Below are 940588 nucleotides of genomic sequence, written 5' to 3'. Positions count from 1 at the left end.
GAAATCGGATTATCGCTGGATACACCTCGGCCTTGGTCGTTCCACGAAGAAATTGGTCATAGAACGACCTCTGACAGCTCTCCAATGGGACCATCTGCTGAACTATCTCGATGGGATTTGGACGGGGATAGGCGTCAATCCATGGCTGGCGGTCACTGATCTCACTATAACCATCAATTGGTTTGTATGGAATGCACCCAAATGGCTAGGGAAACTGGGAAACAATTTGGTGAACATCACTCAATTAACTATCTTCCAGAAGTGGTGCCCCATTCCCGTAAGTTTTGCAATCGGTGTATCGTACAACCACTGAATTGCAACTGCAGGACTTCATCTCCAAAATGGCATCAGATTCAACCATGTTTCCACGTCTAGAACAACTTAATCTAAATCCAGGACAGTTCCAGTATCTCTCTTGCACAAAGGAAACCGCTGAACAAATGAAGAAAGATGTGATCCAGCATTTGCAGAAGATCGGAAACACACGGCCAACCTTACTCACAATACACGTGGGAACCGACATATGGAGAGTACGGAAAGCGAAAGGTGGAGAAATAGAAATATCATCTTCAGCCAATTGGAAGATCTTCAAAAAGCCTTAAATTACAAATGTCCCGATTGAATAGACTTTCTTATTTTGGTAACCGGTCGGTCGCGAGGGGACACATAAAACCTGAACACATGAAGTGTCCAGGCACTGACCTCTGTAGTCTCTAATCGATAACTGTCTTACCACCAGTTTTACTAGCCACTAAGTTAGCCTCACTACACTCTATCTCCTGGTAAGTTCTAGAGTACACACCTGTAGTATATAGTGTTTGCTCGTCACAAAACAGAGTTTGCCGTCCTTCTTCTTGACGAAGAAGACGGGGGACGAGAGGGGCGACTTTGATGGCCGGATGTACCCCTTCTTGAGATTTTCGTCGAGAAATCGGTTGAGTTCCTCTTGTCCGTTTTTGGACATGGGGTAGACCTTGGTTTGCATGGTGGCCGGTGCTCCAGGGGTGAGGTCAATGGCATGATCCCAGGGTTTGTGCTCGGGGAGGCGATGGGATTCGGACTCGGAATTTCCAAGACGGAGGCGTGTTGACGATAGTGAGCAGGGACCATCTCTTCGAATGACTTCTGTGGTTTGGCCTTCTGGGTTTCTTCGGCTATCTGCTGGGAGTAAGTGAAGCCGGCGGCGCACCAAAGTTCATCTCCTGTCTCCTCGATCAATCCTGCACGAAGCCATTTCCGACGAGTGGTCCAATTGGCTCGGATGCGGCAGAGGGCTGGTTTGTCGTCTTCATCTTTGGGGGCGGGGGCTGGGGAAGGGACCGGTTTTGGGAGGGGGTCAGGAGCGGGTGGTTCAGATATAGTGCTGATTTGCTCCAATATGGCATCACCGGAAGGAGCACCGCAGAAAGTGGAAAGTGGCTGGGGATTCTTTGGTATCTGGAGCTTCGGACGGTGGGGGCGTAGCAGGTGATGTACCCGTCAGCGTGCTTGCCGGACCAGACTAGGACAAAGTGCGGTTTAAACTCGCACGGCGGAATCTTGGCTGTAGCGGTGAACCAGGGTTGCTAGAGTGGGACCTGATCGGCAGGTCAACCAGAAGACCAGGAGTGCGGCGGGGTTGCAGGGACAACAATCAGTGTTGCTGGTGCGCAGGGATAGCTTGACCTAATGTCGCGAAGAGCAAACACTAAACCAAAACTAAGACCAGAGACGGGAAGCGGTGAGAGCGATGAGAGAGCTTAGAGCGATGAGCGACTGTTTGGAGTGAAGACTAGAGCGATGGATTGACGAAGAGGTCAAGCTAAGGAAATACAGAGCGAACTACCTAGCTTATATACCTATTCTACCAGTTACATAGCCACGATGAGTCGAGATGACGAGTGAATGGTGAAAGACAGAAGAACAGTAAAAGATAGTCACAAGGCTGCGCGAGGCTGCGCGAAGAACAAGGATGAGACAATAATGAAGTAGAAAGATGTCAGAATGAGTCGAAAGGCGAATACGGGGCAGTGCGTAACAATAAGAACAATAGAGGCAGGGTAAAGGGCAAAACGGGGCAGTGTTCCATGAGAGAAAGAGTCCATAGACGACAATAAAGATAAGAAATAGGGGTAACAGGAAAGGTAAGATGCGGACACAGATAAGATAAGATGAAAATAGAAATAGGGGCTATACCAGCTGTTCACCACAATGGCTGCATCACAGATTGCTCTAGGGCTTACTGCCTTGAAGTTGTTATGATCTGCGCTGTTACTGGCTGCGATCAATGGGACTAAGGAGCACCATTTATGGCAGCACACTTATGTTACCATGGGAACATTATGCTGATGATCGTCTTTTGACAGATCTTATCAACAATGTCCATCTCTGCCAACATCGACAACCACGTCATGCTCTTCAAGGGCATAGACTACAACATCTGGGCCGATCAGATGCAAATGTACCTTGAGTTCACAGGGCTGTGGAGCTACACCAGGGTCACCACCCGATCCCCTGTCAGCCCTCCCGATGACGCCTCCGAAAAGGAGAAACATGCATATTGGAATGAACTCAAAGCATACAACGATGGGAGTGTCCGATGCTTCAGTGCCATCAGACTTTGTCTGCACCCAGACATCCGGAACAGCCCTGTCATGAAGGAAGTGTCCAGTCCCTACACTCTGTGGAAGCAACTTGCTGAAACGTATGGGAAACCTGGGGTATCCATCATCTACTCTGACTTTAAGCAAGTGATCAACTTCTCATGGGATGGGAATCTCGATCCTCGTTCCGAGATCACGTGCTTCCAGGTCATTCTTTCTCACTTGACCGCCAACAAAGTTGAGCTTCCCGAATTTGTCAAGGGAATGCTCCTTTTGTCGTCACTTCCTCAGAAGTACGATAACGTAGTCAGCCTCGCGTTGCAGACTTTGAAGGACATGAAGGACATCAAAGTCGATGCCATCACTCCTCTTATCATCACTGAGCATGAGAGGAAGTCCACCAAACTGTCTGTCAACAAGGCAACTCGCGTCAAGCAGAAGAAGAGTAACCCCAAGTACAAGGACCAAAAGAAGCAGTCCGATGCGCCTCAGACCGAGCAGCAAGGACAGTCCAAATCCAACAAGGATAAGAAGGAGACCAAGCACAGCAAGCCTTCTGGCAAGAACAAGCAACACGAGCATGTTCACACTGCCGTTGCTGACTCTGATTCTGATTCTGATGGACCTTCTTACATTGCTTCCACTGCATTCCTCGGCTCCCACGTCATCGATCTCACCCTGCACATTGCCGTTGATCCAAGAGTTAGTAGACAAACTCAGAAAGGCATGGTACTTCACCAAACTAGATGTCCGCTGGGGCTTCAACAATGTCTGCATCAAAGAGGGAGATGAGTGGAAAGTGGTGTTTCGAACCAACAGGGGACTGTATGAACCTCTGGTGATGTTTTTTTGGACTTACAAATTCTCCCACAACGTTCCAAACCATGATGAACGCCATATTCCGAGAAGAAATCAACTCTGGAAAGGTCATCATCTATATGGATGATGTTCTTATCTTCACGGAAACCCTGGAAGAACATCGGGAGATGGTCCAAAGAGTCTTGAGTAAGTTTGCCAAGCACAAACTTTACCTCAAAACGGAGAAATGTGTTTTCGAAGCCAAAGAAGTGGCATATCTCAGTGTCATTGTCTCCCACAACCAAGTACACATGGATCCAGCTAAGGTCGATGCTGTTAGAGACTGGCCTACTCCACGATCAAAACGCAAAGTTCAACAGTTGCTTGGGTTTGCCAACTTCTATCAACGGTTCATTAAAGGATACAGAGGGATTGCTAGGCCACTCATGGAACTGACTGGAAACAAGGAATGGACTTGGGGACAAGCACAAGAAGTAGCCTTCCAAGCAGTAAAGGATCGAATCTGCTCTGAACCCGTCCTTGCTATCCCCAATGACACTGGGAAGTTCCGTGTTGAGGCCGACACATCTGAATTCGCAACTGGAGCAGTCCTCTCCCAACAACAGCCCGATGGGAAATGGAAACCAGTAGCCTTCATCTCCCACGTCCTGAACCTGACGGAGCGGAATTACAAGATTTACGACAAGGAGATGCTCGCCATCATGCGTGCACTCTCAGATTGGAGACAGTACCTTCTTGGAGCTAAACACATCTTCGAGATCCACACCAATCACAAGAATCTCGGATATTTCCGAAAACCCCAGAAGTTGAATCGCCACCAAGCTCGCTGGCTCACTGAGATGCAACAGTACCATTTCACCCTTCATCACAAGCCTGGGAAACAGATGACCAAGGCTGATCTCCTCTCATGATGGGCGGATCATGATCGAGGAGCCAACGACAAATGAAAATGTGATTCTCTTGAAGGAAGAACTCTTTCAGAAGGGTCGAAGTGGGCATCTCAGGACCAGATGCCAACTTCTTGGAACGGGTCAAGCACTCTTGGAGAAGAAGGGACAAGGCAGTGGCCAAGGCTCTACTGCAGAAGGACCCAGACCGGATCGAATCTGACAAACACCTCGTGACATTCAAGGGAAGGGTGTATGTGCCAAAGGATAAGGGACTCCCAGAGGACATCATTAGATTCCACCACGACTCCCCAGTATTGGGACATCCTAGTCGATACCACACCCAGGAACTGATCACTCGGAACTACTGGTGGCCCCGAATCCAAGCAGACATCCGAACCTATATCGATGGATGTGATATGTGTCAACGGACTAAACCCCATCGAACTGCCGACAGGCCCCTGACAGTACCCCCCTGTTAAGCACTGACCCTCGAGGTGACGTGATGACAACTTCTTACTAGGTTTTCCAGGCCTAGCCACGTCTTGCCCCCAGAACCCACGATTAGATATACATAATAGCCCCCAGAACTCGAACACGTCCTGTCAGCCGAGGCCCCCGGGCCCTAACAAGCACAAACAAACCAGTTTCCCAAGCCGGGAAGTATTGCACCTGCCAGGGTTTGAACCTGCGACCTAATGCAACCGGTGATACTGTTAGAAACCGCGCCAGCAACTCGCGATAAACCAACTGAGCCAAAAAGGCCGCTATCACCGATTAAGGTGATAGGTTGCTGGCACTATATATAGAGCTGATCATCTCAGGTATTGGTCGCCTACTGTCGAACGGAAGACGGATAGACAGATAAACGGATATGGGATGGACGGAATGACAGGGCCCTGACAAGGGCGGAAGGTAGCCTTGGTCTCACGTTATAAGAACATGTACCCTTTGTCACGGCTCCAAAGGCTGGCTAGGCCGAAGGACCAGACGGAGGCGCCTTACGGCGGAGGGGCGAGAGTGTGAGGCGACTGGAGCTAGGGCTCAACGGTCGGAGACGATAAGAGAGTTTACTGGGGAACTTAGACTGGGAGATTTCAAGGTGTATGAATCTAGTTGAGATTCCGGATGAGGTATCTACTACAAATTGAGACAGTACTTATAGAAAGATACCGGCGGGGAAAACTACAGAAGAATCGAAACACAATGATGAAGTACAAGAGTAAAAGAATAAGTCAAAAACCAAAACAAGAGAGACGAGATCATACACAAGAACATCTAGAGTACTCAAGAACAACTACAACGTCCAATTGTAACCCGGCAGATAAAATCCAAGCAAGAATGTTCGCACGAAAAGGTCATCTGAGCAAACTAGAAATCAAGTGTAGAGAAATAGAAGCAAGAAGAATAACGACATGGCGGAATAAGGAATAGAAGAATGACAGAATAACGACACGGCGGAATAAGGAATAGAAGAATGACAGAATAAAGATGTACTTCGAATACACAATAATAAAACCCATTTGACAGCTTGCCAAGTGCGCGTCTAAAGTCCACAGGATTATCCGGCAGATCCGAGGGGTTCCGGCGCAGCGAGGCCGCGCACGCGCGCCAGATCACGTGATCACGAGGTCACGAGAAACCGGATGATTTCTGGCCTCGAATTCTCGTGACTTTTCCCACACTCTGAGGATGTTGCGCGTCAAAGTCAGAGAGGACCCGGCGGGCTGAAATGAAGTGGGTATAACAAATAAAATGTATAAAGGAAAGTATGAATAATAATATCGAGTGGTATTGAGGGTATAGGAAGGGTGTGGTTGTGCGTATCAAGACCCGGCGGTTGCACGAGCCCTGACAGAGGCAACCAATATCAATACGCAACGACCAGCCAAGAAGCTCAATGATCGGAGATATGGACCATTTAAGATCATCAAGAAGCTCGGAGCTTCTGCCTACGAACTCGCCATCCCCAAGACTTGGAAGGCCATACACCCCGGACCCGGTGTTCAATGAGTCACTCCTCACTCTATACCACGAACCCCATTTTCCCTCTCAGAAGAAACCTCCACCCCCTCCTCCCGAGCTGGTAGACGGAGAAGTAGAGTATGAAGTTGAATCCATCGATGACTCTAGGCTCTACAGGGGAAAACTGCAATACCTGGTGAACTGGAAGGGATACCCCAAGGAGGAGAGGACGTGGGAAGATGCCCTATTGATTAGACTGTCCATGGTCCGGTTCGCAAACTGTGAGAACCCGAACTGAACCCTGAACCGAACCTGAGGTTCAGGTCTAGGTTTGGGAATTTTCCGAACCTGAACCTTTTGACCTAAAAAGAACTCACAAAATTATTTTTAGCTACTTGTCAGGAACCAAATTTCGGAGTCTTCGGTAGGTGACATCCTGGTATAGTCAGCTCTATATATAGTGCCAGCAACCTATCACCTTAACCAGTGATAGCGGCCTTTTTGGCTCAGTTGGTTTATCGTGAGTTGCTGGCGGGGTTTCTAACACTACTTCTTTGTGCATATTTCAACATAAAACCACTTCAGATTAGTAAATAAAAGCAAGAAATGGTAGTTTGGGCCAAAAAACAATCAAGAGATGCCCCTTTAGAGCTGCCCAGATGCTAAAAAAGGAAAAGGTTTGGGTTCGGAAGGTTCGAACCTGCACAGAATGGGGGTTCAGGTCCAGGAGGACTCCCGGCTGGTGAACCGGACCTGTGTTTCGGGTTCAGGTTTGGCCCAAAATACCCCGAACCCGAACCGAACCGGACCATTGATGTGCTGGCTAGCACAGTCTCAGAAAGCACAAAGACGAGTAAGAAAACAACAAGCGGTCCCGAATCGAGTGGAACTTGTTGTGAGGCAAGTGACACGAAGATGAAGACTGATGGCCGAATCTATAAGACTTTTTATGTACTAACTGTATGTTGGCATGCAAGTTCAACGGGGTTGTTGTTCTAGTAGACTTTGGTTAACGAGGAGAAGACTCTCAGACTCGTATAGAACGGGTTCTTGGGTTTTTAGAGCTTTGTAAACGCTCTTGACTTTATGAAACTAAACTTTTTATAATGTTGCTGTGCTCTACACACAAGGGAAACCCAGTTGCGTATGGCAAACACACAACTTAGCACTTGAACTCGTTTTAACGCGACTTAGACTCGAAACTCGAATTCACTCGAAAAACATGGCTAACTCGTCCCGGCGGGATCACTCGTTGACTCCTCGACAGCTGCGCAAATAACCTCAAGGAATTTGGGAAAACGCCAGCGACTGAGGTCACCTACTCAGGTCACATCAAGCGAGGTAAAGCATTCATTGCAGCGGTGGTCAAGTGGCGTAAAGAAACTGGTGTTACCAATGATACGCCGATTTTGCGGCTAGACTTCAAACTGGGCTCAAACGGCTCTATTAGACTTGTCACAAGTGTCTACGTCTAGCCTACAACTAAGGAGTCTTCATTGATGAACCCCAGACTAAAGCGCAGCGAACCTTTGTGAGTAGCCTAAGGCACAGGCCCCTACCAAAACGCTAGTAGAGACTCTAGTCGAAGGTGCCGCAGGTAGCCTAGCCCTAAGTCTAAGACTCGTGTGTGACGTCTAAGTCTTACGGTTTGTTACCTCTCGGGTCTGAACCTAGATCTTGAACCAAGGCGAACTCTACCCACCTGTGACCTTAATATGAGGACTTAGCTGTACCGGCCGAGCTCATAAGGTGAAAGCCTAACCAACTATAAACCTAGACGTGACGACTCGACGAACCTAGTCGAGGCACCAAGTCTAACGGACCGCCAAGTCTAAAAAGTCTAACTGGTTCCTCCGATTCGGACGAACTAGCGGAAGCAAATGTCATTGGAGCTGATGGACCAACCGGGAAGGACCCCCAATGCCTGCACACGGCATTGGAGCGGGACGACCAAAGAGAGAGAAAGCCAAGTCTAAGGAGGAGCGCACCGCGTCTACGATGAGACCTTGTCCGGTCGATCACGGACCTCGGGGACTGTCTAGACTCGGACGGCTCCCCGTCATAGGAGTCATTAACTAAGCTCCGGTGGAGCAATGTCGATCAAAGCCTGACCCACCAGATGGCGAAGTGGAGTTCCCCTTATGGGACCGGAACTGGGTCATGGCCGCGTCGATCACGGCAAGGCGCCCGGCCAACAAGCTGTCCTCGGCGGCCCAATAAGGCAAGCCTAAGCAAAAGTAACCGCGCGTCTACGAGCGCCTAATACTCGAACCGTTCTATTTCTATCCTATCTATCGAAGCTCGTGTTTCTTCTGTTCTATTTCTGTCTCTCTTAGTCTGCCTGTCTTACATAGTCTTCCTGGTTTTTCCGTCTCTGTTTGTCTACAGCCTTAGTACGCCAAACACTCTCCTCATGTATAAAAGCTAGCTAGTTCTCGCTCGAATTCTACAGATTATCGCTGGCAACTTTTCTCCAGGATAAGACTCCGTGAAGTCCGGCGCGACTCAGCACGTTAAAGGTTTGTCGACTCGGCGTAGATCGACTTTTGGGTTATTCTTTGGCCACTTCGACTTGGCGTAGATTGATTTGGTAACAGACGTCTCGGCGTAGAGTCTAGCAGCTGTCCGGCGTGTCAGTCTGCCTTGGGTTTTGGCCACTTCGACTCGGTGTAGATCGATTTGGTAACAGTCGTCCCGGTGTGTTCAACTTTGGTTTTCTGTGAGCACCGGCGTGTGTCTCCTTGACTTCTTTGTGTATTTTCTCGACTACTCAGTAGCGAGGAGGTGGTGGTACCCTAGTCTAGCTAGTGCCTAGTGGTCTGCCTTTGCACGACTTATCACTTCGCGCCTTGAGCCTACAAGCTCTTGTTTTACCTTTGACCTTCTTACCTACTGTCCGCCCACTCCCGTGCACCCCCTTCGAACCTTTGCATTGTTAAGGGTTTGTTTGGTTCTAGTGCCTTTCTACATACCGTTGTACCTTCAGGTGAAGTCTAGCTTCATTTGACCTTAGACATAGTCTTTGGTTGGGTGTAGAGGATTAGCCTTTTCATTTCTTTTTACTACTTTACCTTCACCTGCCGGTTCGGTTGGTGTGTGTGTGGTTTTAGAGCCTCCCACCCCTGACCGCGCATCACCGATGACATGGACACGAATCTCCTTGCGGCGGCTTTTGAGAACCCGCCAAACAAGCACTCGTCTCTTGCCGTGAAACTTTTCATTGACCATAAATGCTTTCGAGAGGGATGTTCAGCATCAACAGCTACCGGAATAGATGCCACGTTCAAACGGTTTTGGGATGAAATGTACGTATTGGGTTCCCTCGGTTCCCTCATCAAAGTTTCCGCCACCATAATTACTGACATTGACTAGGGATGGGACACTGTATTGGGGAGACTACCATCTTGATTCTGAAACTGGAAAGGTGACCGGAAACCCAGGGCGCGACCTAATCATCAAGGATGTCGTGAAAGCTGTGAAGACTTGTGTGTCGCGAAGAGCGAACACTAAACCAAACCAAACCAGAAACCAGAACAGAAGTGCCGGAGAGCTGAGAGTGATGAGGGCGGTGAGGAGCGATGAGCGACGAGTTAAGCCAGAAAGCTATGCCGATGTATTGACGAAGAGGTCAAGCTGAGGAAATACAGAGGAGTCTACCTAGCTTATATACCTATTCTACAGTCTACATAGCCGCGATGAGTCAGAATAACGAAGGGATGGTGAAACACAAAAGAACAATAAAGAAGGTCACAAGGCTGCGCAAAGAACAAGGAGAAGACAATAGAAGGGAGTCACGAGGCAGTGCGAGAAGGAAGAACAATAAGGAGTAGGGCAAAGGGTACATCGAGGCAGTGTTCCATGAGAGAAAGAGTCCGTATCGAGAATAAGGGTAGAAACGGGAGTGAAAGAGAAAACAATAAGGAAGATGAAAGTGATTGTGAAAAATCACGTAGTGATCTTTGGAAAGAAAACGACCAGACCCGGGATTGAACCGAGGACCGTCCCAACACTAGGTGGATGCTCTAACCACTGAGCTATCCGGTCTAGTTCAACGTAGTGTGATACAGGTATTGAGCATATGCAAGAGATTGCATGTGAGCTCGGCGTATGCTAGAGATAGCATGTGAGCCGTATACCTGGTAGAGATAGCAATCGGATTACTGATCTCAACAGTGATAAGATAAGATAATGGAAAAATAGGGGTCCGTACCCACTGTTCACGACATCGTGGCCGGAAAAAGGGCGCTGCAGCAACCCGCAACCATGCCGAAGCAATTATGCTGGAAGATATGGAGCAAATCTACGAATGGTCAATTTGCGAAGTCCCTGATGTACAGCTGGGTACGTTTTCAACGCACCCAGCTGCGGAATTAGTGGAAACCATTAAGCATGGCTGGATGCGAACATTTGCTTCAACAGCATTTACAATGTTTGCACGGTACGTTTAGATGGATTACTGCGAAGAACTCCTAGTAAAACTGATCCATGTTCTAGGAATTCAGAGATGTGTAACCTCGGAAGGGGTGATATTGCTTTCGGTTTCCGCACCAATGGGCCCGCGCCTCGCCCCTACTTCACAATTCGGCTCTCAGAGAGGAAAGGATGGCAAAAGAAAGCAGCAGTAGATAAGGACACCAGTACGTTCCCACTGAATCCCACCACTTTGAGCTGACATCGTTCTAATCTTTCTCCTTTGGTGGCAAGGTCAAACCTATCAAATCTACGAGCAAGCGGATACTCCTGCCATCGACATGTACTCCCACATCTTACAGTGGATTCCGTTTTTGGAATCACACCTTGGACGTCCGCTAGAGCCGATGGACTATATTTTTTCCGTATTTCTCATCCAACGGTGTTATACACCCTACCCGGCCAATGACACACGACACAGTTCAAGACCTTCTCAATTCTTTTGTGGCAAGCGTGGGCTTATCCAGGGTATTCACAACGCACTGCCGCCGGGGTGGAGCGCAATATCGTTTCATGCATGCCAATGAGCTGTGGCCCCTCTATCTAGTTCAGTGGTGGGGTGGATGGATTGCAAGTGCCGTCGAGGCGGTGAGTTTGTGAACTGTCATGTGCTTACAGACTCAGAGATGCTCATTTGAAATTGTTCCAGCCAGATACCTTGGTAAAATATCTGGTCAATGCCCTGCATCGTCAAGAGACCACATATCCAGATGCCCTCAACCCCGATGCCATGCGACGACCATCATTACTCAACCGAAATCGTTGCAAGGCATTACCCGCGCCGGAGGACACATCTAGCACATTTCAAGCGATGAAAGAAGAGCTAAAAAGGTCAATTGCACAGCAATTTGACGAATTCAAGGGTGCCTTGAGGGAATGCAACAACACCATGGTCGGGTCATTGCTGTCGTCATTCCTCCTCCAGTTGGTCGATGCCGTACAACTTCCTCATTCATCGTTTTCAACATCAGGTCATACTTCCGGTTTCACTTCTCCCCCCTCCCAGCCACCAACCTTCCGATCCTACGCACCATCCACTGCGCAGGTATTGGCATTATCCTCACCTCCTCAGACACCCGGGCCGAGCCCCTCTCGTAATTCCGATTTATCCTTCACTACTCACCAGCCCGGGAATTCGTCCCAGGAGGTCCCTGTAGCTGGGCTTGTTATCCCAGACCTTCGGAGGGGTGCACTTGCGTGGAAAGACGCTGTTGAGCAGTGGGAGCAGGGTGGGAAGGGCCTTGCAAGGCCGTTAAAGGATTGGCCAAAAGTGTGGTACACGGGTGGTATGAAGAATCTCTTTGGTTCTAAACGTTCCCAACGCCGTCTTATTGCGGAAGCATATGCCAGGTAAGTCATTGGTCATGACTATACGTGCCGCTCAGCTAATTTCTATGCTATTTTAGATGTGGATCTGACGATGACGAATTCATGAGAACATATCCAGCTGCTTCCAAAGGCGTGACACATTTGCTTGAGCAGATACGGGCGAGAAACCCTGATCTTTGCTTGCGTCGAGCAAGCAAGAATGGTCTTCCTGGTCAACGAAATACGTAGTCTCTAGTTTACAATAATCAATAGAAAAGTCGTCATTCATTCAATTGATAGTGTATCGTAAATGGTGTGAAGCTGAGTGGTACTACTGTTTAAGGACTTTAGGCACTGCGAGTTACTATGAGTGCGCAGAATATGTAACATATTCGAGCTTTGAGAATTGAGGTCGGTCAAGCTCCGTATTCTTTCATGTAATTGAAGATGGTAAGGTGTTGTAATTCCGAGTTTGAACTCTCCCTGGCAGCTTTCCCGTCCTCCGATGCTCAACTCAAATTCAGGTCCACCTGGCAGAACGGATTCACACATAACAGCACAACATTCTTAACGACTCATGATCAGGCCAGAGACGTAGTATCCTACAGGTATAGTACGCCTGTCTTTAGCTTATGATGGCGAACGGGTGAAAGAGGAGCTTGTGAGTGGCCTCGGATGGACATACCCTACCTGAGGCTGCCAGCCTCCCACACAGAATCCTTAATTTCCAAAGAACGAATCAGTCAATTCTCAAGCGGTTTTCACGTTCGGGTTTGCACGTATGGTGTTGTTACAAATCCCAATTATAATAGAAGGCGAGGCCGAATTGAGGACAAAAGACAGACTTCACTGTTTACCCCCTGAAAAGACAGAAAGCGTTTTATTAACAATATAGGAGGGTTTACTAGGAGAGAGCCCCCACATATCGGATAAAGACTGCTCAAAGATGCGGAATATGAGGTAAAAATGACGATTTAAAATCATACCATGCAGCTGTATGCAATTCTGCTTTTTCCCCTTCCAAAACAAAACGTGATATTACCAGGGAACACCTGGGTCGTTTGGCAAACGGACTTTTGCGCTCGGTCTAGAGTTGCTATAGCAGTCAACGTAGAAGATTGGACGCTGAACGACTGAGAGCTGACTGAATGGTGCTTACATCTGTTTTTCAACATGTCACGAATTATAGATGTGCGTGCCCTGGCTGAACCGTTCAGTCGTTTTCCAAACGAATTTTTGATATGCACTCTACCCTCACCCTAGATCCGCTGTCCCAAACTTCACGCGAACGAGAGACGATTTGAGGTCAGGACGAAAGGAACAATCAGCCCAGTTATTCAAAATGTCACAAATTATAGATATGTGCGCCCTGGCTGAACCATTCAATCGTTTTCCAAACGGATTTTTGATATGCACTCTACCCTCACCCTAGATCCGCGGTCCCAAACTTCACGCGAGAGGGACGATTTGAGGTCAGGACGAAAGGAACAATCTGGGCTGATTTCTGGCATAGATGAACTGCAGTTGAGGTTGGGCTCCAACATAAAGAAACAAAAGACATTTGAAATGGTGTTTGATACCACAAGAAGGTTTCAATATCCATTCAATGACAGAGGCCCCAGCTGTTGTTTGTTGATAGACCATAGGAACGAGGAGGAGACTACAATCCAGGGGCCAGATTTCGTATGTCAGAATCAGTCTCCAGATATGGCACCCAAGAAAGGAGTTGCGGCAGAGAGACCAGAGCACCAGTTAACCAGTTGCTTCAGAATGCGCCTCCCAAGGTCCAAGGGGGCCTGCGACTCCACATAAGCTGGAGAGAAAGTCGACGAAGCGGCAAAGAGTAGGCGCTCGGTCAACACGATAATTGGGAAAGCAACCATTAGATCACGTGATCGAGTAGATTAGATTAGATTGGTGTTCGGCATCTATGTCTCTCGGCTAACTGGCGGCATCAAGGGCGCGATGTCGGCAATCGGGCAGTGGGGCGACTTGGGGCGATCGGTAAAACGAAAAGGTCTAGGATTGTTCCCACCGCCCTGGGAGGGTAAATTCCTCGTACTAAGTATCTTAGTATTCTAGCTCTCATTTGGTCAACTTCTTTTGTGTATTAGTAAGCAAAAAAAAAAAGGTTTATGAAAGCTTGTAGCTGCAAAACACATTGCCGCGGTTGCGTCGGAGTTTGAAACACCGCAATGACGCAATAAGCGGAACTGGGACTCAATCAGTTCCGCTTATTGCATCAGCCAAGCCAATGCCAAGATAATGCTCGACCGGTACCTGGAGTTGAGGGGGAAAGTGTCAGCAACTAACTACTTGATTCATCGTTCAAGCAATCAATAGCTGCACTAGAAAAGACTTGACAAAAAGCAATGTGATTTGGTGGAGACTAGAGTGTTGTAGCTAGGAATAGACCAGCTAAAGACTGAGGTAACTACGCTTACAAGTCTACTCTATATATACTACTTGAGTTGTATGTACTTGTTTGGTCCATGGTCTGTGCGCGCGTAGTGTTTTGTTCAGCTGGCGGGGTACGTTCTTGTGACTCATCACGTGTCTGAGTCACGTGACATCCTATGTTACTAACTACAAGTCTTGGCGGGAAAAGGAAAAGAAAGGTCTAATTCATGACAGAAAGAAGACCACTGCTGATATCTCCTTCATCTTTGGTGTGTTTTCTTTGATTTTGGGCTCGTTTTGAAGGTAATAGTTGGTGTTATGGGAGACTAAAATTTTATCCCGCACAACACCGCGTTGTGGAGGAGATTGTGGTCAGGTACATGAGCCTCGGGATTCTGGAATGAGGAGGACCATCTATCGACTATATCTCATATATTAATTGTGTGTTTCCCTTGGTCTTGAGCGTGTATTCAAGCTAATAATTGGTGCTATAACACAGCCAAACTTTGCGCCTCAAACTGCTGCTTTTCTGAAGAAGTACACGACCAGGTGCCTGGGCTGGGAGAGGAGAGAGCATAATTTATATCTTGGACATTAATAGTGTATCTATAGATTCTGTGTACTCACTAGCACCCGCCTGTGGCGGGCTTTCACTCATACACGGGCCTGTGGGGACTTTTCCGCGCGTGAGGATTCCGAAAAGGGAGGTTTATTCCTGACATAAATGTTACATAACATTACTTTGTCGGCATTTCCTTTGTGCTTTCATGTATAGGAAGTCTGACATTTTCTAAAAGGCTCAAGATATAGTATTTCTGGCAGTCTGCAGAGCCTGGCGGCCCTGGCCTTATTTAAACTGAGTCACTGCCATGCATATGCATTGGCCCGTATACTAGTCGCGGCTATGTAGGCAGCAGTAGGCTGTAGAATAGGTATATAAGCTAGGTAGACTCCTCTGTATTTCCTCAGCTTGACCTCTTTGTCAATACACCGCTTCAGCTTTCATCTGCATCAGTTGCTCTGAGCTCAATGCTCTTGTCTGAGATCTCGCGCCCCGGCGCCCGCTCTTATCCAGTGATCACCAGGGGTCAACCCCCGGTTTCGGAAGGCCAACCCGGACCCGACCTGTGGCTTAACCCTACCCGTAACTCGACGGGTTTTCCGCACGGGTTGAGCTTTAGATCGTCCAAAACGGATAAGAAATGGTCGAGATACAGTTAAAACACTTATTTGACCGTATCTCTACCATTTCTCATCTGTTTTGGATGATCTATGGCTCGTTTTGAAGTGTCCGGGTCTGGAAATGGCGACCCGTACCCGACCCGTGACGGGGTTGACCCAGAAACCCGCAGGGGTCAGCCGACCCTTGACTTTCACTACTCTTATCTGCTCAGCATCACTAGTCTTTGGTTTGGTTTAGTGTTCACTCTTCGCGACAGTGTGAGTGTATATCAGAGTTTGGCTAATGTGCACGAGCCCTGACAACATCCCTTTGTCTCCAGACATATATAGGTAGTGACTGCAAGTGGGAGTTACCCTCCCCCTTTGCAGGTATGTCCTCATTGTATTTATCTACGTCTGTACTAATGCTATCGAACTCTTCCCCACTTTTCACCAATTGCAGTGGTAGGTGGTAGATTGTCTCACGTGTTTAATATCTACCTACAGGAGGATGCTATTATATAGGGACTACGAGTATCAGATAAGTAGGAACTATATAGTAGATGTACAGTACCATAGGAGCAGCCGGCGGCAGGTAGAGAGAGAATATAAGTAGAAAGAGATAAGAGAATCTTACACCAAGTTCTTTCCTTTTATTTCTTTTTCGATTTCTTTTCTTCCTTCAACACCCAGTAGTACAACGGGAAAACCCACAAAAGAACCCGGAGCCTATAAGGCCCTGGAACAAATGGAATTTGACGAAGTCCATAAATCATTCGAGTTACCGACTAATAATCAAGTACCAATCAAGGTATAGAATGAGCGAATTTAAGCGAGGGACAATGAAGTAGGAAGGCAAACACATAAATGACAGAGAACATACTTGTAAGAATTCGACGGACGAGACAGCAAGGGCCGATCAACGAATTCTCATCTGTCCAATATACACCACACGTCTCTTCGATATTCGAATTCCCTCCCCCTAGATCCCCCCCCCCAAAAGCAAATCTTCCGCGCCACTACCAGTCAGCCACTTGTCTTCCTACCAAGCCCGTCGACAGTGGTTCTATCGAGCGGCGCAACCCACTCAATAAAACTCTCGTACGGTTGCTCGGCAGGCTTCCCATGCCTTGGCAAGCTCTCCAACAGCTCTGGTCTCTCAACCCACCTGGTAAATGTCCCATACTCATCCATATATCCCGGTACCTCCACCTTCCTCTTCCCTGGTTCACCTGACAGCGCCGACCTCGAGCCGTTCCGGTTACCCCTACCGCCTTCGCCATCCGAGTCACGCTCCTCGTTTTCCGACCCCCCTTCAGAGGCAGATGACGGAGGCTCAGAGCTCGCATCCACAGCAGGCGGATAACTCGCCAAATCCGGTGGGTACGTCATCCCAGGCGGAGCATACACGATAAAGCCCATCGGAGTCAAATGATCTCCTCGTCTATTCCAGAACCCTTTCCGAACCTTGTACGGTGGTGGTTGGATGGGATTTTGATGCCGATGCGGGGAGCGGGAGTGGGAGTGGGAGGCGCGCTTTTCTTTAGGCCGGTGTTGTGGAGTCGAAGAATGCGAAGGGGGGTAGGACTGCTGATGCTGATTCTGATAAATCACTTGGGTATGCTGCGATCCATAGCCATGGGATGCCGGTTGTTGCTGCTGCTGGTGCTGTTGTTGGCCATATGCATAATGACCATATTGATACCCGTACTGTTGCTGCTGACCCTGGGAAGAAGTGCCCTCCCTTCCCTGCTTCGATGGTGATGCATTGTTGATGCTATACGGGTACCCCTGTGTGGAAGCGGCGGAAGGCTCTTTGGTCGGCGATGACGAAGGACCAGAAGGCGGAGTAGGATAAGGAACAATTGTTGTATGACTGCTGCCCAGATTCGTCGGGTACTGTTGAGGATAACTGGGTGGCGGTGGTACACCACTTGAAGACGCCTGTTGTGGATAAGTGGATTGTTGGTGCTGTGCAGAGCTCTGACCCTCTCCAGCCATTCCTCCTCCACCACTACCTCCACCAACATTCAATGCTGCAGAGGAGTTCCTCCGCGACGAAGCCCTCGATGGCGTCGAACTGCCCGTTTCCCTATCTCGTTCTCGGTTAAACGAACCAGGCCCGTAAGACGCGCTGTGGGGTGGTGTCTGGTAGTAATTCGACGCGAACGATTGCGTCCACGACTGTGACTGGGACAACCCCGCTCGTGATGACGTACTTGCCGGAGGGGGAGACATACTGATTGGATAGGGACCGCTTGTATTGGGAGGTGGGGGCGGAGACTTGGAAGACGAGTAGGCGGCTGGGGCACTAGAAGGCGGCGGTGGTAGGGACTGAGATGGGTACGGTCCGGAGGTGGACGCAGGTGGTGGCGATCGCGTATTGTATGGTGAAGTAGTAGGGATAGGGTATGTTGGATGATGTGGAGGTGGTGAGCGAGTATAGCCAGGTGGAGGATAAGGCCTTTGGGCGCTCGGAGGTGCATTTGGAGGTGTGTGCGGCTGTGAAGAAGGATCGAGGGTGGGTGAAGGATGCTGTGAGGTCGGGCGCGACGACGGGGTATCATATGAGTGCCTTCCACCCTGTCGAGATGGTGTACCCGAGGATGTGTTGAGGGATGCGGCATAGGCGGACGCGGACGAGACACTCGGGTAGGTGGCAGTCCTCGTCATCGATGAAGTGTTTGACGATGATTCGGGTATTGTGCTCAGAGTGGCGTGGCGATTGAGAGACGAACTCTTTTCCGCAAGGGCTCGGGCACTCGATGAGGGTTTTGGGGTTGTAGGTATCATAAGGGGGCTGAGGATCGAAACGGGTTCGTCAGATAAGGTCGATACGCCTGTGATGGACGCGTTGGACGACGATGAAACCTCTGATGTAGGCGACGACCCCGACGATTGCCTGCTAGTGTTGGATATATGAAGTCGAGTATTCATCTGGTCTTCGATGTTGGCAGATGAAGCCCGCCGATTATAGAAGTCGGGTGTGCGCACGATGCTCATCGAAAAGGTTGGTTTGAGCTCGACCTTTGACGTGAACGATTCTGAAGGAGCGACCTGACCCCTTGCTTGGTGGGAGCTCCTGTCTACAAAGTCAGGCTCCTCATCGGTGGCATCCCCTGCATCATCCTCATCCGACTCCTCTTCAAGCGGCTTCGTCTGCCAGATCCACGGCGTGCTCTCGGGAATGTCCTTGTACAACGACTTGGAAGGGTCCATATTCTCAAGGCCAAGGGGGTTGTCGCTCAGTTTCGTGGCGAGGTATTCGGCACTAGGTGGTTTCGGCACTCGTTTGTATGGGTTCACGGGTTGGCGACGAGCAGCTTGAGCCTGAGCCGCCGCCGCCGCTTGCTGCTGTTGCTGGGCAAGTTGAGGATGATGCCACGCCTGTGCCGCCATCCAAGGCACTAGCTATAGTTAAGTATAATGTGGTTATCAGTAGGTGAGGACTTCACCTTGCATGCGACTGTGAGCGGCAGCTGCTGCCATCATCTGCGCTGCCTGCGCGCTGTGAAGCATGGGATTGTAATGTGGATTGGGTTGCCAGTACCCAGCCTGCCATTTCGCAGCATTGACCTGGTTGAGATGAGAAGGAATTGGCGGGGGCAGGCCATTGTACGGCGGAGGAGGTCGACCACTCGACGAATTCATTGCATGCGGCGTTGTCAGACCCTTCTCCTTCCAATTCAAGATCGAATATATATCGCCCCGCACAGCCACTTTCCTTCCAAATTGCTTCCGCTCGATAATCCTCCAACAGGACAATTGGATTACACTGTAGGTCCCGTTTCTAACCAGCTTCATCTATTCAGTGACCACTAATTGTACAGGATGTTGGCCCGTTTACAAGGTCGGGTGTTAACTTCTGCAGGAGGCCATAATTGACAATCAGAACGCCGGCGTTTCGACGAACCCTTTGTACTACCAGTGATCCGCGTGGAAGGGAGGCTATTTAGAGATGAGTGTTCTATCGGTTTCACTGGTCCTGCTACAAGGTTGATACGAATCTCGGCGGCCAATTGTTCGTAATAAGATGCCGCGGCCAGTGCAAGCGCAGTGGTCCCACCCCTGGAGACTATTGGAAATGGTAACCTCGGGGGCAAAAATGAGACGGGTAACTCGGTGGGAGTAAAACCAGCGCCATCCCCAGGCGAGTCGTTCAAGATCTGTGAGGCGCACTCTCTGGTGAGTTGACGATTCGGGCTGCGGCTGAATCCGTCACCAGAGTCCTGGAATCCATGGTTCCACTCGCACCTGGTCGTGTTCACCCCGGTCCAACATTCATTCTCAAATGACCCTATCCTGGCATCAATATAACAGTTCCAGTAAGAACACAAGGACTCGCCTCCGAAGCAACCCTGTGCCCTCAAACCCCTCGTAATTTCTTCAAATTCCTTGTGTACATTCAACAGATTGGTCAGGTCAATCGGCGTTGGGTGTTCCATGTTGGCGAGATCGTAAATTCAAAGCGATTAAATCAGAACGGAGACAAAATGCTTGAGAGGAGGAAAGAGATTCGCCCGAGTTAATATTGGCAAGCGCGAGCCTCCCAGCTCTTCGATGAATCCACAGCAGAACGATACAGAGAAGGCGTCGAGACATTAGAAGCAGTTGAGTCAAGTCGTAATATCCATTTCAGCTCCTAGATTCTCGAAGAGCTGTGTAGTAACGCCCCCCATGGGAGTTAACTTAAGAGTCAACCACCCTCGGAACGTGCCACTGTGTCCTTTCGGCAAAAAGTTACTCGTATGACCACAGTGTGACGCACTCCGTTTTCGACAAATCCATGCACCACAAGCAACAGAGAGCGCAGTGATGAAGACGAGAACAACAAGATCCGTTTTGGTTAGCGCCCAACCATGCCCAAACATATCATCTATGTATTTGCACACGCTTGGCGCCATTCCGTTTCACAGCTTTCCTCTTTTCTTGACCGTTCCAAAGGCTCAGAACGCTTCGCTCGATTCTCCGGTTAGGTTGATAATGGAAAGAAATCGATTGCATAGCAAGAAATGTAGGCATAACAGGCATGGTGGGCATAAGGCACATATATAACGACAGGCATAGGGTTGAAAAATAGCGGAAGCATAGCAAAGACAAGGCATAGAAACGAGACGCCCATTCACAGCAGGTAGTTTGGAACACCAAACACCTAAAGCACATTCATCACCTTCGACTCTTCTCTCTGTTCTTGCTCCGTCTCTCCTCGGGGTACTCGATAAAGGTCACCTGATCATCCTCCAGACGTTTTCTTCGTCCGCTAGGCTCCCGATCACGACCATTCTCGTCACCCTGTCGGGGAGTGCGCTCCCCACCCCTATCTCTGTCTCTCTCGCGCTCCCTTTCTCGGTCTTTCTCGCGATACTCGCGTTCTCGTCGACGCTCCCCACTCCTCTCCTTCTCGTGGTCTCGCTCTCGGTCGCGTTCTCGTCGACGTTCCCTACTCCTCTCCTTCTCGTGGTTTCGCTCTCGATCGCGATCCCTTTCACGGTCCCGCTCGCGATACTCACGCTCTCGACGACGCTCCCTGCTCCTGCTCCGACTCCTGCTCCTTTCCCTCTCTTTCCCTTTCCTACTCTCCTTCTTTTCCTTTCCCGCCCGAGGCCCGGATGTCTCCTTATATTCCCCCACAGGTTGGACCTGTAGTGGAATAGGAGATACACTCTCGTCGAAATACACTGCATCCCTACGTGTATCTCGAGGCCTGGCCTCTTCCTTACTCTTCTCCTCGCTAGAATCACCGCGCGCATCCCTCTTGACCCGCTTGTATTCACGCTTATGCCCTTTTTCCGCAGAACGAGCGAACTTCTCCGCCCTGCGCACTTCTTCCGGACTAAGCTTCGCTGGCCATTGGAAACGCGTCTGGGCTTCGCTTTGGCCACCGCGGCCATGAGGATAGGTAACGGAGGCATCCGACTCGTCAGTTTCATCCGCATCGCTCTCCTCATCGCTACTGGATCCATGCTGAGACCAAAGCTCCGCCTTATACTTCCCTTTGAACTTTTGTTCCGACTCAGCCGACTGGTGTCCCAGGGGCCCGCCCAAACTCAGACCCTGCATTCGCTGTTCTAACTGGCCCGCTCCCTGCATTGACACTTGACTGGGCCCAAACGCGTGCCCACCGGAGACCTGTGGGCCTACAGGATACACAGTAACGCCGTGCGCCATCTGAGGGCCGACCTGCTGGGAATGTTGGTATTGAGACGGAGCCTGAGGTTGAACGTAGCGCTGAGCATGTGACAGAACTTCAGGCGCAATTGGAGCTTGAGGCTGATGCACCGGTTGCAGAGGAGGGTAAGGCAATGCACGTCCAAACCCGGGCCCGTAGGGCTGAGGCATGGGTACTTGGGGCTGTTGATGCGGTATCACAGGTGCAGGCTGATACCCATACGGCCCCTGCCCATAAGCAGGATTCTGAACCATGTAATGGTTGTAGTTCTTCTGAGGTGCGCCGTACATTTGCAGTTTCAACGACTTGCTGAAGATCTATGGACAGTTGGAGTGGGCTTATATATAGGCGCCATAGGTAGACGCTTGGACAGCTGTATGGACCAAGGGAAGTGTCCCTGCGCATTGATATTGTCATGACATCGCCTGGATGTATCCAAGCAGTATGGCGGGACCGCAGCGGGCCCTGGCGGCAGTCCTCAAAGTGGTCGAAAGGGTGTTAACAGCATCGGTGATAATTCCAGTGTTGATCGTCGCGTCCAGGTAACAGGTTGCTCGTTTTTCTGGCATCGGGAGTGACTCGGTATAACTGTATCCACCAACGCAGAACGGAGCGTTCGGGAAAAGGATCGGACAAAAGAAACCGAGGAACAATGAACAGAGCGTGGGAAGGTGAGACAATTAACGCGTCGCGTTTGTTTTGAAGTGTTTTGTTTAATTTTGGTTCCGTTAACTTGGCGCTGGCAGAGCGGGAGTCGAACCTTGTTTCGTCGGTTGTCTGTTCTTCCTCTTCGTCTTTTCTTTTTCTCTTTCGCGTCACCCTTATCCACCAAGATACCCTAATTTAACTCGCCAATAATGTCCTCTCCAACCCGCACCCTCGAACGCACCGTGTCCGCATTGTCGATCCAATCATCCAGCTCAGAGCAAGACCTCGACTGGGACCGTTCTATGACTTCAGAAACCTCAGACGACTCGCGGATACCCTCTGCCACGACACCCAGAAACTCAGTCATATTCCCTGCAGAAGGAGATACACCGGGTCGGAGCACCAGCCTAGATCCACCTGCGGCACAAGGGGGACCTTCCGGCGGGAGGAGCGAGAGGACGTTGAGCGAGTTGCTCAAACTACACGCGGAGAAGGGAACAAGATGCGAATTTACCCAGGAGGAGGCGAACAGGGTGGGCGATGTTCTCGGGCAATGGGTGCGTCTTCCCTCTTTCCCCAAGGCGACTCATGAAACTGACTTTGGGCTGTTATGTAGATCAACTCGTCTTCAAGTCCTTATGAAGGCGATGATGATTTCTTTGTCCGCGGAAAGGACGACCTTTTCATCCCGTCCAAACGTGCGGAAGCCCTTGTCGAGGGCCGCCAACGCGGGATGAGCGAAAGCGGTGGACTAGTATCATCACGCCCACCCTCCTCGGCCGACTTCTTCAACCCACAGCAATCATGACCGGTCATGATGCATTCATGGCCATCGTCCCTTTAATTTTCGCGCTTTGCACGCCCTTCACGACTTGCACGATGTACATACTTTTGGCTTTTTGTTCTTCTTCGCTTCCCACTTTCGGTTTCGCTTTGGCTCACGCTTTGTTGGTTTAATCCCTGTCACCCTTTATTTATTCACCTCATCATGCGTCTTGTTGAATCCCCTCGCATCCGTTACGACCTTTTACGACCTTTCACGACCCTGTTACGACCGTAGTTACACGCACCCGCACGCATTTCACGCATCCTCACGCACCCCAAAAGTATGTATACTTACGCATAGACAGCATCATATTACTCTAGTTCGACTGTTAACTCGCCTTTCGTACAGGCAAATCCAAGGCAATCTGCCGGTTACTTGCTACCCTTCTTTTTTGTGGAACCAATGTTTCTCCTACGCAGGGACTGTACATTGGGCCATTGCACTACTGTTCAACGTTCAACTCTGGATTATCTGTCATTGAACAATGACCAACAGGGCACGCACAGAGGAAAAGATAAAAGACTTCACATCGTATTCTTTTCCCTTTAGAGCCTTTCTCTACACTGTTCACATGTTTTCCGGCTCATGTGTTAGTTGAAGCACATAGTCGATGGATCGACGTCTAGCCCACAGGCGCTCCTCTTGTATGGAGCGCATTGGAGTGCTGTGCCAGCGCCCAAACAGCAACGCCGAGCCTGTGAGCCCTTCCAAACTTCTAACGCTCCCTATTCACACGAGTTGACGTTGGGCCAAAGGCGACCTCACTTTCTTTCCAAGCTCCAGATTCGGCAGGAGCATTTCCGGATTCGGTAATTTACGCTGTTCCACAGGATCAGAAAAGCTCACCATACCTCAGATATATATCCACTGCTGATTATTAGGTTGAACTGTGCATATAAAGTACACACGGAAGCTATTTATATCCTCCGTCGAACGTCAGACGTCAAGGGAGATTCGCCAATGAGGCCCATACATGGTCGGTCGAAAGCCCCCTCCCCTAGCTCCTCAAAGATTGCGCGTGTCTCGATATGACATCGGTGATGCTCGATCAAGACGCCCATGCCTGATATGTATATCACTTCAAGCACGAGCTGCCAGCTAATGGCCTGTTTGGGCCAATGAACCAGCGTAAGAAATAGCCATCGCACACACTCTCCAGCTCCAGACTCAACCCCGCCAACTGGTCCTCCCCTGACCCTTATGCCTTTTTGACAACGCCCACAGGTAAACAGTTATTCAATCCCCCTTCAGGTCTCTTCAACCACAACGAACGGGATCACCTGCTGGGAGGGGTTGCAGAGTTGCCCGTTTCACTCGTGTTTGATTCGTCCTTCAGTAAGACCTAGGACAACTGTGACCCGGCGCTCAAAATAAGGCGAACACGAAGATCGTAGACGCCACTCCCGTCGTAAATCCGGCCCTCCACTCGCTCTGTCAATGGTTCAAAGACCGGATCAGCGTACTGTATGATCAATATACCTCGAAAGTCTCACTTTCAAGTTCTTAGTAACTTGGACAGAGTCGCACTGTGAGTATATTACATCGTCAGAACACAATCTACCCAGATGCAAGTGTAGCAAGTACCTTGCTCCTGCAAGTCAGGTATTGTGGTCCATGGCTGCTGTGGACAGTATCGCACCCGGTTGGCTGACGGTGGTCCCACACAATTGTACCTGCGCCTTCGTATAAGCGGCTGTTATCCTCTGCCAGTGGTGACCTTGCTGCATCAGGTTTCAGGGCCGTGCGCTGACTAGACGCGGGGCCATGGTAATGGTGGCAATGATAGATGTTCGTGACGTTATAGCTGCCCTTCGTGACCGTAGATCTTGAATTATGGCTGTTGGTCGTCGTGGATGAGTGGTCATAAACGTCCCTTGCGGTTTCGGGAATACTAGTACTCCTCGAACCAACGTTGTAGAGGTGGGGGTCGAGTAAGAGGTGGCCTGCGGGAGGATGCCCCAAGATTGACGTCGACTCTAATGGCGGACTGGCTGTCATCATGCGGTCGAATGGGTTGTTGGATCCAAGGGATTCTGAGGGCATTCCGGTCAGTTCAAGTCTCCTCCTCCGAAGCGAGAAACGCGAGCGTACTACGACGGGGCTTCAACATGGTTATAAACGGATTGTTGTTGGGCTTAAAATTCTCTCCTAGATGGTTGAGATTGGCATCGGTAGAGTAAACGGTATCGAAACGGCTCGAGGCAGGTGCTGCACGAAGGTCACCTACAAAAAGGATCTGAGCTGCAGAATGAAAAAAAAGCACCCAGATCGGGGACTTACTGCTGCCTTGTTCATAGCTAGGCGGGCCAGGGGGCTCATCCAATCTCTTTCTCCGCTTCATTGGGGATAGGGCCTTGCCAAGGTGGGGGCCAGGCAAGTCGACGGGTAGATGATACTCTCCCGGCCAAAGACTCCGGGTCGGCGAGGACAAGATGAGGAAGGTGGGAGGGCGGACGGCACAAGACTTCAAGGTTGCTGGAATGCTGAGAGGGATCGAACCCTGGGGATCAAAGCGAGGATGACAGGATGATATATTTGGTGGCTCGCGGATGGGAAAATCTGGGGCCCACAGGATAAATGGCGGTGCAATCCTTGGGCGCTTAAGCTGGTTATTAAGCTTCGCAGTCTTCCCATCGTGGTTAGATCATGCTCAGATGACCCAAGTGCTCAGAAACGCTTACAGCTGCATCAGAACGATGACACAAGGCAAATAAACAAGAACAGCGGATTTTATAGCGAAGGACCACGCGTCGAGTGTTCAAAACATCGTATATGCAGGGCGTATCGTCAACCCTAGAGAAGGGTCACAATAACGTTAAGTATCATCAAGGGTAGACACGACACGTGTAGTAGGTCAGATAGAATAGGAAACCACAGACTAGAGAACAAAATGAGAAAAAGAAGGAAGCTGCAAATAGAATATATGTAGAACAGTGTCAGCAAACTACACAGTACCAACACCATCGATACCAACCAATTCAGCGTACCGACTCTGTACCAAACCAGGAGACTACAAAACACAAGCAAAACCTGAGGGGGAGAAGAGGATTATTATGACGGAAAGTGAAAGAAACCGGAGACCTGATTAGAACCAGAGACGAAAGAAGGGAAGAGAAAGGGGAAAGGAGGTGTGTGCATGTACAGTTCGATGAATATGGATATGTCCAGGTGCGTGATTTGAAGAGGGACGTCGATGGACCATGGTGGGATAACAAACGAAATAGAAACGAGGAGACCTGTGAAGCGTAGAATAGAGGGAAGGCACGATATTGGAGTAGAATAGACAGCGGAAAGGAGAAAAGGTAGACGCAGAACCTAGGACAAAAACGTGCCCGCCGAGCAGACAGGAGCGAGGAGAAACGAGAAGGGAAAAGGAGATAACCGTTGAACGGTTATGTAAAAGGGAATAAGCGGGACGTGAGGACATGGCGTAGAAGAAATCGTTACATCATGACGGAAGCAAAGATAAAAAGTCGGTTATTTGCTTATTGGAAGCGGGCATTCGTGGTCGTTCTATGAAAGGGCGTGTCTTGTCATTTCGAAATCGGGATGTTTGAGATACACGTTACGGCGTGCGAGTGAATGGAGGGTGTGTGATGAAGTAGAAAAGGGCGGGTCGTAAATGGATAGATGCACGGATGGGGAGGGATATTAATGGGACGAGTCGGGATGCAGCGAAGTCGTTCGCCAAGGAATAGGACACTTCCCCATCACGAATCCTTACCCATTACAAATACAACATCGTCCTCTTCATCGTCTTCCTCTCCTTCCTGGTGCCCGTGTTTCGCAACCCCCGTTGCGCCAGCACCACCAGCAGCCGCTGCTGCATTCTCCCTCTCCTGCCTTTCCTTTTGTTGTGCCAGATGCTGCGAAATAGACCTCTCAATCTGCTCCGTCTCTGCACCAACTATAGGAAGTCCGTCCGAATCCTCAAGGGTACTGGGCGTAGCATCAGGGAGGACGAACCTCTCCCACCTTCCCATTCGTACCCAGTCGCCTCGGACTTGGACCATCTGGGACAAGTGGAGCACTTCACGGACGAGGTTGAGATCCATTGTGAGACTTCGGATGCGGTTGAAGGAGGCGATCAGAGGGATGTGGATCCAACCCCTCGAGTCCATCTGGTAAGGAAAAAAGAGGCTCAGTAAAATTGGTTTCTAAAGGGTAGAATGTAAAACTCACTCGTTGTCGTAAGAAGAAATCTTGAGCCATGTTCTGCGGGCTGAGGTAATACTCCAACTGTCCCAAGAGGTAGTACCGCGTCGGGTCGAGTGGGAAGGAGAGGGTCGTCATAGGGACGGGTACCGGTGCAGTAACCGAGGGGGCACCAGGAGCTGCAGGAGCACCAGGGGGTGGATGAGGAGCTACGCCAAGGGGAGGAGGCACTCCAACTCCAGGAGGCGGCAGCCCGAACCCTTCATACCCGGGAAGGGGAAGATACGGGGGGATGTGCGGCGGTCGCGGCGGCAGGGGATAGTACCCAGCAGGAATAGGGCCTTCACCAGCACCAACGTGCATCATATGTGGCGGCTGGAATGGCGGCGGTGTAATACTGATGAGGGGCTGCCCTTGCCCCTGCTGACGAGGGGGTTGTTGGCCTGACGGGAAGCTGTCCCTTCTATTCGACCGACCTCCTCGTCCAAATCCACCTGACCCACGCCCTCCACCTCCGCCGCGTCGTCCGCCTCGCTCACCGCTGTTAAACGAGCGACGTTTGTTTTGTGACGCTGGAGCCGGATGTGGGAGCTGTTGTTCGGGGTGCATAAGCGCATGTTCGTCTGGGAACCCGCGTAACCGGGATCCTTCGTACATTCGTGCTAACTGTTCCAGTCTCATTGGTTCGGTAGGGGTGGGTCCCGGGGCGACGACAGCGCTAGGTTGTCCAAAACCATACCCAAAGTTCTTCACTTTGAAATCGGCTTCGATATCCGCCGGCCTATCAAGAGATTGTGTCACAACTGGCGCTGTAGGAGGGAGAGCGGGGTCGAGCGGTAGCTGGGCTGGTGAGACAGACCCTGACATGGGTGATAATCGAGCACCAGCGATATTGGCATCTTCGCCATTTGTCGCGGGAGTCAGACTACTTGTCGTGCCAAACTCCCACTTGCTGGATGGTAGTTCACTGCCTGAAACAGTCGTGCCCGCGGAATCCTCCGTGCCGTCCTTCTCGGAACGGCTTCGACCTTTGTTCGAACGCGTCCGCGACCGCCGATCAGCTTCGTCTGGTGAAACGCCAATAGCGATTCTAGTGAATGACGTTTCGAGTGCTTCCACGCGAGGTTCAGCTGTTCCAGGCGTCTCTTCAGAACCCACTTCAATCTCTGTTACCGTCATATCGATTGTCCCGAAGACGACAGGCTTCTCTCCAGTCGCAGTCGAGTCAGTTGACGGCTGTGCAGATGGCTCGACAGGAACTGGAGCATCGGTGTTTGTCGGCATGGACGGTGATTTAGCTTCTGCCGGTCTTTGACCATTGACCCGGGCTGCAGCCGGGTAGAATGGCATGGAATTTGGGTCGGGGAGAGGACTGTGTTGGCCTGAACGCGGAGGAGGAACGCCATTCCAATACAGTGGAGGATTGTCATACGGCCCATACATGGGGTACATGGGGTAAGGCGCATAACCAGGAGGATATGGTTGAGGAATGGCGTGGGGTGGCATCGAGGGAGAACCGTCTTGAGAAGAACCGGGCGGGTATGGAACACCTGGAGGAAGGTGCGTGGGGCCGGGAGGAAGAACGTGAGGGTGGGGTGGGTACATCGGATAAGGGTGTGGCGGTAATGAGGAGTTGGGGGAAATAGGATAGGTATTATAAACGTCCGTCGGTGGTACCGGGCCTGTCGGGTTGGCGGACGGGGAACCTGTGCGAGGCGATCGCGATGGACGTGTTCCGTTAGGCCTGACGCTGAGAGTATCCTCTGGAGGGAGCCGTCTCCCTCTGGGTAAACGAGGACTGGATTGAAGACTGCCTGCTCGACTCTGAACACGGGACTGTGCTGCTGAATGTGAAACCGAGTTTCGACCAGAGTTGTTGCGTGTATGAGGTTGCCCCGAGCGCGCTTGATCCCCGCTGACGCGATTGGGACCACGAGAGCTTTTTCTCGACTGAGGCCGTGAGTTCTTTAGCATTTCGTCCGCTGCTGCTTGTAGTTCTTCAGCGGGGATAGGTATCCACTTGGTCTTCTCCCCTGCAAGATCGAGATAAATGTATGAAGATGTTCGCCCTACAAGGTCACTTACCCCTTCTGCCCGCTGCACTGATCTCCTCCTTGGTCTCCTTCGCGATGGCCTCTTTGGACGAATTCTCCTGCTGATCCGATGGTGTTGATTTTCCAACTTCCGGCCAAGCTTCCGAGTCTATAGAAGGCGGCACGGGAGGCCTGTGGGATGGATCTTCTGCCCCTGATGCAGCTGGTTGTTCTGAGCGCGTTGAGGGCGTGACCTCGACGGATGGAGAACCTCTTGAAGTTTGGGTCGAAACGGGAGCGTCAGGATTGATCACAGGGGACGATTTAGCTGGGCCAGGGGTGTTCGATGATGCGGAAGCGAATGATGACTGAACAGCAGCTGAGCGAGATGCTGCAGCCATCTGTTCCTTGCGTGCATTCCAGAAATTAGTAACGGGTGGTTTAGGTGTGGCCGATTGAGTGGTCTGCGCAGATGGCTGCTTTGACGGAGAGTCTATCGAGGGTCGAGGTACGCCATTGGGCTGGCCACCGGCGGCAGCCGATGAGGGCGTAGTGGATGGAAGGGGTGATGAAGGAGCAGTAGCATGTTTTGCGACTGTTGAGGATGTAGCGACGGTGGACGATGAAGGAGATCGAGCTGCAGAGGCTGGGCTGACTGCGGGAGACGATGAGGTGGATGTTGAAGGCGGGTTTGATGTATTGGCGATGCGACTGGGACTAGGAGCAGAGATCGAAGTCTTTATGTTCTGGGCCTTTTTCGCACGTTCGGCATACGACAGAGGCGGCGTCTTCGAAGACGCAGACGATGTTGCGGACAACATTTGGGAAACTGGGGCAACGGTGGACCAGATTTGGTCTGATTCCGTGCTGATCACAGGGGACGATGCGCTGCGAGAAAAAGCTGTGGGCGTCGTGAACAATGAGCAGACGACCTTTTGTCAACGAAGAACGGCAGGAACTTGGGAGAAAAAGAGGGGCAAACGGGGGAAGATGATGGTTTGGGGAGAAGAGAACCGTTGACGACAGCGAACACTGGCAAATGTCTGTCGCGTCCTAGTTCCCACGCCAATAAAAATCCTCCCTTTAAATCGTCTCTTACCACAGTCTCCAATCTTAAATGTTCTAATAATTCTCAACAGCTACAAGTCGACAGCCACTGACACGTCGACCAAGGTCCGGAACGAGCTTTGGCATTGCCCCATTCTGTAATTACCGAGGTACTTTAGTTTCTATATCGGTTCCGAAATGAACCTTTCCCCACAGTCCTGACATTTGGCGACGACTGCTCACGACCCAGCCTCTTCTTCTCTCAGAATTCTCCTAGTCTCCTCCAACGCTTTTCCCAACAAATTCAACCCCCACCTATCAACTACATTCAGCGCGTTCTTTTCTCCAAACCCAATCCCCCAGATTCTATCCCTCGGACTGGCCTCCACAATCTTCTTCTCCCCCGTCGCCAGCAACAGCGCTTTCAATTCCTCGTTCTGCCTAAACTTGTGCAAATTTCCTTCCAACACAATCCTCTCCCGGTTCTCCACCCACTTCTTCTCATCAAAGTTGGACACTTGTCGTCCGAGCGCCTTTACGTTGGCCAGATCACTCGAGCTGACGCTGGTAACTTCGAGGATTGTATGAGCGATTTCGAAATCAGAAAAGAGTATAGCTTTTTGGACCATCATCCAGTGCTCGGCCGAGGGAAAGGTGACCGTCTCTTGCTCTCCTTCCGGGGAGAGAGGGATTGTTGCGCTGAATGCACTAGGATACCATTGCGATCCCCAACCGCTGTTGTAGATGATTTCAGATGTGAGTAAGATCCAAATGATAGCAGAAGGATAGGGCTTCGCCTGTCCTGCGTGGGCCCGGGAGGAAACGGTGGAAGAAGTGCTTACTGGATCTCATTGGTCTTCCAGAAGAACACAAAGTCGTCGCGATTCAAAGGCATAGTAGGTAGTCACCGTTTACTGGACCAGAGCAAGGAAGAAGATGGGAAGATTCAGAGTGATATCGAATCCGTTAAGACAACACAAGGACACCTTATCAACCCTTTATAGCTTCCTGCGTCTTCCTGAACGGCTACGCAGGGGACTCAAGCTGACTACTAACCGTCGGCTCCTTCCATTGGTGATTCACTCCGTCGACAACTTGACCCTTTCTGTCACAATGCTCACTGATGACTTCTCCTTTCCAACCTCTCCGTTGGAGACGCAATCCACTAGCAGTGCCCATCAGCAGGGACCTAATTTCTGATTGCAGTTCTGAGTTGAACATAGGATTGCCTGGGATCTGAGGCGATGCCTCGGGGTAGGCTGACGACAATCAATGACACGTCCGGTACCGATGTCTACACGACACAATCTCTGGGACACACCATCCTTCACCCTCACTCATTGAGCCATGGGGATGTAGTGGATTGACATATTCCTGAGTGACTCATGGATGGTTGGTTTGATCCCCCGCTCCCCGCGCTGTCATTCAGGAGGGATTTTCCGGAGCACCTAGTCTTGTCATTTCGACTGGATGTGTCGCCCGCCTGGAATCCAGGCACAGAGCACTCAGAGCAACATAACCTGTACCGCCTGGCACGTCACAAACCGTGCCCTTTGGGTGCGTGATGAACTTTAGCCTCGCGCTGTAGCCTACTATGCAAGGACTCAGACCACCGGGAAACTTTCCTCCGGACACAGGCCTAATCAATAAACGATGGAAGCATATTTGGGTGTACTCTAGTCTCTGGCTGTCTCTGGCCAGCTTGAGCTAACCGGAGATGAAGATGCCCAAGCCTCTCCAATGGGCGCATCGGGGGCGGTCCATACGGAGATACAAATGAAGACGGTGTGAGGCACACTGATCAGTGGATCAAAATTGGTTCTATTTTTGGTTAGAATTAGGCGCCCATCAAGCTCTCCCTGTGGCGCATCAAAATCCAAAAAGCTTCGCTACCGGCTATGTGCGCTTGGAAGTTGGAACTGTAGGTTTCGGTAAAACATTACCGAGGCGAAAAGAAGTGGCCGAGAATGTGGCATCTTTGGTCAACGGATCATGTAGGTGAGGTTAACGTTTTAAATCTAACTGTACTTGTAGTGAAAGGTAAGTGAATACTTCCTCGAGTCCCATTTTGCCTGTCCACGGCCCAGGTACGCGGTAAGCGGCCATCCCTGAGCTGGTCAGGTAGACGAATAATCTAAGGAATCCTCCACATCGCAATCCCACTTCGATCCTCGTCGATCTCTTCCTTCACCTCGGCACTATCTTTCGTGCGAACAGCGCCCGCGACAAGAAGGGTGATAGCATCCTTCAACGCCTCCTTCGCTTCCTCCAACGTCGCATCTTTAAGTTGTACTTGCGGCTCTAGCCCACTCTTGCCATCTCCCTTAGTCCCCTTTGCGTCTTCGCCCCCCTCAGCCGACACAACGACCTCAATCTCTCCGTCCGACTCCGTTCCTTCAGTACTCTCAGGCACCCTAACCCTATCCCAATCAACACATAGATCCAAATACTCGCACAGGGTATCAACCACACCCTCAAACTTCCCATCCGCACTCTTTTCCTCCCCCTCAACAGGCAACGAGATATCCCAAAGCTTCTCGAGCGTCATCGTATCCCACGCAAGGAGCGGCGCACCCACTTTGACTGGAACAACAATCGATGGGCAACCATTTACCAAGATATACTTGATCACGCTCTCCTCAGGGCGCTTGGAGGAAGACCACATCGAGCGGAAAGGTTTGAGCCCGACGACTACAATGACCATCCGGCGGGGGACAGGTGGAGGAGGGACGGGTGCGAGAGCAGGTTCGGGGGAAGGCGTGCGGGAGCGATCGAAGAGGTTAGACAAGGCAGGGATCTTGAGCTTGTCCAAAAAGCTTTCATCCTCCTTTTCTTTCTCTTCAACCGCCGGTTTAGGTGGGTCACACAAATGAATGACGGAGGCTGATTCTTTGAGAAGAGTTTCTCCGATCGAATAATCGCCTAAGATAAAGGTAAAATCATTCAGTTTACGTAACTGAAAGCTTGGAAAGCTGGGTTAAAAAAGCACTCACCGGAGAGGAAAGGTCCATGACAGAATATCACATCGGGTTTCATAGATCGAGGAATGACAGGTCTACGTGCACTCGCGAAGAGGTAGGGCGAGAACCACCCTTTTTCGACAGAGATGTAGTCCATGACGGAGGAGAATAAGGACGTGTCCCTAGAGTGCGATAAGATGCCGGTCAGTGTACATTCCACAAAGCTGGTTCCTGGCCCTGGAAATCCAGAGAGGAAATTCGGACCTAGCCGATCTAATGGAACCCTACTCACTCATGCGCAGACCCTCGATAGAACCCCAACGCCGCATCCTCCATCGCCAACTTGAACTTCAGAGTAATGGTCAAGATCTTGACTCCAGTCGTCTCCAAAACATCGGAATGAATGGGAATGAGTTTGTTGATAGGTTTGCTGATAAGAAGGTCATTGGCTCCCTTGGTAGCAAGGCTGAACCCGCCTCTGAGACCCAGTTGAACGAGGATGGTACTTCCAAAGGTGGCCACAGCTACTTCGGAAATCGGAGCCATCCTGTTTAGGCACGGGTGAGCGCATGGTTCAGGGATCCAGTGGCAAGGTTGAGGGCGGATGGGAGGAAACCAACGTCCAGGATCAGTTCGGTAATACGGGTACGAGGGTGACAACTTACACAGGGGCCGCCACTGCTGCCATGCCGCCCTATTCATTCATTTGATACGGAGCCGTTTCAAACAACATCAGATGTGAGGAGTCGCGAACCCATGATGAGATGAGAAAGGAAGGAGACCACGTAAGTAAGTAAATAAATGCATGGAAATGATAGTTTAAAAATGTTTACTCACCGTTGCCACTATAACTGTGTGTACAGCAAGATCGCGGAACCGGATACATGGCAGCAGGAGGGGCGATGAGTCTCCCCACTATGCGTACAGAAAGTCGAAGGCCGTAGGTACATTCCCGAGGGGTTCGGAAGCAGAAGCAGAAGGACACCCATCATTCGAAGCCAAAAAGGTGAGGATTGTCGCATCAAAAAAGGGCGTCCGGGTTGTGCGGTCATGGTGTAGAAGGACACCACCAACAAATTCATCAAACTCGCCGTTGTTGTGGGCAAGGTTCAAAGATCATAAAACCATTAGGTCGTATGAAACGTGAAAGGCAAAGATTGCCCAGAGTTCCAGCAATTGGCGTTTGGGAATTCCAAGTTCGAGTGCAGAGGATGTTGCAAGTCCGATATCCGATGGCATATGGACAGGGGTGTATGTAAGTTGGAGGGAGGGTTGTGATGGATAGATATGTGAGGACATAGAAGAAACATCATGTATTAGGAAATGGTGCACTCACAGGTGACAGACAAACCACACTGGTCCCCATGGCTCGAAGCGATTCATAGGAAGACATGACGATTCTTCCAGTTACGGACTAGAGATACGTGTTTCAGGAATTCAGATCACGTATGTTAATCACGAATTGTTGACAGAAGGATCGTTAGTGAACGAAAGAGTTCCTGTCCATACGGACTACCGTACGGCCTCTGCGAAAAGATAACGTTTCTTTCATACTCTGAGAGCGAAAGACTGGATGGCGATCATTGAAAGGCAACTTCGGTTGTTTAAGAACCGAGGTTTATCTGCTTAGTAGTCGCACCCAGGTTGCACCCAAAGAACGAAGGTACACCGTTGCATGAGGCAGATTCAAAGACTCACCCCAATCAATTTCCGAACTATCCACGGGGCCTCTTTCTCATCTTCAGCCGCGTCGTTCGGTCGCGCGATCGATGCTGGATCTATAGGACCCAGAGCAGAAATTTCTTGTGCCATCGTTGAACGTTGAACCCTCCTTGGTCACTGGTCGGTCAATCATTGGAGTGCGAACAAGGGACAGAGATGAGGTAAATCTTGCCGTTTCTTTCCAGTTCGGCGATCCTTGAGCTCCCGATCTACTGCGGATTAGGGTGCCAGCGAATGTTCTCGCTATATATCAAAGATCCCTAGGGCCTGGGAAGGAGAGGGATGAACTGAGATCAGACCGCACTTGGTGTGATGGTTGAGCGCTGAACGCGACGCGAAAGCCCACGACATGGAAGTGATCTCGTATGTTTTCGGGGAATGTCTAGACTCTGATGGACTTTTGTTTCAACTTTGCCAGGGCAGGGTAGCAGTACCTTGGGAGGTATGTACACACAATTGAAACTGTACACCTTCGGAGGAACAGCCTTCAACCGACGGTTCACTCAAAATACTCAGCGGTACGGCGAATCCGATGATGGTATTGGAGGTATAGCACTAGATCGAACAAATATACACAACTTCCCTACTCCACTAAACCAGGCGTTGAGGCCTTGCGACAGCATGCTGCAAGCCCGTAATCCCGTGCTCAGAGGCACAAGATGACCGGACTCGCACTCGGACATGAATGACCGAGATTTTTGCACGTCCCTGCCGTGAACCAAAGAGTACTCTGTTAAATAATTGACTCTGTTGAATGAATCGCGCAAACATCCACACATAAAGGACGTTGAAGATCCCATTCTTCTGTTAGAGGTCGGCTAGGGCACGTTGAGGCCATCTAAAAGTCGACTATCCTCTATCGACGCTTAGTAGCGGTAGTGGGACTGAAATGGAATGTCAGTAGACGATACAGCTGGGCAAAGGTACAGGGACACATACAGGCTTGTAGGGGCCTTCGACGGGGATATCGAGGTACTCGGATTGAGCTTTCGAGAGCGTAGTCAACTTGACGTTGAGCTGAGCCAAGTGGGCACGAGCGACTTCCTCGTCGAGCTCCTTGGGGAGCATGTGTACACCGAGAGGGAACTTCTCAGGGGTGGTCCAGAGGGCGATTTGAGCCAAGACCTGGTTAGCGAAGGAGCAGGACATGACGAAAGAGGGGTGACCAGTGGCACAGCCGAGGTTGACGAGACGACCCTCAGCCAACAAGATGATGTGTCGGCCGTTGGGCATGGTGAAGCGGTCAACCTGAGGCTTAACGTTAACGACAGCCTTGGCGTTGGCCTTCAACCAGGCGACGTCGATTTCAACATCGAAGTGACCAATGCTGGAGAACGTAGTCAGTAAGGGTAGGCAATCTATGAGAGATGGTCACCTACTTGCAAACGATAGCATCCTCGGGCATGACGGAGAAGTGCTCGCCAGTGATGATATCCCTGTTGCCAGTGGTGGTCACGAAGACGTTGGCACGGGGAGCAGCATCCTCCATGGTGGTGACTTCGTAGCCAGCCATGGCGGCCTGGAGGGCGTTGATGGGGTCGATCTCAGTGATGAGAACACGAGCACCGTATGACCTGAGGGACTCGGCGCACTGGCGAAGCAGTCAGTCCATGTTCCGCGGCGGATAGTACGAGCCTCTACTTACTCCCTTGCCGACATCACCATAGCCAGCAACGACGGCGACCTTGCCAGCAAGCATGACGTCGGTAGCACGCTTGATACCGTCGACGAGAGATTCACGGCAGCCGTAGTAGTTGTCGAACTTGGACTTGGTGACAGAGTCGTTGACGTTGATGGCGGGGACCTTGAGGCGGCCCTCACGGAAGGCCTTGTAGAGGTGGTGGACACCAGTGGTGGTCTCCTCAGAGATACCGCGGATGCCTACATACGCGAGTTAGGAAGTCCGAAAGATAGAATATGCTTTCACGAACCCTGGAGCAAGTGGGGGTACTTCTCGTGGACGAGGTTGGTCAAGTCACCTCCATCATCCAAGATCATGTTCAAAGGCTTGCCATCAGCAAATCCTTCGATGGTCTGCTCAATGCACCAGGTGTATTCCTCCTCAGTCTCGCCCTTCCATGCGAAGACGGGGACGCCGGTAGCAGCGATACTGATGATCCGTTGAGTTAAAAATCTCAACTGAGAGGTTATCGATGATGAACGTACGCGGCAGCAGCGTGATCTTGGGTGGAGAAAATGTTCTACACGCGAAAGGGTCAGGTTTGCGGGAGCTGGGAGAACGCGCGATGATTGCTTACGCAGGAAGACCAGGTAACCTCAGCACCGAGAGCGGTGAGGGTTTCGATGAGGACGGCTGTTTGGATGGTCCTGATGATAAGATCTTTCAGAAATGGGTGTTGGATTCGAAAAGGAAAGGACGGACATGTGGAGACATCCAGCAATGCGAGCACCCTTCAAGGGTTGGGCCTCCTTGTACTGTTATCGAGCACGGATCAGGGCTTCATCGGATGTTTCGATTCTGTTTAAAAACAGACCTTTTGCCTGAGGTACATGAGACCGGGCATCTCATTCTAAAGGACCAAAGCGATGAGATTGCCTGATCAACAACCAATTGAGATAAAAGGTCACCTCAGCGATCTCGATTTCCTTGCGACCGAAGGCGGCCAAGGAGATGTCTGTGTTCGATGGGTCAGACGACGACGACAACGCTCTTGAAACTGTGGCATACCAGCAACTTTGTAGACCATTTTGTGTTGTTTTTGGGGAGATCCTGGTATCGAGAGATGAAGATGTGTAGGCTCACTAATTTCATTTTTCAAGGCCAATAGATCTCCACGTGATGTCGATCAGTCCGGCATGGCGGCATCACCGCTGTATGGTACGATACCGTTTGCGCGCCTCTCATTCTCGTTCCACAACCGGGCGCCAGATGCAAGACCAATGAGGTCCTCGCAGAATGACAAGCAAGACGGGTGCCGTCTTGCGGAGATAATCCAGTATATGTGCAATATGGAGGAAACAAAACGTGGCAAGCCCAGGCTACAGTGCTACCAGATACCCCGTATCTTCCGAATGTAGGTTCCCCTTTCAGACCCATAAGCTTGGTCTAAAGAATTCCTCTTCCAGATGTCCCAACAAGCCCGCCGTCGAGGTAACGAGGTTTACCGACATCCATCCAAGGACTGGCGAGGTAGAACTGGAGCGTCCTCCCGAGTCGATCCGCGGGAAACATTGGAACGACGTTGTAAAGTTCACTGCACCTGGCGACTTTGATGAGTGAACGGGATAGAATTACATATCTGTTTCTGTTCTGCATACGATCAGAAGGGCCGTTCAGACACTCACCGCGGAGCCTTCGCTTGTCCCGTAGCTTGATTCCAGGAATAGGTGGACTAGGTAGATCAGCGATGTGGAGATGTCGATTCCTGATACCACCGAGTGCGTCTAGCATGCAATGTAGTCTTGGTGTCGACAATTGACGGCCTGTTGTGTGCGCCTCTCAACACACGTCGGCTCCCAAGTCCCGGTCATTCAGCGCTCGACGGCACAGTCGGCCTAGCATTTTCTCATACTTCCATACTGGCCAAACCTCGGACATTCGGTTAGCGCCTTGCGAAGTGGATAGCGTGTTCCGTTGCGCAGTACTTATGTTTCGTGATGTATTCCAGGTATGAGAAATCAAGACAAGTTATTCCAGTCCGGATTCGATGGAGGCCTCTTCTTGGCAATATCCTGGCCATCACATCAATTCAGTCCTGGCATCCGGGTTTGATCAAATCTGTTGGCCGTGAGTTCCCTCCATCAATCTCGCTTCACTAAATTGGCCTCTGCTTCCCCTTCCTTTCCGTTCGGGGAACAGATCTATGGGCGCCAGATATGGGTTGTCCCTATCACAGCCTCCGCCTCTTCGAAAATCGACCTTGCTGTCAAGTTTTAGGATTTACGATGGTAACTACCGGCTTCGCTTTATCTTCCCGCAACACAAAAGCCGTGCTCCTAGCAAACCACCCATCTCTGTTGCCCCCTTAGCACTGCATCGTCGCCCTCATCATCCTCATCATGGAGAATCCTCAGCTAAACTGGATGTCGTATGTGATATCCTCGCCCGAGATAAAAGTTGAACCCGAACCCAATCCAATCCTCATCTCCCCACCCTCCTCACCTCACCTCAGCTCCTCCTTGTCGGTGACAAGTTCTTCTTCGCGTCGTCGAGATTCGACTTCTTCCTTGGCCGGCCCCAAACGTACACGACCCTATCCACCAGTTGCACCCAACCAAGTAAATTCCCCTCGCAGAACAAAGAGCGATATCGGAATGTCTACAAACGACTCATTCGGTACATGGTCCACAATGAGAAGTGCAAGTGGTCGCGGACGTCGGTCTTCGGACGAAGGAGAACAGGCACCTTATAACATGCCGCCGTATATGAATGTTAGTTGCCAGCCTACTTTGCCTAGCTTAACGCATCTAATTTGACTTTCAGGATTACCTGACCATGGCAGACAGCTCAGCACCGACCTCAGAGCTTACCCCTCCCTCTTCATCCTCCAGTCTTTCTGGTGCAATGGGAGGTGACGGTTCGCGAAGCTCAAGGTCCCCACCATCCACCTCAGTGTATGGTGGGCACGGGTCTATGCCCCAGGATTTGACTTGGAATAACCAGCAAATGTCATCGGGTGTCGGGATGGTTCCCATGAACGGCACCACCTACCCCGGTGTCACTGGTGGTTTCTCGCCCTCTGTCAGCAACCTTTATGACTATCATACAACACGGAACGGCTCTCCCACAGAATCTATCTCTTCACAAAACCCCCAGGCCTACCCAGGAGCATATGATCAATACGGTCTCTCTCGCAACAGCCACATGGGGATGTCGTCACACCGCTCGAATGGGTACACAAGTAACCCTCTCGCGCCCTTCCCCCAACCTGCAGAATTGTCTATGCCCGTCAACAGCAGTTCAGCTGAATCCGAGATCCGCCGGCTTCGTCGACGCGTCCGAGAGCTCGAGATGGAGAACAGCCGCGCTCGCAACGCTCTCGAATCGCTCCGAAGCAATGCTCCCAACCCCGCAGGCCTCCCCACACCACCGCACTCCAGCTCTTTCCAGGCAGGATGGAAAGCCCGCACAGAGGCCCGGAAGAAGTTGTTCTGCTCGCTCAACCGAGCTGGCAATGCGCTCTGTGCATGGCACGACTCGAGACGTGAGAGGAGGGCATACCCTCCCCGTAATGCACCACCTGGGTATCTCAACTGTGGGTGCACTTACGAGCAGGCTCTCTTTGAAGAGAGCTTGGCCCGTCACGGAGTCGGTAGCTACCATCCTGGAGAGACTGTGCGCATGGACCCCGCCCTTCGCAACCCTTTGCTCAAGCTCCTCGAGCAGAGGTATGGTTACAAGGATGGAGACTTTGAACATGACCCTCTGACCGAGGAGTGGCATGAAGGCGAGTCTCCAGCCGTCTGGGAACAGAAGGTCTTGTCTGGACAGGCTGTTCGCAGGCGACCTGACAACCATAGCCATGATAGGCGATGAAGGGACAGTGTCCTTGTCCACTCATGATGGCAGGGTCCGTCATGTGCTAGAGTTTGTCGGTCGGTCGTTTTCCTCTTGCATTACATCGCATTACACAATTGAACTCTCTGCAATCACAAGTCCCTTTTTGTAATATACTCATTCACCCCTTAATTCCTTCGTCTTCGAGTTTTCTGTTTTCGAAAATTATTTTACACACGACTTATTTACGATGCATCTCTCCTTTGCACCCACAGTCCTTCCTTTCAGCATTCCTTTCGCATCCATACTGTAGCATATCATCACTGTATTTCAGTCTCGGTTTCGTTGTCTCTCACCATCGCTGTAGCATAGTCTTTTCTCCTCTCAATTCTCTCGCTTTGTCCTCGTTTTCGCGTGTGGACCCCGTGGACAGCTTCAAATAGAAGCAGTTCGCTTTATGTATCCGCACTTCATGTAATTAATGCACGTCCATTTCAATTAGATAAAGTATTATGACGTCCATACTCGAGGCCCTGCGCCATGGCATCTTGTGAGAGTTCTTGGGCCTCGGAGGCTCTTTGGCTTTGTACTCTCCCTCAAGTCTGAGCTTCTCCAGACTTCTCTAAACCCTGCATTCGAAGAAGACGGCCAACGTGAGATAAGGGATCGAAAAGAATATGAATTAAATGGCGGCTCACCCGTACATACGCCGGCCTGAGGTTGAAAGGTCAGCTGGTCATCGCATTCGCAGGAAAGCTGACTTGGCAACTTTACCTGGAACGAACCATCCCTACATAAGCCTTGGTCTTGGGACCTGCTGGATATCCGCTAAACCCAATCAAAGTGTCCAGGACATAAAACATCTGGAAATCGGCTGACTAGACACGATCCATGAGCGCGCGTTCGCAAAGAAGCGAACTCTTCAAGGAATGATAGATATGGAGATACAACAAGCGCCACATACAGTTGGTTCTGCCCCTCCAGCGAACCATGACGAATTCGTTTTCTCAAGGTGCTTTTCGACCTGTGTGGAGTAAGTCAGAATATACGTCAAGTGTGAAACGAGGGATTGTGTCGTTTTGGCGTGCGTGACAGAAGTTCGTGATGATCAATACAAATACCATGACCGAGAAACGAGAGAAGAGGTGTTTGTTTGTGACCCACTGACCAAGTCCATGTGTTTCGTCAGTTCCGGTGTGACGAAACGTTTATCGATTTGATTGAAGATTGCATTCAACAACGGGCGCAAGAAGAATGGAGAGCTCTTCGGGATATAATCGAAGACTATCTTTAACATGCCTATCGGCATGAGGGAGCTTTCCGCATAGTGAGTGACTACGATCGATTAATCACAAATGTCGTTAAGAGTGAGTGCGTGTAAAGTTGGAATGAAATTCGAACCAAGCTGACTCACAGTACAGGTTGTCGAGATATCCGGGTTCAGTTGGAGTACATTTCCCATTCCCATACTTCTGAATGATGTATTCTATTCAAATTTTGGAGATTAATTCGATGCGCCCATGGTTGATTACCCCAAGGAACCAGGCCTAAGGCGCGCGCTGAAGCCGTCGCCCCCGAGCTGTACCACAAGGCGGCGGCCTCAGGCACCCAAACACAACTCACCGACAATTGCCCCACTCTCCGCCAATACGACATCATCCCCATCTGTGATGACCGGCGATTTACCCAATGGATGGACCTTGAGCAACTCCAGCGGCGCCCGACTTTCTGCCGTTCGCTGGTATTTCTTGATTTCGTATTCAACCTTGAGTTCCTCCTGCACATTTAAAAGGTGTCCGGTGCCGATAGGTTGAAACACAATCATAAGTGAACATTGCCACTTTGTTAGTTGTACAGTAAACCGCTTCTTGTAACTTACGAGTAACCATAACACTCGTTGGGAGCGTGAGTTGTTCAAGTGGTGGACAGTTAGCATCTGTGGTGGTGGTGGTGGTAGAGGTTGCTAGTTGAGAGCGATGAGAAGGCGATACGTAACCTTCCAAACAACGCTCACTGTTCGCCGTTGCTTTGACGCTTCTGCCTGATGCACCGACCGGATCCTCCGGCGTGACGAAAAAAGCACGTACTAAGATCCACAGAACACTCGGGGTATCAGATTAAACAGGATCTGCTAAGCTTTGCCCCTCATAGCCAGTTCATAACATAACTGTGCCATAGCGGCCATGACTTCTGCGACCCACGTTGATCGCTGTTGGATGGTAGCTGGCAGGGTCACAAGTAGTAAGCGCCCGCGGTGTCCGTATCAACCGAGATAGCCGATATTTGGCACTGAGTTATAGGATTGATGGTGCCATCATCGGAGTCAATGCACGGGTGATGCGGACAAGGTCCTCTCTCTTGAGCGCTTTCCTCGAACAATCGCAACCACCACTCAAGTCCCTTTCAATCTTCATTTTTTGGAAATTTACGCGTTCTAAACTTCGATACGGAGAAAAATGAGGCTGTCGAAGTCTATGGGAATTCTGTTTTACCTCGCACTTAGCGTCGCTGCGTTCGGTTGGTCCGAGTTTAACAGCAATTCGGACGGAGAGCTCTGGGATCCCTTGACTATCCAAGAATTCACGTCCGATGTTCTCGACACTATCAATAAGGATGCAGGTGTGCTGAAAAGTCTCTATATATGCGCTTTAATTCTCACAACTCATACGTTTTCAGCCCAGTTCTCTAAAAGCCCAGACTGCTTCGAGCGAGCCGGAACAGCGATTCGGTTTCAATGCGGAAGACTGGATGAACCGCAACGCGTAGCTGGTGCTTGCCTTTTTGAACCAGATCTCTTCTTTCGTGCGAGGAAATTGAGCATACATGACACGTTGCAGCGGCCATAGCCATGACTCTGTGCGAAATTGGGACGGCCAGACACTATTCAATCCCGATGGAATGCGGTCCTTTTACGCCTGACATGTTGAAAGTCCAGAGACCTGATGCAACCATTCAGGGAGCTTGTGTCGAGTGAGTGCCTTTCTCAAGGGACTGTGTGCATGACCACTGTGTTGACGAAATATTGCTCCGTGTTGTTAGTGCGCTGTCGAGAAGCACACAGCTCTGGTCGAGCTATTCTGGATATATGCGAGAGATCCGTAAGCTGAGGTTGTTATCTGTCCAATTTACCTGAATTTAGTGGATTCCTCGAAGCGCAAGTCTGCGCGGCTTATCACCGTCTACGGGAAATAGGTGAGGCATCATCTCATCTCGGTCTGACGGCCCAGGGCTACCGAGGAGTCGTTAACACTCGTGTAGACATAGCCCGAGAAATTTACAGGAACGTTACACGCGAAAAGGTAGCCCTCTTGAGGCTCCTACTTTCGCATGAGCAGAGGGCCGAAAATGCGAATGTGGAGTGGTCGAAGAAACATCAAGTTGAGTTTACGTTCTGTCAGCTGTATCCAGGAGGCTAAGGCTATGATGATGAATAGGTACTCGAAGATATTGTTCTTTCCTTTCACAGGTCGAGCGAAGCGTTGCAATCCCTGCCGCAAGAGTTAATACAGTTCATGTCAAATCATATGAACACTGTGAGACTGCATTTTGCATCTTGTTGTGCGACGTCTGATGACCATGTGTTTAGTTGGCCGTCGACCACAAGGACGCCCTTTTCGAGGCCATTGAGAAAGTGCAAGAACGCCAATTGGAGCACAATATCGAAGTGCGAAAATTTCCGCCCACGAGCCTATGTTATTCCTGTGTCTGATGTGTCTGAACATTTGCACGCTGCCAGCTACAATCGCATCTTCTTCGATCCATTGTCCAGGTCAGTTCCTCCCTCAGCGACATTCTAGGAAATGGCGTTCTCATCCAAAGAAGCATGAGAAAGGAATCGACCGTATTCTGAATTCCATCGACAATGCAATCGGTCCTCAAGTGGAGATGTCCATGGGGAAGTTCCTCGACACTTGGAACTCCATTGTAACCAAGATGGTGTGTAATCAGATTTCACCTCAAAAAGGACATCAATCCAACACCGTCATGTAGGAAGCATCGCTTTCGCCCTCGAGTTCTCTGGGTGGTTCTATAGAACAGATGACAAGGGTAGTGTGGGTGTACTGAAGCGTTCGAATGACCTGTGCTCACAAGTGCCACTAAGTCGACCGAAGCTCTTTCCAGAAAAACGGCCCTCATCCTCTCTGCGTTAGATAAAACTTCCGACACGATCCACACTCTGGAGCATAGTCACGTCGACCTGTCAAACTCGGTTCAGAGCCTTAACTCTCTCGCTGAACAGCTGGCAGAGACACTTGAAGCGGGTGTGCAAAGGGTTAACGCCTCTTTGTCGGATCTTCATACCACACCCTACTTCTTCTCTCAACACGGGACTTCATCGCTTCCAGTGATTCTGCAGAGAACGACGGCTATACTCTGGAATGGAAAGTCATCTACAGCTATCCACGCGCCTTCGACTTACGGCGATATAGTTCTAGGAGATATCTCTTTCCTCAGGACTGGATTTTGGGTCGGGCTTGCGAAATTCGGGGTTGTCACCTGCCAGACAATTTTCTCAGCCCTCACGGTCAGTCTCATTTTATCTCAACCTTCAACCTTCCTCCAGGCTTTTATCGGTTGGTCAATCAGGCCGTTGTATTTCTTTGCCGTCTTATGGTTCGAGGAGCGCGATGGGTACTTCGTCGGGGCACTGTAGCGAAGGACGGGAATGAGCGGTAAGTGGCATCTCCCTTGGGGAATGGTACAAAGGGGCTAATTTCAGGACTGAAGTGCTCTACCCCCTCCGATGCTGCAACTCACAGGTCCCCCTCGCACTTACACTCTGCGTCCTTTGGCTGGCCGCCAGCACCCATCGGGTTCGGACCGAGGTGGATTAGCCTCGAAAACATCGCGGATTCCCAGAAGATTACTGCATTTAAGCTGTTAGTAGCGGTATGAAAAGACGCTGTGTACATTATCAACCCTCTCTAATTATTTTCATCCTCATTTTCGCCATATTCGAGCGCGTTTTTTCGACCTCAACTGAGATTGGCGGCAAGTCATATATGGACCAAACAAGGGTAAACGTGGTCTCGACGAAGTGAATCTGTGGCTGTGCCTTGACTCCGGACCCTGAGTCAAACGGTGACGGCGTCTCCGAGACTGCGACCGCGAACATATCCAGAATGTCACAACTTCCCCACAAGCCACTTCCTTCTCCCAACGACTGAACGCACCTTCCCCCTGGTTCCCCCGTCTTTGCTTAGGGTCGAAAGTTGTAAAACAAGATGGTTGTAGGCGATCCAAGAACAGCGTTAGGGGTCAAGCAAGCGACAAACGGAAATACAGGCCAGAATCGAATATCGCACGTGAAGAAGCGCTCAAATGGGAGCACGGGCCACTCGATTGTCCCCAAGGTGCAGAGCAAAGAGAATGCGCAGGCTGGACCTCCGATATCTGAGAAGGGCGTCGCGGTAGTTTCTGAAGCACATACACCCCACATAACCAGTGGACCTTCTTCAAGTTTCAAGGATAACAGGGTTTCGGCGTGCGAGACATCTTCTTCACCCGCAGGTGAAAGCAACGAGGAAGAAACGTCATCTATATCAACGACTGTGCGTCCTTAACATACTCTCTCGATAGAAGGCACTGACAGACGACTTTAGAACATGGACAAGCCTCTCCTAGTTGTCCATGAACCCAATGGGCCTGCTCCATACAGGCCATTTACTGCATTTGGGGTAACTGTATGTCGTCTCTACATCCTCCCCAACAATTTGTAAGCTCATCCCGTTTCCAGGCGTTCCGCACCAGGGCACGCTTAAACGAAATATGCATACTCTACCTCGTGAAAGCTTGTCCTCGAGGCCAAAATTGCAACAGGATACATCCGACCAATGTCAGGTATTATAAGGAACTCTTGCAAGACAAGGCGGCGACCCCGATCTTCTACAATGAGACCCCGGGACCAGAGGCAGACGAGGGCGAATCGAGCTCGGACGAGGAATCGCAGACCGACGGAGCCGACGCCACAGAAGATCATGGCACAGAGCCGCCCAGTTCGCCCCCTCCCCCCAGTTCCCCCCCTATCACTCCAGACAACTCACCTCTTGAAGAGAAGCCCTCAACTATCCAACCTCGTGGATCTCGTGAACCAGAGCAATGGGATGTAGCCTTGAGTGCCGATGCTTGGGTTGACAGTGATTCAGGCTCTTCCGCGGTTGAGGAATGCCAGGCAGAAATCGATCCTCCTCGTCCAGTTTCCCCTGGATCATCGCACACGGAGGAAGAGGTAGAGACGACCAGTATCACCACCTCTCGTCGCCTTGGACCAGGTCGAGACGTTTGTTGGGATTACCTGCGCAAACGCTGCTTCCGCCTCAATTGCCGCTTCGCTCATACCAATGTCTCAGACTATGTCAGTGTGTTCCGTGTCCTTCACTTAAGTCCCCAATCTGACGGATATCCTCTAGTTTTCTTCTGACGAAGGCCCAAGGAAACCGAGGGCGCCGTTCAGCGAAAGGTCTATCAATTATGAACCTTCATTGGCCCCATCGTCGACGGCACAGAACCAAGCTTCGTCCCAAGTTGGCCCAGTCCAGCGTCCTGGCCAACACGGTGTCTGCCACAAGTGGCTCGAAGGCAAATGCTGGCGTGGTAGATCTTGCCCTTATTCGCATCCCCAGCTTCCTCTTCCGGTTCGTATTTTCTATCAGGTCACCGAACTGGTGCTAATCTGGCATTTAACAGAGCGGCACTGAGTCCTTCGATGCCGCCCTTCGGCCAGCTCCTACCCGAGGCCCTCCCCCTCCTCCAAATTCCAGTGTCTGCGTCAAGTGGTTACAAAACTTATGTGACCGCGGCGCAGATTGCACTTATGTTCACGAAGACGTGGATTATGACTACACGGTAAGGTCTCGTACGTATCCCGACGAACCTCGCTGACCCGTGTTGTAGCTTCCTCGACGCCCTTTATTACCTGTGCCCATCAAGAAACAACCGGAAACCATGATGCGGCTGATACACAAACACATCCGCGTCAAGATTTCCGACGGTTTCGAAGTCGTCTCAATAACCACAGGTTTCGAAACCTCTTGGGTGTACATTGGAAACGTCCCTAGGAAAGTGACGCCAGAAGCCATGGCGCGGCTTTTACGACGACATGGCGAGTTCACCGATATCCGACTACCAGAGCAGATAACTACGGCCTTGATAACGGTCAGGGTACGATTCTCCTCACCTCTTGAAGCTTCCAAAGCTTGCACCACTCTCAACGGTTTGGAAGTCTTCGGATCGACCATCTCAGCGCGGCTGTCGCTCGACACCGTTGGCCACGACAAGACGCCCACACTATTAAACGACACCTCGGTACGGATCTCTTGGGAGGCGGCGTCGAAAATGGCTTATGGTGGCTTCTCAAGTCGGCAACAGGCGGACCAAGCGATTGACAAGTGTCGAAGGGTACCGTTCGCCGACCGACTGTTGCGAGCCACCATCCACACCGGGCTGCCCGCCGTTGGAAGATTCACCGTGCGCTTCGAGGGCGTGCCCGCCGACACCAAGCCGCAGGAGATGAAGCAATTCCTTTCTGCAGACGACGTCATGTGGGGCCAAGTAAACTACACTTCACCCGACAACGGTATCAGCGGTATCCAAAGGCTCCTCAAGTACAACCACTCCGACATCCTGCAGTTTGACGTTTTGCCCCCTCCGTATAAGGGCGGTATCATCACAGCCTGGGCTCAGCTTCCCACCTCGGCTGAGGCCACGGCTCTTTGCGAACGACTGCACGGACGGAAGCCCACATGTATTGGTCGCACTCGGATTAATGCCCGCCATATGCAAACATTGGAATACTCGCTCAACAATGAGATGTACAGCAGGGTGCAACGGGAACTCGAAGAACTCAAGACCAGCGCTGCACGGAAACATCTCGTGGTCAGCATCCGGCCTCGCCCGACCTGTGTGACTGTTCGTCTATCGGGAGAGGACGTCAAGGAACTCGGTCAACTCAAGGCGGAGCTAGACATCGTCCTTTCAGGGGAGGTCGTCCGAGACAACGGGAAGATAGCTTGGGACCCATTTTTCTTCCATGGCGAGGGTATCCGGTTCGTCCAAGCTTTGCAGCGAGCCCACCCGCTAGCCAGGGTCTCTATCGACAAGATCAGACGCCAAATTCGAATTTCTGGGTGCGCTGCCGACCGCCAATCCCTTCGAACCAAACTGCTGTCAAAGCTCAAAGAACTCCAAAGCCAACTCGTATACACATTGGCCTTAGACGGGCACGTCATTGGCCTATTCCTACACCATGAACTCCCTGGGTTGAGGAGGAGTCTCGGCGAAGAAAACGTTTTCCTCGACCTTTGGAACCGTCAACTTCGCATTCGAGGTAACACCGCCGCCAAAGACGAAGCGTGCGACGCTCGGACGCGCGCCCGCCGCAGGCTCGGCATGGATCGCCGACGCCCCTTGGTGGAATGTCCCGTCTGTTTCGACGCCGTTTCCGTTCCCATAACGCTCTCCTGCGGGCATTCCTGGTGCAAAACGTGCATGGTGCGATACATGCTAACCGCCATAGACCAGAAGTTTTTCCCCATTACATGTCTCGGGAACGACGCCAAGTGCGAAGAGAAGATTCCCCTCAGCTGTGCATCCCAACTCCTCTGCAAGGCAGATTTCGAAACGCTGATCGAAACGGCCTTCTCCGCGTATGTGCAACGGCATCCCAACGAATTCGCCTATTGCCCGACCCCGGATTGCCAGCAGGTCTACCGCCCTACCGATCGTGTCCAGGTTCCGCCGTCGTCCAAGTCCAAAACTCGGGCAGATAGCAATTCAGCGACGCCGTCCGTTTCTGTGGGGACGATCCTGCAGTGTCCCTCCTGCCTCGTACGAATCTGTGCTTCCTGTCAAACTGAAGCCCACGACGGCCTTACTTGTGTACGCCCAGACGAAGGAAAGGAGCAGTTCGACGAGTGGATGAAGAACAACGACGTGAAACAATGTCCTGGGTGTAAAATGCCGATCGAAAAAATGATGGGGTGCCATCATGTTACGTGCACAGTGTGCGAGACCCACCTGTGCTGGATTTGTTTGACACCATTCCCCAATGGTGCTGGAGTCTATAGCCACATGTTGGCAATGCATGGCAGCTTCGTTTAATGCTTTCTATGTCCGCGTACCTTATTGTATCGTTATGCACTATTGGAGCTCAAGGTCAAGCTTCTTGTTTCCTATTTTACGTCGTTCCAGTCTTACCTGGTTTTTGTGTTGGCTATGCCTGTCTCCTTCAAGATGATTGTACAAGTAATATTCACCTGTTGTACTGTAGCGCCAACCTGTATCGATGTTGTACTTCTATTTCTGTAACACCGCGAATAGATTTTGGTGGAAATCCGCTACTGCATGGGTTTGATCATACCCGACGCCCTGGTTGAATGAGACCAATTGCAATCTGTGGGGCTGTTCAGGCGTGCCGGAGGCACGTCCAGGAGTAACTTTCGATTCTGTTGTGACTTGTATGATAATGATGTCAGAGCGCGTATCTCTAGGTACATAACAGAAATGATCCAACCTTCATTGAGCGTTGAGGCCCGAGGGGCGATTGCGGGGTAGAGGACAGTCAGGACATCCATTGTCATTAGCATCACACTTCGACAGGGTGCCAATCTCTATAAAGAGTGTTAGGATTGCAGTATGAATTGGACGAATACATCCCCACTTAGCGTATGGTCGACTGTATCGATGACCTTTTGTATATCCACGTTTCGGTTGGGTGTGCAATGCTCACTTTCTTCGACTGTCAGCCAGAGACAATCGAAAAGCACTTCGACTAGTGTCCGCCACGACTCACGCCTAGGCGTCCGGTCTGGCCAGTTTCCCAAGAATGTGGAAGCTTCATCCGGGGTGAAGGGGATGCGTTCTGGGTACCATTCTCTAGAATACTGGAAGAACATATTCTTCATAGCTCCAAGGCTGAATGGAGCGTTTCGTTGGGTCCATTCGCGAATAAGTTCGGGATAGACAGGAACGCCCCGCATGCGAGGCGGCAAGGCCTTGGGGTAGAAGATTTCGTCGTGTGGAGGTCCGTGGTCAAAGGCAAATAGATAGGCCACATAGAAGACGCTCTGTAACTGCACAAGGTGCATCAGAAACAGGTCTGCAGGATGAGAAAGGCCATACCACTAACGTCGTCTACAGTCATGCGTTGCCTGGCTGCTCCGGCTAGGACACTAATTGCAATGTAGGGTAGGGTTCCCTAAAAGAGAGAAATGGGGTCAGAAACAGAAGGGCGGAGCGACGGAGAAGCTGACAATGGGGTTTTCCCTGTCGAACCCAGTTGTGTCGTTTACTACACCTGACATATCGAAGTCATGCAAAAGACCGCAGACGCCTTCAGGATTCGACGGTGGACGACGACATAGCACAACTTTGGGATGCGGAGAAAAGGGCTCCGAGAAGGACGAGAGGCTTTCCCATGCCAACAACAGGTTTCCGTCGCTTATGTCTCTGTGTAGCCACCCCTTCGACTCTAGCCACTGAATAGCTGGGAAGCGTACAAAGTCAGAAGCAAGGCAGATGTGCGGGCCATGCTGGATACCCACCGCGAAGGGCATCGGCGATAGCTCGTGCAACCTCGCCAAAGCAATGATACTGGGATAATCTGCGCTTGTATAGGGAGATAGTGACCACCTCAACCCTCTGCTGCGACTCGCAAACGGCTGAGGGGATGTCATCTGATGTTTCGAAGCCACGTACAAGCTTGATAACATTGCCGTTGGTATGAATCCTGGACGCGACAAGGTTCGTCAGAACATGCACAATTTCGATGGGAGTGTGTCTAACCTACCTCTCCGGGGGAAGGATATAGGACGCACCCGTCCTGCTTCCACCTTCTCTCTCGACCGCTTCTTTGATCTTCATCACAAGGTTCTCGCGCGAGGCAACCGAGTCGACCGCATCGTTCTGTATCTTGAGCGCATAAGGCCCAACAAAGACCTCTTTTCCCGCTTGCAGCTGTTCAACAGCTGTGGCTCTATCCCGCTCGTCGACCGAATCTGGTATTTCATCTAAGCGCCTGAGCTGCCGATACGCGCACCAAACCCTCGTCATGCGACCAGACAGCTCGTCGCAGGTCCGAACGGGGTAGTCCAGGTAGTATCGATCCCCATTTTCTGTAACAGTGAAAAAGAAGGGAACTCGACAGCGTTTCATATCCTGAGCAGTCCCCTTTGTGTCTCCGTCGCCGAGTTCCTTCTCCTGACCATTACTATCACCCACGTTGTCCGCGTCTTGAACGTTCTCCGGGGCTAACCAAGAGGCCTTCGTCATAACGCCAATGGTCGATGGTACGAATACGGGGCCTCTGTCCTTCATAAACCTCGACTTGGTAGGGGGATCCACATAGCGCAAGCAATGCTGCTCCTCTAGCACAAAGCCAGGATGGTGGCCAAGGGTTTCGTCATCTGCAATCGCAAAACCCAATGCCAGCCTGACCGTCTCCAACACCCCCCATCCCGATTGTGAATCGAACGTGGCATGTTCAACGCCCATGGCATCCGCACGGGTCAATGTGATGTGGCCCGCTGTCTTTGTTAGCCCGAGGGCCATGCGCAAGTGTGGCTGAGCAAGAAATTGTTGACGCATGTAGATCATGGACTGGGAAATGGCGGAATGGAGGTCTTCGGATTCGCATATTTCGGCAGTCGTTGCAAAGCTTTCCCAGCAGATGTAGTCCGTGTCGAGACAATTGAAGTCGAACCCATTTGTGTGGATGACTGGGACTGGGAACTGAAGTTGTGTCTGGAGTTGGCGTTTTAATCCGGAATGGGAAAGATTGGTGGACGCAGCATCCTCTAGACTTGCTCCATAGGTGCCATTTCGGCATTGCTGGGTTTCAAGACAGGTAGAGATTGTGCTAGCGACAGAGGAAGGTAGTGGATGGAAGTGGGGTGGAAGTTCGTCGATACGACGGCGGCCAAAAGCATGGATAGGAACGCTAACGATGCTGGGTCGACATTGCTCACCGTCAGGCCCAACAAAGGGACGATCGGATTGATACATGGGAAGTGACCACCAGTGTCGGATGGGATTCCTCTTCCCTAATTGTGCTCTCTTGGACGCCAGTTGGTGGGCAGTCAGGGCGATGGCGTTGAAGAACATGGCGCCCCCTCCCTCACCGTGCTGCGAAAGCGAGGGGCACCATTTCCAGTCGAATATTCGCGTCTTGGGTATCTCCCGGTGGTGGGCAAGGGTTGCAGCGTCAAGACACGCGTCTATCCACAGGTCCCCAGTAGACTGGCCTTGTGACGACTGTCCCTCGTTTCGGGATACCGACAGCAATTGCAATCGCAACAGGTCAAGAAGGACGGTTGCGACAAGTGGGATAGGAAGCATTCTGCCAAAGACGTGCTCCACCAGGTCAAGGCTCTGCCACGTCCGACCCGATACCTGGTGATTTATCCGAGAGTGAGCCTCCATTCGAAGGGCAGTGGAAACGACTGAGTATGGGCGCTCTACAGGCTCCCTGTCCTCCGTCTTCGATATTTTACTTTGGCTATTGCGAGTGTAAGGGATGTCCAAGGACAGCTGATATCATATCCATTCTATAAGTGTGGGCTCGAACGAATGGAACGGAGGCACATACTGCGTCAAACGTTGTCGAAACATATTGAGAATTCTGGCCCCGCTGTCGTTTCGGTGCAGGTTGGGTTTTCACTGGAGATGATCTTTTCCCCATTCAAGGTCGTCCTGTATTCACCAGCTGGGGTGAGCGTTCCGTCCTTGAAGTTTGGTCGTTTTGTAGTCCAGGCAGCGGTGAAGTCGTATTGCAACAGTGCCACCGCCCAGAGTAGCGTTCGCTTGCCCTTGTAGTTCGTGAGAACAGACAGATTCAGGCCCGGGCTCTTATGTAAAGTATACTTTGAAGGTAAGTATTCATATATTCATACGTTGGATTGAAGGAAAAGCTAGGGTGGACATCAACGATCTTACGCATAGGCAAGGTGGGAGCTAGAATTTGACAAAAACATGAAGCCTGACTTGAGCCTGACATCAAAGCCCCTGAATCATGCAGGAATACTTTAGGGGCAATTTACATAGTTCATTCTCTCCCCAAGTTGTGCGATTCGCCATGTCTCTCACTGGAAAAAAAAAAAGTTGATGGTAGATCGCTCCATACAAGCAACACAGCCTAGATCTACCAAACCCAGCGCCAGCGCCATCCTCCACCACCTCACCGAAGCCTAGAAACTAAAACAACCAAGGACCAACTGTCAGAAACACGCCCCATACAAAACAAGTCCACAAAATAAAAGGGTACCACAAAAAACCGTCAGCTCACCACTGAGCACAACTTAAAACCAAAACCCACCTCTTCCTCTCGGTCCTTCAGGTTTAATCATCAAACACCCTTGGTGGATGATATTAAGCGCTTTAATAGCATCCCTCGCTTCAATGACACACGAGATATTGATCTCACTCGCGCCTTGGGAGATCATCTCAATGTTGACATTGCCATCCGCAAGCGTCGTGAACATCTTGCCGGCAATACCGACCATGTTCCGCATCTGCTTGCCAACGAGGGAGAGAATGGCCATATCCCTGCCCACCGAGACCTGTTCCATAGGTGTAAAGCACTGCAATCAGGATTGCAAAAACAGTAAAAACAACATACCGTCCCGAACCTCTTCAGCTCATTCACAAACTTATCCACCACCCGCTTCCCCATCCCATCCGCAATAGCCATACTAACATGCACCTCCGAAGTACTAATCAAATCAACCACAACCCCAAACCGATCCAACGTCCCAAAAATGCCAGCCAAGAAACCATGACTGACACTCTTCCGGTTGGAATGCACGTTCACCACCATGATATTCTCCTTGATAGTCACGGCGGTGGGGAGACGGCGGTTTTGAGGGTCGTCGAAGCCGTAGCCACCGGTAAGAGACGAGGCGGCAAAGGTGGTAAAGGAGGATAGGGAGGAGACGGAGGAGGCGCGGGAGGAGGAGCGTTGGGAGGAGGTCATGTGCGTGGTGGTGTAGGTGGTGAGTGTGGAGGGAGAGGCGGGTTCAGGGACGGGGCTGCTTCCCCGCTGAAGAGGGTCGGTGGGGTGCACAGAATCAGCGTCTGGATCGGGATGAATGACGGTTCCTCCTCCCGAAGGGTTCTCCACGTTCTTGATACGGATTGGGATCTTTTTACGAATAGCCTAGAAAGTGGAGGCGTCAGCATTGGTCGCAGAAAGCAAACAGAAAACATACCTGTTCCATAACGAAAGGATGGACAACTTCACTGCCATAGTATGTCAACTCGGCAGCTTCGTCCGGGCTGATGATAGGGATGAGGCGCGCAGTTGGCACCTTTCTGGGATCAGCAGTGAAAATACCATCGACCTCCTTCCAGATCTGCAACTCAGAAGCACCAAGCCCAGCAGCGAGAAGCGCAGAGCAAAGATCCGTATACCCTCTTCCAATCTGTGCCAGAAGAGAACCAGGTACAGGGCCAAAGAAGCCTAGAGACCAGGCAACCGTACGTTAAGCCGACAGGGCCCGACATGCAACTGAGACCACATACCAGTGACAACAGGAACACGTCTTCCACACTGCTCAATGCGCTCCGCGATAGCCTTGGCGAGGTCATCGTAAAAGTCCTGTCCAAGAATCTTGCCCTCCGACGAAGAATCCGAATCGTCGGTGACATAAGACTCGGGGACGATATCTTCCAACGACACGTATTCAGCATCGATACCCTGGTCGCGGAGGATAGCAGCCATAAGCTTGCACGCAAGCTTCTCGCCTAGCCCAATGATATTGTCCTTCGAACGGGGCGAAATTTCGTCGATGATCTAACGCAAGACAATAAGCCAACCCACTCCCCAGTTCCTCGTTAACAAACACGCACCTTGGCAGCATACAAAAAACTCCTCAACCACTCACAATCCTTCTCAATCTCCTCCTCCAACTCGGCCAAAATCTCAGGATCCTCAATGGACGTCCTAGCAGCCTTAAAATGCTCCTCCCGAATCAAATCAACCGTCGCATGGAACTCGGGCAAATTCGTCTTCTTCGCCTCATCACCATTAATAGGCGTAAACCCAAACAACCCATTCTTCCTCTGCGGCGAGGACGAGCGAGAGGACTTGCTTCTTGGTTTCGGAGAGGTAGGAGGGGACTGGGAGCCGTCGCCGTCAGAGGTATAGTAATATGTTCGGCCGAATAAACCTCGGTAGCCTGAATGGATCGGAGTATTTGCGCCGGTTCCAGGGCTGGTTGGGCTGGTGGTACCGTTGGATTTTGAGGAGGACGTAGAGGCTTTCCTGGGCTGTCGTTTGAGGGCCTCCGTGGCCGCTTTGAGGAGAAGCGACGTCGTTCCAAGGGCTTTCGTCGATCCAGAACGTGCCGAACACACAATAGCGAGTTTATGGTTATCCAAGTAGCTCCTACAGGGAGAGAAAATAAGTCTCAATCGAAGACCAGCAAGAGAAACACATACGCGACAACGTCCGTTGCAATCTTGACTGGGAACTTGCCAACACTCGTTCCTCCAAACTTTTGGACCAGCCATTTAGTAGACGGGTCAATAGAATTTTGGTGCAAGTTTGGCGGGGTGCGGGGTGGAGAGAACGAGTCAGGTGAGGAGGAGACAGGGGTTGATGGGGTCGAGGATGTCGGAGAGGCCATGATGATCGTCAGTCAGTCAGTATTCCTGTACGAAACCCTCGGTCAGAGCAGGGAAGGAACCACGAAACGACAATCACAGCTCACTGGATAAAAACCTTATATCGGATTTTGGTTGGAGCACGGAGGGCCTCTAAGTCTATGCGGCAAGTGCTGTAACCGTAGTTGAGCTAGCGTTCCGCACGGGAAATATCGCCACTCACAAGGTCTAGTATGATATAGACCGGGTCGCCGTCGTTGCCGCTTTCCACTAGGGTTTCTCGGATGACCAGGGTTCTGGGGTCAACAACGTCTACACCAGATATCCCCTAGTAATGGTATAAGTTCCTCTACCAAAATCATCGGTCACTCAGGGCACCACATATCGAATAAAAAGACGATACCAAACTCACGGCGTTTAAGAGAGAAAGATGACTCGTTGAGATGAAGCTGAAATCTTTATCGGCTTTGGTCCAAAGTGGAGATAATAATTAGCCTCCGATCGCGTGCTCACACATGCCTTGCCATCTAATTGCGGCCGATATGACCGAAATGGGTGATCGAACTCCTCCTACCCTCTCTCCCTCGCAGTTGTGGAAGACCTTTGTCGACAAAGAATGAAGGTAAATAGGACGTCATCATATAACCAGGCACTTGCAAGTGGCAAGTTGAGCAATCCCCTTCCAGCGTGGTAGTTCCCCTCCTTGACAAATAAGCGCCCGTTGGCCATGCAGCATGCCTGGTCCTTTCTTCACTCAGCAACCCATCCGGTCACGTCAATATGAGTAATGGACAAAGATTAGACCTTTTCAAACCATGTTTCGAATTAGTATCATACATCTGACGTTCCTCGCCACAACTATACACTACACATTACTCAGTAATTCAACCGGTCTTGATCTTCATATGCACACTCTTCGCCCTCGTAAGCTGGTCATAACCTGTTTCGACCCCAATCAATACAATATCCAACCAACATAAACGCAAACGACGCACCAAACTTGCTAAGACTAACACCCCTTCCACTATCCTTCACTCCAGTCCACGCAAGCGCTGGATCAAGGTAATCACATCTACAAATCACACAGTTCCGTATAGTCAATTGATCGTCTCATCCCAAAGAGAGGTGAAAACCCACCGGTTCAGGAACACAGTCCCCGTCTCCAGCTCATCCACAAACTTCTCAAACAACCGCTCTGATTCAGGGTTCTCTTCAGCGTTGGTCCACACCGAAGCAGTAAGACCATAGGGCGAGTCGTTCATGAGTTTGATGGCTTCGTCTTCCGAGGAGACCTATACGTAGATCAACCAAGTCAAACTTGAATTACCGAGGTATGGGAAGGGGGATACGAACCTTCTGAATTCCAACGACAGGACCGAACGTTTCTTCCTACACCCAACACATACATTAAAAAGCGTTTCAATGCTGATAAAGGGTGCAGCGTACCTTCATAACGCCCATGCTATGATTCACATGGACCAGAACCTGCGGGGCAACGTAGGTCGTTCCTCTATGCTCACATTCAGCACAAGCCTCCTCTCTCGACGCGCAAACTCACGGTTTGGCAATAGGGAACAGATCCTCCGGAATCAGCGCTTTCGCTCCTTGCTTGACTGTAAGCGAATTAAGCTTGTTAGGACACATCTTTCGAGGGGAGCGATAAAGGACGTACCTGCGTCTTCGACTTGCTTCCTGATCCTCTCTGCACTTGCCAGGCTGACAACTGGGCCAAGGTTGGTTTCAGCCAGAGTTGGGTCACCGAGTTTGTACGTCTGTATCGTGATGTCAATTCACGAAGGATTTGATGGATTCTGCTGGGACACACACTTTCGTCAAAGCTACAAACTTCTCCACAAATTGGTCGTACACCTTCTCATGAACATAGATTCTCTACCAACCCCAGATCAGCAGGCAAACACGGTTCCGAACTGAAACAGACATACCTCAATCGCACAGCAACTCTGTCCCGAGTTGAAGAACGCGCCATCTACCAACTCCGCCACGGTATATTCCAACTTGGCATCGGGAGCAACATACGCAGGATCCTTCCCTCCAAGCTAGACCACCAACGATCAGGTTTCAATCCACACAGCCAAAGCTAATCACACTCACCTCAAGTCCAACCCCCTTGAACCCACTCGCACCGGCAGCAGCCTCGGCGACACTCCTTCCTCCACTCACACTCCCAGTAAACGACACAAAATCAACCCTCTTATCCTTCACCACATAGTTGGTCAACTCGGGTGTCAAATGCACCACCTGGATGACGTCCTGTGGTACACCAGCACGAGTGAGAGCAGTCGCGAATCGTTCAGCCGTGATGGGCGTCTGGGGGGATGGTTTGAAGAGGACTGCGTTGCCTGCAATGATAGCTGGGAGGACCGAGTTGATTGAGACAAGGTAGGGGAAGCTAGCAGCGGGGTCAGGGCGTTCCGTTACAATCGAAGCGAGAATATACGCACTTCCAAGGTGCGATAACAAAGACGACACCGAGGGGAACCCTCTTGATGTACCGCCTAAACCCAGGCTTGTCCGTATCCGTCAAGGGAACATCCGCCAGCGCACTCTCCGCAATGGACAGCATATAATTCGAGCGTTCAAGGAAACCCCGCACTTCGCCTGCTCCCTGCGAAACCGGTCTGCATGTCGATAGGGGTCAACGCAAATTCTACAAGCCCTCGCAGAGAGAGTAGGACATACCGACCCATCTGAAGCGACAACTCCAACGGAATCTCCTCCTTCATCTTCTCAAACTCTGTCTACACAGCGATGAGCCATAGCCATTAGCACTTGATCCTGACCACATACTACAAACTTGTTCCCAATCTCCACTCTCTCCTTCAACGGCACTTTGGCCCACGCCTTCTGCGCAACCGCAGCCTTCTGGATCACCTCATCGATCTCCTGTTGCGAAGGATAAGTCCTAGAGACATAAGGCTGCTGGTTATGCGGTGTAATGGTCGTCTGAACAGACATGGTGGTGGTAGCGTCCAAGGCCTAGTCACGATAACAAGCTCTCGATAATCTCGCGTCCGGACCGCACCCGGCGCTCGCGTGATATCAGTGGCGCCCAATCGCGCATCGCTCTGCCGTAAACAACGCGTCTCTGGCTTTCTGCGCTCAACGTCCACAATGGCCTCCACAGAAAACGTCTACTACTCCCTTCGTCGCCCAGTCCAGCGCAGAATAGACGCAGCGTTCACAAAAACATTCAAATCCCTAACGCCGTCCACGAGCGCCGATTCAGGCGCAGGCTTCATCGTTGAAGATGCTACCCCAAACGTTGACGCCCAATCACAAATCCCACTCGACCTCGTCCCAGAGACACTCGAATATCTCAACTTGCCACCAAACGACCCAGAAGTTCTCTACGTCTTCAAGAACGCCGCTGAAGGATGGAAAGGACCCAACGACATATCCGCCAACACACCCAAGCTCGGTGTGAGCCTCGAAGACTGGCGATCTGTCTGCGCCATCTTGCTCGAGAACGACGAAGACGAGGAAATGATGGATGAAGATGACGAAGGCGACGATTCTGACGTTTACAAAGAACCTTCCTCGCCCTCAGAGGACGGCGGCGACAACGACGACGACGACGAAGACTTTGAACTGGGTCCCCGCGTTCGCCGTACTCGCCGTACAACCCGCCGCTCTTCCCGCTCTTCCTCTCCGTCCTTCTCCTCAACACCAAATAAACTCACGAAAGCCCAAGAACAATCCGCACTCGATACCTACGGCCTGTTCTTCCCCACAGTACCCTTATCATCACTCAAAGACCAAAAACTCCTAATCGCAGACATCCAACGCGTCGCAACCCTGCTCAAGGAGAAACTAAAAGCCGAAGAGGTACTTCAATCCATTTCAATACCTCTCCTTCTCTAACCCACTTACACACTTACAACAGATCATCAACATGCTCGAAATGTTCTCCTCTTCGCCAGACAAAAGCATGTCATTCGACGACTTTACACGGATGCTTGTCACCGCGAAGCTCATCTGACTTGGGGTTTCTCGTAAACCAGCGTACATGCCCAATCCCCGAGACCCCCGTGGAACTCGCTTGGCCTTCATCATCCATCTCCCAGACCAAGTCACCAGATGACTCATTTCTCCTGACTTTTTTTCCCCAAAATTCCACATGGGTGTATACGTATTCCGTCGTCGGAGGGGTCTCGCCTTTTTGACACACAAACACATCACATAGATATCGAGACCACATCTATTCTCTTACCGTACCCTTCAGTGACTTCACTCTACGACAACCTGAAACATCTAGCTCGGAAATCGGAATCATGTCTCTTCAGCCAACACCCAAACACCTCATCAACCCTTCTAAAGAAGAAATCGACAGAGCTGCCGACGTCCTCGCCAAAGCCTTTGCTCGTACGCCCTCTCTCTTCACCATTCACCTACCACCAAAGCTAAAAACAACAACCTCCCCCCACCCCAGCTGATCCGTTCACTCAAATCGTAACAGGCGGCGACACCTCCCTCTCCTACGCCCAACTACGCGCCGGGATCGCCTCTGCCGCAGTCGGAGGCGATCTTCACGTCCTCGCACTCGGTCCAAACCCAGACGATATTATCGGTGTAGCAGCCTGGTTCCCCCCAGGTACCAGTATCAATTCTACGTGCGTACCGCGTCTTAGTTGTTTTCGCTTCACCGGGCTGATAACGATGCAGTCCCGAGCAACGCGCAGCGGGATGGGACGAATTCATCAACAACGCGACGCCGACCTTGCGTGAATGGTGGTTGAACTACGTACGTCTCTGCCATCCACCTTCCACTGTTACACTAACATCGAACATCTATCATACCCAAACCTCTTTTGTATACTCCATTCAATTCGCCCCCACACATGCGCCCTCCTTTCACCTTGGATCCAACCAACCTGTACTCGGACACCAATAAATACCACATCTGCCAATACTCCGAAACTCCACAACCACCCCAATAATAACATCAATCCCCACACAGTTCATCCCCTCAATGACAAAATTCACATCCACAACCCTCGGCGAGAACTACACCAAAAACGCATGGCACCTCCACCTATTCGGGGTTTTGCCCGAGTACCAAGGGAAGGGATTGGGGAAGATGTTGTACCGTTTTGCGGAGGAGCAGGTGCGTCCTTCCACTGGTGTTTCACTCCATTTGTATCCCTTCCTTCCTATCTTGTTCTCATTTCCCTTCCCTTCCCTTCTTCACCTCGGCTCGAACCGAACTAACCACCACAACCAAAAGGCCAAACTCACAAAATCAAACATCGCACTCGAAACATCAACAGACGTAGACGTCATCATCTACCAAAAGCTGGGGTTCAAAGTGCGGGGTGAGATACCCATCGTGAGCGAGGTGGGGAAGAATAGGATGGTGTTGATGACCAAAGGGTGGGAGGATATTCAATGATGATCTGTCTCTGCAATTTGTATCGAGAGTGGGAGGGTAGGGAGCTACCCGGGTGGTATATACGTAGATAGCCTCCTCACAACCCTAAAGCGACGGAGCATTGTTCTTTCGACGTCTCAGTCGGTTTGAGTAGAACTGCTAAATATTTGACACGCAAACGACGAGGGTTACTTACTCTCCAATCTCTCTCGCCATTTCAGCCATGCTGAAATTGCAAAACTTGGAAGTGATTAGCTTTGTGATAAGCAGGACTTCAAAAATGTCCGGCTAACGGATAGACGGACGAAACCCTGAAGACTGAACAGCAAAGGGACTGTCGCCTCCCTATGTAAGGTCTTCACTTATCGAATCATGTACATAAATCCCCAAGTGATGTTCAATTCATCGCAATTGCATTGCCAAAAGTACTCTAAAGCTGTACTATCCTTTCTTCTTATCCATCCAACACCAATCCAACATCATCATCAAAACAAAACTAAGGGGTGGTCATGAAAAAGAGCAATTGCGTGCGTGGTGATTCGTGTGGGTGATATGTAATGTATGATGGGTAAAAAAACGATAACTATACACTTCTCTCGCGAGAAAGAGGTGGGGTTCATAACGATAGCAAACGACGACGACACGTCAGAAAGAGTCCTTGAGCCTATCCTCCGGATAGAGGTTTTTGACTTAGCCGAGGATACCCTCTCCGTCGGACTGTGCGGCGCTGGAGGCGTACGGCGATGTCAGCTCGGTGTATCGAGCGATTCGGAGTCGTTGAGAAGGTGGGATGGCTTTCTCGTCGAAGCCAGTGGGCATACCACCGTGCAGAACACCAACACGCTTCATGGCGAGCAACTAAAGAACTATGTCAATCCCAAGTAATCAATAAGCAACGAAGATGGAACGTACGTTGTGAGCAGCGTTCGAGTGATCATAAACACCTCCAAAGAAAGCAGTGGTAGCATCCTTGCCAATGAACTTGACAATAAGATGGGGTCCACCGGGGTGCTCGTCGATGAAGTTGCTAACGTCATGAATGAAGCCGGAGATCAACATGAGTGGCCGCTTCTTGGCTTGCTCCTGGAAGCTCTCCCAGTTGATGACGGGGAGGTCGTTCGAGTCGCTGGGCCAGGCGAGCTTCTCCTGCGTCTGGCGAAGTTTCTTCAACTCCATCGTCAATTGACCCTTGCGCACTTCGTTGTCAGGGAAGACCTAGCGATGATACGTCAGCGACCGAGTAGTAATAAGGACGTGTTGTTGAAACACACCTTGAGATGCGAGGCGAGACCGAGTTTCTGGCAAGTCCAGATGAACCACTTGGTGGGGTCGTACTGGTACCACTTGATAGCATTTCGGTAGTCCATGGGGAACTGGTGGTGGAAATTGTGGTAGCCTTCACCGATGGTGGCGAAAGCGGTAATGACATGGTCGCGGGGAGTGTGCTTGTCATCGAAGGGAGTGTCTCCGAGCCAGTGAGCGAGCGAGTTGACGCAGAAGGTGGACTAAAAAGGTACCGATCACGCCAGGTCAGCAAAACACGTCCTCGATAACCCCATTACAACGCGACTCACATGGTGAACAAAGCACAATCTCAACACTCCGGCATAGACAAAGCCACCGCGAGCATCGTTCCACAGGTACCACGGAATCAAAGTGGGGAGGACGAAGGCCATCAAGATGATGAGTTCGAGGTACCATCTGTGTTGCCAGCGCACCACGGGGTTCTTGGAGAGGTCGCTGACGTCGGCAACGCCGGGCTTGCGCCTTGGCTTGAGCAACATCCATCCCATATGGGAATACCAGAAACCCTTGTGGGCGTTGTAGGGGTCCAAGTCGGTATCGGTGTAGCGGTGGTGCGCGCGGTGGCCTCTGGCCCACCACCTGATGGAACCTTCGACGGCGCCGGCACCGAGCAGAGCGAGGAAGTATTGGAGGGGCTTTGACGCATTGTAGGAGCGGTGGGCCCATAGTCTGTGGTAGCCCGCGGTGATACCCAAGCCGGTGAGGTAGTAGTAGAAGATGGCGAAGAGCATGGTCTTCATCTGGAGTTGGTGGTGAAGGCGCCGATGATACCAATGACGGGAGTGACGAGCAGAATGACACAGTTAAGGTAGTTGAGCTCGTTGAGGATGTTGCTCCAGCGGAAAGGGGGGAGCTCCTTTGTCGTTTTGAGCGTGTGCTGGACATAGTTGTCGGGAATGTTGAGGTCGGAGGGAACAATGTCCTCGACGTTCTTGGTAGTCGTGGCGGCACCCATGTTGACAACGACGAAAGGCGTCTCGCGGTCGGCGACGACGGCGACGACGAAGACGATGAGAAGGAAGAGAGGGGGTGAGCTGGAAAAAGCTGGTGACCCGCGTCTAGTTTATTTATACACTCGCCAATTCTTTGGGGATTTGATGGCACGTCGGCTCCATCAACTCCCCCACCTTCCCACACAACTAAATATTATTATTCTAGCCGCAAATGCATCTCGTCACTCACGTTCTACTCCTGCCTCGCCCAAGTTCTATGATATTTCGCGAAACATATCTCCTTCACACCGCGTTCAGGTCGCGTCGAATCCCCGCCAAGGATCGACGTCCCACCACCAACTCTCTTTGGGGATTCGGCCACTTTTCACATGGACTTGCCAAGTATTTCTCCGCAACGTCCTCTCAAATCCACGGGATTCCGCAATGACAGCGCGCTTATCTATGTACATATCTATCTACAAACTCCACTAGATGATATTCGTCCTGCATAGCGGGCAGCTCGACGAATGGCTCGTGTTAAACCACTTGTACAAGCACCCTGCGTGGAATCGGTTCTTGCAAGTCTTGCACGGCTTCTTGGGCAGACTGCCATCCATAACGCTAATGATCCTGTAGACGCGCGCATTACCCCAAGTTAGCTTCTTCCGTTCACCCGAAATCTACCCCAAACCACTGGTTACTCACGAATAGCAGATAGCGCATTCCACTTGGCCTTCGAAATGCAGTGTCACGTTTTTCTTGAACAGACTCAACCCATCCACAATACGTCCGTTCTAGAGTGTTCGAGTAAACATCAGCTTAACCAGATCCTGGGGCATGGGGTCGAAACAACGCACATGCATCCAAATCGTCTGCTGCACAGCAAGGACCCAGGCTCTCCACCGGTTCTCATCAACCCCAACCCGTTTCTCATCCTTGACTTCAATCTTGTGCAACGGCCAATCACTCGGAATCTTCAGCCTAAGCTCAAGCTGATGCTCGTCCACCGAGTAGGCTGCCACAACTTCATTCCCGCTTGCACCTCCACTGCCCACTGCACCTCCCGCTCCACCGCTGCCTCCAACGACCTTCACCGTCAGCCCATCCCCAGTCAGTTCGGCAATTCCTTCAGGCGACCGAACATGCGCGAGCTCCGCTTGGATGATTAGGGGCGAGAAGTACTGCGCAGTTATCGTCGTGATCGCATTGCTCAGCTGACGGTCTTTGCAATCCAGCACCCAAGTATGCACCAGGGACGGAACGCAGAGGAGCGACCGGTAATACAAGTGCGCAGCGAGAACCGGAATGCTGATCACGTTCGACGGTTCAAAGTCTATTTCCAATTAGCATCACGACGTCATCGCCATCGACCTCTGGGGTATGGACAACTCACATTGAACGTAAAACTCGTCGACGCCCCACAGTCCAATCTTGAACGCCTTGCTCAGTCCTCCATCAAGCCGCAGTGCCGCAATGATATTGGGCAGCAGCTTCGACCCCACTAAATCAAAGTTTCGCAGCTGTTCAATGTACATCGATTTGACTTTGAATGACTGTAAAGCAATCGTCAATAAACGTCCGCCACCTGTCTTGAGCACACGTACCGCATCCTTGAACGAATCAAATACGAGCATCCAGGCCAACATCCATCCAAATGCGCGCTATAAGGGACTATCGTTAGCGTCGTCCCCCACATCAAATGTACCTACTCACCTGCTCAGCGAGGAAATCGTCTTCCTCAACAAGTAACGCCACATCCTGTTGCAGAATGCGCACAAGCTCACTGGGCAAAAGACCCGGTGCACTATCCTTCTCACTAATCTTCTCCTTCTGCTTCTTCTTGCGTCCTTTACCTCCCTTCCCTCCTTTCGCCTTCTTCTGTTCCCGTTGCGGCTGTGGCTGTGGTACTGGCGCCTGCTCCGCAATACTCTCCTCGACTTCGGCCTTGGTCGTTGCTTCCTCTTCCTCAACCTTGCCTGCTTCACCCTCCTCCAACGAGAGGTTGCCCACTCCGACTTCAATCACAAGATATTCCGTTCTCTTTTCCGCAGCAGTCTTGAGCATTGCATACGCCATCTTCTGTACATCCGTAGACGGGTCGGTAATAAGATGACACATCTGCGCATTTCGTTAGCTAAGATAGCGCAGCGAGACCGCCCAATATAACTCACCTTGGCAAGCGTGTCACGGTCAATCAACGAAGCGGGTAAGGTTTGCACGATCGAGAGCAACAGTTCTCTGCAAATTGAACGAGGAAGAGAGACCGCCGTGTTTTCTAAGATATCAGATGTCAGATACACTTCGTGCCGTCAAAGACACTGCACCCACCAAGTCGAACGCCAGCCAGATCCCTGACGAGGGTCAACACATTCGTTCTCCTAGGCTCCCACTCAGCTCTCAGCCCCTTGTTCGTCATGCACAAATCCTCGATAACGAGGAGCATCTTCAGGGCTCTCGAAAGTCCAACGAGCGTATCATCGTCCTCCACCGACGAATTCTGTACAACATTATCAGTCTTATCCTTTCCATCAGGCATAGGTATATACAAACCTCGAGAACAGTCTCAACCAAATCAAACACAAACTCCCAATGCTTGCCATGATCGTTCTGCAGGATAGGCGCAAGAGCACAAAACACGGGAAGCATCGCATTTTCGACCTCCTCGTCCACGCCGCCCTCGTCATCATCGTCGTCTTCGTCGTCTCCTCCCTCCTCGACCCACTTCTGGCAGGCCTTGACCACATTAACAGCCCTCAGCTGCGGCAAAAACACCACATCCGAGTCGGGGTCAGGGGCAGACGCAGCGAGTTTCCTGAGCGCGAGCAGGCCTTCCGTGTTGACCTTGGCTGGCGGGATACCCAACAGCGAGGCAGCGACTTCGTTCCTGTAACGATCCAACTTCTGCGTTTCGAGTCTTGCTTGAGCGACGGAGTAGATAATGGACAGTGAAGTCTCCGGAGCTGGTCAATGGATCATCAGCAAGGTTGAGGGCGCGTGGATGATCAAGAACACGCACCAGATCTCTCAATCTTCCGAGCATAGACAACCCACTTCCCCGCGTCTGCACTCTCCAACTCTTCGAGGACATGATCAAGGACGACTCTCAAAACCCTCGCCTCAAGAATCCCTTCTCCCACTTTCTCCTTTTCAACCGCTTCATTGACACACCTCACCAAGAACCCACTCAAAGTCACATCATCGATGGCTCCCTCTTCACCCTTGCCACTGGTAAGCCGATCCACGGCTTCACTCCTCCAATCCCTACCCCCATCTGCAACAGCACCTCCAGAAAGCAAAAGGTACGTCGTCATCTGGTCCACCTTCTTCGTAATCTCCGAAACAGCCATAGGCCCCGAAACACCCAAAGCCCTCTCATCAAACGGCCCATGCCCTCCACCTTCACCGAACCGCGCAGGCACGCTCTGCAAATCATGCACACAAAGTCCCAAAACAACAAAGTGCTTCAAGGCCCAGAGGTTCTTCTTCGCCAGAACACGGTTGACTGAGAGGACTTGCAGGACTGCAAAGACGCCCCTGGCGTAGCTCGAGAATCCGTTCTGGTCTTTGGAGATGACTTGAGACGAAGATCGGCGCCCGGCGGTGTGGGGAGGAAGGAGTGGGTCGACGACGGCCATGCTAGGATCTATAGGTGTTGAAGAAAGGCCTTCCAACATCTCTTCGAGCTCCTTCTCAGTGGGTAAAAAGTCCATCAGGCTTCCGTTTGTCGTCAAATCTGGGATTCGCTGGGAGATCATCGAAAGGACAGCCAAAGGCCTAGCACCAATCCACCATCAGCCTGCGGTTCAAGATACAAAACAAGGAGAAATGCACGCACGAAACCCTCGGATTATTGGTGCCCACCACGAATTCCCTGACCTTCTTCTTCACGGCCACTGAAACCTTGTCCTTTTGCTCCCCACCGACCGACCTGCTCCAGACATGCCAAAGATCCAATGCGAGAGTGAAAGTATCCTCGCTGTCCTTCTCGTCCACGCCTTCACATAGCGGCAGGAGCCTCCCGTACAGGATCACTTGCGTGATCAGTTCATCGACACCATCGAAAGCGGAGACCGTCTTCGGCGAGGAAGTGTAACTCGAGAACACGAGATCGAGGAGGGCGTTCATACCCGTGAACGGGATAGAGTCCGTCCCATCGAAGATCTGTGCAATCTGATACTTGAGCGAGGAGGAAATGCTCGAGAACAACTCGAGAAATCCTTTGCTAGTCATGAAGTAGCCTATGGCAATCAATCAGTTCAACCCACTTCCCAAACCCATCGAGCAAACCTACTATGGAACTGCAAAACACCCCTCAAGCAGCCAAGCACACCCTGTTCACCCGGCTTCTCCACCACCCGTGCAAACATCGCACTCACAACTCCGTCGAACACCTCATCGACGGGTTTCAAATGTGCAGGCAGTCGACTCTTGCGAATGACGTCCAACAACATCGTCAGTACGCCCATGCGTTTCTTCTCGTCTTCCGATGCCTTGATTGAAGGATCGGGCGAAGCTAGATGCCTCAAAACCCTCTGCCAGACCGCATTCGCCTTCTGCTCATCCTTCCAATACGACAGAATCGAAACGATCAACGAAGGCGATCTATCGAGGAGCGTTCCCGTCTTATGCTCAAGCAGGGTCTCCAGTCGCTGTTAAAGGTATATAGCAGGCGTCGGACAAAGCAAAAACCGCGCCACGCACCTGGACAAACGGAGCATCCTTGAAAAGGTCTCCTTGGAACCTATTCAACAGGTCAGGAAGAAGCTGCTTGGCCTTCTCCGCGCCTTCGTTGCCCTCGGACGGATCTTCGTACGCAGCTAACGCGTCACCCGCCAACTCAGTCAAGAGCTCTTCCTTGGCGCCGCCCACTAGAGGCGCAGTGGGAGACTGGCCTTGTCCCTGACCATCCTCCGACAAGCCCTTCAAAAAAGTCGCAACCAACCCTGGGTGGGTCTTACTGACGGCTGCTGTCGCGTTCTTAATGGTGTTCCATGCAGTCGAATGCAATTCTACTCGGCCGTATCGTCAGAAACGATGTAACACGAGCGTGAGGGCCCACGCACCAGGCTTGACCTTCCTCAAGTACCCAAGGGTCTTGCTAAACTCCTTCGCAAGGACAGTTTCATCCACTTTCAACCTTCCCTCTTCGAGGTCACTCCACACCTTCTTCACCTGCTCTTCTACGAGTCCGTTCGCCTTGTTATGAGCCTCTCCCTCGCTTAATCCAAGACTTTCTTGAGCCGCGAATAGTCGACGAATGAGGAAGCCCGTCGATTCGAGTACTGAGGAGAGGAATGCCGCGGACGCATTTACGCGATTGAGCGAACTGAGAGCACGGGAATCTAGAGCTTCCCAGAAAGCGGCGAAGAATTTGTCGAGGCCAGCGTATGAATTGGCGAATAACATCTACCGGAAAGGTCAGTTGGTTCATAGATTGAAATGGATTGAGACGCACGGAAGCAGGAATAGTGCTCATAATCAAGACAACCACCGGATATCCCTGGATAGGCGAACCACCGCAACCCTTTCTCAAAAACTCCAAGAATTCTTCGTATGCAGCAAAGCTTGGTCCTGTCGGCGGCGTCTCCTTCGGCCGCGATGGCTGATCTTCGTCTTCATCTTCACTGTCTTCTTCCTCATCCTCAGGCTCTTCATCCTCTCGATCTTCCGCGTCTTGAATCGAAGCAGATTCCCAAGCAGACGGGAAATCTAGAAGAAAATCAGGGAGCATCAAGCCGGAATAAGACAACGACTTACCCTTGAGGAACGTCAACAGCGGATGCCAAAGCACCGATTGGACACTCAAATCCGACTCCACCCACGCGCTCCTCAACATCGCACGCGAAAGTCCAGGAATACACTCCTTCAAATGATCTAATCACCCATTAAGCGCCCAAAGTGACGCATGGCACGGAGAATCAGCAACACACCTTTCTGCTTCTGAAGCAACACATGGACCAAACTCCACATCGCCTTGCGAACAGGAGGTTGGGCGTAGCCAAATGCCTCCATCTCGATCCATGGCGGAGTCGGGGATGGGTGCAAGCACGTCAGGAACGCGTGGTTGGCGAAGAGAACAATCGCGGTTTCGGGAAGTCGCGCCGAGTTTTCTGTGCAAAATGCCATCAGATAGACGCCCATACGAAAGGACACAGGACTTACGAATGAGCCATCCCAGAGCACCAAGCGCACCGATCCTCAACCGCGCCTTCTTATCCTGATCGCTTTCCTCCGCTTCGTCGACCTTGCTCCTCGTGGATTCAGGATCATCCTTCCTCTCTCGTCGTACAGGCGTATTCTTGCCGGAACCCTTCCGGGATTGAGGTTGCGATTGCTGTTGCGGCACTGTGGGCTGGACTGGATGCAGCGAAGTGTAGATTCCTTCAGGATCCAAGACCGTTTGTTGAATGAACTCAAAGAGTGCGTCATCGCATTTGAGTTGGCCGTAAGCGTCCTTCCAGGACTTGGTCGAGGTGGTCGCTACGGTCTTATCGACGTCGTGTGCGGACATGGACCATGTACCGACTATTTGTTCCAGGTGCGATTCCGATGCACTTTCGCGTAAGAAAAAGAAGACTTGGTCGCGAACGGGTGGAATTCGCAGGAACGAGAGGTGGATTGAGGCGGCCAGGAAACGGACCCGTCGCGAAGGGTGAATCAATAGCGCTGGAACATGGTGCATCTACCCTAATGTTAGGGACTTCCAGAGGGATTAGGACTTGGACTCACCCAAACTGGAAGCATGTCCACCAATGTATACGAAATCATCCCTTCTTCTCCCTCCGCCAACGCCTTCTCGACCCATCCCGTGTTCAGTTCCTCCAACGCACGAATCTTGGTGACCTGGGCCTTCTTGTTGAAACTCCGGAGGACAACCAACAGCTCCGGTGGCAAGGTATGGGCCAAACCAGTCGTTTCCAATGGGTCCGGTTGAACAGGCGCAGGCTTCACAGGCGGAATATAGACCTTCTTCCTCGGCTCCTTGTCTTTCTTCTTGCCTCTATCCTTCTTGATCCTCTTCACCTGAGGCTGGTTATTGGGGGCATCGTCAGGTTGAGCATGCTTCTTTGCATGTTTCTTTCGTGTCGCTGCCGTTGCCGATGACTTTCCTTTAGCGCCTTTTCCCATTTACTTTAGAAAAAAGGACTACTAAGAAATGAGAGTGCAAGACTACAAATCGGCATCATTCGAGTCACCGATCTAATCTCGCTGCCGACTATGACGAGAGCATTCCCACGCCAGTGGCTGTGCCCAACACGATCACACGACCCCCGCAAGGGGCCTCGAGTCGAAATGGGGTATGCACAAAGGAACTTTTTACGCATCCGCAACCACCGGAACCGCCAAAACCAACGGAAAACAACTTGGCTGCGGAAAGGCTGGCCACCGCTGAGGATTATCGGTCCCACAACGCAACCGGGCTAATTGGTACCAGAGCTTCGGCACCTGGGCGCTACGTATTGGACAATGATGCGCCGAGCCGTCTCTTGACTTGACACTGCTTCGAACTCTGACAAGCGACTTGACCCGACCTATTCACACAAAGGCTATTCTCAAAAGGGCGTCAATTCATCTCTTCCTCTTGACCGCATAGTACTGGTCGGCTCATGTCGGAGGGGACCCTTCCTCACCTCAGCGACATAAATCTATTGGCTCACATGTGTACGTAAAGCAATCAAGGAATTTCAAAGTTGTATAAATACCCCACACGCTTTATACCCACGCGGTGTACTGGAGAATAACCAAAAGTTCCCCTACATCGATGCTCATCCAACTCACAGGCTCGCTCTTCGCAGCTTGGCTAACCTATCGCGGGCTCAGGTGGTACCTTGTGCCTGACCCAATCGACCTCCTCCCGGGTCCCAGACCCAAGTCTTGGCTCACTGGTCTGCACCATCTAACAGCCAATATGCATCCCACCTACTAATGGGTTTGGATTGCTAGGCGATATAAACGACCTAATCAACCCAAACGGATGGGAGTTCCACGCCCGTCTGGAACGGGAATGTACGTTTGCCTTTTCTAATGAACATTGCTCGCCTGGATAACTGAGTATATTTGCTAGACGGTCCGATATCCAATATCAAGAGCTTCCTTGGAGTGAGGACTCGAGTCCCTCTGGGCCAACTCACGACATTCGCTAACCTTTACGCAGTCTAACTTTGTACACATCTATGACCCCAAGGCACTCTACCACGTCCTCGTCAAGGTCATTCCTGCCCTGGGCCAGACCCCGCTACCCTTTAGCTTTAGTGCTTACCATTATGTCCCACAGGACCAAGATACCTTCGAAGAGAATCCGATCTTCCGGATGTACGCGCGCATCATTCTTCCACACCCATCCATTCTCGAATTAAAATGACTGACCTGCGAGCACCATACCTCTAAAACAGTACCTTCGAACAAGTATTCGGAAAAGGCCTCCTCTCAACTTTCGGCGACCAGCACCGCAAGCAACGCAAAATGCTCAACCCCGCGTTCTCCATTGCGCACCTTAAAGAACTCGGTCCGTCTTCCGCCATTTCACCATCTAAGACAGAAGCCCCCTAACCAATTTAATAGTTCCTGTTTTTCATCATGTTTCTCAGAAGGTAGGCTAGTAGGATTTTATCCCTGTCGCACCATTGACTGATGCCCCCAGCTCCGCGAAGGCATAAAGCAACAGCTAGCCGAAGGGAAAGACGAGGTCCGTACTATTGACCCTGACCGTTGCCATTACCGCTTGACCAGCGATGACCATACTCAGATCGACATCCTCTCTTGGTCAACCCGCACAGCACTCGAATTAATCGGGCAAAGCGGGTTAGGATACTCGTTCGACACTCTAGAGTCAGACACACCCGAACACCCCTTCTCAACCGCGATCCGTGGCTTTGCGTGCGTATTCTCGCTTTCCTCGCCTTAATTCCCGAGTCAACCACCACGCTCTTTCCCAGCCAACTCCTAAACACATTCACCATCTCTCGCTTCGTCGTCCTCCCACTCGTGCACGACCTGTTCACACCGTCGATTAGGCGATTTGTCGTGGACATCCTCCCTTGGCCCCGCCTTCACCGTCTTCGAGATATGATCGACACAATGCATAACACCTGTGTTCAAATTTTTGAGGACAAAAAGCGGGGAATTTTGGAGGGCAGCCAAGACGCGAAAGACGGGAAGGACATCATTAGTATCCTGAGTACATGGCTTGATTGCTACTCTCGTGAAGTGCACTCTACTGACGACTTTGCATTTACCCATAGTGAGAGCCAACATGTCTGCTTCCGAAACAGACCGCCTCCCCGACTCTGAGCTCCTCGCTCAGCTTTCGTACGTTCCCATTCCTTACCCATCGAGTCTCATGCTCCTCTCACCTGAGACAACCCGCAGGACCCTGACATTCGCAGCAATGGACACAACATCCAACACAACCGCGCGCTTAATCCACACGCTCGCATCCAACCCTACGATCCAATCCCAACTTCGCTCCGAGCTCCTCAACGCCAAAGCGAATGTGGACGGTCGGGATCTGACATACGAAGAACTCGATCAACTCCCACTACTTGATGCTGTGTGCCGTGAAACCCTCCGTCTGTACGTGCCTCGTCCTGTCGTCGACGCACCCCCATCTTGACGAACCATCCGATGAAGATACCCAGTCGCACCCTACATGGTCCGCTAGTACGCCTTCGACTTCTCACCTATGTAGACTTACAGACCTAACCTCGTCCACCAGCACCAACAAACCCGCCGTCCTCCCTCTCTCCACGCCCCTAACCCTCCGTGACGGCACCACCACAACCACCATCACAATCCCGGCCAAAACCGACATCCTCGTCGGGATCCTTGCGTGTAACCGTAACCCTGACCTATGGGGCCCCGACGCGAATGAATGGAAGCCCGAGCGATGGCTCAAGGGCCTGCCTCAGGAAGTGATGGACGCGAAAGTCCCTGGGATTTATTCACATTTGTGAGTAGGATCGGATTATTGCCTGCTCGGGCCAAGACGCTGAGCCCGCTGGGTCCTCATAGGATGACGTTTATCGGAGGAGGACGAGCGTGTATCGGATTCAAATTCGCCATTCTCGAATTGAGTGCGTCTAGAATGTTTCTCCAGTCTTACATCACCGATACTCACACACTTTTCTACCTTCTCTTCCCTGTCTTGCGTCCGCCATGTTGAAAATGCAGAGGTCATCCTAACAACCCTCCTTGAAGCCTTCGAATTTTCGCCAACTAGCCAAACAGTCGGATGGCAATTCAACGGGGTGACTCAACCTGTCGTGCACGACCCCACCGCACCCCCAGGGACATCGCCGAAGATTATGCTGCCCGTAAAGGCTTCTCTGGCTCAGCCCCAGTCGTAGTCACTGCAACCTGAAACATAGGCTCGAGCGCGACGGTTCTCAATGGCACATCGTTGTTTCTCCTGCCTGTTGCCAAGATTTAGGAAATCGTCAAGTAATCTCCACTCACAGGATAACACTAAAAACACTGTATAATGTCTATTGGAATACCTTAATACGTTTTGACCAAGGGCATGTTTCGTCCGTTTATCCGCATTGGCCTTCTTGAGCCCGCGGCCGGTGCCCTGGACATGTGGTTCGGCCCTTGCGATATTCAGATCGTGACCCTCGACTTCTTATTTCTACCTGACCATCCTAAGGAGCATCTAGCGCTTCCATAACCTGTGAGATGCGATGAACTAACGTTTACCCCTCCGTCTGGGTCGCCATCTGTCGACTCAGGGGCTCCTGTCCAAAGTTGGGTATGTAGCCCCTGAGGGGTGAGATTGATGATGATCAACTTGGTCCCTGGGATCGAATCACTTTTTAAACTTGGCCAACTGACCCATGCTTCTTTGTTGAACCTGACAGACCTCTCTTCCTTTCAACCACCATCCTGACTTTGCACTCTACAACCAGCTCACTAATACACCACTACAAGCTACACATAGTAAACATCACATCATGCCAGGCCCCGGCTCACGCAAATCCAAATCCAAGAAACCAAAGTCCACAGCCTCACAAAGGGCAGCAGCTGCAGCAGCCCAGTATGCCTACGTGCACGACGTTGACGATGCAGATGGCTGGACACCTATCGTCAACATCCTCTGCGGGGTGTTTCAGCTACCAGGTGCGTATTCGACATTCCTTCCAACCTCGACCCTCAGAATGAACACGTTCTTATCTGAACCCTACAGACCTGACCACTCGCCGAGGACTTAAGAAGGTCCACCAAAACTTTGATGAAATCTACAACAAGCTTGAGAGTGCCTACCAGGCCAACCTGCACCACGAAAAGATCAAAGGCGGAATAGTCGGTATCTACACTAAAATGTGTACAGACTCTATCTTGCGCAACAAACTTTATCAACGAGGTCCGTTTCTTCTTCCCCACCACAGTTCCTTGACCCAACCATCCCTGCAGGCCTCCTCGACAAACTAATTCCTCTTGTCTCACTCGACTCGACCCGTCGCATGGCCCTGCGCGCCCTCGTCACTTTCACCCACCACGGCGGCTCCGAAATTCGCGCCAAAATCGCGACCCATGCCTCCGTCCTCACCTCTATCCTCATCAACTACCCCTCGGACGCCTTGCTCTGCGAAATGGCTGTCTCAGTCCTCGCCCACTCCATCGGAGCAGTGACCGAAGGCCCCGAAAACGCCTGCGCCTCCCCAAAGATCCTCGCCAAAATCGACATGCCCACCATCCTCAAACAAGTCGTCAAAGCCACAAAGACACACCACACCCATCGCGTCCTCTTCGAACACGCAGTAGAACTAATCGCCTGCTCCACCCTGCACGCTTCGAGCGCCTTCTACAAAGCGCCCGAGGCCATCCGCTTCCTGGTCGCTGGTGTACGCTGCCGAGACTGGGTAACCCGCTGCCTCTGCCTCACCGGCCTCATCCGCCTGCACAAAGCCAAATCCGAGGACGACCAGAGGTTCCTAGACCCCAACCGACTCATCGCCGCCATCTCCCGGGGCACACCCGACCATATCAGCGACGTACTCATGGACTACGGACCTACTCGCTCCGAACTCTACCTCTCCCTCTCCTGCACACGGGATTTCCAAAAGGCCTTGATGGACGTGGCCCAAACTCACGATCTGCACGCGCTGGGCATGACACTCGCGCGTCTAATCCTCACAACCGAGTTCAGCATCGCAGACGGGTATTTCGAGAGTATAAACCCCAAAACCGGTGCCCGCGAGGCTATAGACGTCGGTCTACCCTTCTCCCGCTACTCCGAAGCACTACCCCACTGCGCCTCCGCCCTCCGCTCCTCAAAGACGCACAAAGGTCTCCCCCGCACACCAACCCAGCACGAACTAGACTGCGCCGACATCCTCGAAATCAAATACCACATCATGAAAGCCAACATCCCCAAAGCCTGCTCCGTAGCCCAAACCGCACTCAAACGCAACCCCGATAACGCGTACTTTTACTACGCCATCTCGCTGAGCGCAGACCACACCCAAGGCCTCCGCGCCTCCAAGAAGGGCATCAAGTGCAAAACCATCACGCCCTTCATCAAATGGCAGCTAACCCAACGCGCGGTGGAGCATGCGGGGGATTTTGGGCTGCACGTTATCCAGGGTATCCCTACCGCGGGCGGGGATGGTGGGCAGGTCCCGCCTGCGGCTGTTATCGCCGGTGCGAGCGGCGGGAATGTGGGAAGTAGGGAGTGTAAATGGGAAGAAGGCATCGCGTTCTTGATGAGTGCGTATGAGGATGCTAAATCGTTTTTGAATGGCGCGCCGCCGGATAACCGATACATGAAGAACGTGTCGTATTGGTACATCCTCCTCACTATCCTCATTGCTGATAAGATTAGCCCGGACCTGCGTGAACTCAAGGTGCTCTTCCGTCCTTCCTTCGCATTGGTATGTGTTGACTGACGTATCCTTCACCTACACAGGAAGGAATCAACAAACTCGCCTTTGCAGACGAATGCTCCAAGTTCATGGGCATCACACCCCCAAAGACAATGCTCCGTCTCACCCAAGAAACCGCAATCAAACTCCTCCCCAACGCAATGGTCGAATTCAAAGAGGTATTCGACCGACGGCCTTCCTCTCCCCCACCCTCCGACACACTCGCTCTACCATCATCGCAACAAGACCACGCAGACTCTGGCGTGGCAGACGATACCCAAAGTCCCGTAACACAAGAGAAGGACTACCAAGATGACCTATCAGCCTGGCTCGACCGCCTCGACATGGAAGACTCTGAGGATCCTTCGACTTCTGAATACTCGATCCCGCACGAAACGACGAATGCCAAAGTTCGTATGGACCGCGTCTCGCTGTACCGATGCTCGTGGTGCGGTAATCCGAGTGCTGCGTTGCAGAAATGTGAGTTGCGGTACCATCTACCCGTATCATGAAATTCCCGTGTACTAACGAAATCTACCCGCGTTCCCTAGGCTCCGGATGCCAGAAAGCTCGGTACGCCTCTTCTTTCCTCCCTCCTACTTCGATCATCTATACTAACAAACTGCGATACAGGTACTGCGACTCGACATGCCAGAAATCCCACTGGCCAGACCACAAAAAGCCGTGCAAGGCGGCCGTAGCTCAGGCCCGCGCTGCTACTAGCGCTTCCTCGACCTAACCTGCCACATTGATGGTGCGGATTGGTATCTTGTATCTTGCCTGATGTTTTGGCATTGCAGTATTGGCATCTTGATCTTTGAGTGCGCAATGGTCGATTCGTGGTGGGGGTTGGGTGTGTACACTGTACGTCTTGATCTTCTGGGGGTATCTACATGCTGTCTGGATGGCCTGTCACGCCATGTCAGATACTGTATGAAGACTGTAACAGTCGAACAGTGGGTGCATGACTGTGGGTACCAGGTATCGTTGGAGTAAACTGGGCGCCCAACATAGGCACGGGCGGAGATGGACGTCAAACAAGCTCCTGCTTCTGTGTACATACAGTACATACATACATCCGTACGTCTGTCCAACAGCCTCAAGGCCCGCCGATGGCAACGTCGAGCAATGCGCCCAAACCCAAGACTTGCTAGCTCACGTCGAACAAGCTCACATTTCACACTCCCGGTGGGAAGACCTAGTCATCGCTTCTTCTTTGGGACCCGTTTCATCTCGAGACTGCGTACGTGACTCGTACTCGTGGGTTTATGATCAAGTGTATGACTCCTTCGATTCGCTTCGATTTTCCAACCCTGCGTAATACTTACATCTCTCGCACAAGACCCTTGCCCTGTGGATTCTGGACCTTTTGGGTCTGCAACTTCTTGACATGGTCATATCTTCGACGAGCTACTCTGACATCCGGACTTACGTGCATCTCTCACACATTTGTACACCGCAGGTACATCTTTACTCAGACTTCTTGCATCCATCCGTTGTCAGGGTCGAAGGCTTCCAGGGGTGAATTCCATTCGTCGCAGGATTGTTGAGGGCTTCCATTGAGCCAGGAGTCGGTGGGCCGGACACCCGACGACACCCCACATACCTTGGGCGTTCCTGGGCCTAGTGACCCACTTACCTAGCAAATACCTAGCAAAGTTAAGGAAGACACCATTCAAGTGAGCACGAGATGTATGTCTGGTACCTCTGGGATTCCCCGAGCGCTAGACCATAACTGTTCAAAGTGAATTCTGCTTATCTTCGCGTTCTGCCGGGGGTTATGTTTACCACTTCATTTCATCCCTAAGGAACTAACTAAATTCAAAGTAGAAGGGTTCTAGACTAGAATTGGCTCCAACCCCTTTACCTTAACGTAGTCAAGGGATTATTTTGAGATCCACCTCTAATAAGTAACCGCCTGCCAACAGCCTCCCCGGAATTCGGTCCACCTAGTCAACAATGAGTGAGTCATGGACAACGTGCAAGGTCAAGGTACCCACCGGCAACGTTAAATAACGTTGGAAGATACATGGAAGGTGTAATCATTCATCCAACGCGATATTCCATGGATGGAAGGGCAAATGGAGTTTCTAACGTGCAAGGACGCGTGGGTAGCACGTTAGCCACGGCCATGACTCACCTTTCTTCCCTACCCCGCCCCTCCGACTCTGCTGAGACCCAGTCGTCTCAATCCGCAAACCGGGCGTGTCGGTCAAGCGTGACACGTCTTGTTCGCTACACCCCGCCCCGACGGCGCTCTTCATCGGACACCGCCAACAAGCGGGTGCAGAATAAGCACGGCACGTCCCGCGCCTCATTAAGGGTCGCGTCATTGAGTCAGCGGGCGACATACCAAATGGAGCTCTGGCGCCCTTAAAGACGTGGCTAAATGGAGGTTAAGCGCCCATAATGGGGCTTAACGCCGAGATCGATCTATGGTGAATTGTTGGATTGCCGGGTCGCATCAGAAGAAAAGGGGGAGGTCGAGCAGGTAGAGAAGACTTCAAGAAGAGTAGGAAGAGAGATTATAGAACGAGTGAAATGAAGAGGTCAGAAGAGGGTGTGGTTGTCAAGGAGGAACGTGGAGGATTCATCCGCCGGGAATAGAACTGCACGCGTTTTGATGCGGGGACGAGGTCGTAATTCAATAAAGAAATCAATTGTCTGTCACTCAAAAATCCTATTCCCTTACTGACCACCATCACCGCCCCTTCCCTTTCCTCCTTCCCCCTTCTCCCTCCCTCCCTTTGAGGGTTGCGCTATCCTCGGGATGTTCCCGCCATACGGCGTCAAAATCCTCTGGTTCATCCTGTCCTTGACTGGACTATTGGGATGTTGGGCAGTATGCATGGCCGTAGGACGCAGCACAGGCTCGTCATGGGGTTGGACTCTGTACTGCGTCGGGTCCACTCTCCTCCAAGGCATTTTCTGCCTAGGAATTGCCTGGAGGATGGACCCCTTTTCCATGCCTGCCGGCTTTTGCACTCGTGAGTTTATTACCCCCTCTATGGCCTACCGTCACTGACACCCGTCAAGTCCAAGCAGTGTTTATTGCACTAGGAACGTTTATCGCGACGGGCGTCGTAGCGACATTCTCGTACATAACGAGCTCAATCGCAGCTAAACCCAAGTCTTGGGCGTCTCCTAACCACCCGTGCGTCTCTCTCTCTCTATATACCCCTTAAACCCCCATTAAACCCCTTCCAGTGCCTTCAGCTGGAAACACGCCTATCTGCTCCCAACCGCCATCTTCCCCGCAGTCGCAACGTCCATCTACATCGCCTGCGTCCTCAAGTACAACTCGGTCACACCCGTCAGGGACTTTTTCTGCGACTCCTCGACGCCCCAGTGGATCCGCTTCTTGAGCTACGCCGGTACCCCCCTCCTCCTCTCCCTCCCCGCCCTAGCCCTCTCCACACACTCCCTCCTCCGCGTCCGCCAAACCACCAAGCACATCAAGCGCGCTCGTACCGGCGAACTCGATTTTGCCTTTGGCCATGCAGGTTCCGACAGCGATGATTTCGGGCTGGGGATAATCACAAACACCTTCCACCCTCGCAAACGGGAGCAAAGTTCTGATTCACATAGTTCAGAATCTCTAGGACTCGCCCTGCGGAAATCTTCTTCTTCAGGTGCACCCACGCCCACGCCCGCACCCTCCTCCGCCCCTAAACGCATACCAAAAGTCCAATTCCACATCCCGCTCAAACCATCCGCTGCCTCACCCGCGCCTGCGACGAAGCATGAAGATGCTGAAGGAGCAATCTCACAGGAGGAGCATATCCGCCTCGACAAGCTCAACAACCGAGGTCGTAGCGGTAGCAACACCAGTTGCTCGTCGGAAGAAGAGGAAGAGGACGGAGTTAGGAGGTCATCACTCCCACCGCCTCCCCTCTCTATGTCACTCGGCGTAGATGCGGACGTGGACGGCAATACCACCCCTAAACCATCGATGGATCTCACAGACCTAAGGAAACCTTCCCTAGACTCGAAGCCACCGACCAAGCCTTCCCTAGACCTGTGCACCACAAGCCAGCACAAAGCTTCGTTCTCCATCGAAGGCGCACCGTCCTCCGACTCTTCCCACTCACACTTCCCTTCACACGAAACAGGGGACGAAATCACCTCGGTCCAGCGAACGAACCTCGTCCTCGAATCAGGAGGGAAGCGTACCAGCTTGGTGGAATTGGACGGGGCACCCAAGCGGGCAAGTCTAGTCGAGCTGGAAACCGCTTCTAGTACACCAAGGCGTACCAGTCTGCTCGTCGAGACGCTCACAACGCCCACACCAGACACCCTCCTCACACCGTCCACAGCTATCGAGATTGAGGAAATGGAGGTCAAGTGGAAGGTCGGAGCGGAAGGCGTGAAGGGAGGACACGACGCCAAACCTGGAGATATGAAGACAGGTGATAAGAAGGCTGCAGGAGACGACTTGAACGACGACGAAGACAAGAAGGACCTCGAATACGGCGAAGACGACGAGGAAGACGATGGCTCCATATCCGAATACCTAAGTCGACTACCCACGACACGCGTCCCGCCTATACGGACGCACGCCAAGGCGTTTAATTACTTTGACGGTGGTGCGTTCTTTGGTCCTACAAGCAAAGCCACACTAATATAACTCCTCCAGGCGATCCGAGAACGAGAACATCAATCCGCAAATCGCGCCCACCACCCGCTTACCTCTCGCCTCCCATATGGCGGACAATCGTGTTCCAGATGTACGTTCTTCGTTCGGTAGTTCCTGCAATGCGTTTGACCAACGCCTTTACTCTCTCCTCTCCCTTCCTGGCCACCTTCCCTCTTTTTCCATGCTTCACAACCAACAGCGCATTCACAGTAATCCAATCCCTCGGTACCCTCTCCACCCTCATCGACGTCGCCTCCAACCGCGCCCAACCCACCCCACTCGGGACACACCACTTTGCCCTCCTCTTCGTGGTGTGGGGTCCGATCTTTGCTTTCGGTAAGCTGCCGTCCTTCCATTCCTTGCTAACTCTTAACCACCACCATCGCTCTCGTCCTATAGCCTCCCTCCCACAGACGAAACAACACCTCATCCCGCCCCGCCTCCGATTCCTCAAACTCTCCCCCGCTCTTTCCCGCATCCTGCCAACCCGCCGATCGACCCGATCCTCCGACTCCTCACCCCACCGCACTTCACATCGACCACGCAGAACAAGAAGACCGAGCCGGATCCCGCTCACTTTGTTCAAGAAGACGTCGTCGTCTAGTGAACCGTTCACGTTCGAAATTCCCGCCGCTTCTTCTTCGTCTTCTTTGAATTTCGAGGCATAGGGCTCGTAACTGCATAGGTTCGAACTTCGATACACTCCACACTCTTCCTTCTTCCTCGTCGTATCTTTATTTTGTTTTATTTCTTCCATTTCATTTCTTCACGGGCACTTCATTTCCTCCACTTTCTTCACGGGCATCTCCATCTCACTTCTTTCCATCTCCAAACTCTCCAAGGGCAACTCATCTCAATCTCAGTCTCCTCCAATCCAATCTTCAGCTTTCTTGCAACACGGTATATATATATATTTTCAACCACGAGCCTCGGTACTCGGTCTCAAATCTTGCAACATGCGTACATACATACATACATCCATCTCTCCCCATCGCACATTGAATTCCTGCACCGTAAAACAAATCCTCGCATTCCACCCCAGGCTCGTTCACCTCATGCCATCCATCCCCACCGTCACCACCGCACCTTTCATAATGCCCCCGCAACCGAACATCCGCCCACTTGCCCTCTCTCTCTCACTGCACATTCAAACCAATTGCAAACCAATTCAACCCTCCCCCCCCCCCCCACCCCCCCTTTACACTAGTAATATATTCCCATAACACGACGGAGTAGCGCATCAGGTCATGCAAAGTCTCCATCGCTGTTGTTTTTTTTAACTGTTATCTAAAGTAGGTACATACATACATAGTACAATGGACATTACGGACACGAAGAAATGAAGAAGGAAGAATATTTTGGAAATTCTGGATCTCCAACTTGAATTCGTGGGCTGAGTAAATGAGACGGAGGTGGTGGGTAGGTAAGGCGCTCATGGGGAGGTGGAATGAGTTTCCAAGACCATCATGAGGTGAGGCAGGTGAAGCAATTTGAATACCCAAGATCAGGAGGCTCTTTAAATTCCACAACCATAGCGAGCGCATAAAAAAGGACATTCAAATAATCATAAAATGATCCACGATCTTTAAAGTATCAATGGTACATAGTCAAAACCCACTAGAACGCCCCATGCAAGGCCCATGCCCATAGCCACGCCAGCAATCCTATACCCGGTTCAAAACTGGCACGCCGGCACCCAACCCCAACACCAGATTTACCACCCCCGTCGACTAACAAAGTTTTCCAAGTCCTGGGACGTCGCCACAGCAAGCACGAATTTCCTGTTCGCATCCGTAACTGTCAAACAAGAGAAAGCGGGTCAAAAATCCGTGGATGGGAAAGAAGATTACAATAAGAGGTAAGAATCGAGCAGAGTCCGAATTGTAGAAACAACCGGCTCTACCACTCCCAGGCAAAGGAGGAGGAGAGGCTCGGGGCCAACGCAAACCACACCAGCGCACCAACGATAAAGGATGTACTCACCCAACGCAAACAAATTGTCCTTCAAAAACTCTTCCAAATCCGAGAGGGGCGACATGGGCGTGATAAGCGCGTAAGGTTTGCCAGTGGACGTCCGGTTGAATTTGGTCATATAGTTGCTCACTTTGTCGGTCTGTATCAACGGTGGAGTCGGTGGATTGGATGGTTGGATACGGGATATCCGTTTGGAGATGGTGTTGGAAGGTAGTTCCGTTTGAAAGTAGACCCAGGATCGATGAAGACCAAGCGATTTTGAAAGCATCGAACACGACGAGAGCGAGCAACAGCCAGGAAGGGGAATCAATTGGGACACATAGCCGGAGGGACACTGCCGTTAGACTTCCAATCAACCGACACAAGAGAGACGAGACGCACAGGACTAGCCCCACCAGCCTCCCATTTCTTCTTCAACCTCGGCACATCGATGTATCCAAGCGGCCTCCTCGAGCGATCCAGGACTCTGTATGGCAGGAACACACGTTGTATATTTCGGTTGTCCGTCCGCCCATCCGTTCGTCCATTCCATTCGAGATGTCACCGTCCGAGACAGATACCGCCATTCCACAAAGAAGTCATCCGTCACATTCAACGAATGAACAACCGCCAAAGTACCCATTTCACCAATCGCATTCTAGTCAGAACAGCCATCCCTCCAGAAACCAAAGGAACCACAGCAAAGACTCACGGTATATGCGAGAAATCCCTCTCATACGCCTGCTCGATCGCTCTCGAAATGGATTCAGAGGCAGGGAGACAAAAGGCGGGTGGGAGTTGGAGGTCCTATAGTGGACAATGTAACATTCGGTTGAAGGCGCCATATGCACGAGTGCGAGTCCACCGCCAATTCACGATTCAGCGCCAGCCAACCCCGAGTACAACACACCCATAATTCCAATCCACCCAAACGATCACAGCATGCCCATTAGCTTCACCATTCCCTCGAGTGAGCAGGATACGACGCACCTCAACGACCGCACCCCGGTACTTATCAGCATTACAATTCGGGTTTGCACATGTCGAGTCAGAGGAAAGCGCAGAAGGTGGTAGCTGAACAGTCGTCGCCATTTCAATTGTCGATTACAAGGTCTTCTCCGGTAAAGCTCTTCTTCCAAGTCGAGTGAGCTAAATCCAAGTGTCGACTTTGGTTAGCGATTCAGTGGCTCGTAAATCCTGTAAAATATCGTTTCAGAAAGAGGAAGTGGAGAAACAGAACAAGAGAGAAATCGAAAGCTGAGGACCATACAAGTTTGATCAGCTGAGGTAAGTAATCTAATCTGCTCCTCGTGAGGTTAGGGTTAGTCGCGCCACCGCACGCTAAACAGGCGCGTTCCTGGCACTACCCATTAGCGCCGAACTCAATCGCCACTTACCGGAGGCCGAACGTCTCCTTGAAACACTCGGCCCAGCTTCTAACGCTGAGTGATCTGCTGACTAGGCAACATCAATGCTGCTAACCCCTCTGGTGAAGAGAAAAAGAAAATTCGCAAATCTATTCGTCACTACTACAATCTACACTCCCACTCCACCACACTAGCCGCCACCACCCTGACCTCAAATATCCATCCTATCATCCTTATCATACCCAGGATTCTTCTGCAAAATCACAAAGCCCTCCAAAACATGCGCAAACGGAATATACTCCTCAGTAGCCAACTCTGCTCTCTCCGTAATACCCATCCGCACAGGTGTAGTATGCGTCTGGAACCCAGATATCGTGCGAGGCTTGCCAGCTTGGCCGACAACATCCACAGCTTGACCCACTCGGACGGTCGTCGGGAGCGCGTTGAGCTCTTCGTCGAGCGTGATGAGGAAGCGAGGGTACATTGCCGGTGTGAGGAAGTAGAGCATCCAGTGATACTTGTCGAGGACGACTGTAAAGGAATGTCAGAACACTGGAACCAAATCCTAGCCAAAAGAAAAGGTTACACACATCCTTTAGCATCCGTAAACGCAGTTAGCGTAGCCAACAAGCCAGCCACAGCGGGGCGACTCATGATACTCCGGTCGGAGTAGAAAGGATTCAACCCAATCGTGCCCTTGCCCATATGCACCAAACCTTGTGCGATACGGACCATGAAGAGACAATCAGGCTCCTTCTGGTAGTACCCAGCCAGTTGACGGAGCATCTGCGCGAGACGTGCGTTGTTGGTTCCCGAGCCGACGAGGCCCATGGCGAAGATGGCGTTGAGGGCGACACCGAGGTCGTTGTCGTGGCTGTATTTGGAGAGGGTATCGAGGATGGGGAGTTGGGGGTTGGAAGCGCTGACGAGACCAATAGCAAGAGGCACGGATCGTCGGATGACAGGTTCGCCATAGTGCATCTGAAGAGGCAAGGAAACTCAGTCGACACACAAGGTCAGATAGGGTATCGACGTACGAGGTGGTTAAATTGTCGCAGGATCATTTCAGATCCAATTTCCTCGCCCATAGCAATAAGGGAAATACCAATGACAGCGAACGCTTGGAAACTGTCATCCTTCTTCTTCTTGTCCTTCTCCTCTTCATCCTTCTTCTCGCCATCCTTCTTGTCTCCCTCCTTCTCGTCCTTCTTCTCATCCTTCCCTGAGGTATCGATATGCTCATAGCAGTATCCCAACATCGACTGGACTTTCAGAACGTTGGTGCTACCAGCCCACGAACACGCCTCGACGAGAACGCGAGCAGTTTGTGAAGCAGGGTGCTCGATCGCCTTGAGAGTCTCAACCGTCGCATCCGAAGCATCCTGCAATCCAAGGTACAAAAGACCCAAACCCAACGCCAAAAACTTTGTCCACTTCTCATCCAAACTCTTATCCTCTCCCTCGGCTTTCTCCATCAAAGTCTGCAAAATCGAACCCGTGATTTCACCATTCCCACTTCCAACAAAGATGAAGCCAAGGGCAAGAGCGGCGAGGGAGAGGATTTCCATGCTGTTGGAACCTTCGACCAGGGGGAGTAGGAGGGCGAGGAGGTCTTCTCTGTGAGACCCGGCGTAGGCAAGACCAAGACCGATGATGGCGCTGGTTTTGAGAGGGATGGAGTTGTTCTCGACATATTCACCAAGAAGAGCAAGAGCAGCATCGGCTTCGGTTCTAACACCAGTGTTGAGGATACCCGTTGCGAGGAGAGCACCAGCCTAACAAATAACGCTCAGCCTTCGAATCACTTCCAAGTGTGAAAACGACATACCTTGATGTTCTCTTCTGAAGAGTAGGTGTATTTATCGACATGACTCAAACCGATGTCGGTATCCCAGAGCAAGCTGAGACCCAGCGATGCTGCAGCGCTGAGCATACCGTGATCCTTGTTCTTGTAGATCCAACTGCTTCCCTCCTCAGCTTCAACCATGAGCTTGTCATTACCAAAGCCTGCGTTGACGAATGCGTTGACAAAAGTGCCAGCCAAGTTTCCTCGTGCAGAGTCGATGTTGGCAGTGGTACCAGGTCCTAACGGATGGAAGATTAAAGATGGGTTGGGAAGAGCAGACAGCATCGAAAGCTTACTCGTGTTCTCCAGATGCGACTTGTACACGTCCTCCAGGCTCTTTGCTTCAGCGACACCAACTTCCTTTCCGAATTCACGGAAGTGATGGCTGAGTCGGGCGTTGCTGAGGCACTCGAGGAGATCTTCTGGGAGCTCTTCCTGGAAGTCCACATCCTCGCCTTCGCCATCCTCCGATGATGGTGGTTGTAGCCATTCGAGTGGGACTTGTGATCGAGCCATAAGGAAGGCGAGTTGACGTTTCATTAATCTGTACGGGAGGTCAGCGATGTCGCGCTGTGCGTGATCAAAGAGCTTACGGATTTCCAGGAGCATTGAAGTCCTCTCGGATGAGTTCTGGGTCGTTGAGGCGGAGGGAAAGAGCGAGAGCTTCGGGGAATTTGTGGTGTTGAACGTAGATGTCGTGGGCTACCCTCAGGAACAACTTGTCGTCTGGAGGAACGAGGAAGTGCACCATTCTGCGATAGATTTTCATTAGCTGACGAATTTAATTCACCTAGAATACACCCACCGAATCATGTACTGGCACACGCGACTGTAGGTATTCTCATCAACAAGCTCGATGATATCTTTGATAATTTCAAGTTCTTGCATCAAGTCGACGGCGTCTGGTTCCGCGTTGTGGCGGAGGAGGAAAGTAGCACAGGTCTTTCCGAGCTTGCGAAGGTCTTCAATCGTTCCAGGGAGATCCTCCTTCGGCTGGTCCGCGCCCTTCTCGTAGTCTTTCCCGCTGGCCTCTTCACGGTAGTTGTACTCTTCCCCAAGCTCTGCGGAGAGATGTCGAATGTATTCGTGACCCCAGGAGGACGGGTCGACAATGCTCGTATCCGCGGCACGCAGTTCGTCGGACAAGAGACGGTATCGGAGGGTACCTCTTGGTTCGGTATCAGAGTAGGTCATGGCGAGTACTGAAAGGATATCCGCGAATAAAGACTAGGCATCGTTTAGCACATTAGATTCGGTTGTAGACAATGCACAACCGCACCTTGTTCGGGGAAGGCTCCCAAGTCTCGTACAACTCTTGCAGTTTGGGAAAGTGAGGTCGCAAGAATTTGAGAGGTTTGGGAACGGAGGTCATTGAAGAGGTCGATGTTCGAATCAGGGTTCGCAGCGATTCGAGAGCAGATCGGTAGAGGTCTTTGTTGGATTCCTGCAGTTCGTTGAGTTTTGGAGTTTTGGAAAGTAAACGTCATGGCGATATTCTCACTTTCAAACGTTCTACCAGCATTTCGAGCTGGTCCTTGAGTTGCTGATCCTCCTCAGACTACGGCAAAAAAGTCAATACCATTCAACCTAGAATATCGCCAACAACAACGACATACCAGCTCGTTCTCCTCGCCCTCCTTCGAGTCCTGCAGCAACCTCGACGATCCTTCATAGTTGGGCTTGTCGTCGGGCTTCTCCTTCTTTTCAGGGTCCTGGGCTTGGACCTTGATAGTGAATTCCTGGGGCTTTTTCGACATTGTGGTGAAGAAAGATAGGTAAAGTAAAAGGTAATTACAGTGGGTGATCACTGAACGCGACGCGCGTCCTGACTTTCTCACGGTCCTCTTTCCCGTGCACCGCGTCCTCCTCGTACCCAATCTGGTCCCCCCGATTTTCTAGGGCAGATTACCCATCTAAAGCGCTCATTTCCATGATGTGGGACAAGTAAGTTCCCCGTTTCAATAACAATGAAAACCTGTACGCCACCCCTCGGCCCCGACAAGGACAACTAGCTTCTACACACAATTACCAGGATCCATGCAGTTATTAAATAGGGCCTCCATTTTCGTCGATGAGTGCTCATTCTTTGTTTTATGGGCGCGAACGACGTCAGCAGGGTACGACGAGGGCATTCGGCAACTCAAGAAGCGCCGGCCAAAGGCAAAGTTCCCACGCGGCCTTGCATCCGAGTCGGCGGCTCTGGCAAGGTTGGCGATACTCTTCACCAACAAAATCAATGGCCAACGATTGAGAAGTAGTCTAGGAGTAAACCTTACGGCGAAATGCGCTCGCTCTGTGCCCTCCAATGGGCAGTTTCTCAGTACATAACGATTTTCTTAGATAGTGCCTATCTTTTGCTTGCCGCTACTTCCTTCAAACTGAAGCATGGACATCGTCTCTGTGGTTGGCCTACTATCTGATGCTGATACAAGCACACTGGTTTGCTATCGTTTAGTGTGGCCTGAGTACTCGACTACTAGTAGATGCAGAGCGGCCGCGGAAAAGATTGTTACCCTGCCCAGTGTCAAGTCGGATCCTTCACGAGGTCGATGGTTCTTTGAATAACAGATGTCATAGCCCTTCTAGTCATACTTACACGCTGACCGTCACCTTAGCCCGATGACACTTTCCTTGTTTTTATCGGCCTCAATGGCGTCCGAACCAGGAGCTGCCAGGACGGGAACGGCAGTGCAACCGGCAACCTAAGAAAGCGCCGGGAATATTTCCCACGGGGCGAACAAGAAGACGATCAAGTTGTTCAGTGGTGCGGCCTACCCAGAACGTCCTGGTCGTTCTATATCCCCTGCCTCTTTTCCCCCATTCTTTTTGATTAATTTCCTTCATTTATCCCAGACTCTGGGCTCGGTCACTGCTGGACAAGTGCTGGCTTTTCTTTCTCTCGAAATATGTCGGAGGGGATCCAAATCACCATCCCAGGCAAGTAGCCTTGTTTCCACACCCTTTTGCGAGAGTTTGACCACGGAAATTCGATAGATTTTGGCGACGATGACTACCCATCAGCGCCAGTACCATTTGGACGGTCAGGATTTGGATTTGGAGCGTTTGGGTCACCCAGCTCTGCTCTGGACTCGCCCGGAGCGTCAGCTGCAACGCCATTGGCAGGCTTCGGCGAACGAAGCTTCTTCCACCACGCACGAGGGGACTCCATTGCCTCTGTAGACTCTGCAAACTCGGGGACGACCAGGTTTACAAGCAAGCCAAGTACACCATTCGGGCACTCGTCACAGTCCTCTATCACGACCACCAGCAACACCGGCTTCATCAGCAAGAAGCCCTCGTTTGCTTCGATACGAAACGCCTTCAAGGGAAACAAGAACAACGATGCGCCCCCGGTTCCTCAGTTGGAAACGTCGACCCCGTATCCAGTTCTCAAGAACCCGTTCAACCGTTCCACTTCATCCCTCAACTCGCCTCGTACCATTCAGAGACCGAGCACAACAACAGGGTCAACACGGGGAAAGTCCACCTCTAGAGGCCACACATACGCAAAATCCCAACATTCCCTCGCTTCAGACGGCGGTAGCGACTATGGCCATGGGTTCTTCTCCCCTCCTCCCGTTCCCCGCGTCCCTGGAGCTTACAGAAGCGACACTCCACCTACCTCCGACTTTGAAGACGATAAAGTTGACATGAATCCCAAGACGCCGTCGGACTATGCACTCCACGCCGTCTTCATGCGATTCGCATCTCTAGCAGAGGACAAGATCAACGACTATCTCCGCCAGCCTCTGGAACCTGAACTGCCATTCGCGAAAACCATGGGACCAGGCGAAGACCCTAAATTTGACGACGTCCTCCAGTCACTCGCCATCATCGCCCAGAAGAATGCTAAACCTGTAATCGACTCGGTCATGCGATGGCGCCGCTCACAGAACGAAATCGGGTCTGGAATCCTCGATCTCCACGGGCATTCGAAGGGACACATCATCTTGGAGAAGAAGTCGATGGCGTCCATTTACATCATGTGTAGAGCGCTGGTTGCTGTTCTGCAGAACATCTCCAAGGACTCATTGGGCGACGCGTTCGGATACACGATCGAGGAGACGTTCTTTGAACAGTTCCGGAGACCTGAATCAAAACACCAACATTCTGTGAATCATCGGAGTAACACAGAGCTGTACGCTGCGCTTCTGGGTCACTTGGCGAAAGTTCGGTGAGTTTACTCATTTGACACCATAACGTACGTTTAGGCTGACCCCAGTTGCTCCCTAGGTTCGTCCCTGTGACAGATAGATTCATGAAGGAGCTGGAGCCGGTGACGTTGGGTCAGATACCGAAGGATTTCGACAACAAGTACGAAAACCTGGTCAGAGGGATGCGGTACATCCAAATCAAGGTATGTGTTTGCTGCGTAGACGAATCCCTTTCTGAGGTCTATTTTTGCTAGGTTTGGCCACCAGAAGCCTTCGAAGAAGGCGCCGAGTTCATGGAAGTATTGTCGAAGACCTACGTGAACGCTCACGGCGCCCGGCTGAAGACGGCTTTCGCTGAGATCCTGGTATTATTGTTGCATCCGATTGGGAAGGTAATACGCCACACTCTTGCTCTGTCAGATCTGGAAGTTGATCGGTGTTCTCTAGACGGCGCAAGCTGAGACCAACATTCCATCATGGGGGAAGGCCATCGAGATCATCTATCCAAAGAGCAGAGAGATGGTGTCAAAACCGCGGTATTGGGCTACCGCTTTCCCACTGGCGATAACGGCGCTGTGCGTGGGACCTCAAACATTCTTCCTGAAGCACTGGCAAGCCTGCATCGAAGGAAGTCTTTCAAAGCTCAAGGTGCGCCTACCTCTTCGCAGTGCTGCTCGGCTCCTCATCTCTTCCTTAGGACAAGCCGTCTCGAATACCTGTTCTAAACGGCATCATGCGGGTAGCTTGGACGTACCTGTACAGATGTCAAGAGACGCCGTCCACGACGATGTCCAAACTGGAGTCCCTACTCAAACACTTCTTCCCAAGCAATCGTCTCACCGTTACCTCCCCCGAAGACAGCATCGACTTCCTTACCTATATCGTTCATTTCATTCTCTCACGACACTTCGAATACGGCAAGGACCTATGCTTGGAACTTGTCCAAGAGTCCGCTATCAACTCGCTCTCCAAATCTGGCAACATCAGCAACACGATGGCGCCAGAACGAACCCTGATCGCTATAAACGCCATCCTCATGACACTTTACCAGCTGGAAAAGGAAGTCCCAACTCCTAGTTGGCCTTCATCCAGCGACTTCTCCACACCTCCGTCAAGGGACGATTACCCATCCTCGTCGACCTACCTTCCTACCACTTTGGGCTCCAAACCGGGGATCAAAGACCTCCTCGAGAGGGCTGGAGCCTGCCTTTCAACACTTGTCAACTTTGCCTCCAACGCCGTCGCTCACATGTGCGTCTTTGACGAACAGTGGTCATATACGCGAATGAACGCGTCCTACGAGGAAGCCAACAACTTTGTCATCCGGCACCATGCAGATGGTACTATCGTCGCATACCCCAGTGGTACCTCCGCCTACATCAGCATCCTGCAAACTGCGTTCAACTCTTGGCCTCGATGTATGCATTCTTCGATTTTGATGGCAGACGCTGTGGACCTGCTTCTACGTGGAGTCGTCCATGTCGAGCCCGCCCTATCAGATGCAGCGATCGCCGCTCTCAAGCGACTGATGGAAGATCGAACAAACGCCCTGACCGTCGTTGCAAGGTTTACGAGCTTTGTTTTCTCCAATGGCCGACCTAGCTCAGAAGCTTCGAGCATCAAGCTCTACGTCGAGTCTCCCATGCTCGTCGCCTTGTGGGTGGACATCGTGGAGGCATGGTTAGCGAGTGTCAAACAGCTGAAGAAGGAAGAATTCTCGGAGGAAAGCGACATCATCCTCGCCAAGTGTGACGACATTGAGGCTGCAGGGCTGTTCTTGTTGAGCAGGGAGATGCCGTTGACACATTCGGCAGGAGTGAAGGTGATCAGGATGTTGGGACTTGTGTTGAATCACCTCAAGAGCATAGAATGTGCGCCCGGTGAGGAGCACTTGCACTTTGTGGAGCTGCTGCATGAGCCCGGGAGGGAGGACGCGCCGTATTTGACGGGCTTTGACAACCTTTTGGAAAGGCCGCAGTTGACGAGGTTGGAGCAGTGGAGGCAGGTGAAGAAGGAAGGACTGTTGCTGAGGATTGCGGATAGCAATGGAGGGAAGGATCCGGGTCTTTGGAGGTACATCTTCCCATCGTTCCTCAAGACGTATCTCGACCATCCAGGAAGCACGCTTCAGGCCTTCAGGGAAATGGTGGTGGTTGCAGTACAGAGGTATCATCCCATTATTTCTCACCTTGCGGGGTTGAGTAGTCGGGTTCCAGCTGGGTTCAACATTCGACCGGGCGAGAGAAATTCAAGTCGATTGTTGAGGGAGCACAAGCCTTTGGTCGATCAGTGGCATATGTGGGTCAAGATTCTGTGCTCCACTGCAGTACTCCCTGAAAGCTCAAGACCACCATTCACGCCTCTTGGACGAGACCATAGCCGGGCGCCCTCGGATATCAGCTTCGAACGGGAACGACTTTCGACAAGTCGCGGCCTTTTCCGACATTTGACCCCGTTTTTGGATTCAGAGCACACTTCGTTCAGGGATGCAGCCACACAGTGCATCAGTTCTTTCCCGCCCAACACATACCCACAACTCTTGGAAGACCTCAGTCTCCTCGCTGGTCGACAGTTCTACGACGACCCGAGGTCTAAGGCTGGCACTCCGATGATCCCAGAAGATCCCCGGTTCCGATACGCCCGTGATACCATGCAGCAGGAAAGGAATCGTCGGCAAGAACGCCTTCATTCAGCCGTGGCTCGAATCTACTGCTTGACCGCCCATTGCCTTCAACATCAACGATTAGCAGGTCGCCAAGCAGCCCTCGCCAACGTCCTCAAATTTGTGCGCAACACTCAAACCTTCCTCAGCAGTCCCGAGGCACGAGACAACCCTGCCCTCCAACGTCTCAGGCGATACTTCTGTGGGACTGTTGAACGCCTGTTCGACGGTCTGGCTTCTCTCAAGGATTCCGATCGGTTTATTCCCAAGCATATGCACCTGTCATTGTACAGGCTATGTGAAGATTGGTGTCAGGTTGGACCCCAGAGTGAGACAGCGAGGAAGCGGATGGAGATGATGATGAGGACGATTACGGCTGGAGCAGACAATCAAGATGATGCAACGGATGAGTTGGATAGGTTTAAAGAGGAGACGGCCATGCTCTCGTATGCTGCCATTGGAGCCTTGACTTCTTTATGCGTGCGTGCACTTTTCCCTCCGCAAACCCCGTTTCATGCTTATAATTGTCATGGATGATGTAGCAAAAGGCATTCTTCCCATCTGACGGGGCGGCTCCATCGCCTACGGACAGACAGATGCCGGAGTATACCAGGCCCTTGACTGCGTTGCAAGTGTTAGAGAGGCTGGATGCTATTCTGGGTTCATCTCATAAAGCAACCCAGACGAAGGGAAAGTAAGTCGTTGATGTGATTCATATCTCTCCAGCTCTGTGCTAATCGGTTATTTCCAGGAAAGGACTCAAGTCTCTTTTAACCTTCACCCATTCCGATGGCGAGCTTCGAGTCGAGGTTCTCCGACGAGCAGCAATCGTTACCAACAAACGCGAAGCCAGCAGCGAACCCATCTTTGAGGTCATTTCCGAGATTGTCTGCAAGGATACCCACCATTTCAGCTTTGAGCAAGTGGTCTGTCTCGGCTTGACGAATCTTCGACATCCTTCGGTCCGAATTCGCACCATGGCTTTCGACATGCTTGAAGCCATCCACCAACAACATTCTGGTTTACTCGCCATGTCGACCTTCGCACCTGCCGTTTCGAGCTTGGCACCTGGTACATACATCTACGCACATCGTCAAGTCGCCGATTTCCTTGCGGGGGAACATCCACATCAGGCCAACAAAATGCTGGTCCAGCTCTCGTACTGGCTGCCGTCGCTCCATCCTCACGCCTTTGAAACCAACGTCATCCTCCTCCTACTGCAAAGTTTCGAGTTTTGGATTCCGAATATCACGCTGTCCTCAGAACCTGGCGACGAGCTCAAGCTCTCAAAGGATACGATCCAGGCGCTGTTCCATTTGATGAAGCTCAGTCTTCATTACCAAGACAGTTATTCGGAGCAGATCTTGATCCTCTGGTCGAAGCTGGTGGAGGCACCGAACCAGGCCAATGGCGACGCAACGATCCAGTTCTTGGTGGAGCAGTCACAGAAGGTGGGCAACACCATCTACGTGGAGTGTGCAGCGAATATCGTTGCATGTCTCTGCCAGACGCCGATAGGAGGGAGGGTGTTTGAGGAGTTGTGCTCCATTATTGTTCCTGTGCGGATGTTGCCGACAATCGACCATAAACTCTCCTTCCCAGACGCGGAGTCCATGACCCTGTGGGAGGACCTGGACGCATTGTTCGCTGATCATCCAAGGTTGACAATTGGGGCTGCGCAGTCAGCATGGCTATTCCTTTCGGATGTGTCGCTTCAGCGGTATTGGGAACTCACGTCCCAACTGCCGATCCTCCTCCACGCCACCTTCACCCACCTCGACCATCGCGTGCCGTTCGTCCGACTCAGGGCGCGTTCAATGCTCTTCCAGCTTTTGCGCTCATGGGTTCCCGGGTACGACGAACTTGCCGATAGGTCCCATCAGCGGTCGCATTCCATCGTGAAAGAGCGAATGTTGACTTTCCAGCAGGAAATCGAGCGATACTACTGGTCAGACGACGAGAGCAGCGCCGATGTAGAACCAAAGATGTCTTGGGTTTGCCAACAGATTCTCGAATTCCTTGAACCGCTTTCGCCCAACCTTGCAAGCGCGTGGGGTACGGTCGCATTGGAATGGGGCACGGCATGTTCTGTCCGTGCAGTTGCATTCCGCTCTTTGCAGCTCTTCCGAGCGCTCATGCCTCGCGTCAAGAAGACCGACCTCGCACACCTGCTCGGACGACTGTCCAACACCATTTCGTTGAACGACAAGAACATCCAAACTTTCACCTCGGAGATCTTCCTCACGCTCAGAGCAGTCATCGACTCGCAAGGAACGGACAAAACCCTCCTTCCCCAAATCTTCTGGTGCATCTCAGCGTGTCTTTCGACCACTGTCGAGAGCGAGTTTGGGCAGTGTTTGGATCTTCTCGAAGCGGTAGTCTCCAAGGTCGATTTTGACAACCCTGAAGTGACCGAGCTGCTTTTAAGCCAAATGCCGCAGAAATGGCAGGGCTCCGAATACCTCCAGCCGAACTTGCTGAAGGGACTCAGGTCATCGGCAACCTCGACAAAGACGATCGAGGTACTCCAGAGTCTCGCCCAGTTCAGGGAGGCTAGGGTCATCGATCCCACGGACGGAAGGTTGAGAGATCTTTACACGGCCTCTCTTCCTTGGTGTTTACATGCGATGGACAACCAAGATACGTCACTTTCGGTGTTTGCGGAACGCATTGCAGCACTCGCACAAGTAGAAGGCAAAAACAGTATTGCGAGGATCATGACCAGCTTCTCCAAGAGTCATTTCCGGACGAGAGATGATTTCTTAAGGCAGTCTGTGTCAAGCTTGAGGGAGCACTATGGGGCGCGGTATTGGACGGAGGTGGTAACGCTGTTGCTTGGTTTGGTGCTGAATTCGCAGCGATGGTTGAGGATCCATTCGATGCAGGTGTTGAAGGTTCTGTTCCAGCACAGGGAGACGAGGAATCCGGTGGAGTTGTTGGGATCAGAGTTGTTGATGCCTTTACTTCGACTGTTGGAAACCGACTTGGCTCCTCAAGCATTGGAGGTACTAGAGGAACCGATATCGATGTTTGGAGGACCAGCAGCGAAGCACGTGCTGAGGATGAGTATGCATATGGGGAGTATGCAGCTTGGCGGGTCGGGTATGAAGGACGGGAACGAAGAGGTGAAGACGGTTGTGTTTGGCGTTCCTGAGGAGAGTGGATGGAGTATTGCGCAGGAGAAGGAGATGAGGGAAATGTGTCAGACAAACGTGTTGGGCGTATTTGACACGTGTTCAATCCCTACACGGCCGTCGAGGATCGAATTCGAACCAGAGGTGGAGGCCCTGGCTAATATTGCGACTCCGATTGCACATCCAGCAATGACCGACCCGAACCCGCCTGCGACCAACGGAATCAACACATTGTCAAATCGATCTGGAGGGCTGCAGCTGAAGAACTTCCACGAGCTCAACGAATTCTTCCAGAACCCTGAACTGGTCGCTGCGGCCCAGTCCCCGGTCCCAATACCGACCCGAAGACTCGAGGCTCGTGTCGCGGCCATCTTGGCCAAGTCTACCGCACCAGAGAGTAACATCTCAGATCATGGAGTTCCACAAACACCGTTTATCGACGTGTTCAGGATTGGAGGGGGCCCGGACGACAGCATTCAAGAGCAGGACTCTGAGGATGACGACGATGACGACGATGATAGCAGCGACAGTGACAGTGACGCAGATTCGTTTATTTTCGATTCCATTGCATCCCCAAGAGTCGGAGGAGGAAGTAATGGGGTTGCGATGGTGAATGGCCATGGAAGGCACCATTGACTTTGATTTGTACTGCATATTTGTTTGTTTACCCTCTCTTGGTTTCGCTTTTCGTTTCGTTCACTTGCATTTCATCATATTCCCCTCATATCTTCATTTGGAACTTATAATGCCTCGTCCAAATCGCACTTATATAGATACAATACCTCCAGTTTTGTTTTACTCACCACGCAGTATGTACGCAGGACATGTAATACTTGACAGGCGCCCCGGGGCGTCCGCTAGTGCTCTTCCCTTTCTCCCTTTTTACCATGTTTGTTTTTTGTGTACACTACATAGGATTCGCCGATGCGTAGTACAATAGCCTGTATTCTGCATATGCATATAGAATGACCTTGATCCATAGTTCTAGCAATGCGGCGTCAGTCAGACAGTAAAAGCTAGTGTTGCTACTCTCCACCTTCTAACACCTCTCGAACACTTTGTACAAATCAGGCAAACTGGCAACCTGAACGATATCACCGTCCAACAATGACTTGGGCGCAATCATATACTTCCTCATGGCAGGGAACAGCACATGTTCTATCTGCCACCTCTCCGCCTTCTCGCGTTCCTTGTCTTCCTCCTCTGCTCGAGTTCCATCCATCTCTGAGTCACCCTTCGCTCTCCCGAGCCGAATGTCCTCAGGAAAGGTAAGCGGGGTATAGAAATACGCCAACTCCCTCAAAAACGATTCGAAGCATTCCTTCTCCTTATTCCACTCGACCTGAACACGTTACTAACTGCTACTTGAAGTTGAGAAGTTGTAACTCACCTGTGGTCCCAACCTCATCAAGAACCCCGGCAGGCCATCCAAGTTCGGAATATAGTCTCTCAAAAGCAGGGGTATACTCTGTATGTCACCCTCTTCTGTAATATCCATCGCAAAGTATTCCGTTAACATTTCGCGTTTGGACATCAAGAGGTTTGTGATTTTCTGCGAAGTGGATACCCGATTAGCTTTTACTGGCTCAGCCAGTTGGGTGAGCACATACCTCCACGAGCTTGGGCTTCGATAGCCTACTCTCACTCGTATCTTCGACCTCGATCGCGATCTCGATCAACCTCCTCAGCGAAGGTGCGGGATCCAACCTCAGTCTTGGGAAATCACCAAACTGCCGCAGAGCGAGCTGGTAAAACGCTTCTTCCCTACAGCAGTGAAATTCGTCAACCAATACATCATTGAGCAGGAAGAGACACGTACGCCAGTGAAGCATAATTGACGAGATACAAACTTGTCGAGTGTTGGATCAAGGCTAGACATCTTTCGAGGTCGACAATGCCCACGAAGACGCTCTTCTGGACTATCTCTGTGAGACCTGCAGACGAAATTCAGCATCCTGCCACCCGACATCCCGGAAGCAAACTCACGCTCATGCTTTCCCTCCACCACTTCTCTCCTAAGCTCATGTACAGAACTGAGGATGCACACCGATTCAGGGACATCTCTCGTCTTTGTGGACGCTGTCGCTGTCGACTGCACACCCGCATCACTCATCCCTCCCCTTTCCGCTCCCTCGTCTTCACTCTCCAATTCTATTGGCGCCTCTGAAGTCGATCCTGTAAGGGTACCCTTGGATTGCGAAGCTGGCATCACAGAGCTCTGTGATCTCGATTTCGACAGTACCGCGGAGCCTGAACTGGGCACCGAGAAAGCCTGGGTCTTACTTTTCTGATTAGGATTGACAACAGGGAACATGGAGTCCAGTGTCCGGTCTGTGAGCGACGTTCGGACTTTATGGTGTGAATATGTTCGAGTTTTGCCTACTCAAACACTCCAGTCGGCTTAAAAGCTGCAAGATGAAAGGAGAGTACACGCACCAATAACTTCCAGTGGCCTCTTCTTCCCAGCCGAGACTTCTTCCTCGCCATCGTCTTCAAGGACATCCTGCATCTCCTCGTCCTCGTCGTCATCGACAGCTTTCCACTTCCCCTTGGCTTTACTCGAGCTAGTCGTCGAAGTTATGTGCGAGGTCAAGAGTGTCTACATCGAAGGCAGGTCAGGCGTCAGTCTCAAATCAATGCGTGAAGACATCTTGAGGGAGCAGGATAAAAGCTGAGGTGGCTGGGAAGAGAAGAAAATGAACGAGAAACATAACGGACCTGGTATTCAAAGCTCCTTGACGAAGCCTTTGCGGATAGCGTCTTCTGTACCGCCGAGCAAATTCTGTCCGTGATCTCTTCTTCGTAGAGGAAATGAACTTCTCGTTTAGTAGGGTGCACGTTGACATCGACATTCTTCGGGTCTATTTCCAAGCTGCGTCATGAGTTAGATGAGAGACAATGTCATATGCCACAAAGTTACCTGAGATAAACAAACGGCGAAGCACCCTTTGGGAGGATAGAATGGTAGGCAGCTTCAAGTGCCCGTTTCATCCTAGGTGACTCGACCATGCGATCTACTCCGCATGTTAGCTTCTCTGTGGACTCGGGATAGAAACAGAAGCTCCTCACGGTTAATAAACAGCAAGAAATTGAATTTCTTTGCTTGGTAATTCGGATTGGTGAAGTATACTTCGGCACTCCAATCGCCCTCTATCTCATCCTTTGGCTTTCTGACGTCGGCTTCGTCGACATCCATGTCGTCGTCACCTCCAGAAGAACCGACTTCAGTGTGCAGGAGCTCCTTTGCAATACTATGCCCGTACAGAAGCCTAATAGATTGGGGTGTATCTGAGTTTGGTGGCGTTGACAATTCTGGGGAACCAGATCCACTCTACATCCAAGTCCGAGGGTTGGACAACACTTGAGCATTTCTGGATATTCCAGCGAACACACGGGGTCGCTCACCTTTTTGCACATAAAGGACACCTTGGGATTGTGTATTGCATACTTTGTCATGACGTCCAATATTCGGGCGTACTCTTCGGAATTGTTTCGAAGAGCGGATAGTCGGGTAGGGGTGTTGTAGAACAAGTTCTCAACGATGATAGTTGTACCATCATTCCCTGCACAGGGTTCTGGTTCAGCTGGTCGACCAGGTTTGCTGCTCACAAGGGCGCCGTCGAGGTAATGTGCCCTACACCATTAAAGCTGAGATAAAATCAGAACATTGGCAGAGTACGACACCTACTTCCATGCACAGCTCTCCTTCTTCGTCTTGGTCACAACTGACAGTCGTGCAACATGCGAGATAGAGGCTAAAGCCTCTCCACGAAACCCGTAAGTCGCAATCTTCTGCAAGTCGGAGAAGGAAGAGAGCTTCGACGTGGTAAATCGCTCTGCCAATATAGGCAGATCTGATTTCTAAGGTCGATACGACCCAGCAAGTCACAGAGTCCTCAGTTTCAAAGCGAAGAAAACACGGAGGGTAAGTTGGCACTGCGTACCCGAATACCACATCCATTATCCTGAATCTGCAAAAGCTTTAGTCCGCCATCTTTGACGGTGACTTTGATACTCGTGGACCCAGCGTCCAAGCTATTCTCGATGAGTTCCTTGAGCGCTGACGCAGGTCTATGGATAATCTGTTGACAGCGAATTCAATCCTCACTGCTGTGTCCACCGCTGTCGCTAGCTGTACTGACCTCTCCAGCTGCTATTCTGTTTATAAGGGTTTTGTCTAACTTTTTAATTGGGCGTGGTTCAGTGGGTATCGAGTCCATGATGGTTAGAAGCAGAAGAAATACCGCGTCGTGTCGCGTTTGATGGCGAGGCAGAGGTATGCTTGTACCTGTTAGGATCAGAGGTTGTCGCCCTGCCCCGCCAGCACGGTGCTCGTCGCGATCAATTTCTGTTCAGAGTTCTGCACCGGTAAACGCTCGTCGACACAGGATGCTCGGGGCTCGTTTCCGCCAGGGTGAGTTCTTTATTTCTCAAATCAACCATTATACTGACCAAACTATTATAGCCGTCCAGGCAGTAGCCTCAGCCTCAACCTCTTCACGACCACTGCACACCTCGAGCGTGCTGCACGCAAAACGAGCCGCCACCGTCATCCGCAAAGAGAACATCCTCAAACAAGCCAAACGCGCAAAGGAAGAGCTCTCCGACCGACCCAGTGTAGTCCTCGGCACCAGACCCTCCGAAGAGGCTACCAAATGGCCAAACTGCCTCCTCGCAAAAGTCATAGTCGACGAAGAAGCCTTGTTCCGCGGTGATATCCCTCCTCCCCCACCAGTAAACCCTTCGACGCTCAACCTCAACGAGGCACCTGAGATACCAAAAAACCTCGCGTTTGGTGTCGGTGAAGAGGAGAAGGAAATCCTGTTCAATACGCTTCCGTCGTTGAGCGTGGATGCGACGCTGGCACCGGGGACTGGACGGCTCGGGACGGGTACTCACCTTGTGAGCGAACAGAGACGCGAGGAAGCGAGGAAGAGGGAATTGCTGAAGGTCCAGCACCTGTCTAGAGTCGTGGACCTCCGGAATACGAACGCGGCGGGTTTGGCATTCGAGAACCGAAGGCGTATCATCCTCGCGTTCTCTACCCCGGAAAACCCATTTGACCCTGGTCGAGCCGAGGTTCAAGGTATATGTCTTTCCTAAACTTATAGCTTGTTAATTCACTAACATGATTCTCTTGCTATAGCCGCACTCAAAACCTATCAAATCCGCAAACTCTGGAAACACCTCACGACTTTCCGCCGAGACGTAGGCAACCGACTCGGTTTGCGCAAACTCGTCCATGAACGCGCCAAAATCTTGCGTTACCTTCGTAACAAGAACCGGGATCGTTATGAGACTTTGCTGGAACAGTTGGCTTTGGAACCTGAGGCTGTCGAGGGCGAATTGGTCGTGTAAAACCATTTGTTTTCGTCAGTTTCTTCCAGTGCCCTACCACCATGGTTGGATATACTACACTTAGATATTCCCCGAACCTAATTCTAATGCTTTCGATCAATCTTCTTAACATGCACTTCCGCATAATTATGGCCCGACCTGACCCTCGAACCAAGAACGCAACCACAGGTACCCTGCCTTGGAAAACCAGATCCATGACTGAACGCGGTAAAGAACACAAAAATGCAATGTATCTAATTGTACAAATGAACATGACTATGCCAATACCACGACGACGATGGATGCTTTCCTATACAAATGCACTTCTGCTTTGGAATTCAGTATACAGTACGGTAGAGTAGATAAGTAACCAGGCAAAAAAGAACTTTACTACTACTGAACTTCTCCACAAAACACGCACTGGCGGCTTAATTAGTAGTCTGTCCATTGGTCCACCGGGAAGGCGCGTCGCAAAAGACCCTTCAGGGAGTGGGAAACGAAGATGCTGGCAGCTTTGGACATTCCCACCGACGAACAGCGATACCGAGCGCAATAGATAGCTTGAAGGTGGACAACGAAGGAAAGGCCCCGAGTCCGAACGATGCAAGGTGCACAGCTGGACGTCGGAATGACAGGGAATAGCAGATGGATTCGAGACTTGAAAAACTTGAATTGGTTGTAAGTTGTCGATGAGAGAGCTAATATCACAAAGATGGAAAGATGATAATCGAACAGAAAAATGGGAAGGCATGCAGGTCGGAAAGCGCCGAGATAACGGTGAAGCGAATGCTGGAGTCGTATTACTGGACATGAAGGAACCAGTGGCGAGTAGGGTTCATCGTTCAACGAGCGCGGGGCTTGGCGAACGTCTCGCCTTCAAAAAACTCTGCCTCGCTATTCCCAGCACGAGCCAGGGCCAACTCCTCTGCCTCCCGCTGCAGCTTGATCGACGCCTTGATTCTGGGAAGCTCCTTCCCCAAATCGACCTGGCTGTTCTCGGGCCACTGGCTCAACGCCCATTCGCGCATGTAGACGCTGGCCTATAGACAGCATAGCTCGTCAATGCCCATTCCTTCAACGGGGAGAAACAACAGGAACTGACCTTGGAGAAACGCTTTCCAGCGTACTTCTTAAAGAACGCCTCATGCTTGATCGGCTTGAGAATATAATTCAACATCAAGTTGGCGGTGGGGACGAGAGCACTCTCCCTGTAGCTCGAATAGTGAGCAAGGTTGGGGGTCTGAACGAAAGAGCATCAGTCAGCGATCTTCTCCTCGACGAAACATGGATAAAACATACCCATTCTTCATGGCCCATGGCCAACCTTGCCAACCAAATGGCAGCAGCAGCCATCAACGAGGGTGGGGCAGCGATCAACCTCCACTCCAAACACCCGATCTCCAAGAGGTACTTGCCCACCGTGCGGACTGCAACATCGTAGTCGTCCGCTTTGCTGACCCGTCTCAAGAAGTGGACAGGATTGGGGTAGCTGAGATTCCAGTCGAGGGTCTTCAAGACGTATCGCTCGGCTTGGAGGATCTCAGCCTCGGTATATGTCGAGTCGGCGACGCTGAGGAAGTGAGAAACACCAGGAGAGACGATTTCCTCAAACTTAGAGGCGATGAAGAGGCATGTGATGCCCACAAGTTGGAGCTTGGCAAGCGAGACGACGCGCGCGGAGAGGAAGCGGTCAATGATGTTCACGCAGAGGAAAAGGGTTTCGGGGAGGAGGCGGAAACGGACGTGGACTTGAACAAGCCAGTCGGTGAGAATGCCACGCATCTTCCAGGCAAGCTCTTTCTGACTTTCCATGTAATTGGGGTTCGCCATGGTCGTCAACTGAACGGACAATGTTACTATGACGCAATGTAAATGATGGCGAGAAAGCTTACCTCCAACTTCTTCATGTAATTGAAGATCTCCCCGACGTATTCGCTGACCATGAGAGGGTCATCGCCGTCGTCCGCATCCAAGTCATCCCAAGCAGATGTTTCGGGGTCGTGTTCGGGCTCGTTGGCGAACGCCTCCATCTCAGCCTCGAGCCTGGCCATCAACAACGCCTCAGGGTCTTGTTCCTCCACTCGAGGCTCTTCAATCTTGGGCTCTGGTTCGGGTGCGTCTGAGCTGGTCCTCCTCTTCTTGAAAACGCGCTCTTGCTCTTCTTCATCTTCCTCTTCAATCTTTGGTTGGGTTGGTCGAAGGGCGCGCTGGGATCCATGACGTTTGGGACCCATGACCTTCTGGTCTTTGACGACTTCGGAACGTCTGACAGCGATGCTGGGGATTTGGGGGGCATCAACGGCCATCGCGTGGTCGCTCGTTGCCGGTTCCTTGACCTTTTCTTTCACAGGGACCCTCTCCCTTTCCTTCTCTTTTTCCTTCTCTGCTGCCGCCCTAGTGGTCCTCGTCGATGCGACTTGGCGAGTGGCAACCGTCCTCAACGGCTGCCTCACCGCCAAAGGCTTCGTCTTGATCACAACTCCATCAAACTTATCTTTGCCTGCACTCTCGCTCGCCCCAGCTTTGCCCGTGACGCCATTCTCCTTCTCCTTGCCCTTGAGGGTGGTCGATCGTGTTGGTCGGTTCCCAGCCACAGCCACTTCACCAAGCGCCTCGCGCTTGCGCTTGACGGGGGCATTGTCGGTGGGCTTGCCGCTGTTCTCAGCTTGGTTTGCGAGGGCTTTGGCCCTGGAAGCGATGGTGGTCCTCGTCATACCGCCAGCGGGAGCCAAAGCGCCACTGGTGGCCGTCAGCTTTGAGCGGGTAATTCGCGAAGGGCGGGCCAACGCATTTTCGTTTTCCTTCACCGCAGCAGATGTCGAGCGTGTCGTCGTCCGTGTCGCCACACGGCGAGTCTACATGCATAAGAAGTAAGGATTCCAACGGCCTTTACATTCATCGTTAGGTTGACGACGTACCGGTATATTGGTGGCCATATAAATACGAAAAAAAGGAAAGGTGTCTCAGTAGTAGGTGCGGTGAGTGGCGGCCTTGTAGGGAGCTCGTTGTAGCTGGTTGCGGTGGAAGAGATGAGAAAGGCGAGAATCTATGGTGTGGCTCAGGTCGAACACAGGAATGGAAGGCGAGCACCTCAACAGCACGTGAAGCCAAAACACGCACATCCAAACGCGTCGCCAAGTCATGTGACGGCGTGGCTTGGTTCCCACGCAGGGCGGGGAGGCGTGGGCTCGAGGCCCGAAGGGGGGACGTGGACTGCTCTTCGGCGTACCTTTCTCTGTCTACAGGGTAGGAAATGGCCGAATTCCCTTTGAGTGAGCCCAAATAAACCCTGAGCGACAATGTTATGGGGTTGGCGGCAGGCGAACGCGAGGCAAACCAAGGTCCGAAAGGCGGCTAATGACGGTCCGCCGAAGCCATATCGCCGTCAACACCCTGCACCAAGTTCAAGGGATCGCTTACTTTGAATCGCCCATAATGGCTGTAGGGTATGTCATTGCTAACCACACGAGGGCGAGTCCCTTATCCATAACCAAGATCAGGACACAAGATCGTCGTTACCCGGAGCCTGGGGCCTGATGTTATGCCCCTGCTGCAACGAGAAGACATGGAGGTATGCAGGCAACCGACGGCTATCAACTGGGGACTCACGGCTCTATAGCTTGTTTTATGGCCAGAAGACCGCGCCTGCGACCGCGATTGGCTTTTGTCCAATGTGAAGGGTGCAAGTGCACTCGTCGTGATGGTCACCGACAAGGTTCGTCGGTATTGACCTTGACAAGATCTAATCAATCTCTTATCCTTTATCCGGCGCCATTTAGATTGACGCCGCGGTCATTGAAGCAGGTAGAGCACACCGTTTAGTCCGTCAACGATCCGATAACTGAATAAGATCGGCTCCAGCTGGACCCTCGCTCAAAGTTGTTTCCACAATGTCCGTTGGCTATGGTAGACCCTCCTTCCACCCGCCTTCCGAGACCTGACCCTAGACTCAACCCACGATAGAACACGTTGATATTGGGGAACTTGTCAAACGCGATATTGCACTCGGTTATACGCCTGACGTCCTCACTGAAGCAGGTACGGTCTCCTTCTGCTATGGGGTTTCGTGGCTAATCCTGATTTCACTTTCAGTCGCCGATGTCTGTATCATGCTGGCACTCATGGCGGGCCGAAACGCTCGCCATACCATGACACTAGTCAACAACGGAGAGGTACGTCCAACAGGAGTGTTTACCTATCAATGTTCTTACCAAGAGATGATCTCCAGTGGCCAGGATACAGCTGGTCTCCCTTCCTCTTCTGCGGCCGTCAACTCAGCGCTGCCAACCCTTCCATCCAGCGCACAGCAGGTTTTATCGGCTTCGGTCGTATCGCCAAAGCTACCCTGGCGCGTCTAGTGCCCTTCGGATTTACGACCTGTCTTTACACAGGCCGGCCAGGCACTGGTAAATCTACCTCTACCGAGGATGCAGAACTGGCTTCCAAGCTAGGTCTTCGGTCGATTAAACGTGTTGATCTTGAGACTGTCGCCTCAGAAAGTGATATTGTCTTCGTGCTCGCACCAGGCGGAGAATCTACCTACCACATCATCGACGATGCATTCCTTCGACGAATGAAGAAAACCAGCGTCTTGGTCAATGCAAGCCGCGGAACGCTAGTTGACTCTGACGCTTTGGCCAAAGTATTGAAAGAAGGAGGGATCTATGGGGCGGGATTAGACGTCGTAGAAGGCGAACCGAATATCACCCTCGATCATCCTCTGGTCAAGGAACCACGGTGAGATAGTCTACTTTCTTTATCGCATTTGGTTTGTAATCTGACAACCTCTCAAGTTGTGTGATCTTGCCCCATATTGGCAGCGCGACATTCGAGACTCGAAACGACATGGCAAAGTTGGCTGCTGAGAACGCATTGGCAGCCGTTCTTGGGAAGCCTTTGCCGTGTGCTCTTGCATTGAAGTAAATAAACAATGTCAAAACGTAGTCATGGGACAGGACCTGTCTTGGCCTGTACTTCTGCCGAATATTATATACGACTAGGACAGAACTGCCTTCGAACCGCACCCCATCGAACGTCCTTGAGAATTGTAAAGCGGCACGTCACTGGCGTTCGTCGGTAAGATAGCTATGCAATAGTGGGCCCAATAGGCGCCAACTACCTCCACGAACTTGGTGGGCACTCATGCGCCGCCAAGGTGCATCGACAGAAGTGATCTCGCAAATCTCCTCCGTATGGAAGCAAGTGCAGCCTCAGACCCACCTTCCTCCGTGGAGCTACTGAAAAAGATTAAAATTTGACCGTCCTCTAAGGCTTTAGACACTGCCTCGATAACTCTTGCCATTGTGCAGCCTCATATTCCTTCAAATAACACAAACTGAAAGGGCAGAAAATCAGTCAGGACAACCCCGAACTCGCTTGGCATCAAACGTTCAGCGATCAAAATACCACAGACGCCCATCGGCCCAATTAAAGGCAAACATCAAATTCATCACGTGTTGCGGCACAGATTGATCGGTGGTGCACTGACCCTCACTTCCAACGCTTCCTTCATCGTCGTCCCCGTCGAGCACACCCTTTTCCTCGCCGTGATGGACGTCGACCAGCCATCGAACGCCCCTTCAAATCCCAGCAAGCCACCCACGCCCGCCCCAGGAAACCCAACAACCTCGTCACCGACGCCACGGAGTACCGAATCTGCAGTAACAGGACCTGCTGCAGCAGGCGCCGTAGCAGACGCTGGTGACACCAACCCCCCTCCTCCAGTTCGCGAAGAGCGGGTTACCAGAAGCTCGTCTAGGAAGCCCTCACCTACATCCGAGGCTCCCAAGGAAGAGAATGTTCCTCCACGGAACGCCCCTTCACCGTCAGCAATGGCTGTCGATGAGCCACCCCCGCCGCGAAAAGGCTCGCCCGCAGACGCTCATGGATATCCCGGGTCCTCAGATCGCCCTCTGAACGTAACCGACGCCCTAACCTATCTCGACCAAGTCAAAGTCCAATTTGCGGATCAACCTGACGTATACAACCAATTTCTCGATATAATGAAGGAATTTAAAAACGAACAGTGAGGCTTTTACGTTATACTTCTCTCCTTCCATTAACGAATGTCATTAGAATCGACACGCCCGGCGTAATTAAGCGCGTTTCACAACTCTTCCACGGACACCCTTCACTTATTCAAGGATTTAACACGTTCTTGCCGGCTGGCTACCGGATTGAGTGCATGGGGGATGCTTTGGAGACTGGAGTTATTACTGTCACGACACCTACCGGTACCACCATACAAACTACCCAGAACAGCCGAATGGTGTGGACAACACCAGACGGTGTACCTCTCGATGGCCAGGCAATCGAACCCGCCGTACAATACGTTCAAAAGATCAAGCAGAGCTGTGACGCCGAGACATACCGTCAGTTTTTAGACATCCTTTCACGATATCACCATGCTCCCGAAGCCATTGACGAGGTGCATTCCACCCTTTGTTTTCGCCAACATAGGTTGACATCATCATTTTTCAGGCGGAGGTTTCCAGGCAGATTTCCCGACTGTTTAAAGATGCTCCAGAGCTTGCAAACGACTTTAGAGTGTTCATGCCAGATCGGAGTCAGCAAATACTGGACGGGCCAGCCTCACACCAAGTATCACATTTGGACTCCAAGGGACGCCGTAAATTAGACGCCGTGGCTGACTCGCTTAGTGCCAATGGTGCTGGACTTCCTCAGAAACGCAAGAGAAAGGTCGGTGACAAAGAGCGCGAGCGGGAAAAGGAGGCGGTTCCGTTGAGGTCGAGTGCTGTCATACCACCTGCTAGCAAGGTACCTATCGCCCTTGCCCTTGACTCAATAATAGTTCTCACGCAACACTGCAGAAACTCAAGCACTCGCAGGACGCTAACACCGTTTCTTATAACCCTAAACACATCATTGCTCAAACTTCTTCGCCGCACCCAGGTCCTTCCCAGCTACTTCCCCAACCGGCTATGTCACACACCAGAACAGCTATGCCCGACGACAGCAACTTTTTCGACCGAGTCAAACGAGCGCTCGATAACAACCGCGATCTATATAACGAATTTCTCAAGCTCGTCAACCTCTTCACCCAAGACTACATCGATATGGCAAGACTTGTCAAAGAGAGTCGAAATTTCCTTGGCGATACAGAGTTGCATCGCCAATTCAAGGAAATTCTGGGCTGGGATGATCGCAAACAGAGGGAATATGTCATGGCTGAGCATGTATCTGCGTCAGCTGATTGGCATAAGCCTACTGTTATGAGCGTGGAGGAGAAGCCCACTCGTATTCACCAGGCTGAACGACAGTCTAGTTACCGTCGTGTTTCCCCAGCTGTAAGTGTTGCATTATTCGATCATTCGACTCGTCTCACAAATTGCACAGGAGGCCAACGTACCATGCTCTGGTCGGGACGAGATGTGCAGAATGGTCCTCAATGATGAATGGGTGTCCCATCCAGCCTGGTCGAGCGAAGACACCGGATTCATCCCACACAAGAAGAACGTCTACGAAGAGGCTCTTCACAGAAGCGAGGAAGAACGACACGAGTACGACTTCCACATCGAAGCCATTACCCGTACTATTGCCATGCTGGAGCCCATCAACAACAAGATCGCTCAGATGAACCCAGAAGATCGGGGTTCCTTCAAACTCAAACCCAACCTCGGCGGGACGTGGAAAGCTATCCACCAGAGAGTGATCAAGAAGATCTACGGTGGCGATGCGGGGCTCGAAGTCATCCAATCTATGCAAGATTCGCCCGCACTCGCCATCCCCGTCGTCCTTCAACGGCTAAAGCAAAAGGAGGAGGAATGGAAGAGAGCTCAGAGGGAGTGGAACAAGGTCTGGCGAGAGGTCGATGCTCGGAATTACGCCAAGAGTCTCGACCATCAAGCTATCACCTTCAAAGCCGCCGACAAGAAGGCCATTACGACCAAGGCGTTCGTTTCTCAAATCGAAGCTGCGCGCGAGGAGCAGATGGCTTCTCGGGCGTCTTTGATCGACCCTCTGTTTGCTCGAACGAGGCCACGACACCAACTTGACTTTGTGCTGGACGACATTCCAGTTCTCCAAGATGCGCTGAAACTGACGTTCTCCTTCCTCGACCGGACGCAGGCTCAGATCAACTTCAACGAGCGACGACGGATCGAGAGCTTTTTGCGCTCGTTCATTCCTTTGTTCTTCGTCCTCGACCCAGTGGCCTTCAACTCCGCCTTCGTCATTGCAGAGGGTGCCGACAGCGAAGGGAGCGAGGGTGACGCCGCGAGCAACATCGATGATGCTGAGGTATCCAGCAATGGTACCAGCAGTTCGCGGGGTGGTCGAGGCGGAAATCATCGCAAAGGTGGAGGGATGGTGACCGGTGGCAACGATCTTCGCAAGAAGCTCTTGAAGAGCGAGCAAGCGAAGTCCAGCCGGAAGACGAGAGCGCAGGATGCCTCGCCTGCGAATTCGAGACCGGCCTCACCGGCGTTGTTGGATGAAGATTACAGGATACAGGCCAGTACAAGCCAAAGTCGGAGACCGAGTCGACGATATATCTTCTTCACCAACACCACGTTTTATGTCTTGATCCGTCTTATCCAAGTGAGTTCACCCTACATGTATGTTCCCCGATACCGACGCGCTGACATGACATCTCAGCTCCTGGTGGCTCGTTTGACCCTGTTCAAAGAACTGAGCGCCCAGATTGCCGAGGACAAGTCCAAGTCAAAACCCTCCGCACCCGTTGCACCTGGCCTATCAGCCCAAGCGACCAACACGGAGTACAACTCGAAAGAATACCACTACGTGTTCCTTCTGGAAACATGCGAACGGCTGTTCGACAACGAAATCGAGTCGCACGCATTCGAAGATCAAATGCGCGCAGTGTTCGGGATTCAGGTACGAGCGGACCCTTGTCACTTGGTCCCGAAACGCCATTCACGATTGGTGTTATAGAACGGATACAAGATCTTTACCATCGACAAAGTGATCAGCGCCCTAATCAAACAGGTGCAAGTTATCTTCTCCGATCCCAAGAGTCAAGATCTTCTGGAGATCCTCAAGCGAGAGCGATCTCTGGTTGCGCCTACAACGCAGGAGCAAATCAACACTCGCCGAAGTGCGGAGAAGGTTCTCGGACCTGATGAAAATTTGTTCAGACTCGACTGGGTGTGTAGCGGTTTCCCTTGTGTTTCTTCACATCCCCACACTGCTACCCGTCCTTACGTCTCGATCACGCCAAATCTTCAATTCGGGTAAACACTGACATGGACCTTTTTCTCTACCACAGCTCGCAGACTCCAAAACCATCACCATCCAGCTGATCGGCAAGGACGACTCGAGCTTTGATGATTCTGAGGTGTTGACTGGACGGTGGCAATCGTATATTGATTCCTACGTCTCCGTGAGTGCCTCATCCTCGTGAAACCCTGATCAGATCTCTCATTGTCTCTTTCCTTTAGGCCGATGCGACGTCGGGAGTTTCTCAGTCCAAGATGAAATCTCCGTTTTTGCGGAGGTGGGTCCAGTTTCTCGGTCTGAATAGCAGTATACTCATGAACCTCCGAATCAGAAACATCCCTGCAGCCGTCAAGGAGACCCAGCCAAATGTTGCCTCTACGGACAACCTCGAGATCAAGGTCTGCGTACGAACGTATCGTCTCTTTTACGTTTCAAAGTCGGAGGACTTTTTGTGGAAGTACCGGAGCAAGGAGGAGATGGAGAGTTGTTTTGACCAACTGAAGGCGAGGAATGAACAGAGGAGACGGTGGATAGACGAGTCTACGCAGTCGTCAGTTCAGTAGTGTATACCTCCGATTTACGATTTATGTACTACATGCCATTAGTATTACGCTGTAATTTTCACTTCAGTTTGGGACTCCCTTGTAATAATCCATGTGGTTCCATCGGCCATCTTGCCTGGGTGTTATGGAGTACTAGGTGGTTTGGCATGAGGGTCTGCGTGATGAATACATTGAATAGGCGCCCGACCAGAGAACCATTCGTGTTAAGAGTTTAGCAGTAGAGAACCTTGCAAGTTCTGAGTTCTGCGTATTTGGTGTGCACGATCCGAGTATGAAAAAGAGTCATCGTGATCGTTTATGATGTTTAGAGTAATGTAAGTAATACGCATAATACAGTATGCTAGTCTAATTCCATTCGACGTTCTTCCCCTGTTATACGTCCCACTGATGCTATGTTAGCGGCAAGACCGACCCTGGATTCCTTAAGAACTGGGCGGCAATTTTTCTTGAATCGTCGAGTTCCTTCAACTCTTCCGCGAGTTCGTGAAGATCCTGCCGCACCCTCTTGAACATCATCGCACTCTCCGCGTTCACGGCCGGCGCGTCCACATCCACACCTCTCGACTTGCCATACCGTAACACATACGCCATCGACTCGTCCGCCGTCCGGGAGGCATTCCTCGTCTCCCTCAATTCCTCCAGGCACATGCGGCACTGCTCCAAACATTTGCCCAGCAAATACTCCAGGATAACTTCCTGCGACTCTAGACACTGCTTCCCATAGATTGCCCCCTTGTACTCCGCCAAGACCCATTCCTTCTCATCCCTACGCTCCCTTCCCTTCCCGTTCACAAGTCCCGACCGTTCGTTAGATTGCTGTGTACAAAAGCTGAGCGTCAACACACATGGTTGTTTGTGGCGTTGTCGTAAACATTTACCAAAGGCCGTTCAATAGGATCTGGAAATTTCGCCAGTAGATATTCACGCATGTGAGCGACGTCGCCCACGGGTTGGTCCACCCGAGAAAAGGCAAAGGTCTCCAAGAGCTGCCGTGAGATCCCGGCGACAGACCTTGCGAGGTCATTTTCTGTCGTCGAACGAGGCGAGGAAGGGCCCACTGTGCGTGAACATGAGCTGGGCTCGGGGTGTTGACTGAAACTGTCACGGTGGTTCATCTCCTTGAAATTCGGAGAATCGAAAATTTGGGTTTCTTCGATTGCCCGGAGTGCCGATGGGAAGCAGGCGGAAATATAGGGGGAGTATGGGCGAGCTTCGAGTTACCCCGCAGACACACCGAGAATTTTGGTCGTGAGTAAAAGGATTGGTCAAGGAGGGCGTTCGAGGGCGGAAAAACAGAGGGGGACCCCGCTGACAGATACCTGCGTTATGCAGCGGTGGCCCACTAATTATATGCGCATTCCTCCTCGCCCCGAGTTCGCAAACTTGGCGTTCACTCTAGGGTTCCGAGTCGGAATGGGCAAGGGGGGCTGGGCCAGGGATGCTTTATGCGATTTTCAAGGACTTGTGTTTGTCACTTTTTCCTTAGATCGCCGTGAGTCCAAGGTTAGAACCAGGATCCCGTGTCGAAGTGGGTGTTTCAAGGAGTCTTTTAAAGTCCTGACCATCTTTCAATGATGCAAGTTATCATCAAGCAGTCCGATGTGGTTGTCAGCACTACCGTATTTCAAAGATGGTTCCATATGCAACGGTGCAAAGCATTACCGATCACCAGAAGGGTGGTCGTATTTTGAGCGCCTGAGGGACATGAGGCGCCGAATCGGGCCTCGTGAAATATCTGGATACATGTTTGGTCACCGATATTGATATAACCGAAGCAACTTCGAATGTACCGCTGCAAGAATCAGATAACAGCAAGGGCGCCAGGGGGCAGACCGGGATGGTGAGAACCCCAACATCATAGACGGCGACTCCGACTCCGAAACGGGGTTCTAAGACATCTGAGACGCACTCGAAAGGATGAAAATAGGCCTTGGTGCCGCCATAAGGAACGACTGAGATAAATGAACAATGTGGAATTCCCATAACCGGTCACAGGTCCATCGAAATATCAGCCCCTGGATCTTGCGCTTCAACGTTCAGATTGGGTGGACATGACCCGCGATCTAATCTCCTCTTGACCAGCCTGTAGATTTGTCAGGGATGGTCATGGGGAAGTCGACAATCATGATGTACGCACTTTTGGAATAGTTCCAGGGGACTATCAGTTGTAGATGAACTGTCCGTGTCCATGTCTCCCTGAACACTTGATATGGGCACCCAGCTACTCAATGGGCTTGTCCCTGGCTCGTAGCTGGCTTCGGCGACATAGAGAAGCATTCCGTCAGATTGAATTAACGCAGGTGCCGGGGACAGTGTGACGGACGAGGCCGACGATGGGGCAAAGGTGAAACTTGAAGCCGGTGAGCTGTTTGGGGGTCCCTCCACATCCATGCTGAAGTTGAATTCATGATCACGGCCTGCGTGTTCATGCAGGGGCTGGATAGATAACGGAGCATCGACAGTTACAGTTCTTGTGGAGAGGGCAGCCGGGATGACCTGGTTTTGGAGCGACAACAGCGATGTGTCCGTGTGATATGGTATGGGCAAAAAATAGGTGGGATGAGGAAATTGGTAACGATTCGACTGGCTTGAGTCCGTTGCGGTTCCGTGTTTCGGCTTTTTGGAAAGGAACTTCACGGTTGGAGGCAATGTCCGTGAGATTTCAGCCAGCCTTGTGTCTCTCCACCAGAACCTGACATGATCATAAGAACAGTTTAGAGTTATGTTGGACAGGACGAAACAGAAACTAACCTAAACGGCGCTTCGCAATCTCCTACATCTTGTCCTTTCCATCGAATCACGTCCAGAACATGAATGATACCGTTATCTCTCCAGTTAGCGTCTAAGATGCAATCCAGAACGGTAAGGGCAGGGAGAGGAGATGGAAAGCGCGGAATGAGCGACTTCCCAAGAAGCCGGGACCGAAGGGTTGTATTCGGGACTGTCGTTCGATATTAGCCACCAATTACATATACAATAAATTGAACTCACCCACACCTCCAAGTCCTGGTGATTGATGTGTTACGACCAGACATCTCTTGCCAACCGGGACAGGCGCCACTGCTACCCATCCCGTCTCCAGATCTTGGGGAAGACCATCTTGACCCGATGCCCACAAATGCTCGTCGGCCGTCATCTCGAGAAGCTCCGCGTACATGCATTGGTCGGCCCATTTCGAGGGTTTGTTGTAATTGTTGTTCCTCTTCTTGTTCCTCCTGCGGCGCTTCTTCTTTTCTGTGGGTGGCCCAACATCAGGTGCTGCTTCGACAGGCGGGACAGGCGATTCCGAAAAGTTTAAAGGGTTGTCTGCGGGGTCTCCGGCTTTGAGCATCGCGACATAGGGTCCTACTGCTGAGGGTGCAGCAACGGTTTTAGTTTCTCCCTCCCCTAGAATCTCATCATCGGAATCGGAATCGTCGTTGATATTAAGGTTTGCGAAGAGATCCAATTGTCGTGAAGAGTCAAATCTCTGAGCTCTCCTCTACTCAAGGAGTCAACATCCTTGTCCGAGTAGAAGAACGCAAGATCCCTACGCGTTTCTGTTCCTCCAGAGCCTTGGACTGATCAGTACCAGTGAATTTCGGTAAATTCTAGCCGCTTACCTTGGCTCTCCGTGCCTCTTGTGAAAGCTTTGTTGGCGGTAACTTGAAGGCAAGTCGCCTGTCGTTTGGGTTCGTCATTTCGCAAACGTTGTGGTGGTCAATGTCCAAGAGGCGCGATGACCGCGACGCTGATCAAGTAGGGCTGCGACGGGGTGGGAAACGTGGGGCAAACTCTGGAGGGGTGAATATCTGGCGAGATGGCCGAGCGGTCTAAGGCGCCAGACTAAGGACCAGCCTGCATTGGCAGGCAAGGTATCTGGTCCGAAAGGGCGTGGGTTCGAATCCCACTCTCGTCAATACTTTTTTTCTCGCTTGGAAATTACATTGCTTTTTCTTGCAGGCGGATAGATAACTAGTGGTTCCCGTCCTACAGCATTCATTGGTTAATTAGCTTTTTGTACCCCTCACGCTTAGCGATCGGAATGTTCGCACTGAGTGCGATAAGATTACAATTCGTGATCGCGGCCTAGGATGACCACATCTCTTTCCGATACCACCACCATGGACGTCGAAACAAGCTGCAAAATCGTCCCTGTCGCAGTGTTAGAAGGTCTTTCGCGTTTATTTCCGATAACCAGGCATTAACCGACCCTTATCTTCACCAGGACACACCGATCGTGCATGGAACCTTGCATGGAATCCAAAGCATTCGCTGTTAGCATCATGCTCGGCAGATAAGACGGTCAGGATGTACTCCTACAGTGCATCCACCTCTGGAGATGTGTCCTCTACGACGTTCAAACCAGCCACTACAATTCATACTGAACACATGAAGACCGTCCGAGCGGTTGCCTGGTCCCCGTCTGGCCAAACGCTCGCTACTGCCTCGTTCGATTCCAATGTAGGGATCTGGGAACAGGAGAGAGACGATGACGAGGATGATGACGAAGGTGAAGGAAGATTGAACCCGACTGCGGATTGGGAATGTGTTGGGACGCTCGAGGGACACGAGACCGAGTGCAAATCGGTTGCCTACTCGTGCACTGGTACCCTTCTCGCCAGCTGCAGTAGAGATAAATCCGTGTGGGTCTGGGAAGGTGAATACACCTCCTTGGGAATAGATCCGTGATTGACATGCGCTTTCAGTCCAGCCAGATGCAGAATTTGAATGTATGGGCGTGCTCCTGGAACACAGTCAGGACGTGAAATGCGTTGCATGGCACCCCCAGGAAGAGGTGAGTACATCTGTTTCTCGCAAGCTCCCTATCTAATCATGGGTTAGATCCTAGCCTCGGCCTCATATGACGATACGATCAAGCTGTACATAGACGACCCATCCGATGATTGGTACTGCTTTACCACCCTCCAAGGCCACACCTCCACCGTCTGGTCGCTCGCGTGGAGCCCAGACGGCCGATACCTGGCCTCAGCTTCCGATGACCAGACGGTTCGGATCTGGGCGTACGTCGATACCAACTCCACGGGGGACGGCGCAGACGCCAAACGAGTCCTCAAAGTCAAACCGCCCTCCGTTCAAGCCAGCAGCTCAGGCCAGGGACGATGGATTCAAGTCGCAGAAATAGAAGCCGGAGAGAGGAGTGTTTATTCCGTTACCTGGACGTCGAAACCTGGATCTCAGAAGGACGCAGACGGCAATGTCAATCTCGGTCTTCTTGCTGCTGCAGGAAGTGACGGAGTTATACGCGTTTGGGGCATAACGGTTGGTCGTTACTTCGATCTCTGCTTTCTCCCTGACTCACGGATTTCGATGTAGGAACCTGCCAAGGTCGCTGTTGGCGTGGAACACAAACTAGTTGCTTCCTATGCGGATGCACATGGAGTTCATGATATTAACGCCATATCGTGGTGTCCGCGCAAAGGGTATGAGACGCTACTCGCGACAGCTGGAGATGACCAGTGTATTCGCGTCTGGGACGTCGTGCTGGGCTCGTGAGTAGCCGTATTCTAGACCGATAGCAAATCTTGCAATGGAACAAGACATGCCTCGCTTCGCTCCGGCTCCAGGTCGCAAGCATGAAGTTTGTATGCGTGTGAGGATTGGCTCGGGAGTACGGCAATGTACAGATCTTCGCAACAGTATCAGGTGTGGTTAAATCGGGAATACGATTGCAAGAGGCTCGCTCCAACGGACTGCTTTGTGAGGTTTGAAAGGAGATTTGAAAATGTGGATCTGAAAATGGCGTGAGTCGACGAGTTGAGCATGTAGTATGAAAGGCCGAATGGTGCAAGCATCAAGGTCTACATGAGAAAGGTAATTTAATTATCAGACAGGAATAGCAAAAGGAACTGGGTTTTCATTGTCCAGAATAAGTCCTTCGGTAGAAGGAAGTAGGCGGGTATCTGCAGATGCTCCTTCGAGGAGCCAGGTCTACTGTATTTATAGGAAACCAGCCTATTGTTTGAAATGCGGTATCCTGGTGATGTTCGATAGGACCGTCGATTAAAGGCAGTCCATCGTTACGCCTTGATAAGACCAACTCGTCGAAGGAAGACCAGCAAAATCATGGTGAGAAAATGGAGTGTATTGTTCGTGATAACAATAAGAAAAATCTGTATATATAAGAGACAGGAATGGCAAGGGAACCTTGCCAGGGTGGTACCCTCGCCATGAGATAGACGAACAAACACGTACAAACGAAATTGGAGGGTAAGTTTAATAAGTAATAAGTTTAATAAGTAATAAGTTTAATAAGTAATAAGTTTAATAAGTAAAGGGATGAATGGTTCACCAATACTTGAGAGTTGCTAAATAAGATGACTGAACGAATTTCCTCAAAAAAATTAAACTTCGTACTGTAAGTTCCCTTCCGTTAGCTGGGACCCTACAATCTTTGGTCTGGCAAAATGTGAGGTTGCAAAAAGTATTGACGAGAGTGGGATTCGAACCCACGCCCTTTCGGACCAGATACCTTGCCTGCCAATGCAGGCTGATCCTTAGTCTGGCGCCTTAGACCGCTCGGCCATCTCGCCTCTGAGTTGGCTGTTCTTCCTGGCTTGACTGTGGTAACACCCTTGGAATTGGATTGCCCGTCACCCATGGAGAGGAAACCAGAGCGTGAACTTGATCCTAGCCTGCTATTCTATCTCATAGAACATAGATCGCTCATGCTCATTGCCTAGCCCGGTGCTACCCTCAAGGAGCTTCGGCCGTGATGCGCACTGGCACGAGCTGTATGTAGCCTTGTCTAATCTTATCGGCCGCAAACCTGATGCACTCGGCGCCAATCTGATCGTGACTCGTTCCAATTTTGCGGCGTTAAAAGCCATTGCCTCCTGCGTTCCTTCCCCATCCTCTCATCACTTGAGTCTCCCTTCAAAGGAACCTTATCTGACTAGGTATTTTCACTACACTATCTAATTCTTAAAGTCCATTCTGATGAACTGAGTTTAGTCAATTCTCCCCAAACCCGATCGCCAGTCTAAGTCACAATGCCGATCCACGGTCTCCCACCAAACCAACCACGCGCATACCCCAATCACTTCTCCCTAGAATCCGCTATCCGACCCAACATCCTTGCCTTGCACCCCTATAGATGTGCAAGAGACGACTACTCCGAGGGTATCCTCCTTGATGCAAACGAGAACGCTCTCGGCCATGCTATCATCCCTTCAGAAACGAGTTTAGATTCGGGAAAGAACACGAATGGGGAGTTGGCAGAAGCATTGAATAAGACCCTGACCCTACCCTTGCACCGATACCCCTCCCCGACTCACGTCCCTATCAAGCAAAGAATCGCGGAACTGAGATTCTTGCCCTCGACTGATTATGTCTTCTTGGGTGTTGGATCGGACGAGGTCCTGGACCTTTTGATTCGAGTGTTCGTTAAGCCGGGTGTTGAAGGTACGCTGCCCACCCTATTAAGTGGGTGACACGTTGGCTGACGATCTGTAGGCGAGAAATTGGACAAGATCTTGACTACCCCGCCTACCTATGGCATGTACGGCGTATGTGCGCAAGTAAACGACGTTGCTTCTGTCAAGGTACCTCTCCGCGTTACACCGCCAGCTTCTGGAGAGGCATTCGGAGAAGGTGGAAAGACTGGACGATTCAGCCTCGACGTCCCTGCAATTAAAGCCGCTATCCTCCACGAACAAAGCGTCCTCGGAAACACCATCAAACTGCTTTTCCTGTGCTCTCCCGGAAACCCGACAGGAACCTTGCTGGATTTAGACTCGATCAAAGAGTTATTGGAATGGGAAGAGTTCAAGGGTGTCGCCATCATCGACGAAGCTTATATCGATTTCGTCGGCGACGAGAACGAGGATGAGAAGGAACAATGGAAGAAGAGTGGAGCAAGCCTTGTGGAGAAATATTCGAACGTGGTAGTCACTCAGACTTTGAGCAAGAGCTTCGGGTTGGCCGGCATCCGGTGAGTTATTCGCGTATCCAGAGCTCCCTGTGGCTGATTTCAAGTTCCTCGCAGACTCGGAATCGCACTCGCCCAACCTCCCATCGTCCAGGTCCTATCCAACACCAAGGCACCTTACAACGTCTCCCTCCCAACAGCTCACCTCGCCGAACAGGCCCTCTCACCCGCTTCGCTCGATCTCTGGCGCAAGAACGTCCAGATACTCAAACGAAACAGGACAACACTCATCAAAGGTCTCGAAGACCTCGCAAAATCAGCCACGCTCAAGAATGGCGAGGGACCATTGGGCGTTGGCGAGATCATCGGTTCAAACGACGCCAATTTCATCTTGGTCAGGATTTTGGAGAGGCCGACTACGTCTGGGGCACCCTTGAAGCCTTCGAGCGAGAGGGCGAATAAGGTTTACAAGGCGTTGGCGGAGGAGATGGGAGTCGTGGTGAGGTATAGAGGGAACGAGCTGGGTTGTGATGGTGGTCTGAGGATCACTGTCGGAACTGAGGAAGAGAATAGGGAAGTGTTGAGGAGATTGGAAGAGGCTCTGCAAAGGCTGTAGTGGAGGATATATTGGATGCACGCTGTCTTATGAGAATATAGGTATTTATATGATATGTGGCGAAACCTAGAACGATTATCTTCTCCAAGGAATCGAGTCTTGTACACGAGACTAGGCGAAACCAACATAATACGAAAGCAATTAGTCAAACTGACGGCTGGTATTTTAGTACTTACTATTCTTTCTTCATTCCTCCGACTCGGCGAACTAGCAGTTGAAGGTGCCCGCCAGAGCAACCTTCCCTGACTGAGCAGCTTCTCAATCACCATCTCGCTCTGAATTGGACCCATAGGCGTGCGCCACCGTGACCTCCGCACGGAAAGGTACAAACTGCTGCAGGCTTGCATCTCTCTGCCTCCCGGAAATGCAATGAACAGGGTCGACTGTTGAGCAATGAATGAATGAATGAATGAAAGTCATATTATAGTCCTATCGGGCGGTGTGCCCTAGGCGGACTTTACTTGTAGTACTACTCTAATTATCTCGTTTAACGGTGTTGTGTTCTATCGACCACTCGCGTACCCTCCCACCTTCGCCCAGGCGAAGGTGGTTAAGCACTGTTGAGCAATAGTCTGCGACAGATGCCAAAAGACTTGAAATGCAACGACTGATCATGAGGGAGAATTAAATCGAGCAAAAAGTTTGACGAGAGTGGGATTCGAACCCACGCCCTTTCGGACCAGATCCTGATTCTGGCGCCTTAGACCGCTCGGCCATCTCGCCTTGACCTTCGAATTTCCCCAATATTGTCTGGAGCATGTGCAAGGTAAATCTTAGTAAATCCCAATATCCGATGTCCCGCCAATGCGCTTACAGTTGATTTAGGCCGGCCTTGAAATTCCAGTATACCTCAATTCGTTTCCCTTACGGTAACCAGACTCCACCCCGACCCTCACTAGTAGCCCTACAGCACTTACAAGGAGGCTCACCGTCATTCCGTTAAAAGTAAGCTAGCTCGTCTACTCCTTTCACCTTACTCGCGCTGTCGAGCTTCATGTATTATATATAGATAGCGCCTGGTGCCCCTCTCAACGCTAGCAAAGTCAGCCTCCTTGTATATCCCTCACGGCTATTACCCTTTCTGTATCGTATATATGGACTCCTCCGCCCATGTCCTGAGTCTGATTCGTAATCCAGGCTTGAACATGATTGGATGTCTTTTGCATCATAAAATCAGAGCCTCGAACCTAAGTTTCTGACATAGGCGTTACATGTGGATCCACAACGAGTGTTGTGGAGTATAGATATATAACCCCCTCATCTGCGTTCATTACAGTATGCCTCTCCAGCGCGGCTCCGGCCACAGGGGCAAGGAGTCCAAATGCGGAAACGCGTCTCCCGAAGGGGAAAAGCTCCGAGGTCCGCTATCCATTTAAAGCCTCCTTTCATTGTCTTTCGACCACCGCCTTATTCTACTATATCCCTCGCTACCAGGACAACTAGAAGACCCAAGTCGGCCTATATAGACCTTTAACGACGCAGCTTAGAGCGTCTTCTCTTCTTTCTACCACCACCATGCGCTCTCAGTCCCTGCAACTCGCTACACTGAGCGGGCTTGTCGCGCTGTCCGGATGGTTGCCAACGGCGCAAGCCTGGGGGGCTGCAGGTACGTGAACAACTGCTCCGAATCTCATAGACAATGCCTCTAACTACGCACCAGGTCATGAAATCGTCGCCACGATAGCGCAAATTCACTTGCACCCTTCAGTGTTGCCTACGATCTGCGCGTTGCTCGATATCGACGTCGGTACGCCACTCGTAATGTTCGGGTGGCTCTTGGACTCACCGGACTAATCTAGACGCCTCGGACGATACCTCGTCTCTCCGCGCCAAATGTCACCTATCCAGTATCGCAACCTGGGCAGACAAGGAGAAGATGAAGATCCGTTGGAGCGCTGCAATGCACTACGTTGGTGCTGTCGACGACTTTCCGCGAGAGCGCTGCGAGTTTCCAGGTACATTCACCCTGCCACGTCTCAAGTGCATTCCTTTTCTGACAGCCTGACTTAGGACCAAAGGGATGGGCCGGAACTCGCTCAATCAATGTTCTCGACGCGACCAAGAACGTAACGCGTATCCTCGCCGAGTGGGGTGGTGTCGACGAGAACGAGTTCAGTTTAGTCTCACCAGTGACCTCTTATGTCCCTCCTTATGGCTCGCGTAGCCAAGTGCCTGGAAAGCGGGTGAAGCAGCTGCCTGTCCCCGGTCCCTTGCAGGAGGAAGCGTTCAAGTTCCTTGTTCACTTCGTTGGCGACATGCACCAGCCTCTCCATTTGACTGGTCGGGCTCGCGGAGGAAATGGAATCAAGATTCACTTCGGCACCCGAACAACCAGTGAGTCTCGGTCGTATATCCCAACGATATCTCTCTTAACCCTCTACCTTAGACCTCCACTCGGCCTGGGACACAATGATCCCCACGAAGCTCATTCGCACTGTCCCCCGAAACTATACTCGCCCTCTTCCCGACCTTTCGTTACTTTCCGAGCCATCGCTTTCCTCACCCTACTTCTCCCTTCGAGGGCCAGTCGACCTCGCCCAGCTTATCTTGGAGGAGGATGATTACCCGGGGTACATCCCACCATCCTCCGCTCAGATCGAATCGGCTTTGAGGGGCACAATTTACGACGCGCTCATTCGTCGCATCATGTGGGAGGGTGTCCGAGGAAAGTGGGGTGTGCCTTCTACCCACCAAGGAGAAGATGGCGAGGAGCGATATTCCGAAATCGACACTTGGGGACTTTGTCCGCTCAACAATACTGTCCCTGCCTTCCAGAGCTCCATAATTGCCTTGGATGACAGTCAAGCTGCGTTCGGCCTCAAGGAGCCTACCCCTATTGACCCAGATGGTCCTCTCATCTGCCCCTATGCATGGACCGCTCCTATCCACACACTCAACTGTGACTACATCTGGCCTGCAGATATTGAATTGACTGAATCATTCGATTCTGGTACGTTCAATCCTCCACAGCCTCATGGACCACACTCACATCACGTACCTTCCATAGACGATGAGCATGATCACGACCACGACGATCTTCTCCTGTCTGAAGAATTCACCGAGTACTCTCGACCACCCCACCGCGGCAATCCATCTCCTCGACCTTCACTTCCTGACTTGGATGTCCCAAGTTATATGGGCCCCCTCGAACGAGAGATGATCGTAGAGAAGCTGATGGCCCAAGGTGGGTTGCGCCTCGCCGGTATCCTTAACTGGCTTTTCGCGGACTGGGAGGAGTAAACGACCTTCATAAGCGAGATACCATTACCTACGGTTTAAACTGAACTATTGTAACAGTATAATTCGTGGGTTCTTTTATCGGTGATCAGACTGCTGACACCTTGTACTAGTATGTAGATACCTAGAGAACAACCCATTATCCTAATCGTCCTTTGAAATACAGTATCTTGAACATAGTTTTCATGAAGTTGACTTCAATACTATAGCTCCCGTCGTTAGTGCAAACACCCCCAAATCAGGGAGAAAGCGCGTCCGTTTTGTTTTCTGCTTCTTATGCCTTCGCTGTCATCACTGCCCGCAGAACTAATCTCGCTCGTCATATTCTATGTCTCAAAGTTTGGCAAAGGACCTTGGGAAAGGAACCCGCTCCGGGACCTGAAAGCATGCTCGCTGGCCTGGAGGCATTTTCTACCACACACCCGCCCTTACATCTTCCACACAATCGACATTCCCCTCCCCTTTCTTCCCAGCATTCGGTCTCGTCACCGAAAACAAGCATATCACAAGCTTCGTGAAATCTTCGAGCGGACGCCTGCTCTGGCATCCTATACACGTAAACTCGTGGTCAATTGGAGTACGACTCTGGATAGCTACGAAAGCACCATAGTGTACCCCCTCGCTGGCGTCATATTGTTTTTCGATTCTGTGCAGGATGTTAGCCTGGTCGCGAAGGATGTTGGTGTCTGGAAGGAGATTCCTGGGTTCCTTCGACGAACCCTCTGGAGCCAGATCCTCCAGTCGCGACGGGTTCACCTCAGTGTACTCGGCTTCCCTTTTGCATCCCTGGCCCGACTGAAGGACTGGAGGGAACTGTCACTAGATGTGGGAATCACTTACGATCCTGAGACATATAGACAATTCGAGTGAGTTCCAGTCAGTTGGACCCAACCTTGGTACTGACCTCCGGTACCCGACTAACAGCGATTTCATTCGAAGTGATTTCGAAGAGCCACATCATCTACATATCCTCCGCCTTAGAAGATACTATCAACCGGCACTCGATATGTTCTTCGCCTCGCCTTTTGCCATCAGCTTTGCCCATCTCTCCGATCTAGACATCCAAATTCATACTGAAGATCAATACATTATTTGTGCACGCCTTCTCGCCGCTTCTCAAAGGCTAGAAACATTGACGATTGATGGTATCTCCGTCTCCTTACTTGAAACGATGACCAAGCTCTGACTCAACTTGGGCTGGTAGTGGATTGCGTTGCCGAAGACGATAATTTCGAGTTTCTGCCCCTTCCTCTGGCCTACATCAACCAGTCCTCGTACCCTCACATCAAGCATCTCTCTTTAATAACGTACCACTACGTCGACATCTCCGACCCTGCCACATTCGTCCGACAGTATGTTGGGCTATGCGACAGCAAGTCCACACTTCTATATGGTTGGCCAAGGCCTGCTCAGGTCGGCTGGGAGGCTTTGCTACCACAGGGTACCATTCCGGATTCTGGGCCAAGTGGCCCGCAGGACGCTGTCCAAGCGATTTCGGCATCGCAGAATGACTGGGACCATGTTTTAAGCCTAGCACACGATCCGCCACTTCTACTCTTGTTCACTTCCCTTACGACCCTCGACCTCACGATGAACCTGCACGGTTCTCTCCACGAACTGCGACTATCTTCCAATTGGAGCATACTAGACAAGCTCCTGGGTGGCTTCGAATGCAGCTTATCCGAGCCCTCGACCTCCCCCGTTTCCAGTCACAAACATCCCCCTTGTCTCTGTTCGCACACCTACACCTTCCCCCACCTCCTCTCCGTCTCGCTCCACGTCATCCTCCGGCCTCTTCGACTCGAAGATTTCGCAGTGGACTCGACGCTGGAGGCAGACGAGATCATCGACCAAACTAGAGCCTTCAGGACGTTGCTAGAGGACCACTTGAAAGACAAGAGCTCTGATGGCTGTGAGTGCGGGGCCTCCACGGCTCTCGCCGAAAAAAGAAAGAAGAGAAAGAAAATGAAGGTAAAGACATTGGATTCATATTGGGATCGCCATTCTGGGGAAGAGGCCGCCACTCTCGGCCGACAGGATGCTGGTGTCGAAGTCGAGTCCCACTTACCAGCGGTACTCTTTCCCCTTCTTCGTTCTCGTGTCTTCCATGAACGGGAAAGGGGATTCGCGTTCAAGACGGAGGTCGAATTGAAGGAACGCCTATATTTAAGGGAGCAACTTGGGATCTAGCCGTTGTGGGATGGCAAAGTCGACCAAATGGTCAGGTAAGATACATAATGAATTCAGAGGTAGTTTATGTGGCTTACCTCCCAAGATGGATAACAGATCATATATAGGCGGTGAACTTAAAGTAATGTTCTATTGATGGTGCTACTTCTCCTACTAAGTATAATGCTGCGACCTCTCTGTCCTGGGACCACCAATCAATCGTTGACAACGGAAGTTGCTCGGTGCGCAAGCGGTGCCTTCTTGATGGCTTTACAGCCTGACGAACTGATGCCTGTCCCCATCCCACCTTGGGAAGGCCCTCCACACAATGAGGCCAAAGAAGAAGAAACCAGATAAGCCCCCTGACCCGCCTATCCATGAACAGGATAACAGTACGTCCACGGGCCTGCCAATGGTGCGGATCCGTTGATTCTGAAGCGCTGCTGTGGGCTCCTTTTCTGTAGATATCGCTCATGTAGAACCTGCGCTGAGCCTTTTCGACATCGTTTACTCGACCGATACCGAACCGGACCATACACATAATGACATACCCCGCAATCCGTTTATACCCATGTCGAATTCGACTCGTCGTAGTACGTTTTACACTCGCAGCAAAAGCCTAGAACTGACCAGGACACTCTTCTAGAATCCTTCAGGTCCAACAACCCATTCTACCGCACTATACCTCACCCTTCTGCTTCCCTCGAGTTCGGCCCCCGCCCGCACCAAATCAACAGTTCCGGGGGGTCTGAAGCTGGAAGGTCGGACGTTAACTATGATCACTCGTCCACGACGACCAACAGCCACAACTCAAGTACTACAGTCACGACCGGCAGCCACAACGTCACGAATTATATCACGAACCATTATCATTATTATAATTACTTTACCCCTGGGCAAGCGCCTACCAAACTCCCGGACCTCCAACCTCAATCAAAAATGCCACGGGCTGGCTTGAGTAGCAGAGATCTTCGCGTACGTTTTGTGCTCCCTCCATCACCATCCATGAAGTTGACACGAAGTGAACCTAGTTTTTCTTCGCTGGCACTGGCGCTGGCGCCCTTATTGTTATTTCTTGTTTATTTGGAGACCCTGGTAGCGCGCAATTGAGCTTCTGGGCTGGCATGGGCGATGAGATGCCCTTTCTGATCATTCTGCCCCTCAAGGGTGTCAGACCAGATGTTCGAGAACCGAGCCGCCAAACAAAGGGTCGTCCAAGTAAATTCCCCGCTTCGTTGTACCATCTTGATGTGCACAGAGTACCCTTCAACTCTGCGCGGGCCTCGCTGGGTGGTTGCAGTGGTCAACCTGAAAGGGTGCGACCGCTCGCCGTGTCCGGCTCGGCGTTGATCTACTTCTATCACACCGTCAAGTTCAAGCATAACATCGAAAGCAGCCGACCGACCAGAAAGCAGCCGACCAGTGTTCGGCTGTGGTCGGTCGGCTGCTTTCGATGTTATGCTTGAACTCGACGGTTTGATAGACGTGTGTATCTCTAGCACTGTAGAAGTACTTCAAGCCAATACCTTTGAAATTCAATTTCAGCGCATAGGAGACCTGTTAACTGAATTGGGATGATAGATTGTACATCGCGTTCTCAAATCTTGGATGTTGCTTAGGCAAGGACTTGAATATCCAGTACACCACTAATAACTCGTAGAACATGAGTGAAGACACATTTGGGCTACTGTCCCCACTATATCGTGTCATGCCGTCAAGTTGAGGAACGGAAATTCAGTGCAACACGAACGAATCACGTACCTGCAGCTTCCCGGGCCACACTGTGCTGGTTGAGGGTGCCAGAAGGACAAGAACCAGCAATTGGTATTTTGCGAGACATAGCTTCAGGGAGGTCCATATCTTAACTTAACGTTAGTCGAGGTGGTGGTAGGAATCAAACCCTTGGACGGTGCGACACGGCGATTTGGCATCAAAAATAAGTAATGCACAAAGCAGATGAGTATTCCTCGCAGTACAGCGTAGGCCCAATAAGAAACTACCAGGCATGAACAGCAGACCGGTTGGCGACCCTCTCTTCTTCGTATTCGACCTCGACCCGCGGCCCCTCTGTGAACGGCAATGAGAGGCGGATTGAAAAGAAAAACGCATGCAACTTACTCCTTGCTTTCTTGTCTGGCCTCTTTTTGGGAGCAGCAGGCCGGGCCTTCCGCTTTCCGAGCTTCTTTTTGGACACTTCCTCATCATCACTCTCTGAGTCCTCCTCTGATTCCGACTAGACAAACGCCGTCAAGACCGTGCCATCAGAAACTGAAAACGAGACGCAACTCACCTCATCTTCCTCGTCGTCCTCATCGTCGTCATCACCGTCTTCGATGTCCTCTTCGTCGCTCTCACTAAAGTCGCTGACGAACTCCCGGTCTCCCCAATCACCCTCTTCCTCGAGCTCATCCTCGTCCTCTTCGTCCGTCTCATCGGCCTCCAGCTCCAGGTCATCCTCATTCTCTTGCCCGGGCTCTGCATTCTTCTCCCGGTCGAGGATAGCTTGCCATACAGATTCATTGACGTTCAGCGGGGCGTCGCCGTAAGACTTCGATTTCAGCCGTTCAATGAGTTCCTTTTCAATGGAACGCTCTAGTTGTGCGGCGGATAGTGCTTTTCGTTCCCGAGTGGCTTCACGTCGGTCCAGTTTCTTTTTAATGCCAATAAGTTTAGGTCTAGGCAAAAGCAGAAAAATCATCAGAAATTGTGACCACCCAGAAAAGGGTAAAAACCTACTGTTGCCGTAGTTTTAACCGACGCATTTTGATGAGATACTGGGTAATCTTCGTGATACGCTGCTTACACTTGTGTATCGTGAAATTGGGCCAGTGTATGAGTTCGTTATCGACCTAATGGGACTCAGATTAGTCCAATAATCCCATCAGACGGCTAACCACACACCTGTTCCAAGGCTTTTGCATAGTTGTTCGACAACTTTATCTTCTCCCACATGTGTGCCGGCGAGTGTGCTCGTTCAATGGTTTTGACGTAGAGATATAGCACGCCTTCATGTTCCCGTACAGTTGCGTATCTTGAGTTTGCCAAAGGGCACGACTGTCGATTGCACAGGCCCGTAACATTGTATTCGTTCCGGCAGAAATTTTGGGTTGTCGTTCTGACCTCCCAATCAGTATCAGAGTGGATCTAATGCTCCGGAGGGCTTACTTGACTTTATACGAGCAGAATTGGTGGTTAATTACCGACCAAATAACGTCGTCGCTCTGCATTTTGGTCCTCGAAATGTCTGAGTCGTCGTGGTGGGTGGCAGAATTCCTTTCCTTGGCGAACCACCAAATCCGGACAGATCACATGACCGTTCCCACCCCGTTGGGCGCTCAATTCTTATCTACGGCGCTAAGTCCTCGAAGAAGGGTCGCTTCAAATAAGGGGAACGGAAACTCTTGATGGTATTCTGAATACTATACACAGTCACAGCTCATATACATATTCTGGGGCTAGTACCTATATTACTGGTATTGGGATGGAAAACCAGCTCGTGCAGAATTATTCGACTGGACTAACGATCAGGGGGAGCTGAGGGCTCTTGCCGTCGGTAGTGACGTAGGGCTTAGCAATACCAGGCATCCTCCAGGTAATCTCCTTGTCTTTCGGCAAGGAGAACTCAAAGTGCTCGAGCAATTCACAGAGCACAACCTCTGACGAACAAAGAACGTGGTTAACATATCAAGAGGAAATATAAACGGAGACAGGTAGAAACGTACTCATCTCGAGTTGAGAAAACTTGAAGCCTATACAGGCCCGACCGCCGCCGAGGAACGTCATCCTACGATAGCAGGTAAGCAGGTATTCAAACCAGACTCGTTGAAATTTGAAATGCGAAGCTGCTCACAGATGTGAATAAATGCCTGGGATTTTTGCCTGTGTGAGGGACTCGGGCAGAGGCGAGAGCCACCTATCCGGCTTCCACTCGAAAACATCGGGACCCCACAGCTCTGGACTCCTGTTGCACGAAAAGATTGACAGGTAAATGCGAGTGTCTTTCGGAACGAGCACTTCGGTCATCTCAGAACCGTCGAGTCCTCGAACAGGCTTGGAAAGGGGAAGGACGCTATCCGCTCTACACTCCCGCATCAGCGTGGAGACGGGAGGATAGCTGTGAATGTAGCACATTAGTTTCTTGCCATCATCCGGGACGTGGGACGGGTCATCATCGACATACAGGCGGAGTGTCTCCCGACATACGGCATCGAGATAGGGCAGGCTTGCTAGCTCATCATAGTCAAGGTAACGGTTGTTCTTGCGAGCTTCCCGTATCTCCTCTCTCAATTTGCTCTGGACGTCCCTGTGCTTGCAGAGTAGCCAGAGAATCCGCAGAAGGGCCCCAGATGTGGTATCGGCAGCAGCAAACGTAAATGTCCTGATACTCGTCAGCGAACAGTGTAAGACAGACCTTATTTACACACAACTCACGAAATCTGACCAAGAACCTCTTCGTCAGGAAGCCTGTCTTCCTCTGACGCATTCATATTGGCTGCCACTGTGTATCCCTTTCGTAAGTCGGGTGATCGTGCAAGACATGTGGCACTCACTAAGTACGCTGATGATATCTTTCCCTCTCCCAACCTCTTTGGCCATCGCTTCTTCGCCTTGTAACAGTGCCTTCTTCTTAGTTTCGAATATCTCCACGGATGTGTTGTGAAGTACATCGGTCATATTTCGCAAATCATGGAGGTCCTTCCACGGCAACCAATCGACGAGGCGCCTCTGGAACTTCGGGGTACCAATCCAATACACCAATGGATAGATGTAAATCCTCCAAAATAGCAGTCTCTGTATGGTAGCACTAAACCCAGAGGAATTAGGGCTAAGACGACACAGCAGATAATCTCCGGTCACTCACCCGAAGGATTTCAGGGCCACATGGAAGGGGTGTGTCGTGTGCTCATCTTCGGTCAGCGTATCGAACGTCCATCCGAGGCCACTTTGTCCGATCAGCTCGAGCGCCGTTCGGGTAATCCAATGGTGCATTTCAATCTGGCAGCGGTGAACTCGACGTCAATGACTCTCCCTTATTTTCGAACCATGCTGGCCTAACTCACCTCAACTGGCCCATTGGCCACCTTGCGCTGGAATGTCGCTCGAACCTGACGTATCGTTAACATTATCAGACTTCCCCACCGACCCTTGCGCGTACCTTTGAAGCCACTTCCCAGAAGATAGGGACTACCAACAGCCCATCAGTCTGTGCTTTTATTATACGCCAGTGGTAAATGCTCACCCATTCCCCGCATATGAGCAATCGAGAACACAGGGTTAAGCATTTTCCTTTGTCTTCGGTGGTGATCACCTGAGAGAAAATCTCAGTACCGGACGATCATTAACTGAAGTACACCGCCTCGATGCTACTGACCCAAAGTTGACAGGAGACCGGGACCGAAGACGGTGAGATTGCCTCTGCCCGCCGAGAAGAGAAAGAGGTTGTGTTAGCGATCATATAGAGATAATGTCACGCACCCATACTTACTGTATAAAATTTAGGGCCTCTTCATAAACGTGTTGCTCCTAATATAGAATGGGTCGCTCCGCCAAAAAATCTCGATTCGAGGATGGGCGAACCTTCACAACGATGTGATGCAGTGCTTTCGGGTCATAGACATATAGTTGCGACCTCTGAGTCTATAGTTCGTTCAGCATCGAAGAGATTGAGCATGGTAAAGGAGCACACTAACACCCAACGGACCCGTCAGTCGCACAACACCTCCATCTGGAAATGAGCGGGTTTGAGCAAGCCGACTCGGAAAGGTGTGTGGTGATTCAACATACAGGTCTGGGCAATGTCTCTATGGAAGTCCCAGGCGTCTGGTCGAAACAAATCCTTGAAATTACCTGCAATTAATGCACATGAGTTGAGGGCGCTTGACACTCTTATTAGCTCACCTATCCAGAAGGATTTGCTTGGAGGTCCGGGGATATTCTCAATGCTCGTTCCAGGGCATCGGTAGTAGGCCAACTTTCGTTGGAACCATCGAGTGAGGACACGAGCGACAGCGAGAGCCGCGACAGCTTCGATGATGAGAAGAAGAGCCATCGAAGACAGGGAAGTTAGGGGCGAAGCAATGGTACGAGGGTCTCTAATTCGTACTGCTCCACCATGTGCCTTTTAGGCACTTGGAAAGAATAAGAAGACCCAACTCTCCCGCGATGAACTTCGCATTATTGACTGGATGACAAGTGAGCCTGTACGTTGGCGCCGGCTTGATAGCTGATGGTGACAGGCCATATAACGTTCTGGTGGACCCTGAGCGCTGAGTTTGCGCCGTATCGGAAGTTAAGAATAGTGCTGTGGGAAGACCAGCTGCAGCCATATCAAAGTTCAGTGGATAGAGCTACTTCCGTAATTGCCTGAGTTGGCTTCGTGGAGGAAAGTATAATCCCTTCTACTCGAAACACATGATGGACATTTACCGGACAGTGCTGGGCCCATTTCCTATACATGTGTAGTATCGTGTCGTTTTCTGGACTTCGTCGAGAGCAATCTCCTTATCTCGAGCAGGATAGAAATTACAAGTAATTGGCCCAATAATCTTCCAGCTAACACCACATACATATTTCACTATTGAATCCGAGCATGCGAAGACCTGCGCGAAGACGCAGTCTTGACTGGAATCCGCGCAGCACCTCAACCGTGGACAGGCTTGCTTCGGATAACAGCTGTATCTCCACAGACGGATGGGCTGTAGCCGCCTGACTAAAAGATGTGTATACAACTCGGGTCCGAATTGGTTAGGATTAGAAGTCTCCCACTTATAGTCCCATGACAAGAGTGAGATTGGCAAGTCGCGGTAGCTCACGAGATAGTCAGACGGTCACAGTCATTTCCCCAACAACACCGATAAGCCCAAATAACCCAAGAACCCAGAGAACCGCGATGACTAGAACCATTGATACTCTTCGTAATCTGCTTCGCTGATAAACTCCCCACCTAAGATCCGGTCGAACATGTCCCAATGATCTATGTAGTCCTTCAAGCGTCCTTGTTTCTCCAGATATTCCTCTTTCTCGGTCTCCAGCTCCGATCCCTCCAGACCTTCCGGCGCATCAAACGGCCTGTCGAGAGCAGCATCGAACTTCCTCCTCCCCTCCGCGACTAGTTTCAACACGCCTTTGGCTTGAAGGAGCGGAAGGGCTTCGTTAGTGATTTGACGAACAATGGTTGTGCAGAGTGCCGCGCCCTTTGTTATATACTGAAGGAAACCGAGGTCAGCGTCAGGTCCTAATGTGATATTGGAATCCGAAGCAGTCATACCTGGGGATCGTCCGACAGGAGCAGCTGGATTGCGTAGTCGATAGACCCCATCTCCACCACAAGGCTGGCACATTCATCTCCCCTCATCGCCAAGCACCGCAAAGCATGGCTAGTACCCCAGTCACTCTCGCGTTCCAGGGCTGCTCCATCGTCGAATCTCTCTCGGAACCTTTCCACAATTGCTCTCTTTCCCGAGTCCCCTTTCAAAGCCAACTCCGCAACAGTGGCCACGAGCGTGCTCATGTCCTGCACTCCCGCGGGCTCCTCGCTCAGTTTCGTCACTAGAAGGCGATCCCATTCAGCGTCGAGGAGAGGTTGGACGTCGTACTTTCTGATGAGGTCCTGAAGGAGTTCGAGGATTGCATACAATATGGAACCAGAGCTATCCGGATCAGTCCAAAGTTCCACGAGTCGGGATAAAACATCGACCTGCGCCTCTGGGTTGCATACACATCGCAAGACCCCCAGTGCAAGGGTCAAAACCTCCTCGTCCTCTCCGCTCGCCGCAGCCATTGCTAGTTCGACCCCACCAGCCTCGACCACAGCTTCCTGAGCGGTATTGGAAGTTTCGGCAAGGGCCTTCAGTCTCTCCAGCACCGCCTTTTTGCTGAGACGGGGCGTATACCTCCCCTTCTTTTTCTTCTTCTTTCCTCCTTGGTTTTGGGTGTTCGCCGGTGGCTGCAACTGCGCGATCTGCTTCTTCAAAACATCAACCAACGCCGCCCGATCGACATCAGCGAGCCAGCCAAGTAGCCGGGCACAGTCGTCCACGATAATTTCGTCGTCGTCGAACATTGTGAGCAGCGAGGGGAAGATGTCCCTCCCCCTGAGCGCTGGAAGAGCTTCGGTGTAGCCCTGGCTCAATCGAAAGACCTTGCAGGCCATGTCTGAAGCCGAGTACTTCTCGTATTCCCCCAAATTCTTGATCGTGTCGGTGGCGATGGAGAGTAGCTTCTCGGTCGAGAAAAACGCTGCTTGTACATCTCGCTTGCGAGACCTATCGCCTGAGACCTTGGTGGCTATAGCCACGAAGGCGTCAATCACTTCCACGGCAATTGAGCCGTCGTCCTGGATAGACCGGTCGTCATCCTCCTCCTCGGATGGTTGCGGGACGGGAGGGTCTGCCTGCTTCACTAGGAAGGGCACGACACCTCCGAGATAGAGCACTGTGGACATTCCTGAGCCGTATGCGGCCCACGTGCGAATCTGGTCGATGGTGGGAGGGCAAGGGTCCCCAAGGAGGTCCTTGATGGCAACAATGAAGGGCTCGAGTGCGTCGTCGCCATGTCCATCGCAAGACTTGGCTACCTTGTCGAGAAGCTCAAGCACACAGGTCTCGTCGCAGGAATTGGACGTCTTCAGAAGAGCGCCGGCGAAGAGATGCAGGAATGGTGAAAACTGAGATTCCAGGAGACCGTCTATAATTTCACACGTCATAGCCAGCGTCCTACCAATTCCGTCAGTTCGGGCGATACAAAAGCAGCAAGGAACGAGATGCACCTGCTCCAATGTTCTGCATTCTCTTTAACTTTCTTGCGGTGTTCTTCTAATGTCTTTTCATACTCTTCTTCGCCCAACCCTTCCAGCGACGGCTCGGGAATCTCCACGCGTCCTGTCTGCAAGAACTTGACCAAGTGGTTGATCGTCTCTTCCGTTCCCAACGCAGTCCAAGAGGCAAGGGCTCGTGCATTGCCTTCAACAGAGAGCAACCGCACCATCCACATCACACGCCTGAGAGAATCGTACGTGCCATCTGCGAGGAGTTCTGCGAGGAGAACGGGGAGCCTCTTGCTTTGACGGCCAACATCGAGGTCGGCTACATCTGTGCAGAGGAGAGCGCGGAAACCCACAACAAGTGAACGGCGGGCGTCAATCGAGACAACCGGTTCCTCCAACAAATCTTGGATCCGGAGCAGCCCACCAACGTTCACGACTGCCCCTGCCAGATGTCTCCGCTTCCTTGCCCGATACCGCGAATCATTATCGGCGGGGCCGTCCAGGAGTTCGAAGAAAGTCGCGTCGGCCTTGGGTACGTGCGGCTTGAAAGCGTCCCGAACCAGCGCAAAGCCTCGGTTGTATTGCCAAGCAGACTCCACCAAAACCTGTAAAGCAGCTGGTGCAACAGCGGGAACGGACAGCTTCCCGAGTGCTAACTCGATAAGCTGTGGCGTGACAACTTTATCTTTGACAGGCGAAGGAATATCGTCGTCGCCATCGTCGTCGGACCACATGACTTCGTTGGTCATTATTGCAGCCAAGAGTGTGAACGCCGCCGAAGCAATCCCGACGTCGTCGGACTCGAGTGTCGTGAGGATGCGAGGTAGGATTTCGTCTGTGGAAAGGGCAGCAGTAGCGGCACTGCGGTACGAAGACTGCTCGCTTTCGTCGTCGCCTTTGGGTTCGTAGGTATCAGGGAGTTTACTGAGGATGGTTGCCGCTAAACAGCGTTCTTTGAGGTTGGTCCCGTTCTCGAAGATGTCCACGAGTGCTGAGATGGCTCCTGCCTTGACGAGGTAGTACCCGAGGCGTTGGTGGTTCTCCATCGACGCAGAAATGACAGTCTAAACAGTTGTTAGTTGTCGCCGAGTTCTAGGGGTTGGACAGATGGAACGCACCAGTGCAGATGTACGATGCTCTTCTTTTCCAAGTATCCCCACAAAGAATTCACCCAGCCCTCCCTTCAGAGAAGATCGCGTAACGGTATCGAAATTGTTAAGCGACGCCCTCAAAACCTGAACCTTAGTCTCCATGTCAACTTCCTCGTCTTGCCACACCTTCCTGAATCCTTCCACAACCTCGGCGGCACGTTCGTCCTGGGTGAGGCGAGCGAGAAGCCAATCAATAGGAGCTCCCAGCTGCTGCACGTCTTTCTTGGCAAGAAGGAGAACAAGATCATGAGGGGCGTTGTCGTCGGCCAAGATGAACGCTGTTGTATAGTCACTATCTTCTCCCTGCAAGAAGTCTAGCACGGCTGCAACGACAGCCTCGACCTTGTCACGGAGGAGAGCGAGGATTGGGAGAAGCAGGATGCCGTGGAAGTACAGAACTGGGTTTTCGTGTTCGGCCTCGGAAACATATTGGTACAGTTCATCTTTATTTGACAATATGTTGGCGAGGCAATTGATGGCCGCGACCCTGATCTGCGGGTCGGGACTGTCTAAGGCGCCAATCGCAAACTCGACCCCGCCTGCCTTGACGGCCACTTTTCCGCTGGTTTGGGTGTAGAAGGTGAGCGCTGTCTGAAACGTCTCCATCGCCGTGGAACTTGGGCAGTTGTCGACCGGAGTGGCGAATACGTGCTCCTTGAAGATGCCGACATACTGCTCCTCAAAGGCTTCCTCGTGCTCCAGCAACGTTTCGAAAAGCCTCAAAAGGTCATGACGGGCCAAATCATCGCCCTTGATCAGAATTTGGGCCAGGTACTGGAGGTTCGCTCTGGCAAGTTCCCTCCCCTTCTCGTCGGAAGATAACAGAGCCTTGGTCGCCAAATCAACCAAGGCTACCTGGCGCTTCCTCTCGTCGGTGTTGGAGGCGAACTTCAAGAAGCGAGCGACATGTGGTAAGATTGCTTCGGTGAAAACATCCTCTTGAGAGGAGTACAACACGTCAAATTTGTCAATGCTCTTCAAAACGCATCAGCAGTAGTGGGGTTAAAGAGTAAACCGAGAACTCACCTTGCTGAAAACTTCGTTATCCTTCGATTCGAGCCCTTCGAGCAAAGAAGGGAATTCGGAGGGGTCAGGCGGAGGTACAGTCTCCTCCTCATCACCCCCAAACTCGAAGTCCTCGACGTCAGTGGAGCTGGATGGAGCGGTGTTCTCTGAGTCGGAAGGCATTACTGAGAGCAACTGAGGATTAGGATGGTCTCTCGAATTTCCCTGCCTTTTATCGCATTGAGATGCAATCGATCCAGGCACCGGTGGGACCTATGGGCGGTGCTCCTGATGGAATCGTCGAGCCCGATGAATGACTGGACATATTGAAAGCCTGAATGTTGGCGGCGAATGACAGCTTCCGTGAGGGGGATGTCGAGGCTGGAGTCAGATGCGTTGTGCTATCTAATCGGTGGTTTTGAGGCTGTCGTTGGCCGGAACTTAGCCCAGGGGATGAATGCGCGAGTCCGTTTCCAGATGTCTGCGGCCTTCGATCGAGAACCGTTGTAACTATCTGGGGAACGTTTGACATGATCGTTGTTTTGAATTGCATCAGAAAAGGCAAGATGTCAGCGCCCATCGTCCCGTGGTGCAATGTTCGCCAAAAACCGTCAATTTGAAGGGTTTGCATCCAGCTAGGGCTCTGAGCGTGACGCCAATCGTCTGCGGTCAAGGGTACCGTGCCATTGACAGCAGGACGCACGGCCGTTCGCCACGCGGGCTCAAGGGCCAGGGAGTTTTCGACCGGCTTGAACTTTTCAGACGTTGTCATGGAGCGCTCGTCGCGCAGCTCGGTGTTGACTGCGTATAGGAGGAAGTTAAATTAGATAGAAACTGACAGTGACGAGGGTGAAGTGTTCTACCTCACAGCAACACCTAGATCCTCCGAAGACTCGCATTCAGACGACAGACTGTCCTCAAATTTGTGCCGGGCTGGTGATTTAAATCGGGGCGCAAAGCTAGAGAATTGAAGATGGTCATGGTCGAACGGTGACCCACATCAAGCTCGAACTGTCCGCCTGCCCTAAATTGATGGCACATCACGTGCGACGCGGTACGAATACGACGCGTAATGAGGCGAATGAGATCAGCTTTCCGTTCTCTACCCCAATGTCGCAGCCATCTGTATATTCTCCTCCAGGATTTGACTTTTCAAACGAGATCAGGTACGACATGGCATCCCAAAGAAACGATCTGAAGCTTAGACGTTCAATAGAAATGAATTTCTACTAGGAAAAGGTCTCCCATTACCCAAAGCGACGAGCACAGGAACGACAATCGTAGGATGTTTGTTCAAAGATGGAATCGTCCTTGGAGCCGATACACGAGCGACTGAAGGCGACATTGTTGCCGACAAGAATTGCGAGAAGGTTTGTATGTTTCGCTTCCCAGCGGCCCCCAAGGCTGACGAGTCCGTTCGCTTTAGATCCATTATATCACAGAATCCATCCGGTGTTGCGGTGCAGGAACAGCCGCAGACACCGAATTCACGACCAACCTCATCTCTTCGAATATGGAATTGCACGCTTTGCAGACAGGGCGGAAGCCACGCGTGGTTACTGCAATGACAATGTTGAAACAGATGCTCTTCAGGTACCGAGTCTTCTGGGTTCTGATTATACCTCATTGACCTTTGAAACGTAGATACCAAGGTCACATCGGAGCTGCACTCGTTCTCGGTGGCGTCGACGCAACAGGACCCCATCTATTCACCATCCACCCCCACGGTTCTACGGATAAGCTGCCCTATGTTACCATGGGTTCAGGTAGTCTGGCTGCGATGGCTGTATTCGAGAGTGGGTGGAGGGCCAACATGGAGGTGTGTCAATAGTCGCTTTACTTGGGAACATAACTAATCTCCTTTCGGGATTAGCGAGAGGAAGCCTTGAACCTTGTCAAGGCTGCCATCGCCGCTGGTATCTTCAACGATCTTGGATCCGGTTCCAACATCGACGCTTGCATCATCACTTCCACTTCAACGGAGATGCTGAGGAATGTGGAGATGCCTAACGTCCGTGTGCAGAAGGAGCGCGACTACAAGTTCAGGAGGGGAACGACGGCATGGAAGAAGGAAGATATCAGAAAGCTGGTGATCGACGAGCAGGTGACGGCACTTGGCGCTGGCGACGAGATGGATACCTCATGAAGAACGAGTAAACAATTACCCTTTGGCGTTGTATCATACTTAATGTGCTCTCTACCTGCAGATTGTGGTTGATGTTCCTACGTGCCTCCATAAATTCCAGATCTATCACGAGGTGCCTCTCACAATATTCGTTTCCATTTCGCATCATCACGGCATGCTTCACGAGCACTGAACTTCCTCGTACGCACTTCCGCCATGCGGTGTTGGAGAATGGCAGCCATGCCACGAGTCCCGCCACCGGCGTCTGGTCAGTGGTCGTACCAAATGTGCCTTTGCCGTGGTTCGAACCCATGACCAGGTCTCCAGTATTGATGCAATGCTCCTTGGAATTTCCCCAGTCGTGAGAGTGCTCCAGTGAATGACTCGCCCGCTCTCTGCTCCCTTCGTGTTCTGCCCTGCCGCGCACGAAATACCACCGTCTGATATGGACGGCCTTTGAATTGACTGGATATAAATGATTTCGGTGACACGGAGGGAGAGCTCGTCAAAGAGCCCGGTCAAGCTCGCAGCAGTATAAATCCCACAAGCATTGAAGCAACGACTGCGAAGGGCTGTCTTCGACCATCGTCAATTCCCATTAGCTCCCTTTGTGACGAAAGGGGTCCGCCATTGACTGGCCCTGGAAGAATCTGTCCCCCGGGAACTTCTCACAATACTGGACGCTCCCATGGTTTACGCAACTAGACGAGGGACAGCACTCTCAACTCGAAACACAGATTCCGACCTTCCTTTCCGAGCAGCCCGCTGGAAGGATTCGTGGCCACGGCAGCGTAGCTCAATAACAACAGCGACCAGAAATGTTATCAGATAACGTTTCTCGATGCTGCGAAATGGAGTAAATGGGTGCTGCCCTTCTCGGCGACCATATTCGTCATATACACGGCGCAAGGGTACTGTGGAAATGTCGATGTGAATGTGCACCAATGATCGTTTCTTGCGCAGTATTCTCGGACGTCACTCTATAAAAGGTCGGTCACTCCCCTCGAATTCCTCAGCTCAATCACGATGTGGTCTCTAGTCCTGCGAGCGCTTGCCGCAGTCTTCCTCACTCATATCGCCCTCAAATGGGTGCAGACGCGGCTCAAATATCGGTCCATTCGCAACCTACCTGGTCCTCCACCGGAGAATTACTTCATAGGTAAGGGCTTCTTTCGCCTGCGCAACTGGATCCATTCTCTTACTTCTCGATGCCAGGTAACTTCAAGCAGTTGTTCAGTCCCAACGCCTGGAGCTTTCACAGGTCCATCTCCGAGACATGTAAGCTGTTTATTTTATGACTTGCAACCTCGAATGTTAAAGCGATGTGTGTTGTAAGATGGAGGGGTGGTCAAGATAAGCGGACTCTTTGGCGTGAGTGCTTCTTCCACTGTCGTCCGACGTGCCGGCAACTCAAAACTACGAGTAGGCGAAGCAACTGTATGTGTCCGACCCAAAGGCATTACAACACATTATTATCAAAGTGAACCCCTTCGCTTCCTTCGCCTGCGCAGCTCTAACCTTAGCTACGGTGGATTGATAGGACCAACATATATACGAAGAGACTGCGGAATTCACTGCGTGAGTCTTCAGCGTCTGCTTTGGCTATGACTATTCTTACCGTGCACAGCGGAAACCTTGTCCTCTTTGGACCCGGCCTTGGGTCAACACACGGTAAATGTCCAATCGAGGTCGTTCACTTTGTCTTGACACTGACTACAGCCCTGGCGAGCAGGTGAAGTCCATAGAAAGCAACGAAAAATGCTGAACCCTGTTTTCTCCCCTGCTCATCTTCGTGGAATGGGTTAGTCGTGTCCTCTCTCGTATCGAGGACGCGGGCGCTGACACATTTTACACTGCAGTTCCCATCTTCTGGGAGGTTTCTTCAAAGGTACGGCAACGAAGCAGGATACTCGAATTTTGCTGCACTCTTATGCTGTTTTCCAGCTGGCCGCAGCCCTAGAGAGGAAGATCTCCAACAATGGAGAGCAGGAGGTACGTCTGATCCCATAGTTTGCAATGAAAATCTCCTTAAGTCATCCCGTAGATCAATATGTACTCTTGGCTGGGACGAACCGCGACAGAGTTGATCGGCCAGAGTGGCCTCGGATATTCGTTCGACTCTCTCCTCGACGACGAGGACGGTGCACACCCATTCACCAAAGCAATGCACGCCCTGGAGTACGTCTCCCAAGCAACTCGACTGCTTCTCGTGCCATGCCAGTGGGCTGACACGCGTATCTCACCACTTATCCCAGAGCACCAGCCCGGCGCATTCTGTGGTTCCTCCACTTTGTCTTCCCATGGGCTCAGAAAATAGGCACTCCGAAATTCCAACGGTTCCTGGTGAACATTGTGCCGTGGAAAGACCTCCATCTCATACGAGACCTGATCGATACTTTCTATGCGACTTCCTGCGAGATATTTGAGCGGAAGAAGCGAGCCATCGAGCAAGGTGAGGAGGCGATGGCGGGAGAGGTTGGAAGGGGAAAGGACATCATCAGCGTTCTCAGTAAGTGTTCCGTAACGAGCCATCCGCTACCATTGGAAAGGTCGTTCATAACTCTTTCAACCAATAGTGGCGGAGAACATGAAGGCATCAGAAGAGGACAGATTACCGGACGAAGAAGTCCTGGGTCAAATCTCGTGAGGCGTATGTATGTGGAAGAGAGGCTTAAAAGATCTGACTGATTCTCTCCAGGACACTTGCTTTTGCTGCGGGCGATACTACAACCAACGCTCTATCCAGAGTTCTGTGGCTGCTATGCCAGCATCCCGAGGCGCAGGAGAAACTTCGAGCAGAAATCCAAGCTGCTCAATCAGAGTTTGGCAATTTGGACTACGATAGACTGGGAGCATTGCCCTATCTCGAAGCCGTGTGCCGGGAAACTCTTCGTCTGTGAGTCTACACCGTATTCTGATCCAACCAGAATCAAATCCTCATCCCAGACCAATAGGTACTCCCCGGTAACCTTCCTGCTTCGCAAGTAAGTGTTTCTTCCCTTCACAGCGCTCATCACGTCAGACTAACACCCATTCAAAGAGCAAAGCAAGACGCTATTCTTCCATTTTCAAAGCCAACCCGTGGACTTGATGGAGAAAAAATAACAGAAGTTCACGTCCCCAAGGGCACGATGCTCTTCATCTCTATTGTATCTGCGAACCAGAACCCAGATCTTTGGGGACCCGACAGTTACGAATGGAAGCCAGAGAGATGGCTGTCAACCCTTCCAGAGGCGGTAACCGAGGCAAAGATACCCGGAATCTACGCAAACCTGTGAGAATAGTCGCCCGTACAACGCTCCGCGCTGAACTAAACTCCTTCCCATTCTAGAATGACATTTTTGGGTGGGGGACGAGCCTGCATCGGAATCAAGTTTGCGCAGCTGGAACTCAGTGAGTCACATTCAGTCACAACACGTGCGAGTGGCATACTAAAGGCCTACATACGATCATAGAGGTCGTCCTTTGCACGTTGCTGCAGCAATTCCAGTTCTCTCTCCCGAAAGATAGTAGTATCTACTGGAAGATGGCCACCATCGCGAAGCCGTATCTTCCCGGAGAGGATACAGTCCCCCAGCTACCCCTTATTGTCTCCCGATGTAGAGCCATGGCATAGAATCTTTCATCTGGGTCTCGCTCTCTCATGCCTGTTCCCCTTCTAATCCATATTAATCCCTACTCCGCACCTACTTCTGTTTTCCTTCCCGTGTAAACTGATAATATACATGACTATTGAGCAGATCGCTATTCCAATGGCGGAGCCCGGAGTCAAACGGCATTGAACACGTTCATCAATCCGGTGGCGGTGCCATGGTTCCCAGTTTGGCCACTCCGCTTCCTTTTAAGGAGTGATGACATCGTGGATGAATTCAGCGGCTTGGGACAACTTCAAGTCGACCCACGTTTCCGAATTGCAACAAACAAGTCCAGTTATGAGCTTTCTGAAAGAGTTTCGACAGCTTTTCCTGCGCCAGATCGAACACTCCGTACGCGATCACGTGAGCAGAGCCGCACTGTGCCGCGCCATTGGCATATGCATGTCGTTGCCAGTGCACCCTTCCTGTACGTTGCACTTGGCTTCTCCAGCTCCCTCCGATGAAGCACCCAACCATCTACACCCAGACCATAAAAGGTAAAAGAGTAAGGTATGGCACATTCACAACTAACAAGCAGAGAGATATGCTACCGAAGAGAACACGGAATAAATGAGAACGCAATAAGGTAAAGGGTTTAAAGGGGAAAAGAGCGAGGAAAAGTTGGTTCTTAGGGATACGGTCCGCCTAATGTGAAGGGAAACGTTAACAAGGGTTTAAAGTGGAAGGTCACCGGGGGAGTCGGAAGAATGGATGAAGGGGTGAGGTCGCCGCGGGGAGGGGGAGGAGGTTGAACAAAATCATACAAAAAGCACAACTTGCAATGGACAGGCTACAATACCAGTCAGCATTGCAAAGAGATACGAGAGAGAAATGGAGACTGAGGCTACATATATGATTTTACACGAGACCTTGGTTGTATGGGAGAAAGTGTAGACAGTCCGAGGGTAAAAATGGATGAAAAAGAATACGACCCGGTTGAAAGAAAAAGTCGTACCATGATTAGAGAAAGGCGCAAGGGGGGAAGTAGAAGGAAGCTAATGATGGTAAAGTTAGGAAGAGGTGAGGAAGGAAGGCGGAGGAATGGCGGTACTAATGACACAATGAATTGATGTAATCACGAGCAACCTTATGATATATGAAGGTGACTGTCGGCTAAAAAATGCAAGTGGAGGTATCCGAAGAACAGATGAGAGGTCAAGATATAGGGAATAAAAAAGAGGCAAACGCGAGCGAGGAAGATGCATATGCAGGTGAGTGCGTGCATGGAACAATGGCGACTGTGATTGAACGGAAAGAAGATGGAAATTGATGCAAGAAAAATCCAAGCGGTTGGATGAATTAGATGCATATCCGAGGAGAGAAACGCGAGACGGGGCAGGGAGGGTGAGGTAGAGTGGCGCTGAGGGAGGGGCGGTGTAGGTGGTGCGGTTGAAAGGAAGTAGGTAGCCAATAGCCGTAAGGATCGTCGAATAGCAACGTGTAGCATGAACCGTAAGCTTCAAGATGTCGGTCGGCGCTTGGTCTCCGCCGCGGGTTAGTGGGCAGGTCGAACAGCCTCTGCGGCAGCTTCCGCAGCGAGCTCCTCGTTGTGTTGGCGAATCTCGGCCTTGATGCGCTTCAAGTCACGTTTGAGGTGGACGTCAGAGTTTTCAGGCCACCGTTCAAGTGCCCACTGGCGCATGTAGGCGCTACACTGTTAACGAGATGGGATGTCAGCGATACGAAGAGTTGATTCAAGTGACGCGGACCTTGAGATATCTCTTGTGGGCGTATTTCTTGTATAACGATTCATGCTGGATCGGATTGGTGATGATGTACTCCAGCATGATGGTGGCGACCGGTAAGATTTCCTTCTCGGTGAAAGTGGTGTAGTGCTCCAGGGTCGGTGTCCACTCTTCCCTTCCAACAGCAAGTCGACCAAGCCAGAGAGCAGCAGCAGCCATATGGGACGGCACAATGCCCACTAAACGGTGTTCGAGACACCCGATCTCCAACAGATACTTGGCCACGGTTCTAGCCGTGCTTTCGCACTCATCAGCCTTGCTGCCTCGACGAAGCCAGCTCATTGGACCAGGGCAGCTGAGATCCCAATCAAGAACCCGAAGAATGTACATCTCGGCTTTGAGAACCTCCGCCACAGTATATTGGTTATCTGCGAGGAAGACAATCTCGTTGACAGAGGGAGCGCAAGTCTCTTCAAACTTTGATGCGATGAAGAAACATGCAAGACCGACTAGTTGCAGTTTGTTGAGCGAAATTGGACGGGCACTGAGGAAGCGATCCAACAGGTTCACGGTGAGGAAGAGGGATTCAGGAAGAAGGTTGAATCGCGCATGGACCTGTAGGATCCAGTCGATGAGAATACCGCGATGGTCCCAGGTAAGCTCTTGTTGGCCTTCCATATAGTTCGCCTTGGGAAGGGTTGCAAGCTATGGTATCAATGTGAGTTGGCAGCCGATCATATAGGCAAGAAAAGTGGCTCACCTCGGTTTTCTTCCAGTAAGCGCAAACGTCATGAACGTATTCGCTGACCATGAGTGGGTCGTCCCAGTCGTCAGCATCGAGATCTTCCCAGAGCTGAGGCTCAGGCTCGAAGGTTTCCTGCTGATCAACGGCAATCTCTTCCTCTTTTGCAGCGGCAACAAGGTCCCTTGCAACACGTTCAGCATCGCGCTGAGAGGTGTCTTCGGGGACAGCTTCCATATGACGACGCTTGGAAACGCGCTCGACATCAGCTTCATCATCGTCGGCCGGTGCCTGCTCCTCCACAGGGGCGTCATCTCGGTAGACCTTTGGCGCAAGTGTACGCGACGGGGGTTTTGAGCTCTCTTTCTTCTTGATTGCAGCACTCTCTGCAACCTTGGCTGTACGTGCAGCCGTTGAAGAGGCTGGTGCGCGACGGAGGACTCGCTGAGTAGCTCCTGTCGTGGGCTTGGTAGGCGCCGCCTCTTTACCCTTTGCAGCTGTCGTATGCGTACTGTTCTTGTTGACGCCGGTAACCTCCACCAATGCTCCTCGTTTTCGCTTGCCGACATTGCCTTCAGCGTCGGTGGACACTGCCTTTGCCTTGGATGCGACTGTTGGTGCTGTAACACGGGACGTCACTGCGGTTGTGGCACCTGCAACCTTGCCTCGGACTGTTGCACGGGTTGCCCTAGCAGTCGCATTCTCTGTGTCCTTCATGGTTCTCGTTGTCCTGAGGGTGGTCCGTCGAACCTGAGTGGAAGATAAGTGGTGTGGAAAAAAATGGGGAAAACGGGTGAGCGCACGGGGAGGTTCGACGACGACATCTTGAAGCTGTTTTGGTTTTGAGAATATATAAAAGAATAAGAAAAGGATTCAAAGTATCATGAACAAGGAAAAGAGGATGGAGGAGGTGCACCGAATTGGAAGACAAGAACGCCAGTCAAGCGAAGAGGCACACCCGATGCCAAGACTCTCTCTCCTTGCCGCCACGCACAAACAAACAATCCCTCGCGTAAGCTCGCGTGCGTGTCGCGCCTCACCGCGCCTGTGAACTTCACGTTTTTCTCACGTGGCCGTCGTCGCGTACTAATTACCAGAATTTCATCCTCTTTGCGCTCTTCGACAATAGTTACTGGAAAACTCCTTGTCACCTTGCTTCTTGTTCATCTGGAAATCTTGGGGGAAACAGAGCCTCGTTGATTCTGGTTTGATGAGGCCACCTGACGGTCGCTGACGACGAGGTTTGTCCGATCTCTCGGCCCCCTAAGGGCGGGTACAGACGATGAACGACTATCTAACAGTAGAGACACCGCCTTATGACCACAGCGGACGTCTCGCAACGTTCGCGGAAGCGCAAAGAAGTCGGTCTTTTATCCATTCAGAAGCGCTCGAAGCACTGGGACCAATATGGCCACAGTTCACACCCCGTCATCGCACCCGGCGGTGCAACTTGGTTCTCTCTGGCTGCTATGTATAGATTCTTCCAACGCCTCCAGCTTGACTTCTTCAAGCCGACCTTTGGCCAGTGTTGGATGAAATTCGGAATCTGGAGTCCCAACCTAATGGCCGCACATCATGGACCTCCGGACGAGTGCGACTGGCAACTGTAACCACCCGAAGCAGGTCCGGCGAACGATCGTGGAAGCATTTTAACCCAGCCAAGGAGGCTCCGTTGCTTCTTCCCCTCTTGATCCCATGCAACAGAAAAACAACATGATGAGTTCGTATGGTCACCAGTGGTCACCATCTGGTATATAAACAACCCGTTCCCTCACTTTCTCTCATTCTCACTTTCAACTACCGGCCGAGTCATTCTGCTGGTTCACAATGGGCTTCCGCTGGCTTCTTCGCTCCTTACAACTTGCATTAATTGCAAAGACTGCCTATGCAGCATTCAGCTTGACCGAGTCTGGTAACAACTTCATCGTCGACACGAACGCCGGCCTCATCTTCACCGTGCAAAGAAACACCGGCGATATTACATCTTTGCGATTCAACGGTATCGAGGTGCAAGACCAGGGCAGCAAGAAGAGTCACATTAACTCTGGCCTTGGCGCTAGCTGTACTCATTGGCGGGGCGGAAATAGCAACAACTACATTAAGATCACTTGCACCGCTGGCAGCGTAACTCAGTGAGTGCCATACCGTGCTCTCATTGTAATTGTGGCTTAGCTGTCTCAGGTACTACATCGCCCGTTACAATGACCCCGCCATTCACATGGCTACTTAGTCAGTATTATCCTGCCACCCCCTTCTCACTACTAACTGGCTTCTGCCATGTAGTACCACTGCCCAACCCTCCGTCGGCGAGTTACGCTTTATCGCCCGTCTCCGCAGAGCAGCTGTCCCCAATGGCTACCGCGCCGCAGAGATCGTTGGCGGCACGGCTATCGAGGGCAGTGATGTCTTCCGAGTTGGCTCTGAGACCAGGTCAAAATATTATTCCTCCCGCCAATTTATCGACGACAAAATCCATGGTGTGACTGGTCCTGGAATTGGGGTCTGGATGATTATTACCGAGACTGGATATGAAAGCAGCTCTGGGGGACCCTTCATGCGTGATATCAATAACCAAGGAGGTGCGTCATCGCCATCCCAGTCGGAAGAGCGAACATAAATCTGACGCCAGTGCTATCATAGGGGATCAACAGGAACTTTATTACTGTGAGTACTGAAGCATTACTCTTGTTCCCCATTTCTCACATATTCACAGACATGGTGCGTCTTTATACACGGCTCATCCCTTGACTTGTTCCAACATTCAACAATCCGGCTAGAACTCTGGCCACACCCAAACTGAGAGTAAGGAATCATTTGAACACCTTGGGCTAATCCGCTGACATCCTTGCTTAGATTTCCGCACCGGCTTCCATGGACCTTAGTCAGTGCTCCCTTCACTCCTTGTTTCCAAAAGTCCTCACCACCCAACAGCGCACTCTGGTTCACAACCGGCGCCCAACCTTCAGAGAGCATCAGTGCGTCCGAGGCTTCACCCTTCGATATTACGTGTATCTGAACGTCCTTTCTCCTGTTTAGACACCCTCTTCTGGCAACAAGTCGATATCCCACATGTCGTTCCCACTTCTGGTCGCGGTCGTGTAACAGGTCGAGCCTCCGGCGTCCCATCCAACTTCGCCGGCCTCCAGGTCGTCGGCTTCAGCAATGGTGTTGCTCAGTACTGGACCCGTGCCTCGTCAAACGGACAATTCACCTCGCCTTACATGAAGCCTGGAACATATGTCATGACATGTGCGTCTTCTTCTAGCTCCTTGGCACATGCGAACGGACTCTCTAACTGACGGTGTTTAGTGTATAAGGTCGAATTGGCTGTGGCAAGCCAGACTGTCACAATCGGTGCTGGTTCTACCATCACTTCCAACATTGCTTCCACGGAGTCCGTGCGTATTTGGAATCATTCCCTTCCATCGAGTTAACATTAACAATTATGTAACAGAACCCTTCCGTCATCTGGCAACTTGGTGACTTCGACGGCACCCCTCGCGGATTCTTGAACGCCGAGTATGTCCATTTCTCGTCCGTCGCATGACCAAGACAATTGGTCTGACCTTTCTTTTTCCGTAGTAAAATCGAGACTATGCAGTATGTGTCCCTAGCCATGCTTGTATCGCTCGGTCTACTTATATCGACGCACCTTTCAGCCCAAGCGACCCTCGCATGCGTTCTTGGGGCCCTGGTACGTTCACTCTACCGCTCACCGCCTGCAATTGAACCAATCAAACCCATTACAATGCCTCCAGTCACCTTCAACGTCGGGGACTCCATCGGCAACTTCCCCATGGCGCTCTTCAAGGCAATCGGCCCAGTCACTATCCGCTTCAACCTCAACTCGAACCAGCGTACGCATCAAACCCCGCTCCATCAAAATGACAATGCATTTCCCGATTTACTCATTTCGCTTCCTTTTTAGTCGGCGCGCGTACTTTGGAGATCGGGACTACTCTCGCTTTTGCTGGTATGTCTCGGCTATAGTGGGAGCCTAGATGGAGGCCGGACTGATATACTTGTTTTCTAGGCGGCAGACCACAAGTGAGAGTTAACAACTGGAATGGACCGAACCCACCCGCTCCTTCCCAGCCCAACTCCCGAGGTAACTTCTCATTGAATTTTCCACTCAACTATTCCCACTTTACTAACTTGAAACCTTAGGTGTAACCCGTGGTACCTGGAGAGGCAACGTAAGTCCCAAACTCTCTCCTCCTTTTATCTTTATTTGGAGGTCTAACGCTTTGAATCTCTTACAGAACACCCGCTACGTCGTCAACATCCGTATGTCCCTGCATGCTCCCCGGCACGACAAACTACTAACAACACCGATCTGTAGCCGCTGGAACACTCGTCGCTGGTACTAACACGATCGTGATTAACGTCATCTCTGGATCTTCTGGAGACGGATTCTTGTGAGTACCAGTTTCCCTCGTTCTTCAACTTCCATCTTCTTTCCGTCCGAAGATCCTCCTACTAACTTCTCGGAACCGTTTACCCGCACGTAGGTCTCCCAACTTTGTCTTCGACGCGCTGCGCCTATTCTAAGAATTGTCCACCATGGGTACACTGGCATATCGCGTCTGAGCTTCACCCAAAACGAACGTCAACCGCGATGAGCTCAACTTTGCATTCTAGAAATACAGAGAATCTGATGAATCAATAGTACACATTGTTGCTACAACGGTATACGTTCTCGATACCCAAATAAATTACAGAGACAAAAGGTTGGATGGATGGAGCGTCCAAGGCCGGGAAAAGCAAAAGGGGGTAGAGAAAGAGACGAAAGAACGGTCGGTCAAGGGGGACCGAAGAAAGTCCAAGTCGAACCCGAACGAAAGGAAGTGAAAGAAAGGGTAAACTGTGCCGCCACAGAAGGATAAGGAATAATTCAAACGACCTGCCGACTTCTCCTCGACCTTTGCACAGTGCCAGAGCGCTCCAGTGCGTTTTTGAGGCTACGAATGTTATGCACGATCTCCGCTAAAGGGGCGTACGATCCGTTAGCAATGGCACTGGGGCCAGGAGACGACGGAAAAGGGAGCTTACCAGCGACTCTGGAATTCTCGGCTTCAAAGTCGTATCTCTTGTTCCTCGATCCACGGTTCAACACCAACTTGAAAGCAGATGACTTGGCCGACTGCTGACAGTCCGCGATGCTCTTGATGTGATAGGATGAGGTCTTGCCATGATCAAATACATTCTTCGCTTTATTCGTGGAAGGCATGATCTACAAGAAACGAGGACAAGTCAATCATCACATGAGGAGGCGCCGGACAGAATTGGCAAAGCAATGTCGGGCTCATAGGGAAAACACTACGCGCCCCGCCTGCGCCGCGCGACAGACACAAGCGGATCGTACAACCCCAAGCCCGACTGAACAAAACGAAAAACAGGAGGGGGAAAACGTACATGAATGTAAACCCCATCTATAGCAAGCGTTCGTTCCTGCCGAGTAACCAACATCGGCATCTTGCGATAAATGGTATATTTCTTGTAGGCTGCCGTCCAATCGAGTGCGGAGGAATGTTGTTGTTCGGGTGTATCGGTCACACCCTTGAAGATCGAAGCTGCATGGATGCACGGAAACAGTGCAGAGAACATAAGACCGCGAGTCAGGTACCATTCGGAAGCAAAGTGATGTGTACGTTGAAGGGTTTAAAGAGGACGCACCATTAGGATCCGTTGTCTTGATCTCCTTTGAGATGTTGAGCCCAAGGGTATGCAGCATGTTCCTCTTGACAAGACGCAGCTCTCGATTGCCTTGCAAACTTGCCACTGTACGATCAAGCGGGACCATGATTGTGGTTTTGCCATCAGGGAGCTCGAGCAACAGTGCATAGTCTTTAGGGTTCTGCAGCTTTCGTCGTCGACACACCATCTCCAGCGCCTCTTGCATGTACATCCCAGCAGAGCTATAAAGCAAAGTAGTGTCAGAACAGCAGTCAGTGGAACGCAAGAAGACAAAATCATACACAGGAATTGTCGTGGATATATGGACAGTATCCGGTGTATCCGTAACCCGAATGCGCAAGAAGATTTGGGGGCCATGGGTGAAGGAAGGTCCTAACGACGTCGAGAGCGGCACGGAACCAAGGTCTGAGCCCATGAACGGACTTCCTGAGCCAGACGGAACCGCAGAAAGTTGAGGGACGGTTAACTTGTCAGATTTCTTAGTGTTCAGTGTTCTCGATGGCCGACGCTGAATCTTGCTCTCCAAAATCTCATTTTGTTGTACTGTTCATGTCCGGTCAGCCGCGCTCCTTGAATCTACAAGGGACTACGTACTCTGAGCAGGCGTTGCCGCCAAAATAGCATATGCATCCGAGTTAAACTTGACAATCTTGCCCATCCGATCCGGCGCTGGATTGGTGATCAGTTAACAAACCCATAATTCCAGATGAAAATGTCGTACGAGGGAAATCGTCGTCAACTTCTCCATCGTCCTCGGCGATCCTGAGAATCCATCCGACAGCAGAGAGAACCTGCTCTCTCTTGGGATCCTCTGGATCGAGACCTTCGTCAAGTTTAGGTAGCCAGCCTTCTTCCCAATAGTTCCAGAGGGCGTATCCAATGACTTCTTCGACAGTGGCGTCCTTGCGAACATTGAGATCCATCGGCTTCCCTGCCGGATTGGTTGCGTGGGGGAAATAAACTTGCACATTCACAGAAGCGCCTTCAGCCCGTCCAGACATGGCAGCGTAAAGCTCCGCGAAGGGGTTCGAAGAACCGCTCGAATCAGCGAGCATCGCCGAAAGAGCTGATTTGCCAGGTTTGGCAGGGACAACCTTCTTCCTCGTGAACATCAACTCCATTGAAGACGAGATTGACGACGAAGGTCCATGCAGGATAGTCTGAGAGTTATCGCTCTTGCTTCTGGAGATGTTGGAATTAGACTTCTTGTGCATGGATGCGTCGCCTTCAGATTTGGGACCGTTCACCAGCGTCGTTCCTTCCAATGTAAGGTTGGCTGGTCGAGGACGAGAATGGCCACGACGGGTTTCTGTCACAGGACTGAGCCTGGCCGTGCGGGATCGATAGGGGGCGTGTGTGGAGTCGGGTGCTGACGAGTTGGGCATTGAGCTCATACCAGACATGATGGAGATGACCTCTGATGCGCTATCTGAGGTGATGTTGGTGGCCGCAAAGTCGCTGGAGTGGTTCAAGGTCAGAGCCATCGAGGGCAAAACTTGAGGTGTCACTCACGGGTCAAACTCGTCACCATCATCCATACTCTCGTCGTCACTATGGTCCACTCCAAAGCCCTCAGAAGACACATCAGAGTCATCGTTGTTGTCCACCTCCTCTTCAGACGTAGTGTCAAAACTAAGTGGGGGTGGAGGAGCTTGGGGAATCGCGTTCGGTCCTCTGCGCGCGGCAATACGCATTCGGCGCCTAGCCTCTGTTTCTGCTGAGAAACGCGGTACGAACTGTACAACTTTCTGCACTGGCGCTTCTTCTGGTGCTGTTGGTACTTGAATATGAACATTAGGCCCGGGTGATCCTTCGGTCTTGTCGCCGTCGGGAGGCGCATCCACCATGGCCCAGGGTTCGGCAGTCACATTCGCAATTGCAGATTTCGTGCTCGTCGAAGCTGGCGGCGCCGAAGTGCTCAGCGTGTCTTGCGTCTGGACTAGCGCGCCACTTGTAACAAAGTTCTTGACTTCAGGTTGTGCGTCCTTGGGAGCGGGTTGGATTTGGGAAAGCCGTTTCGACGTTGACATTCTCTTTCCATGCACGCGCATCCCCAACCCTCCTGACTTTCCACCCATGATCGTTTGAGTATACTTCAGACGGGCTCCAGGGAATCCAGAAGCGTTCTCGTTCTCCTCCTCGCTGAGATCAGGGCTGTGAGGGGTCGCCAGTTCTCGCCATCGTTCCAAGTCGGCAAGTCCTGAAGCTACGATGTAGGGATTTCCTTGGTACGAGGGGTCGAGACTGATTATTCGTGGTCCATATAGATCCTCTGAGTCGCGCAGATACGACAGACGTATCTGATGGATCAAATAACTGAACTATGTCAATGATTATTTGAAAAACAACGCCAAAACGCACTTACTCCGTATCACTAATTAGTGACATGGTCTGGCAATCCTATCGTCCTTAAGCACTCATTCCGGAGCCAAGCACTGCTCGATACTTGTCAGTGCACTGTACTTTTTCGACTCGTATTTGAACCAACCTTTCAGCAATGCCTGGCGTCGACCCCAATGGTTTGGGTAGAAGAGCCGTAAGCGGTTTCGCCACGGCCGGCATCAGGCCCAATTGTTTGACAAAACCGTCAACAACAAACATCGCGGCCCCTGAACCTTGTGTCGCTCGAACCTAGGCGTTTCCCAACGTCGACAAGAATGACCGACGCTTTTCAATCGAGGTGATTATGTTGTGAATAACGTACCCATAATCCCTTCGCCAACTTGAAGATAACGCAGGGAATGGCGATGGAGAAGAAAGTCGCGTTCATCGTTTCTCAGGATTTAGCCCGGGCAAGTACAGTAACCTCATGTTCAACAATGCACTTTTAACAGAACGGTGCAGATTTCCTCACTGCTTCCATCCAACCAGAAACGGTCTCTCATCGTTCACTCTCTAATTCATGCGCTGGGGCTGTTTAATCCAAGTCCAGGGCGTGCGCGCATTCAAGTGATAACCCCTCGACGAGCGTCCTACAAGGACTTGTCGACATTTCATAGCAAAGAGTATCTCGATTACATCCTGGACAAGGATAATGACGGGGTGACCAACCCTGAATTTGGCCTTCAAGATGTACGTATGACTGAACACCTTCCAACGTGAACCTGGCTCAAGACTTCCAGGACGCAGCATCATTCATAGGCCTTTCCGACTATGTCCCACTAGTAGCAGGTGCTACCCTGACTGCCTGTGAAACTCTTAAACAGAACTACAGCGACGTAGCAATCTGCTGGGATGGCGGTCGACACCATACACACAAGTCCAAGGCATCAGGCTTCTGTTACGTCGCCGACTGTGTTTTAGCTATCCTTTCCCTGAAGAAACTCGTTCCAGGGCCTGAGCCACGCAAGCCGCGCGTCATGTACCTGGACCTAGATCTCCACTTCTCAGACGCAGTGTCCGAGGCATTCCACACCCCCTCCAGACCTGCCGGTTCTTCCTCACAAACCCTGATACTCAGCATTCACCACGCCTCCCGTGGATTCTTTCCGGCGTCAAAGCTGAGCGGACTATCATCCATTTCCGATGCGGAGTACGACCCGTTCACCCTTTCCATTCCCTTGAATGTCGGTGCATCGGATGGCACCTACGGCCGCATTTGGCCAATCGTTGAACGTGTGGCGCGGACATTCTCTCCAGATTACACCATCGTGCAATGCGGAGCGGACGCCCTGGCCGGCGATCCTTACGCCACCTTTAATTGGTCGTTGGGATCGGGAGAAGGTTCTTTGGGCTGGTGCATCAATCGCATCCTCACATCCTGGCCAGGAAAGCATCTGTTGCTCGGTGGCGGTGGTTACAACTCACCCAATGTCGCTCGGGCATGGGCATATCTGACCTCGTTGGCGGTGAGTGTAATCACGGGTCTTTCAAAGCTAGGCCTGACCCAAACCAGCTGGAGTCTCCGTTAGACCTCGATTCCCCAATCCCAGAACATTCTGGGTTCCCTTTATATGGGCCTTCCTTCACAGTATGTATCTCTGGAACTCTTATGACAAGATGTTCACTGTTCTAACATTGACGTTACCAGTTGGACATACCTGCTGGGACCATGCAGGATCAGAACACGGAAGAGTACCTTAGCACGATCGAAACTTCTTTCGAGAGCGTGATAAAGGATTTGGCGGAGCGTGTGTCGAACTGAAATGTGTGGCAGAGCCCGGTTTTGGTCAGGCTCAGAGCCTTGCCCGTCGCTTGCGCTGCATAGCTGCAGTGCAATGTCGAGAAATCGGTGGGATATTTAGCCAAGCCCAGGGGACCAGTGAAATGGTGAATGTACCACCGTGGATCGCGAATCGGTGGGCACAATAACGATAGAGCATTGAGCCAGCCCCGGACGTGCCGCAAACCAGCGAGTTGGTAGCTGTGAAAGCTTGGACTGTGGGTGAACCTTCCAGTAACTTCATTGCACACATGTTGCCCTGGATACTCGCCCATCCGACCCTTCTTTAGCAACAATTGTGTATAAAAGCGAATGGTATATGTATAATCTAAAACAAGCCAAAAATCGCGCACAAAAGTTGTACCACGACTACAAAAATTCTAGCCCCACGCCAACCTGGATACCCTTCCTCGTTCCATCGCTTTTACTCGCAACCAATGGGACACCCAAGTTGACCTCCACCCGCACTGGGTCGAACCGGTAGATGAGGCCCAGACCAGCCGATATCGATGGACGGGCGAGCATGTCTTTGACGTTGTCTGTGAGTGGCCGTGCTGAAAGGCAAAGTCATTCATAGTGTCGGGGCAACGGTTCAGAATCAGCGTACCTCGGTCCACTTGCTCCAGCCTCCCAGCATTCACCCACAGATGTCCCTTTAGCGGCCAATGGGCTTTATTCGGAATGTCCCCAATCAGGCTCGCGCCAACCGAATAGTAGATGTCTCCGCCAATTGAGTCCTCTAGAAGCAGCATGAGCTCACGCATCACTGTCCACTAGCAGAGACACTTACGTCCATCGTGAGGACCTAGCCCGTTAGCTTTGAAAGAGCGCACGGAAGTTGGCCCTCCAAGCTGGAATCGGTCAGAGAAAAGTAGAGGCTTGTTCAAGCCCCAAAGTAGCCCCGTCCGACCAGCCAGAGAGAAAGACTGAAGAACATTGAGCATACGGAAGGTATAACGTGCATGTAAACTTACCAATCCAGGGATAAGTGGTCTTGAGACTTGACCCTCTGCCTCTGTCTTGTAGAAGGATGCGTCCCCGCCCAACCCTGAAAATTCGTGATAGAATTTGACATAACCGCCCCGTGTAGCGGCAATGCGATCGTTGCGGGTGTCCAAAGTATACGAATGGAAGATGGAGGATTTGATTGACTCCCCGGCAGCCTGACGCATGCTAGGACACTTAGTAGGATCATGAACCAATCTCGAACGGGATAAAGACCAACCTAATAGAGGCTGTTGGCAACAGGTCCCGGACATGTCTGTGGACAGCTTCATATCCCATTTCATGCAAGCCCTTCTCCAAAGTACCTCCCTGGAGAAGATAAGATATATGTCAAACTCGATACCGGACGGACCGCTAACCTAGCTCACTTTGACGACAGCTTTGAGACCACGCAAGCCTTCGAAACAACTTGCATACGACGTCTGGTCGCGCTCCAAGCCATAGACGCTGAACTCTCCGAAGGTGTTGAGGTCCGGGGTCAGAGGTGCGCTCAGAGAGGCCGTAAACGAGCGCCGGGTCTTGGTACCGAGCGAAAGGTTGGCAGTGAAGGTTTCTGCACCACCGAATACATTGCGAACGCGAGCTGACGCGCTCTAACTCAAGTTGTCAAACACATGACGGGCTTAAAGCAAGTTCAAGGACGTACCGCGCTGCCCTCGTTGTTCCCGAGTTCAGTGGCGCTACTCAGATACCAGCGACCCCGTTCCTTCGTTTTGAATATGATATCCACGTCGGTATTAGCTGCAGAAGAATTCTTGGCCCGTTCAATCTTGGCTTCAACAGTGGAGAAGAGGTCTGACTTGGTCAGGACTGCGCCAATTTTCCGTGTGGTGTGCAAGACAGATTCCAAGTCGCTTTGGCCTTCTGGAGAGTCCTTGTTGCTTGCAGCGAGGATGGGGTCGATGATAGAACCAAGGAACGATGTCCTCGTCCCGTGTGCGCCTTCAACACGGACAGAGGCAATGTTGACCGGTGTTTTGAGGTTGTTATTGACCTGTGCACTGTAAGAGGTTTGTCCTCCAACCTTTAGCAATATCGTACCGTTTCCTGTAGGTGCATCACCGCCGACTCATATTCCCCCCTCAGCCTCCTCTCTATTCGTTGTTGTTGCCATTTCAGCAACTTTTCAATCTCCTTTGGCTCCTTGTCTCGCGGGGCCGACGAGTTCTGGAGAGGCGGTTTTAGTGGCGGGTGGGACAGTTCTTCAGACATCTACACTTTATTAGTTATATTCACTAAAAATCCGAGCTCGACATACCTGCCAGCGATGAGAGTCGTTCCGACGACGAGTTCGCCGCGTCGGTCAACGTCGGGACATCATCACGTGGCCGGTGATCACACGCGTTAATCTAATCTTATCTGTCAATTCGAGATGATCGCATCATTCGGATCTATCAAGCTGCCGTTCTCGAGAGCGCCGCTCAAGCCGCAAACGCGCTGTCAAATAAATTTAGACCCCTATAAAGGGTACGTTGGACCCTTACGTTCTCCCGTCTGCGTGCCAGCTTTTTCTCTGGTACCCAAATGTCCTCGTCGTTCCCCCATAGCTACCAAGGGCCCGCGTCGCTCCCCTCAGACTACGCTGTGCTCTCGCAATACATGGGACAACGCAGGCAGGATGAAAACGACGGCACAATGTCCGAGTCAGACGGCACCGACGAGACGGTGACCCCCAAGAATCCTGCACAACGACGAGAGAGCTTCCCAGCGAGCGAGTACTATCGACCACCAAAACCAACCATTGGTTCTCGTCCAGATGTGCCCACCGAGTATACCCCGCTGCTCGCAGGACCTCCAGTTCCTCGAATCGAGGAGGAGATAGATTCGGACCCATCGTCGGACAATGAGAGCAAGCTGAACATGTTCTTCGAGGAGTTCCGCATCATCAGCAATTATGCTCTACCTGTATTTGGGTGCGTGTCGGAAATGTCCCTGCTCATGGACATTGGTTTCTCACTGGAAACGCTCCAGGACCCATTTGTTGGAGTATACCTTGATTATTGTCCCAGTCATCTCCATTGGACACATCTCCACTATTGCACTGGCGGCCATAAGCTTGGGCTCCATGACTGCCAGTGTAACTGGTTACAGTATTATCCAGGGATTCTGTAGTGCGCTTGACACTATGCTTCCGTCTGCCTGGACGTCTTCACACCCCGAATTTGTCGGGCTCTGGGCTCAACGAATGGGTATGCTCCATCCGCCATTCATCCATCCCCCAAGCCCCTAACGCAAAACTCTGTTGACAGGCGTGGTTATGGCAGGAACCCTTGTTGTACGTTTTTTAATTCCTGACTCAGGTGGTGATGCCCCTCAATGTTTCTTACTACAGCCAATCATACTCACATGGCTCAATGCCGAATCCATTTTGCTCTTCTTAAAACAAGATCCGGAGGTCGCTCGCTTAGCGAGTTTGTACCTTCGTTGGGCAATTCTGGGATTACCCGGTTCGTCTACTCACTGGAATTCTCTTCTGATTTTCGCTGACTGTTAGCCTTCACCAGCCTATACCTTTAACTGTATCAGTCGGTAGGCGAACCGGATGACATGCTCGATCAGCGATTGACCTATTTTTTGCCATAGGCGGTACTTCCAGTCCCAAGGTAGCTATTTCCTGACTCCGAACCCTACGCCACTCCATTAAAACGATCGTCCAGGTCTTTTCACCGTACCAACGCGCATCATCCTTGGAGTGGCGCCGATTAATGCCATAATTAACTACCTCCTCGGTATGTTCTGAGTCGCGCGCATCCGTGGACCTCGGTTGGTTCGTTGCTGACCTATGTTTAGTCTGGGGTCCTGAACCCATACGATTGGGATTCATTGGTGCCCCTATCGCATCGGCCATCTCATTCAACTTGATTTCCTTCTTCTCGCTCGCCTATGGCATATACTTCGTCCCGAAGACCGCCTGGCATCCACTTTCTCGGCGTATGTTCACGAGCTTGGGTATCTTGGTCCATCTGGGCTTGAGTGGTGTCGGTGCGTCCATCATGTCCCTGCACTCTTGATTTGGGTTTAACAACCAATGCAGGCCAGACCGCTTCTGAGTGGTGGGCATGGGAGCTTATGTCTCTGGCCGCGTCCCTGTAAGTCCCTTATTCATAACCGATCCGCCGTAGCCGCGCTAAACAATTTTTAGAATGGGTCCCGTGGTCCTTGCCACCCAGTCCGTTCTATTGACTTCCTCGTCTATGACCTTCCAGGCACCTTTCGCACTCGGTGTAGCAACTTCTGTTCGGTAAGAGTGGTCACGCTAGTCTCCATTTTCGCGTTGCTCAAACGGACATCCGCAACCAAAGTATCGGTAACTTGCTCGGTGAGCGAAACGCGAAGCGAGCAGGTGTGGCTGCTAGAACTGCGATTGTCATTGCTCTCTTGATCTCCGTCTTCACCAGGTGAGCCTCTATGACGCAGAACATAATGCTTGTGGCTGACGAGAGTAGCACGTTGTTTGTGACGTTCCGTAACTCTTGGGGACGTCTGTTTAACGATGACGACGGTTAGTGACCGTTCCCCCGACTTTCTCGAGAACGAACTCTTCTCATCTATGAACACAGAGGTCGTGAGTCTCACTGCCCACATTCTCCCCTTGGTTGCGCTCTTCCAAGTCGTGGATGGAAACGCCGCCGTGACGTCCGGTATCCTGCGTGCAATTGGAAAACAGTTCCTCGGCGCCTTGCTGAACCTCAGGTATACATCTTCGTCCATTCACCATGTCCACCGAACACCAACTCACACACCACCTTGCCTCTAGTGCATACTACGTCATCGGTATTCCATTCGGTGTATGGCTTGCCTTCCGCCGAGACATGGGCCTAACGGGCCTCTGGATTGGCTTGACTGTCTCACTCGTCTATTGCTCGTTCTTTGGCACTTTCATTTGTCTTCGCACGAATTGGGATCGTCAAGTGGAGAAGGTTGAAAAGCGCCTGGAGGCGGAGGAGAGAATGCGAGAGGCTGAAGCGCGCAAGAATGACGTCTCGAATGAGGGTGGCGAAAGGGGGTTGACGACCGTTGTGGAAGGTGGAGAGACTGAGGCGTTGCTGCACCATAGGGCTGGAAGGGGCAACAGTGACTAAGGCTTCGTATATCGTAGACCAGGGGTCCTAGTCGCGGGGTATGCGGTGTGAAATCTGGATTAGGGGTTCTTGGGCGTCACTAGTATAGGTTAAGTTTGCATTATACGAAACACGTTTACTGCATGTATTTCACGATCTATCATGACATTTCATGACTTGTTGTTTGTTTGTAATGTGACAGTTTTTCCGCAGAGATAACCCATCCTTCTGCGTATGGAGATAGACGCGGCAAATTGGGACGACGACGACCAGTCACTCCTCGCTGGAGTCGTGGGCGAGCGCTTAATTCTTGCTTTTCTAGGCGCTTATCCCTTTCCCCTGGCTAGAATGCAATGCATTCCAATCCGCTGAAACCTCTCATACGCCTAGGCCCAATGCACTACCATGATGAGCCAATGTGGACCTACAGCCTGGCCCAGGGAAAGGAAACAAGTCAACCCATAACTTTATTTGCATTTGGTGGCCAGTCTTTTTGCCTGGCCATCTGCCTCGTTGCCTCTCTGTGTACTACCTGTGGGCTTGATTCAAATGGAAACCCGTTGCTTCTCAGATGTTTAAGTTCTCTTCTTTGAGAGATGGGACAGGCGACCGCTGAAGACGCCCTCAAACAGAACCATTTAACGTACATTCTGTGCTAACTAATCGTCAGAACTGTCCTTCGAGGTTCGGATAATCACACGGCTGACTTAAAAAGGTAGTTTCATTGAGTTCAGTGGAGTAATTTTCTGTGTGCATCTTATCTTCTTCGACTTTGGGCGCTGGAGAACCACGTATGCCTTGCCCTTCTTGACGCACACAAGGGGGTTCTAAACAGGTCTCGCAGTAGAGAGAGGACCCCTCGTTGGTGTAATCACTTATTTACGACGCTGATTTGGAAGTTTCAGCGCTTTCTAGATGCAAGTAGGCATTGGTCAGGTGGGAGAGTCGTTGCCAACTTGGAGGTGCGCCCATAGGTGATCGACGAATGGTATAAAGAGGATGCAGAAGAGACCAGCTCTCGGCAGGATTGCGGTCTTTCCCCTCTTATTCAATCTTCCCTTCACTCCCTGCGCAAACATGGAGCCTGGACGATACAGGGTCATTAATGTCAAGGGTGGCACAGCCCTTGACCTCGATATTAACAACAACTCAACTGGTCAGTACTACTAACTACCGTGGTGCACCACCTTTTGCCTGTTAGTTGATTTGACATGCATGTAGTTCATGGATGGGCCTTTCATGGCGGCGACAACCAGCTTGTAGGTCTTTTAGAAGGTTCTGGTAGGATGTAGCCTACTGACCGCCTTCTCACTGTGAAGTGGGACTTTGAGCACATAGGAGACAACATCTGGACTATATGCAACGCCAACACCGGTGGCTACTTAGCCATCGTCAACGGCATCGCTGGCGACGGTGTCAAGGCTGTTTCATGGGCTGACCCGTTTGAGTGGGCCGTCTGGCCCGACGAGAACGATGGATCCGTCTGGAGGCAAGTAGACCGTCTCTACTAGATGGTATCGTCTATTCTACTTGAGCGCTAGCTGACCTTTCCGACTTCGAAATTACATAGGATCGGTGTCCCCGATACGGCTTTCCACCTCGACTTGAGCGACCACGGCAACTCTGCCGATGGTACCGCCGTCCAAGTGTGGAACGCTTCTGACGGACGAAACCAATGCTGGGTTGTTGAAGAGGGTAAGTCGCGATAGCTACTAGTTTTCTGAACCAGCGAGGTCTCTGTCCAGAAGCTTACACTTTATTCATCCCGCAGCTTGATGTACCGATCTACAATTTTCACCCTGAATATATTAACATGGAATGCGTGACATTGAAAGCGCAATATATCTCGTAGTGCATGTAACTTTGTCCGCGTTCTGAATCCTCCGAAGGCTTGGCATCAGCAGGGCCTTCCGCCCCTCCACTACTAGTGGTCGGGCGGAAGTGCCTGCCCTACAGAGTTTCGTCCGTGGTCGGAGTACAGTCAGTGCTGAACTATCTTTTGATCTCGAATGCTACAAGTTAACTGGGTCCCACTGCATCTTGAGGCCCGCATCGCTTCATGATTGCCAAGGGTCACGAGCATAGCCACTTTCTGCCGTGGCTGGGCGTGGCTGTACCTCTTTAAGCGCTCATGCTTCTTTGTGGCGATCCTCCACTCGCAAGGCCAAGGAGGGCGTGTACCGCCTCTGGGGTACTGCATCTCTTAGCCTGTGGTCCCTCTACCCTTTCATGTGGTCTTTGAGGTCCCGTACACGTGGATGCGTGCCAGCCCAACAGGTCTCTTGCGCCATTTCGAGCCTTTCCCCGAGCTCACGGCCCGACAGCTATCGCAACCTTCACGTCATCCAGCTTTGCCTTACCCCCTCATCATAAGCCCCTCGTTGCTCTGCCAAGTGCACTTGAGCTGCCGAGCTGCCCCACTTCCTTGTACTATCAAGAGTAGAAGAACTTCTGGGCATCTCCATCTCGACATGCTGCCACGCCCGTTCTGACCGTCACGCCGCTCCTGATCACCCTTGTTGCGCCGTAGAATTACGCCTTGCGTTCCTTTCATCAGTTTCTGGAGGTTTCTGGTCGGCTTTATTGCACCAAGTGGCCTTGGCTACCGCTTGGAAGCGGAGGCATAACGGCCTCTACGTCCAATTAGCACTCATCACCGGGGTTCTGACCTCTTCTGGGATGGACAAGCCCATCGATAAAGAATCAGCTCACAGGAGCACTAAGGATAGCTGAAACCTTGTTCTTTGTACGCACGCTGTCAGCAAGCTGTCGGGTTGTCACCTGAGTGCCCGTTGAGGGTATAAAGGCAGTCCCAGGCTACGACCCTTCTTCCCTCATCTACCATCACTAAAGAGCTGGAACCATGGTTGAACCCGGACGATACAAGATTGTGAATGCTCAGGGAGGCACCGTTGTTGACCTCAACACCTCCAACAACTGGAACAGTGGGTCCCATCCTTGTTTGGGCGGGCTCCCCCACGACTGACTCCCATCCCCTCCCCTGACAGTCCACGCATGCGCAGCCCACGGCGGTGATAACCAACACGTAGGTCTCCTCCTTACCTATTCCGGGTACTTTGTAGCATTGAGCGCGCTCCCCGATGCCACAGTGGGATATCGAGCAGACCGATGACGGCCACTTCCACATCAAGAACGCAGAGTCTGGCGGATACTTGGCCATCGTCGACGGTGCCCCTGGTGACGGTGTCGATGCCGTCCACTGGGAAGATCCTTTCGCATGGGCTATCTGGCCCGACGAGAACGATGATAGCGTCTGGAGGTGGGTTTGAGGCAATCCGCTGGCACAGTAACTGACGGACGTTACATTGAACAGGATCGGCGTCCCCGACTCACCATTCCACCTTGATTTGACCAACCATGGTGACTCCGCTGATGGGACTCCCATCCAAGTGTGGGGTGCTTGGGAAGGACGAAATCAGTGCTGGATCTTTGAGGCTGGTATGTAACGCCATCTTCCCAAAGATACCAAGAACTAACCACAATCGTGATATATCTCAGTCTAATCGGAGTACGGGCAGCATATCGGGGTCATGAAAGATTGGAACTGTATATGTTTGAGTTCAAGCAATATTAAAAGTGTCTGATAGCACCGTCTGCACTGAGATCGACTTCCTGAGTTTGGTTGTGAGGAGGTTCCCCAGCTTGATTATGGACATAACTCCTTTGAACTTAGCTGCGACAGGCCATGTTGACTCTTGTGCACCACTAACTCACCAAACACTGGGATTCACAAGGAACCCCAGTATGTGGCTATACATTTTAAGCGCTCATGATCAGTCCCTGGCAGATTGTCTAATAAGGCTTGAAGGATGCTTAATGCAGGTATTCCGTGAGCATCTCAAGGAACCACGGATACCTTTTGGCTCGATTGAACGTCTGCAGCCCCCTTTCTTATTCGCTCAATATGATCCCTGTCCCCAGTGTTTGCGTAGCGGCGTCACGGGCATGGGGCGAAGGCTTGGCCCCACGCGCCGCACTCGAATGCTCGAGAACATGCCCATTTGTTCAAAACCAATCAGGGATTCAAACGACCAGAGAAGTGGCTCAGCTCGATGAAGGATCACTATCGATCACGAATGGTTCGTCACAGATATCGATATGCCCAACTACGATAGGCAACGGCGTTGTTCAGGCCATCGCACAAGCCTCGAGGTAACAATTCATTCAATGTGTGGAGATTCGGGTATCTCCCTATAGCTGATCGATGATGGGGCGTAACCATATAAGAAGGTCCCGGGGGGCCGCAAAGGCTCATCTTCAAACCTCATCCTTCCCCTCAATTCGTACGCAAGACTAACGACAACATGCCACCCCCACTCCAAGTTCAAGGACAAGCCGTCGGAAACGGGAAATACAAGATCGCCAACGTCAAAGGTGGCACTGTCGTTGACCTCGATGTCAATCAGAGCAAAGGTGAGTTGGGTATTCCCCTCGCCTCCATGGGGCCTCGAGCTGACGGTCATACACCTTCCAGTCCATGCATGGCAGTACCACGGTAACAACAACCAACACGTAAGTTCCTCATCCGTCACAAAACCCCGACCTCGATCCCCATCCTCGCCATTGTACTGATCCATCGCTTCCCTCTAGTGGGAAATCAACTACCAAGGCGGCAACACCTATAGCATTCGCAACGTGCAGACCGGAGGCTACCTGGCTGTCGAGAGGGGCACCGCCGGTGAAGGCTCCAACGTCGTTGTCTGGAAAGACGCGTTTATGTGGGCGATCTGGCGCGACGAGAAGGATCGGACAGTTTGGAGGTATGTCCAGGTCTCTTCATCTTCGAAGAAGCGTGGCTAACAAGTTGGGCGAGTAGAATCGGGGCTCCTCGCACCCCCTTCCACCTGGACTTGAGCAATCATGGTAACTCGTCCAACGGAAACCCCATCAAGACGTATGGTGCCTGGGACGGGCGCAACCAATGCTGGTTCATCGAGCAAAGTAAGTGTTGGGTTAGTTGCAGGCCGGCTTGAGCTAATGGCGGTTTTCTTGTTCCAGTCGAGAATCAATGAATATCGGACAATGCACCTAAATCATAATGTCTACAAATGTAATAGTTAGTGAGAATGGTATCGAGTCCAATGGAATACAACCTACTTTTGAGACGGTGCATATTGAGGTGTGGTAGGGGAAATAGCAAATGCCTTGCTGGCGGAGCGTGCGTCGGTCTCGATCCCTTACCGTACTATCCGTGTACACTTTCACTTTCCTCCATTTTGTACCAGGCGCGATAGAGCATTATAGGATTTTGTTGGTGTATAATCCCAGAGCGGAGGTATTATGGGGTGGTCTAAATAAAAAGGTGATAATAGTTTTGCTGAAGCGCACAGGTGAGCCGGGCGGTATACCAAAGTAAAAAGGGAGACGCACCAAACGCTGTAGAGTTCACCGAGCCCTGCAAATAACCTCTCCCGGCAGCTTCAACGCCAGCGCCTCCCTCGCCTCCAACCATTCGTGTTCAGGGTGATTCGTCCTCACAACCGCGACCTCTCCCATTCCCAAAGGTTTGATAGTCTGCGCCCGTCTCCCCGTGCATATCCTCCGGATTTCCGCGACGTCCATGAAGATTCGCTTGCTTGGTTTGCTGACGAGTTCCATGTGGCTGAGAACAGGCATGTCATTGCGGTACTTGAGGTCTGCCCATATCCTCTTTTCGGCCTCTCCCGCCTTGTTAAAGTCATCTGGGGATGGTCTGTTGATTGTTCCCCGCGTCAATGACGAGATGAAGCCTGCTCGGAGGAGAATTGAGAGGATTCCGAGGTTTTGAGTGCTGTGTTCGACGAGGACCTTCTGGTGTCGTGCCCGGAAGGCATTTTGGATGTGCGAGCAGAGGTAGTGAGGAAGCATCGTGTCAGGTGTGGTCCGCTACTCAAGAACGTTGCCAGCGACGACGACGGGGGGAATTGGAGTGCTGGTGCTGGACACGGTGTTGCGAAAGAACCAAGCGCCTCTGACAACATTTTGCCAGCGCGTCAACATGTACAAACAACGCCTCTTGACTTCCGACCACCACCGCGAATCGTCTCCAGTCAATATTTTTGCATCTAGCCCTGGGTCTACATCGTCTTTATTGTCCGGAAAGAGACGAAAGAGATGCTGTGCATGTGTGGAACACCAGGCGGTCGCCGCTAGAGAAGACTGCAGCGGTCAGGTCGACTTCTGCGAACATCTCGTCTCCTTCACTCGGCTCAGCTGCCCGCAACGGACAGCTTTTATCGCCCCAAATCCTTGAAGAATGTCTTCTCTGGCGTAATACCTAGCCAAAATATTTCAAACGGCGAGATGGGGTGTTCTTATAGTCTTCCTTCCTGGCTTCCAACTGCTCCCAGAACCTCGAATGATTCTATTGTTGGGCCGGTTCCCTTCTCTCTACAATCATGGGACAACCGTATGACAAAACTCGCATGCCTTCCTATTCACGAAATCGTGCCGATGCCCGCTCGTTCAACGTCGTCCCGTCCCATGGACGCGATTCGGTGCATCTTAATTCTCCAAATGTACAAATGATGTCGTACGCTCCTCTTCTATGTTCTTCTTGCGTCCGCCGCCATCGACCCCATCTTCTCCACATTGCGCAGTATAAAAACTTGTACTTTCAGCTAATAACAAAGGACAGTAACGACGAACATGATGTATATTTTCCCCCTCTTGACGTTTTTACTTCCATTGTTACCCGCAGCAATGGCGGTTACAGTAACCGTGAATGCGGCTGCCAGTCATGAGATTCCTTCTACATTGTGTATGTGGTTGTTCGTCTTCCTACATAATCCTCACTGTTGAGCACTGAATCTCAGGGGGACTGATGTACGAGGTGAGCCAGCCTTTCACAGATTTGTTTCCACTTCTTACCATCGGCTTTAGGATATCAGCGTAAGTTCCCTGTTCTGACAATCCGATGACAATGTTCTGAAGCTCTGGACAGTATGTGAGTGCCCAGGTGTGATATCTCACAGATCGCATGAACCCGTCATAAACAGAGCGGTGACGGTGGACTATACGGAGAATGTGTGTATGATGAACACTTCGTGCTACCCCATATCTCTGAACATCGCCTCTTTAGTACTGCAAAACCGGGCATTCCAGCTGACAACTCCTGGTAATCGTTGTTACTCATGGATACCTCTGTTTCTCACTTCAAAACAGGTACCGCTGCCTCCCTTACTGGTTGGCAGGCATTGAATGGTGCAACCATACGTGTTATACGGGAGAGCACCCCTGTGTCGTCGCGCCTTCCCAATGCGCTACAAGTCGTTTTCCCTCGCGGGAGGCCTGGCGCCGCCGGCTTCGCGAATACGGGATATGCAGGTATGGATCTCCACTTCTGTATCGCCGACCAAGTGCACGTCTCACCTCGTTGCCCTAGGCATTAAAATTACTTCCGGAACAACCTACAAAGCATCCTTTTACTACCGCTTCCCCAACCGCTCCAACTTCAATGGAAACCTGACGGTCCGGCTTCAAACCGCCAACGGGCAGGTCCTGGCAACAGCCAATGTTCCTGTGTCCGGTTCTCAAACGACATGGAACCAAGTTACCTTCGATCTAGTCGCAACTGCCACACCCTCATCCACATCTAACTTGTTCTCTATAACCGCAGATGGCGCACAGGCTGCAGGCCAAACCATCCATTTCACGATGCTTTCGCTCTTCCCGCCTACTTTCAAAAATCGGGCTAATGGAATGAGAGTAGACCTTGCAGAAGCACTTGTGGAGTTGGCACCTTCGTTCTTCCGTTTCCCGGGTGGAAACAATCTGGAGGGGCAGACAGTTGAGCGACGCTGGCAATGGAATGCTACGGCACGTCTCCCCGCATTGTCTTTCTCAGATATAATCTTACAGCGTTAACGGTGCCTAGGTTGGTCCATTGATCGAGAGGCCAGGTCGAATGGGAGACTGGACCTATGTCAACACCGAGTACGGGAATCCCGATATCCACAACTCTCACAACCACCTCTGACATTGTAGCTCCCCAGCGGCTTGGGTCTCCTCGAATACCTGTACTGGTGCGAAGACATTAATGCAGAGCCAATCATGGGTGTTTGGGCCGGTAGGTTGCTATTTCCTCAATTCAAGAGTGCCTTTAACGTAATTTCATAGGTTATGCACTCGGTGGAACGAGTGTCCCGGAGAACCAGCTGGGACCCTATATCCAGCAAGCCATTGACCAGGTCAGGCCTGTGTGGCTCTGAGGCTCTCCGAGGAGTCAGGACTAATACGAGAGTTTCATTAGATCAACTTCGCCATCGGCGATCCCGACAAGAGTGCGCCAGGTGCATAACTCCTGGATATTTGTAATGCGAGGCCCACATCTGACCTTTCATATGCAGCCGCCCTTCGACGCTCACTGGGTCGTACCGAACCCTTTGCTATGAGGTTCGTCGAGATTGGCAACGAGGTAAGGAATCTCCTTTATGTACTGCATGGCTTCCATTCACCAACCGGATGAATTTAGGACTGGTTCGCTTCCGAGTCGTACATCTATCGATGGAAACATTTCGCCAATGCTCTCCAGGCTGAATTCCCACAACTCAGTATGCAGTTCCAACTCCCCCTTTTAAAACCATGACTGACACGCCGCGACAGGCTTCATTGCAACCACCCGTCCATATGACCCTGTTCTCACTCCCAGGCCGACCCATTATGACGTTCATGTCTACCAGACGCCTAGTATGTTTCTCCAAAGAAACGTCCATCCCCCATGCGACTAACGAGCCTTTCAGCATGGTTTGCGCAGAACTCCTTCTACTATGACAGTTTCCAGGTAAGCGGTTTTTCAAAATCCCATCCATTTTCCAGCCATTTTCCAGCCCCCTTACCGACCTTTTCCTTTTACTCAGAGGAACGGAACGAAGTACTTCGAGGGAGAATACGCGGCGATTTCCACCAACCCGAACGATCTCTTCGGTTCGCCAGCAAACGGACGACTCGTCTATCCGACCATGCAAAGCGCTGCTGGGGAAGCGGCGTTTATGACTGGTTTGGAGAGAAACAGTGATATTGTTTTCGCTGCGGCGTATGCACCTTTGATTGGAGTAGGTTTTGACTTCAGTTCACTTTGTTTCTGCGGTATCTGACGGGATTTCGTAGCACGCTACGAGGAATCAATGGGTACGTGGCGCGTTATATCCATTGATGTTTTTCTAACGGTTTCGGTGGATGTGAAGACCCCCAACCTCATTGCTTTCGAGTAAGTATTTATGTGAAGTATCGCAAGGAATACATCTCACTTGTTATTCTGCAGCGCCGGCTCAGTCTACAGATCTACCAGCTACTACGTCCAAAAGGTACGAACTGAGTACCCCGCGTTGTAATTGACCCCTCACACACCCATCCAGTTCTTCAGCGTCTATCGAGGAGACGAGTATCTCCCTAGCACCCTTCCCAGCCGCACTGGAACGCAATTTTGGAGTGTAGTCAGGAAAAAGTCCACCAGGGAGATCATCATCAAGGTGGGCAGCCACAGTTTTTTTCTTCTTCAACTCCTATCCTGAAAACTTGATTCTAACCTTTATCCCAGACTGTGAATGTCGCACCCTCGGCTGGCCAATTCACTTTTGTTCTCCCGTTCAACAACGTCGCCAGCACGGGGACGGCTTATATTTTGAGTGGAGGGGGAACGTCTAGCAATACTCCTTCCAACCCGAATGCCATTGTCCCGAGGACCGTGACCATCCCCACTGGAAAGAGGTTTGATTTCACGGCTCCTGGTGTTAGCGTTTGTATTTTGATCTTCGAGGCATACTGAGTGAGGTGTTGTGTTAGTCTTCTGTGTACCGCATACCAGTTGTAAATTTGTAGATATCTTGAATTCAGTCAACCAAGAGGCACTAGCACTGTCTCCAGCAATATTTAACAATCTGTACGCCAAGTTCCGGCGTCCCCTTGGCTCTACAACGCGAATTCTTGTCGAGTGAGAAAGGGGTCCCTTTGCCTTGCGGGGAAATCAATCCGCGACGCGGGTTCGGCAGAAGGTCAACGTCAAACGTACGGCATCGCCAAAACTGCGTACCGTGTCTTTCCTTCTGCCCACCACGACCAGCGACTACGACGAACAGGACAACGACCACGTCAAAGCCCATCAACATTGTGACTGACGAAACAAACGCGATCAAATGGCGTCGGTGAAGATTGGGACTCTCATCATTCGGGTGAGTTCGATGCATCGGGATTTCGCCATTGAGCTCGTGCTCTGCTCGTGTCTTTATTGACAGTCGAGCATGGAACTTTCCCCGAAGACCTTGCATAGATTGGATACATGTCCAACAACAAGTTGGCTAACGCTGTATGACAGACACTTTCCAAACCTATCGCAACCAAAATCAAGGAACAGGCGCGACAGTGAGCCTATTCTCCCGTTCTGGGGCACCTCTCGGTGGTAACAACCCAAGCCTCCAGACATCCTAGGTTCCGCCAATGGTGCATCAACCTCGCCCAAGGGATGTACAGAACTGAAGTGAAACTACGCACGAACATCCTCGGAGAACAAATGAAGCACCTCCACATTCGTCCCCTCTCAGAGACAAGGTGCGTTTCGCCGATTGTTTCTGGTTGGTATGATTATCTCATTAGGTTCCTCGTTGACTTTACACAGAGCGATAGACCAAGGCGCCAACTTCTTAGCAGAAGGCTTCATGTTCTCTGTGGCAGCAGCACTGATTATAGGCGAAGCCTTCCGTTCGTCGCGGAACCAATCGAAACGACGTGATTCTGTAGACGACCAGCTCGATGCACTCGGAACCCAGATATCGGAACTACAAGCTAAAGTGGAGAGTCTGTCTGAGAAGTGGGACGACGACTTGAGAGACGAACGGATACGGTACGTCATGGTGCTTTTGCTTCCAGCAGACACAGTGAAGTATGCGTCTATAGGAACGACGAACTTGCACGGATACTCGAGCGAGTGGTGGAAATCGGTCTTCGAGGTGGCTGGGCAGAGTTCCAAGACTCGCCAGTACAGATACCCAGAGTCAACTTGGCACCTCACTCGCACCGGACTCAGCTAGCTGGCGAACCAGAAGAAATGCACTCGATATCTGACTTACCACCGCAAGAGACCCAGATAGACGTCACCGCGCCTACAGAGCCCTCCAAGTCGGACAAAGATTCAAAGTCTGGTTCTCCTTCATAGAATGGACCAGTTACGGCCCCCTGCTATCGCTTTTCACCCCTCATCATTCACCGCCTCACCCTGGCACACAACTAATCCAATACCTCCACTTGCTAGATCTACTTAGACCATGACCTAATAGCCAGGCTATTGAAACTTATCTTCTAGACCGTCAGCGAACATTTTGTACAGACCTTCTCTTCCTCGTACCCTCCACAGAAGAATCCTTGGCAGAAGATCGGCTTTGCTCGGCAGCGGACCTTGAAAAACTTTGATGTCACTTTATCCCCAGGGAATGACATCATAGTCCCTAGCGCCTGGGGTCAAGGCGTTCGTGACAGGGCACAAATGCAGGCGGTGCCTTTGAACGGGCCTCCATTTACCACCACACACCATCATGGCAGACTTTATACGACGCCTCGTCTCTGGCCCGAAAGCTCGTTTTCAAGATACAGAACTAGGACTCGACCTCGACCTCGTCTATGTCACGGACCAAATCATCGTCATGGGGTACCCAGCTGCTGGCCTCGAAGGATTGTACCGGAATAAAAGGGAGGATGCGAAACGCTTCTTGGATCATAGGCATGGAAAGAACTATTGGGTGTTCAACTTTTGCCCTATAAGGGAGAATTCGTATGATCCGAGTGTATTTGATGGAAGAGTCACCAGGTTCCCGTTTCCCGACCATCAGTAAGTATCTAGCTTCACCCTGTGTGCACAAATGTATTGATGCCTGGGACTATAGTGCTCCTCCATTGGCACTGTTGCCCCTCCTGGCTCGTGAGATGCACGCATGGCTGGACGGTTCCCCAGAGCGAGTTGCAGTGCTTCATTGCAAAGGTATGGAATCCTCACGGAGGGTAGTGGCCAGCTCGGTCTGACCCTTGAAACATAGCCGGGAAAGGACGCTCGGGAACAATGGCCTGCACCTATCTCTTGACCCTAGACTCGCCACCAACAGCGCCATCCCTGAACCGGAACCTCTCCGCCACCGAACGGGCCCAACTCCACACCGAAGAAAGAATCAACGAACTCCCTGAGGACGACGACACGGTGGACCTAACGTCCCCTGAAAAACCTGCTTCTCATCACAGGAAACCGACCCCCGACACAACCGATCTCAAGGCAGCCCAACTACCGCCTTCTGACGCAGACGGGATCCTGGACGTCGATAAAGGCACTTCTCCGGCATCGAGTCCACGCCTTGGGTCACCTCCCAACCCAGAAAGGTCATTCATAGACTCTCTTAAGGGAGTCCTGGACTTACACACGGCTCGACGAATGAAACCCGCCAGTGACCCTAAATCACCGGACGTAAAACAAAAGAAACAACGGCAGGGCGTGAGCATACCCTCACAACGACGATGGCTGTATTATTGGGCTTTGCTACTGGCAGGAGATGCTCCAAAGGATGTCCTCAACCACACCAAGACGCCCGATGGGAAGAGCGTAACGAAGTCGGCGAAGCCCGGTGTTCGGGTGACCAGAATTCAAGTTCGTATGCGTGAAGGATCTAATGTGACGAGGAGGATCGTGCATGCGACGAATGTAGTATTGCACAAGGCCAGTTCCGTTCGGAAACCTTCCTCGAAAACCTCCAAAGATCGTGCCGACTCCACGAGTCCCACTCGGGACACTCCATCCCCAACTTCCAAGTCTGAGAGTACCAAGGACGACCCGAACCAACTATGGGCTTCGGTTGCCCGGTACGATGACGATTTGGTTGACTTGCTCGAGAAATGGGAGGCATGGACAAGGCAAGAAGGCAGCGGCGGGTTGGCGAAGCGTCGGGGAAACTCGAAGACCATGCACATCGATGATATCGAGCACGACCTCGAACAATTGTTCGACTCGTCAGGGAAATGGGATTCGGGCAAGATGGTTTGCAGCTTTGCTCGGTTCGGTCTGCGCGGTGCCAAGGTGTGTCGACAACTTTCTTGATTCGGGAGATACTGGGAATGAGAAGCTAATGATCCTCGTACGATGCAGGACGAAACCGTGACAGTGACACAAGAAGAGGGGAGAAAGACCAAGGTGCATACCCATACGCTCCGACTCTTGACCGACGAACGATGGAATGAATTGAAAAATCGCGTTGCATTCGCTCCTCCCGATGCCGCCGAGTCCGTCACAAGATCCACCACTGCTACACCGGCTGAAGCCGCAGGAGTGACGACGGAAAATGTCAAAGAACTCGAGAACGACCTCCAAAAGTTGGACATCCCCAGTTCTGAAGCAAACTCGATGTACGACGAATCCGAAATCCGAAAGGAAGTAGACGAAGGAGAGATGTCCGAAGAGCTGGAAGGACTGGTAGTCGATGCTTCGAGAGAGCTCCGCGTGAAGTTGTATATCGGAAAGGTGATTATTCCATGCTCTCTTCCGCCCAGTTGTGTATGCTGATACAGGTCCATATGACAGGTTTTCATCGGCTGGTTCTGGTTCATTCCCTCTTTCCACATGCCCCAACCTCCGTCCGGAGCAACCGGTGACCCATCCACCACCAGGGCCACGTTCCGTTTGACCAAGAAGGATCTTGATTTCGCCTTGGGACTTGGTTCAGACATCATTGACGTGGATGTCGATATGGAATGGGTTCTTCCGCAGGCAGAGTCAGCCCCCGCAGTGGACGCAGCAACACTTCCTGTCAAAGCCACTAGCGATCCTCGAGCTGATTCGTTGGAGGAGGTGGAGGGCCAGGGTGGGGTCGGTGCCGTTGTACAGGCTATCGCTGGAGGCGACAGTGACGCCCTGGGGGATGCTGTCAAGGTCGGACAAGCCAGTGATGTGTAAATCGTCGAGTGCTCTATGCCGTAATTCTTCAGGACTTTATCTACGCTGTACCATTAGCCCACGCCATTCATCGTTCCTCGATTAACACTGGAATTCGTTACTCACCACGCAACACACAACGTCTCCTCAAATCTTCCTCCTCTTAGCACTCCTAGCCGCCTTCCAATGCTCATCCTTCCTCTCCTCCACCCGCTGTAAGAACTCCACTTTCTCAAGGTACCCTCCTCCCCTCCTGTTCGCCTCCAACTCTTCCTGCACCCCCGTCCCCTTTTGCGACTCCAAATGGGACTTCCAATCTATAGCTGACTTTTCGAGCGTGGTGATCTTCTTCGCTTTGGGGCCTGACGAACCGGGGAGAGGCGCCAGTGTCGTTTTGGGTTTGCGAGGACCTGGTTTGCGCTTGGGCGGTGGTGGCTCGGATTTCACCGTTTGCGTCGCAATAGAAGTGGTGGTGTCGATGGTAGTATCGGGAGGTGGAACATGTGCAGGCGCAGGACTTGCATGGACGGACTCGTCCTTGGTGGATGATGACGGTTGGAGCGCCAGTCGTGGCTCTGACTGAGAATTTGCCGTTTGCAGGTCGGTTGGATGGTACAGCGGCCACCGCTTTGCATCGTCTGATCCTTCCGGGACCTCGATAACCTCCCTAATAGTAACCCAGCACGTAAGCTCACAGCGCAACAATTGCACATCGAAATTGAATCGCACTCGTGTTCCTCACCCGCAAACCTGTACCGTTTCACGACTTTAACCAAATTGGGTTCAGCTGGAGGCTTCTGACTGGCGTCTTCCTGAGCTATTGAGGCCTGGAAACTTTCCCAGACCTTTTTCAAGTCTCTTTTCAATCGTCAACGTTCGATGTCGCCTCAGGCCATAGCAAAAAGACGCACTTCTTTTCCGTGTCGTCTTCCTGTGTATCCTTCTTTGCATCACTGCCTTTGTCTGATTCGTCTTCAGATGAGTTGCTGCCTGATGTAATACGCGTATTTGAGTACATCCATTACTGCACAGGGAGGGTCGACAGTCGACATGTTGCGCACCGTCGTCAGCAGGAGGAACGTAGTCCTCGTCGTCCTCCGAGTCTGATTCGTGCTCCATAAATTTGGCTAGCGGTTTCATAGTGGAATAGGTGCACTGGTCAAGGTAGTAGTCGCGATGGTGGTAAAGGTACAAGTCGCGAGCGAGCACATCACGGAATGGAAGCGTCAACAGACAGGCGCTAATCACATCGGGGTTTGAAATGCGCCCAGCCGGCGGGAGGCCAGGGGGAGGAAAAAGTGTTGAATTAATTAATGAATGGATGTGTGGGATACATTAAGGCTTCAGAAACTCATTTTCCAATGCTCCCTCTCCTCCTCGACAGTTTGACACTGGTATCCTTCTCCTCTCCCCAACCCTCCTCTCCAACTAAAACCGATACCTCCCCCATGCCAACAACCACCCCTCCTTCCATATACCTCTGATAGAAAACGTCCTCCTTATGGTACCTACTCCTATCTTAACCCAAAATCCCACAAGTCAGTCTCCTGGAACTTGGCACCAAGGGCATCCAATAAGGATGAACGTTAAGTAGACGACGAACCTCAAAGAATACATCTCAACATCAAAATACTCCCCTCGAATCCTTCTCCTCAACATCCTCCAAGGTTCAGACATTCTGAATCGACTCTTCCTATACCAAAACCGTGTCCTGAGCTGTAGATTCCCTGCGTACGCGTCCATATTCGATCTGTGGTTGAAGTGGCTTCCCGGGAGGCTGTGGAGGAACACGGCTGCTGCTATGTACGCGAGGACGAGGAGGACGAGGAACGAGAAAAGGAGTACGAATATTCGAACTCCTGTGCGGGAGGGCGAGGTTCGCAGTCGGGATAGCATCACAGTGTGTTTTAGAAAGAGATTGAATATCGCATTTGGGGACCAAGGAACCTTAGCAATATACAAGTCTAGCATACAAAAAAGGAGGTGGTAAGTAAGATAAAACATCGCAGATGCTTGTCTATAGCCTATCAAATTCAGTCGGTATTCTAATCATCTAAAACAGCAGAGCACAGAAAAATTGCAACAAAGCGATCCACACTTCAAAGGCCCGAGTAAAACACCAGCCACTAACCAGTTACTGCCCCATACCCCTCGAGACAGCGTCAAGCAAAATATCATTATAATCACCAATGCCATGCCAGATAGCGAAGCCCTTCAGCCCCTGCTCAGCGATAAAGTTGCCCTTAGCAGCCGTACTCTCAGCATCATCGTAGGTGATCATCGTGCCCGTATCCTTCTGGTACACAAATGGCTAGTAGTCCGAATGTTGTCAGTACCAACCTCGGTTGACGAAATAAAGGAATAAAGAACTCACAGTCTCACTGCACTGGTCGCAGAGATACACCATACCCTCCGCAGCGGTTCCATCAGGGTTCAAATACCCGGCATCGACCAGTCCAGCAAAGTTGAAGAGTCCGCTAGGTCCAGAAGCGACGCCGCACTGGTCCACAGCTACAGGGGAGGGTTCAGCATTCCATCTATGTACTGGGATAGATAGAGATTTGACTTACTCTGTTCGCCAGTTTCACCTTCACCAAGCGGTTGCTTCGACTTGTCAAATTGCGCGTAAGGGGTGAGCTCCCCTGCAGCGGAGAGAGCGTTGGCTGGATCGACGTAATAGCTTCGACCATACGCCGGTACTCCCAGTACGAGCTACAAATAGACGATAAATCAGTCTCCGAAACCCTTAAAATGCGAAGAAGAAAATACCTTGTTGGCAGGGAACCCAGCTCCAGTCCACGCCGCAACAGACGAGGCAACAGACCCAACACCATTCGCAGCACACGAATCCTGCAGAGGCGCATTGGGTCCAACAGTAGGCGACCACGCTCCCCACACATCATACGCCATGATAGCTACAAGAACAAAGTTAGAAATAAAAGAAAACATAATCTATGGCTAGCATATACGCACCAATGAAATCAAACACCTCCGCAAACCCAGAAACATCACTCATAGGCTGCCCATCAGATCCAACAAACGGCAAGAGCCCCACAGCAGCAGTAAGCATGAGCTTCCCTCCCGTAGGATCTTGCCTCAGCTCTTGCAAAAACGCAAGGAAGTTGGCGGAATCGGCGTTGGAGATGTGGTTACACCCAATGCCTTGTTTATTGGGAAATTCCCAGCTGAATAGTAGCAAGTCGCAGTAAGTACTTGGGAGTTGATGAAGGCGGAAAGGAGAGAAAACGCACTCAAAGTCGATACCATCAAGGTTGTACTGCGTAGCCAAATCCACGACGGCCTTGACGAACGCTGTTCGTCGCTCAGGAGTCGAAACGTGGTCGGAGAAGTAGATAGATCCAGTCCATCCACCAAGCGAAAGTAGGGCTTTCACATTCTACAAAGTTGACGACAAACATGTCAGAATCGGAGGGAGAAAAGGCCAAGTCTCTACTCACATGCTGCTTAGCCTGTTCCACAAACTTGGGCAACAAAGCCTGACTCTCAGCGTCAAGAGCCAACGGATTAGCCGGATCCGAAGTCGTCGTCCTACAATTTCCCAAACAGACCGCGTTAGCAAATCCCATCAGACCAACGGAAAAACGAAGAAAAAAACGCACGCAAAAGCAAACGTCATGGCATTATACTTGTCCCAGGACAAACTCTCGGGAGGGTGGGCAGCGGCCTGCCAACTGGGGTACCAAGCAGTGGCAACCTTTCCCCCAGCATCCAACGATGCCAGGACTTGCGTGGCGTTCAAGCGCACCTCCGAGTCAGGTTCCGCTGGTACTGGCACCACCGCGTCGCCAGCCGGGGCAGTTGTAGTTGTCGACCCATCATGTGTGCAATCCGGAGCAGTCAAAGAGTCGTTGTCAGGGACAGAGTCGGCGACAGGGACGTAGGCTGCGAGGGTGGAGCTGGCCAAAAAGCCGGCAAGAAGGGCGAAAAAGGAAGTCTTGAACTGCATCGTCGATTTCGTGTTGGATGCGTCGAAAAAAGCAGATCAACGAGAAGTAAAGTGGTTGTTAAACGCTTAAGGCCTCAAACGAACGCAGAATCTGCAACCGCGAAAACGGGGTTCGAGGTCGAATACCAGCAACGACTCGAAGAAAAAAGAATTCAAACTTGAAGAAAAAGACAGTCGAGTCGAGTGCACAGGGAGTGTGTGGTCGGGGGAAAGAGGAAGAGCGATTCCATGCTTTTCCAGGAATTTATAGCTGGACTGGAGGGAGTCATGATCGTCCTCATTTGTATGGATGAAGGTAAGTGCGTCGCGCAGTTTTCTCCATTGGCGATCGACTGCTGTGCTCTAGTCACGCACCCGATCGTTCAGCGCAAAAAGCGACCTCCTCTTTGGGATAAGGGGTCAATGCACCACCTGCATACCAGAGTTCCATGAGCAAGAAACAGTACAGCGAAAGATTGTGTCTCCATGTTGGAAGAGGGGTAGAAGTTGGAACTTGGTCCGAAGAAAGGAGTTCCATCAGTTTCAATTTGATCCCAAATTCAACTTGAATTACCGCTGCATCAAGCGCCTCTAGGGCTCCTCAATTCTAAAAGTTCAGTTCGAGTTCAGTTCGCAACGAGTTCAATTGATGGCCTTTCCACGCTTGTCAATGGACTAAGGTCATTCCTGCAAACACCAGCGTAACCAGAAAGCAATCGTATCTCATCGAAAGCATTGAGATGCGGCTTTAAAAAGTAGATTAGACTTGTGTACAGTATATTCACTTCCAGGAAGACGAGAAATATTGAGCAAAGACCACCGATTTGTCTGTCCAACGCAAGAACTCAGAACGATCTTCGGGCTCTTGGCTGGAGGTACTACTTGATGAGGATCTCATTGATCCCGACGTCACATCAATTGAACTCGTTGCGAACTGAACTCGAACTGAACTTTTAGAATTGAGGAGCCCTTCTTGCTCCCAGAAAAAATTAAAATAGCCGCTCACTTACGAGCACATGCGTGATGGAAAAGGGTTGAACGAATACTAGATTTACATTCCAGGAGCCGCAGAAAACGGAGAGAGAAGGTGGCCATTTTGAAAACTACCTATTCGAACGAAGCAAATCCAAAGAAGTCCCCAACTCAGACAACCAATTAAAACACCAAATTAACAACCCCAACAAATGGCACTTCGCTCCCATTAAAAGGAACAGTCCCAGTCAAGGGAACACTAACATTCGTCAACGGAACAGGTCCCCCACCAGCACTCGCATTGCCAGATGGCACTCCGCCACCACCGCCTACACTCCCATTCCCCGCACCCGCTACAGGAGGCAGAGGAAACGAAACGTTACCGGGGATGATAAATGGTACAGAGCCATTAGTAGTCGGGATCGAGACGTTCGTTAGAGGGATGGAGATGTTGGTTACTGGGGCTGGAGACGAGATGTTGGTAGTTGGGACTGCAGGTGGGACGCCGGTTGTTCCGGGGACGCTCCCGTTGGTCGTGACTTGACGCGCTGCAATGGGTGGAGGGGGCGGGGGAGGTGGAGCGGGTTCTTCTGGTGGTGGAGGTGGAGGTGGAGGAGGAACTGGGTTCGCAGGAGGCGGTGGAGGAGCCGGAGGTGGGGCAGGTTCTGCAGGCGGAGGTGGAGGTGGAGGCGGCGGCTCTATACAATCGGAAAACCCAAATCAGCCATCGACCAACAGACAAGAAACCACACTAAAGCGTACCCTGCCGCCCAACGTGATGATGTCCTTCTTTGCCATGCCCACCATGCTCTGTGGGGTGGAAACCACGATCGTGGTGGGCGCCATGACCATCGTGAGCAAAGTGGTCAACCGGCTTATGTACGTCTTTATGGATTCCGGCGTGCTCGGGTGGGATGTACCCTCCCAAGGTGAAGGGAGTGGTGATGAGGGCGAGAGCGACGAGTGCTGCGAGTCGAGTCATGGCCGGTGCTGAGAGCGTTTCCGAGGATAATGAAGTAGTTGTGGAGGCAGATGCTAGTGGTGCGCTGGGCGTCCCCATGGAGGCGACATGGCGACTTTATAACCCGTTGGAAACCCAATAATGTTTCGTCTCACTAGCCACCCAGAAGCCAGACCGTTTGACCTAGAAACGTGGCTGTTTGAACGTCGTGATACATATGCAGTCGAAGTAGCATGTCGATCCCAAACACTGTTTGAACGAGATGATATATGTCAGAAACCAAAACAACCGATGTTCCGCATCGAGAGGCCCAGGTGCCATAGGACCATAAGCGGTATGTTCGTCGGCCGGTAGTGATCGCTAGAACAGCCCAGTTGATTACACCCACCGAGTTACAACTTCTTCCACAATCTGACTAACTCCAAGCTTCGAGTTTCGCGGGGAGCCGTCTGGCTCAGTCACCCAACGTCGCGCTCCAAGTCATCCTTAGTCCGAGTCACAGCCACAACCGGGAGCGAAGATCAAACCGAGCGGAGCGGATCGCCATCGCTGACCGCTCAAGCTCTTCAAGTACGCCGTAGCTTTTTGCTTCCACCCTTTTCTAATCAACCTCTCTTACATCAATTTCCTCTATAGAAGGCTACCTCAACTTTCCCCCTACTCACCGACTAACGACGATAGTGCTGGACACAGACCACCTCCACCAGTCCACAGCATCGAAATCTTTATCGGGGATGGAGGCACCTACGACAGCGCCTACCACGACGACACCAGCAGCCCCTGGAGGGTCTAGACGACCCAATAACAGACGAAACCGTGGCGGAAAACCAAGCGGTGGCGTCCAGCGCAACGACGGACAAGCAGCAGGACCGTCGACCGACGCAGCTGAGGGAAGCAACCAAGCGTCCAATCGAAGCAACACCGAGGGCGGCCAGAGTCGCCGAGGACCACCTAGACGACGAAACCCCAACCGGCCTCCTCAACAAAAGCAGCCTGGCGCAACCGATGGGGTTACAGCAGACGGCGCACCCACCACCACGACCTCAGGGTCTAAACCGAACCCTAACCGACGCCGGCGACCACCACGGAAACCTCAATCCACCAACGCCTCTGAAACCGGAAGCCAACACGGCAGCGAACGATCCTCATCGAAACCACCTGCTAATCGACGCGCCAAATTTGGTGGGAAGCTTACTCAAGAAGGAGGGGAGAAGGAGAGTGCGGATGGAAAGGGCAAATCGAGCGCTAAAAAGCCTGCAGAGCGATACAAAACGTCTAATCCGCTTGGGGATGACCTGGCCTCGACGTTGATCCGCTCTCTGAGCACGCCTCCGTACCCCGATTGCCCCATCTGTTTCTCAAGCATCCACCCTTCCCAAGCGATCTGGTCCTGCTCCCCTCTTATCCCCGTCATCCCCGTCCAAGAAGGCGCAGAAGCACAGTACTGCTGGACGCCATTCCACGTCGGATGCATCAAGTCGTGGGCAGCCAAGAGCGTCAAGGATGTCGCTGAAGCGTGGAGAGCCCGAGGCGAGCTCGATAAACATGGGGATTGGAGGTGTCCCGGATGCCAGGCAAAGCGCGAGATCATCCCATCTGGCTACCGGTATGTCTCCGTCTTTTCTACATTTACTTTATACGCTAACTCTACTCCAGATGCTTCTGCGGAACAGTCCCAGAACCCAAACTCGCGCGCCTCTCGACACCCCACTCATGCGGTCAACCCTGCGCCCGTGTACGCGAAAGTGGATGCGGTCATCCCTGCCCCCTCCTCTGCCATCCAGGTCCCTGCCCGCCTTGCCAAGTCACCTCCCACTTTAAATGTTACTGCCCAAGGAAAACAGTCCTCTCCTTCCGTTGCGGCGTCGGCAAGGGTAAACGCGACCTTTCATGCGGCCAAATCTGCGACCGACCACTCAACTGCGGGAAGCACGCCTGTACATCCAAATGTCACGACGGAGACTGTGCGGCGTGTGCAATCGTTGAGACCGTCAAGTGTTATTGTGGCAAGCACGAGAAGGAGATGCTTTGTGGAGAAGGTCGTGCAGTCGACTGTTTTGTAGAAGGGCAGACACCCTGGATTGGACGATACGCATGCGAAGAGACGTGCGAGAGGCCTTTCGACTGCGGTGTCCACACCTGTCAAAAGCCGTGCCATCCACCCTCTGCATCCCCAGCGCCCTGTCCCCGCTCGCCAACCAAAGTCACGCACTGCCCCTGCGGAAGAAAGACCATCGCGCCTCCAGGAGACTCATCCTCCGCGTACGACTTCTCCTCCCGCCCCTCGTGCCAAGCACCCATCCCCACTTGCACTTCCCCCTGCTCCAAACCCCACCCAAGCTGCAACCACCCCTGTGAGAAACCCTGCCACGACGGGCCCTGTCCACCCTGCACAGTCCCCATCACCCGCCCCTGCCGCTGCGGCTCCACCACCCGCAAAATCCCCTGCCACGAAGCATACACCACCTCGCTCACCGCAACCGCTTCCAATGCGGACATCATCGAGGGGAAAACGCAGACCCTCGTCCACGAAGTCGAGTTCCTCTGCGAACGCCCCTGTCCAGTTCTTCGTGCATGTGGGCAGCATCAGTGTAACAGGATATGTTGCCCCTTGGCATCGCTCGCTGCAGTGACGAACAAGAAGGGAAAGAAGAAGGCGGCTGCGATGGATCCTTCGACCGCACCTGGGACTGAACGCGGTGGGTTGCACGAGTGCGATTTGGTTTGTGGTAAACCCTTGTCATGTGGGAATCATAGATGCGAGGAGAGGGACCATAGAGGACCTTGCCCGCGTTGTCTGCGAAGTTCTTTCGAGGAGGTAAGCGAATATTTCTGCTTCGATGACGTTGAAATGCTCACGATGTTTCCTCCATCAGCTCTTCTGCGCCTGCGGCCGTACAGTTCTCGAACCACCCGTCCCCTGTGGTACCAAGATTCAATGCAGCTATCCTTGCACACGCCCTCCACCGCCCTGCGGCCATCCCCGAACCATCCACGCCTGCCACGACGACGACCAGCCTTGCCCGCCCTGCCCGCACCTCACAAACAAACAGTGCGCATGCGGCAAGAAGAGCGTACCCAACGTGAAGTGCTCTCTGGCGAATGAGAAAGTGTCTTGTGGGACTATTTGCGGAAAGTAAGTGCTTGTCTTGGCGTTCCTGGCCTATAGTTTTCTAACGATTGAGCTGTAGATTGATGCCCTGTGGATTCCACCACTGCCAAAGCCTATGCCATAGCGGCAACTGTGGGTCATGCACCGCTCCCTGTGGCAAGAACCGTAAACTATGGTACGTACACCCTCTCTCCCACCTACATTTATTCGCTCACCAACCCATTCTCTTATACAGCCTTCCTGAACACCACCCTTGCACGCACTCCTGCCACGCTCCCTCAGCCTGCCCCGAAACCGACCCCTGCGAGGCCATCCTCTCCATCACCTGCCCCTGCGGCCGCCTCAAACAAGCCACCAAATGCGGCAAATCCCTCTCCAATCCCGCTGGCCACCAGCCGCCTACGGTGAAATGCACCACCGAGTGCAGCAAGGCGGCCAGGAATGCGCGGTTGGCCGAGGCGTTGGGGATTAACCCTGATAAAGATAAGGAGGCCGCGAGGGTTAGTTATTCGGATGAGGTTGTTGCGTTTGCGAGGGCGAATATGAAGTTTGTGCCGGTTGTTGAGAAAGCGTTTGCAGAGTATGTGTTGTTTTTGCTTTTTCGTTTTCTTGTGCTCCAGGCTAACCAGAAATCTGCTGAACAGCTTTGTAAACTCGGAGAAGAGACACCAGGTGCTACCACATATGACACCCGAGAAACGCAAATTCGTAAACGACCTCGCGGCGGTGTACCGAATGGATACGCAGATGATAGACCAGGAACCAAACAGGAGGTTCGTCTCGCTATGTCTTATGTCTCTTTTCTTCCAATGATACTAACATCTATGAACAGTGTCCAACTCATCCGTCGAATCGACACCCGAATCCCAACACCAACACTCTCGGCCTACCTCGCATCCACCGCTCCAAACCTCGGCAAACTCACCGACCTACGTACACTGCGACACGGGACTCCTCCCTCTCCCGGCCCTCTAGGGACTCTGGGCTTCACCCCCGCCTCAGCTTCGTCCTCCTCGTCAAGCACTATGGGCTCGGCATGGCGAACCTCCACGCCCTCGTCGGGGTTCAACGCAGTAGCAGCTGCCGTCCTCAAGAACCCGACTTATCTGAACGTCAATGCCCCGAAACCACAGCCGTCGATGGGGAGGGAGTGGACGTCGGTTGTGCGGCCTACGGCTGGTGGGAGCTCGGTTCCTCTTGCTGCTGTGGCTGGAGGCAGTAGTAGTACCAGTGGAAGTGGATTGTCGAGTTCAGGCTCTCGCTTGGCTTCAGCGGCAGGAAGTGGTAGTGCTTCTGTTACTCCTTCTGCTCCGCCATCGAGATACGTGACGCCTGCGCTGAGGGGCGCCGTCGAGTCGTCTCAAGCAGTGCCTCCTCCTGCAGAGCCTGTAGCGGAGAACTGGGAAGATGACGATCCTTAGATACCGACTTTTGAATATTCAATACTGCTTTTATCTTGCGGAAACAATTGTGGAGTAACCAAGTATCCTAACATGTTCGTGGACTAGATACAAACGCAATAAGTACATTCCACTCGTACTAATCAAAAAAAAAGTACACTTGAGACGAGTATAAAGATTTATAAAAAGCAAAGCAAGCGATAGATTTTGAATCGCCAATCATTTTATCCGTAGGTATCCTACTTCCTTCCAACTTACACTTCCTAGCACATATAGTACCATACCTTTCCTTTTTACTTGAAAAAAATAACAACTACATCAACCCCAACCCAGCCTTCAACTCCCTCGCCAAATCATCCATATCCTCCTTCGGACTCGCCTCGTCCTGAACCACATTCTTCAACTTGAACAACCTCTCCTCGCTCACACACCGCTCACACCTGCACGACCCAAAGCCCCACGCCTGCAGCTGCTCCTGGCGGGTCTTGTACGGCAGCTCGGGGTTGACGTAGGTCACTGTAAGCTCGTCGCCGGGGGAGATGGCGCGCCTGGCGATCACGGATATGCGGGAGAGCGCGGTGCGTTTGTCGTTGTGCCGTACGGAGATGTTGGGGCGGCAGGAGTGGTTGAGGTGCGAGTGGAGGGTGTAGAGGCCGCCGTGGGCTTCGAGGTCTAGCCGAATGGTAAATATTATTAGTTAAGTGGGAGGCAATGGGGTTGGGAGAAGGGGGAATGGATACGCACTGAGAGACATTTTCCCGAGGTTCTTGAGGAACCCGGGATCATAAGTGAAGAACTCGTTGTCGATTTCCTCGGGCAGCGGCTTCTTGAGGATCCGAGCCAACTTGCGCTGGTCCATCGCATTCTTGGGTTCCTTGAACGCCTGCACAACCAGCTGGTGCGCCTTCTTCCAAGTCGCCCTATCCGGTTCTCGCCTGGAAATCCATCGCAAAAACCCAGTCAGCACTTCCCAGAGTTCTCGTGTAGGTTGTTCTTGACGGAACGTACAGATTATAACTATGCTTGGCCCTCTCCTCCATACCAAGCGTCGCAAAGCTCTTCATCACATTCCAATCCGAACGGAGCGTAGCTTCATCATACTGATTCGCCAACAACACCCGGCTTATACAATGCGTCAGCGCACCCAACGCCATCCACTCCTTCTCCCTCGCAAACTTCATCAACGGGATCGAGGCCGGATTCTGCGAAGCACACAGCAGGGGATGCACCTTGGCCGAACGCGCCACGCACAGTCGGTTGCAGAACCGCGCGGAGCAGTAGGAGCTGGACGCCGAGGTCGATGCGGGGCATGGGAGGATGAGCGGCGAGTCGGTGAACGGCGTCGTGCAGAAGGCGCAGGCGTGGCCTTGAGCTACCAGGTCGTATATTTCCCTGTGTTAAAAAGAAAACGTTGTTCAGTAGGTAGGGGTGTCCATGGACCACCAACACCTCTCGTCCGAAGAGCCCGAACCCCGCAAAACAAATTACAGGTCAAGTCAAAAAGGCAACAAACTCACCACTCTGGGGAAACAATAAATGGATCCTCTTTCCAGATCAGTTCTCCCTCTTGGATCTCTGCGTTCGAGACAAGACCCTTCCCTTTGACCTTGTCGAACACCTTCACCTGGACTTTACTCGTCCATTTGGAGAGGTCGAGATTCGGGATAGTGCGAGAGGTCGGGTAGACGGATGGGGCCCCGCTCGACCCGCTTCCGGCACCGTTGGCAGTACTCGGAGGCAGAGTCAATCCCTCCGCCTGCAAAATCTTCTTGGTCCGCTTCTCGCTGACGATCCAGTCCGGTTTCTCTTTCAATAAGAGAGCATGTATCTTGGAGATTCCCAGCGTAGGGTTTTGGGTCTTCAATTCGACCAATGCCGTCGTGAGAACGTCCTCTGGAGGTGAATAGGCCATGTCGTTTTGTCTGTGAGATATTCTGGTCGTTCGGTCTGTGGGATTCGCGCAGTTGTTGTATGGAGAACGAAACAGAAAATAGCTCGTTGACAAGATCAAAAGGTTATCTTCGCGATTTGGCCTTTTGACATCAATAAGCGCAAACTGATCGCACAGCCTCAAGGGCACAGCCACGGGGAACCGCAATCCTCATAATCAAGTAATTAGCGCCCGGCTTTCCAACCTCAGTGTCAGATACCATGGACGTAATGGAAGAAGGGAGAGACAGTATGGTGGTTCACCGTGTGTGTGATTCTCATGCCGAGCCCCTGTGTATACAATTTGTCCACACCGACTATTCCGTAACAATTGGGTACTTGGAGAGTAGATTTCGTTACAGATGTTGGATGACTTAGAAACGTCAGTATCAGCGGATAAGATCGCCTATTCTTAGGCGTCAGAATTGAGCCTCTCTTCTATTCTCCTCCTCCACTCGCCCTTCACGCCTCGCATATTTTCATCTGCCAACACCTTCTCAGCCCATGCTCTATACTCCTCTTTGTCCTCCGGAAGCCCTTTCCCTTCAGTCTGAAGTTCAATCAAGATTTCTACTAAAACGGCTTCGTTTTCTATAAGAGGCACATTGAGCCCCCTGACAATAGCCTCCTGCGCCTTTTTGAGGTTGCCTTTCGCCTGGTACGCTCGAGCCAGGCGAGCGTAACTGTCCAACATATGGATCAGCTTCCACCAGAAAACATTCACGGAGGGAACTCACGCTTTAGAATACGTCTTATCCGCATAAATCGCATTCTCCGCGTCGATAATCCCAGTCTCCACATCCCTCCCAGGCCCCATCCCCTCCTTCACATACGCAAAGCTCCTATTCGCACACACAACCGCAATATGCTTAAACACCGCCGCCTTCTCATGCTCCATCACCTTCTGCGCAATCGCATCCTCGTACCGCCTCAGTGACTCCGTATACGCGTCGATAGCCCTCCGACGGTCGTTGTTCTTGAAGAATTCGTTCCCGCGTTCTTTCGCTTTGAGGCCGGCTGCGAGGTGTCGTTTGTAGTCCCGTGAAGCTATTTGGTAGACCATATCGTTCACGAATGCGCCCTGGTCCTGGGATTCGATGCGCCACGACATGGAGGGGATAGAATCGAGGAAAGGCGCAATAGCATGTTCGTGCAGCGCGAATTTGTGGGACATGATGAGGTTGGCAGGTGTCTGGGGTTGGTAATTGCCAAACGGAATGACAAAAAGATTTTTCAAGAACCTAGTACGCAGACAGGGACGACAGTCAGGGAACACGGCGAGACAGACCAGTACAATTAAAACTTACAGAGTCAGCTCACCAGACTTTGGAAGCTCCTCAAAGTCCTCCACATATCTCATCTTCTGTGACGGCACCCACCCTGTTACCCGGAACGTCTGTCGAGCATCGGGAAAAGCGTCAACCTCGTGCGGCCGGACGATAGACTTCGTTTCTGGATCTACGAGTCCCCCAGGCTCCAATGTGACGCGCCATGTCGACGGCGTGGATGGCAGGGAACCAAAATCGAAAGTATCAAAGTCGATAGACTCTTCGCGTCTCTTTCGTTCAGCATTTCCGTGCTCGAGCATGGCTTGAAGATCGGGGTCGTCCTCAAGTTCTCTGAGGTACCTGCCAGACAATAATTGCAATGCGGCATCAGAAAGTAAATCCAAAGATGAGGAGTAAAGAGGCCATACATAAGAATATCCCCGTCGTCTAATTCACCAGTTGCTGGATTCGGCTTAATCTTTTCTCTGAGGCGCTACACGCTGGGCGTGAGTTCCTGGTTGTTCTTGCGGGCGCTTAATTGGAGACACCCACCCTATCAATTTCGGGATCAAGGCCTGCCCAGAGGTTAGACACTGTATCACTCATTTCCAAGGGTTTTGTGAATAGAAATGAGCGGAGCAGTTATCAGGGCGTGACGGCAAGAAGGCAAGGCACAAATTGGGGCTGCCTGCCCTCAGCCTCGTTGAATTTGGCGGATCAATTTGTACGTAAGCTACAGCGCACGAAAAAGCGGGATGGCGCGCGTACTGAGTGCCTGTTGGCTTCCAGCGATAAGTATTCCAATCCTTTGATATTGAACAACTGAATACACCTAAGACGTACATGGATTAAATTTAAAGTTAAATATGGCGTGAAGGCTCGTGACGCTCATAACTTCTAATGGTACAAAGGAATGGACGGCATGGTGAAGCGCAGTACTCAGTACTCATAAATCGTAAGGAATCACCATCCTCTCTAAAAAGGACTTTCCACTTAAGCAGAAGAGGAAACGGAGGGAAGTGGAGCGTTCTCAGGAACGGGAGGAACCTCAGGGCACTCGCCTTCCTCTTCACCCTCCTCAGCACCCGCGTCATCACCCACCTCCTCAGAGCCGCAGTCATCTTGAACCTCAATGCCCATAGCCTCATAGATAGAGTCGAGAAGGATGTTGTTGCGAGTGTCACCAGAGATGTGCCACACAGCGAACCCAGCGAGACCCTTCTCGTTGATGAAGCGACCCTTGGCGGCTATCACAACCCATCAGCATTTTGAACCACGAAAACAAAGGTGAAGGCGGAGGAACTTACCAAAGCTACGAGCATCGTCAAAGGAGACCATGCGGCTGTCACTCTCGCGGTACAAGAACGGCTAGACACACAAATTGAGAAATCGAGCAAATGACGAGAACAAGGAGAAAGGAACTCACAGTCTCAGTGCAGTTATCGAAACCATAGACAACACCAGGAGCAGCCTCGCCGTCAGTACCAAGCAAGCCACCAGCAATCAGCCCATTAAAAGTAAAGAGACCAGCAGGGAACTCGGGTCGGCCACACTTGTCAGTGAGGACCTGTCCCTCCACCTCACCCTCCCCAAGAGGGTAGGACTCCTTGTCGAAAGCGGGGTTGAAAGTGACGATATTGCCATCAGCGTCGAGGACATCGTCCTTGGCAACAGTGAAGCTGCGAGCGTAGGCAGGGAGACCGAGGAGGAGCTTCTCAGCGGGGAATCCAGCGGCAGTCCAGGCCTCAACAGAGCCCTCGACGGAACCCAGGGGGCTGGCGGGGCAAGAGCCACGAAGGGGAGCGTTGGCGCCGACTTGGTCCAGCCAGTTGCCGTGGATATCGTATGCCATAATAGCTGTTCATAATACCATCTCGTTAGAAGGTCCATACTAGGATAAGAATGTGCTTTGGTCTACTTACCAAGATGGTCCAAGACCTCGGCGAATCCAGACATGTCGGAACCTGGGGTGCCAGTGGCATCCATAAGAGGAGTGATGTGAGCGGCGGCCGTGAGCTTCAAATTGACGCCAACAGGGTGCTCCCTGAGCTCTCGAAGGAAGGTGAGGAAGTTCTCAGTGTCTTCTGGGGTGCGGAGGTTGCAGCCGATGCCTTCAGCATTGGGATATTCCCAGCTACACAAAGGTCATATCAGTACTGGAAGATTCACAAGTGCAACAAAGAAGAGACGCACTCAAAGTCGATACCATCGAGCCCAAACTCAGTAGCCATGTCAGTAATGGTCTTGACAAAGGTGGTTCGATTCTCAGCAGAGGCAACGGCCGGAGAGAAGTATTGGGAACCGGTCCACCCTCCGATGGAGAGGAGAGCCTTGACGTTCTGTTGTGCGAAAGGTCAGGATCGACCGGCGCTTGATAGTAGGTAAGGGTACGTACATTAGCCTTGGCCTCCTGGACAAAGGCCCTCAAAGTCTCTTCTTCGCCTTCCAAGGTCAAAGCCGAGGTATCGGGAGTGGTGAGGCTGCAATGAAAGCATGTCAAGATCAAAGGTTCAAAGGAAAGGCACGGGAAACACGCACGCAAAAGCAAAGGTGAGCTCGGTGTACTTCTCCCAAGGGATCTCCGAGGGAGGCATGACATTCTTGTACCAGCTCGGGTACCAGCCAGATGCGGTGACCGGGATGACGACAGTACCATCGGCATCTTGAGGCGCAACGTCCGTCGACCCGTGGTCGTGTCCTTCATGGCGTCCGAATACCGCAGGGGCAGCCCAGACTGAAGTGGATGCTGCCAGCAGCGACAAGAGGATGGATTGCGCTCGCATTGGATTCGTGCACTTGTTCGTCTAGAAGAAGAGTGTAGTCGAGGATGGAAAAGGGATTACTAGTCAATAGTAATCAGTCGTAGAAACTGTGAAAGGAAGAAAGACGTCTGGAGGGAAGGAGGAAAGGGCGTGGAGGGCGAGTGTAAGAGGCGATCGCCGCGATATAAGTATCGTTTTTTAATTGTCGCCATTGTGTAACAAAACGCCTTTGAAGGGGCGTGCGATTGCTATAGTGATGCATTTCGAGTCAGAGGTCCAAGCCTTTTCCAGCCCCAGTGAAAGGATGGATAATCGTCGATGATGCATGTTGCCAAAGGCAAGGATTTGTAACGGAGACCGCCAAAAGGATTGTTTATGTTCGCCGAGATGCCAGAGACAATGGAGGTCGTGAACGAGTGGCGGGGGGTGGAAAACCCATGGATAGCCACAAATTGGGAGATAACAATGGCGTTTCAGGTGATGGCCCAGGCACTGGAAACGTTGTCCGAGGCACGCCGATCCAAAACAATAGACTGTGTATGTTACGGCCTGGCAGCAGCGAGAGATGATCAGGATGGAGGCCTCGCCGAGTCCTGATAGTCGAGATTAGTGGATACACGTGGTGACGGAGTGTGTTCTTCCTGTATGGTTTTGGGTCTCGAGGAGGGATGGTCTGACTCGGGAAAGCATATTGCTTGATATAACGACTATTGTTTATGGCAGATTCTGCCATAGTACGTGGCTTGGGAGCGCAACCAATGCACAAACGAGATGGATTATTACTTGTTATTTGCTTTCATGAAATGAAGGACATACTACTGTTGGGAGCCTCGTGTGGCCCGCGCCCATATCAACATTCTCCCGAGCCATATGTTTCGGAGAGTCGTGTACTGAAGCGCAGAAAGGCGCCCGCCAGATAACCGGGAGTGACCTCTCAGCTCTCAGAAACCATTCCCAAGCACTCGTCTCAGAGTTCGCTCCGGTGACACGGGTAGAATCTGAATTATGATGCAATAAGACATTAACGACAGCATGAGAGTAATACTGTAGGGAATCAGCTGAGGTCACACGAGACATGAACGATACAAACTTACAGTTAAGATAAATAGAATCACAACCTCGGTCATCTCCTTCCTCTTCCTCCCACCAACCCAATCCTCGCCGCTAACACCCTCGCTTGCCGTGCCTGCACCACCTTCGATCTCCACATTACAAGTCCAATAGCAACAATCGCAAAGATAACGTTGCAAGCCACGAATTCCAAAAAGTCCGCACGTTCTTGAGACGGAATACGCCCACAAGATTCCCAAGCGAGGGTCTCCCCCTTGGGTGCTTCGCCGGGCATATCACCAGACGAGCCGGAGTTCTTGCTACTTCCTCCATTCCCACCAGAGTCTTGGGCGAAGCGAGGTGACTCAGGGTTTGATTCCGTTGCGTTTAGACAGTGCATGAGTCTGCGGTTTCCGAATGGCTGGCAGAAGGGTTGGTGTAACTTGAGGACGGTAGATCCGTTAGCGAAAGACTATGGATACCAAAAGTAGACTAGTACACACAGCGTCTGGTGGGCATGGCTCGCATGCGCCAAAAGGTTTGCAGAGTAAATGAGATCCATTGGGAACGGTGTCATTTCCTTGACCGTCTGACGGTGGTCGTATAGGTGGTGGTGCCCGTGGTCGAACTATTTGACCATCTTCTATGCTGTCATTCAACTCTCTATCGAGTTCGTGATAATCTTGTTGTGTCGCCTTTGCGCTGCACGCGTTCAATGAAATCAGGACGACGAGCGTCAGGCTATTTCGGACGGTCCTTGTTCAGAATCACATCTCCACCAGAAAGAGAGGACAACTCACAAAAGTATCCTCGACGATAACGTCGCCCATGCTGGCGATAATCGCAGCAGCAGCATCTGAGCCGCATTCGTGAGCGTGAAATGAACAATAGCAAGGGTCGCCCGCGCTGGGCTGACGGGTAGAGGACTAGTCGTGGGAAGACGTCGAGTATTGATGCTTACAAGCGTCGTGGACGAACTCTGATCTTGACCACGACGTAGACGGCATTCTCGACGGAATTAGTGGACTTTAGACTTGCACAGCTGGAACCATGTCTCGCAGAGCAGCCATAATCGAAGAAGAATTCGACGACGACACCGATCTTCCTCTTCCTGGACTCCCAAATACAGGCTCGAGAGGTCCTCTCTTGCAGCAATTGGGCAGCGACGATGAAGAGTCGGATTCAGACGATCAGCGTGCAGGTCCAGCATCCCCACATAATCGCCCTCAATTCCCCGGTAGTTCGACCCAGGATCGAACTGGAAAGGTGACAGACATCACTCCGTACAAAACGTTCGTTTCGTTCAGCGCTTCCTTGGACTCTCTTACAGTACCTTTTCTTCTTCTTCGACTGGGGGAAGTCAGAGCAGGATAGTTTGGTCGTGTCTGTGTTGCGGTTCTCAATTCTGCTGGCACATTGTGCAGTAGCTTGCGCCCGGGTTCCGGTGCTGTGTGAAGAGCACCAAGGCTCAACCAGCACTGAGGACGGAACTAGAACGGTTTAATAACTCTGACTTCCCCAACTCGTTCTGTTTGCTATGCGATATACCGGTTTTGACATCGTTGCCTCTTGTGTCTTTTAGATGGACGTGCATCTATCCCATCTACCTTGATGCGAAACGCCCATATGGGACGGGCCAGCGGCGCGTAGCACGGGCCAAGGCTTTGTGGTGGCCTTTGAGTAAAGACATCGCAGAAGCCGCAAACAGACTTGGTTTGGGCACGCTTCACGAGGTGAACAAGGCCCACCCAAGGGATTGGGAGAACCCTGGGCGAGTGCGGGTGCAGTGGAAGAAGAACGGGAAACTGGTGAATCCGGCGGTCAAGACCAGTATGTTTCATTACTTCCTGAACAGTTCGGGCCATTTTAATCTTACGGTTCTTTTCTATAGAAAAGCAACTCTTGGAAATGATCAGCTTCCAGATTCAGCATCTGAAGCCTGAATGCATTCCTCGACCTCCGTATACGCTCGCGTCGTCGTCCGACCCGACGGTGACGGCTCCCGCCAATCCTACAGCAACATCTGCCAGTAGCAAGGGGAAGCAACCGCTGACTACCAAGGCGAACCCGACGACTGCATCTTCCAACGTCAAGCAGGCGCCGCCTGCACCTGCAACGAATACCCGGGGTCAGAAGGGGGAGAAAGCAAAGGAACCGACTGTGAAGAAGGCTCACCGTTCCTTACCTGTCCCACCAGAGCCCTTACCTCCTCTGACCAGCCGATTGTCTCCCTACTCACCTGCGCTGTCGACAGGCGTGTTGTTAGAGACAATCAAGGCCGGAATGAACGCCACGGAGACACCTGGTCTCCCTGGTATGGGTGGTCCTGGTGGCGGAATGGCGAAGGGTAAACGTAAAGTCGTTCGGGTTCGTGGGTGATGATCAAATTTGGGTCTAACTTGCAACATCTGTATCACTACCATTGACAATCACAATTCTTGCTTAACATTCAGCGGCTCGTTCGCCCGACCTCGAGGCCAATGATTTTTAATGGTCCGCCTCGAGGGTGGTCAGGGGTGTGATGGAGTCGGTAAGATGAATAGTGGATATCTTGAGGTATAATTCAAGCTTTGTAAATCCAGGATCCGTAATTCGACTGGGAGGAAGCAATAAGCGCCCAGGCCCTGTTCAATTCGCCTCGAGATAGGACGTCCGAAAAACGGCAAGTACGGAAGGGTGATGACAATCCTCCATACACATTATCAATCTGCGACAACCACTCAGCCTTGGGAACTGGTTCGGAGGATGGTCGAAGTCCTGACCTCGACAATGTCGAGAAGGATTCCAGCCTCGCCCGCGGCACTTGACGGCATGATGGTAACGGCATTTTCCGATGGGTATATCGGGTAGATCTCTCTCACTCCCACGGCTGGATTAGGCAGCTCGGACATCTCCGCCGTCCATCAAGGCAGCTTCATCGATTGGAAGTCTCAAAAAAAGGCAACGGTTCTCCTGTCTTTTCCCTGATTCACGAAGCGCAGGTCCATCTTCGACATATCAGTGTCGGCCTTCTTCTATGTGTCTGGGTATTTGATCTTGTTCTTTGCGATCATACTGTAGGAAGCTCAATGAACAGCGTTTCTCAGGAATTCAGTCTGATTGGGACGTAATAACGTACAAAGGACTTGGAACTGTTCACGTTTCCTGCCTTCAGGCCCTATCTTTTATCTTGATATTGCGCTGTGTCGATATCATTGTGAACAGAGGGTGTCGGCGCGATGTTCGCCACTATTACACTGTTTTTTTCTCCCTGGTCAACGCGAGACGGAGCCCTGAGGCTTGGGCTCTTTCTTCTGTCCTTCGGGAATCTGTTGGTGTGTGCAGAATGAATGAAAGATTTCTGATTCTCTCGATTAGCGCCGCAGCCTAAGGCCGCTCTCTGATTGGCTTTCCTTGCATCCCTTGAGATTGTCACGGTGATGCGGGGAAGCATTTCGACGTCGGTACGTACGTTACGACCTTGTATTCCACTCTCGACACCTCTTTCTGACGTCCGGTGACTCGAGTAGTGGTGTACATTTTTCAGATCCTTGCGCCTCCGACCCATGGATTCCTGTGGTGTTTGATACACCGCGGTCGGGCTGATTTCATTGAAAGTTCTGACATCTTGATTGTCTTGCTTTGCCGGTCGCAGTATGTATGTGCTTCCAGGGTTCTACGGTTCGCGTACACCATGTAAACAAGAGTCTAAGGTCCGTCCGCTTTCTTGACGTCTATCATCTATTACGTCCAACTCCACATTCTAAAGAAATTTTGGATGTGGGGTCGAGGGACGCTGTGGAATGGTCTTTCGGGGTTCTAGTGGCCCTCGTGTGGAAATATGCATCCGCTTGAGGTTTGAAGAGTGTATTCACTTCACTGGGCGGGATAACGATCATGCACATCCCGTTGACCAAGTGGAACACAAGTGAGTCCGTTCTCTCCACTGTAGTTTTCGGTGCGCTAATAGATGACCTAGCCCTCCAAGTTCCTTCGCTAGGGGTTTGTTTATGGTCAGCATCACCCGTCCAGGTGTCTTCCATGTCATAACCTAATGCTCTCAAAAGGCTATACAACGGCCTTTCAATGGCCATGCCGGAGAAGAGGGAATCAATTCGCGCCGCACGTGATGGGCTGGACACCTTCCATTCTGAGCGGAGTAGCAGGGTTTTTGGGCCTGCTCCTCCTAAAGCGCCTGAATCGATCGATCGCACAGTATAAACACCACCATGCGAAAGCAGTACCAGCGAATGAAGACATCAAAACGCTCCTTGGTCTTTCTTAAGCGATAGCCTCCCCCTTACCTCACTACATTTCCCTTTTAACCCTCCCCTCCCCTCCGTTCCACTATAGAGGCGCAACACATACACAATGTCTGACTTACAACATTCATCCCTCGAGCTCCGATCGGTCAAGCGTCGTCATAAGGCCTTGAACACCACTTTCGTCGGCATTGAGCATCCGCTCTCAACGCCTGAAGCTCCCGTACACCAGTTCCTCGGAATCAAATACGCTTCTATCCCTGCACGTTTCCGCCAGTCGATACTTCACACCACGTATCCACCACTCACTGACGCCTCAAAACACGGGTAGGCGAAATTCCCTCATGGATATTCTCGCGAGTTCTAACGCTGCGCACAAGTCCAATATGTCCGCAAGCAGCCAACTGCAAACCAGCAGAGGAATTACTCTTCGGCGTCGCTGACAGCGAGCTCCCTTCGCAGACGCTGAAGCACGACGAATTCGAATGCCTCAATCTCAATATCACATGCCCCGCCGGGCTGACTGCAAACTCGAGAGTACCCGTCATGCTCTGGATTCATGGGTAAGCCACCGCTATTGTTCACTACTTACTATTTTTACTCCAACTGACCGATGCTGTAAAGCGGCGGAAACAGAGGCGCTGGTTCTAGCTGGGTTTACGATGGCATCCACCTCGTTCAGAAAGGCATGGAGGTTGGCAAACTCGTCATTGTGGTCACTTTCAAGTACGTTGATATCATCCATGACGTTTTCTTTACCTGACCTTAGTTGGCTACTCCATTGTACAGTTACCGGATAGGACTTTTGGGTTTCGCTGCAAGTCCCATGCTTCAGGAAGACAACAAGCTCTCCGGTGACGAAGGAACCGGGAACTACGGTACGTTCTTCATCGTGGACTGACCCGCCTTACTCCGATGTTGATTATGGGTGCGGTGTTTCCACTCCAGGCCTGCGCGACCAACAGAGATGCCTCGAGTGGCTTCATCGCCATATTGGCGAGTTCGGCGGCGATCCAACCAATATTACCCTCTTCGGTGCATCCTCGGGCGCTGCTGACATCATCTGCCACCTTCTCTCAAAGGCCAACGAGACCAAGCCGAGTTTTGCCCGTGCTATAGTTCAAAGTGCAGTCTTCGAGCCGACTGTTCCCGACGTGAACTCTGCAGGATGGCAACTATCACGCCTCATGTCATCTCTTCAAGTCACCGATATGGAATCTTTGAGAGCACTGAAGGTAGAGAAGCTGTGCGGACTCGGACAGTGCCTTCGCGCTGTCGATGATGGTGTCTTCTTCCGAGATGGATGGAAGAGCTATTTCTCGCATTCACATTCTCATGATGACGGCGAGAGGAGGAGCCATCGAAGCACGAACAAGAAACAAACCCCACATATACCCAAAGAAAGCTTCCTCCGAGCTGTCTCCCCGACCCGCCTCTCCCCGAACCTCCTCACCGTACCTAGCAGAAGCAGAAGTCGAAGTCGAACCCGAAGTCTCACTCGACGGGATCGGAGTAGGTCGAGGACGCCGGTTCGCGAACTGGTACAGCCGCTCATCATCGGTGACTGCTCCACGGATTCTTTGCTGTGGTCGCTGCCAATATCCCTCTGGACTTCTGCTGCCGTCGTCAGACGTCTCAAGGCCATCTGCCTTTCCCTCGCAAAGGCGAACACCATCGCACGCGCGTACGATATCTCTTCCTATACCCCTGAAGAAGAGATTGCAGAACGAGTACTCGACCTTGTCAACGATGCTCGAGTGGCTTGGCCGACGGAGTGCATCTTCCAGAACGCGAAACGCGAACGCGGTGGGCGCGGTGTTTGGAGATACGTGTTTGACCAGGAAGGTCCTGCGAGAGGCATCCCCCACCATGCAGCGGACATCATGTACCTCTTCGACACCGTTCCACTTCCCGAATCCGTCCTCGCTTCCGCCCAGGAAGATACCTTCTTCGACGGGCCGTTCGACGTCAGCGATGACGAAGACGACCTGCATTCACCCATCGATTTCAACGACGCAGACTGGGAGACCACGCCCGTCGACGAGTTTTCGTACACCCGCGTGAGGGACGCCATGCAGGAGAGGTGGATTGCCTTTGCGCATGGGGAAGCTCCCTGGCGGGAAGACAGGGTCTTTGTTTTTGGACCTGAAGGCGAGACGGGCGAGCGCTCGGCGTCGATCTTTGAGGGACGCAGGAGAAAGCATGTGTGGAAAGAGGCCTTGGAGCCTCTTGGACACGCGCTCGTGCAAAAAATCGGAGTCGAACTCAGCCGAGGACCGTGCGGCTCTCAGTGAACCTGGGATTCTGTCTACCCGCATCACATTCCAATTTTAAAGCTCAAAACACACCCAGTATACCCCCGCTTCCACGACATTGGGGGATCCCCAAAAGGCGCGCTCTCTCAGCATCACCTCCACTTTCTTCGACTACCTCTCCTAAAAGCCCCCCAATCCCATCCTTCGTCTGATATGTATTCTCAGCACTGGCTATCTATTCGACCTTCGCATGCACACTTCATTATCATATTATTCTTTGGGCATTTTGGGATCACTGTTATATTCGCACTTTTGGAGCATTCGGTTTCGCATTCAATGCACACCTTTCAGGCATTCGACTTGTTTTATCATATCCTTTCCATGTTGTAATGTTTTCATGCTAGTACTTACTATCCGGCCCGACACCATATCGCTTTCTCTCGGTTACGGTATATGCAGCACCTTTGGGGGACGGTCTACGATCGTCCCCTTGAACCCGAGCTCGTCCTTGTAGTGTAACATAGTACCTCCTCAAAATACGCGATAATTTGACGAAACCTGTAAAGGACGATTGGAGGCAGAACCAGAACTACGGAAAGCAGAAGCTGGAGTGGCATTATACAGAAAATCGTTACTGTTGGAGTCGTGCCGTTGCAGCTGGGCACTTCATGTGCAGGCGTTTGGATCCGTAGTTGAACGAGCTCGTAGAATGAACTTATGTTTGGCCGAAGCGAAACCGTTCTGTGGGATTGCATGTATATCAAGCAGACACTTGCCCCAGATGGTGAATGTTGCCCTGGGCCGCAGAACGTCCAAGTTCCCCAGGCATAACTAGCATTAGTTGCACAGAATACAAGATCGTTATGCGAATAGTACAATCCGAAGAATATGAATTGCGATCTATTTCTTACGGCGTAGAGGAAATCCAAACCCGCCCAGGGCCAGCTGTTTCGATGGATCACCCGTTGTGATACCTCTACCCTCGGCGCTCAGGTTTCTGATATCGCATCTCCGGCTTCGGTCAAAATCAATGATTCTCCATCGATGGACAACATTGTGTCGAGGGCACTGTGGGGCTCGTCCAAGGGAATCACTGGGAAATGCGAGAACATTAGATGGACTTATGTTTCCGTGTGAAATACCGGCAGCACCGATGTCTTCCAACAGCGCCCTGACCTCCTTCCTGGACCTGCATCAGCAAACGTGCATAAATCGTCAAGAAAAATAACGACTCAGTCGCAGGACCACTTCGATCTGTGCAATCATCGCCAAGTAGTTCCAAAACGAGGACAGAAATTGTCCGAGCGGCGTCACCGCGATCCCATTTGTACCAGGGCGAGTCGAGCATGAAAGAAGGATGGTGCACTTTCTTTTCTTCTACCCAATATGGGATATCGTCCGGCAAATAGTCAAGCGAGGGGTACTTGTCAAGATACATGGGTGCATCAGAATCTGTGTCTTCAAAGGAATGCCACCGGTCGGTCCATGGCATATATTCGAGGTCGGGGAAATGGGGTTGTTCTGCAAGGGTTGAAGAGTAAAAACCAAAGCAATCTGGGATGGATATGTCTTGAAGGGACTCCAACTGCTCGTAGAAAACCATGCATCTCGAGCCAGGCTGCGACTGAATTCAGGCTTGGCGAATTTCAGGCATAGAGTTGGGGGGAGGTTTGGTCGGACGTCAACACCGCCATGGGTCGCTGAGACGACATTTGCGGTAAATGTCGCGCCGGTCCGGCCTTCAGAAATGCGCTTCAGAAGCTCAACTTCGAGGACACCATCCGCCTTCGAGATGTCCTTTGAGTCCCAGGTGGCAGGCACCGGCTGTCCGAATTCTTCTTGATTCCATACTCCGCCGGGGAACGAGGGAGAGATTTTGAGGATTACTGTCGTTGGATTCCCATTGAAGTAGCCGCAATTATTGATGAGAAGAGTCGAAAACGATAAGGGCATGGCCAAAGGACGAATTGAAGGGACCAAGTCAGTGTGGGACGCGAACGTCGTGGTTGAACATGGTCAATGTCATGATCAAGCCGCCTCCAACTTGATTCGATGACTAATGTGCACAGAGAGTCGCCTGAATGGGTCGTTTTGAACCTCTTCCACATACTGTACGCACTCAGATTTTTGCATTCCTACGCGATTTTTGACCTGGTTTATGAATATACATGCCAATGAATATTAGAGATACGTGTGAAAAGGGAATCTGGTGTCTTGCTTCATTGATCGCGTGACTTGCGCGCGCCAGGCGCTTGCGGCGATCCACGAAAATTCAAGAGTCTGAGCGAGCACCCAACCAGTTTTAACGGCCAGTTAAGATGTTGTAATACATGGCATTAACTAGCACGTCTCGATACAGGAAAGCAGGCGATGAACAGGTCAAAAAAGAAGGAACCATAAAATAAACACCGCAATACACAGAATAGATCAATTACGACAGCGACAGAGAAAACGTCATGAACGGGAGCACGAAATGAACATGAGAGCCTAGATATTACAGAGCTGGTAGCGAGGGAGAGGGGAAAAGTGGCGACGGAAATCCATCACTCTTCGTCCGAGTCGGGTGGCGGCGAGCTGACTTTGGCTTTTGTAGATTTACCACCTTTAGTCTGTCCAGCCATAGCAGGTCAGATCCCACCGCATGTAATGACAGACAAGACGGCACGTACCTTGGCAAGGTTCCGCGCACTGACACGGGTACCCTTCGGCCGTGGAGGCTCCTCTGACTTTTCGCGCGCAGGTGGACTGGATGATCGTCCTCCGTCCACGTCCATATCGTCCGTGGCAGCTTCCGCTTCGGAGGTATCCCCTCCCGTCTCGTCATCGTCATCGTCCTCGTCGTCATCGTCATTGACCGATTTAGCACGTTTTCGAGGACGCCTATCAGGGTCTTAGCGTAAGGAATTATTACAAAGCATGGAAAGCAGGAACGTACTTGTGGCCGTTGGCTTTGGAGGATGTTGCCTTCCGCTTTGCAGGCTTTCGTTCTTTCTTTTCCTAGCAAAGTCGACCATATTGAGCCCTAGTCAGCAGATGTTCAGCTTGAGCAGTCATACCTTTGGAAGCGCTGCCGTCTTGGCGAGTTCGCTCAACCATGAACGAGTGTCTTCAGGCAGATACACCGTTCTGACGATCTAACCATGGATCAATGTTAAGGACACAGCATTGCAACGCCTGTCCGGAGAACTCACCTGCTTCACAGCATCTGCCGAAGGCAATGGTCGCAAGATATCGGAGGGAAGTCGGACCTTTCCAGGATATGTCTGGATCGTCCACGAATGAGTCGACGCGCGCATCTTGATCAACTCTTGAGCAAGTTCAGCCATAATATATAGTTGCTAGTAGCGCCGTCAGTTATGATGGTGACCGCGAAGCTGGTGAAGCCTTACCTCCGTGTGTGAATGCGACTCTGCATCCCGGACCGTCTTCAACTTCATTGCTAAATGGTGCAGTAACGATACATTATCCTGCGTGGCGATCAAATCCAGATAGAACTGCACATATCTGTGCACAACGTTAGATTCCCACTACGACCAGCGAAAGAAGAAAGCGCACTTGGCAATGTCAAACAAGTCCTCGTGAGAGGTGCTGAAATCCGGATGATGAGCGAGGAGATGAAGCAAGCGGATGAAAATGAGTTCCAGATTTTCAAGTTTGATGTTGGGGGGCATTTTGCGTTTGGCACCGTTGACATACGATGCAGCCTTGACAACAACATCAGATCGACATTTGAGCTAGACAGACCAAGCAACATACCAGACTCTTCACGTCGTCTTCAGGATCATGGACTGTGAGGAAGGGGATGACATTGTACCGCGGTGGTAGTTTCCGGGGTTGTAGCAGCGTTACGAGTTTGGTAACGAATTCCATTCGGACGTTGTAACATGAATCCTGAGCAGATAAAGTTAACCTCAGTACTCTTTGAATGCGAAAGACGACATGATTAACCTGCACAGTGACGGCCAACCTCAAAAATTTGGGCGTTATCGCATTTGCAAAGACTTCGATAGTTGAAAGATGGAGCAGGGCGAAAGCAGCTTGCAGCCGCATGCGTGAGAGGAACTTTGGGCTGCGAATGGGACGGTCAGCTACCTCATCAAAGCTGAGACGAGAACGCGTACTTCTCCTCGGCCTCGGGATTTAGAGAGCCATTATGTTCCAGGAGCGTAGCAAACATCTTCAGTGCCGGCGTGGCGATCTCAAGTGCGTTCTCTGCTGCCCCATGTGCTAAAGACCTGTTCCTGAACAACTTGAGGGCTTGGAGTTTGGCGCGTAGCACGTCTGGGACTTCATCATTCTCCATCCATTCTTCGCCATCGTCCATTTCCTCCTGGTAGGGACGTCTATCAGGGCGTCAAAAGAAAGTGAAAGGGAGGGACGTACCGGATCGGCAGAGCTGGGAACCATAAGAAGCTTCTTGAGCAAGAAGGCAGTCAGAGCCTCACTTCGGCGTTCAAATGCTGCGGGACAGTATCGCGCGACCTGAGACAAAGCTGCGACCCGGGCTCCGATACCTTCAAAGTCAGCAGAATCTGCGGACGAGAACTGGTCTGTGATTGCCTGTTCCACGGAGCGTCAGTGCAACTATTTCATTTCAAGATAAACCAACATACCTCGATAAGCTTCTTGGCCGCTTCCTCCTTTGTCCTAGAATGACAGAGGTAGCGGGCAGCAAATTTGGCCAGACGCCAACTAGTATGGAGAGAGAATTTTTCTATCCGTTCTACTGTTCGCCTGGGTAACAGTGACTATGAGAACCAGCTGGGAATACGCTAGAAATGATTTGGCTCACCTGTCAGCTGTGGCCAAACTCTCGTCCCATTTCACTAGGCCCGCCAATGCCTGCAAGGCTACCTCCACCAACTGAATGTTCTTCTCGTCAACCAATGCCTTCGCCAATTCTGCAGTATGCGGCTTGAACACCGCTGGGCAGTGCCTTGCCACGAATGACAACAGTGTTCTTGCATGATTCGAGGCCTGAATGAGGTGACCAGCAGTACTGCCATGGCTTCTGGCTACGCGTTTGAGGAGGGAGGGAACGCTTGACTGGTTGATAATCCGGAAGCTTGCGCGTCGAAGAAAAGTGGAGAGAGTAGGAACAAGGCTAGCTGAGGTTTGGTCGAGCCGTTTGAGGAATTCGGACTGAAGATAAAGGTCTAAGCGAGCGTCGCTGAAGGACTGCGATAACGGAACGTACAGTGGCTTTAGCGAGACCTTTTACATCGGTTTGAGGGTCCATACATGTTTTGGCCAGTTTGAACAGTCTATTTTCGTTGAGTTTGGCAAAGGTGTTGAGATCCTCCTTTGCTTTGAGGGGATCGGGAAATGAGGCTAATTCGATGTCAGGCCTTTGAACACGTAAAGTCATCAAGGCGGTGCACCTGCGAGGTGTTGGCTGGTGGCAGCCAGCCGTCGAGTGATCAGGTCTTCATTCTCGTCAATAATCCCACCCTAAAATCATCTTAGCAAACCGACACACGTATGGGTAGAGCAACATACATTGTATTGTACACACGTGTCGATGAAAATTTCGTAGATGTTAGGCCGTCTACCGGGAGTTGAGTACATCGGCCTTTCGAAGAGGGTTGACCTACATACATGGATTTGACACCACTAAGGCCCAGCAGCGCGTTGATAGACTTGTCTGTTAGATATCGCATCATACCCAACAGTCGATCTGTCCAGGCTTCCTCGTCCACCTCCCCTTTCGAGCCAGGGGACGGCAATGGTAATAGATGGTCAGCTACCACCTGTTCAACCACCGACCTGGGGGATCGTCAATTCCATTGCTCAACCGCTAACCCCCAACCGACTTACCGAACTTCTGGCAGCGTGTTGGTGATCTTAAGCACTTCGTCTGGTATCCAGGCAAATTGCTTGATAGCCGTAGGATCATTATTGTCGCTACATGGTCAACTGGTCAATGAGGCCATGGTTCGAGGTTGTTCAAAGGGACTGACATTTGGGGATAGGCGATATTGTAGATTTTACCAACACTGTTGAGAGCTTCGATGCGAACAGAATGCTATCAATAAGATGAGAATGACGTGATACGACCATTGCAAAGCTTGATCATACTCTCTTATCAAGCCCTCTACCAGCAACGTTGCGAAGCTGAGCCTCGGAAACGTGGTGGAGAGCAGCTTCATAATCCAGCTGCGAATAGAGCTTGCACACAGCCGCTCGTACTTTCTCGTCGGGGTCCATAATTTTATCATTCAAAAGGCCTGTTTAACCTTCGTGAGGAGGAATACATGTGTTCAAAGAGACACACGTACCTTCGAGCGCTTCTCTCGACTCCGGTAAATTCTGGATCAAGGCGCGACATGATTCGACCACTTTCAGTCGTATAGGGACTGCTTTGTCGTTCTTTCTGGATAACCAAACGTTCCATGTGTTGGGGTACTTTCGGAAGAGGTCAGAGCCGTTTTTGATGTCTGCAAACATTTCTCCCAAAACTTGTGTTGCCAGCAACCGGATGGTGAGGTCTTCTGCACGGAGTTCTTCTTCCAATTGGGGAATGACACTATCGAGAACGCCAGGACATGAACGGTGTAGAGCCTTGATGAGGTCGTGAGCTTTGCGAATGTCGTCGTAGTCGTCCTCAGCGGACTGGTCGGTAATGATGTCGTTGAAGTATTGGCAGATGTTCCGTTGGAGTTTGTCCGAAGCCCTATTGCATACTTCGGTTGCCAATCGGTATGCCGCGTTATCCAAACCCTAAAGACGCGTCAAGGCACCTCCCATATAAGCAAATTCGAAGGATTACACACCAAATTCTTGTCTTTAAACTGAGCGAGAATCAGGTCCAGAGCGTCCGCGTTTATGGATTGCGACTCGTCGATGAGGGCCTCCAAGGTATCGACTAGAAATATCTCCACTTTCTTTGGCAGGTCTCGCCTCACGAGCGAGAAGCATTCGCGAAAGATTAGTGTCATGAGTTTGTCCGCCTTGGGCAAGTCGCACACCAGGACAACGCTCTTAACCGTCGACAACGACTCCAAAAGGTGAAAGTATTCATTGTAATATGTCGAGTCCGTTCCCTTGAGGCCTGCCGAGAGTTGCTTGAAGAAAAATTCGAAGATATCCGTGAGTTCCGCTGGGGTATATGGGGCGTCCGGCGCGTATAGACGCAGAATGTCGGCGAGACAACATGCGGTGTATGCTTTGACGCCTCGTTCCTTATGCAGAAGCAGACTGGCGCTAATTAACTCCTTCTTCGCTGTGTCCAACGACTTGACTTCAACGTGTTCTTGTTCGAGAGCGGCGAGCTGATCATGCAAGGTCTTGAGCTTCTTGAGCAGAGCGTCGGTCGAGAGGCCCTTCCCAGTGAGCTTTTCGCGGAATTCGAGCTTCTTCCTTGGCGATGGCTGGCCACCGCCGTGTCTGGTCTGTGCCACCATTTGGGAGAGGTGGTGGGGTTGGTGGTTGGTGAAGAAGGTTCCTGCGCGGGTCGCGGCAACTGTCGTCGCGCGTTGTTTGCCTTTGTCTACTCGCCGTGATGGGTGATGATCTCAGCCAAAAGTCACCGTTTCCTCCGATAACCACCAACATCTAAATGTCCAGGGTGCCAGGAATTCCTCCAAAGAGGGCGCTGCCGTCCAAGGAAGGGCGTCTCTTCAAGGAGGTCCTCACCCTCTACGAGACCAGGCAGCTCACCAAGGGCCTCAAGACCGCTGATCAGATCCTCAAGAAATTTCCCGAACATGGAGGTAGCGTGTTGGTCCTCGATGAGCTACGTTCTGTACTGACGGTGTACTAGAAACCATGTGTATGAAGGGTCTGATCCTGACGCACATGGGCCGACGTGAAGAGGGCATCGATCTCGTCAAAAAGGGCGTCCGGCTCGACCTCACCTCCCATATCTGTTGGCACGTCTTTGGGCTCATCCAGAAGGGCGAGAAGAACTATGAGGAGGCTCTCAAGTCGTACACTCAGGCTCTGAGGTTTGACAAGGTGCGTGATCGACGTCGCGTTCAGTGATTTCGAAGCTTAATGAGACGTCCAGGATAACCTCAACATTCTCCGCGACGCAGCCCATCTCCAAACCCAGCTCAGACTATACGAAAACCTCGTAGAGACTCGATGGACCCTGTTGCGATTGCGCCCCAACCTCCGCCAGAATTGGGTCGCTCTCTCCGTTGCCCATTACCTCAACGGAAATCACGCTGAGGCAAGGAAGGTCCTGGAGCATTACGAAAAGACGCTCAAGAACGTTCCCGATAAAGATGTCGAACACTCCGAAACCTTACTTTACTACGTGCGGCTTTTGGAGGAGTCGGGAGATCTAGAGGAGGCTCTTCGTGTGCTCGACACTAACTCGAAGGCACGAGCAATTGTCGACAAGACTGCGGTTTTCGAGGCACGGGGTGAGTGCCCTCGATCGTTCACCACAAATAGACGCTGACGGTTGCACAGCACGATTGCTCACCGAGCTCAAATCCGACGAGGCAAAGGACGCATGGACCCACCTTCTGGAGCGCAATCCCGAGTGCTACGACTACTACCGCGGATACCTGAACTACCTTGGACTCAGCCTCGACGGAAACAGCCAGGAAACCCTCGACAGGCTTGAGCAATTCATCGAGCAATTTCCCCGCGCTACAGCTCCCAAACGACTCGCTCTGTCCGTGTCTACCGGCGATAAGTTTGCTGAACTCGTCGAACCCTACCTCGTGCGCGGCTTGGAACGTGGTATTCCCTCTCTCTTCGCCGACCTCAAGTCGCTCTACAAGGACGCAAGCAAGAAGGATGCGATTGAGAAAATTGTCAATGACCTTAAGGAGAAATACTCAGACGACCCTACCACGTACCTCTGGACGTTGTACTTCCTTGCACAGCACCATTCCTATCTCGGACGACATCAACAGGCAATGGAGTTGATCAACCAGGCAATTGACCATACACCCACCCTACCCGATCTCTACCTCTTCAAGGGTCGCGTTTTGAAACGCGCTGGTGACGATTATGGTGCTGCTTCAGCGGTCAATGAGGCGCGATTGCTCGACGGACAAGATCGTTTCTTGAACACCAAGACCGGAAAGTACCTCCTCCGCGCCGGTATGGTCGAAGAGGCAAGCTCGATCTTCGGCTTGTTTACCAAGGTGTATACATTTCTTTTCTCCTGGGTAACGGCCGGGCAAGCGAGAATTCCTACTTATCATTTCTTGTTTTATAGAAAGATGCTGCAAGCCCGGGTGCCGATCTGGAAGACATGCAGAGTCTGTTATATCTCACCGAAGAAGCATTGGCACACGAACAGAACGGCAAGCCGAACTTGGCATTGAAGAAGTGGACTGCGATTAAGAAGGTTCGTAGTTTGATGTCTCGTGTAGAGCCGACCTGACAGGTTGGCATCAGGTCTTTGACGAGATTGAGGACGACCAATACGACTTCCACGGGTACAATCTTCGCAAGTTCACGATCAACATTTACACCAAGTGCGTTTCGTTGTGTCTGATTGGGGTCGACAAGCTTACGGTCCCTATCCAGGATGTTGGAGTGGGAGGATCAGCTGCGCTCTCATCCTGCGTACATCAAGGCTGCTGTCTCTGCTTCTCGCGTAAGTGTCGCCTTCTGCCCATGCCTGACTTGTGTTGACTCTGCGGTTGCCTCAGATCTACGTTTCCGTGCACGACGACCCTTCCATTGTCCAATCCCTCTCGAAAGTCGCTCCTTTGACCGATGCGGAGAAAAAGGCCAAGAAGAAGGCCAAAAAGGCAGCTGCGGCCACCAAGCCTGCAGACGACAAGAAAGGTTTGTCACCCTTGCCCATGCGCGCAAGACGTCCATTTAACTGTGACTTTAGCTCCGCAATCAAGCAACGAGGATAAGGGTTTGGAACCTCCGGCAGCTAAGGACGACGATCCCGATGGCTTGAAGCTACTGGGGGCGTCGGATCCCTTGGAACAGGCACATAAGCTGCTTCACCCTCTCGTCTCACTTGGTACCGAACGAGTCGATGTGTGGCTGGCAGTTTATGACGTCGAGATTCGCAGAAGTGAGTGCCTCAGGCGGATCAGAGGTTCAGTAACTGATTTGTGGTCGCAGAGAAACTGTTGCAAGCCGTTTCTGCTTTGCTGCGTGCTCAAAAATTGCATCCCGGCCATCCCGAACTGCATTTGAGGATTGTCGATTTGAAGGCGCGAGGTATGTGCCTTGGTGATTCCCTCAAATACCAAACGCAGGTAGTAACGATATGGTCGATTCTGCTAGCCTCTAAATTCCCGCAAGCGCCTCCGCCACCGGTTGGACCCGCATTCACCGAGGCTCTGGGGAAATTAGAGCCAGGCAATATCGATGCCGCCACCTTCAACTCACAGTTCCTCCAAAAGCACTCGTCAGACGGCGAGTGTGTGTTGGCCGCTGCGAAGGCATTGAAGGTACTCGATGCGCCCCTCGACGAGATTGAAAATGCCGTGTTTGGCTTGGTGAAGGAGCCTGTGATTTTGGGTATCCAGGTATGATCTTGTCGTGGACCGTCGCCGGGTGCATTTACTGATGTCTGCCTTAGACTGCTAAGTCTGCGCTCAAACTCCTCGCTGACATCAAATCATCTAAAGAGGGCGAATTCCGTACCGCACTGGATACCAAGTTTGAGCTTTCGACGGTTTTCAAGCCATCGAACGAGAAGCAAGAGTTGAAGAAGAGCGTGCTGGCTAAGCCTGAGGCGGCGGAGAAGGTTGAAGCTACTCCTTAGATCTGGCTCGCGACCTTGAATAGACCAACATGTTATTTTAATAATTTTCTCGTTAACATTTTCTCTCAACCTTTAATTCGGCTTCGGGAACTGCTCGCAGGCCACCTTCACGGTTAAGCGCTCAGATCGTTGGGCGCTAAACGCCAAGGCTCGTGATCGATTGCTTAGTCATCCGGCCAATTTGCAGGATCTCCGTTTTTCCGTTGGGATTATCGGTCGAACGAAAAATGGGGGGAGTCATTAAACTTTGGACCGTACAACCATGGCCGACAACGCACGCCTGGAGCGCGTCGTCAGCCGTCTCCAAAACTTGCCAGCGCTCTCGCTGCCCACCGACTATCCGCGACCATCGGGAACCAGCAAGCTCGTCGAGGCCGCTCATTCAGCTCAACTCTCCGAACAGACTTCGCTCAGTCTCTTGAAGCTTGCTTTGTTCAACGAAAGCGATGAAGACGACCTTGACGATGAAGAGGAGCATGAAGAGCGAAGGCCATCAGCCTTCCACCTGCTTCTGTCGGCGTTCACCGTTCTCCTGCATCGATATACCGGCGACAACGACATCGTCATTGGATCCTCATCTGCAAGCATGGGCAGGGAACCCCTCGTCTTGCGACTGAGCATCGACCCGTCAGACCCGTTCTGGGCCGTTGTTCGACGGGTGCAGCAGGTCGAGAAGGAAGCTGAAGACAACGCCGTTCCGTTCGAGGAAATCAAGCGCGAACTCAACAAGGGCCAGCCCCTCGAGTCACCCATCTTCAGGGTCAGGTTCTTCGACGAAACTTCAAGTGAAGGCAAAGACGACTTCATCCGTTCGACTTCACTCAGTTCGGATCTGACCATCTTCGTTACTCGACCCCCGGCTACGACCCGAGAATCCATCGCCCCCAACATTTCGCTCAAGATCTTGTACAACTCGCTGTTGTTCACTTCTGCCAGAATTGGATTTATTGTGGACCAATTGTCAGTCTTGCTTCGCAAGGTTGCCTCCAACCCGCTTGCCCAGATTGGTTCGGTACCCCTTTTGACGCCCAAGCAAAAGGCTGCTCTTCCTGACCCCACGGCTGATTTGGATTGGTGCGGATGGAAGGGCGCCATCACCGATATCTTTTCTCACAACGCTCGCCAATTCCCTGAACGACCCTGCGTCTTCCAGTCCCTTGACGACGGTTCAAAGGTCGTCTACACCTACGGCGCCATCCTCAAGGCATCCAACGTGCTCGCACATCACCTTTTGCGTCATGGAGTCCAACGCGAAGAAGTCGTCATGGTCTACGCTCATCGCTCTGTCGATTTGGTTGTAGCAGTGATGGCTGTGCTCAAGGCCGGTGCCACCTTCTCCGTCATCGACCCCGCCTACCCTCCATCGCGTCAAATCATCTACCTCCGCGTCGCCCAACCCCGAGGTTTGATTGTCCTCAAGGGAGCTGGAACTATCAACCCCAGCGTACGCCAATTCCTCAACGAGGAGTTGAGCATCCGTGTAGAGGTTCCAGGTCTCGAAGTCTCCCCTGATGGATCCCTGGCGGGAGGACACAACGATGAGTTGGCGTCCCAAGCCAACCTTGGTGACACCGATCCCAATGTCGTTTTGGGTCCTGACAGCGTTGGTACCCTCTCTTTCACCAGTGGAAGCACAGGTATTCCCAAGGGAGTACGAGGTCGTCACTACAGTTTGACTCATTTCTTCCCTTGGATGGGAGAACGCTTCGGGTTGAACTCGTCTTCCAAGTTTACAATGTTGAGCGGAATTGCGCACGACCCTATTCAACGTGACAGTGCGTATTTACTATTTATCTGACTCCCGAGGGTCTAGCTCACAAAACTGTAGTGTTCACGCCCCTCTTCTTCGGAGCTGAGCTGCATGTTCCTACCGCTGAAGATATCGGTACTCCTGGTCGTCTCGCCACCTGGATGGCCAACTCTAGCATTACCGTCACTCATCTCACCCCTGCCATGGGTCAGCTCCTCAGTGCTCAAGCTACGACCCCCATTCCCTCGCTCCTTTCCGCCTTCTTTGTCGGTGACGTCCTCACCAAGCGAGACTGCCTCCGTCTACAATCACTGGCCGCCAATGTCCAGATCATTAACATGTACGGCACTACCGAAACCCAACGTGCCGTCTCCTACTTCGCCATCCCCAGCGTCAACTCGGACTCCACCTTCCTCAAGACCCAAAAGGACATCATGCCCGCGGGTCAGGGTATGATCGACGTCCAACTCCTTGTTGTGAACAGGAACGACAGAAATGTCCCCTGTGCCATTGGTGAAGTTGGTGAAATCTACGTCAGATCCGGTGGTCTGGCCGAGGGTTACCTCGACGAGGAAGCCTCCAAGGAGAAGTTCGTCGAGAACTGGTTCGCAGCCAAGACCCCCATCGAACGCCGCGATACCATCCTCCACCCAACACACTGCAGCCTGCCTGGTCCCGAAGCCCGCCACTGGAAGGGCATCCGCGATCGCATGTACCGCTCCGGTGACCTTGGACGATACCGCCCTGACGGAACCGTCGAGTGCACTGGACGAGCTGACGACCAGATCAAGATTCGTGGATTCCGAATCGAGTTGGGTGAGATTGACACTCACTTGAGCCAACACCCGTATGTTCGGGAGAACGTCACCCTCGTGCGACGTGACAAGGACGAGGAGAAGATTTTGGTCAGCTACTTCGTTCCTCACGATACCGACGACGTCAAGGCCTATTGGAGTGACATTGCCTCGGCACCTAGCGAGGCGGAGGATGGTGATAAGAGCAAGAGGGAAGTTGTCAAGGGTATCAGACGGTACAGGAAGTTGATCAGGCACATTCGGGAGTATCTCAAGGGCAAGCTTCCTAGCTACAGCGTCCCGACATGTGAGTAATTCAGCCCTTCAGACTGTGGTTGTACTAACGGAGCATATAGTGTTTGTCCCGCTCAAGCGCATGCCTCTGAACCCCAACGGCAAGATCGACAAGCCAGCTCTTCCTTTCCCCGATACCGCCCAGCTTTCCATGATCAACAATCCCAACCTCCCCATTTCCGCCGCTGCAAACCCCATGAGCCCAACTACACCTCTCCCGCTCTCTTCTATTCACCCCGGGATCACCCCTACCGAGACCCAGCTCCTCCAGGTCTGGTCTACCCTCCTCCCAGGCTCGCCTGCACCCGCCTCCATCCCTCTCGACGAAAGCTTCTTCGACCTCGGTGGCCACTCCATCCTCGCCACTCGCCTTATCTTCGAGCTCCGCAAGATGTTTGTCGTGAACGTCCCACTCGGATTGATTTTCGACGAGCCCACCATCCGGGGACTCGCCAAGGCCCTCGACAAGCTCCGCAAGGCAGAGGACGACTTGGGCTTGGTCATCGACGGCGACAAGAGCGGATCTGCCACACCCACGAAGACCGAAGGTGCTGACAAGACCTGCCCGGTCACTGGTGCTGCCAAGAAGGAGATCGACTATGCTGAGGACTACGAGGTGCTTCTTAAGCAGCTCGACGAGACTTATCCTTCAGCCAAGCCCGAAGGAAAGCTCACCGTGTTCTTGACTGGCGCTACTGGTTTCCTTGGTGCTTTCGTCTTGCACAAGCTGCTTTCTCTCAAGGATACCTCGCATGCAGACTCCTTCAAGGTCAAGAAGGTAATTTGTCTCGTCAGGGCTTCCAACCTCGAGAAGGGTATTCAGAGGCTGAGGGATGGATTGAGCGATAAAGGTCTGTGGGATGAGAACTGGCTGGCTGAGAAGCGAGTTGAAGTGATCCTTGGTGATTTGGCTGGCGGTGACAGGTTGGGTGCCACCGAAGAAGAGTGGAAGAGAATGGAGCAGGAGGTTGATGTTATTCTGCATAATGGTGCTTTGGTCTGTATCAATCTGTCTTCGTATTCGAGATCCGCCCAACTAATTCCTTCGTGTGCAGGTTCACTGGGTGTATCCATACGAGAAGCTGCGTGCTGCCAACGTTATTTCGACGCTGGCCCTCGTCAAGTTGGCCTCGACTCCCAACAAGCCCAAGCAATATGTCTTTGTTTCGTCGACATCAGCAGTCGATACCGAGCATTATGTCCATCTTTCCGACGAGCTTCTCGCGTCCCGACTGGCTGCTGCTGATGCGGCTCCTGAATCCGGTTCGGGCGCTGACATCTCCAGAGGAGTTCCTGAAGCGGACGACCTCGAGGGTTCGCGACATGACCTCAAGACTGGATACGGCCAATCCAAGTGGGTGTCCGAGAAGCTCTTGTTCGAAGCTGGTCGACGCGGATTGCGCGGACACATCGTTCGACCTGGCTATGTCGTTGGTGACTCCACGACTGCCGTGACCAACACCGACGACTTCCTATGGCGCATGGTTAAGGGATGTGTGCAGTTGGGCTTGGTACCCGATATGAACAACACCGTCAACATGGTCCCCGTCGACCACGTCGCCTTGTGCACCGCCCTAGCCGGTGTCTACCCTCTTGAAAACGCTTCAGGTGTCTCCACCGAAGCATCCTCGACGGTGTCCGCACCAACCTCCAACCTCTCCGTCTTGCACATCACCGCCAAACCCCTCCCCACCTTCAACGCGATGCTCTCCTCGCTGCCCAAGTACGGCTTCAAAGTCGAAACCTGCGACTACGTCACCTGGCGCCGCAAGCTCGAGTTGCATGTTATGGAGGCTCGCACAAGTGGAGATCCAGCACAGGAGGAAGAGACGAACGCTTTGTTCCCCCTTCTTCACTTTGTCTTGGACGACCTCCCTACGAGCACCAAGGCACCCGAGTTGGACGATAGGAATAAGGTTGCGCTTGTGCAGCAGTACCTCGATGCGTCGGGCGTGGCTGGAAGCACGGATTCAACTGTGGATGAGGAGTTGCTTGGCTTGTACCTTGCCTGGCTTGTCAAGGCTGGATTCTTGCCTGGGCCTACCGTTGCGCCCGCGACTGCTATCGAGGGCACGGAGGGTGGGGTTGTCAAGGCTTTGCCCGAGCTTGCTGACAGTGTCGTTGTTAAGGCTTCTGGGAGGAGTGGCGCTTAGGCTGGCTCCGGATGCTTCTTATACCTTTTAGGTAAAAACATAGATGGGATCGGAATGTAGGGCGGGAAGGAAGAAGAAGTACAAACCAAGTGTAGAGAATTTAAGTTTTAGTTTTATATGTGCGATATCTAGGGGTACGATATTACTCTCAATTTCATATTTGCGGATTTCCTTTCAGTTGGAGGCTTCCGAGTTGGAGTCGGACAGCATGGCATTGAGGACAAGGATATCGGGACTACGTAACTTTGCACAATATCGGAAACACATCATTGTATCGTTGAGCTACGAATGTTCCAAGAAAGCATGCATGGGTAAGTAGTGTACAGTGAGGCATCGAACTGGGGCATCTTTTTCTAGCCGCTATCATTAGAGTACAAGAAAGAAGGACATATACTCTCAATTGAAGTGGGCCAAGAACACGGAGGCCAGCAACCTTCGACAACGACGACGATCAACGGATCTCTCTAGCCTCCGACTCGCCCCTGATATTCAGCTGCTGATAGTTGAGGTCGAAATCGTCGCCTTGGATATCGGAGACCATATCCCATTGGGATCCAGACGCAGAGGACCACGACCACTCCGAGCTGAGGTCAGATTCAGCGGTGGAGAGCTCGCTGAGGGTCGGGCTGCCGCCTCTCATCGCCATGTGAGGTTGGACGGTCTGAGCCGTATTCGAATTCTCGCTCGCTGAAGTCGAAGGGTGGGATGGCGTGCGCATGGCACTGGGAGTGATGGAAGAAGGCACTGGATCCGGATCCGATAGGACAGCGCCAAAGTCGACGTTGAATGAAACAGCAGGCTTCTTCCTGGACCAGTCGTCAGAACTATCGAGCACAGAACGGGTTCGTTTGGTCCTCCTCCCGCCAATGCCTTTACCCTTGGCGGTGTATACAACATCACTGGGCTCTGTCGCAGGGGAATGGACGACAAACGGTGATTTCCACTCATCGGAAGAGGAATACGGGGGAGAAGCGGGTGTCTTGCCCTTCGATCCCGAGCCCAAGTCTGGTGTGGCCTCCTCCTGCTTGGCCCTCTCCACCTGCTCCAGCGTACTTGGGCTCGCGAGCTCCCGAATCGTTTCGGTCGAGCACGTCCGCTTCAGTGACGACTTTTCCTCCCATCGCAACAATTCCTCCCGTTCGCGCTGGTGCCTCGCAAACATCTCGTCCCACAAGGTCGGAGGGGCAACGTTGAACCTGGCGTTCTGCACTCCAACGCCTGAGCGTATCACCCAGTCGGTGGCCAAGAGGCCAAGGTACGTGACGTCCTTGAGTTCAGCGTCGTACGGGCTGCGGAACGCGCGACGGCGGGTTCCCTCGTGTCCAAATCCACTACATGATTGATTAGCGTCGGGGGTATGGCTCCAAGTAAGAAGGTAGACGTACGCTTTCATAAACACAGTCATAGCAGCATGCTTGAGCGGGCCATCGATGAGGACAGCTTGGACACGGAGGCACTCCTGCTCTTTGAAGGCAGAGTCTAGCACCTTCCTGACAGCATCGAGGGCGTATCCGTTCCTGCGGTATTTCTTGTCGATGATAACACCAATGTTCAGCTCTCCGGTACGGAGGTAGTCGGTGCTATCCTGGGTGTTGATCAGGTAAATGATGCCGATGATTGGGTTGCCGCTTGGGGAACGGATGTGGACGGGCAACGATGATGCTCTCGAGGGTGTAGTGCTAGTGGATGCCTGCAACAACTGGACGTCAGCGCCCAGTACTCGGAAGAGATTCAGCCAACCTTCACTTACCTGCATGGTGCCTACAGGGGTCCCATTGGCAGTCTTGGGCTTCTTACAGTACTCATCGAAATCAACCATGTCGTCGAGGGAGTCCCCGATAGCATTCTCTGGTGGCCCAGGATCACAGCCACCTTCTCTGTGCGCAGCAGGTCCAAAATAAGCGCCAGTGTCTACGTCGTCGAGCGCATAGGGTTCAGGGTTTATTTCCTCTGTCTTCTGCAACGAAGTCTGCAAAATGTAAGGATGAATCGAGAGATGTGAACTCACCATCGGGGAATCGGCGTCCGCGGACCACTGGGCGCGAGGCACCCATGAGGATTGGAAAGGGTTTCTCGGAGGCGAATCTGGGACACTCTGAGGCTTCGTTTCATCTTCAGTGGGCGGCGGGGGCGGGGGGACTTCTGTGATGACTCCAAAATACTGGGCCATGGTGGCAAAGGTCAAAAGGTCTAGCTCGGGGTTCGCAACATCTGCAGAGCACATCTGTAATTCTTCGAAGAGGCTGGTCAAAGTGTCAAGGTCTTCATCGCGCCCCTCGAGACCCTGCGAAATGGCAATGGTGGGACGGGGAAGCATTGCTCCGATTTTGCTTGCCATGGCGCAGAGCTGCGGGAGAGAACAAAATGAGGGGGTGGGAGAAGAAGGAAGTAAAGCCTCAATGGGCGCTAAATATGCTTTCGAGCTTTATAGCACCTGCGGAGCCTAAACCTATCCCATGACTCTTAGCCATCACATGTAAGGGAACGTGTCGTGAACCAGAATGTGACTTCACAGAGGATTCCTGTACTTGGTATGTTCTTTGATCGAACCGCGCGCACCACCTGTCCGATTACATTGGACGTATGGGCAAACAGCCACAAATGACCTCTGCTCTTTGCACAGAAACACTCTCAGTAACCTTCTATCGAAGCAAAACTCGAGTCATAAATAGATTCTTGGTACGTCTGATCATGCTCACTTTCCAGGGCGTGGAGTGCTCGTGGCCGAAGTGGTGGAAGCCCAGCAGCTGCGCAAAGGCAATCGGATTCAAGGAGGGCAAGGAGGCAAGGAGTTCAGATAAGAAGACGAAGGCATAGTTTGGTGCTCGCATGTAGTCATATTCATGTGTGGTGGCCATATGAAGTACAGAAATGGAAAAACAAAGCTTACTGTACGAAACCAGTGAGTCACCGTAGCTAACGTTCCAAATCCAAGTCAAAACACGTACGAAAGTGAGGGCGGCACCCTTGGTCTTCTTCTCACCACCGAGCTCAAAGCTAAATCCGAGTCAGAAAGCCATCCCGCAGCAGAATCGAATGAACGCACTGTTTGCATCGCTTCAATGAAACCTGCATTTTGTACTTGCACACAGTGCACTCTAGCCGGAGGACGACCTTCTTCGTTGTCTTGGCCTAATGGGATCCGATTTCCATCAACGCCCGCCCTTATTCCTCCAAACCAACGCCCTGAAAACGCACCTTCTTGTGGAAGACGGGCTTGGTCTGACCACCATAACCGGACTGCTTTCGGTCGTAACGTCGCTTTCCCTGCGCGAAGATCGAGTCCTTGCCCTTCTTGTATTGCGTCACCTTGTGAGGCCTAAATAACACATAACCCATCCGTCAGCACAACGCGACCCTTCCCTAACCCATCTCCGTCGACATACGTGTGCTTCTTGCAGGTTTTGCCCTTGCAGTCTAATTTCCAATTTCTTGATTAACTGACTTTGTCGTTAGCCGGCCAGGTAGGGGTGTAACTCACAGGTCCTTCGGGTTCTAATCAACGGGTCAATCGGGAGCTACAGCGTAGGTTCGTCATATGGACTCACTTGGGAATGTTGACCATCTTGACTGGCGGCGACGATGACGACGAGTATTGGGCCCTTACCTTGTGTTGATTCCTGCAGCTTACTCGGCGATCGCCGGACGGAAATTTGCTGTACAGTTTTGAAGTTTGAGTTTGATGGAAGATTGATCCGCAAAGCGGCATCATTCGGGATTCGGGCGTGTTGCTGCCGGGAGCACAGCCCCGCAGATGGTGTGTGGGGCAACAAAGAACAACAAGTCCTTCTTAGCTCAGTTGGTAGAGCGCGTCACTAGTAATGACGAGGTCAGTCGTTCGAGTCGGCTAGAAGGAATATCTTTTTGCTTGCCCCCTATTTCTAATAGGATCCAACCTTTCCTAATCTTTCAAGTTCGTGATTGCCAAACGCATACAGCCTGAGCAGTTTCTCGTAAGTATTTCCATCCAAAGACCCACTTCCATCTACCTCTGACGGTACCGGTGAAGACTTGCTTCCATTGTCACTGGGCGAGCTTCGTCTTCACCGAACAACCCGCGAAACTGGTAAGAATCTCATGACCCCTTCTTCAAGGATTCTACCGCCCCATTCGGCCTCCCTGCAGCTCGGTTTCCCGCACCATTGGAGCCGCACACCGCTCGGCGATGGAAGAAGTCTTTAGGTATATCCGCTGGAGAAGCTGATAGGCGTGAAGTCGGTGGTATTTCTGGCGCAGAGTAGAAGAAGACCGAGATCACCAATCGAGAGGATAATCCTGTTTACGACGATTCAAGGGACAGAGTGAGTTTTGGAGATCGTCATAAGCACTCTCCAATGGAGGGTACGGTGATATTCTTATCGCATGCCCGATACCATGGATGTATGGCACCTGAAGGGGTGAGTTCGAATTCGTCACAAGTTGTGGGTATGCCGCAATACTAAGATTGGGACAAAAGATGGCCGGAAGTGATGGATGGAAATGCAATCCAGTATTTTTGGAACGGAGATTGGAATAGGTTCTCGCTGTGAATAGATTGAATCGAACCATGTCTGAAGGAATAGCGACCCTGGCTGCTAGGATGGTGCGAGACCTTGGAATATTACAGCATCGCATCGGTTAGAGTGTTCTATCTGTGGGCGCTCTCTTGAAACCCGGAATATCGTACCATGACGATGTAACTTGTCTCGAATGGTGTGATAGAAAACCTTTCAAGGGAAACCAAGCAATGAGTCTCACGTATATCTTCTACGCGCCCAAGATTAGATGGGAATCATGCCCACAGCTTCGAGAAGTTGCCTGGATGATATGGAGCAGGGGGCTGGTCAACCTGATAATTGTTTACTATCTTCCTGATGTATTCCAAGAATAGAGTGCAGTCCTGTTCCGTCGGTCAGGCACTGGCGACTCGCAATAATGTAGGCTTGCCTTGGAACGGAATAGTTCGCCATAGTACCGAGCTTGTCGACACCCATGATCCTACTTCTTAGGAACTACGGTGACATGGGGGGCTCCTTTCAATTTAGACGATCCTACTACCTTGGGAACCCATCGCGTTCCCAAAATAAAGTGAAGAGTGTACGACCATGGCGCTAGTACTGATCCAGTTAGGCGCCGGTCTGTGGATTGCGAGTTCTTGACACCAAATGAAGACCAAGACTCCGAGTCGGCCAACGAGGCTCCCAAATCACCCCAGTGAACGAGCACAGTGGGCTTCCAAGGGGCAAACTAGAATGAAAATATGGAACATTGAGTGATCATGAGGCGATGGTGTTTGCATGTGGGCGAAGGTGTGCCATAATTCGGTTGGCCCAGTGCATTTGACCGGAAAACAGCTCTTCCATGGCTCCTCCCGACGACTATGCTGTCGGGAGCGAAACTCCTCAATGACGAATGTCGAAGGAGCTATATATACGATGGATTTCCATTGTATTTGAAAGCTTGAAGGGTCGGTCTCTCACAACTTCCTGAGCCTCCAGCGAAGAGAACCACGGCCCAAGTTGAAATCGGTTCCTTCAAGCGAGGAGGACCGGCAATCTGGACGCTATTGAACAGGCGCCCCATCATTTAATCTTCATTTTGCAAATCGTTGGCGAGAGGCGAGGGGACAAACAAGCGGCTCCATTCATGTCTTGGAAATAGCTGCGTAGACTGTAGTGTCAGTAATCTTCCTGAACAACCGGGTCAAATGTTTGGCACTACGAATCCATTTCACCTCAACTCGGTGCGAGCTTTCCCAAGTCTAAGCGTCGCAGCTGAAACAAGCACAGCGCTAGCCCTGTGGTGTGAGAGGAGCTTCCGCGCTAAAGCGACCGCGGGCTAGCATCATATGGCGGAGTTTGAATGGCGGACCCCCGCCGACATCAAGAAAATGGAAAAATATTTCGACAAGTGGTCTGATGAGGTTTCGTGGTTCCTGGTCTTCATTCCCTTTCTCCCTGTAACCGTCACCAGTCCAACGGCGTCGTCTGCTACTCGTCCTCGACGATTTTCTCAGTTTTGGCTACTGAGACGCGCTAACCAGGACTAGGGTCAGGGATTAGCCACCAACCAAGCAAGACGCGCTCGACGGCACCGAATACCAGCCAATCGTAACGGACCACGCAAGAGCTCAACCTCTTCGCTGCTCTTCTCGCCCGGTCGTCTTCAACCACCCTCGCCTTTCTCTGCCGACCCTCGCCTGAAGTTTCCAATCTTCTGCCCGACGGTTCACATCCGGTCTACAACCTCCGGTGCCAGCGGGACACGATACAAAGCCGGTCGATACTCTGCTCCTGCTTACAAGAATCTCGTTTGGGTTTACGCTGGTCAGATTAGAACCACCGGGGTTCTCCCAATTGGCCGTTCATTGATTCCAATTCAATATACTCAACAACACGACAATAATAACATCCAAGCATCCAACGGATATAACGCCCCACACCTGTAATTGTTAAAGCCTGACGGTCCAACACCTAACTTCTGCCCACTGTTAGACTGTCCTCTGCTGTTTGGTGAGTCTTGTAGCCCTTTGCTTGGTCTCCTTTCATCACCGTCGTCGCCTACCCTTCCTTGTCACCGCGAGGGGAATCATTACTCACCACCGCCCCCATACAGTGCATCTACTTCTTGATCATCTGGAATTGGTATAGCACCAACCGTGTACTCGTATCAACGGTAAACTTGGAACAGTCTCGACTATAGACGACTTCGTCAACGCCCCTTCTTACGTCTTGAACAAAATTCTACTCTAAACCTCGTCGGCCGACTCAGCCCACACGACCGTAAAACCTACCGAACAACTCGACTAATCTTCGAGTCTTCACCATGAGGGCACTACTACGGCCCTTCGCGCTGCACGCAGCGTATACGCCGATCGAGACAATCGTCTTCTTCAGCATCATCGGCACTCTCGCCTACTTCCACATCCTCAACGCAATCAAGCATTCCGCGTTCCTCTCCCCCTCCTACACCGCCCACTCCCAGGGGCATTTGACCCTGAGACCGTCCTATGTACTCCATAGGATGGGCGAGTGGGTGGGCGTCCGCGAAACCCGATGGTCGCGAGAAGTCGAGAAGACCGACCGTGCCCAGACTGTTGCATTCGAAGTGCAGCAGTTGGTTTTCAATATGGATGAGTCTTGGAAACGAAATGTATGTGGTATAACATCGTTTGTCCAGAACGAGTTCTGACAGCGGATCCTGTTTAGGTCGTTCCTGAAGACGTGCTACCGGTTTATGCAGCCTTTTCGGCGTCGGCGTCTAACCTCACTCAGTACCTGACCACCGACTTCCCTATTGAACCGGAGGTGACGTACTCCGAGCTCTGCCACAGGCCGTCCGCCAAGGGTGAGTCCATAAGCCAGTTATTCCGCCCATGGTACTTATGATCCTTTAGGCCAGAAATCTTCGTGCTTCGTCCATACATTCAAGACTGCGAAGCCACCTGCATACTACTACGGAAACTCGCCAACGTTCTCGCAGTCTCAGACACAAGCCCTCGCTTTCGAACCCGGTGCCAGAGAAGAATTCGTTTCAGCTCTTAAAGAGGCTGGACAATTCTTTGATGATGCTGGAATCAAATTCGAGGTCGAACAAAGCACTAGCTCTGTTGTTGATGAAGTTGACATTGGCAACATGGAAAGCAGCAAGTGGGTTGCCTATGCCATCCGAACCCTTGCTCTTCGCTTCTGGCATCTGGCCAAGGTTCGTTGTACTTTTACACTCAGGCCAAAACTCATCGTTAACATGGTTTACAGAAAGCTGATTCATTGGATATCATGCTTATCCTCGCAGGATACATCCTGATGCATATCACTTTCTACCTTCTCTTCACTCGTTCCAGGCGTCTAGGTTCATCATTCTGGCTTCCCCTCGCCATTTTCACCTCGGCGATCCTCGCCCTCCTACTCGCTGTCCCGATCGCCATGGCTCTCAAGATTCCTATCGATCCCGTCGCTCTCACGGAGGCCCTTCCTTTCCTTGTCTGCACGGTCGGCTTTGACAAACCACTCCGACTTGCCCGCGCTGTCTTCACCCACCCTCACCTCGTCTTGCCCCCCGGCGACTCGAACGCTCCTCTGGGCGCCTCATCTCAAGGCCCGCCTTCTCTCTCCCAATTGAAGCCGGCCCCGAAGATTGTCACTGAGAGCTTGACGCTCGTGTACCCCCCGATCATCAGGGACTACTTTTTGGAGATTGCTGTGCTCGTCGTTGGTGCTTATAGCAAGGTCGGAGGACTGCGAGAGGTTTGCGCTCTGGCTGCTCTCATTTTGGGTATTGATTGCCTCTTGCTTTGCACGTACCTCTCTGCGATTTTGGGAGTTATGATTGAGGTGAGTTTCGAGCTCTCGTGGAACTTTGCCTCCTCGAGGCTAGCCCGGTCCGGTGGTGATGACGTTGACCGGTTATCTAACATCGCTTCGTGTTCCTCACCCTTCTTTCCCTGCCCTTTTCTTCACATTCATTTACCTGGCGTCGCTACCTATGACGTCTGTCTTCACCCGAAGCGATGTTTTAAGGAACATTCACGCGGTCTTTTGTCTTCACCGCCTTCAATTGTTAGCATTAATTTGTTCCGGATCCTAAAATGCCTTTTGGGGCACATGGGAGCTGCTGACATTAACGGGCTGTTAACTGCTCGATCTCTTCAATCGCCTTCGCTCTTCGATTTCTTAGGTATCTAACTGACACTATCCTTCTACCAGGTCCGCCGTATCAAGACTTTCCGAGCTCTCACCAAGGCCCGGGCTGATTCGATTTCGTCCTTGACTCCATCCGGCTCGTCCTCCAGTCTTTCTGCTCTTGCCAACAAGCCAAGCGCAATGGTCCGACCAGCAGCTCCGGCCACACCTCCCACCCTGCGAAAGCGCATCTCCAGTGCTCTGCTCGGAGGAGAGAAGGGATCGAGTTTGCCCGACTATGCTCGTGGTGTCGGTATCCGTGTGAAGGGCGGTGTTGACAAGGTGAAAGAGTTGGCTAAAGGCGAGGAGTTGGTCAAGGAAGAGAATCCTGTTGCACGCCTCAAGTTGCTCTTGATCGCCTCCTTTATGACTCTCCACATCCTCAACTTCATCGCTCCCCTGGCCCCTTCACGAACCAGCAACAGCAACGTCGGCCACGCTGCCAACCACAATCTCAGCGTCCGGAAGGTTGATGTCACGACCCCTGCAATCCGCTCCGTCCTGCACGCCATCGAAGAAGCCGAGGGAGTGAAGAAGACGCAGAGTCTCGTTGACCAGGCGACCAACATCAGCGAGGACGAAGAATATTCATTGGGGCTGGACCAGGCGCCTCAGCAAGAGAAGCAACTGTTGGTCAAGATCGCACCGCCCGTTCACATCCGCGTCTCCCCTCCGGCTACTTTCGCCTCGCAAGGTGCACCCAGCGCCGCTGGCCAACCAGGCAAGCGCTCGACTTCGGAAATGGTGGACTCTTTCATGTCGTCGTGGACCCGCCTTGTTGGTGATCCCGTCCTGAGCAAGTGGATCGTTGCTGTTCTCGCGATCAGCATCGCCCTCAACGGGTACCTCCTCCGTGGTATCGCCCTCGGTGCCGGTGTTGGTAGTTTGGGATTGTTGTTGGTCGGTCGTCGCGCTGGCGGTGTTCGATTCGAGGACGGAGAGGATGCCAAGGAGGAGACTTCTGTGTCACAGAACACTTCCTCGACTGCTACTGCTTCTGTTACCCGTGTTGAGAGCCATGCCTCCGTTTCCGAGCACACCGTTCAGCGCAAGCCGTCGTTCTCGGCCGCCAACGTCAGCACCTTCAACTTGGAAGATGTCGACAGGAAGCTCAAGGCCCAACGCCGTCTCACTATCACGAGCAAGAATATGGTTTTGCCCTCTCCCAACTCCAACTCTTCTGCCCCCTCGTCCTCTGACGGTTCCGACGAAGAAGAGCCCGTCTACCCTGAAGGTGTCCGAACTTTGGAAGAGTGCCTCGAGATTTTCGAGAACGGACCTCGCCCTCTTAGCAAGTCCCTCGCCCTCCTCAACGACGAAGAGATCATCATGCTGGCACAGAACGGAAAGATCGCTGCGTACGCTTTGGAGAAGGTTCTCGGTAACGGACCTGTGGAACTCGAGCGTGCTGTCCGCGTCCGTAGGGCTTTGATCTCCCGCGCTTCCTCCACCAAGACTCTCGAGAGCTCCCTCGTGCCACTGAAGAACTACGACTATGGCCGTGTCTTGGGCGCCTGCTGCGAGAACGTTGTTGGCTATATCCCCATTCCCCTTGGTATCGCCGGCCCCTTGAACGTCGACGGTGTGTCTTATCACATCCCCATGGCCACCGCTGAAGGTACCCTCGTCGCCTCCACCTCCCGTGGTTGCAAGGCCCTCAATGCTGGTGGAGGTGTCACCACTGTTCTCTTGCAAGACGGTATGACTCGTGGACCCGCCATCGACTTCCCCACCATCATTATGGCGGCTGAAGCCAAGGCATGGATCGCAAGTGAGGAAGGATACGGCATCATCAAGGAGGCCTTCGAAAGCACCTCCCGCTTCGCCCGTCTTTTGAGCTTGAAGACCAACCTCGCCGGCCGCACCCTCTTCGTCCGTTTCAAGACCGCCACCGGTGACGCTATGGGTATGAACATGATCAGCAAGGGAACCGAGAAGGCTTTGGAAGTCATGCAAACTTTCTTCCCCGAGATGGTCGTCCTCGCCCTGTCCGGCAACTACTGCACCGACAAGAAGCCTGCAGCCATCAACTGGATCGATGGACGAGGAAAGAGTGTCGTCGCCGAGGCTGTCATTCCTGGCAAGGTTGTTAAGACTGTGTTGAAGACCACCGTCGAGGCTTTGGTCAACTTGAACATCAAGAAGAACTTGATTGGTAGCGCGATGGCTGGCAGCGTTGGTGGATTCAATGCCCATGCGGCTAACATCCTTACTGCGATGTTCTTGGCTACTGGTCAGGATCCCGCCCAGAACGTCGAGAGTTCGAACTGCATGACGTTGATGGAAGCGTGAGTTTCATTTCAACTTCAAAGTGGATCCTTTTACTGATATGAACTGCTATAGGATTAATGACGGTGAAGATTTGCTTATGACCGTGACTATGCCTTCGATTGAAGTTGGTACCGTCGGTGGTGGCACTGTCCTTGCTCCTCAACAGGCAATCCTCGAGATGCTCGGTATTCGTGGCGCACACCCCACCAGCCCCGGCGAAAACGCGCAGCGATTGGCAAGAATCATCGCTTCCGCTGTCATGGCCGGTGAACTCAGCTTGCTCAGCGCTCTCGCTGCCGGGCACTTGATTCGGGCACACATGGCACATAACCGAAGCACGGCCAACACCCCCGCTGCCTCTGTCCCTGGCACTCCCGGCGGACCATTGGGTGGGGCGGCCGCGATCGCACCTCCTCTGCCCGCTGAGAAGGATTCTAAATCTGAACCTGCTTCGAAAGGTCCAGCGCCAGGTCCTTTGACACCTTCATCATCCATGGGTTCGCTGCCACCGTACACTCGATGATCGCCGCTCTCGTTGCCCTTCTAGACTTCCGTTCGTGTCCACCACTATACTACCAACCCGTCCTTACACGCTCTCGCTATCAACTATCGCAATCCACGTCTGAATCGTACCAAGCAAGCAATAACTCGCATCTTACAATCATCCAACGACAATACCTTATATAAAACACCATTTATTTCGTTTCGTTTCTGCTCCCCTTTGTTACTCCTTAATGTCTCTCGACCCGCTTCGCATTTAAAATGTAGCATATCCACTTATGTTTCGGAGTACATCAAATTCGCTTTCAAATGGACTGGCTTGTTTCTTTTTCGGTTAGGCTTTTATTCGACGATTCATGTGTCTGTGACCATTAGCTGCTTCATCTACTTTGGGATCTCGAGAAGTAGAACACATGTGATGACACTGACTGGTTTTCCGAAGGATGTGGTTCTTGACGACGCCCTTTGGTAAGGATGAATGGCCTTTTTACCTAAAGTTGCATCGCCTTCCTCGTTTCTGTGACGTCCATATGAATAGGGGCTCTTTTAATTAAAGGCCTGAAGACCACTATACCTCACCAACCTTTCTGCCTTCTTTGATTCGCTCGATCTCAGAATCCGCTGATCGTTAGGCGATGATTGTGACCAAAGAGCCCCATAGAAACGTCGCGGACTCAGAGGGACCCTTAGCTATTCGAATCCGAATTCTCAGGGATTGATCAGGGGGGTAGGGTCGAACAAAGGAAATATCGAAACGTGGCCCACCTTCGCGAATTCCCGGTGGCATACCCCCCAAGGACTTAAAAACATGCGGCTACTTTCTCTCTTGCCAATCAATCTTCGTCGTCCTTTTCCACCAGCCTATTAACCGGGTTCTCTGGAAGAGTTAAACCCGTATCACATTACTACCACTTCGTTTTTTTAACTTATCCTCGTGGATCGATGAACGCCAAAACTGTAGCCCGGCGGTCGACAGCGACCGTGACGTCCTCGCGATCTAGGGTCACGTCTTCGACCTGTGACGAGAATTCGACACCTTCAATTGCTACGCAATCTGCGAATTCGAGGAAGAAACCGACTCTGAATTCGACTGTTCGAAGACCTGCTGCACGGCCTTTGGGTACTCAATCCCCTCGTACCTCTCTGGGTTCTATTACCCTGAACGCCCCACGAGTCCTATCTACACCCCCGGCTTTTGGTCTCAAGGATACCCCAAAAACGACGCGAACCACCATCCAATTTGACGGCGAAGGCAACAAGGAAAATATCCCTCCTTTCCGGCTCGCCTCCCTTTCCAGCCTCAGCCCACCCCGTCCAAAACGAAACGCCAACAGTTTGGCTATGGCCTCGCTCAAGAGAGCCTCGACACTCCCTTCACTTTCCACCTCCCGCCTCAGCCACGTAGCACCCTACTTTCCCAGAACTACCACCGTCAATCACTCCGATACCGACGACGACTCTGATGCCGCCCTCTCGCGGCCCCTGTCTCGCAGGGTTCTGACCAGCCCGTCGCGTCTCACGCGCTCGATCACCGCGTACCAAAAGGATGGCAAGGTTCTCCTTCGGTTTGGCAAGGTCACCCCGTTGGCTTTGGAACCTGGTTCAGAGTCGGATTCCAGTTTTGAAATGGGTATGGAGGACGAGGAAGACTCGGAGAAACTCGAGGCGGCCCTTGTTGGACTGCAGAAGGCGCTGGGCAAGCTGGAGGTCAATGGAGGTTTATAACTTCCCTCCTCTCATCCATAGACATTCGCCGTTGGCCTCAAGGATACCACCTACTTTCACGACCCACTTAGACTTCTGTTCTTTCAGCCTTTACTTCATGACGTTACATCTTTCTACCAATTTCTACCATCCCCATAATCCCCAGTGCTACCTCCTCCCTTACGACTTCACGACCCATCCTTTTGTATTATCTATCGCAACCTTTCACTTGCCGGGCCCTACTTGCGGGGTACTTGCTCGATTTATGTATCCTATCCCATCGCGTCCCCCTTCACTGTATTTCATCATTTATGGCGTCACCACGATCTTACACGCTGTCTTGCTATTCAATTTCTCCAACGCTTGAGGGTACTCTCGGATGGTGAACGAGTCCGTGACCTGTTTCGTTCCAACTTCAGGGTCCTTTCTCATCTGCCTCAGCGAACGGGAAACTCACCAAAGGCTTAACATTGATTTTACCTCTCTCGAGGTAGTCGACAGCTCTGGGGAAGCAGTGGGTCTGCGCGAATGAGCCGATGATCTGGGAACATATTTTCGTCAGATGGCTACCATCGATGGGAAGGTGCCGCCAGAACTGACCCTGATCTCGTCACCGAAAATCTTCGCAGGAGACCAATGGACGCGCGCATCGTTCGAATACACGCCGTAAATCATCAAGGTCCCTCCTCGGCGAACGTAGTCGATGGCATTGTTCGCTACCCTCTCGGATCCAGTGGCCTCGATCTGCAAATCCACGGCCGTTCCTTCAGCCTTTGGATTACGGACGGTAGCGCTTTCAAGTACTCACCACGACATCGAAGCCTCTGGGGTGCCTTCTCTTCAGTTCTTGGAACTGAGCCGACGCATCAACTCTGTCCAGCTCGAAGTATTCGTCGGCTAGGTTCATATCCTTCGCGATCTGGGTCTTGGAGGAGCTGAGCCAGGATGAGACCTGGCGACCCGTTCGTTTAGTCGGTTCCGGAGGATGGGTGTATACATACCAGTAGGTCCGGCACCCAGAATCAGAACCTCGACTCCGACGGGAGGAGAGAGCTTGTCCATTCCATGGATAGCACACGCGGTGGGTTCCACGAGCGTCGCTTCCTGGTCGGTGAGGTTATTGATCTTATAGACCTTCTTGGCTTGTCTGCGTCACCAACGAAGGAGTATTAGAAACACTGCATGCTCGATGGGCAAGGCCAGGGATCGCTGGCAAAGTCAACTCACACAGCGACATATTCAGCGAATCCGCCACCCATCGTGACGCCAAGACTTTCCCAGTTCTCGCAGTAGAGGTATTCGGCGCGTCTGCAGTAGTGGCAGTCATCGCACTAGGAGGGAGCCTTAGCTGACTGCATGGAGTAACACAGGCGCAAGTGATCGCTCTTACGAAGATGGTGTTGTCCACAACGCAACGATCGCCAGTCTCCAAGCCCTTCACGTCTTTCCCGATTTCCAGGACGAAACCTACGATTTCATGGCCTGGGATCAACTGGATGGATAGGGTGCATCTCAGATCCCGAAGGGCACTAGATGATCAACCGGTTACTTACAGGGAACTTGGCCATGAATTCTCCCTGGAATGGGAGGGTACCTCTCGATCAGCAGCACATCCTTCCTGGACGGAGAGCCGGACGAACCTCTGCAAGATGGTAATCCGTTCCACAGATACCACAGCAGGTAACTGGAGAGGTCCTCTGCTCAGCTACGATCATCCAAAAATAACAGTCGACATCGCTTACCCTTGATTAGGACTTGATCATCCTGGATAGTAGGGATCGGAGCGGTAATACGCTCGACTTTGCGAGGCTAATGAGCAGGGGAAAAAATCAGAACAACTCTGCCCGGGGACGAGCGCAAGAGAAAGCTTACAGCTTGATAACAGACGGCCTCCATGGTGGTCAAAAGCAAACCAAGGTATTGCTGTCAACTACCTTGAATCCATCAATCCCTGCCTGATACCCGAATCCTCATGCTCCACAGATGTGCTGAAGGTGCAGGATTAGCCGATTAGGGGCCATTTGATCCGGTATTTCCGCGAAGTAATACAAATTGAGATTCTCTTTGAATTCTGGGAAAAAAGCAAAAATATTCCTTCTAGCCGACTCGAACGACTGACCTCGTCATTACTAGTGACGCGCTCTACCAACTGAGCTAAGAAGGACATGCTATTCAGTGTTGGCATGTTAATCCATTCCGAAGCTCAGCGCCAGCAGTGCAAGCTTTCCAGTCAGCTTGCGTCCTTGGCCCCTTTGCCCATCGCAAGAATTGAGGTCCCATTTGCCATGTCCAGGGAAATGAATATATTGACCCGGTAATCCAAACCGTACCCTATCACCCCACCCAGCCCAATCACTACCGTCCCTACGATTACATCCGCCTAAACGTATTCTTGCTCCCGCTACGGACACCGTGTCTCCTCTTCGTCCTGCCATGTTTCTCCGCCTCAGACATTTCTTGACTAGAGTCTGGCACATATCCCTTCTCCATTCCAAGACCAAACTGCTCAACGCCCGGCGCACTCTTCTTCTCCTTCGCCTTCTTCCTCTGTCCCCCGTCATCGTCGTCCTTGGAGGATGCCGACGGGACCCACGAGATCTCCATCGCATCATCCTCATGGTCTGCTTCGCGGGACTTGGATTTAGACTTGGCACCGGACGACGAAGAACGAGGAGCAAGGCGTTGACCGAATGTAGCGTTCTTGTCTTCCCACTTGTAGCCACTGGATTGTGCCTGCATGGGTACGAGGCTGACTTTGGGAACACGTTGCTGCCGCCTATTTTGGATGTTTTCGGCGAGTCGCGCATTCTTTTGTCCAGGACGTTTACGGGGATCAAAGTTGCTGAGATCTGGATATCATTGTCAGCCAAGGTCGCGAGAAGCAATTGGAAGTCTTGCACCAACCTCCTTCGTCACTGCTATCTCCACTGTCACTCTCGTCCTCACTCTCACTCTCGCTCGAACCAAGACCGTCTGAAGAGGACTTTTCACTCTCTTCTTCCTCATCCTCCACAGCAGTCTTCCCGCGATTCTTCGCTTGAGCCACACTCGAAGGATTGAGTAAAGCATATTCTCTCGAGTTGACGTCGATAGCAAAGTCTGGATCCTCGAAGACCTTGGCGAATCGAGGATCGTTGAGCAAGCTCTCCTGTGCCGGCCCCTCCGCCTCGTCGACAGCCATCGCATCTGCCTCCGCAGCAGCAGCTTTCTTCTTCTTCTTCTCTTCGCGTTTCTTGGCGCGTTCTTCGTCCCTGAGAATCTTCTCCGCGAGCATCTTGTTGACCTTGACTCCAGGATCCTTCTTGCTCCGGATACGAGTCTCGGCCATTTTCTCCATCTTCTCCTTGATCGTGCGTTCACGGTGCTCGGCGTAAGCGAAGGGATTGGCGATGAGGCGGGCGGTTTCGTAGAGTTTGAGGGAGACGAAGTAACCGTGCATGTAGGGTTTGAGAGTAGGCGTACCGATAAGGTTGTCCAAACCGAGTCTTGAGTAAAGTTGTAAGCCAGCACATAAACAATGAGCAGCAACATGACATACGCATTGAGTTCGTCCCTGGTGATGAATTTGTAGTCCTCGTACACCGAGCGAGTCGTTTGGTCCTCCATTTCTTCGGTGATATTTTCGAGGAAACTTGCCCATCGGGGCGCTGGACCGAGCTGAGGTATGAAGTAGGTGCACATCTGAATGCCTTCGTTGGCCGTGAGGAGGAGTCCGCTGTCTCGAATGTGGTGAATGTTGTTGAGATCGTTCGCAGGCGTAATCGAAGCAAAGTTTTGAGCGGGCTGTCTAAGTATTAGCTTTGGTAGCAGGAGAAAAGACGCTGTTACCCACAGAATTTCGATCCCAAATTTTGATAACCTTCTTGTCTGCACTGAGAACCAGGCCGTCCCCTGCCATGCGGCTTCCACCCTCCAGCCAGAACACATCCTTGATGGGCAACCCGTAACCTTGATCTTTCATGGCGAACGGATTGGCAGCACGGATATCGTACAGGAGAGTGTGGCCGGAAGATGTTCCAATGGCGTAGGACAAACCGTCGTGTCTCGAGGAAATGGCGGTGATGCTCAGCGCTTGTCCAGAGTTGATGGCCGATAGAGGGAGGAGGCGACCCGCGGGCAACCGAAGCGTTCCAACACTCGTTCTTGACCGATGGTCCCAGAACTGCACTGTTCCATTTCCATCGACGCCAAAGGCGAGTAATTGGTGTGCTGGGTTGATGTCGACCACATTCACTCCGAGAATCTCCCCGTTGTCGTCGTCGGTCAGAACCAGAGGAGTCATAAAACGTCCTTGATCCAGGTTAAGGCGGTAGACTTCGTTTCCTGTAGCTGCTACGATGGCGTCGCATGATGGATAGTGGTATGCGAGTGAACGCCCCATCTTCGGTATCCGCGTTTTGTAGTGCAAACCGCCTTGCGTATGTAGTTCGACAGTTCTGTCGTTTTGAAGTTGCATGATTTTCGTCCAGTCATCAGATAGGATCTGCAAAGCAAAGGTTAGAGTTGCCAATCCTCGTAGAGCACAAACCAAACGACTCACGTACAACAAAGTCAACGTTCTCAGCGTCTGAATGCCGCTCGAACTTGAGAGATAGCTGGTCGAGGTCCCAGACTCTCATTTGAGGCTTGTAAGTCCCCGTGGCGATAACATTCCGCCCATCTCGTGTAACTTTTATACGGTTGCTGGCTTCAGGGAATTCGAATCCTTGAATCAATTCGATTGAGCCTTCGTAGTGTTCCTTCTGGGCTCGTTTGCCTTTTGCTGCGCGTTTTCGTGTGAGCCAATCTGGGAGTGACGACGACGAGCCAGCCGTCGCGCCGTTGACGGTGTAAACTCGAACGTCTGAGGGGTCCATGGGGTTAGATGAGAAGCCTTCAAGTCCAATCAAAAACCCTGTCCTCAAATTTCGGGTTTCTCTTGGCATTGATGGAGTCATGTGACTGGGCGCTTAGATTTTGGCTCGAGCTTCAGGCTTCAGCCCGCGCCAAATGCTAGTGCTAGTGGCATAAAGGCGCTGGCCTGCAGTCGATTCGATGATAATTTTCGACCCAGATGGAAGTCATCTTCGAATGAAAAGGCGCACGGTTGCGGCTGCCTTCGCCCATAAGGGAGAAACCATTTCAAGGTCCTCGGGTTTCCGCGTGCCAGCTCTGGGAAATAGTGGGGATATATGTGACAAATGGACATGAAAAGATGTGCCCCGCACATGAGTTGAGCTTACTGCCACAGAGGATAACCTCGACCTCCAGAAGCACGAGCAAATCAGAAATACCGACGAAATGACGATATATAACTGCCCGTCAAGTTTCTTGACGAGTGCCATTGCACAGGCATGTCGAACCTTTAATCAACCTGAGAGGCAGACATCGGACAGCAGAAATCCTTTGTGAACCCGAAGCGCAACAGTACACTGCCTCGACGTATATACCATGTGACAACTGGTGGGACTTCCCGACATTCAAGGTTGTTTCCAAAGTGTTAAAGGAACCGAATGGGCTGTGTAAGGGATGAGCGCTAACGCTGTCGAGACCACCCCGATAATCCACTTGGATAGGCTTGGGAGCGAACTCGAGCGTGAAAGGAAAGATTCCAAACGGGTCCAACGAGAAAGGCTGTGAAAGACTGCGAGTTGATTCCTTTTTGGGATGACAATGATCCCATATTGACCGCTCGTTAGCCGGAAAAAAGTGCGACACTATTCTCGGTTGCTATTCCGCAGCTAAAAAGCTGTAGAAAAGACGCTGGACGAGGCAGTCCATTAATAATTCTCAGCCAGGGTATCACTTCGCATATAAGCCCGTACAACTGCGTCTACCACAACGAACCACACTCTCGGCTCCGTTCCTGCTTCCTCGTACCCCTATTGCATCATGGCCGACTCGTCAAACTCCAACCTTCGCTATCTGATCCTCACCCCGGACAACCCTTGCAACACCACGATTACCGACCAAGAGACGGGCGAGAAAGTCTACACCGTCAAGACTGAACACCCCGACCACAGCTACACCAAAGTCACCCGAGTCAGCGATGGTGAACTCATTGCATCTTGGCAATGGCGGGAAATCCGATCGGACCTCCTTACGCTTGGAAAGGCACCCCCTGTTTCGTCCAGCGGATGGCTAAGAAAGAGCAAGATTCCATTCGTACAGTATGTACATTCCTGTCCCTGCATTCCGATGTCACCAACCGATCATTCTCGTAGCTCTGTCTACTTCGACGATGACCAGAAGAGGGAGTACACATGGAAGGGGAATGCTCCTGGCGAGACACTCGAGGTACACTAGACAAAGCATCATTGCAGTCATCGATCGGAATGCTAACTAGATTATCAACCTCCAGCTCTATACCAAGGGAAAGAAAAACCCCATCGCGCAATTCAAGAAGCAATTTCGATACACGGACCGGAAGCAAACGCCTCCTCAGGAGGTGAACATCCCCGCCAAATTGACCCTGGATCCTCGTGCATTCGAGATTCAGGACCTCGTGGTAATCTCTTTCCTCCTCCTTGAGAAGGAAAGGAGAATCAGAGATGCATCTGCGTCGCTTATGGCCGACTCGCTTGCTGTACCCGATTTCAATGGTGATTATGGTAGCGGCCGCCAGCCACGCAAATAGGTCGTAAACATGCATCGACGCCAGTGGCTCTGTTGATACCATGTTATGTAGTCCCTGTTGATACCTCCCTTTCGTCCGCAATGTAACATACCCGTGCATCTGTTGATCCCTTTCTGTAGTTAACTGGACCAAATCAGGCTCTCAGTCGTCGGATGAATGAATAATCTGTGTAGAACGTGCGCCAAGTTCGCAAGACTGTGGTGACCTGCGGGATGGAGTATCCCTCGTTGAGTGTCCTCACTTCAGACCGTGAAATACTGCGCTTACATGAATCGTGCAACTGTATAGGTCTAGGACATTCTAACCAATGCCTCCTGCTTTCTAGTCTCATTTTACTTTGCCTAGACTCGGAATGTCTCCAGTCATTCCTTCCGGAGAGTATGGGCATGATCAAGCTTACGAGAAGCGCTCTGGTACCCTCCACAGAGCACTACAGCCAGATTTCCTTCTCGGACCAGCAGCTCTGAAGTAGTATGGAAGTAAATTTCGCCTTCATAGCTTAAAAGCCTTGAATCTTTGTGTGTTTACACCTCGATCCCATTGGTTTTCTCTTCTGGAGCACCGTTTGCGCAGCCGGTTGAGTTCGGCAGAGCCATCACACATCAAATGCCAAGGTGATCGGGAGACGGATTTCCACAAGCCAATTTGCGAAAATGGCGAGACCGACTTGCTCACCGTTACCCACGACGTCCCCGACCTGCCCTCGACATTGGTTAGTCGCCACAGACACCAAGCTCCACAGCACGAAATCCAGCTGCAAGGGTCATTAAGGCCATGTCGAAACGTATTAAGATCTACGCTTCAGAAGACGTTGCCACGCATGCATCTGCCCAAAGTTGCTGGATAACGCGCGCTGGCAAGGTCTACGACGTTACGGGGTTCTTGCAGGATCATCCTGGCGGTGATGAGCTCATTCTTCAGTACGCGGGAAAGGATGTGGATGAAGTTATGAAAGATGTCAACGAGCACGAACATTCGGACGCGGCATATGATATGTTGGAGGAATATGTCATCGGGAGGCTGGGAACTGGAGAGGCTACGGTTAGCGATGGTGCGTCATTAAGATCGCCAATTCTTCTGAACCTAGCTGAATTGGCGCCCATATAGATTGGGAAGCAACAGACGACTTCCATCCTGATGATACGGACACTGCACGCGATTTCGAGAAGAACCAATTCTTGGACCTGCGGAAACCACTGCTAGCGCAAATGTGGGAGGCTAACTTTAGGTATAGTCCCTGAATATCAGTAGTAGAACTCTGAAAGCGAACTTGGGTACACAGCAAAGCCTACTACCTGCAACAAGTCCACCAGCCTCGGCACCTCGCCACATCCGCTCGTCTCTTCGGGCCTGACATTCTCGAAATGTTCACCAGAACAGTCTGGTATGTCGTGCCGCTGTTCTGGGGTCCAATCGCCACCTACCTTTTCCTCCGCTCCCTCTTCCAATTCACCGGCCCCCTGCCAGACTTTTGGACCGAGCCGCTTCTTCCCCTCGCCTACCTACCACAGATACCATTGTCTTCATACCTCAAGGCTGGAGCATGTTTCCTGACTGGAAACATCATCTGGACGTTGTTGGAATATACCCTTCATAGGTTCCTCTTCCACATCGACGACTGGCTCCCTGACAACCCTGCCTTCCTCACGTTGCATTTCCTTATGCACGGTGTGCACCACTATCTACCCATGGATCGTCTACGACTCGTCATGCCCCCTCTGTTGTTCTATACTCTCCAGACGCCTTTCACGAAGCTGGCACACGTCCTGTTCCCCGCCGCCGTCGCCAATGGAATCATTGCCGGCGCATTCACATTCTATGTTCTCTATGATTGCATGCACTACGCGTAAGGATGCTTGGCTTTCTGTGCCCGATGTCATACTGATTATTCAACCAGGTTGCACCATACAAAGCTCCCCGAATACATGCGGGAGATGAAGAAGTACCACCTTGCTCATCACTATAAGAACTTCGAGCTTGGTTTTGGTGTTACAAGTAAGCACATTTATCCCATTCCCTCTTTCCAACCTTACTCACTTAAACTAGGCAAAATCTGGGATATCGTGTTCAACACATATCTCACTACCTAGATGACTTACGAACTCTAACGCCTCTTTGGGTTTAGGGCGTGTATTACTCCGATTGGGAGAACCTAATGTGACATAGTCGACTTACTTATACCTAAATAACCCTCTATACTATTCCTGGATTTTCCAAACGAATGTAGTTTAACGAGTACCATCCCTCTCGCATTCGTGGTGGTAGAAGACCATGTCAATATGACGCGAGGCGCCGGTTGTTAGCCACCTTGTTTCGCGCCTGTAAACAAATCCCACCGCGGCCACGTCGCACAAGTTCAACTTGAAACGGGCTCTCGAAAACATCCGCAGCACATGCTTGTCTGGAGGCCCCGACTCTCAATGATGCCTACCGACTCAGCTTTGGCTCGTGCCCTTGGGCGCTGTGCAGTGCTGGCTCCCATTGTCCAAGAGACGTGGTATTACTGGGTGAAGCATTGGGATGTAGGCATAGAGACGGTGGAGCGGTGAGCGGTATTTGAACTTCCTATAGTGTGCACAACTGAAAACCATTCTTGACAGTCTAGGATTCGTACCTTCGAGCCTGACTCATGCTTTCCTGGCCCTCGATCTCGCCGTAAGTCGCTTGGCGCCCAACTTGAAGGTACCGATTCAGTGGTTTGTAACTAACAGTGGATGTACATAGCTCACGACAGCCAGTTGCGCGGCCGTCGCTCTCAATGTGTTCACGCCATACGGGGTGCTTGGTATACTTGCGCATAAAGCCCTCGAATGGATCGGGTTTGGGTTCTCCCTGGACCACCGGCTTCTGCATAGGCTCTTTGCCTTGTCAGTACCTCCGATCCTCATGGCCCTTTGCAGTGGCGGCGTGACTTCCGGCATTGCAAAGGGAGAGCCCGCTGAACGTCATAAGCAGTAAGTTGTCTCCGGCTCCGCATCATCCTATGGTTATTGCGCGCATCTGACTGCTTCTGATCAGATATTTGTGGGCCGGGCGTGTCCTGTTCGTTCTCTTCTTCATTGCGTTCGGCTACCAGTACGGTAAATGGGTTCAGATGAGGGTTACACTCTCCGCTGTTTGCCTTGGGACGTATGCCCTGGCTTCTCTGGGCATAATTGACCTCCGCTCGTCCACCCCATTCCTAGTGATCCTCCTCCTTGCCGTCAATGCAAGGAACAACGACTGGTGGGCGCACCCTGTAGGACATGTCAGGCGGTTCTTGAAGGGGTGAGTTTAGGTCTGATACTCGGGGTTCAAGTGACACAAGTTAAAGCCGGTGAACGTAGGACCGAGTTTGGACATATGTTAGTCCCTGTGGGATGTATCCTTCTGCTGTTGGAGATCGAACGGGATATGTGAGCCCTCACGTAAGTAAGGTATTCATATACCTGTTCACATCCGACTAAATCTTTCACACACAGAATAATATTAGATGTTATGATACACCATACTATGGCAATGAAACATTCTGGCCAGAGGACCATGGGCATAAGCGGTAAGTAGATCAGGCACAGCTGGGGCATGGAAGGTGGTTGTACAAGATTCAAGAGAAACAGATCGACACATACGCCACTGCGCGCCAAGTTATTATTGAGGGGGTGCGGGCGTTATCTTGCGATACGCCGTCTCCCCCGGGTGGTATCCTGTAATGGGGCCAGGAGACAATGTGTCGTACTGTTCCGCCACACTCCAATGGGATGCAGCAGCGGGTCTCCGTTCCTTCTCCATCAAGCAGAAGGAGATGAGGACGAGGTCTTGGATTTCCATCCCCCGATTGTCGAGCGTCAGAGAGGCTCGGGGTGTCCCGTCTTCGGAATCGCGCGCGATTTTCTTCCATAGGGCGACGGGGTTGACTTTGTCGTCTTCTCTGTATAGCTGGAAACGAAGGGTGCGTAAGTATTGGAGTGCAATCAGCCCGGGCAGGAAGCTAACGTACATGGAATTCAAGACCTGCACCGTGACCTGCCCATTTGTACTTTCGTTTCAGTTTGTCTTTGAAATATGCTCGACTGTCGAGAAAAGAGGTGAGCTTCTCGCTCATCGCAGCTTAAGATACCTCCATACTCACTCGACAAATGGAATGAGGCCTCTATGCATGAACGAGTTGTAGGACATTGGGCCACTGTCTCCGATCGTGATTTTATCGGATTTGACAAGCTCCCATTGACAAGTTCCAACAACCCGGCCACTAGCATCGATGTATCTGGTGAAAGGCTCGTCTTGGGGTCGTTCGCGTTTCGTGCGGATGGAATAGACCAGTTGCCCATCCTTGGCGTCAACGATGTTGGTGTTGTTGACATCGTCAGGGTCGAAGATGAGAGTGCGTGCTTCGTATTCTGGTACGTTCTTCATGGTTGTAAGGCTTCTGAGGACAACTTTCTGGTCGCGATCTCTGGACTCCTAATGTATCTATTCGTGCCCGCTAAGCCCGGTGTTTTACAGCCGGCGATGCGAAACGCGAGGGACGCTGACTCCCATGCTTTACAGCTTTCCGAGCTGCGGATGACCCCCGTGTCGTTTGAAAGTCCCGCGGAAGATTAAACCTATGCACAGTCGGACTCTTTGGCGTGGATGGGCGCTCAAGTGACCTCCTTCCCGAGTCGGATGTGTATCGGAGGGGTGCTTGACTGTACAGCCTCGAGGTAGTTCGATGAGAATTCATCCCAAATTGGTAGGACCAGGTCCAGGTCCCACCTGGTTCTTCCAGAAGACCATTGCTCCTGGAAGATCACCTGGAGAATCATGTACCGTCCTGGTTCTGCCTCAACATGTGCAAATTCACCGGTTTCGCTCGCCTCATCATGACGGTCTGGACATTCTGAATCGCTGACATGCTATCGTCTGGTTACTGAACCTGACATTATGTACTTATACGACGTGTTCATAGCCAAAGCGACGAGAATTGTTTACGCGACTCGCGACCACTACCGTCTCCGATAAAGTACAGCCAAGGCGTCAGCCCCGAGGATGGTGTCATTCTCTGCAATCCTTCGCTCCTTCTCAAGAAAAAGGAAGGAGACGAGAACGAGATCCTGGATTTCAACTGCGCGTGGATCCAGCGTGAGTGTGGCGGGGGGTCTTGACTTCCCTGGGAGGGCTTTCATTTCGGTCCAAGTAACGGTATCGTTTCGTAAATCGGGCGATAGCGTTCTGCTTCTCTTTGGTGTAGAGCTGGTGTTGACATTGGTTAGCGTTCCAGATTACCTCGAGTTGCATTCCGGGTCAAGTTCCCTTCCATTTGTATTCTCGATTCTGTTCGCCATCAAAGCGGCGCTATCACAGAACGACCAAGGTGAGGGAGGAGCTCGTGATAGCGGAATCTTGTCCTTCTTCAGCCACTCACTTGAAGGCTGCTGGGAGGCCTTTCCAAGAGTAAGGACGTCCAAGCGGGTGTCCCGCCATCGCCAAGATGCAATGACTTCATTGTCGCTGACTCGAGTAATTTTGGTGAAGGTCTTGGTCTGGGTGCTCCGTCTGGACAATGTAGATAGATTACTTCGCCAGTCGTTTCGTCGGTGATGCAAGGTTGTCGGGTGTAAACATAAGAACGCGAAGTTTGTTAGAGCTGGATCAAGACACCTTTAGTGCTGGCTGGGAGTTGTATTGGCTAAGCTACAGGGTAGAGGTGCCCCGGACTGATGTCTGCGCAGTTGTCGGGTCTATATCTGTCTCCCGTTTAGCACTCGGTGCTTAGTACCGACGGCATCGAAACTATAGCTGCGGAGAATCAACGAGAATCAAGCTCTTTTGGTCATAGAAGGGCTCAGAGGATCCTTGTCACTCAAAAGAGTTCTAGTATCTTGAGATGACTCCGGCAATAACCTTCCCTCTACCATGCGGTACCATTGTGTATTTAGGGATTAGGCCTTCCATTCACTTTTCAGTGGAATCAAAGCTTTCAATCAAGGTTAACATGTCATTCTGAAGAGCTCTTAATCCGGTTCTTTACGCAAAGGGTAGTTCGTAGTCACGGTCGGGCGCTTAACGAGCAGTATTTGCGAAGGTTTGATCCAAAAGCTGATGGGCTCCGAAATGACCGCGACCGCCCAGCCAGTCGAGGTTCGACTACAACGGTCATCCTCGTCGATCCTTGCTCACTTCGTTTTCTTCTCGAAGCGCGAATAGGACTTCAAGAGGATATTGAACAACAAGAAATCTGTGAATAAAGGCCCTCTCAGGGCTTGAGGGGCCCAGCACAATCGGAACACTCGCACCAACATTCAAGGAATCATGCCAAAGCTAAACTTCGATATTGACGAAGCAACCTTGCTAAAGGCGTACAAGATCAGCAGCTTGAACCCGCCGTGAGTTGAACTGCGAATAAAGGGCGCAGCAGGGCTCAATACAAAGCGCTTGCAGGCGATGGGAAGAAGTCGACCATGAACTCGAAGATTCTGTTGCAGGGGCGCTTCTCAGCCCCACTGCGGGGAACGAAGGCGAAGGGGACCCTCTCAATCTTGGGAGTAATGTCAGGTACTCAGCCATATTGGTTACCGGCTTGGATACAGTTCACACCTAACGAAGCGTGCTCGGGGTTGCCGATTTCTCAGCCTGCGAGACCTAGACATGGATACCAGTACGTATCTGTTCCCAAGCTCCAGCTTTAGACAACCCTGATCAACATTTGCGTTTCGATTGTGGTTATATAGAGGCAGCTGTTCTTATTACATCGAAGTCTTTCGATCCGAAGGCCTTCCTTTCCGCAGTACACCCCAATGCGACATACCAAGATCTTGCCAGAGGGATCGCTCATCTCCAAAACTCCATTGAAGCCCGTTCTGAAGCCCTCAGGGTTCTGGTGGAAGACAATTTCGATCGTTTCGTTGCTGTGAAAGCATCCACTGATGGTACGACACTTCCAGGCGAGATGTCTTGTTGCCTGCAATTTAACTAACTTGCGTAGCCTTACATGCCGAGATGAAGGATGGCATCCTTGCGCCCTCTACAGAATACGCGTCGAAACCTCTGAAGGACCAGCTCAAGCGTACACATGCTCCCCCATGTTTGACGATGACGATGCTAATGAACTCATGCAGAGGCCGCGCAAAAGGCGAATCAAGTGTTCCTGCCGGTTCTAGAGAACGCATCAAAGGCGCAGAAATTGCGCACCACTCTCGGGGTATTCGAAAGATCTAAGTTTTTCTTCAATCTACCCAGTTTCATTATCGAATCCATCGAAGCGGTACTTATTCTCCCTCTCTATATTCGCTCTTCGTTGACATTTGTTCTCAAGGGACGTTATGAAGTGGCAATGCGTGACTACAAGAAGGGCAAGTATCTGCTTGAAAACAGGCCGGGTCAACTGCTGCCTATTGGGACATTGAAAGATGGCGCGGCGACCAAGGATGCCGAGCAGCAGCAGAAGAGAGTGCTCGATAAAATCTGGAACAGTGTGGAGAAGGCCATGGGCGAGATGCGTCGGGTCCTTGTCTCTCAGCTCCAAGATTCGCGTAGAACCGTTGATGAACAGGAGAAGACCTTGGAGTAAATTCGCAATCCATGCCTTCCTTGACTGGATACTGACGGCCTCGACAGAATTCTTTTAGAACTACAATCGACTGATGAGCCTGTCTGGACGTATTTCGATAGCCATCATAAACATATAATCGATGAAATGAACAAGGCTTATCGTTCTTCCGTCAACGCTATTGAAGGTGGGTTAGAATCCACATCACAGTTTTCTCTTAATGCGTGTGCACTGACAGCTGAATTCAGGGGCGCTAAAGAAGGCCAATACCGAGTATACGGACCCTACTTCCCTAAATGCCTCGCTCGCAGAACAACTGCAGACTGCCATCCTGCAGCTAGAAGCCAAGCAGTCCGAGGTTATCGTCGGTATGTCGGACTATTCCACCCCGATCATCCATTGCAAGGTCTGACTTTATGGCATCTTCGCAAGCTAAATCCCCAGGAGAACCCGTGTGGCAAGCCGTATTGGAGCTAGTCAAGAACATATCCGAGGTTTTGCTTGCTTCTCTCCCGAGCTTCTGGAAAATCTCTCGAAGCTTTATTGACGGTCGCTTCAAAAAGGTGTGTGCTGCCGGATCGCTCCTTAGGGGATTGTCACAGTACGCAAATGAACTCACGATCATCACATTTTAGTCCGCATCTTCATCTCAATCTCGGCGGAGCCCAGCTCAATGCCGTACTATGGCATTGGATATCGTGAAACTCTACATTTCATTGATTTCGCAATTCTTCAACTTATCTGATATGGCGGTCATGTCCTCGTCGAGTGGTTCCAGCAATTCGGCACCATCACTGTTGCCCAGCAATTCACATTCGCTGTCCACAGCTCATTATCTCCTCAAGGTGTTGGCTGAGATACAAGACACGGTCAATGAAATCAACGGCATGGAAATTTCAAATGAGGTGACCTCGCTGTTGAAGAGCCTTCTCGAATCCGCCAGATGGCGGGCTGAGGATATTCTCATCAATGCGTGGCTGCGAGGTAACCAACCTTTCACTAAGCCCTGGTCCCAGTCGCGCTAAGACCATGATTACAGATGCCGCTATCTTTTACCACGTCGAGTCATGGGCGGCGAGCAGCTCCATACCTCATTCCACCCACTACCTAAGCCAGATAGAGCTTTTCCAACGGCAGTTGACGACAGCTGCCTTCAAACTTGCCGGCGGTGTGGAGCCGACGTCCGGTTCAGCAGGCCGCAGCGCGGTAAAGCAGAATCAAATCCACCAAACTTTCACAACGAAGATCACGAAGGCCTTCATTGACAGTCTTTATGCTCTCCTGGACGGCCTCGTTCTCCTCGCTTCAGACGAGTCACCTGTCGTGACTGGCAAACTGCCTCCACTGGACAAGAGTACCATCCAGCGCCCCACGTCTCTGGACGTACTTGACGTCACGGATAGTGTGGGTCCCCCGTCCTTTCTATTCCCCCTTTCTCCTCGCTCATTAGAGGGTCTGTTAATAGAACACGCGTATGCTGATTGTGGTCTCAAACTTTGGTCACATGGCGAACAGCTTCATTCCCAGTATGCTCAACCAACTGGAAGGCGCGTTCAATGTATCCCTTTTGGAAGATCGACAAGTAAGGAGTTGAGACCATGGGATATCTCCTTGATTGGCATCTAATCATTCCCTGTTCCTTCGATTGTAGACCCTGAACACCGTCATCAAGGAGCTGGATAAGACCTTGTTCGAGAGTTATGTCAACCCCAAGGCGAAGGCCGTCAAGAACGCCTTGCGAAGTGGGATTCTAGATCCTCAAATGGATTGGTATGACACGCCGCAGCCGAAAGGTAGGGAGTCAACTTGCTGGTTGTTTACGTATCGCCCCGCTGACCTGAACGGCACATATCTTGCAGAAATTCGGCCATATGTGTTTGAAACATTGATGTACCTGGTGGATGTGCATGCGCAAGTCTGCGAGGCGGCAGAACCGCTACTGCCTCGTACCTTGAACCTCCTCGTGGAGGAGCTAGCATCGGAAGCGCTCCATTGTTTCCGTCAGGTTAAACGTTTTGGCATGGGCGGAATGTTGCGAGTGAGTTTCTAAGTTCTTTCACCCCGTAATCTCCAGGAACCCTTTTGGGTGAACTCAATTTGCAATGTTTTAAAATTAGGCGACGCTCGAAATTGAGTTCATGCACCAGACGTTGGGGAGATATGTCACACCACATGCCGCCGAGACCCTTTCCGAGCTTTACAACAAGATCTCCCAGGCATATGCCCGCCGTCCTGGAGATGAAAATCTGCAGGCAAGCTTGGACGGGGTGAAGAAGATATTGGCGGAGACAAGGCGAGCGACTGGAGTCGAGTTCCTGTGCTTCCGCCAAACTAAGACCGGTAGCTCGAAGAGTCGAAGTGGAGCTAAAACCAAGTAGTTAATCCCCGTTCTCGGGAGGCTCCTGAATTCGATTCCTCACGGGGTTGTGGTGGCGAATAGGATGCTTTGACTGTCGTGTTTCTCCCAGCTGAACGTATTCGCCCAAAGGACATCACTCTGCCCACTGGCATGGCCTTCCGGCATGTTGTCGTAACGCACTTGCGAAAGCTATCATCATGCTTTTCAATCGGGTTGCCGATGCCATCTGACTGGAGCCTTCAATCACGTTGAATCTCCGTGGTCCATTCATGTTATATAGTATTCCCCACTCCCTTCAACTATTCAAGAATCTTGGTATTCTGAAATCCGGGATTCTAACTCGAATAACATGTGTACACGTACGACAATATAAGATACATAGATACCACACTGATACAGAAGAAGGATATTAAGAGGGTTCAAAGTCCGTGTCGTCCGTCAATGATAGGGATAGACTTTCGATCTATGCCATTAGATCGACAAGAATTGTAATCATTCCAAGTACTGTAAACGTGGTGTTGAGCATATTTAGCCTTCAGGAAAGTATTCAATTCAACATACCGATCTCAATCGCAATCAACACGATGATAATCGTTTCTAACCACTCGGCATGTCTACTAGATACTGATTCCTTCAGCAGTTGCAGCATGTCTTGCAAAACCTGGCGCGTAACGAGAGGGGGAAGGGTCATTACATGATAGCTTAGCTGACATGAGAAAATCTTACCTCCACGCGAGTGTTGAGCAGATTGATTCGCTGGGGGATTTCGAGGTAACTTCGGGCTGCATCATACAAGGGTTGGAGATCGGGGAAACTCTGGAAGAAGTGGCAAGACAGTGGATGAGGCGCGCAGGTTCGTCAAAGCGAGGAGTTGCGTACCCAGAACACTTCCTGGAGCCATAGAACGTGAGATTCCCGAGAGCATACAACGATTTGATAGGAAAACTCACAGGAGAATCAAGAACAGAACCCACGGAGTTGATGTTGGTTCGAAGAAGGAACAACTGTCCAATTTGTTGCATGATCTCTAGCGGAGGTGTCACCCAGATCGTACCCCAAGTCCATTTACTAGTAGCCGAAGACCCACCTTTGTGAGGCATCCCTATCTTCCCTGTCTCGCTAATGATTTCTGGAATGTCTTTAGTTTCTTCTATAGTCGAAGAAATGAGTTCTTCGAACTATCAACATGTGAGAAACCCGTGGAATTGGCGATGCGCCTCAAGACATACCAGCGAAATCTTCACTGATTGTGACAAGGCATGGGACAATGACAGCTTAGTCCTTCAAAGATGTTAGTGACTTCAGTAATGGTTTGAAGGGTTAGACTCTTACATGTAACTTGATCCTTTCCGTAGGGTAATGACGTCGTTGTAGATTCTTGGGAACAGTGAGCGCTACAATGGCGACACCTGTAGGCGTTGATCCACACACCGGCTGTAGTTTGCATAGTAGTAGTTGAGATCTTCCATCTCGATCTCGTCCGGAGCTACGGTACGACATTAGCGCATGGCAGAGAGTCTCGGCGAGGTGGTATTTACCCAATTTCCCGATTTCAAACCGGCGACTAAGAATGGAACAGATTAGGAAACACGACGGGCACGCATCGATACACTCACATAGACGATAAGAAACGCTTTTCTTGCGTCTCCGTCATCCCCCAAATAACGACAGTTCCATAGGGGAACAAGAATATTTCAGCCTCTGTAGCCGTTGTGTCGAACTTACTCTTAGACTTTTTCCTAGGCGGGTCTTCGGTATCATACTCTTCTCGTAGTTCTGGAATTCCGAGAAGGTCCCCGGTTGGAGCATGAGAATTTATTCCAGGTTTCGAGTGATCTTGGGCGGAGAGAGGAGGGTCGTAGACGTATGGGGTATAAATGACCTCGTCAATCAACTTGGGGTTTGTATGGTACGCATTCTTCCTAGCAACGAAGAACTTCATAAGGTCGTTCATGCGGTAAGAGCTTTGGACCATTAGACAACAATATCTGTGGGATTGCAGACTACAGCTCATACCTGGCAGTCGCGTATGCTGTCACTCGAGGTAGAGATTTGGCTTTCTTCTTGGTCAGTTTTAGCGCATCTCTCCTGGCTGTCCCTGCAGGAATCAGGGATATCTGGTTGTACACCTGAGGTACCAGCAGCGGTCAACGACTAGGAATTCCAGTTGAACGCAACGACGACGTACCTCGACCTCGTCCTCTTGGGATTCCTCATTCTCCTCTGCTTCTCCTTCATCGCTATCTCCGCTCGTTCCCGTGCTTTCTGCGTAGGCTTTCTTCGCTGTGACCGCATGCGGTTCGTCGTCGTCGAGAACTGGTAGAGGGTCAGGTTGCTCTGGCAAGACTTTGAGCTTTCCAGCAAGCTTTGTAGACCTGTTCGCGCCTCGCGGCTTGTCATCCATCGACTTCGCTGTTCCTTCCCTCATGAACGACACTGTAGGCATCCTAGAAGTCACTAACAGAGGTTTATCGTCCACCAGAGTTGTCAACCGAGTCCAAGGTCGTCGTCGCCGAGAACTGTCCGGACATGACCTCATATTGAGCTATTAGGTAATCATCTCTACCAAATGCAGTAATTTCACGCATTCCAGAGGAAGACAAGAATTCCAATGAAAACTCGAGAGAACCATCGTACGAACTACATTTAAAGGGCACAAGATGAAAGATAGAGGATAGTACTCCAAGTTTACTTAGCAGACCAAGAGTCCAATCCCAACATCTGAGTGAGTTTTTCCCGATCTACTACCAAGCTCCGGCCCGGGGAGTCTGCCCGGATTCTACTCTCCGCAATTCTTTTCTTTCCGAAGATCATTTGGCGCCCAAAAAGGGGCGCTAAATTCCTACGTGTTCACCGCGAGAGGGTCGCTCCACGCATGCGTCGACTAACCAAGGACACTCCAGATTCCGTGGTCATCTTGTCACTCACTCGTCTGGAATAGAATAATTGTGTGATTGTAGATGGCAAAAATGCTTCCATTTTCAAGTTCTTTGGGACGCGGCAACAGTGCGCTCTGATAGATATTTCGCCGGTGAGGTTCGCATTGGCAGGATATGTCTGTAATTTATAGAACCCAGAGTTCTTCCGCGAAGGCTCGTGGTTTACCGTTACGAAGCGAACGGCTTCGTGTTCTACATACCATACCAATGGGTCGCTTGAACAGCATGGCATCCGAGCTTCCCAAGGAGAATTGAATAGCCAAGGCGTGCATCACCGTCGTGTCTCGTGGACTGTCTCCCATGCTCACTTCGTGTGCACCTTCGATGTTCCCCGTAGTGACACCTTAGAACTTGTGCTAATCCCGATCATTCTCAACTCAGACCAGGCTCTCTCATTCTGGCGTCTATCGGGGTTCTATGAAAACGCTTGGCCTAATGGTAGCGAATTGTCTCAGAGATACTCTAATTGGCTGACGGCTGTTGTGATAATACTCCCTCAACAATCAGTTAACCATCGTGGTGCAGCGCTATAGCCACATCTGTTCAATTTCGCACTCGGCTCCGCGCTGGATGCAGTTAAACTTCTGGAAAAGAAATTCCGCCCCGGCGATACTTGGTCGCTCGGCCCCAATCACTGCTAGGATTTCGAATCCCAAGCGCTTAAACTACGTTGTAAACACGCAGATTCTAAGTCTAAGCATCCAGTACGGCGGCATTCGTCATGGAACAGTCCTTGTGGGCCCGGAGAAAACGCCGATACATACGAGCTTTCCATGGACATGAGATTCTGAAAGGCAAAAACTCCACTGTTATCAGCGCACCTTTCAATGTGGAGAAATCATCCTTCTGAAAGGCATGATACTTCACGACAAGAGTGATGGTTGTTCTAGCACCCAGAAGGCAACGGGCACATAACGTGGTGATTGCAGCTCTGACCGCAAACCGACGCCTAGAACCTCGTCAACGACGTCCGTGAGACCACGAAGTGGGATGTAAGACTCTACCGAACTCCGATAGAATTCGTATATAGCTTAATATTCAAGACCTCCTATACACGGGCGCTTCCTACAATACATTGACAAGCATCTTGCCGTTTACCAGAGCTTCTGCATCAAATCGAGAGTGACAGTGATGGGGTATGTATGTCCCAACGATCTCCAAAGCGCCCATGAAGGCAGTACGTATTATTGGCTTCCCTTGCAGAGGTGCATCGCGCCAATAAGCTAACCGCCGCAGTTGCAATATCATTGCGATATGAAGTCATCGCTTCACTTTATCTCGTAGATAGGGGCTCCTGAATACAGGGTGATACTCGAGTATACCACCGCGGAGTGGACGCGTCGCAAACAAAGGGACTCTTCATTGGACGTACCGCTTGTGATCATGGGGCCGAGTCTATGTCTATACCTAGAAAGTCCTAGGTGATGGCAAAGCATTAGGATTTAAGTGTTTAGCAGAGAGCCGGATCGAAGCGCAGCTTGTGTCCCTTTCATTCGGAGCAGCGCAAGCAGCGAAAGTTCGAAGTTTCCTCAACCCTTTCATTTGCGTTAATCAATATACCGAGATGCCTTGTAAAGTTTCGCCACCGATTGGCACTTCGTCACTGCTGTCTGCGGGCCAGAGCCAGCCATCTTACTCTGGAACACGACATCCACATCCCTCGAATCCTCGGCCTTCTCCTCAAGGTCGGTCCAGTTCAAGGGGCAAGAGAGCCACCGCTAAAGTTCTTGCTTCCTAGGTACCCTGCTTCTCCTCCACACGTTGCTTCTGAGTTTGTTCTGGCTTGAAGCTTGAAGCATGGATGCTAAATTATAAATCGGGAGCTGGACCTCCTTCCCCCTTCACGTCGATCCCTAAGCCAGAGTTACTTAGGCTTCATTAATGTATTACGGCCTAGCGTCTTCCAACCTCAAGCTTCCGAGGTTCAAACGTTATCTCTGACGAAGTGGATCACCCAATTCCTTGGAAGGGAATTCAAAGCCGCATGTCGAATAATACATTGCAGTCCGACGACGTTGCGCTCAAACTCAAGGATACACGAGAATAATGATATTCGATGACCGAAAGCATGAAAGGTACAGTCCGGGTTCAGCAGACACATAGGTAGATACAATACAGCATGGGTACTTGACTTGAGCATGGATTGCGGTAGCACGAGAGCGATGAGTAATAAAGATAAAGCGGGGTCCATGTATGGTATGCGAGCTGGACGAGACGTTGTTGCGAGATATCCGGATCCATGGCTTGTTAACGAGATTTTGTCTATGTTTGAGAGCATCCTTCCTTTCTACTCGGAATCCTGATTCCAGAGAAAGTTAAAGGGAGAGTCCGTGAGAGTCCATGGAACGCCATCCAGGCTATCCCATAATGGTCAAGCTACGAGGTGTTAAAGTTTGAAAAGAAATGGAAGAAAATGGAGGAAATGGGGAACTTAGGAATGGCCGTGACCTGATGCAAAGCGGCGCAAAGTTTGAACATCCGTAGGATCTCTGGGCACTGAATGGGAATTTTGAAGAACGTCTAGGGGTACGAGACTGGGGCTTCGAGGGTTGTAAGCGCTGCTTAGACTTGAGATCGAGGAGGTCTTGCTCGAGTGTCCTGAAGAGGACGCAGGGCTATGGGCGTAGCCCGACGAGGGATGATGGCGACTCGAAGATACGAGAGGAGAGTGAGGGTCGCTGTAGCTTGTCGGGGAAGGCTGTTTCGGGGTGTCCGACTCTGATGACTGGGTGTGGGTGTTTCGGCGAGTCTTGGCTGTACGTGCACTCCTGAACCAGCCTTCTGGTACTGGGACGTCCCCAATACCGCGGATGTTGTCGACCGTTGCGAGTTGGTCGAGCCTAGCTTGACTGAAGTATGCAGCTGGAATGCGGCATGAGCGTAAAGGACTGGGATCCAGCGGAAAGCGACCTACTCAAGTGCCATTTTCGCACAATACCTCTCTGCCGATCCGCAGGAAGTGAGACGTGCACGCTATACGTTTGCTTGATCAAGCGTTCTGACTCAGGTATCTGCCTAGCTTCAGAAGCATATGGGCTGGACAGGATCCGTTAACACCTTCACATTCGAGAACGGAGAAAATGAAAGTATGGCCGCCGAAGGTTGCGGGAAAGAACAGGGAGCTATAGCTGACACTTGAAGCTTCCAAGAGTCGCATACAGGTTGCACTTACCGCATCATGTGCGCCCATGGAGTTACAGGGTTGAGAAAATCGTCTGCCATGTCGGATTCTTTCTGATGGTAGAACAAGAATTCCTTGAAATCCAATGGATGGGTGTCAGTATCCAACCAAGTCGTCTTGTGAGCGCTGAGCGCGCATGAAGATGTATCACTCACATCTCTGACACCTTGATATGCAACCGGGTTCGTCAACTTCGTGGACAGCCTGAGGGTGTGTGGATAGCAACGTACGACTGGGACCCCAACCCATTCCATCCGTCCTGATCATTACAACAAATATCAGTCAGTATGTGGACACATGGCCGCAAGTGGTGCATACCATCGCTCCATGCCCAGTCCAGTCGGCTCGGTGTTGGCACCTCGCTCCTCCCTAAATGAAATTGGCCCTTGGGTCAGCACTGCGGGAGCGTTCACGGCGTTACCGTTCACGGCCTACCAGACGTAGACGTTCCCGGGCATGATAACCCTCCGCTCCTCAGCATCCAGTCGCCGCGTGATCAATGGAAGTCGGTTGCAAGCGACAGCATTGAAAACTTGCAATGCATCCCGCGTTGAACGAATACGAACGCCTTGAAGGGTGGGACGCTGCATTTAGTGGGACTTGAAGATATGAAAAGAAAGGAGGGTTCCGACACCCAAAGTGAACGAGGAGGGATGGGTAGTCATGGTCCGGAGGGAAGGCTCGATGGATTATATATCTGCAAGCAAACCAAGTATGGCAGAGCCAACTCTAATTGAAGGTCAATTTGCAAATCCCGGCAGTGAGGGAAAAATATTTTTGACTTTGCATTCGCGATTGCGAGGGAGAGCCTGTATGGGTATAACTCCATTTCGAAAACCTAGGATTTTTTGACGTAAACATGGAATCCTGTTGTTCACACGGATCGCCAGAATTATGGCGGTTCAATCAGGAAACCTGGGCCTTCAGGATATCGTCGCTTGCAGAACGGAGCGGCCAGGTTCGATTGGGAAAGAGCCTGTACCCGTACCTGAGGTGCATCAGGGAGTACTGTCTCTAATTCTATTCAATCACAGCGATCTCAGATCGCGCGCTGTTTTGCAACGGACAGATCCAAGAACAGAAGTCGGGCTACTCGTGGAATCAAGAGAAGTCTGCAGTTAATATGCTATTTCGCAGGGTCACCGCTCACCTGGTAACAAACAACTGACGTCGAGCACCTAGACCTCGAGCGAAGGGTCGATAGACAATGCGACATCCAAGTGCCCTGAAAGTCGACGTGAAGTGGTGCATGGTAGCCTGGAGGTTTTCATTCTGAAGGTAAACACGGGTGGCGCGTTCGTCAAGCAAGTCGGTTACAATAGCTATTGTGCGTAACCAGCCGACGGTATGTCTGCCAGTGCCATGGTTCGCACGTAAGTAGCCAGCACGTAAATCTCCCTGAATAGGAATTGGCATGTCAGTACGACTTGGAAGTGTGATACTTCGGCTCAACCTAGGCTTTCGTTCCGAAATCCATGTCTCATGGGAGTGCGGATTGGCAGCGATCCATCCATGGCAAATCTGTTCCCAACTCGGACTTCAAGGCCTATTAAGTTTCGTGTGGTTTCCTCACGTGTAGAACTTGTCCATTGAATAAGACAGGACGAAAGGTGGCGAAAGAACTTGGGCAGACGCTCCGAACGAGATGGATCTGTTGACATCGGCGGAGATGAAGGGTTAAAGCTCGGGTTTGCGACAGGGAAAGTCCATTAAATTTAAACTCATGGCCTTTGGCTTGAATTAATTAATAGCCAACACTAAGTGATTTAGGTAAAGTTACTTACTTTTGTCAAGGAGGAACCAGGGCAAACTTCCAAGTTGATCCCGCCAACATCGCACTGCATATGTTAGTAAACGGAAACGTGTTTTTGACGTAAGAAGTCGCGAGGCATAGTTCGATGATCGACAGGACAACATACTATGTGTTCATGTTGCCGACCACGCCAAACCTGGCTTTTACAGCGTCGCTATCAATACGCTTCCTTAGCTTGAGTTAAATAGCCAACCTCGCCACAGTCCGCATTCCGACCTCATGCTTGCTTCCTGAGTAAGAGTCCGTTGATTAAGATGAAGATAGCAATGATGTTCTAAAGCAAGGGAAAACCGTTAGATATGTACAAAGCGAATTGAGTTATGTCGGAGATGCTGCCACGAAATGTATCCGCGGCCGGCTCGAGCGTATCAATGTTAATAACCGCGAGTCACTGGGCCGAATGTGATCGCTCACTGGAAAAACATATCTCCCAATTCACCGATTAGCCCAAACCCATGTCGTCAAAGGCTGAAAGGTTAGGCGATTGAAAGGCTAGGATGCTCCAGTAGTATGTTCTGTGAGCGTCAAATTGGTCAGAGGGAGATACAAGTGGAGTTAATAGACTTGGTGCCATACCGGATAAGGGGAGCACTACGGGAAGATAATCAGGAATCTCCGCGAAATGGGGCCGACCATTGAACAGGTAATGGATGCGCAATGACTTCGGTGTGAAAGGTGCTGGGTCAGAGAAGCCCTGGAGATTTGACTTTTGTCAAGTTGATAGACAACAGGTCAGCTGATGTTTAAAAATTCGGAGCTTCGGACGTCCCACCTTGGAACCTTCTCCAGCAATATAAAGCTGAGAGTTGCGAACTAACGCCTGAAGTGGTACCGTGACATCAATGGCCAATTCATGAGCTCCGTCTTCAGTATCAATGACACCATAAACGGCATTCTGGATGACCAGCCCTGGATACCATCGTTTCAGAAGGCGACAACCACATAGAGATGAACTTCGATGCGCGCCCTACCTCCTCTCGCTGTCTCTGAGGACATAACCTTGCGGGCAGAGTCTTTGAGCAATTCAACAACGGCGTTACGCTTCTTTCTTGCATCAGAATCTTCTTCAAGAGCCAGCCGAGCCGCACGGATTTGCCTGGGAAGATGGGTGATAATTTAAGCTTTTGTTTTCGCCATTGTTTAAGATAGAGACTCACGCAATGCGTTGTGCGCGCCGACGCGGGCGGATAATGAAATGATACCCCAATGCTGCTGCTGTCGATGGTATCACGGCCGTCCAGAGGGCAACTACAGGATCATAGTCTCCTGCAATGACGACAGGCACGGAGAACTGTTGTCTCCATAGTGTGAAGCTACGGAGCGGTTAGACAATGCATGGGTCAAGACGACAGGAGACGCACTCGACCTGCAACATGATCCCTCTCCCACTAATCACCGTGAATACGTGGGCTTCCCGACCATCCTTGGGCATCCATAGTGCCCCAAGCTGGCTCTGAAGACCGTCGAAGCCCAGTTCAAACGTCGCATGGAGTCGGGTCGCAAGTTCCGCGATTGTTGCACCGAAATCGACCGAAATTTTGGGGATGATATCGTTGAATGTCAGACCAACAGCCCTGTCGAAATGGATAAACCTCAGGCCAGAAGTTGAAGGTAGTCCGTTTCTGCTCGCTTCGATGAGTTCTTGGCTTACGGTAGGCGGTGAGACGTAGTTGAAGGACAAGGAGGGGCGTTGGCGAAGCTTCAGGGATATCTCCGCAACTTGAGGAGACCCACTGTAGAGTCGTCGTGCATAGGTTAGGTCGGACGTTGGGATAAGTCTTTGAGACAACGGAGAGACAGCACAGTTGAAATTGACTGTGTTGTATTCGTCGCGATACAGCCCGTTAAGGTTTGTGAGAAGGTTTTGTCCGTAGACAGCGACTGCCTAGCATTCTCTTTGTGAGCTCTTTCATGCAACAGGGACAGCGTAATTCCATACCTTTCCTGTAAACCTTGGGGAGAACTGGTGGCGGACGGTTCCGATGTATTGAACCACGCCCAGCCTCCTCCCTTGAAGCATTCCTTGCGTCTTGAAGGAGACAGCCGTCTTCTGGTTGATCCGTTTCTGGAGACATCGTTCAGGTCGAAGAAACAAAGTAACTGACGAAAGTCGCCTACTGAGAATGAATGACTAAGCTCTTCAGCTACAATTCGAACACCTCTGACTCTATCCCATACAGACGCAGTTGTGAACCTTTCATTGTTCACAGACGCCCCCGTGCCATCGAGAGTGACAGACAACGTGTTCTTGGGAGGTGTCTCATGGTCGAAGAAGTCTTCATCCAGAGGTGCTTCACTTCGTATTCGTTTGAGTTCCTCACGAAGCTGTTGAAGGCTGTCAGAAATCCACTGATATTTTACATGTGGCTCTACTGACTTGTTCTTTCGTCCTTGAGTGCATGTGCGGTGGCCATTGTATCCGAAGGCCTTGCTCGCCTGTGGAATGGGATTGTCAGTACATAGTCCCGTTTCAAGAAAGCCAAGAACTCACCGAGAACATCATAAACCTCTCTTTAAATAAATAAATCCACCTGAGTACATTGTGGCAAAGGAGCGCAATCAACGGCTCACCCACCTCAAGAAAGGATCAGAAAGCACTGGCAATCACGAATCAGCCCGTCTTCATTCCAAACAGAAAGGACCAGAAGAAGCACGAAGTTCAGGCCCATAGACATACCTTGATATGCCTTTTGAACTTTCAAGAACTCTTCCGTCGCGACATCAGCCTTTTCGGGGTCTCTCTGTTTATCAGGGTGAAAGAGAAGCGACAACGCTCGATGGCGCTCGTTAATTTCGGTTTGACTTGCGCCTCTGTTCAAATTCAAGACAGCACTGGAGAGAAAGGAATTTGTGCTCAGTGACCGGGTGTATAAGGAATGACATATTTGCCTCACTAAAGGTCAGCCCCAGGCCCCATTGGACGACCGGCATCCTGTCGAGACGTGTCGTCCTGGGAAGACATGGCTTCCGAGGATGTACCAGCGTTACAAAACGTTCAAAGTGACTGAGACAATCGTCGTGCCCTCGTCGTCGTCGTGTCAAGAAGGGTCGCGAGCGTCACCGAAACTCAACGGTCTGCATTACGAAATAGCCACGTGGAGCCGAATTTGGAGGGCCTGGATTGGCTCCGAGCTCTTTGATTGCCGGACGGGAGTTTGGGCGCTAAAAATCTCGAAACGGGTTTTCGAGAGGATTTTGGTAACTGCCCAACTTCACAGCATGACAAGAAGATCTCACGAACAAAGCCACAAAGGTCGTAAGATTAGGGTAAGTCCATTATCAAAATCGTAAATTAAATCCTGTTATGAATAGCAAAGATGGCAAATCAAGATAGCAAAGCAAGCAACTCGTAAACGCAGACCAGCCTTTATCGATTAGGCCAGCTAGATTTGTTACGATTTACTCCAATGAGATTGAGCCAATTTCCAGATCTTGACCACTCCTGTACTCGTACTATTGAAAACGTGCATCTGTCAGCAAGGATATCGATGTCCCGCAGGAAGACCCAAAAGCCAACAGAAATTGAAGCACTCACTTTTCATTTCCGACGTCATCCTCCAATACCCACTTCGCCTCCGTCAACGGGGCAAGCTCGGACTTTCCTTGCTGGCCGTCTCCTAGATCTTGTACTTTCCTCCGCTTCTTCTGCTTCGAAGAGATCTTCTCCTTCCCGGAAGACGACGTGGACGACACCGGGGATTCACACTCCTCCTTCACTTTACTTTTAGACTCCTTTACCTTTGACTCGCAAACCTTCAAGGCAGGTAGCTGTTCGCCTCCCTCCAAGATAACCCACTGCGTCCGATACGTCTTCCTAACGTGCGAAAAGATATGCACCACATCTCCCAGAGGGACAATCTCGACGATCCTCGCCAAGCCGTCCGTTTGGCTAGAGGAATCAGAACCCAGGATCTCTTCTTCCGACTTGATCTTCTTAACAGACGTGTGAGCCTTCCTGAGCCTAACGGGCGGTCGAACGAGGAGCTGAGAAAGTATCGCGGGTACAATCTCGTCCATTTCCTTACGAGAAGGCGACCCTGCATTACTCAGAGTAGGGAACTCATGAAGGCCTGCTAACAACCCTGTTTCCAAAAGAAAGTACATGCGGTCAATGATACAGAATACAATGGTCATTTCTTCAGGTAGCAACACACCTTTCTCAGGTCGTTTAACGAGGAGAAACCATCGCTCGGCCGACATCGATTTAGATCTCCACTCAACAACATTCACAATGTCAACTTCTTCCCTCGCCTTCTTCTTCTCGATCTTCATCGGAAAGTCCACAACCGATACAGGTCTGGGAATCGACTCGCACAGCGTGCACAAGTCTTCAATGTCGACCACGTCCGGTTCACCCTGTGTGGCCAAGATGCGCACGATGTGCATAGCAACGTCAGTTGTCGTCGACCCGGAGTCAGTTGTCCGATTTCTACGTGCCTTTTCTGTTGCACCACTCTGCTGATGAGCGTTACACCAGGGTTTCAGTGGACAGGCACTGCAATCGGGATCCCGCACTCGACAGACAGTACTGCCGAGCTCGATGAGAGCTTGGTTAATGTCCCCGGGATTCTGGTACGTGGGATCCTTTGGAGTACCTGGAAACAGCTATGTGAGGCCGCACACCCTTCTCGACTCAGCGAAATGTCATACCTGGCACCTGGACCATAGCATCAGCCGCGGCCCACAGGACGTCCAGTGTACCCTTCGCCTTCGGGTTCGCGTAAAGCATGAGGAATCGACTCAGCAGCCGAGTGACGTTCCCATCCAACTAGAATGGATAAACTCAATCTCTCTGGTCCACGAACCCAATCTCGCTATACGTACCACAGGAGCCTTCTCTCCGTACGCAATGGAGCAGATAGCACCTGCGCTATAGCGACCTATTCCGGGTATCTTCGCTTCCATGTCTTTGGCATTGTCAGGAAGCAGACCGCCCAGTTCGTTGACGACCTTCTGTGCACCTGCCAGTAGACGACTTGCTCGACTGTAGTACCCCAGGCCTTTCCACAGAGCATTCACTTCGTCGATGGCGCCTTTCGCCTACTTTCCCATGTCAGAATCGCATCCCAAAGCTGGAGACAGAGGAAGATGCGCACAAGGTCTTTGATAGTCGGAAACCTAACAGACCACGTCAACTCGGTGGACCCCTGGACAAAAACAAACTCCTACTTGGCCATCCAACGTTCATAGTACGGAATCACGGTAATGACTTGGGTTTGCTGAAGCATAATTTCGGATATCCAGACCTGCAAGACAGCATTCAGACACATCCTCTCCGTGGTCAGAGATACACGCACCCACCTCGTAAGCACGTTGCGCCAGCTGCTCCCGTGTAAACGTCCTATCAAACGGTTTTCTCCAAGGCATCCCTCGCTTATCCCGAACGGTATCAAACCACTCCAGTAAGGCCTTCCTCAGCTCTTCTGGCTTGGAAATGCGATGCATGGCCCGTGAATGCTTCCAGGCGGTTAATTCTCCCAATTCACCCCCTGCTGCCTCGATCGCAGAGTCGGCCACTTTCCGTCGTTTCGGAGCGCTCTTACGCGATGCAACGCGTTTATTTCGCGCCTTCCTGCTAGAGGACGCGTCTGAAGGGTCGTAGCAGTCCTCCGAGGACTCGTGGCCGCCAGATTGGTAGTCGTCGTCATCCAAATCCGCCTGGGCCTTTAGTCGACGTTTAGGTGGCATATTTCCGCTGAATATCGTGCAGAGCTCTGTTGATCAATGCACTTTTAGTTGTTGATCTCGATAAGTTCCAAATGTTCCGTAGTGGATGGCCTTAATATCGTGGTCGTCGTCGGGGATACTGTAAAAGTCACTCGTCGCGGAATAGCTGGCGCGCAAACCGTGTTTGCGGATGTTTTACACGGTGGATAGGGGCTTATTCTTAGCGCTCGAGACCTCGGTGTTTGAGTGGAATCGCCTGTTCCTAGGAACCATTCGACGAGAGATTACGAGGGAGAAATATGGGGACTAATTGAAAGCACCGCTTTATAATATACCGATAACCAATACAATGATAAATAAGACGAGTCCATCGCGAAGGTGCATCAAGAGCGACAGGAGTGTCCTTAGAAGTTCTTCTTGTTCTCGTCGACAGAGATTCCACCTGAAAGGAGTGGTAAATTTACAGGGAAAATCACTACCTATTAGAATTACACTCACCTGGTCCGATATTAACAAGCAAAATCAACCCTCCCACAATCGACAAAGTCTGGAAGAAATCATATCTACACAACAACCAATTAATCCAGAAGGCCCTTAAAAGCAAAACAAAAATGGCTCACTTTAAGAAATCCCTCTGCACATCCTCCTCATCGACAGCCCACCAATTATTCGCAAAGACATTAAAAGAGCTCAAAACGAGAACCAAAAACGCCGCAGACCACTTGGCTTTGAAACCCACCGCAACCATCGCGCAAGCCGCTAAACCGATGATCGACAGAAGGATGCGGCCAAAGGTCCACTGTCCTCGGATGATAAATCCCAAGAAGAGGAAAATGAGGAGGACACGGCCAGCCAGGAGGAAACTACACCACACCACACCCGATCAGCATTTCCTTGAGACAACGCACGGAAAGCGAACTTGGAGAGGGGAAACTCACTACTTCCGCCTATCCGTCTCAGTAATGCTCGGTAACCCCGCAAACCCTCCCCTCCCACTCGGGTTAACCATCGAGTCGCTAAAGACCATAAACAAGCCTCCAATCACACTGAGACTCCGCAAGAAAAAATCGAAATCGAAGATCAGGCCATAGCCCAGGCCTTGGATGACCACAACGGCGAGGAGACCAAAGACGGAGTACTCGGTGAGGCCAGGGCGCTTGGTGATGATGATGGCTGAGCCGGCGGTCATAGTCTAGGTGGGCTATTAAGCCTAGCAGTAGAATGGATAAGAGGGGGAGCTCACAAGGATGTTAACCAGCAAAAACAGATGCGATACCCCCCATGGAAAGTGTCGATGACTAGATCAGTCCCCAAATTCCATCAGCACCACCACTCCCAAAGCCTCCAGTGATGGAGAGAAAAAAAAAAAAAACGCACGTTTGCAAGTACAAATTCTGACCAGCCCGCTGCACCATCATCCTCAGCGCATCCTCCAAGAACGTCGAAACAATCAAGAAGCGCCCAATGACGGGCAAATAAGGTCGAAGCGGCGTCGAATAGCGGTCAACGCTATCCTCCACCGATTTGCTGAAGGCTTGCAGCTTTTCAAGCGGGCGCTGTGCACCACTGCTGCTGTAGTCATTTACAGCGCGGTACCCAGGTCCAGAAGCGTTCGGGTTGAAGCCACCATAGGCATTGTTTTGTTGATAACCACTGTAACGCGAAGACATGCCGGGAAGAGGAGGAAATAAGCACCAGACGCACAAAGGACGGGGACTAGAAAGTGGCGGTACAAGTCTAACGTGTCAAGTAGACCGCTCGTCACGACGTGGTGATGGCTATTACCTGTGGGGGTTAGATGGTATACGAATTTAGAACTTTGTGACTTGTGACCGCCTTGCACTGCCGCCATCATGATTGTGTTTCACTGGCGCTCGCAGCTCGGGCGTCACAATCCCGCAGACAGGAAATAAGTGGCGTGATATAGTACCGGCGATTGGAACGGTTTGGAAACGCTAGATCCGGGGATGCAGTGCTGGGAGGGTGGAGGTAATCAGCAATACCATCCTGCATGCATCGTGCTGAGTTGGATGAAGCTGGCAAAGTTTCCAAGACGCGTCTCACGCATCGTCACTCAACGACGGATCAATCGCACGCGCACCCTTGCATTCCAATGAAGAGTCGACCGTAATTGCCCAAATCGATAAATAAAAATGCAAGTGGAGGGCCCTACAACAAAAACATCGCTCGCATAGGAGGTGAATAAAAACAATTTTAGAAGGTCTTCTTCTTCTCGTCGACAGAGAGACCACCTTCGAAGAGCCAAAAACAAACCACGCATTAGCACACACACGCGCGCCACACAGAAACGGTGAGAGAAAAAGAACAGACCTGGACCCATGTTCACAAGGAGGATAAGTCCACCCACGATGGACAGCGTTTGGAAGAAATCGTACTTCAAGAAATCGCGCTGGGGGTGTGCAGAGTGGACACTCCACCAGTTGTTGGCGAAGACGTTGAAGATACTGAGGACCAGAACGAGGAAGACCGCCGACCACCTGGCCTTGAAACCAACAGCAACCATCACGCACGCCGCCAAGCCGATAACGGAGACGATGACACGCATGACACTCCATTGACCTTGGAGGATGAATCCAAGGAAGAGGAAGATGAGGAGGACGCGTCCGGCGAGAAGGAAACTGAAACACACATTAGTCCAACCAGCCAGGAAGACGCAAAATAAGCGCGCGCTCACTATTTCTTGCGGTCGGTTTCAGTGATAGAGGGCAAGCCAGCAAAGGTGGATTTGCGGGACACCATGGAGTCACTGAAGACCATGAAGAGACCGCCAATAACGCTGAGGTTGCGGAGGAAGAAGTTGAGGTCAAAGATGAGGCCGTAGCCGAATCCTTGAATGATGACGACACCGAGGAGACCGCCCACTGCGTATTCCGTGTATCGTTTGGTGATGACAGCGCCAGAGCCAACCAACATGGTCTATTGCTTATTGTTCAGCCCGAGACAACGCAAAAATGCAAGGCTGGCCAACTCACAATAACGTTAATCAATAAGAACATATGGGAGATGCCCCAAGGGAAATGTCGGTGTCTAGAAACATATCAGAAACATATCCTTCGAGTATAACCTTGGTCGTTACTCACTGCTGCAGATACCAGATCTGGTCTCCCCACTGGGTCAGAATTCGCAATGCATCCTCCAAAAAGGTGACCACAATCAAGAAGCGGCCGATAGTGGGAAGATGGGGCTTCAAAGGCTGAGAGTAAATCTCGACATTGTCCTCGACCGCTCTGCTGAATGCCTGCAGCTTCTCGAGCGGGTCGTCAGGGTTGGCGGCTCTGTAGCCTGAGGAGGGCCTGGAGTTTGAGAGGCCGTGGGGGTCCGGGTTGTAGTGGTTGGCTTGCGGACGTGCGATGCTGATCCTTGAGGCCATTTGCTCAGTCGGTCAGTCGGAGGGGAATGTGGACGAGGGGGCTGGGTTAAAGCACGAACAGTAACGGCTCCCAGCTAACGTGTCAACAAGTCACGACGTGGCTCATATCATTCATGACATAAGCCGTATCGCCACACATCATTGATGGTACCCGTCAATTGAGCCCTCAAGCGCTCGTGCACGCGTGTTCCGCAGGGTTCGTTTGATATCTCGTTTTAAGTTAGAGCTTTTAGAGCGGCTTCGTTACAGACCCGGGGCCGTCGGGCTCTATGGCCTGTGAGATGAGCTAGACAGCAGGGGCTGCTCATCGGTCTTTTTGATTTGCGAAAGTCAAGATTCATGGCAGCGCTCAGACGATGCATCTACCTTTGGATACTTTTCTCGTCGGACAACGTATGCAACGCCTGATGTATCAGCAGGGTACTGTCAATTACTGTCAATGAACTATCCCCGCTCATTTATAGCATAGACTCCAACGTCCCGCGACATCGTTTTCTTCTTCCCCCACCAGCTATTATATCGGCGCACCCACTCCCAACTACCGGGAACCCCTCCAAGCGCCTACCAGGTCAAACTGGGCCACATTCTCATAGTCCTACCCTTCCTCGACAACAGCAAGTTTATCATTCAATGGCAAGGTCAGACAAGGGGTCTCGGACAGTTCGTCTTCTTTCGCAGCAAGTCTTCTGATCTACCGAATCCACGTCGTCCCTTGTCTGCCACTGTACGACTGCACCAGTTCCAATGCTATTCCTACTACGGCTTGCGGTATATGTCAATTGGCCGATCGAAACCTACACAAGTAAGAGAGCTGGGTGTTAGCAAGTGGTCCTGAGAACCAAAAGGTAAAGTCGACGTACCCCCTCTCCCCCCTCCAGCTCCAGATCCAATCAACGAATCAGAGCCAGACCCCGATACACGAATAGGCCCTTCAAACCCAACCTCCCTCAACACCCTCCCAAAATCCTCCGGTCTTAGTTTGAGGCTCTGATAATTCTCCTTCAGTTTCTGCTCATAATAAATTCAAGTGAGCGGGTCAGTATCGTATCTTAAAGATGAAGGTTGTTCTGGCGCAGGACAAAACAGCCCAAACCCAGGACAAGTAAGAGTACCAAAAGGCACCCGTTACCCACCTCACTCATCCGCCTCCCCTTGGCATAACTCTCCCATCCCTGTGGTTCAACCACAAACACTCCTTTCCCGTCCCCTCTCAACACTCTAAACACCTTGCGGAAGAAAGAGAGGAGCCCCTCGTCGCCGCCGTTGAGGTGGATCCATTTTGTTAGCGATAATCTATTGGGGAGGTAGGGTGAGGGACAGAGGTGTCGTTGTCGTTACGGTTGGAAAGTGAAGTTAGCATTAGGCAAGATTAGCAGTTGTAAGAGGAGTCGGTGAAACGGGAGGAAGGGAAAGTTACGCACGCAAGAACAACGTCATACCCCTCTTTATCCTCCCCAATCTCCTCCTCCACCCAATTCGCCGTTCGAAAGGTTATGTTATAAGGGAACGGGAGGCTATGCTTCTCGTTCGAATCGTCGCTCTCCCCATCTGCACCTGCACGTTCTGAACTCCCTCCCTTTGAGTCTGGCGCGAGCCCGCGCTGCAGGTAAACCTCCCTAGGAGGAACAGGCAAACTCCCAAACTCGTGTTCGCACGAGAGAGGGAAGTAGTTCGGTAGGGGACGTCTAGACTCGCCCCTTGCCTCATCTTCGGGGTCGTCGTCGTCGTCGGTTCGCTTCCTCTTCTTCACCTTTCCTCCGTTCTGCCCCTCCACACCGCCGTTCGCCTCGGTTTCCCCTTCACCTCTCTCCCCACCCAATTCTACCCTCCCACTACCAGCCTCTACACCAAACCCAGACGGCTCCTGCAAAGACCACAGCGTCCTCCGTCTCCTCCACGCACCCTGCACCAAGCTGTCATCAATATCCACGCCTACAACTTTACGCGGTCCGTACGACTGAGCTGTACTAGCGCATAAGCAAAGGAGGTTGTCAGTTCCTAGTCTCCTAGCCTCGTAGAACCGTCAGCCTGAGGGACCCAGAGAGGTACTACAAGGTATAAAACAGCACAATGGAACGCGTTCCGGTCGCCCCACTCCAGGTTCCCTTCATACAGCCCAATAAACATTTCAAGGAAGAAAGAAACCCACCAATCTCACAAGTCACCCATCCCTCGTTACACCCAACATCCAAAACTACCGCATCTTTGAACAAACCCGGTGGAAGTCGTTTGAGACGCGGTTCAGCGAGGGGGGTTGGACGTTTGGTATAATAACTAGATCGTTCATTTTACGTGGCGTCAATCATGGTGGGGGACGGCGGTCATAGAGTTCGGGAAAATGGCAATGCGCATGTCAGAGGAGAAACAACGGGCGAAAGACCCAGTGCATGTTCCGAATGAATGAGGGAAAGGTGTGGTATAAGGGAGAGAAAATGAGTGCGCACCTGTGATAGTTCCCATGTACAGGAACGTGGATCTGAGGATGTGAAGTGGAAGTCATGTACAAGTCTTCAAGTCTTCAAGTCACGAACGACAGGCGCAAAAGCAGGAAGATATCGATAAAAAGCAAAAGACTCTACGATGTCCGAATTATCTCTCCGTCTGGGAGTCGAACCCAGCTTTCGCGCGTATTGATAAGCAATCAATGACAGGCGCGTGTACTAACCGATATACTAACGGAGAGCTGATAGACATCCAGCATAATTGCAATCCGTTCCATCTCCAGTAAAGCATCTTTTCGAAGATTCTGTACAGTCTCTTTCATCGCAAGGGAGGGAACATCGCCAGCGACCAAAAGACCTCATCGCAGCCCATAGAATGATTATCGAGGCCATAGTGGACAGGATCATATCTAATCTCATCGGCGGCGGGAATCGCGATGACAAGCGAGCGCGCTGCCAGCGCACCAATGTGCTCAAACTTTCCTTCGACTCACTTCATTATTTAACCCTCGCTCGCACGATTAGGGCGCATGCGGTGTAGATGATGGTCGGGCGTTTCCAGTGGACGCGTCGGTTGCACGTTATCAACAAGGGCCGTGTTTGGGTCGAGCAGCAGTGGCAGCACCATCCGATATCGATAAGACGACGACCAAATTGGAATTTACGCGCCGTCGAGTCACAAGGCCTAATTTTCCGGCAATTGACATCCAAGTCCTTGTTATCTTCTTCTCCCATCTCCCATCATCATCGTCCTTTATCCTCCATACACCTACCAAGGAACATGACCACCGACGCGAGGCTCGCTGCGGCCTTTGCTGCTCTTTCCCTTGCCAATCCCCTCACAGTCACCCACGAACCGGCTACATCCCCTGCTCAATGGAAGGAACTCTTGCAGGCACATAAAGATGCCCCCAAGCCTTTCGAGTTGATCAAGACCCTGGTGTACAAGCCCAAGACTGCCAAAACCGCCACCCCCGTCCCTGTGGTCGTCGTTGCTCGAGAAGAGACCGAGACCAACTCTGGAGCCATCGGCAAGCAGCTCGGATTGAAGGAACTGCGATTGGCGAACGAGGAACTGCTTAAGGAATTCTTTGCATTGGATAAGGACTCCCGTGAGTCTCCTCATTAATTTTCATCTTATCAAAAGTTAACAAAAATTGCAGTGTCCCCACTTGCAATCGACTCTTCCGTATTTTCCAAGATCCAACTCGTGATCGACCCAGCTCTCGCTGACGCTTCCTCAACCCAATTCGCTGTCCATGCCTCGTCCTCGTCCACCACAACTTTCTTGTCCGGTGCCGACATCGTCAAGCACCTCAAGTCGCTCGAGACAGACACACAGAAGCTCGTGGAATTGGCGGCTCCCGGAGAAGCTGCCCCAGTCGCAGTTGCTCCGAAGAAAGCCCCGCCCAAGGAGAAGGAGGATGCAAAGATTGAGGGTGCAGTCCAGGTCGCTATTGGTGTCAAGAAGGAGGTCGACTTTGCTTCATGGTACACTAATGTCAGACCAATCTCTTCTTTTCGAAAGCGCACGCTAAACTGTTCTTCTCCAGGTCCTGATCAAGGCCGACATGCTTGACTACTATAGCGTCTCCGGTTGCTACATCCTCAAGCCCTGGTCCTACTCTATCTGGGAAGAGATCCAAACCTGGTTCAACGCCGAAATCAAGAAGCTCGGCGTTCAAAACTCGTACTTCCCCATGTTCGTCTCGCAGAGCGTTTTGGAGAGGGAGAAGGACCACATTGAGGGCTTCTCTCCTGAGGTCGCTTGGGTCACCAGGGCGTGCGTTTTCTCACCCTGTCTCTTACCGTTCGACGCTAAAATGAACCCACAGCGGCCAATCCGATTTGGAAGAGCCCATTGCTATCCGTCCAACCTCCGAGACCGCCATGTATCCTTGTATGTGCGACCCTCATCTTCAAAGTGTCGCCCTCTAACCCGCCCCCAGACTACGCCAAATGGATCCGCAGCCACCGCGACCTCCCTCTCAAGCTCAACCAATGGAACAGCGTCGTCCGTTGGGAATTCAAAAACCCCCAGCCCTTCCTCCGCACCCGCGAGTTCCTCTGGCAAGAGGGCCACACCGCCTTCCTCACCAAAGAAGAAGCCGACACCGAAGTCCGCCAGATCCTCGACCTCTACCGCCAGGTCTACGAGGACCTCCTCGCCGTCCCCGTCATCCCCGGTATCAAATCCGAGAAGGAAAAGTTTGCAGGTGGATTGTACACTACGACGCTGGAGGGTTTCATCCCCACCTCTGGACGCGGTATCCAAGCCGCCACCTCCCACTGCCTGGGCCAAAACTTTTCGCGCCCGGAGATGTTCAACATCTTCGTCGAGGACCCTGAGAACCCCGGCAAGAAGTACGTCTGGCAGAACTCGTGGGGTTTGAGTACCCGTGCGATTGGTGTGTGTGTTATGGTTCATGGTGATAACCAGGGACTCGTCCTCCCCCCGAGGGTGGCGAGTGTGCAGGTGGTGGTTGTGCCGTGTGGTATTACGGCCAAGACGAGCGATGAGGAGAGGAAGAGGATTAATGATGCGTGTGAGGCGTTGGCGTCCAAGTTGAGGGAGGGGGATATCAGGGCGAAGGCTGATTTGAGGGATGGGTATACCCCTGGTTGGAAGTTTAATGAGTGGGAGCAGAAGGTGAGGTTTCTCTGTCATTTTTTCCCTTCGAGGTGGTAATTAATGTAAATGCGTATAGGGTGTCCCCGTCCGTCTTGAAATTGGTCCTCAGGACATCAAGAAGAACCAGACCCTCTCCGTTCGCCGCGACACCGGTGTCAAGGCTCCCCTCCCCCTCGACGGCATCACCGCCACCGTCCAAGACCTCCTCAAGAACATCCAATCCGACCTCTTCGAGAAGGCGAAGAAGGTGTACTGGGAGCACGTCAAGCAGGTACGCAGCGTAGTCGCCATTCGTCAGCCTAATGTTTTGCTAAATTACTATCGATGGTTGTGTAGGTCACGAACTGGGACGACGTCGTCCCCGCTCTCGATAGCAAGAACATCGTCGTCATCCCCTGGTGCGAGGAGGAAGCTTGCGAAGACGAGATCAAGGAGAAGAGTGGGCGAGCGTGAGTATCCCATTCTTTCTTATTCCCCTCGATGCTAAAAACAGTACGCTGTTTCAGTGCTGAACCGCAAGACGAGCGCGCGCCATCCGCAGGTGCCAAGTCGCTCTGCATTCCTTTCGACCAGAGCCACTGGCCCGCCATCGAGCCCGGCAAGACCAAGTGCGTTGGATGCGGCAAGGACGCGAAGAGGTGGACGTTGTTTGGAAGGAGTTACTAGACAGGTGGAAGCTGGATGGGCGCCCCGCTTGCTTGCGTTTCACCTTTCTTGCCTCCCGTCGTATGGCATGTCATGCATCTATAGGGTTGAGAGAAGGTATGAATTGGAAGCTCGCGTGCGCTGGTCGGGTGGGTGGGAACACCCCTCTACTATCCTACCCTTGGTAAACCATGAACGTTTTCGTCTCGTCTTGTCTCCTCTTTTGGGTCTCCTGGTTCGGTAGAAAAAAACATCGATACTAGATACTATTTGGGTTTTACGTACGTACGTAGTCGGAAGTGAAATGAAAAGCCTCTCCTCTGCAACTCGGGTTCGTTCTACTTACCGTGATATCAACTGATTGTGGGACTACCTGCTTATCTACCATCTTATGAAACGGGTGAGAGACGTCTGGATTGCATTGGATTGGGGATTGGACTGTATACTCGCTAGATCCATTGAGCCATAATTTTGAACGCTTTGGTACTGGACTCAAGTTGGAGCCTGGAACGAACGATGGGTATCCTGCAAGAGCGTATTTCCGAGTCGTCCATACCAGAAGTCTAAAATTAAGCGCCCGTTGTCAGTGGTGTGCGTGGATCTGGTGGTTTTGGCAACCACTGGCGTGAAAGTGGGCAGCACTTAATCTCCACAGCGATAGCGACGACGTGCGCTGATCCCTACTCGTACATGTATGTATACGTCCAATTAGCTCAGTGAAGTGACAGTTCAGATTCTTCCGGCGGCCCATACAGAAAACTCTTTGTGGGATGGCAGTACGTCCGACCGGGAGAATCACGAGTCTTCCTAGAGGCTAAGGACATGGCAAGGAGACTTAGGAATCGAGACTACATAAAGTGGAAGAACCGGTTTGTATACAAGTTCTGCCGAAGTTTGAGAGAAGTTTACATAAAACGCTGTATGAATGTATTATGTAGGCTCACCTTGTCAAGTTAAGTTGTGTGTACAGTCCAGTGGCATTCAACCGTCCGTGCAATTACTTTGACTCAGAAGCTCTAGGAAATTGGACGTGCAAACTGTTCATTACCTAGGATATTTGTGACTCGGCCCCATACCTGAACCAAGCCAGACTACCCTCAAAGCATCCAAAAATTCCATACTTCCTGACATGACACCCGTCTAGAACCATAGTAACTGGCACCACTACATTCCACTTCATCCCGTCCTTCAACCGTATCCTGGACCCGAGTGCATAGTAATGAAACTAGCCGCAATAATGAAGGAAGCAAGCATACGAAGGGTGACCACTGACAACGATCTAGTATTACTTTACCCTGACTTTACCTAGTACTAAGGAGAAAACCTTAATGACCGTGTCCACCAAATCTATTTTTAGAACCCAATTCAAAGGAAGCGGAAGCACGAGGCTAAACTTTGTTCAATGTACTCAGTTACGAATAAGCCTTTTGGAACGACATACGGTTTCCATGTCGACATGGACCTGTATTAAGTTCTACCCGGTGTAGTACTGCTACTAAGATACTCTACGACCGGCTGTAAAATTAACGCTAATGCAACGTTAATGAGACGGTACGCATGGTGAATTGTAAAGCGTCTCCCGCGAAGAATGCCTCGATCAGGTGGCGTATATTCTCCCCCGTGATTAGAATAAGGGAATGGAGGGTGGAAGCAAGGTAGTTGAAGGGACGCAAAAACAGATTGTTCCGCTTGAATATAGAAAAGAAAAGCATAAAAAAGAAACTCGAAATATACGAAGCGTACATCTCTCTGTCTGGGAGTCGAACCCAGCTTTCGCGCGTCACAGATAGGATGACAGGCGCGTGTACTAACCGATATACTAACAGAGATTGGTTTGTGGTGATAAGGTCTGCACCAGGTGGCACCTTGGGCCAATTAAACTCCTCTAAGCTTTAGGCATTATCTCGAGCTCGAGCGCTAGAGTTTTGCCATAGCTCGCCTAGGTGGGCTACAAGAGAGGGTACGGCGGGAGGCTCGAAGCGACAGTTTTACATCAAATTGAAGAGGGTTGGTAATAGAGCGCCTGTGCTAACGCCAAGGCCCACATAGCGCGTTAAACTGGCAAAGTGCACGTTTGCTTGCAGCATTCACAGTTTCAAGGGTCCCAGGCTCCTGTTGGCTGAGAGTAGAGGAGACCTATAGAAACCAGGCAATGTAGCTGTCCTGGATGAAACTGACATGGCTTTGAGACGGTACAGTCGCGCCACGAGAGCAACAAGGAAAAAGAAAACAGAAATTTTGGAACATTATCTCTCTGTCTGGGAGTCGAACCCAGCTTTCGCGCGTCACAGCAAGTACTAATGACAGGCGCGTGTACTAACCTATATACTAACAGAGACCTATGGGAGATGACAGCCTTGTTTTACAGGGGACTCCAAATCCCTTTTAACCTCGAGCATTGACTCGCTACTTGGACACTCCTCAACTCACGAGTTCCATACCCGGTAGTGTCTGAGTCTATGTCCGACTGTCGCCAATTAGGAATCATTTGCGGCCTCAGTTGGCTCGCTGAGCAACCCTCCAACCGCACCTCAGTCAAACCCCTTTTGCCCCTGTCCCTCGATCATCATGCTCCCAAAAAAGCCCCAAAAGGCATCGAAACGCTCTGATCGAACGCGTTGCATCAGGCTGGTAAGGTGCATCATCCAACCTAGCCACTTACATCGATTTTTCCCCCACGTTTTCCCGCAGTCAGGACTCAGAAATGCCTAAATGACATCGGCTCCCGGGACGCGTGGCCATTTAGACGCGCGTGGGTCTGCGTGGGTACTCACTTGGAGAAGAGCTTCTGGTTGGATGGCCACATCAACAAGGGTTACAATGCCTTCTACAGCTGCAGGTGACCTTCCATTGGGTGGACCGAAGATCGAAGGGAACATGCGGGTGGGCTTTAGGAATGCTGGGCGCTTGCTCACATGCCGAGTCCAGGCTCTCCGCTCCGCATTTCCGACTTTGACTGTACAATGTACATTGAATGCATGGGCTTCTCGAGGAAACAAATATACATACGGTCTCCATACCTACCGCTGCGGCCCCGCATCCTCCTCGGAGACCCAATCGTGCACCGCGACCTTCTACTCTCCTAGCTTCCGAACAAACTCTAGTATCCCAGCGCACGGCGCAGAAGGACCTAGTTGCAAAGAAGACGAGAAGCACTGCGAAGACCTTTGGTTCTTGAAAACACCGGCAGGTCGTCCGTATGGCTAAATCAGGGTATATCACCGCTCTTCTGCACTCACACGATGCGCCCCTTTCAGATTCCTCTTCCGGGTGTGGATGTCCACTGTTAGGAACACCAAAAGCGCCCACAGACAGTCTGCGAAGAAGTCGACATTTTACCCACAGCGACCCTGCATAGCTCCTCTCCAAACCTCTCCACCCTCTCCAACACTGCCCAAAGAAGTTAGCGAGTCCTTGTCAAGCTGCCAATCCCAAGTTCTAATTTCAAGGATACGCGCGGTCGAGTCGCCAGAACCACCTTCCTTGAAAAGGGAAATCCTCCAAATCAACAACTTCATCCATCAGAAAGGACGATGCGAAGCCCGCAATCGCAAGAGGTGTCAAACAAAAAGGGAGAAAAAGGTAATAGACGCCGTAACGTGTATGGATCTCAAGTACGTGATGTTCGATGTTAGGTCAAATGGCCGTTGGCGGTAGCCCTTTACCTCCGGTTGTATTTGGCGTTGAATCTTCTGACCAATATAATATACAGGTCCGTCGTTGGTGGGAAGAAAACGAGCTCCCTCTTTCTCCCTCTTGTACCCGCTATTTCTCGTCACCGACGGAAGAAACGAGCGACTCCATCTCGTTGAAGGGTATAGACATGTCGATCCCGACCATGGCGCAGTTACAGCACGTTCAGTCAAGCGCCCAAACCAACAGCGCTAGTGGCGTTGGGAGCCGAGATATCGTCCCTCCGACTCAAACGCAAACTCAAGCTCGACCAGGACCTCTTCCACGACGTCTCCCGCGAAAGAGTATCCTCAAATCGCAACGACCAAGTCTCCAGCTTAATAACAGCCTTCGCCCTCTCCCTGAAAGCATAACCGACCGCTTCCCTCTCGAGCTCGTCAAGCTCGTCCTTCATTGGGTTGTCGCGCTTGGTTCCAACGTTCCCTCGTCTCCAATCGACTATCCTATGAGGCCCCCAAATCCGACTCTCATTGCGTGCAGTCTCGTCTGTCGGGCATGGGTGCCATTGTGCCGTACCCACTACACACCTCGGCTGACAGTAACGCCGTCCAATGCTTCCCAATTCCTTGACTTGGTCAACGGAGAGACATCCGGACATCTGACAATCGGGCAGAGCATCAAGCACCTCGTGGTACAGAAGCAGGAGAACGTGGTGGATCATTTCTTCTTGGTGGGGACGAATGGGACGGGGATGAGCAACAACCGAGGACCAACTTCGCCAGGCGGATGCTCGAGGTCTTCCTCGATCTCCTCAGCGTCGTCTTCCGCTTCTTCGGATTCCTCAGCATCAGGTCTTCGTTCACCCTACCGCGACACATCCTCACCTGCGTCGTCCTCATCATCTCTCACCTCCCAATCATCCTCCACTTCCCTCCGCAAACCAGGTTACGATCTCACAGACATCCTCTCCGTCGCCACCACCCGCCTACCTTCGATAATCAAGCTAACGCTCCAAAAGGCCTACAACCAAACCTCCCAAATCGCGTCCTACATCGCGTCCTTCGCCGACCTCGAAGAACTGGAACTGCGGAGTTTCGAGTTTGGAACTTTCAGCGATTTAGCGGCTGTAATAAGCGCGCAGCAGGGGTTGAAGAGGTTAGCGCTGACGGATATAGCCTGGGGACCTCCCAGTTCCGAGGATAGTGACCATGGGCATCGTCCACCACCAAACCTACAAACCCTCGAGCTCTTTATGGCACACCAGTCGCATTTGTTCGAGTGGATGTTCAAGGCTCCATCCACCGAGCCCTACACGCCCAAAATCTCCAGCGTCGATATCGGAGGCATCATGCAACTCGAAGACGCGATCGCCGTCAGCCGGTTCCTTCGCAAACTGGGCCCACACCTCAAACACCTTAGCCTGTACAGCCCGAGCCGCATCAGCCAAGGTATGTTCGCGTTCCACAGACTCTCTTTTTCGACTCTTCGAACCCATCATATCTTGCGTGGTTTCACGTTGACTGTTATGTGATCTGTGGGTAGCCATGACCGGCGGTTGATTGAGTTTTTTTCTTCCAAACCGACTTACGTTCATTTTTGATCGTAGCTGGCTCGTCGTTGGAGCATCTTTGAAAATTTTTGAGTTTTGCAGTTGACGGTCCCCTTATTCGTCCACGAATCCGGCGTGCCGTCCAGAATGGCCTTCTTTTCTGTGCTCCTTGCGACGGCATCGCCTTTTTCCTTTCCGTCACTTTGTAACGGAGACCCTCTATCTCTCCAATCCGATCCCGCCTTGAAACCCGTAACTGACTAACCCGCCTTCTTTCCAGTCAACCTCGTGCACAACACAAACCTCGAATCGCTCACAATCAGCCACCTCCAAATCGCACCTCCCTCTCCTCTCCCCGACTCACGACCGCGCTCAGACGCAGTATGCACGATCCTCTCCCAACTCTGCGCACCAAACCTCACTCGTATCTCCCTCCAACTCATCATCACCGACCCGGACTCGTTCAGTTGCATCGACTGGAAAAAGGTGTCGGAAATGCTGAGGCAACCGAGGTTCAGGAAGTTGGAGGTGATGGAGTTTAAGATGAGTCCGCGGTGGGGCAAGTGGATGATGGCTATGGTGGGCAGGGAGGTACCAGAGCTGGTCGAGAGCGGGATTTTGACGTTCGGTGGATAGGCCAGGCAGCGGCTATATGTAGTTCACAGTTCAGCCTTTGTGAACGCTGAATGTTCAATTCTAGTAAAGGATGCTGAGCTAGTATGCAATTGTTTTAGATTAGAGATAATTTATCAGTAACATATAAGAGAGTAGGGGAGTGTAGTTAGCGACACTTCAAATTTCATTGCACGTTCAGTTGGCTTGGAGAACTTCCGGTACGGCTTCTGTACACCGAGGACAGAGCGTGTGATCCTCTTCACGAGTGTATGTCCAGCATCGGGGGCATTTCTCCAACCCGGCAGGGCGAACCCGGATCGCAATGTCGACGGGAGAACCTGAAGTGATTTTGCTTAGCATCTGACCGTAGAAAACAGAGACGACCGGTGCGCACCTGAAACATCGACCGTGTCCATGTACGCCCATTCTGGCGACGAGGTGCCCAATCCACCTGGCGAGGTGATAGTAGCATCCGAAACGATGAAGAGTGTCTTGAGAATATCGACTGGAAGGAAAACCGCTGGTCAGAAGGCAAGTTGACTTTTGATCAGGAGAAAGAACCAACCTCCTTCGCTTTGGAGCATCGCGACAAATTCATCCCCCATAGGCGCCTCATCGGGGATGATAATGTCCACGCCAGCTTCTAGCGAACTGCGAATTTGCCTGTTCACAGCGTCAGAATAAGTGCCACGAAGCGCAGTGTAAGGTTGAACGCACTTCTTCCCTCGCGCCTGTTCCAAGAGGGATAACGCAGCCGTCCTGAGTTGAAGATACTGCCCCATACGCTGGGCCGCTTCGGGGTCTTGCCATTCAGGACCCTAAGAAAGCGAACAGTGAGAAGTCTCCCTGGGTCTTGAATTCAAGGGGGACATACCAAAGGTGTCCAAGGAGTCATAAACACAGACTTTCCGTCGTTCTTCCAGGTGGCGTGAATCTCCTCAGCAAGGTGAGGTAGAACAGGGGCCATGATTTTGGATAGGGAGTGGAGGATCTACGAGCATGGCAATCTCGTTAGAACATCAGGGGGATGTGCGACAACGGGAAACCTACATGGTTCAAGAGAGTGACAACAGCCCTTCTCTCGACGCTGTCAACCTTGTTCGCGTACAAGCAATCCTTGGTGATATCAAAGTAGAGTGACGAGAGGGTGATGTTTGAGAAATTAGTGAGAGCATTAACCACTGCGCACAAAGTTCGTCAGCCGCTCAATAGCTTTTCTGTAACAAGGAGACGCACCTTTGGGGAAATTATATGTAGCGTAACCGTCTAATGCAGTCTGTTCTAGGAGGTATAGTTCGTGCATTATGTATCTTTCAATCTAGATTGTAATCCCTCTCGTCAGCCACCTTTCCTTTGACAGAGCATAACCCACTTACCAAGCCCAACTTTTCCTTCGGAACCTTCTCAATCACAGGTCTTCCCTCTACACCATCAATATTGCCCAAAGCAAACCGCGCGGAATTTCGAATCTTGCGATACGATTCCGCAGTTTGAGAGAGGATTGTAGGGCCAATTGACATATCGCGCCAGTATTCAACGCTGGCTGCCCACAGGCGAAGAATATCCGCGCCATAGGCAGGTTGCTTCTTTTTATCCTGTAGGAAGGATGCCCTGTCAATGTCCTGCCAAGTGGTATCATCAGAGGGCACACCCACCTTGCCACCGTTGATCACAGTCAAAGGGCTGATGATATTACCCAACGACTTGCTCATCTTCCTGCCCTTCTCATCAAGGACCATACCGTGTGTAATGAGGGTTCCATACGGGGCCGCCGGCTTGCTTCCATCTGCTCCAGAATGCGACCCAATGCTGGTCAACAGCTGGCTCTGGAACCACCCGCGATGCTGGTCAGAACCTTCCAAGCAGATATCCGCATGGAACGGCCTCTTCATTCCATCCCATTCCGTGCTTTTTCCAACTCCCATTTCGGGCAACATGGACCACGACGTCCCGCTGTCGAACCAGACATCCATGGTATCCGTACCCTTGCGGAATAGCTCTCCGAGGTCACGGCCGGGATGCTCTTCTTTCGCCTTAGCCAGGACAGAGGGAGGGAGGAACTCTTCGACGGGGCCGGACCACCAGTAACTGACACCCTTCTCAGAAAGGATACCGAGGATGTGGTCGAGGGAGGCAGCGTCGAGGATGGCCTTGTCGGTGGAGACTTCGTACAAGGCGGGAATAGGAACACCCCAGACGCGCTGACGAGAGATACACCATTCAGACCGGGAGCGGGTGAAGGATTCGAGGCGGTTGCGGGCTGCCATGAAGAAGGTTGAGCGGTGGTGCAGCTGCAAAACGGAAGGAAACTTACAAAGTGCGGGGAAGAAGTTGACCTCAGCCAGTGCGTTGAGCGCATCTGCTTTGATACTGTCCAGGTTGGCGAACCATTGTGAAGTAGCCCTACACGCGAAATCTCAGTCAGTACCGCGCTGAACTTCACGCGAGTGAAGGCACCTACGTCACAATGACGGGTTCGTCCGTCTTCCAGTCATAAGGATATCGATGCTTGATCCTCTTCACCTTGACCAGCTGCCCTACCTCTCTAAGGAGATCCACAGCGGCCTTTCCTCCGTCCTTCAAAACAGGCTTTCCGACCAAGGTCCCAGCTGCTTGCTCGCCTACGACTTCAGCAACCGTGGAGATATACTCTCCAGCGCGTCCAACATGGCACAAAATGCTGTTGGGGTCCGAGATCAAGCTGAGCGCTTTGAAGGCATGGTAGTCCTCGGGACCGTGAGCCGGTGCACAATGAACGAGGCAAGTACCCGAGTCTGAAGTGACATGTGAGGAATGGATGACCTTGAGCGGGCGCGTAGCGGCAGATGGCAGAGACGAGAAGATAGGCGTGTAAGATGCATTGATGAGGTCAGCTCCGGAGATCGTAGAAATAACTTCGACGGGGCCAATCATTTCCGAAACATAGTCGAGTCGGTCCTGGGCGATGATGTAAGTCGCGTCGTCCGAAGCCTTAACAAGCGCATAAGTAAGGTCGGAATGAATGGCAATTCCCTGGAGACGTGTGGGTGAGTGAAGAGTACCGAGAGATTGTTGTAGTACGCACCATGTTCGCAGTCAACGTCCAAGGCGTCGTCGTCCATACCAGCAGCTTGACTTTCGGATGGCTCGAACCAATCAAGCGCAAGTTGTCGCTAATACCAGGAGCCTGCATATCAAGGTCGAATGTCACAAAGACCGAGTGAGAGACGTGGTCGTCCTTGTACACCAATTCCGCTTCAGCCAAGGCCGACATTGAGGACGGGGAATAGTGGACTGGTCGGTAATGGCGGTAGATCAACCCTTTGGCCACCATTTGCTGGAATATGCGGAGTTGCCGGATTTCATAGTCATGGTCTGTATAAGGGTCAGAACATTGGACGAACCGCCCCGAGGATGGAGGACTTACCAAGTGTCCGATACGTATTCTGTGCCGAGTTCCAGTCTGCCATAACTCCAAGAGGCCTGAACTGATCCTTTTGAGAATCCACTTCTCGCAGTGCCGTTGCTCTCGCAGCTTCTCTGATCTTTTCCGGGGGTAGCTGAGATGCGCTGGTCTAGCAAGAATTGTCAGGATCAGGACCCAATGATGTAGCTCCGGGAGCTTACATTCAGTTCCTTCAAAGTTTTATTCTCGATAGGCAAGCCATGACAATCCCAGCCTGGAACATAGCTAGAGAGCTTTCAGCTTCATCTTCCAAAATTCAGGGATATACACGCACTGAACCCGTCGACCCATGAGAAGCTGGAACCGGTTGATTATATCCTTCAGAACCTTGTTCAGAGCATGTCCTGGTGGAGTAGGTCGCGTTAGACGCGTCGGAAGCATCATATACGTATTCCTTACCCATATGTAAGTCGCCATTGGCATATGGGGGACCATCATGGAACACAAACAGAGGTCCCTTGGAATTCTCTTTCTGCAAACCATTCAGTAACCCTGGGTTCTCTCGCCAGCACCAGAGTTGTACGCACCTGCCAATTGTACAGCTGGTCACAAGTCAAGTCCCTGTACCTCCCTTCGACCTCCTTCGCATCAGCCCACAACGGGAATGTTGTCTTCGGTAGCAGCAGCGACTTTGCAAAAGCTTTGCTGTCGTTCTTCTTGGAGTCTGAGCTAGAATACCGTTGCGGTTGCTGATGAGCTCGAGAGAGCAGGTGCGTCCTGGACAGGAGACCCAGTTGCCATGGCCTAGGACAAACGGTCCTCAGGACCATCCCAAACGTCGAGCACCGTCGCAAAGCCAGTGCCAAGTGGTGAAGAGCAGAGCTGGAAACTGACGCCGTCGCCCCCGACGTTCCGGGAAGTCCTGAATTTATCCGATCAGCTCGGATCACAGCGTATGTGGGAAAACAGCCCCTGTCGACCGTGGTTGAATGCCCGGCAGCAGCAACGTAGCCGGTGCTTATTACTTAACTGGAAAGGACCATGAGCCCTGTCTCCTTTCTCGCTTTCTCGTCGATACACGATGCCCCTCAGGCTATCCAGAGCTTGCTATGCCCGCATTGCGCCTAGGGCCCTAAGAGGGTCGAAGCCAGCACCGAAACGTTCATTGTCCAGCGCTGAGGGACCATTGGAACCACCCTTGTCGAACAAAACTCTACCACAATTCTGGAGGACAGAAATCCTGGAGAAACATAGTACCAGACCTGCCCTTATTGCGTGTAAAGAACGTCCTCGAGCCCACGGAGGGCCACCGTCACCCAACCTTGGGGTTTCAGATCGATTGGCATGGGACTACGAAGAGTTCAACCGACATATCGACGCGTTGGCTAGGGGCCTCCTATGCATGGGTGTCCAGAAGGGTGACAGGGTTGCTGTTATCATGGGTAACACTAGGTGTGTTATCTCTTTTGATGCTTCAGGTGCACGGAGACTGAAAGGAATTTGCTCCAGTGCCTATGCGATGCTGCAGTGGGCTTGTGCAAGCATCGGCGCAATTCTGGTCACGATCAACCCCGCTTACCGACTCCACGAGCTCGTAGGCGCTCTCCAACTCGTCGGTGCAAAGCACCTATTCGCCGTACCCAGTATCCGATCCTCCCACTATGTCCGCATGCTCTACGAGCTCTTCCCACAGGCTCGAAGCATGCACCCAGGCGAACTCCAACTCGAGGAGCTACCGGAGCTTAAGAACATTGTCATGATTGACAACGCAAACGAGGGCCAGGCCATGCTTAATGAGTTGGTGATTCGCAGCGTAGTTGATTGGAGGGAAGTACTACTGTGGTCAACGACGAGCCGTGAGGCACGGCTGCAGCAGGAGATTGAAGCTTCGTTGGATAAAGACGAGGTCATCAACCTGCAGTTTACCAGGTAAGTAGAAACCTGCTCACAGTCAACTTTTTCTGACTAGTCTTGGCTGCTGACAGTGGCACCACTGGCCTCCCTAAAGCTGTCTCGGTAGGCGCTTCCTGTCAGGCAATCATCCGCACGTTCGCTGATCCTTCTCTAGCTAACACATTCCAACCTACTGAACAACGGCATCTCCATCGGACGTCGAATGAACTTTACCGAGAACGATGTGCTATGCAAGTCTAGCGCGTTTCTTGCCGAGCAACCGAGTTCTGACCAGCATCCCCACAGGCAACGTCCCACCCCTCTTCCACTGCTTCGGCCTCGTACTCGGAAACTTGGCATGCTGGACACACTCAGCTTGCATCGTCTACCCATCCGAGATCTACGATCCAGCCGCTATCGTGGACGCAGTCTCAAAGGAGCGCTGTACCGCTCTGCACGGCGTCCCCACACACTTCCTCGGCGTTCTAGCCGAAGTGGAGAAACGCAAGAAGGAAGGCGAAAAACTCGACTTTACGAATCTAAGGTTTGTCGTAGACCCGAGCTACTCTCCTTTGTCGAGGCTAATCTCATTTGCAGAACGGGCATTGCAGCAGGCTCTCCTATACCCATCGACCTCATGCGCCGCCTGATCTCCCAAATCAACCTCACAGAGCTGACCGTGGCATACGGAATGAGTGCGTTCCTTCTCTCCCTTCCCTCGCCCGCGTACTCAACTTGTCCCCAGCCGAAACGAGCCCCGTCTCTTTCCAAACCACGTCCACTGACCCCCTTCTCAAACGTGTTGAGACCGTCGGACGCATCATGCCTCACGTTAAAGCACGTATCGTCTCTCCCGATGGAGAGACTGTACCTATCGGAGTTCCGGGCGAGCTCTTGGTCTCTGGGTACCTCTTGCAGAAGGGGTACTGGGGTGACGCGGAGCAGACGGAAAAGGTGATGAAGAAAGACAAAGATGGTGTTCTGTGGATGCATACCGGGGACGAGGCTGTCATGGACGAGGAAGGGTACGTCAGGATTGTAGGGAGGATCAAGGATATCATCATTCGCGGAGGAGAGGTGCGCATGTCTACCGACTGATGACAATTCACTCTGCTGACCCGGCACGCAGAATCTCTTCCCTGTGCAAATCGAGAACACACTAACAGCTCATCCGTCCATCAAAGAAGCAGCAGCCGTGTCTGTACCGGACAGCAAGTATGGAGAGGTCGTTGGGGCATGGATTGTCCGTGAGCCAGGTGAGAGACCGGTGACCATGCAGGAAGTGAGGGATGTCGTTTGGAAAGGGATGAATCCTCAGGTGCGTTGTCATTCCCTCGACCGGGGTGCTTTACTAACGCGCTCCTTAGAACGCCCCGGCATGGGTCTGGTTCATTGGCGAGGACGGCAACCCTGCCGAATTGCCCAAGACTGCCAGCGGGAAGGTCATGAAGCACGTCTTGCGGGAGTGGAGCAAGGAATTGGCACAGAAGGATGTTGGGCGAGTGCAGTAAATTCTATTACTTAGCTGGATATTACAAATTGAATTAAATTGTACATTTTCCTGGAAGAAGCTGAGTTCAGCGGGGGTCTGTCAAGCACGAGTTGGATAGGACAGCTACCTTGAATTCCGTCCGTTTACTCTAGTTTAATTGGCGCGAAAGTAGCAGGCCAAGCGTTCACCCCGACCCGGAAGCCAGATGGGTAGTAGTTGTCATCATAGTGGTACGCCTTCCGTAGTGGAGGGACTACGAAAGCCCAGTTAGCCGACAACAAAAGTTGGGCAGAAGAAAGCACTTACGCCTGGCTCCAAGTATCTGAAACCTCTTGGTTCTAATCAACCCATCCAACCTCTTATGCAACGCCTTCACATCCGACAGCGGGAGATTCCCGTTGGGACACCCAGGCCGCGTTTCCCTGTGGTCCTCCATATAGTTATTATACGAAATCCCACAGGAAATCAGAGGCATGGTCTCTAGCTTCGACCAATAGCCAGTCAAGTCCTCCAACGCCTCCATGATCGGCAGTCGTTCGATGACTTCGCCCTCGCGTGGCCGGCCAACGAGGTCAAAGTGGATCCGCATGCGTTTTAGAGCTGCCGTGGCGGATATGCGTTTTATCCAGCGAACCAGGGAATGGAATACTGTTTCAAGCTCCAGTTCGTGGACAGAACGCCTTCTGCGTGTAGGGAGTACAAGCCGGAAATCTTCTAAACGCTGAAAGTCGATGGGTTTCTCGTCTAGGAGTCTTGTAAACTCCGCTAGTCGGATTAAGCTGTCAGTGAACATTGTCTTTGAATTCAAACACCAACACGCACCTATTTGGAGATTTAAAGCAATCTGTAGTACCTCCAGGTTCGGAGCACATTCCGCCAGCAAGCGATGGAAAAGCTCGAACGTTTGGAGGTTTTCTTCGGGTTGCGCATAATCCTGGTAGCCTTCCTGTAGGATGTCTACGACCAAAACGGTGATCTTGCTAATGTCGAGGCCGTACGAGGGGTCCTTGAACAGAACCAGTTCCATAAAGTGATTGAAGTAAGGTGGGGAACCCAGGTTGGGTTTAAGGCTGACAACCACAGGAGCGGGACGCGGCCTCTCGACTCCATCGACGAGCGTTTCTGGACTCGAAAGCGGGCCGCAAAACGATACGTGGTCCAAGTCCAGAAACTCCAGATTCGGGAATTGGTGGAGGAAAGTCACGGAGAGGTTATGGAATGCCGTCAAATATAACCTTCGCACTCGCGGCAGCGTCGTTCGATAAACGCCGGGATACGTCTGGATTTTCGTCATACTGCAGCCGCGCAAATCCAAGGTCTCCACCCTGCTCAGGAATGGCATGACCTTGCAGAAGAACAGGTACGCGATCGCCTCGCAGCTAATCGCTAGCTCGACGTGTCTAACGTAGCCGCACAGTCGATGCGAGTATGAGAGGGCGTGCAGGGCGAGATGGGTGGCAATCTTTTCGTCGCAGTAGTCGTCGATGAGACCCAGTCGATCACCGAAGTAGAGTCGGGAGAAGAGTTGTCTCTGCGATGGTTCTCGGAATCGACGCGACACGGTCGAACACGCGTAGAGCGATTTGAAGTCGGTCCCTAGACATTTAAGGATCTCTTCCAGGATCTCTTGGGGAAGATGAGGGATGTGCATGAGGAGTACGTCGCGTCGAAAGCGAAGCAGGCGATTCGGAGTAGACGCGACCAGCTTTTGGCTCAGTGCCCAACTGAGATTCTGCCCGCGCCACAGACGACGGGCTCTAGATTGTCGTTAACAACAGAGTAACAACAAGAATTCTCGACATACCTCGTTTCAGAGCCTTCAGTGAAGCTGGTGGAGGTCGATGTCGACGTCGGGGAGCAAGAGGGCGCGATTCCGAAACGCGTAAAACGACGCGTTCGTGATCGCCATCACGGTCGTCGCCGACATCTACCTCGGCAGGGCCGCATAGAAATACCTGCCGAGCCCCTGACATGACTTGTGGAAGCACCAGGGACGCGCGTTCGAGCACGTCTCCGGGTGTTTGAAGGAGGGATGTAGACATTTGGGTTGAACTTCACGTGTGAGTTCGCGGTTCGCTGAGTTTGTTCGGGCGCTTAATGTCCTGTTCTTCATTATCTCCGGTTCTCCCAGTTCTATATTACTATGTACAACATTACAACAAATGACGGTTCCCAGCTACAGATTTAAGCAAAAAAGGGGCGAAAACTAGCAAAGCAAAAAAAAAAAAAAAGGGTCTTTGGAGACGTAGATGCAAGATTGATAGCCATTACAAGTGAAGCAAATCGGAGCGAAAGACAAGAAAGCCAGGGCGACCCAGTACGCACGCAAAGTAGCACAACGCGTCCAGCAGTCCCCGAAGAACCTCGAAAAGCGTCTAGTCATCAACACCTCTCATACATACAGATATACGCCTTGGCGTTCAAAACCTCCTCTAACGTAGTCAACCGCACAATCGTATCACTGATATAGGCCCACTGTCGTTCCTTGGGTTGCGAAGCATCCTTTGCCTTCCCCGTCTCATGCTGTTTCGAATGCGATCCAGTCGTGGAACTCGAGGACTTCCCTGACTGAGAAGACGCTTGGGAGTGAGACTGCGAGATTGTCGCTGGAATGGCTGGAGGTTTTGTCGTCGAGGTCGAGGTTGATGGCAATGAAGAGGTGGAGTTGGATTGCTGAGGCTGAGACTGAGACTGAGGCGGGGTCTGAGGTTGAGGTGGTGGTTGTGGGGCGGGTATCGATGCAATGGAGGACAAGGAAAGCGGGGCAGTGGGAATGGGCGTCGGTGGCTCGACGGAAATCGAAGGACTACTGTTTGTTGGCTGGAGATCAACGGGCTTGGATCCATTAGTCGACGACTTTGAACCCGAGCCCTCAGCAGGACCTGTCGACGGGTTTGCCGTTGTGGGTGGCGTGGTAGCAGCGGAAGCAACTGCCGCCAGTTTCTCCTCGTACTCCTTAGTAGCGAGCCCCTCTCCCTCAATGGGCGACACTGAAGGCAAAGCGGTATAGGCAATGTAATGCCCACCAAGCTACAACGATAGTCCTGAGTCAGCCCGTACCTATGAAAGCAAGCACAAAGACTTACCATGTTCCCAATATGCACCACAACAGCATACAGCCGATACATGCAACGCTCCTCCTCTGCCTTTTGGCCCATACCCACCTTAAGTTTATTCTTCAACCTATTCTTCTTACTACCCAAACCATAATCCTCCTTCTTGGGCGCGAGGAACGGCGCCAAATCAAGATACTCCGGGAACGTCACATAGTCATCCAACTTCTTAAACCCGTATGAGAAGCTCGTGAACGGATTGTTCTTATTCAGTTGTTGAAAGCGTTTGAGATGGATGACGAGGACCGGTGGAGGGGTAGCTATGAGATAGCGTTTGTAGGCCGGACGCATGATAACAGGTTTAGGCTTTGGCGGTTTCTTGGGTTGGGGTTTAGGTTGCGTTTGAGGCGTAGACGTCGTTCCGGATGCTGATGGTGTATGAGCCCCAGCAACAGAATCCGCCGAAACAGACGTCCCGACGGACGTGTCTGTCTCATCCCCGGAACTCTCCTCTTCATCTGTAGTGGTCACATCTCCTTTCCTCTTCACATGACGCGGCGGAGGCAGCAATGAGTCCGAGTCGTTGAAGTTGGAAGGCCGTACGGGCCTCGGTGCAACTATTCCGTTCGGTAACGACTGTGGAGGCTCTGGTTCGGGGGAGCTTTCACGGATTGAAGGTGCAGCGGACTCTGACGACTCGTCCGCTAACGAATCGGGAGGGGCAGTCGTCGATATCACAGGGATGGGCAGACCTCCAGGGCCTGTTCCATCCGGGCTATCGCGTCCCGACGTACTGGCAGACGCCGAAGACGACGCAGTGTGGTATTGGTTGCTCATTGCCCTCGTGGGCAGCGAGGATATGGATCGCGTATCACTCTTGTCCTTCAGCGGCTCTTCCTCGTCCTCAGGTCGACTCCCGTAGAAGGAAACAGTCGGTGTCGATATCGATGTCGGAATGTGCACGCCAGGTGGTTGGATGTGAGCTAAAGGGCCTGGACGCTGAGGGTGGCCACTGCTGCTCGCTTCGGGCTGAACTGGTGGCGGCGGTTCGCTGATAATCACCTCATCCCCACCCGCGCTATCCGAATCTTCATCATCGTCCACCACACCCCCCTTTGACTTGCTTTTAACTGACATACCATTCGCGATCTTCCAACACCGCCGGCATCCGACCATGTTCTCACCATCTAGGACCTCGACAGCCGTAAACATCCTCAAGCACTCCTCGATTCCTGAGAGCGTCTTCCCTCCTAACCACATTGCATGAGGGGAGAATGGATGGGGAAGCGGGTGGTGGTTGGCGCCTTTGGAGGTTGATGTCGAAGTGTCTATATCTGCCAAAATCCTTCGAAGGTACTCTGTCTCGGCCGCGGTTGGTTTAGGTGGTTTAGGTGATTTGGAACGGGGAACCTTGGAGGGGATGGAGCTTATCGAAGCGGACGAATCCATGGATGGCCTGGGTGAATCCGTGAGTTGAGAGTTGATCGTGGCTGCGGGCGATTCAAGCGCTCCCGGTGGCACGCTCGCGCGATGTGGGTGTAACAGCGTCGGCTTCGGAGCTGCTGACTCGTCCAGAAGGTCAAGCGGTACGCCTTCGATTATTGGCGCGGACACTCGATGGTGCGCCCGACTCTTTTTCTCCTTGTCCTTTGGTTTTCCGAGTCCGAGACTAAGCCTCCTTCCGAGCTTCGCCCAGTTGCTCTCTGAATCAGAGTCTTTGTCCTTCTTCTCCTTCTCTTTATCGCTAGCATCCCCCTTGCTGCTCGAAACCTCCACGAATTCGATGTGCTTCCCTTCTGGTCCAGTGACATTGACAAGTAGATGCGGGTCCTCTTCAGTGGCATTCGTCCTGTTCGCCCCATCCGTCCCATTCGTCTCCACCGCGGGTGTTGCCTCGGGCGTCGGATGAAACTCCATACTCTTCCTCCTCACTGCGGTTGATGGCGGCGGTGAATCGTCGTGTCTGATCAACTGCCCTTCTGGCCGCTCCTTCGGACTCGGCGGCACACTCGATGACCTCTGTACAAGCTCTGGCACCGCAAAGGCCGGAAGGTTTCCCGTCAGTCGTTTCGCCAAATTCTTCAGTCGATTGCGTTTCCGGTTGAACGAGTAGTCTTCTGGCTTGATGCTGAGGCTGATGTCGTTGAAGTCTTCATAAGTCTGGGATATATGTTTGCATTTCTGGCAGACGAGGATGCTGGTGAGGCGCCCGCCAAAGATCATATCCACGAATGAGATCAGAGTTTCTTCCTCAGGGATAGGTGGAGGAGGTGGTGGTGGTGGTGGCGGCCCCGGTACAAGGGTCGATCTCCGTCGTTTCTTTGGGGGAGGCGGAGGCTGTCGTTGCTTGATGATCTGGCTACACGGTTAATCAGCAGCTGAAACGATAAAGTGGAAACGTACATCATGTTCCTCCATACGCATCGCATCCAGCAATATCCGCAGGAATTCATGAGCGTCCTGCTGCGCAAAGTCGAGGTATTGGTCATACTTGCGACCAAGGGCGCTCAGAACCGACCGCGGACTCATAATCTCCTTCTGCCGTTTCGCTTGAAGTTCCCAGGCTCTGTAGATGGTGCTGAGAAACATATCGCCAATTGGCATACAGTTGACCCATTTCTGCTCATACGGTCCTGCCAGGTTGTGCCCGTTCGTCAACTGGGGCGATCTCTGTCCTGCGATTACGGTGGCTGCTCGTTGCTGGACGCTAGGTGGAATCGGTGCAAAGTGGACAAGATCGGAGAGTAACCGGGTGGCAATCAGCTATAGTTTAGTACCCTTTTTCAGTTCTAGAGATTTCCTAGAATTATGTAGGATAACGTACACCTTGAAGAACAGAGTTCATGAAGCAGGTATTTCCATGGTTAATCAGGCCTGGCGGTAGGTATGCCGTCCTTTCCTGCTCTTCCCTCTGTCTGCGCTGCCTGTACAGCTCCTGAGCTGTCAGTTGCTTCTGTTTCGCCATCTTGGACGGTGATAAGTAGTGACAGAGGCCTTAGATTCAACAGAAAGCACTGCGGACGTTGGGCGTCATGGGAGTTATGAATAAGGGGGTGGCCGGTTGCCTTCTAAATTTAGACCCGAGCCGGTGATGATTTGATGCAGAATCTGATGGGAAATCACGGCACGGAAGCCATTTCGTTCCCACAGCCCCTATCTTCCAAATCCAGTTGTCAGGGTGCTCCAGCTCCACTCGTCAGGAATTGCTTTCTTCAACACCTTGATCGCACTGGGAGAACGATAATGCGTGGCACGGACATTGTCCTCATCTTGGTGTGTAGAAGACTCTACTCTCTTTTACCTTTCGAAAACCATTCAAACTCTATGATTTAGATTTCATTGCTGTTCCCCCCAGCGGCCGTCTTGATAATGACGGGGCTGAGCCCAGATTTCGTCATTAACATCGCATTAACAATGTAGGTTCTCTCAATAAACGATCTTCCTTGAACCAATTCACACATTTGAACAGTCTTGGGTATACTCCCGGCCTCATCCATTCGCTTTGGTTACTGTACAAGAAGGTCGAGGCAGAGGAGAAATGGATCGGTGGAGGGTCATTCCGTCCGTGTAAGCGCTCAAAGTCATCATCCATTAGCCTTATGGACTCATTGACTGGTTGTCCAAGACGGTTCCAAGGGCCCAAGCTATAGTACTCGTGACCACCTTGTGCGAGGCAAAGAGGAGACCGAAAAGATCTGGGACGGCAAATGGAAAGGCTCAAGATGATGGAAAGCAAGGTTCTGACTCACGACGACACGACGCACTAACGATTCTTACGATTCACGACTGCTACGAACCTGGGTTTATACTTGGAACTCCTCACAACCTGTATCAGCATCACAAACTCCATCAATACTACATTTGTGTTTGTTCTCTTCTTGTCCAGAATCGGATTTACTACGGGTGCGACCTGCCGCCCTTTGGCAAGTTACGGGTGCTAGACTTCGCGGGTCTATAACGTGCTTCTTAGTCGCCGGCCTCGGTTTTATTCAATCAAGCTTCGGCGGTACAGGGAGGGCATGACTAGGCGACCTCCTCTCGAGTATACGGAATCCCAATGCTTAACCCCCTTTGAAGAGGACGATAAAAGTACGGTTTCCTACATTCATGGTTTCCATATGCCCATGCTTCATCTACGTCGTGGGCTACAGAAAAGCGCCATCAGAAACAATGACAACATTCGGAAAACCTGATAGGACGACGTACGCTCCCCCCAAGCACAAACTTGGAACTTCCCCGTGTCCATCATTCTGGATAACCTGTCTTCGACATAGGTTCGGTCCCGGTCTTGAATCGGGTCTCCTCGAAGTGAGAGTGCGAGGTGAATAAAGGGAAGAGAAGGCAAAGTGAGCCAGTGGGACTGTAAATCGAGGAGCGTGTCGATAATAGGAAGGCGGGCGAATTCAACATTTCCAATGACAGATCCGAGGAGGTTCATTTGAAGGTAGAATGTTTTCAGAGATGTGAGGGAAGCCAACTGCTTCAACCACGGCGCAATCACAATGTCGTTCGAAGGGCCTTCCGAGTCATCGTCCCGCACAGGAAAGGTCTCCCAAGCAACTGGGATATTGAAATAGATTTCTTCAAGCCTCTTGAAAGGAACCGGCGCATCTTTCGTCAACCGCGTAAGTGCACCTGTAAACCTGGCATTAAAACATGTATGGGCCCGGGATGGATACAAGTCAGAACCCACCGAGGTGATGCCAATTGAAGGCAACGTGAAGCCTCTCCAACGTCCCAGAACATGCGACAAGGAAGTCATAAAAAGCCTGGTGGGGTTGTACCCATTCGTGCTCCTCATGACCACGACAGTGCTCCCAGCAGTCCAGCGTGAGCGCTGTCAGATTACTCGAGACAACTTGTTGAGAAAACCGCACGTCTTTCAACGCCGCCATGAAGAAATTCTGGATATCCACCGGTTTCCCTGGTTTAACCCTCCAAACCCTGGGCTTTGGCCGCTCGAGGTTGTCTGAACCGGCGTTGGACTTCCCAACAATTTCGTCCTGTTCATCGATTTCCCCAAATCCAACCTGGACCAGATCCAGGAACTGTAAATTCGGGAACTGGGCGAGGAAACGAGCAGGGAAGACACTGAAATCCCTGAGATAAATCTGTCGCATCTTGGGGAGGACCGCATCATAGTTCAACTCGACCAGAGCGCTCAAATCCAATGGCGGACCAAACACTTCCACGTCAAACTGCTCCAAATTGACGAGGAGCGGGAAGCAGCGGTGGAAGAGACGAGTGGGCAGAGCGTCATTCTCTTGGCAACGGTGAAATCGAACGTCAAGAAGCCTGACACAGTCGGCTAATCGATGGGAACTCTCGAGCACGTCCAGCAGTGATTGCAATTTGGCCGTTTCCAATGCTTCCGCCGTGTGGTAGTTGTTAAAGTCGAACTCCGCGAAAGAGATTTTTGAAAAGAGTCGCTTCTGACAGGCATTGCGGAAGTGGTTGGAAATGAGGGAGCATGCCTTCCAGGAGTCTGGCCCCAGCGAATCCAGGATTACCCCCAAAATCTCTTGTGGGATGTCGGAGATGCCTGCAGCTCGGGACATTGAATGGGACCGTGCTGGAAATTGGGTCAGTTTGGAACAGTTTCAGTCCAATGCACATACGCTGTGAGAGGCGAATTCTCTGTGCTAGACGCCCCTTGGTGGTTACGGTGCTCAAGAAAGGTGGGCTTTGGGTGGATCACCGTCGATAGGACCCGATTCCCAGACGCCATCAGACAGTGATCGTTTGCATCAACGTCACAACGTACGCTTCCAAGCCTTTACGAGTGCAGGCCTTCAAGGAGGAGGAATGGGAAAGACATCGACCAGGAGTCCTGGATATCAAGCCATGTTGGCTCCACTACAAGTGTGAATGTAAAAGGCCATGGAATTCTTCACTTTAGGTTCCCGAGAAAGATGTTCTGGCAGACCTCCGACTCGGGGGTCCCACTCTCAACTCCATCCCCCATCCCCTTCGAGGCTGAACGGCTTCAACAGGTCCACATACACAGCACAGTGGGGAATCAGAACAGTATGCACATCCGGAAAGGCACAAATAGAAAGTGCTATCTAGAGCGGGTGTGTACAGACGTGAAATGTTTGACTAGGGTTACAACAAACAATGGTGGGGAGGGCGTCAGAGGGAGAAAACCGATCCAGGACCGACTCTGGTTACCGAGAAAGCACAGCAATGACTTCCAGAGAAGCACATCACGTTTCATCTCGACGGCCAGACATGTACGACAGAGATGTAAAGGCAAGGAGGACTGGAGTGGGGGTACGGGTAGGTAGATACAGTGAACCAGGAGGAAAAAAAGGTAAGACACAGCGGGAAACACTACAAATACATGTTTTTGTCAATCAACAAAAAAGCCACGCTGACAAGACTGTGAACTCGATACTGTACTACGAAGAAAGGATGGGGAATGTACATGTACTATAAGAATTTGAGTGAGTTTCGAGGCGTATGGGATGTTGCTACCAACCGACTAACTAGATACGTAGTAAAAAGTGGCGACGTTGCAGAAAAACAGTCGCGTGTGCCTGATATAATCGCACAACAGACAACAGAAGGATAGGGGAAAACGACAGTGAGAACAAGACCAAGAAGACGATAACAAGGTCGGAGTACTGTACCGGAAGGAAGTGACGAGAGAACAAACGGGCAAAGAAGGGATTAAAACAGGAAACAAGAAAAGAAGTGAAATGAGAATCCTTGGACCATAAAACCACAACAGGATAGAATAGAAAACTCGCAAGTCTTCGTAAACGCCGAGAAGAGGAAGAGCGGAGAACGAGAAGAGGCTGAAAGAAGAGAACAGAATAGGAAAAGAAACGAGAACGTCGCGTCATGAACAACATGAGAGTATCCGCAAGCAAAGAAAAGGAAACGATAATATAAAAAGGGGGTTGTCGGGCAAATTACAAAGTTCATCATGCTTGACGATAGTTGGTGAGTTGTGTGTGGATGATGCATTTGGATGGTAATACAGATTGCAGGTTTGCGTGGTTGCTGAGGTAGGCACAGCCAAAGCCATCCTTGTTGTAAATTTGAGGGATGGAAGATGAGTATGTGGGTCCCGGGGAAGAAATCCAGGGAGCAGAACAGTTTCCTTTGGCTGGTTGCACCGATCTTGCTCACGCCGACCTGGTCATATACCGATGATACAAATCATCGACAAATGCCCTATCGGACTACAAGGGCAAATTGTCAGCCTCCAAGGTCATGAAATGAAAACAAAGGACAACATACATGAAGCAAAGCCATAACCTGATGGACAAACTGTTCCTTCTCCATCTTCCCCACAGTTCTAGAGTTGTCGACGCCGTCCAAGGCGGTAATAATACAGTTCTTCGTAACTTCTTTGTCTAATGGATACTGATTCTTCGTCGCACTGGCACCGTTAGTGCCAGCCTGTTGCTTCTTTCCGGATTGATTTCCATTCATCCCAATCATTGGGTTGGGCTTCGCAGACATAGTCGGCGTAGCGGCTTCGACCACAACCTGCCCCTGTCCTTTGCTGCTGCGACCCGATGATGACGTGGGAGGGTGGACTTGGGAAGGTGAGACAGGAGGCGACGGCGAAGCAGGCGGTGACGCAAGTTGTTGACGTCGTGCAGCAGCTTGGGCAGTATAGTTCACAACATACTCCGGCATCTCCCACGTCTTCTCGATCTCTGCCCTCTCCTTAGCATCTCGTTCCCGACGAGAAGCCTTTCTCCTTCCTTTGGAGCCCTTCTCTCGGCCATTGACATTCCTCTGCTGGTGGTTTCCATCGTCATAGTAAGTGTTCGGGTGGCCGTTGAGCTGTCCGTTGTTCTTCGAAAACACTTTCGACAGTGCATCTGGATTGCTCAAGATGCTCGTATCTTCAAAGTCGAGTTCGACGATGTCGTCATTGCTCCCCTGGCTCTGGCTGTCGGCGGCATGCGAAGCTGAATATGGCCACAGCTCCGAATCCGACTCGAAAGGCACCAACTCCCTATTTGCCCTTGGTTTGACGTAGCTAGTCACAGGAGTTGTGGATAACGTCGAATCTGCAGGCTGTGGTTGTCCTCGGACAGTGGCGATGGATGATACACTCTCGATGGCGGAAGGGGCAAAAGCACGAGGGGTGACGTCGCCCTTGATACGGCCGAGCTTATTCCTTGCCACGTCCGGTACCCCTAATAAGCCTGAATACCCCATTGTAGATGCAGGTCGCGATTCTCCCGAGCCGTGACCAAATTGACCAGGTGAGAGATTACCGTCACTTTCCTCCTCATTATCCCCGTCTCTGGATGTCGTGGTCGAACGAGCACTGGTGGATGCAACCGAAGCTGAGCGAGAAGGGGGAAGACCGAGCAGAGTGGAGATAACATCTTGGTTAAGAATCTTTGTCCCATTTGACACTGTGGGTGTGGGCGAGTATATCTTGGGCTGCTGGGGCGGCGGCGACTGGATTGTGGATTGTGTTTGGGCCGAGGCAAAGATGGTGTCGAGCAGATTGAGACCGGTGGGTGCAGGGCAGGATGGCGCAGGAGCAGGGGGCGGTACAATAAGCTTTGCGAATAGCGATTCAACAGTGTTGGGGGTCACTTGAGATTCAGGTGGAGGGGCATGTTGTTGTGGAGCAGCGACAAGTTTAGCAAATAGCCGCTCGACGTCAGACTCCGCCGGTTTGGACGACTCGCTCTCGGAGCACGACTCCTGCGACGCTTCGGCACTGGTGGTATTCTGCGACGATGCTGAACGAGGTACAGCTCTAAGGCGGTTTGGAGGCGGAGGATGACCGGGACCGTAGCGGAATTCTTCAGGGTAAGGCTCATTCCGTTTGATGTAAGAGTGAAGTCTGGACCCCATAAGCCTTGATAACGTTCGGGAAAGAACTCACTCACCGCTGCATGACCTGGCTAAGGGGTTCCCTATTGCCATCCGAATGATACCACAAACCCATCAAAGAATGCTCTCCCTTCATGTCGTGTGTTAGCGATTCTACATCCGGAACGATGTATCGCTCGTCGAACGGGCCCGGCATGGGCTCACCCCCTAAGGAAGCTTTGAGGTTGGCCAATCGGTCGTTGGTGAACTGGGCGAAGTGACGGATCGCCAGGATTTGGCCCTGTGCACTGAGATAGTCTTCAGGGTACAGCCTGGAGATATAGTCTTGACTTCCTGCACGATTCAAGATATAGAACCCATATGGTGGGTATGTACTCCTGCAAGACAATCAGTCAGTACTCTGTCCACCCGAAATCGCTCGTGGCAGGACCGTTGGGGAGCTCCAACCGCACCTGCCAGCGTCGGCCACAAAGGTTGAACTCGTTGGTCGGCCTTCCCAGGATCGCCTTGAACATCGTTGGAACAGCGTCGACCCCGTGGCACTTGCGCACCGAGCATCAGACAGAACACGAAACTCACGATTCGAACAGGAACATGCTTCCTTCGCACCCAATCTTCTCCCACTTTGTGTTTAGACATTGATAGACGCAGATATGGCTGAACTGGTCAAAGATAGAAATAATTGTTGGGTCCCGGCGTCGTAACACCTTGAGGTTGTGCTGGTATCTCGCCTCTGGTGCCATCCCGAGACTAGGTGGGGCCTGGACGCTTTCTGAACTCGGTGGTGGTTCTGGGACCAGTCTTTCCGCAGACTTTTGGTGCTTGATGGTTCCATTCGTTGGTGGTTTGGATTTCGGCGATTTGTGGGCGTTCCTGCGTTGAGGAGGCCCCATGGTCGTGTGTGTGTGTGTATGTAGCGTGCAGGTAATTGGGAAGAAATAAACCTTGTAAACCTGGTCTTCGCGAGCACAACTCCAGTTCAGAGACCGCCGGCTATTGCCGGATTGGGGCTCGTGCTGTAGTGCTTGGTTCTGAGAACTGCACAGGTTAAACACAGCCAGAAATCATTGTTCCCCTCTTCCAAATGTCTTTATCTACAAAAAATCTCCTGTTTTGGCTGCCGATAACGAGGACGACGCCTACAGGGTCGAGCGTGTTTCACGCCACCAGAACAAGGACGTCACAGCCACAATGCTTAAGTAACCCATCACCAGAATTTCCCTGAATTTGGTCCGTCATCAGTAGAGCTCGCTGTTGTCCAGCTCGACGCGCGAAGAACGACCAACACAACGACACTCGGAGAACCTAGCGCGCAGTCGACAACGAGGAATGCGTCTCACACAAACCCTTTTCCGTGCGGTCCAGAGGCCTGTGCTGGACAGAGCCATCACGGACGGTCCCGCGCTGAGCAGCGGTATTGCAATCGTCCGCAAGGTCCTCAAGGAAAACCCAAAGCCTGAGGGATGGAGGACGAACGAGATCTACGAATTGGCGCTGAAGGAACCTGCTCCTGAAGGCTTCCATACCGCACTGCCCGTCGAGAACATCCCCGTACCGCCTCCGAACCCAAGCCACCCCATTCGATCCAAACAGTGAGTTGGCCGACAGAATATCGCCGGCTCAAGGCTGAATATACGTGTCTAGATTCTTGAAGGAGGTCCTTGCGCATATGCAAGGTCTCAAGGATATCCAAATGACCCGTGAAGTCCGCACGCGAGAAGGCTCCTCCACGCAAACGCCAGTTTTCGTCTGGAAGACCATGGAGAAGCGGACGAGGACCCCACGACCCGTCGTCGAGAGGCCGCCGACTGTATCTCAAGCTGTCGGAGGACACGAGGATTGGAGTCATTTGAGCCGGCGACGACTGCGCGCTAGGAGAGCGAAGATTCTCAAAATGGTCCACGACCTCAAGGGAACAGAGATCCAACTCGTTTCATAGACACCCTTTCTTTTTTTTTCCTTTGCTATGGTGGGTTGCCTCTCTTCGTGGTCTAGCGTTTACTGACTTCCCATGATAGTTCATATAATACACTATAATGCACAGCTCTTGTTACCTCGAGGGTCAGCTATGAACTGGGAAAGGACCGAGTGCCGAAGGCTATTTTCTCTGCACAGTATAGCTTTTACGAACGGTAACCAACACCTTCTACTTCAAATCTAGCAGGCCAATAAAGATATCCAAAAGCCACCCAAGAGTCCCTTGCAACGTTTAACATCACCGCGTAGCATTACCCGCACTCACACTACACTCCGCCTCCCAATCCTTCGGTACAAACTGTTCCACCCGTTCCTTGAACGCCTCCAAAGTACAAAACTCTGGCCGTCCCGGCAGATGCTTGCCCTCCTTCGCGCAAATAGGCAACGACATATCCTTGTTCTGGTGGCGCATTCGGACGTCTGCTCACAGAGACGATCGTTAGAATACGGCATGAACAAATTGAGGAGAGGAGTTCGACGCACAATACTTGGGCTTGGCGGAACCCTTCATGCGAGAAAGCAATGGCGTCTGTGCGCCGTTGTTGCCTTCCGCCACTTCTCCAGAGGAAGCGCTCGAAGCTGTGCCTGGGTCTTTGAACAATTCAAACGTCACTGAAGCAGTGAACGCAGGCCACCTAGACACAGACGCTGATCAGCTCTCCGTTCAAACTCGCAAGACGGCACAGCAACATACTTGTCGTCGAACACATCAAGCGTCGAGCAGATGGCTGCAATAGCCGTATCGTGAGTACTGTGTACAAGGAACTTCAAGCCCTCTGGGTTAGTATTGGGAGTGGTATCTTTGTTCGAAATCCGGTTTTGCATTTTGGTGAGCATGTCGTCGAAAAGCCTGCCCATTCCTAGTCGGCGGACTTCTTCGGTTTTGTCTGAGGGGGTTGTTAGGTTGGGAAAGGGGAGTAAAATGAGATACGGTGGGAGCTTACATCCTAAAAAAAACAGGTCAGTGATTAAGGGAATGCAGAGAACATGAAGGGGATCATACCAGAGAACCATTCGCTAACAACGGCTCTTTCCTATACCTTTCAATCAGTGACCATGTATAAAGGCCCAAGACGCGACACGCACGATATCATCCACAATACTCTTATCCTCAAACTCGGGCGGGACCTTGATCCCATGAGCAATAGCAGCCCTCACCTAACCGCCAAAGCCGCAATGTCAGCACACGATAAGCCTACTGCGATGTGAAATACCTACGGTATCCAAAATACCAGATGCCCTGGGCCGGCCATCGATTCGAATAGGATTACCGTTGATGTACTTTGAGAGCTTAGAGTCCAATCGCTCCAACGTCGGGTTGAACGCGTCCGCTGCGGCTGTTTACCCGCTCCTCGTCAATCCAGCTAGTCTAGTACATTAAAGACCTCACATACCCTTCGCGAACCCAATCTGCAGTGCCTCCAATCTCTTGCACGAATACGTGTTACCAATCAAGTTCTCGTCCCGCCCGTTCCTGCGTGTGGTAAACAAACGACGAGGTCAGCTCCAGAGGCCAAAACATGTAACATGTGCATGACCACATACCGAACGCGAATCACAGGAACAGCATTCGGCAAACACTTGTCATTGGGATATAGCCCTCTAATGATCTCCTGCAAACTCTCCGTCGTGCGGGGCACATTGGTCGTGCGGAAATACACCGTTGAAGGGTTGGCGAGTGTTGAAGGGATGAAGCCTAGTCTGCAAACGGGATAGTCGATGTAGTGACAGGCCAAAATATCATTTTGGAGCGAAAAGATGTGTTTCGCGCAGAGGGTTTTAGAAGGTTCCAGGAAATCAAATGGTTGAGCAAAGAACGGTATGAAGACATGGAAAGGATGCTGAAAGCGAACCTGTCGATGTAGAGTCGTCGGAGGTTGGCGCCGAAATTGTATGTCGTCTATTCAAGCACAGAAATGACCATGAGCTCTATCTTTGCCCTTTACTATTTATAAATGGCGAAACTCACATGCCGTCCCAAATCCGTCAATTCTCCCAACAGACTGAGAATAAGGGTGTCAGCATTTCCAGTCTTGAAGCCCAGCAAAATACAACTCACCATTCTCCTTCAAACGCCTTCCCATCCTTCCTCTCCACAATCTTCCTCGGCTGTAGCAAGCTCTCAATCTGTCTAAGCCTCAGCAGCTTGTACTCCCCAGCACTCGACAGCGCCTCTCCACCAAGCCCAGAATCCTTCGAGCCCATACTGAGCATGTCGCAAACAGCACTACCGAATCTTTGCGCGGTATGGCACATATTCCAGTGTTCCGGGACGTTCGCAGGTGGGCCTGCAAGTCGAACACCGACCGGTGTCCGTTCGCCTGGTGTATCGCATTCCGTTGAGACCCACAATCCCGGGAAGAATATTGAGGAAGAAACACACCATGGCGCACATAGACATGTACCTGCTCCAAGGTCAATGGAGCTGGCGCTACAGGGTATTCCTCCACCTCCAGAGGCACTTGCGGGTATCGGTACGCCAACGAAGATGCCCAATCACTCGGATCGATCGAGGCACCTGGTCCATCGCTTCCTTTAGGGAATCCAAAAGGCATGGTATCAAACGGCTCTCCTTCCTCTTCTGAACCTTCCTTAAAACCTAGTGGCTCTCGAAACTGTCCTTGAAGCTCGTATGGGGCCGCCTCGCGTCCGTTAGCGTTAGCGTTGACGTCGTTGTCGTTGACGTTGGTTTTGGCGTCGTTCGTGGAGCAGTTGACTGATGTGACCGCCACACAGAGGTAAAGAACCGTAATTAGGAGAACCCGAAATTTAGAAGTGAGGGGTAGCGGGGTCATATAACTTGAACCCGGTGTGGTAAAAGGTTCTGCAGAGTCCTGGTGCCGGCGTGTAATCATGATGAGCTTCCGTGACTGAAATACCGCAGGTAGAAGATAGAAGACGAAGAGTAAAAGAGACTGGGAATAACACAACAAACTCCTGACATATAAATCACTTTCGAAGTTCCACCATGTACTCACCCGGCACAACGGGATCAACGTCAAAACACCGCGGTATCGTCGGCAATGCTGATTCGGACTTTACTCTCGTCGAAACAGCCTTTTCTGCGCGTCGAAAGCGATTTTGGTCGTTGTTGGGTTTGCGGTTGTGAAAAGAAAAGGCTGGAAACGGAATCAAGCCTGCAAACGCGACGAGTGTGATTGACAACGGGGGCTTCGGGCCTGTGGCAGTGATGAGTCGATGGTGGGTTGCCCATTTGACGAGTTTGCGGACAGGAAAGAGGGAGTTAAAGTCCACTCTGAGGGAGCATAGAGCGCCATAGCTAGCGGCCTGAGCCAAGTGAAGGATCCTCAACAATGACCGAGAGGTTGAGGCTGATAATTGCGTCACGACGAAAGTTGAACAGCGTTTCAGAAGGACTTCTATTTTAGAGAAGCTTTTTTTAAACTCGGTCAGGGGCAGGCCTGCGAGAAACTATGGGAAGGGATCTCTCCCAGCCAAAGAAACTTTAGATTTGGCGCCAACCGTGTGTGGTGGTTGCAGGCAAGCCTCATAGGCGCCTATAGTTAAAATGCCATCCCGAATCTCATCCTGACCGCGGATGGCATATCGCGAAGGTACTCGACCATGCAGCTTTCCTAGGGACCATTGGAAGAACGCGCAAGACTCCCGTGTACAGCATTCGAGAGGAGAAAGAAAAGTACATAGCTCTATATTATAGAAAGTTCGAAAACAGGTAGGCTAGGAAAGAACGACGGGCTATTCATACATTCAGATCACAAAACACAAAACGATTAATTCACTACTCTCCAAACCAAGCACAAAGGCCATCATATACGACAAAGATAATACCACTGCTTGGGATAGCTCTCGCAACAGTCATCCCACACCCAGCATACAACCCCCGAACCCCATGTATCTTATACATCTTCATCGCCGTCCGCCAAAACCCATGCTTCGTCGTCGCCCTCCCCAGCCTCTTCCCCTTACCCCCTAGCCCACGCATCTCCTCCTCAGTCTGGATCGCACTCTTCACGGTGTCGGCAGGATATAGAACGACTGCACCAGCAGCACCCGCCATCGCACCCGACACCGCGCTCTCCCAAGCCAGCGGCATCATCTCCTTCTTCGTCCTCTCCGTCCCGGAAGATCCCAGCCGTCTCTCGACCAGCGCGCGGGCAACATACTCTTTGACGATGAACCACGCCATGCTGCCGCCTGTTTCGCGGAAGAGAGTGCCAGTGTGGCCGAGCCAGAGACCTCGAACGCCGTGGGTAGCGATGATGGATCGGACGAGGGAGATGGCGCCTGGTGGAGCTGTCGAAATCGGTCGCAGAGGGATGGACGCAGTCTTGACTTTGCAAGCCGCCTGGTGGTAGGATCTCTTCCCGTCCACCATCTTCCCCTTGCCCTTGACGGCGGTGGAAGAGGGTAGAGGGGACCGGTGGGGTATCCGACCCGGTACTGCAATTGAGGAGCTGGACCCAGGCCTAGCTAGATTCATCATCTGCACCTGCATTTTGCACTTGACCAGTTCGATGGGTGTCAAAACGAAGCTCGCTACGGAGCCTGCGCCGGCTCCTGCGAGGGCAAGCTGGGGCATCGACAAAGCTTGCTTGGGGTCGAGCTGGGTCTTGCGGATAATGTTCTGGAAGGAGGCATAAGAAAGGAAGAGGGCGGCCGTGACGGCCATTGAACCTGCCAGGGGTGCCGACATGCCCTGCGCAGAGGATCAGGACAGGGAAAACAAAGTGGAGCTCAAAAACATACCCGATAAAGTCCCCTGGCGCCTTCGTCTTTCCAGGTCTGCATCAAGCAGTCCATGGGGCCTTTGAAACGCAGCGCATCCGAAGCGTTCTGGGCAGGCGAAAGCAATTGGGCCTGTAGCCTCACTTTGGCCAAATCGAAAGGGTATTCGAACACCTCGGCCACCATTCCTGCAATCTGAGCGTGAAAACGCATAAGTTATGGATACACACCCAGAGATATACGAATCAACTCACACTTCCAAAGACAATCTCCTTTGTCGCTCCCCTGAAAATATCCTCATCCTCTCCAAAAGAATCCGAGTGTGTGGTATTATTGTTGGATGACTCTTGAAGCGGGCCTACACCGCAGATGCTATCCTTGTCGAGTTGAGGGCCATTGTGGCTCATTTGAAGCCCCTAGCGCCGTCTTGAAAGATCGTGGTATTGAGTTGGTTATGTGGATTGGGTATCCGAATACCGGGTCTTGACTCGACGCTTTGAATGAGTGTCGTGTGGTCGTCGTCGTCGTTCTATCCGTCCTTGTGTCAAACTGAAAAACTTGGTCCAAGTCGGGGATGCGCTAGTCGTCGAGTTCGCTTTGTTTACTGGGCCTCTTGAACTCAACGTTTGCGCATCCTGCGGCTGCGAGGGAGAAATCTTGGAACAACCTTGAGTCGGAAAGCTCCAGCCTCCGGACGGGACGCAACTACGCAAACCTCCGGCAACAAATCGGCATCTTTTTTTTTCGCACTCCGCCAAGACCCGGCCCGGCAAAACACGGTCAGGTGATAGACGCGCTTCCACCTGCCAGCGCTCAGGTCACGGTCCCAAACATAGTTCATTCATTCATCTTTATACTCAACAGCAACCACAAAGACCACAACAATGGTAGCGACAAGATCCAAACGAAACCGTGAAGAGGAAGAAGAAGTCGACGAGGCAGCATTGGACGTGTCGGACGACGACGACGACGCGCCTTTACCCAATTCCTCGCCCGTCAAGAAACGCGCACGACATGCCTCGTTTCCTTCAACACCGCACCCTTCAAAGACCCGGAACCTCTTTATGACCCCCACACACAACAGAGTCCTCCAACAGCTAACGCCTTATCCGATAAATGGTGCACAAGACACGCCTTCGAATCCGTTTGGCAGGAAACGCATCCAAAGCCTCATTCGGTCGCTCCCCCCTGTCACGTCTTTCCGCCACCACTTACCACTACGATTCCAATTTATACGAAAGGACATCCCATATGGTCAAGGCAAAGAGGGGGTATACCGGATCGTCCAGGTGCCTTTGAGCTACACCTTTGTGCACCTGCGCTGCCTCATTGCGTTCTTATTCGGGGTGGAAGTAGGAGAAAGGAGGAGGGTGGACATCAAGGGAAAGGGCAAAGCCTTGGAAGAGGAGGATGATCACTTATTCGAGGTGAAGAAGGATATTGTTCAATCCGACGCGGAGGATAAACCAGGCCACATCAAATCGGGCAGAACGTGGGCGAAGCTGTCGAGTACGCGGGACCCGTGTAGGTGGAAAGCAGAGGAAATGGATGTGGACGAGGAGGAGGACGTCGATGACGCAGATGAAGGATCTAGGGCGAGTGTTGCACCAGACGAAGAGGAGGACTGGCAGTGGAAGGATGAGGAAGACTTTACCCTGCACAACGCGTGGCATGATGGACTGAACCTCAAACGAGGCATTGTATATGTGCGTCTTCCTCTATAATTCTTTGTACCATAAGCTCAAGAACATTTCATTCAGACACATAACCGGACCACACAAGTCCACATCACAATCAACGAATCCCCGGTGGAAAGGCGTGCAGGTAAAGGAAACACACCATACGTCTTCCGAGCCAAGGGACGTGTCTTCCTATGCCCGTCCTGTAAACCCTCTCCTGGCGAGCCAACACCTTCTAACAACGGAGTTGACTCACAACCCAGTCCACCGCTGTCAACGAAACGGAAACCAGGGTCGTCTTTCCAGGAGAAGCTTGCAGCCTCCCCGGCCAAGAAGCTACGTCGCTCCAAATCGGTAAACTTTGGCGGCACCGTGACGATCAAAGCAAGCCCTCCAACAATCGAGCTTTCAGATAGCGAGGACGAGGTCAAGGCTTCTCGGCGGGAAGGCGATTCGTCTCCCAAGAAAGGGGCCCGACCAAGCACCAGCGGGAGCGGTCCAGGAGGCGGTGACAAGGAGAACCCTATTTCTCTCGTCGAGTTGTCAGATAGCGGGAGTGAAGGAGAGAATGAGGGAGGTGAAGGAGACCTTCACGACTTGGATGGAGGCCACCCCTTCCGACGTCTCAACGAAGACGAGGGCGATGATCATGGTGACGAAGAACAGGACGAAGTTGACGAGCTCGACCCGGAGGAGTACGAAGACAGCAGCCCCATTCGAGAGTCGGACTATGACGAGGCTAACGATGCCGACGCTGATGGAGAGGGCGAGGAGGAAGAGAATGTCGAGGCAGACGAAAACCAGGAGGAGGAGGAAGTAGATGAGAATGAGGAACCCCAGGTCTACGACCTTGATGAGGAAGAAGACGATGCCGAGGAACAGCCCAAGGAGGAGGAAATAATCGAGATTGGAGCAGACGACGAAGAAAACTTTGACACACTTCTCTTCTCATCGCGTTGGAACACCCCGGATGATGTCTTCCTCAAGTACCTCCACCAATATATGGGTCCTCCGCCAATCAAGAAGCCGGCGTTTAGACCTCATCCCACCCCCTCGAAGGCACGGAAGGCGTTTAGGTTATTCTCAGATGACGAGGATGACTATGGAGATGGCGACGGGGATATATTGGACGAGGAGGAGGATCCAGGAAACGTTTCAAGTGACTTCCTCGCAACTCCAGGTCTAACATTCGCCGCATCATCGTCTCCACCCAGCAGAGCTCCGCCTGTATCTTCCTCTCCCGTCCGGGACCACCTCTCCTCTTCACCGTTCAAACGGATCACCGCGCCCTCCTCCCCGCCGAACGGCCACTCACGACACAGCTCAACCGCCCCTTCCTCGCCCTCTCAATACCACCACTCCTCCGACTACTCCTACCTAGACTACGATGACGACGACGACGACCACGCTTACTCAACCTCCCGTCCCACCTCAGCCCTCTCCTTCACCTCCTCTCAATCACTCACTGATACCTCCAACCTCCACTTTGCCAAACTCAAGTTTAAGCATACACCGGCGCCACCGAGGAGGAAGGTGCAGAGGATGAGGATTAAGAGGGTGGAGAGGAGGATTGAAAGGTCCAAGAGGCGGAGTATGGGTGCTAGCAATAAAGAAGATGTGGGGAGTGATGACGAGGAGGAGCAGGTGGACCAGCTGGTGGATGATGGTGTTGCGAAGAGCTATGATATCAGTGTCTTGGATGGGTTGGAGGATGAATTGGAAATTTAATGGGGAGAGAAGAATTGTGACGGACTCAACTTAATGTAACCTTTTCTTATGTTATGTTATCTTATACCTGGGATTTTGGGAATTGTGTATACAGCATGATCTTAATATGCCGCTGGGTGGATGCAAATGCGCGAGTTGGCTGCCCACGGTGCCCTTTGCGTAACCTGCTCCGAGTCGGATAACAGATCGCGAGTCCAGTCAGCCCAGACCGTCTTGGCCACCTGTATCGATATCCCCTCTAGAGGACCCTCAATGAACCAGTTCCCAATGCTCCCTTGGGCCCTGTGCATGGTAGTGTAAACAGAGTCAGCGCTGAGTATTTGTTGTTGGCACCTGTGTTCAACGGCCGACTAGCTCAGTTGGTTAGAGCGTCGTGCTAATAACGCGAAGGTCTTGGGTTCGATCCCCACGTTGGCCAATGGTTCCTTTTTTGTTGGGCTCTTCGGATGAGATGGATGCTGCGACACTGCAACTGCGTATCCCAACTCACTGCCTTCTTTTTTTTTTTTTTGTGCCAATTTTGTGCTGATAACATTTATTCAAGCTAGTATAACGTACATGATTTGTTTCTCCCAATTAAGTACCTGTTAGGCTTTGTGCTCCTCGTACCACTACAATCAGACCATCAGTTTGACTCCCTTCGCAGTACTAAAACGACAGACCTTCCCGAGGAAACGAGCCGAATCTTTGGGGTATCGTTTGAACGTCTTGTAATCGACATAGGTCACTCCGAAACGAGTTCGGTAGCCATCAGCCCATTCAAAGTTATCCAGCAAACCTGTAAATGTCATCAGGCAGTCGTACCGATTTGCAAATCGGGAAACACTTACTCCAGGCGAAGTACGATTTCACTGGTACTTTGTCGATATTGATGGCTTCCAGGAGTGCTTGTGTGTATCCGCGGAAGTACTCAACGCGGTCTTTGTCGTGGATGGCTTCTTCAACCGGGAGGTCGTTTTCGCCTTTGGCTGGGAAACCGTTCTCCGTGACGCTAGGTGTTGGTTTAGCAGGGGGTCCCTGTGCTTAGTTCCGGTGAAAACGTACTACACCGGTACTTGGTAGGTCTGCCCAGAGATAATGCGGTTAATTCGCTTTCAAGCTAGCTTTTCGACCAACTCGCCTTCCATAGATATCCCAGGAGCTGTAGCAAACGCGTCAGTGATAGCGTGACATCAAGGCGCCTGGAGACTTGCCTTTCGGAATCCAGTAGGGTCTATTTGTGACAAATTAGCCGGGACAAAGCACCAACGAACGCCAGCGGGACTTACAGTCCTGCAGCCAAGCCACATGCGCTACAAGCGTGCTGTTTAGCCTTCGAATCTCCATGACTCCACACGAAACTTACAATGTCTCCCCAATTCTGTTCCATCCTTCCTCTTGAAAGTCGACGTCGTCTTACCCTTGAACGAGTCAGATCCAGCATCCTCTATAATCGATTTTAGAGCCCGTGGTCCTCAACAGCGGCAAGTGGAAAGCTCACGGATTAAATTCGATGAATAGGTGTTGAGTCCCAGGAAGTCCGCGGATCCCTTGACAACGGCGATGTCTTCCTCTGAGAACTGAGGAATGGCACCGTTCGAGATGTCTTTCATGGATGGTGGATAGTGCCCTTTGAAGATGGGGTCTGCGAACCAGCCCAAGCGGGCGTCGAATGCTCGCTGAGTAGCAGCGGCATCTGCGAGGAGCATCGAAGTTGAGAGAACCGCGGAAGAAGGGACAGCTCTAAAGGCAGGACGACTCTAGCTCACCTTTCTCTTCGTCGTATGGCTCGTACCAGAAGGTATCCAGTGTGATGCCGATGGACCCTTTCTGAGAAGAGAATTCTTCTCTGTAAGCCTTGACCGCGTAAGCATGAGCTAGGATGAGATTGTGCGCAACACTGGAAAAGAGAAAAAGATGTCAGTAGAATTCTTACCGGTCGAAGAAGTGTACCAAAACCTACATGTAGGGTTCCGTCGCAGAGTCACCCTCTGCTGATTTGGCGCGGTTGCTCGATCGTCCGGGAGCGAATACGCCATAGCCATAGCCAAGAACCGAACAGCACCAGGGCTCGTTCAGAGTAATCCAGTGCTTTACTAAATCACCGAATGCCTCGAAACAGACCTGGAAAGGTGAAAGTTGTGAGCTGGACGAGCGTTTGACTCACAGAGCTGAGTATGACTCTACCTTGGCGAAGTGAACGAAGTCGTTGACGACTTCTCGGTTACGCCAGCCACCGTAGCGATCTTCCAATGCTTGAGGGATGTCCCAATGGTATAAGGTCTTCAATTAAAAGTTAGTTTTGGTGACATCCCCGGGAGAGAGGGCCTTACGATGGCTGGAGTTATGTTGTTCTTGACCAGTTCTTCGAGGATGTCCCTATAGAATTTGATCCCTTCTGGGTTGGCGGGGTCTCGTCGACCAGTCACCCCACGTTCATCCTTCCCAGCAGAGAAGTCAATGATTCGAGACCAGGAAACAGAGAACCGATACGAATTGGCGCCATAGGACTTGAGCAACCCAATGTCTTCCTTCCATCGGCGATAATGGTCACAGGCAAACTCCCCGCTGCTCTCATCTGCGATATGGGGTACACCCTCAGGACTTTTGGCGCGAGTGAAGGTGTCCCAGATGGATGGTGTGCGTCCACCTTCGTTTATTGCGCCTTCTATCTGGTAAGCGGCTACAAGGTGGAAAGTTAGGACTTGTCGAATTGAAGGGGGTCGGCGTTGGTTGTATGCTTACCAGTCGCAAAGCCAAACAGAAAGCCCTCTGGTAACTTCAAGTCGGTCATTGTTGTGCGCCAGAAGAGACCTCGCCCCGCCTCACACGAGGAGATGATTAAATAGCAACCAATTCGCCATTGCACAAGCAACCTGTGCGCTCAGGTGTTCACGATATTCCCCCGAGTTTCTTCCGCACTATATAACAGCCTGGATGTGTTCAATACCCTGGTGACTGGTATAAACGGCCCACTGACAGACTTTGTCATCTGTCGTGAGCGTACCAAGAAGACTTGTCACTCCAGGCCAGTCAAAAGAGCGACAATGAAGCGAGCCATCGGAGTGCAAGTACTGGTAGGCTGACTCCTGGAATGTTGCATATCTGTTTAGCCCTGCAAACGTTCCTCGAGATTATGGGACGCAGATTCACACCCATGATTCTGTTGACTTTTGTTGCCCAGCTGCTGACATTCCTGGTCGTGCTGACGGTGGAGGCGGGAAAGGAAAGGCAGGATGGTATCCGCATGCCCAACTTGAATGCCGCGTCGGAGCGCCAAACGTGTGATGAGACCCAACTTCGTTAGCTCCATCCTTCACTGCATCTCCACTCTTCTCAAGTCCCGAATGGTAAATTCATAAAGTACCCAATGCTGTGGTAAGTCAGCTTATTCTGAAAGGCCTTGAAGTGCTACTTGAAAATAGGGGTACCTCAGTTCATTCAGTCGAGGAAGACTGCATGGCAGTCACGCGTCGCGTCGGTATTTTCAAGGGGATCGACGACGAAGACGCCGCAATGGAAGGACGGCGTGTATTGCCCAAATCACTCAAATCACCCTTCTCTTCCCTCGCCGCATCTTTGAAGTGGGAACAAAAAAAAAAGTGCCCCAAAAACGTAGGTTAGCGGGCCTCGCTTCTGGACCCTGAACGTCGCGACTCGAAAGCCCCTGTGTACAAAGGCGCACATGCGTCACAGCAGGCTTCTTGCACCAATTAACTTATATTGTGCCCCAAAATGATTCACTCCAGAGTATGTTCCTGATCCCTTCGAGCATCGAAAGAAGGCCACCGAAGGTCGAGGGTCCCATCACTAGGCTCTAGCTTCAGGCTTCTCGACACAAATTACCCAATAGCCACCTTAAAAACCACTTCTGCCCGCGCACGGGAATCGAAGGCCCTGGGCCTAAGTGCCGTCCAGAATTCGGAGCTCTTCAGTGAGAATGACCATGTGTTAGTGAGGTCATCGCCAGGCGACTGGTATGTAATAAAAGACGAGTTAAAAGCGCACCCTCTTCTCATTCCCCTAACCAACTCCCCCCACTATGTTTCCCTCCTCCAAAAGACTCAGCGCAGTGCTTTCCAGCTTGCTCATCCTTTCCTCCGATGTCGCGTATGGCGTTAAGCGCTACGAGATTGTCAACAACTGCCCGCTCTCCGCGAACCTTTACATCAATCACGATGCTCAAGGGACTCTGGCAGCAAATGGTGGAACCGTGACTCGCGAGTACAGCGACGAATGGGACGGCTACATCTTCACAGACCTCAACCGAGGGAATGCCAGGGACCGAGCAGGCACAATCCGTGCGGGCTTCCTTAACCGAGTGCGTACTTGCGACGACCGTTTCCTGACAATACAACTTTGTCTCATCTCAATTTGCCGTACTATCTTTAGTTCGACTTTTATTGGATCTCATATGATCAGAAATGGCGGAACGTCGGAGTCAGCATTCAGCCTGTCGACGCGGTTCAGGTGAGAAGTCTATTCATTTGACCGTCGCGGTGTACTAGACCACACACTCTCCCTAGGCCGACGGCTTTTGTCGTCCTTTGGAGTGTCTCGTAGACGCCTGTCCCCAAGGCGCACCATACGAGCCCCAGAGGTTCCCTCTTCCTTATGACCCCACCAACGGACCGCCACCAACCCCAATTTATGGGTGCCCAGCAACGACCTACAGAGTCACGTATGTACCAACCTTCCTTCTGAAACGATGGGTCAGAGTGGCTAAAGTCTGTGAAGATTCTGTCCCGACGGAGAGATACCACACCTCCAGCAGGGACCCAACAACATCCATCCAGAGTCGTCGATGGAAAAATGCCTAGACGTCAGAGCCGACCTCTTCGAGAACGGTACACCCGTTCAAATGTCGGTACCAAGCCATATCCTCCTCGTTTCATTCATTTGACATCTTCGAACAGTAACAACTGCGATGATAGTCCAGGCCAGAAATGGGATATCAAACGAGGAGGCCAGCAGATCAGGCTCTATGGAACGAACTTCTGCCTCGACGCCGGGTCCTCAAGTAGGTCCCGTCCAGAATCAGATTTACCGACCCTTGGCTCACCGTGTTTCCCTTCTAGGTCCAGAAGAAGGAGCTCAGGTAACAATCCAGCAATGCTCCGAAGGATCTCCTTCCCAGCAGTGGGACTACGGCACCGACGACAGGATCTCTTTGCCTTCCTCAGGTAAGCGCATCTCCACGTTATTGGGCAAATAATACTAAAGCAACTGCCAGGGCAATGTATTGACTTACTAAATAACGACCTGACCAATGGAAATAGGGTCCAGGTTTTGGAGTGCCTATCCGAGATCCCGAAGCAGAATTGGATCATCGACTGAACCTAGGCCGTTGCACCTTTGTCGAGTAATTGCTAGGACGGACTGAACGAGCGGACATCTTTACGCCTGTAGTATGATACCATGGACAGACTAGATCGGACGATTGTATGGACTTTGGACTCTTCCGAATCTGTAGTTTGAGGATGTTGATGAGCAAACTGGTGGCTGAACAGGTTTCAGCGTCGTCGCGTTGGGACAATCGAAATCTTTGAAGCGACCTGGCGGTCGATCGAAGTTCCTTCGCGGGCCGTAGGGATGGGTTACTAGGTTGTAGGACGGTTCTCTGAATTGGCACGAGTGAGCAGATGCACGAGGAGAAAGTCCAAGACTCACCATCCAGAGCGGAGTCTTAAGTTGCCTGGAGTGAGTTCAACACCGCGTGTAGTCGCTCTTTGCGCAAAGGTATCCATAACACCTCTCCTGAAGCCGTTGGAGCAGACAGAACAAGGCTATGATCCCTAAACTCTCCCAAGAGAGCTCTGAGTGCCGTGTCGTTGACAGCAATGAAGTCGTCTCGAGCAGCATTGAACAGGGCATCGTAAGACATCCCATGCTGTTGCAAGTCGTTTGTGGCTTTATCGCCCGCATCTTCGATACTCTCTAGCTGCTTTTTACCCAGGAGGATGAAGAGTTTCTTCGCCTTCTGGGTCACAGAGGCCAAAATATGCGAGGCTGCTGTCTCGCTCATGGCTGCTGGGTTCTGCGCCATCGCGAGATCTGCCTTGCGACGTGCCCCAATGTTGGCCCCTGATATCGAAGACCGATCGGCGTAGGCGAGCTCCGCGTCGTACGGTGCAAGAGTGGTCAAGTCGTGCCAAAGCCAGGAGAAACCGCGGACTGCGGTGGTAGAGGATGCTTCCGCTGGTTTCCTAGCGAAGACCTCCGAGGAAGACCAAAGGAGAGTGGCGTTGAGATGGTCGATAGACGCGACGATGTGGATCTTGGGATTCATGGCCAGTAGACCAAGGACAGCCTTTGACCTGGTGGTCCGCAACGGGGCGGCGTCAATGTTGTGGATAATTAGGTAGAGGTGGTGCTTCTGAGCGGGGTTGGCGAAGAATTCGTGTATTCGTGTGGCTTGCTTGTCTACCGTGCCTGCGGATCCTTCGAAATCCTCCAACCCAGGAACCTCTTCGATACGAGCCAGGAGATCTTTGATCGTGAATGCAGGTTGGAAAGCATTAGCAATCACAACATGGCCCCGTTTGGAGCAGACATTGGATGCGAATTCATTGAGAAAAGTTCTCTTGGACCCAATCCCGTAGCAAACAATGTTGAATCCTTCCTGCAACTCGAACATGAATCTTGAATGGAGTTCTCGCTTTCGTTTCGGGTCGAAGATCGATGTCTGTAGAGTTTTCGCCCTCCTCTCAGCTGCTTTGATTCCAGCTGCGTACTCTTCTGGAGTCATTGGTAACACCAATTCTGAATAGACGTTCGTCGAGGTTTGCGGACGTGAGGCGGCATAGGTGAAATAGGCGTCGAAATTGGTTTGGACGATGATGTTGTGTTCGTTATCGTCATCTGTTGTGGCTTTTCCTTTTCCTTTGCGGCGAGAGGGGGTTTGCGTGATTTCCATCTCTTCATCCGAGGAACCGTCGTCTGAGGATTCAGACGATTCCTCGTCTTCCTCGACATCGTCATGGTCGATGCCAGGAATGCTCTCGATGCGTCTGAGTCCTCGTGTCATCTTCTAAAGCATGTTTCATCAGTAATTGGAACTATAAGTCCTTCAGTTTCTCGAACCTACAGTCGTTGACTTCCTGGAACAGTGAATTGCGAACTTGAACCCTCGGCCTCGCCCTCGGCGTCAACGCGCTCCTGGCGCGTCGCGGTCGTGAGAACATTATGTCATCATTTCCCGTTGCTTTCCCGTTCCCTCTGCTCTTCTTCTGAACTCTTTTGCTTCGAAGTGAATGGGCCAAGCCTGGACTGGGAATATTTCTACAACTTCGACCAGAATACAACTTCGAGAAGTCTCAAAATGCCGAAAATCTATAAAAAGACGACCCCCTACAGTGGACAGGCTATTCCGAGCCCCTGAACTATGATTACAGCACTCTTGCTGGTCGTGACGGCGTTTCTCGCTTGGTGGTTCTTCAGCCCAGAGAAGGATCGATTTCCAGGACCCAAGGGACTGCCTATCATTGGGAGTGCACTGAGTCTTCCTAAAGAGAGACAGTGGCTCACATTCGAGCAATGGAGGAAAGAATACGGTACGCCTCGTACGGACAGAATGTTCATTCAGATTGTTCACGGATTGGATGGCAGGAAACATCTTCTCATTTTCCCTGTTGGGATCCGAAAATCTGGTCATATCATCGCTGGATATTGCAAAAGAGTTATTTGAAACGCGAGGTACAACCTCTTGAGTAACCCGAGAGCTAGTTTCTGACCATCAACAGGTTTAATCTACTCGGATAGGCCCAAGGCAGTCATGGTCGGGGAACTGTAAGTGCGCCGATGGTGATTCAGGGCATGGTGACTGATAGCGCCACAGAGTTGGTTGGAACAGAGGTCTCGGATATACCAATGGCCCTCCAAACCCTCGCTTCAGGGAACTCCGAAGGCTATTCAATGCCTTCATCGGACCCAGGGCATGCGAATCCGTCGACATACAAGCTGTCCAGGAAGAAGAAACCCTGAAGTGAGGTGGAACGACATATGCAAAAGAAACCCATTAAACATGTCCTCCTCACTAGATTACTGGTCAGACTACTAGAAACGCCCGATGATTTCCTAGCACACATTCGAGGGTAGGCACCGATTATTGCTCGAACGTGGACACGCTGCTGATACTAATATCTTGGTATAGCATCAATGCGGCTGTCCTACTTCGACTTGCTTATGGGTACCACCCCTCTGCCGAAGAAAGTGACGCTCTCGGACTGGTCAAGATCGTTGGAGACGCCATGGACGGATTCTCACTAGCTTCCGAACCTGGATGGTGGGTAGACAGTGTCCCACTTCGTACGTATCATGACTTCGTATCCCCCCGTCGTCCTCTCTCATCAGTCTATACGTATCTCAGTCCGCTACATCCCATTCCTGCCTTTTCAATACGCTGCAAAGCGAATGCGGGCGGACTTGGAGAGGTTGTACCAAGTACCTTTCAACTTCGTGAAACGGGAACGCATGAACGGCACAGCCAAGATCTCGTTCATATCAAGCTTCCTAGATGAAAAGAACGAAGCCGAAACGAAAGAAGACGAAGATATCATCAACGCCGCTGCAGCTTCACTTTATTCGGGGGGTGCTGAAACAGTGAGTAACATCATCATCATCTGGGGCTTAGCTTGATCTGATATCGGCTTTCAGACGGTCTCTTCCCTCGAATCGTTCTTCTTGGTCATGGCGCTTTACCCCGAAGTCCAACGTAAAGCCCAAGCGGAGGTAGATAGATACCTCGGGGGTCGATCCGAGCTCATATGGCCTCGCATTTCCGATCGTCCACACCTTCCTTATGTCGAGGCGATTATGCTGGAAATATTAAGATGGAATCCGAGTGTCCCGTTGAGCCTCCCTCATGTGGCCAGAGAGGATGACATCTACCGTGGCCGCCGAATCAAGAAAGGCACAGTCGTCTGGGCGAACATGTGGTAAGTACTGAACACTCAAATCCCTGCCTTAGACATGACGATCCTAGGTCAATCCTCCAAGACCCGGAGCTCTTTCCTGAGCCTCGCGTTTTCAAACCCGAGAGGTACATCACAGAGGAAGGGAAGCTCGCTACCAACTCCAAGGCGACACTCACCGCAAGGGCTGCCTTTGGATTTGGGAGAAGGTTGATCATCATCCTTTCTTCGTAAATATCTAACTTACCCGGGCTGCTACAGAATCTGCCCTGGATTATACTTAGCTGAGAACACCATGTTTTTGACGTTCTCTACATTGCTGGCGACGTTCAACATCGCAGAGGATCCCGACGAAGACCCATTGATCTACTATGAAGGCTTTATCAGGTAAGCCCCCAGGTGTCTCCTCCCCGGTTCGCTGCTCAGCGTGCCTTTCAGCCACCCCCACCCTTTCAAATGCAAGGTTTCAGTCCGATCCCCTCAAATCGAAGCCGCAATCAGAAGTACTCTACCCCAATATTGACCTTGCTGCTGTATCGAAGACAATCAGATCTCCAATACAATCATCGATTCAATTAAAATCTGAGATGGGGTTGGAGAACGTGGCTACACGGTACACCGATATAGACTATTTACTGACTAAAGCTTCGCCGCAAGGAACCCATTCAAGGAAAGTCAAATGCACTGCTCTTCCATCCGGAAGAGCGTTCCTTTCGAAGGTCATCCTGATATCTCGCTTCAACTTGTCCTTTGATCCCGATCGCCTCCCGCGCAGTGCTTTTTGTCGCCTCAGCCACCTCGCTCAACAACCCTTGCCCTTCCTCACCCTGACCGGCCGCGTCGTTCTGATGCCCATACGGAACTTGTTTATCAGCAAACAACTGCGCTCCCCCGCCAATAGCAACAGTGATGTCACTCTGGTCAGTTTCCCTGTCCACCACATCCGGTTTTCCTCTCAACTCCTCTTTCGCAGGCTCCATCTGTCCCGTCTGCTTGTTGAATACCATAGGCGGGATCACGACTGGGTGCTGTGTGTCCACGCGAGTGGTGGAAGCGTGGTAGACGAGGCCTCGTGAAGTCGCATTCACGGAGGTTCGAGTGCGGATGGTCTCTTCCTCTTCACCACTTCTCCCGGCTACCCTAGACCCACTCTCCGAAATCGCATTGGCCCAGTCCTGAATCCACTCTACCAACCCATCCTCAGCTTCCAGCTCGTCCAGCAACTCCTCATTCGCACGGTAGTCGAAGTATCCTTGTCGCACCAATCGTTCGATTCGGTCCCGTCGCTCTTGAAGCTTTCGACGCCTGGTCTTCTCCCGCCTAATCTCGCCATGGACAGCAGCATCCCTCGACAACCGTGCCAATTCCATCGCCAGCTCCTCCAACGACTCCTTAACCTTGGCTTCAAGCAACTGCTTCACCATCAAGTGCACAGTGGGACCCGCAAGTGGTTGCACCAGGACCTTGTTCAGGATCCAGTGGCGCGACTTCTGGAGCAACACCTTCACACCCTGCATCTCAATGTTCACATCCACAACCTTGAACATCGGTTCCAGTTCTCGGTTGTAATGCCCAAATGCGGAGTACGGAAAGCCAGTTGAAGCGGATCCGACTTGTTCACGCTCCCGACCAATCGCCCCCGAATCGATAATCCGTTGAACATCGAGGTTTGCCACACCCTCCTCCGAGTCTTCCGCATTGCTGGGCCTTGCCTCTCCTTCAACGATGACCGCGGTGCCCGGAGGCGACTTTGCGTCAGACCCGGGTGGCTGGATCACATATTCCGGAACCGAGAGCATATCGAAATCGCCTTCGCCTTCAATACCCTCTCCTACAAGCTCTCCGACTGGAAGGCCGCCCCTCCCAGTCCGCCGATGGTGGTGGTAAGGCGTGTGTTCGCTGGTCAATTCGATCTCGATATCGCATCTCAAGCCTGCGTGAGGCTTCCTCATCCCAATGTCGACGTTCATCACCCCCTCGTCCTCGTATCCAAACCACGCGCCGTCCAGCCCGTACTTGAAGTAATACCCCAATCCATCAACTTTTGCTCGTATACCGTCGAAATGCATATGAATCCTCGAGGTCGTGTCGACGCGGGCATTGTGGAGATGATCATGTTCGTGCGTGTGAGGTGCCGTCACAGACCTTTCGGAAACGAGATGGTGATCCCTTCCCATCGAGTGTCTGGTGTAGCTGTGGCTCCTGGACATAGTCGGTCTATTCAACGGCGTTTCATTCGCCATATCGATTCTCACTTCAGTCCACTCCTTGAAGACGATTTCGTCCGGGATCAACGTCGACTCGATGCCTCCCGTAACGGGGTCAAGGCCGCCCCTTCCCCGCCTTCGGCCCTTGCTCGCGCTGGACACACCTGCTTCCAACGCATCGCCTTTGATAAACAACGCATACAGGCCAGCTTCCCAACCGCCGCTTTCACTGCGAGCCTCGAGACTGGGAATCGGAATGGCACTAGGCGGGATCAGCTGCAAGAGTCGAGGGATTGACCAGGCCACCCATTCAGTCCATCGAACGCTGGACCGAAGTCGACTGGCCAGGGAAGCGGAGTGCTTCTGTGCTTGGTTTTTGGCCGTCGACGCCATCTGTTTCCCGGATGCAAGAAGATCAGACACCGCGTGGGCGAGTTCATCCAATGAACGTAGCAGCTTCATGGCCGTCCTGTCGTTCTCAACGGCAGAGATGTAGGCCTCGAGTTCTTTCAAGAGACTGTCCGTATGCTCCCTGAATTGGCGCCTAATTTTCAGAGCCGCTTCATCAGTGTTCTCTGACGTTGCATGCTGGCCATTCTCTTCCGCGCCTTAAACTACGGTTAGTTTTAACTATGATTGAGGCGTGGGCAATGACTCACCACTTTCAACTATAGCCTCGCCAACATCAACCGCTGCTTCTCCGACGACGTTCAGAAGCATCCTCCCATCATTGAATAGTTTTTCCAATTCCTTCGATCCCTTCCTCGACGTGATCCAGCCCGGTTCGTCCATCGCTCGGTCCAGATACCGCCCAATTCGGGAGAAATACACTCGCAAGACGTTCGGACGAGGGCCTGGCGTTTTCGGTGGTTCGGAAGGTGCCACCGGAGTATGGGGCGCCGTAGTGAAAGGAGTGGCCGTTTGGGAACTGTCCTGTTCGTCCGGGGTTTGAATGCTCTTCGAACCTCCTTTCTTTCCCTTCTTTTTCCTCCGTCGTCCTTTCCCTCGCTGTCCCTCTAGATTTGATTGAACTTCTTCCTTGCCCTTTCCTTTCACATCCCGCACGAAAAAGTCAGCTTCGTTAACGACCATCTCTTCCACGTCAAACGGGAGTTCTTTCAGATCCTTGCCGATGTCGATTAGCGCCCGTATCAATTTGTCGATGGGGTGCCCTCGTGCAACGCGCTCCAATATGATCTTTAAGTCTCCCAAAGCCGCCTTTAGAGGCTTCCCTTGCTCCCCTGTTTTGGAATGTACGCCAGGTATTTCATCTGGGACGGGCGGGTAGAGGTCATTGGGCGGTGGATATGTTGCTGGTGGCTTCCAAGCAGTGCTCGATGGCATTGGCGAGATCCCCCGTGCTGCTGTGGATAGATCTGAGGCCGCTTTTGCAGCGGTGTCGGCGGCTACATCACCCAAATCCGCGACCTTGTCAGCATACTTTCTGGCCAAAATCACGATGGCACGAATGGCATCTCGTGAAGCCGGATCTTCTTGGGCGCGAATCAATACCTGTGTTTGAATTACGACCCTGTCAACGTCGTTCTCCACGCAAAGACCCGAAGCTTGCCGCTCACCTGCTGGATTCGGGCCAAGAAATCCTCTTTCGCCTCATCCATTGCCGCAGCTCCCAAGCTTCCCCATTCTCCCGCCTTCTCCGAAGCACTCTGCATCAACCCTTTGACAGTATCAACGGCACTCCCTGCTACTTCCATTCCTTTTTCCTGAACGTCATGGCCACTATCCGTTTTCTGAATTCCTTCCATGGCCTGATTAACCTTTTCACCCACATCTGTATCGGCCAGATTCTTCTCCATGTCCCTGGCCGCAGCGTGGACGTGGGAAGCAGCTTTCCCAACATCGGATGCCCCACGCGCAGCGAGGTCTCGCAGAATGCTAAACACATCCACCAGCAGTAGCCGGAAGATGGTCGACGTCAGCGCGGATTGGACCAGGGTTCGCAACGCGTGCAAAAGGATCGCCGTGTCGTTTGCTACTTCCGACGAGCCCGGGACTGCGATCGAAGTCAGCAAATAGAAAGGGATGGCAAGGATGGGCGCCCCACCTTTGTCCTTCAATTCAGATGCAGACTTCTTCCCGACATGAGCCATGGATTCCGAAGCGTCCTTCGCCTTGGAGAAATTCTCCTTCGACAAGTGGATGTTGAACCCGCTGCTCATATCTCCAGTGTCGATTTCGCGTAACTGGTAGAAGAAATCCTGGATGGTGTTGTCATCTGGCAACCTTGATCTTCAATATCCTATCTCATACCCGGTGAGTAAATACGTACCGTTCTTCTCCAAGCCAAACTCGAGCAGTGCTTGTAAAACATTTTGCACGCTCGCAAGGACCTGCTGACCTCGTTTCGTTGTCGGACCAGAACCACACAGGAATTTGGAATCGCGGATTTCGTCCCCAATTACGTGGTCCAACACTCGCGAGTTGAGAACCGTTCGCAGAAAATGAGAAATCTGGTCCTGTGTTGGTAATTTACCGGCTTGGAATGCGGCCACGATGTCAATGAGCTTCCCGACCAATGTCGGAGGTGCATCCTTGGTGTTCGATGCACGCCGCCGTGACCCATCGAGAAAATCGCCTTGTGAGTTGTCGCCGTTAACTGCCTCCGCTTCGTGGAAGTCAATAAGTCGTCCACCTTTTCCTTTCTTGACCTTTTTGTTCTGCTCGAGGACCTCTCCTTGGCGGTTGGGCTCCGTATGAGTGGGTAGAAGCGGGTCCTCGTCCGAGTTTTCGTCCTCTGGAGGGAGTCTTCGCCTTCTCCCAAAGAGTGACATGCAGGCATCCATAATGGCTTTGACTGTGTGTCTCCTTACAGAAGGAGGATTGTGGAAGTAAAGAACGAAAAGTTGGCTCCTTGGAGGTTGACTGCGGCCCCTCGCGAGTCTAACTTCGTGACGTCATACCGTGGACGCGGGGAACCTGCCCCTATCTTTCGCGCATACCATGTGTGTTTGAATGGATGGCGGGGAAGGCCCCGCTAACAACGCGTTGTCATCGGGAACGCTCATGGTTCAAGCTTGCATCCAAAAGCCATGGTAGGCGCCGAGCATGGCCTCCCCTGGCTCCTGTCCTTGGTCAGATGCCCGTCCTCATTTCGGCCCCTTTTGACGTCAGAGTTTCTCATTCCCAGTTGTTCGGGTTCGCCATCCCTGCCTTCGCAACTTGAACTCATCCTTCCCGCCCACCATCCATGCCATCCGCTCTCATTATTGGTGCATCCAGAGGTCTGGGTCTCGAACTGGCGAAGCAGTTGGGCAGTGACCCAGCGTACGCATCGCTCAATGGAAGGGTCTTTGCAACCGTACGGTCGGCGTCTTTCGACGCTTCTACTTTTCCGTCTTCTGTGACTACCATTCCCGAGGTCGACCTTAATGACCCCAACAAGGCAGGGACGCGAATCGTAGAAGCTTTGAAGAAGGAAGGAATCGCGAGTTTAGACCTGGTAATCATCAACGCTGGGGTTTTCATCGCAGAGGTAAACCTTTGACCTTGCCCGATACAATTAGCTGATAACGCATATCTAGACGCTCGATGAGCCCGATTACGAGGCAGAGCTGGAGATGTACAAGGTAGTAGCGATTGCCCCAGTCTTCCTTGCACACCACCTGTGAGTTGGAATGTTTCCCCACGCCGTCCCACATCTCTCGATGGCTAACTACACTGCCTTCAAATAGCCACAAGGCGAACCTTTTCTCAAACCCATCAAAGCTGGTATTAATCACGACAGAGGGTGGTTCTATCACCTTGAGGACAAAGGAAGAAGGTGGTCAAAACTATGGGCACCATGGTTCGAAGGCCGCTGCTAATATGGTTGGAAAACTGCTTTCCTTCGACCTTGAAGGTGACGGAGTTACAGTGGTGATGATACACGTGAGTAGGGTCCGAGTTTCGGGTGCCAGAAAGAGTTGATGAACTGGATTCTCCTTCATCAGCCGGGCTTTATGCGCACGGACATGACAAAAGGCGTGGGTTATGACAAGCACTGGGATTCTGGAGGAGGTAGGTGCTCTCCGCGCGAGGATAATAGAACAGTCTTCATTAAATCTCCGTTCCCAGCGGTCTACCCATCGGAAGCAGCTAAATCTCTCATCGACTTTGTAGCAACCGTTGATGCAAGCAAATCAGGAACATTTTGGGCGCCGCGAGGTCCAAGGTTAGTAAAGCGAGTATGCTGACTCTCCCTTTCCTGTCGTTGACTTGACTGTGACAATCCAGGGACATCGGAGAAGCAGAACGGGTACTTGGCAAGAACTTGCCAACTCCGCTTCAATTGCCGTGGTAGATATCTAGGTACCGAAGAGAATGGCACGAGTAGCCTCGGATGTCATTCCAAGTTTAAGTTTGAGTCGATCACACTGTCCTTCGTGGAGTCCTGGAATAACCAATACAACGATTTCAACATGTACGTACAGCTTACCTTCGTATAGATGGATCCCGGGAAACTTAGGGGGAATCTGGATCCCAAACCGGACATTCTTTTGTGACCTGATGCAAACCAGACAGTTTTGGGTTCGAGAAGACCTTAACCGAGGAGCTAATCGTCTAGGAACTGGCTGGGACAAGGCTGGGACCTGAATCCAGGGAACCGGACAAAATGGCGGCTCGGGCGGGAACCTGGGTGCAAACTGACACTTTCGCTCACTCTGGCCAACAACGAAAGCGGACACTTTATTCTGCTTGAGCTCATAGAGTAGAGTGACGACATGCCAAAGGAATTCTGGAAACAGGCTAGTGTCAGGATCTCGTGTCCTGTACAGATCGCAAACCGCAGAAGCGCACTGTCAAACCCTCAGGCTCAGGCCCCAGACCCCTAATGTGGAAAGCAGGACCCGATCTAACCTCATTGCTGAATTTTGAAATGCCACGCGACTATCCCCATATAATATTAGCATTAAAGCGCGATCGCAGTCCGCCGCGCACCTTCGTTTTTGGCTCGATCTAAGATTGGGATTGCTAGATCCCCATTGGGGTGATCAAGCTCAGTTCCATCGGTTTTGATTCCGTAGAGGCTAAAAACCTATAAAGCCTGTGGATTCAATCCGGAGCCCTAACTGACTCCCAGCCGCGACTGAACCACAACGCACTCTTTACTTCACTGTTGTAACGCCCTCAATACCCTATCTTCCCCTCGCCCTCGCCTCTCTTCTGTGACTGCGGGCGTGACTCGATTTACCAGGTTGGCGCCGAACAGACTACCTCTATTGGTCCTTGGTGCATATCACCATCTCTTTGTATGGCGTTGACTCTAACCTGCATTAACCGCACATAGTACTTCACCGTCGATAACATGGACTTCTACCCACCACCTCAGCAGCGTTTTTTAGCGCCCGTCGCCCTCCCCCCAGTGAGCGTAGACATTGACCCTCTCCTCCACCCCTACGGCATACCTGGTCTACTGTGGGACATCAGAACGCACCCTTCATCTATTCTCAGCGACCCCCGTGTTCTAGTGATGAGTTTCGGTGTTGAGCACTGGTCTCATCGGCCTGCGACCCAACCCCCAACAGGGTCCCTCTGTATTCGGTGGCCCCTTCTGGAACGGCCAATTGTTGTATTCCCCACTCACCCACATCGAGCCGGTAGACCCGTCTCGATTTACGATGTCTTTACGGCAGTCTATCACGCGACGTCCAGCTTAAATCGACGAACGCCCAATGCAGTGCCGGGGACGAGTAGCTCGCCCAATACAGTCACGCCGAACCTCCCTCTGCCATATCCTCCAACAAGCCTTCTTCTCCAGCCCGAGATTTCGACATATCGCCCGAACGGACGACAGCGACATGCTTATCACCATGGGGGTGGTGTCGTAAGTGGTGGTGCCGTGCCAGACCTGGCTTCTTCGACCAATCCAAATGCAGTTAGCCCGGAGAGCTGGAACTGGGTGGGCCTCACACCCAGCACTACCGAGCGCGATGTTTGGATTCTTAACATTATTCGATGACGATGCGACGATACTAATCACGAAACACACTCAATGTAAACGTAGCATAATTCTTGATTGCCTCCGGGACACGGGAAGGAAGTAGCGTACATGTAATATTAATAGCCGGACATACTAATGGCCTCATGAACTCAAGTACATACTATAAATGGACGCTTAACGGACACTTTATCTCTTGTATTGTAAGTACAGCACAATTACAATCTGCTTTAACTAGATCTACGACGATACTCGCCATGTATTGAATTCTGTAAACATCTCACTCCTCTAACATGGTTATCGGAGCTATGTGCGCATGAAGTCCGATGAGTCAATGGATTAGAAGCAACGGGACTCGTTCAACTATAGAAGCCGGAGGGAACTTTTCGATACACCACTGCACTTACCACAGCTTGTTTCCCCTCCAATTCAAGCCACATACATACCTCACGTGCGCTTCACATAGATACCCCTGTCTTGAACTCACTCGAAAAAACAGCGAGATAGGAAAATTTCATAGAACTCGATGGTTCGAAGTGGCTAAATACAGTATGATGCCGCTGCCAGGTAAGGTTCTACATAGGTTGGACGGAGATAGTTCCGCCTGCGCTTCCCAGTCCGGGCGCGCCATCTGCTGCCGTGCAAAACCCCACACAAGGCAAGCTTTCGAGCAGAGTCGTCCTAAACGGTGCATAATCTACCCATATGGGGACATACAAGCTTAAACGGAATCCCGGCCTACACAGCTCAGAGAGAATCTAATACAATGGAGATACATGGACATGGGCACCAACGTAGTGTAAACCGATTCTATCAGTACGTCAGACTTGTCAGATTCCTTCCCCCTTCATGGTTATCGTCCGCTGGGTACGGGATGATCTGACCTTCAGACCATTGTGGCATCGTTGGGAGCCGAGTCAGCTCTATATTGTGACGGACCCTTTCTACCCTAGAAACGTCAGGCTTTGCATGACAGCGGCCGTAGTTCTGGTCCTAATAAGATGGAAAAACCGAAGCATGGCCAGTTGAATTGCCTCAATTCTCAAGTGGCGAAATTCCGGACATCCGGATCATCAGGCTTCCGACCTTCCTCTTTGGGATTTGCCTCCGTGTGTCTGCACGTGCTCACTTGGCGCCAAGCCAAGGTCGTAGTGTCAATTCCAACAGAGAGCGCCCAAGGTGCTGTAAACGCCGGGCGGGGTTCATTGGGCAACCACCGCCACGAGAAAATTTCAATCAAACTCATCGTCCACGCATCGTAAAACAATGAGGGCAAGTGTAAACGAGGATAAATGAAAGTTCGGCGATCTTAATGGAACCTCCTATCCAACGCCAGGTTCCTCGCGGAAATTCGATTTTTCTTATCTGACAGTTCTACTCGAGTGCTTACGGGCGAAAAGGCAATACGGGAAAAGACACATAACTCGAGAATCCTCTATTGAGCATTTCACACTTGTCTGCGGACAGAATCAATATTCTTCTTGAAGCCGCGCCCCGATCTTAATTAAAACGATAAGCGCCCACCCCAACCCGTTGGAGTAGATTTCATGAGCCGCGATCCCCGTAAACGGGGATGGAAGTTATGAACCTTTTGCGCCCTAACGACGCCACTACCCTCTTGCCGTTGAAAATTTGCGACGACACTAGCGCCCGGGCGTAAGTGGAACCCCACCCAGAGCCGGGACTCGGAGACCCTTGGTTTGTGCCGTTAGCACCTTGGAATGCAAGAACAACTATCCCTCTTGGTTTCAGCATGACAATGGGAACTGCGATGACTTACGGAGGACTTCTCCGTGACACGTACTCTTATTCTGTGGCCTTCTACCTCTGCTTCAATCGCAAGCAGGCGCGACCGGTTTGGACATGCTGAAAGGACGTTGCTCCCCGAGTCATCGTGAAGGAGTTGACGTGCACTGACATATCCCAAACATCGGTGCGATAGTTTCGAACAAGATCTCGGTAGTATCGCTTCGAGAAACGTTGTGAACCGCCGCATGACCATGACGCCCTGGATTCGAGTATAATCGGATTCGAGCATAGTCCCCGTGGACCATAGTGGGCTATCGCGACGACAGGTGTGTGCATGGCAACGAACCCGAAATAAATCATTATTCCACGTCTTTCTGAAAATAAAAGGACCCCTTGAGGTGCTCTGTGCCATGCTCAGTGACGACTGAGAAATCAGGTGAGGGTTGGGGGTGACCATTGCCCCGAAAGGCGAGCACTTGGACTTGGTCGGTTTCGTTCGAAAACAGCATACTTCGGATTGAGCGGCCCCCCAATGTTCGTTCAGCGAAAGGCTATGCAAGACCAAAGCACGGCGATCAGTCTTTTCTCGCGATAGAGTGGCACATGGCACAATCGAAGGAGGTGATTGGCACAAGCTTTGGGACCTAACAGACGTCAACAAATCCAAGGTCACGGTACCGGTCGCGCCAATGATATTGACACTTTCTTTGGTGTCCCCCACCGCCTTTCCTTCCCTATCCCCACCATCATCCTCCTGGACCGTCGCTTCCTGGTCCCGGACAACCATAGGCCTTATAGCCATTGAATCCCAGTCCTATATCAAGCTAGAGAGCCCAGGGTAAGCGTAAAGATTCTGTGAAATGCGAAAGTAGGACGCTCACCTCGTCCGCCAGGCCATTTGCGACGACAGCCAGAATGAGAACCAAGCCAACGACGAATGAGAGGGGGCTCCAGAAACTTCCTTGGTTTTCCGAGTCCCAATTCTCGCCGCAACCCCCGCAACAACAACCGGTAATGCATTGGACCTCGTCCACCACCGCAGCCCCAGGTCCTCAGTACCGCCTAGATAACTGGCCATATCCCCTGGCATCCTCCTTCTGCACCATGGATCACTTCTCCGACCCAGTTGCCCCTTCGACGTCGCATCCACCAGCCCTCCAAGGGTCGCGCAATATTTCCTTGCCGCCACAGACCGACGAAAGGTTGAAAATCAACCGCTTGTTGGAGGGTGGCCCTGTCCCTCCCATCCAATGGAACATCAACGAGCCGGCCATGTTTGCGGAATGTCCCAACTACCATCCGGAAGGCCCGTACGACGATTGGCGGTCGAGCCCAGCCATGATGCCCTCGGACGTCCCCTCGGTCGATATACGGTGTTCGGCGTTCGACAAAGATCTCGTGGTCTTCCCATCCGAATCGAATGCGGCCTACGTGACCATAATGGACGTCTTACATGCCGTTCATTGCGCCCAACGCAAGAGAACCAATCTCGACGGCGAGCGAATGTCTTCCCAATGGGGCAACTCGCGTTCAGCGCGCCAAGACCAGTCACGTGAGTTATATCGTCCCAGAGCTGTGCGCGAAGTCGGTGGGCGGGGAGGCAGACATTCGACAAGTGCTGTAAATCGGTGTATGTGGGCGGGCTTGACACCGAGTGAGACAGAGAACGACCTGTGGATTTTGTCTCTGCAATGAAGAGTCATATTGTGCCATCTTGCTGTTGTATTGTTGAACAGCGAAGGCCACCCAAGACAACAGAAGACATACCTGACGATCTCCACGATGTAGACGATTCTTTCCTTCATCCTATGATGTATAGCCATTTCTATGTTTCCCGTTTCGTTTTCATTCACTTGTAATCCTTGAGGTTAATCCTTGAGGCTCCCCATCTCCCCTATCGCATGACACCCTTTCGATGTAACATTGGTTTCTTGTGGATTTGACATTTTCATGTATCTTGTGACAATATTCGAGGATTCGACGGAATATAACAGTGTTACGGTTTTGTTGTTCTGTGTGATGAGGTTTTGCAAAGCTGGTGAGGTTGTGGAACCAAGAGGAGACGGACTCCGTGCCAACGAGCTCCATCAATGTTGAATGGATCAATTTTTCGGAATTCGCCGAAATCCGCAGGCACTGACCAGCTCTGACCAGCCCATGTGTACTTAGATACTACTAGTATGTATCTTCGTCCCTTACATACTTATAATATCAGAAAAATGAGCCGTCTGCACGCAATCATATACATAATCTATCAGACTGGTTGGTACAGTAGTATACGAAGAAGCATCTACACCGCCTGCTCGACGTCGGGAGCTGTAACACAGGCACGTTTCCGTCCAAGACGGTCGGCTATCGAATCCACGAGTTTTGAACCTCGTCTCTTGTATTTTTCCAAACGGGCTTTCCGTCTTGCTCTGGAAATGTTTGTACGACCCGACGTAGTACTTTGGGAACAAGAGTCATGACCTTGTGATCCCAAGGTTTCCGACCCTGACGCGGTCCCACTGGCAGAACTCGCTGCTGAACTGCGTCCTCCGAACCGGGACCCCAGACATTGCCTGAGTTTCTCGGAGCATTCAAGGAGCGAACTCCGGCTGCCTGGTAGGATTTCGTCCAGGAGGATTAACCACCGATTCGTACTCCCGTCCCACGACATATAGATATACCAGACGACCAGTATCGCCATCAAGAACCACGCGAAGGATGTGAGAACGCGAGCACCACGGCTGGAATTGTGGAAACACATTGAAGTGAAGGCTATGAGGAATGTGATCATCCTGTGCTCAAGTTTGTTAGATACAGATAACAGGAGATTCTGCACGCCCTGACTTACCCCCACATGAGTAAGGCATAAGGCAGGCTGTAGAGTACAGCAAGTGGTTGGAATCCATACGTCTCGAGATGCAAAGACAGCATCCGCTTGTGCTATGAGGTGCAAGTGAAGGGTAAATGGGTTGCCGCGTGCGCTGAGGAGGTGACTAGAGTAACTCACCAGACCCCTCGCGTCTACCTTGTCTCGATTTTGATGATTTTGGTAATGTCTACTTAGGAGGAGACCGAGGACGATACTTGAGATACTGGCTATGGTCGAGACGTAACTAGCGATCTGGACGAAAGTGCCATGTGAGGGGGCACCCTCCGGGGAAACCATCGGCATCGTCAAAAAACCGATATTGCTCGTCAAAAGCAATGAAGCCTAGAGAAAGGACAGCGATCAAAATCCACGCTTGAAGTACCGGCCACCTTGAATACTCACAAAAACGAGCTGTGCCTTCCATTCCTCGCAGAGGCGGGCGAAGAACTCATTCCAAAGGTCGAGTAGTGTCAACTTGTCTACCCAGATTTCTTCCAACGTGTTGAGATGCACATCGGGTGCACAGAAGAGGAGGGGCGATAACACCCGGAATAGAATGGTCGGATCCTTGAGAGAACAGAAGGATGGGTTACCGAAGACGGATTGGCGACGGTCCAGGCGAGCGTGTTTCTGGCCATAGTAGTTCAAGAAGCGATCTCTGCCTGGGAAGACATCCGTCAGTGCGTCTGAGAAAGAGCCGGTGAAGACACCTACTTAGCATAAGCATGAATCGACCTAGCAAACTCTATCAAGCATTCTTGATCCAAGGATCTAGGAAGGAGACCTACCAATCATCCAGGCAGATGGCGCTGGAAGGTCGTCCTTCGGGGTTGATGAACCATTCTCGTTTTCGACCAGACGCGCGCCTGGAGCACATGAAGGCCGAGCAATACATACGGATGTGTAATTCAGCTTACCTTTGGCTCTTCCAAGTAATGAAAGCATGCTACCGACGGTGTCAAAGTTCATGTTGACATTGGAGTTGAAGGAAGTAATTATATCTAGAATAAAAAAGTCAAAACTCATTAAAGTGACACCGCCGAAGAATAGCGAGGCCTGAATTACCTGTGCCAGCATCCGTCAAAGCAGTCTCTACAATCCTGATAACTTTCAGAGTGGCTTCGCAGGCGTGTGGGTAGAGTGCCCAGTGGTTCCTGTGAATGGGATATAAGCGACCGAGGTGTCATGTGCCGACGGGCATTCGATTCACCAGTATTCCCTCTCCAGGAAGAGTTCTATTCGACGAATTAGTAACTTGCATCAGTACCGGAGCCAGTCGTACCGCGGAGATGCTACGCACTGGCGAAGGAATTCGTTATGTCCCCTTTCACCTCTCCCAGTTTATTATCGATTTTGAAGTCCTCGTGCCAGTACAGAGAAAGATCGGCGTGGTTGGCGAAGTAGTACCCACACCACCAGTCTTCATCATCCTCAATCACCAGCTGCAGCACTAGACTGACATTTTCGGTTTGTATGACGTTGGCAGCTCGTTCATAATCACGAATACGGCAGATGAATTCGTTGAGATGGTTCATGACTTCGGTATCACATATCCAGGATTCTGTCAGGATTCGCTAGATCGTAGTAAGTCAGATTTGGAATAGAAAATGTGATAGATCTAAATTGAACGAACTTCTTCGGGATGCCAGAAATAAGGTAGACCCTCTGGATGAATCAACTTCACCCAACCATTGGGCAGAACTTCGCTGCGATGGAGGTAAATAAGGGCGAGTGTCTCAAATTCAAGGTATGAACGCACTCCAGAAAGTCATCGCCCATTTGCCTGGCTCTAACCGTATATGATGCATGTCGGGATGGATCGCTAGTCACGTCCGCGCGACAAAATCAGTGAAACCGACATGATAGATAGAACCGCGACACTCACATATATCGTTGTCGGTCATAGCGAGTTATATCGGACGGGAGAATGGGATAAATAAACGGATCGATATCATCACCACCTTCGTCCCTCTCTGGCTCCCTTTCCGCGACATTGCGACCGGCAGGGTCTCCAAGAATGTCAACGTCTGGTTGGTCGAACATCTGTACAGCAACATGTCCGGGTCGATCCTCGCCCCCACTCCCGCCTTCCTGACCTTCCTCATCTTCCTCAACGCAGGTCTCATCTGTGTGACCTGAGCGGTGCGAGTTCGCCGTCGGCGGTGGTGGCGGGTACAAACTCGGGATTGGCACGACCACTTCCTGGGAGATGTCCAGCCGATGGTCGACGATATCTGCTTCTCGCAGATCCTGGTCCTGCAAATTTGCTTCCGCCGGCGGCGGCAAGTCATACTCGTGTCGCTCGGGTGTCGTCGAAGATGGTAGCAGTCGTGATGGTAACGAATGCGAATGATCCATGGAAGGCAGGATAAGCGGATGCTGCAGGCTTTGGCCAGCCGTGCTGACTCGAATCGTTGGCGTTCCCTCTTCCAGCTTCCTGGTGTCGTCGTCGGTATGACTGGGTCTTCGCGGGCGGGAATGTCGACTGCTGTGCAGCCGGAGGAGTCGGAATAGAGCGATCACGACCTGTAACGGGTACTTTGCGCATTTGCAGACGATGCGGATGATAGCTTTGAGTAAGTTGAGAAGAGAGGAAGTGAGGGAAACGACGCCTCGCTTCATGGCGACGGCGTTGTGAGAGGTAGGGCAAGGGGGATGACGCATAATTTCCGGAAGACATGTCGGCCGTATATTGGGACGAGTTAGCGCCCACCTTACATTATGCAGTGCAGTCCAGCCTCGTGGCTGGCTTCTTCTCTGCGTTGTGGGTGGTACTGGGCCTTATCTGGATGGTCACCTGTACAAGTATCCCAAAACGAGGGCGAACCTGCAGACAGTAAACATAGCCTTCGAAGTCACATATCACTTCATATGCAGCTAGGGTGATAGGCCGTTCTCACGTGAGGCCATAGCAAAGCAGAAGGAATGGATCAAATCGAGTGCAATGTGAACTTCATGTCCTGCATAGAGCATGTCTGGAGCGAGACATGGGACACATTAACATAAGCGACAACTAGATGTCTGCGTACAAGGGAAACTGAGGTAAGGAGCATCCGAGTTTAAGGCATTAGCTTCTGCTTACATGTACGTATAGAAACTCAGAACAGCTCTTCTTCCTCCGGCTTCCAGTTCTTCGCCAGATCCCAGTATCCCCTCAACTTCTCCCCAAGCAATTCCTTCGCATCCCGATCAGTAGGGCAACTCCTGGCTTTGAACCCAGAGAATGCCCGATCTCTCAACACGCCCTCCCACACGAGCCAGCACTTGTTATCCTCCAGCAACTTGGCGGCATCATCTGCGCCCGCAGACATAGCGCGGGCCTTGCCTTTAGATGAGGACCCTGCACCCTCCTCGTCGTTTTCCACGTCAGAGTTGGGGTCCTCAAGTTCCACCTCCTCTCCTCCGCGAGGCCGGGCAGGCTCCGTCCATGCGATACGGTGCAACATGAGACGCTTGTAGTTTTTCATAAACTTGGCTGCGCCTTCCACATAAACGAGATTGAATTGAGGATTGAAGATGCAGATACCCGTAAGGTTGAGCTGTTCGGCGTTCTTACGGACTTTGAATTGGTGCGCTGGGTCCCCGAGGTATTTGACCCTAGCTTGGGCGTTAGTATCCGGTTCTTGAAATGTCGAAAAAACAGCGTACTTGTAGACTGCGCCATAAATACCGCGTTTCTCCTCCTCCAACTTCTTATTTTCCTTCTTCTCTCTGCGTTGCTCGTCCGTGAGTTTGCGCTCGGCGTTCATCCTCTCGTGATTGTGCTTCCTCATTGCGACCTCACGTCGTACGCGTGCTTCGACACGGGTTGGGTCTTGGACGGCGTCCGAGGTCAAGACCTTCATAAGGTTGGATAAACGGACTATATGGAAGATCGAAATGAGCGTCAAAGAGGACCAAATGAAGACATATGGCGTACCCTTAGGAGGGTCAGGAGGCAGCAAGCCCATTTTTTGACGATCGCGCTTGTCTTGCAACGCCTCTTTGCGGCGCAGTTTCCTCATCTTCTTCTGCTCCTGTGGAAGGTGTTAGGAAACGATCCCAGTGAATCTGATGCCGATCGTACCTTGGTGGTGAGCATCAGTGGTTTGAGGGCAACAGTGTTCTTATCACCAGGGGCAGGAATTGGAATAGGATGTTGGATGTACAGGGTGATCGGAGAGTCTTGCGTGCGGATGTTGAGCTTCTCCATCCCAAGCGTCTCAATGTCGTCATACTTCTTGTTGGGAAGTAAACTGGTATCCCACCACTCGCTCTCGGGAGGCGGCGCCCTCTGAAGACGGACGTGAGTTCAAACAACCGTGCGAAACACAGAAGACGAACCTTGATGTTTTTCTCAATCCCTAGTTCACTGTCCAAGCCAGCCTTCCTGGCACTCTCCGCGATACGCTGCTTCAACTCTTCCAACTGTTGCTCGTGCCTCATTTGGTTGGCCATAGCAACATATTTTCCCTTGGGGTTGAACCGGAAGCTTCGTCCAGCGCGTTCTCGAGGGGCGCCTTCAAAACCAGTGGAGGTTGCTTCCTTCCCAGCAGCAGCGCTGTATGGATTGGCAACCGGGGTGGGAGTTGACACAGGAACTGGAGCAGGCGAGGGTGAAGGTGCATTTCGAACATTGGCCTGGACTGCAGTTAAAGCAGGTTCTTTTCCTGGAAGCCAGGGCATCTCACCTTGATCGAAGCGAACTTGGGCTGCATTGGCTTGTACCTGTCCTTCTTCGACTGGGAAAGAACTGGTGTCTGGTCGAGGAGCAATGGATGGGCAGCCATTTTCAGTCCAGCGCCTTGTTGAGGTTGCTCAATTGGGGTGACAGAGGCTCCTCCTTTCTTCTTGGCGACACTAGCAATGGACTGTTGAGGATTGTTAGCGAAAGTCTCGACGCAAAACCAGCTAACGTACCATGTACGGGTTATCCTTAATAGCCAATTTGCTCTGAGCCTCCGCGACACGTCGTTTAGCCTCTGCTACCCTGCGAGCCAGGTCATCTGAAATTCCAGGGGTCCCTGACGCAGACCCGGATGCTGGTGTCGAGATTGCTGGTGATGGGGTACCGGGAAGAACGACCTTAGACGGCGCAGTCGGCGCTGCAATAGGAACTTTGGGCGCTGGGGCGACTAGATTGGGCGCCTTTGCAGCAATTCCTTGAGACTTTTGGATGGCAGCGAGTTTGGCGGCGATTTCAGCACGCTTCTGGGCGATCAAGTCATTTGCTGACAGCTGTATTTCAACAAACTTAGTCGAATTGTCCTGTTTATAGAGCAAGTAAAACCCACCCCTCCTGAAGGACCTGGTGTCCCATTAGTTGAACCAATCTATGAGGAAGACGGGTAGTAGCAACACGTCAGCTGTTTGCTCATAAGCAGGAATATTCACCTTTGAGAATAGGTGTTGTAACAAAAGAATTCACTCACATCACTATAGAAAACCAATTAGTTTCCATGCCTCAAAGTCATAAAGGAAACTCACGATTTGAACTTCTTGGTGCTGGACCCGTCGCTGCCACTTGTTTCCGCGGCACGCTTTCTGTCGCTCATTTTGACCTTTATAACAGCCTAGAGTCGCAATAAGCAACGTCCAAGGTCCAAGTTAAAGGCCTTGAAAGAAATTCTGAAGAAGATGCGGGGAAGCTGGTTGTCGTCGGAGTCGAAGCCTGTGAAGTCGTCGAACTTGAAAGTGAACGCGACTTGCTTACCTAATCACCAATGTTTTCTCTCTCTTCCCTGTCGCGGCAAGTGCTGTCGGGCGTCGCTGGCGTTGGCAGAAGCCTCTCGAGGCTGCCTCAACCAGCGACAGGGCACCGTGTAACGACGGCCTTGCCTTCTCTGAGCCTCTTTACCCGTGGACGACACCAGCTTGCCCCCAAGAAGGTCAAACACTTGAAGCGTCACAAGGGCAAGGTTCCGATTCCGATTGGCGGCTCGACCAAGGGAACGACATTGGCCTATGGGGACTGGGGCATTAGAATTAAGGACAATGGAACGAGGCTGAGCGCGAAACAGCTCACGACAGCACGAGAGGTCATCCAGAAAAAGCTCAAGGTCCTCAAGGGCGCCAAAGTCTACCTGAGGGTCTTCCCGGACATCCCGGTTTGCATCAAGGTATGGCGCCAACGAACTAGAGACTGTGTCGGGCCCACTGACTGTAGCCTAGGGTAGCGAAACCCGTATGGGTAAGGGTAAAGGAACCTTCGAATACTGGGCATGCCGGTATGTTTATTCACCGAGTAACACGTCGTATTTTCTAACGCCAGCCTCGCAGGGCCCCAACCGGACGTGTTATTTTCGAGATTGGCGGCGTACCCATCCGTGAAGAGCTTGCACGAGACAGTAAGTTACCTCTCTAGCCCACCCGTTCGATGTCTGACTTTTGCCTCAGTTCTCCGACAAGCCGCTGCCAAACTCCCCGTCAAGATGGAATTCATTAGTCGCTCAAGTCCACCAAGACTAGGAAACCTCCTCGTTCACCCTCCCGAACCCCCGAAGGTTGACGTGGCTTCTATCCCGGAAGCATCATCATCTGCCGCGGCCGAAGTCTCTGCGTAGAGTCCCAGACAGTATTCGACTAGACCCAGAAAACCTGATAACGTACACTAATAATCAGATATTTGCCTCAGACCTCTACAGTGCGCCATTTTTGCTTTTGTTCTCGCGGAGACATCGCAGCTATAGTGTTGGCTCTCATGGTCTGTTGACATAGTAGGTGCTGCGCGTTTCGACCGGTTCTCAGTGTTTCGTGATGAAGTGTCTCGTCCCCGAATTCTCTTCCGTTCTCGCCCTTCATTCACTTGTTATCTTTCTCTCCCTCTCCTCTGTCACCTTATCTTGCACTGGTTCAACTACCACAATCCGGGTCTGGACCAGTCTACTAACCTTGTCCCTCACTCTAGCTTCCGAGACTCGAACCGCTCAGAAACCTGCACCAATACTGCAAAAGAATTCGTGCAACCTCGTCCTTTGGTTTCCAATGCACCTCCTCTTTGGCCTACGCACAGTGCCAAGCCTCGAAACGTCGCTCCGATCAAAACACGGAACAGACGCGCCCAAACAACATCCGTCTCCCGAGTCAGCCATCCTTGTCCCCGCCTCACCTCGCGAAGTCTCAAACCTCCTCTTGTATTCAAAACCCTGTGTCCAATCTAGGCACGCAAGGTATCTTTATCCCATCTACCTCCTCGGCCTCTTGTGGAGTGGAGGCGCCATTGCATCATCGGTTGCTTCTAGAACCGAGCCACGCTGACCGCGGTTCAGCGCACCTGACCATTCTCACTGTATTGTCACTTCTTCACACCCAGTGTCCTTGTTGCAGGAACCATATATATAAGCTGGACGTTTGAAACCGTACGCCTTGTCGTCTTTTGACTTTCTTCCTTTCTTCTCTCCCTTACACGACCGTTACCGTACAGTACAGTCAATCGTGACCGAGGATGTTGTCCAGACACAGTGCGTTATATTTCTCTGATTTTTAAAGCATGAAGAGGCGCTGACCTTGTGTTTTTGCTTCTAGTTGACCCAGAGGAGATCATCCAGAAATGCAGGGAACATCCCCACAAGAAGCATGGTAGTGAAGGAGGACGCCGAGGATACCACCAGTCCTGGAGACGCGACGAGGATGCTTCCACCATCCCCAAATATGTCATGCCTCGGGTCGGTATCCCAGCCAAGTCTGCGTACCAAGTGCTGCACGATGAAACCGCTCTGGACGGGAACCCTCTGCTCAACCTCGCTTCGTAAGCTCAATCTTCCCCGCAGTCATGGTAGAGACTAATAATAATCTGGCTTTAGATTCGTCCATACTTGGATGCCAGAGGAAGCCGACAAGTTGATCATGGAGAACATCAACAAGAATATCGTTGACCTGGACGAGTATCCCGCGGCTTCTATCATCCACAACCGCTGCGTCTCCATGCGTACGTTTTAACACCACTTCTCTTGTTGCCTTCCCCAACTTACATGACGACTGTGCCTTGTAGTTGCTGATCTATGGAAAGCGCCCAAGGAAGGCAAGGTCATCGGTACCGCGACAGCGGGTTCTTCCGAAGCCATCATGCTCGGTGGTCTCGCCATGAAGAAGCGCTGGCAAGAGGCGCGTAAAGCCGAGGGAAAGGACTACTACCACCCCAACATCGTGTTCGGAGCCAACGCCCAAGTCGCCTTGGAGAAGTTCGCCAGGTCAGTTCCATTTAGACTGACGCTTCATGTCTCAGCCTCTAACGTTGAAACAATACAAACAGGTATTTTGACGTCGAAGCGCGTTTGGTTCCAGTTAAAGAGGAGAATGGCTTCATCATGGATCCCCACGACGCGCTGAAGTATATTGACGAGAATACGATTGGCGTAATCGTCATCCTTGGGAGCACCTACACTGGCCATTTCGAGAATGTGGAGCTGATGAGCAAACTTCGTACGCCCCTCGATTTACTTCGCGGAATCACCGACTGATACCTATCCCTTCTTCCTCCAGTCGATGACTTGCAAGAGCGAACCGGCTTGGACATCCCCATCCATGTTGACGGTGCCTCTGGTGCTTTCATTGCCCCCTTCGCCTTCCCCAAGCTTAAATGGAGCTTCGACGTCCCCCGAGTCGTTTCCATCAACACCTCCGGACACAAGTTCGGTCTCGTTTACGCTGGCATTGGTTGGGTCCTGTGGAGAGATGAGAAGTACCTCCATAAGGACCTCGTTTTTGAACTTCGTGAGTTTGCTTCAAGATTTTTTATTGAACTGACTACTGACTCCCTATTCTCTGAATTCTAGACTATCTCGGAAGTACCGAATATACCTTCACCCTGTGTGTATCATCCCTTCTTATTCTGGGCGCTTAACTGAGTATCTTGTCTTCTGTAGCAACTTCTCCAAACCTGCTGCTCCAGTCATCGCGCAGATGTTCAACTTCCTCAACCTTGGATTTGAAGGCTACAGGAAGATTGCATACAAGGACTTGCGTAACGCCAGGATGCTTTCGAAGGCCTTGGAAAGCACATACTTCACTGTAAGTGTATTCCTTCTCGACATCCCATAGAACCCAAGCTTGACCGCCATTACAGGTCATGAGCAACATCCATCGTCGGATTGAAGCCGATCCTCATGAAAATCGCAACAACCATGAAGATTCCCCAGAGGGATACGAACCCGGATTGCCTGTCGTTGCTTTCAGGTCCGCTTGGCTACCTTGTATCCCGAGTTTATGATCTCGTAGACTCATTGCCATCGACGTTTGATAGGTTGTCAGATGAGTTTAAACAAGAATACCCCCACGTCCAACAAGTCTGGATCCAGCAACTTCTCAGGGCAAAGGGATGGATTGTGCCCAACTACAACGTGCGTTCAACTTGCTTAAGGCTTTGCGAGTGTTGTGCCTAATAAACCATATCGCAGGCTCCCAAGGGCGCCGAGGAAGTCGAAATCCTCCGTGTCGTCGTCCGTGAAACCCTGAGCGAAGACCTCATCGAGCGACTCATCATTGACATCCTCGAGGTTACTGAGAGTACCATGAGTGAGTTGAATCTCAAGTCGTCATGCACCCTGATTGACGCTGTCTTTGCAGATTCCAAGGAATCGTTTATCGCCGTCAGCGCCGCCTCGCAAGTACGAGCCCATCCCGACCACGATCAGGCTCGTCCCGAACTCGAGAACTTTGCGGATGGAACTACCATCGGTGGGCCTGAGCAGATGGGTTTCTCCAGTCAGTGTTGAAGCTACAATGGGCTTTGTTGATACCAATGAACTGTTTTGTGGATTGGAGATTTGAAGGTAACGGAAGGAATTCCTGTAAGTTTCGATAATCGTATGATGGACATGGTCATGGACGTGTGTAATGTGCTTGTTACGTTTATGATAATATGTCTCTTGGACGTACAACGCTGCGGTATCCCTTTCTCTCCTGGGTGCCTGCATTCGACCGTGTGTGTTGATCGGCAGGTTTTCGCGAACCTAAGCCTAAGAGAGGGCCAATGTGTTCGTTTTGCGCTGGTTTCGAAGGATCAGCTCCTGGAGGACGATTGAAATTCTTAGCAGTTACGCGCGTCTCCCAGATGCGATCGGCCTTAGCGAAAGGTATCCATTCAAACTTCGTCGTCCTCCGAGTCCCCTGATCCCTTTACGTCCTCTGAGTCTTTCGAGTCATCTTCCGAGTCCTCCCCATAGTCTCCCCGAGTGTAAGGAATCCCAATGCTTGATCCCCTTTGGAGAGGGCGATAAAAGTAAGGCTTCCTAAATTCATGGTTTCCGTATGCCCATGCTTGGTCGACGTCGTGGGCTACGGGAAGGCTCGTGAGTAACAATGGCGAGATTCGCAAACCGTGGTAAAACATACGCTCTTCCCAGGAATGTACTTTGAGCTTCCCTGTGTTTATAAACTCGGATAACTCGGCTTGGACGAAGGCTCGATCTCGATCTGAAATCAGTTCTGTTCGAAGTGAGAATGCGAGGTGAATAAAGGGAAGGTCGGGAAGGGTGAGCCAGTGGGACTTTAGATCGCGGAGGGTGCCCACAATAGGTTGAAGTCGGGCAAGGTCTACGCTGCCAATGTCAAAAGAGCCGACGAGGTTTATGTGAAGGTAGAGAGTTTGCAAAGACGGGAGGGAAGACAACTGTTTCAACCACGGCGTGGCTACAGAAATGTTGGAAGGGGCTCCATCGTCGACGTCTCGCACGGCAAGGGTCTCCCAGTCTACTGGGATATTGAAATAAACTTCTTCAAGGTTCTTGAAAGGGATTGGGGAATTATTTGTCAACCGCGTAAGGGTACCTGTAATCCTAGCATTAAAGCATGTATGGGATGGATACAAGTCAGGACCCACCGAGATGGTACCAATTGAAGGCGATGTGGAGCCTCTCTAGCGTCCCAGAACATGACACCAGAAAGTCGTAAAAGGCTTGGTGAGATTGCACCCATTCTTGCTCTTCACAATCACGACAGTACTCCCAGCAGTCCAGCGTGAGAGCTGTCAGGTTACTGGAGACAACCTGGTGAGAAAATCGCGCATCTTTGAACGCTGCTGTGAAGAATCTCTGGAAATCTACTGGTTTCCATGGTTTAACCCTCCAAACCCTGGGCTTTGGCCGCTCGAGTGCGTCTGAACTGGTTTTGGATTGCCCGACAATTTCGTCCTGTTCATCGATTTGCCCGAATCCAACCTGGACCAAATCCAGAAACTGTAAATTCGGGAACTGGGCCAGGAACCGAGGAGGGAAGGTAGTGAACCCCCTGAGAAAAATTTGTCGCATTTTCGGGAGGGTCGCGTCGTAGTTCAACTTCGAAAGGGCGCTCAAATCGATGGATGGACCAAACGCTTCCCCGTCAAACTGCTCCAAATTAACGAGGAGCGGAAAGCTGCGATGGAAGAGATGAGCGAGTAAAGTCTCGCTCTTGCCAGAGTGAAGTCGAACGTTGAGGAACCTGACGTAGCGGGCTAGTCGACGGGAATTGTCGAGGACATTGAGTAGTGACTGCAGTTTGGCCGTTTCCCGTGCTTCGGCTTGGTTGGCGCCGAAGTCGAAGTGGCCGAAAGAAATTTTGGAAAATATTCTTCTCTGACAGGCATCGCGAAACGCATTGGAAATGAGGGAGCCTGCTTTCCAGAACTCTGGCCCCAGTAAATCCAAGATTTCCTCCAAGATCTCTTGAGGGATGTTGGAGATTCCTGCAGTTCGGGACATCGGATGAAATAACCGTTCTAGGTGTTGGGTCAGATTAGAACAGATTGAATACAACGCACTTACGTTGTGAGGGGTTGTTCCTCTCTGCTAGACCTCTCGTGGTGGTCGAGTATCAAGAAATGTGGACTTTGGGTGGTCCACCGTTGCCTGAAGGCCCAGGTACAGATCATTGACGCCATCAGACATAATAATTGATCGACTGACATCAATTCCCCGTGTCACAACTCGTCGATGGTCGATGGTTTCCAGTGGTTTCCGGGTGCCTGAGAAGGTTATGCATAAGTACTTGTGACCCCAACGTATTTCTACGCCGAGGATTCATTTGGGCTCATCTTTTCTGGTACAGTTATAACAAAAACCTCGAAGCCGCGAACTCATCGTTCCTTGCCCCAAGCAAGGATTGATACGCTTTGAGGACAACATCAGCGGAGATCCAACTTGGGAGATCAGCCAATTTAAAGCCGCTGGCAAATTCCGGACCGTCATCGTCCTTTGCACTGTGCACATTCCACCTCCGAAGGTTAGGTTGTCTATGAGAGCATGAGTCGTAGTCCTCCCTTCTGTGGAAATATAATGCGAACCAGCTTGTGTCAAAGGTGCGCCCTTTAGATGAGGCTGTCTCGCAAATCACATAGAAAGGTCCTCAATTTGGGAAATGTTACAGTGTACAATGAAGGTGGCACCATCGCTCATAGCAGCGTGCCACAAAGAGAACGAGCGTTGACACATATGCCCATGGCTACGGGGACGGAAATGGCCCTGCGTCTTTGACTCCACTGTCGGTGGCCCGAAATCTAGGTCTGTTTCAATTATCGCCTCAACGGGTTGTGGCTTTGACGTATCTTTCTTGGCATGGATGAAAGCCAGTATCTTCAGTATGGCTACGGTTACCATTGTATGGAGCTGGGGCCACTGGACTCATATGACACGAGGCTGGAAGACAAAGCTGAACCGTCATTCATTCACCAGTGAACCCTGGGAGGTGGTTTCCACAGGAAGGTACTCCATTCTAATCATTCTCAAGGTGACTACGACTTAAGTTTGCTGGGTATCGCTGTGGCTTAGTCGCTCTCAGCGACGTACAATGCGCGACTGGGGACTGATGCCAGCAGTGGCCATATATAAATTCAACAGCGGTCTTGTTTCCGAGAATTCCTGCCCGTCGCGAACGTGAAAGCCTACATCTGCTCTGTATTGGCGACTGGTCGCCCACGTCACATATAGCGATTTCAATTCCTTGTAGGTGTTTCCTCATCCCATTGCGCTTAGCTTGTCCCCTTGAGCTTTTCTCCAGTCCCCCTGGTGCCGAACGGCAGCATTGGCGACTTGTCAAGGGCAATTTGATGTTTTCCTCCTCACGCAAAGTGATTTCCAAGTATCGCCCTCACCCCGTCCTAGCATCTCCCTTGAGATGGCTAGGACTTTCCGCGGATCCTTCCATCTCAGAAGACTCCGCCACCCATGCCCAAGCAACCCATCCCTCCAAACGGCCTAGGCCACCTCCTCGACCTCGTCGTCCACCCATGTCACAAGGTCCTCATCGACGCGTCTCAACCTTTAAGGCCGCTTCCCGAACACGTCCTAAAGGCAAAGTCTTCCCCGGCGCACTGCCCATGGGGGAGGATTCGATCTTGGAAGAAGCGTCTCCCGGACAAGAGCCCGCGGCAGGAGGCGAGGAGCGCGTCGCTTCTTCTAGCCAGCCCCTCCAACGCGATTCCACTATGATCATCGCGACTGAGTCCACACGTAAGGTATTCCCTGGTGCACTGTCTTTTGGAGAGTCTTCCTTCCTCGACGACTCGTCCGTGACGATGGCATCCCCACCTGCTACGACTCCCCTCCTTCGCCGCGAGTCCACCATGAAGATCGATACCGACGATCAAGCATCTACCGCATCCTTGACACGGAAGGGGTCCGCAATGCAGGAGGACCAACTCGCCGAAGATGAAGACTGCGAGCTACCGCAAGCTCTCGAGCAGCAGGGTCCGTCCCAGCCGCAGACGGGGTACAGACCTGTCGACCTCTCCATCGCCGTCATCAACTCTGAAGCCGCCTTGAATTCGTCCCCCGTCAAGAAACCGGAAGACGACATCTTCCTTAGGGAGATCAAGCGACTCGCTGAGCAACAAGCGTGGCAGCAAGCCCTCACGGAGGCCCGAAAGGTCGCAGATAGGGCTATCAACCTCGAAGAGTTCAGCCAGGCTCGTCAACGAGAGGCACTCAAGCTGAAGACTCCAGAGGAACGAGCAGCCTTGGGGCTTCCAGAGGTCGATCAGGACGAGGACATGGAGAAGCCTGCTCGAAAGCGCCGTCTATATACCATCGACGAGCGTTCCGAGGGGCATCAGATCGGAATGGGGCATGGAGAGGTCCTCCAGCGACGAGGAAGGGATGGAGGCAAGAAGAAAACTCGAAGATCCAAGAAGGGGACCAAGGAGAGGAAGAGGAGAGAGAAGGAGAGGACAGTGGAGAGGGAGGACAGAGTGGAGGATGGACCGTCCTCGAACCAGCAACTCGGCGATGCCAGGGATCCATTCTTGAATCCCCTTGCGCACCCACTCCCGCCTAAACCTAACACACGGCTTCCCGCTAGCGTTGGTGGAACCCGTCGGGAGCGACAGAAGCGCTACGACTCCCGCTACAATCCCATCGCCATCGTCCAGCACCCCGATCCTGCAGAGGAATTCATCAAAGCTGTGGAGGAGACACGGCGTCGGGAAGTGGAACGCAAGAAGGAGGAAGCTGCCTGGAAGGCCGAACAAGAGCGCCGCCAGCGCCAAGAAGCGGTGGAGGCTCGGGCAAGGGCGGAGAGGGAGGCAGCCGCTGCACGCTTGAAGGCTCAACTGGAGGAGGAGAACAAGCGCCTGGCAGAAGAAGCCTACATCCGACAGAGGGCTGATGAAGTCGTCAAGACTGCACGGCAATTGGAGCGTGAGGCTGCATTGTTGCGCGAACGAGAGAACCGCATTCGGGAGGCTTTGGCGAGGGAGGCCAGCTTCCTCGAGAAACAAGCTCACCGTATCGAGCAGGAGCGAATCAGTGCTTTGCATCGCCAGAAACATGAAGCTTTCGAACACCAGCAACACCATGGGGCTCGAGAGCACCATCACCAGCACCCTCAGCAACAGCAACAGCCGTTCCCGCCTCAGCGTCCTCAAACAGCTCAGCCGCCGACACGCGAACCGTCCCCCGATGCTATGATCCTCGATGGCGCCTCTTTCTACGGCCCGATCGCTCACTTCCGCGCTCCTCCCCTTACCCACCAACCATCCTTCAGAACTCTCCATTCCACTTACGATCTCAAATGGGATGCCCTGCGCGAGGTCCCCGACAACACAGTCCGATTCGCCTCCTTCCCTTGGCCCGTCCTTGAGCGTGTCACCGGCCTCGAGAATCTCACCAATGAGAACTTTACCAAGTTTTTCAAGAACGAGGAGAGGTTCGAGTTTGAGCACAGGAACTTGAAGGCAAGGCTTAAGCCTGAAATTCTTCGCTGGCATCCCGACAAGTTCATCCAGCTTTATGGTTCCAAGATTCATCAAGATGATATCGAAGCTGTTATCGAAGGTGCTGGAATTGTTTCTCGATATCTTATCGAGCTTCATTCGAGCCTTTGAGCTTCTCCCCTTTAGCTTTTCTTTTCTTTTTAAACCTCTTTCTCCAAACACCTATGCCTTTTGACGATACTCACGACCAGTTCTTTTTATTCCCATCCCTTTTCCTCACTCACGCCAACAGCCACGCTCCTTTGACTCTTTGATTCCAGACTCTTATTTCATATCTCCCCCTTTCACGCCTGTGCTTCTCCAGGTGCCCACGTTCCTTGTTCTGTTTCTTCTGTCCACGTTTGGCTTTCAACATCAACCCAAAGTCTAACCATCCCCCAGCCGCATACACATCCGTCTATTATGACACTCACGACTGTGATGTTCTGGTACACTGGCTCCATCCTACCCCACCTACCCGTTGATGACACTTAGTTCGCTGGTCGAACTTGCTGTAATAGCTAGCTCTTGGTAGCAATAATAAATTCATGTTCAGAGAAATGGCGTCGGGATTTCGTCGAACTGTGAGGACATGATTGAGATTATTCCGAGTCAAGACGCGAATCCGAGAAACGTATTGCGGTGTACAATGTATTATGACAAACCGGCAGCCCATGGTGCATACAGAAGCAGTACGAAAAAGTCGACTTTGTCATTGAGACATGCAATTAGTAGAAGGGAAATTAGAGTAGTACAGACCGAGTCGAATCTGACGAGTGAGAGTGCCGATTCAGAGCAGTCGAGATGTTCAAAGTCCACGGATACTTCACGATTCCTCAAAGCGAACAAACGAAACAAAGCTTTTGTGCATCTCCATCAGCCTGCCACGTCCAAAGTGGATGAGAAAAGGCTACGTATGACTCGAAGAGCAGACATCACCAACTCACCTTCCGGGTCTATCCCATTGCACCGACCACATCCTCCCATCGAACCGACAATGATTTCTTTTTCGGCGGCCTCTCTGCCTGTTTCTCACCAGTGACATCCCCATCGTCGTCCCTCGCACGAGCAACTCGAGCATCACCATGGTCCTCCGAGTCATCGAGATGGCTCAAAAAGTCGATAGGATCAGTCGAAGGCGAGCGCGAGCGATCATACGAATCCGAGTTGTCTCGTTTAGCCAAGAGTCCCAGAGCTTTCTTCAGACCTTTGGGTGCAGACTTCGGTTTGGCGCCAGACTGCTTTTGTTGTTGTTGCTTTCCCTTGCCTTTACGCGTTGTCATACTGCCCGGAGCCCAGCGTAGGTTGCGACGTTTTGAAGTCGGTTTTGAGGTTCCGACGGCCTCGTCGTCTGGAGAATCGTCTTGGGCGATGTCGAGAGGAGGTTGAGGCTCGTATCCAAGGTTCAGAGGGTCCACATCAGATGATCGAGACGCTTGCTGGACAGCAGAGAGAGTCGGTTCGTCGTCGATGTCGTCTTCGACATCTGGGTTGGGCGCGGAAGCAAAGACGAGGACCTCGACAGGCTCGGGGTCGAATTCTGCGTCGACGTGAACGGAACAGCCTAAAGCCTCGTCGGCACCGTGAGAGTTCTCTTCAGGATCAGGAGCGAAAGTCGGGAAGACAGCGAGATCGTCAAGGGTAGGCGAAGTGGCTTTTTGGAGACCGATAAGTGTGCCAGTTGCGGTGGTCGTAGTCGCGGCTGGTCTAATCGTGTTGCTTCTAGCTCGAGTGATTCGAGCTCCTCCAGATTCAGGGTCAAGAATTTCAGATGGAACAGGGTGGGCATCTTGAGTGATGGTGCCACTTCGAGGCCGGCGAATGCTGGGAGGAGCAGAGGGAACCTGGGTCACAGTGCCTCTTCTGGTGCGAGCGATACTTCCAGGAGCACGGGTGGGAGGATTGTCGGCCAATGGTTTGCTACCCTCGGCTTCTGGCGTTGCAGGCAACACTTCTTCCCTGTCCTCCCGAGTCGAGGAGAGTTCTAGGATTTTGTTAGGAGGCTGTCCAACAGAGGCGAAGGGACCGGACTCACCCTTGCTGCTGGTCTGATTAACAGAATCGGTTCCATTTGTCCCACTCCTCGAGTCAGAAAATATGCTACCGCAGCTGAATGAAGGCCTAGCACGAGGTCCCTTGAGGTAGATCGTTGGGGGCGAGATGAGACTGTCGGTAATCCAAGAGGACCGCTCGGTCAGATCGTGGTGACACTGTTCGCCGTCCTCGACCGACGTCAGGGACATAGACTCTGTGAGATCCTCGAGGTTCTCGGGCTCTTTAGCTGCCGTTTCTTCGACCGGTTCCTCAGGGTGAGAATGACTACCAGGAGACGAGACCGTTAGAGTTTTCAATTTATCGGCGCCCTGTTGGATAGAATACGTTTCGACGATGCTAGCTCCAGCGCCCGGACTAGACTGTTCGAGTTCAAAAAGACCTTGAGTTTTGAATGGTGTCGACGCCATAGCCAGTCCACTCGCAAAGAGGTCATGAGTAGGCAGAGAATCGAGACCTTTAACAGGGACAAGAAAGTCTTCGTCGAGCTTGGTGTCGTAGATCGAGAGCTGAGAAGGCGGTCTGTTGAAATTGATAAATCCCAGAGAGGAAGTCGGGGTGAATTTGGGGATTTGAGGAGACAGACGCTGGACTCCAGTATCGAAGACAGGATGAGAAGGCATCCGAAGTAGGTTCTTCTTGGCTTTAAGCGAGAGGGAGCGGGTAGAGCTGGGAGAGAGCTGGCCTTTCCTCCGCATCGAGGGCGGAGTGTCGGATGGCGAGTCGAGTCCGCTCGGAGGTAGGGCGCTGGGGAGCAGCCGAGGAATTCCAGGCAGAGAAAGGGAACTAGCACCAGGACCAGAGTTTCGACGTTTGGGCGCAGGGAGGTTCGAATCGCCGAGTGCCCTCTTTGGGTGATCATTTGAAGCTGTTGACTCGAGAGACAGTGCAGGCGAAGGAGGCTGAGAGTTGAATGGGCTTGCGAGGGATGCTTGTGAGTTCGATTTTGGGAGTAAGCTATGCGCCGAGTCCCGTTTTTTGCCTTGCTTCCATGACCGACTAAGTTGCGTGCTGGATGGCCTACCTGTAGCCGCATACAATCAGTTTATGAGGGCTTCCAGAATAGCCAGGCGCAAGAGGGGTATAAACCTATCAAAGCTTCCTTGGTATGACCCACAGACGATCTTCGAGAGTGCACTGAATTCTCCTTCAAACTTCTAGACGTGGTACCGCGGCGACTCCCGTAGCTCTTGCGACGCGTATATTTACGCGTCACGGCACTTTTCTTGAAGGAAGAATCTGGCACTGGGGACAAGGGTTGGCCATCTGCTTGAGGCGTCGGACGAGACGACTTGAGCTTGAAAACTTGACTATGGTTCAGCGCCGTTGGCGCAGGCGTCCTGATGTCGTTCCCTGGAGACATCCTGTAGCCAAAATGACATAAATGGAGAATGGGCATCGAAAAGCAGACTAACCTTCCTTGTCGCTATAGAATGCAGATTTCTGCAGTTCAGAGAAAAGAGTCAGTACACCGCGCTACAGCACATTTATGCGCTGTGAACCTGGATTTCAGACCCTTCCAGCGTCCCTCAACACACTATCAGACAGAAAACGCGCGGTTTAAGAGAAAAATGGATTCCATGGTGGTGGTCAAGAAGAAAAGGGTTTAGGGCAAACGGGGTTCGGGGAGGTACGACGAGGCCATGATCGCCATCAAATTGAGCCAAACATGGCAGGAGGTTCCCATAACCAATCAGATCCATCCGGTCCGTGGATCGTTTCGTCACACCGTCTCCATCGTCCACAGCATCGTCTTCGTCGTCGGGAGTAGTGTCAAAGACGACACCTGGACACTGTTTACAATGGGCGATCTTCCTTCAGAGCTATGGACCGTTATCGCACAGTTTCTGTCACCCGACGACATTGCCGACTTGATGTTCCTCAACCGCACGTTCTTGGACCTTGCTCTCGACGAGAAGTACAAGGAGCTGAAGATGGAGAAGCTAAATGTTCTCTTTTGCAACAAACTGTGGGCGCTTAAGTGAGTTGAATGAGTCGCGATAGACTGTTACTTGTCGATCTAATCGAGGACTCGCCCCAGGAGCCCCGACTATGCTCGTCGTGTCCGAACTGTGCATCTCCAGCCACTACTATTGCATGAGCGGGAGAACGTTGAACAAATCCGCCTTGCTCAGGGACCGCCATCTTCAGAGTCACCTTCACCTTCGAGGATCAAAACGTACGCGACGCGGTTATACCACAGGTTCTTCGACAAGACGGGTAACCTATTGGACCACTGGCAGGACGACGTTCCGGCCGCGGTCGAGATCTCCCAGATGCTTATGGAGGTTATACCTTTCATGACCAACGTCAGGTCGTTCACGCTAATGGAAGAGGGGGTCGTCAAGTTGTCTGCGCCTTATATTGACATTGCTTGGCGAACGATTGCCCCCCGACTCGAGGAACTCAGTCTATGGATTCACCCACGGCGAGTGGAGGACCTGCTGCCACTTGGTATCTCTTTCCCCGTCCTTAAGAAACTGAGCATCCAGTTTCCATTTCAAGCACCAACGACCACAGCGGCGGCCACCAGCCTCCAAGCCCGAGCCGTCACCTCTTTCATCAACCAATTCCAGGACACCCTCCAGCACTTACACCTCGGGAGCTGCAACACATGGGACGCTGCTCACCTTTACTCGCTCCTCGGCCGCTTCCCCCACCTGGCCAGCTTCGAAATGATCCCATACAACTTCAACAACACAGAACCTGTTTTTGAATTCATGAAACGGCATGCGGACGTTCTGCAGCATCTCACATACGTCTCTTGCCCTTCCATTCAAGCGAACGGCCTCTCCGAGCTCACGCTTCAGAAGTTGACCAAATTGACGCTGAAGCTGAACTATATACCCTACCCGGACGCATGGTGGACGCAGCCTTCTCCCTTCCTCGATTCTATCGTCCCTACTTTGCGGTGTTTGCACATCAAAGGGCCGCTGGTACCCGATGAGTTGACGGGTCTTCTGACGTCGTTGACCCAGGGGGGCCAGACTTCCCCTCCCTTACAAGAGCTTTCGTTCTCGATTAATAGTTTATCAGTCGAGACTCTGGCTATGATATCCATGAAACTGCCGAACCTCTTGATTCTGGACCTTCGAATTCATGATTTGATCGCTCCAGGAGCGTATCCCACTTCCCCAGGAGAGTTCTTTCCTTTCTCAGAGGTATGTCTGTGTTTTTGGGTTGTGAACCCACGCTGATGGTTGTATGAATTGATAACGAACGTTTTATTTTTTGAATCCGCGCAGAAACCTACGACGCATCTTTTCGAAGTCGAAGTAGGGCAATCAAGTCCACTCGAACAACCCCACCCCTTCTCCGACCAACTGCGCGAAGCCTTTTCAACGATCACTTGGACTCTCGAGGATATCACACTCAAGCGACATTCGTGTTGTGGGGAACTCCTTCTGTGGGGTCTTATGGTTCTTTGTGCGGAGTGCATCCCGAGTATACAGAGTTTTGCGAGGAGGGGGACGAGGAGGATACCGAGCCCGGCGAATCAGAAGCCGAGGGGAAGGGATCTGATGTGTTCGAGTGCGATGTGTTGCTTTGGGAGGGATGGGACAAATGTTAGCATGAGGAAGCATTATCCGCCGTAGCTACCCCCTAGTGGTGGATTGTTCGAGGGGCTGGTTCCTCCTCGAGTCTGGGATTTTGGGCTTTTGAATGGGGCTCAGGTTTTCACGTTTTGCTCGGGTACTAGTAGGAATGAATGTACGGAGTTTGGATACGATTTTCACCAAAACGTTGACTCAAAAGGTTGAAACTCACTGTTAGCCCAGTTTCCTGGCGGTGGATATTCGCCTCCTCTGAACATCCTCCTGTCGACCAGTGGAGCCTGCACCTCAGAGAAACTGACGAGCAGAGGACGTCAATCACATAGAGGGCACTCTCGTCCTATTGCTCTAACATCATACAAAGATAACGAAAACAAGGACACTCAGAGATGGTGCGATAATGGACACGTTTGGATGGGACAGCACTGCCTAGACGGGCCATGCGTTCAGATTACATGCAGCGTGCGTACACACGAGAGAGTTGGGGACAGATTAACCCGGATGAGTTATGTGCGAGGATCGAATTAGAAGGGGCAAGAAAGATGCAAGGTGTGAGTGGCAGAAGGTTTTTTTAACAAGAAGAAAGGGGTGTTTAGGTCCTTGAAAATGGTAGCGGTTGGGTGAGCAGAGGCTGAGCCGATCCTTACTGTTGGCGCCAGTAGCTTAAACGCGTGACCTGGTGGTGTGTTACAGTGACATGGACGCTGATCGGGTTGGTTCCCGTCGTGATATCCAGCCGTAAGTGATACACAAAACACAGCTGTCATAGGCCTGGATAGTCAAACAAGGATCGTCGGAAGAGGAGTAAATGTGAATGGCCACCACTTTCGCGGATAGGGGACCCATAATTAAGTTAGGAGTGTGCTCGTGGCTTTATACGAAGCGGGCAATGGAAGGTGTTGGTAGAGTAGAGGCGATGGATGGCGAGCAAAGACAAGAGCATAGAAACAAGCTTTTCGGGTTTTATGGCCTATAGCCATTAGTATTGAATTGAAGTTCGGACATGAGGGAGCGGCGCACGCCCTTCATATAAATGAATGGATAGTGTGGGAGGTCGGACCCAGCTAAGTTTCGCCTCGCAAGAGTAAAGAAGGAGGTGGTCCAAGGACGTCACAAGATTGTTCCAGTACAAGGGATCTGATAGATAGCCAAACGACGATCGAGTTGCGAAACGAGACTGCTGCGGACGCACAGGACGATCGCTCTGAGTCTGAGTTCGGATGAGAGGGAAAGACAAAGTGGCGCGAGGCATTCATTACGGCGACAATAGACGGGAAGGTAGTCGTGATCGAACAGAGGGCGGTGCAAGATACCAGGGTTGAGATATCAGGGTATCAGAGAGTAAGCACTTGTATAGGGTTGGGTTTTTGAGTGCGCGGCCAATCAAGAGCAAAGGTTTTTCCTTTTTCGTGTGTACTCGTGGTTCAGAGGAGTGTCGCGGAAGAGAACAAGGAATCTGAAGGCGATGATGTCTCTGGATAGCTTGTAATTCTCCCCAGTGACTCCGGGAGACGGGTGTTGGCTAGTAGTCTGGGGCACGCGCTGAGACATCCTCCGACGCGCAAGCATCGTGCACTCCGTTCACACAGGCCCCAAGGAAAGAGATATCTCGACAGGTCTGGGGATTGATTTTTGCAGCATGCCCGCCGTTGTTTTCCCATCTGCAAGCATATCGTTCGACAGTTCGTCCATGGCCAGAGATGTGGGCGCTGAGGGCTACTGCGTGCTGTGCACGATGCGTTCTCCGAGTAACGCGTGTTCCCCAAAAGATTTTAGACCACCCCGCGAGGCCAATTCATTAACGCGTATAGACATTAATGAATAGGCGCTGAATTGCTGTTGAATGAGGATGGAAGAAAGGGACAGTCGGCCATGACTGCGCCGAAAGTTGATGGTGCTTCCATTTCGGGAGATACCGACGGCCGGAAGCGCGGAGGCTGGCGATGCCGAATTCTGGCCCGACCGTACAGCCGGGCTGACTCACGACGCCCTTCGCTGGTGAGTTTCTTCCTCTTCCAGCCCTCTTCCTCGAGACTTCGAATTTGAAAAAAGACGGAGCATGGATGCATATGACGCGTCGACGTCGAAGCAGCAGGGCCCGCACGGCTACAAAAGGAAAAGGGTTTGGGGCACTGGGCAAAGGGCAGATTTCACGGCGTCCCAAGTTGGACCCGACTCATTTCCTTGTCTGGTTGGTTCGAGGGTTCTCTGACGGGCTGAGGCTTGGATTGAGACTCTAAATGAAAGGCTAGGGTTGCTTCGTTTTGGTGTTAAATCGCCGAGGGAGCAGGAGAGAGACCAGGATTTGGCGGATTGATTACGGCAAAGGCCCGGGAGCATTGGCCAGAAGAAGAGGATAATCTCCGAGTTTTCAGATTTCGGACAGCCGACAGGAAACACGAGGCAGCCCTTTTATTCCCATCTCAATCCACCGAACCAAATCCAATTTTTGTCTATTGACTACTCTTGACATCAAGCCCACAACCCAGTCAGGTCCCTGTCCCGCTCACTCTCTCCCTCAATGGCTTCATCGTCACACAACCGCGTTCGCCAGACATGGCGCGCATTCGAGAACTGGCTTGCAACACAACGAACAACGATACTGCAACCGCAGCTCTCCCAATCCGACGCTTCGTCCGCCAAGGACTACAAAAAACTATCGTCTTCGGAGCGTTCCAAGACGACCCTGAAGCAATACAAGACACAACGGAGAGAAGAAATCGAGAAACAGTTCTACGCAGCTGCGAGGGAGGAGTGGCAGAAGAGGCTGAGACAGGCTGGGTTGAAGGACGAGGATTGGGGTGAAATGACGGATGCCGAAACCAAGGCTGTGGAGAATGCTCTGGGTGCTCATTTAGATCACGATTCTGCCTCAAATACGCTCACCTCAACAGCAACCCCACCAAAAGACGACGACAGAGAACCTGAACTTTTGGCTCTAGTTCCAGCCGCTGTGGCGCCACCCAGGATGTATGCCCCATCACTCTCCACCTCGTCGCTGGCCTCGAGTATCAGCAGCTACGAATTGGTGAACCCAAGTGAACTGGGCTCCGACGACGACGCAGAGGAGGACGGATCTCGGTTTTTCAACAGCCTCGTACGTCCCATCCCTTTACGTGCCATTGTCGTCTCCTAACAACGAGCAGGTGGCCTCCCATGATTTGACGTCTGAGGAAGAGGATATGTCCATTCTCAACCCCAGCTGGAAGACGTTCGACACTCCAGGCGGCGGCAGCAGCACCAGCGCAAGCGCCGTAGCCCGCCAATCCTATGGTCACTCCCACTCCTATTCTTCAAGCAATCCCAACTGGAGCACCGACTCCTCTCGTCACAACTCGGCCAATGGCTCCCCTATCCAGCTAGGGACATACAAATCGTTCCCGTTCGATCATGTTCCACCCGCGCAGAGTACGACAAGGAGCTCCTACTCTGCATCCCAGGTTTCCTTGCAGAAACCCAAGATCTCTTCAGCGTCGGCATCCTTGTGGACGCCACCGAGCGTCAGTGCCACCATCCCTGCGGGCGTTTCGGCATCCTCTGCCGCAGCAGCAGCTTCCTCAGCTTCAGCCCTCGTAAAGACCAAGTCGACCTCCCCACCTACCGCCACCAGCCACTCTGCATCCGCATCAACCTCCTCATCCAGCTCCTCTTCCACCTCGACTTCCATTTCGGCGTCCACCTCCGCTTCATCCTACATCGGACCTATCCTTCTCGATGACCCGTCCAAACCCGAAGATAAGGAAGAACTCTTCTTTTCGGGTTTCCCTTCCGCTTCTTCTGAAATGAAGGAGGACTCGTTCTTCCCCTCCTCCTTCAAGGATGATGTATTGAACCCCACGGACGAGGAAGTGGAGGCCGAGATCGCGTTTGAAAAGTTCAAACTCGAGACTCGCATCACGAAGATCATCGAGTTCCATAAGACCGCTGCTGAGATGGAGGTTAAGCTTGGTCTCAAAATTTGTCGGATGAGATGGGAGAGCGGTGATCGTGCTGCTGCTAAAAGTGGTCGTGGTGGGAAGGATCATGGGAAGGACGAGGAAAGGAAGTTGGTTCAGGAGCATGAGAAGGCGATGAAGGAGCTTCAGATTAAGAAAGAGGAGGAGAGGAAGATGATTGTGAAGGAGGAGAGGAAGAGGAGGAGACTTTTGTTGCAACAGAGACAGGCCAACGGTGCCTCTGCGAAGTCGTTGACGAATGGAAAGGCCAAGGCCAATGGCAAGGCTAAGAAGATGGACTCCAAGTGGCTGGATGACTATGAAGGTGTTGAGGCGACGTTTGATGTGGAGACGCCGTCGTTGGATGGTGTGTTTGGGAAGGGCACAACACCAGGACCTGGACAGAAATCCAGGGCGCCACCGTCCCCTCAGATCGCCAGGCCCAAACCCACCCATGCCTGGAACCAGATCCCCTTCATCCAAGAGCAGGAAGAAGAGGACGGCGAGGACGATGACCACGGCGAATACGAGCACGAGTATGGAAGAGGTGGTTATAACGAGTATGAGTATGAATGTAAGTTATCGTCTGTTTTCGACCTCTCGACTCCGCTAACGAATGCTTGTTATGTAGCTGATCACCGCCAGCACGACTATGCCCAACAGCACCAAGGCAACTACCATCCCCACCAAACCTTCCAACCCTCTCGCCACGACTACCAGCGCGAGCATGATTCGCACCAAACCTTCCCTCCTGGTTTTGGGGATGACATGCCAGAGGAGATTAGACGCGCGATGAGCGGGTACTCGTTGGACGGCTACGGGTCCGACACGATGGGAGGGTACGGTTCATCCTCTGAGAACCGGGGCTACAGCTCCGATGCTATGGGGTACGGCTCGGATACGATGGGCGGATACGGATCGTCTGCTGAACACGCAGGGCGAGGGTACGGATCGTCCACCGAGACCGCATCGATGAGGTACACCACCTCCGACGGCTACACCTCCGACGCGATGGGATTCACAGGCGGTATGGCCCAGCCCAGTCTGTCCTCGATGTCGATGAATACGGGTATGCCTGGGGGAATGGGAGGAATCGGCTCGTCGCCGGTTGAGATGTCTACTCCGAGGGTTGGCTCTCACGGTCATTCATGGGGTGCAGGGCATCCATCGATGGCGATGATGAGCAAGACGCCGACCAAGAGCTCGCCTTTGGTGGGCCGGAATCCGTTTGGTGGCCAGCAGCAACAGCAACAACAACAGCAGCCTCCGTCCATCTCGGCCTGGGGACGCAAGAACTCCCAGCCTACAGTGACATCGTCGCCTCCTGCCTCTGCTGCACTTCCCAGCGGCTCTGCTACGGCCAATACCAATACGAACGGAGCCGGTCTGACCGCGTCAACGCCTCTCGCTGCCGTCACCGCAGGCGTAGGATCATGGGCCAAGAAATTCTCGCTCTTCGGGGGTGGTTCTGCTTCCACTCCTTCTGCCTCGGAGAATTCCTCGGAACAACGTAGGGGGTTCTTTGACGAGGACGACGACGAGGATGGCACACCGCAGAAGCCTGCTCGACGCACTGGTGGTGGTGGAGGCGGGTTCTTTGACGAGGAGGATAAGTGGGGTGAGGAGGAGGAGGATCCGTTGGCTGAGGAACCGGAGGAAGACGAAGACGAAGAGGAGGAAGAAGAGGAGGTGGTGGCCCCGCCTCCTCCGCCTCCGCCTGTTACCAAGGCTGGGAGGAAGGGCAAGAATGCTGTGCCGGCGCCCCCTCCACCCGCACCTGCGCCTGTGCAGACGACGGCCAAGGGCAAGAAGGGTGCTAAAGGCGCTGCTGCAGCAGCTAAGGCGGCCCCTCCCCCACCTCCACCTGCCAAGGTCGTCGAGAAGCCAGCGCCTGCTCCCGCTCCCGCTCCTGCACCCCCTGCTAAAGAGATTGGCAAGAAGGGCAAGAAAGGGAAGCAGGCTGCGAAGAAAGCGGGCGGGAAGGCCGCTGCGGCTCCTGAGCCTGAACCCGAAGTCAAGTCTGCGCCATCGCCTGTCCCACCACAACCCACCGGCAAAGGCAAGAAGGGTGCGAATAGCCGTGTCGTGGAGGAACCCAAGGAGGAGGTTAGGTACGACGAAGAAGAGGACGAGGAAGAGGATAACAGCTTGTTCAGATCTGCGACGTCCACCAAGACCGCTAGCAACTCCCTCTGGGGTTCGACGAGCGACGTGTCCTCTACTCCCAAACCTCCCGCTGCCAAAGTCAGCTCGATCCCTGGGGCTTGGGGCGCAAAGGCACCTGCTTCTGCTGTCCCTTCCAAGGTCAGTGGGAAGGGTCTTACGGCGGGGTCGGTTATGGATGATTCGCCCTTGCCATCCTCTGTGACTGAGTCGCTGTGGGCCAAGGCGAGGTCGACGCCCGTTGCGAATGGTGGTGGGTCGAAGACTCCTCTTCCGCCCGCTGGACAGCCCAAGGCTGGTTGGAAGACGAACGGGCCTAGTCGACTTGGAGCCTCTGTCTTTGACAGTTTCGATGGACAGGAGGAGGAGGAGAAGGCGGTGAGGAAGGTGTCCCCGCCCGCTAGCGCGTTGAAGAAGACGAGTCCGCCGTCTGCGAATGGTGGCGGTGCGTCCAAGTTTGGATCAGGCTCGAGTGTGACGAGGAAGGGCCCGGCGAAGAAAGTGACGATTGAAGAGGTGTCGGATGAGGAGGATGGGGTGTTGGATAACAGTCTACCTCTAAACCATCGCTCGATTATGGAACCGAGATCTCCAGACCCTAACGCGCGCTCGCCGTTAGTCCCGAGTCGCACCCCCAATTTCAGTGCGCAAGCGTCGATTAGGCAGCCGAAGCCTAGTCAGCCGCCGACGGTCTTCTCGAATCTCTTTGACTATAAGAATGGTGGTGAGGGAGGACATGGACATGGACATGGTGGTGGTGCGGATGGCTTCTTTGGGGGTTCAGGAGCGACGAGTCCGGATGGGATGCCGGGGTATATGACGGATGAGTGGTTGAATGAGGCGAAGAAGCAGTTGAATGGGGGTGGGATGGGAATGGGTGGTGGTGCGAGGGGGTCGGCGTTTGCGCGTTCTGGAGTCGGTGGTGGTGGAGGGGGAGGAGGGGGAGTCCTAGACCAAGGTTTCGCTACGGATTGGGAAGGCACTGTCAAGGCTAAGCGTGGTTCGAGATGGGGCGCGGCGTCTGCTGTGCCTACTAGTGCTGCTTCGGGATCTGGTGCGGCTGCTGGCGGATTTGGGGCTATGGCAGGTGGGGGAGCGGGGAGAGGGTATAAGATGCCTGGTGCGATGACGGATGATGAGGGTGTTATGGGTGGTATGGGTGGTGGGATTCCTGGGTCTTTCAATCCCCGACCGGGTCCCAATGGAGGTGGAGCGATGTCGATGTGGGAAGCGAAACAACAACAGCAGCAGCAAGGACTGGGTCGGGGTGGTCTAGGAGGAGGAGCTCCTGCAACTGGCGCCAAGTCGGGCTGGGGAGCAAGTGCCACTTCCCTGAGTCAAGCATCCTCGTCGGGGATGATGGGTGCTGGGAATGGTGGTAGTGGTGGTGGTGGACCTGAGCCGCCTGATGATATCCTTGCGCGATTCGCGAAGAGCCAGCAGTTAGAGGCTATGAAGCGGAGCAAGGTGTCGAATGTGAATGGGGGTGGTAAATTATTTTGATTCGTTGTGAAACCCTTGCTTTCTGCTTTCTTTTTATTCTTGAACGTTTTTGTTTCGAGTTTTTGGTTCTGCTTTTTTTGCGATTGCCGAGGTCTCCAACCTGTTGTATGTCTATCGATGTATCCTCTATCCTCTCTTTCTTTTCTCCGTCTACCTTCATCTCTCTCTCGCTCTTGTGTATTACCATCCCCTCCGCTGTGCGTTGTTGTCAGCTCTTTTGTTATACCTGATCGTATACCGCCTACGCTGTTGTTTGATTAGTTTACCTTACTTTGTAGCTTAGTACTACTACTCTTTCTTGTTGATTTTCTTGCTGTTTTTTTCTTATTTTCTTATTCTTCGTTTCGCTTTCTTATTTCCTTCGTTCTTCCCTTGGTTCCATCCACCCTATCTTGTTTATTCCCCTTCCTTCTGGAATGTGGTACTTATGTCGACTCTTTCTTACTTTATGTTGTAACATTGCTGTAGATTTCGTTCTTCCCTCTCTTCCCTCTTTTTCCCTTGTTTATTTCTTTCCTTCTTGCTTGCGTCCTTCATACCCCCCTCTATAGACCTTTTGGGATGTTGTTGGAACTCACTCACCTTTCTCCTCGACTCGTCTATGTAGCTTTACTTCTTGTATGTATCGCTCTCTGTGCTATGCCACCCTCTTGTTGTACTATGTCTGTACCTTTATGCGTTTTTTTATGCGAATACATTTACTTCTTTTCTCGGAATTCGAAGTGGCGTTCAAGTTAGTGATTCTGGAAGGAACTTCGAGGGGAATAGGGTGGAGGGGATGTAGGAAAGAGCGAGTGGAGAGGAGGACGGGGAGAGGGGTGAGCGAGAGTTGCAAAGGGCTGACCGCTTTAACGAGGCACTGAGTAGGCTTTTCGAGTGGGGTTAAAGTGCCTTGCACGCCAAAACATGCACTCGACGTGTGGTTCATAAGGTAGGCCTCGAGTTTTAGCTTCTTTCTTCGAATAAGTATGTGACGATCCGGCTGGTATACGAGGTGACAGAGTCTAAACAGACATTCAAATTGAGAAGGGAACGTGGTGAACGCGTTGCGAATTGAATACTTACTTATCTAGACTTTGCCTTTTGTGCCGCCACATTGACATGAAGTCTATAAAGACGACAACACCTAAAGCAATGGGACGCTGAGAACGTTAGCAGCAACCTTATTTTTGTTGTAATGGTCCCGGTGACTTGACTGGAAGTGAATTGAACAGGACGAGGACGAGAGATATAGAGTTCACGAGGATGGGCCCGGGGTTCTCACAAGATGTCATGTCATCGATTCGTGATCACTAACAGGTTACAGTGGGAGCCTAATTTTAAAGGGTTGGGCGCTTATTTTTGGAGGTCGGTTTTAGGTGATAGAGATCGTTTGGGAAGGTAGGTGGGTTGGGTGGGTTGAGAGTTTGGTGGGTTGGGAGATTAGAGGGGTGTGTTGGACATTTGTTGTGTTGGGGGATGTGTGTGTGTATGAATGGATCCTTTAATTGGAGGTGGAAGTTCACGAACGATAGCGAAAAGGTGTTTGAGCACTTGCATTCTCGTTCGCCGAGGGATAGACGTCAAGTGTCCTATTTGTTGGCGAGCAAATGCTTGCGTTGATGCACTCCTCTCTCTCCGATAGCAGCAGGAGAGAACACAGGTGTTTAAGTTTATGATCATTACGACGCGGAGGAAGGAAGTTTCGAAGTCGCGTCTTCGTGGGGTAGCCCCTATATTTTTAGCCTGATATACTGGACGCGTTTCGGTTTTGAAATACAACCCCAGGCTTAACTCTTTCTGAACGATAACCCGCGAAGTTTCCTCCAGCCTCGCCATCCAAGACCAGATCAATTGTGCATTTCAAATGAGCGCCTGGTGGGTGAGCTGATTTTACCTTTAGGCAGAGTCTCAGCTCGACGCGATGCTAATCTTCTTTCGAGCTCAATACGACCCAGGGATAGTTTTGGAGGAAATTGGGACGGACCTTCGCCATAGATCCTCGCAACCTATCCGTATTCGGGTATTTATGGATATGCTTCACTGGAGAGGGATTGAAACGACCGTTTTACTGGTACTGAACTCGAACAAGCAGAGCACCGATCATCAATGGGTTTCTCCCTTGTCTCTCTACCACCACCATGTCCCGCAGGGTCCGTTCTGGGCTAGCCGCCGCCGCTGGACCCCTGTTCAAGGATAGTTCTTAGTATATCTCGATTGTTTCTCTGCTCGGGCCAAGGTCAGTAGAGCCCTGGTGAATATTCTCGGTAATTCCTGACGAGTTGGGGACGGTCAGGATGCTGTTCAGGGCTGTTCAGGCGATTCAGCTGGGGACTAGTGATAGGGTGAAGAGGCAATAGGAGCCGAGGATTGTGCGGACCGATGTTACGTTGAGAGGAGAAGTGGTGGAGATTAGATAACCTGATAGAAGATCCGAAAAAGGGTTGGCCGGGCGCATCCCCCTCGTTCGACGACGGAGGCGCTGGTAAGGCGACGTCGCCTTGTTCACATCTTCATCACCAATACAGTCCAAACAATTTGACTACAATTCAAGAACGACGAGGGAGGGCAGCATTCTCTGGTGAGAAGTTTGGGACAACAGTTCCTTCCTTTGGAAACGCGTGGACTAACATGAGGCACAACATTTTCAGGGCTTTCCCGTGAAACGATTTCGTGATTACATAGAGATCCTACGCCCACGCATTCCCAACTCAGTGTCGTTTCTCAAACTTACCTGGAGGTCGCCAGTCATCCAAACCAAACAGCGACCACCACCACATCGGCCTTTATCGACACCGTATCCTTCAACGATCAGCTGCAATCCGCAAAGGGTCTCCACACGATACCACATTTCGTCTTGTTAGATGCCAGCAGCGTCAACCGCGGCCCAGAATGCTCCAGCTACGCCTGTCAACGTGAAGGATGTCGAGCCAGATGAGGAATGGAAGGCCGACCTCAGGCGCACCATTGAGGCGAACATCCAGTCCATGATCGACGAGGCCGAGCAGACAATGAAGGCTGAGATCGCAAAGGCCCCCTGGAAAGAAGCCCAGCTCGTCGCCGAAAATCGCGACTTTGTGGAGGCGCTGAAGCAGGGCGCAGTGGAGAACTTTAGGCAGGCTCTTGCACGAGAGCGCCAGGAGAGGCGCTGGGCTGCTGGCATGATCATCGGGGACACTTGGATGGGCACCTTGAGGTCGGAACAGGAGGTCATTTATGCTCAGATTAAGCAGGGTCAGAGGTCCGGAGTCGATGACAGCCCCGTCGATGACCGCAGTCAGCAGCCCCCGCCGCCTGCCCAGCCGCCACCTCAACCGCAGTCGACCGAACCACCAGCCTCCAGTCCACCCCCAGCGCCCCCAAGGCAGTTCTTCTACCCACCACCGCCACCACCGCCACGCACAACAACGTACCCAACACCTCCTGACACACATCCTCCCCCGGGTACGCCAAATCGACGAGGGTCCGATGCACACCATGATCGAACCGATTTTGGGGGAAGTATTCGACGGCCCAAGACGACAGTCAACGCTCCACCACCTTCCACCCCGGACTGGTTAGGACGTTCCCATGATAGCAAACCTGAAGAGCGGGACGAGAGACAAATGTTATCATCATCCCGATCGTCATGGACCGCATCCGAGAGGGCGGCATCCGCAGCCTCAGTAACCCGCCCTGTCGAATTGCGACCACCTCCGGGCACCAGTCCCATGTCCGATCGCCATCTCGCGCATTCCCCTCCTACCAGCACTTCTCCGTTATTCTGGAAGCCTTCAATGACCCCTGAAGAAGACGCGATGGAAACAACAAAGCATTTCACAATTGGTAGGAGGGGGAGTACCGCTAGCATGCGCTCCACTGGGTCTGGGAACAGTATGCGGGTCCCCGTCGTTGCTGATACCATTCCCGAGACAATAGACGCTGGTGACTCTCCCGAGGTCGTCGCGATGCGCATCTTGCAGGATCAGAAACAGATTGAGGAGGAAAGAGCGAGGCAGAAGGCACTTCAGAAGGAATGGTCAGACCAGGATCGGCAACGGCGAGATTCGAGGGGCAGTGGAATGACCGAGGACGCCCCCAACTACGACAATCTGCGCTCACCGTCGCATTCCCTTGGGCCCCTACCCTCTGGTGATTCGTCGAAACGCAGGCGGGACTCGCGTAACAAGACCATCCCAGAGGAAGGAGGGAGCATGATGTACCCACCGCGAACGCCCTTGCCAGAATCCAAGCAACGGTTAGGTTCAAAGAAGTCGTTCATCAGCGATTATCCTCAACAGCTGCCGCCGCCGCTGGAATCTCCAGACCATCTCAGGCAGTCGCAGACCATGCGAAACGCGCTTAACATGGACCAGTCTGCTTCCCACCACTACCCCGAGGAGAACGAATACCCATCCTCTCGATATGCTTCCAAGTCTGTTTCTCGCAAGACGTCGTTTGTCGATCCACACGAAGCTCAATCTTCACCCATGCCATCCTCCGTCCGCAGCAAGCGTCGAACGATTGAGAAAGCCTCTGCTGTGTTCCATGATGAGCCTGAAGACATGTACGGTCCCTCCAACCATAGTTCCCGACGGCATCATTCTTCTACTCTTCCTACCCCACCAACGTCGGCTGGACGTATGGCCCTTCGCCAGGAAATGGAGTTTGACCAGCATCTCGACTACGAGCTGGACTATGGCACCCAACCCTATCGTCGCGAGCCCGACCATGGACCCCGACCTCGATCTGATTCCTCCGAGTTTGAGCATCCCAAGAGGACGCGATCGAAGTATAAGAAGAATGGCGTTAAACCTACCTTGCCTACATTGATTGATCCCCAATACCCCAGTGGTTATCGTGAGTCTTCAAAGTTACTTTCTTATTCAAAAAGCAAAAAGTCTAACTATTGGTTTGTCGTGACAGGAAATGCGTATGTCCCTCACTCGTCCCAGACACAGCCCGTCCTTGTTCCTCGACTGAACAACAACAAGACGCCCCACCCAGAAACGAAACGATGGTCGCAGGAGGACCCCTATGCGCGCGATTACGGCCACTACCCGGACGAACCCAGACCCCCACCGCCCCGCTCTGCTGGTAGCATCCACCGCTCCAATTCGATGCAAAGTCAAGGCCCGCCACCGTCCAGAAGTCAGTGGAAGGAACCACCACCCACCGCACCCGCGTTTGTCCCGCCCTCGCACTTCCGTCCCACCAAACCCCACCACCACCGGCGCCGTCCAGGCCAAAACGGGGGTGCCGACTCGAGCGAGGAGCCGTCTGAAGAGAGCACGGATGTGAGTAATGGAGACGCGGACGATGACGAGGACGACGATAGTGTCGAGCGTACCAGCGAGGAGAACGAGCGGGATTTCGGGGATGATATGGACGACGATGATGAGAGCGATGGGAATGGGAATGGCAAGGTCAAGGGGAGCACGAAAGAAAATGGTGGGTGTTCTGTCAGGGAACGACGGCATTTGCGTTCGCGGGCGGGTCGCGGGGTTGGGGGTACCAGTAGTTGGCGGGAGCATTTCCCGTATGGGAGTTATGGCCGTTCGTCGCGTGCGCCGTCGACGACGGGTGTGCGGCCTGGGGAGGAGATGACGATGCCTATGCCCATGCCTGGTATGCAGCGGCCTCCTCCGATGGTTCAAGCCGAGTGGGGGTGGGATCGGAGCAAGAATAACTCGAAAGGCAAGGAGAGGGATCGAGAGAGGGAGCGGCATTGGGATGAGGGCATTCCAGAGGTGGATGAGTTGGAGAGGGGCGAGATGCGGAGGGTTGGTAGTAGCAGGAAGCAGGCTGCGAAGGAGCAGAGGGAGAGGGAGGAGCTTGAGCAGCGCGAGCGCGAGTTGAGGGAGAGGGAGCAGAGGGAGAAGGAGAGGCATGAACAGGAGAAGGCGGCGCTTGAGCGACGTGAACGGGAGGAACGTGAGCGGCTGGAGAGGCTGCAGAGGGAGAAAGAGGAGCGGGAGGAGCGGGAGAGGCTGGAGCGGATCGAGAGGGAGACGGAGAGGATTGAGCAGTTGGAGAGGGAGCATAAGAGGATTGAGTTGGAGAAGGAGAGGGAGAGGGACAGGTTGAGGACGGAGCAGATGTTGAATAGTCTCGAGACGAAGAGGAGGGAGTTGGAGAGGCAGGCAGCGGAAAGGCTTGAACGGGATAGGATAGAGAGGGAGAGAGCGGAGAAGGAGAAAGCTGAGAGGGAGAGGTTGGAGTTGGAGAGGAAGGAGAAGGAACTCGAGATGCAGAGGGAGAAGGAAGCTATCGAAATGGAGAAGCAGTTGTTGCAGCGGTTGGCGGAGGAGGAGAGGAAGAAGCAGCAGGAGAGGGCGATGGAGCTCGCACGGGAGAGGGAGGAGGCTGAGAGGGAGGAGGCGCGTCGCAGGGAAGAGCAGGAGAGGAAGAATCGGGAGACGGAGGAGATGTTGAACGATCTTCGTGACAAGGCTGAGAGGGCTTTGAAACTCGCTCAGGAGGCGTCGGCGAACCGGGCTAAGACGCAGGAGGAGAATGACGAGCTGAGGGCCAAGACCGAGGAGGCGCAGCGGTTGGCCAAGGAGGCGAGTGACAAGCACCGTGCAGCAGAACGTCAACACATCCAAGCGTTGGAACTCCAACGACAAGCCCGCGAAAAGGAGGCCGCGACGCGAAAGAAGGAGATCGAGATCATGAGGCGAGAGAGGCAAGTGCAGGAGAAAGAGATGGAGTTGCTGAAGATGGAAGAGCGATTGAAGCAGCAGGAGGAGTTGAGAAAGTTGGAAGAGCAGTTGAAGGCGAAGGAGGAGGAGACCAAGAGGCTTGCGGAGATCCTTGAACAGAGGAAGAAGGACTTGGAGGATCGGGATCGCCAGTTGAAGATTCTTCAGAGCGCGGTGCAGGATGTTGCGTTGGGTGCGGAGGAGACAGAGGTGGGGACGGAAACTGAGGTGGAAGGGGAGGTGGAGGATGGTGCTACTGAAGTGACGGACGACCTTGATAGCGAGGCCGTGGATCAGGAGGTCGAACCTGAACTTGAGCCTGAGCCAGAACCAGAACCCGAGCCCGAGCCTGAACCAGAACCAGAACCAGAACCGGAGCCCGAACCAGAGCCCGAACCAGAGCCTGAACCGGCGAAGAAGGTGAAGGGGAAGAAAGGCAAGAAGGGTAGGGGGAAGAAGCAGCAGCAACAGGAAGAGGAACGAGACAGGGCTGAGAAGAAGCGTTTAGAGAGGGAGAGGCTGGAGAGGGAGGAGCAAGAGCGGGAGGAGAGAGAACGAGAGGAGAGGGAAAGAGAGGAAAGGAAAAGAGAGGAGAGGGAACGAGAGGAGAGAGATGCAAGGGAGCGGGAGGAACGAGAGCGAGAGGAAAGAGAAAAGGAGGCGAGACTTCTTGCTGCCGAGGAGAGGGCAAAGGACAGGGAGAGGAAGCGTGAGGAACACAGGAGGAGACTAGAGCAAGAACGACTCGAAAAAGAGAGGTTGGAGGAAGAAGAGAGGAGGAAGGAGGAAGAAGAGCGACAGAAGGCTGAAGAGCAGGAGAAAAAGGAACGTGAAGAAATGGAGAGGGCTGACAGGGAGATCGCGGAGAAGCTGCAGAGAGAAGAAGAAGAGAGAGAAAGGGCCAAGTTCGAGCGGTTGCGCATGGATCAGGAGAGGCTTCACAAACTTACTGAAGAAGTGGAAAAAGTGCGTATCAAGCGTCGGGAAGATGAAGCGCGCCGCAAGCAAGAAGAGCAGGAACGTGCCCGTCGGGATCAGGAAGCTCATATTCGCAGCATGCAACAACAGGAAGAGTTTCGTCAACGGGAGGAGGAGATCAGACGGCGCAGTGAAAGAAAGAGGCAAGACAGCGTTGGTACCGACGGTGCTTGGCCAAACGCCAGCTTCAGCTCCCCTTACGGTACTCCTCCCACGAGCTCGACGCCCAAGCCACCACCCCCGCGATCTTCCTCCGCGTCATTTGCGTCTACCAACGGGTCTGGCGTTCCTCCGGCCTGGACAACCTGGGGCTCCACTGCCTCCTCTGGGGCCTCTGCTTGGTCCTCGACCACCGGTACCTCTGCTTCATCTGCGTCACGAGCATCCCCAAGCAAGCCTAGAGCAGGTTCCGTGGGCTCTGGCAATTTCAACCCCAATTCTTCGCAGTCGTCAACATCTGGTCAAGTTCCTTTCTCTGAAGCAGACTGGGCACGAAAGCAGGCCGAATATGCCCGTCAACAGCACGAGAAGTTCCGCCAGGAGCAGGAACGGTTGGAGGCTATACGGCAGGCTCGTGAAGCTGGACCGATACCATCGAAAGACTACCTGACGTCGACCTTCGAGAGGAACGAGAGGATGTGGGCTGCGTTGTCGACGAAGACTGCTCTGCGGTGGGCTGACTTCCCCTGGCCTGTGGTGCGGAAGCCTTCCACGCCGGAGGACATCACGACCTTTGGGATCGAATCATATATCTGTTCACCGCACTATCCGGACAAATCTCGGTCAGAGAAGGATCGTATCAAGGAATATATCAAGCGATGGCACCCTGATCGGTTCGAAACTAAGTTATTGGTTAAAGTTTCGGAAGATGAGAAGGAGCTGGTTAGGGAAGGAGCGGGATGCGTAGTCAGAAGTTTGAATGACCTTTTGGCCAAACGGAACGACGCGAATGAGTGGATTAGTTAAGTAGCTTAAAGCTTTTTTTTTGTGTTTTCGTTTTCTTCCATTTCGTTTTCCCCCATTTTTTCTACCCCCCATTGTATGCAGCATTATGAGGTTGTTTGTTCTTCTTCGTCGTATGTCCATTGCAGCTTTCATGAACATGTACCATTACCTACTACTACTTACTACTTACCTACACTTCAACACCAACGTCAACTCATCATACCAATGTATTTATGTAAATGTAACGGAATCATGTATATTGGATTTTGTGGTTTTATTTCACTTTTTTGCGAATGACGACTCGTAGAAACCTCAGCAATAGGAGGTTGATTTTGGCGTGCACGCAGCCCTTCTCCCGAGTCGGCCAATGGGAATTGGAGTTGGTGCTCTTCAGTTGGGCTAAGTACTTACTCATATACCATCTTGCAGTATCTGAGAGGAGTGGGATCGGGCGACGAAGTATCGATCATGCATAGCAGGTGAATTCATACCATAGTAAGGATGTGGCTCAGGAACTACATGAAGACCGTCTAGTAATCCGAAAATAGTAACAAGCAAGAAAGAGAAGATATATGCAGACATGTGAACGCGAAGGAAGACATATAGAATGTAGCATTAGGGTGGGATAAAAGGATATAGGAGATAGGAAAAGAGAAACGATTATAGGGTTGTGAGTTTGACTCGAAATATCGGGGAAAGACAGTACGAAAGCATCAGAAAACAAGGCAAAGCAACGACGAAAACAATGCGACGAGAGTTGAATGTTGAACATGATCAGGATATTCAGGAAGGAGCACTTCGCACTCGGCTTGTTGGGTCTTCTTGCTTCAATTCCTGGTGGTTCTCTTGGCCTTGCGAGGGCTACGGCGGAAGCCGACCACAACGTTGCGATGAAGATCGCTGAGGCGAGCACGCATCAACGGTTTAGGGTCAACGTATGGTATGCGTGGACGTCTGGGAGGACTAGGCTGTGGTTCAGGTTGTCCAAACGCCGTGCGGGGACGCGAAGGTCCAGCACCAGCGCTAGTGCCGGCACCTCCGGCACCTCCGGCGGCCTCCTGGGCTCGATGGGCGCGCACCGATGGCAACACATACGCTCCGCCTTGCAAGATATCAAGAGGACGCTGGGGAGGAAGCTTCCTCGCCATCATCTTCTGCCTCTTCAGCTCCCTCTCCGCAGCCGCCCTCGCAGCCGCAGCCGCCTTGTCTCGCGCCCTCCTCTGGCGCTCCTGGCCGCGCTCCTCGAGGTTGATACCGGTGGCAGCAAAGGCACGTGCGGCGTTGAGGGTACGGTTCCATTGCTGTTGTTGACCGAGCCGCTTGAGCTCTCGGACGAAAATCTCTTGCTGCGGGTTCTTGACGGGGGATCTCATCAGTTCGCGTTCGAACTTTCTGGCGTGGGCGGAGACGTCGAATCGGAGAGGTGGAAGGGGCGGTTCGGGGGTGTCTTCGTAAGGTCGTTCGAACCATGGAGTAGGACGGGGGATCGTGGGTTGCCGTGGAGGTGGTGGGGAGTAGGAAGGTGAGCGGCTACCCTCAGAACTGGTGTACTCCGTGCTGCCATCGTCCGACTGAGCATCCTCGTCCATATCACGGTCCTCGTTATGCGCTGCCTGGGCCGATGGGCCAGGTTCCGGAGGGTTTGGAGGCTGGAGCGCTTTGGATGACTCTTCGGTGAGCCCGATCCATTTCAACGGCGCTGTGACGAGCGGAAAACGACGATGCTTGAGGGCAAGCTTGCGAGAGCTGAAAAACAACATGGCGATCTAGACCTGTTCGTAGACGACAGTAAAACGTGAATTCCTGTTTTTCACAAAAAGTCGTAAAACACACGTACAATCGTGCAATTGCCGTGCAGAATGCTCTTGCCGGTCGCTTGAGGCCAAAATTGAGGCTGGGGGAGTGAGGTTGGGAGTAGATGGTGCAGACGAGTCCTGGATGGTGGTGGTTGAAGGTTAAGACGCGTTGGTTGGAAATGGTTGAATTTATCAAGAGTTTTGCGTGTGAATTTTTTTGACCGTAGCCGAATGCTCGTGACCAAGGACTTTATGTTCAACGAAGGGGATTCCACTGTCTTCGCGATGTCTACCTGTAGAGGACAATGTACAGTCATGTCGCACTGTCGTCAGAAATAGGGGGTCGTTCCACTCCGATGTAGGCGCTTTGACAAGTCAATCTCCGCTGAAGGTTCGTTGTGTTGTTGGAAACTGATAATTAACCAGGTTGATTTCTTAACAGATGGGCTACATAGTCTACGTTGGATATTAGCCAGGGTCCTTGCATGACGACGTTATTGTCATACCTATTCCGCTTATTGAGTCAAGGATGGCGTGTCATCGTCGCTTGTGCTGCCTCGCGGACAAAGCGCGGTGGCGGTCAAGGCGGGTGTCGCCCGCCGATTTCTAAATTGGGACAATGCGCCCCGACAAAAGGGCGGGCGGACCCAGGTCCCACGCGCCTCCCTCGTTTTTCCATTTTTACCTGTGGCAACCAAGCACAAAGGGCTTTACTGAGTGGCTCGAGACTAGAGTGATCAAGCACGCACCATTGAGGGTATTTAAGACCATAGAAACGCGTGTCCATCGCCACTCAAACACTCATCGCCGCCTAGCATCCCCAGCAACATCTGGTCACTTCCACCAGAAACGACAATGATTACCCGCAGTGGACGAAAGGTCCCATATATCCCCCAAATACCGAAGAGAGCTCCTGCAAAGAGACGTCTTCAAGCAGAGGGAACCATCGAAGACGTCACGGTTTCTGCGACTGGCAAGGGAACTCATACCCGTTGGCTACGACTCAACCCAGAAACCCCTCCCCCCAGGCGTCGAAAGGCTGTCAAGACGCCAGCAGTTGCAGACAGTCGCTTCGTGACCCCAGAGCCCTTCATCCCAACCGAAGTGCCACCTCCGCCCAAACGACAGCGTCTCATGGCTTCCCCATTGCACAGGACTGAAAGGATTGGGCCCCCTGGAATCTTCAATCTCGCTAGGACTCGAACTCCACGTTTCTTCGAGGGCGTTGAAGGCGAAAATGGCGACGTTTTCATTGCTTCCAGCCCTGATGGGCACCAACAACGCCGTGCTCGTGTCGAACTGGGGCTGGGGCCTCGGGTTCAAGGCCAACCTATGGTAGGCCCTGACGGGACGCTCATCCTCGACGAGCAGAGCCAGCCAATGCTGCCCTCACCCAGTCGTTTGCCTGGCCCCACAGTGTCAGGCGATACGCTTATCGTGTCGGTGTCTGAGCGTTCTGCTCGGTGAACTGTATAGTGTTTCGTGGATCTAGCCTGGACAGCGTCCTTGCACCGTAGCCTCTGGCAGGTGGAACGTCTGGATTTATGTTTATTCAGCCAATATCATATTTATGACCATGTCACTCACTTCATTGTACGACCATCATGCACTGCAAATTTCTTGTTTTTTCATGACCCCATGGGACTTCTCCTATGTGTAGGCTTTGAGCATTTAATAATGGACGGCTTGTGTATGCTTTCTTGTATGCTTTTAGACGATGTGGCTTTCAAATGGAATGGAATGAACTGTAACTGAAGGTGAATGTTTCGATTGTGAGGATGAGGATGACTGGAGGTGACTGCGAAATTCAAGGGGCATATTCCGCGCTCGAGCGCGGCAAGATGTCGATGAACATCAATTGAAATTGTCACGTCAAGCCAACGTCAAGCACATACTTAGACCATCGATCCAGTTCTAGTTACACACTTTGTCTCCTTATCCAAACGCCCTTCCTTTTCCTTTGTATTTTTCTTTCTTCCTTCCCAATTCCTTCCAACTCGCAGCTTTGCCCAGGCCAAACGGGACCTCCTTCGGAGTCAAGCCCCAGGCGCGTGGGAACCTCTGCCAAAGAATTACCCAAATTGGCTAGAGAATTGATGGCTGGCATCAGCTGGCATCCCCTCCAGACTCCCGACTGTGTTAAGCGCCCACCTTCCGCCTTGTTTCCGAGGGAAATGTACGTGACATTTCCGAGACATAAGATTCTCTACCAATCGGGATATTGGTTCCTGGGACTCGGAATAACTACCTTCGTGGCTGCAGAAAAGCGTGCATCGTGTCTCATATTATATAGTCCATTTCCACAAGTATGCATCTCTAGACCGTTCCCCTTCTCCCCGTGCTAGTGAGCAATTACCCTAGTTTGGCTGAACTATACCATGTGTTCTCCCTACGCCTCGTTGCCAGGGTAAGTTCTTCAAGGTTACGTCGATTCACTATCAGCACCTGACTACTAGAACCCTCCTTCCAGCGCTACATCTCCTCGGTTCATTACTGGCCCTCCAGAGCCAAAGTCCCCGCCGCCCACTTCGGAGCCAGCAGTATCATCGTCATCGATGGGCCTCTCCTTCGACCCAGTCCACCTTCTCGGATTCAAGAAGCCCTTTACCGTGACCAGCCGTTGCAACTTGGCCATCACTAATCCCAACGCCCAACCATTCGTCTTTAAAGTGAAAACGACCCACCCAGACACGTACTTTGTCATACCGTGCACAGGGCGGGTAGATCCCGGAAAGACGATCAGCCTGACGTTCTCCCAAGCGTCGTTGAAACAGGAACCGCCCGAGGATGCAAGGTGCAAGGCGAAGTTTCTGATACTTCACACTGTTCTTACTCCAGAAATGGAGAAGCTATGGGCCACTGGCAGGTTTTGGAAGAGTGCTCCTGAAGGAATTTGCATATCAGAGCACATGTTGCGAGCGATGTGGCCCGTTCCTACTCCTGGGGCTTGGTAACGTCTGGACATAGCGTACTACACAACTAACACTTTCTCCAAAGGCGGACCTCATGTAACATTAAATTACGGATTCTATGATACACACTGTCTCAAACGTTCTGAAAAAAGGTAGCCAGTGGTTGGAATCAATTGGGCGTCCCCTTCGGAATAGACTTGTTGAGCGTCCACCTTCAACGCACCTCCAGTACACCTTCGCTCCGAAGGAAGCGTATCGACCGTACCGTCGTGTGCATCTACGCTCAGCGATATAAGTATGGGTATGTATGTGCGTACACGCTTTTTGTATTACCGTCAACGGGTCATGTCATTTAGTTATTACTGACGTGAATCTTCCGAGAGACCAATATGGCCACTTTGGACTCTTATGGACATTTTGTCCCTGAGCCTCGGAGCAGTGCCCATTTCTGTGAAAGCCATGATCCATCGCTACAGAGAAGCGCCCATGGTCACGAAGTGCATATATAACTTGGCCAAGTCGTTGCAGAAAGGTCACCAACAACTTGAATCGCTCAGGTAACATGTCCGCTAACGACTCCTACCCATTGCCAGGGTGAGCCCATGGTTATGCGAGTGTACTTGCACCACCCGACTAATTTTCCTTCCAGCGCTGCTACTCCGAGGCCCATCACTGGACCACCAGAGAAGGATGCTCTCCCCCCGGCGTCTGAAGAGGGTGCATCTCATCCCCGCGTGAGCGTAGACGTACATAGTACTCCTACCACCATCACCTCCTTCTTCGACATGAGGACTATCCTCCGCGCACTGAACCTAATCGAGCGCTCACCTCCACTTCCACCTCGTGAATCAACGATACAGCCGTCTCCATCACAGGGCATATCTTTCGACCCATCCCAGACCCTCGAGTTCAAGAGGCCCTTTACAACAATCAGCAGATGTCACCTAACCATCACCAACCACACCGCCCAACCACACATCTTCAAAGTGAGAACGACGCACCCGCAGATGTGCGTTATCCGACCACGCAGGGCCTGGCGATTGGACGCAGGGAATACGGTCAACGTCACAATTTCCCAAGCGCCCATGGAGGAGGAACCACCCAGGAATGCGGTGTGTAGAGTAAAGTTTCTGATACTTCACACCGCTCTTGCTCCGGGGAGGGAAGAGTTGTCTGTTGAGGAAGCCTGGGCGAGTGTGCCCGAAGGGAGTAGTGTGTCGCAACATAAATTGCAAGGAGCATGGGTTCTTGCGAGGGCAGCTTAGCAGCGTCCTATAACGTCTGAATCATTACCACTAAGCAGTCACTTGTACTCGAGTACAGCGTCATCCTTCTTGCCCTCCTCTATGTCAGATTCTACTAGTAATATCCTAAAGAGCTATTTAAGCGCCCGCATCCACCAACAGCACACCCATAATCACATTACCTTCCACTCCTTATTCCAATCGCTGGGACTCAACATTCTCATAGACACAGAAGCGCACATACGTTCTCTGCCTGGCAGATGACTCTTTCGAGCGTCAAGGTATATCACAAACTCGTGTTCCGCACTCTTGTCAGGGACGAGTCAGGGTCACGGTGATGCACAGCCACGTCAGTCGCGGTCACGACTTCTCATCCGAGCTGCTCAGGCTGCCACTGCCACTGGATTCCTGGCCAAGTTCCCTTTGTTCTGCATCCTAATATCTTCAAAAGTACCTATTGTACCTTGTTCCTCCTGCGATAGACTCAGGGTAGGCTCGATCTTCTACCTGGCTGGAACTTGATGATCTTACTTTTGGTCCTGATATTCAGTAAAGGAAACAGTCCAGCAGTCATAACCGAGCTTGAAATCACCGGTGGTCCCCCAAGAGAATCAGCAGATATGCCCTCGACACTTCACGACGAGGAATCCTTTGGTCTATCAAGCGAACCATCCATCCTTCCACCTGCACCATCCGAGTCGATACGATCACTTCTTTCACCATCCTTAGGCCTCTCCTTCAGCCCCGGCGAGACACTCGACTTCAAAAGACCTCTATCACACACACAAACCCTCGAATTATCAATAACAAACTACAACACACAGCCCTTCGCTTTCAAAGTACTATCGAATCAAAGGAAGACACGCGGGCCGGGATACTACTACGTGAGACCAAACATGGCCCGGCTGGACCCAGCAGAGACGGTTGTCCTCACCGTTACTCGCTCAGCTTCGGAAAACGAGCCACCATTAGACGCGAAATGTGATTTGGTGCTCCTGGTCGTGAGCTTCGCTATCCCTCCTGGCATGGATGTAGTGTGTCTCGAAAGCTTCTGGGCAAACACGTCTCATAATGATAGTCGCGTACATCGACATAAATTGCACGGGAAGTTCCCTTTAATCTCAAGCCTTATGAGTAATACGTAGTATACTAGTCTTTCGGTACCTAGTGTGCATCCTGCTACTCAGAGTCTTCTCGGTGTCGACGTGCGGACAAGAGTCTGAAAGCTACTAGAGTATAAGCGCCCATGTCACAGCCACTTGACCACCGCGATGATTTCCCCCTCTCTCGAGTTTCTCGAAAATATATTTTTAAAGAAGTGAAAAGTGACAGCATATAGCATCCGCTAAGCCTTCTTTGAACCTGACTCCTGCGCTTTCGTCAAAAAGTCATCTACCAACCCAGCAAGTCCAGCCTTCGTCAAGTCCCACTCCTCCACCACTGAATACTCCGTTCCCTGTCGCAGTAAAGGCACCCACTTCTGCTCAACGCCCTCCCTAAATGAATCTGAAGCTTCGTATGGCTTCGAATCCACAACGGCGAGCATGCCCTTCAATAGTTGAGCAACTCGCTCCGCGATCTGTTCTTCGAATTCTGTTTTCCTGATTCGACGAGACATCAAGAGTGTCGATTCAACCAAGGAGACGACCATGTCTACGCCTGCATCCGACCTAGACAACTGACATAAAGTCGCGGAGATCAGCGAGTCTAGCTCCTGAACAGCGGGGATGTCTGCGCGTAGAATGTTCAGCTAGCCTGTCAATGACTATAAAACCAGCCCACCATTGTTTGTCGACGGATTCTGGTTTCCTCCTCCAGAGATTGGGGGTCTAAACATCACATTCGCAGCCATATCCACCCAGCCCCAGTTCTTCCTCGACAACGTTCGTATGTCGTCACATATCAACCCTCGCAGCTTCAACGTCTCCGAACCAGCGGCTACACGCGCACCCGCGACAGTCCCTTCATCCAAAAGCGAGTACAGGGCCTTATTCCCGCGCCACACTCGCTCCAAGTCGGCAGGTAAACCATTCCCTTTGCCTCGTGCTGGAAGAAAGTGGAGGTGCAAAACTCTGAAGGCGGTTATGTATTCTGCGATATCACTGTCGCTGGTCGATGCGCCCCACAGAGTGTCGGGTGCAGAATTATGATGGAAAGAGAGACCTTCGATGTAGGCGGCATAAATCTTGTAAAACAATTCCTCCTTACCAAGCTTGTTATCTTCGCCAACCTTTCTGAAGAACATTTGTAGAGACCTCTCAAAATCCTGTAGAGGAGATTGCGCATCCACCTTGGCGCCTCCCTTCTCCGGATCGTTGGAAGAAGCGACATCGGCGTCCGTACTCTGGCCATTCACTTGGGGGACACCCGAATGGAGATTGGCAAGTCGACAAATGAGAGGGTGAATACCCTGGACGGGCAAGTCCAAAGCGCAGTTCCAGACCTTGGAAACCAACTCCGGATCCCAAGAGGTCAAGGAAGAATAAACCCACGATAGCAGATTGACGTCGCAGGACATACGACGACGCTGATCTTCGAGGTACCGCAGGGCCGCATCCGTCCAGCCGCGCGGAGAACTGGTCTTCGACGCAAGGCCCGCTGGGTCCGAGCGATCGGTTTGACCCCGTCTGCCAAGTCGCCATATGCTCCCGAAAGCTCGCGCAATACGGTGTACAAGCCAAGCTTGGGCCGATTTGTATCCACATGCGGGGTAGACCGTAGGGACAACGGACGTGACGAGGAGGTAGGCCGTCGAAAGGCCGACCATGATCGTAGTCGGTATCGCCACTGCTACGTGTAGCTCCCACAAAAGACATAGAAGACCTACAAGGAAAAGAAATACGGCGAGAATGAGTTGCGTAGGGAGGTAGGTGATGATCTGCGGAATTCGCCACTCTGTTAGACCTTCGAACCGGAGTTGGCGAAGGGTGGCTGTTTGGTGAGGTGTAGAGACCTTGGACCCAATCGTCCAGGTGTATTCGGTGAGCCATTGCTTGACGAGGATAGCCATCAGGACAGCGTGGAGTGTAATGACGAGACTCAGGAACCATAATGCATTAATGGTGATGTGAAACGACGATGGCGAAAAATCGGATTCCGTGGAGGAAGGTGTAGCGCCGTTGTGTAAGGTATCCGCGATCTTGGCCAGCAAAACAGCGGATTGATCTTGAGGATCTTCGCTAAGCCATTGATAGGATTCCAGTACGCAAGCAGTCACTATGGCCGAGAAAAGACCAGCCTGAGAGGTCGAGTGTTGGATAGGTTGGCTACGGCCCAGACAAGAGTGTAACGTACGAAAACCAAGGTGGTGTCCATTTCTGATCTCCATGCTGTGACAAGTTTCTCGTCGTACTCCCGCACCGCATTGCTGCACGCAAGCCACGACTCGGACGCTTCTTCTGGTCCACCTCCGCCCATATGCCCAACGCCAGGGCTGCGTCGGAAGGCGTAGGGTGGGTCTTCGAGGGGATGTTTCCGTGGCTCATGCACGTCGCGCGGACGGTGGAATGAAGGCCCTCCTGGGCCCTGAGACGGAAGGAATACGGGATCTTCAAATTGTACGCTTTGCGGTCCTCCTTGTACGATTGTGGGGAGGGGCCCCATCGGAGGTGGAGAAAACGCCTCGCCATGACGATCTTCCCCGTGCGGTTGTACTCCTTGCACGATCTCGGTTGGAGCTTGAAAATCCGGTGGGTATCGCCTGGGTATTGCAACTGGGGGATCCCAGAAGGTGGGCTGTTGCAAGCTCATGCTAAGGGGAGGGTGGTGTCGGGAATACGAATGGCCAAGTCGCCAACCCACTGGCAGGTCGGTACTTATGGCACTGCACGTTTGGCACGTGTAGAACTCGCAACTCGGGACAGAAAATGTGTTCTGCTGCCATCCAGCTGTCACCAGTCAGCGTGATCACTGACTGCAAACTCTCGTAAGACATTGCAACTATCCAATTTTCAGCGACGTACAGCCTTCCGCGTGCCCTCCTCTCGATCATCTTAATGGCACGGAAAAAACCGCACATCTCCCCCGCGATCGAAGCATGTCAAGGCCGTAACAGCTGCAGTTCCTGACGATAGGATGCTAGTTCTGTGTCCGTGAGCCGACATCGTAGATGCGAGGATTGTTCCTTCAGTAAGAAGCCGATCGCGACTTTCCTATATTGAAGCTTTCGCCGTTGAGCTGCAAGGAAGAGACACTCACCAGATGCAGATGCACGACTGTATTGTGAACTTCTCGCTGAGCTAAAAGGTTTCTTGTCAGGAGAGAATAGATGGGCAACTTGAGGCAATGCCAACTCACCACTCTAGCAAAGTCCGGCGGGTGGAGGGCGAGTTGGAGGCTGTTTGGAGGCTGCAAATGTCGATGCATTCGAGCACGCCGGGCCACGTTCGTGCTTTGCTTTAAGGGGCTATTGCATTGGGGAGCTTGAGAGAAGGGGATGTAGGTCCTGGGAGGCGCCAAACATGGTGGAGATCCAGAAGACGCCTAGACACGACGGGGACGACCTCCTCTCCCCTTCTCTGCGTGCTCTGTACGCTGAATCACAACTACCTGGATATCGCCTAAGACAGTTTTCATCTCCCGCGATTTCGATGTAGACGACGGCGGGGTGGTGTATGTGTGGTGGTGGTAGTCGAGAGGAAAGTAAGTCACAGTCACCGCGCGCCGCGTTGGGCGGTGTCTGCGCACTCGTGACTAAGTCCGAAGTCCTTCAGCTTGTGGTTCAGAAAACGAGGAACGACATTGGACAATTTCTAAGTCAATTTGAATGGGTCGAAATTATCATCTGTGAGCGGAATCCAGCGAACACGATGGCAGCGAGGAAAGAAAGGATGCGTGGAAAAGCTGGAAAAGTCGGGCGTATCATTTCACAGCATCTGTGAGCGGCTTACACACGCGTTTTCGCGGATTTATCATATCTCGGACGATCTCAGCGGCGGGCATTCTCGCTGGGATTGAAGCCTTGACGAGGATATCATAGACTCTACAAAAACACGTCAGTTGATGACCATTAAGATCGTCGAGAGCAGGTGCAAGAACCTACAGTCAAAGCCAACAATTCGACGTAGGAATCAAGACCCTCCTTTCCAGAGGCATAACGGAGATGGTACTTCGCAACTCCGGTAAAGGTGATAAGTAGTGAAATCAGTGGAAGTGTTAAGCCAGGTTGAAGCTGGATGGAAGCAAACAGGAAACAAAGCGGCTCACAACGAACTTAGCGCGCGTTTGACTTTTGACCGGATCAACCCCAGCACCTCCCAGCACAGGGCAACGAATAGTGCACCCGGAAGGAACCCTCCGAGAACACCTTCAGCTCTCATCTTCTGCTCCGGCAAGGCACTCGGGCCATGGCGGGCATCGGCGAAATGGACAGTGGGGGCTGGGAGCACGAAACTTTATGCTTACCTCCCAACCCCGAGGCCGGCGGCGTTCGTACTGGGATCAGGTTGGTAAATGGGAGGCATTGCTAGATAGATGCCAAAGTACTTACTATCACTTTATCACTTGTTACTTCGTTATCGTCATCGGTCAGACAAGTCTGGATCTATGCAAAATCTAATTGATCATCCAATGCAAAGCCAATCTCTATAAACAAAACTTGGGGGTGGCGCGTGTAAAAACGGACGGAAGAAGATAGATATCAAATCGTCTAGCGGGAATCATGGCGGGTGTGCGTAGGTATCGTGATGCTGCTGCTGGCAGTGCGAGCGTGTATCTAGTCTAATCTGTAAAGGGGTCAAAAATATAGGCAAGATGGAACGGCGAACCATATAACAAAGGAAGCGCGTCAAGAAAATCGAAGCGGATAATTAAGAGATAACTGTACCCAAGAAATAAACCCTCGAGATCTTATCGTACCGCAAAACGAACGGAGGGTGGAGCTCTAATGGAATCAAACCACGCGGGGGGAAGGAAGGACGGTTCGGCTCCTTCACGCTCCCGAGACGGCAGGAGGCGGAGTCGCGTTCTTGGGTTTCGAGCGCACAAACGCCCACGCGATGGAAATCAGGACCCTCAATCCAACCGCGACTCCCAGTGTCCCAGCATATCCAATCTGGGCGAGAATAGCCCTCCCAATGAAGGCTCCGAGGAACAACGACGACGCTGCAATCAGCCGCAAGTCTCGAGAGATGACCTTTTGGCGCAGGTTGAACAAACTCGGGTCGGTCATCAGCTCCACCCAGACCGTTGTCAAAACGACTGTAATGAGTCAGGTTGTCAGCACTGTCTTCTTTTTCGCATGAAGAAGAGGATTGGAAGATGGAAGACGCACTGGTAGTTCCGAATGCAGTGTTCAGCCTCTTGCCAAGGACACCCTGCAAACCCAAACTGGCACTAATAAACGCCAGACCAACAAAGGAGAGCACGTTCGACCAAGCTGGGATGGCCCGTGTGTCCGCCAGGTCGTTCTGGCCGCTCTTCCAGAAGGCGATGGCGCCTGCCATGGTGAGAAGCGCCTGGATGAAGGTTCCGAGGACAAGCCATAGGCGTTTCTGGGGCCCGATTTTGTCGCCTATTCGACCGAGGAAAGAGCCGGCGTTGAAGGCGATGAGGGAACAGAGGGCTTGCTGATCGGCGCGGTGGAAGTGGGTGCTCCCCGGTGTTCCTTCCCAGAGTCGAGCAATCGCTATGCCCAACTAATAGTCGTGCGGGGTCGATAATAGAGGTAATCGCGGCGGCGGGGAAGACGAAGATCAAGTTGGAAGGTTAAGAGTCAATCGAAGAAGGTTCACGCGAGATAAGGGTAGGCAAATCGCACCTGAGCAAAATTGCCGGTCTGGAAACCGCACCAAACGAAGATGGCAGAGAAAGAAATAATGTCGCTGTCGGGCGTTGGCGATGTCGGTAAGCTGTTGGGAGAAGATGTACCTAAATAACGACCACTCAACATGTATCCAGTCATAAAACAAAACGCCGCCAAAGGTCCTGTCGACTCCTTAGGGTCCACATCGGTCATTAAATACTGCATCCAGGTAGACTCTTCTTGTTGTAGGATGTCTTTGCCTTGCTGCTCGGGGTCATGGCCTTGCACGCTGTTCGCAGCGGTTGCCGAAGCCAGCGAGTCTTGCTTTTCGCTCTCGACGGTCCCACCAGCGGCCATTGTTTCTACGTCACTGAAATGTCTAGGCAAAGATTGAAACCAACTGAGAGATCCAGGTGGAAAGGAGTGGAAAAACAACTGGCACGCCGAGGCGATGCGGATGGAAAGGAGAGAGAAAGGAAAGGAAGGGGAGCCGCTGGGGATTTTGACTTTGCCGTCGGCGCCTTAAATGGACCTGTGAAATCGGGAGGAAACAAATCACCATACGCCTTGGCAGATGGTTGATGACCTTGGCTTGCTATTGCCCCGGAGGCAATTTCGACTCATTGCCGGTTGACAACGATAATTGCTTCTAACCGGAAGCTGCCAATTGCGCGAACTGGACTAGAGATTTCCTAATCGTTGACAAGGAAGAAGTCACAAGCAACTCAGGAGAAAGGTAGAGAGGTAAAAGGGGCGCAACGTTCTATTCCATAAAAAAGTCTACCTGTAAGTATGGTCTATGCGAATAGAAAAGAAATAATGTACGTCGCTGGTGTGTAAATGTGGTCCCACATAATAGCGGGTGAACAGGGTTCAGGTGCGAGAAAAGAGCGACACGCACTTGACATCTAAGAGCCGAGAACGCGCTGTAAAGCGAATAAAACCGAACTAAACGTTCACGGCAGGTGGATGTGTCTTGCGGGGATAAATAGCCAAGAAAAGGCGATGGCGACCCTGAAGAGGACAGCAACTGCTAGCGTCGAAGCAACGCCAACCTGACCCAGAATCAACCGAGCAACCGAGGCGCCAATGAAGAGGAAGATGGCAGCCAACCACTGCTGGTCTCGCGCTGGTGACGATCGGCTGAATTGGAAGAGGGCGGGATTAGCAGTCAGTTCGACGAAGATGGCGGTAAGGACAACTGTTGAGAGTAGAGCGTAAGTAACTGGATGTGGATTGGAAGGGAATCCAAAGCTTACTTGTCGTGCTGAATGCGGTTGCCAATCTCCTCGCCATGATACCCTGAACCCCCAGACTCATACTGAGACATGCGATCCCAAAGAAATACTTTAGGCTGACAGTCGTGAGGGGATTCAGAGAGGCGATGGTCGGCGGAATTGAGGGCTCCTGTTCCAAAAGTCTGAATGTGATCGCGCTTGCCAATGTGAGTAGCGCCTGGAACAGCGTCCCAAACACCAGCCATCCGCGTTTGTGGGTGCCAATTCGATCTCCTATCCGTCCAAACAGGAATGTGCCCAGAACAAAGGAAAATATTGAGCAGGCGGCCAGTTGTTCTGCTGGAGGCATCAGGCGTGTGGCGACTGGAGGATGCTGGACGAAGAAGACTGCGGATTCTGGGGGGCCCCATAGGTAGGCTTCGATGGTGCGGGCAAAAGAGAGTGCGAGCTTATCGGAAAGAAAGGGGTCGTCAGACAAATTCCCGGTGGATCTACAAGCAAGTACTCACCTGAGTGAAGTTCCCTGTCTGGAAGCCCACCCAAACGAAGATTGTAGAGAACGAAATGGCATCGCTAGAGAGAAAGGTACTGTAAGCGCCCGAAATGTAGGAGGCAAAAAAGAAGCACAGGTACTTACATGTAACCGGTCATGAAGGCGTAGGCGGATAGGGGTGGGTTAACCTGCGAACCGTCGACTTCCGCGGCCAAATAGCGACGAACTGAGGCCACTCGGCCAAGTTCTCTGCGAGGTCGGGCTGCTAAGGCATGAATATAGCAGATTCGAGGTGGGAGAGCGACTGGCGACTCACTTTGGGAAGACGACATGGAATCCAGAGAGCTGGAGGAACCGTAGTTCGGGACTACGAACTCTCCCTCCGCACGTTTTTTGAGGCTTGACGTAGGTGTTGGCTCCATGATGATGGCGCTTTGAGAAGACTGTCAGATGTCGAGTGGTGTTCAGCGGTCAGGCCTTTTGGGTTCGTCCAAAAATAAAGTAGTGGTGGACGGAAGTGGCAGGATGGAAGAAGCAGGGTTGGAATGAAAATTGACTGCAGAGGCCATGCCAATTTGTAGTTGGGTCTGATCAACCCTTGAGGTAGCACGGCTCTGGTAAACCCTCGAAACCCCGAGGTAACTGCCTAATTGGACAGATTGGGCAAACAAGGAAACCAGCAAGATGATTTCACGGGATTGCTTGATCCTTCGGAGTCAAACAAATGACGTAATCCGTCTATTTTGGGAGTCTGGAACACCAAGGACCAACCAATACGATGACTCGAAAGGGGTCTATGAGTCCAATTAGTAAGTTTCTTCCCATTCTTTCCGCGAAACAAAGGACACCTCTTCCTTTATGCCATGCCCCCGTCCTTTCCGCGTCGAAACGTACCACGAACTGGAAGAACTCGAAATTTTCTTCAAAAGTGCATGAGGCGCGGAAGTTCATGTTTGATGGCCACCCTGATGCCGTCCGAAGTTCTTCCCACCGTTAATGACCGGTGGGATTATTGATGTCATCTGGCGCTTAACGACAGATCTCTAGTTAGCCGCCTACAGGGTCTTACCCTGAACCCTACCTCGAAACAATGCACAATCCGTCGAAAAGTACCTGAACATGAAAAGAACAATGAGCGTAATAATTTCAAAATGAAGTTCATGTTATCAGATCGAGATTCATTCCACCAGGACCGGCTTCTTGATGGCTCAGTTGACAACAATGCACAGGCATGCTGCGTATCGGGAAGGAGTTGTGCCGAGGAGGAAGGAAGGGAACATGGAGGCCCACTAGCCCGCTTAGGGGCGTGATATCGATGTTTTTGGTGATCTATAGCTTCCTGGTAGGTGGCTAGACTTTGGTTAGTGAGGTCCGTATGATTGGACAACGGCAAATTACCCTCACAACCGTTGGCGAATCGGAGATAGCGAGGGGAGGAAGGGGGGAGGGGTCGGGTGCGGCAGGAAGGGTTGTTAAAGGGTTCAAAGGGTGAAAAGGGATTGGACGCCGGCTTGGAGGTTGTGTGCATCGTGGAAAATCGAAGCATGAGAACTGTATAGTTGGTTTGGCCGGGTTTTACCCTGTGTTCGGCGTGTTTGTGCATAGCAATTGGTGCAAACCAACATTGGAAGCAGTTGAAATTCTTCGATGGTTACATGGGAGTAATAAACAGTCGAATTGCTTAATCACAAGTCACTGTCCGTACTGAACATGCAGAACCCACCCATCTCATGCACATCAACCTGCTGCACTGAAACGAGTCTGTCAGTGACGCATGGAGAAACCCTGGATAGTAAGACATACCCAGCGAGGGGCCCGAGTATAGGTAGTGAGCTTCATAGTTGATACGATGTGATTGGTTCGTGAATTAACCGCAGGATAGGAGAACAAGAGTTAGTAGACTCGTTGAACTTCCGGAAACTACGAGGGGTACTAGAGCTTCACTGCCTTCAACAAGCTTGCTTAGCTCACAATCCGAGGCTTTCAACTCTGTTCGATGAACCTTCCCCTATGGTTGCAGGAAATTGCGGAAAATGCGATTCGGACGCTACAAGATTAGAGAGTCCTAATATTCCTCAATAACATCAATCGAGTCCTTATTCCATTCTGTAAGGCCTTCAGGTTGTTATTCTCCATCGGTAGTGTATCTTCCAGGTGTTTACGACTCAGACTTGCATGACCCGGATGCCATGAGTGACAAGATCCCCCAGCATCCAGTCCTTCTCCATCTTGACTTACAATTGCTCACTATCACCTACGAGATCCGGCTCCGAGGGGTGCACTTCAAGGATCTTCTACGCAACCCTCCGCTAACCGGGGGTAACAAAACGGAGTTAACTTCGCCAGAAGCAGCGAGGTCTGCTCGGACTCGTGATGATCGTCGCTCGTCATTGCTGAATCACTCACGGGATCACTGGGAAGCTTAACGAGGGTTTAATAGTGAGAGTTTGTGGGCAGAAACCACTCGAATCATAGTAGCCATGTGGCAAAGCTTGAGAATAACCCCATGCCTAAGCGCTCGATGCCAGAGCGTAGTAGAAATGGTAAATATGAATGGGTACGCACAGATTGGACATCTCGGGGGAGAACTCTGATCACTTGTTCAGGAGAGTTCAGGAGACAGAGCTAAGAGTGAAATCATGCCATCTGGCGCGGACCTCTAAGCGCCGAAATGGGTAGAGCTGGGATCCGTGCCTCATGATCCACTGCAAGCGCCCAGGACGAACGAAGCCCACTGCCATCAGCCCATCAACCCGCACGGACCGTCCCCGTGTGGTGACGTGACGCGACGCGTTTAAGCTTCTTTCGCCCTCACCCTCGTCGCCAGCACCAACGCCAAGGCCGACCAACCACGACGACGACGCCGACAACCATGGCCACCATGTACGGCAAAGAAAAAGACGACCACAACGACAAAGACAACACCGACCCGCGGTTCATCACCTACTTCCACAACCTACCCAAGAAATCTCCCGACACTGGGACACTGCGGCTGTTCTCCAGGGAGGATTGGTATGCGGCGTACGGCCCTGATGCGCTGTATGTCGCGCAGAACGTCTTTCATACCAATTCGGTTATCAAGTACCTTGGGGCGGGGGGCAAGTTGGGACTGCCAAGTGTGACGCTGAAGACGAGTCAGGCGCATGCGCTGTTGAGGGATGCGTTGACGTCGAAACAGCTGAGGGTGGAGATATATGCGCCTGAAACTGGCTCTGGGAAGAAAGGGACGACGTTTAAATTGGACAAGGAGGTGTGTATCTCGTTTTTTACTTCTAAGCGAGGTTCTCAATATGCACATAGGCCTCGCCGGGAAACCTGCAAGCCGTCGAAGACCTCTTGTTCTCGAATTCAGATGTTATTTCTGCCCCGATTGTCATGGCTGTCAAGTTAGCGACCGCACCAATGGACAGGGCGCGACTGAGGGCTGTAGGTGTCGCGTTTGCAGACACGAGTGGTCGGGAATTGGGCGTGGCAGACTTTACGGACAATGATCTATTCTCAAACTTGGAGGTACGAGCCCCCATTCCATTCAGACTGGAGTCAGGTCATTGATTCTCTCGTTTCTGCAGTCGCTGGTGATTCAACTGTCTGTGAAGGAGGCTATTATCCCAACTGGAACGGCAAGCGGGACGACCGACCGCGACATCGACCTCAACAAATTAAAAGCGGTGTTGGATCGCTGCAATGTCATTATCACCGAACGCAAACCAAGTACGTGGCTTCGTAGTCCATGGAAGGAAGCCCACTGACTGCAAAGTCCAGGCGAGTTCAATGTCAAAAATCTCAGCAGCGATCTCCCACTTCTCCTCAAACCATCGGCCATGCAATCAAGCTCTTCAGCTGACATCGCTGCTGTTATTCGTGCGTTTTCCGTTACTACCTGTATACTGCAATTGTCTAATCTAGATCTTTGGGTAGCGCAACTTAGCCTGCCTAATGCCCCTGGCGCGCTTTCTGCGCTAATCAACTATTTGGCACTGCTGGGAGATCAAAGCAACCACGGAGCGTACTCTATCCGCACGCACGACCTTTCCCAGTTTATGCGTCTCGATGCTAGTGCTCTTCGCGCTCTTAACCTTGTCGAAGGTCCTGGAAAGCTTGTACGTCTATGTCTTGTTTCGCAATTGGAGGATAACTAAAGGAGGCAACAAAGGGTTCGAGCAAAACCACGACGATATTCGGCATCTTGAATAGGTGCAAGACTGCACAGGGTGGCAGGTTGCTTGGTACATGGCTCAAGCAACCTCTAGTTAACCTTCATGAAATCCGTACGTACCCTGTCCCTGCGCCGTGCTCGCTGGTACTGACGGCTGTACAGATAAGCGTCAAAATTTGGTTGAGATTTTCGTAGACGACACCAACAGTCGGAGGACGTTGCGAGATGAATACCTCAAATTCATGCCTGACCTGAACAGAATCTACAAGCGGTTCCAGAAAGGAGTGGCGACGCTTGAGGATGTCGTCCGCGTGTATCAGGTCGTTCTCAAGGTAAGCGGCAAAAGTCTATGTTGAAAGCGTCTCGCACCTGACATGTCTCTTCCAGCTTCCTGGGATGGTTGAGACCCTGGAGTCTGTTCAGGCTGAAGATGAAGCCAAGCTCGAGCTGGTAAAAGAAGTCTTTGCTACGACATACAAGGTACCGTCATTACGCTCCAAATGTGAGGCATTTTCTGACCCCTCTGGTTTTCCAGGAAGCGGCTGGAAGTCTGGCCAAATACGGCGAGATGGTCGAGGAGACCATCGACCTGGACGAGCTTGACAACCACAACTATGTCATCAAACCAGACTACGATGCGAAACTTCAAGAATTGGCCGAACAGTTGAAAGATGTCCGTGATGGTTTGGACGCTGAACATCGAAAGGTTGGAAATGCCACGGACATGGAGTTGGACAAAAAGTTGCATTTGGAGAACAATGCGACTTATGGGTATTGCTTCAGGTTGACCAAGGCTGTTAGTGGTTGACACCCTTTCCGCTGATCGTTCCTTTTCGCTGACACAGTAGTCTTTCGACAGGACGCCAAGAAGGTCGATATGGACAAGTACATTGAATATGCAACGACGAAGAGTGGTGTCCATTTCGCGACCAGAAAACTCAAGGAGCTGGCTGTGCAATTCAAGGAGCTCTCGGCTTTGTATTCGAAGACTCAGACTGGCGTTGTTAAGCAGGTGGTTCAGATTGCTGGTGAGTAATGGGCTGAGTGGATTCCGTTGGACAGGAAACTTATGACGGGTGTTAGCAACTTATGGGCCTGTGTTTGAGAATCTAAACGATATCTTGGCGCATTTGGATGTGATTTTGAGGTGAGCAGCTGTCTGCTCGCTGTGGTTGTAGAATCTCGCTGACGACTGTACTCGTCGCTAGTTTCGCTGAGGTCGCTGTGAACGCCCCGACACCTTATGTCAAACCAAAGGTCGTGCAAAAAGGTCTGATCTTCCTCCTGCGGATCGCCCGACTCGATTCTATTGACCTCGTTCGTAGATTCGGGCAGTTTGATTCTAGAGGAGGCGAGGCATCCTTGTCTCGAGGTTCAAGAGGGGATCAACTTCATTCCCAATAACGTCGAGATGATCAAGAGTATGTCCATCTTGTCTCTTGAGTTGACCGCTCCTAACGTCCCTTTCAGATAAAAGCGAATTCCAGATTATCAGTACGCTGCATGCTTCATACCGTCTAGGTGTTCCACTGACGGTTTTATAGCTGGGCCGAACATGGGTGGAAAATCTACCTATATTCGCCAGGTGAGCCTAATGGCTTTCCTTCACTGTGTCCATTATTTTGACCCTGTTGAATTATAGGTCGGCGTCATTGCGCTCATGGCACAGGTCGGGTCCTTCGTGCCTTGCTCTGAAGCCGAACTTCCTGTCTTCGACTCGATCCTGTGTCGTGTGGGTGCTGGAGACAGCCAGCTGAAGGGCGTGTCGACTTTTATGGCCGAGATGTTGGAGACTGCGACTATTTTGAGGGTATGTTCGTGACTCAAACCTAATTTGATCGTGATTGACTGATTGTCCTATACCTAGTCTGCGACCAAGAATTCCCTGATCATTATCGACGAGCTCGGCCGTGGAACGTCAACTTATGATGGCTTCGGACTCGCGTGGGCGATTTCAGAGTATGCAATCCTGTTCCTGACTCGAACCCTTGACTTCTGATCTGACAATCCCTTGCATAGACATATCGCCTCCGAAATCCATGCTTTCTGCTTATTCGCGACTCACTTCCACGAACTAACCAATCTGGACCAGCAAATACCTCACGTGAAGAACTTCCATGTCGTTGCGCATGTCAACAAGGACGCTGGTGGGGAAAGCGCTAGCAAGGACAATATCGTCCTGTTGTACCGCGTCGAGCCCGGAGTTTCGGATCAGAGCTTTGGTATTCACGTCGCAGAGCTGGCCAACTTCCCGGAAGACGTTGTGAAGGTCCGTTAGTTTGCTTTCCACATATCCATATGGAGCTGATATACGAGTTTGTTACGCGTGCTGTACATAGCTTGCGAGGAAGAATGCGGAGGAATTGGAAGAGTTCAAAGCGACAGAAGGTGAGATTTTCTGTGTGCCTCGCCCCTTGGAGCTTTCGCTTCCTCACAAGCTCCGACCCGATAGATAAGGGCCAGCAAGAGTTCCCACCTGAAGTCATTGATTCGGGTATCGAGACAATGAAGTCTTTCTTTGAAGCTTGGACTGGACAGACGGCTTCGGCCGATGGTGACGTCGATATGGATGTAGATGAAGATGATACTGAAGCTCAATTGAAAGCGCTCAGAGAGAACCTTGCTAAGTTCCAGCCCCAAATTGAGGGGAATCCTTGGTTGCAGAGTCTTGTTGCTTCGTTCTAGATGGAGAGTATTAGGATCAGGAGTGGTGCTGTACATTTGTTTCCTTTTAATTGTATCATAGAGTCATGTTGCTTGTCCTGCTTTCGTGTACATACCTGTTATTTGCTATACAGTCTGAGTTATACAGTTAGATCGTCGTCTGCCAGATCAGTTCCAAGGTTCACCCAAGAACCCGCGACCGGAAAGAACCTCCAAGAAGCCCTGGATGTCGGAGTCGAAGAGAGGCGTTCTTGACAAGAGCTGGGAAAGACCAGCTCCATGGGCTGAGTACCTTTATGGTACTCACTTTCAAGTTACGTCTTCAGGACGTCCCAAGCATAGCTTTTAAACTGTCGCCCTCCAGTCAAACCCTTCGAAACTCATTCGAGATTGGCTTGGCAATGAATTTAGGCAGTTATTGATTGATCGTCGGTGGTTTTAGACTGTTCCGGTCAAGTTCCGGGTTGTACCTCGACCGAGGGCAACGATTTTTTGAATTTCGTCCAATTGAATTGTGCACCGTTGTCCGAAACCCTTTTCTTTTTTGAACCCTAGTCCCATTACCTCTTTTTGACATGACTCGAGCGAGCCCACAGCATCACGCCATGTATTTGGGGAAAGAAGTTGTTCTCATACCTTTCACAAACGCTTTAAAGTCCCGTTGTGGTGTACGGGCTTTTTGACTCAAAGTTCGAAAGAGGGTTCTCCCAGTTTTTCGTCCCTTGGAGCGCAACTTCCATCTTCGAAATCGTTCGTCAACGGTCGTCGATTGGGTTGTATTCTTTGTCGTCGTCATGTCGCAACTCGAGAAGGGTTTGGAGGGTCAGGAGGAGAAAGTGGTGAGGGAGAAGAGTCCCTCGCCGACGGTAGAGTCTGTGCCCTCTGCCGTTTACTCGGATAAGTGGACGAAGAGGCTATTGAAGTTTGGAGTTGAAGATCGAGGTGCGTCTCTTCCCTCCCTGGATATTTCTTAATGTTAACTGATTGTGTTGGGTTCGATAGGAATTCAGCCTGTACCAGAAGAAAGACGCACCGATACCCAGTTCTTCAAAGTGTTCTTTATCTGGTTTTCTTGGAACATCAACATCTTGACGTGCGTTTTCAGTGGTAGATTGGAGTGCTGATCTCTGAATCCCCCTTGCATATCAGTTTCTCGGCTGGAACACTCGGACCTGTCGTCTTCGGCCTGAGTCTGAGAGACACATGCCTAATCATCCTGTTTTTCAGTATGTTTTTCTGCATTTTCCCCGCCTATGTGTGCGTAATACCTGTAAACCATCGCTATCCTCCTTACGATCTAACAACGTGTTTTTACAGTTGCACATGGGGGCCGAAACTGGGAATGCGAACCATGGTCATTTCCCGATACTCCTTCGGCTATTATGGCGTTATCCCCCTATCCGTCTTCAACCTCATCACTATGCTCGGTTTCTCGGTTCTGAACGCGATTTTGGGAGGACAGGCGCTTGCTAGCATCACAAACGGCTTGAGTTGGACGTGAGTTTCCTGTTTTGACGATGGTGTTATCAGTGTGGCTGACGCTTATCACAGTGTGGGGATTGTCGTGATTTCGTTGATTTCGCTACTAGTCTCGTTTGGTGGATACAACGTTCTCAACTGGTACGAGCGTATCGCATGGATACCCGTCGTTATCACTTTCATTATTGCGCTGGGTATTGGAGGGAAGCATTTGTCGAGTCCGCCGGCTGCGGAGCCTGCGACTGTGTCCTCTGTCCTGAGCTTTGCTTCGACGCTCGCTGGCTTCGCCATCACCTTTACCGGAGTTGCTACCGACTTTGCGGTTTACTATCGCCATGATGTGTCTGGATGGAGGATCTTCATCTACTCCTACATTGGACTGCTGGTTCCGATTGTAAGTTCTTTACTTCTTCTGTTCTTAACCAGTACTTGTGAAGCTGACTCGTTCTGTAGGTTACCCTCCAATCTCTCGGTGCTGCCGTCGCAGTCGCAGCTTCCACATCCGTACCAGAATGGCAACAAGCTTATGAAGGAGGAGATGTGGGCGGGCTGCTTCACGCGATGCTTAGTCCCGTAGGAGGATTCGGCAAGTTCTTGACTGTCCTACTTGCCCTCTCCGTAGCAGGCAACATCTGCGCGACCGCCTACTCTGCCTCCATCACCCTCCAGGCATTCGCCCCTTGGCTCGTTGTCGTACCAAGATACGTCTTCGCGATTATCACAACTGGGATGTGAGTGTTTATTCTTAGCTTGGTTATCCAACCGAGGCTGACTTTGCGTCACTAGTGTCGTCGCCCTGGCTATTCCAGGAGCACACCGATTCTACGACACCCTCGTCAACTTCCTCGGTCTAATCGGGTACTGGGCATCCGCCTTCATCGCCGTCCTCCTCGTCGAGCACCACTACTTCCGAAAGAACGATCCGCGCAACTACGACGCCGAGTCCTGGGACACACCCAGCAAGCTACCATCGGGCATTGCGGCTATTGCTGCGTGCCTCATGTCGGTCGCCTTGATTGTACCGTGCATGCACCAGGTGTGGTTTACGGGACCCATTGCGGAGAAGACGGGTGATATTGGGTTTGAGGTTGCGTTTGTTATTACGGTGATCTTTTATGTGCCGTTTAGAATGATTGAGAGGAGGATACAGGGGAGGTTGTAGCGTACCTAGCGATATCGGGTTTTTGGCGTGGGCGAGCAAGCCATCGCTGGGAATTAAAAATATAGCTTTCGGATGACTGTCGAATTCCTGTGTTCATGAATCGCGCTGACTGGTGGGCCTGGATGGCACCAGGACGCATTTGCCGCCGACCTGTGAGGCGGTCGCCCTCGGTGACCCAGACCCAGAGACCGTCCAGACGAAACCCGAAGCGCAATCCGAGCATTGATCTCAGCAGTGATCCGATCACTCCCCCATTGGCATACGATAGGGGCGAGCTTGAGTAACAGCCGTACAAGTTCGTCCTAGAGGTCGCCAGTCGGTATTCAAGCAAAAGGCTAAGGATGAGCTCCTTGGTCTCAAGTACGTACATAAAATTTCTGCAAGATGGTCCCGATTTTCAATTTCAGGAACTTGTGAAGGGGTTTGTTCGACTTGATCATCCCCTTCGATAATGTATCTCGACTTGGGCACATCCCGAGTCATGAATATGCATTAAAAGTCCTCGTCTCGAATTCAACAAGCGAAGAAAATACAGGGCACTAAAACCCATGGTATGAGTGTAAAGTACTAAGGTATCTATCAACCAACAAGACCGAGTCGAACACAACAAGGAAGGTCTATAAATATGCGAAGTGTCCCAGATCCACCAAAGGGTGGTAGTAAACGAGCGCCAACCCTTTAAATTTACCAGAACCTTCCCCATGCATTTCGTGCGGCATGCCAAGCATCCCTGACAGTCTTGAACGAGCGGCTGTCGTCCCAGTTGTGGCCGCGAACGATGACAGTGTTGCGACCGAGCTCGTGTCCAGTGAAGCCCCAGTCGTCATCGTTGAGCGAACCGTCCTTGTTGAAGAACTTGGGGAAGTGGCTGACGATCTTCTCGTCGTAGCCGACTTGGTGCGCGCCGGGGAGGCGGAGCAGGTCGCGCTCGAAGCTGCGCAAGCCGCCGTGGAACTGCTCGAAGAGGATGGTTTGGGCCTCGACTTCGCAGACCCTTTCGGTGATAATCCTTGAGGTTGGAAGAAGGTGGTTTAGCTAAAGTTGGTCATGAAGAGATAGGAATTGGGATGTACCTTTTGGCGAGCTCTTGGAGAACGAGCAAGCGCTGTTGGACGACGTGAACGTTTTGGACACGGCAGACCAACTCGTGCTTGGGCTTGACGATGACTTGAGAAAACCTGTGGCCATCGAAGTTGTCGAGACCATAGAAGTTATCGAAGCCCTTCAGAGAGTCAAAGCCGCCCCATCGATCGAAAGTGAGGTGCTTTGGGACCACTGAGTGCACGCCAAAGTGTCAGTAAGATGGTTCGATCCCTTGGGTGAGATGCTTACCGATCTCGGGCGCCTCGTGAACAGGGAGGTGAACAGGGGCCTTGTGGACTGGTTCATGAACAGGTTCATGAACGGGCTCATGAGCGGGAGCGGGGACGTGAGCGGGTTCTGAGAGACGCAGGATACCTGAGCTTTGTGGTTGTGCAAAGATATTGAGTTGAACGTACCGGGTTGCTCGTGGGTGGTAGGAGCAGCCTGGGTCGCGGAGAGGACGACGGAAAGGGCGGTAAAGAGAGTGAAGATCTTGGACATCATTGTGAAGTTATTTCAAAAGGTCTGGTGAGAGGGAGCCAAGGACATCTCTGAGTCCATCCACTGCAGGAGAACTAACAATGAGAGAACTTACAGCGCAAATTTAAAGAGGGTGTGTCCACAGGAACTCGGTGAAGATTGGTAAAGATAGGTAAGCGACCAGGCTCAAAAGACGTTGAAAGAAAGAACGAAGGGAACGAAAGCGAACGAAAGATTGAAGCCAAAGAAGGAAACGAAGGACGATGCTGTTTCCGGTTCACCATCCCAACTTTTTATACAGTCCACAGAAACCTGTGGCTGTCTCGATAGCAGCGCCCGAGTAAGAAGACGCAGAGAGAACTGTCATTCGTATAGGCTGAAGCACGAGGTGGGTGACACTCGATGCGAGGATAAGAATCGCATCCGCAGAGGATACAGGCCATGAAGCAGCCTGTACAGAGCAACTGTCTACACTTTGTTGACATTGCTGGCATGAGAGATCTAGTTGCGTAGGTGACGATGATCAAGTTCCTTGACCTTTAGAGTCATTGAGCGTCGTATGAGGCGTCGAAGAAGTCATTGGCCGCAATGGATACATCCAAGTGGCAGATCGCGAGTCTGGCGATGGGCCAATGGCGGTTTGTGCAAGAGAGCCAAGCATCACAGTGACCAAAGTTCGTAGTCCCCGCCCATGATCCTTTTTAGATAAGATAAGATGTCGGGATGTCGGACTGATGCGAAGACCTCAGTTTGCGAAGCTCGCTCCATCACCGCGACCGTGGCTTAACTGTAAACTCCGTGCAAAGTATTCAAGCTCTACGTCTTCGACAGTGATACGCTGCAGTGAGAAGATCTGTGGGCGATGACTTGATTTCCCTGGTGCTTCTCGAGACTGTTTGAGTTCAATCTCAGGTGCGCTAATGCGAACCTAATCCTGCCTCTTGAGGCAAGGAAGCGACGATAACAAGGTCCCTAATCACAGCTCTCACCTTACAGTGCCTACCCTCTGGGCGGTGCGGGATATCAACCGATATACAGCTAGCGCGAGAACCAGGCTTCCAAAGACACTTCAAACGTCGAGGAAATGTGGTTCGGAGTGTCACATGGTGCTGTGGTACCACAGGCATCCGTCCTGTGCTTCTTCCAGCTCGCAGCCACATACCTTTCCGGACCTGCAGTTTCCGGGTGGAACAGCACGGAATGTTTCCGTCATTGGAGATGCAGGGCAACGGAAGCCAGCATCGCCGACCTTCGACTGCGAAAGAGGCCCGACATTCCGGCGTTCGATTCAAAAAAAAAATAATCCTTCCCATACTCGCATTGACGCCCAACCTCACAACAGCGGATATGCTTGAAGAATGGAATGTACAATTGGACCGCCGACTGTGCCCCACAAAATGGTGAGTACGAAACACACTTTTTCGCGCTGAAGCTGAAGCCAATGTCCATTCTCAGCTCCTAAAATTCATCGCGCCCCTTTCTTTTCCGACCGCTTCGTGACACCACAGCACGAGGTGGGACTAGTTCAGATACCTCCCACTCGCGGGTAAGGTCCTCCGAGTCTAAGGGCCACACTAGGCGTCATTTTTGTGACGCCATTTAAGGCGACACCGATTCGTGTTAAGAATGCACGTCTGAAAACCATGTCAGTGCCTCTCGTTTCAAAGCCGGACTCTGGGTGTCATGTCTACGACAAGCAGGGAGACAAGGAGCGGGGAGATACGCCAACGATCGTCACTGTCCGCGAGGTCGACGAAAGTACCATCTCCACTCGAAGCAACCGCCAGAACCGATGGACCCGCAGGTTGCTCAAGGCTGGCGTCGAAGGCCGAGGTAGGCTTTATCAACCCAGATCCCGCGGTGCGCGTTGCTCACAGGCTCCCAGGCATCGTACCTGTTCCACCAGAAGAGCAAACGGACACCCAATTCTACAAGCTCTTCTTCCTCTTTTTTACATGGAACATCAATATCTTGACGTGCGTTAGCTTTACTGCTAGCAGACCTCACGGCTTATCCCATTGTGCAGGTTCTCTGCTGGAACGCTAGGCCCCGTCATCTTTGGCCTTGGACTCGGGGATTCCTGCCTCGCCATCATATTTTTCAACGCGCTCTTCTGCATCCCAGGGTCTTACGAGTGAGTTTCTGCCTCCCCGGTCGCTGTGGGACATCCTGACAGGCTTTTTACTCATAATTGCAGGGTCACCTGGGGACCCAAGCTCGGAATGCGAACCATGGTCCTGGCAAGGTATTCTTTCGGGTACTACGGTACTATGCCCCTGGCTTTCTTGAACCTCGTCACAATGATCGGGTTCTCCATTATGGCCGCGATCGTTGGGGGGCAGGCACTGGCTAGCATCACGGATGGACTGAGTTGGGCGTGAGTGGAGCATCGACTGGCATTACAAGATACACTTGGGACTAACTCGTTGGCCGTCTTTTAGCATTGGTATCGTCGTTGTCTGCATTGTCTCGCTACTAGTCTCGTTCTGTGGAGTTAAGGTCCTGAATTGGTGAGGCTTGCTTTCGTACACTATCACTATGATGTGAGCTAAAGCTAAACGGACAGGCTATCCCTAATCGGATGGATACCATTCCTCACTACCTTTATTATCGCTGCCGGGTTTGGAGGGAAACATTTCCCAAACCCTCCTCCCGCTACTACACCGTTGACTGCTTCAGCTATCATCGGATACGCATCAAGTTTAGCAGGATTCACCATCACATACTGTCCTCTCGCAACTGATGCATCCGTTTACTATCGACCTAACGTCTCAGCATGGAGGGTCTTCCTGTACGTTTACAGTGGACTCGTACTATCCCTCGTGAGTCCCTAAACACCTGTTTGAACGACAACCCGATGCTGATGTTTCCAAAGATCCCAATTCAATGCCTAGGCGCAGCGACAGCCATTGCAGCAACAACCATTCCCGAATGGCAACAACGATACGGCGGAGCAGACGTCGGTGCTCTACTGGGCGCCGTTCTCCAACCCCTCGGTGGATTCGGCAAATTCCTCTCCGTCCTTCTCGCCTTGTCAATCACTCCAAACATCGCGGCAACGTCGTATTCGATCACCGTTATCTGGCAAGCGTGTATCCCTCGATTCGCAGCTATACCAAGATACGTTTATGCCGTTGTTTCGACCGCCATGTGAGTTTTCTCAGCCTCTCTTGTCTGGATGCATGGACTGATTTGTTACTGGTGGATGGGCTAGTATGATAGCAATCGCCATCCCCGGTGCATCCAAGTTCTACGATACTCTCACCAACCTCCTCGGTCTCACGGGCTACTGGGCCGCAGCGTTCATCGCTGTTATATTCCTCGAGCACATTTATTTCAGAAGGCAGGACTCCAGGAACTACGAGGTTGCTGCCTGGAACGACCCGCGAAAGCTACCCTTGGGGATTGCCGCTGCGGCTGCCTCGATAGGGTCATTCGCAGTGGTTGTCCCGTGCATGGATCAAACGTGGTTCACGGGTCCCATTGCAAAGATAACTGGCGATATTGGGTTTGAGGTTGCGATGGCCGCTACTGGATTGCTGTACGTCCCACTTAGACTGATCGAAAAGAGGGTGACGGGGCGGTGAGGGGGAGGTAGTTTGCATTAGATGAATTAGCGAGAATGAACTTGAAATGGCGATTTACAACATAGATGGATGAGTAGTTATCGCATTTAAACAGATTTCTAACTCTGCACACGGTATTCATTTCAATTAGGGCACCTTCAGTAACGTTGAGCCCTGGAGGGGCTTCGCTTCACAAACCAGCGCCAATCTTGATCGGATCAATTCGTGGGCGCCTAAAGTGCAATTCGTCCACTTCCAGGTTCCAGTCACCACACCAGTGAATTCCATGATAAAACGATACGCACGTGATATTCTCGCTCCAAATAACACTAGATAGGCCCGAAAATCTATAGTATATCTATAAATTAATCGACGGCACTAAGGTAGAGCGTAGCACCTACGAGTCTAAAGAGTCCACCAAGGGTATGAACGCATATTGCCTACCGGTTCCCAAAAACCACCCAGCGCAAGCCCTCCACTACATTCCGAAGATTAAATTCCTCCGTAGGGTCCGTGAGCCGCACCATAGACTCTGGCGGCCGCGAACGTCGACGGACACGCGGAGTCGGACTAGCAGTGTCCAATAGAACAGTGTCTGTACCTGCTTCCGAAATGCATTTGTTAACATATAAGTAATGGATAATGAATGCCATCATAGGCGATAGCATAGGACGTTGCATTGAACAGTCGGATGACGAGGTGCACTAACTTGTTGCAGATGTCACTTTTGGTTGCGTTGATGCTGGCTGAGGCTGCGGCGGCAGTGGCGATGGTGACGACGGATAATCGGATTTCGCTTCAGCACTAGCAGCACTCTCCGCCGCCGCTGCCTGCTTCGCCTTCAAATTCCGCTCCAGCTCTTCAAACGCGCTATAAACCGCTCCTCGTGCAGCCTGAGGCGAATCCGATGCTTGCGAAGACGACGACGACGCTCCCGGGCGTATGGACGCAGGCCATTCCTCCATAGCGACCCCCATATCCGTGAGCCTCGCCCGGATTTTGTCGATGGATTCTTCGTAGGCTTCGAGACTCTCGTCGTAGAGGTCGTACACGCAAATAGCGCAGCCTGACATGCAGCATTCTATACAAACCAAATCAGTATATCACTTCCATACAACACTGGTTCGACGCACCATCATCCGCCGGAGGCTCGGGTTTACGGGGAATCACCAACCCCTTGAAAGTCTCCACGCCCGGTTTCGAGGTAGCACTACCAGTCGAAGTCGAAGTCGCAGTCACAGTGGAAGTCGAAGCCGCACTCGAAGTAGACCCCACCACACCCGGTGCACCAGCCGTCCCTGGACTCTCGGAAGGAGTCGTAGTCGTAGCCGTAGTCGCCGTCAAAGGCGCAGCCTGAACACCCAACGCCGAACTCTCTAACTCGACCACCTCCCTCGTCCTCGCCTTCTTCCCCCTCCGCGATCTTTCAAGCCTCTTGTAGCGTTCACTAAGATTCTGACCACCTCTACCGATACTTCGTCTTCTTTGAAGTGTTGGGTTTTGACTTTTACTCATGATGGAATCGTCGATGACTGGGTCGGCCGTCGTCGTCTTCCGGGTTGTCGTCCTCGTCGAGTGAGGCGTCGAAGAAGAAGAATTGCCCAACGAACTGGTCGAATGAATCCATCGTCGATAGAGGTGCTCGTGGCCTTTTCGGGTAGCACGAAGCAGTGGTAGCATGTCCAAGTTTCTTCTTCTATACTATCCTGTTTCACCTCCGAGTCGTGAGTGCTGAGGACGACGGGTGCTCATCGAGGGGACCGGTCTACTCGTCACTAGCGTCGTCGGTGGTGTCGTCGACAGAAGGGAACTCGGCGCGGGAAACTCCGATCAATTTTGCTGCCAATCTTTTTGCCTGGTTTGCAAGTTCAATTCAAGCTTCAAGCAGGTTTCAAAGTTCAAGTTTTCGAAAGACTCAAGAGTAGCACGAGGATTATACCGTACGAGAAAACCGTACGTGTTACCGCGGGGTTTATATTTGTACATACAAAGGGGTCATACTACTTGTCCCCAAAAAATACACGGCTCTGCGACCTTGAAAAGATGTAAAGAAAAATGGGTCAAGGCAACTATGTAGCCCACGGCGTGACGAAAAAAGAAAATGTACAACGTAAAAAATGAGAGAGAAGAAAGGAAACATGTAGAAAAAAAAAGTCCATACTAAAACTAATCTACGCTAACATATAACGCTGTACGATGTCATGTGTGTGATAGGAGCTGGGATTGTAACGTGTAACATGTATCGAAAGCAAAGATTCAAGTCCAAATGACTCGAAATCCGGATGGTATCATCAATCACCTCACCTAGCAAATAGCAAGCGACCGAGGATCATACGTCGGTGGCTTCCCAATCCGATGCCAAATCGCCGTCTGACCACCGCCAGCACCACCAGCACCAGCCTCCCCATTGGTATTAGCACTCACTCCCCCTGGACCTCCTCCCTGAGCATTCCCACCAGCCGCCACTACACCATTAACACCAACAGCAGCCCTCTGCGCTCCAACACCCAACGCAGCCCACTGCATCTGCCTAGCCTTGATCTCAGCTGCCGAAAGCTGTTGAACAGCCGCTCCATTACTGGGATTCGTAGCAGGATTGCCGTTGGGAATACCATTGGAATTGGCTTGGTTGTTGGAAGCCTGCGCCTGTGCTTGTACTTGTGCTTGAAGCTGCGCCTGCGCTTGTGCTTGAGCCTGAGCCTGCAACGCAGCAATATCCTGCGGCGACAAATTCAAGGTCCCATTCGCCAGCGCAGCCTTGATCTCTTGCGGCGTCTTCTGGAGGAGAGGAGCTGATCTCTGAAGGGCATGAGCGTACGGTGTGGCGTTGTTGAGTGGGTTCAACGGGGTGAGGTGGAACCCATTAGCGGGCACACTGAGCGCAACGGGCGTTTGGTTCTGTGACTTGGGCCGTGGAGGGACAGCAACACCGTTGCCATTAGCAGCCCCGTCTTGCTGAGGAGTCGCCTCCCTCGATTGCGAACCAGAAGCAGTAGCAGCAGCAGCTTGACCGTTCACAATCTGTTCAGGTGGCTTGGCCAAGTTGACATGGGGCATCGCAATCCCCGGTCGTGTAGCGCCATTAACACCGTTCGCCGCCGGGTTCTGCGGGAATGGCGTCGTCGTCGGTGGTTGAGCCGGCATAGACTGAGCACCAGACGGCGGCACACTAGGCGGGCGCATGCCTCCATTCGACGAGATGCGCATCTGCGGGAGCACGTTGGGCGGCGGCATTTTTCGGATCTGGTGGTGCATCGCGTTGGGTGCGCGGAGGCCCGGGTGTTGTGGCACAATGCCAGGAAGGAACGCCCCAGTCATAGGATGGACAGGCCGCAAGTTGCCTTGAGCATCTCGGCGTACCATGGGTGGCATACCTAATCTGTACGGGATGACCGAGGATTGCTGGCCGTTGGCGTTGGGAAGATGGATTGTCGGGTCGACTGATAGGTGGGCGTGATCGGCTTCAGTGAACAGTGTCATGGCATGTCGCAAGTACCTGCAAAGAAATCGTTAAGACTGTACAACACACTTTCCCACAGCGAAAATACTTACGTAGGATCATAATCATCCACAAGAATACGATCCTGCTCTTCCGGTCCTTCAGGTCCACAAGCAGGACCATCATCAGCATCATACCTCCACTGAGCTTCAAGCCTCTTCAAGCGCTCAACCTCCTCAGGATCCTGCTCGTCCACCTCCATATCGTCATCATCACCACCACCAAACAGTGACGAACGGGCAGCCTTCGGGATAGGACGCCGAGGCGCAGCGTCCCGGCGATCCATAAGCAGACGACCACCACGGCCGTAGCGAAGCCGAACCGCGCGAGCAACGCGTGGCGCCTTCGCAGGACGTTCGTCGTCGCTGTCGGAGGTCTTGTCGGAACTGCTGGAGGGGTGGGAAGGCGCGCCGGAGGGCGGGAGGTATTGGAAGAGGCGGGATGCGTAAGGGACAGCAGGGGCTTGGTAGGGGTTGTCGATGACATCTTCCCAACTTCTGTCTGCTTCCTTCTGCTTTGCGAGGATGGATTCGGTTTGTTGTCTGACCTGCGCGATTCGTTCGCGTGGCTTGATGACGACTTGGGGGATTGGAGTGAAAATCTCGCTTGGTCGAGGCGGCCGCGGTGGCAGACGGCTGTGAAGAGAATAAGTCCATGATCAAGTATATCAGAGAGCGAACGTACACAACGTCGGGCTTCCTTGGTCGCTCCTTGTCCACGAGAAGCTCCTCGTCTGCTTCCGAAAACGAAGGAAACTTGCGTTTCAGATCCACCAACGCCAACCTCTTCTGCCACACCTCCTGCCCCTGCATCGCACTCTCCTTCTTCTTCAGCTCTCGCTGTAGGACAAGTTTGGCAAGCTCCAACGGGAAAGCAAACTCTGCCTGCAGTCGGGAGAGTTTATCAGAGTACGACGCCTGTGCTTGACGCGTCTTGCGGACTGCCTTGATCTCGCGACGTCTGAAACAGATGTAGGACTCGTTGAGAGTATCTGTTTCGTCAAAGTTGAGAGTGGGTATGATGCGGTGGCCTTCGCGCTCGAGTCGTCGTTCTTTCCAGTATGGGTAGATGATTCTTGCTAGGCGGAGAAGATGGGAGGGTTGGGGTATCCAGGAGGGGATCGTGTACGAGGCAAACATATCAGGCGTGAGTGGCGAGGCGAATATAGGCTGGTATTCCGCGAATGATGGGAAAGCCATGTGGTTATTGGCCAGACCCTGCAGAGAAACATTGAGCACAGAGCAATAGAATATGGAATATATACCTACGACGTGAAGAAACTCGGTCTTGTCATGTGTAATCTTTTCGAACAGACCCATTACGAGTTCAAACTCGTCTTCAGAGATTGTTGTTGGTTGGTTGAGGTCTGGCTCTTTGCCCTTTGCTTTGGCGCTTCGAGCAGATGTGCGTGTGCTAGTCGGTGAGGAGACAGCGCCTTGGGCACTGGTACCTTCACCTCTAGCCTCTTCGTTGTTCCTGTCTAGCCATTCCTTGTCGCGTTCGTCCATATAATATGTGAATCCTCCTGCAATCCCATCCCTGACAGCCTCATCAACGGTGGTCGAAGTGGCCACATAAGTGGCCGGGTCTCTCCATCGGTTAGGGGGATAAAACTCGTCTGCATTTGGAACGACACCAGTCGAGTCCGGGGTCGGGATGAAAGCGGCCTTCTCCTCGGCCTTCTTCTCGACCTGAGTCCGATGCGAGGCGGACAAGACTTGCTGCAAGTGATGCTCCTGCAAGTGTATTATATTAGTAAGCGATTCCGCGGAACGCACTGCCACCATCGATGGCTGACGTGGCATGAAAATTGAGGCTCACATTGGCGTCCTCGACGTCGACTCCAGCGACGAGGTTGGTGAGACGGGCTTTCTCTTCGTCTTCGTCGGGGATGAAAAGGTCCTCAGCGTCAACGTTGCCCTTGATGATCCTCAAGCGAGTTTTGTTGGTGATCCGGTTGCGATTTCTGAGGGTCGATGACCCCGAGAGGTGCGTCCGGGCCATGTCGAGTTACAGAGGGCCAGCGATTGTAAGGTTGCAGAAAAAAACAATAACGAGTGGCCCCAAAAATCGAGTTCGTCGTCGTTCGAATTGTCGTCCGCAGTGGGTCAAAGCGTTCGGATTTTGGCCGAAATGTGATCGGACCGCCGGGCAAAGGTCGAATCAGGAGTCGAAGTCTACGTAAGCGACGCGTGACACGGCCGAGGCTCTCATGGACCGCCACTGTTGCCAAGCCTGTGGATCGCTCATAGGCGCTCAGGCTCTGGATAGGAACGGATAGTAACTGTAGCGCTGGGGAAGCTATGCTACATCGTGTTCAGTCTTGAACCCGGAAGAGATTCAAGACGGGATGATTGAAAAGTGACGTAGGGTCCCCGGCACCTACTCCGAATCGTCACTTACCAGATCTGGATGTGAACCCGATATTTCTGGACGACCAGGGGCCAATGACCGGTGCAGTACATGAGCTGTGTTCTGGAAGGATAAACCTGAGCAAGCCTATCAGGAATAGCCAAAGTAAGACACGTACTGTCTGTTGGATGGACCTGGCGAATTCAAATGAGTGGATCAAAACCCTCAACCCTGCCCACGTCGTCAATTTTGAGAAGCAGTAGGATCGTCTTGAAAACGAGGAGTGCGGTGGCCCTAGACAGGTGGATGGGGCGCTGTGGATGCCGATCAAAACCATGGGGGGACCGAAGGACCGATGGATGGACTCGGGGTCGTCCAGCAACCTTCGACAACTGAGGCCCTCTAACGAGAACAGTCAAGGACGACCAGAATTTAAAGGTGGCATGGCGTATGGATTTCAGGGGAGGTCGATGTATTCTGATTCAACAATAATTGGAATACAACTGGATAAGAAAAAAGTCAGCAAGTTGAAACGAGGCAACTGGAAAAACACACACCTTGTAAATACTCGACACTCCGGATGTGCGAGACAATAGACGAAGAGGAATGTATTTAACGAATCCAGAGAATCTCAAGGATAATCCAGAGGAGAAAGTGGCGGTGTGGTCGTGTACTCCATCCAACCGAAAGCTCAGAAACGGTTCCACCAGCAGTGCTCTCGTTGGGAGAACTGAACAGAGAGGGATATCTGGTGATTGTCGACAGCATATCTGCTAAAAGGCATCATCCCCTACACAGTGTTCCCTCCCCATCGCCATGAAGCTACAGCTCCTCTGTAGACCTCGGGATTGACCCCAATAAACCTGCTCCTCTAGAAAACATTGACGAGATCTAGACGAGCTCCATAGCGCTTCTGGAGAATCTTCATCTGGTGAGTGGGGGAAGAGGAAATAGAGGATGAGCACAACGAGACACTGGGGGGTAGCAGGTGGAGGAAGGGCAGTCCTTGTCCGGCTCGATGAGCGGAATTCTCAGCCACCAGCAGTTCGGACATTGCCGACCTCATGGTTCCTCGGCAAAGTGTTTGCCGAGGTTCTCTTCAAGTCTCGTTCCCTCGCCCGCGAAGCTTATTCGACACGTCCACCGCAGCGTCGCCTAAAATAAAAGCATTTGCATGCTTTCTGGTCTCTGTTTCCTGACGAAAACTCGTTTATTGGGTATCCAGACTTCCGTTATCCCGCAGCCCATTCAACGCATACGACATCGGAAAACCCAGGCTGTGCTCCTCAACCGCTGGAGTCCTCTGGGCACAGGCTCAATGGATCCATGACGCAGCAATATGACTATCAATTCGGCCAAGATCCTTGCGAATACATACCTTCTCCCTGCGCCTGACTACAGAGTCGAAGGACAACGGCGTCGTTAACCCACAGTCTCGCTGTGGAATGAAACAAAAAGCCTCGATCCAGTCACCCGCAAGTTAATTATACTTCAAGCTTCAGGTGACTGGGACCCACGTTCAAATGGAACAGAAGTCTCGGCGATCTTTCCACCCTGTTGCATCGTGCCTGCTCCGCAGTCGCCCAGTTTGTTTTAAAGCGCAGGCTGTTGCTGCGGGATCTCCTCAGAGGCTTTCTCTTTTACTCTACCAACCCCTCATACCAGGGAATCCCAGCTGAGTTTCCTGTAGAACTCTAGCAATACGCGCGAAGATGATCATTAACCCCGACCACGACTCGAAGGACGGGTTGGAAGAGTTTCGCAAAGGCTCTTCTGATTCTCAGCAGGCATCGAGTGATAGCGAGTCGACTGTATCTTCGACAAGTCCAACAAACGCAAGTGATATCCTCGATCCTCCGCCCATCGTACGTACAAAGCCCACCCTCCTTCCTATGCATTGCTCAAGCTTGAACTGACGTCTACCGCAGGATGAACCACCTCCATCGTATACCCCCTACCCTGCGCCGCCACAGGCCACAAGACCCGGTCCCAATGCAACAACTACGACTCCACCTGGGCCCGCGACACACTCATACCCCAAGGCTACCAACTACCTCCACATTTCACGGAAAAACACGTCGCTGAGCGGAGAATGGACTATCGACCCCTTGCTCAAGATTCCTCTACCAATGCTGCCCAATCTCAAGTCAGGTAAGGCGTTATCAATAATTATTGCTCCTCACCATGGGTCATCGTTCTCGTGACGCTAACCGTCCAAACTGATAGGCGAAACTGAACGACGACATTTCAATCTGGAGAGTTGGAATGGCAAGATACAAGCTGATGTGTACTTGGCGGGTGCGAACCCTGCCGTCGCTCGACGACCTGGTAATCCCAAGTTTGCGATCTTGAACGTGAGCACATGCAACGCGAGCGTCGCTTTCAACTTGGTGCGTCCAAATCAGCCTTTGACGAGTCCTAACCTAACTTCACGACTCCCCACGACAGCACGACCACCCCTCCTCCACCGCCTCCACACCCCGCCTCCCAGTCAAACTGAACATCAAATCCATAAACGGGCGCATCGAGCTCAAAATCCCTCGTTCCTTCCGCGGTACCGTAACCGCCACAACCTGTAACGCCTCCACCCGATTCTCCTACGCCATCCAGAACAATTCCGGAGCTGGAGACCGCAGTCTGTTCCACCTGCGCGAAGACAGGAAGACCACGACGGCTTTTATCGGGGAGTACGGCGAGCCCGCGGGATCGAGGATCCAAGAAGTGGTGGGAGATGATGATGACACCGGTACCAGCACCAGTGCCGCCGGCATGGACGTCGACGACGACGCGTCCACCACCATATCGGACGTCTCAACCCTCAAATATTCCTCCGATGAAGGGGGAGAACAGAACGACGAGTGGACAGGCGACCAAGTAACACTCTCCACCACCAACGCCAACATCCTAATCAGCTTCGACGACGAAGCCAAGTGGGACGGGCCTGGTTTCATGGACACCTTAAAGACGGCTACCAACACTTTTACGATGAACGGGTTTGGAGTGTCGTATGGCTATACCATGGAGCCGCGGTATTATGGCCATGGGCACGCGTCGTGGGGTGGAAGTCACTGCCGTAGTGGTAGTAGTAAAGGCAAGAAGAAAGTCTCGAAGAAGGGAAGTAATGATGGGAATCGGTGTGGTGGTAGTTCGGGTTCGAGCTCGGGAGGGCTTTTTTCTAGGTGGTTCGGGTTATGATTCTTGTGACTGGTTATCGATTATCCCTGTCGTTCAGGGCTGCACATTATGTTTTTCTTGCATCCATCTTCAGACCCTTGCAGTTGACACCATCGTCGCGACTCCCTGTATGCATTGTAGCAAATACCATGTACATTACCTTGCAACGTCTCATGTCTATTCATCTCTCTCGACTTGCAGTAATCCGCTCTTCCCGTCGGAGTCACGAACTTTTGGACCTTCACTGGGGCGGCGGCCTCTTGTGCACCGGTAATCAAAGGAAGATAACGCCGACCTTAGCTCAGTTGGAAGAGCATCAGACTGTAATGGGTTACCTAAGCAAGTCATCTGGGGGTCGCCTGTTCGAACCAGGCAGGTCGGATATACTTTTTGCCGTTTTTCCTTTAGATGTGAGCTCGGGGAAATAGAGTCTATACTTTATCGTTTTTAGTTATTATTAAACTTAATGAAGGGATAGTCGGACATCATGTACAGAGTGATCGAATCGTTTTTACAGCAACCAAAGATCTCGGAGTGATATTGCATTCGAAAGGTTTTGGATGTCTGAAGGCATCGGGAGTTAGCAAGAATCCCTCTGACAGGATCACAAGAAATAGGTACATACACGATAACACCGCCATCATATTCCACAGTCGTCTCAGCTACTGCTCCGTCTGGGCCAACAGGCTTCGATATATCGAATAGACTGAGAACGGAAGCAGCCGTTAACCAGAGTGTGGATTGGCCTATATGCGCTCCTGGGCATTGTCTATCCGAGTACCAGGGCGGGTTTAATTACGATTCAAAGGTGGGGATAGTAGGTGTTGAGGAATATAAGACGCACCTTCGTCCGAATCCGAATGCGATGGATGATGGGTCTCGAGCTGGGTTAGAACCTAGGAACCGTTCTGGGATGAACTCTTCGGGGTTGGGGTATTCGTGCTCGTTGTGGAGCATTGCCCTAAGGGGGTGGATTGGTACTTTGTCCATTGTTAGAAGTAACAGAGCGTAACATACCATGTATTTGCGATGATGATGGTACCCTGTGGGATGAAATAGTCGTTGAAAATGTCGTCTTCTGAGGACAAGTGAGGGACACCTGCGCCATTCGATTCGGGTACTTCAGCCTCATGATACTCAAAAATCAAGCTATTGAGCTGTACTTTAAGCTTAAGCATTAGCTGAGGTTTCATTGAGAAGGCTAAGGACGGACGCACCGAAGGACTTCTTTCACGATCGCGTTGATGTACGGAAGTCTGTTCTCGTCTTCGGATTGGGGTAAAGTCCCTATCCCGAGAACGCGATCCAGCTCTTCTTGGGCACGTTTCTGGACTTTGGGGTAGCACATCATTGCGAGGAAGAAGGTGCAGAGAGCTGAGGTGGTCGTATCCGCAGCCGCTGGAAGAGTGGTGTGAACATCAGCATACAAGTTGGTAAAGGTCGTTTGAAGGGAATGTAGAACAAACCGGCGAAAACCATCCCAGCTGTGTCTTGAATGACCTCTCGCTGGTGGGCGACGTTTCCCGATGTATCCAAGTCCTCTAGAGCCTTTCGAATGAAAGAGGGTCGAGCGATTCCCTCGTTCTAGTCGGTGAAAATAACGTGTTCAGCGCCCAGGGGAACCGTGTAGTACATAACCTAATCCGACTCGACTTACGATCTGAGCTTCGGCCTCTTCAAAAGGCTTGTTCCTCATCTTGTTATTCAACCTCTTCCATTCACGCGCTTTCTTCTTGAAGCCGGCCCCAGGCACCCATTCAGGGACGTATCGCAGCGCTGGTACGAAATCGACGAGGAAAGCACCTGGAACGGCTGCTTCAACCGCGCTTTTGATTGCTGCTTCTGCGAGCTGGATGTATGGGTCGTTATTGGGTTGGACTGACAACCCGTAGGCGATCGAGTATGCGATCCCCCCGACCATGCTAAAATGAAAAATCCATAGAATGAGAAACGAGAAATGGATGGAGTGGTCGTTGCGGGGGATACGCACTGTCGGGTATGGCCCATAAATCCATCGGGCGAGTCGAGGAGTTTGACCAACAGTTTTGAAATGTGCTCTTGCTCGCAGAATTGGTGGGAGGCTTTGTTGGCGGGAGAGAAATGCCGCTGGAACAGCTTGCGTCGTTCTTTCCATTTCTCCCCGTATGGAAGGTTGGAGATGACCCATCCCCAGCCCATCCTGCAGCGGAGGTGGCGTAGTGTGAGCGTTAAGCCATGGCGGTAGGCATCCTGATGACTGGTGCAGCACGTACAGGTCGTTCATCATTATGGAGCCTGGTCTGAGTGAATATCTTGAGAAACGATAGCGGAGGATGGGCGGTATTGTACTGACCTGCTTGAGTAAATCCGAGATCGCTTTTCTAGCATCTCGGTTGCTAGCTCGATGGTGTTCACCACCACTATGGGCGTTCCAGCAGCGTCGAGGTAGAAGATGTCCCTTCCTTCCCGCCAGAGGCCGCGTTTAGCTGCATAAATAATCCAGTCCACATCGTGGACCTACGTACCGAGTTCCTTCGACCACTCCCTGAAAACGACATGTTCATTGCTTCTTGGGACATCCAAAGCATGACCCAGGAGAGGGTATCCCCGCCGAGGACTAGGTGGTAGCTTGTACCCTTTTGAACGCCTGTGCCAGAGGAGCTTCCGCCAGAGGATGTGGGCTACGAGAAGGGTGCAGCTGGCCCAGAGGTAGGGAGTGCTACTAGCCATCAGACCGGACTCGGGGGAGCAAAGCCTGCTTGCGGCGTGAGCAAGCAACAGGTGCCAACAGCCCAATCTTTAACGCAAGACGTCTTCTCGTCACTATCACCCCATCTGAGTATGGATCGTACTAGTACCCGCATCAGGTGGTGGTGGTGCGGTCTCAAAGCGGTGGCATCTTCAGCGGGTGCCTGTATATCGTTTCGTAAGAAGAGCCACCACTTGGGCTCTTGTGACTCTCCTATCGCGGACTCTCCGTTCAGTTTCTCTGTATTCAAAAGATTCCTAACGCTGTCAACGGTATGTATTCCAGAAATAGGAGATAACGCACCATTGGTTGACTTTTGGTGGTGAAATAAGGTCTTTTTACCATTCTATTTGTCTTGTATAGCAGATTCAGGACAAATTCGACTTCGTTGGACTGAGGACTTGACCATGGCGGTCGTTTCAGTACGGTGGTATGCCCTTCATGACGAACGGCGTCTAGTTCGGCAGGGTTCGGCACGACTTGATGGTCGTTCGGCGTTTTCCGAGCTCTACCCGACGGCTCCAAATTTGTGTGGTCTGTTACCAATCTGTTACGGTCTCTCTGCTCTCCTGCAGTCTCTTCGTTCTCCCACTTCGACCAAAGCGCAACCATATCACCAAGGGCTGTGGCTGCATACTTATTGATGATCGGAGGCTGGTCGTACAAAGGTAAATGTCGCTGCTCAACAAGGGAACCACCAGTGATCCTGGTGAACCACTTGTTCGACGTCTTTCTGGGCTAGCGACAAACAGAATCTGAAACAGCATCGTCGATTCTTCCCGAAGAGAAAGGGATATACCAGATACATGGAGGGCGAAGTTTCTGTCGGAGCCGTCTTCAATGTTGAACGTTCAACGTTCAACTTGTTGAACCCATCCACCAGTTTCAGGCAGTCTTGTCCCCCTCGGCCAGAACTCGTGGAGCTGTCTCTCTTTTGTTTGTTTGCCGTTCTACGCTGCAGCGAATCTACTCGAGGACACCAAAACGAAACAGACCTTTATTGCCATGCCCAGTGCTCGGTTCCGTTCTTATACCGCGGTTTGTTGAACCAGAAATCTCAACGCGTCTCTCGAAACCCCACCTACGATGCCACCTCTTTTGACTACTGTGCTCTCGCTGTCCGTGCTCCTGCACGCGTCTCGCACTTCCATCGCCTGCTCAACGGAAAAAGCGATCCCATTTTCGCCTGGCTTCGACATCGAGAAGGTCGTCTCTCTCGCTCAGAAACTCCCCGGCCACTCATGGGAACATGGCGTCACTGCTCAAGCTCTACTTGAGTTGTTCGATCCCGAGTTCTCGATTTTCGGCAACGCCTCGATGCCCACACCAAAGCTCTCAAAGTCGACCGTCAAGTCGCTCTCGTACGCTGCGAGGAACATCAAGTTTGGCAAGGATTCCGACGCATTGGCGCCAGGTGGCGGCGCATCAGCAGATCCTTCGAGCTTGGGCGTGTCGGCTGTCCTTCTGGGTATGACGGAACCTGTCTACCTTGATAAGGCAGCGGAAACGATTAACTACCTCGTGAACAAAGCCCCTCGCCAATGGAACGGAGCGATATCCCATCGCAGGGACATCGTTGAAATTTGGTATGTAGATCAGCTGTCGTATTTCCCTTCCCATTACTCACATTCCCCTAGGGGCGACTTCGTCTACATGGTCCCTCCATTCCTCGCCTACTATGGTGCTCATACCAATAACGAGACACTCCTCTTGGAAGCAGTTAACCAGTGCCGGTACTATCGACAAACCCTTCGGGCCAACACCACTGCACCCTACCAGGGCACCTGGCATCACATCATTGGTCCCCAAAGTGCCGACTGGGGCCTCTGGTCCACCAGCAACGCCTGGGCAGCAGCTGGTATGACCCGAGTCCTCGCCACTGTCCTCAAAACCCCCATGCGACCCGCCTGGCGCGACTCCGTCGCAACCGAACTCAACTGGTGGATCCGGGAGATGGTTGAAGGCGCAATGAACTCACCGATGGACGGTGGTCTCTTGCGGAACTACCTCAATGATGTTTCGAGTCCCCGCGGGTTCGGAGAGATTTCTGGGAGCTCGTTGCTGGCGGCTGTGGTGTACAGGATGGCCATTTTGCGCCCCAAGACGTTTGGAGACAAGTACGTCCAGTGGGCCGATGGCATCCGCAAGGTGTTGGGGAGGAATGATGCGAGAGGGAAGCCTCACGTCAAGGCAGACGGTGTCGTCACTCCTGCTGTTAACCCTCTGAACTGGCGTGACCCTGTCCCGATGACCACCGGGAGTCCTGAAGGGCAAGCTTTCGTTGTTTTGATGTACGCAGCTTGGAGGGATTGCGTTTTCGCAGGCAAATGCCATCGTTGATGCGGAAGATTTTGAAACAATTCAATCGTGGTTTTATACAGATATGTTATGAGAGCTTGCGACAGGGTTCCTAGACCACTTTGAATGAATCGGAATTTGTGACAATTTGCGATGAGCGTTGACGGTTGGAGAGAGTCGGGTGTCGCGGGCACTGGCAGTGAAACTAGCCCTTAGTTTTAGGTAATCATCAGCTTCATTGCCAGAAAGGACTTCCCCGACTCAACTCTCTTCGCGACCTGCACTCAAACCCCAAGTTTGAACGCTTTGTTCTCCAACATCTCTTCGACGGAGAGGATGGCCTTTCATACCGTTATCTTCGGCGATGGCACCCTCATACTAGGGTGCCAAGCCCTTCGGTGGAAGTAGTCGCGATCTGAATCTGCGGCACCAGCGGTCTCGAGTTTGCTTTCTTCTTATCGACCACGCATCTTCAGCTTCGCCTTTCACTTTAGAACATGACATTCTAATTCTCTATTGAACTCGACGCTATATCCATCTCATTTACTGTCAGAAGAGGGGCCGTAACCTCATCGTCGACCACATAAATCCAAATCTAGGTGATCTGGAGACGCTGATATGACACACCGTGTCATATCATCAGGCTTGGCTCTCATTTGAAACACCTCCTTGTTGGTGTCGCCCGAACTCAAGTGGCTGGCCAACGTGCCTCTACGTGCCTTGTGTCGTCTCCACTCCAACGATTGTTTGGCGGTTGGAATTCATAAAGAGCGGTTTGTTGAACCGTGCCCGAATATCCTTCCTCCATCGCTGTCGTTACTCACCCCCTCACCGTAAACGCTCACGATCTTTCACCGTCCATCCTTTTGACTTCACAATGACCGCGCCCGTCGCCAATCTGCGGACAGCGCTCCTCCCCGTGCTCAACCTTCTAGGCGCATCCATCACTGGATTCAACCCATTCCCATTCAACCCAGGTTTCAACATCGAGAACGTTACTTCCCTGGCCGTTTCCCTACCTTCTCACTCATGGGAATACGGCGTGACCACCCAGGCGCTCCTTGAACTTTACGAACCCCAACACTCCGTATTTGGCGATCGCCCATTCCCTGTCCCTGTCCTCCCTCGTAACGCTTCGCGATCCCTAACATATGTCGCGGACAAGATCCGATGGGGAGACCAGCGCTTCGACGCCTTGGATGCTGGAAACGGAGCAGCAGGAGATCCTGCAAGCATGGGCGTGGCTGCCGTCATGCTAGGAAAGACAGAGGAGAGGTTTGCTGAGGCTGCCCACCGCACAGCGGCGGGTCTCCTTGAGGATGTCCCACGTTTTGCCAATGGTGCAATCTCCCATCGGGCAGCACTGCCCGTTCTATGGTACGCCAAGTTCCCTTCACTCCATCCCGTCATGGCATGTTGAATGATAATGTCCTCTCCTTTAGGGCTGATTTCATGTATATGGTCCCCCCATTCCTGGCATACTACGCTGCGGACAACAACAATGAAGACCTCCTCCGCGAAACCGTCAGGCAATGTCGCCTTTATCGCGAGGTACTGCAGGCCAACAGTTCCGAGCCATGGAGCGGTCTCTGGAGGCACATTATCGGCCCTGAGGCTGAGGACCCCCGCTTATGGGCGACGGGGAATGCTTGGACAGCTGCAGGCATGGCCCGTGTGCTCGCCACAGTTATGAAAGCGCCCGTCTCTCAAGGTAAAGCTTGGAGGCAGGGATCCATTGACCAGTTGACCACCTATATCAAGGAGATCCTTGACGGTGCAATCAACGCTCCCCACGACGATGGCCTCATCCGCAACTATATGGACGACCAGTCGTCCCCCAATGGCTTCGGCGAGATTTCGGGAAGCTCGCTCCTCGCTGGCACTGCCTACCGCATGGCTGTCATTGACCCACAAACATTTGGCCGGCGCTATATTGAGTGGGCGGATGGAATTCGAGCGACCCTTTCTGGTCGGGACAGGAATGGAAACCCTCATGTTACAGAAACCGGCGTCGTCACCCCCGCAGTTAACCCACTTGGCTGGCGAGACCCCAACCCCTTGACCACTGGAAGCCCGGAAGGCCAGGCGTTTGTCGTTCTCATGTATACTGCATGGAGGGACTGCGTCAAGGCGGGTATCTGCTCTCGTCATCCCGAAGGGTCTGGCGCTAGCGTTTCGTCCAACCAAGGGCGAACCGGCCCTGTCGGTTCGCGAAGAATGGTCAAACGGAGCCACCATGCCCTTCAGCGACGCGCCGTTGACCATCATCATTCGAACTAAACCCGACCCTGCCTCCTCATGCCTCCTCCCATTATGTCGGATCTATTTTCTGTACACATCCCGTTCAATTCGCAGGTCGAATTGCCACTGCTATGAGCATTATCCGCGTAGTAGTCCGTATGCGTTTCAATTGCCACTCGGTTGGAGTCGAAAACAGCCGCTAGGAGGATGCGTAGACCGCCTTCATCTCTATCTTATTACTAACTTAGTTCGGCAGGCGCCTGACATGTTTCGATCTGTATTGTCTATGTATTGCTCTTGGAAGCTCGAGAACTAATAGATTGCGTTATGGTAGACCAACCCGGAACAGAGCAAGAATCGTCGTTTGAAGACGATGCACTTTCACTTCTGAAGGAAAGGTGAACCCCAGGAGCATTCGCTCATGAAAGACCCTCGTTGCCATCGACAACCATCATGAGGCGTTTTCGGTTTCGACTCGGTTACTTGCAGTGATGAGGACCCAGGAACTCGCTCGCACCAACTTGGTGCGAGCGACCGGCTGCAAGGCGGTTCGGCCCCGTTTGTGGCCCAGCGCGCCGTGTTCCCATCTGCCGAAGTTGCCAAGCGCCCGTTGTCGGAATGTTCATCGAAGGACAACTCGCAGGGGGAAGCTATGACTGTTAAGTATGTATCGGGAACTTCAGTACTTCAGTAAGTCTCTTTAGATATTGGCATTGTTCTCGACCGCTACAGTACTTTCAGCCTTTACGCAGACTTGAGGCCTAGGCCGTTCACCTTCAGGTATACTCAGGTTTAACTGACTTTGTATCAGCCCGAGTCGGGGAGACGAATCCAGGTACTCCCTTGTTCTAGCGTTGAGCACCTGGTGCCTGCGCTCGATCGAGGGTAGCCGACCACTTCCATCCTGGTACTAACCACCGGTAGCAAGTGCCGCTGGCAAATGAATAGGAGGAAATACTATGTGTACACTGTACACACATACGCATGTTGACTCGACGGGCGCTAATTCAGTCGTTACACTGGTCCTGGACCGGTCGGCGTTCTAGGATCACAATTCATTATGTATCCTGCTCCACTAATTACGGCTGTCACCAAAGGAATACCGAAGTGCGCTGTGCTCTAACTTCGAATGGTCCAGGTAGGTCAATGTACCCGGACTGTGCGATCATCATCGCACTCCAGAAGCTCGTCCAGAAGTAGCCAGAAACGTGGCCGCCTAATTCCATCGCACATAGCAGAGGCGCACATCCAATTCCCTTTTCGAAACTACCAGTAGAGTTCCAGTTAATCTGGGTGAAGTCATCCGGGTTATGTGCTCCCATGTTTTCTTTGCCTTCGGAAAAACGATACTAGATAGGCACCATGGAATTCAGTTCTTACATCGAGGCCGGCAAAGTGACCTTTGTGGATCAACTGCAATCCAAAGCGGCTCTTCCCTATGTTGATATCGGATTCTCATGTCAATGAATTAAAAGGTGCCAAGAGAGTTTCCTTCTATTTCAAGGGACAGGCACCTTTTCTCCTAAACCCTTTCGGATTAGTTTGCTCTCGCGAAGATGCGAGTTCCGCTTCGCGCCCTCCTTGAACCAATTGTTCACCACACCGTGGCTTCGTTAGCTTCACGGGAATCAATACCCAGCACATTCACCGATACCTGGAGCATGGGTGCGTGGAGTATTGTGGGCTGGAAAGCGGGTTCTTTACCCCTCCAGGCAAACGATTATGTACATTCATGGACGCCATAAGGTACAGACTGGCGGATAGGGCATTCAGTTAGATTTGCTGAACTTTAATAGGATTGCTCATCTGACATCTCATCGTCGTTGCAACTCGTCATCTCAGGGTTTGTGGGTACCCTCCGTTGTACATCCCAAGACCTTGCTGAGCCACTTGGGTTTAGTCAACCCTCCAGGCCTCAATCTCCCCACACACAGTGAGGCCTTTATAATGTCGGAAGCTCTCGACGACTGCGGGGTTTCGGTTCCCAACTTCAGCCCACGCCTTAGCTCCTGGTATCAAGATGGATTTGGGTCTCCCTGTTCCAGACTTTGGTGTTCTGGTAGCTACGGTCGCATTGGTTGTCGTTCTAAAGCAATGGAGCTGGAGACGGAGGACTAAAGGATATCCTACTCCCCCTGGCCCTCGAGGATGGCCCATCCTTGGGAACATAGGTGGAATGCCTTCAACCAATGTCTGGCTAAAGTTCATGGAGTGGGGAAGAGAATACGGTATGTCGTGTGCTATCTCCTCGTTGACCGCTATCTCATACACAATCTGGCAGACTCTGGCATTGTCTATACTGAGGTCGCTGGAGGCAGCTTCCTTATCATCAACTCCCTTGAGAAGGCCGTGGAGATTCTCGACAAGCGTTCTGGTATTTACTCAGATCGGTAACGTAGTTTCTCGTACCTTGCACCCACGAATCCCCGCATCTGACGTTACGCCCAGCCCAGACGCCCACCTGTTTGATATGTTGGTATTTCGCGCAATCCGTAGGCTTACATGCAGTGTTCTGACGTACGGGAATCCGTTGTGGTCATTTTTACTTCTAGGATGGGATATGGATACATGCTTTCGCGTTTGTCCTATGGTGAACAGTGGCGGGAACGACGGCGCTTATTTCAGCAGCATTTACGGCCCTCGAGGACAAATGTGTATCAGCCCAAGATTCTGGACCAGGTTAGGCGCTCGATGATCCAATTTGAGAAGAGGCCTACAGACGGCCTCAATGTTCTGCGACAGTGAGTCTAACTTTCTTTGGGACGTTGGCAAGAGCTCATCATGACATTCAGTACCGTCGGAGGCATCGCTCTATCATTGGCGTATGGATTAAAGATCCATCCCAATAACGACCCCTATGTCAAGTCTGCAGAAGAGAACCTTCGACCATTGTTTACCGCTGGATTGGCTGGCGTTCACCTCGTGAACATCTTCCCCTTCCTGCGACACCTCCCTGCATGGCTTCCTGGGTTTGGGTTCAAGCGGGAAGCCCTCAAACACCAGGTGAAGGCTCGCGCCTTCCGCGAGAAGCCTTTCTCTGAATGCCAAGCAAGAATTGTGAGTCCAGTTGGTTGCTGGCACCCGTCATCAAACCTTGACACAGAATGTAGGCGGATTCCACTGCAACCACATCCTTCACGTCGCTCGCTTTGGAAGAGATGGCGAGAGTAGGCAAGGTCGACGACTCCACACTGAGAGATGCAATCATGGATACTGCAGCCATCGTGTTTGCAGGTAAGAATAACTCGCAATTTCGAAAGGATTGATATTCACCGGGAGTGTAGCTGGCTCGGACACGACTGTTTCAACACTGAGCTTCTGGCTTCGCAACATGGTAGCATATCCTGAGATTCAACGCCGAGTCCAGCAAGAGTTGGATGAAGTCCTCCAAGGTCGCCTTCCTGATTTTACAGACGAAGACTGTCTTCCCTGGGTAAAGGCGACAATCATGGAGACAATGAGGTGAGTCGATCGACTGCAGCTGGACCGATCTTTTCGCATTACTCTCGCCCCGATGCCCACCAACTCACGACTCTATTAGAATGGACCCCACAAATCCCACCGGTAAGCCTTTGACATTAGCTGTCAGTCAAAGGTCATAGCCGTTAAAACCTCCTGTCCATTCCATAGCGCTCTTCCACAGGTCCATCGCTGACGATATTTTCGACGGTTACTTTATCCCAAAGGGTACCACCGTCATTCCAAACTCATGGTCAGTAGATTCGTCCTTTGCGCTGGATTATTCTGTCTTACTGTGTGCTCAGGGCCATGCTTCATGACGAGAACTACTATCCCAATGCCATGAATTATAACCCCGAGAGGTTCATTAAGAACGGAAGGCTGGATCCCGACGTTCTCAATCCCAATCGGATGGCATTTGGGTATGGCAGAAGGTGAGCATCCAGGCCCAATGGAAGTGAAATGCAGGCTTACAAATGAGCTCTCAGGGAGTGCCCTGGATCTCACATAGCTGAGGCCGTCCTCTTTATTGCTGCTGGCACCATTCTTTCCTTGTTCGACATCCAGAAGCCTCTGGACGACAATGGAGAGCCAGTCAGCCCACAGATGGAAGTCCTACCCGGAGTCGTCTCGTGAGTTACTATCATCTACGTCTCTTTTCTGGCTTAGCTAAATGAGCTCTATGCAGACATCCTGTGCCATTTGGTTGCGTCTTTAAACCACGGAACGGATCCGCACAAACGACTCTGTTGGATTTGGAATCAACTTACGAATTGTGATATGAATGTCCCTTGCACGATATGTAACGACTGCGACGAGACCGACGATGTAATTAGTATTTAGGAAACTGTTGTTGTACACCGCTACGGTCCCAAAAGCTGCAAGGCTGTTTACCCTATTTCCTCGCCAATACCGGTGCAGGGACGAGGAGTCGGAAGTCGCGTTAAGTTAGGGGTGAGAATTCCGGCACGTGCTGGGCCTCGTGAATTTCAGTGAGTAGGAATTTTCATTGAAACGCCTTCTCTCTCATCTGTTCGACTCGTACCTCGGCCAAACTGGACATCGACCGGAAAAACTCGAATGAATACAGTAATCAAAACAGAGAACAATGTGATTTATACGTTAGGAATTCGTGAATATCGTTCTGGCAACATCAAAGCAAGTTTTGAAAGCAAGATTCAAAGCATGAAAGCATGTACGAGAGCGGGAGCAGGACAAAGCGAGGGGGAAATGGAAAATCGGGGCTGGTCGTGAAGAAGAGGCAAGTCAACATATGTGCAAGGAATGGAAAGGGAGAATGCGTGTTAATAATAATTATCAGGGAACTGCGTTTGTCGCCCGTCAGGGACTTCCTGAGGTTTCACTGATCAAATCGGTTGGTCGGCGTCGAAGTGGATTGCTCTGCTCTACAAGCCATTCGCTGGGATACTGGGTCAGTGGACTAAGTTCCCGGATAGTCGGCTGGCTTTCAATGATCTCTGTATCTCCTCGAACGAGACCACCTGCTCCTCCTCTCCGCGAACTTGGCTTACTGCTGCCCGAGATCGACTCAGTAACAGCAGAACTCTCCTCTGAACCATCCGTTGTGTATCCCTCTCCGCTCTCCGCCTCCTCTGCTGACTGTTCTGCCCACTTCAACGCGTTGTCAACCCGCTTCTTGTGCTGCATCAAACGCTGAAGCTCTCGTTCGAAGATCTCTTGCTGGGCTTGCTTATCTTCGGCCAACCGTCTAACGATAGCTTCTTCTGACAGGTACTCGTCGTCTGGGATGAACACGAGCCGTCGGGATGTCCCTTCGATTGTCCACCTCTGAAGGGGACTCCGCACAAGAGGTTTGGTTTTGGAACGAGGTGGGGTCGATGGTGGGGTGTACAAAGCGACGGGTGGGAAGGGCTTCTTCTCTGGGCTCGTCTCGGGAGTGATTGGGACATCCTCGACCGGGGATTCGGAGCGTCGGTACTCGACAGAGGAGAATGAAGAGGAGGATAGCGGCGTGAGGGGCCCCTCAAAGAGGGAATCGTCGAGCGAGCCTGTTGACGAACGCGACGAGAGCTTGACAGGACGCTGCTTGCGTGGGGGAGTGACCTCGGATGGAACAGGCGACGGCGTGCGGCCACTCGCAGTATATTTCCATCGGACATGGGTGCCTTTCCCAGTGGCAGAAGGGGAGACGACAGCGTTGTGTCCGACCTGAAGTTGCTGCTGCTTGCGTGTTTGGCTCCTAGTCTGGACAGTTGGTGGAGGTGGAGGTGGCTTGGTGGAAGTTCGAGGCATATTAAACTGAGGGACGCGTCCCTGGCCTTGTCTTCGACCTTTATACGTTCACAGGCCCGTTTGTGAAAATGCGGGCAATTACAGGGTTTCAGCGGTTTCCACATCCTGGCGCCCTTTGTTATCGTTGCTCCGTAGCCACCTTTAATCGACTAAGCGATGGCTTCGACCTTTATTTCCACTCACCCTTTTGGCAGATTTCGCCAACAAGACAACACCCGTGCCGATTCGAGCCACTCGCCGCCGTAAGTGACCCACTGAAAGGCTTTACCGTTCCTTTGTCTGTGGCACCACATATCGGCATTCCAACAGGGTTCTAAAGGTTTCTTTTTGTGCACAGCGACGTACACGACCGATATTGATTAAAACGAGTGTAATAGCCGTGCTTTCACAACGAGCAATAAGAGGATGTAACGAACTTTTCGGCAATGATAGCTATAGTTGGTGAAAATGATGGGAAGGATGAAGTCAAGGAACTCATTACGAATAAGTTCAACACGTTTACGAGTCTAGAAGGAGGAATAAAAGAAGGGGGGAAAGCAACACGACAACCCTCAGCCCGCACGTTAGCGACTCAACACTAACCCCGACGAAACAAACCCAAAACCTGAACCCTAGAATTGAGAATGGTACCAATCAAAAACTGAAGTGCGTTTAACCCAAGAAAACCGGTGCCAAGAAAGTGAACTTGAAATAGAAATAGACAACAGAGGAAGTACAAAGACCCGGGGATCTAGTACGATTTGCGAGTGAGGATGTCGACGTTCTTCCAGCTTCGGACCAAGGTTCGACGGACGCTCTCCATGCCGGGTCGAGCGTCGCCCTCTGGCGCGATATAGTTCGGCCCAAGTGCCACCAGATCTGGCGCGCTGCGCTTATCAGCAGGAGCGAAGGGCTGGTTGCTGTTGTACCAGAGCATCAGTATATTGCCAGTGGAGGTCTCGTTTAGTACTCACAGAGGAGAGTAGATAAAGTCGGTGGGAAGAGGGTTAGTGTGGGCGGTGATCTCATGGAGCTGACGTTGGATGTCGAGGCAGAAGTAGTCGAGATCTGAGACCGAGGTCAGAACATATACATCGAGCACCAGAAGGCAAGGGGACATACCAAGATCGTTCAAGTCGTAGTTGAACGGGTTTTCGCTGGGTGGTAGAATTTGAAGGTCAGAAAACGTCTCGGATGTCCAGTAGCAAGAGACTTACATCTCCTGTCCGATTTCCAAGAAACCAAGGAGCAAGAACGACGCGAAAGCAGTTCCAGGGATGGTGATCCACTGCATGTTGTCCACGATTTGGAACTGAATTGAGGGAGTCAGCTTCACGATCATAGGAGCGTCTGATATCAGAATACGCACCGGAAGGAAGAGGAGATAGAGCCAGAGCGACATTCGGAGATGGGCCTGGTAAGCGAAGGGCAACGGCGTATTGCAGATACGCTCCAAGTGGGACAATGTATCCTGAAGGACACCGAGGTTATTCGTGATTGCAGTCGCAATGGCAGGCTGGACAAGTCCACTCCGCATCAAGACTGAAAGCGAAATGTCAATAATGGATACAGCATTCCGACGACACCTTTGAGACTACTCACAGGCGCTATAACTGAAACGAAGGTTAAATTAGCACACCATCTTTCGCGTCGTATGAAGAAAGGACGTACTTGGACAGGAACAGGGAGATTTCGAGCGGGACATTGCTCTCAACGTTGACGTGCTGCTTCTTCCTCCTGCGTTGTTCACCTGGCTGAGCCTTGCGGAGAATGCGGCGAATACCCCAGCGCAGAAGTCGCAAAAGAGGAATGAAGTCGAAGATAGTGGTTTTGGGCGGATTACGCGCTGGCTTCAATGGGATATCACTTTCAACGTCGGGAAGGGCAGCCTCAGGGTCGAAGTTATCCTTTCGCTTCTTTTGTTTTCCACTCCGAGAAGACGAACGGCTTCCGTTGTTCTCTTTCTCGCCAACAACCGTGGCATCACGATCATGTCGGCCTGCACGTTGCTCAGCTGCATGTTCTCTGGGTGATTCTTCGTGGTGCCACAAAGGAAGTCGGTCATCGTGGTGTGGTTGGCCGTTGGCGTAACGGGGTAAGAAGGAAATGAGGGGATACAAGTCCTCGTAGTACACTCCTTGTTCTCCGCGCAAGAAGTGCTGATTGAATAGGGTCAGCTTCTCGTTGGTCTGAATAAACTTTAGGGTCTCTCACCTTTACTGCCACGGGGAAGGCTTGAACCTATTTTTATAACATGAGCACGCAGTCCATCAGATATGGTTACCCGAACACACCAAGTTGATCATAGACTTCTTCTCAATCATAATTTCAAGCTCTGTGGAGCCGGGCTGACCATCCTTTCCAGGGCGGGTAGAAGGAACGTGGATCCAGATCTGCAAGACGTTGAGCACAGGTCGGACAGTCGCTTTTCTGAAGGACGCACCATCTGTCCCAAATTCCTGCAGGCGGTGTTGATATTGGTCCACATCCTTCGTCCATCTTGATATCTGGAAAGATGTTCGACGTGAGTACTGCTCGTCCGACCTCTCCGCGACATTGAGCGCTCACCTCTCATATGCTGAAGACGTTCTGAAAGAGATAACCAAACCGAGGACTGTACCGAGAACAGTCAAGAGACTGGGTGCGATACCCAGTTTGATGTTCGGGTCTTTGGTCAAATAGGTTACGGTCGTGACCACTAAACAAGCATCATGTCAATACGAGATAACATGAGGCTGATACATGACTTACTGGTCGCGACCGCTGTGAAGAAAAGGACCTCTGGCCAAATGTCATTAATGACTGTGGCTTGAAACCGTTTGATGGTCCATCGTCCAGTGAATAAAGGGTTGCTCGCAACCATTCTGCCAACTTGATTCTTGAACGTCCTAGGCGCCAAAGACTGGGAATCCGATTGACCAGCACGGGTGTGACAAGGGAAAAGGAGACAAAGGAACGGGAAGCGCGATGAGGGGAGAAATGGGGCACGCGTTTGCTGGCAGGCGTCCCTTTTATGTAGATTGCTGAAGGTAAAACAATACCCTGCCGGCACTGTGCTATAAATAAGCCTTGTTTACGGCCTTCTGAACATCTTCTTTCCAGAACTCCGAAAAGGTTGTTTTGGAAACGACCATCAGGGTCAATTATCGCCGCTCGGACGGGTGTTTGCCCGACTCTGCAGAGAGAGAAATGCGTGTGATCCCCAAATGGCTTGGAACGCGGGGCGCAATCGAAAGCGACATTGGTGAGAATGCATAGGAAAAAGGGTTCAAAACCCGAGGAAAAGGACGTACATCTTCGATGGCTTGAGCCTGAAGATTGTGGGCATAACGGCTTGGTCAGTCTCCACGGGCGGTGCTGATTGTCAGTGTGCAGGCTCGGAATCTATGAAGTTTGATGGGCCATCTGAGTTTCATATCGACTTGCAGTGATATTAGCTCCCCCTCGTACCAATCTGCAAGTCAACAGATAGCGCCTTTCAATAGCAATGGACTGTGCTGGAAATCCTGCAGGCGCCCAGAGTGTTTCCCAAAGCAGCCAAGAGGCAATCGGATTGTGGCGTCACACGACTCATTTGTGGGCCCAACGCCAGTGACAAGTGCTGTTTCCGCCTCGTGTCTGTCACTTTTCAGGACCGATACGAGCGCCCAGGAGAGGGATAAGTGGTAGATGAGTCATAGACGCCTCGAGGTCGTTATCTGATCGTTTCATCTTGCAATACTTGAGTAGGCGAAAGCAGGGGTCGACCTCGGACCGCCGGGGCAATCAACGAGCGCCTATTAATAGCCGTCAAGCGATGCACCAATCATCGATCATCCCTGGAGACGAATTGCACTCGAATTGCACTGGAGCTCGAAAAACGAGATGGAAGCACTGCACCGTACCAAACGACTCGGATTTGGCACTGTGGCGAGGCTAACTCCCGCCGATCGCGTTGTATTTTTGGACTCGCATGCAGGGTATGATGCCTTACGCAATCGTCCTAGTTGACCGGCGGGCGCTAATGGACAGGCTGCGAACGGCAGTTGCCATTCCTTTCTATAAGCCTGATTGCTTTAGTAGCTCAGTCGCACCGCTCGCCCCGGATGCCATTTTAATTGAATTCAAACAGAGCGCAGGGTCAAGTGTGCTTCGCCCTCCGGGAGGGATGGGCGGTAATTAACCCCGCCTCTCACGGAGGGCCCTCAGAATCCTCATGGCTGCTCGCAGAAAACATGTTTTCGGAGCACGAAATGAATTGTCAATGGTATATGCGATATGGTACACGAAACAAACAAAATGATATCGACCATGAGAATGTCTTGGTAAGAAACGAATGCGTTGAAGTTCGTACACTGATGCAAGTGGGTGGTGGTTGGGGGTATCACAAAAAGAAAGGTAAACAAAAAGAGAGGACCAAAGACAGTTTGTATGGTCGTATGTACAAATGCAACGAAGGAAGGGTCGTAGCGTATGCATCAAGCACACGACAGCAGCGTATTAGCTAGGTATTTTCTACATTGGGGGGTCATATGCATCATGGTTGGAGTGAGTGGAATGCTTGCTTTGCGTTATGATATAATGATAGATGCAGGGATTGTTCGTTCGTCCAGAGTCGTAAGCAGGGGATGGATAAGTGGTTTATGACCACGAAGAGGGACCGATGATCTCTCCCTCTCCGATAACCTTCAAGGAGGCACCAAAGGCATCAGCAGTATTCTGCCACACACTGTAGAGAAGAAGAACTATGGTTAGGTCGAGTTCCATCAATAATAAACGGGAGAAACTACTCACTCATGCCCCACCAATTCAACTCAATACCGCCCTTGGGCATAGAGAGCGTGAAGAAGATCACGATCATCGCAAACGCCACACCAGCATCGAGCGCAGCCGAGAGGATGTAGTTATAGCGCATCCACCAACGGAAGTGGTACTTGCGAATGACATAGTTGAAGATGAACCCAACCAGAGCCCATGAGATGTAGTTGATGCCAGAGGCAGGGGGCATCGCACCCAAGCCGGCAAAGGCGACGGGGATGTTGATGTACCTCCAGAACGACAGCGGGTAGCGGCGGGCGAGGAAGTAGCACGGGATGGGGAGCACGAAGCCGATGAGGAAGAACCACAACAGGCCCGAGTACATCGCGCCGGGGCTGAAGAGCTTGCGGGTCCAACACCTCCCCAGATACCGAAAGCGGTGAAGAAAGTAACCGAACCGGGACACCTGAACCCGTCCTTCTGCTGGGGCGTGCACACATCAGGGATGTGCGTCAACATCCAGGTCTGCATGCCGGTGACGAGGAAGCAGCTGATGGTAGCAGCGACCATTTGGAGGGTGAACATGAGGCGAGGAGGGATCTTCATGTAGTGGCCGAGCTTGAGGTCGCCAGCGAACTGGACGGCTTGCTGGCCGGTGCTGAACATGATACCCTTGAACACCATGTTGGCCATGGGGCGGCCGGGGAGGATGTAGCCGATGATGAGCTCAGCCATGACCTGAGTAGGAATCGACTGGTTGGTGATGGCTTGGAGCATGGCGAGCGGGAGGGCGAGGATCATGCCGATACCGCAGGCGAGGAAGAGACCCCAGATGGGCAGCTGGCTGGCCGGGTTGACCTCGAGGGCGATGACCATGAAGACGAAGGAGATGACTCCGACAACAGCGTACCACCAACCGGGAACTTCGGGGTAGTATTGCATGAGGCGTGAGTGCACATCTCGTTCGTCCTTGAGGCTGCTGCGGAAGCGGCGGAGGATGTCCTTGCGGAACCACACTAAAAGGGAGTCAGATACGCCCGGGGATGGGTGGATTTTGAATACTCACAGAAGGTGTGGACGAAGATGGCCGGGAAAGCGGCGAATGCGACGCCATAAGCCAAAGCGAGGGAGGAAGACATGAAGACCGGGGAGTAGGCTGAGTACTTGGCTTGGTCGAAAACACCGTCGGTGAGGATAGCCGTGGCATCGTAGAGGCCACCAGTGTTGTCGAACGAGTAGTAGTCGGAGATGGGGAAGAAACTGGTTTCCCAGGTGTTCGTGACTGGAATGTTGATGTCAGGAGACATGAACCAAAGGATGAAAAGGCTGCACTCACAGTAGATGATAGGGCAGATGATCCAGAACACGACGATGAAAGCGACGGCGGTATTCATCTCAGACCACCACTATACAAGGCATCAACAACAAAACTTGAAAAGCCCAAAGCGAGAAGACATACAGGAGTGACCAACGGACTGCCCACAAAGGCGATCATGGACCAATCAAAAGTGAGAACACTCATGCCCAACCCAGTGTTGACACCAAACAAGGCATTAACAGTGACATTCTCCGGCACAATCCAGCAAATCCAGCTGAACATCGAGAGACCAGTGAACAGGTACCCGGGGACCCAATACCACACAAAACTGGCAGCAGTCGCGATGAGGAAGAACCTCTCGCGCGACATATGGCCCTTATCCCGCACACCGTAGTTCTTGTGGAGGGTGTTGAAGAGAGCCGAGTTGACGAGGGCGCCGGGCCAGATCATGCTGGATGGGTAGACGACGAAGCGGCGGAGGAAGCCAGCGAGGGAGAACCCAAAGATATGCGAGCCGAGCGCGATGAGGATCTGGAACGAGTAGGGGACCTCGACGCCGTAGAAGACGCGCTGGGAGAGGGAGACTTCGGTGATGTAGATGCCCCAGGAGACGGCGTTGGCCATGACGGTGATGCAGACGTGCTCTTTGATTGAGAAGGGGCCCGGGTTGAGACTCCATTTGTAGCCGAAGAAGTTGAAGACGGTCTTGGGGAGGATTCGCTCGAGGCCTTTTCCGCAGGGGAGCGCGATGAGCTGTACGACGATGCCGGTGACGTAGACGGATGGGTCTGGAGGAGAAGGTTGGTGTGAAGCTATCTCCAGGAAGGTGGATACGTACATCGCATGGCGAAAATCTGGTTGAAGAACGTGATAACAAACACGAAGAACAACCCAAGGAACCACCTGCAAAGATATTAACCTTGAGACAACGGAAAACATGGATAACACAGGTTCACTTACATTCGGAATGTGTTCACAGGCATCAAAGGATCATCGACACTCGAGACTGAAGCACGAACTTCAGGATAAGGCGACTCCCTACACCATCTCGTCAGCACACACCAAAAGCCACAAAAACCAAGTAGCACTCACTCATCAAACTCAATAACAGCCGAATGCCTCGACTCCGCCCTCGTACTCGAGTACCTATCAAACTGGGACTCAGTATCCGACTGATCCCATCCCGGATACTTCTTCTTCGTCTCCATCGAATAACTAGTACTCGAAATAGACCCAGGCCTATTAGCCTTCAAATCGAAATTGGGGTCATTCAAGTGCTCCATGTAATAGTCCACATCCTCGGGGACGTCAGGGATGCTCCGCTTGTAGAGCTCAGCTTCGGTGAGCCCGAGGTGCGGTGTGTGCGGCTGGGTAGTCGTGCCATCGCCGCTGTAGAGGCTGCCGGTCGTGTAACCCCTTGGTGATTCCTCCATCGTATCAAACGAGTAAAGGTCAAAGATGAGTTGACAAATAAGACGCAGTTGGTGGGGGGCTTCGTTTGAAAGAGAATGGACCGAGTCGTAAAGGAAAAGAGGAGGGGTAGGGGGTGGAACCTAGGGAACCCGGGAAGCCCTGAGGGAAGGAAGGCTTTGAGAGGGGGAGGGGTAGTGGGGGATGGAAGTTCGAGGATTCAGAACACAGGTCTGAGCTCTTATTATCAGGACTCTGGAATCGACTCCCAGGCATCCCCTCCGTTTCCCGTGTCGACTGGGGAATTGATGACCTAGTCCCCGCTCAACAATTAAGACAATAAACATTGCCCGGACGGCCCTAACGGGATCAGAACTTGGCCAAGATTTCCTCCTCTCCTGTGCCCTGTGATGTTCTTCCTCTTCTCAAAAGCTGAAGTATCTCTGTTACCTGTGCACTAGTGAGCTTTCCGAATAGCTTTGAGGCTATAAAATCAAGCAAGACTCACCAAAACTCATCCTGAACATGGCGGTGGACGCGGAAGAACAGGGTACGAGAGTTTCCGGATGCGGCCATTCTTCGTTTCCCACGCCCCTATTACGGAGTTGGGCAGGTACCGCCTTATTGTCTTCGCTCACTTTTGTGTTCTGCGCCCTGGCGTTAGACCGGGTCATCCCTTTTGTCTCGCCAGTCATTCCATGTCGTATCCCACAATTAGATTCCTCAGAAGCCATCAATATACCGTACGCCGTTGACGTCGTGGAACGTTATTTCTCGTCCAAGGAAGCTTTCCAAGCCTATCCAATTTGCAAATACTTCCCCATTGTTCGCCCGAAGTGCGTCCTGTATTCTCAGGTTACTCGAGGGCGCATGAGCCAGTTACATTCTTTTTGAATGATTCCACTATCGAAGATCCTATGTATAATAACAATAGGCTAGAAAGAGTCCTTGGAAAGAAGCAAAAACTAAAGCACCCTAATTTCTCACTGGTACATCCTACACCATTATTGAAAGCACTTCTGGCAGACATCCTTCCTGTCTTTCCACGGAGAACGACTATGACGACTCCTGGGCGATGCTCATCAAACTTCCGATAAACGTCAGGATCTACAAAGAAAGAACATTTGGTTAGCCGTTTGGTTCAAGCAGTGTCACAGCAAGTCAAAAAACCACATACAAGTCGGGGACGAATGTCAACGATGTCTTCCGGCACAATGAAGATCAGGGCGCCCATCTTCCTAGCAATGGAGATCGCAAGTTTGGCTATACAAAAGTTTTTAAGAATACGTGATCAGCAACTTCCATATTGCTGTGACAACACAGCACAAGCGGGGAGGGGCTTACCGTTCTGCCTACGGTCTTCGTAAGGTCCGTTCTCGTCCACAGGGATGACCAAGCTGGGATCGACAATGCCTGGTCGGATGGCGTCCAAAAGATCCAGGATGAACAAGGCAGTGGTGAGTGCCGGGTCTTTGAATGAACGGATGGGGCGGACGCCAGGGTTGCCGCGCTGGGCAGTGGTGTTGGCCCACTTGACCATCTCGGTATCGCTGATCGGTCGTCCGCCGCTAGTCTTGGAGAGGGATGAAAGGGTCTTGACGATGTTCAATCTGAATCCAACAATCAGGTCAGCAAGGCGATTGCAACAGAGAACGCAAAAGACATACCGCATCAACTGCCACACGAGACCCAACACAAGCGTCTTACGGCCATCGACGATATCCGCTCCCTGAATGCCAACGAGGTGCATACCGCTCTGCTTGCCGAGGTCGACAGCATAGTTGGTGTTCTCCACGCACTTGAATCTCGAGAGCTGGCTCGAGTTGGGCGTGATGTTGTAATCGGGCTCTTCCTCGTCGCCTTCACCTGACGTCGCAACAACTGGAGAAGTAACACTGGCACCACCCTTGGGCTTCGAAACGCGTCTCCAGACAACGCTGCCAGGGAGGACCTTGTCGAAGGCTTGGAGAATGATGAGGCCATCCTTGAGATTCTCGAACAGGTTGTACACGGCGGGTTCGACGCCGAGAGAGTTCAGCCAGAGGGTGAACACACGAGCTTCACGCTCGCCTTCAGCATCAAAGTCCTCAACCGCACCGTAATCCTTCTTCTCTTCTTCGTTGAGGGGCTCGAGACCGGGGTGAGTGTTGAAGAGGTTGGCAACGAAGGCAAGGTTGAGACGAGGATTGCCGGAAACGAGGGACGATGGGGTAAGGTACTTGCGGCATCCAATCTTCTCCGCGTTCTGCAGAACTTGCTCAGCACGAGTGCGGACATCCTGGGTCTGGAGAGGCGCGAGAGAGCACTGGTCGGGCTTGAGCTGGTTAAGCAAGACGGTGTAGTTCTCGCCATCGGAAACATCTCGACTAAAGTTGTTCACCCTGCGCGCTTTAATTAGTACCTTGTCCTAGTGAAGCGCCGATATTCTCCAATGACGTACCTTCGCTTATGGCCGGCGGCTTTCAGGTGGTAATTGAACCACCTGAGCAAGATCTGGTCAGGGGTCAACTTCAACAGATCCTCAACCGTCTCGTCCTCCTCGCACAGGCGGTACAGCTCAGGGTGATGCTTGAGGTCGACATGGGCGAGCAAACCTCTTCGAATGATTTGCCAGATCAGACCGAGAATGAGATGCTCGCGACCTTCCGCGATATCCGCCGCTCCGATATTGACCACGGAACAACCGATACCCTTTGCAGAGGTGATAACGATGTTGTTGTTCTCGGTGATTTGGAAGGCGTTGAGGGGTTTCTTAGCGGTGGGTCTGTTGAGTACACGGGTATCGATGGTGTCGGGAACAGAGTCGTTGATGAGTTTACAGAGGATCAGACCGTCTTTGACTTCCTCGAAGATCTGCATGGTGTCTGTGGGGATTGGGTATCGCGAGGACACATCGGGGTCGTGCTCGATAATCTACTTGCGCTGTTAGATAGCTATAAACTGTAGTTTACGCGCTACTTACTGTGTTGATGTGGTTTGTGAATTCGGCTTTCTCGTCCTCGTTGATGGTATGGCTGACATTGGCGGTGGAGCCCTGGACCATGACCTTTCCGGCTTTCTTGATGATACCAACATTCTTCCTTTCAGTCTTTAGCTTAACGTTGAGCTACAAGTCGACAGTTAGTCACCGAAACCTTCAGAGACTGCGGAGAACGACGTACCTCGACCCATTCCTCCAATTCGACCTTTCCACTAGAGTCAAGATGGACACGCTTCAAGGTCTCTCGCGCAACATCATAGGATTCTCCACTCGACTGTAAAGACTTGAGAATTGTCGCTTGGTCTACTCTTCCTGGAGTGTCCGTATCCAATGCGCTGCAAACCGGTTAGATTCACTGTCCAATACCGATATCCAAAAAGAAGTACGCACTTGAACCTGTTGATGAGGTCAAACATCTCATCGCGGGTTACTTCTGGATACTTTCTTTGTAGTTTGAGGGCTTCCATGGTCGCTGGGGTTGTATTAGTTGCTGAAAGAAAGGCAATGATGTCTTATATCCCTCTGACGGCACCGATCATGAGATAGTGGCTGTGCCCGCAGTTACGCAGCGTCCCCTTGGCCCGCCGTATGTCGTCCTTGGCGCGTGCGCAGCGGGACATGGTTTCGAGCGTAGAAAGCCATAATCTAGGTGAGAGTCTGCGTATTCTCGACGAGGGTATCATTCTTACATATGTCAGTCACAGTGCCAGTAGTAGAGCTCCCAGTGGGAGGGCCAACCTTGTCTGTTCCTGAGGGCCATGCTGTCTTTCGAGAAGGCGCTCGAGGCCTATGGACGGTCGACGATTCGTGCCGAGTCAAACTCGACGTCTTCGTCATCGTACAGCTTCGACTCGCCGTCGCACTTCCTGATTGTCATACGAATGATAAATGCTCACGGAAAGTAAGCGCCGCGTGCTTATTCCGCCCGACCTAGAATGCGAGGTCTGAAGGTACGCAATTTCATCCGATGAACCGACGAAACGCGACTCAGGCCTCAGGGGCATGTCACCCAAGGGAAAGACAGGGACACAAGGAATTGTTCCCACAGGGCTGCACTGTCTCGATTCTAGGGCCCCAATCGTCGGATAGGTCTCAGAAAAGAGCTGATAAGGCTAACTTCACGGCTACAGAGCGGTAGAAACGTCCCATATGCACCAGATAGAAGTTAAACATTCAATACATTATATGTACGAATCTCGTGCGGAGTTCTGAGAACCACAGGATCTAGCGTCAGCTTAGAGGCAGAAGAATGGAAGACTATCATAAAGTAAGCATAGTCCTATAACGGGGCTCAAAGAAGAAGCACTCTGACTGAACACGGCCGAATTCTTCGACCGTTGTTCACACATGGCCAAACCACTCCAAAGTTATACTTAAACTCCATCCCAGGCGGCGCTGAATTGTGAATGCACATACTACACCCACTCCCCATAATGAACCTGAAAGGCATACTTCAAGTTATCACCGCTTTGGCTGCAATCACCACCGTCTGCGCCCTCCCTGGACCTGTTCTTGACAGGCCAGCTGGTGAGCTTTACGCGACCCCCCTTCATGCTCGTTCCGAATTCTGACTGGAAGGCTCCAAAGGAACTGGCACAGCAGCAAAGCTGACTCGCGCAGAGTGCGCGAGTAACAAAGGCATTGGGATATGTATTTGAAGGTACAATTCCTACAGTGACTACGATGGCCCGTTGCAGTCACGAGCAGGACGCTTACTTGGCATGGCAGTGAAACAGTACAGGGATAGGAAGTACAGCACACAACGTCGTCGTCGACTCGGATTCAAGAAAGCACGAGCGTCACAGTCTGAGGGTAGCCAGAGGGGTCAAGCAACGACAAAACAGCATTCCAACAGGGTATCCGACGTCCCGAAACTGTAACAGCCTGTAACACTCTAGAAACAACCAAATCTACACCCGCCTCTAGCCACGTTATGGGCAGCTTCAGCCCCAGCGCTCTAATGCAAAAAATAAGCGTGTCAGGGCTTTAGTTAATGCCTCGAGAGATAAGAAATATACGCACGGACGACTCGAACTCTCGAGCCTGTAAAGATCCGTTAGGCGTAAGTACAGGTGTTGTAGAGACAGGTGGCAACTACACGTCGAAATTCCCGATATCGATGTAAGCTTCAAGTCGGGCTCTGGTACAGAGAGAGAGAAACGACGTACGTAGCGCAAAGACGAAGGCAGTAAGCGTGGCAGACTTCATTGTCACTGTATAGTGTGATAGCAATGAAGGACGTCTGGACTACTCTCTCAGTCAAGAGGGTTGATGGAAAGGAGTGGAGTGGTCTGGTACAGGAGATAGGGTAACTAAGAGCGTACATTTTATACCACTCACCGACCACCGCCCTCCCAGCCACCGAGACCAAGTCAAGTCCAAAAGTTAGTGGCACAACAGTGATCAAAACAGTGCCCATCTCCTCCGAGACAGTGGGAGGTGCATTATCTCCGGGAAAGTACAAGAAAGAGTTCACTGCTGGCTGATAGACATGGGCGGGCGCGTGTGATGCTGATTGACTCGTCGTTCAAGAAATCTTTCATCTGGTCAAACTTGGAGATTGAATAATTTTGGCTGTCTGTGCATAGGCAATGGTGTTGGAAAAAGAAAATGGTCGTTGTCCTTCGTTAGGTTTAGGCAAGATGGCGAAGATTAACCTGCACCGGGATTGCAACTTTCGGCGGAGCGAATATCAAGAAAGGAGACCGGCGTTTCATTCGCCCTTCAACAGTCGGCGGGATCGACATAAAATGATTAGAGAACAGATTCTAGGGATCACTAGCAACATACAGAAGCACCATATGATTTTTACGTCCAGTCACTACTTCTAAGGCGAAGGAGACCTAAGGACAGATCCTGCGGACGCATTGAGGGTCGGGGTTGGCTGCAGGCTGAAAGGAATTGGGCCACGGTGAGTTACTACTATTATAAAAGAGACAGAGACCTACAGCAGGCTCGCGAGCTTCAAGGGGAACAGGGGTGGCAGACGCGAGGGCAGCAACTAAAATATTTGTCAACACTAGTGTGAAAACTCTGGGATTCGAGATGGACATACCAAGGGCGGCAACGACGAAAGAGATCGTGAATTTCATGGTAGTTTGGGGTGAAAGTCTGAACGAAGCGTGGAGCTGGGGTAGATAGAACTGGTCGTTCTGCTCTGGAGAATATCTTCCTCCAAGTCTCCATCGTTTAAATATCGCTCGACGCACAGTAAGCGACACTCCCTCTTTCAGTACTGAACAAAGGGACATCCAATTGAAGACTTCTATACGAGAGGATCTCTCAGCACCGATAAACACTGACGGCACAAGTGCACCTGGCGTAAGAGTCAGCCTGAGCAACGAGCGTCGAAGCTTGCTTTCTAACGGAAGCTCGATAAACACCTGTACAAACGGAGATGCATAAGCAGTGATATGTGTGTAGTCTTGAGATGGCTGTTTCGTAGGACTCGAGGAATCTGTGTGCATTTTCCACACGATCTTTTGGGAATTTCGAAACGTGGTGATCGTTTTACTGGATTTGTGTCATGGGCGCCTATTGGGGCGAGAGTCCGAGTCGTCCGAGCTGCGCCCAGATTAAAATGTGCCCACCAAAGTAAATGGTCGAAAACGACATTTACGTGTTCCTACCTGGTGTAGAAGGGGTCCGATTGTCAAGGTGACCACTCCACCACCTGGACATATTTTTTCCCTACAACATGAATCGAAATTAAGCAGCGGCGCTTAATTTCGCACATCAGCGGAGGTTCAACTTGAATGTGCCAAGCCAAGTCCTCGCTTGGGTCACGATCTTCCTTCTCTCCCTCCTTCACTTCCTTGTGTCAAGAATGTCAAGCACCTCAGCGCAGCCTCCAATCTTCTTCTTCTATGTCCACCAAACCTAGGCTGTGCATTGATTGTGTGTACACCCCAAAAATGCTGCCTACATTCGACACATTCGAAATCTTTTTGATGAACGTTGGAAGCCCTCTCATTTCGGGCAATGTAGGCATGCGTGCGGCGGTTTGAACGGCAGCCGCTTTACAGCATCTTACTATGAACATTACTCCACCTTTTACTCTCGACAGTCCTCATGCCATTGAAGCAGCCCCAGCAACGACCAGCAGCGCAAGCCCCTCCTTCCTTACCACTCGAGCTTATCGCTCGAATCCTAACACCAATCTATTACCGCAAGTCAACAACAGACTTAAAGACTTGCTCCCTCCTCTCGCGAAACTGGTATCTCGCAACGAGACCATTCATCTTCGCCGATGCATCAATCACATTCGAGCCAGACCGCCCAGGTTCCAACAATACCACTGCATCGAAAACCCGGGCCCATCATGGCGACAATCCCAACCACATCCGCCGGCGGATCCAAAATCTCCTCAAAATGGTGGAAAGCAGCCCAAAGATTACCAAACTCGTTTCCAATCTCAACTTGACGATCCATCCTGATCCCACAGCGTCCGCAGCATTGAATGAAAGCGCGGCTGATCTCCTCCTCTTTGTTCGGAAGTTGCGTTATATCACCAGGTTTACGCTCAGACGGCTGGACGAGGATGGAGGGTACCCGTGGACTGGAGGTGAAGCCGGCGCTTGGTGGAGAGCCACCCTCGCCCAGCCTATATTCCGCTACATCTGCTCCCGCTCGACCCTCCGTCACGTCGATATCGACGCAGGCGAGATACCCTTCTCGCTCTACATTCGAAACACCAACCTTCGCTCACTTTCCCTACGCGGGAGGTGTTTCCTCGACGTCCCGCCGGAGAATAGCACAGGAACAGGCAGTGCCATAACCTACCCCACCATCCACACCCTCAAGGTTGGTGTGACGGCACTCGACCCGCCGACATGGGTGGGCATGACCATGACAGAACCCCCGCCCAACACCCTAACCTACCTCTTCGAGCACCACCTCTCCATCTTCCGGAGTCTAACCACGCTCGACATAACGTCCCTCACCCGCGACTTTTTCGAAGTCCGGATACTCCTACAGCTCGTCCGTAAAACCCTCCTCCACCTCCGCTGCACCATCGTCCTCAGCGCCGTCCTCAACTTCAGTTCCATCGCCGAACCTGACCGAGACAGTCTCGATTTTAGCTTCTTGTCCAGACTTCGTTCGTTGAGTCTGACATACGATTCTTCAGACGCAGGAGTGGCGTATTACTACCCCATTGTGTCAGCCACCGTGGCCACTCTGCCTTGGAGGCAGCTGGAGAATATGGAACTCGTATTCGACTGCCCGTGTTTGAGTCCCCCGGAGGATTCAGAGGACGAAGAGGGTGACCACGAGGAAGGACGGCCTTGGGATCCTAGACCCTACTTTAACGACTTGGATTCCAAAATCGCTCCTTACACCATCCAGTGGAGTAATTGGGAACCAGCATCGTTCCAGATGGGCATTCTACGAGATATTAGGCTGAGATTCCAGCACACCTGCGATTCCTGTGCAAGGGACATGGCACCTTATGACGTCAAAGAACTTACCCCTCGACTCTACAGATGGTTCAGAAAGGGCGGTCCGGGGATCAGTTTAGACTGTGGTATGACAAGGGTCGACGAGAACGACGAAGGTATCGTCGACTTCTGACATGGACAATGGTTGATAATCAAGAGAACGAAGTCTAGGGCGTCTAAATTCAATGTAACTAAAAATACAACGTGTGAAAAACTTCAACTGGAATTCGAGTCTAAGTTCGCGTATGTGCGCAACCTACTAATTGAAACCGCTACTTTTCCTTTCGAAAACTGGGTCCAACTTCCTTTCAAACTTCCCATTTCGCCCGTGAGGGGCCCGACCGTGGAAGCGCAGGTCTGATGGTGGCGGGGGGATACGGAGACCGACATTTTTAGGGGTTTTAAGGGAGGGGCTGTCAAGAGCCGGGATAAGGGACGACGAGGACAGGGATGGGGAGGATATAGTGACAACAGGGAGTGCGACTGGCGCTTGAGTCGGCTAGGATCAATGCAGTGCAAGTAAAAGAGTGTGGGTGTGGTGAACGAGGAAAGAGATTTAATGAGCGTGGTGGCGTTGTGTTCCGTGTTTGGTATCGATACAGCGAATTTGAAATGGAGAGATTTAATGCGAAGGAGCGTGATGGTCGTGAAATGCCGTTGGAAGGAGGATGAGAAAACAATGAGTGACTCCGGTTGGTGAATAATGATACAGATGAGATCATGATGATGCCGAGTGAAAGAGAGAGAAATGAGTGTGTGGTTGCTGCCGGAGCATGTTGAGTGGAGTGTACAGATGAAATGCTTGTTGTCGAGTGGTAAACGGTCATGAGAAGCGAGATGAAGATGCTTTAGGCGATGTCAGCGCATATGCGACCGCGTAATGTCGTGCTACACACCTCGCATCCCAGGCGTATATTAGCTTTTTGGATCAATAGTGCGAACCCCTGTCGTGGTCCTCGAAAATCCTGATTAGATGTGGACGTCCCCGTGCCATCGGCGCCTATCCCCTATGGAGAGAAGTAGTAAAAGGAAGTAGCGTACAAGTACTACGAAGGCGAATAAACAGAATAAAAGAAGGATAACAATTAGCGAATATGCAGTTGTTGCGATGCGGTGAAAATGTTGAATGTACGTGGTTTGATGTGATGTGGGAACGGGAAAGCGATAGCAAACGACGAGTGCAAATGAAGACAGACAGACGAATATATGCGAATGGAAGAAGAGAGAAAGGGAGCAAGGAAAAGATCTAATGATAATATGCAGCACGACGAAATGCAAGAGGAAAGGGGAGAATAGATACGAAGGGAAAGCAAAAGACCAGCGAAAAATAGACAGCAAGGTTGAGCGACGATAAAAGAAAAATAACTATATGCACGAAGAAATCAGCCACAATGCCAAAAGAAATGAGTAGGTTCCAAATTCCCAAAAGTCGGTATTTCATTCTTGAGGACAGCTGAGGAATAGATGAGTTAGGATTCCGCCGTAGATGGCTTCATAGAAGACTTACGCCTGTCGCTCACTTTCCAACCGCGATCATGCCGCCGGCCCCTCCGACCAATAGCGAAGGGTCAACGTTCTTCAACTCCTCATCCAAATCATCACTGACAGGTTCTTTTCGAGCTCTACCCTTGATGGTCCCACCGGAAGCAATCATACCGCCGACACCTCCAACAAATGCAAGTGACGAATCGAGGTTGTAGCCATCGTCGCCCTGGCCGTACTTGCCCCGCGTCCTGACCGTCTTCGAGGAGCCCGGGCCAACACCAATCATGCCACCCGCCCCAAACGCCATCGAAGCGTCCAAATGCTTCAACTCCTCGTCCAAATCCAGATCCGACTCTTCTTCCTCCTTATACCCCTTCTTGTCCTTGTCACGTCCTCGACCAATCATGCGAGAGAAGGTACTGCCAAAGTTCTTGGTGCTGGACTTGTGTTTGATGGTGAAATCGCCGGGGAGGAAAGAGGAACCCAGTGGTGGGCTTCCAACCCTACTCATCGGAGGCGGAGGAACCGGGGGCGAGTCAAGGGGGGCATAACTGTGCATCTGATGGAGACTCGGTCGCGAGTCGGCGACAGGCCTCAGAGAGCCCAAGCTGGGACTCGACTTCAACCGCAACCTCGTCATCAGGCCTCCCATACCCTTGCTCGAAGGAGTTGACCTTCCGGAGCCGGAATGCGAACTTCCCGACACAGTGCTGACAGCGCCACTTTGTTGCTGGAGGGCAGGAAAACGGACATGAGGGGAGCTGTGCGAATGCTGTTGGCTTGGACGGGGAGGAGGAGAAGCGGGGGAGGCCGAGCCGCTGAAAGAGCCATCACGACTCGAATGGCTAGAGTGAGTCAATCCCATCTTCTGCCTTTGGGTAGCGATACCGGTTAGCGCGTCGTAGAGGCCATCCTTGGGAGGAACAGGAGGGGGAGGATCGTCGCTCGAGTTGGATTTCCTTGAAACATCCGGGGTCGAGCGCGATGGGGATCGGGCACCCGACAATGTTTGCTGCAGCTGCCGGCCGCTTCCAATGCTCTGGCGACTAGATCCCTTGCTCAAAACGGAAGATGACCTAGAGTGGGACCGGAGCTGCAGCTGCTGGGACTGTTGCGACTGCGAGCGGGCATGCGACGAAACAGATCCGGGCCCTCGACCGTAGGCATCCAACACATCGAACGAATCGTCGTCGTACTCCGACTGACGGCTCATTCTCGCGCTGCTGGCAGAGTCGTAGCCATACGAATGAACGTCTAAGATGTCCTTTGCCTCCTCAAGCAAGCTCTCATCGTCGCCCTCTCCCTCAACAACGCGATTCGCATCAAGGGAAACCTTGGCGTCCAACTTGTCCTGGGGCAACGGGGCACCAACTTGCGGGAACTCGACGATCGATCCGGGAGTGGCAGGATAACCGTGACTCGATACCGAAGTGGAGTATTCCAAGGTGGCTGGACCGCTGCTCAGGTGCGTGTTTTGACTCTTGGGGCTCCCGTAGCTCTCGAGTGGAGGAGCGACAGCGCTGTCGTTCGATGATGGACGGAGAGTAGGCGTTGTCGACGGCGCGAGCTGCGATTGCTGAGCTTCGAGTTGAGCCTGAGCGTGCAGAGGCAGATTGTGGACATGGACGCTGGGATAGACGAAGCTGCCTCGTGGACTAGAGGTTACACTTCTTGGGAAACCAGCACCAGCAGCCCAAAAGCCAGGTGTGGGTGGCGGCGATAGCTGATCGTTGGAGAGTGACAACGCAGAAGCGGCCCCGAAGCTCGACTGGAAGTACGAGGGACTTGGTGGAGGGGAAGCATGTTGACCGTGACCGTGGACGCCAGGTCCGAATGTGCCCGCACTTGCGCCGCTCAAGACGCTGAGATGCGAGTGAGAGCGGGCACGGTTCAGGATGGGAGACGAAGAGGAATGTGCACCGATGGATCCATAAACCCTAGAGCTCCGGGCTGAAGACGTCGGGGCGGGCGTCGGGGGCGGAACATCCCAATCGGAAATCATGGAACCGGGTGTCGGAGGAATCGCGCCTGGGTAGTGGTCATCACCCCGCAAGGAGGCCAGGGACAGCTTCGACTTGAGATGAGGCGGCAGAGGAGGTGGGTTAAGCGGGGCCGGGGGAACAGGAGGAACAGGTTCCCAAGTTCCCTGAACCTGGTTGACTTCTCCATCAACATTGAGTTGTTCCCGTTCCTTGTCCTTGTCCTTTCCACCAGCAAAACGTGCAATGAAGCTCGCCAACCGACTCCGTTTCCCGACCTGAGGTTGATCCGGCGACCCTGCATCACCACTGCCGAACAAACTCTTCCTCTTGTCCTTGGTCTGGCCAGGTGATGAAGGGGCACTTTTGGCCTTCTTCTCCCTATCCCTCAACTCCCGCTCCTTCTCCTTCTTCGCCAGCTCCAGACTCTCCTGGGACGACGATGCGAGACTCCACCGGCTACTCATCACCTGCACTTTACCCTTCAAGGTTGCCTCCCCTTCACCACCCTTCTCCTGGTCGCTCAAGTATCCGAACTCCGCGCACCCTTCAAGCTCCACGCCCTCGACAGCGGCACCACGATCCACACCAGTTGCTTCGATCAGCAGTGGCGGAGCAGGGGCAGGACGCTTTGGTGGGGGCCCAATCGCTACACTATCCCTCACACTCGCGCTCACAGCTTCGATGACAAGCGAGGCCACAGGCTCCACGCCCAGCTCCATCGCAGGACCAAGATCCAACGGCGCAGGTCGAGGCACGCTACCAGAAGCCGAAACGGACCCGGTCCTGGAGCGACTTCCAGCAGACGAGAGACTAGGTTGACTCTTGTGACCTTGCATCAACCGTGCCTGGATGGAGCTCGCTCTGGAGTGGGTGGCTGAACCAGCGGGGAGGTATGCGTATGAACGGCTCGAGCGAGAACTGTTGGTGCCTGTACCATTGGACGAAACAGATGCGTTGGATCGATGCTTGGAGGCTGGTGACCCAGGACCCAGGTAGACTCTGCTGCCACTACCGTCCTCAGTTTGGTAGAACGCCTTGGACTTGGCTGCTGCTGATGGAGAAGAGCCGGGGCTCGTCGAAGCAGTAGCGGGGCCATTGGAAGCGAGCATGGCGACGGAGACACTTTGGCTATGCGAATGGCCACCGACAGACGGTTGCTGAGCTTGACTCATGTGAGGAACCGAAAGCGAGTGGCTGAGCGGCGGACGTTGAGGCTGCTGTTGCTCCTGCTCAACAAATTGAGTACGAGATTGAGACTTCCGGGGCGAAGGCTTGTAGAACAGGTCGCGATATTCGTCGAGGTCATCGGCGTCCCACCGTCCTTCACCGCTCTTCCCCTTCTCATCCACACCAGTGAACGTCCTATCACCTTCATTCTCCCCTTCAGCATCCTCGTAAAACCTTCCAGATAGGTAGTCCCTGTAGTCCGCCTGCTCTCCTTCAGGCCTAGCACCAGCCTCGTTCAACCCCACACCGCTACCACTCCTCGACGCGGCCGCAGAGGCAACAGGATCAATCTTATCCAGACCCATGGCATGAGCAGCATACTCAAGCCCAGCAGCGTAAAGCGTCGTCCGCTTGTCCTCGTCGTCTTCATCGTCCCCTCTGCTATTCCCACTATACATAGATCCCCTCAACATGGCCTCTCCAATGTCATTTCGACTCCTCCACTCTCCTTCGTACTCGTCCACACTCTCCGCTACCGACACCAAGCTTTGACTTCTCGATCGTCCATAGCGGACGGGCGGAGGAGCGCTCAACCCTTGGTTCAAAGCGTCCATGGACTGTCCAACGCTGGGTTGTATACCAGGGTTGAGGACCTCCCGTGACTCCTTTCGGATCAACGCATCCAGCCGTTCCCTCACTTCTTCAGAGTCGATGTACACGGCATGTCTCAACGACGCCATCGAGGGGTGCGAACTGAGTGTCGGGGGTGTACGAGGCGTTTGAGAGTTTCCGGGAGGCGTGCGCGGGGTGCGTGATGTAGGGAATACACTCGAACTTGACGAAGGTGGAGGAGCGATGAGGGTATGAGAATTGTTGCGCGAGATTGAAGGTGTCATTGGACTGCCTAGGGCCGTTGGGCTGAAGGATTGAGAGGAGTTAGATGTACGGGCTAGAACCATATGTTAGTACCTAAAGATCGTATCAAGTAGAACGTAAAGCCTACCGTTTGTGACGTTCGAGGATTGAAGCTCAAAAGGGGGAGCTAGACCATTTTCCGGCTCCGGAGCTGCCAACGCGCTCTGGTACCGCAGCTGTAAATCTTGATACCCTCTCCCATTGACAAAAGACACGCTCTGACTATGTCCATGACCGGGTTTCTGTGGAGAATAGAACTGCTGTTGGTGTTGAGACGCTGCTGTAGCCCCGACAATGCTAGCGCTTTGGGATCGACCTCTGCCCAGAGGCACAGGGGCTGCATGTCCCAGAACGGTGCTATCCCCGCTCCCGCTTCCCGAGCTTCCACTGAACATGGAGATGGTAGTGGTGGGTGATGTCACTTGGGAAGCAGGTAGTGAACCTGTGGTCGATCCCGAAGTAGATCCATGCACAGTGGGAGAAATGGCGGCGGCCACTTGACTTGCCAGACTCGTCATCTTCGCTTTCAGGCAACTGACCGAGTGACGGTTGACGAATGGCCAGCGAGGGTCTCCGTGAAGGATATGGGGATGTATATGGGGATCGGTTAGGTGAAGAAGGAAGAGTGGCAGCCGAGATGCTTTGAGATGGAGATCTTGACAAGGAAGGTTTTCGGGATAATGGTTGCGAAGGAGACATAGGTTGCTCTGGATTCGACGATTGTACCCGGGGTGGTGCCTACCAATGAGATTATCAATAACACGTTTCCAACTAGGAGGCCATTATAAGTACGAACCTGTGGGTGTGACAACGCATCAAAGCTGTTTCTTAATCCACTTCCCCTCTGACTCTTCCTCTTCTCGTCCTTGGTACTCTTGTTGTGCTCAAACTCGAAGCCTAGCACCGGTGAGTCCGCACGAACCCCTCCATCACCCCATCGATCTTCTTGCTCCTGTCCATAACTGTCCCTGGAGTTCGAATTGAAGGAAGAGTGCCAGTACCACTTGTTCTTGGGCCTTGGTCGGCTCATTGTCGAGGGAGGAGTGTTGGGGGCAGTCTTCACCAGGCCGTTGGGATTCACGACGTCTTCCACCCCCAACACGGGCGAGTCGGGTTCGGAATCTTCGTCGCCGTCAACCTGAACAAAATGACACTGCTCTGACACCCATCGCTGAAGTCTCGACTTGTATGAGCATGTACAAGACTTCTTGATCTTGTTTCCTCCGGCGTCGACGCAGCATGAACACGGCGACGATGACGGTGGTAAAGAAACCAAGGAATCCGAAGAAGCGGAAGAAGAGGAGGTTATCGTTGTGGCGGAGATGGGACGAGGATTGCTTTCGTGTGTGCCTGTGCTACCGAGGGAGTTCAGGCTGGAGCGATTTGTTGCCGCGCTTGGTGCCAACGCTGCTGCTGATGGTGGGGGAGGATGAGGTCCGGAAAGGGTTGACCCGGGGACGTCTAGAGGGTCTGAGCTCTGCTCTTTCTCTCGTCGTCCTGCACCGTCAGGCACATCAGCCCTGGTCTCACGACCGAGACGACACCGCTCTCCCTCATCTTCAGGTGACTCTGAGGAATGAGAAGTTGACGGCAGCTCTGCTTCCTCCGCTGATGGTGCAAGTGATACGGTATTGTGATCAAGGTCCAAGCTGAGGCTGAGGCTGGGAATGACAGTATCAAGAAGAGGCGCCGAACTGGGTGATGACGAGGGGGATTGAGCGGGGATCTGAATCCGTGGAGTCGACGACGCGTTTTGGTCTGCGCATATCGTTGCTGGCGCCAGTTTTGACGCTGGCGACGATGCGGGCGCTGCGTTCGACTGTGGCGAAACCCCTGGTGGTAATGGGGGCGTCGACGTCGGTGGTGGTGGAATTTCGATGATGGACGAGTCGCATGACCGAGGACGCTCCTCGGCGCCAACTCTGTGCGAGCTCATGGGGGACGGCTTAAACGCCTTTACGGGTCGTCTTTGTCGAGTTCAGTGTTGCCTGTTGCTGCTGGACAAAGTCAGCCGATGGGCCCACAAGACCTGGGATACGTGTACGTACGTTTCGTGTCGTTTCGCGTCAGAGCTGTCGACTAGTCGTGTCCTAGCGGTAGTGTGTATGCGGGGCGCGTCTGTCTTGTCGTTGTCTGTCGTCGCTCGTCGTCGTATGAATGCCTGTCTAAGGCTGTAGCTTGAATGCCCTGGAGCTTGAGTCCGAGGACTGGAACGGGGAGAAGGGGGCGCCGCGTCTGCAACGGTTTTGATCCCGTCGGACTGTGCGGTTTTGTTGGAGCTCGTCGTTGCGAACGGCGACGACGAGAAATTTGGCGGTGGTGGTGGTCGAAGCTCAGAGTCGAAATTCCCAGCTTCGCTCTGGTTTTTCCCATTCGCTCTTGGGAGTCGTAGCGGTCGGTGGCAATTTTCTTTGCCCCTTTCTGGCGATCCCGATTGCCCAAAGCGGGGCAGTCCGATCTACGATCGCTTACTAAGCAGTGCTGCCCTTGTTTTGGTTTCCCACATCTAGATTCGACCGTCACACCGTTGTCACACCTTGGACATTTTTGGCGCTCTTCTCCCTTTTTTCGACCAGAATTTCGACCTTCTCCTCGTGAAATAACGTGGTCCTTTCGATTCGAGCGGAGAGCCTTCCTTCGCCATGCCGTTTGCTGCCGTCAGAACTTGCCGCCACCCCACATCCTCTGATCGGGGGCACCGAACGTCGGCCCGACCCTCACCCGACGTACCCGTCTGCGCAGCTCACTTCGCGACGCCGCCTGTGCGTTCCAACGCCCTCCATGACGGTTCTCGCTTATCATGCTCGTGCTCTGCGTTGGGTCTGAGCGCCTGTTACCAGACTCGCGGATGAAGCCCGCAGACAGCGCTTCATCTCAACCCTTCTTCTTTCTCTCCATCGAGCGTTGAGCGGGGTTTCGTAAGTAATGACATTCAGGTAACAGACACAAGATCGACTTTGCTCCACGGCCACCGACATCTTCTGGTTCTCTTCGCTACCTGCCACTTACACTCACTAGCGCTCACTTTCAAACCTGGTCTTTCCCCTGAAATTTCCTCGGTCTTGGATTGTCCAGAACGTGTCTTTTCTTCCTGGTTCCGAATGTTTTAGCTCTGGCTCGACTAGTCCACCCGCTTTCCGCTGGAACTCGCCGAGCTGTTATCCTTTTCTCCTTGCCTTCTTGTATTCTCATTTGGAAGTCTGGATACGATCCCGCTTTCACTCGGATGTCGACCTTTCCCTGCTGTCTGCCCACCCCAGACTGATACCATGTCTTCGTTCCCTTCCCTACCTCTTTCATGACCTTATGACTTCCTTCCCGACACAGATCGTCACTCTCCGGTAGACCTCCGCGAATCACCATTTCACCCTTCATTCACCCCTTCCACTACATGGGCGCTTATCAGTAACGCACATCTAATGACAGCATGTTACGCACCAGTAACGCTCAGTCCAAGCGCTTTACTAACTTGAAAACATCACACTCTATCAGAAACGACTCCTTATCAATGCCAATGCCAATGTCAAACGATCCAGGCGAGACGAGCTTATTCGTCGTCATTCCCCTAGGTAACACTGGAGCTCCGTCTGCTAACGAAGGTGTCATTCTGGATAGGACGAATGTCCTGGCACGCCGATCCTCAACATCATACCGTGCAGCACTCCGAGTCCTCTCCGCTTTCTTTGGCCTCCTTATCATTGATGAATCAGGCAAGCGAGCCTACAGAACGCCCTTTGAACCAGCCTATCATGACGCTTTCTTGCTAATCCATCTGCAAATCGAGCAACACAAACTGCGAACGTCCACCATTCTCCCTATACAGCACCTATCAGTGCGCAACCCCAACCCTTACTCGCTCCAAGCTGCCATATTCCAACAACTAAACTCAAAAATCTCCGCCGGATTCTTTCTTATTGTCTGCGATTTAAACCTCAGCAAGTAAGTACTAGTACACACTCCATGGAAGGCATAGTCTTAAATGAAGGCACCATTGTACCGGTCCCTGATTTTCACTCTAGGCAGTCTTCAATCTTCAAGACCCTACTTTCGCACAATACGTGGAAGCACGTTTCCCAAGTGCACCTCCTTCGCTCGAGCATCAACTCCAAGTTGGAGATCTCCCACTCCCATTGGCTTCGATGTGTCAATGTAGAACAATGTATATAAACCCCTGGCTGTGGTTCACCACTAATTAGATTGAAAAAAGGCAAGTCGGTGGTGTAGGGTACGATCGTCCATGGTTAGTAACCCACTCGGTGGGATTTGTAGTCTGTCTGTGGAGCACGAACTTACTGCAGTCGAAGTTTGTGCGACTGTTGTGCGAGCGTTTCGCTTTTTCCCTTGGTCCAGATAGACCCTTCAATCGGACGTCGAATGTGGACCTAAAAATAGCAGGGTCCTCACAGCCCCCCTTCTTGAACAGCAATCCGCGATTCTCACCGCCGATTCGAAAGCTTAATGCTTCCCTTCCACCCGTCTTGTCTCGGTTGAACTGATACTGTACCACACTAGTAGGAAGCAACCCTAATACCACACGGATCCCGATAAGACATTCAAGTCGTTCCAATCCATCCGTCGACCCATTCATGAAGTCATGTCTATCTATCTGTCTGTCTATCCATCCATCTAACAAGATTCTCGACCAAACCAAGTTCTAATCATACTTACGCGATGCGAGTACTTATGTAGGAAGAATGAGTGATACTTCCTGTCGATTAGTGCCAATACTTGCATGGAACGACTCCACATCCATAGGTTACATGACGCCTAGTACTGTAGGTGCCCCACCGAGCTTGTGTGACGGCTCGTAAAGCCCCAATTACAAGGCTCACTCGCAATCTTATCGTCTATGTTTTCCCGTTCCGCGTAAAACAGGGGTTCCGGGGACAGACACCCGCTCCACGGCCAATTTATGCGACCCAACCCAAGGCAACAGCTGCAGATAACCACCATAGATAGACTGACTGATCACACACCAAACTCTCGATGCAAGGCTCTAAGAATCGACTTATGTTCTTCTCGTCTTCTCGCTTTCTTCGATCTTTCCAGGGAGCCAGGACTCTTCCATGTTCCTACCAGAAAGCCGTATCTCAGTTTCCTCTGAGAGTGCGCTATAGAGAGATGACGACATAAATACATTATTTATCCCACTCTACCACTGATGCACCCATCCTCTCATCTCCCAGACGTTCTATGTAGAACCTGCATCTTCTGCGCCTCGAGCTTACAGTATCACAGCAATTTGCAGTTAACACCCCTATGATGCAAGCGCTCGAGTCTTCGAGAAACGAAGACAGCCAACGGTCGAGCGGGAGATATATAGCAATGACGTCATCACCCTGTTTTCGAGATAGCACTCTCTGGCTGCGGCCGTTACGACTTTGGGAGAACCGAAAAATGGGAATGGGGACTCCGAGTGAGGTGTGGCAAAAAGGAATACCGATGAAAAATTGTTCCCCAGATTACACATGGAAGAAAGCCGATCGCGTCCAAAACGATGTGGCAAAATTTGCGAGAGCCACTTCCACACAAAACCAAAAATTTGAGCGTGACAACGAAAAGAATGTTCATATAGACTTTGCAACATATGGTGGGGTATGTAGCTCAAGCTCAAGCTTCCACCGCCACAAACAGATTAGACAAGGGAAAGTCGTCAGCATCGTCTTCCTGTCAGTGACGCTTCGTGGGCAGAATATGGCATGCTCAAGAAAGTTCATCTCTATAGGTGTAACAAGAGAGGACAGTCAAACATTGATACGTACCTTCAAGTCTTAAAATACTTATCCATGGACGTTCCTGAATGCGCGTCCATTCCATTGCTGTGATTAACTCTAACAGTTACATTTATCGAAGGTGGCGAGCAACCCGCCGACCCGTCTCAACTTCAATGGCTCCGCTTGAATCCTGAAAAGCGGCACAAAGCTCTCAAAATGGCGAAGATCGGGGCAATTTCTGAGCAGACGGCGAAAGCCACTAATTAGTGAAACGCCGTGAAATAAATCTATATATTACCTTTAGGTCCATGCGGCGTAAATTTCGTGTAAGATGAATGGTCCTTCCAGATGAAGTTCCGAGCAGTCCTATGAAATTGAAACCGGCTTTCGGGTGCAAGTGCCAAGTACCTCAGTAGTTCATGAGTTTCACAGTTCCCCAGTTATCGATAATGATATCGCATCGATGAAGAATTGGGAAGAAAGCTGCCTCGAGGCAAGCAAAGGTTTGTGGGCGTCTATGTGGGCGTTTCCCACCGGCACGGATATCCGTGTGAACGTTCGCTCAGGCTGCGCGCTCTCGCGCTGCGCCAGCCGCTGGCGCACTATGGGGTGTCATGGCATCGGTCCCACCCCGATGAGCCATTTACATCCCGCCCTATTCTTTTCAGACGTTCCTCGTCTCACCACTTGCCACAAATTATCACCGTCTACGGCTCTACTCAACCCCCCAAAATTCATATTTCCCAAGGATTTTTCGCTTCTCTCAAGAAACGGCGCTAGTAATTTCCCCTTCAGTTCAAAGTGGGCCTAGCGGGCCAGCCTCCAAAACTCCCGATTCTCCAATGAGCAAGTCCTCGAAGCCTCGTGTTCAGGGTCGATGTCGAGTAATATACAGCAGGGACAGTTTGGGTGATACAATCACAACATCACGAGTCTAGTGCAGTGGCGATGACGAGATTTCATAGAACTTGGGTGACGAAAAGGCGAGAACAAGGCATCCAACTTCCGGAATTTGGAGGATCATGACCTTGTTGCGACCCCAGTTTCATGGGCGCTCGCTTGTGCTCGGGTGGCTGGAGCAATCGGGAAGGTACATGGGCGTATTCGGGTGTCCTACGCTCGAAGCGGCAATGTCAAAGACGGCGACAAAGGGACAAAGGGACAAAGGGGAGAATCACATTCAGATGATTCAGTAGATCTATTAGACGGCTTCGTGAATGTGAAGAGGTGAGCCTTAATCACTAAGTTATTAAAAGTAAAGTTGCCACTTAATGAAGCAGTTGATCGAGTTGAAGCACACTGCAAAGTCAGGTAGAAAGCGCCGGTACAGGGCTGGTACTCGTCGTATGTGGAAGAAAACGAGATTCCATGACGGATTTCCGACTACCCGCAAGGGGCATCCGGCGAGTCTGAACGCCTGCGAGTGCTCTCGCACCGCCAGATCATTTGCGAGTTCCCCGGAAATTAAGTCGTTTATCATTCACATTGGCGGGATGATCAGAGGTTGCGAGGCTAGTCTGGAGGTCAGTTTCTCCTACAGTAGATGTAAACTAATACAGCATTTGTACTCGCAAGTGCAGCTCACTCCCGTGAAGGACTCACCCATACCCTCATTTAAATTTGGAAAATTATTTTTATTTTTAGCACCATTACGACCACCACCCCGACCTCGAGTAAGTATGTAAGTACGTCAAGGCCTGATCAGAAGTTCTCGTAACTCCTCTTCCCAGCCGCCGAGCGCGATTGCACCCAATCTGTGTCTGTACGTACCACCATCGAGCCTCGAGGCAGCGTCCCTCAGTTTCGGAAACGTTATTATTACCATACCAAGCCATTCGAAAGCCTGGACTCGTAGTATCTGGTGTGCAAGCCCTCGGATCCGATAGCTTCGACGTCGATGCGAGCCTCGAGGCCAGTCCGCTTGCAATCGAAGGGAACGATGAAGAGATGGTCAGTACTTGCATTCCCGAAACTGTCGGTGAAGGGGCTCCATTCGCAAGGGCCACGCCCGAATCTATTTTCTAGTGCATTGACAGTATGCCTTCTTTGAAACAGCTGCGTTCAATCTGGGTGCCACATCGCTCAGCCCATTCACGGTGCCACGTCTTTGCAGAACATCTTTGGATAGGTACAATTAGGCACAACCAGGCGGCTGCGACTTGACCGAGTGAAACGAGCGGGTTCTCTCACGATGCGTCACAACTCATCGACAGTTTCTCGTTGGACGCAGTGGACACTATTCGAGATTGCCTCGAGACAGTGGCGTATACTATCATACGTGAAGAGAGTGAATGGCCCGTACCGAGTCTGTATTCCTGTCCGGCCCTTGGTTTGGATCCTGTCAACTAATGTCTTCTCAAAGCTATATATAAATTTTGAAAGTGGACAGAAGTACATCACAGTTTTGTTCAGACGAGCCACGGTGTATTCATTTACTAGCAACTGCAGACTGCAGTCTCGCAAGAGCACCGGCTCGAGCCTCAGTGTGGATATAATGTCACTCTTGACAATTTAAAGTCAACTCTGAGAACCGAAACATGTAAACCGGCCTTCTTAGACCAGAAGTTCTTCTTTGACCCCGACATGGACACAGAGAGATCCGGTCCGAGCTCAAACATCCCCCCATTATGGGCAGCGTTCTGGATATCTCACGGGACTAGAGAAGCTGGATGCAGCTGGAATCCAGCACGCCGTAATACCAAGTAGAGAGGCTAGTGACGCCCTCTCTCCGTTCAGGAATGCATAATTGACCCTTTCCTCTGCAGCGGGATGTACTCAAATTTCTGAAACTTCCTACATCCTAGAGTGGCGGAGTGATTTAATGCAGAAAATGAAAGCAGTTTTAAACGCTCATCACACTCGCAGCGGCTGACAACCCATTCGACAAGGCTCATACTAAGCGCTCGACAGCCGCGACGTCCATCCACTGCGGTAGAAAATAGCCTATCACTGAGCCTCTTGCTCTATACATCGCCTCAATTCGATCCTTCATTCTTCGAACGGGGAGTCAGGCATACTGTTCTCCCTTCCCTAGGCTTACATTCTAAGTACCCGAGCGTCTGAAGTCGAACTGGGTGCCCGAGGTTCACATGGTTACTTATAGAGCCACTTTACACACGGCGGTCACAAAAATACATTTAACTGTAGAGCCCCAGTTAGCATATCGTTAGAGCTTTCATCCAAGCCATTCCCTCGTGTCAAACTCCGCACAACTTCTCTCGAGTCCGACGCGAAATACTTATTCCTACTAAGTAGTCCGAGTCAAGAATGGCAAAGGAATCTGTGGCGGGCTGCGGAATGGTTCCATTGGGAGTGTTAAAGAGAAACATACATACTCCGCAACATAGGTAACCGAGAAGTAATATGTCTATGCAAGGAAAGTGTCCTTCCGAGAAACAAGAAGACGGTGTCGGATGCTCAAATAGCTCATCGTGCGGCGACACGAGCATGTCAATCCATCTAGGCCTTCTGGCCCAGAAATAGGCCTCGTATCTCTCCAGCTAGCTCGTCGTTCACCTAGAGAAAGGCTACCTGCAGAAATGCAATGACTCCGTCCAAGTATCCGAGAAAAACCTATGGTTAGTACGCATCGATGCAAGGTGCTCGTTACGTACTGGCAACTTTTGGGTCCTCAAGCAGCCACCTCAGATCCCTTGTCCAGACCAAGTCCCTCACGGGAGAGAAAGGGATTGAAACAATGCTCTGGACCAAGGCACCACAGGCAGTAGGAACCAAACTCGCACCGTCCAACTGCGATACCTAACCCTAACCCATATGAATCCAAATTTGGAACACGTCCTTCCTTAATGGACGCGACTCGCGACGCGTCGAGCCACCAAAAACATGAACTGACTTTCCAGCTCCCCTCGTCAGAGTAATAATACCAAAACATAGCCCGACGCATTGGAGAGCTTTCAAAGAGGTCAAATATCACGTTCAAAGCACGCCAGTGGCATTCCTGCAGAGCACGAGTGGCAAACAAGAGTGTGGGAAACTCACCTCCTATGACATCAATGCCACTCGAGAACACAGACAAAGGGATTCAACAACGTGACTCGGCACCAATTCAACTCTTTATGTTCAACCACCGCTCGTCCACAGCTTGACCTTCAACCACTACCATCTCCTACCAGTGAACTCTTGCTCCAGTCAAACTACCAACACCAACACACTTTCCATCCATCCACTACACCATCTATCCACCTTCCATCGACTATCAGTCATCTAAAACCAAAAACCCTTAAACTCACCGTCCATCGACTCAACCACGACGATGTCCTCGAGCCCTATCCGCAACGAAACTCACGAGCCCGACTCCTCGCCTATCAGACCCACCATGATCAGACGCCAATTCCTGCGACGAAGGAAGAGCGACGACTCGACCAACTCGTCGAAATCGGACACCAAGGACACCATCCCACAGACGCCCATCCAACCACGATCGAAGGACACCGACTCAGTCCCAACCTCGATGAAAAGCCTTCTCGACGATGCCGACCAACTCCTCCGAGATGTGTCTCGCGAGTTGAGCGCGAAGGCCAAAGAACCAGAGACGCCGGCTGCGCAGCAACGCAGGGCCAGCTTGGACCGTTTCTTGAAAGGATTGAACTTGAAGCCCAAGCCGGCCATGCCACAACCGCCGGCGCAGATCATCCTGCCACAGCCCACTCGACAGAGGAAGCAGCGCCCAACAAATGGTTCGGAAGTCGCGATGAAGGAGAACGAGGACGATGAAGACACTGAAACTGAAAGCGAGGATGAAGGGCTGGCATCGTACGAGGAGACGATGCAGGACGTTACAGTGAAGAAGGCGGAGGTGCCAGTGCCATCAGGGATCGAGATTGCCGGATCCAAGTAAGTAATCCAGTTTCTCTTCCTCGCTCGACATGTTGCTGACTTTGTTGAAGGGGAAAAGGCAAACAGGTGGTAGTGGACGTTGATTCGGATGGCGAAGAAGACACGGCGGCCAGTCGTGCGCTGAAAGCCGCTCTCGAGGCCCAGAAGGCCAAACGCGACGCGTTCACGACACCACCTCGAAAGTTCACCAGGACGAAAACGGTCACGATGCTTCCGCCTATCCATGAATCGTTCGTCCATCAACCCACCACGACGCAAGAACTCGGCATGGATATTGGTGCAACCTCGCCTCCCCCATTCATTCCCCATTCCATCCCTTTGGCCACACCCCCCAGGATGCTGTCGCGAACCAAGTCCATCACGATGCTTTCGCCCGTGCGCGAGGATTCCGTCACAGTACACCCATCCGTCGAGGTTAATATGCTCTCGCCTCCGCGAGGGGCCATGGCGTTGACTGCCCCTCCAACCACTCCTCCCAGGATTTTTGCGCGAGCCAAATCGGTTACGATGCTTTCACCAGAGCCCCAAGTCCCCAGCATCGTCCAACCATGTATCGAGGTCGAGATGGGTGTGGCATCGCCCGAACCCGTGTCACCTCAAACCTTTGTCACAACCAATACAGCCAGGAATGGCATCCGCAGGACCAACACGGTCGAGATGGCTGATCCACTGGTCGGATTGGCCGTGAAGGTCCCAGGCGAGCAAAGGCGGGGATACCAACCATCCACCATCCCATTCCCCAAGCTTGCCTCCAAGTCGTCCTCTGCCGACTTCTCGGTTGCATCAGCGTTCCCGAACGCTGTCGTCAAACAGGATGACGATATTTCGACGCAAGCCCCCATCGCCGCCAGCATTGCCGGAAACTACAACTCCCCGCTGTCCGGAAACCAGGCACCGCCGCCTTTCGCGCCATCCGTCCCTCAAGCCCACCCAGTGAACGCTCCCCCCGCGCTCATGCCTACTGTTCAACCCTCGGCGGCTGTAGATTTCAATTTCAGCTTCCCGATCTCGGCTCCCAGTCTCCAGCCAACATACCAACCCTTCCAGCTACCAACCCCCACCTTCACAGCTACTGTTCCCCGGGCACCACCAATCTGGGAGCTACTCGAGGAAGCCGAACAATCCCGGCTCAGGTTCCAGGAAGCGGAGAGCAGGGCGTCGGAGGCCAGCACCATCGGGACGCGCGAGAGGGTTGGGAGGCAAGTAGTACCCTCCCGGTCTGCTTCTCGCACTTGGGGGTCGTTCAGATCCCCTCGAATCCCTCCTCTGCCCACAGCGAGGGAGTGCAAGTGGGTGCGGGAGACTCTACAAAGGGAGACCACCGACTGGCATTCCCGCAACGAGAAGCTTCCTGCGGCCGCCAGGAAAATCACATGGGACCCAGACAGAGGGCTTCACGCAAGGGCAAGTAGTTTGTTGTTTTCTGTGCGTAAACATAAGGCTTACCACAAGTCCCAACAGCTCGAGGGCTACCGCGCTGAACGTGAAGCGAAGTCGGGCAAGGCGAATCCGACCACCGTCAAAACCAAGGCTCGCAACCCATTGAAGAGGGCCATCGAAACGACCCCGTCCGACGATGCCGAGAAAGAGGCGCGAATGAGGACGATCCGCCAGCGATGCGACCCCGTCCCGATCCCGCCCAAGGCGACAACGACCCCCACGGCCGAGGCCAACGAAGAGCAGCCCACGGAAGAGGAAGCCGTCGAGGAACAGCGATGGGTCCCTAGGCTGCGAAACATCGACCTCGAGTTGCGCCCTCAGACCAAGGCCGTTATCAAGCTTGGTCTGCTGTTTGCGGGGTTGTCTGCCCTGATGTGGTGATGCGAATTTGGATAGGAATCGATGGTGGTCAGAAGGAAAGCCACCTAGAAGAAGATCAGTCGAGTAACTTTTTCAAGATGACAAAAACTTTACGTTTCTTTCTTGTTTTCTCGAATATGCCCCTCTATCGTGTACATTAGTTTCTTGTTAATTCATCTAACTTATCACTGGAAAACGACGCGTTGAATCGGTGAGAGAACGAGACAGAATTTGATAGGAGAAAATGCGTGAAAGGCATCCCCCAGCAGAGGGTCGATATGGTGGGAAGAAATTGAAAGGGCTCTCGGATCGATGGAGGTCATCTCGATTCGGATCACCATGTGCTGTACAGTTCATGATGGGGTGCGCGTCCCCGCTTCCCTCTGGTGTTCCAAACAACGATACTTTGTTTCGAGCGCTGAAATCGCAGTCTGTGTTCACCGTTCATCCACTGTGGTAAAGCCAATCGTATTGAGCGGACTTACTACCACACATTTCCCCTACGCTACCCCGATTCAATCGTCCACGGGCTTCGCAATGCCAACTCTCTTCCCTCATACCCTCTACCCTAGCGCCTACAAATCGAACTGGGTCTCGGAGAATCATATCGTTAATTATAGAGCCTCTCTACACACGACGCTGGGAGAATCACATTTCATTGAAGTTCTCAAACTTAAAAGTCCGCACAACTTCCTGTGGGTCCGAGTTGAATTAATCCTAGTGGAGAAGGAAGGGTTCTTAACTTGGAACTTGTAACGACAGTCCATTATCGAGAGTTCTAAGAGACTATACATATTCGCAACTCCGCGATGTAAGTAACCGACGAGAAAAAATATCGATGTGAAGAAATTATTGTCCGTCCGTGCAGTCCAAAGTCCCAAACTCCTAAACACTACGGCTTCTCACCTGTGTACTCCAACCTAATCCTCTCCATAGGCATCATCGCTGACCGAAGACCCTCAAGTCTCGGCGCCAACGTCGCAACCGGGAACAACGTATACCCATCCACACAATCCGTACAACTCCGCACATAGCACATCTTCACACTCAAGGTCCTAAGCCTGCTCCCATCCTCTCCCAGCATACGCGGGGCTAAGAAGTCGTCGAGGTCCTTCCAATAGGGGTATGGGTCCCAGGGATCGTGGCTCTCCGTCAGAGGGCACGAACATCGGAAGAGGAGGTGGAGGTCTTCCACCGTCCCTGCTGGGATGGTTTGAAGTGTCGACCAGATAAGCGGGTAGGCAGACGCGTAGCTCTCCTGTGGCGCGTTAAACTGAAAAGCCATGGTCCTGCATTTCGTCGAATAGCGGAGATCGAGAACCTGTCCTTGCGTCATTCTATCATTGAAACCCACGCAACAGAAGAACTCGGTTAGGTTCTTGCAATTGAGCCGTAGGACTTGGTTTAAACTGGGAATATCGGCGTTGGAGCATTGGATGTGTAGGGCATGGAGGGAATTGAGAAAGTGGGGTGCCGTGCGGAGGGTGAGGTCGAGGAGGTTGGCGATACTTTGGCATTGTTTGCGTCCGATGGTAAGCGCCCGTAGACGCGGCCATGACGGGCGCTCGAGGTTCGACTCCGATGGGTCGAGGCAGAAGGAATCCCAGACTCTAAGAGTCTCGAGCTTGGGATGACGGGAGTACCAAGTGGATGGGATCTCTATCCCCTCGATATCGAGATGCCGCAATGAAGGAAGTGATAACAAGTGCACGAACACCTCCCGACCCTTCCCGGTCATCGTCTCCCTCCACCACGAGGCCCCAAGACCTGCAGTCTCAGGAATCTCCGGAAGTTCAAAAGTAAACCTCGACACCCGCGTCATTTTCTGAACAAGAACCAAGAGACGCGCCGCGTTCTCGTTGAAAACCGACGTCGACAACTCGTGAGCTCGTAACATAATCTTGAGATGACGGACCTTCTTGGGCGCATCGGGGTTCACCTCTGCTATATCCAAGAGTCTCTCAATCTCTCGACGAGTTGGTTCCGGCTCTGTGGAATACCTTGAAGGTGGTTGGACGGGTATGACTGCCTCCTCGTGCATGGTAGGCTTGTCCCCTCGAATCCAGGACCTCCAAATCCGGTGGAGGGCGTTCGGGTCAAGGAGCTGGAATCGACCGCTGAGAGAACGCCGGACTTGGGGAGCTGTTTCTTGCTCTATTTCGTTGTGCCCAACGTCGACCATAGTGGACTAGGGATGAAAGGCATGCGGCCTCCTCGAGCGACTTGATAAGACCGTCCCTGTCACTGACGGCGATCTCGGCTCTGTAGGGCGGCTTGACAGGGCACAGCTTAAAGGGCACGCCAGGCCGCGCCGCATACCATGTACTATCTCCTGACGGAGAGATCGAGTGTCGGCAGCGAAAAGGCTGTGGAAGACCATGGTGAGGGCTCCAGATAGGAAGAAACAGAAAACAAGGGCTCGGAAACTCGAACTGAAAGCGTCAGGGATTAGTACAAATTCACAAGTATGTTTACCTTTTTGTTTTTCGCTCCTCACCGCACTTTAGAAAAGGTTTTCGACTTAGTGCAAAAAGACGAGGGGGGGGGGGGGAGAACATGTCACAGCACTGTAGAAAAGGTTTTCGACTTAGTGCAAAAAGACGAGGAGGGGTGAACATATCACAAAGAAGAAAAAGAGAACCAACGATGGGGATCGAACCCACAACCTTTGCCTCACGTGACCTATTTCCTTTTTAGGTAGGAAAGCAACGCACTACCATTGTGCTACGTTGGCGATGCCGAGCATCCAGTAGAAGCAAGTATCAGGGGATGCAAGAGTCTTGTGAGGAGACTGTGAAAACATAGTTCAAAATCATCACGGAATTCAATTGGGCACTTACGCCGGTGTAACGAAGACTTTTGAAATCGATGTTGTGAACACAAGGGACGATGCTATTGATTACACAGAGTACTGGAATTGGCAGCGTCTACCCTGTTTCGGCTCATTCGAAGACGCTGCAATCGTGAGGTCGCCCTGTCCCAGATGGTCAGTCATCGTGAATTTGAACGGCAGGTGAACAGAGAAAACCTTCAGATGCCCTAGGCTGCATATTGATTAGATATTTTACTCGAACAGTTGCTTCTTGGCAGAGTCTACCCTGTCTAGACTCATCTGAAGAGACACCACCGGCATGAGATCATGAATATGGCCTGTCCCAGAAAGTCAGCAATCATGAATACGGAGAACTCCATGAATTAAACTCACCTTCAGATACTCCAGGCTGTGCTGACCATGCATCCAGTTGTTTCCGTAGAGGGTTGAGGAGGTTGTGCTCGATACTACGCGTGACATCTTTATCCCGAATTCCAGTCTGAATAAGACATGCATTAGATCTCCTCGATTCAAAAGCGACAGTATCGACCCACCAAGTTCTGTTCATCCCTCACAAGAAGAATATAATACAACGACAAACACTCAACCAACCGTTTGGGTTCCTGGGTCTCGTCGAATTCCTTGACCGAAAGCGAAGAATCGAATACATCGGCTGGACGGGGCTGGAACAGTATGGGTCCAAACGTGCGTAAGAAGGCCGAGGAAGCAAAGATGTTGTTTCGAGGATGTTCCGATGACAGAGCTTCGAGGACAGCTTCCTTCACCAAACCCACTGCTGCAACCCGCATCTGGGGAAACTCCGAGTTGGAGGTGAGGTCCTGCAGAATCTGGAGACGCAAGGGTGGGGGAGATCGTGAAAGGAGGAGCCCCAGAATTCGGAAAACTTGGTGTCGTGTCTGTGCATCCGGGTGTCCACTGGCAAGTGTCGGAAGAACTGTGGTCAATGGAATAAGGATTTCCGGGGAAAGTTCGCCTTTTCGTTGGTGTAGGATCTTGAGCAGTAGGGCCAGTGTGTGGTCGATGATTAAGTTTGACTGGATCGAGGCGATGAAAACTGGGCGTATCGAGGAGAGGTCTATCTGAACCAATTCAGCGAGATTCAGATGCGCCAATAGCACGATCGATGGCTGGGATGGATCTTTCGCCACATCCGATTGGGCTTGGCCAAGAAGTCTCAAGGCACTCTGGAATCTATGGTAAGCGCGACTCGGACATTTGGAAAGTGCACTCACCCAAGCTGCAGCTATACTTTCATCAGCCTTCTCGACTGGCGCCTGAGGCGCTCGCACAACAAGACGCGGGTAGAGCTCTTCGAATGTCCGCTGTGCAAGTGCTGCGTCCAATCTTGGAGCTGAGGCCGACAGGGAGCAAAAGAGTAGCTTCTTCAAGGCTACCTGGAGTGCCAGTCAGGTCGGTATATCTCGGGGACAGAAGCACAATACCTTTGCGTCAGATGTAGACGTGTCCCTGCTCTCGATCCAGCCATACACACGTTCGACAAACAGTGATGTGGATAGTAAAAGTTCTCTAGACTGTTCGGTGGAAAGTAGATGAGATGCAAGCTGGATGACTTCCTGTATCTCTCCAATGTAAGGTTTCACCGTATCGAGGGCCGACTTCTTTCGTAGTTTTATCCGTGGAATCACTGAAAAACTCTCGGTTAGGGTGTGCAGGACAGGAAAACCGGTTTGCTCACCGTTCGTGTACAGGCCAATGAGCTCAAGCAGTGTCTGTACTGGAGGGTCTTCGTCATCTCCGTCCAGTCGAGGCCGTAGACGTTCCAAAGCCTCCTGGGCCGCGATTGCTACCTCTTTGGCTGGTCCGCATTCCCCAAGGATGCTGATAATGTCGCGGGCAGTTGGATCACTGCTTTGTAGTAGTCCAGGAAGAACATGCAAGGCATCCTTTCCGCCACATTGTCAGGACAAGCAGTAAACAGAGTACTCGATTCCTTACAAGATACGCAGCACCGTTGTTCTGGGCGACCTGGTGGTAGATTTCAGAAAGCGGGATGGCAGGGTTGGGGTCGTGAACAGCTGCGGTGATGATCGCGGTTAAGGCGGTGGTCGCTGTCTGCAATTCAGGTTTATGTCGGTCATAGAGAATTCGGGAAGTTCATACTTCATCGTCAGCGCTGTCGTCGATGTGGAGGAAAGAAAACAAAGTCATGTTCGCGGTCCAAAGCCCAACAGCGCACCGTGATGACCGCGTCGGCGGAGTTTGAAATGTGTGACGATCATTAAGACCCCCTTTCGTGCACGATGAGCTCATACCACTTCCAGCCAGCTCAACGTCGCGGTCAACGATGAGCAACCCTTCTTCACCGACTCGCACAACCGTGGCACTGGTATCGACGACTTCAGAGTCTGAATGGCAACCAATTCTTCATGCTTCGAACCAGGTCGTTCTGTACAACCCCCACTCACATGCCCTCACGATCAGCCGCCCTGCGAACCTTGCGGCCTCGTCGTCGTCACTGATAGCGACAAGGAGACCACGACCATGTCCTTACTGCAAGCAGGATCTTCCACCGGGGTTCCACGCCCAACCGAACGACGTCGATGATGAGGCTGAGGTCTTGGATTCATTGCACGACGATGACCCTGCATACCACTCTAGGGTGCCAAACTACTTTCAGCTGCTGGCCGTATCGAATGAGACGACCTCTAGGCCCTCGAGCCCACCTATTGGACTTACCTCGGAAGATCCAGCCAGCCGCTCGACCACGTTCCAGGCTGAACAAATGGCAGAAGGCTACTTTAAGCGTTTCTTCCAGGAGGAATATAAGCTTGGGATGGGTGCTAATGGATCTGTATACCTGTGCCAGGTAAACCACACTTGAGGGGTGTCTAAACCATTGCTAACGAGCCCCGTAGCATATGCTCGACGGGAACCCGCTTGGGCATTTCGCTGTAAAGAAGATTGCAGTAGGGGAATCGCATTCCTACCTACTCAAGATCCTCCGTGAAGTTTGTCCCAATTGCCTGGACTAAGCTAGTGTTTAACCCTTTCCTTTAACAGGTGAGGTTACTTGAACGGTTACACCATCCAAATATCGTCACATACCAGTCAGTATTGTTATTTCTTGTCACCGAAGCTTCGACTTAACTATCTCTCAGCCACTCGTGGCTAGAGACATGCCAGTTCTCTTCGTTTGGACCACGGATACCAACGCTCCAGTATGTAGCAAAGTCAATGTGCTTTCTCCTTCGTCTCATTGGTAATTTCCAGCGTCCTCATGCAATGGGCCGAAGGGGGAAGGTAAGACTTGTTCCATCTCAACTGCCCCATCCACTAACCCAGGATAGTCTCGACGACTTCATTGACATCCGACAGGGAAAGAAGCCCTCCCATCCACATATCCACCCGGTCCCAAACCACAACGCTTCGAGCCGCTTCGATTTCGACCACAACCCTTCGCCGCTCAACCTTGACGAGAGTACTCCTCAAATTTCGCCATCGACGTCCACAGAACCAGAGGTCATTCACAGTCGGTCGGCCCGAATAAGAGCTTTCAGGGCCTTCCAAAAGGCGTCACCCGAGGAAAGGGAACGCCTGGTACGCGAAGGATACGGTGCTTCGGAAGATAGGCGAAACCGGCGGAATAAACAATGGGCTCCAGTTCACTTGCTCAGTGCGGACGAGGTGAAGAGTCTGTTCCAAGATGTTGTCGAGGGGCTGGGATTTCTGGTGGGTCCACTCCCGTTGGCGTTCGGGTAGACTGCTAAACTTGAGTGATAGCATTCGAAATCCATCCTCCACCTGGATCTCAAACCTGGAAACGTTCTGTTAACCTGGGACGACGGCAAGATGATGTAGGTTTCATAGCACCAAACCATACTCCATGGCTAATATCCCTTGGTTCACTAGCCCTCGAGCCATGTTGTCAGACTTTGGCACCTCTCGCGACATGATCAGCTCTGGTCGGATCCCTCGGTCTGGAAATACGGGAACGTAAGTAGCCACTTTCAAAGTAGGTTTGCGGATCTGACCTTGGATGATTCCATAGTCTAGAATACGCTTCTCCCGAGTCCCTACCCTCCCCAGAAACAGGCCTATTGCAGCAGATCGACTCCAAGTCGGATATGTGGAGCTTGGGTATGATACTGCACAAGATGCTTTTCTTCAAGTTGCCCTATCGGTGGGTACCTCCTTGTGCGCATACCACTACCTCACTTATGGATGGCCTCTAGATATGCATCAGAAGGCGATGCCAACGGTGAGCCCACTAGTCTGGGCCAAGGGCAGGAAAACGAGAAGATGAAGAGGTTGGAAGCGGAAGTTCTATCTTACCCTGGGTATGCTAGGTGCCACTTACTTTCCGCTTTCTTCTCACCCTTCGCCAGATTCAAGGCGACCTCTGGGCTCGTGACCAGTTTCGAAGCACGTCGGCTGCCCAAGGCGTTTTTGGTTCTCCTGGAACGTTTGCTCGACAAATCACCTGCTGGTCGCCCATCTTGTGATCGTGTGGTAACGGCCGTTCGTGAAGGAAAGGTATCGTAACCTGTATCATTCAATTCAGTTCTCATCTGACCTAGGCGAAGCTCGACCCGTTGAGCGAAGTACCCAGACGACGTAGCGGTTCCAACAGCCCAGACGCCCTTGTACCCGTCAACCGCAAGCGACCGTCCACAGAGGCTACCATCGAGGAGACGCAGGATGCGACTGTGCATCCTGCAGTATCTTCAGAGGACAAACGACGGCTGTTGGGTTTACCGCCTCCATCAGAAATTCTAGGCCCCGACGAAAACGAAAAGAAAAGTTTCATTAACCGCCTGCGATCAAACTGGAACTACGGGCGTCTAATCGTGAGACGCAATCCAGTGTGGAAGGCAATAGGAAAAGCAATGAGGAGCCGAAACGGACGAATTGGGCTGCGCATTGTCCGAAGCTGCATCTTGGTTTCAAAGGTGTGTTAGGAACCGTTACCCATCGTATTCAATGTTGTTGATCCGTTATTTCCCACCAGATTTTGAGCATACCTCGCGTATGCCCCGACCTGCACATGCACCCCCGTCAAGCCGTGCTAACGGTGCTGATAGGTGCGGCGATTGTCGACAATGTGGTTGAGGTCGAGCCCTGGCACCGTGGGCTCCTAATTTCCTTGGGACTGGCAACCCTGCATCTCAACTTTGTGCGCTACGGCGCTGGATCGCCGCTTTTCTGCTACCCGGCCAGACCATGACTCACTGACGGAACGGATTGAAGTCGGGACAGTCGCGTCGTTGTCAACAGCTTAACTCCTTCACGTTCAAACGCTGCCCGTGAAGCCCGGTGGTTCCTTTATTCAAAGTACAAAGTCGCGTTCCTTATTTCATCTATTTCTTCATCTAGTTAGGAAATAAATCCACAAGGCGGACATTTTAGCGGAGGGTAATCAGAAGTCTTCGACTCGGGCGCTGCCTTGGCTTACGCTTGGCATGTTTTCTCCGAGCTAATGTCGCCGTTCGCCAGACGGCGTGGACTCTGTCAACACATGCCTGGAAGAGTCCCGTAAACGAAGTGATATTGCTTAGATATCCCAGATTTAAGGACACACACAATGTTCGTTTGTCACTTCTTCCATTCTCCTCCTTGTTTCCCCCATTTCAGATTCGGTGCGCGATGAAGACCCTGGGTGCTGCTGCTGTCCTCTCCCTAGCCGCCCTTGCTGAGGCGCACGTCGACCAGGATGCGGCTCGCCGACACGAAGCTCTTGCTGCCCGTCAAAACGTCCCTGATGGTGAGCCCCAGTAGCTCCCTCGATTTACAACTCGAACTGAACCATTCATGCTGTCCATTCCAGCTGAAGAAAGCTTCTCCTTCAGTCTCCGAGCCACCAATCCCACCGCTGTCCCACTCACGGGGATTCAGGTCACCGTCGTCAGCCGTGCGACTCAGCCTCTGCCTTCGACTGCCGTTCCCGGATCGACGCCCACTGTTGTGTCGGGGGCACCGAAGCTTCCTGATAGTGCGTCTTTGCTACTGGCGTTCGGGTGGTCATGTCGAGCTGACCACCTTATTTATAGTCTCCAAGTGGGATATCTCAAATTACCCACCCGAGAACGCGATCCCTCCTGTGGACTCGCCCGAGGTGAAGCAGTGGATTGAAGAGGTGAAGAACTCGGGTATCGCCATCCCCTCTTTGGAACGTACTAACCCCGGTACGCTTTCTTCCTCCTACCAATTACCACGCGCGGACTATACTGACGGCTGGATGTTACTTAGGTGGCTGCGAGGCTGTGGCCAACGCCGCGTTCAAAGCAGACGCTGCCAACCGGTGCTGGTGGACCTGCGGTGGGTGCACCGGACCCGACGACATCACCGACTGCGTCGACAAGGACCACTGGGGCCTCACCTTCGACGATGGGCCCGGCCACCACACAGCGGAACTGCTCCAATACCTCGACGAACAAAAGCTCAAGGCGACTTTCTTTGTCGTCGGTTCGCGTGTGCTCTATACACCTGATATCCTGCAAGCGCAGTATGATGGTGGACACCAGATTGCGATCCATGGATGGAGTCATAAGGAGATGACGACTTTGTCGGATGAGGAGATTATTGCTGAGCTTGGGTGGTCCAAAAAGATCATTCGGGATGCGATTGGTGTTACGCCTAATATGTGGCGGCCGCCTTATGGTGATATCGAGTGAGTGGCTCTTCGTTCATTACCCCGAAGGCTTGAGTGTCTGACCATGTTACCACAGCGATCGCGTTCGAGCCCTTTCTTTGGCTATGGGTCTCGTTCCAGTGATGTGGACGCGTACGGCTGACAGTGTCGTCTTCAACACTGAAGGTAAGACCCTAACCAGTGCTAGTATTCCTCTTCCAAGGGCTAAACCATGACCTTCACCCCACCGCAGATTTCAACATCAACAGCGGAACTTCAGTCCAAAAGGTCCTCCACAACTGGCAGACCATCCTCCAAACCGAGTCGTCGCTCAACCACGGATTCATCGTCCTCCAGCACGACCTGTGGCAACAAGGCGTCGACGTGGCCACTGGCTACATCCTACCCGACGGGCTGGCGCATCAGCCCAAGCTCACCATTGAGCCTGTGGTCACTTGCTTGAATATGCCGAATGCCAATGCGTATATTGAGACGAATGATAACAAGACCAATGCTCCGAAGGCGAAATTGCCGTCGGGTGCTGCTGGTAAGCTGAATGGGCTTGGTATGGTCGGTGGTGCGGTCGGCGTTGTTCTCGGAGCCGTAGGGTTGGCTGCTGGTCTCATTCTGTGATGATCCTTGCAGTACCAACAGGAGCGGTACATACATAGAATGAGAAGCGAGAAGCATGTCATCTCCGTCCTTGCTGTATGTAGTTCTGTAGCTTACTTGGATTCGACATAATGAAATTTTATGACAGTTACATGTGACATTGACAGAAGTTAGTTGAGAAAATGGATCGGAACGATAAGGATAAGTACAGGCAATGAAATCTACATGAAGAGCGGGACAGGAGGAAGATTATTGGATCTACTGCTGCATGACATATTTCGCTTCTGGTCTCTTCGCAATGACATACCTTGGATTTCGAGCGTCAGTCAAGTGCGTGTGTGAATGAAAGAGAGTGGCGCACCAGGCATGGATGATTCCCGGTATCCATCCCAGAATCCAAAGCAAGATGTTAATCAAGAGGTCTAAAGCGAACAGTGTGTGATCAATCCTTGGTTGACAACGTGGAGGAGGACGGCGTATACTCACCGCCTGAGCATCCCGTTTCTGTAGGTTGTTAACGACCGTTGTAAGGCATACTTTGCTTCAACATGAGGCACAGGGACTCACTTAAAAATACCGCGAATGGCGGGAGGAAACTGGAGCACCAAGAGTCAGAGAGAATGTCAAGAACGCTAGTTGATTCAGAGGACACACATTGCGACAATGTAGAGAAGCACATCTGCTCCTGAAGAGGCGGCCATTTTGAGGACCGGGCTTTAGCTTTGCGGTTGTAAAAGACTATTGGATGGGCTTTGAACCGAGGAGTAGTAACAGTTCGGAACTGGGTTGGATGTGGGCGTCTGGGACGTGGAGGACACGAAGGGAAGGTGCCGGGGTCGTTGTTCAAGATGTCTGGTATTGTGCTCCGAGTCATGAGTGAGGACCATGTCTTTGTGTAGGATTATCAATTTCAAACCTTGACTCGGGATCGAACGCGTGACGTCACCGCAAACGCGCCGCGCCTCTTGTCTGGTGAATCTCAGACCGGCTTCGTGCAGGGTCCTGAGGTTCCGCCTTGAGAGCGAAGTCAGGCAACGGTGTAAACACCTTCCTGTCATATAGAATATAGATACTTACATCATATTCATCGCTCCGACTTGCCTTGTCTTCGGTTTCAGGTGTCAGCAAGGATCCAAACTGTCTGAGGCCAAGACTGCCTTCCAGAATTGGGCGCTCGCATACCGCTTTTGGAACCCATCAAGAAGCTTTCCCCGAGGCAGGCATCCTGCCCAGGACTCGACCATGTATTGTTATGAAAGAAACACGAAATCCCTTATTCTTAGCAGATTACACAGGTATACATCGATCAACTTGCCCCTCCCCCCCCCCCCTCCAATTTGAAATTACTCTTGTTCAGCCTCATAAATCGAAAAGATCCACCGATTCACATGATGCGACAACGCCATACCGCCCTCTGCATGTAGTCCCAGCACCTCGCTTCTCCCAACGCCATCAATTGTCTCGACATCAGGCAAAGCGCTGGCCAATGCCCGTTTACATAGTGCCAGATTCTTGGCGGTGTCCGAGAGGATGTCGAGACGGATGTGCCGGAGGGACCAGCCTGAATAGAGTCGTTGGGACATTTCGGCGCACCATTTGTGCGCACGAGCCGGGTCCTGTGGAAGCGAGAGGGTTAGTATGTGCAATGGGTGACATGGGACACTGATGAAGAAGACTTACGTCTGCGCAAAGGAACGGCCCTTGCGAGCCCGAGAAGCATATACACGTTACACGGAGGTCCACCAGTTGTGTCAGTCTGGAGGATAGTAGGTCAAGTAGGGCGGGATTGAGGTGGTACACGAATATCTCGAGGTACCGCAGGTTCCAGAACCCGTCCGTCAACCTCGTAACATTCCCAATAGACAACTGCGTATGGTTCAACAACACCCTCTTCAAATTACCCCGGAACTGATGCACGTATGTGATCGTCCCTTGTCCCGACGAATCACGGAAGCCTGTAAACCCCACATCCAGTGATTCGAGAACGGGCAGTGGTACCCGGAAGACGGGGAGCTGGAAGAACGTCTCCGAGAGGAAGGTCTGTGGTTTCAAACCGACCATCCTATTGAAATGCAGGAGGAGGTCTTGTAGTTGGTTACAATGCGCCGAGAAGAATTCGTGGATCCCGGTGAGATTGATGTACTCTAGGCTGAGTGCGCAGAATATGAGGTGGAGTTTGGTGAGGCGGGGGAAGAAGCGGAGGTTGAAGAACATAGGTGAGAGGTCTGCGGTGCCGGTCTCGGGTGTAATCACTGTCAGCGACTCCAGGGAGTGGACATGACGATTGATGAAGGGAGCGAGATCTGTACACATGGGGTCGACAGGGTTGGTGGAGTAATCTGAAGCGAAGATGTGGAGTGATAGCTCGGTGAGTCGGGGAAATAGAGTGGATGAAGAGAGAAGGGCGTTGTAGCATTCAAGCGGAATCTTCAACGTCATTCGACGCAGTGAGCCTATATAGCTGGCCCATGAAGCCCGGATTGGAGGGATAGTACGTCGGAAGGCGTCCACATCGTCGTCGAGATGACAATGCAGGTCAAAGTATTCCAGGTTCTTGAGGTTGCGGAGATTGCCCAGTAATGCATTGGTCCGCCGTTTGCTGCTGCTTTTCCTCCCTGATGTTCGATCATGACTTGCCCGCAATCGAGACCGAAAATCCGTCCAAGATCGTTGCTGCTGCTTCTTCTGCTTTTGACGGTGCTCTGTGCTGTCGACGTAGGGCCGGAGGTGGAGAATGCGCACACATGCCGCAGTAGACACGTTGCTATATTATCTTTGAGTCCGTTGAGGTACTAGTGAATCTCGGACACTCACTCTAGGTCGGCGAGGGCTTCCCTTGCCAGTGGATCATCGAGGTCGTAGATATACATCGTCAACGGGTGCTGAAGCTGAGAGGTGCCCTTCCATGTTGGTCACTTTAAAGGCCCATTGACCGGTGGCAAGCAACAAATTATACTCGATATACCCCAGCTCTCCACCTTGCGTCCGGTGTAGACGTGACGTTGGTGTGAACGGACGGAGACAGATGTCGGTTTCGCTCTATACCCTCCATGACATAGTAGTATTGACGCCGCTTGTTGATACCGGCTCTGTAGCTTCTCTGAAGTCCACTTGAAGCGAATCACAAGGCTTTGACCTGTCAGACAGTCAGTGGGTGCTGGATGTTCGCTGCCAAACGGCGGGGTGCCGATTATGGCAAGAGAACTCCCCATTAGGCAAGTGGGCGCAATCGCCAAATTTGCCTCTGTTTGGATAGGCGCCGAGATATCCGCATCGAAAAGTTTAGCAGCTTCAACTGCAACCACGATGACCAGACACAGAGTATGTCCAGCGCTCTCTTCTTCTCTTATACCTTCAATTCAGTTTTCAGCCTAGAGGAAAAGGGAAAGGAAAGCGACGGGACGCCCCAGTCGACGATGGAAGGAACAACGATCTTTTGGATAAAGCCAGCTTCAAGAACGAACGGTTTTTCGCATACTACAAGGCCCAAAAGATATTGCCAGAGGAGGAATGGGAGGAATTTTTGGAGGCTATGAGGCGTCCTTTGCCGACGACATTTCGTGTTGCTGGGAGCAGACAGTGCGCAACAAATCTCTACCAGGAAAACTCATAATAACACTTTTATAGGACGGCTGCTGTGCTCAACAAGACTATCGAAGACGTCCATGTTCCAAGCTTGAGCAATGCCGAGTTTGAAGGCCAAAAGATCCCACCACCTGTCCAGATTCCCTGGTACCCGGATGGACTGGCCTGGCAATTCAACGTCCCAAAAAAGGTCCTCCGCAAACAGCCCGAATTCAAAAAATTCCATTCCTTCCTCGTTTTCGAGACAGAAGTAGGCAACATTTCGCGTCAGGAAGGGGTCAGCATGATTCCACCTCTCTTCCTCGACGTAGAGCCGCACCACAAAGTCATGGACATGTGCGCTGCCCCGGGCTCCAAGACTGCTCAGATCCTCGAAGCCTTGCACGCCCAGGACACCGTGACCTCCAGCTCCATCCCCTCTGGACTCCTCGTCGCCAACGACAGCGATAACAAGCGGACTCATCTGCTCATCCACCAATCTGCACGTCTACCAAGTCCAGCCCTGATGGTCACCAACCTCGACGCCTCCAACTACCCCTCTATCAAAATACCCACCCCTCGTGGTATGCGAACTCTCATGTTCGACCGAATCCTCTGCGACGTCCCTTGCAGCGGAGACGGTACCATGCGAAAGAACATTGGGATCTGGAAGACGTGGTCCCCGGGCGACGCCAACGGTTTGCACAGTCTCCAGGTCCGCATCCTCCTCCGCGCTATGCGACTGTTGAACTACGAACCCTCCTCCAAAATAGTCTACTCGACGTGTTCTCTGAATCCCGTGGAGAACGAAGCTGTCGTCGCAGACGCCCTCATCCAGAACCCCGACTTTGAATTGATGGACGTCTCCGATCGTTTCCCCCAACTTATCCGCCGGCCTGGTATGACAGAGTGGAGGCCAACGACGGATCGCGAATGTGAGACTACGTTCGAATCGTACGAAGAGTTCATAGCCTCGTCAAAGGTGGATGAGGCAATGAAAGCCAAGTTAAGTAGGAGTCATTGGCCGCCGGACGGAGTAGAGAAGCTGAATTTGCCGTACTGGTGCGTTGTTATTCTGCTTGTATGGTTACAGAACGGCTTACCCGCGTATAGCATGCGTATCTATCCCCACCTGCAGGACTCGGGTGGATTCTTCGTCGCCGTGCTGAGAAGGAAACCCAAACTCGCTGTTCCTACCTCGTACGTGCCAGCCTCTCTATCTCAGCGTCTCCCTAACCGCATTTCCATCTCTCAGAGACCGTAAACGCGCAGCCTCGGAAGGTGTTCAGGAGGTGGCCGCGCCTGAAACCAAGAAAGCCCGTTTGGATGACGAAGACGCTATGCAAACGGAGCTCAAGAAGGATGAATCGGATAGCCCAATGGCGGACCAAGAATCCGAAGCGACGACACCGCAAGCGGAAGAAGGTCAAGGAGCCGCGGAAAAGGAGAGAAGCAAATCCGCATCTGCTGCTGCCTCTGGGTCCGGGGCGTTCAGGGAACAACCGTACACCTACGTCTCTCCCACCGATCCTGTTCTGCTCTCTTGTCTGTAAGTCCGCTCCACCACCCCGGCTATCAAGCGGAATGCGCTAATCGGTGTCGAATGTCTAGCTCCCGCTTGCACATCAACCCATCCACCTTCCCCGTTTCCAATGTCCTCGTCCGGAACCCTGAAGGCGAAGCTGCTCGCGTCTTGTACATCTCGAACGACATCGTGAAGAGCATCATCCAGAACAACTCGTATGAGCGGTTGAGGCTTACTGCGGCTGGGACGAAGATCTTTGCGAAGCAGGAGGGCGGGAAAGGTGGGTCTTCTGTCACTACTTGTCCTTTCCATGTGACGGCTGATATATCTCGTCAACCTCTCTTCACAGCAACCGAGGCTCAATTCCGCGTGCTAGGCGAAGGATTGCCAGTCGTTCTCCCCTTTGTGGACGAGAAGACGATCATGGATGGGGACCACGAGAGTTTGAAGATTCTAGTGGAGAGTTATTACCCCCTGTGCGAGCGGCTACCGCAACCGTTTAGGAAGATGGTCGAAGATAGACGTGCGTCCCTTCATAATCCCCGTTCTCGAGGAAAACGAATGATGACGATGCCCTCCTTGTAGCATCCGGAAGCCATATCGTGCGATTCCCAAAGGGCACAACTGAGATCACCAGTCTCACTCATGATCTCGTCCTACCCATCTGGAAGTCTAACGTCTCGTTGACGTTGATGATTGATAAAAAGGCCAAAAGGTGCCTTTCACCTCCCAATTTCCTCCATCATCTGGCTTCAAATTTACTCACTGGCGTCTTCTACTTTACAGTGCCCTCAGCCTGCGGTTGTTTGGGAAGGATATCACGACCGCAGGGAAGGAGAGACAAGCTCAGATGGGCCAAAAGGACTCGGGTTCGGCTACTCCAGCTGTGAAAGACGAAACCCCGGCCGCGGTCGTGGTGGAAGAATCAGGAGCGATTGTGGTTGATGAGAGTGGGCTGAAGATGGAAGAAAAGAAAGACTGAGGCGAGGCTTATAACGTTCTAGGTGATAGGAGAAGTGAAAAGGAATATGCGAAGGCGGAGCATAGGTTGTATCATTTACAAAAAACAGGGGCACACCCCGGAGTATGTACAAAATCAAACTTGCCTCACATGGGACGGGCATGCGCCAGTTCAAATGAGATGCGGTTGAACTAAAGAGCACAGTTCTAGTCTTCGAGGTATCTTGGTGCTCCGAGTTGTGCCTGCCGGACGCAAACCGCGTCACCGTCAAGACACAAGACGTCAGGTACGTGCATGCCAGTGGCTTGTCAGTGTTGGATGCCCTTCTCACGTCGTACGCGTGACTGAGCGCCGCGCATTTGACGGGCGCTTAAGTTTCATCAGAGCTGGCTTCTCTCTCTTCAATTTACCGCCGACTCACTTATAATCTCATATGGGGTGTTGTCTCGTTGCCATTAATTTCCTATAAATATGGCACGGACGAGGATCGAACTAGTCCTTCCTCCATCTTCTTCGGGACCCTCGCCTGATGGTTCCTCTCCGCCGTTCAGATGGAATCAACGGCGACAAAAAAAGAGAAACAAAAAATCTGATGAGAGTGGGATTCGAACCCACGCCCTTTCGGACCAGATACCGTGCCTGCAATGCAGGCTGATCCTTAGTCTGGCGCCTTAGACCGCTCGGCCATCTCACCGTGTTCAACGGAGAAACAGGATCATTGACGGCAGGCGGCTGAGGACCAGCCAACCGCACCAACGTCTTGATCGCATTTGTTAAGCAGGGGGTCCCTTGTCTTCTTTGCAATGGGCCGTACATACCAGACCCTGGTTCATAGCAACTGCATCTGAGACTGGTCAGCATCACATTCCAGTGCAAGGGTAATCCGTCGACGACTCACTGATTAATACCCAGATGAAAGCTCCTGTACGCCATATTCCATATTTCTATAAAGCTGTGGTTTGTTCATTAAGCAATAATACAGGTCAATATACTCTACAATCATAACAGATTAGAAGTTTTAGTACTTTTCAAAGATGCTGCTCGTGACTCTGTCCATATGATCAGAATACCCTCGTACACCGCCCATCCAATAGCACTGCTCAACACCTTTCTCGACATCCTCAGAGAGGCACCGTCGAAGAGACCCTTTAGACCGCGCTCTCGCACAACGGCCCGTACGGTGCCAAAGAAGGATTGGTATTGGTCTTCACGACTGCGTACCTGGACGCGAGTCTTGATAACGTCGAAGGGATGCGTTGCCATCGTGGCAATGGCTCCGGCAGAAGCGGCAGAGAGACTGTGAATGAGGGGACTGCGGAGCGTGGCCGATGCCGGGAACAGACGTGCTAAAGAACCCATCGTGAACAGGCGGATGAAGGCTAGCCGAGGCAAGTTCACATACACATTTCCTGTTTGATTTTCTCATATGAGAGAATGAAAAGTCCTGCGTATGGAGCATCTCGAAGAGACGATGCCCAGAACCCTTTGAATAGTTCGGAAGGCCCAGCTTTCACCAGCGACGTGAGAGCCTGGTTGAGGCTAGTGTAGTGATACAGGTTGCTCTACGTCACAAGCGCGTCATTTAGTCATAAAAGCGCGTTCAGAAGATGGTAGGCGCACCTCGTACCGGGCCTTGAGAACAGAGAATGGGTTGAGGACGAAGCCGACCGCCACACGCGTAAAAGCCCCAGCTAGAAGGTTGCCTTGGTGGGTGAGGGTTGGGAGAACTGAACCGGAATTCTTCGCGGACGGCTTGCGTACGATGGCAAAGTAAGGTGATGTGGCCAGGAAGGCTCGCAGCTGGGTTACACCCGTCATGTATAACGCTACACCAGGTACGTTTCTGCAAAGGCGAGTTCAGAAAAGCCCTGTAAATTCTTTGGTGGACAAACCTAATTAATGACGGTGTTGTGCCTCCCCAGAGTCCCTTCCAGCCTTCGGTTCGAATGACGTTGCGAGCAACAACGAGAATAAGGGAAGGATTATGGCTGGTCGCTATACCTTGAGCATATTCCATAGGTCTTCCAGGACGGTCAACACTCACCTCGAGCGCTTCAAATTCAAGGCCTGCTCTCCTCCCTGCTGCATGCGCGTTTTCAACAAGTCGACTATGACAATTGTTAGTCCAGTTCAGTGTCCCAATTATATCTCATTCGTACATGGCTGTAGGCATACTGTCGTTGCCAAACCAGACAGAGCACCTAGCGAACGGTATTAGAAAGTCAATGACGTCGACTAGACCTGGTTGAACAACATACCTGACGCCAACTGCTGCCCGACATTGCTCATATATAAGATTCAGCCCTAGGACTCGGTAATCGAGTCGCGGTCGTTTGGAGAACGGCGGCGTCAAGAACCGGGAAAGATGAAGACCAAGTCAGAGAAGAGAAATATCCGGGCGTCAGCAGGATTTGAACTTGGTGACGTTCAGGTTCCGACATCATGACACAGCCACCATCTTATCTTATCTTCCGCGACCTCCTGGCAATGGTTAGGTTCCACGGTGACGAACGTTTGGCTCGAGAGCTTGAATTCTCACAACCATGACTAGAAATAGCATTCAGGAGGTGCTCTGTTCTCTTAATCTGACCACCAAGGTCCTACGACGTCGGGAGAAATCGTGACGACGAGCGCCAGCCATGGTGATAATCGGAGCCCTCCTTGTGCTGCTACCAAGCTTCATTACCGCATTCCCGGCGTTGCGTGAGTCACGCTGTCTCAACATACCATCCAACGATCCTAATCTCTCCGTTGGAATAGAATCGCCCGTCACTAGCGGCGTGCAAGCGCAGCTAGATCCTTACACAGCACTCGGGAAACCTCGCATCACATTCAAAGAGGATGGAACTTTCAAACTAACCGTGTTCTCCGACCTTCACTTTGGAGAAAATCCAGAAGGCCCCTGGGGAGAGGTTCAAGATTCGAATAGCACCAGATTGATGAAGAGGGTGCTGCGAGACGAGAAACCAGACTATGTGTAAGCTGCGTTTTGGTAGGCCTCGCAGGCTGTCCTCTGATCTCGACGTCGACCTAGGGTACTGAACGGCGACCTCCTGACTGGAGAGAGTACGCGACGCTCTTACCGATTCCAGACTTCTCTCTCACACCTAGCAGACACTCACAGGGAAAACTCCACTCGACTCATTGATCGCATTGTTAAACCGCTGAACCACGCCAAAGTGCCATTCTCTTCCACTCACGGGGTCCTGCTGCCATCTTTCTCCCCTCTTCTATACCACTGACATGAAGTATAGAACCATGACAATGACGTGAACATCACACACATCGAAGAGATCCTACGAGAGCAGAAGCGAGCTCCGCTCAGCTACACGAGGCTTGCTCCAAAGGGCGTTGGAGGACTGCAAGGTGAAGGGAACTATTGGGTTCCGGTAGGTCGTTGACAAAATGACGAAAAAACTCTCTTTGAATACAGTGGCTGCAGGTTTACCGCTCCAAGTATGGTGCGTACCGGCTAGTGCGTGTGTCCCAATCCCTACCTGACGTTAGATAGATTGGTCGCCGTCGCTAATCCTCTGGTTCTTCGACTCTCGAGGTATTTCCACAAGATATACGTCTCACTCCATAACTCATGCCCCAGCCAGGAGGCAGAACGCTTGCTTCTCCTGGAAACTCCTCATCATCGGTGGTCCCAATCCCAGACTGGGTCGACAACTCCGTTGTACCCTGGTTAAAGAACCAGCTCACGTTGATGGAAACAATCTGGGGTCCGTCAAAACACATTCGCAGCGCTCTCGCGTTCATGCATATTCCCCCATACGCCATCAAAGCCTTGCAATCGGGCTTGGACAGCAAGAAGAATCCAGGACAGAATGGCGAGTGTATTTTTGATTTCTCGAGAGGCAAGTTGGCACTGAATGAGAGCTTCAGCTGACCATTTGGGCGACGGATCGGTTCAAAACCCTCAAGATGAGCCGTTCTGGAATGCCCTGACCAAGATCCCGAACCTGAGGGCAATCGTCTCAGGACACGGTAAGCCACTTCCATGCATGAGCGGACGGGACTAACTAACGTCTATCGTAGACCATGGTAATGAATGGTGCGCACGCGAACCAGAGAAAGACGTGATATTCTGCTTCGACAAGCATTCAGGGTGAGAATTGAACACTCTTTAAATTCAATTGAGACGATCGAAGGCTGATCAACTGCCATTAGGTATGGAGGGTATAGTAAAGATGGGTGGGGACACGGCGTTCGAAATTTTGTATTCCGCGATGCCAATCCGCGTTCGCCCATCGATACTTGGATTCGCTTAGAAGAAGGGGAGATACGGGCAAAGGTTGTATTGGATGACAATTATGGCCGCTGATGTGGTTGCTCTGCCCTGGACTTTGGACCACATGTCCGTACGTTTGTGCCTCAAATATATGTCGTTTCTTTCCAAGTGAGCCGCGGTCTCTCCATAGCAATGTCGTGCGCGGGTGAAGGCGGTCATCTGATACCCCCAATATTTGAATGGGAGCTCGGGCTTGTCGCCCACAGATATATTTCGAAAGTGCTGGAGTCTGGGAGACGACATTGCTGGATGAAGTCGAAGTGATCTTTACATAGCGTTCAACCGGAGAGCATTGAATGTGGACCTTTCATGGGAAGCTCAAAGTTCTGCAGTAGGAATGGGAGGGCACGTCGAGAGGTATGGTTTCTGCTCACCCTTACCTCTGGACTTGGGAACTTCACGAGCGCTCGATCAAACTTGTCCTCAGCGCGGTGGGAGATATCGGCGCCATTGGACCTCATGACCTTCGTCTTTACTACAGTTTCAGGGCCTCCTTCCCCCCGACGAGGGAAACTCGGGGTCCAAGGAAACCTTGTCCGAGGTTGCCTTCAGCGTCGCCCACTACAGCGCCAAAAGAAAAACATATAAAAAGGGCCAGAAATACATGCTAGAAATGCAGAGCTAGTAGTCCATCCAACAGCATCCTCTCTTCACTCTACTACCCACAAACTCTTGATATCGAAGCACACAATTCAGTTCAACTCCTTGTTCACCCTTGCTTTGGCGGTTGTCTGTAAGCTTTCTAGCCATCTACCAAACGCATGGTTCCTGTGTAGCTCATCGTCCTTTAGACGCTGTCGCTGGAGTCTCGGCTATTCCTGTCCCCGCCAATTCTGAGCTCCAAGGACGCGAGCCTGTGGTAAGTGAGTCTGCTATACACACTCTCTAATATTAATCGCCCATGGACCTATGATCGCTCAGGCTGCTCCAGAGGCCAAGCCTTACTGTATTCTCCCGCCGCATTTCTGCATTTAAGCGAATTCGTGGAGATATCCCTTTGCTCTCTGTCTTAGTAGTTGTATTTGCAACTGAATCTAAAGATTGTGTGTATTTCTAGTGTTTGAACAACTTCGAGCCCCTGTCCCCTAGTACGGGGTTGATCCGCGATCTGCGCGTGTGTGCTTGGCGCTTATTGGAGGGGAGTTCCATCCCGGCTGCAAGCTTCTCGCTGGTCTTTCCGTCTTCGCCTGTACACACGTAGCGAGGCCGTTCATAAATTCAAGCAGCGGGACTGTTGGGTTTTGTCCGTTTTTAGAGCTAATACTCCCGCATCATATACGGAGATCAACGCGTATTTCAGTCGCCACCTGCAAACCCAAGACTTCAAGAGTTTACTCGATACGAGATTCGTAGACACCGTTGCACTCGGTGTACATGTTGATTTGAACTATCACCCGGTTTTGTCGCTCTTTCACATTACGAGTGTTCGCCACCACACTCCTAACGTAAGGCGCCTGGCCCTCACAGGAATGTCGGTGCACCCTTTTGGACGCTCCTTTGTCTGCAGGCTGTATGTTGCATCATGGACATCATCAGCGATACGGGACTCCCGCCCACAGTACGACACGCTCTGACTAGGGAAATTTGGTGGTTTTGGACAGAAAGTAATCGACCACCGTTCTGTGCACGCTGACATTGTCCGGGCTTAGAGCACTTTCAGAATACATATCTGCAGAGACTTGTCCGCCCTAACCTTTTTATCTATACACCATTGGAATACCACGGTCCAGAGGTCCGCTGTCCGGAGGAGGCCAGAAATGACCACACAATTTCTGCTTTTGGAAGCAACAAAGGGCTTACGTTGGCGAGGGCTACTACCAATGCGCCTGGCCGCCGCCCAGATTGCCCATAAACAGAGCATAGATATCTAGCGGCTTCTACAGTATGTAAGTACTAGGGCCTACAGGCGAGGGTCGCGCACCGAAATAATGTACAATTTCGGACAGTTATGCAGTCTCCAGTTTCGCTATGGGCACATGCGACCACAGGAATAGACGCTGGTTGCCATTATTTCGAGATACTGAATTAAAAAGTTTGGTTAATGTGTATAACTGCAGTTCGAAACCGAAACGGTGGCACGAAAGGTGAGCTCATCCCTTCCGTTAACCGTGTACTGCAGCATGATATGAGGGCAGTGAGACTCAAGGCCAGGGGCTCACGCCTACTCCAGAAAATGTATTTAAGGGCTTCCTAACCTTCTACTAACCTCAGTCTAACAAGGCCTCTCAGCACTCCTCAGCCGCCCTCATCGAAGCTTCGATCAAACTCGTTGTCAAAATGAAGTTCCTTTCCACCCTCATTATCCTTATCTCTGGTATGTTCAGTCTTGCGTCTGGCATCTCTGCAGGCCATTGACCTAGCATACTCCGCAGCTACCGCCATTGCCCTGGCGTCTCCTATCGAAATCCTAGATGTCGCCGCTCGTAGCCCAGAGGTACGATCTCGCATTTTATAAAGCAATTCCGTGGCCACTGACCGATAGGTTAGGCCGCTCCAAGTCCTCAGTGTCCCAGAAAGAACTGTCATTGAAAGACTATATATTCTACATCACATCCCTAATGCTCTTCCACTGTTTCTACGGCCGAGTATGTGGCCAAGTTTCAATCGAGTGATGTAGTACTACGGTGTTGCCAGAAAATCATTTGCTCAAATTTATCAAGATAAATTTCGGTTATTCAGAGTCATTATACAAGCCTCACTTTGACGCGTTCGGGGCTTGCAACCAAGGACAGCTCTATTTGAAGTTCTTGAGGGCGCAGCAGCTGCCATGCTAACGTTAGGCGCCCTAATTGAATCGGAGTTTCGATTCTCTCCGAGTCGCCACGGTGTCCCGTCGCGGCTCTCTCGCATGAACCACAAACCACGCTGTTGAGCAAACGGCTGTTGCTTTGGACCACAATGAACGCCCTTTACAGCTCAGACAACGACTCATAAATGCCAACGCCACTGTGTATCGATTCTGCGTCTCCAGGCCTACTGCGGATAAACCGCAATCAACCCGACCAGCCACTGGCTCTTGTATGTTTGAAGGGCGACAAAGGGACAGCAGAACAGCCGTCGTCTATGCAACGGAATGCCACAGTCAGGGTACAGTTCCAAAGGCCGCTATCTCTTTCAACTGTCGATCGCCGTTTTCCTGATAAATAGGGCGGAGGATTTGGGCGGGATTCACTTTCCACAAGACATTTTTGGCGGCGACCTCGAGCTCTAACTTAACTTTAGCGACAGAACGACAATTGCAGACCCTTGTATACCTGACAATATCCCCAGGCCCATGGCTACTCTACCACATATCGAGATGACGTCCCTCGTAGTACGTACCACCAGTCGATTTTTCTCCTTGGCCGCGCTGACCCCAAGCTCATCATCCAAGGACGATCTCGAGCCAATTTTGCAATCCAACTATGGATATGGAAGCGTGTACCACTACACAGAGACGTTCATCGATGCTCCAGACCCCTGTTTGACGATCGAAGGCGTCGGAACCCTCAAATATCCTTTGGACGAAGCCGAAGCGGATATGATCAAATCAGCCCCGTACACGCCCTGTGCAGGTGGTGGACGACGTCTCGACCCGAAAGCGGTTTCTATCAGCAACGACTTGCTGCTTTGGCTCCGCGACACGGTTTTGGAACCTGTATGTGACACTTTGCATATCCCGGATACGGAAGAGGAGGAACCGCATCTGCGGCTTCACAGTGTCGTGTTCTATCCCCAGGGCTCAAGGTACGCTTGGCATGAATACGCTAAATTGGATTTCACTGAATACAGCCTGGCAGATATCTCTCGAACGAGCGGTACGTTGCTCGAGCGCGAGACTAAACCATGTCGATTGAATATCCATCACCAAAGGTCCAACATCCCGGATGACGCAGTCGCCTCGGTGGCCGTTGCACTCTACTCTTCCCACTGCGAAGGAGGAGAGCTGACGTTCAAGTGGGGCGATATGAAGGCAACGCTCGGAGAATTCGAACCTGAACAAGCGAAGGGCCCAGTACATACCCGCGTCATTGGCTGCTTCATCGACACTCAGCAAATCATGGAACCGATCACCTCTGGATACCAACTCATCCTTTCCTACGACCTTATCCATCCCTCTCCCGAGGTTACCCGCTCAGCGCTGATAGACTCGGCCGACGTCGAGGACGACTTCCGTGAGATTCTACGTCGATGGTCGACGCAGCAGTACATGCTCGGCGTCCCGTCTCCACCCCTGGTGGTTCACAACCTAGGACCACATACACTGTACGACCCAAAGGCACTTGCGCAATGGGGCATGAAGGTCCTGAAAGGACCCGATACTCCCAAAGTTGCTTGCTTGCAGCCCATAGTGGAAGAATTGGGTTTCAAGATCGGCTTTGCTACGCTCACGCTCAACCGTGGCATGGGTCCAGAGACATGCGACTGCGAAGCCTCCAAAGCGTGTGACGCCTGCGCTGCCTCCGGTCACTACACAGACAGCTACTACCTATCAGGAATGGTCGGACTGGACGGACAAGAATTGTTTGGCCCTGGACTTTACCAGTCGAACCCCAACCCTTTGGTTTCGGAACTCGCTATTATCCCATCTGTAGAACCCTATGAAACGCATGACTTTCCCCCACTAGCCGCGGTAAGTAATCCCTTGTCGAGACGCATATCACTGTTGACTTTTGGTCTAGGATGTCAGTCGCACCATCAGTAAGTGAATTCTACTCGCCGCTATGTCATCCCATTAATTCTTTTGGACAGAGATTACTACCACCGCACTCCTCCTTTTCGACGGCCGAGACGAGTCATTCATCAAGTTTCACCTCAACGGCGGAATCCCGTTGAGCTGGTACAAGTCAGATACCTTCAACCGAATTCTTTCATACTCCTCCACCGATCACGCCAAAGACATTGCCTTGAACGTTCTACGGGCCTTCCAAGACCCCGTTCTTTCACTTTCCCGCCCCTTTCCGCTTTACCCCAGAGCTACTGCGCTGACACTGATGAGCAAGGCGATTCGTTGGCATGATTTTCCAATCTGGGAGAAATCTGCTGCTCTTGTTGATTATTTCATCCCTGCTATCGAGCTCGAAGGAATCAAGAAAGCGCTGATGGAATTTGGACTCGATGTGATGCGGGAGACGTAAGTGTATCTTTAACTTCCGCCCGCCTTGTTGCCTTTCTTACACTTTCGTGTTCGTCCCGTTCCTTCAGGTTATTTGTGCTGATCGACAACAACTACTGCTTCACGACACGACTTGACCTGATCAAGGCTGTCTCATCACTGTTCCAACACAGCCTTGCAAAGCGCCTCTGCGACGCCCTTTACTCGCACGCGATGAGGACATATAACGCCGGCGATCCTGGCGACGCTGCCGCGCTGGTGGAAGCGATGCACAACTTCGACAATGGTTCGAAGATCATGCTTGACATGTGAGTTCTCTCTGTCACCCTTCTCAATGTCAGGTGTATTTACATCATCAAGTGTTATACCCAGGCACCTTGGCCAGGCGGAACCTGCATTTTGGATGCAGCTCGCCCTCTACTTGCATGCCAGATTGATTCTCAACCAGGAACAAGAGGCCAGAAACCGTCTGCCCTTGGACAAACTCATTGATCGATGTGTACATGCTTGCCTTCCGTTGTGGACACCTTTCAGAGACATCTGACAGGAGTGCGTTTCAACTTCTCTTCAAGGACACTTACTTTATGGACGATTTCTGCTGTGTTTCTATACTTCGGGTAATCTTCCTACATGGACATTACGGTCGTTTTGGCTTCTCTACTTTATTGTATGCTATAATAATTGCTTTTGGTGTTACCGTCCTGCCACCGTGTCCGTCTTCTTCCACTTCCATCTTATTTCAAACTTCTCTCCTACTTGCAGCGGTGCCGGGGCACAAGCTCAAAGCGGAAAAAGTGCCTGACAATGTCTGTGAGGCATCCCAGACTCGTCCCCACAATTCTGGCATTGGCTGCGATGTTTCCCTCGAGAGCGACGTCCGAAACGTCCGAACCAAGAGCTGCAAACCCCAACGCAATCCTCTCACCACATTTCGCAGTTCACGGGACCTTCGAGGTCCTTCTTTCGAGGCTTTTAGGGGAGATTCGACACGTCGAGGCGGGGCTAGGCAAAGCATGGGTGGGGCACATGCGGGGGTGGCTGTTCAAGGGAAAATCAGGGCCCGTGTCCGCCGTCTGCTCCGTTGCTGGATCAATCCGTTGACAAGCCCCCATCACCATCGCAGGTCAGCATCACGACATCGGGACATCGCGTATGACGTCGGGATGTCGGGTCAAGTGTTCCGGATTGCTTCTTTAGGCATTTGTACCGCGCGCTTTGGGTCGGATTCGGAGCTTGTCGAAGCTCTGTCCCCCCGGACTTGCAGTGTGAAGAGTAGGCGCTTGACCCCTTTTGTGTCTTCTACACGTTGGTTGGGTGCTCACGGGGTCACCACCATGGACTATTTCTCTGCTAGCTGTGATTGATCCATTAGGTTGTATGAGAGAGTTGTAAGGGCACCCCAGATGTTCGGAGGGTGGTTTTGTTGTTGGTCGACGCCCGTATATGGGGATCAGCGTACATCAGGACATGGATTTCCAAGGGTCGGTTTGTGTGGAGATTCCCGAACAGATTTGAGAATGTGGATTCTGGAAGGTTCCGCTGCTTTTCCGACGGTGTATGTATCATGTCGTCAGTAGTCGGCCCAGTGACTCAGTGGACTCTTCGAATTATGAATGCAATTGGAGTTCACTCCTAGGGGCGGTGGAGGATCATAGTCATAGTGGCACCGTCGAGGAAGACGGAACTAATCATTGAATTTATACGAAGCCTTGAGAGTTGACGGGCTACATGGAGCAGAAGGTTCCATGCCAAGTGCTGATTCACTTCTCGGAGTATACGTACTCAATAGTAAGAGGAGATTGCGTTGGAAAGATTCGAAAGAGCGTCAGAACGTAACCCTTAAGGGAGATTTAGTGAGATATCTCGGAACACGTTCGCCAGAACAGGGTGGTGCTCGTGAGGTTCTTGACAGAGTAGCCATAGAGTTGTATAGAGAACTGAGATTGAATGGGTGCCAAGAGATAAGAGGGGAAATCTCACCTGCAGATAGTGGAGACTCGTATTAGACGCTGGTAAGTTCCCTCTTGAGCGTAATCAAACGTGTCGAAGCTACTTTGAAGGGAGGCTGGCAAAAGACTAAAAATAGTTGACCTATTCGCGTGGAGCTAGGAGAGATAAGCATCTTTCGGTTATGGATAACCAGTGGCAAAGGAGAACTAGAGCACAGATAGATGAGGGATTGCCAGATCTTTGGATACTGAGCATGCTGAAGACCGTGGGTGTCGTCACGATGAACGTTGGTATGTCCGTTACGAACAGAATCAACCATCCTTGAAAGTCGGGAGAACTCTTCGGAGGGTCCGATTACAACTTCCGGTCTATTAACATGAGAAGAAAGACACGGCCAACGAGGCCAGGACAGGAACCGCGTCAGAGTGGGTTTTAAACGTCGAACGAAGTCCTCTCATTGGCCTATCGCACCCTATCGCGGCCAGTGCGGCTTGAGAAGCTTTGTTACTCCCTTTTCCATGGTATGCCAGGTATTTGGGCAGGCATAGTGCATTGAAAAACGGTGCGATTCCTCGGAGTGCTTTGGCCAAGGGTCACAGGACAGCGAGGTCCAGGTGTGGCACCAAGTGGAGAAAGGAACGATGAGGAGACATCGGTGAGACATTGCCATGACGAAAAATACCCTTTCCGTTAGAAAGGTGTACATTCGAGACCTTGTGATGCGCATCCGCCGCAACAAGAATAATCCAAGTCCCTCCCGAGTGGACAAATTTGAAGAGGGGTCGAGGGGCAATAATGATTAGTTGGAGGTTAGTCATTGGCAATGGAAGGAACTAGAGGCATTAGCCCCAAACTGCAGTGCAAATGGGACTTGTGTGCCCTGTGGTGTACACGGCTCGATCGTATACTTCCGCTAAGGGAAAGAGATATCGTCACCGGGATGCCGATTGCATCTGAGCCGGGGCAATATATAAGGAAGTCTGATTTTTTCGAGTTCCGGTTTCTCTTCCTTCCCTTCCCCGCAACGAACACCAGCAAAAAGTCTACAACTCTTCTTTCGTATGGTGCATGGGTGTTCTCGACATGCTTCACATCGATCCTTGCTCGAATGCGGTTGAGCACGGTCTCGCAAACATCTACAAACAAGCCATCACTGGAAACAATTCCCTGCGCGTCAATTTTGATTACAAGTGCGTATTATTTCTCTTCATCCTTCATCGTCCAGAAATCTTTTTGTCTTGCTCGGAACCACACAGTCCTGACATTTTCTGCAGTGCCGCGTTGGCCAGGCTAAGCAGTCTTGGTTCCTCCAGTTCCGGATCGAACTCCGTTGCAGTTTCATCAAGTCTGAAAGGAGAATCGTCCGAAACGAGCGTTGATAAGAACGGTCATCTGGACACGACGACAGCGACCCCGGCCTCCACTGACAACGACCACCCTGTGATGAAGAAGAGTGGTCAAAAACACCTATTCAACCTCGTCGACGCTTCAAAAACTCAGGACAACCCACAACCTGCAAAAAATCCGTCACCAGCAACGGTACCACCAGCACCACCTGCCAGAGAACCCTTGGAGTGGGATTGGGATATCGAACATGAAGACAGGAAACGAGAAAAGGAGAGAGATGCCACCTTGTTCCCCCGTGAAACCCCATTTGAGGTTGACCGGAGGCTGCTCAAGGATGTGGTCAGGGAGAAGATGGGTGTCGAGGTTGGGAGAATCAAATTCTTGAGTGCTGGTGCGTCGCTTTGCCTTTACCTTTGATCTTTTAAGCTCATACCGCGCCCAGGAACTTTCCACAAGGTTGACACGTCGACTTTTTCCTGATTTTCTGCCAGCTGACACCGTTACAGGCCTACCTCATCATCCTAGTGAACCACGAAGAACTCGTCGCCAGGGTCGCCAGGCGATTCATGCCCCGCCTCAAGGTCGAGTCTGAGGTGGCAACGATAAGCTATCTGCGCCAAAAGACCAACGTCCCCGTCCCCAAGGTCTACCACTACGACTCGAACCCATATAACCGGTTAGGGGGCGAATTTATCCTCATGTCCAAGGTACGCCAATTGTCCCTACCGCGTACCTTCTTTGGCTCAGTCACGTGCTGTGAAGGCACCGGGCATTCCTCTATCACGCGTTTACCATGGCCTCGCCTACAACGATCTCGTCAAGCTTGTCAAGAACCTGGCCAGGATCGTGCTTCCCCTCTTCGCCCACCGCTTCTCTGATATCGGCTCCTTATACTTTGGACCCGACCCTCGAGCAAATGTAGCCTCCGGAACCCCGACTCCCAAAGAGACCCAACAGCACTATTCCGGCTTCCCGTTTTCGCCTACTCTGGGCATGATGACCAAGTCCCCCTCCACCCAATCGGTTCACACCCTCTCCCACCAATTTCATGTGGGACCAATCATCTCGTGGCCCTTCTTTGGTTCTAACAGGGGAGAGCTCGTTCACCCAACGGAAATGAATCGTGGGCCATGGCCAACGCTCAAGTCCTACCTCGAGTCGTGTGTCGATCGAGAAATCAAGGGTGTTATTCGAGAGAATGAGGGTCGATCAGCGCCGCACCGGCTGCATCTCGATCCTGACGAGATTCGTTCCTCGAGGCATCACAAGATGCGGGCTGTCCCCGGAGACGAGAGTGATGATTCGGACGAGTACAGTGATTACGAGGATGCCGACGAGGATTCGGAATGGCCGGGCAGTAGCATCTACTCTGATTTCCGGAGGATGCAGCGTACCACTTTCTTGGTTGCACATATGAACCAGCGAGAGGAGGCTGTCCGGAAAGAGATGGGGCGGTGGAAGAGCGTCATGGAGAGGCTAGTCGATCAAGTCGAGAAGGACGGCCACCGTGAAGAGTTTGGATTGGACTGCCACGACCTTTCCCTCGAGAATGTCTTCGTCGACCCTGAAGACAACACCAAGATCGTAAGTAACCGACCCCTATTCATATGCGATGGTTAACCAATCTAATCACTCTTTTGGTTCTTTTTCGTTGCCACGTTGTAGACATGCATCATTGACTGGGAATCGACGACGACGCGACCACTCTGGGCCTGCGCCCATGTTCCAGCTTGCATCCAGTCCAGCGCGTTTGTGTCCAAGTTGTTCCGGGAAGCTGTCGCCGAGCTTCCCTCCGACCCTACATTCCGAGTTTCGCTACCACAGAACGGGCGGACAGTCGACCCTGCGCACTTGTGTCGGGAATGGCTGTATTACGAGGCGGCTGGAGCCCGGCTTCGCATGGCCCATCGATGTGCGGAGTGGGATGGATGGGAAGAGGGGTTGGTGGATAGTATCCTTGGACCTGAAGAGTTCGAATCCGAGTGGTTCAAGCCCGGAGCCAACGAGTACGATATGGAGGATCTAAAAGCTATGATCGCTTCTCCGCACGGCGAAGAGCACCAGGAACTCAACGGGCGAAGTTCGAGTGGACGCTTGTCTGGGTCTTCGAAATCGTCGAAAGCGAGTTCGTCTCGCTCGCCGGCAGCGCGGAATCGGAGTACGACCAGCTCTTCGAAGGAGTTGATGCTTTCGCCCAAGCTCACCGACGTCAAGAACGCTGTGAAGAATGGTGTGAATGGAGGGGGTATGGGCAAGTTGCCGCCATTATTGCAGGAGCAGCAGAGGGAGAAGATGCTGAACCAGACGGGGGATATTTGTGGAGGGCGGGGCGGGGAGTTGGGGTTGAGGTTGGAGGCTTGGTTGTGTGAGAAGGAGAAGGGGCCGAAGAGGTGGAAGGGTGACGGCGATGAGGGTGGGGATGGGGATGATGAGAGTGAGGTGCAGTCGCCGATGACTGCTGGTGCTCATGGTGCCCAGACGGTTCACTCGGTGCTGACCCCGAGGTTTGAGCGATAGGAAGGGGGGCGTGTGGATGAACGACTCGGCCCTGTTCTGGTTCGGGATCGAGACCCGGCCTGACTTCTACCTCTTTGCCTTCCATCTCATATGCGAAAGATAGAAGGAAGGAACGGACGAACGAACGACCGAATGAACGCTTTCATTGGCGCTGTTCTAAGTTCTGGTTGGTTGACGAACTGTTATTTTATTTATCCTCATCATCATTGCTTGCATTGTTTCAACTCTCGTTTTTCGCATTGGCATTCAACTGTTCATGATTGTTAACGTTCACTTCACGTATTTTGGTTGGGGGTTACCTTTCGTCCATTCTTTCCTCTTCAGTCTTCTTCGTCCATCGTCTTTCGGCATTGGCATCGTCATCTTCCGTCGTTGTCTTCGCATCATCGTCGGTTATTATTTCTTGGTTGTTGAATCATTTAAACTTGTCCCTGGTTTTTGTCTCATGTCGGCTACACGTTCAACATTCGCTGTGACACTGGGTTTCTTTTTTCCCCTCTCGTTCGCCGGGTAGATTAGCCTCGCCTTATATTTTTCACGCGAAGGTTATCTACGTAGCGTTTTTGCTTGCGTTGGCCATATAGGCACACATACATATACATTTTTACGAGTATTTTTTGTTGCTTTTGACGAGTGTCTTTTGGCGGTGGTTGGGTGGAGTGGTTTGTGGAGAGGAGGTGGGGGTGGAGGTGGACGGAGGAGGCAGATCTGAGGATACAGTCCAACTGGCGGGAGCAAGGAAACTAAGAAGTCCATATCAAATCAAATCAAGTCTCAATCTCAAGTTTTTTCATCTACCACTACTATCTCTACTACTCATTTTATTGCTCTAGTGTTTTTTTCGGCGTATACGTACGCCTTGTAGCTCTTTTAGCATCGCATTATAAATCAATTTTATCATGGTTAGCTTGGTTCCGTAGGGTGATTTTCGCTTGTCCCTTTGTATGATTGGGGTTCGTTGGGAGTCTGGTGCAAGCCTGGGGATATAATGTCTTCGAGGGATGACGTATGACGGACGCGACGGGCGCTTGTACGAGTAGGCTAGATGGGGGAGTTCTTCAGACTTCCATTCCGGAGGTCAAAGTTAGTGGACATGCGCGGTACGCTAGAGTGCTTCTATCTCGTGGTTTCTTTTATACCCACGAGCAGTGGCTGTCTCTCATCGTCGTGGGAGGAGCTTCGAGAAGATGCCCCTAATGCGTTCAGGCGGAGCTGAAATGTGATGCCGTAACGCGGCAGGATCGATGTGTGTCCATCATCGACCGGTATCGTCCGCCACCAACGCTGTCATTTCTTTCAACTTCGAAGGCTGAAATTGACGATCTGTGCTTCTCGTTGGACGTGAAGAAGTAGACCTTATGGTTGTGTATCATGGTGGAATTAATACAGTACGTCCAGTCAGTATAATTTGAGTTGTGTAAACTCATTCTGTCGACGAGGAAAGATTGAATAGATGTCAGGCTAGGCTGGCTTTTTCTCTCGTTCGTTCTCCTAATTGAAGGTTAAGAAACGCAAGGTGACCTCAACTGAGGACTTCTCAGTCCACCACCAACCGTGTCCCGTTCTCGTTTCTTCTCCTCGGATCTCTCGAGCCAGTTCCTCGGAAACCCACCAACCTTCCGCGACACGGTTCCAACTTCCCAAACGAGCAAGTGTTTAAACGTCTGACTTGCAGTGTTTGACGTGTATCGCAAATGAACTGTTTCTTTTTCTCTGACTGGGCTGGCAAAGGGAGGGAGAGTACCCGTTTGGGTATCTTCAGCCACAGTTCAACGAAAACAACCTTCTTTCTTCTCTCAGCCTTGGGTGGCTTGCCTGATTTGGGTGACGCTCTCCGCGTCCCTCCTCCCGTTTTTTGTGGCCGTGTCTACGGTTCCGAACGCTGGGGGGAGCGCAAATTTTGGGCTGCCAATCAACGAAGGGACGACCGACGATCTTCCTCCAAGTGTACGGGTCTGTGGTACCTGGTCAGTTGATGACACGGAGGGCAGGGCGGGCGACAGCAGGGGAGCCTGGAAGAATTTTGACGCTGGAGCGATCGGAGCTGGATATGGGAATGTAGAAAAAACGTGGAACGACGCACAAGCGGTGCTGTTTGTGTTGTGTTCTGCGCTTAGTATCCCAAGCCAGAGTTTTGAAGGATCTAATTGAAATTCTTCCTTTCCCTTTTTCCTTTCCCCCGCCCTTCAATTCTACTTCGTCTTCGCTGCTTCTTTTTTCTGTTCTCTTTCTTCATCACGCCGTCGTTCGTCTTTCGTTTTTCGCTGTCGTTGACGGCGTCGAGAGGAGCTCTGGCCAGCTTGTCTAGTTGAGACAGGGCTGTCGTTATTGTGTTGTTTTGGTGCTGGGGCCTTTGGTGTCTCGGATTTTTGGGTCGCCGCGCGCGCCTTGTGGTTGACGCTGGGAGTTGGACAAAGCCAACGGAAGTGTGCAGCGGGGAGGTACAGGCAATCAAGGTAAGGCTGGCTACTGGCTATATACAGAACCCCACACGATAAGCTCCAGTGCGCTGATGAACTATTACCTGTTAGGCGTGCTTCTGGCTTTCAGGTCCTTTCCAACCTGTACGTCCATTGTAGCGTCGTTTTTGAATACCCTTGGAGGAGGGGCTGACTGACTCGTGACTTTTTTTTGGGTGGTCCGAACATAATTTTGGATCCTTTGTTTTCCGCACCCTTTCTGTGTCAGTTGCAGCTTGTTTCTGAACCACGACCACCTCAACCACCCGCCCTCCGTTACTCTCGCCATCGTCGTCGTCGTCCTTTCACCAGGTCCTCGCCGTCGCTCGCGACGTCAAGCCACCCATTCTCGACTCTTGACACCGCCATCGCCGTTCATCAAATTCCCTACGTACCCGCCATTTACGGTTATTGGCTGAGGGAAATCGGGTTCGGTTTAGTTGGCCCGATAGAAGTAGCAGCCAGCCAAAGCAGACTAGTACTACCTACCCCACCGCACAAACCCAGCTACCAAGTCCCCCAGTCGAATGAGCACCCCGCCGTCCGGTCACCGTTCTGCCGCTACTGCTGTTGCTATCGACGCCGCCTCGCCCGTTGAAGACAAGACGATGGGTGCCGCAGTTGACGGTGCTGGGCGAGACGACGCAACCGCCTTTAGCAGCAATTCTCATCACGCCAGCGAAACCGCCCTTTCTACCCCCGCTGCTCCTGCTACCCCGCCTTTTGCGAAAGAGGCGCGTACTGGTGGTGGTCGTGGGCAGCAGGCTGACAGGGATAGGGCACCGCCAGATCCAGCCAACTTGTCGGGCGATTCTTCGAATTCGGGGTTGAGCGAGGCTGTGGAGATTTATCTCAATGATTTGGGATTTGACGATTCCACCGTCGGACACAATGGTGAGTCCTTGGTTTATCTTATCTTTTGGCTGTCGTTAGAGGCGCGCAGTGCATCATGCATGGTGCTCTGTCTGGACAACAGATTCGTGGTGGTTGCGGTCGAGGTGTTCATGCCGTAAATGGCGGGGCACCTTTGCCTTGTCAATTCCACTAGAACTAGCCACCGGATGCATGCGAGTCCTAGGCGGTTTACTGGTTTCCCGCCTTGCTCGCTTCCATGTCTTCTGTTACGCTTCGGGGTATGCATAGCTCGAGGATGCATACTACGGACGTATTCATGCATATTTAGGACTTCAAGGTAGTCCATACATATGCACACGTACATGCATCGGCGCCGTTCAATTTCCTATACAATCGTGGGCAGCGTCCTCCATTCCCTCCTTACCTGCCCTATTCCCCCACATACCACATCCACAACGACGTCTACTTGCCTACTCGACTATCTTCCTATCTTGACGTTCTTTCAAGAGCTTAATATTGACCTAAATCATTCTATCCTTTAGACGAACCTCCCGTTGACGAGTCGCCACTCCTACCCGCTGGTCCTCGCGTTTCGAATCACGTCCACAGTTCACCTCAGTCAGCGCTAATCTCCACGCCTCTTCCCACCCCGAGTCAGCCCGCAGGTCATTCTACCACGATCGAAGCCAAGGGCACTGCACAGCGCATCACAAGCACAGGTCCATCCACTCCTACTGTGTCTATCACTGCATCGGAACCCGCCTCAGGCAATAGGTGAGCCCTCCCTGACCCTCTCTGCGCCACTCATTTCGTTAACCAAACCTTGTTCATAGTACCAAGCTCAATCTATCCGCACCCCGCACGTCAACCCCTCGGGATTTACTATCTCCTGTAACCGACCTTGATTCTCCACGAGTTCCGCCGGCTACACGTATGACGACCGTTCCTTTGCCCGAATTCGACGACGATCCAACTCTTTCGCTTCCCACTTCTATGGAGCAGTTAGACTTGGGCTCTGGACAGGCCCCATCGCGACCTCCATCGCATGAGAGTCAGGTTGGGAAGAGCTCGCAAGAGAAGCAGCGCATGAGGCCACTGAGCATGCTGATGCCTGGGGGTGCAGGCTCTCATGCGACTCCTCTCGCCACTCCTCCACCGACCTCACCTCTTCCTGGTCTACCTGGTAGTCCAAGTGCTGGTAACCCGCCTTCGACTGCTCCTCCGCATATGGCCTCGTTCCCCAGCTCCAGACCTGCCTCTGACCATTCGGCCTCGGCTACCACACCTATCACACTGTCTCTGACACCAACTCTCCGTCATCCGCGAAACGAAGTGTACACAGCAGGTCCAGCTCCATTCCCGGAACTCCCAACTTCTCCATGCAACCATCGTCGAGCTATACTCAGTCGCAGCCTCTTCCTCAGCTTCCGACGTTTGCTCCAGCTCTCGCTGCCATTAGTGAGCGTAGCATGTCCAAGGATGACTTGGATGCGAGTCTGGATGCCGAGCGACGCGTCATCAAGAAGGAAGCTTCCTCTAGCCCCAATCAGTTGTCAGCAGGGAGGGATGGTAAAGCTTACGACGACGGCTTTGCTTCTAATAGGGGAGATCGCCCCTTTGATGCTACCGATAATCAGTCGAGTCAACAGCATTTCCAGGCGCCTCCGAGCCAGCACCTGCCTGGTCCTCCGCAGCAAACCATTCCTCAGCAGCACCATCATCTTGGAATGCCCGGTGCTGGAACGAATGTTACTCTCACCCCAAACCATCAGCAGTATGGCACCATCACTGTCTCCAACTCTGTCGTGTCGTTCCCGAGTTCGACGACCCCACCGACTTCTGTGACTTCGCCTCTGGCTCGGGATGATTCCTTTGCGTCGAGTCAAGGTCAGCCGGTCCCGAGTGGCATGGTTGGACCTGCAGACCACGGGGCATGTCCCAACAAGACTCCGAATGTGTATATCAACGGTCTACCCCCTCACTTCCCTGAAGACCAACTCTATGCTCTTGCTGCGCCGTTCGGAGAGGTCAAGAGCGTACGAACTTTTACGAGGCATGTTAGAGACAGTGAGAGTGGCTACGGTTTCGTTTTGTAAGCATTCATTCTTCTTATTCCCATTTGTGACTCGGTCGACTGACGGACTTTGGAACGCGGCAGGTTTGAGACGATTGAAGCTGCCGAAAGGTGCATTGCCTCTTTGAGACGTTATAGAAACCTGCACCCTACATTCTCCAAAGTAAGTCCGGTTATCTATTTGATTGTCGACTTATGCCCTGATCGCGTTTGATTCTTAACAGCAAGTGCACAAGATTCCTGGAACAGTTTATGCCCAGGTCAAGCAGGCTACGCCTTCGGATTCCTCTTCGAGCAATCGGGGATGGGATGGGAGCGAGGATGAAGACGCCAGCTTTAAAGCGAGGATGGAGGCGCTCGCTGATCCGTTGAGCACGAACCTGTATATGGAAGGCTTGCCTCTGAGCATTGATGAACCTGTATGCGGTCGTTTTCTGCCATTGAGCGATGTAGTTGCTTATGACTTCTACAGACCCTCGGAGCACTCGTCGCTCCTCACCGTATTGTCAGCAGTCGCTTTTTCCAAACTCGCCTCAGTAACCCGCCGAGGATCATTGCTTTCGTTCGGTATGTTGACCTTCGTCGTTCGTTGTTGTTGACGATTCTTGACTCGTTTCTAGGTTGGACACTCGTGCCGGAGCCGAAGAGATCATCGAAAGACTTCATGGAAGGATGGTTCGAGGTTGGAACGATACTGGTAGTCGAATCAGTGTTAGGTTCGCAGACACTGCTGAGCAACGTGAACTGAGAGTAAGTGTCCTCTCTCGTCGGTTAATGACGATGTGCTGATCTGTTTCCTTCAGCGTCAAGAACGAGCCATCAAGGAAGGAGCTCCTGTCGGTGACTCTTCTCCTGCTCGACTCACCATCGCCCAAGCCGCCTTGCTCAACCTTCGCGGACAAGACCTTCGGTCGACCAAGTCGCCCACCTCTTCCCTACCTCCACCTCCTTCCAGCGCCACATCCCAGGTCTCTCCCTATCCCGTCATCGGACAGCGGGGGCTCGATTGGCCCGGCAACGACCCTCTTTCATCCTCCTCGTCGAGTGTATCCGGACATGAAGTCATCGGTTCCTCCCGTGACTACTCGCTCTCTGGGCTTCCCAGCCAAGGTCTGGCATTGGGTAGCGCATCCTTATCGTCCTCTCGCAACGTTCGCTTGGGCAATGGTGCGCCGGATGTCGAGTATGCCTCTGCCTTCGCGTCTGGCCCCATTGGATCGATTGGGTCCCAGTCTCAGCGACCTTATCAATCTCTCGGTCCCTCCGACGTTAACCCTTTCCAAGTCGACTACTCCCTTGCCCCTGGTCGATCCCTCAATGACCAGATTCAGCAAGCCCAGGGTAGCGCTGTTGACCCAGCGATGAAGGCACTCTTGGCTTCCCTCAACGCGCCCGGTAGTCTCAGTGTCAGCGTCGACCAGCGCGAAGTATATCGACAGCAACTCGAGCAGCAGCTACAGCAAGAGTACCTCCAGCAGTCGGGTTATGGCAACCTTCCGCACCAGGCCAGCTACACTGGTAGTGGCGTCGCGTCGACTCATACGGGTTATACTCCCGCTGAAGAGTACATCATGCGCACCCACGTCGAGAGGCAAAGGTTGAACAGCCTGTCTGGCAGCGATCAATTCCTTCAGCAGCAGCGCAAGCGACCTTCACCTTTGAACCTCGGTCGTCAGTCGAGTCGGGAAGGTGACGCTTCTGTCGGGATGGGTTTCAACGGCTACTCGGCCCCAGGGTTGGCTGGGATGAGTGACGAGAACGCCTTCCATGCCCAGGCGGCCTCTGCCTTTGGTCGAGGTAATGGTGGTTCCACCTTGCAACACAACCGGATGTCTCGCGATTTGAGCCAGTACCAGCATTCTGTCGACACCGAGCAATCTCACCAAGCCCATATGCGATCAAGCACTCTTCCTCAGCATCAGTCTTCGCTTTCGTCTGCTCCGCCGTCGATCAACACGCATCCCATCCCCCAGTCGTCGAATGGCCAGGCTCATGCCCAGCGCCATTTCTCGAGGAACAGTATGAGCGTTTCGAGCACGACTGCACTGCGTACACCTCAGCATGCCTCTGCTCCGACTATGCAAAGCCAGGGTGACGGTCAGGGTACGAACGGGCAAGCTTCGATGGGGTCGACCAACAATGGAAATGCGGACAAGAACCGGCTTTCGGCATTCCGGAACCAAAGCAATTCCCAGCGACAGGACGACAATATGAGCAACTCTCCGGCCTCCTCTTCGCATTCGCCTTCGATGATCTCCCCTGCGTTGACTTATTCGTCCCAAGGACATACGCCTTCGACATTGAGTCCTGCCACGCCGTTCTTTGGGTCGTTTAATAGCCAGTCTGACGGGTTTGGGAACCTTGATGCTGGGGGTGTTGGGAATGGGAAGGTGGGTGGTGGTGGCGGGGATGCGAAGGTTGGTGTTGGACATGGCGTGAAGCAGAGTGGAGTGAGGATGGTACATGGGCAGCAGGTGTCGAGTGAGCGTTGAGTGGTTCTATAACGCCGTTTATCATATTCTCTTCCACGTTAATCTGCCTCTCGCTTTTATTCGCCCTTTACGTTCATCCTTTGTCACTTGACGTTCGTCTGCCTTGATGCCTCGATTTTGTTCTACTCTCATCGGACACATCTTCATATCCCAGATTCGTTTTCCAGATATCAGTATCGCGTTATGCCCCTCATCCATTCCCGAGCTATCCTTTTATTGTCGGATGGAGTTAATGTTTTTAAATGATTCGTCTTTCGTTGTCAAACATCTTTCGTCGGCTACCCCCCTTTCTTTGTCTGTCGACGGTTCTCTCGTCATGTCTCGTCGTCCAGCCTCTCTCTTCTTCGCCTTTCGTTGGATGCCCTCTCTTCTAATTCGAGCGTGTACTCGTGGTCTGTTCTTTGCCTTAGCTATCCTCACCATCATTTCCAGTGTCGTTCAATGACTTCTTCACCTTGATCTCTCTTTTCATACTCTCCTATAATCGCGTTTGAAGCTTCGAGTTTTACTGTAGTCGTCTTCCAAGTCTCGAGATTCTTCTCACATCGGCCTCGTCTTTGATAACTATAACGATCCTATTCCATTGAACAAGCGGTTCTATTACTTTATAACGAGTTTCTTTTATACACAAGTCATGTTCCTTCTTTCCTTCTCTCTTACGAGCAAATGTTTTTACCTCTTACATACATACAAACATCAGTATATGGTTCCGAGTTGTCGTATGTACTTTCCAGTGTCACAGAATATATGTTCTAATTCAACATGAGCGCTTTTCTTGGAAGAGTAGTGTTTCGGGGTCGTCTTTTATTAGTGCCCCCTCCTCTCCTCTCCTATTCCCTTCCCGTCTCTCGAACCCTTTTGGTCTATAAACATTCTACGAATCTATTCTTCGTCATTGTCGATGTCAGGGGCCACCAGGGAGGCTTGGTAAGGAGAAGGATGAGGAGGCGGGTCTTAATGAGCCCCTATTACCCAGCGTGACTCGTATGGCGAGTCCGATCATCGCATCACGTGCGATTTGCTGAGCAGTGCTCCATGGACGCCCGGTACAACGAGGAGCTCTTTGCTTTTCTGCCACCCACCACCACCACCACCACCTCCACCACCTTTCCACGGACGTCCCCTGGTTGAAGTCTGGGAGACGCCTGTTACGGTTTTCGCTAGTTGACCCAAAAAGTCGAAGCTCGAGGGGCAATCAAAGACAGGTCCATTTACAAGTCGAGCAAGACACACGGCTTATTACTGTTATTACACGGTTCTGCATTCGAGACTTGTGCGAGATACGTCTACGGAGTGCAGTTTGACGGTGTTTGAGAAGTCTACTTTCGGGACATACATCAAGTATACGAGGGTTTAGCAGGAACTTGGGGTATAATGGCGACTGCGTATTATGAGTTTTATCGTGGTTCTTCGTGCGTGGTTTTTTTGTTGTTATTCGTTATTGGGGGTGCTAACGAGGGTTTTGTCTTTTTTCTTCTGCTTATTGGTTGGGTGGTTATTGGGTTGAATGGTTGCTTGCATTGGGATGGATGTGAATTCGTTCGTCTGGGGTTTTGGTTAATACACTGCGGCCGGCGGGTACTATGAATGGATTGTGCAACACGACGACACAATTTGAACTGGACGCCTTCGCCTAATTACGATTTGGTACGGAATACGGGATACGGATGGTGGTGGTTTCGTTTCTCTTCCTGCCTCCGCTCTCCCGTCTTTCCATGCCTCCTGTGCATGTTTGTTCTCGACTCTAACCCACCGGTCGGTCGGTCCTCAACCTCCCCGCCGCCACTCGCCGTTGCTCGACGTTACTCGCCGTTACTCGCCCTCAACTGCCGTTACTCGCCTCGCCTTTGCTTGCCTGCAACAGGATCGGAATGGCCCTCACCGATTCGTTGGACGAGTTGATTACGAGTGGGGCTATTACGCCTCAGTTGGCTATGAAGGTGTTGCAGCAGGTGGGTGTCGCGTTTTTGTGCTTGTTTTGCTTTTTGTTTGGGGGTTTGGGTTGGGTTTGAGAAGCGAGGTGGGGAGAGGCGGGGGCAGCTGGGTGTGGTGGTGTTCTTTTTGGTCGTTTTAGGGGCGGGTGGGATACGGATGGAGGATTAAGTTTGGAGATGTGGACGGCGGGCCTGTACTCTCTCCGAGGTCGTGTGTCCGTCGTTTCTGGGTGGGGAGGTTGGTTGCTTGTATGGGCGGCAGTTTGAGCCGGATCTTCCACTACCTTCCCTCCCTCGGTTCTCTATCCCACCAATTCAGCTGCTGAACATTTTGCCCTTGCGTTCCTTACAGTTTGACAAGTCTTTGGCGGATACTATGGTCAAACAGGTCAAGACCAAGACCACTTTGAAGGTACGTGACATGTTCCTCAATACAATTCTATCGGCGCTTCCTACCTGGATGTGTTTCTAATTCGTTTCATTTCATTTAGGGCCACCTACACACGTACCGACTCTGCGACGACGTGTGGACGTTCATTGTGAAGAATGCGTCGTTCAAGATGGAGTCGAACGAGATTGTGAATGCGCCGAGGATCAAGATTATTGCGTGCAAGAATGGTGATGCTATCGAAGCTGGGAAGAAGTAGGACGATGCTATCATGATGATGTATCTCTTCTCGTCGACGACCAGGCGTATCTCACCTCTGCAATCACCGCTCCTCGCCTCGTCTTTCCCCCTTTTCGAATTCCCGGTGTGGGTTATACAAGCTACTTATTGGGGATGAGGCGCAGAGGGTTCACGCTCCATTTCCTCATTATGGTTTAGCACGGCGCATATCTTCCTGTCATTCCAGTCATGTTTCTCATTTTCATTTCCACATTTCCTTGACATTTTCCACTTCATTTTAACCCATTCCCTCTGTTGTTTCCGTTTGGCCCGTTATTACGATCTCGGAGGAGTCGGCGGACGGGGGTCGGGTGGCGTTGTGGGATTTTGTTAGACGCTAGTCTGTATGGTTTTTATCGTTCGATGATGTGGAGGTTATGTTGTACGGTATTGGTTTTCGTTATGTGGAGGCACAATGGAGGCGCTGTATGGTGTCTGTCGTTCTATGTTGTTGGAGGCTTTGACGTTGATCTTGGTGCAGCGGAAGAGAGCCTGTTTGGTGGCGGTCTGCGGAATTTGGGAGACGAAGAGTGTAAAGGTTTAGGCCTTAGGCTTAGGCGTGGCTGGCGTGTAATTCAAAAATGGTTAATGGCTTTTTTATTTTTGATTGACGTGGGGCAGGATGAAGTGGTGCGAGTGAAGCGGAAGTGGATGAGATTGCCATGTAACCTCCGATTTCTTTCTATCTTTCCTGCCAGCGCCTGCCCGTTTTACGACCTAACATATTTCTTTCTTCACGTCGGGATAGACTAGTACTCTAATGTTTTCTAATACATTGATTCAGAGTAGCCTCACCTCGTGTTGGACGTGTGGTTTGTATGTCATCTGGAGCCGATAACGTTGGATCGGCGAGCAAGCGGTTGCGAGTTATTTTGAAGTGGCCACCGTGGGCTGATGCCAAATGGTAAGTAGGTGGACGTCAATGTCGCAGAAGCCGCGTACCTTCTAGCTCGTGGTTCCCGCGTGTTCGCTGAGGGCTTCTGGGATCTAGCTTCTTTGCCAGTTGGAACAGTGACTTCTGGGTTCTTTTCGCGAGTACGGCATAGTAACGCCATACCGGGGATATAGGGATATATTCCGAGATTCTATTTTGTTTTTTTGCGAGGGGCTAGAGGGTCTGTTGGGGACTGCCCTCTAGAATTACAGGAGGTCATCGGATGGTGTTATTGCGTTTAGGAGAAGCGCTAGCGTAGTCCTTCAGATGTTCTGTCTCCTGTGCGATCATGATCAGATATCTGTATTGCAGAGGGTAGATTGTGGTTCACGAGGACTATGCCCAGCCAGGTCCACCAGGTCTCTTTCGGCCTTGCTGAGAACTTGTGGTGGTCTTGCGACCGAGAAAGCCGTGGATACGGGGGGTGTCACGTCTAAGCCTTTCTGAATCGAATTTCGAGTTCTGACTGCCCAGGTTGCGCTCATGACCGGTGACCCGAGACGACGAACGTTTGGTTCATCGATAGGTTTGTGAGTGGGAATGGGCATTTGGGATGAGTTTGCGGAGATTAGATATGTTGTTTGATTCGGCAGTATCGCGGGAACGTTGTTGACTACGTGCTTTTACCCCGTTTTTTCTCTTCTTTGAATGCGACCGCGACCTCTTCGGCATGGAAGTTCGTCGAGGGTGCAATGGTACCCTTTGGAAGTTGTAATTCGGCGTTTTTGGATTACCTTTCACAAATTACCCTGAAGGATTCAGAAGAACCATTTGACAAGTAAAAGACCCAGTTCGAGTTTTCATCATGAGTCTTTTGCATTCTAATCAAGTCGGTTGCTTTTTTTGCTTGTTTGGACAGGTGCTTTTTTTGTCTTGTTATACCTCGGAAGCCCCTGCCTTGTAGGTCCCAGGTGTATGGGATAAGGGCTATCGCGCGAAGCTATGACAACGATCCGTGTATAGGGAATCATCATTCATTCCCTCGTAGCTGTCATTGTCATTGAAAAGCTCACACTGGGACCCTTCTTTCATTTCGGGGTTGTCTGTCTACCTGCATTTTACGCCCACAATCCCCCGTTGCGTTTCGCAACCGGACGCGGATCTTTCTTCTTTACCTTTTCTTCCTATCGGACCACCACCACGACGCCACCCCAGCGACGACGACGAACGAACGACGACGAGGAAGACGACGACGACCTGGACCGACCCGCGGTGGATTATCGATTCTCTTCCCCGGAAGGGTTGGAAGCCTTGGCTGGTATTTTTCTGGATTGGGACTGCTGCTCGGTGATTGCGGAGTTTTAAAGAGGTCCCCGTCTGTCTCTTATGAGAAGGGGTGGATTTGGGTTGGGGACGTGCCTCTCGAGAGAACTTCCACAGGTTTCCCCCCTTTTAATCCCCCCTGTCCGCAGGGCCAACCATGGCCCACCACCCAAACTCACCATCCCCGTCGCCAACCCCGTCCTCGTCCTCACCGTCCCGACGGACTTTGACCGTGAAGCCCACCACCACGATGTTTCCAGACCCACCGACCAGGGAGACGCTAGCCAGCGCGCGCCGGGCGCTCGAAGCCAAACGCGCTTCCATACAAGCCCTGTCCGGCGAAATTGACGCTGCAGAAAAAGCGCTGGCTGAGATAGTGCGCGAGTCGCGGTGTGCGATCAACCAATTGGAGGAGGAGCGGGCGAGATTGGTGGAGGAGGAGATGGCGACGCTGGCGTACCTGAGTCCGTTGAGGCGGTTGCCGCAGGAGCTGGTGAGGGAGATATTTATGTGGTGTTTTGAGGAACATCCGTGTTGTGCGTGGATATTGGCGGCGGTGTGCACGTCGTGGCGGAGGCTTGCCTTGCGCATGCCGCTTCTCTGGTCCAAGGTGAGTGCACACGCTGTCTTCGCGTTTTCTCTACTTCTCTCTTTCTCGTTTTGGTGGGACCCTGGCTGGTGGTTATCTTTAGTGCTGCCGGTCCGTCTCATCCCGGCCTCTTTTACTGATTCTTGCAACTTGCTAGATTCGCCTTATTACGACGCCTTCGGCTTCTGCTGATACCATTCGACTATGGCTCGAGAGGTCGGGCGATGTTGTCCCTTTGGATATCGAGATTTTCCTCAGAGTGGCACCACCTGCACTTCACAACCACGATGCTGCGTCTTCGAGAAGAGGGTCGATTAATAGTCTGACGGGTCCTTCGAGTTCGAGCGTGCAGTGGGCAAGCCCGCCACCTAATGCTATCACGCCAGCGGCTTACGTCGCCCCTCAACCTACGCCACCACCGCCTGCCGCGCCCGCAAATGGTGGCGGCACCACCACCACCACCGCCGCCAACGTCAGTGCCGGTGCACCAGGGACGACGCCGACTGTGATCCCTCAATCCTCAAGCCCACATGACCCCTGGAACGTGCAGCAAACGACCGACCGCACGCCGGCTTCTGCTTCCAAGATCAGCATGCACTGGGGCCACATCGCGTTCTTTTACCTTGGAGAGCAGATGCATCGATGGGAACGGTTCATTTTCAGGTTTGACAGGCAGTTCACGTCCATGGGTGCACTCAAGTCTATTAATGGTGAGTCGTGCCTGTTTGTTTGTTTTTTTCTCATGTCGTGTAATCTGATCGTCGTGGGGTCTGCCCTGCTTCTTTTCTTTTTTCGCCGTGGCTCGTATACCTGGCGTGCGCTTTAGGGGATGCACCGCTGCTGAAAGAGTTTGAAGTGTCGAGTGCAGAGGCTGGGTTCTACGTCGAGTGGCCTTGGCTACCGAACTGTGGAGATGGGACTCCGGTGGTGTTACCCAAACTACGGTCGGTAACGTTACAGCACACACCATTCAAGTGGTCCTCGCCCATGCTTAGGAATCTCGAACATCTGACACTGCGCGCGACTCCCACGTCGCACCTTCCCTTGGACCGGATTCAAGGGATCCTCATGGCAAGCCCGGCACTGAAGACGCTATCTATCCATTTCCAGGGTGTTCTGCCGCCGATATTAGCCATGTCCCCGCTCACCCTGCCGGAGCTGACGGAGTTTAGTGTGGGCGGGCACTACCTCCTCACGCAACTAGTGGATACGCTCGTCCTTCCCGCGCTCACTTCCCTCACGATCGACATCGAGTCGCGGGACCCGATTGAAGATTCGCTCTCGACGCTCCTAACAAGATCGTGTTCGCCGCCTCTGCAGCGGTTGTCCATCGCGTACGGCACCTCGTCGAGTGTTGCACCATTCTACTATGGTCCTGGCGGGATCGTGATTTCGTGGAACATTCTTTCGGAATTGACGCACCTCAGGACGTTGGAAGTGGGTGGTACGCCTTTCGAATCGCTACTATCCGCGTTGGGACCACCCGATGACGACCATAACCCACTTACGACCTGGGCATGTCCGAACTTGGAGAACTTGTCGATGAAGAACTGCCATTCGCATGGGGAGGGTGTGGCCAAGTTGGTTGGCCTGGTTGAGGCTAGGAATCCTCCTCTCGGAGGAGGAGGGGCGGGTAGTGCGACGGGTGTTAGTGTGGGTGGTGTTGTACCTGGAAGGTTGAAGAGGTTGGAGTTGTTGGAGTGTCCGAGTTTGGGGGTTGATGTGGTTCGGTGGCTTGCGAGTCGGATTGAGAATGTGAGGTGTACGGAGCCGCCTGATAGGTGTGTATTGTTTTGTTTTTTGCAGTGGGTGGATGGTTGATTCATTGATTGGCGTTGGGCTGTAGGTCGCCGATTGTGCATCATCCGTATATTTAGTTCAGAGGTTTTCCTTGGATTGTCGACCTATCAGCCACCAACTACATCCCGCTTCCGCTCCTCTCGCACGACTATTCGACCTCCGCGAAGTACTGCATACGTATACCCCAGACTCGAGATACCGCCACCATCGTTATACCCCATTTGTCCATGTAGCCATCTATCTTTTTCCTCGACCCTCCTTCCCTCCATCCCGTCCCTTCTCTTCCTTTCCGTCGTTTTCGCCGTTCACTGTCCCTCCCTTCGCTTTCGCCACCCAATGTCCTCCTTCGCTTGCTCTCGATCCGTTCGTTCCAAAGTCGACTTCCGTCACTCTTTTTTTCCACCACCCACCCCCCCCCCCTTCGGGGCTTCCGTTCTCATCGCCCCAAGCCTCCAGGCGTTCGTTTCCGCTTCAGCATTCCTCCGACACCTCTTTTCAGTCGGTCATCCCACTGGCATCTATAGCCAGTTTCGGTGAACCAACGGCACTGCTTCCTTGCTCGACTTGGCCTCGCTTCTCGAACCTCCGTCCGCTTTGAGCATGCTTCGTTCCCACCGATTCAGTTGAAGCCAAAGATAGGTCCAGTCTAGCTGCTTCTGGGCTGTGACTGAACTTTTCGGCTGGTTTTGCGCCTCTTTCGAAGGGACATTTAGCATCCCTGGCCCTTCACGTCCCAATTCTTACCTTGGTCACTCACGGTTCACGGAAGTGCCTCGTGTTATCGATCTTCCCCCTTTCCCCTGTCATTTGGTTCTCTCCTTGCGGAGAACCTTTCCCGCTCACTTATCCTCTTCGTTGTGCCACTGTTCCCAGAGGTTGGAGGATGCATGTCCACCTCGGGTACGTGGTCAAAAAGTACTCTCTCGTTTGGTGGGTCGTCCATGTGTTAGCCCAGTCTTACGAGAGGGTTTTGTTCGTGTGCCGTTCCTGTAGCTTCGTTCGCCTCTTCGTCCGATTCACCGTTCGTTCGGCCAGTCGGTCGACTGCCACTATCGTCCAACTTCTAAGCACTAGCTTCTATCTGCTATCTATCCCTTATCCTTATCGTTTTCCTGTCAGTTCTTCTATCCTCATGCCGCATGTACCCTCAGGTTCACTTTCAGCCCTGGTTCTCGCCTTGCTTATACCTCGTGTTTGTTACCTCATACCTCAAGGCTTTGCCGTACTTTTCATTTTTCCAACGTGTCTTCTCTGTGGTTCGTCTATTTCTGTCGTCATATTCATCATTTCGTGCCGTGTAGTGTGTTACTGTTACCCTTTTTCCATTCCATCCACGTAGTACTGTACCTTTCATCTCACCCATCGTGTCCTTCATTCATTCTCCAGATTCTCTGGCCCCACGTCATCGTACCCTTCCATTCAATCCCCGCCTCCGTAACACCTTCATTCGAGCATCCCCAACCCATTCGTTCAAGTCCGATTCACATAACAGTACCCCCCTGATTCCATTTCACTGCCAACGTCCTTCATCTGATCTCATTGACTTCCCATCTCATATACGTTTTGCATCCTCAAAGTTAATCTTATTTCGCATTTATTTTTTCTGTCTTTCTCTCCTCTCTCTGTATCGCATTGTTGTTTTGTTCAGAATTACTTTAGTTCTAGTAGTGTATACCATTTACCATTGGAGTATTGTTGTTGTTAACTGCTTTTTCTTTTTTGGCGTTCTGACTTGTACGTGACTTTCATTGGAAGCTCCGAGTCAATCTCACGTTATTGGCTGGAAAATTAGTTGTTGGATTAAAGGGACATAAAGTAAAGAAGTGCTTTTAAGTACTAAGGAATGGGATTGAATGTTGAACGCGTCGAAGGAAGCTCCCAGCGCCAGTGACTCTGGCATGGTCACTGATGAGGGGAGCTGCCTTTGACTCTACCACTGCTCACCCCAAACGAATCGCAGACTCACGCAACATACCCTCTACTCTCCTTCTTTCATCTCTTCCATATCTCCTCGGGTATGTCAGTAGGCTCGTTTATATGGAGGTGATGCCTGGTCTGGGTAGAAGAGGTCAGTCCCTTACTCTTTGAATTTGCGCCCGGAAGAGATAGATGGAAATGGCTCACAGTTATCTTTAGTTCTTCCCGAATCTTCGTTCCCCATTTATACGTCGTGGCATACTCTCCCTTGTCCCTTTGGGTTTTAAACGAGAGTTCGTGGTCCACGGATTCTGTGGAAAAGATGAGTAGCTTCTTCATCCAGAGATTAGGATTCCTGTCCGAGCGACGCAGAAGCTCGACAGTGACGTGCCATTCCTCGTCTGGAAATGGGTCATCGGGTCGACCACCTTTGTGCGGATATTCACTGAGGGTTACAAATGTATCAGCACAAAGGACGTGAAGATGAGTTTTAAAAGGATGGGCGTACTGGATGATGACAAGCGAGATGTCCTGCAACCGCTGATCCTTTCCCTCGTTCTTCATCCTTAGCATCTCGTTGTCGATATGCTGCCTGTACTGGTTGATTTTGTTTATAAGATGGGGATAGTTCTGAACCTGTGTGTCGACATGAGCTATTACGTTGTCAGATGATTTAATTGTTACGCCCGGATAGGTTTTGTCGTGGACGGCTGGTATCCCGGTCTGGGCAGTCGATGTCTTGAACTCGATTCTCCACTCGTTCCTTCGTTTACTAGGTGCAGATGGGACTGATGAGCCACTCTGTACAGCCGGACAAGGATCAAGAGAATCACTCACATTTGGGAACCAGAACCATAGTTGGACGTGTTTTGTCCACTGGAGTGACCTTGTGCCCGGAATGGAAGGCTAGCCCGAGGTTGTTGTTGCTGTTGTTGGGGGCGGTGACTGCGGCAGTTTTCTTTGGTGGCCACGGTCCAGCCCTGTTCCTGTTCTACTGTCTCTGGAGTAGCGAATGGCATGGTGGAAAATGAATGTGTCATTACTGATTCTCGTGCTCAGCACTAGGCAAGGTTTTGGAGGGGTGAAGAAGGAAAGTGGGCTTTGTTAGTAGACCAGTCCAACTGCAGTCCCGTAGTATTTTATACCTTTAGATGGTCAAAGCGTATATGCATGGATTTAAAGCCAGTCAAAGCACCAGTAGGTCGAGGTAGAGCTTCAAGACAATCGCTATAGTGTCACCCAAATCGCCAAGTTTTCGGCCAAGAAAATACAGAGAAACGGTCAGACAACCGGCAGCATAGTTACCTTATTGGAGTTTCTTCTCCCTCGGTCTAAGAGAGAGGTGCTCCTCTCTACTCCTGTAGACTACCTAGCAGCTATCAACTTGCACCGACGTTACCTTAGCATTCAAAGGGATGAAAAGGGAGGGAGAAAGGGGGTTGGTGGAACCATGGCCTTTGTGAGGTCGCATTGCTGCATTTTTCCAAACAATATCACTTCTCGTCGTAGCAATGGACAGCTAAAAGTCATAAAACATGCTTACCGGGCCGTAGAGGCGATGGGCGCCTGCCAGTGAGCCGGTGAGTTGCCCGGTTCCCGTCGAGCGCCTAGCGCCTTCCTAATATGGAAGGCACCTGGCCGTATATGGGTTGCCGGAGCTTGACGAGAGGGTCCAAACGCACTGTTAGCGCCCTCTACGATCCTGAGCGACATTGTCTTGTCACGTTGACATTTTAGAGATAGGGAGGAGCGAATCAATGTGGTTTTTTAGGCATGTTAGTCGCCACGTACACGGTACACCACGAATTTGACGTTCGAGAACGTTGACAGCGAGGTCGCTGCTATGGCCAACTCACTGAGCGCATCCTTTGCCAGAGCTTGCCTTGGTTCTTCTCTGACAGGTAAAAGGCTACTTAGTGCATGCAAAACGCGGTCCTTTCGACTAGAATCGGCCTGAACCCGACCTGGAGGAAGTCGGTCCTAACACGACACGCCACGAATTCCAAATGTTATTACGGAGGTATCCAAAATATTACGCGTCGAGTATCGCACTGAGTTAGATCAAATAGACTGATGTCTCAATCGCATAACGGGGCCTCTGGTGACTGGGTCACTATCCTGTGTTTGCTTGACTGCAGAAACCATTTCTGAATCAGATCTGTCCGAAACTGCAGCGGTCGAGCTGATATATCAAGCGATGGCGGTTCCCGTAAGTCCGTGTCTGTCAACGTTTTTCAGTAGCAAGGCACCTGGGGGCAAGTAACTGAAAAGACTACGCTACTCCCGACAAGTCCTCGAGCTCAGTCCGAAGACGAAGAACGGAGGCCATCGCACACACTTAGAACGGTGAAAAGACATTCAAAATTCACACACGAGTCATTGATTATTAGGAAGGGTGATTCTCAGGTCCACGTACGTATGAACATTATGCAAATCCATGGGTTCTCCAAGGCAAGGTCTCTCCGAGTCGGACGGGAAAGCAGAGGGTGAATACAGCGTCGTGATGGAACGTACATCATCTATGAATCACTAGAACATCGTCTTTCTCGTTGTAAGCTAGCGGTGAGAGGAGATAGAATGGTCCATGCACGTTCTGTAGCAGTTGGGCCCTGGACGCATACGTTGGTATCGAGCCAAGATAGATAGGGGCGCCGTACCGGCAACGCCCGAATCTCGACGCGTCGGGTTCGGGTTCGCTTTGCCCGCGAATCTCTTCTTCTCCAACTTGTTCCCTGTTCTCAACGGGCCTTCTGCGCGACGAAGGTGCACCTCTGTCATTCCGCTAATACCGTCTAGTATCTCTGGACGATTCCAGGCTGTATGACGAGCTACGGCCACTCCGGCTGTCCGCCCGCCCCTTTGTGACCCCACCGGCTATGCTTGACGACACCGACCCAAAAGCCCTTTGGCTCTGGCATTGAGGTCCCGAGGATGAGAGTCATAACCCAATGGGGCCCCAACGAGAACGACGAGAATGGCGCGTATAAAGGCCTGCCAAGTCGACCCTGAAGCTTGAAGTTCTCCCTCCCCACATTCCACCCATTCCCATTCCCAGCCGCTGCCACCGCTCAAGATGTCGAATCGATATATGAATGTCAGAGCCCACCCCTCTCGCTTGACTACATCTACAAGGGTCCCTCCCCCCACTCGGACTATCGTGCGGAGGAGATCTGTCTCCATCAGCCCCTCTCGCTGGTCAATGGATGAGGATCCGTTCGCCAATCTGGGACCTGAAGTGAGGCTGGATCGGAGTGGAAAGTACGTCGAAATTGATGAAGGAGATGAGGAGGGTGAGAGCGAGAGTGAGAGTGAGAGTAGGGAGGAGGACGAAGAGGATAATGAGGACGAAGAAGAGAACGGGGATGACGAGGAGGACGACGAGGAAGAACAGGTGAGCAGAAGTGTATCCTCGTTTTTTTGTGGCAGTGTGGCTCAGCTGGTGATGCTGTGTAGGACGAATCCGAGGTGGAAGTCGAGGCTGTGGCGAATGAGCAGGACGGAGATAACAATGAAAGCGATTCCGTCACCAATGAAAGCGACATCGACTCTGATAGCTCGTCTGAGCTGTCAGAAGGGGGAGACCTGATCGTGAGTTGTCCTTTCTACCCATTTCCCCGGCCAATCGTCACAGGGGTATCTTCTCAGGAGTGGTTCGACGACGCCATGTCCTACGGCACGGAAGAAGCCAGCGAACACCTCGATAAGGTCCTTCGCAAATGGAAGGCCGGGAAATACACTACCGTCGAGAGCGACGTCCTCATCTACGTGTTCATTGACAAGTCGGCCGGCGAGGGACTCAAAGGACTCAAAGGGGGCGACAGGGTTGTCGCCAAAGCTCTACTCGACATGGCCGAACGACATGACTTTGTGGTAGGATTCTCCCAGTTGGACTACTGCGTCCGTGGAGAAGCTGTCGACGATGGTATCATGCCCCATGCATCCCATGGGTGTCGGGCATGTCAATATGAATACGAGTGCGATTGCGGATCTGACTATGAGGAGCAGGAACCGGACGTGGAGGATATCTCGATGGGAGAGGTTTGGGAGCGGAGATACCTCCTTCAGGGGGTTTATGATAAAGACGGGGAACGTCTGCCTGGGCTTCCCAACGGTGACGATGTCTTCGACTTTGATGATGAGAAAGCGATTGTTCAGGGGGAGGATACTATGAGGGATATAGCTCACGACGAGCCGGCGGACGAAACCGAATACGAGAAGGGATGCAAGATGGATTATGTGGACGATGTAAGTGTTTTGCCCGTTACGAGTAACGATGCTGACGCGCTTTTCGCCGGTAGCCTGGTGAACTCGAACAATGTATGTCCCTTTCCATCATTTCATTCAGCCTATTACTGACAATCAGCCCCGTATTAGGGTGGACACGCCGCGTTCTGGTCATCTACCCCAAATACGAAGAACCAAGGATCAACTTGGAGCTTGAGGGTGGGCCTGCCGCCGCTCTTCAACGCCTCAAAAAGACGTCCTGGAACCCGCCCACCGATGAAGACGTTACCACCGCATACGATATCCTGACCGCGATCGACCCCGATAAACCCAAGTTACGCATCCCATTCCGCTTCCAATCGCCACCCTCACTGGCCGAAGACTCTCTGGCACCCAAGGCAATTTATCTTGAAGTTCTGGACGCGGCGACGAAGTGGGAGGATCTGGAGTTGTGGCTGAGTGCCGCCGAGCGAATGAAGTTTGATTATTCGATGCTTGGGATGGAGAGGCTTAGAGAGGCCTTGGAGGCGTTCGAGTGGAAGGAGTTCAAGGCTAGGTACGTCCTCCGGGATCGGTTCCACAATACATGTGTCTGATTTCGTTCTGTGATGTAGCTTGGGAAAGGTTATGAAATCAGTCAAGGTGAAGGAGAGGGCAAAGGTTGTGAGGGAGGTCGTCGAGTTCATTCCCAGCAGGAGTTCGGCGAGGCGGTGGGTTGAGGAGCAAACCCGGGGTGTGCGTCGTTGAATGGGCTGGTCGTCATCCGCTCTCTACTATCTACTATCATGTTCTCTTCTACATTAGCCTCTACACTAATATGTAGTGTCTTGACAATACCGATTGGTATAAGCTGGGACCGACACTGATAGAGGCTCAGATCTCGGAGAAGTTCAAACGCAGCATTATGGGCTGAAAGGTTAGGTTGTTGAATTGAAGAGAGCATAAAGTTGACCTTGCTTTAGCTAGGTCTGTAGTCCCTCACATTATGTAAGATTTACCTGCCTATCAACGCAGTTCCAAAGCTTGACAAACAACGTCGGCTTCTCGGCTCACGCGACGTTCCTCATGTTTCCCGCTCTTTTGGTTCCTTCTGCATTCCTCACTTTGCTCTCCCACTATTTCGGGTCTCCGACCCAATGGCCTGGCTCCACTTCTGCTTGATGACTTTTGCCGCAATGGGCGCTAATTCTATTTCCCCTCCTTTCCCTCCCCTCCCGCTGCTGCAGCCGTTCGCCCCAATGCCCTCGATCCTTTCCGAAATGACTCCACTTCTTCCATAAATTCCCGCCGTGCCTCTCCAGTATGACTCCCCTCCGTCCCAAAATTTCTGGGGTCCTTTTCTTTACCTATTTAATGACGCTCTGCTTCCTCTTCCCTCCAACCGCCTACACCAAAAGACATCATGTCCCCTTGCCCTAGGCACACCCTCCTCATCGATCCTCATGATCCTCTGTCTCCCGCAGCTGCCCTTCTGCATCCCTTGCTTCGCATCGTAAGAACGTAGTCTTTTCTTTGTGATGTTCCTTCCCCTCACATTCTTTATAGGACATCTGTGAACGCGTTTTCTTTGCCCTCAGATGCCAGTTCGTCTTACGCCCCGCCGAATCCTCATCTGTGAGCCTATCCCTGCTTCCTTTCCACACTGCCTGACCCTTCTCCAATATTCAGTGTTATCACTCCTCCCAATGGCGTCTTCTCGTACATGTAAACCGACGTTCATCCCCATCTCCGGACCCCGAGTTTCCGCTAAAATCCATCACTTTCGTGCGTCTCTATACAATTACCGTTTCGGTATTCTCTCTTACCGGCCCTCTCAGTTGCTCTCCTACTTTGGACCCCCACCTCTTCGCCTCACCGGTGGTCTTCCCAACATTGACGTTCTCATGTGCCCCCACCCTTCTCTGTCTGCACAACGCTATCCACCCAACCCCCTAGCGATTCTCTACGAAGGCTGTGAATATTATGGGTTCGATCGCGATGTCGCGTGCCCCTCTTTTGACTCTTTCCCAATCCCTCCTAACTACTTCTTACGATACGTTTCTAATACTCCTTTCGACTGCCTTTCTGTGTTCAGTCCGTGTCCACATCTGGTAGATCCCCAGCAGATCGATTAATTTTACATTACCGACATGTCTGGTAAATGTTGCCAATAAATCGCCGTTTCTGATCGTCATCTCCACCTTACCGCTCCCCGCTCCATCCTAGGCATACGTCTGACCCCTACATATATGACTTTCCCCCCCTAAACTCTGACCACCATGTCATCTCTTCTCAACGCACGCGACTTCGTCGCTCCGCCATTCTTCCAGGAATGGTCCGCCTTTGTCGAGGCTGAAACTCGCCCTGACTACTGGGAATGGTTCGTGGCCGATAACACCTACAGCACCCACATATCACACATCCCCTGCGACTTATGCGTCGAAAAGCACGTCACCTGCAAATTGTATCCTTTCCTCAAAGGTACGCAGTCTGAAGCGCCTTCTGATGTCCATTTAACCCCTTCAAGGATGCACCACCTGCGTTTTGGCTTTCACCCGGTGTACACACCTGGATCAAATCCTCGTGGAACACGCCATGTTCGCTCTTGGGTCTGACCGTCCTCGAATAGAGGATGCCCATCACTCTTATATGCGCTACCGGAAAACCAGAGAATTTCAGCTGGCATTGAGACGACGTGAACTCTTTCCCAATTGGAAAGGCATGGAATGTACACACTGTTACGACTTCGGGCAACAAGGACTTATCGTTGCCAACAGTCGTTCTGGAGTTCTGGAGTTCTGGAGTTCTGGATCGAAGTTCTGGTTCTGGAATCAAGTTCAAGAGGCCTGTCGCTATCGCAGACAGAGAGGATCGAGCTGAGAGCGATAGAAGTTCTGAGGGAAAGGTTCTCGATAACAGGCTGAGGAATATCTACTACAGAGAGACAGTATTTATAGTAGAACTGGCGAGCTACCAAGAGGTTCAGAAGAGAGTGAAAGAAGGTGTGAAAGCGGCAAGTAAGGAGTGTCGATGAGTACGGAATACGAGAGGAACGGATGTACGAAGGGTTCGGAGATGCGAGAGAATCGAAGAAGCAAAGATTACGGGACTACGGAAGGAACGGAAGTACGGAGGGAACGGAAGTCCGGAAGGTTCGGGAAAATAGAGCGTGGAGAAGGAAACAAAGGAAGTAAGATGGAGGAAATAGGGGAGTTCGTAACAGTACCCCCTTCGTATGCCTGATGCTCCGCATCAGGTGTTCAGGTTGTGTTCTCCTTCGTCTCCCCATAAGTAGTCGTCATAGTCTCGGTCGTCCAAGAGTGCGTCATACTGATCGGGTGAAATGTTGCGAGGTGTTGGTCGGTAATCGGGACACCACTTGGAACCAGAGTTGTGTCCGGGAGCATTCTTGCCGCATAGGGTTGCTATCTGTAGGGAGTAATGGGTCGAGCATTGCCAGTGTCCGGGTTTCGCCACATTCGTTGCACCTATGACCATCCCTCTTGCGTAGTTCTTTCTTCGACAGAGGTCGAACCAAGCCGTCGGGCTCAGAAGGAACGTTGCTTCTGGCGACCGGTCCGGGAGCCATGGTGGAAACTGATCCGTGATTGCCAGAGGAAGAAGGTACGGGGGAAGCGAGATGGACTCGTCGACGATCGAAAGCAGAAATGAGTTGGGCTTGTCCAATGGCATTCTTGAGTTCGTCGAGGTCGCGAAGGAGCTCTGCTTCAACCCGTTGGCGAGATTGTTCGAGGATCTGGTCTTGAGCGTTGAGTCCGTCTAGGACCTTCTGGGTGGCTTCGAAGAATTTGGTGACTGATGCGTCGAGGGCTTGGTAATGTCCGATAAGGTGAAACTTCTCTTTGATGATGCGTTCGTGTTCCTGGACAAGGGTGGCGTATAGGCGACAGATGGCAGGGGTACGTTCTCCACACAAGGAGGAGGGCGGCGTCGGCACCGACGACTTCCTTGATATCGTTGACGGTCTTGATGGCTTGGATTTGTTCTTCTGATTCTTCAAGGTATTTGCGGATAGATGGAGGGAGGAGCGAATTGTTAGAGGGACGTTCCGTCATGGAAGGGATGAAGAGGGGATTAATAGCGAAAGTGGTAGATGCAGAAGGACGCGCGACAGAAGTAGTAGTGTTCGCGGGAGTGTTTGAGTTCTTTATCGTAGCGGTCGGAAGCTTCTTGGACAGTTTCTGGTCGGCCGATGTAGACTTGGAAGCGTTTGTAATAGTTGGTGTGGTTGTACATGCTGTCGGATGGGGAGTCTGGGTAAAGGTTTTATAGGTTATGTCGTTGTTTGTAGGCGTTGAGTGTTTCCTGTGCATTTTCGAAGTTTCGCTCTGGTAACCAGCAATCTTCGCTTGATGGGTAGCCTTTGAAGTGGGTGAGATATTGGTAACCACCGTCCTCGTCGGCGATGCGCGATGATCGCTTCTACTTCCCAGTTCTTCTTCGTCATTGATAAATGTCCGGTGGGGGTTCGGAGAAGGCAGTTCCGTGTTCGTCGGTTTCTTTGAAGGGTGAAAGAAGACTGGCATGGAAAACGTTGTGGATGCGCCATTGGGTTGGTAGGGCAAGGCGATACGCTCGGGAACCGACTTCATCAGTGATTTCGAATGGGCCCAGTCGTTTGGGAGCGATCTTCTTTGATTGGTAAGGGAGTTTGAGGTTTTTCGCTTCGAGCCAGACCTTTTGTCCCTTTCTGAACGGTTTCCATTGTCGTCGGGATCGTTCAATCATACGAGATCGGGCGAGTTCATGGGCGGCAAGGGCTTCTGTTCGAGTCTTGTCGAGGGATTTAATGCGCTCTTCGTTTGAAGGATAGTCCGTTCTATCGAACGCTTCAGGAAGAGCTTGTGGTTTGATCCCCCATGATGAGTTCGAATGGTGATAGGGCTCGGTCAGCGTGGGGTCGAGAATTGTGGGTGAATTCGAGGATTGGGAGGTGATCGGCCCAAGTTTCGGGGTTCATGGTGCAGTAAATGGATAGGTATGCTTCGATTTCTTGGTTGACTCGTTCGGTTCCCCCGTCAGTTTGCGGGTGAAAGGCGGTGGAAAGGGCTGAGTCGATCTTGAGAAGCTTGCAGAGGTCGCGGAAGACTCGAGCTGCGAATTGGGGTCCGCGATCGGAGATGAATTTGTCTGGTAATCCGAATCGGGAAAAGACTCGATTAAGGAAAAGTTGGGCGGTTTCTTCGGCGGTAATAGTCTTGTGGCAAGGTTCAAGGACTACCCCCTTCGTAAGGCCGTGGTCCACCACAACCAGGATGGAGTCATATCCTTTTGATGATGGGAGATCGGTGATAAAGTCCATCGAAATTTGGGAGAATGGTCGGGAAGAAGTTGGGGTGGCGATAGGTTCCAAGGTGGGTTTAGTAGGATGACGATTGATCTTGTACTATTGGCATTCGGTGCATCCTTCGACATACGATTTGATGAATCGTCGCATTCCGGGCCACCAGTAGTGTTCTTTGACTGCGTTGAAAGTGCCGAGTTCGCCAGGGTGTCCAATAGTGGGGGAATCATGGTGTTTTCTGACGATTTCTCGTCGAAGGTCGGAGTCGTTGGGAACGTAAGCTTTCCCTTGATAGAAGAGCATTCGTCGGCCATCTTTCGTTTCTAAAGTCCAATCGGAGAGATCTTGTCGGAGGTCCGAGGGAGCTTCTTCAAGGAGGGTTTGTAAAGCTTGATTTGCACTGTCGTCGTTTTGATCGGAGGATAGGATTCTTTCCTGGATGTCGAGGTCGATGAGGTTGATGAGGTTGACGAAGACTTCTTTAGGTAACATGGTGACGAGTTCGGGTTCTTCATCTTCTTGGCAGAGGTCGGGTCGTCGAGAAAGGTTATCAGATTGGATCATTTGTTTTCCAGGGGTGTTCCGTATTTCATAAGGGGAGAATTCTTCGAGGAATACGCGCCAGCGAGCTTGTCGGGGGAGTAATCTTCCGCGGGTCTTGCCAATAGATAAGGTTTTTGTGATCGGAGAAGATGGTTAGTGGGAAGGGGGACCCTTGGAGGTAGTGTCTCCACTCGGTAAGGGCTCGGATGATGGCCAGTAATTCGCGATCGAAGATGGTGTAGTTTCGTTCGGCGTCGTTGAAGGTTTTGGACATGAAACAGACCGGGTGTCGGATTCCGTCGTCATCCATTTGCGTGAGGACAGCGCCAGAAGCGTATTTCGAGGCGTCGGCCTCAACTTGGAAAGGTTTGGTGAAGTCGGGCATGCGGAGAACGGGGTAAGATGTGAATCGCTTCTTGAGTTCTTGGAAGGCTTCTTCGGTAGCACTTGTCCATTCGAACTTGTTGTTCTTTCGTGTGAGGTCGTTGAGTGGTTTGGCGATCTTGGAGTAAGTTGATAAGTCTTGAATACTTTGGGAACGAATCCGGGTTTGAGGTCGATCTTGTGATCCCATTTTCTGTGAGGGGGAAGGGCTGTTTCTGGGTGGTCTTCGAATAGGTGTCGGTACTTCTTGTATGGTTCTGGAAGGATGTCGTCGATAGTCTTCTTTTCTTTCTTTTCTTGTTTTTGTGCAGCTAACAGCTGAGCGGTAGTGGTCTTTGCGTTGATCCAAACGACAGGAGTTTCGCCCTCTTCATCGGTTTCGTCTTCGAGAAGGCACATTACGGCGACGGTGGTTGTGTTTGGGGTGGAAAAGGTTTGTTCGAGGGAGGTGATTTTCGATTTTATTGGGGTCGATCTTGTCTTGCCAGTCGAGTGTTCCTTTCTTCCAGTCGATGATGGGGTTTGCACGGCGGAGCCATGGGAGGCCCAGGATTAGATCCTGGTGGGCGATCTCTGTTGCATACCATCGAATCCGGAACATTCGACCGTGTAATCGAGCCAATGAGTCGACAAAATGAGTGATTGCTCCCTCCTTGTTTGGAGTTCCGTCAACGTTGTTGACTTTGAGTGGTCGAGGTAGTGGGCGAAGGGGAATGTTCCGTCGTTTTGCGAATCTTGTGCTGATAAAGGTTCCTCCTGCTGCGCTGTCAATAAGAACTTTAGTGTCAACGGTTTTTCCTGTCTTTTCACCAATGAGAGTAATAGGAGCGCGCATAGTGTGGTCATTGATCTCGGTGACTAGTACAGAGTAGATATCAAGCTGAGGGGAGGCGTACGTTGACTGAACCGCTCCCCGATTCAAAAATCCTCCTGGTCATCGTCTTTGTCTTCATCGAGGGTGTCTCCAGCGGCTTCGAGGATTTCGGCTTCTTCTTCTGGGGAGTATTGAGCGAGGAGTCTTCGGATGTATTTGGCGGCTTCTCGAGGGGTCTTCTTCTTGGTGTCGTTCGAGGTGGATGAGTTTCGATCTTTGCGTTTCTTGGGACATTCCTTGGCGATGTGGCCTTGTTCACGGCAGTAGAAACAGCTGCCGGTCTTCATCATTCGAGTTCGTTCATCGGTGGAAATAGCATCAATGTCCATGGCATCGGGATCGCGTTCGGAGTTGTTTCTGGTGGATCTGGCGAAGGCGCTGAGGGTCTTGCGGAAGTTGGGGGTATTTCCTCGTTTGCCGAGCGACTTGAGAAGTTTGTTGCGTCGATAGACTCGGTCATATTTGATGGCGAGTTTAACCCATTCTTCGAATGTATCGGGTTCTCTAACGTCAAGGGAGACTTTGTCGACGAGACCAGGGTCTAGGACGTCTTTGAGGTAGTCGATAGCGATGCGATCGTTCTTGGTGAGATCGAGACCAGCGAGGGAGGCTTGTTCTCTGAATCGAGTGATCGTTTGTTCAGCGCGTTCATTGGGTCGTTGCTTCATGTTGTTAAGAGCAAAGAGGGCTTCGTCTTCCTCTTCAGGTTGTTTGAAAGTATCATCGAGTTTCTTGAGCAGTTCATCGAAATTTCCGAGATCAAGTTTTCCGTTCTTGCGGCATTGTCTGAGGTAGTTGGTTCGCCAAATGCGAGCTTCTCCTTCGTCGAGTAGGGCAAGGACGAACAGGGCACTCAGTAGATTCTACATATGGTAGATATGCCACCTGACCTGTTCAAATACATTGACCGGCTATGTCCAGCCAACCAGCTGACCACCCCCCCTGGCATAAGTGGCCAATGTCAGCTGACACCACCATGTAGTGTAACCACGATATGTCAGCTGGCCTGTAGTTTCAGCCGGAAGGGCCAGAGCCATCTGGTTTGACCCCCATAGCCCATCCATTATCCACTAGAGTCGGCTGACCACCCAAATTCCGCATAACTGTATTAGGCCAGCTGACGCCTCTTTTGGCGGATTGAAAGCCTGCCAACATGACAACCCAGCTCACCTAGGTTACTAAATGGTATCTCGCATTGACCCCTTAGGTGAGCTCATGCCCTGGCTTCGGGTCCCCCAAGTCGGCTGACCTATCCATCCCATAGTGCTGCGCCCGCAACAGCCGACCCAAAACCTCGCATGCCGCTCGACGGCTAAACCGTCGGTAGGGTAACCGTATGGTTGAATGTGTTTACCATAGCCTAGTATTAGTAATTACAGATGTCGCTCTGGTAGCTTATAGCCTACTCCGCCCACCGATCCAGGTCAACCACCACATTCATTGCCAGCATAGATCAGCCGAGTCCCCTGCCCTCAAGCGCTTTGGCGAGCCGACCTAACCTCCCCACGAACGAGGGAGCTCATATTTTCCGCCGACCTTTTAAGGTCAAGCACCGTATTCGTTGCCAATATGGATCAGCCTACATGCTGCCCTCAAGCGCCAATCCCAGCCGACTTACGCTGGACGAAGCCTACCTTCGTAGGCGGAGTGGGTCCGCTGACTATCTCTACCGGATCGCCGTTCCTCAGCCGACATAGTACCCCTTTACCTACCTCCCCCGTCTTGACGGTCAATTACCGTCTTTACATACTCGGCTTCACCGATATAACCCGCACGGTTTACCTCTGTAAGATAATTATGCCAGACCACCGCCTCAGTTTCACCGGCGATTTGACCATTCTGCGGTGCCATCCCCAGGGAGTTCCTATGTAGGCATAGTTAGCCATTCGATTCTTGTGCGGTGCCTGTCCCAGCCGACTTACGCTGGACGAAGCCTACCTTCGTAGGCGGAGTGGGTCCGCCGACTATCTCTACCGGATCGCCGTTCCTCAGCCGACATAGTACCCCTTTACCTACTTCCCCCGAATGAATATGCCAGGCCACCGCCTCAGTTTCACCGGCGATGGACTATTGCAGTGCCTTTGCCAGCCGACTTGCCCAGGACGAAGATGATATGCGTGAGAGCAATATGTCGGCTGACCAGCTCCACCACCCACCCCGGCCGCAATACCCGGTTCCGCTTACCGTGTCGTTGGTGGTGTAAGGATTATCCTTTCTTCGACTCTTCGCTGACTCAGCGTGAGAAGTTACGTCTAATCCAATTTAAGGTCGACTCTTTCCACTAATCCACGTACGCCTGGCAACATTTATCATGTGTCGTTGCATTTTCGTTCGAGTCCAAATGTTAGAACAGCGGTACACTTTAATATCTGGTGAGGAACCTCCTAGGTAAATATGGCACGAACTTATCACGCCTCTCCCAGAACTTCGGAGCCAGATAAACAGTGCGACAGGCCACGACCTATTGAAAGGTGAAATCGCGGCAGCCGTAGCTTTGGCCAAAGGTATTCTCGAGCGCGCCTCCCATCATTTCGGTGCGTACCATTCAAAACTGCCGCACTACAGGCCACTAACCAAGCCATAGATCCGGTGGACAGTTATCCCATGCTTGTCTCCGATCTCGAAGGCCTCACTATCCCCGAGCTCATTCAATTCCAGTATAGTACGCATAAAGCCGTGAATATGTACTTTCAACTCGTTTCTTATCGCTTTTACAGGTCTCCTAGCAGTTTGGAAAGAGGCCAAGACCTCTGGTTCATCGGGCGGTACCCAAAGCCTGCCCGCACAAATACTTGCCGCTGCCATTAGGGATCTAGCGGCTGACGCCACACACGCAGGGAGGAGGCTCGTTCAAGAGTTCGAATCACTCAGAGAATTAGTGGAAAACGGCGAGCATTATTAGCGATCGCAGTAATCATACCATACACATTCCTCTCTCGTACGCCCTATCCCCTATTTCGCCCATAACCGCCAGATCAAAAAGACCGTCACTACAATCGTACTCCAGAGTGGTCACCGGCGGATATTTACGCGCTTTACGGTTGACGTTGAAGTTAAAAGTACCGCCCCTCGGTCACTAATTATGCATTTTTGGACTGTAATTACAATTCCTCTAATTTCCCTCATACTCATCGCCCTCATTGCTGTCCATCCTCCCAAGTAGTCTTGATCGACTGAGTTTGATCCATTTACCGTTCGAATCTGCCTTTCCTTGCATGGTTTCGAGGACAGTGTGCAATTCCTGCAATGCCGAGTCCAGCTCACGGGGGTAATTCACGAGCGTCTCGTCGTATTTGTCCCCAAGAACCTCCTCAAGTTTGTCCTCCAAAATATTCCATCTCTGGGAGACACTAGTCATGGCGTTCAGAACCTTCTCGATCTCCCGCTGAAGGACTTTGTGGTCTTCCGATGTTCTTTCAGCCATGGGATACCTTCGGAGGGACTGAAGTTCACTCACCAGTCACCAAAACGTCGAAGATATGTCCCGCGATCTCTTTCTCTTGACCTGAATTATCCCCAGCTCCCCCCAGTTCAAATTCCGTCTTCACCACCACTCGTATCTTGCCATGGTTCCCGGTGGTTGTATCGCTGGTCGCGCCGTCTGAGTTGGTTCGGGATCGCCTAGCCATAATCTCTTCTATGTATTCAGCTACGGCCCGAAGGGAGTTACTGTACGAACACGCCCACCTTGAAAGCTCGTGGTATGTCTTACGAAGGGAAATAGGAAGGGGAAGGGAGGGAGCGCTATTCAGATAGCTCAGATAGGTCTCCCGCGATCAAGTTCCTCTTTAAAAGAGATCACAATTTTTTGCAGATAATCCAAATAACTTCAAATAAAGATTTAGTTCTTCACGGCGTTGATTGATTTGGTTCGTAGTCTGGCTATACGCGACAATCTTCATTCCTCCTTTGATTAATGCCCATTCCCCTGTCTCCCCCTCTCCAGATCCCTCATAAGTTTCCTGCATCGTTTATTAGCGGACTCTAAATCCACCAGCATGTCGGCAAGCTTCTTCGCGTAGGGGTATATTTCGGTTTTTACAAACTCGGCATCACTTTCATCTTCGACGCGTGACTCCAAATCGGTCAGCCTCCGAATGAGTTCCTCCACATCGTATATCGAGAAACGCAAGTCTATAGCTGTCGTCTTATGCTCTGGTCGCAATAGGTAAGTTTTGATAAGAGAGCCAAATAGAACCGACTTGCCCCTACGCAGTTCCCTGCATGTGCGCAACTGACCGTCTGTCAAACCTTGAGCTGTCATTGCAATGAATGAAAGTCGGGATGTGGAATTTGTGGGATGTCAAGTCGATCATGAAACCCCCCAAACCGACCTCCTTTAAATAGGGAGCCAGAGCCACATACACGCCGGCAGTTACCGCTGTTCCAGCGGGCTAGACCCATGGTCTTCCCAAAGTTCTATTCCACTCGCGCACTAGTACAATTTCTACTCGTCCAATATCTCTTCCTCGTCCCTAAGCCTAATCGCTCTTTCTATTTCCTCAAGGTCTCGCTTCATCAATTCCCGTAGCCGTACCAGAAGGTTATTCCGCTTGCGAAGTTCTTCTTTCATCCACCGCAACGATTCGATGTGTTCGCGCAGATACCGATTGGAGACGATCGGTTGGCTGATCGCAAAGCTTGGTCCGGTAGGCGGCGAATCGCATACGGACGTGTCGTTGGACGGGCTGGTCAGGTCGATATGAGATGACTTCTCAGTGCCGTCGTCAGCGGTCGCCACACCTGCCATCGGTCAGCGGGCGATTTCGATGAGCCGCCGGTCCATAAATCACACACACCTTGCTTTGTATGTCCTCCGCCCGCCGAATCGTCTTCAGAGTCACTCGGGAGCTCTACAAAGAATCGCTGAACGACCCCATCATCTCCTGGAGGCGGGACGTCTACTTTAATTCAAGGTGAGTTGCGGCGGTGCAGACTACATCGACAGCATTTGGAATACCGGTCGGTCTATCTCCTATATCCTCGTCAGATTTCCCCCCAAGTGCTGTCGAATGTAGATGTATCAGATTAGTCAATCATATCGTAAATACTCGCTTACCCGGGCTTTCAGCGATATCGACCGTCCCCTCTCCACCCTCACGGTCGTCGTCGAGGCCTGTTAGCCAGAGTCAATCTTAATCAACGAAAGATGTTTCATTGTCGCTCACCTCGCAGACTAGGATCGTCTCTCATCTCGATATCGGCGGGTCCCCTCACTGAAATCGTACACACTCGTCATTTTACATTGGCGGTAGTCTGGTGCACGTACCGTCACCGGCCGCCGTGTTTCCACCTTTCATCTCGGCGATGCTGCCATCCTCGGAATCCGACGTATCCGATTCGCACTCAAAACGGAAGGGTCCTGTTTGCGCGTCGAAATCCATGGGTTGAAGCTGACAAGGTCAGGATGTAAACGAGCTGCAGCAGGCCCGCCTAAATACTGATAACCGACTCCTTCGGAAACTTGTCGCTACGGATCAATCGACAGATCGGCCCTTGGTGTTCCGAACTCCCGCCAAGACTTGTGTTTTATCTAAATACTCACCTCCATCCACCAGCCGCCGAGTCGAAATGCCCCCCATGTCCACCCCAAAACCGGTCACTCCTGAAATATCCCCCATCGAAGCGCTTGAGGCGCTCCAATTCCTCCTAAAACAAGCCGCGACATGGGGCCCAGGCGAATCCCACCTGAAGTACAAAGAACTTTTGGCTTTTTTGTCTGTGAGCCGCTCCATTTTCTGCCCCACAGGCTACGAAGGGCTTACAACATGTATACCCACCACAGAGGTTCGTTCGCCACAGTATAGGAACCCATTACGATACGTCGCGATTGGGAAAGTCCGTCAAGGCATGGTTTCGCTTTCTCAACGCCGGGGACGCTGTCCTCCGAGAACCTAGCCTTCTCGAAGTCACCATGTTTCATCAGAAGCCTTACATCAAGTCGACCCCGCCCGACGTGGATATTGACGACATCTTAAAACGCTACAACAGCATTCAATCCCAAAAGGAACCGCCGGTCAAGGGACCGTCGCAACAGGCCAAGAATGCCAAGGAGCAGGAGAGAAAGGATGGTGAGTCGAAGTCCCACTCGTTGCAGCACAGCTAAATCGCTCATGGAACTACAGATAAGCCTGGCCCGTCTACAGATACGGCGCCGCATTCCCGACCAAGCAAGCGTAAGGCCCATCCCGCAGAGGACGTTTCCGCCAAACCGTCCGCCCCCGTCGAGCCGCCCGGTAAATCAGACGCGAAAGTCAAGAGGAGAAAAGTGGGGGATACAGATAGCGTGTCGAAATCCGACAAGAAGAGGCCTCTTTCCACAATCGAAGAAGACAGTGAAGCGGACTCAACCGTCCAACCCGAAGCCACCGCCCCTAAGCGCCGCCGCCGACGAAAGAATGCGCCCAGGCGCGAGATGCCGGATGGATTTTACGACGCGCCCGAGCCTTGCGCCCCCTGTGTCGAAAGCGATCAACCTTGTTGGATCCGGCGCCCCAATATCGGATGTTACCGGTGCAAGGACTTGTTGAAGAGAGGTCGGTGTCCACTATCTGGAACGCATCGGACACGTGTGGCCGACACAGAGGCCGCTCTCAAGCAAGAACAAGCCGCGCCGCAGGTCGACGCAACACCCCGAGCTGAAGGTCTGTATATTTTTATTCCACCACTTTCACCGTTAACTTATTACCTGTTTGCCGCATATGTAGATGTTACTCCCGCTGTGAATCCCTTAAACGAGTCGCGCAAAAATCAAGACATTCCGAAGATCAGCGGTACTGACCACGATAGCCGCCGGCTTTCGCCTCAGCCAGGTGCGTTTTGAAACCCTTGATTGTCGACGGTAACTAAAAACGGCCGTGGTAGCCAAGGCCGATATCCCCGCAAAACCGAAAGGGTTGCCCCCAAGCATCTCCCAGGCCACTATCCCGAGCCGTGACGTCACAGGCCAGTCCACCGCTGTCGCTGATCGACCTCCACCTGCCAGTACACCAGTCGGTCCAACAGAAGGCGATGTCGACGCCGCCACATCTTCTGGATCGAAACAACAAGCAACTCGCCGAGTCCGACCCGCCTCTCCCACCGAATTGCTGACCGACTCTGCTCTCCACGATCTCAATGTCCTTGGAAATCGCGTTTTCCAAGTTGAATCTTCAACGGTCGAAAACCAGGCTACCTTGGGAGCGCTCGAGAGATTCGTGGAGGCCCATTGCGACGACGCTACCAAGCTGGTGAATCACGAACGCCGAATCGCCCAGTTGGAGTCGGGCCTGGCAGAGGCTACCAAAACGTTGGCTTCCTATCGCCAGGAGCTCGACGATGCGAACTCGCGTGTCAGGGACCAGTCAACGATCATTAGCCAGTATCGTACTGGCCTCAACCTGATGCTGAACGCCCTCCATGCCGCTGTCATGCCGCCTCGCTGCGCTCATGGCGTCGACCCCTCGGCCCCGCTGACCCACGTTAATCCCAAGCACGTCGATCTTGGCAACCCCTCTGTGTCAGCCGCTATTCCTAGGCGGCATGTGGACGCCATTTCCTTGTCGTCTGGTGTTGACTCGCACCCAGCTAGTCCCAGGACTGGTACCCACCTCGATGCTCTTATTCCAATGCTCTCACAGGTTCAAGCTAATCTCATCGACCTCCCACCCCATCTTCAAAGCCCCAACCTCAACGCCAGGGCATTTCGACAAAATGCTGCTCAACTCGGGATATCAAGTGATCAGCTCTCCGGCGCTTTCTATACCAACGGCCACAACGTATGCGATCGCCCAGAGGAGTGGGGAATTCAGGGAAGTAAAACACGGCCCCAATCCTCTCGTCAAAGCGATCGTTCCAACACCTCCAACACGACTAGTCACCCCGACCCCCTTCTCGCTGCCAACCGTGCTGTTAGAGACGACGACAAACCACCCAGCGGTCCCCCCGATCCGTCCTTTCGACCCCAAGTCGTCGATAAGCCGGCATCAGCTACCGGTAGTCTCGCGCAGCGTTCCAACACCTCCAACACGTCCACTCCCAGTCACCCCGACATCCTTCATGCTCCCAACCGAACTGTTCCAGACAGCGGTTCCCCCGATCCGTCCTTTCGACACCACGTCGTCGATAAGCCGGCATCAACTACCGGTAGTCTCGCGGAGCCGAGTGCCAGCCTCAACCCAGATGTCTCCTTTCCAAACGCCGCCGGCAGCACAGCCATTCACCCCGGTGTACCCTTCTCGCCCCCCAACGACAACCCCTCCTCTCCAAGGCAGTCCCCTTCCCCCACTGGAGGGCATACGACTTCCACTGCCAACTCCCCCACACCATCCAGACCTGCCTCCGAAGATTCGAAGCCATTGCGCGAAGACATCTTCAAGAACCAAGACGGACCCACCCCCGCCGCCGCAGTCCCATCTGACGACGTCTCCGAGAGCCAAGGACGATCAACCCCCATCGCCGAACAGCCATCTGACGACGTCTCCAAGATTGAAGAAGGATCCAGTGCCGCCGCTGAACAGCCATCTCACTCCGAGCGATCCACCCACAACCACCAAGGCGGAGATCGAGGACCTACTGGGAAAAATTCAGAAGTTCGATTGGACGTTGATCCGGGCGCAATTATTGGAGGAGGAAGAGTGGGACCGTATACGAGAGGCATGTCTCGTCGATCCGTAGAACCGTCCGCCGACACGGCCAGCTCCCAACCGTATCCGTGCTCAAAGGTTCGCAGCACTCTCAAAAAGTAAAGTCCTTAGTTCATATGTATATTCTCATTACTATTCTCGTTCGTTACTCATTTGAAACCGTCACTTGTACACATAATTCTAATACCTCTCTACTCATATCACTGTTCGTTCACCACATGATCCTTTTCTCCGTTTCCGTCGCTCCTTTCACCTCATAACATGCCGACATTTTCACGCAAACGAACGAGGAGGAAAATAGAGACAAAATCATGGCCCATCACAATCAAAACGAACAGGTGGGGAGCGACAGTATAGTATGCTACTTCTTGTAATTACTTCCTACGCCTTGCTTTGACAGGAGTATCGGCGATCCTACGCCTTGCTTTGACCGGAGTATCGGCGATCCTCTGACCGTTTGTCTGGGGAGTTCGAGCCGCGAGACGTTGGCTTCGTTTGACCGGTGTACCCGGCTCTCCAGGCACGCCGGCGGTATTAGAACCTCGATTCGCATCACCTTCGGATTTTTGTGTGGTCGAACGATGCCGCTTATTCGGGTGTTCTTTCCCACTACGGTCACCGGTTTTTCTTTTCAACCGACCGATTTGGGAAACTGACTTCGGCGACAACGAAATCCCCTGGTTGGCCATCTCTTTCTGCCGGCGGGTTCGGACGCCCTTGAAACTGGATACGGCGGGTTCGTCGTCATCGGTGCTGTCCTCTTCGTCACCCTCATCCTCAGAATCGGCCGATTCCGCACCCTGGTTAGCCATCTCCTTCTGCCGGCGGGTGCGGACGCCCTTGAAACTGGATACGCCCGGTTCGTCGTCATCGGTGCTGTCCTCTTGGTCACCGCCTCCCTTGGATTTGGTCGATTCCCCACCCTGGTTGGCCGTCTCCTTCTGCCGGCGGTTGCGGACGCCCTTGAAACTGGAGACGGCGGGTTCATCGCCTTTGGAGTTCCCCGAATTACTCGATTTCCCCCGTCCGTTCTTGGGGCTTAGAGCTCTTCGGCGACCGTTTGCCGTTGAACCCACCGAGGTCGAAGCCGATTCTTTGTCCTGGCCACCACCACTTGACCCTGGGGGGCTGGAGCTGACTTCACTCTGGCAGTCGTCTGAGTCATCTGAGTCGTCGTCGCTGTCGCTGCACTCGAAAAAGAACTTCTCGCCAGAATTTTCCCCTGGCAATTTCTCGGCCAAATACCCGATGTCATCGCGGTTTGCGTCGACCAGGTTGGGAATGTCTGAGTCGATTTCGTCTGAGCCGCTGTCGTCTGTGTCCGTCAAATCGGGTTCTTCGGACGCAGTGGAGCTGCAATCTGATGACATGGCTTCATCCTCGTCAGATAGCAAAGACCTCCCCTTCCCCTTCCCCTTCCCCTTCCCCTTCCCCTTCCCCTTCCCCTTCCCCTTCCCCTTGACCTTCGAGCCCTCCTGTCTTGCCCCTACTCTGACGTCCTTGCCTTTAGAACCCTTTCCAACCTTTGTACTCGACTTTCCTGTCGCATCAACCTTGCTCTTGTCCTCTGATCCTTTTCCCTTATCGCGCCCCCCCTTCTTTGCGGTACCTCTCTTGCGTGTCGCACTCTTCGCACCACCAGCATTGGTTTCCCCCGCACCATCCCGATCCACGGTGTCTCCTCCTTTACCAAAGTCCGGGTACTCTGTCCAATCATCGCCTCTGTCGAAGTGTTTTACCTTTCGTGGCTTTCGAGGAACCACATTGCCGTCCTTGTCCAAGTAACCTTGGAGCTCAAAGAGGAGTGCGTCAGCGGCCTCTTCATCGACTCGAGCCTCAGCCTGGCGGTCGTAGAGGTAATTGAACACCGCCTTTTTCGGTCCAAGCCGCATTCCCGACGGTTCCTTCAGAAGTTCGACGATATCATCCGGCATCATGTCTCTCGAGATAAACGCGCGACGGTCGGCTTCCAGCTTGGTCCAGGGGAACCGAAAGTCGTCTGGTGAGTCCAGATTAGCTGCTAGCTCTTTCAAAATGGATGTCAGCCGTAGAACCAAGTGAATTGCAGTGTACTCACGGTAATGATAAATGAAGAACGATCTCAAGATGTCGGTGTACCAGTCATGCTCCACGACGTGGCGAGGTCGAGTATTTGGGTTGGGGAGGATAGGCTCGTCATAGGAGTTGCGGTCCATGGGTATTAGTGGCTTCCTACTACCTTTGGTGTCTGCAGGAAGTCCGACGTCGTCCGATGAGTCCAAGGTTTCGTCAAACTGCTCGTAGACATAATTGCGGAACTCCTTGAATAGGGCGGTGACGTCGCCCGCATTTCGTTGCGAAAAGTCTTCTTTGCGTCCAAAATGTCTGTTGTACTCTGACAAGATGGCGATGGGCTTCCCGTTGGCTCGACGCCATCCTACAAACGAAACCGAGATGACATTAAAGTCCTTGTTCATGTCCTTGGCCCAATCGTATGCCCGTTTGCTCGCCTTCTTGTCGGCATTCCTGGACTGGAGTTGGATCGGCGGTGCACCGGCGGAAGAGAAAAGCACTTACTCGGCTTGAATTTCCGGTGGGGGACCACTATCATTCCACTTGGCCGCGAGGGCCTCGTAACGAGCAAGTTGGCTGTCGGATAGCTTGGCGTATAGCTCTCGCGCAGCATCCTGGTAATAGTTAAAGAACCAGTCGCCTGCAGATCCCTTTGGTCCCTTCACTTTCGGTACATCGTCGGCATCGGATCCATACGCTCCAATGTCGGCGTCAGAGTCGTACTCGTCTAGAAACCGGTCCACGTCCCAATCGCCTTTTAGCATACGCCTAGCTAGGGCCTTCGTTTTCCTGCGTTTGCTTCTCATATACACCAGTCGAGGGTGCCAAAGCGTGGAGTACTGATCCTTCGCATTCCTGGAAGTTTTGGTCTGTGCCTTGAACCATGCCGCAATACCCTTAAAATAATTGAGCGATGTAACGCGGTAACATCAAGCTGTAACTGGAACCTACCTGTAGAAGCTTACTCTCCTCCGCCCGTGAAATGGGCTCTTTATTTCGATCCTCGATCGCCTGACGCAAATGGTTAGCGATCCTCTTGAGGAATCGGCGCCTTTTCTTGGCAGCGGTGCCGATATAGGCCTCTACGTGCTCTCGCATATAGGCCAACTGCGATTCGGTGAACGTATATCCGGCCACGACACCAAAATCTGTGGCGCTGTCGTCGGTCTCTGCTCCTTTCGAAGAAGCACTGATGCTGGAGGAAGGCATTTCTGGGGCTTAGTAGGGCTTAGTTGTGCTGAGCGGTCTTCTTCGTGGCCCTCGCTTACCTCCTCTCATTTATATGTGTTCCAGTAATCTTGGCAGAAATTCTGTGCAGGGTACAACTCCGTTTCGGAGCCTGGCTACAGTACGCCGTCAATTTGGGACAATGTCGACTATCCATCGCTCTAAACGATGATGAATTCAACTTGCAATTGGTCTTTAGTGAAGATCAACACGATGTTTGCCGTACAGACTACTGAAACGCCAATTCTTTGTTCTTGAAGGCGTTCACGAGCGCCTCCATTCCGTCTAGCAAGTAACCCTCGATATCCTCCACGAGCTTTACAGCTGCGTCAATCTCATTTTTCATGCCTTCGACCACCTTGAATTCGGGACCAATGCCTGCACTGTTGAGAATTTTGTCGTAGTGGACATCAACCTGGTCCCGGAATCTAGCCAGCCGAACACTGTGATAATTCGCAGTGTTCTTCAATTCAGCTAGCGAGACATCGTTCTCAAAGTCCTTGAATAGCTGGCGGCAGACGTTCAAAGGATAGGTAGCTCTGTCTCCTCCGACAACCCTCTTAAAAGTCCGGAAATATTACTTTTGCAGCCTCCACTGCTCTCTTTGTCGCATCATCCGTCGTATTCCTGCGAAACCGGAAATCAGTATTTTCTTTGAGTCGCCCCAATTCCAAAGTCATACTCTGCGACAACTGCCCTAGATTTCCGGGCACCAAGTGCTAGCCAGGGCTTGAGTTCCTTCCTGGGCAATCCTATGGGTCAGAACAGAGTTAATATGTAAATCAATCCCCCGAGAGCTAAGGTGTGCCCCACCGAGCAGCTACTAATGCGTGCTTGTCTCGTCGGCGCTTATTGATTTCGGTCTTCTTCCTAGAGCATCGTGAGCGCTTTATGCATGTGTTCGAGGGCAATGATATACCTCGAATAATAGTCGCGATTCTTTCTGCGGTTTGCCTCTTTTCTCTCCGCCTTGGTATGGTATTTTCTGGGTCGAGCCATCTTGGAGGTAGAAGTCGAGGTTAAGTTGCACTAGCGCGAAAGAACACAGAGCACCCCATCGTCTGACTTTTTAACCAGGGGTCCCACGGGCAAGCGGTTTTCGACTACGTGCAAAGGATAGCTTTGCGGCTCTGGTACGTATATTTTTTAGTCCATAACTGGCATTAAAACGTCCCTCGGGAAGCAAGGGTGTTTCAACGAGTTCGACTCGTTGCCCTTCATGCCCAATAGCCGCGTCTGATCCCATCAGATTTATTTCGGCATCGCCATGCCCAATAGCCGCGTCTGATCCCATCAGATTTATTTCGGCCGGCGCCTGACCCAAAACCCAGATACGAGTTTGGGCTCATTCCCCTTCATCAACATCGCCATGTCCTCATCGCCAGCTCGTCCTAACAGGGCCCAGATACGTCATGGTTGCGTCGGCGACCTCTCCAAACAACCCTCGCGCAGCACCAGTTGCCCGACCTCGCCTCGCCGTCTATAGGAACACGCCCACCGGCTCGTCGAGTAACACTGCCGCCTCTCCTCCACAAGAACCGCCTTCCAGCGAGTCCGACGACGCGAACGACGATAGCGATAGCACCGGCGAAGTGGATCCCGCGATCGGTCCCTCTACCGCGACCTCCACCGGCACGCTCGAGCAATGGGGACCACCACCGCCTCCAGCAGGCTGGGATCACGGTGGTATCCTTCTGGTACCCATCCCCACCCCAACCACGCGAGAAGCTCGAATCCAAGTGGTTCGCACCTTGACACGAACGCTCCTTACCCTTCCCACCCGCCACGACTCCCTTCGCTTCGCGTTTTACGGGCTCACCAAAAAATTCCATGTCGAATCCGATGTGTTGTGGGACAAGGATCCAGGTATGTGTTTCAGGTCGAACGTCCACCGATAACCCTGCTCATGGATCGACCCTTCCGCAGTCACAGGAGAAATCGGTGAGCACCTACAGTATCTTTCGATCGCTCGACGGTAGCCTGACTTTTCGCAATAGTACGCTCGCACCCAGTCGATATGGCCAACCTCTTGGGGCACTGGCGTTCGGCGCTGACCCGCGTCAACACCGTCACCGCCGAGTGGCTTCGTATCAAGGACACCATTCACTCGCTGGTCTCCGCTATGCACGTCGCGCTTCGGGGTGAGTTGGATGGGGTCTCAACCAACGGTCGCATCCCGGAAGATCTCTTCCTCCAAGGCTACGCCAGGCGCACGCTCGTCAACATACCCACTCGCCTGCCTTCGGGGTACAGATCTGATGGGTACCTGGAGGAATGTTCTTACGGTTGGGAGAACGAATCGCTGTCCACCGAGAGTTCCCGACAGATGTTGGCGATCCTCACTCCAAGCCGCCGCCCTACCTCCGTTATGAAGCCCCTCCTCTCATTCCCGCCCCAGGAGCACCCGGCAACTGACGATGACTTTCTTACTCGTATACATTTCTCTACCTCCACCTTCTTGCTCGTCTAGTCCGCCAACGCTCATGTTCTTTTATCGTCATCTTGTGCTGAAATACATCCTGCTTCACTCTTCGTTATCGTGCCTCCGTGAGCTCTGGGTCCGACGTTTGTGGTTCACTGATGCCGTATGTTTTCCCTGTGCTATTCCTGGAATGATCGGCGCCATCTGTGCATGCTTCGATTCCGTGACATGCACTTAAACCTGTGTTGCTTTCTATCAATTCCATCCTCTCCGGGATTGGGTCCGTGACATATGGAGTGATGACGTCATCTCTATTTATAACCTTATCGCCGCAGACACCCCACTTCCTTCTGCCCACTGACACGTTTGTTTTGCTCACACTCCGTGTAGGCATGAATCGTCGAGGCAACGTCCGCCGTTATGAGTGCGAGCCGCCTGAAAAGGTTTACGCCTACAAGGCCAAGCTGGTTAAAACAAGACGAAACTCGGCCAAAATCCAGCTGGTGCCGACCACCTTCACTACCCCTAAAAATAAGAGGGCGCTTTCTCAGAGTGGTTCAAAGTCAGGAGGACAACGTAGCCGCGTCGAGGAACTTTTGGCTTCGGCCGCAGCTAGCGCAAGGGCGGGTCCTGGGAACGAGATGGATTGGGGCAACTCTGGCGATGTCTTCATTCCTTTTGAAGTATCGGATAGAGACGTGATCGGAAAAGCCAATGTAAGTTTCTTTTGAATTCGATACTGCTCTGATAACGTCGGGGGGCTGACCGGTTCACAGTCTTCGAACGAATACCTGCGCGAATGGAAGGAGACCAAACAGAACACCTACCTCGGGGAGATCGTAGAGGGCGCAATGTCTCTACAGAAACCGGAGTGCTCCCTTTGCCTTGACCCTAGTTCCCGAGTTCTGTGGAGGTGCAAACATTTGCTTTGGGCGACCACTTTTGTGTACCGAGTGCTGTAAGGACAGTCACCGACGGAACCCATTCCATCGGGTCGAAGTGTGGAACAAGACCCACTTCACACCGTCTTGGCTCTGGCGTACCGGTCTTATTCTCAGTCTGTGTCCATCCGGTCGGTGTGACCAGGACAGGGCAACCCTCTCCGATGCCCCCGATGCTCTACCCGAACCTGACGACTGTACTTACGGTGCCAAACCTGACAAGCGTGTCTGGGAGGACGACATCAGTGTCATTGTGGTGGTTCATCTTACCGGTATCCACCACCTCCCTGTTCGCTTCTGCTCCTGCCACGACGCCGCCGACAACGATATACAGCTTTTACGATTTGACCTTTATCCCACATCATACAAGGAAGCCCGTAGCGCGTTCACGTTTCAACTTCTGGACGACTATCTACTCCAGAACCTTGAATGTAACACCTCAGCATTTCATTATTACTCCAAGTTGCGACGGCTCACGAACACAGGCGTTTCCAAAAAAGGTTCCCGTGAGTTATCCGTCTTCTCATGGCGTGGATAGGGTCTAACCTACATGGTACCTGCGTCCAACAGGATCGGTACAGGGAGCTCCTTCGGTGCAGTCGCGAGTGGCGGCGTCTCAAGGAGTTGAAGCGACACGGGTTCAGTCACCTGGGGAGAGCGCCAGAGGAGGGAGAAATGGCACTTTATTGTGCCGCCTGCCCACAACCGGATGTCAACTTGCCAGCGGATTGGAGGGACGATCCCGAACAGTGGAAGTACTATGTTACGCTCGTCGCCGACGGCAATTTCAGTCTTGTTCATCGGAAGCAAAAGGGAGACGAAGATGTATGGTTGAAGCGCGGAGAAGGATACCTAGTGGAACGTACCCGGTATGCAAAGCACATCAAGTCTACGAACGAAAAGAAAGAGGTCACATTGTACATCCCGAGTTGTCATACATGTTGCTGATGCCTGTTGCTTTCAGGCTCCAACTTGTCACGAACATCGAGCAGTGGAGGATCGGTCTAAAACTCACAAGGGCTGCGACGTCACTGGCGTCGGTGCATTTGCGTGCTCTCGTCACGGGGCATTCGCTCCTGGTAGTGTAGTCGACTTTCAAAAGGGAGAACGGTACATGTCTTCTTTCTGTCTCAGAATTCCGCTCACGGATATCGGCCACCAGACAAATGAACATGGATTATGGCTTGTGCGGTGCAATTATATCGACCGGCGCATCAAAGGCGAAGCGGTTAAATCTCCTCTACGACATCGCTTGCCAATATCACCTTCATCTGGCGAAGCGCCTCAAGGAAGGGAGGTACCTTACGCATTGGGACTCATTGGAACTGGTTTTCGGCATAGGAAAGTTCCACGTTTTCGGACATCAAGAGAGGTGTTTTGCGAGGCACTCCCCGCTATTTATCGAGGGCTCAGGTTGGACGGCTGGGGAGATTTTGGAATCACTCTGGTCAGTGCTGAACGAGGCGGCGAAACCGACTCAAACAATGACGCTGGCACACCGAACTGAAGTCCTAGACGCCTTGATTGCGGATAGCAATTTTAAGAAGATGATCAACCTAGGTATGTCTACCACCTTGCTCTTATTGCGGGTACCGCCGCCCAGTGGCTAACGTAACAACGATCAACCCGGTAGTACTTCAGCTGGGCGGGCACTATGTCAAAAGCGAGAAGGAACTGATGAAGGCCACCGAGGCCTTCGAGTTACTTGACGCAACTGCCAGTACCGCACAGCGCACCTCCTGGAAGGGGCAACTCGATAAAGCTCTGGAAGGGCGGTTGACTGACGTCGGTGCTATGGACATCCTGAATGTGACCATCGACAAGCGTAGGGACCTTATCGAACATTCATGGTTTACAAACATTAAAACTTTATCATCCAGCCCCGTCAAGATCCCAGGTTCAACACGAACTGATGGTCAGTGAGCAGGAGGGTCACCAGGATGTCGGCGTAACGTCATGGCTGACTCGGGGGCTGAAGATACAGGAATCCCAGTAAGTACGATCGATCGAGTTATCGGGTACCGCTAAGCTGGAAATGACAATCCAGACTACTACTTAAATCGTTCGTCAAGGGCCTTCCCCGAGACGAACTTAGGACGGATCTCCAGCTCGTCGAACTTGCGGAGAAACGAGAGCGCCTCCAAGCCGACCTCGATGCGTTCGTTTCCACTGCCGTTGGCCTGTTCCCGTCGGTCGAATTTGGAGCGTACGAAAGACCTCCTGATGCCGCGCCTGAAATCGACAACGAGGACCCAGACGATTCAGATATCGACGACGTTAGAGGAGCATCAGCAGAGGAAGATAACCCGTTCGTCAACTCTGAAGACTGTGACGTTGAGGGACGTGGAGGTACCTTTACCATCCTCATTCGCCGTCCCTCCCGCCGGCTATGAAAAGGGCCAGAAAGAAAGAGATCCATTTACGAATCGCCCAGGCGAACGATGCTCTGGAGGGCATCAGAACGGAAATAGGACACAAGTCTTTCCTCTATCGATCCGACATCCGTTTAGCGCAAGGGAAGAAACAAAAAACCCGCGGCTATCAGTCCATAAAGGCCGCCGACTCCAACATGCGACATCATCTGCGCCTTTACAACCACGCCAGATGGGCTTTAACGAGACTGCGCGCCAAACCATCGATACTGGACCGCTTTAAGGCGATTCGTAAAGAGGATACTAAGGCAATTACGGCGGTCTATCAACCCAACGCACCCGGTCAATCGAAATTATCTTTATCGTGGATTTGGAGCGTGGATGTCAAGGGGGATTCGGAAAACTCCACGTACCTCAGCGAGTGTACGTCCAAAAAAACGATACTCGTGGTGATTGGCAAACTCTAACCCACTCGATAGTATACAGAGTTAACTGGATAAGAGCCAAGGCTCGTTTAGACAGATGGAAGGAGGAGAACACTCTCATACGTTGTGAGATGGGTTGGATGCTCAACTTCTTCGATCGGAAGGAAAAGATTTGTTTGGGCTGGGCAGACATGAGCGGTAACAGACCTGGACATCGCGCCTACGCTTACCGTCAAGCTGAAATGTGGAGGCTTCTGGCTTGCGAGGCCAGGAGGTCCTTCAAAAGCGCTCAGGAAACGGCGGAGCAACTGACGACCAACGCAGCCGCGATCGGATAATATATTTAGTTGGTGACGTCATCTTGCGCACCCGTGTGCGCCGGCGTGATATCAAACGGGCGAATCTGTGTCGTGAAAAGGGCATTAAATCTTGGACCCAGGGGCTCATTCGCTTTGTCGACTTCCCCATACTTTTTGACGTGTGCCTCCCTCAATGACCGAATTCGCAGTCAGCATTAAAGCTTTGCGCGATATCAGCCAAATCGGATTACAGGACCTACTGGATTACACCTCAAGCCGGCTCAGGGCCGCCGGTGGAAGCTATCTGGTGTTACGTGACCTGATGCCGGAAGAAGAGCGACGGGCCTTTAGGGAGTGTCTACGCGGGGAATTGGTACAGATTAACGCTTTCTCGAAGGACCGAGCTCACCGCTGTGCACCAGATCAATGGAATGATGATCTACACCGCCGCCGCCGTCAGGAATCCTCACTCCATTACTCCGCCGCCAGCTTTTCGCAAGATTTTCCCCGTTTGCTTTGGGGATGTGGAGGGTGAACTGGATATGTGGATGCTCGAGGTAGCTGTGGAGGGAGGGGAAGGGCTCCGAGATGCCAAGTTGAGTCTCTACAGAGAGGCATGGTGGCAACCAGGCGCCGAGAGGGTGTTCCCGAACCTCAACGGTCTCATCCAAATGTGGCGGCAGCAGAGCGCATATCTACCTCCCCATCTCCCCGGAACGCCGTCTACCCGTCTGGTCCTTCGTGAACTGGGGATCTCAGCGCTGAGAGAAGCCAGGTCGCTTGTTAAGTCGTCCCTCGACCTGATCGAGCAGGATTTGGAGGAGAATCGCAACGCCATTCAACGGGTGAAGAGAACGTTGGAGGAATACGAGCAGGAACAGGATCATTTGGGTCAAATCGAGAAAAGTAAATGTGTTTTGCCCCTTTGAAAGTAAAGCTACACGAGATTATCAGTAATATTAATTGCCTTTCAGATTCTCTATTGCGCGCATTTTTGTCGACGTGCCTTGAGAAGCCTTCTCTGGGTGGTGACACTTATCACACCTTTTGTGTTCACCAAAGAACGGCAAATCGTATCATTGCCGCCGCCGCTCGTGCGAAAGGGCTTGATTTAACTCCAGCCCGGAAAGCAGCCATGTTCAAAGTGGTGGACTACGAAGCGGTAATTATTGTGTTTCTGTTGTCTGGGCTATTGTTATTAAAGCACTCGGGGCTTACTACAAACGCAGGTAAGACTTTGGACGACGTACATGAAGTGCTTGCTCCTCCACAGCGAGAGCAGAAACCCGGTTCAGCCGTGTAACCCGGTCCTAGCTCGCCTTATAAACATAATGGAAACCGGCGATTGGAGCCTAGAGCGTTTGTTTGACGGCACCGTTTACGAGGCGTTCGGAAGACCGCCGTACCAACTGGACTCCGACGTGGAGTGGGGGAAGATGCTCGCTTCAAGCGACTTCGAAAGGGACGACGACGATTCGGGCTCGTATCCCCCGCCCGCCGAAATTCCTTCGTCCGCTGCGGATCTCGACGATGCACGCTACCTGTTGAGTAAAAGGCTGGAGTTTATGGAGGGCACCCTCAACGAATGGACGAGTACGGAGGAATGGGTGACCGAGGCTCTTAGGGTGACCGATAAGATTGACGGGCGGTGGAATTCAGAGTGGCGGGCAATGGAATAACGGTGCCATATTAGATTAGTCCTTGAAGTAATAATCACTACTGAAAAGGTTGAGAAAATCCGCGAAGTACATGGTGGTGGGTAGGCGGGAGCAGGGAACCTGCTCTATCATGACCTGACGAAAGAACTGGGAAATGCCTACGCGGTCCCCTACAACCGGGGATATGCCGTGTTCGAACAGAGCGGCGAGTAAGGCGACGACCGTTCCAGGGTTGTACCGACATCTCAGGCCCAGGGATGGTACCTCGAACCTAGCGTCGCTGTAACGTCCTCCTGTGTAAAGCAAGTCGTACGCCCGGGGTGGTGATTTGGGGTCGAGATGAAGCCATGTATCACGGTTGTTGACAACCGAAAAGGCCGTGAATGGAGTTGACCAAAGTTCAAGAACCTGTCGAAGCAAGGCAGGCTCCTGGGTTACGATGCTCCCTGCATTCAGATGCGCAAGAACGTCAAGCCCAGCTTCGAACTGGGCGGGGTGACACGGCGGCCAAGATAGCACCCAGGATGGCCATGCTTTCGGAAACCTTCTTCGAGGAACTCTAGGCCACCGTTACGAGGATCGCTGAAGGTGGTGGAGGGCCTCAGAGACGACGAGGGATCTTTCTATTCGACGGTTAAAATTGGCAACAACGACGCAGCGCAGAACTAACCTGGTCTCTAGATTTCATCGGCACAGGCCAACAGGAAGCAAATGTTGCCACCCCGCTTCTTACAAGAGGGCCGGAAGGTGTGAAGGTCCCTTCATGTCTTCGGAATTCGCAAGGTTTCGTCAGAAGGGGGGTTTCGGGCGCGTCGAATGACAGCCAAGATATCGCTTCTAAGATGACGGCCTTGCTCCCCGTCAGAAGACTGTCGAACAGGGCCACAATGGAAGAACCTACCTGTCGTGCGCTTGAAACGATGTTGGGGAGGTACCATAAAAGAATGCGACCGACTGAATCGACCACAATGAAAGGTTCGTCCTTGATATAGGGAGTTCCGTCGCCCTTTTGTCGCGATGCAGGTGGAAAGCGAGCCAGTAATTCCGCGGCTGTGAGTTTTCCTTTCTGTACCTTGTAATCATGGAGCGCCCACGCCAAATGCTCTGTTATACTTCATGTGAGAACTTGGTTAGACCGATAAGGGGCCAACTGATTACTTACCTGCATTCAGGAATGCTTTGACGACAACGGCAACGATCTGGTGACACTCGACCTGGAGGCGGATGGGGATGTCTTTAGGCCAAGGCGTGGGCGGGTGACCTGGGAAGAGTTGTTCACGGAGGAGACGTAGGATATATCTGGCGAGTCGATGGATTAACCGAGTGCCAGGAGAAAGGGGGGGGCGAGTCGAATCCATTCTGGACAGGAGGATCAGGTCGCTCAAGCCGCCAATCTGGATGTTCGACTGGGTGTTGGACTGGATTATGTAACAAGGACCTAACGCAATACATACATAGAACGTGCTCTTCAGAATCCTCGTCAAGTTTTCATCGTCAACGACGACTGGTGCATCCTCGAAAAGGTAAGAGTCAGACAACCTTTGCTCAAGGAAACGGGACTGAGACTGGGTATATAGATAGTCTGAGATCTCGTGTTATGATGGACAGAGCGGCAGCCAATTGCATTGACCTGACCTACGAGGAGTGGATATATTGGAAAGGGCTTGTCGAGCCTCTGTTACACGGTAGAGATTCAATGTCTGGTTGCTGAGAACCATAAGAACTAACAATCGACTTCATAGCGCATCTGGAGATGTGGGACCTGGTGGATAAAGTGATAGCGAACTTTGCCGCCATGGAACAGGTGGAATCTGTCACCTTTCCTGGTAGTACTCGACGGGAATTAATATCGGCAGCAACGGTGTGGCATCTGCGCCAAACTATCGAAGAACTGCGGACGACGATTCGGCTTAGTTCTCGATTAAGCTTAGGTGTGACTAGGGCGATGCTTGGGACCGTGTAAAGTATCCTTAACATTGAGCGGCGGCAATATCGTGCATGTCATATGTCAGCGATATCCGGTCAAGGCACCGCCGACCTGAACAATTGTGATGAGAATTCATTGAACGGTGAGGGACACCGGGTAAGCGACCGCTCGATCACAAACGACACGATGTGGCTGTACGTACTACCGGCGGTATCTGAAAGCGACCGTTCTTATCGACAATACTCATAAGCGGCGGCGTTTAACATCGACTATAACCGCTGGGGAAGGCGCCCTGGTTTCAAACCCCGACCTGGAAATCTGATCATATAGAGAGAACCTATCCCAACAGGCCTCTCATCCTTCCCTTGTTTGTCGTTCCCCTCTGGTTCATTGGAAATGCGTGTGTTCCGCTTTGTCTCTTTTTGTCTGACATATACTGAGGTTTTGGCCCTCCAGATCCTTCAGCATCTACGAATACCCACCATTCTGCGCAATCATTGAATGTCAACCAAACGGAGCGCTTGTCGAAACGAAGCGCTGATGGAGGTAGGCTGCGCATCCAAGTTCACGGACGGCCATTGATGATACATAGACGGGACCAGTGACGAAGAAGGAACTAGACTACGATCCAAGAAACGGCGGGTCAAGTCCGCAGACGCCGAGGCCAACGGGGTGATATTCAAGAGGCTCTTTGCACTTCTGGGGGAATCGTTGGCCGTAGCGAAAATAGGGTCTGGAGAAACAGTCAGATGGTCAGAGGATCTTACCGAGGCCTTGGCAGGGTTGCAGACCGAACTGGAGTGCGAGTTAGGAGATAACGCAGAGGAGATTCTCAGTCCTGAACTGAAGGAGGTCAGGCAAAAGGTTATATCCCTCTCTGCGGCCTGCAAGACCCTACATCAGCAGCTTACTCTCGTCGGCAATTGGGAGGAGATGGCCAAACGTGTGCTTAAGGATATGTAATCGTTGCTGTCACCGACTAAATATATCACTGGGGTATATTGGCACCGGGTTATATATAAAGTGTGAAGGCGTGGGTCCCTGAATTCATCGAGCGCGCATGATGGCTGAACCCTTTGTTTGCCGCACTATCTCTGTCCATCGCAACCTAGAGCAAACAATTACTTGCAGTTCGTTGTGCTGTCGTCGTTGGCTCTCTCTCGCCAAGACTTACTTCGACTCGGTTAAAGGTACATTTTTCCGCCTTCGCGTACGATGCTGCCCTAATCTCACTATTTCAAAAAAGCCAACGAGGAGTTGATATGGAAGCTAGAGTCGCAAACAAGGGAGGAGCGGCGAGAGGCTCTTAGATCGCAGGGTTATTGGATTGCAGATTCAGACCCTTACGATCCCTTGGAGGAGAGCAAGCAGTTTATGTCAAGAGCGTTGGGAAATTTGGAAGAAAATACGAAGTTGTTGGCGAGTTGCGCCGCCGAGGTATCGCGGGGTGAGTGCACGTCAGATGCTGTCTTAGTGCGTATTCAGATGGATTGTTCGGAAGTGGAAGGGTCACCGATGGTTAAGCAGGATCCGTCTGATGGGAATTCAGTATTTTTGGGAATCCGAGGTATATAGCCGGCATAATCAAAGCGGCGGTAACAATGCTGACTCTCCTAGAAGGTCTGGCGGTCATCGGGAACGATACCTTGCCCAATCGGCACCGTAAATTGGATACGGTGTTTTCCGAGATTCAAGGTGTGTAGATGGGTCATCCATGAGGCGATAATCCGTGTCTAACGAAGGCCGCCGGCAATGGATAGAGGTCATTATGGCCTGGTCCGAGCAGGAAAGCCAGGTCGACTTGTGTAAAATGAGAAAGTATGAAGCACTTATCGCGGTGCAAACAATTACTTGCAGTTCGTTGTGCTGTCGTCGTTGGCTCTCTCTCGCCAAGACTTACTTCGACTCGGTTAAAGGTACATTTTTCCGCCTTCGCGTACGATGCTGCCCTAATCTCACTATTTCAAAAAAGCCAACGAGGAGTTGATATGGAAGCTAGAGTCGCAAACAAGGGAGGAGCGGCGAGAGGCTCTTAGATCGCAGGGTTATTGGATTGCAGATTCAGACCCTTACGATCCCTTGGAGGAGAGCAAGCAGTTTATGTCAAGAGCGTTGGGAAATTTGGAAGAAAATACGAAGTTGTTGGCGAGTTGCGCCGCCGAGGTATCGCGGGGTGAGTGCACGTCAGATGCTGTCTTAGTGCGTATTCAGATGGATTGTTCGGAAGTGGAAGGGTCACCGATGGTTAAGCAGGATCCGTCTGATGGGAATTCAGTATTTTTGGGAATCCGAGGTATATAGCCGGCATAATCAAAGCGGCGGTAACAATGCTGACTCTCCTAGAAGGTCTGGCGGTCATCGGGAACGATACCTTGCCCAATCGGCACCGTAAATTGGATACGGTGTTTTCCGAGATTCAAGGTGTGTAGATGGGTCATCCATGAGGCGATAATCCGTGTCTAACGAAGGCCGCCGGCAATGGATAGAGGTCATTATGGCCTGGTCCGAGCAGGAAAGCCAGGTCGACTTGTGTAAAATGAGAAAGTATGAAGCACTTATCGCGGTGGAAGACCCGCGACGTAATATGGCTGAGAAAGACCGAAAGCGGGTGGAGGAGGAAGAGGACGGGAAAATGGCGATGTTCGAATTGGAAGTTGAGGAAAAGGCACGGGCTACATACCTGGGGGCGCTGGAACTTAGGTCTATAATTCTTTCTTCGTACGGCGTCCACCGCTAGGAAACATGGTCATCAGAGGGTAGATAGATATACGGCGGGAAGGGAAAATTGATCGGCGTTTGTTATATCACGTAGAGAACGGATAGATTGAGATTACATGACTGCGCATTAACTCCCCTCGTATGGACTAAGATGACGGGAATTCAAACAGTTCCGCTGAGGATACTTCGACGAGGAGCGCTTCAACCTGTCCGATGAGCTTCCAGCCTCCATGTAGGGCCTCGGCTGCAAAGTCCTTGATGAGTTGGCGAAGGAGGCGAATATGAGGGGTTTCTATCTTCCTGTACAGTGGGGTACGATCTCTGGTGGACCTCCTGAGATACGACTCTAGGAGGAGTTTTTCGACTCCTGCCCACGCCTTCATTAGACCTGAGTGTACATTAGAAACTTCTTGTGGTACTGATTGGTGTTCTGAAGATCTGGAACGCACTTTGCTGGGAATTGAATGAGTTCGGAAAGGTTGAGGCCGTCGAGATCTGAAAGATGCATGGTTTCCTTGTCCTTCGCGTCTATGGCTTGCGTCAAAACCTGCCCAAGAACTGACCGAAAATAAATGGTTCATTGGAACATACTGAAATGCAAAGCCGCACGTTCAGGTATTTCATTCGCCAACGCAAGAGCAGCGTCAAGCTCCGCCTTCAACTGAACCTGTATTAATCGCGCTCCATCATCGTCGTAGCTCGTAGCAGGATCACGGACGATTATGCCACCATCCTGGACCCCAGTCTTTTCTCTGATTATTCGGCGAAGGGCTGAGGGAGGGATCAGTGAACTCCGCAACAAGACATACTTAGATACTTACTTGATATCTGCTTGCACCGCGCCTCGAGTTTGTCGATGCGGATTTGGAGACACTCGCACATGGGAGATTGGTATGAGACAGTGGGGAGCTAGGGATTCTGTATCTTTTAAGTATATGTCTTTAAGGCTTTGGCCAGGTGGGTGTTAAGAGTTACGGCCCGCTCTTATGCATGTAAGTCGGTTAGCGGCGGTAGCCGCTGGCATGTAACCGCCGGGGCTTATTACAATCTCGGACGAGCCGGACAGTGTTGAAGAATGCGAAAGGATGTAAGTCGGTTAGCGGCGGTAGCCGCTGGTATGTAAGTAACCGCCGGCGCTTTTTACGATCTCGGACGAGCCGAACAGAGGTGTTGAAGAATGGGAAATGTTACTCGTTATTGCATTTGTGGCTAATTACGATCTAGTATAGAGATATGCAGTGTTAGGGACTAAGGCCATCATCGGTAACAGGGGTGCCTGGGATGTATGTGAGTTGTACGCTCGCATGGGAAAGGTATGTCTGACAGGACTTACCCTTGCGCCTCTTTGGAAATGGAAGGTACTCCGTTGAGGAGTCTGTGTCAGGGTCGTCAACTTCTATAGAAATGGCTCGGTCAGTGAATAAAGTATCGTCATGCCCAGCGTAAGGTGCAAACACTCACTGTCCAAACTGGGTCTCCTGTTTTTCCTAATTCTGGTGCGCGCAAGCGATGGTTTTGGTGGCGGCGTTTCAGGCAACTCGACGTATCGCCATCGAGATGGAGGGTTCGAAGAGGGTGTCTTCGATGGAGGGACTGCAGTTGAGGGGTGACGGTTTGGCCTTTCGTTGTTTGTAGATTTCTGGTTTCTGTGTTTCGAGCGTTTGGAAGACATTTTCCCTGTGCGTGAGCAAAGGTGGCCACAGAGAGTAGGTGTATGAAGGTGGAAAGAGGGAAAACGGAAGATTAATACATCACCGAGTCGGAGAGGCTGTGCTAGTCAATATGCCGGTCGGCGGTAAGGCGGATGGTGGTTTAGCCGCCGATGCAAAATAGCCGATATTGGACTGGTATGTAAGGCGTAGGTAACCGCCGTATGTAAGGCGGTTGGTAACCGCTGTATTTAAGGCGGTTGGTAACCGCTGTATTTAAGGCGGTTGGTAACCGCTGTATTTAAGGCGGTAAGTGACCGCCAACAACAGGGGGAGAATTGGCCAAAAGGGTATTAAGTCCGCTGTGGTAGGGCGATCAGGTGGAGGTCGTCGGCAGACGTATTGCTCTTACGGACGTCAAACTCGTCCAGGGTGGGTCAGCTGGTATAAGGCACCGAACAAAATTGTGCCTACGCTTACCCAGGAACACCCTTTTTCGTAGGGACGTTAGGTCGGCGCGCCAAGGCGCTTGAAGGTAGGGGGTGTCCGCCCATCTATACGGTCAATGCGCAGGGTGGTTGACCTCGCTCGATCGGCGGAGGAGGTAGTATTGTAGCTAAAGCGGCACGTGCAAAACCGTACTATTGAACAGATTCTGGGATCCGGTTGGGCAGAGGAACGTTTAGCCTTCGAGCGGCATGCGAGGTTTTGGGTCGGCTGTTGCGGGCGCAGCACTATGGGATGGATAGGTCAGCCGACTTGGGGGACCCGAAGCCAGGGCATGAGCTCACCTAAGGGGTCAATGCGAGATACCATTTAGTAACCTAGGTGAGCTGGGTTGTCATGTTGGCAGGCTTTCAATCCGCCAAAAGAGGCGTCAGCTGGCCTAATACAGTTATGCGGAATTTGGGTGGTCAGCCGACTCTAGTGGATAATGGATGGGCTATGGGGGTCAAACCAGATGGCTCTGGCCCTTCCGGCTGAAACTACAGGCCAGCTGACAGGCCAGCTGACATATCGTGGTTACACTACATGGTGGTGTCAGCTGACATTGGCCACTTATGCCAGGGGGGGTGGTCAGCTGGTTGGCTGGACATAGCCGGTCAATGTATTTGAACAGGTCAGGTGGCATATCTACCATATGTAGAGGTCTATGTAATATTGTGGGACGAAGGCGATCTTCTTCTGGTCGGTGTCGTGTTTGTCGTCTGTGATGAAGAAGAGATCGACGGCATCGCGGAATGCCTGGTAGTGGTAGCGGTTTCCGTTGAACCTCTTGGGGATGACTTTGCCGTTGTCGCTCTTCGAGTCGTTCTTGGTGGTGTTGCTGTTATTGTTTCCAGCCATGTCAGTATTAGAGTCGGTTTCAGGGTCTTCTTGGTTCTTCGATGGAGTCGGTTGGTCGATGTTCAGATTCTTCAGTTGGTCCGATAGGGTTCGTTCGATTTCAGTAGGGCCCCTCGACCTTGGTGACTTCGTAGCTTTCTGATGCTTCTTTTGAAGTCTTCTTTCTTCTTTCTGTTTGTTCCTTCGTTCGGTTCGAGATTCGAGAGCTTTCTGGAGGGATTCTTCTACGATGTCGGGATCGAATTCGGTTTGTTCCACGGTGTCACAGGGGACTCCCCAACTGGGGAACTCTTCGGGTTGTTTGGATAGACGATGTGGGCAGGGTTGTCGGGTGCAATGAATCCACTTGCCGACTGGGTTTAGGTGGACGTCGAACTTCTTGTCGGAGTAGAATGCGTGTGGCTGGTTGTAGCAGCCGTAGGGAGGGGTCGAAGGAGTTCGGAGATCGTCGTCTGAATCCGTGGTTGAAGAGAGGGGGCCGCGCTTTCGAAGAAGGCGGCGATAGAGGAGCCTGTTATTCTGTTACGACTTCGGGCAACAAGGACTTATCGTTGCCAACAGTCGTTCTGGAGTTCTGGAGTTCTGGAGTTCTGGATCGAAGTTCTGGTTCTGGAATCAAGTTCAAGAGGCCTGTCGCTATCGCAGACAGAGAGGATCGAGCTGAGAGCGATAGAAGTTCTGAGGGAAAGGTTCTTGATAACAGGCTGAGGAATATCTACTACAGAGAGACAGTATTTATAGTAGAACTGGCGAGCTACCAAGAGGTTCAGAAGAGAGTGAAAGAAGGTGTGAAAGCGGCAAGTAAGGAGTGTCGATGAGTACGGAATACGAGAGGAACGGATGTACGAAGGGTTCGGAGATGCGAGAGAATCGAAGAAGCAAAGATTACGGGACTACGGAAGGAACGGAAGTACGGAGGGAACGGAAGTCCGGAAGGTTCGGGAAAATAGAGCGTGGAGAAGGAAACAAAGGAAGTAAGATGGAGGAAATAGGGGAGTTCGTAACACACACCACCGTCATATACTGTCCCCACGTACTAACGCCGACTTGCCTGCAGTGCACATGGAGTTATTGACCACTATGGGCCATCCATCTCCTTTTCGAAGTTTCAGGTCCCCTCGGGAATGCCTTTATCAGTCTCTGACCAATGATTTCGACACGGCATTCCGTAAATCCTTCACCTCTTTCGCTCTGTCTCGTATTTTAACAATGTCTTTGCCTAGTCATCATGCGATATGCTCGAGACCGCCAATCTTTGAAACGCACATTAACGATGGTTTCCAAAATCGTACGCGATGTCGACGCCAGTTCAATGTCGCCTTCACCGGATGATTGGAACAAACTCAAAGCTCTCTTATACAATGCCGACGCAACACCCCCTCGTCTCCCATGGCTCTTCATCGACCCCATGCACGACATTGATTAATATGTTTTCCTTATTCATGTAATGAACGTGTATTGTGTACTCTCGAAATTCAAAACATCTACTATACTACTCGTTCGACCGGCTCGCCCACCATTGCGCAGTGTATTGGTCCAGGGCACGAAGACGTTGCATCTCGATCCGTAAATCCTCCGAAGGATGCACCGTTACAAGGGACTCGTCAAACCCACGCAGCATACGAATGTGTTGCCGCCCTCGACTTCGCGACAACGCAACGTAAACGTTGAAGGGTGACAGGTGTCCCGTCGGCGGTTTCTCCAAATCGACTATGACCTTCTCGATGGTCTGCGCTTGAGACTTGTAATCGGTAAACGCGTACGCTGCCGTAAGGGCGTACTGCCGACGGATAATTGAAAACTTGTATCCGCTACCCGTGGTGCCTGGTATTCGATGTTGTGCTGGGGTCAGCGGTATAAGCCCCTCAGGAACGCCGGGGAAAACGAGTCGGCACCGCTGCAGGGGCTTGAACCACAGACAAACGGGGACGTATTTTAACAAACATCGTCCATCTACCCCAACTTCCAGCGCGGGCTCTCGAGGATCCAAGATGATCCTTTCAATGACACCCCGCGTCCCATTCGCGACATCGGCCTCCGTGGCGATATTCAGTAGCACCATCGCCTTCATACCTTCCACCAATTCTAGTTTGCGCTCCAAGATCAACTTCTTTTGATCTGTCGTCCTCCCCTTCGTAGGCTTGTGGCTGGCAATGGCCAATTGCACCGCTGGCGTAGCTTGCATTCCTGTCGCCGGGTCGTAGTCGTCAGACGGCGCGATGAAAACGATGCGGTTCGTATCCCGAGCATGGCGATTCAGTGCCTCGGCGTTCCACGCCTCTCGTACAGGATTACGAGGGGTTACCAGAACCGGTTCCGACCACTCGTGTTGATGCCACACACGTTGCTCATATGGCTCCGAATCCACAAGCAGCCCCCGTAGAACGTCAATGTCCTCGTCACTGCATAACCCTTCACGTAGCCTGCTGAGCAATTCGTTCCACCTCTGGTCGCCGCTGCGATTTTGCCGGTGTAAGATTACAACAGTTGTGAACATCTTGAAGAGCTGCCGTCCGAGCTTCGCTTCTTCTTTATCTGTGCTGGGTCGATCGCAATACAAAGCGCCCGATGTGTTACTGACCGGCGGGAACTGGTGAAAGTCTCCGCAAAGAATGACATTCATGCCGCCAAAAGGTTGCGTGTGGTCTCCGTTGTCCATCTTCCCTCTCGCATAAGTGGCGACACGGTTGAGTGCTTGAAGCTGAGCCTTCGTCATCATGGACACTTCATCCACAATCAAATAGGACTTGGTTCCAACCCGCTGGTTCCTTTCCTCTTCCTGCGCAGGGTTGGTTTTGACGATCCAACGCTCTCCTTCGGGGATACCAATCGGTAACGACGCCCAGGAGTGCAGAGTCTGTCCTTGAATCGGAATCGATGCGATACCCGTCGTAGCTGCCTTCGCCAAAAGACTGGTTGCTTGATGTCGTTCGAATGACTCGGTGATGGCTCCAATCAGCAGCGATTTCCCCGTGCCCCCTTCCCCTTGAATCTGCATCAGTAGTTGGGGCTGTGGAACTCCTGAAGTAATTTCAAGTTTGTTAGTGACTCGGTCGTGTACCCGAGTTTAAATAACAGACTTACCATTCAAATGGTTGACGAGGTGGTTGATGATTATGTCGTGGGCACGGCGTTGCTCTTCGTTCAACAATGCCAGGAGATGTCCCCTCTCAGTCCCTCCTACTTGTCCTTGGATCGACGTCGTCCTTGGTGTCGGTGCATGGGCCCCAATCCATCCGTCCGAATTTGATACTGGGTTTGGCTCAACGACATCCCCCGAGTTCCCATCCCTTGTAGCAGTTTCCAACATAGTCTTCCATGCCGAAAGAAGCTCCACTTGAACGTCGGACGCACGATCTGGCGCATCCTCAAGACGAGGCAGGTTGACCCGTGGTTCGTCGCTGCTGGGTAAGATGCCGGCGTTGCGGGCAATCTTGATCGCGTTCTCGGCGTACCGTACCTCTCGTTCCGGGAGATGGGACCTCTCCGCTGCTACAATGTGGTCTTCCGTCACCTCCTCGAACAACTCCTGCAATGCTGCTTGCTCTCGCTCCCGTTCCTGTTGTGAACGTGGCGCGTCCCCTTCGCCCCATCCCTCTGCAAAATGAGACTGATCCCCTAATGCTTGCAGCGCATCTTGACGAGCGTCCCGAGCTGATTTGTGATAGAATTGGATGTTTTCCATGACGGTTCTGTCGCGTTCACTGCAAGATGCCAGGAATGATTGGAATGCTTCTTCCAGGCTGTCGTAACCACCAACGAGGCCGTCCACATCGCGCCACGGTCGGAACAACAACAACATCGAGGCCGTGTATAGAGGTCGTTTGGCTGGTTCGTCGTTTGGAGGTGGCCATCGACCGACGAATCGAGGGAGAGTCTCGTGCCCGCGGGATCTGACGACTCTCCACTTCTTGGGCTTCTTAGCATCTGGCAAATATGGAACTCTCGTATTGCATGGCCGGCCTGGTCTCGCACCTGTCGTCTCTTCTGGGAGGTCGATGTCGTGGGGCGGGTCGCTGTCGTCATCCGAACCGTCGTCTGGTTGAAGATCATCTGCGGCTTGTCGAGCTCGTGAAGCCGGAATCGATTCTTCGTAAGTACCAAGAATGAAGTCAAAAAGGCTGTAGTGCTCCAGCGCTTCTCCACGATAGCGATAGTCGTTAAGCTGATCTTGCAACTCAACCTTCCCCGTAGAAAAAGATAAAGGTGTTCGGTTGCTGGCAGGGTCCTGTCAGCTGTGGTCAGCATGGCAATGTCGATATGTCGTGTAATGCGGTAAACGTACTGATTCCTCTTCACCGGTCGGATTGGCGGCAGACGCGAACGCTGCCTTCAAGAGGCGTTCCGCCGGCTCCCAAAAGATGGGAACATAAGTGTGGGACTCGTACCGGTCTCCCCAACCCATGATGTAAGACACGACTTCGGGGGCGCTAAATTCGCGGTCTCTTGTTAGAGCATTTGAACAACGCTCCAGCAGACGCTTGTTGCGGTTAGCGGCGTCGAGTCGGTGTTTTTCTTGTTCGTTGTGGAAGGCCAGGCGATCCGCGAGAACTGCCATCATGTTAGTAGAACGCTGTTGCTTCTTGGTGGCGTAGTTGGTTATGTACCACACTATTTTGGCGATGGCGGCGATGGCGAGCAACAGTTTCAGGTCGTGGTTGCACCGGAGGGTGTCCATAAGGGTGTCGTTCCAACTGTTTAAGAAACCGGCGATGCGCTTGGGACCGTATTCGCCGGTGGTGGACACCCACGTCTCCTCTGACCTAACCCATGGGGCCCGCCGTTTACATTGAAACACTCCTCGAATTTTCTTCAAACAACGCGTAGGTCCGCATTTGTGAAACTGAAGAGCGCGCGCCAGCTGGCTGACCTTCTCTTGTCTTGTCTCCGCCCATTCATCGTGAGGAAGGTTGGTATCAACCGGTCGGGAGTAGCTCAGTTCCCTGTCGACGGGCATGGCGTCGACCTCGGCGCTGGTCTTCCCGGAGATGTCGGCGTTTATACATGCATCCACGTAGTCCCTAACTCGTTGCCGGAAGTCTTCGCTTTGGAGGAGGTCTCGAAGTCGGCTTGGCGTGGGGGCGTCCTTCAGCCAAATCAGAATGTGGAGGTGTAGTGTACCTCGCCCTTGCGATTCTACTGTGCCAACATATGCTTGCACGATACCGAAGATGCCTTCCTTACGGCGTGGAGGATGAGACTTGCTGACTTCTATACCGAGTAACGTTTCCAGAACGGCTTGAACTATGAAATGGAAGTATTTGGCTGATGCGTAGGGGTCGCCCGCAATGTTCGTCGCTCGTCGCTTGGAGTCCGGTCCTGCTGTCCTAGCGAACGCGTCCATGTCGATGTCTTCTCCAGTAAACACTTGCGCAATGGGACACTGCGTATCTGACGGGTTGATAGTCATCCATATGGATGGTTGGTTGAACAGTAGACTTGTTCCCCACACTTCGGACCGCACGACGTAACGCGACTCGTCCGTCCCTGCAACCCTCCTTCGTATGGCCGTAAGGTGTTGTCGCAGAGCGCGTACTGCGGGGTTTGACGGAGGTCGACGTGCTGTTTCCTCTTGACTAGCTTTCAACAAATCCGCCGGTTTTAGCAGTGCCAGCAGATGCGAGTGCCGCTGTAGCCCGCCATGATCAATTTGCAGCGTCGCTGACCGACACACTTGTCGCTTTTGCCGAACTCCGAATATCTGAAAGACAAAGTGACTGTCCTTGCGGAAACGCTTGTCCGAATATTGAAGGGCCCAGGCGCTGTGTTGTTCGTACGATACGTCTTGAGGCCGGTTGGTTTCAAATCCCCCTCGTCCATAGGGAAATAGTGTTGGGAATGCTCCCAACAGGTGACTGGGATTCTCTGGTCCCCCGTCAAATCGTTGGCCCGTAGCTGGATCCTTCCGTGCGTATTCGTTGACGAATGCCGTGCCGTATTTCACAAAGTAGTTGTCCTTCCCTCCCGGATGCCGTACGGAATTAGCGAGCGCATGAGCCAAGAGTTCTCGCTCTGGTATGTTCTCTCCGTTGGCGTCCACAACACCCAGAGGTGTAATCGGGATGATTTCAGGCGGCCGTTCTGGAGATTATTGTTATCAACACTAGCTGCATTTCGACAGCGATAGAATTTACCTTGCAGTTCAACGTCGTCCTCCCATTCGTCAACTCCCATGATGGGGTCTTCGTCCATCGCTTCGTCTCCCGCTGCTCCTACGTGTCGAAGAATATGGTCAGACAATATCTCAACTACGATTATGTCACTCACCTTCTGGTGCATCGCCCCCTGGATCGTCGTCGTGTTGAGGTACATAGTTCATGCCTTCAGAGTGCAAGCCTTCCGTATCGTCCGAAATACGTGTAATAGCGTACAGCTGATCGGGGATTGCGTTTTCCGGTAACGCCGCCAGTCGTTCCTGGGATACCTGAACGCCGCCGTACAAGGGATTGTTGCGGATGAGCCATTCCAGTGCCTTAGCCACTTTATGGCGCCTGACGACGAAGTTGGTGGGTAGGCGGCCGTGCAACCAACCGACAGGTACATTCTTGGGACCGACGAACATTATTCCAATCGTAGCTGAAAGGAGTTCGAGAGGTGCAGGCTTCACACCCGTAAGCATATCTGCAACGAGACGCTGGTCCAAGGGAAAGGAGGAGACATTCCCCCTGAGCCCGTCGTAGAGCATGTCCCTGTTCCACTGCGAAGAGCCGACTTTCTTCGGATATAACTTGACGACGTGGGCCACTGGGACGTACAAGCCTATGAGAATTCGCTCGGGAAGAGTCAAGCCTTTCAACTCGCGAGGTACATCTCCGATCCACATGTTGTTTGCGAGGGACAATTTCGGGGTTCGATCTTTCTCCAAGCACCGCAAGCATTCGAAGCAAATCCGTACTTCATCGGTTAAGTCGTACGTTCGTGGATGAAGTAGTATGCCGTCGGTGAGCTGATGGGCTTCATGGGGTGTCGCTGGTTTCAGCCTTTGTCGGTGCGGTATATCTTCCACCTTAACGGCTTGGGATTCGTTGAGAAACACTTCTCGTGCGCAAACGGTACATGCGGTCATGGCCAATGCGTCGTTGTTGGTCCTCTCGATAAACGCTTTGGTGCAGGATTTAATGACTTCAACCGAAGGTGGTTTTAGATACGCCGTATCCGTCCACGAGACATGTTCCTGAAGTGTTATTAATGGAATCATTCAAAGTAACAACAACGGGATTAGGTCACTCACTGAGGAGTGAAGGTTCGCATGCGGTACTTCAATTGGCGGCGTGTCGGATCGGGAATCCATAGACTGGCGTTGAGGACGCAGCCGTGCAGCCGCTCTCAAAATTAGGCGTTGCAGGTTTTGTGGTACCTTACACACGGCTGAGATAAGGCGACTTCGGGACCACCTGATGTGGTGACCAGTGGGCATGAATCGGCTGACGAGCGTCTGCAGCTCGCTTTGGGAGAAATGTTCGAAAACATGCTCTGGGTCACTTCCGTCGGCCAGCCTTGGGGTCGATGCTCCCTAGAGTCAGGAGGTCAGAGAGGTTCGCGTTCAGATCGTGTTACTCACTTCCAAGTTGGCGACAACGCTCGGGGGTCCAACCCGACGCCTCTGCTTCCTTGGCAGATGTTGGCTGGCCGAAATGAACCACACACGATCTTCCACACTGGCGAGCGTCATCAACTGCACTATGTCTTGCATTTTCGTAACCTCCCGACGGGAGACGGCCCATCTTGTGCGTAGAAGATCAACCAAGTCTTTTTTGTAACAACTTGCACATATTTCCAGGATGGCGGCGTGAAGATCTGGGTCCTGGGCGGTGATGAGTCGCTGGGTTTTACACCGGAAATGCGATTCAACTTACCTGCGGAACATCCCCGGTACGGTCTTGGTCCATGGCTACCACAGGGGAACCAGCGGGCGAGGAGGATTCCAAGAGCTAGAAATGGTGAAGACGCTTTTTCTGTATTAACGGATTCCTGGACCGTGTGTAGGGTCTCCGCCAGTGACGCGGCCGACGTTGAAGGGCGGAAACATGATCGATCGAGGAGTCGCGATCGGGGGAGGTGCCATGTGAGTCGGTCCAAACGAAAATAGTTTTGGTCGGAAAAAAGTAGAGGCTCTTGCTGGCTTTTAAGGAGGACGTTGGCCTTTGGAGGGAGACTTGTGCTTTCCAAAAGCTTGTTCCTTCCGTCAACTCTGCTTCGCTTCCCCTCCGGTCCACCAAAAATGTCCTTCCCTGAAAACCAACCCATTTTTCCCCCTGGCCTTCCTCATCCGCCTCCCAACGGCGGACCTGACCAGATTCAAAACGCGGCAGTTCCTTACTCGCACGCTTTCCTGGCGCCTTATCCTCAGGTTAACCACACCTCTCAAGCCGCGTCTGGGCAACAGATTGGGGTTTCTGTCAATGCGTGAGTGGTGTTTCCTTTTACACGGCACGAATGACCTACAAGGGTGCTACAGGCAACCGATGTCCTACATTCAATCGGTAGGCTTGGGCAATGGTGCCGTGCCCATCGCATCTGCGGGTCAAGTGTATCCGTGAGTGATTACCGACGGTTGTCGAAATTGGTGGCTGACCACGCTTTGGTCCACATAAAGAGCGACTGCACCTTTGAATGGGAACACAACGGCATCCGCAGTCGTTCCTTCTGCTCAACGCATCATTCAACCTGGTACAATAGTAACTGGGTAAGGATTAACTCATATGGTCATCATCGATGGCACTCACCACATACGCATGGCCAGAGCTACCCTAGGCACTTCGGCGAATACTGCTGGGTACGGTGCTGGTTCTTTTCGTTTCGAACGTTGGCGCTTATCCTTCCACAGGTACGGGTTGAATGTTCGTCCGGTAAACGGTAGCCCAGGGTTGGCGACGTCGGTGGGAGCGGGGAATGTCTATCAAAAAGGGTAAGTCGCGCATGTAGTGCTATATGACTTAACGACTCACCAGCTAGGGTTGTCGGTAATGATAGACCTGTCGCTACGTACGCCACGGCCATAGCGGCCCAAAACAACGCCGCTCAAGCAGTGCCATTGGCAAAGTAAGGGAACCTCCGTTCACCGCACGGCACTCGACTGATAGGTTGACTTTCAGTTCGGTACCTCCGCCCCCTCCTGCGTCGGCAGTGGGTTCGACCAACCCCAGTACTCAAGGTACAAATCAAACCAACAACTATGGGCGTGTACAACCATCTTCTAAACCGTATGTCTTGCGAGTCACACAATGTTTCCACTCTTCTGAGCTGTAAAATTTTCAGGTGCCGAGTTTCAGTGGAGGACTACCTGACGAGACCGGATTACTTACCTACAGGGGCATTGTTGGGCGGAAGCGCTTGGACTCAAGTCGGAAACTTCAACTGGTACAGCATCTCGGGCACCAACGAAAAAGTCGTAATGACCGTTATTGGGAAAGTTTCGAGAAACCGCCTCAACGTCGATCCTAACGGGACGTACAACGGGAAGCATCCTCTCAAGAAGGCCAAGTTCGGATTCACCCTGGTCGTACCCGATCAATCCAACCCGTTCCACGCCCACTTCCAACAGGCCATCGCTTTTTTAACACAGCTTCAGGCCGCGATTGCTCAGTCTAACGATCAACGGTAAGCTTAACATTACTTGGATCGTGCTGTGTACTTACGCGTGACATTTCGAAGATATCTGTTGGTGCAAGACAACGGTCAAATGGGTCTGCGCTTAAGTCAAGATATGTTCGCAGAAAGAGAGGAACCGTTGAACCGTAAGGCCTTTCGCGCTCGACGTCCACACCACCCTGACGAAGGTTTTAGCACATGTATACGATTTGACTGTAAACTGGCCTATGGACCCACAGTATCGCAACGAGCTCCTCGCCAACGCTCCCCACGTGGAAGTCAAACCCTTGATGGCCTACGATTACTCCGACGTACTCCTTGCCCCTGAGCGTGTCAAGTGGGCCTTGGCGGGCGCACTCGTTGAAGCTACTTTCACTCTTCGCCACTGCGTGGTGAACGACGTCGCATTACACGATGTATTCACTGGTAAGTAAGTCGAGAGAACATCGGGTTCAAAGGCTGATGGCTTCGTAGGTGGCTTGTTGCAAGTGCGAGTGCTTGAGGAAGGATCAAGGGAGGTTAACCCTTTCAGAGCGAATCCAGGAGGAGGACCGGTTCTTGAGCCTGTTCATGGGATGGTAAACGGTCAATTCATGCCAGCCATAACCGGTCACGTACTTCAATCGGGGGGTCATCGTGTTCAACCTCCCCTTGCCCTCCCACTCCAGCCAGGCTCTCAGCTTGCTCATCCGTTGACGGTCAACCAAACGGCCATGCTCCAATACTACCCCACCGCCACAGCCTTCCAACATCACCCGGCGCCGTCCTTGAACCCTGGCATGTACTACTCGCCGGCGACAGGCGTTAACGAGGCCCAAGTGTACCCAACATTGGTGTCCATGGCAGGTGCGCAGGGCCATCCCTTATATGCCTCCGCGTCCCACGTCCAGCCGAGTTCCACAGCGACTGAAGGCGGCAACGGTTCGACACCGGGTGAAGTGGCATTGGCACAGACGGCTCTGGGAGGCAACAGAGTTACTGTTCCTCGACACGATGGCGTTTCGGTGATGTCTACCAAACTTCCTGCTGCAGTTGCTGCGACTCCGTCGTCCCAAGTGTCGAACGATGGCCGGGCAAGTGCGAGCCAAGAAGCTTCACCTTCCTCGGTGGACCCTGAGGCGAATAGTGTTCCTCCAAATGACGTAGCCCGGACTCCCGACGGCACCCAGATTGTCAAGACGTGCGCGCAGGTGACAACTCCTCTCCGCCCTCAGGCATCTCCTTGGATTGCGAACGGGTATCTCCCTACTCCACAAACTCCTTCCACCTGGCGTCCTCCTTCCCAACTCGATGCCCAGGCCAGAAGCTTGTACGGTGGTCAGACGAAGAGAGGTGCTGCGGATGGCGTCGCCGCAGGGAATGCAGAGCAGTCGGTCATTTCGTGTTCAATCTCGAACGCCACTTCGTCTACCAGGGATTCTAGGTCAGGTATTAGTGGTGGACCATGTGCCGCGGCTAAACAACCCACCGATACGTCCTCCTTGCTTCCCGCTTTACCGGTCCAAAGTATCAACAACTCGAACGCCGGTTCCCTCTTCCATACCACCCACTCTCGAGATCAAAACGGGGCTTCATCGTCCACTACGGCAGGTGTTGAGACGCCAACTTCAGCTACGGATGTCAATGCCAACGTTGCAGGAAAGGGAGGAGATGCGTTGGTTCCGCGAGTCCCTACGGGGCCTGTTGAGCCACTGGTCGACAAGGGGAAGGGGAAGGGAAAAGGTAAGCGGCCGGTTGAAGACGGGGAGGACACCGAACCCCCGGCTCGCAGGACTAGGCAGAATACGGCGACTGGTGCTTGAAGGGTCGTTGGGGGCTGCTTTGTTGCGTTGTTAGGTAATAGACGCGGTTTTCATAGATGATCGTTCCAGAAGAGTAGTTAAAACCGTTTTGTGAAAGGAGGACGATGTCGTCGGTAGTGTCCTGTCCAATGATGATCCCTTCTCTCTCAACAGAGGACGTGTGATGGTGGGAACTCCTTTTTTGATGGCCACCGGCGTTGGCGATCAAGATAGTCTACGATTGTCTATGGAGTCTTCATCTGTGCTTGCGCTCTCATTGATTCGTGCGTTGCTGTAGTTGTCGACTAATACCGCTGTTATTAGGGGCCACAATGGTGCCAATGTATTCCAAATCCGTACGAATTTTGCTCCATCCTCCTGCGATCACTTTATGTCTCTGTTCAAGTGTTTATCTTTGGTTCTCCTCAGACGTACTGACTATCTGGCATCTTAACACGACCCCGTACTATTCGCCACAATGTCCCCTGTCCATCACAAGTTCCATCGGACGACGCTTCAAACCATGGCAAGGGAGTTAGTAGACATGGTGGTGGAGAACGTTTGGGATGCGAACGATGTGTCCCATACAGCGGCATTGGCATCGACTTGCCATTATCTCGCCGCAGTGTGCCAACCTCTGCTGTTCACCGACATCGTTATACGACAGAGAGAAGGAGGTGGTCATCTACGTACAGATGTGCAGCATAAGATCCGCTTCCTTATGGATCTTTTTCGGGCGGATTCCCATTTGTGCGGGTCGATGAAGACATTAGCGCTGTGGTCGGACCTCAACGACAGCAAATGGATGACGACACCATCAGCTGTGGCTTTGCTGGGAACGATGGCGCAGAAAGCCACATTGGTTGCGATAACAGTTGGCGGCAAAGGGCCAGAAAAATTGGATGGTTCGCAGTTGCATCGGACGACCTTGCGACAACTTCCCTCGACTTTGGAGAAATTCACCCTGGTGAATGTAGCGAAGGCATCTACAAACATCTTCACCCGAATCCGTATGGCGCGAAACGTCAGCATTCTGGGAGTTTCCTTCCCGGGGAGTCCTCCTACGCTGCCTGGGCGTACCACTCAATCGATGGCAACACGAAACCGTGTATACCCTGTATGCTTCAACTTCGATCTTCGACCAGAGCTGAAGGAAGAAGGGATGGCCACGGCATGTCGCGTCGTTCGGAAATGGGTGTCGTTTGACCGAGTGGAAAAAGTCTCCATCCACACCGGGGACGAGGAAGAATGGATGATGTTAAACTCCATTCTTAAGGAAGGTGGCGGAACGCTTCGTTGCTTGGAGGTAGACGTGACGGGACTTGGCCGCGCAGGAGATTCTTCGTATAAACCGTCCCGCCTACAAGAAACTGAACCTAGTGTCAGTCCATAATCTAGGGGGCGCCGTTCAATTCTCGCAATGTGGTACCTTGCCGGCTCTGGAGGACATAGTGCTCGTGACGCGATATACATTGCCTCGTTACAGCGAGCAGTGGGTTTGGTCGGGTGTTAACTTCCTGATGAAACATCTCGCGGTCCCTGGTTTGAAGTCGTTAACTCTTCGACTGCTTTATTCAGGTCGAAGAAGATCCGACTACTTGGAGATGTTGGCGGAATCCGAAGAGTGGTCTCAACTGGACGATCTACTGCACGATCTTCTCACAGGCCATCCTTCCCTGAAGATACGATGCGAATTCGGAGGGTGGGAGGCTACCAAGTCAGCGCGTTGGGGTATGGGTGAAGTTTTCGAATGCCGTCGTTTGGCAAGGGATTTATCCCATCAGGCGAGTTACGGAGGAGACATTGACTTTGGCCGGTTTTCAGACAAAGAACTGCGGGCGTTCCTTCCGTCAACGTCCACTCATTGCAGTCGGGTAGACTTTGGCAGTATTTAGTTGGCTTCACATTGCAGCCATCGTTCGCTACTTGGCTTACGATTTTTAATGGGCAATGACATGATGATCTTCTTCGTTTAATAGAAAGGGACAATAGCTTTTTAAAAAGCGATTACAGACTAGGTAAACAAACTACACGGCTAACTTCAAGGCTCTTGGGAAAGAGTACGGTTAACGTATGCATCTTCTGGAGAGTCCATCAGGGTCTCATCCAATGAGTTGAATATTAATTCACTGATTTGATGGAGAGGAGGATGAGGCATTCCATCTTCGGCCGGGGCATCTACTCTAACTTCCCCGTAGGCGTCACGGATAACGGAGCGAACTCGACGAAGGATGGAGGACAGATGGCTGATGCGGTGATTTTGATAACCCATTTCTGTCCCTTGATATCAGATACAGAACGAGAGTCGTGTCGATGCGCGTACTTTGGAATGTCTGGAACTGCTTCCACTGATGATCTTCGACTTCTTTCTTCAATGCGGCGACGTCTGCCTTGACTTCTTCGGCCCTGCGCTCAGCGTGGTACGCAGCATAGACCACGTTTGAAAAGGCTGCGACGGAAGAGGGGCAATCAGGATCGGTTGGAGGAAAAGCAGCAAGTGTTACTGACGTGGAACGACATTGCTATGGCGGCCGTATGCTTTCATGTAAGGATACTGAACGACGCGGTGGTAGTCATACTCGTCAACGAACTCGGCAACTTGTTTGGCGGTCCAGGGCATAGCTTCTGCGACCCGATGGGCGATAAAGTCCTCTCGGAAGGAACACTGATGGCCGGTGCTGATACAAGGCTGACAAGCCATCGTGTGGGGCGAAGGAATACACTCATGGTGGTTATCATGGCAATAATCGGATTTGCAGACGCCCACTGGATGACTTTCTTCCAATTGGGGGATGTAACGTCTCCACGCGTCGAGGTCTTGTTCGGCTTCCATGGCGACCTTGGTCGCGGGTGAAAGGAGAAAGCGAGTACGATCGGGCGTCATAAGTAGCAGATGGAGGCAGAAGAAATTGTCGGTGCGAATGGGTTGAGCGGTTCGCTTTATAGCGTGGCGGATGACAGGGGAAGGTATGCAGCGGCCGGTCAGGAAAATAATAAAAGAATTACGATTAGGAGGCGGACACTTCTCATACAGGCGAGGCTGGGCACGGCGCTCAGAAAGGCGCTGGATTGGGAAACAAGGCGTGCATTGAAAGATCAACAGATGATGGACAAGCCGATAAGGAGGGAATATGAATTGGCATTCGAGATTTGAAGACGGCATACCGCCTGTCAACGGCTAATGAACAGGGCACATTGCGTAGGCGAAACGGGGCGAAAAACCTCTACTGTACATGCGGACGACGTGTTCTTGTATCTCGACCCTGGGGAATTGCTCAATGTAAAGCCCGTCGATGACTTCATAATTACCGCCCAACCTCCACTTAGTGGTATCGGGCAAATCCATACGCGTGCCGTCGAAGGTCATGAGGAGAGTGTCCTTGTCACCGAGGAAGCGATGGGCAGATTGGCACAAAGCACCGTATCCACCATGAACGTTGGTGGTGCAGGGGCAGCCGAAGTCACCACACGCAGCGTAGATGTCGAAACCTCGGGAGCGATACTTGTCCAAGGCCATCTCCATGTAGGGATCGAGTTGCCCGCCGTAATTCTGTAGCCCTGCTACATAGCGTTGTTAGCATGAGAGCATGGACTTTGGTTAGTGAGGACTTTACCTTGAGCGCGGAATGTCATCTCGCCGTATAGAGAAATGAGGCCATTGTGGTTGATCGTGTTCATGACCAGAGTCGAGTGGAAGAAGAGTATGGGGGTCCAAGCAGTGCTAGTGGAGGACTGGATGACGTTGACCTTTTTTCCCTCACGGTTGTAAAGGCTATAAACCGCGTCGATGCCTTGATTGTGAATATAGGGACCGGCGAAGTCATGGTGATGGGTGTCTCCTTCTTCGACGATGGAGACGACGCTACCCGCAGGGACTCCGGAAGCACGCTGGAGGTAATGTATATGTGAAGGTCGAGAATGGTGGCCTTGAGGGGCTCCAAGCGTAGGCTCCTCGGTGTTGTCTGGAGAAATTTCTCGTTCGGACGGAGAGGTGGGGTAATGATAGCCGTTATCTTGTAAAAATTCGATGAAGAGAGGGGCGTAGGGCTTAGGAGAGTAGAAGTCCAAGTCTCCCACCTGCCATGAGACAGGTTGGCCTACCGCGAGTACGGCGGACCCTGACCAGAGCGTTGAAAACTGTCGCATAGCTTCCATGGTGGGCCCGAAAGGAAGAGAAAAATCTTGAAGATAGGCCTTCGCTCGGGCGACTACCACCTTGCGGGATCGAGCAGCCAACACGTTCGATGCAACGATGGTCGGTGGTTCTTCGAGTGAATCATCGCGGAAAGCTGGTGTACGGGAGATGGCTTCAAGTTCGCGGAAGGTCAAATACTCCAGTATTTGATCTTGAACCTCTGGAGGCAGCTCCTGCCACGCGGCGTCTGAATGGATGCAGAAGCGCGGTCAGATTGACAGTTATTGTAATAAAAGGGTTGCTCACAAAAGTCTTTACAAACGCTGATGTTTGTGAGCATGCCCGAACCGACAACGACTATGGCTTGAGGTGATGGGTGGATGAGATTCGTGCTGGTTTGTTATTGTATACACCACGTTGGGCCGGATTAAAATTGACCACAAAAAATTGTCAGTGATCGAAGGGGCGTTGGAGCCGACGTAGTCTTTGAATGGGACTTCGATCCCGCAGCATGCTTCCTGGACCGCCGCCGACCCGATGTACAAGTCGTAGAAATAGGGGGCATCCTGAGGTATGGCACAAGCCGTACGACGGTGACGAATGAAAGGCTTGGGCGTGTATTGCCATTGACAGTGGAATGTTACAAGGATGGGACGCTCTTATATTACTGCGTGTTGAGGTTGAAGCGGCTGAGGATGGTCTTCAATGCAAAGACCCTTTCAAAAGGTACGAAAACCCTACCTGACGACCTCCTTGATGGGCGACTGTGGGGCCTTATCTTCGGCGTCAATCAAATTGCCATCTTCGTCAGATAAAATGATCAAAATGTCGCCTTTGAGCTGCGGGCCGGGCTCATCGACAGAGAAGAGATTAAAGTTCATGTTGACATCGAGCTTGGGGACAAACGTATTAAGACAATAAGTTCAAGAGAGAGATGGCAGGTGACGTACTGTTTCGTAGTCTGAGCAAATCAAAAAGGCATACGCATGGGACGATTCTTTCCCGAAGGGACCGACTTTGTGAATGTCTACCATGTTGCCTTCTTCAATATAGTCCCGAACATTAAGCCCCCACAGACCGCGTCGGTAGGGATTGTCCTTCGAGAGGGGTACAGGTACAACGTGGACACTGTCTTCTGCGTGCAGCTGCGGGGGGTGGGCCCTGACGAGGAAGGCGTTGACGAAGGGGTCCTGAGAGGTCTTTGTGCATTGTTAACGACGTAAGGGCTGAGTGGATGATTATGGAGACATACAGCCAATGACTTTCGAACGCACTCAATGGCGTGGTACATTTGAGCGTCGTTTAGAGGTGGCATAGTGGTATTGGAATCAGGACGGATGGGCGGTCTGATTGTGGTACAAGACAGCTCCTTTCCTACCGGTATGAGTTAGACATTTCAAAACAGAATAAAAGGTGGAAAACATAGCCTCTGGAGAGCAGAATTAAAGTCGGAGGAGAGATATAGTCGAAGAGACGAATAGCGCGTTTAGTGATGGGGGTGAATAATGACGTATCCATGACAGATCAGAATTCGTTGTCACCGAAATACAGTCAGGCTCCGCAGAAACTACTATATTGACAAATTTACACAGAGCGTTACACCCATTCTACAGAAACGGTACGGATGGCAAAGGTTTTAGGGAGGAGAACACGAAGGTGATCGGCTGTTAATGGACCAGAAACGATGTCGCCGAGAGAGGAGAAACGCGGATCGCTACGAAAGCGGGCAGTGATTTGAGCATCATCGGTTGAAGTCCTCAACAGATTGGGAGGCAGATGCCATCCTTGAAATGTAAACGAATACGAAGTGGTGGGATTGGATGACAAACGCCGGGATAGGGAGAGGTCGAGGGAGGACCATCCGGAGTCGAGTAGGAAACGGATGAGGTCGTGGTGAAAATAAGAGGTGTACAGAAAATGAAGAGTTACATTGGATAAAGAGAGTGTTGGAAGGTGGGTTAAAAAAAAAATTATACCCAACAGGGGTCGGTCGCGGACTCCCCATCCACTGCCGTACGTGAGGTGAAGATGCAAAGATTGCAAAGATGAAAGCGGAGAAAAATCAGAGGGGATGGGCCGATGGAAGTGGTAAACTGTTTGGGAGGATTAAGACCTAACAAGGGAGAGGTAAGAACGAGAAGAGACGTACGAGTGTTGGATAACCCGGAAACATCAACGTCTAAAGAAGTCATCGTGTGTCTTGCACGGTGCATCGTGGTGAACAGCATAACCATGTCATCGGGCATCTCGGTGTTGAACGATCCATGTCGTACGTGATACAGCTGAAGATACCCAAAGATGATTTCACACCGAGGACCCAAGTAGTCAGGAATGCACGGGGCTCTTCTCGCGTAGGCCAGGGTAGAAGGGGAGGCATACTGGGTGCGAGGGAGCCTACTTTGTGGAGCAGAGTTGAGGGACGGGTCGAAGAAGCAGCCGTAAATGGTGAGGGTGGAAAGGGAGGGCATGTCGAAAAAAGAAGTGGGTGCAATGTTGGTTATGTTCACCAGGCGAAGGTTTTCCAGGTGATTGCCTACAAACCAGAAAACGGACTCCTCCAAAATAGCCCCGTGGATTGGGGTCCAGCACCGGCTTTCGATTGAAAGCGTGCACAATTTGTTGGATTTCCCGATCTTCTTCAGAATGCGCCCCATGCGACGGTGGGTGATCCACGCTCCGTTGCCGTGGTGGGAAATGAAATGCAAAGACCGGACAAAGCGAGAAAGATGGGGATGCGCTCGGCAATGATGTAGAAAGTCCTGCATTCGTTGTTCAAGTTCAGGGAGGGTGTCAGGGGAACGGAGTCGAAAGGTTACGTCCTGAAAAAGAAGAGCATGTGCAAAAGGAAGCAAAAACCGTGAGGAGAGTGCGACAGATTGAAGGTCTTTGTAACTGTTGATGAGGCTCAAAATGAGGTGAACGAGTTCATTGGGCAGGGTTTGAAAAGACATGATGACGGAAAAGGACTGTTGCCAAAAAACAAGGGAAGGCCCTTTATTAGTGAAGAGCTGAGGGTGTTTCGCATGTCATGACGTCAATGGGTGCAGTCCGCCGGGTGGGTACGGAGCGGTGCCGTAGGCCGGGAAAAGCCGCTAAAGCAAGGTCAACAGTCGCGGGACGCGGCCCTTTATAAGGAAATTGTCATAAGGAATAAAGCAGTTTGGAATATGCCCAAGGAAGCCCCCTTCGCCAGTGACTCTGTGTAGGGATTTGTTTCCCTTGGCTTCCTTATCCGTCTTATCACTTACTGATCTCGTTCGTTATCTTATCTATGTCACTCCTTCCCCATGCCTCATTCCTTTCCCCTATGATTCCCCGTATGTTCCCATTAGCTTATGTAACTTACTACCTAGGTATATATAGAGTAGTTCTCCTCTGTACGTAGGTAGTTCTCCTTCCAACACGAAGCTTACACCACTCAAGCCCAGTGTCCACTGTGAGAATTCCGTGTGCCGAGCCCAACGACTCGTCACATATTTTTGAGTGAACAAGCTCTCTTCTCTACTCTCTACTCTCTCTCTCTCTTCTCGACGCCAACTCGAATCCTGGAAGCAACGGTCTGATCAACCGACGCCACCCGACTCGAAGACGCGATAAACAACCACCAAAACCGGTCCCCGACACCCTCAAGATGTCTCGGACCACCACCACCACCAACACCACCTACCGTGCTCGACTTCGCTCGGGTACGGCGCTCGGGGCTACTGGCCCAGTCCCGAGGTCGCTGCCAGGTACGTACGGCGACAATCCTGTTGAAGACTCACCTTTTGCTAGCGTGGCTTCGGGGGTCCCAACCGCGAGCGGTGGCGGGACCCAGTCGTTGGAAAATTTACCTGAGGGTGTTTCCAACGCTGCCTCCAGCGGCCGAGCCGCTGCTGGAGAGGCCGAAACCGCGAACAACGCGGGTGTAGTTAGTGTAGATACCGGCGGCAATACGAACGATGCGGGCGCCGAGTCTGAGGGCTCGAGCGACTCCGCGGATATCCCAGAAACCCCGGTTCGAAAGGGAGGCTCTAGGCCCCCACTCACCTCTGAGCAGATCCGTGCGATTGAGATCGCTCAATCCGGATTAAGTCGAGCTCAGCGCGACCAGATCGAGAAGCGGCGCGAGCGTGTGAATAATTTAGGCGCCCGCTCTCGTGACCCTTCCCCCGGCCCTTCTAAGGACAAGGGCAAAGGCGTAGACGTACGCAATTGGGGTGACGTCGTCAGAACTACGGCTGACGAACGTGAACTGGATCCTGAAGTCCAGAAAGTCTTATTGGACCAAGCTATTGGCAATGTTTTGGAAGCTGAAAGGGCAGCTGGTATAGTTCACCCATATGAAACTGAAGATGATAATGAACAAATCACTAATCCTAATACAAAGGAAACTAGCTCTAAGGATAAAGGTAAGAAGGATGTTTCGGAGTCCAAGAAGAGAAAGAACAAAGAACGTCGTGAAAAAAGTCGTGAGAAGAGCCGCTCCCGAAAGAAGAAGGCGGCCACACCTCTCTCCACTAGCATGGGAGATCTAATCGACAAAGTTACCAAAAACGTCGACAGGGGCTCCGATGACGACGGTCCTAGTGACTCTGATGACAGTTCCGACGACAATCTTAACCCTGCGGGCAAGATTGACCCCAAGAGCACCTTAGGTGCTACCTTCAAGAAGCTAGATAAGCTTGAAAGGGAAGAGTCTAAGAAGGCAAAGAAGAAGTCGGTTAATAAGAGTAAGAAGAAAGGTAAGAAGAGTAAGAAAGATAAGAAGAGACGAGGCAGAAGCCGAAACCGTAAGAATAGGTCTCGAAATAACGACGACGACGACGAACCTTCGGATTCGTCTGACAGCTCGGACAGTTCCAGTGAGGAGTCTGACGGCGATCGTGAAGCTTCGGGCGACGACTCTGAATCTAGCTCCTCGAACGACGACTCCACGAGCGAAAGTGATGATGAGGATGGCGGACGCCGCCGACGTAAAGCCCGAAACGTTAAGTCAGTGACCCCACCGGATTACAAGGGGCAACAAAACGTACCGCATTTCCAACGCTACATGACGTTGGCTACCAATCGAGTTGAGGACCTAGGCCGACGCCTCCCCTCCAATCGCCGAGTCGGGTACGTGGCCCAATACCTCAAAGGCCGCGCCTGGGATTGGTACCACCGTGAAATCGCTTACCGTGAGGAGCGTATGACCTTGTCTGAATTTTTCCGAAGGCTCTACAACTGGGTCTTCCCGGCTACCTGGAAACAGGAACAACGCGACCGCTTGGACGCGATCAAACAGGGCGGCCAAACCACTCGTGAGTTTTACGGACGATTCAGGGAGTTGTGCGATACGGTTGGACTTACCCACAAGGGTGAGATGGTCCAGCGCTTCTTCCGCGCCCTTAGACCCGAATTCCGCGAAGCTGTGTTCACGCGCCGCCTCGATCCCGACACTATCTCGATGCGCAAGCTGATTAAGGAATGTGAGTATGTGGAGCTCGCGCGTTCAGTCAGGCAATACCACACTCACCAAAATGGCCAAGATGGGGGAAAGCGCCGACGGGATGCCGATGGGAACCGTCGAGACAGGGGCGAGCGCCGAGATAAGCGCCAGCGCCAAGATCAATCTCGCGATCGTCGCGAAGACCGCAAGTCAAAGAAGACCAACGCGACTCCTGGTTTTAATTCAAACCAGACCAAGTTCAAACGCGACGGCGAACGAAAGGAAAAACGAAAGGTGCTTACCGAAGAAAAGAAGGCCAAATTGAGGAAAGAAAACCGGTGCTTCCACTGTGAAGAAACCGGTCATATGGCCAGCCGTTGCCCCAAGCGCAACGCCGTGGCCTCGTCTTCACGTGGTCCGCCTGGAATTTCAAATTCCAACATTGAGATCGAACTCGATATGGCGCATGAGGACGACGGAACTACTTCGGGCAGCGAAGGCGATGACGAGGTGAGTAACTTATCCCTTCATCTGAATTCAGCGGTACTCACCGACGAAACCCTCCCCAGCTCGACTATCTCTCCGACGACGAATGAAAATCGTCGTTCGGAACGTACGGATCTGGCGAAGGGAGCGGAAGAATTAGATAGGGTGCTCGAATGTTTAGATGACGATGAATTGATTGACTTACCTTGGAAAACCCGCGTGCCTGGTTGGGAAGATGAGCACACCGAGCGTCAAGCACTGGTCCCAATGGGGGATCCTCTCCTGAGAAAGGCCGAGGTGCTCCTTAAGGCAGGAGCCCCCTATCCCGGGGATCCCGCCAGCTGGGAGACTTACGACGGTGGTCGATTCTATGTATACCGCACGAACAAAGGCAAGTCGTACGCAATAATGGATCAACTAAGAGATTGCGAAGACTTAATTGATTGGGACGTACTTCGGGACCCTGAGTTCAACTTGGCCAACTGGTATTCGAATAGACTTAATGGCACGAACCTGGATGAGTTTGAAGCGCCTAGACAGGCGCTCGGGGACGTAGTAGGTCAGTACCTCATCGACGTACTTGAAAGAAACGGACCCTACCCGTTTGACCACGTCTGGGACCCGGATTATCAGCCGGTCCTGAGGGGCGAGCGTCGTTTCCGTTTCGAGTTTGAGGATGGGATCTGGGACGTCGAGGACGGCGGTTATTGGGTGTTTGATAAAGAATTAGGCTTCAAAACGTTTATTCCATTAAAAGACGTTCGCTCACCTTCAAACCGAATCGTTAAACAGTATGTGAGTCGCCTATTTGATGCCCAACAACGATTCTTCAACTTCTTCGCCATAAACCCTCTGGAGGAAGGTATACTATCCTTACTAGACCGGACGCCGGACGAAGAGGAGGCCGACGCAATCAATAGGCTTCGGGAGGCGGAAGAAGAGGTCCTTTGGAACCATCGAATTCGTTTGGACTACTCAGACGGGTACGAACACGTCATTGAACTGTTTGGTAAACAGGTGGAGGCTGGTACTTACCCTGCCATTCAAAGGAACTCCTCTCACCGCAAGGAACTCGGACGGAGCGTACCAAAACCAGTAGTCGTACAAGCGCTCGTTAACGGCAAACCCGTCCGAGCACTCATCGACACCGGTTCCCTCGGTGACTTTATGTCGACAACACTCGCCGAGCAGCTTAAAGTTAAGCGCCGGGAGCTAGAATGCCCTGTAAACGTCCAATTAGCAGTCTCAGGCTCAAGAACTAAGGTGAATTACGATACCTTATGTCGTTTCAAGTACCAGGAAATCGACGAGGAGAGACGATTCGACATAATCAATCTCTCCAACTACGATCTTATTCTGGGTACCCCTTTTCTATTCCAGCACCAGGTCTTGATCGGCTTTAACCCCTTCAGAGTCGTCGTAGGGACGAACGAATCGCTACCTATGGAGGGCGAGTCGGTCAGAAAACTTGCTGTGAGTCACCTTAGCCCAGAACTCACCGATTTCGAGAGGATTCGAGCAGAATTGCTCGAGTACGCAAGACCGATATGCAAGAGCGCAGCCGAAACACCCCTGCCACCCCTGAGGAAGATCAATCATCGTATCCCACTCATAGACGCTGATAAATCTTACCCTCGTCGGCGATCGCGCTGCCCGGAAGCGCTGAAGGCGCAGTGGGACGCAAAACGCGTCGCGTACATCAAGACCGGGCGCTGGGTGCCGACTACCAGCTATAATACCGTACCCATGTTATTCATTACCAAGCCTGGAAAGAATGGTGACCCACCTCGGCTCCGAACCGTCGTGGACCTTCGTGAACGTAACGCGAACACGAAAAAGATGAACTGTCCTCTACCGGACATGGACGGCATTCTTCGTCGCATCTCAAGGGCGAAGTATAGAACTATTATCGACGGTCAAGACGCGTACGAACAAATCAGGATCGAAGAAAGTGACGTACCTAACTCAGCGATGATGACGCCCGAAGGCGCAGTGCTAAGCCAAGTGATGCAGCAAGGAGACTGCAATGCAGTCTCCACCTTCCAAACGATCATGACGGACTTGTTCTCGGAGCACATTGGCAAATTTGTCGAGGTGTACCTCGACGACATAATAATCTTCTCGGATACATTAGAAGAGCATGTCCGCCATTTTAAAATGGTAATTGACTTACTCAAGAAGGAGTCGTTCTACCTCAGTGAACGAAAGATCAACATACTGCCTGAGGAAATGAAGGTCCTCGGACGGGTGGTCGATCGAGACGGTATCCGCATGGACCCTGAAAAGGTCGACGCACTCGCTAAGTGGAAGACGCCCACAAACCGCGCCCGCAATAACCGCCCTTACGATGACGGCCCCAGTAACCGTGGTGGCCGTGGCCGACCCATCTTCCGTGGCGGTGCCCGAGGTGGTCCTTCCCTGGGAAGGAACGGCACCTTCAGGCACATCTGGCGTCGAAGGGAGCAGCTCGACTCGGGAGCCTCGAGCGACTATACGCTTCCCGCCTATCGGACTGATGAGTCCAGCGCCTACACTTCCCCCCGATCAGCCAACGCGTACAGCAATTTACCCGTGGTCCCCCCGGCGGTTCGCTCCACCACTACCAGTGACCCTCGCGTCACCGAGAACGACGACTCCTCTCGGAGTTACCCACTGGAGGCTCTCTACGGTGTTCGAGAAGGATATGGTTGGATTCAAAATTCACGCGCGAGCACCGAGGGTCACAGCCACAGCCACCGACGCGGGGTTCGACAATGCACTGAAAAGAAAGAAAAATCCTAATCAATTCATGGCAGCTAGTCTAAGCATAAGTAGTATGTAGAACTCAAATAGACTCTTGTCAGGTATCTAACCACGAGTAGACTTTGAATCCACCACTCGATTTTGCGAGTATTCTGTGGTCCCAACACAAATGAGCCGGCCCTAAAGTAATAAGCGCCTACCGTACTATGAGCGCTCAGCCCAATGAGACATTCTGATAACAGCGATCGTGTCAACTCCAAGCTTATATGAGTAGTGGGTATCATTTGACTATGTACAACATTGATCAAATGACAGGAAGGGGACTGGCCTGTTCTAAAAACCAATCACAAATCAATTATCTCCCGCCGTAGTCCTGTCGTCACCGACTCCATCTTGGTCTAAGTCTGCATCCGGGTCATTCTCCATCTCAAGCCGGTCTACATCATCCAGGTCGTATGTGGTATCGGCGTTGGGCTTTTATGTCTTGTGTTCGAGGGCAGGGTGCTCGTCAGCGTGATACTCATCCCATAGTTCTCGAACATCGCGTAGCCCGAGCTTTGCGCAGATTGTGTTACACTTGTGCTGGGTAACGAAATCCCTAATACCAGTCCATCCTTGATCTCCCAGACCATATACTCCGTCCGAGCTGTGAATTGTGTTAATTGAGATCATCTGGACTTGGCTCTGAAGACTTACCTATGGATCATCACATCGAAAAGTGTGACAGAATGCGCGACATTAAGTGGTATCCCCGAGGTAATGGGAAGCGTTGAAGAGTCAATGCCTAGAGAAGCTCTTGGTGAGCACAAAGCCGGGCGGATTGTAGATGAAAGCAGAGAATTATGACTAACCTTGGATATCGACAAAGACGACTGAACCGTCAGAGTCATCAAGGGAGAAATGGGCAAAGGCGTCACAGGTCCTCCCAGCCAAATCGCTGTTAGCACCTGCCAGGTCTGTGCCTGAGAACTTGCGCATAACAGCGTTCTCAAAGAGTGGGTCAACGAGCCAAGCACGTCCTTTCGAGGGCCCTTCGACAACAGTGAGAATGAAGCTCTCGGCCGGGCCCCGGATATCTGTAGAGAATGAGAATTAGCCACTACCGTCAGGTGTGGTGTATAGAAAGGACTTACCATACGTCGATATCTTTGCATGGCGCGCGGACTTCACAAATTTCTCTGCTGCCACCTCAAGGATGTGGCCACGGAGAAGTTCATCTTTCAGATGCACAAGGTTATCCTTATGCGAGACAGCACCACTGCCGTCGATGTCATAAAAGTACTTTGCAGCGTACTTTTTCTTGTCAATGTACATCTAATCTCGCATGTAATGTCTTGTTAGCTCTGCATGCAATGTAGACTGAGATGAGGACAAACCTTGACGGCCTTCTTCGTCACTCCCGAGGCGAAGGACTCCTTATCAACCACGACTTTGAAGGGTTCCTGTTCCTCTACCCAGACAGCACTGTCTTCAACCCAGGTCCAGTATCCTTTCAAAACGATGTGTACAATGCCCGTAGACTGAGCAACACCCAGCCTCGTGACATAGGCGTTCCTTCCGGAAGGTATGATTGTCCCTAAGTGAAGAGGATCAACTTGGGGCAGGGATAAAATCATATTGAAAATAACTTACGCATTCGTTTGGCTGAAGCGCCCTTGGACGTGTTAGCTTGAAGTGCGGCGGCGCCGACACTATTAGCACGCTTAGAACGGGTGGTCTAAAGCAATGTGGATCAAAACTCTAAGGATCTGTTGGGATTGGTGTATGAAATTCGGAATAGACTCGCCTTTGTTTTACCCTTGAACTTGGGAACAGTGTCATCATCGTCAGTATCATTGCGAGCCTCATCATAGTTCACAGCAACAGCCCATTCGATGAGGCTCTTTTTAACGTCGGCAGGTGAGACAAGGAGCGAGTTTGCAGAGCAGGCACGCCATAGGTCACGAAGCGTCCCTGTGCAGAGGGATGGGTCTACTGCGACCCTTGCAGAAGCCCATAGCATTGTGAACTCGTTTCTAAGCGTGAATCATCGTGTTAATAGACATATACAACATCTGGCTTTGGCCAATTGAGCACTCACATATCATAGACCCGATAATCTCGGTCCTTCTTGTACGCATTATCCACCTTTGTTCGGATATCTTCAAGAACAGTCGCCATAGGTGTGTCGTCCGGGTACTCTGTATTATCGGCATGGAAAGGAGCACCGGGAAGATACTTCCCCTGTCTGAAATCGAAGAGCTTCACAATCTAAGGCGAAGCTGGTAAACCGAAAAAGAAGTCAAGCTAATGAAAGAATATACCTTAAGGTTCAGCCTTTTTACAGGCCTGGGTATACCAAGTTCGGCAGCTGTCTTTAACTTGAGCTTTGATGGAGCGATACGACCTTGAAATCTAGTCCCCGAGGGTCCGAGCATGAGCATCTGTGTACGAATGACTCATGCTGGACATGATTCTGAGAGCTTCTTCTTGCAGCTGCAGTTCAAAATGTTAGTCTTTCGCAATGCTATAAGTGAAACAATGTCGCACCTGCTGGTTTCCAGCGCCCTGGAATTGGGCACTAGTTCCACCGCCAGAATTTGTATGTGTTCTGACGTTGACCGGATTCGCAATAGCTTCGCGACTCGCCTGTTGTACCCCATTACCTGGAGCAAGAAATATGAGCACTAGTGTGCAAAAAGGGGGAAAGGGGTAGATCCATCTTACCTGCGGTATACTTCGAGCAATCAAAACATACATTTTGGTCCATGAACTCAAAGACCTCCCCGCATTTGTTGCACATCCCCCACTCCTCAACGTTAGGCCGTGGAGCGCGCTTGGTGCAACGACCACAGCGAGTACCCTCAACAAGGAGGTCAAAGCGTTGGGAGCAGCCAGAGCAGCGAGCCATTGGGTAATGAGGTGTTCTGAGGTGCGTGAAATGAGTTGGGACGCCTCACTCACGCCTTACCTAGTTGGCTTTTAAAGCTTTAATCCATGTAAAGCTCCGCCGACCCCCGGCAACTTGTTGTGTTCTTTAATTCCCTAATGCAGTATAGGCCAGGACAAATTGGGAAGGACGGATCAATTGGTGAGCTCGTGGAATGGCTTTGAACATCGGTAAATATACAACGCCCTCGTGCAGATGTTTGGAGCAATGGAAAAGCTGGAAGGATCTAAATTCTCTGGGGGAAAGTCTCATTTTACCGAGATAGACCGTTTCAAAAATGCAAAGTTAAAGGGTCTTCATGAACATGAGAACATAATTCTGCCTCATGTCCCATTAGCGAGATAGTGAAGATTACCGAAAGAAGACCGAAGTCGCACCAAGAATACCGGGAGGATACCCAAGTCGCATCAAGAATACCGAAGTCGAACTATCCTGTTCAAACGCCAGAAGTCTCGGCTGCTGACAGCCTCCACTTGGGCCATGAAGCGCACGAAGCGAGAAGTAAATGTTTTGACCTAAATTTGCATGCGATAAACGTTCTTGGTCTGCGTCATTAGTGTAGTCTGAGATCTTCTGCAAAGTTTTGGGGCACAAACAGCCAATAGGATAAGTTCCAGGGCGTATCTCGTTGCGCCAGAATACACTTGTACCACGTCATGTCCCGTGGCTGGACGTTATTCTAGCGCAAGTTCCACGACTGCCAACCAGGGACCTGATTTAGGGGTCAAAGGCATGTATTTGTGCTAAGATACAGATGCAACCAATAACGATGAACTTATGTGTTTTAGCTTATAAGGTGCTTCGATTTGGGTCTGTAGAATACCAACATCCCACATCCGATGGCTCGTACGTCCAATACCTTCAAGCAGTCCAACAATTCAGGAGGTCGAAATCAATGGCGCGAGCGCCCGGTGTGTATGTTAAGCTCTCCATCTCTTTGCTAGCTGCTGCTTGCTATCGACTACTGTGCTGATATTTTTGCAGTGGAAGATATCCCTGACCTTCCACAGCGCCTCCAGGTCTATATCAACGAGGGTGTTCGGGTCAAAGATATTCCGCAAGAGATTGAGAGCGACCTCGGGGCTATCGTCAAGTAAGTGTGTTATTTCTCCTTCTTGGCTGTATCCCACAGAGAAACACCTGATTACTCCCTGTTCAGACTACCAACCATTAAGAAGATTATGCAGCGCTTCGATATCAAGACCTCGCGAAGGAGTGGTGTTTCATACGTTGAGAAAGGTGCAGCTATTCTCCAGACGATGAAAGAAGACCCCCTGGGACGTTGGGGTTGCCGAACCGTGAAGGAGAAATTGGCTCTGCAAGGTGTTCACGTAGAACGGTGTGTGAGATATAGTATTCCTGCTCTTTTAGGCTACTGACGTCTGGGATTGTCGTCGTTCATTTCTAGAGATTTTATCATGCGCTTTCGAAGGGCCCAGGACGTAACTGCCACAGCTAACCGTCATCCTCAAACTCGCAAGGCGCATAGTCATGGATTGTATTGCTCTGGTCCGAATGAAGAATGGGGCATGGATGGACATGAGAAGATCCTCCTTTCTATGGGCATCGGGGTCTATGGAATCATCGACAAGTATAGCCGCATGGAGCTGATACTTGTTGCTGTTCCTAATGCTCGGGATGACGAGCTGCCACTTGCTGTCTACCTCAGAACTGTCAAGAAATACGGAGGTAATGTCTATCTTGGCTATCGCCCGGTTTCTCAACTGAATGCATTGTTATTCTCCAGGAATGCCGATTACGTCTACAAGTGACAAAGGCACTGAACTGCGCAAGGTCATCTCAGTGATTGGGACCCTTCGGTACGATTTTGTCTCAAAGCATAATTCGACAGCTTCTGATTATCTTATAGCGCTACCTACCAGCCATATATCCCGGAGAGCGTCGTGGCATCGCACAACGCTCTGAAGTCTCCAGATAACATTACCCGAGAGCGTAACTGGCGACCTCTTTGGGAAAAGGACCTGGCCAACGTCCTTTACTTCTACAGAGCTGGCCAGGAAGCAGCTGGGTTTCATCCGAATAACGATTTCCACGCGTGAGTCCTCTTTACTGTTCATTCATTCCAGTGCTGGATTCATTTACATCGTCAATTAGCTCTCTTTCCCGCTGGCTTTGGGCGTGTATTGTCCAGACCCTCCTCGACAAGGTTATGAGCGAAAATCAGAAGCATCGGATTCGCGGTCAGAAGAAATCCTTGATGCCAACCGATGCTCGTCGTATTGATATGTTCAAGCACCCTGAGCGCTTCGGTGGTAGAGACCAGCTTATCCCCATTCCCCAGCAGGATATTGACCGTCTTCTTGCCGAATACGACCAGCCACATCTATTCAAGTTTGTCCCTGATGATTTAGAAAATATCTTTGGAGATCTCTACCGCGCAATCGGCAGTCCCTCTCTCGTGGCATCCCAGGGTTGGGGTATCTTCAGAGATATGGTTAATACTCACCTTTCTCGCGCTTAATTGCGCCCCTCACAATATGTATTTCAAGTTCTGTCAACCTTCGAATCCCGATACGACCAGTACGCCTGCGGTAGCATTGCTCACTAGTAGACATACACACCGAATTCACTACCCCCCCTCGGCCTAAAGGCCCAGCTCCTTCCCTTAAGTATGTGTGTCATTAAGTGCGTTCCTGCAATCGCATAGACGACATTTTATGACGCACGAGCTTGATTTTGGCCCAACCGCTGTTATCAGAATGTCTCATTGGGCTGAGTGCTCATAGTACGGTAGGCGCTTATTACTTTAGGGCCGGCTCATTTGTGTTGGGACCACAGAATACTCGCAAAATCGAGTGGTGGATTCAAAGTCTACTCGTGGTTAGATACCTGACAAGAGTCTATTTGAGTTCTACATGCTACTTATGCTTAGACTAGCTGCCATGAATTGATTAGGATTTTTCTTTCTTTTCGGTGCATTGTCGAACCCCGCGTCGGTGGCTGTGGCTGTGACCCTCGGTGCTCGCGCGTGAATTTTGAATCCAACCATATCCTTCTCGAACGCCGTAGCTCTCCCCCCAGCTCCGACGGCTCGTCCGCCGACCCTTCGACCGCCTCTGACCCCGATCAAGCGGAGGACCCGAACCAAGGCGTTGAAGCGCGACAACAGTCCCCTTCGTGGGATGACGACACACCCATGGATGACGATGACGTCTCCGTTATCGTCGCGTCCGAAGACTCCGTCAACTACGAGCCAGCCAGTCCCAACGCCGGCTCTGGAACCGTCACTCCCCCTTGGCCCGCCGGTACCGCGCCCACCGACTTCGCAGCCTCTCCTCCAGGTTCCCCTATGGCTGAAGATACCGATTTGGACGCCGAAGGAGAACCCGACGACTCGGCTACCGAAGACGCCGGTCTCGCGGCTCGCCAGGCTCGCGAACGCGAAATGCTCGATAAGTTCCACCAGAAGTTAGTTGATCATATTAACAAGGACTTGGTCATTACCGCAGAGACTACCGATACTGTAGACACTCCAGCTGATACCGCTTCTACTAGTACTTAACTTTTCCAGAGTCTCTTCGATACTCTGGGAGGGCGTATGTAGGGATTTGTTTCCCTTGGCTTCCTTATCCGTCTTATCACTTACTGATCTCGTTCGTTATCTTATCTATGTCACTCCTTCCCCATGCCTCATTCCTTTCCCCTATGATTCCCCGTATGTTCCCATTAGCTTATGTAACTTACTACCTAGGTATATATAGAGTAGTTCTCCTCTGTACGTAGGTAGTTCTCCTTCCAACACGAAGCTTACACCACTCAAGCCCAGTGTCCACTGTGAGAATTCCGTGTGCCGAGCCCAACGACTCGTCACACTCTGACGCGCCCTATGTACGTACCACAGACTCGCCGTCATAAGGACACCCCGTACAGCACCACACTCTCCCTCTCCCTTCCCCTCTACTCGGTAGGGTAGAGTATACAAGGAGGAGTGGGTGTGTAGAGGTGATGTTTGGTCTGTGACAAGACAAAGAGGTCAGTTCTTGTTCTTCGCCACTCGAGATTAATGGGGATGACTCACTGTCTTCTTCAAGTAGTAGATTTCTCCAGATTGGGGGTCCTTGTAGCTGAAGGCCTTATATTGGTCATAAGTTGTTCGATACTCCTTGTTCTTCTTTTGGTTCTCCAGCGACCAAGTGCCGTTCTCGTTGTTGGCATCGAAGACGAGCAGCTTCTTTCTCCCTGTGCCAGAGAGAAGCTCAGCAGTAATGTGCATGTCGACGTCTGGATTTCTATCGCCTTGCCTTCCACCTTTGTGTGGCAGGGAACTAACAATTTTCCAGGTCCAAGTTAGCCCATGGTTGGCTCGCGGTGTTGGATTAGAAGGATATGGCACGCACCAGATCACGACCTCCTCGATATCACCCATTCGTCTGTCCAGTCGCAGTCGCTTGATCCGTAGAAGTTGCTCGTCTACAAATGCCCTATTCTGGAAAATCTCGACGATGCGCCAGTCCGTCGAGTTCGCCATCATCCTAAGTTCAGCTTTAAGATCTTGGCTCAGTTTTACTTTCAAATATCCGTAGTCCGTATCGCTTAGAGCCAGCTCGAGCAAAGTACGACCGTGCCCGCGAAACCGATACCACCGGTAACTAAGTAGGTTCAATGGCGAAGATCAGTGTATTGGAATTGGTTCATGATGAAGTTGATGTACTCACTGTAGGATGCTCCAAATGCTAAAATGCAGCAGAAAGTAAGAAAGTTCGTCGACTCGTTGCTCGAACGGGCGACTGGTCTGGAGGGAAGACATCACAAACAGGGCTAAACACTAGGTAACCAATCGGTTCCGGAAATTGAGTTGCTCTTGGAGAATTTTTCTGTAATCTGCTATGTACGCCGAAGGTATCTTTTTGACTATTTCTGCGTGGTTGCGTATCGTTTTCGAAAGGCAAGAGGGATTCGTGAAGCGGGGATGGTGAACTGCAAATCGATTAGGTCACCCGTTTATAAGCCTTCCATCCCTTCCATCGAAGTCAAAGCGTTGGTCGGCTACTTCAAAGTGGCTGCTTGACCTCTATCAAAGCGTCAGGACTGAATGTAGAAGAGATGGCAAGAAACAATGCGGCAGGTTGCCTGTCATCAGCGGCCAGCCCAGGAATCGTGAAGCAACCTTCATATAATGGCCACCCGTTGCTATACTAAGTACATGCGCTTTGGCCACAGATGCGCGGACGTGTCATAGTACTCTCTTTTACTGGGTGGTAGTGGCTGAACTACGACATCGTCGTAGCACCTGATGAAGGGTGAGTGGAAACCCGCTCTTCGTACCATTGTTTTCGCCAGTATTCCACATCGTGGCAAGTTCTGGAGCAGAAAAAAAACATTTTTAAGCCACGAAATGTGCTTACCGGTCCGTAAAGACGATGAGCGCTTGCCAGTGAGCCGGTGAGTTGCCCGGTTCCCGTCGAGCGCCCAACACTTTCCTAATGCGGAAGGCGTCTGGCTGTATATGGGTTGGGCGAGTTTGGAGATGGTCCAAACGCGGCGGTTCGCACCCTCAAGGCAATCCTGAACGATATACGTATGACATAGCAAGCCTCAGGAAACGATTTGAAATGAAGAAGCGAAGACTTTGGCAAGCTGCACACCTTGGAGTGATGAAACAAGACGAGTACAGGCTGCCATTGTGATTCTCCAGACCTTGAGGCTACTCGCCAGCAATTTGTGCTTGAGGATCGGTGCCATCTGGTAAAAGTTGAGCTATGGACTCCGAAACCTTCAAGCGATCGCACAGTTTCCCTTCACGCAACGCAATCGCTGACGGACTGAAATTTTTTCATGAGCGTTGGCGCTCAACCACGCCGAAAGCAGCTCTGACCTTTTACTAGCGGAGATCACTAGTGAGTACCTCCATAGCCCTTGAAATATTCTATATCTCAAACTCCTCGAGCAATTGATTCGAAGCCAGGTCATCACCCATGCCAGAGCTGACTTCAAGCGGTATGGCGGACTCCTTGCACCCATGACAAACATGATTTGGCCTTTTTCGTAGCCTCTCATTACAGCCTCAGGGTCTCGTTACTTGTATGGCGCCCAAGACGTTGGTTGTCCTTGTCCTCTTCGCATGCCCATTCGATGTCACCTTTCATTCGGACCAGGTCCTGTCTCGGTCTTTGGAGAGATCCAAAATCGGATGATGATAGTCTGAAGAAAGAAATGTGAGTTTTCAAGCAGGGTGGTCAGAATAACGAACATTGCTCGAGTGCTCAACGGGTTCGGTAGAGTCGGACCGCCTACATTCACTGGTACACTCACTGGCAAGTCGTCGTGTTTAGGGCTCCAGTCCAGTAAACTAGGGCCAACCTTGCAAGCCCCAACCTTTGCATCAGGGTTCGCAGCGTAGGTGGGGGACACGACAGAGGTTATTAGAAGGCCATGTGAAGTGTATGTTCATATAGACCTCGCTCAACCATTTATTAGACCCTCGTACATAGAGAATCGTCGTCGTCGCCTTGGGAGCTTACTACATACATATTGGTACCAGCCATGCAGCATGCTCCGAGTCCCGCCTTCACACCTGAAACCCGGTTAATGCTGCAAATGAAACCTAAAAACATGCCCTCATGATACGACAAGTCTGAGCCTGCAAAGAGGGTATGAGCGGACGAAGAATTGAAGAAATCGATGGAAATACATACCTCGGCTTCACGAGCTTGAAGCTCTTTCGCGGTATCAATAGGGATAGGTGCGGCAGAGATCGATGTCATAGCGGCTATAACACGTATGCCAGTAAAATTCGATGGGATTTCGAGCCGCACGGGGGAGACGTACAGAACGCCGCTACCGCGAATGTGAGCATGGTTCTGAATTGCATAGTGGACTAACGGCGGGAGTCGAAGGCGGCGAGGGAGGGGTAGCTGGTACTTGCCAGGCAGTAGTTCAGGACTAGTAGCAGGCGGAAGGACGTTTGAGTCGGTGCTTAGATCTCCACCATACAGTTTCTCAACAGCTTTTATACTGTTTTACCCTCGGGGGCATACACGGTTCCTGTTAGCCTTCCGTAACAAGTACTTGGGTAAGATCCCTAAAGGAATTTGAGAAACACCGTGACACTCCATTCTTCCCCATCTTCGCACCATCGGGGAAGATGTACGTAGTGGACATCTTGTTTCATCGCAAACCTTTCAAGTTTGAGCTTCAGATCGCCCTGAATCGACCCTATTAGGCTGCTTCTTGATTGTGGCAAGTTCCATGTTGGGCTCCCATGCGAGTTTCTTGCCCCAACCGGTAAAGATCCAACCCTCACAAACCGATCTACGTCGTCCTAAGCTCAACTTGAGGCACTCTGTCCTACTTGGCTTCCGCCCTACCCTACGCAGCGCCGACCGCCCTCCTCGGTTATTTCGCCCACAACCATCACACGAAGAGGATATGTATCAATCATAAACTTAAGAACGCTTGCCAAGCCGCGCCGACGCCCAGTGCGTCTGGTTGTACATCAGCTATTTGCCTCCATCTTGGGCGCTTTCAATTGGGGCACAGAAGGCGTACATACATCGGCGCCTTCCCTGCGCCCGCGTGGTACGTTGAGCCCAATCCGTCTGACGTGGGGGTGAAGTACTGCTCCCGAGGGAGAGAGAGAGAGGCGCCGTGGGCGTCTCGCCCGACTTCCCCTTCGCGGAGGTCTACTTAGCTGTAGAGCGCTGAAGTCCTATAAAACTCCCAGTTCTCGCCCGCAACGAGAATTGTTGGGAATGATTGAGTTTCATTGGAAACCTACCCAAATTATGCATAAACCTGGACTACAACAGTGTTGCAGAGGAACAATGCCTGCCCAAGGGCCTCGCTCGTTATGACGCTCCGGGCCGGGATAGGAAAAGTCTGTTTCGACGACTATCGCTCGGACCACTAGGTGTATCGACAGGAGACACAAGTATTCTGGCATTACTTGCACGCTGGAGTGGGTCAGTTTATTAGCGCCGGGGCTCACTTCTACGAGGTTTCGAGGTTCATTGTGCCCCTTGACCTAGAAGGCATAAATATCCAATTAGGATACCTCAGGGTTAGACAAAGATAGCTCGCCTACCAGTGATTATACAGATAGGATGACCTTATCTGGGCCTTCGTCAGCTCATCGTGGAGAGCGCGCAGTACCTGGGTTAGGCGCCGGTTCATCGACAAAACGCGGCACCGGAGTCCCGCGGACCGTGTAAACCGAAGTTGGGGTTAGGGGTGCAGCCCTTCCAACTGCCAACGCTGCGCTTGCCTCTTGCTTTCAACTCGCCGTATACCAGGAAGAAGCAAAAATTCTAAGTTATACTCTCGGATAAATCCTCCTGTCCTCAATTGTATCCCTGGAACAACATAGCATGTCCGACACTTCTCCTAGTACGACCCGGAAACCAGTACAGCGGGAGTGGCAACGTTCCAGAGATGGACGGGAATAGTGGTATAAAGGGCCATCGACATGTCTTTGTGCCCTAAGAAGCCCCACAATGAGGCATTGGATGCTTGAAGATAGCGATTCAAATTCAGTTTTTTCGTCCAGTGGGGTTCTTCTATCCGTACGTCGTCTTATCTTGTGCTTATGGACTGGAGCTGATTGACACGAGCTTAGCGTGACCTCGAGGACGCCTTCTCTCAAGGCCCTGTCGTCCTCCGCGACGTGCTAACAAACTGGAAAACGAACCAGTACCCACTCGAATCGATACCCTCGACTCCACTCGTTGCTTACCTCCTCGACGATTTCTACACTTCTGAACGACTCTCCAAGGATGGCTCGCGGGCTCTTGGGGGTATAGATAAAAAGGAACTCAATCTACTGCTACCTATTGCTCGTGAACTCGGATTCGTCGTCGCCCTCGCAAACGCGGTCCACCATAGGAAGGGGTCCTATCACCTTACGGAGTACGATCGTGTCGAGATGAACGCGCTGGGAGAGGAGGAACAGGAGTATTGGAAGTTGGTTGAATGCGAGGATGTCGAAGAGGAGACATATGCACTGGGAACGATATGGAGTCTCGATGGGGAAGAGAGAATAATTTTGGAGGGAGGGAAGGGCGTTGAGGAGGACAACTTTGCCTTCTTGAGTTTGTTTCGGAATCGGTACCCTGTTGAATCGAGGTATCGGGAGTCGGATGGGACTCTTGAGCACTGTATGTTCTGCTTTCTTTTTTTGTTGACAGCCACTCACGCTCGTACCAGGGTATCACAGTTCTGCACTCATCGTCTACCGCAAGGAAGACGAAGCATACGTGAAATTCCAGCTCGCCGGTGGGATCGCATCTCACATCCGCCTCCTCGACTCTTCCCAACTGTGCTCTCGGCACGAATCCAAAGAGGTCGCCGCGTACGTCCTGCGGGCTCTAAACGACACTCGGAACTTTACTCCCAGCCCCATCGACAGCAGTGGCTCCCTGTTGACCACCAGTTCCCCGGAATTCTCGCAGGTGGACATTGCATTAACTTTGTTGGACAAGGCAATCGAATGGAGCGATGAATCGCTTTGGAATGGGGTAATACCGAAGACAGGATGGATGTACGCAACTATTGGAGAGGATAGACTCGTCCGTGCGCTGGAGGCTTTCGGGTACATGCCTCTTCGGCAAAGGTACATCCACCCTTTTGCTTTTAATATGAAGTTGGCTGATGCTAAGTGCCATTTAGTGTGAAGAACATCCTGAAAGCAACACCTAAACTCATCGATCGGAAGGCTGTTATCGACCTAGTTTCAGGGTACCTCCCCTTTAACAGTTGTTCCCGCTCGAAACCGAAACCGAAATCGCCACATTCGAACTCCAGTTCACCTTCGTTATCCTCTGATGCTTCATTCACTTCGCAAAGTTCGCCTTCGCTCTCTGATACATCTCTACTCAGTGATTCTTCGTTCATCTCCCTCTCCGACATGTCCTTCACCTCCTCCTCCTCCTCCTCCAACACTGCCTATCCTTCTCATTCCAACTCAAGCCGTGTCCGTCGCGAAGAAGCACGTAAACAATGGATATTGAAAGCCTATCGAGAGGCGTTAGAGAGCTATTTTGCGACTTCTAGAAAGGTGGACGATGATGTCGAGTGTGCGGTGTGGATGATAGTGGAATTGATGGGTGGGAAGCGAGGGCAGGCGGGTGTGGAAGGTCCAGGACTTGTATCCTAGGATGTCGTTATTGACCTATGCTTAAATAATACCGAGACTTAGTTAACTATTGGCGTGTCGATCTGGGAGATGGGGGGTAGCGTCATGGGCAAAGGTGTCGAAGAACGCTACAATTGACGCACCAATCCAGGTAAGTGATACATTGGGAGCTGGGCCTCGAGCACTCAGGGGCCTTTTAACCCTAACCTGAGAGGATCCAACGTGCCGGACTTACCCCCGGCCGCCACGGTCGTGTCGCGAGTCCAGTTTGCTCCTGCCTCTCATCGACCAAGCCCAATGCCTGGTTCAGCGTTCAAAGCGGGAACGACGGCGGGCTGAAATTTCAAGGACCCTATCTCGAATCCGTGTCTTTCTCGGCGCCCCCGTCCAGGCTTTCAGGGTTCCACCTTCCCTCCTTTGTGCTGCTCGCCATGTTGCATGATATCCCACCGCTGCCACTGTTCAGATGCTTGTCGTTGTTTAATCTCGTGAAGGCAACCAAACGAACTGACCGCCATGGGGTTGCCTTTCACTGGCAGGTCCTTGGCAATCTGCATCCTTTGTAATACCAGCCTTGCACCGAAACAAAGGTGCTTTCACCAACTCGTCAAGAAGTCAAATCTCAAAGGTCTATTTAATATTGCGTATCCATGTCGTTTCGCATATATACCTCTACCTGGTGGCCGGCCCAATTACGAGTTCCCATCGACCCCATCAAACATGGTGTCTTGTGGAAATGGTTTCAATACCCTCTCCGACGCTTTCGACTTGTCCGACTATGAACCTGTCTCCTTTCCTGAGACCGAAGTCGTGGATGAAGAGGATACAGATTCTGGGACAAAGAAATCGATGACACCGCGGCCTAGGGTGGTGACCACAGTGATTGTGAGTTGCACTACTCGTATCTATCAAGCGCCTTTTACTAATTTGTTACTAGCCTGACAATGGCGAGAGGGAGGGTAGTCCAGATATCACCGTGGAGGATGACCCGTTTGCCTACCTCGGGCCCATGGATTTGTTTCCACCACACAAACAGGTTCGAACTCCCCCCATTCACTTACCAGTTCTCTCCAGCGACGGTCGTGGCCCAGAAGCGCTGGGTTCAGTTTCCGATGTCCTTCAACCGTTTGATGTAAGTCCAACAGCTTAAATCCCAGTGTGCTTTGGGCTGATCCCTGCATAGGATTCTGAGATAGAACAAGATGAGGACACCGAACTCGAGTCCGACGCATCTTCTGAGCTGTCGGATGGTGTAGACCTTTGCGTGTGTTCCTGTCTCGCTTTCTCTCTTGATTGCCATTGAACGTTCCCGCCACAGAACGACTTCGAAGAGGCCATGTCAAGTGGGATGACCTGGTTTGGCCAGTACCAGTTCTCAACGTCTTACTCCAACGCTCCCGACCCCCTCCTATCCATCCAAAGATTCAGTGACAACGAATCACTTTCACTCCCGCTCACCGATCACGATGCCCAAACCCTCTCAACCTTTCTCAAGTCACAGGATTCATCGATTCGCCAGTACAGTCCTTTCGAAGGACGTTGTGGCCAGGTATTCAAGGCTGCGAGTGTTGGGATTGGGAATCCCAAGTATGAGAAGTGGATTCAGGCTCGGGTGGTTCCAACGCTGCTGGAGGAGTTGGGCGTGAATGGATCGAGTGAAGGGGAGGCGAACCTGAGTGCGGAAGCAGAGCTTCGTATGGCTGGTCTGTACGGGCCTGGCTCCAGTATTCCGGCTTTCGAAGAGTGAGTGCTTGTCGTTCTCTCTCTTGGATTTTCCTTCACAGCCGATGATATAGGTCTAGAGGTACAGGAGGCGTTGTTGCGACTTTTGGCATTGTCCTCCCCTCATCTTCCCCTCCCACCGGTGGCGACTTCTCGATCTCTTACTCCCTGTCGTCGTCCACCACTTCCTTCTCAAGGTGCCATTCTCCGTCGACGACCACGCACCTCTTCGCGTTCTATAGGGGCCCCGTCCAGGTTGAGAAACGCACCCTCGCATCGGGCTACCACCTCATCCTCTTCTACAGCCTCCGCCTGACAAACCTCTCCTACTCTGCGTGGGTGTATTATGCGATGGTGCCGCCTGACATGGACGAGGAGATGTACAAGGTCGATCGGGTACTGAGAAAGTGGAAAGAGGGGAAGTATGACTTTTTCAAAGACAGAGATCTGTTGATCTACGTGTTGGATGGGAGGTCGTTTGTGGATGGAGTTGAAGGTCTTGATGCCCTGGAAGGCGCTGACTTGCATAAGGCTTTGCACCTTCTGTGTATAGCCGAGCGTCGTGGATTTGGTGTTGGGTTTTCTAGGGTGACGTCTCACATTCTCATGGAGGCCTGGCAAAGGGACCCGCAGCCCGCAGGGGAGGTAGGAACCTGTGATAGCCCAGAGGATGCCGAGGAGTGGGAATTGGGCGACTTGTTAAATGATAAGCTCATGGTGGGTAGCATCTGTGACAAAGGCGGACGGAGGATGTTTGGCCATCGAAATAGTCGGTATGAAGACATTGTGAGCATTGTATCGTGTTACGTCCCCCAGTACGGGTTGGAGAAACTGGTCGAGGAGGAGCCTGGTGAAGTAGTTTATAGGCCCGGAAAAAACGTAGGTTGTTCAGTCTAGCTATCATGCGACTCGAGATCAGGCTCTGACTTTGATAATGCAGGGCTCCCCTGGCACAGCGGAAGAGCGTACGTCTCACTGGTCTCATTCTCTTCTCTTCACCTTATCTAACTTCCACTCCCGTCGAAAGGTCACACCGCGCCCGTCCTGATACTTTTCCCCCTCTCACGGAAGGCTCGTATCCAATTCGAGTTCGAGGGTGGGATCATAGGGTCTCTGGAGTACCTCAAGACGTCGTCTTGTAACCCACCGACAGACAAGGATCGGAAAGTGGCATATGCCATCCTCGAAGCTGTCGACAGAGACTTGAGCGTACGCAGTGACCTCCGACCGTGGAGCTCTTTCCCCTTCCGACTTGTCCAGGCGAACGTCAACGACAATTATCCCTGGGGGGTGACTCCCGCTGACGGAGTTTCCAATCCCACCACTACTCACAACTCCACCGATGTCGTCCTGCAGGTCATGGACTACGCTGCGAGGTGGAGGGACCTGAAGCTGTGGGATGCTACGGCTGAGCGCCTGGCGTGGGCATTTATCACGATTGGGAGTGAGAGGGTAAAAGAGGCGACGGAGGTGTTTGAATGGAGGGTGTTCAAAGAGCGGTGAGTCGGAGTCTGGTCTCGTTCGTTTCCATGGGCTGGCTTTACTGAGGGGGGGTTTGTTTGTGACCGTAGGCTCTCCAGGATCTTGAAGACGGTGAACACGAAGAACAGGATGGAGGCTGTCAGGCTGTTCGCACAGTCCATTGAATGTAAGAATGTGGCGAGGAGGTGGATTGAAGAGATGAGTAAATTGAGTGGTCGGCGTTGAGGTGAAAGTTCGAGCTATGGTCTACCAAGAAATTGTGTCCCAGATGATATACTTAGTCTGTAATTTGTAAACGCATGGTTAATGTTTTATAATGAAGGTGTGACCTTCTCTAGTTCAAAACTTCAAAGTTTTGGTTTTGAGCTCTCGAAGCGGCAAAGCTATTTATTTGGATTGAAGGCCGTCGCCTTTAGAACAAAGTTCGCTTAAATCCATGGCGACTGCAGTCTGCAGCCGCTTCAAATTGGATTGCGCCATACGCGTCCTGGCGCGGCGTCTGCCTTGCAAGGTCTGCATCGAGCCTACTAATAACAACCCCAAAAATCTGACATATCTCTACCCAGCCGTCAAAAAATCACGTCCCCCACCTCTCTGGCACTTCATGGTCGACACGGCTGCTAGTACCGAAGGGTCCGACACCGACCTCCTTATCAAACCAGGTCGGGTTCTGGTATGCTCATCCCGCTTTCTGCATAAAGGATAAGCTAATGCAGCCCTTTAGCGTGATTTGGAAGAAATTTTAGCTCTTCCTATCGCATCTCCTTCAGACACTGATGGTTTTTCCATTCGCTTGGACGAAGTGTGCATGAAATGGAAGAACAAGGAGTACGAAGCCATCGACTTCCCCCCTATCCCTCTCATTGCCTACGTGCTTCCAAAGCTTTACCGTGGAGGGGGATTCACAGCCCTTGAGGGCACTGAGAAGGCCAGGGTAGACCTCATTTGCCAAATTGCAGACAAACACGACATCTTCGTAGGGATAGGCAAACTGACGTGCACGTTTGAGGGAGATGGCGAAGAATTGAGGGAGGAGGGTCTCGAGGAAGTCAGCACGACGTGTGTTGTTGATAATATCGTCGCTCGAACGGGCGAAGCATTTGTGAAGAAGATCAAGGACCTTGATAGCACGGCCTTAGTGCCGCAGACCGCTTTTGCCGACTCAAACCCGGACTCGATGCAAGATGGGCTTGATGACGATGACTGGCTAGATATGGACGATTACGAATATGAGGTGGGTTGTTCCTAGTGTACGGCGGTTGGGGCTACTAAAGCTTGCATTTCCCTTCCCCTTTCGCAGAGAGCAGTCGCCCTTCATGGGCCGCCATCGGATAAACTGTTGAGAAACTGGAGAGAGGGCGAATGCCCATATCGATTGAGTAAGTAACTACGAACTATTTATACACAATCGAGTAGTCTACGGATATATAGATGTAGAAATATCGAGGAAATAAGAAGATATCTAGTCTCCTAAATCCGTCCGATGAATAAGCGCCCGGCACAATTACCGTGTGCCGAGCTGATTCCCAACACTCCCCCTCAGATCGGCAGTCGGGGTGAGTCGAAAATATCTACCTAAATCTACCTAAGTGCTTCTTTACTAACTAAGGCAGTCCGTGACGAAGTTAATACATGCTGTTAATGTCCTACAGCACAAACACGGGTCCGTTAGCGCTTCCGAGCCTCTTGGTTGGTCCGTGACCACAACCATAGCCAAAAAATCGAATCGTAGGTGACGGGGAGCTCTCCCGGCTCTACCAAGTCCACCCCATGTCCGAATATGTCCGTGACGGGCAGCGTACCAGCCTACACCCATCCACGCGACGTCAAAAATAGTCGTGCCTCCCATGAGCGCACGTAACCCGGCCTATGGCCCAAAATAGGATCCCGGCTTGATCCACTGGCGGAATGCGCGCCTAACGCGGCGGTGATGGTCGTAAGACGTCCGAGCCGTGCTACAAGGACGAATGATGGGTGGTGATGATAATGAGGGAATAAATGAGTGACGGTGCCGGCGTCGGTGACGGAATGATGAACAAGATTGTCGCGAAGAGCGAACACTAAACCAAACCAAAGACCAGTGATGCGGAGCAGATAAGAACGGCGAGCAAGATAAGAGCGATGAGCGACGAATGCTGATGAATGCTGAAGCGGTGTATTGACGAAGAGGTCAAGCTGAGGAAATACAGAGGAATCTACCTAGCTTATATACCTATTCTACAGTCTACATAGCCGCAATGAGTCAGGATGACGAGCAAATGGTGAAATGCAAAAGAACAATAAGAAGTCATGAGGCTGCGCGAAGGCTGCGCGAAGAATGAAGAAGACAGTGGCGGAGTAACGAGGCAGTGCAAGAATGAAGAGAACAATAAGATGTAGGGCAAAGGGCATAACGAGGCAGTGTTCCATGGGAGAAAGTGTCCGTGTCGAGAATAAAGGCAAGAATAAGAATAAAGAGGAAGTGATAAGGGCGATGAAAGCGATAAGATAAGATAGGGAAAAATAGGGGCTCGTACCCGCTGTTCACGACATTACCCCCCTTCTAAGCCTCATCGTCCTCGATGATCCCTGGTAGGCGGCGTCCCAGCTCCCAGTCGAAGTCGGTAGGCGGTGTGTCGGTGAAGTTCTCAAGGGGTTGCCAGGGGAGGGAGGCGAAGACAGTGGCTGCAATGCGACGTGGTGCAGAAGGGTGACGCTGGTGGAAGTCTTTGATGACATCGGGGGCGTGTTCCAAGTTCTCCTCCGGTTCCCAAGTATCCTCCGTCGACCCGTAGCCCTTCCAACTGACCAGGTATTCCAGCTTACGGTTCTTCCCTCGGCCCTTCCAGCGGCTGTCCAAGATGTCGTGAACCTCGTACTCAAGCTCTCCCTCCAGTTCAACAGGCTCAGGCGGAGGTGGCAGAATGCCGTTGACATCATTGCCTTTCCAGGGGGAGAGCTTGTCGACGTGGAACACTGGGTGAATGCGGGAGAGGGAAGGGGGGAGCTCAAGGCGGTAATCGAGGTCGCCGATGCGTTCGGTGATCTTGTAGGGGCCGAGTTGGAGGTCGCCAAGCTTCCGAGTAGGGACTTTGATCTGGATGTCCTTAGCGTTGAGCCAAACATGGTCACCAACCTTGAACTGATGGGCTGTTCGTTTGCCGGATTCGTACAAGTCCTTCTGTTGTGCTTTTCTCGAGACGTAAGGCGGCTTCGGCGTCCTTGCGTACCTCTTGCGAGTTAGTTGGATGCGCTCGTCGACAGGGCGAAAGATCAGTGCGTTTACCGACGGGAATGTTGAAGTGAGGGATGTAACCGTAGAGGATTTCGAAGGGGGATCGGTTGTGCGCGGAGTGGACTCGGGAGTTGATCACAAATTCGGCCCATGGGAAGGTGCTTATCCCAGTCATCTTGTCGGCGACTGACGTACAGGCGGAGGTACTTCTCGACTTCTTGGTTGGCCCGTTCTGTTTGTCCGTTAGCCTGAGGATGATAGGCGGTGGTCAGGTTGGATTCGATGCCGAGACGTCTGAGAAGGGTGCGCATGACTTTGGAGGCGAACTGGGGGCCGCGGTCGCTGATGAACCGGAGTGGAAGGCCGTGGAGGCGGAAGACTTCTCGGTAGTAGATGTCGGCGACTCCTTCGGTGGTGATGTCCGAGGTGCAGGGGAGGGCATGGAGAAGCTTGCTGTAGTGGTCGACGAAGACGATGATGGCATCATGTCCATTGGCATCAGGAAGCTGGGTGATAAGGTCGACTCCAACGGTCTCCCAAGGGCCATCGGGTACCTCCAAGGGCTGAGTCGAGGCGCGGGGGTGTTGGGCGTGTTTCTTCCGGGCACAGATGTCGCAACCTTCCACGTACTTCTTGACAAAGGCTCGCACGGTCGGCCACCAGTATTGTCGTTCAACTCGTTCGAGGGTTCCATGTACGCCGGGATGTCCAGAGGTAGGATCGTCGTGGCACTGTTTGAGAACGTCGCGTCGGAGTTCGTCGTCTGGGGGAACATAGACTCGACCCTTGTAGTAAACAAGGCCGTTATCCTCCTCCCATTCGGCGAGACCAGAGGTGAGACGACGGGGACCTGTCTTGCGGAGCTGGGCGAGTCCATCCAGGACCTGGGATTCTCGGGCGCTGGCCTGTCGGATACGGTCCTCCAAGGGATTGGCGACCATGCTCGAGGCGGCGAGCTTGGCAAACAGCTCGGGTTTGAGTACCACCTGTTGTTTGTTGTCCTCGGCATCGGAGACCTGGTGGACGTCGAGGCGAGAGAGGGCGTCGGCTTGGGTGTTTGTCTTGCCAGGGCGGTGGGTGAGCGAGAACCGGAAGCGGGAGAGGTAGAGAGCCCAACGAGCCTGTCGACGGCTGAGGTTTTGTGCGGTGCGCCAGTATTCGAGGTTGGAATGGTCAGTGACGATCTCGAAGGGTTCAGGGAGTCCTTCCAGGAAGTGGCGCCAGTCCTTGAGAGCCTCGATAATGGCCAGCATCTCCCGGTCGTAGATCTCGTAGTTCCGTTCGGCGGGCTGCATGGAGGCGGATCGGAATGCAACGGGGTGCCAGAGGCCGTCATCCTGCTTCTGGAGAAGGGCTCCTCCAGTGGCAAAGCCGGAGGCGTCGACTTCAATGCGAGTGGGGCGGTCAGGGTCCCAGAGCGCCAGGATGGGGGCAGACGTGAAGGTGTTGCGGAGGGTGTCGAAAGCCTGCTGCTGAGGTTCGTTCCATTGCCAGGGGATGTTCTTCTTGGTGAGGTCGTTGAGCGGTCGGGCGATGGTGGCGAAGTCCTTGATGAAACGGCGGTAGAAGTTGGCGAACCCGAGGAAACCACGAACGGCGCGGAGGTTACGGGGGACTGGCCAGTTGCGGACAGCTTCGACCTTGGCGGGGTCCATGCTGACTTCGCCCTCGCGGATGATCAGCCCGAGGTATTCGATCTCCTGACGTTCGAACTCGCACTTCTCTGGCCGGAGATACAGATCGTGCTTCTTGAGGCGATGCAGGACTTCGTGTACAACTTGCCGGTGCTCGTCGAGTGTGGCCGTAAAGATGAGGATGTCATCGAGATACACTGCAACCTTCCCTCCAGCGATGAGGTCGGAGAAGATAGAGTTCATGAGAGCCTGGAATGTCGCCGGAGAGTTGGTGAGGCCGAAGAATCATAACGAGTGGTTCGAAGAGACCCCTGGTTGGTGGCGAACGCGGCCTTCCACTCGTCTCCTTCCTTGATCCGGATATTGTTGTAACCCCAGCGAACGTCGAATTTCGTGAAGTACTTGGCACCACGGAGTCTGTTGACGATGTCGGAGACCAGGGGAAGGGGGTAGCGGTTCTTGACGGTGATCTCGTTGAGCTTGCGGTAGTCCTGAACGAAGCGGAGCTTGCCATCCTTCTTCTTGACGAAGAAGACCGGGGAAGAGAGGGGAGACTTGGATGGTCGGATGTATCCCTTCTTGAGGTTCTCGTCGAGGAATCGGTTCAGCTCTTCCTGTTCGTTCTGGGACATGGGGTAGACCTTGGTGCGCATGGTGGCCGGAGCTCCAGGGATCAGATCGATGGCGTGATCCCAGGGTTTGTGTTCGGGTAGGCGGTGCGACTCGGACTCGGAGAAGACGGAGGCATGTCGGCGATACTGTGGGGGAACCATCTCCTCGAAGGTTTTCTGGGGTTTGGCCTTCTGAGATTCTTCAGCGATCTGCTGGGAATAAGTGAAGCCAGCAGCACACCAGAGCTCGTCACCAGTTTCCTCGATCAGCCCTGCTCGTAGCCATTTCCTGCGGGTGGTTCGGTTGGCACGGATACGGCAGAGGGGTGGTTCGGCTTGTTCCGGTTCCGGTTCGGGAGTGGGGTTGGGGTCAGGAGTGGTGGGCACAGGGGGAGAATCAACCGGGGTATCTATCTGTTCGAGAATGGCACCATTGGAGGGAACTCCCCGACTAGGAGGGTGTGCGTCCTCGTCTGGAACCTCCTCAATAGTGACGCTAGAGACCTTAGAGGGAACTTGGAGGGTGCCGTTACGCCCAGTCATGGTGGGGTTGATCTTGCGAGCCCAGGGAGTCGAGGATGATGTCCTCTCCTTTAACGGCCTGCATCCCCGTCTGCATCCATTCCTGGCTGTCATTTCTCTCTTCGGACCTTGACGCAATTCGTCCTAAGGCCTTCACGATGTTCTTCAATTCCAACCCTTATAGAAGAAAGACAATTTCATTAGAAACTTCATGCGATACAATTTCTATTTTATAAGGCCGTCGTTGCGACGTCGAGCGCATGCAAGCACAAATCGGTCTTCCAATCCGCAACCATATGCATTAGATCGCTGTCATTTTATAAGCCAGATGTTTGCCAACTTGGCTACTGTGGTAACTCACCTGCACACATACTGTGTCACTTTCGCGATTTCCTCTTCGACAGCGTTAATAGGTCGACCCCGCTTCACCAAAACCACTGCCACGGTTCCCCGAAGGAGGAGCATAGCCGCATCGCTTTCCCCCATCATGGCCGCGAACGACGGATTCACCGAACGCTATATGGGCGTCAGTTTTCCGTCTGATACCCATTGTGACTGCCAACTCACCTGTTCTCGCTTCTCGTCGTCAATTTCTGAGTAGTACATCACAATAGCTTCGTCTGCGCCCTTTGCCGTCTTGAAAGGCAAATCCACGACATATGGGCGCATAATAATGAACGCCCAGGGTGGAACGTCATCGTCGAACACATCCACGGCCAAAGACCCGACGCCTCGGGCGATGTCATCCCCTGCCCTCACGGGAAGCTTGGCAATCGCGGGGGACTTCGAGTCGGCGGGGTACATTATGAAGTCCCATGAGTCGACCTTATGTTCCTTTGACGCCCGTTAATTAGAATGAATACAAGAGCTCCAAAATGCTTACTTTTATGTAACGCTCCGCCTCCTCCCGCGCACGCAATACCAAGGGCGATGCACTGAAACGAAAACTCCTGTAGTCGTCCACCTGCTTAGGGTCGGAAACCCTCGTCGAGGCCCTTTTTCGACCATGGCGTCCCACTCGCTTGTGCATGTTGAGCTATGTTATCGGTATCACTGGCAACTCACTGATCACTGCACGCCATCCCTGCGCGCAATAAATGCCACATCCCTACCCCCATCAGCCACCGACAAAGTCGACCCCTGTCGGTGACTGCTCCCGATCTTTCCTTACACCTTCACCCTACACCCTTGGTTGCCACCGAACTGCTACCGATGCAACCAACGAGTTTGCCATGTGCGCTCATCTCCACCCAGAGCAGCTCTCTAGTGGCCGCGTCCAGAAGCCGACCCTCGGCCCATTGATCCCGGCCTGTACAGTTTTGCGGAATTTCCCGGCCGCTGCCGATAAACCCGAAATACCGTCTGCCATTATTACGCCTGACTGGTCGCGCGTTCTAACCTTCCTTGGGCGCTTTTCATTGCTGTATGCCTGAGTTCAAAGAGTCTGTGTGATACGCGAAGCGAAGCTGTTTATTCTTCATCACTCATGCCCCATACGCTCGTGAAGTTGGCACATCTACGGTTATGACACCCTCCTTCACTCTTCAACCTCCATTTGTACCGGCCCCTTTCAAACAAACTGCCTGCAGACATCAGTTCATGCGCTTTCGAGATGTAGATGTCTGTGTTCGTATCTGGATCCCTCGTTGGGCCTTCACAGTTTGACTCTGTCTCGGAATCCATCTCTGTAGCATCTTGGCCCCACCCTACCCGTTGCCCGCGCTTTCTCCATCCCTTCCCCCACACCCACACGAAATCCTGGCCCTCGACCAGACACTGGCGCTCCTTTACTCTGTTCCAATAGAAAACCGCCGTACCCTCATTTCCCCTGCCCCTCCTCACCTTCTCAGGGCATTCCTTACCGCACGGGAATCTCCAGCGGTAGTTGTGCCACTCGATCCGTGGCGACTGGCAGACCGGTTTGTCCCAATCGAACCACCTTCTCCCTGTAATCGCCAGGTTGTTACGAACCAAAGTGGGGAACAGGAGGTATATGCGACGAGAGGTAATGACCTGTAGGTCCCCGGTGGAAGCGCTGCCGCTAATCCCTTGCAACACGTGCCCAGTGCTTTCAACAAGCCGCAGATGCCTGACCTAAACCACGGTTAACACGGCCCTTCTCGTGTCGCATGGAAATCCCCTCACCGTCATATCCACATCCACGTCCGGTACATCATCCTCGCCAGTACTCTTCATTCGCCTTCGCTCTTTCAGCCGCGCCGCCCTTTCCTGCCGCATGGCCTGCTTGGTTTCGACCTGCGAGTGAATTCAGCGCAACGTCTGATGGGGATACGAAAACACCTACCGGTAAGTTCGCATCTACTGATATCTCTATTACTTTACTGACGCAAGCCTTCGACATCCCCTCGATTACCACGGAGTTCCATTCATACGACGGGGCCAAATTCAGACTCTTAACGAAATCGTCCAGCCTACCCTTCGGCACCACCACGGTCAATCGATTTGTTAACGCTGCCTCTCCCTGCCAAGGCGTCCCTATGGCCATAGTTTTCCATGCAGCGCTTCCTACCACTCCTCCTTCCGTCTTTTCTAGGGCGGATAGCAGTGTTTCAAACGATATCCCAAACAACCCGATTAGCGGAGACCAAGACACCTGTAATCGCCCTCGAGCGACCATTTGCGCTGCCTCCCGAAAGGCCCTGGATATCGCTGCCGATCGCACCACAGAAAACCAGTCCAAGTTCTCCAAGATTAACCACACCAGATATGTCTCCGACAATACCGTATCCCTCGCAGTCAGTTCCGTTTTAACGCATGTGCTTCGATCGCCCGACTCGTCTCCACAGGGAGACTGTTCTCGACTGTCCCATCCCCTCACCTGCGGCCAGCCTCCGACATTCTCCCAGCCTCCAACAACATCCTCGCGCGTATCACTGTCTGGAGCCCTTCCCCCCTGTCCGCTGTCCTTGCTCACGCTTTCTTCGTTCCAATCCCCAGGCGTACCCCACCCTGCTCCCCAGTCACTATACCCCGCGTCGCTGTTCGATGTTTGGGGGTGTCCGGTTGTGTTGTCGTTGATGTTGCTCATTGTCGCTGGTCGTTCGCTGGTGATGACGATGTGGTAGATGGGTGGTGCTCGTTAAGATTTTTTCATAAAATTAATCGCCCGACACTCATTGACATCTTTCCAGCTCGGCTGCATTGCGCCCTTGTGCACAAAGTTCCCGAATGTACGTATCTCCGGTCTAAGAACTTCTCCGATCCAAAAACAAATCTACCGATTTGGTTGCCATCCCGATTGGTCCAGTCGGTGCGACCAAATCTCCTCTGTTAACACGCGATCTATTAGGCCACGCTCGCTCTCCGTCATGTCGTCGAGTGTATCGCTTTGCCGCCCTGATTTGCACACCAGTACGTTGCCCCAACATTTCAAATCACGTCCTGCCAATCTATTAAGGGTCTCGTTAGGAGACCGATATCCCCAGTGTTCGTCCTTTCCATTCATGTTAGTTGCTTGCTCTATTAACCCAGTCTTTCAGGACTCACCCGTCTACTGTAGAACACTGTGTAGGCGTATTTGAACACCAATATACTCTCGCGTGTTAGGCGTTCCAGTCGGATAGTCGACCGATCTAGTACCACCACTTGTTCGTTGCTTTCCCCATTTTTGTGCATGTAGCTCGGGACCATAAGGTCGATCAGCCTTGGTTTGGGCCCCGAGCCTTCCTCCAAAGCCACATCCACCAGTACAGACTGATTCCCCTGAACTGGGTACAAAAGGCATTTGACGATGCCTCTACCGAGCTCCTGTGGACATCGTCAGTCATGCTTGTCGACAGGGTTTCCTTCGCCTACCATCGCGCGAGCCTTAACGTGCTCGTTCCGACGCATGGCTTCTTCTTCATTCCTCGGAACAGGTTCGCAAAGCATAATACCTTATCAGCCGTTGAGGTCCTGCGATAATTCTGTACGCAACATCCATTTGTACTAATGAACATTGGTGTCTGAAAGGCGCCGTGGTGGGGCCACTAAATGACCCACGGACCCTTTACATCAACCGTTACTTTTTTAAAAAAAAGGCCGCCTGATCTACATAGTTGCCCTGACCGGTCGCTTTATCCGTTAACTCTAACATGCAATTGATGAAGCCAGTACTACAAACTCTACTCCTCGTCCATCGAACACTCTTCATCTGTCTGGCAGTCCGGATCATCCTCCCGCCACACGTTAATATCACTTAACTCCTCTTGCATCCGTTCCTTGATCTTCTCGATAGAGTCCAATGCGTTTTCTAGAGAGCGATGCACACTGACGGTGACCTTCGTGACCTCTACCAAACTCTCAGTGACTTCGCGCAGTCGCCCACGAATGTGCTTATTCCCTATGTCTCGTCAGGCGCTAGGCCGTGCAACAATTTTGGTGACTCACTGTGGCGCAGCTCTAGGTTTTCTTGGGATCGCCGCATTAATACCGGAACACAATGCAAGCGTGTACATACCCAGACGGCTGCGATTCAATTTCTTTCTCAGCAAACTTATTTCCCTTCGTTGCTCCAGCCCTGTATCCCGGTCAATACCAAACACATCTAGCAACCAAGGCCACGAACGTTTAGAGCTTTTCCCTTCATGGCTCGTCAGACAAAATCGTCAAGTTCTTAACAAGGGTGAATGGTTTACTTAGACTGGACAGCAATTCTATACTTCAAGTGAGCCCCTGGACATCGTGTCGAGTGATAGGGAACACCCACCCAAACGATGATCCACACCGTCATCTTCAGTCTTGATTTCCATTGAGGGTTGCCTCTCGGGAACGTCTTCTGCGACTAATTAACACTTCAGTATGTCAACACCATCTCTAGTAAAGTACTCACTGTTCCCATCTTCTTTGGTTCTACTCACTGACATCGATACGAACACTCGCACTTGCAATATTGGAGGATCATTGAAATTAGGTTTTCCTTCTTATGCGAAAAGCAACGCCAGGGCGCCTTCGGCATCAATGTATGTTTACGCGTGAACTGCCCCCGGAAGAACTCGACGATAAACCACCATAGACACCGTACCTTCTTCGTGTCTAGCCCACACATCACCATCGTTCGCTCCCGCGAAGTTGCCTATAAGCACGCTGTTCTCCCCTCTGATCCCGTCGTGGAAATACACATTGCCATCGTTCATCATCACTTTGGAAAAGAAGTGATTCCCCCGGTGATAGATTGCCCCGAACACCACGAATAATTCCCCGTCGGTTGTTCTAACAACGGGCTCAACCCGAATGTAGGTTCCCGACGTACAAACCGTTTGAACACAGAAGAAATCACTTACACTGTGTACCCAAAACAGATCCCCATCACAAACCGGACATCTTCCATACGGTTCCCCCCTCTTATCGAGCTCTTCTTGTACACTCCTAGCCTCGCCATCGTCCAACACGGTGAATGGTGCAATATTGCGGTGGCCGCGAACACTCTCGCTGTATTGACAGTCGCTGCATTTCCCTGTAGTCGACCCTATGGTTCGGGCCCATCCCCATAACTGTCTTGATAAGGTGCATATATCAGCACCGACCGCACCTCTCGGAAAAGCATCCTCATCCGGATTTTCCTGTCTCATGGATTCCCTCCATCGGTCTCTCACACCCGATACACCTGTGGCACCAGTAGTGACACCAGAGCTTTGCAGTCCATGGAACTCAGTCGTCAACAATGTCATGGATGTACTAAGCGCCGAAAGCTCTTGCACCCAGCGCAACTTCTCAACCTGCCATAAGCTGTACAGAATGAACATCCAAGCGTCGAATGCACAACTATGATCGTTATTGTCCCATACAGGTCCTATTAGTTTCCCACTGAGATCTCGGATCTGTTGCGAAGCGGTGCCCAGATTACTACTTTGTGCAGATAATTCTAACCTAGGGCGCTTCCTGTTCACCGCAACAATGGTCTCAGCCTTTCGCTTGTTTGACTTTGACTGATGCAATTTTCCCTTCAGTCTTGGGTCGCGTTTAGGCCTTCGCCATTCGTCTGCTGTTGGCTCAGGTCTCAACACTGGATGCCACGAGCTCTCATCTTGCGTGGTTCTCCATTGCTTATATCTGTCGATGGTCGCCCATCTGGTTTGCTGTATTATGTCCTCTGGCAGCTTCCCCTCGAATCGTAACTCTGTAATTTTATCAAGGTAATTCAGTTCCCGAAACTCTTGACGGAGCCAACCTGAAATGCCACCAGTCATCATGTCGGTTGGGAAATCCCGCACAATCAGAGTATCTTCTGCCTTCTTTCCTCTCGATAGACACGTATACATCGCTTGATGGCTTCTGCATCGCGCTAAGTCAATTACATTGACCTCCCGCGTCTTACCTTGGGAAGCATAATCCGTCATCGAGAAATTAGGAAGCACCGGGACTTGTTTTCTAGAGATCTTCCTCTCTTCCCCATTCGGCAATTTAGCCACGACGGGATGAGAGATCTTGGTCAATGGGACAACATTTGGAGGCAGGTTGGGAATTTGGATTTCTTTTGGTGCGCGAACTAATTTTACGAATAGCGTGTCCAGAGTCTTGTAACCAGGATATCCAGGAATTTCTCGCGAGTTCCACCCTACTACCACCCCCTCCTGTCCTCGAGTTATGCAAAGATCGGTAGCCTCGTTATTTCTAATCATCACCGGCATTCCCACACAAAGAGACAGACACCCAGCAACTTGCTCGCTGGTTGAAGGTCTTTGAGACCATAGAATTCTCTGTTCACGCGGATGCAAGCCAGGACGTGCCCTTTCATCCCTCAGTCTGCCGCTGCCTACACCACTTTTGGTATCAATGCTGTAGAAATGTGACAGCGATCTCCCATTCTCGCTGGCAAATTTAACAGCGTTGCGATAATTAAAGGAATCCTTCTGAACATTTCTAGACGTTATAATCGATACAAAGCGGAACTTAGGATCCTCTATGCTGATGTCAGGATTATTAGCAGGAATTCGAGAGCGCAAGAATTCGATATCATCCTGTGTACACGCTTTATACCTGAGATTCTCTAATGCGGTACGGAAACACTTGTCTAGGTCCGACTCTCCGTCCTGTCGCATATTTCTCTTCAACATTACCACGCATGTGAATTGCAGCCAAATAGTTTTCCCAATCGTCTCTTCCTGCTGCTCAGGCTTAGATCGAGGCGACTGTACAAAGGACACGTCTCCACTGTACAAAGCATGCCCGTTTGTAGGGGGCAACTGCGCGAAATCTCCGGCAAAAATCATGCTAAGTCCGCCAAAAGGTTTTTCGTGCTCGTTCATCGCGTCACAAAGGCGAGCACTAATTTTACAAACATCCAAACAAGACAACATCGATATCTCGTCTATGAAGATGTAGCTCACACCTATTAACCTTTCTGTCGTGAACAGCGGGTACGAGCCCCTATTTTTCCCTATCTTATCTTATCGCTTTCATCGCCCTTATCACTTCCTCTTTATTCTTATTCTTGCCTTTATTCTCGACACGGACACTTTCTCCCATGGAACACTGCCTCGTTATGCCCTTTGCCCTACATCTTATTGTTCTCTTCATTCTTGCACTGCCTCGTTACTCCGCCACTTGTCTTCTTCATTCTTCGCGCAGCCTTCGCGCAGCCTCATGACTTCTTATTGTTCTTTTGCATTTCACCATTTGCTCGTCATCCTGACTCATTGCGGCTATGTAGACTGTAGAATAGGTATATAAGCTAGGTAGATTCCTCTGTATTTCCTCAGCTTGACCTCCTCGTCAATACATCGCTTCAGCCCTCATCTGCATTTGTCGCTCATCGCTCTTATCTCACTCGCCGCTCTTCTCTGCTCCGCATCACTGGTCTTTGGTTTGGTTTAGTGTTCGCTCTTCGCGACACTTTCCCTAACCTCTTCAACAGACTGGAGTTCAGCCCTCCCTGAACCCCATTTTCCCGAGAAAATAGAAAGGAAAGAATGATAGGTAGTCCCTCCAATCAGTGCGGATGATGTTCCTGTAGGCCCCAATAAAACCAGCCTATACGGTTCTTCTCTCTCTGCGAAGAATTCGATAAGCGCTCGCAGAACCTGAGTTTTCCCTGCGCCTGCCATTCCGCCTAAGAACTTCAACAAAGGCTCAGGTGATATAGTACACGCGTGATTTGCGATAATTCTGAAGCTGCGCCGCTGTTCGACGTTAAGGGTGTACTTCAGTTCCAACTCGCTCATTACATCCGCCCAGCGTCTATTGCGCGGCACGTATGTCTTCGACAAGTAATCGCCGTATAAGACGCGAACCCCATCGCTAACACCAACGCTGAAATCTCCATCACCGTCTTCGTCGGGTCCAGATTGTCCGTTAAGCCTCACGAACCTCTCTTTCCACACTCTCGCCTTCTCCTTCTTTACAACGTCACTCCAGTAGGAGGATGTCATTCCGGGATTGCATGTGATCGCCCTGGAGTCTGTTGACTTCTTTATGACGTCGTAGTCAGCGTCATTTAATTTGATACCCAAACCCCATCCCGCCTGAACGAGTACCTCTTCGGCTTCCTTGACAAAGTTTTCCTGACCCACAGCCCACGTATTCATGATCATTTTATCTCTCCAGTAAGATTCATCATCCTCTCCATGTTGTGGATCCATATCCATGTCGTCGTCATCACAAAGACCAAGTTCGTCTTCCTCCGTTTCTTGACGGCTTTGTTCTGTCATTCTCTGCGTCTGGAAATCGTCTCTAGCGTCATAGCACTCATAACGAACATTCATATATTTTATAATGTCTTTCTGTCTTTTGGTGAAGGGGTGAGCATGGAAACTTTCCGCCCAACTTTGATCCGCTCGTCGTAACTCAATCCCTGTTCTCCAAGGCTTGAATAGAGTCAGCATTGTGCAATAGTATTCCTCTTGGTCACCTTCATCAGGCCTCGGTAGGGGAGGACCGAGAAAGTTAGGAACAACGTAGGATCTCCTACTTGGATCGCATGCAATTTTATGACTGTCTGCCATAGGGTGCCCGGGAAGGTACCGGAAGAAGCGGAGGTTAGAGTGTGCATTATCAGACCCGTCCCTCACGGCACATTGCACCCATTCGTACAGGCAAACCTCCTCAAACTGAAGCGGTCGTAGCTGGTAATCCTCCACTTTGGAGCGACTTACGAAGTACCTCCCGTTACGGGCCAATCGAACGTTGTCGTCGTCTCCTTCGTCGTCGCTGAGCACATCGAGTCCCTCCTCATCGTTAAGTTCCTCCCCGACCTCGACGCTCTCCGAGTACCACTTGGTGTCTTCCGCACTCCGCAATTCCGTCGATCCTAGCAGCCGTTCCCACTCTCGAAGTACGAAGTTCACAAAATTCTTCCAGTAGAATGTTACGAAAACGTGGCTACAGTAACGGTCAGGATTGTCTTGAAGGTACATTGCAGCCATGGGCGCACCTATTTCCATCTTTGCCCCCAGGGAATTGACAACCTTCAGAATCATTCTTCGCGCCCCATCCACAGCCTTCCTATCCTCCTCACGTAAGGTCTCTCCGTACCTTGTGAAGGCGTCGTACATGGTGCTGAATATCTGATGTGATTTTAACGACCCCTTCGTGAGGTAATCACATACATACCCAACCACTGCCTTTACAGCTGTTCCTGACTGAAGACAAGTTGAATCAGTATTGCAGCCATTGGTGTACACGATAGCGGGAGTGACGGAGTTTATGGATGACTCTAGATGTTTCAGATTGATATGTCCGTCCTTAGGATCCACATTGGACTCAGCGAATACTTCGCGAGGAAATCGGGCTGAGCACTTCCCGCTGCGTCCAGTGCATCCTTTGCCAGTGGGATGCTGCTTTAGGCCAGGTATAGATACCCCTTTCATAGCAAAGCACTCGTGGACATTCGTTCTGAACACGACGTCATCGACAATACTCTTGAATTGCTCATACCAGTCGCTAACTTCGATACAATTCACGCACATGCACTCTTCGATTGGCTCGTCACAGGTTATGGCCGGAGGGGGAGAGGGCATTGAAAGAGTGGGGTCTTGATATCCATCTATAACAACATTTGGAACTACTTTGTCTTCTTCCTGGTATATAGTGTGGATACCTTTCTTCTTGGGAAGGGAATTCCTGGGGATCCTAGAACCGACTTCTGATTTCGACCCTGTCATGAACTCTCCGACTCTGCAGCTCTCCAAGTACTCTAGAAGCTTTCGTTCGAACTCTTTATTACCTGCTGACAACTTCTCTCGAATCTCTTTGGGCGTGAAAGAACCGGCTATCCAGAGGACTAAGTGGAGGTGTAAAGTCATTCGACCTTGTTGTTCAACAGACCCGAAGTAGGCGGCTGGTACGCCGAAAACCCCCCTCTCTTCCTTCCCCCAGCCTATGATGTGGGTTAGAAACAGTTCAACAAGATAGTGGAAAAAGTTTGCACTTGCTACCGCGTTCGTAGCTATCAGTGTTTCACGCAACGTTGAACTTTTGATGTCCGGTTTATATGGTTCCGGGTCCCCCGCCCAGTAAATCGCGAGGGGGTGTCTGTTATCAGCTGGTGATATCGTTATGTACCAGTTTGGTGCTCCTTGGAAAGCCACGAGTGACCATAGCTCCTTGCGCATGTACTTTCGTCTGGCAAGGGAACCGTCGACGTGTCCCCCAACCTGTTCGATTTGTTCCAGCAACTTGAAGCATCGCTTTTCAGCATCCGTAACTGGGACGACCCGTTGTCCTTCCCTCATGCGTTCCGAGATACTGCTCAAAACAGCTGGATTGATATCCAGGATCGACTGTGCCACCGATTCAAAGTTCCCTCTCTTCACCATGAGGAAAGTCGCGGAGCTGGTCCGTTTGATTTGTTGATGATTGAATGCTGTTATGACGAAATGACTGTCCATTTGGAATCTCCTGTCTGCGTAACGAAGCAGCCACTTGAAATGCTTGGCCTCGGACACCCGTCGAAACGTACCTTCTCCTCCAACACCACCCAATCCATAGGGAAACAACCAGGGAAACATCTGAGTGTATAACGAAGGGTTATCATACAGCGACAGCGGGCTGCTTCCACGACCAACACCAAGAGCTCCGCCTCCATCGGTAAGCCATTGAATTGCAATGTCTTTCCTTTTCGTCGGAGTCAAATCACTGAATTTCGTTGTCGTTAGTCCATGGACAGAATAGGGACACGGGCCGTATTCCGTACCTCTTTCCTCTTCTTCATAAACAGGCTTCGCCAAACCAGGCTGATTGCCAACCTCAGCAGCGACAGGCCTATGATATACGACTACCGGGATCCCTTCTTCTTCGTACCCTTCCAAGGCGTTGTTGTCGATCAAAATTTCTTCGTATTCCGTGTGGTTCAGCTTGAGCCATTCCAAGGCGGCAAGCACCTTCCTTCTCCTTACCAGTAATGGGGAACGCTTGGAATCCTCTTCCGTTGGCGGCTCCGTTCCCGTGAATATGATGGCTAGAACGTCGTCCAGATCCTCCCGAGGCGGTGGTAAAGCCGAGTATACTTTGACGACAGGATTAGGCCATGAAATAACGTTGGCGACCATTTTGTAGTGGCCCTTTGATACCCGCACGAGTGATCGATTCCTTCGAACACGAGAGACCAACGCCTTTTCCCCCAACGTCAAGTCTTGAAGTTCAGGAGGTACCTGGCCCACCCAAAATCCATTCGCCAAAGCGAATTTAGGGATACGCTTCTTCGCCAAAGAAGTCGAGCAACCCGAGCAGATATGGTTGGCGTCCGGGAGTAGTACAGGTCCTTCCAATGGTTGAATTGGTTCAGAAGCATGCCGTCGCTCGCGTCTTGTTCCAGAATTATCGGATAATAGATCCATTGAGTACTGTTCCTTGTGAAAAGGACGCAATTCAAATCGTTTATGCAGTTGACCACAGACAGCACATGGAAACTCTTCAATGAATTCGGGTTTTAGTGCTTCAGTATGCGCGCCCACGCACCGAGCAATGTCCTTGATAGTCGTGGGGCCCGGTGGATACTCAACGCCCGGTTCATACTCGAAGGGCATCCATTTGAAAGGCAAGTCATCGTCTGGCTCTAGTTGTTGATGCTTTCTCCTTCTGGGGTTTGGCGCTTCAACCCGGAACACAGGCCGTGACGGACGGCAACCGTCGTGACAGACATGGCCCAGCAACTGCTCTAAGGCCTTCATTCTTCCCCAATACATTGGGAAAGTCAAATTGTGACGTTTGGAAACCTCGAGCAATCCTCGTTTGGTTAGTCGTGAATAGAGGACTTTGTAGGGCACATCGATACATACTAGCTCGCCGCGATCTACGTTCGTGTCGTCTTGGAACCCCACTAAAATGCAACGAGTATTGTCAGACACTGAAGGATGTTGGTCTGGGTTCAAATAGGGAATCAGCTCCTTCAGGGTAAAGTTGCGCATAACCAATTTGTTCCCGTCTGTAGTATCCTCAGCTGGCGCCGTGATGCCCTCCAGGATGGACACGAAATCCGGGCAATCGTTTCCGCAGACATGGCTCTCAAGTTTGAACTTCAACGATTGTTTAGTATCAAGACGAATAGCAGGGATGTTGTGGTGTCCACATACCGATCTCATCTCGCTCACAAGTAAAGCACTGACCAACATCTTCAAAGGAATGCGACAAGGGACGCGTGCAGCGTTACTCTCCAACTGATCATCTATAAGAGAACGATCTACGTACGATACAAAGGTGTACTTTGGGCAGACTTCAAATCCAACGTCGGTATATTGCGGTAGGATGTAAGGACGTACCTCTTCGTACGTCCATGTTTTTGGTCCAGCACCGAACAATTGCAACAGCAACGCCTCTTCAGTTTCGTCACAGGTCTTCATATCGCTACCAACGGTAGAAGCAAGTCCAGTATCATGTATCGCCGTCGCGTCAACGGAATGCGTAGTCGTGGCTTGCGTCATTGGGATTAAGAGCAAAAAGGCGGGAAAAGGTAGGTCTGTGGTGATTGATCAAGCTCAAGCCGCGAGACTTGTCGGTCAACTGCAACTTCTACTTCGGTGATTGCCGATAGATGATGTAATCAAACATCATCATGGGACAGTACCGCCGGAGGCGCTTCACTGGATACTTCTGTTGCGTTCTTCTAGCAACTATGAAGTTGTGTTGGCGTCAGATCGTGTTTTCATTGTCACAAATCAAGGGAGCGCTACGCCCCTTCCAACATTACAGACTGAAAGCAGGAAACCAATGTATGAAATTCACAAACAAACTCGTTATTTCAACGATACAAAAAAGGAACTCGGCCGAACTCTTCTACTCCTCGCTGCTGTTCTCCCCCTCATCTGGGCATCCTATTATGATAACCCACTGGATATTCAAACTGAGCGTCCACTTCCCCATGTTAGATAAGTAGACCGCCGCCGTGTAGCCGACGACCACGAACGACCCGCGTGGTACCTCCTGGTTCCAGGCTGGTAGTGCTGCGCCGAGATTGGAAAGGTCGCTTTCCAAGTCGAAATTTTGCTGGTTACGTGCGTCGTAGATTGGGACTGAGACTGGATTAGAAGCCAAAGCAAGAAGTAGCCTAACCACGACGTACCGTTGTTGTTTGTGTCCAATGCAAAATTATCCGCCACAACCTTGGAGGAACCAACTCGTTTGGTTGACGGGCTACGAGCATTGCTGAACATGCCACCTTTGGATGTACCTAACGCGTACATGGTTAGCATGCATAAAAATGGATAAGGCGAAATTTACCGGATGAGTTTTCGTTGGGCAATGCACGAGTGACGAAGTGCATCGAGTCCCGAGCCAGATTGGCGTTGAGCTCTGACTTCCGAAATACCATACACATGAACCCGACGAAGCGATCCCACTCCTGTGTATGGAACTTCCCTTGTATCATGTTCTGAGGTAAGCCATGTTGAGTTGGCTCCCGTAGTTTGGAAAGTTCTGAGAACAGGGAAGAAACGAAAATTGCCGGGGATCGCCCTATGTATGCGTGGTGACGACGACTATGCGAAACTGTCCCGCTGGAAATTTCTCGCAGCTCGATCAGGGTTGGACAAGCTCGAGAAGGATTGATGAACATGGAGGATGTGTTAGAAACCGCGCCAGCAACTCGCGATAAACCAACTGAGCCAAAAAGGCCGCTATCACCGGTTAAGGTGATAGGTTGCTGGCACTATATATAGAGCTGATCATGTCAGGTATTGGTCGCCTACTGTCGAACGGAAGACGGATAGACGGATAAACGGATATGGGACGGACGGAATGACAGGCCCCTGACAGTACCCCCCTGTTAAGCACCGAGCCCTCGAGGTGACGTGATGACGACTTCTTACTAGGTTTCCCAGGCCTAGCCACGTCTTACCCCCAGAACCCGCGATCAGATATACATAATAGCCCCCAGAACTCGAACACGTCCTGTCAGCCGAGGCCCCCGGGCCCTAACAAGCACAAACAAACCGGTTTCCCAAGCCGGAAAGTATTGCACCTGCCAGGGTTTGAACCTGCGACCTAATGGTAACCGGTGATACTGTTAGAAACCGCGCCAGCAACTCGCGATAAACCAACTGAGCCAAAAAGGCCGCTATCACCGGTTAAGGTGATAGGTTGCTGGCACTATATATAGAGCTGATCATGTCAGGTATTGGTCGCCTACTGTCGAACGGAAGACGGATAGACGGATAAACGGATATGGGACGGACGGAATGAACTATCAGAGTTCTGCTAAGTGCACGAGCCCTGACAGTACCCCCCTGTTACGGCCGAGCCCTCGAGGCCAAAGGTGAAGTCGAAGTGTCGAAGTCTAAGCCGAGTCTAGGGAAGGCGCGAGTGTATATCAGAGTTCTGCTAAGTGCACGAGCCCTGACAGGATGACGTGAATCGAATCGCTCGTAGAGCAAGGCTGGTTTAGGATCAGCAGAACGTTTAGCGTTGAACACGGCGCCGAATAACTCACCTTAAGTCCATATTGGGACAGTGTTCAGCCCATGCGCTGAATCTCGCCTGTCCAGGGCCCGCTATATTGCTCCACGGCACGAAAAGACCAGCCCTGGTCAGACATCATTAGCATGGTAAAAAACGACGTTTCTGGGACGTACTTCAGCTTCGGCAAGCTTTCGTAGTCTCCTTTCAGCATAGGATCTTGAAGGTTGGGATCTGTGACCTCGCAATGCTCAGGTAAAACCAAATCCCGCCGGCACCTCGGGGTGTCAGATACAGATCCGGGCGTTCGAGGAGGGGCCATTTTTGGCGGTGTTGCGGGAGGGGCTGTCTGTACAGGAGTGCGCAAAGGAGTTTGATGGGTTGCTGGAGATGCAACTGCTGCGGAAGGTGTCGAAGAGGAGGGAGACGAAGAAGGTGGACCCCTTGGCCCGGGCGTGGACGGTGAGGGATACATCCGCAACAATTCTTGTACAGATGGTACAGCCGCCATGGTTGGAGGCCAAACTCCTTGCGCTTCCAGTCTCCGTTCGTGGGCTGCCCGGCTACGACGAATGGCCTCTCTGCATTACCAGTCAGCGACATCCTGGGAGTTCCAATGAAAGAACGTACTGTAGCTGGGCTCGAAAGTATTTGACGCCATACCTTACTTGGGATCAGAAAAGGCATTGAAGAAACTGTGATGTGAACTCACTCGTCACCACTGGACTCTGACTCAGCATCATCGCGTGCAATAGTCGTTCTCGAATTAGCGGTAGTTGGGGCCGGACTACGAGCGCTCATCATGGCATGGTTTCGGTCGATGGCTTCTGCCATGTAACGGTCGTCTTCGATTTGTTGGGCGACAAACTCGCGATGCTGGCGAGCGAAATCTTCCAGCCTGGGGATAAAGTCAGAGCAGGGAAAGTATACATGTTGACGGTGCGTACTCCAATCCCGGCGTTGGCAACTCTACATCCTCTGAAGGGTTAAAGGTGTTGTCGTCTCTTTGAATTGTCCCTTCAGCACCGCTATTGTATGGTGTGACTGTTGAGTGAATGTCGAAGTTGAAAGGCGAAGACGTACATTGTATCAGGGATATCAGCCTTGTGGACGATGTGCGAACGCCGTTTCTGATCTTTACCCCGACCGCGAGGCTTGCGCGAAGTTGAGGTTGAGGCGACAACCTCGGAATCGTCGCTGGAAGGCCTAGTTAGGCATCTGCGCAGACCAAGAAACGACAGGTCTCACATAAAAGAGTCGTCGGTATCGTACTTGTCGACTTCCATGGAGCTGTCAGAAGCACTATCATTGTCTTCCACGGCTTCAATGTCGAGAAAAGTGGAACGCCACCTCTTTGTGGAAGAAACGAATCCGTTCAGTCTTCTCTTAATGTCCTTTGTTGACATCCCGGCTTGCTTTTGCCTTCTGACAATGCCCCCAAGGACTTCATCCCAGGGAACAGTGGTCAGCGTCGTCAACCAAATAGGGGATGCAGAGAAATAGACTCACAAGAAGCCCACTCCGGCTCGCTCATCCCCCCCACCTCCATATCCGAGTTGTTTTCGGTCTGTGTCCTCTTCCTGGGTCTGTTAAACGATAAGCTCTTACGCGTGCAAAGAAGAAGTAACCAAACGATGCCTACGGGTCATCTTCCCCATTTCCAGTAGCACCGACAGGACCAGCAGACCTCGAGCGCTTGGTGGACGAAGGACTCTTCTTCAGAGGAGACGGTTGCAACGAACTATCTGGTCGCTTCTGAGTGAAAGGTGGCCCTGACATCCCGGCACCCGCATCGCTATCTGATGATTCAGAGGAAAGGACAACGGGCGATGATTTAACACGTTTCCCCCTTTTCCTGCCAGCCCGTTATAAGAGTTGCAAAACCATTGACAAGCATGCGTACCTGTTAGAAGCCTTAGCCGCTGAACGTGTCACAGAAGCTCCGTCCCTGAGGTATGGTTGAGTGCGAACATGTAGGACAAACTCAAGACAACGTACTGTTCTCTAGATGCATCGTTATTGGAGGCCCTGAAACAGCGTCCATCGTGGGTTCGTGTAGACAGTAGACGTGAAAAACGCACTCATTCACGACGGCGTTGTTAGGCCCGTCTGCGCTGTCTCGTTCCTTGGCGACCCTTAATCCATAGAATTAGATGGATGGAATGAGTCGAGGACAGTTGGAAAGAACCTTTTGCGAGTTCGAGGTCCGCCATCATCTCGTGTTTTGATCCGAGATGCCGAGGCTCTGCCTCGATATGTGGAATCTCCGGGAAGATAGCGACTGGTGCAGGATATGGATTACAAGGGTATTCAGTTCAAGATAGCAAAGGGTACTTACGCGCCATCGTCTTCGCATTCGCTGGACGTTATGTCGATGACCTCTCCTGTAGGTTCCACCTTGACACGACTTTTGCTGAATCAACAGAGGGTCAAAGACGTTTCCAGAAAAATTCGCATACATGGAGCTTACCCTCGTTTCTTCTGGTCAGGGTTGCCCACGGTCTTTTGATGTTGAGATTGTTCCTGAGCTGGGCGAGTATCAGTGTCGTTATTGGAGTTCTCGACAGGTCCTTTTGATGCGACGGTATGATGCTCCTGGGAAAGAACACTGCTGCGCTGTTGAGCAACGCCTGAGTTGCCCGCATCTATGGCGCTTCCTCCGTAATAAGCGAGGGTAAGGCCAGCTTGCATAGGCATCCCTGCACGATACAGGCCAGGAGGACCACCATGAAGCCTTCCCGGTTGCACATGATCGGAGAACCCCGCGGGCGCTTGACTGCCAGGGATTGCGTGACCGTAGGGACGAAGAACGCCACTTGTTGCGTGAGGCAGTCGAGTCAGTAAAAAAAAACACAGCGCATATGGAAGAACAGACGATCACCTATTCCAGCTATTATACATATTTCCATCCAATGAATGGCGTGGTTCGATACTGCTGTTGGAACCGAGTCAGATGAGGCAATAACTTCAAAGTATCCCTAGAACCAACCCAAAGGCGAAGCCGTTTCCATTTGTCTGCCAATTAGTGCCGACGTTGGGACTACGGCCACGACGTTAGCTTGTTCGGTGTTGTAATGAAGACTGGACTTACGCCGTGACGGTGACAGGTGGCAGGGCAGAAAATTCAGCGTTTCGATTAACGGGGGAAGGGGTGCGAGCAGGAAGAGACATTGTCACTACGGATGGTAATAGACGGATTTCTGGCATTCACCATAGGGTTCTCAGAGGAACCCTTTATATAGCGGAGGCTATCCCATTTTGATCAGATTAAGGTAAAGGGTAGAATGCGTGTAGTCGCTGTTTGAGCATTGTTAGCAAGGCATCATAGCGGCAACGAAGTACCCGGTCGTCTGTAACAACGGCAGTTTTCTGTCGGGATTGAGGGTACGAAGCGAATGGAAAGTCCCCGCGTAATGAGACCTTTTTTGTACTGCATCCATGTCCGTGCCAAACATTAACAAGATACGGAATGAATCTTGTCCTCGACTTAACAGATCATGGACATGGCACTACTGGCCGCGGGAAGTAAATGTAATCTGGAGAACATCGCGTTATTGATGGTTAATTGAAGTTGGGTGTTGACCTACTGTTGTCATTGACGCGTGGAGGGTCACGTCCTGTGGTGCTTCCAGCAGCCCAATGCATCACGAGCAACTGTGCTAGACCATGGGCGCCAATCATTCCTATGCTTACAGGGACCAGGTATGACATCATGAATGATGGGAATCCCCAACCGATTTGCGGTCTGGATACATTGCCACCTTTGATTGAAAGATGTGGCTGCAAAAAGGTCCGGGGGAAGAAATTGAATCGATCAAAAAGATTGTGAAAAACTTTACTATTCAAATTGGTTTGAACGAGGTCGCGGCAAAAGGTCCGAGCATTTTTTTTGCAGCAAGACATTGGTACCGCATCCCGACGTTCCTCCTGCCCCATTCCTGCAACAAAAAAAGAAAACCAATTGCGAAGCGTGACAACGTCCGAAGAAAAATTGCTAAAGGCTCCCGAGAAAACTGGGCAACTTGATTAAACCGGTCCAGCTCATGGTATCGTGGGGCCAGCATGACCATTAGCGCCGGTGTAGTCCCAGTCCGATTTGAGGAAAGTGCGGTAGCAGGCGCCGAAAGCTCAAGGAACACGGGCATCCCTACGCGTGCATGTTGGGGGGTATCATTGAGGGGAAAACCTCCGATAATGAAGCCTCCGTATGCTTTTGAGCAGGAATCTGGATGTATTGGGTTCCAAATTAACTCGAGCAGGCGTATCCGTCATCACTACTTTTCTTCCGAGGTCTAATAGGGGTCTTGTCGCGCATAGTTAAAGCCGTCCCCCTACATATCTACTCGAACCACAAGTATGAACAATCACTACTGCTCAGAGACTGCAAGTAAGTCGTTTCCATTGTGTTTCTTACAGTGAAATGACGCTTCTCTCATGGTTCAGGAGGGGTCATAGAGGCCTGCTTTGCGAGGGCCAGCCAGGACGACGACAATATACCTCCACTACTAGGCAATGTTCAGGTAACTCTACGGCAGGTGATGGGTATTGTGTCACTTACGCGGCGTTAGACGGACGGGTACTGTGTAACGGAGTTCGACAATCCAAAATCATTCAGGATTACCAAAGTGGAAGACCAGGAGCAAGAGGCGTATTTTCGGGTTGTCGGTGTAATCTGTTCCAAAGTCCTTCCACCAGTCCTTCATAAGCCGTTTGTTTTGTACGATTCCTTGTCAAAGTCGTTGCCACTAACTATTGTCCAGGAGGCTACTGTCCCCTGCCCACCTTCGCAATCTTCGTCAATTCGTCAAATTGACCGGGTTCGGCAGCGATTCCTTCGCCATGGGCTGTCACGCGGTGAAGCAAATGGTCGACAAATTGCGGCAGCATCTCAAGGTTGCTAGCGATTGTATCACTGGAGCAGAAGAGAAGATGTACGAGGGTGATGCAGCTTTGGATTTCCACGCGCGGTACTTTACCGACCGTGAACTTATACCTCACGAGAAGCACATTCCCTTCAACGACTTCGTAGACCCAAACCATATCCTTGAGGATCTTCGTGGGGCGGCTTTCATTCAAGGACCTGACAACCACGTCGAGTACTGCATGCGAACGGTCGACAAGAACGGCATAGTTGAGTAGGTACATTTATTGGAGAATGGATTTACACCAAGCGAGACTAACCCTCAATTAGATATTCAGTATTCAACCCTGGCCAGTTCAAGGAAGGAGACATAGTCGAGGTAACGCTTTCCCTGGTCTGCGTCCCCATCAAAAATCAGCAGTATAGGCTCCTCCTTGTGATGCGAGCGTTGACGTTGCTGTCGTCAGAAAACCGAGAGGTCAGCTCATATGATGTTCCATGCCCGAAAGAACTGACATGCCAAACACCAGGAGTCGGAAAGGCTTAGGGCTTTGGATGTTCCATCCAGCGACGCGGCGGCGAACAGGGGAAGGAATGTGAAACGCCGTAGCCTCTTCCTCGATTGCGGGAGGTCCGATGTGAAAGTAAGGAAGACCATGGGGGACATGGAGGCCATGGACACATAGTATATATCGATAGAACTGTACCTCGGTCAGTAAAGGCGCCTCTTTCAAGACGCTATGCGTTCCAGTTCCTCCTCGTTCCTGGGTGGAATAAGATTCTACTGCAAAGGCTCTCACAGCGAAATAGAATCTCTGTACCACAAATGAAAAGTAAATCGCCGGTTTTCTGAGCGCGCTACTCATGGTTGTCAACTTACGGCATAGGGGCCCACAGTGAACAAATTCAAGGTGTGCGAGAATGGATCGGCGGAGCACGGAAACAAGGATAGTGGCGAAGGTTGACCGGATGAGAAGGCAAAAGACGTTTATCAATGTGCAAAGACGAACTACATGCGACCAGTCCACAGGTTTGATAGCGAAATACGGTCGGTATGAATGAGAGCTACCAGGGGCATTAGCGGCGAGCGTGTCCTTCGCCGTTCATTCGGCGCATGGTATTCTCAATTGCGCATAGGTTGTACAGGTAGGCCAACGGCAACGATCCAGAGTTTCAGGCGATCAGGGTCGAAAACATTATCATGAGTGGGAGTTTGGTGGATACCAAGATCATGGCCCACGAGCACAGCGCGGCAGAACAGCCCAGTATAACCAGGATGTGGGTTAAATGTGGACGTCGCAATTAATTGTAGCGTGGTAGACGGATAAGAGTCTGAGGGGAAGGATGGCAAGGGAGTCATGCTGGATGTCATCGGGTGTGTCGTGGAATAAGGCGTCAATACAACTGCAAAGGGTGGACAAGGTAGCCAACCAACAGAAGCCCCGGGGGATCTCGACTTTTAGATCTGAACGGCTACGGAGGGAGTAACGAAAATGGAAAAGAGCATTTGACCACGTATGCGGGGTTAAGTCGGTGAATACATCTCTCTAGGCACTGTAGGCATAAGTAAGAGATGGTGCGGGCGAATGGCGGGAAACCCGAATATGGAACCTTGAAAGAAAAATCGATCCCCATAAGCCAATATTGACGGAGCTTCACCCACACTTTGGGCCAGTACACCTGGGAAACAACGGCGGATGGACCACGCGATGACTGCGGTGGAATTGGACGGATTAGGGCTTGTCGCGACATTTGGGCAACTACGAAGTGGGTTGGGGGCACTTGATTCAGGGTAAACAGGCACAATCCAGGGAAGGCCGCGCATTGCCAAGGTTTCTATACTGCAGTAAAAGAAATTCAATACAAACAGAGAAGACCATGATTGCCGCGATGTAAACAAGAGCGGCAGCCAACAATAAAACACGCGGGAAACATAAGGCAAGCGACAATTTGTTGGTAAGAAGGAAAAAAGGAGACTTGGTCCAACGGGACCATTCCCTTTTAACGGTTTAAGTGGAAGCGGAAACATCTGAGTTGTTTGCAGCGAAAGCCGAAAGACCCGAAGGGGGCAAAGGAGCAAGTCGGTCACACTCGGTAATGACACAGTCAGCTGGCAGGCCGAATGTTTACGGGGATTCCATCCAAGGTTCGCTGAATCCGGGATGTTGAAGGAAAAGTGTCGTGATGTGCGCAATTGCCGACTCAGGTGTAATGGTGCCTGTAAAGTTGCAGATCTTGACAATAGTAGCGATGTCGTGAAGCATTGCGACAAGGCTCTGGACTTCACGAGACATGACATCCCTGGCTGGAAGGGAATTAGGAAGGGAAACGACGCGCCGACGAAACTCACAAATGACAATGTCGAAGAGACTCTTGCGTAATTTAACCATGAGGTTAGGGGACGGACGGTGTTCTTTTGGCACGGTAGGAAGGTAGACTTGAAGCTCATGTAAGTCTAAACGGAAATGTCAGTAGGAAATAAGGTAAGGCATGGAATTAAGAGACGCACTGTCGATCAGACCACCGATCCCGCCATGAGAAAAGGGCGGAGCGACAAGAGAACTCTGGTAATGTCTGCGAAAGGTTGAGATCAACTCGTTGGCTTGAGCGACCGGAATGGCGTCCTGCAGCAGAGTGCTGAGGAGGCAGTCGGTGACATGGGAGCAAAGGGTGTTGTTACGAATACAAGTCCGGCAACCCAAGTGGCGGTCACCGACAGAGCAATCGGACCCGTGTTGCTTGCAGGCAAGAGCATCGCAACGAGAGAGAGGTCTATGCGCAAGGAGGAACTCCCCCCAGTTTTTCTTCTCCAATAAGAGGAGGAAGAGGTGTCGAAGATGAGGAGACATGTAGAAACACTTGAAGGCTTCGAGAGGGTCGATAAGAAGAGCGGGATTGTGTTGAACGATTGGCAGCATCGAACCGCTCGCCATGGTGTAGTTGAGAAAAGAAATACATCGAGAATCTTTATAACCAAGTTGTACGGCCAAAAGGGGATGTTAGGTCCAAAGAGACTGTGGTTTGTAGGCGAGACACGAAGGTACCCCATCAGAAGCGGGCCACAGCGGAAGCAGGAGTCCACGGCGCGATTTTTCAGAAGTTGGACTGCGGGAAGCGCATCAGAGACGTGATTACCTTACCCAGAAGTAATTTAGCCGAAAGGAACGAAGTATGGGGATGGAATGTGCGGATTTGATACAGAGAAAAACATGGTTTGAAATTTGGAAGGAAGACATTTTACAGACAACGGGGAACACTAGTCCAAGTCGGGATGGGTAGGGAGTAAAGCGCGAAGTTCGGGGCACGGGCCATAAGGAAAACGAGTAGCCGACCATACATCGGATCCTCGGTCTTTAAAAATGGATTCGATAAGGGCAAGACCTCGCTGGGAAGGAAGGCAACCATGGCGAATGGATTTCAAGATGGAAGCGATATCGTGTAGTAAAATATGTCGCGCGATATGTTGCTGCTGCATTACCGAACGGCCTAAATGGAAAATGTTTAACGGAAATCCCTGAATGTGAATACGCGTACCTATAGCGAGAACGAAAGTAGCTTCTCGCAGCTGATCGAGAGCAGCTGTAAGGCGAGGAAGCGATTGTCGACGAGTCAATGCAGCGACTCGGGTAGCAATAACAGAAGTAGCTTGGTTGGGTATGAGTTGAGGGAACAGAGAGTGGGCAGCTGAGAAACACACACCGTTAAAGACGGCGTTGAGACCGCCTAAGTTCGAGTGCATACGACCACGAGCGTATGCATGATAGCCATGGTAATCGTAAAAAGTCGAAAAGAGATGGTTTCTCCAGCTAGCAGGGAAGTGGCGCATAAGGGCGTGCTGGATGCAATCGTCATGGGCGGTGCAGCGAGTTCCACGACGGAGACATGACAAACAGCCCACGAGGTCTGGGGACACTTCGCAAGGCTCTCCTGTATTGATACAAGAAGCGCAGGGAAAAGGGAAGTCGTCTCCCATCTCCCGAACAAATCGTCTCCAGGGTCTAAGTCCCATCTCTGCAGAAATGAAAATAGGGATGCATTTGGACGCGAAGAAACGACGGTCTTCGTCGCGAGACTTGACGGGCATCAGTTAGGTGGTTAGTAGGGAACGAAGGAAACAGGAGGGTTGGGGAACCAAACCAGAAGGGTATGGGACGAAAGTCGGTAAAGGTCGAATCAGGGCAACGGAACCTATAAAAAAGTTGAGGCATGAATTTAGAGTATTACGAGAGAAGACCTAGGAAAAGAATCCAATGGGACGCGTGGTAGAAGGGCATCGGGATAGGACCCGACACAACTTGCGCGGCGCACAGCCTTTAAGGTGCGCGGAATCAGTCGCAAGCATATCGGAGGTATTACTTGTCGTTCCACGGAGCGTGACATCGCGTTGGATTGAAAGGAAGATGGATAAGGGGGCGAAGAGACAGACAAGTGAAGGAGGGAAAGCTATATTCGGCGGTCATAGTCTTCAATTGAACGATAGGATGGGCAACACGGTTTCATGCGTTGGTGCTTTCGTCGTCGGTAAGTTTCTTTTTCTCTTCTTTTTTCGTAAAGGAATAGGCAGCTTGTTAACGATGGAACACCTAGCGGGACTGCGGTGGCCAGGAGTATTGAGGGCGTGGAAGGACGAGTGGATATCTTCGCAATGTTTACTGTGGCTCAACGATATCGCTATCCGTCACGCAAGTTTTAGGCCGGCGGTTACGCGGGAGTTGGAACGGCGAGTGACAGACCTGATGGGTAGATATTAGGGAAGGACAGGGGTAACCCCCGGGTAGCCAGACACCTACCCTTACCCCCACCCCCCAAAACCCCTACCCCTGACTGAGGGGTAGGGGTAGTACCCTTACCCCCCAACCCTGGGGGTTTTGACCAAGGGTTTTTAGCATTTTGGCACTAACCATTAGTTACGGCAGTCCATATAGATATTTTGATGTGTTTTATTACCCATAAAGCAGTTATTTAGTAGAAATTATACATAGATTTTGAAATAAATAGGTTTTGGTCGATTTTTATCAAAACCCTTACCCCCGGCTGGGGGTAGGGGTTTGGTCAAGGGTAGCCGGAGACCTACCCTTACCCCTACCCCTGCTCTACCCCTGGCCTCTACCCTGGGGGTTTTAAAACCCCTTGACCATCCCTAGTAGATATTCTCTCAACCCGACGGTGGTTCTGCAGCTACTATTCCAGAGTGAAGGCTACATATCAGGATCAGCCGTTCTGTGGGTCATTCAGCCGGGGAGGTTCGAACCGGGAGACATCGACTTCTACATACCAATCAGAGGGGCAGGCGCTATGTTCCGTATGATGGAAGAGTCGACAGGGTGGCAGTACCTTCGAGGCGACGAATTAGGGTTGATCGGTGCGCGTCGGCGAGGGAAGTACACGAACTTGCCGTTCGTAGTGGACATCTGGTATTTCTTGAACGGTGGTACGGGGAGAGTCATCAACGTCATCATCACGGATAACAGGTACGCAATCAAACCAATGTCGAGGCAAATGGCAAAGCATTGAGCAGAAAATAGGTCGGCGCTTCCGGCAATCGTGTCGTTCCATTCTACGTTCGTAATGAATGTGATTTCCTACATTGGGGTTGTCTCGTTGTACAAGGACATGACGAGTAGGCGAGTAGGATGGGTTAACATCGAAGGGCAACCGGGAAGTCGAGATGAAAGGTGGATGTCGAAGTACCGGGAGCGCGGGTACCGAGCATTCGCAGAGGGTGGTATCCAGTTGAAAAATCCCAAAAAACGCGGTAATTACCGCGTTTTAGAATTTCCAGTTACCGTGGTAAGTAAACCGTCCGGTAATACCGAGTAAAATCGATTTTCCGGTAATTACCGGACGAAATCTTTTCGCTCGGTATTACCGGACGATTTTTTTGCTCAGTAATTACCGGACGGTTTTTTTCGCTCAGTAATTACCGGATGATTTCGCCCTCTAAACCAAACATTAACAAACACTAACCCCAACCTAACCCCAACCTAACCTAACCTAACCTAACCTAACCTAACCTAACCCCAACGTAGAATTAATAAATATACCCTGATCCCTAACCCTAACCGAACCCCAACCTAACCTAACCCCAACCTAACCTAACCCCAACCTAAACCTAACCTAAATTAACCCTAAACTTAACCGGCACCCCGGGTGCAGGCTATTCTTATCAAATGTCGCCCCGAGAGGCCATAATAAAATATGAGTGAAAGTGTAGCATTAAAAATGAGGTTTTTTGATACCAGATCAATTAGATCAATAATTTCGCAGTCCGATCGATGAGAAATCTATTGCCCTGGCATTACCGAAGCATAAAAGAATGCCTCGGTAATACCTGACGAAAAAATCACCCGGTAATACCGAGCGAAAAGATTTCGTCCGGTAATTACCGGAAAATCGATTTTACTCGGTATTACCGGACGGTTTACTTACCACGGTAACTGGAAATTCTAAAACGCGGTAATTACCGCATTTTTGGGATTTTTCAGGCAGATACTAGTGTCGCAGACTCGCGTTTTGGGGAAAGGGTGCACGTCTGTGGGGAAGACGTCAACTGCAGCCAAACGGAACGCGATTTATTCGATGGAGGGGTAGGGGTGGTACCTTTTTTGGTGTATTCATGCAAAGAGGACACAGAATTGTTACGGATGATGGAGTCGGAATTTTCATGGAGAGGGAAAAACGGACGTTGTTTCAGGGTTGTTGTGTGGACAGGAGGGTGGGTGCGATTAGGAACGGAGCAGTACGATATGTAGGGATGTAGATTTCAATGGAACGGCAAAAACATGTAAATTGGATAACGGGTGATGATATACGTGATACGACGTATTCGCAGTAACAGGAAGGTCAACGTCGTCGACGGCCTCGCAAGGCCAGTGGATGGTGTGGAGAGTGAGGCGAGCGGAGCAGAACTCAAGTCGACTGTTAGTGTCAGGTAGTGCAGCGATTAGGATGGGATCAGAACGATGGGCGGTGCAGATCTCGGCTCGTTGATCCAGGGAGTTGGTGCTGGATTTAGCATGGGATGTAGAGGTAAGAGCAGGGCGACATGTATTGTAAAGGGTTGATGTTGATGGGAGAAGAAAATACCATGGACGTACGACGAGCAAAGATTCAGAAGGACGAAGGAAGTTGCGGAGCGAAAAAGAAGGACACGTGATTGAAGGTCACGTGGGGCGAATCGATTCGCGGCTTGGCGGTACAGGTTTTCCCCCAGACAAGTACCCGGAGCCAAAAGGCCCCGGAACCTACGACACCGGCCTTGGAAATGGAAAGTTTGGAGTGACCAAGACGCCGGAGGTGGTCAAGTTTGAGCAGTGGGACGGGAGAGTCGGGATGGCGAAGGCGTTCGTTGATGGGATTAGCAGCCGAGAGGAATTGAAGAGGTTGTTCGCAGACGAGTCAGAGGTGTACCAAAGTGTTGTGAACACCTTGGATGACGGAGTCCCTTTTGGTGTCCCGACCTCGTCACTCACGACGGGCGTCAAGCGAGACCATCGCGGAATCCCAAACTGAAACGTTGAATTTGAGGTTTGCATCCACGTTATCCTTATTGTTCTACGTAACTCTCCCGTTCATGTAACCTTGGACGTTGTATCATTAATTAGTCTACTAATTGTACATATTATGTGCATGATGTAATTATAAGTGCCAAAGAAGAATTGACAAGAATACATTAGCAGTCTCAAACCGAACTCGGATCTAGTTAGTGCGGATACTCCAAGTCGTGGTCCCAATCATCGCCTTTGAAATACGGGACCAATTTCTCTTCATCGCGCTCGTGGTAAATGATGACCACCGCATTATTGTACCCTGTCAAGGAAGGTATGATTACGAGATTAAAACAACGGATTGAAGGGACTTACAGAAAGTCAGATCACCAGGGTCCTGTTTATACGTATCGATCGTCTGTCAGTCAAAAGTGCGAGAGGAAAGGACAGTCTAAAACTCACGTTCCCAAGATACCCAGAGGGCCTGTATTGCCTTTGGTCCGGGTCTTCGCCCAGATAAACGGGGTCTTTAGGGATGATGTTGAAGTTCTCTCCATCCAATGGAATCTTCACCTCGCTGCTCGATTTCTTGATGAACGGTTTCCCACTATCTTTGACGACTTTCCTAAGGTTGTACTTTGTCTCGTAAGTGTTGATCAAGTTGAAGGGCTCGCTCTTCCAGTTCCTCTCGTCCTCTTCGTCCGCAGAGTCGAAGTCATCTGGGTCTATCTTCTCAACCTTTTCGCCGCGCTTCTTCCGTTCCTTCATCTCCTTCTTCATCTTCTCCTCCCAAGCCCACCTCCGCTCCCATCTCTTCGACTCGACCATCTCCTCGTAGCGCTCCAGGTCATCCGCAACGCCTGAGATCCCAATCTCCAAACGCGCGAGGGCGAGTTTAAAACCAAGTTCCTTCGCAAGGAGTGAGAGGAGAGAAAACTTGTGGGCATCTTCGCCCTTGAGGCAAGCGCGACCTTTGTTGAGGTCTCGAAGGCTGTAGCGGTGCTTGAGGACATATGCATAAAACTGGGGCGTAAGCTTCGTGAGGTATTGCTTGCGAATAGTGTACTGGCTCGGGGGAAGGCGCCTCGAGACCTTCTTAATCGGACATCCGTGCTTCACCCATCGCTCGAGAACGCTTCGGAGTTTGGCGAGCCACTCATCTAGGGGAATGGGTGAGGCAGACTTGAACTGGGGACGAGGAATACTGGGTGTGGTGTGGATGAGATTGAAGGAGAGAGCGACACGGTGTCCTGATGTCACTGGTTTGACCTCGTGCAAGACGTCGGTATACCATGCCAGGATGGAGATGTTCCGCTTGGATTGGGCGGAGAAGTCGATGACTTCCGTGGACATGTTGTGTGTGATATGGACTTCGCCCCCGGAGTACTGGTGAGGGAGAAGGACAATCACAGTGGCAAACATGCCCTCTGCCTTCTCGGTGCTACGAATAGGGATGGTCAAGGGGTTTTAAAACCCCCAGGGTAGAGGCCAGGGGTAGAGCGGGGGTAGGGGTAAGGGTAGGTCTCCGGCTACCCTTGGCCAAACCCCCACCCCTGGTCGGGGGTAAGGGTTTTGATAAAAACCAAACAAAACCTATTTATTTCAACATCTATGCATTGTATCTACTAAATAACTGCTGTATGTGCGATATAGCACATATAAAATATCCATATAGACTACTATAACTAAAGGTTAGTGCCAAAATACTTAAAACCCTTGGTCAAAACCCTCAGGGTTGGGGGGTAAGGGTACTACCCCTACCCCTCAGTCAGGGGTAGGGGTTTTGGGGGGTGGGGGTAAGGGTAGGTGTCCGGCTACCCGGGGGTTACCCCCTGTCCTTCCCTAGCTACGAACTAGAGTCAGTTTCCATAGGCAGTGTAGTTAGTTTAGATCGACTTACTCTTGATGGGCGCGGAAGCTGAGACAGGCGTAAGAAAAACAGTTAGAGTCGAGTGGAGGCGAACGAAAACATTATTACTCACTGTCCGCCCTCCTTATAGAGAAGTAACTTGTAGAGATCCAATCGAGGCTCAGTTTCGAACGGAGCCACTCCCAAGCCCTTCCAAACATCGCGCAAAACAATTTCCTTAATCCACTGCTGCAGATCCTCCTTTGAGCTTCACCCTCGAGCCCTCGATTTCCCAGGTATCGCGAACACTTGTATCGACAAGCTTCTCACCTCCATGGCCAAACGGGGCCTGAGATGCGTTTTCGATAAACTCTTCGACGTGCCAAGGTTCGAGTGGGGTCCAGAGGTCGAAGCCGCCACCATCCTTTCCTTCGATCTTCATGGAGACAGAATCGAGCTCACTCTCGGCACGAGCATAAGAACGTGCAAAGTAGTGCTTGCCCATCCAGTCGAAGTCGGCATCGAGGGCGGAGCACAAGTCGTCCTATGGTTCCGGTTGGAATATGAGCTACTAGACGTATAAGAATAAACAATATTGAAAACGTACCCCAAGACTGGCTCTCGACCGCTTGAGCTCATCGAGGTTAACGCCGGGCTCGTTTCCAAGTTGGTCCACCGGTTCGTAGTCGCTGTTGTGCACAGAGAGCGTGGGCATTGCTGAAGGTATATAGAAGAAGTAGAGTCGGGTGATGCGTTCGATGGTTGTTCAAGTTGAAGGAGAGGGCCAGGGTCTCCCAAGGGTATTCATACTCTGAGGACGATCATTATCCTCTCTCCAAATTCCCATGCGTCAGTGGCGCGTTAATGAGCTTTGGCGGGATCGAGTCACAATGCACCCGTTCGACGCGCATTTTTGCGGCAGACAACGGGGATTGGCAGGAAACGCGACAAAGGAGCGGGGCCAAAGCCTCGTAAGTGATGACTTCGAGGGAACAATGGGCATTCATGACGATCGGCTGATGGACAGTGTTGGTGCCAAGATACACTCCAAGACCCGCCCCCGACGCATTTGATCATTGATACGACTTTGACCAAATAACATAACCACGGGCCTGGCAATACAATATGAAATCTCCATCGCTGAAAAACCGTGTGGAGGTGGGGTGACAGTTACTAATGCTATGTGGCTCGCGGCCCTATATCCTGATCCAAGCGTCGCTGCTGCGAGTGAGATCTCACTTGCGTGTGTGCTCTCCGTGCGCTATCACCAGCCCAGCCATTTTAAAACGCTATCGGCACCAGGAGCAAGTAACCCTATCTTTCCCCGTCGCGATTCGCTGTGGTTTGCATGAAGCTTGACGGGTACTGAGCTGCGCTCTTGTGGACAGTGACGAGTTCCTTCGACAGCCAAGGCCACTTACTGAGAGTGTGAGGAACACAGAAGCGAGATGGGGAGGAACACCTATGTTAGATACAATTTACAGGACCAAAATATCTACAAGAAATTTCATGTACCCAACAATTAAACGCAGTGCTAACACTAAAGTAGCGGCTCTAGAGCGGAATGAATGTACAATCAAAACAAGACTATGTATCGCAGGTCAAGAAGACAACTAAAACAGGTTTCACGTTCCTCCAGGTTGCTTGCGCTTCACGCCAGCCGCGCCCTGTCCAACCAAGGTTGCCGGGGCCCCCGAAACGCTTCCACTCGTACCCGCACCCGCACCACCACGAACGGGTACAAACCCAGAAAACGCTCTCACCCCACTCAACGCTCCGACTGCATTCTGCCAATCCTGCGGGCCCAAAAGCGTCTTCAACATTTCCTCGTTCCCCACTCCCGCCAAAAACACCTTCGCAGCTTTCACCTTCGCCTCCCACTTGGCCAACGCCACGATCGCCGGAGACTTGTCGATTGAAAGGGTATGCGGGGAACCGTATCGGATCGTTTGGTAAGTGAAGAGATCAGGTGCACGAGCAATGCGTGACTCGAGATGAGAACGGACACTTAGGTGCGCTTTGAACTGGATGTTGGACCTCGCCGAAGAGGAATCCATGATGAATTGGTCGATTTGCTGACATTGTTGACACCCGCATCCGACTTTGCGAAGATTGATCACGCCAGTTGCAGGTTTCCCGCCGAGAACGGCGCTAAGGTAGAAACGGACGAGGTAGCGAACGAGGTCGGAGAAGGGAGGTGTCGAAAAGTCCATGTTAAACTTCTTCAGCGTCTCCTTTAGGCCAATGATGAGAGGGGCATAGACCCAGGTGAACTGATCCGGAGTTTTGTCAGATGGGACAGCACCTTTGAGAATTTCGTTGAGAATGGCGATGCCCGGTTGGGTGATCTTCGTCTTCAGTCCAATTTCGACCACCTTGATGGCTCGATGGACTTGTGCTCCCGCTTGTCGATTCTCGTAAGGCTGTCCGTTAATTCCCTTGGGCTCTGCCTGGGTCCACTGCGGTGCTCCCTCTTCAAGACATTTCTTGATGAGGGCGTCAATGGAGGCTGGCTCTGCAGAGATCTCTCCCCGCGCCTCGTGCAAAGCATCCGCAAAACCCATCCAGAAGTCGAACATCTTCGGTTTCCCGGAAATATTGAGTACCACCCTGCAGAACGACAAAGTCAGGAAGCTGAACTCGCTAAGAATTTATCAACGTACGTGTCGTTCAGTGTCTGCAGGCCTCTGGACTTGGCGACTGAAATCAGAATCGGTATATCAGTGACATCGCCGGTGTTGTAACTCGCAATGCTTGAGGATGACTGCTCGTCGATCCACTTCTTTACGGCAACTTTGGGCTTCTTTCCAGCCTTCTGAGCTATACTGTTGACGATCTTCAAACGGTCATCCAACTTCGATGCTCGCTTGACCATCTCATCCAAACTGGCAACGGTGATGAGTACAGGAGGTAGGATAGTAAGAATCAACTGACCATTGCTTGATAGAGTCGAACGTAAACTTCCCGAAGGCCGCAAGGACAGAATCAAGCCCAATGGCTTCGAACGAGTAGTCCCACTTGGCGACGACCTGGGACCAAAGAGACGCATCCTTCCACTTCACGGCACATTCCAACAGCGCGACCTTGACACGCACGGAGTCTTCACTGGGCTTGGAAGAACCGTAGTAGGTCCTCTCCGGCTGGGTGACCATGGATTGGAGGAGGAAGGCCGCATATGCCTTTTCCTCACTGGACGGGCGTGCAGTAGTCGATTGGAGTTTGGAAACACCCCAAAGTAGTCCACCGCTGAGCTTCGACATAACTTGCATCTCATTCTTGGACTCGAAGAGAATCATAACAGTTCGCCGGTACCCTGCAGAGACCGTCAGCGAGTGCAGCATGCGGGGAGGGAAGAGACCTACAGTGATTCACCTCCCCACCATACTAGGAAAAGGAATAGGGTTAGATTCTATCGGACACAAGCTTAACAGATAGACGTACATTTCCCATGTATCCCTCGCTTTCTTTATCGTCAGGCGTCGCATCCCTGAAGGGGTCCTTTGGAATGAGAGCTCCCTCGTCCAGGGTGTACACTCCAGGGAACTGATTTCCTTCACTGTCGGTGACCTTGGAGAGCGTGTAAGAGGCGTCAATGACTTCGTCCATCTCACCATCGTCCTCGTCTTCATCATCCATGCCCCAGTATCCATAGCGCCTTCGCTTCCGGTAACCGTAGCCGCATCCACCGCCTCCGCTTGAACTGGTCCCAGTAACAGTGTATTCCAAGGCGGCGAACGCAACGCTAAAGCCCAGTTCTTTGGCAATCGGAAGCAGGTGGGCCGCCTTGTGCGCGTCCGCACCCTTGAGGCCCTGAGTTCCAGAGGAGAGGTTGAGTCCGCTGTATTGATGGCTGAGAACATAAGCGAAGAAGGGTGGGGAAGGCATGGCACTTTGGGGGTACTTTTCCTCCTTCCAGCCGCGGAGAACAGCCTGAAGTCGTTTAGCTGCGTCACTCATGTCGGGCAACACAGGTCGCGGGACGTTGGGAGAGGTATGAATGAGGTTGTAGGACAATGCCAGTCGGTACCCAGATGTAATGGGCCTAACCTCGTGCATCACGTCGGTGTACCACGCCAAAATGGACGTTTCCATCGCTGAGTTGGCCGTGATGTCAACGGTTTCAGTTGCCCCAGAGTGTGAAAGGATTACTTCTCCACCTTCAAAGGCGGATGGAAGGACGACGATGACAGTGGCGAACATGCCATCAGCTTTTTGGGTACTGAAACACAAAGTCAGTTCCCGCAAGGCAAGAGAGTTTACTTGTATCATACGTACTCCTGATGGGCCTTAAAACTGTTCGCGGGTCAGTACCATCTCGCTCAGGGGTGAATAAGATGAACTCACTGGGATCCTTTTTCGTAAACGAGAAGCTTGTAGAGTTCACAGCGAGGTCGTGTCGTATATGGGGCGACGCCCAGAGAGTCCCACACAGTCTTGAAAACTGTTGCCTCGAGCCACGTCGTCCACTTGGGGTTGGAAAAGGTGACTTTATCGGATTCAATCTCCCATGTATTGCGAATGGTCTTGTCAACGAGTGTCTTTTTTCCTTTTCCAAACGGCGCCTGCTTGGAAGACGCGATAATCGCCTTGGCTTCGCGTTCGTTGAGTGGGAGACCAATTATTCCGAGTCCTTCAATGGCGAGGCAGGGGTTGGGCGCAGTTGGCTGTTGCGACGCGTAGTAGAACTTGCCCTTGAAGGAAAAATCGCCTCCTAGGGCTTTATCGAGGTCGTTCTGGACTCCAATCCATCAGTTATCGCTTCACATGAAGCAGATACCCCAAGACTTAGACTTACCACTAGATCCTTCGACACGTCAGGACTAATGCCCGGGTTACTCGCCATTGTTGGGTGTGATCCCTGAGACGAGCTTGACGCGCAATTTATAGAAGGTTGAAGGAAAGTGAACCGCCTTCGACCAATTTGCACTTTGAGGACCGAGGGCTGAGGTCGCAAGCAAAGATGAAGAGACGCGCAAATTGAACCGCGTCGACGTGTTTAAACAGCTGATGGCATCAACGGCCCCAGTGCCGATCATGCCGTTATCCCTGGGCTCAACAGTTTCAAGTTGAAAATACGGAATGTGATGTATATAAGGAACCATAACGCCCACCCCAACTTTAAACATCCAGCATTTGGCATTCATCAGAGTTCATGGACCCTCTGGGATCCTAATTCAACCCAAATTCGTTCACACCCCCCTCCGATCAAAGTGTAAAGTCAGTGGGTCCAGATCTGTGCCATCGACAATGTCATTTAGCGCTTGTCGCCAAACCACCACGTCGGACACGGCCATGACGACGGTGAAGCTACTTACAATCCCGCTGCGGTTCATTTCACCTTTTGAGGTCAGCTCTTCTCAGTCTCTCTCTCTCTAAGAACACCCAGACAAGCAGATTCCACCCTCACCAGCGAGCCGACACTAATGGGACGCCCTCGACGAATATTCTATTACAGCTTCGAACCTTTCCAAATCGCGTAAACGCTCTTCTGTACAATCTGGAACCACGTAACCGCCTGTCCCGGACATTTTGCAAGAGGCCAGCGCGCCATCTACTAGTCCAGAGGTGTGTTCTGTTCTTCTAACATCTGAAGGCTGTGCGCTCAATTGGCCGCACTTCAATTTCCTTTAGGATGAAGAACTCGACGAGATCCTCCGTGTGCAATTCCCGTCCGACGCAAACTTCTTTCACTCAGATGCATACACCAGCTTTCCCTTTCCCAATCCTTGCCTCTTCGTCGAGGGATTTGGTGGAGTCGGCCTAGCTCTACAGGACAAGGACATACAAGCGCTCGTTAGGTCAGGCCCTCGGGTGGAAGACACAGTGCTACCTGCAATACAGCAACCAAGGCGCGGAACTCTGAACCACATATTATACCAGGTATCTAGGTGTCGGAGGAGGGGATGTGCACATCGATGGGAGATGGCCTCGCATTTCCTCCTTGTGACTCATAGCTTGAGCTTGAGCTGGAAGCGACGATGATCTGTGGAGAAGGTCAAAGTATGTCACAAATGGACAGGTGAGTGAACACCCTTCCGATAGTACGGTGTTCCGCGATGATGGCGTTCCTGGAGTTCGTTGGGACTTCAAAGCAGCTAGAGTGCTTGTTTGGCGAGAGGGAGTACCAGCAAGTTTCCCTAGCCCTGGAAGGAGAGAAGGAATTCTCCGGGACGATTACCTGGAAGGAGGACGAGTTGAATCCCCCTCCCAGTGTTGAAATCGACTGGTACGCACGCAGACGCCAGGACCGGCCAAAGGGGAGGAAGTTGGAGGCTGTGGCATATGTAGAAGAGGTAGCAGCTGAAGAACACGGAGGAACCGAGTTATTTCAAGGTGCTGGTTGGGTCGTTCTGAAGAAAGAAGAAAGGTCGATATGGTTTTAATTCAGCGATCTTGGCACATAACCCCTAGGTCGGGTAAGTGAGCCAATGTCAGTTGTTTAGACATGCGTTGAGTTTTGGCGTCTCCCAGTTGTTCATGGAAAGGCCGTTTAGTTGAATGAAAGGAAAGAGGCCAATGTTGTGATCAGTCGGACAAAGGAAAGAACCAACCCTAACCTGAATCCGAGCACCGGGCCGGATTCGACTGGTTTGTAAATCGTGACTGATTTGCCTCTTCGAAGAACCTTTTGGCTAATCCTCGAACTCCTCGATGCAACGGCCCTGCACTTCTAGGGGTATGAAAGCAAACTTGGAAATGAGAAAGTCCTTCCCTGGGCAGCTCCTCGAGAATCAATACAGCGCCGTTGTCTTCGGCGTCACTCGATCAGAATAGCGCCCACTGTCAACCTACACAACCTGGACAACTCCAGTTTGTGTGTTAACTTCCATGCATCTAGCTAGGGTGCTTCCAACAATGGCCATCCAGACACTTCCTCGATACCTGCGTCTATCTTTTTTGCCCTCTCGTTTCGCAGTGCTTCCAAGCACCCGTCATGTCCCATCCAGGTCCTCGTTGAATCGCCGCAACCTGACAGCAAGCTCAAGGCTTCAAGAACATGGAGATACCACGCAAAGACGTGGCAATGGCCTCTCAATGCCCAGACATAGCTCCAAGGACTCTGGACGACCACTCAGCCCAGGCCCCAGCTCCGAAGTCGACAGCCTCAGATACTTCCCTGCCCAGCTCAACACCGTTCTTCGTGGCAATCCCAAAATCACAGTAATCAGGAAACTAGGCTCTGGCCCTCGTTCCTCAACATGGCTCGTGAAACACATCGAATCCAGTACCTACTCAGCGCTCAAAATCTACACTGCCGCCGCTTCTCGGGAAGAACGAGGACTGGCAGAAGAGAAAAGGTTAGTTGAGTTGAGGGACGTGATGGCTTACAGCAGCGGCTATTCCAAGCATCCCTGCCATTTCAGTACGTGGTGGGAGGAGAGCACCCGCGGACGTCATCTGTGTTACCTTGTGGAACCCTATTGCGGGTTATCGCTCGAGGACGTCAGAAATGGAGACCCGATGGGCCGGCTGCCTATTCGTACCGTCCAATTCGTCTTCAATGAACTAGTGGAGAAGCTGAGCGAAGTTCATGGGTTCGCGGATGGGATGCACGGGTGTGAGAGTCACGTCCCCATTAAACGAGCAATCCAACTAAAGCCTTTTATTCTAGCCCTCTCGGCAGAGAACGCTGTGTTCTGGACCTGGGCCGACGTTAAATACCTCAAGCCACACCTCTCTCTGCCAGAAGGGAGTACTATCGACGGAGTTGCGAAGATAAAAGCCCAGCCATTAATGCAAGTCGAGAATCCCGACCCTAAATCGACGGACGACCTTCCAACCGTGATGAAAACCTGGCAATTCGTTTTCCGCGGTTTCGAATATGGTATGTAACTCTCATTCTCTCCGATCTAGCCCGCCATTGACCCTCCTCTCCCTCAGCACTCTTCGGTTTCTGAACACCAGCTCAGGTTGGTTCCGGCCTCAAACCACACCCGCAACATGACTACGCGTCTGCACCAGAGACACTCTTATCCAATGCAACCTGCTCGTCCCAAACCGATATTTGGATGCTAGGAGTGATGGTGCTCCTTCAATTCATTTCTAGGCAGTGTCGCCCAGCTCACCGACGCTTACCTTGCAGATATTCAAGCTCTTGACAGGTCGTGATCTCTTCACCTCCACTGGTACACCTCTGGAACGCTTCACCGAAATACGCCATATCCTCGAGGAGGACGATATCCCGAGTGGTTAATGCGACGACCCTTCCCTCAAAGGACAAGTTGTCCCAAAGACATCCTCGGGAGGCACCAGACCCAGACTTGAACAACTCCTTGCGGACGTCCTACCCCTACATGAAGTCCCAGGAACAGTGAAGCTCTTGAAGAAGTGCCTACGTATTAACCCGGACAACCGACCTTCTGCGTTAGAGATGGAGGACGACGAGTGGGTGGGTTCTCTCCCACTGCTCGTGTGGGTATCCCCATGATTAACGATGAGTCGTGATTTGTGTTGGCTTTATCGATGGTGTGGGCGTCGATTGGGTAGTCGAGCGCCATGTATGTCGTCGCGAAGGTTCTATACACGAGTTCCGCAGAGAGATATTTAGGACCTGAAATGGGTGCTCTCAAAGCGGCATGCCGATGTGAGAATGTATGCCGACGTAGCCTGCTGGTAAGATACGACTCTGGCCGAACTCTGTGCCGCAGCGTGCCCATTGGACCATTCCCCCCGACTCGGAGTCAGAGTACCACCTTCGCAGGGGCAGCCGTTCGCATATCCCAAAGAGCCTGTTCTGCCAAAAGAAGGTTCTTAACTAAACTTCAGAAATTGAGAAGCAGGCTATGCTATCACTGACTTCAACGAAGACAGCACGTCCCGCATGGCTTTGAACGGGTACAGAAGTTATAGACAGGATTGCATGGAGGCAAGATATAAAGGGAAGTGTCGCACGTTGCGCAACGAAAGATAGACGAGGATCTGAACGTTCCACCAGGAACGACGGCTTCCACGTTGAAACACAATACTGTAGGGGACATTTCCCATGTCACACTTGAATGTCACTTTTCGTCATGGACCTCACAAGGTCTCTAGCTATAGGTCACAGACTCACAGGGTGCCGGTAACTGGTATGTATTCGAATGGCCATGCGCATATGATAATAGGTCTCGTGTATTAACTCTGGAGTATTACAGTCGCACTTGGACAGATTAGTTCGAGTGGATCGAGCAGACTGTGGTCGACTCCCACCTTATCTTGCAGGCTGGCCTTAGCACCAGATATCGCTGCTCAAGACTTGGCTTTTGATGAGGAAGCACCAGTGACGACTTGTCAATGTAGAAGACCTCTCAAGACATGCCGCTATGAATGCACGCGAGCTCGCGTACTCCACGAGCAGCCATGAGCGTAAATGTTTCGGCGGGTCGAGGGACCAGGAACTCATGGCTTTGCAAATTCGACCTCGAAGACTCTTGAAATGGGGAGCTCGGCCATGGAGCTCACTGGGTACACCGAGCACCGCGCACCGCCCCACGTGGCAGCGATATCCTCGGTATCATCAAGACCAAGTTGCAGAGGGCGGGTGTGCGCATAACCAAAAAGGAAATAATGTGCTACGGGCGCCGGTACCAAAGATCCCACGGAGGCTTATGATCGGGTTCGCATGAGCAGCTTTACTGACAGCCTAGGTAGACGAGCATGCGTGGAGAAGAGTAGACCAGTAAGGGCGAGGTATAGGTACCGTTTCTGGAAGGGTAGGCTCAACGCTGCTCAGCGTGCAAGCGCACGATTCCCCCGGACTTTCCTGGGGTAAATGTTGGGAACAGTGTCCTGGAGGGGGCCGCAGAGAGGAATTCTGGCAACACATATCGAGCTTTTAGAAGCCAAGAAGAGCGAACTACCATCGTGGTGGGCAATTCAAGCCATGGTTCTTCGAGAACGGCACACGCGAACGTGAAAGGGTGGCAAGGGTCGGGTTTGTTATTTGTGAAGGAAAGACGGGCATCTAGGGTGTTGATGCTCTAATTAAACAAGGTGTTCAACGTTCAACTTCAAGAGCGAAAGGTACATGTAACCCTAACCTGACACGATCGGGATAACCCGACCAATTCCCACGTCCTCGCGCAAAGCGCCCAGCACGCTTGGGCGTCGCGGTTCCGCTCGTTCCCTCATCTTTCCCGCCCCTGTCTTCACTGCTAAGTACCTTGGTGGCCAGAATCACGCTCCTCCAACCTCGCGGTACTAATCCACTGGGATCGTGGGATCTACGGACATTTTACTGGCCTTAGTTGCAATGGCTCGCATCGAGAAATTCCCACTCTCTCGCTCAGTCTCGCTGTCGTACTCTCACCAACGAGAATCACACGGTACATCGCAACGGACTGTCTTCTCCTTCTTGCTCTTGAAATATCCAATTCTGGTAACCGGATCAGCGACTCTCAGCGACGGTTTTCCTATTCGCTCATTTGATCCTCTTTGATCGTGACGAGGATGGTTCAGATCGGTGAATCTCTGGGCCTTCTGATTAGGGAACAAATGCGTAGATTCCACACTGACTTGGGCTCGAAGAACGCCACAGAAACCTAGTTGATTCCCGGCGACCGCTGTGATACTCACCTTTATCTTGACCACCACACCGCCGACCTATATTTGAGCAGGGTCGCACCTTGTGTCAATCTTCCCTGCTTCTTGCTGCAGGTGCATACCCTGCCCTGATGTGCTAGTACAGCCCTGGTCGCGTTAACTGCTTCACTCTTTTCGAACGATCAAGGGATCGTCTAAATCAAGGCCGGGCCAGTAAGTAGTAACGAAAGAATCAAGGTGAGTTATCTGCACATCTCCCAATGCCGACCGATTCTGAATCGCAGAACTACCCTCCCTCTCAATTGACCTATCCTTGACGCTATCCTCGACAAATCCTGAACCCAACCCTCAGTCCCAGACTTCATCATGCCACCACCGTCTCCGACCCTCGCTCCGTGGTCTCCCTCTTCCACTCCCTCCGCCACCCCGAATGTCGGCCTCCTCACTCCTTTCCTTATCTTCCACCTCTTCACAGTCCTCGGTGGTCTTGTAATGCTCACGACTGCCATCTTCTGCTCGTCTCGCGTTCCCCGCCAACCCGTCTGGTTCAGTTTCATCTCGTCCTTCGTTATCTATTCGGGGTCGTTCGCCTTGTTGGTGTTTACCGGGTATGGCTTCAAGGGCGAAGGTCAAAGGAGTGAGACGGGTTTGCTTCTGGGACCGGGCTTTGGAGTGTGTCTGGCACAGGCGGCCATGCAGTACTCCGCATTGCCTTTGTGAGTGCTTTCTGCGCATTCGTGTTTTGGTTGGCGACGCTGATGGCGACCGTATAGCACCTCGGCAACAACGTTCGCGCTCGTTGCGCAGGTACGTTCTATTCTTACCCTATCTCTTACTTCGACGCCCAACTGTTCGCTCAACGCGACGAACAGGTATTCTTCAACATCAAGAACTGGGTGAAGGAAACGATGCCGACAAAGAGGCAAGAGAATCTTCTGCTTTTCGTGCGTATCAATCCCCGCATTCCTTTATTTCTCCGCATCTGTGCACTTATTGATATATTCACATAGTTTCTCGGAGCCCCGTACATCCTCTATGTTGGAATGCTGACTTCATTCATTGTGGTGAGTGTTTCCGCCCAATTTTGGTGCTCGCGTTCGCGCAATACCATTGTTCTTCCCTCCCCTCGCCATCTCTCTAACGATCAGTACTACATAGATCGGGCTATTGAATCCAACAACAGTCCAGCTGGGCGCTCGAGACTTTTATTGCTCGTTCATAATGAGGGTTCCGTGAGTTTGTTCACGCGATTTTCACAGGACTGTTGGTTGATCCTCTTCTTCGCACTTACAGAGCACGGATAACATCTATCCTCGTCGCTGTACTCATGATACCCACGGTAGTCCTCAACTGTGCGTTATTAATCCCCTTCCTTCCTATCAGAGGCATATCGTTGATACAAGTTGGCCCGGCTTGCAGCAATAACACTCTATCACCTCCGAGGAAATTGGAACCTGCTACGAGGCAGCGTGAGGCGAGTTATGGCGTTCTCAGTTGTTGGGGTCCTTGCAATTGTGTTCGTATCTCTTCTGACCTTGGAGATGAGCTTGGGTGCTGATTTCCACTCTCAATTCCGATCATCCCTGTAGCCTTGGAATTGTCTTCTTTGCAATATCCGAGGAAACACCACATGCCCTGGATGTGGTCACTTCTCTAGGTCAGACTATCGTCCCTCCACTTTGTTTTAATTTCTGACAATACGTTTGAAGTTCCCATGTCAGCCATTATTATCTTCGGATCGCAAAAGGTACGCTAAACCAGTCGTCGTGATGTTTACTTGCTTACCTTGATCTGCCGCAGGACCTGCTGGACGTATGGTGCTGGTGGAGAAAGGATAAGCCCTTGACCAGCTTGAAGTCGTCGAGTAACATCGTTAGTCGAGATAGGTCTTTATAACTTCTCTCCACTGTAACATTAGGATGTAAAACATTATTTCACTATGGACTCTTATTTAAATTCACGCCGCGGCGGGCGAGCGATGAGTAGTGATCGACAAGGGATTTACTCCCGAATGCGGTAGGGTCTCGGGCGGGTGTCCCATGGGGAAAGAGCAGGCAGAGACCTGGGCATGCACCGATTGGCGTTGCCCCCTGTTGCCCTGCGTTGCCGGGCTCTGAACCAACTCGCCTGTTCGCATCTGCTGTTGGGAGCTGTTGGGTTTCGTTCTTCAACTTGGTTTCTGCCCCGACTTTCGATTCTCCTTCCCCTAATGGAAGGCGCCAATAAGCGCCGTGGATTAGATGTCCAATGGGTGGGCTGGTCTCGTTGAAGCTAAGAACTTGGCACAGTCCGTAGCAACAACTGGTCCCTGCCAGCGGGCCACATAGCACCTTCCCCAGAAGTTCGTTTTCCAACAGCCACCTCGAATCTGACCCCAGTTGCCATCTCCGTCTTCATTCCAGAGAAAAATGGGCGGCCCACCACGCGATAAAACCAACATCCGGTTCGTCCAATGGACGACTGCAAACCTCGGTCCTCCCCAAACCCGGTAAACAAACTTTGAACGCGCCGCACGAGGGTGGAACCGTCCATGCAACTTGAAGTCGACGAAACTAACTTGAACGCGTACTCGCCTACCTCTGTCGATCCCGTGGTTAGCCGGGGGTCCTGATGATCTAGGCCACGCAGCCGAATGACTCAAAGCACCATGCCAGTCGCACCAGATGCAACTGGCAGGGGCGCATGTACGCATCAAAATCACGTCCCAGGCGGGGCGCCACGTTGGAGCCGCCTTCAATTTCACGGTGGTAACCTCACGGCAGTGATCTTCCTGAAGTACGATGCTGGAGCTGGGCTTCGCGTAAAGGAGGTGACTCAAGGAGAACGTAGAGGCGCTCACCTACACCCTTGCCATCCTTGAATGGCGGCATGGCCTTCCAGCAGAAGCTTCGGCGGACACAGAATCCCTGGATCCGAGGGCACGCGGCGCCCACAGACGCGTAAATTATGACTCGAGTTAATTTCGGCTCGTAAATGAGTGTAACGCGTCACGCGTCACAGTGGGCGCAAAGAAACTTCAACAGGGTATTTAGAGCCCCAGTCGCGTCGGTCAGTCGTTCAGATACCCATCGATCCTGTTCCCTGTCTGTCTTGCAACACCTTTCTGTCTCCTTCATTTCAATATGTCTACTCCCCAACCCAGCGACGATGCGAGCCCGGTGCCCCAAGTCAAAGGCGCTGAGGTCCCGAAACCCGACCTGGGAGTACGTCTTGACAGCCTCACTGCTGTCGTCGATCTTTACTCACTTCTATCGTCTACCAGGAGGAGCTATCCGACGCACTTGAATCCGACTTCGACTTCATGGGCAAGCATTACTTTGCACGTGCCTACCCCGACTACGAAATGGCCGAATACAACAGCGGCGAATGGACGCGCAGGTGGAAGGTCAACATTGATTTGGGGACTGATGCCAATAAACGTGCATCCTGCTATTTTGATTTTCCTCTTGATGACTACAAGGTTGACGAAGTCCTGGAGCACGCGTCCCGGTCGCCCTTTGGTATGGGAGACCAGAAGGTTGTCGATACAAAGGTTAGGGACACATGGGAGATTGACGGCTCCAAGGTCAAGTTGAACGATCCGTTTGCCGAGTGGGTCGAGTACAAGGTCTTGACGGATGTGTGGAAGGGCCTGGGAGTTGCGACGCCATCGACGAAGCCGCGATGCGAATTCTACAAGTTGCTTATCTATAAACCAGGCGGACAGTGAGTGTATTCACCTAAGCATACTTCATACATTGAAGTCTGATTGACATACCTTTCGGTCCACAGCTTCCATGCTCACCAAGAGTACGTCCGCCCTTATTGCGCAGTCTGACATGTGGCACTGACTCGTGCGCAGCACCCAGAAGGCCGAGGGTATGTTTGCGACTGTTATCGTCCTGCTCCCTTCCGAGTATGAGGGCGGTGAAGTAAAAATCACGCATTCCGGAAAGACCGATATCATCGACCTCAACTACATCTCCAATCGTGGCATGGCCATCATGGCCTGGTATACCGACGTCCTCCATGAAATCAAACCCGTCACTTCAGGTTACCGTGTCGCACTCTCATTCAACATCATCCACACCTCCCCCAACGTCCCCACTCCCACTTTGAAGGTCCCCACACAGCTCACAGAAGACGACAAGACCGCAAAGCTGCGGGCCGTACTCGAGAAATGGGCAAGGAATGGTTTCCCAAAGAAGGAGGCATTCCACGCCGGAAGGGGTTATTACGATGTCATAAACCCGCCGCCATTCTTTGCGTACATCCTCCAGCACGAATACAGCGAGCGCGATCTCTCTGATGGGATGTCGTGTCTCAAAGGCCAGGATGCGCACAAGATCGGACTTCTCCTCGCCCTCGCCAATGAACTCGGCTTCAAACTCGCCTTTGCAAACCTCGAGATCGAGGTCAAGGGCTGCGCGGATGACTACGATAGGTACCAGGAATACTGGTCCAAAGTCTACCAGGAGCGACAAAGGGAGAGAGAGAAAGAAAGAGAACGCAGACGCGCAGCTGGTGAGGAGGTGAACAGCGACGAGGAGTCGGAAGATGACGAAGACGACTATCGAGAAGAGCATTGGTACGGCGCGGTATCGTTCTGTTCTATATGGGAGACCAACTACACTGTCTCCAATGTCGTCGATCAAGACGGCAAGTCGTTCTTGGCGGAGGATGGAAAGGAGAATGAGGGAGAAGCGGAAGAAGGGAAGAGGAAGACGAAACGGCGAAAAATTGAACCAGTTTCGCTTGACCCGGGTGACTACCTTGTCATCCCAAGGGAGTCTGTCAGGGATGCGAACCCTACTGAGGAGAATTACGAACGAGGATATATGGGCAATGTGGGTCTTCGAGTCCGCTGATTTGTTCCGCGTTGCATATCCGCTAACCGCTAACTGATGGTCCTAGGAACCCGGAGACTTGACCCACTGTAAGTTGTCGTCCATGCACTCTCTGTAGTCCTGACTTATAACCTTTGACAGGGTATCGCCGTGCCGTTGTCATCATCTACCTTCAGCGAGACGAGGAGGCAGTTAAGACTGAGTTAAGGGGAGAGCGTAGTTAAACTGGCCACCTCCGATAAGTTCATGGACGTCATAGACCTAGTTCCTTGTGTAGAGTGCCTCGTAGTGGCACGCGCACGAATCTTCTTTTGCTTCGTTTACCTCTTATGTTCTTTGCTATTCCCAATGAGTGACAGCCTGCGTTTGTTTGAATCGAATACTACGTCTGCCTTTCAGCTATTCTTTACAGGTCGCCAAGTCTGTACTCCAGTACCTCAATAAACACTATCACCCAATTAATCCCAGCTCTAACGAAATGTTGCGTTTCAAGGTACAGGTCCATAATAGGCGTGATGAACTATTCCCCTCCGTTTGGCCTCCCTGTAGACCTGTGGAACAAGTTCCTCTATCACCAACTGTCGGTACGACCCTTGGTACTCGTCATCCAAATACACATCCAACCGAAACTTCTTCAGAGTAGGTGACTTCACTGCCAGCGCGTCGATCGGGCGGGTATAAATCCTAGGGTCGAACGTTGGCGTTTGAAGATTGGGTAATAAGTCAGATCGAAACCCGAACGGCGAGAGTGTGAGCTCGAACACTTCGAGTTGGCGCCATGGAAGTGATGTAAGCGTCGCCATTAGTACAGGGAAGCAGCTTTCCACCGTGGTTTCGTATGGTGGTTGGAAGGCGAGAACGACGCGACGCAAGGCAGCCATTGCACTGAAGTCGATGGCGTGGTACTCAATGTTGAGTCGAGTAGGACCAGGCTGGAGGATTGGAATTGGGCGATAGGTTAACGAGGTGAGGGTTTCCCGGCACACTTCGAGAACTCTCCTAATCCCATGGTTGTTGTTCATGGAAATGGAGAGCGTGAGGTCGACAAGCGACCTGAACAGCCCAATGTGATCCCTCGTGAGTATGGTCAGTACACCGTCATTCCCAGAATACTCTTCAATATCAGACAAATCCAGGCACGTCAGGGAAGCGTACTTCTCTGGATGGCCATCTTGAATCGGTAAGCTTCGTTTGCCTTCGAGTATGTAATGGCATGTGGTAGAAACAACCTTGAGTGATGGGTGGTAGATCCAGGCTGAGAGGGGAACCGAGATATTCTCGGTTGAGAGCGAGTGGAGGGAGCGAAGGGAGCACACATGCTGAACGGCTGACTGAATTTCTTCGCCTACTTGAAACCACCAAGATTGTCGTCCCAGACGCGTGTCTCCACCATCGCCGCTCCACTTTATTTTGAATACGGTAACGTCCTTCAATTTAAGGCACAGATCTAATAAGGCGGGTCCACACGCCTTGAGCTGGTCCAATGCGCTGGTTGCCCTGAGGGGGGAGGATAGCTCGAGGTGCTGAACGTATAGGGCGAGTTTGGGGTTGATTTGTATGAGGTGAAGGAGGCCTCTGATCTTTGCGGTTTCGTCCAATCCCAGCGGCGTGTTCCAGTCGGGTCGTCCAAAATCGAACACTACGACACTGAAAGCCAAAGGGCGAGTTTCGTCGTACCAAACTCGCGACACCAAGGCACCGTTACTGAGGAACCGTGCCAACTCTTTGGGATCAAAAGTCGCTTTGGCTGATTTAACAATTTGAGATATAAGCTCTGGTGGGACGCGGGGAACTTGGGTCATTGTTGGAGGCAGCGGTGGTTGTGGGCGAGTTTGACTTTACATACAGGCCAAGAGTGTGAACTTTGTCCTTTTGAAACTCGAGGCTTGGCTGACGACATGATCGGCACGCGATTCAACAACTTATGGTGACCTGATGGTATGGGCATTGAGGCTCTCCATTGTACGTGCTCTACGAGCTATAAGCTACCATGGTCCCAGGTCAGAACTCGAGACAAGAGAACGACGACGGGCATTTAAATAGGTGGATGCTTACGGCATCCATCAAATCGTTTAAACGCGTCGACGCGACGTCCATTTTGGCGCATCTCCTTTTCTTCACCACAATCTACCATCCAACTCTGCAACACCGTATTTTCATAGCTATTTGGCGCCAATAATAGGACCTGAAGTAAGAAGGCACGGCCCTGAGGACTCAAACCGACACGAAAATGTCTGGTGAACCTAACGCTGCTTCTGACGTGTCGAAGGGCGAACTTTCCTCCGCCTCGAACTCCGTTATCACCGTCGATACCCTCGTCGCGAAATGCCTCCAAGAGGCTACGCCGCAGTGGAAGCATATGCCTAAGCCTTCCACCGACTACTACTCCTACTCTTACCTCCACAGCGGGGGATCGCAGAAGGTACAGCGTGTCATCCGCATCATCGATCTGGCTGTCAAAACCTCCAACGACGAACCGTCCAAAGTCGTTCTAGCCGAACTACTCAAGGAAACAGACGCGGACGCCCAAACCGAACTCCCGTACAAGTTCAAAAATACTTACCAACCACTCCTCAAAGGGCTCAAAGACACGCTCAAGAAACACAACATCGACCTCTCCACCCCTCCTTTCGGCAACGTCATCCGCCATCTCATTCGACTCTATCTAGGTTCCATCCTAGGCTCCAAACCTGCATCGGCGAACGTCAACCTCAGGAAGATTGGGTGTGGGAAGTGCAATGAGTGCACGCAGCTCGACGACTTTGTCGCCTCTGGGAATTCCAGTACACAGTTCCAGAGTGTTCAGAAAATTCAAACGCACATCGAGTCGAGGTTGAAGACTGCGCCAGACTTGGTATCGTACGAGACGCTCAAGGGCCGGTCTCCGCATGTCTTGAAGGTGAAGAAGGGTCCGGCTGTGGTAGAGATGGCGAAGTGGGAGGCGAAGGTCAAGGAGGCGAGGGAGTTTTTGGAGGACGTGGGGAGCATGGAGGATGTGAAGATGCTGATGGGTCAGCAGGAGTATGGGAGGGTGGAGGAGGCGCTGAAGGGCGAGAAAGCGTTTGATAAAGTGATCACCTCTGCAAAATCGCCAGTCAAAGTGGCGCGGGGAGTGAAGAGAAAGCAGCCTGATGAGGCGTAGAAATTAAGCGCCCAAAGGTTCTGCGAGTCGTCGTCGTGACGTTCTTCGATCTCATTTGGAGTTCTTCGAGATATTTATCACCATCCTTTTTTTTTTCTTACTTTACTTCCTACCTACCCCTTGGCAGCACCCCCATAGCTCGTATCTATAGTTGTGCGGGCGCTTAATTGTAATCTTACACCCTGGTAGCTGTTCGTAAATCAAGCCTCTGATTTACGAACAGCTACCTTACTCTTGATCACTCTTTCCGCCATTATATTTGTGTGGGTGCAACGACTAAGACCCTCGGAGCTCAGTGCATGTCATGAATCGAATAATTGTCAATTCGGATATACGTACACACGTTTGCGGATCAGAACTTATCAGAGCCGGGCAAGTCGGATAGCCTAGAGGGCATACTACTAGTACTATGTGGAACCCGTCGTCGCGACATCTGAGCGAGGTAGTAAGTGGAGTTGTGAAAGGTGGGGTCAAACCTGTAGGTACTCATCCTGGAGAAACCAGTGGAGTCATCGATGGAGAAGAGGCACAAGCCCGTGCTCGACCATGCGTTGTCCATCAGCTCGACGGCCCTGGAGTTCTCGTCCATTGAATGAAACGTCAGACACAAACACACTCAGAATTCAGGACTTTGGAGATGTATACACAGTTCGTAATTGTACATTGTTACTTAATTTCAAAAGGGAGGGTAGTAGGCACTTGATAACCACACCATTGGTCTCTAAACGCGAGCGGCGATCCATCGAGCAGCGTCGGGGGTGTCCTGTTTCAATGCAGGTCAGCGAGGAGAGTCAGCTATTGTGGCAGGTAGCACTCACCGATCCATAGGTAAAGTGGGGAGCAAGGAGGGTAGGAAGGCCGGCACAGATGAGGTCACCGACGTTGCAGTAGGTCTTCCTGCGGCTTTGGAGGCCACCGGGGAGAGCATCATCCCTGTATGGGTCACCGAAAGTGACGACACCAGTGACTCTCGCCTGGTCTGCAGCGGAGAGCTGGCGAGCAGCGAGGTGGGTGACCTGGGCACCTTGTCTACAGGCGAGTCAACACCATGGAACGCTGAGCTTTAGTCACGGAACGTCGGAACTTACGAGTAGCCGGAGATGAAGATCTTGGCGTTGGGGCAGCGGGACGCGGTTTGGGAGACCTTGTTTGCCATGGTGCGGGCACCACCACGGTCGCCACCAGCGAGGTAGCCGGAGACGAGGGCGGGGTAGTCAATGCCCTCGAACTCGACAGAGTCCCGAACAGCGAGCTTGACCGCTGCACTGAGGCCAGGACCAACGACGGTACCCAAGGTGCCGACTTCACCGGTTCCACGAGCGAAGAAGACGTACACGTCCCTGCAGAAGAGCTGGCGGGACTCGAGCTCTGTGACTGGGGCAGCGAGAGCGGAGACGGCGCCGAGGGCGAGGGTGGCGAGAGTGGTGAACTTCATCGTGGAGGTGGGTGAGATGGGTGATAACCTGAGTAGCTGATCTCAAGTTGGGATGACCGAGTAGGCTGAAGATTACTTTTCGCAACTTGGATCCCTTTTAAACCATTTTGCCAGTGGTAGAGGCGGCCGCGAGCATCGCTGCCAATGTTGCTCAAGAAGTGTCCGGGAGGAGAGAGCGTCGCGAGCGGATGGGAATAACACCCGGTAATGGTCATGTGGGGTGCCCAGTTTGGTGTCGGGGAGGATGGATTGGGACACCGAAGTAAGCCAACAGTGCGCATCCAATTATAAGCCTTGGAATACTACTTGGAATGGCAGGAGATTGCTCCCAGACTGGCACAGGACTCAAGCTTCATCATCAGTTGCCCGGGTGCAATTGTCTGGCTGCTCATCCAATCCTCGTTCGCGCGGGGTGTACGGTGAAATGAATACTTAACGGATATACGGAAGCTCTGGAAGCGGGTGAAAGTCTAAATGTGAAGTACATGCGAAGGAGAAACAGCTTCCAGGATGGTACTCACCACCTCTCACCACTTGGAGAACACGTCTCGAGAAGAGTGGTCGAGGAACGAACAAGGGACTACTGGTCAGGTGATAGCGGTGGCAGCCGCAGTGCACCTTTACGCAAGTACAAGTGGCCATGGACAGCTTCCATGGTCTATGGGCGGCTGTACTAATTTTGCGTACACGGAACAGGAGTCGACAAAGAGTCCTTCTGTCGATGATCATGAATAGGGGTTTGCTTGGCGCCTCGAACGCGGCGCGTCACATGCCTGGGAAATCACGCGTCATTAAACAGCGCGTCGGCCACATGACGTGACCAAGATTTGCCAACGGTCCAGTGGAAACTCTTGATCCAAGACCACAACGACCACAACGACGACCGCGACGGCGCCCAAGACATCGACCACAACGAGTAGAATGTCCTTCCAGACGTCGACGCCATCGTCTACGCCGAGCTCCTTCGCGTTCTCCACGCCCCAGACAGGGTTTGGGACACCACACAACGGAAACGCAATTCCATTTTCCTGGGGAGACCAAGCCAGTTCTCCTGCGCCGGTGGCGACGACGAGCTCACCATCATGTAGCAATGAGGCTGCGAAAGCGTCGTTTCGATACAGGAATTACAGACCAGCCAATTCCAGCCCGCTAGCCCGACTCCCAAGCGACTTTGCAGACGTGGACGACATGGACGACGACGACGATGACGACCTGCGTTCCGGTGGACACGAACCCTCATCTCCACTTAACCGCGTATCCATGTTCAACATCGGGTCTAGCGGCACACGCGACGAGAACGAGTCGCCCCTTTTCCAGCGCCGGCGTGCGCAATACAAGTCCATAGGGTTGGGAAGTCAAGGTGGCAGGAGGACAAGTGGCTTGGCGGCTAGCTCTCCGGCGTCGAGGACGTTTTCTGGGCCACCTATCGCCGCTTTGTTTGCTTCTGGAGCGACGCCCGAGGATCCTCAACGAGCGTTCTTGAGGGAGAGGTTCAAACAGAGGTGTTTCGAGAGGGCGGCGAAGGCGAGGGAGAAGGCTGTCAAGGCTAAGCGGAAGGGGGAAGGTTTCTTTGATGTCGAGGGTGTCCAGACGAAGTCCAAGAATCGGAGGAGCAAGAGAAGGATGAGTGCAGATGGCGATATTGGGATGGAGGGTGACAGGGAGGATGACTCGGAGAGCGACGACGAAGAAATCATGAATGACGAGGTAGGTCTCAGTTGTGAGCCGCAGAAACAGTTGCTTAACTCGTATCTAGCTCTTCAAGAGAATAATGCAAAACGTGAACCGAAAAATCCAACACTCGTACCGCGTTTCGTACCAAAACGAGGTTGGCAGCTCGTTTGATCCTGACATGGAAGACGTTGCTCGGTGGGAGGAGGAACTGAAAGGCACGTTTCCCCAACTCTGTCTATTCTTCAAAGACTAACTATTACCTACGCTAGCTCCCATTTCAACTCAGCCCAATTCGCAACCTACTACCTCTTCGTCCTCCACGGCCATCCCGCCCAGCTCTTCTACAACCCACACTGAAGAAGACTTCCCGGAAGACGAAATTCCCGACTTATCAGAATGGGAAGACCAGGAACTCGAAGCATACGCAGAGGAATACGCGAGGGTGATGGAGGAGGAGGCGTACCAGCAACAGCAGGCCCAAAGCCACCAGCAGCCGAAAACGCCTTATAACCCCGACGACCTACTCGCTGGACTTGAAGGTGTGCCCGAGGAAGAGCTATTCGGGACGTGGAACTGGGAAAGCGATGGCGAGGGTGCTGGAGGGGATGTCGAGATGGACATATGATGTCCATTGTTCCCTTGCACGCTTTACTGTGGGTGCGCCCTTTGCGAGGCTCATGCTGAGTCGTCGCTGGACATTACTGCTTTGTCGAGTCGCCATGCTCGGCGTTGCATATCGGTTGCTCGAGAACCAAAAGGAACGGAGCCTAAACGCGCGCCGTTGCACTCGGATTGCTTATTGTACGTGTATCATATTTCTCGCTTTTGGTTGGTCGAAATTGCACATATCAATCACGGATTTTCGTTTTGGGATCTTCGGGCTTGAAGGGCATCGAGGGGCACCGCCTCGTCATGGACTTTGTACGGCAACAGACGAAGGTGGCAGTGGAACTTGCAATTGGTTTGCGTAGGACCTTGACCATCGAGGCGCGACGATCTTGAAAGCTGTACGACCAACTGCGGTTTCACCTCGCCTTGACTCACATTTTTTGACCTTTTCTTCACACCATCTGCCTGGAGCTTGCCACTTTTGTTACCGCGGTATTGCCTTAAGTGGTTTGCTATGCAGCGACAATCACTGCTCTGTGGACGCCCGGGTAACCAGACGAAGTGCTGTCAATCTGCATATAAGAGACGAGGATGATTTCACTTCGGCACCCCTATCGAACATGACTATGGAACCAGGACTCGGCGGACAGCCCAACGTCCCAGGAATCAGCCCAACCCCGGGTCCGAGCTCATTCTCTGACACCACGGGCCTCATCCGTGCCAGCGGCCCCTACTACAACGACCTGAAAACCACCATCGCCTCCCTCTCGCATGCTTCGTCACATCTTGAAGAACAGACAGCTTATCTGGAGGAGATGGAGAAGCGCGTAAAGATTTCGGAGGTACGCCTTGCGGAGGCGATATCGAAGAGGAAAGCGGCGGAGTGGAGGTTTGGGCAGGTCACGGAGAGGACGGAGAACGCGACCGGGATGTTTGTGAGGAGTGTTTTTGGGCAGAGAGGGAAATGGGAGGAGAAGTTGAGGGAGGCGGAGAGGTACGTTGGCATCTCACGTTTTCGCTAAGACGGGATGTGTGCTGATTGATGCCTTCAAATCGTTTAGGGGCTACATGGAAGCCTTGCAAGAGGAGACGATTCGAAGGGAGGATAGGACGAATGTGTTGATGCTCCATAAGGAGGCCCTTGTAGCGGTGCGGGCTTCAATGGCATTCTATTCTTGAGAAAGAATTGCTCATGATTTTTTGGTGACGACAGCGGCAAGACCTCCAAGAGAAGATTGAACGCCATCACACCCTGCAACGAGACCTGAGGCGGTTCTACAACGAGGTATTCTCGGGGTCTAATCCCGGTACGTAGTATGTGCTTCTCTGCCATCTGATATCGATGTTGCTCATCCACACCATCCACGCCATTTGCTAGAGTACCCTGAGGAAGACGCACTAGAGAGCGAGGTTCGAGATTTGGAGAGGCAACTTGAAAAGACGAAGGAACAGTTGGATAGCGATAACAAAGTGGTCGCGCTTCTTGAGAAAGCATCCGAGGCTATGATCTGCGCCGTTGCCTCCGTAGAGGATGCGGTGGGTGCCTCGAGAATCGGTGAGTAACGGCATTCGTGTGCTAAAATGCAGATGGGCTGACAACGTGCCTGTTGCTCCAGATGTAGCCAAAGCTATGAAGAATTCCTTTTACATGTAAGCCATAGGCCCTGGCCCGTCAAGACGCGTTTTCTTACCAGTACTATGACTGCAGCTCCAGCATTTGGCCGAAGCAGAGAGGTTTGGCACAATGCCAGAGGTATGTCAAGGAGGCGAAGAAGGAGGTGGACAAGGCTGTCGAAATCTCCTCAAGAGTCAAGCCTTTGAATACCAAGCAGGTGTCAGCATCTTCCACAATTTCTGTACTGAAGCTGATGAGTGATGTTCAGCGGTATCCCGCCAGACGCGGTCAATGTCATCTTGAACGACTATAGGTCGGACGAAGAGTTGCACGAACGAATCAAGGATTATGCAGTAAAGGTGGAGCTGGCGAATATTCACGTACGTCCCTCTTATTCCCGGTCTACCGAAGGGAGGGAGAACTGACGACATTGCACTGCCAGGTGAAGGAGCAAAGACTTCTCGCAGCTCAGAGGCAGGATGCGACGTACGAGAAGTTCAAAGAGTTATCGAACGAGTTGGGGAAGAAGAGTAATGAATTACTCGAGCTGAGGAAGGAGATTGTAGAGAGGGTGTTAGACCCGGAGTGGAGGCCTCCTGTGGTTCCGTCATTCCCTCCCCCCGAGTACGATGTAGTGAATGCGACCATGGATGGATTGAGTATGCACCAGGGTGAGCCTCCTGACCTCGATGATGCACCCCCAGTTCCAACGGCGATTTAATTGTATTCCATATTGTAACTAATTACTTAAGCCACATTATTATGACATTAATGACACGGTTGAACTTGGAGACCCCCCTGGAACCCAACATGAACACGATCAGATCCCCAGTTAGACGCCCAGGCGACTGTTTGTTCTCAAGGACATTGCCAAACAAGGTTCTCAGTTGTGGAACTCATTCGCAACTCATTCGCTGTTTGCCAGTGAACGACCACTTCGCCCCGATGTACCCAGAATTCAAGATGGACCACCAAGAGCCTGAAAGTGATAAATTCATAAGCTTCGCTTGACCAACGTGTCGATAACGTTCATGCAATGGGGAAAAGAACTTCCTGGGGGCTGGAGATTGAGAGTGCAGGTAAGTCGACGACGTCGCCCTTGCCAGTGAATATTGATGTATAGAAGTTCCTCAGGGTGAATGAACGGGTACGAGCTTAGACAAAGACTCAGAAGATTGTGGACTCCACCGGAAGGACGTCAGCCTCGCAGCTTGGACCTTCACCTGCACCACTGGTCAGGATCCATTTGCCCCCATTTTCGTCCCTATTCTAAGAAATTTGGTGTCGACCACTGTGGGTACGGTATTCGAGAAAGAGGCAAGATTCTTTTGCGGTAGTTCTGCGATACTATTCGTGACGTCAGGATTGCGGCTGACAGTGCCTGGGGTGCCCGGTGCACGGAGGCAGACTTGCTTTGGTCCGTCGCCACGAGGCTCGAACAAGGGTGGCGGTCAAACATCGACAACTGGGGGCATGGCAGAGATCAGTTTTAAAACCGCTTTTTTACGTCCATTGCGTGCTTCCTCTCCCCAACTAGTTGACGCGCCATTTCGCCCTCGCTAACTTAATCGTCTTCGGACTCTTGACCTGCTTCTCCGAGTCTCCGATGCTCTCGAGGCGACACAAAGCGATTTTGGTTTCCCTGCCCTGCACTGTTGCGTTCTTCTATCTTCTGGCCTCGACTTTCACAACCTCTGTTTACCTCCAAGACACCATACATCGCCTTGGACCCCACCTCACGTATGCTGGCGACGGAATATGGGGGATCAAGACGTGCTTCGACTCGGCAACTGGGTCAGCCAACAGCGCTCGGCCGATGGTGAAGGACGGGCAATACCCTTCGAATGGAGTTCTTGAAACGACACAGCCTGTACCCGGGACAAATGGATTCAACGTATTCGACAATCTTTACTTGTTGAACGGAACTCTCTACGTTGTCACATCCAACCCCGATTTGTTTTTGCCTCGAGACCGCATCCTATCGCGACCTGTCTTTCCCGGGGATCCCAACACTGACAACCAGCCAACCGACAAGGTGGGGTACCTTCTGCTGGCCCGAGATAACTGCGCTTAATCCACACCACAGGAACTACAATTCGTATCTCCAGGAAAGGCCGAATCTCTGTTCTTGCAACGCCCCGTTGTCTTGAGCGGACCCTCGATGCTGTTTTACGACTTGGATAGCTTTATCAATGTATGTCGTGATCTTCAGGCAATGGAGAAGATCGCCTAACGTCCTCGGCTTCCAGCACTTTTACCATTGGTGGGGGGAAGTCGTTCTGGGATCATGGAGGGTCTACTCGGCATTGTCACCGAGGGAAGGACCAGTCGAGCTTCTGCCGCTTCCCCAGCGATTTATTATGCCGGTACATCCTTTTCCTAGCCGCATGTGGCCTCAAAAGCTAACTTGTGGTTGTTCTAGTTTATGTCGAATGGGAATTGGCGAGACCCGCCTGGCCTCGATGCACCACTCATGCGAGCCGCCTTCCCAAACGCTGCCATCGAGCAAGCAGACTATTGGCAAGACTTGATAGATCTTCAGGTTCCTGTTGTGTTTCAGCGCGCTGTCATAGCCAACCGAGTGGCGTCCTCCAGCCAGTGGGTTTCATCTTCAATATCCACGTGCTTGTACATTCTGACCCCCGATACAGCCCTAATAATGCCCAGTGGTTCAAGATGATTTCTTCAACAATGGACGTGGAAGCTCCCGAAAACTTTTTCGAGCCTGTTCGAAAGCGGATTGTCATGAACTTACTCGGGGATCTTCCGGTGATCGACAATGACGGGTTGGTTCTTTCTCCGACGGGGATGGCCTCAGATAAACCGGTCGTAACCTACATATCAAGACAAGGAGGGGGACGAAGGCTTGAAGCGAATGCTCACGGAGCTTTGCTTGTGGTGTTGGAACAGTTGGAAGAGGATGGGATCTGCGAATTACAGGTTCCTCGGATGGAGGAACTGACCTTATCTGAGCAAGTTAAGCTCGCTGCACGAAGCACGGTGAGTAGTTCTTCTTGTTTTCCCTGCTGCCATGCTAATCGTCGATGGAAGATTATACTCGGCGTGCATGGCAATGGCTTGACGGTAAGCAAAGCTCGTTTCATATCGCCCGGATTGAAATTTCAATTTATGTAGCATCAACTTTGGATGTCCCCTTCTCCGAGATCCACCGTGATAGAAATATTCTATCCCGAAGGCTTCCTATTCGACTATGAAATGTTAGCACGGAACATGGGTCACAAGGTACAGTTCAAATGCTCCCCCGTATGACCTTTCGCTGAATCGTATTTGTCGCCGTCTCGATAACTAGCATTACGCGATATGGAATGACACTTCCCTTACATATCCGAAAGGCTCTTACCATCACATCGAGTGGAAGGTCAACGACGATGATTTCCAGGGATGTGAGTGCCAGTGCCTATAAATTTAGGCGCCCTGCTCACAATCCTCAGCCTCGATACCTGTTCATGCACCCCTGGTTGCAGATATAATACGAGAGCGACTGACCAGGCCCGTCTCTTAGTTACCGGAAGTTTCGATGTTGCACGGGCGGTCAGAGTGTATAATTTCGATTCCCTACATGTCAGCTACGCGCGGGTCCTGAACGTTGAACACCATGCCTTCACACAAGCTTAAACTGCCGGGTGCCTCGGCTATAGTAGGGGCGCGGGATTCACGGCCACTCTATGTACCACCCTCCGGTGAGACAGGGCCTTGCGCAATTGCTGTGCAAGGTTTCGATGCAGGTTCTATCGGCTGATCACGAATTTCGTTCCCAGAGAGAGAGCGCCCACGACGTAATCCTTCCGAAGCTCCTCTTTCGACTAACCGTCTGATCTAGCGACTGACCATGGACTATTCGACTTTGCCTGGCCTCACTCCACCCTCGGGTTCTCAGTACCCTGCACCTAACTGGTCATCTGATTACGATGCATCTCCTGTACCATCAACAGATCTTGCCAGCCGCGTCCTCCCTCACGCCTCTTACTACATTGAACTAACGACCACCCTCGAATCACTCGAGAATGTCCATAATGAACTGGAGGGACAAAAGGAGTACTTGGCAGATATCCAACGGCGATTATCAGCATCAGAGAAGAGATTGAAGAATGCCGCGACGGCAACGCGATACGCTCAACTCGAATTCAGGATGCTCAAGGAACATTCCGGGATGGATAGATTCATGGCGAAAATGTTGGGAAAGGGGGATAAATGGGAGGCAAAGGTACAAGAGCAAGAAAGGTATGTATGCTGGTATCTTTCACGTCCAAACCCGTGCTGATATTTCCCGAGATTAGAAAATACTTAGAGGCGTTTCAGACAGAGGCTTCGGAGAGAGAGTACAACGAGAACGTTGAGCGGTTCCAGAGAGAAGGGCAGGCAGCTGTGAGTATCACTCCGCGCTTCCGAACGGACTAAGGAATTTCGACCCCGTTTCAGCAAACAGATCTTGAAGACAAACTCAGAAAACGAGGCCATGTTCAAAAGGATTTGGAACTGTTCCTTGATCAAGTATTCCTTGGACCGACGCCAGGCATGTTTTGATTGCACTCTTTCGACCATTCGAAGCTTATTGCTTTATAGCATATCCTGAAGAGGATCATTTGGAGAACGAGGTCAGAGAGCTGCGGCAAACACTGGCGGAGACCACAAAGAAACTACAGCCAGCCTCCAAGGCCGTCGAGCTGATGGACAATGCATGGTCGAGCATGGCCTTGTGCCTCTCCTCCATCGACGACTCCATCGGTTTCTCCAGGATGGGTGCGTACAGTTTGAACCCGCCCTTCCCAACCTCGCTCACTGCCGTGCTCAAGCAGATGTCGCGACGACCGGTTCTAATTGGTATGTCCTCAAAGTTATCAACCCCTCATCTCGCTTCTGATTGAGCGTTGATGCAGGGGAGCGGCTAGTAAGAAGCGCAAATCTGCGGACCAGGCCGTGAAGCAACTTGCGGAGGCGGAGAGGTTTGTGACACAAGCCATGGCGCTTTTCCCGGCCATCAGACCAGTCCACGCGACTGACACTACCGATGGGTGCGTTTCCCTCCCCTGAAGTTGAGCGATGAGGCTCACATAACTCACTGTTCTTAGATACTGCTTCACGTCTCCAAAGTTCTTCCTAGGCGCCCACACAAGTGATGCGTTTCACAACAGGATCAAGAAAGCTTCGATATACGTGAACGAAGTGAAGGCAAAGGTACGAAAATGGCATTAACGTTTACATCCCCAGAGGCTCGTTCGGGTTTACTGACGGATCCTGTGCCCAGTTGAAGGATGAACGTGCGCTTGCTACGGAGAGGAGAGACAAGCTATCGGAAGAGTTCAGGATGTTTTCGGCGCTTCTCGAGATGCGAGAGAGAGAGCTCTTGGACTTGCGCAAAGGCATAATCGAGAGGATACTGCAAGGAGACTCCCGGAAGGCGTCGCAGAAGCCTCCAGACCTTCCCATCGGACCAGGCTCCAACTTCTGACGTTACCGCAATTCCACAATGGAATCACAGTAGCGTGTGCATTCCACTTCATTGGGCATTACTGACTTCTTCACGCTCTGGTTCATTTCTCGGATGGTCCAGGAGGTGTACAACAGTGCTTTCTGATCCACTGCCAACTGGCTGTGGCCACGCAGTGCATTTTGACATGCTTATGATGTTCGGGAGTAGCAGACAGGGCAGTAATAGCTTCCTTCCATATGATGCGCCGGATTGAAGGAAATGCCGCGCCTAACTGAGCTGTTTTATTCCGTCATGAGTGTAGATGTTTTAGAACTTGATCGATATTAGTTGAAGACGCAACTTATCCAAGATTCACGGTGCTTCTTGTATCGTAGGGCTTGTTTGGGCGCTCCGTGACTGAAACGGGGTGCTACCGACCTTCAATCGATCTGGACTGCTCTGAGTAAGCTCACACAGCTCAGGTCACTCTCCAAAATGTGTAAGTATGGCTGTGATATGGTATAAAGCCTGGCATTTTGTGTCCGTCTCAATATTTTCAACACATCCTTTCTGATGGCCACCTGGGACGAACTTCTACCCGTGAGCCCAGCGAGCTTAGCTGCCGTGATCGCTGTGGTGGGGGCTTCACTCTTTTACTGTCGTACCAATAGACGCAACAAAACCGACAATATTCCAACGCTGCCGACGTGGTTTCCGTGGATCGGTATCGATAACGCCTTACGCCTGTTCTTTAACCCCACATCCTTCCTGGAGGAAATGAGGTAAGACACCTTTAAGGAGCCTTATTGAGTCTTACCGCCAGAAACTTATGCGACGATGTCAGAAAACAACATGGGCCATTATTCCAGTTCACAGTCCTTGCGTCTAGGATAATAGTGCTACAACATCCGTATAATCTGCGTGCCCTCGAGCGCCAGTCCCGAGCGCTTTCGGAACATCTTCCCATTGAAGTCGTGGCTAAGGCCTCCTCCGAACTCCCCAACCCCAATCGCATCACCAATGCAATAATGACCACACTATCGCGGATTGTAGAAAAGGAGTTCTCGTCGGGACGAATGAAGGTCACTGGACTACGGTCACGGTTTCACGAGGCACTCGGGAAGGAAATGGATCGACTGGTTCAAGCGCCCAACATTAACACGCAAATACCGTTATGCGAATTCATTCGTGAAACCATTTATCGCGCAAGTTGCGTCGTTGTATTCGGCCCCTCGTTTCCCATTCAGACCTATGCCGACTTCAAGTCCACAGGGGGTCAACTTGACTTCCTCTCGACGTGGGCTTCTCGCATGCCTTGGTCTAAAGCAGGTGGAGCCCGGCGTAGGGTCATCGAGGCCATCGCGGAATACGTCCGTCCATGGTGGGAATCGAGCGGAATGTCCAACGAACGGCAGATCAGTGACTTCATGGTGGAAAGTCTCACAGCAATGAGGGAGTGTGGGCTGTCCCTCCAAGAATCAGCCAGCGCCATCCTTTGCTACCTATGGGGATTCCACAACAACCTGTGGTTTCATCTCTATTGGACGTTCGTTCACATCCTCGCGGACAATGAAACCCTTACGGCAGTCGAAATTGAGGCCAGAGATTCGGGGAACCTGGGCAGGAGGTCCTTAATCCAATCTGCCATATGGGAGGCGATGAGGTGGCCGTATCTTCCACAACAGGTGCGCCGTGCCAGCGAGGATCTCAACGTGTGTTTGGAAGGGATATATTACTGGATCCCAAAGGGCACCTGGATCCTCAGCAAATCGTTCAATCACGATTCAAGAGTCTATGAAGACCCCTTTGAGTTCAAGGTGGACAGATTCTACAACAACCCCTCCTTACCCAAGCCAAAAGGCTTTGGGGATGGCGTCCATACTGTAAGTCCCTCATTGGTTTCTCCGGAACAAGCTGATGCTCAGACCATTTTCTCAGTGCAAGGGAATGCACTTCGCTCTGCATGAGATGGAAGATCATATCGTCACGTCCTTTCGCAAATTTGATATTAAACTGTTAAAGCGGAGCAGGGGTGACAGAACCATTCCGCAAAGCGAGGCCAACGCCATCCTCCCCGACATCAGCAAGTTCGAGGATTTTACATTAGAGCTTCATCCAAGAGCTTGAGAATCGTTTACCTAAACATGACTGTTATTCCACGCAGGCCGCCTCTGCCCCTGTAACAGGCGTCAACTACTGACTCCTACCTTATCTATCTCTCCTTAAGTACTTCGCGGCCAAAAGGTCTGTTCACGTTACCTAAGCTAATAGACGCCCAAGCCTTCCTAAAAAGGATAGCCGTGTTACCCGCCGTGCCAGCTCGCCGTAAAACCATCATCGCTCTACGAGAACCCATACTACAGCGCTCTGATCACAAGCCCGATGAAAGCGATAAATACTCCGTGTTTGTAAGCTTAAAAGGTACACTACAAATGTCCGACTTTACTCCAATCGCGCATTGTAGCGAGATTTCATCGGAACTGGCTTTCTAGAACAATAGCTCTCCTACAGTCGACGGATATCTAGCCACTGGATGGCCGGTGCGAGCCTGGATAGGTGAACCTCGAAGGATCTTTGAGCCGCCCTCTGACAGTATGCATGAGGTAGTATGTACTCGGTTTGGTTGGATCACAGTCATCTTAAAGTGTCGCCCTTTTGGGTTTTCCACTGATATCTGGGCGCTGAATTGAAAGTTGTTTCAGGGATTCATGTAACATCATCCGACATAAAAGAGACACATAACCATCTTACTGCTCTAGGAACATAGCCTCACTCACCATGTCTGACTCCAACCCTTTCCTCCTTCTCCAACATGCGTTCTCCGCAATGGTGGACTCAGATTACTCCAGAGGTGAGTCGTGACTGGGCGATTGAGATATATACGTTTTTGGGGAGGAATTGATGTGTTTAACAGCGGGGGCGGTGACATTTGTGGTTTGCGATATTATTTCGCACTTTCCAGAAGAGGTTCGTGGACGTTTCTAGGTGAATACAAGACCCTAATTGATATATCGGATTGCAGGTCAAACACATATGGCAGTAAGAACATTCCTGAGTCCTCACTCACCTTTGGCGACGACCAAGTGACGCCCCACAGGAAGAAGTGGACGCCTATCAAGGTCCTGTATATCATCGCAAGATACTATACCTTGCTATTCTTGGTGTGAGTAATGTTATCACAACGTCCTCGTATATACTCGAGGCTTACTGCAGTGACATTTAAAGTATTACCTGGGGATGTAAGGGAACGGTCTGCCTTGTAAACCGAATTGTTTTTGACGACATGTTTCCTGCGGAAATCTTAGTCGACAGGCAGCGACAAACAGTTCAAGTGAGTGGGAATTGCTGTCTCCGGAAAGCTACAGCTCAACTTGCATTTAGTTGTGAGAGTCCAGTGGTGTTGGAGACTCTTCCAGGAAAGACTGACTTTACATTGGTAGCTGTAGGCAATATTACTGGTTTGTCGTTTTGTGAGCCGTCCAGATCCGTCATTTCCTCGTCCTATATAAGAAACTAATGACCAGATGTCTTCGTCATAATTTCAGCGGTGGATCTATGGTGTATATCACAATCGTCAACGTCATTTTTATCTTCCGAACATATGCCTTGTACCATAGAAGTCTTAAAGGTAGGTTTCGACTGCTCCTTGATCGTGCCTGTAATTTTCGCCTGAACAAGTGCACTGTCCGTCTTATAATTATCGACAGTGCTGATGTTCTTCTGTGCCACTTGTGCCGGTGAGTAGCCAATACCAGATTCCAGCTTACAACCTACAAAGACCTGACCGTCTACCTTTACAGTCGAGTTCTCTGTACGCTTCTCCCTTATTCTTCCTGCAAACTCCAGTTCAATCCCGACTCATTATCCCATCAGCTCGAGATGTATGGTACTTACCTGACCGGGAAGGGAACGTCAGCAAGTGCATTCATTCCGCAGCTTCCCCAATGGAAGGGGTGCGCTACCTTTGGTGGTGACGCTACCGCGACGCTCTTCTGTTGGTACGCATAATTTCAGTACATTTTCACCCACCATGATAACTGTGAATGTATCGACAGGGTCCCTTGTTTAATCGGCTCTCGTAAGTCAACTCTCTCAGACCGTTGAGCAACTCTCATTATCTTGGGGCCAGTCTTGTTCTTCTGTGCGACGATGAACAAGTTCTGGCACTCACTTAGGGGTCCCTCGGGACGTTGGGAGTTGAGCACCCTTGAATGGAAACATGCTTCCCCGGCACTCTCAGTGTTCTTCCGAGATGGCACTTACTTCTATTTTCTGTGAGTACCGCTTATTCCTCGTCTAAAGGTTCTTGCTAAGCAAAGTGTTAGGACGACGAGTAATATTATATCCTTTACAAAGTATCGAAGGCATACTTATACTATATCATCCCACCAGCCATGATCTCAATTGCCACTGCTCTGAGTTTTGCCCACAATGGGATGTACAGTCTATGTGCTGTTCCGTGAGTCCAAATCTTTTGTCATACGTGCAGCACTGGAATCACATCTCTTCTCACTTACCAGATGGATTTACGCTGTTTATTCCTTCGCGGTGAGTATCATTGCCTCTCTCTTCGAGCCAACTGTTAACGAGGATGTCTATTAGGGTGCTCACATGGTCCTAAACCTCCGAATCGCAGGAGACAATGGGGCCGCAACCGAGCACTTCATCCTCAGCAGCCTTGAAGCCCGCCGAGGACCTGGCGAGAAGTCTGGTGGAGAAGCATCAACTACGATTGACGCCTCAAGCACGGGTTTCACTGGAACCACGGGAACTCGATTCACATATGCCTACTAGTTCATAGGCATAATCTGTCGTACATGTACGCCAAGGTATCAGATAATTACACATGTACAAATGAATGTTCTGAATGCGCACCATGGGACTCTCCGCCAGTATATGTGTGTGCGCGCGCGCGTGTGTGCGTGTCGAAGGAAAGGAATGCATATCTGCCTGATGATAATATCAGAAGGGCTATAGGAGAAACAGATATCCCCCTTGATGGACAATGGAAGCCTTCCATAGCTGAGTTCGCCGATGGGCGCCCAAATTCTGGATGTTCCAGATTCTCATCCGTGGCATAGTTGGATAGCTTGAAGTACTCCGAGTGAACTTCCATGATTCTGGGCGCTGGTACTCTGTGGTTTATGACTGATCTAATCATACAATGGAGTCTTTGGCAGTTTCTAAGGTACGTCCCAAGTCCGCTCTAAGTGGGAAGCATTACCAACCATTGAGAAATAGAAGCCGTGCTCAGGGAGCCCTTTACGATAGAATTCATGAGTCGCGCCGTTAGACCTCCAAGCCCGAGCACTGAGCGTGTGTATCGGACTGGGGCAATTTGAACCCTGAAGTTCTGAGGCTGTGTTAACCGTCTTATCTCGACTTTCGTCCACTTCCATCCTCGTAATGTCTAGCTGGGACACCCAATATACGATTCTACCCATTGTCGTTGCGCTGGGGGTAACCTTGGGACTGTCTTCCTACTTCCGAAAGTGCGCTCAGCGTCCTGACACCATACCGACCATCCCAACATGGTTCCCGTGGCTAGGCATAGACAACGCCCTGCGCTTTAACAAAAACCCTACCCTCTTCATGGAAGAGATGCGGTGAGAACCATTGTACTTCATTAAACGTTGGTAATCGCTCACCAGACGGTCTGGGACCCTTTCTTCAGTGAACGCCACGGGCCATTGTATAAATTCACCCTATTTGGGACGAACATGGTCGTCTTGATGCATCCGTACACCCTACGCCAACTGGAACGACAATCGAAGGAGCTGTCCCACCATCTTCCCACTGTCATGGCCGCCCAGGCGGCCTCAGGCCTTGCTGAGGTCGATCGCATTGTCGACGTCATGTTCAACGAACTCACTCCAATCACGGTCAAAGGCTTTTCCCTCCAGGGGATGAAGACTTCGGGTCTCAGAGAGCAATTCCACAAAGCTCTTGAGAACGAACTGAACGCCATCACCGAGCCTCGGACCATGTTGCTTTCCGACTTTGTTCGGCGCACCCTCTATCGTGCAAGCTGCATGGTCATGTTTGGTCCAACGTTCCCTATCGACACCTATGACCGCTTCAAAGAAACCATTCCGCAGCTCTCGTACCTCTCATCGCGTTGGTCTCGCCTACCCTGGTCAAAAGCGGGTAGAAACCGCCTGGTGATCCTCAACTCCATTATTGACTACATCCGCCCATGGTGGGACTCAGATGGAGAGGAAAACAAGGAGCAGATCGGCGAAATCATGCTCGCAGGACTCGTCGCAATGAAAGGGTCAGGGCTATCCATATACGAGGCCGCTTCCGGGATCATGACTTTCCTATGGGGAGGGAATGCCAACATTTGGTTCCATCTCTACTGGATGCTCGCGCAGATCCTGCTTGATGGCGAGGTGTATGACGAAGTAGTGCGGGAGGTGAGGTGCAGTTCAGGTGTGACGGAGATGCCCCTTCTGGACTCTGTGATGTGGGAGGCCCTGAGATGGCCATACACCCTGCAGCAGCTTCGTCATGCCAACACAGACCTGAACGTGAACTTGGACGGAACTCGCTATTTCATTCCCAAAGATTCCTGGGTGATCCCCAAAGTGCTCAACCACGACTCGAGAGTGTACGAGCAGCCATTCGAATTCAAACCTCGACGTTTCCTCGACAATCCCTCACTGCCAAAGCCCAAGAGCTTCGGAGATGGGTCGCATATGGTGAGCTCTATACCTCTCCTCAACGACGACCTTGCTCACTCTGGAGTATTAGTGTAAGGGGATGAACTTCGCCTTATATCAGATGCCCGACTTTGTCGCCACATCGCTTCGACGGTTTGATATCAAGCTGGTGAAGCGAAGCGGGAAAGAGAGGAAGATCCAACAGAGCGAAAGCAACTCTTTCCTACCAGACATCAGCAAATTTGAAGAGTTCACAATCGAGGTGATTCCAAGGTCACATCCCAATCAACCTACACCCTGAGTCGACTATAATGTATCTCGAAAAATATTTACGATGTATTCTTGAATAACGTAACGATATTCGATTCGAGCGAACGCCGGCTGTCATTGGGCATAGCAAAGAGGGGGTAAACGAAGCTAAGGAAGGCCGAAACCATTCATGCGCGAGGTATTTCACACAAAGAACTAGGTCTATGACCATCAACTTAGAGGTGGCCAGTTCATCTACGCTCTCCCCTTAACTCGGTCTTAACGGCTTCTTCGTCGCGCTGAAGGTAGATGATGACAACGGCACGGTGATACCCTGTAAAAGGTTTTAAGTCGGGACTAAAGCGAGTGTATGGACGACAACTTACAGTGGGTCAAGTCTCCGGGGTCCTAAATCCATAGGTTTGGTTAGTTTATTAACAAATCGGCGACTTTAGAGACTCACGTTTCCCATGTATCCTGGGTTGTAATACTCCTCAGTAGGTTCCTCATCCTTAACGGACTCCCTCGGGATGACATGGTAATCGCCCAGTTTAAGAGTCTTCGACCTCACTTCTCCTTCTTCTCCCTCATCCTCCTTACCATCTTCCACGAAAAAGGTCTTACCATCTTGATCGACAACATTGGAGAGAATGTAGTCGGTTTCCAGCAGAGAATAGAAGGAGACAGGGCCGTGCCAGCGCTTTTCTTCACCGTCTTCGTCATCTTCCGGCACCTCTTTGTCACTGTTCACCTCCTCGCCAGCCTCGCGTCTGCGTTTTCTCTCCCTCTCTTTCTCCTGCCGGATTTTCCCCCAGTATACCTGGTATCTCTCGTAATCATCCGCAAGACCCCTGACCTTGATGTCGAGGTTTGCAAAGGCGAGTTTGAAGCCGAGCTCATTGGCGAGGGAGAGGAGAAGTGCGATCTTGTGCGCGTCCTGGCCTTTGAGACACGACATCCCACCGGCAAGATCGCGCTGGCTGTACGTGTGCTGAAGGATGTACGCAAAGAATGGCGGCGGGTTTGCGGCGGAGCGGTGATAGCCCTTTCCCGCATGGAATATCTCCTTCTTGGGAAACCCATCTCTCGCCCATTTCTCGAGTACGGCCTGCAGTTTTGCGGTCTTGTCGTCTTCTGTGAGCTGTGTGGGGACCTTCAAAGTGGGGGTGGGGACGTTGGGGGAGGTGTGGATGAGGTTGAACGAGAGTGCGACGCGATAGCCTGAGGTGATGGGTTTGATTTCGTGGAGGACGTCGGTGTACCAGGCCATGATGGCCATGCCCTTTTGCGAGTCGTGTGGGAAGTCGATGATATCGGTCTTCCCGGAATGCGTGATTATCACTTCACCCCCTTCGTACTTCGAGGGGAGCAGGACGATGACAGTCGCGAACATACCCTCGGCCTTCTGGGTGCTGAAAACGAATCAGCGACATATGTCAGACTACGCGAAAAGGGTGGACGTACTCTTGGTGAGCATGGAAGCTGTGAATCGAAGGCGTCAATTGGACTTGACTGTTTGATGTATGACGAGGCGAATACACTCACTGTCCGCCTGGTTTATAGATAAGCAACTTGTAGAGTTCGCATCGCGGCTTCGTCGATGGCGTCGCAACTCCCAGGCCCTTCCACACATCCGTCAACACCTTGTACTCGATCCACTCGAGAAACCGATCGTTCAGCTTGACCTTGGAGCCGTCGATCTCCCATGTATCCCTAACCTTCGTATCGACGACCTTCTTGTCTCCCCTACCAAAGTGCGACCGAAACGCGCGCTCCAGGGCGCATAAAACCTTGTACTCATAAAGAGGGAAATCTAGAACATAGGACTTGGTAGATCCATCGACATCGGTCCCTGGACCGAAATCGATAGTGACTTCCCACCCGTAGTTCCATTCGCCATACTTGTATTCGAACATTTCGTAGTCGGGGTAGGCACGTGCAAAGTAATGCTTGCCCATAAAGTCGAAGTCGGATTCGAGTGCATCGGATAGCTCCTCCTGGTAGACGGAGGTCAGCAAAGATCGGCGAGAGGGAGGAGAGTGTCAGGACGTACTCCCAAGTCGGGTTTCCCGGCCTGGTCTTTGAAACTGGGTGCGAAGGTAGACGAATAGATGGTGCGCATGAGGTGAAACAAAAATCAGAGCGTCAAAGCAGACCGCAGGGATCGTTGGGGGTTTGATCGATGGAACCAGGGCACTAAATACCCATTGCAGACTCAAATTGGGGCCCCTGTGACGCGTGACGCGTTGGCACTCATTTACATGTACATCGGACATTAACTCGGAAATTAAGTAACTCGAGTCAGAATGTTTGTGTGAGAGATGCGGACACCTTCACACTCTTATCCAGATGTGCACAGATCATCACCAAACGCACCTTGTAAGATCCGTGGCTTGATACTTGGACAAGTCGCTTGGCCTGCGCGTTTGCCCTTTCCCCCCATTCGTGGAATGCATCCCGCAAATCAAGGGGGAAATGAGCTACGGAATTAGAGGACCTACATGCGACGGCTGAGTGACAGAGTGCGGCGTGAACAGGTTTGGAAAGGCGAGAACAAGCGGTACGCACATTCGGGAGAATCCAATGGAGTCATCTATCGAGGAGAGGCATAAAGCCATGCTCGACCCTGCTTTGTCCAGTAACTCGACGGACCTGGCTGCAGGTTCCGACTGCTTCGTGGTCTCGATCCTTTTCAAGCTACGAATTTTCTAGTCGGCCGGGATACAGCCTGAGGCGAACCCGGTGTCGGTCCGGATCAAAGAGCGACTCATGGCCTACATAGCTTCCATCCGGCGGACGGGATGGCACCCTTCGAACGTCGTCCGAGGCCGTTCTCATCACATTTCACAGCATTTTGAACTTGGCCTTGGCTGTCCTGAAACACATTTGAGTAAAATCAACAAAAGTAAAGCCATTTTCTCGTCTCAAGATTGGATTACAGAATGATAATCCGGTGGACTTGCACCATCATCCACGCCCGCGGGAAGAAAGCTCACGAAGATCGACTGGCGAAGGTCAAACAACGCCTCCCTTCGTTGCTCGAGTTGAGGCGAGACCTCGTTCATGATTCCAACGAGGTTGTTCCTCCGTCGAGAAGCTGAGTCGAGTTGAGATCTCAGCTGTGTACGCCATCACCCATCGATATCCATGTCAGACTGCAGGTCAATGCAATTAATAGCGGATCAGAGAACTTACCTTGGTATTTGAAGCCTCAAAGTCCCGGAATGTTGGTAGCAGAAATGACGAGTCTTTGAAGACTGCGGCAGGGATGTCTGGTTCCGCTTCGATCGTTCTGCGGGCGGCAATCCCAAAGTCACTGAGCTAAGTAAAATTCGATGAAAAGAAGCCTGGAACGTACTGGCCGCCGATGAGAGGTGGGTTCAGAGGTTGTATAACATTCGGAGAGACTGCAACGGCTTTGTCTACGAGGGCGCGTGCTTCGGTGTAATGGCGTATCGCATCGCCTAGGCCTTTGCGCTTAAGGTTATCCGTGAGTCTATACAAAGACGATGAATCGTGAAACGGAGTCAACTTTTCCAACCAACTCACGTCTTAGATCTAGTCGCGACGTCTAGGAGATGGTTCAATTAGTACAGTATAAGGCGCATGAAGGCACAAATGCTTACCTGCCGTCCACCGGGAGACTAGAGTCTTCAATTCGGAGAGGGACGCTTTCATGGACGCAGATGCCATCTCCAGATGCTCGGCAACTTCGAGTTCAATGCTAAGTTGGTGGCTGGCCTCGTCGTACCGCTTTTGCGACTCCAGAAAATCATATTCGAGGCGATCCTCTTCTGGATAATCTATCCCGGAGATATTCCGTTGAGGAATTCCCGTAAGGCAATGGAAGAGGTTGGCGCACCTGGGGTGGGGCCGTCGAAGATGGTCGAGTAGAGGGAGCCCAACCGGGCCCGTCGTGTGCGATATTCCCTGACATTTGCTTCGAGTTCTTCTTTCTGAGAAACATGAATTTTGACAATGGACAGACGGAAAAGGCTTCGAGTGAGTACCTCTATCGTGGCTGCAGCAATCAGTCGCTCAATCGCCCGTTTTCTTTCTTTTGCGGATTTTTCTTCCTCGAGCGCTCGTTGGTATTTCCTGTGCCAAGGATCCATTAAATACACACCGAAAACTGATCCGATCCGTCTACTCACCGTTCCTCGATCAGGAGCCTTTCGTCCACCTTGTCCTTCATCCCAACCAGCCCCGCCATAAACCTCTTCGTACGCCCCAAATCGTCTTTGATGCTGTCATACTCTCGTTGTGCAGCCCATGTTTTAACTTCGAATTGCCTGATCTGTTTCGTCACCCGGGCCAACTGTTCTGTGAGCTCTTCGATATATGATTCGTGGCTAGCGAGTGAGGCGGGGGAGGACGAGAGACTGGACAATGATGCAAGTAGGGTCGCGTGCTGCTGGGCGTTCGCGAGGACGAGATCTCGGATTGTAGGTTCCACAGGGACAGAATCAGGGTAAGAGACCGATGCTTGCATTCCAGATGCGAAGGGTTCTTAATGAGAGACGGGATGGGAGAGAGTGATATGGGGAGGGATCAAGGTGCGCTGAGGTGAGCTTCAAACTCCAACCTTCATCGTGATCCGTCGACTGGTTACTCGGTACCTTTCACAGCCTGGAGTGCACTGGTTGATGCCGTCGTCGTCGGGCCTCAGAGGGTTTGAACAAAGTCTCGGGCGTTAATGTCTGAACATTGCACCTGGAGGAAGGGAAGATGAGGGTACGCGCTGTCTCGCGCTGTACACGCCCAGAAATATCGTGCTCGATTGGCCGGATTGTTGCCAGGATCTCAAAGTCAAGCATGTTCACCAGGGTCCATTGAAGCCCTTTTGTTGGGATGACGAGGGTTGACTTGGGCTGACGTTTGAGTACGACGCTCGGCATGAGTTGCATGCTGCCTCGTGCAGGCTCGGAGGAAGGATGTCGGAAAGAATGAAGCCAAGACTGTTTTCGAGGTTGCCACATCTTTTTCCTAAGACAAATTAATCATTTGTTTTCGGTCCAGAGCCGGTCAGGGAGTCTAGCTGGTGATTTGGGTAGATGGTAAGGTAGGTGAGAGGCGCACATGAGAGCAGAAAGAGTTGATTATTTAAAGCCCAATACCAGCGAGAGTCTATGTCGAGAGTCGGCGTTCAAGGAAGAAACAAGGAAGAAAGCCATGGTCGGCAACCCCAACCCGGAACACAAGGCCTGCCGTAAAAGGCAGGAGTCCCTGATTGTCGTCGAAGCCGGGTTTTGCCGGTGGGCAACAACAATCTTCGAGGAGGAGAATTCCCACCTCCTGAGTTTCTTTCCAGCTCAACGTCGTCCTTGCTCGCATCCCTGCCCCGCTGCTTAGCGTCCCCCACGTTCCTTAAAAACCTTTGCCTCGTGCACATCTTCTTTCTCCAACTACCACCTTTGGACCTCAGTTTTACCCCCTTTTCTACACAGTGAGTACCGTCGTAACCGCGACGACGACGACCGCGACGAGACGAGCAGCGCTGACGGTCGTTACCAGACAATGAAGTTCACCGCTATCGTTGCTTCTCTGCTCGCTTCCGCCGCTGTTGCTTCTGCTCAGCTCACGGTTATTAGACCCAGTGCCGACGAATGGTGGGGTGAGTGTCCAAGTCGGGTTCCGCAGCCCTCAAATGCTCACTGTTTGCAGTCGCCCGCTCCCAAAACGTTCTCGAGTGGGACTGCCAGTCCAGCACCGTCGAAGATTTCACTGTTTTGTACGTGATTCATACGATTTTTCCTGTCGAACTTGACTGACATTCTTATAGGATCGGTAACGACGACGTGAGCAGATTTTGCCAACTGAAACAACGACCCGTGTCTAACGCCTCTCTAGGGACTCGAGGGCCTCACCATTCCCCTGCCCATCATCGCCATCCAGAAGAACTACGACTGCTCCATCGTCATCACCCAGGATCAGGCTAACCAAGCCCCCGGCACTGGCTACCGAATTCACCTCGCCAACATCATCAACAACACCGACGTAGGCGACTTATCACTTCATTTGCCCGGAATCGACTGACTTTTGGTCTCTCAGATTTACGCCTCCTCCGAGCCTTTCGAGATTAAGCCCCTCGGTTCTCTCTACCCCTCCCAGCAAGCAGAGGCCGACGCCAAGACCCGCAGCTCTGGCTCCGCCGGTGCCTCCCCCACCGGAGGTGCTGGTGACAAGGACGAGGACGGTGCTGCTGCCCGCTCCGTTGTCGGTCTCGCTGCCGGTGCCGCCGCTGTCGCCGGTGCCCTCTTCTCCCTGCTCTAAGCCCTGGGCCCGGTTTCTAGGATCTGATACGATACTTACTGACAGACGATCTCTTTCCTTGAAATGTATACCATTGATCTGCTATTGACGGTGCTGTTTTCCTAATCTCTTCTTGTTTGTGTGTATACTGTTGTTTTTTGTACGAGCCTATCAACGGACGCTTCATTCTCCTCAGCTCGGACTCTTGGGATCCCGCAAACCTTGCTTTTCCTCCTTTCACCGTCCTCATGGCTTCATAACTCCCTTGGTTGCCTATCACACCCATGGGGTTAACGTCTGTCTCAGATGACGAGGGGAGGGCGTCGCCAGTCTGGGCTTGTCAACAAAACTTCCATAGACACGACTCAGTGCTACGACCCCTCCCCCTCTTTCGTCCCATGGCGCTTCAAGGTCCCTGGTTTAACATTACACCACAGACCACCCCCTACGTGTTGCTCCGAGCACCGTGGTTCCGACTTCCGAGAGGACAATGTGACAGCTGCGAAGCGCAGAAATTTCTTTGCTCAGGAAGGATTTCGTCGGGACAATGCTACTGGTTCGAACCCGGCCCGCTGCAGATTCGTTGGGATGCATGAAAATCATCAAAGCAGTAAATCTAGGCTCGGTAATAAGGACCGGGATCTGGGGAGGGTCCCATTCACGTCTCTCTTATCTATCAGCCTTACTTACAGTCCGTTCTATCGACGGGATGTCTCGAGAATCCTGATTCAGAATCGGGCCTGCGCTTAACGCGAACGGCCCACCGAGCCCGCTCACGAAGCCGTGCGTTCGATCATGGACCGGAACGATTTTTCAAAAACAGTCGATCCTCTCTTTTTACTAGGAAAAGAGCGAAAGGAGAGACATATATGCATGCTAGGGCAAGGTGCCGAATAAATACAAGATCAAGGACTCGATTATTTACATGAGTGCTAAGGTCGGTAGATCACTGGCAGTATGCACATGATGAAGCTGCTACATCCTCTTTCGCTTCGCTCCTCCAACATGGCCATACGCATAGGACTGCGAACCTTGTTGGGCCAAGCAGACCGAGATCCATTGGTGAACAGCTGTGTCCGTCTTCTGAGCGGCGTGCCTGTTAAGCGCTTGAATGACCTTGTTAGGATTTTTGCTACTTCGGACCAGTACATCCAAACTGGAACATGTCGTGAGGAAGACTTAAAAATGCGGGAAAGCGTGTCAGCGCACCTGGATCTGATTGTTTGGAACTGGAAGGTATTAAAACCTTCGATGATTGCCTCGTCTTCGATGGGATCGCGCCACCCATGGCATTTAGCAACAACTTTGGTCCAGAGGTCGACATCCTTCCACTTCACTGCAGACTTGAGGAGGACGTCCCTTGCCTCGTAATAGTCCTGCCTATCTTGGAAGTTCCGAGGTGACCAGATTCGTGATCCAATGGGATGGTCGTCGCCAAAGCGGAAATCTTTCAGTGCGGCGAGCGTCGTGGCTGCGAGAGCCCTTTCTTCGTCGGAGGGAGACTTGGAGGATGCCTCGAGCTGAGGGATGGTCCAGTTGGTGCCGTCCCGGAAGTAGTAGAGCACTTCTATCTCGTCTTTCTCGTGGAACAGGAGGAGCAGTGTACGTTCGTATACTAGACAACAGATGTGTGTCAGCTTACTGAAGGAAGAATCCGAGTACCATATCAACCCACCGTGACAAATATCGCGAGTCGCGCTCTATGAAGGAGTCCATCATCAACGTGAGTTAACCAGGTCGCCAGCATAGAGAGGGGAAACATCCCTTACATGGTCCTCGATGTACCCTTCGTCTTTCTCGTCCGGCTCGTCGTCCTCAAAGGGGTTGCGAACGATAAACGCCTTTTCTTCAATAGGGATCTTAAGCCCAGTCCCCTCGTCGTCTGAGTCTGAACCGTCGTCTTCGTCCTCCTCATCTTCATCCTCCTCCGCGTCTTCATCCTCGTCCTCCGATTCGCCTCCGCTGGCAAAAGCGTGTCCACTCGACGATCCCTTCCGAAGCTTCACCTTCTTCATCAAGCTCCTGCCCTCCAAGTCGACGATACCCCACAACTCGCAAGCAGTCGTGCGCGAATCGTCGATACTAAGAACTGGCTCATGGTCCTCATCGAACGAGTTCCTATCAAAGGCGCACATCCAGCCGCCACCACCACTCCCACACCTGGGGTGCATGCACCCATAACTTTCACCAGAGACTGTATACTTCAATCCTGCGAAGGCGATGGTGAACCCCAGTTTCGCGGCAATGGGAATCAAGGCTTTGAGTTTGTCCGCGTCCTTCTTGGCGAGCAAGGCAGTCGGGTTGGTGGGATCGAACAATTCGAGGTGGAGCCAGCTGCAGTCCAAGATATGAGCGACGAGGGGAGGGGATGAGAAACTTTCTTTGGGGTATTTTCCTTCAGACCAGTCGCGGAGGATTGCTTCAAGCGTGGCTTTTGATTTCTTCGTCTTGAGTGTGTCTTTCACAAATGCTGATTCAAGGTCGACCTGTAGTCGTTTAGTACAATGGTAACGGGAAAACTTGAAGGGCTCTTCTCACCCTTATGTCATTTGAGGAGGTGGAGCTCTGTCCCGTGGTACGCTGTCTCTTTGCGCGAGGGTTAGAACCGTTAAAAGCCATTGCTCTCCCAATCAAAAGGCACTGGACAGAGTGAGTGCTGCAGAGACGAAGGAAATGGGAGAAAGGAAGGGTTTCCTTGTGGAGACGTCTGTCCTGCCAGCTATAAGCCATTTTTCGAAATCGAACACGGTAATTTCAACTTGAACGAGTCAGTGAATCCGAACCTTCGAATGCCAACAGCGTGACCGATGCCCGAGCACTTGTTGCCCCGTAGGCCATGAGTCTACCCGCTTTTCTCACTGTCTCAAGTGATTCACTGTACCCAAGTCACTGTTTACTCTCGAGTCTCTTCCAAATATTTTTCAAAGACTGACAAATTTGGATTTTCGGAATAAGCGCCCGTCATTGGTGAGCGTCTGGCAACAGAACTTCTTCGGTGCGGTGGGCAGCAAGGAGGGTCGTTAGGGGGCAGTCGGTGAGAGCTGAGTTTTGACATGGACAGCCTGATGCAAGTCGGTATGGTAGCCAATACATACCACCTGGGAGACTTTGCTCCTTCGCTCTATTAAGTTGTGCTTCTAGCACAGCCAGCGCTGTTGACTTCCGCGCTACGCGTTGCCATCAACAAACGATCGTGATGACGGCGGCGGTACGCAAAGTAGCCCACCAAGCCCGAATCGTTCAGCGTAGCCAGATATATACCCTTTCGACTGTGTTATTGTTAGATCCTTCAAACTACAATCATTTGAAGCCAGAACCATGAATCCAGAGTCAATTCCGCCAAGAACAAACGCAGAGTCCCAACCCTACTCCCGCCAACCAAATTCCCATGCGGCACACCTCGAACCCGACGCGGATCTCACCACTAAGATCCTCTCCAGTCGATCCTACTACACCAATCTAGTCGATACCCTATCCGCCCGAGAAGACGTACGTGCCCGACTGGACGACCAAATCGCCTACGTCGCCGAACTAAGCCGCGGGCTCGACCTATCCATACGGAACGAAGAGGAAGCGTCCATTCGAGCTTATATCGCCGAGATCGAGTGGACGAAGGCCAAGGAGCGTGTATTAAAATCCAAGGGAAGGGTGAATAGGTTACTGAGAAGGAAGAAGAAAGAGGAGGGGAGGGTTCTGGAGGAGGAGAGGTACGCTGTGTTTTTAGCTACTACTTGAAGGAAGGTGTCGTGCTAAAGCCTGAGGGCGATGATTGCCTGTAGCAAGTTCTTGGAGGAACTGAGAGGAGTACGCATACACCACGACCGCGGCGTGAACCTTCGCCAACTTCATACCGAAGCTCTATCTCTGGTGCGTATATTTAGTAAGACTCGGTACAATGTGCTGCGATCATCTGACGAAGGCTTGCCTGGTACTAGAAACTGGAGTTGGAACAACAACTCCAGAAGCGAGTAGACACGCAGAAAGAGCTGGAGGCATTAATGCACGAGCTATTCACTGGGCCCACGCCAGGTACGTTATATCAATCCAACAAATTTCACCAAGTATTAATTGAAGGGCGTGTAGAATATCCCGAAGAAGATTTCATTGAACGCGAAGTTTACGAGGTTAAAAGACGTTTGGGAGAGACAACGGACACCCTAAAAGGCGAGACGGTGCTAACCAAGCTGTTAAATACCGCTTACTCGTCCATTTCTTCATCCGTCTCGAGTGCCGAGGAAGCGGTAGAACACTCTAGACATGGTAAGGATCAACATCTTACTTTTTCCCATACTGACTAAATGGTCCTCACCGACAACCATTTAGACATGGCGAGGACTGGTCTGCTGAGCATAATGTAAGTTTATGTCTGTCCGATTGGACCCAACATCGTCGACCTCGTTAATTCCATTTGCTTAGGAGTCCCGAAGGACACCTAAAACGCAAAGCCCTGGAAGAGGCAGCCAAGCACTTGTGGGAAGCCCAAAACATGGTGAACCATGCGTCGAACATCAGCCCGAATGTCCAGCCTCTAGATTTCACCACCCCAAACGAGTGTGTTTACCTCCCCATGCCACGATACCGGCACCTGACTCCCACATCTTCACAGATACATGACGGCAGGACTCGATTTCGACTTTGCCAACCTCACCTCGGACTGGTCGTTCCACGATAAAGCCAGGGAAACCGTGAGCCGTGTTGGGGAAATCAAGACCAAGGTTAGTGGTCGTGACATTCATCGAGTTGGACGACGCAGCCCGCTAACGCTCTCTGAAGCTCGCCGAGCACCGCAAAGCCTCGGGGAGGAGAAGAGGCGAACTATCGAAGATAATCACGGAGACATCCGCAACTTTGGAAAGACGGACAAAGGAGCTCCTCGATCTACGAACCCAGATCGTGGAGAGGGTTTTGATCACGGGACATGGCCCACCACAGCTAGATGGTTCGGATATGTTGAGATAGTGCTAATAGAGCCTTCATGAATACAATGCATAGGGCGTGAAAGCGCGTAAGGGAGCAAAGGAGACGGGATTTGTACAATATATTCTGTGTGGAAACCCCCGAGCCTGAACGACAGAGGGAATTATAGGATCGAGTTGAACGTACATAAAAAGAGTCCAAGAAAGTCCAAGAAAGAGTCATACCGAGCTGCGTCTAACGATCTTTCCCATACCGGACTTCCAGCTTGATTGGGTCGCCACATGCCTTCAAAGATGCCGCCTGTTCAAAGAGTTGTGGGGCGAGTTCTTGTGCAGTAAAATTCTGGTACCTCGTCGTGGAAGGGATATCGCGGAATACGACCTGCAGGGATATATTCCGCAACTTTCCCGGCTGGGACGATGAGCTACTGGGAGTACCAGGCAAAGGAGGGGTATAACGGGCGAGGAGAGCGTCGATTTCGCGGGTATTAGGCCTGGGGTCATACGTCGGGGCCTCCCTAGCAGCGTTTCCAGGGGAGAATGGAGCATACGCAATGTGGACTTCTTCGATTTGGTCCCATGGGATGGTCGAAAGGGTTTGTAAAAGAGCGGGGGGAGCTTTGTCCGTGAGGTCGACCGATCGCCAGTCCAACGAGACTGAGCGAAGGGACCTCATGCCAGAGAATTCGATGCCATTGAGTGGGGCGTTTGGGTCGGTGGAGGCACTCCATGAGTAGAGTGAAGACCTGCCGGAGAAGCGGGTGAGGGTACCCCGTAGGCTCTGCAGGATATCGGTAACTTGAGGATGGAATGATGCGTTGCCTGAAATCTCAAGGTCGTTAAGGGAGAGTAGTAGGGGGGAGTGGCGGCGGAAGAAATTGGGCAGGTAGTCTGCCCTGTCGATCCGATTGAGCGAGAGGGTCTTCAATGAGGGATACTTGCCTGTCCTAGCATCGCCTTCAGGACGGAAGGCTTCCCGCCCTTCGATCTGGAGTACCTTGAGGGAGGGATTTACGGCCCAAATATCGTCGGGAACGGCGAGTGAGGGATAGATTCGGATTTCCGTCAAGGATGGGAGAGAGCAGAGTCGACCGATTGTTGTGCGAGTCTCGTCCGTCAGCGCAGTCATCCACCAATCTTCAGAGTGGGACAACGTTGCGAAATCCCACCAATTTATCCTGAGTGTACCTAGGTGGGTCAGGCTAGATGCAAGAGCGGATAGCTTGCCCGCGCATTCGTTAAGAACATAGGTGCACCCCTTGGTATCTCCTTTGAGAGTTAGTTCTCGAATGTAACCCCCAAGTTTCGGATTGGACTGAATCAAGGCGAGTAGACACGTGATCCGAGAACACGCTGCAGATGGAGTAGGACAGGTTCGTGCGCCACCGTTGAAGTCCCAGGTAGACAGCGGCTTGAAATCGATTTCAACCCGCCTGAAGAGGATTGGCTGGACTTCTTTGGACCATGCCTGCGACACCAATGAAGCCTGATATAGACTCGATTTGCAATCCATCTTATCTATGATCTGAAAGAGAATTTCCGCGGGTAAACCCGTATCTTTGTCCTCCTCTTCTTCTGCCGCCACTGGGCGATGGTCAGAGATCGCCTTCAGCGATGGTCAGCGGATGGCTTCTGAGCACAGATTAGATCTAACCTCTTGCATGTCGCCGTGTTCCCTATTTCTGTGAGAATGACGCCTGAGCAGGCTGAGTTTCTATTTTATGCGATACAGGACGGTTGAGGGTACGAGGAAGAGATCCATGTGGTGTGCACGCGGTTGCCCGATTGCGTCACTGTGTACACCCCCATCACGGCATCACAATATTCAAAGCCAGCACCTTTGCCGCTGGTCGGCTCAGTTGCAAATATGAAGGGAAGGGAACACTCGAGTCTCGGAGGTTTGCATTTGCACGCCGAACTTCACTGAGAATCACCAACGGATTACAAGGACAGTTCGATAATACCCTTTCATCGGCCATCAGTCAAGATTTCAAAGTCCAATAATGGAATACTTACAGTGCATGACGTCGCCAGGATACTAGCAGGAGGTACTAAGCTTTCAAAGACATCCAAGCAAAGACGAAAAGACTTACATTTCCCATATACCCTTCATACTCCTCCTTATCTGGTGACATATCCTCAAATGGTTCCCGAGGTATCAAGTCGTCTTCATCAACCGTGATAGTACGCTGCCCTCCCATTGCATCCTTCCCTTCGAGAGTCACGGCGTTGGTCAGTTGATACACCTTATCCATGACCTCCTCCATTCGCGGTTGCCTTCCCCGCCCGTAATAATCCCCATAGTCATCATGGTAGCCCCTCCTAGCCCGCTTGTTATAATACATATCCCCCGACTCGCAGTCAGCAGTCCCAGTCACCTTGCACCGGAGCTTTGCCAACCCCAGGCTAAATCCAAGCTCCTCCGACATGGGAACCAATCGTGAAACGAGATGCGCGTCGGAACCTTTGAGGCCCTTTGCGCCCTTTGCGAGATTGACTGAACTGTAGTGGTGGTTCAAGAGGTAGGCGAGGAACGAAGGTGAGTCCGGGTACATGTCTTCGTTCCATTTCATGAAGACTCTGCGGAGATTCGCAACAGCATCGTCACTTTGGATGGGCGGGCGGGGTAAATTCGGGGAGGTCTGCATGAGGTTGTAGGACAAGGCTAAGAGGCCGCCAGATCGATGGTTTGAAACTTTCACGCATGCGACAGACGAATCTGGCCACCTTCGAACTTCGAGGGAAGCACGACGACCACAGTGGCAAACATCCCTTCTGCCTTGGCCGTACTGCGAATTACAGAAGACGGTTTTAGCATCCCACTTGAAGGAAAACGCAACTTGGACATACTCCTGATGTGGCTTAAAGCTAGAATAAATCGACAGGTCAGGGGTAGTCCTGAAGGCGAATTAGCTATGCACTCACTGAGAGCCAGCCTCCTTATACAGCTCACAACGAGGCAGCGTTGTAAAGGCCGCAACACCAAGACGCGCCCACACAGTGGTGAACACCAGGTTCTCCAGCCATCCCTTCCATCTCGGATTTAGGAAATCAACGTTGGCGCCCTCGATTTCCCAAGTATTCCGAACTGTCGTGTCAACCACGGTCTCTCTACCTTTACCAAATGGCGCTTGGGCAGCAGAAGAGATAAGCCTTTTGGCTTCGTTCTCATTCAACGGAATCCCGATTGTCCCGAGCCCGTCGATGGAGAGACAAGGGTTTGGCGCGTTCAGGGGCTTGTAATGTTAGGGTCAGAGATGTTACGAAAAAGTGTGATATATGTACACTAGGAATAAATAACCATTACACAAAAAACAAAAAGTAAAATGTACAAGAATTATACCGCCTGCCTACTGTAGTCAGACTGAATGAAAAGAACAAGAAAAGTGTGAACGCGAGTCTACCGCGCGTCGTGCGGTCTCTTCATGCCAGCCAGCGTGATACCACACGCCTTCAGCATCCCAGGTCGCACCGTGCGTCTGCTGGTCGACGGCTCAGCCTGCTGTGCAGGTGCTTGCTGCGTAGGAGCAGCAGTCTCAGGTGCCAACCCAAGGGCTCGCTGAACCTCCAAATACCCCTGCGGACCCATCAACGCCTCCATATCCTCCCCATGGCCCAGTTCCGCAACGAACGACTTTGCTTCCCTCAGCTTGGACTTCCACTGCGTAGCCTGAGCCGCCGCCTCCCGCTTCGTAATGACCAAGGTGTGGGGAGAGCCATACTTGACGGTGGTAAACGTGACCAAATCCGGGATTGAGGCGATCCGCTTTTCGATGTGAGTTCGCCGAATTTGGGCTTCGCGGTACTCGATCTTGGTGGCAGGCCCGACGATGAAAACGTCCAAGTTATTGCAGTAGACACACCCGCATCCAACCTTTCGAATCGAAGCCATAGAAGCCTCGCTAGGTTTCGAACCAAGGACCTGCCGCACGTAGAGTAGAACAAGACCCCGAACGACATCGCCAAAGGGTGGGTGCGAAAGAGGCTTCTTCTCCTTTCGAAGGAGCTTCTTCAGCTCAGAGAGTAGCGGTGTGTAGAGCGTTTTGAACTTCATGGGGACATCCTTGTTGTCGCGGAGAACCTCGACGAGGAGTGCGTTGCAGGGCCCCATGATGCCGGTCTTCAAGCAAAGTTGAATGACTTCAATGACGCGTTCGATCTTCGCTTTTCCGGCTTCTTCTTCTGGGTAGGGGTTGTAGCACCACGAATATGAATAAAACTTGGTTGGAGCCTCGTGCCACTGGGACCCGGCGGCTTTCAGACATTTCGCGATGAGGAGGTTGACAGAGGTTGGGGGAGAAGGAGCGGTCGTCGATGTGGACGTTGTCAATTTCTGCTTATTTTCGTGCAAAGACTTCGCAAGGGATATCCAAAAATGGTACGTTTTGGTTTTCTTCAAGAGTTTGGGCATGATACTGAGCGCGAGGTCAACGTCAGTACAAGTCAAAATCTGGGGCGCCGCGACTGACCTTTCGTCCAACACGCTCAGCCCATTCGACTGTGCAATCTGGATGAGAACAGGTACATCCGCGACCGACGCAGAATCATAAGCTTCGATACATGCTGATCGCTTCTTTTGGATCCATTCTTTGGCGGGTTGGTCGTCGTGAACTCGCTGAGTGACTTTGTCGAGTATATCCAACCGGTCGGGGAGGGAGCTTGCAACCTTGAGCTCCGCCTCGATTCTACAAGAGACAGTTGGATCATAGTCATGGCTGCATCACGTAATGACCCACCCAGATTTCACCGAATCAAAGGGGAAGACACCAAGTCCAGCCAGCACCTTCTCCACCATGATGCTGGAATTGGTCCCACGCACAGTACCAGCTCTGACGATGACCTTGCTCCAGAGGTCAGCATCTTTCCACTTCACCGCATACTCGAATAGAGCGATGACTGCCGCTTGGTGTGAAATGGACGGAACAGTGGACAAAGTGCGTACGAGCTCTTGGACGACGAGCTTGTCTTCCTCTGACGGAGGATCCCTCGAGGTTTTGAGCCTTTCCAAGGCCCATGAAGTCCCACCTCCAAGCGTGAACATGACCTTGATCTCGTCTTTCCGACGATACAATATCAGAACAGTACGAAAATACCCTGGCAAAGATGGTCAACCTTATTATCAATTATCACCCAAATATCGAGAAGCAATGCGCACAATGATCGATCGTTGGCCCCCACTGGAAGTAGTGCTTTAGATGAGAGTAGAAATGGAGGAAGAAAATGACGCACGTTGCCCATATAGCCTTCGTAGTCTTTCCTGTCAGGACTTTCTCCGTCGAATGGGTCCTCGGGAATGAGGGAGCCGGAGTCGAAGCGGAGACCTTGGCCTGGTGAACCACGAACGAGCGTGTTCCCATTGATATCCACTAAACCTTTCAGAGTATAGTAGCTATCGATGATGTCCTCCATGGGTGCATCTTCATCCCCCGAGTCATCCTCGTAGTCGTCGTACCGTGACCACCTTCCCCGCCGACCACCATACGAATACGCCGGCGTCCCCGAGACATGGTAGTCGAGCTTCCCAAATGCAAGAACAAAGCCCAGTTCTTCAGCAATCGGGATGAGGTGGCCAACTTTGTGCGCGTCGACGCCTTGGAGGGCCGCGGCACCGGTTGAGAGGCTGATTTCGTTGTACTCGTGGTTGAGCACGTACGATAGATACGGGGTGCTGAGTGTGGGATACTTGCCTTGGCTCCACTTTTGGAAGACGCGGCGCAGTTGGGAGATCGCGTCGCCCATGTCGGGGAGCGAAGGTCGAGGCATCTCTCGAGAGGTGTGGATGAGATTGTAGGAAAGCGCCAGGCGGTAGCCAGAAGTGATGGGGAGGACTTCATGGATGACGTCGGTATACCATGCAAGCACAGAGGTCTCTGTTGCAGAGGTCGACGCGATGTCGATGGTATGGGAGGAGCCCGAATGTGAAACCCGGATTTGGCCACCTTCGAAGGCGGAGGGAAGAACGACGATGACAGTGGCAAACATTCCGCCAGCCTTTTGTGTGCTGCGCCTCGCGTTAGTGCAGCCAGAAATTTGAAAAGGTAAAAAAGCTCACTCTTGGTGAGGTTTGAAGCTGTCATAATGGGGTCAGCTTGGAGTTCGAGACTCGTATGAAACAACACTCACTGAGAGCCCCGCTCGTAAACCAGGAGCTTGTAAAGCTCGCATCGCGGTTTACTGGTGTACGGCGCAACACCTAAGCTATTCCAAACGGTTTTGAGAACCGTTGATTCCAGCCAACCCGTCCATTCGGGATTTTCAAACGAGACGAGTTCCGGTTCGATCTCCCAGGTGTTTCGAACCGAAGTGTCGACAACGGTCTGGTCTCCTTTTCCAAATGGCGCCTGGGCGGCTTGGGATATGAGTCTCTTTGCTTCGACTTCGCTGAGAGGTAAGCCAACAGAGCCGATTCCTTGGACGTGAAGGCATGGGTTGGGTGCTCCTGGGTGAGTTTTCGCGTAGTAGAAACTCCCTTCGAAGTCGAAATCGTTGCCCAAAGCATTTTCAATGTCGTCCTACAGGCAAAAAGGTCTAAAGTCATTGATTTGGACTTGAAATTGACCATAGAGACGCACCGCAAGATCTTCTCCCTCTGAAAGCTCGTCTGAATCCTCGATTATGTCCTGCACCTCGAGGTCATCTTCCAGGTCGTCCACCGGCATCATCGAGCTTTGGCGTCGCTCTTCCGCGTCATTTGACGAGTTATTGGCCATTCTTTGGTCTTTTTAAGTATCTCCCTAGACCATAGTCTGTAGTCTCGTAAAAAGTCGAAATGAGCGAAGACGCGACGCGCCGTCGCGTCCAGCAAACGGATATCGGAAAACGCCGAGCGCTGCGAATGCCGCGGTGCCGTCTCCGACTCTCACAGACTGTCTAGTTGCTGAGATAGGGGTGGAGTCCAAGAGCCAGGAGGGCAAACGAAAAGATAAATTGCTTGTATAGAAGGTGTAGGGGAGGGTCTATCATAGGATAAATCTGAGAAACTGTGATCAGTGGCGGAAAGCGACGACGACGCGTCTACTTACGATCGCGCCGTCCATTGGTTCCTGCCTTTGCCATCCTAGGCCTCAGCACACGTCTATTTGAAGCCTCGGCCTGCTTCCCTGGCTTTGGTTGAGGCTCCAGAGGGGCTGGCACCTCCGAAACAAAGACCAAGCGCTCGCTGGACTTCTCGACCACTATAAGTCCGCCCACCAGGAGAATCTCCTGGGGAACTCCCGCGGGTCCTGCGTCGGCAGGAACTCACCCGCCGGCGCGGGTTTCGACGACCGGCCCTGCCCTGGCGGTTTTCTTCGACCCTGCGGAAGCGGGAAAGAGGTGGACCCTGCCCTGGCGGTTTCTTCAACCCCGCGTCAGCAGGGGCAAAGTCCACCCCGCCGGGGCGGTTTCTTCAACCCCGCGCCAGCAGGGTCTGAGTCTAACCCGCCCTGGCGGTTTCTTCGACCCCGCGTCAGCAGGGGTAGAGTCCACCCCGCCTGGGCAGGGTCGCGTCGTCGCCCTCGTCACCGACTCACCGTCGTCGTCGCTCTGTCGTCGTTGTCGCAATTCATGTACACATGATGTTTAACACGAAAAGCATGTGTCATTAGTCAAAAAATATACATATTTCAACGAAAAAAGTGTTTTCTACGCAGGCGGGAGAGGTCAATTTGTGTTACTCAGAACCGTAACGTGCAAAGGGGACTTAGATAAATGGCGCGAGTCGAGATCTGCGGTGGACTGTGGGAAGATATTTGATAGTCAGCCTCCAGATCACTTTTATGGCGTCGTCGCTCTTTTATCCTTCTATTTTAATGTCTCCCTCACTGTCCTCTCAAGTTTACCTCAGGTTTCTCCAGCCTTTTAGTTGTCAGGTCCTTCGTAGCTGCACTACAATGAGCAGGGGGCTCAGTTTTCTCATAGCAGTGAGTCTCAATCTTTTTATCTCCGGGCTGTTGCTGACATTTACGCGTACGGCTTGCCTCCTCCACCATCCTCTGCGCGCTCATCTGCGCCATTGGGACCACCCATACTTGGAACCTCACTAGGCGGGTTCTCTTTTCCTCACTACCCACGTCATTGACTGATTAAATTCCCAGTTTGTCGACGGTCGTCATGCAGATTTGGAAATTCCCGCTCTTCTCGCTCTCTTATTCAGTTACTCTTCAATTCAATGATCGTTCGAAACCGTTTTTTAATACATATTTTGTACTACATACATGAATATAATCCATTTTGTGTGTATCCTGCACCTCCAGTAAAGAAAATTCAGCTGAGCCTGCAAGCCTGCACCCCCGGGGAAAATGTGGTCCTGGGACAGCAGTATTGCTGCCCTGCACCCGCGCTGGCAGGAAATCTCGCAGTAAAACGGCAGATTTCCCCAGGAATTTCTCCCGCGGGTTGTATGGGGCGTGCTCGACGAGGCCTCGGGTTTTCCTGCCCCGGCAGTGAACTCTCCTGCACCTGCAGGGGATTCTCCTGCGGGAGCGGGAGTTCCCTTCCTGCACCTGCGGGAATCCCCCAGGAGGTTTTCCTGGGGGGCGGACTTATAGTGGACCGATACTCACCACAAAGTCTTTTCCTTCAGAAATTTGGCATTCATTGGAATCTTCGCCCGGCTCTGGCGCTGTTGGGACGGTACCGGTCTCGGCAGTAGCTGGGACACAGGATTGAATCCTAATGAACGTCTTTCCAAACCAATGGAATGTCGTTTCCCAAACTGAAGTAGTTGTAAAGCAATTGGTTTCTATCGGTGTTTGTATGCTACACGGTACAAAGCTGCGCCCGACTCTCTGAGAGTATGAGAATGTGTAGCGTTGAAGATGCGATAGAAGAGAATGGAAACCATATTAAAACATGTGCATCCCCGCGCGCAATGAAGGTCGAACGGCACGACGCGGGGATCGAATAACAAATTCTAGAAATACAGAGCGTCCGAGGTATAGCGAGTTGGGGGCGACGGAATGGATGTTTAAGCGCAGAAGCGGCGGAGACATTGCGGGTCGGGCTGAAAAAGGCATAAGAAACTTCTTCCCTCAGATCTCAACGGCGGTATATCTCACCGATGCCTCCCGAGCCTCTACAGCAGCGGGGCCTGGTGCAGGAGCAGCTGAGATGAGTGTAGCAGCTGGAAAGATATTAGAGAGTAGCCCGTACACATAGGTAGGAGAAACTCACCACAGGCGACGACGAAAGTAACGACAGCCGAGAACTTCATGTTGAGGGAGTGTTCGAGTGTGAAGTGCAGGGGTTTGACTGTATGAGACGACGCTGCAGTACTGATTCTAGCAGGCTGATACTCGACATCTTAAATACCCGGTAATACTCAACCCACAAACACTGATCTTCGCCCTGAACAAGGAGACTGCCAATTCAGGCTACCTCTTTTTCCTGCGCCCGTAAGGCCTTGAAAAGCAGTAGATGTTCACGGCATACCAGCTTCCTCGAATCCACGAAGTCGCAGAGGGAACTCGGGCTTCAATAAACACCTCGACCAAAAAGGAAATTAGAACCTTCGAGCCATCCGGTGTGCCCAGCGGAAGCACAGCTTGGAACCGTACGTGATGACAGAAGATATCCCAGCATCAACGAGATCAGTGGGCAGAAGAGGGAGTACGGCGACAGAGACTCGGTCAGGATGATGATAACGATAACGTAGCGAGGTTTCGTCGAGAGGATGTCCCCTTGTCCATCGGTGGATATGTTATAGACTAATAGCATGTCCCATTGACGTTGACAGTCCAAGGTCGACCAGAAATTTTCGAATTATGTTGGCATGACCATATTCGCTAAGATATTCGAGATGTTGAGCTACACACGGTCGTCCAGAATTTAACAGGTCCAACGGAAATCAAGCTGCTGTCGTCTGGAGCCCAAAAGAACGGTCGGTGCGTTGAGGCAACGATATTCGCCTTAGAACATGGCACACGCAGTAGGGCGACGTCGAACATGCCAAGTAGCCTTCAGGTCGTCGAGGTCGTGGTGGAAGCAGAAGCGAGCTCAAAGTTACCGCCAAATTCCAATGGACACTCCCAATCTCCGCACGAACGCTTTCAATGCGGAGTTGCGATATGGTCTGATCCGGAATTCCGGCTTCACCTCTCGATCCTCCCTCACCCGCAAGTACTTTCTGTCTTGCCATACATTGGACGTCGAGGCGCCCATCAAAGTCTACCGATGAAAGATATGCATTCTACAGGGCGGAGATACAAAACCAGGGGTAGTAAATACGTGACAGCAATCGAAAGTGAATGTGGATGCAATCAGAAAAAGCGAAGTGACATGCGGATAAATACGTAGCCATGATGAGATGCGAGTGAGTGTCCATAATAATTGCGAATGCGATGTAAATGACCGTGAAGGAAGAGACCAAAATGAGAGATGAAGGAGCGGTAGTCGTAACCAGATATCAGGATTTTGGGCGGCACGAGCAGTTACGCGCAAGCCTGCCGAGGACACTGAGGGCCTGGGTTTGGTATCGGATCAGGCTGGAAAGGCGCAAGATCTCAGCATGATTACAGAACCGGACACAATGAAATGGCGTACCTGGGCTTCACGAATCAGATTTGCATTTCCAACAGGCTCTGGCACGGGAGCAGCGCACACAAATGTGCTAACTGTAGGTACGGTTAAGTAACTGGGGACACACTACTACGAGAAGAAAAACGAAACATACCAATTGCCAAGACCACCGACATCGTCTTAATCGTCTTCATTTTCAAAGAGAACGTCAAGAGAATTAAAAAATCCCTTCTTAATCTTGGCGTAGAGGATCGAGTGAGGGAAGCTGGGGCTCTTCCACCTCCCACCAGGCCAAGCTATAAAACCCCCAACAAAACCTGAACTAACCCAATTATATCCCACCTCACTCCCAACTCCAAAACCCAAATCCCACCGCACCGAAAAACCCGCCCGTCTTACCCAATCGCTCCCAGCCCAAACCGTCCAACGACAAAGACGTCTCCCAAAACGGAAATCAATATCTCAATTCAGTCAAAGCAACACCTCACAACCGCACCGAGCTACGCTTCGAATCCTTCGCAACACACTGATGGAATTAACAAACTGGGAGATGTTTTGTGCGAATTCGCTCCACAACTCACGACTTTTTGATCCACGAGGCGTTTGTCCCACTGACGCCGCCGGTCTATTTTTGGGCAGGCAATAAACGGATTTCCAGACTTGGATGTGCTCCGTTGCTTCCCGTCTGCCTCTAGACCCTCCACGTCCTCGAGCTTGCAGTGTTCTATTTATCGGCCGTGATTAATTCAGATAAACTGACTAAACCGTGTGGTCTGCGACGAATATACGGTTCAAGCTTCTCAGATTCTATCGTGTCTCTTTCAAGGGACTTCTCCACGGATGAACGGTCTCGTTCTCACTGTATATCGTTTGTTCAGGCCCAACTGGACTGTCGCACAGGGGAGCCCTCAGCCATCCAGGACCCGCCAAAAACCGCCGTACTTTCCCAATCTGGCAATGCGATCGTCGTTTCAGGACTCAGGAGCGCCCCCCGCCACCGCCCGCTTGGCAAACGGGTGCAATTTTGTCGATGGGCCATTCTGCCTACCACCCAATGAAAAGAGAAACTCAATTGAGAAGCAACTGGAATAGTCCAGAGAGTGAAGAAAGCAATCGACAAATTCAGCAAGGAAACATGGGAGTGAAAGGACCCAACCTGAAGAAGTACATACGCCACTTCACACATCTCAACGCACTCGCTGACTCACTGAACAAAGCCAACGACATACTTGAACCCTTCGAAAAATCTCAATTGAAAACTACATATACAAACTTCCAACTATTAAAACGGAGAGAAAATCGAAGGGGCGAAAAGATAAAAGACGAAATGTTACAATTCAATTTGAACTTCCAATGATTCTATGCGCGAAAATGGGGAAAATGCGAGAGGCGTAGTAAGTATGTATGTATGTGCCGATGAAAATGGACGAAACGTGCGAGGATGAGGATGAGAGGGATGTATGTCAGAATTAGGCCTATGTGCAAGTGAGGAACTGAGAACGACGAAAAAAGGGTACACAAAATAGTCCGCAAAAAGAAAATCATTACTTTTCACAAACGACAATCCTCTACTGCATCTTGCCCAACACACGAGGCTGGCCAACATCCGCCATGTTGATGAAGATATCATCAGCAGGGTGGCGGTACAGAGGAGCCCTCAGCCTCTTCTGGTCAAGGTGGTGTCCAATGAAACCGATACTCCTGCCGAGCACGAACAAGCCGTTGAGAGTACCAATCTTGATGTACTCCTCAGCCTCCTCAGGAGTGAAAGCACCACTATCCCGGAGCAAGTCGACGAAGCAGACAGCAATGCAACCATCGACGTTGAGGATGAGGGTATCCTTCTTGGCGGTCGTCACCTTCTCGACGGCGAGGGCGTAGTCGAGGAGGCTGTGGCTGGGGAAGTGCTTGCGGACGTACTCCTTGACGAGCTCGACACGGAGATCGGGGTTGTTGACGCTCTTGATCTTGTGGCCGATACCAGAGACTATCGAACATCATCTCAGCACGCTTTCACATTACAACCAGCAGAAGCAACTTACTGAGCTTGTTAGCCTTCCTGGACTGGTCGACGAACTCTCGAGGAGTCAAGCCGGTATCCCGGGCGTTGGAGAACATAGCAGCAGCCTCGTCGAGGGCACCACCGAATCGGCTACCAATGGTCAAGAGACCAGAGGCCAAGGAGGAGATGAGGTCCTTGCCGGCACGGGTGGCGACGATAGTGTTCATGGCACCAGACACGGCGGGACCGTGGTCAGCGGTAAGCATGAGAACCATCTCGATGAACTTGGTAGCCCAAGGAGGGAGTCCTATCAAGCACGATCAGCCAACCGAACACACAATTGAATCGAAGGAGAAAGCTCACGTCGCTTGAACCAGAGTAAACTGACGACACCACCGAGACCAATGTCCTCCTTGAAGACATCAGAGATACGCATACCAGCATACAACAACTCCTGTCCACGCTCGTCGGAGATCGTCGAGATGAACGCAGCGGGCTTTCGGATAAGACCCAACTCCTGGGCCCACTTGTAGTCCATAGGAATGACGGGGGGATCGACTTCCTGCTTGGGGACAATGACACCCTGGCGGACGAGGTTCTCGTAGGTCTCCTTCAAGACGTGAGGCAACTCCTCGAAAGTCTCGGGAACGACAAAGCCGGCGTCCCTCATGGCCTTGTTCTTCGCATCGGCAGTCTCCATGTCGCTGTTGGCCATGGAACCGGCGTGGCCGAACTGAACCTCGGTGGTGAACATCTTGGCGCAAGTACCGATAGCCCAGGCGACGATGGGCTTCTTGATCTTTCCAGACTTGACAGCCTCGATGACACGGTACTCCTCGATACCACCGACCTCACCAAGGAGGACGAGCATCTTGCAGTTGGGGTCGGCCTCGTAGCGGAGGAGGTGGTCGATGAAGGTGGAGCCGGGGTAGCGATCACCACCAATGGCAATACCCTCGTAGGTACCGTCAGTGACGAGCGAGAGGATGTTGTTGAGTTCGTTGGACATGCCTCCGGACTTGGAGACGTAGCCGACAGAGCCAGGGCGGTAGAGCTTGGAGGCGATGATGTTATCCATCATACTGGAACGCAAACGTTAGCCATACACTCGAAAGCGATACACGGAAATAACTTACCCTCCAGAGTTACCAATCCTGAAGCAGCCAGGCTTGATACCACCAACAGTAGCGGGACCGATGATGAGGACACCCTTCTCCTTGGCCTTCCAGAGGATCTCACGAGCATGTCGCTCAGGGACACCCTCAGCGATGAGAGCGATGGCCTTGATCTGAGGGAACTCCAAGGACTCGAGAGTGCTGGGGTAGACGGATCGTGAGGAAGCAAAGTTGACGAGGACATCAACATCGGGGTGCTTGGCGACAGCCTCCTTCAAGCTGGTGTAGACAGGGAGGAGAGTCTCCTTGGTACCCCAGTAGAACTTCTGGATGTGGTGGCCACCGAAGGGGTAAATCATGGCAGCGACGGAGGGCGCTTGACGTCCGCAGGAGTAGTCAAAGTCCAACATGCCCTGGATGGCACGGGGCTGGAGACCGTAGACGAAGGAGCGGGTGTTGGCGTCGAAGGGGCGGAACCAAGGTCGGCCGCTCTCGGTGGGCTTGGTCTCGAAGTGGACGATGTGGTCAGCGATTTGGGTACGGCCACCATCTGGACGAATGGAGCCAACGGCCTCACCGGACTCAGGGACGGGTGCGACCTGAGCAGGGGGAGTGCCGGGCTGGACGCTCTTCAAGCCGCCGGGGGGTGCGTTGGATCGGGTTTTGGAGATGTCGATGCCGAGGGCAAGAGGGACGATCTCGGTGACGTGGGTGTCGGGACCGAAGACACGGATGGGAACGCCCAAGCTCTCACCGAGCAAGCGCATGGCCTTGAGACCCTCCTGGTAGTTGGGGCCACCACGTCGGACGAAGATCTTGACTTGGTGGTTGATGAGGCCGGCCTTGTACTCCTTCAAAGCACGGATGATGCCCTTGAAGGTGGCAGCGACGTTGGTGAAGTTGGCAATACCACCACCAATGATGAGGATCTTGCCATCGGGGTGAGGAGTGCCGCGGGTGATGAGGTCGACTGCAGAATTGCGTTAGAAAGAGAGAAGAACAGAACCCTGAAGCGACTTACTGATGGTCTTGGCGTATTCGTAGGTCTGGCCTTCCGAGGGAGCACCAGAGTATTCACCGTAGTTGGCGAGTTCATGGGCGTAGCCATGGGCGGCGATAGCGTCAGAGTAAACGACGGAAGCACCACCACCAGCAACCATGGTCCAGATACGACCCTCGGGGTTCAAGACGGTGAGCTTGAGGGAGGCACCGGTGGAAGCATCGAGTTTCTGGATGTAGGCTTCCTCCTTGGTCAAGTCACGACCGAAGGGAGCAGGCCAGACCTAGAAAGGCGTCAGGAAAGTCGAGATGGGGTGGTAAAAAGTAGAGCTCACCATGGGAGGACCACGATCGGTGTTGATCTTGCCACCCTTGGAGGCGGTAGCCTTGGAGCTCTCGCTCTCGTTGGCCTCGTAGACACTCAAGTCACGAGCGATGGCCCACTTGGGTCCACAGATGCTCTCAGCGGTCTGATCAAGCTTGGCAGCCATATCGAGGTAGTGGATTTGCGGAGGCGCACCGTTCTCGCCATCGAGGACGACAAGGGGGTTGATTTCGAGGTAGGCAAAGTGGAGGTCGACGTAGACGCTGTAGAGGCGGATGAGGAAGTCGACGAGGGTGTCCTTCTTCTCGGCGGGGACGTGCGTGAGGAGGGTGTCGGCGATGGTTTCGCGTGTGGGGAAGGGGTCGGTGACGGGGATGTTCAGGACGAGCGCTTTGGCGTCGACGTCGCCAATGTCGACACCGCCTTCGTGTGTGAAGAGGATCGAGTCGCCTTCTCGTTGGGAGGTGATGCAGACATAGTATTCGGTGTTGGAGGGGTGAGGCAAGAAGGGCTCGACGATGAAGTTGTTGAGGGTTCCAGTGACAGATTCCACCTGCAGAGGATGCACAGTCAGTGGCGTTCAGAAGGTCGATCACGTGGATCAATTAAGGGCGACGCGTCTCGCCCTTATGGCATCCTCGCGTCGAGGAGAAAGAAGAAAAGATCAAGCAAGATAACGCAAAAGATCATCGCGATTAAGCGAGATCCACGTTTTCCTGAGGCCAGTCGCAGACACGCCACCCATCGTCGTCGTGTGCGGCGTCGAGGAAAGGAAGGAAAACGACAATGAAGACTAACCTGTTGTGGCTTGCCCGCTCGCTCAGAGATCCAGGCTTTTGCCTCGTCCCAGGTCTTGTTCAGTGTCAAGAGACCAGCCTTTCCGCGACGCTTGATCAGTTGATCTGGCTTAGCGACGAGCTTGGTGGTGAACACCCAGCTGGGCAGCTTCGAGTCAGGGGTGATCGAGTTGGTCTCGGGATCCCATGAGACTTGGGCGACCTTGGGGGCGGGATACGCAAACTTGGTCTTGACCTGCGCATGAGGAGCGACGGGGGGTGCCCGCTCAAGCCAGTAGGCCAACAGCAGCTTGGCATCGTACTCGCGGATGGCTGGCATCGGGGACGGCGATGAGCACGACGGTCCGAGCGCTGCACGACGACGACGACGGGGAACGCACCTTTGGAGGACATTCTGGACGACGAGGACGAGGTGGAAGATGGGGGATCAGGGAGAAAAGAGAAATGATTTGTGTTGGGGCTATATAAACAAGAACCAAGCTGGACCCTGGTCCAATTGCAATCTCCATGGTCTGATTTATTGCTCGCCGTTATGTAAGCCCCAAAGATTGCACACCCCAGGCCCTGTCGCACCACAAATATCAGGTTTTCTGCGTTTCCAGTCAGAAAAACAGGCCACATACATCTCCGTGCACCGTTCAAAACGCGAATCGGCGTTCAATATCGGTACAATGGCGCGAACATGGGTTTCAGCCCGTCTCAATCCACCTCGTCCCAAAAATGTCCCGGGCGGGCGACTAATTGGCCATGCGCCGATTGGTCCGATTCCGCCAAGCGCTTAATCAAGTGGTGTCCGAGTCTGAGCTTTTCTGCCCTTCTTTCACTTGAGTACAACAGCAGAATCGTCATCGCTTTACGCCCTGCTTCCATTATTTCAAAGATGAGTACTCCAGGTAGCTACAACGATGGCGAACGGGTCCCTTGAATGGAAAAAAGCGTTTGTCAATCTACTCCTGTAATGATTCTCTATCTCCGAATACTCATACGAGATCAGTGAGAAACTCCGGAATCCAATCACAGTATAGCACCACATCCGATAACCTGATCGCTATCCGACCACGACGGTTTACCTCTAGCTGTAAAAGCCTTATTCTGAGCTCGGGCAAGAGATGCTTGTCTTCCACGATGCTACCAAACCCGTACCCGGCGTCGAAAACATATCAATTCACCGACAGACAGAGTATGTCACTCCACTCCGAGTCCGTCGCCAAGGTGTGCGGCCTGGGACCGCATTTTCCTGTGTTTTCAGCTTTCATTCCGAAAAACCCATTCCGGTCCGAATGATAGCCTTTTGGCCCAAAAGGAGGCTAAAAACTCTATACCACGGTCCAAAAGCCCCTTTTTTGCGCGGTTCTACCATTCACCCCAATCCACGCGCCAAGATCGCGCGTTTGCTTCCGCAGAAGGATGTCGTCCTGCCTCGAGGGGCTTCGTTCAATGTTATGAAATACCGGAGGAGGTCACAGGACCCGTCCCACCCTTCATCGACATCGATTATCAGTTTAAACGTGTCGGTCCCTGGAGACGTACGTATGTCATACCATAAACAACTTCTTTTTCTTCACCCTTGCACATTGTCGTGATCGCACCCACACGTCGAGTCCCCATCATCTGGCGCAATGAGGCCTGGGTTGTTATCACACTGGCCAAGCTTATTCGCTGACGCACGGAATAGACTGTTTCTTCATCGCATGATTATCAGCCGTCGTCACTCGTGTGCCGTCCATCGTCTACTCCATCCCACCGATCTTGACCACGTACTGCTAGACCGACACTTTTCTGACCAACGATACTCTGCTTCCTCGGACGTAACCAATGACCGCCCTACCCGGCACCGTCCCGAACACGAGTGGCAAAAACAACTACCTCTAGCCATCTCATCTGTCACACCAAACGAGGCTCAGAGAATCAATTCCTTCACCTCATCCCATCGTGGACCTTCATCATACACCCCATCCCAAGAAATCGATATGAACCCTCCATCTCGGCAAGGATGTCCTTCTGACCCCTCCACAACGTTTATCGATTATCGACAACGACTATTCCTGAATCGTTACGTTTTGGCACGACCACGGGATTAGATTTCGCTGCGATACATGCTTTAGCCTCGTTTTTGACTTGCGGTGAACTTGATGGAAACCTTTGTCAGTTGATGGCCCGGGAGACCTTTGTGAATAGAGCTTGGTCACGGTAGCCAGGATCCTGGAGGCTGGAACGTCGATTTTCGGTATGTGTTAATTTGTGATTGGCAGTCAACATTTCTATCGATGGTGTTGTGATTCCGTGGGTAACAAGTAGAATGGAGTTGGGGAGTTGGAGTTTGGTACGGAAGTTGGGCACTCGAAAAGGCGATATGGGGTGATGAGAGAAGGTGTAGTTGAGTGAGATTAAAGGTCGAATCGGGTTAGTTTGAGACCAAATGAGGTAACGGCACGAAGCGCCCAAAAACGTTGATGTCATAGCCAGGAGGATTAAAGGTGAGATAGGATATAAATAACGACGACGAACGAGACAAAACCCAGACTAAAACCAAAAGACAGACGAACCACCCAACCCCTACTCATACCGATAATAATACTCCAACTCAAAATAACTCCTCGCCCTCCTCTCCACAACCTCCCTCCTCCTCTCACACGCACCCTCATCCTCCTCCCACCGCCTCCTCTCCTCCTCCCCAAGGTCCAACGCCAATGCAACCACCCTCCTCGCCCTCTCAACCTGCAACCCCACCTTCCCCCGCGCCCTCCCCACATTCCTCTCCCTCCTCTCCTTCCACCGCCTCACCCGCTCCTCATCCAACGCCTTCTGCATCCTCTCCCGCTCCGCCTTCTGCAGCGGCGTGAGGAGCGGGAGGTTGGCGTGCCACCGGCAGGAGTCGCAGCTGCAGAGCCAGTCGGAGGGCGTGCTCCGTCCGGAGGGGGGCGGTGAAGTGCTGGGTGTGGAGACGGGGGAGGTGGAGAAGTAGCAGTCTTTGGTGAGGGGGTTGTAGAGGAGTTGGGAGGCGGTTTCGAGGTCGGCGAGGGATTGTGAGGGGCCTGGAGGTGAGTGTAAGTACATTGAGTGTTGGTGGGGCTATAATGGGAGGCATGTTACCTTGGACGAATTCTTCCCATTCAGAATCGTACTCTTCGGTGTTCACCTGCGTCGAAGGCGGCGCGGTATCGCTCGCAGGTGCGGAGTCTACCGGGATACGTAGTGCATGTGTCAGCTAACCCTTCCACAACAAACGAGCGCAATAGGGCTACTGAGGACTTACAATAGAACTGAGAATCCCGAGCCAATTGGAGAACCGTCATACTGCCCGTGGTCATATTATGTCGCGCTCGCTCAATCCTTTCGGAATTCTGGTCGTGTGCACGTAGGAGTCAAGAGATGAGCTGTGAGCGCACACACGCCTCGCTGTGCCATGCTGCCCCTACACGACATTGCTCAGGGTCCAGGAGATGATACATATGATGCCCTCCTCATCGCGACGCATATCTAGAACCCGGTTCACCCATCTCTGCCGCATCGAATCTAATCAATCCGTGATGCTCATCACAGAACACAACCCAAAGTCGTTGGACCAGAACATCCTCAATCCTTTGGGGCAATGGGGACTCAACGCGGGTAAGTTTGGATGGGGATCTCACTTGCTCTAGAATGGAACCATCATCATCACCATCTCGTCGGTCGTTGAAGGACCCCCAAATATCGCGCTTAAGGTCGGAAGAGAATCCGGACAGAAAAACTGGGTTTTGGCCACAGGCCGGATGCGAAATCCGGACAGGAAGAGGCCAAAATATCGCGGAAGGCCAGATAAAATCCGGACAAAAGTCCAACGAAAATGCCATTTTCTGGCCCCCGACCCCGAAAAAAAGCGCCCGTGTGGGAAAATATTCCCTGATCCGGCCAGAAAAGAGCGATTTTAGGGCTCGAGGATGGTGAATTTCCCGGACAAAAAATCCAAAATTTGACCATCTGGTTCCGGACGGCCAGCCCAGAATCTCATCCGGCCTTGAGGGGTATATTTGGGGGTCCTGTCGTTGATCGGCCAAACATCAAGGTTTCAGGAACACTGAGTCGGAAATTTTCTCGTTGGGCAAGGGGAATTCGTTGGGATGGTACGATGCGGTGCATAGAAAGACATATGTAGAAAGGATGGGGTGGGGTGAGTACGATGGGGCAAGGGTGGAATGAACGTTGCCGACGGGGTCGACACAAGCCAAGATCGGGTGCGGTGAAGGATATGAATGACTGCTTTGATAGCCGCCGGTTGGCTTCCGACCGGTAATTGAAGTCTTGGGATAGGGGTCAGCGCTTATCTGACTCTGACTCTGAAGGCTCCCCATTGGCTGGTGCTGCCCGTAAATACGTTCAAGTTTTCTCGAAGAGCTATTATTGAGAGAAAAAAACTCGTTCAACACGAAATGTGGTTCAAAGCCCTGGCCTGAGATATGAACGTTCAACGTAGCAGTGATTCGAGTCAGCTTTTTAATGAAAAGTCCATCTCGTTCGAAAACCCTCGGAACCGGAAAGGGCGGGATCCAGGATGCGGACGACGGCGGGACTGGGAGGGTTGTCGGTGAGCGCGGTTACCAAAAGAAGGGTCGTGAGAACTCGTTTGAAGTCCCGCTCGCGATTGGGCCCGTCGATTCTACGCTTCGTCCTTCTCAGCTTGCCCTTCGACGAGCTGGTTATTTCTCTTCAAGTTCAATCACAGACTTCAATTCCGCTTCTAAAGCACTCAACGCGTCTTTCACCATGCATCGGTGACTTCGAGGATCGAATGGTGCGCGAATGGATCTCGTTGAAGCCCACGCTGCATTATCTCCAGCAGCCAGGGATGCCGTCCGACACCACCAGTCTCTCAACCCGGAACGAAAACAGCGAATAGCCCCCCATCGATCTCTAGAAACCCCTAACAATGTCTCACCTGTCTGCAACATGTCTCGATCACAGCGTATATCTCAATCCCCCTCACTCGTCTCACCTCCCATCCTCCAACCTTGAACCCACCCGCTAACGATGTCAGTCCTCGTCCAAGTGCAAGTAAACTCCCTCCTCCCAAACGATCAACCCCAATTCGAGCGGTACCTGGCGTACAAACACGCTCCGACGGTGCCCGTGAGCGCGGTTAGGATTCTCGACCCAGATGACCCCAAGAACAACAAGCTACCGAGGGTGATTCACGTCAAAAAGAGCATACGCGACGAAGACGGGCGGGCTGTTTTCCAGAGGTATATCGCGTTTGAGGATACGCAGGATGAACCTATTGGGTCTGTCAAGATCCTCCAACCCGACGAGGAGGCCGATGACGAAGACGTTGGAAAGGAGGTTCACATCCCCGAATTCGAGGATAAGGAAGAGGACGAGGCTGATCAACAGGGTTCCGAGGAAGACTCAGAAACCGATGCAGACGCTGAAGGCTCGGTAGACGAAGAGGAGGAAGATGAACTCGACGAGGACGAGCTGGCTGCCTTCGAGGATGACGATGACGATGTACGTGTTACTCCACTCTTACTTTCGCTATTGTCGTGTTCACCACTTGTCTAGGACACACTCGCCGGCGCACTAGGAATCGACCCAGGGATCTTGACCCTGCTCGCCAGTATCGAAGCTCGGGATCCTCATTTAGGAATCGCTATGCGCGACTACCTCGTACCCGGCGGCCGGTTCTACGGAAGTAGAGCGCAGCCTGCTACAGCACGTCCGACAGTAAGTACTCTATCTGCATACATCTTTCTCTCAATCTGACGTCTATAGGATGTGGAACCTTTGGCAGGAGTAAAACGAAAACAGCCAGACCCTTGAGCGCGTCAGCGGTGATCCATCTACAACCGCACTTCTTTCATGTAAAGTACAGCAATTCAACCATCCCTTCCATTCTCAAACGGTTCGTATGGCGGAGGTTCGGTATCCTCCCTAATCACCTTTTCAACAATACTCTTCCGCAACTCGAACAGCTCCAGTTCCAGCGTATCTCTGCGGCTCGTAACCTCAGCCAACACTCGAGCAGCCTCTACTTTCCTCCTTTCCGATTCAGCGTGTGCTCTTTGAATCTACGCTCCAATAAGCATGAACACATGCTATGGCGTTTAGGAAGCTAATATTGCGCACCTGGTCGTTCGCGTCTTCCAGCTGCCTGGCTATCGTCGCTAACTTTTCGTAGATGTACATATCCGAACGGAGACGGTCGCTCTTCGCGAATGCGAGGAATGGCCTACCACCGACACGTCAGTTACCCCAAACCCCAGCTCCAGCTACACCCCTAAAGTTAAAACCACTCACATATCCCCAACGCAAATACCCTTCAAACGCTGCACCTCCCTACACCTCTCCCTCGCCTTCTCCGCGTACCCCTGCGCCTCCACAAAGCGTTTCGCAGCCTCTTGCACGGAGTGACCATCTGAAGTATGGAGGAAGCCTATAGTACCAGAGGACGTTCGTAAGACGTCTTTCATTAGGGAGATACTGATGGTGAGGGCGAGGAGGGCGGATTGGAGGAGGGTGGATGTGTGCGTGTGCCTGTTGAGGTCTTTCTGAGCAGATTCGGTGTGGAGGTGGGTGGTGAGGAGGGTGTGTTCGAAGGTGTCTTCTTCGGGGAAGGCTGGTGGGTCCAAGTTAATTGGAAGTATGTAGTAAGTGGGATGGGTTAGGGGGTTGGTTGGCGTGGGCTGGAGCATTGGATGTGTGGATGGACTTACGGGGTGTAGGTCCGTCGAATATCGTTGCGTAGAGAGAGGATAGTTCGTTTTTGATTCGTTTGTATTCTTCTGCTTTGTGTTCCAGTTGTTGTTTCTATCGTTGGGAATGGGATGTCGGTGAATTCTTTTATAAATCAGACAATAATGAGAATTTCGGCTTGTTAGACCTCACCTGCGCCAATGTCTCCTCCCGCACCCTCTTGAGCTCCTCTAACCGTTCGTTCTCGGCTTTTTCTGCTCTAGATCTTGAAGCTTCCAGGTACACTCTAATAACGCCATGGACGTCAATACATATATCAATGTACACCCCTGAATTGAATTGCATAGTAACCAAATCTCGAAGGGCGTACTAGTAATTGGAAACTGTAACTTGAAAGCAACTTGAAATAGTGCCCAAGTAGTAATACTCACACTTCATCCCTCCTCTTCCGCTCCTCATACTCATACTCCCCCTTCCGACCCTTGAACAAAGCACCGACTTTCATCGAAGTAGAATTCTGAGAGCGGACGTGGTCCCAGTAGGCTTTCTGAGTTTTGACCTTGAGGGTATGGAGGTTTTTTTCGGATTGGGTGATTTGGGAGGAGAGGTGGGACAGGAGGGGGGTGTATTGTGAGAAGGAAGAGGAGGAGGGGGTGTAGTTGAGTTCGAGCTCGAGGGACTGTAGTGAGGAGAGGCGGTGGGTGTGGTACGAGATATTGGTGAGTATGGCGGTTCTCGTGGGGTCGGACGCTGGTTGGAATCCGGGGTCCTCTGATGCAGAGCGCATGGCCTAGCCTGTATAGTATGGGATTGGTGAGGTGCGATGGTAGCTCAAGTGGGACTAATGATTATAAGGAACTTTGCGCTGTACTGTATACTGCAGTGTTATATACATTGTGCTTGATGCCGTAAAGCCAGTTCTGAAACATGGGACGGTGGATCTGGAGATCGAACGCCTACTTTAAACGACCGCGACTCGGAAGTGAGGCTCCCTCGCAAGAAGCTGTGGAGTTCAACGTGGATGAAACCAGAACGAGGGATATATTCAAGTTATCTCAGCAGCGATAAGTACTCCTATGCAATCCACCCATAAACTACGAAAGAAAACGAAATATTCTCCTGCCCGTTCCAGTCCCAAAATCAGTAGCAAATCTTTGAACATGAGCCGGAATGACAGCGAAGGAGACCAATGGCCCCTGTAAAACAAGAGACCATTAATTACTCTATCGTCGCTCCGTTACTCCAACCTTCCCGTTAAGAAAAAAACGAGAATAGAGTGCAGCACTTGTGTTGCTGCATCGACGAATGAAGAAAGGAGAGAAAGGAAGGGAAAAGAATTTTTTGGGGTGCGTTGGATCTCCGATTGAAAATGAGAGGAAGGTGTGATGGCCGGGCTGTTCCGAGTGCTCATTCGCAGATGTGGAGGGGTTTTCGTCTTGCTTCCTTCGCTTTTTGTCTCTGCCAGTGCGCTAATTGTTGGTTGGCTTCGCTCTTAGGGCCTCTCGTATCTGCATCCGTGGTCCTGTGCTCGTTCTCGATTGTGCCTATCCCCTTGGACTTGTCGACTTTCCCTGTTGTTTTTTCGCCCAAGTGCTGGCCCCACGAAGGCCTTGGACCATTCAATGTCATGGTCAAAAGTGACTATATGGAGCACGGAAAGGGGAAGAAAATCTGCAACCGCGTTGGCCTTCTGACATTGGTGAACTGATCTGGCGCCTATCGACACCCTCTGCTCGAACCTTAGTCAGAAATTCGGCAACATGACTTCCTCGCACCAAAAGGCATACGGTCTAACCACACAAACCGCTATCTCCGTTCGCCAGTCAAAGCGCTATCCTACTAAGCCACTCAAAGGTTCTTACTCTTTCAAGTGCGCTTTGACTCCCTTCGCGCATAGACACGACGAATGACAGGACTATAAATACCATGGCGGAGGGGAATGACCGAAGAACAAGATGTCTCCCAACTCTCGATCTACAAACGAGGCTAATAGCAACACCCAACCCCGTCTTGCTGCGCACATGGGTGCTCAGACTGCCGCTAAGGAATCTCGTCCACCCAATTCGGTCCCGTCGTCTGTGACTGGAAGTCCTCTTGGCCATGCCCAAGCGGATTCTGGTAACAAGGATGCTCTTCCGCCGACATTCTTCCGTCTGGCTGACCATCTGAAGGCTCAAATGGACTCTCGAGGACGTCGGACGCAGAGGTCCTCCTCCCCTGAACACCCCTCTTCCTCGCTCAGGTCCTCTTGCACCTCGCTGGATTCTATCAGAGCTACAGTCGGCACTAGAGGCGACATCGTCCCACAACCCGCCTATACCCGTGTCCGAAAACCGTCTCAAAACCCGTCCTTCGGTGCTGTACCCGCTCCCGTGCCCAGGTTGCACAAGGCTCCGTCGATCAAGTCTATGAAGGCTGACAGGCACTTTGTGGCAGGTCCGAGCAGCTCTGTACCACTCAAGCCGCAGAAGGTACCGGTGATTGTGAAGACTGGGAAAGCGCCCTCGATTAAATCTATGGCTGCATCGATTGGGATGGACTTTGAGAATCAGAATGGGTCTGGATCGGCTGTTCCGCCCGTCCCTGCTCTCCCTGCGGCTTATTCATCGTCATCGTCTACTGCGAAAGTGTCTAGGTCGAGAAAGGATACTGGAAAAAGTATCACTGGAAAAGGTAAGGCGAACGTGGGTTCGTCTAGCTCTCGGCGAGGCATCTATAGCTCTTCTAGGGCTTCAGCATCGACTCCCGCCTTCCCGGTCTTCGCCGCAATGACGATGTATTCTCCCACCCCCACCCCCACCCCCACTCCCTCTCCCTCTCCAAACTCCAGTCTCAGAGGCAAATCGCGCGTTCGCACCCAATCACACGCGCAGAACCAAACCCAGCAGACAAGAACGCCGACCAACCAAATCGAGTTCTCCACCACAGGCCACAGTGCTCGAGGAACCTTGAAATCAGGTGCGGCAAGCTCGGCTCAGCTTCCCCGGCGTGTTGCCTTGAGACAACAGGAACCTGTCACCCCGCCTCGCCGACCTCAACTTGTTTCTCGCTGGTCGCGCGACACTGAAGATGGGACTGCGATTCTAAATATGCCTCCAGTCCCGGTTCCGCCGATTCCGCCGGCGAAGAAGAGCCCTGGGTTCCTTGGGAGGCTGATGAAGAGGGTGAGGAGGGGTAGTTTTTAAGTATCTGGTTTACGAAATTACGAACAAAATCTTAGAAAACGATAAGCAGTAACGAGGTGACGATTTCTTTGCCTTCACGAATAGTTGATACGAACTTACAATGAAATTACGAGATTGATACGAATAGTTGTGTGCCATTGAGACGACCAAATCCATCGTAAATATACACTGCAAGAAGGTTGGCTGCTAAATGTACAACATACGAGTCTCGAGAGAGAAAGCTTCTTCATGATCCAGTGGCCTCTTATATATATTCACTTCAAGGACGAGGCAATCTCCAAGAAACACGGAAAAATGACCGGTTGTTGGCTAAAATACACGCGAAAGAAGTCTTGTTACTCCCAGCAGGGATCTTGTAGGACTCTGTGCAAGATTAGGAACAAACGTGTGATGTCGATAAGCCTGCGTGGGCTGAGGAACCAGCCTTGGAGACACGGCCCAGGTGGAGAGAGAACGTTTCCTTAAGATAGAGTATAAAAAGTTAACCAAAGATAGTAAACAAAGAGGATAGTTCACGTACCCTGAAGGCGGAGGAGGCTTTGGGCCTTTCTTGGCTTTCCCCGTGTTCTTCTCAGCACGGTGCTGCGACTCTGCGGCCTGACGCTTGTAAGCTTCAATGTGCTCCCACTTGACCGGAGAACGTTCCCAGAACAAGTGGTGCAGCCACCAATGAGCTTGCGGAGAGGTCAATTCCCTGAGAATCTGCCTCTCCTCCGGGTACAAGCTGCGCGCGGGATGGGTATCTGTGACATTGTACTGTGGCACTCGAAGGTGGAGGAGCATCTGCACGAGCAATGGGAGCTCGAATGCTTCGTACGGATTCATCTCAGCTGGTGGGCTCATGAGGTTGTGAATGATTCCTTCGATGAACTTGATGTAGACAGGGATGAGGATTGGGGTGGGCTCGGTGCAGCCCGAGGGTGGGATAGGGGCAAAGGTGACCAGGCGCTCCCGGTCTCGAGTATTGATGGCGTAGTTGGATTCAGGTGACAGCCTGATCTGACGGGGAAGGTGCTGATGTTTTTCAGAGGCATCGGCGTTGTCTCGTTGCACGAGCCAGAGCGATCCATCGTGTTTATGAGTGCCATCGATATCGCCGTGGACATATTGGGAGTCGGTGTCTGCTATGAGGGCTGCCCCGGCGTCCAAGAGTTGATCTTCTGGTACAAGAATCTGCTGGGCTGACCCAGCGGGAGTCCTAAAATCCGACTTCACGATGACATTGAACGCATCCCAACCCCATAGAGCATGAGGAATCCCTTCCGAGGTCAACTTCCTCAACGCTGGAAACCTGTGGTAGTAAATCTCCTTCAAAGGGAGACCCCGTTCATTGGAAGAAGGGGAGGTAGACATTTGGAGGAGAACGTGCTGCTTCCAGATCCTTTGGGGGATGGTGGGCGGTCGTGAACAACCTGCTTTGATTTAATGTCCAAACAACACTGTCCAAACAGCATGGGGAGCGTCGTGGGAATTTAGAGTATTGGTCATGGGACGGGCGCCTTATAACAGTCTTCCCCTTGGGAGGAAAGTTGTCCTTATCCATGACACGGGTTTACGATGCCCATTTAGAGGTTTTGAAGCATGGAAATAGCCCGAAGCATGGTTCATACCGAATGGCAAAAGGACCCCAGCTATCGGCCTTTACAAAACCATCAAACGAACGCTGGGTTGTACAAGTTGACCTCAGGTAAATCATGTAAGTAAATCAACTCTTTGAGAAAGATAACGATAGGTTAGTGTGGGCTAAGAAGAGGTGTACATATCTACATACTTATCGCCCAGCCTAATCAACGTGAACGCCCGCAGCCGACTAGATTCTGCTGGACAGCGGGATCAATAATTGTGTGACGAGAGAAGTCGGCGGTGGCTGTGAAGGTGACAGACGAGGCGGCTCGGCACACGAGACAGAGTCGGAGGGTCACACAGAGGCAAGAAGGCTCGACACTATGTGAGATTGACTAGAGTATCGTAAATAACAAGTCCGCGTATATGTACGACTACGGTAAAGCTAAAGACCTTAATATATAACAGTTGTAAATACGAGAGTCCGTGGTGAAGAAAGGAATAGGCAGAAAGGATGAAGAGACAGGGGAGGATACTAAATAGAGAAAGGGAATAGGGGGAATTGCCATAAAGGGGATCCAGTCTATCATGGCCAGTTTACGCACGAGATCAGGGTTGCGCTCTTCGACGTTCAGCCCTTGACTCTGTCGCATCATGTCTCACTCTACGTTGACTGACCTCCAGGCATGCCACGAATTCGTATCCCAAGCTTCTCCTCAGCAAATTGCTGCCCAATTGAGGCGGGATAAAGAAGCATGTCGCATCGATGGCGGCGTACCCTCCCTGCTGGCATACTCTCTTCCTCAAAAGCGACAGGCCGACCAAATTGCACTGGCACTAGCAGAAGATGATCGAATACCACTTCCTATCGCACGAATGCTGTACACCGACCTGGTCTCTTCGATCAAGGCTTACCTCGCCAACATGGAGCGTCCGAGGGAGAGCGTCCCAGACCACATGGTCCCGACGGACGAGGAATTCACGGCTGCCCTAAAGGTCCTGCGATACCTCCAGCTTCCCCATGTCTCCGCCATTAAAAGCCCCTGCACGCCGCTGGACAAGGTTGTCCAGACCATCCATGCACATTTGCGTCATGGCGAGCAGTTTCGGCACGCAGATGTTAAGCCGCTCAAACACAAGCTCTGCTACATTTGCCGCTACAAGGTCAGACATACCCACCGATTGTATCCATCTCTTTGCAACCCTTGCGGAGAGTTCAACATCTCCTCGTCGGCACTATCCCTTCCTCCGAATCTGGCTCTTGACGGAAAGACCGCTTTGGTGACTGGTGGGCGCATTAACCTGGGCTACCATACCGCTCTACGTCTCCTACGGTGCGGAGCCAAAGTGATCGTTTCGTCGAGATACCCATTCGACGCCGAGCAAAGATACCTGGCAGAGGCAGATGCAGAGTTGTGGAAAGGCAGGCTGAAGATCGTTGGAGCGGATTTCAGATCTGCCAAGGACGTTTTTGCGCTGGTTGGGACGGTGAAGAGATGCTGCCATGAGTGGAAGGACGGGTCAGATTCGCCAGCGTTGAACATTTTAATCAACAACGCTGCACAGACATTGACAGACTCGGTAGAGAAGGAGGCGGAGAGCATTCGAAGGGAGGGAGAATTCGAAAGTCGGCAGGATGGAGCTGGTTTAGTGACGGGGGCGACGTACCAGGCGAGAGTCAGAGGCGGATACCAGGGCTATTTGATGGCCTCGAATTCGAGTTCGCGATTGATCGAAGGATCTGAGGAGGCAATGGTGGGCTCTGAATTGGTCTCTAACGGTGATTCAGCCCTCGCCGTACCTACGATCAAATCTTCCTGGACCCAAACCATGTCCGAAATCCCATACGAAGACGTCATCTCTGCACACAGCGTCAACACCTTCGTCCCTTTCATTCTCTTACGCGAGCTACTCCCTCTTATGGGTCGTTCCAAGTCGTCCACCTCCACCTCAACGTCGTCTAAATCCAGCATCCCATCCGGCTACATCATCAACGTCTCCTCCCGCGAAGGTCTCTTCGAGAAGAACCCGAAGTCCACCGCCAAGAATGGACTACACGTCCATACCAATATGTCCAAGGCCGCGTTGAACATGCTCACCGAAACGGAAGCCTCAACTGCGTGGCAAAAGTACAAGGTGGCGATCAACTCGGTGGATCCTGGGTATATGAGCGCGGACCCGATGTTTATGGAGATGCTTGGGAGGGACACTACCACTGTGGAAGGGCAGTGTCCGATTGGATGGGAGGATGGGGCCGGGAGGGTGCTTTGGCCCATTGCAAAAGGCGAGAAGGGAGAAGCTGTCTGGGGCCGGTTCCTCAAGCACTTCAAGGAAGTCTCAGTCGGGAGGTGAACGTTCCATTAAAGGGTAGTCTATTCTACACATTATTCGAGATATACACTAAATGATCGTGGTCCAAGATTAAAACCTGTAGGTCCATGTCACCAACAAGGGTTAGACTAGCAACGCTTTCGGTAGAGCTCCAACTTGCGCCGATAGCGAGGAGGTGCAAAAGGAATTGGATCTTCTACTTCAAGCTCCTCGAGGCTAGGAAGGTCAACTTGCGACGCGATTGCTTCCCCGGTAGGTGTCTGTGCGCGCGGAAGCTTTAGACGAGGAGGACCCCGCCATGCAAGCCTGTCATTGATTCGATTCTGAATTTCCGCAGAAGGCTGGTTTGGCAGAGGTAGAGAAACCGTAGCGCTGGTTGATGGCGATGGTTGGGTGGTCCGAGCACTCGATGAACTCATTGATGGTGCAGCTTCGACAAAAGCGGGGCTGAAGGTTTGGCTTTCGCTATTGTTCGTCGTACCGGCGCCGATATACTCCTCCTGAGCGCCACCCGAATTGGAGGTGTCAACGTCGGTGGCCAGTTGAGAGCCAGACCCAGACGCTTCGGCATTGGTGTGTTGAGTAGTCCCCCTCTTCTGCCTGACGTTCCTCTTCTTGTTGGTCCTTGAGCTGGACATGCCTTCGTTATCCTCTTCTCTCTCTCTCTTCTTCCCACTCCTCAATCTAGTTGGCTGGATGAGGGGCATGTCGAAAATAGAGAAATGCACGGGTTTGGCATGAGGGAGGGTGTCGGCGTCGTTCTCGGCATCAGAAGTGTTCGACTCTTCCCTGTTACCCTTTCCCTTGCCTTCATTTCGGGTGGACCTGTTGCGCGTGGATCGTCGAACCGCAGGGCGCGGGGCGGCATCTGCAGGCGGGGGATCGGAAGCGAATGGGTTGGGGGTTGGAGGGATTGGAATGGTAGGCTGGATGGGGCTGAACACCAGTCGGGTAGGGGAGGCACTTCCGATGTCAGTAAGTGGAGACAGCGAGAGCTCTGCTGCAAGTTCGTTGGCTTTGATGGGGTCAATCTATGATTAAAACGAATGAATTCTCCCCTTCAGCTTCCGTGTGGTGTAGGCATAGAGCCACAACTAACCTTCATGCCACCTTCCTGTCCAGCAGAGAATCTGGTTAAAAAGGATGTGGGCTTAGTAGATGCGCCAGGCATAGTGTGTAAGTAGTGGGGAGAGAATGTAGAGTGGGAAAGGAACGAAAACGTAGAAACGATGTTGTCCGCATAACGCCAGTGCTTTTTATACGTGATGTTGCAGAACCAAATCTTTTTATCTGCACCAAGGTCTTTTGCCTCATTACGGTTCGCTCCGTTGTGTTAATTAGCCGTTGTGCGGTCCAAAGACTACCTTGGCCGTTTGTTCGAAGGACAATAAGTGAGGCAGGTTCCGGCTTTGGAGCGCCAAGCTAAGCGCCTGCGGCGCGGGTCAGGGGCCAGCATGGCATGGCTGCATCGCGTCGCTGACCGTCGTTTGATTAAATAGGCATGTAGATAGACACGAGAATAAAGCATCCCGATACTCGTCTAGATATTAATGATGTTGAATTGGGTGGTAATGCTAGAAACGTCGTTACACTGTAGAAGTAATCCTAGTTACTGTGTGAACATCCCTAGTAAGCCCAATCTTTCAGACTCTCGTCTTGCACAAATCCTCATTTCTTGGCGCCCCTGGATTTCTTCGAGGGCCTCTTCTTAGTAACCTTTAGTCGGATGGTAAGTTGCTCCACATCTTTGTCCTTCTGTCCACATCAGGAAAAACCCAATTCCCTATTGAGGCATATTCCGGTCTAAACTAATGTGAAGGCACAGGGTGGCACCCTGTGCCTTCACATTAGTGCTCGTATTCTCTTTCTCGCCAGTTTCCTCCTTATCCTTCCGAGCTCTCTTCGCCTTCCTACCCTTCACAGCACGACCCTTCTTGTCCTTTCCTTCAATCATTCCGTCATTCTGATCCTCTTCATCGCGCCTCCTCTTCTGACCTCCACGGGCCGGCACTTTGATTGTAAGCACCACCGCGGAAACCACTTCCACGACATCGTCGGTAGAGGGGATAGGAGCTGGAGCAGCGGTAGGCTCAACAGTTTGACCCTTTTTGATTCGTGAAGAGCGGCGAAGAGCAGGCTTTACATCGGTTTCAATGACCTTTTCGCTGGTGACGGGCTTGTCGTTCGCATCGGAATCGGTGGTGGGAGTGGAGCTGCTCGTAGCTGCGACAGTGGATTCCTCCCTTCGACGCTTGGTATTTCGAGTGGATCGACGAACAGGCGGGATAGGAGCACCATCGGTCGGGTGCGCGGATCTGCTGGCAACGTTCTTTCCTCTGCCTGCCTTGGATACCTTCACCTTAACCGCTGCAGGTTCCGCAATAACCTCGGTCTGCTGTGCCTCGGGAGGAGCACCAGCGTCATCCTGTTCAGTTGCCTGAGTGGTGTTTCCGGTGTTTTGTTGACCTTGTGCCTCAACCGACGGGTCACGCGCCGCAAGAAGCAATTGCTCTACTTCCTCCTCAGCCTCTCGGTCGCTATCATCCTCACCCTCAACAGCTTTCTCGGCCTTAACCTCACTTCCAATCTCATCGCTATCCTCAACCTCACTCTCATCCCGCACCGACGCATAACCCTCAAAGTCTTCGGTATCATTGTCAATCCCATTGACAGCATCCTCCAGCATCCACACAATCTCGGTATACTGCTCCAACATATTCTTCCCACCATAGAACCTTTCCTTAAATTCCGCCATGGTCATCCTTCCACCCCGTACCTCTTCCTTCGCCTTGAGCCCATGCTGCAGGTGGGAACGAAACTTGGTCAGAAGCCAGACAGTTGGTTTACCCCAGAGGATAGGGCAGATTAGCGAACCCTCCTGTGCATCGCTGGCTTGTTTGGTGAGGTCAGACCAGAGCAGATCGTCCATCATGAGTGCTAGTTTTGCCTCGATAGCCTTTTCGATGGACTCTGGGGACCCATTTACCTCGAAGCATGCAGCGAGTTCCTTGGGGAAAGGATCGGTCTTGGCGATCGGCGTTGTCGTGGTCGATTTGCTGCAAGCACGGTAGGTTGTGCATAGCCATAGCAGAACGTAGAAGAACGACTGCAGCTCGTCCAAGTAGTCGTGATTCATGGCTTCACTTCTGTCTGAGCGGGTCTTGACCGATTTCCTCCCCTTGGATTTACCCTTGTTGTCCGCGCGAGTAGAATGTGATCTGAGCGTCTCGACGCTCTGGAATGCTTGAGAGAAAGGGGTTTCCAGGAGATCGTCGATGGGAGGGAAAGCTGGTTTCGGTTCGAAAGTGCTGGGGTCGACAAAGGCCGCTGAGTCAAAGTTGAAAAGTACGCCGCGCCATCCCTTTTTGGCATTCGGCTTTCCTAGAATGATGTTCTTCACTGTGATGTTTCGGTGTAGAACTCCCAGGTTTGCGAATGAACCGTGACCTAAACCGAGGTCAGTACTACTGCTTACTGTCCAAGGAGGCAGGACGAAGGAGGACATACCAGTCATGCAATCAATGAAGGCCTCGAATGCTTGTTCTGAGGTCTCGAAATGGTCGATAGATAGACCGTGAGCTTCAAGGACGATGCAGTGCTGAACGTATCGCCTTTCTGCAGGGGTGAGCTTGCACCAGGTATGGGTCTTAGTCTCAAAGTCGTATCGATCACTCTCTTCTTGGTAAGCGACCATTCGTGCAACGCCAGGTAGGTCCTTCGCTTCCGCAACCCTGAGAACCTCAATCTCGGTCAGGTCCCACTGGTCAGGTGCGTATGCCACTTTGAGGAGGAAGGGAGCATTCTCGTTGTCATCGGCATCGCAGGAGAAGACGTTCCAGACAGTCCAGTAGCCAAAGGAGTCAACGATCGGTATATCGCGCGAGACTGTGAACAGGTAGGGTTCCTCATCTTCGTCGGGAACAATTTTGATCACGGCTTCGGGACTATCAGCTGGACAAGGGCGGATGGTATCCTCGTAGAATCCAATGTTTTGAGGCCTGTTCGAGATTAGACCCAGGAAGAGACGCGTAAACACGACGGGATCAGAGTGGAAATTGAACGCGATCGAGTATCGAACCCCCGGAGTACGAGTGAAGTGGAAAACGCGGCACATCGTTTCGCTCATCATCAGAACGCGAGCGCAGCTACGATTGGCCTGACCGATAAGAGTGCGACTACAGAAAAGTTGTTAATACCAGTGTGGCATTAAGAGATATAAAGGCATTGCACTTACGCAGCATAGCGAGAAGCCTCTGCCACCTGTTGCTCGACATTGGACATGTCCGTGTCAGTAGTGATCCCAATAGATAGAAGGATGTTATGATATCCAGGATACTCCATGTCGCTCTCCCCATGGAATGAGAATTCGTCCAAATTGGTTACGCAGAGACTAGGAACTTCGTGGTCGTCACCACGGAGAACAGAGCAATCGAAAAGCTGTCGCTGGTTAGGCTGAACATCCGAGCATTGGGAGAGTTGCTCGATTAGAGATTTAAGAAGATGAGCAGTAGCACTGAGGTTGGATGGTAGACTGGGACTCGTGACTGGAAAGCCTTTCCAGTGGTTTGTCGAGGCATCGTAGAGTGGATCGATGAGCACAGCGAGAGAAGGACCGGTAGCATCGAGATGGAATTTGTTGTAAGGTCTAGTGAATTCAACTTCACCATTGTCATCGAATCGTCTTCCTTTTCGTTGAATGAGCGACGAAAAGGAGTCAATGACCCATTGGTGAAGTCGAGAAATCCCAGAAGGGATCATTGGCGATGTCATAGCAAACATTGAAGGCCGCTGGACACGACCCTGGTCGACGAAAGGTGTGGCACAGTCTCCACCTGACATGTTAGTTCAGGTTAAAGAAGAAAGACGCGTCTTGGTCCCATTGCATGGTCGAGCGACAAACAATCCACGCTGGTTAAACGCCTAGAATGGCAAAACACGAGGCCGCGCTCTGATCTCTGGACTGTGGCCGCGTCGGCACCTTGACCGCGTGATATTTGATCGCGGTCACGTCCAAATTTGATGTCTGTCAACGAGTCTCCCCCGAGCTTTTTGGTCCCATTAATTAAGGTAAGTATATCCCTTCCCGACACCTACTAAAAGTCAAGTACCTTGTTTTGACACATAATGCAGGAGAGTGCACTGCGGACGTTGCGATTTCTGCGGGAAGAGTATTTCTGGAGGAACACTGGGCTGTGATATGATATCAGTCGAACAGAACTCTGACGGACATCGAAGCAATAGTGGCCGCGTTTGTGCATGCGGCTTATCGAAGGAAACCGGTAATGGCTTCGCGATGGCTATCTTTCTGAATTGAAGGGCAGTCCGTAGCGGTGACTCCCTTCTACTCTCGCTCTCTGCCCAACTATAGCATTATCCTTCTGTATGCCTACGATGGTTGCAGGTATGTCTTCGCTTCGGTCGCAATTCTCTTTACTGACAATTCTTTCAATGTTCCCAGAGAGCAATGTCGCGCTGGTTCGCGTTTTCATAATACTCCAGATGATTGGATGTTTTTCTTTCGCTTTTATGATTTTCTCTGCCCTTGTATTTCCATCTGTCAGGAGACACCCAGTCTGGTACAACTTTTGCCTCTCCTGGGTTATGTTCTCCCTCTCGTACTCGCTGCTGTCGTTTGCGGGACAGCAATTTACGCTGTCAAGCCAAACGATCTGCAAAGCTCAAGCTGCAATGGTTTATGCGGCGCCATTTCTGTGGGTGACACCCTGACATCCACGTTATGCGACTAACGACTCTTTTCCGTCAGCGCTGGTGGCTCGTCTATCGCACTGGTGTTGCAGGTATGCACGCTCATTGTTCATTTCACTTCTCAGAGTTGATCGTGTCCTATAAGCTGCTGCTAAACATCCTCGCTGTGTTGAGCCACTCACCTGTGAAGCGATCATTTCCAATCATCTCGTTTTCCGTAAGGCACCTTTCGCTGCCAGTGCGCCCGCTGCAACTACTAATCCTGATTGAATGCTAGTCGATTGTCGTTCCTTGGGTGATGTGGACAGCAATTGTGATCGGGGTTGTCGTGGTACGGTCTTCGTTCCCTTCCCGCTTTCAGTTTCTGATTCACAACCTAGTTAATTGAGCAAAATCCTCAACTCGTCTCAATCTCACACAATGGCACCTTCTGTATTGTGATTCGATCTCCCGTGTAGGCTTTCCGAGCTCTCTCACTACGGTCTTACGCTGATCTAAGACTCTCAGACCTCGTCTGACTGCAATTGCTGCCGCAGTATCTTCTATTGCTATTGTCGCTTTGGAAGGTACGAGCTCGCTTCGGACTGACGCATCAGGAGTCGGAAAATTGCTGAGGAACTGCAGTGGTTATTAGTTATTTGCTCTATCGGCACCGCGCGATCAAGGACATTTTTAGACAGTCGCTCGCCATGGCTGTCCGAGTTTTCATCTTTACCGCCGTTGCAATGACCGCTGCTGTGTAAGACATGTCCATCTGACGACGGAGACACTGACCGATCACGTCCAACAGCATTGGAATGATATTTGCCTCCACGAAAGAAAGAGTCGTCATCTTCGATGTGATGATCGCCACAAGTACTATCCATTCCTTAATCATCTACCTCCACCCGCCGCCTAACATTTCATCTACTCGCAGTTCCTGTGTCCACCGCAGTCATTTTCGGAACTCAGATGGTAAATGTCTGTCACTCTCCAATTCTGATTACCCGATTCTCAATGCTTATGCTTTCAGGACCTGTGGGAGGGATATAAGTTTTGGAAGCGCCCGTGTGGCAGATCTTCTACCGAGCACGATTCCATCTTGACGACGATGGCTACCATGACCGTTGTATCTCAACGAATGATGTCAATCAGGCGAGGGAGTACCAGCTCTTCTGGTTCGCCGTGTAACCCAATTGGCCATCCAATGGCTACCGCAGCCTGATCCCTCCTTACCGGGTATAGTCGCTGAATCCTAGTTGAAACTTGACGGATGGGTTGAAGGTGAATACCGAATGGACAATTTTGGTGTTTTCGGATATTTCTTACTTTCCCTTATAATCAACAATAATTTCTATGATCTATCACTCTTTCTCACCGATGTGAATGCCATTTTACCTCAAAATCTTCACGCCAACTGACCGAGCCTCCTTCGTTCTATAGATGATGATGGTACACTTACAAGTTTTCACCCTTCTGCACAGCCATACATGTGGCTTCTTTGAAAGCCACATGATGGACTACCGTTCAATTGGAACACGAATGGAACTGCCAACGGCGCATGCTACGCGGGTAAATGGAATCCGCTGTTGGTTCTCCCGTGCTCCAGGTGCCATGGTCGATCTCCTGTATGATTTAAATTAACATACATATAATCTTTCAGTGCCTTTAGGTTGATCATGGATGACAAAAGGCTGTTTGTTCCCTGATGACCATCCTGTGGCTTAATTTCGAGTGACGTTTGTCGCACTTCCCTTCCTTCTTTCATTGGAGCTGACTACTATCCACAGTCCGTTGCTGCACCCTGGCCTTATTTACCTCGGGCTGAAGCACAGGGCGACTCTTTCTCTCACCTGTAGACATAACGAAGCCCTATGTCGGGTTTGAGCCCAGTTTTAGGTGAGAAACTGCAAGAGGAAGCCTCGGTTTGAGGTCCGTGTGATTTTCATCAGTATGTATTCCACGATACCATTCTTCCTACCCCTGGCGCTTAATGATTCAATCGCTTATCGTCCATTTAGCCTGCTCTTTTATTGGGTTTTCATATCCGTGATCCAGAAGGAACTTGATGACTTCCGGACATTGTGGAATGAACACAAGGCCAGGAGGCAAACCGAGAAGGTGATGCCCTCAGATCATGTTTATGAATATGTCTTTTACAATCTGGAGGAGTTCGGTGGGCTCGATAATTGTCTAATTCGGGTTTCGAGCGAGGCTATTGCAGAGCTTCGTGATCACCTCACTCAAGAGGTGGGTAGCCGCGACTCGGCGAGCACTGGCTCGCATGGTATACCGAGGAATTTGGAGCAGTTGCTCAGTCTGATTATGAAGAGATTGGCAGTCCTCACATTACCTTATTCTCTGCCTGGGAGGTTTTCGGACGCATGTCCCCCTTGGTCAACCGCCTTAATCTCAATCACCCTGCAAGCAATGTTTATTCCAATTTTCATTGTTATGACATCATTACATGCAGTCTTCAAGCTCTTTCAGGTGCGTCTAATGACCTCACAGAATGCCAGTAATGATCGGGCCTCAGTCCCTCTTGAAAGCAAGCCAGGCCTTTAAGCTTTCGGACTTAGGCGCCCGTGGGTCACTTTAGGGCAGGCTCATTGAGGCTCCTTACACTTACGTCTCTCATACCTCCCCCCCAGATTACCAGCTATTCGTTTTTATTCAATATATTGGATGTGGTATATGTATCGAGATTACACTCAATCATTTTTGGCCCTTAGGAGTAGCAAACGGTTAGTTAGGGAGGTGGTTTGTGTCGAGAGCTGGGAGGTAATCGGGACTCTGATGGCATCACCCGCACGTGAAATTCATCCTCGCACGTCCCGCCAACCGTACCCACCCATCCTCGGAACTCGGGGTCGTGGTATCCGTACACAAAGAGGAGGCACGTATAACGAATCTTCTAATCTAAGAACACATTTGGCGACCTTTTTACAGGATGGACTTGAGGATACGCTCCCAGGGTCGCCTGTATAAGATATTCCCTTAGAAACAGGCATCTCAACTATTCAAGGTTCAGGCCGTCGAAGGACACGGCGCACCGGAAGCCGCTGCATCGGGGCCACAGCAGGCCTTTGAGATTCGTCCATGGTGGGGAACTTAATCTGGTTCTTACCAAGGTCTTGGGTGGAGGAAAAAGACTGAGTTGCGTTCGCACTTCTCTGACCTTTGTCGCTCGCTCCTGCCTTGCTTCGACCGTTGGCAGCATCCGGTGATACCTTTCCTGAGGACCCGGTCATAGAGGTAGTATCCTTCTTAGTGTCAGCAGCCTTTGCTGGGCTGGACGTAATTGCAGCGGAAGATGAAATGGGAAGAGGAGGCAAAGGCCTGTTTCTATCGCCATAGTCCGCGCGGGGCGAAACACCCATCGGGTGGATAGTTGGCGCAGCCAGTACGCCGGAAGGTGTGTTCGATTGGCGGCCTTCGGGATTAGGGACTTCAACACCTGCAGTACCAACGGTAGCCCTGATAGAATCCATCGAGGAACTAGGGGTTAATAACTGCTCAATGGCATCTGAAGATGTGACCGACCTCGGAGAGTTCTTGGTAGAGCGAGTGTTGGAAGACATGGTTGCTCGACTTGGGGATTTTCTCAACTTTCTAAGCTCGCTTTTATACCTATTTATCACCTGTGTCAAAGCGGAAATATAGGCAACCGCCAAAGGACGTCAAAGCGTAGAGGTTGACGGTGATTTTGTATCGCTTTGACGCAACACGTATGTACGTTACTAGGGTCAAAGCGTATACACCTGTGAGCATGCCATCTCCAGTGCTATGATTGAAAATCAGACCATACTCGGAACACCGGACATACTCAGGCATCTCTCTAATTTCTCCTGGACGTCAACATCTGTTTGCACAGTGTATAACCTGAAGCTTGGGCTAAGTAATTGGCTGAGAACTGGCCCATTGTCCCAAACCTCGACTTACACTGTAAGTCGACCCGGTTTCTGATGGAGTTGGCACGGTCGCAATGAATCAGTCCCCTCACACAGGCCTTTGCTACTTCAATCATTTGTATGAACGTCTATTTTGAAGGAATACAGCTCAAAGAGCGAGATGTGAACTACAAAAGGTTGCGCATAATCATGGTTTCGTTATTCCAATAAAGGTGCAATCTAAAGGACACCTCGAAAACTTGGATGACGCTGCTTAAGACCGTGAAGGGCCATGATATTGGGGAGTTCCGTTCGATATGTTAGTGGGTCCTTGAACTGCTATAGTTGGGAATTTGGGAGCGTTCGGATTGTCGGGAACAACGTAGCAAGGGGCGTAAGCCATGCCGGTCGTGTCTCGGTACACATAGACCGGGAGGGTCGGAGTAGAAACAGGAATAATGGACGGGCGATTGGGGGACGGTGCCGAGGAGGCCGGTGGGATTGTGGTAGTGGAAGACGAACATGATGGCAGAGGAGGGACTGGTTGGCCATCATACACCGACTCCGCAGCCATCGACCTCACAGATGGTGCCCTGGAAAATTGGACGTGTTGCGGCCCACTGGAATGCTGAATAGACGTCTTTCCTTGCTGTGGAGAGGGACGTGAAGGCAGAGGAGGTACTGATGGATCTTCATAAACCGACGCAACCATAGACCTCACAGATGGAGCCCTGGAAAATTTAGCGTGTTGCGGACCAGTGGAGTACTGGATAGACGCCTTTCCTTGAGGCTGGCGCGGAGATGAGGGCAGGGGAGGAACTGGCTGGTCATCGTGTATCGATGCAGCCATTGACCTCACCGATGGAGCCTTAGCAATCTGAACGTGTTGAGGCCCACTAGAGTATTGGATAGAGGTCTTCCCTTGTTGAGGAGAGGATGCATAGTGGACTGAAGCAGACACGGACCTGGTAGAAGGTGCCTTAGACAGCTCCGGAACCGAAACTTGGACGGCATGAATAGATGGAGGCGGGCCTGGGGACTGAGGGGATGGTCTCTTGATGCGTTGAGCGTTGGAGCGACGAAGACTAACCCCCGTGGTGCCCATTGTTTCGTTGAAAGTGGGTTTGCGGTCTTGTGAAGTCATGATTGCGTTGGTAATTATCGTTATCGTGAGTTCCTTGCCAGAGCTCCGTCGCCCAGTTTTATAATCTAGAGTCAGAGGTCAAAGCGAGTCGGTTCAGGCGTAGAGTTCATGAACTTCCAGCGGATCGGAGAACGCTTTGACTTGGTGAAACGGACAGAGCGCCCAGCGTGTCAGGGTCCAGCCGCGACCGTCCATCGCTCGCAGATTCAAGCCATCGAGTATAGCCCTCTTGGTCGTCGCGCAGGCCCGAGCGTAACTTCACGAAGAAAACGCGGTCCTTGGTTTTCAGCATTTGTTGTTTGAAGTCAGTTTGGAAGTTCAATCATGGGAGACAACCTAGTTGACCGAGACAGCAGAACTCGAAATCCGCCAAAGTCGACCCAATAACTTGAAAACCGGTAGGGGAAACTTTCCGATACATCCCTGTCGCCGATGAGATGGGGTAGTTTGCTGGGCCTTTCAATCTCAGATTTGGTCCTTGAGAAACAATTAGGGAACGACAAAACAATGGCCGACACCTGGGCCAAATCGTGAAATGGAGCCGCCAGATCATTACGGCAATCATGGATTTTGGTCGGAGAGAAAATGCGCTCAAAGTATCCATCACTAGCCCAACTTGACCGTGATGGAAAAAAACGGTTTGATGAAAAGGGAGAAAAAATATGACCGAGGTAGGGGTCGAACCTACAATCTCCTGATTCGCGTTTCGTAGTCAGACGCGATGCCATTTCGCCACACGGCCTTGAAAATCGATGGGAAAACAAACTATCCGTCCCGAAAGCAATCGTGGGAAAGGAATTCATCCATCCGTCAAGCGCCAGCTGTGTTTGTCCCGATTTCTCCTTCTCGTCTCTCTGACGAAATCCACATTTTTCTGGCTTACACCTGCGCAAAGCCCAAAGGACATGAACCTGAATCTCTTCCACTCACTTGCTCAGAAAATCCCTCTTCTTCATATGTGTGCGTACAAGTTTTGCCTTATCTCTCTGCGACCTTGCTGATACCACAATTGACATAGAATGCGTGCCTTTATTTGGTGCCACTCCTCGCAGAGGCAACGGGAACGTAAGGGCTCTCTCTCTTCAAGGAAGAGACGCCCGTCGTTTCCTTCGCGCTCACTATGGTGGCATTACGCGCAATGTTAAGACAAAGAGCACTCTTTCTCCTGCCACACCCCGTGAACAGCTGCAAAAGTCACGTTGTTATGCGCACTCTACTCGCTGGGTATAACAGGCGTCATTGTGGCCTGACTCCTCTACTCCATTCCACCACCAGTTGGTTCCTCCAACGAAGGAACAGTAAACCGCTTTCCGTTTCGTGCACTCTGTCGACTCACGCATCATCGAGGTTGCTAGTTGATATCATGTCTCCGAAGGAGAAAACACCAGACCTCATTAGGGACCACGAGACCGGGGCCACTGATGTAGCGTCCTCCCCAACTGGCGCGAACAAAGAACGGATGTTCAAAACACCAGGCTACGATGCACAAGATCCTCCTCCCAAAGACTTCAGTTGCCCACCTTCCCCAACCAAGCCATCCACCAACATCCCCTTCCCCTCCCACCATGGCCATTTGGAGAACGTGGAAGAGTGGCTCAAGAAATGCCACTTCTTCAACGACGCGGAGAACAGATGGGAAATAGGCCACCTCTTAGACCCCAAAGACCCATCCGCTCTTTCCTTCGCGCTGGCGTTGACCGAATTGATTGTCGAGTCTTGGAGCCAAGACGAGGAGGGTCACTCCAGAAATGTATGCGTACCAACACCTGACGACTACAACAAGACACGCAAATACCCTGACATTTACATCGTCGGTGACATCGAATACGATACATTCCTCAGACCTGGAACGCCGGAACTGGTGGCGATTGCTGTTTCTGAAAATATCAAAAATGTAACGAGGCATATCGAGAGCCTCCAGTCTTATGCACAGTAAGCATTCGAGACTGTCATTATACTTTGGTGCTAATAGAACCCCACCATACAGGCAAATGTTCAAGCGCCAACCCAATCGCAACTTCGCATTAGTGCTCCACATGAATGAGGAACACGCACGGCTTTACCTGTTCGACAGGATGGGCCACGAATACACAGACCTGATCGATATCCACGCCCAGGCTGCAGAGTTTGTGTCCGTCGTTATTCGACTGGTTTCTTTCGACGCCGCTACACTCGGATTCGACCCTAGCATTACCTGGACACTGGACGACTTGATCAGCCAACACACCCAACAAGGGTATATCCACACCGTCAACGCGAAGGGCCAACCCCGCTCCCTCCACATTGGTCCCTGCCCGAAATTCATCGATCCCACCCTTGCTGGACGAGGAACAGTCATCTGGGACGTCGTCGACCATGTCGGCTCGCCACTCATTGTCAAGGAGGCCTGGCGGCTGGTGCGTGACGTCAATCGGGACACACCCGAGTACGAGATTTTGAAGAAGGCTCAAGGAATTCGAGGTGTGGTCCAAATGGTTGACTGTGAAGAGGTCGTATGCAAGACTTCGGATTGGCGCAAACGTTCGACCACAGCGTGTATGGTCAAATATCGTATCATCATGGTGAAGGGCAAGGAGACGATGCGGTATTTCCATCGCTTCCCACCGGAAAGGACGTTGGGTACGCTGATAGCTGTTGTTGAGGGTACGTATGCGTTTTTTTGTCGAAACAGGCTCGCTCACTCGGCGCGATAACTCCAGGCCACCGAGATCTTCTCCTGGATAGAGGCGTCTTGCATAGTGATATTAGCGTCAACAACATCCTGTTTGGATTGATAGAAGGCGGGCTACTCATTGATCTGGACTACGCTGTAAACCTTGAACCTGGCGCTTACTGTCGGAAGTCGACCGAACCACGGGTACGTCATTTCCCCTCATTGCCAGTGTTTTATCCTGAGCTAAACCCGCATCCAGGGAACCTTCCCATTCCGATCGCTCAACAACCTCGCTGGCAACTTGGGGCTACCACAGGGCTACACCGACGACCTCGAAGCGATTTTCTACATCCTATGTTGTCTCTTCCTCAGATTGGACGGGAAGGGATACGAAGTCATTTACGCGCTCGACTCGAACAACAAGCGGGTGGTGCAGAGGATTGACAAAAGGAACGATCTCATAGTGGAGACGGGGGCGAACGTTACGGACGAGATGATGCAACTCATGGATTGGGAAGACATCCAGCACCCCGATAAAGCCTACTTGGCTAAGTTGGCGTTTCTGCGGGAAGACAAGAGGACATTCGAACAGCAGCACCGCCTCACGTCGTCGAAATACTGGGACCTCCCGACCAGGCGCTGTTGGGACTTGATCCACGACCTCCGGGAAATGTTCTGGGAGATCAACGTGATCAAGTTCCCTTCCTTGGCCAGTAAAGCAGGACGACCCGACAAGACCTTTAAAGACCTACACGAGAGAGACCAGGTGGAACGCTACTATAAGCGTTTCCTGGGTTACCTCCAGCAAGCCATTGTCGACATTCAAGATTCACGGAGGCAGACGTCGGGTCAGGACAGGGTCGCCATTCGTTCTCCTGCGCCACGGATACCCACTCCTACCGATTTTAACCGCGCGAGGCCCATGCCCAAATTATCCCCCCACATTCCCCCTGCGGGTACACGATCCCTGGCTCCGTCGGGACCAGTCCTGACCCGAGATGCGCTGTCACGAACGCGACCGACCGAAGAGACCTCGCCATCACCACATACCGCAGTAACGAAGAGGCTACGGGATGTCAGCGACCCGAAAGAAGACAAAGCGCGCGACCTCAGTTCCGAAAAGGCGACCAATCATTCGAAGTCATCGCCTCAGGGTACCAAGGGAAAGAAAGGGTTGAGGAAGCGAGGAGTAGAGTACACCAGTCCGCAAAAGACCAAACGACGGCGTCAGGCAAACGAAGAGGGTTAGTACATGGTGCAATTGGGATGCCTTGTGCATCGCGATGCTGGAGAATAGGGAATATACATGTGCTGTAATTTAGGATATTAACACCCCCGTACACGGAGTATAAATACGACCGGAAAAGAAATGTACAATGCTTATACGACACACTGCATTACTTAGTGTCCGAGAGAGGATAGGAAAGTATGTAAACGAACGTGAGATTCGATTTTTCAAATCGTATAGCGGAAGAACTGGGAGAAGAAACCATTAGAAGGAATCGACTATAGGTGGAGAAACACTTACAGAAGCATAGTCGCCCCTCTCTCGCTCTTTTTCGCGCATCTCCTGTGTGTACCACTCGTCGCGTGAAACGATCTTGCCCCCTGCAGCATCCATCTCCTGCCTCAGTTCTTCATCTCGCCTGTTATTCTCTCTTCGGAGGTAGACGTGCATGAAGAATGAAAGAACGAGGCTCATGGTAGTGGTGGCGATGAGGAGACCGTGTCCAGCAAAGTATCGTGGTGCTTCGGTGGAGCGGTAGGTGAACGCTGCAATTACACCCCCGAGGTTTCCGAAACCTTAATAACGATAATAAGGAAGCCCGCAGAGATTAAGGTGGTAAACTGTACTAACCGACATGCATGGCGATACCAACTGCTCGCTTGGTCGCACCACCGATGTTGTTGCCGTTCCACGCAACTCCCAATGGCACATTGGGATAGATGCTATCGTATCCGGTCGCTCAATCAGCATCTGACAAAATTCAGACTAACATTGATCACACTCACCCACAAACTGTGAAGAACGTCCCAACATATTGGGCAGCAGGGCTGTGACTCGAGATCAACATCACAAAGCCAATGATAGCAATGACGCAGAATCCCATCATGAACAGGCCTCGTTGTTTAGCGCGATCGGCGAAGAGACCGCCGAGGATGGTCGCAATGCAGCCGGCGACGTAGGGTGGCACGCTCATGAGTTGCGATTTCTCGTTGGTGTAGCCCATGGCTTTGACAATGGTGGGGAGGAAGAGGGAGATAGAGTAGAGTGGGGTGTAGATGCCTAAACAGAAATGAGCTTTGAGGATAACAGGCGGATCATTCGTTTAGGGCGTACCGATGGTGATAAGCATGTGAACGTAGATCTTCCAGTCCTTGAGGGCATCCCAGAGGTACTTGCTGTTGTACTCATCCGCCAAAGACGTCCTATCTTGCTTGAGCCTCGTCTTGACTTCAGTCCTCTCTTCCGCCGTCAAAAATCTCGCACTGCATATCCCCAATCAGGTGACGCCGATCAGCACGGTTATCACCCACAACGACAGACAGGTAGAGCCACATACGTCTCGGGATTGTCGTGAATGACAAACTTGGCAATGAAGGCTACGACAATTGTCACCAACCCTTCCAGGATAAAGATCCATGCCCAACCAGCCAAACCTCCGACTCCTCTCATCTCCGTGATGCCTCTGGCCAAGAGTCCGCCGAAAGCACCGGCAAGGGTGGCAGCGGAGAAGAAGATGGCCATCCTCAGGCCGCACTCATGGCGGCGGTACCAAAGAGTGATGTACCACGTTACTCCGGGAAACAGCCCACCCTCGCACAGTCCCAGAGCCATACGAGCGATCAGCAAGCCGGGGAAAGATTTCACAATTCCCATCAGAGTCATGCCTGCAAACAAGGAGCATGACACCAATATCAGTGATTAGTCGCGTTGTCCATGGAGATGAAATGCGCAATGGGACTAGCGGAGTCGAGTGAATAAAAAAGGTTGGATTGGGACTCACATAATCCCCAGCCGAACATAATAATAGCAAGCCAGAGGGATGGGCTAGTTCGCTTCATCATAATGTTACTTGGGATCTCCGCAGCGACGTAGAATGGAAAAAAGACGGCAAGAGCGATCTGAAGACAGCAGCAGGTTATTCCGACGCGTCTGAAAAGTAGAAGTAAAGAGTGGCGTACGTTGTAATCCAACCCTTGCATTCCCAGGTCTTTCTCCAAAGTATCGAGTCGCGCATTTCCGATGTTGGTACGGTCAAGGAATGAGAGGCTGGATGGTTGCGTCGGTCCACTGACCACAGCAGCGATGGTTATGCGGACTCACAGATAAAGTAGCGACAAGAACGGTACAATGTTGATGTCCAGTTTGCGGAGTAGTCGCCGGGTGCGCTTGTCGTCGAAAGTGGGGCCCGCCGCCTCAAGGGATTCCGCAGACTGGATGGTGGTGGTGGCCACTGGCTTCTCGAGAACCTCCTGAGAGGAGTCTTGAGATTTCTTGTCGTATGGCCCGGGAGCAGACATGGTTACTAGAGAGACAGCGACCGGTACCCCAGGAAAGGACTGCGGATGAGCCAGAAGCCGATAAGAATGGGCGTTCAACTGCCCAGGGATGTGGGGGACAAAGAGTGCTATCAAGAGCTATGGGTGAACGATTCAAGATTAAAAGCGAAACGACGCAGATGACATTACATACTGATACATTCGTCGCGGTATTCGGTTCAAGCTTTGAGTCCCATCGTAGATCCGCTGAAGCCGAACGCTAGCCAGTGACAGTAGACATGGTTGGAGTAAATGGCGATGCGCAGAGCGTGGCATGGGCTTGAGATTTGAATTAAACCCTGCAGCGGAGATGGAGATGAAGCGAGAATAACGCGTGCTTGGGGTACACAGGATACCCATTTGCGAAATGCACGTCTGTTGATTTGTTCGATACCTTCGGCCACACTGAAACGCCTTCCAATCGTGAGTAGTCCCAGTCGAGCTGCTTCGCAGTTCCGGACGATACATGACGTTAGAATGCTTCCTTCGAGAGAAATCCGAGTAAAATTAGAGTGGGGCCTATAAATAGACTTTGGTAGTCAAACAGATCAGTTATGATTTTAATCGGGTGGATGACAGGTCACCCACGCGGCTCGGTGCTTTGTTGAAGATATGACGACCTCTGAGTATGAGCTTCCAGTTAGTATGGAGAGTCGGCTGCGATATGTACCGGCGCTAAGAGGGATACTGCGCGACAGGGGAAGCACCGATGTTCCCTGGTAAACGTGGCTCGGTTGACGATTGGGGCGTTATTCCGATTTTTCGAAGGGAATTCCATCTGTGGGTGGAACATAACCTGCATTGTCCTTTTCATTTCCCGACGGAAACAAATGGGAAGCGATTAGAAGAACGGAGCGACATCGACATCTGCCAGTAGTCTCGTTAACCAGCCTCGAGTTCGATACTTGGAGAAACCGCGAAATCCCAGAAGCTCGGATCGATGTTGCCAGTGCCAATAAAGACCCTGTCCAGTCCAATACAGTTTGACTTGAATGGTTGCCACTACGACTCCATAGTGTAGGTCCACATCCCTACACGGGTAATCCCCGACAAGAGCGCATTGAGGGATTGTTTGCGCCAGGTTTGCACCAGGCGTGATGTCCTTCCAGACAACTTCCAGAGTTAGACAACTTTCAAAACAGATGGATTCTGGCCGCCCGAATAAGCAGTGGATCGACTGGAGGCGCATGTCAGGCAGGGTGTCCGACAAGGAACATAGATAACGCTTCATAATTCCCCAAGAACCAAGAACGCATACGCAAGTGGTCGGGATGTTCGGGTCTCCCTTGTGTCCGGCTCGTTGCTTCCGGTTCCCCAGATGAGACGCAATCAATCGAGCACGCCGCCGCTGCTCGCAGAAAGCCTCTGTGTACATCGGTTCCAGCGTCTAGTTGCCTTATGGCCAGTAGAAGATACCCACAGACACCCGCCGAATTCAGTACAGCGGGGCGACCGTCGGTACCGCTGCCCGTGGTCAAAGTTTCGTCAAAGTCGTGGTCGAAGTTGCGGAGAAACGTTGTCGAGGCTCAAGTCGCGGCTGGGGTCGGGCCTCCCGGCTTCAGCCTCTGAATCAAACACACCAATCTTTAACAAACAAAGCCAAGCAAAAAATGCTCTATAAAAATTCGAAGCGCAGTTTTCGTTGATTCCTCACTCATTTCACGATCTCGCTTATTGTCCCCTTGCGATGATGTTACAAATTGTCTTCTGCTCGCAAGAGTCTACCGCTTGATCAAGATCAACGTTTCCTCCTCAGCTGGAGTGCCTTCGTCTGTCGAGAAATCGATGTGGAATGGTATTCCTTACCAGAGGTGGTACATCATTTTCCGCTTTTCTGTAGATTAGATTGGTGTACGGTAGCTGCTGTATAAAAAAAATGCTATCCCGTCTTCATGCATGAAATTCGTTACACAAACGATGATGCGAACAAGGGTAGAGGCTACAGTCGGGTAATGAGTTTGACTATTGAATCTAGGAGGGAAACACCCGCGAAATCGGGGTGGCTGTCAATCCGTGCACCGGTGGCCCGGGGAGGATCGCGAAGAACGGTTCTTTCGTTAGGCGCCCGAGATGGATTCGAGGCTCTAGTAAAGACCAGCCGCATTCTGAGCATGCACTGCCAGTCAATTGTTTATTGCGTAGCAACAGAAGGCAACTTGTAACGAAATTTTCTTTCTTTGAACCCAAGTATACGTAGTACGAAAGCCCATGATGGCGGCGAGAGCAAAAGGCGGCCACAGCGGGCGGGCCCAATCAGAGGCGGAGGCTGCAGTTTCAGGTAGACTGTCCATATGGTATTCAAATCGTCCATTACGCGTAGGTAGCAGATACTGTAGCTCCACATCAGCCTTGGGTCACCACGCCGTCCTGCAGCATACTAGCACCACGTATCTACACCCTCCGATTAATCGACTTATGTCCAGAAATAAGGCGCAACTAGTAAAAACCCAAGCCTCAAATCAGCATCTTTGTCCCCCCAGACAGTAGGTTTTAAACATACCTCCCGATCGAACTTCCGCTTCCTCTGTTCAAACCTCGCCCGAATACCTTCCTGAATCTTCTCCCGGCCCTGCATATGCTCCTCAGGACATGACGGGTCTGAGACTGCATCTCCGATACCTCCACGCTGAGCAGGTTCCAAACTCGAGACCGACGGCACAACAGCAAGGAGGCGTCTGAACACCCTACAGCAACAAGCTCGTTCGTCCAGTCCAACTTGAACACCCTCCTCGCTTCCCCCATTTAACCCGTTACCGTCATCGCCAGATAACGAAGGAGGCTGGTGCACCAACCCCAACTCCCCAACTTGAACCGAACTCTCCACCACATCGACTAACAACGCCCAGTCGCGCAGCGTGAGCGCGGGCCTATCATCGCTGGCCCCGGCCTCGCCCACCCTGTCATCGTGGTCGTGGAACAAAGTTCGAACGTGCTGGTCCTCCAACGACCCAGGGAGCCCATACAAAGGACGACCATGTTCGATGGTCGAAACGACCAGTCTATCCGCCATTGCAGAACTTGGTCCCCCTTCACCACCACCACTACTACCCCTCTTGCCCATCAGCGACCCAAAACTCGACGAGCTCGAATGTGTGCTGGAGTTGCGATTGGAATCGGAATTGGAGTTGGAGTTGGACCGTGATTTGGTGTGGGAGTTGGATCGAGAAGGCGAGTTGGAAGAGGGAGACGACGAGGTCCTCTCAGTGGCGACAGTCGACGTTGAACTGTTAGTCCTTGACGCAAAAGGACTAATGAAGAGCGGACTCGTGTCTCCCTGCGCCTTAGGTTTCGAGTTAACCCCCTCGCCATGGCCGTCGTCGCTACCAGAGAAGCGCCTCCGAGCAGGTACAGGCGTCGACTCTACATCTTCATCCTCGATGTTGAACGACGAAAAGTCGAGAAAATTCTCGTTGCTGTCGTAGTTGCTGGTGATTCTGAACGAGTCTGTTGAGGTGGCAGAAGGCGAAGGTGGAGATTGAGTTGGGGATACTCTACCCAGCGGGTCGTTATGATCGAAAACAAGATGAGGTCGACAGGTACCCTCGATACGAAGATGTCCTTGAACCTGACTCGTCGTGCACCTAGCCACACCAGCACCAGCACCCTTCCTCCCTTGCTCTTCCTCGCCCTTCAGCGAAACCTCCACCACAAGATAATGATGCCAATGCTCCCTCTCCCATCCACCCGCAGTACCACCATCAGCTAGTCCCTCACATACACCGACACCACCAACCCCAACTCCATCCTCATCCAACGACGAGTGGCACCCAGCTAAACACCTCCGCCACTCCACCCTCGAAACATACAAATTCCTCATGCGGGAATGAATGTCTGCCACAGCGGGCGTACGCTTGAGCATGGTCTGTCCTAGGACAGCCCCGAGGTACACGTCGCACCATTCCCGTATGAACGTCGGTACCTCGGGGAACTCATGGATGGGTAGGATGGGCGGGGGTGAAGGTGGGGTGGCGAGGAGACGGGCCCGGGCGTGGCCACTCCGTCCAGCGGCCGAGCGGGGCGAGTCCTCCTGGTACATCGTCGATCCTGAAGCTCGACTAGGCATGATATAGAAACCAAATCAACTGTGCAGGACTTTTGTTAGCGCGGGTGGCGAAATGAGCGAAGTGATAGCCAGGAAGAAAGGGAAGAAACATAAATACACGTTCCACATACCCTCTTCTAACAGTAGCGGTAATCCCATTGGAAGTAGTCAAAAAAGGTAATCTGAGTCACCCCCAACAAAACTTGCTGTTAAGCGCTGTAGCCTGTAACAACATCATCAGTCACCCACTCCATTTTTGTTATGAGTACGACAGGCATACACATACTAGTTTTTTTCAGCGCAGAAGATCATTGTTCCCCGAGTACATTTCGTCACGGCATCGGTTTGCGAATACTGGAGGAATTCCAGCATCATGAGCGGGATGCACAGACATTGTAAAGCAACGTCGGCACGCCACAGCGTGCCGATGAGATATCGGTGTAAAATGCTATGTTGCACTGAATGAAGGACGTGTAGCAATACCCTTGCAGGAGTCCAATATGGCTGAACGGGAAGGGAAGGCGTGATAGAGGGTAGCCAGCGTGCCCGCGGGGAGCGTGAAATCCTGGGTAGGGCTGAGTGCATCGAGAAAGAAATGCAGATCCTGGCGTCAAAGATCGAGAAACTAGGTGTCCATATGGATGATCCTGTGCGCCCATTATGCCATGATGAGGAGTACACCGAGGGGCGGCGTCAACGTTGACTAGTGACTGGTGCCGACAAGCTTCCAGAATCCCTAACGATGTCTAGAAAGAAAACAGAAGGTTAACAGCGGAACACAGAATGGCCACGGGTCACTCACCAAGAATAGCTCACGTGCAGGTGGTGTCGGTCCCTCGTTCAGCGTGTGCCCAACAGGCGTTTCCCCTGCTCTGATAGGATCTTCGCTGTTTACTGCTGCCTTGCTATGCTGAGGATGGGGGCTGGCCAGTCGACACATGAGGTCTCAATGGCGCTGGTAAACGACACCGTAAAGCGGCATTGGTGTTCCGTAGGCTATCGGATTGCAGTCGACCGCTATTACTGATGTCAGCTACTCAGAGGTAAGCGTCAGAGAACTGAAACTGACCTCTGGATCCTTGACTTCTGCTCGCTCGGACATCGTCGCCACATATAGCCAGTTTGTGGTATCCCTGCAGTCGTCTGCACATGCCCCCCCCCGGCCCTCCTCACCCATCGCTCGGGCCCACGCCTGCCCTATCGAGTAACCTGCACCGAACGGCGATGTACGCCCGACTCTACGGGGCTGGATACGCAGCGTCTGGTGCTGGCTGTGGCCGAACCAGTCAGGTACGTTCTTTATCCTCCAACGGACACACTGTAGCTTCTTCGACCTGACCCATCCATTGAATCTGTCTCGTTTCCTGGTATGTGTAGCTTCCATGCACAGCGGTTTATCGGCTGTTTGTCGATGAGTAGTGATGTTCGTTGATTTCGATGTAGTAGTTCAGGCCTGTCATGTCATGAAGGACATGAGTCGTCGCGTATAAGAAAACGCGTAGACGAGCTCATCCAGGGCGTGAGCCAGGACTCTAGTGCTGCCGTCTGAACCCAGCATGGTCCTCGTATCTCGCGCTGCTGGCCTGGGCAGGCAGGGGGAGGCCAATCAGCCTGCCAATGGAAGTAAAGCTCCAACGTTCAAATAAAATGCTAACTTCCCAGTCAGCTTTAAATATCGTTATCAAAAGTCCAAAGGTCTTACATTGAAGGTATGTTCCTGTCTTGAACCATACGACGATGATGATGGCGAGAAGAAAAAGGGCGGGAATGTCAAACTCGCCTATCATCCGGACGACCCGCGTTCGAATCCCAACCGTACACCACCATTTTGGCGAGAGCCGTTGGCGACATCAGGGTTTGATGTCGGTTGACCTCACGGCCAAACGTCAATTGACCTTGTCACAGTCTCCGTGAGATGTCCGGAACTTGATCTCGCGCCGACAATTTGGATGATCTTGGTCGACCTGTGGTGAAGCTCTCGCTGAGCTCATAGGCAAGATCCCCGAGACCCCTCCCTACTCAGAATCATAAACTGACCTGGGTTCGAACGGTTAAAAGATTGGGTGAATTTTATTTAACTTTACAATACTGTACTTTGTCTGCTTCATAATTAGCAAGGAAATTAGGGCCAGCGTGCCCGAGATTCATGCGCTGCACAACATGAAGTCGGACTTGGGAGACGCGACTGGATGCAAGGCTGAGCCGCGAGAAAGCCGCCAGCGGACTCGCCCACGTGATCGATGGTTCATATTCAGGTCGCGGCGGCGCGTCGCCAGTCCGTTCGCTCCCTCACCATCCTCAGCGCGGTGCCAGCGACGAAATGGCCTTCTAAGCCCAGCCTCCTTCCCCCTCTGGCGGTAAGTTTATAAAACTGGTGTTCTGGCTGCTCACGTCTAACATGCTCTTCATTCATGCAGGACGAGATCCGTTGGAACTGGGGATGGCCTGAAGTACTCGAGTATCTGTAGTCTGGGTCCGCTGAGCTGTCTGGCAATAACTGTAAGTCGTCCACCGGTCTCTCCAGTATTTGACTAAGAAATAATTGCAGACTTCTCCCATGAGCTTTCGCATCGTCTGGTGATTCAGGGTGGAGTGGATGCGCTGGCACTGGTACCTCGGCTTTTCGTTTAATGTGTAGGCATTCAACGTACTTAGCATCCTGTCTTCTGTACATAACTATCTTGCGAGAATACAATTAAATTGTCACTGTACCAAACGTTCAAAGCTAAGGTCCCAGAGCAACCAATGAAAAATGAAAAATATCGCGCTTTCCCTGGCCAATGCATCCATCCCGCTGTGACCTTGACCGGGATGTCCCAATGACCTCAGCCTGGATGTCTGGTTGACATTCAGTGTCAACGATGTCGCCCAATCTGCTGATTTGACATCCCCAGACATCCCGCAGAGCTTGAGCGACATTCGGGAGATGCCATCAGACATCACCCCGGGGAGCTCATTCATACATCATTCCATAACGGTGGTGTACAACGGCGTGGAAGCTATATTCGTATTCTCAGCAAATACTGTTACAGACATGAATTGCAAAAGGCTTCTTCGGCGTCTTCGTCAAATTTGCGGGGCAGAATGCAGTTGCATTACGAAAATCCAGAGTATCGTAGCGATGGCCAAAACGCATCCCCAATCGCTTTCGCCGTCGGCCAAAACTGGTCAAAGTGAACGCTGAAAGCAGCGTGATACCTATGCGTGGACGGCGACAGCAGCCCCGGAATGGAATAGGGAAGGGACTACTGAAGGAGCGAGGTAAATTGCAACGGGTGTCGGTGTACGTACAGTGGGTTCATGACAGGTTGAAACGAAGCGCGTGGATGCGAAGACAAACGTAAAGGTTTCGTTTGAACAAAACAGAAAAGGTCATATGGCGAACAACCATGGGGTATCCCGATCCTCGAGAATCATGGCCTCACGCTATTGTGAGACACGTCTGCCAATCTAGCTCCTCCTCAACAAATAATACACCCGCAACACCCCGCTCTGCCTTCCATAACCTCTCCATCCTGCGAGTCCACAGCTAGGAAGGAAATAAGCTACCATCCTCGCAAGGGAAAGCATAGGACTCACTATCCCTCGTCCCCCTCCTCTTCGGCTTCTTTTTCATAGTTCCATCCACTTCACTACCCGGTCCAAACGGTCGAATAGAGATATGCATGATCGTCCCAACAGCTTTATCCTCTTGACCCGACGACGAAGCCGGCGTATGTGTAGGGAGTTTCAAGCCTTCAACAACCACAGATCCATCAACAAAAGCTAACTTTCTACGAAACGAAAAAACCCACCACTCAAAGTCTCATCATCCTGCAACATCTTTCCGAGGTACAATATCCTCAAATAAGAAGGCGCAGGCGGTCGCTCCTCCGAAGGCCAATCACCCGGCCATCCATTCCACACCAACTCCTTCACCCTCCCAACAGCGATCGAAGGATCAAACGACATTGTCCGCCGATGACCCGAGATAAGCAGGAAGGTAAGATAAACTTGCGGCGTTTGTGGGATAGCTTCGTTGGAAGTTTGGGGTAGAGGAACTGGCGGTGGGGGTTGTGAAGAGCTGGAGTCCTCTAAACTCGACGGTGTCGCCCCTGCTTCAGGTGTCGATGGGGATGGTGTTGACATTGGAATTGGTGGAGGAGGAACCAGGGTGGTGGGCTGGGGCGTTTGAGATGACGATGGAGGGGTGAGGGAATTCGCGTTCGTATCCTCAGTTTGTTGGTCTGATGCAGCAGGTATGGCCTGGGACCCCACTAGCGTCGTTTCTGTCGCTGAGGGAAGGGAATGGCCATGTGTTCGCGGGGGTTGTTGGGACATGGACGATGGTTGTTCAGATGGCTGTTCGCCTACAACGGTTGCAGTCAACGATACAGCATGTTCAGGGTCCAAAACATACCTGCAGGGACATTCCCAGAATTGCTCTCGTTGTTCTCCATCTCGGTGTGCAGATTTGTCGCTCGTGGTGGGATGCAAGTAATAAAGATCGTTCCGCGTCCAAAGACGGGTATTCCTTCTAGTGAAAAAGGTCACAATTTACTCGAGTCTGGACTATAGCCTAAAGACCAATCAGCTTCTGCATGGTTTAAGGTATTTGCAGGGTTGTGCGACACCGGGTCGTCTATCACCCGAGAATAGCCTGCCTGGAGTAAATTACATACCTTCGAGATGACCAGGTCCAGGCTATACGTTTGCAGACCAATAAGCGTGCGATGTCGCCTTGCGGTGAGGCAGCTCGACGTCTGAGAAACACACTTTGGGCAGTGGGTTGTCGTAACCTTTAGGTGCCGCTCCACCAACCTGGCGCCAAAGAAGTCTTCTGCAATTTAGTGCGAACGGTTAGCGAAGACTTGAAGTAGTCCGGTCAGCGTTTTAGACGATTCGCGATGGATATTGGAGGCATACCGTTGCCCTGGATGCCCTCGAGATGATCACGTCCGACGCTCGTGCTTCGAACCGAGCTATAGTGGTGCAACCCTGTGGCGCTTTCTCTGGCTCTGAGCAATAAATGGCCCGTCGTCTAGCAATGACACCCTTGTCAAATAATCTGGTTCGTCGCTGTCGTTGTGGTCGTCGTCGTCGAGGACGGCGGCGAGGTAGTAGTGTGATTCAAAAGGACAAGGTTGCAGCTGTGACATTCCCCTCGAGCGCCAAGCCGAGTCCTGCCTATTGCCACCGATCCTCGGAAGCATCACTGCATCGCAGTGCATCGCTGATAACCGCGCCTGTCATGATTCGGCAACGCGGCATAGTCATTGGCGCCGGACCCGCACCAAGTTGCTCCAACGTTTTCCTTCTACCCTGTCCTAGCTTCCGCTTCTCTATGAGAGTCTCCAATGACCTGAGGCAGCGCTGTTGGACTATTCAGAATACCCTATCGACCTTCGAATAGATAAACACGGTTCAAGGTTGTCAAGCTCACCTCTCAAGTCACAACAACCAACATTTGGTCACCCCTTGAATCTCCTAGTATCGATGACCGACTGTTATCCTATGCAGCGATAAGGCAACCAACACTCTGTCTTGTTACCGTCACTGACTTCCTCTACAGTCGCTAACCTTCGGGCACAGCATCATAGATACGAGTCTCCCATCAATTCGTTACATAACGGGCGCTTAGTTGGACGAGTAAACTTGGACCCACATTACCTTGTCCAGGAACACACAGAAAACAAGGCTTCATTACCGACGTCGAAGGACCCATGGAGGTACTTGTTCAATGTTTCGTTATCGTCTTGTCCTGGGGTGTGCCGTTCCGAACTGCGTGTGTGTGTGTGTGTGGATGAGTGGTGGAACTTTCGACGCTGCTCGCGTAGGGTTGCTGCACCCTGGACTTGAAAAACAAGAATACGTACCAATCTTCAAAACTCACAGAATTGGACTCCTTGTACCCTTTGCTTAGTTGATCATCGCCCCATCTGAATTTGTTGTGTCGAACACGAGGCATACCGCGTTTCCATCATATCGAGCAGCCTGTACTGGGTGGTTACCACGATGTTGCACAGGTATAGATGCACGAGTCCTTCGCCTGACTTACGCTCTGTATCTGAGAAATTTCTGAGATGGTGCCAGCGACATCAGAAGCTGTCTCTAGAGGAACAAGAGCAATCGGTGTCGATCTAGTAGTTTACGACCCGTTGTTTGACTTCTAATTACATGCCTACAGGATATCTTCTGGTGTAAATTTAGGCACAGCTGTAGTCGTTCTCAATACAGTATCTCCCAGAAAAATTGTAGACAGCGTCGTAGCTCGAATACTTCGGAGTCCAGTCTTGTCCGCTCAAAGGACTGACCTTGCTAGGCCATTCCTTTATTAAACCGCGTATCGACAATGCCTCATGTTGTGGGCGCATTCGAGACTCTTCGATTGTGCCTTCCCTGATCGACCCGCCATCATACCCCACCGGTGAACATCTCGGAATTGGATTCTTCGCAACACCCTATCATCTTCCTTTCTGATCGTCAATGGTACGAAAAATGGATACCAGTCAGTAAGCACTTCTCTCTGATCCTTCTACGATTACACAGGTATCTACAGGTTCACCTAGAGAATAAAAATAGAATTACGCAACATACTTCTGGCCCTGCTTTCTGTTGAAGTTATATCGCTTGTTCCTATCGTAATACTCATCTCGAATCATCAGACATCTCAAGCGATGCGACTTCCCTGGTAAACGTTCGAAAATTCAGGTCCCTAGAATCCTGACATGTACATGACGCTGTCACATTTTCTCCGAAGGGTACCTAGCTTGTCAAAACCGACACGTCTACACCTACCCGCGGCCTCGAGGCTCAACTTTCTCAACCAACCGTCCTCAACGAGTAACAACATACCACAAAAAAACCATCAATCATTCGCACTCTGTATTATATCCAGATCCCACTCGAGCGAAGGACTCAAATCCGCTCATCCACTCCTTCAACTTTACCCTTCCTTTCCCTTCCCATCCTTTTCACTTTCGCCGCTTCGTTACGCCTGCACACCGAGCCTCCACTCCCACTCGACCGTCCACCGGAATATAAGATACCACTACCTCACTGGACCCTCCAAGTTCTAATCGGCATTTGGGAGTTGGGACTTCTGCCACGGGCTCATCTTTTCTTTCTTTCTTCGACTCGACTCATTTATCGGTTGCCCAGAGGGACACTACATTTCGTTTCCAAGCCTCTCGCTATTTATTGCTCTCCTCCCACATCGTTATCGCTAACATACATACTACCCCAGCTGTATCCCTAGTTGTTTCCTCTTCTCCCTCGATCTGATTCTCGCACCTGTCCGTCCATCTGGTTTTCCCCGCTATCTATCCACCATCCGCTGTATGTAGCCATTAGCAGCTCTGCCAGCCACTCTGTATAACTAGAACACTCCCATCCTCCTCCCTCTCTCCCCGCATTTCCGTACTCCAGATGTCTTTTCTTGAAATACAAAAAAAGATTTGATATCGTTCTTCGTAGAAGGGTGGCCGTTCCCCTATGTTCTCAAACTCGACGCTTGGAAATTTGACGGTTGTAAGCTGTACACATAAGCAACAAGCACCCCCTCCCCAAAGAACAACCAACCAACCAACCAACCACCTCGAAAAGATCGAAACGCAAGTGGAAAGAAAGCCTTCTGTTGGGGAAGCACTGAATAATCAACTATCAGACCGACAACGACACGGAAGGAGTCCAGCAGAACATCTTGATTCTTGAAGACAATGCACGTCAAGAAAAACAAGGTCGATAAGTAGGAATGACATCGTCGCATGTACGTGACCTCCGAGTCGCCTTTGAACATACGATTTCGGGAACAAAACCAGGCTTGGGCGGTGACATCGTCATTGACAACCGTGGCGCATCCGGCAAGAAAAGGAGATGGTGGTGGAAGAAATGGGCAACCCAGATGGTAAGAAAGGACAGGGATTATACTTGGATGGTGACAGAACCGTGCATGCTCACGGGCAGGTTCGGGGACAAAGGTGAACATTCCTTTCCAAGGTTCTCACAGAGCCCGAGTTCTACCATCGATGGAGCCAGACGGGGACCTGTGCCTGGAAAGAAGTCATGGGGGAAAATAGACCACGGTGAACGATAAGCAAGCATGAAGAGCAGCAAGAGGAATGACTGCCTGGCGTACGGCGAACCGGCCTAGTATCCCCACCCACCCCACACAGATTGCGGAACGCGCCGCGTCTGAAAACCTTGCATTTGGGGTGCAGCGAACAACCTGAAGACAAGGTGAGTCAGTCGTTTGCTGGCATAGAATTTCGGACCTCTGAAGAGTGAAGTACATTCCTTGCGATCATGGAGGCATAGCAAGCATGCTCGGCCGTCGGATAACAGGGTTTGACGGGAGAACCTGGGGTGAGCTACAATGGTGATGGAATGAATGTTCTTCACCACACTCAGCAAGATCGAACCTTGAGGATAGTTGAAACTGTCCTGAGGTCGAGGAATAGGCGGTGGTCGGATATAGAGGGAAAACGTGGTTTTGCATGCAGGACCAGGTGGACCCGACTTGCCCAATGAAAGCGCGCAGTAGGCGCCATTGGACCCTGGAGATGTTAGCTGGCACGCGGAGGTCATCTAATGCACTCCACTCTGGATCAAACCCTGCGGCTGGAGCCCAAACAGCGAGGACAGTGACCAAAGGCCCGAGGACATTTCGAGCAGCGGATCAGAAAAGTTGCTGTTCAGCGCTTTCATGGTCGTGCAATCTATAGAAGATGAAGTTGCTCTTCCGCGCTGTCGGGTTGAGATTCCTGTCTGCAAGCCTCTTTCGAGATGCAACCCCGTCAGGGCTATCCCATTCAAAGCCGAACCCGAATGTTCAAACGACAGCAAAAAATCCAATAGAAAGCGTGTAGATATTAATAATTACTACAGGTAAACAGGTCAGCGTCCCAAGTCTATGATCGACGACGTGTTGCTCACACTAGGCAACGATAATTTTATTGCTCAGACGGTGATTGTGACTGGTAGAATGATTTAGTCAAGGGGCGAGTGGTGCCTCCCAACTGGGAGGCAAGGGCGAGCGCCTCTTTTTGGAACTCTGGGGGCAGGCCTCCTGGGACGAAGAGTTCGGGCAGTATCCTCGTGTGGAAGAGCTTGTGTGCGATGGAGGCACCCTGTAACCAACGTAAGTGCACCAGAGATGGCGACAGTGCTAAACGAAAACGCACATATTGCTGGTAGACGGCACCCAAAGTCGCGACGACGGCGTCACCTTGGATCTTGTAGAAGCCAATTCGTTTCCAGGCCTTCTCAATGTCCTGGGCATTCTCCAACTCCTTCCTAGACACAGCTGGCAGCCACTGCACGACCTGTCCATACCCCCACTTCGTCCCTACAGTCTCTCCCAACAATCCTGGGTTCAAAGCGTGTGACGCAAGTGCTTCAAGGTCGTGTTTGGGCTTCAATGCCTTCGAAGCGTTCAAGAACATGAAGAGATACGATTCTATCACTCGGCGACCTGGAAAGCATTGTCAAGACTTGAGCATACGACCGTTGAGTTACGACTCACCCATAAACTGGTAGCCAGCGTTATGACCGTGCACACGCGCTGCACCATGACTGCCATGGGTCAGGACACGTTGAGCAACTTCTTGGGGGAATTTGAGGGGTGCGAAGAGGTTGTTCAGGTGGTCCTGAAGAGCTTGGGGGTCCCAGTCGTCCTTCCATCTGCTGGCTCCGGTCGCAGGCGCTTCCCAGAACGTCGGTGTTGCTCCCCACGTCGCTCTCGTCGTCGCTGCACTAGGTGGTGCGGGTGTCTCTGACACGACGTCCTCCTTCTGCTTCAACGCTGCCTGTGCATACCCTCGGACACCTAGCGAAACCCTCGTCAGACAACGCACTCGTCAAAACACATATAGCGTCGAGAAACCATACACACCTGGAAACCGCCTGTTCGCAATCCTCCTGGAGCCCAGCTCTGTCCTCTGTAAGGACCTGAGACACGTTTGTAGACACCGTCTGGAGGCTGTCGTCGACATTGGCGGCAGCGTTGAGCAAGACAATTCCGACGTCGCCAGCGCCAGAGTTTCGTGACGGCACAGAAAAATCGGTCCCACGTGATCGGACTCGGAACGTGACGCGAGGCCAAATACGCCCAAGCAACACGAGCGCCCGTCGGTGGCTTTTGCCCTTTCATATCCCCTCAAATGTTGGAATCAACTGTTGCTTCATCGGAGATGGAGAGAAACCGTGATATAAGTAGCTCCAATAAGGTCTCTGAGCTCGTACCCACAGAATTATTGAGGCAAATCCTTTGGACCCAATAGGAAGTGCAAAAGACGCCACAGTGCTTTCACTTTGCCTCTCAGGGTACCCGCACACAAACATAGAGATCGCCTGCTGCCAGTGAGTTACCGCCGATGATATACCGAAAAGGCCAGAAACCTCTTCGTGTAGCTACACTGCCCTAGTTGCGAAGGTGGGATGAGGTGAAGGATCACTCTGCACCCGTCAAGCTTATTTGTATCCGCCTCAATGAAGAATCAAAAGAAAATTATTCGAGGTCTTGTGCTCCCTAAATTCTTAAATCATCGCGAAGCCTATTCTTCCTTTCACCACAGGTGCCCGGACCGAAAGTGCGGGTTTGCCCCTATTCTTTGACGGACATCAGGCGCGGACCCACATGCGGTATGTCTTTAGACTGTTCTTCACAAAGCTTCTGATCGCAGCTACGCCGTCTGCCCTAATCGTACAAGAGTGGGCCAGCAGAGCATGTGGCCATTTACAAGGTCCATTGCCGATGCTCATAATTATCGGCTGGTCGATGATGCCAGAAAGATTTATTCCACCATGCCAATACACTCTGCAACTATGACACGCAATGACAGTGAGTACTATGGGCGAGGTGGGTATCCTTCATTCCAGGTAACAGAAATATTAATGAACGTACAAGCACTACACCCACACCCTGCCTCAAGTACCACCCTTTCTAGCGCAATTTGGTCCTGAAAATTGGGGGTGCTGGAGCCTGAACGACATTTTGAGCATTTCCCAGTCCGATGATCCCAAGGGTGCAAACGAATGACGAGAAAGAACCCCGATTCTGGGTGAAGGGACCCTTTTCCGCTTTGACATTGTGGATCTCAAAAACTAATATCCCATGCCTCTCTTCCCGTTGTGTGTTTCACCAGAGATCTATAAGAGCAGGGCGAAATGGCGTTGTAGACCACACCAACTTGCATCCCACATCCCACCAGCTATACCCCAGTCTCCCATCCCAGTTCTTCGTCACCATGTCCTTTGGAGCCACCGTTACTCTCTCACCCCATGCCGGAACCTTTCCCTTCTCCGCCAAGCAGCTCTTGATCATCGAGTCCAAACCAATAACCCTCGGCGCCGCCAGCTCTAGCCTCTCTCTAAACGACACCGAATCCAGACGACCTCTGCCTTCCAATGGCTGGTTCAAATCTCTCCAGCCAAAGGATGACACCACGGTAGACATCCTCCCACTATCCCTGAGCGAACGACACGCCCAGCTACGCTCAGACGGCAAGAAGGTGAGCGCAGGGTTTAGGTCTTTGTGGTCTTGGCCAAAGGGGCCATCCACGGCACCCAGTCGACTGATCACCTCATTTCGTACGGCAGGTATACATCCGCGACCTCGACACACCCTTTGGAACCTTCTTGAATGGCACGCGCCTAACCCAGGAGGTAGAATTAAAATCCGGAGATGTGATTGTGAGTACACCTCCACTCTTCGGCGCGCCTCTAAACGCTTGTTAAGCGATTAACGTGGCCCTCCTTCCTTGGACTCCCATTCGTTCTGTAATGTTCTAACGTGCCTTTCTCCACCCCCTTTGATCAGGCTCTCGGATCTCCAATCCCTCGAAGTTCCAAAACGCCAAAGAACATTACAGATGATCACCTCAAGTGTGTGATGGCTCAGGTTACGATCTCTTACTAGACCCTTCCGTGTACACATACCATTGGCCTTTCTTTCCCCTCTTAGACCTCCTTCAATCGGGTTTCATTCCATGCCTTTCACGTCCGATACATATCTGCAATAAATTAACCTAGATAGTACATACACAACGGACATTACCCAGACTGTATTCACTGTATACTATACACATCGCGTTCGGCCGGCCCAGTGACAGCCTCCAAACCCAGCGCCCAGCGCGTACCAAGTTCCTTTCAAGTCGAGTTGATGCATCAGACGTTAACATCCGACGCCGACCTATTAGCATTAATCGACGACGACGCCTTCTCATCGGAGTCTTTCCAGCCTCCAAGACCGCGCTTCGACGAGTTGAGGGTAGCGGAAGGACCAGACGACATCCCCGTCCCCGTCGCCGTTCCAAACCTCACACCCGTCGACACCTGGTTAGCCGTATTCTTATTCCACGCCCGTCCACGCATAACCCGGATGAAAATGAGTTGCGGTGCAATAGCCTATAAATAGGGGGAAATGAAAATCAAAACACGCGTCAGTCAACCTTTAATTAAAAAACACCATCGCAATGATCACTCATTGTTCGATGTGATCCCGAACACTTACCTGCACCTGGGGCAACAAAGGATAGAACAGCACCTGGGCGAGGATACCCTCCGCATAGAGTGCAATGAGCACGATACTGACCAACGCGGGCGGGACAGCGCTCTCCACCAGCATCGCCGCCACACCCGTGTACTCCTTCCCGTGCTGCGAGCCCATGACCTGCCGGATCTGCCTCCTGGCGAGGAGCAGCCGCGAGATGATGATGACCGTGACGAGCATGTTGATCGTCATCGAGAGCGCAAAGTAGGGGAGTCCGAATTGGACCGCTCGCTCGTTCCAGAGCGCCGATTCGGGGAGGGAGGCAGCGATGGTTTGGAGGATTGCCATTACTGTTTCGTATCGTCAGCGTCAGGGCTTGGTATAGGAAAGGGAGAGTAGATCGCACCTGTGGAAGCGATGAGCAGGAGGGAGGGGAGGATAATGACGTAAAAGTTGCTGTTCCAGACGACGAAGGCGCGATAAATCTGTGTGAAGTTATGCGGTAATGAGTGCACGGGTAACGTATTCATGTGGGCGCCTACGCACCAACAATGAATCTACCATGAACGCCAACGTCAGTCCTGCCGAGTTTCCAATAGTGTTGACGAAGTGCCCTTGTTGTTCCTGGATGAAGGCGCCAGGGCCTGGTGTGCACCAAGTTAACCACGATCACGGAACACGACTCGAGTTCATGGCCTCGTCCGATGAGACGCACCTCCAGGGTAACTTCGATAATCAATCCACGTCAACTGGTTGTGCCCAATATTACACCCAATCGTCACACCCGCCAACAAAAACAAGATTGTGATGTAAAGTTGCTGAAGGACAGGGAACCTCTTCGCCTTAGTGAAGTGGTACGTGCAAATGGCGAAGATCGCCGCATGTATTCCTGTACAAGCATAGTCCAAGATTAGATTGGGTCTACGGATAAGCTTGGAAGAAGGAAGGAAGACTTGACTCACCGAATGCGATGGCACCAATGTTCACGGCTGCATGGACGAGCCGTTCGAATTCCACCAGCCAGGCTGGCTCATCTGTTCTCCATTCTGGTTTGAGCATATTCCAAGATTAGTGGAGAGCAGGAGCGTCTCGGAGCGGGGTATGCAAAGGATGATTTAGATCACCGGTGTGGTATCGCAATCGAAGAAGAAGTGGAGGAAGGGACGCTCGAGAGCGTTAGCAGCAAGGGGAAGGACAGGACAGGGAACAAAAGGTCCGGGGAAACCCAAACTTCACCAGACGACAACTTTATACACCCGCCCAAGCAAAAACTTCTTCCGACTCCAAGGGGGGATCTTCAGGAGGCAGATAAACGCACGAGATCAAACAAGCCATAGCATAATCGCGGAGGGAAGCAGGACGTCGTCATTCAAAGGCTGTCAGGGTTCCCACTCCCTTCAAGGTTAACGTTGCTTGGCAAAAGATGGGGATGGTGGGCGTTTAAGAGGCTAGTTTGAGACGGATGGAAATGGGTATCAATAGAACTGCAATTGGAAGTCTGTTCGGAGGGAGAACGTTGAAGCTGTGGTGTGTGATAAGGGTCAGTGAGCTAGCTTGATTCTGATAGGATGGTCGTCCGTTGTACATGCGTACCCATTCAACGAATCTTTAGATTCCCCGGATTCAAAACTTTTCGACGTCGAGATGGGACTGGTAACGGTGTGACTGACTGACTGATCCTCTTGACGCCATCGCGACTCGACTCGAATACATGATAAGTATCAAGTTCTGCATCTGGAAGTGATTCAAATAAGGCGTTGTTGTGTACTTACTGGATGACCAGTACCTTGAACTTCCTTACGCAGGTCCTCACAGTAGAGCATGGTCTGCATGGCATATGCTCCATTGTGCAACCGAATTGCGGAGCCGCAGTGACATGGCCCATGGGTGTCTGGTTTCCAGTCTCCAGACCGGGGAACGAGTCCCCGACTTGACGACTAGATCTCCAACCGAGCACTCCGAGTCCTACAAATCCTGATTGAAATCTTCATTCCTATTCCTCCTGAGAACAGTGAAAACTTACAGTTTGCGCACCAATAGCAGAAAAGTGTTTCCGTGTTTCCCAATACCACATACGGATCCAGGAAGAAGCTGGTAAAGATCAGCTATGCGTGGAAAAGAATTCGAAGAATTCGAAGAAGTGAAGGAGGGAACCCATGACAAGATCGAAGCACGGTTCAGAACTCAGATGAAGGGACGGTCAAACTCCGAGTCCGCACCAGATAAAGTATTACTGCTATCTACTAAGTACATACGGGAGCAAACGGGCAGGCCTGTATGTAGAACTTGTAAACTTCAAGTTTTATACTATTACTAAGTACTAATCTCCAATGGAAAAGAGGGCTTACCGGAACCAATCCTCGCGCTCTCGCGATGACAAGGATCGCACAGATTCAGAAGCGGGGAGCGCGCACGAACAGAAGAGATGATAAGTACCAGGAGAGATGATAAGCGGGTTTCCATTGTCACGCATACTAGTAAGCACATACGCATCCAGATCTTCTCTGTACAGGTTTGATCTCAGCCCTCGCTCCCTTCCTCCGTCCATTCACCGCTACATACAGACTTTCCATTTGAAGGAACTTTCCAAATTTGACGATTTTGGGAGGCAAAAAGATTTGAGTTTAACGTTTCTCGTCAGGGTTATGATTGTGAATACAAAGCAGAATAACCTTGAGTTTTTTAAAGGTGTCGATTTCTGCCTGAAATCGTTGTTCTGACCAATTCTGACTTCTAGCTTCGGGGAGAAGGCGAAGGGTACTATATCCATCCGAGTGCACGTGGGGTAGGTGCCAGTGGGATAATTGGCTTTAGCACTCGAGATCTAGAAACCGTGTCTGTCTTGGCTTTCTCCTACTACTAAGTACTAAGTACAAGTACTTCTATCTCGTCGACGAAACATACAGTACTACAGTTACTCACCGTCGGAGTGGGGGGTATGAAGAATTTAGGTATGTCTGAATATCTTTTAGGGTTACAGTCCAGAGGGGTGGAAATGGAATGAAGGAGGACTGGCTCACCGACGATTAACATTTCGCAGGGCTCGGCGTCCTGGACGTTAGCGCCATCGTCTTATTCCTGGCCAGTACCTGCCTCCTCCTCGTCACCCTCATCGAAATCGGGGTCTTCCAGCCCACACCCTCGGAACCCCCTCCGAGTCCAAAACCCAGAAAATACAGTGAGTTGCTCGTTCCCACTTAAACTATCCGGCAGAAGATAATTCAAGAGTTCCGTGCGCAAGCCTACAAAGGTTCAGACTACCCACGAGAATGGGACATACCGCCCCTCGCCCAAGCGCAAATCACGATGGAGAACAGTGTGCATTTTGCGTATAACACATCCCTCAGCGATCGAGAATGGGAGGCTACCCTACCCTCGGGCGGTGGGATCCTCTACCTCGGCTCCTCCTCCTCTTCCTCCTCCTCCGACGAGGCAGATACCCTCGAACCATACAGCATCTCCATGTTCCACCAAATCCGCTGTCTCAACATCATCCGCAAAGGTCTCATAAAATTCGAAGACGGAGGGCGTAAACAGAAGCCAGACGAACTGGTTCACCATTGTATGAACTACCTGAGGCAGATGGTGTTGTGCCGCGCGGATTTGAGGTTGGAGCATGGGCGGCATTTGAGGAGGGGGATTGTGGTTTCGGATATCACGCATAGTACTTGTAGGGATTGGAGTGCGGTTTATGAGGCTGCGGAGGAGAATTATCGACGGTATCAGAGGAGGTTGGAGGATCGTTCGAGGGATAAATCTTGATTCATGTGGTTGTACTATACATAGGTTAAACAGAATTTGAGGGCTTTGGTTTGGCGAACGAGTCGTGCTGCTCAAGGTATACGCCTGCAAATAGCATCAGCCATGACGTGCTCGAGACGTCGGACGAGAGAAAGAGCTTACCATTCGCCGACATCCGGTCCTGCCAGAACTCGACATGACAGTCCGGAGAAACAGACGCACAAGCAAACTCCAAGATCGTAAACGTCAGCGACGGGCAGTGGAACTCCTTGGACCTCCATTCGCCGTTCTCCGATGGGAATTCGAATCGTTCCAAGAGTGCCCGCCGCCGCGGCGCGAGTGCCCATGTTTCAGGGCTCTGCGGAGAGATCTCGGTGTCTTGGTCGAGCCGCCAGACGTCGATGATGCTGGATGGCTTCAGCTGGATGGCCGGGTCCAAGGATGCAGTCTTGTTGGGGAGCACGGCGTGTAGGACACAGCGCTCCATGCCGTAGTCGAGGTTCTTGAATTGGACGACAGTCGACATCTATGTTAGGTTTCGTCAGTGGCGTAGAAGGTGAGTGACGGGGAAGGGTTTTACCTCCCGTGAGGCAATAAAGTGTCGGTCATCTGGATACAACGTTCCCCTGACTGAGTCGCGCTGTCTGGAGGCGTCTTCATGTAGTTTTCGTGAAGGGTCGTTAGTTTGGATCTGAAGCAGTAGCTGGGATAGCGAAGTGATTGGCTTGAAAGGCTCGTATTCGTCTCCGTAGGATATAGCATCGAGGCCTGGGTATGGATTCGGTCGTTTCACAGCCGTATTCGACCTAGATGGTGGAGAGCGTCCGAGAAGAGTCGCTAGAGCAAACAAGGCGGACAGAACTGCACAGAGGCAGGTCAGTCGCAAGAGCAGTCTATCATCTGGACATTATCGTCAGTGTTATGAATCTTACAGTTTTCTAGCCACTTACATTTCGTGAGGTCCTCGTCGACCATATCATCCAGGACCCTCTCCTCGACGTCCTTCTCATCGTACTCGGGATCTTGTAGAGAACTCGGGACACTGGTGTAGCGGGCCATTTCACCTTGACTGGCTCGGTTGAGAAACAATACAGTGGCCATTTCTATGTCTTCTGAGCATCATTATCCAGAGTGGAATCGAGATATTCCATGGTATTCCCAGGTCAGAACCCGGGCTGGGACCAAAAGTCTAACGTGCTTCGAATCCGAGCAAAATCCGCGGAGACGCCAGGTTGTGGTAGACATCGCGTGGAGAGGTTGAAAGAGCACTGGGGTCGAGGAGGTCGTCCATTGGTCGTGGAGGTCGCTGCGAACGATGTAGACGGTGTCGGAAAGATCGTCGTCACTGTCCATCACGATGAGCTCGATGCTTTGGCATGTTCTGATGGACTCGGCTTCGCGGCATCCGTGGGCCCACGCTCCTTGTCCTCAGAACATGAACTCGGTTTTCGCTCAGAAGCTTTTCTTGGTCCGACCTGGTCAAATGACACCGCGAGGCATATTTGCGCCAAATGAAACCCTATTTTCCGAGCTCCCAATCACTCCCAATTATCTTCCCAGCCCATCTCAAATCGGAAACTTCGATGATTAGCTCTCTCAGCTGTTCACCGGGGACCATCGACTACGGAAAACCATTGGCTGAACTCTACTACACAAGGAGGCCGCCTTAGATGGGTCAATACCCTCGTCGCCTGACTTACTATCTGACGATAGCGAGCTGCGCAATCAACTTTCTGGTGGCCCTCATCTGGAATTATCGCGGTATCGAAAGGGATATCCCATACTGTGAGTCTCATTAACGATTTCTCAGGGGCAGTCGCTGACTTCCAAACAGCCTATATAGGCCATGACTACCCGGAAACCCTCCCCCTTCCATTCGGCGAACTCGACAACGTCCTGCTGACGGTGGAAGAAAGCGTTCGCTACGGCCTCGCAGGGGAGGGCACCGACGCCCAATGGGAGGCCCTGTCGCCCAAAGGCGGCGGATTCATCAACCTCGGACCCAACAACCGCCTCTTCCTCGTCTCCATGTTCCACCAAGTCCACTGTCTGCGCTTCTTCAACTGGGCGTTCGACCCTAAATTCGAGGGCCTCTACAAGCTCTTTGCGAGTAAAGGGCATAATGCTCATTGCTTGAATTATCTCAGGCAGAGGGCGCTGTGCTCTGCGGATCTGACGCTAGAGAAGGGGGATTTTGTGGAGAGGAATTTTACGGTGGACCGTGTGGGTGCTACGCATACGTGCAAGGATTGGGGTACTGTTTACAGGATTATGGAGGAGAATGTTGCTTCGAAGGGTCTCTTACCCGCTGAGCACGCCTGAGGCAGGATAGTTCATCTCAGTTCGTAACCTGAATTCAAATCATGGCTTCGATTCTAACGAGTTTCCTCCTTGATATCACAGGATTTGTATTGCATTTCTTCCCAATAAGATCATTTCCTTTCATCCCTGCACCACGCAGCGCCTGTATTCAGCCTCAACCGAACAGAAGACGTAGGCTACGATCGTTATCTTGTTCTAACCCGCCTTTTGTGTAAAACACAAGGAACACTCAACTCAATTACGGCGGGAAGTCTGAACTAGCTTCTATCAGTGTAGAAGTTCATCTCACTTGGTGTGCCGAACTGGGATGCATCTTCCCCAGCTCCACCATCCAGGAGAAACCGAATTGGTATTCTTCGCTGGGCAACTTTAATCTTACCAGCATTTAAAAAGGGTTCTCCAGTTACTTGCTTTGCCTTATCGTCCACTATGAAGTCCTTCACCCAGCTCGTCGTGTTACTCTTGTTAAGTGCAGCTGCACTCGTACTGGCTGCGCCCAGTCCTCGTATGTTTCACTTTCCCTTTCCTCGTCATTCTTTTCCTGCACATTTAGTCCCGGGTTTACTGATCTTCCGTGTCCGCATTCCTTTTTTCCTCCTAGACCTTAACGTCGATCTGTCGTCCAGGGACGTCGATGGCCCCGATGATTATGGCAGGTGTATGGGCGAAGTATGCATCTGATATACCCCCTCACCTCGCCCTTGGATGTTTCGAGTCCAATGTCAATACAATGTGCGTATCTCGTCAAGTTTCAACGCGCTCAATTTGAAGTTTGTTTCAACTTCCATCTCTTGGATCTGGCTGATGTGTGGATTTGTGTTATCAGGTTAAGGAACGTACAATGATATCAGTGTTGTTTCGAGAAGCGGATATGTTATCTCCATTCCGCCTTGTCGCCTCCATTCATTCAGAGCAGTTCGAACTCGAACTAGGACTAGTACTAGGAATATGTAGGACTTTGAAATGTCATGATTCCATCTTCCGTTTTGGATTCAATGTGATACGTCGTGTGCGACGATTCCGAATTCTCTGTGTGTGTCGGGAGGATAGATAAGCCTATACGACGGGTTCAAACGCTGAAACGTTTCTCTCTACAGCCGCCATCTGAGAAACTGTATGCGATGTTTTTTTTTACCTTTCCTCTCTGTTCGGGGATGAGCACCAAGTTAGTTTTCGAACGCGATAAGTAGATGGAGATGGATGGATTCGGGGGCTTCGGGGTTTTGTTTCTCCAGGCAAATTGATCTATGTACCTCGAAGCCGTTGGACAGCCGCTAGCCAATGTTGATCGTGAACAGGTTGGAGCTAACTCCGTCTCGGTGGTTACTGAGTCCTGAGCCTACTTGGATCTTACACTAATATTATTTAATGCCCTGCACTCTGAAGTGATCCCGGGTTCCGAGCCGTTAAGGACCTGGATAGTTGAATTTGGTACTATGTGGTGACACCATTGGCCTGCCATTTTCGTAGCGCCTGTACAGGGTCGTATGATCTAGCCTGTGAAGTGTTGGTGCGTATGGTCGCGTGCCAGTGTTCTCAGCGCTCAGCATTCGCCCGCCCAAGGACGATCAATGGAGTCCACTAGTACTTGTCCAAATCATATCACGGCACCGGCCGCCACCACCTTCTCACTGCCCGGTTTTCTTCTGGAAGAATCTGCGTATACATGTTTTTGTAGGTCACGGATACGATACAAGTAATTCAACATTCCGCTTCCATAAGGTACCCAGCGCTTCTTTATGTCTACATGTTCCAAAGCCCTCTCACGACTCCTCATGTCGCCACACTAATTTTCCGATGCCGAGGTACGATATGCAACGGCTCTTCGCCCAGGCTCTGGCAGGTGGCTGAGCATTATACTTATGGAAGCGTCGTATGTACCGAGCCTTTCCACTTAAGTAGTACTTACCATGAGAGCACGATAAGAGAAACGAAGAAGTCACAGCGACCGTGTTGGGAGCTAAGACGGGTGGTTGAGAGGAGAAAGAAGTTGAGAAGCGTGTAGATTGAGTCTTGGGTGTAGGAGCGTTAAATAATTGCCGAAAGAATAGTTTGTAGGGGTACTTATATATCGATTGGTGGAGGTCGTTGTTATGTCGCTTTGTCCCCCACTCTCTGAGTCTTTGCGCCGACGAATTCCTCTCTGAACGAGAGACCGCCCTGTGCATCGATACCCGACGGGCGCTAAATCAATAATTACCATTTGGCATCCATCAGCTGATTAAGTCGGCTTGAACATGAAGCTGTTCCAGATTCTCTCCCTCCTATGCCTGGTTGCGATCTCTACCTCGGCTCTACCAGTTCCAGACACAGATGGTGAGTCACTCCTATCCAAAGTTCAAACTGGAGTTCGTGTACATGTCTATGGTTGGTGGCTGATTATCTTTTGTTAGACAACGAAACTGTTGATCGTATGGCTGCCTGCGCTCAAGCGTTGAAAGGGGTGGGGAAGGACGAGTCGTTGGCGATTTGTATTTAAACTTGATGGATGAGCGCATGGAACTTTTGGGGGCAACTTCCAGGTACGTTGGGTTTGTTTTGGATGTTGAGGGAGAGGGAGGCTTACATCTCAGTAGAGGTTTTCTAGATCCAGAAGACTCGCAAACAAAAGGGTTCTTAAATCTACAAGGGCTGCGAAAACATATCGCACTTCCACATCGACCATGGAAATCAGGACGCTGGGTTGTTATGGACGCCCGCGTTGTGACGGTATGCACATGGGCGCATAACCGCGGGGAGGGCATAACGGCCACTGGTAACTGAATATCTGCATGTATCAATAAGAGTATGGGACTTCTACGTTATACACGATTTTACTCGAAGATCACAACTTGCCTCAGCTAAGTTGTCTACTCAATGTAAAGTGTGGTCGTCAGTGCTTCTTGGGAGATAGGCCAAACGGGCTGTCCAGAGAGATATAAAAGACATAGCCGGAGGCGACGTACATAGCAAGGGGAGTTGCACTGCCGAGAGACTTGAAATCATCATGCAATTCCGCGTCCGATTCGCTATTCTTTTCGCTGCCATCACCATGGCCGTCGCCCTCCCCGCTGAGGATACTGGTATGAAACCAATATACATTATTATTTTAGAGGGCATATCTGATATACTAACGTGTTATGTAGATGCTCTCGTTGCTCGCCAGAGGAAATGCTGGAGACGATCCGCTGCCGGTGACGGTGACGTCGAGATTGCTTGCGAGAAGTGAATTGAATTCGGGGAGTGTCAGGGGATGGTCTCAGTATATTGGACGACATAATAAGACACGCCTGCCAATTCTCTACTCAGTCGGATAGGTTATGATCAATAATGAACCAATTCTGAAGGCTTGTGCGATGTATACGAGCGTCGAGGGTTAGAGTGATCCGACTCAAGGGACCGCCGCAACCATATGATCAAGCGAGCAGGGCGGTATAGGGCCGTCAGGCTGTATATCCTACCCTATACCCACTCCAATGAACCGAGGAACCGAAGGGTAAGCATCTAAGCCGCAGCGTCCTTCATCCAAGCTTTCCGAACCTGGGCGCTCCGAGTCGGCTTTGCGGCAGCCTCGGCACACGACGGCCGTTTCCCAGCCCGACATCCTCCGCTCGAAACCCCTCCGTCGGTCAGTGCCAATCACTCCTTTTGGTCTCGTTCCACGGCATCGAACGCACTCCGTTGGCAGCAACGCCTTTGATCTTCTCAATCTTCTTGAATTAGGAACGCATAGGGACGAGCATAAACTGTCGCTTTCGCGGGATTCAAGGTATGACGACGAGAAGCTCGATTCTGGGCGTGGCGCCTAGTAGCGTTTGGGCTCGGAAGAAGGCGAAGAAGGATAAGAATGGACTAAGGGATACATACGTGAGCGATATGCTATAGTTCCTAGACGATGTTTAACTCAACCAAAGGCATTTACAGAAGAGCCCAGTGCTACGACTCTGATAGACGCCTTGAACCATGTGAAGCGAACAGTTCTTTGAGTTTGTTCATTGCCTACACCCAGCCAGAGGACAAGTATCGCCAATGAAATCACTGAGATTGGGTGCTCTCAATCACCCGAAGCGGGGTAGAACCTGCATAATCAGATTCCTGCTTCCAAGAAGCAGATTAGGGCCTTTGTCTGGCCTCGAGGCTCGCAACTTTGATACAGTACGTCTTATTTTTCAACTGCAATTGCGAGGAAGCAACATAACCGGTGTACTTGATGTGCTTTTAGGAAAGGAAGAGAATCTGCAACTCAGGAGTTCTGTGACGCCATACCACGCAGGTCCGGCAATACAGGACTGAGTTTGATTTCGTGAAATCTGTGCCCAGCATGCTGTGCGCCTGCCGTTCTAGCGCACGATGGAAGGTTTATGACTCCTTCCATTTCGCACAGAGACGTTTCTGGGTTTACTGTCGGATATCATCCAACGCGGGAGTTCCGTCGCCTCTGGACTACTAGGGGCGCGGACCGCGCCAAGGGCTATCGATACTGCATCACAGAGTCTCCTTGAGCAGTTTACATACTCGCTCAGTTTTTCACAGTCATCAACTGGGGCGTCTAGCTTGCGTAACGACGCGCGCCCGATAGAATCTTTGAATGGTATGTAACACATTTGCTAAAGTGACGAGGAGACTTTTGACTTGAGTTCATTCAAGGTGCCACGGACGACCGCCACCCCAACGTCTTGCGTCACCTCTCCGGGCTCGGGCTGTCCCAAGTTGAGATTATTTGAAACAAGTATACAGGCGGGTGTGATATCCTACAACATTGCCCCACGAGGATTGTCCTGCGGATATCTCCAGCGAGGCCCCTTGGTGTATCCTATAATAAACTTTGGCAGCCGTCGCTTTGGCGCCGCAGATCATTGGGGTGGCCATGCTTCTCATGGTACCTGTTTCTTCTATCTGGGCTTAACGACCATACTTATTTCTATGCCATCTTGACCTCTATCGACGTCAGCAAAATGCAGATTGCAGTGAGATCCGCGGTTAGGTCGACGTTCGGCGATGTCCATTGCGAAATAAAGCAAGCGCCCACGCCGGGGTAAGAGATCAGCAATTTGCCTCGTTTGCTTTCGCTAATAAACTGACTTTTGTCATCACAGATGCCATGGCACTTCATCCCACGGATATCCCCTTTGTTCTCTTAGTCCCGTTCGTTCCAGGTAATCGAAGCACCCTAATTGGAACACCTGGGTATCGGAAAGTGCCGCACAGGAGGTCCTTCGTGGATTCTTAAGGATACGGTTTTTGGATGGAACGGACTGTCACTCGTCTCTCAAATAACGAACCCTTGTCGATTTTAACGTTCGGACTCCTTCCCAGCTTCCGCACTTGTCGTACCTCTGCTTTGTCTTGTCATCGCGGAACTCCTCGGCATACCCTGCAAGCTAAAAGGCCGAGAGTCACCAACAGTCTTGGAAATGCCAACCTTACACTCTACAAACATGCTCTTCTCGCTTTCACCGTCTGCTCATCAGCGTGCATGGTGAGCTCGTGTTGATTTCATTACCCCGGTCTTCTAAACAACCAGCTAACCATTTCGTAGCGCGTGGAAGCAGAAGGAGCGCCAATCACTCATTGACTCTCTGCCCCCAGTATATTCAACCCCACTCTCCTTTGAAGAAGAAAAAGTACACGCTCTTTCACTGTCCCAACTCGTTTCTCGATGTCGTGCAGGCACGCTGTCGCCGTCAGAGGTCATGATGGCCTATGGCAAGAAGGCGCTAGCAGCACAGAAAGCAACCAACTGCCTCTCCGACATCATGTTCCAAGAGGCGTCGTCGACACCAGCTCTCTCAAGTTGGGGCCCCGGTGTAGACTCGGCCGATGTCAACAGCAGCAGCAGCACGGTCAACGAGGTGCCTCGAGACCGACTGCTTCTCGGGGTGCCGGTCAGTATCAAAGGTACAAGCCCGCATGTCGTTGTTGACGTTACGAAAGAAGCTCACAATGCTTTCGTCCAGACACTGTCGACATCGAAGGCCGCGACTCGACCATCGGCTACTCGCGCTACGTCGGACGACCAGCGACGACCTCCGCGCCGCTAGTCCGACTCTTGCAAGACGCAGGCGCTCTCATCCATGCCAAGACGACCGTCCCGACTGGTCTTTTCCACATAGAAACCGTATCTGATGTCTATGGCCGAACTCTGAATCCGCATAACACGGCCATTACAGTAGGAGGTTCTTCAGGCGGAGGGGCAGCCCTCGTCGCATGTGGGGGAAGCAAGATTGAAATCGGGAGTGATATTGGTGGTTCGGTTCGGATTCCTGCACATTTTTGCGGGGTTTGGAGTTTGAAGGGGAGTGCAGGGAGGTTCCCCACGTGGGGCAGTCGGTCGTCGCTTGCTGGCTTGGAGGGTATTCAACTCATTACCGCACCTCTGGCTTCAAATTTGGACGACCTCGAAGAGTTTTGGAAGAGGGTTATACACTGCGAGCCTTGGCAGTATGATCACACTGTGGGTGGACGTTCGTCTTTTCGAGGTTCTCTTCGTCTCTAACAGCTCCACCCTCTTCTATTCTAGTGCATACCACTCCCTTGGAGACCTATCGATTTGCAACAAGAAGGGCGGAAGCTCAAGTGGGGCGTCATGTGGGATGACGGTATGTGAACCGCTGTGATCGTCTCTCTTTGGCATACGGAACCCTTATCTTTCTCGCTGCAGGTACAGTCCCACCTACTCCGGCATGCCGTCGAGCTCTAGCCACCGTTGCGAACGCACTTCGCAAGCAAGGGCACGAAGTCGTTGATTTGTACGTGTTCTGATGGGAAGTTCAATTTAGATGTGAAAGGCGCTAATCATTTGATAACATCCCTGTCTGTTTCTTCCCTTCTAGCACTCCGCCAGATTTAGTCTCTGGCCTTCAAACTGGATACCGATTACTATTTGCAGACGGAGGTTAGCATCCTCACTATTCACGTTTTGCCGATGGAAAGTCCTGACCGGGACCGACGATCTCTCTTTCTCTAGCTCAACAAGTGGAAGCTCCTCTCCAACCAGGCGAAAGGGTTACCGGACCCGCACAGGCTATTCTGAACTTGTTCAATCTTCCTCGCATCGTCAAGAAAATATTTGCCTACTTTCTAAAGTCGTCGGATCCATTTGCGGCGGAGGTCTACAAGTCCATGCACCCCTTGACTGTCTTGGAGGATCGAGCTGCCATTGTTTCCCGGGACGAGTACCGGGCGCAGTGGCACAAGAAGTGGATAGATGAGGGCTTGGATTTCTTGATCACCGTGCCCCATCCACTGCCTGCTTTCCCTCACGGTGGCGGAGTCAAGGTGTCGCTTATGAGCGTCGGCGTCACCTTCCTCTTCAACCTGGCAAGTACTTGTCCGTCCTGATCCCTACATCCTTTTGACATCCACAGTACAGCTCGACTATTCCGCTGGCGTGCTACCCGTCACTCACGTCGACAAGGACATTGACGGCCTCGCACCCAACTTCACTTCAACGCCCGAGTACCAATCCATGAACAGTGTTGTCAAGGGCGTGTACTCGGTCTACGACGCGGAGAAGATGCACGGGCTTCCGTTGGGCGTGCAGGTAGTTGGGCGAAGGCTCGAGGAAGAGAAGGTGCTGCAGGGTATGAGGGTGGTAGAGGTTGCTTTGAAGGAGGCCGGCGTGTACTTTTAGGCGCCTGTCCGCCACGCGAGTCTACCTTGGTATGCCAGTAAGCTTTATTCTATTCGCTTGCCGCATTCCCCTTCGAATTTGCAAATTGGTATCCTTGTCGGCGCCTGTATTACGCGCTGGTGTCTCGTAGTATTACTTTCTCGATCTGTTCGGCCACTTCATTTTATTGCGATCGTTTTAATGTGTACCATAATTCCACCCTTCTCTCTCGATAATCTCTTCGCTGTATTTTACTCTCCAGGTGTTGAGTTATTATTCGCCCTCGGACATACGTAATTTACCTACCAGTATTCGCTTTATTCCGTTTAACTACTCGCTGTTGGTGGACAGTGGCAACGACGTCTTCCAAGTTCTCTTAGCCACCCTGCGTTTGTTTTATTCGTTACTTATTGTTCCGCTTTCCTGTTCCCATCTGCAAGTCTATAGCCCTAGTAGTACTCAATCATAATGCTATGCTTCTCAGCCCCTCAAGTTGCTGTTGACGGAATCTGCGCACTGTACCCCCGTCGGAAATAAGGTACTTATACTTGCGCGCCTAGTGAGGGGATGACAAGCTTCAGCGGCATCGTCAGTTCGCCGTACCTCCATGCTGATAGAGGGACAGAGATCGCTTCTGTGGATGAATGTACCAGATCTTGACTCGATGCGTAGATTTGACTAATAGTACATATTGGAATGAGTAACACGAAGTTCAAGAAACCTTGCAAAAACGATGCGATGGACGAGCGGGGGTACTGCACTCTGGAGCGGAATTCGAAGCGAAAATGGCGTAGGGGGTGGATGCACAGATGCAAATGAAGGAATGAATGCATGTTCCGACGCTTCAGTCTGCGACTAGCCGATGGCCATATCAGTGACATCCGCAACCTGCGCAGAGGCCGCTTGTGAGGATTGAGCTGCGTCGTTCTTGGGTCGCATGGAGAAGATGACGTCCTTGATCACTTGGGCGATGAGCCCGTGTTGGGCTTCGACGGCTATCTTTGTGCTGTTGGGGTAAATCGGATCAGCTTCAGTACCAAAGAAAGGTTCAAAAGGAAACGAAGAGGAGGAGGATCTCGAATGGACCCAGGGAATCGAGGGGTAGCAATGAGGCAGATTCGAGGATCTGGAAAGGCGGCCAACGAAGGGGCTACGGCCGAGCGGAAGAAGAGACCGAGTAATCACACAACCCACGACCTGGTGGTCGGAGGCCGCCTCCAAGTTCACCGTCCCTAGCCAACACAGGATCAAAGGGATAGAAACCAACAATAGAGACGCGGAGTTGCTACCAGGAAAACGCAAATTGCTCCAAAAAGGAGGAGGGAGGAGTGGTTGCAGGTAACGTAACCCTCCAGCGGGACAAAAAGGGGGGAGGAACATGACTGCAACGGAGGGCGCACTCACCTATCCATGACACTCTTCGCCAACTGGTTCTCGTCTTTCTTCTTCTCCTCCTTCTCCTTTTGCTTGCCTTCGCCGTCTTTGGATTTGAGGGAGGGAATGATCGGGCGCGTGCTGGGGACGGAGGACGTTGCTTTGGAGAGTTTCTGGTGCAGATCGGAGAGCTGGGACACGGCGTACGCTCGATTCTAGGCGCAAGTGTAAGCGGGGAAAGAACAAGAGAAGCGACAACATACCGAGATCAATGGACTCTGACTCAGAGTGTTTACCCAGTACTTGTTCCACAGCAAGGCAAGAAGTTCGTTGTCCAGACTCGATTTGAAGATCTCCACGTCAACTTGGTAGTATTGGTTCGCGTGTACACCGAAATCTTCGATCTTGCTCAGCGGAATGGACTGGTATTCGGACGAAGAAGCGTTGGGGGGCGTGTAGTTCTCTGGGTAGGTGCGGAAGGCGCCAATATCCACCTTTCCAGCCGAGATGGTGCGATTGGGATCAATCTATGGATCTTGGTTAAAATGAAAAGAAGCTTGCGGATACAAGTACAAGACATACGACAACCGCGATGAATGGATCTTGGAATTTCTGGTTGTTCATTTGGGTGTTGACGTCGATTCCTGATAGCCAGCATCCGTAGCCTGGATGTGAGTGGTACCAGCCAATGGCGTTCTCGAGTCGTCCAGCCTTTTGAGATCGTTATTGAGAATCGATCTGAGAATGTATGATAGCCGACTGTGGACGTACCTTCTCGCTTCCCTGGATGTATTCCACCATGTACTCGTTGGCTTCTGCGGCTGCGTTGACACGGGTTTCTGTGCCCTGTACTGGCAGTGCGAACGAGTCCATGATCACAATGGACGTTCCGACGACTTTGCCCTGCATCAAGCCCATAATCTCGTGTGGCACACCCGACCTGGCATGGATAACCTGGAGGCATGCTCAGTTGTATTCACCAAACTATAAAGGACTACATACCATCTTAATCAGGGCCACAGCGGAAATCTTACAGGACTTGAAGTATGTAGGGCTACAATTCTGCCTATCAGCGCCCATTTCGCTTTGAGATCGACATCCGAGACGACGTACTCCTTGGACCATGGTGCCTCCCTGTTTATCCTTTGGTTCTCTGCGGCATCGAATTTGTAGATTTCATCTTGAGGTGAGATCTCAAGAATGTTGTTCGTTAATGAGAAACTCTGTAGCGCCGTCGCTGCAGACATCGTCGCACTACCCGCCGTCGTCGTCGTTGTTGTCGTCGCTGTCGTCCCTGATGGCGGTAATTAAGATCAAATTGGGAATCCGCCGACGCGCCTCCTTGTTTGTCAAGGACCGCGTGCTGTAAATAGATCCAAGCAAATGACAAACCCAGGCACCAGTCTGAGGGGGTTGCAGGCCAGAGAAGCGAGCTCGTTATGCTTTGCGAAATGGATTTGAACAAGATACAAATACAATCTGTACGATATCTCTTCAAAGAACCGAAATAAATTCAATAAGTCATTCCTCGCTCTGTGACGCTTGTTTGTTCCATCGAGTTAGAAGGGATCTCCATGAACGAGGGTGCCAGGATTGTGGTTTACACGGTGTCCTGAACATTGCTCAGCTATGTTTCTTGAGATAAAGCAGTCAGCTATGGCGGAACTCACCGTGTTGGTCGGTATAAATGACCTTTGGAGGGTTCTTTACTCCCTCTTCCTCTGCCTCTTCTTTGGTGTACACGATTTTCTCAACCTTTCCCACATGCTTCCCTCCACGAGCGCGGCACGACACTTCATCTCCCACATGGATGGGCATTCCTTCTTTGTCGACAACTTGGTTAGAAGGTGACATCGTGGTAGATTTCTTGGGCAAGATGCAAGCGTGTAATGTCTGTGCGCGTGATGAGGGCTTAGGTTCCAAGATATATGAGCCCTGGGTAGGTCTCTGCGTGTGCTGGACTCCACAGGGAATCATATATGACGTCTGATGCCCCGGGTTTGGGGGCTTTGGGGCCTGGGCTGCTAGGAGTGAATAAGCGCCGAAGAATATATTCGGAGTCTTAATATGGAAGCTCGGATCAAGTTTGCTTTCGGATTGCCGTCGTGCTGCCTTTGATTCCTGGCACTCACGTCGTTCGCCTTGGCTGAGGAGATTCGTCCCAACACATTGGTGTCGGGTACTGCATTATTTCTTTTAAAACCGGCCTCAGTTCGGCGACGCCAATGTCTGTCGGATTGAACCTATCCAATGGAAAGGAACATCGTCGCCCCCTACTACTCCGGATCCCAATCTGTTCATAACGAACATTGCGTTTCAGCCGGAATTCCTCAGATTTTGTAGGGACCCTGATGTCTCCGGTTTTCACGGTATGTCACTACCTAACTACTTTGTGCTACGTAGGCAACCTGGCTGACTTACGGGCTGTTTCGAATTCAATCAGGGGAACGTCAAAAGGCTGACCTGCATGTCCTTTGCACGATGCACCTGCCACGGTTGCTTATGCATTTCCGATGCCTGACTAATTGAGGCATTCAGGCACACAAGAATGAACCCAGGCAAGAGCCAACCAATACATGGGCTGCTTCCTGGCAAGCGTCTAGCAGGTCTTGGGCTTCCCTATATACCCGGCCATTCCCCCAGCTTTCGACTCGAGTCGACCAACAACCAGCTCGAGGGGCCACTATGGGGTTACGACGCGACCAGAGACTCACATTCATCCTTATCCTACTGGGGATCCTCTTCTTCCTCTCGGTGCTGCTCTACAACGGAGGAGATCACGTTGCGTCGGCATACGTTAGGGCAAAACAATGGCACCCCCAGCTGACCCTCTGCAGGAGCAATGCCAACCCGCCATCCCATTTGAAAATATCTGGCGATGGGACGGTCGATAGGTCGCGGGTATCCAGCAGTAGAGCAAGTGGCATTGGACGCAGCGTCCTCGTGTCGACCAGGGACCCAACGACGATTCCATCCGTGACTATACCTGGTGGGCAACAACGCGCGTTTGTGGACGGCTTCTCCATGATCGACCGGCTGTATCTGAGGAATGGCACATTCTATATCGTGACCAATGACCCGACCTTCCCCCCGCGCAAAGCATTGATAGGCAAACCAGTTGCATTGTCCAATGGAGTGGATTCAGAGGCGACAGACAAGGTAGGGTGATGTTATTCTCATTTGCCTCTCATCAAACTAAATGCTTTTCGATAGGAAATGCAATTCCTGTCACCGGAAGAGGCGCCTGGGGTCCTTGGAGACGTCGCAACCCTCATCCCAGACGTCACGGTATTCCTGTACGACTCCCCACAATTCATGCATGTAGGTCAACCATACGAGTTTATGTGTTGTTCTTGGGCTGTTTCTAATGGTCTTCTAGCATTTCTATCACTGGTGGGGTGAAATCATCCTCGGAATGTGGAGGGTCTACTCGACGCTGGCACTTGACCACAAGCCGTCCAGTTTGGATCCTGTCGGCTTTCCCCTCCCCTGGCCTACGCGGTTCGTGATGCCGGTAAGTACGCATGCTTCGCCATTAGTCGTTATACTGACCGAGAATTATGGTTCTTCGAACTTCTAGGCCGTCTCCGGAGCCGAGTGGCGAGACAGAGCAGGTATCATTGGCCCCACTATGCGGGCGGCCTTCCCGCAAGCTTCAATCGAAAAAGCCGATTATTGGAACGACCTCATCAAATTGGATACGACAGTCGTATTCGAGAGGAGTATGATCATAAACCGAGACAAGGCTCACAAACAGTATGTTCTCTGTCTGTGACTTTGGATGCCTGTGACTTTAACTTTTTTTTGTGTATCGCAATTAGTCCCTTGTCCGGACGTTGGTTCAAGATGGTCGGAGGGACGATGGGTCTAACAGGTCCGGAGTTCTTCTGGGAACCACTCCGCCACTCCCTAGTTCGAAATACCATCGGATACGTGCCCGTCGTCGACTCGAAAGGTCGGATTCTGGCTTCTTCCCTCAAGCACACGCTTTCGTCGCCTTCCGAATCAATCACAGCACTGGAGGACGATATGGAAAGCCCAGATGGGAGATACGATCTTCCTGTTGTGACCTACATCTCCCGTCAAGGCTCCGGTCGCCGACTTGTTGCTGAAGACCACGAATTGCTCGTCAAGTCGCTTAAGGACCTAGAGAAACAAGGGGTCTGCACCGTGCTCATTCCGCAGATGGAAAAGCTTAGCATCCGTGAGCAGATTGCGATCATCGCGAAGACAACGGTCAGTTCCTGCCCCCTCTGTTCCGCATTCCCTGACTGTAACCTGAATGTCTTGTCAACAGATTCTGGTCGGAGTGCATGGAAATGGCCTAACGGTGAGTTGGCTTGCTCCTGTATGTGGAAATGGAAATTGACTAGTCTCTTCAAAGCATCAATTAATCATGCCTCCGTCGCTCCGTTCCGCGACCTTCGAGATCATGGATCCTCCTTGTAAGTGACTTCTGTCCATCACATTTACTATGCTAATATTCCGAGGTCCCTTCTAGCGTACACCTTCGATTATGAGATGCTCGCAAGAAACATGGGCCACAAACACTATGCAGTCCATAATGATACATTTTTGACTTATCCGAGAGGGAAGACTCATAATGTAAGTCTCTTTCGCGCGCCGATCGCGACCTACGACTGACTATACCGTTCAGAAAGTACATTTTACAAAGGGGTTTCATGGAGGTACGTTGAACACTGCTGGAGCTGGTCTTGGCTTATGGCGTAAGGTACTTACCACGACCCTACCTTCCACTAGTCTCTATCCCAGTATACGGGCCAGCTGTCGCTGATATGATTCGAAGGAGGCTGACCGAGCCCGATGATGCGGTGGAGGACTAACTTAAAGGGAAGGGTTACGGATTAATCTCGTTGGTATATGTGTTTAGCAGTACGTTCTGCTTATCTTCATTGGGTTCAGGGCTGCAGTGACCACAGCCTAAGGGGCATCAGTGTGCCTTTCATCGACGCCGCTGGATTGATCGGCGTTTCACGAACACCATAAGGCATCCCCACAAGCAAGCGCTCGGCAACTTGCACTCCAGCTCCGCGCGAAGCTGTGAGCGGTTGCCCTCACCCCTGCCATCTGTCTCGGAGGTTGGGAAGTGGAAAGCGCGATGCTGCTGATGTTTTCTGAGTTGGGACGAGGTCAAATGATTCCGAATGAAGAGGCCCTTCTGTGCCCGATTGCAGGTCCACCGATCCGTTATAAGCGCACTGAACTATCAGCCTGACAGAATGTTTGATAACGCAGAAGCTGTCCGAAACCCGTGGATTTCCTCCGTGTGATCTATCTGTCAGTCATACAGTTCTGGCTTCAAGTTCCCAGCTTCTTTGGACATCTGACTACTGGTAGCTTTTGAGTTCGTGCTTCCCCGCCCAAATTTGCTGGGCATCGACGAACGAGCTGGTAGCGACCATGGGGCTACGACGGGACCACTGGCAGCGACTCTCTTTTATTCTCATACTACTGGGCATCCTCTTCTTCCTCTCGGTACTGCTTTACAGTGGGCGCGACCGCTTCGCCAAGGCGTACGATAGTGCAAAACCGGCGCACTGGAAGACCTTTGAAGACGAGACTGTCGGCAAAGCACCGTCTTCCAACTGCAGAGGGAGGCATGATGGGCGCAGTGCGCTCGTGTCTACCAGGGAACTGACAACCATTCCTTCCGTGACCCTGCCTGGTGGCTGTAACCTGATGGCGCTTGATTGATCAAAGTTCCGCTCTACGGCGCCTAATGATTAATCAAGTAACTGTTTAATGACAACGATTAATCACTCTAAGCACTACTTTAGCTGTACTAGACGGTCATCTGAGCGGGGGAGACATGGAATTGATTAATCATTCAGCCCTGTTTAATCGACGATCCAAGGTTCGTGAATAAATCAAAGTGAATAGAGACTGATTAAACGACGTGAAAAAGGGCAACTGCAGCAAAGTAGTCTAGTGTATAACGATGATGATAACCATTAATCAAACTTGCTATACAAGTTGAAGGAGTGAATGAAAGAGGGAGGAGTCTTGATTAAATGAAAGAATCAACACGATTGGCAGAACCTAAGAAGTCTGGGTCTAGTACGGAGAGGGATACTTAGAATGGTCGAAGGAATGGATTGAGGAAAGCGCTCACCTGTAGCTATCGTGGAAGTTAGAAAGTTCGATAGAGCGATGCCTCTTGATGTAGTCGAGGAATGGTTCGCCTTCTCTATATTCCGTGGGTTCATTCTTTTGAACGCGCGTAAAAACGGCTTCAACTTTGTCCGCAAGCCTCTTGAACATATGCGCCTGCTTGTTAGCAAAGATAGATTGCGAAAGGGCCATTCCAGCGGACAACGAAAGCTTTTTCCAAGTCTCTGACATCTTTCGGAACGAGCGGATGCAACGGACACACTCGACCAATTTGATTTCCCACTGTTCTCTCCATCGTTCCATTTCTGCCTCAGCACGAAACCAAGCCACTTTATCCCCTTCAGACGAGATGAAGGTAAGAATAGGACAGGAAGGACGAAGAGAGAAGGTCTGTTACTCACCCTCTTCTTCCCATTCACGAATCTGCTCATCTGTAAGCTTTCCGATTGTACCCAGCCGCCAAATCCATCCATCGTTCACGCTCATTGTCTTCAAAAGCCCGGAGTCCACATGGGATAGCTCAGTCGTCCCTTGGGACGAGCTGATAGCCTTGTTCCCTTTTGGTCCTGTATACCAAGGATTAGGGCTGGGGATGTCGATACATAACTTCAACTCACTTGTAGGGTTCGACGACGTATGAATACCCGTTCCCAGGATGTTCTTGACCTTTCTTGAGTCTCCAATTGAACGCTTAAGCTTGGTTGCTGGCCGTTCCGTATCTTCGACACGTAAAGGTGGGAAGCTACGCGCGTGAGTCGATAGTCCCAGAGAGATCATCGCTGACCTGTTCGTGTTGTACTGGTCAATCAAGGCTTGACGTCGTGCAGTAACACGCTCGATCTGGGCAGCTGCTCGCGTGTGCTGGTCCTGTCCACGGCAGTCTGATCGCTTGTGAAGCCACAAAGCATCAAGTGTCTTCACGTATTGTTGGATGGACATGATCGTGTCGAATGCGAGGCCTTCTCGAAGTTCGGACTCAATCTGGATCAGAAAATCAAGCCCAAGGTCGTGCCGCCTCTTCGAATCATAGTCGGAAGGGAGGTAGAGAATTTCACTCGAGATAGGGGTGTTCCTCGATACCTGGGATTTGACGTCATCTAATACCAATGGTGTGTAGAGTTTCTGCTCGGATCGCCACTTGTCAACTCTCTTCTGCAGCTTCTTTGAATCAGCTTGGATTTCCTTTTCAAGCGAGGCCATCGGGTGCTTCTCGTTCATGAAGATCTTCATCTTCAAGTCGTGTCTAGTAAGGTCAAACACAGAATCAGCAAAGGAATCAGGAAGCGGATGTGATGGGACCTGCGAGAGCTTACTGGGATATTTGGATAGATATACCTTCATTCACAAACAGTGAAATATCCTTTAGTGTTGTCGATCCGGATAGCGAAGGTGGCAGATCGAGTGAATAAGAACGCTTGGCGAGCAACGCATCGAAGATTGACTGTTGAGATGGTACTGGGACAACCGTATAAGTACGAGTCCGTAGCATCATGCAAGGTCCAGACATGGCTCACTTTTCCGCTTAGAATGACTATAGACACATTCAATATCCTTCCCGACTTGCTTTCGAGCATCTCGATCAAGTTTATCCCATTCCAATACACGGGCAAGATGGAGAACAGTAAGGGAATAGAAGCTCATGCGATGTTGATAGTACATGTTGCGGGCATTCAAGATCTCATCATCGAGAGTAGAGTCTGAGGAAAGAAAATAAATAATTAGAGACATTATCTATTACAGGTCTCAAGTTGTAATACGGACGCATTTGACGAAGCTTCTTCCAGTTCCAATCCCCATTCGCATCGTTGATAACATCCTGGCGATGACCGTTGTTCATCTGCCGAACCTGCGGGCCCAGTTGGTTGAGTTCCGCCCAATATTGCTCCGCTGTCTCGCCGTGAAAGTGGCCGATGTTCGAGGTGTAAGCATGACCGTAGGTGTACATACAACTGTCCTGGTGGTTCTGGACGTGAACGGCTGGGATGATTGTTCGAATCCCCGCAACGTAAGCCTCAAGAGAGGGCGCGAAGTTGCGAGTAGCACGCTCAGATAAATTCCGAGCATATCCGCAAGCGATGTCGTACGAAAGGACAATGTCGGAGTATGGCGACTTCCATGTTGCAGGCGGAGGTTGTGGTGGCTCTTTCTGTGACGGCACCAGGGCGCCAGACGGTCCTAGTAGAGCCTTGGGTGGGGATGGTGACGGGGAGTGAGGTGTCTTGTAAAATTGAAGGGCTCGAAGGAGGGCATAATCGGTGTTAGCAAACCTGAAAGCAAAGCGCTTAGTACAGGCTGTTATGGTATACAGCTAGCATACACACCTTTCCCCGAGCTGTAGATCCACCATAGCCTTCACAAACAGGTGTGAGCAATCGATCTTGACGACACCAGTCACTCTCATCCGCTTGAACTTCTTTCGATCCTGCTTTTCAGCAGCGTTGAGGTGGCTACAAGTCGATTTCTGTATAACAAGGAATAGTGAGGATCAACTGCAGTCAGTGGCTCAAAGATACAGCGCACCTCGGTCTCGTTAGGGCCAAGGCTATTCAGGTACGCCTGATACGGATCTTCATCTGGAAAGTAAGCACGTCCTTTGAACAGTGAACAGCTCAGAGGGTCCGTGTTTTTCATGTACTGATTTGCATGATGATTCCCGTCAGCGGTCAGCTGGAGCTGGTTCAGATGACTAGCGTGTGCGATCAGAGTCTTGACTTCGAGACGAGGACAGCGAAGACTCACCGAAAGGCCGTAGGTAGTGCCACAGATCCTGCATCAATGTTGAGAGTCGGTTCAGGGCATACTGGGCAATGGACAACCAGATTGTTAGCCCGTCGATGTAGCAGCAGTGTGTCGATGTTATGCGCCTGTCCAAGCCGTCTCGTTGCAGCCAGGACCCGCCATATCTGCATGACGACGATGAATTGCGGGTAAACGTCCTGAGTATTCATTAGTAAGAGAAGTACTGCATGTCCGGCGGCACACATACTGGGATTTCATCCGTAAAGACATTGTCAGAGAGGCGGCGGAGGGTCGAGCAGAAGTCGTATGCTGACATTTTCCCCTCAAGTTGGATAAGATGGAACTGGCGGAGAACTGAGAACGAGAACGCCGTGCGTGGTTGTGTAAGCGTTGCGGGGAAGAAGCCGGACTTGACAAGCTGCGAGACGCGCTCGTGGATGCCGTGGCAGGTACAGAACCGCACGTTGGCCTTGTGGATACCGTTGACGTCCACAAGGGTCATGGGAATAGGCAAGGAATGAGAGCTGCAGTCGGTACCACTGTGGCCAAGGTCGACGGTGAAAGGGGTCGTGGATTTGAGGGGGAGGACGTCGGAAATGTCTTTGCGCTCAAAACAGCGAGCTTCAGGGTTCCAGACCTCAGCCCAGTGGAGAGGATGGTGCTTATGCGCAGTCGCAAAGCACTGCACACAGGTGAGTGGATAAAGAGTGCAGTCGCGGCAAGTAATGGTGCGACGCCCATGTCCGCACTTGCACTCTTCCTCGAGGCCGTCGGTCTTCACAGTGGCTTCAAAAACCAGCGCCATGAGCTTCGGAAGGGCAGCTTCAAACTCGTTGATAAGTGCAGTGGTCTGTGAATGCCGACGTATATCAGCGTTGGCAGTTCTGAACGCGGAAACTAACTGGGTCACCTGTGAGCGGGCAGGTTCTTCCTTCGTGGTGATGGAAGGTTCTTTGACTTCGATGTTGGACGGTGTAGCGCTAGGATGAGAGGGTTGGGACGTCCGTGGTGCGACCTTCTCGAGAAGAGGTGGAAGAGAAGCCGTTGACCTCGTTTCGCCATGTGTGGAGACGGAGATCTCTTCCAGCGTACGAGAAGCAGACGGGGCGAGATTGTTGGACGGTTGGGCAGTGTTCGAACGCTGAACGCGTCGATCGGCGTCCTTGAATCGAGCAGCTTTTGAACGTAGTGACATGGACGATGTTGCGAAAATGTAAAGAAACAGAGCTGTGCGGGAGGTCCCTTCGCCAAGGACCTCCCTCACACCGCTATGTCGAGAGCCCGCCGGTTGCTGAAAATCTCATCTCCATCTGGAGGCTCTAGGATATTCGATGAAGATTTCATGTGAGCTGCCTAGGCACAGATTGCAGTGATAAGAATGGACGTGCCAACAACCGCGATTAATTTGAAATTTGACTCAGGTTACGGGTACGGTCTAGTCTTGGGCCGGCAGTGACGTGGTGGTCCTATGTGCAGCTCCATTCAAGAGATATTATGGGCCCTCTGGTGTGAGGTCTTAAACCAAATACCGTATGCTTGAATGCAGCGAGCAATGGGGAGTAGTGGAGAAAGCGGGAGCGCGCAGATCGAACCTACTTTCAAGTTCTGATCTCTCTCGCGCGACCATCCGAACCATCACGTGATCGACTCCCTGGGACGCGTTTCGGGAGCGCATCACGATTTGGTAGCGACGTCATAGGGCTGCCCATATGACATCATTGACTGCCTCGATCCTTTCAGTTCGAAGGACAATGCACAGTGAAAACCTATCTTAGGATTACCGGAGAGTCTGTCTCAATAGTAGCGGCCGTTTCTGGGGATTAAGGTGATGTTTCGTGTTTTATGGACGCGTTTCCATAAACCACAGATGGACCTTGTGAGATCTTGGTTTCCCCCGAAAATCCCAGTTTGTACCAGAATGTCCCTGCCGCGGAATTTCAAACACTTTCCCACGTGCCTCAAACTCGCCCGTACTTTGGAAGTACGGGCGAGTTTGAGGCACGTGGGAATATTCTCCGCCAACGCGGCATCCGCGTCCGATCTCGCAAGGGCGCTCATTGGCTGCCATATAGTTGGACTCTCTGGGTACTCTACTACCTTTGTTTTTACGCTCCGGGGATTCAATTTTACAGCAAATTATAGACTGCAAGATATATATAAATACAGCGAGGACCTCTCCTGGGTTTAGCAAAGCAGCGAAATGATGTATCTCTCACTGGCAGGGTCGTGGAAAATGAGCCTGCCCTAAAGTCCGAAGCGCCCGCTGCAATCTAGTTAAGCCATGCATATCTTTTGTCTTCAAGTGACTTGCCAGGGCCAAATAAACTTTATTAATGACTCAATGCACCTCCATTACGCCCTCCAATCCAGATTCTGATATCAGGAGATGATGGTCTTTCTTCATAATTCAGTCAAGTAGGTGTGCTTTCCAGTGTAACCGGTGCGAGTAGTGGTGGGCGCTTATTACTTTAGGGCGGTCGGGCAGGATCTAGTTCCCGGAAGTACGAGAGCCAAGCTCGAACAAGGGAACTGGAGAGATCAGGGCACTCGGAGTATCAAGAGCACATGATCTGACGGTCGCCATTCAACCCCCCGGGTGCTGATGTTGTGATAGCATTGCGGCTGTTTTTGGACATACCTTATCTATTTCCAATAACCCTATGATCGGCTTGGAGCAAAGGGTGGCCAATGGCAATCGATTGTCTTTGGTCTCGGTCTGCTTCACAGACCCTATTGGAGACTCTAGCTTACCATTCCAGTCGGTCATGCGATGCATCCGATGCTTGAAGAACCAATCTAGACCAAGGGAGGGTACCTGGCCATGCGGAGTAGGGTCCACATGATATTGGGAGCTGAATGTCGGACTAGGTAGCAAAGAGACACGAAGGTCACGTTCTTTTGACTGCTACGCGCTATGCGACGCGTTTCTCTAGCTCCTCAACGCGCCTGTTGTTTAATTCTTTGTTTAATTCCCCTCGTCACTTACTAGGCGCCCGTCCACGTGATTGGCAATACTTAAGATTGAGCCTGTAGCCTTCGCTTCTACTTTCCCTTTCCTCGCACGTGCATAGAGACTTTTGTTTGCTTTGCTCATTGCTCCCCAATCCGCTCGTCACCATGGCCCCTCCCCAACTCCCCAAATTCTCTTCGACTCAGCGTCAATTCATCCTCAATCTCCTACCCGAGTTTCGTGAATGGCTCGATGCCAACAACCCTACTGTCATACCTCGACATTCGGCCACTACCGCCTGGATCAAGACCACCGCCTCTGACATCATGCGCCACAAAGACTTTGCTCCTGAACACCTTCAAGGCCATGAACCATCGGAGATGGAAGGGGTATGTGTTGCGGATAACTTTGATCTCATTTACGACACATCAGTTAACAATTTGACTCCACAGGACATCCGTACATTCTTCCGTAACTGGAAGAACGCCTCATACAGGCCTCGGAATGCAGAAGCTCAGCCCATCAGCTCCTCTCCTCGAAGGCGGCTCAACGTGGATCGTGCCCTTGAGGAAGCGATCCAGGCTGTTCTCATCCTCAAACATGATCTCTCAACTCGGGATTTCTTCTTGCTTTCCGATCCGGACGCATATCAGAAGGAGTACAACGCCCAGAAGGCAGCTCACCCCAAAGGGACACCTACCTGCACAATCTCGATGAGAGCTCGGAAGGCTGCGTGGGCCAATGCGGACCAGTCCTATTGGGAGAAGAAGAAGAACGAAATGGCAATGGACGTAGTCAGGTATTTCATCCACTTTTATTTAACATCCATCGATCCTTAATAACCTCATCAGTAACCAAGCCTTATGGCCCAAGTTCTTCCGTGAATCTATTCAGCACAATGTCAGCCGTGGGATTGTGGGGACAGTTGGGTTTGCTATTGTCTATGGATTTCGCACAGAAAACGACGGTATCCAACATGGAATGTGAGTAACTCTGATTCACAAATGAAGGCTACATCTGATCTACTCTGTCCAGCTTGTACGGTGGCCACGATTCCCTCAAGAAGGAAGAGATCAACCATCGCTTTGAGAACCACGACGAGATTCTCAAGGCTGCTTCTCGCCACTTTGATAAAGTCTTGCCAAGTGAGTGATCACCTCAAAGTATTTCATTTCTGAATGTCTACTGACGCGGTGAGATATAACAGCTCATTCAACCCCTTCTGTGTACGACTTTGAGCGCGATTCGAATGGTTGTTTAATTCTTCCAACCCTCGATCTCAGTCAAGCCTTGCCCGGGCAGGTGGCCAATCTGCTTACATCATTCTTGAAAACAATCTGGCGTGCGTTATCTCTCCTTTTGTTTTTCCACTTCAATCAAGCCTGACCATCATGTTGGAACCCTAGATGAAACCTATCCTACCGACAACGATATGCCAAGTATCCCTTGGACCCAACTCGGCTCGTCACCTTCTATCTTCTACGACACATCTCGCTTTTCTCTCCCACCTGGTGTGGTCATTGGTGGTGTGACAGCACCATGCCCCCTTCCGTTTGTTCTTTCGCTTTATGATTATCTTCGTGGCCTTCAAGATTGCGGGACCCCATTTGCATTCAGGACTAAAGACGAGATCCAGGCTCGTTTGAAGGCAGTTGCGGACGAAGTGGAGAAGGATGTGGAGAAAGACGACGAAGCTTTGGGTGATGCAGCTGGTGCTCAGGTATGTTATCAGTTCTTTACAGTGTTGCACTTTTCATTCAAAACAGATCTATTCTACAGGAGACTCGTCCTACTCCAACTGGCGAAAAGGAGTCCTCCGGTCGTCCTCCTGCAGTCACTGTCTTGTCGTCGCCGGTCGACAACCTGATTTCCCAGCCTGAAGATGCTTTATCCGCGACGCCAATCAGCTCCACCAACGACGCCAACATTGCTAATGCATCTAACGCTGCACCTGGAGATGCTAAGTTGCCGGTGGACCCTTCAGTTGAGACCCACGTCTTGGTGCAGGGTTCCACCTCAGATAAGAATCTCGCAAACGACACTCGTCCATCAAAGAAGTCTAAAGCGACCTCAAAGCTCTCGAAGGCTGACCGCGAGGTGATGGCTCCCATCACCAACGTCGAGAGCAGCAGCACTTCACGGTCTACTCGGGTCCGTACGCAGGCTGTGCACGGTCCCCAGCTCATTGCTGGTGGCCAACGATCCCCTGTTCGAAAGTGAGTACTCATTTAATTGGATGCATTGGTTGAATAATCACTTACGCCTCTTCGCTTAGCCCAAGCTGGATGATTCCTGGTGGCTCTCCTGTACCCTTTGGCAAGAAAAGGTCTGTACAAATTTCGGTTGTACTGCGCCCGTGATTTTTCTGATCCCCTCAATGCAGGAGCGCACCTTCGGAGGCAACCCGCTCGAATAGCAGCAAGCGCCGCCGAAAATGAGGTTGTCTCTTAAACGGATTCGGTGAGTCTCGACTCCTTTGCGTTGATGTTGCTTTAATCGCTGATTTCGCGATCGTAGGTCGTTTTCATGCAGGGTGTAGGTGTTCCTGGCCCGCTCGTTCCCATGTTCGTCCATTAACCACCCACTGCTCGCAACGTAGGCTGTCCCTCAATTAATCATCCTTTACTTCTCTCCTCATCGTAAGTGTTCACGCCTGTCTATTCAATTCTCGGTGATTAATCATTCCGTTGTCTTTTCCGCTGCTTTACGTGTGTTTAACTGCTCTCTCCCTCCATCCACTTGCGGCGTTGATCAATCCTCCACTGTCCGTCACCCTCTCATGCACGATTGATCAACATGAACGACGTCACCGCTCACTCTTGCCACCCATCTCGCTCTCCTATCTTGATTAACCACGGCTTCGTTTAATCGGCAACTCTCACTCTTCCCCTCGTCTCTGTCACCCATCTCTCCGCCTCCTTCGATTAATCACTCATTGGGATTAATCATGGCCTTCGGTAATTTTTTGACCCCCCCCCCCCCCTTCTCTTCTCCCTAACTCAATTTGATTGATCATGACCATTGTTTAAACATTGACTCTTGCCTTTCCCCTTCTCATCGCGTTACTCACTGTGTTTAATCACGATCTTCGATTAATTATCGACTCTCGTTTGGTAGTAGTACATTTGTAATTAACCACAAGTATAAATCAAGCGATCTGATTAATCGTGCAACACCGTGAAACAGTGCGAGGATTAACTGAGCGCCATCGGGGTTTTGCTGGTGGAGATGAGAGACAATATGCGTTTGTGAACGGTTTCTCTGTGATTGACCGACTATATTTGAGGAACGGGACGTTCTATGTTGCAACCAACGACTCAGCCTTCCCGCCGCGCACTGACCTGATAGGCAAACCGGTAGCTCTGCCCCTTGAGCCGGATGTGTCAGATGCAACAGACGAGGTAAGTGTACCTTGGTCTTGCTTGCGTTCTCACCAAAGCTTGAACCATCTCCGATAGGAAATGCAGTTCCTGTCTCCAGAAGACGCACCTGAAGTCCTTGGGGAAGTTGCAGCTCTCGTCCCAGACTTTACAGTGTTTCTGTACGATTCCCCTCAATTCATGCCCGTACGTGGAATATCCCTGTAGGACGACTGTCCAACGTTCAGGGCTAACGGCGTCTTAGCATTTCTATCACTGGTGGGGAGAAATCATTCTTGGAATGTGGAGAGTCTACTCGACGCTGGCCCTCGGCAAGAAATGGTCCACTTCCGATCCGGTCGACTTTCCGCTCCCTTGGCCTGCGCGATTCGTGCTGCCGGTAAGTCTGAATCGAATACCTTGCGCAATTAGCTCACTGAAGTGCGATGTCCGTTAAACATGTAGGCTGTCTCTGGGACCGAATGGCGAGACAGAGCAGGCATCATAGGTCCCACTATGCGACCAGCGTTTCCACAAGCTTCGATCGAAAAGGCAGACTATTGGAACGACCTCATCAAACTGGGCACGACAGTGGTATTCGAGAGGAGCATGATCATAAATCGAGACGCGGCTCACAAACAGTGAGCTCCTCTATCTATTTGCATGTTCATTATCATGGGTCTAACTCGTTGGTGTGTACCGCCTTTAGTCCTTTGTCGAATCGTTGGTTCAAGATGGTCGGAGGGACGATGAGTCTAACCGCGCCAGACCTGTTCTGGGAGCCGCTCCGTCAATCGTTAGTGAGGAACACGATTGGATACGTGCCTGCCGTGGACTCCAGAGGGAGAATCCTTGCTACTTCTTTAAAGCCGTCACCGCCGCCTCCTTCATCCCCCATAGCATTCGACGATGATACGGGAGTCTCGGATACAGCTTCTGGGCGATACAACCTTCCTGTCGTAACCTACATCTCCCGACAAGGCGGGGGTCGCCGGCTCGTTGCGGAAGACCACGAATTACTTGTGGAGTCGTTGAAAGAATTGGAGCGACAGGGGCTCTGCACAGTGCTTATTCCACAGATGGAGAAACTTAGCATCCGTGAGCAGGTTGCGATCATTGCAAAGACAACAGTGAGCCCCACTCCGGCACCCCTCTCTTCCCTCTGTGTCCTGGCATCTCCATCGTGGCTCAAGCCTTTACAATTCACAGATTCTTGTTGGAGTGCATGGGAACGGCCTGACAGTGAGTTGGTTCTCGCTTTTGATGGGGGAAAGGAAGTACATTGGTCTCTTTATAGCACCAGTTAATCATGCCTCCGTCCCTCCGTTCCGCAATTTTTGAAATCATGGATCCGCCATGTTCGTGAACTTAGCTATCGCATCAGTATGCTATATGTCTGATCTTCCTCCCAGCATACGTATTTGACTACGAAATGCTCGCACGAAACATGGGGCATAAGCACTACGCAGTCCATAACGATACGTTGTTGACGTATCCCAAAGGGAAGACCCATAATGTACGCCTTTGCTTGTGCCGTGCTACCATCTGGTACTAACCCTCCTTTCAGGGCATACACTTCACCGATGGGTTTCATGGAGGTACGTATCGTTCCAGTTGACCCCATACCAGATCTAGTCAGGATGCTAATCGCACGAACACCCTCTTTTAGAATCAATCCCGGTATATGGGCCAGTCATTGCCGATATGATTCGAAGGAGACTGACCGAGCCTGATGAAGCGGTGGAGGACTAATATTTAATACAGAGGCCAAAGTCTGTGAATATATATTCTAGAGACGCGTATATTTCGATCTCAAGTTCCGTTCTGGAACAGGGCTCATGGCTGTGATGACCATGCCCCCTTGAATGGGTTACTGGGAAGAAACGGAGAAAGATTCGCCTTCATGAGGGATTTGAAGGATCCTTCCCATGAGACAGGATGTCAGGATTACGTTCTACAGCCCGGCCTTTCCAATTGCCCGAAAGATATGAGCGGGCCCCGCAGCCTTGTCAAGTGGAACGCACCATGCTGGTTCGGAAAGACAACAGGGTTCTCCACCCCAACTTCCGAAGCCTTCTTTTCTGTTGGGACAACCATATCCACCTCTCCAAATTCTTTCCCTCCCCGAGTTCGATTTGAGACTGTTTCCCCCGTGTGGATGGGCTGGAGGTGTTTGTCCAGGATTTCCGACTCGGAGTGGGGTCTCGAACTCTGTGAATCGTGGTTGGCTATCGTGAAAGGACGTTGCTGGAGAAATCGGGTTCAAGCGAGCTCAAGAGCTGATTGTCAGCAGGTTCGGGCCTAATGTAAATGCGATGGATGGGTTGTCGCCAGCTCTCATGGTGGATGTCTTACTATCTCCACTGACATAACCGATGTGGGTCAAGGTCGTGCATTCGCGATCGCCATGCATACAATATTGGGGCACAGCTTAATTGAATAGACAGTGGGGGGAATACAGTTTGCACTACACAGGCTTGACCGGGATATTTCAGATGCAAACAGCGTAATCCTCTTGCCCGTGACGATTTATCGGGCATGAGGCTTGTCTTTTCCTCTCTACACAACAGTTGACTATTAGAAATAGGCGAAAGTAAACGCAAGGCATCTTACGTTGGACGGGAAGAGACAGTACTGCAGTGATGAGCAGCATCAAAGTGGAGATGCGCGCGATGCTCTTCATAGTCGGGTTCGGTGATTGAAGTTGGAAAGAGAGGCAAATCAATCGCGCTGTGGACTTTCTCTCCTCAGTTGTATTCGTTTAAATACTGAACGGTCGGCTGCTGTCACTACTCGAACAGGCATAGATTTCCCGAAATTTGCACGATTGTTCCAGCCGTTGACCACTGGAGGGCCGACACAGTCGATCCCGATACACTAAATACACTTCTTGCAAATACAACTGTCCAAGCAGGACGATTCTGAGCTTCCATTGTTTTAGGAGTCGTTGATTAATAGTATCAGATGCAGCTTGGCGTCCAAATCTGTTAATCTTTCTCCCGCGACCGCTGGGCAGTGGTAGCACGTCGTAACCCTTCGAACCATACTGGATGGCTTCTTCGCTAGATGTCTGTGGGAGACTTGGAGGCTGGTACAAGGATTCTTATCTCTTCTTTTCGGGAGAGCGAATGGGAGGTGATGAAGGGGCAATCAGACGTGATTCTTTCTGTCGTGGCTCGCGTGACCCGATATACCAGAAGAGGCCCCCTGGAGGGATGTCGCAACTTGCAGGCAGAGCGTGTTCAACCGACGCATACTTTCGGCTGAACCAACACCTTAGTCACCCGGGGCCCAAAGAACAGGTACCACAAAGCCAAAATACGTACACTTTTGCACCATAACTTCCAGTACCTCGTCCATCGTGTCACTCACTTCGGGCCGCCCGTTTGCACGGTACTTGTCCTTCAGTGTTTCGAATATCCAGCAGTCGAACGCAGCCTCAGCACAGAACTGCTCCAGATTCTTGACAAAGCATGGAGTCGATCCACTCAGAGCTAGTTGCGTAGCCTCTACAGCAACCATGAGCTGATGCATTGATCCAGCTAACTTGAGAGTGACGCCGATGTAGTCCCGCCACGGAAGCTTCAGGTCTTGTCCATACTTGACCATATCCCAACAGTCTACTTGCTTTAGTGTCGCGTCAGAGCCTGGATGCTATACAAAGGTCTATTACTCGATTTATCAGAGTACAGTCCGAAGGAAGGAGACCTGCCTTTGCTGGGTTCGCCACGTCATTCTTTGTACGTCGGCTTTTTCCTTTCGACATGGCAATTTTGAAAGGTCTGTTACGGATATTGGAGGTCCTATTGTCGAAGAAGGCAAGAGGAATGCGGAAGTCAGTGGAACTTGCTGAGGCAGGATCCGTGACTCACCGATCCTCCGAGACCCCTGCATGCAGCCCCTTGAACACGTTTCCCATTTGATCGCAGTCATTTGCACTTTGGACTCCCTACTGTACCCGAACAATGACGTTCGCCGCACACCATGTCGCTAAACATTGTTCCAGTCGAGAGAGAAGTTTATCGATGGGTATAGGAAGTTCTGGATGAAAATGGTTGAATGCCACTTGCGAGAGCTAAAGGGAATGCGCGATGACGCTGGTCCATGATAGGGGCTTTTAATCCGATCAACGCCCCCAATAAGGAAGGTAAACTTCTCTTTTAAGCCATTAGGAGGTGACTTTTCGCTTTGGAACTCTTCATGATGAGCCCCAAAAAGGCACCTGGGATAGGTTGCCTTCTAGATAGATAAACGTGCGCCATAGGACATAAGCGTTCTTGTCGCTCCTGGAAAAGCGGCTAGGACCGCACCCTGGATCCATCGCAACCCTTAGCGAGCTGTGATACAGTAACGGGAACAAGATGTCCGGACTGAAGCATAGTCAGCCTAGCGTCTGTGTTCATCGCTAAACGCGCTGCTCTTGTGGCTCCACTCAAGCCCGGATCACGCGCAATTCCGTTTCGGGAGAAAGAAGGCTTCGTTTGTCCAGTGTATTACTCATGCGGAGAATCCGAAGGCACTGGTGAAACGGCCCGACGCTCCTACTATTTATACCCCCAGACTTCCCCTTGCTCAGCGAGATATCATCTTTCTTGGATTCCCTTTCTTCCTCTTCATTGCAAAACCATTGCTACAGCATCGGAAATGGACCCTGGAGCGCTGGCGCGCGAAGCTGCAGCCCGAAATGGGCTCGATCCCGCAAAGTTGCCTCCTATTATCGACATGAACTCGGAGAACATCACGGAGAATGTACACATAGCCAACTCGAACTGTGAGCTCCCACTCCTTCTTATGAGTGTACAAGAGTTCGAATTCCTGCCGCAGGTCCCGACGAGCGTACGAAGTTTATCTTCGAACGACTGGTGAGTATCACTTTCCTGTGGGATGCCTCGAACCCAGAAACACACCTGTCCTGCAGATCACCCATATACATGACTTCGTTCGGGAAACCTCTTTGACTACGAAGGAGTGGGAGTGAGGCTTATTCCTCTCTAACCAGTGGTATTTGGCACTGAAGAGGCGCAGGACGGCGATAGAATTCTTGACAAAAACCGGGAAGATGTGTTCGGACATCCGGCAAGGTGGCCTTTCATCCTCAGAGCTCGTTTTCCTCAGCTCACTCTCTTGCTCGATAGAGTTCATCCTGCTTTCCGACACGTTGGGAGTCTCCACATTGGTCGATGCTATCAACAATGCCAAGCCGCCTGGTGCAACGGAAGGAACGGTCCTCGGTCCTTTCCTGACTGCTGATGCCAAAAACCGTACGAATCATCCTTCTCGCCCCAGTCCGAATCAGATCTAATTCAGCGAGACCCCTAGTTGAAGAAGGAGAGTCTATCGCCACAGAAGGCAAAGGACACTACATGTACGTCGAAGGACGTGTCCTCGATACGAAAGGAAACCCCGTGCCAGGAGCGGTAATCGAGACTTGGGAAACGGATGGTTTCGGGCACTACGACGTTCAAGTAAGGCGACCTCAATTGATCCCACTATATCTAATTACCCATTCTGCTCTTTCGCTAGTATGAGAATCGAGAGGAACCGGACTGCCGTGGCCGTTTCCGGTCCAAGGACGATGGGTCTTTCTCCTACAGGGCTGTTGTGTGGGTCCACCCCTTCGATTCCGCGCCTCACAGATACTCAAGACTGTCTTTGACTAGGCCCGTGCCATATAGCATTCCAGATGATGGACCAGTCGCCGACATGGTCAGGGCGTTGGGACGACATACCGTTCGCCCAGCCCACTTGCATGTCCGAATCGACGTAGGTCCACACATACCTGGAGACTACGCCATGTCCTAACTCTCTATACAGGCTCCCGGATTTGAGAACCTGACAACAGCATTATACTTCGAAGGCGACCCTTATGTTACCAGCGACGTCGTGTTCGGGGTCAAGTCTTCTCTGATCATGGTATATCCCTATTGCCCAATCCCCTGATCGACTCACTCAACTACGTTTTAGAAAACGGAGATCATCAACGATCCGGAACTCAGCAAAGCGCGCGGCTTCCCAGACCCGTCGAAGCCGCATGTCTATCTGAAGAGAAACTTTGTGATCCTCACGCCTGAGGAAGCGGGTGCCGCACGCGAAGCGCTGCGTCTAAAGCAAACTGGTACTCCCTCTTCAACTGCCAAGTTGTGATCATAAATTGCTTCCTGGAATAAAGATAACTACTGTACAAAGTTTGGTGCATGATATTATACATAAGTTGAGTAGGAAATGCGATGGTGAGAGGGAATTGTTCGAGAGGGGATTTACTACATGTCCTCCACTTCTATACCTGATACCTATATCACGGATGAACACCCGCGACAACCGCTTCTTTTGTCATGGTGGACGGGAGTGAGGTCTGGGAGACGCGACCGAACCCGCGAGTGTTGCAGAATCGGCAGCGGCAGAACCTGGAGGGTCCTGGAATGTCACAGTAGGAAGGGAAGGACCCGAAAGCGTCCATATGGTATCCAATTCCACCGGGCTCTGCGTTTCCCAATACTTCGTCCCATAATCGAAATGAGTGTTGGTAACCTGCGTCGTGTGGATACCCTCTTCCGCCGTCCGATGGAGGTTGAGCATAAGCCGAGACATCATGGTTACCGATATGCTACAGCGGAGCGGAAGGTATCAACGGGCGGGTGAATAGACAGATGAGGAACGCAGGACTCACCTGCTAGCAAAGGTCGAAAGGCTTCCTCGGAAGAAAGGCTAGAATATGCGATCGTTGTCAGAGTAAAGTCCAGGTACCCGGGACTGGTATGTATCTTACACCGCCAAACTAGAAACGGCCGGGATCGTCAGGAGTGAACACAAGATGATAACCAAGTAAATCAATCACATACATAGAAAGTCATGATGTTGGCCAAGTTGCAAAGGGCCATGATTCTGTGATCAGAGCGTGTGTGCTAAGCTTCAGGGGGAGACTCGATGATATGCGACCGGCGCACTTACGCATAATACATCGCGCCTAGAAACGAGTTTCAGCCAGATGCATACGTCAAAGAAAGGAGGACGCACCATCTCGCAGCAATATATCAACAAGAGCGATGTTTACACCTGTCACTCTCCGCTCCCTTCTCTCCTTTATGGTCTTCCAAAGCGTTAGGGTAAAGATAATCGAATCGTACGCGAATAGCGCTTCCCATGCGCCAGCTAGGCCTGTCAAAAATACAAGGGTTAGATAGTCTGGTCAAAATCCAAGCGGTCGCAAGAGAGTTTGGAAGAATCATTCATTAATCACCGTCCCCCAGTGGAGTGGGGAAAAGAAGTCGGAACTTCGTATCCACCGCGCAAAAGGAAAGAGATGACAGGAGAACGAAGGCAAGAAGAAGAAATGTCGAATAATTGATACTCACGGATGGCCCTAGATTCGACAAAACACCAAGTATCCCGAGTCGTTGATAATGATGGATGGACATGGAATGTGAAACCCTCGTCAGCAAGGAACGTTCGTCTCTCCACCGCTGATACATGGAAAACCCCCATGAAAAATCCACCAACTTACGTGACTCTCGACAAGCCGATGTGACACCCGGATCCGAATTCAGCAGGGGCGTTCTTCTGGCCGAACATCACAAACTGAACAAAACCACGTTATAGATCAGAGTAAGTGAGTAGAAGCCAGAGGGGATGAGGAGCGTGGAAGGGGATGGGATAGGATGGAGGTGAAGGAGAGCTCGGCAGGACGTACACATGCTATTCCGGCTAGGATGGCTCCACTCGTCAACATGTAGGCGAGAATAGGTTTTGAACGTTGGTAGAGGGCGTATATCCGAAGCGTGAGCAGCACTACCGGGACCTTGAGACGGCTGGGTCCAGAGATAGACAAATATCACCCACCACAGACGAGGATCTGGTTCACGATGAGCAATATCTGGCGGAACAGGCTGTACTTTTTGCAGCTGGGAATGTCCGACGAATTTTAGTTTCGCTGAGATCTACAGACCCGAAGACGAGCATAAATACCTCTGAAGCAAAAATTGAGTTAGAAGAAACAAGAGATCTGAGCTACCCCCAAGACGCACCTCTTTATCCAAGTCAATGAACCCCAGGATAGACACACACAAATTCCCAAAGAACGCAAAATAACGATTGAGGAAGAACCAGTAAGAGCTGGGGCTTTTCCGACGCGACCACAACAGCTCAATCTCAGGGCCTGCCGGACACACACAAAAATCCTCATTAGAACCCCGTTTAGTTGCACAGCGCGAAAGAGAGACGCACCCAGCGTAATGAAATGGTCATAATAAAGGCAAGCTTAACACCCAAGCCCAGTCCGACCGCCGTTTAGACAAATAACCTAGTCCATGAAGCAAAAACCGCGACATACTAATGGCGAGGAAGTGCATCAAGTTGTGGAGTAGACTGTATCATTCAAAAAGTCAGCAAATTCAACTCGCCGCCTAAGACTAGAAGAGGACCCTCTACTTGTACTCACATATCGCGTGCAGTCGAGACGGGGTCATGTTCAAACGGGAGTGGCTCTGACATCACACCCACTATTCAATATTCAATCCTCCAGTTCCAAGCCACCTCCAAGCCCGGTTCATGAGCAACAAGGCCTGATCCAACGGGGGTGAATCGCCAACCCAAAGGCGGCGAACGGACGAGAGGATAGACGACGATGATGGGAGTTGTGTACTAAAGAGAAATTCAAAAAAAGCTTGCTGCATAAACCTCCGTGGGCCCGTGCCACTGCCAACGGCGGACGGAGGCTGAAGGCTGAAGCCTCGACCACGGGGTTACAGCTGGTTACAGCCTCTTGGACCTTGATTCCTTTGATTCCCTACCAAAAAGCTATCCAGGTCCCAGGAGTAATGCTCCTGACACATGATGACAATCAGTGTCACGAAAAAAGCCCGCTGAACAGGATTTCTGCGCGAAACAGGTGTTTCTTCCTAAAACAGAAGGAATCAAGGGCGCTTGAGGGGCCTTGGGAGGGCGATTAGGAGGAGTTCCTCGATTAATTCTCGTGGACGGCCGCCGGATGCGTTCCTTCCCAGGGCAAACCTACTGTTCCAGTTCCCTTCGACTACATACTTCATGGAGGATGAAGTAACGTTGGGACATTCCGCAGGGAGGGAGGGGAAAACGCCATCTGTGTGTCCTAGCCCACCGTAACAACGTTAACCACGAAAGTACCACGGAAACCACTGGCTCCGCATTGGAACCTTGAGACATTCATCATCATCGCCACGTTTTTAAGACGGAATTGCATCCAGCTTCCAGAGTCCAGTGTCGACAGCCATCCCATATAATCCCCTGGTCATTCATCTCCATCTTAATTCTCTGGTCATTCATCGCCGCCCCCGGCTCGACCATTCCCGGCCACCCCAACTAAGCAAGTATCGGGTCATTCATACCATCCTCCCTCCGCCTTCTCGTCATTCCAAAGTCCAACGGGAGGCCACCCGAAAGCCTTCAAGCATCATGAATAATGACAAAAGATGACTCGAGTTGACCAAGGACCCCCAGCTCGAATTCCAGACCAAGCAGACCCCCCTGTCCTCCCCTTACTCTCTCTTCAGTTTCAAACTTCCGACAATGCCCTTGAATTTCGGCAATACTTGACCGTTCCTCGTCAGTGGTAATCAAGGCACCGCCGACCGAGGACTTGTTACTACCTCCGAACATCGTGAACTCTGTTGTACATGCGTCCCCGAAACTTGAAAGACGAAGAGATTAACCAAGTTATAGTATACTAGTGTACCGTACGACTGAGAAAGCATAACTTCCAAAACCATAACCATCTACAAAGCAACATGAAGTCAATCACCAGTTCGGCATCGTAAAAAGCAGTACTGAACTCACCTAAAAATACAATCCTAAACCCTTCCGAGGTAGCAGAGCTGGATAACCCCCGAGTCCCACTACGGATCATCAATCAGGCAGGTATCATCATCGACCCTCGTCCCGCAATCCACGTCTACCCACCCCACCCTCATCCTCAACTTCACCCGGTACCCTCTCATACCCACCAACCCTCTCCCTCTCCCCATCCCTTTCCGCAACCTCCTCCCCAGCCACTCTCCCCTCCCCGTCCCCACCCTCCACCACCGGCGCCACGTATACCTTCCTAAACACAACCCTCGAAACCCCATCCTCCATCCTCACAACCGTCCTCTCCAACTTATACCCCTTCTTGCTCGGTAACCACCGACTCCAGATGTACCAATACGCGATACCGACCAGTGAGATGGCGAATGATCCTGCTGCGTGGGACTGTAGAGGAAGGGAAGGGAAGGGAAAAGGGGGATTAGATCAGGATGTAAGTACGAAGAAAGAAGAAAGCGAAGAGATGGTAGGAGAAAGGGTAGGAGATGAATACAGATGCGGGTGCTTCAAAATTTAAGAGCACGACAAGGAGGGGTATGACAAGGAAGGTGCAAAGAGAAGACCCAAACGAAAAACAATAAGCAGTAACTAGAACACGCACCCAGTAAGGCAAATTCCTATACGGCCGCGACCCAGGCAGAGGCGGGATCCACGGCGCACCCAACAAAAACAAATTCGACGCCAAATACATCCCTACAACCGCTTTGTTGGCTTTAAAAGGCGGATCCCAATGTAGCCCTTTAAACGGTCTTGTGTACAACAAGAAGAGGCCCACGGCGACGAGTGTGTTGATGATGTTGAGGCTGTATGATGAGACTAGGAGCATAGTAGAGCAGGGTAGAGGAAAGGAGGGTAGAGGGGGGTGTGAGTACGGGAACACGAAGATGACGTTGAGAGGTGCGGAGAACTCACAGCTAAGCATAAACAAATACGCATCACCAGAAGGAACGAGGAAGAGGAACGTGCACGAGAGCGAGTACTGAACCAACATCGCAACCAGAGGTGCATTGAAAGGCTTGCTGCTAGCAATCTTGGACGAGAACGGTATTATACCCTCACGGCCGAGTTCTTGCACAACTAAAGTTACCCTTGATCAGCATGATACCATAAGGTAATAAGTAAAGTAGAGGGCTAGCTCACCTCGACCCTGCGAGAACTGTCCCGCGAGCAAATTCCCAAGGGTGGAGAGGGCAATGAAGCCACTCAAAACACGCTCAGTAGCAGGCCCAAACAAATTCCTAAAGAACAGCGCTCTGTTTCCCAAAACTATCAGCTCTAAGACCCCCCAAGGACATTCGCAGCAAAAGCCTTACGCGACAATCCTCTTGCTTCCCAAAATATCACTCTTGGAAACCGCCGCAAAGTACGCGACATTGATGAAGATATAGACAGCCGTAACAGCACACATCGCCAACGGCGCAGCTCGCTTGATAGTTCGAACGGGGTCCTTGATCTCAGATAGCGCATAATTGGCGTTCGAATACCCAATAAAGGACCTTCCAAAAATACGGCGTCAGCCCATCTACCACCACCACCACCACACCAGCGAGGAAACACTCACCAAATAACATTATACAACCCCGACACAAACGCATTCGACCCCTTCCCCTTCGACCCCTCCCAAAACTTGTCCCAAGACGAAAAATTATCCGGCATCTCGTAGCCTTCTCTCACCCTAAAACCCGGCACATCCGCAAGACACAAAAGACCCGAGAAGGCGATAGCGGCGAGGACGAGAAACTTTCCTGCACCGAGGGTGTTCTGGAGACGCAGTCCCCAGGGAGCGAGACGTGTTCCGTGCATTAGGACGATAAAGGTGAGGCATAGCCATGCGATGAAGCGGGTGTTGAAGTAGGTTGCGGGTATCGAAAGGGCGTTGAGGAGGTCTAAAAGGTGATGGGGTAAGAACGATCCCGGACGGAGAACCAAATGAAACGCACATTCGCTGAAAACGACGCTATTCGCGGTTCCAGTGTTCTAGCAATCGGTAGTGGGTAAAACGGGACGTCCCAGATGCAAGAGGAACGACTTACCGATAGGACAGAGTAAATGCTAAAGATACACGTCGCAATGTACTTTGGCCGGCGATAGATAAACTCGAAATAGTTCTTCTCTCCTCCACTCCGGGGAAGGCCCTGCAATCTGCGCGTCAGTCACTCTAAAGACAACACGACAGAACTGAACAGGCATCTCGGTGCAGCAGCCGCAGAAACGACAACAAAAGGAGAGCCACGGATCCATACATAGACGCTCAAGCTCAAGCTCACCGTTCTCCAGCAGCTGGCAAGCTCCGCACAAAACTCAGAACGGGGTATGTACTCACCGTTCCCAGCTCAGTGTACACAGCAGACCCACACGCAGCAATCATAGCACCAATAAGCCACATCGCCAACGCCATCCCCACACTCCCAGACGAACGCAGAATGTTACTCGGCGTGGCGAAGATCCTGCATTGTAACCCAACCGTCCATTATCAGTCTCAAGGACAGGTCGTACTGAGAACGTCCAAACGCACCCAGTCCCAATAACACGGTTGAAGATGAGTAAAGCGGCGCTAAACAGTCCTATAATCCCATTAATATTGCCTAGGTCCACAAAGAGATACTCATAACGCACCAAGCCTCCGTTTGGAATCCGGAACATCATCAAACCGTTCCCCAGACTGTTCTCTCCTCCCACTACTATCACCCTCATCATCCTCCAAAGTCCCGGACGCCGGCACACCCTCCTCCTCCCATCGCGAGCTCGAACTCGATGCCTCAACCACTGGCACCACCCGCTCCCCCGACCCACCAGATTTAACCAACAAGGACGCCGATTCGTCCGAGTCGTCTTTAACCGGTGGGTGGCTGAAGAACTTGCTGAACAGCATCGTCGCTAGCGTGTAGTAGTGCGGGCTCCAAGGCCCCGGTTTATAGGAAAATGGTAGACAGTGGTAGGAAGACCATTAAGGGGTACTCGAGTATACGCCTTAGCTGGGAGGGAAGACGTGACGCACTAAGGACAGGGGCGTGGACTAATTTGTCAGGTGTTCCCACGTCGGCAGCGGCCTGGTTGTCGGCATCAAGTAGGGCGTCTATCTCGAGGAGATCGCGCGGGCGATGAGAGGTTATCTAGTCATTCTGACGTGCGATACGTGATCAGGTCATACCATAGATTGTGATACCTCCCCTCGCACCGATATGCAGCTTATCGTCACAGTCGCCGCTTTGGAATGGACTGGGACAAGTGTGGGCACATGAATGAATCACGACGACACGCACAGCTCTTCACCCCAAAGGCAAGCATCGTGGCTACCAGATTCACAATATCATCTCTCAAAACCATCTTCGCTCCATCCTCAATCATTGGTATTGATACAATTGCCACTTTCTCCTGGACTACATAAAATAAACAACGTAGATAACAGTTCAAAAGTGTCAAATATAACTTCTGCCATTTCCTCTCGCCTACACAAAAGCAAACCCTTTCATCAGACACCATTCACATACACCCATAACAAAAAAAGACAGCAACATACCTAGATATCGTCATCGAATTCAGACGAAAACCATTTAGACGGTACCGCTCTTCTTGATGGTGATCTTGGCCTTGGGGTTGCCAGAGGCAGTGCCGAGAGCCTCAATCTTCTTCACGAGGTCCATACCCTCAACGACCTCGCCGAAAACGACGTGGGCGCCGTCGAGCCACGAGGTCACAACGGTGGTGATGAAGAACTGCGAGCCGTTGGTGTTCTTGCCGGCGTTGGCCATCGAGAGGAGACCAGGCTTGCTGTGCTTGAGCTGGAAGTTCTCATCTATCGAAAGTAGTAGGCATCACGTCAGATATCCGTCGTAAACCATAACCCCCCAAATAGCCCAAGCACCCCAAAAACCCCCCTTTCCATCCCCAGGCCAGACTAGCCCGAAATAAACTGAATCGAGGTACTCACCAGCAAACTTCTCGCCGTAGATGGACTTGCCACCCGTGCCGTTGCCCCTGGTGAAATCACCACCCTGCAACATAAAGTTGGGGATAATACGGTGGAACGAGGAGCCCTCATAGCCAAATCCGTGCTGGCCAGTCGCAAGCTCACGGAAGTTGCGCGCAGTCTTGGGGACAACGTCGTCAAAGAGCTTGAAGACGATGCGGCCAGCGGGCTGGTCGTTGATGGTGATATCGAACTACAGAGGGGATAGACGGAGTCAATACGTGTTGGGTGTGAATCACGAATAACTTGTTGGTTTAATCGAGGGCCCGAGAGGCATCGACGGGGCTTGAGGAGGGAAAGCTAGATCCTGGATAGCGAGGGGTGTGCAGCGGCGTAATCGATCCCATATCGCATCGATAGCAGGCCTAAATCTCCCTGATCACCGCACGCCGCCCACGTCCCACCACCCAACCCATCCATCCATCCATCCATCTCCCACTGATCACCTCGAAACGCCCCTCCTCCCCATCGTCGCCATCGCCAGCCAAAACCACAAAGGACGAAAAACACTCACGAAAACGTTGGCCATTTTTACGAGTGTGTGGGTGTGTGTGGAAGGTTGGTGGTTGGTCGTGAAGAAAAAAGAGGAAGGAAAGATTGGGCGGGTGGTGGTGTGGAGCCCGTTTAAAAGCTTGATTATCACATCATCATCATCGGAAAAGATAATCAATAATTATTATCAAATCAGTTTTTTATCTTGATCAGTGACGCAAAGAGACGGATTCGGACATACACCACCTGATCTCACGCAGCCTTAGCCCTGGAGAGTCACAGTGATCTCATGAATCTCATGCTCATGCAGTGATGCACGGACTCGGAAGGGCTTCCTGATCTGCCAATATGGTCCATCAGCCTGGATCATCACCGCCTTGGAGCCTCTCAAGCCTCTCAGCACTGGCTCAACAGGCTTGGAAGGGTCCGCGGTGCCGTCATAAAGCTCGAAGTTATTCCTGTACCGCCTCGTTACTGTTTATGGAGGACCGTCTTCGCTGGAGGGTTCGAATCATTCTGGAACGTTATGCACAGGAATGCTTGTCAATGTGCCGTGGATATGGATATTACATACGAAGACCCATGTAAGGGATCGCCCAATGGAAGGAATAAAAACGAGGGTGGGTTCGCTGAGAAACGGGGTACGTTCTTTCATTATCATACATACCTGCTAAATCCCAAGACCGTTAGGGTTGCGGTCCGATGTAGTGCTTGGTTATCTTCGCCCGTCTACGTATCTTCCAAGAACGGAATAAGTAATGTACTTGTATAGAAACTGACGAGAGCATATGAGAGCATTCGCTTCCTTTCCTTTCGGATGGAATAGTATAGTGAAATGATCCACACACTCGTTCCTCTGAACCCCATCCCATCACAGCAGTACATACATAGCTGCCGTCACAGTGGCATATCTGTAGCTCTCGTCACAGAAAGTACCATATGCAGTAGGTCACTCTAACGAAACATCCGTTCGCCTCGGCAGAATACACTCGTCGGAGGGATTCAGGTAGCGACGCCGTTCTAACTTCTAGGGTGACAGAAGGGCTTGAAAGAGGGTGCGTAAACATATAAAGGCCCTTCTTGCTTGATGCCCAAGTTCTATTCTCGAGCTCCCTCGGTGGCACATAAGCGCTAAGCCTTATGAATTTATATGTACATACCGTTCCATGAATGAACCAAGGTAGACCAAGGTGTTATTTATGCGTGTACTATAGACCTCGAGTCCACGTTGCCCTGACAGAGAATACCAAGAACGGAAATGAAGAATCGAGGGAAGAACGTGCCTGGTCTGGCGGTACGTGCCTCGAGGGTCGAGCTCGGGGCTACATTCAGAACCAGATCTCCCGCTGAACCATTTATAGAGTAGAACCGAACGAACTCAGAGCAGGATCCCATCCAACGTTTGCACTTTACGAGTTCATTATAATACATGTATACTTGCAATCTACGTACGCTTGCATAGGGTCCTCGGTGTGGACAAATGGGTACTTCAAGCTGCTCTCCCAAGGCCCAAGGGTCTCTATCTGGGTCAATATCTGGGGTAAGTGAGGAATATAGTAGTGAGCGAGGCAAGGAATGGATCAATAGAAGGATGGGTGTAGCGAACGGCGACGAGGTAGGTGCACGCAACATATATACCCCGTCAAGCACCAACCCTAGTAACCTCACTCTTAATCTTAATCTCCTTGCACGACGTCTTCCATTTTCCACGAGGTAGGTTCCTCCAACCCCGAACGACCAATCACCGAATCTTGTCCGCCCCACTGCTGCCTCTTAACGCTCAAAGGAGATTAAGCGCTTACCCCAGATACGAGTATGTAAGTACTCGTTAACGTTCTGAGTATCGGCTCCGAGTGATCCGTCCTCTTGAAACGCATCCCCGAGTAAAATATATGTCATGATCTGCTGTAGTTGGAGTATGTACATAGGCTACTTATTAGTATTAGTAGTTACGATCGGAGACCTCCTACTGTAGTCGAACCACAAAAACTTCGGAATATTTTATTTCGTAAACCCTCTGCATCGACGCGGGGATGATGGTTATCTTGCTTCTCCCGAGCCAATAGTAGGTTCTCAATCCGTCGAGGTGAGGTGTAAACTCCAGAAAAAAACTTTCTTCTTCGAACATATCATACGTTCTACGAGAGCCGACACACCAGCACCTACCAAGTCACCAATTCCCTAATTTCTAGCGCGCAAGAAGCATAGAATTCGACCCGGGAGCGATGCCTATCCCGCTTCTCAGCCCTCTCCAAATCCCAAGACTCATATTCGAAGTGCACTGTGAGATATATTAGGGACCTGGACGAGGCGCCCAAGAAGTTCTCTTGTTCTCCGAGGTGGGGTAGAAGGAATAGTGGAAGGGTGGGTACGGCACTGCTTTTTAGGTTTGGGAATTGGTTAAAAGGAAGGGTGGGTGGGTGGGTGAGATGGGTTGTGTTTGTTCCTCTCTTTAACACACCTCCTTCCCACTAAACATCCACTCGCAATTTGAATAATATGCAGTTCAAATCGACCTTGTTCGGTTATATCCTTCTCGCCTTTGGACTGCTCGTCAGCGTCTCTGCCAGTCCCAGTACGTTCATCAGAGTCATCTCAATTGTGACCTCTGTTTAGATTTCTGATTGTGTCTATGGTCTACCCATCCACAGTCGACGTCAAACCCCAGCCCGAAGTCGAAGGGGACGACGTAACAGTTAATTGTATCCCCGTTTGCATCTGAAGGACTTGAACCTATAGCGAGGTAAGCACCAGGAGTTCAAGTCATGACCTAAGGATACCAGCTAACTGTCTGACTGTCTGTACAACACAGTCTTCACACTGGATCGCCTATATACGCCCTGACCTGACTGTACTTAGCCGTAGCCGTACCCGCGTTAAAAACCATTCGCTTCCACTTGCACTCAAAACAGAATCCCTCCTTCCCAATCCGTCCATTCCTCCGGCGCGTCGCGTCACTTCCGAGTCCCCGACGCGATCGATCGAAAACGCGGGTACGTACACGATGACGACTGTCATCGTTTCCCCAGTTAGAGTCTGTATGTAATGAATGTAACGGGTAACGTCAACTTCAACGTCGTCGTCGGGTTGGGAGAAGACTCGGTGTCACCACCAAAGGTTCGAATTCTATTTATAACTCATGGGATCCTCCATGATGTCTCACCTCGAGACTGTTTCTCCCCGACCGAATCCTGAGAAACTTTGTCACGCCCTTGGTGGAACTCCGTACTTCCTCTGTGTCTTTTTAGTTTCAGGAGGTTCAGTTGAGAATTTTCTCCTTTTTCGTGTTTTCTCCTCTCTCAGAGCCAATTGAGTGCTTGAAAACCTACTCGCCCCCGCCGTTTATCGTTCACAATCTAATCTACGTCGAACGCGAGACCCTACAAAACCTGAATATTCTCCAGGTACGCCTTCTCGCTCACCAATTTCCACCTGCCATTCAAACCAACCCCTTAGCGTATTGGTAGCGCAACCCCCATACTCTAAAATGGCAGAGAAAAACATCCAACCAGGCGACGACGTCACCTGGAACTACGGGCGCGGGCACCCCACAGGGACAGTATCTGAAGTCAAAACCGACGCCGGCGGGAAACTCGAAATCGAAACGGCGGGCAAGACGGTGCACAAGAACTCGGACCCGGAGAACCCCGCTGTGCATGTGGAGAGGGAGGGGAATGATGTAGTGAAGAGGGCGAGTGAGCTGGAGAAGATTCCAGGTGGGGAACAGTCGGCGGGGACGGCGGGTGCCGGTAAAGGAGGGGGCGGGACGAAGGAGGGAGGGGGTGAGGCGAAGGAGAGGGTAGGGGATGTGGCGATGAAAGACACCGAGGGGGAGAAGGATGCTGGCGAGGTGAAGGAGAAGGGGCCGGCAGCGGGAGAGGGAGAAGGACAGGCTCCTCCAACAGTCGGGAAGGAAGCCGAAGTAGGCGAGAAGCGCGAGAGGGAAGGAGACGTCGTCGCCCACTCAACGGAAAAGCCACCGGGAGAAGAGACTCGACCTCTCGCTGCTGCCTCGACAGATGCCACGACGACTGGCGAGCAAGGCGAGGCCGAAAAGGAAGCAGGAAAAGACGCGAAGAAGCCGAAACTCGATGCTACTGACGGTGACGCAGAAACTGACGCACCTGCCCCAGGAGAAGGCGAGACCACGACAAAGGCGACCCCTGCGAAACGCGGGCGGGGACGAGGAAGAGCCAAGACGACTTCGACAGCCCCTACACGTACGTCGGCACGGACGAAGAAGGGAGCTGCTCATGCTGTAGATGCTGAGCCACAGAAGCCAGTCGAGGAGTCGGCTCCCGCAGCGAATGGTGGCGCAGAGCAGGTGGCTACCGCGATGCAGGAGGGCGGGGCTGAACCAGCGATTTGATCTTTCAAATAGTCAGTAAATTAGCCGTTTGTGTCTCTTTACTCCTTTAATATGTATGTAATCACTTCCTAGCTGGAGACTGAGTACTATGAGCGTCCAGAACTCGAGAGGAAAGCGGCATATCTCGTCCTTGTTGGTAATCGTGGACAATTAGGCGCTGAACTTGGTGGGAACGTGACCTTGGAGGTTACATAAAGAAAGTATAAAACGAGGTTCGCCTCGTTTTCTCTTTCAACCTTTCAACTGCGGGGATAGCCAACGTCTACATCGATACCCAGACGTTGACTCTCCCTAGCTACTCCAAACTTTTAAATGGATTCCCGCCACGTTCAAGACGACGCTCGTCGAGAGCACAGCGCCGACGACCACCGTCCTGAGTGGTATGACGAGCGCAGATCATCGATATCGACGACGACCTCTCTGGCGACCCAATGCACCTCCTCCACCGTTACAGTTACCGAGAAGAGCACTCAGCCCAAATCCACCAACTATGTCTCCATCAACCGTGCAGCCTCTGCAACCGGTTTTCTAGGGAGTCTGCTCGAAGGCGCGCCTCAGATCGTGGAGACCTTCCATATTGACCCCCACCTCAAAGTCCCAGATAGTATCCTCCAAGCTCGACTTGGTACTACTCAATCATCTACAAGGTCCGGGACATTGCCTACACCAACTACGAGGAGTAATGCCAGTCTGCGGGTCGTGGACGGCCGAATCGACGTTACAATTTATCTCGTTGCGGATGATGACCCGCTCTCTTCTGCCAGAGGTACCCGTGGTTCTGGGATGGGCGCGACGTTGTCAAAAGGTTCTCAACCTGCTTATACGTTTGGTGAAGGAGGGATGCCTGCAACAGGGCCCCACCCGGTTTCAGGAAGGAAGATGATTACCAGCCCTGCTTTTCAACTGTCGAATACGAGCGGGCGGACGACGCTTGATGTAGAGCTCATCTCCACTGTGAATGGGTGGTTACCAGCCGAGACGGGGATTGTCCGCATTGTAAGTCAAGTCTCGCAGACCCCAAACGACGTTAATTAACGTTACGGATCCATGAATGCTAGGTCGCCCCTCGTCCCCGACCCCCGTTCATTCTCAAAGCTTGTTGCCAATCTCGATCCCAACTCCCCTCTGCAACAACCCAACCACAAATAAGGATCAACCCAAGTCCCTTCGCAGCATGCGCACCATCCCGCCAACCTTTAACCGTCCGCCTTCCCCGCTCCTTCCGGGGCCTCCTCACTCTGCGCATTGGATCGGGGGATATCAGCAGGCGTGTGTGGCTCTCCAAGGCCGTAGAGGGTCTTATAACGTTCAGAGATGAGGCGCCGTTGAGTTTGGCGTGCTTCATTGGCGAGTTGGACGGTGTGGAGTCTCTTACGGTTCAACATGGTGGAGAATGGATGGGGGATCAGGCGGATCTTAGGGTTGAGGAGGGGCGGTTGAGGGTGGTGTTTGACGATGAGGAGTAGTGGTGCTTGCTGTTATTGGTTTTCTGTGCACATCCAACCCGTTCTGAACACTACTGGAGGGAGACATACTTTAGTCGACCAAAGGAGATCATCCCGATGACCAAGTTGCGCCCGTCGGCGTACGCGGGCTGGTAAGAAGCTGAATCTGCGCAGCGTTGAGCTGTCGTCCGGAATATTTTCGCGTTCTTAAACCTGTGGACGTTGGCGACTTTGGCAGATCTAACTCGCATCACCCTGCTGCGGTTGTGAAAGGACGTCCACTCTATCTTGAAGAGCGGAGGTAAGTTCAAGGCTCATTGTAGCGGTCGCTAGCGAGCGCGGGCATCGGGCGCTTAATTTGAGCAATGTTCAATGTTCTGGGTCTGACTTGGGCTGTTCGATTCTGGCGAATGACCGAAAGGCGAGAAGTCGTCTTCGACCACTTTTCGGATCCGCCTCGACGAGCTTTCCGATATCTTCGGGGAGCTGACCTTCGACCCAGCAACTCGAAGGTCGAGTTCAAAGTTGACAAGAATCTCGTCTAGGGTCGTGGTGCTGCGCAAGAGGCTGCTGAAAGCTGTAAACTATAACCTCTGGTCAAGAAACGCCATACTTGGCGCCCATGTGGGAGAAGCGGACGGCGCTCAGATGAAACGAATAATGCAGTGTTCCAGGCTCGCCGACATTTCACAGCACTCTCTAGTACATTATAAAGCCGCCGTACCTCCAAGAAATGCATACTTATATAAATACCAACCTCGATGGAGAAGTGATTGAACAGAAACAAAGATTCCCAACTTCCCATCATGGATTCACAGCTCACCCTCGTCAACCAAGAGCCCCCTCTCGAGCTCGTCCTGGAGAAACCAGCGACACCACTGAACACCCGGATTTTTGTCAACGGCAAACCGCGGTACAAGGTCTCCACGGTGGATCGGGACGGGAATGTGACGGATGTCACTGATTTGAGGACGAATGCGGTGGTGGCGACGATCAAGCGGAGGTCGATTTTGCCTGATAAAGTCAAGTTCCCGGCCAAGTTTGGGGGGAAGGCGGTTAAGAAGGATGATTGGATGGTTGAGACCAAGTTGGATAGTGGAGGGTGAGTGTTTGGCGTTGACTTGGGGATGTAGGTGGCGGGAAGTGGTACTAATAGGAACTCCTAGGTTGGGATGGACCATCAACAGCGAGAGCGGAAGTTTCCTCTGGAGATTTGACAAGGCTTTGAAGATCGTCGTAAGCACCCAACACACCACCTTTCCCATCTCCCTGCTTCTCACACCCACCCCATCTCTGTTTACAGCTAACGCCAGCCACTGACCCGGACCGCATCATCGCATTCGTCAAGAGCGAGCCAGGGGTATACGCTCTCTGCGTCGAGCACAGAGCAGAAGGGTTACTCGACGAGATCATCCCTGGGTTCATCGTCCTCGACCACCAGAACAATATGATGACCAAGTCGTGGAAGGTGGCGGATGGATGGTGTGCGGATGAGAGGTCGACGATTACTGGGAGGCCACTTGCGGGTGATTATACCAAGTAGTAGTTGTTATGCTATGAGGAGAGGCGGAGGGTCGGTATGAAGAAGTGTTTCACTGTATTTTGTATACTTGAATTCGATATTATGCATTTAGTTCGATCAATGAATGGCGAAGGGACGGGCCTACCGGCCACACCCTACAGTAAAGATAACCAACCACAACTGCTCCTCCTCGCGGACACACCCTCCAAAGCCTCGTCCTCGAAGAGGATCCTGATCATCCCATCTTCCACGTCCAACTCGACTTTATCGCCGAGCCATTGACACTCCTCCGCCGCAGCCCCAGCTGCTGACCCACCACCCGCGGTAGAGGATGATGTATTCCGGGACGACCCTCGTCTGTGATGCACCGGCCTCATCTGGCCTTGTCCTTGTCCTTGTCCTTGCCCGAACCCAACCTCTCCAGGCCCAACACCATCCCCATCCCGAAGTTCCTCCCCCTCTTCAATAATATCCTCAATCTCCTCCTCCACATCGGGTACATAACCCAAAAAGTACCCCCTGCGCAGCATGTCCTCGTCCATCACCCTCGAGACAGAAGTAATACCCGGGGAAAGCCAGAGGTGCCGGTCGAGTTTTCCGGTGGCGACGTGCACGGTTAGTGGCCCGCGGAACGAGCGGGGGAGGTAGAGCGTGATTGGGGAGGAGGAGAGGAAGGGTGGGTTTGGGATCGTGTCGTCGGGAGGGAGGTCGGGTGGTGAGGCTTTGCACCGCGCGCGGAGGAGGAATGGTGGGCGGGGTTCTGGTGCGTTCTAGGATGAAGGGGGACCATTGAGTTGGTTGGTTATTTAGACGGATGGTGATGAGGGGGTACGTACTATCCGGATGACACAAGGGTGCGCTTTGAATGTTGCTTTCTTCGTCGAAATCAGATCTGCCATTAGCTTTGTGCGCTGGACGGAGGCCAAGCGCGATCCGTGACGGCTCGCGGTGCGCATCGACACCACCGAACCCACTTTCCTCAGCCTCGACGCGGAAAGGGGGTCATCATCTGGCACCAAACAAATCGTCACGCCCATCCTCCCGTCGATCAACTGCAGCCTGACGTTCCATTTGCGTTCTCCACGTTGGCGATGTTGTACCCGACCAGCAGTTCTTCGGTCTTGGGTTGCGTTATCTTCCTGCTGATCGCGGCTGCCATTGTTACTATCTCCCCGCGCCGCAGAAGGTTTGAACGCCTGCAAAATGCCATCCGGGACTTTGAGATGCGGATCGATAAAGAAGGTTTCGATGCTTTTGGGTCTGGGGTGGAACAGCCGGAGTAGGGAACGGTTGGCTTGGCGCGAGATGGAGACGTGGTTCGTGATGTTTCTGTCGTTGAGGAGGATGGGCACGCGGTAGATGCTCCCCGCTTGGGTCGTGGACGCGATGGAGGATTGGTAGCTGGTGGCTGTGTCCACGAGGGTGCTGGGTGCTCGGAGGGAGGGTTGGCGGGCGTCGTAGTAGGGTGGGAGAGAGGACGTGATGGAGGGTGTGATGCGGCTTGTGCGAGGTTGGCCTGTCGTACTTTCCGATTGCCTGTCTCCATTGTAGGGACTGTAGGCCATAGAGGAGGGCTGTTTGGCTGAAGGTTGCATCGTTATGGGAGGCTCAATGCCTGCGCTTCAGTCAGACCGTTTTTATTGGCCAGAGTTCTCCAGAATGCCCATCTCCAGCGGTGCTGGCGTCAGCGTCTAATATCAACAAGGGCGTACCGAAATTAATTGAAATCAGCCTCGAGGTCAGGTTGCGTCTTGTAATACTGTCAACTTGACAGTGCTTGAATGCTTCAGATTTGCGCTCGGATCCTGTTAAACTATAAGTGGACAAATGGTGTGCTGATACTTGAGCCGTTGGCAGGGTGCAGGAGGACCTGCCCAATTTCCTGACGGATGGCACGGTCTCGAACTGAGTTCGGGAGATAAGAAACCGGAAAGCGAGACGGATGGATTCGTAAATATACAATACAGTGGCGAATCGACTATCGTCCGTCCGTTCGAGGCTCTAAAAATGGTGGTCAACACTGTAGCAAGGTAAGGGAGAAAAAGGGGGCACTCACGGCTCCACTGGACGCTGAGAATAAGGTTATCATAACCACGTCCGTTGACCTTCTCCATCGCCCTCTGTGCAACTGCCCGATCTTCGAAACTAACGAATGCGAAGCCCTTTCCAGCACCGGTTTCGCGATCTCTTCCAACATACACCCTCGCGACCCTTCCAAAGACACCAAATAGCTCTCTCAGATCATTCTCAGCCGTATCCTCCGAGATGTTCGTGACACGCAGCGTAGGCAGATCTTCCCTGGATCCACCCATCCGTTCGCCACCGCGGCCGGCCCCAGCACGCATGGACGGGGGAACGTATTTGCCTGTTGTCGATGCTGCAGCTGGTGCAGCTCCGGCGGGTTCTGCGCCCAGTCCGAGATCATCGGTTTCGCCTGTTGGTCCGACACCGAGTCCTGCGTTCTCGAGAGCACCGAGTTTGTCCTTGAAGGGACATTTGGCGGTGAAATGGTCACCCTTGCAAAGACGACATGTGACCTTTCCGGCGCCTGCTGTCTTGAGTTTGGCTTTGACGGTGTCTTCTTGTGTGGGTTCTTGTTCGGATTGCTGTAGTAAAAAGGGTTTAGCATTAGGGATGTGTTTGAGATGTGGGTTTACGCACCTTGTTGCCGGCACTGATCTTCAGTGTAACGTTTTCACCGACGGTGGTGGTGGCCCTGTCAGGACCAGGCTTATTCCCTCGTTCCTGACCGAATTTGGCCCACTTTTGTCGTTCTGCGACGGTAAGGTCTACCACAGACTTTTGGAGGGTTCGCTTGATTTTCTTGGTGATCTAATCAACATTGAGCATCGTTTATCTTTGAACAAGCACAGACGACGACGACGTACCTTGACTTTCTTGCCTTCATCGTTGATTGCGTATTCAATCGTTGTGATAACGCCGTTCTCATCGACGAACTCCTCGTTGGGTGGGCCTGGACGAAACAATAATCAAAATTTACTTCTGGGAGAGATGAAGGTGGGTTGCGCACCGAGATCGTCAACGTCGTCTGCCCAGGATGTCTTTTGTGCTCTGTCGGACGGTCAAAAGGGAGGCGTAGGTCGTTTGTTGGAGTACTCACGATGAGGCCATTTTGAGTTCGTGGTCGTTGTGGAGAACGATGAGCAAAACCAAAGCAAAGCGGTCCTGGCGCGCGGCACGGCGTGTGAACAACTTGCTGTTGGGGGACGACGGGTCGAGGGTTCGAACCCCTGAGGTGGGAATGCGTCCTGGTGTGCCCTTCAACCTAGTCAGTCTCTCCAAACACACCTGGTGAGTTTAATAACTTACCGCATCCCAGCTCTCAATCAACTCAGAGTCTTGGACGACTTCAAGTTGTAAGGGCCTCCGACCGAGTCGGCGATCCGACGATTACCTAATCAGGTTCCCAGACCGACGTTCGTTTGGGCGTTTGACGTCGACGACGACCACCACCACCAACGTCGCCCAGCGAGTTCACTGTCGAGCGCATCGACAAGAGCCGTCTACCGCCATGACAGCGACGATACAGCGTCCCCTAAGGGGCTCACGAATCTCCACTTTCTACCCTGTCAAAAACCTCCCGTCACTGTCTTCGCTGGACAGCGCGTTCCAACTGCAAGAGTACATTTCTCTGCTGATTCGACTCAATGTACACGACGTCGAGGCTATCACTTCTCTCCCTGGCTCTACGGGCTCCAAAGAGTCTTTGAATGAGGCGGACAAAAAGGAGGCGGCGGACGGGGACAAGGGGGTGTCGGTTGACCAATGGTGCTGGGTGTATGAGCAGCTCAGGTGCGCGTTTTGTGGCCTTTGTTCATAGACTTGGGAGACTGAACGAGGACTTTAGACGTCTGGCACAGGACCTGACGCATCCCCTGATCACAACGCTGCAGCAAGAATGCACGCGCGCGACATGTCCAGAGATGAAAGCCGGGGAATGGCTTTACCTGTGCGTTGCACACGGCAATGAGGGATCTATGGAGGTATGACACAATTCTATTGGATTAGAAGTAAATACTAAAAGGTCCTTAGCAATGCTGCGCTGTGGATTATATCCTGCACACTCTCGATAGCGCAACCGCGCTCTTGAATTCACCTAGAGCCTTCCCTTCTCGGTGAGTTAGCACAATCCACACTTGAACCGCCAGCTAAAGGGTCCCAGAATTCAAATACCAGAAAGCTCACAACGACACTTTGCTTCTCTCGCCCGTCGTCTCGGCCGTATCTTTGCGCACGCCTACTTCCACCACCGCGAAGCCTTTGAACAAGCTGAAGCTGAATCATCCCTCTACGCCCGTTTCCTCGCGCTCACATCCAAATTCGACCTCGTCCCTCCCGAGTTCCTGCCTATCCCCCCTGAGGCCTTCTACGACCAAAGCGAGCTCTCGAGGAACGCGCCCCCGCCCAAACTCGGAGCTGCCAACCCCGATCCTCAACACCCCAATGGAGCTGCGAACACCGAGGCGGAGCGCCAGCACACTCAACAACAGCAATTGCAAGACATCCTCCAGCATCCTGCTCCCCCTACTCATGATTTGGAGGTTCCAAGAAATGCAACGAGTCCCCCTGGACTCATTCCCGAGGCTATCACCAGTCGTCCAGGCCGGAGTCGTACAGATACCATGGTCTTCTCCGAAGCTGCGGCCAATAGCTTTGCTCAGCAATACGCTCGCTCAGAGGGTGAACCAGCCGAACTTGCGTTGGGAGAAAGCGATGTCACCGACGCTCAACGTGCTTCGGAGAATGCGGAACCTGAGACGGCCGCCCCAGTGTCAGAAGAGCCTCCACAGGAGCCTGCTGTTGTCGACCTCACTGAAGCAGAACCTGAGGTCCCTGTGCAGGAGGAGTCCAAAGCGGTCGAAAGTGAAGCCCCACCAACGGACGAAGCGCCCGCCAAAAGCGACGAAACGCCTGTAGAAGACGTCCCGAAAGATACTATCGAGTTGCTCGATGAAGCTGAGGCTAAAGAACAGCCATCAGAGCCTGCGCCCTCTGAATCAGAAGCTGCCTCTGAAACTACCGTTTCGAAGGTTGAGGCTTCCCCTGGTGAGTTAACCTTGTCATTTCTAATACAAAATCATCGGTCTAATCCTACCCGAACTATCAGAGCCAGCTGAGGCACCCGTTGAGCCACCAGCGCCGAGCGAGGATTCGGCACCGCCGCCTGCAGCTGAGACTGCGGATTCGTCGGTCAAGGAGGAAGAGAAGAAGGAAGACGCCGAGTCGTCGGGGACCGAGACCCCTGCTGAAGCCGACGCGATTGAGAAAAAAGCTGAACCTGATGTCGAAGGCGACAAGGACGCGCAGGCTTCGAATTCGTCACCGGAGGTGCCCAAGGAGGGTAGCAAGGAGGACTCCAGTTCATGATTGATGTCCTTGCGTTTAGTTTGTTTCCGTTCTAGCGTTTTTTGTGCTTTCGATTGTAATTTATGTTGGGTTTCGTTTTGCTGGCTTGCAGTGCGTTCAAATCCCCCACCATCACTTCTCTGCTGGATTCACCTTTCGAGTTCCAAGACGAGGTTATAAGCGCGTCGAGCGAGATCCAAATGATCGTTAACGTTGGAAGGCAGGAAGGAGCGTGACATTTTATTTTCGGCCTCTGGTTGCATCCCCAAGTTTGAATTTGCGAGAGATTGTTGAGCCAACGTTTGGTTTTATCTTCTTTCTCGGTGAACGAACAAAAGTCAGCATACGCCTTGGCGTGCATTATACTAATCGTGAACCGTCGAGATTCGAACGCGTGCCGGCGATCACTGCCAGGTCGATTCGCAATTGCTTTGTTTGGCAATCCCGCCGCCTTTTTCTTCTCGCCATCATCATCGCATCGCCCTATGTACGATTCAAGATAAATAACCTTGATTTTGATGTAAGTTCACCATTTGGATGGGGCTAGGGCACGATGTTCTGACTATAAACCCAGGGTAAGGTCCGAATCTGGCGGTATAATAGACCGACGATTCAGAATTAGATTCAGAACCGTGGTCGTTTGACTCTCTCGACACCCTTCGCAACCCCGCAGTGCGAATACCAAGGTCCCGGGCGTAGCCAGAGTTCTACTTCCGCGCCCTCCATGAACGAATCCAGGCGGTTCTTATGTGCGACCAGCTCGCGTCTGTCCCGTGGCGTGAATCCAATGAGGACCGCTCAAAATGGAAAGTTCGGATGACAGCCTGTGCGCTTCCTGTTGATTTGTTCTTCGACATACCTTGTCACTGAACTGCTGCACCGAATTTCGAAACCTACGAACATCGTTACTCGTCAACAAATCGATCTACCGCTATGCAAAATTCAACTACTAGGAAACGAGACAAATTCAAAGGATGGTCCCATCAAGTTCAAAGGCGTCACCGCCCTCCCACTCTGGTCAATGGGATTCAGTGGATGGCGTGAGTCATGGGATAGCTGGCAACTTAGGTGCTGCCGCCGTTCAACCTTCGTTGCTGGACATCCCGTCCAAAGTCACGATGCCTCGCGAGCCGTTGTGCTCCCGGGAGTGTCGGGGGCGACGAATGCTCAACAGGTATCACAAGGCCCCGTTAAACACGCCCTCTCAATCGATCTATGTAATACAGTTCTGATCACATTCAGCACTTTACTTCAAATGAGAAGACATCTCGCCCCACTTCCAACTGAATGTCACAGTATCACTGCTGTCAAATGTCGTTCATCGCGGGCATTCTGGGAAAACCTTCACAGGCCGGCCATACTGGAGATTCGATGGACACAAACACGTTGCTTGTGCGGTGGCTTCCCCAGCGCTTAACGGCTGTATTTAGAGCTAAGCTTCGAAGTCTTCCAACCTCATGGCCCATGTCGCTCATATGCCCCATCTTGCCACCAACATGGACACCGAGGTGAGTATCTACGAATATACTCAAGACTTGACGAACTAAATTTCCTCCAGCACAGCGCGAGAGATGAACCGACTGGTATGTTGTTTGCTCTTGCTCAACGATATCGCAGTGATCGCTCAAGGATCTATTCCAGAAGTAGGGAGTCTAGACGGCACTTTGTTTCTCGTGGAAGAATCGTTGGACGCAGTGACAAACAAGATGCGGCTTGACATCCTTGAAAAAGCGATCACTACTCTACGCCATGCCATCAGCGAAGAACCCAATCGCAAAGCGAAAGCGGCTTTCGAGGTCGTCCTCGCAAAGGCACTCTTGACTCGGTTTGCTAGTCATGGGTGGGTGGATGATCTGGAGGAAGGCTTGCCATCCCTTGCTGGCATCCGAGCTTCGTTCGATCACCCATCAGCTCGAAAATGCGACCACTCGAATGCAAAGAGGGGGCGCCGACGGCGTCAAGGACGTGGTCCGACAACCTTCTCCTTATCTCCTCGCGAAACAGAGGGAGGACGTCCTTGAACAGATTAGGGGTATGGATGGATTTCATGATTTCCTGCTTCCCTCTTCATTCGAGACTCTTAAGCATGCCGCAAAGGCTGGGCCCATCGTCTTCCTGAATGCCAGTCAATACGGATGTCATGCGCTTATACTGAAGCAGGATGGGGCCCTACTCCCTCTGTCTCTTCTCACAAGCACCGAGCATCTGGCGACCTTGAAGATGGCGATCCATCGGCTGGCTCAAGGCCACGTTTTGGACGGCAAGATTCAACAATCGCTTGACGATGTCCCCAGAACGAGGAAGCTTCTCCAACGAAAGAATCAGAGACGTAGGACGGTTCAAGACGACTTCAGACAACTACTTGGGGTTTTGTGGTTTGTGATCGCCCAGCCGGTTATCAGAGCGCTAGACGTGCAGAAGGTATTTGCGCAGCTTATAGTCCTATGTGTGATGCATCCCTCACCAAGGTTCTTAGACGGATACTCCGCGTCGACTATGGTGGTGTCCAACAGGGCCATTCGCTTTCCTCCCAATCCACGCTGCTGGTGTCTATACCAGCCACAATGAAGAATGCGATTGTGTATTTGACTACGTCGTTTCGTCCTACTGCTCGTCGCCTCAAGACCTCGTCGCTCCACCCCCGATTCGACCCAACCCGGACTTCAAAATGCTCGTCGCCATCGAGCCCGAATCAAAACTTCCAGCAACCAGAATAGAGCTCGAGAAGATTCAGTCGCGCATACCAGATATCCGACATCTGGTTACTCGCATTGATTCGACATCTGCTCCGACAAGTCCCAAGACGATTCTAGAAGATATCAAGACCTCGTCTATCGTTCATTTTGGCTGCCACGGATCGCAGGACCCTTCGAATCCACTTGACAGCTGCCTGCTTCTCAGTGGTGGCCGGCTCACCATTTCGTCCCTCATTCGCGAATGTCAGACCTCGGAGGCTGCGCTCGCCTACTTGAGTGCCTGTGAAACTGCGATGGGAGACGAAGAACGACCTGATGAGTCTCTCACCCTCGCTGCAACTATGCAGTTTGCCGGTTTCCGTGGTGTGGCGACGATGTGGTAAGTCTACTGTGTCCTTTCGATTTGGCATTGGCATGATGACGGGTTTACTGATTTGATGTTTGACAACTTTGTTCAGGGAAATCGAGGATGAAGATGGGCCCATCGTCGCCGACGCTTTCTATGGTTATCTTTTCCGTGAAGGTTCGGCCGTTGCTCCGGATATTACGGATGCCGCTTCTGCACTCCATCTTGCTACCAAGGTCTTGCGTGATCTGGATAGGCCGTTCCATCGTTGGGTTCCTTTTGTTCATTATGGTATCTAAGTTTTTGTGAGCAATTATACGTAGCCCTTCCCAGAGGTTTTCCCCGGCGTCGACTAGACTCTCGGTGCTTTCTCGACAGTCCAATCTGAGAAAGTCGGAACGATCGACTGGACTATCTAGTGGACGGTAGTGGTCGTTTGGTGCTAGAGTCTCCGTCGGGAGCAGGGTGACTCAGAGTGGAGTGTTATCTGGACCACTCCTCTGAACCGGAGACGATACTGTTGCACCATATTCGTATCTTCGTATACTCGAGTATCTACCACAAATCTGGGTGGCCTACTCATTTGCAGACCTGCGAGCATTTCAAGTTGCATGTTATTCCTTCTGTCGCCAAAGACAACTACTGGTAGGTCCTGTGAAGGTCTTAGTGTTCCAGCGATTATGATCTTCATTTGAGGGTTCTGTACAGCGCCTATACATATAATTCTCAGCGCGCACGCAGTGCAGAGGCTTTGTCACAATGGCATAGCTACCAACGGGATTCGAAACTGGAACCTCCCGCTTGGATGAGGCAATTGCTTTGTTTGGCAACCCCGCCTTTTGCTTCCCGCCGTCATGGTCGCCTCCGTTCAGCGAGGGTTCAGCAGAAATAAAATGTCACCGTTCGTGCAATTTCCTTTGGTACCACACGATAAGCAAAGGCTGACTCTTTTTTATTTGTAACCGACCACCAGGATCGATCACCTTCGTACACCTTGGCCTAAGACTGGGACTCCATGCAACAATTGGCCTGGTCCCCATCGAGAGACTGCCACGCTTTGAACTCCCTAACAGCGAATACTTCTCCAATAATACCTCATTCAGAGCAAATCGGGAGTTCCCCAGCGCATTTCAACGCCTTTCCCATACAACTCGACGTCTGCTCGAAATGGAAATCAATGACAGGCCCCGTGTTGATTTGTTCGCATCACACACTGGCTCTGAGCTCTGAGGCCAGAACGTTGAACCACTGCAAGTTCGACGAAACGACTACGAACGCATCGGACGTCACTAAAATCGACAAAACCACGATGGAGCGCGCTAGAAAACGAGACAAATTCAAAGGATTCTTCAAGGACGTTTTCCGGGGCTCACCTGGAAATTCCAAATCTTCATCGCCCTCGCCATCCGTTCACAGGGATTCCGCGAATCTGAGGATCCAACAAGCATTCGGAGGTACCACTCAGACGGTTGACCCACCTACCACCTCTGCTGGGGACGATTACCATGGATCGCCGGCTTCCGTCGAAGAGATTTCGGGCCCGCCCTCTGGAGCTCCTGTTGCTTCTGGGAACAACGCGAAGGACAACGATAGGTCAACCTGGCAAGACTCAACGGCCTTCAAATCGGTCAAGGCAATTGTGGACGGACTCATAATTGTATCGGAAGCCTTTCCGCCCATGCAAGCTGCAGCCTCCGTGTTGCAGAAGATTTTGGAGAATGTTAATGTGCGCCGTCATTCTTTGCTTTCTTCTCCTGGAAAGTAGATGCTGATATAATTCACAGATACTCAAGGACAATGAAGATCTGGCGAAGGAACTGGCATCCAGGCTGGATATTGTTTGCCAAATCTTCGCTGGGCGCCCGGAGAGCCTCGATCCCGCTGTCAACGCTCGCTTGCAGAGCCTCGCGCTGTAAGTGGGTTTCGACTTTTCTTTTTACCCGTATCGCCTGACGCGACTTTTCGCTCACAGGACGCTGGAAGGAAAAACGAAGGCGCTCGAGGAGAAGATTGCAAAGGCCGGGCGAAGTCTCAGCCTTGTAGGACGATTTGTTTTTGCCAAGGACGACCAGGAGGAACTGGTGCAGGTTGTGAGGGAGATCAATTTGGCCATTGAAGTTGCAGTGGTAGGTCAAAATCGCATCCATTATCTGTTTCTGTGTTGATGTCCTGCCAGTTGGACGTCACTGTGGATAATAATAGGCAGATCCTTCGGGTGGTTCGGGATATTGGTTGGGTGGGGGAAAAGGGTGAGTTGTGGCCTGATACCTCTGGGATATTTGTGACTGACGCTTCGAATCCAGTGGAAGAGGGTCTGCAAGGCTCGTCTCGGATGATGGAGGGGATCGATCTCTTGGTTCTGGATGGTATGTCCGTTTCATTGATATTGCAACACGGTCTCTGAGGTGAGGACCTTGTTAGACAAGCTAGGGAATGTGAAGGGCGCTGCTTTTGGGCAAGACGAACTTGGTCGACCAGGTTGCACGCCAGGGACACGCGTTGCACTACTTGCCGACCTCATGGGTTGGGCGAAGAACGTCCATTCGCCGCACCTGTTTTGGTTGAATGGGGCCGCTGGGACGGGCAAGTCGACGATATCAGAGACCTTCTGCTCTCAGCTCGACAAGCGCCAGATGTTGGGCGCGAGCTTCTTTTGCTCGATCAAGGTCGACGACCGCAAGGACGCGCAACTCATTATCCCCACGCTCGCCAAGGCTATGGCCAGATCAAATGCGCAGTTCCGTGAAGCGCTGGATGCCGTTCTCAAATCGTGCGACGACCCGACCAAGATGAAGCTCGAAGACCAGTACCAGAAGCTCATCCTCGAGCCAGCTGTGAGCGCATTCAAAGGCGCGGGAACCACCGTCGTCGTCGTCATCGACGCCTTGGACGAGTGCGGCAAGAAGAAAGCAACGGAGCTCCTCCTCAAGGCGATCATTTCCCAACGACCATCCGTCCCTCTCAAGTTCTTCGTTACGAGCCGTCCCGAGGCTGCTATCCGTCGCACATTCGACGCCTCCTCCGTGCACGACCTTGTTCGACTCCACGACATTGAGAAGAATATTGTGCGAGCTGACATCTTCGCCTTCGTCGCCGATAGCCTTTTCCGGATCGACGTCATTCGGGATGAATACGAATCTGTCTGGCCACCTCTGGAGGTGCAGAAGATTGCGGACCAAGCTGGAGACCTGTTCATCGCCGCCGCCACCATGGTCAAGTACATCGACACTGATGTCGGCAACCCCCTCAAGCGGTTCAAACGGCTGGCAAATACGGACTACCAACCCCTCTCTTCCATCGACGACTTGTATGACCGTGTTCTCAACGAGGCATTCAACGGCCTTGAGGAGGACGAGGCCGATGTTACCCACCTCTGTCTCATGCTGCTTGTTGCTGCCCTGCGACCACTTTCGGTGAACGACTACGCCCGTCTTTTGCCTGGTGAGCTCACACCGGATGGGGTCCGTCAAGCTTTTGTAGCACTTCACTCTGTGGTTCGGATGCCTTCCAAGGGCAATGATGACGGTGTTATCTCCATCTACCATGCTTCGTTCGTCGACTACTTGACCTCGGAGAAGCAACGTGGACGACTGTGGGGTGTCGACACCACCACCGCACATTCCATCGTTGGGGAAGCCTGCATTGAGCTCCTCCGTTCCCAGCTGTGTTTTGGCGTCTCGGGCGCAGCAACATCATACAAGAGCAACGACGAACAGCTGGTCCCATTGGCGCTTCCGTCCGAACTGGCATATGCAGCCTCTGCATGGGTCGACCATGTCAGGCGCGCGGGTGTTCCTCCATTACTGCAAGCAGCGATGAAGACACTGTTGAAGGTGAAGTGGCTGTTCTGGTTGGAGGCCCTGGGTGTGGAGAAGCGAGTAGGGTATGCTCAATCTCTATGGGAGGTAGCTGAGGTTGGTCATCATTGCCATTTCACATCGGCTTCCTATGCTGATATCACTTGAATAGGAGCCCTCAGTTACAGATGCAGACCTCAAGGCCTTGCTGAAGCAGATTGCCAACTTTGCATATGCATATGCCACTCCCATTAACCTCAGCACCCCACACCTCTACCTCTCCGCCATCCCCTTTGCCTGTGCATCCCAATCATTTCCGGCTCTGCCTATCCCTGCCTTCCCATGTGTTCCCACCATCCATCCCAGCCAGTATCACCAGACCAGTCAGACATTACTGACAATACACAGCCAGCATGGGGGGGTTTACTCTGTTGCATATTCTCCAGATGGCCGTTCTGTTGCTGTAGGCTGTTCAGATGGAGTTGTTGCAGTCTTCAATGCAGATACTGGTGAATATCTGCTACCACCCATGCAGGGGCACACCAGCCCAGTCGCATCAGTTGCCTTCTCTCCTGATGGGTCCTGTATTGCCTCTGGATGTCATGGCAACACGGTCCGCATCTGGGATGCTCACTCAGGGAAGGCCCTGTTTGAGCCCATCCAAGGGCACACCAAAAAGGTCACATCAGTTGCCTTCTCCCCTGATGGGTCCCGCATTGCCTCTGGATCTCGTGACAATACTGTCCGCATCTGGAGTGCTCACTCAGGGGAGGCACTCCTTGAGCCCATGAAAGGGCACACGGATGGGGTCAGATCAGTTGCCTTCTCCCCTGATGGGACCCGCATTGCCTCTGGATCAGAGGACCATACCATCTGCATCTGGGATGCTTACTCAGGAAAGCTCCTTCTTGATCCCATGCAGGAACATGCTGAAACTGTCACATCAGTTGCCTTCTCCCCTGATGGGTCCTGTATTGCCATTGCATGGGGTGATGACACCATCCGCATCTGGGATGCTCACTCAGGGGAGGTTTTGTTTGAGCCCATGCAGGGGCACACCGAAAGGATCACATCAATTGCTTTCTCCCCAGATGGGTCCCGTATTGCCTCTGGATCTCGTGACAACACCATCCGCATCTGGGATGCTTTGTCAGGAGAAGCCCTCTTTGAGCCCATGCACGGGCATACTGAAACTGTCTCATCAGTTGCTTTCTCTCCTGATGGGTCTTACATTGTCTCTGGATCCTATGACAAGACCATCCGAATCTGGGATGCTCACTCCAGGAAGGCCCTCCTTCCGCTTATGCAGTGGCACACTGAAGGGGTCACATCGGTTGCTTTCTCCCCTGATGGATCTGGTATTGCCTCTGGATCAAGTGATAATACCATCTGCATCTGGGATGCTTACTCAGGGAAGGCCCTGTTTGAGCCCATCCAAGGGCACACCAAAAAGGTCACATCAGTTGCCTTCTCCCCTGATGGGTCCCGCATTGCCTCTGGATCTCGTGACAATACTGTCCGCATCTGGAGTGCTCACTCAGGGGAGGCACTCCTTGAGCCCATGAAAGGGTACACAGATGGGGTCAGATCAGTTGCCTTCTCCCCTGATGGGACCCGCATTGCCTCTGGATCAGAGGACCATACCATCTGCATCTGGGATGCTCACTCAGGGAAGCCCCTCCTTGAGCCTATACAGAGGCACAAGGGCTGTGTCACATCAGTTGCCTTCTCCCCTGATGGGTCCCGCATTGTCTCTGGATCCTTTGATGAGACTATCCGCATCCGGAATGCTTACTCAGGGAAGGCCCTCCTCAATCCCATGTGGGCGCACACAAATTATGTCGCATCAGTTGCCTTCTCTCCTGATGGGTTTCGCATTGTCTCTGGATCCTATGATGCAACCATCAACATCTGGGATGCTCACTCAGGGAACCTCCTCCTTGAGCTCATGCAGAAACATGCTGAACCCATCACATCAGTGGCCTTCTCCCCTGATGGGACATGTGTTGCCTCTGGATCAGATGACAGCACCATCCGCATCTGGGATGCACACTCCGGGAAGGGCCTCCTTGAGCCCATGGAGGGCCACACGAATGGGGTCACATCAGTTGCCTTCTCCCCTAATGGGTCCTGCATTGCATCTGGATCCCATGATAAAACTGTTCGGCTTTGGACATTACACCCCTCTCCAACACCATCTCTCACGTCTACCCAGATTTTTGCATACCATTATCCCTTCCCTAGCCTCCGGATGGGAGATGATGGATGGATCCGAAACCAGTCTGGTGACCTGCTCCTATGGGTTTTACCCAAGTATCGTGGCAAGGGGCCTTTCCCGGGCCTGCATAGAGTTATTGGCTGTGTTCCTTACATTGACATTGAGCTTACCGATGCTGTTTGGCATGGTAAAAATTGGAAGAAGTGAGTGGAATTTGTTACCTCTGGAAACAACATGCACTAATAGGTGATTTTGCAGGTGTCAAGAATCCATTTCCGATTCCGCTCGAAAGCGCTGGCCGTGGCCTGCCACCCACAACTCCACACCGCTATCAGAGACGTAATCATACACCCTACAAGTCGCTGGTGATGCCTCACCCTCCCCCCCTCTTGTCTCCATGCCGCGCCCCCATGTCGAACGTAAATATGTGTCTGTAGCAGGAGGCCTCGCTCGTATACTTTTTGTGCTCCATGCTGTCTGCCCTTTCGTCGTGTACTTGTATCTTGTTACTCCAGCTTGTCTCCATGCCCCGCCGATGTACCAATACTTACACCCCTGCAATCCTATTCATCCACCCATGTTGTAACTTGACCTGCTACTCTGAAGCTATTTAATGGCTTGGCCGCTACGCGTTTTCATCACCCTTGCACCAAGAGCCCACTCGCAGGTGATCAATAGAACCGGGGACGTGACCGTGGGGGTGAGCGAGGAATGTCTCGTTCAAAGACCTCATCCCATCAACCAGCGCGGCGAGTCGTGGACCACCCGCACCCCTCGAAGATGATCGCCAACGTACACCAGCCCCAGAGTGGAGACGTCTGCAGCAAGGACAGACACCACGGATGACTTCCACAACGCCAGAATGCTGCGTTTTTTACGCCGTACAGTGAATTCGATCCGTCCGCGACAATCCAAAAATTTCAAGCAGGTCGGAACCCATCCCATCCACCACGGCCATCCAACCACGGTCCACGACCATCCGAAGGGTGAGTGAGAGAGAGACTGCGTGTACGCGAGACGTTGAGCGCCGCAGGGTGTGCACTTGGTCCGAGGTCGCGATCATCCGAAGTGCGGACAGTGTCCAGCTGAAGTGGGAAGTTGCGGGACCCAGTCAGGTTAGTCGAGTCACTGGACATTCAGCGCGATGTACAGACTAACTCTAGCAGGGAATGATTCGGCTTAAAGCTGCAGGGAGTGCATATGTGCGATGGAGCTTCCGGTTTCGACGCACCCGGGCCCGCTTTGGAAGTTACAAGGTTGACTGCTGCGTCGTGCGACTTTATGGATAATTGATTTCGAGCACAAATGTAATTGGCCACCTGGCTATCGCCGTCACCTGGAATAGAGCATCACCTACAAGGGTGGAGGGACGCGTAGCGGCGTCCAGAAGCAATGGGACCGGGCTTGGGATCTTGGAGATGGATCTTCAACCACTCTTGGTACGACCTTGCCGCATCGTTGTCTACGCGCCAGCCGACCCAGAGTACAATTCGAGGGGAAGAGCCTGAAGACACGTTACTCTTGTGGTGAAGAGTCCATGGAACTACTTACGGGCTTGCCGCATCGCCACCTGGTTCAACGACTAAACATCTTCAATGGATTATTTTGGTTGTCGTATGGCGGTAGTGGAAAGCCATGGCTTATAAACAACTCCCAGCAGGAGCCAAGCTGTAGATAGGTAGGTCAATTAGGATCTAGACAACCGCGTTCAAAACGGCACACCTATCGGGGTACTGGTCAAAGGTTTGGCGAGGGATCCCACCGGAAGAGACAGGTTCAGACGGGCCGGCGATCCAAGGCTCCGACCACACCCTATCTCTGACGGCTCGGGGATTCCAACGCTACGCTGGGTGGCACCCGATGACGGCGGGAGGGCGTTGGCCTAACGATATGTGGTGGGCTAACGCACGGCTACGACGTGGTAGTATCATGGACTTGGAGGTAATGCTGAGGAGCCTGCCTGGGCTCGTAAATTGTTCGCAGCGACGCAGAGGAAATTACATTGTACCTGTGTGGGTGTGGATGTAAGATTACATCCTTATGTCCTGAAGATAAAGACATGCTTACCAGGGGACTCTCCAGGGATCTTAACATATTCCTGTGTCCTCCGCCTACCGCTCGAACACTCTGAGGTCAATCGACCTCCATAGCAATGCTTCTCCGAGTTTGCTTCGCCTTCTGGTTGGCCTCTTCCGCCAGCCAGGCGATTCGAGCAAAGACCCGACCACCCAAATGCGCCCGAAGTAGGTGAACGACGTATCGGTCATACGTCGTTCGCTGAATTGCGAAGATCATACCCAGGTCGTTGGCATTCAGACTGCTAAGAAAAACTAAAGAGGAATGAACATGCAATTCGAGGAGGAAAGGGAGCTTACACCAAGTCCGCCCCATTGAATTTGGACGGGGCCGACGGAGCCCATATGTATCGGTTCTGACTGAGGAAACGAGAGCTGAGTTTGTCGTACATGGCAAGCAACGATTGAGCAACGAGTAACGAGCAAGAACCAAGCAAGAACCAAACGGCTCTCGACGCGGTCGTTCCAATGTGATCAATTCTCACGCTGAAAGGACTCGATTGGCTCTGGTTCTCCAACTACGAATGCCCTTTGGCAGACTAATTCTATGGTCGGATCCGGGTGTGAAACGGTACGGATCCCCAGGGCAAAAAAAGGTCGATATGAGGCTAGTCGGTGAGTTCCCTTCCGTTGTGCAAAAATGACCGAATCTCGATTATATCCGGTCCATTCCTCTTGTACTTGATGCACGCTTGCTGATGATGCTATTCCGTTTATTGGTAATCTCAGTGCGTATACCTCTCTGTTAAACATCTTCGACGGGGCCACGGGCTACTTATAGAGCGCCCCGATCGAAAGCAAATCACACAAGCGCGCGCGGGTCGTGACTCGTGCCACGACAGCGACTTTAGTTGGTGTTCGAGGGCACATGGTTGACCATTGAGGTATCATTTACAGTCTAAGAATAGGTTCAAGTATGTACATGCCATGATCATATTACTCTCCAGGCCGCAGGCGGCCGTATGGCCAGCTCTCTGCCACGAGTCCTCAATCAGCCCGTCTGCTCGGCTACCAGCAGTTGCTACCTGTATTCGATGGGTTCCAAGGACCCGGCTGTTCAGGAATGGGACCACGCGCCATTTAACGACCACCCTGTTGGAAGTTAGGCGTCCTCCCAGCAGTACGCTCGTCGAGCTTTCCGCAAGGGCTCATGTCGAAGATCTTTGGGCGCTCATTCGTTGGGGTCGTGGTGTCGTTCTCTTCCTCTTCGTCCCGCGCATGTTCAGCAGTTGCGCTCCGCACGAGCTCAATGCCAGCTCGGAGGAGGTTGTCCATATGGAGCTTCTGAGTTTCGACGGTCGCATTGTGACGCTCAAGGGCGCTTTGAATGAGTCGGAGATCCTCGTCGCTGAGGTCACCAGCATCGAGATTGTCCATCGCGCGGTGGATGCCGGCCTTCACCTCCTCCGCAGCTTGACGGAAGGCCATTGGGGTGTAAAATTTGCAGAGTAAATCGCCTCCGCGAGCGCGGCGTAAAATGTCCGTCCACTTGATGATAACGACCTTCAAAAGCCGCAGGTCTTCGTGGAAGTAGCGGAAGACATACTGGTCGAGTCCGGTAGGCGATGAGTCAAGAAAGGCCTTTTTTGTTTCAAAGTGGGTCATTTCCCCGCCCGTCGACTCGAAAAGCCAGTAGCGCAGGGATGCCGCCTCATACAGCAGACCATCCATTGTTTGAGGCTGAGGGCGACTGGCTCCCCCCACGCCATCCCGTGTAATGCCCAGGTAAACCAGAATCCACAGGATCGACTCCATGTCGTGTCTGGCGGTGTGTACGACGTCCCTGATATTGAGGTCATGGGCCATGAACGGTACCGTGCCCTGAAAGTCCGGTGTCAGCTCAGAGGCTGACATAACCAAAGTAATTGCATACCGTGACAAACGTATGGATCTGTCGTCTCTCAGTGAAATTGGGAGGGAGGTATGGCTGGAGGACAGAGATAAGCTTTTTTAGAAGCACGCCGATAGTAGACGCAGAAGCACCTACATCGTCACCCAAGGACGGGAGTATATGGGATATCTTGATTTCGCCCTCTATGTTCTCGAGCTGGAGGGACAAGGGTCAGGAACCCGGACGTTAATCACAAGCGATTGACATACCTGAAGGCCCGCAGTCACGTGGTCTGAAAGACTTTGGACCTGGTTGGCGGCGATCTTGGGGTTGTTCCAATCAACCAGTGAGACCTTGGAGGCATCTGTTTTGGCCAGGTATAGGAGCAACAACACAAGGTTGTCAGACAGACGAGGAAGCTCATTCCATTCACGAAATCGGTGAAGCTCCGCCATGTGCTCAGCAAATTCGTTCTGGAGGGACGAAACTTGTTTGGGAGTGTAGCCAGGAAGGGTCTTAGCGTGGTCAAAGTCAATGAGCCTCCCCAAGCGCTTTACGCATTCGATGACAATGTTCCCCATGCTGATGTCTCGATGACATATACCCTTTTCATAGTAGGCATATTCGTAATCTGTCCCCAACAATGTCAAGACGCAAGACACCTCACAATCCATGACATGTTACATACCTTTGAGCACGTCGATGACCACCCCAAATAGCTCGCAAACGCCACCAAACATCTTGATCGGAAGGCCATTCAGCCGAATGATCATACGATGCTGGACACGAGGCATGTACTTGGCCGCCCCTTTGCCAACTCGAGGTTGCGCCTTGTGGAGCAAATGTTCATCAGGAGGGAGGTCGTGCACTTCTGTCGTTTGTGAATCGTCCAGCGTGGATGCCTTGGATTCGAGTCCACGACGAAGGTGGTCCGCAGTGTGGGAGCCTGGGACATCCTCCCCGCTGCAAGTCGCCGCACGCCCTCCAAAATCGCCAAGCAGCTGGTAGACTTCGAGCTCACTGAGACCACCTGGCATGTGCAGTCGCCACGATTGCTTGATGATAACCAATTCCTGATGGAGCCCGTCAGCTGAAGAAAAAAGTCGTGAACGGGAATGTTGATCTTACCGGCTCAGAAGATTCGAGCTCATCAAGTCGCACCGCCCGCCATACAAGTGTTGCTCGGCCACACATGATTTCAGACCGAGCCACGCTCAAGATCTCGACGGTTTGGTAAATCACGCCATCGATCTTGATTTGCCAGTGGAGCCTATGTCGTTGCTTGGGGATCCGGTGGAAGGGCAGAGCATAGCTGAAGGCAGGGGCACAGCCAGGCACGACCATCTTCATATTTGGATCGAATCCCAGACGCTCCGCGCCCATCGATGCAAAGCTGGCCATAACCTGGATGAAAAGTTCCGGATTCTAGAGTAAATCGGTGAGATCCCAGTTGACAGCCGCAGTGAACCATTCTGGCGCACATACCCTGTCGATGTTGATAACCCGGTCGGCTCCAAGGAGACCTGAGCGGTCACAGTACCAGATTGACAGTGAACGGTGGAAGAAGATGAAACCGAAAACAAAACGGCGATCGTGCTGCTCTCGCAGCATCTGCCGAAGGTAGGTTCCCAGCTGAACCGCTGTCTTCCCAACTTGCTCATATTTCGCCTTGATTTCGGCGACACCGCGAGTTCTGAGCCATGAGACAACCAAGGACTGCGCAGACTTCGTCAACGAGAACGGGTTAGAAAGAGGCGCTCGTCAATCGAGATGTAAAAGGGCGATTGATTCACCTTGGATTCTCCTTGTGTTTTGGCACGCTTCGATGCCCTGGCATCATCGCTGCTACTCGCTTCTGCCCCACATGCCTCCTGAACGTTTTCGTCAGACTCTGCCCAAAGGAAGAGAAGCCTACTACTGACCTCCAGACAATCGGCGAGTTGCTTCTTCGTGTCGATACTGGGGTCAAAAATCAGATTATTCAAATCTGGGCGCAACTTGCTGGCGTTCTCGACATTAGACTGTGGTGGAGACTCATAGCGATCTAGCCAGATACTTGGCACGTGGTCCTCGTCCTCTGAACCGCAACGCAGCGCCGCACTCGTTATGGCTTCAAGAATCTCGGTATAGGGCTTGTAGTAGTGGATCTCTGCCCCGCCTGGCTGTTCGGGAAGGCCGGTCCAGCCTGATTCCGAGAGCAAGTGGGACCGCTTGAGCTTGGCGACAATGTTGGCGAGCTTGTCGCGGTTGACGGGGAAAAGTCGGTTCACGAACTCCTGAAGCTCGCAAACGCGGACGTTGTGTTCAAGGTCTTCCTTGACGGCTTTCTCTACATCCTTGGCTACCGTTGCAGCAGTGGACACGGTCATCTGGGGTTTGATAGCGTCATGACCTCGATGACGGGCTGCCTTTTGTTTGAACAACTTTTGGCGCTCGCCAAAGTCCGCTGATGGAGGCTGATGGTGAACACATATAGCCAAACAGGCGAGCAATTCCAACGTTCATCCAAGCTGGGCTATGTACTTAGCTCGTGAGTATGCTACGTACTAACAGGTGTTCGGCCCAGTACCCCAACCTCGACGGTGCTATGTACGTTCACCAAGGTGAAAGGAGCTCAGTTTCAATATTCTCCTTTGTAGCTGACCTCTAACAGCAGGTAAACCAATGTTTAACGTTTAATCTCAACCCCTGACGATAATACGTAAACGCCACTGTCAGATTCAACGCGACGTCGCGCCTGTTGTGCGCAGAACCTCAGTACATCACCCCGAGTTTCTGATACCTCGAAACCAAGAATTCATCTCGACTCCGGTCCTCGTAAATGCTGACTGCATTAACCGCCCGTCTACCAGTTGCACGAAATGTCTCAAACAGTTCAACTCAACTCTTCTCGCACGTGTCAACGAAACTTTGAAGACCCGTATCTGAAGAAGTACGTACCAAACCGCGAATAACTTGAACGAGAAGACGCCGTCAAGCGTTCCAACCACACGAGTTGCCCGGCGTCGGTTTCAAGCTGGGCCGTGAATGTCTATACATGAAGCAGCGAGCGAAACACGTACCTCACCGTCAGCCGTAGATAAACTCGTCCAAGGAGGTGGCCAGCTGCCAAAGCCGCCGTGGGGCCTGCGGTCTATTTTGGAGTCGTCCATGGAAGTGTCCGGCTCAGCGTTCAACGTTCAACAATTCCTTCAGCGAGCCCGCGCAATCCTTCTGACTGTCCTTCCACATCTGATTCCGTCACTCAATGAGGAACTTCCGAACCTGTGGATTGTACCAGTGAAATGGGGAAGAAATGATTAGTGGCTCTACTACTAGAGACTCGTCTTGTCACACTTACCACATGATCAATAACAATCCAATTCCCGCTCGTACCAGCGAAAGTAAAACCAGGGAGGAGCTGTCTCCAGAAGCGCAGCGCGCTTGATCTCGGAAGGGAAACTGGGACCGCTGGGTGGAGGTGGGTGGGAGAACAAACGCGAGCGACCGGCGAAGGCTCAGAGCAAAAAATCAACATAGTCATGTGACCGTTCCATCCAAGCAAATGCATTATGCAAACTTGTTCCCTTCGCCTGAATTTCAAATACGAGCTGGTTCAGACTAGGCGAAATAAATCTCATCCCTCTCAATGCACTTACCAGATGGGAATTCGAGGATTTAATCTCGCTACTCCTCTGCCATTCGAACCTCGAACTCTTAATCGGTCCCCTACCAGTCACTAGTCACTTCTGAGGAAAACAAGAATCTCGAAGAACTGCAAGCTGTCCGGCCGCGTCCGGACCGAAGCAAGGGGCTTGCTCCGCACCGCATAACGCGGCAGCGGATTGGCAGCGGAGTTTATTAATGTGAGGGTCACTTGGAATCGTTACGCTGTTACCGTACACACAAACACACCTGTTCAAGCACAGCTGTCATCACAACGCGATAGAATTCTGCTTCTTGCCTATTTCCTATCGCAGAGTAATCGATAATCTCTTCTTTCCTACATTATATACCTCCAAACACGTTCAAGGTACGTGTTTCCTTCTTACCCGCAGCGCAGGCCGCTGATGGAAGCACCATTGGGGCCCTATTTCGGACCATTTCCGACCCCCCTCACTACCTTTGACGGCATTTGACGTGTATCACTTAAACCTTAATGGGGAAACGTCGCGGAGGAAGACGTGGGGAGGCTACGCAATGTACGTCTGCAGGACGCAGACCAACGCGTGAACAGGCCATTCCATGCGTGCCGAGTTCACGTTCTGTTGCGAGTTCACGTTATGTTGCGCGTACGGTGGCATGGATCTTCGCGCCGTATGTCGAGACTCATGTTGTGATATAAGGCGCTCTCTCAATATGACATTGTTCAGATACCTGACGTGACAATCACGCCATGTCTGAGCTACCAGGAAAAACACAAACATACACATTGTTATTCCTATGTTCAATCAAACAGACATAAACACCGAATGCTCTGGATCTCTTTCTCTTCGATTCCTCGATATGTCAAGAAGCAAGAAATTCATTATTTTTATATACGTGTATTCGTACATCATAAACGGGCAAAAAGGGTAGGTAGGGCAAGTGTATAATAAACGATCGGCAAGCAGTGGTAATGTAAACGTCCAAGATCTTCAGGTGATAACGGGCAAAGGCTCGGCTAGACGTCCTGGCGTAGGAGGGAAGCGTGGCAGGATGCGTCTACGACGCTGGCGAAGGACCGGCGGGAGGGAACCCCAGGGCTGCAAACGCAGCCATATCCATAGGGGCGGTCTTCATTTGCGCGCAGAACTGCAGATACGAGGCGTAGGACTGGACGAGTGTGTTGATGGTTCCCCGTGGTCCACATACTCGCGTGCGCAGTGGAGGTCGAGGTTGTCGGCGCGGGTGCGGGTGGGAACGAAGGAGCTGCCGGCGCAAAGGAGGACGAGGCTGTCGGCGTGGGTGCGGGTGGGAACGATGGAGCTGCCGGCGCAAAGGAGGACGAGGCTGATGTGGAGGATGCCGCTGGGAACGTACGGAGGGGTGCCCATTCCGGGCGGCTTGCGGGGACGGTGGGTTCTTGCTTCTTGGACGGCGAGGACATGTTGGGGCGGGGGAAGGGTGGTGGCTGCATTGGCTGTTGGGAGCCCGTACCACGTGAAGCATGAACATCCGCCAACATTCTGCTGAGGTTCCCATCGTTCAGATACTGTTGGAGACGAGCATCGTCGAGGGGAGGAGCGAACAGCCGACTGTCGATGCTCTTAACGCGAGGGTTGAGGGGGGGGCCAGAAGATATAGGTCCGTTGTGGGAGGGAACCGGTTTTCCAAACGTCTTGGCCATTCCAGAGCTCGTATGCGCGTTACTTCGAGGTTTCTTGAAGGAGGTCTGTTCCTCCGAGCCCGGGGATGGACGTTTGGCAGGAGGGGACGGGCGGTTCTCGGGGACAACCTTCGCTTTGCCACGCGAAACACTTGACTTCGAGGGGGCTTCGGACTGTTGACGAATGGTCGGCTTCGGCGGCGAGTGGCTGGTCGGTGCTTCGGAACGGGCACGGTGACGCTTGCTGGGAGGCGCAGGTTCAGGTTCAGGACTTGGGGTAGGCGTGGCAGGTCGACGACGACGACGGACTGGACTGTCGGGATCGGGTTCGGAGAAGATGAAGTCTTCGTCCTCTTCATCGTCGTCAACAAAACGTACTGGTGGCGCGCTCTTCCCAGCCTTGATGATCTCCACCCGTGCATTTCGACTACTCCTTGGCTTTTCCGGGGGAGGGGGGGGAGAAGCCAAGGGTTCGTCGTCCGACAAAACGACATCGCGACGACGCTTCCCACGGGGGATGCTGTGCGGGGAGGCCTCTGTATCAGGTTCCTGCTTTGGCTGGGGAGACGGAGACGAATCGGGGGAACCGGGTGGCGTCTGGAAGCCGGATCCGATACGAGGGGGGCCCTTGTTGTCGAGCTTGTGATTCAAAAAGCGCCGACGTGCGAAGGACTGGGTTGACGACGCCGGTGGCGGTGCCTCGATGAACAACGGGGTTTTGCTCGATTGGAGTTCTGCGTGGACGGTCAGTCATTTGTCGGATCCCTTGGCAAGATGTAGACTCACTGAATTTATTCGACTTGACGAAACGCGGGGGATCGGGGCCCAAAAGCGAGGAGTGCAGCAGTTTCATGTTCTCAAGTCCAATGGCTCGGACACCTGAACCACTGGTGACAAGGCGATTGAGTTTGTCTTCCCCAGGGAACGGGCATCCGAAGGGAATGTTGTGGATGGCGATGCCAGCGGCGGCGAGGCGTTCGGGGAGTTTGACCCAGGGGATGGATGTGCCGGAGATTTTCACGCCGCACTTCTGCAGCATTGGCAGTAGCACAGCGCCAAGTTCTTTGCGTGCTGTCACTATCGCGTCTTCGTCGCCGTCTTCCATAGCATTGGAGGCGGTGGACACGGGCGGGCGGGCCGAGCTCTGGACGGGTGATGCAGGGGGTCCTTGGCCCTGCGCGGCAGATGTAGATGCTGTCGATTTGGCGGCGTTCAAGTCCGCTTGGGAAAGGACAGGAGGTAGGTCGGGGAGGTCGGCGGCATATGAACGCGAAAGAGCATCACTGCATGAGAGAAATTAGCCCTATGATTATACTCGGGTACACCGTAAGGTACTCACAATACGTGCGACCGCAGCTGACCCACAACAGCCGACTCCTTGCAGCGTAAGCGGTCTTCAAAAAAGCCCATGGCGTTGGGAGTCGTATAGATGTGGGACAAGCCTCCGTCCTGGTTGACGCTGGACCCGATGACGATGAACAGGCCTTCCGCCCCGAGGCTTTGATTCATCAAAAGGAACTGAAAGAGGGTACGGTTAAAGACGGCCACCACGACGAAAATGCTGACCACATACGCGAGACTCCAAATCTTGCGCACGTTTGGCGAACTCCTTCTTTTTCTGGCGATACGTCTTCGTCTCGGAAAGGTCCATCAACGCCGACTCGGTTGCCAGCATTTCCTGCCAGTTGGGCACGTTTTTTTGAAAGTCGAGCCAGTAGTCCCTCGCTAGAAGATCGAGACATCAGTGAGACAGTAACGCAAGTTGTAAAGGGGCACTGACGCTGGTCACCCTCCACCCCAGGGCACAACTTCTTCACGACTTCTTTGTTGCGGAAAAAAAAGGGCTGGAAGACGTTCCAGGGATGCCGTTGGCCTCTTGCGGCTATGGATGAACGGGACGCCAACGCGTTGTAGATGACAGCGGGGGCTCGGTTAAGTTGCTGGGCCGTACGCAAGACGAACCTGTGGATCTCGTCAACGGCCTCGTTGATGACTTTCGTCTCCTCCTTGGTCGGCTTCCCCACACGCAGACCGTCGAGCGAGTCCTCGTCGGGTTGGTCAGCGGAAGACGAGGCTGGCGAAGGTGGGAGGTTGAGCGGGGGTGACGAGAGTGCAGGGGGAAGCTCTGGGAGGCGAGCGGTGAGGGTGAGGAGCTGGTTGGAAAAGTGTGTCGGGCGAGGCTTGGATGCGGAACTAAAGATGTCATTGACGGCTTTGGCAGCCGCGGTGGAACCTGGCGTCGGCGTCTCCAGTGGCGACTGCTGGGTTCCAGCGGGTGGGTTGGTATCTCCCTGCGCAGAGATGGGTGTGGACAGAGAGAGGTCGTAGCCGTTGTTGGGGGTGGCAAGGACACTGTTGGAAGGGGAGATCTCATCGCTCGTGAGTTTCTTCAGCTCAGTCTCCGAGAAATCGCGTTGAAGACTGAGAATTTCCTGGTGGACATCGCCTGCGGAGTCGACTTTAGCGGGGGAGCCAGCGGTAACTGCAGAGCCAGAGGGGGCAGCAGAGGGGGCAGCAGGTTGGCCGCCAGCAGCACCACCTTCCGCCATCGTCTCGGCTTTCTTCCTATTCGGCGTGGAACGTAACGAGTATCGGTTGGGGTCAGCGGGGGGGTGAGCTTTCTTCGCACGTTTGGCCTTCCCTGGAGATGTGGACACCGGACCCGCAGCCGATGCCGAAGGGGTGGGTACAACAGGCTGAGCGGATGGATGGGCAAGGGAGCCAGGTTCCTGAGTTACTGGGGCGGGTTGAGCTTTGGAATGGGCGTGGGCTGTGAGGACGTAGCCATAAGGTGGGAACGTTGGAAAAGGGGAAAGGCGGGGCGGGGCAGGAGCATGGTTCCCGTCTCTCTCGTCGTCATCCGGATGCGCGGGAAGCTGGAGACTGGGGTGGGCTCCTGACTGAAGCATAAATTGGAGCCAAAACTGTTGCTGGGCATCGGGGGTATTAGTCGATGGCGTTATTTGAGGTGGAGGCATAGTCGGCAGCGGTGCGCCCGTAAGAGGGGGAGGAATGGGAGGGTGATCTGTAGCATCCTCCGGGGCGGACGACGTGCGTTGAGGCTGTTTGTCCTGCATCTGGAAACCGTTAGCCATCGATGTGAATAAGAGATTCGTGGCGAGCTCACCGAAAAGTACAAGTCGTCGACTTCTGAGGGAGGTGGTGAAGACAAGACGGGAAAGGGAAGGAAGGGGTCCTCCTGCTCACGTCTGGTATTTGGCCAAACTTGGGAGAAGGCGTTCGTTGGAAGACGTTTGAAAGAAGACGTTTGCTGGATCTGGAAATCTGTGCCTGGTGAGCACCAGACCCTTCCCCGAATTCTGAGATGGAGGGCGTTGACGTACGGAGTCGCATTGCTACATGTTTCCCCGTCTGATTCCCGCATCGATAAAGGACACTTCCGCCTTACGCCAGGCCACACGCATAAACATAGTCCTTCCTGACTATACTCCTCATCCCAAAAGTAGGGAGTAGGATCGGCAGGGGAAGAGAGAGAGCTAGCCACAATGCCAGCGAGACGACCATCTGAGACCGACGAGTCTTGCCTCCGACTGTGCGTGAGGGCGGGGGAAAGCGCGGGAAAATCCAAGTGATGGACAGGTGTCAACGGCTTCGGTGGCATGTGTGAATCTATGAGACCGTCTAAATTCGGAAACGTTCTCCCCTCAGACTCGGAACGAGATTCAGTCATCCTGTCCCTACACTCCTGCTTTTCTTGTTCTCTCATTCATCTCTCCTCCTCCATACCCCAATTTCCACGTTCGCTTTTGGACAGTACAATGTTGCGCCTTGTCTTCGGCATTATGGCTGTCGTGATCTCTCCCGAAAGCAAATGAGCGACACATGCCCGACCTCCAACGAAGAAGCGCCTCAAACCAAGAAGCATGCAAAGCAGACAAAGTGCATCTTTCAGAAACACACCTCATGTCACCCGTCCAAATGACCGACGCAGCGCCGACTTCAACAGAACCTCCAACCAAGAAGGACGTTGTGCGTCTTTCCGCACGTCCCCGCTGTCCCGCGTTGCCACGTCAGCCTAGCCGTACACTCCCAACAGCGTCGCTACCTCCCTCCAATGTTTTGAGATGCCGAGGGGTATGTTTTTTCTGTGTATGTTGGAAATACAACTCTAGGATGAGCGCCATCTCCTGGGTGCTGACACGGATATGTTCGTAGACGCCTTTGTTCAGCTGGTATCGCTATCACCGAGGAAGCCTTCCCTGTCTTCCCTTCCGGGTTCTGGAAAACGGACAGAGAAATCAGGCTGTATCCAGGCGACAGCTCGTGTGGAATGCTGGCCGTTCCTATCACTGCATCCCCTGGTATATGGCGATGGGTAGGTGGAACTCATAACTCCAAGATCCCCTTCCCATTTTCCCTCTGCTGGATCCTTGGTTGGGACATGGCTGAACGCCGCGGGTTTCCTCTTGATGAAATCGACCGCCTGGTCCGCGACCTGGTGGAGCGCCGCTGGGCAAGGTGCAATCCTTCAATGACGAGCGCGACAGACATTGTAAGACTGACTTCACGACCGTAGACTCTGGCCGCCCCAACAAGGAATCCACGAATCTGTGCTCAACGCTCTACAACGTCGATACTTGTCCGACGCGGCCTTTTACGTGCAGCAAGCCATCGAAAACAACTCGCTCAAACTCTTCATCGTCGACGTCGTGCTCCGCTTCTACAACACTTGGACGATCTCGTGGAAGCCTCTCTGGGCCGTTAGATCACAGATAGATTCGGACCTGGCGGTACGTATGGTTCACGCCATGTCTGCCGACCCCTCCTGATGCTTCCTCAGGTAATCGTCAGTTGGTTGCACAACGCTTACACCTCGGCGAAATGGGTGGACCCTGAGGTATCCTGGAATATGATGGTTGCTTGTTCGTGGGCGAACTGGCACGCATTAATGGTGAGGTGTCCATCTAGCAACGTCGGTGTCGAAACGTTAATCCCTACGTATTCAGCTTCCTTTGCGCGCCCGGTTGGAGGCCATCCGCGACAGGTTGGATGAACATGCAGTTGGAAACGCGCTATTGGGCGTCCCTGATGAGGAGGAGTCCTCTGACAGCGAAGGGGGACCGGGGACCGCAACCGACGAGGCGGACGAAGACTCGGACGACGAAGACGATGGCTCCATGGACGAGGATGATGATCAGGATGAGACTACGAGCGAACTGGCGGCATACGACAACAGATCCTTGGAGGGTATGCCGGGTTACGGTGTGTTGCCATCCATGACAGAGGAGACCCGCCGGGAAATCATCGAATACGCCCGACGCGTCAACAACCTTTCCTATCCGTAGTGCTGCGCGATCTTGTTGATTTTGTTCCTTTTGTTGTATTTTGGTGCATATTCTCTTCCATATCTTTGCTTCACAACTACGTTTGTTGACTTCGGCCGAACGTTCTGCCACCGCGGTGACTTGAGTCGTCCGAGACACCTTGCAAACAAATGACGCGTGGGGACCCACACAAGACGAGCGCGCAAATAGGCGCCCTAGACCAAGGAGACTTGCATCCATGACGTCACGGGATTCGTCCCGGCGGCCATCAAGACGTCAGCGCGGCAGCGTTCCTCTCGCCCACCCAGGAAGGTGACGTCGACAAATAAGTCCGACACAGCGCGACATTACCGTATAGATGCCTCACGACACTTGTACTAACTGGTGACCAGAGGGAAGGAGGGAAGAGGAGGGGGCGAGATTTTCATTGAGCCAATGAGCACACAGGTAAGCGTCACGGAATACAAGATACGTAAATGGGGGGGGGGATATTACAGACGGTCAAGATGTGGTAGGTAAGGCAAATCGAGCATCAGTTTCCAGCCTGACCCTTGGGAAGAACGACATCGGCGGCCTTGGTCCTCAAAGCGGCCTCGAGCGCGTCAAATGCCTCGGCCTTGCTGTGGTAGACAACGCGGCTGGCGCGAGGGACCCCGAGAACCAACGCGTCGGCGACGGCCTGTAGTTAACCTCAGAACTATGCAGACTGGAGTAAAGGATGGAGAGTGCGAACCTGGTGCGCAAAAACGCCGATCCCGGAACCATACGCGACGACGTGGTAGAACTCCTTCGGCATGGCGACCTCGTTGAGGGAAGAACAATCGCCGCAGATGGTGTGGATGACGTCGGATTTGACGGAGTCGACGCTGACGTTGTGGGCGACTACGTCGACGAATGTGCCCTTGACCGGAGCGGCTGGATGTGAAAGGTATTTCGGCGACCGCAAAATCATGAACATGAGCAATGGACTTACAGTCAGTGGGAGCAATGGGAGTAGACATGGCGGTTAAAGTGCTGTGAGTACTTGGTTGCGTTGGCTGTTGAGGACGATAGCGATGGGTGGCTGCTGGGGGGGCTGGACATGGCAGGATGCATTATATGGCCTTCAAAGGATGTGCCGAAAGAGGCGACGGAGCATCCCCTGTCCCTCCAGGATTGACCGTGTTCGCCTGACCATCGAAGTTTCGATGTTCTCCGTGCCGGGCTTCATGACCGTCCCTTGACCCATTCGAAGGCAAAAGAATCAGGCAGTCCTCACGCGTTGATTGTGCGTGCACATTGATAGCGGTAATTAACAATACATCGAAGGAACGATCATGACCGAGCCCGGGGCTCATGACCCTATCGAAGGCAAACGGATAAGGCTGCCAAAACGCGTTGATTGTACGTGGACTTCGACGACGGTAATTAACGACGACGGTAATTAACGACGACGGTAATTAACGATTGTAACTATTTTGAAGATGGCTCCGCGGAAGGACCGCCACCTGAGCGATCTTGGAGTTTCTGCAAGTATTCTTCGAGTTGTTCTTCCGCGTCGGGGTATAGCTCGTCCTCAGAAAGATCGAGCTCCTGTACTTCTTTTCCAAGCAGGGAGATGTGGGACACTGGCCAGCTACCGTCTTCAGGGTCCCTCTCGCCTGTGCAAGTGGAGTAGTGCTTTCGAGGGAGTTGATCTTGTTGCACAGCGCACAGCACCTGTCATTGCTGTCAGTAATACCCGTGTAAACGTAAAGTCTGGCACCGCCCAATGCAATGTGTTCTCAATCGGATCCTCAGATCTCCATGTGCCGCTGTTTTGTACTTGCGCAGACATGCCCCTATTCTCAAAATGTGCCGTCGTAAATGTATCAAACACGTGGTGGATTATGGTAAAGGGGCTCGAAACATGTAGGTCGTAACAATACTATAGAAATCGCATATGTGAAGTATACTACTACAAATCTAATGCTTATTGACACGAACTTTTCGAGGTCTTGGCCCTGAACCGGGGCTGGGCGGGAGACCGAGTTGGGCGTAGAGATGGTTCTTGAGGAAAGCGTCAGAACACGTAAGTTACGGCTAGGACAAGGAACTTACTAGCTCTTTCCCCCATTGTCGATAGCTAAAACCCTCGAGCTGTTTCCAGTCACTCAGGGGGCGAAGCCCTACAAACGCCACTGTACCGCGATGAAGCCGTCGTCGAACACGCTGCACGGGATGTTAGTTCTCCTCGGTAGGTTAAGGTTTGGAGGTTATCACGCACACCAGTAATGAATTCTCGCGCGTACTCCTCAGACTCTATGGTGGGATGGTGCTGCCGCTGAAGTGGATACCGGGAGAAGTAGATGCGGAAGAAACTTTCAAGGAAAGCATCTTCCTCACCCCTTAGTCGCGCCTGGCAAAGATAGGCGGAACAGACGCCGATAAATACCAGCTGAGGACGCGTGAAGCGGTAACAGGCGGGCATAGCTGGGGGGGCAGGTAGGGGAGAATTTGGAACTGACCGTACGCGTTTGATGCGCAGGTACAGTATATGTACGAGCCAGTGAGGGCTCAAGAAATGGTTTTGAAGGGCTGGTTACCAGTTACCGCTGCGAATCCTCGAGAGTCCGCTGGCAGGTCTTCGAGAAGCGTTCCCAATTCAGTGACATGGAACTTGATTGTGCACGCATCTGAGATCACGTACTGTTCAGATTGACGATCTAAGATTTAGCTTCAACTCGGGCTCACCGGAACGACCTCAGCGGAGGGCTATGGAAAACATATTCATGTTATTTGGTAGGAAACTCAGGGTGTAGCTCTTATTAAACGATATCGCTGGAATCCCCCGATTTCAAGCTTTCTGCGCGTGTTTTCCGCGCCCCGATCCGCCTACGTTTGAAAAAATCAGACGACGCGGCCATTGCGTCCTAAAGGTTATCTATCTTTACACCAAGGATCCTACACCCATTCCCATTCCTCCTCTCCAACGTCCTTCGCATGCCCCGCCACAAGAAGTACTATACAAGCGAGCAACGTAAGGAGGCTAATCGCCTGAATAACAAGCGTTTCTACGAAAAGTAGGCGTATATCTCGTGGATCTGAATATCACGATGCTCACCGTGACCAAGGAAGAAGGCAGAAATAAATGCTCGTCGACGAGCGAAATACCGAAAGAAGGCGAATCGGTGCGGGCGACACTCTTGGGGGTTACTCTATACACTCATTCTTTTCACGTAGGGCCAAACGCCAAGGTACAGAGGGCGAGGGAGCGACATCTCACGAGATGTCGGGAATAGGCGCCCGGGCGCCTGTCGTTCCACGCGATCCCATGCAGGCGAAAGTCGAGTTCGCTCTAGACAGGGTCAACGCCATTGAAAAACGCGCCTTGCGCATCGTAGGCGACGACCCGTCCGCGTTCTACCAGCAGGTTTTCGAAGAGGCCGTCGCCGGCAACGCCGTAGATATCGTTGAAGGACACATGGCACGCTTTAACAGGCTCACAGATAAAATCACTCGTCATCGCGCAATGGTTCTGGATATTTCAGGCGTATCAGAGACTTACAGGGCGATTGGCGACGTTTTGGAGAAGGTGGATGGCATAGTGTCCATGTTGGAAGACATCTACGCCTATGCTCTGGAGGGGTTAGATGTACTACAGGCCATGTTTCGTCAAGGGAAGCTTAAGTATCAAGCCTTGAAGCGGGGACGGGAGAACGCGTAGTATTAAATAGTCTTCATGGGATGTACATTCTATTCTGGAACAAGAGGGAGTCGTAGCATATGCTGAAACAACATTCGGCGGAAAGCGGGTATTTGATTTTCGGTGAGCTGCGGAATGTGGTAGCCACGTAGGAGGGACGTTATGACGGCAAGCACCCACACCCCGCAGTCTACGCCGTTCGTCTGCACAGGATTCGTCTGGATGAAGTGTTATGAATGACGAGGGGATGAGAGCTATGTCACTTACGGTAATAGGCGTGGCGAGCCACTCCTGACCGTCTGCGCAAATGCCAGTATCGTAGCCATGCGTCCCAGCCACGTACGCTAGGCGGGTAGTAAAGGTGATGATTTTCTGCGCAGATCTGTCAATTATTGCATCATGCAGACACCCACCGAACTCACCTCCACGTCGTCGTCCCATCCGGCGCGGTTCCCAAGGCTATCAAAAAGGCCGACTCGTCTTTGCAAAGGATAAACGACGGCGCAAACCCAGTGCTGCTCCTCGGGTCGGTTGACTGGCATAATCCAGACGGCCTTCTCCCAGAATCTCGTCGCCTTGGTGCGTCGCCAGAGGTCGATAGTTGAGCAGGGGTACGTCCCCATTAGTATGTCGTGGGACGTGAAGAGCGCGCAGGCCGATGACGTGTGTCCGGAGGCGATGTTGGGGAGCACGTTATGGAAAAGGAGTGCGGCAAGGCCATTGAGGGCTTCATCAGTCAGCATCTTGGGATCGCGGACCATCGAGAGCTCGCGTCGAGAAAATAGGTAGGCGGGACGGGGTTGGCCATAGAGGTGAAGTGCTCGTCCAGAGGTCCCGTCGTACGTGGAATGGAACGCAGGCGGGGGGTCGATGTCGCTCAGAATGTTCACGTCGTACGCCGCGCCCGACACGTCGGCCCAGATCAGCCGCACGGGAGGCGCGCTGGGATATTGCAAGGTGGGCCCTTCTTCGTCCGTCGGTTTGACCGATAACGTCTCCAAGAGCGTAACCTCTGCCTCGTCGGGGTCTCTCGCCCTTGCGAAAACGTCTGGGTCGCCCGTCGTGTCTTCGTCGGCAGGGTCGGGATCCACGTCCGCTTCGGGTTCGTCGTCACTGTCGCCACCTTCGGCGCTGGCTGGAGACGTGGTGGCGACGTCAGGCTCCGGTGGATCTGCGGTGCCGTCGGGGGTGATGGGGTCCATGAAGATGTAATTTTGCGGTGGACCAAGTTTCGACGAAGTTACATGCGAGTCGTATCGGGCGTCAGATACCAAGGCTGTGGACCATCGATGCTTGAGGCTGATGTGCATGAGGCGCCGTTCCTGCAAGATATCAACATACAAGGAATCTACAGAACTGTCACTGGCGAGCTTTGGAAATGGACATGAATGAAACGTACTGTCTGGATTGAGAATGGCTTCATCCAACGTTTGCAGTTCAAGCCCAAACCACCGACACATATTGTCCGCCTCTCGTCCTATCCTTTGTCGTTCCTCCCGCGCTCGATCCAGTCGAAGCATGCCGCGGATACCACTACGAACGGATGCATCTCCCAGCCACGGTGGGATGCCGTCCTCGGATACGGTGATCCACACATCCTCCATCAGTGTCGGATCGTTCCTGAGCTCTGTGAGATCTTCCGAAAGGGGTGTTGGAAGGGCGAGGTTCCACTCTTTCTTGTACATGGCCTTCAACTCGGCACAGTATCGGTTGAACAGGCGGACTGCGCTGGTGAGCGCAGGGGTCCGTTTGGACAAGGTATCTCGTATCTGTTGATGCATCTTCGTGCCTGTATGAAGGAGGTAAGGTTCATGTTCAGGAAAGAGACTGCCAACAGACTTGCCTAGCGTTTGATGACGCCCGCCTGCTGCCTGGTTGAGACGTTCCCACTCGAAGAAATTGCCAACGGCTCGCTTGCGTATGTTGATCTTGAGGTCGCGGAGGAGAAGGAGCTTGCGTACGAAGTTGATGTTGAGGCCCTTCAACTCGGGAAAGAGGTCTTGTACGTTCAAGGACTCGTACAGCGCGTCGGCACGTTGTTTGAATCGGCCTTGCATGTCCTCAAATGTCGCCAGAGTGGCCGCAGTGGCCGTGCCATGTCCGGTTGCCAATTCCTTCCTCGCGGATTCAATACACTCGTCGAGGAGATCGAGTTGCGATTGGATTCGGAGCACCGCGTCCAGCTCCCTCTTCAGGCGTTGCGGGGCATCTAACCTGACGTGATCAGTGGCGGGACCGTCTGGGGGAAGTATGGCTTACGTGCTCGAAGCGATAGCTGAGCCTCCTGCTGCAACTTCCACTGCTCGCGCAGCTGGGGGATCGAGAGGCTGCAGCCTTCTAGCGCCTGACGGCCTTCCTCCTCGTGACTTGGGATACCAGTTTTCAAACGGCGTCGCATCCACGCGCCCAGCTCCATGCGATACACCTTCGCTGACGCCGCGGCCTGGAGTTCCAAGAGATACAGCCGCCTCTCACCCTGAGTTTATCATTTAATAACCGATACATGTAGAGAAGGGGGGAGGGAGCTCACCAGGGATGTTCGCGTAAGTACGATGAGCTTACGCCCATCCGACCAGTACCGCTCGACTTGCTCTCCGTCAGAGAGTGCGAGACCTGGCAAGAACCTCGGGTTATATGCGAGTTGGCAAGACCATTGGTGTGCGTAGGCATGCATCGCGCTGGTGGCCCACTGCAGCCGTGAGGTTATCGCTGCTGGGAGAATATCATACTGAGTATACACAGTGAGTGTGGCTGCTGTCGTAGGAAAACATTTCCCCTCACCAATTCAAGACTCCGGTGTACCACACAGCCCACGTCATAAAGGACTACGACAGTGGCTTTGGGAGGGAGGAGTGAAAAAAGCCGCTTCACCATGGCCAGTGCGAACTTCTGCTGTTCTCCAGGCGTATCGACGTTGGTGATGAAGACAGGGATACCATGTCGACAAATAAGAGCAGCGATCCCCGTGTCGTCGAAATGGTCCGTGTTGGTTTTGACGTTGGACCCATTGCCAGCTTTGTGGGTGCTTTCACAATTGTCGATGGCCTCGTCTGGAACCTTGGGCCGGCGGGGTTTCGGGGGTCGACTTGCGCGTACAGATTCAATGGCGGCACCCATTTCGTCGACCTCATCTTTGGGTATCAGATGTTGACGGTCGAAGAATGGGGCACATGTGCCAACCGAGCGAAGGTGGCGTTGCGAAAAATTGGCGTCGGCGGCGAGGTGAATATCACATCCCCTACGAGATGCGAGATGAATAATGCACCTGGAATATTGGCTTCTGTAAAGTACTCACTCCTCAAATGTTCGCCCAAAGTGTTTTCCCCCAAAGCAGGCTGGACACAAGTTGCGAAGAAACCTTGCGCACTGGCCTTGCGTGGCTTCCGACGTGTTGGCTGAGTCATCGTGTACCACACACGTGAGCTCCGGGTTCGGGATGACATCAGGGAGCGCATCACCGACGTTGGCGCTGGCAGTGTCGGTGACGTCAGATGGGGCGGCGGCGCCTTCGCTATGAGTGTCCGCCTTCCGATCCCTCACTTGCCGTTCTGCTTCGGCCAGCGCAGCTTCCACCTGGTTGTCTATGTAACGGTGCATTAAGCTATACCACTGTCTTGCGCGTCCGAGGCTCTTTCTGAACGGTTCGTTCATTATTTTGGTCTCGGAAGTAAAATCAGCTTCGCTCTCGGGAATTTACCGGAAAGAGCCTACCTTGTTCTTGGGATGGGTCAGGATGTATCCCCGTTTCTGATAGAAATCATTGAGGGAATGGGCCAGGGCGGTATCGGCTATACAAGAGGCTTCAAACAGACATTCAAAATACTCCAATAGGTCCATGTCGACGGCGATGTGAGGCTGGGCAGGACCGGATGGGAAAAACCCGTGTGAGACCAAAACTTTAGATATGGGGTTGCATTTGCAATGGGTGAACGTAATGTATTCGTAGCCTGCATCCTGTTATTTAGTCCGCTGCAACCGCACAGAGACGAGGGAAGACAAACTCACGATCAAATAGGAGGCATAGAATTCGTTTGTCTTTGAACCCCTTGCATCGTCCTCCGCAGGGGGTCTGTTGTTCGAGATGGATCGCACCCTCCTTCCCGACCATGGGTGGTTTGGCGACTCGCTTTCTCCCGCTAGACCAGGTCAGGTAGGCCTCAGCGAGTAGGGGCAGGTTGCGCTTCCACCGAATGTTCTCTTTCTCCCTCTTGAGTATCGTCTGTAGGGTTTGGGGGCCTTTCCGTCGGGTTGTAGCTTGCTTCTCTGACGAAGGGCCATCGGTACCATTCGATGTCGCGGTGGAGGTTTCTGGAGCTGGGTCGACAGTGGGTGTAATAACGTTCACGGGAAGCATTGGAAGCACCCCGCCTGCCTCCGTCCCGTCGTCCAGGGTGTTGTCAGGGCAAGAGGCCTTCAATAGACTCTGGAACTTGGCGGCTAGCCTGTTCTTCTGGGCCTCAGCAGCATACGATGTCGCCTTCTGTCGCTCCTTGACCGTCACCCGCTTCTTGATTGGAGATACATACGTGTTTCCGAGGCGGGAGCCACTGGAACGAGGTTTTTTGGGAGGCTTGGAGCCTCGATCCATGGTATTTTGTGCTGTATGATGATGGTGGCTACAAGATATAACGATCTACAGGAAGGGATGCAGCTGGTTTTGCGCGTGAACACGCGTCTGCCTGGACGCGCGTCGCAGTCTGAGAGCGTGTGATTACACGTGAGAGGCCATCATTGACGCGGCATTTCGGTCCTTGGGGCCCTGATTTCTGGTCCGTTATGGGCCCCTTGGGGTCCATTACTAAGCATACTTTTAGGTGCCTGAGGTGCTTACCCGCAACATGTCGCTGCCAGGAATCTTCACACAACAATGCGACACTCGTCCTCGATCGGACACTAACATCAAACCACAGATGACAACCAGCTTTGCTCCAACGAAGGCACAGGATGTCAGAGACGCTGTAGAGAGCGACGTTCGACACAACATACGCGTCTGCGAGCGACAGGCGTTTGTCGACCGGCTTTTCCCTATGAAGCCTGACGTGGTTCAAAAGATCATCCAGGATCTCGAAGATACTGGGTGGTATTCGCCGACGTCAGGCTGGAAGGGTCTTCCTCAGGAGCCAGGGGGGGCAGAGGGCGAGTACTATCATCCCTATACCCAAATCCTTGACGCGATCGACTCCGCGGCCTTGTCGCATGGCGAAAGGGATATTGACCACGTCCCAGGCAAGTGGTTGGATCGTCACGACATCACACCAAAGTGCAATGTCAAGAACACCAGTAAGCTACGCCCGGATTTGAACAATCTTATCCTGCATCCTGACAGAGATGCGCCCGAAAAATTCGTCGAGTGTCTGAAGGTCAGCATGCGTGTCGTTGAAGCTGCCGAGCTGTGCTTGTTGACTGACTCGCCTCGAACGAACAGGATGTTCATGAAGCCGAAATCGAACTTGAAGAGACCTGTACCACAGTCGAGGGTGACAGTAAACCGGCATCGAAGCGCACCAAAGCAACAGTGCCACGGTCTGAATCCGAAAGGGTAAGATGAACCTGCCCTCTGTTGAGATAAAGGACTGACCGTTCCCATAGCAAAAGTCTGCAGAGTCGCTGACCGTCTCCTGGCTCAGGACCCGCGGGGTCGTTGAAATCAAAACTCGATACTGGCTTAACGACATCTGGCCGACGACGCTCCAATTGTGTACCTATCTTCGACAAATCCTCCGAGAGCAACACGACCGTCGATTCGTTTTCGGATTCATCTTCTTCCACCGTTCGCTGGCGATCTGGCACAGCGACCGTTCTGGTCTCCTTGGAGTTAAACAAGTTATCAACATCGACGACGTATGTGACGATGCTTGTCGTGGGTTTCAATCACTGATTTCCTTCACTCTTAGAATCTGGAGCTGTTCGTTCAGGTCATGTCCAGCTTTGCGTTGATGGGTGCAGAGCGTCTGGGGTTTGATCCAAACATGAAGATGGTCGTGCCTGGCTGTGCCCCTGCCTTCAGCTACGCTCTGCCCTTCGACCGGATCCCCAAGCATCGCCATAAGCTCCACTGGCAAATCACGATCAAAGGCGTGACTTACCAAACCGTCGAGATCTTGAGCGTGGCTCGGTCTGAAATCATGTGTGGCCGAGCACCACTTGTATGGCGGGCGGTACAGCTCGATAAGCTTGAGTCCCCTAAGCCGGTAAGATCGACATTGTCGTTCACGACATCTTTCTTTAGCTGACCAGCTCCAGAGTCAGGAACTGGTGATCATCAAGCAAGGGTGGCGACCGGACATGGGGGGCCCGAGTGAGCTGGGAATCTACGACATCCTCAAAGTCCCCTGCCCCGAGAAGAGCGGTGCCGCCCAATGTGTTGTGGGTGAGGATGTCGCAGGCTCTCACACTGAAAAAGATCTGCGTCGTGGACTCTCGTCGGAGCGGTTTGTTATCGCTGCGCACCAGCCGGATACATATCCTGAACCCAGAGACGAGAAAATTCTGCTACACATGGGCAGCGTTAAACCGGACGACGATGACAGGTACATGCCACGTATCCAGCATCGGCTGGTCAACCCGGTGAATGGTCTTCCACTCAAAATGTTTGGTGATTTGCTTGAACTACTCGACGTTATCATCGACGTGCTCAAAGGTATGTGATTTACCCTAGAATGTGAACCTGATGTGTCCTGACATCGCTGTGAACAGCTTATCAACACGCGTACTATGAAAAGGGTGTGTGTCATCGAGACATTAGCTTGGGGAACATTGTCATCGAATGTGAAAAGCGCTTGGGGAGGCTCATCGACTTTGACCACGCCAAGAATCTGCCTGATTATATCTCGAGAACGGTTTCGTCCCTCCGGAACGAATTTGCTGAGCACATGGCGGAGCTTCACCAGTTTCGTGAACGGAATGAGCTTCCTCGTCTGTCTGACAACCTCGCACTGTTGCTCCTATACCTGGCCAAAATCAATCTCTCTGATGATGATGAGTCGCTGGAAGACTGGGAGGACCCAAAGGCAACTGCTAGACGGACCAACCTATCTGCGGACCAAGTGACTAAAAGGCTTCGGGTACGCCAGTCGCTCATAATCAATACCTGTGCTCTGACCTCGGTCCCACCAGCTCGACAAGATCAAAGGCGAAATCAAAATATCCGATGTGATCCCACTTTTAGGCGACGATGTAAGTATCTTTTCATTCTACTGCTGCAATGCTGGGAAGGCTTACTGTCTGGTAGCCATATCTCCCTCCTAACTTCGGCAACAGACGTTCGGTGCATACGTTCTGCACGGTGACTCATCACATCGCTATATTCTTGTCTATTCAAGACTAACACTGTTCTTTAGGGCACGGTGCCGTTCATGGCACATGACATTGGCAGAGAAACTGTCCGCACTGCTAAGCACGACATGGAGTCTATGCTATGGGTCTTGGTGTACATCGGCATCACGCGCGATGGCCTTGGGGGAAAGAGTCGTCCTGAGCCCAAGGAAGCACGAGGAGAGCTGCACGATGCCGCGGTCCGTCGCTTCTTCCTTTTTGAATCGAATAGACCACAGGCAACACACATTGACACCAAGAAGGCCTTCCTTCGGTCACAGGAAGCCATCCTCGACGATCACGTCTTCCGTTATTTCCACGCCGATCTGAAGCCTTTGAAAAGCCTTATCGTCAAATGGAAAGACATCATCCACAAAGCTTCGAACGGGAACTTGGTTTACGCACATTATGCTCCCGTGGCCTTCCTTCAAGCTGCGATGGACGTGAGGGCCGAGTTTGCCGCTCACCCGGTCGTCATTGCTCAGTCTGAGCAGGGGAAACATCGCCGCGAGGCCCAAAAGCGTAAAATGAACAGCATCCTCCGCAGAGGAATTGACCTCGTGCGGAGTGCGATTGATGAAGAGGACCACGATGGCAGCACGACCCCTACTAACGAGTGCCCGCCGCACCCTGCTCTAGATATGAGTCCTAGTGGAAAGGACAGGGGCGGTCCTAATCCTCTCCTTGCTGTGCGTTAAGTTATGGATCCCTCGTTCGTCATCCTCGTTCGTCCTCAGCCTTCGCGGAACTTATGCGACAATGGCATGTATGTACTTGGATTACATTTAGAGTACTCTCCTCCATTTCTAAACTCTGAGTTGTATAGGTATAACTGCAATCACAAGTGTGTCGACCACGCATTCTCGAGTATCACCTCTACCACCTCACTTCACCGCACCCTGCCCACCGTATGTCGTTTTTCGCAGTCGTCGGACGTCTTGGGAGGTAGGCGCCCCGGGCCCGGTACAGGCCTTCACTGCTTCAAGGCCAAAGGGGCTTTGCTTTGGACATGTAATGCCCCCGCATTTCTTCCAGGATTCCCGTGCTTGATATTTGGCACATATTTACTGAGTACAGCTACCTACTGATAGTTCCACCGTATATCAATAACCGAGCACTCACTAGCGGCTGTGGTGGTGCTCGAGAGTATATGGTTGTCCACTAAGATATCATTTGTAGTCGTGTGGCCAGCTCTCCGCCGCCCGCGTCCTCAATCACTCTAGATCTGTTGGAAGTTAGGCGTACTACCAGCAGTACACTCGTCGAGCTTTCCGCTAGGACTCATGTTGAAAAACTTTGGCCGCTCATTGGTGGGGGTCGTGGCGTCATTCTCGCCCTCTTCCTCGCTCGCAAGAAGCACCTACCTCGTTGCCCAAGGACATGACTCTGCGACAGGGGTGAACAAGCAGCTGGGTGAATGTCGAGCTTCTCGACAATGGACGACTTGAAGAGGCAGAGAGTGATCCGGAGACGGACATCTGGCCTTTGAATTTCTTTCACCTACATACGAGCCCCTTTGAAGTACCAATTCTTCGATTTCGGTTGGAGAGTGAGGGAACCTGATCACTGCCGCAGTGGACAATGTCCGAGGGGGAAGTGACTTGCTATTTTCCGCTGCATCGGAAAATCGGATGCCGCGGATGTCGAGCTGTAAGGGCTGCAAGTCGGTATTTAGTATATGTGCAGGCAGTAATGCAAGACTCTCCTTGAGAATCCAACTGGAACAGCATACAGATCCGATGCACAACTTCGCTTTGGTGCGGCTCGGAAACCAATGTTGATCGGAGATCGAAAATATTCTGGCAAACGGGATGATGCCGTTGATGGCTGGTGATGGACGTTGTCGACGTCGGTCGAGGTTATATCGCACGTCGACAAGCCTCAAGCCTCAGAACAGCGAGCTTGGAAGACTGTAAGTGCTTCAGAGCCTGATTAGGACTTTGAACTGACTAGAACAGCTTCACAGAACGATTAAAATTGGCCGCTAGCGGGCTAGGTCTGATATTACCATCCACTGGAACGGGAAGCCTCGTTTCAGAGGCAGGAGCCTGCAAGAAACCGTACGCTGGCGCCCAACAGGTGCGTAACAAGTCAATTCCAACGCGAAATACAGCCTAAACTGCTCCCTTAGAACCTAGGAGGACGGAACACCGCGAAGTGGTGTGTATTGTGTTCCTTTCCCGGTTCTGCACGTCTCGTCTCGTGTTAACCGCGTTTCTGGCAGCCCGACGCAGTTCAAGAAGCTGAGATGATCTTGGAAGGCCGCAAACTCTAGCAAAGCACCAAGAATTACTTGCAAGAGGCATGTCGTCGCCGTCAGTGTCGGCTTTCCCTGCGCCTCATGGCTGCAATCTCGAATACGACGAGCCAATCCAACCAGGAATACCAGCACAAGGCGCGACAGCACCAAAGCTAACCCTCGATATGGACGACCTGCGAACAAACCTACCTCCACCGTCTGAGCTCAGTCCAGTTCGACCGAAGAGTTCCTTTCTCGGTCAGAAGAGGAGCGGCCCAAGTGCAAAGCCCAAAGGGTTGCGTCATAAAGGTTCGAACCCAACGCTGATATTTCGCTCAGCAGCGACAGGGGGAGTTCCTCGAAATCCAGCAGTGACACCACCGCGTACACCTCCACCACATCTCCAGTGGATGGGTCCTTCGGTGCCCGTTGGACCGCCTCGTCTGGACATAGGCAAGAAACACGGAGTCTTTGCGGCTCCGCGATCGCAACAGCAAGGTCGAAGATACGCGACTGCTCCAGGTTCGAGTACACCTGCACTCGCCCTCCCATCTCAGCCTCCGGCCGTGGTGATTACTCGAGCTTCAATTGAGGTGGAAGTTGAAGTTGAAGGTGAAACGGGTTCTTCAACCCCGAGCGCTGTAAGCCTCTTCTATAATAACGAAACCCTTATGAGATTCATATCATTATCAGAACCTTCAAAGTGTTGACTATCAGAAGCTTGAACAACAAGACAACACCCCATCCTCGTCGGGCTGGATAACACCTGACGAAGTGCCAGGATCAACACCGGTCTTTCAATCATTTCTCAATGCGGAGGCCACTTCGAAAATACCATCAGACTCTACTGCGTCAGCGTGTGCTTCGGAAGCAACCCTCCTCCATTCCACCACTTCAACCGCTATTCCTGCTTCATCATCAGCTTCTGCCAACTGTCCACTCGTATCTCAGCTCCAAGGTTTTCCCGTGCCCAACATCCAGCCCTCCTACGTCCGCACGAGCCATGGTGAGCCAGGACCTAGTGGTGGTCGTGGTGCCGTGGCGCCGCAGGAAAGGACGGGTTCAGCATCCGCAGACCTGTGCAGTGGAGCAATAATGTCGTCCGATATGCAAGGAGCGGTTGCTTACTCAGTGAATGGCCCTCGGCCTCGACATCCCCATGTGCGCCCCGCCGAGGTCGAGATGGTGGATGGCGCTGTTACTGTGGATTCCAACAACGTATCCTCTCGCTATCAAGTATTGACCTCCACCGACCTCAACAATAGCCCTTTCTCCCAACCTCTTAGTCAAGAGCAAGGCCGCGATATGTCTCCGGCTTTTAGTCAAGTTCACTACCCACCGTCTTCCCCTGATAGACACTCGCCATCACTCCCATCAAATCCGGAATCACTTCCATCAACATCAAAAGATGGAGATCATGAAACGCCAGGTTTGTCTTCCGCTTCTTCCTCTTATCCTGGCGGCTCACGTTTTCCAACAGCATTGGCTTTACAAACCGTGGCACGGGACTTTGATGGAGGCTATTCTGGAGGTGGCGATAATGGTGCACGTATGCATGGGGTATGTCGGCCGGATGCCGGCGAGTCCTCTGAACATTCTGTATACCTCGCTGGTTCCGTGAGTATGACGGATGCAAGAGATCAGAGGGAGAACGATAAGGGCCGAGCGTTTCATACTTCTGGAGCGCGCAGTGGGAACGAGACGACAATTTTCGGATACAGTGGCAGCCACGATTCTTCTCGCAACGTTGTCGACACCCACCACGTCCCCAACCGATTTGATTCGCCCGTTTCAGAGTTGTTGGTCCGTGACAGCGACGTCCATTGTGGGTTTGGACCAGAGCAGGGCTTGAACGGTATCGAGAAGAGGCCAGCTCATAGCCCGTTGTCCATTTCTACCCAGTCATCAGCGCCAGGATCGTTATCAATATCAACTGCCGCCCCTACAAAGCCGGATCCAGTCGCATCAGTAGCGAGGGAACCATTTCTGTCAGCTTCGAGTTGGCCATCGACGTCAAAAACGTCAACGATGGTTGAAGGGTCGCGACATTACGAACCACCACTAGTACCACCACTGGCGAACACGAACGTTGTTGAAGACGGAAGAGTTGGGGGCGATCCAGTAGGAGTTGGGATGGGAGATCTGCAATGGATTGGGGCTACTGCCACCACCATCACGCCAGCGACTAATATGGAGATGGAGGTGAGGAAGGTGGATGATCAGCCTGGCGTCAACAAACCTACTACCCAAAAAGCGAGAGCTTTCTATAGCAACGCTATTGCTGGGCCCTCAACGCTGCCTTCGACCACTGCCTCCAAGGCCCACACCGCGCCCTCAACACGAAACCGCTCGCTTCCGAGAACCTCGATCGAGGGCTATAACCAACCATTCGAACAACGGCACCAACAGTACTACCAACAGAAGGAACAACAGCAGAACCAGCACGAACGACAACAACAACAGACGCCTGTTCATCATCCCATCCAGAACCAGTACGAGATCCTCCAACCCCCTAATCACAGTCACAGTCATGGGCGTAACGCTACCCCTTTCGCGACGCCAGAAAAGAGCAGTGTTTCAGCTGTCGATCCGCCTTCACAATCTCTTTCGGCATCTGGCATAATGAGTGAGGTAGCGCGTGGTACACAAATTCAGGGCGAGGGTTTTCATCAAGGATTTGGTCATACTTCAAATCATCCGACACAGGCGCCGGGGGAGGATGTAGACTTGGGATTGGAGGCACGGAATCGTTACCACTTTGGTACTCAAAGTTCACAAGTGACAGTTGAATTGTACTAACACCAGGCCCGTCCAGATTTCTCGTCCAACTCGACCCAGCACTATCATCATAACGAGCGGGTCCTGGAATCGTCGATATCCGCAGAAGAAACCTCGATCTTGTCAAGCGCGGTGGGCGGAGGATTAGGAACGGGGAGTGCAGGAGGTTCAGCGACTACAAGCAACGGTGTACGGCCTCTCCCGCGGCCGCCTGCACCTAATCTAAATTCGTCAACGGAGCCGGGTGGAAGCTCGAGGTGCGTTTTTCGTTTTTTGATGGCCCTTGTTGTGTGTAATCCTCAATCATAATCTTGTCCTGTCCTTTTCTTTCACCTCTCTACAGTACGCCATCAGTATCGATATCGGGTAGAACGAACGCTGTAGCAGGCCCTTCTTCGTTGGCGGGCACCAGCAAGAATACGAACGGGAGCTCTAGCAGTAGCAACACCGGCAGCACCAGCAAGAATCCGTCTATATCATCGGCGCCATCCAACATCTCGGGTTCAGGGAGTGCAGGTTCTTCGAGTATGTCTTCGACTTTGGCGTATCCTTCCATCCACCAGCCTACACCAAGGGCAATCGTTACTTCGTCCGTTTTGCCTTCAACACCAGTCATCGCCTCCTCGAGCACTGCTTCCAGAGTTGCAGGTCCCAGCACGTCGGCCCAGCGAGCAAGCCCTCATCAACGTCCCCAAACAAGCCCTGGGCTGTCACCTACATCGAGCACCCACACCATCCTCCCCAAAGAATCCGCTGTCCACCCACACCCACGACCATTATGGACGTCCAAGAAGGTTGCTGATTCGCCCATCATCCGGGCGCCCAATTCCGCTGGAGGGGCGCTTCCTGGTTTGGCCAGTCCTTCGGAACGTGGTGCCCTCCCCACACCGCCTTCGAGTGCGAAATCGAATACGAAAGTGGCGACACATGCTATTCCGCCTTCGCCGATGTCGCTTCCTCCAGCCCGAGCACCGTCGCGGACTGCGCCTTCACCGCCTCCACGGACACCGTCGAGACAAGCACGAGAACACCAGAAGCGACAGGATCAAAAGAAGAGGAGGGGGAGGGCGGGGAGTGTGAACAAGCATGGGAGTGATGTTGAGTATATCCCTCCACCTCCTCCACCCAGCGGCGGTCGTTCGAATCCGCACTCGAGGAATGGGAGTATCAGTGGGAGTGGGACGCAGGGAGTGAAATCGATGCCTATGCCTCTAGTCTTGAACAGCACGATTCTGGCGTCCTCGACCACGGGTGCGTCGAGTCAACAGATCCAAATCCCGTGTGTGCCGGCGAAGATGGTCAGCGCGGGGAGGTCGCCGAGTGTGACGAGGGTGGGGACGGGGCGGTCGCCTAGTGTGCCGCGGACGTTGCCAGTTGGGAGGCGTGAGCGGTCGGCGGATTCGTATCTTGGTAGTGATAAGACGGCGGCGTCGACGAGGGCTGGGAATGCGGTGGGGTATCGGGTGTTTAAGCAAGGTGCGGAAGAGGTTATGGAGAGAGCGGGGAGGACGATGGGGCCTAGGCCTGCTGCGCCTACTGCTTCGACTACTAGGCTTGGGAGAGGGCGGAGTTCGTCTGTTGCGGAATTGTTGAATCAAGGTGTGTGCTTTATCTCGGACCTGTGGCTGTTAGGGTCGGTGTAGATTTTTATGTGGGTTTTGTAGGACAACCTGGTGGTGTGGAGAGAGGATCGATTTTGGATATCAAGCACCAGCATTCGAATTCGACCAGTCATCCTGCATCGAACGTCCGCTCGGCGCCGACGACACCTCGGCTTGGTCTCACCGGAGCATTCTCGATTCCACCTCCTTCGAGCAGGACTGTTTCGCCTCAATCTAGCAATGCACCTGGTGGCGCGAAGAGACGGCCGAGTGTTACTCTCAACACGTCCTTTGCGGCGCTATCGGCTTCGCCTTCGGCAAGTAATAGCCAGCAGACGAGTCCTATAACCAGGATGCCGGTCATGCGGCCGTTACCTGTACCAGGTTCCAATGCAGGAGCGGCGCCTCCTACATCCTCGACAGCAGCTCCGATCAACCCCGGTACTATTCGAGCGTTCAGAGCTCTTCCATCGCCTACTTCGACCCCAATGGTTCCGCTCAACCTCCAGATGCCGACGCCGATTTCGAGTGCAACCCCCACCTCTGCGAGGCCCCTTCCTCCTCCACGTTCGAGAACGGCGGATAATTTGTCGGGAGCCACGACGCCTACGCTTCCTTATGGTGGACCTCCCACTCGTCCGTTTGGAACGCCTAGCAGTCCCAGTCCCAGGCTTCCTCTATCGCTCAGTATACCGCATGTTCCTGCGAGCAATGTGGGCGGCGTGGCCAGTCCTAGGATGCTACCCACCCCACTGACTACGACGAAGGAGAAGCAGAGGGTGTTGCCTGATGTCGACTTGCTCTCGAATGAACCTTCGCTCACCAGGAACACAGCTCCCAACCGACACCCGCCTCTCCCAGCTCCTGTCGCGAAGAAAGCGACGTATCCCTTCACGCAAGCAACCGCATCCGAGATGTCACCTACGAGCGCCAACTCGACTAGCGACCGATCAGGCAACGAAGGCGTGCACTCGCACCCTATGCACCTCGCCGACTGGACGAGCGAAGACCAGCTCCTCAACGACGACTCCAGCTTCCACATGCAGATCGAGGAAGAGATCGTCTTCCGGAATCGGGAGGAGGTGGATTTGGAGGACGGAGCGAGCGAGGTGGATATTGAGCTTGAAAGGGAGGTTATACTACGTGATCCGTCGTGGACTGCGTCGTGGAACCCTGGTGTGTCGCAGTATGACTCGCCGACGGATAAGCCTATTTCGCCGATTGTGGTGGGGAATAGTACGTTTAATGATAAGGATGAGGTGTTTGCTGGGGGCCCGCGTCACCGGCATCGGCAGCGGTATTTGTCGGATGATGAGCTGCGGATTGGGGGTGGGGGGATTGGTGGGAGCTTTGGGCAGGCTGGGGAGGGGTGGAGGAATGCGTATGGTGCAGAGGAGGGGGAGGGGTATCAGTATGAGTATGGTGGTGTCTCGGCGGCTGTTGAGCATAAGCCTGTGGATGGGGCTGTTTATGATATGCTCTCGCGAAGTCCGTCGCCTATACGCTATGCCCGTCCGGATTCGAGAGGCCACCTTCGCTCGTCGACCTCCACGCACGACTCGTACTCCCGAGCCACCTCCCCTGGCGGATCGCAGGCTTCTTCGCGGTCTCTCTCGCCCATCTCAGTCCGCTCGCGGAGCTCGCTGTCAAGTTCGCGCTCCTCTTCTCCCTACTCGTCGTATCGCGGACGGAGGAAGGGCTCGATGTCGTCTGATGATCTCGATTTGGTGGATGGGCAGGGGAGGAGGCGGGTGCGGAGGAGGAAGGAGCAGCCGCGGTCGTACCGGCATAGTTATCGGACGCCTGGTCCTGCGTCGTTGGAGGAGTTTGACTTGAATCCAAGGAGGGGGAGGGGAGGTGGTGTTGGTGCTGGACAGTCACACCGTGGGCGGGGAGGGTCGGTGTCTACGACGAATTCGAGGGAACAGGTTTTGCCTGATGAGGAGAAGGAGAAGAGGAGGGCTGGGAAGAGGTCTACTATTCGTGAAGTTAGGGAGGCGGTTTCGAGGGCGTTTGATTTTGATGGGGAGAAGGAGAGGGAGGGAGAGAGGAGGGAGAGGAGGGACGAGAAGGAGAGGGAAAAAGAGAAAGAGAAGGAGAAGGATAGAGGGGGGTCGGTGTTGTTTAGGAAGATGAAGAGTAGGGGAGGGGGTGTCCCGCCTGCAGCTAGCGGTAGTGGTGACGCGTTCCAGTCCAATTCCTCGTCCAACCCGTCGTCTGTACTCGACATCTCCACCCCGGAGATCCCGCCCAAGGAATCAAGAGGCAAGGACAAGTCGTCCTCGTCAAAGTTGGGCTCGAGACCTGGGACCGCGGAGACGCAGAGCGGGAGTAGTGGGAAGAGTGGGATGTCTGCGTTGAATCGGGCTGCTGGGTTGTGGAAGAGCAGTAGTGCGTCGCTGGAGAAGGCGAGCCAGGCTATTCCTGTGGTTAGTCCGGCGCCGGGTGTGCCTGTGGAGGATTCTTCGTCTTCGGGTGCACCGTTTATGTGGGTGTCGAGGAGGAAACCGGGTACTGGATTGCAAGAGGGTGCCGCTCATGAGCCTGTTCCTTCAAAGGCAGCACCTGAGGTACCGTTTGCTGCTCTGCGGAGGGAGGATACGGAGTTGATAGAGGATGAGAATAGGGAGGATTATGCGGCGAGGAAGAAGATGAAGAAGAGGACGGCGAGTGTGCCTGTTATACCGTTTGACGGTGTGCGTGGACCGAGGCCGATGGAGGGCAACGGGCATACGGGGTCTCCCCTCCCCGATAGCTCGCTCAATTACGAGTCAGACGCTGCTTTGCTCTCTATCACCTCCCGTAGAGCCAAATCACCCAAGAATCGGCGCACTCGGTCAATCCTGGATGGTTGGGAGGGAGAAAAGGCTGAATCGGATGAGGAAGAGAGTATGGATGTTGCTCAAGCTATACCCAAGTTGAGGGACCTCAAGAACAAGTCGTCAAAAGGATCTTTTCGACAGTTGCTTGAAACTAACAGGTAGTTGGTTGTATTATAACTTATTCGTGCACACTTTTTTGGAAGCATGTTTTGTTCATTTTGTTTGTTTGTTTTGATTCTGCACATACATACATGCATACATATCTACCACCGCATACAATCTTGGAACTGTTTTATTATTTATGGTATTTATTTATGTTGCAAGCATTTCTGAATCTTGGGAGTTTTTGGGTGAGGTACGACGAGGAGAGGTGGTAAGGTGGCTGTGCCGGGCCAGAACCTACTTCCGGGTTCCGGGGCGCGTGATTTCAGGCTGTTCCCACGGGGGTGGTTCTGTTCCCCGGACAAGGGGACTGGCAGCTCTTCCTCGTCGTCGTTATCTTTCACTCGTTCTAAACAATGGTCTCCCCTCCAAAACCTTGGGAGCGCAACGGCGCGGTCGCAGCAGCGACGGCGAGCTCACCATCGGCGCCAACAGCAGCAACGGCACCTGCAGCGACGCCTGTCTCACAAACAGCTCCAGCAACGACCAACGCCTCCACTCCAGCAGCAACCACACCCAGTGTCCCTGAGCGACCTGCTGCATTCTCGGCACCAACGACGACGACGGCTCTGGCTAGCCCTTACTCCAGTGCATATGGCGCATCACCGTACTCACGATTTGGGGCGTCAGGATATGGCGGACTGGGATCGTACGGCGGGTCCTATGGTGGACTGGGCTATGGCGGGCTGGGATCATACGGCGGGCTCGGCTCGTACGGCGGGATGGGCGGATATGGTGGTATGGGCTCGTACGGCGGGCTAGGATCGTATGGCGGGATGTACGGTGGCGGGTACGGCGGTTTCGGGATGGGAGGCGCGATGATGGGGCCCAACGGTGTGCCCATCGGTCCAGACGGCCAGCCCCTCCCCCCAACGCTCACCCAAACCCTCGAATCGACGACCCAGCACACCTTTGCGCTCCTGCACTCGATTGTGCAGACGTTCTCGGGAGTGGCGCAGATGCTCGAGTCGACGTTTATGGCGACGCATTCGTCGTTCTTTGCGATGGTGGGTGTGATTGACCAGTTTGGGCAGTTGAGGAATGCTCTGGGGAGTGTGCTTGGGTTGTTTGGGTTGATTAGGTGGATGAAGGAAACGATTACGGGGAGGAGTAGTGCCGGTGGGATCAACAGACGCGAGTTTAGCGATTTCGTGAGCGGCAGGCCGATACAAGGACCGAACGGTGTTCCTGGGCAACCTCAACCAAAAGCGAGCAAGAAGCCACTGCTTGTGTTCCTCCTCGCCATCTTCGGTATTCCTTACGCTATCACCAAGCTTGTGAAGATCTTGAACGAACGGGCGCTGGCTCAGCAGCAGGCTGGTCAGCAAGCCCTCCCTGGACAACCGCTACCCCCTCTTGATCCCTCCCAACTCACCTTTGCGCGCGCCAAGTACCCCTTCACGCCTTCGAATCCGAACGAACTTGCACTCAAGGAGGACGAGATTGTGGCTATTATGGGCAAGCTCGATCCCAGGACGGGCATGGAGGTTGATCCTAGACTTGAAGTCGATGGGGAGTGGTGGAAGGGTAGGACGAGAGAAGGGCGAGAAGGGTGGTTCCCCAGGAAATGGGTCGAAATCCTTGAGCGAAGACAACCTGCCGATGCTCCTAAAGCATGAACCCTTGACTAGTCGCTTTATGAATATCTTATCTCGTCCTTGTACGTCGTCGCCTCCTGTTTCACAGTCGTCATTCGCTAACGGTTGCCGACTAGATGGCCCCTTTTCACTATTACCAGCATATCACGATGCTAGATCCAACCACCTTCTCTTATACACGTTCGATTTCCCTGTCTTATCGCAGCCTGTCCTTTCACTCCAGCCATCTCTCTTTATTCTACTGTATGTACTAGTTTCTGTTGGAACATTACTTGCCCTTTGTATTAATATCATCTGTCGTTTTCTGTTATGCGCCTTTTTCTCTTCTTGGTTCTACCTGTAGTCGGTCATTTTTGACTTGTTGGCGATGAAAAGTACTTTATGTCTGTCGTTTCTTGACAATGTGGATTGTGTTTCGAAAAATCAGGCTGGAAGCAACGTTGGCAAGTGGTTGTCGGCGTATAGAAACGGTGCGTGAAGATAGCCGGTAATTAGCCGAAGGTAACGCCCGCCTAGCTCAATCGGATAGAGCGTCAGACTCTTAAGACTAGGTGGTAAGGTCCTCCCCTCGCGGTGGGTGGTGAGTCGGTTCAAGAAAAGAATCAGGTTCGAGTCCTATGAGGTCAGTTCCAAGCCCCCTTCGGGGGCTTCCAGCGGGGCCGAACTCACCCAACAGTCCAAGGCTGCGAGTTCGACCCTCGCGGTGGGCTACTTTCCTTTTTTCTTTTTTTCTTTTTGCCCTGGGTAGTCGACAGAAGGAATCTGGAAATGTGAATCCAAAACTTTTATGTTACCTGTGCGAAGACCACGGGCGCTAATTTAATCCTGTACATACAGCGGAACGGCAACGTCCTTTTAACAGAGGCTGACGGTTTTCTACCCAGGTTCGATTGCTATGACTATGCTCTGCGTCATGCAGTCCGGCTCGAGCTACAACTAATCCTGCCCCATAGCCCCTCTCGTTCTCCTCTTTATTAAGGTTCCATTAAAGAAAGACAAACCCCACTGTACCGCATCCTTTTGATATGCTCCCTCGTCTCATCTACTCTGCCAGAACCTCATTCCAAACCTTTAACCAAGGAATCCGTACTATGGCCACATCTTCCAACACCGGACACCCTTCTGGTCCTCGAGTCGCAGTCGTAACAGGCGCCGCCAAAGGCCTCGGACGCGCGATCGCCCTCCGTCTCGCCCAAGACGGGTTCGATGTGGCGCTTAACGACATTGCTGCGTGCGAGGGTGAGTTGAAGAAGGTTGAGGAAGAGCTTGGGGCGTATGGGAGGAGGAGTGTGAGGTGTGTTGGGGATGTGAGTTTGGAGCGGGATGTGAAGCGGTTGGTGGAGGATGCTGTTGCTGTCTTGGGTGGAGTTGATGTGGTGAGTCACGGTGCCGCGGGCGCCTAACACTCGTTCTGAGTGTTACTTGCACTTGATTGATAGTGTTGACTTTTTTTTTGTTCTTTTCGTAGATGGTGGCGAATGCGGGGATTTGTATTACCAAACCGTTCCTTGATAGTACGTTCTCAGACCCCTGCAGAGGGGTTGCAGCTTTACCGCTGGGCTCGACGCTTACTGCTCGATTCATAGCCACAGAGGAGGACTGGAATAGGATATTCGGGATTAACGCTCGATGAGCGTTCAACTGCTACAAGATGGCCGCCCTCCAGATGATCAAGCAAGGTCGAGGAGGTAGGATTATAGGCGCTTGTTCAGTTACCGGAAAGCAAGGTTAGTAGTCAACGCCTCCATTGGTATCCCTCCGTGACGGCGTAGTGAGTATCAACTGAGCTGACTTACCGTTTATTACAATATGACAGCTTGGCCTGAGATATCGGTGTACTCGTCGACCAAGTTTGCTGTTCGGGGGTTGACACAGGCCGCAGGTCCGTCGTTCCCTTCCTTCAAGAAAGTGCATGTGGCTGACCGGATCCGTCCATCCACTCGCAAAGCTCAAGAACTGGGCAAACACAATATCACAGTCAACGCATATGCTCCTGGGCCCATCGACACCGAGATGCGTGCGTATCTCACTCTTACTACTTCCCATCGCCCCATTCCAATGAAAGAATGAACTCCTTTTTGGTTACATAGTGGCCGATATCGGGCGCAACGTGAGCACCAAAGACGAGTTTTACTCGCGCAAGTCGAATGTAGCTGCGTTGGGTCGGATGGCGTCGCCAGAGGATATTGCTGGGATAGTTTCATACCTCGCTGGACCGGACGGGAAGAATGTCACTGGACAGACGGTGCGTTTACACTTTGGCTTTTTGAGGTTTGGAAGGGCCAAGGCTTATGGGAGATCGGATGATAGATTATTGTTGACGGTGGTTCCGTTTTTGATTAATCCGACGTATCTCAGGTTCAGGTTGGTGGATGAGTTACATTTTATCGGGCTGGTTGAAAGGGTATCTAGTTAGTTGTAGCCTTTAGGTGCCGTGTAATGCCCTCCGCGATGCAGCCTGTGTCGGTCGTAATGTTTATCTGAAAGCATTCCATGTCAGCGTTCCCTGGATTGAGATTACGCAGTGATGGTATCATGGACGACGCACCATTTCGAATCCTTCCTCCGCTCTTCGTTTACCTTGTTCTCCAGAAGTACAGAAAATCGCGCTTTAAAAGACATCAGCAACTCATCCAGGAACTAGAACCACGAAATTCCAGAAATACGCACCATTTCTTCTTTGCCCCATGCGCAACTTGTAGAACGTGTTGAATAATCTTCTCTACGTCGGGGTGTGGATCCGGGTGTCGACCAGATCCATAGTCTATTACGTCTATGTACCTTATCTCATTGTACACTCCGCCCACTTCTTTCTCTCACGGGCTCATACGATACAAAACTCTTTTTCGCCCCTTTTCCTTTCTTTTTCCTCAGTCTCTGTTCATCCAGATTCTGAGGTATGTTTTATCTTTGTACTTGTGTCTACAGTTACTTATCTGTACCTATAGCACTCGCTCTGTCCACTAGGTACAGTCTCCAATCACAGTCTCTGTTCATCCAGATTCTGAGCACTCGCTCTGTCCACTAGTACCTAGCCGACAGGTTATGAGCCCCGGCGACTAACTATAACAGTTTGCCACCGAGCCAGATCACTAGTTCTAGCGGACCCGAGCTGTTTCTAGAACGATTTTTCGGAGACGTTGGAGGATAAGGTCGCGGGAGAAGATTTTGAACGGCAGCTATACAGGTGCGCCTATCATCTCGGGTGCAGCAGTTCTTCCGTTATTTCTTTCTCTTTTTTATCCTTACGCATAAACCTTGTCTATTCTTTCTTTTTATCTCTACTATGAGTCAACACCATTCCCCTTCTCATTCCCCAGTGCAAAACCCTGGAGAAAATTTTGGTAGCGATGGTGAAAACCAACATCAGGCCATTTTTTCAGGCTATGATGGCACCATTTCATGGGTTCTTCCGGCCCCGGTGTTTCCGGCACCTATGCCGATGCCCGAGCAGCCAGTGGCTATGCCACCTCCTACGGGATTTCGCCCTTCTACGGCACCACCGTCTATGGTTCCTTCGTCTTTCAATAACGCGTTACCACCAGTTCAAGGCCATGTGCCGAATTCATATACTCCTTCTTTTGGACCAACTCTTCCACCGTCATACAATTTCGGTGGTAGTAGACGCACGTTTGGTGCTCCGGGCGCTTTTCAGCCCCATTTATCTAATTTTGGACAAGAGTCTTATCCGATGAATCAACTTTTTGGTCATGCTCTTTCACAGAATGGTTTATCTTCAAGTTCTGCCGAGAATTCGTATAGAACTCCTCTTCTTTCACCATTACATGTAGATAGAGAACTACCTTATCATAATGCCTCCCCATACACTTTTCGGCAGAATGCCATTCGGGGAAACCCCTCTTATTGTAATCTAGGTGCTCCGCCTTCTTTACCCGCTGCATCTGGGATGATTGGTCAAACTAACGCTGTTCATCCTGGTATTCTCGATCCCACGTTCATGACCAACGGAGTTCTTCCGAGGCATTCAACTCCTACTCGAGACCCACATCCACAGTACACACACCAACGACACCAACATTCCCCTGCCCCATCCACACCTACCGAACAAATGCGACCACCTAACCAACCGAACCAACCCACGTTCCCACAGTATTATCAGTACCCGTTACCGCCCCAGGGTTACTATCATTACCCACCATTCGGGTATGATGCGAACAGTATCACGGGAGCGAGCAAGGGATTACCGAGTACGGAATCTATACCCAAGCTTACGGGTCGGGAAAACTTTCGTGCCTGGTTTGAGGCTTTGGAGTCGGCCGCGCTGTCAGCGAACGTTTACTCCCATATTGCTCCTGAGCCTTCTGAAGGGGCGCCATACGACCCTATCTCTATCCCAACGTACCCACCATCGGTCGCGCCGGACTCCCCTCCCCATGTCATGGTTTTCTACCAACAATGGTGGCAGAGGGACAATATCGCCTCCCACCTCATCACGGCGAAACTCTCGGATACAATTCGTCTACAGATTCCGACGAAGAGTATGAACCGTCGAATGCCTGCGCGGGAGATTCTTCGGGAGGTCCAGAAGATCTATGGGGTAGTGGATTACACGTCAGCACTCGTTCTGGTCTCCGAAATCACCAACCTTACCTGCAATGGCGAGAAGAAACTGTCTGTCGACTCATATATTTCGACCTGGCGTTCGAAATTCAACACCCTTATCCAGTCCAGCTACAACCCCGATGGTCGCGTCCTCGCCCAGAACTTCCTACTTGGGTTCCCTACCGACGATATCGACTGGAAGATATGGGCAGCGCGGCATATGCATTTCCTCGAAACGGATTCCCCTGAGGGTATTCTTGCCCGTATTCCTTTCCTTCTCCAGTCGGCGACAGACAACCTTCTCGCGATCGACAACACAAACAAGCTTCAGAAGCCCTCCTCAGGCTCGACTTCCTCACGTCGCCAACAGAAGTCTTCAGTATCATCGGCGAATCCGAAGACGAAGGTTATCTGCTCTCACTGCAAGCGTTCGGGTCATGAGGTATCGACATGTTGGGCTGAAGGAGGACCTATGTATGGTAAACGGGAGGAAGTGCTGAAGAGTAAACGAGACGATAAAAAGGAGTCCGCAAGAGTGGCGATTATCTCACCCCCGGATCCTCCGCCCCCTCTTCCATCATCCTCTTCGACGCTGGGAACTAAACCTACTCCTCCTTCTACCACTTCCATCGCCTCTGTCGCGTTTGTACCTCCCACTGTAGAAACCTCGATGTCATCGGCTAACGAAAATATGACTATTGTTGACTGGTACGATCTGGATGTGACATCTTTAGTGGATCGTTTTAACGACGACGATGCCCTTCACGATTTCAGCCATGATTTGTCTGTCCCTACACCACTCAACCCCTCCCTTGCCCTCGTCGCTCCGACTCAGGACCTACGTGGTTCAGTATTTCCCCAGGAATACAACTGTCTTCTTGACTCCGGCTGTTCGTCACACATATTCAACGACCGGACTCTTTTCTGGACGCTCGATTCGTCTTTCCGTCGGGAGGTTGGGACGGCCAACATGGGCTCGTTCACGATCGAGGGCCGTGGTGATGTCGCGATACAGATATACCATTCCGGTAAACCTGTCGTACTTCGCTTCCCGGATTGTTATTACTATCCAAACACCCCTATCCACCTCCTCTCCGTAGGCGCCTTCAACGAGAAAGGCTTGGACTGTCTCTTCCGAGCTGACCAGAGCTCGACGATAACCTTTCCTCAGAACCACCAATCTCTTCCAGGGTTATCTGTATCCATCTCGCATTGGAACAGATTATACCTACTATACTTCAACTTCCTGCTCCCTACCCATGCGATCAGCAGCGAATCACTCGTTGCCATGAGTCCACCTCCCCTTTACTCCCACCTCTCTTTCGTCTCTATCCCACTCGATGACGTTTATGCGCACGAAGCTGCATTTCGCGCTACTCTCACAGCTCAGCGTCCCGTACCTTTGACGGTTCATCTCTGGCATCGCCGCTGTGCGCATGTCAGCTTGGAGTCGATAGACATGATGGTGAAGGGAACATACGTTGAGGGTATGGTTCTAGACGAGAGGAAGGGTGACCCTCCTACCCATCCATGCCCGACTTGTGTCGTGGCAAAGGCGAAACAACAGCCCTACCCCCATAATCGACATCGTGCCTCTGCCGTGCTCGAGTTACTTCACCTCGACGTCGTTGGCCCGTTTTCCCCATCACGGAAGAAGAAGTTATACTTCTTTACTATCCTCGACGACTACTCTAACTACGGAACCACTTATCTCGTCTCGACTCGTCCGGAAGCTATCAAGCACTTCAAGGACTTCATGTCGAAGTGGGAGCGTCAATTTGACAAGAAGGTTCTGTCTGTTCGATTTGATGGTGCTGGGGAGTTTATCCACACACTTCGGGATTTTTGCACGTCGATTGGTATTCGCTCCCAACCCACAGCTGCTTACGCGCACCCCCAGAACGGAAAGATAGAGCGGTATAATCAGACCAACGAGGATGGTATGAACGCGCTTCTAGCCGACTCTGGTCTTCCCCCCTTCTTCTGGGGTGATGCCGTTCTCGCACACCAATATGTTCGCAACAGGGTACCTACCTCAACCCTCCCCCCCAACATCACTCCATTCGAGCGCTTCTTTGGCCGTAAACCCGACGTTTCGAACCTGAGGGTATTTGGGTGCCTCTGCTTTCCTTATGTGTACAAGGAGAAGCGGAGGAAAGGGGATTTGCCTCGTTATGAGGCGATCTTTGTTGGGTATGAAGAAGATCGCATTGGTTGGCTGGTCGTTACCCCCCAGGGCAAGGAGAACTTCGTTCGGGACTGCGTCTTTATGGAGAACGTTCGAGGGCGTCTTCACTCATCAAAGAGTTTGGTTCCCCTATCCCCTAACTCCATCACCTCCAGCGACTCGTCTATGCTTCCCCCAATGTCCGTCTCTACCACAGAGGTTGTGCCTTCGGTCAGGGCCAAGGACGCTATCGACCAGCAGAAGGAGAGACTCAAAACTCTTCGTCCTCGATTACCCACCCAAACGGCTTTGGTGACCGACGATGCCATTCACAGCTTGATGGCCTTGTCGTTCCTCGACTCCTCCTTTTGCGAATGGTCGTTCTCCTCGCTCGAAAGCTTTCATATCGAGCAATGCTCCCTTCTTGCATCCTCTATCGACCGCGCACGCTACTTTCGCCCGAGAACATACACTCGTCCCCCTAAAAACCTTACCGAGGCCCTGCGAAGGGATGACTGGGATGTTTGGTTTGCCGCGATGCAACGAGAGGTTCACAGTCTTCGCGTCGATCACAAGGCCGTTACTGCAGTCCCTCTCCCGGCTGGTGAAAAGGCTATTCCTGTTCGATGGGTTTACGACTACAAGCACAATCCCGACGGCTCTATTATTCGAGGGAAGGAGAAGGCGAGATTGGTTGCCCAAGGTTTCCGACAGGGGCCAGGTGAATATGCTTGTGTCGTTCGACCAAAAGCTATTCCTTACCTTTTCGTCAGGCGATTATGGTGACACATACGCACCGGTTGCCCGCCTCTCGAGTATTCGCTCGATTTTGGCCTGGGCCTGCTTCAAGGACTTCGAAGTGAAGTCTTTTGATATCAAGACTGCATTCCTGCACGCCAGACTCTCGAAACCCACGTACATCAAACAAATCCCTCATTTCCCCGAATCTGACTCTACCCATGTTCTCCGACTCCACGTTGCCCTTTATGGCCTCCGTCAATCCGCCTATGAGTGGTATCATCTGCTCAATTCAGTTATTACGTCCATCGGTCTTGTTCGCCTCGATATGGACCACGCGGTTTGGGTTGGACGATGGTCTTCTCCACCTCCGGACTCCAACCTCACAATGCCTTCTGACGGGTCTCCCCTTACGATTATTGTCCCTGTCCATGTCGACGATGGTCTAGCCGCGACGAACTCCACCCCTCTTTATCGCTGGTTTATTGAAAGGCTTCGGGAACGTATCAATGTTGTTGACCTTGACGATGTTTCCCTCTATTTAGGTATCCGCATCTTGCGTGATCGTTCCAAGCGTCGGATGTGGTTATCTCAGGAGTCTTATATCGAGGAGGTGCTCGACGATTTCGGCTTGAAGACCTGCAATTCCCCTCATGTCCCTATCAGTCGCCCATTGAACGAAGTGAAGGACGACCCCACCTCATCGACCGATCTTAACCCCGATGAATGCCGAGCTATGTATCAGCGCATAGTAGGTATCATCACCTACCTCGCCGTCTGCACTCGTCCGGACCTGTCCTATGCAGCAATGGCACTCGGACAGTACAATGCTTCCCCAACCCCTACCCTCGTTGTCATCGCTCGCGGCGTTCTTCGATATCTTCGTCGAACATCCTCACTCACACTCGCATATTCCCCATTCTCTGATCCAAAAACCGACAAACCATATCCTTTGGGCTCTCCACCAACAGCCGGTTATTCGGATGCGGATTGGGCCACCGACTCGTCGGACAGGAAGAGTGTTTCGGGGTACTGCTATTTTCTCAACCACTGCCTCATCTCTTGGTCCGCCTCGAAGCAAAAATGTGTCTCTCTTTCCTCCACAGAGAGTGAGTACTACGCGCTGGCTCATGCCATGCGTGAGGGATTGTGGCTTCGACCTCTACTCTCTGCTATCGGTATTGAATACCCCATCCATTTCCCCCTTTTCGGTGATAACCAATCGACCATCACAATGTCCCAATCCCTCTGCGTCAACACCCGTTCCAAACATATCGACGTTCGCTACCATTTTGTTCGCGACAATGTTCGTTCTGGTCTTTTCGATTTGAACTGGGTTCCTACTTCGACAATGATTTCTGATATTTTTACAAAGCCACTTGCTTCTACTCTTTTTGAGACTCATCGCGATGCTCTTCATCTTGTACCTTGTTCTATCTCTGCGTAGGCGTCTTGAGGGGGTGTGTCGACCAGATCCATAGTCTATTACGTCTATGTACCTTATCTCATTGTACACTCCGCCCACTTCTTTCTCTCACGGGCTCATACGATACAAAACTCTTTTTCGCCCCTTTTCCTTTCTTTTTCCTCAGTCTCTGTTCATCCAGATTCTGAGGTATGTTTTATCTTTGTACTTGTGTCTACAGTTACTTATCTGTACCTATAGCACTCGCTCTGTCCACTAGGTACAGTCTCCAATCACAGTCTCTGTTCATCCAGATTCTGAGCACTCGCTCTGTCCACTAGTACCTAGCCGACACCGGGGAGGGAGGAGGGTACCCAAGCGAGATGGAGAGGTCGTAAGGACCAATGAACAGGGCGTCTATTTTGATCGTGATCGAAGATGTTGATGTTTAAGTTAAGCGCCGTCCAAGTTAGGGGCACGTCATCCTAATCCATAAGGCGGGGCACGCACCTATGCCCTCGACGTTGGCGATCTCCTCCACGTTGTCCACAGCTTCCTTCGTTTCGATCTGGACTATGACCAAGGAGGAGTGGTTGGCGGAGGCGAGGTAGTCGGGTGTCGAGAGGCCCCATAGGGTATGTGTGAATGGGCTCCCGAAGCCCCGCCGGCCTTGGGGAGGGAATTTGGCTTCTTGCACCACTTCTCTTGCTTTGGCTGCGGTTGATACCTGCATTCCGTGCCTCCATCAGGACTCATCCAGGTGCAAAACCAAACTCATGCAGGACGCTCACCATGGGCACAAGCACCCCATCCGCACCCGCATCCAACGCATACTTGATCTGCCAACTCGTGCTATCCGAAGCGCCGGTCGCAGGGATCCTCACAATTGTACTTGGTGCAGATACCCTAGAGTCAGGACTCCCATTTGAGCTGGGATTGGTAATGGTACGGGTGCCTTTGATAGCAGCGATCGTCTCTGCAGCGCCTGGAACGAGCGGGACCAGCCCGTGCTCGCAATCGATAAGGATCCATCCGAGGTCGTGGCTTGCTTGTGCGATGGTGCGCGCGTTGAAGGTGCCGGGGAGTGTTAGCCAGACTCCGTACGACGGCTTCGAATTGGGGTGGGTGGATTTGAAGGTTTCGAGGAGGGGGTGCGAATGGGATGAGGACATGGCCTGACTTGAGACGGAGCTGTAGATGAGGAGAAGCGAAGTGTTGGTGAACAGCGGTGAGACGGATTAGCGTGTGCAGGTGATCATGAGAAGATAGCCGGCGGCGGCGGCACTGGTGGTGGTCAGCTGGTGCAACGTCTGAATGGGATCGACATATCACGATACTCCGGTGACTCAGATTCGGGAACCTGTACCGAACAGCGGCTGGACTTTGTTAGCCTGAATCTTCTGAATACGAACATACTATGCACGAAGCCGGGTGGGCGAATGGCCCATGGAGCCTCCGTGTGAACTTGGAGACACACCCCGCACACACACTCGGGGAGCGAAGAGATAAGGCGAAATGCCGAGGTTTTTTCTTCGTCATCGCAATGGATACACGTCTATTTCCTGCTAGGGAGCGGTTTCTCTTTGATATACATGGAAGAAACCAACGCCAGTGCAGCGACAATAGTCGCGAATACAAAGGTCGCTTGGATCGCAACTTCGTATGACCCGCGCACAATCGCTCTTGTGGCTTCGTCTAGTTCGTCTAGATAGGTCAGTGATTCCCGGACTCTTCGAACGATCTGTGAGTGGAAACCGAATTAGTTTTTTGTGTGCCGAGTGGGAATTTGGAGATGATGGGGTATACCTCTTCGATGTCACTATCGCTGTCGCCCGATAATCTTGCGCGGAGGGTGGATCGAAGTGTGATTTGAACGATTGTGCTTCCCAAAGATAGCCCAACCACTGAGCCTAGTGAGCGGAACAGGTATGACACTGAAAATGGGAATGCTTTTTTAGGATGGGAAGTGCGGCGGGTAATTGAATTAGACGCACCCGCAGTTGCGATAGCTTGGTCCTCTTGACCCGCATTGGCGATGAGCGAAATCAAGCTGGTGGTGATACTCGTTCCTTGAAACCCGCATCACGGTTATTTCTAGACTCTGGATTCAGATAAGGGTTTCGGCATGAACTCACCATTCCCTAGACTACAAATCATAAGACCTAAAACGAAATGTAAGCATCGTGGAGCGCAACGCCAAATAGAAATAGATGCTTACCCAGAGTGATAGACAACGCGGAAGACACGATGATTCCAGATGAGAGTGTGAGTGCACCGATGCCCACAACGAGGAGGACGTTGGACCAGAAGGTCAGCCAGTAGTACTTCCCCGTCGACTGCATGATCAGCCCTCCGCCGAGCGAGCCGGCCATTGCGGCGACGACGCTGTAGATAAGGGACAAACTCGCTTGAGACGCCGTCTTGCTCTGCACAGCCTGAAGGTAGAGCGGGACATGGAAGAGGACCGTGAAGGCCGATGCAATCCCGAAGAAGTTGACCAGGTAACTCGCAATCAAAGACCTGTTGATGATAATCCTCTTTGGTGCAAAGGGTTCCCTGGCCCATTCGAACTCGATAAAGACGAGGAAGGAGGCAAAGAAGACGAATCCGGTGAGAGCGTAGCGGGTGTATGGATCGCTCCAGCCGATGTTTCCGCCCCTGTCGAGCCCGACGAGGAGCAGGAAGACCGTGATGATAAGGGTGACGGCGCCGATAAAGTCGATACGTTTGAACTTGGCCACAAGGTCGCCGCTGTCAATTTTAGGTAGGTGGAGGGAGAGGCTGACTGAGATGATGGCGAAGATTGCGACTGGTACTTGGAGAAGGAAGGACCAGCGCCAGCCAATGGTGTCGGAGAAGAAACCTCCGAGGGAAGCGCCCGTTGCGTTGCCGACTGCGAAGACCATGTTGAGAACGCCTTGCCATGTGCCTCTGTATCTGAGAGGTACCACGTCGGAGACGACGATGCTGACGATACTAGAGTAACGTGGTCAATAATTAGTCGTACGAGAATGAGCTCGGTTCCGTACGTCGTCATTCCTCCCCCTCCAACACCAGCCAGAGCACGACTCGCAATCAGCTCTGTGAGGTTTCGTGACAATCCGCAGAACAAGCACCCGAGAGCAAATACGGCATAGGAAAACAAAAGGCAGCTTTTCCTTCCAAAAATGTCGCTCAGTTTACCGAAGAGTGGTCTGAATGAAGGTCGTCAGTATGTTTCGTCAAAGGGACATCTTCTTTCACTTACTGCACGCTAGTGATGGTCAATAGGTACGAGGTCGCAATCCAACTAGTGTTGTTGAGCTCGTTAAGCTCGCTTCCGATAGATGCGTACGCTAACGGCGCGGTAATTAGAGCCCAAACGCGACTGCGAGTCTTCAGAACTCCTTACACGACACAATGATAGTGCCATCCATGGCGCTTAGGAAGATTCCTACTGCCATAGGTGCGACCTAGCAAACGTGCAGCAGTTAGTGTGTATCGTTGGTGCGCACACAGAGAACTCACAACTGCCCAATACGACCTCGAACTCTCCTCCTTTTGCTGTTCAATGTCATTCGAACCTCCTGCTTCGCTGGAGCCATTGGAAATCGATGGCGGCCGGTCGTTCGTGCCGTATTTTGGTGTGCTGTTGCCTCCAGAGCCCTCCAGGAGCGCCGAGTGCTCGCTCGCCATGTCGTTGCGGTCCAACGTCTGTCAAGGTCGGGGTGAACATCGCACGGGGATATAAAGTTCTGTGTATTCCAGGTCAATTGCTTCCGAGCCCTCTTACACATGGTAAAAATCGGATAAGTCCGCAGCTTGATCGTCAACCGGGCGCCAAATGACCTAAACCCCTTCGTCAAAATAGGTGAAATGGGTCTGAAGCGAGACTATATAATGTACAAAGCGCGTTCCAATAATGATAGTTATAATACACTGAAGGGAACGTAGCTGGTATAGCTGTCTGAATCATCCAAGATAGGCTCTGGAGTCGCAGGTCGCATCATCCGAAGCTGATCTCTTTCGAAATTGGTCAAGGTTCCGCTGTTCCCAAAGCTGACTTCACCCTGGTGGAAGAACCCCTCCGATAGGATGACCATCCTCTGAGTTGACCCGGGCACCTTTGAAAGTTCCAGTTCGCGATTGGCTTCCCGCACATTTAGAATGATACGATTGGCCAACACGCAAGACATGGCGACGGAGAACCCGATTGGAACTTCCAATAGTGATACCTGCGAAGCGTTAACCTTCTCGCTATCGGCCCAAAATTCGGAGACTTACGGGGGCTGCCACCCACATTAGAAGGCACGTAACATAGGTCGCGCAGATCCTAATCATGCAAGTTAGTCAATAATTCAGGGAGATTGCGGTTTGGCTTACACCAGGAAGTATAGTACAGAGTCTCTGATCAGAACCCGCACGAGATGTCTCCCCGCGCGGAATAGAGAGCCGTCAGATTTGAAAGCTTGGAAGCCTCTAACCAAAGCGAGTATGCAAAGAAGACACTCGAACGTGAGCATTGGGATCCAAAAGGTGTAGAAGTTATCAGGTACACCGAGTGGAACGCAAAATTTGGCAGATACAGCTGTTAAGGTTGTTGCTGAAAGGGATAGTTAGATTCTGTATGCGAAGAATCAGAGCGCCAAGTTACCTTTGATCTTCGCTAACGCCGAATGCATAATCCAGGCCGATGTTACGGTGGAACCCAGAAATGAAATGACCATGATGGAAAGAACGGATTTGTTCAGGGAATACATGGCGTAGAGTCGCATTTGCAGGATGACTGGATGATAGTTCAGTCATTCAATCGCATATGCACAGCGAATATGACCCACTTTCAGCCAGCATGCATGCGATTAATCCTGTCCATCCTTGCCATTGAAAGAAAGTGCGAACCTAAGATACCCCAGTCAGGTTCACAGCGTTAATTATGGGCCTTGTTACCTCGGACTTACAACTGTGATATCGAAGCCCGCGAAGTCGTAAACGCGGTGTCAACCATTTCAAAGTGGAGTATTAGGTACTTACAACTATGGGCGTCGTATTCCGGGGTTAGTGCGAAAGAGAGGTTTCATCGGCCAGCCCACTTACCGAGGGTGTGAGAGTTGGGCTGAAAAATCCTAGTATACGAGATCAACTGTCAGAGAATACGGACAGAGAAGACCATGTTGGAATACAATGCACATGTCACACCTATTCCATTTACGGGTACAAGGATGCCCAATTATGTACGAACGTTTCATGTATCCTTATACGGACATTCTATTGTTCTCTGATCTCGGATATATTAAGTAGTTCTATTGTTCTCTTGTATCCCTTGTTCCCAATTCGGACATCTTATTGTTCTACCGTATATAGACATCCCTTTGTCCCCAGACGTATATAGGTAGTGACTGCAAGTGGGAGTTCCCCCATCGAACTCTTCCCCACTTGCAGGTATGTCCTCATTGTACTTATTTATATCTGTACTAATATTATCGAACTCTTCCCCACTTGCAGTGGTACATCGTCTTACGTGTTTAATAGGTTATGAGCCCCGGGCATAACTGATTTATCAGTATTACTGCTCGCGCCGCCTGACAACTCACGACGATCTGTTCGATCACCTCGCCTACGGCTCCCCCTTTGCTCTCTCATCGTCCAAGTGTGCCACTTGACCTTGAGACCAACCCTGCCTCGTGTCTTCCCCTTTCCTGTGCCTACAACCAGTCTTGGGAGCTCCCAGGACTCGTTAAGCCCACTTGCCACCTCGTGCCTCGTCGTTGCTGACTTGGGAGCTCCCAAGTCAACCAATTGACGCATACCCTTACCTCCACACTCCGTTATGTCGTCCACCACCGTCACCACCGACAACCCACTGTCGGCCACGACCATTTCACAATGGAAGCGGGTCTGCATCAACAAAGCTCTCGAGTTTGCCGCCTATGATATCCTCACGGGCGAAGAAACGGCGCCAACTGGCAGCGGGCAGATGAAGGCTCGCCAGCACTATCAGGAGCGTCGTTCCAAGATGGCCGGTTACCTCCGCTCCACACTTGACCATGCGCAGACGGAGACCCTCCTTGGTGATGTCGACATCCTAGACGTACCAACAATTTGGACCACTCTCCTTACTGCATACGAGCCCAAGGACTCTGGATCAAGGACTTCCGCGATCCAAGAACTCATGACACTCCGAAAGCAGGAAGACGAGACGTACGCGGATTATGGTGCACGATGCGTCGCCGCTGGGACAACAGCTCATCAATCGCCTCCCTTCTGGTCCCAATTACGTCAAGGGAAACCACAGCATCCGGCTCCTTCTTCACGTCACAAGCGACCGGCGCAACACCAGTGACAGCGGAGACTGTGGTCACCGGTTCCACCTTCGACAAGGGATACAGTGCTGTTGACCTCGTCAACGACTTTGCTGCCGCTATGATGACCGTTGGCCTTATAGCTGAAGAGGACAAAGTTCTTCGTCACACCCTCGCCCACCTCAAGAGCACTACGGCCAGCGACATTCTTGAGCACCTTCGCCGAGCAGACACTCTCGACAAGAACACTGCCCTTGCAGAAGCTTCAGCTGCATCTGCCCTCGCGGCCTCTAAGAAAGGCGGCCAAGAAACCGAAGGCCAAGTTCAACTGCTCGGTCCATGGCCCCAACAAGTCCCATAACGACAAGGACTGCAGGGCTCAGCAGCAGAAGGCTCAAATCGCTGAAGAGGATGACGAAACACCTCCCGCTATCGTCAAGGCCCAGATGGCCCAAGTCGCACACCTCGCAATGTCCCCCTCGTATCCGCTCGCTTAACACCAATGCTGACGAATCTTGGAACACAGACTCAGGAGCTACCTCTCATATGACACCACACCGCAGGTGGATCCGAAATATGGTCCCATGCAGAATTCCCGTCGAGCTCGCCAACAAACACGTAGTGTGGGCAGTCGGGAAGGGAAGTGTTGTATTCTCCCCGGTTGTAGATGGCAAACCCGCCGAGTCTGTTATATTCCAGAATGTCCTTTATGTACCAGCATTGCAAAATAACCTCTTTTCTATCCTCACCGTTGTTACAAAGAGTCGAATGCGAGTGGTTATTGAGGGAAACAGTCTCGAGTTTTCAAGAGACAACAAGGTCTTATTCACAGCGAGCATCAAGGGCACTATTGGCACATTAAATGGCACAACTCTGGCATATAATGAGCAGGCATACATTGCACGAGTTGATAAGCACACCCTGCACTGTCGACTTGGACACATAGGCAAAGGGAGACTTGACACTCTCATCAACAAGGAGCTGGCTACAGGCATTCTCGTCAAACCAAACACTGAAGTCCATAACGTATGCGAGCACTGTCAGGATGGGAAACAACATCGGGGATCCCTTCCCAACTCACTCCAACAACCGTTCCCCTGAACTACTCGGACGCATCCACAGTGACCTCCATGGCCCTCTCACCCGCACAACTGCCGGACACAAATACTGGATTACATTCATCGATGACTACTCACGTTATAAACGAGTGTACCTCTTGAAGAGCAAAGACGAAGCCTTCGAGAAGTTCAAGATATTTGTGGCTGAAGTTGAGAGGAAACACGGACGAAAGGTCAAGGAACTCCGAGACGACAAAGGGGGTGAATACATTGGAAAGGAATTCAATGCGTGGTGCGAGAAACTTGGAATCACTCGCCAACACACCGTAAAAAGCACACCACAACAGAACGGTGTCAGTGAACGATTCAACCGAACCGCAGCTGAAGGAGTGGTAGCCATGCTTTGCCAAGCAAATCTCCCATCATCATTCTGGTCACTCGCCCTTCTCTACTACGTCGACATCCTCAATATGACTCCATCAGCATCGGTCTCCAACACGACTTCCTACGAAGTATGGGAAGGTCGGAAACCGGACTTGTCCATGATCAGAACATTCGGATGTAGAGCATATGTCAACATCCAGCGAAAGGATAGACGGAACCTCGACTCCCATACGACCCGTTGCATTTTTGTCGGTTTTGAACCAGGATACAAAGGATGGAAATGCTTTGACCCACAATCAAAGAAATTCATCATCTCTCGAGATATCGTCTTCGATGAGACCCTTTTTCCTGGCCTATCCACAAAGTCAACCACGGTTACGGTCAAACCAGTCGGCATCCGAGACATCTGGCCATATGATGATGACGATGAATGGGATACAGCACCGCATGGTCCGGGAGCACCACCTGATCCTCCAGCTCCCCCAGCAGGCTTTAGGAGTACGGGGGACGCTCCGAGCACAACCACGCACGAGTCAGACTCTGATTCCGATGATGACGACACTCCTCCATACACGCCAAAACCTCGGGTCAAGAAAGAACACTCTGGAACAGACACTCCACAAGTGAAGAGAGGAATTAGTGACCCCTTCTACCCCAACGGCAAAACCTCCAGTCGCACGCCACGCACCTTATCATCGAGAAGAGGAAGCCTCACCCACACCACAAGGCCGATCGCAACCACCTGTCCCACCATCGTCACCAGAACCACTGGTAGAGAATCCCGCTCCACTCCCTGCACCGAACTTTGGACAGGGAAGAGCAACCAAGCCAAAACCACCTCCACAGCCATCCCAAAACCCTCGTCCGATACGTTCCACGGCAAGAGTCACGGATTACTACACCTTAGCTGGACACTCACGCAGGGGCACTGCGCCTGCCCCAAGACGAACAGCAGAGGAAAATGGTCATCCACCGAACCAGGACCAAGGGGGTGATCAGGTAGTAGATCAAGGGGGTGCAAGAGAGGATAATCTACCACCTATCACAGCCGACGACATTAATGAGGAGGACGAACCCGACTTCCACTCAGCTCTTCAAAGCAACACCAGTCCTCGACTCCATCCTGCACGTCTACGGAATGAGTGGAGAGTACCTCACGATGGCTGAAGCATGTGAAATGGCACTCGAAATGGTTCTCGACAAGGTGAAGGAAAAAGCACTCGGAGCGGCCACACGACCAGAGGACTCGCCACGCAACTGGAAGGAAGCGATGGCCCGACCAGACAGAGACAAGTGGATCAGTGCTGCTCGAGCGGAAATTGATGCCCTCATTGCCAACGGCACCTGGGAACTCGTCCAACTCCCACAAGGACGCAAAGCAATTGGATCACGCTGGGTCTTCCTGATCAAGCGAAAGTCTGATGGCACCATTGACCGGTACAAAGCACGCCTCGTCGCTAAAGGATTTGCCCAAGCACCAGGAATTGACTATGACCAAGTCTTCGCTCCAACCTCCCGCCTTGCCACCATCAGAGCAATCCTCGCACAAGCTGCCATGAACGGTGAATTCATCGAATCCATCGATATCTCCAATGCATACCTCAATGGAGAAATTGAAGATTGAATACGAAGTATACATGGTCCAGCCAGAGGGATTCGAAGTCCCCAACCAAAATGGGGGACGATGGGTTTGCCGCCTCAAGAAGGGACTGTATGGGCTGAAGCAGAGTGGTCGACTCTGGTACGAGAAACTGGCAGAGGAACTCGAACGACTCGGATTCAAGCAACTGAAGTCCGATCCCAGTGTCTACATTTGGGAATTAGACGGCATCCGAGTCACCCTGCCCGTCTTCGTCGACGACATCACAATCATCTCGAAAGACCAGAAGAAGATACAATGGGTCAAGGACGCCTTGGCAAAGGTGTTCAAACTGAAAGACCTTGGACCAACATCCTACCTTCTGGGAATTAAGGTTGATTACGATCGAGAGAAACGGACACTGCAACTATCACAGAAGCAGTACATCCAGGACATGCTCGTCCGTTTCCGCCTCGATGCGGCTAACACGGTCAAAACGCCGATGAACCCAAGCGTCCGCCTAAGCAAAGATCAGTGTCCCAAGACAGAAGAGGGGAACGAGAAGAGATGCGGAACATTCCTTACATGAACGCTGTGGGAGCACTCATGTATCTCGCGATTGGCACTCGACCTGACATTGCTTTCGCTGTGGCAAAGCTAGCACAATTCAATTCAAACCCCGGAATGACACATTGGACAGCCGTCAAACACGTCTTCCGCTACCTCAAGGGCACCATGGATCTCAAACTCACATATCGCATGGACAACAACCCCCAACTCGCCTCTGAACTCTTCCACACATTCAGTGATGCCGATTATGCAGGATGCCTCGACACGAGACGATCAACAAGTGGATTCGTCATCAAGATGGGAACAGGAGCCATCAGCTGGTCTGCCAAGAAGCAAGCAACTGTGGCCAAACTCTTCAACTGAAGCGGAATATGTCTCTGCATCATCAGCAGGACGAAGACAATTATATGGCTACGGAACTTGCTGAGGGAAATTGGGTTCTCACTTTGATAAACCTTCACCGATGATGGTAGACAACCAGTCAGCAATTAAAGTCCTTCGAAACCCAGAGCATCACAGCAAAATGAAGCACATCGACATCAAGATGCACTGGATCAGACAAGAGATCAAGCGCAGGGAGATCGAGATCCATTTCTGCCCAACGAAAGACATGGTCGCCGACATTCTAACAAAACCACTCCATCGAGAAGATGTTGAACGTCATCGAATCGCACTGGGACTTGTGTAATTATCTAGTGACATTACATTGAGGGGGTGTGTTGGAATACAATGCACATGTCACACCTATTCCATTTACGGGTACAAGGATGCCCAATTATGTACGAACGTTTCATGTATCCTTATACGGACATTCTATTGTTCTCTGATCTCGGATATATTAAGTAGTTCTATTGTTCTCTTGTATCCCTTGTTCCCAATTCGGACATCTTATTGTTCTACCGTATATAGACATCCCTTTGTCCCCAGACGTATATAGGTAGTGACTGCAAGTGGGAGTTCCCCCATCGAACTCTTCCCCACTTGCAGGTATGTCCTCATTGTACTTATTTATATCTGTACTAATATTATCGAACTCTTCCCCACTTGCAGTGGTACATCGTCTTACGTGTTTAATAGACCACAGCGCCCAAGACGCACCGTAGTTGTTGAAACTGGAATAATGGAACGATGAGTACGGACCAGCGCTCGTGAAGGGTGCGAGACGTACATAACGGATGCAAGAGAGTAGTATCTGTTCTACAGATTGGTCAGTCCGGAAGGGGAGATGGCGATGATCATAGGATACTTACGAGAATGAAGAGCACCTTTCCTTTCGACCAGTTAGCCTTCTGCATCCGTCAATCAGTACACTGACAGTGGGCGGTCGACTACAGCGAGACTATACCCATATCAATTCGACCTAGTAGGGATGCGAGTGAGCAAGCACGGGCGGCTAGGTGAATCGATATCGCTCACCTCGCTGTCAAATGTAACCACTAGTACTACCCGGTCAGCTCTTCAATCCAACACTGAGCTCAGACTTCGCGCGTACGATGGTCATAAATAATGATTGAACTGGAGGCCACTGTAACGTGCGTTATGTCAACCCCTCCTCAATTTGAAAATGTCAAGGTGACTCACATTGGGCATATCGAGTGTATTCAATGTGCTGAAGGATGGTTGGGAGGGTGAGTGCGGGCGCCATGCTTCATAACCAGCCAAAAATAACGAAGGGGCCTAGTCAAGAGAAGGCGGAGACCGCGAAGGTCGTTGAAGATAAAAGAGGGAATCGTCACAGAGAGTGGCAGTGGAAGTGCATCCAGGGGAGAAAAGGGAGCAACACACGCAACGAATGGTCTATATACGCGCAAATGTAATGGATCACCCGGGCACATTCTGGGCCCCTCAATAGACCTGCAGGCATGACAGTTGTCCGCTGCCTGGAAAGGCACGGTATAGGGGATGCATCATTCTCGTCTTACGAGGACGTAAGCCATAGAAGGGGGCTAATGTCATGAACAGGCGAAATCATGACATAGAATGGTGCTTATATACCACGGTCTGCCTGTCCACCTAAGCTGGACATGGGCGCCTTTTTGGTGCAGTGGTTAGTGTGACCGTCTAATCACGACAGTATATCGGGCTTGGCCTCCGCTCATATTCTCGCCACCGATGTCCTAAAGCAGGATGGAGAATGTAGAATCAACGAACAGAGAGGAGTTGGCATGTGACTCCCGGTGATTAATGAGGACGTCTTTAGTGGTTAAGCGCCGAGAAAGACCCTGGTCTTCCCTTTTTGGGACAAGGGCCAGCCGGCTGACCTTGGGGATTACTGGACTTCGAGGGAAAAGAACGTTGTCGCAATAGCTCTGGTCCCTGAAGGAATCTTCCAACCAGGGTCTAGCAGGATTGGCAGCATTGAGTTGGAGAACAATAGACTCGGGGGCCCGTGGAGGGCAGGGGGTCGGCGGACTTCGTGTGATATATTCGCGGTTTGGCACGTACTTCTTCAGATACGGGTCTTCAAAGTTTCACTGGCAGGTACGAGAAGGGTTGAGCTGTTTGAGATATTTTGTGCAACTGGTAGACGGGCGGTTAATGGAATCAGCACTTACGAGGCGTAACAGGTACCCAGACCGGAGTTGAGATGAATTCTTGGCAGGTTGTTTACACCTGTGCTGATAGTGCATGTGTACGCATGGCACTGAGGAGTAAGCGCCCCCTTCGTCCAGCAAGATGACTCCAAATGAAGCGTATGAACAGCCATTTGTTGGTTTCGAGGTATCAGAACTCGGGGTGATGTCAGGTTCTGCCCGCAACAGGTGACGTCGCGTTGAATCTGATAGTGGCGTTTACGTATTATCGTCAGGGGTTGAGATTTAAACATTCATTTACCTGCTGTTAGAGGTCAGCTACAAAGGAGAATATTGAAACTGAGCTCCTTTCACCTTGGTGAACGTACATAGCACCGTCGAGGTTGTGGTACTTACTGCTTAAAAGTTGATTCAAATACTGACCTGCAATTTAACGCGTCGTGATCCAATGCTAGTTTGTTGACGTTTGTTTCGTCTAAATGCGCTAAACCTGTCATACGTAGCATACGAGCTTAGTAGCCCAGCTTGGATGAGCGTCGGGGTGACATCGAGACCCGTGGAATTGCTCGCCTGTTTGGCTATGTGTGTTCGCCATCAGCGGACTTCCGAGCGCCAAAAGTTGTCACCGAGCTCATGACGCTGATGTCAAACCCCAGATGACCGTGTCCACTGCTGCAACGGTAGCCAATGATGTAGAGAAAGACGTCAAGAAAGACCTTGAACACAACGTCCGCGTTTGCGAGCTGCAGGAGTTCGTGAACCGGCTTTTCCCCGTCAACCGCGACAAGCTCACCGACATTGTCGACGAGCTCAAGCGCTCCCGCTTGCTCTCGGATTCAGGCTGGACCGGCCTTCCCGAACAGCCAGGCGGAGCAGAGATCCACTACTACGAGCCCTATACCGAGATTCTTGAAGCCATAACGAGTGCGGCGCTGCGTTGCGGTTCAGAGGACGAGGACCACGTGCCAAGTATTTGGCTGGATCGTCATGGGTCTCCACCACAGTCAAATATCGAGAACGCCAGCAAGTTGCGCCCAGATTTGAGTAATCTGATTCTTGACCCTGGTATCGACACGAAGAAGCAACTCGCCGATTGTCTGAAGGTCAGTAGTAGGTTTCTCTTCCTGTGGGCAGAGTCTGACCAACTCAATAACCCAGGAGGCATGCGGGGAAGAAGCGAGTGGTAACGATGATGCCAGGGCATCGAAGCGTGCCAAAACACAAGGAGAATCCAAGGTGAAATGTCCTTTTACATCTGGATTGACGAGCGCCTCTGTCTAACCCGTTCTCGTTGACGAAGTCCGCGCAGTCCTTGGTTGTCTCATGGCTCAGAACCCGCGGTGTCGCCGAAATCAAGGCGAAACATGAGGAAATCGGGAAGACAGCGGTGCAGCTGGGAACCTACCTTCGGCAGATGCTGCGAGAGCAGCACGATCGCCGTTTCGTTTTCGGTTTCATCTTCTTCCACCGTTCACTGTCTATCTGGTACTGCGACCGCTCAGGTCTCCTTGGAGCCAACCGGGTTATCAACATCGACAGGGTATGTACGCCAGAATGGTTCATTACGGTTGTCAACTGGGATCTCACCGATTGACTCTAGGATCAGGCCCTTTTCATCCAGGTTATGGCCAGCTTTGCATCGATGGGCGCGGAGCGTCTGGGATTCGATCCAAATATGAAGATGGTCGTGCCTGGCTGCCCCCCTTCCTTCAGCTACGCTCTGCCCTTCGACCGGATCCCCAAGCAACGACATAAGCTCCACTGGCAAATCACGATCGATGGCGTGACTTACCAAACCGTCGAGATCCTGAGCGTGGCTCGGTCTGAAATCATGTGTGGCCGAGCAACACTTGTATGGCGGGCGGTGCGACTTGATGAGCTCGAATCTTCTGAGCCGGTAAGATCAACATTCCCGTTCACGACTTTTTTCTTCAGCTGACGGGCTCCATCAGGAATTGGTTATCATCAAGCAATCGTGGCGACCGCACATGGGTGGTCTCAGTGAGCTCGAAGTCTACCAGCTGCTGGGCGATTTTGGAGGGCGTGCAGCGACTTGCAGCGGGGAGGATGTCCCAGGCTCCCACACTGCGGACCACCTTCGTCGTGGACTCGAATCCAAGGCATCCACGCTGGACGATTCACAAACGACAGAAGTGCACGACCTCCCTCCTGATGAACATTTGCTCCACAAGGCGCAACCTCAAGTTGGCAAAGGGGCGGACAAGTACATGCCTCGTGTCCAGCATCGTATGATCATTCGGCTGAATGGCCTTCCGATCAAGATGTTTGGTAGCGTTTGCGAGCTACTTGGGGTGGTCATCGACGTGCTCAAAGGTATGTAACATGTCATGGATTGTGAGGTGTCTTGCGTCTTTTGACATTGTTGGGGACAGATTACGAATATGCCTATTATGAAAAGGGTGTATGTCATCGAGACATCAGCATGGGGAACATTGTCATCGAAGTTGTAAAGCGCTTGGGGAGGCTCATTGACTTTGACCACGCTAAGACCCTTCCTGGCTACACTCCCAAACGAGTTTCGTCCCTCCGGAACGAATTCGCTGAGCACATGGCGGAGCTTCACCGATTTCGTGAATGGAATAAGCTTCCTCGTCTGTCTGACAACCTCGCGTTGTTGCTTCTATACCTGGCCAAAACAGATGCCTCGAAGGACTCACTGGATGATTGGAACAACCCCATGATCTCCGCCAACCAGGCCCAAGGTCTTGCATACCGTATGACTAGAGGCCTTCAGGTATGTCAATCGCTCGTGATTAACGTCCGGGATCCTGACCCTTGTCCCTCCAGCTCGAGAACATAGAGGGCGAAATCAAGATATCCCATATACTCCCGTCCTTGGGTGACGACGTAGGTACTTCTGCGTCTGCTACCGTGCTTCTGAAAAAGCTTATCTCTGTCCTTCAGCCATACCTCCCTCCCAATTTCACTGAGAGACGACAGATCCATACGTTTGTCACGGTACGCCATTACTTTGGTTATGTCAGCCTCTGAGCTGACACCGAACTTTGTCTTTCAGGGCACGGTGCCGTTTATGGCCCATGACCTCAATATCAGGGACATCGTACACACCGCCAGACACGACATGGAGTCGATCCTGTGGATTCTGGTTTACCTGGGCATTACACGGGATGGCGTGGGGGGAGCAAGTCGCCCTCAGCCCCACACAATGGATGGCCCATCGTACGAGGCGGCATCCCTGCGCTACTGGCTTTTCGAGTCGACGGGTGGGGAAATGACCCACTTTGAAACAAAAAAGGCCTTTCTGGACTCGTTGCCTGCTGGACTCGACCAGTATGTCTTCCGCTACTTCCACGAAGACCTGCGGCTTTTGAAGGTCGTTATCATCAAGTGGACGGACATTTTACGTCGCGCTCGCGGAGGCGATTTACTTTGCAAATATTACACCCCGATGGCCTTCCGTCAAGCTGCGGAGGAGGTGAAGGCCGGCATCCACCGCGCGATGGACAATCTCGATGCTGGTGACCTCAGCGACGAGGATCTCCGACTCATTCAAAGCGCCCTTGAGCGTCACAATGCGACCGTCGAAACTCAGAAGCTCCATATGGACAACCTCCTCCGAGCTGGCATTGAGCTCGTGCGGAGTGCAACTGCTGAACATGCGCGGGACGAAGAGGAAGAGAACGACGCCACGACCCCAACGAATGAGCGCCCAAAGGTCTTCGACATGAGCCCTTGCGGAAAGCTCGACGAGCGTACTGCTGGGAGGACGCCTAAATTCCAACAGGGTGGTCGTTAAATGGCGCGTGGTCCCATTCCTGAACAGTCGAGTCCTTGGGACTATCGAATACAGGTAGCCACTGGTAGCCGCGCAGACGGGTTGATTGAGGACGAGGTCTCAGGTGGCAGAGAGCTGGCCATACGGCCGCCTGGAGAGTGATATGATATAATGATCATGACATGTACATACCTGTAACCCATTCTTAGAGGTAGGGAGCAGCTTTGTATATCTCGAGCGCGCGGTACGCATACTTAGCCACTAGATTGGTTCAATGAACCTACCTACCTGGCGCGCTGGCCCCTAATATTTCAGCGTGAGAATTGATCACATTGGAACCACCGCGAGCCGTTTGGTTCTTGCTCGTTGCTTGCTACGACTGACAATGGCTTCAATAAACGATACTGCGGTTCCACGACCTGGGTATCATCTTTACCGTTCTGCGGCGACTTCGAGTTCGCGTCTTCGCTCGAACCGTCTTGGGGTCTGCGCACTTTTAACTAGTACCACAAAGGGACAACGGACGGCAGTATCGAAGGGCAAGTCGTTGCGGCAATGGATGGGGCTACACCTGCACCTGAATTATCCATACGGGAGCTGGAGAAACTGGGTTGTAAGTAGGCAGAATTCCAATCCGGGACTCCAATCTAACACCGAAACTTGCTATTAGGACTTGGATAAAACTCTCGCGTTCATTATCCTGTGGTGCAGTCAAAAGAATCCAAGCCTTTTGAGCTTATCGCTAGGTTACGAGTCCGTTAGGAGTCGTTTCTATGCGGCTCGAAAACGAGACTTCATTTAGGCCTTAATTTCGAGGATTTGATGGACAGGTTTTGATGGCTTCTTTACTTCTTTTTTTCATCTAACGTTGTGGTGCCTTCTGTGTTGTGCTTTAATGAGACTTCATTTTAGCATTGATCTTGGGCGCTTCTCTTGATTTCATTGATGGGTGCGCTGACAGGTGTCAGTCTAGGGTGCTTTTTCGAGCAGGAGACTTGATTAAAGCTTTGATTTTTAATACTGTTTGTAGTTTCAAATAGGACTGGGTGTCCTCAACTCCAGGTTCAGTTAGCCCTATGACGGAATTAAGTGCAGTTCGTTTTTTTCTACCAGCACTAGTTGTGACGTCATTCCAAGGGTACAAAATAGGGGAAAAATAGGAGTTCTCATTCTATTTACGACTGGCCGGTCTCCGAGGCCCGTTTTTGATGGCATCACGCTTGTCATCAAAGCGTCCGGAATTTGCCTGGTTGGGGGTTCAATTCGTGCTCGAGCCATTTATATTCATGATAAGCAGACAGTAGACCCCGGTTGGATAGCTGTAACTTGTTAGTTTAAATTCTAGTGGGTATATCAGGATATATTTAGGTATTTCATGTTACTTAAACTGAAAACTTTAATCAACAAAATATGTGATCTGGGCACCATTGGTCCAACCGTCCAAGAATACCCTGGTGCGAGCGCGAGCGCACTGAAGGTGTGCGCCAGCGAGCACCCTTAGCTTATGCCACCATACTTCAGTCTTCAGAGACGGACTCGTAACCTGCCATGAGCCTGCGAACTGGCCCATAAAACAAGTAGACTTTCTAGGCGCCCCCACCCGTCGCGCTTGGGCGTTGGATTGTCGATTGCGCCCTTGACGATTGCGCCCTTGACCCCCACCACCTCCATTTCAACACCGTCGTTCGGTTGCCGAACGACGAGCCCATCCCGACCGCGCCTTGTGCTAGCTAGAAGACTCACCTTCAAACCCACCACCTCCAATCCAAATGCCCCAAGTCCTGTCTCTCATCTATGTCACTGAATTCCGGGATTTCGACCATGTAGCATGCGCAGGTGAGTTTCCAGATGCTCGTGTGTAGACGCCTATGTCCTGACCCTCCCTATAGTCGGTCTGATTCTTCGGGTCTTCGGTAGAACTTGCGCTTTGACTGCCTTCGTATAGACGCAACATTGGACAACGACGCGTCCTTGGAGCACCCGACGAAATCCGACCGGCAAGCTAGCCGGAAGCATTCGAACCAGCGCCAGAAGTTGAACACGTCGTCCTCGCCCTGATCATCCAACGCACCCAGCGAAGTGTCTGCCTACTATCAACCAGAACGCAAAGCAAACTCGGAGAAGGACATGGATATACAGGTCCATTTCCTCGGAAAGTTCGAATGGCAGGCGGAGAACACAGACCTCGATGCTCCCAAGGCATCGAGCACCAGATACAACCATCTCGACGTCGCCAGGTAGGCCCATACAGCCCTCTCCCTCGCCTAGGTCTGACAGCTGATGTCCTATTCCAGGTGAAGATAGCTAGTATGCCATTTCTGTGGTCGAAATCGATTAGCGGAGTAGAGAAGCACAACAGTCAACCTTCTAACGTTCGAAGAGGGCCCCAGGTGCATTGAAACATGAAGCTCCATCGTCGAGGGTACACACCACCTGCAGCTTTTAAGTCTGAGCCTGAGGTGAGTGTCGCGCCGAATGTCCAGTGATTCAACTGACCTGACTGGGTTCTTGCAGATACCTCCGCAACTTTCAACCTCCACTGGACGCTGTCCGCACTTCGGAGTGCACCGCCTGCGACGCTCAACATATCGCTTACGTGCGCTTTCCCCCTACTCACTCTTCCGATGGCCGTGGTGGGATGGCCGTGGTGGATGGGATGGGTTCCGACCTGCTTGAAAATTTTGGATTGTCGCGGACGGATTTCACTGTACGGCGCGAAAAACGCAGCATTCTTGGAGTTGTGGAAGTCGTCTGTGGTGTCTGTTCCTGCTGCAGGCGTCTCCACTCTGGGGCTGGTGTACGAGGGGTGCGGGCGGTCCACGACTCGCCGCGCTGGTTGATGGGATGAGGTCTTTGAACGAGACATTCCTCGCTCACCCCCACGGTCACGTCTCCGGTTCTATTGATCACCTGCGTCGCGCAGTGGGCCCTTGGTGCAAGGGCAATAAAAACGCGTAGTAGCCAAACCATTAAATAGCTTCAGGGTAACAGGTCAAGTTACAACATGGGTGGATGGATAGGATCGCAGGGGTGTAAGTATTGGTACATCGGCGGGCCATGGAGACAAGTTGGAGTAACGAGATACAGGTACACGACGAGAGGGCAGACAGAATGGAGCACAAAAGGGTAGATAGTATACGAGCGAGGAGGCCTGCGACAGACACATATTTACATTCGAAATGGGGGCGCGGCATGGAGACAAGAGGGGGGGAGGGTGAGGCATCACAAGCGACTTGTAGGGTGTATGATTATGCCTCTGATAGTGGTGCGGAGTTGTGGGTGGCAGGCCACGGCCAGCGCTTCCGAGCGGAATGGGAAATGGATTCTCGACACCTGTGAAATCACCTATTAGTGCATGTTGTTTCCACAGGTAACAGATTCCACTCACTTCTTCCAATTTTTACCATGCCAAACAGCATTGGTAAGCTCGATGTCAATGTAAGGAACACAACCAATAACTCTATGCAGGCCCGGGAAAGGTCCCTTGTCACGATACTTGGGTAAAACCCATAGGAGTAGGTCACCAGACTGGTTTCGGATCCATCCATCATCTCCCATCCGGAGGCTAGGGAAGGGATAATGGTGGGCGAAAATTTGGGTGGCTGTGAGAGAGGGGTTTGGAGAAGGGTGTAAAGTCCAATTCCGAATGGTTTTGTCATTGGATCCAGTGGCAATGCAGGACCCATCAGGGGAGAAGGCAACTGATGTGACTGAGCTGGTGTGCCCCTGCATGGGGCTCAAGGAGGGCCTTCCCTGAGTGAGCATCCCAGATGCGGATGGTGTTGTCACCTGATCCAGAGGCAATGCGGGACCCATCAGGGGAGAAGGCAACTGATGTGACCCAGTCGGTGTGCCCCTGCATGGGCTCAAGGAGGGCCTTCCCTGAGTGAGCATCCCAGATGCGGATGGTCTCGTCACCTGATCCAGAGGCAATGCGGGACCCATCAGGGGAGAAGGCAACTGATGTGACCCAGTTGGTGTGCCCCTGCATGGGCTCAAGGAGGGCCTTCCCTGAGTGAGCATCCCAGATGCGGATGGTCTTGTCATCTGATCCAGAGGCAATGCGGGACCCATCAGGGGAGAAGGCAACTGATGTTACTGGGTCGGTGTGCCCCTGCATGGGCTCAAGGAGGGCCTTCCCCGAGTGAGCATCCCAGATGCGGATGGTCTCGTCACCTGATCCAGAGGCAATGCGGGACCCATCAGGGGAGAAGGCAACTGATTTTACTGGGTGGGTGTGCCCCTGCATGGGCTCAAGGAGGGCCTTCCCCGAGTGAGCATCCCAGATGCGGATGGTGTTGTCACCTGATCCAGAGGCAATGCGGGACCCATCAGGGGAGAAGGCAACTGATGTTACTGGGTCGGTGTGCCTCTGCATGGGCTCAAGGAGGGCCTTCCCCGAGTGAGCATCCCAGATGCGGATGGTCTCGTCACCTGATCCAGAGGCAATGCGGGACCCATCAGGGGAGAAGGCAACTGATGTGACCCAGTCGGTGTGCCCCTGCATGGGCTCAAGGAGGGCCTTCCCCGAGTGAGCATCCCAGATGCGGATGGTCTCGTCACCTGATCCAGAGGCAATGCGGGACCCATCAGGGGAGAAGGCAACTGATGTTACTGGGTCGGTGTGCCCCTGTATGGGCTCAAGGAGGGCCTTCCCCGAGTGAGCATCCCAGATGCGGATGGTCTCGTCACCTGATCCAGAGGCAATGCGGGACCCATCAGGGGAGAAGGCAACTGATGTGATCCTGTGGGTGTGCCCCTGCATGGGCTCAAGGAGGGCCTTCCCTGAGTGAGCATCCCAGATGCGGATGGTCTTGTCATCCAATCCAGAGGCAATGCAGGACCCATCAGGAGAGAAGGCAACTGATGTGATGTAGCTGGTGTGCCCCTGCATGGGTGGTAGCAGAGGTTCACCAGTATCTGCATTGAAGACCACAACAGCTCCATACACACAGCCTGCAGCAACAGACCTCCCATCTGGAGAATATGCAACAGATATAACACTCCCATGCTGGCTGGGTATGGTCAATAGTGTTTGGCTAGTCTGGTAATACTGGCTGGGATGGATGGCAGGAAGGCATGGAAAAGCAGGGATAGGTAGAGCTGCAAATGATCGGGATGCCAGAGCAAAGGGGATGGCGGAGAGGTACAGGTGTGGGGTGCTGTGGTTAACCGGAGTTGTATATGCATATGCAAAGTCAGCAATCTGCTTCAGCAAGGTCTTGAGGTCTGCATCTGCAATCAAGGGCTCCTAGTCAAGCGGTATCAGCATAGGAAGCCAATGTGCAATGGCAATGGTGACGAACCTCAGCTACCTTCCATAGAGACTGAGCATATCCTACTCGCTTCTCCACACCCAGGGCCTCCAGCCAGAACAGCCACTTGTCCTTCAACAATGCCTTCATTGACGCTTGCAGTGACGGAGGAAATCCCCCGCGCCCAACATGGTCGACCCACGCAGTGCACGCATACACCAGTTTGGATGGAAGCGCCAATTGCTTGGGCTGTTCGTCGTTGCTTTTGTACGACGTTAGTGCGCCCGAGATGCCAAAACACAGCTGGGAACTTAGGAGGTTAATGCAGGCTTGCCCAACGATGGAATGTGCAGTGGTCGTGTTGACGAACCACGGACGTCCACGTTGCTTGTCGGAAGTCAAGTACTCGACGAACGAGGCGTGGTATATGGAGATAGCACCATCGTCGTTGTTCTCCTCTGGCAGCCGAACCACAGAGTGAAGGGCAACGAAAGCTACCCGAACCCCATCCGGCGTGATGGTAATAGGTAGAAGACGGGCATAGTCGTTCACCGAAAGTGGGCGCAGCGCCGTGACAAGGAGCGAAAGGCAAAGGTGCGTGACATGGGCCTCATCCTCGTCAAGCTCGCTGAACGCCTCCTCGAGAACGCGGCTGTAGAGCTCATCGATGGAGGAGAGGGGTGGCCTTTCAGCACTTGCTAATTTCTCCAGTCGCTGAACAGGGTTGCCGGTTCGAGTCGTAATGTACTTGACCATGGTGGCAGCAACGATGAATAGGTGACCTGCTTGAGCCGCAATCTTCTGAACCTCGGGCGGGGGCCAACGCGAGCCGTACTTCTTCCGAATGGCACTGTTCTGGAACAGACTGTGGACAACGAAGGCGAAGATGTCGGCCTGGACAATGTCCCGCTCGATGTCGTGGAGGCGAACAAGGCCATGTACGGCCGAAGTGTCGAACGTCTCTCTGATGGCAGTTTCCGGGCGACTGGTGACGAAGAACTTGAGAGGCACGGAAGGTTTCTGGGCGATGATCGCCCTGAGGAGGAGTTCGGTCGCTTTATCCTTGTCGCACTCGTCGAGGGCATCGATAACGACGACGATGGTGGTCGAGGTGTGTTTGAATGCGCTCGCAGCCGGTTCGAGAATGAGCTTCTGGTATTGGTCCTCAAGCTTCATCGCCGTCGGGTCGTCGCATGATTCGAGAACAACATCCAGCGCTTCACGGAACTGTGCGTTCGACCTCGCCATAGCTTTCGCAAGAGTGGGAATGATGAGCTGCGCGTCCTTGCGGTCGTCGACCTTGATCGAGCAGAAAAAGCTTGCGCCCAGCATTTTCCGGTCATGCAGTTGGGCACTGAAGCTCTCGGCTATGGTCGACTTGCCCGTCCCAGCGACCCCGTTCAGCCAGAAAAGGTGTGGCGAGTGAACCTTTTTAGCCCATCCCAGCAGGTCAGCAAGCAACGCAACGCGCGTGCCTGGTGTACAGCCCGGTCGACCAAGCTCATCTTGCCCAAAGCCAGCCCGCTTCACATTTCCCAGCTTATCTAACCAGAGGACATCAGCGACCGTGGCTCACCAATACACGGAAGGTGCGTACCATTCAGAACCAAGTGATTAATCCCTTCCATCATCCGAGACGAGGCCCGCAGACCTTCTTCCACTAGGACAGAAGTGTTAGTCACAATCCGTCGCGCAACGTATCAACAAACACTCACCCTTTTCCCCCACCCAGCCAATATCCCGAACCACCCGAAGGATCTGTCTGTTGTTGTCCACGGTAACGTCCAGCTGGAGGGGCATCAGCGAAGCGAATCGACGATAACCATGAATTCACCTACCACTGCAACCTCGATAGCCAAGTTGATCTCCCTCGCGATGTCCATCAACTCGTCTTCTTCATCCTTGGCAAAAGCGAACCGTCCAGGGAGGCCGCGTTTTTGACCGGCCTTCTCAATCTTCTCGTCCAACATCTTGAGTTTCCCTTCCATGGTGCTACGAGAACAGCATCCCGTTATTATCGGACACGACGAGGGACGGAAAGAGACTTACAGTGCCAGGCTCTGCAAGCGGGTGTTGACACCAGGTTCGAGGCTCTCCGGGCGCCCAGCTAGGATCTGGCGAACAATCTCGAGCCTGGAAGCCAGCTCCCTGGCGAGATCCGCGTTGCCCTTGAGCATCTGGGAGCGTATTAGAACCCAAGGAAAACCGGAAAAAAATAAATTGCACGCACTTCGACATTCTCCAAGATTTTCTGTAGCAGCAACGCCGGAACCTTCAACGGCGAAAAGGCCTCCGATGCGATCACGAGTCCATCAACGACGACCTTGACCGATTTGAAGGCCGTCGAGTCTTGCCAGGTCGATTGACCGGCGTCCTTGGCATCGTCCGCAGCAGCGGCCAGTCGGTCGCCTGGAGCAGTACCGGTGGTTCCAACTGGCTGATTGGATCCCCGTGTTGGCGGCACCCGTCTTCTCCTTGACGTCGTGGCCGGTACCGATGGTGGAGATCTCTGGCTGCTGAGTGCTTGCGGTCAAAGACCCCTCCTGGATCTCCATTCCTCTCTCAGCGCTGTCCGAATGATCTTGATTCTCGACGTCGGTTGGCTGATCTTGAGCGCTCGCCGCTGCCGATGGCTCCTGGAGTTGTGGAATAGGGTTGGCCACAGCGGCGCCTTGGGCTGTACCGAAATTCGCGGCAGGGTTTTCAATAGTCGTGGATGCTTTTGGTTGGGCAATAGCAATAGCGAGGCCAGTGCTGCCAATGATTCCTTGGCTTCTGTTGTCCATGGAACCCCTCTGACCGGAGGGAGAGGGCGATGGCGCCCTAGAACTTCCACGGGAAGGGGTTAAAGACTTGAACCATCCTTTGAACTTGTCTCGTTTCCTAGTAGGTGTAGGTTCCATAGCGGTTTGTCGGTTTGTCGATGAATAGCGATGTTCGTTGGTTTCGGCGTAGCAGCAGTTCAGGGACAAGGTGTGTCGCATGAGGCCTGACATGACATTCGAAATTTCCATTTCGAGCGGTCCTCACGGACTCAGTCATCTCACAGCACATCCGACAGATGTGAGTGCGGATTTAGATTGGCGCAAAATGGGACTCCAGTCACGGTTTAAACCTAGCGAGCCAGGTGTTCGCGTTGCAGAGTTGCGAATCCTAGCACCTAATACGTGTGGCAGGGGTACATAGTGACGAGAATGATTCGCCGGTGTGCTAAGGCATTTGAGTTTATTGTCAGACTGTTATCATATAACCACACTTCCAAAAGGGCACTTACATCGAAGATACGGCTCGCTACCTTGAACCCTACTAGGACGACGACAATGCGGCGAGAAGAAAGAGGCGGGAAAACCAAACAACGCGATCGCGACTGTCCTGCATGACACGCGTTCGAATCCCGACGGGTGGCAAATAGAATCAACGACGGTGGTATGTAGGCATCTTACGTCTCGAGATTCGGCGCGAAATAGGTCGTGACAGTGCTGCAATTGTCATCACACAAACCACAACAGCAATGAGTGCAGCATGTCGATGATTAGACATTTAGGTCGGAATTTTATAACGTGAGTCCTGACCCGCATTACACACCCGGTCTACGACTCCACGCATACGACCACCTGGAGATTACGATGCGGATATTTCAATGATAGACAAGAAAGAATAGCGTGAAGAGTCATAACAGGGCATTTCATTACGTGCAGTCTCTAGTCCCATAAAATGGCGACTGCTCAGTTATCGTAAACAGCAAAACTCGTGAAACCAGAGGGCAGCCCAAGAGAGGTGCAACATTCCTCGGTAGAGATACGTAGTAATACTATGTTAATACAAGGTGGAACTATAAGTAATGGTAGTAGACATCAAGCATGCAAATCCTGGAAGAAATATAGGAGAATGAGCGGGTATTACAAGTGTCCAACGAAGCAAAAGACGACATCGAGACGAGGGCCGAGTCAAAACACCTTCCTCACAAGCGGAGAAGGCACAGCTGGACCCGCACGCAGCTCGAATGCCGTCTGAGATGGCGGGGGTTTCCTCCAAAACTTGAACACATGCTAGACAGCACAAATAAGTCCATCAGGACGCGTCTATTGCGACTCTGCAACGGGGACAACCTTCTCGTTGCTTGAGCGACTCGATGTTCGCAGAGTGGTGTTGAGGGTCTGGCCGAGCTCTTGCTCGAGACCGACGTAGTCGTATGCGAATTCGCCCATCTCGGCGTCGTCGATACCGAGTATTTCGGTTTCCTCGGAGCAGCGGAGACGGAGGCCGGGGATGTAGTGCATGGCCCAGAGGATGAGGGTCTACAGATTATGTTAGGAAATATACTCGAAGCGACGAGAGGAGGACGTACAGTGACGACGAAGGAGTATCCAAATCCAGCGACGGAGTCGGCGATCTGGTAGCCCAATTGGACCCAGTTCTTGTCGAGCCAGCCACCAGGAATCTCGGTAGCACCGTCGAAGCCAGCAACGCTAGCTTGAGCGAAGATGCCAGTGAGGAGGTTGCCAACGATTCCACCAACACCGTGGGTGGCGAAGATCTAAAGTGGTTTGGTGAGTAAACTGTTCCTGGTAGAAGGTCAGAGGTCCCCTACATCGAGAGCATCATCGTAGCCGAGGAGGAACTTGAGCTGAGTGGCAAAGTTGCAAATCGTTCCTCCCATGACACCAAAGAGGACGGCAGCGGCTATAAGACAAGACGTCTCAGTAAAGGTCGAAATATATCAAACCATGAAAGGACGCACGAGATCCAACATATCCAGAAGCAGGTGTAATCGCAACAAGACCAGAAATGGCACCAGAGCAGAACCCGACAGCGCTCCACTTCTTCTCAATGCGGTAATCCCAGAGCATCCAAGTGATACCACCGACAGCGGCAGCAATGTTCGTGACAATGCAAGCCTGGACAGCACGCAGGTTCGCAGACAACGCCGAACCACCGTTGAATCCGAACCAGCCGAACCAGAGGAACACAGTCCCGAGGACGACGTAGGTGGTGTTGTGGGGCTTGTAGGCGAGGCGCTCGGTGCCGTAGCCGCGTCGTTTGCCCAGGTAGACGGAGATGGCGAGGGCGGCGGTGCCAGAGTTGATGTGGACGGGTGTTCCACCCGCAAAATCGAGGCCGCCGAGGACGAACGACCAGCCGTTTCCGTTCCAGGTCCAGCAGGCGATCGGGTCGTAGACGATGGTTGTCCAGATGAAGATGAAGACGAGGATGGGACCGAGACGACCGCGCTCGGCGATGGCGCCGACAGCGAGTGCAGCACTGTAGGATGGTTAGACTGTGCAGGAGGTATCGTGTTGGCGTGGATTACTCACGTAATGGCGGCGAAGGCTCCTTGGTAGAGCATGAACAGTAGACTGGGGATACGAGCGCTTCCGATTGAAGGGGCATCAAGCACACCCTTGAGACCGAAATGTTCTAGATAACCGTAAGTCAACGAGGCGATAAGAGTCACAGAGAGGACACGTACTGAGAGTACCAATAAACGGACTAGCATCATCGGCGAACGAAAGCGAGAATCCCCAGAAGAACCACTGAGCGAACGAGTTAGCATCGTCCCAAACCCACAAAGTTCCCAATGGGATGATAGTAGCACGTACTTGGAAACCGACAACGGCGATCGACGCCAAAGAGGTGAAAATCATCGACAGGGCGTTCTTCCTCCTCAACAGGCCAGAGTAGAAGAAGCCGACTCCGGGAATCATGATCCAGACGAGGGCCATGCACACCATGATGAAGGCCATGTCGCCCATGTTGTAGACGGTGGTCTCGCCTGTTACATTGTCATAGTAGACAATCTCGCCGGCTAAGAGGAGAGGTTAGTGGTCGACCAGGTAAGGGATAGGCTGGTGTACATACAGGCGTCGTATGTGAGGTTCACCATTGCGGAGGGAGGGGGTCGACGCCGTTAGAAACGGGAGAGGCGTCCGAGGGTGAGAAGTTGAAACGCGACGGAGATCCAGCGACAAAATATCCTCGCTATACCTCGCTACATTCCTACCGAGCAAGATCCAAGGCGAGTACTCGATCATAGGAGAGGGATGGGCTCACCACAGTCGTCGCGTTCGAGAACAACGGCCGGTACGACAGCGCAAGCGAGCTCTTCATCCTCCGAACCCTCCCCACCACTCAGTCCACGCCGGCTCGCCAACCCCCCAAGGATAATGGCTGTGAGATGCAAACGGCCAGCCCTGGCGTGAGATATGAAACCAAAGAAAGACACAGGAGTCGACGGTCTTGCAGGGCGTCGGTGCGGAAACGAGAGAGCGTTGGTTGATTCAAATTGGGGTTCACGAAATCTTATTCAAGGCAGCATGATGTACATCTGAGATGACAGGTGCGAATTTTAAACGCATACCACGAATCAAGAACCCGTTGAATGGATAAGCTCGCTATCAGATGCAGTGGCCACAGCAGAAGGGAACTCACCTCAGCTGCCCTCCGAATCCTCCCAACGATGGTCATTCCTTGCCCACCCAACCCCCTCTTGACTCTCACAGCTGAACTCATGCGATTCATGCTCCAAAGGGTACTCATAGGCGAGGAAAGAATGGTGAATGGCAATGGAGTTCTTTCTGTCTGTGGAAGTCAAGAACGAGCCGCCACGCCGTTCCTCAACGCACTCCTATCTCAACGTGAGAATCGATCAAACATCGCGTTCAGTGCTGCTCTTTGCACCGTCGTTTGTTCGCACTTAGAGGATGGCTCACTGACATACAATTCCGCCAAGTCTGCACGAACCTGCGTCGACGACCTGGGCGTTACCGACCATCAGCCGATTCAGCCCAAACGAGCCTTTTCGAACGACCTACTCACATCGGCTCATGTAGACAGCAGTCAACATGAAGGTCTTGAGGCTGGATGCGATGTGGCCGTCGAGGAGTGTGCCGGATTCGCAGAGAGCTGATGTCCTGGACCCATCGTGCAGGGCATGTACCACACCCCTGGCCAACCATTCCCACATTTATCCCATCTCGCCCTCTGAGCTCTCAATTCCCTATCTCCCTCGCAGCCAGCTACCCTCCACCGAGCTTCCGCCAATTGAACCATCTCACCAACCTGATTTCTTCGACCGACTCTCAATTGCGCATCTCTCTTCGTCCCTCTGTGCATACCTGTCCAGCTACAAGCCCAGCCACCGTAACAACTCTACCACTTCGAATGGCCTTCAAGACGCTGCATCTCGTCGTCCCTCTCTAAGTAGCCACGGTATTACCACCCTCGACAGGTCGGTCATTTTCAAGGCCCCTTTCAGATCTCAAGTAACCTGACCTATCTACAGCTGGTCGCCCTTCCAATCCATGGTATAGCACGCGCATTCGACCCCTGTCATACACATGCAACGGCCAATTAGTGCTTGGAATCCCCAGCGAAATCTCGCCGTGCATTCCAACTACCGCACAGGTAGCCTCAACACGTTGACCGCGCTCTCGCCAATCCAGAGCGTCAAAAGGAAAATCCGCCTCGGCTTCGTCGCCAGCCATCGCCAGGGGCAGGAGCTCGAAGACAACTCGACCAGTGACCAGTGACTGGTACCAGGCTCGATTGGCCTCAGAAGGTTCGAAATTCGTGGAGGCAAACTCCACTGGTAAGTGCCATCTTCATTTCTATAAAATAAAACGTAATCTAATATCCAATTCTACTTAGTTTCAACGATCTGGTATACCGGTGACCTGGAGGTCAACTTCGAAGCTTTTCGAATAAGCATCTCTTCTCACCTCTGATCAATTCACCACACCGTTCGAGTATACGATGGCGATTTGGGCGGTAAAGACGCGGTAAGGCCCGCGGGAGCGAGCGTTGGACCTGGAAAGGTACTGGCATGTCACCGGTTTCTGCAGCACCTTCTTAGACCGTCGACGCATGGAGCTGGGAAATACCATGTAGGTTAATGCCGTGTAACGCCAGGCGAAGTCTTACGCCGAATTCCCATAGAATTTACTGGACGAACAAATGGAGGCTCGCCCCTTTTCGCTCGTCGTTCAGCGTTGGGAGACTACCAAAATTTAAACCTGCGCCCTTCAGGGCTCACATGCGTACTCGCCAACGTCAGAGCTGTGGCTCTTGACGTTCGACTGCCACCTCAAGGGTGAATGGCACTAAACCGAGCTATGGATTTCCCTTCAACCTTTACCTACTCCATCACTGTAAGCCCTGCTCCCGTCTGGCCCTTAAGCTGCGCTTCTATTGCAGCTGTGTTTTTCATTTTCTTCAAACTGCACCGAATAGCGATATGTAGGGTGTTGTCCCAGTGAGCACTACGCCCGGCAACGACGCTAGAAGCTGAAGTTTCCCCAATTCCTACGGTGGCAGCAGTCTCTGAGGTTCGAATGTATTCGACAGTACGCCTCTGCGAGCTCCCCGACACTTGGCTGACAATCTCCTGCAGGCCTTCGATCGCGATTAAGAGGGGAAAATCAAAACACCCTCCTCACAAGCGGAGAAGCTTAAGGCGGTGGTACCCGCACACGGTTCGGATGCTTCATCCAAAACCTTTTTTAACGAAAATGTCAAACAGCATAACCAAGTCCATCAGGGCGCGTCTATTGCGACTCTGCAGCGGGGACGACCTTCCTCGTCGTTGCTTGAGCGACCCTGTGCTCGCAGAGTGGTGTTGACGAGTTGGCCGAGCTCGTTCTCCAGACCAACGTACTCGTCGTGAGCGAATTCACCCATCTCGGCGTCCGAGGATTTGAGTTTCCTCGGTGCAGCGGAGGCGGAGGCTGGGGATGTCAATAGTACATAGCCCAGAGGACGAAGACCTATGGTGTACGTTAGCAAGTATATTCGAACCGGACGAAAGGAGGATGTACAGTACAGTGACGACAGAGGAATGGCCAAATTCAGCAACAGAGTCCGCGATGAATTAATCGATCACGAGTTTGAGTGAGATACGTAGACGGTTCCTTGCTCTCGATTTGATTTGAAGGAGTCTTGAGCTTGGAAGGCAATCGTTTCTCGCAGCCTATCGGTCACGGCGGTCGATGAAGCACAAGTGTTTCGTGAAACCGATAAGCAATGGTACGACGGTTCAAAATGAAATTCTATGTACCGATGGTACCCGTAGAGTGATTATAGAGCATACACATCCCAGAATAAGCGTTCGAAGCAAGGACGGCAATAGAGTCAAGACTCAACACACCGTCCTCACGACCAGTAAAGGCCGTGGACCCGTACGCGCTTCCGATGCACATGGTGGGGGCCTATCCAGCGTCACTATGATCCACTCTGACCTCCTAGCGCTCGCTTTTGAGTCGGTGTACGTTTTCTTTTCACAGGTGTCTAGTTGACCGCGAGTCGCGGCTCGAGGTTCGAAGGCCAGGCAAGCGATTGAATCTGTTTCTTTTTACCTGGAAAGTAGGGATATGGCACGCTTGGGCGATTGGTGGGATGCCTGTGTGAGGTAGGCGGGGAAGGAGGAGCCAGGTCTATTTCGGAGGTGGGAGTCAGATCGAGGAAGCGGACGTGGAGGGCCATTCGTCTGTCTAATGCTGCTGGACGGAAGTTGCTGGTATTGGTCTAGAGTGATGCGCGCTGAGAAGCGGTCGCTGGAGAGTCGTGTCTGGAACAACTGTCAGCTACACGAGCCCAAACGGAAGTATGACGCACCCACCAAACAACATGACTTCCATCACCAAAAGGTACCTAAGATAAAGTGATGTCGGGCATCCTTTCAAGGAGAGGTGTTTCCTTCGAAGGAGTGGTGGCTTCGGTAAAAGGTGCCGAAATGATGGCTGAACTTCGCTCTTCATTGGTATGTTTGGGGGATGTATGATGATCCTCTTACCTCGATGCGATCCTTTTTGTAACATTTTAATGAAAGCAGAGAATTTTTGTTCCTTTCTGTCAAAGTCCCCGCTTCAGAGCAGCAAGCTTCGCTCGGTGTGACGTCATGACCCGCCAGGCTGGCCGGCCTTTACGTCGCTAGTTCGCTTGGCGGTCCGCGGGGCGAACCTTTTAGAACCTTTTAAACAAGTCGGCTTCATTTCAGTATATTTCACTCAGTAAAATGTCGTCCATTGAAGGGCCGTCCATTGGATCAGTAGTCTGATTATCCCGGGCGACAAGAAGGATCACTCGATATTTCACTGTATTGAATGGTTAGGTACCTTTTGGTGATGTCCCAGCTACAGCGCCATACATAGGCACGAAGGCCCAAATGGCGCCCGCCGATGACCTCCGCTGTGCATTACGGGCAGCGGAAACCCAAGCACTCAACGAGATCGTCAGCTGATGGTGTTGAGTGTTGAGTGTTGAAATCGTCGTAGATATGAATAGGCCGTCGGAGGGACTGGTATGAGCCGGGGAAGGATACGATGTCGCTGAAGAGCGCCGACATCAGGATACTGTAACCTGACTTCCATCGGTGACCAGTACTGGGGCAGTAGGCATCCGTTAGCAAGACCGTCGATTATACAAAATAATGCTCACCGCCCCCAGGCCTGCGACGGGTGGATTCGAACGACGGTGCATTACTCGGTGTCTTGGGTGAATGGCGAAGACGCAGTTATGAGGCCGCTGTATCAACTGTTGGGTCAAGCAAGTACTCTATTTGTATAGGAGGAATGGGCTCACCACAGTCGTTGCAAGTTCCCTAAAGGCTCAAGTGAACCGTTTATGCTCCACAGGGTCCCACGTCCAATCATAGCAGCTGTAACACCCCAGGTCAGAGATACGAAATAAAAGAGAGGGAGATAGTAGTTGCGGTATTTCACAATAAATTTGTCGGAATACGAGGTGGTGATATCGAAAGCCGCATAGGCTCAATGCATTCTCGTTCGTTCGAGGTGAGAGTCATGAATATCGTGCGGATACACGGTTGATTTGGGTCCAAGCAATCTTATTCACCGGAACGTTCTGTGTTTCTGAGCTGGTAGGTAGGTCGATATTCCTCATTCCTCTTATAACACGGATATCAGCGAGTAATAGCCTACTGAAAAGATTGAAGTTGGTTGGTGTCAGATTCGGTCACCTTTGCACAACGGAAGGGAACTCACCGACTAGTCTCCTCTCGATCCCCGTCAACCCTGGGTATCCGCACCGTTTAACTCCCAGATGCGACCGGAATATTCGACTTTCAGATGCACCCACCGATCAATAATATGGCTTCCCAGGCGTAGTGACCTCGGTGTACGAAAGAACAAGATGTGCACCGCCGATGACCATTCGGCTCTCCACCGTTTCTCCACGGAGAGTGAAAACCCGTGGACCAAACAGCATCGCCATTTGCTAGCGCGGGGGCTTGACACATCGTAGGTTCCGAATATCTGAGCGTGGGCTATAGAGACGCCTTCGACAGAATGAACAAGGTCATCAAACGCCTGGGTGGCGTCGGTGGCAAAGTTGGGATACGAGCGCACGAAGTAACGCGGACATAGCTTGACGATATTCGATCGGCGATTATGGACATCTGTTATTAATGGCAAGGTCTTCGAATGCACAAAAGCTGTGCTCACCTTGGGCGTGTTGTCCGTGAATTCCATGCGTTATTGAGAATTTGCTGGGTAGGTAACGAGGAGGCAGTCCGAGCCTTCAAGATTCCATGCGGGTGTCAGACGAGTACTCGATTACAGAAGATGGAGGGGCTCACCACGATAGTCGTTGCAATCGAGAACAACCCCAAGGTACGACAGGGCAAGGGATTTGGCATTTCCTCCCCCACCACTCAGTCCACGCCAGCTCACAAACCCTCCAAGCATAGCAGCAGTGAGAAGTCGCCTGAGATGTGAAGCGACAGCGATAGGTGGAAGTCGATGGTCTCGCGGGATGGGCATGTTGGAATGCTGGAGTGGAGGGATACGAAGTCGCCTGAACTCAAATTTACTTCTTCTTCGATTGTTGGAGACGAGAGTGAGGATGGTGGAGATGGGAGGGACCTGGTTGATTGGCGCTTGTTCAACGGTGCGTTATGTGGGCATATCACAGAGCTTCGCGCTTCATTCAACGCAAACTATCAGGCGGAAACCCGTTTAAAAGACAGATTTCGCTGTCAGATAAAGGCGGCCAGTGCAGACATACTGCAGGAGGAAAGAAAGCTCACCATTCGAAACGTCTGTCACGGTGAAGGTCAAGGTGGCCGCTCTGCACACGCGCCCCTATTTCAGCGTGAGAATAGATCAAACACCGTGTTCAGAGGCTCGGGCTTTCTTTGCACTGTCGTTTGTCACTCAAGACTATCAAACTTCAATTCACCCTTACCTCCTCATCTGGGTCGCTTGATGGAGTTCTTGAATATTCGCGATTTCCCCAGGAAGTGACTGGTCTAAGCTCGCTCGAGGTGAGAAGGCGAATGTTGAATCCATGACTTTCCACCTGGTAAGTGGGGGCTCGTACTTCGAAGATGAGTCGAACTTACATACTTAGTTTGAACGACTGATTGACAATGATCCCCCCGCCCAACTAGGAGCCTCTTCGAATGGCCACATTTCCACTCGCGTTGGGTTCTGAGGTGGACACAGTGAACATGGTTTGAGCACCATGGCGATTTAGGAAGCGTCGTGGTGGTCGAATGAGCGAGCGTCGACTCGCAAAGATGCGGCTGTTGACAGAGACAGCTCCCTGGACAGGACCTACAAAACCGCCTTGCACACGCTCACACCTAATGCATAGGACCTGGCCAACTACTCCGGTGTTGACCCTATCCTGCGCTCTCTCTCTTAGCCAGCCAACGTCCTCCACGCTCAAGCGAAGTCCACCATCTCATCCAACCCAGCTCGACGTTCAACGTTCAACGCTCACCTTCCCCTGTGCATGTCTATCTCGCCACACGCCTGCCGCTCTCTAAAATCCAACAACAATCGCAGGCGGTAGGTAGAGCAAGCGGTCGACTGGGAGATATACTTGGTCTCCCTTTCTCTCTCTCGCCTTTGTGGATGTTTTCGCGCGGGGTTGGGTCATCGGTGACTATCGGTGCCCGTTAGCAAGGCGTTCGAGTACACAAAAAGAAATGGTGCTCACCGCTGACAGCGCGAGCTTGCATTCTTAACGACGCTCGTGTTGCTGAGGATGTAAGTTGAAGCAGGTAAAAAGAGGAGGTAGCTGGAAGTAGTGTAGTTCGTTCAAACGCTGGGGTGACGCTCCTCCCGGTTGGGCACTACCCCCAACAGAGTGTCCATACAGGAAGGGAACGGATTTGTAGAGCACCTTAGGAGGGGAATCGACAGCAAGCACCAATGTCGATCGAAAAAGGAGGGCAACGAAACGGGCGTGGTGGGCCCTTCCGCTATGGACGTGGGGAGCTGCTGAAGTCACGTCCTCGGCGAGTGAGTCCAAATCCATCGCTGAAGGCGCACCACTCCAAAAGCCATACTGGCATCGCCGAGCTGGGGTTAGCGGTACCTTCTGAGGTCTGAAGATCGTTAACTTCTTATGGATGAACGGCTCGGGCGGCGGGATACGCGGGAACTCCGTATTCAGGAGGGTGGTGATTGAGAATACAGTTGCGATTGTCCGTTCGTTGCACAACTCAATCTGGGCGAGGTGGTGTCTAAAGAACTATATATATATATATATATATATGGTCAACTACGGAGTAGCCCCGATGGAAGAAAGAAGGGACTCACTAGTCAATATTCCCACCCAAGTTCCAGTCCCCCCGTCGAAGTCCAAGCATCTCGTTGGTCAATGACATAACGCCCACCATCGTCGGGATCTGGGTGATTGCTCCCACTTTCTGAGGTTAGGCTGTAGGGTAGTCCTCGACAGCATGGTACATCCTTGAAGAGATTCGTAGGAATGCCTGGGCGGGGTAGGCGAGCAAGGAGCCAGGTCCAATTTGAAGTTGAATTGGATCGAGGAAGCGGACGTGGAGGGCCATTCGATTGACCAGTGCATGCTGCTGGAAGGAAGCTGCGGACGTTCGTAAATGTGTTTGCCGAGTAGGGATGGCGACTTCCAAGAGCGATACGCGCTGAGAAACGGCCTCAATGTCAGCAACGCTGGCCCAACGACCATACGGAAGCAAGAAGCACCCACCAAGCAACAGGGCTTCCCAGGTACAGTGCTCTCGGTAAGAAGGCCCGAGATGGTGTTTGCCGATGACCTCCTTCGTACCCAACGGACGGTCGAAATCGAAGTATTCAACGAGGTCGCCAGTTGCCGGTATGGGGTGTTGAGGTCGTAGTATACAGTTTATCGATTTGCTGAAGTAGCTATAGGGCGAGTCGTCGACTGTGTCTGGAGGGATTAATAGAAGCCCGGGAGGGATGCAAATGCAACATGATGATCCAATTCCATCGACAGCTATGGACACCTGTTACAGTTTAGAGACGCTTTCGAATACACAAAAGCCATACTCACCCCATCAGCATGGTACGTGAATACGAACTCGGATGTTTGCGGTTCTTGAGGGATGACGAGGAGCTGTCGGAGTAGCGTACGTCGTTCCGGGTCTTCGAGATTCCACTGCAAGTGTCGAGCGTCAGAGAGGCGTACTACCATAGAAACGAAATGGACTCACCACAGATGTCAGAATTGCCCTATAGGAAAGGATCAAGTGACCACTACAACTCCCTCATCACCCACACAGCGGTTCGGCCCCAGCAGCTGTGCACCCCTAGTCTGAGGTATGAAATGAAAGAGACGGATGGCTGCCGCGGTATACACAAGTACTTGAGCGAATTGTGAGATGGAGGTTGGAGGGATTCAGAGTCGCGTAAGCTCGATGGTTCCTTCGTCGTTTGTTCGAGACGAGATTCAATGTGCGGATTCGAGAACCTGATTCGGTGCAAAAGATCTTTATTACCGGAGCGTTCCGTGTTTCTGAGCTGGTAGGTGGTCTATATTCCTTATTCCTCTTATAACACGGATATCATCGAGTAATAGCCTACTGAGAAGATCGAACATGGTTAGTGTCAGATTTCGGTCACCTTTACACAACGGAAGGGAACTCACCGACTAGTCTCCTCTCGATCCCCGTCGACCCTGGCCCTGGGTATCCGCACCGTTTAACTCCCAGATGCGACCGGAGGATTCTACTTTCGAAGAGCACTCGCAGATGGAGAACCAGAGCCAATCGAGTTCATGTCGTCTGTATGTGAAGGTTGAACCCCTAATTCAGCGTGAGAATTGATCACATTGGAACCACCGTGTCGAGAACCGTTTGGTTCTCGCTACGATAAGGCTGTACGCGGGTGCAGGTTGTACACAGGTACCTGTGACCCGACCTGCCAAGAAACCCATGGGTATGTGACCTGTGGATCCAGGTAACCTGTAGCTGAAATACCTGCAAGGGTGCAGGTATCACTTTTAGCCCCACAGGTACCTGTGGGTAGGTACCCGCCAGCCTGTTTGTGACAGTGTCCAGCATAATACTGCTTCAAAACTGCTCAGAATTGAACCTAATCCCTGTATATCATAGTAGAGAATAAATGCACTTATTAATTATTATTAATTGAGATCCACAGTCAAGGATCATTGAGGTGATTGACTTCTAACTGATCCCTTTAGCAGGTACCTACAGGTTTACCTTTGGGTACCTGTAGGACCTGTGCCCAACAGGTACCCATGGGTAGGACCCGCAGGTAACAGGTACCTGTTGGAAAATACCTGTGAGGGTGCAGGTATGGATTTTGGGGGCATGGGTACCTGTGTCAAGGGTGCGGGTACCCGTACAGGTGCACCCGCGTCCAGCCTTACGCTACGACTGACCATGGCTTCAATAAACGATACTGCAGCTCTTACCTCCTGGCACACTGCTTCACCCAGCTCTCGTTTTCATTCAGTCAGAACCGATGTATATGGGCTCAGTCTGACCCATCCGAACTCGATGGGGAGTTTGGTTCACTATAAGTCCGCCCCCCAGGAAAACCTCCTGGGGGATTCCCGCAGGTGCAGGAAGGGAACTCCCGCTCCCGCAGGAGAATCCCCTGCAGGTGCAGGAGAGTTCACTGCCGGGGCAGGAAAACCCGAGGCCTCGTCGAGCACGCCCCATACAACCCGCGGGAGAATTTCCTGGGGAAATCTGCCGTTTTACTGCGAGATTTCCTGCCAGCGCGGGTGCAGGGCAGCAATACTGCTGTCCCAGGACCACATTTTCCCCGGGGGTGCAGGCTTGCAGGCTCAGCTGAATTTTCTTTACTGGAGGTGCAGGATACACACAAAATGGATTATATTCATGTATGTAGTACAAAATGTGTATTAAAAAACGGTTTCGAACGATCATTGAATTGAAGAGTAACTGAAAATAAGAGAGCGAGAAGAGCGGGAATTTCCAAATCTGCATGACGACCGTCGACAAACTGGGAATTTAATCAGTCAATGACGTGGGCAGTGAGGAAAGGAGAACCCGCCTAGTGAGGTTCCAAGTATGGGTGGTCCCAATGGCGCAGATGAGCGCGCAGAGGATGGTGGAGGAGGCAAGCCGTACGCGTAAATGTCAGCAACAGCCCGGAGATAAAAAGATTGAGACTCACTGCTATGAGAAAACTGAGCCCCTGCTCATTGTAGTGCAGCTACGAAGGACCTGACAACTGGCTGGAGAAACCTGAGGTAAACTTGAGAGGACAGTGAGGGAGACATTAAAATAGAAGGATAAAAGAGCGACGACGCCATAAAAGTGATCTGGAGGCTGACTATCAAATATCTTCCCACAGTCCACCGCAGATCTCGACTCGCGCCATTTATCTAAGTCCCACTTTGCTACGTTACGGATTCTGAGTAACACAAATTGACCTCTCCCGCCTGCGTAGAAAACACTTTTTTCGTTGAAATATGTATATTTTTTGACTAATGACACATGCTTTTCGTGTTAAACATCATGTGTACATGAATTGCGACAACGACGACAGAGCGACGACGACGGTGAGTCGGTGACGAGGGCGACGACGCGACCCTGCCCAGGCGGGGTGGACTCTACCCCTGCTGACGCGGGGTCGAAGAAACCGCCAGGGCGGGTTAGACTCAGACCCTGCCAGCGCGGGGTTGAAGAAACCGCCCCGGCGGGGTGGACTTTGCCCCTGCTGACGCGGGGTTGAAGAAACCGCCAGGGCGGGGTCCACCTCTTTCCCGCTTCCACAGGGTCGAAGAAAACCGCCAGGGCAGGGCCGGTCGTCGAAACCCGCGCCGGCGGGGCTTATCCTGCGCTGGCGGGTGAGTTCCTGCCGACGCAGGACCCGCGGGAGTTCCCCAGGAGATTCTCCTGGTGGGCGGACTTATAGTGGTTGTCCGGCGAGGTATCATGGACTCGGATTACCACTTGGTAAGCTCCCTTTCCTCCTCGAATTATGCGAATCGTATGTTCATTCCTCTTTAGTTTTCCTTAGCAGCCCGGATGCCAACGACCTGGGTGTGACCTTTACCATTCAACCGACCGAGGCGTCGTTCGCCTACTTCGAGTTCGTTTGGGTACCGCGTCTTCGCTCGAACCGTCTGGGCGGTGGTAAAGGCTGATCCTTCCTGGATTATTGGTACGTTGCACCCTGCGTTATCTTGTACGCTCTCTCGCAATTCAAATTCGAGGCCCAATCTAACGTCCACGTTCGATAGGATACGAGCTATCCGATGTCATTCTTTCCCATCTGGTCGTCTCTCCGCCCTTTCTCTCTCGCAGCTAGCAACCACTACCGGGCTCCCGCACCTAGTTCCCCCAAATTCCACCGCACACCCGACCTCGACTATACAGTCTCTCGTCCTCTCCAAATACCACGAGCGGGCAACGTATGAGGGTGTCGAAGGTCAAGTCGTTGCGATGGATGGACTAGGAGAGGTGCTAGCACCTCACATTGCATTGCTAAGTGTTGGCAAGGCGCTACGCCTGCACCTGGACTATCGATACCGGACCTGCTTGTCGTGAGCTGCCGCAACTCATTTTTTATAGAACGTAATCTAACGCCGAAACTTGGTACTCAGGATAAACTGCCATGTTCGCTCAACCACTCGCACAGCAGCTCAATCCTCTACCAAATCCACCACCCGTCGACTCGTCCAATCCATACCTCCCAACTGCATCAGCAGAGTTCAAGCTTTTCGTGCGTAACGGCAAGTGGACCCAACCCGTTGCGTTTGGTCTTTGGATTGTCGATTGCGCCCTCGACGCCCACTCCCTCCATTTCACCCCAAATCCAGCTATTACCAAAGTCGAAGTTTGCACTCCAGTCTGTAGGACAGAGAGATAAAGCCTTTGACTGGCCAATCGGTACGTTTTAGCCCTCGTGAATCGTGTCCTAAGGTGCGCAGAGTCCACAACTCATGTTCATAACTCACAGCTGAAACCCCATTGGGACTGTCTTTCAGTTCTGTCTCTCATCTCATGCCAGTGAATTCCGGGTTTTCGACCATGTAGCCTGCACAAGTGAGTCCTTTCAATGCTCATGGTCAGACGCTAAATGACCGACCCTCTCTTCAGTTGGTCTGATTCTTGGTGTCCTCAATACAACTTGCACTTCGACTCCCTTCGTATAGAAACAACGGCACCGCGTCTTGGAGCACCCGACGAATCCTGACCGTCAAACCTAGCAGCAGCATTCCAGCCATCGCCAGAAGGTTGAACACGTTGTCCTCGCCCTGATTATCCAACGGATCCAACCGGGATTCTGTTTTCCACCGATAAGAACGCGAAGCAGATACGGAGAAGCACTGGTATCGAGGTCGATCGGCCTCAGAGAGTTCGAACAGTAGGCGGATAATACAGAGATCTTGTCCGTGAAGAACCCCTTGGTAAGCATGTTTCCATCTCTAGGGCATATGGCTTAATCTTACATCTGCACGCACCTAGGATTTAGGTGCAACATCACCCATGGCTCCCTCAGCGAGTCCGTCTTACTGTGAACAATCCACAAGTTCAAGCCGGCTCCTCAGCATCACCACCTCAACTCAAAAGTCCATGAACACCAATATCGTGGCCGTGCGTTAGCCGACCACAAGCCGTTAGGCCAGCACCCTCCCGCCATCGTTGAGTCCCACCACAACGTAGCGTTGGAATCTCCAAGCCGTCAGATGGGGTGTGGTAGGAGCCTTGGATTGGGAGGCCGCCTGGGCCTGTCCTGTCTGGTGGCATCCATCACGAAAGATTTGACCATCGCCCCGATAGGTACGCCGTTTTGACCGGACTTTTACAGATCGTAATTGACCTGTCGTATCTACAGCTCGTCTCTTATTGGGAGCTGTCCATACGCCTTGCCTTTCCACCACCGGTATACGACAGCCGAAATAATGGATGAGACCAACGCCGGGCAACTCGTGTGGTTGGAACGGTTGACTTAAGTCGTAGGTCGGGACGCTGCAAGCACGTAAGTACTCTCATGTACTCTTCACTACACATCTGACGTGTTTCTAGGTTCATTTCAGCGGCGTAACAGGTCCGAGGTACCGAGACTGTCCAAGATCCACCTCGATGCGAAGTCATCAAGCACGGTCCCATCCCTTCTCGACGTCGCTAGGTAGGCCTATACGTCCCTCGCCCTCGTCTACGTCTGACAGCTGATGCAGGTGATGGCCATAGCCAGGTGGCCAATTGGATACGTGCTCAGAATCGATTATCGCAGGAGTGTGACGGCGCAACAGTCAACCAATTCCAACGTTCGAAGCGGCCCCCGGGTGCATCGAAACCGGAAGCTCCATTGTCGACATCCACACTCCTGCAGGCTTAATATTCCGAAGATGCTGCTGGAGTTAGTCTGGCCCTAAGGTGACTGTTACCTATTGCTGTTAGACTCTACGGAACTGCGGAGTCTGCGGAGTCGAAGGGACCTTGGCCTCAACGTATTGCGTTGTGCCCACGCTGGTGGTATATGGTCCAACCCGAAAGGAGGGGGGAGGAGAGGGAGAGAGAGACGTGCCTTGCGGCGGAAGACGAGTAGAGAGAGAAGAGAGCCTTGCGGAGCGGAATCAGGAGCACTGTGCGGATATGCGGAGTATGCGGAAAGCTCTAGCAAGCCGAAAGGCTCAAGACTGGACAGAGGGAAAGTTCTGTATAAGTCTGAATCGAGATTCCGGATGAGTATCTACTACAGAAATCTAGCTAGCTTATATATCTGTAGATACTCTGGATATACTCTGGGACAAGTCTGGGACAAGAGAAGAAACTGAGTCATAAGAAATGCGGAATACCGCGGAATGCGAAGAGGATGAGTAAGACGATTCCAAAGAACAATAGCAAAGCAAGGAAGGGAGTCATAAGGAAGTATAAGAGGTCACATGCAGAGTCTGGGCGCCTAGAGGGCGGTTACGAGGTTTCTCCGCACGGTCCGCGCCGGCCCTCAGTTGCGGGCCGTGTCGTCCCGGCGGCGCTCCGCATTTATGCGGAGCGGAGTGGCTAGCGCCCGTAGACTCCGCATGCGGATCAACTGCAGAGCATGCGGGAGTGCGGAGGGAAGGGTCGCGGAGATATGGGGATGTGGGATGCGGAGAGGTGATGGCGAGTGTGGGGATGTGCGGGCATCATGCGGGAGATCATGTGAGACTGTGCGGGGAGTGTGGGTCAAAGGCTGGTGGGTTGTGGGTGGATGTGGGTGGATGTGGGTGGATGTTCGAGACCCTAACAGTACCTCCCTGTTAAGGCCGAGCCCTCGAGGCTTGTGTTAGGACTCGGTCCATGCACAGAATCTGATGTCCGCATTTTGCAACTCGGCATCATCAGTATGCTTGTGACTCTGCGGTGTGTTTGCGGAGAAATAAAAAAATAATTTCTTGTCCTCTTGAAGTGGAAATGAAAAGTGCGGACAGGAAATGAAAATGAGGAAAGAGAAGCGGAGGCAAGGGAGAAATTGAAGCATAACGTGCGGAGTAAGGGAAGGCATAGTGAAGCGGAGGAAAATGAAGGCAAGTGGAATAAGTGGAGTAAATGAGAACATCAAGAAGAGAGGAATGCGGAACAGGAAAAAAGGTCAAACAGGTAAGACATAGAGGAGCGGAGGAAGCACAGAGAGGAAAGGAGTAATGCGGAATCACAAATTGAAGAGAAGGAAGCGGAAGAAACAGGATGCGGAATTTTGCGGAGAGCGGAGAAAAGTAAAATCGGAACTTGGAAAATAAAAGGATACAAAGGTGGAGAAGAAATGCGGAGTCAACTGCGGAATGCGGGGAATGCGGGGAATCACCAATGAGGACCAGGCTTGTCTGGGTACCTCTTGTGGAACTCTCCAACGATCTCTTGAGCGTGTTCAAGCTCTGTGGCAAGGAGCCAGCTTCGTTCCTCGTCCGTATTCTCGTATCCGCGCCACCGCACTTCGTAAAGGAGCTTGCAATGTTTGCGGGCGACGATCCAATTTGGAGTCGAGGATCTCCGCAATCTCGTATTCAAGTTCCCCATCCACCTTGATTGGAGGCGGAGGCGGTTTGTGGCGTTGCGGAATCTGAGAGGTGTAATGCGGTTCGAGCATTGAGACGTGGAAGACGGGGTGAACAGCGCGGAGAGAGTCGGGGAGGCGGAGAGTGTAGGAAACCGTTCCATACTTGGGCAATGATCTCGTAAGGGCCAAAGTATCGTTCCGAATAGCTTCTTGGTAGGTCTGGTTGTGCGGGAAGAACTGGGGCCTTAAGGAAAACTCGGTCGCCCACCTTGAAGTCTGGCGGAGGTAAGCGCTTCTGGTCCGCATAGCGGCGTGCGGACTCCTGCGCGCTGGCGATACTGGTGCGGAGGTGTTCGTGGAGCTCCTGCAAGTCGACCGCAAAGTCGCGGGCTGCGGAACTCGCAAGATCGCGTTCAGGGTGAACAGAGATGTTCGGATGATAACCCTTATTGGCGAAGAATGGTGAAACACCAGTTGTGGCACTAGGCGCATTGTTGTACGCAAACTCCGCAATGTGGGAGGAGTTCATGCCAGTTGTCCTGCTGGTAGTTACAGTAGGTCCGCAAATACTGCTCAAGTGTCTGATTGACCTGCTCTGTCTGTCCGTCTCCTTCTGGGTGGTAGCCGGATGTGAAGTGGAGCTTCATGTCCAGGGCTTCCCCCAAACTGCGGAAGAAGTGGGAGACGAATTCGGAGCCGCGGTCGGAGGTTACATGGCCAGTAACACCATGTTTGGAGAAGACGTGGAGCACAAACAGTCGCGCAAGCTCTGCGGAGGTGAGGCGGGAGTCTGTCGGAACAAAAATGGCTTGTTTGGACAGTCTATCCACCACCACCAAGATATCCGTGTATCCGCCGGATGCGGGGAGCTGTTCGATGAGATCCATCGAAATGGAGTCCCAGGGGCGGAGCGGAATAGGCAGGGGCTTCAGCAAACCATAAGGCTTGTGACGCGGAGACATTGTTGCGCTTGCAGACTGTGCAGGAGCGGACGTAGTCCGCAACAAAAGTGCGGAGTTCCGGCCAGACGTAGTCGCGGCGCACCAGCTCAATCGTCTTGTTCTTGCCGTAGTGTCCCGCAAAGCGGATGGTCGTGTTTGAGCTGAAGTACGCGGAGGCGGAGTGCGGAGTTCGTCCGGAACGTAGATGCGTCCGTCCTGGCGGAGTATACCATCTGCGGAGAGAGTCCAGCGAGGGTTGGAAGGTGTGGGGAGGTGTTTGGAAGCGATTTCGTCCGTGGAGTAAGCAGCCTTGATGTCCTTGAGGAGCGCTCCCTCGTCAACTACAATCGATGCGCGGAGTGCGGGGAGCATGATCGAAGTTGCGCGGAGCGATGCGGACAGCTGCTCATTGGTGAAGATGGGTCTGAAGTTGTGGGGATTGACTGACGCGTAGTCACTACCTCCCTGTTTAAGGTAGACGTCCCAACGTCTAGTGAGGGCATCGGGCTTCGTCCCCAGCTTTCCAGGGCGAAAGCGGATGACAAGGTTGAACTGGGAGAGGTACTCCGACCAGCGCGCTTGCCTGCGGGTGAGGACCTTGGAAGTGGCGAAATATTCCAAGTTCTTGTGGTCCGTCATCACATTCACAGGCTCCGCAGATCCCTCGAGGTAATGCCTCCAAATCTTGAAGGCCTCGAAGATAGCCAGGAGCTCCTTGTCGTGGACGTCGTAGTTGAGCTCCGCAGCTTGGAAAGTGCGGGAATGGAATGCGACGGGGTGGATTTCGCCAGAGTCGAGTTGTTGGGACAGGATGGCGGCAAGGGCGTAGTCAGAGGCGTCAGTTTCCACAATCAGAGGTCGGTCGGGTTGCCAGTGCACCAGGATGGGTGCGGAAGTGAATGCGGACTTGAGTTGAGAGTTTCAAATGCGGAACGTGCGGAGTCACCGAACACGAAAGGGGTGTCTTTGCGGGTGAGGCGGGTAAGCGGAACAGTGATGTCGGAGTAGTTGTGGATGAAACGTGTAGACGATGACACTGACATCAACCATGTCCGCAAAGATATCGTTCATGAATCGCTGGAATGCGGAGGGCGCATTGGTCAGCCCAAAAGGCATCACCAGCCATTCATACGACCCATAGCGTGTGCGGAATGCGGTCTTCCACTCGTCCCCGTCCGCAATGCGGACTAAGTGATAGGCGTGCTTCAGGTCAATCTTGGTGTAGACCTTCGCGCGGCCGGGTGCGTCGAGGAGATCGGAGATCAGCGGAAGCGGATAACGATCTTTCTTGGAGATGCGGTTGAGTCCCGCGATAATCGACGCAAAGGCGGAGCGATCCATCCTTCTTCTTGACAAAAAGGATGGGAGCGCCTAGGGGAGAGTTGGAGGAGCGGATGAAACCAGCCCGCAAGTTCTCTTCGAGGAACTCGCGGAGTGCGGAGGTCTCCGCAGGAGACAGGGAATAGAGACGACTCGGTGGAAGCGGAGCGGCGGCGTCCAGCTCGATCTTGAGGTCGTAGGATCGATGCAGAGGCAAAGTGTAGGCCTTGGCATTGCTGAACACGTCGGCAAACTCGTGGTATTCCTCTGGAACAGAGGAGAGGTCGACAGGTTCCGCATCGACTGCTGCGGCGCATGCCCGCACCACATTGTCGCTCTGGGAAAGGGAAAGGGAAAAGGAGTGTGAGCCACGCATCGCGGAAAGCGGCGGAAAGCGGCTGCATTTGACAAAGGAAATCGGAACTGGATTGCTGGTGAACGCGCAAGAAGGGGAAATGGGCGGAGCACTAGGCTCCGGTGCGGAGAGAGGCGGAGGGATGCTGGAAGTTGCGGAGGTCTCGACGTTTGCGGCGGCGAGTGAGCTCAATGCGGAGGAGTTATCGGATGATTCGAACGAGAGTATCTGGCCTCTGCGCCAATCAATCAACGGATTGTAACGGGCAAGCCAGTTGTGTCCTAGAACCAACGGATACAGGGCATCCAGGGTTGTGATGAAGCACTTGATATGGAATTCCTCGCCTGAGGAGATGCGGAGCGTGATGTCCGCAGCTTGCGATAACCAGCGCGAAACGGTTCCATCGAGGAGTTTAAGCGGGACAGGCGGAATGTCATAGAATTCGATATCGTGCTTGGATACAAATGCGGAGTCGATAAAACAGTCCGTACAACCCGAATCAATCAAGGCGCGGAGTTCAGCAGAGTCCAGAGAGGAGGAATGAGTTGGGGTGCGGAGAATCGAAAAGAAGATGGAAAGAGCATTGGGATCAGAGAGGGCTGCCGCATTTAGTCGGGACCTCAAGCCTTTCTGCGGCGGAGACGCAGCCCTGAGGGAAAGGCGAGGTCACAGGGCTGCTCAGTGATTTCCCGACTGAGAGGAGTCGGAAATCTGCGGAGCGGACGCGTTGGCCCTGCGGGCACGGCGGGTGCGCGGGCAGTCCGCTGCGCGGTGTCCTGAGGCAGCACAGACAAGGCAAAGGTTGTTCCGCATGCGACGTTCGCGCTCCTCAGGGCGGAGGCGACCGTTAGCGTCCAGGTTGTTGTTCCAAGGGCGCTGCTGGCCACCGCCCTGACGGTTGTTGCGGTTGCCGCCTCCAGAGGAGTTAGCGGAGGAGGCGGAGGGCGCGGACGTAGAAGCGTGCGGAGCGGAGGGTTGCCGTTCTTGCGGACGGCGGAAGTTGTTGTGGGAATGAGGGTGACGAGAGTGGTTGTTGCGGAAGTGTGAGGGGGCGGAATGATGCGGAGTGGAGCTGGAAGAGGAAGGACCAGGGCCACCGGAGGAGTGATTGTTGCGGGGGTGCGGAGCAGGGTTGGATCCGCGGTTGGTGGAGCGGAGTGCGGCCTGCTCCTTTTTGACCTCCTCCTGGCGATCCAGGTAGCGCTCGTCGATCTTGAACACCTCAACCTGGAGGTCCGCAAGGGTTGCGGGGTTCTCCCGCTTGGAGAGCTCGTTCTTGATGCGGTCGAGGAGTCCATTGTAGTACTGGTCGCGGAGCGGCTCCTCATTCCAGTTGATCTTTCGCCGCAAGCTGATTGAAGGCCAAGTTGTACTGGTAGGCGCGTCCGGTCATCTTGAGCGCCTTCAGCTTGCGGGTTGCGTCCTTGATGGGGTCTTTGGGCCCAAACACGCGGATCAGTTCGTCCTTCCATGCGCGGAAGCTCTGGAACCAATCCGGGACTCGAGCGTCTCCGCGCGCGCGGGCGGCCGCAATCTTGTCGCCAAAGTAGGCATAGGCGTCGCCCTTGAGGTAGGTGAGGGCTGTTGCGACGCGGTCCGCATCGTCGCGGAAACCGTCCTGGTACCTCCTCGAAGTAGAGGGTGAGCTGGGTGATGAAGTTGTCGAGTTTGTCGGGGTCCTCCCCATCGAAGGGTTCAGGGGGTCGTGCCTTGGGGCCCTCGCGCGGCCTTGTGAGTGCGGCCTCCATGGTCCGCGCGAGGCGGCGGTTGGTCCGCGTGAGGCCGGCGAGGAGCCGACTGAGGAGTTGCGGAACGTCCGGTTCGTCGTCCGCATCGGAGTCAGATGAATCCGAGCTGTCATTTCCATCGTCCGCAGGGCCGCCGGGTGGACCGCCGGGTGGGGGCCCTCGATTCGGCTGAGGAGGGCGACCCGGGCCCTGAGGTGGTCCGCCTCCGCCCTGCGGAGCGTCTGCGGGCGGCTGCCCGTCATCCGAGCCTGGAGGGTCTCCACCCCCGACAGGCGGAACAGCAGGGGGTCCGTAGGGCGGATCTGGGTCGTTGGAGCCTCCAGCAACCTCGTTCTGGAGTAGCGATGCGGTGCGAAGGGGTGCGGATATGACGTAGGATAGGTCCTACTGCAGAGAGTGGGCGTGACCAACGCGGCAATCGGCGTTGTGAATTTGTCCGTGGTATTCGCGTGCTGACGATCCACTCCCATTTGGATGGGTGTGCGTCGGTGTTATGTGTTCCAAGGGTGGGTCTTTGGGCGAGGCGTTCCGCGCTCATCTCTGCGCCGGCGCTTGGTGGAAGGGGGATGAAAACGCGTAGCGGCCAAAATGTTAATAAGATTCAAGGTAGCAGTGGATGAATAGGATCGTTATTCGTACATCGGCGGGGCATGGAGGCAAGTTGGAGTAACGTCGAACGAGCAAGGGGTCGAGACAGGGGGGCGTATACTAACGAGATACAAGTAGATGACAAAGAGCGGACAGGATGGAGCACAAAACGGATAGCATACAAGCGAGACTTATAAATGCACATATACGTTCGAACCGGGGGCACGGCATGGAGACGAGAGGGGCCAAGGCATCACACGCGACGTGTACGGTGCGTGATTGAATTTATGACAGGGGCAGGGAGTTGTGGGTGGCGGGCCACGGCCAGCGCTTGTGAGCAGAATCGGGGATGGATTCACGACACCTGCGAAAAATCTGATTAGTGGATGGTGTTTTGAGAGGTAAAAATTTGGGCTCACTGCTTCCAATGCTCACCATGCCAAATGGCATTGGTAAGCTCAATGTCAATGTAGGGAGCATTTCCGATGACCCTGTGCAGTCCTGGGAATGACCCCTTGCCGCGATACTTAGGTAAAACCCATAGGAGGAGATCACCAGACTGGTTTCTTATCCATCCGTCATTGCCCATCCGGAGGCTAAGGAAGGGATAATGGTGGGCGAAAATCTGGGTGGCTGTGAGAGAGGAGTTTGGAGAAGGGTGTAAAGTCCAATTCCGAACAGTTTTGTCATTGGATCCAGTGGCAATGCAGGACCCATCAGGGGAGAAGGCAACTGATGTGACCCAGTCAGTGTGCCCCTGCATGGGCTCAAGGAGGGCCTTCCCTGAGTGAGCATCCCAGATGCAGATGGTGTTGTCACGTGATCCAGAGGCAATGCGGAACCCATCAGGGGAGAAGGCAACTGATGTCACTGGGTTGGTGTGCCACTGCATAGGCTCAAGGAGGGCCTTCCCTGAGTGAGCATCCCAGATGCGGATGGTGTTGTCATGGGATCCAGAGGCAATGCGGGACCCATCAGGGGAGAAGGCAACTGATGTCACCCAGTCAGTGTGCCCCTGCATGGGCTCAAGGAGGGCCTTCCCTGAGTAAGCATCCCAGACGCGGATGGTGTTGTCATGGGATCCAAAGGCAATGCAGGACCCATCAGGGGAGAAGGCAACTGATGTCACCCAGTCAGTGTGCCCCTGCATGGACTCAAGGAGGGCCTTTCCTGAGTGAGCATCCCAGATGCAGATGGTGTTGTCCCAGGATCCAGAGGCAATGCGGGACCCATCAGGGGAGAAGGCAACTGATGTGACCCAGTCAGTGTGCCCCTGCATGGGCTCAAGGAGGGCCTTCCCTGAGTGAGCATCCCAGATGCGGATGGTGTTGTCCCAGGATCCAGAGGCAATGCAGGACCCATCAGGGGAGAAGGCAACTGATGTGACTAAGTTAGTGTGCCCCTGCATGGGTGGTAGCAGAGGTTCACCAGTATCTGCATTGAAGACCACAACAGCTCCATCTGCACAGCCTGCAGCAACAGACCGGCCATATGGAGAATATGCAACAGATTCAACCTTCCCATGTTGGCTGGGTATGGCCAATAGTGTCCGGCTAGTCTGGTGATACTGGCTGGGATGGATAGTCGGAAGGCATGGAAAACCAGAGATAGATAGAGCCGCAAATGATGGGGATGTCAGGGCAAAGGGGATGGCAGAGAGATAGAGGTGTGGGGTGCTGTGGTTTACGGGGGTCACATATGCATATGCAAAGTTGGCAATCTCCTTCAGCAAGGTCTTGAAGTCTGCATCTGTTGTAACCGAGGGGTCCTAGTCAAGTGGTATCAGCATTGGAAGCCAACGTGGAATGGCAATGATGACAAACCTCAGCTACCTTCCACAGAGACTGAACATACCCAACTTGCTTCTCCACACCCAGAGCCTCCAGCCAGAACAGCCACTTGTCCTTCAACAACGTCTTCATCAGCGCTTGTAGGTATGGAGGGACACCCGCACGCAAAACATGGTCGACCCACGCAGTGCATGCATACACCATCTCGGACGGAAGCGCCAATCGCTTGGGCTGTTCGTCGTTGCTTTTGTACGACGTTACTGCGCCCGAGATGCCGAAACACAGCTGGGAACTGAGGAGCTCAGTGCATGCCTCCGCGACGGTAGAATGTGCAGCAGTTGTGTCGACAAACCACCGTAGTCCGTGTTGCTTGGCGGACGTTAAGTAATCGACGAACGAGGCATGGTATATGGAGATAGTACCATCGTCGTTGTTCTCGTCTGGCAGCCGAACCACAGAGTGAAGGGCAACGAAAGCTACCCGAACCCCATCCGGCGTGATGGCAATAGGTAGAAGACGGGCATAGTCGTTCACCGAAAGTGGGCGCAGCGCCGTGACAAGGAGCGAAAGGCAAAGGTGCGTGACATGGGCCTCGTCCTCATCGAGCTCGCTGAATGCCTCCTCGAGAACGCGGCTGTAGAGTTCATCAATGGAGGAGAGGGGTGGTCTTTCAGCACTTGCTAACTTCTCCAGTCGCTGAACAGGGTTGCCGGTTCGAGTCGTAATGTACTTGACCATGGTGGCAGCAACGATGAATAGGTGACCTGCTTGAGCCGCAATCTTCTGAACCTCGGGCGGGGGCCAACGCGAGCCGTACTTCTTCCGAATGGCACTGTTCTGGAACAGACTGTGGACAACGAAGGCGAAGATGTCGGCCTGGACAATGTCCCGCTCGATGTCGTGGAGGCGAACAAGGCCATGTACGGCCGAAGTGTCGAACGTCTCTCTGATGGCAGTTTCCGGGCGACTGGTGACGAAGAACTTGAGAGGCACGGAAGGTTTCTGGGCGATGATCGCCCTGAGGAGGAGTTCGGTCGCTTTATCCTTGTCGCACTCGTCGAGGGCATCGATAACGACGACGATGGTGGTCGAGGTGTGTTTGAATGCGCTCGCAGCCGGTTCGAGAATGAGCTTCTGGTATTGGTCCGCAAGCTTCATCGCCGTTGGGTCGTCGCACGATTCGAGAACGGCATCCAGCGCTTCGCGGAACTGTGCGTTTGATCTCGCCATAGCTTTCGCAAGAGTGGGAATGATGAGCTGGGCGTCCTTGCGGTCGTCGACCTTGATCGAGCAGAAAAAGCTTGCGCCCAGCATTTTCCGGTCATGCAGTTGGGCACTGAAGCTCTCGGCTATGGTCGACTTGCCCGTCCCAGCGACCCCGTTCAGCCAGAAAAGGTGTGGCGAGTGAACCTTTTTAGCCCATCCCAGCAGGTCAGCAAGCAACGCAACGCGCGTGCCTGGTGTACAGCCCGGTCGACCAAGCTCATCTTGCCCAAAGCCAGCCCGCTTCACATTTCCCAGCTTATCTAACCAGAGGACATCAGCGACCGTGGCTCACCAATACACGGAAGGTGCGTACCATTCAGAACCAAGTGATTAATCCCTTCCATCATCCGAGACGAGGCCCGCAGACCTTCTTCCACTAGGACAGAAGTGTTAGTCACAATCCGTCGCGCAACGTATCAACAAACACTCACCCCTTTTCCCCCACCCAGCCAATATCCCGAACTACCCGAAGGATCTGTCTGTTGTTGTCCACGGTAACGTCCAGCTGGAGGGGCATCAGCGAAGCGAATCGACGATAACCATGAATTCACCTACCACTGCAACCTCGATAGCCAAGTTGATCTCCCTCGCGATGTCCATCAACTCGTCTTCTTCATCCTTGGCAAAAGCGAACCGTCCAGGGAGGCTGCGTTTTCGACCGGCCTTCTCAATCTTCTCGTCCAACATCTTGAGTTTCCCTTCCATGGTGCTACGAGAACAGCATCCCGTTATTATCGGACACGACGAGGGACGGAAAGAGACTTACAGTGCCAGGCTCTGCAAGCGGGTGTTGACACCTAGGTTCGAGGCTCTCCGGGCGCCCAGCTAGGATCTGGCGAACAATCTCGAGCCTGGAAGCCAGCTCCCTGGCGAGATCCGCGTTGCCCTTGAGCATCTGGGAGCGTATTAGAACCCAAGGAAAACCGGAAAAAAATAAATTGCACGCACTTCGACATTCTCCAAGATTTTCTGTAGCAGCAACGCCGGAACCTTCAACGGCGAAAAGGCCTCCGATGCGATCACGAGTCCATCAACGACGACCTTGACCGATTTGAAGGCCGTCGAGTCTTGCCAGGTCGATTGACCGGCGTCCTTGGCATCGTCCGCAGCAGCGGCCAGTCGGTCGCCTGGAGCAGTACCGGTGGTTCCAACTGGCTGTTGGATCCCCGTGTTGGTGGCACCCGTCTTCTCCTTGACGTCGTGGCCGGTACCGATGGTGGAGATCTCTGGCTGCTGAGTGCTTGCGGTCAAAGACCCCTCCTGGATCTCCATTCCTCTCTCAGCGCTGTCCGAATGATCTTGATTCTCGACGTCGGTTGGCTGATCTTGAGCGCTCGCCGCTGCCGATGGCTCCTGGAGTTGTGGAATAGGGTTGGCCACAGCGGCGCCTTGGGCTGTACCGAAATTCGCGGCAGGGTTTTCAATAGTCGTGGATGCTTTTGGTTGGGCAATAGCAATAGCGAGGCCAGTGCTGCCAATGATTCCTTGGCTTCTGTTGTCCATGGAACCCCTCTGACCGGAGGGAGAGGGCGATGGCGCCCTAGAACTTCCACGGGAAGGGGTTAAAGACTTGAACCATCCTTTGAACTTGTCTCGTTTCCTAGTAGGTGTAGGTTCCATAGCGGTTTGTCGGTTTGTCGATGAATAGCGATGTTCGTTGGTTTCGGCGTAGCAGCAGTTCAGGGACAAGGTGTGTCGAAGGACAATCAACATGAGGCCTGACATTCGAAATTTCCATTTCGAGCGGTCCTCACGGACTCAGTCATCTCACAGCACATCCGACAGATGTGAGTGCGGAATTAGATTGGCGCAAAATGGGACTCCAGTCACGGTTTAAACCTAGCGAGCCAGGTGTTCGCGTTGCAGAGTTGCGAATCCTAGCACCTAATACGTGCGGCAGGGGTAGTGACGAGAATGATTCGCCGGTGTGCTAAGGCATTTGAGTTTATTGTCAGACTGTTATCATATAACCACACTTCCAAAAGGGCACTTACATCGAAGATACGGCTCGCTACCTTGAACCCTACTAGGACGACGACAATGCGGCGAGAAGAAAGAGGCGGGAAAACCAAACAACGCGATCGCGACTGTCCTGCATGACTCGCGTTCGAATCCCGACGGGTGGCAAATGGAATTAGGGACAGTGGTATGTAGACTTCTTACTACGTTCTCGAGATTCGGCGCGAAATAGGTCGTGACAGTGCTGCAATTGTCATCACACAAACCACAACAGCAATGAGTGCAGCATGTCGATGATTAGACATTTAGGTCGGAATTTTATAACGTGAGTCCTGACCCGCATTACACACCCGGTCTACGACTCCACGCATACGACCACCTGGAGATTACGATGCGGATATTTCAATGATAGACAAGAAAGAATAGCGTGAAGAGTCATAACAGGGCATTTCATTACGTGCAGTCTCTAGTCCCATAAAATGGCGACTGCTCAGTTATCGTAAACAGCAAAACTCGTGAAACCATGAGGGCAGCCCAAGAGAGGTGCAACATTCCCTCGGTAGAGATATGTAGTAATACTATGTTAATACAAGGTGGAAAACTATAAGTAATGGTAGTAGACATCAAGCATGCAAATCCTGGAAGAAATATGGGAGAATGAGCGGGTATTACAAGTGTCCAACGAAGCAAAAGACGACATCGAGACGAGGGCCGAGTCAAAACACCTTTCCTCACAAGCGGGAGAAGGCACAGCTGGACCCGCACGCAGCTCGAATGCAGTCTGAGATGGCGGGGGTTTCCTCCAAAACTTGAACACATGCTAGACAGCACAAACAAGTCCATCAGGGCGCGTCTATTGCGACTCTGCAACGGGGACAACCTTCTCGTTGCTTGAGCGACTCGATGTTCGCAGAGTGGTGTTGAGGGTCTGGCCGAGCTCTTGCTCGAGACCGACGTAGTCGTATGCGAATTCGCCCATCTCGGCGTCGTCGATACCGAGTATTTCGGTTTCCTCGGAGCAGCGGAGACGGAGGCCGGGGATGTAGTGCATGACCCAGAGGATGAGGGTCTACAGTGTCTGTTAGCAAGGCGTATACGAAAGCGACGAGAAGAGGACGTACAGTAACGACGAAGGAGTAGCCAAATCCAGCAACGGAGTCGGCGATCTGGTAACCCAATTGGACCCAGTTCTTGTCGAGCCAGCCACCAGGAATCTCGGTAGCACCGTCGAAGCCAGCAACGCTAGCTTGAGCGAAGATACCAGTGAGGAGGTTGCCAACGATTCCACCAACACCGTGGGTGGCGAAGATCTAAAGTGGTTTGGTGAGTAAACTGTTCCTGGTAGAAGGTCAGAGGTCCCCTACATCGAGAGCATCATCGTAGCCGAGGAGGAACTTGAGCTGAGTGGCAAAGTTGCAAATGGTTCCTCCCATGACACCAAAGAGAACGGCGGCGGCTATAAGACGAGACGTCTCAGTAAAGGTCGAATATATGAAACCATGAAAGGACGCACGAGATCCAACATATCCAGAAGCAGGTGTAATCGCAACAAGACCAGAAATGGCACCAGAGCAGAACCCGACAGCGCTCCACTTCTTCTCAATGCGGTAATCCCAGAGCATCCAAGTGATACCACCGACAGCGGCAGCAATGTTCGTGACTAATGCAAGCCTGGACAGCACGCAGGTTCGCAGACAACGCCGAACCACCGTTGAATCCGAACCAGCCGAACCAGAGGAACACAGTCCCGAGGACGACGTAGGTGGTGTTGTGGGGCTTGTAGGCAAGGCGCTCGGTGCCGTAGCCGCGTCGTTTGCCCAGGTAGACGGAGATGGCGAGGGCGGCGGTGCCAGAGTTGATGTGGACGGGTGTTCCACCCGCAAAATCGAGGCCGCCGAGGACGAACGACCAGCCGTTTCCGTTCCAGGTCCAGCAGGCGATCGGGTCGTAGACGATGGTTGTCCAGATGAAGATGAAGACGAGGATGGGACCGAGACGACCGCGCTCGGCGATGGCGCCGACAGCGAGTGCAGCACTGTAGGATGGTTAGACTGTGCAGGAGGTATCGTGTTGGCGTGGATTACTCACGTAATGGCGGCGAAGGCTCCTTGGTAGAGCATGAACAGTAGACTGGGGATACGAGCGCTTCCGATTGAAGGGGCATCAAGCACACCCTTGAGACCAAAGTGTTCTAGATAACCGTAAGTCAACGAGGCGATAAGAGTCGCGGAGAGGACACGTACTGAGAGTACCAATAAACGGACTAGCATCATCGGCAAAGGAAAGCGAAAATCCCCAGAAGAACCACTGAACGAATAGGTTAGCATTGTCCCCAACGCTACACAGTTCCCAATGGGATCCTAGTACGTACTTGGAAACCGACAACGGCGATCGACGCCAAAGAGGTGAAAATCATCGACAGGGCGTTCTTCCTCCTCAACAGGCCAGAGTAGAAGAAGCCGACTCCGGGAATCATGATCCAGACGAGGGCCATGCACACCATGATGAAGGCCATGTCGCCCATGTTGTAGACGGTGGTCTCGCCTGTTACATTGTCATAGTAGACGATCTCGCCGGCTAAGAGGAGAGGTTAGTGGTCGACCAGGTAAGGGAAACGCTAGTGTACATACAGGCGTCGTATGTGAGGTTCACCATTGCGGAGGGAGGAGGGTCGACGCCGTTAGAAACGGGAGAGGCGTCCGAGGGTGAGAAGTTGAAACACGACGGAGATTCAGCGACCAAAAATCCTAGCTATATATACGCCCCGCCACATCCCAACCGAACAAGATCCAAATCTCGCAAAACCCGTTTCGTTTGATTACAGAACCCAGCAATCTGTCCAGGTTAGACACACTGTACAAGGAGTAGGTGGGATGGAAGGAAAGATAGGACTTCTCGCTTATGTCATCCATAAAATATCCTATCGTCCAATCAGAACGCGTCCTGCCTCGACACTCTTATCTCTGAATGCAAAACGAACCATCCCCACAGAGTCAGTTACGATACGAGATAGCTAACAATATTTGCTATCGCTTCTCCAATGCCAAGGGTGTGTATCTCTGGACTTTGTACCTTTTTCCCCTTCGTCTTTCCCCGATTTCGACCGTTTTTCAGGAAACTTGGAGTGTCTTGGCGGGCTATACTTGGACACACAACTCGATGCGTGGTATCGTTCGATCGGTATTCTACGATCCTGGGAACAGCCTCCGAAAGGAGCCTGTACGGCGGCGACGCTGATGCAGTCGGCTCGCCTAGGGTCTTCGAGTCCCCCTTGAGGCTTGCAATCACTAGGTAATTAGAGAATTAGTGGTATACCAGACCCCCCAATCGACATTGTACGCGATGCTCTTGCTGATGGTGACTTGAGCGGCGGTGTGCTGTGTCAGCACACAATCTTCCAATCTTCTTAGGGAAGTGGCGTCCCGCCGTCCCCTTTGGACTTACTTTTCTGCAGTTTCGGTTAGTGCTTTACTTCAATGCTACGAAGATTCAGGAATTCAGTGGAGTGCAACGGGAGCAACTCGCGCGTCGGCGGTGTGTTCCCCATCAATCCATCATCTTGTACCCCGAGACTCCAGCTCCCAATGCACTCCCATACATGTTGCTGAGGTCAATCGCAATATGTCTGAACAATGCTACTGAGCTACCAAACAGCGCGACAACGATATCCCACCAGCTATTAGTGTCCGGGGTTTGCTAATGAGAATGTCGTCCCCAGGACCCTCCCCAAGCTTACCTTGGGTTTACCATCTAGAAATGCCCGGTACGGGGTCGCATATCCCCTCATATTCTCTCGGTGCACGGAGGCCACCCCGCCGCCTCACCTCGCCCAGCCCGAATTGATTGGTGATGCCCGACGTTTGCCAAGCTAGTGCCTCATCGTATAATACCGATCGAAGTATGACTCACTCGATGCCGCGGCTTGCCGCCACTGTTGCGGGTCGTCGGAGAGCTCCGATGTCAGGCTTGGCATGCGCGCTTCCATGGGCGAGGAAGGGTTTTTCATGCCTGAAAACAGCATCTAGAGATAACTGGTGATCGGTGTTGGTTCATGTAACCATCCGTAAACGTTGTAGATTTTTGACGTGTCGACAGGCCTAGTCGAGCGTAGACCATACTTATCGAAGGACTGGACGTGGCAAGTGGGGAAGTCGACAGGGCTGGTGGACTGCACTCAGGTCGTGTGAGCACAGTTTCTCAAGGGCGTAGCATCGGAACTAGACGGCGTGAGGAAGCATACATGATCCATCAGCGCGCCTGTTTGCAGGACGACGGCGACCAGACACATAGGGTTTAGCATCCTGTAGATACCCGTAGTCCAGCACAGGTAGAAACTTCTTTCCTTCTTGATTGATCTCTAAGTAGCCAAAGCTCCTTGACTACTGATACCTGCGGTATGGGAGCTTCGACGATCAGAGAATCCCTGTGCCCACGGGGGAAGTGTAATCGCGACTAAATCGCGAGCTGTAAGTTGTGTTGTGTATTAATTGCGGATACTCCGAATTTTCTTTCTGAGCAGTAATTTGGATGATCGTCCAAGTAGTTGGGACGTATCCTTTGTGGGGCAACGAGGTCTGGTGCGTGTGTGAAACGTGAAAAGCTCTTATCTCCAGCCAGGGCGCCTATTCACGAGGGGCGCGTGCGGATACCCAGGTCCTTCAGGCAGTGCAATTCAGGTTGCAAAGTATCACTAACTACGTCTCCCTTCCTTTTCGTTCCGTTGTCTATGATACCGACCCGTCGCAATCCAATCCGGGCGTCCTTTAACACCCCGTTCCGACGGTGGAGAAGATAGCTCGAGTCCGTGGAGTCCCCTTCTCAGGGCTGTGGATCAGGCACCAAGCAAATATGAAGAAGCCCTTATCTTCTCAGGTGCCGCGGTCGTAGTTTTTGGAGTCTAAACGCCACCTTTCCATTTGAGAACCAAGTACTGTCAGACATATACTAAGTAGATGGATTTGAGTGGTATTACAGTCAAGGTTTGGATTTTACTTTTTATCGTGTTCACGTCTTTTAGGGTGTAGGTAAGTAGTACAAGTTCTGTACGTTCTCCTCTACAGAGTCCTCACTTCTGTCCAACCGCTCCTCCGACCACCTCCCAATTCAAATTCAAAATGGTGTTTATCGCGTTCGCAAATTGACGTCAGTCCGCCAAGACGAAGGCTCTTCATGACAAGATAGGTTTTGATGCCCCTATTGTAATAAACGGAAGCTTTTCCTTCGAGGACACTGTAGCCTTCTCTCCTGAATCCTGATGAGTCTCTCCTGATGGGGTCTCTCCCGATGAGTCCAGAGTCCTGGGTTCCTGATGTGGATGTGGCTTGGAAGCCCCAGATAAGGACTTCGATGCGCTTGGAATGCGGAAAACACGCTCTGGGAATCGGTATGTAATACTGTCACTGTATGTACACATGCCAGAAGATAACGGTTCTCTTAGCAGGAGCAGGTTCTCTTAGCAGGCACCCTTTGGACTTGGTAACTTGGTACATTACATACATACTCGAGTAAAGTAAGTCCCGTTTTTTTTTTTTTTTCATTTTGACCAATTCGCGTGTCAGGGTTTGATTTGATTTTGATAGTCGTTATCGACACCTTTACTTATCTCAGTTGTCGAGGTATCAGCGCTCTTCCGACTCGTCCGAGTAGTAGAGCTCTAGCGTTTCTTAGCGTCCCTCTGAGCCTAAGGTGGATGGCTGGCAGACCAGGAGAGGTCGAGGTGGAACCGAGTAGACGATAACGCGCCTCAAGAGTCCAGAGTCCAGACATTGGACGAGAGAGAGGCTTGGCTATTTGGAATTGTCGAGGGGGGTGATAGGGATAGGGATATGTAGGATAGAGATAGGGATAGGGATAAGGGATAGGGTTGGATGGGCTGGGGTGCGATAGGGGTATGACATGACACCGCCTCCTGAGCATGTAAGTCTCCATCGTTGTTGATTAGCTAGGGAATCGAGTTGATACAGGTTGACGAACGATGACATTGAATGGTGAATTCAGATCCCCCTTTCGCGAACCCCGGCGGGAGGCAACCGTCACACGACAATCGAGCTTGACGCTACATAGTACCGTGTACAGTGTCGGTAGGAGAGTCTCAGGACAAGAGTCTAGAGCGACGGAGTCATGGCGCCGACAGCCTTCCAACATCATTCACACTTTTTGACGTCCTTTCAGATGGTACTCCGAGTCCTGGACACATCAGTGCAGTGCTGCGTGCGAGGCCAGTGTTGAGGTTGAGACAGAGAAGGTGTGCGAAGCCAGTGTCGAGAAAGAGGAAGAGCGTTCGTGATGTGACGGATGTGCTGTTCTCACATGGTGACCTGGTAGAGGTAGATGGACTATATAACAGTGCTAGTGACGGACAAGTAGCTTTTACAGTCTGATAACTGTCGAGAAGAAGAAATGGCGGATGGTTGCCTCAGTTTGAATCCAGATACGAAGAAAAATGATGTTAAGGTAGATCTGTGGGTTTACAAGGTGTCGTGATGTTAAGGTGGATCTGCGAGTAGCTCTGTGACTTGAATCAGACAGAGGTGTTGTAACCGAGAAGAAAGAGGCTTCAGACACCTCAGAGTCGGAAAACGAAAGGGCAAAGCAGACTCGAAGATAGTCGCTTTGCACCTATTTGTTTTACAAGCCATCGGCTCGACACGGCCCGTCCCATTTTTTGTTGGCATCACCGTCACCGTCGCGGACGTTGGCCAGCTGTTCCTCGGTCGTCGCGTTCCTCGTCGTCCTCACCCTGCACCCACCATGTTCGCCGCCACATTCGCCAGACGGGCAGTCTGCCATGCCAGAAGAGCGGTCCTAACGCGACCCCTAATACCCCAACAGAGGCTCCTACACGCCAGTTCACCGGGTACGTTCGCTTTCCGAACGGTCTCTTCAGAAGAATTTGCGTAGCTGAAATATAGATACAAGTCTTCAAGAAAAGGAAGGCAGCCGAGTCTGATGACCTATTCGACGAATTCGAAATCGTAGACGAGTCGCTTCAAAAGTCGTCGGAGGCCATTCCAGGATCCCAGGCCTCCTCCGGCGCTTCTTCTTCTTCTTCGACGACCACCGGGGGTGTCAGGCGCAAGCTCTCAGCTGAAGAACGGGCTGCCAAGTTCTCTGAAATCGTCGCTCATATGAAGCCCCGACTAGGACGTAAGCCGCAGGTGAAGGAAGCTGTTCGGAATTCGCATTGGTTGCAGCTTTTGCAGTTGGCGACGACTGAAGAGCAGCTGAAGGAGGTTGTTGAGCTATTGCCGCAATGGAAGGAGTCTGGGAGGGATTTTGAGTTTGGGTTTGCTGCGGCTTTCGTTCGTAAGTCTATGCTCTTTTGTTTGTCCTTGAAATGGGCCCGCTAAAATAGAATTACAGGTCGCTGTCAAGAGTTGAAATCCCAACATTTGGCACTGGAAGTATTTGGCGATTTTGCCAAATTCAACGTACCGCTCGATATCGTCGCCGCCCGGCAACTACTGCACTCTCTGGTCATCACCCACCCCATCCACGACGTCATGACCGCGTCGGCGTTCTACAACCTCTACGGCCTCCCGCCAGCATCGCAGGATTTGGTCTCGTGCTCCATCATCGTCGACGCGTGCCTCCGCCACAACACCCCCGAATCCAACGCGATCGCCGACGCGCTGCTCCCGCATCTCCGCGAGCTCAAGTCCAAGACGCCCGTCAACGTTAAGGACACCTACCACAGGGAGAACGTCTGGGTCAAGGCCGCCGTCGATGACATTAACCGCATCCTCCAGAAGAAGAAGCAGGAGGATCTCGGACCCCTACTCACTGCATAGATGTATCTGGTTTGTACTTAAAATTACATTATTAATTGTTATTGACCCATCTGCATCTACATGTGGTGGTGGTACGAGATTGCTTCGCGCTCGAGCAAGGCGCGTTCTTCGAGGTCGATTTCGCGGCTTTCTTGGGCTAGTTCGCACCCCGAGCAGCAGAGGACGGCTGCTAGGTCTTTCCATGCGTTTCCTTGGATGTCGTAGCGGTTGCGGATAGATTTGCGGTTTGACATCTACGTGGATTCAGCGCTAGGTAGGACGTGTATCTTAGTTCTTGCACTCACCTGTAGCGGCCACGCCAGACAGATCAAGCCCAGTACAGCGTGCGTCAGGCCGTCTTTGGAGACCGTGGGCACTTTTGACGCGTCGAGTGGTCGGTTGAACGTTCGGAGGTGTTCTACTCGCGCTTTATTCCGGCCGTATACGATGGATGGAAATGTCATTGCCAGGCAGACTGTATGGGGGTGAGTCGACCTTTTTCCTTCCTTTCAGAACGAAGCTGATGGACTTACAGGTACCAAAGTTGTCGTCGCACACGGCTGAAAGATCGGTACTCCATTCCCTCTCGCCGTGGATTGAATATGGCTGGTTGTTGGCGTTGAGGTTGGGGTTCATGGATGGAGTTGGGTAGGGCTGGTTCGCTACGTATATCGGCTCGGGGCGGTGTCTGCTTTGCTCGGAAGGACGTTTTTTGAACACTGGGTATCGCGAGTCGGGGTCGAGCATGGACTGGTTCGATCGGTTCTGGGCAGACGCATATATGAGTCGTCGGTCGTCGGAATGGTTGGTTGGTGGGGATGACGATCCCACTGGGTATGTCGCACACGCACCTTCAGCTTCACCACGAACATCTGTTTCGGACCGCCCTCGTAGTACCCCTCCGCTCCTCTCATCTCGGGAACGGTGTGCAGGATGAACTTGTCGTGTAGCGGTCTTCGGACGCCTCCTGGGACGAGACCTGCGTAGCGTGCTCCCAGAGACGACATCGACGACGAGGTGTGGGAGGGCATGGAGTGTATGGAGTGTAGACTTCCAGAGCTGCCGTGGTGGTGGTGGTTGACTGTTAGCAGGCCTCGCCTCACACCTGCGTCTCCGCTACGACCACGGGTGTAGACCAAGATCTCTTCGTCGTCCTCGGTCCAGCCTAGCACCCCTTTCCCTGGCCCTTCATGCTCTGGTTCTTCCACGGAAGTGGGATGGAAGTCCCAGTATAGCGCTGTTTGGCCCCCGTTGTTGATCAGGATAGGAGAGCTGGGTGTCGAGTGCGGGTTTGGTAGCTTTCTGGATGTGGAGGTGGAAGAGGCGGTGGTGGCGCTACGGTGCACTCTGGCAGAAGGGAGAGGGAGATTGCGATCGTGCCTGCATTCGGCTTCGAGGTCCCTTAGGACGGCGGATGTGGCGGACCCGTGGCTTGAGTCTTCAGAGGTGAGACTCGTGGTGCTGCTTCGAGGGGATGCGGTGTTCCTTCGCCAAGATGAGGAGGAGGAAGAGTCGGTGCTGCTGGTGTAGTAGGGTTCGCCGCCGATGCCTATGTGTCCACCGCCTCCGCCTATATGTCCGCCTCCGCCGACGTGTCCACATCCCTGATTCCCGCCGTAGCCCGAGTGACCTGCCGCTGAATCAACCACCGCCACCACCACCATTGCCGCCGCTTACACTGGTTCGTCCAGTGGTATCGGAGATTCGACGTCTCTGCAGACCACCTCCACTACCAATCCCAATTCCACCACCTCCGATGGGCACACGCCCGGCTTTGTTCTCGAGGAGGATGATTGGTTTGAGTCTGCGGTCGTTTACCATTATTGGTTTTGGTTTTTGTGGGAGGGGGGTGGGTAGGGGGTGATGGAGGTAGGGGGTGATGGAGGTAGGGAGTGTGGATTGGGGATTGGATGGTGGGTTCGAGGGATTGGTTGGTGGGTTCGAGGGGATTGGATGATGGGTGGGTTCTACGTTGGTTGGGTTCTAAGTCGGTGGGTGGGTTCTAGGTTGGGGTGGTTTGGGAGGTTGGGTTCGAGATACTGGTTGGTAAATGGAGCCAGAGGTACCGGTTGGTCGCTGGATGGATGGATGGGATTCACAATGCGTGTACAGTGGAGCTGTGAAACATTCCAGCCTCACCCGGATGCATGATGTTTGGTGAGCCCAGTCTCAGTCTGAGTGTCCGTGTTCACCACCTCCTCCTCCTGATCTCCTGATTTGAGAGGAGCCTGGCTGACTTGGGTTTGGGACTGGCAGGAGATCGAGGGACCTGGGTTTATTCGGAATTTCGACTAGGGTTGGGATGGGACAGGCTGTTCACGTTGAGTTGGTTCAGGTTGCGGTGGAGGCGCGGCCAGAGCGTAGGTATGGCACCAAAGCATCGTACTGTTATCTCCTGCATCCTGCTTGGGAGGGTTGAATGTGGTGTCGGTGGGGGATCATTGGAGGGAATTCTGGCAGGATCTGGGCGTCCTTGATCCCCGACACGCAGGGCGTGTTACGTGCGGTTCAGAAGGGTTGAACCAGATAGGCATTCCACTGATATTGCCTCATGATGATATCTAGGACTACAGTGTGCGTGGTGTGGGCGCTCGCTCGGACGCGCTCGACCTCGACCTCCGATTCCGGTTCAAGCAGTCAGTGTGGGCTCTCACAATTAGTAGTATAATTGCATGGGCCGAGTGGGTACTCGAGTATGTTATTCCTTTCCATGGTTGGCGGACGAAACGGTTAACAATATCGTGATCATTACAGGAGGAGAATACATAGAAAGTACAGAGACCGTCCACAAGGAATGTACATATGGGTTAGGAAGGAAACGGCTGTGTTCCTCGTCCGGGTACGTCCACGAGTACTCCGTGGATAAAAATAGAGCTTTCCATGGGCGCTCTCTGAGTCGCCAACGTCAGTGCATGTGGTATACCTAAATTCAGTGCATACATTCCACCAAATTCAGTGCTTGCATCTACTAGATTTAACTAGTGCTTCCCAGCATACGCATGGCCCATACTCTGCTCTTCAAGCTCCAGCTCCTGCGCTTCCTGTACCAACTCGCAAGGTCCACACCAGTACGCGGTGCAGCAGTCGCCGCAACCGCCTCCTCTGATGTTGTAGCGCCCGCGGATGTCTTTTCTGTTGACCATCTGTTACGATATATCGATGTCAGGGTTGATTATGATTGGAAGGAGAATTGAGTATGATGATGGATGGGGAATTGAGCACGATGATGGATGGGGGAATTGAGCACGATGATTGGGAAGGAGGATGGAGAACGCACCTGGAGGAAACAGCTGAGGCCGAGGCCGAGGAGGATAGCGTGGATGCAGCAATCGCTGCCGCAGGAGGAGCCGCCGCTTGGATCTGCCTGGCCGCGCTCGTTCAGGTGTCGGTAGCGGCTTCGTACGTTTTGGTAGGTGAAGCAGGGGAAGCAGGTTGCGACGAAGCCTGGTAGTGGTAGTAATTCATATTGGCGGTCAGGTCAGTTATTCATCTCAGATCTCGGGGAGGACGAGGGATGTGGGGTAGGGGGTAGGGTAGGGTACGAATTGGGGGGAGGGAGTGGTACTGACAAGTTCCAGGTTTGTTACAGCAGGAGAAGAGGCCGTTGCTCCATTCGCGGCCGTCGGGTCCTACGGGGAGGTTCCGCGCGTTCCTGTTTCCGCCTGCGCCGCCTTGTTGGACGACCATTTGGGGTTGGGCCTGTGTGTGGGTTTGTCGAGGGTTAGGACTGGCAAGACTCGAGTGGAGGAAGGTGGTGGAGAGGAGAGGGGAGAGGAGGGTATATACGGACCTGGTAAGCCATTGTTGTAGATCGAATGGAGTGGGAGAGAAAGCAGAAGGAATGGGGAGGGAAGAAAGGACGAAAGAGGCCTTGGAGTTTACACACAGACAGACAAGGAGGGTATTTATAGGGCAGGGAATTATCGAGTGGGGAGTCTGTGCATATGTGTGTGCTCGGGCAACGTGCCCTGGGCGCGCATGGGTGCCGTTGTGTTACTGCCTTGCCTCGATGGCAGGATTCAGAGCGCCCACCACTCCGTGGTGCCCATATACATATCAGGGTCCTGCCTGTGGCCCAGAACTAGGCGTCTACAGGATATTGTGAGATAGGGTCTGAACTTCAGGTGAGCGGTTTATGGTATAGTGAATTTCACCTTGCGTATTATTCAGGGAACGCTCTGGACGGACGAGTGGTTGGCATTTGCAAGATCGTCGAGAATCGACCCTCTTGTGGTTTGAGGTACGGTGAACTCGGAGGGCTGATAAATTGTGGGTTAACCTGTGGGACCCACGATCCTTCCTCGTTCTATTCATGAGCGCAAGTGAGCGATGTGGTCGGAGAGGGTTCTGAATATCAATGATCCCGGGTCTACGAACTATATCTCAAGAGAGTATGCATAGCATCTGAAAGGGAGCCTACATCCGGCTCCACGATCGCATAGTAACGCGATACCGTCAAACGCGTGCGGTTAAGTGAGGACGTAGTATGAGCCTGGTGGCTACCGCCGGATGGACTCATACTCAGGGTGAGTGTGGATGGTTCCTTCTCGAAGAACTTGAGTCTTCCGAATATAACGTGTCAAATGACTCCGAGCAGCCTTTGCCTTTGCAGACCAAACATCATCTTCGTCGTTGAGAGGATACGGACCAACGGACGCTCGACTGCGATCAGAGACGCGGGTTGAGTGAGAGATGCTTGTCAACTTTCAAGAGCGCCGGCGTCATGGGCGCTTATTTGAGGAATCGAAATTGTGGAGTGTTTGGCGTCTCGGGGATTCAAAGGACGGACGTTCCGAGTCTTTTTATATGAGATTGATGTCTGCTGGGCGCTGGCGAGTGGAGGTGGCGTGGCGATAGGTCAATACTTTAGACGACTCGACAGCGAAGCCGGTGAGTTGCACTGCCACATCGAATGTGAATTCCGTTGCGAAGCGTTGCTCAGAATCTCTTGTCATCTGTCATTAATCCACTTCATCACAGGTATTTTGGATCGACACGCACAGCCGGGATATCAATCTGTCGAGTGAGAATACAATTCAAAAAAGGATCTACATACAGGAACACATAGATGTACATTTAGTATGTACAGGAAGGACTTGGACAAAGATCGAACTAGCTGAAAAGGACAAAGTGGCGCGAGCAAGGTGCGATCCTTAAGCGCTTAAGCCTTGTAGGTCTGGCCAAAACTCTGCTCCTCCAACTCGAGTTCCCGGGACTCCTGGACAAGCTCGCAGGGCGTGCAGCAACACGCCGTGAGGCAGTCGCCGCAACCGCCTCCCCTGATGGAATAACGAGAACGGATCTTTTCGCGGTTCATCATCTAAATGAAGAAAGAAGTCAGAGACGTCCTAGATACGCTCACGGCCTCACAGCCTCAGGAAGCTGTAAAAATATAGTATGTATGTACCCACCTGGAACAGCCATCCCAGACCGACACACGACGTAACAGCAGCGTGGATCAAGCAATCAGAGGTGCAGACGTCTCCACCGTGCTCGGGGTCCGGCACGCCCTTGGTGGCGAGGTGCTCGTAGCGGTGCTTTACGCGGCTGTAAACAATGCATGGGCAGCACCACGCAAGCAAACCTGAACACACAAACGCATGAGCGCGAACATTGTCGGGGGCGCGACCGCGGGCGCTTATCGAGGTACTCACAGGTGCCAGGCTCGTCGCAGCAGGAGCACAACCCGTTGCTCCATTCACGGCCGTCTGGGCCCAAGGGAAGGTTCTTGACGTTCCTGTTTCCGCCGCCGCCTTGCTGGACGACCATCTGAGGTTGAGGCTAGGCGTATCATATGAACGTGAGCGAGGGGAATGATGGACAGCGGGTGCGGCTTGGGCGAGGAAGAAAGTCGCACCTGGTAGGACATTCTGGCGAAAGAGAACCCGAGGTTTCGCTTAGAAGGGAGGGGTAGGAAACAGGGGAGGTTGCGGTGTCCCTGTTCCTGGGTCCCATTTATATACTTACCAACTCCTTGAGAAATGGTCTAACCGCCAGCGGCCATCCCGGACCTGGCCAATGTATTCTTGGGTTTGATCAGCGCTGAGCACATCGACGAGTGACGACCCTGACACCCCATCTGGTCATATTTAGAAGGATTCACCTAAAAATCCTGCTCGATATGGGGGAGAGCGGCGTCACACGCCTAGCCGCCCACTGCCTTGCATCAGATCTTGTTCTCGTTGGACACTGCCAAGTTGGAGCCGCCGCAGAGGACTTTCGACTTTGTGTCGAGAATGTGGGAGTGACAGTTTGGCGACAGTCCTTGGCTTGACGTTCCAACGAACATGGACGGATGGTTACTACGAACAGATCCAACATACCTTGTCTAGAAGACTGTGGTAGGGGAGTGTTTACAGCCTGCTCATTTTGAACGAACATGAAGTTGGGGAGCCTCTCTCTCGCAGGTCCCTTCCTCCACCCAATGGGACCACGGACTTCAAGGGCATCTCGGGCTGGCGCTTTTCATGAGCGGCACACTCAACTACCCCAGATCTCGAATTGAATTGAATCCGCCCATCCAGCGCGCTCGTGCGCGACCTATGCATGTACGAGGGTTTTGCTTATCGAGTCGGTTCCGAAGAGTGAACCCTAGGCCTCGAACAAGATGGCAACGCGAACATGACGATTATCAAGTGTTTTATTCTGTCTTGAAGACTAAGCTAATACATTACTACTATTCCTAGCCAATTTGTATTCTATTGAATGTAACGAAAGGTAGTCCATCGTCAGAGGTAGGTACTGAAGCGAGTGGCCAAGAGACCCTAGAATACACATGTACGCCTTTATTAAAGCACATAAGATGTCAGAAAACAATGCGAAGAAAGCAAAGAATGTCCCGGCAGCCGGAGGAACGAGGGGACCCTAGTTCGGGGCCAACGACAAACGAACAACCCAAAGGAAAGTGGCGCCTAGACACGAGGCGTCCTACTCGCACACTAGGGTTTCGGCTCAGTGTTCTTTGATCCAAAAGAGGACATGCTCGAGCCGCGCTCCAACGTATTTGCACTTAGGCGGTGGCCTCTGATCAGCTAGAAATGAATTCTTTATCAGTAAGGCTGTTGAGTACCAATGTATGAAGATGCCTACCACTCCTCCGATGGGTCTTGAGTAGTCTTCGTGGTCGTCAAAACTAGTCCGACTCGCAATGAACGATTCCGACGGAGCCATGCTCAGTCTTGGGTGCAACAGGCCTTCCTTGACGACGCTAGCACTGTCGTCAGTCGGGGACGGAGGCGGGGGGAGAGTGAAGGTAGGCCAAAGCGGAGGCGCTGGAGAGACGACTGGCTGGTTTTCTTGGACGTAACCGTTCCCCGTGACACCGCGAGGGAAGGTGAGGAGCGGAGGTGGAGTTGAAGAGCTTCCAGGCTGCATGAAGGCCGCGTTCGACGGATATAGGAACGACGACGGGGGCGTCCTCCCGCTAAGAGTGTGAGCGGGAGTGGGTACTGCGAGACTCGCCGCCTCTAACGACTCGGAAGATCCGAAGGGATTATGGATCTGAATCTGAGAGGAGGATGGGGTGGGCCTGACGGTCATTGAACTTCCCGCCGAGCCACGTCGTTTGCCTAAGCGGCCCAGCAAGCCGCGCAGACTGCCCTTCTCGGACATCTCGTTGCTTTGAGGTTCACCGTGCATTGGGAATGATACAGGGGGTGTCGAGCTGTGTCGTTTAGTGTTCCGACTGGCGGGAAGAGGGCGAGGGCCTGGCAAGGACACGCGTTTCCTGGTGCTCATAGAGCGACCACCTTCGACAGAACCGTGAGCCGAGGTTAACAGGGAAGCCGAACTTGTTGCGTGCCCAGCCTTGCTCGTCGTCGACGGCGACTTCGAACCTGACAAGTCATATACCGCTGCTACGGCTGCACTGTCAGTGTGGTCGTGAGCTGTGGAGGAGGGGTTGCTCGGCAGGTAGCCAAGCTCCTCGTTGGTAGGACCTTCGCCCATGTCCTCCATACCAGGTAGTGGTGGAGGGGCGTTGAATGCGTTGAGCGGTGGAGGGAACGTTGAATGGACTCCTTCCGTGCTTTCGCTGCGCCTCCCATGGACGCGTTCGTCGTTCCTTCGCATGTCTTCAGCGACGAAAGTGCCCTCATTCGAAGGCATGCTCCGGTTGGACAGCTTCCTCCCAATCCTGGAGGCGACAGCGGAGGCACCGTACAAGAAACCTTTCCCGCCCTCCTCTTCATCGCGGAGGGGCGATCTCCACTCGCGTTGAGGGTTCAGATGCTCTGCGCTATCGCCCCGCTTGTGCGTTCTGCGGTATCGTCGACAGCAAAAGAACAGGAGGATGATTGCACCAATGATAGCGAATGTTGCCCCTAGCGTCAGGCCGATAATTGCACTAACATTGTTGGCAAGTCTGGTCATACGGGTTAGTATACATACTAGCGCTGCGGATAGGGATTGAACGAACCCAGAAGTCGGGGCAGGGACGTCAGTGCGCAGTATGCCCGTCTCAATAACAGTCGTAACCGTCGTCTCCATCCCGCCGCTGTACGTGCTGGTGAAGACTGTTGTGATCGTAAGGGTCGTGAATCGTGATTGAGTGACAGTCGTAACAGGGCGGCGAGTGGAGGACTCGACTGTGGATTATGGTGAGAACGCCAAGTTTAGTGAAGTGGGTAGAGGTGCAGCTTACAACTGGTGGACGTGAACGAAGAGATATCGGGAGCAGGAGCTGGCATTCTACATGGCCGGATCAGAGGCTAGATTAACGGATTTGATCGAGATTAACTTACAACGTTACATTGGGACGTCTAGACGAACTAGAAGATGGCGACGCGGAGGGGGAAGGGGGGGCAGAGGTCTGATAGCTGGAAGATGAAGGCATGGTAGGCATAAAGGTCGTAGATTGAGGCTGCGACGAAGTGGTGGGCTCCTCGGTGACCGTGCTGGAACGCGAAACTGAGCTCGAGGGGGCTGACGAGCTAGCCGAGCTTTCGTCCGGGATATACTCCGATGAAGGTGTGGCATAGTACGACCACGATGAAGATTCTTCCTGAGTAGTTGTGGGTTCGTATATAGGCACAGACGAAGATGGTGGCATAGAAAATGACGATTCTTCGCTCGTCTCATAGGGTTCTGACATCGATAGTGATGATGGCGTAGATTCGGATAGTGTCGGTTCTAGAGTGAGGCTAGGAGTCGGGGTGAGCGTGATTGTAGATGGTATTGGCAGCTGGTCGGGGGTAGATAGAGGAGTATCGTCTGTGCTTGACCAAGAGCCGCTAGGAACGCCGTCCATGGGCGGCCAGTCCGATGGCCGTGACGAAGACGAGGAAATGGTGTCGCTGATAAAGGTGCTAATTGTGGAGAAGATAGACGAGGGCCGGAAGATGTGATTGGAAGCTGGGAGGGTGTGTCAGGTGATGAAAGCTTTTGCGCGAGAATCATGAATTGGGGCGTACAGGAAGATAAGGACGACCCAGGCGTCGAAAAAGTGGGAGAAGGTAGAGAATCTATGGTGTGGTCTGAACATGAGGCAAGTAGATATAGCTGGTAAGACACGAACCCAACGAGGCATAATCCGGCGAAGCAAACGTCGGTGCTGCACCTATATGTCTTGCTCAGCCCGTGTAACAACTGTGTCTCGAGATAAACCCACCTGAACCCTGACCGTTTGTTATACTTGAGACATCCATCCCTTGTGCCGCGACATTCGATGATTGAGAACCCGTCGTTGTCCTTGGAGGGCACTATGAGGTACAGCGGACAAGGGAGGGGACTAATAACTCACGACGGGGGCGAAATTTGCTTTCGTACGCGCCAAACCCGACGACCGATGGCAGAGAAATCAAATCGTCCTCGAGAGCCATCAGGTTCCTCCGGTTGCGAGGCGATATGGTTGGAGGATCGTTGTCTTGAACTTGCTTGTCTGACCTCCTTGGAGCAATGCGTTGTTGAGGAGTCCTTGGTTACCGAAGAGGGTGACCTGAACGCCGAGACCTTGTTTGCATGTGTACCACAAGGTGAACGTTGAAACATGGTGTCGAGCGAGTCGCGAGGTGCCGGGGTAGTGCGTGAAGTTAATTGAACCTTTCGTGTCGTGCCGAAGGGATAGATCGATGAGGATTCCCGTTGGATGCTTCGATTGTCCTGCAACCGAGTTTCCTGAAAAATGACCAGCAGAAGAAATTTAGAAGAAATCAAGCCGTTGTACGACTTCTTGAATGACGAGAATGCGGCGAAGAGAAAGTGGACATGGACAGAGAAGAAACGAAATCGTACGTCAAGCCATCGAGGCTCGCCCGAAGGGAGGATGGAGAAGGCGATGAACAACTCCGGGGTGGCAGGCATTTAGCACCCTCGTGCACGTTTCGCACTCAGCATTCCTCGCGTCATAGGATTGTTGACAACAACACTGATGCTGGATGTACTTTTGTGAGGAAATTCTTTTGGAAATCTGCGACAAAAGGAAGTCGATGTGAGCCTGACTGTCCACGTTCTGATGGCTATTGGAAATAACCTCTACCTTTGTTACTTCCAGCGGACCAGCACGCTCCCCCGAGGGAACCGACACGGCTGGAGCCTGTACTCTGGTTACGGTGGCGGACACAAGAGAACCATTCATCAACGGTCTCGGAATCCTTTGGCAATTATCTGGATGCCGAGATCTTGTTCGGTTGATGGGGTACCTACTGGTACCTGCCTGCAAAATCGAATTTACCCATCCTGGACAATCTCTTAATTAAAAGAGTTGACCTGGTTTGACCTGCTGCTGCGCTCATGGCCAGCGAAAGGCTTCTTTGTCGAGGGACCCTGTTCGTCTCAGAAACTGTGGCACAACGATCTGCAAAAAGGGAGTCTCATCGTCGCTGTTGGTCCGCGAAATGGTTTTCATGTGTTCGGCCCTCGACACTCGAACGGGTGCAGAATTGGTGCAGAACATTTTTGGGGCGATGATTCCCTACGCCTCACGCGCCCCTCGATGACATAGACCCGATGAGTCGTAGCCAGGCGTCGCTCAGCTCGATTTTCTGTATTTTCCCTGCTAAAGTGTAAAGTTAATAAGGTCTTTATTACATGGTAGGAGAACAAGAGGAAGAAACTTTCCATGCTCAGGAGTCTTGAGACTCAAACCATCGCTCATTGTCGTTGTCAGGGACAAAGCAGGATTGGTTGGTCCGGATCAATTCGCCCCTTTCCCCCGACCCCGACCAAATTCCGCCGCTTTAGGGTTTCACCCAGACCACCATCATCACATTCACAATTCTTCGCACTTCGCAAAGACTATGGAAATCAATTTGTCTCGAGATGGCGGAATACACGACTTCCAAGTTCCAGATAAAGATACAGAAATGCAACGCGGTGGAAAGCCCAGTGGTGAGCATAGTAAAAAATACATGTAAAGATCAGTTTGTTGATTTACTCGAACGTATAGGCCTATGATTTATCCTGGATCAAGGATAAGAATAGGGACTGGGAGAGTTTCGTTTTCTCCTCCCACTCACCCAGCCACGATTCGTGCTGAGGAAAAGCACTGCTCGGGACAGCGAAGACGCCAGTGATCAACCAGTGGTCCTTGTCGCTTGCCTCGTGCTGACCCATTAAAGTCGGAAGTACGGTCCTCGGCTCGATCAGGTTGGTGTTGGGATCCATGCGAAGAGCCTTTCCGATCCTTGTCGAGCTCGCTTCAAGGCCTGCCAGCCCTGAAACCCCAGCCTTGGATGTGGCTCTGGTGACCGCTCCATCTTCCAGAGTACCTTCGTCAGCGTTCGTTGAGGGTTCCAACGCTCTCCCAATAGCGTTTTGTCCGTACAAGGCGAAACCTCCCTCCGCGGAAGTCAAAGGCTGGTTCGTTCGGATCCTATGGACCCGCAGGTGCCAGAGAGGATTCTCCTTCTGTGGTGGAATCAGCCAAGTCTCAACCTGTACACCTTCCCAAGGGTACCACATTGATCGCAACCATCTTCCCTCCTCGATCCTCGCTTCCTTCGTCTCTCGTCTACACTTCCACGTCTCCCCCTTATCATTGCTGAGCGCCAGCGTGTTGTCGCCACCCAACTCTTCGAGCGTGAGGTTCCCGGTAGGCACGCTGTAGCCAAACGCGGAAGAATACGCCAACTTCCCGTACTTGGCAGCACTCTGCTTGACGGGGTATGAGCACTGCTGACCAGACGACAGGAGGAACGTGTGTCCTCCAAGGTTGGTGGTGATATGAAGCGGGTGAGTGAGGAACTTCGTCGTCTCCTTCAGCGCCTCGGGGAACGGTTCTTCTTTGGCGGCCCAGAAAGGGTGGCTCTCTGGCAGAGCAAGCGTGACGAACGACTTGCAGCACCAGTACACGGACCCAGCAGAGTTATAGTTCTCTGTCATGTTAAGGTTGGGATAACCGTATCCGATCGTCAGCGTGCCGTCAGAGTTGTAAGCTCCTGGCTGCTTCGCCCAGTATCGGAGATTGCGAAGCTGGAGGCCTTTGATAACCCCCCAGGTGAGTGGTGCTGGCAGCTCGACGTCCGCGAAGGCTAAAGCTCCCCAGAATGATGACATCGCAAAGCGATACACCATGCTTCGGCCGAATGGAATGGGTCGACCTGTGCTTCAAGTGGTGAGACATGCCCCCAGATGCAAGAACAACAACGCTTACCTTCCTCGTCCCAGTAGTGGACGAAATCTTGGGCGAACTTCTTGGCTCGGTTCCGGTACTCCTCGCAACGCTCGGGGTCCTCCTTCTGCATCAACTTGGAATACGCCAACTGGGCGAACTGGATAGCGAACGACGAAGAGTAGTAGTCCAACTGGACAATGCCCTCTGGCCCGTCTCGAGACCACCCATCTCCGATGTAGAAAGTATCGAGGTGGTCAAGATCAGCCTTCATCCTCGCAGCGTCAAATCTAGACGACCCGACCTTTGACAGGCCCAAGTTCGCGAAGACCTATCCTCACTCGGCTCAGCCTTACTTTCCCGGCCCACTACCAACGGATAACTCACCCTGAACCAAAGCCAGTTCGTGTTCGGCATCTCCTTCCCGTTCATAATCGCCAACCAATCCTCCAAGTTCTTCTTCGCTTCATCACTCAATGGATCCCAGATCTTTTCCTTCGCCACAGCCAACGTGAACCCTATCGCGGAGCACTCCACCATCCTCTGGTCCTTATCTCGCATCCATCCCCAAAACTCTGGGCTCTCTGGGTTTGTACCGTTTGCGAACCCGTTGACCCATCGACTCGTGCCTTCGTAGTCCCCACCGCCTGCCAGGAGTGCCGCAAGGCCCCAGATCGGGCGAGAGAACCCTTCGAGCTGGGCAGCGACGTCGTCATAGTGTGTTCCAGTGTATCCAAGCTGGATTCGGGCGCCTCCTGGGCTCGTGTGTGCTGCAAGAGGATCCAAAAGGTCTTTCAGGAATCGAGCCAAGTCATCCCTCGTTTCCAGCGGGTTGGAGGAGAAGGGAGTTTCGGTGAAGAAGGATACAGTGGCTGGCATTGTCGAGAACCCCGTGGAATTGGAAGAGTGAGAGTGGTGAATGATATGTTATGCTCATGAGAGTATTTATCGTTGCTAGAAGCGTTCTTCTATGTCGAGAGCGGCCCGTCTGGGTAGTACTCGGAGAATCTTAGAGACCACTTCGTCGCCGGGGAGACTGTGAAGCACGGACCGCGAGAGCGCCTTCGCTGCACCTTAGCGCTGCTTCTCCGCTTGGCTTGCTCTGCTCACCGAGCTCGAGATCACTTGCTGTTCCCAATCAGGGATGCTGCTTCCCCGCTTTCATATTGAGAGACTCGTGTCGAACTTCACGTGGACAACCGAACATTCTCCGTCGAACGTATATGGCGAGAACCACACCAAAGTGGTTCTCAACTTCTCGTGTTTCCAGAAGGTCTTATCACCGTGGACGGGGGATGTAAATCGATCCTTGACAGAAGCTGCAGCAATGTTTATCCTACTCAGATCGTTTTAAGCGCCTTGTCGATTCAGCGCTTATCATGAAGTGCTACTATCTTAATCCCGTGCCATCTTACAGTTCATACGCCAACTATTGGTACAATTAAGCCAGATACATTATACATGAACATAGCGAAGAATATCTATGACCGAAATACCCTTGATCTTGAAGGGCTTTTTATCCTTGCGAGTTCGTACCGAGTCAATGTGAGATCTCTGAGCTCATCACAATCGATGATCGTATCCTTTCCCACTGTCCCTAAGTCGAAAGGATGGTCGTCAGCCTCGAGAAAAGTGTATTGACCAGGAGAACTAACCCGTTTCGAACTGGATTCGAGAGGGAGCATGTGCCCGACGCCCGACTGTGCTTACGTGGGAGACATGTGTACGTCCGCCCGCGGTTCGTAAATTCAGGATCAGCCTTGAAACCATTAAACTTGTTATTCTGCCAAGGAGGTTAGTCAATATGTCTGGTTTGGAAGGGCAAGTTGGGACGTACAGCGTGCTAAAGCTTGCATTGATGGCCTTGATATCGGGCTAATCGTTTGGAAAGATCAGTGCTCAGTAACGGTCACCGTAGGGAACGAGTTTCATCCTTACCGCCCCGGCCTGAAAGGTCTGTCAGTATTCCAGCGCTGCGGAACGAGGAAGGATTTCTTACCAAGAAGAATGATACAGTAATAACGTTCGCCCCGCAAATGATGGCGAAATAAACGATCCCTGCCGAATGATCATTTTGAAATAAGTACCCATTGTGGATCGACATCGTTGGAAATAACGATCGGGTCCGCGGACATACCATCTCTGACTACCAGGGCATATAGGGATTCTGGGTTTCCTCTCTGTACCCGGTAATATGAGAAAGTTCCCCACAATGTCATGAGGAAGATTGCGGAGTCTATAAGTCGTGGATTTCGTTCAGTATAGGAATGTGCAGAGGATTATTCCCATCCATACCAAAACCCAACTCGGCGATCCAGGTAAAGGCAAAGCGACTGAATGAGGTACCTTGAGCTCGGACTCCTATGCCGTGAAGTGCGAACCAAGAACTCACGTATGTTGTTTCCCAACCAAAATGCACCCGACCAAGCCTGAAACAACCAACGACGCCTTTCAGTTCATGCTGTTCCTTTCCATCGGAACCGTGTCACTCGCACTCACCTTCCGGGAGTTGTAACCTGGTGCCGTCCGTAAAAGCCCACTGTCATTTTATTAGCGTTTGTGATCAGTAAGGCACTTCCATCCACGTACGATCTTCACCGCCAATTCCGTGATGAGCAACATAGATGCCAGGGTGGTGGCTACCATGTTCCTCCCATATATGGCGTGTACTCGTAACACAAAAACGACTGTTGGGATGTGCATGAGGCTATTGTAATGGGGAGAGAGGTAGACTGGGTGCGTACTGCCGATCACGGTTGCTGTTACGATCTTCAGGGCTTCAGGGAAGAGGATGTATCGATCGCACACGCTTGTCGACCATGGTTGGTGGAATGCTGGAGTTGGTTGTGAGCTCGTAGGCTTCCATTTAGAAATGGTCGAGAATGCGCACAGACGATGATGACGATATACCCAAGTGGCGTAAGGTAGCGATTCTGGAGGGCAGGTATGTTGAGGGTCCGTCATGGGAAGGGTGTACTCAAAAACACGCACCAAAGCGAATAGCAAAGTCATATGCGACCATCTCGGTTGCTTCCATATCGTCTCAACCTCCTCCCCAAACGTCAGCATTATGTCGTAGAAAAGCATAACTGAGATAGGAGCTAGGTGATCCCCCTTCCAGGTAGAGATGAAGCTTAGACTCACCACATGACGCCAAAGAATACGATTTGGCCACTCTCCTGCAACACCGTTTGAATGGGCGAGTTCTGGTTATGAGAAAACGGATACTCACAGATTAAATGCAGTCCTAGCATATTCGTCCGCCGAGAGGGAGCTGACTGCAGACATCGCAGGATCTGCTGCATCGAGCTGAGCCCAGTCGCGCACTGGGATGCTTGAAATGGTTGTTGGGCAGAAGGGAAGAAAGACCAAATGAATGAATCCACAACTCGAACGTTCATTTAAATAATACATAACCTCGTTCCCAAGTACAAACAGTACGTCCCCTCTCCGAACATTCTGATCGCTACACACGGCCCTGGTTGGCTTGGGGTTGGCGTAACTTTCCGGCGGAACTACCGAACTTCACATGGGTTCGTTCAAATAACCCAGTTTGTTAGAATATATGACCACTCTGGGTATTTAGTCTATTAAGCGGCAGGTATGATGCCACGCACAGTGCTTTTTGCATGAATGACAGTTCTCAGCTGACCTTGGAACATTCATGAGTTCTTGAGGCCTGCAGGGAAGTGTGCCTATGTGAAGGAAGGCCCGCAGGCTGTCGCAGCTCGTTCAATGCATCTTGGGAGGCCCTTCGGGAATCGGTACCAAGCCCCAACGGCTCCACGGCTCCGAGTTGAGCGTGTGGCCTGTGTTGAGGCCGAACAACGCCGCGAGAGCGCACATTGCGCCCACCGACCTTCGCGAGACTAAACCTAATTTAGCGTTCCGTCACAGACGGATCATATGCCTCATGATTGGCCGTGATCGCATCAGTTACCCCAACTTCATTCGAGTTCTCCGCGACATGGCGGTCGACTTCAAACTGACCGTGGAAAGTCCATGCCTGCTCTCACCTTAAGTTGCTCCACGGCCTCCTTTAAGCTTTGTAGCAACTTTCTGCCATGTAGGAGATTCCCATTGACCTTTCCCATTCATATATGCTGCAGAGATGTCAGTGAGGCCATCGTAGGTATACTAAGCACGGGCACTCGGAGACGATTTTTATCATACCTTGAGCGCAGAGATGGTCAGGTGGTACATAGGCCAGGGCTGTTATCGTTAGTTGAGAGGGGGTAGGTTAAGACGTGTATCAGGTACTTATATATTGTAATGACGCATACGCTCGCATACGGTGTACTCCTGATACAATTCATTTTTTCAGGGCCGACTGTGTCGAGGGGAGTGTATTAAATCACCGTCTCGTGGAGTAACTGGAAGTCTGGAGCCTTGCGGATGCTTATGGCTTCCGCCCTTACCATTGAATGAGTCTCGGATGAGATTTCTGTATATGCGCGCTTGAAGAAGCTCTAAAGCTATGCATTTTTGTAAAGACCAAAAAGGCTTGTCCCTGTGCTAGATAACTATCTCCTGTCAGATACCTACTCTTTCATATCTTTGATGATACCACAGAGCGTTGGCGTGCCTGCGCAGTTAGCGCTCCTATTACCCGTTCAGCTCAGTCCAATAGACTGTAAAAGTCTAACTTGCATTAGACAAACATCATGCATCAAAGAACCACAAGGGCTTCATGGGTGTTTCTCTACCGAATCTGTATCCCAACTTCTTGTTCCGTTGACGAACTATGCAGACATACTTCGATGTCCTGGAAGTGTGGAGCTGGGCGGGGTAGTTTACATATCAGCAGATACTGTATGTACGTTAGCGCTGGTAAGGTTCTTATAAGCCTTCAATGGTGAAATGGGAGGGAGGTGTTTGGACTAGCTCTTCGTACTTGTTCCCTGCTCTATGCGCCATGTCTACTATAAAAACTCCTTTTGATCCAGTCCTCGTCCGCACGGCGAGCCATTTGTGAGTAAAGCGACCTCTGTCCCGTCGATTATTAATGTTCAAGTGTTCACGTTAGGATGGCAGCGAAGATGTACTCACTCGCTTCCTGCGGTTGGTGCTCTTTGTACTCGACCATCGTCCGCCGATGGTGGCAGACCGACTGTTAACGGGCGCTTAATAGTGATGCTGTTCTACGACATTGCCATAACGATTGGTCAAGAGGTCGAGCGGATTTGGGCACAGCCAACCTACTCCCGGATAACACTTCTGTTCGCATTGGTGAGTCCGCAGAGTCGCTACTGGTTGGTCTTCGCTCTAACGCGACAGCGCCGTGAACCGACAGAACAGGTATTTGACTCCTCTGGGATACATCGTGATCATCGTATGTGAGTACAGCCGTGGATCTGTGCTTCTCCTCCCCCGGAACAGCGCTGAAGACTCTTAATTAAAACCCTTCGACTTCGACTTCGATTTCGCGTTCTCGTTCCACCAGCCTTCCATCAACCATGGAGCGAAGAAGTCTGTGACCGCTACATTCTCTTTCCAGAAGCACTGAAGATTGTCACTGCTACCGTTATTGGCATCATCTTTGTCCTTCGCGTGCATGCTATATACAATCGAGGGTTCAAGATCACCCTCTTTGCTTCGGCGGCGCTGGTAACGGAACTGGCTGTCAAGATTGTGAGTGTCTGCGTTTTTCTCAGTGACGATAAATGATTAAGTTGCTGACGGTTTTAGTGGGCGTTTACGGATGGGACTCGGTTGGTTCTTCCGGAAGGTGAGCAGTGGGATTGTCGATCAGTGGACGGGCGCTTAATGTTGTCTAGGACTCGTGGGTTGTATACTTGTTGGGAGAAACCATAAGTTAGTGGTCAGAACTCATTCAATAGGAACGTTCTTATCCGCTCCCTTCTAGACGATTTGTCTTCACATGGATCGCCGAACTCGCCTTTGGTACGTCTTCGAGAAGTGTCGACTGTCAGACGTCTGGCATACATACTTCCACACGACAACCAGATTCGATCATATTCTTCCTCACCCTATGGAGAACACTCGTCCTTTATCGAAGACAGGGTGCTCAGCCGATGTCGCTGTTCGCCTTGGTCGTCCGGGACGGTACGTCCATGCAGGTTTAATCAAGCCATTTATGAGGCGATTGACGGACGTTCTTCGAATGGTGTCAGGCGTGGTGTACTTTGCCGTTATCTTCATTGCGAACGTCATTACTGTTCTCATGTTCTTGGTATGTTGACGGCAGTTGGTCGTCACGAGTTATTACCCACTGAGATGTTCGTTTACAGCTTGCACCGGTACGAGAAGTCTAGAGCGCTGGCCATGAAAAGCCTGACACCCTTCTCTTTCGTTACTTAGCCTGATCTGAAAGCTATGAACGCGAGTTTCAGTACTTTGTGGGTTTCTTCTTACCTTTTGACGTGGGGATCATTATGTACTAAAGTCTAGCCTGCTAGAATTACGAGTTTGATGGTTTCGCGCCTCATTCTCAATCTGAAAGGAGCGGCGTTGACAAGGGCGCCGGTACAAGATAGTCGAGGACCTATAGTTGTAGATTCGTGTTACCTGCATTCTATGAATGATGAAGGTGAGTCGTCTATGTTGGGGATGGGGGGTTATTATCATTGACTTCCATCCATGCATCGCAGACCCCAAGTCTCGACAGACGCTGTCGCACAGAGGCATGTCAACGCATGAGATTCGTTATGAATTGGCTAGAATTACCAGAAGTTGATTGTATCGTATTTATTTGGGAATGGAATGCCTTGGGACATTTATCGAGAAGCGCGCGCGCCCGCTGTGCGCGAGGTCGCCCCCCGACGCGCGCGACAGCGATCAAGCCATCAAAGCGGAGCTTGAACCCAAACAGCCACAAATTTGCCCAATTCCACACCATCAACAAACCAGCAGCACCGCCGACCACAAGACTCGACGAATCGACAACGTGAGTACGCCATTTCGACGCTCGACGTACGCCGGGGACTCTGGAGAGCCGTTGTACACGATTTTGCGCTGGAATTCAGGCTGGATCGCGATGGATGGGCCCCGGATGCGTATGGATGACGGTCGCTGACGATTTTGGTCGATACACAGAATGGGCATCAAGGAATTCCAAGTCGTTGGCCGCCACTTGCCTACCGAGCATGAGCCCACCCCCAAAATCTACAGGATGCGAATCTTCGCTCCTAACGAGGTCGTCGCCAAGTCCCGCTACTGGTACTTCATGAGGTGCGTAAATCCCCCAAAACCGCATTTTTGTAGCGCTGATAACGAGCATTCAACAGGCAATTGAAGAAGGTCAAGAAGGCCTCTGGTGAAATTCTCGCCGTCACCCCCGTACGTGCACAAATGTGTCCCTAGCAGCCCTCAAGAGGCAGGCGGAATGGGCTTTTACTAACCGAGCAACGCAAAATTTGTTGTTGCGATTTTGTAGATCCTCGAGAAGCGACCCCTCCAGGTCAAGAACTTTGGCATCTGGTTGCGATATGATTCGCGATCTGGAACCCACAACATGTACAAGGAGTTCCGTGACCTCTCCCGTGCTGGTGCCGTCAAGGCCCTCTACCAGGACATGTCTGCCAGGCACCGTGCCCGCTTCAGGTCCATCCACGTACGTCTCACTTGGGCCTTTATGAAGCTGCGGAGGCTCAATTTTTGTTCCTGCAGATCATCCGTGTCGTTGAGATCAAGAAGGCCGAGGACGTTCGCCGCCCCTACGTCAAGCAGCTCTTGCAGCCCGGCCTCAAGTTCCCTCTTCCTCACCGTGTGCCCAAGGTCCGCTCGACCTTTGTCGCCAAGAGGCCTTCTACCTTCTAAGCGGGTGGTGGTGTCTTTCAAAATTGGGGGTACTTGTACGTCTATGCTTTTTGTACATATGCACATGTCGAGTTATGATATGCCACGACTGGAATACTTGAACAAGACTGCGTCGCCCCCGTTCTTCATGCCTGAGAGGTCTGATTCACATTTCGTCCTAAGCCGTTGACACTAAGTATTGGATCTCTGAGATTTTGAGGAGAGTGGTGGCCGGTAGCTCGAATACTGATACCCTCATTCGTGTAGGATGCTTCGCTGGAATATGGCGAAGGATAAACTATGACTCGCTGAGATCCAACATATATAGTATATGCACCTCGCATTCCCAGCGCCTCAGCGTGGAACTTGAGAGCCAGGTGGGAACGAGGAGGAGCGGGCGCTAAACTGGAACGGGCCGTCCAGAGCCGAACGGAGTTTGAAAATCCAGTAATCCAACAGTCGCGGCCACTGGGTCTGGGGTTGAACGACGACCGCCACCTCTGCCCGCTGATAACGATGACCTGGACACCGTCGAGAGGCACAGACGAATGGAGACCGAAGGGAGACTCCATTCTCTTTGGAACTCCAAAGAGAGAGCGACAACCAGACCCTACGACGCCGACAAGGTCTCTATTTTCCTCAACACTGAATACGACTCCAAAGCCTGGCCTGGGCTACCTGGCATTCACCACAACCCCTAGTCTATCGATACTCGAAGAGGAAGAAAGGAAACGTCGAGAAGAAGAAGCTGCGCAGCGTGCAGCCCAGGAAGAGGCTGAAGCACGGCGCAAACGCGAAGAAGCCGAGGCTGCTGAAGCTGCGTGGCGAGCAGAACAAGAACGGCTCAAAAAGCTTCATGAAGCGCGTCTGGCGCGTGAAGCTGAAGAGGCCCGCAAGGGCGAAGAGTACTGGGTCAGCTGCGGTGGTGTTCTCCGTGACGAACACGGAAACCGCGACCTCGAGCGGACACAACGGATCCGGGAGGAACTCAAGCTGCGGGAGAAGGAGAAACGGTTGACGGAGCGGTGGGAGGCGTATGAGCGTCGGTGGAGGCATTTGTTGGCTGTGGCTAAGAGCAGGAAGGTGGATGGGATTGCGAGTGAAGTCGAGTCCGAGTCTGGGAGCCAGGCTGGAGACGATCCGGTCACGTTTGCGGATATGCCTTGGCCGGTGGATAAGCCAGCTAGCGAGGTCAAGCTGGAGGATATCACTCGCCAGAACGTCGAGGCTTTCTTGTTGGAGCCTTTGACTGTTCGAGGGTGCACGGTCACGAAGAAGGAGCGCGTACGGACGTCGTTGCTGCGGTGGCATCCGGACAAGATGACGGCTATCGTCTCGATCGTGGATCCAGCGGAGAAGGATGCGGTGATGGACGGTATACATGCTGTGATCCATTGCTTGCAACGCATGAACAGCAAGCTATAGTAGTGCGTCTTTTTTGTGCTTGCTTTGTACGACTATTGGATTAAATCAATATACACCAGGCCTTCGATCTCTCAGTGGCATCCCTGGAGAACTCGCCCTTTCCTTACATCCGTGATCAATGCAGTCACTAGATGCTGATTTCACGTTCCCAATAACACTCGAGCTGGCGGGTGGCAGAATCCCGGAGATGGCACGATCCGAGGAAACATCGAGAGGAGAGTGGTTGCATCAGGCTATCGCGCGTCGTGGTCAGTCGGAATGCACGCTAGCACCATTCAAGCGAGACGACTTTCCTCACCCATCTTCAATAGATGTTGGCTTCGAGGCCCCGAGTGTTGCTGCAGCAAGAATAGCGCCTGGGCGCCTCGACTTTACGCTACCTACCCCAGGGACCGGGAAATCAAACGGTTAGTACAGGTAGCTTGAATGTGAATGCAAGAAGCTCACCTAGCACCCTCTAGTCAATCCATCTGACGCCCGATCTGGTCCTGCGGTGAACGACGGCATAGTGAGCAGCGTAATCTAGCGGAATCGTCGACTTCGTTGTCGGAAATCTCCCGGTGGCGACCGTGCATTACCCAAAGTCTAAGGCCCTTGACATCGATTACCTTCGGCTGCCAAACACTGTGTTCGATAGGAACCTCGGCGCCGAGTTGTTATCAATAGGGCTTTTCATACATCATCGAAGCGCGTCATTCGCACCTACTCCTCGTGTTTGAGCCCTGTTGTTAGCCTCATTCACCTGCCCCTCCTCACCCTCCCTACGCGCCATTCCGAACTGCTACACCTCCCCCCGAACGGCAGCGGGACGACGCCAATACCATGCCAGACAGATGCACATTCGTCGCTCTACTACGTAATGCGTGAAGACTAGTACCAAGAAGCGGAGGACTATCGATTCATCACTTCTCCCGATGACCACGTTCACTTTAGCTGCAGGATTACGGCGCACGAGACCGCGAAGCAGACTTCCACACCCTTACCTCGTGTCCCAACCGTTATAAACGTCCCTAACCTTCCCATCCAACCTTCCCATCCAACCTTCCTCCACTCCCCATGCAATGCGCAACTCTGAACGCCTATACACCTCCCTCATCTTCCGCGCCAGCCGCAAGTATGCGAGCTGGGACCCTGAAATCCCGATGGAAGTAGGGGATTATGGGATCATCACTTCTGGAGGCAAGAGGCGCCACTGGAAGTCGGTGTGGACGAGGAAGAGGCGGGCGAACCAGCGTGGGATTTTCGTCAAAGAGGGCAACGTCTATACAGACGGTTTTGCGGAGGCGGTGGGGCTGCCTCTTCCCCAAGAGTACGGGGGTGACGACCCCGAGGGTGTGACTTGGGTCACCTCCAAGAGTGCCAGAGAGATTGACGTCGAGGCCGCTGCGGGAGGGTGAGTGGAAAACCTCAGCGTCCCTCGCAGTTACGATAGCCGTGCAGACAGACGCCCGTATTCGCTGAATGCAAAGCCAAGGCAGCCTTCCGATTTACGTCCAAAGCAGGTGCGGTGCTCGTCATGAAGAACGACTCGATCACCACCCTCCATCCTGCCGCCAAACTGCGCTTCCTGTTCGATGAGCCGAGTTTACACGGGAAGGTTATCGTTTCCGAGGTGCACCGCTGTTCCTCGTACGCGCGATACGTGTCTTCCGGCAAGACGTCGAGTGTTGCGATTGGGTTGACGGTTACGAACCCGGAGGCTACGAAGTTGTTTGGGGATGTGGAGACGGGGGCGGAGACGAGGTGGATGAAGAGTGTGAGCTCTGGTAATTTCAAGACCAGGACGAGGAAGGATGGGAAGAGGGCGTACTACCCGCTGTTCAGACTGGTGTCGCTTGACGAGAAGGGGCTTGCTACTGGCCTTCGTGGAGGCGAGGAAGGGGAGGAGGGTGATCCACCGCTCCCTGATGTTCTTCCTCCCTGGATGGAGGAGGATGAAGAAACGGACGACACGCTGGTGGATGCGTCTGATGAGAGTGATGCAGAATCCCAAGCATCAGACTCGAAGGTTTCTAGTGATAGGTGAGCGTGTTTCTGCACGTATCGATGTCAGTGTGCTGAAGGCCTGCGCAGACAGTCTTCGTCGGTGTTTTCCAGGCTCTTTCGTTCACGATGACTTTAATAGTCGATATGGATACATGTATGAACCATCGCGTCATGTTTTCATCCAGCATCTGTCTATGCTTGCTTGTATCCGGGGTTTCCTTTCTTGCGAGACTACTGCTTTTTTGGAACGGAATTCTCACCTCTGTTCGTACTCAGATACATTTCTACATATCGTCTAAGCGAGTGCTTCCGTTCTCTATATAACCCCAGAGCGGCGACGATGTAACTCTACCGGACTGCCAGTGCTACAGAATCACTCTCCAACCCTTGCTACTCCACTTCCCCACCCCTTCCAACCGCTCGTCCTCGAACAATACCCGGATGATCCCATCCTCAACATCAAGCTCGACCTTGTCGCCTAACCACTCCTCTCCATCTCCCAACACGCTCGCTGACGTGGTCGTCCTCGACGACATGCGCCGATGGTGTACTGGTCGAACCTGGGACCGTCCTTCCACCACAGTCCTATCCTCTCCATCTTCCCCTTCCTCCATGATATCTTCGACACCCTCGTCCACATCTGGTACGTCACCGAGGAAGTACCCCCTCCGAAGCGTATCTTCGTGCATTACTCTGGAAGTCGACCGGATGCCCGGTGAAAGCCAGAGGTGTTGGTCGATGTTGCCTGTGGTTATGTGTACGGTCAGAGGCCCACGGAACGAACGTGGGAGGTAGAGTGTTATGGGAGATGTGGAGAGGAGCGCTGGTGTACCAGTGACGTCTTGATCATGGCGGCCTTCTAGTGGTTCCGAGGTACATCGTGCGCGTAGGAGGAATGGTGGGCGAGGTTCAGGGGCATTCTACATACCCAGTATGTATAAACTTAGTAAACGAATTAGCATGTATAGGAAAGGGAAAATGACTTGCGATTTTGATTATACATGGATGAGCTTTGAGTTTTGCGGGGCGCGATGAGAAAAGTTCAGTTTGAAGCGTCGTGCGTTGGACCATGTTTTGTCGAGTGCCATTTCGTGATGTAGGGTTCATGTTTGCTGTCCTCACCGAAGTCGTCGATGTCGTTTTGCGGAGGCGCGAAGCGGATAGCGGGTCGTCGTCAGATATCAAACAGATGCTGACGTCCATTTTGCCGTCGATCAACTGGAGTTTTACGTTCTTTCGTTGTTTTGACTGGCGGTTCTGTCTTCGCCCATTCGACCCCTGAAGTTGTCCATGATGTTCATCTCCCTCACCGCGACCGAAACTTCCCGACTTGACGGCCTTGAGGACTCCATCTGGGACTTTGAGGTGAGGATCGATGAAGAACGTCTCCACTATCTTCGGTTTCGGATAGAACAAGCGAAGCAGACGGGAGCCCGAAGTGACGGCCTGTCGTGTAATGGAAACGTGGTTCGTGGGGTTTCGCCCCTCGTTGACAAGAATGTCCTGGTAGCGCGGGTACACGTTTTGGTACGAGGTGAGGGTGGATTGGTAATTGGATGAATTGGTCACTGTGTCCAGCAGCGTCGAGGAGGGAGGTGAGAGATGGCGCACGTTGGTGTCGTAGTATGCTGGCGCAAGCTGGTAGGCAGAATCCGGCCTGTTGGCATCGTGCCCTGCTGCGCCGAATTGCTCGTTGGGACTGTATCCGTCGTAAGGGTTATGCCAGCCGCTTTGGTTGTAGCTCATCTGCAGGTGCTAGTCGCGGACGATGGCCTTAAGAGCGCTGTACGGGAGAGGTTTTGTAGTGTGTGAGGGCAAACGAGCACCCTGTCGTCCATGATGACGGTGGCTGTATTTCAGGCGCGAGGTCTCGTGCTTCGATGGGCGCCTATTTCCATCAGTGCGATCAAACGGTGATTGTACCTGGTTCAAAACCGTAACGTGCCTCGCCTCGAGGCCATGATAACTTCGCGTCATAATTTACCTGGCGTATGAGCAGAGAACGAGGCACAAATAGGGTGCTCTGCCCACTGTCGGCAGGTGTAGAGCTCCCTCTGCCCTGTCTGGTTTCCACTCCGACTGCTTCTTTTGTCTCACGGTTCTTTTCTGTACGCAACTTCGAAGTTCGCGCTCCTCCTTTTCCCCCTCAGTCTCTGCTTTACAGATTCTGAGGTGTGTTTCTTTGCTTCTTTTCGTCTCTATAGCTACTTATACGTACTTATAGCTTTCGTCTTCCCGAGTGTCGGTTGGCCGACACTCACCACATCGCCAGAGGTGAGGTTGCCAAAGTATTCCAACAGGGAGCGACTACTTACCGTCTGTCGGACAGTCAGTCATAAAACAATCCATTTTCTCTCCTGTGTCTGGTATAAGTGATACAGATATCTCGAAAAATATGCGGCGTCAAGGTGTCATGCGCAAACCGGAAGCAAAATACCAAAAACCATTCCTGCTACTAAGGCGAAAGGGCGCTGTGTCAAACATTCAAGCACCAAACGGGACGACAGTGGTGACCCTGCCGCCCAAGGAGTCCCTGGTACCGTCCCACAACATCAGGAGTTCATTCTCAACCTCCTCTGCATCTCTGTCATCCTCGTCCCCGTCATAGTCCCCGTCGAAGGTTTCAATTCCTCTCGACATGGCCTTGTAGACGCTCCCGACCTTCAAAGCATCCTCAACAGTGTCGTCGGGGTCGATAATTATGAGACTCCTGTTGGTCAGGGTAGGCGTGGGGAGGGCGGTATCCATATTGGGAGGGGTACCAACGGGCACGTTTCCCGTGCCCTCCAACTCGCGCCTCCGAGCGGTCTGCGCTTCGAAGAATTTCTGCCTTCTCTGTCGGGTGGTGCTGGGACTCGGACTGGCACTGGCACTGTTTCGCCTTGCGGGTTTTAAGATGTAGATCATCGACCCAGCGAAGACAACAAGGGTAGCTAGCACCGCGAAGATGATCTCTAGCTCTGGCATCATGGAGGGGGATATCGCTGCGGCAAGGCGAAGAACAGGAATCGCATATGGGACAAGACGACCGCTGCCATTGGCAATACAGGCAGGGCAGCTCCAACCTATAAAAAGCGTGTGCTATTAGCAAGGAAGAGAGCGAAAACTTTGACTATCTCCGTACCACTGGCAAGAGGGGTATAGGCTTCGCCGGTGTAAAGGGCGAACGTGAGCCCGTCGTTGGGGGCCAAGTACCCAGCCTAGAATCCGGTCAGCCAGACGTATTGAAAAAGAGAAATGGTACTAACCTTGTGCGCTGCTCCAAACCCTCGCTCATCGTTGATTCTCAGCGTGCACAAACCTTGCGGGAGTGGAGTCTCGGGGTGAGCCTCCTGATACCCAATAACATCCCATATGACACGAGACTGGGACGCCGGAATGACACCCTCTCCAGTATACGCCGCTTGATCAGCTACGCCCAAGGGAGAACAAGTCAGCACCCACAACTAATCGAAAAGAGGACAAAGGAACGCCGCACCTGGATCTGAAGCAGTCGAGTTTCCCATTGGACCGCCCACAGCGTACGTAAACCCATTTTGGCATGCCGCCTGGACTGTCAACGAAGTAGGCTGGACGATGACATTCGTCATGTTCCAGCCAAAGGTGACCAGGTTTGGCCCGTTTGGTCCTGATAAGAGGCGATCAGGGCGATTTTCAGAACAACGGGAAAAACCAACCTGAAGGAGAGATCTTGAAGAAGGAAGTTCCGACGGTTTGTGGTGGCTGGGTCATGACGATTGCGCCGGCGGGAGCTGTGATAGGAATCGAGATATGCGAAGTCGAAGAGGCAGACCTGCTTGCGCTTGACCCAGAGGTGGCAGAGCCTCTCGACGAGCCATCGCCTTCACTAGTACCGGAAGAAGGTTCCGCCGTGGCCGACGCAACTGAAGTGAGAGATGCGGCCGGAGAGGGAGAAGGAGCGGGCTCGTTCCCCCCAGCGCTTGGCTGGTTCGCATTCTGGCGCCGATCCTTGTCGAAATCAAGACCACGCCGTTCCAAATGGCGCTGAATTGTGTCGAAATACTGCTCGTCTGCAAAACTATCCTCGTTGGGAACGCGAAACAGAAGAGTGCGCGTGGGGTCCGTTTGGCTGATAGTCGTCTCCTCGTAGTGGTATTCGAATTCAGCATCGTCCTCGCTTGGTTCGAACTTGAAGGAAGGTTCGGGGTCGAGTTCATGGGCCATGGTGTACTGGTTGGGTATCTCAGAGTGGGTAGGCGAGTTGGCTGGGCGGGATCGCAGGTAGAATTGAAAAGGTGGATTGGTGGCTGGCTGACGAGGACGCTGAACATGCCAGGCCTTGAGGTTGACGTCACGGCGCGCCCGATCCAAAATTCGATCGTAGAGGCGGCAGTCCACAGCGACTGTAGCCGCACGGCTGTTCTGGACATTCATTGGGCGCGAAGTCTCACCGAAATCGGTTTAATACCATCGGCAGGGCTTTGAAGCTAGAGGGACTTGCGAGTCGATGTTAACCGTGACCATCATCCTGCAATCGATGACCATACGCTCACTATACGTGTCCGGATGGGCTGCGATCCAATCCGACAGTTCTGCTGCTGTATGCAGCAGAAGGTTACCTTTCTGGGCCCCGAGAGTGCACGGTCTTTTCCCTGGAGACTTCGCTACAATCCACTTAAACTATTCGTCAGGAACCCTCATTCGATAAAAAAAACCCAAGGACACTCACCTGTCCCACATTTCTCTGAAAAGTCCTCTTTTCGCGACCTCCTGAATTGATTGTCTGACCCGACTTGCCGCTTTAAGTGGATCTGTAGGGTCAAGACGAGTGCGCTGTTCATGGCTGCACTCAGGCTGCACTGGGCATTTGGACCACCTGCCGCAGCCGGCCAACTCCGCTCGGATAAACCCGGCCCTGGGCGCTTAATCACCCTTCCTTGGCGCTTGAAGACCAACAATCCATTATTACTCTCCCTTTCCTATCCGACTATGCGTATGTAGTATTCTAATTTTCAGACGCTCGCTGTAGCCGGGAAGGCCATCCTTAATCCATAGGTTATCAACCAAAGTAGTCGCCCTCTTTGGGGCTGCTAAATCCGGAGAGAACTTGTGGTACACACAGGGCCACGTTCGCGTATCGGTATCTTCGCAGCATCGTCGGACTCGGACATTGACTTACTGTGAGATACCTATTGAACTTCGAAGTAATTTGTCAATCTGAAGCGTAAGGAGATGGAGCCACCCCAGGGAATTCTTCCGTCAGCCTTGAAGAAAGGGGCATCCAAATCGGTAACTTTTTAGCAACGTTATCTCAGGCGTCCCTGGATACTTCATGCACTGTCTGATGCCAAACTGACCTGTGCAGGTAACGATACGCCCTCATGCAATTTGCTTCCGTCAGGGAACCGTTAAACACAACTCCCAATCGGGACGACTTGTTTTTGATTTCCTTTTTTGGAGAAGTGTTTATGAGCGCCTCCATCAGTCCAAGTTCAGCGATTGCTTGCCATCGGATGGCAGAAAACCCACGTTAGAGGTGGTTTGGAAGCATTAGATACGACGTATCCCATCATATAGTGATGGCTTCGGGGAAGAAATAAGCTCCCTAATTGGGAGGTTGCCTTGTCCCTGGGTGAAGTCGAGAATCTTCACCCGTCAGTTCGTTGGCGCTATTTAAACATGGCGGTATGGCGTATGGTTTCTCTCCACAGCACCTTAGCTTTCCTCTGGTACTCGGAACACACGCACCACTTTATTATATTCACTCTCTATCAACCTTCACAATCACAATGAAGTTCACTCTCTTCACCACCATCGTTGTCGCCTGTGGTATGTCTAAATCAAACACTAGCTTTCGCTCATAACTGACGACACGTCACCTAGTTGCCACCCTGGTCTCCGCTGCACCAGTACCAGAGCCTGCCCAGCTTGCTCCCCAAAACGAGGCCCGTGAAGCCAAGGTACGCAGTTATGCATTTCGAGTTAAAGTAGCCTGCATCTGACATACGCGTCCGTTTAGGCTGATCCCCAGTGCCTCCGCCGCTTCTGCGCATGAGATTCGTAATCTCGCCCTGCGCGCTGGGATATCCATCATACAACCCAGCTTCTTTCCCAACTGCACGGCTGTTACACCTCAAGTCCCAGCTGTTCCCAATACGGAGCTATGACAACCGAGCATGTCCGAGTCGCAGCAACACGCTGCCATCTCCCCGTCCAACCTCCTCGCATTGCAACACGCGCCCACCTCATAGATCATCGTCACCCGCATCGATCATCAGTCACACCATTTCGACTTTCGATTTCCTCCAATGGCCACGCTCAGCGTCGCCAGCCAGATGATCCAAAAGCCAAAACGATCATCCCTTCCACTCTCGCATTGCTATCGACTGCTTTTCCGGCTTCGAGCCACTACCACCCTCCTTCGACCACACCATTTCGTTTTCTTGCTCTCTCTCAATTTGCTTTCTTCAACTGTAGCCCCTGCAACTCTTCGACCTTCGACCTTCGCCACCAATTGTATCGTTATTTCTGGGTTTTTGGGACACTTTTTTCTATTCGTATTTAGTTGGCTTCGCATCGCTTTTCTCCTCTCCACCTCACTCTCTCACTTGTCTGTATCGTCATCTCTGTAGACAGTCACTCTTGTAGACAATCGCTGTAACATTTTCGAAAAAGCAGCAAAATCCAAAAACATTTCGCATACCAATCGGACAGGCGTGTGGATCGAAGGTGGTTGAGGAGGGATTTTAAACTGTAGGCGAATTTTCAATTTCTCTCCGTCCAAACGTATGTAGTCATGGTTTAAATAGCTTCCTGTACATACACATTTGATTCTACTACTGAACGGTAGAGAACTTATACGTCGTCTTCCACTCATATGGACGATTTGGCCCATCTACAACCCCAAGTTCAGCCACTTTACCATCTACAATTCAATGGAACGGCAACTCACAAATATGGTCAACACCCCACTCGGGCGTATTGATCGCAGCGACATGACCCTGCGTCTCAAGCGCAATACCAGACCAGCGTCCATAGCTCAGCTCAGGTCCGCCGTGAGCCTTCTTCCTGACAGTGTTCATCCAGTATGCGGAGTAGATTTGGAGTGCGTCCTGGTTGGTGTAGATGTCCATGCTGTAAGTATAGTCGTGTTGAGATCCTGGACTTCACGCGAGGAAGTAGACGAAGCTGAACTCACCGGATTCCAGAGTGGGGACTCCAAAGCGAGGTGCGGGGTCGGTTCGCAGCTCTCCGGTCGCGCGAGTCGTATACCCAGCAGTGGTCGTACCCCGTGCATTCTATTCATCGAGAAAGTAGCGTTCAGCTTTGGTGATTATCATTATGGTCAGGAATATCCCTTACCGCCACCGCAAAGTCCTTGAACGTCGTCCCATCTCGCTCCATGAGCCTGAGGCTTCCTGAAATCAAACACAGTCCCTGTAACATCGATGAATTCACCAGTCGGGATGGCGTTCTCGTTCAACTCGATGACTTTCGACGAGTCGATTTGGAGAACGTGGTCGAGGGTGTCGTTGACTCCGTTTTGGAAGGCATCAAGGTTCCTATCATTCAACGGTTTAGGCTTTCAGTGCTGCTATGGAGAAGGATGTTGATGGACTTACCAATAGGTATGTTGAGTCATCATCAAAGGCGTCTGTATCAAGCGCTTGAGACTCGGCGACTAATCAACCACTGGAACGAATGGACATACCTTCTCGGTCGCAGTCGCCCTAACACGCGTCTCCAGCGAGCCTCCTCTTGACACGGTATGTGTCACGTAGGCAGTGACGGTTCCAGGGAAGCCCTCGTCTCCATTGTCAACGTGCTTATAAGTAACGCTCGTAGGCGACTTTGCGACGAGCGTAAAGTTGCGCCTGTCCCAGCCGATGAGACCTCCATGGAGGGCCACGGCGCCTATTTTGCAGGGTCAGTGTTGGTACTACCTCAACCTCATAGCACTTATGGAGAGAGAAACTAACCTCCTTTGTCGTTGGTTGGGATATGGTATGTCCCTGGAGCTCCAGGCGTCGGGTTCTTGGAGATGGGGATGGAAAAGGTGCCTATAATAGTCCCATAAGCGCCCAGCTCCATGACTGTGCTGTTTCAAAGCAGAACTGAAGATACCATTGTCGATTCGATTGGCATAACTGCATAGTTTGGTCGTCAAACCTCAATCAGGAAGTGTCCGTGTCAATCGTACTCACCGGCCAACCATCGCACCGAAAACCGGATGGGCAGGGTCGGACCAAAGTAGGCTCTACATCGACGCGCCAAGTGATTAGACAATGTTCGCAACGGCCTATAGGCGAACTTCGAAGACGTGGTTTCTATCACTCACGGGATCATCATAACCCAGAACCACGTCCCTCGCCTTTCCATCCCTGTCCTTCACCCAGAGTTGGGTGAGCGTTGCTCCAATCGAAACGAAGCTGGCCGAAATGGACCCGTCCGGCGCCTTGATTTCTGTCACATCAAAAGGCTATTCGCATTCAAATGGAATGAGTTAGCTGAACACGATACTCAGAGACTCAGAGAAGCGAACACACCCAGTCAGGCGAAGGCCTCGGAGGCCTCTGAGCAGAGACCAAAGTTAGAAAGCCGGTAGCAGACGCGAAGAAGGCGATAAACCGCATCGTCAAGAGGTGTTAGGCTAAGGGCAAGGATATCCACCTCTGGCACCACTACCCACTGCTATACCAGGTGACTCCTTTATATATATACGCTCGCCTACGTGTATGGGACCTAAATAGCCAAAAGCAGGAGCCGTGACCCTCGCCGCACATTACTGCGTGTGGGGTAGAGAAACGCCGAGCGATGCGTGGAATTAGGTACACGGCAGATCTCGATGGGACGTCAGCAACGCAAATAGCAAAGATCGACCCATAAGAAGCACTAGGCGGACGTAAAAGAGTCAATTTAAATGCAGTCCAATGGCGGACGGAAAGCGCGTTCAGAACAGGAGGGCTATCAGGTGTTGGATCACAGGACCTTGGAGGGGGCGAAAAGGAAGCTGTTGTCGTGGTAGCGTTGGCTGGTATGGGCGTCCGTCGCTCTCAGAATTCGGGTAATTCGCGGCAGGCGTCAGGTTTTATGGGAGAGTGGAGGCTACTGGACGACTTCTTCGGGTGATTATCGGTGCGGTGGCCGTGATGATAGGCATACTGGACCAAATACGCGTGCAGACATCGACGTGCGGACGACAATCTGGGGCGAATGGAAGTGGATCCGCCACCCAGAGTGAAGCGGTCGAGCACTGAGCCAATCAGGATGGCGAACCACGCCTTCAGTTCCTAGTACCAGACAGTGCGCAGTGAGGATGAGGGCAGACAGCACCGGTGCTGATTCCTGTGCAGCGATCCTTGCTCACAGGAAGCTTGAGCTGAAAGAAGCAATGGCCTAAATCCAACGCAGTCAGTTAGAGCCAGCCATACCTTTATTGGGATAACTTGCCACACAGTAGCCAAGCAACGCCGTGCGAGCTCGATGACAACCGTTCAAGTTGTACGTACCGTACGAGTGGGCTTGAACAACAGTGGTTATTCGACCAATGTAAATTTGGTGAAGAGATCCTCGAGGCCAGTGATCGAAGTCCCAGACCCTTAAGAGAACGCGTCCCTTCGGCTCCTGAGGCCCCGCGTTACGGTGGCGAACCAGCGAGATACGGACCTGACAATTCCATTTCATCGTCTCTCAGAAGCCTAGCGAATACAAGGTGAGTTTGTGGCTCCAACTCGGAGGGCATGATTAATGCTCTCCAGCCTTCCCCTCAGGTTTTCGAGGTTTGAATACGCCCCGAACGTTGACTTGTTCGATGATATCGTTCGCCCGGCGTCGCGCTTCCTCTATCCCGACATCCGCCACTCGCTTCCGGCCTGCGATGGCATTAGCTGATGGTCACTCCACAACGACAGGTTACGCACCGACAAGACCCCAGTTCCGAGTACTGGGGATACGCAACATCTCACACTCCACTTCCCACCCACAGTAGAGACTCAACGACGCCAGCCATATCCTGTATACCGAATAGGCGCTCGAGTTGCTCCCGTCCCCTCCAAGATTCAGCTGGCCAACCATCTCGGGTGGATGAGGGTACATCTCTGCAGTCGAGCGCTGGAACTTGGAGTCGAACGACCAGGGGCAGCATGGGATCGAGAGGTAGCCGGATGATGAGGTCAGCGTCGCGACGATGGGAACCCATGGCGTCAGTTCGTCTGCGTGGTTGCCGATGATGAAGGCGCCGGGCTTGAAGAACTGTGAGGAAGCTTCTAGGTCGAGAGGGTCAAAGGCGTGAACGTGGAGGTTATTTCGAGTGGTTTTGGGGTAGTGTTCCCAAGAGGTCCTGGCGCGTACGTCAATGCCTGCACCGTCATACCCTTCTTCTGAAAGAATATGGGTGAGGAGACCGTTTCCGCATCTGGAACAGATGTGAGTGAAAATTCAGCAAGGAAGGTGCAGACATACCCAAAATCGACGAATCCACCTGGTGGCCGAGGCCAAGATTTCCATGGCTCAGATGAGAGGGACGCCTCGTCGGCAAAGCCTTCATCACCGTACGTATTCTTCCACAGCAAGATCAAGAATGTAGCGATTCCAATGTCCTAGGTAATCGTCAGTGCATATCCAAGATCGTCAGAAGGGAAGCTTACCTCGAAGACGTGCTTGAGGGGATCAGTCACCTCCTGCCAGGTGTCAATCAGATGCTTGTGTCTTTCCCGCATGACGAGGTAGAGGTCTTGGTACTCTTCGCGTGGTATGAGGCAATCATGCAGCACCCGTTTCTTGTAGTTGACTAGGGCACCCCAGCCGTATCGATGGAGCGTCTCGAGGAGCGCAAGGCACGTGCGATACAATCTCGAGTTAGGATCTGTGGGCGTTCCGGGAATAGGGACAAGTTCAATCTGCAGGAAGGGTGTATCTTCCATGAGCACGTAGCGGAACGCAAGGTGGGAGACGGTGGGGTGGTAGTAGGGCAGGGTTCCGCCTGGGGGTACGATGGGCGTGAGAACCAAGGTGTCGACGGGGGCATCCTCTGTCTCTTCAGTGGGCCTGTAAAAGGTGCAGTACTGCTCCAAACCAGCGTCTCGACCAGGCCTTCGAGGCAGCAGCTTTCGGTGGATGCATCGCACGATAGCGTGGCCTGGAATTTCAGGAAGGTGGCCGGGAAAGTCCTCCGTATACTCTTTGACGACCTCGGATCTGAGAATAAGAGTCGAGTTGTATTCTGGGTGGTGAACGAGCTGGGTCACTGCGATTTCGAACTGGGCTTTCAGATATTTGAATCCTCACATCGTGACGGGGAATTGGGGACTCACCACTTCAGCGGGGAAATCTGCTGAGGACGCAAGCAACGCCTGCCATGGATCGCCACCCGCCAAAGCACCGGTCTGTGGGTTTCGTGGCTCAAATCGTGAACGAACGGGCGCTTCCTGCGATGATTTCTTCATGCCTTTGGAGGAGAAAAAGGAAGTTTGAGAGAAAGGTTGAATGGGGTAACTGAAGTTTAGTCTTCCGTCATACATTCCCAGGCCCCTATTCAACGCGTCGTGACCGACAGACTAGTAATGCTGAACTTACATTTGAATAGAGCAAGGGAATAGGATTATTGTATGTGTTCGCAGCTTGAACGAGCTTTGAGACTGGCGTCCGAGGGGTAATGATATGCCGCCCGTCCTCTTTGCTTGGGCGCTTAAATCCAGGCTATGACACTGAATCTGATTTTAACGGCAGAAAGCGAGCAACGTTCGCCCACAACACACTTGGGCCTTTAACCTCGATGACACAAGTCAATCAGGAGCTATTTGACGTCGTCTGTAGTGCTCTGTAGTGCTCTGTAGTGCCCTGTGGGCAATGAAAATCCATGCCGGACCTTGTAACGCCCAAAGGCGATCTACCAGCTCGTGTGATTATCGATGTTCAACGTTGGTTCAACGTTCATTCCGAGTCATCCCTCGACCATAATGCTTTGTGATCCTCTAATAATAATCTTGAAGTCCAAGAGGCATGTGGAAGGACCGTCATGCTTCGTCATGGTCTACAAGCACAGCGAAGGTGCAACTATATGCCGTCTGAATACGATTGCGATTAGTCACTTTTCATCCATGAATAACACCTCCGGTGACCTGTGGCACAAATTTATATGAGCGAAGTCTCCACCAACCTCCATGCCTTTGGACAGAATATGGTACTGGCTCTCCCACTCGCCACTAGAATCGCTTGCCAAAGACGGTAATGATGGCGATTAAGTATGGCTTGGCATCGAGGGTAGATTAGGCTAATCTATTCTAGAATCAATGCTGGGTGCATGGCGATTGTGCAGGAAGCAGTCTAATCTCGTCCTCCAAGTTAGCCAGGCTTTCTAGCTGCACTAATACACTAAATTTGGACGTAGATATTTCTGAGGAATGTCTGAAAATGACGAAAACCCTGACTCCGTTAGGGTCGGATTTCAGCTCCGTGGAGGATGAAATCACTGCTCCGGACGTGCCGCCTCGAGGTGCGATGTTATTGACAAATGGGGCTACCCGCTAGAACTCCTGACAAGTCCTCTGACACATTCCTCCTCCTTATAGACCTGCCACTCTCGCGCAGCCTTCGTCTACGTTGGCCAGAATCTTTTCATTCTGCGTTGCAGGCGTGGACGTATGATCGAATGATTATTCAGAGACCGGATATTTAGTGATCAAGCGGCTGGCTGAGTTCGTCATTGACGTTCGTCACAAACACGACCTTCTTGATTCCGCCAAATTCATCCCACGACCGTTGTCCAAGATAGAAGCTTCTTCCCTCATCCCCCTATAAAGCGACCCGGCCGTCCGTTTCCACAGCCCCAGAACCTCATTCAAGACGTCGCGTACCACGTTTTGACCTTACGACCTCGCCTCCCATCTCCGATCGCCACAAGCCAGACCCATCATGTGCTTCCCAAGCAAGAGCCAGAAAAACAACTTTAGCGATAACGCTGACGGTCAACGGGCGAAATCGTCATCTCCAAATGGGGCGAAAGAGAAATCTATAAAAGAGGAGCGAGCACCGTCCACCAAAGGATCCTCAGCACCCGCCCCAGCTTCCACATCCCCAGCTGCACCAGAACCAACCACCACCGCTACCACTACACAACAGCCCGCCATGTCTGCCCCCAAAGTCGCCATCATCATCTACTCCATGTACGGCCACGTCGCCAAGCGTCAGTCTTCCTTTCCATCCCCAGCGAGGCGTCGTACTCATCGTTGCTCATAGTGGCTGAGGCTGAGAAGGCCGGTATCGAGAAGGCTGGTGGAACCGCTGATATCTACCAGTACGTCAATCCCATTCTCATCGTCAATCCCCGATACGACATTAATGTTTGTTTCCAGGGTCCCTGAGACTTTGTCCCAAGAGATCTTGAACAAGATGCACGCTCCCCCCAAGCCTGACTACCCCCTTATCACGGTCGAGAACATCGTGAACTATGATGCTTTCCTGTTCGGCATCCCAACGCGATACGGCAACTTCCCCGCCCAATGGAAGGTATGCATCATATCTTCGCTCACAGGTTGCGTTCCATTCTAATGATGACCTTCTAGGCCTTCTGGGACTCCACTGGTGGCCTCTGGGCTGGTGGAAAGCTCGCCGGCAAGTATGCCGGCCTCTTCGTCTCCACCGCTGGATTGGGCGGAGGACAGGAGTCTACCTGCCTTGCCTCCATGTCCACCCTCGCCCACCACGGCATCATCTACGTCCCCCTCGGATACTCCCATGCATTCCCCATTCAGACTAACTTGGAGGAGGTTCACGGCGGTAAGTCGCTCTTTTAATTACTAGACTGAACGTTGGGCTTGACAAGCGTGTCTGTCTCTTCAGGCTCTCCTTGGGGTGCCGGAACCTTCGCTGGTTCTGATGGCTCTCGCCAGCCCTCTGCTCTCGAGCTCGAGCTCGCTGAGATCCAGGGCAAGGCATTCTGGAACATCGTCAGCAAAGTCAAGTTCTAAAATGCCCAAACTATTGCACAGATACCATGTTTCTATAGTTTACCAACGATAATACCTCGGCCTTTTTCAGCGTTGTTCTTTTCTTTTTTTTTATCCGGACCTGTTGCATTGATTAGATATCTCGACACTTGTACGAACTTCCACACGAACTTTAATGTATAATGTTGCATTCGCACTGTTATCGATTGGTGGGGAGTTTAAGCGCCATCGGCAACTCACGTGGTCCAGTGGGCGCTAATCTAATCAATCAAAGGGCGCTTTGCGTCAGTAACTACAGTCCTGCTGGTACTTACGTTTCTCAGACTTATCAGCAGTGGACTAGGGAAAAGGAGACTCGAGAGAACATTCGATTAACCACCGAATGATGTAGTGACCCAGACAGGGGCAGTCTGCTTTGGGTGGAGGCCAAGATGTATAAAGGACAAAGGTCGGGCAGCGAGCCAGTTCCGTCATTTCGATTTCGACCTGACCAGTGCGACACGAGAACCATGGCACAACGAGCACCCAAAGTTGGCATCATTATCTTCTCGATGTACGGCCATGTTGCCAAACGTGAGCACCACTACCTTTCTTTTATGCTTAATTTGAAACGCATATCGTTCCAGTCGCCGAGGCCGAAAGAGCTGGGATAATGAAAGCTGGAGGGACAGCTGAGATATACCAGTTCGTCCGGATCATTTGGGGGTATGTATTAGAGACTGAAAACTTGACGAACGCAGAGTTGCCGAAACGTTGTCGCCTGATGTTCTGGCGAAGATGAAAGCCCCGCCCAAGCCGAACTACCCTATCATCACGACGGAGAACATCCAGCAGTTCGACGCTATGCTCTTCGGGATCCCAACTCGTTACGGAAACTTTCCTGCACAATGGAAGGTACGCTGACACTCCTAGAAATCTGCATCACTTTCAACTTAGGCTGACACACCGCTGTTTCAGGTCTTCTGGGATGCGACCGGGAGGCTATGGACTGCTGGAAAGTTGTCTGGCAAGTACGCCGGCGTTTTCATCTCGACTGGAACCATGGGCGGGGGCCAAGAGACGACTGCAATCTCTACCATGTCTACCCTCATGCATCACGGGATGATATTCGTTCCACTTGGATACGCACATTCGTTTGACCTCATGAGTAGGATGGATGAAGTCCGTGGAGGTGCGTTGGCCTTCTCTTATTAAAGTTTTATTTGGTGGTGTCGCTGGAAGCTTACGAGTCGGGAGTTAGGATCGCCTTGGGGAGCAGGAACGTTTGCGGGAGGAGACGGCTCTCGGATGCCATCGCAACTTGAGCTGGATATCGCGGAGATTCAAGGCAAGGCGTTCTGGGAAACTGTCAGTCGAGTTCGATTTGGATAGGAGGATCAAAGATAGGCATTGTTATAGTTTAACCAGCCCATGTATTCATTGTTGGAAGATTGCCAGGCTCGGTAGCTGACCATGCCAGCTTGTAAACAACTTGGTTTGAGATACAGACGCCCGATCATTTGGGACTAAGCGCCCGGCGCCCAACTGTCGATCGTCGACAGGAGAACCCAGTGGCTGGGAATTAACGGTGGTATATTTTATTTTTGAGGTATCTTCTACGAGTGGCCTCGTCACAGGCTCGGACGATTTGGGGTAGGAGCTATAGTTACTGCAGGTACGGCGTCCTCTTCCTCGCGCTCTCGATATTCTGGAGGAGGAGCCGATTCGTCAATGTCGCGTTGAGGCAACGGGCCCTTTTCCCGCGTCCCGTCCACCCCGGAGAATAAAGCTGAACCTGTACTTTCACGCTCCAGTGAGGTCGTGCTTCTCCTCGAACGCGCTACATTCGTCAATGGTTCCCGGTGCTTTGAATGTGCCATCGTTTCCACGCTTTCTGTTGGAGGCCTGACGAAGAACGGATTTACTTGCACTGAGCACAGTGGTAAGTCGTTAAGGCAAGTGAGAAACTTTGAATGTTATCAAACTCACCTTCGCTTCCACTGCTGCCCGCGTCCTTGCTCCCACCCAAGTGGAGATTGGTTCTCCGCCTCTTCCGACGCCTCTTCAAAATCCACCACCCGGACACAAGTAGCACCAAGACAAGAGCGACAACAGACCCAACAACTGCACCAACCAAAGCCCCTGGAGAACCCGACCGTCCTGCCAATTCCGACAGATGCGTAGCCCCACTCGGAAGCACCGTGACAATAGTGGTACCAAGAGATTGAGGGCGCTCGCCCTCTATCACAAAACGGTCCACATACACGTTAAATCGCGTAAGCTCGCCTTGTCTGGAAATCATTGTCGGCTGGGGGCCGATGGATGGTACCACCAGTCTGACTGTGAAGGACGTGCGCTGAAGAGGCAGACCTGTTATTGAGAATATTTGCTCGTCCCTGTACATCCAACCATCAGGACCGACTTCCCTGTAGTCGAAGAACCCTGCTTGTCTCCCGTCGAGTAAGAACGCGAGGGACTCTGAGGGTGTCGGTAAAGGCTCTGGCTGGGGTGTTCTCGTCCCTGGCGGTGTGCCGGTTGCTGCTGTCGGTACTACAGTGGTGGCAGATGTGGATGGTGCGTTAGAGTTGGAGTCGATGAATCGCACAGAGCCATAGAGGGCTATAGAGGTTCCTATTTGCACGTATAAGATTGAAAAATTATGAACCCGTTGGAAGAACCTACCGACGAATGTGACACGAACCGAGGAGTCAGACCTATTTGCCCTCATGTGCAAGCGGCCGTGAAGTTCTTCCACCGTCCATTGGTCTAGAGGCTCGAATGTGACCCAATCTTGGTGTGTGTGGTCGAGTTCGAACACGTCTAGCGACATGGTGGGTAAAGGTGAAGCGGTGAAATCTGCACGACGAGACCGTGTGCCGCATCAACATTGAGCGCTGAGCGCTGGTGCGGCGGATTTGCGTCTGCATCAACTTCCGCCGAGTTCAAGTTGATGATGGTCCATGATGGGACTGGAAATCGGCCCTTGCCATGACGATCTTACAAGGAACTTTGAAGCAGACTTTCGGATAAAAATAACCGAGAAGATGGCGCTCCCTCCATTCCGCACGGCCATCGTGAGCCAGGTAGAGAACAAACGTAGACTTGGTAAGTATGATGGATTTTTTCAGCCTGTGCCATTTCAAGGTAAAGGAATTTCGATAGTAAGTTTACAAGGAACCGAGTCAGAATCTGATACCCTCCGGACGAGAGATGTTGCTGTGAAGGGGCTTGGTAATCTCTGGTGGGTCATCATACGCCGGAGAAAGGTAACCATGTTCTCCGGGAAGAGCGACAGGCGGTAACAGGATAGAGGAAGCTGAACTTTGAGAATATATGGAAGGCTGACTGCTGACGCTTGTGGAGCGGCTGAGGGAGGTTCCTGCTACGCCGACGTTGCGAACGAGGAAAGGGTTTTCACCAGAGGAAGCATCGTGGCTCCCCTTCGACTGCACCGTCGCGGTCATTGGAAACCGAGCAACGGTCTCAGCCGATGAATCATTCAAAGTCATGTGCATCGGGGGAGATTTCGCGAATGGGTCAACTGGATCAGCGAGAAAAGGCTGAAATCAGATGCGCTCCTTCCGAAAAGGGGAAAACTTACACTGACGCATATTCCGTGAATTGCCTTCCCATCGCAGCTGGGTGTATGGCTTTCGACGAAGAAACCTCCATGCCAAGAGCGTCGAGAGAAGGGCTATGAAGGCCAGTGACCCGCATACTATCCCAGCAATGACTCCAGGCGATAGGGAGGTGCGATAAACATGGTTACTGTCTGAAGAGTCGGATCCGGGGAATGAATTCGAAGGTTCCGGCGGTGGACTCGACTCAACAATGGAGATCGTGCTGACTGTAGTGGGGAAATTGGACGAAGCCGAAACTGCGGGGCCGCTGCCTGGAGGAAAGATGATTGGAGCGTCGTTTCCGGCGAAGACTAGCTGTTGCAAGGCTGTATGGCTCCCTCCCACCATGTGTGTGAGCCTCGCTGTGGTTCTGGGAGCGGCAAACACATCTGGTCGTTGAACATCGTCTATGGTGAACAGGATTTGGTTGGTGCTCCAATCATTTTCACTTCCGAAGTGGTTCTGCTGGAATGAGGCGAAAGAGGTTCCATCCGGAGAGAGGAATGAGACGAAAATTGTCGGTGAAGGGCCTTGGGATGCAGGCGGAATGGCACCGAAAACAGTAAAGTTTCTCGCTAGTAGGCACACATTGAGTCACCGCGAATGGTCCAATGGGTGATTAAAGGGCAGATTACGCACCAGAGAAGACAACCTCTGCATAAGCCCCTTCCTCTACCGTTTCCATTGCCTGCACTTCCGACGACCTGAACCAACTACCAGAGTAGAGAATCTGCGGGGAGTCCCAGAAAAGACTATATCCGAACTGCATCGTTTCGCTCATCGCAAGGACTATCGATGGCCGTCACTAGGGTTTAATTGAGTTCCTCTTCGACACCCTGTGGTACTTATCCAGAATGAGCCGAGAGACTGAACGGCTACATGTTGCCGCTAGGTCAAGATTGCCCGCCTTATGACACACGTTACCTAGCACCCCACGGGGGTGGCAACGCCAAAACCAGGGTGAGGATTATTTGAGATTACGCCCCATGAAATATGCCCAATCAGGATGCCCAAGAGCGTCGCTAGTGGGTAGCAGTGCTGCTGGATGACATTGGTCGATGGGCCAGCAGCTAGGGTGTTGAAATCTCCGTTTTTAGACGACGAGACCTGGTAATTCTTTTATTCCCACTGAAAAGCTCAGAAGGCGGGTAAGCGTCGGGTAGCCAGACTGAGAAAGACAACTCACCGGCATGGAAGGGGGCAGATAAGACGAACATCATGGGAAACGTGGAAACGGCCAGTTCAATCTCGAGTATATACGAAAAGAATATGATGGGATTAGGAGGTTGGAGTAAAGGTCGTGAAAAAGAGTGTGATCACCTTCGAAAGAGTGGGATGGTGGTAAAGGGGTGGCCTCTCTCCATTTTCAGCAATTGAACTTCATATTATTTCGAAGCAGGCGCGCAACATGATATTCCCCTCCCCAACCTCTAACCACCAAACCCAACCCTAAACCCAACCCTAAAAACCCAACTCTAACCACCAACCCTCACCCTAACAGCTGCGCTACGCGCAGCTAACTAACCCTAACTTTAACCGCCGCCCGTTGAAGGGCGGCGGGGATACTGGGCGGGATTGGCGTTACAACTCGACGAAAAGAGTGGAATGACAGCCGGGATCCCACTCTTATTCCCCCATCCCACTCTTTTTGGGGCAATCACACCCTTTTCGATGCAATCTCATTTTTAATCTTCAATCCCATCCTATTCTTTTCGTCATCTCCCTTCAATCTCCGCTTCAAAGTTTCATTATCAGAGGCGCTGGCCAAGGCCTAGTATTGGCGTCCGTGGACGAACGACTCCGTTCTACGATTTGACTCTACGTCGTTGGGTCTCGCTGTTAATATATAGTCAACTCCAGTCCCTCTACGGAGTCCACGCTCATCTACCCCTCGGCAAAACCCCGCAAGTGGCTTGAAGCGTGAAGCTACAGTCGGAGACGCTATCACGCTTGGTTTCAATGGACCGCCTCACTTACAATGGTTGTTACACTATTTAGTTCAGAGTTTACATTAAAAATAATACGCGTACTTCTTTAAATTACAATCGATCCTTCAAAGGAAGTCATTCTCTGTAAATCGAATCGCATGGCGGAACTCAGATGTCGACAACCAGCTTAAGTGGCCATTGGGCCTGAGGTCTTTCCGAACAGCGTCCTGGAAGACCTCGAGACTCAAGATCCTGTCCAGGGATGGTCTGGTGGACACGTCCCTCGACCAGCACTTCTCGATAGTTGACCATATTATCTCCCGCATGCCGTACTCCATTCTGTACAGGATATAGTTGTTGACTGGCCTTGAAGGTTTCTTCCCCGCCATGACGTACGATATCACTGTGGCTTCGCGTGTTGTCTCGTGGAATGGGATGTTTCCAGTGAAGATCTGTCCATCTCCTTGGTCAATTTGGTTTCATTGAATGGGTTGAGGTCAATTATTTACCTCGTAGAAAACGCAACCAAGCGAATAAACATCCGTATAACACGTGGGCCGACTCGATTCATTATCGGGATCGAACAGTTCTGGAGCTTGCCAGCGGGATGTGCCACCAACGCCTAGTCCGGTACTCTCGGATGTTGTCCAACGAAGCATCTCGCCGTCCACCAGACTTGAGAGCCCGAAGTCCGCTATGCAGGCACGTCCAGAACTGTCAATGAGGATGTTATCCTTAAGAGTATCGTCAGCACTTCCTATGGAGATCCAGCGCCCATTGACAAGAGCGTACCCCTTTAAGATCGCCATGGACCATTCCCTGCTGATGAAGATAGGACAGGCCCTGTGTTACATCGACTGCCTATGAAAGGTCAGCGCCCCGCTATAGCGTAAGAAAGAAGTATCAAGCATACCAGAAGGCGATGGTGGACCTCCGACAACAAGCTCTTTCGCACATACTCCCGAAGACTTCCGTTATCCATCCAAGGAGAGACCAGGCAAAGTCGACGAGACTCGTCGAGTTCATAGACGCCATAGAAAGGAAGAACATTGTCGTGCTTCAGTTGACTCCAGATCACAGCTTCGCGAGAGAATATCTGCCAAATTCACCCGTCAGTAAATCGAATGTGAAACCAGGCTCCAATAGCGATTGTGAACTTCAGTCTCCAACGTACCCGAAGGAAGTGCTCAACATCCGATCGCTGATACACCCTGACCACCTTCAAGCAAACTTTCTGCTTCTGGTATCGACCCCTCCAAACCTCACCAAAGTGTCCTGATGTAACCGGATAGTCGTCTTCGCGCTTAATTCCTTTCAGCGCCAGACACGGAGGATAGGACCCAGAATGCTTCGACAGTCGAAGAAGCAGCTTCAGCAACATTCCTTTATCCGCCGGCTGAGCTTTCCGCGAATCCAGAACCTAAGGATAGGCTCAATCAGTTTAGTCGACCAAGAAGAGAGATGATACGTACCCATTGCAGAGCGTTCAGAACCACCTGAGCATCATGTCCCCGAAATTCCAGCAAGGTCTTCAGCGTCACTTTATCTTCCATAATCGAGCGAAATAGGTTCGTAAAGTCTTGTGCAAGTCCCGCGTCAACACCCCGCACCCTCTGTATCCTCGTTAGTTCATCAACGAACCGAAATTTGCTCTTGACGACATCGTCCTTGGTGACATTGAGCTTGATCGGAGTCATGGGGCTAAAAGAGCGCCGTTTCTGGAATGGACTAACTCCCTTGCTGGATGAGGCCGATAGGCGTGACTTTGGACCAAACGTAGATACGAGGGTGGCTTCGCCGGATGAGGTTGACATTATTGAGTAGCCCCTGACTGAACTACGCGTTGGACGATCGTAATCCAATGGCGTCGTAATTGGGATGGGGGCCTGTGAGCCATGCAATTCCTCCTCGCTGTGTGGCTTGGTGTGACGTTGAATCTGATGGTAGGTGTCAGTGGGCTCTGGTATTGAGGTGGTGTTTGCCGCGGAGCTGGGCCAGGTGACGCGAGAAGCGTAGCGAAGCAGGGAAGATAGTAAGTCGATGCTTGGGAACCACAAGCCACGAGATTGAGGCTTGGCTGTTGCTGATGTGCGGGTTGGAGGCTGGCGGTTTCTCCGTTCACCGCCTATAGTACACTCTTCGAATAGTTGATCTGTGTAAAAGTGAGAGATCAGCATACGACCAGTCGAAGGGTCCACGAGTACACGCACCGATACTTTGCCACCAGTAGCTACTCAATATTAGATGAGGGCAGCCCAGTTTCTGTGCGAGTTGGTGGGCCTCTGGATAGGATATCTCTCGTCTGTGGGCGTTCAGCGTTGAGTATCGGTCACGACACGATAGGATACAAAGCACTTACCGAGATGTATCGGCCTTGTTCCCAGCCATGATAACTCGGGCATGTCTGGTGGACCCTAAAAATTCCAAGATCTTCTCGTAGAGAGCCGAGACCAATTCCAACGATCCGGCGTCTTCAAACGAGTAAACCAGCACAAATACGTGCATACCAACAACATGGGTAGGAGACAGCGGGGTATATCGATCCTGTGTGGTGCATCTAGTCAGCGAAGCGCCAGGAAGCCATGATTGAACGTACATGGCCCGCTGTATCAGTGACCTTACAGTCGTAGATTCGGTTCCCAAATGTCACCTCCTTCCCCACAGTGTTCTCGAACGTCGGATAATATGCACTCGGGAATTCTCCCTGAAACGGAGTGGATCAGAGATATAAATAAACGCCTGGCGCCTTCGAACAGCAACTTTGGTACCTACCTGAGACCATTGCGACAACAACGATGTCTTCCCTGGATGGTAGGAGTGAGTACATCCAGGCCTGCTCGACAGACACAGAAACTCGACTCACCAACCCGACGGCCACCAAGGAAGACAATATTGAGACGCTTCTTCGTTGTCTGAAACTCTCTCATGCTTGGTGGGGGCAAGGGGCAAAGGGATGTCAGTCGTCTGTTGGAGATGCGGTCTGTTGATAACGGTATCAAAGGGTGCACCGCCCATAGTCCCGATTTGCCCAAAGATGCTATTCTGTGTGTCCAAGTGCTGTTGAGAAAAAGAAGCCGGAGCGTTCGCACTGAGGTCATGATCACTTGACCAGATGACATTGACGGGCGCTTATCATATTACCACATGTCACCGGCAGGTAGGAATAACGTTCAAATGAAACTGGCATAGCGGGCAGGTGTACGAGTACAGCACAGGCAGAATCTATGGTATAGCCTAGTCAAGCTGGCAGACGAGGTCCTTGTCCCAATCTTCGGAGCCAACACCAAGAGGTACCAAGAACAAACTGTCGGGGTCATACTCAACCTTGATCGCCTTGAGCCTATCGTAATGGGACCCAAAGAAGCTCTTCTTGAAATCCTCTTCCCACAACATCGCCTGGAGCCGCATGTCAGTTACAGGAACACACATCGGCAATAACAGAGATGACTGACCTCATTGAGATACGCAGCCGAGTCTACGCTGATCGGGTCTAAGATGTCGGTACCATTCTTGAGCCTTTCCCTAGCGCGTTCGATTTCTTCCAGGTTGTAACCATCTCCCCAGCCCTCCCCAACGTAGATTTGGGCGACCGCTTGCCTCCACGCAGGGTTCAAGCCTGTGCTTTCAGGGTCAACTTGCGACACAGCACCACCGGCAACAATGCTAGAGCGAACCGATCAGCACCGACACCATCTCATCGCCCCAAGGCGACGACTTACTTCCAGGGGACGCCACTCCCATTAGGGACGCTGAGCATGAGGCGCGCAACCATCTCGGGATCGTTCTCCACGGCCTCCCTCGAAAGGAGCCTTGACGAAATCTCGGGGCGGCCTCCAACCTGGCTACCCGCATTTTCTTCAAATGAGGACGAGAACCAGCTCCAGAATGAGTCGTAAGGGACCACGCCAGCCAGCGCCGTACCGTTACTACGCTCCCGAGCTAGCTCGAAGAAGGTGTTGAATGCCGCGTTGCCGTCGTCCACTGACTTGTTGGGAGAGAGGTAGATGAAGAAAAGGTGGTTGGGCAGGACTTGAGAGTACCCTCCCCAGCCTTGGTCCGTTAGGGTAGGATGGAGACGGACGTATTCAGTGATGACTTCCTGTGCGATTTCTGGAGACGTGATATTCATCTGTAAGTAGGCGGTGACCACTGGGCTAATGGGATGGGTCTTGTAGGTCGCAGAGGTAACAATACCGTAGGTCCCTCCGCCTCCGCCTCTCAAAGCCCAGAATAAGGATGGATTCTGGTAGGCATTGGCGATGACGTGGCTCCCTTCCGCGGTGACGACCCCGAATTCAAGGACGTTGTCGACACCTGTATCTCGATAGATTAGAACTTTCACGCGAGTGCACAGTGTGATGAACACTGACCTAGTCCGTAGGTTGGTGATAAAGCACTGTGTCCGCCACCCATCACCCAGCCTCCTGCTGCACCAACGCTTCCACCGATTGAGATTCCACCAACCAGGGTTCGCCCAGCTTCATTCACAGCTTGATAAGCTTCGGCCCATTGCACGCCTGCTCCCAGGGTGATCGCTATGGAAAGGACGTCAGCACAATATCAAGTGCCAGTGGAGCGAAAGCTGGGGCTGACCTTGATACTGTTCCGTGCTGTTCGGTGATCCAGACGGAACAAAGGCATCGTGGTACTCGATCTCTTTCATATGGTGAGTCCAGATGAGGAACGCTCCTCTGGCAGCACTGCGCCCAAGATAATCGTGACCGGTGTTCTTGACGACAATGCGAAGGTAATGCTCGTTCGCGAACTCGATGGCAGCTTGAATGTCTTCTGGGTTTCGAGCGTCCACGCCGATCGGGGGGACAGAACCTTGACCACAGACCATACCCGGGGTGCCGTTGAGTGGGCAGGCGTCGATGGTTCCGTTGGAAAATATATAGGCCTCGAAGTTCACGTTCTGCATCGCGCCTGGATGGTCCGAGCGCCACGTAGCGTTGAAGTTCTGTTGTTTGACTTCATTGCATGCATCTCCGTCTTCTGGGATCCATGAGTAGCAAGGCGATGGTGGAGGTAAGGGACGTAGCAACGGCTGGGAGAGACGATCAGCCAGAGCGTCGAAAGCATCGCTCGAAGGCCAGCAATCGTCGCCATACACGCAACGGCATCTGCCTTTGCCAGGCTGAGAATGAGCAGCTGCGACCGATAAGAGTAATGAGAAGAGCAAATATCCGAGATTCACCATGTTCAGGACTGGGTAGTTCCTGGAGGCCCGAATCTATCGACTTATAAGCAAAACAGCCTCAATGCACAGCGAGAATCGAGTCGAGATTCTTACCAGGCGCAGTGGACCCTGTGAAGGGGGCCGATACAAGTACAGCGTCACGGTGGAGCCGTCCGACTACAGCACTTGCTGCGGAGCCGAAGATGCCAGAGACGACACCCCCAATTGTAGCCATGCGCTGACTGCGGGGTCCAGAAAGTCTGGAATTCCACCTAGCAGATCGTGACACTCGTTCCTTCTCTCGGTAACCCTCCGAGATCTCCACCGTGCAACCAACGCGTCTTTCGTGACTCCTGCTCGGAATTGATATTCCGACCTGCAAGATTCCAAGAGCTCGTCCTTCCCATTGTGCTGGGCCCCACGAGGACCACTTGCCGAACCCTGGAAAGTGATAAGCGCCCGTGTGATTGTTGCACTAGGATGACGCGAGGTAAAAGGTTATCGATCGTTCAGGGCGTTGCTGTTGGTTTTAGGTCAATAGAACAATCTCTAAAACGCCGAGTCTATGCCCACCATTTTGTCGTCATACCCCTTTCTTCAATTCCTACACCATCACCCCCCTTCGAGTCCTCTCAAGACCGCCTACGCGTAACCGACACGTTGGAAATATCGTGATTCTATAAGGAGAAACTGTAACGAAGATTCAACCGGTTATTTGACTTTCCTCTGGATTTGAAGGCAGAATCTACCGCACCTTTCGCGCTCTGCAGCGCAAACAAAATGGTCCATTAACTACACCATTTCATAGGCTCGTACAGGCTTCACCAGCGACCGAGGCGAGTAAATAGTCTCGGTTCGTATTCCTATCGCCTGAGAATGACTGTTGTCCTTTGATATTGCGAGATCAGAATCAAGATTGGCCGGCGAGAAGGCTAGTTATCCCAATTCATTGTTGTCCAGTTTCTATGTACTGACCTTCTTTGAGGCTCCCGTTCGATGTTCGTGCATGAAAAAGCGATTTAGGAATCGTGCTCAACACCAATATTGATGCTTTCTCTCGTCGACAAAGGGAACCTTCGCATAATTGCCCATTCGCTGGCGTCGATGGTGTTCGGAAGAAAGAGAAAATCGGAATCGAATCGGAGATTTAAATATTCTCGAAATGGAAAAAAACTCTGGCCCCTAAAGCTGTGGACCGAGTCCGAAGTCAGCCTCGCGCAAGTTGCGCAACTGGACAATTTGGTGAAAAACGAGGTGATAATGCACCTTGATACAGTAATCTTTTTATGGATATAAAAGAGTTACAAGAAGGACTTTGGCGAATGCTTGAGGATGTATAACGGTCCCTCTATCGGGAGATGTATGTATCGCTGTCCAGGGCTAAACCGTCAACTTCTCCTTCAGAAACCTTTCGCGCGGCCAACGCTCAGCGCATTCATCTGATGTATGCCTTGACTCTTCGACGATTAGGTCACCGTTCTCGTGTTCGTCCCCAAAGCCTTCTTCGTTATCCTGTGCAGAATCCAAGGATAGCCGTCCTGCAGGGCCCTTGTAAAAGGCAAGTTCCCCCAGTGGCTCGCTCTCGGGATTGATGGAGGTGTCAAGATCCTCATAGCATGTGTGAGACCGCGCAGCTGTGACACGGAATATAATCATTTGAGGAGAGAGGGCCTGTCAAGGTGAAAACGTCAGATACCAAGAAAAAAAGAGGGTACGGCTCAGAAACCGCGTACCGTAAATGTGTAGTACAGGGTGTTGAAAATGTTGCCGGCAGTGTAGTACTGCAAATTGGGAATCCCAGTGGATGATTGATTGGCCCAATGTAAAGCCTGAAAAACGGCGTAGAATAGGCCTGTCATTGTGAGAGGTAATGCAGACTCGATGACTATTCTGGCTGCCGTCGTGTAGTATTGCATCTTCCGCCCCGGCAGTGCGCTGGAGAGTGCATACTGGGAGGCTATAATGCGATATGCGATCATAGACGTTGCGACGACATTCAAAGCGACGGAGAGGGAAGTATGTGCAATGGTGATCTGCTGTGACTGGAGACGATCGCCCTCCGTGATGGCCCAAGTATCCACCACGAAACGTGCAAATAGGGTTATTGAAAGGCCTGGACGAAGGAAGATCGAGCAGTGAGTCACGGAACAATGTACCAAGCATCGAGAGCTGTACCCAAAAAACCTAAGTAAACGAGGGCGGGGAAGACAACAAGATATGCGATGTTACTATATATAATATAGCATCTGTAGAGCTGGAGCGAATCAGGAGGAATAAGAATAAGTCGCTTTGAAAGCTGGGATTACTTACCAAAAGGCCATCGCCCAATGCCGTGTAAAGGTAGCATAGGCCGTAAGAAACGACCGATGAAAGCCCTCTCTCCCTCTTCATCTGCGCTCGAAGGTAGGGTAATCCGGGCGGTGAATCGAAAAAGGGATTAAAGTTACGTAGGTGGTCGAGGAGGGTCGGTATTGCAGATAGGATCAGGATGGTGAAGCTCAGAATCACGTAGAGGAGACGTCCTTTCCTCTCCTCGAAGGGCGTTGTCAGGAAGACGGACAGTGTCGTGAACTGCCGGTATGGCCCCTATTTTTCCTTATCTTATCTCATCGTTTTCCTTTATCTTATCTTCGCCTCTACCTTACCCCTTATTCTCGTCATGGACACTTTCACTCATGGAACACTGCCTCGCCTTGCCCTTTGCCCTGTTTCCTATTGTTCCTTTCTTCTTGCACAGCCTTGTGACTCGTTATGACTTATCGTGGCTTCTTTATTGTTTCATCCTTGTTCTTGCGCAGCCTTGTGACCTTCCCTTATTGTCTTTCATGTATTGCATCGTTATTCGTCATTCTGACTCACGGCGGCTATGTAGCTTGTAGTTACAGTATATAAGTTGTGTAGTTGGCCTTGTAGACTCCTCAGCTTGACCTCTTTGTCAATACACTGCTCTACTCGTCGCTCCAACTTATTGCTCAACGTCTCTCATCGCTCCCACTACTCTTATCTCGCCTCCGCTCATCTTATCTGGTCTTTAGTTTGGTTTAGTGTTCGCTCTTCGCGACATTAGGTCAAGCTACCTCTGTGCACCGGCAACGCCGATCGTTGTCCCTGCATTCCGGCTCCCCTGGCACCCTGGCTGACCTGCCGATCAGGTCTCATTCTGGCAACTCTGGTTCCCTCTCACCGTCAAGATTCCGCCCTGCGAGTTTAGGCCGCACTTTGTCATCCATCGACCCAACACTAGCCACTACCGCGACGGATATATAGGCAAGAAACCCGCACTCTGTGAACAGCAACCTTGTCCGCACCGTTATAACCCACTCCGACAACAAGACCCGGATTACCTGCGAAAGAATCTTCCAGCAGACGCCCTCATTCTTGAGGCTTCGACCGACAATTACCGCACAGTCCTCTATTCCGCACACCCGCCACCGTCGCCTTCCGCACCACCAGCAACCCCACCGCCTGCCACTGATCAACCTCTACCCGAGGAATCCCCGCAAGCATTTCATTCTGCCGAATCTTCCCCTGCGCCTACCGCCAAGACTGCCAAGGGTTACGCTTTACCCACCGACTCGTCCGAAGAATCCGACACCCAGGAAACCGCGGTAAACCCCTCCACCCCGCAAACCCCCGTTGGACCGTCACCCGCACTAGCCCTCGACGCCGCCCTCGCTAAACTCACTACTTCCGCACCCGTTATCAGAGAAGCCGTGGCCGTTTGGAGGAAAATGGTCTGAATTCGTCGTCGCCTTTAACAAACGCTTCCAACCCGCCGACCAAGAGAAGGCTGCAGAGGCTCAGCCCTTGAAGCTCTCACCCAAGGCAAGAAGTCCGCATCCCAGTTCGCTGCCGAATTCATGGAGGTCTTTCCCCGCACTGGCTTGTCTCAGAAGGATGGCATGGCCCGCTTCCGTCGCAAGCTCAACAACCGTGACCGCATCATGCTAGATCTTATCGTCGTCACCAAGCCTGCCGACTCCAAGCCAAAGACCCTCCAGGATTACTGTGACATCGTCAACGAGAACGATTTC

General features: G+C 52.0%; 339 protein-coding genes, 14 non-coding genes and 2 pseudogenes across 355 annotated transcripts; 165 read left to right on the top strand and 190 right to left on the bottom strand.

Moving 5' to 3' along the window:
• Window positions 1–4955: 4955 nt before the first annotated feature.
• CC1G_20243 lies at window positions 4956–5053 on the bottom strand (annotated as a pseudogene). The gene has a single exon. The product of its transcript is annotated as a tRNA-OTHER (tRNA).
• A 5171-nt stretch (window positions 5054–10224) lies between these two features.
• On the bottom strand, window positions 10225–10297 carry CC1G_20242. Its single transcript has one exon. It is a non-coding gene; the product is annotated as a tRNA-Thr (tRNA).
• Window positions 10298–10530: 233 nt separating this feature from the next.
• On the top strand, window positions 10531–12280 carry CC1G_11623 (hypothetical protein; the record flags this gene model as incomplete). The annotated part of the gene is made up of 5 exons (XM_001840414.2): window positions 10531–10691; window positions 10748–10890; window positions 11271–11311; window positions 11373–12073; window positions 12130–12280. 5 exons carry the CDS (start codon window positions 10531–10533, stop codon window positions 12278–12280), a joined length of 1197 nt encoding a protein of 398 aa, XP_001840466.2.
• A 4338-nt stretch (window positions 12281–16618) lies between these two features.
• CC1G_15708 (hypothetical protein) lies at window positions 16619–18991 on the bottom strand (the record flags this gene model as incomplete). The annotated part of the gene is made up of 1 exon (XM_002910233.1): window positions 16619–18991. One exon carries the CDS (start codon window positions 18989–18991, stop codon window positions 16619–16621), a length of 2373 nt encoding a protein of 790 aa, XP_002910279.1.
• Window positions 18992–19027: 36 nt separating this feature from the next.
• Window positions 19028–19243, bottom strand: CC1G_15707 (hypothetical protein; the record flags this gene model as incomplete). The annotated part of the gene is made up of 1 exon (XM_002910232.1): window positions 19028–19243. The coding sequence occupies one exon, from the start codon at window positions 19241–19243 to the stop codon at window positions 19028–19030; it is 216 nt and encodes a 71-aa protein (XP_002910278.1).
• Window positions 19244–20758: 1515 nt separating this feature from the next.
• Window positions 20759–22051, bottom strand: CC1G_11620 (hypothetical protein; the record flags this gene model as incomplete). Its single annotated transcript, XM_001840411.1, has 1 exon — window positions 20759–22051. One exon carries the CDS (start codon window positions 22049–22051, stop codon window positions 20759–20761), a length of 1293 nt encoding a protein of 430 aa, XP_001840463.1.
• A 501-nt stretch (window positions 22052–22552) lies between these two features.
• Window positions 22553–23622, top strand: CC1G_11619 (hypothetical protein). Its single transcript, XM_001840410.2, has 3 exons — window positions 22553–22966; window positions 23026–23515; window positions 23584–23622. The coding sequence occupies exons 1-2, from the start codon at window positions 22619–22621 to the stop codon at window positions 23215–23217; spliced, it is 540 nt and encodes a 179-aa protein (XP_001840462.1). The 5' UTR covers window positions 22553–22618; the 3' UTR covers window positions 23218–23515; window positions 23584–23622.
• Window positions 23623–24600: 978 nt separating this feature from the next.
• On the bottom strand, window positions 24601–25576 carry CC1G_11618 (hypothetical protein; the record flags this gene model as incomplete). Its single annotated transcript, XM_001840409.2, has 5 exons — window positions 24601–24666; window positions 24729–24761; window positions 24820–25268; window positions 25327–25458; window positions 25516–25576. 5 exons carry the CDS (start codon window positions 25574–25576, stop codon window positions 24601–24603), a joined length of 741 nt encoding a protein of 246 aa, XP_001840461.2.
• A 1369-nt stretch (window positions 25577–26945) lies between these two features.
• On the bottom strand, window positions 26946–31365 carry CC1G_15706 (hypothetical protein; the record flags this gene model as incomplete). Its single annotated transcript, XM_002910231.1, has 6 exons — window positions 26946–27356; window positions 27418–29423; window positions 29476–30134; window positions 30187–30252; window positions 30786–31205; window positions 31313–31365. The coding sequence occupies 6 exons, from the start codon at window positions 31363–31365 to the stop codon at window positions 26946–26948; spliced, it is 3615 nt and encodes a 1204-aa protein (XP_002910277.1).
• Window positions 31366–32604: 1239 nt separating this feature from the next.
• Window positions 32605–35455, bottom strand: CC1G_11615 (hypothetical protein; the record flags this gene model as incomplete). Its single annotated transcript, XM_001840406.2, has 7 exons — window positions 35129–35455; window positions 34767–34844; window positions 34268–34345; window positions 34096–34124; window positions 33723–33977; window positions 33464–33612; window positions 32605–33392 (listed from the first exon to the last, which is right to left on the bottom strand). Exons 1-7 carry the CDS (start codon window positions 35240–35242, stop codon window positions 32605–32607), a joined length of 1491 nt encoding a protein of 496 aa, XP_001840458.2. The 5' UTR covers window positions 35243–35455.
• Window positions 35456–36018: 563 nt separating this feature from the next.
• CC1G_11614 (adenosylhomocysteinase) lies at window positions 36019–37887 on the bottom strand (the record flags this gene model as incomplete). Its single annotated transcript, XM_001840405.2, has 11 exons — window positions 37842–37887; window positions 37742–37788; window positions 37648–37683; window positions 37536–37588; window positions 37411–37480; window positions 37319–37353; window positions 37084–37262; window positions 36798–37033; window positions 36532–36743; window positions 36092–36479; window positions 36019–36036 (listed from the first exon to the last, which is right to left on the bottom strand). The coding sequence occupies exons 1-11, from the start codon at window positions 37858–37860 to the stop codon at window positions 36019–36021; spliced, it is 1293 nt and encodes a 430-aa protein (XP_001840457.2). The 5' UTR covers window positions 37861–37887.
• Window positions 37888–38122: 235 nt separating this feature from the next.
• Window positions 38123–38393, top strand: CC1G_15705 (hypothetical protein; the record flags this gene model as incomplete). The annotated part of the gene is made up of 2 exons (XM_002910230.1): window positions 38123–38187; window positions 38240–38393. 2 exons carry the CDS (start codon window positions 38123–38125, stop codon window positions 38391–38393), a joined length of 219 nt encoding a protein of 72 aa, XP_002910276.1.
• A 1215-nt stretch (window positions 38394–39608) lies between these two features.
• CC1G_11613 (hypothetical protein) lies at window positions 39609–40869 on the top strand (the record flags this gene model as incomplete). The annotated part of the gene is made up of 1 exon (XM_001840404.2): window positions 39609–40869. One exon carries the CDS (start codon window positions 39609–39611, stop codon window positions 40647–40649), a length of 1041 nt encoding a protein of 346 aa, XP_001840456.2. The 3' UTR covers window positions 40650–40869.
• Window positions 40870–41206: 337 nt separating this feature from the next.
• Window positions 41207–42435, bottom strand: CC1G_11612 (glutathione S-transferase; the record flags this gene model as incomplete). The annotated part of the gene is made up of 7 exons (XM_001840403.2): window positions 41207–41239; window positions 41309–41324; window positions 41385–41488; window positions 41575–41634; window positions 41779–41945; window positions 42025–42096; window positions 42234–42435. 7 exons carry the CDS (start codon window positions 42433–42435, stop codon window positions 41207–41209), a joined length of 654 nt encoding a protein of 217 aa, XP_001840455.2.
• Window positions 42436–43084: 649 nt separating this feature from the next.
• CC1G_11611 (hypothetical protein) lies at window positions 43085–43376 on the top strand (the record flags this gene model as incomplete). Its single annotated transcript, XM_001840402.2, has 2 exons — window positions 43085–43229; window positions 43303–43376. 2 exons carry the CDS (start codon window positions 43085–43087, stop codon window positions 43374–43376), a joined length of 219 nt encoding a protein of 72 aa, XP_001840454.2.
• A 2459-nt stretch (window positions 43377–45835) lies between these two features.
• On the top strand, window positions 45836–49564 carry CC1G_11608 (ariadne-2; the record flags this gene model as incomplete). The annotated part of the gene is made up of 7 exons (XM_001840399.2): window positions 45836–46162; window positions 46214–46294; window positions 46348–46890; window positions 47021–47245; window positions 47298–47456; window positions 47505–49255; window positions 49498–49564. 7 exons carry the CDS (start codon window positions 45836–45838, stop codon window positions 49562–49564), a joined length of 3153 nt encoding a protein of 1050 aa, XP_001840451.2.
• A 666-nt stretch (window positions 49565–50230) lies between these two features.
• On the bottom strand, window positions 50231–52943 carry CC1G_11607 (other/FunK1 protein kinase; the record flags this gene model as incomplete). Its single annotated transcript, XM_001840398.2, has 6 exons — window positions 50231–50346; window positions 50401–50680; window positions 50737–50805; window positions 50861–51093; window positions 51152–51336; window positions 51397–52943. 6 exons carry the CDS (start codon window positions 52941–52943, stop codon window positions 50231–50233), a joined length of 2430 nt encoding a protein of 809 aa, XP_001840450.2.
• A 959-nt stretch (window positions 52944–53902) lies between these two features.
• Window positions 53903–56230, bottom strand: CC1G_11606 (hypothetical protein; the record flags this gene model as incomplete). The annotated part of the gene is made up of 6 exons (XM_001840397.2): window positions 53903–54163; window positions 54223–54759; window positions 54812–55062; window positions 55125–55395; window positions 55452–55989; window positions 56043–56230. The coding sequence occupies 6 exons, from the start codon at window positions 56228–56230 to the stop codon at window positions 53903–53905; spliced, it is 2046 nt and encodes a 681-aa protein (XP_001840449.2).
• An 861-nt stretch (window positions 56231–57091) lies between these two features.
• On the bottom strand, window positions 57092–59183 carry CC1G_11605 (succinate semialdehyde dehydrogenase; the record flags this gene model as incomplete). Its single annotated transcript, XM_001840396.1, has 13 exons — window positions 57092–57147; window positions 57203–57279; window positions 57345–57499; window positions 57561–57596; window positions 57654–57717; window positions 57766–57820; window positions 57880–57979; window positions 58035–58097; window positions 58151–58264; window positions 58320–58617; window positions 58670–58846; window positions 58908–58966; window positions 59016–59183. The coding sequence occupies 13 exons, from the start codon at window positions 59181–59183 to the stop codon at window positions 57092–57094; spliced, it is 1422 nt and encodes a 473-aa protein (XP_001840448.1).
• Window positions 59184–59339: 156 nt separating this feature from the next.
• CC1G_11604 (hypothetical protein) lies at window positions 59340–60207 on the top strand (the record flags this gene model as incomplete). The annotated part of the gene is made up of 2 exons (XM_001840395.1): window positions 59340–60053; window positions 60112–60207. 2 exons carry the CDS (start codon window positions 59340–59342, stop codon window positions 60205–60207), a joined length of 810 nt encoding a protein of 269 aa, XP_001840447.1.
• A 292-nt stretch (window positions 60208–60499) lies between these two features.
• Window positions 60500–61617, top strand: CC1G_11603 (hypothetical protein; the record flags this gene model as incomplete). The annotated part of the gene is made up of 5 exons (XM_001840394.2): window positions 60500–60590; window positions 60658–60838; window positions 60891–60969; window positions 61186–61332; window positions 61453–61617. The coding sequence occupies 5 exons, from the start codon at window positions 60500–60502 to the stop codon at window positions 61615–61617; spliced, it is 663 nt and encodes a 220-aa protein (XP_001840446.2).
• A 669-nt stretch (window positions 61618–62286) lies between these two features.
• CC1G_15704 (delta 9-fatty acid desaturase) lies at window positions 62287–70961 on the bottom strand (the record flags this gene model as incomplete). The annotated part of the gene is made up of 23 exons (XM_002910229.1): window positions 62287–62454; window positions 62509–62811; window positions 62868–63101; window positions 63171–63641; window positions 63701–63935; window positions 64539–64627; window positions 64691–65166; window positions 65227–65386; window positions 65438–65494; window positions 65547–65951; window positions 66005–66108; window positions 66162–66330; window positions 66384–66793; window positions 66850–67607; window positions 67669–68071; window positions 68125–68482; window positions 68535–68842; window positions 68897–69239; window positions 69289–69542; window positions 69591–69707; window positions 69764–69943; window positions 69996–70515; window positions 70563–70961. The coding sequence occupies 23 exons, from the start codon at window positions 70959–70961 to the stop codon at window positions 62287–62289; spliced, it is 6921 nt and encodes a 2306-aa protein (XP_002910275.1).
• A 634-nt stretch (window positions 70962–71595) lies between these two features.
• On the top strand, window positions 71596–74179 carry CC1G_15703 (hypothetical protein; the record flags this gene model as incomplete). Its single annotated transcript, XM_002910228.1, has 13 exons — window positions 71596–71719; window positions 71778–71840; window positions 71899–71933; window positions 71989–72146; window positions 72227–72339; window positions 72396–72424; window positions 72475–72710; window positions 72770–73011; window positions 73076–73142; window positions 73203–73406; window positions 73549–73744; window positions 73819–73906; window positions 74004–74179. The coding sequence occupies 13 exons, from the start codon at window positions 71596–71598 to the stop codon at window positions 74177–74179; spliced, it is 1731 nt and encodes a 576-aa protein (XP_002910274.1).
• Window positions 74180–74689: 510 nt separating this feature from the next.
• CC1G_12970 (hypothetical protein) lies at window positions 74690–77432 on the top strand (the record flags this gene model as incomplete). The annotated part of the gene is made up of 6 exons (XM_001840389.2): window positions 74690–74948; window positions 75016–75192; window positions 75243–76702; window positions 76738–77173; window positions 77245–77266; window positions 77327–77432. The coding sequence occupies exons 1-6, from the start codon at window positions 74783–74785 to the stop codon at window positions 77430–77432; spliced, it is 2367 nt and encodes a 788-aa protein (XP_001840441.2). The 5' UTR covers window positions 74690–74782.
• Window positions 77433–78652: 1220 nt separating this feature from the next.
• Window positions 78653–79070, top strand: CC1G_15702 (hypothetical protein; the record flags this gene model as incomplete). The annotated part of the gene is made up of 2 exons (XM_002910227.1): window positions 78653–78656; window positions 78817–79070. The coding sequence occupies 2 exons, from the start codon at window positions 78653–78655 to the stop codon at window positions 79068–79070; spliced, it is 258 nt and encodes an 85-aa protein (XP_002910273.1).
• Window positions 79071–79658: 588 nt separating this feature from the next.
• Window positions 79659–81997, top strand: CC1G_12969 (hypothetical protein; the record flags this gene model as incomplete). The annotated part of the gene is made up of 5 exons (XM_001840388.2): window positions 79659–79680; window positions 79730–79847; window positions 79901–81279; window positions 81330–81665; window positions 81729–81997. The coding sequence occupies 5 exons, from the start codon at window positions 79659–79661 to the stop codon at window positions 81995–81997; spliced, it is 2124 nt and encodes a 707-aa protein (XP_001840440.2).
• A 1046-nt stretch (window positions 81998–83043) lies between these two features.
• CC1G_05325 (hypothetical protein) lies at window positions 83044–84374 on the bottom strand (the record flags this gene model as incomplete). The annotated part of the gene is made up of 5 exons (XM_001840387.1): window positions 83044–83126; window positions 83313–83637; window positions 83685–83769; window positions 83995–84089; window positions 84273–84374. 5 exons carry the CDS (start codon window positions 84372–84374, stop codon window positions 83044–83046), a joined length of 690 nt encoding a protein of 229 aa, XP_001840439.1.
• A 486-nt stretch (window positions 84375–84860) lies between these two features.
• On the bottom strand, window positions 84861–88252 carry CC1G_05324 (hypothetical protein; the record flags this gene model as incomplete). The annotated part of the gene is made up of 9 exons (XM_001840386.2): window positions 84861–85180; window positions 85240–85630; window positions 85687–86424; window positions 86478–87039; window positions 87089–87247; window positions 87313–87722; window positions 87775–87939; window positions 87997–88053; window positions 88112–88252. 9 exons carry the CDS (start codon window positions 88250–88252, stop codon window positions 84861–84863), a joined length of 2943 nt encoding a protein of 980 aa, XP_001840438.2.
• Window positions 88253–89501: 1249 nt separating this feature from the next.
• Window positions 89502–97081, top strand: CC1G_05323 (hypothetical protein; the record flags this gene model as incomplete). The annotated part of the gene is made up of 8 exons (XM_001840385.2): window positions 89502–89562; window positions 89619–90669; window positions 90729–90852; window positions 90904–91041; window positions 91097–91297; window positions 91347–93791; window positions 93854–94005; window positions 94063–97081. The coding sequence occupies 8 exons, from the start codon at window positions 89502–89504 to the stop codon at window positions 97079–97081; spliced, it is 7191 nt and encodes a 2396-aa protein (XP_001840437.2).
• Window positions 97082–97484: 403 nt separating this feature from the next.
• CC1G_05322 (DNA binding protein) lies at window positions 97485–100665 on the bottom strand (the record flags this gene model as incomplete). Its single annotated transcript, XM_001840384.2, has 14 exons — window positions 97485–97787; window positions 97836–97997; window positions 98056–98209; window positions 98265–98379; window positions 98432–98647; window positions 98729–98824; window positions 98882–99044; window positions 99164–99317; window positions 99366–99459; window positions 99515–99776; window positions 99851–100079; window positions 100134–100306; window positions 100390–100527; window positions 100588–100665. The coding sequence occupies 14 exons, from the start codon at window positions 100663–100665 to the stop codon at window positions 97485–97487; spliced, it is 2337 nt and encodes a 778-aa protein (XP_001840436.2).
• Window positions 100666–100812: 147 nt separating this feature from the next.
• CC1G_05321 (hypothetical protein) lies at window positions 100813–101873 on the top strand. Its single transcript, XM_001840383.2, has 3 exons — window positions 100813–100859; window positions 100911–101531; window positions 101592–101873. The coding sequence occupies exons 1-3, from the start codon at window positions 100835–100837 to the stop codon at window positions 101801–101803; spliced, it is 858 nt and encodes a 285-aa protein (XP_001840435.1). The 5' UTR covers window positions 100813–100834; the 3' UTR covers window positions 101804–101873.
• Window positions 101874–102035: 162 nt separating this feature from the next.
• Window positions 102036–104718, bottom strand: CC1G_05320 (g2/mitotic-specific cyclin cdc13; the record flags this gene model as incomplete). Its single annotated transcript, XM_001840382.2, has 5 exons — window positions 102036–102822; window positions 102885–103022; window positions 103082–103621; window positions 103675–104637; window positions 104701–104718. 5 exons carry the CDS (start codon window positions 104716–104718, stop codon window positions 102625–102627), a joined length of 1857 nt encoding a protein of 618 aa, XP_001840434.1. The 3' UTR covers window positions 102036–102624.
• A 499-nt stretch (window positions 104719–105217) lies between these two features.
• Window positions 105218–111543, top strand: CC1G_05319 (sin3b; the record flags this gene model as incomplete). The annotated part of the gene is made up of 19 exons (XM_001840381.2): window positions 105218–105228; window positions 105278–105353; window positions 105402–105497; window positions 105562–105586; window positions 105644–105688; window positions 105746–105820; window positions 105875–105954; window positions 106011–106519; window positions 106576–106683; window positions 107250–107807; window positions 107858–108209; window positions 108263–108559; window positions 108613–109089; window positions 109139–110341; window positions 110399–110638; window positions 110696–110908; window positions 111030–111143; window positions 111202–111257; window positions 111312–111543. 19 exons carry the CDS (start codon window positions 105218–105220, stop codon window positions 111541–111543), a joined length of 4767 nt encoding a protein of 1588 aa, XP_001840433.2.
• Window positions 111544–111933: 390 nt separating this feature from the next.
• Window positions 111934–112472, bottom strand: CC1G_05318 (hypothetical protein; the record flags this gene model as incomplete). Its single annotated transcript, XM_001840380.2, has 2 exons — window positions 111934–112359; window positions 112422–112472. The coding sequence occupies 2 exons, from the start codon at window positions 112470–112472 to the stop codon at window positions 111934–111936; spliced, it is 477 nt and encodes a 158-aa protein (XP_001840432.2).
• Window positions 112473–113532: 1060 nt separating this feature from the next.
• Window positions 113533–115223, bottom strand: CC1G_05317 (hypothetical protein; the record flags this gene model as incomplete). The annotated part of the gene is made up of 6 exons (XM_001840379.2): window positions 113533–113626; window positions 113681–114235; window positions 114295–114484; window positions 114535–115024; window positions 115077–115097; window positions 115146–115223. The coding sequence occupies 6 exons, from the start codon at window positions 115221–115223 to the stop codon at window positions 113533–113535; spliced, it is 1428 nt and encodes a 475-aa protein (XP_001840431.2).
• A 113-nt stretch (window positions 115224–115336) lies between these two features.
• On the top strand, window positions 115337–115441 carry CC1G_20241. Its single transcript has one exon. It is a non-coding gene; the product is annotated as a tRNA-Leu (tRNA).
• Window positions 115442–115833: 392 nt separating this feature from the next.
• On the top strand, window positions 115834–117352 carry CC1G_05316 (CIAO1; the record flags this gene model as incomplete). Its single annotated transcript, XM_001840378.2, has 6 exons — window positions 115834–116182; window positions 116232–116320; window positions 116368–116805; window positions 116860–117035; window positions 117171–117287; window positions 117313–117352. 6 exons carry the CDS (start codon window positions 115834–115836, stop codon window positions 117350–117352), a joined length of 1209 nt encoding a protein of 402 aa, XP_001840430.2.
• A 619-nt stretch (window positions 117353–117971) lies between these two features.
• Window positions 117972–118076, bottom strand: CC1G_20240. Its single transcript has one exon. It is a non-coding gene; the product is annotated as a tRNA-Leu (tRNA).
• Window positions 118077–118535: 459 nt separating this feature from the next.
• CC1G_05314 (histidinol-phosphate transaminase) lies at window positions 118536–120029 on the top strand (the record flags this gene model as incomplete). Its single annotated transcript, XM_001840376.1, has 3 exons — window positions 118536–118947; window positions 118999–119476; window positions 119531–120029. 3 exons carry the CDS (start codon window positions 118536–118538, stop codon window positions 120027–120029), a joined length of 1389 nt encoding a protein of 462 aa, XP_001840428.1.
• A 643-nt stretch (window positions 120030–120672) lies between these two features.
• On the bottom strand, window positions 120673–120752 carry CC1G_20239. The gene has a single exon. It is a non-coding gene; the product is annotated as a tRNA-Leu (tRNA).
• A 792-nt stretch (window positions 120753–121544) lies between these two features.
• CC1G_05313 (hypothetical protein) lies at window positions 121545–123440 on the top strand (the record flags this gene model as incomplete). The annotated part of the gene is made up of 6 exons (XM_001840375.2): window positions 121545–121635; window positions 121690–121776; window positions 121829–121984; window positions 122040–122363; window positions 122416–122979; window positions 123037–123440. The coding sequence occupies 6 exons, from the start codon at window positions 121545–121547 to the stop codon at window positions 123267–123269; spliced, it is 1455 nt and encodes a 484-aa protein (XP_001840427.1). The 3' UTR covers window positions 123270–123440.
• A 102-nt stretch (window positions 123441–123542) lies between these two features.
• Window positions 123543–125456, top strand: CC1G_15701 (hypothetical protein; the record flags this gene model as incomplete). Its single annotated transcript, XM_002910226.1, has 3 exons — window positions 123543–124132; window positions 124191–124411; window positions 124471–125456. The coding sequence occupies 3 exons, from the start codon at window positions 123543–123545 to the stop codon at window positions 125454–125456; spliced, it is 1797 nt and encodes a 598-aa protein (XP_002910272.1).
• Window positions 125457–125763: 307 nt separating this feature from the next.
• Window positions 125764–126901, top strand: CC1G_05312 (hypothetical protein; the record flags this gene model as incomplete). The annotated part of the gene is made up of 4 exons (XM_001840374.2): window positions 125764–125827; window positions 125900–126028; window positions 126082–126410; window positions 126467–126901. The coding sequence occupies 4 exons, from the start codon at window positions 125764–125766 to the stop codon at window positions 126899–126901; spliced, it is 957 nt and encodes a 318-aa protein (XP_001840426.2).
• Window positions 126902–127431: 530 nt separating this feature from the next.
• Window positions 127432–128662, bottom strand: CC1G_05311 (66S preribosome component MAK16; the record flags this gene model as incomplete). The annotated part of the gene is made up of 6 exons (XM_001840373.2): window positions 127432–127502; window positions 127554–127668; window positions 127726–128110; window positions 128172–128284; window positions 128337–128550; window positions 128601–128662. 6 exons carry the CDS (start codon window positions 128660–128662, stop codon window positions 127432–127434), a joined length of 960 nt encoding a protein of 319 aa, XP_001840425.2.
• Window positions 128663–128939: 277 nt separating this feature from the next.
• CC1G_15700 (hypothetical protein) lies at window positions 128940–131484 on the bottom strand (the record flags this gene model as incomplete). Its single annotated transcript, XM_002910225.1, has 15 exons — window positions 128940–129091; window positions 129158–129219; window positions 129286–129813; window positions 129867–129933; window positions 129986–130239; window positions 130297–130430; window positions 130496–130540; window positions 130591–130619; window positions 130675–130743; window positions 130807–130850; window positions 130921–130958; window positions 131013–131072; window positions 131126–131160; window positions 131220–131282; window positions 131334–131484. 15 exons carry the CDS (start codon window positions 131482–131484, stop codon window positions 128940–128942), a joined length of 1731 nt encoding a protein of 576 aa, XP_002910271.1.
• An 844-nt stretch (window positions 131485–132328) lies between these two features.
• On the bottom strand, window positions 132329–136538 carry CC1G_05308 (hypothetical protein; the record flags this gene model as incomplete). The annotated part of the gene is made up of 5 exons (XM_001840370.1): window positions 132329–132640; window positions 132703–134149; window positions 134203–135263; window positions 135318–136325; window positions 136377–136538. The coding sequence occupies 5 exons, from the start codon at window positions 136536–136538 to the stop codon at window positions 132329–132331; spliced, it is 3990 nt and encodes a 1329-aa protein (XP_001840422.1).
• Window positions 136539–137465: 927 nt separating this feature from the next.
• CC1G_05307 (proteasome subunit) lies at window positions 137466–138501 on the top strand (the record flags this gene model as incomplete). Its single annotated transcript, XM_001840369.1, has 5 exons — window positions 137466–137521; window positions 137572–137725; window positions 137782–137948; window positions 138000–138174; window positions 138229–138501. 5 exons carry the CDS (start codon window positions 137466–137468, stop codon window positions 138499–138501), a joined length of 825 nt encoding a protein of 274 aa, XP_001840421.1.
• Window positions 138502–139506: 1005 nt separating this feature from the next.
• On the top strand, window positions 139507–142096 carry CC1G_05306 (cytochrome P450; the record flags this gene model as incomplete). The annotated part of the gene is made up of 17 exons (XM_001840368.2): window positions 139507–139639; window positions 139696–139758; window positions 139817–139851; window positions 139907–139960; window positions 140021–140058; window positions 140108–140151; window positions 140213–140281; window positions 140340–140368; window positions 140425–140472; window positions 140525–140658; window positions 140736–140989; window positions 141057–141123; window positions 141179–141376; window positions 141435–141464; window positions 141521–141754; window positions 141812–141873; window positions 141936–142096. The coding sequence occupies 17 exons, from the start codon at window positions 139507–139509 to the stop codon at window positions 142094–142096; spliced, it is 1653 nt and encodes a 550-aa protein (XP_001840420.2).
• Window positions 142097–142903: 807 nt separating this feature from the next.
• CC1G_05305 (nime/cyclinb) lies at window positions 142904–145366 on the bottom strand (the record flags this gene model as incomplete). The annotated part of the gene is made up of 4 exons (XM_001840367.2): window positions 142904–143769; window positions 143825–144505; window positions 144561–145292; window positions 145346–145366. The coding sequence occupies 4 exons, from the start codon at window positions 145364–145366 to the stop codon at window positions 143611–143613; spliced, it is 1593 nt and encodes a 530-aa protein (XP_001840419.2). The 3' UTR covers window positions 142904–143610.
• A 1003-nt stretch (window positions 145367–146369) lies between these two features.
• Window positions 146370–148964, top strand: CC1G_05304 (rhamnogalacturonase B; the record flags this gene model as incomplete). The annotated part of the gene is made up of 19 exons (XM_001840366.2): window positions 146370–146674; window positions 146724–146771; window positions 146826–147121; window positions 147183–147206; window positions 147256–147260; window positions 147320–147344; window positions 147396–147423; window positions 147474–147517; window positions 147579–147791; window positions 147852–147940; window positions 147997–148076; window positions 148125–148142; window positions 148202–148236; window positions 148301–148399; window positions 148471–148515; window positions 148576–148650; window positions 148710–148738; window positions 148805–148829; window positions 148885–148964. 19 exons carry the CDS (start codon window positions 146370–146372, stop codon window positions 148962–148964), a joined length of 1563 nt encoding a protein of 520 aa, XP_001840418.2.
• A 472-nt stretch (window positions 148965–149436) lies between these two features.
• Window positions 149437–149772, bottom strand: CC1G_15699 (hypothetical protein; the record flags this gene model as incomplete). The annotated part of the gene is made up of 2 exons (XM_002910224.1): window positions 149437–149528; window positions 149595–149772. The coding sequence occupies 2 exons, from the start codon at window positions 149770–149772 to the stop codon at window positions 149437–149439; spliced, it is 270 nt and encodes an 89-aa protein (XP_002910270.1).
• Window positions 149773–149861: 89 nt separating this feature from the next.
• On the bottom strand, window positions 149862–152627 carry CC1G_15698 (stress-activated map kinase-interacting protein 1; the record flags this gene model as incomplete). Its single annotated transcript, XM_002910223.1, has 8 exons — window positions 149862–149921; window positions 149958–150115; window positions 150219–150460; window positions 150521–150782; window positions 150834–150908; window positions 150961–151697; window positions 151752–152555; window positions 152605–152627. The coding sequence occupies 8 exons, from the start codon at window positions 152625–152627 to the stop codon at window positions 149862–149864; spliced, it is 2361 nt and encodes a 786-aa protein (XP_002910269.1).
• A 109-nt stretch (window positions 152628–152736) lies between these two features.
• Window positions 152737–154383, top strand: CC1G_05302 (histone deacetylase 8; the record flags this gene model as incomplete). Its single annotated transcript, XM_001840364.2, has 5 exons — window positions 152737–152775; window positions 153111–153311; window positions 153362–154087; window positions 154135–154209; window positions 154270–154383. The coding sequence occupies 5 exons, from the start codon at window positions 152737–152739 to the stop codon at window positions 154381–154383; spliced, it is 1155 nt and encodes a 384-aa protein (XP_001840416.2).
• A 320-nt stretch (window positions 154384–154703) lies between these two features.
• CC1G_05301 (mitochondrial protein) lies at window positions 154704–156618 on the bottom strand (the record flags this gene model as incomplete). Its single annotated transcript, XM_001840363.2, has 8 exons — window positions 154704–154955; window positions 155009–155140; window positions 155192–155327; window positions 155376–155574; window positions 155627–155715; window positions 155775–155999; window positions 156053–156400; window positions 156448–156618. The coding sequence occupies 8 exons, from the start codon at window positions 156616–156618 to the stop codon at window positions 154771–154773; spliced, it is 1485 nt and encodes a 494-aa protein (XP_001840415.1). The 3' UTR covers window positions 154704–154770.
• Window positions 156619–156911: 293 nt separating this feature from the next.
• Window positions 156912–159488, top strand: CC1G_05300 (hypothetical protein; the record flags this gene model as incomplete). Its single annotated transcript, XM_001840362.2, has 14 exons — window positions 156912–157319; window positions 157378–157595; window positions 157656–157681; window positions 157739–157853; window positions 157911–157935; window positions 157990–158009; window positions 158064–158135; window positions 158197–158388; window positions 158441–158495; window positions 158549–158647; window positions 158709–158804; window positions 158853–158908; window positions 158967–159099; window positions 159164–159488. The coding sequence occupies exons 1-14, from the start codon at window positions 156931–156933 to the stop codon at window positions 159486–159488; spliced, it is 1821 nt and encodes a 606-aa protein (XP_001840414.1). The 5' UTR covers window positions 156912–156930.
• A 1056-nt stretch (window positions 159489–160544) lies between these two features.
• Window positions 160545–161243, top strand: CC1G_05299 (hypothetical protein; the record flags this gene model as incomplete). The annotated part of the gene is made up of 5 exons (XM_001840361.2): window positions 160545–160623; window positions 160689–160726; window positions 160787–160914; window positions 161038–161162; window positions 161239–161243. The coding sequence occupies 5 exons, from the start codon at window positions 160545–160547 to the stop codon at window positions 161241–161243; spliced, it is 375 nt and encodes a 124-aa protein (XP_001840413.2).
• Window positions 161244–162330: 1087 nt separating this feature from the next.
• On the top strand, window positions 162331–162934 carry CC1G_05298 (hypothetical protein; the record flags this gene model as incomplete). The annotated part of the gene is made up of 4 exons (XM_001840360.2): window positions 162331–162412; window positions 162476–162513; window positions 162578–162747; window positions 162802–162934. The coding sequence occupies 4 exons, from the start codon at window positions 162331–162333 to the stop codon at window positions 162932–162934; spliced, it is 423 nt and encodes a 140-aa protein (XP_001840412.2).
• Window positions 162935–163792: 858 nt separating this feature from the next.
• CC1G_05297 (hypothetical protein) lies at window positions 163793–164500 on the top strand (the record flags this gene model as incomplete). The annotated part of the gene is made up of 5 exons (XM_001840359.1): window positions 163793–163901; window positions 163963–164000; window positions 164079–164248; window positions 164305–164429; window positions 164487–164500. 5 exons carry the CDS (start codon window positions 163793–163795, stop codon window positions 164498–164500), a joined length of 456 nt encoding a protein of 151 aa, XP_001840411.1.
• A 202-nt stretch (window positions 164501–164702) lies between these two features.
• Window positions 164703–165402, bottom strand: CC1G_05296 (mitochondrial 37S ribosomal protein MRPS8). The gene is made up of 2 exons (XM_001840358.2): window positions 164859–165402; window positions 164703–164805 (listed from the first exon to the last, which is right to left on the bottom strand). Exon 1 carries the CDS (start codon window positions 165333–165335, stop codon window positions 164874–164876), a length of 462 nt encoding a protein of 153 aa, XP_001840410.2. The 5' UTR covers window positions 165336–165402; the 3' UTR covers window positions 164703–164805; window positions 164859–164873.
• Window positions 165403–166169: 767 nt separating this feature from the next.
• Window positions 166170–169233, top strand: CC1G_05295 (alpha-L-arabinofuranosidase A; the record flags this gene model as incomplete). The annotated part of the gene is made up of 15 exons (XM_001840357.2): window positions 166170–166227; window positions 166632–166793; window positions 166852–167289; window positions 167344–167402; window positions 167454–167535; window positions 167586–167656; window positions 167719–167758; window positions 167816–167883; window positions 167941–168019; window positions 168072–168155; window positions 168209–168249; window positions 168296–168520; window positions 168576–168596; window positions 168824–168937; window positions 169006–169233. The coding sequence occupies 15 exons, from the start codon at window positions 166170–166172 to the stop codon at window positions 169231–169233; spliced, it is 1770 nt and encodes a 589-aa protein (XP_001840409.2).
• A 367-nt stretch (window positions 169234–169600) lies between these two features.
• CC1G_05294 (hypothetical protein) lies at window positions 169601–170616 on the top strand (the record flags this gene model as incomplete). Its single annotated transcript, XM_001840356.1, has 5 exons — window positions 169601–169636; window positions 169780–169826; window positions 169884–170012; window positions 170080–170304; window positions 170358–170616. 5 exons carry the CDS (start codon window positions 169601–169603, stop codon window positions 170614–170616), a joined length of 696 nt encoding a protein of 231 aa, XP_001840408.1.
• A 376-nt stretch (window positions 170617–170992) lies between these two features.
• Window positions 170993–173388, top strand: CC1G_05293 (ptenb protein; the record flags this gene model as incomplete). The annotated part of the gene is made up of 5 exons (XM_001840355.1): window positions 170993–171285; window positions 171341–171435; window positions 171491–172515; window positions 172585–172956; window positions 173017–173388. The coding sequence occupies 5 exons, from the start codon at window positions 170993–170995 to the stop codon at window positions 173386–173388; spliced, it is 2157 nt and encodes a 718-aa protein (XP_001840407.1).
• Window positions 173389–173514: 126 nt separating this feature from the next.
• Window positions 173515–174507, bottom strand: CC1G_05292 (hypothetical protein; the record flags this gene model as incomplete). Its single annotated transcript, XM_001840354.1, has 4 exons — window positions 173515–174034; window positions 174097–174225; window positions 174279–174357; window positions 174429–174507. 4 exons carry the CDS (start codon window positions 174505–174507, stop codon window positions 173515–173517), a joined length of 807 nt encoding a protein of 268 aa, XP_001840406.1.
• A 994-nt stretch (window positions 174508–175501) lies between these two features.
• CC1G_05291 (endochitinase) lies at window positions 175502–177334 on the bottom strand (the record flags this gene model as incomplete). The annotated part of the gene is made up of 8 exons (XM_001840353.1): window positions 175502–175678; window positions 175742–175878; window positions 175938–176079; window positions 176137–176282; window positions 176341–176552; window positions 176619–176764; window positions 176826–176916; window positions 176988–177334. The coding sequence occupies 8 exons, from the start codon at window positions 177332–177334 to the stop codon at window positions 175502–175504; spliced, it is 1398 nt and encodes a 465-aa protein (XP_001840405.1).
• Window positions 177335–178468: 1134 nt separating this feature from the next.
• Window positions 178469–179345, bottom strand: CC1G_05290 (hypothetical protein; the record flags this gene model as incomplete). The annotated part of the gene is made up of 2 exons (XM_001840352.2): window positions 178469–178983; window positions 179048–179345. The coding sequence occupies 2 exons, from the start codon at window positions 179343–179345 to the stop codon at window positions 178469–178471; spliced, it is 813 nt and encodes a 270-aa protein (XP_001840404.2).
• Window positions 179346–179537: 192 nt separating this feature from the next.
• CC1G_15697 (shuttle craft protein) lies at window positions 179538–183779 on the top strand (the record flags this gene model as incomplete). The annotated part of the gene is made up of 8 exons (XM_002910222.1): window positions 179538–179580; window positions 179940–180852; window positions 180903–182064; window positions 182123–182382; window positions 182438–182533; window positions 182594–182938; window positions 183003–183131; window positions 183191–183779. The coding sequence occupies 8 exons, from the start codon at window positions 179538–179540 to the stop codon at window positions 183777–183779; spliced, it is 3537 nt and encodes a 1178-aa protein (XP_002910268.1).
• Window positions 183780–184071: 292 nt separating this feature from the next.
• On the bottom strand, window positions 184072–185670 carry CC1G_05287 (hypothetical protein; the record flags this gene model as incomplete). Its single annotated transcript, XM_001840349.1, has 4 exons — window positions 184072–184430; window positions 184503–184693; window positions 184767–185150; window positions 185276–185670. 4 exons carry the CDS (start codon window positions 185668–185670, stop codon window positions 184072–184074), a joined length of 1329 nt encoding a protein of 442 aa, XP_001840401.1.
• A 429-nt stretch (window positions 185671–186099) lies between these two features.
• On the bottom strand, window positions 186100–187561 carry CC1G_05286 (hypothetical protein; the record flags this gene model as incomplete). The annotated part of the gene is made up of 5 exons (XM_001840348.1): window positions 186100–186370; window positions 186425–186928; window positions 186995–187315; window positions 187384–187448; window positions 187508–187561. The coding sequence occupies 5 exons, from the start codon at window positions 187559–187561 to the stop codon at window positions 186100–186102; spliced, it is 1215 nt and encodes a 404-aa protein (XP_001840400.1).
• Window positions 187562–187948: 387 nt separating this feature from the next.
• On the bottom strand, window positions 187949–189738 carry CC1G_05285 (endochitinase; the record flags this gene model as incomplete). The annotated part of the gene is made up of 7 exons (XM_001840347.1): window positions 187949–188202; window positions 188263–188323; window positions 188382–188812; window positions 188878–189089; window positions 189149–189294; window positions 189351–189435; window positions 189494–189738. 7 exons carry the CDS (start codon window positions 189736–189738, stop codon window positions 187949–187951), a joined length of 1434 nt encoding a protein of 477 aa, XP_001840399.1.
• Window positions 189739–190840: 1102 nt separating this feature from the next.
• Window positions 190841–191515, bottom strand: CC1G_05284 (hypothetical protein; the record flags this gene model as incomplete). Its single annotated transcript, XM_001840346.2, has 1 exon — window positions 190841–191515. Exon 1 carries the CDS (start codon window positions 191060–191062, stop codon window positions 190841–190843), a length of 222 nt encoding a protein of 73 aa, XP_001840398.2. The 5' UTR covers window positions 191063–191515.
• A 259-nt stretch (window positions 191516–191774) lies between these two features.
• Window positions 191775–193218, top strand: CC1G_05283 (signal recognition particle protein). The gene is made up of 3 exons (XM_001840345.2): window positions 191775–192059; window positions 192350–192597; window positions 192659–193218. The coding sequence occupies exons 1-3, from the start codon at window positions 191818–191820 to the stop codon at window positions 193144–193146; spliced, it is 978 nt and encodes a 325-aa protein (XP_001840397.2). The 5' UTR covers window positions 191775–191817; the 3' UTR covers window positions 193147–193218.
• Window positions 193219–195117: 1899 nt separating this feature from the next.
• Window positions 195118–197302, top strand: CC1G_05282 (EstA protein; the record flags this gene model as incomplete). The annotated part of the gene is made up of 5 exons (XM_001840344.2): window positions 195118–195335; window positions 195389–195571; window positions 195645–195734; window positions 195798–195886; window positions 195957–197302. 5 exons carry the CDS (start codon window positions 195118–195120, stop codon window positions 197300–197302), a joined length of 1926 nt encoding a protein of 641 aa, XP_001840396.2.
• A 182-nt stretch (window positions 197303–197484) lies between these two features.
• CC1G_05281 (protein kinase subdomain-containing protein PKL/ccin3) lies at window positions 197485–199216 on the bottom strand (the record flags this gene model as incomplete). The annotated part of the gene is made up of 7 exons (XM_001840343.2): window positions 197485–197498; window positions 197675–197852; window positions 197899–198004; window positions 198034–198094; window positions 198175–198452; window positions 198493–198784; window positions 198850–199216. The coding sequence occupies 7 exons, from the start codon at window positions 199214–199216 to the stop codon at window positions 197485–197487; spliced, it is 1296 nt and encodes a 431-aa protein (XP_001840395.2).
• Window positions 199217–199806: 590 nt separating this feature from the next.
• Window positions 199807–204666, bottom strand: CC1G_05280 (cohesin-associated protein Pds5; the record flags this gene model as incomplete). Its single annotated transcript, XM_001840342.2, has 22 exons — window positions 199807–199872; window positions 199933–200143; window positions 200199–200260; window positions 200320–200397; window positions 200455–200601; window positions 200653–200767; window positions 200819–200997; window positions 201020–201154; window positions 201212–201332; window positions 201385–201593; window positions 201647–201823; window positions 201877–201997; window positions 202056–202405; window positions 202461–202594; window positions 202645–202714; window positions 202763–202811; window positions 202862–203029; window positions 203081–203167; window positions 203224–203288; window positions 203342–203490; window positions 203542–203983; window positions 204037–204666. 22 exons carry the CDS (start codon window positions 204664–204666, stop codon window positions 199807–199809), a joined length of 3765 nt encoding a protein of 1254 aa, XP_001840394.2.
• Window positions 204667–204821: 155 nt separating this feature from the next.
• Window positions 204822–205025, top strand: CC1G_15696 (N-terminal acetyltransferase; the record flags this gene model as incomplete). The annotated part of the gene is made up of 1 exon (XM_002910221.1): window positions 204822–205025. The coding sequence occupies one exon, from the start codon at window positions 204822–204824 to the stop codon at window positions 205023–205025; it is 204 nt and encodes a 67-aa protein (XP_002910267.1).
• A 5-nt stretch (window positions 205026–205030) lies between these two features.
• On the top strand, window positions 205031–207962 carry CC1G_15695 (NMDA receptor-regulated protein 1a; the record flags this gene model as incomplete). The annotated part of the gene is made up of 11 exons (XM_002910220.1): window positions 205031–205219; window positions 205272–205632; window positions 205682–206367; window positions 206442–206573; window positions 206624–206703; window positions 206756–206825; window positions 206881–207019; window positions 207072–207263; window positions 207314–207412; window positions 207455–207723; window positions 207777–207962. The coding sequence occupies 11 exons, from the start codon at window positions 205031–205033 to the stop codon at window positions 207960–207962; spliced, it is 2403 nt and encodes an 800-aa protein (XP_002910266.1).
• Window positions 207963–208224: 262 nt separating this feature from the next.
• On the top strand, window positions 208225–212953 carry CC1G_15694 (aminoadipate-semialdehyde dehydrogenase; the record flags this gene model as incomplete). Its single annotated transcript, XM_002910219.1, has 4 exons — window positions 208225–209737; window positions 209791–210813; window positions 210863–211797; window positions 211856–212953. 4 exons carry the CDS (start codon window positions 208225–208227, stop codon window positions 212951–212953), a joined length of 4569 nt encoding a protein of 1522 aa, XP_002910265.1.
• Window positions 212954–213280: 327 nt separating this feature from the next.
• Window positions 213281–215342, bottom strand: CC1G_05277 (hypothetical protein). Its single transcript, XM_001840339.2, has 4 exons — window positions 214962–215342; window positions 214704–214910; window positions 214339–214643; window positions 213281–214284 (listed from the first exon to the last, which is right to left on the bottom strand). Exons 1-4 carry the CDS (start codon window positions 215268–215270, stop codon window positions 213405–213407), a joined length of 1701 nt encoding a protein of 566 aa, XP_001840391.2. The 5' UTR covers window positions 215271–215342; the 3' UTR covers window positions 213281–213404.
• Window positions 215343–215721: 379 nt separating this feature from the next.
• CC1G_05276 (60S ribosomal protein L42) lies at window positions 215722–216535 on the bottom strand. Its single transcript, XM_001840338.2, has 7 exons — window positions 216502–216535; window positions 216435–216448; window positions 216340–216370; window positions 216152–216272; window positions 216000–216085; window positions 215902–215950; window positions 215722–215842 (listed from the first exon to the last, which is right to left on the bottom strand). The coding sequence occupies exons 1-7, from the start codon at window positions 216516–216518 to the stop codon at window positions 215840–215842; spliced, it is 321 nt and encodes a 106-aa protein (XP_001840390.2). The 5' UTR covers window positions 216519–216535; the 3' UTR covers window positions 215722–215839.
• Window positions 216536–216737: 202 nt separating this feature from the next.
• Window positions 216738–216810, top strand: CC1G_20238. Its single transcript has one exon. It is a non-coding gene; the product is annotated as a tRNA-Thr (tRNA).
• Window positions 216811–219757: 2947 nt separating this feature from the next.
• CC1G_05275 (hydroxymethylglutaryl-CoA reductase) lies at window positions 219758–224733 on the top strand (the record flags this gene model as incomplete). Its single annotated transcript, XM_001840337.2, has 6 exons — window positions 219758–220084; window positions 220141–220279; window positions 220329–220636; window positions 220690–221265; window positions 221638–223901; window positions 223957–224733. 6 exons carry the CDS (start codon window positions 219758–219760, stop codon window positions 224405–224407), a joined length of 4065 nt encoding a protein of 1354 aa, XP_001840389.1. The 3' UTR covers window positions 224408–224733.
• Window positions 224734–225327: 594 nt separating this feature from the next.
• CC1G_05274 (hypothetical protein) lies at window positions 225328–226110 on the top strand (the record flags this gene model as incomplete). Its single annotated transcript, XM_001840336.1, has 1 exon — window positions 225328–226110. One exon carries the CDS (start codon window positions 225328–225330, stop codon window positions 226108–226110), a length of 783 nt encoding a protein of 260 aa, XP_001840388.1.
• A 288-nt stretch (window positions 226111–226398) lies between these two features.
• Window positions 226399–227985, bottom strand: CC1G_05273 (zinc-binding dehydrogenase; the record flags this gene model as incomplete). The annotated part of the gene is made up of 11 exons (XM_001840335.2): window positions 226399–226521; window positions 226547–226630; window positions 226690–226860; window positions 226898–227024; window positions 227087–227236; window positions 227317–227420; window positions 227480–227581; window positions 227643–227666; window positions 227730–227794; window positions 227832–227898; window positions 227962–227985. 11 exons carry the CDS (start codon window positions 227983–227985, stop codon window positions 226399–226401), a joined length of 1041 nt encoding a protein of 346 aa, XP_001840387.2.
• A 195-nt stretch (window positions 227986–228180) lies between these two features.
• CC1G_20237 lies at window positions 228181–228253 on the bottom strand. The gene has a single exon. It is a non-coding gene; the product is annotated as a tRNA-Thr (tRNA).
• Window positions 228254–228459: 206 nt separating this feature from the next.
• Window positions 228460–230945, bottom strand: CC1G_05272 (WD repeat-containing protein; the record flags this gene model as incomplete). The annotated part of the gene is made up of 5 exons (XM_001840334.1): window positions 228460–228938; window positions 228994–229574; window positions 229628–229872; window positions 229922–230572; window positions 230634–230945. 5 exons carry the CDS (start codon window positions 230943–230945, stop codon window positions 228460–228462), a joined length of 2268 nt encoding a protein of 755 aa, XP_001840386.1.
• A 1015-nt stretch (window positions 230946–231960) lies between these two features.
• Window positions 231961–232705, top strand: CC1G_15693 (hypothetical protein; the record flags this gene model as incomplete). Its single annotated transcript, XM_002910218.1, has 3 exons — window positions 231961–232238; window positions 232293–232365; window positions 232430–232705. 3 exons carry the CDS (start codon window positions 231961–231963, stop codon window positions 232703–232705), a joined length of 627 nt encoding a protein of 208 aa, XP_002910264.1.
• Window positions 232706–233479: 774 nt separating this feature from the next.
• On the top strand, window positions 233480–234795 carry CC1G_15692 (oxidoreductase; the record flags this gene model as incomplete). The annotated part of the gene is made up of 5 exons (XM_002910217.1): window positions 233480–233756; window positions 233813–233933; window positions 233988–234551; window positions 234603–234700; window positions 234752–234795. The coding sequence occupies 5 exons, from the start codon at window positions 233480–233482 to the stop codon at window positions 234793–234795; spliced, it is 1104 nt and encodes a 367-aa protein (XP_002910263.1).
• A 299-nt stretch (window positions 234796–235094) lies between these two features.
• On the top strand, window positions 235095–236104 carry CC1G_05270 (hypothetical protein; the record flags this gene model as incomplete). Its single annotated transcript, XM_001840332.2, has 5 exons — window positions 235095–235250; window positions 235306–235360; window positions 235430–235659; window positions 235724–235972; window positions 236032–236104. The coding sequence occupies exons 1-5, from the start codon at window positions 235129–235131 to the stop codon at window positions 236102–236104; spliced, it is 729 nt and encodes a 242-aa protein (XP_001840384.1). The 5' UTR covers window positions 235095–235128.
• Window positions 236105–236332: 228 nt separating this feature from the next.
• CC1G_05269 (hypothetical protein) lies at window positions 236333–237097 on the bottom strand (the record flags this gene model as incomplete). The annotated part of the gene is made up of 3 exons (XM_001840331.1): window positions 236333–236620; window positions 236682–236754; window positions 236814–237097. The coding sequence occupies 3 exons, from the start codon at window positions 237095–237097 to the stop codon at window positions 236333–236335; spliced, it is 645 nt and encodes a 214-aa protein (XP_001840383.1).
• Window positions 237098–237784: 687 nt separating this feature from the next.
• CC1G_15691 (hypothetical protein) lies at window positions 237785–238169 on the bottom strand (the record flags this gene model as incomplete). Its single annotated transcript, XM_002910216.1, has 2 exons — window positions 237785–237916; window positions 238089–238169. The coding sequence occupies 2 exons, from the start codon at window positions 238167–238169 to the stop codon at window positions 237785–237787; spliced, it is 213 nt and encodes a 70-aa protein (XP_002910262.1).
• Window positions 238170–238975: 806 nt separating this feature from the next.
• Window positions 238976–242590, top strand: CC1G_05268 (hypothetical protein; the record flags this gene model as incomplete). The annotated part of the gene is made up of 16 exons (XM_001840330.2): window positions 238976–239049; window positions 239105–239213; window positions 239270–239321; window positions 239395–239592; window positions 239649–239729; window positions 239782–239927; window positions 239979–240229; window positions 240281–240399; window positions 240461–240580; window positions 240645–240775; window positions 240848–241196; window positions 241252–241616; window positions 241678–241794; window positions 241864–242005; window positions 242072–242250; window positions 242330–242590. The coding sequence occupies 16 exons, from the start codon at window positions 238976–238978 to the stop codon at window positions 242588–242590; spliced, it is 2694 nt and encodes an 897-aa protein (XP_001840382.2).
• Window positions 242591–243118: 528 nt separating this feature from the next.
• CC1G_05267 (cytoplasmic protein) lies at window positions 243119–245017 on the bottom strand (the record flags this gene model as incomplete). Its single annotated transcript, XM_001840329.2, has 10 exons — window positions 243119–243232; window positions 243298–243387; window positions 243522–243749; window positions 243801–243852; window positions 243904–243948; window positions 244003–244057; window positions 244110–244135; window positions 244188–244535; window positions 244588–244700; window positions 244760–245017. The coding sequence occupies 10 exons, from the start codon at window positions 245015–245017 to the stop codon at window positions 243119–243121; spliced, it is 1329 nt and encodes a 442-aa protein (XP_001840381.2).
• A 255-nt stretch (window positions 245018–245272) lies between these two features.
• On the bottom strand, window positions 245273–245927 carry CC1G_15690 (hypothetical protein). Its single transcript, XM_002910215.1, has one exon. It carries the CDS (start codon window positions 245740–245742, stop codon window positions 245422–245424), a length of 321 nt encoding a protein of 106 aa, XP_002910261.1. The 5' UTR covers window positions 245743–245927; the 3' UTR covers window positions 245273–245421.
• A 2014-nt stretch (window positions 245928–247941) lies between these two features.
• CC1G_05266 (hypothetical protein) lies at window positions 247942–249281 on the bottom strand (the record flags this gene model as incomplete). The annotated part of the gene is made up of 6 exons (XM_001840328.2): window positions 247942–248372; window positions 248425–248521; window positions 248709–248857; window positions 248922–248950; window positions 249010–249060; window positions 249127–249281. 6 exons carry the CDS (start codon window positions 249279–249281, stop codon window positions 247942–247944), a joined length of 912 nt encoding a protein of 303 aa, XP_001840380.2.
• Window positions 249282–249597: 316 nt separating this feature from the next.
• Window positions 249598–250535, bottom strand: CC1G_05265 (hypothetical protein; the record flags this gene model as incomplete). The annotated part of the gene is made up of 3 exons (XM_001840327.2): window positions 249598–249667; window positions 249842–250089; window positions 250476–250535. The coding sequence occupies 3 exons, from the start codon at window positions 250533–250535 to the stop codon at window positions 249598–249600; spliced, it is 378 nt and encodes a 125-aa protein (XP_001840379.2).
• Window positions 250536–250996: 461 nt separating this feature from the next.
• CC1G_15689 (hypothetical protein) lies at window positions 250997–253466 on the bottom strand (the record flags this gene model as incomplete). The annotated part of the gene is made up of 13 exons (XM_002910214.1): window positions 250997–251019; window positions 251081–251210; window positions 251277–251413; window positions 251476–251600; window positions 251662–251817; window positions 251866–252389; window positions 252444–252569; window positions 252623–252829; window positions 252882–252940; window positions 252996–253015; window positions 253080–253101; window positions 253182–253336; window positions 253399–253466. 13 exons carry the CDS (start codon window positions 253464–253466, stop codon window positions 250997–250999), a joined length of 1752 nt encoding a protein of 583 aa, XP_002910260.1.
• A 430-nt stretch (window positions 253467–253896) lies between these two features.
• Window positions 253897–256192, bottom strand: CC1G_15688 (A/G-specific adenine DNA glycosylase; the record flags this gene model as incomplete). Its single annotated transcript, XM_002910213.1, has 9 exons — window positions 253897–253957; window positions 254040–254586; window positions 254659–254962; window positions 255029–255099; window positions 255155–255272; window positions 255329–255544; window positions 255601–255651; window positions 255706–255750; window positions 255806–256192. 9 exons carry the CDS (start codon window positions 256190–256192, stop codon window positions 253897–253899), a joined length of 1800 nt encoding a protein of 599 aa, XP_002910259.1.
• A 383-nt stretch (window positions 256193–256575) lies between these two features.
• Window positions 256576–257920, bottom strand: CC1G_05263 (ER-derived vesicles protein ERV29; the record flags this gene model as incomplete). The annotated part of the gene is made up of 6 exons (XM_001840325.2): window positions 257549–257920; window positions 257415–257469; window positions 257110–257363; window positions 256792–257034; window positions 256670–256734; window positions 256576–256613 (listed from the first exon to the last, which is right to left on the bottom strand). The coding sequence occupies exons 1-6, from the start codon at window positions 257839–257841 to the stop codon at window positions 256576–256578; spliced, it is 948 nt and encodes a 315-aa protein (XP_001840377.1). The 5' UTR covers window positions 257842–257920.
• A 386-nt stretch (window positions 257921–258306) lies between these two features.
• CC1G_05262 (Surf4) lies at window positions 258307–259606 on the bottom strand. Its single transcript, XM_001840324.2, has 5 exons — window positions 259273–259606; window positions 259165–259219; window positions 258867–259108; window positions 258503–258810; window positions 258307–258423 (listed from the first exon to the last, which is right to left on the bottom strand). The coding sequence occupies exons 1-5, from the start codon at window positions 259560–259562 to the stop codon at window positions 258386–258388; spliced, it is 933 nt and encodes a 310-aa protein (XP_001840376.1). The 5' UTR covers window positions 259563–259606; the 3' UTR covers window positions 258307–258385.
• Window positions 259607–260318: 712 nt separating this feature from the next.
• Window positions 260319–262062, bottom strand: CC1G_05261 (hypothetical protein; the record flags this gene model as incomplete). The annotated part of the gene is made up of 5 exons (XM_001840323.2): window positions 260319–260356; window positions 260423–260570; window positions 260696–260855; window positions 260984–261529; window positions 262007–262062. 5 exons carry the CDS (start codon window positions 262060–262062, stop codon window positions 260319–260321), a joined length of 948 nt encoding a protein of 315 aa, XP_001840375.2.
• A 93-nt stretch (window positions 262063–262155) lies between these two features.
• CC1G_20236 lies at window positions 262156–262244 on the bottom strand. Its single transcript has one exon. It is a non-coding gene; the product is annotated as a tRNA-Asp (tRNA).
• A 540-nt stretch (window positions 262245–262784) lies between these two features.
• Window positions 262785–265301, top strand: CC1G_05260 (proline-tRNA ligase; the record flags this gene model as incomplete). The annotated part of the gene is made up of 8 exons (XM_001840322.2): window positions 262785–263115; window positions 263167–263504; window positions 263557–263786; window positions 263839–263903; window positions 263929–264653; window positions 264712–264906; window positions 264972–265084; window positions 265142–265301. The coding sequence occupies 8 exons, from the start codon at window positions 262785–262787 to the stop codon at window positions 265299–265301; spliced, it is 2157 nt and encodes a 718-aa protein (XP_001840374.2).
• A 1724-nt stretch (window positions 265302–267025) lies between these two features.
• Window positions 267026–267109, bottom strand: CC1G_20235. Its single transcript has one exon. It is a non-coding gene; the product is annotated as a tRNA-Asp (tRNA).
• A 421-nt stretch (window positions 267110–267530) lies between these two features.
• Window positions 267531–267618, bottom strand: CC1G_20234. The gene has a single exon. It is a non-coding gene; the product is annotated as a tRNA-Asp (tRNA).
• Window positions 267619–269103: 1485 nt separating this feature from the next.
• On the top strand, window positions 269104–271098 carry CC1G_05259 (hypothetical protein; the record flags this gene model as incomplete). The annotated part of the gene is made up of 2 exons (XM_001840321.2): window positions 269104–270361; window positions 270743–271098. The coding sequence occupies 2 exons, from the start codon at window positions 269104–269106 to the stop codon at window positions 271096–271098; spliced, it is 1614 nt and encodes a 537-aa protein (XP_001840373.2).
• A 174-nt stretch (window positions 271099–271272) lies between these two features.
• CC1G_05258 (isoleucyl-tRNA synthetase) lies at window positions 271273–275292 on the bottom strand (the record flags this gene model as incomplete). The annotated part of the gene is made up of 15 exons (XM_001840320.2): window positions 271273–271415; window positions 271472–271597; window positions 271643–271895; window positions 271952–272068; window positions 272128–272258; window positions 272314–272353; window positions 272454–273337; window positions 273392–273480; window positions 273539–274089; window positions 274142–274431; window positions 274484–274631; window positions 274684–274747; window positions 274797–274866; window positions 274922–274994; window positions 275050–275292. 15 exons carry the CDS (start codon window positions 275290–275292, stop codon window positions 271273–271275), a joined length of 3222 nt encoding a protein of 1073 aa, XP_001840372.2.
• Window positions 275293–275543: 251 nt separating this feature from the next.
• Window positions 275544–277866, top strand: CC1G_05257 (acyl-CoA synthetase; the record flags this gene model as incomplete). The annotated part of the gene is made up of 8 exons (XM_001840319.2): window positions 275544–275914; window positions 275972–276391; window positions 276448–276491; window positions 276662–276899; window positions 276953–277050; window positions 277101–277432; window positions 277485–277673; window positions 277723–277866. 8 exons carry the CDS (start codon window positions 275544–275546, stop codon window positions 277864–277866), a joined length of 1836 nt encoding a protein of 611 aa, XP_001840371.2.
• Window positions 277867–277990: 124 nt separating this feature from the next.
• On the bottom strand, window positions 277991–279498 carry CC1G_05256 (hypothetical protein; the record flags this gene model as incomplete). The annotated part of the gene is made up of 3 exons (XM_001840318.2): window positions 277991–278100; window positions 278154–278612; window positions 278670–279498. 3 exons carry the CDS (start codon window positions 279496–279498, stop codon window positions 277991–277993), a joined length of 1398 nt encoding a protein of 465 aa, XP_001840370.2.
• A 731-nt stretch (window positions 279499–280229) lies between these two features.
• On the bottom strand, window positions 280230–283865 carry CC1G_05255 (hypothetical protein; the record flags this gene model as incomplete). Its single annotated transcript, XM_001840317.1, has 4 exons — window positions 280230–280877; window positions 280934–283255; window positions 283304–283663; window positions 283725–283865. 4 exons carry the CDS (start codon window positions 283863–283865, stop codon window positions 280230–280232), a joined length of 3471 nt encoding a protein of 1156 aa, XP_001840369.1.
• Window positions 283866–284132: 267 nt separating this feature from the next.
• Window positions 284133–284777, top strand: CC1G_05254 (hypothetical protein). Its single transcript, XM_001840316.2, has 4 exons — window positions 284133–284173; window positions 284234–284316; window positions 284370–284467; window positions 284526–284777. Exons 1-4 carry the CDS (start codon window positions 284144–284146, stop codon window positions 284624–284626), a joined length of 312 nt encoding a protein of 103 aa, XP_001840368.1. The 5' UTR covers window positions 284133–284143; the 3' UTR covers window positions 284627–284777.
• Window positions 284778–284923: 146 nt separating this feature from the next.
• CC1G_05253 (hypothetical protein) lies at window positions 284924–286458 on the bottom strand (the record flags this gene model as incomplete). The annotated part of the gene is made up of 3 exons (XM_001840315.1): window positions 284924–285045; window positions 285107–285535; window positions 285594–286458. The coding sequence occupies 3 exons, from the start codon at window positions 286456–286458 to the stop codon at window positions 284924–284926; spliced, it is 1416 nt and encodes a 471-aa protein (XP_001840367.1).
• A 1575-nt stretch (window positions 286459–288033) lies between these two features.
• CC1G_05252 (hypothetical protein) lies at window positions 288034–290610 on the bottom strand (the record flags this gene model as incomplete). Its single annotated transcript, XM_001840314.1, has 4 exons — window positions 288034–288090; window positions 288149–289727; window positions 289774–290094; window positions 290297–290610. The coding sequence occupies 4 exons, from the start codon at window positions 290608–290610 to the stop codon at window positions 288034–288036; spliced, it is 2271 nt and encodes a 756-aa protein (XP_001840366.1).
• Window positions 290611–291046: 436 nt separating this feature from the next.
• On the top strand, window positions 291047–291656 carry CC1G_05251 (hypothetical protein; the record flags this gene model as incomplete). The annotated part of the gene is made up of 2 exons (XM_001840313.1): window positions 291047–291309; window positions 291362–291656. 2 exons carry the CDS (start codon window positions 291047–291049, stop codon window positions 291654–291656), a joined length of 558 nt encoding a protein of 185 aa, XP_001840365.1.
• A 276-nt stretch (window positions 291657–291932) lies between these two features.
• Window positions 291933–294549, bottom strand: CC1G_05250 (hypothetical protein; the record flags this gene model as incomplete). Its single annotated transcript, XM_001840312.2, has 12 exons — window positions 291933–292114; window positions 292178–292329; window positions 292389–292641; window positions 292698–292728; window positions 292781–292852; window positions 292913–293031; window positions 293089–293168; window positions 293240–293395; window positions 293548–293594; window positions 293664–293697; window positions 293754–294015; window positions 294078–294549. The coding sequence occupies 12 exons, from the start codon at window positions 294547–294549 to the stop codon at window positions 291933–291935; spliced, it is 1860 nt and encodes a 619-aa protein (XP_001840364.2).
• A 905-nt stretch (window positions 294550–295454) lies between these two features.
• CC1G_05249 (L-ornithine transporter) lies at window positions 295455–296808 on the bottom strand (the record flags this gene model as incomplete). The annotated part of the gene is made up of 3 exons (XM_001840311.2): window positions 295455–296372; window positions 296423–296596; window positions 296656–296808. The coding sequence occupies 3 exons, from the start codon at window positions 296806–296808 to the stop codon at window positions 295455–295457; spliced, it is 1245 nt and encodes a 414-aa protein (XP_001840363.2).
• A 477-nt stretch (window positions 296809–297285) lies between these two features.
• CC1G_05248 (hypothetical protein) lies at window positions 297286–299808 on the top strand (the record flags this gene model as incomplete). Its single annotated transcript, XM_001840310.1, has 2 exons — window positions 297286–298107; window positions 298162–299808. 2 exons carry the CDS (start codon window positions 297286–297288, stop codon window positions 299806–299808), a joined length of 2469 nt encoding a protein of 822 aa, XP_001840362.1.
• Window positions 299809–300152: 344 nt separating this feature from the next.
• CC1G_20233 lies at window positions 300153–300226 on the top strand. The gene has a single exon. It is a non-coding gene; the product is annotated as a tRNA-Ile (tRNA).
• Window positions 300227–300395: 169 nt separating this feature from the next.
• Window positions 300396–302581, bottom strand: CC1G_05247 (beta-glucosidase; the record flags this gene model as incomplete). The annotated part of the gene is made up of 12 exons (XM_001840309.2): window positions 300396–300419; window positions 300471–300586; window positions 300639–300825; window positions 300853–300872; window positions 301077–301100; window positions 301154–301234; window positions 301289–301483; window positions 301557–301687; window positions 301751–301933; window positions 301955–302070; window positions 302121–302470; window positions 302533–302581. The coding sequence occupies 12 exons, from the start codon at window positions 302579–302581 to the stop codon at window positions 300396–300398; spliced, it is 1476 nt and encodes a 491-aa protein (XP_001840361.2).
• Window positions 302582–303829: 1248 nt separating this feature from the next.
• CC1G_05246 (hypothetical protein) lies at window positions 303830–305002 on the top strand (the record flags this gene model as incomplete). The annotated part of the gene is made up of 6 exons (XM_001840308.1): window positions 303830–304108; window positions 304180–304257; window positions 304314–304468; window positions 304525–304650; window positions 304704–304807; window positions 304866–305002. The coding sequence occupies 6 exons, from the start codon at window positions 303830–303832 to the stop codon at window positions 305000–305002; spliced, it is 879 nt and encodes a 292-aa protein (XP_001840360.1).
• Window positions 305003–305473: 471 nt separating this feature from the next.
• CC1G_05245 (DNA replication origin binding protein) lies at window positions 305474–306971 on the bottom strand (the record flags this gene model as incomplete). The annotated part of the gene is made up of 2 exons (XM_001840307.2): window positions 305474–306797; window positions 306871–306971. 2 exons carry the CDS (start codon window positions 306969–306971, stop codon window positions 305474–305476), a joined length of 1425 nt encoding a protein of 474 aa, XP_001840359.2.
• Window positions 306972–307171: 200 nt separating this feature from the next.
• CC1G_05244 (cytochrome P450) lies at window positions 307172–309090 on the top strand (the record flags this gene model as incomplete). The annotated part of the gene is made up of 9 exons (XM_001840306.2): window positions 307172–307340; window positions 307530–307575; window positions 307625–307771; window positions 307827–307880; window positions 307940–308094; window positions 308156–308388; window positions 308443–308723; window positions 308771–308929; window positions 308961–309090. The coding sequence occupies 9 exons, from the start codon at window positions 307172–307174 to the stop codon at window positions 309088–309090; spliced, it is 1374 nt and encodes a 457-aa protein (XP_001840358.2).
• Window positions 309091–309364: 274 nt separating this feature from the next.
• CC1G_05243 (hypothetical protein) lies at window positions 309365–313710 on the bottom strand (the record flags this gene model as incomplete). Its single annotated transcript, XM_001840305.2, has 5 exons — window positions 309365–311514; window positions 311566–312418; window positions 312484–312920; window positions 312972–313142; window positions 313197–313710. 5 exons carry the CDS (start codon window positions 313708–313710, stop codon window positions 309365–309367), a joined length of 4125 nt encoding a protein of 1374 aa, XP_001840357.2.
• A 404-nt stretch (window positions 313711–314114) lies between these two features.
• On the top strand, window positions 314115–315206 carry CC1G_05242 (oxidoreductase; the record flags this gene model as incomplete). Its single annotated transcript, XM_001840304.1, has 6 exons — window positions 314115–314399; window positions 314449–314531; window positions 314599–314794; window positions 314857–314923; window positions 314981–315077; window positions 315140–315206. The coding sequence occupies 6 exons, from the start codon at window positions 314115–314117 to the stop codon at window positions 315204–315206; spliced, it is 795 nt and encodes a 264-aa protein (XP_001840356.1).
• A 3220-nt stretch (window positions 315207–318426) lies between these two features.
• CC1G_15687 (hypothetical protein) lies at window positions 318427–318868 on the top strand (the record flags this gene model as incomplete). The annotated part of the gene is made up of 2 exons (XM_002910212.1): window positions 318427–318500; window positions 318787–318868. 2 exons carry the CDS (start codon window positions 318427–318429, stop codon window positions 318866–318868), a joined length of 156 nt encoding a protein of 51 aa, XP_002910258.1.
• Window positions 318869–319282: 414 nt separating this feature from the next.
• On the top strand, window positions 319283–321256 carry CC1G_05240 (hypothetical protein; the record flags this gene model as incomplete). The annotated part of the gene is made up of 3 exons (XM_001840302.2): window positions 319283–319431; window positions 319487–320145; window positions 321108–321256. 3 exons carry the CDS (start codon window positions 319283–319285, stop codon window positions 321254–321256), a joined length of 957 nt encoding a protein of 318 aa, XP_001840354.2.
• Window positions 321257–321425: 169 nt separating this feature from the next.
• CC1G_05239 (hypothetical protein) lies at window positions 321426–324072 on the bottom strand (the record flags this gene model as incomplete). Its single annotated transcript, XM_001840301.1, has 12 exons — window positions 321426–321521; window positions 321589–321792; window positions 321853–322112; window positions 322165–322185; window positions 322239–322316; window positions 322368–322451; window positions 322516–322604; window positions 322661–322685; window positions 322751–323024; window positions 323084–323156; window positions 323210–323272; window positions 323336–324072. The coding sequence occupies 12 exons, from the start codon at window positions 324070–324072 to the stop codon at window positions 321426–321428; spliced, it is 2004 nt and encodes a 667-aa protein (XP_001840353.1).
• Window positions 324073–324548: 476 nt separating this feature from the next.
• On the bottom strand, window positions 324549–326890 carry CC1G_05238 (small nuclear ribonucleoprotein hPrp3; the record flags this gene model as incomplete). The annotated part of the gene is made up of 8 exons (XM_001840300.2): window positions 324549–325047; window positions 325099–325312; window positions 325370–325466; window positions 325517–325723; window positions 325774–326070; window positions 326121–326300; window positions 326350–326728; window positions 326862–326890. 8 exons carry the CDS (start codon window positions 326888–326890, stop codon window positions 324549–324551), a joined length of 1902 nt encoding a protein of 633 aa, XP_001840352.2.
• Window positions 326891–327152: 262 nt separating this feature from the next.
• On the top strand, window positions 327153–328059 carry CC1G_05237 (mitochondrial 54S ribosomal protein YmL47; the record flags this gene model as incomplete). Its single annotated transcript, XM_001840299.2, has 4 exons — window positions 327153–327548; window positions 327601–327656; window positions 327709–327776; window positions 327826–328059. 4 exons carry the CDS (start codon window positions 327153–327155, stop codon window positions 327990–327992), a joined length of 687 nt encoding a protein of 228 aa, XP_001840351.1. The 3' UTR covers window positions 327993–328059.
• Window positions 328060–328820: 761 nt separating this feature from the next.
• CC1G_05236 (glutamate decarboxylase) lies at window positions 328821–331295 on the top strand. Its single transcript, XM_001840298.2, has 12 exons — window positions 328821–328889; window positions 328954–329176; window positions 329232–329356; window positions 329420–329618; window positions 329681–329850; window positions 329911–330141; window positions 330204–330237; window positions 330294–330438; window positions 330494–330603; window positions 330671–330767; window positions 330825–330942; window positions 330994–331295. The coding sequence occupies exons 1-12, from the start codon at window positions 328874–328876 to the stop codon at window positions 331140–331142; spliced, it is 1617 nt and encodes a 538-aa protein (XP_001840350.1). The 5' UTR covers window positions 328821–328873; the 3' UTR covers window positions 331143–331295.
• Window positions 331296–331510: 215 nt separating this feature from the next.
• CC1G_05235 (hypothetical protein) lies at window positions 331511–333107 on the bottom strand (the record flags this gene model as incomplete). The annotated part of the gene is made up of 3 exons (XM_001840297.1): window positions 331511–331704; window positions 331762–332196; window positions 332249–333107. 3 exons carry the CDS (start codon window positions 333105–333107, stop codon window positions 331511–331513), a joined length of 1488 nt encoding a protein of 495 aa, XP_001840349.1.
• A 1523-nt stretch (window positions 333108–334630) lies between these two features.
• On the top strand, window positions 334631–336724 carry CC1G_05234 (hypothetical protein; the record flags this gene model as incomplete). Its single annotated transcript, XM_001840296.2, has 1 exon — window positions 334631–336724. The coding sequence occupies one exon, from the start codon at window positions 334631–334633 to the stop codon at window positions 336722–336724; it is 2094 nt and encodes a 697-aa protein (XP_001840348.2).
• Window positions 336725–337548: 824 nt separating this feature from the next.
• Window positions 337549–339342, bottom strand: CC1G_05233 (hypothetical protein; the record flags this gene model as incomplete). The annotated part of the gene is made up of 1 exon (XM_001840295.2): window positions 337549–339342. The coding sequence occupies one exon, from the start codon at window positions 339340–339342 to the stop codon at window positions 337549–337551; it is 1794 nt and encodes a 597-aa protein (XP_001840347.2).
• Window positions 339343–340287: 945 nt separating this feature from the next.
• On the top strand, window positions 340288–342240 carry CC1G_05232 (hypothetical protein; the record flags this gene model as incomplete). The annotated part of the gene is made up of 3 exons (XM_001840294.2): window positions 340288–340625; window positions 340686–341805; window positions 341890–342240. The coding sequence occupies 3 exons, from the start codon at window positions 340288–340290 to the stop codon at window positions 342238–342240; spliced, it is 1809 nt and encodes a 602-aa protein (XP_001840346.2).
• Window positions 342241–344719: 2479 nt separating this feature from the next.
• CC1G_05231 (hypothetical protein) lies at window positions 344720–350000 on the top strand (the record flags this gene model as incomplete). The annotated part of the gene is made up of 3 exons (XM_001840293.2): window positions 344720–345295; window positions 345345–346707; window positions 346765–350000. The coding sequence occupies 3 exons, from the start codon at window positions 344720–344722 to the stop codon at window positions 349797–349799; spliced, it is 4974 nt and encodes a 1657-aa protein (XP_001840345.1). The 3' UTR covers window positions 349800–350000.
• A 2642-nt stretch (window positions 350001–352642) lies between these two features.
• On the top strand, window positions 352643–358405 carry CC1G_05230 (hypothetical protein; the record flags this gene model as incomplete). Its single annotated transcript, XM_001840292.1, has 2 exons — window positions 352643–354617; window positions 354684–358405. The coding sequence occupies 2 exons, from the start codon at window positions 352643–352645 to the stop codon at window positions 358403–358405; spliced, it is 5697 nt and encodes a 1898-aa protein (XP_001840344.1).
• An 806-nt stretch (window positions 358406–359211) lies between these two features.
• On the bottom strand, window positions 359212–360144 carry CC1G_05229 (hypothetical protein; the record flags this gene model as incomplete). The annotated part of the gene is made up of 1 exon (XM_001840291.1): window positions 359212–360144. One exon carries the CDS (start codon window positions 360142–360144, stop codon window positions 359212–359214), a length of 933 nt encoding a protein of 310 aa, XP_001840343.1.
• Window positions 360145–361035: 891 nt separating this feature from the next.
• CC1G_05228 (hypothetical protein) lies at window positions 361036–361647 on the top strand (the record flags this gene model as incomplete). The annotated part of the gene is made up of 1 exon (XM_001840290.1): window positions 361036–361647. The coding sequence occupies one exon, from the start codon at window positions 361036–361038 to the stop codon at window positions 361645–361647; it is 612 nt and encodes a 203-aa protein (XP_001840342.1).
• A 629-nt stretch (window positions 361648–362276) lies between these two features.
• Window positions 362277–363134, top strand: CC1G_05227 (binding protein; the record flags this gene model as incomplete). Its single annotated transcript, XM_001840289.2, has 3 exons — window positions 362277–362356; window positions 362542–362587; window positions 362637–363134. The coding sequence occupies 3 exons, from the start codon at window positions 362277–362279 to the stop codon at window positions 363132–363134; spliced, it is 624 nt and encodes a 207-aa protein (XP_001840341.2).
• A 520-nt stretch (window positions 363135–363654) lies between these two features.
• CC1G_05226 (binding protein) lies at window positions 363655–364357 on the top strand (the record flags this gene model as incomplete). Its single annotated transcript, XM_001840288.2, has 2 exons — window positions 363655–363686; window positions 363742–364357. The coding sequence occupies 2 exons, from the start codon at window positions 363655–363657 to the stop codon at window positions 364355–364357; spliced, it is 648 nt and encodes a 215-aa protein (XP_001840340.2).
• A 1324-nt stretch (window positions 364358–365681) lies between these two features.
• CC1G_05224 (hypothetical protein) lies at window positions 365682–368086 on the bottom strand (the record flags this gene model as incomplete). The annotated part of the gene is made up of 3 exons (XM_001840286.2): window positions 365682–366067; window positions 366119–367574; window positions 367631–368086. 3 exons carry the CDS (start codon window positions 368084–368086, stop codon window positions 365682–365684), a joined length of 2298 nt encoding a protein of 765 aa, XP_001840338.2.
• Window positions 368087–368461: 375 nt separating this feature from the next.
• CC1G_15686 (hypothetical protein) lies at window positions 368462–369798 on the bottom strand (the record flags this gene model as incomplete). The annotated part of the gene is made up of 6 exons (XM_002910211.1): window positions 368462–368487; window positions 368534–368574; window positions 368633–368731; window positions 369023–369087; window positions 369230–369317; window positions 369740–369798. 6 exons carry the CDS (start codon window positions 369796–369798, stop codon window positions 368462–368464), a joined length of 378 nt encoding a protein of 125 aa, XP_002910257.1.
• A 162-nt stretch (window positions 369799–369960) lies between these two features.
• CC1G_05223 (hypothetical protein) lies at window positions 369961–371435 on the bottom strand (the record flags this gene model as incomplete). The annotated part of the gene is made up of 4 exons (XM_001840285.2): window positions 369961–370049; window positions 370102–370534; window positions 370608–370961; window positions 371204–371435. 3 exons carry the CDS (start codon window positions 371433–371435, stop codon window positions 370266–370268), a joined length of 855 nt encoding a protein of 284 aa, XP_001840337.2. The 3' UTR covers window positions 369961–370049; window positions 370102–370265.
• Window positions 371436–371820: 385 nt separating this feature from the next.
• On the bottom strand, window positions 371821–373327 carry CC1G_05222 (hypothetical protein). Its single transcript, XM_001840284.2, has 5 exons — window positions 373126–373327; window positions 372954–373071; window positions 372826–372889; window positions 372338–372764; window positions 371821–372279 (listed from the first exon to the last, which is right to left on the bottom strand). The coding sequence occupies exons 1-5, from the start codon at window positions 373229–373231 to the stop codon at window positions 372035–372037; spliced, it is 960 nt and encodes a 319-aa protein (XP_001840336.2). The 5' UTR covers window positions 373232–373327; the 3' UTR covers window positions 371821–372034.
• Window positions 373328–375690: 2363 nt separating this feature from the next.
• Window positions 375691–379650, top strand: CC1G_05221 (DNA mismatch repair protein MSH2; the record flags this gene model as incomplete). Its single annotated transcript, XM_001840283.2, has 20 exons — window positions 375691–376059; window positions 376110–376319; window positions 376379–376520; window positions 376572–376670; window positions 376728–376909; window positions 376963–377077; window positions 377128–377297; window positions 377353–377445; window positions 377501–377761; window positions 377825–377993; window positions 378049–378112; window positions 378174–378235; window positions 378291–378386; window positions 378436–378459; window positions 378510–378550; window positions 378608–378775; window positions 378833–378924; window positions 378985–379234; window positions 379305–379353; window positions 379418–379650. 20 exons carry the CDS (start codon window positions 375691–375693, stop codon window positions 379648–379650), a joined length of 2889 nt encoding a protein of 962 aa, XP_001840335.2.
• Window positions 379651–380330: 680 nt separating this feature from the next.
• CC1G_05220 (purine-cytosine permease) lies at window positions 380331–382270 on the top strand (the record flags this gene model as incomplete). Its single annotated transcript, XM_001840282.2, has 7 exons — window positions 380331–380571; window positions 380632–380722; window positions 380779–380886; window positions 380947–381126; window positions 381181–381502; window positions 381562–381839; window positions 381895–382270. Exons 1-7 carry the CDS (start codon window positions 380424–380426, stop codon window positions 382268–382270), a joined length of 1503 nt encoding a protein of 500 aa, XP_001840334.1. The 5' UTR covers window positions 380331–380423.
• A 450-nt stretch (window positions 382271–382720) lies between these two features.
• Window positions 382721–383854, bottom strand: CC1G_05219 (hypothetical protein; the record flags this gene model as incomplete). Its single annotated transcript, XM_001840281.2, has 4 exons — window positions 382721–383279; window positions 383344–383545; window positions 383603–383710; window positions 383770–383854. The coding sequence occupies 4 exons, from the start codon at window positions 383852–383854 to the stop codon at window positions 382955–382957; spliced, it is 720 nt and encodes a 239-aa protein (XP_001840333.2). The 3' UTR covers window positions 382721–382954.
• A 1622-nt stretch (window positions 383855–385476) lies between these two features.
• Window positions 385477–387420, top strand: CC1G_05218 (cytosine permease; the record flags this gene model as incomplete). The annotated part of the gene is made up of 8 exons (XM_001840280.1): window positions 385477–385666; window positions 385719–385809; window positions 385860–385967; window positions 386031–386210; window positions 386275–386343; window positions 386400–386655; window positions 386709–386983; window positions 387048–387420. The coding sequence occupies 8 exons, from the start codon at window positions 385477–385479 to the stop codon at window positions 387418–387420; spliced, it is 1542 nt and encodes a 513-aa protein (XP_001840332.1).
• A 683-nt stretch (window positions 387421–388103) lies between these two features.
• Window positions 388104–389079, bottom strand: CC1G_05217 (hypothetical protein; the record flags this gene model as incomplete). The annotated part of the gene is made up of 2 exons (XM_001840279.2): window positions 388104–388480; window positions 388533–389079. 2 exons carry the CDS (start codon window positions 389077–389079, stop codon window positions 388104–388106), a joined length of 924 nt encoding a protein of 307 aa, XP_001840331.2.
• A 624-nt stretch (window positions 389080–389703) lies between these two features.
• CC1G_05216 (hypothetical protein) lies at window positions 389704–392902 on the bottom strand (the record flags this gene model as incomplete). The annotated part of the gene is made up of 5 exons (XM_001840278.1): window positions 389704–390895; window positions 390952–391533; window positions 391583–392115; window positions 392167–392634; window positions 392720–392902. The coding sequence occupies 5 exons, from the start codon at window positions 392900–392902 to the stop codon at window positions 389704–389706; spliced, it is 2958 nt and encodes a 985-aa protein (XP_001840330.1).
• A 1988-nt stretch (window positions 392903–394890) lies between these two features.
• On the top strand, window positions 394891–396445 carry CC1G_05215 (hypothetical protein; the record flags this gene model as incomplete). Its single annotated transcript, XM_001840277.2, has 4 exons — window positions 394891–395115; window positions 395179–395401; window positions 395477–395640; window positions 395699–396445. The coding sequence occupies exons 1-4, from the start codon at window positions 394963–394965 to the stop codon at window positions 396443–396445; spliced, it is 1287 nt and encodes a 428-aa protein (XP_001840329.1). The 5' UTR covers window positions 394891–394962.
• A 269-nt stretch (window positions 396446–396714) lies between these two features.
• Window positions 396715–396806, top strand: CC1G_20232. The gene has a single exon. It is a non-coding gene; the product is annotated as a tRNA-Tyr (tRNA).
• A 103-nt stretch (window positions 396807–396909) lies between these two features.
• CC1G_05214 (cytochrome P450) lies at window positions 396910–399133 on the bottom strand (the record flags this gene model as incomplete). Its single annotated transcript, XM_001840276.2, has 11 exons — window positions 396910–396988; window positions 397050–397193; window positions 397269–397385; window positions 397442–397573; window positions 397642–397822; window positions 397891–398008; window positions 398082–398346; window positions 398415–398603; window positions 398677–398703; window positions 398757–398865; window positions 398929–399133. The coding sequence occupies 11 exons, from the start codon at window positions 399131–399133 to the stop codon at window positions 396910–396912; spliced, it is 1566 nt and encodes a 521-aa protein (XP_001840328.2).
• A 1105-nt stretch (window positions 399134–400238) lies between these two features.
• Window positions 400239–401492, top strand: CC1G_05213 (glycosyl hydrolase family 88; the record flags this gene model as incomplete). The annotated part of the gene is made up of 1 exon (XM_001840275.2): window positions 400239–401492. One exon carries the CDS (start codon window positions 400239–400241, stop codon window positions 401490–401492), a length of 1254 nt encoding a protein of 417 aa, XP_001840327.2.
• A 670-nt stretch (window positions 401493–402162) lies between these two features.
• Window positions 402163–403730, top strand: CC1G_05212 (hypothetical protein; the record flags this gene model as incomplete). Its single annotated transcript, XM_001840274.2, has 2 exons — window positions 402163–402827; window positions 402893–403730. Exons 1-2 carry the CDS (start codon window positions 402328–402330, stop codon window positions 403728–403730), a joined length of 1338 nt encoding a protein of 445 aa, XP_001840326.1. The 5' UTR covers window positions 402163–402327.
• Window positions 403731–405711: 1981 nt separating this feature from the next.
• On the top strand, window positions 405712–407929 carry CC1G_05210 (cytochrome P450; the record flags this gene model as incomplete). The annotated part of the gene is made up of 12 exons (XM_001840272.2): window positions 405712–405919; window positions 405973–406081; window positions 406140–406163; window positions 406244–406432; window positions 406484–406748; window positions 406802–406925; window positions 406976–407153; window positions 407233–407255; window positions 407322–407403; window positions 407456–407584; window positions 407639–407782; window positions 407839–407929. The coding sequence occupies 12 exons, from the start codon at window positions 405712–405714 to the stop codon at window positions 407927–407929; spliced, it is 1566 nt and encodes a 521-aa protein (XP_001840324.2).
• Window positions 407930–408491: 562 nt separating this feature from the next.
• Window positions 408492–409424, bottom strand: CC1G_05209 (hypothetical protein; the record flags this gene model as incomplete). The annotated part of the gene is made up of 1 exon (XM_001840271.2): window positions 408492–409424. The coding sequence occupies one exon, from the start codon at window positions 409422–409424 to the stop codon at window positions 408492–408494; it is 933 nt and encodes a 310-aa protein (XP_001840323.2).
• Window positions 409425–409744: 320 nt separating this feature from the next.
• CC1G_05208 (hypothetical protein) lies at window positions 409745–412367 on the bottom strand. The gene is made up of 12 exons (XM_001840270.2): window positions 412155–412367; window positions 411972–412101; window positions 411847–411910; window positions 411698–411796; window positions 411618–411644; window positions 411075–411562; window positions 411006–411016; window positions 410773–410945; window positions 410621–410715; window positions 410526–410560; window positions 410378–410471; window positions 409745–410323 (listed from the first exon to the last, which is right to left on the bottom strand). The coding sequence occupies exons 1-12, from the start codon at window positions 412264–412266 to the stop codon at window positions 410155–410157; spliced, it is 1497 nt and encodes a 498-aa protein (XP_001840322.1). The 5' UTR covers window positions 412267–412367; the 3' UTR covers window positions 409745–410154.
• Window positions 412368–414023: 1656 nt separating this feature from the next.
• CC1G_10984 (hypothetical protein) lies at window positions 414024–416891 on the bottom strand (the record flags this gene model as incomplete). Its single annotated transcript, XM_001840269.2, has 9 exons — window positions 414024–414127; window positions 414177–414535; window positions 414607–415156; window positions 415207–415422; window positions 415477–415546; window positions 415600–416246; window positions 416297–416361; window positions 416419–416496; window positions 416551–416891. The coding sequence occupies 9 exons, from the start codon at window positions 416889–416891 to the stop codon at window positions 414024–414026; spliced, it is 2430 nt and encodes an 809-aa protein (XP_001840321.2).
• Window positions 416892–417743: 852 nt separating this feature from the next.
• CC1G_10983 (fimbrin) lies at window positions 417744–420349 on the bottom strand. The gene is made up of 8 exons (XM_001840268.2): window positions 420239–420349; window positions 420030–420183; window positions 419831–419974; window positions 419309–419781; window positions 418536–419249; window positions 418213–418478; window positions 418046–418131; window positions 417744–417975 (listed from the first exon to the last, which is right to left on the bottom strand). Exons 1-8 carry the CDS (start codon window positions 420313–420315, stop codon window positions 417925–417927), a joined length of 1965 nt encoding a protein of 654 aa, XP_001840320.2. The 5' UTR covers window positions 420316–420349; the 3' UTR covers window positions 417744–417924.
• A 2342-nt stretch (window positions 420350–422691) lies between these two features.
• CC1G_15685 (hypothetical protein) lies at window positions 422692–423463 on the bottom strand (the record flags this gene model as incomplete). The annotated part of the gene is made up of 4 exons (XM_002910210.1): window positions 422692–422739; window positions 422797–422849; window positions 422904–423005; window positions 423439–423463. 4 exons carry the CDS (start codon window positions 423461–423463, stop codon window positions 422692–422694), a joined length of 228 nt encoding a protein of 75 aa, XP_002910256.1.
• Window positions 423464–423919: 456 nt separating this feature from the next.
• Window positions 423920–425419, top strand: CC1G_10981 (hypothetical protein; the record flags this gene model as incomplete). The annotated part of the gene is made up of 1 exon (XM_001840266.1): window positions 423920–425419. One exon carries the CDS (start codon window positions 423920–423922, stop codon window positions 425417–425419), a length of 1500 nt encoding a protein of 499 aa, XP_001840318.1.
• Window positions 425420–426802: 1383 nt separating this feature from the next.
• CC1G_10979 (hypothetical protein) lies at window positions 426803–432771 on the bottom strand (the record flags this gene model as incomplete). Its single annotated transcript, XM_001840264.2, has 4 exons — window positions 426803–430869; window positions 430924–431256; window positions 431309–431573; window positions 431632–432771. The coding sequence occupies 4 exons, from the start codon at window positions 432769–432771 to the stop codon at window positions 426803–426805; spliced, it is 5805 nt and encodes a 1934-aa protein (XP_001840316.2).
• Window positions 432772–434355: 1584 nt separating this feature from the next.
• On the top strand, window positions 434356–435002 carry CC1G_10978 (hypothetical protein; the record flags this gene model as incomplete). Its single annotated transcript, XM_001840263.2, has 2 exons — window positions 434356–434774; window positions 434855–435002. 2 exons carry the CDS (start codon window positions 434356–434358, stop codon window positions 435000–435002), a joined length of 567 nt encoding a protein of 188 aa, XP_001840315.2.
• A 5820-nt stretch (window positions 435003–440822) lies between these two features.
• CC1G_10977 (hypothetical protein) lies at window positions 440823–443227 on the top strand (the record flags this gene model as incomplete). The annotated part of the gene is made up of 2 exons (XM_001840262.1): window positions 440823–441403; window positions 441457–443227. The coding sequence occupies 2 exons, from the start codon at window positions 440823–440825 to the stop codon at window positions 443225–443227; spliced, it is 2352 nt and encodes a 783-aa protein (XP_001840314.1).
• Window positions 443228–444098: 871 nt separating this feature from the next.
• CC1G_10976 (hypothetical protein) lies at window positions 444099–445388 on the bottom strand (the record flags this gene model as incomplete). Its single annotated transcript, XM_001840261.1, has 1 exon — window positions 444099–445388. The coding sequence occupies one exon, from the start codon at window positions 445386–445388 to the stop codon at window positions 444099–444101; it is 1290 nt and encodes a 429-aa protein (XP_001840313.1).
• Window positions 445389–445844: 456 nt separating this feature from the next.
• CC1G_20231 lies at window positions 445845–445940 on the bottom strand. Its single transcript has one exon. It is a non-coding gene; the product is annotated as a tRNA-Arg (tRNA).
• A 330-nt stretch (window positions 445941–446270) lies between these two features.
• CC1G_10975 (hypothetical protein) lies at window positions 446271–448208 on the bottom strand (the record flags this gene model as incomplete). Its single annotated transcript, XM_001840260.1, has 8 exons — window positions 446271–446356; window positions 446412–446517; window positions 446573–447223; window positions 447272–447433; window positions 447482–447684; window positions 447736–447943; window positions 447996–448112; window positions 448161–448208. 8 exons carry the CDS (start codon window positions 448206–448208, stop codon window positions 446271–446273), a joined length of 1581 nt encoding a protein of 526 aa, XP_001840312.1.
• A 136-nt stretch (window positions 448209–448344) lies between these two features.
• CC1G_15684 (other/IKS protein kinase) lies at window positions 448345–451138 on the top strand (the record flags this gene model as incomplete). The annotated part of the gene is made up of 14 exons (XM_002910209.1): window positions 448345–448866; window positions 448916–449008; window positions 449061–449107; window positions 449159–449218; window positions 449271–449300; window positions 449348–449729; window positions 449781–449854; window positions 449910–449993; window positions 450049–450180; window positions 450233–450337; window positions 450386–450533; window positions 450578–450949; window positions 451009–451026; window positions 451082–451138. 14 exons carry the CDS (start codon window positions 448345–448347, stop codon window positions 451136–451138), a joined length of 2124 nt encoding a protein of 707 aa, XP_002910255.1.
• Window positions 451139–451581: 443 nt separating this feature from the next.
• Window positions 451582–453261, top strand: CC1G_15683 (chitin deacetylase; the record flags this gene model as incomplete). Its single annotated transcript, XM_002910208.1, has 7 exons — window positions 451582–451587; window positions 451632–451761; window positions 451825–451989; window positions 452048–452182; window positions 452247–452667; window positions 452726–452814; window positions 452852–453261. 7 exons carry the CDS (start codon window positions 451582–451584, stop codon window positions 453259–453261), a joined length of 1356 nt encoding a protein of 451 aa, XP_002910254.1.
• Window positions 453262–453498: 237 nt separating this feature from the next.
• Window positions 453499–453941, bottom strand: CC1G_10973 (hypothetical protein; the record flags this gene model as incomplete). The annotated part of the gene is made up of 5 exons (XM_001840258.1): window positions 453499–453547; window positions 453602–453662; window positions 453727–453744; window positions 453808–453836; window positions 453895–453941. 5 exons carry the CDS (start codon window positions 453939–453941, stop codon window positions 453499–453501), a joined length of 204 nt encoding a protein of 67 aa, XP_001840310.1.
• A 642-nt stretch (window positions 453942–454583) lies between these two features.
• On the bottom strand, window positions 454584–456110 carry CC1G_10972 (hypothetical protein; the record flags this gene model as incomplete). Its single annotated transcript, XM_001840257.1, has 3 exons — window positions 454584–454856; window positions 454921–456004; window positions 456055–456110. 3 exons carry the CDS (start codon window positions 456108–456110, stop codon window positions 454584–454586), a joined length of 1413 nt encoding a protein of 470 aa, XP_001840309.1.
• Window positions 456111–456546: 436 nt separating this feature from the next.
• On the top strand, window positions 456547–459311 carry CC1G_10971 (tRNA (cytosine-5-)-methyltransferase; the record flags this gene model as incomplete). Its single annotated transcript, XM_001840256.1, has 9 exons — window positions 456547–456561; window positions 456611–456819; window positions 456868–457866; window positions 457918–458004; window positions 458060–458353; window positions 458416–458609; window positions 458679–458852; window positions 458915–459044; window positions 459116–459311. 9 exons carry the CDS (start codon window positions 456547–456549, stop codon window positions 459309–459311), a joined length of 2298 nt encoding a protein of 765 aa, XP_001840308.1.
• A 569-nt stretch (window positions 459312–459880) lies between these two features.
• Window positions 459881–459984, bottom strand: CC1G_20230. Its single transcript has one exon. It is a non-coding gene; the product is annotated as a tRNA-Leu (tRNA).
• Window positions 459985–460234: 250 nt separating this feature from the next.
• CC1G_10970 (hypothetical protein) lies at window positions 460235–461579 on the bottom strand (the record flags this gene model as incomplete). The annotated part of the gene is made up of 8 exons (XM_001840255.2): window positions 460235–460242; window positions 460316–460636; window positions 460693–460852; window positions 460911–461133; window positions 461183–461278; window positions 461335–461398; window positions 461450–461491; window positions 461549–461579. 8 exons carry the CDS (start codon window positions 461577–461579, stop codon window positions 460235–460237), a joined length of 945 nt encoding a protein of 314 aa, XP_001840307.2.
• Window positions 461580–461929: 350 nt separating this feature from the next.
• On the top strand, window positions 461930–463617 carry CC1G_10969 (hypothetical protein; the record flags this gene model as incomplete). The annotated part of the gene is made up of 11 exons (XM_001840254.2): window positions 461930–461993; window positions 462051–462267; window positions 462325–462356; window positions 462405–462493; window positions 462545–462679; window positions 462733–462751; window positions 462802–462843; window positions 462893–463129; window positions 463179–463280; window positions 463332–463401; window positions 463464–463617. 11 exons carry the CDS (start codon window positions 461930–461932, stop codon window positions 463615–463617), a joined length of 1161 nt encoding a protein of 386 aa, XP_001840306.2.
• Window positions 463618–465106: 1489 nt separating this feature from the next.
• On the top strand, window positions 465107–466113 carry CC1G_15682 (hypothetical protein; the record flags this gene model as incomplete). The annotated part of the gene is made up of 4 exons (XM_002910207.1): window positions 465107–465142; window positions 465796–465898; window positions 465957–466018; window positions 466072–466113. 4 exons carry the CDS (start codon window positions 465107–465109, stop codon window positions 466111–466113), a joined length of 243 nt encoding a protein of 80 aa, XP_002910253.1.
• A 745-nt stretch (window positions 466114–466858) lies between these two features.
• Window positions 466859–469223, top strand: CC1G_10968 (hypothetical protein; the record flags this gene model as incomplete). The annotated part of the gene is made up of 8 exons (XM_001840253.1): window positions 466859–466897; window positions 466958–467310; window positions 467364–467381; window positions 467437–468196; window positions 468246–468264; window positions 468316–468697; window positions 468769–468987; window positions 469052–469223. The coding sequence occupies 8 exons, from the start codon at window positions 466859–466861 to the stop codon at window positions 469221–469223; spliced, it is 1962 nt and encodes a 653-aa protein (XP_001840305.1).
• A 2489-nt stretch (window positions 469224–471712) lies between these two features.
• On the top strand, window positions 471713–475140 carry CC1G_10967 (protein kinase subdomain-containing protein PKL/CAK/Fmp29; the record flags this gene model as incomplete). Its single annotated transcript, XM_001840252.2, has 6 exons — window positions 471713–471819; window positions 471904–472367; window positions 472419–472432; window positions 472483–472683; window positions 472739–473560; window positions 473642–475140. 6 exons carry the CDS (start codon window positions 471713–471715, stop codon window positions 474491–474493), a joined length of 2460 nt encoding a protein of 819 aa, XP_001840304.2. The 3' UTR covers window positions 474494–475140.
• A 2339-nt stretch (window positions 475141–477479) lies between these two features.
• On the top strand, window positions 477480–482373 carry CC1G_10966 (rCop c3; the record flags this gene model as incomplete). Its single annotated transcript, XM_001840251.2, has 10 exons — window positions 477480–477846; window positions 478136–478165; window positions 478350–478581; window positions 478641–479265; window positions 479445–479899; window positions 479966–480044; window positions 480106–480300; window positions 480354–480448; window positions 480502–480631; window positions 480685–482373. The coding sequence occupies 10 exons, from the start codon at window positions 477480–477482 to the stop codon at window positions 482371–482373; spliced, it is 3897 nt and encodes a 1298-aa protein (XP_001840303.2).
• Window positions 482374–483135: 762 nt separating this feature from the next.
• Window positions 483136–483541, top strand: CC1G_15681 (hypothetical protein; the record flags this gene model as incomplete). Its single annotated transcript, XM_002910206.1, has 2 exons — window positions 483136–483300; window positions 483350–483541. The coding sequence occupies 2 exons, from the start codon at window positions 483136–483138 to the stop codon at window positions 483539–483541; spliced, it is 357 nt and encodes a 118-aa protein (XP_002910252.1).
• On the top strand, window positions 483455–485578 carry CC1G_10965 (hypothetical protein). The gene is made up of 4 exons (XM_002910205.1): window positions 483455–483785; window positions 484238–484325; window positions 484660–484719; window positions 484799–485578. The coding sequence occupies exons 1-4, from the start codon at window positions 483748–483750 to the stop codon at window positions 484952–484954; spliced, it is 342 nt and encodes a 113-aa protein (XP_002910251.1). The 5' UTR covers window positions 483455–483747; the 3' UTR covers window positions 484955–485578.
• A 1750-nt stretch (window positions 485579–487328) lies between these two features.
• Window positions 487329–489581, top strand: CC1G_10963 (hypothetical protein; the record flags this gene model as incomplete). Its single annotated transcript, XM_001840248.2, has 4 exons — window positions 487329–487781; window positions 487918–488470; window positions 488587–489515; window positions 489567–489581. 4 exons carry the CDS (start codon window positions 487329–487331, stop codon window positions 489579–489581), a joined length of 1950 nt encoding a protein of 649 aa, XP_001840300.2.
• Window positions 489582–491552: 1971 nt separating this feature from the next.
• CC1G_10962 (hypothetical protein) lies at window positions 491553–492496 on the bottom strand (the record flags this gene model as incomplete). The annotated part of the gene is made up of 4 exons (XM_001840247.2): window positions 491553–491615; window positions 491685–491922; window positions 491986–492249; window positions 492315–492496. 4 exons carry the CDS (start codon window positions 492494–492496, stop codon window positions 491553–491555), a joined length of 747 nt encoding a protein of 248 aa, XP_001840299.2.
• Window positions 492497–493667: 1171 nt separating this feature from the next.
• CC1G_15680 (hypothetical protein) lies at window positions 493668–494255 on the bottom strand (the record flags this gene model as incomplete). Its single annotated transcript, XM_002910204.1, has 3 exons — window positions 493668–493698; window positions 493894–493996; window positions 494135–494255. 3 exons carry the CDS (start codon window positions 494253–494255, stop codon window positions 493668–493670), a joined length of 255 nt encoding a protein of 84 aa, XP_002910250.1.
• A 295-nt stretch (window positions 494256–494550) lies between these two features.
• On the top strand, window positions 494551–496448 carry CC1G_10960 (hypothetical protein; the record flags this gene model as incomplete). Its single annotated transcript, XM_001840245.2, has 6 exons — window positions 494551–494868; window positions 494931–495065; window positions 495123–495722; window positions 495776–495794; window positions 495852–496257; window positions 496316–496448. The coding sequence occupies 6 exons, from the start codon at window positions 494551–494553 to the stop codon at window positions 496446–496448; spliced, it is 1611 nt and encodes a 536-aa protein (XP_001840297.2).
• A 655-nt stretch (window positions 496449–497103) lies between these two features.
• On the top strand, window positions 497104–497815 carry CC1G_10959 (hypothetical protein; the record flags this gene model as incomplete). The annotated part of the gene is made up of 4 exons (XM_001840244.1): window positions 497104–497193; window positions 497247–497315; window positions 497370–497465; window positions 497519–497815. 4 exons carry the CDS (start codon window positions 497104–497106, stop codon window positions 497813–497815), a joined length of 552 nt encoding a protein of 183 aa, XP_001840296.1.
• A 144-nt stretch (window positions 497816–497959) lies between these two features.
• CC1G_10958 (hypothetical protein) lies at window positions 497960–498714 on the top strand (the record flags this gene model as incomplete). Its single annotated transcript, XM_001840243.2, has 2 exons — window positions 497960–498161; window positions 498458–498714. 2 exons carry the CDS (start codon window positions 497960–497962, stop codon window positions 498712–498714), a joined length of 459 nt encoding a protein of 152 aa, XP_001840295.2.
• A 6413-nt stretch (window positions 498715–505127) lies between these two features.
• Window positions 505128–505688, top strand: CC1G_15679 (hypothetical protein; the record flags this gene model as incomplete). Its single annotated transcript, XM_002910203.1, has 4 exons — window positions 505128–505158; window positions 505210–505320; window positions 505371–505448; window positions 505504–505688. The coding sequence occupies 4 exons, from the start codon at window positions 505128–505130 to the stop codon at window positions 505686–505688; spliced, it is 405 nt and encodes a 134-aa protein (XP_002910249.1).
• A 210-nt stretch (window positions 505689–505898) lies between these two features.
• CC1G_12894 (hypothetical protein) lies at window positions 505899–506415 on the bottom strand (the record flags this gene model as incomplete). The annotated part of the gene is made up of 2 exons (XM_001841427.1): window positions 505899–506188; window positions 506244–506415. 2 exons carry the CDS (start codon window positions 506413–506415, stop codon window positions 505899–505901), a joined length of 462 nt encoding a protein of 153 aa, XP_001841479.1.
• An 818-nt stretch (window positions 506416–507233) lies between these two features.
• CC1G_12893 (hypothetical protein) lies at window positions 507234–508170 on the bottom strand (the record flags this gene model as incomplete). Its single annotated transcript, XM_001841426.2, has 6 exons — window positions 507234–507529; window positions 507586–507687; window positions 507747–507791; window positions 507846–507902; window positions 507955–508002; window positions 508056–508170. The coding sequence occupies 6 exons, from the start codon at window positions 508168–508170 to the stop codon at window positions 507234–507236; spliced, it is 663 nt and encodes a 220-aa protein (XP_001841478.2).
• A 196-nt stretch (window positions 508171–508366) lies between these two features.
• On the top strand, window positions 508367–511512 carry CC1G_12892 (hypothetical protein; the record flags this gene model as incomplete). The annotated part of the gene is made up of 5 exons (XM_001841425.2): window positions 508367–508507; window positions 508572–508857; window positions 508912–509430; window positions 509494–509598; window positions 509651–511512. The coding sequence occupies 5 exons, from the start codon at window positions 508367–508369 to the stop codon at window positions 511510–511512; spliced, it is 2913 nt and encodes a 970-aa protein (XP_001841477.2).
• A 272-nt stretch (window positions 511513–511784) lies between these two features.
• On the bottom strand, window positions 511785–514671 carry CC1G_12891 (hypothetical protein; the record flags this gene model as incomplete). Its single annotated transcript, XM_001841424.2, has 4 exons — window positions 511785–513436; window positions 513488–513915; window positions 513967–514358; window positions 514414–514671. The coding sequence occupies 4 exons, from the start codon at window positions 514669–514671 to the stop codon at window positions 511785–511787; spliced, it is 2730 nt and encodes a 909-aa protein (XP_001841476.2).
• Window positions 514672–514918: 247 nt separating this feature from the next.
• CC1G_12890 (hypothetical protein) lies at window positions 514919–515688 on the bottom strand (the record flags this gene model as incomplete). The annotated part of the gene is made up of 5 exons (XM_001841423.1): window positions 514919–515197; window positions 515271–515316; window positions 515372–515431; window positions 515503–515559; window positions 515609–515688. The coding sequence occupies 5 exons, from the start codon at window positions 515686–515688 to the stop codon at window positions 514919–514921; spliced, it is 522 nt and encodes a 173-aa protein (XP_001841475.1).
• Window positions 515689–516101: 413 nt separating this feature from the next.
• On the top strand, window positions 516102–517159 carry CC1G_15678 (hypothetical protein; the record flags this gene model as incomplete). The annotated part of the gene is made up of 2 exons (XM_002910202.1): window positions 516102–516555; window positions 516687–517159. 2 exons carry the CDS (start codon window positions 516102–516104, stop codon window positions 517157–517159), a joined length of 927 nt encoding a protein of 308 aa, XP_002910248.1.
• A 344-nt stretch (window positions 517160–517503) lies between these two features.
• Window positions 517504–521187, top strand: CC1G_15677 (hypothetical protein; the record flags this gene model as incomplete). The annotated part of the gene is made up of 10 exons (XM_002910201.1): window positions 517504–517827; window positions 517955–518558; window positions 518591–518961; window positions 519017–519162; window positions 519215–519612; window positions 519686–519877; window positions 519933–520044; window positions 520100–520360; window positions 520402–520847; window positions 520904–521187. 10 exons carry the CDS (start codon window positions 517504–517506, stop codon window positions 521185–521187), a joined length of 3138 nt encoding a protein of 1045 aa, XP_002910247.1.
• Window positions 521188–521341: 154 nt separating this feature from the next.
• On the top strand, window positions 521342–522827 carry CC1G_12886 (hypothetical protein; the record flags this gene model as incomplete). Its single annotated transcript, XM_001841419.2, has 4 exons — window positions 521342–521521; window positions 521571–522054; window positions 522123–522310; window positions 522378–522827. 4 exons carry the CDS (start codon window positions 521342–521344, stop codon window positions 522825–522827), a joined length of 1302 nt encoding a protein of 433 aa, XP_001841471.2.
• Window positions 522828–523258: 431 nt separating this feature from the next.
• Window positions 523259–524164, bottom strand: CC1G_12885 (hypothetical protein; the record flags this gene model as incomplete). The annotated part of the gene is made up of 4 exons (XM_001841418.2): window positions 523259–523429; window positions 523477–523656; window positions 523708–523910; window positions 523969–524164. The coding sequence occupies 4 exons, from the start codon at window positions 524162–524164 to the stop codon at window positions 523259–523261; spliced, it is 750 nt and encodes a 249-aa protein (XP_001841470.2).
• A 647-nt stretch (window positions 524165–524811) lies between these two features.
• Window positions 524812–525696, top strand: CC1G_12884 (hypothetical protein; the record flags this gene model as incomplete). The annotated part of the gene is made up of 4 exons (XM_001841417.2): window positions 524812–524889; window positions 525064–525133; window positions 525190–525279; window positions 525326–525696. The coding sequence occupies 4 exons, from the start codon at window positions 524812–524814 to the stop codon at window positions 525694–525696; spliced, it is 609 nt and encodes a 202-aa protein (XP_001841469.2).
• Window positions 525697–526107: 411 nt separating this feature from the next.
• CC1G_15676 (hypothetical protein) lies at window positions 526108–527470 on the top strand (the record flags this gene model as incomplete). The annotated part of the gene is made up of 6 exons (XM_002910200.1): window positions 526108–526180; window positions 526354–526428; window positions 526494–526589; window positions 526706–526906; window positions 527080–527154; window positions 527220–527470. The coding sequence occupies 6 exons, from the start codon at window positions 526108–526110 to the stop codon at window positions 527468–527470; spliced, it is 771 nt and encodes a 256-aa protein (XP_002910246.1).
• A 127-nt stretch (window positions 527471–527597) lies between these two features.
• On the bottom strand, window positions 527598–528333 carry CC1G_12920 (hypothetical protein; the record flags this gene model as incomplete). Its single annotated transcript, XM_001839751.1, has 4 exons — window positions 527598–527751; window positions 527901–527979; window positions 528043–528222; window positions 528273–528333. The coding sequence occupies 4 exons, from the start codon at window positions 528331–528333 to the stop codon at window positions 527598–527600; spliced, it is 474 nt and encodes a 157-aa protein (XP_001839803.1).
• Window positions 528334–528692: 359 nt separating this feature from the next.
• CC1G_12919 (hypothetical protein) lies at window positions 528693–529123 on the bottom strand (the record flags this gene model as incomplete). Its single annotated transcript, XM_001839750.2, has 3 exons — window positions 528693–528727; window positions 528785–528847; window positions 528913–529123. The coding sequence occupies 3 exons, from the start codon at window positions 529121–529123 to the stop codon at window positions 528693–528695; spliced, it is 309 nt and encodes a 102-aa protein (XP_001839802.2).
• Window positions 529124–530234: 1111 nt separating this feature from the next.
• CC1G_12918 (hypothetical protein) lies at window positions 530235–530447 on the bottom strand (the record flags this gene model as incomplete). The annotated part of the gene is made up of 1 exon (XM_001839749.2): window positions 530235–530447. One exon carries the CDS (start codon window positions 530445–530447, stop codon window positions 530235–530237), a length of 213 nt encoding a protein of 70 aa, XP_001839801.2.
• Window positions 530448–531720: 1273 nt separating this feature from the next.
• CC1G_15675 (hypothetical protein) lies at window positions 531721–531873 on the top strand (the record flags this gene model as incomplete). Its single annotated transcript, XM_002910199.1, has 1 exon — window positions 531721–531873. One exon carries the CDS (start codon window positions 531721–531723, stop codon window positions 531871–531873), a length of 153 nt encoding a protein of 50 aa, XP_002910245.1.
• Window positions 531874–531939: 66 nt separating this feature from the next.
• Window positions 531940–538336, bottom strand: CC1G_12917 (ATP-dependent DNA helicase PIF1; the record flags this gene model as incomplete). The annotated part of the gene is made up of 11 exons (XM_001839748.2): window positions 531940–532271; window positions 532521–533468; window positions 533532–534675; window positions 534733–535774; window positions 535984–536027; window positions 536122–536528; window positions 536582–536659; window positions 536715–537621; window positions 537679–537960; window positions 538009–538251; window positions 538304–538336. The coding sequence occupies 11 exons, from the start codon at window positions 538334–538336 to the stop codon at window positions 531940–531942; spliced, it is 5460 nt and encodes a 1819-aa protein (XP_001839800.2).
• Window positions 538337–538668: 332 nt separating this feature from the next.
• Window positions 538669–541840, top strand: CC1G_12916 (hypothetical protein; the record flags this gene model as incomplete). Its single annotated transcript, XM_001839747.1, has 11 exons — window positions 538669–538853; window positions 538906–538983; window positions 539044–539133; window positions 539191–539223; window positions 539275–539355; window positions 539403–539489; window positions 539543–539650; window positions 539706–540047; window positions 540102–540184; window positions 540234–540464; window positions 540513–541840. 11 exons carry the CDS (start codon window positions 538669–538671, stop codon window positions 541838–541840), a joined length of 2646 nt encoding a protein of 881 aa, XP_001839799.1.
• Window positions 541841–542297: 457 nt separating this feature from the next.
• On the top strand, window positions 542298–543212 carry CC1G_12915 (hypothetical protein; the record flags this gene model as incomplete). Its single annotated transcript, XM_001839746.1, has 1 exon — window positions 542298–543212. One exon carries the CDS (start codon window positions 542298–542300, stop codon window positions 543210–543212), a length of 915 nt encoding a protein of 304 aa, XP_001839798.1.
• Window positions 543213–543860: 648 nt separating this feature from the next.
• On the bottom strand, window positions 543861–544652 carry CC1G_12914 (hypothetical protein; the record flags this gene model as incomplete). The annotated part of the gene is made up of 3 exons (XM_001839745.1): window positions 543861–544093; window positions 544143–544268; window positions 544328–544652. The coding sequence occupies 3 exons, from the start codon at window positions 544650–544652 to the stop codon at window positions 543861–543863; spliced, it is 684 nt and encodes a 227-aa protein (XP_001839797.1).
• A 345-nt stretch (window positions 544653–544997) lies between these two features.
• Window positions 544998–546294, bottom strand: CC1G_12913 (hypothetical protein; the record flags this gene model as incomplete). Its single annotated transcript, XM_001839744.1, has 3 exons — window positions 544998–545380; window positions 545434–546201; window positions 546261–546294. 3 exons carry the CDS (start codon window positions 546292–546294, stop codon window positions 544998–545000), a joined length of 1185 nt encoding a protein of 394 aa, XP_001839796.1.
• Window positions 546295–546618: 324 nt separating this feature from the next.
• Window positions 546619–547328, bottom strand: CC1G_12597 (hypothetical protein; the record flags this gene model as incomplete). The annotated part of the gene is made up of 4 exons (XM_001839743.2): window positions 547207–547328; window positions 546905–547153; window positions 546696–546847; window positions 546619–546643 (listed from the first exon to the last, which is right to left on the bottom strand). The coding sequence occupies exons 1-4, from the start codon at window positions 547267–547269 to the stop codon at window positions 546619–546621; spliced, it is 489 nt and encodes a 162-aa protein (XP_001839795.2). The 5' UTR covers window positions 547270–547328.
• A 310-nt stretch (window positions 547329–547638) lies between these two features.
• On the top strand, window positions 547639–548557 carry CC1G_15674 (hypothetical protein; the record flags this gene model as incomplete). Its single annotated transcript, XM_002910198.1, has 3 exons — window positions 547639–547683; window positions 547938–547967; window positions 548237–548557. 3 exons carry the CDS (start codon window positions 547639–547641, stop codon window positions 548555–548557), a joined length of 396 nt encoding a protein of 131 aa, XP_002910244.1.
• Window positions 548558–555069: 6512 nt separating this feature from the next.
• On the bottom strand, window positions 555070–557482 carry CC1G_12594 (atypical/Alpha protein kinase; the record flags this gene model as incomplete). The annotated part of the gene is made up of 12 exons (XM_001839740.2): window positions 555070–555238; window positions 555289–555376; window positions 555444–555668; window positions 555726–555906; window positions 555969–556168; window positions 556225–556283; window positions 556332–556607; window positions 556673–556842; window positions 556896–556986; window positions 557024–557067; window positions 557122–557237; window positions 557299–557482. 12 exons carry the CDS (start codon window positions 557480–557482, stop codon window positions 555070–555072), a joined length of 1803 nt encoding a protein of 600 aa, XP_001839792.2.
• Window positions 557483–558360: 878 nt separating this feature from the next.
• CC1G_12593 (hypothetical protein) lies at window positions 558361–561044 on the top strand (the record flags this gene model as incomplete). The annotated part of the gene is made up of 8 exons (XM_001839739.2): window positions 558361–558436; window positions 558506–558614; window positions 558681–558860; window positions 558930–559210; window positions 559269–559341; window positions 559392–559577; window positions 559637–559873; window positions 560552–561044. The coding sequence occupies 8 exons, from the start codon at window positions 558361–558363 to the stop codon at window positions 561042–561044; spliced, it is 1635 nt and encodes a 544-aa protein (XP_001839791.2).
• Window positions 561045–561439: 395 nt separating this feature from the next.
• Window positions 561440–562010, bottom strand: CC1G_12592 (hypothetical protein; the record flags this gene model as incomplete). Its single annotated transcript, XM_001839738.2, has 3 exons — window positions 561440–561496; window positions 561561–561807; window positions 561880–562010. The coding sequence occupies 3 exons, from the start codon at window positions 562008–562010 to the stop codon at window positions 561440–561442; spliced, it is 435 nt and encodes a 144-aa protein (XP_001839790.2).
• Window positions 562011–564086: 2076 nt separating this feature from the next.
• CC1G_12591 (hypothetical protein) lies at window positions 564087–564643 on the bottom strand (the record flags this gene model as incomplete). The annotated part of the gene is made up of 5 exons (XM_001839737.2): window positions 564087–564122; window positions 564178–564319; window positions 564365–564496; window positions 564551–564563; window positions 564616–564643. 5 exons carry the CDS (start codon window positions 564641–564643, stop codon window positions 564087–564089), a joined length of 351 nt encoding a protein of 116 aa, XP_001839789.2.
• A 1331-nt stretch (window positions 564644–565974) lies between these two features.
• On the top strand, window positions 565975–567632 carry CC1G_12590 (hypothetical protein; the record flags this gene model as incomplete). Its single annotated transcript, XM_001839736.2, has 4 exons — window positions 565975–566043; window positions 566097–566634; window positions 566684–567089; window positions 567146–567632. 4 exons carry the CDS (start codon window positions 565975–565977, stop codon window positions 567630–567632), a joined length of 1500 nt encoding a protein of 499 aa, XP_001839788.2.
• A 699-nt stretch (window positions 567633–568331) lies between these two features.
• CC1G_12589 (hypothetical protein) lies at window positions 568332–572202 on the top strand (the record flags this gene model as incomplete). The annotated part of the gene is made up of 11 exons (XM_001839735.2): window positions 568332–568496; window positions 568549–568743; window positions 568795–568875; window positions 568930–569354; window positions 569408–570212; window positions 570274–570298; window positions 570361–570832; window positions 571265–571326; window positions 571382–571488; window positions 571540–572049; window positions 572116–572202. The coding sequence occupies 11 exons, from the start codon at window positions 568332–568334 to the stop codon at window positions 572200–572202; spliced, it is 2934 nt and encodes a 977-aa protein (XP_001839787.2).
• Window positions 572203–578925: 6723 nt separating this feature from the next.
• Window positions 578926–579882, top strand: CC1G_15673 (hypothetical protein; the record flags this gene model as incomplete). The annotated part of the gene is made up of 2 exons (XM_002910197.1): window positions 578926–579103; window positions 579149–579882. The coding sequence occupies 2 exons, from the start codon at window positions 578926–578928 to the stop codon at window positions 579880–579882; spliced, it is 912 nt and encodes a 303-aa protein (XP_002910243.1).
• A 149-nt stretch (window positions 579883–580031) lies between these two features.
• Window positions 580032–580687, bottom strand: CC1G_15672 (hypothetical protein; the record flags this gene model as incomplete). The annotated part of the gene is made up of 3 exons (XM_002910196.1): window positions 580032–580250; window positions 580304–580564; window positions 580613–580687. 3 exons carry the CDS (start codon window positions 580685–580687, stop codon window positions 580032–580034), a joined length of 555 nt encoding a protein of 184 aa, XP_002910242.1.
• A 233-nt stretch (window positions 580688–580920) lies between these two features.
• On the bottom strand, window positions 580921–581222 carry CC1G_13329 (hypothetical protein; the record flags this gene model as incomplete). The annotated part of the gene is made up of 2 exons (XM_001839731.2): window positions 580921–581138; window positions 581186–581222. The coding sequence occupies 2 exons, from the start codon at window positions 581220–581222 to the stop codon at window positions 580921–580923; spliced, it is 255 nt and encodes an 84-aa protein (XP_001839783.2).
• Window positions 581223–584607: 3385 nt separating this feature from the next.
• Window positions 584608–586287, bottom strand: CC1G_09684 (hypothetical protein; the record flags this gene model as incomplete). The annotated part of the gene is made up of 1 exon (XM_001839729.1): window positions 584608–586287. One exon carries the CDS (start codon window positions 586285–586287, stop codon window positions 584608–584610), a length of 1680 nt encoding a protein of 559 aa, XP_001839781.1.
• Window positions 586288–587033: 746 nt separating this feature from the next.
• On the bottom strand, window positions 587034–589653 carry CC1G_09683 (hypothetical protein; the record flags this gene model as incomplete). The annotated part of the gene is made up of 5 exons (XM_001839728.2): window positions 587034–587111; window positions 587170–587636; window positions 587694–589248; window positions 589306–589389; window positions 589492–589653. 5 exons carry the CDS (start codon window positions 589651–589653, stop codon window positions 587034–587036), a joined length of 2346 nt encoding a protein of 781 aa, XP_001839780.2.
• Window positions 589654–590005: 352 nt separating this feature from the next.
• CC1G_09682 (hypothetical protein) lies at window positions 590006–590597 on the bottom strand (the record flags this gene model as incomplete). The annotated part of the gene is made up of 3 exons (XM_001839727.2): window positions 590006–590241; window positions 590292–590399; window positions 590450–590597. 3 exons carry the CDS (start codon window positions 590595–590597, stop codon window positions 590006–590008), a joined length of 492 nt encoding a protein of 163 aa, XP_001839779.2.
• A 586-nt stretch (window positions 590598–591183) lies between these two features.
• On the bottom strand, window positions 591184–591282 carry CC1G_20229 (annotated as a pseudogene). Its single transcript has one exon. The product of its transcript is annotated as a tRNA-OTHER (tRNA).
• A 265-nt stretch (window positions 591283–591547) lies between these two features.
• Window positions 591548–594793, bottom strand: CC1G_15671 (hypothetical protein; the record flags this gene model as incomplete). Its single annotated transcript, XM_002910195.1, has 18 exons — window positions 591548–591602; window positions 591657–591749; window positions 591799–592203; window positions 592253–592285; window positions 592335–592520; window positions 592570–592650; window positions 592706–592819; window positions 592871–593066; window positions 593132–593208; window positions 593265–593477; window positions 593526–593570; window positions 593621–593650; window positions 593704–593757; window positions 593961–594035; window positions 594093–594437; window positions 594504–594557; window positions 594612–594662; window positions 594714–594793. The coding sequence occupies 18 exons, from the start codon at window positions 594791–594793 to the stop codon at window positions 591548–591550; spliced, it is 2187 nt and encodes a 728-aa protein (XP_002910241.1).
• Window positions 594794–595978: 1185 nt separating this feature from the next.
• Window positions 595979–597169, top strand: CC1G_09679 (hypothetical protein; the record flags this gene model as incomplete). The annotated part of the gene is made up of 6 exons (XM_001839724.1): window positions 595979–596009; window positions 596066–596142; window positions 596191–596330; window positions 596383–596757; window positions 596814–596961; window positions 597014–597169. 6 exons carry the CDS (start codon window positions 595979–595981, stop codon window positions 597167–597169), a joined length of 927 nt encoding a protein of 308 aa, XP_001839776.1.
• A 1440-nt stretch (window positions 597170–598609) lies between these two features.
• CC1G_09678 (hypothetical protein) lies at window positions 598610–599416 on the bottom strand (the record flags this gene model as incomplete). Its single annotated transcript, XM_001839723.1, has 3 exons — window positions 598610–598788; window positions 598834–598938; window positions 598993–599416. The coding sequence occupies 3 exons, from the start codon at window positions 599414–599416 to the stop codon at window positions 598610–598612; spliced, it is 708 nt and encodes a 235-aa protein (XP_001839775.1).
• A 323-nt stretch (window positions 599417–599739) lies between these two features.
• Window positions 599740–600567, bottom strand: CC1G_09677 (hypothetical protein; the record flags this gene model as incomplete). Its single annotated transcript, XM_001839722.2, has 2 exons — window positions 599740–599969; window positions 600018–600567. The coding sequence occupies 2 exons, from the start codon at window positions 600565–600567 to the stop codon at window positions 599740–599742; spliced, it is 780 nt and encodes a 259-aa protein (XP_001839774.2).
• A 1211-nt stretch (window positions 600568–601778) lies between these two features.
• CC1G_09676 (hypothetical protein) lies at window positions 601779–602518 on the top strand (the record flags this gene model as incomplete). The annotated part of the gene is made up of 3 exons (XM_001839721.2): window positions 601779–601954; window positions 602159–602273; window positions 602513–602518. 3 exons carry the CDS (start codon window positions 601779–601781, stop codon window positions 602516–602518), a joined length of 297 nt encoding a protein of 98 aa, XP_001839773.2.
• Window positions 602519–604185: 1667 nt separating this feature from the next.
• CC1G_15670 (hypothetical protein) lies at window positions 604186–605323 on the bottom strand (the record flags this gene model as incomplete). Its single annotated transcript, XM_002910194.1, has 3 exons — window positions 604186–604292; window positions 604346–604388; window positions 604433–605323. The coding sequence occupies 3 exons, from the start codon at window positions 605321–605323 to the stop codon at window positions 604186–604188; spliced, it is 1041 nt and encodes a 346-aa protein (XP_002910240.1).
• A 493-nt stretch (window positions 605324–605816) lies between these two features.
• Window positions 605817–606534, bottom strand: CC1G_15669 (hypothetical protein; the record flags this gene model as incomplete). Its single annotated transcript, XM_002910193.1, has 4 exons — window positions 605817–605823; window positions 605953–606056; window positions 606094–606363; window positions 606427–606534. The coding sequence occupies 4 exons, from the start codon at window positions 606532–606534 to the stop codon at window positions 605817–605819; spliced, it is 489 nt and encodes a 162-aa protein (XP_002910239.1).
• Window positions 606535–607444: 910 nt separating this feature from the next.
• Window positions 607445–610662, bottom strand: CC1G_09674 (hypothetical protein; the record flags this gene model as incomplete). The annotated part of the gene is made up of 7 exons (XM_001839719.2): window positions 607445–608429; window positions 608483–608704; window positions 608754–609132; window positions 609182–609203; window positions 609261–610038; window positions 610164–610552; window positions 610615–610662. The coding sequence occupies 7 exons, from the start codon at window positions 610660–610662 to the stop codon at window positions 607445–607447; spliced, it is 2823 nt and encodes a 940-aa protein (XP_001839771.2).
• A 1216-nt stretch (window positions 610663–611878) lies between these two features.
• CC1G_15668 (hypothetical protein) lies at window positions 611879–612202 on the top strand (the record flags this gene model as incomplete). The annotated part of the gene is made up of 1 exon (XM_002910192.1): window positions 611879–612202. One exon carries the CDS (start codon window positions 611879–611881, stop codon window positions 612200–612202), a length of 324 nt encoding a protein of 107 aa, XP_002910238.1.
• A 472-nt stretch (window positions 612203–612674) lies between these two features.
• Window positions 612675–614013, top strand: CC1G_09673 (CMGC/SRPK protein kinase; the record flags this gene model as incomplete). The annotated part of the gene is made up of 4 exons (XM_001839718.2): window positions 612675–613377; window positions 613432–613644; window positions 613725–613843; window positions 613903–614013. The coding sequence occupies 4 exons, from the start codon at window positions 612675–612677 to the stop codon at window positions 614011–614013; spliced, it is 1146 nt and encodes a 381-aa protein (XP_001839770.2).
• Window positions 614014–616450: 2437 nt separating this feature from the next.
• Window positions 616451–618236, top strand: CC1G_09672 (hypothetical protein; the record flags this gene model as incomplete). Its single annotated transcript, XM_001839717.2, has 11 exons — window positions 616451–616577; window positions 616693–617056; window positions 617114–617147; window positions 617213–617284; window positions 617351–617404; window positions 617499–617572; window positions 617634–617692; window positions 617760–617856; window positions 617930–617997; window positions 618050–618087; window positions 618141–618236. Exons 2-11 carry the CDS (start codon window positions 616707–616709, stop codon window positions 618234–618236), a joined length of 942 nt encoding a protein of 313 aa, XP_001839769.2. The 5' UTR covers window positions 616451–616577; window positions 616693–616706.
• Window positions 618237–619462: 1226 nt separating this feature from the next.
• CC1G_09671 (hypothetical protein) lies at window positions 619463–621390 on the top strand (the record flags this gene model as incomplete). Its single annotated transcript, XM_001839716.2, has 5 exons — window positions 619463–619543; window positions 619603–620045; window positions 620182–621166; window positions 621234–621255; window positions 621308–621390. The coding sequence occupies 5 exons, from the start codon at window positions 619463–619465 to the stop codon at window positions 621388–621390; spliced, it is 1614 nt and encodes a 537-aa protein (XP_001839768.2).
• A 264-nt stretch (window positions 621391–621654) lies between these two features.
• Window positions 621655–622968, bottom strand: CC1G_09670 (hypothetical protein; the record flags this gene model as incomplete). The annotated part of the gene is made up of 1 exon (XM_001839715.1): window positions 621655–622968. One exon carries the CDS (start codon window positions 622966–622968, stop codon window positions 621655–621657), a length of 1314 nt encoding a protein of 437 aa, XP_001839767.1.
• A 428-nt stretch (window positions 622969–623396) lies between these two features.
• Window positions 623397–624308, top strand: CC1G_09669 (hypothetical protein; the record flags this gene model as incomplete). The annotated part of the gene is made up of 1 exon (XM_001839714.1): window positions 623397–624308. The coding sequence occupies one exon, from the start codon at window positions 623397–623399 to the stop codon at window positions 624306–624308; it is 912 nt and encodes a 303-aa protein (XP_001839766.1).
• A 721-nt stretch (window positions 624309–625029) lies between these two features.
• On the bottom strand, window positions 625030–625743 carry CC1G_09668 (cutinase; the record flags this gene model as incomplete). The annotated part of the gene is made up of 3 exons (XM_001839713.1): window positions 625030–625071; window positions 625127–625337; window positions 625397–625743. The coding sequence occupies 3 exons, from the start codon at window positions 625741–625743 to the stop codon at window positions 625030–625032; spliced, it is 600 nt and encodes a 199-aa protein (XP_001839765.1).
• Window positions 625744–626664: 921 nt separating this feature from the next.
• CC1G_09667 (hypothetical protein) lies at window positions 626665–628042 on the top strand (the record flags this gene model as incomplete). Its single annotated transcript, XM_001839712.2, has 3 exons — window positions 626665–627450; window positions 627500–627650; window positions 627687–628042. The coding sequence occupies 3 exons, from the start codon at window positions 626665–626667 to the stop codon at window positions 628040–628042; spliced, it is 1293 nt and encodes a 430-aa protein (XP_001839764.2).
• Window positions 628043–628646: 604 nt separating this feature from the next.
• Window positions 628647–630362, top strand: CC1G_09666 (hypothetical protein; the record flags this gene model as incomplete). The annotated part of the gene is made up of 8 exons (XM_001839711.1): window positions 628647–629020; window positions 629088–629175; window positions 629240–629333; window positions 629405–629581; window positions 629643–629676; window positions 629735–629860; window positions 629910–630021; window positions 630084–630362. The coding sequence occupies 8 exons, from the start codon at window positions 628647–628649 to the stop codon at window positions 630360–630362; spliced, it is 1284 nt and encodes a 427-aa protein (XP_001839763.1).
• An 885-nt stretch (window positions 630363–631247) lies between these two features.
• On the top strand, window positions 631248–635111 carry CC1G_09665 (hypothetical protein; the record flags this gene model as incomplete). The annotated part of the gene is made up of 13 exons (XM_001839710.2): window positions 631248–631676; window positions 631728–631835; window positions 631891–632007; window positions 632064–632239; window positions 632293–632641; window positions 633483–633883; window positions 634010–634027; window positions 634082–634140; window positions 634226–634402; window positions 634456–634483; window positions 634540–634674; window positions 634732–634837; window positions 634908–635111. 13 exons carry the CDS (start codon window positions 631248–631250, stop codon window positions 635109–635111), a joined length of 2307 nt encoding a protein of 768 aa, XP_001839762.2.
• Window positions 635112–635645: 534 nt separating this feature from the next.
• On the top strand, window positions 635646–637199 carry CC1G_09664 (hypothetical protein; the record flags this gene model as incomplete). Its single annotated transcript, XM_001839709.2, has 3 exons — window positions 635646–635854; window positions 635917–636955; window positions 637011–637199. 3 exons carry the CDS (start codon window positions 635646–635648, stop codon window positions 637197–637199), a joined length of 1437 nt encoding a protein of 478 aa, XP_001839761.2.
• Window positions 637200–637850: 651 nt separating this feature from the next.
• CC1G_15667 (hypothetical protein) lies at window positions 637851–638239 on the top strand (the record flags this gene model as incomplete). Its single annotated transcript, XM_002910191.1, has 4 exons — window positions 637851–637923; window positions 637987–638039; window positions 638095–638111; window positions 638170–638239. The coding sequence occupies 4 exons, from the start codon at window positions 637851–637853 to the stop codon at window positions 638237–638239; spliced, it is 213 nt and encodes a 70-aa protein (XP_002910237.1).
• A 1227-nt stretch (window positions 638240–639466) lies between these two features.
• CC1G_15666 (hypothetical protein) lies at window positions 639467–639866 on the top strand (the record flags this gene model as incomplete). The annotated part of the gene is made up of 3 exons (XM_002910190.1): window positions 639467–639531; window positions 639593–639620; window positions 639675–639866. The coding sequence occupies 3 exons, from the start codon at window positions 639467–639469 to the stop codon at window positions 639864–639866; spliced, it is 285 nt and encodes a 94-aa protein (XP_002910236.1).
• Window positions 639867–640478: 612 nt separating this feature from the next.
• CC1G_09662 (hypothetical protein) lies at window positions 640479–642035 on the top strand (the record flags this gene model as incomplete). The annotated part of the gene is made up of 3 exons (XM_001839707.2): window positions 640479–640678; window positions 640747–641773; window positions 641826–642035. The coding sequence occupies 3 exons, from the start codon at window positions 640479–640481 to the stop codon at window positions 642033–642035; spliced, it is 1437 nt and encodes a 478-aa protein (XP_001839759.2).
• Window positions 642036–642234: 199 nt separating this feature from the next.
• Window positions 642235–644105, bottom strand: CC1G_09661 (2OG-Fe(II) oxygenase; the record flags this gene model as incomplete). Its single annotated transcript, XM_001839706.1, has 6 exons — window positions 642235–642317; window positions 642370–642391; window positions 642447–643395; window positions 643448–643465; window positions 643529–643980; window positions 644037–644105. The coding sequence occupies 6 exons, from the start codon at window positions 644103–644105 to the stop codon at window positions 642235–642237; spliced, it is 1593 nt and encodes a 530-aa protein (XP_001839758.1).
• Window positions 644106–644907: 802 nt separating this feature from the next.
• CC1G_09660 (hypothetical protein) lies at window positions 644908–646475 on the bottom strand (the record flags this gene model as incomplete). Its single annotated transcript, XM_001839705.2, has 8 exons — window positions 644908–645102; window positions 645179–645275; window positions 645342–645479; window positions 645533–645554; window positions 645610–645786; window positions 645846–645939; window positions 645994–646081; window positions 646138–646475. 8 exons carry the CDS (start codon window positions 646473–646475, stop codon window positions 644908–644910), a joined length of 1149 nt encoding a protein of 382 aa, XP_001839757.2.
• Window positions 646476–647260: 785 nt separating this feature from the next.
• On the top strand, window positions 647261–648425 carry CC1G_09659 (hypothetical protein). The gene is made up of 6 exons (XM_001839704.2): window positions 647261–647429; window positions 647498–647597; window positions 647648–647714; window positions 647766–647781; window positions 647834–647980; window positions 648035–648425. Exons 2-6 carry the CDS (start codon window positions 647501–647503, stop codon window positions 648254–648256), a joined length of 549 nt encoding a protein of 182 aa, XP_001839756.2. The 5' UTR covers window positions 647261–647429; window positions 647498–647500; the 3' UTR covers window positions 648257–648425.
• A 672-nt stretch (window positions 648426–649097) lies between these two features.
• On the bottom strand, window positions 649098–650854 carry CC1G_09658 (hypothetical protein; the record flags this gene model as incomplete). The annotated part of the gene is made up of 5 exons (XM_001839703.2): window positions 649098–649391; window positions 649445–649850; window positions 649911–649935; window positions 650005–650721; window positions 650774–650854. The coding sequence occupies 5 exons, from the start codon at window positions 650852–650854 to the stop codon at window positions 649211–649213; spliced, it is 1410 nt and encodes a 469-aa protein (XP_001839755.1). The 3' UTR covers window positions 649098–649210.
• A 699-nt stretch (window positions 650855–651553) lies between these two features.
• Window positions 651554–653194, top strand: CC1G_09657 (hypothetical protein; the record flags this gene model as incomplete). The annotated part of the gene is made up of 8 exons (XM_001839702.1): window positions 651554–651942; window positions 652015–652102; window positions 652171–652264; window positions 652319–652495; window positions 652559–652589; window positions 652652–652786; window positions 652842–652950; window positions 653009–653194. The coding sequence occupies 8 exons, from the start codon at window positions 651554–651556 to the stop codon at window positions 653192–653194; spliced, it is 1209 nt and encodes a 402-aa protein (XP_001839754.1).
• Window positions 653195–653386: 192 nt separating this feature from the next.
• CC1G_15665 (hypothetical protein) lies at window positions 653387–654898 on the bottom strand (the record flags this gene model as incomplete). Its single annotated transcript, XM_002910189.1, has 2 exons — window positions 654806–654898; window positions 653387–654757 (listed from the first exon to the last, which is right to left on the bottom strand). The coding sequence occupies exon 2, from the start codon at window positions 654662–654664 to the stop codon at window positions 653387–653389; it is 1278 nt and encodes a 425-aa protein (XP_002910235.1). The 5' UTR covers window positions 654665–654757; window positions 654806–654898.
• A 243-nt stretch (window positions 654899–655141) lies between these two features.
• CC1G_15664 (hypothetical protein) lies at window positions 655142–655799 on the bottom strand (the record flags this gene model as incomplete). The annotated part of the gene is made up of 2 exons (XM_002910188.1): window positions 655142–655189; window positions 655245–655799. 2 exons carry the CDS (start codon window positions 655797–655799, stop codon window positions 655142–655144), a joined length of 603 nt encoding a protein of 200 aa, XP_002910234.1.
• A 752-nt stretch (window positions 655800–656551) lies between these two features.
• Window positions 656552–659861, bottom strand: CC1G_15663 (2OG-Fe(II) oxygenase; the record flags this gene model as incomplete). Its single annotated transcript, XM_002910187.1, has 7 exons — window positions 656552–657566; window positions 657621–657836; window positions 657888–658245; window positions 658307–658340; window positions 658381–659152; window positions 659275–659663; window positions 659724–659861. The coding sequence occupies 7 exons, from the start codon at window positions 659859–659861 to the stop codon at window positions 656552–656554; spliced, it is 2922 nt and encodes a 973-aa protein (XP_002910233.1).
• A 2237-nt stretch (window positions 659862–662098) lies between these two features.
• Window positions 662099–663093, bottom strand: CC1G_15662 (hypothetical protein; the record flags this gene model as incomplete). The annotated part of the gene is made up of 3 exons (XM_002910186.1): window positions 662305–663093; window positions 662190–662254; window positions 662099–662134 (listed from the first exon to the last, which is right to left on the bottom strand). The coding sequence occupies exons 1-3, from the start codon at window positions 662342–662344 to the stop codon at window positions 662099–662101; spliced, it is 141 nt and encodes a 46-aa protein (XP_002910232.1). The 5' UTR covers window positions 662345–663093.
• A 467-nt stretch (window positions 663094–663560) lies between these two features.
• CC1G_09655 (hypothetical protein) lies at window positions 663561–663842 on the bottom strand (the record flags this gene model as incomplete). The annotated part of the gene is made up of 3 exons (XM_001839700.1): window positions 663561–663614; window positions 663673–663743; window positions 663803–663842. The coding sequence occupies 3 exons, from the start codon at window positions 663840–663842 to the stop codon at window positions 663561–663563; spliced, it is 165 nt and encodes a 54-aa protein (XP_001839752.1).
• A 1037-nt stretch (window positions 663843–664879) lies between these two features.
• On the bottom strand, window positions 664880–669305 carry CC1G_09654 (ATP citrate lyase). The gene is made up of 8 exons (XM_001839699.2): window positions 669267–669305; window positions 668888–669198; window positions 668100–668642; window positions 667787–668048; window positions 666787–667735; window positions 666014–666732; window positions 665691–665957; window positions 664880–665635 (listed from the first exon to the last, which is right to left on the bottom strand). The coding sequence occupies exons 1-8, from the start codon at window positions 669277–669279 to the stop codon at window positions 665217–665219; spliced, it is 3483 nt and encodes a 1160-aa protein (XP_001839751.2). The 5' UTR covers window positions 669280–669305; the 3' UTR covers window positions 664880–665216.
• A 2137-nt stretch (window positions 669306–671442) lies between these two features.
• Window positions 671443–672197, bottom strand: CC1G_09653 (hypothetical protein; the record flags this gene model as incomplete). Its single annotated transcript, XM_001839698.2, has 3 exons — window positions 671443–671921; window positions 671980–672066; window positions 672143–672197. The coding sequence occupies 3 exons, from the start codon at window positions 672195–672197 to the stop codon at window positions 671443–671445; spliced, it is 621 nt and encodes a 206-aa protein (XP_001839750.2).
• A 1368-nt stretch (window positions 672198–673565) lies between these two features.
• Window positions 673566–674679, top strand: CC1G_09652 (hypothetical protein; the record flags this gene model as incomplete). The annotated part of the gene is made up of 3 exons (XM_001839697.2): window positions 673566–674367; window positions 674422–674583; window positions 674632–674679. The coding sequence occupies exons 1-3, from the start codon at window positions 673894–673896 to the stop codon at window positions 674677–674679; spliced, it is 684 nt and encodes a 227-aa protein (XP_001839749.1). The 5' UTR covers window positions 673566–673893.
• Window positions 674680–674735: 56 nt separating this feature from the next.
• Window positions 674736–676339, bottom strand: CC1G_09651 (hypothetical protein; the record flags this gene model as incomplete). Its single annotated transcript, XM_001839696.1, has 6 exons — window positions 674736–674927; window positions 674986–675088; window positions 675157–675475; window positions 675573–675666; window positions 675745–675838; window positions 675984–676339. The coding sequence occupies 6 exons, from the start codon at window positions 676337–676339 to the stop codon at window positions 674736–674738; spliced, it is 1158 nt and encodes a 385-aa protein (XP_001839748.1).
• A 1168-nt stretch (window positions 676340–677507) lies between these two features.
• Window positions 677508–678737, top strand: CC1G_09650 (hypothetical protein; the record flags this gene model as incomplete). The annotated part of the gene is made up of 1 exon (XM_001839695.2): window positions 677508–678737. One exon carries the CDS (start codon window positions 677508–677510, stop codon window positions 678735–678737), a length of 1230 nt encoding a protein of 409 aa, XP_001839747.2.
• A 254-nt stretch (window positions 678738–678991) lies between these two features.
• CC1G_09649 (hypothetical protein) lies at window positions 678992–680090 on the bottom strand (the record flags this gene model as incomplete). Its single annotated transcript, XM_001839694.2, has 3 exons — window positions 678992–679046; window positions 679123–679197; window positions 679258–680090. 3 exons carry the CDS (start codon window positions 680088–680090, stop codon window positions 678992–678994), a joined length of 963 nt encoding a protein of 320 aa, XP_001839746.2.
• Window positions 680091–680932: 842 nt separating this feature from the next.
• On the top strand, window positions 680933–682652 carry CC1G_09648 (dehydrogenase; the record flags this gene model as incomplete). Its single annotated transcript, XM_001839693.2, has 1 exon — window positions 680933–682652. The coding sequence occupies exon 1, from the start codon at window positions 680955–680957 to the stop codon at window positions 682650–682652; it is 1698 nt and encodes a 565-aa protein (XP_001839745.1). The 5' UTR covers window positions 680933–680954.
• Window positions 682653–682759: 107 nt separating this feature from the next.
• On the bottom strand, window positions 682760–683831 carry CC1G_09647 (hypothetical protein; the record flags this gene model as incomplete). The annotated part of the gene is made up of 2 exons (XM_001839692.2): window positions 683731–683831; window positions 682760–683662 (listed from the first exon to the last, which is right to left on the bottom strand). The coding sequence occupies exons 1-2, from the start codon at window positions 683800–683802 to the stop codon at window positions 682760–682762; spliced, it is 975 nt and encodes a 324-aa protein (XP_001839744.1). The 5' UTR covers window positions 683803–683831.
• A 583-nt stretch (window positions 683832–684414) lies between these two features.
• CC1G_09646 (other/FunK1 protein kinase) lies at window positions 684415–687470 on the bottom strand (the record flags this gene model as incomplete). Its single annotated transcript, XM_001839691.1, has 3 exons — window positions 684415–686078; window positions 686139–686806; window positions 686866–687470. The coding sequence occupies 3 exons, from the start codon at window positions 687468–687470 to the stop codon at window positions 684415–684417; spliced, it is 2937 nt and encodes a 978-aa protein (XP_001839743.1).
• Window positions 687471–688022: 552 nt separating this feature from the next.
• CC1G_15661 (hypothetical protein) lies at window positions 688023–689080 on the top strand (the record flags this gene model as incomplete). Its single annotated transcript, XM_002910185.1, has 8 exons — window positions 688023–688032; window positions 688090–688342; window positions 688396–688429; window positions 688483–688554; window positions 688615–688668; window positions 688718–688791; window positions 688845–688903; window positions 688962–689080. 8 exons carry the CDS (start codon window positions 688023–688025, stop codon window positions 689078–689080), a joined length of 675 nt encoding a protein of 224 aa, XP_002910231.1.
• A 2256-nt stretch (window positions 689081–691336) lies between these two features.
• On the bottom strand, window positions 691337–691897 carry CC1G_09645 (hypothetical protein; the record flags this gene model as incomplete). Its single annotated transcript, XM_001839690.2, has 1 exon — window positions 691337–691897. The coding sequence occupies one exon, from the start codon at window positions 691895–691897 to the stop codon at window positions 691337–691339; it is 561 nt and encodes a 186-aa protein (XP_001839742.2).
• Window positions 691898–692480: 583 nt separating this feature from the next.
• On the bottom strand, window positions 692481–693350 carry CC1G_09644 (hypothetical protein; the record flags this gene model as incomplete). The annotated part of the gene is made up of 1 exon (XM_001839689.1): window positions 692481–693350. One exon carries the CDS (start codon window positions 693348–693350, stop codon window positions 692481–692483), a length of 870 nt encoding a protein of 289 aa, XP_001839741.1.
• A 663-nt stretch (window positions 693351–694013) lies between these two features.
• Window positions 694014–694092, bottom strand: CC1G_20228. Its single transcript has one exon. It is a non-coding gene; the product is annotated as a tRNA-Arg (tRNA).
• A 621-nt stretch (window positions 694093–694713) lies between these two features.
• CC1G_09643 (other/FunK1 protein kinase) lies at window positions 694714–697252 on the top strand (the record flags this gene model as incomplete). Its single annotated transcript, XM_001839688.1, has 4 exons — window positions 694714–695282; window positions 695338–695993; window positions 696050–696207; window positions 696263–697252. The coding sequence occupies 4 exons, from the start codon at window positions 694714–694716 to the stop codon at window positions 697250–697252; spliced, it is 2373 nt and encodes a 790-aa protein (XP_001839740.1).
• Window positions 697253–697458: 206 nt separating this feature from the next.
• On the bottom strand, window positions 697459–699528 carry CC1G_09642 (hypothetical protein; the record flags this gene model as incomplete). Its single annotated transcript, XM_001839687.2, has 8 exons — window positions 697459–697479; window positions 697532–697776; window positions 697862–697953; window positions 698017–698290; window positions 698345–698493; window positions 698568–698895; window positions 699012–699160; window positions 699332–699528. The coding sequence occupies 8 exons, from the start codon at window positions 699526–699528 to the stop codon at window positions 697459–697461; spliced, it is 1455 nt and encodes a 484-aa protein (XP_001839739.2).
• A 2431-nt stretch (window positions 699529–701959) lies between these two features.
• CC1G_09641 (hypothetical protein) lies at window positions 701960–703582 on the bottom strand (the record flags this gene model as incomplete). Its single annotated transcript, XM_001839686.2, has 1 exon — window positions 701960–703582. The coding sequence occupies one exon, from the start codon at window positions 703580–703582 to the stop codon at window positions 701960–701962; it is 1623 nt and encodes a 540-aa protein (XP_001839738.2).
• A 709-nt stretch (window positions 703583–704291) lies between these two features.
• CC1G_09640 (hypothetical protein) lies at window positions 704292–704765 on the bottom strand (the record flags this gene model as incomplete). Its single annotated transcript, XM_001839685.2, has 3 exons — window positions 704292–704324; window positions 704391–704498; window positions 704658–704765. 3 exons carry the CDS (start codon window positions 704763–704765, stop codon window positions 704292–704294), a joined length of 249 nt encoding a protein of 82 aa, XP_001839737.2.
• Window positions 704766–705144: 379 nt separating this feature from the next.
• On the top strand, window positions 705145–706169 carry CC1G_09639 (hypothetical protein; the record flags this gene model as incomplete). The annotated part of the gene is made up of 6 exons (XM_001839684.2): window positions 705145–705211; window positions 705277–705297; window positions 705494–705557; window positions 705703–705945; window positions 706006–706087; window positions 706137–706169. 6 exons carry the CDS (start codon window positions 705145–705147, stop codon window positions 706167–706169), a joined length of 510 nt encoding a protein of 169 aa, XP_001839736.2.
• An 869-nt stretch (window positions 706170–707038) lies between these two features.
• Window positions 707039–708027, bottom strand: CC1G_09638 (hypothetical protein; the record flags this gene model as incomplete). The annotated part of the gene is made up of 4 exons (XM_001839683.1): window positions 707039–707103; window positions 707168–707323; window positions 707383–707937; window positions 707988–708027. 4 exons carry the CDS (start codon window positions 708025–708027, stop codon window positions 707039–707041), a joined length of 816 nt encoding a protein of 271 aa, XP_001839735.1.
• Window positions 708028–712518: 4491 nt separating this feature from the next.
• Window positions 712519–713559, bottom strand: CC1G_09589 (hypothetical protein; the record flags this gene model as incomplete). The annotated part of the gene is made up of 4 exons (XM_001839682.1): window positions 712519–712695; window positions 712750–713039; window positions 713091–713393; window positions 713460–713559. 4 exons carry the CDS (start codon window positions 713557–713559, stop codon window positions 712519–712521), a joined length of 870 nt encoding a protein of 289 aa, XP_001839734.1.
• Window positions 713560–714771: 1212 nt separating this feature from the next.
• CC1G_09588 (hypothetical protein) lies at window positions 714772–715668 on the top strand. The gene is made up of 3 exons (XM_001839681.2): window positions 714772–715077; window positions 715166–715258; window positions 715386–715668. Exons 1-3 carry the CDS (start codon window positions 714814–714816, stop codon window positions 715482–715484), a joined length of 456 nt encoding a protein of 151 aa, XP_001839733.1. The 5' UTR covers window positions 714772–714813; the 3' UTR covers window positions 715485–715668.
• A 64-nt stretch (window positions 715669–715732) lies between these two features.
• CC1G_09587 (hypothetical protein) lies at window positions 715733–717116 on the bottom strand (the record flags this gene model as incomplete). The annotated part of the gene is made up of 6 exons (XM_001839680.1): window positions 715733–715972; window positions 716079–716407; window positions 716464–716542; window positions 716604–716701; window positions 716773–716946; window positions 717020–717116. 6 exons carry the CDS (start codon window positions 717114–717116, stop codon window positions 715733–715735), a joined length of 1017 nt encoding a protein of 338 aa, XP_001839732.1.
• Window positions 717117–719363: 2247 nt separating this feature from the next.
• Window positions 719364–719819, top strand: CC1G_09586 (hypothetical protein; the record flags this gene model as incomplete). Its single annotated transcript, XM_001839679.2, has 1 exon — window positions 719364–719819. One exon carries the CDS (start codon window positions 719364–719366, stop codon window positions 719817–719819), a length of 456 nt encoding a protein of 151 aa, XP_001839731.2.
• A 25-nt stretch (window positions 719820–719844) lies between these two features.
• Window positions 719845–720857, bottom strand: CC1G_09585 (hypothetical protein; the record flags this gene model as incomplete). Its single annotated transcript, XM_001839678.1, has 4 exons — window positions 719845–719903; window positions 719961–720324; window positions 720379–720698; window positions 720749–720857. The coding sequence occupies 4 exons, from the start codon at window positions 720855–720857 to the stop codon at window positions 719845–719847; spliced, it is 852 nt and encodes a 283-aa protein (XP_001839730.1).
• Window positions 720858–721393: 536 nt separating this feature from the next.
• CC1G_09584 (hypothetical protein) lies at window positions 721394–722221 on the top strand. The gene is made up of 3 exons (XM_001839677.2): window positions 721394–721583; window positions 721633–722139; window positions 722202–722221. Exons 1-2 carry the CDS (start codon window positions 721469–721471, stop codon window positions 722118–722120), a joined length of 603 nt encoding a protein of 200 aa, XP_001839729.1. The 5' UTR covers window positions 721394–721468; the 3' UTR covers window positions 722121–722139; window positions 722202–722221.
• Window positions 722222–722549: 328 nt separating this feature from the next.
• Window positions 722550–722801, top strand: CC1G_15660 (hypothetical protein; the record flags this gene model as incomplete). Its single annotated transcript, XM_002910184.1, has 2 exons — window positions 722550–722625; window positions 722722–722801. 2 exons carry the CDS (start codon window positions 722550–722552, stop codon window positions 722799–722801), a joined length of 156 nt encoding a protein of 51 aa, XP_002910230.1.
• Window positions 722802–725106: 2305 nt separating this feature from the next.
• On the top strand, window positions 725107–725328 carry CC1G_15659 (hypothetical protein; the record flags this gene model as incomplete). The annotated part of the gene is made up of 2 exons (XM_002910183.1): window positions 725107–725182; window positions 725246–725328. 2 exons carry the CDS (start codon window positions 725107–725109, stop codon window positions 725326–725328), a joined length of 159 nt encoding a protein of 52 aa, XP_002910229.1.
• A 1726-nt stretch (window positions 725329–727054) lies between these two features.
• On the top strand, window positions 727055–729732 carry CC1G_09583 (amidase; the record flags this gene model as incomplete). Its single annotated transcript, XM_001839676.2, has 9 exons — window positions 727055–727066; window positions 727506–727578; window positions 727770–727988; window positions 728057–728553; window positions 728620–728698; window positions 728761–728848; window positions 728933–728994; window positions 729067–729429; window positions 729467–729732. 9 exons carry the CDS (start codon window positions 727055–727057, stop codon window positions 729730–729732), a joined length of 1659 nt encoding a protein of 552 aa, XP_001839728.2.
• A 626-nt stretch (window positions 729733–730358) lies between these two features.
• On the bottom strand, window positions 730359–732332 carry CC1G_09582 (jun coactivator Jab1; the record flags this gene model as incomplete). The annotated part of the gene is made up of 6 exons (XM_001839675.2): window positions 730359–730717; window positions 731116–731300; window positions 731349–731612; window positions 731668–731796; window positions 731857–732039; window positions 732120–732332. The coding sequence occupies 6 exons, from the start codon at window positions 732330–732332 to the stop codon at window positions 730567–730569; spliced, it is 1125 nt and encodes a 374-aa protein (XP_001839727.2). The 3' UTR covers window positions 730359–730566.
• A 190-nt stretch (window positions 732333–732522) lies between these two features.
• CC1G_09581 (hypothetical protein) lies at window positions 732523–732968 on the bottom strand. The gene is made up of 2 exons (XM_001839674.2): window positions 732756–732968; window positions 732523–732697 (listed from the first exon to the last, which is right to left on the bottom strand). The coding sequence occupies exons 1-2, from the start codon at window positions 732937–732939 to the stop codon at window positions 732645–732647; spliced, it is 237 nt and encodes a 78-aa protein (XP_001839726.1). The 5' UTR covers window positions 732940–732968; the 3' UTR covers window positions 732523–732644.
• An 802-nt stretch (window positions 732969–733770) lies between these two features.
• Window positions 733771–735929, top strand: CC1G_09580 (hypothetical protein; the record flags this gene model as incomplete). Its single annotated transcript, XM_001839673.2, has 10 exons — window positions 733771–734244; window positions 734299–734406; window positions 734465–734599; window positions 734666–734841; window positions 734907–735321; window positions 735383–735415; window positions 735470–735530; window positions 735587–735690; window positions 735743–735773; window positions 735847–735929. 10 exons carry the CDS (start codon window positions 733771–733773, stop codon window positions 735927–735929), a joined length of 1620 nt encoding a protein of 539 aa, XP_001839725.2.
• A 577-nt stretch (window positions 735930–736506) lies between these two features.
• Window positions 736507–736800, top strand: CC1G_15658 (hypothetical protein; the record flags this gene model as incomplete). Its single annotated transcript, XM_002910182.1, has 1 exon — window positions 736507–736800. One exon carries the CDS (start codon window positions 736507–736509, stop codon window positions 736798–736800), a length of 294 nt encoding a protein of 97 aa, XP_002910228.1.
• A 414-nt stretch (window positions 736801–737214) lies between these two features.
• CC1G_09579 (hypothetical protein) lies at window positions 737215–741151 on the bottom strand (the record flags this gene model as incomplete). The annotated part of the gene is made up of 11 exons (XM_001839672.2): window positions 737215–737555; window positions 737619–737783; window positions 737835–738460; window positions 738531–738672; window positions 738732–738914; window positions 738979–739484; window positions 739539–739678; window positions 739738–739903; window positions 739957–740153; window positions 740204–740806; window positions 740867–741151. The coding sequence occupies 11 exons, from the start codon at window positions 741149–741151 to the stop codon at window positions 737215–737217; spliced, it is 3354 nt and encodes a 1117-aa protein (XP_001839724.2).
• A 1922-nt stretch (window positions 741152–743073) lies between these two features.
• Window positions 743074–745344, top strand: CC1G_09578 (hypothetical protein; the record flags this gene model as incomplete). The annotated part of the gene is made up of 9 exons (XM_001839671.1): window positions 743074–743295; window positions 743359–743705; window positions 743758–743889; window positions 743942–744051; window positions 744114–744248; window positions 744313–744626; window positions 744686–745122; window positions 745182–745232; window positions 745290–745344. The coding sequence occupies 9 exons, from the start codon at window positions 743074–743076 to the stop codon at window positions 745342–745344; spliced, it is 1803 nt and encodes a 600-aa protein (XP_001839723.1).
• A 509-nt stretch (window positions 745345–745853) lies between these two features.
• Window positions 745854–748017, top strand: CC1G_09577 (hypothetical protein; the record flags this gene model as incomplete). The annotated part of the gene is made up of 11 exons (XM_001839670.2): window positions 745854–745863; window positions 746093–746307; window positions 746365–746472; window positions 746531–746665; window positions 746731–746906; window positions 746975–747395; window positions 747475–747507; window positions 747563–747623; window positions 747678–747781; window positions 747833–747863; window positions 747935–748017. The coding sequence occupies 11 exons, from the start codon at window positions 745854–745856 to the stop codon at window positions 748015–748017; spliced, it is 1377 nt and encodes a 458-aa protein (XP_001839722.2).
• A 1398-nt stretch (window positions 748018–749415) lies between these two features.
• Window positions 749416–750184, bottom strand: CC1G_09576 (hypothetical protein; the record flags this gene model as incomplete). Its single annotated transcript, XM_001839669.2, has 4 exons — window positions 749416–749528; window positions 749592–749892; window positions 749939–750068; window positions 750138–750184. The coding sequence occupies 4 exons, from the start codon at window positions 750182–750184 to the stop codon at window positions 749416–749418; spliced, it is 591 nt and encodes a 196-aa protein (XP_001839721.2).
• A 682-nt stretch (window positions 750185–750866) lies between these two features.
• On the top strand, window positions 750867–752409 carry CC1G_09575 (intradiol ring-cleavage dioxygenase; the record flags this gene model as incomplete). The annotated part of the gene is made up of 10 exons (XM_001839668.2): window positions 750867–751036; window positions 751090–751127; window positions 751184–751239; window positions 751291–751346; window positions 751401–751526; window positions 751585–751730; window positions 751789–751868; window positions 751926–752028; window positions 752080–752178; window positions 752230–752409. Exons 1-10 carry the CDS (start codon window positions 750910–750912, stop codon window positions 752407–752409), a joined length of 1011 nt encoding a protein of 336 aa, XP_001839720.2. The 5' UTR covers window positions 750867–750909.
• A 186-nt stretch (window positions 752410–752595) lies between these two features.
• Window positions 752596–754752, bottom strand: CC1G_09574 (hypothetical protein; the record flags this gene model as incomplete). The annotated part of the gene is made up of 12 exons (XM_001839667.2): window positions 752596–752869; window positions 752933–752970; window positions 753032–753040; window positions 753105–753147; window positions 753214–753229; window positions 753280–753420; window positions 753953–754114; window positions 754208–754229; window positions 754287–754417; window positions 754486–754518; window positions 754592–754626; window positions 754700–754752. 12 exons carry the CDS (start codon window positions 754750–754752, stop codon window positions 752596–752598), a joined length of 957 nt encoding a protein of 318 aa, XP_001839719.2.
• A 1407-nt stretch (window positions 754753–756159) lies between these two features.
• On the bottom strand, window positions 756160–758968 carry CC1G_09573 (high-affinity methionine permease; the record flags this gene model as incomplete). Its single annotated transcript, XM_001839666.2, has 11 exons — window positions 756160–756483; window positions 756698–756912; window positions 757009–757173; window positions 757237–757349; window positions 757410–757592; window positions 757658–757982; window positions 758037–758073; window positions 758130–758231; window positions 758420–758543; window positions 758612–758660; window positions 758713–758968. 11 exons carry the CDS (start codon window positions 758966–758968, stop codon window positions 756160–756162), a joined length of 1893 nt encoding a protein of 630 aa, XP_001839718.2.
• Window positions 758969–759426: 458 nt separating this feature from the next.
• CC1G_09572 (cyclophilin) lies at window positions 759427–760650 on the bottom strand. The gene is made up of 4 exons (XM_001839665.2): window positions 760581–760650; window positions 760028–760259; window positions 759617–759892; window positions 759427–759545 (listed from the first exon to the last, which is right to left on the bottom strand). Exons 1-3 carry the CDS (start codon window positions 760593–760595, stop codon window positions 759651–759653), a joined length of 489 nt encoding a protein of 162 aa, XP_001839717.1. The 5' UTR covers window positions 760596–760650; the 3' UTR covers window positions 759427–759545; window positions 759617–759650.
• Window positions 760651–761084: 434 nt separating this feature from the next.
• Window positions 761085–761924, top strand: CC1G_15657 (hypothetical protein; the record flags this gene model as incomplete). The annotated part of the gene is made up of 4 exons (XM_002910181.1): window positions 761085–761199; window positions 761541–761613; window positions 761773–761852; window positions 761920–761924. The coding sequence occupies 4 exons, from the start codon at window positions 761085–761087 to the stop codon at window positions 761922–761924; spliced, it is 273 nt and encodes a 90-aa protein (XP_002910227.1).
• Window positions 761925–764045: 2121 nt separating this feature from the next.
• On the top strand, window positions 764046–764927 carry CC1G_09569 (hypothetical protein; the record flags this gene model as incomplete). The annotated part of the gene is made up of 1 exon (XM_001839662.2): window positions 764046–764927. One exon carries the CDS (start codon window positions 764046–764048, stop codon window positions 764925–764927), a length of 882 nt encoding a protein of 293 aa, XP_001839714.2.
• Window positions 764928–765189: 262 nt separating this feature from the next.
• On the top strand, window positions 765190–766393 carry CC1G_09568 (hypothetical protein; the record flags this gene model as incomplete). The annotated part of the gene is made up of 2 exons (XM_001839661.2): window positions 765190–765923; window positions 765986–766393. Exons 1-2 carry the CDS (start codon window positions 765240–765242, stop codon window positions 766391–766393), a joined length of 1092 nt encoding a protein of 363 aa, XP_001839713.2. The 5' UTR covers window positions 765190–765239.
• A 785-nt stretch (window positions 766394–767178) lies between these two features.
• CC1G_09566 (hypothetical protein) lies at window positions 767179–767915 on the top strand (the record flags this gene model as incomplete). The annotated part of the gene is made up of 3 exons (XM_001839659.1): window positions 767179–767474; window positions 767539–767608; window positions 767676–767915. 3 exons carry the CDS (start codon window positions 767179–767181, stop codon window positions 767913–767915), a joined length of 606 nt encoding a protein of 201 aa, XP_001839711.1.
• Window positions 767916–768049: 134 nt separating this feature from the next.
• On the bottom strand, window positions 768050–769489 carry CC1G_15656 (hypothetical protein; the record flags this gene model as incomplete). Its single annotated transcript, XM_002910180.1, has 2 exons — window positions 768050–768664; window positions 768731–769489. The coding sequence occupies 2 exons, from the start codon at window positions 769487–769489 to the stop codon at window positions 768050–768052; spliced, it is 1374 nt and encodes a 457-aa protein (XP_002910226.1).
• Window positions 769490–769827: 338 nt separating this feature from the next.
• On the bottom strand, window positions 769828–771032 carry CC1G_15655 (translation initiation factor eIF3g). Its single transcript, XM_002910179.1, has 6 exons — window positions 771016–771032; window positions 770926–770966; window positions 770783–770868; window positions 770556–770726; window positions 769951–770500; window positions 769828–769895 (listed from the first exon to the last, which is right to left on the bottom strand). The coding sequence occupies exons 1-6, from the start codon at window positions 771024–771026 to the stop codon at window positions 769873–769875; spliced, it is 882 nt and encodes a 293-aa protein (XP_002910225.1). The 5' UTR covers window positions 771027–771032; the 3' UTR covers window positions 769828–769872.
• Window positions 771033–771368: 336 nt separating this feature from the next.
• On the top strand, window positions 771369–773282 carry CC1G_09564 (mps one binder kinase activator-like 4; the record flags this gene model as incomplete). Its single annotated transcript, XM_001839657.2, has 5 exons — window positions 771369–771707; window positions 771763–771898; window positions 771948–772030; window positions 772078–772961; window positions 773023–773282. Exons 1-5 carry the CDS (start codon window positions 771427–771429, stop codon window positions 773280–773282), a joined length of 1644 nt encoding a protein of 547 aa, XP_001839709.1. The 5' UTR covers window positions 771369–771426.
• Window positions 773283–774718: 1436 nt separating this feature from the next.
• Window positions 774719–776602, top strand: CC1G_09563 (hypothetical protein; the record flags this gene model as incomplete). Its single annotated transcript, XM_001839656.2, has 6 exons — window positions 774719–774769; window positions 774820–774844; window positions 774903–775105; window positions 775173–775682; window positions 775738–776336; window positions 776416–776602. 6 exons carry the CDS (start codon window positions 774719–774721, stop codon window positions 776600–776602), a joined length of 1575 nt encoding a protein of 524 aa, XP_001839708.2.
• A 1010-nt stretch (window positions 776603–777612) lies between these two features.
• CC1G_09562 (peptidase C14) lies at window positions 777613–782525 on the top strand (the record flags this gene model as incomplete). The annotated part of the gene is made up of 7 exons (XM_001839655.2): window positions 777613–778029; window positions 778088–778215; window positions 778276–778429; window positions 778480–778552; window positions 778607–778669; window positions 778725–780217; window positions 780273–782525. 7 exons carry the CDS (start codon window positions 777613–777615, stop codon window positions 782523–782525), a joined length of 4581 nt encoding a protein of 1526 aa, XP_001839707.2.
• Window positions 782526–784451: 1926 nt separating this feature from the next.
• Window positions 784452–784785, bottom strand: CC1G_09561 (hypothetical protein; the record flags this gene model as incomplete). The annotated part of the gene is made up of 2 exons (XM_001839654.2): window positions 784452–784638; window positions 784694–784785. The coding sequence occupies 2 exons, from the start codon at window positions 784783–784785 to the stop codon at window positions 784452–784454; spliced, it is 279 nt and encodes a 92-aa protein (XP_001839706.2).
• A 688-nt stretch (window positions 784786–785473) lies between these two features.
• Window positions 785474–788593, bottom strand: CC1G_09560 (other/FunK1 protein kinase; the record flags this gene model as incomplete). Its single annotated transcript, XM_001839653.2, has 8 exons — window positions 785474–786214; window positions 786267–786440; window positions 786494–786855; window positions 786913–787297; window positions 787353–787649; window positions 787710–787949; window positions 788018–788095; window positions 788147–788593. 8 exons carry the CDS (start codon window positions 788591–788593, stop codon window positions 785474–785476), a joined length of 2724 nt encoding a protein of 907 aa, XP_001839705.2.
• Window positions 788594–790866: 2273 nt separating this feature from the next.
• Window positions 790867–795133, bottom strand: CC1G_09559 (hypothetical protein; the record flags this gene model as incomplete). Its single annotated transcript, XM_001839652.2, has 6 exons — window positions 790867–792245; window positions 792298–792794; window positions 792851–793029; window positions 793085–793236; window positions 793292–794588; window positions 794639–795133. The coding sequence occupies 6 exons, from the start codon at window positions 795131–795133 to the stop codon at window positions 790867–790869; spliced, it is 3999 nt and encodes a 1332-aa protein (XP_001839704.2).
• A 302-nt stretch (window positions 795134–795435) lies between these two features.
• CC1G_09558 (hypothetical protein) lies at window positions 795436–796817 on the top strand (the record flags this gene model as incomplete). Its single annotated transcript, XM_001839651.2, has 6 exons — window positions 795436–795501; window positions 795552–795606; window positions 795702–795990; window positions 796049–796262; window positions 796313–796423; window positions 796479–796817. 6 exons carry the CDS (start codon window positions 795436–795438, stop codon window positions 796815–796817), a joined length of 1074 nt encoding a protein of 357 aa, XP_001839703.2.
• A 511-nt stretch (window positions 796818–797328) lies between these two features.
• Window positions 797329–797797, bottom strand: CC1G_09557 (hypothetical protein; the record flags this gene model as incomplete). The annotated part of the gene is made up of 3 exons (XM_001839650.1): window positions 797329–797475; window positions 797530–797711; window positions 797770–797797. 3 exons carry the CDS (start codon window positions 797795–797797, stop codon window positions 797329–797331), a joined length of 357 nt encoding a protein of 118 aa, XP_001839702.1.
• Window positions 797798–798248: 451 nt separating this feature from the next.
• On the bottom strand, window positions 798249–798501 carry CC1G_09556 (hypothetical protein; the record flags this gene model as incomplete). The annotated part of the gene is made up of 2 exons (XM_001839649.1): window positions 798249–798455; window positions 798490–798501. The coding sequence occupies 2 exons, from the start codon at window positions 798499–798501 to the stop codon at window positions 798249–798251; spliced, it is 219 nt and encodes a 72-aa protein (XP_001839701.1).
• Window positions 798502–798740: 239 nt separating this feature from the next.
• On the bottom strand, window positions 798741–799245 carry CC1G_09555 (hypothetical protein; the record flags this gene model as incomplete). Its single annotated transcript, XM_001839648.1, has 3 exons — window positions 798741–798824; window positions 798876–798986; window positions 799042–799245. The coding sequence occupies 3 exons, from the start codon at window positions 799243–799245 to the stop codon at window positions 798741–798743; spliced, it is 399 nt and encodes a 132-aa protein (XP_001839700.1).
• A 512-nt stretch (window positions 799246–799757) lies between these two features.
• Window positions 799758–800481, top strand: CC1G_09554 (hypothetical protein; the record flags this gene model as incomplete). Its single annotated transcript, XM_001839647.1, has 3 exons — window positions 799758–799837; window positions 799889–799945; window positions 799998–800481. The coding sequence occupies 3 exons, from the start codon at window positions 799758–799760 to the stop codon at window positions 800479–800481; spliced, it is 621 nt and encodes a 206-aa protein (XP_001839699.1).
• Window positions 800482–800510: 29 nt separating this feature from the next.
• Window positions 800511–805048, bottom strand: CC1G_09553 (hypothetical protein; the record flags this gene model as incomplete). The annotated part of the gene is made up of 10 exons (XM_001839646.1): window positions 800511–800678; window positions 800728–800832; window positions 800883–801808; window positions 801860–802669; window positions 802720–802936; window positions 802991–803188; window positions 803242–803698; window positions 803756–804120; window positions 804172–804407; window positions 804466–805048. The coding sequence occupies 10 exons, from the start codon at window positions 805046–805048 to the stop codon at window positions 800511–800513; spliced, it is 4065 nt and encodes a 1354-aa protein (XP_001839698.1).
• A 250-nt stretch (window positions 805049–805298) lies between these two features.
• CC1G_09552 (other/FunK1 protein kinase) lies at window positions 805299–808472 on the top strand (the record flags this gene model as incomplete). Its single annotated transcript, XM_001839645.2, has 9 exons — window positions 805299–805820; window positions 805886–805999; window positions 806050–806301; window positions 806355–806651; window positions 806710–807100; window positions 807157–807524; window positions 807577–807636; window positions 807692–807745; window positions 807801–808472. The coding sequence occupies 9 exons, from the start codon at window positions 805299–805301 to the stop codon at window positions 808470–808472; spliced, it is 2730 nt and encodes a 909-aa protein (XP_001839697.2).
• Window positions 808473–810078: 1606 nt separating this feature from the next.
• CC1G_09551 (hypothetical protein) lies at window positions 810079–817376 on the top strand (the record flags this gene model as incomplete). Its single annotated transcript, XM_001839644.2, has 6 exons — window positions 810079–810654; window positions 810707–811442; window positions 811494–812774; window positions 812829–813048; window positions 813135–814390; window positions 814456–817376. The coding sequence occupies 6 exons, from the start codon at window positions 810079–810081 to the stop codon at window positions 817374–817376; spliced, it is 6990 nt and encodes a 2329-aa protein (XP_001839696.2).
• Window positions 817377–817732: 356 nt separating this feature from the next.
• On the top strand, window positions 817733–818995 carry CC1G_09550 (peroxin 13; the record flags this gene model as incomplete). The annotated part of the gene is made up of 1 exon (XM_001839643.1): window positions 817733–818995. One exon carries the CDS (start codon window positions 817733–817735, stop codon window positions 818993–818995), a length of 1263 nt encoding a protein of 420 aa, XP_001839695.1.
• A 1004-nt stretch (window positions 818996–819999) lies between these two features.
• CC1G_09549 (short chain oxidoreductase) lies at window positions 820000–821941 on the top strand (the record flags this gene model as incomplete). Its single annotated transcript, XM_001839642.2, has 5 exons — window positions 820000–820350; window positions 820850–820991; window positions 821065–821219; window positions 821849–821871; window positions 821923–821941. 5 exons carry the CDS (start codon window positions 820000–820002, stop codon window positions 821939–821941), a joined length of 690 nt encoding a protein of 229 aa, XP_001839694.2.
• A 6243-nt stretch (window positions 821942–828184) lies between these two features.
• On the bottom strand, window positions 828185–829019 carry CC1G_09547 (HpcH/HpaI aldolase/citrate lyase family protein; the record flags this gene model as incomplete). The annotated part of the gene is made up of 3 exons (XM_001839640.1): window positions 828185–828264; window positions 828358–828574; window positions 828639–829019. 3 exons carry the CDS (start codon window positions 829017–829019, stop codon window positions 828185–828187), a joined length of 678 nt encoding a protein of 225 aa, XP_001839692.1.
• A 383-nt stretch (window positions 829020–829402) lies between these two features.
• On the bottom strand, window positions 829403–831522 carry CC1G_09546 (membrane transporter; the record flags this gene model as incomplete). The annotated part of the gene is made up of 7 exons (XM_001839639.2): window positions 829403–829588; window positions 829654–829781; window positions 829842–829916; window positions 830066–830823; window positions 831095–831182; window positions 831239–831299; window positions 831355–831522. The coding sequence occupies 7 exons, from the start codon at window positions 831520–831522 to the stop codon at window positions 829403–829405; spliced, it is 1464 nt and encodes a 487-aa protein (XP_001839691.2).
• Window positions 831523–831755: 233 nt separating this feature from the next.
• Window positions 831756–832022, bottom strand: CC1G_09545 (hypothetical protein; the record flags this gene model as incomplete). The annotated part of the gene is made up of 1 exon (XM_001839638.2): window positions 831756–832022. The coding sequence occupies one exon, from the start codon at window positions 832020–832022 to the stop codon at window positions 831756–831758; it is 267 nt and encodes an 88-aa protein (XP_001839690.2).
• Window positions 832023–838554: 6532 nt separating this feature from the next.
• On the bottom strand, window positions 838555–839361 carry CC1G_15654 (hypothetical protein; the record flags this gene model as incomplete). The annotated part of the gene is made up of 6 exons (XM_002910178.1): window positions 838555–838828; window positions 838885–838913; window positions 838967–839005; window positions 839133–839152; window positions 839209–839241; window positions 839298–839361. 6 exons carry the CDS (start codon window positions 839359–839361, stop codon window positions 838555–838557), a joined length of 459 nt encoding a protein of 152 aa, XP_002910224.1.
• A 1469-nt stretch (window positions 839362–840830) lies between these two features.
• On the top strand, window positions 840831–844028 carry CC1G_13086 (other/FunK1 protein kinase; the record flags this gene model as incomplete). The annotated part of the gene is made up of 9 exons (XM_001839633.2): window positions 840831–840836; window positions 840907–841353; window positions 841409–841486; window positions 841551–841790; window positions 841851–842147; window positions 842203–842584; window positions 842644–843005; window positions 843059–843229; window positions 843288–844028. The coding sequence occupies 9 exons, from the start codon at window positions 840831–840833 to the stop codon at window positions 844026–844028; spliced, it is 2724 nt and encodes a 907-aa protein (XP_001839685.2).
• Window positions 844029–847692: 3664 nt separating this feature from the next.
• CC1G_15653 (HNWD3) lies at window positions 847693–852165 on the bottom strand (the record flags this gene model as incomplete). The annotated part of the gene is made up of 8 exons (XM_001839631.1): window positions 847693–849258; window positions 849314–850806; window positions 850860–850922; window positions 850978–851050; window positions 851101–851254; window positions 851312–851439; window positions 851493–851671; window positions 851727–852165. The coding sequence occupies 8 exons, from the start codon at window positions 852163–852165 to the stop codon at window positions 847693–847695; spliced, it is 4095 nt and encodes a 1364-aa protein (XP_001839683.1).
• A 1179-nt stretch (window positions 852166–853344) lies between these two features.
• On the bottom strand, window positions 853345–855146 carry CC1G_12816 (ammonium transporter; the record flags this gene model as incomplete). Its single annotated transcript, XM_001839629.2, has 7 exons — window positions 853345–853560; window positions 853611–853799; window positions 853854–853945; window positions 854004–854524; window positions 854578–854680; window positions 854733–855068; window positions 855122–855146. The coding sequence occupies 7 exons, from the start codon at window positions 855144–855146 to the stop codon at window positions 853345–853347; spliced, it is 1482 nt and encodes a 493-aa protein (XP_001839681.2).
• A 573-nt stretch (window positions 855147–855719) lies between these two features.
• CC1G_12815 (hypothetical protein) lies at window positions 855720–856169 on the top strand (the record flags this gene model as incomplete). The annotated part of the gene is made up of 1 exon (XM_001839628.2): window positions 855720–856169. One exon carries the CDS (start codon window positions 855720–855722, stop codon window positions 856167–856169), a length of 450 nt encoding a protein of 149 aa, XP_001839680.2.
• Window positions 856170–857345: 1176 nt separating this feature from the next.
• On the bottom strand, window positions 857346–858456 carry CC1G_12814 (hypothetical protein; the record flags this gene model as incomplete). Its single annotated transcript, XM_001839627.2, has 4 exons — window positions 857346–857361; window positions 857401–857634; window positions 857916–858024; window positions 858405–858456. 4 exons carry the CDS (start codon window positions 858454–858456, stop codon window positions 857346–857348), a joined length of 411 nt encoding a protein of 136 aa, XP_001839679.2.
• A 995-nt stretch (window positions 858457–859451) lies between these two features.
• On the bottom strand, window positions 859452–860638 carry CC1G_15652 (hypothetical protein; the record flags this gene model as incomplete). The annotated part of the gene is made up of 6 exons (XM_002910177.1): window positions 859452–859638; window positions 859838–859913; window positions 860080–860195; window positions 860260–860289; window positions 860354–860540; window positions 860623–860638. 6 exons carry the CDS (start codon window positions 860636–860638, stop codon window positions 859452–859454), a joined length of 612 nt encoding a protein of 203 aa, XP_002910223.1.
• A 2302-nt stretch (window positions 860639–862940) lies between these two features.
• CC1G_12811 (hypothetical protein) lies at window positions 862941–863701 on the bottom strand (the record flags this gene model as incomplete). Its single annotated transcript, XM_001839624.1, has 2 exons — window positions 862941–863513; window positions 863561–863701. The coding sequence occupies 2 exons, from the start codon at window positions 863699–863701 to the stop codon at window positions 862941–862943; spliced, it is 714 nt and encodes a 237-aa protein (XP_001839676.1).
• Window positions 863702–866026: 2325 nt separating this feature from the next.
• On the top strand, window positions 866027–867661 carry CC1G_12810 (hypothetical protein; the record flags this gene model as incomplete). Its single annotated transcript, XM_001839623.2, has 8 exons — window positions 866027–866062; window positions 866248–866350; window positions 866514–866595; window positions 866747–867049; window positions 867110–867228; window positions 867407–867428; window positions 867517–867551; window positions 867606–867661. 8 exons carry the CDS (start codon window positions 866027–866029, stop codon window positions 867659–867661), a joined length of 756 nt encoding a protein of 251 aa, XP_001839675.2.
• Window positions 867662–867995: 334 nt separating this feature from the next.
• CC1G_12809 (hypothetical protein) lies at window positions 867996–868848 on the top strand (the record flags this gene model as incomplete). The annotated part of the gene is made up of 4 exons (XM_001839622.2): window positions 867996–868103; window positions 868470–868488; window positions 868536–868638; window positions 868701–868848. The coding sequence occupies 4 exons, from the start codon at window positions 867996–867998 to the stop codon at window positions 868846–868848; spliced, it is 378 nt and encodes a 125-aa protein (XP_001839674.2).
• A 6878-nt stretch (window positions 868849–875726) lies between these two features.
• Window positions 875727–880222, bottom strand: CC1G_13125 (ribosome assembly protein 4; the record flags this gene model as incomplete). Its single annotated transcript, XM_001839616.2, has 10 exons — window positions 875727–875805; window positions 875861–876818; window positions 876870–877209; window positions 877265–878757; window positions 878811–878873; window positions 878943–878976; window positions 879053–879206; window positions 879264–879274; window positions 879339–879392; window positions 879446–880222. 10 exons carry the CDS (start codon window positions 880220–880222, stop codon window positions 875727–875729), a joined length of 3963 nt encoding a protein of 1320 aa, XP_001839668.2.
• A 1087-nt stretch (window positions 880223–881309) lies between these two features.
• On the bottom strand, window positions 881310–883151 carry CC1G_13124 (ammonium transporter; the record flags this gene model as incomplete). Its single annotated transcript, XM_001839615.2, has 9 exons — window positions 883087–883151; window positions 882828–883033; window positions 882700–882763; window positions 882545–882647; window positions 882180–882491; window positions 881970–882127; window positions 881821–881912; window positions 881578–881766; window positions 881310–881525 (listed from the first exon to the last, which is right to left on the bottom strand). The coding sequence occupies exons 1-9, from the start codon at window positions 883109–883111 to the stop codon at window positions 881310–881312; spliced, it is 1365 nt and encodes a 454-aa protein (XP_001839667.2). The 5' UTR covers window positions 883112–883151.
• Window positions 883152–887206: 4055 nt separating this feature from the next.
• CC1G_13123 (hypothetical protein) lies at window positions 887207–888246 on the top strand (the record flags this gene model as incomplete). Its single annotated transcript, XM_001839614.2, has 4 exons — window positions 887207–887236; window positions 887288–887312; window positions 887375–887761; window positions 887819–888246. 4 exons carry the CDS (start codon window positions 887207–887209, stop codon window positions 888244–888246), a joined length of 870 nt encoding a protein of 289 aa, XP_001839666.2.
• A 56-nt stretch (window positions 888247–888302) lies between these two features.
• On the bottom strand, window positions 888303–889889 carry CC1G_13122 (hypothetical protein; the record flags this gene model as incomplete). Its single annotated transcript, XM_001839613.2, has 4 exons — window positions 888303–888479; window positions 888531–888700; window positions 888759–888990; window positions 889077–889889. The coding sequence occupies 4 exons, from the start codon at window positions 889887–889889 to the stop codon at window positions 888303–888305; spliced, it is 1392 nt and encodes a 463-aa protein (XP_001839665.2).
• A 1559-nt stretch (window positions 889890–891448) lies between these two features.
• Window positions 891449–892035, top strand: CC1G_15651 (hypothetical protein; the record flags this gene model as incomplete). The annotated part of the gene is made up of 2 exons (XM_002910176.1): window positions 891449–891624; window positions 891804–892035. 2 exons carry the CDS (start codon window positions 891449–891451, stop codon window positions 892033–892035), a joined length of 408 nt encoding a protein of 135 aa, XP_002910222.1.
• Window positions 892036–893386: 1351 nt separating this feature from the next.
• Window positions 893387–894094, bottom strand: CC1G_11374 (hypothetical protein; the record flags this gene model as incomplete). The annotated part of the gene is made up of 4 exons (XM_001839611.2): window positions 893387–893545; window positions 893637–893809; window positions 893880–894006; window positions 894083–894094. The coding sequence occupies 4 exons, from the start codon at window positions 894092–894094 to the stop codon at window positions 893387–893389; spliced, it is 471 nt and encodes a 156-aa protein (XP_001839663.2).
• A 1069-nt stretch (window positions 894095–895163) lies between these two features.
• On the bottom strand, window positions 895164–898524 carry CC1G_11373 (hypothetical protein; the record flags this gene model as incomplete). Its single annotated transcript, XM_001839610.2, has 9 exons — window positions 895164–895256; window positions 895315–896587; window positions 896642–896810; window positions 896867–896913; window positions 896967–897576; window positions 897636–897686; window positions 897740–897781; window positions 897833–897912; window positions 897965–898524. The coding sequence occupies 9 exons, from the start codon at window positions 898522–898524 to the stop codon at window positions 895164–895166; spliced, it is 2925 nt and encodes a 974-aa protein (XP_001839662.2).
• Window positions 898525–899610: 1086 nt separating this feature from the next.
• CC1G_11372 (hypothetical protein) lies at window positions 899611–901651 on the bottom strand (the record flags this gene model as incomplete). The annotated part of the gene is made up of 3 exons (XM_001839609.2): window positions 899611–900761; window positions 900815–901103; window positions 901160–901651. The coding sequence occupies 3 exons, from the start codon at window positions 901649–901651 to the stop codon at window positions 899611–899613; spliced, it is 1932 nt and encodes a 643-aa protein (XP_001839661.2).
• A 684-nt stretch (window positions 901652–902335) lies between these two features.
• CC1G_11371 (hypothetical protein) lies at window positions 902336–904060 on the bottom strand (the record flags this gene model as incomplete). The annotated part of the gene is made up of 15 exons (XM_001839608.2): window positions 902336–902369; window positions 902428–902555; window positions 902606–902647; window positions 902711–902719; window positions 902772–902830; window positions 902910–903008; window positions 903068–903105; window positions 903165–903201; window positions 903272–903311; window positions 903362–903459; window positions 903517–903606; window positions 903663–903705; window positions 903764–903861; window positions 903917–903951; window positions 904005–904060. The coding sequence occupies 15 exons, from the start codon at window positions 904058–904060 to the stop codon at window positions 902336–902338; spliced, it is 906 nt and encodes a 301-aa protein (XP_001839660.2).
• Window positions 904061–905687: 1627 nt separating this feature from the next.
• CC1G_11369 (hypothetical protein) lies at window positions 905688–907469 on the top strand (the record flags this gene model as incomplete). The annotated part of the gene is made up of 14 exons (XM_001839606.2): window positions 905688–905743; window positions 905799–905833; window positions 905904–906001; window positions 906050–906104; window positions 906270–906403; window positions 906461–906500; window positions 906550–906586; window positions 906639–906676; window positions 906740–906838; window positions 906907–906965; window positions 907024–907032; window positions 907094–907131; window positions 907192–907322; window positions 907384–907469. The coding sequence occupies 14 exons, from the start codon at window positions 905688–905690 to the stop codon at window positions 907467–907469; spliced, it is 915 nt and encodes a 304-aa protein (XP_001839658.2).
• Window positions 907470–907649: 180 nt separating this feature from the next.
• On the top strand, window positions 907650–908666 carry CC1G_11368 (60S ribosomal protein L20). Its single transcript, XM_001839605.2, has 5 exons — window positions 907650–907679; window positions 907829–907963; window positions 908020–908071; window positions 908169–908345; window positions 908402–908666. The coding sequence occupies exons 2-5, from the start codon at window positions 907830–907832 to the stop codon at window positions 908549–908551; spliced, it is 513 nt and encodes a 170-aa protein (XP_001839657.1). The 5' UTR covers window positions 907650–907679; window position 907829; the 3' UTR covers window positions 908552–908666.
• Window positions 908667–909046: 380 nt separating this feature from the next.
• On the top strand, window positions 909047–910481 carry CC1G_11367 (hypothetical protein; the record flags this gene model as incomplete). The annotated part of the gene is made up of 4 exons (XM_001839604.2): window positions 909047–909905; window positions 910087–910203; window positions 910267–910362; window positions 910417–910481. The coding sequence occupies 4 exons, from the start codon at window positions 909047–909049 to the stop codon at window positions 910479–910481; spliced, it is 1137 nt and encodes a 378-aa protein (XP_001839656.2).
• A 535-nt stretch (window positions 910482–911016) lies between these two features.
• Window positions 911017–911981, top strand: CC1G_11366 (hypothetical protein; the record flags this gene model as incomplete). The annotated part of the gene is made up of 2 exons (XM_001839603.1): window positions 911017–911348; window positions 911396–911981. The coding sequence occupies 2 exons, from the start codon at window positions 911017–911019 to the stop codon at window positions 911979–911981; spliced, it is 918 nt and encodes a 305-aa protein (XP_001839655.1).
• A 325-nt stretch (window positions 911982–912306) lies between these two features.
• CC1G_11365 (hypothetical protein) lies at window positions 912307–913687 on the bottom strand (the record flags this gene model as incomplete). The annotated part of the gene is made up of 3 exons (XM_001839602.2): window positions 912307–912686; window positions 912726–912861; window positions 913064–913687. The coding sequence occupies 3 exons, from the start codon at window positions 913685–913687 to the stop codon at window positions 912307–912309; spliced, it is 1140 nt and encodes a 379-aa protein (XP_001839654.2).
• A 738-nt stretch (window positions 913688–914425) lies between these two features.
• Window positions 914426–916336, bottom strand: CC1G_11364 (hypothetical protein; the record flags this gene model as incomplete). The annotated part of the gene is made up of 5 exons (XM_001839601.1): window positions 914426–915006; window positions 915066–915141; window positions 915190–915353; window positions 915420–915569; window positions 915619–916336. 5 exons carry the CDS (start codon window positions 916334–916336, stop codon window positions 914426–914428), a joined length of 1689 nt encoding a protein of 562 aa, XP_001839653.1.
• A 1355-nt stretch (window positions 916337–917691) lies between these two features.
• CC1G_11363 (hypothetical protein) lies at window positions 917692–917957 on the top strand (the record flags this gene model as incomplete). The annotated part of the gene is made up of 3 exons (XM_001839600.1): window positions 917692–917731; window positions 917786–917862; window positions 917922–917957. The coding sequence occupies 3 exons, from the start codon at window positions 917692–917694 to the stop codon at window positions 917955–917957; spliced, it is 153 nt and encodes a 50-aa protein (XP_001839652.1).
• A 781-nt stretch (window positions 917958–918738) lies between these two features.
• Window positions 918739–920535, bottom strand: CC1G_11362 (galactose-1-epimerase; the record flags this gene model as incomplete). The annotated part of the gene is made up of 10 exons (XM_001839599.2): window positions 918739–918827; window positions 918855–919036; window positions 919101–919200; window positions 919265–919464; window positions 919525–919556; window positions 919614–919816; window positions 919882–920000; window positions 920107–920159; window positions 920241–920381; window positions 920449–920535. 10 exons carry the CDS (start codon window positions 920533–920535, stop codon window positions 918739–918741), a joined length of 1206 nt encoding a protein of 401 aa, XP_001839651.2.
• A 1111-nt stretch (window positions 920536–921646) lies between these two features.
• On the bottom strand, window positions 921647–923346 carry CC1G_11361 (DUF1613 domain-containing protein; the record flags this gene model as incomplete). The annotated part of the gene is made up of 5 exons (XM_001839598.1): window positions 921647–921774; window positions 921823–922316; window positions 922364–922500; window positions 922549–923160; window positions 923215–923346. The coding sequence occupies 5 exons, from the start codon at window positions 923344–923346 to the stop codon at window positions 921647–921649; spliced, it is 1503 nt and encodes a 500-aa protein (XP_001839650.1).
• Window positions 923347–924972: 1626 nt separating this feature from the next.
• CC1G_11360 (NADH-quinone oxidoreductase) lies at window positions 924973–926041 on the top strand. Its single transcript, XM_001839597.2, has 5 exons — window positions 924973–925085; window positions 925139–925196; window positions 925255–925408; window positions 925465–925678; window positions 925742–926041. The coding sequence occupies exons 1-5, from the start codon at window positions 925028–925030 to the stop codon at window positions 925867–925869; spliced, it is 612 nt and encodes a 203-aa protein (XP_001839649.1). The 5' UTR covers window positions 924973–925027; the 3' UTR covers window positions 925870–926041.
• Window positions 926042–926357: 316 nt separating this feature from the next.
• CC1G_11359 (1,4-benzoquinone reductase) lies at window positions 926358–927219 on the top strand (the record flags this gene model as incomplete). Its single annotated transcript, XM_001839596.2, has 5 exons — window positions 926358–926421; window positions 926475–926553; window positions 926589–926742; window positions 926806–927019; window positions 927089–927219. 5 exons carry the CDS (start codon window positions 926358–926360, stop codon window positions 927217–927219), a joined length of 642 nt encoding a protein of 213 aa, XP_001839648.2.
• A 239-nt stretch (window positions 927220–927458) lies between these two features.
• Window positions 927459–928657, bottom strand: CC1G_11358 (hypothetical protein; the record flags this gene model as incomplete). Its single annotated transcript, XM_001839595.2, has 3 exons — window positions 927459–927757; window positions 927817–928458; window positions 928510–928657. The coding sequence occupies 3 exons, from the start codon at window positions 928655–928657 to the stop codon at window positions 927459–927461; spliced, it is 1089 nt and encodes a 362-aa protein (XP_001839647.2).
• A 352-nt stretch (window positions 928658–929009) lies between these two features.
• On the bottom strand, window positions 929010–930216 carry CC1G_11357 (hypothetical protein; the record flags this gene model as incomplete). The annotated part of the gene is made up of 3 exons (XM_001839594.2): window positions 929010–929368; window positions 929435–930022; window positions 930087–930216. 3 exons carry the CDS (start codon window positions 930214–930216, stop codon window positions 929010–929012), a joined length of 1077 nt encoding a protein of 358 aa, XP_001839646.2.
• A 1284-nt stretch (window positions 930217–931500) lies between these two features.
• Window positions 931501–934302, bottom strand: CC1G_11356 (TKL/TKL-ccin protein kinase; the record flags this gene model as incomplete). Its single annotated transcript, XM_001839593.2, has 12 exons — window positions 931501–931827; window positions 931885–932089; window positions 932168–932218; window positions 932335–932471; window positions 932550–932795; window positions 932848–932988; window positions 933109–933527; window positions 933586–933677; window positions 933735–933919; window positions 933972–934079; window positions 934148–934179; window positions 934239–934302. The coding sequence occupies 12 exons, from the start codon at window positions 934300–934302 to the stop codon at window positions 931501–931503; spliced, it is 2007 nt and encodes a 668-aa protein (XP_001839645.2).
• A 242-nt stretch (window positions 934303–934544) lies between these two features.
• On the bottom strand, window positions 934545–936575 carry CC1G_11355 (FAD binding domain-containing protein; the record flags this gene model as incomplete). Its single annotated transcript, XM_001839592.2, has 5 exons — window positions 934545–934771; window positions 934828–935038; window positions 935095–935689; window positions 935746–935910; window positions 935969–936575. 5 exons carry the CDS (start codon window positions 936573–936575, stop codon window positions 934610–934612), a joined length of 1740 nt encoding a protein of 579 aa, XP_001839644.2. The 3' UTR covers window positions 934545–934609.
• Window positions 936576–937934: 1359 nt separating this feature from the next.
• CC1G_11354 (hypothetical protein) lies at window positions 937935–938413 on the bottom strand (the record flags this gene model as incomplete). The annotated part of the gene is made up of 2 exons (XM_001839591.1): window positions 937935–938225; window positions 938288–938413. The coding sequence occupies 2 exons, from the start codon at window positions 938411–938413 to the stop codon at window positions 937935–937937; spliced, it is 417 nt and encodes a 138-aa protein (XP_001839643.1).
• Window positions 938414–940588: the final 2175 nt, after the last annotated feature.

Source organism: Coprinopsis cinerea, assembly GCF_000182895.1.
Source record: "Coprinopsis cinerea okayama7#130 chromosome 11 map unlocalized cont3.11, whole genome shotgun sequence".
In the NCBI taxonomy this organism is placed as follows: domain Eukaryota; kingdom Fungi; phylum Basidiomycota; class Agaricomycetes; order Agaricales; family Psathyrellaceae; genus Coprinopsis; species Coprinopsis cinerea.
This window is presented reverse-complemented; position numbering and strand designations above follow the sequence as displayed.

What these genes read in the sequence shown, in the direction of transcription:
- CC1G_11619 (XM_001840410.2), top strand. Translation starts at nt 22,619, where the DNA reads ATGTCCTCTCCAACCCGCACCCTCGAACGCACCGTGTCCGCATTGTCG. An exon ending in GCGATGTTCTCGGGCAATGG is followed by an intron (nt 22,967 to 23,025) that starts GTGCGTCTTCCC and finishes GCTGTTATGTAG; the next exon opens with ATCAACTCGTCTTCAAGTCC.
- CC1G_05321 (XM_001840383.2), top strand. Translation starts at nt 100,835, where the DNA reads ATGCTCGGGGCTCGTTTCCGCCAGG. An exon ending in CGGGGCTCGTTTCCGCCAGG is followed by an intron (nt 100,860 to 100,910) that starts GTGAGTTCTTTA and finishes AAACTATTATAG; the next exon opens with CCGTCCAGGCAGTAGCCTCA. An exon ending in TGGTCGAGCCGAGGTTCAAG is followed by an intron (nt 101,532 to 101,591) that starts GTATATGTCTTT and finishes CTCTTGCTATAG; the next exon opens with CCGCACTCAAAACCTATCAA.
- CC1G_05296 (XM_001840358.2), bottom strand. Translation starts at nt 165,335, where the DNA reads ATGCTTCCTCACTACCTCTGCTCGCACATCCAAAATGCCTTCCGGGCA.
- CC1G_05283 (XM_001840345.2), top strand. Translation starts at nt 191,818, where the DNA reads ATGTCTCGCAGAGCAGCCATAATCGAAGAAGAATTCGACGACGACACC. An exon ending in GACATCACTCCGTACAAAAC is followed by an intron (nt 192,060 to 192,349) that starts GTTCGTTTCGTT and finishes TGTGTCTTTTAG; the next exon opens with ATGGACGTGCATCTATCCCA. An exon ending in GAATCCGGCGGTCAAGACCA is followed by an intron (nt 192,598 to 192,658) that starts GTATGTTTCATT and finishes TCTTTTCTATAG; the next exon opens with AAAAGCAACTCTTGGAAATG.
- CC1G_05277 (XM_001840339.2), bottom strand. Translation starts at nt 215,270, where the DNA reads ATGCTTCCCCGTCCCACCATTGCCATTTCGCAGGGTCTCGAGGGGCGC. An exon ending in CGGACGCCGATTCCCCGATG is followed by an intron (nt 214,911 to 214,961) that starts GTGAGTTCACAT and finishes ACTTCGTTGCAG; the next exon opens with AAGACAGAGGAAATAAACCC. An exon ending in CCCCTGTAGGCACCATGCAG is followed by an intron (nt 214,644 to 214,703) that starts GTAAGTGAAGGT and finishes CAGTTGTTGCAG; the next exon opens with GCATCCACTAGCACTACACC.
- CC1G_05276 (XM_001840338.2), bottom strand. An exon ending in AAAACCTGCAAGAAGCACAC is followed by an intron (nt 216,273 to 216,339) that starts GTATGTCGACGG and finishes TGTGTTATTTAG; the next exon opens with GCCTCACAAGGTGACGCAAT. An exon ending in TCATTGAAGCGATGCAAACA is followed by an intron (nt 215,951 to 215,999) that starts GTGCGTTCATTC and finishes ACTCGGATTTAG; the next exon opens with CTTTGAGCTCGGTGGTGAGA.
- CC1G_15690 (XM_002910215.1), bottom strand. Translation starts at nt 245,742, where the DNA reads ATGCCATGCTGTTCAAGCGACCCATTGGTATGGTATGTAGAACACGAA.
- CC1G_05262 (XM_001840324.2), bottom strand. Translation starts at nt 259,562, where the DNA reads ATGGCCTCAAGGATCAGCATCGCACGTCCGCAAGCCAACCACTACAAC. An exon ending in CAGATCTGGTATCTGCAGCA is followed by an intron (nt 259,220 to 259,272) that starts GTGAGTAACGAC and finishes ATATGTTTCTAG; the next exon opens with ACACCGACATTTCCCTTGGG. An exon ending in TCTTATTGATTAACGTTATT is followed by an intron (nt 259,109 to 259,164) that starts GTGAGTTGGCCA and finishes AATAAGCAATAG; the next exon opens with ACCATGTTGGTTGGCTCTGG.
- CC1G_05254 (XM_001840316.2), top strand. Translation starts at nt 284,144, where the DNA reads ATGCGTGGCACGGACATTGTCCTCATCTTG. An exon ending in ATTAACATCGCATTAACAAT is followed by an intron (nt 284,317 to 284,369) that starts GTAGGTTCTCTC and finishes ACATTTGAACAG; the next exon opens with TCTTGGGTATACTCCCGGCC. An exon ending in TGGAGGGTCATTCCGTCCGT is followed by an intron (nt 284,468 to 284,525) that starts GTAAGCGCTCAA and finishes TGGTTGTCCAAG; the next exon opens with ACGGTTCCAAGGGCCCAAGC.
- CC1G_05236 (XM_001840298.2), top strand. An exon ending in GCCTTGGAGAAGTTCGCCAG is followed by an intron (nt 329,619 to 329,680) that starts GTCAGTTCCATT and finishes CAATACAAACAG; the next exon opens with GTATTTTGACGTCGAAGCGC. An exon ending in GGTTACTGAGAGTACCATGA is followed by an intron (nt 330,943 to 330,993) that starts GTGAGTTGAATC and finishes CTGTCTTTGCAG; the next exon opens with ATTCCAAGGAATCGTTTATC.
- CC1G_05222 (XM_001840284.2), bottom strand. Translation starts at nt 373,231, where the DNA reads ATGGAGCCAACACCTACGTCAAGCCTCAAAAAACGTGCGGAGGGAGAG. An exon ending in AGACAGGGAACTTCACTCAG is followed by an intron (nt 372,765 to 372,825) that starts GTGAGTACTTGC and finishes CTTTCCGATAAG; the next exon opens with CTCGCACTCTCTTTTGCCCG. An exon ending in AACCGCATTCAGCACGACAA is followed by an intron (nt 372,280 to 372,337) that starts GTAAGCTTTGGA and finishes TACTCTCAACAG; the next exon opens with TTGTCCTTACCGCCATCTTC.
- CC1G_05208 (XM_001840270.2), bottom strand. Translation starts at nt 412,266, where the DNA reads ATGGTTGCGAGCAACCCTTTATTCACTGGACGATGGACCATCAAACGG. An exon ending in AGAAGTCTATGATCAACTTG is followed by an intron (nt 411,645 to 411,697) that starts GTGTGTTCGGGT and finishes TTATAAAAATAG; the next exon opens with GTTCAAGCCTTCCCCGTGGC. An exon ending in CCTTCCCCGTGGCAGTAAAG is followed by an intron (nt 411,563 to 411,617) that starts GTGAGAGACCCT and finishes CTATTCAATCAG; the next exon opens with CACTTCTTGCGCGGAGAACA.
- CC1G_10983 (XM_001840268.2), bottom strand. Translation starts at nt 420,315, where the DNA reads ATGGAAGCCCTCAAACTACAAAGAAAGTATCCAGAAGTAACCCGCGAT. An exon ending in TCACAAACCACATCAACACA is followed by an intron (nt 419,782 to 419,830) that starts GTAAGTAGCGCG and finishes CAGCGCAAGTAG; the next exon opens with ATTATCGAGCACGACCCCGA. An exon ending in TTGACATTCGTCCCCGACTT is followed by an intron (nt 417,976 to 418,045) that starts GTATGTGGTTTT and finishes CTTTCTTTGTAG; the next exon opens with ATCCTGACGTTTATCGGAAG.
- CC1G_10965 (XM_002910205.1), top strand. Translation starts at nt 483,748, where the DNA reads ATGGCGACTGCGTATTATGAGTTTTATCGTGGTTCTTC. An exon ending in GAGTTTTATCGTGGTTCTTC is followed by an intron (nt 483,786 to 484,237) that starts GTGCGTGGTTTT and finishes TGCCTGCAACAG; the next exon opens with GATCGGAATGGCCCTCACCG. An exon ending in CTATGAAGGTGTTGCAGCAG is followed by an intron (nt 484,326 to 484,659) that starts GTGGGTGTCGCG and finishes CGTTCCTTACAG; the next exon opens with TTTGACAAGTCTTTGGCGGA.
- CC1G_09659 (XM_001839704.2), top strand. Translation starts at nt 647,501, where the DNA reads ATGAAGTTCACCGCTATCGTTGCTTCTCTGCTCGCTTCCGCCGCTGTT. An exon ending in CAGTGCCGACGAATGGTGGG is followed by an intron (nt 647,598 to 647,647) that starts GTGAGTGTCCAA and finishes CACTGTTTGCAG; the next exon opens with TCGCCCGCTCCCAAAACGTT. An exon ending in ACATCATCAACAACACCGAC is followed by an intron (nt 647,981 to 648,034) that starts GTAGGCGACTTA and finishes TTGGTCTCTCAG; the next exon opens with ATTTACGCCTCCTCCGAGCC.
- CC1G_09654 (XM_001839699.2), bottom strand. An exon ending in GAGCGGGCAAGCCACAACAG is followed by an intron (nt 668,643 to 668,887) that starts GTTAGTCTTCAT and finishes CATCCTCTGCAG; the next exon opens with GTGGAATCTGTCACTGGAAC. An exon ending in TTTACTCTGGTTCAAGCGAC is followed by an intron (nt 665,958 to 666,013) that starts GTGAGCTTTCTC and finishes CGTGCTTGATAG; the next exon opens with GACTCCCTCCTTGGGCTACC.
- CC1G_09588 (XM_001839681.2), top strand. Translation starts at nt 714,814, where the DNA reads ATGTCCTTTGGAGCCACCGTTACTCTCTCACCCCATGCCGGAACCTTT. An exon ending in TACGCTCAGACGGCAAGAAG is followed by an intron (nt 715,078 to 715,165) that starts GTGAGCGCAGGG and finishes TTCGTACGGCAG; the next exon opens with GTATACATCCGCGACCTCGA. An exon ending in TAAAATCCGGAGATGTGATT is followed by an intron (nt 715,259 to 715,385) that starts GTGAGTACACCT and finishes CCCTTTGATCAG; the next exon opens with GCTCTCGGATCTCCAATCCC.
- CC1G_09584 (XM_001839677.2), top strand. Translation starts at nt 721,469, where the DNA reads ATGGGTCAATACCCTCGTCGCCTGACTTACTATCTGACGATAGCGAGC. An exon ending in CGAAAGGGATATCCCATACT is followed by an intron (nt 721,584 to 721,632) that starts GTGAGTCTCATT and finishes ACTTCCAAACAG; the next exon opens with CCTATATAGGCCATGACTAC.
- CC1G_09581 (XM_001839674.2), bottom strand. Translation starts at nt 732,939, where the DNA reads ATGTCACCTTCTAACCAAGTTGTCGACAAAGAAGGAATGCCCATCCAT. An exon ending in CATTTATACCGACCAACACG is followed by an intron (nt 732,698 to 732,755) that starts GTGAGTTCCGCC and finishes AGCAATGTTCAG; the next exon opens with GACACCGTGTAAACCACAAT.
- CC1G_09572 (XM_001839665.2), bottom strand. An exon ending in CTACGGCGAGAAGTTTGCTG is followed by an intron (nt 759,893 to 760,027) that starts GTGAGTACCTCG and finishes TACTTTCGATAG; the next exon opens with ATGAGAACTTCCAGCTCAAG.
- CC1G_15655 (XM_002910179.1), bottom strand. An exon ending in AGACGACGTTGACGATCTCG is followed by an intron (nt 770,869 to 770,925) that starts GTGCGCAACCCA and finishes TGTTTCGTCCAG; the next exon opens with GCCCACCCAACGAGGAGTTC. An exon ending in TCTCAGCGTCCAGTGGAGCC is followed by an intron (nt 769,896 to 769,950) that starts GTGAGTGCCCCC and finishes CACCATTTTTAG; the next exon opens with AGCCTCGAACGGACGGACGA.
- CC1G_11368 (XM_001839605.2), top strand. Translation starts at nt 907,830, where the DNA reads ATGGGCATCAAGGAATTCCAAGTCGTTGGCCGCCACTTGCCTACCGAG. An exon ending in CGCTACTGGTACTTCATGAG is followed by an intron (nt 907,964 to 908,019) that starts GTGCGTAAATCC and finishes AGCATTCAACAG; the next exon opens with GCAATTGAAGAAGGTCAAGA. An exon ending in CCCGCTTCAGGTCCATCCAC is followed by an intron (nt 908,346 to 908,401) that starts GTACGTCTCACT and finishes TTGTTCCTGCAG; the next exon opens with ATCATCCGTGTCGTTGAGAT.
- CC1G_11360 (XM_001839597.2), top strand. Translation starts at nt 925,028, where the DNA reads ATGTCTGCCCCCAAAGTCGCCATCATCATCTACTCCATGTACGGCCAC. An exon ending in GTACGGCCACGTCGCCAAGC is followed by an intron (nt 925,086 to 925,138) that starts GTCAGTCTTCCT and finishes CGTTGCTCATAG; the next exon opens with TGGCTGAGGCTGAGAAGGCC. An exon ending in GGAACCGCTGATATCTACCA is followed by an intron (nt 925,197 to 925,254) that starts GTACGTCAATCC and finishes GTTTGTTTCCAG; the next exon opens with GGTCCCTGAGACTTTGTCCC.